The sequence below is a fragment of the Schistocerca americana genome, chromosome 1 (genome assembly GCF_021461395.2).
Source record: "Schistocerca americana isolate TAMUIC-IGC-003095 chromosome 1, iqSchAmer2.1, whole genome shotgun sequence".
In the NCBI taxonomy this organism is placed as follows: domain Eukaryota; kingdom Metazoa; phylum Arthropoda; class Insecta; order Orthoptera; family Acrididae; genus Schistocerca; species Schistocerca americana.
This window is the reverse complement of record NC_060119.1, coordinates 1,026,014,982-1,027,168,414: the sequence shown is the minus strand read 5'-3', so window position 1 is coordinate 1,027,168,414 and position 1,153,433 is coordinate 1,026,014,982. Positions and strand designations below refer to the sequence as shown.

General features: G+C 42.0%; 1 protein-coding gene, 1 non-coding gene and 1 pseudogene across 2 annotated transcripts; all 3 read left to right on the top strand.

Annotated features, from left to right (window-relative positions):
• Nucleotides 1–262,588: 262,588 nt before the first annotated feature.
• On the top strand, nt 262,589–262,705 carry LOC124556661 (annotated as a pseudogene).
• Nucleotides 262,706–334,333: 71,628 nt separating this feature from the next.
• On the top strand, nt 334,334–960,697 carry LOC124596038 (parathyroid hormone/parathyroid hormone-related peptide receptor-like; the record flags this gene model as incomplete). The annotated part of the gene is made up of 14 exons (XM_047135010.1): nt 334,334–334,377; nt 656,174–656,222; nt 759,946–760,030; nt 913,239–913,326; nt 916,007–916,113; nt 922,474–922,605; nt 930,038–930,132; nt 930,525–930,690; nt 936,778–936,940; nt 941,534–941,664; nt 942,096–942,181; nt 942,281–942,425; nt 960,530–960,650; nt 960,681–960,697. Coding segments are annotated over exons 3-14 (1,278 nt in total), but the record flags the coding sequence as incomplete, so codon positions are not given.
• Nucleotides 960,698–1,021,662: 60,965 nt separating this feature from the next.
• On the top strand, nt 1,021,663–1,021,737 carry Trnal-caa. Its single transcript has one exon. It is a non-coding gene; the product is annotated as a tRNA-Leu (tRNA).
• Nucleotides 1,021,738–1,153,433: the final 131,696 nt, after the last annotated feature.

Here is a 1,153,433-nt window from a genome sequence, read left to right as displayed (position 1 = left end):
AGAACGTGGGGTTCAGACACTTCCTTGATATGTAAAAAAGGATAAACGATAGTCTGTGGCAATATCAAAGCAGGTGCAGAGACATGTGTTTCGGAACACACCGAAGAGACTCGATAGCAGACGACCGCTATATTTCCCATATACACTCATTGACATAGAAAATTACGACGGCAGTGGGATCGGATTCATCGAGATTCGTCCTTGCATAGAAGAAACGTGTCGTCTGGTCCGGTGAATCACGTTTCTGGTTGCACCAGACTGAAGCCCCTTGTCCGTAGAATCAAGAAATCGTAGGATTACAATATTACGTGACTTTGTCATTAGAGACGGAATTCTACCGTGTATGGGACGGAGATGACGTGAAAAATTAGCCAAGACCTTTCGAAAGGAACTGCTGAGGAATTCTCTAAAATTGTAAACCTAGGAGTCCAAACATGAATATGATCCCCTTTCAGTCCATTAGCCTAAGAGCCAGATCGCTCGGTGTTGTTTAAAATTTCGTATTTCCCTAGGAAGGCAACAGTAATAATACACGTATCAAAAATAGTTTTGCATCACCTCGGTTACGAGAGTTCCGGAACCTGTACAGAAAATTGGAATAGGGAGCAACATCATTTCCGCCGTTATTGCTCATGAAAACACACATTGCATGTTATACCACCATACAGCGAGACCTTGAGAGGTGGTGGTCCAGATTGCTGTACACACCGGTACCTTTAATACTCAGTAGCACGTCCTCTTGGATTGATGCATGCCTGTATTCATCAAGGCACTGTTGGTCCAGATTGTCCCAATCCTCAACGGCGATTCGGTGTAGATCCCTCAAAGTGGTTGATGAGTCACGTCGTCCGTAAACAGACATTTTCAATCTATACCAGGCATGTTCGATAGGGTTGATGTCTGGAGAACATGCTGGCCACTCTAATCGAGCGATATCGTTATCCTGAAGGAAGTCACTCACAAAATGTGCACTATGGGGGCGCGAATTGTCGTTCATGAAGACGAATGCCTCGCCAATACGCTGCCGGTAGGGTTGCACTATCGGTCGGAGGATGACATTCATGTATCGTACATCTTGCTGCACTCGCTGGACAATGGTTCCAAGGCATTCAGCCTGACTGGGTTGCCTCCAAACACGTCTCCGACGGTTATCTGGTTGAAGGCATGTGCGACACTCATTGGTGAAGAAAACCTGATGCCAATCCTGAGCGGTCCATTCGGCATGTTGTTAGGGCCATCTGTGCCGCGCTGCATGGTGTCGTGCGTGCAAAGATGGACCTCGCCATGGGCGTCGGGAGTGAAGTTGCGCATCATGCAGACTATTGCGCACAATTTTAGTCGTAACACGACGTCCTGTGGCTGCACGAAAAGCATTATTCAACATGGTGGCATTGCTTTCAGGTTTCCTCCGAGCCATAACCTGTAGGTAGCGGTCATCCACTGCAGTAGTAGCCCTTGGGTGGCCTGAGCCAGGCATGTCATCGACAGTTCCTTTCTCTCTGTATCTCCTCCATGTCCGAACTTCATCGCTTTGGTTCACTCCGAGACGCCTGGACTCTTCCCTTGTTGAGAGCCCTTCCTGACACAAAGTAACAGGGCGGACCCAATCGAACTGCGGTATTGACCGTCTAGGCATGGCTGAACTACAGACAACACGAGCCGTGTACCTCCTTCCTGGTGGAATGACTGGGACTGGTCGTCTGTCGGAACCCCTCCGTCTAATAGGCACTGCTCATTCTTGGTTGTTTACATCTTTGGATGCGTTTAGTGACATCTCTGAACAGCCAAAGGGACTGTCTCTGTGATAGAATACCCACAGTCAACGTCTATCTTCAGGAGTTCTCGGAACCGTAGTGATGCAAACCTTTTTTTGATGTGTGTATAAAATTCACGATGAGACATGAAAAATATGTACAGGTAACTTAGTCCAAGCGCTAGTTAAGAGAAGAAAGGGCGTATTCCTAGGTTAGTGTGTGTACGGAAAACCCACGTATACACTCTCCACACCTCGTGACACGAACAAAACCCCTGCTACATGCATAGTCCAGAGAAGTCGGACGCTGTCACACAAGTAGGACCTCGCGAAAGAATTACGTTTACTGAGGATGTTCCGAAAGACTGCGGCTCAGATCGAGAACCTGAGAGGGCGTTGCCGTCAGAATCAAGAAGCTTGAAAAAGTGGATAGAGACACAGAAAATCAAGAATAATTCATCTGTCTTATGCTACCTTGTCTCTGGAAGGAAAAGTACGCTCCTGCAGATACATGGCGTCCATTGCATTTCTGCCCAGTCAAAAAGGCACAAATTACTCTTTTGTGATGTTACGTATGATTTAGGTCTTAGAAAGGCGGGAGTGTGCTGCATTCCATGCAAATGTGCTGTGTCTTACGTGTGGCAGACTACGAGGATAGTGGTAAAATTTAAATTATCACCTCGAAAAAACAATATGACGTGTTTAACTAGTTTAGTCGTTTACAGGTGCGTATCTGCAGTCCTGGTACAAACTAAAATCCACGCGCCACATTTCGATGCGAAGATCGAATGCCCAGCGGGTTGATAAACTGGAGTATCGAGCGATAGTTTTCATCAGTAGTGATAATGTTGCTGTAGGGGAATTACCGTACAGTATTCTACAGTAGAAATGAGTTGTCCGCTTTATCGTGTCTCCCTTAGTGCTTGGCGACACTACAGGCAGCACAGTGGCACTGATATTTATATGTATATCATAGCTGATTAAAGGTGCATAGCTTTCTTTTCTCGATGTGACGACTGCCTTACGACTAATTCTATTGTTAGCACATTCGAAGAAAAGAGCAAGGAACTTCGACACTCCCGTATAAAATAACCAATCATATCAGTTGTCACAGATCTCTACCTCGAGTATAATCATAAAATTAAATACGAGTCTAGTATCGTGTGACGAAAGCATCGAGTTTCAGGGACAGCGTAATTAAGAAGTCTGTCGAAATAAAGATGCCAGGAGCGGATTTCAGTGCAAGCGCGGCATGAGACCCAGCGCTCAGTTTATTAAGATCCCATCATCCAGAGCTGTAAAACCCTGACATAATGTCTCTTTCACAGAATAATAATGCAGGCAGCGGAAAAAAACTGAGGACTGAAATGCGTACTGGGAACTTGGAGTCGAACTCTGTTGTAAATAGCGACGGGAAACAGTACACCGCAGTCTGTTTGGAGTCCAGGTATGATTACGCCTGGAATTTGAGACCGCAGCACCTGATGAAGACGTGCAGGTTCGTCGTCGAAATATCGAACAGAAAACTGGAATCAACAGTTGGGCTGAGACATCTAAAAGCTCTCCATTACTCAATCACACCACGAAACCGTTAGAGTTCACAGGAAATGGCATAATTTAAACTCGCACTTCTAATGCGCTGCCCATTAAATTGTTTTGAACACCGCGTATTCCTTTACGCAGAAGTGGCTCAACGACAATATGTGTTGCATCCATTTGTTTCACGAAATGACCACTGCCAGATGCTGAGACCCACCCCTACCAATTTTGGCAGGACCTGGATTACAACTACCAGCAAATGCTACCGCTGCGCCGTTTTTTGTGTTAATAGTAGTGTATCTGGTCTGCAGTACCTCAGCGCTAAATAGTCTGTATGACGTCCCTTATCTAATTTTCAACAACCTTCCTTTCACGTTTCTCGTTCTATTTCTACAAAACATTTCTCACTGACGTTAGTGAGTTTCCAAGTTCAACTGTAAAACAACTGCTCTTGTAAGCAGTGCCACTACCGCTTTTCCCTTCACAGAGCACTTCGTCATAGCGCGAAGACACGCCGGTAGCGCAATATCTGTGTGAGCAATGAATATTCATTTAGTGCACCATGCTATGTAGCACTTCTCTGGTTTCATTAAAATTTATGATGGCCGGTGCAGTAAAGTCTTTCTGGCAGGCGAAGTGTAGCCTCTAGTGTCTGATTCACCAGCTGCCGCATTTACATCAGATCATAATACAACTTCGAGATGTCTGATGACTATGAAAATGAATTGTGCCATAAATAATCTTTGCCTTGTAATAACGTCTCGTACTCATAAATTTCAGTTAATGTTTATGTAAACACCACGATCAGGGAACGCAGCAGTATCATGGTGCAGCTGTGACAATCACCAAACGTGTACAAGTCTCTCTGCAATACCACTTCCTGTAAGTCGGAGGATGCCGATAGTGAGCAGTAACAAGGCCTCCTTCAGTTCTACATAAGAAAGATGCTACAGTGCAATATTTTATATTTAGCTTTTTTAACCCTGTGGCAATGTGGCGCACATGTAGGTACAGGCTGTCTATCTTCTCAGTTCTCTAACTTTCTACCTTATTACTCTGTCCTCTAATGTTGTGATGAAATAAGATAACCTTGCTTTTCTATGCACGCTTCAGCTTCTTTGGGGCTCTTCTGTTACTTTAACTGCTTTAATAACAGGGTGTCTGAACCCTGATTCTAACCTAAAAAAGGTCCCCCAGTGACAGCAGTAACCACAGTGATCTTGCGTTGTGTGTCGGTAGACAGCCGTACATTTTCTGTAGTACACTTAGCCAACCTACCTTTCCGCTCTTATTCAAGTGTAAGGCGCGACTACTAAATCCCCATCTCCCAAGCGTAGCAACAGGCATTGCACTCATATAAGATTTCGTTTTCATCAGCAGAAGCTTGCTCAACCGTGTTCAAAAGACTCACAGCTGTGTTAATCCCTGGCTGGTCATGGCACTCTAGAACCTCCGCAAAACTCTCACCTGTGTGTTTAGTTTTTTCTCATATATCAACCAGTAAACCCCTGATACTGTAATTTCTGTCTTCAGCATGACTGTCAGCTGCTCCGTCTACTATGATAACCCGATCAGTTTCTTAAAAAAATGTTTACAGCTTGTTTTAAGAAAACAAGAAAGTAAAAACGTTTTCCAGACACAAAAAAATATTAATACGGAGAATTCTGAGAGAAAAAGAATGTATCTTCGTATATAGTGTCCAACTAGAATACAAATCATTGTCGGAAGAATGCTGGTACGCCATCCAAATGGTTAGGGGCAAGCAGGATAAAAGCAGAGCGAACGAAATAAACGTTCGCACAACTGCTGCACATAGTTCACACGTTAGCTCCAGAGGGATTACGAGTGCTTCTGGGAAAAACGGACCAAGCTTTGAGCTCATTTTACGTAGAAACGGCTTCCAACCGTATCACGTTGTAGGGAAGCAGCCTACTCACGCTGTAGTAAATTCACATCAGTTTCTATTGTGTGCCAGCCAGTCTGCTTTAACTAGCTCTGACGTCATAAATGTTGCGCAATACTTTAAAAATCAAGCAAATAACGTCAAACTTTTCTGGCATGTCAGGAATAATACTAAATTAATGTGTGTTAAATATCAGTTCGATAACTTCAGCCATTTTCGAAATTTGGACGTTTTTCTAAAAAAATCATTGGCGCAACAGAAAAGAGCTAGAGACTTCAAAATTTATATTTAGATTCATCTTTCATAATGATTTAATAAAAACAGTACTGTGGATTTCACAAATTAAGACTTTAGTGGAAATTCATGATTTTCTGGTTTTTGTCTCAAAACTGAAGGAAGCAAGACAGATTAAGTAGGCTAATAAATAAGGCTAGGATATTTAGATTTAAATAGGTTGGAGGTCCGCTATGACTATGAAGATGTGAAAAGTTTCTTTTGAATACCTATAAAATTATAGCGATAGCGGATCTCAAAAGGGCCAGTTCAGAGCTCATCTACTGCGTGCAGTGTAATTTAATTCTCTCGCCCAAAATATTTAACTTAGCCACGTCAAAAAATTTATTATCAATACTTACCTGCGTGCTGAATGCACGTTTAAATTAAGAGCTTCATCGGCCATCAGCAAAAGAAGCTATAAATTATTATGTAACTTGAAGTGGTGCGTTACGAGCCCAGTGGCTAGTCGGGAGAGCCGATTTGATCAGGCGTTCCCTTAGCCGTCCGCACCGCGGCTTTATATATAAGAACGTTGCGCGAGGAAGCAAGGCCCCAGTTCTCTCCAGACGCTGAATGACACGCCATCTGTGTCGGGAGTCGCGTCGCATCGGTATCACTGCTACAAACAGCCTCGGGTGCCGTATTAAGTTACTAGAGATACGCGGAACCATGAAAACGTTTCAAGTGAAGTGTTAATTCTGGGATGATTTTTATTAACTAGCTTCAGTTTGCGTATTGTCGTATTTTCACGTGCCGTCGCGGGACAGACATTCTACCAATTATTTAGCGTGGCGTTTGATGAAATATTCTCATCAAATTATGGCGAGCATTCTTTTTAACATTTAATTCGGACATTTATAGTTGCATCAGCGCATTAGACTCTGAACTGCTCTGTTAGTTAGGTTGTAGGGATACTTGTGTTTCTTATCAGTGAATTTCAGAATAATCTCAACTATTTTGGAAAACCGTTTTTGATTAGAAATCCCGGACAATCTCCTAATTCCTCAGAGCTATAAGCTGCAGCTATAATGGTATTCTCAGATGAAGTGGGCACTAGGATCTCTAATTACTGGTTCCACGTTTTGTTAAATCACTTTCTGGGTGCTAAAAAGTAAATAGAGAGCCAGTGTTGAGAACGGCGAAAGACAGCATTTACAACATTCTAAAAGCCAGAAACTGATTCAACATGCAAGCATTTAAACAGCAATTAGATTTTTTACAAATTACTCGCCGCCCCACAACGTACCATCTCACCAGCAGGTTAACCACTACGATCTCTATCACTATGTTCAGGTGCGTAATGAAGTCACCAAATTTTCACTGCAAAGAATTCTTATTACTACAAAGTGATTATGATTCGAAACTGTGGGCTACATTTCAAAGCTGTTCGGACTACGGTCTTGTAAGGGATTATCTTTGCAAATGCATAGCAGTGCTCTGAGACTCCTTGCCGCAAATCTGAATCGTCCACTCGCTTCCCTCTTGTTCTTCAGATTTGATAAGGCCCCTGAAATTTACCCGTAAATGTTTACGCAGCGTGAATGATGTGTCCCAGATGTTCCATTCGTATCTCTTAATTGTTCATTTTCGGGTGTTTCTCTTATCTTGCATCCTCCATATTTAAAAAGATGTGTCATTCAAGTGGGAATTCTGTCCATGACTTTCTGCGCATCCATACAACCGTACAACGACGATACTTCATTGCAGACAACAGAATTGTGAGGGATCGATCTGAGAGTGCCGCTGATCCTCCCTGCTAAATTGTTTGTTTATACTGAGAGGATCTGAGGTCCTATTACTTTCCGTTGTTGATGTTAAATATTCGTCATCTAGCATAACGTACAAAATTATATCAGTAAAACGTTTATCTAGCCATTCGCGCAACTGTCGAGATAATTCGTACGACTGTATCGTGATTATTAGGCAGTGATTTGATACCGTGTCTGCCGGCCGCGGTGGTCTCGCGGTTCTAGGCGCGCAGTCCGGAACCGCGCGACTGCTACGGTCGCAGGTTCGAATCCTGCCTCGGGCATGGATGTGTGTGATGTCCTTAGGTTTGTTAGGTTTAAGTAGTTCTAAGTTCTAGGGGACTGATGACCACAGCTGTTAAGTCCCATAGTGCTCAGAGCCATTTGAACCATTTGATACCGTGTGAATACCTTTCGGAACCCTAGGAAGATGAATGAAACAGTTCACTTGAATTTAATGTTTGCACGGTATTGTGTGTGAATAAAAGCAAGCTATGAATGCTGGCCTCTGGGCGAATATTAATGATGAGTACCTCTCAGAATATCCGCAAAGTAAACTTCGCGACGCTTAATAACACTTCGGCTAGTTCACGTTGCTAATACAGCGAGAAGTTCTAACGGCGTGCACCAGCCGACGACAACAGTAATGACCGTCTTCCTGTTTTAACTTTTATATCTCACGATGGCATAATTCGGACGACACAGATTGTTAGAATTAAACAAAAATGTAAGCCAAACTGTTTTGTACATGAAACTTCCTGGCAGATTAAAACTGTGTGTATGACCGAGACTCGAACTCGGGACCTTAGCCTTTCGCGGGCAAGTGCTCTATCAACTGAGCTACCCAAGCACGACTTACGACCCGTCCTTAGAGCTTTAATTCCAGCTTTAATTCATATCAGCGCACAATCCGCTCAGAGTGAAAATTTCATTCTGGAAGCTTCCCCTAGGCTGTGATTAAGCTATGTCTCCGCAATATCCTTTCTTCCACGAGTGCTAGTTCTGCCAGGTTTGCAGGAGGGTTTCTGCGAAGTTTGGAAGACAGGAGACGAGGTACTGGTGGAATTAAAGCTGTGAGGACGGGTCGTGAGTCGTGCTTGGGTAGCTCTGTTAGTCGACGATATCGTATGCCATCGCTGTCGAGCCGCTGCTCTGCGGGCTCCGGAATCGACTCCAAGGAATGACCATAATGCACAACAAGGTTATATGCAGAACATACGCGGATGACCTCGTGTTTCCAGCACGGTTAGGCGACGAGGCAAGAGCGGCCCTGCATTGGATCAATTTGTATTGTATGGCTACGGTAAGTCGCCTGAACGTGGCAAAGTCGGGAGCGATGAACATCGGGAGAGGACTCCCGACAGGTAGTGTGCACCATTACAGCCGATCAACAAGATGAAATGCCTAGGAATTATCTTACTACAGACATTGGACACACGGCGGCACTGAGCTGCAGACATCTTCTTCTGATGCCCGCATCTCGTGGTCGTGCGGTAGCGTTCTCGTTTCCCACGCCCGGGTTCCCGGGTTCGATTCCCGGCGGGGTCAGGGATTTTCCCTGCCTCGTGATGGCTGGGTGTTGTGTGATGTCCTTAGGTTAGTTAGGTTTAAGTAGTTCCAAGTTCTAGGGGACTGATGACCATAGATGTTAAGTCCCATAGTGCTCAGAGCCATTTGAACCATTTTTAACATCTTCTGCAAACAATTCGTGCGAGTGTCCGAAGTCACAGGTTAAGAGCAGTAGATATGATAAAACGGGTCACCTTTTACAACACTTATCTAGCTTCTCGCATCCTCCACCTGGCACAAGTTCTTCCTATGCCGGTGGTGTTGGTGCGCCGAATCCTGGCGGCATTAGGGCATTTTGTGAGCACAGGTCTGCCTTTTAAGGTCGGATACTAAAACCCTCACCTTTCCTCGTAGTCGTGGAGGTCTTGGACTAGTCCACGTACGCGACCGAGCAGTGGCTATTTATGTAAGCACGATGATAAAGATGTGGACACGACACCGGAGAAGTCTGACGGGCACCTTGATAGACGAACTCGCTCTACCTTCTCGTTCGGCTCCGGTAGCGGGGTCTCACATAGACTCAACGACGGCCGAATGATGATGTAGAGCGCTGCCAACCAACAGTTACGTGGTCAGTGGTATGGCGTACAGTGCACCACCCATACCTTGATACGGGAACGCGCGCACTGTGGTATCAGGTGGTAAATGAGAAATACGTGACTCGTTCCAGGTTGCATACAATTCATATGGAGGGCGAGCTACTGTGTCCTCTGTGCAATGTTATAGACACAGAGGAACATTGCCTGATATGCGGACCTTCGGCGGTGTTTGGTCCAAAAAATGATCGCCTTCCTCCTTCGGGTGGTGCCGCAAGCAGAACCACGGATACTACTTCTCCCAGATATGACATGTTATCCCCGAACAAAGACCAAAGCAGTGACTTGGATTCGAGGTTTGACTGTGCGTTATCTTTTCGGAGACGGCAGTAAGAATGTACTCGACTTTTGAGTCTTACTACAAGAACATCACTCACAACTTATGAGACATCCGAGATATCAAACATATCACGCTAATTTTTTAGGGAGTGCCTTGCTTAATCCCCCACCCAGTTGGGGTGTCCCGGGTAGGAGAATGTAATTATTGCGTATAAGTACAGAACAAGAAAGGACCAGAACAGTGGAGAGGATCCACCACCACACGTGAAGACGTACCCAACACCAACGAGAGGTATAACGGGATTAGCGAGGTACGCGCCCAAGAAGAGGAACGTGGTCCGTTATTATTTCGTACTGACAGAAGCAGGATATTTTTTTCAATATTATGTAAAAAACTCCACTTATTTACGTTTCCCAGAAATATTTTATTTAATACAGATCATCGTCTCATATAAAAAAATGATAGAAGCAGTTTATATTTGTTATTGTTGCACCATTATGTAAAAAAAAGGTCCACTTATTTACGTTTCCCAGAAATATTTTATTTTGTAAAGGTCATCGTCTTATTAAAAAAAAAAAAAAAGGTTGGTAGAGCATTTGACTGCGAAAGGCAAAGGTCCCGAGTTCGAGTCTCGGTCCGGCACACTGTTTTAATCTGCCAGGAAGTTTCATATCAGCGCACACTCCGCCCAGAGTGAAAATTTCATTGCGTTTTGTACATGATTATGAAACGAGAACGTTGTATAGTGATCAGTGAGAGCATTATGACCACTGATCTACTATCGATATAAACCCTTTCAGGCGACAGAAGCGTCACCTAAGGAGAAACGACAGATAGTGAGACACATGCACGGTGCAAGTAGTACCAGTGAGCGCGCTGCCCGTGTACAGAATGGGGAAGGTACGTGATCAATCTGATATTGCCCGAGGAACGATCGTGCTGGCCCGGAGGCGTGCACCACAAGTCGGGTGTTCCGGGACTGCTGTGGCGAAACGAAGATGAAACCACGTCCATGCGTCCAGTCTCATTGCAGATGTCGGAAGTCACGAGCTGGACAGACAGGTAAAACAGGACAGGCGGCGAAGTGTGGCGGAACTAACATCTGATTTTAATGCTGGGCAGAGTGGGGTTGGGCGGCCACCCCTCATTACAGATGTCGGATGTCGTAGGCTGGGCAGACTAAAACGGAACAGGTAGCGAACTGTGGTGGAACTAACATCAGACTTTAATGCTGGGGAGAGTACCCAGTGCATCAAACACTTTGCGTCGAACACTTCTACGGTCGGCCTCCACAGGCATCGACCCGTGCATGTGCCAATGTTAACACCACGATATCGGCAAATACAACTGACTCTACCTGCTCCAACGGCGGGGTAAGGAGGTGTCCTTCTGCTGGGTGCCTGGTCATTTAGGAATCTGGGGCAATGAACAGGCCGATCGGGCTGCCAAGGAGGCCTTCAGAGAGCAGGATGTGGTCCAATGTCCTATTCCCTTGCAGTGTGTCATTTCTGCACTCCACAAGAAGTGCATGGAGTTGTGGGAGGAAGAATGGCTGGCGGTGACGGCCACTAAACTGCGGTTGGTGAAGTCAACAACTCGGCCGTGGCGTTCCTCCTGCCGGTTGCTCAGGCGGGAAGAAGTGACCCTCACACGTCTTCGGCTTGGGCCCTGTCCTCTCACACATAGCTTTCTATTACGGCGAGAGGATCCCCCGTTTTGCGACGCTTGTGGTGTGCACATCTCCGTCCGGCACATTTTAACAGACTGCATTTTACACCGTGATGCAAAGGCAGAAGCACAAGTTGATGGGGATCTGCCTTGTGTTTTAGCTAACGATGAGACGTGTGTGTCTAGGGTTTTAAAGTTTTGTGATGTGTCTGGACTCTGGCCTAAACTTTTAGGCTGGAGGTTTTAGTGTGGTGCAGAGCAGCTGGCTCCTCCCTTTTTCCTTGCGGTCAGCCAGGCACTTCCATCTGCTATCTTGTTTTAGCTCCCTCAACCTCTTTCTTCCTGTGTTGGCCATGTTTTACTGCTGACGACATGCCTCGTCCCACGCTTCGGTGTGGGTAGGCACATACTTTTCAAACCTTGTTACCTGCGTTTTACGTTCTGCTTTACCTTACTGTTCTATTTTCTTGACACCCGTCTCAATCTGCTACTGAGCGGTCGCTGAAGACCTTGCTGTCGTGCGGCCAAAGAACCCTCTACTACTACTACTACGACTCAAATGGGCACGTGGCTATCACCGCTGGACGTTGGCGCAGTGTTAGAGCTTTGCATGATCCGAGGAATACCGATAACTTTTTCACAATGACGAAGGGAGGCCGAGAATCCTCCATCTTCCAGGGGAACACCTCCTTGACACCTGTACTGCGAGACGGAGACAAGCTGGAGGCGGCTGCAAGTAAGCTCTGGAGAACATAGACGTGGGCATCCTTGGGTCCCACGGAGCTCATGCAATGCACCAAAACGCCCAAGGGATGTCGTACACTGGTTGCAGACCACGTACACCCCTTCGTGACGATCATGTCAACAGCATTGGCATTTTTCAACAAGATAATGCGCCATGTTACAAGGCCATGAGTGTGATGGTGTGGTTTGGGGAACACGGTGGCATCGAACCCTCCTCCGAATTTAGGGGAATTAATGGGTCAGATGTTACGCCAGCTCCCCCTAGAGACGTAACAAAGCCTCACTGCTTCCATACCACGACGCGTTGCCGCTGTTACCTGGGCCAAAGCTATTAGGTAGATGGTCATAATGTTCTGGCTGATCCGTGTGTATCTCCCGTGAGTCAATGGCGCTTTTCTGTGTAACTCATCGGTTAAAACAAGCTGCGTTTCATACGAGTAGTTTTTCCTGAATACGTGCTGACGTTTCGAGAAGTCTTCTTACCCACAAAGCGTATTCAAACTAAAAGCTAATGGGAATTACGTCAGGGCATGGTGTTCTGTTCGCTTGCACAAATCTCTCGCTCACTCTTCCTCTCTCTTTTTTCAACACGAGGGATATTTATTCAGTATCTCTCATATGTGAGCGAGCGTGTGGAACGGTTAAACATTAGTATGGTAGTGCCCGAATATTTAGATATGGAAATTAATAATCCGACTTTCTTCCTGCTGTGTACAGTTCCAACATCAGACTCATCCACGAGGGACTGTATGGGAGGTTTGGATCTGTTCATTTAATGTGTACATGAAAAAAGATTCTCTTGCGTTTTCTGATAAATATAATTGACAAAATCTATTAGAGTTATTGTAGGCTTAAAACCTAGAACGAATTTCTGTTCTGTTAAGTCTATCGCTGTCACTAAATTCTCCTTTTTGGTGGGAACGTATTAGTCTCTGAATGCTATCATTAAACAGACGTATATCTTTACCATACTTTATTAGTATCTTTGTTTCGTATTTGTCGACACCACAAATGCTGATGTCTCTGAGTTTCAACCATAATTTCCAGAGATAATTTTCACTTTGCAGCCTAGTGTGCGCTGATTTGAACTTTCTGAGAGATTAAAACATTGTTTCTGTCTTATTTATAAAACATCAAATTAAAAGTTCATATTTTCGTGTATCGATTTTTCGCTGGTGCTCTTCTATCAATTTGTGCAGCAAATTTTCAATACAATATTTCACTGGTCAAAACAGTTGTAAACACCACATAAATTCAACTTAAATTGTAATGTAAAAGGTTATTTCATTCTCAGTTGCAATTTTCTTTAGAATGTGACTAGTTTTGAACTTTTTACAGTCCATGGCAGTATGAAAGAGTGAACAGTGGATACAAAATGAATATATGAATGAGCAAACCCGAATCTTCTATGTTATTTGTTCTCCAATGACACGTTCCGCCTTATACAAGATACCTTCAGATTTCCTGGCGAAATATGTATCAACCATATAGGATTACAAGCATACAAATGTCCCAGCAGAAAACCGCCGTGGTCAGAATTAAAAAAAAAAAAAAAAAGAAAGAAACATTGTGCGGTGTTCAGTATAGGAGATGTTAAGTACATGGGAAACCGTGCCTAAAACACATGAAAGCCTCAGCAAGTATATCCCCTTTCCAATTTTTTTAAGGCCTCGTGCGGGGCTGTCCACATCCACTAAAATGGGACCAGGCCCACACTGATGGTACAGTTGTTCACGATCGCGGCTATGCACATAGTGCTTCTGGCCAAACTACAGGGTGATTCAAAAAGAATACCACAACTTTAAAAATGTGTATTTAATGAAAGAAACATAATATAACCTTCTGATATACATCATTACAAAGAGTATTTAAAAAGTTTTTTTTTCACTCAAAAACAAGTTCAGAGATGTTCAATATGGGCCCCTCCAGACATACGAGCAATATCAACCCGATACTCCAACTCGTTCCACACTCTCTGTAACATATCAGGCGTAACAGTTTGGATAGCTGCTGTTATTTCTCGTTTCAAATCATCAATGGTGGCTGGGAGAGATGGCCGAAACACCATATCCTTAACATACCCCCATAAGAAAAAATCGCAGGGGGTAAGATCAGGGCTTCTTGGAGGCCAGTGATGAAGTGCTCTGTCACGGGCTGCCTGGCGGCCGATCCATCGCCTCGGGTAGTTGACGTTCAGGTAGTTACGGACAGATAAGTGCCAATGTGGTGGCGCTCCATTCTGCTGAAATATGAATTGTTGTGCTTCTTGTTCGAGCTGAGGGAACAGCCAATTCTCTAACATCTCCAGATACTGTAGTCCAGTTACAGTAGCACCTTCGAAGAAAAAGGGACCAAAAACTTTATTGGCTGAAATGGCACAGAAAACGTTCACCTTAGGCGAGTCACGTTCATACTGAGTTGTTTCCCGCGGATTCTCAGTGCCCCATATACAGACATTGTGACGGTTGACTTTCCCGTTAGTGTGGAAAGTTGCTTCATCACTAAACACAATCTTTGAAACGAAAGATTCATCTGTTTCCATTTGAGCAAGGATAAAATCACAGAAATCGGTTCTTTTAATCTTATCAGCTGGAGACAGTGCTTGAACCAATTTCAGACGATAAGGTTTCATAACTAACCTTTTTCGTAGGACTCTCCATACAGTTGATTGTGGAATTTGCAGCTCTCTACTAGCTCTGCTAGTCGATTTTCCTGGGCTGCGAACAAATGCTTGCTGGATGCGTGCTACATTTTCATCACTCGTTCTCGGCCGTGCAGAACTTTTCCCTTTGCACAAACACCCATTCTCTGTAAACTGTTTATACCAACGTTTAATACACCACCTATCAGGAGGTTTAACACCATACTTCGTTCGAAATGCACGCTGAACAACTGTCGTCGATTCACTTCTGCCGTACTCAATAACACAAAAAGCTTTCTGTTGAGCGGTCGCCATCTTAGCATCAACTGACGCTGACGCCTAGTCAACAGCGCCTCAAGCGAACAAATGTACAACTAAATGAAACTTTATAGCTCCCTTAATTCGCCGACAGATAGTGCTTAGCTCTGCCTTTTGTCGTTGCAGAGTTTTAAATTCCTAAAGTTGTGGTATTCTTTTTGAATCACCCTGTACATGATTATAGGACAATGGGAAGTACTCCATAGGTTTTATTGAGAAAGTTTGCGAATATTAAAATGTCTGACATAAATGGCCGTATCTTTCGATTGCACTGATTTGGAAGCTTAAAGCGTTTTACACCGCCAAGGGAAAATACGCTTTAGGAGTAACATAAATTTCAATTTGGTAATTCTACCTGTTTCTGAGAAAAATGGTTTTAACATACGGTTGGACGGACAGTCAAATAGCAAATGAGAAAAAATATTTTTTCGTTTGAGGTAATTACAAATTAACAATTTTCAGAGTTATTCCCTGCACTTATCCTGTAAAATCTTTCTTCTTGCCAAAATTCATGATTCTAGGCCACAGGGAAGTACTGTATAGGTTTTGTTGAGTGAGTGTGCAAGTATCAAAATATGTGACAGATATGGAAACACTTTTTATTGCATTGACTTAGAAGCTAACAACTGTTACATCACCAGAGTGCCACAGATCTCAGTGAGTGGCACAAATTTCAACTGGGTATGTAAACCTGTTACTGAGAAAAAGGGTTTTTAGCAGACAGACCATCAACCAGACGGACAACAAAGTGATCCTGTAGAGGTTCTGTTCTTTCTGTTTGAGGCACGGAACCCTAAAAATGTGCAACTGAGTCGGGAAAATAAACGAATAAACCTGTTTCAACATCAAAACAGTTACTGAATCCTCTCGTAACGAATAAGTCGGCTCTAGTGGAGCAGGTGTGCACTTGTGAGTGAAAAATTAAACATTTCATGCTACAGAAACGTGGAAAGAAGTTGTGTCGTTACAAATTTTCATGAAGTACACTACGCTGTGATGTGATTCTTCGATGGCTGAGGACCAAATTGCGGATATTTGAAATTAATGTAAAATCTGTGCTCCTTTGTGGATGTGAAATATGGAAAGTGAAAAGACAGTTAATCTACAAGCTGCAGACATTCAACAACAAATGCCCGAGGAACATCCTGGGGACACGGTGGCCAAATGTCATCTCTAAGGAAACTCTTTGGGAAAGAACAAACCAGACGCCAATTGACGTGCAAATCAGAAGCAAGAAGTGGAGATGGTTACTCTTAGAAGACCAAATGAACATATTGCGAGAGAAGCACTTGACTGGATCCCGCAAGGACGACGGAGACGAGGCAGGCCCAAAATGACATGGAGGCGGTCATTTGAAGCAGAAGGCCATCAGGAATAGGATGGGAAGAAATGAAGTTACTAGCAGAAGACAGAACAAGATGGCGATCCTTTGTTGCAGCCCTACGTTCCACATAAGGTGTTAATAAATAAAATAGTGGAGTGTAATGATTATGGATGTATATCTGTAAAATTTTGAAAATAGGAACTTGTTTAGAGGTTGTTCCAGCTACAGGAAAGCGCAAGTAAATCATTTTCGAGATAACGCGAGTGATTCTTTTCATTTACTAGACAAAGCCAAGAAGAAAAATGAAAACGTTCATGTACGTATTTATTCAAATGCTCGCTATTTATCGAAACATATAAAATAATGGCTACACGTCCATCACACAATGATTTTCCACTGCACTTCTGGCCTGCTTCTCTCTGAAATATGGGCTCTATCGGGGGCAGTCAGTGGCGTCATACCCAACTACACCAGCTCAGTCCGCCGCTTTCTCCTCTATCGCATAGTGGTCCACCATTGAGACTGCGTGAACAAGCCCATGTATGTACACAGTCAGCGATAAAGTCCTGTTTTCCGTTGTTTACCAACACAGAATTCCTTGGGAGGATTTCCTGTTAAAAACATTTTCAAATGATTCAAATGGCTCTGAGCACTATGGGACTTAACATCTGTGGTCATCAGTCCCCTATACCTTAGAACTACCTAAACCTAACTAACCTAAGGACATAACACACATCCATGCCCGAGGCAGGATTTGAACTTGCGACCGTAGCGGTAGCGTGGTTCCAGACTGAAGGGCCTAGAACCGCTCGGCCACACCGGCAGGCCTAAAAGCATTTTCAAGGGTTTAGAGGTTTACAACTACTGTTGCACATCATGCTCTAAATATTGTACCTAGATTGCTGGCCGGAGTGGCCGTGCGGTTCTGGGCGCTACAGTCTGGAACCGAGCGACCGCTACGGTCGCAGGTTCGAATCCTGCCCCGGGCATGGATGTGTGTGATGTCCATAGGTTAGTTAGGTTTAATTAGTTCTAAGTTCTAGGCGACTGATGACCTCAGAAGTTAAGTCGCATAGTGCTCAGAGCCATTTGAACCATTTGAACCTAGACTGACCATTGCGATTGAAAATACGGATTTCCTCATTTTTTACAGTTTTAAAAAAAGCACATTTAAAACTATACATATGACTAACGATTATTTACGCCACTCACAGTTAATATCAGCTTATATTGTACGTAGCTTCTTCGCAGGTGTGCACTTGTGAGTGAAAAATTGAACATTTCGTGTCACCGAAACTTGGAAAGAAGTTCTGTCCTTACAAATGAAGTACACTATGCTGTAATGTGATTCTTCAATGGCTGCTGCGAGGGTAAACAGCAGTTAGGAGGAATTTGCCAGCCTACACCTCTAAAAAATGGTAGAACTACTTAAACCTAACCAACCTAAGGACATTACACACACCCGTGCACAAGGCAGGATTCGAACCTGCGACCGTAGCAGTCCCGCGGTTCCGGACTGCAGCGCCAGAACCGCACGGCAACTGCGGCCGGCCCTACACCTCTGAGTCCACACAAGACATAGGGTTAGTCGGAAACACACTGGTATTTCGTTGTCATTATTTTAATCGTCTCAACGCCAAACGTTTAAACACCAGACGACCTTTCTCAGTTACCTCTAATCTCTTAATGATCCTCCAGTACAGCTCGTCTGACAAGTCATGTAATTGGAACCCTTGTCCATGAGAAAAACTGCATTACAAAGGGATCATCGTGGTTGGCACAAATGCTGAAATCGCTACGATGCGATGCCGCTCGTACCCACTTGGAACTCTATGAATGCGAAGGAGAGGCTTTTGTACACCGTATACACTGGCGGAAAATAATAGCTACGCCAAAAAATAATTAATGTACGAAATTTCGGGAATGCATATGCCTAGGGAACATATTTAAGTGATTCACGTTGCAAGATCATTGGTTAATGTAAGCGCTTTTTAAGGAATTGGAAATGTGAAATTCTGGTACATTAATAACCAGTGTGACGGCCAGAATGTTGAATGAAAACACGTAAACGTATATGCACGTATTGTACAGGAGCTGAATGTCAATTGGTGGGATGGTGTTCCATGTCTGTTGCACTTGGTCGGTACAGTGACGGTTAGCGATGTTTGTTGATCACGCTGGAGTTGTTGTCCGATGATGCTCCATATATATTCCATTGGAGACCGATCTTGTGGTTGAGCAAGCCAAGGCGACATGTCGATACTTTGTATAGCATGTTGGGTTACCACAATGGCATGTGGGCGAGCGTTATCCTGCTGGAAAACACCCTGTGGAAGTGGTTCATGAATGGCAGCACGAAAGGTCGAGTCACCAGACTGACGTACAAATTTGCAGTCAGGGTGCGTGGAATAACCACGAGAGTGCTCCTGTTGTCATACAAAAATCGCACCCCATACCAGCCGTGCAGGATTAGCCGAGCGGTCTAATGCGCTGCATTCATGGACTGTGCGGCTGATCCCGCCGGAGGTTCGAGTCCTCCCTCGGGCATGGGTGTGTTTGTCCTTAGGATAATTTAGGTTAAGTAGTGTGTAAGCTTATGGACTGATGACCTTAGCAGTTAAGTCCCATAAGATTTCACACACATTTGACCACAGACCACAGCTCCAGGTGTAAGTCAAGTGTGTCTAGAACGCAGACAAGTTGGTTGTAGATCATCTAGAGGCGTCCTTCCAACTAACACACGGCCGTCACTAGCACCGAGGCAGAGCCTTCTTTCATCAGATAATACAACAGACCTCCACGTTGCCCTCCAATGAGCTCTCGCTTGACACAAATGAAGTCGCAAATGGCGGCGGTTTCGAGTAAGTGGAATGCACGCTATAGGGCGTCTGACTTGGAGCTATCCTTGAAGTAAACGGCTGGTAACAGTTCGTTTGTTAGCGTGGTGCCCACTGCTGCTCAGATTGCTGCTGCGGATGCAGTACGATGGGCCAGAGCCATACACCGAACACGATGGTCTTCCTCGTGGCCGTCAGAAGCCGGTTTTATTTCGACCGTACATTTTGGAGACCACCGCTGCCAGCGATCATGTACAGCAGCTACATTCTTGCCAAGTGTTTCTCGTGGGCGCTATTACACGACCTCGTTCAAAATCAGTGAGGTGCTAATAATAGCGTCTACATCTACATCTACATTTATACTCCGCAAGCCACCCAAAGGTGTGTGGCGGAGGGCATTTTACGTGCCACTGTCATTACCTCCCTTTCCTGTTCCAGTCGCGTATGGTTCGCGGGAAGAACGACTGTCTGAAAGCCTCCGTGCGCGCTCTAATCTCTCTAATTTTACATTCGTGATCTCCTCGGGAGGTATAAGTAGGGGGAAGCAATATATTCGATACCTCATCCAGAAACGCACCCTCTCGAAACCTGGCGAGCAATCTACACCGCGATGCAGAGCGCCTCTCTTGCAGAGTCTGCCACTTGAGTTTATTAAACATCTCCGTAACGCTATCACGGTTACCAAATAACCCTGTGATGAAACGCGCCGCTCTTCTTTGGATCTTCTCTATCTCCTCCGTCAAACCGATCTGGTACGGATCCCACACTGATGAGCAATACTCAAGTATAGGTCGAACGAGAGTTTTGTAAGCCACCTCCTTTGTTGATGGACTACATTTTCTAAGGACTCTCCCAATGAATCTCAACCTGGCACCCGCCTTACCAACAATTAATTTTATATGATCATTCCACTTCAAATCGTTCCGCACGCATACTCCCAGATATTTTACAGAAGTAACTGCTACCAGTGTTTGTTCCGCTATCATATAATCATACAATAAAGGATCCTTCTTTCTATGTATTCGCAATACATTACAATTGTCTATGTTAAGGGACAGTTGCCACTCCCTGCACCAAGTTCCTATCCGCTGCAGATCCTCCTGCATTTCGCTACAATTTTCTAATGCTGCAACTTCTCTGTATACTACAGCATCATCCGCGAAAAGCCGCATGGAACTTCCGACACTATCTACTAGGTCATTTATATATATTGTGAAAAGCAATGGTCCCATAACACTCCCCTGTGGCACGCCAGAGGTTACTTTAACGTCTGTAGACGTCTCTCCATTGATAACAACATGCTGTGTTCTGTTTGCTAAAAACTCTTCAATCCAGCCACACAGCTGGTCTGATATTCCGTAGGCTCTTACTTTGTTTATCAGGCGACAGTGCGGAACTGTATCGAACGCCTTCCGGAAGTCAAGAAAAATAGCATCTACCTGGGAGCCTGTATCTAATTTTTTCTGGGTCTCATGAACAAATAAAGCGAGTTGGGTCTCACACGATCGCTGTTTCCGGAATCCATGTTGATTCCTACATAGTAGATTCTGGGTTTCCAGAAACGACATGATACTCGAGCAAAAAACATGTTCTAAAATTCTACAACAGATCGACGTCAGAGATATAGGTCTATAGTTTTGCGCAACTGCTCGACGACCCTTCTTGAAGACTGGGACTACCTGTGCTCTTTTCCAATCATTTGGAACCCTCCGTTCCTCTAGAGACTTGCGGTACACGGCTGTTAGAAGGGGGGCAAGTTCTTTCGCGTACTCTGTGTAGAATCGAATTGGTATCCCGTCAGGTCCAGTGGACTTTCCTCTATTGAGTTATTCCAGTTGCTTTTCTATTCCTTGGACACTTATTTCGATGTCAGCCATTTTTTCGTTTGTGCGAGGATTTAGAGAAGGAATTGCAGTGCGGTCTTCCTCTGTGAAACAGCTTTGGAAAAAGGTCTTTAGTATTTCAGCTTTACGCGTGTCATCCTCTGTTTCAATGCTATCATCATCCCGGAGTGTCTGGATATGCTGTTTTGAGCCACTTACTGATTTAACGTAAGACCAGAACTTCCTAGGATTTTCTGTCAAGTCGGTACATAGAATTTTACTTTCGAATTCACTGAACGCTTCATGCATAGCCCTCCTTACGCTAACTTTGACATCGTTTAGCTTCTGTTTGTCTGAGAGGTTTTGGCTGCGTTTAAACTTGGAGTGAAGCTCTCTTTGCTTTCGCAGTAGTTTCCTAACTTTGTTGTTGTACCACGGTGGGTTTTTCCCGTCCCTCACAGTTTTACTCGGCACGTACCTGTCTAAAACGCATTTTACGATTGCCTTGAACTTTTTCCATAAACACTCAACATTGTCAGTGTCGGAACAGAAATTTTCGTTTTGATCTGTTAGGTAGTCTGAAATCTGCCTTCTATTACTCTTGCTAAACAGATGAACCTTCCTCCCTTTTTTTATATTCCTATTAACTTCCATATTCAGGGATGCTGCAACGGCCTTAAGATCACTGATTCCCTGTTCTGCACTTAAAGAGTCGAAAAGTTCGGGTCTGTTTGTTATCTGTAGGTCCAAGATGTTATCTCCACGAGTCGGTTCTCTGATTAATTACTCGAGGTAATTTTCGGATAGTGCACTCAGTATAATGTCACTCGATGCTCTGTCCCTACCACCCGTCCTAAACATCTGAGTGTCCCAGTCTATATCTGGTAAATTGAAATCTCCACCTAAGACTATAACATGCTGAGAAAATTTATGTGAAATGTATTCCAAATTTTCTCTCTGTTGTTCTGCCACTAATGCTGCTGAGTCTGGAGGTCGGTAAAAGGAGCCAATTATTAACCTAGCTCGGTTGTTGAGTGTAGCCTCCACCCATAATAATTCACAGGAACTATCCACTTCTACTTCACTACAGGATAAACTACTACTAACAGCGACGAACACTCCACCACCGGTTGCATGCAATCTATCCTTTCTAAACACCGTCTGTACCTTTGTAAAAATTTCGGCAGAATTTATCTCTGGCTTAAGCCAGCTTTCTGTACCTATAACGATTTCAGCTTCGGTGCTTTCTATCAGCGCTTGAAGTTCTGGTACTTTACCAACGCAGCTTCGACAGTTGACAATTACAATTCCGATTGCTGCTTGGTCCCCGCATGTCCTGACTTTGCCCCGCACCCGTTGAGGCTGTTGCCCTTTCTGTACCTGCCCAAGGCCATCTAACCTAAAAAAACCGCCCAGCCCACGCCACACAACCCCTGCTACCCGTGTAGCCGCTTGTTGCGTGTAGTGGACTTCTGACCTATCCAGCGGAACCCGAAACCCCACCACCCTATGGCGCAAGTCGAGTAATCTGCAGCCCACACGGTCGCAGAACCGTCTCAGCCTCTGATTCAGACCCTCCACTCGGCTCTGTACCAAAGGTCCGCAGTCAGTCCTGTCGACGATGCTGCAGATGGTGAGCTCTGCTTTCATCCCGCTAGCGAGACTGGCAGTCTTCACCAAATCAGATAGCCGCCGGAAGCCAGAGAGGATTTCCTCCGATCCATAGCGACACACCTGCAGATGGGTGCACCCTGTACCCTTCATGGCATCCGGAAGGACCCTTTCCACATCTGGAATGACTCCCCCCGGTATGCACACGGAGTGCACATTGGTTTTCTTCCCCTCTCTTGCTGCCATTTCCCTAAGGGGCCCCATTACGCGCCTGACGTTGGAGCTCCCAACTACCACAGTAAGCCCACCCTCTGCGACCGCCCGGATCTTGTGTCCTTAAAGGCATTCCTTACTAACATCAATTCAACACGTCCGATCTCGAAGGTAACTAACGGTAACGACCACTCTTATGCGAGTGGTGCGAAATTATGTAGTAACACCTACGAACTTTCGTTTATGTCACCCAACTCCTTCTTGGTGTTGTGATTTTTTTGCGTTAGTGTATTACCAACTAGCGACTTGCTCAGGCTTCGCACGGGTGGTACTAAGTGTCTATGGCCGGAATACTTGTTTGTAATATGTAGCGAGTAGTGAAATATGGCATGATGTTCTCGACGAGAATTACGTCACGCTTCGCTATCAAAGGAGTTTCCAAAGAGAGAGTTAAAGCCTGATGTTCTCGAGCTGCAGCAAGTCTCACCTTACGATTTTCGTTGGATTCCTAAGACAGCATAGTCCTGTCGTTTAGCCTTTCTAGTGTATTGAGGAAGACTCAGCCATTTTCTAAGCATTTTCGTTAGCAAAGAAAAACGAAATCAAAATACAGTAAGTAGACATTGAAATCACAAAGTACACTCAATGAATTCTATTTTCCTTGCGAAAAAGTCAAATGTAAATAAAATCTAACGAAAGAAGCAAAGTTAAGTTTTTAATACACAAAGCGAAATCAGTAAGTTCATATATCAAAATGGTTCAAATGGCTCTGAGCACTATGGGACTTAACATCATTCCTCTAGAACTTAGAACTACTGAAACCTAACTAACCTAAGGACAACACACACATCCATGCCCGAAGCAGGATTCGAACCCGCGAGCGTAGCGGTCGCACGGTTCCAGACTGAAGCTCCTAGAACCGCTCGGCCACAGCGGCCGGCAATTCAAATATCCTAACAAAATAAATTCAATGTTAGTTTGTATTCGTAAAAACAGATTCTGAGGCTCGATTCTGTCACTCACGTAAACTTCCGTAAATGCTTCTGTCATTGAGGTAAAAACAGCGCCGTCTACTGGTTCTTTGGTGTACTATGCCGTAGTGATCATGTTACCGAGATAAACATACGAACAACCAAACCGAGCAGACTTCTAAAACTGATTCAAGAAAGATTATATATTTCCACAAGCTACACTCAAATTACGTGCGAAAACCTCACGAAAATTCGTCTTGTAGTTTTGGAGATTAGCCTTTTGAAATAGATAAACGGACAAACGAAGTTTTTAAAAAATAGTCATGTTGTATTCTTTTTCCCTATATCATATAAATGAGATTACGGCAAATGTTTTCAGTCTACAGACACGACGATTTTACAGTTTTGTTATTAGTACAGACAGAGATGAGCTGCATCTGACAAGCCATTCGATCGGATGGCGTTCTTACATCTCTCCATGACGTCAGAACCCCATAAACGTGAAACGCGTGTGGTGATTCTCGTGCACGCATGTGACGGTGTAATCCAAACGTACATTCTACCCCAGCGGAAGACCGTCAGAGCACAGTGTAACCCCAGCCCGCAACCACCTTTGGCAAAGAAGTGGCGACGTTAACTGAAGAACCCATTCATTATATTGTAGGACAGTTGTCGGGCTCATATAGTGCAAGCTGTGACTGATTTTTTCTAATGGTGGGGCTGGCAAGTGCTAGACTATTACCAGACTCCCAGGACTTAAGCCCTTGTGACTTCGACATGATTGCTGAGCGGAAGTTCCGTTTCAGAACTGTTACAGGATTCGTCGTCGGGCAATAGAACCGCTCTATTCGATCAACCTAGCGTGCTGCTAGAAGTGTCCTACGACTTACACAGTAGTGCTGGTGCCGAGACGGTGAAGCGCCTTAAAAATTTCAAACATGGATGTGTTGTAAATAAATTGTTGACACGCACCAAGTGTGACAAAGTACAATAAGAAACGAAGCTAGTTAACATAACTTACCGACAAAAACAGGTCAAATTACAAGTCTTTATCGTATATAATGTATCAGAGCTGCGACTGCCCTAGTCGAGCTCATTGTAAAGATCTGTAAATCTCGCGATTTTAACTTTTCGATGTGAATACGTTTACCAGTCAGTAAACATCAAAAATAACATTGGTAATTACTACACAAACAGCTCTGTCCATGACCATGCAACAAGAGATAGACTCAACTTACATTTACCAAGAAAAAATAAACATAAAATTCAAAGAGCATTTTCTGTCAAGGAATAAAACTGTTCAATAAATTACCAAACGAGATTACAGAAATTGCAAAAATACACTTACTTAAAAAGGCAGCTAAAAAGTACCTGTTATGGAATACATTTTATACATTGAAGGGTTTCTTAGCTAAAACAGAATAGGGGTTTGATAAAAAATGTTATACAGAGAAATAATGAGAATAAATATCATAAAATATCCAACATTCCGCGTAACACCTTCACTTTATGTTTTTTTCCTTCTTTTTTACATTCTAGAAATACTTACCCCCAAGCTATGAACAGCACAATACTAACACCTCTTTCTCTTTCTGAGCTCGACATCTCACTCACTATGGAGGGATGCTGACTCAGTTTTTCAGGATAGCAAATGGTAAGTTGCGGTACAGAAATTGGCCCAGAGATGACCAGTGTGTGTGTGTGTGTGTGTGTGTGTGTAGTGAGTGAAGTGTTATGAAACAATGTGAGTGTAGAGAGTGCCGTGACTGATAGTGAGATATGAGTGAACAATGTGGCATTACATTATTTAATAAGTTATTTGTAAAAAAAAGTATTGTATAAAAGGAGTAAATCTAATGATTGTCTCTAACTAGAAGTCTATAAATATATGTGTATACGACTTTGCTTATTTTAAATTGATCTAAATTTGTAAATACTTTGGCATGCCCTATATCCTTGTATAAAGAGATGTACGGATGAGTAAAGCTACCACCACTACTACTACTACTACTACTACTACTACTACAAACGAGACGAGTGACGTGTTGCGGTGGCTCTAGTAACCTGTATTTAGTAGAGCGGCTAATAGAACGGACGGCGCAAACTGCTCCATCAGCTGTGCAAACCGAGCGTCGCATTTGTGTTTGGGTCTGATACATATTCCACCGCTTTGAGATTCGTTCATTGGACAGCAAGCCACACAAGTTCTGGTTCATTCTAACGCGCGCGAGCGCTCACACACACAGACATACATACATACACAGCCATACAAACTGAGCATAAGGCAGTGCAGCATATTTCTATACATAGCTTCTCAGAGCTTCAGAAAAACAATTTTACTATCATTACTACAGCACTGTTGCATAACAGTCTCATAAACAATGGCAGTTCCGTACTTGCGAAATGTGCATATTTGTCGTAGGTATCATTTCTTAAACTTGCCATAAATATCCAAAAGAAAAGTTTTCACACGTGTAAATCTGAATATACCGACGCTCCTCACCAATCTCTCGTATTTAGTGGTCCGCTCATGCGTATAGTTGTTTGTAATGACAACTATGTGAAAGAAACGAGCAACGCCTTACGTCTTTCCCAGCAGTCGCCACTACGCTGACACAGTGGGAGGCTAATCAGTTAATGGGCAAGCTTGTTAATTATTGCGTAACCATGTTGACCTAAACTATACGCTCGCAGTCCTATACTAATACACTGAATCTCGCTAATTCTAGCTTCATCTACTGAGAACAGGAATCGTCGAAGAGGATAAATTATGTGCCATTATTGTCAGTTTCAGTTCTCTAGACAAATCTCAAAACGAAGCAAAGAAATATGAAAGTGCAGCACGACTGCACTTTACCCTGCGATATATTTCACTGGTAAGAGGCCGTGTTGCAGCTTCCTGGACAGACAGGCTTGCTTTCCATGTGCAGTGTTCTCACCGAATGAGTTATCGAAGTGTTTACCACAAGCAGCCCGAATCTGGAAGCAGTTCTACTGTAATCTCTCTACAAAGGAATTTTTCTTACAAAACAAATGGTTCAAAAGACTCTGAGCACTATGGGACTAGAACTTAGAACTACTTAAACCTATCTAACCTATGGACATCACACACATCCATGCCCGAGGCAGGATTAGAACCTGCGACCATAGCAGTCGCGCGGTTCCTGACTGAAGCGCGTAGAACCGCTCGGCCACAGCGGCCGGTGCTTACAAAACACTCCTGCGACGTATTCTGTAATATTTCTTAGGTGGGTAGGAATCTCACCAAAGTCAGGAAATATTGAATGTATGCAAAGAAGAACAGACTGTATGGTCACAGAGTCTTTTGACTCGCCACACCACTACGGAGCTAAAGAGAAAGCTGAACAGGCGGACTCTTACAGAATCTTTTTTTTACTCATCAGGCTTCTGACTGGTTTGATGCGGCCCAGCGCGTGTTACTCTCCTGTCGCAACCTTTTTATCTCAGATTAGCAACTGCGATCTACGTCCTCAAACATTTACGGCATGTATTCCAATCTATGTCCTCCCCTACAGTTTTCATTTTAAAGATAGACGCCAAATATACCTCGAAAGTCTACCAGTGTTGAGTAAAGAATCTTGAAAAACACTGCAATTCCCTATATATCGATCCCGCAAGGCAATTTTAGAGTAATTACAACGGGCGGAGACGCATTTAAGATGTCACTGTTCCCAAGCTCTATGGGAGAATGGTGTGAGAAGGCTTAATGAGTCATACATCGGGAAGTAGCTTCTGCCGGACACTGTTTACCTATGACCCTCCCCAGCTACCAACATTATGGTGTTCTTCTGGTATCACTATAATTATCCACCTTTTATGCTTCATTCGCGGATATACGATTATACGAGTTAAATGATAAGTTTTAACAAGCATCAGAAATAATTCTTTTATTTACAGACAACCACATTCATATAGGAACTGTAGTATCCTGCCCACTCGTCAGTGCCAGAACTGTACATGACGTTCAAAGTCGTTGCCATGCAATTCCTGATGCACAGAAATATGGTACAGGTGCAATCGATGTTGATGTAGCGTTCTCAACACCGATGTTTTGAGATTCCAGATTCTCGCGCAATTTGTCTGCTACTGATGTGCGGATTAGCCGTGACAGCAGCTAAAACATCTACTTGGGCATCGTCATTAGTTGGAGGTAGTGGTTGACGTTTCACATGTGGCTGAAGACTTCCTGTAACAATGCGGCGAATGGTCCGGACACTTGGATGATGTCGTCCAGGATACCGCGCAGCATACATAGCACACGCCCGTTGGGCATTTTGATCACAATAGCCATACATCAACACGATATCGACCTTTTTCGCAACTGGTAAACGATCCATTTTAAAACGGGTAATGTATCACGAAGCAAATACCGTCCTCACTGGCGGAATGTTAAGTGATACCATGTACTTATACGTTTGTGACTATTACAGCGCCATTTATCACAAAGCGAAAAAAGTCGTCCAACTAAAACATTTATTTCTCTAAGTAGTACACGAATATGTAATAAAAATGGGGGTTCCTATTTTTAAAAAACGCAGTTGATATCCGTTTGACCTATGGGAGCGCCATCTAGTAGAACAACCATTGCGCCATTTGGTTTCCCCCTTCAAGCTAGACGAGTTTCATTTTTTGTGGTTTTTTCGTTTGATGCTTATTTCGTGAGATTTTTGTCGCGGTCACTATCAATGGACCACCCTGTATAAAATTCAGTATGGTCGTGTTTCATTTCAGCAGCAGCGGTCCTGACAGAGGAGACAGGAGGCATCTTTGTACTATGTAAAATTACATGTACACAATGATAAAATGCCACTACAAAGATTTCAGGCAGATCACCAGCACCCAAGGGAGTAGACGCGCTTCCTGACAACTTCAGTGTCAGCCGACAACACTGCCGGACGTCGAAAAATAAAGGAGGAGTATACAAGGAATAAAATGCATGAAAATTCGATTGTGCTAATATTAGTAAAGGCATAGGATAGTACAATAAGTTAGTATTTAGCGTTGGGAGAAGTCTTCACGTTTGGAGGAGGTATAGAGGGAACGCCAGCGTAAATTTAGTGTGAAAGACAGGAGTAGAACTAGGCAAAAACTAACAAAAACACGCGCACACTCAAACAAAGACGCCTCACACCACATAATTTACGTCCATACAACGTTAACAGGGCCCTGCAGTTATTAAATTTGTTTTTGGATTTGCGCCCTTAATAATAAGATAAATGAATAAACAAATACATTAAGTAAAAAATATTGTACTCACTATTTTTTTCTATGAATTGATTATATCGATGTAATGACATTTGTGAGAGAATATGGCACTTGACCACACTTGAAGATTGTGCAGACTCTGGAACCAAAATGGCAGACTGGACGTCACGGCCCGCGCCAGACAGCGAAAGACGAGTGGAGCTGGCTGCCGTAATGTAATGTAACAGCCCTGGTGCGGAGGACCGCCTGCTGTGATGGAAACAGCATGCCAGCTGACGCAACTACGTCATGGAGCCCCAGTGGAGGTGGCACATCTCAAGCCAGTGCAGGCAGCGGGACGGCACCACGTACCGACAGCAACCCCTTAGCGGTCAGCGACTTGCCACGGACAAGCGAGTCACGTGGCACCACAGTCAACGCACACCAAGCCTAACCGGCTCAGCAGGATGCCAAGAGTGACGTGTCCCAGCTACAAATCCGATGTCCTGTGCTGGCAAGCGCCCGTTCCGATTCAGAGGCAAATGTGGTGAGCAGGGCTGCCCCACGTCCCACTAACGCTGAATGTATCGCTACGCCAGGGGGAGGGTTGCTTGTCAAGTGCAATGCTGTCATGCCAGTACCTGACTGGGGAGCCTGTGGTGAAGTTCTTACAGTACCGACTGTGGGACTTCAAATATCTCGGACTGTTCGTTTGCTGAGGGCATACTTATTCATTCTTGGTTTACCAGTCTTGACATCTGGTATCCTTGTGCGCTCCGTCATATAAGTGAGCCAAATTGGTCCTTGGTACGACCAGCGAACGGGTATGTCATACACTGAAATTTACCATGATTTCAAGGCTCTGGCAGAGAGTAAATTGCGCTCTGTCTGCCTGATCGCTAGACCGTGAGATTTTTGCATTTCGCCGACCCCTGTGGCCGAGCGGTTTTAGGCGCTTCAGTCTGGAACAGCGCGATCGCTACGGTCGCAGGTTCGAATCCTGCCATGGGCATGGATGTGTGTGATGTCCTTAGCTTAGGTTAGTTAGGTTTAAGTAAGTCTACGATCTAGGGGACTGATGACCTCAGATGTTAAGTCTCATAGTGCTCAGAGCCATTTGAACCCTTTTTTTTTTCCGCGATCGATTCACAGGTGCCGCCTCCACGACTCTTCTCCGCCGCTTACATCTCGCCAGCTGCAATTTACATCGCCGCATAAAGCAATCAGGGTAACGTCAGGGAGTACAGATCTCAATCGCCACTTGATCTCAGCTGCACCTATGTGTAGAAATTTCAGCAGATTTGATTAATCAAAGTCTGCTCAGCGTCAGGTCAATTCAGATTGCGTTATCCACATTTTTAGGGCCAGAGTTAAGCCGTCTTTGCCAACCAAGGATCCTTGTCCAGTGTGTTTACGGTATTCAATGAAGAACTTGTTTAGCATAATTTATGCCCTATTTTAGAAAAAAAAAATGTTGTTTGAACATTAAAATTATGCCAATACAATCAATCATCAAAACAGTCACCACCATAGTTAACTTTTGTTGTGGGATGGGTTTTCACTGGTGGCCACGACTTTCGAGTTGCTCAAGAAAAACGCCCTGGAAGGCTGCTTTTGTAGGGTTTCTTTGAATAATTCTAAAACTATGGCCTCCTCTGGAGAAATGTATCCCAGTACAGAATTTAACTACTTTAAATTTACTACTAAGAGGTCTTTTTCATACTTTCTGTAGTACTAACAGCATAGCGAGTGAAAGAATATGAAAATCTTATACATGTGTTGCCTGTTCTTTGAGGCATATCCGAAGGAAAAGGCAACGTTTTGACTCTGCAGCCACTCTGAATCAAGACACAAAGGACAGATTAGCCGACTGTGGGAGCTGATTTATATCAATGGGGCTACTTAAAAATTTGTGCCTGGCCCAGGATTCGAACTTGAGTCTCCTGCTTATTAAGCAGATGCTCTCACCACTATGCGATCTGGACACAGGTATCACCAACCCACGTGGAATATCCAAGCACACCTCTTGCCAGACCCAAATTCTCATCTTATACCACACACTACTGATGTAGTGCCCTGCTCATTAGTCTCATTACTCGCAGCATCTTGTCGATTCCTGCAAGAGCTTGGAGTGCATCTGCACTGAAGGGATCTTTGGTTGCTGTTGCCTTAATTTCATATGTGGTTTCTGTTCTTTCAGTCATGTCCGAAAGAGCAGACGCCAATTTGATATTACAGCCACTATGAATCAACCAACATACGAAGGAGTTAAAAACATTAGCTGCCCATGGAAACTGAATTCGAATCCTGATTCAGCTTGCACCATTGACATGTCGAAAAGAACAGGTACGAAAGAACATACACCACGTATATAAATACGGCGATCATGGCTAATGGTCGCTTCAGTGCAAATGTAGACCAAGCTTGGACTCTTACTGGAATAGGTGAGACGCAGTGAATAATGAGTCTGATTAGGAGGCCCACTACACCAGTAGTGTACGGCATAAGCTGAGAAACTAGGTTGGATGGGAGGTGTCTGTGAGGCTGTGTTGGACAGTGTGTCCAGATAACGTAGTGATACGCGCATCTGCCAAGTAAGCAGGAGACCCAAGTTCGAATCCCAGTTTCGCACAAATTTTCAGCTTTCTCTCAATGCCTAATGGCAGCTAATGTCTTTAATTTCTTTGTGTCTCGATATCAAAGTCTTCCATGTGATATTTAAAGGCGCTGCGTAAAACCCATTTGTAGGGCAGCTAAATCGCCTGTTTTTGGAAAGAAGTGTGATACTGCTCTAAACATTCTGTGTGGTGTCTGTTTGTTCTATATCGTGTCTCCCCACCACTTTCGCGCAACGACGCTCTGAGAGTGTTTTTTAGGGAATTGACTAGTTTGAACGTGGGACCTGTTGCTGGTAAGGAGACGCCAGACCACACATGACATGTAGAATTCAGAAGAGTTCAGTGAGACTAGCGATGACATAACCAAATACTTAATGATTTCAGCGTCAGCTCCACTGCACTCCCTGTAAAAGAATCTTAATACTAACTAAATTTCGTGGAAGGGGTTCAAGGCTTTCCTATTTTTAGTTAGCTGGTAAAATAACGTCGAAAAAGCAGTTAAGTTTACCATTGGAAATTTTATTCTACTGACAAAACATTGTTTATAAATTGCACTATTGATAAAAGGAAATGTTTTAATACAGGATGGTAAAAACCTTCTGCGTTCAACAAAAATGTGAACGAATATTCCCTGAATGGGTTTCCAAGTTCTACAATGGATCGAAGGATGACCTATGCCGTATCACATCTATAATCTAGGTTTAAATTAAGTTTCACAAAAGAGAAAACTATCAAAATGGTCTACAGTGACCCTCAATTATCTTTAATTACTTATCTAACTTGTCGTAAATTACTGTGGCTGATGTGGCTTCTCAATAACTATATAACAGAAAAATCATCGAGTTTCAGATTTTTACTTCAAGTGGCAAATGTGAACACCATGAGCTTTAATTGACGATTGACACTGGTATTACGAAAAGCGGATGTAACAGATGAGACTTCTGCAGTTCTGACTGAAGCCTTATGTGCTCAAAAATGCAGCATCGTGTGCGTTCATTACCTTGGTGGTGTTCGTCAGGGGGCGGCGGCCGGAGCAGCTCCATCCAGCTCGCCCTCTCGGAAGCAACTCTCTCCTAACTTCTCCTTACTACAATTTTCCAAAGTTGGTTTAAAAAAAAAAACTATCTGGCTGTGTTTTCATCTGACGAATCAGGGTCTCAATGTTAACCTTAAGCTCCACCTACAAAAATCCTGTCCATCCAATGAGAAACGTTATACTTTTCATGGTGGGGCAATGTTTTTAAAGTTTGCAACGTAACAGAGACGTGAAAAAGTCTCACGCTAAAACTTGCAGCTGGTGTGGTCCTTTTAGCGTTATCGTAAGATCTATACTGTTCTTCTGGAGGGCTCTATCTTTTAACATGGGCTGGGGGGTGGTCCTGATGTAACAGAGACGCGAAAAAGTCTCACGCTAAAGAACTTGTGGGTGGTGTGGTCGTAGTGGTTAGCTGGCGACGTGGGTGTCCGTCTCTTATCGTAGGGCCTTCTCGCTTAACACGGTTCTGCTCTTGGCTTCTGCTCTCGTTTCTCCCCTCGGAACTGTGTCTGTCTCACGGTGGGAAGGTATGACATGCATTTAGGCATTCTTGTGTTAGTCTGTGATATTCCATTTGCTCACTCGTTACTCGTATTACTTTGGTTAATTTAATGTCACGATATATTCGGAGCTATGTGACATACTACTGGATTTGCTTATCATGTCAGGGTTTTCATGGAAGGTGTTGGATTTGCCTGACGCCTTATATATCACCACCCTTCGAACTTAATTTTTGCACTAAAGTTAGGCAATGATTGAATCGTTGTCTAAGTCAGTCAAAAATTATTGCTTTATCTAAATTTTGTTGCCTACTGTTCAGCCACGTTATTCTGGTTCTATGCTAGTTTGTATTACTAATTTATATTTTTCTATTCTTCCGCATTATTCTTAAAAATGACAAGAGAATATTTTTATGCTATTATTAGTTTTTTATTATTTTCTTTCTTTATTTAAGTGTGAAGTTTGTTTTTTAAGAAGTTTGTTATCGAAAGTGAGGAGTCTTTCACATCGATTTTCTTAGAAATGTTGTTTTTATAAATGTAGTAATTAAGTAAAATCTATTCCGAACACATTTTATAAACATCATGTACAAGTAAAATGTTTTTGTTGCTAGACACTCATTTCAACATTGTTACACTAACAAATAAGAATTATTTCCAAGAATTGCTTTGACAAAGAAATATACATACACAAGTATTGAGATATTATCATAACAAATAGTACAAATGTTAAAAACAGGGAAAACATCCAAAAGATAATTTTTTATTCTTTGTTTTTATAAGGAGAAAATAAGTAAAATATAGTTATTCTTTTATTTTTATGAGGAGAAAATAAGTGGCATATAGTTTTAGTGTTTATTATGCCTTACTTTTGTTCTTTATATACTGTCCATTTCAGAACTAATGACTTATTTTTATCGATAGTCTATTTTTTATTTAAGTCCATAGTCAATGACTGTTATTTTGTAGTTTATTAGCCATCTGGTGTGCTTAACTTATTTAGTTTTTCACACGTTTCTTTTGCACAATTCCTACATCACATAATTTGATTTCACACATTCACACAATCCTATGAATGTTTAAGCATGAGGTTGACAAATGTTTTTGCACGGAGGTGATGGACTTGAGTGAGATGGATGTGGGCAAGTATTTGATATACAGCTTTGTTCGTCGTTCCTTGTTGGCTTTGCAAGTGCGTGTTGCTGTTGTGGAGGTCCCATAATGGAATGGAGCTGTGAGTGCAGAATCTCGTGGTTTACTGGCTTTGTATGCGTAAAAGTCATCGTTATGTGTCGCTGAAAGCGGTCGTTTTTCGTTGTAATACTTTGCAGACGACTAGTTTACAATAGGATAGGGATTTGGGAAGGTATGTCATCTATTCTTCACCCATCTTCTTTCTTGGTCCCTATCTTGCGAATCTTCAACTTCTGTTCTTCCTGCTTTTTCTCTGCTTCTTACTTGCTTCTTGGTTCTTCTCTGGGCAGCATATGGAAATATTTGTTGATAGCTAGTCACCTTGAAGTTATCCTCCTAGTAACAGTTTGATAAATGGTTTGGACACGTCATTTCTACTTTGTATACGTTTTCCTCAGTTTCGTGCATCAGCGTGCTGTTTAATAGCGGTAGTGTGACTTTTACACAGCTTTTTTTTTTTTTTTTTTTGCCAGTGGTGGCTTGCCCAAGCGGTCTTCTCGTCGGGCCGTTTTTTGCTCGCTCCGCTGAGTGGGGGCACTCGGAGACCCGTTCGGCGTTCGGTGTCCCGTCGCGTCTCTGCAGGGCTCTGCTACTGTGCGGGTCCGTGTTCCGTCCCAGCAGGGTTCCGCCTAGCGGGCAAATTTATTGCCCACTCTACAAGGGCCCTCTGTTGGTCTCGCTGTCCTTTCCCTTCTCTCGACGCTTCTGCCTTGTAGGAATTGTGTCTTGCTAATTATGTCCTTTTCTTTCTTAATACTTCTTGTGTTGCAACTTGTGGGTCGTTGCACCTGGTCTTTGCTGGAGTATTTAGAATGGTTCTTACAAAAAGTTTTACTTATAACCATCTAACATATGTCTAGTACCTACATTGATTTACGCCTTCTTAAAAAGCTTTACAAATTTCGGCGCTCTTTCCATGTTACAATTCTAAGATATTTTGAATCTTAACTTCTACAAAAATCCTCAAATTCGTTTTACTTTTATTTTTTGTGTAGTGTCGTGGTGTATAGCATTTTAGTATTTCATGCTGTTAGACTATCTTGTCTTTATCCCTTCACCTTAATCTATGGTAATATTGATGTTATTTTTGTTTTTGTTTTTATTGAAACTACTTTCTTTTTCCCACCTTCCTCTCTCTTCATTCTTCTTTCTCCTGACGATCTTATCTGCAACATAATCTTAAAATATTGTGCTGATTATTTACCAGTAATAAAATTAATCTTCAGACTTTTTGATATGGCTCACATGGTGAAGTCCTAAGGTTTTGCCTGTTTTTGGGTTCATTAGTTCCACAGCATTATCATGAGCAAATCGGCTAATTATATGCAGTGTAAAACTTATGTATTTTGTGTTTCTGTTTGCTGGAGAGATGGTGTGTTTTTACAAATACTTTCTGGCCGACTGAGAATGTTCTTTTAATTGCTGTTCTATCTCCTCTTTCTTTTCTTTTAATGGCTGCCTTTCTGATGTTGGAAAGTGCTGTTGTTATGACTTGTTCGTGCTGTCTATGTGGTACAATAGGAAATCTAACATTTTCTCTGGTTATGTTTGGGGGTTCAATATTTTTAAGTACAGTAACTGGAGGTAGTAGTGTAGTGCTATGTGGCATTACAGTTATTACTTCTTGAAAATCTTTAAGGTATATATCCCAAGTGTTGTGTCTTTTGCCTGCATATAATCGAAATAAAGTGCCTATGTCCTTCATAGATCGTTCTGCTGGATTTACGCTAGGTTTGTACTTAGATATGTAGATGGGTTTTATTTTGTGTTGTTTTAACGTGTTCTGCCATTGAACTGATTTGTATTGTGGGCCATTATCCGAAATTATTCTTTCCACTCTACCTACTTGTCTGAGAAAATCTTGTCTAAATGCTTTACTTATAGTAAGACCTGTTGCCTGTTTTAATGGTGTCAAGGTAACATATTTAGAAGTAAGTTCCAAAACGACAAATATGAAAATATATCCATTTTTGTGCGTGGGAGGGGCCCCATCAAATCTGTTGCAGCTATTTGTTTTAATCTTTTAGGGATTACTGGAAACATAGGTGGCTTGGTTTGGAAAGTGACGTGTTTAGCCCTCATACATTTTTTGCGTTTGACTAATCCTGTTCTAATTCGTCTTTCCATATTAGGAAAATGGCTTGTTTATTTTATTTTTAAAAAGCATTTCTTTGGTCCAAAGTGGCCATTACTTAAATGTGTATACCATATGTACTTATTAATTAGTTCATCTGGGATATAAATTAATCATTCATTCATTGCAACATTTCGTCTAAAAAATAAAACATTGTTTTTTACGAAATAGTGCTGTCGAATGCCTGGAAAATCCTTACTTCTCCACTTGTGTTTGATTCCTAGTATTTAGGGATCCTTGTCCTGTTCTTTGCCTATGTTTTTCAATGCTGTCGTAATGTAGTTTTCGAAAGGTACTTGTTTCATATAGTACATTGTAAACTGGTCTTCTGCTGCTTCCAAACCTATGTTATTGGATGCACCCTGTGGACATCGTGATAAAGCATCTGCTAATACGTTCGCTGGTCCTGGTATGTGTGTAATAGTGAAGTCAAATTCTTGTAGTATTAACATCCATCTGGCTAACCTCCCATGAATTAGTTTGGTGGATAACAGAAATTCTAATGCTTTTTGGTCAGTGTATACTTTCGTTTTTCTTCCGAATAGGAAGTATCGAAAACGTTGGAAGCCCCATACAATGGCCAATGCTTCGAGTTCCGTGACTGAATGGTTTTTTTCGCTTTTTGTGAGTACCCGACTGAAAAATGCAATTGTTCTATATGATCTTAGCCCTGCCTGTTCGTATTCTTGGAATAAAACAACTGCTAAACCTGTTTTCGCGCTATCAGTGGCCATACAAAAATTTTGTGTTAGATCAGGATGTGCTAAAATCGGTGCTGTTGTTAGTGCGTTTTTCACTTTTGAAAATTCTTCATTGGCTTGTTGATCACATACCCATGGCGTGTTTTTTTCAGTCAATGCACATAAGCCTGGTGTTGCGAGAGAGTCGATCCAAATAAATTTTTTATAGAATCCGGTGAGACCTAGAAATCCTCAGAGAGTTTTCTTATTATATGGAGTACAGAATTCTTTGATTGCCGTTAGTTTTTCTGGGTCGGGCATTACCCCTTTCTCTGAAATTATGTGTCCTAGAAATTTGACCCTCGCCTTCCAAATTTAGATTTTGTTATATTTACTGTGACCCCATGCTCTTTCATGATCTGTAAAAACTGATTTAATGTGTCGTTGTGATGTTCCCAAGAGGGTTCTGCTATAATCACATCATCAACATAACAAGTATTTTTTTGTAAAATTTCAGGACTGAGTATAGTATTAAATCCCCTAATAAACGCTGCTGATGATATGTTTAAACCAAATGGCAATCGTTTAAACTGGTAACATCTACCGAATACGATAAATGCTGTAAATTTTCTACATTCTGGGCCCAATTCTATTTTCCAGAAACTACTCCGTAAATCAATTGATGAAAATATCTTAGCACTGTGGAAGTTTTGTATCAATTCCTCTAATTTTTCTGGGCGATCTGTCTCAGTGATTATGATTGTGTTGATCTGTCTGGAATCAAGCACTAACCTGATATTACCATCTCGTTTTTGTACAATATGGAACGGGCTGTTATATGTGGAGGTTGCTGGTTCAATAATATCGTCATATAACATTTTAGGTATCTCCTGGGAATACTTTATTCCTGTAGCTTAATGGGATTGTATAGGGTGGCACTCTAAATGGTTTGTGCTGTTTTACTTCAAACTTGTACTGAAAGTGCTTAACACTGCCAGTCTTAGGTAAAAATACCTCTGCTTTATCTCGTAAAATACCCTCTAATTCTCTTTTACTGTGTTCCGAAATACCTTGAACTTCTTGCAGTTTTTCGTCGATTTCTTTATTAACTTCTAACATGAGTTGAGGCGATTCCCCTTTTGTGCATACCATTCTAATTCTTCGTCCTCTTTATCTCGCATCATTCTTGTTTGTTTATAACTAGTATTTCTTCTAATTTCAACTTTTGCTCAAAGAGAAGTGTGACATTCCCGAATATTACGCTACCTTTCCCCATATCTAATATCGCTCGTCTCTCATTTAAAAAATCTGCGCCTATAATCAAATCTACAGTTAGTTTAGGTATAATCACAAAGTTGGCTTCGATCTTTTGACCTTGGCACGAAAGAGTTAACCTTGTTTGTCTCGTAACATCCGCAGCATTGTTTCTAATAGGACCTCTTACTTTAATCTTACGTGTTTTGAGAACTGGCAATTCCTCATTGGCATTACACTGCATGAATAAATTTTCTGGGATCGCAGTCAGTTCACTTCCGCTATAAATTACAATATTGACTGGGATATGCTTTACCATGGCCTTCACAATTGGTTGAATTTGAAAGTGTTGGTTCTGTTCTTCTTCTTATTGCATCAACGAATCCTCCACTGTATCATACATGAGTCTTTTTAGGAATTTCCCTTGTGAATTCGAACTTTCTGTAGGATAAGCTTCGACTGCTACTTCTCTCTCTTTTATTTCCTCTTCTCTATTTCTTCCTTCATTTACGCTTTCTTCAACATCCTCTACTTTTTCCTCATCCTCGTCTATCTTCTCCTTCTTCGTCGCTACTTCCACATAATCTCATCTAAATGCTCTAATTATCGCTTCATAACTTCCTTCATTATATACGTTGGGTTGTGTGCCCACTCGTAACTTATTTTCAGCTTCTGTCGACTGCGCATTATCCTCATTGAATTCGCTTTCCCTGGTTTCCATCTCAAATAGTTCTGCAATACTCATTACTTCGTCCTTTCCTCCTACATTCGTTGTGCGTGCCTCTGGTAATTCATCTTCCTCGTCAGTATTAATTCGTCCCAACACGATATTGTTATTTTCTTGTCTTCGTTTTCATCTGGTCCCTGCGGATTTGTTTCTTCCTTCTTCTCTTCTCGTATTAAGATTTTTACTTCTCTGTTCAAGGTGCTGCAATTGTCCTGGGTCGGTGCGTCATTCTCTTTGGCATGGGCGCTTAGCTGTCAATTCGAACGTTTATCGGGATTTGGTGGTCTTACCTCCACCTCTTCTATCTTTATTCTCTTTTCTTGTTCAGCTTGTTGATAGTGGTTTCTTTGTTGATAATTTGTCGGTCTATTGGTTCTCCAGTACCCGTTCCGGTTGTCGTTATTCCCTCTGTAGTAGTTGTTGCCGTTCCTGGGTGAATTATAGTTATTGCCATATTCTCTTCTAAATCCATAACCGGTTCTTTGTTGAAATCTATTGTCGTTTCTTGGTGCGAAGTTATCACATGGTTCGTAATTATTGTTTCTTCGTACTGTGTCTTGTGGATTCCACTGCTTTTTGCTTTCGTTTTCACGTGCGCTTCGTCTTTTTCTCGCGTCATCTTCCGAAAAAATGAACTCTTGTTCCCTTAGAATACCTTTAAATGCTTCGACGTCATTGCCTCCGCGACCTACTAATGATTGCTGGTATTCCAATGGTAGCTTCATCGCGCATAATTTAATCAACTCTCCATCACTGTATGGTACATCTAAGCATTGATTTTTCTTTGCCATTAATTCGAAAAATTTCACGGGACTCTTCTCTCCTGAATTTTCAAAATATGGGTTCTGTAATAATTCGTACTTCACTCTGTTCTGTGCTTCGCTGGACCAATATCGTGAGAGAAACTTCTCTCTGAAATCTTCGTACGATCGGCATGTCGCTGCAACATTCTGCATGGTTTCTGCGACTGTTCCTGACATGTGTGCACATATAAAGTCTACTTTGTGTGCTGGCGTCCAGTGTTCTGGTAATCCTACTCGGAATTGATCAATAAACGTTCGTGGATGTAATGAGTTTCCTTCTCGAAAGTGTTGAAATTTTCTGACTGTGAGGAAATGATCGTTGTCGTACTCCGTCATAGTTCCATATAAAATTCGCGATTCTTCGCCACTTTTGTTTCTGATCATTTCTCCCGTCGTTCTTTCCGGTTGTGGTAGATGCATTGGATATTGTCCACTGTAACTTTCGTGTACCCGCGGTGCAGGCTGTCTGATTTCACGTATGTTACTTTCCGCCTGCGATTGGAATCGCAAATGCATGATATCTTCGTTAATTGCTTGTTTTTCCGGTGCTGTTACAGATACGGATGTGGTTGCAGACTCTGTGCTTGTTCGATCCTGTTCACTACGCTCTTCAATGGTTTGCAACAGCTCTGTTCGTAATTTCTGAAATTGTCGCTTCGTTTGCGCCTCTATTCTGACTATGCGGTTATCATATCCTTTCAGCGCTGCTTTTGTGATACGTTTGTGTAACACACTGTTTTCAACTATTTCACGTGCTGTACCTGCTGCTTGTCTAGTAATTTCGTTTATCTGTTTCTCTAGTTTCTTGACTTCTCCCTGGGTGTTGTTATGTAATGTTTTGATCTCGTCCTGAATGTCATTACGCAATGTTTGTACGTCCGCTTGTACCTTGTCAATGTCTGTCCTCAATTGATTGTAACCTGTTATTAAGTTTCCTATCACTTCTCGCTATTCTTTTGCCTCGTCTTCAATATGACTTCGGTGTAACTGAATTTTTTTGTTTTGTTCTTTAATCTCACGCATTTGTCTCGTGGTTTCTGCATTTTGTTTCGTCATTTCTGCATTCTGAATTTTAATTTGGTTCGCAATTTCTTTATTTTGTCTTTTCATGGTTTCCGTTACTAATTGTATTAATTCTGCCAGATTGGTGGGTCCTATTGCGTTTTCTTCCGACGTCCTACGTTCTGTGTTTTCGCCCAAGTGTTGGTTCGCAACCGATTGCATTGAACTGTGCTGTGACACGTTTCTGCTCGCATTCCTTGTACTCTGTGGTGAGGGAGCTCTGATTACTTGTACTATGGGTTCTACGTATTCAAGACGCAAGTTAGAATCCTCATCGACTGTCTCTCTACTTTCCTACTGCTCTGTCGTATGCTGACTTATGTTTTCTATGCCTTGACGTACATTATCCTCGTTATGGTGCGTTATATGTCCTATTTCTCGCGATACTGCATCGTCTGTTGTACTGTCCTCTATTCTCTGTCCATTTTCATGCTGGGTCTCTACCTCAATTCGGTCAAGGTGTCGATCTGCCATTGCTAATCTTTCCGAATCCCTTATTTTCTGTTTTAAAAGCAATTCACGCGCCCTACTTCGAGTCAACATGCGCTCATACGATCTCACGCGTTTCATAAACTTTTTGTTCACACGACTTGACACTACCAAGACTGACAATCCATTCACTTACTTGTTGGGTCAGAACCAACTTGTCAACGATGTATCCGCCACCTGTGCGCTTGCATTGAGGAGAAAAATTAATTCTAACAATATTAAAAATCAGAACTTAATTATGCTATTGTCTGTGCTGTAATGTCTATCTATTGAATACTTTATTACTATCTATCGCTGTAGCTACTGTTTTAGACTATGTATAACTTTAGAAAAAAATTTTTTTACTACGAAAATTTTTCAACAGGATATTTTTCTGACCTAGTTAGGCATGTAGTCGACCTTCAATCATGGCATTTTAGCATCCTGGCAGGGTCGCCATTTTCTAAACATTCTGCGTGGTGTCTGTTTGTTCTATATCGTGTCTCCCTACCACATTCGCGCAACGACGCTCTGAGCGTGTTTTTTAGGGAATTGACTAGTTTGAACCTGGGACCTGTTGCTGGTAAGGAGACGCCAGACCACACATGACATGTAGATTTCAGAAGAGTTCAGCGATGATATAACCAAATACTTAATGATTTCAGCGTCAGCTCTACAGCACTCCCTGTAAAAGAATCTTAATACTAACTAAGTTTAGTGGAAGGGGTTCAAGGCTTTCCTATTTTTAGTTAGCTGGTAAAATAACGTCGAAAAAGCAGTTACGTTTACCATTGGAAATTTTATTCTACTGACAAAACATTGTTTATAAATTGCACTACTGATAAAAGGAAATGTTTTAATACGGGATGGTAAAAACCTTCTGCGTTCAACAAAAATGTGAACGAATTTTCCCTGAAAGGGTTTCCAAGTTCTACAATGGATCGAAGGGTGACCTATGCCATATCACATCTATAATCTAGGTTTAAATTAAGTTTCACAAAAGAGAAAACTATCAAATGGTCTACAGTGATCCTCAATTATCTTTAATTACTTATCTAACTTGTCGTAAATTACTGTGGCTGATGTGGCTTCTCAATAACTATATAACAGAAAAATCATCGAGTTTCAGATTTTTACTTCAAGTGGCAAATGTGAACACCATGAGCTTTAATTGACGATCGACACTAGTATGACGTAAAGGGGATGTAACAGATGAGACTTCTGCAGTTCTGAGTAAAGCCTTATGCGCTCAAAAATGTGGCATCGCGTGCGTTCATTACCTTGTCGGTGTTCGTCAGGGGGCGGCCCTTTTTTGTGTTATCGTAAGATTTATACTGTTCTTCTGGAGGGCTCTAGCTTTTAACATGGGCTGGGGGGTGGTCCTAACGTAACAGAGACGCAGAAAAGTCTCACGCTAAAGAACTTGCGGGTGGTGTGGTCGTAGCGGTTAGATGGCGACGTGGGTGTCCCATCCCTTATCGTAGGGCCTTCTCGCTTAACACGGTTCTGCTCTCGGCTTCTGCTCTCGTTTCTCCCCTCGGAACTGTGTCTGTCTCACGGTGGGAAGGTATGACATGCATTTAGGCATTCTTGTGTTAGTCTGTGGTATTCCATTTGCTCACTCGTTACTCGTATTACTTTGGTTAATTTAATGTCACGATTTATTCGGAGCTATGTGACATACTACTGGATTTGCTTATCATGTCAGGGTTTTCATGGAAGGTGTTGGATTTGCCTGACGCCTTATATATCACCACCCTTCGAACTTAATTTTTGCACTAAAGTTAGGCAATGATTGAATCGTTGTCTAACTCAGTCAAAAATTATTGCTTTATCTAAATTTTGTTGCCTACTGTTCAGCCACGTTATTCTGGTTCTATGCTAGTTTGTATTACTAATTTATATTTTTCTATTCTTCCGCATTATTCTTAAAAATGACAAGAGAATATTTTTATGCTATTATTAGTTTTTTATTATTTTCTTTCTTTATTTAAGTGTGAAGTTTGTTTTTTAAGAAGTTTGTTATCGAAAGTGAGGAGTCTTTCACATCGATTTTCTTAGAAATGTTGTTTTTATAAATGTAGTAATTAAGTAAAATCTATTCCGAACACATTTTATAAACATCATGTACAAGTAAAATGTTTTTGTTGCTAGACACTCATTTCAACATTGTTACACTAACAAATAAGAATTATTTCCAAGAATTGCTTTGACAAAGAAATATACATACACAAGTATTGAGATATTATCATAACAAATAGTACAAATGTTAAAAACAGGGAAAACATCCAAAAGATAATTTTTTATTCTTTGTTTTTATAAGGAGAAAATAAGTAAAATATAGTTATTCTTTTATTTTTATGAGGAGAAAATAAGTGGCATATAGTTTTAGTGTTTATTATGCCTTACTTTTGTTCTTTATATACTGTCCATTTCAGAACTAATGACTTATTTTTATCGATAGTCTATTTTTTATTTAAGTCCATAGTCAATGACTGTTATTTTGTAGTTTATTAGCCATCTGGTGTGCTTAACTTATTTAGTTTTTCACACGTTTCTTTTGCACAATTCCTACATCACATAATTTGATTTCACACATTCACACAATCCTATGAATGTTTAAGCATGAGGTTGACAAATGTTTTTGCACGGAGGTGATGGACTTGAGTGAGATGGATGTGGGCAAGTATTTGATATACAGCTTTGTTCGTCGTTCCTTGTTGGCTTTGCAAGTGCGTGTTGCTGTTGTGGAGGTCCCATAATGGAATGGAGCTGTGAGTGCAGAATCTCGTGGTTTACTGGCTTTGTATGCGTAAAAGTCATCGTTATGTGTCGCTGAAAGCGGTCGTTTTTCGTTGTAATACTTTGCAGACGACTAGTTTACAATAGGATAGGGATTTGGGAAGGTATGTCATCTATTCTTCACCCATCTTCTTTCTTGGTCCCTATCTTGCGAATCTTCAACTTCTGTTCTTCCTGCTTTTTCTCTGCTTCTTACTTGCTTCTTGGTTCTTCTCTGGGCAGCATATGGAAATATTTGTTGATAGCTAGTCACCTTGAAGTTATCCTCCTAGTAACAGTTTGATAAATGGTTTGGACACGTCATTTCTACTTTGTATACGTTTTCCTCAGTTTCGTGCATCAGCGTGCTGTTTAATAGCGGTAGTGTGACTTTTACACAGCTTTTTTTTTTTTTTTTTTTGCCAGTGGTGGCTTGCCCAAGCGGTCTTCTCGTCGGGCCGTTTTTTGCTCGCTCCGCTGAGTGGGGGCACTCGGAGACCCGTTCGGCGTTCGGTGTCCCGTCGCGTCTCTGCAGGGCTCTGCTACTGTGCGGGTCCGTGTTCCGTCCCAGCAGGGTTCCGCCTAGCGGGCAAATTTATTGCCCACTCTACAAGGGCCCTCTGTTGGTCTCGCTGTCCTTTCCCTTCTCTCGACGCTTCTGCCTTGTAGGAATTGTGTCTTGCTAATTATGTCCTTTTCTTTCTTAATACTTCTTGTGTTGCAACTTGTGGGTCGTTGCACCTGGTCTTTGCTGGAGTATTTAGAATGGTTCTTACAAAAAGTTTTACTTATAACCATCTAACATATGTCTAGTACCTACATTGATTTACGCCTTCTTAAAAAGCTTTACAAATTTCGGCGCTCTTTCCATGTTACAATTCTAAGATATTTTGAATCTTAACTTCTACAAAAATCCTCAAATTCGTTTTACTTTTATTTTTTGTGTAGTGTCGTGGTGTATAGCATTTTAGTATTTCATGCTGTTAGACTATCTTGTCTTTATCCCTTCACCTTAATCTATGGTAATATTGATGTTATTTTTGTTTTTGTTTTTATTGAAACTACTTTCTTTTTCCCACCTTCCTCTCTCTTCATTCTTCTTTCTCCTGACGATCTTATCTGCAACATAATCTTAAAATATTGTGCTGATTATTTACCAGTAATAAAATTAATCTTCAGACTTTTTGATATGGCTCACATGGTGAAGTCCTAAGGTTTTGCCTGTTTTTGGGTTCATTAGTTCCACAGCATTATCATGAGCAAATCGGCTAATTATATGCAGTGTAAAACTTATGTATTTTGTGTTTCTGTTTGCTGGAGAGATGGTGTGTTTTTACAAATACTTTCTGGCCGACTGAGAATGTTCTTTTAATTGCTGTTCTATCTCCTCTTTCTTTTCTTTTAATGGCTGCCTTTCTGATGTTGGAAAGTGCTGTTGTTATGACTTGTTCGTGCTGTCTATGTGGTACAATAGGAAATCTAACATTTTCTCTGGTTATGTTTGGGGGTTCAATATTTTTAAGTACAGTAACTGGAGGTAGTAGTGTAGTGCTATGTGGCATTACAGTTATTACTTCTTGAAAATCTTTAAGGTATATATCCCAAGTGTTGTGTCTTTTGCCTGCATATAATCGAAATAAAGTGCCTATGTCCTTCATAGATCGTTCTGCTGGATTTACGCTAGGTTTGTACTTAGATATGTAGATGGGTTTTATTTTGTGTTGTTTTAACGTGTTCTGCCATTGAACTGATTTGTATTGTGGGCCATTATCCGAAATTATTCTTTCCACTCTACCTACTTGTCTGAGAAAATCTTGTCTAAATGCTTTACTTATAGTAAGACCTGTTGCCTGTTTTAATGGTGTCAAGGTAACATATTTAGAAGTAAGTTCCAAAACGACAAATATGAAAATATATCCATTTTTGTGCGTGGGAGGGGCCCCATCAAATCTGTTGCAGCTATTTGTTTTAATCTTTTAGGGATTACTGGAAACATAGGTGGCTTGGTTTGGAAAGTGACGTGTTTAGCCCTCATACATTTTTTGCGTTTGACTAATCCTGTTCTAATTCGTCTTTCCATATTAGGAAAATGGCTTGTTTATTTTATTTTTAAAAAGCATTTCTTTGGTCCAAAGTGGCCATTACTTAAATGTGTATACCATATGTACTTATTAATTAGTTCATCTGGGATATAAATTAATCATTCATTCATTGCAACATTTCGTCTAAAAAATAAAACATTGTTTTTTACGAGATAGTGCTGTCGAATGCCTGGAAAATCCTTACTTCTCCACTTGTGTTTGATTCCTAGTATTTAGGGATCCTTGTCCTGTTCTTTGCCTATGTTTTTCAATGCTGTCGTAATGTAGTTTTCGAAAGGTACTTGTTTCATATAGTACATTGTAAACTGGTCTTCTGCTGCTTCCAAACCTATGTTATTGGATGCACCCTGTGGACATCGTGATAAAGCATCTGCTAATACGTTCGCTGGTCCTGGTATGTGTGTAATAGTGAAGTCAAATTCTTGTAGTATTAACATCCATCTGGCTAACCTCCCATGAATTAGTTTGGTGGATAACAGAAATTCTAATGCTTTTTGGTCAGTGTATACTTTCGTTTTTCTTCCGAATAGGAAGTATCGAAAACGTTGGAAGCCCCATACAATGGCCAATGCTTCGAGTTCCGTGACTGAATGGTTTTTTTCGCTTTTTGTGAGTACCCGACTGAAAAATGCAATTGTTCTATATGATCTTAGCCCTGCCTGTTCGTATTCTTGGAATAAAACAACTGCTAAACCTGTTTTCGCGCTATCAGTGGCCATACAAAAATTTTGTGTTAGATCAGGATGTGCTAAAATCGGTGCTGTTGTTAGTGCGTTTTTCACTTTTGAAAATTCTTCATTGGCTTGTTGATCACATACCCATGGCGTGTTTTTTTCAGTCAATGCACATAAGCCTGGTGTTGCGAGAGAGTCGATCCAAATAAATTTTTTATAGAATCCGGTGAGACCTAGAAATCCTCAGAGAGTTTTCTTATTATATGGAGTACAGAATTCTTTGATTGCCGTTAGTTTTTCTGGGTCGGGCATTACCCCTTTCTCTGAAATTATGTGTCCTAGAAATTTGACCCTCGCCTTCCAAATTTAGATTTTGTTATATTTACTGTGACCCCATGCTCTTTCATGATCTGTAAAAACTGATTTAATGTGTCGTTGTGATGTTCCCAAGAGGGTTCTGCTATAATCACATCATCAACATAACAAGTATTTTTTTGTAAAATTTCAGGACTGAGTATAGTATTAAATCCCCTAATAAACGCTGCTGATGATATGTTTAAACCAAATGGCAATCGTTTAAACTGGTAACATCTACCGAATACGATAAATGCTGTAAATTTTCTACATTCTGGGCCCAATTCTATTTTCCAGAAACTACTCCGTAAATCAATTGATGAAAATATCTTAGCACTGTGGAAGTTTTGTATCAATTCCTCTAATTTTTCTGGGCGATCTGTCTCAGTGATTATGATTGTGTTGATCTGTCTGGAATCAAGCACTAACCTGATATTACCATCTCGTTTTTGTACAATATGGAACGGGCTGTTATATGTGGAGGTTGCTGGTTCAATAATATCGTCATATAACATTTTAGGTATCTCCTGGGAATACTTTATTCCTGTAGCTTAATGGGATTGTATAGGGTGGCACTCTAAATGGTTTGTGCTGTTTTACTTCAAACTTGTACTGAAAGTGCTTAACACTGCCAGTCTTAGGTAAAAATACCTCTGCTTTATCTCGTAAAATACCCTCTAATTCTCTTTTACTGTGTTCCGAAATACCTTGAACTTCTTGCAGTTTTTCGTCGATTTCTTTATTAACTTCTAACATGAGTTGAGGCGATTCCCCTTTTGTGCATACCATTCTAATTCTTCGTCCTCTTTATCTCGCATCATTCTTGTTTGTTTATAACTAGTATTTCTTCTAATTTCAACTTTTGCTCAAAGAGAAGTGTGACATTCCCGAATATTACGCTACCTTTCCCCATATCTAATATCGCTCGTCTCTCATTTAAAAAATCTGCGCCTATAATCAAATCTACAGTTAGTTTAGGTATAATCACAAAGTTGGCTTCGATCTTTTGACCTTGGCACGAAAGAGTTAACCTTGTTTGTCTCGTAACATCCGCAGCATTGTTTCTAATAGGACCTCTTACTTTAATCTTACGTGTTTTGAGAACTGGCAATTCCTCATTGGCATTACACTGCATGAATAAATTTTCTGGGATCGCAGTCAGTTCACTTCCGCTATAAATTACAATATTGACTGGGATATGCTTTACCATGGCCTTCACAATTGGTTGAATTTGAAAGTGTTGGTTCTGTTCTTCTTCTTATTGCATCAACGAATCCTCCACTGTATCATACATGAGTCTTTTTAGGAATTTCCCTTGTGAATTCGAACTTTCTGTAGGATAAGCTTCGACTGCTACTTCTCTCTCTTTTATTTCCTCTTCTCTATTTCTTCCTTCATTTACGCTTTCTTCAACATCCTCTACTTTTTCCTCATCCTCGTCTATCTTCTCCTTCTTCGTCGCTACTTCCACATAATCTCATCTAAATGCTCTAATTATCGCTTCATAACTTCCTTCATTATATACGTTGGGTTGTGTGCCCACTCGTAACTTATTTTCAGCTTCTGTCGACTGCGCATTATCCTCATTGAATTCGCTTTCCCTGGTTTCCATCTCAAATAGTTCTGCAATACTCATTACTTCGTCCTTTCCTCCTACATTCGTTGTGCGTGCCTCTGGTAATTCATCTTCCTCGTCAGTATTAATTCGTCCCAACACGATATTGTTATTTTCTTGTCTTCGTTTTCATCTGGTCCCTGCGGATTTGTTTCTTCCTTCTTCTCTTCTCGTATTAAGATTTTTACTTCTCTGTTCAAGGTGCTGCAATTGTCCTGGGTCGGTGCGTCATTCTCTTTGGCATGGGCGCTTAGCTGTCAATTCGAACGTTTATCGGGATTTGGTGGTCTTACCTCCACCTCTTCTATCTTTATTCTCTTTTCTTGTTCAGCTTGTTGATAGTGGTTTCTTTGTTGATAATTTGTCGGTCTATTGGTTCTCCAGTACCCGTTCCGGTTGTCGTTATTCCCTCTGTAGTAGTTGTTGCCGTTCCTGGGTGAATTATAGTTATTGCCATATTCTCTTCTAAATCCATAACCGGTTCTTTGTTGAAATCTATTGTCGTTTCTTGGTGCGAAGTTATCACATGGTTCGTAATTATTGTTTCTTCGTACTGTGTCTTGTGGATTCCACTGCTTTTTGCTTTCGTTTTCACGTGCGCTTCGTCTTTTTCTCGCGTCATCTTCCGAAAAAATGAACTCTTGTTCCCTTAGAATACCTTTAAATGCTTCGACGTCATTGCCTCCGCGACCTACTAATGATTGCTGGTATTCCAATGGTAGCTTCATCGCGCATAATTTAATCAACTCTCCATCACTGTATGGTACATCTAAGCATTGATTTTTCTTTGCCATTAATTCGAAAAATTTCACGGGACTCTTCTCTCCTGAATTTTCAAAATATGGGTTCTGTAATAATTCGTACTTCACTCTGTTCTGTGCTTCGCTGGACCAATATCGTGAGAGAAACTTCTCTCTGAAATCTTCGTACGATCGGCATGTCGCTGCAACATTCTGCATGGTTTCTGCGACTGTTCCTGACATGTGTGCACATATAAAGTCTACTTTGTGTGCTGGCGTCCAGTGTTCTGGTAATCCTACTCGGAATTGATCAATAAACGTTCGTGGATGTAATGAGTTTCCTTCTCGAAAGTGTTGAAATTTTCTGACTGTGAGGAAATGATCGTTGTCGTACTCCGTCATAGTTCCATATAAAATTCGCGATTCTTCGCCACTTTTGTTTCTGATCATTTCTCCCGTCGTTCTTTCCGGTTGTGGTAGATGCATTGGATATTGTCCACTGTAACTTTCGTGTACCCGCGGTGCAGGCTGTCTGATTTCACGTATGTTACTTTCCGCCTGCGATTGGAATCGCAAATGCATGATATCTTCGTTAATTGCTTGTTTTTCCGGTGCTGTTACAGATACGGATGTGGTTGCAGACTCTGTGCTTGTTCGATCCTGTTCACTACGCTCTTCAATGGTTTGCAACAGCTCTGTTCGTAATTTCTGAAATTGTCGCTTCGTTTGCGCCTCTATTCTGACTATGCGGTTATCATATCCTTTCAGCGCTGCTTTTGTGATACGTTTGTGTAACACACTGTTTTCAACTATTTCACGTGCTGTACCTGCTGCTTGTCTAGTAATTTCGTTTATCTGTTTCTCTAGTTTCTTGACTTCTCCCTGGGTGTTGTTATGTAATGTTTTGATCTCGTCCTGAATGTCATTACGCAATGTTTGTACGTCCGCTTGTACCTTGTCAATGTCTGTCCTCAATTGATTGTAACCTGTTATTAAGTTTCCTATCACTTCTCGCTATTCTTTTGCCTCGTCTTCAATATGACTTCGGTGTAACTGAATTTTTTTGTTTTGTTCTTTAATCTCACGCATTTGTCTCGTGGTTTCTGCATTTTGTTTCGTCATTTCTGCATTCTGAATTTTAATTTGGTTCGCAATTTCTTTATTTTGTCTTTTCATGGTTTCCGTTACTAATTGTATTAATTCTGCCAGATTGGTGGGTCCTATTGCGTTTTCTTCCGACGTCCTACGTTCTGTGTTTTCGCCCAAGTGTTGGTTCGCAACCGATTGCATTGAACTGTGCTGTGACACGTTTCTGCTCGCATTCCTTGTACTCTGTGGTGAGGGAGCTCTGATTACTTGTACTATGGGTTCTACGTATTCAAGACGCAAGTTAGAATCCTCATCGACTGTCTCTCTACTTTCCTACTGCTCTGTCGTATGCTGACTTATGTTTTCTATGCCTTGACGTACATTATCCTCGTTATGGTGCGTTATATGTCCTATTTCTCGCGATACTGCATCGTCTGTTGTACTGTCCTCTATTCTCTGTCCATTTTCATGCTGGGTCTCTACCTCAATTCGGTCAAGGTGTCGATCTGCCATTGCTAATCTTTCCGAATCCCTTATTTTCTGTTTTAAAAGCAATTCACGCGCCCTACTTCGAGTCAACATGCGCTCATACGATCTCACGCGTTTCATAAACTTTTTGTTCACACGACTTGACACTACCAAGACTGACAATCCATTCACTTACTTGTTGGGTCAGAACCAACTTGTCAACGATGTATCCGCCACCTGTGCGCTTGCATTGAGGAGAAAAATTAATTCTAACAATATTAAAAATCAGAACTTAATTATGCTATTGTCTGTGCTGTAATGTCTATCTATTGAATACTTTATTACTATCTATCGCTGTAGCTACTGTTTTAGACTATGTATAACTTTAGAAAAAAATTTTTTTACTACGAAAATTTTTCAACAGGATATTTTTCTGACCTAGTTAGGCATGTAGTCGACCTTCAATCATGGTATTTTAGCATCCTGGCAGGGTCGCCATTTTCTAAACATTCTGCGTGGTGTCTGTTTGTTCTATATCGTGTCTCCCTACCACATTCGCGCAACGACGCTCTGAGCGTGTTTTTTAGGGAATTGACTAGTTTGAACCTGGGACCTGTTGCTGGTAAGGAGACGCCAGACCACACATGACATGTAGATTTCAGAAGAGTTCAGCGATGATATAACCAAATACTTAATGATTTCAGCGTCAGCTCTACAGCACTCCCTGTAAAAGAATCTTAATACTAACTAAGTTTAGTGGAAGGGGTTCAAGGCTTTCCTATTTTTAGTTAGCTGGTAAAATAACGTCGGAAAAGCAGTTACGTTTACCATTGGAAATTTTATTCTACTGACAAAACATTGTTTATAAATTGCACTACTGATAAAAGGAAATGTTTTAATACGGGATGGTAAAAACCTTCTGCGTTCAACAAAAATGTGAACGAATTTTCCCTGAAAGGGTTTCCAAGTTCTACAATGGATCGAAGGGTGACCTATGCCATATCACATCTATAATCTAGGTTTAAATTAAGTTTCACAAAAGAGAAAACTATCAAATGGTCTACAGTGATCCTCAATTATCTTTAATTACTTATCTAACTTGTCGTAAATTACTGTGGCTGATGTGGCTTCTCAATAACTATATAACAGAAAAATCATCGAGTTTCAGATTTTTACTTCAAGTGGCAAATGTGAACACCATGAGCTTTAATTGACGATCGACACTAGTATGACGTAAAGGGGATGTAACAGATGAGACTTCTGCAGTTCTGAGTAAAGCCTTATGCGCTCAAAAATGTGGCATCGCGTGCGTTCATTACCTTGTCGGTGTTCGTCAGGGGGCGGCCCTTTTTTGTGTTATCGTAAGATTTATACTGTTCTTCTGGAGGGCTCTAGCTTTTAACATGGGCTGGGGGGTGGTCCTAACGTAACAGAGACGCAGAAAAGTCTCACGCTAAAGAACTTGCGGGTGGTGTGGTCGTAGCGGTTAGATGGCGACGTGGGTGTCCCATCCCTTATCGTAGGGCCTTCTCGCTTAACACGGTTCTGCTCTCGGCTTCTGCTCTCGTTTCTCCCCTCGGAACTGTGTCTGTCTCACGGTGGGAAGGTATGACATGCATTTAGGCATTCTTGTGTTAGTCTGTGGTATTCCATTTGCTCACTCGTTACTCGTATTACTTTGGTTAATTTAATGTCACGATTTATTCGGAGCTATGTGACATACTACTGGATTTGCTTATCATGTCAGGGTATTCATGGAAGGTTTTGGATTTGCCTGACACCTTACACTGCATGCTACACGTTTTCGGAATTTCAGGAGGAAACCTCTCTGTAATCCACAACGCTTCTCTTGTCACGTCTGCTGAAGCGGTTGAAGGGGCATTCCTCAACTGGTGCGCTTAGTAGGCAAACCCGAGACAATACGTGATACCGGTCTTGGATGTTATATATCTACTCCAGTAATCGTGCAAATCCTTGCTGCGTACTTGTGGAAATCTGACGATTGTGTCTATTTTCTGCGGTTGATGAAACATGACGTAATGTAATAACAGTAGTTGTTCCCACCTGATTATGCACAGTGTGTTGTATGTGTTTGTATAGAGGGCCAACTGACTGTTCTTGTACCAAATGTCGAATCCCTCATGTTCCTGCATTTCGCTGCAATTTTCGAGTGCTTTGACTTTCCAACATGCAACAGGATCATCCCCGAACAGTATCAAAGGGTCTGTCACGATATCAAGTTCTTACTTTGTTCACTGCGAGAAGTATTTTCGTAGGTCCATCTTCCACTTACAAGGAGAGGCCGCCAATTGTGAAATTCAGATTCGATTCATACTGCGCATAATAAAAGCTCATGCCCAAAGGTGTGATGTGGCAAAGCACCAAGATGCACTTCTCAGCCGTTGTCGAGAAAATCGACAGTTAAAAGAAACCGTTGCGGTGAAATACTCTCGACGATTAGTAATTTTCTACAGCGTCGTGGCGCAGCGGTAAGCGCTCGGGTTCGTAATCCGAAGGTCGCCTGATCGAATCTCGCGCCATGCAGTTTTTTTTATTATTTGTTTTTTGTAATTCATATATATATATATATATATATATATATATATATATATAAAGTATTAATGAATTGCTTATGCATGTTGGTGAAGGCGGATCGCTCTCCAATCGTACCGCCTCCATTTTTCCGTTTTTTTTAACAGGGTGTACCAAAGCTCTCCCGTCCGCACTGATTTTCGACAATGTTATAAGTAGCGCTAGGGACCGCATCTACCTTCTTTCGAAGTTAGCAGGCAACTACGCTGTTATGCGGCGGCTCGTTTCGGCCCGTTCAACATGTCATTCAAGTGTAACGAGCGAGTAACGGAGTTTATATTTCATACCTGCCACAGAAAATTTGTGTTCGTGGGGTCTCTATTCTAATTCGAACGTTTGACTTACGCTATACGTATTCGTTTCGGAATATCGTTTCTCAGTGGTTAACATTATGAAGACAATTAATAACATCTGTGAAATACAACTTTGTTTGGGGAAACCTAATGATGTTCGAAGTCGCCAGTTTTTCCACGACAAACGACTTTCAACAACTTATTATATGCATAATTGTTGCAACTGATCGCCGGGATCATATATATATATATATATATATATACATATATATTTGAATTATAAAAAACAAATACTAAAAAAAACGTTGCATAGCGTGAGATTCGATCCGGCGACCTTCGGATTACGAACCAGAGCCCTTACCGCTGCGCCACGACGCTGTAGAGAATTATTAATCGTAGAGAGTTTTGCACTGCAACGGTTTCTTTTAACTGTCGATTTTCTCGACAACGGCTGAGAAGTGCATCTTGGTGCTTTGCCACATTACACCTCTGGCCATGAGCTTTTATTATGCGCAGTATGAATCGAATCTGAATTTCGCAATTGGCGGCCTCCCCTTGTTAGTAGTAACAGTTTCGGTAGTATGTCTAAATCGCTTAATTCAAATGCGAATGTTTTCAGTGATTGGTTGCACGGTCGTAAGGTCAACCTATTGTGAAATATTGATGGACAACTTTGCATATTTACTGTGACAGGGAATAAATACCAAACTTACCATCTGCAGCTCTGCTCATATGTGAAGTGCATTCCTTACACATCAGTCAGTTACTAGTAAGAATTTGGAACCTAATTCCTTTTAGTAGTTTGTTGATGTCTATGGTGGACACTTCAGTTACAAGCAGATTTGCGGATCTTAAGTTCGATGTTTATTTCTTGTCAATGCAGGAAGGCGAGCCGATTTTCAGAACCTCCTCGCCGGTCGACAACATACGGCCGAACTGCAAATTAAACCCCTCGCTGACCCACGCTCAGGAAGCTTCGTTTCGCGACGAGCAGTTAACGCCCCATACCACGGAGCCGCTGCTCGCGTCGCTTACGCTGATGCCGTGGTCTGCGTGCTGTCCCTCTAGCACCGGCAGAGAAGTCGCTTCTTGATGCCCCAACTGCCAACTCTCCACGAGAGCCCATACAGCCACTTCTTAAACCCACGCGAACAGCCCACTTTTTCCCCTTTCCCACTAGAGGGAGACACCGAAGCCTTCAATTGCGACAACGGCACCACCGCCAGAAAAAGGAGGGCGACTGCTTCACTCACGCGCTGCGGCGCGCTTTTCAAAGCAAACTTTACTACAACTCAATCTCTTTCGGTTTTCTGCCAGATTTCGAGACAGAGTTTCGTTGCGGAAACTATTAAAAGTATCTCGCATTGAAGTACGTGCTAAACATCGAGTTTTGTAAAATTTCGTCAATCTTTTGTATTTTGCATTCTTTTAGATTTGGCATGCTTTTTTATTGCTTCTGCAAGAATGTTCTGACCTGTTTAGTGTACCATCTCTTATTAATTTGTGTAGTATATATCTCTCAATTGCCATCGATACAATTTCTTTGAATTCAAACCACATTTGGTCTATGCTTACATAGATCGTAAGCAGTGGAGCATGTCTCTTAAATAGGCGTCTATCAAATTTTTATCACTTTTTAAAAAAGAAACTTCCTGGCAGATATCAGCGCACACTCCGCTGCAGATTGAAAATCTCATTCTGGAATCTTTTTAAATAGATGTACTTTGGATTTGGATGTTACGGTCTTCAGTCTCGCTACCGCTGGTTTGTGGCCACTAATCTCTGTATCTGTCATGATGCTCTCTATTTGTTCAGGATTATTTATTGCTAATAGGTCAAGTATGTTTTCATAATCATTTACGCTTCGAGTGGGCTACTATCAAGTCCCAATGCTGGTCTGCAGCTCGTTGTACCAAAATGATATCCTCTTAGGGAGCGGCTCATGTTTGTGAAACGGATGGAAACCAGAAGATATGTTAAGTAAACGAATATTATTCATCGAAAACGCTGCAGTAACGTCTTCATTGTACCTGCAGAGTGCTGCCAAGAGTTGTTATGAGGAGAGAAACGCATGTCAGTTATGTTATGCGGGCTCCATGAAATCAGGCGAACCCTTCAAAAACCAGTTCACACTTGGCAAAAGTCTCGACACGAAAGTACGCATGACAGACACTGCCGAAAAACTCTGCCCAAATCTTCACCGGCTTCTCGCTGTGGCTTTAATTTAATGATCAATCGAATACTGAAAAACAAAATGGCCATCATATATCCCAAGACTTCTGAAAATCAAAGAAATGATCTCAACTTGGGCACCATTGTCTATTGTTATGTGGAACTCAGCCTCTTCTAATGGAGGCTTAGCTAAAAAAATGGTTCTAGATTGTAATCTTTCTATAAAAATTTTGTTTATATGTGTGAATACTGAATATTTCGTTTTCCAAAATTTTCTTATCATGTAACATGTACTTTACATATCGTGTTCAATTGCTGGGTAATACTGATTGTTTATTGGTCCTGTGTTGCGCATGTGAACAGTGTCGTGAAACATAACCTTAAACTTAATGAAATGTAGAATTTGAAATACCAAAAATGCACACATGGTCTAGGTGTAGCGCCTCTGACTAGTAACTTAAACGTCCTCGGTCCTGGGTTAGGATCCGACCACCGCTTGAATTCTGAATAAAAATCATCGGCAAATGACGGTCGAAGACTTCTGATATAAGAAGTCACCTTCATTCAGCCAACGGTCTTGTCAAAGAGGGCAGAGGAGCGGACAGACGTTCAGGGCACTCCCTTCCCCTTGAGGTGGGAAACTGCCTCTAAAGGCGGAAGAATCAGCATTGATCACTGCGATGGGGATGCAGAAAGCAATTGAAGTCTCTGCGTTAAAGACACAAAATATGCATCCAGAGGGTATGTGGTCTATAATTGAAAAAGTGTCATGATGATCTTTCCATTGGCAAAAGATTATGGAATAGTCATCCATTCGGGTCTCCGGGAGGGGACAGCCATTGGGAGAGATGACCATGAGGAAAAGAGTGAATATTCAACGAAAAGAGAGAGTGTGTTACTGAGAACAGTTCAGTGACTGGGTCATTCTCATCAGAACTGAGTGCAAACCAACACCGACAATGATAGTTCAGGTGTACATACCGACGTCGCAATCCGAAAATGAACTAGTAATTCAGTACATAAGGGGGTTATGGAAATCTAATAGCCATGGACGATTGGGTTGCAGTTGTGGAGGAAGTAACCGAGGAAAGAATTACAGAAGAATATGTACTTGGTACCAGGAATGACAGAGGAGATAATATAATTGAGTTATGTAATAAATTTTAGCTAGTAATGGCGAATAGTCTACTCAAGAGGAGGAGACATACTTGGAAAAGGCTAGGAGTTACAGACAGGCTTTAGTCAGATTACATCATGGTCAGCAGAGATACTGAAATGAGATACTGGATTGTAAGGCGCACCCAGGAGCAGATACGGACTCAGACCACAATTTAATATTGATGAAGAGTAGGCTGAAATTCAAGACATTAGTCAGGAAGAAGTGGGATACGGAAGTACTAAGGGATGAAGAGATGCACTTGAAGTTCTCTGTGCACTGTGATAGTGAATAGCTCACTAGGCAGTTCAGTTCAAGAGGAATGGACATCTCTAAAAAGGCCATCACAGAAGGTGGAAAAGACAACAGGTACAAAGGAGGTAGCTACGAAGAAACCATTGATAAAAGAAGAAATATTTCAGCTGATCAATGAAAGAAGTAAGTAGAAAAATGTTCAGGTAAATTCAGGGATACAGAAATACAAGTCACTTAGGAATGAAGTAAATAGGAAGTGCAGGAAAGCGAAAGCAGAAGGGCGGATGAAAAATGTGAAGACATCGAAAAAGAAATGATTGTCTAGAGGACTGACTCAGTATACAGAAAAGTCAAAACAACCTGCGATGAAATTACAAGTAGATGTAGTAACATCAAGATTACAATGGGAATATCACTGTTAAATGCAGAGGAGTGAGCGGATTTGCGGAAAGAGTACTTTGAAGGCTTTTATGAGGGGGAAGACTTATCTGATGACGAGATAGACGAAGAAATAGAAGTCAACAGAGACAAGACAGGAAATCCAATGTTAGAAGCAGCATTTAAAAGAGCTTTGGAAGACTTAATATCAAATAAGGCAGCAGAGATGGATAACATTACATCATTGTTTCTAAAATCATTAGAGGATATAATAGCAAAATGATTACTCTCGTAGGTGTCTTAAATGTATGAGTCTGATGATATAATATCTTAATTTCGTTAAAACATCATCGACACAATTCCGAAGAATGCAAGAGCAAACAACTGCAAGAAGTATCACACAATCAGCTTAACAGCTCATGAATTCAAGTCGCTGAAAAGAATTATACAGAAGAATGGGAAAGAAAATTAAGGATGCGTTTGATGACGATCAGTTTGGGTTCAGGAAAAGCAAATGCACCAGAGAGGCCATTCTGACGGGGCGGTTGATAATAGAAGCAAGACTGAAGAATACTCAAGACACGTTCATAGGGCTTGTCGGCCTTAAAATGTATTCGATAACGTCGAATGACACAAAGTATTCGAAATTCGGACAAAAACAGGGGTAAGCTGTAGGGAAAGACGAGTAACATACAATACGTAAAAGGACCAAGAGGGAACAACAAGAGTGGAAGACCAAGAACGAACTGATCGGATTAAAAAGTAGAAGAGGGGTTAGACTTTCGCACATCGAAGAACCCCTGACGGAAACGTAAGAAAGGTTCAAGATTGGAATGAAAATTCAAGGTGAAAGGATATCAATGATAAGATTCGCTGATGAAATTGCTGTCCTCAGTGAAAGCGAAGAGGAATTGCAAGATCTACCGAATGGAATGAGCAGTCTAACGAGTAAAGAATTTAGACTGAGAGTAAATAGAAGAAAAACGAAAGTTGTAAGAAGTAGCAGAAATTAGAACAGCGAGAAACTTAACATCAGGATCGGTGATCACGAAGTAGATGCGTTTAAGGAACTGTTCTCCATAGACAGCAAAATAATCCATGATGGACGCAGCAAGGAGGACATTCTAAAAGCAGATTAGCATCGGCAAGGAAGGAATTTCTGGCCAAGAGAAGTGTAATAGTATTAAACATAGGTCTTAATTTGAGGATGTAGTTTCTGAACATGTACGTTTGGAGCATAGCACTTTATGGTAGTGAAACATGGACCGTACGAAAACCTAAAAAGAAGAGAATGGTAGCATTTGAGAAGTGATGCTACAGAAGAATGTTGAAAATTAGGTCTTGCGACAATTTTGCGAGTGAGGAGGTTTCCTGAAGAATCGGCGAGGACAGAAATATATGGAGAAAATTTGAGAAACACAAGGGACAGGATGATAGGACACTTTTAAGGCATCAGGGAATAACTTCCATGGTATTAGAGGGAGCTGTAGATGGTAAAAGGAATAGAGGAAGAGATAAATTGGAACATATCCAACAAATAATTGATGACGTAGTTTGCAAATGCTACAGTTTGGCGAAGATGAGGAATTCGTGGCGGGCCGCATCAAGCCATTAAGAATATTGAAGAACATAAAGAAGGAATCTAATTAACTGACGAAAGAAACTAATTCTGTGCTCAGTGAAAATTATGCAACTGAAACTCAACACTGAAGTACATTTTGAAAGCTGCATGGTGTAAAGTACAATGTTTGACTTGTAATAATCAAGAAAACAAAATAATGCGCTACTAAAAAAGGTATCTCTATGAAATTTGGAACTCTTTTCACTGAAAATTTTTCTGCTTGCATAGTACAACACCTGATAATTCTGACTAGGTACTGTTTTATCATTAATATCTAAGGTGAAATCTGCCATTCATTCTCAGCATGAAATTTTATGTATGATGTACTGACGTTCTCGAAAGCAAATGCAAATCAGCAGATGCAGCACCTAAAGAAAAGGAATCTACTGTATTTTCTTTTGCTTGTGAGAAACAATCTGCTGCTGTGTGTGGCGTAAGGTGCAATACACACACGATAAAATTTTCAAAACATTGCTGAGAACGATTGTTGTGTGTTTTACGTTAAAGAAAGTCGTTCTCGAAAACTTTAACTCTGGTTATTGACAAAAAGGACTGTACAATATAAAGAAGTCTCTACGAATTGCGAAATTATCCCATTACAAAAATTACAGACATCTCAACGAATTTCGTAATTTGTGACATAATGAAAACAAAGTTCAAATTCACACTAATCAAATATTATTATTTATCTGAGGGACAAATGTTTCCTTCAATTATTAATTCTGCCAAACAATCGTATTGTTGTCCTATTAATCAATCGGGTTTCTGTCGGTTATTCGCGTCTTTTCTGCACAATGCCTCGCCGGGAAGGCCTGAAGAAAAACATCTTATTCTTGCGCCTACGTGAGTTATCTTTTAAAATTGCTCCAAAAATCTTCTCTTTTAATACAAAGAAAGAAATAGCTTTGTAAACAAGTTTTCACATCCATACTAAAGTATTCGGGATGGTTTCTCCCACGTTCACAGATAGCCGATCTCATTCTTGGAAGAACTCAACTGCTCGCTACTACGTCTCAAATAAGAACGCTTCAACGCTGCACAACAACCGACTGACTAGCAAGTGAACCACGGATACAACGAAACACAAGATCAAGAGTCTTAATCACTACTTGTGGAGTGTGTTCATTCATACTTGTCCCAGTACGTTAAAGGTGAATTATTTACAATAGCAGAAAACATACGAAAACCTTGTAGTTTCCCATGCCACCCAGAAAACTATTTCATTGATGGTCTTAGCTGTGTTAGAAAAAGTAAAATGAAATTTTTAAAAAATTACAAAGAAGTGAGTCGAATAAGTTACAGTTGTAAATAATATTACAAGTACTAGGACTCAACTTACAAACTGTACAAGAAAATGCTCTGATTTGAGTTTCACATATGAAGATTGCCTTTGTACATGGAGGAAGCATGCACACAATTTGCTGTGTCCTGTACATTGTAGGTAAATATTGCATCACTTGTAAATATCTAAGATTTGCTTTAATGTTGCATATCATTAACCTCGAGTCCCATATGGAGTGCAATTGAGGGTAAAATCTTGCATCACTTAGTACCAATGTCTCTTGTCATTAACCCTGTGGCTAAGAAAGGGAAGGCAACAAGAACAGCCCTGACACATTTCTTACAGTATTGATGAAGTTATATTAGAGGTAGACTCAGTAAAGCAATTGATTGTCCATGACTGACAACACGTGGTAGGAAATGTAGAAACAAATATGAGAAGATTGAGGGATGTAGTATTCAACTGACAACTCAGATTTCCAGTTGATGGCTTGTAGGTACCTTCGCACTCAGTACTACTATGAAGTGTGTGCAAAAATTAGATAAAGTCCTGGCAACTTTATTGAATATGTGGGTTCATTATAATACATTATAAAATCTGTACTGTACATGTAGTATTGTGTCTGTAAGCAATGACCTTATTCCTAACAAATGTATAAAATAGCACAAGAGCATTGCATGAAAAATGAGCAGATATAAAGGACAAACAAACAATTGTATTATGATTCATATAAAGGAAAAGGAAAGCGAATTAAGTGCACTTCATAGTCAAAGTCTCTGTTAGTCTATGTAATATTTTATCCTCATATCATGTACTATTCTAGTGTACTTTTCAGCTTTCTAACCTGTGTACTGTTTGCATCCTGTACTTTCACTGAAACCTCATACTTTTCTCACAATATCTTTTATCTCAATTTCCTTCCCAAAATTATATTAAATGATAGTAAGTTTTATGTCAATTTAGCTGCCAAAAACTTTATGTCAGTTTACCTGTCAAAACATTATGTTCTAATTTCCTTCAAATATTTCTCTACGATATCATCATAACCACATAATTTAATCATTATTCAACCTACTACACTCATTTACATTTTCACATTAAAGTCAACATCTTTCTTCAGCCATACGACAAATGCATTTTAATTCGACTTGCCTACAGGCACATTTTACTGTTTCCATTTCTTAGTACTTATTTGTTCCTCATCTCGAGGTGCACGTACTATGCTGTCAACTTACTATCTTCCTATACACATTTCTCATAATTCTGTTACTTTTAATGACATTTACCTTATTTATAACTACCAATAGTAAATGCGTATCCTAATTGAGCTCTCACAAAACTATAGGTGCTGTGATATACATATATTCACAAAAATATTTCATAAGAAAAACAATGCAGCCAAATTGATTATCATTCACATATGAACATGAGAAATATTTCAACAGAAGGGCAGTACAACAAAGTGTCTCATCTTATGCATATGCAGCACAAAATCATTGTGTACATCAGCAAATGAAATAAAGTGCAAATTCTTAGGCTGAGACAAAACATACTCAAAAATTTCACGATAAAAGTAATGCAGAAACTAAAGCAGAGTATGTCATCATAAAAATGCATAATACCAGTGTCATCACAAAATGCCTATAAGACATCAGGGTCTAAAGTTTGAGTGCACCATTTATTGTGTAATGGATGGGTTCACGTAAGACAACAGCTATGTTAAACAATAGTCATATTATGCAACAAAGTTACACATATTACTCGACACTAACCTAAGCCATTGAAAGAAAATTAATTAATAATTAATGAAATGCAAAAAACGAAAAACATCATTATGAATTAGTAGCACATTGTGTATTAAAATACTCATTTTGCCACAAAATACATGTATATTTCGATGAATAGTCTCCTCATTTGTATTTTCCATTTGTACTCAGTGTCATCATAAAAACTTGTCATTCAGTGATGTATCCTATGCCCAACTACAACTCATAAATCTGAAATATATGCATAATAGCCAAATTCGTTATAATACAGTATATATGTATATCATCATGTCTGTCATAATCTGACCTGAAGTAAAATATGTGTGTAATTAGTTACAAATGAAAACAAGGGCTAGCTTCTACAGGACAATGCTCTCATGTGCCATATGTAGCTAATCAAAAAGTGACCAGAAAACATGCAATTAGTACCTGATGACCCAAATGCTTTGCATATAAAAATATTAATTGTGTTGCTTTTTACCACATAGGTGTTACTTTCAATTCCAGTTTTATATTGTACAACTAAACATATAACTGTCACCACCATGCAAGCTAATGAAATATATCTATGCAAAAAACAAAAAAATCTTCAAGTAAAACAGGATCCTAACATGTGCCCAGACGATTATCTGCTCATTCCTGATACATCATAATTCCTAACTGCTGCATCTTCGTCATCAGTAATCACCAATACCTTTAACATATTTGTCTGTACTGTATCGCCAGCTTAATTATCTCATATCTCACAATAACCTCATATCTCGTTAATAATCAACACCAAAAACTCCCTGATATGTTTCATTAATCAATACTTACACAGAAACACTCCACAGCGACACTTCATAAGTAACACTAGTGAACAAACAAACCATCATTACTGCGCAACTGTTCACGAAATGAAAATCTCCACCAAAATACATATTACCTCGAAGACTAATAATTTCCTGCAGACAAACACGCTCTTGCTATTAACGGCCTATAATTATTCCTTGAACTGGTAGAAAATAATTTATATACTTTTAATTCAACATATCACTACTATTTGCAAAAATAACTTACCATTTTAAAATGTCAGATCAAACACCTTTCAGCCGCCTAAAGTTCCAGATTGTTATTTTATTGGGCTACGAGTTTCGGTGACATACTATGCCATCTTCAGGCCCCCTCGGTTCTGCTCAAAATAGGGGCCACCATCCAAAGACTGGTATCTGTAGACTTTGGAGCCAGAGATCACTTCAGACATCACCAGCCGACTGTTAGTCAAACAACTGTCAAACAGTCGGCAGGTGACCAAGAAACTGTGTGTGACGTCATGCTATTATGGGTTTGCCAGAGAGAGAGAGAGAGAGAGAGAGACGATGATTTCGATGTATTAATACTCGGAAATAGTGCTGAAATAATGCACACAACTGTGATACTGGTGAGGAATCGTCAGTAATTGCCCACAAGACATTAAAGTGACAAAAGTCGAAGAATATCTCATAATGGAGTGTCAGACCTCCTTTTTCACGGCTGTAGTACAGTAACTCGACGTGGCGTGGACTTAACAAGTCGATGGAGGTAACATACTGAAATATTGAGCCATGTAGTCTCTATAGCCGTCCATAATTGCGGAGTGTTGCCACTGCAGGATTCTGTGCACGACCTGTTCTCTCCAGTGTGTCCCATAAATGTTCGATGGGATTCGTGTCAGGTGACCTATGTGGTCCCATCATTAATTCAATTTCTTCAGGATGTTCTTCACACAAGTAGCGAACAATTCTGGCGCGGTGACATGGAATATTGTCATGCACAAACACTCCATAGTTGTATGAAAACATGAAGTCCATGATTAGATGCCAAAGGTCTCCTAGTAGTCGAACATAATCATTTCCAACGGAACCGATCGTTGAAGTTGGACCAGGGCACATGTAGACACAGACCACGCAATTTTGGAACCACCACTAACTTGCACAGTGCCTTGTTGACAACCTGGGTCCATGGCTTCATCGAGTCTGCGCCACACCTACCGCCCACTCTTACCACCTGAAATCGAGACACATCCAGTAGGCTATGGTCCACAGGATGTGATAACAAGCCAACGAGAGGCGCGGCAGACGATGTCGTGTTGTTAGCGAAGGCACTCGCGTCCATTGTCTGCTGTCATAGCCCATTAATGCGAAGTTTCGCAAAACTGTCGTAGAGGATACGTTCGTCGTACGTCCCACACTGATTTCTGTTGTTATTTCACGCAGTGTTGCTTGTCTGTTAGCTCTGACAACTCTACGCAATCGCCGCTGCTCTCGGTCGTTAAGTGAAGCCATCGGGGACTGTGTTGTCCGTGTTTTCATGCCTGAAATGTGCTATTCTCGGCACACTCTTGACACTGTGCATCTCGGAATACTGAATTCCATAACGATTTCCGAAACGGAATGTTCCATGCATCGGCTCCAACTACCAATCCGCGTTCAAAGTCTGTTAAATCGTGTCGTGCGGCCATAATAACGTCGTTAACCGTTTCACATGAACCACCTGAGAGCAAAAGCCAGCTTCACCAATTCACTTTCCTTTTATACCTTGTGTACGCAATACTGCTGCCATGTGCATATCTGCATATTTCTATCTCATGATTTTTATCACCTCAGCGCACAATGTACTCAACGCCACAACTTTAAGAATTGTTCAATATGTTTCCAGTGTACATAAATTACAGTATGTTTCCAATATAAAATACACTACCTGGGGTACCCGTCTTCTCTCAGGGAGCTGATACGAGATTGTCTGGTAGCTGGAAAAAAAAGGATAACTTTAAAATATAAGAGATAAAACTTTTTATTGAAAACATATTGTAACTATTTACAATATTTGTTTATAAACAACATTTATCATTTTGTTATCGGGGTATATATGTACGATTTCTCGAATTGCCTATTCGAGAGCAAGCTACGTGTTGTTGACCATGAGAGAAGCAGGATTCTTTGAGGTTAATGCCGCAATGTTTTAATGTTAGTCTTCGAGCTTTGTTAATTGCAAAACTGCAGGCTAATTCGATTGCAAATTTCAGTCTTTTAAATTAGAATGGTAGTTCAGTAAAGATCAGAGATGTTGTGTAGATAAATAATGTGTGTCCTTAGTACTTGCGAACCGTAAGTTCGGCTTCGATGATGTTATTCGATAGCTGTTTACAATAATCCTTGTTCCACTGCATACCAGTAATTTTTGGGAGTTGAGATTTTTGAGTAGAATGTTCAGAGATCCAGTTGTACTTGCAAAGACTTTAAAATTTCAGTAGAGAAGTTCACACTTTCCTCAACGTTTACCATCGTGTTGATCGATTTCTATAGTCTCTCTTCACCGGGAACTTTCTTTTTAATATTAAAGTTGACATCGTCGCCAAAATTACCGTTCAAATAGCCAGTCCGGATTGATATAATTGTGGACAATGTTGGGATAAATTTGCTCGATGAGTTCGTTTTCAGCAGTGACTATGTTGCAGAAATCATTGCATAATCTTAAGCATGTCTGCAGCAGCAACTGTGCAGATGTAATATATGGAATAAAAATAGCCATCAAATGCAGTAAGTTGTAGTAGCTCTTCAACTTACATAAACGGGCCTCCTTCAGAAGTCTTATTACATTTTGCAGGCAGATCATGATGCCACCAATAGGTTTAGTCATAATTAAAACTGACAGTCGTAGAACAGCCGTCTGGCTTTGTCCTGCATAAAATAAAACACTTATTAGACGCCTTTACTTTTGTCAGTTTTAATTGTGAGTAAGCATACTGGCGGCATATCATGATTAATATGTAAATGTAATAAGACTTTTGAACAAGGCCCAGTTGTATGGGTTGGAAGCTAGGTCAGGAGCTTTTGACTACTGTTGTGTACATAGTTCCGCGTAGTCAGCGCTTACACAACTTTCCCAATAGAGCGCGCCCCACTAAGCACAACAGCGCAGGCGCAGCGCTCTTCCGTCTGCGCACTACGAGGTGGCGCTGTCTTAGAGACGGACCAAATTCTGTTTCCACCGATACGTGTATTAATATGTAACGCAGCCAATGAGATTGCTGCTAATGTAGAACCTTTTCTTCTCGCGGATCACACTCGTGCAGTGATACCTGAATGCTCGAGATATTATAACGAGTCTACAGACCTCCAATTAGTCAGTCTGCATCAGTCTGCATTAGTCTGCATTAGTCAGCATTAGTCTATAGTCAAGTTTCAGTCTGCACCTAATAAGATTATCATATTCCTGTACATAGCCATGAAGAGAAATGTATAGACACTTTGTCAAGTATCAGAGATATGAAAGAATAAGATTCACGTACCAAGACCAAGGGAACTTCAGATTGTCAATTGTAAACAGCATCCAGAATCAAGTTACGTAATATCTATGCTTTTTATTATTTTAATAAATGTGTTTGGAAATTAATCAAGTTCTGTTTAAAGTTGGGCACCGTCAATCTGCTACTCTAAGCGTGCAAGTGGCATTTCTATCGTCTGACCTAATGGCAGAAGATAAACACGCCACGATAAGATCAGGAGACATATTGCTGACACTCGCCTACTTCGTTAGAGTGACAAGTCAAATAATCTGATGGTGTGTGTACCGAAGGTCTTACAATACGCACACCACAACTACTACCTACTGCAACTGGTGGCTGGTATTATTCCACATATTTATCGGTCTTGAGTTTAATGAGACCGGTCGTCTGGCCAGTAGGCTATGGGCATATTTGTAAAAGTTGTTGAGCAAAATGTGCTGTTGTTTCGTCTTTCGATAGTTCAACTCTCATTTTTTTTAGTCGCAGTATTTGTGTGTGTGGCCAGAGTTGTGATTTTTTTTAAGCATTCATTGATCTCATCTGCTGTGCTGACTTGGAGATAACTGGAAGCGTTTGTCGAAAATCTGAGAGTCTGAATGGTGCTCCTCCCATCACTTTACCGTTTCCTTGCAAGTTTTGTAAAGTTCTGTCCATTGCTTCGAGTGATTTTTATATGCCATTGTGCATTCGTCCCAGGGGATAATTTTAGCTTGCTGTAGAAGTTCACTCCGTTCAGATGTTCTTGAGATTTAACATACTGGGAGTTGTTCTTCGGCTATATTCAGTGGTAGTTGTAGGACGGAGAGGGCAGTTCGTCCTCTTTCCATATGTGTGGCTTCAAAGGCAGATGATGCCAGTGCAAGTGTGATGTGTTGTTTAACACGTTATTCCTCCAGAAATAGATTTATTAGAAATGTCTTCCCGGTGCCACCTGGTGCGTCCAAGTAAATAATTCCGACACTGTGATTGTCGATCCCGTCCATGATAACGTTGTAAATTTCCTTTTGATTATCACTGAAGAGTGGTTCGTTGTAAGCAATTACTGAAATAGTTCGATAATGTTGTAGCTTTTTTCCTTGGTAATTTCGAAATTTAGCACACTAATAGCATTTTTTCCGTGGTGCTTGCATCCCAAGTTCTAAGAAGGTCTGGTTGGTTGATTGGTTGGTTTGTGGGGGTTGAAGGAAACAGATACAAAGACCATCGGTCCCTTTTTCCACAACCATGAAACATCCGTAAGGAAGAAAAACAACCAACGGAGATGACAAGGGATGGCACAGAACAAGAAAGACGTAGAAAAAGACCAGAAAAGAGGAATTAAAAACACATAGAGTGTTGCATTAGTTGGCCGACGATGGAAATAAAAAAAGTAAAAGCCACCCACCAAGAGACACACTTAAAACACCATCTAAAACCGTAGGCCAAAGGCCACACTCAACAAAAAAAAAAGGACACAAACCCTCAGATCGCGAAAATAAAAGCCCCCTTCTCAAAGAAAACTCAGAACTAAGCCTGTCATGGCAGCGTCATACGTTAAAAGTGCAGGGAGTGTATCAGGCAGCGCAAACGTCTGTCTGAACGCAGATAAAAGCGGACAATCCAACAAGATGTGGACCACTGTCCACACTGATCCACAGCGACATAGAGGTGGGCTCTCGCAGTACATCAGCCGGGTGTCGTCAATGCGTAGCCAGCAGAGAACAACTGAGTCGTTGCAAGAGGCTCGCATGGAGGAGCGCCCCGCACCTGCAGTCTCCTTGATGACCCGAAGTTTGTTGGGTGAAGGTAGGGCGCGCTATTCATCACCCCAGGTACCAAGGAATTTCTGCCGCAATATTGACTGGAGATCACATTCCGAAAGGTCAATCTCCATGGCCAGTTCACTAATACCCTGTTTGGCCAGCATGTCAACACTTTCAGTACCCGGGATGCTGATATGACACGGGGTCCACACAAAAACCACGGAGCGGCCGCAACGGGCAAGAGTATGGATGGCCTCCTGGATAGCCATCACCAGACGAGAGCGAGGAAAACACTGATCGATAGCTCGTAAACCGTTCAGGGAGTCACTATAGATGATGAAGGACTCCCCTGAGTAGGAGCGGATGTACTCTAGGGCGTGAGAGATGGCTACAAGCTCTGCAGTGAAAACACTGCAGCCATCCAGCAATGAGCGTTGCTCAGATTGATCCGCAAAAGCAAAAGAATAACCTACTCGACCAGCAACCACCGAACCGTCGGTTTAGACTACGGAAAACCGGGAAACGCGGCAAGCATGGAAACAAAGCGTCGCAGAGGGCCTCAGGAGGGACTGAGACTTTTGGACCTCGTGCCAAATCCAGCTGAAGGCATGGGCAGGGCACACACCACGGGGGTATATGTATATGGGCCCAGGCAAGAGGCGGGAGAGGGAAAAACTCAAGCCCAGAGAGAAGAGATTGGACGCGAACCACAATCGGACACCCTGACTGGGGCCACCGTCCTGGAAGAAGGACAACAGAGTTGGGGAACAGGAGACGGTAATTTGGATGCCCAGGCAAGCTACAAACATGTACAGTATAAGCGCCCAGTAGTCGTTGGCGCCGGATCCGCAATGGAGGGACACCAGCCTCCACAAGTATGCTGTTTACAGGGCTTGTGCGGAAAGCTCCAGTTGCGAGTCGGATCCCGCAGTGAAGTATGGGGTCAAGCAACTGCAACGCCGAAGGCGATGCCGAACCATAAGCCAGGCTCCGATAGTTGAGACAGAACTGAATCAACGCCTCATACAGTCGTAGAAGGGTAGAACTATCGGCACCCTAGCTGGTGTGACTCAAGCAATGAAGAGCGTTAAGATGGAGCCAGCACGTTTGTTTAAGCTGTCGAATATGAGAGAGCCTAGTCAACTGGGAATCAAAAGGAAAGCCCAAAAACCGATGCATCGCCACCATGACAAAAGGTTCGCCGTCAAGATAAAGCTGCAGCTCAGGGTGAACAGTGCGGCGCCAGCAGAAATGCATGATGCAAGTCTTGGCGGCTGAGAACTGGAAGCAGTGCTTGATGGCCCAAGACTGCACCCTGTGGATAGCGACCTGTAGTTACGGTTCAGCAACCGCAATACCAGTGGAGCTATAGTTCAGCGTATAAAGAAGCTGACACGGACGTTCCCACAGCTGCAGCTAGCCCGATTCTCCTTGACTCAGGATGATGGGAGGGACCAACTTGTATGTGGAAGAAATGAAGCGACAGAAACTTTTGAATACATATCGGGAACGGGCCCCTAAGACCCCACCCATGAAGCATTGTGAGGATGTACTGTCGCCATGTTGTATTGTATGCCTTCTGCATGTTGAAACAGATGGCAACCAGGTGCTGATGTCAGCCAAAAGCTGTTTGGATGGCAGACTCCAGGCAGACCAGATTATTGGTGGCAGAGCAGCCCTTACACAACCCACCCTGAGACAGACCCAGAAGGCCCCAAGACTCAAATAGACAACTCAGCCGCCAGCTCACCACGCATTTGAGCAACTTCCATAGAACGTTGGAGAGGCTTGTGGGACAGCAGCTGTCCACCCCCCGTGGGTTCTTGCCAGGCTTTAACAGTGGTATGATAATGCTTTCACGCCACTGAGATGGGATCGCAACCCCCACCCAGATAGGACTGAAGAGGTCTAGGAGGTGTCGCTGGCAGTCCACTGAGAGGTTTTTGAGCATCTGATAATGGATGCAATCCAGCCCAGGAGTCGTACCAGGGCAAGCAGCTAGGGCACTGTGGAATTCCCAATCACTGAATGGACCATTGTAGGATTCAGAGTGGTGCATATGGAATGAAAGGCTCTGACATTCCAACCGCTCTTTCAGGGAATAGAAGGCCAACGGGTAATTCGTAGAAGCAGAACTCTGAGCATAATGCTCTGCTAAGAGTTCTGCAATTGTGTCTGATTCAGTGCAGACAGCTCCATTCAGGGACAGCCCAGGTACGCTGACGGGTGTCTGATATCCCTAGAGTCTCCTAATCTTGGCCCAAACCTGCAATGGAGAGGTACAGATGCCAATAATGGAGACATACCTTTCCCAGCACTCCTGCTTCCATTGGCAAATAAGGCACTAGGCTCGAGTATGGAGCCACTTAAAGGTAAGGGGGTGTTCCAGCGATGGGTGCTGCTTATGACGTTGGAGGGTATGCCTGCGATATATAATCGCCTCAGCGATCTCCAGTGACCACCAAGGCACAGTCCTCCACCGAGGGGACCCAGAAGAACATGAAATGGCAGATTCCACTGCAGAGACGATGCCGGTGGTTATTGTGTGAACCACCACATCAAATGCGTCATGAGAAAGAGGCTCAGTAGTGGCAATGGAGGCGAACGAGTTCCAGCCTTATTCAAACCCCATCAGGGGAGGCGCCCAGGAGAGTGACGCTGTCACAGTGACAGAAAGATCAGAAAGTGCTCACTATTGCACAAGTCGTCATGCACACTCCACTGGACAAACAGTAGAAGGACAGGGCTGCAGACCAAAAGGTCGATGGCTGATTATGTGCCATGTGCCACCTTGAAATGTGTGGAGGCACCATTATTTAAAAGGAAAGGTCGAGCTGTGCCAACACTTGCTCTATGACGGTGCCTCAGTTTGTTGCAACCAATCCACCCCACAATGGGCTATGGGAGCTAAAGTCGCCTAGTAACAGAAAAGGTGGCGGCAGTTGGACTATCAGCGCAGCCAATACATGCAGTGGGATCACCACGTGGTGGAAGATAGAGACTGCAGACAGCAACAGCCCGAGACGTTCACACCTGAACGGTGACAGCCTCTAAAGCTGTTTGAAGAGAGACACACTCGCTGTAAAGAGAACTAAGGATGTAGACGCAGACTCCACCAGATACCCTCTCATAAGCAGCCTGATTCTTATAATAACCCTGATAGCCATGGAGGACGGGAATCCACAGCCAAAAACGGGTGGAAGGGACCAAGGAGGCAGATTACACCGCCAGGTCATCTACCACCACAGAAGAAGAGCCTAAATCAAGAACCATTGCGTCTGAGGTAGAGGCAAGATTGAAGTCGTTGGCGGACGCCAAAATCAGCAAATCGTCCTCAGACACAGAGCTGGTAAGGACAGGTGGCAAAGAGGCAACCTGAACCTCTTCCTTCTTACACAGCTCTGTCTTCTTCTTCTTCTTCTTCTTCTTCTTCTTCTTATTCTTATTTCCCCTCCCCCTGCTGCTCCTTGAGAGCAACCTGGGAGGGAGTCGCAGAAGGAGGGTCAGGGACAAACGAAGAGCAGGAAACTCTTCGATCTGCTGCTCGTGGCTCCTTGAGCCACTGACTGACGTCAGCTGTTGCATTGTATGGTGCCTGAGAAGGTAGGCGTCCAAGGGACCTTTCCTGCATGAGAGAAGCTGGAGGAGACTGGTGTACCTCTGGCGGGGGGTGGGGGGTGGGGGTCTGATAGCCCTTTCAGTTTGGGGGGTTGGTCTCACAAGAGAGGTACCGTGGGAGCACCAGAAGGAGCAGTGTACCCCATCACGGACACAGGGGAAGAGTTGGGGTGGCCCTGAGGTCCCACTGGAGATTTAAAAAATGCAAGGACAGCTGTCAACAACGGAGGCAATGAAGTCACAGTTCCAGCATATGATGCAGTCATTGGAACAGGATAAAGGCGTTCATGTTTCCTCTTTCAATCTTGATAGGTGAGCCCATCCAGTGTTTTGATTTCAATTATTCGCCGCTCCTTATGGAGAACAGGGCAGTCAGGCGAGCAAGGGGAGTGGAGCTTGCCACAGTTGACACATGTGGAAGGAGGCATACACGGAGCTCCCAGGTGCAGAGGACAACTACAATCCCTGCAGGTCACGCCAGAGGTACAGTGAGATGACATATGGCCAGACCTCCAGCACTTGAAGCACCACATAGGAGGAGGGACGTAAGGTTTCACGTCGCAATGTTAAACCATCACCTTGACCTTTTCAGGTAATGAGTCACCCTCAAAAGCCAAGATGAAGGCACTGGTAGCAACACTGTTATCTTTGGGTCCTCTATGCACACACCAGACGTAACCCTGTCGCTCCAAGTTGGCGCGTAGCTCCTCATCTGACTGCAAAAGGAGGTCACGATGGAAAATAATGCTCTGGGCCATGTTAAGGCTTCGATGGGGCGTAATCCAGACAGGGATGTCACCCAACTTGTCACAGGAGAGCAATGCCTGCGACTGGGCTATGGAGGCTGCCTGGATCAAAATCAACCTCTACGCATTTGGGACAATGCCGCCACTTCCCCAAACCGATGTTCAAGATGGTCAACAAAAACTGGGGCTTCGTTTTAAAGGTCTCTTCTTCAATCATGCTGTAAACGAGGTACTGAGGCGAATACGACTCTCAAGACCTGGTCGCCGGATGGTCCTCCCAAGCTGTAGTCAGGGAGGGGAACGATCGGGAATCATAGGTCGCAGGATCGAAATCATTCCTGACATGCTTTGAAACTGCTGGGGCCGAGCGACCACCAGTCTTGAGATGTGTGAAATTTGTTGGTGCCTGTATTTCGCCTAGCAACATCCGAGAATAGAAACGTTCAGCGTTGTAATCGGATGTACGGTGTATGCTCGGTCTACTGCGCCAGTTTTCATGGTTCCTGGATGATCTTCTATTGGAATTTCTTGTTTTCAAAAAATGGTTCAAATGGCTCTGAGCACTATGGGACTCAACAGCTGAGGTCATTAGTCCCCTACAACTTAGAACTAGTTAAACCTAACTAACCTAAGGACATCACAAACATCCATGCCCGAGGCAGGATTCGAACCTGCGACCGGAGCGGTCTTGCGGTTCCAGACTGCAGCGCCTTTAACCGCACGGCCACTTCGGCCGGCTTTCTTGTTTTCATTGTTGAACGATTTTTCTTGTTGTGTTCCATGTATAACAGGTAGGGACGTCGACATATAGCAATGCTTTCGCCAATTCATCCGTTTGGCACAGTTTGTAAAAAGCTGTTAATGTTGTGCTCTGAGGTGGTTCGCTTGCAATTTTCCTGGCGGTGTCTTTTATGAAGTAAACTCTGTTCGCACTGCAAATGTACTGCTGGATGTTGCACAGTTGGTTCACGCTCGCGAGTGGGAAAACTGAAAATCCGTCACGCTGTTCCGTTACTGTTGATGTATCTTCCCATTTGGTACTTGATGATCTCGTCTTTTCTGTTTTGTTGTTCGCTGTTTTTGGCTTTTCGAAAAACTGCCATGTCATTGCCTTTATTCATATACTTACAGACATATTTGATGGATTTCACTGAATTTCAGTATTCTACATTTGTGTGTGCTTGGAACATTTTAGAAAGTAGTGTGTTATATGGTACTGCCTCTTGACTGTCTATTCCCAGTTCATCGCTGCCACGTACTCGTGTCTTTTTGCTGTGAAGCCACCTTTTTTGGGTGATCGTCATCTGTATTTGTGATAGCCGTCAACGCCGGTTTGTGTGTCGTCCAAGTATGGTTCTAGGTAATTTTTTGTACACGTTCCATCACTCATACATGGTGAATTTGGGTTTGATGGCCCACACGCTAGGTTAATCATGTTTTTCGGTACTATGTCGTACACTTCCGGATTTTCTTGTGGAACAGGAAATTCAACATAGATGATTTTGTCGATATCCATGGGATGAATTCTGTAGTGTAGTCATATGAAATTGTATGAATCAGGCAGCCCTCGTTTTTGCCATTCGATTGTGTACATCCAGCATCTAACGGTTGCACAGATGCGGTATTTTGCGCTGACCTCAATAAATCTCATTTGTTTTTGTCGGAAAACTCTGCCTATCATGTCTTGTGAGTTCATAGGAACTTACCGTATCATAGTTGTTCTTTGATTTCCGGCCACGACGGGTTGCATGTGAATGTTATGAAGACGTCAGATCGTCCATATTTTCTTATGTAGGTCATGGCATCTTGAGTGTATCCATGCATGTGTGTCGGACTTCCCATCTACAATGAGGGTAAGATTATCATTGCTCCAAATTTGTCAATTTTTCCGTCATTTGTGTCTGTGTCTCGTAGGTGAATATATTCTTGCATACGTGGTTTCTTCTGATTCACTATTATGCAAAGCATCCATTCCACTTCTATTTTTGCATCCATACCTACCAGGAACTGCTGGAATCAACGGCGAGTCTTGAGAATGTGATTGTATGTTTCATTGTTCTGGACATCAAGCGGTAAACATAGAATTTCTTGGAAGTGACATTTTTTGTTTGTTTCTAAGCCTGTTTCAGATTGGACCTATTTCACATTAAAATGGTATCCGTCCTCTCCGTGCAGGAATATTAATGGATACTGGAGGGCCGAGCGGGATTAGCCAAGCGGTCTTGGGCGATGCAGTCATGGACTGTGCGGCTGGTCCCGGCGGAGGTTCGAGTCCTCGCTCGGGCATGGCTGTGTGTGTCTCATAAGATTTCACACACATTTGAACATTTCTTGATAGTGGAGGGCATCATGTGAACGTGTGTCTCTGCAGTGCGCTGTAGTCCTCTTATTCGTTGCACAATTATATCACGGCTTATGTTTTCATTGTCCACAATTACGATGGAGACTTCGCCTATCTCAGCTGCATTAAATCGACGTTGGTGTTCTCCATTTGGTCTTTCGCCGGCTGGATTTGTAACTTAATAGTCATCAGATATTATTCAGTCTAGTGCTGTTTTGAATATGTGAATCATTTAATTGTATTCGTGTGAGATCCTCTGTACATCTTGGACTACTTCTCGTCACAATCCACTGATATTTGTGTATCGTTGTTCAATTTTTGTTTCTTCATTTCCTATGAAACATACGTGCAGCAGTTTACGGTAGGTGGTAGTAATGATCCCATGTTGTGATAAATTTGTCCTTGGATGTGAAAAACATAATCTGTTTCATGTCATTATCCATCGCAGTGACACCGAAAGAAGTCACCTGGAAGCAGGCGTTGAACTTTTTTATATTCTGAAGAAAATGTTTTGATTCTGTAGTTTCCCCGGTCACGTAATGTAAAACTACAATGAAATGAACACCCTTAGATGCTTACAGGCGTTGACATACGTTAACGGGGACAGATGAAAATGTGTGCCCCGACCAGGACTCTAATCCGGGATCTCCTGCTTACATGGCAGACACTCTATCCATCTGAACCACCGAGGACACAGAGAATAGTGCGACTGCAGGGATTTATCTCTGGCACGCCTCCCGCGAAACCCACATTCTCAACGTATTGTCCCGCACTACATTCGTAGTGCCCCCGCCCATTACGCTCATTACTCGCGGCGCGTTGCCGATTCCCGTAAGAGTTCGGGCACTGTTTGTGCATTCGCACAGAAGAAGATGGTCAAGTGGCCGGCCAGCCTTAACTATATATATACTAAGATGGTATCTGTTCTTTCGGCCATGTCCGAAAGAACAGATACCATCATAGTATATATAATGTAAAACTTACTGCGGACCTTGTTGCAGTGATGGTAAGCGAATTTCTCCATTCGTGCAACAGAATCCTGGTGTTTCTCTGCTGAATTTTTCGCGTTGCAGAAATGACAGATGGTATCCATTCTTTCGATTATGAAGTGTCTGCATTTTTTTATAGTCATTCGTCGGGTCGTAGTGGAATGCTTCATTTGTTGGGTTGTAGTGTTTACTCGTCCTCATCGGCGCTTCTTGTAGGGTGATATTTTTGAGGCTGGCTTGAGTTGGCAGTCTTTTCTTACAATACAGTGTCGCATTCGCTGTTCTTCGGTTTGTCTGCTTTCACTGTGCTCATTCTCGTTTGCTGGGAACTTAACGTACTTCGCGCCCTTCATCTGTTTCTTTTTTTCGCTGTACTTCTCGTTTTCGTCGTTTTGCTTCAAAGCTGGCAAGATCTCATCCTCTTTTACGTTTAGGCATTGTCTAGAATGTAAATCAAATCAACGTTTTACTAAAAATACACTAAGTACACTTAACAAACTTTTCACACTTTATTTTCGATTTATATTCAGTCACTGATCAGTTTGTATGTTTGTTTTTATTCACTCAGTGCACTACATTTTCGGTTCCTCCCTTCACCACTGATACCCCTATCAATGGAAAATTCCAGAAGGTACTAAAAAGCTTCGAATGGTCTAGAAAATAGACAAATAAAGAAGTAAACCAATGAATACATACATTAGTTTTAATAGTTTAAAAAAACATCGCTCTTATAAACAGGGAATAAATCTAGGTGTTGTGGAACGTTCCATAATGATCTGGGATATTCCGGGATGTTCCCGAACATTGTGCAATCTTCTAGATTGTTCTAGATTATTCCTGAATATTCCAGAACATCGCTGGTTATTGTGGAACATTTCGGAATATTCTCAAATACTCTCGAATGTTCTCGAATGTTGTAGAAATTTCTAGAGGACGAAACGTTCCCTGCCTTATACCTTCAACTGCACGCCCTTCAGGTAAAAACCGAGATCTTCTTCATGGATGGGGGATAGAGGGCTACCGAACTACATAACTCCCTTGGTCGTTCCGGAATTAGTTCCTGAGTTTTAGCGGCACGCACATTGTAGACTTACTTTTATAATATATCTTTATTAATAATAAAAAAAGAACTATGTGTAACTCAGCCCAGCGGCATTAAGATTTGCGCTGTACCATTTCTTTGCTTTAGAAGCGAAGCGAGTCACCGGGTGGTATGCTCAGTCAGGTCTGAAGCCACCACACACGGACAAACACACAAACATACACACACACACACACACACACACACACTCACACTCACACACACACACACACACACACACACACACACACACACACACACACACACACACACATACATTCGGAGATAGAACACATAATCTATCGGTTGCTAAGAAAGACTGACGGAGTTCTCTATGATGAATGAAAGCTGAGAGCACTGTTTTTCCGTGTTAGAAAAACGCAGAATGGAGTCAACTTATTTTTTAATTTCAGGGAGGCATCATTACTTGCTGTTCTTTCCACACTGCTCTGTGGGTCATGACGTGCTACAAGCAAATAGCGTAAAAGTTTTGCCAGTCGTCGCTTGATAATGTTCAATGGGACGAAACCACATAAATTTTCAGAATTAATATACATTCATCAGTAGTTCCCCAAAGTCGTTTAATGAACAAAGTAAGAGCACATGGACTATCAGACCAATTGTGTGATTGGACTAAAGAGTTCCTAGATAACAGAACGCAGCATGTCATTCTCAATGGAGAGAAGCCTTCCGAAGTAAGAGTGATTTCAGGTGTGCCGCAGGGGAGTGTCGTAGGACCGTTGCTATTAACAATATACGTAAATGACCTTGTGGATAACATCGGAAGTTCACTGAGGCTTTTTGCGGATGATGCTGTGGTATATCGAGAGTTTGTAACAATGGAAGATTGTACTGAAATGCAGGAGGATCTGCAACGAATTGACGCATGGTGCAGGGAATGGCAATTGAATCTCAAAGTAGACAAGTGTAATGTGCTGCGAATACATAGAAAGAAAGATCCTTTATCAATTACCTACAGCATAGCAGGTCAGCAAGTGGAAGCAGTTAATTCCATAAATTATCTGGGAGTACGCATTACGAGTCATTTAAAATGGAATGATCACATAAAGTTGATCGTCGGTAAAGCAGATGCCAGACTGAGATTCATTGGAAGAATCCTAAGGAAATGCAATCCGAAAACAAAGGAAGTAGGTTACAGTACGCTTGTTCCCCACTGCTTGAATATTGCTCACCAGAGTGGGATTCCTACCAGATAGGGTTGATAGAAGGGATAGAGAAGATCCAACGGAGAGCATCGCGCTTCGTTACAGGATCATTTAGTAATCGCGAAAGCGTTACGGAGATGATAGATAAACTCCAGTGGAAGACTTTGCAGGAGAGACGCTCAGTAGCTCGGTACGGGCTTTTGTTGAAGTTTCGAGAACATACCTTCACCGAGGAGTCAAGCAGTATATTGCTCCTTCCAACGTACATCCCGCGAAGTGTGCAGGATAAAATCAGAGAGATTAGAGGCCACACAGAGGCATACCGACAATCGTTTTTTCCACGAACAATACGATACTGGAATAGAAGGGAGGACCGATAGAAGTACTCAAAGTACCCTCCACCACACACCGTCAGGTGGCGTGCGGAGTATGGATGTAGATGCAGATGTAGACGTAGTTGCCGCACGTGCAGGCACGGTTGAAAGTGGTCGCGTCCCACACTGAACATCCGCGTAATCTTACATTTCATCCAGCTCCTTCCAGTTCACAAACTGTTATTCATACAGAGATGAACTTCGTATCAATGTGTCCTGGAAGAGCTTCACCATGGCTTCATTTTAGTATTATTTACGGTAGCAAATTTTTAAGGCAGGTTTACAAAATTCCGCTTCGTGACGGCATTACCGATAATTCGACAAGCAGGAAACTTCTTTCTTATTGAAGTTCAATGTACTTGTTATGCAAACTATATCTCGAAATAATACTTTCACCTGAAACGAACCGAAACTCTGACAGAAATATATATCACAGGATACTTTCACCTAATGTTACGCATAACGCTCTACCACTTCACGCGCTAGAGCTAAGCGCTCTTCCATTGGTCCTCATTACGATAAACAGACCGCTGGTTTTAATGGTTAACCGGCTGTTCCGTTGTAGACCAGTCATGCTGTTGTATTTCCTCTCTTCATCAAGAGCCCCCGTCTAGAGAAACGGCCGTAGTGAGAGCCTAGTTTAGGTAGAACTGTGAATAGCACTGTGCGAGCTATCTGGAGAAAGTCCTGCCTCCTTAAGGGCGAGCACTAATTTACTGTATGTCTTATGCTCTTCATCTTGTGTAATATTACGCATGATGCACTGCATCCTCAGCAAATGAATCTACCTTATCGGTGCAATATTTTCGCCACAGAGTTTTCATCTTCTATGATTTTCCAGCTTCCTTTTCTTTGTCGTAAATTGTCTTTAGAATCTTCACAATAGCCATTTTATTTGTTTTCAGAGCTGGCGAAGTTCTTTCGATTACGTTGTTAACGGACATATGCAGGCTTCTTTTATGTATTTTTTTCTTTCTCGGACTAGAAACGTACACACCAGCTTCTTTACCTCCACTGACCTCCCTAAGACTCCCACTATCAATTGAACGAAGTCGAATTTCTCTACTTATCACATTTGACGAAAATGCTTCTGACATTATTCAGCATAATAAAACACAAAGCAAATAAAATAATTGTTCCAGCAACTATAACAAACGCCACAAACAAAATCACGTGGTTGTGTTATATTCCTAGAGCCATCATTTGCTACCTGTCCTTGAACTATTCTTAACTACGCTCTCTCGTGTAGTTTGCATCTATCTTCAAGTGTCTCCAGATTCGTCGGCATCTCTGTGACACTCTCCCAAGGGTCAAACAAACCTGTTACCATTCATGCTGGGCTTCTGTGCATACGCTGAGCATGCCGTGTTAGTCCTATTTGGTATGGGTCCCACACGCCTGAGTAATGTTTTAGGATGGCTCGCAAGAGGGTTTTATATGTATCTCCTTTGCAAACTCATTGCGCTTCCCTGGTCTTCCAAAGACGAACATAAGTCTGCCGCTTGCTTTACCTACGTCAGAGTCTATGTGATAGTTTCATTTCATGTCCCTACAAAGAGTCACACCGAGGTATTTGTGTTATTGACCCATTTCAATTGTGACCTGTTGACTCTGTAGTCATATGATACTACGTTTTTCATATTGTTAAGTGTACAACTGTACATTTTTTAAAGATTTAAAACTATTTTCCAATCTTCGCACCACTTTGAAATCTTAGCCAGATATAACTGAGTATTTGAGGTACTTCTTTCAGACAATACTTCACTGTAACTAACTGCATGATCTGCGAAAAGTCTGCCGTTACTAATGACATTATCTGCAAGGGCATTAATACACAGCAGGGATTCCCAACACACTCCTTCTGGCACACCCGAGTTACTTCTACACCTGTCAGTGACACTACGTTCAAGGTAACACGCTGTGTCCACCCTATGGAAAAATAAAATTCTCAGTCCAGGCTCAAATTTCGCTTGATAACCCATACGATCGTACATTCGACCATATGAACAGATGTGATACTAAGTCTAATGCTTTTCAGAAATGGAAAAAATACTGTTTGAATGCCTTGACCCATGGCCTTCAGTATGTCTTGTGCGTAAGTTGCTAGTTGGGTTTCACATAATCAATGTTTTCGGTATTTGCGTTGGTTGGCATGCAGGAGGTCATTATGTTTGAGGAACCTCAGCTGAAGATATGTTGTAAGATTCTACAACAAATGGATGTCAAGGATTTTGGACGGCAGTTTTGTGGACCTAGCTGGATGCAACTTGTGTTTTGCCCCACAGTCTGTTTTTGGCTTTGAAGGTTCTACGTTTAGTTAAAATTGAAGGAAGAGGTAATTCAACTGCAAATTTCGTGTATAATCAGACAGATTCCACCGAGTCCTGGAGCTTTGTTTAGTTTTAGCTGTTTCAGTTGTTTTTCAACACCACTGATACTAATATCTATATTTCTTCTCTTTGTAGTGGTGCAATAATTAAATTGAAATAATACCTCTGGATTCTCATTTATAAAGGAATATATGGAAACCGAGTCCAGAATTTATACTTTTGCATTAAAACCCTCAATTTCAGTTCTTGTCTTGTCCATGAGTGTCGGAACACTAACGTTGGTACCACTGTTAGACTTTGCATGCGAACAATATTGCTTTTAGAATGAGATTTTCACTCTGCAGCGGAGTGTGCGCTGATATGAAACTTCCTGGCAGATTAAAACTGTGAGACGAGGTACTGGCAGAGGTAAAGCTGTGAGTGCCGGGCGTGAGTCGTGCTTCGGTAGCTCAGTTGGTAGAGCACTTGCCCGCGAAAGGCAAAGGTCCCGAGTTCGAGTCTCGGTCGGGCACACAGTTTTAATCTGCCAGGAAGTTTAATATTGCTTTTGTTTTTTCTGAGAAATCCTTCGATAATATTCTGCTACGGCAGTTGTTCGATGCTTCACGCATTGCCCTCTCGACAGCCAAATGCGTTTCATTCAGCACCTCCCTATCTGTAGCATTACGGATTGTTACACATATATTAGGAAATTCTGTTTCCTTAGAAGTTTCTGGACAGTGATTGACTAAACGCGTTTATCATTCCCGCATGGGTTTTACCGCCATTGCTTTCTATTCGTCTGTCAATCGTGAAGTAATTTTCAACAGAGTGTAGAAATGTTTACACAGGTGTCGAGTGGTACAACGTTGTTGCAGTAATCGATCAAAGGAAGTTGCCTGTGATTATGATCGGATCAATCGCCACTGCATCGTATCCCATACATGCTCAAGGAGGAAGAGATCTGGCCATCGTGCAAACCAATTGAATCGAGTGATAACTTTGAGTTCGGCATTGATGGGTGTATGTTCACTAGAACATATCTCCCTATCGTTAAGAGAATGGCAACGGAATAGTTCGGACAATAATCTGGACATATCCTGCGCGGTCCAGTGCTCCCAGACCTCCAAACAACAGTGCCCAGTGTTGGACCTGCATGTCGGCATCAGATCCAGTTCAGTATTGTCTGCTCTTCTGGTCAATACGTCGCTTGTAGACCAGTCCCTCACAGACCTCTGTGAAATATACGTAAATGTACGCAAGGTGCGCGTTGACTCGAATTTAATAAACTAGAATAGTGCGCAAAAACCTTGACCTGCCAGGGTAGCCGAGAGTGGTAATGCGCTGCTTCCCGGATTCGGGTAGGCGCGCCGGCCCCGGATCGAATACGCCCGGCGGATTAACGACGAGGGCCAGTATGCCGGCCAGCCTGGATGTGGTTTTTAGGCGGTTTTCCACATCCTGCTAGGTGAATACTGGGCTGATCCCCAAGCTCCGCCTCAGTTACACGACTCACAGACATTTGAAAACGTTCGCACTATATCATGACTTACACTAGACGCAGACAGCTGGGGTACACTGCTTCCGTCCCAGGGGATTCAGGGTGGCGGCAGGAAGGGCATCCGGCCACCCTCTGCAATTAACACTGCCAAATCCGTCATAACCAAGCCGACCCCACGTTGGAACGGGACTAAGGCCCGAGAAAGAAAGAAAGAAAGAAAATATGCAAAAAGCTTAAGTTTCTTTCTCGCAGATCAAATAGGTTTGGTGTTGGCTCAGCGTTTTCAGGCTCATTATGTAGTTCCAAGCATTTTTTCAGATACCATATTCCAACCAGCCACGTGAGAGTAAAAATTGATAAAAGCGTGCACAGTGCTGTCTCCCTGTTTGATTATCTGATCATTTTGGATGATTATCAATGATACATTTCGGCACATACGCGCAGACAACTCTTTCGTCACTTCTGCTTAGAGTAGCCATAACAAGTGTACACGTTATTACGTGGAGGTAGCAAGGCCGAATCACTTCGTGGTATTTCACGAAGGTGTGTTGCATGTTTACTGGGAATCAGAAAACAACTCAAGTGGGTGTAGCAAATTATTATTCTCCGAATATCCCCTCATACAGAAGTAGCAGTGTAGCAAACGAATGGTTGTCTGCCTAATAGAAACTTATATCTGGGAGTAGAATGGATTGTGTGTTTGACCCTGTCCAAGGCTGTGTAAGTGTATTACGGAAGAGCTATCGTGCGTTGTGGTAAATAGTCAGCTGTAACCGATCTGTCACTGCGATATCTACTTCTTTTTTTAATCCTATCAGTCGTATCAATCAATAACAACAAGCAGAGCCAACAACAGTAATGAGAAGAATAGGATGTTGTCATTTGTGATAAGGAGAGAATATTGTGGTAGTCATTCCTGTGTATTCGAATGCCTATGCCACTATGCGAGCGTTATATTGAAGCAGCATGAGAGACACACTTTTTGTCAAGAAATGTTATTTTTTGTGGCGAGACAATGTTGTAACAACCGATTATAACAATGGTCTTATGCAATGTGGTTAGAAAGAGCACTGAAAACTGCCCGTGGCTGGAAAATAAAAGTGCACGTTCCCTGAGTGTAAGCACTAGGCTGGAGGGCACCTTGCGAGCAGAAACACCGCAGCTGCAGCTGATAAACTGTGCCAACGGGAATGGGCAGGGGTGGTTCCACGACCTTGGCCAGGTTACACCGACTTCCCTGGGACATTATCGCTGTACCGCGTATACACACTTAGCGCCACGCGCAGGCTACAGGATAACGCAGAGCCCGGTACTCCAAATCTGGTGAAGACACAGCACGCCGCCTCCCCGCATGTTCATCTGTCTGAAAGATACTATGATCTCTCAAACCCGCGAAAAGAACTTCAAATGTTGTGTAAAGTAGTTGGTATCTGTGAGGATTCTTGTTCTGGTATAGTCACGCTGCCTCTCGACCGTTTCCATCTGCTTGGCTCTACACAGACACCATCTCGGCTTGTTCGTGACACGAATACAGGACCATTCTGCTACTTACATTACGCTGCGTCCATCGCACAGCGTGTAACACACAAGGAACTCTTAGCACTTGGTCAGAGGAACTTTCATTCGTCATCACCATCTAATTTCAAATCGGAACTGAAGAATTTCCTCATGTATCACTTCTTCTATTCTGTTTAGGATTCCTTGAAAAATTAAGCTGATTCCTATGTTATATGGTTGATTGCATTTACTTAAGCTCATGGCTTGACTTTTTTTGGATTCATAAACATTTTATTTTATCTGTTATTACTTTTATGTTGTAATTTAATGTACTAACACGTTCCATGACCTTGGAGATTTGCTCCTCAATTTGGTCCTCCGGAACTAGACGTGTAAATAAAAATAAATAAATAAACGCATTTCTGGACACTTGTTCACACTATCTTTTATCCTCCATTTCCATTCAGCAATCCGTCCCTAAGGTTTGTTGGTTTTATTAATGTTCACCCCACATAGCCACAACATCAACGCTACAGAGATCTCTAACCAGATCAGTATAACGTATCTTATCTTCAATTTTTTTATTTACCCTTTGCATACAGAAAGAAACAAACGTCATTTAATGAATAGATTTATTGCTAAACAGTTATATATGTTGTACCTTGTATCCGGTTAAACTTCGCTACTGCCAGTGTCAACTGTGCACTGACTAGCAGGTTTTTACAACTTCCAGGTGTCAGGCGTCAGGCGTCGGGCATCATGCATCATTCGCCAAGTGTCACGCGTCATGTGACATGCATCATGCTTTACTTGTTAAATGTGTTTAAAACCTCACTGAGCTTGCAAAATGTGCAGTAACATATAATTTGAAGCCTCATTGTTCTACTGGAGCATTTCAACAAGCCATTCACAGAAAGTAAGACGTCCGGCAATGGCACAAATGATGTCTCTTTTTAATGAGGATGTGATGTTCACTATTAGGCCAGGCGCTTTGACAACCTAATAAAAATTTCCGGCCCTTCGGAGGACAGGCAGCTGCGAAGGCCTCTGGAAAAGTAATCACTTGGGTTAGTTTAATAACGGTAGAATATTCGACTGATGGGTAGTTTACAATATAGTAGGATGTAATTAATTATTTCCGTCGTGTTTCGATTCCAAATAAATCACAGGAAAAACAGCAAATTCCGTTTTACGTTGGCTTATAAAACAACATAACGAGTAAACCATTCACCTGGGCGCAGGCGGTACCCGGCCTGGCTGCCGAACGTCACCGCTGCTCAGATGTTCGTCCGACATAAATACTCTTATGGAGTCCCGCGAGTTTTCGTTCATTAAATGCTCCAGTTACTCTTACTTTATTGCTTCATCCGTGTGTAGCGACCTTTAACAAATCACTCATCCAAAATACTGCACTATCCATGAAGACAATGACTTACTTCATTTTCTTGCATTTTCTTGTGCATGCAGAAAACAAACATACCGTAGTTTAAACAATAGAGTTACTACTACATGATATACATATTGTACCATGTGTAATCGTCGACTTTGTTACTGCTAGTGTAAATTGTTCATTGATTGCAGAAGGGTGTTACATGAGTCATTCCTTCGAACAACGGAAATCCTAAATATGTCCCACCTCTTTCTTTTACAAATACTGTAAAAGTTTTGCAAATAGACGACTGTGGCATCCGTATCATGTTGTGATGATCTGACTGTATTGTTCATTGCATAAATTCGTTTCTAGTCTTCATTTTTGTGCACATAACTAAAGAACTCATACCAGTAACTCTACTAGTTTCTCAAGGTTGTTTTTTTTTCTTTTTTTTTTTCTAAAGACAGCAATCCCTAACAATGAAACTCAACTAGAAAATTTGTGCTGTTAGTGGGAATTACTATATTACCGTGTAAGAGACATCATTGCACACTCGCGTTTCCATGTATCCCCAGACATCTTTGCACACTCGTGTTTTCATTTATCTCCTTGGTACAAGTAATAACTGCCCATTGTGAAATCTGGTTGGAATTCAGATAGTACAGCGTAAAAAAAATCTGTTAGTACTAGATAAAACGAGTGAGTAGAACATTTGTCTCTATTGTGTTACTCATTAATCTTAACATACACACATCAACAAAAGTTTTGCATCAACTCGGTTCCGGAACCTGTACAGAAAACTGGAATAGAGATCAACATAAATATCATTTCTACCCTTTTTATTGCTCATGAAAACCACACATTGCATGTTGTACCCATATATAGCGAGACCTTCAGAGGTGGTCGTCGAGATTGCTTTACACACCGGTAGCTCTAATACCCAGTAGCACGTTCTCTTTCTATGAAGCATGCCTGTATTCGTCGTGGCATACTATCCACAAGTTCATCAAGGCACTGTTGGTCCAGATTGTCCCACTCGTAAACGGCGATTCGGCGTAGATCCCTCAGAGAGGTTGGTGATTCACATCATCCATAAACAACCCTTTCATACATCCCAGGCATATTCGGAAGGGTTCATGTATGAAGAACGTGCTGCCCGCTCTAGTCGAGCAATGTCGTTATCCTGAAGGAAGGCATTCACAAGATGTTCACGACAGGGGCGCGAATTGTCGTCCATGAAGACGAATGCCTCGCCAATCGGTCTGAAGATGGCGTTCACGTATTGTACAGCCTTTATGGCGCCTTCCATGACCACCAACGGCTTACGTCGGCCCCACGTAATGCCCCTCCCCCCCCCCCCCCCCAAACAGCAGGGAACCTCCACCTTGCTGCACTTGCTGGTGTTCGGCCTGACAGGATTGTCTCCAAACATATCTCCGACGATTGTCTAGTTGAAAGAATATGCGACACTCACTGATGAAGAGAACGTGATGCTAATCCTGAGCGGTCCATTCGGCATGTTGTTGGCCCCATCTGTACCGCACTGCATGGTGTCGTTGTTTCAAAGATGGACGTTGCCGTGGACGTCGGGAGTGAAGTTGCGCATCGTTCAGCCTATTGCGCAAAATTAGAGTCATGACACGACGTCTTGTGGCTTCACGTAAACCTTTATTCAACATGATGACGTTGCTGTCAGGGTTCCTCCGAGCCATAAGCCGTAGGTAGCGATCACCCAGTGCAGTAGTAGCCCTTGAGTGGCCTGAGCGAGGCATCTCATCGACAGTTCCTGTCTCTCTGTATCTCCTCCAATGTCCGAACAACATCGCTTTGGTTCACTCAGAGACGCCTGGACACTTCCCTTGTTGAGAGTCATTCCTCTCAAAAAGTAACAATACGAACGCAATCGAACGGCGGTATTGACCGTCTAGGCATGGTTGAGCTACAGACAACACGAGCCGTGTACTTCCTTCCTGTCGGACCCCCTCCGTCTAATAGATGCTGCTCATGCATGGTTGTTTACACCTTTGGGAGGGTTTGCTTGCCGGAGTGGCCGTGCGGTTCTAGGCGCTACAGTCTGGAGCTGAGCGACTGCTACGGTCGCAGGTTCGAATCCTGCCTCCGACATGGATGTGTGTGATGTCCTTAGGTTAGTTAGGTTTAATTAGTTCTAAGCTCAGAGCGTTTTGAACCATTTAGGAGGGTTTAGTTGCGTCCCTAAACAGTGAAAAGGACTGTGTCTGTGATACAATATCCAAAGTCAGGAGTTCTGGGAACTGGGGTGATCCAAAACTTTTTTTATGCGTGTAGTTGAACTTCCATGGTATCAGCAGCACATCCACATCTTCTGTAACCCACTCACTAATACCTTTCATCCAGTACCTGCAAATGATACAGTGCTATGGATCCAGTTAGTCTGGAAACATTGGGTTTAAAAACAGTAAAAACCGTAAAATCAAGAGATGAGTCACTGCGCTTGACTCTATGTCAAGCCTTGTAGGTACAACATAACTCAGAATACGATATAAATGCTACTCATTGAAACTGCTTGTCCTACAAGACTAGCACTCTAGCATTGTTCTCATCATAAAGCTACTACTCATTTATGATGCAGCAGTACAAAGAACTCAGTAACCATGGAAAACTCATCCACAGTACTGCGCCAGTGGCGATTCAGCATTAACCGTTTTAGAGAAACTACATCCAGACCTTGGTAGAGCACTGTCAGCTCCAACATAAAATCAGTGGGTGCAACCACGCTACTGCAAAGGCAATCCAACATCTGAAACGCTATTTCCTTTGCAGCAAACTGATTGACTAGTGCAATATCCTGGCAGTCAAAGGACACATTGTGCATGGTTTTACTTTCAAACTAGCACGTGTGCAGCTGTTGCTATCAGACTGAGACTGATGTGCTTTTATCACTTGAAAACTTATCTGCAGGAGCGCGCCAAGCACAACTTACTGTTGTCTTATAAAACTGGTGTGAGTGTGTGTGTGTGTGTGTGTGTGTGTGTGTGGGAGGGGCAGTATGTCCCATACACCACTTACTTTCACCTTGTATGCGTTTAATGCTTATGTATGTGGTGCAAGTAAGGTCGTCTAATTCGATCATGACAATGTCGACAAAAACAATATTAACAGTTTGCTCGCTATACTCTGAATCAATTACTTGTATGTGGTTTTCTAAATTATAAATCAGATATTAGCAGTGCCTGTTCAAACTGCAAGTCCATCTCCTGCTACAAACAACTCAGAAGTTAATTTGCTAACTGCTGACAGAAAAGTTCATTGGGAAGTAGCAAATCTGACTGGGAGAAAATAACATCAGTGGTTTAATCATTGCATTGTAGTACAATATTTCACAAACAACCATGTTCTATAAGCCTTAATTTCAGCCGGTATTACATCGAATCCAAGAGGTGTAAACACATACACTGGAATGCCGTTCATAAACTCAGCCTCCATGGACGTGATGGGCTCAACACTTACTCATTGATAGTGTGATGACACCTAATGATGCGTTGTTCAACTTGCTCCATGGTCACACTGTTGTTGCGCAAATACTCAGAACACTCGAATGTTGTAGGTAAATGTTTGTATTCTCTGAAGTTAATTCAAGCATTGCCTCATCTTACAGATCAACTACTGAAATATTAAGTCTAATCATAGTAGCTTTAGTAGGAACATGAGATGGATCATAAGCACCTATCATTTTCTTATCTGTGTACTCCTCATGCCCCATAGATAGTCCCACTCATCCCACAAATACTGCAGTTTACACCTGAGATATTGGGCATTTTCTATCTCTATACGTACTTCAAAGCCGTTGTTGGGTGCTAGGCCTACATTTACATATTGAGACCGGCTCATAGGTAAATTATTCATACTGGTGAACAGCAGCACTCTGCGAGACTTGCGTTCAGGCTGTGCTATGACACAGTCAGACGAAATCAGGAGTGGGAGGATGGATGGCATCCTATGGGATGTAACTGTGGGAAAATCTAAGTATCCTCGTTTAGCAATGTTCTTGCGCTTGTTGCAGCTGCTGCGCTGTTGCTGTGGAGTGGCCTATCAATAACAGACATCCTGTGAACTGTGATCAGTAGAGGTAGTAGTACCAAAGTCCTAAGTATAGCAACATGCACACATAACAACAATAATAATGATAATATTATTAATAAGAGATATGTCATCAGAAAACTTACCAGTAGCACCATTCTTCCACCCAGCTGATCACTGCTGCTGACAGCATTACGCTTGGACAGCAAATGATGATGCACACACAATCAACTTATTACAAAGCTGGAAGCTGAGTTTGCATGTCATTGGCTCAAGATTGGGAGCGTTCAGGGTTAGTGGTGCTTTGTAAACATTTCAAAATGGCAGGGGGGGGGGGGGGGTTCTGTCCTCCTCACCTTTGGCACTGTTGCTACTGTCAGAGAAATACGACATGTGTAAATGTCCCAGCTGTAATACTGACACCAACATTGTTTGGCCAGAACCTGCAGTGCCCTACTACTGAATTCCGATGTCGCATGTCTCCAGTAAGGTACCAGAATCCATGCCATGTTGAACCTATGCTATATCTTGTTTCAAAAGTGTACCTACAGATTATTAAGCAGGTGCTCATTAGGCTACTGTTTTATTAGTTGTTATACAACATTTTGTTCGCCTGCTGTCAGTAATAAGTGGCGGTTCGAAGACGCTCAGAATTTTTCAATAGAGGTTGTAACCTGTTAGATCTCTTTCAGGACTGCTGTGAAACATTAACAGTAAACGTCTTAATTAGAAACATTGATGATACGTACATGGCAGCGATACATGCAAGACCAGCGAAGGATGAAGATTCTCCCTGGACGCCTTAATGTCACGATTAATGCCCTTTTGACTGAACAATACGACGACGCCTCAACGAATGAATTTCGGATTAGCCTCTATTAATTTCTTCGAACGCAATCAGAGGCATTCCAAATACTCTGCAGAAAACCAGTAAGCCCAACAGAACGTTTGAACCTAAGTTGCACATCACTACACAAGCAGCGTTAATAGAGAAAAAGTTTCTCACTCTTTCGATACATGGCACATTTGCGATAACTTACGACTGTATTCAAGATCGAGGCTTTATGTAATAGGCATTTCGGACTCGATTATGTTCAACATACAATTTTATTCTGACGCTAACGTTTAGGTGGCATTAGTTAGGGTTAGCTCCAAATACGTTGTACTTTTGTAAACACACCTGAAAATTAGTTTATACTTTTTATTTTTCCTAAAGTTTACCTGTTATCGAGGTGACGCTGTACCAGGATTCTGAAGGAAAGATGGAGAGAAAGACTAATAGTTTTGCCTTCAGTCGGTGAGACCTAAGGTGTATAGGAACTGGATGAGGAATAGATGGAAAATTTCTGTTTTGAGAAATCATTCTGTGATTTGCTTCAACCGGTTTAAAGAAAACACAAAAGATCCAAGCCTGGCTAACAGCAGGTGGATTTTGTTCCCGGTCCAAAAGCAAGTCCAGTGAGGTAAACATTCCGCCAACTCCCTCGTTGATTCAGAATTAGTCGTGTTGAGATCGCTGTCTGACAACCATTTCTAACGTTTTCTAAGATTTTCATAAATCACTTCGTGAGATACCGTGACTATTTGTTTTGCAGTTCGAGCTTTTAATCCGTCTACAACGACTACGACGTCGCATAGACGTTAACGTTCGAAACTGGCTCAGTTCTTACAAGATGTTAACTGGATCTCCAGCCTGTGCCAGTGTTTTTTTTTCTATTCTGGTAAAATTATTTTGTAAGTGGGATTAGAAAGTAATGCTAATCACAGAGAGTACCGCCCGCGAGGCATAATGGGGTAATTTGTCTCCTTTGATCGCACATGCGCAGAATAGCGGCCGATACCCGATACCGCGAGCGGGACAGGTCGCTGTGATTGATGCATCCAGTGTCCCATCAATCTTCCACGAATTCTGGACGAGGATGCCGCTTTCTCATCTGCACTTTAATAGTAGGCTATGTAGCCAATCTCCGAAAGCTGACGTACTATCGTTGGAATTTGATCAAACATTTTTTGTGAATAGGATATTTTAGTGAATAGGATATTTCAGTGACATTTTCGTCGATTTTTTTCAGATTAGAAGACGATTTTTAGTGAATCATCAAGAGCTAAGTAACGGCAAGTTTGAATGAGACAATTATTGGCGTCAGTAACTTTTTAATTTATGCCAGTACGTCTTTCAATGGTTCGTACCGCCATCTTCAGATGAAAAATTAAGAGTTAAATTCTTAGTAGGGTCTATAGTATTACTTTTCCTCAAAGATGTGTAACAACTCTTGTACAGTTAAGAGCACGTACAACGAAAAGCAGTATGCAACATCAGTTTGGTTCTACTTCACCTCGAACTGCGAAACACTTGCTCTGCTGCTGTGAAGAGGCATCTGTGGGCCTCACTTATACCAAGAATGTTGCTAAGTAATTCTACACTTGAAGATGATGGCATAAACCACCATCCGTTTTGGCGTAAACCATCAAAGCGGTTAGTGGTTTAAAAAATAAGAGACAGTCGCAGAACACTGTTATGTTTCCGAATAACTATCTTTTATTGGATAATGGGACACAGCTTATATTTATGTGTACTGATGATGTTCTGCAACCAGACATAACATAGACGGTAAGGTATGTGGAGTTCTGTGGACGCCGATGGTTTGTGGTCCTATTATTACAAAATCGTGATGGGTCCCGTTGAAAACGTGGTCACTCTCTGTCGTAGAGGAGCTTGAAGATGGAGGATTGTATCATCGAAACCGTCTGCAGTTAAGTGAAATAAATACCCACAGATGATGGTGGCATTGTTGCTACATACTTTTTACTTGCGTTTAATTAACAGAAGTAGTCCTCATGATACCGTCCTTTATGAACGAAATAATTCTAATGTCAAGAAATGTTTCAACAGTAGCAATCTGTACAAGCATTACATATTTCTTTGTAACATCCCATCGACAAAGAAGTCACTTCAAACAAAGGACACTTTTCGAGGATATCGTACGAGCCTTTGCAAACACAACATCCTGAAATTCGCCTTAAACGTTTTAGGAACATCAGGGAAGATGTAAATCTGCGTGGCGGAACGACGATTTCAACTGCTGTCTTTCCAAATACGAGTCACCTTACCACTGCGTCACCTCAGTTTAGAATTACCTTAAAACCAGAGCAGTGACTGTGTTTAGAAAATATTGCGTAAATTGAAGATGGAAGGGGTTGAAAGGAAAAGCAAAGAAGAACACTCATAGATATTTCGTCCTCATATATAGACCTATATTTGATACTAGTAGACCTTTTGGCAGGGAATACTCTTTTCAAATCTGACAGCATTTTATATCATCCTTTCATCTTACAGTCCGCAGCTCGTGGTCTTGCGGTAGCGTTCTCGCTTCCCACGCCCGGGTTCCCGGGTTCGATTCCCGGCGGGGTCAGGGATTTTCTCTGCCTCGTGATGACTGGGTGTTGTGTGATGTCCTTAGGTTAGTTAGGTTTAAGTAGTTCTGAGTTCTAGGGGACTAATGACCATAGCTGATAAGTCCCATAGTGGTCAGAGCCATTTGAACCATTTGTTTTTTTCATCTTGCACCATGCTTTCAAGATAACGGAATTTCTTCTCTTCGTGTATTAATTCATCCACAAGTCTGATTTTAAGTTTGTCGCCAGCCTAATTTGTAGTAGCCCTTATCGTCTCCGTCAGTCAGTGTATTGTATCAATCAACTAGACACCACCCTATTAAAAAGAAATATGTATAATTCTTCCACAGTATCGCCTATGATATCCATGTCATCAGCGAATGTTGTTATTAATGTCCGTTATCTTTGACAGTCTCCAACATGGCTGTTAGCGGCCTCTGTGAGTAGGTATCCAATTAATAAAGTGCACAGCCAATTAGTGGTGGAGTGACTGATTGGCTGCATACTTTATTAAATGGAAACATACTCACAGATGCTGCCAACAGACGTGTTCAATATTGCGAAATATCTGCCCAAGCATCCAAGGCTGTAACAAAATAAGAATATAAGGACGTCACAAGAAGTAACAGATTTATATTCAAAATTGAGAGCCCGATATCATTTGTTGTTGACAAATTTTTTTTAAAGTAAATCATTGTTCTTCTGAGGAAGATAGTTTTAGAGATATCTAAACTTGGATTAAGTCTAAAAATAAATTCCGACAACTGGTTCGATGTGTAGTTTATTAGCTGGAGGCATTCAATTTGTATTTTAATCTCACTCTTGAACACTTCATTCATTTCCACCATTCCTTATTCGATGTAAGGATTGAACAGTGAGGATCAGCACTTCTCTATAGTCCTTCCTTTTTTGTTTTTCCCTTTTCGCTGCTGAAAGAACTACACTTTACCCGTCTTTCCCTATAGCTTACTCCAATATCACTGCATCATATTACGTTGCCTAACGCTTCTTTTAGGGCGATAAATGCTACGGAATTGCTTTAATTGTCTTTAAGGCAGAGTTCGTCATGAAGGATCACATCGGTAACGTCTTCTTGCATCCTTATACGTGATTGTCATGTAACCGATCCTCAACTTCCTTTTCCATTCTTTTGTGCATGGTATCACCGCAAACAATTTCTGCTCGTTAATATCCTAAATTCATACGATTGTTTCTAAAGGAGGTGTAGATCTGATCATGTAGTAACTACTCAGCGCAGTCAGAACTGAGCTTCTATTTGTAACCAGTTAGAATAAAATCAAAACTTTCGTGAAATCTTATTCATTAGCAGCAGGCAATTGACTGTCGTAAGTACTCCACAATGTTACTTTTACACGTAGTAGTCAACCTACCATTATTTCGTTTACGCCAAACTGACGTGGCTTCTCGGCACGTTCTTTTCGTACTGTCTTTCACACATCATTTTCTGCATAGCCATCACCTCTGTCTTTCGATCGTTTTGAAGCCGTACTCCGCCTTTTTCTAACTCCTGCTCATCATTTGATACGTACCTGACTAATACACCGAATACCCCGTAGAACTTGTTTTGTATATTCTAATGCCGTACAATTTTTTCTCCGTTGCTCTTTTCACCATGATGTGCAAGTCTTCTTGCATGCCTCAGCAGATACCACACTAACCTGTCTCTTCTTGTACGACAGCTTTTCAGATATTCCCTTGCTTGTTGTTTTTAGCGACTCTTCATTCCGTACCATTTTTTAAGATTAAAGTTTTGACGTTATTCGACAGCATCACATTTCCAATGCATCCAGTTTCTTCCTCTCTGAATAAATCACCGTCCATATTCCACTTTCAATCGGTGTAGCGTTCGAGATGTACGTATTCTAGAAGATTTTCCTTAATTCCATATCAACCGGCCCTTTTTATTGAAGAAAGCTATCTCTGTGTGCAACAGGACCCTCCTTTGCACCTACCAAATATGTGATTATATTGCCTGGACAGGATAATTAATTTACTTCTTCTTTTGTTATTTCATTTACGAGTTTAATATCAACTCTGTTCTCAGTTCTGCTGATGAACATCAGCTCCCTTTTCGTGTGACTCTGCGGACTTTCCTGGCGTGTTAACAGATCAAATTCTTGTCAGGTCTTCAGCCGGATCAAACTGTCATCTGCACACAATACTTCTGCGGTCCACCTGCCTGGCATCATGAGGAGGGAAAAGCTAAGCCGCTCTCGCCGATAACTGATTCAAACCATGAACGACTGAACCTTTACACGCAGTGAAAAAAAACAAAAAAAAAAAAAACGCACGCACTGAGATAATGCACAAGAGCTCAGACTTCTCTACTCCTCCTGGCGCAAGAAGAGTTGCAGCGCCTCCAGTGGAGAATACTGCCTAAAAATGATATATCGTTAAAAATTAACACTCACAGACCGCCCACGATTTCTTCATACCTGATAACACAGGATTCTAAGTTTTAATTATCTGATATTCATTATCACGGTTAATAATATTTTCAGTTAGTCTGATTTCGACGAATTCTTTTAAAACACAATCCCAGGAGAGAAGTTTGCAACCACTTGTGTCTCATTGTATGCCCCTCTGCAAGATAGTGCTCGGCCACCGCAGATTTGTCAGGTTGTAATAGTCGCATATGGCAGTGATATTCAACTCATCTGTCACTGACGGTACGATTAGTTTGGCCAATATATATTTTATGCACTCACATGTATTTTTTTGTAAATGCAGGGATTCCTTGAACTTGAATAGTCCTTAACAGAGCCAAGAAGTGCTCTAATGTTAGTTGCCGAACGACATACACATCTGATTTCACATTTCTTCAAAACCCTACCTATCTTGGCAGACACGTTCCCAGAATATGGAAGGAAAAACACAGATCTAAAAGTGTCTTCAGCTGGTTTAGGTAATGGTCCAAATTCAAATTCACGTGGAATATGTCTGTCCGTATAGCCGTCATTATTAAAAACGTCCTTAAGATGATGCAGCTCTTGTGCTAAATTCGCATAATGCGGGATAGCATGATCTTTTTTGACCAAGGTCCGTAGGACTTCTGCACGTTGAGACAATGGATGACATCTGGTAGCATGTAATTTACTATCAGTATTTGTCGGTTTTCTGTTAACTCTCTGTCCAGAAGTACCGTCATCTCTTTTATAAACCAATACATTCAAAAAGGGGTAACTTCCCTTCCTTTTCAATCTCCATCGTGAATTTGATGTTAGGATGAAGAAGGTTAAAATGGTCCTTGTGGCCAAACAAGAAACTCAACATACCTCAAAAAACAAGTAGGCTTCAAAAAAGATGTCTTCAGAGCCATTTCCTCAATGTCCTGCATAAAAAGATAAGCGACTATGGGGGATAAACAACTCCCCATAGCCACAACGTCAGTCTGTTCAAAATATTTGTTATTGAATAAAACGTAGCTGGGTGTCAGAACATGACGGCAGAGTTTCGTCATTTCCATATCTAGTTTTTCATTAATTGAAGTCAATGACTTCAAGAGGAACCCGAGTAAAAAGAGACACCGCATTGAAACTGACAAGTTAAGTCAGAGGGACCAAGACGAAGTGACTTTAAACGCAAAATAAAATCCATGGAATTGGAAATATGAAGTGCACATTTATCCATATGAGAGCTGAAGATCGACGCTAAATATGTTGCCCAGTTGTAAGTCGACGCACCCAAATTACTAACAATCGGGCGTAACGGGACCCCTTCTTTATGTGCCTTCGGCAATCTGTATAATCTAGGAGTAACAGCCGCACCAGGACGAAGGTTTTAGTTATGTCCTCAAGAAATGCTCTCTTCTTTAGAAGTGAAGTCGTTGTCCATTTTATGCGATCCGTGGGCTCCTTCTGAAGTATAAAACACGACGGGTCCTTAAGTAAATCATACACCTTATTCACATAATCGGCCTTGGAGATTAAAACTATGGCGCTGCCTTTGTCTGCTGGTAAAATTAATAATCCAGGCTCCCCTTTAATAGACCGAATAGCTGCCGCTGAAATATTGTGTGCAGATGAGAGTTTGATTCCGCTGAACATCCGACAATAATTTTAACTCCCTCTTATGTTTGTTGGTAGTTCAATCTTCGACAAAGTACGCAGTTTTTTGCGTTTCACAGATCTGGGTTTCCTACATTCGGTGAGAAGAGTTATGTCGTCTGCAAACTTTAGTATTTCAGGATTTCCTAATGCGATCTCTTTTATTTCTCCCCTTTTTGGTTCTTGTAAGCGGTGTCTCTGTGCTTCAGACTGTCTCATCGTAGGATTGTTAACGATTTATTCCAATTAACACTGTTGCACGTTGTATAAAGCATTCTCGGACTTCTTTCCCGGTCTTTCCAGGGTAGAACATCAAGCTTTCGATGATTACCTCCGTCATCTTCGTCAGGACTAACAGTCTGTCAAAACTGCCAGCGCAATATGCCCAATCTGTAACAGCGAAGTTCAAGCCTTGCGGTCACGCCTCCACTATGAATAACGCTTGTTGAAATATATCGCCTCGGCTTTGATGGCTCTCTTGGAGGTTAGTGCAGTGTTTTACTGTCAAAACTGCTGCTGTGGGGCCCTTATATAGACCGTAGACGGCTTTTGAGTGGTCGGTAAATACGTAACTCTGTCACATGTGATATCTACGTCTGCGCTCTCATAGGAGCGTAAACATTGCGATGAATCACTCTGCCTCTGCTCTGCGTCAAGAGCTCGCTTCCATGCACCGCTAAAATTATATCCGCTGTCATGGTCGAAGTTTCTACAGTCTTTAATTACAAAATCCCAGTATATAAGAGCCTGGGACAAAACTTTTGTTTCGTCAGACGGTATTTTGTGTTTTTGTGTGAGTCTGTGTTGAATAACCGCAGATTTCTCAAGTTCCCGAGTTTTAACGTGCCGTTGATGTTTTGCACAGCGGTTGGAAACAGTGCGTATCTGACCGATGTAACGGCTACTGCAATCGCAAGGAGTACTATAAATCCCATGGATTTAGAGGCCGAGGCGTAGCATCTCCTTTATCTACACTCATGCTCATAAATTAAGGATATCTGCAGAATGTGGTGCCACACAACGTGGCACTACACAAAACTGGTGTTAATAGCATAGGCTCATAGGGAAAAATACACGACACAGATCTGTAAGTCAACGGTATTGATGATAAGTTGAGAATACCGTCCCGAAACACATGTGCTACAAAACACCACTGTTTCCTGCGCATGTACTCCGACATTAGTATGGGATATGATCACCATGCACACGTACACAGGCTGCACAACGGGTTGGCATACTCTGGATCAGGTGGTCGAGCAGCTGCTGGGGTATAGCCTACCATTCTTGCACCAGCGCCTGTCGGAGCTCCTGAAGTGTCGTAGGGGTTTGAAGACGTGCAGGGATACTTCGACCGAGAGCATCCAAGACGTGCTCGATGGGGTTTAGGCCTGGAAAACGTGCAGGCCACTCCATTCGTGTGATATCTTCTGTTTCAAGGTACTCCTCCACGGTGGCAGCTCCGTGGGGCCGTGCGTTATCATCCATTAGGAGGAAGGTGGGACCCACTGCACCCCTGAAAAGGCGGTCATACTGGTGCAAAATGACGTCCCGATACACCTGACCTGTTACAGTTCCTCTGTAAAAGACATGCAGGCGTGAACTTGCCCCAATCATAATTCCACCCCACACCATCAAACCACGACCTCCAAACAGGTCCCTTTCAATGACATTAAGGGGTTGGTATCTGGTTCCTGGTTCACGCCAGATAAAAACCCGGAAAGAATCACTGTTCAGACTATACTTGGACTCATTCGTCAACATAACCTGGGACCACTGTTCCAATGACCATGTACTGTGTTCTTGACACCAGACTTTACGTGCTCTTCTGTGACCAGGGGCCAGTGGAATGCACCTTGCAGGTCTCCGGGTGAATAAACCATTTCTGTTCAGTCGTCTGTAAACTGTGTGTCTGCAGACAACTGTTCCAGTGGCTGCGGTAAGGTCCCGAACAAGGCTACCTGCAGTAGGCAGAGGCCGTCTGCGGGAACTACTGGTGAGATATCGGTCTTCTTGTGGTGTTTTACGCTGTGGACGTCCCGTACTGTAGCGCCTGGACACGTTTCCTGTCTGCTGGAATTGTTGCCATAATCTTGAGATCACACTTTGTAGCACGCGGGGGACCCGTGCTACGACCTGCTGTGTTTGACCAGCCTCCAGCCGCCCTAGTATTCTACCCCTCATAACGTCATCAATACGTGTTCTTTGAGCCATTTTCAACACATAGGCACCATTAACACGTCTGAAAACGTCTGCACACTTACTCGCTGCACCGTACTCTGACATTCACAAACACACATCTGCGTATGTGGACTGCTGCCAGCGCCACCGTGCGACGACCGCAGGTCAAATGCACCGCATGCATGGTCATACCCCGAGGTGATTTAAACCCGCAAACGGCCCACCAGAGCGTTATTTCACCATGTATCAGCATTATCTTTAATTTATGAGCATGAGTGTACTTGGAAGACGGGAAATAGGTCTTATAACTCATCTTCGAAGGACTCTACCTATTTTGTTGGGTATAATGCCCTCTAAAGGAAGGCATACAGTCGGTATCTCATTACGTGAACGTTTCAGAGTTTCCACTTTTCCTTTCCTTGGATAACGCTGACTTCATATCACGTGAACCGTAGCCCTTCTTTCGGAACACGTACTTCAGATGATTAATTTCGTCATAAACTGTTTTTGCTTTGGGTACCAATGAATTTAAAACTGCTCTCTTCTGAACTAGATGACGAAACCTCGGCACTAAAATATAAATCAGTGTGAATAGGCTTGCGTTACACTGAGTGGCCGAGACGTTCTGCCGACTTTCGTTGTACCAACCCATCTAAAAACGGCAGTCTTCCTTTTTTCTCTGTCTCGACAGTTACCGGATGTTAGGGTGCATACTGTTGGTATGTTTAAGAAAGTGCTCAAGGGCTTCTACGCCGTGTGAACAGACCATAAACGTGTCGTCAAAATAACGATAAAATGATGATGGGCGAATGGGAACCAAATTTAATGCACGTTTGTCAAAGTGTTACATAAACGTTGTCACTATCTGCGACGGCATTACGTAACTACTGATCAATCGGAAGCCGTCTGTTTACTGTATCGGGCCATCACAAAAACAGTGTGAACAGTTAGTTGCTCCTGACGAAAACGATGGAGGTACTAGTTGAAAACTTGAGGTATTACCGCGAATTGACGCAGCAAGAAGTCCGAGAATGTTTTATATGGCAGTGCCGTCGCGAAAGACTTTGTTTTCACTGTCGAACGTTCTCAGTGGGTCCACTGTATTACGTTTAAAATTAATTGCGATGTTTGACAGATCAGTACGGAGCGATGGAGGGAAACGTAGTTGCCAGCGTTTGCTAAGCACACCAATAGGTGACGATGATGTCAGGCCTACTCCGCGTGGAACGTCAAACTCGCTTGACTACGTGAACGGCAATCCGCGGAAGCCGGCCGACCTGGAATCTTTCTCAAACGATTTAAAAGAAACTATTCGTTAATAAACTCGGAGTATAGCACATCTTGTAGCTTAATTCCTCGGCTGCATGCTGAAAATGCCTCTCATATCTTTAATAGTCATAGTTGTTGTGATATTTCAATATTAGGTAAACTACTGCAAGTATGTCTTATGGTTTGAAATGAAAAATAGTGGCCACTAGGAATTTGCCCTTGGTGAGGGTTGTTGCAGCGTATGAATTCTATGTAACTTATTGAATTACTCTTTAAACTGGGCAGGACGTCACTATCTGTCTTCAACGCCGAGAAATCGGAATGAATGTCAAGCACTCCATCACGAACGCAAGTTCCAATGAAAAATTCAGAATGAAATATTCATAGATCCCTCGTATTTCATATATCTCAGATATCGAGACCAGATTTCGGCCAATAGTAACGCGCAGAGAGAAGAATATCTTGACATATGATTACCATGTAAAACTTTCATATCTATCACGATTTTCAAACGAATACAATTTTTAAAATGAAATAATGTAACTTTTAAGGACCATCAATAGCTGGTGAAACGAGAATTGCTGTACGTTTGGCAACAGTATAACTGAAGAAGTCACACGTATGTTTTTATACTAAGAATAGGCTTCTTCATAACTATTGATTCATCTTGCCCTCAGTTGCTAGTTTAATAATACTCTGTTCCAGGATTCTGTGACAATAGCAACTGAATTAGAGTTTATCTTTTTTTTCGGCATCAGTCTTCTGACTGGTTTGATGCCACGAATTCTTCTCCTGTGCCAACCTCTTCATCTCAGAGTAGCACTTGCATCTTACGTCCTCAATTATTTGCTGGACATATTCCAATCTCTGTCTTCCTCTACAGTTTTTTGCCCTTTACAGCTCCCTCTAGTATGGTGGAAGTCATTCCCTCTTGCCTTAACAGATGTCCTATCATCCTGACCCTTCTCCTCATCATTGTTTTCCACATATTCCTTTCCTCTCCGATTCTGCGCAGAAACTCCTCATTCCCTACCTTATCAGTCCACTTAATTTTCGAGATTCGTTTGTAGCGCCACATCTCAAATGCATCAACTCTCTTCTTTTCCGTTTTTCCCACATTCCATGTTTCTCTACAATACGATGCTGTGTTCCAAACGTACATTCTCAGAACTTTCTTCCTCAAATTAAGGCCTTTGCTTCATACTAGTAGACCTCCCTTGGCTAGGGATGCCTTTTTTGCTAGTGCTAGTCTGCTTTTGAAGTCCTCCTTGCTCTTTCTGTCATTGGTTGTTTTACTGCCTAGGCAGCTGAATTCCTTAACTTCATCTACTTCCTGACCATCAATCCTGATGTTCAGTTTCTCGCTGTTCTCATTTTTGCTACTTCTCATTGCTTTCGACTTTCTTCGATTTACTCCCAATCCATATTCTGCACTCATTAGATTGTTCAATCCAGTCAGCAGATCATGTAACTCTTCTTCAGTTTCACTCAGGATAGCAATGCCATCAGCGAATCGCATCATTGATAACCTTTCATCTTGAATTTTAATTCCACTTCTGAACCTTTCTTTTATTTCCATCGTCGCTTCTTCGATGTACAAATTGAACAGTAGGGGCAAAAGACTACATCCTTATCTTACACCCTTCTTAATGCGTGCACTTCGTTCTTGTTCGTCCACTATTATTATTCCTTCTTGGCTCTTGTACATATTGTATATTAACCGTCTCTCCCTACAGCTTCTCCTTATTTTTCTCAGAATTTCGAATATCTTGTTCCATTTTACATTGCCGAACGCTTAATCCAGGTCGACAAATCCTATGAAAGTGTCTTGATTTTCCTTTAGCCTTGCTTCCATTATCAACCGCAACGTCAGAATTTCCTCTAAGCAGAAGCCAAACTGATTGTCATCTAGCACATCCACAATTTTCTTTTGAATTCATCTATATATTATACTTGTCAGCAATTTCGATGCATGAGCTGTTAAGCTGATTGTGCGATAATTCTTGTACTTGTGAGCTCTTGGAGTCTTCGGAATTGTGTGGATGATATTTTTCCGGAAGTGAGATGGTATGTTGCCATACTCATACATTCTACACACAAACGTGAATGGTCGTTTTGTTGTCACTTCACACAATGATTTTAGAAATTCTGATGGAATGTTATCTATCCCTTCTGCTTTATTTGATCTTAAGTCCTCCAAAGCTCTTTTAAAATCTGATTCTAATATTAGATCCCATATCTCTTCTAAATCGACTGTTGTTTCTTCATCTGTCACATCAGACAAATCTTTCCCCTCAAAGATGGGAGGGTTTAGCAGTAGAACTTCCATTGGACTCTTAATGCTTCCGCCCTTGGTCTTAATGTCACCGAATGTTGCTTTGACTTTCCTATATGCTGAATCTGTCGTTCCGACAGTCATTTCTTTTTCTATTTCTTCGCATTTTTCATGCAGCATTTTCGTCTTAGCTTCCCTGCACTTCCTATTTATTTCACTCCTCAGCGACTTGTGTCTCTGTATTCATGATTTTCCAGAAGACTTTTGTTCTTCCTCCTTTCATCGATCAAGTGATTTCTTCTGTTACTCATGGTTTCTTTGCAGTTACCTTTGTACCGTTTTTCTCAACTTCTATGGTTCCCCTTTTTAGAGATGTCCATTTCCCTTCAAATGTACTGCCTACTGAGCTATTCCTTATTGCTGTATCTGTAACCTTAGAGAACTTGAAGCGTATCTCGTCATTACTTAGTACTTCTTTGCGTACTGATTCTTCCTGACTAATGTCTTAGACTTCAGCCTGCTCTTCATCACTACTATATTGTGTTCTGAGTCTATATCTGTTCCTGGACATGCCTTACAATCCAGTATCTGATATCGGACTGTCTGACCTTGATGTAATCTAACTGAAATCTTCCAGTATCACCCGGCCTTTACCAAGTATACCTCCTCCTCTTGTGATCCTTGAACAGAGTATTTGCTATTACTAGCTGAAATTTGTTACAGAACTCAATTAGTCTTTCTGCTCTCTCACTGCTTGTCCCAAGCCCATATTCTCCTGTAACCACTTACTCTACTCTACTCTACAACTGCATTCTAGTCCCCCAAGACTATTAGATTTTCACTATTAGATTTTCATCTACCTTTACGTGCTGTATCGCCCTTTCAATATCCTCAAATACTTTCTTTATCTCTTCATCTTCAGCATGTGTACCCGAACTTGAATTAGAATGGTAGTGAGATGAATATTCGTCAAGTTTCCTGTGTTTTGGCAAAAGACGCAGGTTTTAACATCGCAACAGGAGAAGCTACGTACTGACCACATCTCGTCACAGTCCTTCGTGAATCCATGTCTCCCTAACGACCTTCTTGGTATTGCTGACAACTGGGGACTATTCTTGTGGTGCAACATTTGCAAAGACTACTTTTGTCGTCATTTCATCATCAATGAGCTTAAATTTCTTGTTGATTTTTTGCCACATTATTTTTCTCCTATGCTCATGTATTCTCAGTCGGATTTAAATAAGCATGATACACAGGAAGCCAGATTACACTATGCCCTCTAGCGTTAGCCAGTTCGTCAACCTGGTAGTTTTGTTTCTGGGTTGTAAAGCACTACAAGCTCCATTAACTCCGCGTTATAAATGCTAGGTTCAACTTCATCCAATGGAACATTTCTTTGTACCCTCAGCAAAATATCCGCCTTCCTCCAATGCGTTGTTGGAGCTTTATCTGCCACAACAGAGTTGTACGGCGCGTTGTCCATGACTCTTATGGACTTAAAAGGAATATTTTGCAGCTGAACATTATCTTCAGAGCCAGTGAACTTGTTCTTGGACAACCACTTTTATTGCGACTCTTACGTTCAGACGCGCTGAACATATTGCAACGCCAACTGAAAACACTAGTTCACAATACCTGACAACTGCAGCAAACTTGAACGCCAGAAAATACTTTATAGTGCCAGCCAATGAACGTAGATACATTTAATGCGTGCAACCACGTTGTATTCTTTATCCACGACGTGGCAGCAGGAGCACTTTACTAACCGAACTCCTGGCAGCGTGTTAGGGAAAGCCGGCTGGCCATTGGTGTTATCTGGGCAACGGTGTCACGTGCCCTCCAGTGAGCCAAACGATAAGAGTCGCCACTACTAACGCACTATAGTGCCAGAAAGGTATCCTGGCTTATCTTTATTTTTTCGTGACTAAACATAAGTTTCAGTAACATCATTTCACTAATGAAAACCCGGCTCAGACTGATAGAAAATTCATACATTTCCTATGGCTGTAGCGTAAGTGAGTCACCATTACAATCGGCCTACTCATTAAAATACCTGGATGTAGCGCTTTGTAGGAATATGTAGGAATATGATCATACGTGTTCAGTCCTGGTTAAAACAAGTGGTAGACATTGGTTTATTAGTAGAATACTGGGGAAGTGCAATCAGTCTACAAATGAGATTGCTTGCAAATCACTCGTGGGACTAGCTCTAGAACATTGCTCAAGTTTATGGTACTTGTACCAGATAGGGCTAACAACGGATCTTGAACGTATACGAAGAAGGGCAGCATGAATAGTCACAGGTTTGCTCAATCCGTGGCAGAGTGTCATAGTGATACTGAAGGATTGTAACTGAAAGGCTCTATCCCCTGACAGTAAATTAACAAAGTTTCATGAACCGGCTTTAAATGATTACTCTAGGAATATACTACAACTCCATTCGTATCGCTCACACAGGGATCGTGAGGATAAGGCTAGTATAATTACTGCACACACAGAGGCATTCAAACAATCATTTTTCCCGCGCTCCATACGTGAATGGAACAGGAATAAAACTTATTAATTGGTACAATGGGATGTACCCTCTGCCATGCATCAAATGGTGGCTCGCAGAGTATAGATGTAGATGACGACCTGTTTAATGGAGAAAGCAGCGAACATCATAGTTTAACTTATGTTTTATGTTTTCCATCTTGACAAGGTTAAGTTTCGGCACAAGTACTGGACCACAGGATAAATAAACAATTTTCTGGGGCGGTGATTAATCAATATATTAATTACTGTTCATTTTTTGGGCTGAAGATTGAAAAATGAAAGAAAAGTTTTCAGATTTTCGCTCATGCCTTAATTATTTCCTCGTTTATTAATTCATTTCGTCTGTTATAAAACTACTTCGATAGCCATTAGCCGGGAACTGGTCACTGTTTCGAAGAATCCAGAATTATTTTTCAGGTTTTAAATTTAATATGAGTGTAGCACAGGAAGTTATTCTCAAAAAACCGTGTTCTAATCCCCGCTAATCCTGTCTGGTTTCAGTTTCCGACCCCTTCTGGGGTTGTATTAACATATTCCACATCCTCTTTTAAAAATGTTGTTCATGTGGTCGGCTTCAGCAGAGTCCTAGAATTTAACGTAGATTAAGAAAGGGTAACGGAAGCACGGACACTTATTTAAAGATCTGGCTGCACAGTACGGGGAAAACTCTCCGTAACTGAGGAGTTAAAATTCATCCTGGATGTCAATCGAAGTGTAAATGATATGCAATGCCACAACTTCCTCACGCAGCTAGTTTTATGATTGTCGCTATATAGAAGTCAGCTTGGAGCGGTTTCGGCCGTGCTGCTGCTGTGACTCGTGTAAGCCGACTAAAGAATATGGGTCGCACGATCCACAGTGGCGTTGGCTGAACGTGCTGGTCGCTTTGCTGCCAAGGGGCCGTTAGCTGCTGGCTTCAAAGTAAGATCAGCAAAGGCGTTTGCTGCTTGTTTTGCCTTAAACGAGGGCACCACTGCTGCTGCAGCTTTCTTCCAGGTAAAATGGAGGAGAGAGGTTTATTTTCAATCTGCTATGAACCTCAAAAGAAACATGGGACTAACAATATTTTGTTTAACATGTTTGTAAGAACGTAAGAAATATATCATGAACAGGTTTTGTTCATGCATTCTGGAATAGCAAGCCTGATGAAAATAACCGGTTTTAGAACTATATGTAATTATGTTTCACCTTTATGCTGTTTACAGCGTAACCTGAATAAATCTCACGAGGGAAATATAGTAGATGCGGTTCTTTACAAAATAAAAGAGATAGAGAGAGAGAGAGAGAGAGAGGGAGAGAGAGAGAGAGAGAGATCTCTTTTATAAGAGTTACGTTCTACACCTGCTTTAGGCATTCTCTCTCTCTCTCTCTCTCTCTCTCTCTCTCTCTCTCTCTCCCCCTCTCCCCCTCCCCCTCTGCACAGACACACTCACACATACACACACACACGCAAACAGTTGACTCATGAAGACTGTGCCGTTGTGCCGTGTGATTAATCACCATGGACGAATGTTGGGTGTATTAGTACAACACCGACATAAAGGAGCTGTTGTATTCTCTAAATATACTAGGTGGCAGATATACATGTGTAACAGAGCGAGAACCTATACTATCGAAAGCGTTTCCTGTTATGGTTCAAATGGCTCTGAGCACTATGCGACTTAACTTCTGAGGTGATAAGTCGCCTAGAACTTAGAACTACCTAAACCTAACTAACCTAAGGACATCACACACATCCATGCCCGAGGCAGGATTCGAACCTGCGGCCGCAGTGGTCGCTCGGCTCCAGACTGTAGCGCCTAGAACCTCACGGCCACTCCGGCCGGCTTTCCTGTTATGACCTGGCTCGAATGCACGACGCAACTATAAAGTGTCATTCCAGGGACAAATACGGTTTAGGCAACCTCTGCGATAAAGAGAATAGTAAGACAGATTAGCACCAATTTACAATAATTTATTAATTTCCGTCCGGATGGTCACGAAATTAGAACCTCAGTGAAAATCCGATGAAGCTTTGCACGGATGTGATGGGCAGAATCTCTAGTATGCCCGTCGATCGGATCAAGTGGCACACAGTTGTCTTCTATGATGAAGTCATTGCAAAAGTTGGTACGATGCTACGACAAATATTAAATCGGAGCAGCGAGTCTGTAGAGAAGTAGCTAGAAGGTGTATTATATGTTGCAAATAAAATATTATCAATTTTCAGCGTGGTTTCTATTTCGCGACCGATAGGACCTCGGAAAAAATAGCCTTCAAGGAAAATTTACACTACGGAACTGTAGAAGGAAGATGGCGTTTGGCAATGGTTCAATGTTTACTTACACTGATCTGTCTTTAACTTTGGTCTAGTCTGAATTCGGATAACAACTATCACTTGCAGGACGTCCAGTCTGGCTCTTCTTGGTAGCGAATGTAGGTACTAACCTGATGCTATTGATACTGCTTTCAGTGACGCCGTGTGTCTGATTATATTGTCAGGTAGAAGAAGGTGTAATTAGATGAATGACGAACACTAACTTCACTTTACGAAGGTTTATTCAGCACTTGCACATACAATAGTGCGGAGTGAACTGCCTCCGGCCAGAACATATACACTATATATACAGCTACAGAACATTCCAGTACTTCTAGAATGTAGTCGAACCGAATGTAGAAATTAGAATTGTACAGACCAGGGGAGTTTGGAACTCACGACCCTTCGTACAACAGTTCAGTATCATAAGCACTACACCACCGTACTATTCTACTTCTTCTGCGACAATGTAAGCATTTGACGAATGGATTTTCACGTACGTACTATTTGCGTGATGTAAAGTAGATACATAAAATGGGTCTTGCCCTGTTTGATTTCTGTTGTAGACTAACACAATCTTAGTTGGACTTGAATACGAGGCAAATCGGTGCTCTCCTAGGTATGGATGTGTTTTGTATTTTGTGGAGGACACAGCAGGAGCGCAGCAGACAGTGGAAACATGTGTATACACCACTGCCGAAAAATTCGAAGACGTAACTGTCGTCAGTTGAGGTGATGATGCATGTTTCTTGGGGTCCCATGGTGTGGTGGTAATATATTGTGATCGAAAGAGGCAAACCGTCACAGAAGCTTACTACTGAAATGTGGCAATCTTAAGCCGTCATCACAAAGGCCGTGGTATTCAACGTACTATGTTCTGACTCGATCTACACCGTGCCGTTGAAAGCACGGTGGGTAGGAGAAGTGGGTCTTTCCTAGGACAAATCCCGATAACAGATTCCCAGCCTAAGGGCATCTCCATCAGTTTAAAAAATTCTGAAACAATCGCTTGCAAGATTAATTCTAACAAACCGAATGATACACATAGTACATGCCATAAAGAAAATAAAAACTTTGGCAAAAGTAACGTGGGACATTTCACAGACTTAATAATCCTTCATCAAATCATTCAATCAATAAAAAATAAAATTAACAGTCTGAATTTCAGCTCCAATCTTTGATCTACTTTGTACCCATTAGTTTGTATCATCAAGCACTTGTGTAGGGACACCAAGATCCAATGTGTGGTATTGTCGTTGTATGAAACGTCAGACTCTTACTATAAGGCTACTTCAGAGGGTGGAGGATAATGGATTTACATCATACAAGGCAAGCGGTTCGAATCAAGACATGGCGTTAGTATTGTAAGATGAGACAAGAAATTAATCATTTTGTGTTTGTATCGACACCCAGTGGTAGCGTGAACATTTTTTTCACCAAATTAACAGAAGTTCTGGATAAATTCTCAGTCAACATAATTTTGTGTGGAGACATAAACTTAAACAGGAATATCGTGGATAAAAGTAGTAGCACCCTCAAAAATATCATTCAAAGTTTTAGCGTATCCCTTATGGCCAACAGTACTACAAGGGATACAATAATAACTAAATCTTTAAGCGGTCATGTGGTCCAAAATACGCTAGTGAAAAAGTGTGATGTAGCTGTAAAAGTTCTTGGACGGTCTGTTCGTTTCTGCCGAATAACAACAGTAAAATCAGGTGTGGACGAATTCTATTAATGCTGGCCTACAAAGACATTAATCAGAAATGAAAATGCAGAATTTTTCAAAGAAACTAGCAAACCAAAGCTGGGATGAAATCTACAAAGAAACAAATGTACTTGTAAAATTTTCTAAATTCTCAATATTATTTAATCTGAACGTTGAAAACCATCTCCAAAAGTATCCACTTTAGTACCAACAAGTCACAAAAACAAATATACAACAGCAGTTATTAAGAAATCCTGCCACACCCTTACGCACCTCAATTCCATGAAAAAGAATCATAATGAGTCAGAGTTCTTAAATTTCTATCACAGACATGAAAAAGTTTCTAGGAAGGTGCTGCTTGCTGCTAAAAAGTAATTTAATGACAAGTAATAATCAATGCAGAGAACAAAAGTAAAATAGTCATAAAATAGGAAACAAGGAGAGACTAAGAAAGGCATAATACTAAACTGGTAAAGAGGGGCCAGAGTAACAAATGATCCACACCATCTAGAGAAGAAGTTTTGAGGAAAATTCCCAGAAACAAACCTAGCATCTGTAAGCAGTTCTGCATTGCGTACAATGCAGTCACACAGCATGAAGTCAGAAAGATGTACAGAAACTAAAAAATAAAATGTCAGTAGGAATAGGTGAAGTACCAACGCGTGTGCTGGAACAATGCATAGAAAATATGTAGGCGCCCTTAACAAACATATTAAATGAAGCCATCCTGCCAGGGAAATTTCCAGAATATTTAAAACGCGCAAGAGTTGTAGCTCTGCTGAGGAATGGTAATGTAGGAAGCATGGAAAATTATCGGTCCACTTCCATGCTGTGACCATTCTAGAAAATAATGGAACCATTTATGAAAGAAAGATTAATGAATTACTTCGATAAACACAACCTTGTAAGTGAGTAACAGTTTAAATTCCGAAGTGTCAGAAGTACGGAATCAGCCATAGCAGAATTCGCAGGGATGGTACTTGGTACTCTTGACAACTTTGAGTGCGTCGCAGGTATATTTTTAGATCTTTCTAAGGCTTCTGGTACTGCTTACCATAAGATCCTAATAAAAGTCTAGGAGCAATAGATGCAAGAGGGGCTGCTAATGACTTGTTCTGAACATACCTAAGAGAAGTGTACAAAGAGGAGAGATAAGTCATACCTCATATACGTCTAAACTTTCAATAAAACACTTATCACAACCAAAATACATTAATGTATATTTCCCGGAACGTAGGACCAATACTGTTCACGGTATACATCAGTGACTTTCCCAGTAGTGTTAGCCATGGAGAAAAAATCGTCTTAGCTGATGACAGCAGTATTATAGTTACTGAGAAGACAAGATAATTTCTTGTAGAAAGAGCAAATGAAACCATCAAGGATATTTACAGTTTATCAGTAGGCAATACAGTGACACTGATCATAAAAAACTAAAGACATGAGTTTCAGTTTCAAGAGGGAAAATGAGAACGTTAAATTAAATGGAGATGGCATCATTATAGACTCTAATAAATGCAAAATTCCTAGGACTAAATATTGATTTTAAGTTGAAGTGGTGTGAACACACAAAGATACATGCAAACAGAATGTTATCAGCACGCCATGCTATCAGAATCCTGACATCAGTGCATAACAAGCAGTACCTATAGATTACACACTTTTCATACATGTATTCGGTTGCTAGCTATGACATCCTTTTCTAAGAAAAACAATGGTGAACACAATTTTCAAAGTGCAGAAAAGGATCGTAAGAATAATAACCGAAAATAGTAGTGGAGATTATTTAAAAGATCTGTTCAAAACGCTGGGGATTTTGTCTGAATCTTGTGAGTACATTTACTAGTCAGTTGTACACATCAAAAATAACATTGGTAATTATCGGATAATCAGCTCTCCCCATGACCATGCCGAAGATCTTCAATCCCGTCTCCGGCCATCCTGAGTTAGGTTTTCCGTGATTTCCCTAAATCGTTTCAGGCGAATGCCGAGATGGTTCCTTTGAAAGGGCACGGCCGATTTCCTTCCCAATCCTTCCCTAACCCGAGCTTGCGCTCCGTCTCTAATGACACTAACCACCACCACCGAAGATCTACACTCCTGGAAATGGAAAAAGATCACATTGACACCGGTGTGTCAGACCCACCATACTTGCTCCGGACACTGCGAGAGGGCTGTACAAGCAATGATCACACGCACGGCACAGCGGACTCACCAGGAACCGCGGTGTTGGCAGTCGAATGGCGCTAGCTGCTCAGCATTTGTGCACCGCCGCCGTCAGTGTCAGCCAGTTTGCCGTGGCATACGGAGCTCCATCGCAGTCTTTAACACTGGTAGCATGCCGCGACAGCGTGGACGTGAACCGTATGTGCAGTTGACGGACTTTGAGCGAGGGCGTATAGTGGGCATGCGGGAGGCCGGGTGGACGTACCGCCGAATTGCTCAACACGTGGGGCGTGAGGTCTCCACAGTACATCGATGTTGTCGCCAGTGGTCAGCGGAAGGTGCACGTGCCCGTCGACCTGGGACCGGACCGCTGCGACGCACGGATGCACGCCAAGACCGTAGGATCCTACGCAGTGCCGTAGGGGACCGCACCGCCACTTCCCAGCAAATTAGGGACACTGTTGCTCCTGGGGTATCGGCGAGGACCATTCGCAACCGTCTCCATGAAGCTGGGCTACGGTCCCGCACACCGTTAGGCCGTCTTCCGCTCACGCCACAACATCGTGCAGCCCGCCTCCAGTGGTGTCGCGACAGGCGTGAATGGAGGGACGAATGGAGACGTGTCGTCTTCAGCGATGAGAGTCGCTTCTGCCTTGGTGCCAATGATGGTCGTATGCGTGTTTGGCGCCGTGCAGGTGAGCGCCACAATCAGGACTGCATAACCGAGGCACACAGGGCCAACACCCGGCATCATGGTGTGGGGAGCGATCTCCTACACTGGCCGTACACCACTGGTGATCGTCGAGGGGACACTGAATAGTGCACGGTACATCCAAACCGTCATCGAACCCATCTTTCTACCATTCCTAGACCGGCAAGGGAACTTGCTGTTCCAACAGGACAATGCACGCCCGCATGTATCCCGTGCCACCCAACGTGCTCTAGAAGGTGGAAGTCAACTACCCTGGCCAGCAAGATCTCCGGATCTGTCCCCCATTGAGCATGTTTGGGACTGGATGAAGCGTCGTCTCACGCGGTCTGCACGTCCAGCACGAACGCTGGTCCAACTGAGGCGCCAGGTGGAAATGGCATGGCAAGCCGTTCCACAGGACTGCATCCAGCATCTCTACGATCGTCTCCATGGGAGAATAGCAGCCTGCATTGCTGCGAAAGATGGATATACACTGTGCTAGTGCCGACATTGTGCATGCTCTGTTGCCTGTGTCTATGTGCCTGTGGTTCTGTCAGTGTGATCATGTGATGTATCTGACCCCAGGAATGTGTCAATAAGGTTACCCCTTCCTGGGACAATGAATTCACGGTGTTCTTATTTCAATTTCCAGGAGTGTATATTGAACTTACATTTGCCAAGAAACAATAAACATTAATGTCACAACAGTGTTTCCTGCCAAGGGATAAACTGTACAACAAATTGCAAAAGGAGATTGAAGTAATACCTAAAACAAACTTATTTAAAAATGCAGTTAAAAATACCTATTAAGTAGTAAATTCTATACACTGGAGGACTACTTAGGTAATGGAGAGTAGGAGTATGGTAAAAAATGTAACTCAAATAAGCAACAATAACGGTAATATCTATCATTTCACATAACACAACCCTGTAATTTTTTCCTTCACTATTTCTTTTCTGGAAAAATTTACTCACAAAATTATACAATGTGTGTTGTTAACACGTTATCCTCTTTCTGAGTACACATCACACTCGTTGTAGAGGAATTCTAACTCCGTTTTTTCGGGCCAGAAAATGGGAATTTACGGTAGACAAATAGTCCTCACATCAGCTGATAGTGCATGTAGTGTTATGAAAACAAATAATGTATGTATAGGATATGGCACGCAAAACTGGTCTAACGTGGTGGAGTAGCAACAAAGAAAGCATTTGTAATTTAAAAGAAGAAAAAAATCCCCAAGATGGATGAAGTTTTACAGAAGCTCGGAATTTAGCACGAACTTCAAAGCAATATGCTTTTAATAGTTTCCACAACGAAACTCTGTCTCGAATTTTGATAGCAAACCCAACGATATTCTAGTCGTATGTAAAATAAACCAGCGGCTAGACGCAATCAGTACGTTTACTGCGCTGTAACAGTGGTAATGTCATTGACGACAGTACCATTAAAGCAGAGTTATTGAACTCCGTTTTCCGAAACTCCTTCACCAAAGATGACGATGTAAATATTTCAGAATTCGAACCTAGAACAGGCACCAACATGAGTAACTTAGAATATGATATCGTAGGTGTAGCGAGCAGCTTAAATCACATAATAAAGGCAAGGCACTTGGTTCGGACTGTACATCCGTCAGTTGCTTTCAAAGTATGCTGATATAATAACTTCATTCTTATCAATGATATACAACCGCTCACACTTCTAAAGATACGTACCTAAAGACTCGAAAGTTGAACTAGTCACTCCAATAATCAAAAAAGGAAATAGGGGTAGTCCCCTAAATTACAGACTCTCATCATTCATTTTGATTTGCAGTAGGATTTTGGAACATATACTGTTTTCTAACATTATGAATTACCTAGGAAAAAAAACAATTTATTCACAAATAGTCAACACGGATCCAGAAAATATCGTTGTTGTGAAACACAAGTAGCTCTTTATTCCCACGAATTAATGAGTGCTTTCGACAGGGAATGTCAAATTGATTCCGCGTATTTAGATTTTCAGAAGGCTTTCGACACCGTTACTCACAAGCGTCTTCTAATCAAATCGCCTGTTTACGGAGAATCGTCTCAATTGTGTGACTGGATTTTTGATTTCCTGTCAGAAAGATCACAGTTCGTAGTAACCGTCCGAAAGTCAATGAGTAAAACGAAAGTAATATTTGACGTTCCCCAAGGCAGGGTATATAGGCCTCTGCTGTTCCTGATCTACACAAATGATATAGGAGGCAATCCTAGTAGTCGTCTTAGATTGTTTGCAGATAATGCAGTCATTTACCGTATTGTAAAGTTCTAAGATGATCAATACCAATTTCAATATGCTTTTGGCAAGATATCTGTAAGGTGCAAAAAGTGGCAATTGAGTGTAAATAATGAAAATGTGAAGTCATCCACATGAGTACGAAAGGAAATACACTAAGTTTCGGTTAGATGGTAAATCACATAAATCTAAGGGTTGTACAGTCAACTCAGTACTTAGGGAGTACAATTACGAGTAACCGAAAATGTAAAACTGACATACATAATATTAAAGCATAAACCAAACCAAGGTTTGCTGTTTATTGGGAGTATACATAGAAAGCATAATACGTATTCTAAGAGACTGCTTATACAAAGGTCGTTCGCCATCTTCTGTAGTACTGCTGTGCGGTGGTATCTCAATCAGATGGGACTGACGGAGGACACCGACAAAGTTCAAAGAAGAGCAGCTCGTTCTGTGTTACTGCGAAATAGGGGAAACAGTACCACGGACATGATCCGTGACTTGCCGTGGCAATCGTCAAAACAAAGCGTTTTTGTTGCAGGAGGATCTTCTTGTGAAATTTCAATAACTAACTTTGTCTTCCGATTGCAACAATATTCTGTCGGCGCGCACTTACATAGGGATCGTCACCACCATAAAATAAGAGAAATCAGAGATCGCACAGATAGATTTAAGTCTTGGGTTTTCCCGCATGTCGTTCGATACTGGAACGGAAGAGAAATAGCTTACCACTTTAAGTGTCTCATTTCCTAATCTAATTCCCTCAGCGTCACCCGACTTTATTCGACTACATTCCATTGTCTTCGTTTTGTTCTTGTTGATGTTCATCTTATATCCTCCTCTCAAGACACTATTCATTCCGTTCAACTGCTCTTCCAAGTCCTTTGCTGTCTCTGACAGAATTACAATGTCGGCGGCGGCGAACCTCAAGGTTTTTATTTCTTCTCCATGGATTTTAATACCTACTCAGAATTTTTCTTTCGTTTCCTTTACTGCTTGCTCAATGTACAGATTGAATAGCATCGGGGAGAGGCTACAACCCTGTCTCACTCCCTTCCCAACCACTGATTCCCATTCATGCCCCTCGACTCTTATAACTGCCATCTGGTTTCTGTACAAATTGTAAATAGCCTTTCGCTCCCGGTATTTTACCCCTGCCACCTTTAGAATTTGAAAGAGAGTATTCCAGTCAACATTGTCAAAAGCTTTCTCTTAAGTCTACAAATGCTAGAAACGTAGGCGTAAGGTCAGTACTGCCTCACGTGTTCCAACATTTCAACGGAATCGAAACTGATCTTCCCCGAGGTCGACTTCCACCAGTTTTTCCATTCGTCTGTAAAGAATTCGTGTTAGTATTTTGCATCTGTGACTTATTAAACTGATAGTTCGGTAATTTTCACATCTGTCAACACCTGCTTACATCATTACATAACGTATTTGAAAAACAATGTTGCAAACTAGAGAGAAGCCGAATGAGATAGCACTATTTCAAACAGAGCAGCCTTGTATTCGGCAGGGTGGAGGCTCCAGTCTCCATTCAGCCTAGTGATTTAGGTTTTCTGTGGTTTCCCTAATTCACTTCAGGGAAATGGTAGGATGATTCCTACTGTATGGACACAGCCGACTACCTGTCCCATCCTTGTCATACTAAACGTCGTAATGTAGCGAATTATTACGAGTCGTCACGTTGCATTGAAAGTTTAGCTTGCCGTGGAGCTGGGAGAAGAGCAAATTTTGGTTCTCAACGCTGGCACAGCTGACGCTCAGTACTGAGACGGGCGAGCGGTGCACTTACCTTACGTAACGCTGCGTGGAATATACACACATCAAAAAAAGTTTTGCATCACCCCGGTTCCTAGAACTCCTGAAAACTGACGTTGAATGTGGATATTGTATCACAGACACAGTCCCTTTGACTGTTCAGAGATGTCACTAAACCCGCACAAAGATTTAAACAACCATGCATGGGCAGCGTCTATTAGACGGAGGGAGTCCGACAGCCGATCAGTTCCAGTGATTTCACCAGGAAGGAGGTACACGGCTCGTGTTGTCTGTAGTTCAACCATGCCCAGACGGTCAGTACCGCGGTTTCATCGCGACCTCATTGTTACTTTCTGCCAGGAAGGGCTCTCAACAACAAACGTATCCAGGCGTCTCGGAGTGAACCGAAGCGATTTTGTACGGACATGGAGGAGATGCAGAGAGAACAGGAACTGTCGATGACATGCCTCCCTCAGGCCGCTCAAGGGCTACTACTGCGGTGAATGACGGCTACCTAAGGATTATGGCTCAGAGGAGCCCTGACAGCAACGCCACCATGTTGAGTAATGCTTTTCGTGCAGACGCAGGACGTCGTGTTACGACTCAAACTGAGCACAGTAGGCTGCCTGATGCACAACTTCACTCCCGACGTCCATGGCGAGGTAAATCTTTGCAACCACGACACCATGAAGCACGGTACAGATGGGCCCAACAACATGCCGAATGGACCGCTCAGGCTTGGCATTACGTTCTATTCAACGATGAGCGTCGTATATACCTGCAATAAATCGTCGGAGACGTCTTTGGAGGCAACCCGGCCACACTGAACGCCTTACACACACTGTCCAGCGATTGCAGCAAGGTGGAGGTTCCCTGATGTTTTGGGGTGGCATTATGTGCAGCCGACGTACGCCACTGGTGGTCATGGAAGGCGCCATAACGGCTGTACGACATGTGAATGCCATCCTCCGACCGACAGTGCAACCATATTGGCAGCATAATGGCGAGGCATTCGTCTTCATCGACGACAGTTCGCGCCCCCGTCGTGCACATCTTGTGGATGACTTCCTTCAGAATAGTGACATATCTTGACTAGAATGGCCAGCATGTTCCCCAGACAAGAACCCTATCGGCATGCCTCGGATAGATTGAAAAGGGCTGATCCACCAACCACTCTGAGAGATCAAGCCGAATCGCCTCAATGAACTTGTGGATAGTATGTCACGACGAATACAGTCATGCATCAATGGAAGAGGACATGCTGCTGGGTATTAGAGGTACCAGTGTGTACAGCAATCTACACCAACACCACTGAAGGTCTTGCTGTATGGTGATACAACATGTGTGTTTTTCATGAGCAATGAAAAGGACGGAAATGATGTTTATGTTGATCTCTAGTCCAATTTTCTGTATAGGTTCCGGAACTCTCGTAACCGAGGGGATACAAAACTTTTTTGATATGCATATTACACATAATCTCTGGGAATCTGAAGAAGTACTATTAAACTTTAATCGATCTTTTTCATACGTAATACACCAAATTCAATGGACAACACAACCATACTGTCATAATTTCAGGTCAATAACTTCAGTTCTTTCGGAGATATAAATTTTTACCCCAAACACATAAGAACCGTTCTGACATTATGAAAATCAGTTAGGGACTATAATGTATTCATCTATGGTATCATCGGAAACTAGAATCAAGAGGATAGTTTCACATAATCTAATTTTCTGGAATTTTCTTTATTTTCATTTCTGGTGTAGTTAAAAATGCTTTGGAAAATATTTATTTCGTCGTGTTTTGGTTGTGTGAGTGTTTTGGAGAGACTGAGAGACTGAATGGAGGACATTTTTTTTTTTTTTTTTTTGGTCATCAGTCTACTGACTGGTTTGATGTTTGATGCGGCCAGCCACGAATTCCTTTCCTGTGCTAACCTCTTCATCTCAGAGTAGCACTTGCAACCTACGTCCTCAATTATTTGCTTGACGTATTCCAATCTCTGTCTTCCTCTACAGTTTTGCCCTCTACAGCTCCCTCTAGTACCATGGAAGTCATTCCCTCATGTCTTAGCAGATGTCCTATCATCCTGTCCCTTCTCCTTATCAGTGTTTTCCACATATTCCTTTCCTCTCCGATTCTGCGTAGAACCTCTTCATTCCTTACCTTATCAGTCCACCTAATTTTCAACATTCGTCTATAGCACCACATCTCAAATGCTTCGATTCTCTTCTGTTCCGGTTTTCCCACAGTCCATGTTTCACTACCATACAATGCTGTACCCCAGACGTACATCCTCAGAAATTTCTTCCTCAAATTAAGGGCGGTATTTGATATTAGTAGACTTCACTTGGCGAGAAATGCCTTTTTTGCCATAGCGAGTCTGCTTTTGATGTCCTCCTTGCTCCGTCCGTCATTGGTTATTTTACTGCCTAGGTAACAGAATTCCTTAACTTCATTGACTTCGTGACCATCAATCCTGATGTTAAGTTTCTCGCTGTTCTCATTTCTACTACTTCTCGTTACCTTCGTCTTTCTCCGATTTACTCTCAAACCATACTGTGTACTCATTAGACTGTTCATTCCGTTCAGCAGATCATTTAATTCTTCTTCACTTTCACTCAGGATAGCAATGTCATCAGCGAATCGTATCATTGATATCCTTTCACCTTGTATTTTAATTCCACTCCTGAACCTTTCTTTTATTTCCATCATTGCTTCCTCGATGTACAGATTGAAGAGTAGGGGCGAAAGGCTACAGCCTTGTCTTACACCCTTCTTAATACGAGCACTTCGTTCTTGATCGTCCACTCTTATTATTCCCTCTTGGTTGTTGTACATATTGTATATGACCCGTCTCTCCGTATAGCTTACCCCTACGTTTTTCAGAATCTCGAACAGCTTGCACCATTTTATATTGTCGAACGCTTTTTCCAGGTCGACAAATCCTATGAAAGTGTCTTGATTTTTCTTTAGCCTTGCTTCCATTACTAGCCGTAACGTCAGAATTGCCTCTCTCGTCCCTTTACTTTTCCTAAAGCCAAACTGAACGTCACCTAGCGCATTCTCAATTTTCTTTGCCATTCTTCTATATATTATTCTTGTAAGCATCTTCGATGCATGAGCTGTTACGCTGAACGTGCGATAATTCTCGCACTTGTCAGCTCTTGCCGTCTTCGGAATTGTGTGGATGATGCTTTTCCGAAAGTCAGATGGTACATCGCCAGACTCATATATTCTGCACACCAACGTGAATAGTCGTTTTGTTGCCACTTCCCCCAATGATTTTAGAAATTCTGATGGAATGTTATCTATCCCTTCTGCCTTATTTGACCGTAAGTCCTCCAAAGCTCTTTTAAATTCCGATTCTAATACTGGATCCCCTATCTCTTCTAAATCGACTCCTGTTTCTTCTTCTATCACATCAGACAAATCTTCACCCTCATAGAGGCTCTCAATGTATTCTTTCCACCTATCTGCTCTCTCCTCTGCATTTAACAGTGGAATTCCCGTTGCACTCTTAATATTACCACCGTTGCTTTTAATGTCACCAATGGTTGTTTTGACTTTCCTGTATGCTGAGTCTGTCCTTCCGACAATCATATCTTTTTCGATGTCTTCACATTTTTCCTGCAGCCATTTCGTCTTAGCTTCCCTGCACTTCCTATTTATTTCATTCCTCAGCGACTTGTATTTCTGTATTCCTGATTTTCCCGGGACATGTTTGTACTTCCTCCTTTCATCAATCAACTGAAGTATTTCTTCTGTTACCCATGGTTTCTTCGCAGCTACCTTATTTGTACCTATGTTTTCCTTCCCAACTTCTGTGATGGCCCTTTTTAGAGATGTCCATTCCTCTTCAACTATACTGCCTACTGCGCTATTCCTTATTGCTGTACCTGTAGCGTTAGAGAACTTCAAACGCATCTCGTCATTCCTTAGTACTTCCGTATCCCACTTCTTTGCGTATTGATTCTTCCTGACTAATGTCTTGAACTTCAGCCTACTCTTCATCACTACTATATTGTGATCTGAGTCTATATCTGCTCCTGGGTACGCTTTACAATCCAGTATCTGATTTCGGAATCTCTGTCTGACCATGATGTAATGTAATTGAAATCTTCCCGTATCTCCCGGCCTTTTCCAAGTATACCTCCTCCTCTTGTGATTCTTGAACAGGGTATTCGCTATTACTAGCTGAAACTTGTTACAGAAGTCAATTAGTCTTTCTCCTCTTTCATTCCTTGTCCCAAGCCCATATTCTCCTGTAACCTTTTCTTCTACTCCTTCCCCTACAACTGCATTCCAGTCGCCCATGACGATTAGATTTTCGTCCCCCTTTACATAATGCATTACCCTTTCAATATCCTCATCTACTTTCTCTATCTATTCATCTTCAGCTTGCGACGTCGGCATGTATACCTGAACTATCGTTGTCGGTGTTGGTCTGCTGTCGATTCTGATTAGAACAACCTGGTCACTGAACTGCTCACAGTAACACACCCTCTGCCCTACCTGCCTATTCAAGACGAATCCTACACCTGTTGTACCATTTTCTGCTGCTGTTGATATTACCCCATACTCATCTGACCAGAAATCCTTGTCTTCCTTCCACTTCACTTCACTGACCCCTACTATATCTAGATTGAGCCTTTGCATTTCCCTTCTCAGATTTTCTAGTTTCCCTACCACGTTCAAGCTTCTGACATTCCACGCCCCGACTCGTAGAACGTTATCCTTTCGTAGATTATTCAATCTTTTTCTCATGGTAACCTCCCCCTTGGCAGTCCCCTCCCGGAGATCCGAATGGGGGACTATTCCGGAATCTTTTTCCAATGGAGAGATCATCATGGCACTTCTTCAATTACAGGCCACATGTCCTGTGGATACACGTTACGTGTCTTTAATGCAGTGGTTTCCATTGCCTTCTGCATCCTCATGTCGTTGATCATTGCTGATTCTTCCGCTTGTAGAGGCGGTTTCCCACCCCTAGGACAAGAGAGTGCCCTGAACCTCTATCCGCTCCTCCACCATCTTTGACAAGGCCGTTGGCAGAATGAGGCTGACTTCTTATGCCGTAAGTCTTCGGCCGCCAATGCTGATTATTTATCAAAATTTAGGCGGTGGCGGGGATCGAACCCGGGACCGAAGACGTTTCGATTATGAATCAAAGATGCTATCCCTAAACCACAGGTAGGACATATGTAAAGTGAAAATTTGAGATTTTATTAAAATTATGTGAATGTATGCACTAGAAACTGTTGCGTAATAGAGGAACTTTTGACATATGTCAGAGTGCGCTTGAGTTTGTAAATGAAAGCCAGAGGGGGCGTTGGGTATTAAATTTATTAGTAATTTATTTTGTGGAAAGGAATCGTAGTTCGTATGAATTAAATTTTATTTAGCTTCGGAATCACGAGATTTCTAGTCTAGATTACATGTGGTAATTTGATTGGCCAACACTAGAAATACAGCGAGTATAAACGTGCTCGAGATGATCTGATTGGCTGGTTAACATACAAACAAATACGAATTCATAATTTCCCGCACATCTGAGTAGAGCTTTGTGCCTCGCATCTATGAGACGATATAGTCGTTCGGGAATCGTCTTCTGGTAAAAAACCTGTGTCAAATCGCGCTAATCAAATTTGTACCAAAACGAAAAAAAAAAATCGAGTGTGTGATTGGTTCTCGTGCTGTTGCCGGTAAACAATTACAATACTGAGTGCTTTGTGACTGTTTATGCTTTGTGTGTGGTTTATTTTAGAACTTATTCACGAGTGAACATTTCATTTCTTGCATAAACTCCGCGCGGCTAGTTTCTTGAAGATTATGAGACGTTAGGCGAGCACTTCTTTGCAAAAGCCTACTGAACGACTAAATGTGTTAACTTGCAAGTAGTCGAGGGTCACTGACTGTTCAGGACGTTCAAAATGGCGGGTCCGACTAAATACCTTCTGCCTGCTTTCAGGTATGAACTCGTAACAAAGACAGTCAGTAAGAGTGCATAATTGATGTCGAGATATTAAATACCGACTTAGTAGCCTTTTTACGTATCTTAAAAACAATAAACCAACTTAAGGGAAATTTTAGACATTTTTTCAAACGAGTCTTTTAAGAATCCCTAACGCTCGGTGTTATAACTAACTTACAACTACTGCCCTTGGACTGCAGTTATGTGGCCTTTGCGTGGCAGGTACTTAGTCGAATTTTCGTCAATTCTGCTTTTGCCGGCTAAAGCAGTATCTACTAAAGCAGAATGACGGGGCACGCAACCTGAAACCTATCCACGTTGGTGGACTGATTGTTTGAAGGGTAGTGAGAGACCAACGCTCCCCGACGCAACCTGTAAGTATATCAATGTCTGTATATGTGAACTACTTTATTTGTTATATTAATTTGTAATTTCGTGACATGTCAAATTTCCTGTAATAGATATCTACGGATGAATGAAACCACTACTACCACCACTACTACTTTTAGTGCATACGGTACGTGTGCTTCAGCAGCGCGCTCCAACGGCAATCCATGGCTACAGCTGATACATGCGAACTACACTGTATTCACAAATTCTCTAAATATACAAGATTAAACTGTCTGTGATAGCTTTAAGCCGTCCGACATGTGTTACCACATCTGTGTCGCTTTCAGCATAAGCACTAAAAAGTTAGTGAAGCAGCAACTAACTTTCATATTATTTCCTTTAACTTTGTACTCCTTCTTGGCAATGGTCTATATGGAGCGTCTTTGACCAATATCTAAAACGTCCTGGGTCCCAGGTTAGCCCAGATACTGCTTCAAATATGAATAAAAATCAGCAGCAATGTCGACTTACGACATCACTACAAGGAGTCACCCACGTTCCGCCAACGCTCTTGTCAGTAGAGGGCACAGGGTTAAAAGAAATTAGGGCGAGAAACTGTCCTCAAAAGACTGAAGAGTCAGCAATGATCAACGGCATGAGGATGCAGTAGGCAACGGAGACTACTGCACAGAATACACATAAAATGTTTCTACAATAAATGTCGCCTGTAACTGAAAAAATGTCTTGATGATCACTCCATTGCCAAAAGATTCCGGATTGATGCCCCTCTCATATCTCTAGAAATAAGGTAAATATTTCTAGTCATAAGAACGTAGGGCATTATAAGCAGCAGCTGGAATACTGTAATGGAAGCAGGATTCGTAATGCATACGAATGTAGGGCAGAGAGTTAATTACTGTTAGCAGTTCAGTGGCAGGGTTATTCTCATCAGAATCGACAGCAAACGAACGCCAATAACAATTGTTCCGTTATACGTATCGACGTCACAAGCAGAAGAAGAAGAAGAAATTGAGAAAATGCATGACATTAAACAGAAAATTCAATATCTAATTTGAAATGGAAGTGTCATATTCATGTGAGGTTGGAACGCTGTAATAAGCGAGAGAATAAATGGCAGAGTTAAGGGACATTGTGGACTTGGTGGTAGAAACGAGATGACAGTAAATTACTTCTGCAATTGGTTTTAGCCAGCAATAACGAATATACGGTTCAAAAATTGGAAGAGGTGGAGGTATGCTTGTAAAAGAGCGAGAGACACGGGAAGATTTCCAGCTAAATTGCATCATCCTCAGGCAAAGTTTACAAAATTAGATGCTAGATTGTAAGGCTTACCCAGGAGCAGATACGAACACTGGTAAGTCCAGCAATATGGAGAACAGACTAAAGTTTAAGAGAATCGTCAGGAAGAATCAATGTGGAATCAAATGAAATACTGATATACAGTGAAATAACATACGTCTGAAATTCTCTAAAGGCTATAGGTACTGCGATAATAAATACCGCAGTAAGCAGTTCAGTCCAAGAAAAAAGGTACCTTGAGTAATGCAAGATCTAATTCAATTTATCGATCAAAGAAGGAAGTTCAAAAATACTCAAGTAAAGACAGGAACAAAGCCGTATAAGCCACTCAGATATAAAATAAATAAAAAGTGCACAGAAGCCAAGACAAAATACAAGAAGAACGCGAAGAAACAGGAAAATAAATGGTTGTGTCAATGACTGTTAAAAAATTGTGAACTTTAATGCTAGAGAGTCAAAATTAAAAGTTCAGTGGGAATTACGCTGTTAAACACAGTGTAGACGGTGGTCGGACTTCTCTGATGAAGTCATAGAAGAAGAAATGGGAATAGATATGGAAGGCATGCGAGATTCTTTATAGAGTCAGCGTTCAACAGAGCTTTGGAACACTTGCGACCAAATAAGACCGCGGGCACAGACAATATTTCTTTGAAAATTTCTAAAACCATTGTGGGAGTGACAACTAAACAACTATACAAACTATTAGACTGGAAACACAATCCTGAAGATAGCAAAGGCGTATAAGCACGAGAACCATCGCACAGTCGATAACAGGTCATGCATCCAAGCTACTGACAAGAATACTGTAGAGAAGAATGGAAAAGAAAATATGTGCTCTGTTAGACGACGATCAGTTTTGCTATAGGAAAGGTAAGGGCACCACAGAAGCAATTTTAATTTTGCACTTGACAATGAAAGCAAGACTTGATGAAAGTCAAGAAATGTTCGTAATGCTTGTGTACATGTGGACGAAGCAAAAACAGACAGTGAAAAATGACGCAAGTTGTTCAGAATTCTGAGAATAGAAGCAAGCTATAGAGAAAGGCGGATAATACACAATCTGCGCAAGAACCAATAGGGAACAATATGATTGGATGACTAAAAACGAAGTGCTTATTTGAAAAAGGGTGCAGTCTTTCGCCCCTAGTGTCTGTGTGTACACCGACGAACAGTGACGTTAATATACACAAGGTTGAAGAGTGGAATAAAAACTCAGGGTGAAAGGATATGAATAATAAGAAGGCTGATGACAGTGCTATTCTCACTGAAAGTGACGAAGAATTACAGGACCTGCTGAATGGAATTGACTATCTAATGAGTGCCAGATATAGACTGAGAACAAGCCGAATAAAGGCGAAAGTAAATAGAAGTAGCAGAAATGAGATTAGCGGTAAACTAGTATTAAAATTTGTGACCTCGAAGAGACGAATTTAAGGAATTTTGCTATCTTGGAAGTGAGTTAACACGTTACGGACGAGGCAAGTTGAACATAAAAAACGGGCCAGCAAAGGCAAAGAGATTATTCCCGACCTAAAGAAGTCTACCAGCAACAAACATCGACCCAAATGTAAAGAAAAAATTTCTGAGAATGTACTTGCGATGTACAACATTGTATGGCAGTGAATTTTCGCAGTACAGGAGAAGAAAGAAACATATGGAGAACAATGACAAGAACATGGGACGGATGATAGGACAAGTAGTAAGACATTAGGAAATAACTTTCATGGTACTAGAAGGAGCTGTAACGTGTAACAACTGTAGGGGCAGACAGACATTAAAATAAATAATGACGTGGGGTGAAAGTGCAACTCATAGATGAAGAGTTTGTCACAAGAGAGTAATCTGTGGCGGGGTTAAGTAACGTCGACGAACAGTTGAAAGCTGCTTTGATGACTGCCCATTGTCTGCAAATGTCCATTGTGGTTTCCTACGGTAGCGGACTGTTATAGGAGACTCCACCTGAAACTTGACAGTTTCTTTTGTTGTCGTCGAGGTTTGCAGAGTTCGAGGGAGTCACTTGATAGTGCCTGGCTGATGGTACCAAGGACTTGGTTTCACGACGAAATATGGCTGTAGTGATTTCCCTGTAATTAATCCTCTGATAATGTGACTGATCCCGTAAGTATTGCCTCTCCCGCTCGATCAGTGGTCTCTTCACTTTTTCGAAGGCTCAGCCGCCACAGAGGGAAAATAAATTGTTTACAGTTGTAAGTAGCGCTAGCGTTAGACAAGTGATATCTACTCAAGAGAGCGACGTCACGGAAGGGAACGAGTCACATCTGCACACAGCTTTTACCCAGGTAAGAATTTCCAAATGAAAGATGTGCTCACGCAGGTTCCTACCCCTTGCGCCAGGAAGCAGTGATAATCATCGCTTCTTTCTGAAGACTGGGGGAAGAAAACCACTAGCCTCATTCCGGGTGCCTCTATAGGTCAACTGCTTAGAGTCATTCAGCATGGAAGTACCACGAACGTACAATTGTTGTAGGGACTGACTATAAACAGCAGGTGTTGGCAAGGAAAATTACGCACACGCTACCGGCAGTGAGGACAAGTAATACCGAAAGCATTATCAGACAGTTGCCTCGAACAACTAGTGCAGTATCCCTACGCGAAACAAAATAGTTTAGTTGCCCCGATGTCAACAGCACATGATCTTATTGGTTCAAATGGCTATGAGCACTATGGGACTTCACTCCTGAGGTCATCAGTCCCCTAGAACTTAGAACTACTTAAACCTAACTAACCTAAAGACATCACACACATCCATGCCAGAGGCAGGATTCGTACCTGCGACCGTAGCGGTCGTGCTGTTCCAGACTGTAGCGCCTAGAACCGCTCGGCCACCCCGGCCGGCACATGATCTTATTCAGCATGTTTCCAAACTGGGAGGAATTTGATACATAACAAGAATGATGGTCACAAAACACAAGAAAGTAAGTGAAAAAAATGTTTTGTTTTAACAGTGCAGCACAGCTTCAATTTATTTATGGAACGGCATCACCAAAAGCTGCACCATATTCAAGTTGCCTACATATTAAAAAAATGAATGTCCGCCCCCGGTAGCTGAGTGGTCAAGGCCACATAATGTCATTTCTAAGGGCCTGGATCGATTCCCGGCTGAGTCGGAGATTTTCTCTGCTTAGGGACTGGGTGTTGTGTTGTCCTAATAATCATTATTTCATCTCTATCGACGCGCAAGTCGCCGAAGTGGTGTAAAATCCAAAGACTTGCACCCGGCGAACGGTCTAACCGACGGGAGGCCCCAGATACACGAAATTTATTTATTTAACAAAATACATAAGATGTAGTAAATGCAAAAACACTTAAGGGAGCTAAAGTATGTAGTAAATACTCACCAGCATATCTAGTTAAATAAATGTTCCGTGACGTCAATTATGTATTACCAAATATAGCAGCTAGGGCAGTGAAAATCATAATTTGTGAAAAGATATTTTAAAAAAATATCATACATATGTACATTAGCCGGAGTGCCTGTCACTTATACATGCATCCATTGTCTTATACATGTACGTCATACTCGGTCAGCCACCTTACATTTGTGACAGGGGGTACATTCTACACCGCTGTTACTCCCTACCTTTCCTGTTCTAATCGCGAATTGTTCGAGGGAGGAACTCTTGTTCGATGCCTCCATGTGAACTCGAATCTCTCTTACATACATAGGGAGAAGTAGTATTTTGGTTGTTTCTTCTATGAACCTCTGGAGCGTCTGCAACTGAAGTCAGCTGAACATCTAGGTGACGCGCTTGCTAAATGAAGTTGCTGTTCTTTGGATCTATTCCATTTCTTCCAGCAGTCCTATCTGACCCGGCTACAGACTGACGAGCAATATTCAAGTTATGATCTTTTAAACAACCTCCTCTGTGAGTGGCCTACACATCCTGAGGATTTTTAAAATGAATATATATGTAATCTGCTTTACCTGCGATTAATTTCCGTTAGTCACTAACAACACTGTCTCACCCAAGACTAACCAGAAACTGACGATCCAGTCAGTGATATTTGTTTCAGTGAGAGTGAACCTTTACCAGAGATGCATGACGTACAACAGATGTCTTTGGTTGTGGACAATGAATAAAGTAATGAAATAATGAAACAGAAGAAGCCATGTGATGGTTTCGTGTTGTGTATCAAAGCAAATTGAGAAAGTTAGGAAGATATTAGAGTTCTGTCAAACTGTTACTGATTACTAAAATATTCAAAAGATGATGTAAAATGTTTACTTCATATCTGATCAACTCAGAGAAGTTGTGGTTAAAGCTCATACACACCTTAAAACGCTCTTTAAGTTAAGTCTTACCAAATGAAATAACGAAAGACGGCAGAGACCTACAGTTAGGATAATGTTATGACAACAAGAACTGATACACTCTCCCTACAGAAAGAACGAATTAAATTTAAATGGAAACTCGTGCAGCCACAAAAAAAGGATGCGCATGAAGCTTATTTTAATTTAAAGCTACAGGCGCATCCTTTTTTATGAGGGTACGAGTTCCCCTACAACCGTATGACGAGTTGCATTTGTTGGAAGTTAGCGTGTACACATCCGATCCGAGCGCAAAGCTGACGTTAATGAAAACCGCAAAAGAGCTCCGATGTCGAGTTTACAAACAGTGGTGGCGTAGTGGAGAACGATGCGTTGGTAACTGATTGCGACAGCAAAGTTACACTGGCAGAAAAAAGAAATAGTTGCCTGGAACTGCTGATGACCATCCTCCAGCCGATGTGTACGCTAATTTCGAAACCACTTCACAGTCTCATACGGAGGTAATACTTCGAAGGAGGATGTAGACTGAAGACTGTAAATTCACAGACGTGGTAATGCCAGTTGATCTAGTTATCACATTGAAAAGATACTGTAGGAAAATTGGTTTGATTTTGAAGAAGTTATGAGAGGACGTTCCTACATTTTACTTGGTAGTTGATAGAAGAATAACTTTTTAGCATTTGTCCATCTAAGGAAAGCATTCAATAGCGAATGGTAGAACCAGACATTCATAACCCTTAGTGAGGCTTAAGTATATAAACGTGAATAATCTATAACGTCAGGCAAAAACGAAGTAGGAGGAATATGAATGAAAGATTATGAGAAAGAGCTTCATGTTAATAATGGTATCAACTTGGATTTGTTGGGTATCCGCAATGGAGGTGCACTTGTACGGCGAAGAAACACGAGCGGAACTTATCTTAAATTCCATAAAATAAAATAAAGTGCAACGCGAGATCAGAATCCAAGATTCGTAGGAGATCAAGATGGTGGGTCACCTGTCGAGCAGTGCCCCATGGTGGTGCCTCACCCACCTTCCACCCAGTGACTGTGGCCACAGTGGTTGCGCTGACTGTTTCACACCAGCTGGACATATCTGACAGACACACTGCGCCAACAGTAGGAGCACGACCACAACACTGCTGCAATGTGACGATGAATCTGGCCACCATTCGGACTCCACATAATCTGGCAATGTTCCGAGAGACGATTTATGCTGCTGTTGTCGACATTGCTCTCCTACAAGAAGTGATTGTCACTGATTTCTACACACCTACTGGCTATATGGCACACATCTCCCATGCCTCTGACAATGGTAGTGGAGTCGCCATCCGCCTCCACACTGGACTCCCTGCTGAAGATGTGGTGTACCTTCCTAATAATAGAGGCATGGCTCTCACGCTGTTTGGCGTCTGCAACCTCAATGTATATGCGCCATCCATGAACGACATATCTTCTTTGCTGATGAGGTAACGCCACTTTTTGAGGGTCCCCTGGGTGAAATGGTCTTCAGTCGTGATTTCAACTCCACACAAGAGCCTACTGACCAACTTCCACGACATTCTCTGAGTGTGACCCACTCTGTCCTCATCGACCGACTTCAGCCTGTTGATACATGGACAAAGGTTCATGCACCCAATCAGGTTTCAAGCACTATACAGTGTCCAGAATGAGATTTTCACTCTGCAGCGGAGTGTGCGCTGATGTGAAACTTCCTGGCAGATTAAAACTGTGTGCCCGACCGAGACTCGAACTCGGGACCTTTGCCTTTCGCGGGCAAGTGCTCTACTTACCCGCGAAAGGCAAAGGTCCCGAGTTCGAGTCTCGGTCGGGCACACAGTTTTAATCTGCCAGGAAGTTTCACTATACAGTGTACTCGTCCAGTCCCTCACACGTTCTCCTGCTGGCGTCACTCGGCATGCTGAAGTTTGTCCTCTGATTTTCTCTGGCCATGAAGCCTACATATGCGATGTCGTCCTTACCCACCAGCAGCTGTGGCACAGTCAACGACTGTGGAAATTAACTGTTTCCAAACTGACTGTCCCTGATTGCCGACAGATCGTTGAGGATACGTGGGCCCTTTGTCGTCGACGTCGCCCAGCCTAAACATCCACTTTATCCTGGTGGCTATCCTGCGCGAAACCAGTTCTACGCAGGTTACTAATGGGATATGGAAAGACTTCAAAGCTTGGTAAGAGGTCACTATGGACTTTAATTATGCGATGATACATGACTGCACTTCTATGGCATTCTCTCCTGTCTGTCAGACTATAGTGCTTTGTGTTAAAGCACAGATCACTTCACTCATGCATCCATGACCATATGCCATCGATGTACCACTTCCTCACGGAACGCCGACAAGCTCTGATACACGACCTCACTGAGCGGAAGGTTGACGATACACCATGCAGTTCACCATTATTCACACCTTTCATTCTCATTTCAGTCAGCTGAACTCTGCAAATACTGGCGAGTAACGGTCAAAAATGTATACGCAAGTGAATTTAGCAAGGTCCATGTAGCACCTAGTTAATGTGGTGCAATGGCGAGGGTAGGAGTGGAGTAAAGGTGAGCTGAGCTTGTGGCAGCTGTGCTTTATTCAAAGATTAACAACGTGAATTCACTACTACCTCTTACCATTAGGACTGAGCTATTTACGGTTAAAATACGTAGCAGTAAGCGCAAAGGCGTGACAGCTAAAAGTCCGTATTGGCTTTATACGTACGGAATTAGGAAACGGGTAATTCCGTCAGTGGAGGGGGTTAAAACAACCGAGTCAGTTGAGAACATACCCCATTTACTGATGGAAAGATTCGGTGGTTCGGTCGCAGGTTGTTAGGACACAAGTCCCCCTCCCAAAAAAAAAAAAAAAAAAAAAAAGTGGTTAGTTTTTGCGCTCTAACAGAGGATCATGGACGAAGCGACGATTCGAATCCCGCTGACTTTTAGTTTTTAATCTAGACATTTTTTCATCACTAATCACACTACTTAAGTTATATGACATTCGAGAGGTAATATAATGAAAAAAAAGAAAAAAACACGATCATGAAGTTGTAGTGAATTTCGTATGTCCCTGACTATTTACTTTTTGTAATTAAATTTTCAAGGACTACGGACAGGCTTGGAACGCCTGAGTCAAACCTCGACATATAATGATGCGCTATTTACAATTAGTAATATGCTAAGTCGCGCGCCCGGTTGGCCGTGCGGTCTAACGCACGGCTTTCCGGACGGGAAGGAACGCCTGGTCCCCAGCACGAATCCGCCCGGCGGATTTGTGTCGAGGTCCGGTGAACCGGCCAGTCTGTGGATGGTTTTTAGGCGGTTTTCCATCTGCCTCGGTCAATGCGGGCTGGTTCCCCTTGTTCCGCCTCAGTTACACTATGTCGACGATTGTTGCGCAAACAAGTTCTCCACGTACGCGTGCACCACCATTACTCTAGCACACAAACATAGGGGTTACACTCGTCTGGTGTGAGACGTTCCCTGGGGGGGGGGGGGGGGGGGGGGTCCACCGGGGGCCGAACCGCACGCGCACAATAAGCCTGGGTTCGGTGTGGGGCGGCGGAGGGGTGAAGTGGACTGCGGTAGTCGTCGTGGGGTTGTGGACCACTGCGGCCGCGGCGGGGACGGAGCCTCTCCGTCGTTTCTAGGTCCCCGGTAAACATACAATACAATATACTAAATCGCAGTGTGCCAGTCCACAAGAGTAATGTACAATTACTAGTCGGATGTGAACTTGACAACGAACGTTGCAGTATGGTATTTGCCTTACAGACATGGAAAACATAAATTGAAACTTCATACATGTTTTTTGTTACATTACCTTTCAAATGCCGTAAAAATTAAGCAATATGACCAATGATGAATAAAGTAGATTAATAATGAAGTCTGAGCCGGTGTCGAATCGTCGCCTCATACGCGTTCTTACGAAGCTCGAACGCTAATCACTTGATCACCATCAACTCTAAAGTCCGGCATCTATGCTCAGATATGTAAGCCACATAATGGACGTGTCAAATTAGTCTTTCGATTTTCTCGTAATTACTTGATTAGTGCACCTCAGTACTTGCACATTATGTTGTTTTAACTCCCTGCTAAAGGTGTACAAAGTTTGAAGTAAATATGTGATCCCAAACTCATGGCGTCCCCTTGTCAGTCTTACAGCATAGTTATCATGAGCATCTGGACCAAAATAGAGTTGAATACCAGTCCACCTTCGCAGCGTGCAAGATGTTATGTTTGCGCTACCAAATACACAGCAAATAGTCAGAGATGAGAGAACTTCCCGCAGCAATTGTTGCGTCGTCTCCTGGGCCTCGTTTGTACCTTGGTCTTTTCTGTACTGCTACAACTACAGAAATTTATTCATGTGGGTAAATTCCCACATGATGTGGTTCACATGTAGCAAGTCTCTGACACTTTAATCTCCGCAAAACATGCAGTGGATTTGGCAGTGTTACGCGGAGCACACCTCTGACTTAGGCGATAGCTACCTTAGAACATAGGACGGCAGTGGTGTTATATTTCTGGGCTGTTTGCTGAACGATACCTACTGAGTACAACACTTGAGGCAGTGCTTCCTGTGAAAGGTCCATTTCAGAACTTTCTTCTCAGATCTTGAACTTAAACGAATGGTGGAATTCTCACTAGGCGTAGATCTACCGTCGTTCATTCAAATGCAGGTTGTAAATTACTACACGCATGAGAATCAAAGTATTGTGACGTCGCACGTCCAGCGCGCATATTAACGGTGTAGTTCCCCGTGAATTATACGTGCGTGTGAGTGTGAGTTCACAGGCTATCAAGGATTCTCACAACTTGAAATTTCGTTTTCCCCTTCCGTCTTAGTTACACCATTCTTAAAAGCGAACTTGAATTTTATAAGTACTGTATCTTATGTGTTTGTTCCTATTATGAATTCACGTTCTACAGAGTTTGTTTCAACATCACATATTTAGTAATTCTCCATGAATATTAACGTTTATTTGTTAATACCCGTTTCTAAGCAAAGTCATATTTCTTTGTGAAATAATTTTGCTATTTTCCAGATTTGACTGCTTGCGGCGCTCTTCCTTTGATGGAGAATATATTTGAGAATAATATTCTTTACTCTCTGGTAAGGCTCGAGGCCAATATTTATGCTAGTTTAAACAGATTTATTCCACGCGAGTGTATACCTGCATCTACTATGTCGTGGTATATGTTTCTTAGGTAGGAGGTTTTATCAGTCAGTTACTCCAAATTTCAAGGCATCATTAAAAGCTTATTTAAAAACTGTTCCGGAACTAAATATATAAAAATCAAAGGAAACTGATCATTCAGATAAGAGAGTTCTCAGTATAGACCAACAATATCTGCATCGTGTATGACTTGCTTCGCCGGCCGATGTGACCGAGAGGTTCCGCCGGCACGGTAGCTCACCGTGTTCGGTCAGAGGTTTTGCCTACCCTCTCCAATAAAAAAAAACTGAGTGAACGGATCAACAAACAACCTGAACAGGTGTCATTGAACGTCCGCCACGAACAAATGCAACGAACAATATAGAACAAAATGAGATTATATATAAAAAAGAGGTTCTAGGCGCTTCAGTCTGGAACCGCGCGACCGCTACGGTCGCAAGTTCGAATCCTGCCTCGGGCATGGATGTATGTGATATCGTTAGGTTAGTTAGGTTTACGTAGTTCTAAGTTCTAGGGGACTGATGACCTCAGATGTTAAGTCCCATAGTGCACAGAGTCATTTGAACCATTTTGACTTGCTTCAATTAAAAATCGTGCTGAAGTAATTATACTGAGTGCTTTCACTGTACACCAAATTTTAATCCAGCCAAATTTCTGGCGAGTGTTGTTTGAAAGTCTTTGCCATAGGTGTCTAGGTGTGATAGATTTGTCATGAGGAGCAACTTTTGTTAGCCAATATTTCCGGGCGATTCTAGATGTCTTTAACAACTGTTTATTCCCATGAGAGGCATCATGGCATAGACACTCTGCGGTTTTCGTTTTCATTGTGTGTTTCCTATAAGACATTCTATATGTAAATCGGTAGGATGAACTTCTAAAATACACTCTAAGACAAAAGAAATGACGTATCACAATGGAATTATCCGAATGGGACGGAGATCAGTAGATGGATTGCATTAGAACAGACCAACCAATGACTACCATTTCAGAAAAATGGACTTGTTTATTCAACAGAAAGAGCTTCAAAGACTGAGCAAGTTAATAACGCATTAGTGCTCCCTTGGCCCTTATGCAAGCAGTTTTTTGGATTGGCATTGGTTGATAGAGTTCTTGGATGTCCTCCTGAAGGATGTCATGCAGAATTATGTCTAATTAGCACGTTAGTCAAAATCCCGAGCTGGTTGGAGAGCCCGGCCCATAATGCTCGAAACGTTCTCAATTGGGTAGAGATTCGGCGACATTGCCGGCCAAGGTAGGGTTTGGGAAGCACGAGGACAAGCGGTAGAAGCCCTCGCCGTGTGAGGGCAGGCACTGTCTTGCTGAAATGTAAGCCCAGGATGGCTTGCGAAGAAGGGTATGAAAACTGGGCGTAGAATATTGTCGACGTACCGCTGTGCTGTACGGGTGTCGCGGATTACAACCAAAGCGATCCGGCTTTGAAATAAAATAACATCGCACGGCATCACTTCTGACTGTGAATCAGGTTGGTATTCCACCGCTGTCTGGAATCTCGTTGACTGGAGTATAATCGTCTTCAGTGACGAGTCCCGCTTGGAACTGAGCCCCTAGAACCAACAAAGACATGTCTGACGACGCCTTGGACAAGGGTGAATGATATTAAAATACTTAAACCCCGGTATTTACAGGAACGTGATCACCTGAAATGTCTGGTGTACTTCTGAACGAAGTTGTGCTACGAATCGCTTTGAATAGCAAAATTGAAGCAACAAAGCTCGTACTTTGCTATGGTTTCTTTGTCTTGATTAGCAAAGGATTTAATTCTATCTTTTAGTGGACATAATAACAAGCGATAGGATATTCATTGCTGAGAGATCGATCCACCGAATGCGATTCTCTCGATAAACGGAACAGAAGAACGGCTGTGTTAGCCAAAGTGTACACAGCCACTCGCACTACTTAAGCTCGACTCAAGGCGCCGCTAGGCCACTTCATGTGCAGCAAGACAGTAGTGCAGTTGTGCCAGTCTACAGTTCGTATCCACGCTCGGTGGTCAGCCAGCGCCGATGTTAGTCAATCATCGTCTGCAGCTCAGTCATTGCTGCCATCAAGTCTTTGTGGCTCCGTTCCCAGTTAGTCTTCAAATTCACCGGATTCTACATTCAGGATTACGAGAGAATAATTCGCCACTGCAAGATTTGTGACTTGTAAATTATGTCATTCCACAGACGCTTAGTCTAGTCGCGTCTTCTATGATTGTCAACTAACTGATCATGTACTACAACGAAGTAATAAATCCTTTCTTATTTTGTACTCCTGCTAATTAATTGTGTTTTCCTGTTGTAGCTACTAAGCAGTCTTGGCATAGTAGAACCTACGTTTCCACCTCCTTGGCTACCTCATACACTACTGGCCATTAAAATTGCTAGCCCACGAAGATGACGTGCTACAGACGCGAAATTTAACCGACAGGAAGAAGATGCTGTGATATGGAAATGATTAGCTTTTCAGAGCATTCAAACAAGGTCGGCGCCGGTGGCGACACCTACAACGTGCTGACATGAGGAAAGTTTCCAACCGATTTGTCACATAAACAGCAGTTGACCGGCGTTGCCTGGTGAAACGTTGTTGTGATGCCTCGTGTAAGGGGCAGAAATGCGTACCATCACATTTCCGACTTTGATAAAGGTCGGACTATAGCCAATCGCGATTGCGATTTATCGTATTGCGACATTGCTGCTCGCGTTGGTCGAGATCCAATGACTGTTAGCAGAATATGGAATCGGTGGGTTCAGGAGGGTAATACTGAACGCCGTGCTGGATCCCAACGGCCTCTAATCACTAGCAGTCGAGATGACAGGTATCTTATCCGCATGGCTGTAACGGATCGTGCAGCCACGGCTCGATCCTTGAGTCAACAGATGGGGAAGTTTGCAAGACAACAACCATCTGCACGAACAGCTCGACCACGTTTGCCGCAGCATGGACTATCAGCTCGGAGACCATGGCTGCGGTTACCCTTGACGCTGCATCACAGACAGGAGCACCTGCGAAGGTGTACTCAACGACGAACCTGGGTGCACGAATGGCAAAACGTTATTTTTTCGGATGAATCCAGGCTCGCATCCGTGTTTGGCGAAATCGCGGTGAACGCACAATGGAAGGGTGTATTCGTCATCGCCATACCGGCCTAATGTTATGGGGTGCCATTGGTTACACGTCTCGGTCACCTCTTGTTCGCATTGACGGGACTTTTAACAGTGGACGTTACATTTCAGATGTGTTACGACCCGAAGCCCTAACCTTCATTCTATCCCTGCGATACCCTACATTTCAGCAGGATAATGCACGGCCGCATGTTGCAGGTCGTGTACGGGCCTTTCTGGATACGGGAAATCTTCGACCGCTGTCCTAGCCAGCACATTCTCCAGATCTCTCACCAATTGAAAACCTCTGCTCAATGGTGGCCGAGCAACTGGCTCGTCACAATACGCCAGTCACTGCTCTTGATGAACTGTGGTATCGTGTTGAAGCTGCATGGGCAGCTGTACCTGTACACGCCATCCAATCGCTGTTTGACTCAATGCCCAGGCGTATCAAGGCCGTTATTACTGCCAGAGGTGGTTGTTCTGGGCACTGATTTCTCAGGATCTATGCACCCAAATTGCGTGAAAATGTAATCACATGTCAGTTATAGTATAATATATTTGTCCAATGAATACCCATTTATCATCTGCATTTCTTCTTGTTGATTTTAATGGCCAGTAGTGTATTTGCCACCTCATGTTGATGGACTCGATTATAATGGAAGATCGATAGCCATCAGTTATCTTTAAAATGCCGTAATTAGAAATGCACTTCGAATGCTGTTGTGGAAATTGTGGCATCCGTTTCAAAAAAGTGACCCATCATTTTGAAGCCACCAAAACACATAATGACTAGTTTTGAAATTCGCCCTTGCTTTTGTATGAATTCATGTCTCGAGAAGGTTTTGAGGATTCCAGGTGCGTCAAGTGGTTAAAATTTTAAGATATTAAGATCGCCACGGATACTTTTCAATGATATGAATATACAGGGTGGTTCACCTGACCTAGCGCTGCCGTTATGCAACCCGCAATGTTAAGTTTGGCATTCAAAAACAACGCGCGAGATTTTCATATACTCTCGCTCGCTACGCGCAAAGTATCAGTCCTACAGGACCTTCTTGATGTGTTTCAATTTTTTGATGCTATACGTTTTGATTGAGGTCCGTGATTTTCCACTTATTCAAAAAAAGAAAAGAAATAAAGAAAAGAAAGAAAGAAAACGCAGAAAATTTACCTTCAAACGCACCGCCACCACCGCACTCATCCCTCACAAGTCAGGATTTCTAGTATGTTGCCCTTGGCACTCCCTCGTACCACTGTACAGAAGTTTCCGATTAGACGAACCACTCCTGATATTCGATCTTGTTTGGTCTCTAGTGACTGGGTATTACGCCGTCAGTGTAGTGGGCTATTTCTTTAATATTATTGATTTAAATGGGCCGTGAGGGTTACGAAAGAAAAGCGTTACGCTAAAACTAATTTCGTTGATAGTTTGATACAAACGTAGCCCTTACAAGCTCTCGAATTTCATAGAGAGAAGACCTAATAAATAAAACGATGCAGTTGTTCATTATACGCTGTTATATTTAAGAAAACTGTTGGATACAAAGTACACACAATCGTCAAACTTACGGTTTATAAGTGGTCGACTAAGTCAGTGGCGCAATGAGTGCAGTCAGTGAAGACCAAAAGAATGTTCCAGTGTAGCCGTCTCGTGACTAGTCTGTGATCTTCTGCAGTTTATAGAGGAGATGGTAGGAAATGGGTGGTGACAGTATGATGCGGCCGTTGTTTTACAATCTAGTGGTTGCATATGAGAGTCTTCTGAAAGCAGTAGGATTACTACAGGTCATTGTCTTGTGATACGGGAGTAGTGACAATATTAACCCTCTATCGCTGGTCGAAGCGAGACTAGCGATCCTTACTTAGACGTTATATTTGTAGTAGTGCGGAGAAATAAGCTAAGTCCATTAATAAACATTTCCGATTATGTATACGGCACAATAAGTCGAGAAATTTGTCCCACGAGCCTCAATGCCCATAGTAAGTGGACAGTGGCTGCAGCCACGTGGCTAAAGCCGTCGGCGCACGGAACTAGTTGGTTAACGTTGACGTGGCACTGTACGACTTTTGTGACGTTGTTTTTCACGTTGAGGAGCCATTCTATCACGTGAAACACAAAATAAGTTCTGCGATATTTCTGCGATGTCTCAGTAAACTACAAACAATAAGAAGCAAGAAAGCTCCCTACGTCACAAGCAGAAGGCTTGGGGCCTGTAGAGAGCAAGACACCATGTTGTAGTTCTGGTTTTCAGTGGAATGGATTTTATGTTATACCTTACACTCCACGAATGTATGTTGTTTCCAAGCACCAGCGTATTGAAAGTCGAAAGAACGAATGGTTACTGGTACGATTTGTTGTAAAAAAAAAAAAAAAAAAAAAAAAAAAGAGGGTAAATGGCATATCGATGGTTAATGAATTTTCGTCTTTATTAGGTTGGTGCATAGTTTCGTAGCATTTTTTTCATGTTGATTTCCGGTTTCTATGGGCTTATTTATCGATTGTAATTTTTTATTTGTACTTCACTGTTGCTGTTTGAGTTTACAGGTTATCATCTAGTCATTTGGAGGTAATGAGTGGAGCTGTGATGCTAGAAAATGAAGTGGCAAGCGGAGAAATCGGAACATATTGGTCATATTCTTCAGTTCTAGTTCGGTAGAGGGGTGGCAGCATGGGAGACAGCCAGAAACATTTACGCTGAGTATGACGATGACGCGACTGGACAGAGCACAGGAAGAAAATGGCTTTCTCGTTTGAAAGAGGCCCGTTTTGGCATTAGTGACTCTCGAAGCCCAGGAAGACTTTCTGGGTTCGATGAAGATAATTTAAACGCATTATCCACAATGATCTCATCAGTGTACTCGAAAACAGCGAAATGCGGTGAACTGCGATCATTTCACCATTGTGTGACATTTGCATGCAATGGGGAAGACTCAATAATCGGATGCTCTGTGACAAAATCACAAAAAACAACGCGTGGCCACCCCCTCGTGCAACTAAAGGGTTGTGCAATTTTCTTACGAAATTACTCGAAATAATTCCTGCAATACTTCATGCTATGGGAATAAAGGTGTGTTTCTTGTCACGAGTGAGTTTGCTCGGTTTGGTGAACTTCAATACTGTTACTGTCTCGACATGTATCTTTCCTTTCTGTCTTATTTCATGTTCACAGATACGGATGTTTTTGTAAATAAGTTATACAAAACTGAAACCAGTCGCTTTTTTGAATAATTATGATTTATTCCATGAACCAGTTTTCGAACCTTTTCAGGCTGATCTTCAGATGGTTTCAGGAAGTTACATCACTACTGCCAGCATAATGTTGGGTGCTGGCTCTATGACAAAAAGATGGAACACACTTTAATGTATCGCCATGACTATAGCTTATCTGTCGATATGGATGTAAATTTAGTATTTTACTTACTGCGACAGTATAGGCGGCTATTTCGATTAGTGTCCATCTGTCTGCCTCTATTTTGATGTCTAGTTGTTATATCACTACAAACACTTGCACACAGACTATATTAATTTACACTCTGACAGCGAGCCTTTTCCAGCATCCAGCATGCGCTTTACAACTGTTGCTTGTAACAAAGATCTTGACAGAAACATATGGCATAGGCCTACTTTGCACATAGACGTAATTTTTTCTTCTTTACATGTATGTAAGTCGATATAATGGCAAATATTTTAGTCAGACTGGCGATGAGATGAGAGCACAAACTAAAATAAATAAATAAATTACTACAAGAACAAACTGCAGGTGGTCTGATACCTTATTTGTATTTGTATATTACGTATAATACAGGCAGTTTGTAGCAATATTTTGCTGTATGGATCAGCTTATCAATGAACTTCTGAACAACCACCCATAAACTAGAAGACCACATTTATAAGCCTGCCTTTCCTAGGGAAGGTTTCTCACCAAATTTCCAACCTCTTCAAGACATACAACATAAAAATAAGTCACTTCTCCAACAACAAAATACAAAATAAAATCATACACAGCACCAAAACCACTATACAGCAGTATCAAAAGTCAGGTGTGTACAAGCTCATTTGAAACTCATGTCCAAGCTTCTACATTGGATAAACTGGTAGAAGCTTCACAACAAGATTTAAAGAACACATAGATGCACTCCGTCGTAACAACCTGAATAAGTTCAGCTTTGCCTCACAACTTGCCCATCACAATCATTCTGCAAACAACATAGAACAGGATCTCCAAATACTTCATTTTGCCAACAAAGGCACAATACTTGACCTTCTTGAAGAAATTGAAATATTTATCTACACAAATACAGCACCTGACTACCTACTCAGTGGTCAAAACAAAGTTTTCCTTCAGAATTTTGAAGATCTACTAGTTCAAAACAAGTAACCACTCAACGAACCCTATACCGCCTCTCCATCCCCCCCCCCCCCCAACCCAGCCCCAAGACCTCCCTCTCCCCTCCCTCTCCATACATCCTAGCTACACTGGTGTCAATCTAATATCCTACCACAGAATAAAACCTGTACTATATTTCTAAATGTTATAGCCCTCGACTGCTAACATAAATAAGTACTTTTATACATATTACTTCTAGCTGGAACGAACAGAAGCTGCCTTTACCAATATTCCATATCACTGTAATGTAAGAATAAAAATAAGTCAACAGTTAAAGAACTTTTGTTCATTGTTTTTGAAATATAATGTGTACAGCCATACAAACAGCTTTAGTCTATTGCAATCACTAAAACACTTATACATATAGCGTTAGCTAAAATAAACATAAACTACTCTTGCTAGTACCCCAGATCATGTTCAAATAACAACAGAAATAAGCTAATAGTTCATCTGAAGGTTTGATATTAATTTAAATATAAAGGTCCTAGTCATACAGAGAGCTGCATCTCACTGCAGATACATTAACACTGTATCTCTGGATTCCAGCGGCTATCTGATTTGGTGAAGGCTGCCGGTCTTGCTTACGAGATGAAGGCAGAGCTCACCATCTGCAGCATCGTTGACAGAACCGACTGCGGACCTTTGGTGCAGAGCCGGGTGGAGGGTCTGAATCAGAGGCTCAGACGGTTTTGCGACCGTGTTGGCTGCAGATTCCTTGACTTGCGCCATAGGGTGGTGGGGTTTCGGGTTCCGCTGAATAGGTCAGGAGTTCACTACACTCAGCTGGCGGCTACACGGGTAGCGCAGGCTGTGTGGCGTGGACTGGGCGGTTTTTTAGGTTAGAAAGCCTCGGGAAAGTACGGGGTGGGCTGTAATCTCAAAGGGTGCATGGCAAATACAGGACGTGCTTGGATCAAGGAACAGTCGGAATTGTAGTTGTAAATTGTTGTAGTTGTACTGAGAAAGTCCCTGAGCTTCAAGCGCTAATAGAAAGCAGAGAAGCTGAAATCGTTATAGGTACAGAAAGCTGGCTGAAGCCTGAAATAAGTTCTGCAGAAATTTTTACGAAGTCTCAGACGGTGTTCAGGAAAGATAGATTAGGCAGAATTGGTGGTGGAGTGTTTGTGTCTGTCAGTAGTGGTTTATCTTGTAGTGAAGTCGAAGTAGATACTCCGTGCGAATTGGTATGGGTGGAGGTTATACTTAACAGCCGAACTAAGTTAATAATTGGCTCCTTCTAGCGACCCCCAGACTCCGATGATATAGTTGCTGAACAGTTCAGAGAAAATTTGAGTCTCGTAGCAAATAAATACCCCACTCATACGATATAGTTGGTGGGGACTTCAACCTTCCCTCGATATGTTGGCAAAAATACTTGTTCAAAACCGGTGGTAGGCAGAAAACATCTTCCGAGATTGTCCTAAATGCTTTCTCCGAAAATTATTTCGAGCGGTTAGTCCACTAACCCACGCGAATTGTAAATGGTTGCGAAAACACACCTCACCTCTTAGCCACAATACCGTTTCTTCCAAATCCTCCAGAAACAAACGCAAAATAATTTTATTTAAAAAAGCGGACAAAGTGTCACTAGAAGCCTTCCTAAGAGACGATCTCCATTCCTTCCGAACTGACTATGCAAATGTAGACGAGAAGTGGTTCAAATTCAAAGCTATAGTAGCAACAGCAATTGAGAGTTTCATACCTCATAAATTGGTAAGAGATGGAACTGATCCCCCATGGTACACAAAACAGGTCCGAACGCTGTTGCAGAGGTAACGGAAAAAGCATGAGAAGTTCAGTAGAACGCGAATTCCCGAAGATTTGCTAAAATTTACAGATGCGCGAAATTTGGCACGGAGTTCAATGCGAGATGCCTTTAATAGGTTCCACAACGAAACATTGTCTCGAAATTTGGGAGAAAAACCGAAGAAATTCTGGTCGTATGTAAAGTACACAAGCAGCAAGACGCAGTCAATACCTTCGCTACGCAGTGCCGATGGTACTGTTACCGACGACTGTGCCGCTAAAGCGGAGTTATTGTGTGTGTATGTGTGTGAGGTTTACGGGCGCTAAACAGCGTGGTCATCAGCGCTCAAACGCATAAAAACAGGAACACATGCAGTGAAGGGACTAAGACGGACAGCGAACAAGGAGAACGGATAAAAGACACAGACTTGACGCAGTTCCAAATCCTCACATACAGAGGCAAAACAAGAGGAGAAGAAACGCACTAAAAAAGGAAGGGAAACACAAGGAAAGGAGGACAGAAACCGAAGGGAAATAAGGAGGTATTCGTGACTGGCGGACCTCTTACCTAAAACCTGGGTGAGCCATTCACCCAGCAGCACATTGAAACCCTCTCCCTAAAATCCGAGGCAACAAATTGGGCAGGACACAAAACCGTAAGACCTTAACCCCAGTCGTTGCGTCGTCTTGCAAAAGAGAAGGCAAATCCGGTGGCAAAGAAACCACCGCCCTCTGGTCAGAGAATAAAAGACAGTCAAGTAAAATGTGGCGGACAGTAATCTGGACGCCACAAGCACTGCAGATTGGGGAGTCCTCCCGCTGGGGTAAAAAACCATGTGTTAAAGGACTGTGCCCGATGCGGAGGCGAGTGAGGAGAACCTCATCCCGCCTGCATGACTGGTAGGACGTACGCCATGGCCGCGTGGTGACCTTGACCAGACGCAGCTTATTGTCACCGACTGCCAGCCACTCCTCTTCCCATTGACGCATAACACGAAAACGCAGGAGGGAGGTAACAGCATGGAGGGGGACGGCACATTCAACAACCTGAGGGAGGGAACATGCATCTTTGGCAGCCACATCCGCCAGTTCGTTTCCCCTAATACCCACGTGCCTCGGCACCCAGCAGAAACAAACCTCCTTCCCCTGCCGTTGCATGTGGAGTAGGGCACCATGGATGTTCTGGACGACCGTATCCGCTGGTTACAAGTGTTGCATGGCCTGAAGGGCACTCAGGGAGTCAGAACAGATGAGGAACTTAAGACTGGGAACGCATCTCATCTGCTCCAATGCCCGCAAGATCGCAAACAATTCGGCATCAAAGATGGTAAACGCCGCAGGAAGCCGTAACTTGACGATTCGATCAGGGAAAACAACAGCACAACCAACAGAGTCCCCCTGTTTAGAGCCATCCGTAAATACTGGTACATGGTCGGGATGCTGGTGTAAAATATCGGAAAATAAGGAGGTAAAAACAAACGCAGGAGTGCAGCTCCTCCGGCACTCCGACTAGTCTAAAAGGACGCTGGGCCTCTGGAGCAACCATGGAGGCAGGCGGGTAAAACCTTGTCGTTGGGGGGCCATACGCTCCACACCAAGGGACTTGACCTGCCTCGCAATCCAGGCGATCAAGCCAAGATTACCACTCCCCGCAGCACACAACATTCCACCGCCGCGCCACACGGTGGTCGCTGAAGCATGTCCGGGGGTTACGGTGACAGGAGACTGGTGGCGCTGACCAGTCCCCAGCTCAGGACCCCGGGGTCGCCAAGCCCGTACTCAGCAAATGAATGCTGAGCCCCTGGGGGCGCGAAGTTATTGAACGCAGTTTTCCGAATTTCCTTCACCAGGGAAGATGAATGGAATATTCCATAATTTGAAACACGAACAGCTGCTAGCATGAGTTTCTTAGAAGTTGATACCTTAGGGGTTGCGAAGCAACTCAAATCGCTTGATACGGGTAAGTCTTCAGATCCAGATTGTATACCGATTAGGTTCCTTTCAGTTTACACTGATACTGTAGCTCCCTACTTAGCATATACAACCGCTCGCTCACCGATAGATCTGTACCTACAGATTGGAAAATTGCGCAGGTCGCACCAGTGTTTAAGAAGGGTAGTAGGAGTAATCCACCGAACTACAGACCTGTATCATTGACGTCGGTTTGCAGTAGGGTTGTGGAGCATATACTGTATTCAAACATTATGAATCACCTCGAAGGGAACGATCTATTGATATGTAATCAGCATGGTTTCAGAAAACATCGTTCTTGTGCAACGCAGGTAGTTCTTTATTCGCACGAAGTAATGGCCGCTATCGACAGGGGATCTCAAGATGATTCCGTATTTCTAGATTTCCGGAAAGCTTTTGACACCGTTCCTCACAAGCGACTTCTAATCAAGCTGCGGGCCTATGGGGTATCGTCTCAGTTGTGCGACTGGATTCGTGATTTCCTGTCAGGAAGGCGCAGTTCGTAGTAATAGACGGCATATCATCGAGTAAAACTGAAGTGATATCAGGTGTTCCCCAGGGAAGCGTCCTGGGACCTCTGCTGTTCCTGATCTTTATAAATGACCTGGGAGACAATCTGAGCAGTTCTCTTAGGTTGTTCGCAGATGATGCTGTAATTTCCCGTCTAGTAAGGTCATCCGAAGACCAGTATCAGTTGCAAAGCGATTTAGAAATGATTGCTGTATGGTGTGGCAGTTGGCAGTTGACGCTAAATAAAGAAAAGTGTGAGGTGATCCACATGAGTTCCAAAAGAAATCCGTTGGAATTTGATTACTTGATAAATAGTACAATTCTCAAGGCTGTCAATTGAACTAAGTACCTGGGTGTAAAAATTACAAACAACTTCAGTTGGAAAGACCACATAGATAATATTGCGGGGAAGGCGAGCCAAAGGTTGCGTTTCATTGGAAGGACACTTAGAAGATGCAACAAGTTCACTAAAGAGAGAGCTTACACTACACTCGTTCGTCCTCTGTTAGAATATTGTTGCGCGATGTGGGATCCTTGCCAGGTGGGTTTGACGGAGGACATCGAAAGGGTGCAAAAAAGGGCAGCTCGTTTTGTATTATCACGTAATAGGGGAGAGAGTGTGGCAGATATGATACGCGAGTTGGGATGAAAGTCATTAAAGCAAAGACTTTTTCGTCGCGGCGAGATCTATTTACGAAATTTCAGTCACCAACTTTCTCTTCCGAATGCGAAAATATTTTGTTGAGCCCAACCTACATAGGTAGGAATGATCATCAAAATAAAATAAGATAAATCAGAGCTCCAACAGAAAGGTTTAGGTGTTCGTTTTTCCCGTGCGCTGTTCGGGAGTGGAATGGTAGGGAGATAGTACGATTGTGGTTCGATGAACCCTCTGCCAAGCACTTAAATGTGAATTGCAGAATAATCATGTAGATGTAGATGTAGATGTATCATTGATTCCTGAGTATTCAAGTTAATGGCAATCGTGATTTTAAAAAAATTGCTATGAACTGCCTATATTATACCAAATATACAAATAAAAATAAGATATCAGACCACCTGAAGTTTGCTCTTGTAGTAATATATTTATTTATTTTATTTTGTGCTCTCATCTTATCGCCAGTCTGATTAAAATGTTTGCCATTATATCGACTTTCATACATGTGAAGAAGAACAAATTACATCTCTGTGCAAAGTAGGCCTATGCCATATGTTTCTGTCAAGATCTTTGTTACAAGCAACAGTTGTAAAGCGCATGCTGGTTGCTGGAAAAGTCTTGCTGTCAGGGTGTTAATTAACATAGTTTGTGTGCAAGAGTGTGTGTAGTGATATAACAACTAGACATCAAAATGGAGGCAGACAGATGGACACTAACCGAAAAAAAGCCGCCTATACTGTCGCAGTAAGTAAAAAACTAATTTTACATCCATATCGACAGATGAGCTATAGTCTTCGCGATACATTAAAGTGTGTTCCATTTTTATGTCATAGAGCCAGCACCCAGCATTATGCTAGCAATAATGATGTAACTTCCCGAAACCATCTGAAGAGGAACCTGAAAAGGTTCGAAAACCGGTTCATGGAATAAAACATAATTGTTAAAAAAAGTGACTGGTTGCAGTTTTGTATAACTTAGTTACATTCAATATATAGTCATGGTTCTCACATATCCGTAATGGATAAGCATAACGGATGTTTTTATTTATATGTAGCTAAGGCAAAATAACATGACTAGCTTATGGACAAGGAAGGAAATGTACGTTTTAATAGAGCCAAGACAGGAATTTTGTGCGCATACATTTTCGTGACCGAACTACATTGTTTGCCAGCCAAATTAAGTCGACAACTGTCACTGGAGAGAACAGAGGGCGCAAAGTCTGGTTAACCAGGTTGTCCCACGTGCCAACGGCTCTGTCTCTCATGACGCTGCAGATCCCCTCCACGTGCACGTCAACGTTAGCTGCCTTGTCCCTTGTGTCGTTGGCTTAACTTTGTTTGACGCCTTGGCAGCGCTGAGGCGAGAAAACCAGAAGGACACTTCTTTGGTTATCTGGAGCCCAATCTCACTGTTTTGTAAGTTGCAGTCGTTCTATTCGTGCATAAACAATATGTGATGGAGAAACTGAACGCTACATTGCGAAGTGCGTCCCTGCAAGACAGCGCAATCTTTAACATACAGAACATGTTTCCAAGACATCTGGAGTTCAAATTCCTCTCCGGGTACTCTGATACAAGTTTTCCACAGGCTCTACAAATTTCAACTAATTCCAAGATGGCGCCTCAAAGAAAGACAGGATGTCAAAAATTAAACTTCCTTCGTAGTCTTAAACGACCCATGCAATACGGGTGACTTGAAGTTGGTACTGGAATCCTTTCACAAAAAAGTTTAACTCTTCATTACAGCATTTCCGTTCTGTATTCATCTCAAGTCTTTAACCTTATATTGTGAGTAATAGCTTTGTATTAATTTATTTCAACATGCGCTCTCCTCACAGTATATTTCCTCCATACATTGTCGTCCCACTCGTATTTATTTTCTGTTCATTGTCAATTTATTTACAATACATTTTGATCTCTATTTAACGAACATGTCCACCACACAGACCATAATGAATTTACAAATTCTCCATCGTAAGCGGTAATTTGTGTGATCAAGAAAAATTCTGAAAAACAAATAGTTTTTCGTAATTATCTACAAAATGAAATACTAAAATATTGATCTTTTGAATGATTCGGCTCAATGTAAATTTGTGATAAGCCGAGATTATTGATTTGTCGCTTTTTGAGATAACTAAGTAAATTCTTCAGCTTGAGCTATTTAAATTGCTTTTAGCCTACCAGTATTACCGTTCTGGTTTGGATAATTCTTACAAAAAGTTCTTCATCCCATAGACATACTCTTGGTCAGGTATGATGTTGACAATTAAGGTAGTTTGGGAAGTGTTATGAAGTAATGATAGTGATGTAATGTATCTGTTTCCTATGATGCTTGACTGGATCTTAATAACATTTCCTTACTTTGAGAATACAAACTAGAACTTACAGAAATACCTAACGCGTGAAAACTTCCGATTTTTCGGTGTTCTTATTGGGAGGGAACTCGAATTTGTGAAACCTTAAAAAATGTAATTTTTGCATAGAAAATGCTGCCTGCACGTACATTAAATATTTTTGTGGAACATTGTCTACATTCTGACGAATGTGAGTTGTCACCCAATAGACAAAACGTAGCCGAAATCGTAAGTCCGACGACATTTACGGGGGCCCACTGAAGTGTTTTTATTGTGTAATGTGCGGGTAAATCTTTTCGTGCAATAGCACGGGAGGTCTCCGAGGTGACATAGAACTTGTGAACCGTGTAGAACTTTGATTTTCGGCGAGATGAAGAGAGAGAGAGTGTATTTTATTTCGTTGTCCACACCACATGGACGTTCCAATACAACCTGTACGGTCACATTGGTCTGGTTGTAACGCCGGAAATGCATATCCTCCTATTTCCATCTATTGTACTATTATTTTTTTCCTTGTTTTGTTACCTCAAGATATGACATTTCTGTCTTTATATATTGTAATTGTTTTACTGTTTGTATATATATATTATGCATTTATGTCGATGTATAATTGGTTTGTTGTGTAAATATTATTTGTATTTTTGCGCTGGGTCTTGCCTAGGGAAAACTGCTATCGAACGATTACATCGATAGGTCGTGTGAAGAATCAAAGTATGTAGGATCTTTGGTAGTGTTAACTCTGCCGCGTGGAGTGCGGGCAGAACAGTTAGAGTCTGGCGGGAGTAGCGAGTGGAGCAGGTGTTGTGTGACGCTCCCGCGAGTTGCCGCGCTTTCGGGGTTTGGCAGCATGTAATTGCGCTCGACTCGCGATGATAGTTTCTGACATGGTGTCGCGGACGGGAAGCATTAGCTGGCGCACATCAAGAGCCCGTTTCGCCTGGTGACCGTGTCGAGAAGAAGGCGCGCCAACATCCAGCTTCTGCAACAGCGACGGCCGACAATGAGTGACTGTCGCCACCTCCTCGATCGACGGCTTCAAACCTTCAATCAACCAACAAGGAAGACTAAAAGCACGTAAAGTTTCAGAACTGTATGGCAGACCTCAGCTTTTCAAATTGTTCCATTTGCCTCGCAAAATTATAGCAACTTAGCATGAACCTTTGTTGCTCATTGTCCCAATTGCATTGCCAAGCAGGGTTCCTTCCTTTTCCGAAATGAACCCGAGTGTCATTGAAATTCAAACGCCAGCATTAAAATAATATAATTAGATTTCACTGCTTTAATTTCAAAGTTCAGTAGCTGGCTACAATATTTAGGTTACACGAGCACAAATTTAGAGTGCGAGTTTTGTTAGCATATTTTAGCTTACCTGTGACTGCAGCTCAGCTTGGTACGTACTAAATTTTACTATTGTTAATAGTTCAGAATCATTTAATTCAAGTTCAAAGTTAAATCTCTTGTTTCTAAATTGCGTAGAGTCAAGTTGCTTTTGAAATGATTGTTGAGGTAGTCCAAGACTAACCGTATTTTACTGGATTTCGATGTGCTTCAGAAAGAAAGCTCACTATTAACTTCAGTCACTAAATTAACTTTCGATTTTCCGGTTTTATTAATTCTTTTGCTAAATTAAGTCAGAGTGTAGCGAAAATTTATTACTTCTGACAAACTTTCAGTTTTCACACTACACGTGTCAACCTTCAGTTGTCACGCTTCTAGTGTTAATTATATGTGTAATAACCTTTCTTTTTCAGTTACTATAGTAATTGTCCTTAGGACTGGCGACCGTGATTTCCCCCAAATCTCAAATATCTAATTACCGCTAGTTAATTGTTAACGTAACGGCCGCACATTTACTTTCTTTATTAACTTTACCCCTTTTCAAAAATTAATTTCCACCAGTTTCATTTGCATTTTTCCTTTCAATTAGATGTAACCCTTTCCTCCCTCTTTACCGATAGATTAACTTCGGTGACGATTGCTTTTCCCAAATTTCCATTAGGTACACGCGGTTTAATTTTTCACTGTCATTAAGGTCGATAAGTGAGGGGGGAGGTTACATGGTCATTAGAAATCCTCCTCATTATTCTCTGCTGACTTATACAGGACCATACTGATTCTGTTATCTATTCGCTGTGAGCGTGATTTATTTTGACTAATCTTGTCTATGGCATTTTACAGAATATTACCTTGTTATTTTAACCTGTGATCTATTTTTATGCCATATTTCACAGAAAAGTGTATTGGGAAATTTGTGCAGGTAGTCCGGTAGTTGGTTAATAGTAGCGTTGCTTTAGTGACTAGTTGGTGATGGGAGAGGTAGTAGATCTATATTTAGTTGAATGCTAATGTAACTAGCCTTCATTTAATCAAAGAGTTATATTCTAGTCTGTTGCCCTGCGTTTAATTGCAGGAATTGATATTAGTGTCATTTTCCCGCAAGTGGTCAGAGACCAGATGTTGTAAACTATTATTGCTAATTATTATTGGAGCGTAGGAAATCAGAATTTTGTTTTCATTGTGTTAAATGTATTTTATGGTGCCATTCTCCTCTTGAGCCTTACCTTCAATAACTGTACTGGGTTGTGAATTAGATTCTATTATGTTATCATTTCTCTGTTGTCAAGAAGAATATTTGATGTTTAATAAATTCCATGTAAACCTTAACCCACGCCTACACAACTCACTCAGCCCGTATACCACTTCACCTAAATTCTGTTCTACACAATTTTTGGCCTAGTTTCTTGTGCTCTGAGTCTCGATGAGGAATTTATCCCTGACAAACTTCACGTGATTAATAGTGAATTTCACTTTTTTGGTGGGTAGCTCGGTGCCAACGCTTTCGCGTGTGTATGGCTGCTTCTGAAGAAGAGAAATTTGTTAACATCGAGTATAGATTTAAGTGTCAGGAAGTCGTTTCTGAAAGTATTTGTATGGAGTGTAGCCATGTGTGGAAGTGAAACATGGACGATAACTAGCTTGGACAAGAAGAATGCTGAAGATAAGATGGGTAGATCATGTAACTAATGAGGAGGTATTGAATAGGATTGGGGAGAAGAGAAGTTTGTGGCACAACTTGACTAGAAGAAGGGATCGGTTGGTAGGACACGTTTTGAGGCATCAAGGGATCACAAATTTAGCATTGGAGGGCAGCGTGCAGGGTAAAAATCGTAGAGGGAGACCAAGAGATGAATACACTAAGCAGATTCAGAAGGATGTAGGTTGCAGTAGGTACTGGGAGATGAAGAAGCTTGCACAGGATAGAGTTGCATGGAGAGCTGCATCAAACCAGTCTCAGGACTGAAGACGACAACAACAACAACATGGCTGTAAGGCAGAACGACTCCTATCAAGATGCCAGTGCGAAGCCGATCAAGCGTTTTGGATCATCTACCTTACGTTTCTTTGAACATCAGTTTTAGTGCGGCGTATCGCTAGCCTACAGCTCTCCCGGTCATGTACCAATGGCCGTGTCTTCATAGGATCGGGTGTGAAAACCCTATCGTTTGTGCGACAGCCAACTATTGTGGCAGCCCATGTATAGAGGGTCACTGTAAGTGCATCAGCAACTACGGCGCTTTTTTGTTTTCAGCGGAATGATAAAAGTTTGCTGCTGTGTTGATGCACACATCGTAACAGAACTGTTGCGATCGTCAGTCCGAAGACTGCTTTGATGCATCTCTCTACGCTAGCCTATTCTGTCCGAGCCCTTTCACCTGTGTTTCGCGACCTACGTTCGCATGAGCATTTTTACTGTAATTAAGCCTTGGTCTTCCCCCTACAATGTCCAACCCCCTCCCATTTAGACCTCTGTCTCTCCTACCAACGTAATCTTCGCAATTTATCTGTTTCACCACACATCGAAAGCTTCTATTCTCTTTTGGTCTTAACTGCTTATCGTTCACGATTCCTTTCATTCAAGGCTATATCCCATTAAATACTTCAGAAGAAACTTCCTTGCAAGTTTATATTCGTCGTTAACAGATTTGTCTGTTTCAGAGCCACATTTGTTTGCTATTGCCATGCTGCATTTAATATCTTTTCTACTACGTCAGTTGTTTATTATTTTGCAGCCGAAGTAGAAAAACTCATCTACTACTTTTAATTACTCATTTCTTAATCTGGCTCAGCATTACCTTGACTTACCGAGCGAGGTGGCGCAGTGGTTAGACACTGGACTCGCATTCGGGAGGACGACGGTTCAATCCCGCGTCCGGCCATACTGATTTAGGTTTTCCGTGATTTCCCTAAATCGCTCCAGGGAAATACCGGGATGGTTCCTTTGAAAGGGCACGGCCAACTTCCTTCCCCGTCCTTCCCAAATCCAATGAGACCGATGACCGCGCTGTCTGGTCTCCTTCACCAAATCAACCCAACCCATTACCTGACTTAATTCTACCATATGCCATTACCTTCATTTTATTTTTTGTTGACATTCATATTAAGACCTCTTTTCAACACAGTATACATGGCGTTCAACTGATCTTCGCTGTCTTCGGCAGAATTAATGTCATTACTAAAACTCAAAGTTTTTAATGCTTTCTACTGAAATTTGCTACCATTTCCCAAATATTCCTCAGTTTCTTTTGTTACTTCCCCAATGTACAGACTGAATAAGCTATAGCCCTATTTCAGTTCCTTTCTAAGCTACAGCCTCATTGTTACGTGTTTCAACTCTTGTGACTGGACCCTGGTAACTGTATAAGTTGCGAATTACCTTTCGCTGTCCTGTATTTAATCTCCACTTTTGTCATGTAATTAGTATATTCAATTTACATGAAAACGTTGTAGATTCTCGTCTAAAAATTCTGGTTTGCGTCCAAGTCGATAATAAAAAACAAGAAGCCATAAGATCGACGAACATCGTGTGGCGTAATTTCATTGGGGGGAAAATACTAGTATAACAAAGAATCTCACAGTCCCTGCCACGCATTATGACCACCCTCGGTAGCATTGTACTCTCTCAAGGATTTAAATGTGACGTAAACACAGCAACATTTTCTGAGTCTACTCAAGAGGTTGGACAATAGAAAATAACGCCTTTGGTTGTTGAAGTATGTCTCCTAATGTGTCTTACTCTCGGTAGTCACCCCTGAAAAGTCATAAAGACATTCTGAACCAACACGGCTCAGACTGTAACTGTACTAACGTTTGAGGAAGGGATTGGGCCGGAAGTGATATTTTAATTGAATATGAAGAGCAGATGTCCCAGGAGCTTAATTTAGTTTGTAAATAGAAAGCGGGAGGCTCAGCTTTCGGAACTGTTCTATAGTCAATGAAAAGCAATTTAGTTTTGCCGGAAGCCTAACTTTCGAACAGCACCTGATAATGCAGGCATAATGTGAGGGTTCGGTGGGGGCGCAAGAAGCTGACCCGAGTATAAGAGCCCGTAAACCACCTGTGTAATGCGCTTATTGTAATTAGGGAGAGTGGATCGCAGTAGCAAAACCACTTCTGTTGCAGACGTTAAATTTATGTCCGTTAATCAAGTTGCGGAGTGCTTCGGTAATAACAACATGCTTACGCTGTGCACTAATGGTCGCTTGGTGGAATTTCCAGTAGCCTGATGTGCAGTCTTGCCCATAACCGCATGGCACTGTGTATACGACACAAGGCACACATCACACGGGTAAAGATAAAATAAAGTGTAAATAATTTTCGGTATCTACAGCATCATAATTTGACAAAATTGGGTATTTACCTTCTCATCACATTAGCACCGCACTTCCCTTCGACTACGAGAGAATTAGTTGGCGACGCGGTAGAATAAAATATTACACTACTGGCTATTAAAATTGCTCCACCACGAAGATGACGTGCTACAGACGCGAAATTTAATCGACAGGAAGAAGATGCTGTGGTATGCAAATGATTAGCTTTTCAGAGCACACACACAAGGTTTGCACCGGTGGCGACACCTACAACGTGCTAACATGAGGAAAGTTTCCAACCGCTTTCTCATACACAAACAGCAGTTGACCGGCGTTACCTGGTGAAACGTTGTTGTGATGACTCGTGTAAGGAGTAGAAATGCGTACCATCACGTTTCCGACTTTGATAAAGGTTGGATTGTAGCTTATCTCAATTACGGTTTATCGTATTGCGACATTGCTGCTCGTGTTGGTCGAGATCCAATGACTGTTAGCAGAATATGGAATCGGTGGGTTCAGGAGGGTAATACGGAACGCCGCGCTGGATCCCAACGGCCTCGTATCACTAGCACGTCTCGATCCCTGAGTCAACAGATGGGGACGTTTGCAATACAACAACCACCTGCACGAACAGTTCGACGACGTTTGCAGCAGCATGGACTATCAGCTCGGAGACCATGGCTGCGGTTACCCTTGACGCTGCATCACAGTCAGGAGCGCCTGCGATGGTGTACTCAACGACGAACCTGGGTGCACGAATGGCAAAACGTCACTTTTTCGGATGAATCCAGGTTCTGTTTACAGCATCATGATGGTCAAAATGGTTCAAATGGCTCTGAGCACTATGGGACTTAACAGCTGTGGTCATCAGTCGCCTAGAACCTAGAACTACTTACACCTAACTAACCTAAGGACATCACACACATCCATGCCCGAGACAGGATTCGAACCTGCGACCGTAGCAGTCGCGCGGTTCCGGACCGCCTAGAACCGCGAGACCACCGCGGTCGGCTCATGATGGTCGCATCCGTCTTTGGTGACATCGCGGTGAACGCACATTGGAAGCGTGTATTCGTCATCGCCATACTGGCGCATCACCCGGCATGATGGTATGGGGTGCCATTGGTTACACGTCTCGGTCACCTCTTGTTCGCATTGACGGAACTTTGAACAGTGGGCGTTACTTTTCAGATGTGTTACGACCCGTGGCTCTACCCTTCATTCGATCCCTGCGAAACCTTACATTTCAGCAGGATAATGCACGGCCGCATGTTGCAGGTCCTGCAGGGGCCTTTCTGGATACAGAAAATGTTCGACTGCTGCCCTGGCTAGCACATTCTCCAGATCTCTCGCCAATTGAAAACGTCTGGTCAATGGTGGCCGAGCAAGTGGCTCGTCACAATACATCAATGACTACTTCCTTTTTTTTTTTTTTTTTTTTTTTTTTTTTTTTTTTTTTTTTTTTTTTTTAATGTGTGGAACGGCAGGTGTTGATGATATACCTTCTGAACTAATTAAGAAATCAGGAGACAAAATGAAAGCTACATTACTGCAACTCATACAGAAAATATACAAAACAGGTGAAGTTCCTGAAGACTATCAGAAATGCATCATATTCCCCATACCTAAGAAAGCATCCACTATGGACTGTGAAAACCATCGAACACTCAGTCTTCTTTCACACGCATCAAAAATTCTAATAAGAATAATTTTGAAAAGAGTTGAAAACCAATTGAATAGCACTCTAAGTGAAGACCAATTCGGTTTTAGAAGCGGTGTAGGGACGAGGGAAGCAATCTTATCTTTAAGACTAATAATTGAGAAACAAATTTCCAAAAACAAACAAGTATTTATAGCCTTCGTAGACCTCGAAAAGGCATTTGACAATGTTGTATGGCCAGAAATGTTTAGAATTCTGAAGAAGGCTGGTCTGAAATATAATGATAGAAGGATAATCTTTAAAATATACCAAAATGAAACAGCCTTAGTTAAGAAGGAAAACAAAGAAGAAACAGCAAGAATAAGGAAAGGAGTGAGACAGGGATGCCCACTATCTCCAGTAATTTTCAACGCATATATCCAAGAAGCAATAGACAAAATAAGAGAGAATATTGAAGTAGGAATAAAACTTAACGGAATGAAAATAGATATGTTGCGATATGCAGATGATATCGCCATAATTACAGAAAGGAAAGAAGATTTAGAAGCCGCACTCAATGAAATGGAAAACACCTTAAAAGAACAGTATGGAATGAAAATAAATAAGAAAAAGACTAAAGTGATGGTGAGTGGCGCCCTGAACTACAATGAACCCATACGAATAACAATAAAGGGAGAGAAACTAGGGCAGGTTACAGAATTTAACTACTTAGGTAGCAAAATAACAGCAGATGGAAGGAGCAAAAGTGACATTAAAAACAGAATACAACTTGCCAAAATAGCATTCAATGGAAAAAGAAACTTACTGACGAGTAGAAATGTTAGTTTAGACGTAAGAAAGAGAGTCATGAAAACCTATGTGTGGAGTACAGCCCTTTACGGATGTGAAACTTGGACTAGTGGAAAAGAAGAAAAGAGAAGATTAGAGGCATTCGAAATGTGGTGCTACCGGAGAATGGAAAAAATCAGCTGGCGAGACAAGGCTACAAACGAAGATGTCCTCAGAAGAGTGAAAGAAAACAGATCTCTTTGGCGAAATATACAGAAAAGAAGAATAACCTTCATAGGTCACATTTTACGGCATAACAATTTCATTAAGAGAATATTAGAAGGAATCATTGAAGGAAGAACTCGCCGAGGACGACCTAGATTAAGCTACATTCAACAAGTAATAAATGACATCGGGTGCCAGACCTATGCAGATATGAAGAAGAAAGTTGACAAAAGAACGGAATGGCGTGCTGCTGCCAACCAACCTGTGGGTTGATAACCGAAGAAAGAAGAGAAAGAAAAGAATGTGTGGAATCTTATGGGCCTTAACCGCTATGGTCATCAGTCCCTAAGCTTACACACTACTTAATTTAAATTATCCTAAGGAGAAACACACACATCTATGCCCGAGGGAGGACTCGAACCTCCGCCGGGACCAGCCGCACAGTCCATGACTGCAGCGCCGAAGACCGCTCGGCTAATCCCGCGCGCCGCCAGTCACTACTATTGATGAACTGTGGCATCATGTTGAAGCTCCATTGGGGTCTGTACATGTACACGCCATCCAAGCTCTGTCTGACTCAATGCCCAGGCGTATCAAGGCCGTTATTACGGCCAGAGGTCATTGTTCTGGGTACTGATTTCTCAGGATCTATGCACCCAGATTGCCTGAAAATGTAATCACATGTCAGTTCTACTATAATATATTTGTCCAATGAATACCCGTTTATCAATTGCATTTCTTCTTGGTGTAGCTATTTTAATGGCCAGTAGTGTAATTAATATGCTTAAACACAGACCGCAATAAGAACAGTTAAATACTACAGAAGAAAAAATTATGGTCTCTTGAAACTCGTTATCTCGTCAAACTCGGTTACCAGCGCATTCCAAAGAAGTAAATTGATCTCTCCACACGTCCTTCTTAAAAAGGAATTGAGCCTGATAGACTCCAGGAGGAGCCAAGCATCGAAATTCAAGGCACCGCTAAGTTGTGGCGCTAAATGGAAACTGCGTCTATGATCTGTATAGAATGAACCATCCCGATATGCAGATCGGCCCCCTTCGACTCAGATGTGATAAACTGCGCCAATTGGGAACGATTGAGAAATTAATGGCCCTGGCAAATGAGTCATGGGTGTGATCTGTGCCAAAATCTATAATAATAAATGGAGATGTAGGGTTCGTCTAACTATTGTAAACGAAGATACGTCCAGTTCCGCCAACATTTATTGTTATAAAATTCGAAGGGAAATCCAAGACATGATTTAAAAACGAAGTAGCAACTCCTTCAGTCCTACTGATATAACGGGGAATGAAAATGCATCTGGCAATAAACTCGCATTACACTGGACTAAGTGAAACACGCAACTTCGAATCGGACATGATGATAGCATCGATCATTGTGGGGAACCCCACGTTCCTGAGTCATGAGCGAGCCATTGAGCACAACGTAATTCGTAAGAAGAGCGTCTCAACAATCGACACGCCTAACACTAACTCCACTACTTTGCCTGAAGAAGCGGTCATAGCTGGGGAAAAAATGTCAATGTCTGTAGGAGAAGACCCAGCCAAAGAGATCGACGTAGAATGTCGACGAGGAATTCACCAAGACTGAAGCCCCTCAGAGCTATATGCCAGTCTGAAAGTTTGGAAGATTAGGAGTGGGATGCTGAGTAACAAACCTTTCCGTCTCTCCTTCCAATACGTTATTTATTCGCTAGCCAGTCTCTAAATTTTGCAAGCTAAACAAAATATGAACAATTTGGTATCAGATTTACAGTTAAGAAGAAAGACTAAGGCCCAGGCTAATATGGGCATATCCAAGCTCCATTGTCTTGGAAAAAAGGCGTCCTAATCTCGCACACTTTTTTAGGCGCCGACCAGTCATAGTGTCTCCTACTCCGTGGCAAAGGAGACGGTTCAATATCTGCGACCTGTCAGAGGTCGGGCAAAACACTATCCGACGATATGTAAGAATTAGTGGAACCACATGAGCAAGTAGTAAAAGATGGAATAACGGTAATTAACGCAAAGTTATTCCAAAATTAGATCAGTAGGCTTGTTACCAGGGGAACATAATTTGAGTTTTCTTCATGGGTTGTTAGTAATAGATGTCCTTTATGCCTGTTACACTGGCGTCATTTTGTTGTGGATAGTTGTTTATATCTTAGTTTGTTTCTGTTTTGTTTTGAGAAGATTGTTCCAGGACGGGATCTTATGAAAAGCACTTGTTCCGTGGTGTCTAAAGAATGCAGCGAGGAAGGGGAAAAGGAGAACTTTAGTAGGGTGTCTGTTCACAACTAAGACTGACTAGCGGCATGAAGAGGTCGAAGCATGATGAATGTAGATATCAGTACTTTAGATATTAAATATGATTCTTCTGCATGAATTAAAGGAAGGTGCGTGAACGTGACAGAGATATTTGGTTCTGGTTGAGGCTACAGCCCAGAGTAAGCAGCGCAAAGTAACCTTCTCTAAACCTAAGTGATGTAAAGTACCAGTGTAAAGTGAAGAACGTGGGTTATTGTGAAAATGCTATGGATTTTTGTGGTTGTTAATATAGAGATAAGTCAGTAAATTGGGGGCACAAGGTTTGTGCGGATACGACACGTAAAGATGGCTGATCGTACAGCCTCTGACGTGGGAAGGACGGATGAATGGAGCAAGCCAACTTTCACCGTGAGGAGGTTCCGAACCTGGCATAGCAACTGGGCCAGGCGAAAGCAACGAGGGACGCAGCGAGAAGGCAGTCACCGTACGTAAGGGAGCCTCCGCCTTTTCCGCCTTCTAAGAAGGGGTGACACAGGCAGGTCACAGTGCGGTCTGCGACCGTCGCTCCTTGAGTCTGAATAGGGTGACACGTGTTGCTGCGGGTGCTGGGCCACAGCAAGTCCCGCTGCGGCAGGCACGTAACTGAGTGCTGAAAGGTCACTGCCGCTGCCCTAAGGACGTCTGTCAATAATCCATTGCGAAAACAGAAAAGAGACTTTATAAATTTCTCTGCACGCTTTGATAGGACAATTGCAGAGTTTCGGCTTTCCCTTAGACATTGTAAGTAGGCTGTTTAGGTTTTTTTATTGGTAACGCCAACTCTGTATGAAAATCACTGGCTGTGCTGTGTGCAGTCTGTGGCTGCTTTGCATTGTTGTAATACTCGCCATTGTAGTGTTGGGCAGCGGCAGCTGGCTGTGAACAGCGCGTAGCGTTGCGCTAACAAAATATTGTGTGTCAGTTTAAGCACAGTCCTGTATAATTGTTCAAAGGGGAGCTTTCATATGTCGACCCTTAGCCGAGGATACCTCACTGGAATCTTCTGATTTTTTTCTTGTAGTTTGTGTAATTAGTGTAGCTATTGTTTATTTCTAACGCGTAATTGTAGAGAGAATCTCTTTTGTAGTTGTAGTTTTTCATTGTTGTACACAGTTGTGGCATGCATGTAGATTTGCACCTAGTAATTCGCAGCTGCAATTAACTAGATATTATTTTCAGTGCTATGTTAATGTGTTCTCTTATTTTTTCTCTTCAAATTGTGTTTTTCTGTGTTGTCGTGTGAAATACTGTGACAATAATGGCGTGTGAAAAACGTAATACTAGGCTCCAAAGTAAACTGAGAAATGACAGTGAAAATGAAAGCAGTGTGTTAGCGCCACCGAGTAATGAATTAACTGATGTTCAAAGTAGTAATTTGGTAACTGTGCATAGGGAAATGGAGCGGGCTGCAAACAATGGCGTAGACAGTGAAACAGGTAGTGAACAGGGAAGCATTATCGAGCGATCGCTCGGCAACAGCTCGCCTCAGGAATCCGAAATGACAGGACACAATTTCGCAAATACTGTAGATTCAGGTTTTGGGTCATCACCGTTTTCTCAAATAAGTCAAGACACATTTTCTGCTTGTCAAAATGTGAACGTTGCCGGTGCAAATGCACTGCCGAAAAGCGTAGAGAAACAGATTCCAGACACTAATACATTATTATTGCAATTAATGCAACAAATGGAACAAAATCAGAGACAAATGGGACAAAATCTTAAAAAGTTAGACACAATGGAACAAAATCAGAGACAAACACAGCAAAAGCTTCAAAAGTTAGACACAATGGAACAACACCAGAGACAAACACAGCAACAGTTAGACGCAATGGAACAAAATCTTCACACCACGCTTGAACAAACACGTGAAGATTTAACTACTGAGTTACATAACATCGAATCGAAATGTCAAAAAGTCTGTAATGACGTAAAAACACAAATTTGTGAGCATTTCCAACCTATTTTTTCGCGTCATGAAAATGCATTACAGAATCATGAAGCAGCCATAAAAGAACTGCAAACTATTGTTCATGAAAATCACAACACCTTGCAAGCTAAAATTGACTCAGTTGCATCTACCGATTCGGTTACGCAACTTGCAAAAACTCAAGAAAACTTAAAGGACACAGTAGATACGATTTCAACACAAATGGACACTCTGAAACTTGGTTCAGAAAAACACACTGAGGAAATAAGTACACTATCGGAGAAAGTAGCCGAACTTTCGGATCAGGTCACTAATCTATCTACGACGGTAGATGATAATCTGAATGACACAGAAGAGTGCAAACAAATTAGGAAATTCAAACAAAATCAGAATCAGATTAATACGCAACACCAAACAGAAATCCGGGAAGTACAAGATCAGCTGACACAGTTAATACAAGAATTACGTATTTCAGAGGATACTCGCGCCCCAATACGGGAAGAGGGACACAGAAATACGGAACAGCCACAAAATAATAACACAGGGCATTTCGGAAGTTATGAAAGAAATTGGCAATGTGCACCTGCACAGTCACAACAGATGGCTGCTGGCTATCTCTACAAGGACTACAGTGGGTCTGCATCTTTGATGACCCACCAGTACCATTATCTCTACAAGGACTACAGTGGGTCTACATCTTTGATGATCCATCAATACCATTATTTCTACAAGGACTGCAGTGGGTCTGCACCTCTGGTGGCCCACCAATACCGTAATCTCCACCAGGACTACAGTGGGTCTGCTCTGTGATGACCTACCAACCAATCCTCTTCAAAATTTCGGCTGACTCTGCTGTGGGTTTGCTCTGTTGTGGCCCATTACCTGTATGCATGTCAAGAGTCAGCACTGTCTTTCCGTTGGAAGGACAACACTACTTCTTCAAGACTGCATGGAAATCCACTACTTCCGTGTGCATTTTCTTCTACTGCTCATACTTTGAGAAAAACACTACTATTTTACCGTAATGAACGATCAGGACTGTCTTTATGGACTGTGAGAAAATTTGAGCTTTTGACCAACATTGTATCAATAAGTGTGTGCATTTGATTTCTTTGTTATTGTAATTACGAAAAATTTTTTCAAATCTGTATTGGCCACTGCCCAAACCAATTTGTAAAATTTTTTGTGGGGAGCATGGGGGCTATGTAAGTAGGCTGTTTAGGTTTTTTTATTGGTAACGCCAACTCTGTATGAAAATCACTGGCTGTGCTGTGTGCAGTCTGTGGCTGCTTTGCATTGTTGTAATACTCGCCATTGTAGTGTTGGGCAGCGGCAGCTGGCTGTGAACAGCGCGTAGCGTTGCGCTAACAAAATATTGTGTGTCAGTTTAAGCACAGTCCTGTATAATTGTTCAAAGGGGAGGTTTCAACATATGGCCTTCTGAGAGTTATGTGTGAGCAGTCTTCAGCATGCACCTGGGCTGTGCAAAGTCAGTAAAAATGCTTTCTTCCCTCTATGAGAAGTACCACCTGTCTCCATCGGAATGAATCGGATACATTCCTATGGAATGAATATTGCATCTGGTGATCTTGTTCCAGCTATATTACTTAAATCCTTCTCTGTCTGTGAGTTTTGATCGCATATTACTGTGATTTTGTAGATTGAGAAGCAATCCTGTACCGATCTCTATGAACACGTGTTCATCTACCTATCAGTGGCGTAATTCGGCGTAGCCTTTCTCTTTGTGGGACAGGCAACTAAGGCAGCTATAACTTGAGAGGCACAAGACTGAGTATTACATCTTGCGCCATGCTCTGCTACAATCCCCTTGAGCAGTGACGAGTCGTTGGGAGTCACAAACCGGGACCAAGGTAACATCTGAGTAGAAAACGATGGACTTTTCAACAGAGGCTGCCAACATAGGCAGCCGTCTACGATCGACGGGCACCATCACTTCCGATGTATGAACAGTACATCGTTGCATGCAGATCGAGTGTCAGTGTCTGTGAGTGTCGTGCTTGTGGAATTATGAGTTAAGTTTTAGTACTTTACGACAGGTCGGGTGTCACAAGTCCGTAACTTCACGACTGGAGTCAGATATGTCTATTTCTTAGCGTTTGTTCTGTACCAGTGATCCTTCTTCCTGAAACAAAAAAAACTCATAGGTTTAAAAATATGAAATGCTTTCTCTCCATCTTGTAACCTGTACGTGATTTTGTTTGCTTGTTTTGTTTATATTGTGTTGTAATTTCATTTGTTTTGTATGTGATGTGAAAATGTTCAGTATGGTCTGTAAGATATATGAGTCTTACTGTATCCAGTACTTAACCAACACGCAATTTTGACTGTTTCTGACCGCTTTTTGTATAGTAATTTTATTTCTTGTCTATTTGTTGTGAGATCTTTTGTTTGTTGACCACTGCTGTTAGTGAAGGACTTCATCGTGGACGATGTATTTACGTCAAGAGTTTTTATTTTCCTTGATTAGAGTTACTCAGATATTGACCGAATAATCCATTTGTCTGATATTTGTTAAACTTGTTTAAAAAAGTAGCTTTCATTTGCATAATTGTTGTTATGAACCATATGCCATTCTAATAAAAGTCTGCATCACGTTGAAGTTAAGCCCCCTTGTTGGCATTATCACACATATGTTTTGTATCTTTGTCTGTGTGCTGATTAAGAGTTAATAATACTTTGGCTCTCGTTAATAATTATGAACTTATGTGGATAATTAGTGTTAATGTACTGTCAGGTTTGATTGGGCTTGTTTGTGTTAGGTAACTAACGTATGTTTGAGTTTCTAATGATCCGTCACAAGTATGAGTGGATGGATGACTGTGATAAAATAGTGTCAGCAGTTGCAGATTCACCGGAATGACAGAGGTGTAAATTAAAGACTGTTGTCGACTAGTTTTGTTTATGAGTGAGACTGATGGCCTTTTCTGTGCGAATGCGTATGTTATTTTGTAAATAAAAAAGAAAATAAACTGTATCATACAGCGCTGCATTGCATATTTCGTTTTATACCTTTGCGCTAAAAAGTAACAGTAAAAGACTTGTTTTTTTTTTATTTGCTCGGTGATTGCCGCACTATGAGCAGATTAAGTGGAATACCATTGGCATGGAACATCATTGGGACAAATATTTCATGGATTGGAAGGTTATGAAATGCGCCAGGCTGGAGCCGTACCGTTGTTTAATTTTTATTACTATCATTATTCACCCTGTGATTATGCAGAATTAAATTCGTTTTTCTTTTCCTTGATTAAATGACACAAGATTTTATATGCAAACGGGAACACAGATGAATGCAAAATTGCTTCCTCCTAATAATATTATTTTGATTAATTTGGTATTGGGTTTGCATGGTGTATTAAGCTGATAAATTAGCTGTCTTGACAAGCATACACAGAGAAGCTTGGCTCATTGACTGAAAGGTGCAGTTCCCTTGGGAACGTTTATGCATTACTAATGTCAATGAAAGTCATTAGTTTCGCATTTATCGTAAGCCTGCAGCCACTGATGCCATTATTTCTCATAACTCAACCACCCAGAGTAGGAAAAAAAGAAGAAGATGCTGTTTTCCATGTGATTTAAAAACGTTACTTAGATTACACCTTAATAACACAGAAAATAAATCCTTATTCTTCTTGTGTTCATACTTATTTCTCAGCATAGTCACACTGTTGACAAACAAATTTCCACGTATGTCGGTTCAAAAAAGTGGTTCAAATGGCTCTGAGCACTATGGGACTTAACAGCTGTGGTCATCAGTCCCCTAGGACTTAGAACTACTTAAACCTAACTAACCTAAGGACATCACATACATCCATGCCCGAGGCAGGATTCGAACCTGCGACCGTAGCAGTCGCGCGGTCCCGGACTGCGCGCCTAGAACCGCGAGACCACCGCGGCCGGCCGTATGTCGGTGTCAAAGTGCCTGTAGAGGTATGGGACCATTATTATTAATATGAGTGACTGGATTTTAGAAAAGCTGATTAGTCGCAAACAAATAGGTACTAGTTAGTTATGCACCAAAAAAACAACTATAGTGCGCGTCATTTAGGACGGCGGCCGAGATTAGGTTCATTCTGTGCATCTCACGTCACAAAACACAGTAAGCCAATGAACAGAGATCGACGTTGCCAGACCTCGACTGGGTGCAGAGCACGGACGAGTGTCTTCAGTTTTAGAAACGTTCAGTCATAAATAAAGTAATTGAACAAAAGCAATGTCTTTTAGCAGACTTTCTTTTATAGAAAGTTTGGACAAAGCCTTCTTTATACCAATTGCTTCATATTCTATTAATTAATTAAACCAAACAAGCAATAAGCCTCCTAATTCAGGCCATAGCGAGGAAAGGTGTTTGTATCATTCTCATGAACCGCTTTTTGACAATAAAGAACAGCAGTAATTGTTTATTTCCTATTGTACTTCGACGAAACGTGAGTAATTCACAGTCATAGCAACAGTGTTTTTCGGTATTTTACATGATATGTTAGAGTCCTCCAGGAACTCTGGTTAACAACCAGCTGTGTTAGCGTAATGGTTAAAGGCCGGCACGGTAGCTCAGCGTGTTTGGTCAGAGGGTTAGCAGCCCTCTGTAATAAAAAAACTGAGCTAATCGATCAACAACGAACTTAAACGGATGTCTTACGACGTACGCGCCGAGCAGATGCAACGAACAAAAGCTAACAAAATGAGGTTAAAAAAAAAAAGTGATTGGCTGCTATGCAAAAGGTTCTGAGATCAAACCTTGTTCGGTGCTTAACATTTTCTTTATTTAAAAACAATATCGAAGTGTCTTACTTCAAGAATTTTATTCGTTTTAATGTAATTTTTGAAATTTCTAGTGATTTGTCTGTTACTTATAATCATAATAAGTTCTCGGTTTTTCTAATTTTGTCCTCCAATATTTCTTTTCACCGCATTTAAAAATAATGAAAAGGCACACATACAATATTCATGTTATCTGTTTTGCTTGTATATCTTCTCTTCCGTAGTCGCTGTTTTACTATTCATATTGACATATATTCTTTTGCGACAGTATTAAAAGTATTATTTAGAGCTGAATTTCAGCTCGTACGTTGCCGAGCTACTTGATTGTCTGATGAAATTCTTTGCTTCGCTACTTTGGCAACATCTTATTCAATGTTTTCGTCGACTGATCTATGTTTTGGCAAGTATTTGCTGTCCGTTGTGACAAACACGAATTGTTTGCGCACTGCGCCTCACTGAAAATATATTTTTGTTTCTATGTTTTATTACGTCCAAAATTCAGTTTTGTGTAGTTCGCCAACTTCGTTTTAATCAGAACGTTTTGGAAAAAAGCGAAATCACTCTGGTATAGCCGGCCGGAGTGGCCGAGCGGTTAAAGGCGCTACAGTCTGGAACCGCACGACCGCTACGGTCGCAGGTTCGAATCCTGCCTCGGGCATGGATGTGTGTGATGTCCTTAGGTTAGTTAGGTTTAAGTAGTTCTAAGTTCTAGGGGACTTATGATCACAGCAATAGAGTCCCATAGTGCTCAGAGCCATTTGAACCATTTGAACTCTGGTATAAATAAAAGTTTCCCAATTTATAAGCACTGTTTATGTTATAAAGGGTGTTTATTTTAACTGGGGACATGCTTTTGTAAGTCCACAGTTTTGTTTAATGTATTTTGTCTACTTCCTTTTGATTGACTGAAGTGCCTTAAAATAAAGCCAAATGCGCCCGGTGTAAATAAAACTTTTATTATAGTTGCGAAAGACGGAATATTTTTCAATATTACATACGACACCTATCTGGTACTTAAATTAAGTGAGATATTGTTATACAGTAAATTTTATATGAAATTTAGGTATCATGTCCACATTTCATTCTCAACATTGTGGCAACTAAAATCGACCATACGGAAAGTATACGCTATGGACATGTACCTCTGCAAACTCTTCAAAATTTCGTGCAATGGTTTACTACATTTAAAGTTGCACAATAACTGCATTGAACATCGAAACAAAATTAAGTCATTTATGGAGGGAAGGTATCAGTCAAGAAGATGTGTAAATATCAAATTTTTGGGCCAAATAGTTTTTGTGAAATCGAATGATAAGTGTGTCAAAGCAGTCGGAACACCATGTATCTGCACAGGCGAGCAGTGCAGTGATGACAAAATCGCGCACAGAGCGGAATGCGGGGAGCACGTCTCTGCAGCAGCGAAAGGGTTAATGCGGCCGTGGCTGCTTTACTTCATAAACTGCGCGCTCCCCGTAAACGTAAGCTTTCGAACTATACTATACTACGGCGCTGATTCTCTTGGCGTGTGCATCGTTTGCAACTGGCAACGCAGCAATCTCCCGCGTCTGGAGCCGCGCGAGCCGCCAAAACAAAAGAATTGAACTATAGTACCTGTTTGTTTTTGCGACTACCCAGCTTTTCTAAAAATGGTTCAATTGGCTCTGATCACTATGGGACTTAACATCTGTGGTCATCAGTCCCCTAGAACTTAGAACTACTTAAACCTAACTAACCTAAGGACATCACACACATCCATGCCTGAGGCAGGATTCGAACCTGCGACCGTAGCAGTCGCGCGGTTCCGGACTGAGCGCCTAGAGCCGCTAGACCACCGCGGCCGGCAGCTTTTCTAAAATCCAATCAATTGTATGAACATATTTCCCCCAACGTGTGGCCAGTTTGTTGACACCGTCACTGTAGAATGTTTGATTTCTTTCACCGAGCCACACACAACCTCGCGTCTACTTCCACTGCCCATCCGGGGCTAAGTCCGGACTGTATGTAGGATGATCGATGACAGTGAACTGAAGGTGTCGGATTGTTGCAGATGTCTCAGAGCACTGGTGTGACATTGTCATGCTGAAGGAGAGGTTTCTCCATGCGTAGACGAACGTCTCGAATTCGAAACTCGACTACAGTGTCGACACAGTTACGTTACACACTCCCATGTTACACGCTACAAGTCAGGACCCTCTATCGGCAGAGAGCTGCAAATGTGACAACATGAAAAATAAAGATTTAGAATATTAACAACTTTTGTTTTAAATAAAAAGGCTTCAGAGCTTGGACATGAAAAATTCGGGGGCATTACATTTCAGCACGTCCTCGTACTAAACGCGAACGTCATGCTGGGCGGTTTGAGGCCGTAATAAAGTAAGTAAAGTTGACCACTATGTTTGTACCAGTCACTGAATGGTTACGTGCAGCTGGAGGAAGAGAGTCAGGAGAAGTCTTCTGCACGATAAAAATATTTCCCACGGACACTTTAACTAGGAGTGAGCAACAGGTTTGGCTTTATTTCTCTTCGCCGTGACCTAGGCCAGTGGCTGGGAACATTTGGCGAAATGCCCACCACGAACTGCCACACCGCCCCTAAATATAGGCACTCGCCGAGCAGCTGCGAGTGAGTGGTGGGAATTTATGTGAACCGTAAACGCGGCTGACAGGTCACTTCCGACTCCTGTCCTACATGAAGGGCGTAAAATATTTTAAGTGCAATCGTGAAGATTAAATCGCCTAAGTAATGTTTTATTTTCAGTTCATCTGTCGAAAATGCCCAGCATTCTAGTAGAATTTGTGAGGAGCAATGTAAACTATGGCTTGAATCAACGGCGTGCTAGGACGAAATTGTTTGCTTCTGTTTTACTACTACATTTCTACTGAGGGTCTCTGATCTATGTTACGTGGACCTAAAGCACTGCTCTCGTATTGATGACTGTTGGGAAGTAAATACTGCTTAGGCTGCACCAATGCAGATATTATTTGTATATAATACATCGTTTTAATGAGAACGCTGGTACAGCTCTTGATCAAAATCGGAGTTGATGTATCTGTAGTAAAATGTTGGTGAACTTCAGATTTTGATGAAGGTAAGGACACTTCTAAGGTCGTAAAATAATCGTAAAACCTAATAAGCATTTAACAAATACTTTAGTTCCGTAACGTCGGGAGAAATCTTTTTTGCGTCGAGTAGTTCATTGTAATTATATTTAACATTTATTTTTCACATTAAATTTCAAATTTTTTTGGTCAAGCAAATCTATTGTTCTAACGCATGTTTTCAGAGAAACTGAAGATAATAGCAAGGTCACAAAATATGGATTGTGTATTGACATAAAGACATGTTCTATGTCACGATTCTGTCTGCGTCAGTCTGTTTATAAATGCTCTCAACAAAAATAAAGCGTAATGAGTCGTGCCACAACCTATAGATAATCCGTACCACATAGCACCTAGCAGTAAACTCGTCCGGTCGGCCGGTGTGGCCTAGCTGTTCGAGGCGCTTCAGTATGGAACCGCGTGACCGATACGGTCGCAGGTTCGAATCCTGCCTCGGGCATGGATGTGTGTGATGTCCTTAGGTTAGGTTAGGTTTAAGTAGTTCTAAGTCTAGGGGACTCATGACCTCGGAAGTTAAGTCCCATAGTGCTCAGAGCCATTTGAACCAGTAAACTCGTCCCTATCCAAGCTTTGGGATGTAAACGATCTGTTTGCCTGAGCATGGCACCCTAAAGGCCATCAAGGAGAATTGTAAGAGTACAAAAAAGAACATCGAACATTGTGGTTGGAGCCTTGAATGAGGATTTAATTCGTATGTATATTTCTAAGAGAATATTTTGTGCTTTATAGACACATTCTGCTTTCACGTGAAAGTATACTTCCGTCTGGACGGCTAAGGCAGTCTATACTAACTGTAATGTTACTGAACTCATGATACCGCTGCTATTCTGTAACGTGTCATATAAGGCTCTCACAGGGTGCCAAAATGTCCCGCATACGAAATCGTGGATAGTCAGGGAATTTTGTCGTTATTTACTGATACAAAACATTCCATCGACGGCACGTAGAAAAACTCTCATTTAAAGCCATAAATGCTTACTATATTTTCTTTAATACACATAACTCATTGCCCTTTCTGTTGTTTAATAAAAATAGACTAATGAATCAAAGAAACGCTTCTGATTTGTACACTTTCTGAAAAAGTGCATCTGATGGCGCCCATTTACATGTTCGATGTTATTATTTTCTGCGGGCAAGCAATTTATGACAATGTGTGTGTGTGTGTGTGTGTGTGTGTGTGTGTGTGTGTGTGTGTGGGTGGGGGAGGGTGGCTGTGGAAGGGGAGGGGGTAGGTGGATGGCTGGGTGGCTGCAGTGGTGGGTTGTGGACATCGGAAACAGAGGACCTCTTACGTGCGTCGTAGAAATTAAGTACCCAAATGAATGCGATCTCATTTGCATACGTAGTTAATTTACGCCAAGCCTTTTATCTTGCTGCTTTATTAAAGAGCTGCTGCAGTGTTTCTAAATGTCGTGAGCAGCCGTAGCCTTGACAGTAACTAGCTACCACTGAGCGCCGCTTTGTGGTAAACTTTCATTATAGAGATTTGTAATCGTGCTGTCGGCGTTAGTTAAACTCAAATACCAAAGGGCCACTAACTTCTTCCATTTCTGTTAAGAGGTTCATTAGTTTCTCCACTTACGGTAATCAAGGTTTTCCTTTTGCTTGGACGTGAAACGCTGGAGCTCCCCTTTAATTTAGCTTAGTAGTATTCCTTGGCGATTTCCGTCATTATAAACAGAAGATGCTAACGCTACAGTAGGGCTCACAGATTGTCTTTGACTCCCCTCAACGTCTTCGGATAACATAAAAACGAAGCCATTTCTAATGAAAAACCGAAACAGAAAAAAGAAGAAATATGTTAAATGTATTTTTTCTCTATTGTAACACTGCTGTTTCACACGGTCTCTGCAGGAAGAAAAATGTTGGCGAACTACCAATGTCACTGAAAGGATATTTCTTTCGTCACCAAATAACTTTTTTCAGTCTCGTAGAATGTAATTCACTCGAATCACATATTGCTGCTACCTTGGTATTAGAATGCCGTAAGAAACGATGTGTTAAAAGAAGCCACTATTTGCTCGAATGTAACTTCAGGAATAGAAATTACTGTAGAAATAACTTAAAAATTAATTGAATGCGTAACTGTGAAAACTCACATGAATAAGGTCATGTAGGAGATAAAAATATTTGATTATTACTTACGAGCTCCTGTCCACTACATTTGCATCGTGAGGAATATTTCCTTGAAATTATTGTAAATAGTGAACCAAAATAAAAAATGTTTTGACAAAATTAATTCGTAGGGGATCCCGGGTTCGAGTCCCAGTCGGGGCACACATTTTCACCTGTCCGCGTTGATATATTTCAACGCCTGTCAGCAGCTGAGGGTGTTAAATTAATTCTCAATTAATTCTATATAATCCCGTCCAGGCGATAGCAGTGTTACCTGCTGAAGGATGACTCCTAGTCAGACACACGAACGGTGCGCGTAGTATCAGTGAGCGTGCTGTCCGTGTATAGAATGGGGAAGGCGCGTTTCGTCCCAGGGTTATTTGGTAAGCGTGATAGCGTTACGGAGATGTTTATCAAACTCAAGTGGCAGACTCTGCAAGAGAGGCGCTCTGCATCGCGGTGTAGCTTGCTCGCCAGGTTTCGAGAGGGTGCGTTTCTGGATGAGGTATCGAATATATTGCTTCCCACTACTTATACCTCCCGAGGAGATCACGAATGTAAAATTAGAGAGATTCGAGCGCGCACGGAGCCTTTCCGGCAGTCGTTCTTCCCGCGAACCATACGCGACTGGAACAGGAAAGGGAGGTAATGACAGTGGCACGTAAAGTGCCCTCCGCCACACACGGCGGAGTATAAATGTATATGTAGATGTGAGTTTGAGCGCGGGCAGAGCGTGATGACCCGAAGGCTCGACACGAGCTTTCGGGGAACTGCACGACTTCTCGGGTGTTCAGGGGGTGCTGTGATGAGTGTCTTCAACACGTGGCGAAATCTAGGTGAAACCACGTCCACACATCGTGGAGTTGGGCGGCCAAGCCTCACTACAGATGTCAGACGTTGTATGCTGGGCAGGCGGAGAATTGTGGTAGAACTAACATCAGACTTTAATGCTGGGCAAAGTACAAGTGTGTTTGAACACACAGCGCACCAAACACTCTTAACGTTGGTCCCCGCAGCCGACGACGTACGCAAGTGCCGATGTTAACACCACGACATCGCACCTACGACTGAAATGGGCACATGACCATTGGTACTGGACGTTGGCGCAGTGGCAGAGCGTTGAATGATCTGACGAATCCCGATATCTTCTTCATCATGTCGATGGCAGGGCACGAATGCGTCGTCTTCCAGGGCAACAGCTCCTTGACGCCTGTAAAAACTGGCGGCGGCTCCATTACGCTCTGGGGAACATTCACATGGGCATCCTTAAGTCCAGTGGAGATCGTGCAAGGCGCCATGACAACCAAGGAGTATCGTACACTGGTTGCTGACCACGCACACCCCTTGAGGTCGAACACATGATTCCCAACGACAGTGGCATTTTTCAACAAGATAATGCGCATTGTCACAAGGCCAGGAGTGTGATGGAGTGGTTCGAGGAACACAGTGGCGAGTTCCAGTTGATGTGCTGGCCCTCCAACGCGTCAGATCTGAATCCAGTCGAACAGATGTGCGATGTGATTGAATGTGGCATCAGAGCCCATCGCCTCCCTCCCCGGAATTTACGGGAATTAGATGACTTCTGTGTGCAGATCTGGTGCCAACTCCCTTCAGCGACATACCAAGGCATCATTCCTTCCATGTTACTACGCGTCGCCTCTGTTGTCCATTCCATAGGTAGACATACTGGCTTTTAGGTAGGTGGTCATGATGCTCTAGCTGATCAGTGTATAATAATAATAATCGTAATAGTGTTGTGAAGGTAGGAGATGAGGTACTGACGGAAGTAAAGCTGTAAGGTGGAGTCCTGAGTCGTGCTTGGCTACTCTGTTGGTAAAGCACTTGCCCGCGAAGGACAGAGTTCCAAGATTCTAGTCGCGGTCCGGCACATAGTTCTGATGTGCCAGGAAGTTTCAGTAATAATAATAATAGTAATAAGGAAAACTGTTTTAGAAATTCTCTTACGAGTAATTGTTAGCATAAAATAAATCCTATCAACCGATTAAAAGCGTAATGCCCATTTAAATAGAGAGATACGACATAAATTAGTGGACATAGGAGCAGAAACGAGAGAATCCGGAGAAAGTAATGAGTCTGGTAAGTGTTATGAATAATAGAGAAAAGTTAGCTTAAGAATGGAAGAAAAATTAGTTGAATGGAAGAAAGTAAGAGTTGGGCACGAGGAAGTCTGGGAGAGTGTCTACTGCGGAACAAACATACTGGTTTGTTGTTGTACAACAGAGGGATGGATGGATGGGTGGATGAATGGATGGGTGGATGGATATGTTGGTATGGCCGCGATACAGCAAGGCTGCAGCACCAGCGCGAAAACAGTTTGAGACGATTGTTGGTAAAATACGCTAAACAGGTGTATAAAACAGCATGTAAAATAAAGGTAATAAAAGTTCGAAAACCATGTCCGTACCAGCACAGAAACACGGAACGAAGTATTACGTCAATATTGGCTCTGATCACTATGGGACTTAACTTCTGAGGTCATCAGTCCCCTAGAACTTAGAACTACTTACACCTAACTAACCTAAGGACATCACACACACCCATGCCCGAGGCAGGATTCGAACCTGCGACCGTAGCGGTCGCGCGGTTCCAGACTGTAGCGCCTAGAATAGCTCGGCCACCCCGGCCAGCCGTCAATATTAAAACATTAACTAAACAGGAAAAAAGTGCTATAAGGAGCTAAAACAATAAAGCTGATGGATGTAACTGGCTGACCGCAAGAATAAAAAAGGAGGATCCAGCCACTCTGAAACCCCCAAAAACGTCGAGCGTAAAAGTGTAGGCTAGAGTCCAGATACATCAAAAAACTTTAAACCCTTAGTCATATTCGTATCATCATCGGTTAAAACCGAGGGCAGATCCTCACCAATATTTGCTTATGCCTTTACATCACGTTATAAAAAGCACTCTGTTAAAATATGGCGATAGAAATGTGCACGCCACAAACATCACAAAATGGGGGGTTCTCTCACCGTAATAAAAATTTATGCGAGACATGGCAGTGCCCGATTCGAAGCCGTGTGAGGATCACTCATCCCGCCTGGCCAACTGGTGGGAGGAACGCCACCGCCGGGTAGTTGACTTCACCAACCGCAGCTAACTGACCGACACCACCAGCCATTCCTCATCTCACAACTGTTCACGCTTGCTGTGTAGCGCAGAAACGACAACCTGCAAGGGAATAGGACACTATGCCACATCCTGTCCTCTGCAGGCCTCCTTCGGAGCCCGATCGGCCTGTTCATTGCCCCATATTCCTACATGCCCTGGCACCCAGCAGAGTGACGCCTGCTTTCCCTCCTGTTGGTACAATTATAGTTGGTAACATATCAACTGGGCCAACTTCTCAGCTAGGTAAAGATTCTGTGACGATTGTAAGACACTAGGGGAATCGGAGCAGATGAGAAACCGTTTGTACTGAAAACGACACACCTCCTCCAGTGCCTTCAGGATCGCGCTGGGCTCCGCTGCGAAAACTGTATACTCATCAGGAAGGCGCGTCCTGGTGATATGGTCAGGGAGCTCCACAGAGTAGCCAAGGGAATTCCCTTGTTTGGAGACATCAGTGTAAACTACTGTAAAACCGTGATGCATATCTAAAATGTTAAAAAACACAGATTGCCAAAATGGAAGTTACGCCAGTGATAAGAGAAAAAGCTTAATCTTATCTTAAATTCAGCGCAATTTGGAGCCGCATCAAGCACTGGCTAGGCGCTTAGTTATCGATTATAGGAACACCATATCCGAAATGCGAATGGGCAAACCAGTTCTGAGAATTTTACGATGGAATGCCGTGAATGATGTAATGTGTATCGTTCCGGATATGGTCTAGAGAAGAGTTAATATTACTTCCAGCTGCAAGTAGTATTTCAACACAAATGGACACAAAACTGGAGGAAATAGACTAGGTTGCCGTCTGTCAGACAGTATTCCGGGGAAAAACAACGGAGTGATTAATGGGGCCGCCTGTGCAGTTCGTAAGAGGAACGATTGCACTGCGCCAAGTATCGCACCTGTCAGAAGGCTATTATTATCTACATGAATTGTCCCGACGGGACGGCAATATCGCTAATGAGCTGAGGGGCAGACGTACAAGGCACCATTACATATATTATGGCTGGGACCACACCCTGCGTAAAATGCGAAAGGTCCTGTTACGAGAATGGCGGAGCGTCGCAGAACAGAACCGAGCACTTCCCTACGTCCCCTATTCTGCCACGTATAACATCTCCGACTGTGGCCCGGTTGAAATAATCGTAAACTGAACTTAAATAAAACCACAAATAGCTGTTAACTGATGATTTATTCAAGGCCGGTGCCTTCAGTCGTATGGCGATCCTTGCCAGTTTAGTATACATCTGACCGCCTCCAATGGGCTACCGCCGCGAAAACCAACATCAGGGTTTGCTTTTATAAAAGGGGTCTCCTATTATCTGACGTTCACTCTCGGTTCTGTCTGGTTTGTTATCGTGGCTCATCTCCTGCAATGATCTCCCCATTGCTCTGTCGGTTATCACTCGATGAGCACTTTCCCTCTTCATGGGGTTGGATTTTGTGACTACGAACGTTAGGGGCGTCTCCATGTCCTAATGCAAGTGATACTACGAACCACCTGAAGATGCTGCATTAACGCAGCGAACCTAGTTGTGAATAAAACAACAATAATAGTTATCTGCGGTTTTATTCAAGTTCAGTTTATCATGAAGTGCAACGGCTGTAGCTGCCCATATTATAAAACGGAAAGCATTTTAAATTAGTTTGTATTTGAGAATGAGCAGACTGGACTGCTTGCTCCCAACAATATCAATGGGAATCTGGCATTTTCGATTCCCCCTGTGTTGCCACTTCCGCTGCGTAAACCATTCAGCCCGCCAGTTCACCAACAGGACCATATTCCTGCTGCAATATTTTCGCCTGTTTCAAGAAAGGAATATAGCTCTGACCACGAAGTTAAGAGCAGTAGAGACCTCTGATATAATCTGTACCTGAATCTCAGAATTTGAACATGATATTTCGTTCAGTAAGATTATACTTTTTACGAACTGAATGTTGCATTAAATAATATTTTCCGTGAGTCAATACTGACCCTACGATTTATTTTAGAAACTAGATTAAGAAAAGGCAAACCTACGTTTCTAGCATTTGTAGAGTTAGAGAAAGTTTTTGACAATGTTAACTGGAATACTCTCTTTCAAATTCTGAAGGTGGCAGGGGTAAAATACCGGGAACGAAAGGCTATTTACAATTTGTACAGAAACCAGATGGCAGTTATAAGAGTCGAGGGACATGAAAGAGAAACAGTGGTTGGGAAGGGAATGAGACAGGGTTGTAGCCTCTCCCCGATGTTATTCAATCTGTATATTGAGCAAGCAGTCAAGGAAACAAAAGAAAAATTCGGAGTAGGTATTAAAATCCATGGAGAAGAAATAAAAACTCTGAGGTTCGCCGATGACATTGTAATTCTGCCAGAGACAGCAAATGACTTGGAAGAGCAGTTGAACGGAATGGACAGTGTCTTGAAAGGAGGATATAAGATGAACATCAACAAAAGTGAAACGAGGATAATGGAATGTAGTCGAATTAAATCGGATGATGCTGAGGGCATTAGATTAGGAAATGAGACACTTAAAGTAGTAAAGGAGTTTTGCTATTTGGAGAGCAAAATGACTGATCATGGTCGAAGTAGAGAGGATATAAAATGTAGACTGGCAATGGCAAGGAAAGCGTTTCCGAAGAAGAGAAATTTGTTAACATCGAGTATAGATTTAAGTGTCAGGAGATCGTTTCTGAAAGTATTTATATGGAGTGTAGCCATGTGTGGAATTTGACTAGAAGAAGGGATCGGTTGGTAGGACATGTTCTGAGGCATCAAGAGATCACCAATTTAGGATTGGAGGGCAGCGTGGAGGGTAAAAATCGGTGAGGGAGACCAAGAGCTGAATACACTAAGCAGATTCAGAAGGATGTAGGCTGCAGTAGGTACTGGGAGATGAAGCAGCTTGCACAGGATAGAGTAGCATGGAGAGCTGCATCAAACCAGTCTGAGGACTGAAGACCACAACAACAACAACAACACAGTTAAGCCAAACGCACTCTACTGAAAAAGCTTGTATAAGTTAGTGCAATAGTTTTTTTTCCAGACAGAGGCTTCAAAACGATTCCATATCGCCCTGGAGAGAGGAGCGCTGTGGTGGCTGCCTGCGTTAGTACTATTGACTGTGCTGCATATTTTGCTGCAATTGCCCCTTCCCATGCTCCATTGTTCTTGAAAAATATATATAAAATCGCCAGTCCTGCTTAATGTGTTAATACAATATAAAGGAAAAACGGCCATGGTAGAATACTGAGAAGGCGTGCTTCCCAGCATGCCATTGCAATGATTTATGGCCCAAAGCAAACAGTTTTAGAAGCATTTCCATTTCCTATAGCGAAAAAAAAAACAGTTTTATCCTAAATAATATTATTGGAACCCCAAAAGTGCTAAATACGACGAAACTGGGTAAACAGTTGGTGCAGTGCAGTGCAGTTTAGTTGTTTCAGCTTCCAAATAAAGTTTTATGGGTCGTTTCCAAATTATTTGAATATCATTATCACAGATAATCGCTTCGACACAGAGAAAAGAAAGGGACCGAGGGAAAACTAAAAAGAAGCTAAAGAAAAATCAGAAAAAAATAGTTTAGAGGAGCGCGATGAGAAGAGGAGCAATATGAATGGTATTAATGGCAGATCAAAAGGAGAGATACTGATGTGGGAAGGATGCCATACATCCCTTTATCATTAAACGGCCCTTAATGAAATTGTCTGTACTCAAAAGGCTATGCCATGTGCCAGGCAGTGAATATTTTACTTGTTCTTTATTTATTTATGACAAAGTGTTTCAGCGATTCTGCTATAGGTATATAAGGAACTGTTATGCCTTCGTATGCTAACATTTATCTTTATATCGTCACTAGCGAACCCGACAATGCTTGGAAATTGCTAAATGTGTATGGTAATTGGATGTAGGTCCTAATCTCTTCCTCCTCACTGTCTCTGACAGTCACCTCCCAGCTCCTTCTGTCTATTTCTTCCTCCTCCGTTCTCTCTCCCAAACTCCTTTTTCTAGCTCTCTATGTACATCCCATTCTGCCTTCCTCTCTCTATTCATTCCCTCCTCCCCCCCCTTTCCACTGGCCATCTCTTTCTCCCTTCTCTCTCTTTCCATCTCCTCTTCCCAGCTCACTCTGGTCTCAATCCGCGGATGGGTAGGATTACGAAGTTTCGAATTATTTAGATTTTTTTGGTCGTTTTCAGAACATAATTTTTATGTTATTTGTTAAAAACGAGTGCGATGGAGAAAAAAAACAGTACATAGTTCTGCATGCAGTTTTTGCTTAAAATTATATGTAAAGAGAAACAATATAAAGAGAAGAAACAATTTGCTTAATGGTCTAAATGCCCTTCGATCGTTGTTAAAACTGACTCCCACAAAGATATGGAAATCGCACATTTTCACACAGTCAGTTTTAACACAGAACCGGTACATGATAGCCTGAAATGAATACAGCACACGTCCATATGTATGTTAATAAAAATATAGCGAAACTATTTTAACTAAATCGGTAAAGAACTTATTCGAAATTATTGCTGCCAACCTTATCCATTGAGAGTTTACAAAGTTTTTCGCTTCTGTAGGAACGTTTAAGCTGATTGGCATAGGTATATTTCGAGTGTTCTGTAGGCACGTGTTACAAAACCAAGTTGGCAACACTGACTCTAGCAACCTTTGCTACTTTGAAAGACGCAACTAAGATGAGCAACTGTAGCGCTTCCTTTGTCATCTGTTTCACTACACCGTAGACAGTTTCCAATAAAACATTAGATTTTATAGTTGATTTGTATTTCCTGCTTATGCTGAGATTTCTTCGTTTATACAAAACTTTCATTCACTTGTTTAATTTATCATTTGGCTGATCAAAATTACACGTCTTCTGGTCGATGGCACGGTTTGCCATGTACCCTCTCCAATAGGCCCTGTCGATAAGCCTCATTATTGGCTCTAATTTCTCGAATTTTCTCGTCATGGTCAGTTCGTGAGATGTAGGAGGGAGAATCTCAGAAACAAAACAGTCTTGGTTACAAAAAATGATTATTTAATAAAGCATTTCACCCTTCTGGACCAACATCAGATTACGTAGTATCCTGAAGATAAGCATTCGTCAAAACGTGCGAGATACGCGTGGATCTTAAACATACAAGCATTTACAGGCGTAGAAGTGCAGAAACAGGACTACACTTACAAATCTGTACAAATGTGGCATCATTTGTACACAGCAATAACACACTGAAAACAGACATGCAAGTGTTGCTGGGATTTTTGACAATCACTTTGTAGCTATAGCAGTCAAAATAGGAGCGAAAAATTCAGTTCAAAAAAGCAAAAGGATGTATTAAAAATTTTATTCCACAACACTTTAAGCATTTTTTATTAAAGTTAATGAAATTGCAATATTCTTAAAAAAGATAATATTTCATGTGTTGATGATGGACTGAAATAGAATTCTGAAATGTTGTATGTAATAAATCACTGGCACAGAGAGTTATTCCAGAAAAATTAAAATATATAATTGATAAATATCTTTGCAAGAAATGTGATAAGAGAGGTTTGCATGATTATCGTTCAGTTTACTTATTGACGTCTTTTCATAAAATATTCGAAAAGTAGCGTACTCAGGAGCAGTCTCACATTTAAGTGGAAACCATTTACTTGGCGCATCATAGTTTGGATTCCAGATGGGTTGCTCGACTGATAACCTTTTTATACTTTCACAGACTAAATATGTCTTCGGTTCGTATTTCTTGATACGTTACCAAGGCGTTGGACTGCATACTTCATATTACCCTGTTAGAAAAAAATTACGTTTTATGGAACTGATGGTTTTACATACAACTGATTTAAATCATACTTAATAAACAGAATGCAAAATGATTTTTAATTATTCAAATGGTGTTGGAAGGAGAGAAAATTTTATGGACTGGGAAAAAATCGCAATGGGAGCCCCACAAGCCTCAATTTTGGGCCACTTATATTTCCTATGGCCAACGTTACCGCAAGATCACCGAGGTTAAGCGCTGTCTGGCTTAGATAGCAATTGGATGGATGACCGTCGGTGTCAGCCAAGAGTTGTTAGCAAGCGGGCTGCACTTAGTCCTTGCAACGCCAATTGAGGATCTACTTGATTGAGAAGTCTACAACGGCTGGGAGAGCGATGTACTGGCCACATGTCCCTCCATGTCCACATCCCGAGACCTCAATCGTCTGAGGATGACACGGCGGTCTGTAGGTACCGTTGTGCTTTCCGAGATCTGTTGAGACGGAGTCACTTTAGTAACTACACCTAACATTCATTATGCAGAATTGGTTCTTTACGAAGACACTTTTAGTGTCATAATAACCTCATTAGCGAGAAATCAAATTAAGTCATTGATCCTATTTTTTAAAGAATTATTAAGAGATTCTCTGAAAATAAACTCTCCCTAAATTCTGAGAAAAAGTGCTATATGCAGTTGTGTACAACAAATAAAACCGAGCAAGATGGCGCAGTGGTTACCACATTGGACTCGCATTCGGGAGGACGACGGTTCAGACCCGCGTCCTGCCATCCTTTTCCGTGCTTTCCCTAAATCGCTTCAGTCCAATGCCGGGAGGGATCCCTTGAAAGGGCACGGTCGAGCTCCATCCCTAATCCGATGGGACCGATGACCTCGCTATTTGGTCCCCCCCCCCCCCCCCAAACCATCAACCAACCAACAAACGAAGTAGTGCTGACAGCTGACGTGTCATATCAACAACACTCGGTAAACAGGGTAGAGTATTCCAAATCCTTGGGTTTGCGAAATGATTAACACTTGAAGTGGAAAACCGTGTTCGTGAGCTTCTCAAACAATTAAGTTCTGCTAAGTTTCCTCTTAGTATAATCGTTATTAAGGAAGCGAACGAATCTGCCTCTTGACGTATTTGTACATTTCCACTCAGTAATGTCTTGCGGAATATTTTTTTTGGGTAACTCATGACTTAGAAAGAAGGATAAATCACACATTATTAAAGTAGTCCCATCCGCATAGCACGTGCGTCAGCCAAAGGCCTCGGGGATTCGGGAAGGCGCGCCCCATGTCGAATCGCCCCCAGGAAGATTAAGGACGAATCCTGTTGTGCTGGACAGCATTGACGTGACTTTTAGGTGGTTTCCCATATCTGACTGGGCTGCTGCACACGTTCCGCTTCAGCTACGCGATAAGCATAACTCTTGAAAAAATGTTCTCACAGTTTTACATGGGTAACACTAGATGCAAACAGATGAAGTACACAATTTCCGTGCGGAGGGAAGAGTTTGGGGAGGGGAGGGGTGGAGGGGAGGGAGACTAAGTAAGACCATCAAACCACCACTCACCACTAATGATGCCAAATCCTGATTAACGAGCTGATGCTCTGAAGATACGGGACAAAGGCCAGGGAAAAGAGGAGGAGATTATCCTTCGTTAGCGCTGTCAGTGGTTCTATATTGAAGTAAGTATGCTAATATGCAGCAACAACAATATTTGATCACACGCCCTATTACAGCCGGCTGGGCTGGCTGAGCGGTTCTAGGCGCTACAGTCTGGAACCGCGCGACTGCTACGGTCGCAGGTTCGGATCCTGGGCATGGATATGTGTGATGTCCTTAGGTTAGTTAGGTTTAAGTAGTTCTAAGTTCTAGGGGACTGATGACCTCAGAAGTTAAGTCCTATAGTGCTCAGAGCCATTTGAGACCTATTACATGAAATATCTGACTAGCAAGTTTTAAATCGAATCTGAAATAATTTCTTCTGGGGTAGTCCCTTTTTGCCGTATCAGTATTATGTCAGCAGTGCAATTGTTTGAAAGAATGGTGGTATTCTACAGACTTAGCCATATTACCACGTCCTCATCCAGTAGTTGTTCTTTACTCACACTGACACCTAGTGAAACCCATTTCGATATCCAACATTTTTGTGAGTGCTTCCCAAATAATGAGACTTACATTACGCTAAAGAAGAATGCATCTGTCGCAGGACGCACCACGTTAGCTGTACTACTCGCAGTGACCTTATAACTAAAGTTGTGCAGTGCAACGGTACTCGCAACTGTGCGAACTATCTCGAATACTGACATACGAAAGAAAATATTTCCTAGAAGAATGTCGACGGCTGGAGGGAGAGGGATGGTGTGCAAATGTTCGTTAAATTCAAATTCATGCGTTAACATCATACAAGGAAAATACAAGTTACCTCTGGAGATGAGTCGTTGCTGCTGTAGGAGTAAGATGTTAGACATCACACGGCGCAGAGGCAGCGTGACCATATCACGTAAAGGGGCAGCTGAAGAAACCGCAAAGGCAGTGTGTGTGTCAATCAGCCACTACTTTCTGCGCACTGTGATGGTTTCCGCGATTACAAAATGGCCATGAGACAACATTTGGATGGCTTCATATGGGGAAAACTCATCAACATCATCGTTTTGGTTCAAATGGCTCTGAGCACTATGGGACTTAACAATCTGAGGTCATCAGTCCCCTAGAGGTAGAACTGCTTAAACCTAACTAACCTAAGGACAGCACACACATCCATGCCCGAGGCAGAATTCGAACCTGCGACCGTAGCAGCAGCGCGGTTCCGGACTGATGCACCTAGAACTGCTCGGCCACAACGGCCGGCGATCGTTTTGGTAGTCCGGATGTTAAGGGAGGGGGAGGCACAATGTTGCATGGGTGTTGGAACGCGGTCACTCTACAGTCAGATTGTACTCCTTCCTCATGTGCATCTTCCCAGGTGTGCATTCGACCCTGACTCCATTTTTAGATGCCAATGCGCGACAGAATGTAAAAGCACTGAGAGAGGAGCCCTTGGAAGGAGATGATATTCGACGAATGGACTTCCCGACCTAAGCCCCACTGAACACATGTGTGATGCCATGGGGAGACATATTGCAGCAAGTCCACACACACCAACAACCATCAGCTGTCAAATGCTCTATTGGAGGAATGGAGCGTCCTACCATAAGGACTCCTTACCACATTGGTGGTGCACGGTAACTGAGCAGCACACTAACAACATTTGATGCGTGTGCAATTTACTTCACGTAAGCAATGCAGCCCACTTCTGTAAATAAACTCTGGTAGGAACAGATGTACATATTCGGTAACTGAGCAGCACAGTAACAACATTTGCTGCGCATGCAATTTAAAATTAATATCGGTACCTGCAGCCATAAGTAGTAATAATTGAATATTCTGGCTGCGAGATTAATATTTTTGAGTGTTATCTGTGTATATGTGATAGTTATAAGATTATTTTGTGTCAGTTGGTGCTTGTCAGTGATTTATATATTTGTTGTGCTATATTGGTGATAGAAAAATAAACCGAATGAGCATACTGATGCAGAAATGACATCAGAGTCTCAGGTAGAACAATCTACCCATATTTCTGTCGAATTATTAGAAAATTTAATTATGAATGATAATTTAGAAACTGATGTCCCGAGTGATGGTAAAACCGAGGAGTTGCCAAAACAAACTGACACTCCTGCATTCAACCAGTTAGGAATTAATGACAATATTTCTTCTGGGCAAGGGGCAGAAGTTAGCAATGCTCAAGCTATGTTCATACAGGATATGCTAACAGCATTATTTGAAAAGTTTACTATTAAAGAGCAGGAGCGTGAAAAAAAACGCGAGCTTAAAGAGCAGGAGCGTGAAAGACAACGTCAGCAGGCAAAGGAAAAATGTAGAGAGGAAAAGCTTATAGAAAAACAGCAACAGGAGCTCAGGGACCAAGAAAAGGAAAAGAAATTTATGGAAAATGTAAACAATATTTTTCTGGAAAGAGATAAAGAAATTGTCCGTAGGATATATCAAGTCTTGGTCGATCGTGATAATGCTATTATTACCCATTTTAAGCAGGAGATCGTTGCAGTAAAAACCACTATTGAACCGTTAACAAACATTCCAGTTCAGGTCAATAGTCTTCAAACTGAAGTAGATAGACTAGAGAACCAATTCAAAGCCTTGGCTACCGCTGTGGAAACAATGCAGGAAATCCGAAAGCAAGTCCGAACAAAAGTAGCCAGGGTACTGAGCTCTGAAAATCAAAACTTTGAAAATCTGACAGTATGCAAATTTTGGTAATCAACCGATGTTACCAGAGCAATATGTGACACCAAGGAACAATAATAGTGGAATAGAATGTACTTGTAATAAAGTAACCACACCACCCGCGAATGATAGCAATTCCATGCACTTAACTACTTTGATGCATGAAGAATGCCTAATTAAGCATAGACAGTTTCAAATATTTAACGAAGAAAGCAAGAAAAACATACATCCAGTAGTTTTCATTCGAAACTTCAAAAGTGTTCTTCCAAAATCATGGTCGGAAGAACAAAAAATACAGTTTGTGGTTTCACATATTTCTGGTGATGCGTCGCTCTGGGCATTAAATGCAGCAGAAACTTGCAAGACTTTCCACGACTTTGAGAAGGCGTTCCTTGATCAATTCTGGTCAGCGTCTACTCAAGAGCGACTCCGTAAAATTGTTTACAATGCAGAAATGTACAATCCGAAGTCAGGTTCCTTAAGAAAGTACTTTGGAAAATATATTAACATGACCCGGTACTGGGATGAGCCAGTAACCACCAGAGACTTATTGCGAGTGTTAAAAGCTAGATTACCCATACATATTAGAGAAAAATTATTTCATGTTACAGACACCGATCTGAAAGAATTTCTGTATGTAACTGATTCTCTGGATCTAGTGCAAGAAGAAGCCAGAAAAATTTCTGACGTGATCAGCAATAATAATAGTCCTAATAGAAAAAAATTCATGGAATGGAAATAATGGAAATAGGGGCGAAGGTAGTCCAAATAAAAATAAAAGTAAAGCTTATAGTAACGGAAAATACAATAATAATAATAGTAGTAGGAATCCATACAACCAAAATTTTGGTTATCCTAATAATAATAACAGTAATTATCAAAAGGCCGAAGAACACCAATAACCGAACGGTAATCAGAGGCCATACCACAATGAAAACCCAAACAATAACAATAGCAACCGAAAGAGACGAAATGACAACAGGTCAGACAGTCAGTATAAAGACAAGCCTAAAAATATGCGGGGTGACAGTGAATATTGGCGACAGCCAGGGCCAAGTCATTGGCAGCCGCAGCAAAATTCTATCAATTCAGGTCAGCCAATAAATTATGTACAGGCTATGCCTATACCAAGCAATCAATATCCACTGTGGTGGGATCCAAGCAGGCCTCCTCCGACTGAAAACTCACAAAATGTTAGAGTAGTGGAGGTACCTTCGGAAACAAAACAAAACACTAAGAAGCCAACAAACTAATTTCGGTCCCTGTAGGCCTTCGACAGGTGACCGAGGCCAACAATGAAGGCAATAGGTCGACGGAACAAAACATAAACATGATACGGTATCAGGATGGCAACAGGATCGAAGATGAGCTATATCAGGAACCTGCTGTCTCTGATAAGCCACAAAGGGAAAATATCCAAGCAAGCGTCACCGGAGATGTAAATGGTGTAACAACTACTATTCTGCTTGACACAGGTGCGAATGTATCAGTTATGAACACGCAGTTTTTCAAGAAGGTATCGGAGATAAGGAGATTGCCGATTTTTCCGGTTGCAAAATGTAAGGTTATAGGGGCATTGGGAAAAAAGGCACAGAGTATAAAATACCAGACACAGGTGGAAATGACCGCTTATTATGCACGTTCCTACTAATGGATAACTTGTCCATACCGGTGCTTCTGGGTCTTGACTTCCTTCGGGAAAGAGAAGCTGTAATTGATCTCGCCCGTGGGACATGTGCGTTTAAGTACCAACAACGACCCATAACATTAATGCTGAATCGGGAGCAAACAGAAGTTGTTAGTGTTGGATCATAAGCACCCACAGATGTGTCACAAAAATCGAAATAAAGATGCACCCAGAAACGTGAGTGACATCGTCACGACAATAGAAGAGAAAGTACAGGAGGCAACTTGCATTAATGCTTCAGAGGCTAGACAATTAACAGAATTATTATCCGGATACCTCGAAGTATTCACTGAACGCCCTGGAATCATAAAAGATTACCAGCATAATATGAAAGTGTATCAGCACAAGACCTATTGCAGAACATCTTACTCGGTCCCCTGGACTAAGAAAAAAAAAATGAATATACAAAGGATCAATCAGAAGTGCAAGTGCACTACGCCATAACTGTAAATATAATGTTTATGGTAAAATAATTAGCAGTAATAATGTGATAATATTATGTATGTATTAGTTTATAAGCTTTTATGTCAAGTATTACACTGTAATGTTCTTGAATTATTTGAACAAGGAGTAGGGAATCTCCATAGTAAATGTATTTTTACTCTAAAAGGGATAAATAACTTGATAAACACTTGAGTGTTATTGCATTAAGTGTGAGGAATTTTACCTTTCAATACGTAGGATAGAAATAATGAAAATGCTTAAATAATATATTTGTTTGTGTGTAAGAATGGATATAACAAAAATATTTTCATAAGATTGAGTCATGTAGTCCCACACACGTAGCGAGTGTTGGTGGTGTGTGAGCTGTGTGACTGAGAAAAAAAAAGTAAAGAATAAAATAAACTGCTTTCACCACTAGCGAAGCGAAATCTGAATGTGTACTGATTTACGCACACGGTTTCATTATGAAGTCATTTACAATGCTCTTATGAGCAACATTCCTGTCAGATAAACCGAACATGGACATCTGTCCCAAAAACTTGGTAAATAACAATCCCAATAAAAAAATAAAAAATATAAATATATGTATCTGTAATAAAAATGGAAATGTACTATTATCTGGACAGTTCAGTAATAATCTCATGGTCAAGATAATGTAGCAGATTCTGAAAGATTTATATTGTCTCATGTTCATGTGACAGTGTAAAATTTTAAATATTGTTATTTAGTCATGGTAATATGAACTTACGTGCAAGTGTACCAGACCTCATTACTTGAAAAGTGTCATTTGCATATAGATTGTCTGTTAAGTACTCTGGAAAACTACTGACAGCAATCAGAACAGTGAAACGTGTTTCGCAGGAACTAGTGGAAGCGTGAAGAACTGTGACATACATTGTGAATAACGATGAACAGTGATAAAAACTGTGATCACGTAACCTTATGAACGCTCTTGGAGTGTCAAAGTTGGCAGCAACGCTATGAACGTTGACTAATGTTGACTGTATTAATAATTAATTTGAACTGATGACTTTTAGTAGTTTTGATATGAAGCGTCTCCGCGTGCCAAATTTAATGTGACAATACGAAAGTAGAGTTTCTGTAAAGTTCAATAAGCATTTAAAATACTTAATTGCTCTAACAATAGAAAGTCTCTATCAATTTTCTGCCGCCATCTTAACAATTGTCTCAGCGGCAAATTCAAATCACGCAACTCTGCAGACATAAATGCCGAACGTAATACAAATGTGTAAAAATAAATGTGCACCGGTGGTCCCGAACTCATTTGAATGAAAATAATTCGAATCAGATTGGTTCTTTAAAAATAGTGCTCATAGCACGATCGTTATAACAAACTTTTCTAGCTGATGTATGGAGCCGAAATTAATTACGCATGAGTTGCGAAGAATATTGTTTCAGGTAACATACGTCAGTGTTGTGCGCGGCTGATATTCGGTGGTTTCAATGATCATTTTGCTGAAGATAACTGCTTCCATTTTAATCAATACTTGTATAGAATCTGTTGTATGAACTGTGATTTAGTGACACTTACACAATTTACAGACAACACTTTAACACGACGTTAACTTGGAGTTCTTTAGCAGCTTGATCAAATTTTTAGCAGGGAGAAAAATTATTTAGTAATTACTCAATGTAATAAAATAAGATTATCATTTCCATTTACAAATTAGTTAAATACCAAACCACGGAATAACCCAGCGAACGATAATGTCTCGAAAACTGTACTTCTATTTATTATTATCATTTATTATTTATTCAACATGGCCGATTTTTCGGCGAGAAAGCCGGTTTCCTTACATCCATAACAAAAATCTATCACAAGCTCAAATCCCAACACTATAATTTATCAAACGTACGAACTTTCTCCGTCACTTTATCTTTTTTCACTGGTAGCCTATCATAATCGTGGTAAATAATAAACTGCTCTTATAGTAAAGTAAGCCACATCCTTTGATTTTGCAGGGGGTAAGGGACTGAAGACTTCATTTCAAGCAGTACAGTCATCACTTGTTCTCCAACACAGTCAGCACACATCTTCGATATCGCAGTGCAGTCGCCACGATGTCCGCGCTCCAACTGAATTAGTTCAAATCCTCGCCACCCCCTGGCCAGCGCGCGGAGACACTGCCAACTCCTGTCACGTGAGGCGGCAGCCCGCACTGGACTGCCGGTACGCTGGGGGGGCGAGCCCAGCGATCACTCCCACGTCGTAAGCACGTTTTCGCTGGACACGCTAGAACTTACCGAATTTGACGTCACAGCGGCCACTTGTCCGCTCACCACATGTATTCGTCGCCTCCGCACGTTTCCCGCCAAAATTGTTTGCCTCAGAGTTGAATCACACAATGGTCGGCTGTTCCCAGCCACAGGTTTGGCGCCAAAGTTGTTTTCCTGGGCACGTTCAAACCTGTCGATGCTGACCGCTCACCGTCCACCACGTGTCCCTGTGCGAGCGAGAGCACAGTGCTACACTTTTGGCGGCAAAGTTTGCTCGACAGTGGAATCCGCCATGACTACATAACAGCACGTTTGGACCGTACTAGAACGCTCGCTAATTGACTCACTCTCTCGCACGCCCATAATAACTGTACAATCGCTGCGCCGCCGCCCTGCTTACGTCACACACCCTCCATACACGTGACGTACCTAGTCGTCTGTAAATACCTAATTACTTATTTCCATTTTGTTTTTAATCATATTAAATAATTCAGTTTACAATTTAATATACGTATGCAAAGGTGTTCAACTACCTAATTTCAACTACTTTTCGAGGACCAGACAGCCACCTGTTCCTAGGAACCAGCGCCGAGTTTGATTTCTGGCAGTAAAGAAAGGTCACTTCTGCTTTCTCTACCAACCTAACAAAATTGTTGTAAATAAAAAGCACTTGTACTAACCTCAGCAACACGACCGCCATGTCCCTCCTAGGAACCAGCGCCAAGTTTGAAATCTGCCATTAAACAAAGCTCACTGGAGCTTGCACCACCAAACCTAAGAAAATTGTTGCAAATCAAGCTCATCACCGCTAAACTAAGCCACCAACACTCAACATATTCGTACACGTTTCAGGTAAAAGGACACACCCTGCACTAGGGCCATGGATGGAGGAACCAATTTACTTTATTTAGGAATGGAGTATATTTATCACACTGAATGTTCCACACTATACAGACCTGCAAAACACTCCTACATAAATCATTTATAATGTTCTAGAAACACGCTTACTAATTGTAAACAATTAAAAATAACTCATTGCTCAGCCTACAGACATGCGAACCGCTCGTAAATAATGCAAAACATTTACCTCCAAACAGCCAAACAACTGCTAATTTTCGGAAATAATTTCAGTACATAGGCTGATGGAAGGAGGAACGAGTGTACTTTATTTGTTTGCGACATATCTTTTTCAAACTTTTACTTCTCATAGGTTTCGACATGTAAGGCTGACATAAGGCAGTTTCTGAACTCCAGTAGTGCACTACACTTGGCAACAAAACCACACCAATCAAGATATTCATTCCAATCCAGACCTGTAACTCCTCTGCAGATAAATTTGTCCAGTTATTTGTCTACTCACTCACATTCTGACCAGATTGCCGTTATTGCGCAAAACCAGTTCAGACTACGCTGTGCTGCTCGGGGAAGTAAGGAAGGGCTGCACTCTATTTATTTGGAGCCCTTTTTTGTAGTCGTGGAGTGTAATTGCCACAAAACACCCGCACTGATCCGACTGTGGCCATCTGACACAAGCCACAAACATGTAAACAACTCCTAATTTCACCACACAATAGCAAACAGCTCTTAAATAATGCAGTACACAATATCAGCAGACGAGCTCTGTACTCTTAATCTCTCCAAATGAAGCACCGCACAGTGCAGAGACATGCTCGCAAAATAGTGCAACAGACGCGCCTAAACACCCGCAGCTGCCAAACCGACCAAAAGTCTCTGCTCGGCCTCCCCCAAACATGACCTCAACACAGTCGCATTCGTACCTACCACCGGAGAAATTGATATCGCCTATGCGTCTTACATTACGCTCTAAGGCAGGCCACACGCACTTGCGGTCGGCAGGGAAGGGGGTTCCAGAGTCTCCAGCCAAGTTCAGCTTCCGAGCGCTGCTGACAGCCGACACATGTGAAAGCTGCATTGTTCTTCTCATGTATACCGCCGGCGTCTCAGGTCTGGACCTGCCTTCACGTCTATTGTCAGAATAACTCATAGCTCGTTGACGCACTCGATTAACGCGGCCGGGAAAACATTTACTACTCGCATGCAACCGAGATGGTGACGGAAAACCAATCACTCTGATCTGCGCTGCAGGCGCGTGTAATCATTGAGAATATTCTATTTGTGTTTTCGAACAACTTATTTAACGATATAGTATGTCTATCACGCTATCACAAAACACCAATCCCAGATGTGCCCTGGGCCATGTTGCGCAGCCCACAGACACACACCCAATCATAATTTCAGTACACACTATAGAAACTGCTACTAAATAATACGTCACACAGATGTGTAGATATGGTCAGTACTCGTAAACTATCCTAATAATGCATAGCAGAGCCTGCAGATCCGCTCGCAAAATAACTCAGCAGACGTGCGCAGGTACCCCCACTCCACACCCTGCCCACAGTATCATGAAGTCACCCATCCATCTGATTTCAGACCTCGCACAGCCCCTGCTCGGCTTCCGCAAGCGTGAGTAGGCACGGTCAACGCGCTCGTCAGTGGTCAAAGCACACACATACGTCCGTCCAGGACCGCGATCCCGAGCTGCCACCACCGGACGCGGGTGAAAGTCAACTTTATATCAACGTAGCATATTTCCAAAGCGCAGCCTCCATACGCTAGACACATCATAGCAAAACACGTCTTTACCTCCTATGACACTGTAGCACACCACGCATTGCTCCTCACATGACATTACACGGCCCTTTAACTAAACATAACTACACATCCCTGCTCTCGCGTCGTCGCGTGACCAGCCATCTAAAACCTTCTCAATATTATTCTTACTTTACAAAACTTTTTTTAAAAATAAGGTCTAATCTAGACCTCCCACCGCACCTAATCTCACACCTGTCCCACCATCAACATACGTAAACGTCCTCAACCCTATCTATCGAAATACGTTGTGTATAAATATCGCTCAATTTTTGTTCTTCTTAACCGTATGCTATTAAATTAAGGCACTTTGAGATCTGTTACTATAGATCGATATGGTTTGCTAAGCTCCAAGACTTGGTTACATTTGAAGAAATGTGGTGCACTTGGCTGAGTTGGGACTAGGAAAGCTCTATTCAGTCAAGAGAGGTGGAGTGTAGTCGTATTCGTCTGCTCGGTTGAGTAATAATTGGGTAGCGATGTTGCGGGGTAGGTAGGTCAATGCCGAGGTGAGGATGGTCCTTTAAGGTAAGAGGACTAGATAGCTCTGTGACTGCCACACGCAGAGAGATTGATCGAGTAGTATGCGCGAGATCTTAGAAATGTGTATAGCGTTGTCTGGTATAATTTGATCGTCTTTATGTGTTCGAGAATTAAGTGTGAATGGACGTGCTGAGCAGTCACCTATGAATGGTCGCAATGATACTTGCAAAGTAAAGGTTGTAGTGTTTAGTTATGATACTGAAATTAAGAAAACAATTTGTCACATGATTGGCCAGTGTTGGACTCACTGTAAAATTTTTCGCGATATCAGCTGTGATGGATAATATTACAGTAGATCGGTGGTGTCTTATCCATCGCATCTGTGCATTGGGTACGACATAATGATTGACTGACAATGCTTGCTTCAGTTGGGGGACAAATTTTGGTTGATGGGCCGCAACTCCCGGGGTTGCTACCACCAAAAACGGTGATCCCGTACTTATGTGCAAAAATGACCAATCACTAGAAATGGAATGCAGAGTTATAAACTATTCGGTCACTGCAACATATGAGTTTAAATGTAGAGGTGATCAATCACTTTCGAGGGAAGTCGCTACAACGCCAGCAGGCTCTTCAATTTTCCTTGTGTTGTGGCTGTCCTTTATTTAAAATCATTCAATGTTATGCTATCGACTGTAAGAATATGATTTACAAGGTGCAAGGTATAGTTTCCTGTGAGAGGCCGTGCATCAGTCCGTTTTAATGTCTGTTTAACACCAGACAATGACTTCGAAGTCGCGGCAGAAAGACGAAATGCTCAGCAGCGTGCAAAAGCGTGTTAGAAAACACTGTTTGAACAAGGGCCAGAGGCAGCTTCTCATTCGCTTAGAGTATGAGTGATCAAACTTTAAAGGGGTCTCTGCAGCATGTGTGTATATTTAATATGATCTTATTCACATAGGCATCTGTAGTTTGAGATGTTGGATTTGGCGAGCTGTTAGGAATTCTTGGATGGTTGCACTCTGAGTTATTCGGGGGGAGTATTGTGAATTCCATTTGTCCGCACTGGAGGTGGATCGCATTGGTGCCTTCGTGACTTTTTCACTGTTTGATGGTAGAGGATAAAGATGATAGGGTGTTGAGAATTTGTTGCACTTGTACCTAGTTTGAGGCATACAACATTGCGCGCATTTCCGGCGAATGGTCAAAACAAAGTCCTGTTGTAGTAACTGAGATCGTTCTGTTTATAGACAGGTTGCAGAAGGTAATAGATACGTCTTTCTCCAACTTAAATTGCAGAGATCAGATGGGTGAAGATAAATGCATACTCATCTATGCTTAGAAAGGGAGAATGCTTTTTTATTATTAAGTGAGGTTTGGCAGGAGTGAATATGGTTTTATATATGCGAGTGGAAATTGTCAGCGAAGGGTGAATGACGTCAGGTTCGCTGGCTGCGGGAGACACTGTTTACATGTCCTGTTGGAGGTGCAAGGGGGAGATAGAGATCTGCGCTATTCAGAAATCCATTTGTGTACTGTATGTCGTTAGACAATAGCTAGAGAGCAGGTATAGGGAGAGCCCACTTCAGCAGTCTGGTCCTGGGGCTGAGTGGACAGCTGTTTAGATGGACAGCTATGTGGCTTTGACATGCCGCCAGCAGCGCTCAGACACTCGCTTTGTAAGGCGCTATGGGATTAGTTTGAGCATTTACTATTTGTTTCGGAGGTTATTGGATTAAGAACTGTAATATTGAAGGTCATGTCCTCAACGGGACCGGTGTGTAATTGTGTAAGTGTGTTTATGTATTTGAAGATATGTTTAGCGAATGGTGATGTTTAGTTGATGGCGCAATTTAGCTACCACTGTAAAAAAAAAAAAAAAATAGCTGTCCGCTGCTGGAAGAAAGCAATAAAGAAAGAAAGAAAGGGATGACCTTGCCCCCCGACATGATGGATGAGTTATTAGATAAGAGCAAGTAATAGTTGAATGATACCGTGTGTTTATTTATTTATTCATTGTTCCGTGGGACCAAATTAAGGAAAAGTCTCCATGGTCATGGAACGAGTCAATACATGAAATTATAACACGATATTAGAAACAGATAAAATGAAATATAAAAAACATATTCAGGTGACAAGTCGTAAGTTTGAATGAAAAAAATCAACAATGTAACACTGGAATTTGCTTAATTTTTTAGCTCTTCCAGGACCTCCTCGGCAGAATAGAAGGAGTGAGCCATGAGGAAACTCTTCAGTTTAGACTTAAAAGAGTTTGGGCTACTGCTAAGATTTTTGAGTTCTTGTGGTAGCTTATTGAAAATGGATGCAGCAGAATACTGCACTCCTTTCTGCACAAGAGTCAAGGAAGTGCATTCTACATGCAGATTTGATTTCTGCCTAGTATTAACTGAGTGAAAGCTGCTAACTCTTGGGAATAGGCTTATTTTGCTAACAACAAACGACATTAAAGAAAATATATACTGTGAGGGCAATGTCAGAATTTCCAGAGTTTTGAACAGGGGTCGACAAGAGGTTCTCGAACTTACACCACATATAGCTCGAACAGCCCGTTTTTGAGCCAAAAATACCCTTTTTGAATCAGAAGAATTACCCCAAAAAATAATACCATACGACATAAGCATATGAAAATATGCGAAGTAGACTACTTTTCGTGTTGAAGTGTCACTTCTTTCAGATACTGTTCTAATGGTAAATAAAGCAGCATTTAGTTTCTGAACAAGATCCTGGACATGGGCTTTCCACAACAGCTTACCATCTATCCGAACGCCTAGGAACTTGAACTGTTCCGTCTCGCTTATAATATGCCTATTCTGTCTGATCAAAATAGCGGTTCTTGTTGAATTGTGAGATAGAAACTGCAAAAACTGAGTCTTACTGTGATTTAGCATCAAATTATTTTCCACAAGCCACAAACTTATTTCATGAACTACATTATTTGTTACTGTTTCAGTATTACACACAAGATCCTTCACTATCAAGCTGGTGTCATCAGCAAACAGAAATGTTTTTGAATCACCTGTAATACTAGAAGGCATATCATTTATATAAATAAGAAACAGCAGTGGCCCCAGCACCGACCCTTGGGGAATGCCCCACTTAACAGTGCCCCATTGGGACTGAACATCACTACCACTCTCAATATTGCGGAGTATTACCCTCTGCTTTCTGTTCTTAAAGTAAGAGGCGAACCAATTGTAAGCTACTCCCATTACTCCATAATGGTCCAAGTTCTGCAGTAATATTTTGTGGTCAACACAGTCAAAAGCCTTCGTTAAATCAAAGAAAACACCTAGCGTTCGCAACCTTTTATTTAATCCGTCCAAAACCTCACAGAGAAAAGAGAATATAGCATTTTCAGTTGTTAAACCATTTCTAAAACCAAACTCAACATTTGACAGCAAATTGTGTGAATTTAAATGCTCCAGTAACCTTGTATATACAACCTTCTCGATAACTTTAGCAAACACCAGTGGCACAGAAATAGGTCTAAAATTGTCAACATTATCAATGTCTCCCTTTTTATAAAGTGGCTTCACTACCGAGTACTTTAATCGGTCAGGAAACCGACCACTCCTAAAGGAAAAGTTACAGATATGGCTGAGAACTGGGCTAACATACATAGAACAATACTTCAGTATTCTGCTAGATACCCCGTCATATCCATGAGAGTTCTTGGTCTTTAGTGATTTAATTATTAGCTCAATCTCCCTCTTGTGAGTATCATGGAGGAGCATTTCAGGTAACAGTCTCGGAACACTTTTTTCTAAAAGCGCTATATGATTCCCTGTTGGGACTAGGTTTCTATTTAGTTCACCTGCTATATTCAGGAAGTGATTATTAAATACTGTACATATATGCGACTTATCAGTAACACGGACATTCCCACTACGCACTGATTCTATATCCTCGACCTGTCTCTGCAGACCAGCAACTTCCTTTACGACTGACCATATGGTTTTAATTTTATCCTGAGACTTAGCTATTCTATCTGCATACCACATAATTTTTGCCTTCCTAATAACATTTTTAAGCACCTTACAATACTGTTTGTAATGGGCTGCTGCATTTAGATTTTGACTGTTTCTAACGTTTTGATATAATTGCCACATTGTTCTACAAGATATTCTTATCCCTCTAGTTAGCCACCCAGGCTGCCTGTTTGTGCTAGTTCCCTGTTTTAAACTTTCTAACGGAAAGCAACTTTCAAAGAGCATGAGAAAAGTCTTGAGAAAAGCGTTATATTTATCGACCACTGTATCAGCGCTATAAACAACTTGCCACTCTTGTTCCTTTATAAGGTTTACAAAGGTCTCTACAGCAGCTGGATAAGCTTTGCTGAACAGCTGATGGCTATATTTAACACGTGTTGCAGCACAAAAATCTTTTAAAGTTAAAATTTGTGCATCATGATCTGAAAGGCCATTCACCTTTTTGCTAACAGAATGCCCTTCTAGTAATGATGAATGAACAAAAATGTTGTCTATGGTTGTTCTACTGGTCCCTTGCACTCTCGTTGGAAAGAACACGGTTTGCATAAGATTATATGAATTAAAGAGGTCTACCAGTATCCTCTTCCTTGCACAATCACTTATACAATTAATATTGAAGTCACCACATATAACTAACTTTTTGTATTTCCTATAAAGTGAACCAAGAACCTCCTCTAGCTTTAGCAAAAATGTTGTGAAATCGGAGTCTGGGGATCTATAAATAACAACAGTTAGAAGTTTAGCTCCGTTAAATTTAACCACACCTGCACAACATTCAAACACCTTTTCAATGCAGTACTTTGAAACATCAATTGACTCAAATGGGATGCCGTTTTTCACATACATGGCTACTCCCTCACACCGCAATGAGCTCCTCGAAAAGCTGCCAGCCGACCTGTATCCTGGTAAAGGAAGCCTCTGAATTATCTCCTTATTTAAGAAGTGTTGAGATATACCAATAATTTCAGAGTCAACATCTATAAGCAGTTAACAGATGTAGGAGTCTCTAAACGGCGGGGCGAGATTTTTTTAATGTGGAAATTTATGCAATCTATAGATAGTGATATTCGACCGCTAGCGACAACAGTTAAGAGCGGAAAAATAAGTACAAATAGAGCGCTGGCAGAATGTTGCAGCAATGGTCATAATATTTAATTCAAGGTGGAGGTGGTAAATATGGACCAGGCTTTGAATATTGGTGTGAGTGTCATATGTGCTTCATGCTCTGTACAAAAAATTGACTCTTTAATTGCGTTTGGTATTTCTGGGTGAGTGTGAAATTAATTTAACTGTTGAAAGTGCGAGAAAGATGAGTTGATTGGTGTTTAGATAGAGGCTACGTTTGTAATTCGAAAAGAGGGGATGAGAATGGTAAATTGATTGATGGCCATGGTTTGTGGGGTGATATATGAGTGTCAAGACAGGGTTGAGGACGTTTGCGTATGTCGAGAGTGTGACGGGTGAGAGGTTAGGTGCGATGGGAGGTCTAAATTAGATCTTATTTTCTTTTTTAAAAATGTTGTAAAGTAAGAATAATATTGGGAAGGTTTTAGATGGCTGGTCACGCGACGACGCGAGAGCAGGAATGTGTAGTTATGTTTAGTTAAAGGGCCGTGTAATGTCGTATGAGGAGCAATGCGCAGTATGCTACAGTGTCATAGGAGGTAAAGACATGTGCTGCTATGATGTGACTAGCGTATTGAGGCTGCGCTTTAGAATTATGCTACGTTGATATAGAGTTGACTTTCACCCGCTTTCGGTGGTGGCGGCTCGGGATCGCGGTCCTGGACGGACGTATGTGTGTGCTTTGACCGCTGACGAGCGCGTTGACCGCGCCTACTCACGCTTGCGGAAGGCGACCAGGGGCTGTGCGAAATCTGAAATCAGACGGATGGGTGACTTCACGATCCTGTGGGCAGGGTGGGGAGTGGGGTTACCTTCGCATGTCTGCTGAGTTATTTTGCGAGCGGATCTGCTATGCGTTATTAGGGTAGTTTACGAGTACTGAGCATATCTACAAACCTGTGTGATGCATTATTTAGTAGCAGTTTGCTATAGTGTGTACTGAAATTATGGTTGGGTGCGTGTCTGTGGGCTGTGCAACATGGCCCAGGCCACATCTGGGATTGGTGTTTTGACATAGCGTGATAGATATACTATATCGTTAAATAAGTTGTTCGAAAACACAAATAGAATATTCTCAATGATTACACGCGCCTGCAGTGCAGATCAGAGTGATTGGTTTTCCGTCACCATCTCGGTTGCATGCGAGTAGTAAATGTTTTCCCGGCCGCATTAATCGTGTGCGCCCGCATCTCGTAGTCGTGCGGTAGCGTTCTCTCTTCCCATGCCCGGGTTCCCGGGTTAGATTCCCGGCGGGGTCAGGGATTTTCTCTGCCTCGTGATGGCTGGGTGTTGTGTTCTGTCCTTAGTTAGGTTTAAGTAGTTCTAAGTTCTAAGGGACTGATGACCATAGATGTTAAGTCCCATAGTGATCAGAGCCATTTGAACCATTTTCAATGGTGTGCGTCAACGAGCTATGAGTTATTCTGACAATAGACGTGAAGGCAGGTCTAGACCTGAGACGCCGGCGGTATACATGAGAAGAACAATGCAGCTTTCACATCTGTCGGCTGTCAGCAGCGCTCGGAAGCTGAATTTGGATGGAGACTCTGGAACTCCCTTCCCCGCCGACCACAAGTGCGTGCGGCCTGCCTTAGAGCGTAATGTAAGACGCATAGGCGATATCAATTTCTCCGGTGATAGGTGCGAATGCGACTGTGTTGAGGTCATGTTTGGGGGAGGCCGAGCAGAGATTTTTGGTCGGTTTGGCAGCTGCGGGTGTTTAGGCGCGTCTGTTGCACTATTTTGCGAGCATGTCTGTGCACTGTGCGGTGCTTCATTTGGTGAGATTAAGAGTACAGAGCTCGTCTGCTGATATTGTGTACTGGTGAAATTAGGAGTTGTTTACGTGTTTGTGGCTTGTGTCAGATGGCCACAGTCGGACCAGTGCGGGTGTTTTGTGGCAATTAAACTCCACAACTAAATAAAAGGGCTCCAAATAAATCGAGTGCAGCCCTTCCTTACTTCCCCGAGCAGCACAGCGTAGTCTGAACTGGTTTTGCGCAATAACGGCAATCTGGTCAGAATGTGAGTGAGTAGACAAATAACTGGGCAAATTTATCTGCAGAGGAGTTACAGGTCTGGATTGGAATGAATATCTTGATTGGTGTGGTTTTGTTGCCAAGTGTAGTGCACTACTGGAGTTCAGAAACTGCCTTATGTCAGCCTTACATTTCGAAACCTATGAGAAGTAAAAGTTTGAAAAAGATATGTCGCAGATAAATAAAGTACACTCGTTCCTCCTTCCATCAGCCTATGCACTGAAATTATTTCCGAAAATTAGCAGTTGTTTGGCTATTTGGAGGTAAATGTTTTGCATTATTTACGAGCGGTTCGCATGTCTGTAGGCTTAGCTATGAGTTATTTTTAATTGTTTACAATTAGCAAGCGTGTGTCTAGAACATTATAAATGATTTATGTAGGAGTGTTTTGCAGGTCTGTATGGTGTGGAACATTCAGTGTAATAAATATACTCCATTTCTAAGTAAAGTAAATTGGTTCCTCCATCCTTGGGCCTAGTGCAGGGTGAGTCCTTTTACCTGAAACGTGTACGAATATGTTGAGTGTTGGTGGCTTAGTTTAGCGGAGATGAGCTTGATTTGCAACAATTTTCTTGGGTTGGTGGTGGAAGCTCCAGTGAGCTTTGTTTAATGGCAGATTTCAAACTTGGCGCTGGTTCCTAGGAGGGACATGGCGGTCGTGTTGCTGAGGTTAGTATAAGTGCTTTTTATTTACAACAATTTTGTTAGGTTGGTAGAGAAAGCAGAAGTGACCTTTCTTTACTGCCAGAAATCAAACTCGGCGCTGGTTCCTAGGAACAGGTGGCTGTCTGGTCCTCGAAAAGTAGTTGAAATTAGGTAGTTGAACACCTTTGCATACGTATATGAAATTGTAAATTGAATTATTTAATATGATTAAAAACGAAATGGAATTAAGTAATTAGGTATTTACAGACGAGTAGGTACGTCACGTGTATGGAGGGTGTGTGACGTAAGCAGGGCGGCGGCACAGCGATTGTACAGTTATTATGCGCGTGCGAGAGAGAATCAATTAGCGGGCGTTCTAGTATGGTCCAAACGTGCTGTTATGTAGTCATGGCGGATTCCACTGTCGAGCAAACTTTGTCACCAAAAGTGTAGCACTGTGCTCTCGCTCGCACAGGGACACGTGGTGGACGGTGAGCGGTCAGCATCGACAGGTTTGAACGTGCCCAGGAAAACAACTTTGGCGCCAAATGTGTGGCTGGGAACAGCCGACCATTGTGTGATTCAGCTCCGAGGCAAACAATTTCGGCGGGAAACGTGCGGAGGCGACGAATACACATGGTGAGCGGACAAGGGGCCGCTGTGATGTCAAACTCGGCAAGTTCCAGCGTGTCCAGCGAAAACATGTTTACGACGTGGGAGCGATCGCTGGGCTCACCCCCCAGCGTACCGGCAGTCCAGCGTGGGCTGCCGCTTCATGTGACAGGCGTCGGCAGTGTCTCCGCGCGCTGGCCAGGGGGTGGCGACGATTGGAAGTAATTCAGTTTGGAGCGCGGACGTCGTGGCGACTGCTCTGTGATATCAAAGATGTGTGTGCTGACTGTGTTGGAGAACAAGTGATCACCGTACTGCTTGAATATAAAGTCTTCAGTCCCTTCCCCCCTGCAAAATCAAAGGACGTGACTTACGTTACTATAAGAGGAGTTTATTATTTGATGCGATTATGATAGGCTACCAGTGAAAAAAGATGAAGTGACAGAGAAAGTTCGTATGTGTGATCAATTATGGTGTTGGGATTTGAGTTTGTGATAGATTTTTGTTATGGATGTAAGGAAAACGGCTTTCTCGCCGAAAAATCGGCCATCTTGAATAATAAATAAATGATAATAATAAATAGGGGACAGTTTTCGCGAAATTATCGTGTTGGAATTTGAATTTGCCGCAATTTTCTAGTGGAGGTAAGCCTATAATAATAAATAATAATAATAATAATAAATGATAATGAATGTTAATAAATGATAATGAATAGAAAGAATATAATAAACAAAAATGAAGTTTTGCAGCCATCATCGTGTTGGAATTTGAATTTGGATGGAATTTTCTAGTGGAGACAGGTCAATAATAATAAATGATAGTGAATGTTAATAAATGAAAATCAATAATAATAAAGACAAGTACGGATTTTGCATGCTTTATCCTGTTGGAATTCAAACTTCCCACCATTTTTTATTCTGGAGGCTTAGGTTAGTGGATGTAGCACAATTGGCCTATTCTCCCGCCAAAATCCGCCATCTTGGATGACGTCATGCGATGTGTGCCAAGTCTACATGCCGCCATCTTGGATGACGTCATCGACGCCATCCTGAATAAATTTGGCAACAATGCAGAGTGGGCTGGCACGAAGCTTGTCCCTCTACTCACTATGGAGGTGGAAAAGAATGTATGCCTTCCCGCCGGCCTCGGTGGTCGTGCGGTTCTAGGCCCTCCAGTCCGGAGCTGCGCTGCTGCTACGGTCTCAGGTTCGAATCCTGCCTCGGGTATGGATGTGTGTGATGTCCTTACGTTAGTTAGGTTTAAGTAGTTCTAAGTTCCAGGGGACTGATGACCACAGCAGTTGAGTCCCATAGTGCTCAGAGCCATTTGAACCATTTTTTATGCCTTTCCTTCCTTGATGTGTTGGTGAAAAGGAGGACTGATGGTATGTTGGGACATTCTGTTTATAGGAAGCCCACCCACACAGACTTGTATCTGCGAGCTGATGGTTGGCACCATCCAGCTCAGCGTGAAGGAGTACTTCGCTCCTTGGTTCACAGGGCCCACGTTATCTCAGACTCTGAAAGTTTGGCAGCTGAGCTATAACATCTCGAAGTCAGCTTTTGTCAGAATAGTTATAGTGAGAGGCAGATCAAACGTGTGTTGCTCCATCAGCCTTCTGTGCAACGGGTGAGTGACGATAGCAACGAAGTGGCACTTAAGTCTACGGCCTTTTTGTCTTACGCAGATAGCATTTCCAACAGGATTGGCCGTATTTTGTGGAAATATGATGTGAAATGTGTTTTTCGACCAATTTCTAAGATTAGAGCCCTGTTGGCGTCCGTAAAAGATGATCTTGGTTTGCGTAAGACTGGGGTCTATCGTATTCCTTGCAGTTGTGGCATGTCATATATTGGCCAGACAATCAGGATTGTGGATAACCGGTGTATTGATCGTAAGCATCACAAACGTTTACAACAGCCGAACAAATCCGCTATTGCAGAACATTGCCTTGACACCTGTCATCCTATGGAATACAACAACACGGAGATTCTGGCTTGCACGTCGAACTACTGAGATACTGTCATTAAGGAAGCTGTTGAAATCAAACTATCTAGCAACCTTATTAACAGAGATGGTGGATTCTGCTTAAATGCTGCTTGGAATCCGGCTCTGTCTCTCATCAAAAAACAGGGGGACAGAATTAGTGCTACCTCACCTGTTGATTAATAGTAACTATCGATATTTCTGATGTTGGTTATCTTTGCTTGTGTTGACACTTTGGCCGTCTGGTGTGGCCGTGCGGTCTAGGCGCTTCAGTCTGGAACCGCGTGACCGCTCCGGTCGCAGGTTCGAATCCTGCCTCGGGCATGGATGTGTGCGATGTCCTTAGGTTAGTTAGGTTTAAGTAGTTCTAAGTTCTAGGGGACTAATGACCACAGATGTTAAGTCTCATAGTGCTCAGAGCCATTTTTTTGTTGACACTTGTTCTGTGTTTGGTGTCTTCCTTGTTTCTCCTCTGTGAACCGAGGTATTAAATTTCCTTGTACATTTCGTCTTCCTTGCATTTGTGCTTTGAGAACGGCAGGGTGTGCTCCTGTCGAAATATCGGCGGTGTTCGACGACGTCACCCGGCAGCAAACCCGTAAGTTAAAAAAAATGGTTCAAATGGCTCTGAGCACTATGGGACTTAACATCTGAGGTCATCAGTCCCCTAGAACTTAGAACTACTTAAACCTAACTAACCTAAGGACATCACACACATCCATGCCCGAGGCAGGATTCGAACCTGCGACTGTAGTGGTCGCGTGGTTCCAGACTGTAGAGCCTAGAACCGCTCGGCCATCCCGGCCGGCCCCGTAAGTTATTTGAACGATCTTATTATTATTTATTTTATTTAGTAATGTCATTTAAATACGCCAAGTAAGGCTAAAACGTTTGTAAAGAGCGACTTCACATCGTCATAAATCCGTAAATTGTTGCATCAGGCACTACCAAGTAGTGTGCACGTAAAAGCCAAACCACTTTCAGAATGTTTCGACGTAGTGATTAGCACAATCACAATTTTACGTTTGCGACAGTCACAAGGCATCTGCACTCTTTCAAGTCTCGCTACGTTGTACCTCCGCAGTATTGTTGCGCATGTCACCACGGAGCGATTCAAGCCAAACGCCCACTCGAAATGCTTTATTTTCGCAGCAATATTTTTGCTCTCAGTTGTCATTTAAACCCTGGGAATAGTACCGTGATTTACAATTTTAAAAATAACTGTTACGCCTTTTTATCTTTTCAAAGTGATGTACATATAAAAGTAAGTCAGTTTATAAATGTAAGTTTGTCACTTACAAACATACGAGGGTAATCCCAAAACTAAGGTCTCCTATTTTTGTATATCTACATAGACCTGTTTATTTCTACAATGGTTTACAGCAGTTTACAGCTTGAACATTTAGCTATTTTTTGACATAGTCAACATTTCTGTCGATGCATTTTTGTAGACGCTGTGGCAGTTTTGGTATGCCCATGTCATACCAGTTTGCCGCCATGCTGTTCAGAAAGTTATGAACCTCTTATTTCATCTCGTCGTCGGAGTTGAATCGCTTTCAGGCCAAATGTTCTTTTAACCAAGGGAACAGGTGATAGTCACTGGGCGCCAAGTCAGGATAGGGTGGGTGGGTGATTGTGTTCCACTGAAACTGTTGAAGGAGAGCAAAGGTTTGCTGAGCGATGTGTGGGCGGCCATTGTCATGTAGTATGTGTACTCCCTTGCTCAACATTCCTCTTCTCCGGTTCTGAATTGCCCGTTTGAGTTTGTTCAGAGTCTCACAGTACCTGTCAGCGTTAATTGTGGTCAAAACTATTCAGCTCCAGTGACGAGGTGAAATAAGAGGATCATAACTTTTTGAACAGCATTGCGGCGATCTGGTATGACATTGGCATACAAAAACTGTCACAGCGTCTACAAAAATGCTTCGACAGAAGTGGTGATTATGTCGAAAAATAGCTAAATGTTAAAGCTGTAAACTGATGTAAACCATTGTAGAAATAAACTGGTCTATGTACCTATAAAAACTAGGAGACCTTGCTTTTGGGTTTACCCTCGTACCTCAATTGCCAGCGTGCACTTATCGTTTCAATATTATTCGATCCACAAATGCATCAGAAATACTTCTGAAATATTCATTATCTGATGTGTCAGGTATAGTTGTTCATTTGAGCGGCGATCGCGTAAGCGTATTGCAGGGCCTGCATTGCTTTCTGTGGTGATCATATGTCCTGTTATGAATCATGTTCCGTCATTTGTAATGTCCAAGAAGCAATCATAAAGCGTGTTAACTTTAGTTTAAACATTGTCTTTGAATAAAAGTATCATTTCTTTCCGTCTCAGTGCGCATTTATTTCCATTGGCTTCTGTACTGTACTGTACTGTAGTCGTTCTTCCATGTATAGTCCACGTTTCATCAAGCTATGCTACTTGCCGGTGACGCAAGATGCAGATTTTACTTTCAATCCTAAATTTAGCACATCAGTGTGCAAAATCAACAGAAAGAAAAATCCAGTATTCCACTGCTTTTACTTAATGTCTCTTGAGCGGCAAAAAGAGAACGTAAAAGATACTGTGATGTACAGATACTGTGGCCAATGATGGGGCGCACGTAAGGTACATTATAAGACCCTGTTTTGTGTGGCACCTCACACCAGCCGTCCAAAAAATTTTGGGAGAATACCAAGTGGACTGAGACCTGAATGGGAACTTGGATCGAGGAGGGAGACGTGCTAGGGTAGTCTGTGCAATTGCACGAACCCATTGTGCCAGGATTGCGTAGTTGCTAGCGCTTCTAGCAAGCGAGCAGGACACATGGATGCGGATCCCGGCCTTGGTACAAATTTTCATTCGTCGCTACAGTCTGCTTACATGCATCACAGATGGTTGAAACTTGAAAAGGCCTCTGCAATAATATACTTTCTTCTTCTTCTTCTTCTTCGTTTCACCCAACTTTGGGGTACGTTGAATCAATCACTTCTGTGTGTTCTGTGCCTTTCTTTTCGCCCAGTACTGCTTCATTCTTTCTGATCTTGCTTTTCTTTCCTCATCAGAGATGACAATCGTTCTTTTCTTTCTATTTTGGAGCTGGAATCCCTCTTTTCTGTCTTTGCTTATCATTTTTGCGGTCCTGTCTGTGAGCATTTTTTCTGTGATGTGTAGTTCTCTTAAGTCTTTCTCTGTTTGGATAAACCAATTTGGCTTGGATTTTTTATTCCTGAAGTAGTCAAACATTCTTTTTGTAAGTCTATTTGGGTTCATTCTGAGAATGTGCCCATAAAACTCAATTCTTCTTTTCCTCATTGTATCCGAAAGTTTTTCTGTGGTTTTGTAGAGTGTTTCATTTTTGGTATGAATTAGTTTGTCGTTATGAAATTTGGGGCCTAAAATTTTTCTCAATATTTTTCTTTCTTTGATCTCTAGCCTTTCAATTGGGCCATGGTTAGTGATAGATAATGTCTCAGCTGCATATAGTGCTTCTGGTTTAATGACAGTGTTGTAATATTTTATTTTTGAATTCCATGAGAGGGACTTTTTATTATAAGAATTTTTAGTAAGCTGAAAGGCTAGTTCAACTTTGTTTCTTCTTAATTCTATTGCTTTTTTCTCAAGGGCGTTCCAGCTAATCCATTCACCAAGATATTTGAATTCTTTAACAATTTCGATCTTTTGGTCTCTTACTTTAAGATATTTCATTGGCTTTTTTATATTTGTGGTTATTTTGGTTTTTTCAAAAGAAATTTTAAGGCCTATTTTCTCTGCTTGTTTCTGTAATTCGAGGATCTGTTCTTTGGCTTCTTCCCATGTTTCAGCTAGTAGGGCCATATCATCTGCAAATGCTAGGCAATTAACCTTGATGCCTTTGTTTTTTGTTCCTAGTCGGATTCCACTATTGATTTTCTTGTTCCATTCTCTTACTATTTTTTCTAGGGCACAGTTAAATAACAATGGAGAGAGTCCATCACCTTGTCGTACTCCAGTTTTTATCTCAAATAGGTCTGAGAGTTCTCCCATAAATTTAATTTTGGAGTATGTGTTGGTGATGGTTTCTCTAATTAGGTTTGTAGTTTTATTGTCTAGGTTCAGTTCTTTTAATATGGAGATTAGAGATTCCCTGTCTATGGAGTCGTACGCCTTTTGAAAGTCAATGAATGTGATGACATACGCTTTTGCTCTCGATTTTTGGTAGGCCATAAGATTTTTGAGGTTTAGAATTTATTCTGGGCAGGATCTTCCCTTTCTGAAGCCTGCCTGGTATTCTCCAAGTTGACAATCTAGCTGGGGTTCTGCTCTGTTCAAAAGGACTTTAGACAGTATTTTGTATGTTACGTCAAGGAGCGAAATCCCTCTGTAATTGTTGGGGTCTGTTCTGGATCCCCTCTTATGAATTGGGTGAATGAGGGCCATCTTCCATTCATCCGGAATTCTTTCTGTTTTCCATATTTCTTCAAATATGTTTTGGAGAGATTCTATGGCATTTCTATTGACATTTTTCCACAGTTCAGCTGTAATTTGGTTCTCTCCCAAAGCCTTATAGTTTTTGAGATTCAAAATGATTGATTGTAGTTCCTCGACGGTGGGTGGTTCTGAGTTAGGACTTGTTGAAGTTGAGTTGCTGAAATCCATTTTTTCAATTGGTTCTTTACAGTTGAGAAGGTTTCTGAAATATTCCCTCAAAATTTTGCAATTATCCCTGTTGTTGTGTGCAATATTGCCATTTTTATCTTGTAATTGGAGTGTCAGTGGGCTGTACTTGGTTATTTTTTGTTTAAAAGTTCTGTAAAAGCTCCTAGTCTTGTTTTTGTTGAAGTCTTCGTTGATCTGCAAAAGGAGTTGATCTTCTTGTGCTTTTGTAATTCTTTTGAGGTTTTTACTCACTAGTTTTCTTACACTCAGGAAATTTTGCCTATTATATTCATTTTTCTGAGATTGCATCTGTTGCCATGCTTTCTTTCTTTGCTCAATAAGTTTGTCACATTCCTCTGTCCACCATGCGTGTTTTTTGATTTTGGTTATAGGTGCTATTTGTTCAGCTTTGGTTAGTAGGCTTTCCTTCATTTGATCCCAATTTTGGTTCCTTATATCTTGAGTCGCGAGGGGAAACTCCTTCGAATTCGTTATCTTTTCTGGATCGTATCTTCTGCTTTTGGGTTTACTGTTTCTATCTTTCCTTTTGGGGATAATTTTGAGTTTTATTTTAGAAAGATAGTGATCAGAATCCAAGTTTGCTCCTCTGAGTACTTTGACATTTTGTATTTCTGTATGGTGTTTCCATTTTATCGCCACATGATCAAGTTGAAATTCACCCAAGTGTGGGTTTGGTGAGGTCCATGTCTTCTGTTTTCTGGGTAGTCTCTTAAAGGCTGTGGATTTCAGGATCAAGCCATGCGCTTGGCAGAGTTCTACTAATCTGACTCCATTTTGGTTAGTTCTATTGTGCGCTGGGTAGTTTCCAACAATATTTTTGTATTTCTTCTCTTTTCCTACTTGAGCATTGAAGTCCCCCGTAAGTATGATGTTGTGTTTGTCTGGGATCTTTTGCACCACGTCATCTAGTTGTTCCCAAAAACGTTCCACCTTTTCCTTATCTTTCCTATTGTCTTCATTTATGGGGGCATGTGCATTCACAATTGTGTATACTCTATTAGCAGATTTAAAAGTGAGTGTGGAGAGTCTTTCCGATTGTGATTGAAAGCTGATAATGGAGTCTAAAATACTTTTATCTATTATAAAGCCCGTTCCGAGGTGGAGTGTGTTTTTCATTATTCTTTTGCCTACCTTTCCTTTGTATATTCTGAAACCTCCGGAATCAAAATTGTTTTCATCTATGTATCGAGTTTCTTGTAGTGATGTTATGAGTATTCTATGATGTTTGAGGGTATCTGTAAGATGTTTTAATTTTCCTGTTTTTAAAAGAGAGTTTACATTGAAAGTAGCTATGTAACTTGTTTTTTTACATTTCAATTTGCTTGATGTCTTATCATGTCCCGATTCATCTCTGTGCAATGCTGCAGACTCCCCAGAATCCGATAGTCTGCTTGCGCACCTTGGTGCGGTGGATTGTCCACCTGGGGTAATTTGTTTCACATTACACTCTTCCATGATTGATAGTATTATGTAAGGGGTGACTCTTCGAGCCACAAATTTACAACCACGGTTGTTAGCCCTGGAGGTTTTTCCCAGCCGCCCCTAACCTGGGGAACAGACGCTGACCAAAGACCGCCCAATGTGAGACAGTCGCCTTTGGATTTCTGGTCCTGTGTTGGTCCCACCTACCCTACATATCTGTAGAGCTTTCCCCTATCCGCCACCTGGGGACGCGCCCGGTAGGGGAACAGGTTCCCCTCGGGAATATACTTTCATTTTGGTAAAATATATCTTATTAACACAATTGTTGGCTGTTACGGTCCTTTTGTAAGTAATTGACAGATTCTGTCACCCACTTACGCTTCTTTTCTGTTAGTGTCAACATTTTTAATGGCACAAATTATATTTTCTGTGCGTGAGTCACTGACAGAAACTGATAATCAGTGGTAATACGCTGGATGTGGATTCTGGAGTTCCGAGATTCAAGTCCCCGCCCCTCCATCCAGATTAGCTTTCCCGTGGTTTTCGTGAATCACTTAAGTCGAACACCGTGATGGCTCCTTTCTGACCTACGTGGAGAACTCTTTCCCCAATCCGAGTATATGCTCCAATATTGTCAGTTTACCACTAATATGCATGTAGTCTTATGAATTATGACGAAAGTGTAAATTGCAAAGTTCCGTGCACAGTCTTGTATCATACGGGATGGTTGTAATCAAAACGCAGCTACTCATAGAGATTCATTGTGCTCTGTAATTATCGTATGGCAGCGAAACTTGGTAGATATGCCAAGGCGTTAACGCGAAACTGATTTACGATGGAAAAAAGTTATTTACAACGAGCACCACGTACAAATCTGGCGCAATGTATACACGAAAATCTTGCAGAAATGTGTCCATGTGTTATGGATTAGGAGGGGACGTGGACAGAAAAGCTCACACAAGAGAGAAAGGAGAACCGTCTATTTTATTATTAACTGCTGTTTACACAATTTGTTCAGTATGAACACTGGGGACGTCGACGAAATGCTGCATCCAAAAAACGACGTGATGAACAACAATTGCTCGCAGCAGTTCCGGCGGAATCTGAGTGTTCTCATATAATGTCCTTCATATCAGGTAGAGACCGAATGTGCCCCTGGTAAACGTGGTCTTCTAGATATCCCCAGGCCGTGCGGTTCTAGGCGCTGCAGTCCGGAACCGCGGGACTGCTACGGTCGCAGGTTCGAATCCTGCCTCAGGCATGGATTTGTGTGATGTCCTTAGGTTAGTTAGGTTTAAGTAGTTCTAAGTTCTAGGGGACTGATGACCTAAGATGTTAAGTCCCATAGTGCTCAGAGCCATTATAGATATCCCCAGAGCCTAAAGTCAAATAGATTCAGATGTGGTCTTGCATGCTGTTCATCTAGGAAACGTCGGGCGATTACAAGTACTTGGAAGTACATCAATCAGCTCTTTCACTGGGTGAGTGGACCTTCATCCGGAATACCGACTAGAGACTCTCACGGAGGTAATTGACAAACACACCACAAGACTATACAGAAACTCCAGACATTCGCAGAACCCGTTTATTCTGAATCTGGGGAACTACGACCACAACCATAGATGGAAACATAAAAGACCAAAAAACATACTTGTAAGGACCTAACATCTATGGCCACGTACACGCAAACACAACGGTACAGGTGAGCCCCTGTTAATTAGACACCGTTACTGGATATCCAGCTGGAACACACTTGCCGAATAACTGGCACCACGCAGGGAAGCCGTACCGTACACTGCATGCAAACAAGTTCCACCCCCCCCCCCCCCCTCCCCCCAGTGAGACGATCTATGGCCGATCTCCCACTGCTATATAACGATCTTGATTGTTCCAGGAATGCAGTGGCTGCAGCAACCTCGGATACATCGCCATCGCTTGCCACGGTAGTGATGCATGATACCCATACTAACAAACAGTACCTTGCATGAACTATCGGAGCTAGTAAGCCACTACTGATATTACTACCCATCCCATTGTCGCAGAGGTTTTTCTTCACACGGCACGAGCCTTGGCACTTTTTTCCCGCTGCTCTTCAAATTACTACCCTCATTCGCGTTTCGTCCACTATCTATCACCTGATGGACCGTGTTACCCAGACGCACGGATAACATCACAGCCCAGCACCCTGTGATCCATCTATTAAATAACTAACATGCTGACGGAGGTGACAGTAGAACTTTTGGTCTCATCACCACGTTGGTGCGGGCGTGGAGGGGCCCCATCTCATTTAAAAAAAAAAAAACAAAAAAAAAAAAAAAGAAGAGGGCGAGTTACATTAGTTGATGCCCCATCTTCTTCGAAGAAGAAAAAATCGAGAGTAAAGGTGCTTGTGAATCCACACCATATAGTCCCATGTGGCTCTTCGTGCATAACCCGTGGTTTAACAGTACCCTAAATTCGGCCGTTCTGTGTATTCTCTGCAGCCGGAGTGTAAAATATGCCTCGTCACTCCATAGAATGTTGTCCGCACCCGTGTGATGAACTCTGATCCGTGCCAGAAACCGAAGAGGCCGAACGAGGTGGCTCAGTGGTTAGCTCACTGGACTCGCATTTGGGAGGTCGACGGCTCAAATCTGTGTCCGGGGTCCGGGCAGTCTAAGTCGCTTCAGGGTAATGCCGGCATGGCTCCTCTGAAAGGCTACTGCCTTCCCAAATCCGAGCTTATGTTCCACCGCTATTGATCTCTTTGTCGGCGAGGCGTTAAACATTAATCCCTTCCCCCTACAGAAACCGAAGAGCAAATCAGAACGTTGCTGCGGACCATGAGGTTTTAGTTACTGCACCGTCTTGATCTTGTACACATATCAGTGCAAAATAGACCTGGAAACTTTCCATGCTCTTGACGGTGGGATGGATAATTATCGCGACGCTGCACAAGCACCAGAACCACACGTGGCACGTGCTACATGGTCAGTTACAGTAACTGCAAGCTCGTTAGTACCTTCCACCGGGATAGGACGCCTTTGTCTTCCTGGTATCACATCAAGCTCAACCGTGTATTTTAATTTTATTATCATTTCCTTTCAAACATACAATGAGATCGTGCCTCTCCTCAGACTCTTCAGTCGACGACATTCTCTGAATGCAGCACTGTAATTACTGCCGGTCACATAAAATAGTTTGCCGGCCGGAGTGGCCGAGCGGCTCTAGGCGCTACATCTGGAACCGCACGACCGCTACGGTCGCAGGTTCGAATCCTGCCTCGGGCACGGATGTGTGTGATGTCCTTAGGTTAGTTAGATTTAAGTAGTTCTAAGTTCTAGGGGACTGATGACCTCAGCAGTTAAGTCCCATAGTGCTCAGATCCATTTCGAGTTGCACTAAGAGAGCGCCGTGTCTCTTTTCGATAGCCATATCGTTCACTTACTTTTTAGGTTCTCAAATGACAGCACGGATGTCATACCGTCGCACATAGAGTGTAGACCGTTAGATTTCCACCTGGTGGCAACAACTGAAAGTAATTTGTTTTCCAGAGTAAACCGTTTCCTCATTAACACATTAGCATATCCACCAAGTTTCGCTGCCTTGCGATATTTATAGCCTACGCGTCCCACCGTTGGTAGCTACACTTTAATTTTAACCACCCGGTAGTTATATATGTGTTGGGAACGTAAGGATCGTACCTCTGCCCGTGACTTCACTGATTCCGTTGTGTCATGTAAACGCACGCATCGACTACTGTTTTTGAAGTCATCGGTTACACTGCTTGGTAGGACATTATCAAATGAGTGCCGTTCTTTGTCCGGCAGACATGAAAATATTTGCGCTCAAGCTGCGTACACCCCCCCCCCCCCCCCCCCCCGTCCCGCAATCTCCGCAGAGTACATCCCATTACGATCGGTGAGCTTCCTTGTGGGACACGAAGAGCGTCTTCGTCGTATCCACCATCAGAAGACGTGCTCGCGAGAACTTACGTGCTGAATGAGCTGAATTCTGTACTCGGCGCTCAGCGGTACACACTCACAAGCCAGCATACGGATGTGTTTCATTCTTTCACGATTCCTCAGCAGTGTTCTACAGCCGTACTTCGTACTTTGTTTTGAGTCCTCTGCCTTCTGATTCGTTTGATGTGACTCGAGGCGCATTCCTCTCCTACACTAACCTCTTCATCATAGGGTAACACTTGAACCCTACCACCTTAGTTATTTCTTGGATCTTTTTCAATCTCTGCTTCTCCTACAGTTTTTACCCTCTACATCTCCATTTATTACCATGGAAGTTATTCCTTGATGTCCCTTCTTCTTGTCACTGTTTCCGTATGTTCCTTTCTTCGCATTTCTGTGGAGAACCTCTTCATTTCTTACATGATCAGTCTATCCAATTTTCAACATTCTTCTTTAGTATCGGTTCTCTTGTTTCCGGTTTTCCCATTATCCATGTTTCACTATCATACAATGCTTTGCTCCAAACTTGGCTTTTCAGAAAATTCTTCCTGAAATTGAACCCTACATTTGATACCAGTAAACTTCTCTTAGAGAGGAAGGCCCTCTTTTTCCTGCGCTGGTCTGCTTTTAAAGTCTTCCTTGCTTCGTCCGAAGTGGGTTATTTTGCTTTCAAGGAAGCACAATTCCTTAGCTTCGCCTAGTTCGTGATCACTTATTTTATGTTAAGCTTCACGCTGTTCACACTGCTGCCACTTCTCAACATCTTTGTCTTTTTCTTGTTTACTCTCTGTTGATATACTGTACTCGTTAGACTGTTCATGCCATTCTAAGTCCTGTAATTATTCTCCTCTTACTCAATGGACAACAATGTCATAAGCGAATCCTTTGATTGGTATCCTTTCACTGTTAATTTTAATTCCACTCTTCATGTTTTCTTCTATTTCCGCCATACTTTTCTCGATCGCTAGATTGAACTGTACGGGCGAAAGAATGCACCCCAGGCTTACACTCTCTTTAATCCGGACATTTCATTCTTGGTCTCTAGTCTTCTTGTTCCCTCTTGGTTCTTCTACATATTGCATGTTACCTATCTCTCCGCAAACCTTACTCCTATTTTTCTCAAATTTCGAACATGTTGCACCATTTCACTTTGCCGATCGCTTTTTCTAGAGCGATAAATTCTATGAGTCTATCTTTATTTCTCTGCAATCCTGCTTCCATTATTAAGGACGCTGTTAGAACTGCCTCTCTGTGATGTTTACCTTCCCTAAAGCCAAAGCAATCATCATCTAAGACATGTCAATTTTCTTTTCCACTCTTCTGTGTATTATTCTTGCCAGCAGATTGGATGAATTAAATGTTAAGCTGACACTGTGCGATAGTTTTCTCGCTTATATGCCCTTGGCATATTCGCAATTGTGTGGATGATATTTTTCCTTTATTATGGTACGTTACCACACACCACCTTTAATAGCTGTTTGGGTGCAACTTCCCCCTGTAGATTTTCAAGTGGAATGTTATCTATCCCTTCTGTCTTACTTGAGCCTAAGTCTCCCAGAGCTCTTCTCGGATTCTAATATTTTATCCCCTCCGTCATCCATAGCGATTCCAGTTTCTTCCACCATCATATCATCAGACGAGTCCTCCCCCTTATAGAACCTTCGATGTACTCTTTCCACCTGTCCACACTCTCCTCTGCATTTAACAATGGTAGTCTCATTACACTCGTAATGTTATAACACTTGCTTTCAATTTCACCGAATATTATTTTTACATTTCTATTTGCTGAGTCAGTGATGCCGCCGATTTCTTCACATTTTCCCGCACCCATTTCACGCTTGCTGCCCTACGCATCCTATATATTTCATTCCTAAGGGATTTAAACTGCTACATTCCTATCATTTCCTGATCATTGTGTACTACCTCCCATCACCGATCAACTTAATTTTTTTTTCATCTCTTATCCGTTGTTTCCCCTTACTTTTACCTGTTTTTTTTGTTTGATCAACATCTGTCATTGCCGTTTCGAGAGATGTACACTCCTCTTCACCTGGGCCGCCTATTGTGATTCCCCTTATCGCAGTATTCACATCGGCTGGCCGTTGTGGCCGTGCGGTTCTAGGCGCTTCCGTCTGGAACCGCGTGACCGCTACGGTCGCAGGTTCGAATCCTGCCTCGGGCATGGATGTATGTGATGTCCTTAGGTTAGTTAGGTTTAAGTAGTTCTAAGTTCTAGGGGACTGATGACCACAGATGTTAAGTCCCATAGTGCTCAGAGCCATTTGAGCCAGTATTCACATCCTTAGCGAACTTGAAACGCGTCTCATCATTCCTCGCTTCTTCGGTATCACACTTCCACGTACACTCATTCTCCTATGCGGTTACCTTAAGTGTCAGTCTATTCATCATCATTACTAAGCTATGGTTAAGTCTATATCTGCTTCCAGGTACGCCTTATAACACCGTATCTAATTTTGGAGTCTCTGTCTGACCATGATGTAATCCAGCTGGAATCTTTCCGTGTCTCTGGATCTTTTCTGAGCACACATGTTCCTCTTGCTATTATTATTCACTATTAACATCTGAAATTTATTTCAGAACTCAATTAGCCTTTCCTCTCTCTGATTCATATTGCTTAGCCCATATTTTCACGTAAATCTTCCCCTACAACCACATTACAGTCTACCATTACCATTAGATTTTTATGTCCCTGTACATACTGAATTACCCGCGCAGTATCCTCATATACTTTCTCTAAACCATCTGCTTGCGACGTCAGCATATATACCTCACTACGTTGTTGGCGGGGAACCGTAATTTTAAACTATTCAAAATCTTTTCATAAAGATTTTACTTTATTTACTAGTGATTCATCAAGAACATTAACACATTTAATCACTCTAGGTAAGCGTGGAAGTAGTTGCCACGAAGTAACTGATGGAAAATGAAATTACTTTTAACAAATGGGAGTTTTATTCCTAAAAGCTTTTCCAAAACAGATTTAAAATTAAAGGCAGAAAAGCACCCTCGAAATATCAAGCTACAGTTTTATTTAGAGGCAGGAGGAACAACATTAACAGTATGAGCCTTCGGGCTGAGAAGCTTGCCTGCTCCCTTTCAACACGGCCGTTGTCATGACCGCTCACAACAGTCTCTGAAAATCTGCAACACTCCAGATTACTTTAAACAAAAAATTTTTTAACAACTCACACAAACACGTAAACTATGCACCCTCTAAAAGGGTTGGAAATAGTACAACACTCAAATTATTTGCCACCGAAAGTGCAACTTCTTTTTAAATTTTTTTTAAAGTACTCTGACGGTGGAAGGGTGGCAACCTTGTAACCTAAAATGACTATTTAAATAAAACCCATAAAATGCAGACTTACATAAAATGTACAACATGCCCTACATTACACATATACCACCTCGCAAGATGATAGGCAAGATAAAAAACATATTTCAAGAATTCGGCCTTTAAGTAATAAATTCGTTAACACCGAATCCCACAAACATGACATAGGCAGCTATTAACGTACGCCAGACAGACAGACAGAATGACAGACACTAGCTGCCTAACAAATGCGGACAAGAGACCGACAAGCAAGCTGGAGACGAGAGACCGACCGAGAAAACAAGTAGAATTTAACAAGTATACGAAACAACATATCTCCAGTCACATAACTTCTAATAAACTGCGGTTTCTGGCGAAGACCTGGCGCAGCTCTCACAAAACGCTCTCCCGAAGCGTCCGCTGGCACCCGCTTCAACGGACGCAGGAAGGCGCGCCGATCTCCCGTCTCACGGCGTCGCAGGTCGCACCGGCCACTCCAATGTCGTGGGTTGACTCCTGCTGCTCTCGTGCCGGCCGCGAAGCCACTACCCCTTGCTATACGGCACGGCTCACTGGCCTGACCTGGCGACCTCACATGCATCGACGCTCAAGACGGACCAGTCATCTCGTGTCCCAGCGCGCGACGCCGACCAACCGATCGATCCGACCGCCAATGCCCATTGCCTGAACAAACTCGAGCAGACTGGCGGCCTAACACATATTAGCACTCGGGACGACAGGCAGACACTGACTGCCCCACACTGAGCCGGCTGACCAACCGACCAGACTCGCCGAGACTGACCGACTGACCTGGTTGACCAACTGCCTCCGACTGACTAACTGACTCTGGCGATCTTATAGCGCCCTTAACTACACGTGAACAGGCAGGTAACCTTTCCCCTTTCACACCAAAGCTGCGATTGCCACAGCGGCGCCACCGCCAGCAACGGAAGGCGACTGCTTTACACTACGCGCTGCGGCGCGCTTTTCAAAACAGCAATTTTTACTACGGCTGAGGAGGCATTTTGCTGACGGATCTGATGAGAGCAACACCATCACTGTACTATTCACAGTGGCTCACTCTCTGACCCACTTCTTCATAACGAGTCCTGTTCCCGTTATACCATTTTCTGTTACTCTTGATATAACCCTTACGATCCTTCAGTCTGAGATCCCTATCTTCTTCTCATTTCACTTCACTATACCTAGACTGAGCCTTTGATTCTCATTTTTGAGATCTGCTAGCATTTTTACTACGTTCAGACGTCTGACATCCTACGCTCCGACTCACAAAATGTTATCACTCCGTTTGTTATTGCATCTCTTTTCTAATGGTTATCCCCCCGTGGCAGTCCCTTCCCCGTGATCCGGATGGTGGACTAATGCGGAATCTTTAGCCCGTGGAGAGACCGTTATGAAACTTTACCAATTACAGGCCACATGTCCTGTGCATACACATTGTATGTCTTTAACGCAATGGTTCCCATTGCCTTCTGCATCTCATGCTCTTGGTCACTGCTGCTTCTTCTATCTTTCAGGGATAGTTTCCCACACCGAGGGAAGAGAGTGCCATTAACCCCTTTCCAATCCTCCTCCTTGGCAAGTCCGTTGGCTGAACAGGGGTAGCTTCTTATACTGCAAGTCTTCAGCCGCCATTGCTGATAACTTTTATTCAAAATTTAAGTAGTGGCCGAAAACAAGCCTGTGACCTAGAATGCGCTGATTAGTAGTCAAAGATGCTGCCCCTATACCGAGGGGCACCTATTGAAGCCAACCTTATGTATACTTTCAAGAACAGTTGCTATTCCTTAGGCTCGCCAGGGATGATGTTCTACTCCTGCAACCGTGTAACACGATTTTATTGTTGAATATGACCGATATATCAATACTTCCTACGAAAGATGGAGCTGCCGAAGCTGTATCCTGAGGGATGTTTTCGCATGCTACAAAGATTCCTGTTCTCAGAAAATGGAAAAGAAAAGAGAAATCTTGTCCTGCTACGACTATTCGGTGATATTTTTCTCGTGTGACACTGTGTACTATCGCCTTTAAATTTGACATGATAATAAATCTAGCTCTCTGGGTGGCGATACTGAGTAGCTTACTTAAGCTAAACCTATAGAAAGTTTGACACATATTTCTGCTTAACAATTACAATATGGAAATGATTAAGGAGTACCTTAGTATTTAGCAGCAAACGTTTAGTTCGGCGGAGGAGACTACAAAGATTTTTGGCACAAATTAAATTTGTAAGTAACGGCGATTCATCGTAGGTTATTTCTTGGCGCACTTTTGTAATATTTAAAGTAAAATGAGTAAGATCAGAATATGTGTATATTCAAAGTATGCCTTCTATTTTAATCATTTTTGGGACTGTAAATACACCATAGACGCTGTATAAATCTGTCCCTTAACTGTGTGGGTTTGCAGCGGTAATATGAAGTAGAAAAAAGGAATAATAAATACACAAATTTTCGATACATCAAATACACCAACCGTTGTTTAAACTTTAATCAGCGAATCAGCATGGAAATTGGGTAATCTAATGCAATGGCCAAAAACAGAAAAATTAGAAATAAAATAAATAAGTTTATAAACCCGTCACAGTTTACCCTACGAAAGAAGTAGAATACAGTCACCATTAGAAAGATTCGTCTTCTGACGGAAGGTACTCACCGGATGTTAATAACAGAGTGTGCAGGGCTGGTTGTGCATTTGTTAGTAACTATTAAGCAAACATGATGCTCCTAATATTGGACAGGGAGTGATTAAATTCGTTCTAAGATGTTAATGCAGCTTTCCTTACATTATTATTGTTGTTATCTTTTGTATGACAACGAAATCAATCACTATAGTGAGTCTCGTTACTTATAGTAAAAACTCGGAAGAATTAGATTTCCGCCGGCCGGAGTGGCCGTGCGGTTCTAGGCGCTTCAGTCTGGAACGGCATGACCGGTACGGTCGCAGGTTCGAGTCCTGCCTCGGGCATGGATGTTTGTGATGTCCTTAGGTTAGTTAGGTTTAATTAGTTCTAAGTTCTAGGCGACTGATGACTTCAGAAGTTAAGTCGCATAGTGCTCAGAGCCATTTGAACCAATTAGATTTCCAAAAACATTCGAAAATTTTCTCTATTCGTGGCGTATACATCACGAAATTAGTGAACCTATCATGATATTTTAATTTTAATCAAAACTAATAATCTTCGCCTAAGTAGTTACGCAAACGCCCCGTAATATCCGTACGGAGCTACGCATCATAATACTGTAGGCGTGGGTATAGTTGGGTAAAACCGATCGTGCAGGTTAAAGCGGGTGCCTCCAGATATCCGTGATTAGCGCAGTCATTGATCTGACAACATTCAGAACTACTAGCAGCCGACGTGTCGGGAAGTTGCAGCTAATCATCTTTAGTGGATGCCTGTTCCTTCTGTTTCTAGGCATTAAAACCTTTCCATGTCTGTTTTGATGAGTTCAAAAGAACTAAACCTCTAGTAAATTTTATCAAACTGTGAACTTTGTTTAGCATAGAGCATCAAATCAATAACGAAAACAAAACGAAGGCCCACCAAGAATGCAAGGAAACTTCTAACGACCATCTGGAGGTGGATTTCTAAGAAATTCGAAACCAATTATGGTTATATTCAGATAAAGGTGTTAATACCATAATTTTGGTTGGTCCCTGTTTCAGTTGGAAAATGACCGTCGGAAAGACTAGACCGGCACAAAAAAAAGTTGAAAAAGAAGGTTCCTCGACTTCGTCAGGCGAAGAAGGAGGCTCATACGAAGCATGCAGATTTTGTAATAGGTTATATACAGACTAATTGTTGAAGGATTGATGGATCCTTTCTCTGTATGGTAGTGGCTGACCTCATGGCCAATGCTCTAAGCTGAGGAAGAAGACGACTACTTCGTCTGCGATTTCTGTTCTTAATAACGGGTTCCTTTTGTTTGGGCCAATTAATCAGAATTTTATTCTTTACGGCGTTTTGAAAATGTGAAGTTTTTTTATCAGGAACAAGTTTTGGTATTTGGAAGCGTTTTTAAGAGCTGAACTACTTTTTCAGGGTTTTTTTGGAGTAGGATAAAATATTTTTCTAGTTTTGAAGTTTCGGTTACCAAACATTTAAATTTGTACAGCATTTTGCCTCACGGTTGGAACAAAACTGGGTGTTTTGTGGACATGTGTCCGGACACGCTTAATTTCCATGTTAGAGCTCATTTTAGTTTCGTCAGTATGTACTGTACTTCCTCGATTCACCACCAGTTGGCCCAATTGAAGGAAGGTAATGTTGACTTCGGTGCTTGTGTTGACATGCGACTCATTGCTCTACAGTACTAGCATCAACAGGTTAGTGTTCATCACGAACGTGGTTTTGCAGTCAGTTTAATGTTTACAAATGCGGAGTTGGCAGATGCCCATTTGATGTATGGATTAGCACGGGCCAATAGCCGTGGCGCGGTACGTTTGTATCGAGACAGATTTCCAGAACGAAGGTGTCCCGACAGGAAGACGTTCGAAGCAATCGATCGACGTCTTAGGGAGCACGGAACATTCCAGCCTATGACTGGCGACTGGGGAAGACCTAGAACGACGAGGACACCTGGAATGGACGAGGCAGTTCTTCGTGCAGCTGACGATAACCCTGATGTCAGCGTCAGAGAAGTTGCTGCTGTACAAGGTAACGTTGACCACGTCACTGTATGGAGAGTGCTACGGGAGAACCAGTTGCTTCCGTACCTTGTTCAGCGTGTGCAGGCACTATCAGCAGCTGATTGGCCTCCACGGGTACACTTCTGCGAATGGTTCATCCAAAAATGTGTCAATCCTCATTTCAGTGCAAATGTTGTCTTTACGGATGAGGCTTCATTCCAACGTGATCAAACTGTAAATTTTCACAATCAACATGTGTGGGCTGACGAGAATTCGCACGAAATTGTGCAATCACGTCATCAACACAGATTTTCTGTGAACGTTTTGGCAGGCATTGTTGTTGATGTCTTGATTGGGCCCCATGTTATTCCACCTACGCTCAATGGAGCACGTTATCATGATTTCATACGGGATACTCTACCTGTGCTGCTACAAGTACGACACAACATGTGGTTCATGCACGATGGAGCTCCTGCACATTTCAGTCGAAGTGTTCGTAAGCTTCTCAGCAACAGATTCGGTGATCGATGAATTGGTAGAGGCGGACCAATTTCATGGCCTCCACGCTCTCCTGACTTCAACCCTCTTGACTTTTATTCATGGGGGCATTTGAAAGCTCTTGTCTACGCAACCCCGGTACCAAATGTAGAGACTCTTCGTGCTCGTATTGTGGACGACTGTGATACAATACGCCATTCTCCAGGGCTGCATCAGCGCATCAGGTATTCCATGCGACGGAGGTGGATGCATGTATCCTCGCTAACGGAGGACATTTTGAACATTTCCTGTAACAAAGTGTTTGAAGTCACGCTGGTACGTTCTGTTGCTGCGTGTTTCCATTCCATGATTTGAAGAGAAGTAATAAAATGAGCTCTAACATGGAAAGTAAGCGTTTCCGGACACATGCCTACATAACATATTTTCTTTCTTTGTGTGTGAAGAATGTTTCCTGAAAGTTTGGCCGTAACTTTTTGTAACACCCTGTATATTACTAAAGCTATTTTATTGAACTGAAACATAAGGTCCCCGGTTTTCCCCTTCTTTCCATATTAGACGGTATACTGTATGCTCACTTGTAGTTCCATACGGATACGAGGAATGCGCATATGTGTGTGTGTGTGTGTGTGTGTGTGTGTGTGTGTCTTGTCATGATTCCGAAGACTCTAACTTACATGGACTGAAGGAATCTTGATTTTATGATGTGTGTGAACTCCTCACTTCCGGTAATGGCGACATAAACATTGTCTGATGCTTAGTATATTTCGTAAAACGTACTTCTTGTACAGAAAGCCGCAAATAACGTATGCTGTCAACGATTCACTTTATTGCCAGCGCAGTTTAGACGTAGTACGAAATATTGTCTCAGGTATAGCAATTGATTTCCTTACGATATCTTTCACCTTGTTTTCAGGTTTTTTCGTAATTATGCAATTTCTACTCACTAGAGCGTACATAAAGTTGGAGAATGGGAAACGAACTATTGATTATAATTTGAGGAATCGTCGTAATCTCAGCTACCGATACTGATAGACACTGTCAGTGAAGCTCTAATGCCTTATTTAAGACCTTCACTAAAAATAATATTTGGTCTTCAAATGCGTTTCACTATATCTCTTATATGTACTTTTCACCAATTTACAAACTGAGATAATAGCTTTTCTTACTTATGTTAGGGCTGGAAAACCCATGACTATGGCGCCTAATGCCGGATGTTGCGTTTCTTGAACGTCGTAATGGGCTTCTCCTGACACATTACAGCAACGTACACTCTTTGACATAAAACTCGACCGGCGGCCGGCCGCTTCAGAGGCTAAGTCCGCGCCGATCGCGACATGGGACAAAAAAACTGGCCAACTCGCTAATTCTCTAAGTCCGGTTATCTGCACAATCTGGCAACACTGTAGACTGCGGCACTTCCTGGTGGAAAACTTGTCCCATGATAGAGAAACACTTGGCTGATTACGCCTGTGGTCTAGCGGTAGCGTGCGTGTTTCTGTTAGTAATGTCAGTGGATCGAGAGCAGCTGGCATAAAATATTTTTATAGCGTCTTCTGTCTGGATGCTGAAGACGTGAATGTAATGGTAAAGCAGATTCGATCTATTTCGCTTTCTGACACACCGATATCGAAATTTTATCCAGTAACGATTTTGCGGCAGATTTCCTGCGGACTGTCCTCCTCTGGACGCCGTATGCGGCAAAGCTCCGGGATCTATTTGCAGGCTACTGGCAACGGCCGTGGCGACAGCAGCGACGCTGCACTCCTCCGTTCTTCATCAAAAGCGCCTGCTACCGCTCATCGCTTTTGATGATTTAAAGCGCTTTATTATTAAATGTTGCTCCACAGAAAACTTCTACGATATCCATTCACGCTCAAAAGCAATGGAGACAGACGCCCTGATTAGTAGGCGGGTATTATATTACATTAATCGCCAAGAGCTGAGTATGGCCCGAAATTAATTTTATAGACTGTGATGAAATTAAACCACCTCGCTACATCCGATGAATTTATAAATGCTTCATACCTAGTTTCTTTTCCTTTCAAACTCAATTATTTGTGCAACTTTTGGTCAATGTTAGGATGTTTTCGTCAAGCCAGAGTGAGCGTCTGTGGTGTAAAGTGTATTACAGTTCTTGTTTCATTTCTTATGGTAACTCTATGCGATAAACTGTGTGAATACCTTGCAATGATTGCTCTGTAGCAGTTCAGGAACACTGCACATTTGGAGTTCCATGTATGGGTTCATGAAGTATTTAATGTTGATCGGAAGTGATAGTTAAGGTCATCAGATTTAGACCAGAAAAATTTGTCGTTTTGGAGGTTTCAGAGAACGGCAAGGAATTGCTAACGCCGGTGTTAGAAAACGTCTACAGTTAAATGCTATTGCAAAAATTTAGAAGAGGGGAACTATATTAGTCAACATGTGCACGTCATAAACAACCCTCTGACATGTTAGACCTATATGACGAACAAAGCTCAAATTTATATCGTTGACAGTCGCTTTGAATCTTTTCAGGATCTATTTTACAGTGAAGCACCTTGGCATTTGCAAAGCAGACATCCATGATATTAACTTAATTTACTAAGTCGAAATCGGACGAAGATTGATGTTTAAAGGCATTCTTCAGATTTCGTATAAAGAATTTTTACTAGCAGTTTGCAACTCCATTAATTAAAATGGGAAATAAAAGGTTGTAGTCAGCGGCTTCCACCGAGATTGGAACTCCTATGTCATTCAGTACGAGCACCGCAACGCACAAGGGAACCTCTTTTTTTCAATTTTGCTTTTTTTCTTTTACTTTTTTTTGACGATTACCCCTTTTTTTCTCTCTTATTTTAAAGCCCCTTAGGAAAATGGCACTAAAAAAAGAAACTAAGTTCCACCGCCACTTTTCATCCTATAACAAAAACAAATCTGGTCCACTTCAGGCGTTGGCTCCTGACTAAACCTACCCCGAGAGCTGCCTATATACCAGGGGAAATATGGGAATTCAAGGTTAGGGCTATCCTTACAAACAAAACAAGATCTTCCTTTTTCGGAATTTTATTTTTATTTTGATTTTTTTTTGTTATTTTTGTTGTGTAGCTGATGAGACGCCTTCTGTGCCCCGCTGGTAATATGTTGAGTCACGTCTTCTCGAAATTGGTTTTTTCCGGTCAATAGTTCAGAAATGTTCATTGATTCAAACAGGAAACCTTCTTCACTCTTGGCTTAACACATTCCAGCTGCGAGGCGGGTCGTGGAAAGCACTCCCAAGGAAGTTCGAGAAAAATTGTCTGTATTTTGGGTGGCGGACAACGACTTAATGACGGTCGTTTAGGTATGTCCAAAAATCGAGTACAGAGTCTACAGTTTGTCCAAATAGGTAGTGAATGACATGTTCGCAAATCCAATTCACAGCATTGGTCTTTGTCCGAGGAAAATAGTCACGTCCCGGAACTAATAATGAAAGGGGAGTATTCCGATTAAGAATGTCCCGCGTTAGAAAAGCCACAATACGACGAATAACCTCTGAGCTAACGACACACTGGCGACAACAGACGGACTACAGCCACTGCGATGTTGCCTGAGCCTCAAAACGCAACCTTAAAACACACAAACAGGTGTTACTTATGTGAAGAACGCCGTTCTTGGAGTCCAGAAATTAATTATACTTTCTAAGTGTCTTATCTTACGGTGGATTATATCGTACGAGTCTTCGATGTGGAAAACGAATGTCAAGTGAATTTAGCGAGGTAACGCCGGCCTACACCCGGAAGTAAATGCACTATCAGAGTGTTGACAAATACTTGCTACGACGCTGCCATTTCTCGGCTCTTCAGTGAAATGCTTGCCGTGATTCTCCGATACGGTTCTTCAGAGTGGAAACGCGCGCGCACGTTTGGTTTTTATACGGCGTCCTCCCCTGTTGGTTTCTGACGTCGCCTTGTGGGCTATGTATACATTTCAGACATTCACTTATCATTAATCCAGAATGATACAAGTTTCAGCTTCCGGCGTGGAAGAAGGCTGTTGACGCCGACATTATATCATTTCAACGTAGGGAAAGCAAAACGGGTCATTCAATGTTTCTCATTCAACATAAAGCATGTGAGATAATTTTCCGTAACGTTCATAATCATCTAAAAATACAAACGAAGTAAAAATACATCTGAAGCTTATTCGAATTGAATATAATGTAAGATACCAAACGCTTTGCACCTCGATGTCGAATTTGTCCACGTGCAATCTTTTGCAGCATACACATAGAATGTCATGATTACCACGAGAATGAAGAAATATGTTGGTACGGATGGAAGCAATAAGAGACGCAGTCAACAAATATTCGATTCCTCATGGCATTCATTTCATTTGCGACGTAAGAAGAGTTAAAGCGGGATATTACTTTCGTTAACACGAAAGATATGCCGCAAGTATAAATAACGAGGAAGTCTGCGTCTTCATACGTTTCCTCCTTGAAATCTGTATGCTCTATTATATACTAAGTAGCCTGATCATTGTTTCAGTAATGTTACCCTCTTGTTTGACCCCGTAACGATGAACAGATTCCAAATGCATGTCTCTGCATGAAAATAGCTGTTTGAACCCTTCCTAGGTTGATTTTTGTGTTTTATTGCTTGGAATTCCTGAAGCAGACCACTGTGCCTTCCCCCCTCGTGGGTTAGGTCTCAAAACTAAACCGCTTTTTATCAAATGGCATAATTTATTCAGACAGCATCAGCATATGACTATCAAACAAAGCCTTCCATTTACAGTTGCAACACTCTAACCAGCACTGACCGAAGTGTAATCCACGGTCATGGTCCGAAATTAGCATCTGTCTGCTACTGTGGCAAAGTCCGTACTACACTTTCGATTCTGCAGCACCATTTTATCTGGTAACACGGTGTAGTTGCAGAGTTGTGCCAGCATGTCTGTCCTCACACTGTCAACTTTATGCATCTCACTTCTCCTGTAGCGTTGATCACGTTGCAGGTTAGTTCCTAGGATAGTAACATTAAATTTGCGTTGTAGACGGCACATGAACGTGACGACTATCCATATTACTCATCAATATAAAAAGACAATATTATGGGAATTTAGCAGGCTTACTCAACATGAATTCTGAAATTGGGTGACTGACCGCACAGGTGCTAAACGTCGTCAAAATTATACGATGTCCTAATCGCATTATGAATATGAAGATCGTCTTCGACACCTCGCAACTTTCACATTGCTATCTCCATCCTACTCCAGACAGCCCTCGGTGGAGTTGCACTACGTTGCCGATGTAATGGAAGGCGTTCAAACCGACAACAAAAAAAAAAAAAAAGAAAAGCTGTAACTGTTTGTCTCTCACAAGTCAAGACCTGGCCATATGCATAATCTCACAGTGCTGTGGAATCCAAAAGTTCTGGAGGAATAGTTGTCGAGTTCTGGAGCTGTTGTAGCTACGTGTCAGCTAGTAGCGTAGATAAGATGTCGCGAGTTCGAATACATTCAGTGCTACATTTTGTAAAACGCATTTCTGCTGTCTGCTGAAGTTATCAATCTAATGGAACTTTGAACATAATTCCCTTCACTTCTCAACCCAAAGTAGTCGCATGTGGAAAAAGGGCTAACTACTGAAACATTTTGTACTATTGAGGTTTAATAGACAGCAGACAGCAGATGCATCTCGAAGATGTGCAGGGACAGCGCATCGTGCCATAATATGTCAGAAAAGTATTTTCTACATTAGCTGTCATGTTGTGGTGAGATTTTATTCTTCTTCAAACTTTGTTTGACAGCTTTAACTCGGAACAAGTTTTCTACATGCATGTAATCAATAAACTTCACGTGCATTGTCATACTGTCATAGGTAACATCAGAGAATTCGCATATATCGTTGATGATTAATTTCTCTCTCATGTTTACTATTGTTTTAACAACACTAAAGGAAACGTTACGAAAATTGTGAACTGTCTTATAAGAAATGAAATAAAACTAACCACGATAACCTTACGACGAAAGTATGTTTTAATAAAACCGAGTATCTGTACACAAACGTGGCTCTATCGACACGAATTAGTAAAATACTACTCACTTAGATTTTGATTGGGTCTGTGTTTAATTGGTATGCTGTGTCATACTCAAGAGGTATGCAAATGTGGCATTTCATAAATATAGAACTTCACATCATGCATTTCATCTTTAAATGCATGCACACTTTGTTACTTCAGAATGGAGGTATATCAGACACCTTTCGTGGTTAGATAACAGGGACGAAAGGGTTTGATAGGAGTCACGGTTTATTACAAAAACTGTCGTCTTTTATTTTCAAGTTTAGATTTGGTAACTGGTATTGGCCAAAATTTCGATAATTCATGACTCTTCATGGCTAGTCATCAATATGATGTGATTAGATTAGATTACATTAGATTAATTCTTGTTCCATAGATCATGAATACGACATTTCGTAATGATGTGGAACGTGTTATTATAATGAAAGATTTCTTTAAATACCATGATTCAATTTCTTTACAACAATTGTTTACACTCTCTCTCATACTTTTTTATCTCTCTCTCTGTCTCTCTCTCTCTCTCTCTCTCTCTCTCTCTCTCTCTCACACACACACACACACACACACACACACACACACACACACATACATATACACATTCTTTTTTACTTATATTTGTTGATGTTTTCGATTATCGGCGAGGCACGAAAACGCCTGTGAATGAGTTTCTTAGTTTTGAGTACACTTAGGAAAGAAATGTAAAAACAACAATGAGAGTTACTGATTTGTGATGCTTAGTTTGCAGTCAATTCTGAGTATTATTAGTAACTACGCTCCAGTCCCTAAACCTAGTTACAGTAAGCGAATCAGACGCATTACGTATTCCAGACCATAGCAGCCGCGACTTAGAGACACCAGCTATGGTCACTTCCCAGCTCGCTGTAGGATCACATCGGTTCGTCTTCTTCCTGCTGGTACTGTAACTGAGATTTGGCAACAAGGCAACGTATGTTTGGCACCTCTGTGATCGACGAGTTACTTCCTGGCGTGCACGGAATTAAGCCTCAAAGTTCACTTGATTTTACCTGTCATTTCCATTGAATAATCTGAGTTATTATCGCCTGAAGGGTAACAAAAGATTGTAAATTTACGGTTTTCAGCCCCAGAAAGTCGTTGCAGGTGGAAATCGCAACTAATCTCGACCTTTAAATAGCGGTTTACGAGTACTAGGCACTATTGCCCCCGTAAGAGAAAGCTCGGATCCATGCCTCTTCATAGCTATGTGGTAACGTGCTGACCTGTGGAAAAGCGTCTGTTATGGTTCGCAGTTCCAGTCTCACTGACCGCAACGTTTTTATCCCTTCTGTGAAAGAGCTACAAGCAGTCGGATCAAACATCAATAAGGAAATCGCAAGAAAATGCTTTCGGCTCATAGTGCAATGCTGAAAAACTTACAATGCTGCACAACAGGTAACGCCTCTTTCCACTGCTGACAAGCGAATTTTGGGTTTCTAGGAATACGTAACTATATTTATGAAATGCCACATTTGCATACCTCTTGAGTATGACACAGCATACCAATTAAACACAGACCCAATCAAAATCTAAGTGAGTAGTATTTTACTAATTCGTGTCGATAGAGCCACGTTTGTGTACAGATACTCGGTTTTATTAAAACATACTTTCGTCGTAAGGTTATCGTGGTTAGTTTTATTTCATTTCTTATAAGACAGTTCACAATTTTCGTAACGTTTCCTTTAGTGTTGTTAAAACAATAGTAAACATGAGAGAGAAATTAATCATCAACGATATATGTGAATTCTCTGATGTTACCTATGACAGTATGACAATGCACGTGCAGTTTATTGATTACATGCATGTAGAAAACTTGTTCCGAGTTAAAGCTGTCAAACAAAGTTTGAAGAAGAATGAAATCTCGCTACAACATTACAGCTAATGTAGAAAATACATTTCTGACATATTATGGCACGATGCGCTCTCCCTACACATCTTCGAGATGCATCTGCTGCCTGCTGTTTATTAAACCTGAATAGTACAAAATGTTTCAGTAGTTAGCCCTTTTTCCACATGCAACTACTTTTGGTTGAGAAGTGAAGGGAATTATGTTCAAAGTTCCATTAGATTGATAACTTCAGCAGACAGCAGAAATGCGTTTTACAAAATGTAGCACTGAATGTATTCGAACTCGCGACATCTTATCTACGCTACTAGCTGACACGTAGCTACAACAGCTCCAGAACTCGACAACTATTCCTCCAGAACTTTTGGATTCCACAGCATTGTGAGATTATGCCTATGGCCAGATCTTGACTTCTGAAAGACAAACAGTTACAGCTTTTCTTTTTTTGTTGTTGTCGGTTTGAAGGCCTTCCATTACATCGGCAACGTAGTGCAACTCCACCGAGGGCTGTCTGGAGTAGGGTGGAGACAGCAATGTGAAAGTTGCGAGGTGTCGAAGACGATCTTCATATTCCTAATGCGATTAGGACATCGTATACTCTTGACGACGTTTAGCACCTGTGCGGTCAGTCACCCAATTTCAGAATTCATGTTGAGTAAGCCTGCTAAATACCCATAACATTGTCTTTTTATATTGATGAGTAATATGGATATTCGTCACTTTCATGTGCCGTCTGCAACGCAAATTTAATGTTACTATCCTATGAACTGACCTGCAATACGTTTTGTATTTCATAATCGGAACTATCTGCATTAACCGTCATCAGAGGAATGTCAGGGAACAGAATGCAGCAGTGCCTTAGTACCTACTTGGGGACCTGCTTGAGTCGTGTTCTAAGAAAAGGGTAGTTGCTGGTTCACATTATATTACACTAGCGAAAAGTACCGACTTTTCCTTTTCTCTGCAAACATCCCGAACTAAATTCAGTAACTATATGCTAAGAACATATTTGCACTGTGCCAACTCAAAGATCAATAGATATGGATATGGATATAGATTTTTATATTTAAAGTCATTCTCGTTCTGCGTTGGAATAAACATTCATTATTTGATTGTTCTTGTTACGATTGTTATTGTCATTCTCTCACTCGCAAGAGTTTTCACATTTCTATTTGGTATCGATGCACATGAAGAGTGTCTATGAAAGAAGGGAATACTGAATGTTACGTCATGCAGAATACACTCATTTACTTCGGGTGCTCGTGATCGACGCTACACAAGAAGTGAGATACATAAAGTTGACAATGTGAGGACAGACATGCTGGCACAACTCTGCAAGTACACAGTGTTACCAGATAAAATGGTGCTGCAGAATCGAAAGTGTAGTACGGACTTTGCCACAGTAGCAGACAGATGCTAATTTCGGACCATGACCGTGGATTACACTTCGGTCAGTGCTGGTTAGAGTGTTGCAACTGTAAATGGAAGGCTTTGTTTGATAGTCATATGCTGATGCTGTCTGAATAAATTATGCCATTTGATAAAAAGCGGTTTAGTTTTGAGACCTAACCCACGAGGGGGGAAGGCACAGTGGTCTGCTTCAGGAATTCCAAGCAATAAAACACAAAAATCAACCCAGGAAGGGTTCAAACAGCTACTTTCATGCAGAGACATGCATTTGGAATCTGTTCATCGTTACGGGGTCAAACAAGAGGGTAACATTACTGAAACAATGATCAGGCTACTTAGTATATAATAGAGCATACAGATTTCAAGGAGGAAACGTATGAAGACGCAGACTTCCTCGTTATCAATACATGCGGCATATCATTCGTGTTAACGAAAGTAATATCCAGCTTTAACTCTTCTTACGTCGCAAATGAAATGAATGCCATGAGGAATCGAATATTTGTTGACTGCGTCTCTTCTTGCTTCCATCCGTACCAACATATTTCTTCATTCTCGTGGTAATCATGACATTCTCTGTGTATGCTGCAAAAGATTGCACGTGGACAAATTCGACATCGAGGTGCAAAGCGTTTGGTATCTTACATTATATTCAATTCGAATAAGCTTCAGATGTATTTTTACTTCGTTTGTATTTTTGGATGATTATGAACGTTACGGAAAATTATCTCACATGCTTTATGTTGAATGAGAAACATTGAATGACCCGTTTTGCTTTCCCTACGTTGAAATGATATAATGTCGGCGTCAACAGCCTTCTTCCACGCCGGAAGCTGAAACTTGTATCATTCTGGATTAATGATAAGTGAATGTCTGAAATGTATACATAGCCCACAAGGCGACGTCAGAAACCAACAGGGGAGGACGCCGCATAAAAACCAAACGTGCGCGCGCGTCTCCACTCTGAAGAACCGTATCGGAGAATCACGGCAAGCATTTCGCTGAAGAGCCGAGAAATGGCAGCGTCGTAGCAAGTATTTGTCAACACTCTGATAGTGCATTTACTTCCGGGTGTAGGCCGGTGTTACCTCGCTAAATTCACTTGACATTCGTTTTCCACATCGAAGACTCGTGCGATATAATCCACCGTAAGATAAGACACTTAGAAAGTATAATTAATTTCTGGACTCCAAGAACGGCGTTCTTCACATAAGTAACACCTGTTTGTATGTTTTAAGGTTGCGTTTTGAGGCTCAGGCAACATCGCAGACACTGTAGTCCGTCTGTTGTCGCCAGTGTGTCGTTAGCTCAGAGATTATTCGTCGTATTGTGGCAATTCTAACGCGGGACATTCTTAATCGGAATACTCCCCTTTCATTATTAGTTCTGGGACGTGACTATTTTCCTCGGACAAAGACCAATGCTATGAATTGGATTCGCGAACATGACATTCACTACCTATTTGGACAAACTGTAGACTCTGTACTCGATTTTTGGACATACCTCAACGACCGTCATTAAGTCGTTGTCCGCCACCCAAAATACAGACAATTTTTCTCGAACTTCCTTGGGAGTGCTTTCCACGACCCGCCTCGCAGCTGGAATGTGTTAAGCCAAGAGTGAAGAAGGTTTCCTGTTTGAACCAATGAACACTTCGGAACTATTGAACGGAAAACACCAATTTCAAGAAGACGTGACTCAACATATTACCAGCGGGGCGCAGAAGGCGTCTCATCAGTTACACAACAAAAATAACAAAAAGAAATCAAAATAAAAATAAAATTCCGGAAAAGGAAGATCTTGTTTTGTTTGTAAGGATAGCCCTAACCTTGAATTCCCATATTTCCCCTGGTATATAGGCAGCTCTCGGGGTAGGTTTAGTCAGGAGCCAACGCCTGAAGTGGACCAGATTTGTTTTTGTTATAGGATGAAAAGTGGCGGTGGAACTTAGTTTCTTTTTTTAGTGCCATTTTCCTAAGGGGCTTTAAAATAAGAGAGAAAAAAAGGGGTAATCGTCAAAAAAAAGTAAAAGAAAAAAAGCAAAATTGAAAAAAAGAGGTTCCCTTGTGCGTTGCGGTGCTCGTACTGAATGACATAGGAGTTCCAATCTCGGTGGAAGCCGCTGACTACAACCTTTTATTTCCCATTTTAATTAATGGAGTTGCAAACTGCTAGTAAAAATTCTTTATGCGAAATCTGAAGAATGCCTTTAAACATCAATCTTCGTCCGATTTCGACTTAGTAAATTAAGTTAATACCATGGATGTCTGCTTTGCAAATGCCAAGGTGCTTCACTGTAAAATAGATCCTGAAAAGATTCAAAGCGACTGTCAACGATATAAATTTGAGCTTTGTTCGTCATGTCAGAAGGTTGTTTATGACGTGCACATGTTGATTAATATAGTTCCCCTCTTCTAAATTTTTGCAATAGCACTTAACTGTAGACGTTTTCTAGCACTGGCGTTAGCAATTCCTTGCCGTTCTCTGAAACCTCCAAAACGACAAATTTTTCTGGTCTAAATCTGATGACCTTAACTATCACTTCTGATCAAATTCTGATTAAATACTTCATGAACCCATACATGGAACTCCAAATGTGCAGTGTTCCTGAACTGCTAGAGAGCAATCATTGCAAGGTTTTCACACAGTTTATCGCATAGAGTTACCATAAGAAATGAAACAAGAACTGTAATACACTTTACACCACAGACGCTCACTCTGGCTTGACGAAAACATCCTAACATTGACCAAAAGTTGCACAAATAATTGAGTTTGAAAGGAAAAGAAACTAGGTATGAAGCATTTATAAATTCATCGGATGTAGCGAGGTGGTTTAATTTCATCACAGTCTATAAAATTAATTTCGGGCCATACTCAGCTCTTGCCGATTAATGTAATATAATACCCGCCTACTAATCAGGGCGTCTGCCTCCGTTGCTTTTGAGCGTGAATGGAAATCGTAGAAATTTACTGTGGAGCAACATTTAATAATAAAGCGCTTTAAATCATCAAAAGCGATGAGCGGTAGCAGGCGCTTTCGATAAAGAACGGGGGAGTGCAGCGCCGCTGCTGTCGCCACGGCCGTTGCCAGTAACCTGCAAATAGATCCCGGAGCTTTGCCGCATACGGCGTCCAGAGGAGGACAGTCTGCAGGAAATCTGCCGCAAAATGGTTACTGGATAAAATTTCGATATCGGTGTGTCAGAAAGCGAAATAGATCGAATCTGCTTTACCATTACAATCACGTCTTCAGCATTCAGACAGAAGACGCTATAAAAATATTTTATGCCAGCTGCTCTCGATCCACTGACATTACGAACAGAAACAACGCACACTACCGCTAGACCACAGGCGTAATCAGCCAGGGGTTTCTCTATCATGGGACAAGTTTTCCTCCAGGAAGTGCCGCAGTCTACAGTGTTGCCAGATTGTGCAGATAACCGGACTTAGAGAATTAGCGAGTTGGCCAGTTTTTTTGTCCCATGTCGCGATCGGCGCGGACTTGGCCTCTGAAGCGGCCGGCCGCCGGTCGAGTTTTATGTCAAAGAGTGTACATATATGACGATCTCTTTTATAAGACGATGAAAATTGTTATTGTGTGAGACACTAAGTTTCAACAGCGTAACGCCTTTGTTTTACGATTATTATTCAATTACACAGGCCACAAACGATGAAAAACTGTTTTGAAAAATATCATGTATAGATGTTGTCACTTTAAGAAAGGTTTTGATGTGTGAAGCCGTAATGGCTACAAGACTAACAAAGAATGTTTTATGATCTGAAGATCGCTAGACTGTTAACCAAAACCAGTAATTCGTAGAAATAAAGATTTCCTATGCCATCTTGACTTAATGCGTTTCCAATCATTAACATAAATAAAAAATTTTATAAAAGGTGTCGTATCTCCAGGTTGACAATATCAACATACTTCATTATATCTTTTCCTCTGGCAAGTAAACTTTAGGCTTTAGTTAATTTATGTCATCATAGTACTACTTACGTGTACGTGGCCTCATAATAAAATGCAGCGAACTGTGAGCTATTAAATTTCCAAGAATAGAATTCACAGAATAAGTATCTCCACAATATAAGGCTCAAAACTAGATTGAATACAATTTTACAATAATACATGACGTTCTACAGTAATTTAGGTTTCATATTGGCACACCACGATGGCCTCAGGAGATTTATTGCATCTTCGTCTTCTTCTAAGGTGCGCGTCATATATCTTGGCGGCTGAGTTTAGGTTCGTTCTGCGCATTTGACGTCACAAATCACAGTCAGCCCATGAACAGAGAACGATGTTGCCAGATCTCGACTGCAGTGCAGAGCACGGACGAGTGTCTTCAATTTTAGAAACGTTCAGTCATAAATGAAGTAATTGAACAAAAGCAATGTCTTGATAGCAGACTTTCTTTTATAGAAAGTTTGGAAAAAGCACTCTTTACACCAATTGCTTCATATTCTATTAATTAATTAAACCAAACAAACAATAAGCCTCCTAATTCAGGCGATAGCAAGGAAAGGTGTTTGTATCAGTCTCACGAACCGCTTTTTCGCAATAAAGAACAGCGGTAATTGTTTATTTCCTATTGTACTTCGACGCAACGTGAGTAATTCATAGTCATCCCAACAGTGTTTGTCGGTATTTTGCAGATGTTTAGAGTGCTCCAGGAGATGCGAAAAATGAGTAGCTGCGTTGGCGTAATGGTTAAGGTGTTGGGCTGCTAATCGGAAGTTTCTGAGTTCGAGGCTTGTTGCATACTAAATATTTTATTTATTTAAAAACAATAGCGAAGTGTCTTACTTAATGAATTTTATTCGTTTGAATGTAATGTTTTGAAATTTCCTGTGCTTCATTACAATCATAATAAGTTTTCAGTTTTTGTAATTTTCTCCTCCAATATTACTTTTCACAGCAATTGAAAACAACGAAAAGGCACACATACAATATTCATGTTATCCGTTTTGTTTGTATATCGCTTCTTCCGCAGTCACTGTTTTACTATTCATATTGAGATATATTCTTTTGCGGCAGTATTAAAAGTATTATTTAGAGCAGAATTTCGACTTGTACATTGCCGAGCTATTTGATTGTCTGACGGAATTCTTTGCTTCGCTGCTTTGGCAACATCATATTCAATGGTTTCGTCGACTGATCTATGTTTTGGCAAGTATTTGCTGTCCGTTGTGACAAAAACAAAATGTTTGCGCACTGTGCCTCACTGGCAATATATTTTAGTTTTATGTTTTATTACGTCCAAAATTCAGTTTTGTGTACTTCGCCAACTTCGTTTTAATCAGAACGTTTTAGAAAAAAGCGAAATGACTCTGGTATAAAGAAAGTTTTGTTACAGTTGCTAAAGACAGAATATTTCCCAATTTATAAACACTGTTTATGTTGTAAAGGGTGTTCATTTTATGGGGACATTGAAATCTCTTGAAAACGACACACAGAGCCAAAAGAAATCCTAATGAAAATTAGTTCCTCCCGGAAGGGGACATCCAATTATAACAAATTTGACTACAAATTCGTCGAATTTGGTATCATTGGATGTCCCCCTCTGAGACAAAAAAAATTTAGTTATAAATTTGTTTGATCCGATGTGTAGATTTGCGGATATTTCAATGTCTCCAATTAAAATGAACACTCTGTATAGTTGGAACCATGAACGACTGCGGTCGATTTAAGGCTCGGTCTACGCACCTGACGTCACGCATCCGCTGACAGCCAATGAGTGTTCAGTAGTTTTCTGAACGGTCTGCTGGGAATGTCTTGGCGAGTGCGAGTGTTAAATGTGATTGTAGTTATTCTTTGGTGAATTTTTATCGCATTTGTTGCAAGTTGTCATGGCTGATAATGGTGGTAAGCGACAAAGTCTCCATAAACAGGCGAGGGACATAATTTACCGGATTCACGCTTTTTTCAAGCGCGAAGCAGAAAACGGTGGACCTATCACGGATGTCGCCAGATCTCAGGAACGCACTGCAGAAGCGACAGGCGTTAGCTTGAGAACCGTTCAGCGGATTGCCAATGAAGGAAAGTTATCTACGGAGACCTGTGGAAGCCCACTTTTCAGATCGCCAGGGAAATATCGCACTCGTGAGAGGACTGTAACTAATTTAGATAATTTCGACAAAGATGTTCTAAGACGAGAAGTGCTCAACATGTACAACACAGGCGAATTTCCTACTGTAAAAAAAATCACTGTGAAAATGCGTGAAACCATAAATTTTAAAGGTAGCATGACTTCAATGAATAGAATACTTAAGAACATTGGATTCAAATATGTACATACAAATGACGGAAGAAAGTTTTTAATGGAACGTAGTGATATCGCTGCTTCAAGGGCACAGTTTTTAAGACGTATTATTGAAGTAAGAAAATCCGGGAATAAGAACATTTTTTTCTTTTGGACGAAACATGGGTGAACCAAAATCACACAAGGAAAGCGTGTTGGAAAATGAGTGATGGTTCGGGTGGGTTTAAAGTACCAGTTGGTAAAGGTGGACGAATAATTGTGCTTCACGCTGGTTCTGCTTCTGGATTCATTCCAGAAAGCAAATTAGTGTTCTGGGCAAAAAAGAGAAATTCAGGGGATTATCATTCCGAAATGAACTCTGAGACATTTAAATTGTGGTTTAGGAATCAGTTTCTCCCTTACTTGCCTGCAAACTCGGTGATTGTAATGGACAATGCGAGTTATCACTCTGTTGTTGTTGACAAGACACCCACAACAAGTACAAAAAAAGCCGATATCATGTTATGGCTTGCAAGTAAAAATATTCCACATACTGCCAACCAAACTCGTGCTGAAATGTTGAATCTTGTAGTGCTTCATAAGCCTCGCACAAAAGTTTATGAAATCGATTGTATTGCACAGGAACATGGACACACAGTTTTGCGTTTGCCACCGTACCATTGCCAATACATTCCGATAGAGTTAATTTGGGCACAAGTGAAAGGGTATGTCGCAGAACGAAACGTGACATTTAAAATTGCCGATACAGAAAGGCTTCTGCACGAAGCACTTGACAGAATTACTCCTTCAGCATGGGCTGAATGTGTTCGGCATGCACAAAAGCTACAGGAGGAGGACATGGACAGGGAAATTGTAATTGACAATCTGCTTGAACCCATCGTCATAACTCTAAGACCTGATGATTCGGACTGCGACACTGACTACAGCGATGCAGAAGACTATCGCAGCGATTGACAACAATGAAGGGTAAGGCACATACACAATAATAGTCATGTTCTCTTCCTTGTTTTTGTTCCACAGTTGCAATTTTACCAATGGCATTGAAATATATTCCTCTTCTGCAACTGTAATAAGCATCTTATTTAGACCAGACGCGTTTTTCTCTTTTGAAGCATCTTCATTGGACAGCATTTTGTCTCCTCCATTGCCAAGTTACCTTTCGCAGTTTTGTGCTGAGGTAACACAATATTCAACGTTTGTGTCGGCCGATCAGTGTTTTAGCAAATAAATGCTTTTTGTGTGTGCCACACACAAAAATTATATTTGACATAGCTCAGAGCACTGATACACAGTATATTCAAGTCCTACTGTTTTTGTAAGTCCACCGTTTTGTTTAACGTATTTTGTGTACTTCCTTTTGATTGATTGAAGTGCTTTAAAATAAAGTCAAACGCGCCCGGTGTAAATAAAACTTTTATTACAGTCGCAAAAGACGGAATATTTCTCAATATTACATACGACACCAACCTGGTACTTAAATTAAATGAGATGTTGTTATACAGTAAATTTTATATGAAATTTAGGTATCTTGTCCACATTTCATTCTCAACATTGTGGTAACTACAATCGAACATACGGAAAGTATACGCTATGAACTTTACCTCTGCAAACTCTTCAAAATTTCGTGCAATGGTTTACTACATTTAATGCTGCAATATAACTGCGTTGAAAATCGAAACAAAATTAAGTCATTTATGGGGGGAAGGTATCAGTCAAGAAGATGTGTCAAAATCAAATTTTTGGGCCAAATAGTTTTTGTGAAATCGAATGATAAGTGTGTCAAAGCAGTCAGAACACTATGTGTCTGCACAGGCGAGCAGTGCAGTGGTTACAAAATCGCGCACGGCGTGGAATGCGGGGAGGACGTCTCTGTAGCAGCGAAAAGTTTAATGCGGCCGTGGTGGCTTTACTTCATAAACTGCGCGCTCCCCCCTAAACGTAAGTTTGAGAACTACACTGCTACGGCGCTGCTTCTCTTGGCGCGTAAAACTGGCAACGCTGGAATCTCCCGCGTCTGGGCGGGCATGCGCGAGCCGCCAAGATAAATGAATTGAACTGTAGTAGTCGATATCGACCATCTGTGATTTGTATCCTGTGAAATTTAAACCTCCAGCCGCGCGAAGTTTAGCCATCCTCTCTCCACAGATCTTCGCCGCTGCACAGACGCTCACTCTGGCTTGACGAAAACATCCTAACATTGACCAAAAGTTGCACAAATAATTGAGTTTGAAAGAAAAGAAACTAGGTATGAAGCATTTATAAATTCATCGGATGTAGAGAGCTGGTTTAATTTCATCCCAGTCTATAAAATTAATTTCGGGCCATACTCAGCTCTTGCCGATTAATGTAATATAATACCCGCCTACTAATCAGGGCGTCTGTCTCCGTTGGTTTTGAGCGTGAATGGAAATTGTAGAAATTTTCTGTGGAGCAACATTTAATAATAAAGCGCTTTAAATCATCAAAAGCGATGAGCGGTAGCAGGCGCTTTCGATAAAGAACGGGGGAGTGCAGCGCCGCTGCTGTCGCCACGGCCGCTGCCAGTTGCCTGCAAATAGATCCCGGAGCTTTGCCGCATACGGCGTCCAGAGGAGGACAGTCTGCAGGAAATCTGCCGCAAAATCGTTACTGGATAAAATTTCGATATCGGTGTGTCAGAAAGCGAAATAGATCGAATCTGCTTTACCATTACATTCACGTCTTCAGCATTCAGACAGAAGACGCTATAAAAATATTTTATGCCAGCTGCTCTCGATCCACTGACATTACGAACAGAAACAACGCACACTACCGCTAGACCACAGGCGTAATCAGCCAGGGGTTTCTCTATCATGGGACAAGTTTTCCTCCAGGAAGTGCCGCAGTCTACAGTGTTGCCAGATTGTGCAGATAACCGGACTTAGAGAATTAGCGAGTTGGCCAGTTTTTTTGTCCCATGTCGCGATCGGCGCGGACTTAGCCGCTGAAGCGGCCGGCCGCCGGTCGAGTTTTATGTCAAAGAGTGTACATATATGACGATCTCATTTATGAGACGATGAAAATTGTTATTGTGTGAGACACTAAGTTTCAACAGCGTAACGCCTTTGTTTTACGAACATTATTCAATTACACAGGCCACGAACGATGAAAAACTCTTTTGAATTATATCATGTATGGATGTTGTCACTTTAAGAAAGGTTTTGATGTGTGAAGCCGTAATGGCTACAAGACTAACAAAGAATGTTTTATGATCTGAAGATCGCTAGACTGTTACCCAAAACCAGTAATTCGTAGAAATAAAGATTTCCTAAGCCATCTTGACTTAATGCGTTTCCAATCATTAACATAAATAAAAAATTTTATAAAAGGTGTCGTATCTCCTGGTTGACAATGTCAACAAACTTCATTATATCTTTTCCTCTGGCAAATAAACTTTAGGCTTTAGTTAATTTATGTCGTCATAGTACTACTTACGTGTACGTGGCCTCATAATAAAATGCAGCGAACTGTGAGCTATTAAATTTCCAAGAATAGAATTCACAGAATAAGTATCTCCACAATATAAGGCTCAAAACTGGATTGAATACAATTTTACAATAATACATGACGTTCTACAGTAATTTAGGTTTCATATTGGCACACCACGATGGCCTCAGGAGATTTATTGCATCTTCGTCTTCTTCTAGTAGTCGATATCGACCATCTGTGATTTGTATCCTGTGAAATTTAAGCCTCCAGCCGCGCGAAGTTTAGCCATCCTCTCTCCACAGATCTTCGCCGCTGCACATGAAACAAACAACACAAAGACTTTGCAACACATTTTAAACAAATAGCAGTACTACAATGATCAACCAGTCGTATTAATAACATACCGTAACATGCAGAATGAGATTTTAACTCTGCAGCGGAGTGTGCGCTGATATGAAACTTCCTGGCAGATTAAAACTGTGTGCCGGACCGAGACTCGAACTCGGGACCTTTGCCTTTTGCGGGCAAGTGGGCTAGTGCTCTACCACTTTTTTTTCTGTAACGTTCGTTGCGTTTGGTCTGGGCGGATGTCACAAAACACCCGTTTCTTTTGCTCGTTTTTTTTTTTTTTTTTTTTTTTTTTTTTACAGAGGCCGAGCAGCCTTCTGACCGAACACGCTGAGCTACCGTGCCGGCAACACATAACCACTCAGCTAACCAGGCTACCACTGAGCTACCCAAGCACGACTCATGCCCCTTCCTCACAGCTTTACTTCTGCCCGCAAAAGGCAAATGTTCCGATTCCCGATTTCGAGTCTCGGTCTGGCACACAAAACTGCCAGGAAGTTTCATACTGTAACACGAATCGTAAAAGCAGACAAATTCTTGTCGGCACAATTTAGGGCCTGTACCTCTCTCTCACTCTCTCCCTCATTCTGTGTGTGTGTGTGAGTGTGTGTGTGTGTGTGTGTGTGTGTGTGAATGTTTAGAAGTAAAGGAATTGCCAAATTTCGTCATGAAATTATTTTGCGGCAGTGGAATTGTAGATTGAAATATAGCGCATGAGTTACGACTTCTATAGCATCGGGTGTAAATAAACGAGTGTTGTAACTGTAGGGGTGTTCACCTGAAGACTACAGCATTAGCGAGACGGAAACGCCCACGGCGCTGCCTGCGCTCCACAGCACCTAGCCCGCCGGCCTTTTGTCCTAGCTCACGGCTCCTGGCTCCTATTCATGGAAACAACAACGGCCCGAGCTGCGCCCGTGAAAGGCGTCGCTTTCTCTTTGACACCGGGCCGCTTTCCGCGACGCTAAATGGGGACTCAGTTCAAGTCTGCGTTCTCGTTAGCAACTGCACGCCATTCTCTTTAGAGTTACCTTCATAATGGTCAGAGGTTAGGTGGTGGAGGTTAAATGCGAGTTGTGTAAAGTAAACTATCCATCAATGAACTACCTGCTGTGCCATGTTATATGGGTACCTTAGCGAACTGAGGGTTCTAAAGTATTTACATCGAACATTAAAGGGTGATATATCACCTTACAGGGAACAACTTTTCCTAGAGATAAGATATTCACTGACGCTTTTTTGTTTTTGTTTTGTTTATGCACCCGAAAGGTGACTGGGAGTAGGAACTCTGCAGTGTCGATACGCCTTGTGTGTTGTCAATAGGCCAGTTATTTGCTCAATATGAAAGGAACCCCCCTCAAAATTATAGTTTATGATTCCCTTCTAAAATAACTTTCTCTGCTTGTAGATACCCAGTCTTAAGGTTTTCTTCCTAGAAATTACTCCATCAGTTTATTGGGGCTGGCATTACGCAGTACACTTTATTAGTAGACGTCACTGGTTCGGTGAAACCCCGTCATCCCAAGGCCGGCGAATACTAAACGATGCCTACAGTTACTGGGAAACGTTAGCAAAAATTTTGTCTGCAAGTAAAGTTATTCCATATTATCCCTAGAGATTTGATGCAAAGATTTTGGAACGCCCTCATACATCGAAATATTCAGTATAGTGAAACACTTAAGCTTATTTTAATTTACTGAATACTTAAAGTGCCACCTACGTTTACGTAACAAAGGAGGCAGAACTACGTTATTTCATCATATCTATCACTTTTTTTGTGAAAAATTGCATATGTTTGATTACAGAACTCCCTGATAGCATTAAAAAACTACAGTATGACTTTTTTAAAAAATATCATAGTCACAGAAGTATAGCAATAGCTAAGAAGTTATACATAATTCCTTTTGTTTGTTCAAATTTCATTTTGAAAAAAAAAATAAAAGAGTGCAGCTACGAAGCTTTCGTTTCCAAAACTTTTGTTTCCACATTAACATTATCGGTAAAGGACTCACAAATAATATTCTCTTTGTTAAAACAGTCAAGTAGATGATGTTAGTCGTCAACATAATTCAATGTAACGTATTACTAGTAAATCACAGGTTCACGAACTATTGCTTGACTCCATGATTGTCAAATAGATAACTTACTGGCAGTACGCGTATAGAATGATTTAAAGTGGAAGTAATCCATAAAATTAATGTTTGGAAAAATAGATAATAGTCTGACAGCCTTTGGAAGAACCCTGAGTGTAGTCCACCCACGAAGAAGATGGCTCACAAAACGCACGTCAGGCTTTTGCTTTAGTATTGTTGCTCAGTCTGCAGCACATGTAGGATTGACTCAGACAATAGAGGAGATACAAAGAAGAACAGTCGTTTCTTCAAGAATTCGTTTAATAAGAACGGAAGCGTCATGGAGTTCTCACATAAAACCAGTGACAGTAGCTGTAAAAGAGGCATTACCCATCACGATATGGTTTACTGCGATAATTCCAAGAGAGTACATTCATAGAACAATCGAGTAGCATTTTCTTCATACTAGATATTTCTCATCAAATATTATCAAAGTAAACTTAGAGAGTTCATACAGAGACTTAGGAAGATGTGTTTGGTCTGTGCACCGTTTGCGACTGGTACAGAAAACTAAGGAACTAGCAATGTTATATGGAACACCCTCCACCGTACACTGTAAGGTGGTTTGTAGAATACAGACTTAGATATTAGCTATATGGCTGAACTCTTGCCTTTGCGAGATTTAAAATTTGTATCGTTACATTAGCCCGTTTGTTAAATGTTGCCTATATCTACGATCAGTGCAACACACTACTTGATAGATAGCTATAATTAAGTGATTTAGGAAGTCTTTTCACCTACAAGTATCACTACTTTGATCATCATTTTCTTTCTTAAGCTATAGTTGTTACAATTTTTACAAGTACTATCACTCATAAAAGTTGTAACTGTAATACTGCAGAAAAATACTCAAGTTACGTAAATTATGTTTACGAAAAAATATATGAATGATACGATCTACTACATACAATGTTATTTAGATAGAAAGTATCTGAACATTGTCATTGGTGTGGCTACCCACAGAAAACCGAAATTGTATTAACTACACTTCAAGGCGTAACCCTTAACCATCATTTCAGTTCCCATGAGGTTTTCTGCAACAAAAAGATCACCAGATACCTCTTTTGGGTTTCGGTTTATATTACTAATATTATGCTGCCGGGCACTGTTAGTGAGTCATCTATTTCTCATAAATGCGTTACAGAGCTCGGATACTTCTCTTGTTCACACACTGGTGGAGGGTTCACAGTTAAAGTGAACAACTCCATTTTTGTATATTTATCAACAGAATTTACCAAAGATCTTGAAAGTCATATTACGTTTCAGTACTGTATTAAAACTAGGCTATGCTTAAATATTCATCCACGAAATGATATCAGATACCTTTCACTCAGATCTACAGTCAATTTTTTTCGGAGCTATAATAAACTAAGAAGAGAATACAAGCTTTTGACATGTAGTGCTATAGAATAATGCTGAGGATTAGATGGGTAAATCACGTAACTAATAAGGACGTAATGAATCGGATTGGGGAGACAAGAAATTTGTGGCACAACTTGACTAAAGGACACATTCTGAGACATCAAGGAATCACCAGTTTATTGTTGGTGCGCAGTTGGAGAGGTAAAAGTCGTAGATGGAGACAAAGAGTTGATGTTGTGTGCAGTACTTACTCGGAGTTGAAGACACTTCCTCAGTATAGCGTAACGTGGAGAGCTGCATCAAACCAATCTTCGGACTGAAGACCACAACAACACTGAACAAAGTCACAACAGCATTGTTTTATGACTCGTAGAGTTTCATGGTATATCTTTCTGGTTTTACTGATCTGTAAATTAATAGCAAAACTCACGTTTAATATTGAAAAGCTGATGTGGTAGAAAACAAGAAAAAAGTCAGCAGAATCTTATAACAAGAAGCATTTAAGAGAGAATTCACGAAGCTTGAAGTACACTATGAAGTACATTTGCAGACCCTTGCACTGGACATAATCGAAACATCGAAATAATCCTAACTTTATTAAAGCAAGTTAAAGCTCTTGACCCGAAAACAGAACCTATATATTTCAATTTGCTACAGTCGTGGAAATTCATTCTTGCCTAACGACGCTGCTTTCAGTATAATAGAAAAACGTAGTAGAAGTAACAACAAATCGACGTACCAGGCGTTTGGATCCAAATTTTAAAATAAGCAAAGACAAGTAAGCGTAAAACTGGTTTGAGTGCTCAGAATGAGGATGATGGTACGATGTCATGAGTTACGTTAATATGCTACACTGATAGGTGTGACAATATTTAAGATTTCCTAAGCAACAGTTCAATGAAAACTGAGGATCTGAAAGGTCAGTACGTTAAAATAGTAAGTGCAAATCGTTCACTTTGAGATATGACAGGGATATTAATAGTAAATCGTATCAAATACTTTTCTAAAACATTCAGAAGGGAAACCTGTTATATCATGACAATTTATCCTTCAAACCAAAAACTGTAATGAGTTAGTGCTTATATCATAGTCATTTAAACACTTACAAAATATTGATGTTGTTGAGACAACAACCAGCCACAAATTTATTTTAAATTCCTTTATTTAAAAAAACCTTTGACATGGAACATCTTTATAATTAGTGTAGCAGTATTCACTCTAATATTCACAAAATCAGTATCTCTCTGTACTGGTGTAAAAGGATTTTCAGTTGCATAAGTAAATACATGATCTTTTTCCAAACGTGTAGCATCTTTGTAGTATTAGGATATATCATTGCATCTTTGACACTCATATGTTTGTAAACACTATGTATCTATCAAAGCATGCGGTTCTGTCACTAAGCTGCTCAGTGATACAAATTTACGTGTTTAACGATAGAAATATGGTAGAAATGCAATCAGTGACAAATCTGAAGCGCTCAATTATGGATGTTTATGTGTGCAATGATGTGAATGTGGCGAAAACTAGAGACGTTGTCTGCAGGACGAAAACTACGAAAAAGAGTACTACAAACCGACATTTCACGTGAGTTACATCCCAATGTAAATCTGCAACTCAACCATCTTTGTGACGTGCTTATAATTATGTGTTATCTATATTTTAGGATAACTAATCAGTAAAAAACGCAGCGCATGTTGTAATGAAAGCATGAAAGCCATCTGACGATGAATCGTAATGATTCGAAACCGGTAACGAAACCTTTTGAATAAATGAACTTAAAACAAATTTCTGGCTGGTTGCTGTCTCGACAATGTCAACATTTGTCTTCAAGTAACAGCCACGGTCTCAAACCATGTCATCATATGACAAAATCACACTTACAAAATATAGACAAACCTTGAGAATGGTGTAAGTCACATGGGTAATTAATACAAGTACTTTCCTTAAAATTTGACTTTAATGTAAATGCTCCACTTTCATTACGCCTCTCCATTCACTGGTAAGTCTGTCGAATAAGGAGAATCTTCTACGTGCTCCTAAAGCGCAATTCTTTTCTTATTTTATGCATTTCCGCCCTGTTCTCATATCTGTGTACTGTTTTCGTTCATTGCCGTAGGCAAAGAAATAGACTTATACAATGCCTATTTTGTATCACTCTCTGATATACTTTCCAAAGTTCGCTGTATGGCTCCATAAACAACCAAGAGTTGTCATATTTAGATAGCCACGTTATCAAAATTCTTGATACAACAAATGATGGAACCTGGATATTTGCTGAAGTACGAGACACTTGTGTTCGCCTCTGTAGCTATGTGTTCCACTGTTATATGGAAGATTTGAATTCGATTGCCGGCACTGTCAGATATTTTTCCTTAGTACTGATACGGGGAGACCTTAACCCTCATATGCTAATTGAGGAGCTATTTGAACTAGAAGTAGCGACTCGTATGTGAACACCGACAACGGGACTGAGAGCGGAAAATCGACTGCATGCTCCTCTATATCAGTTCCGAATGACGCCATTGACAGAGGATGACATTGTGGCGGTCGGTAGTGAATCTCCCACCAGGACCAGTAGGCGGAGTTCAAGAGTTAATAACGACATCACTGCAAAACATCTCACATCTTACGGGAAACTTCCGATATAAAACCATATACGAGTATTTCAAAGAGTATCGCCGCGGTATGATGAATTTTGTGCTACATTGTTAGAGCCCGCCCTACGGTAGTTGCAAACAAAATCAGAGAGGTACCTGCGGAGATGCCAAACTAACATGTGGTTTTTGAAAAATGACAGCGTTATAATGAGTAGCAAAAGCAACAATCTGGATGAGTTCACTGGTACAATATGTGATCAAAAGTATCCGCACACACGCAAAAACATTTTTATCGTACTAGGTGCATTGTAATGTCACATACTGCCAGGTACTCCGTATCAGCGACCTCCGTACTCATTAGACATCATGAGAGAGCAGACTGGGGCGCTCCGCGGATCTCACGGACTTCGAACGTGCTCAAGTGATTGGGTGTTGCTTGTGTCATACGCTTGTACGCAAGATTTCCACAGTCCTAAACATCCCTAGGTCCACTGTTTCCGATGTGATAGTGAAGTGGAAACATGACAGAACACGTACAGCACAAAAGCGTATAGACCGACCTCGTCTGTTGACTGACAGAGACCGCCGACAGTTGAAGAGGATCGTAATGTGTAATAGGCAGACATCTATCCAGATCGTCACACAGGAATCCCAAAGTGCATCAGGATCCACTGAAAGTACTATGACAGTTAGGCGGATGGTGAGAAAACTTAAATTTCATGCTCGAGAGGCTGCTCAAAAGCCGCACATCACGCTGGTAAATGCCAAACGACACCTCGCTTTGTGTAAGGAGCGTAAATATTGGACGATTGATCAGTGCAGAAACGTTGTGTGATGAATCACGGTACACAATGTGGCGATCCGATGGCACTTTGTGGGTATGGCGAATGTCCAGTGAACGTCATCTGCCAGCGTGTGTAGTGCCAACAGTAAAATTCGGAGGTGGTGGTGCTATGGTGTGGTCGTGATTTTCATGGAGGTGGCTTGGACCCCTTGTCGTTTTGCGTGGCACTGTCACAGCACTGGCCTACATTGATGTTTTACGCACCGTCGTGTTCCCACTGTTGAAGAGCAATTCAGGGATGCGACCGCTTCTTTCAACATGATCGAACACATGTTCATAATACACGGCCTGTGGCGGAGTGTATACAAGACAATGACATCCCTGTAATGCACTGGCCGGCACAGAGTCCTGACCCGAATCCTTGGGATGTTTTGGAATGCCGACTTCGTTGCAGGCCTCACCGACCGACATGATACCTCTCCACAGCGCAGCACTCCGAGAAGAATGGGCTGCCATTCCCCAAGAAACCTTCCAGCACCTGACTGAACTTAAGCCTGCGACAGTGGAAGCTGTCATCAAGGACAAGTATCGACCAACACCATACTGAATTCCAGCATTAGCAATGGAGGGCGCCACGAACTTGTAAGTCATTGTCAGCCAGGTGTCCGGGTACTTTTGATCACAGAGTGTATGCTCTGCACTTCAGTCTACATCTACATCTACATACATTTTCCGCAAGCCACCTGACGGTGTGTGGCGGAGGGTACCTTCAGTACCTCTATCGGCTCTCCCTTCTTTTCCAGTCTCGTATTGTTCGTGGAAAGAAGGATTGTCCGTATGCTTCTGTGTGGGCTCTAATCTCTCTGATTTTATCCTCATGGTCTCTTCGCGAGATATACGCAGGAGGGAGCAATATACTGCTTGACTCCTCGGTGAAGGTATGTTCTCGAAACTTTAACAAAAGCCCGTACCGAGCTACTGAGCGTCTCTCCTGCAGAGTGTTCCACTGGAGTTTGTTTATCATCTCCGTAACGCTTTCGCGATTACTAAATGATCCTGTAACGAAGCGCGCTGCTCTCCGTTGGATCTTCTCTATCCCTTCTATCAACCCTATCTGGTACGCATCCCACACTGCTGAGCAGCATTCAAGCAGTGGGCGAACAAGCGTACTGTAACCTACATCCTTTGTTTTCGGATTGCATTTCCTTAGGATTCTTCCAATGAATCTCAGTCTGGCATCTGCTTTACCGACGATCAACTTTATATGATCATTCCATTTTAAATCACTCCTAATGCGTACTCCCAGATAATTTATGGAATTAACTGCTTCCAGATGCTGACCTGCTATTTCGTAGCTAAATGATAAGGGATCTATCTTTCTATGTATTCGCAGCACATTACACTTGTCTACATTGAGATTGAATTGCCATTCCCTGCACCATGCGTCAATTCGCGGCAGATCCTCCTGCATTTCAGTACAATTTTCCATTGTTACAACCTCTCGATAGACCACAGCATCATCTGCAAAAAGCCTCAGTGAACTTCCGACGTCATTCACAAGGTCATTTATGTATATTTTGAATAGCATCGGTCCTATGACACTCCCCTGAGGTACACCTGAAATCACTCTCCATTGAGAATGACATGCTGCGTTCTGTTATCTAGGAACTCTTCAATCCAATCACACAATTGGTCTGATAGTCCATATGCTCTTACTTTGTTCATTAAACAACTATGGAGAACTGTATCGAACGCCTTGCGGAAGTCAAGAAACACGGCATCTACCTGTGAACCCGTGTCTATGGCCCTCTGAGTCTCGTGGACGAATAGCGCGAGCTGGGTTTCACACGACCGTCTTTTTCGAAACCCATGATGATTCCTACAGAGTAGATTTCTAGTCTCCAGAAAAGTCATTATACTCGAACATAATACGTGTTCCAAAACTCTACAACTGATCGACGTTAGAGATATAGGTCTATAGTTCTGCACATCTGTTCGACGTCCCTTCTTGAAAACGGGGATGACCTGTTCCCTTTTCCAATCCTTTGGAACGCTACGCTCTTCTAGAGACCTACGGTACACCGCTGCAAGAAGGGGGGCAAGTTCCTTCGCGTACTCTGTGTAAAATCGAACTGGTATCCCATCAGGTCCAGCGGCCTTTCCTCTTTTGAGCGATTTAAATTGTTTCTCTATCCCTCTGTCGTCTAGTTCGATATCTACCATTTTGTCATCTGTGCGACAGTCTAGAGAAGGAACTACAGTACAGTCTTCCTCAGTGAAACAGCTTTGGAAAAAGACATTTAGTATTTCGGCCATTAGTCTGTCATCCTCTGTTTCAGTACCATTTTGGTCACAGAGTGTCTGGACATTTTGTTTTGATCCACCTACCTCTTTGACATAAGACCAAAATTTCTTACGATTTTCTGCCAAGTCAGTACATAGAACTATACTTTCGAATTCATTGAACGCCTTTCGCATAGCCCTCCTCACACTACATTTCGCTTCGCGTAATTTTTGTTTGTCTGCAAGGCTTTGGCTATGTTTATGTTTGCTGTGAAGTTCCCTTTGCTCCCGCAGCAGTTTTCTAACTCGGTTGTTGTACCACGGTGGCTCTTTTCCATCTCTTACGATCTTGCTTGGCACATACTCATCTAACGCATATTGTACGATGGTTTTGAACTTTGTCCACTGATCCTCAACACTATCTGTACTTGAGACAAAACTTTTGTGTTGAGCCGTCAGGTACCCTGTAATCTGCTTTTTGTCACTGTTTTTAAACAGAAAAATCTTCCTACCTTTTTTAATATTACTATTTACGGCTGAAATCATCGATGGACTAACCGTTGATTCCCTGTTCTGCGTTAACTGTTTCAACATAGTTCGGGTCTGTTTGTCACCAGAAGGTCTAATATGTTATTGCCACGAGTCGGTTCTCTGCTTAACTAGTCAAGGTAGTTTTCAGATAAAGCACTTAAAAAAATTTCACTGGATTCTTTGTCCCTGCCACCCGTTATGAACGTTTGAGTCTCCCAGTCTATATCCGGCAAATTAAAATCTCCACCAAGAACTGTAACATGGTGGGGAAATCTACTCGAAATATTTTCCAAATTATTCTTCAGGTGCTCAGCCACAACAGCTGCTGAGCTAGGGGCCCTATAGAGCCATCCAATTACCATGTCTGAGCCTGCTTTAACCGTGACCTTCACCCAAATTATTTCATATTTCGGATCTCCGTCAATTTCCTTCGATACTATTGTACTTCTTTTCGCTATAAACACGCCTCCCCCTTCACTGTCCAGCCTGTCTCTGCGGTATACATTCCAATCTGAGTTTAGGATTTCATTACTGTTTACGTCTGGTTTCATCCAACTTTCTGTCCCTAGTACTATATGGGCATTGTGACCGTTTATTAATGAGAGCAGTTCTGGGACCTTTCTATAGACGCTCCTGCACTTTACTACTAGCACATTAATATCGTTATTTCCTGTTGCATTTTGGCTGCTCCTACCTTACCGCGTCTCAGGAGGCGTCTTGTCGGGCCTAGGGAGGGAATTCTCTAACCTAAAAAACCCACATGTGGACTCCACACGTACTCCGCTACCCTTGTAGCCACTTCCGGAGTGTAGTGCACGCCTGACCTATTCAGGGGGACCCTACATTTCTCCACCCGATAGCGGAGGTCGACAAATTTGCACCCCAGATTTCCGTAGAATCGTCTGAGCCTCTGGTTTAAGCCTTGTACTCGGCTCCAAACCAGAGGACCGCGATCGGTTCTGGGAACGATACTACAAATAGTTAGCTCAGATTCCACTCCGCGAACAAGGCTTTCCGCCTTCACCAATTCTGCCAACCGCCTGTACGAACTGAGGATGACCTCTGAACCCAGACGGCAGGAGTCATTGGTGCTGACATGGGCAACAATTTGCAGTCGGGTGCACCCAGTGTCCTCTATCCGTCGGCAGGGCCTCCTCCACATCTCGGATGAGACCCCCGGCAAGCAGACAGAGTGAACACTGGCCTTCTTCCCCGACCTTTCCGCTATTTCCGTAAGGGCTTCATCACCCGCCTAACGTATCGTTGCTGTTTTGTTAATACAACTCTGCTGAGAACAAGGAAAAACTATAGCCATTATATTTTCCTTGGATATGCCCTTCGGTTTTGTTGTTGTGGTCTTCAGTCCTGAGACGGGTTTGATGTAGCTCTCCATGCTACTCTATCCTGTGCAAGCTGCTTCATCTCCCAGTACCTACTGCAGCCTACATCCTCTTGAATCTGCTTAGTGTATTCATCTCTTGGTCTCCCTCTACGATATTAACCCTCCACGCTGCCCTCCAATACTAAATTGGTGATCCATTGATGCCTCAGAACATGTCCTACCAACCGATCCCTTCTTCAAGTCAAGTTGTGCCTCATTAGTTATGTGATCTACCCATCTAACCTTCAGCATTCTTCTGTAGCTCCACATTTAGAAAGCTTCTATTCTCTTCTTGTCCGAACTATTTATCGTCCATGTTTCACTTCCATATATGGCTACACTTCGTACAAATACTCTCAGAAACGACTTCCTGACATTTGGATCTATACTCGATGTTAACAAATTTCTCTACTTCAGAAACGCTTTCCTTGCCATTGCCAGTCTACATTTTATATCCTCTCTACTTTGACCATCATCAGTTATTTTGCTCCCCAAATAGCAAAACTCCTTTACTACTTTAAGTGTCTCATTCCCTAATCTTATTCACTTAGCATCAACCGAGTTAACACAACTATATTCCATTACCCTCGTTTTCCTTTTGTTGATGTTCATCTTATATCCTCCTTTCAGGACACTGTCCGTTCCGTTCAACTGCTCTTCCAAGTACTTTGCTGTCTCTGACAGAATTACAATGTCATCGGCGACCCTTAAAGTTTTTATATCTTCTCCATGGGTTTTAATACCTACTTCGAATTTTTCTTTTGTTCCCTTTACTACTTGCTCAATATACAGACTGAATAACATCGGGGAGAGGCTACAACCCTGTCTCACTCCCTTCCCAACCACTGCTTCCCTTTCATGTCCCTCGACTCTTATAACTGCCATCTGGTTTCTGTACAAATTGTAAATAGCCTTCCGCTACCTGTATTTTACCCCTGACACCTTCAGAATTTGAAAGAGAGTATTCCAGTCAACATTGTCAAAAGCTTTCTCTAAGTCTACAAATGCTAGAAACTTAGGTTTGCCTTTCCTTAATCTATTATTTGAGATAAGTCGTAGGGTCAGTATTGTCTCACGTGTTCCAGTAGTTCTACGGAATCCAAACTGATCCTCCCCGAGATCGGCTTCTACCAGTATTCCATTCGTCTGTAAAGAATTCGCGTTAGTATTTTGCAGCTGAGACTTATTAAACTGATAGTTCTGTAATTTTCACATCTGTCAACACCTGCTTTCTTTGGGATTGGAATTGTTATATTCTTCTTGAAGTCTGAGGGTATTTCGCCTGTCTCATACATTTTACTCACCTGATGGTAGAGTTCTGTCAGAACTGGCTCTCCCAAGGCTGTCAGTAGTTCTAGTTGTTTCGACTTAGATCTTTCAGTGCTTTGTCAAACTCTTCACACAGTATCATATCTCCCATTTCATCTTTATCTACATCCTCTTCCATTTCCATAATATTGTCCTCAAGTACCTCGCCCTTGTATAGACCCTCTATATACTCCTTCCAGCTTTCTGCTTTCCCTTCTTTGCTTAGAACTGGATTTCCATCTGAGCTCTTGATATTCATACAAGTGGTTTTCTTTTCTCCAAAGGTCTCTTTAACTTTCCTGTACGCAGTATCTATCTTACCCCTAGTGAGATAAGCCTCTACATCCTTACATTTGTCCTCTAGCCGTGCCTGCTTCTGTATATTTTGAGGATAATGCCTTCCTCTTTAGCACTCTTCTCCCATTCGAATCTTCAAGGTGGAGATGGGGGCGGGGACAATATTTAGGACGACATTATCAGAGGAAGAACATATCTGGCATTCCGTGGGTCAGATCGTGAAACACCGTAAGTGGTGGCATGCCTTTACTCGATTACGTCCGTGATATAAATTTTTGAAACATAGAACTTTAAACCGATAGAGAACGTTAATGTTCGCCCTCGGGTCCAAAATAAAAATAAAACTTAGTCCAGTACAGCTAATAATTTATCTCCGACACAGTAACAGAAGCGCAGTAAACACTTCAAGGCTGGGAAATTCTCGCCCGCACAGCGCCCTATGTTACAGAACTGGGTACGTGTCGACATGGCACGGTGCAGTATTATTTTGGGATTAGTTCTGTGCGGTAGGGCCTTGCTGCGAATTAATCTGCAGTCAGGATCCGGTGGCAGCACGGGGCGAGGCTGCTGTGACAGCTAACAGTTGCCGATGTATAAATAGCGGTGTATTTCGGAAGCACCACTCAAGAGATAGTTGCAAAATGATGGGACCAGGGCCCGTATCATGAGTTGCGGGTTGCGGTCCTCTGGGTGGTTTTGCACGTGTGCCGGCTAGGCCCGTAAACAGCCAGAGGTCCGAGTTGGCTCTGTGCTGACGTGCTGGCAAAATGGGTGAGGTCCGCAGCGTATAACCTCTACAGTTGCTCTAAGAGTGGCAACAAAATGAAAGAAAATGAGCCTAGGAATAAGAGTTCAAAGACCTTCGAAGTAAAATTTTGTCAACCGATCTGAGTAAAAACCCTAATATGATGTGGTATTATTTAAAAACAATAAGCGCTTAGAAATAATCTAATAATTCACTCAAAGTCTGTATTCGCACCGAAACGGAAGATAACAGAAGGAAGGCCGAAATACTGAGATATCTGATCGCCGAATAGAAACGAAGCAACTACAGTCAAAAAAAATGGTTCAAATAGCTCTGAGCACTATGGGACTTAACATCTGTGGTCATCGGTCCCCTAGAACTTAGAACTACCTAAACCTAACTAACCTAAGGACATCACACACATCCATGCCCGAGGCAGGATTCGAACCTGCGACCGTAGCGGTCACGCGGTTACAGACTGAAGAGCCTAGAACCGCACGTCCACCGCGGCCTGCCAACTAAAATCGCTTAGCAGCGGAGAGGCATTAGGATCAGATGAAATACCTGTAAGATTGTGCGAAAGAGCTTGCTCCCATTGCAGCAGCAGTTTATCGTAGACCGATGGAGCAACGAAGGGTACCTTGCGACTGGAAAGAAGCTCAGGCTATTCCCGATTGCAAGAGAGTCCGCAGAACAGATTCACACAATTACAGAACACGTTTTATGCTAAAGAATTAGGACATTTTTGGAGAACGAATGTATCATTTGCAACAGTCGATATGGATTGCGTAAAGAGAGGTCTTGCGGTACTCAGCTCACTCTGTTTCTTCATCAGATCCATAGTGCTTTAGACAACAACGTTCAGGTTTATATCATGTTTCTTGACTCTTATCGAGTATCGGACACAATATGCGACTTGATTCCAAACTTCCTTGCTGACAGGACTCAATAAGTCGCTCTTAATGGAACGGAATCGACAGATGCAAAGATAATTTCAGGTGCCCCCCAAGGAAGTGTCATAGGACCGCTACTGTTTATAATGTATATAAGTAATCTAGGACAAAGTGTCAAATGCTCTTTCAGAATGTTCGTAGATGATGCGGTTCTCTACAACAAAGTGGCAACGCCAGAAGACGCTATCGATTTGCAGACTGACCAGAAGATCTTCCGGCAGTTTAACCTGGACGTAAATAAATGTCACATACTGTGCGCAAGTAGGAAAAGGAAGTCACTACTGTGCACCTACACTACTGGTGGGAATCTGCTGGAAACAGTCTCTGCCTTAAATTATGTAAGAGTAACTACTGAGAGCGCCATTGAGTGGTATGACCACACAAAAAAAAATGTAGGAAAAGTAGATGCCAGACCGTGATTCTTAGGAAGAATCTTAAGGAAATGTAGCTCATCCATGAAGGAATATGGGATCTTTACCAGATAGGACTGATAGAGAAGTTCCAAGAAAGAGCGACGCGTTTGGTCACGGGATAGTTTAGTTGACACGAGAATGTTACCGAGATTATCAATGAACTCCATTCACTGATGTGACAACAGAAGCGTTGCGCATCGCTGAGAGGTTTACTACTGAAATTTCAAGAGAGAACTTTCCGTGAAGAATCGGACAACCTATTGTCGCGTAGAAGAAGTTGTAATTAGATGAATGACGAACACTATCTTCACTTAACGAAGGTTTATTCAACACTTGCGCATACAAGAACGCGGAGTGAACTGACTCCGGCCAAAACGCATACAATATATATGCAGCTGCAGAACATTCCAGTACAATGATTCTTGACATTTGTGGACATTTGTAGAATGTACTCGAACCAAATATAGAAATTAAAATTGTACAGTAGAGAGGAATTTTGAACTCACGATTCCTCACGTGACACTTTAGTGTCTTTGACTTTCACTGTCTCTGAAGCAAGGTGCAAATTGATATTCACCTACCTCAGATCGGCGTCTGCTCAGTGTCCCTTCACTCTGCAACGTACTTACAAGGTGATGAAAAAGCAGCGTTGATGAAACCAGCACCTAGTATCTAGAATTACTGAGGCCGCCTAAACCTCGTTATGATTGTTCCTGTAAATACTCATAATAAATTTTCAGCTGGAAAACGGAGTTCTGATTTTCATTGAAAGTTCGGAAATCTGGTAAAAGTAGGTTTTATTTTCTTTGCATAAACATGTGTCATCAGCCCACATTTAGTATGCAAAAGTGCTATTATAACTTCCCAGTTTATGTCACACATAAAGCAGCCAGAATTCTCCTAAGTCCATTACGAGAATAATCACGCGAATATACAGCCACTTTCTACACATAACGTTAATGTCTTACGTAAGTCATTCAGTGGACTTCTTTCACAAAGATTGCTCGCCGAATATATTCTGTAGTAGAACACAGAACATCGCCACGCCGAATTTTGTAAGTCCAACAAGTCACAAGCGTATATCTCCCGATCCAAATATCCCACGACTCTCAAACTCTTACAAAATGTTCGTAGCAACAAAAGCTACCATTAAAAATCCATCTGAACGCTAATTACCGAACATTTCTCCACCTTACACGTTTTACGGACGGACACATTTAAAATGACCTTCGTGTCTCAAAAGCTAGTCCACGACTCTCTCAATGCAGTTGCTCACAGCGCATATACTACTTGATAGAGCGCGGGAAAGTCTTGACTCTGATTGGTTGATCAAATAAACAGCCAATCAGATCAGTTTTTCAAGATCATAGTCGTGCCTAAACTTTTCTGAGCCAATCACTACATCAGATTCATTTGCGTCACTTCGACAAGCAAATTATTACTATAGGGTTTATTAACTGAAACTAAATGAAAATTAATCTTGAGATAACTTTAGGAAAACATTACTCTACAAATAACTATTCTGGCAGCCTTCTTACAAAAACAAGTATGCTTGGACATACGTCATCAGCAATGTGGATACAAACATCATTCCCATGTTATGATTGCGTAATGCATTACATAATATTAATCTTAAAACTAACGTATGTCCCACATAGACACTCTCACTCACTCTCATTTACTCCCACAACGACATAAGACACATTTTGTCTGAATTTTATATTACGAAAATGAAAATTAAAGTTTTAACGTATGTCCCACATAGACACTCTCACACACTCTCATTTACTCACACAATGACATAAGACACAAATAATAATTTTGTCTGAATTTTATATTACGAAAATGAAAATTAAAGTTTTAATATGAAAATCTCAATTAATTAATTCTGCACACCGAGAGTTCTGTTTGTTGTTGTTGAGGTCTTCAGTCCAGAGACTGGTCTGATGCAGCTCTCAATGCTACTCTATCCTGTGCAAGCCTCTTTATCTCCCAGTACCTACTGCAACCTACATCCTTATGAATCTGTTTAGTGTATTCATCTCTTGGTCTCCCTCTACGATTTTTACCCTCCACGCTGTCCTCCAATACTAAATTTGTCATCCCTTGATGCCTCAGAATACGTCCTACCAACCGATCCCTTCTTCTAGTCATGTTGTGCGACAAATTTCTCTTCTCCCCAATTCTAGTCAACACCTCCTAATTAGTTATAAGATCTACCCATCTCATCTTTTGCATTCTTCTGTGGCACCACATTTCGAAAGCGTCTATTCTCTTCTTGTCTAAACTACACTCCTGGAAATTGAAATAAGAACACCGTGAATTCATTGTCCCAGGAAGGGGAAACTTTATTGACACATTCCTGGGGTCAGATACATCACACGATCACACTGACAGAACCACAGGCACATAGACACAGGCAACAGAGCATGCACAATGTCGGCACTAGTACAGTGTATATCCACCTTTCGCAGCAATGCAGGCTGCTATTCTCCCATGGAGACGATCGTAGAGATGCTGGATGTAGTCCTGTGGAATGGCTTGCCATGCCATTTCCACCTGGCGCCTCAGTTGGACCAGGGTTCGTGCTGGACGTGCAGACCGCGTGAGACGACGCTTCATCCAGTCCCAAACATGCTCAATGGGGGACAGATCCGGAGATCTTGCTGGCCAGGGTAGTTGACTTACACCTTCTAGAGCACGTTGGGTGGCCCGGGATACATGCGGACGTGCATTGTCCTGTTGGAACAGCAAGTTCCCTTGCCGGTCTAGGAATGGTAGAACGATGGGTTCGATGACGGTTTGGATGTACCGTGCACTATTCAGTGTCCCCTCGACGATCACCAGTGGTGTACGTCCAGTGTAGGAGATCGCTCCCCACACCATGATGCCGGGTGTTGGCCCTGTGTGTCTCGGTCGTATGCAGTCCTGATTGTGGCGATCACCTGCACGGCACCAAACACGCATACGACCATAATTGACACCAAGGCAGAAGCGACTCTATCGCTGAAGACGACACGTCTCCATTCGTCCCTCCATTCACGCCCGTCGCGACACCACTGGAGGTGGGCTGCACGATGTTGGGGCGTGAGCGGAAGACGGCCTAACGGTGTGCGGGACCGTAGCCCAGCTTCATGGAGACGGTTGCGAATGGTCCTCGCCGATACCCCAGGAACAACAGTGTCCCTAATTTGCTGGGAAGTGGCGGTGCGGTCCCCTACGGCACTGCGTAGGATCCTACGGTCTTGGCGTGCATCCGTGCGTCGCTGCGGTCCGGTCCCAGGTCGACGGGCACGTGCACCTTCCGCCGACCACTGGCGACAACATCGATGTACTGCGGAGACCTCACGCCCCACGTGTTGAGCAATTCGGCGGTACGTCCACCCGGCCTCCCGCATGCCCACTATACGCCCTCGCTCAAAGTCCGTCAACTGCACATACGGTTCACTTCCACGCTGTCGCGGCATGCTACCAGTGTTAAAGACTGCGATGGAGCTCCGTATGCCACGGCAAACTTGCTGACACTGACGGCGGCGGTGCACAAATGCTGCGCAGCTAGTGCCATTCGACGGCCAACACCGCGGTTCCTGGTGTGTCCGCTGTGCCGTGCGTGTGATCATTGCTTGTACAGCCCTCTCGCACTGTCCGGAGCAAGTATGGTGGGTCTGACACACCGGTGTCAATGTGTTCTTTTTTCCATTTCTAGGAGTGTATTTATCGTCCACGTTTCACTTCCATACATGGCTACACTCCATACAAATATTTTCAGAAAAGACTTCCTGACACTGAAATCTATACTCGATGTTAACAAATTTCTCTACTTCAGAAACGCTTTCCTTGCCATTGCCAGTCTGCATTTTATATCCTCTCTACTTAGACCATCATCAGCTATTTTGCTCCCCAAATAGCAAAACACCTTTACTATATTTAAGTGTCTGATTCCCTAATCTTATTCACTTAGCATCACCCGAGTTAACTCGACTATATTCCATTATCCTCGTCTTGCTTTTGTTGATGTTCATCTTATATCCTCCTTTCAAGAAACTGTCCATTCCGTTCAACTGCTCTTCCAAGTACTTTGCTGTCTCTGACAGAATTACAATGTCATCGGCGAACCTTAAAGTTTTTATTTCTTCTCCATGGATTTTAATACCTACTTCGAATTTTTCTTTTGTTTCCTTTATTGCTAGCTCAATATACAGATTGAATAACATCGGGGAGAGGCTACAACCCTGTCTCACTCCCTTCCCAACCACTGCTTCCCGTTTATGTCCCTCGACTCTTTTAACTGTCATCTGGTCTCTGTACAAATTGTAAATAGCCTTTCGCTCCCGGTTTATTACCCCTGCCACCTTCATAATTTGGAAGAGAGTATTCCAGTCAACATTGTCAAAAGATTTCTCTAAGTCTACAAATTCTAGAAACATAGGTTTGCCTTTCCTTAATCTATTTTTTTAAGATAAGTCGTAGGGACAGTATTGGTTCACGTGTTCCAGTATTTCTACGAAATCCAAACTGATCTTCCCCGAGGTCGGCTTCTACCAGTTTTTCCATTCGTATGTAAAGAATTCGTGTTAGTATTTTGCAGCCGTGGCTTATTAAACTTATAGTTCTGTAATTTTCACATCTGTCTACACCTGCTTTCTTTGGGATTGGGATTATTATATTCTTCTTGAAATCTGAGGATATTTCGCCCTTCTCATACATCTTGCTCACCAGATGGTAGAGTTTTGTCAGAACTGGCTCTCCCAAGGCTATCAGTAGTTCTAATGGAATGTTGTCTATTCCCGGGGCCTTGTTTCGACTCAGGTCTTCCAGTGCTCTGTCAAACTCTTCAAGCAGTATCATATCTCCCATTTCATCTTCATCTACATCCTGTTCCATTTCCATAATATTGGCCTTAAGTACATCGATCTTGTCTATATACTCCTTCCACCTTTCTGATTTCCCTCTTTGATTAGAACGGGGATCCATCCGAGCTCTTGATATTCATACAAGTGGTTCTCTTTTCTCCAAAAGTCTCCTTAATTTTCCTGTAGGCAGTATCTATCTTACCCCTAGTGATATACGCCTCTACATCTCTGCTTAGCCAATTTGCACTTCCTGTCGATCTCATTTTTGAGACGTTTGTATTCCTTTTTGCCTGCTTCATTTACTGCATTTTTATATTTTCTCCTTTCATTAGTTAAATTCAGTATCAATTATGATATCTGAAAGAAGCCGGACCAAAACTTATGGCTCCCATTCAATTACGTAGGAATTACAACAAATAGAGAAAGCGCAGTAACACAGAGCGGGATTTCACCTACGTACATTGTTTTTTATACATAAATACTATCTCTCGTTAAGCAACTTCACCAACATTCAACAAAGCCTGTTTGACTCGCACTTAAAAACTTCAAACAGGCCATTGTCTCACAGCTTTGCCGACGGAATCGGAGTTTGGAAATCCATCGTTCCATGTAGTAATTTAAATGTGACAAATGAGGGCTGTACAGCGGAGAGTGGTAGGAGATTTCAGACAAATTTGGCTGTGAATTCCAAGGTTGCAAAACTTTTACAGGTCCTGGCGTTATCACATTGCAAGCTGAAATTTCTCTTCTTCTCTGGTCTAATTCTGAAAATTCGGGGTTCAACTAGTTGGCATCATCTTGTAGTGCTCTGAATTGACAGCTGTGTTATGCTATAAGATACCCAAAAGTATAACCCGGGTAACACACTACATTTTGCGGTAGCCGGGTGTGTCTGGAATTTTTCTGTTGGACAATTTGCGTATCACGATTCCATTGATTGTCTTTTGCATTCCTGGACGTAGTGGTACCAGGACATTTCAACTCCGCTGATTGTAGTGTTTAAAAAACTGTCGCACTCAGCTTTATATTAGCCCAGCACGGCGTAAAAAATATCATTATATGATTTTTAGGGTTCCGTATCTCAGTTTGCATAAACGGACCCTTAATACGATCGTTTTGTTGTTCATTTGTCCGTGTGTCTGTGTGTACGACCGTTAATAACGCGTTTAGTCAGGCATACTTATCAAGTTCATGTCACATATTATGGTGTATGGGCCTTTGAGCATTTACCAGTGATTAACTCAATCACGCCACGCAAGGGTAAATTACATTGACTTACGTAATATCGTTAACTCAAGTGTCATAGTATTTTTCCTGTTACTTAATATCATAAGACTGAGTGACTCGTACTTGGCGCCAACTTCATTTCGACCAGGACTTCTTGCGCACAATCGTTAGTCGGCCGTGGCCTGCTGTTTCTCGTTTAGACGGACCAATCCGCAGTTAACGAGGGTAGGTCTGTCGTGCATGTTCTGGTAGCTTTTTTGTTCTCGGGAGCTAGCGTGTCCGTAAGAGCCGCGCTAGCCGTGTTTTGCTTCATTGACGCTTGATATTTACTCTGGATCATAAAACAGCTCATGTGATAACCTTTTATCTGTGTAGTTTGGTACGATATCCTGTCAAACATTTGTCGTTCATGTACAAACTTAGTGAGTTCCAGACATACCTCTGCATCTGTCCATCCAATCGTTGAAGTCAGCGTCTTGTTGTGCTTTCGAAGTGTTTGGCCCGCTGGTGGTGACAGAAGTCATCAGTCAGAGCTCATCGATTATCGCGATATCATATCCCTGGCAGCGATCTGCCACATTCGCAGTGCCTTAGTGACGGAGGACTTCGACCACGCCTTTGATAAAGTGAGTCATGACTTCCTAGAGACAGTGCTGCGACGGATGTACTTTCCCTTGCCTTTTGACTCCTCCGAGGTGCCACCTTGCGAGTGCTAGTCAATGGTCGTGCGGCGCACCCTGTAACTAGCATGCGGTCGGTCCGCAAGGGTTGTCCGCTGTCGGTGCTTCATTAGGCCATCGACTTGAGCCATTGTTTCACGGTTAGCGGAGCCAGCTGACTGGGACCACAGAGAGAAGTATGCTCTCAGCTGTCGTGAATATGTGAATGACTCAGTGTTCTTGGTTCGATCAGTGGATGAAATGCGAGAAGCGATGGAAAGGATCACCCGATATGGGACTGCTGCGGGCAGCCGTGTGAACCTGACGAAGTTGCAGGAGTCACCCAGCGGTAAATATGGCCCCATTGCTATTACTGGGAAAGCTCAGATGCCTACAAACCACATTCAGGCACGACATATAACGAACAGCCTCACGTAACTATAAAAGCCTCCTTCACGTGTTCCGCACGAACGTTCGTGGCAACCTCTTGCGAGAATTAGATATGTTTCAGTGTGTTGATTTTGTAGACACTCACCTTTCGTTGGGGATACCCCATCTGGCTCAGATTTTATCCACGCGGTAGGCGATAGCCCACAGACTGCAAGCTGCTTGTCATCAAAGTCCGCTACGACACATTAATTCTTGCTCCTCGAGTTGGCGGCCTTGGCCCATGCAAGACCGGCTTCCCTTTATATGAATACGATGATTAAATTGTGGACCAGCAACCGAGCAACCGAAACTGATGAACGGGAACCCTGATTGATGATCTGGCCCCTCTATCAAGAGTGCCACGAATTGCAGCAGTATATATTTTTACCTCCCTCTCAAATCGAATACAGTTACGCGTGATTTTTGTCGTCTAATGGGATGTCATGCCCGGAATGCGGGTGAGAACCGATATCCTACGGTTACATGACCTGTGGTATGACGTTCTGAGCACCATGTCCTCCTTAACACGAATGATCGTGCGGCAATGGGACATACATGACATATCTTCGTCTATATACCATTAAAATAACTGATCCACCGCTTTGCCCCTAGTGTCACACCCCTTTACCATCTGAAAGCACAAGTCTGGGAAGGATGACAGCATGTAATAGCAAAAATGTTCGGGAGTTTTTCCAAAAGCTAGGAGTTGTTTATTCTCGGCCCCCTCTTCCCCCTTCGGGCAACGGCCTTGCCGCAGTGGATACACCGGTTCCCGTGAGATCACGGAAGTTAAGCGCTGTCGGGCGTGGCCAGCACTTGGATGGGTGACCATCCAGTCGCCATGCGCTGTTGCCATTTATCGGGGTGCACTCAGCCTCGTGATGACAATTGAGGAGCTACTCGACCGAATAGTAGCGGCTCCGGTCAAAGAAAACCATCATAACGACTGGGAGAGCGCTGTGCTGACCACACGCCCCTCCTATCCGCATCCTCAACTGAAGATGACACGGCGGTCGGATGGTCCCGATGGGCCACCTGTGGCCTGAAGACGGAGTGCTCCTCCGCCTCCTCCTCCTCTTCCCCCTTCCAGAATTTGGAACATGTGTGGAACGGGTGTAACTACAGTGTTGAAGCGAAACAGGATAGTTGCGCACAAAGGTGTGAAACAAGTTGAAATTGTCAGATCAGCTGAACGGCGAGCACAAATTGGTTACAGTAGCAGCTGCTATTGTGCGCAAGGGTCATGCATTTCACCCTTGATTATTTTTCCAAGAAAATATTTTAAAGATCATTTTATCCTTGGCGGGCTCATTGGGTGCATCGGTGCTGCCACAGGTTCTGGATGGATCTTGGAGTAATATTTTGTAACATTTCTCGACCGTTTTATTAGGCAAACCATACCAACAAGAAAGATCCCGTGCGACTACTGCTGGACAACCATTCGTCCCATTTCAGTACAGAAGCTCTTAATAAATGTAAGAACAGTGGTGTAGTGCTTCTATCATTTGCTTCCCCCTGATCTTAGCGTTTATGGTCATTTCAAGAAGACTTCTCGCCATTTTTACACCAGCAAACATCACTTCAGGATTCTCAGCAGGAGGCATATTCCCATTTGACTCAGACAAATTCCAAGAAAGCGATTTCTCTGCATCTTTTGTGACCAATAGGCTAGCTCCAGTAGAAAAACTTTCAGCTCCTCTGGATAACTCCGAGAATGTGGCGAATGCAGTTAATTCTGTTCCAGGTACTTCAGCAGAGGAACGTATTTCCACTGAACACAATCGCGGTTTCTCTAAAGCTGGACCAAGGAAAGAAAGGAACCGTTGACGAAAGAAGAGAATGTGTGCTATCTTAACAGACACACTCGAAAAACGGGCTGTAGAGAAGGAAAGGGAGGAGAGAAATCACAAGATGGCACCGAAGAATGGAAATAGAATAAAAAGGAGAGAAGGAAACAACAAAAGAAAATTGCAGTTTCATCCATCTTCCGAAGAAAAAGAAGAAGAAGAAGAAGATTACTGGTTGATCTGTGGTGATGTCTATAGAAAGGGAGAGGAATGGATACAGCGTACTAAACGTAGATTGTGGTCTCATTGGTCAGTCTCATTGGTCATGTGGGAATAATGATCCTTTCTTCGTGTGTGCAGACTGTGAACACAATTACGAAACTTCTGTCATGTCAGATATTTCGAACTGAGTAGACTCTTTTCAGTAAAATTTTGGAATGTTACAACGTGCCCCATTGGTGGGGTAAATTGAAACATGTGTCAGTGTTTTTCTCTATACTTTATCGTAGCCATTCTAATGGTCTCATCGGACGTTTCATTGGTGATTTCTATGTGTAAAAGTACATAGAATCCCACTTTTCAAATTCAAACAGTTTATAATAAAAGAAGGATAAAAATTAATAACTGTTCTTATTGTAACGTGTCCTTGTCTCCCTACTTTATATGTCATGATGAGTGAGTTTGCAAGTATCGAAGTATGTGACATAAATGACCGTATCTTTTGACTGCTTTGACTCAGAAGCTTACATTTATTACACTGTCAACAGAGCGTTTATCTCAGTGTATGACAGATTTAAGCAAGACACGTCTACCCGTTCCTGAGATAAAGATGTCTTAACAGACTGATATATAGACCGACTATCGGATAACAAATGACAAATTTTTTTTCATGTAATATTATTACAAACTAACAATTTTCGGATTTTTTTCCTTTACTTTTACTATGAAAGCATGCTCCTTGCCGAATTTCATGGTTCCAGGCCTGCAGGGAACACCCAGCAGGTTTTGGCGAACGAGTTTGCGATTATCAAAATATGGCCGAAGTATGATAGTATCTTTTGTTTTCACTGACTCTGAAGTGTACACACCCTTCAGTTCCAAGAGAGTATAGGACTCAGTGTGTGACATAGACGTCAACTTGATAAGTCTAGCAGTTCATGAGAAAGTCCGTTTTTAGTAGTCTGACAGACACACAGACGGACAACAAAGTGATTCTACAACGGCCCCGTTTCTACCTATTGATGTAGGGAACCGTAAAAATGGGGCTTTGTGGAACCAAGAGCAATGAAGCCATTTTACCTCTAGGTACATTTATCATCAGTTTAAATTCGTGTACTTACAGTACGGAAGAACTACCAACTTGGAAAGCATACTACGTACATCAAGCAGCTCAGAGGCAAATTACACGAATGTTCTATATCTGTGGCAATAGCAGCTTCTAATGGAAACTGTTTTATTTAATGGAATTACTAATGTTGCTAATAGTCAAAGAGACTATAAAATCAGTCCCAGAAATAGTACCTTTACGAAGTCACGCGAAAAGCGCAAACTAGCAGAGCGACGGTCCTTTTTCGCTCTCATTATTAGTTCTGTTTGTCGCTAGAGTAACGTACCGGATTAGTAAAGTTCTTAGTGTAATTAGTACAAATCCTATATTTTCAGTTAGTGAATTAATCTCTCATCTCACAAGAGATTACTTTGAACGTAGTGCTTTACTGTGCGCGGTCCTATTCCTGTTCTTGACCTCGGAACTTAACTGTTACACGGGGCCGCCTGTTTAGCGTGGATTCGGAACGATGATGAATCTCGGTATTTCACAGCTTACTCCGTCAACAAATCGTATGTAAGTGTATTTTTACGGTTAAGTGTCGCTCTTCGCAATAGAAAAACTATGAAATACTTTTCTTTGACAATCACTATTCTCAACGTCAAAATCAAAATTTCATACTTCAAAAGACACTCCTTCCTCACATATCAACTACGTTTCGAAGCAATGAGAGCCACGAGCTCCGTGTATCAAACCGCCTAACATATACGCTTTAGATATACTAACAACTATCCGAGCGAAAGGAATTCGGCAGGAGGCCTCTTTTTCTTCTCTTGAAACTTGTCAGTCGATTGGAGATTCCTTACTGGGGAAAAGAAGTTTATAGCTGTGCATGCAGCCGACATGAAGACGAGCAGACGTTGCTACTCGCTTGTTATCTCGAGTTTTTTTAATGTATTCGTAGTAAGTTTATTATTTATTTGCTGCCTGACAGTCAATTCTACGCACGATAGTTACTTAATTAGTAAGCTAGCTAGTTACGTGTTCCACTGATCAATCTCGCGGTAACCGTTACGATGTGGAACATGTCAAGTGTATAAGAAATGCTCACAAGAGTCAAGGTTTTTTTTTTAGCATAAAATTTTTATTACTTAAGCCATTTCCTTAAATAGTACAACATTTATGTACTGTACCTATAAATTTATTTATTTCTCCTCAAGAATTCATCTGTGGTGTACATATACATCTATGTGATTATTCTGCTATTCACAATAAAGTGCCTGGTAGACGGTTAAACGAACCACCTTGAAGCTGTCTTTCTACCGTTCCACTCTCGAAAGGGCGCGCGGGAAAAACGAGCCCTTGAAATAGTCTGTGCGACCCCTGATTCCTCTTATTTCATCGTGATGATCATTTCTCCCTACGCAGGTGGGTGAAAACAGAATGCTTTCGCAATCGGAGGAAACAACTGCTGGTTGAAATTTCATCAGAAGATCCAGTCGCAGCGAAAAACGCCTTTATTTTACTGATTGTCACTCCAATTCATGTATCATGTCTGTGGCACTTTCTCCCCTATATTGCGATAATGCAAAAGGAGCTGTCCTTCTTTGAACTTTTTCGACACCATCCGTCAGTCCCACCTGATGCGGATCGCACACCGCACAGCAATACTCCAGAATAGGGCAGACAAGCGTGGTGTAATCAGTCTCTTTAGTAGACCTATTGCACCTTCTAGAGTGTTCTGCAATTAATTGCAGTCTTTGGTTTGCTCTACCCACAACATTATCTATGTGATCATTCCAATTTAGATTATTTGTAATTGTAATCCCAAAGTATTTATTTGAATTTACAGCCTTAAGATTTGTGTGACTTATCGCGAATCAAAATTTAGCCGATTTTCTTTAGTACTAATGTCAATAACTTCACACTTTTCTTTATTCAGGGTCAATTGCCACTTCTTGATCTATACAGATATCTTATCTAAAGAATTTTGCAATTCGTTTTGGTCATCTGATGACTTTACAAGACGGTAAGTGACAGCATCATGTGCAAACAATCTAAGACGACTACTCAGATCGTCTCCTACGTCGTTAATATAAATCCGGAACAACACAGGGACTATAACACTTCCTTGGGGAACGCCGAATATTATTTCTGTTTTACTCGATGACTTTCCGTCTATTACTACGAACTGTGACCTTTCTGACAGGAAATCACGAATCCAGTCTCACAAATGAGACGATACTCCGTAGGCACGCAGTTTGGTTAGCAGACGCTTGTGAGGAACGGTGTCGAAAGCCTTCTGGAAATCCAAAAATATGGAATCCGTTTGATATCCCCTGTAGATAGCACTCATTACTTCATGTGTATAAACAGCTAGTTGCGTTTCACAAGAACGATAGTTTCAGAATCCGTGCTGACAACGTGTCAATAAGTCGTTTCCTTCGCGGTACTTCATAGTGTTCCAACACAGTATGTGTTCCAAAACCTTACTGCAAATCGAAGTTAGTGATATGGGCCTGTAATTCAGCGGACTACTCCTACTTCCCTTTTTGGGTAATGATTTGAATTGAACAATTTTACAATCTTTACGTATAGATCTTTCTGTGACGGAGCGGTTGTATATAATTGCTAAATATGGAGCTATTGTATCAGCATACTCTGAGAGGAACCTGACTGGTATACAAACTGGACCGGAAGTCTTGCTTTTATTAAGTGATTTAAGCTGCTTTGGGACACCGGGGATATCTACTTCTATGTTTATCATCTCAGCAGTTGTTCTTGATTGGAATTCAGGAATATTTACTTCGTCTTCTTTGGTGAAGGAGTTTCGGAAAACTGTGTTTAATAACTCTTGTTTAGTGGCACTGTCATCAGTGACTTCACCGTTGTTATCGCGCAGTGAAGGTATTGAGCGCGCCTTGCCACTGGTGTGCTTTATGTATGACCAGAATCTCTTTCGTTTTTCTGCCAGTTTTCGAGACAGAATTTCGTTGTGGGAATTATTAAAAGCATCTCGCATTGAAGAACGCGCTGTATTTCGAACTTCTGAAAAACTTTGCCAGTCTCGGGGATTTTGCGTTCTTTTTAATTTGGCATGCTTTTTTCGTTGGTTCTGCAACAGCGATCTGACCCGTTTTGTGTACCATGGGAGATCAGAACCATAACTTATTAATTTATATGCTATACTTCTCTCAACTGCCGTCAATACTCTCTCTTTGAAATCATACTACATCTTTTCCCCGCTTACAAGATCAGATCGGAAGGAGTTAAGAGCATCTTTATCAGCTTTTTAAAACAGATATACTTTGCGTTTCTTTTTGATGGTTGTAGGTGTTACGGTATTCAGTGTAGAAGGAGTTGTCAAGGAGATATGATTTCAAATCATTTTTGAAACTATTACTGCTGTCTGTCAGACATTTATTTCGTCTGGTAATTTATCGAAAAGTTTTGAAGCGGCATATTTTACCTCTTATGTGCCAAACATAGGTTAAGTAGAGGATAGTGTAAGTCTTTCTTTCTTCTGGTATTGTAACCGAGAATGTTACTCTGGTTTTTAAACTGGTCCACGCTGTTTAGAATAAATTTCATTACTGATTAAATGTACTGAGAAGCTATTGTAAGAGTTCCAAACCATTTAAACAGATGCGTATAAGATGTGCGACTATGAGCCCCACACATTATCCTAACCACTTACTTTTGAGCAATGAATATTTTTGCCTAAGTGTTGAGTTACCCCAAAATATTATTCTGTATGACATGAGAGAGTGAAAGTACGCAAAGTGCGTTAGATTACTAATTTCTATATCCTCAGAATTGCCAATTATGCTGATTGCAAAAGTTGCTGAAGCTAGCTGCTTTAGGAGATCCAAAATATGAATTTTCCAGTTAAGATTCTTATCTATATGTACACTCAAAAACTTAGTATGCTCTACCCTGGCTACTGACTTCTGTTGATGTGTTATATTTATTGAAGGAACTGTATTTCTTGCCGGAGAAAATTGGATGTAGAGTGTTTTTTCCAAGTTCAGAGCAAGCTAATTCACAGAAAACCAATTAATAACATTTCCAAAGACATCATTTGTATCACTTTCTATTGAAGTTCCTTTTACTGGATTAACTATGTTGCTTGTATCATCAGCAGTCAGTCAGTTAAGCTTCTTGTTTCAGATAAGAAAGGAGGTCATTCACATATATCAAGAACAGAAGGAAACTCATGACCGAACCCTGTGGAACACCTAATCTAATTTCGCCCCAGTTAGATGAAGTGGCAAACTTCCTGAAATCACGTAATCCATATAAAGAAACTTTTTGCTTCCTGTTCTGTACACATGACTTAAAACACTCATATGCTGTTCCATTTATGACATAGAATTGTAATTTCTGTAACATAATGTCATGGTTCACACAATTAAATGCTTTGGATAAGTCGTGGAAAATTCCTACTGGTGACAGCTTGCTATTCAACGGCTCTATTATGTGGGGAGTGAAATTCTATGTTCCTGTCTCAGTGGAACAGCATTTTTGAAAACTTAACTGTGATTTATAAGTATCCCATTACCGTTGAGATGGCTAACCACTCTTGAGTACATTACTTTCATGACGACTTTTGAAAATGCTGTATGCAAGGGTACTGGCCGGTAATTGTTGATATCTGTGGTGTCCTCCTTTTTGTAGAGAGGCTTGATATTGGTATATTTTAATCTATCTAGGAAAATACCTTGAGTTAGTGCTGTATTACACATGTGACTCAGAACATCAGCTGTAACTGCTCCACATTGTTTTAATATCTTGTTAGAGATGTCATCTACTCCAACAGGGCATTTATTTTTCAAAGATTTAATGATTTTCTTTATTTCACAAGAGATTCAAGAGGTTTTTAAGTGAAAATTAATGTGGCTAAGATTTCTCAAGACTAAATCTGCCATGAGATCAATCGCAACTCCAATATTATTGTTTCATATACAGAAACGTGCTATTTTATTTTCAGCAGTTAAATGGGGGCTGCTGAATCCGAAGTAGCTAACAAATATTTGGATTACATGAAACAAAATAGTACATTCTGAATCAATAATTAACTACAAATCAGTCGTGTGAAACAATTGTACCGTAGGCCTACTCCTTGGCTGCTAATAAAATCGGATTTTCAATAACGTTGTTGTCGTATTAAATAGATTTAATTTTGCGGGATTGTCACAGACAGAGTTTTGTAGGATGTAAAAGGCATTCCCTCTCTACTGATTACCTCGAAAGTGCAGCATAACTCGGAATACTACCTGGGTGAAAAAATAAGTGTGAAGAACAGACTGAAATAAAGAAGACCATCTTTTGCCAGATTAATGAATCAATAATAATTATGGCTACAAAGGCAACACGTAAAGCACTTTGACTATGCATTATAGTAATGTCCACCAAAATAGCGCTCTGAATCTCCCCCATTTTTAAAGATAGATAGGTGGCTGAAGAAAGAATGTGTCCAATAAAGAAATTATGGCATCCGTAAGTGGCTATTTTACAGTTCGTTCACAACTGTACTTTAGGGAAGGGATCTGCTAAATGGAAGACATTGAGCAGACTGCGTTAATGCAAAAAGGAATTTTGTAAAAGAAACTCAATTTTGACATACGAAATAGACTGTCTGCTGAGCCAGGATGAAAATATTACATATTTCTCTCGTAAATACCAACTCCGCAAGTGTTCATCGAATTCCCACGTAATGTACCGTTACTAGTCATTCGATAAAATTTGGTTACATTGCACCAAGAAAGAGGCACAATGTTGAGACTTCGTAAGATTACCTGACGTTCTAATTCCTGGTGGTCTCCACGGGTTTGCTGTCGGAGCCCGAATTCAACACGATATTTCGGCGATTCGTCTGTCTTGAGAGCAAACGCTGCAGCTGCTGAGTCCCACTGGAGACTGATGCCAAGTCTGGAAACCGTACACGATGCATGAGCCGCCCACGACAGACACTTTCCCAAGACCGAGCTTATGCCATCGCTCGTATTAGACACCGGTGCCAATAATGTGTCGGAATTAAATACTGTACTACAGCAACATCGCTGGCCGCAACCAAGAACGGTGTGCTATGACGAGAGATGATAAAGGGTTCCACGTCCTCCTAAGAGGACAAATGTAGTCTCCATTATTCACATTTTCTGCAGACCTTATTTCAATTGACTCATACACACTGTACCAAAAATCGAACGTACCGGTAACTGTTAGTGTTGCGTCTACTTGTTTAAGGAGCTCCGGAAAAGTCCAAATTGATGAAATGTTCTTATTTACTTTTTTTCATTTTAAAAATCTACCAACTTCCCCATTTAAATTGAAATATAATTTATTCCGTTCAAAAGATTGCAACTATTTTTAAAGTATTTTTGAAATTTTGAAATACGTTCGGCATGGATGTGACCCACTGTGGCGCCGTTAAACTGCTGTTAAATGTTGTACTCCAGAATCTATATGCTCATTATGCACATCTTAGTAATGTCAGAGAAAATCAGTGTTACGAAATAAGTGTTTGGCTAACCCGTAACAGTTCGATACATATCGCTTGCTCGAGTGTCTTGTGTTTCATGTTTATTAACTCTTTCGTAATTTAAAAATATTCGTAGAGAATTCTGTTCACTTAAGTCTGTTTTATTGAAAGATAATGATGGGCAAATGTAAAGTGACTAGATATCGTCTAAAGGCTTTTAAGAAAAGCAGAAATGCTGGAAAGCGAAAGGTAAGTATTATTACCATAAAGAATAATGACGATAACCAAGTGTGTGAACCTAACCTTGTTGGTACACCTGCCCATTGCAATGAAAGTGAGAAAGAAAGTACTTCGCAAAGGAAGCTTGGTTGAGTTAGTGAAAAGTATGAAAGATTTATGAGCGAATCGGATGCGAATGAAATGTCTATTACGTCAGTCCTCAACAAAATGTTTGCAAACTGTGTAAGATGTATTCAGTGTAGTGAAGTCGGTCTGGAACTCTCTGTAAAAGTCACGAAGTACTTGCCACTGAAAGGGAACTGAAGTTTGGTAGGTGTTTATACATGACCACATTTGGAACAGTCTTGCAGTAATTCCAAATTAAGAAAATGGTAGCAAAATCTATGAATACAACATTAGAAGTGGCTGGTGTTGCTAGTATATTCTAACTGTCTATTGGGTGTGATAAAGTGCGATATGTGAATTACCTTGGAGACGGTGGTTCTAAAGGATTCAAACATATTCAAGAAATGAAGCCCTATGGTGATGATGTTGTAGTGCAGAAATTTGAGTGCACTGGACACCTACAAACACGAATGTGATCAACACTTCGGTGACTGAAAGCTTCGTCCAAAAAACAAAACTCAGTGATGGTGAAGGACTGGATGAGAAGGAAAGGTTAACTAACAGTGTAATTGACAAAATACAGAACTATTATGGAATGGCTAATAGGTAAAGCACATACAGTGTTGACGAAATGAAGAACCTGTTTGAGCTCTTTTTTTTTCTCAACTTTTTCAACTGATGAGAGTCCCCATCATTACTTTTGTACCAAAGGAGAAAACAGTTGGTGTTAGTACAACAAGGATTTACTGGCAGGTGAAGTGTACACTCATAAACATAGTCTACGTGATGCCGTGATGGAGGTGATAAAAGCTATTGTCAGAGACTTAGCAGCACCCCAATTGCTGAAAAAGGGTATTCATGGAGAAACTCCAAACCCCAATGAAAGTGTAAATAGTGCCATATGGCCAAGAATCCCAAAGACTGTGTTCACTGGAATAGAAACGCTTCACCTTGGTGTGTATTACGCTGTGGCTATTTTCAATGATGGCATTGTTGTAAGGTGCAGAATATTTCGAAATATGGGAATGAAGATAGATTTCAACATAGTACGAACGATGCTTGCTTTAGACAAGGAATGTCTTCGAGCTACTGACAGGGCTGTAAATAGGCTAGAAATGCAAACCAGTGTAAACAGGAGGAGGTCACAGAGGAAGCTAGAGGAGGAGTTTGCAGAAGATGAAGATAATTCATCCTATGGACCCGGAATGCACTAAAACGGTAATCCAAACTTTGTCGCTCGATTCCCTAAAGTTTTATTTTTTTCCACAAAGTACATGTTTTCTCAGGATCTACTAAACCAATCTGCTTCAAAGTTTCAGGAAATTTTACACAATCCCTTCGGCGAATCTTAACCAAGACCTTTTCCCAAAAACCTGTATATAGTTGCATTTATCAACAAAAAATGGTACAGAAAAGCAGTGAATTTTCTTTACAACAGAAAAAATTATTCTCTAACAGCTGAATTCAAATTTTTAAAAATTCCTGAGTTAAGTTGTAGCCAGTACTCCAATAAATAACCTGTAAAATTTCAACTTCCTAGCTCAAATACTTTCTGAAAAATGTCGGAAATTTCTGGTAAAGTCTTATGGGACCAAACTGCTGAGGTCATCGGTCCCTAAGCCTACACACTACTTAATCTAACTTAAACTAACTTACCCTACGGACAGCACATACACCCATGCCCGAGGAAGGACTCGAACCCCCGACGGGGGCAACCACAAGGACCGTGACAAGGCACCCGAGACCGCGCGGTTACCCTGCGTGGCATATACCTTCTGAGAAAACATTTGCCAATCGACGGTCTCATGAAAGCCTTCCTACATTAACACGGGCTTGTGTATGCCAGGCTTTCTAAGTCCCAGACTGTTCTTGATGCAGCCGAATAGTGCTCTAATCGTGGCAGGCGGACGCAACACACAACGTCAAATCTGCTTGAAATTCTTCCAGTCTTAAAGTGTATGCCTCTGAGGCGTGCACCTCCAGCTAGGGTCCAAACTCCATACCCCAACCATTCTGTTCGTCGGAATATCAATTTCCCTTGAACACAGGCGTCAAGTAAGGAAGTTCCTGTGTTAGACTACCTGCGTCGAAAATGGAATATGTTCTGCGTACTGAAGTCCTAAAGACGCCATTCTCTTGTATGTTGTGTGGCAACTCCTTGCTTGCGCTTATCGATCGATATGTGTCGGTTTTCGATCACAACTATCTCCCAAACTCCAGACATGTTTCCTGTAAACAATCAGGCTATATGCAAAACTGGAAGCTCGCCATCACCTTTTTAACCTACAGGGTAAATTTATTTGTAGGATTTCAGTAAGTCGTGGTTTTGCGGTTTTCATTTATTCGTATAACTAGGGCCGCCTGTCGGGCAGACCGTTCACCGGGTGCCGGTCTTTCAAGTTGACGCCACTTCGGTGACCTGCAGTCGATGAGTATGATAGGCTGATTATGAGGACAGCACAACACCCAGTCCCTGGGAGGAGAAAATTCACCGACCCAGACTGGAATCGAACCCGGGCCCAGAGGATTGATAATCCGTCACGCTGACCATTCAGCTACCGGGGGCGGACGTAGTTTTGCGGTTAGCATTACTGACTTGATTATGGGGCTCTGGCTTCGATTCCCAGACGGATCGGGCATTTTTCGCCGCTCAGAAACGGGGAAGTGTCTTATTCTCATCATCATCATCATCATCATCGAAGTGCAAATCACAAAGTGCCGTCATATGTGTAGACTTTCACCAGGCGGTCCAGCTCCCTCTAAGAGGCTGGCCACAAATGGTATACGCACATTCTTTAATGTTGTGAGGACTGTTGCCAAAAAATTGGCTTAAGAGCATTGACACAGTCTCAGGAAAACACAAATAAACACATTCTAGAGGAAAGGCTGGGGAAATCTAGTGAACATTATTTGTTATCAAGCATTCTTCGAAACAACTTATTAACTAACAGTTCAATGCTCGACTAAAACAACACATTAAAGATTAAGCTTCAGCTATCACCCTTAAGAAAAGGCATTAAATATGAAACATCAGAAGCGAAACAATTAAGATATTCTTTAAACCTTTTTCAAAAATATTATGATTCATCAAATCATTAAATATTAATAATTTACATTGCTAGCCATGCGGAGGCACATTATAAACTGTAATTATAAAAAAGGAATAGTGCGGCCCCACTTGAGATAATGCCACTAACACGCAAACGACGCAACAGACTCCGGACGTAAATATTGGAACCCACGCACCGGAGACTGCAAGCCGATACATGATAGGTGCACTACAACATATACAGCACAACTCACGTACACACTGAGCAAGTTAAATAAAACCAAAGCATTTGCCCCTACTCCGAATGAAATCCGACAGCTAATAGTACGTTATGATTTAAGCTCCACTGAATGTGACGTCGCCTCCTGATGTTAGTTACAGTTAAAAGATAAGGATCGATATTACTAGTAGCTTAAATGTAGAACTAATATCACCCCAATCTTAATAAATGCAGAGGCTGAATAAAACTAACATTCACAACCCAAGAGATAGAAATTGCCTATTACTAACCTTATGATCAATGAGGTTCTTAAGAACTTCAGTTGTCCTCATGGAGCCTGCCGTTGTGCCCGAGCTGTTCTAGACGCTTAAGTCTGAAACCGCGCGACTGCTACGGTTGCAGGTTCGAATCCTGCCTCGGGCATGGATGTCTGTGATGTCCTTAGGTTGGTTAGGTTCAAGTAGTTCTAAGTTCTAGGGGACTGATGACCTCAGATGTTAAGTCCCATAGTGCACAGAGCCATTTCAACCATTTTTTTTTTGTCCTCATGGAATTGTTTGTAGAACAGGTTATATACAGGGAGACTCAAGAGGATATGAAAATATTTTAATGTGTTATTCTACAAGTAAAACTAAAGAAAAAAGTTCATATAAACATAGCTCCGCACATGTTTAGATACTGAGTTACGACTAATAAAAGATTTTGCCTGAAATTTAGCAACTTTGCTAATATGAAGACATCGCAAAACTGTATGAGGTTAAAGTAAATCTCGATTTCCATTTATTTTGTTGTTATTGGTCTGGTGAATCTAATGAAACATGTCCCAGACATGCATCTGCGGTATTTTTCTAGAACATCCAGAGATGCTAAGGCGTAATTATGTAAAGTTTTAAATTATTAACTACTTGGCCAGTACTGTTTTTTAAATTCCAGACAATTGCGCAAAGTTTTCAATAGAAGTTGTGGAGAATTTAATTTTGGAAAAATGATGGTAATAACGTTTATGAATGTGTCAGATAACCTCCTTTCATTAATACCGTAGCACATGTGAATTCACGTTAAATCGAAAAAAAACAAAGCTCAGTGTTAAGGAAGTTGTATAGTGTACATGCAGATTCACAATCAATGTTGAAAAATGTCTCCATCGTGTTCAACGCATTTAGCTGCATGTGTATAAACAGATTTTGTTGCTCGTTTCAGTTTCACAGTATGAGCGATAAGGAGCGTCTGAAGGCTGAACTTTTTTTTTTTTTGGTCATCAGTCTACTGACTGGTTTGATGCAGCCCGCCACGAATTCCTTTCCTGTGCTAACCTCAGAGTAGCACTTGCAACCTACGTCCTCAATTATTTGTTTGACATATTCCAATCTCTGTCTTCCTCTACAGTTTTTGCTCTCTACAGCTCCCTCTAGTACCATGGAAGTCATTCCCTCATGTCTTAGCAGATGTCCTATCATCCTGTCCCTTCTCCTTATCAGTGTTTTCCACATATTCCTTTCATCTCCGATTCTGCGTAGAACCTCCCCATTCCTTACCTTATCAGTCCACCTAATTTTCAACATTCGTCTATAGCACCACATCTCATATGCTTCGATTCTCTTCTGTTCCGGTTTTCCCACAGTCCATGTTTCACTACCATACAATGCTGTACTCCAGACTTACATCCTCAGAAATTTCTTCCTCAAATTAAGGCCGGTATTTGATATTAGTAGACTGCTCTTGGCCAGAAATGCCTTTTTTGTCATAGCGAGTCTGCTTTTGATGTCCTCCTTGCTCCGTCCGTCATTGGTTATTTTACTGCCTAGGTAGCAGAATTCCTTAACTTCATGGACTTCGTGACCATCAATCCTGATGTTAAGTTTCTCGCTGTTCTCATTTCTACTACTTCTCATTACCTTCGTCTTTCTCCGATTTAATCTCAAACCATACTGTGTACTCATTAGACTGTTCATTCCATTCAGCAGATCATTTAATTTTTCTTCACTTTCACTCAGGATAGCAATATCATCAGCGAATCGTATCATTGATATCCTTTCACCTTGTAATTTAATTCCACTCCCGAACCTTTCTTTTATTTCCATCATTGCTTCCTCAATGTACAGATTGAAGAGTAGGGGCGAAAGGCTACAGCCTTGTCTTACACCCTTCTTAATACGAGCACTTTGTTCTTGATCGTCCACTCTTATTATTCCCTCTTGGTTGTTGTACATATTGTATATGACACGTCTCTCCCTATAGCTTACCCCTACTTTTTTCAGAATCTCGAACAGCTCGTACCATTTTATATTGTCGAACGCTTTTTCCAGGTCGACAAATCCTATGAGTGTCCTGATTTTTCTTTAGCCTTGCTTCCATTATTAGCCGTAACGTCAGAATTGCCTCCCTCGTCTCGAGGGTTCCAAATGATTGGAAAAGAGCACAGATAGTCCCAGTCTTCAAGAAGGGTCGTCGAGCAGATGCGCAAAACTATAGACCTATATCTCTTACGTCGATCTCTTGTAGAATTTTAGAACATGTTTTTTGCTCGCGTATCATGTCATTTCTGGAAACCCAGAATCTACTATGTAGGAATCAACATGGATTCCGGAAACAGCGATCGTGTGAGACCCAACTCGCCTTATTTGTTCATGAGACCCAGAAAATATTAGATACAGGCTCCCAGGTAGATGCTATTTTTCTTGACTTCCGGAAGGCGTTCGATACAGTTCCGCACTGTCGCCTGATAAACAAAGTAAGAGCCTACGGAATATCAGACCAGCTGTGTGGCTGGATTGAAGAGTTTTTAGCAAACAGAACACAGCACGTTGTTATCAATGGAGAGACGTCTACAGACGTTAAAGTAACCTCTGGCGTGCCACAGGGGAGTGTTATGGGACCATTGCTTTTCACAATATATATAAATGACTTAGTAGACAGTGTCGGAAGTTCCATGCGGCTTTTCGCGGATGATGCTGTAGTGTACAGAGAAGTTGCTGCATTAGAAAATTGTAGCGAAATACAGGAAGATCTGCAGCGGATAGGCACTTGGTGCAGGGAGTGGCAACTGACCCTTAACATAGACAAATGTAATGTATTGCGAATACATAGAAAGAATGATCCTTTATTGTATGATTATATGATAGCGGAACAAACACTGGTAGCAGTTACTTCTGTAAAATATCTGGGAGTATGCGTACGGAACGATTTGAAGTGGAATGATCATATAAAACTAATTGTTGGTAAGGCGGGTACCAGGTTGAGATTCATTGGGAGAGTGCTTAGAAAATGTAGTCCATCAACAAAGGAGGTGGCTTACAAAACACTCGTTCGACCTATACTTGAGTATTGCTCATCAGTGTGGGATCCGTACCAGGTCGGGTTGACGGAGGAGATAGAGAAGATCCAAAGAAGAGCGGCGCGTTTCGTCACTGGGTTATTTGGTAACCGTGATAGCGTTACGGAGATGTTTAATAAACTCAAGTGGCAGACTCTGCAAGAGAGGCGCTCTGCATCGCGGTGTAGCTTGCTCGCCAGGTTTCGAGAGGGTGCGTTTCTGGATGAGGTATCGAATATATTGCTTTTCCCTACTTATACTTCCCGAGGAGATCACGAATGTAAAATTAGAGAGATTAGAGCGCGCACGGAGGCTTTCAGACAGTCGTTCTTCCCGCGAACCATACGCGACTGGAACAGGAAAGGGAGGTAATGACAGTGGCACGTAAAGTGCCCTCCGCCACACACCGTTGGGTGGCTTGCGGAGTATCAATGTAGATGTAGATGTAGATGTTTACTTTTCCTAAAGCCAAACTGATCGTCACCTAGCGCATTCTCAATTTTCTTTTCCATTCTTCTGTATATTATTCTTGTAAGCAGCTTCGATGCATGAGCTGTTAAGCTGATTGTGCGATAATTCTCGCACTTGTCAGCTCTTGCCGTCTTCGGAATTGTGTGGATGATGCTTTTCCGAAAGTCAGATGGTATGTCGCCAGACTCATATATTCTACACACCAACGTGAATAGTCGTTCTGTTGCCACTTCCCCCAATTATTTTAGAAATTCTGATGGAATGTTATGTATCCCTTCTGCCTTATTTGACCGTAAGTCCTCCAAAGCTCTTTTAAATTCCGATTCTAATACTGGATCCCCTATCTCTTCTAAATCGACTCCTGTTTCTTCTTCTGTCACATCAGACAAATCTTCACCCTCATAGAGGCTTTCAATGTATTCTTTCCACCTATCTGCTCTCTCCTCTGCATTTAACAGTGGAATTCCCGTTGCACTCTTAATGTTACCACCGTTGCTTTTAATGTCACCAAAGGTTGTTTTGACTTTCCTGTATGCTGAGTCTGTCCTTCCGACAATCATATCTTTTTCGATGTCTTCACATTTTTCCTGCAGCCATTTCGTCTTAGCTTCCCTGCACTTCCTATTTATTTCATTCCTCAGCGACTTGTATTTCTGTATTCCTGATTTTCCCGGAACATGTTTGTACTTCCTCCTTTCATCAATCAACTGAAGTATTTCTTCTGTTACCCATGGTTTCTTCGCAGCTACCTTCTTTGTACCTATGTTTTCCTTCCCAACTTCTGTGATGGCCCTTTTTAGAGATGTCCATTCCTCTTCAACTATACTGCCTACTGCGCTATTCCTTATTGCTGTATCTATAGCGTTAGAGAACTTCAAACGTATCTCGTCATTCCTTAGTCCTTCCGTATCCCACTTCTTTGCGTATTGATTCTTCCTGACTAATGTCTTGAACTTCAGCCTACTCTTCATCACTACTATATTGTGATCTGAGTCTATACCTGCTCCTGGGTACGCCTTACAATCCGGTATCTGATTTCAGAATCTCTGTCTGACCATGATGTAATCTAATTGAAATCTTCCCGTATCTCCCGGCCTTTTCCAAGTATACCTCCTCCTCTTGTGATTCTTGAACAGGGTATTCGCTATTACTAGCTGAAACTTGTTACAGAACTCAATTAGTCTTTCTCCTCTTTCATCCCTTGTCCCAAGCCCATATTCTCCTGTAACTTTTTCTTCTACTCCTTCCCCTACAACTGCATTCCAGTCGCCCATGACTATTAGATTTTCGTCCCCCTTTACATATTGCATTACCCTTTCAATATCCTCATACACTTTCTCTATCTGTTCATCTTCAGCTTGCGACGTCGGCATGTATACCTGAACCATCGTTGTCGGTGTTGGTCTGCTGTCGATTCTGATTAGAACAACCCAGTCACTGAACTGTTCACAGTAACACACCCTCTGCTCTACCTTCCTATTCATAACGAATCCTACACCTGTTATACCATTTTCTGCTGCTGTTGATATTACCCGATACTCATCTGACCATCCATGTCTTCCTTCCACTTCACTTCACTGACCCCTACTATATCTAGATTCAGACTTTGCATTTCTCTTTTAAGATATTTTTGTTTCCCTACCACGTTCAAGCTTCTGACATTCCACGCCCCGACTCGTAGAACGTTATCCTTTCGTTGATTATTCAGTTTTTGTCTCATGGTAACCTCTCCCTTGGCAGTCCCCTCCCGGAGATCCAATGGGGGACTATTCCGGAATCTTTTGCCAATGGAGAGATCATCATGACACTTCTTCAATTACAGGCCACATGTCCTGTGGATACACGTTACGTGTCTTTAATGCAGTGGTTTCCAGTGCCTTCTGCATCCTCATGTCGTTGATCATTACTGATGCTTCCGCCTTTAGGGGCAATTTCCCACCCCTAGGACAAGAGAGTGCCCTGAACCTCTATCCGCTCCTCCGCCCTCTTTGACAAGGCCGTTGGCAGAATGAGGCTGACTTCTTATGCCGGAAGTCTTCGGCCGCCAATGCTGATTATTTATCGAAATTTAGGCAGTGGCAGGGATCGAACCCGGGACCGAAGACGTTTTGATTATGAATCAAAGACGCTATCCCTAGACCACGGGTCATGAATCAAGGGTGAACTAAAAAACCTCAAATTCATTTTTTGTGCCAATGGTTTTGGAGTTAAAGTAATAGATAAAACCATGGCGACAACGAAAACAGGCAATAGAGATGAGCAAACGAAAGCACAAAATATCGCTCTGTTACCATATATTCAAGGTGCCACTGAACGGGTGGACAAAATTCTCCGCCGAGCAGGTATCAAGCCGATTTTCCGAAGCAGCAACAGAATAAAAGACGTTCTTCGCGCAACGAAATATGCAGCTGACAAACTACATGCTGCTGGAGCTAACGAAATCACGTACGAATGTGGATTAGTGTACGTAAGCACGACGGGGCGACCCATCAGCACACGGATTTCTGAACACAAAAGCAGTGGCTGAAAATCAGGATGAGTGCAGTAAACAGACTGGTTCTGGTGAATCACGCGTACTGACGAAACAGCCGCCTGCTTCCAGGAGGAAGATTAGAGAGACAATAGAAATAGCCAAGCGACCGGTCAACATGAACAGAAAAGACGGGTACCGACTTCCGACGTCTTGGCTGCCAGCAATAACAGAGCTACGGGACGATAGCTCACATGAAGCAACACATAAAGACGCGCGCGAGACCGCAACGGCCGTAGGTACATAGAGTAATGGCTCGCCTCGGTAGGTGCTAGAAAGCAGGAAAACAACGCCACGTCACAGCTGCCACCTAGTTTTCCATTCGCCGCTTTCCACCAGTCACAAGCAGTAATGCAAACACCAATCAAAACGTCAGGTTTCCACCAATGTAAAGAAATAATAAAAACACCAATAAAGACTTCTAACAGCCCTCCCCTTCATCTTAAACAGCCCATCAGATTTAGATAACAGCCATGTCTGCAGGTATATAAAGACAAAGTTTTCTCATTCAGCAGTTGCTGATGACACCGCATTCCTGGCCCTTTATCCTACCCTTCAACTGTCCCAACGTACCCTCCAAAACCACTAGACCAGTTCACCACTTGGTGCAACCAGTGGTTCCTTCGTATCAACCCCTCCAAGACCCAGACAATCGTCCTAGGCCGCACTACCCACTCCTTCCATTTCCTTGATTTTTACCTGACAATTTATGGTCGTCCTATCCACCTCACTCCTATCCTAACATACCTTGGCCTCACCCTTCACCACCACATACCCTGGACTCCCCATCTCCTTACAACCCAACACAAAGCCCACAACAGTCTCCGCCTCCTGAAACTCCTGTCCACCATTCTTCACACTTACAAATTCTTGATCTGCCCCAACTTTTGTTACGCCAGCGTCGCGTGGATTTCCACCCCTCCCAGAGTCAATAAAGCCCACCAAATCCTAGAACGCCATGCTCTCCACCTGGCCTTCCATATCCGCCTTCCGTACCCCATACACACTATCTATGACCTCATCCCCTTCCCCAGCTTTCTCTTTTCCTTGAACACACCTGCACTCTGTATATCGTCCACCAATTCGATGCCCCCCCCCCTACACCACCTCCTGGTTTCCCCCTTCCTCTTCGCCTCCAGCTCACTGCCATGCCTTTACTGCTGTGTCCCACCCTCTTTCCATCTCCACACCATCCACCTCCTTTCCCAAAGCAACTTGCACCGTCTACTCCTCCCAGATGATAAGCTTCACCCTAACATCTACCCCTCCTACCAACTCTAACCCCACCTTCCTCCTCAGGGCTTCCTCTCCCCTTTCCCTATTATGAGTGGATTTCCATGTCCTACACCCCATCCCTCACACATGCCAGTCATGCCTGTCTCTGCACTCCCTCCTGCCTTCCCTTTCCTGTTCACCTCCTGCGCCTCCCATCTCCTGCCTCTTGGTGTGCCTCCTGTCCCGCTTTTTCCTCTTCCTCTCAGTTCCTCAGTCCCCCCCCCCCCCCTTCCTCCTGCACCTTCCTACACTCTTTTTCCCTTTCCAGCCTCCAGTCCCTTGGCAGGTCCCTACCAGCGGTTTTTATTTCTTCATGAGTGCTTTATCGTTTCCAGTGGTTTTGGTTTTCAAGTGTCTCGCTCTGTGCGATTTTCATACTATGATGGACCTTTAACTTGTATTTGACTCCAGTTTATTTTAAGTTTTCATCGAATTTCCAGCTGTGTTCTTTTAACTTTATGACGACTTTTTAACTGTCCCACAGTGCATATCTCCATTTACAGTTTTTTTATGTCCCCTGTTTATGCCCATATTTATGTAAGAGTTCCCCTTTTCATGTATTTTTGTAAGACCATTTGGCTGAAGAGCGATGGATTGTGCCACTAACAGCCCTCCCCTGCCCATATGCGGCATGGACATGAAATTATAATAAAGAAAAAAAACTCATTCAGCAGTAAACAGAAAAACCCTGAAGAAGGTCGCTTACAACAGCGATAGAAACGTCGGTAGTCCTATATAGGGTGGTCCATTGATCGTGACCGGGCCAAATATCTCACGAAATAAGCGTCAAACGAAAAAACTACAAAGAACGAAACTTGTCTAGCTTGAAGGGGGAAACCAGATAGCGCTGTGGTTGGCCCACTAGATGGCGTTGCCAAAGGCCAAACGGATATCTACTGCATCTTTTTGAATAGGCACCCGCATTTTTATTACATATTTGACTAGTATGTAATGAAATATGAATGTTTTCGTTGGACCACTTTTTTCGCTTTGTGATAGATGGCGCTTTAATAGTCACAAACATATGGCTCACAATTTTAGACGAACAGTTGGTAACAGGTAGGTTTTTTAAATTAAAATACCGAACGTAGGTACGTTTGAACATTTTATTTCTGTTGTTCCAATGTGACACATGTACCTTTGTGAACTTATCGTATCTTAGAACACATGCTGTTACAGCGTGACTACCTGTCAATACCACATTAATGCAATAAATGCTCAAAATGTGGATCACGATAGCAAATATCCTTCAACTTTCCCCACAGAAAGAAATCCGGGGACGTCAGATCTCGTGAACGTGCGGGCCATGGTATGGCGCTCGGCGACCAATCCACCCGTCATGAAATATGCTATTCAATATCGCTTCAACCGCACGCGAGCTATGTGCTGGAGTCCATCATGTTGGAAGTACATCGCCATTCTGTCATGCAGTGAAACATCTTGTAGTAACATCGGTAGAACGTTATGTAGGAAATCAGAATGCATTGCACCAGTTAGATTGCCATCGGTAAAATGGGGGCCAATTATCCTTCCTCCCATAATGCTGCATCATACATTAACCCGCCAAGGTCGCTGATGTTCCACTTGTCGCAGCCATCGTGGATTTTCCGTTGCTCAAAAGTGCATATTATGCCGGTTTACGTTACCGCTGTTGGTGAATGACGCTTCGTCGCTAAACAGAACTCGTGCAAAAAATCTGTCATCGTCCCGTAATTTCTCTTATGCCCAGTGGCAGAACTGTACACGGCGTTCTAAGTCGTCGTCATGCAATTCCTGGTGCATAGAAACATGGTACGGGTGCAATCGATGTTAATGTAGCATTCTCAACACCGCCGTTTTTGGGATTCCCGATTGTCTGCTACTGATGTGCGGATTAGTCGCGACAGCAGCTAAAACATCTACTTGGGAATCATCATTTGTTGCAGGTCGTGGTTGCCGTTTCATATGTGGCTGAACATTTCCTGTTTCCTCAAATAACGTAACTATCCGGCGAACGGTCCGGACACCTGGATGATGTCCAGGATACCGAGCAGCATACATAGCACACGCCCGTTGGGCATTTTGATCACAACAGCCATACATAAACACCATATCGACCTTTTTCGTAATTGGTAAACGGTCCATTTTAACACGGGTAACGTATCGCGAAGCAAATACCGTCCGCACTGGCGGAATATTACGTGGTACCAGGTACTTACACGTTTGTGACTATTACAGTGCCATCTATCACAAAGCGAAAAAAGTGGTCCAACTAAAACATTCATATTTCTATGCGTACTACACGAATATGTAATAGAAAATTGGGGTTCCTATTTTTCAAAAAAACGCAGTTGATATCCGTTTGACCTATGGCAGCGCCATCTAGCGGGTCAACCATAGCGCCATCTGGTTTCCCCCTTCAAGCTAGACGAGTTTCGTTCTTTGTAGTTTTTTCGTTTGATGCTTATTTCGTGAGATATTTGGCCCGGTCACTATCAATGGGCCACCCAGTATACGTTGACAGTGCGGTCACAAACCCAGAAAAATTTTATTGAATGTGGCAAAGCCAATGGAAGCCTATGTTTACATTTATACTAGATGTGTCCCTGTATAAAGACCCCATGAGTAACACCACTGCGCCTGTTCGTTGACATTGGAAGAATGGGATATTTCTTCCAGACGCTGACATACTCGCCATAGATGGCCAAGTGGTGTAGGGAGAACCGCGATTCGTCCATCATTAAACGCACTGGGATGCTATTCATCAACAGCCTCTGCTTTATGGTGATGGCTCCGCAACAAATAACATATGTTTGTGTTGGAATGTTTATGTTAGCCTATGTATGAGACGGTAATTCTCCTGTCCAACTGCTACTACTCTCCGATCAATGGTGAGATATGACACAGAATGTTGCAGAGAGCCCATTACGCGTTCTAGGGCGGCTGTAGTAGATGTGACGTGGTTATGATGTTCTTGGTGTACAATACGTCGACTGTCCCTTGCGTTGATCAGACGTGTTATACGGAAATTTCACGTCTGGCCTCGTATTCACACATGGTCGGATGTCGGTTTGCTGCAAGATTGGAATGCCCCACATATGTGGATACTCTATCAGCCGGTCTCAAAACGGCCTCTTTCGAACTCTGCCAATTGCTGATAAAGCTTTCTCTCATCAGTATGTGGCACATTTGTGTTTTGCGCAATGATCACTCTACGTCCGATACCGTTCACGCCACTTGCATGCCCCACGGTGTCTGTTAACAACACTGAACACGAGCAATACTAATGCACTTTGAAGACTGTTCTGTCATAGAACGTTGCAACTCTAATAATTTACCCTCCCCGTGATGTGTGTGTACATATGTGAAGTTAAACTGACATCAGAAAATGTCTTCAGCATGCTTCCCTTCTTTTGCCAAGCAGTGTACATTCTGTAGGCAACGTTTTATCGCTATTTAGCAATATAACCTCACACGGATGAAGTCGTAAGACGGTTTAAAATCATCACGAGCTGTTTAATACAGGGTGTTTCAAAAATGACCGGTATATTTGAAACGGCAATTAAAACTAAACGAGCAGCGATAGAAATACACCGTTTGTTGCAATATGCTTGGGACAACAGTACATTTTCAGGCAGACAAACTTTCGAAATTACAGTAGTTACAATTTTCAACAACAGATGGCGCTGCGGTCTGGGAAACTCTATAGTACGATATTTTCCACATATCCACCATGCGTAGCAATAATATGGCGTAGTCTCTGAATGAAATTACCCGAAACCTTTGACAACGTGTCTGGCGGAATGGCTTCACATGCAGATGAGATGTACTGCTTCAGCTGTTCAATTGTTTCTGGATTCTGGCGGTACACCTGGTCTTTCAAGTGTCCCCACAGAAAGAAGTCACAGGGGTTCATGTCTGGCGCATAGGGAGGCCAATCCACGCCGCCTCCTGTATGTTTCGGATAGCCCAAAGCAATCACACGATCATCGAAATATTCATTCAGGAAATTAAAGACGTCGGCCGTGCGATGTGGCCGGGCACCATCTTGCATAAACCACGAGGTGTTCGCAGTGTCGTCTAAGGGAGTTTGTACCGCCACAAATCCACGAAGAATGTCCAGATAGCGTGATGCAGTAATCGTTTCGGATCTGAAAAATGGGCCAATGATTCCTTTGGAAGAAATGGTGGCCCAGACCAGTACTTTTTGAGGATACAGGGACGATGGGACTGCAACATGGGGCTTTTCGGTTCCCCATATGCGCCAGTTCTGTTTATTGACGAAGCCGTCCAGGTAAAAATAAGCTTCGTCAGTAAACCAAATGCTGCCCACATGCATATCGCCGTCATCAATCCTGTGCACTATATCGTTAGCGAATGTCTCTCGTGCAGCAATGGTAGCGGCGCTGAGGGGTTGCCGCATTTGAATTTTGTATGGATAGAGGTGTAAACTCTGGCGCATGAGACGATACGTGGACGTTGGCGTCATTTGGACCGCAGCTGCAACACGGCGAACGGAAACCCGAGGCCGCTGTTGGATCACCTGCTGCACTAGCTGTGCGTTGCCCTCTGTGGTTGCCATACGTGGTCGCCCTACCTTTCCAGCACGTTCATCCGTCACGTTCCCAGTCCGTTGAAATTTTTCAAACAGATCCTTTATTGTATCGCTTTTCGGTCCTTTGGTTACATTAAACCTCCGTTGAAAACTTCGTCTTGTTGAAACAACACTGTGTTCTAGGCGGTGGACTTACAACACCAGAAAAATCCTCTGTTCTAAGGAATAAACCATGTTGTCTACAGCACACTTGCACGTTGTGAACAGCACACGCTTACAGCAGAAAGACGACGTACAGAATGGCGCACCCACAGACTGCGTTGTCTTCTATATCTTTCACATCACTTGCAGCGCCATCTGTTGTTTAAAATTGTAACTACTGTGATTTCGAAAGTTTGTCTGCCTGAAAATGTACCGTTGTCCCAAGCATATTGCAACAAACGGTGTATTTCTATCGCTGCTCGTTTAGTTTTTATTGCCGTTTCAAATATACCGGTCATTTTTGAAACACCCTGTATGTGACGTGCTGAGCTGAAAAGTTTCTCCTACTAAATGCATCCATCAGCACTGTGGTAACGTTTGCCGTTAAGAGGAAAAGGTTTGATACACTTTTTCTCTATTACTTCACATATGTTACTGTGAACAATGTAATACTAAACACGGAGTCTGACGTTCCCTCACATAGCAGTGGTTCGCTGTTGAGAATGTAAATTAAAATCTTTTGGCCACTGTGGGCATGCTTGGTGGGCTCAGCATGTCATGGATATCTCCATATTTCTGTATGTAAGCAGGTCTGTTACGTTTGGTAAAAGTACGGAAAACTTAGCTTTTACAGGGCATATTTTAAATAAAGAGGAATACAGTACTGTCAGCCAAGAAATTATTATAAAAATGCTTACCTTATGTACCGGTTTCAGTTACTTACAGTAGAGTTCTGTATTGTAGTTACAGAAACTGGTTCTGCACCAAAGGCTTACAGAGAGGCTCTTTAAGGAGACAATGATGGGAAAGCCAAAGAAGCCTGGAAGAAAACTTATGATAATCATTTTAATTACGCAACCCTGCAAGAATTAAGCTTTGTTAGTAGTCCCGTTTGCCCCTACCTACTATTTGTTGCTCACTGCTACACTATGTGATCAAAAGTATCCGGACACCTGGCTGAGAATACTTACTAGTTCGTGGCGCACTCCATCTGTAATGGTGGAATTCAGTATGGTGTTGGCACACCCTTGGTCTTGATGACAGCTTCCACTCTCTCAGGCATACGTTCCATCAGGTCCCGGAATGTTTCTTTGGGAATGGCAGCCCATTCTTCAAGGAGTACTGCACTGAGGAGAGGTATCGATGTCGGTCGGTGAGGCCTACCGCGAGGTCGGCGTTCCAAAACGTCCCAAAGGTGTTATGTAGGATTCAGGTCAGGACTATGTGCAGGACAGTCCATTACAGGGATGTTATTGTTGGTGTAACCACTCCGCCACAGGCCGTGCATTATGAACGCTCAATCGTGTTGAAAGATGCAATCGGTATCGCCGAATTGTTCTTCAACAGTGGGAAGCAAGAAGGAGTTTAAGACATCAATGTAGGCCTGTGCTGTGATAGTGCCACGCAAAACAGCGAGGAGTGCAAGCCCCCTCCATGAAAAACACGACCACACCGTAACACCACCACCTCCGAATTTTACTGTTGGCACTACACACACTGGCAGATGATGTTCACCGCGAATTCGCCATACCCACATCCAGACATCTGATGGCCACATTGTGTACCGTGATTCGTGTTTCCACTATTCACTTGTACGATGTTTGCGCTCCTTACACCAAGCGAGGCGTCGTTTGGCTTTACCGACTTGATGAGTGGCTTATGAGCAGCCGCTCCACCATGAAATCCGAGTTTTCCCAAAAATGTTCAAATGTGTGTGAAATCTTATGGGACTTAACTGCTAAGGTCATCAATCCCTAATCTTACACACTACTTAACCTAAATTATCCTAATGACAATCACACACACCTCCCTCCTAACTGTCATAGTATCTTCAGTGGATCCTGAAGCAGTTTGGAATTCCTGTGTGATGGTCTGGATAGATGTCTGCCTATTACACATTACGACCCTCTTCAACTCATGACGGTCTCTGTCAGTCAACAGACAAGGTCGGCCTGTACGCATTTCTGCTGTACGTATCCCTTCACGTTCCCACATCATTATCACATCGGAAATAGTGGAATAGGGATGTTTAGGAGTGTTGAAATCTCGCGTACTGACGTATGACACAAGTGACAGCCAACCACCTGACCACGTTTGAAGTCGGTGAGGTCCGCGGAGCGCCCCATTCTGCTCTCCCACAATGTCTAGTGACTACTGCGGTCGCTAATGTGGAGTGTCTGGCAGTAGGTGGCAGCACAATGCACCTAATATGAAAAACGTATGTTCTTGGGGGTGGCCGTATACTTTTGTTTAAATAGTGTATAATTATTGAATTGACAGCAACCTTTACTGTTGGTAACTGAAGAAAAATACGTAATTTCTAATTCTCCTGGGAATTAAGAGAGGCTTAGGTTGCGTAGCAGAAACGTCTTTGCTATGCAACGTATCCTAAAACAGCAATAAAACAAAATGGTTCACTGAATCGACGTTCCCGTTTGGGTTCTGAAATTGTTGTATGCCTCATAAGCAAAAGGAGGAACAAAGACCATCGGTGTGTCATTAATTTTAGCTTTTGGGAAATTACCTTCCATTGTACAACTGTCTAACTACCGAGGAAAAGAGACAGCCTGGATTGTACGAAAATAAGATGACTTCAGATTTTCGTGAGTTTCATTACTTTTTCTCTGAGTGGAAATAAATTAACTGGTACCTCATTAACTTCCGGTAGTAAATAACTCTGCAGAGTCGATGGCACGTCGAGCTGATTCAGAGCGGTACATCTTTCATTTAATTAAATTCGGAGAAGAATGCTAAATGCTGCGAATTTTTTCTCTTTATCTTGAGGTCTGTACTGTCAGCTAAGGATCGTGGTTATCACTGAAACAACCGGTTCTCGATTATATCGGCTTTTAATCACCGCCATTTTAACCTGAGTACTAAAATCACTCAATCAACCCGTTTCCTAAATAAACCATTTTCGATTTTTTATTCCCTTTTTTCCTTTAATGGTACTAGAAGGAAGGTTGAAAAAATTTGACTACCTCAGTTTCAATATACAGGGAATGACAATACTTTTCAAAGAGGCAAACAGAAGAAAACGTAGTCCGTCAACCGTTTGCTGCTTTCCACAAAACGCGATAAGTGATTGAACACTACGGAAAATCACCAGTACTCCCCTATGGATTCTGATTTGTTGAAACGCAGCTCAGACATGTTACAATCGAGGATCGTGCCACTATTTGGGCGTTGGGAATAATCCCTGGTCAAGGGGCTTGAAGAACTCTGTTTGTGCATTTTCAAGGAGTACAAGCAGATAAATGCATATTATGCAGACACAGGCAACACATCAGCTACTTTTAATTTTTGAAACCTCAATGGTTCAAAAATGGTTCAAATGGCTCTGAGCACTATGGGACTTAACTGCTGTGGTCATCAGTCCCCTAGAACTTAGAACTACTTAAACCTAACTAACCTAAGGACATCACACACATCCATGCCCGAGGCAGGATTCGAACCTGCGACCGTAGATGTCACGCGGTTCTAGACTGGAGCGCCTAGAACCGCACGGCCACTCCGGCCGGCAAACCTCAATGAACTGTTTCGTTATAAGGGTCCGTCGTAAGGTGTCGCAAGTTTGTTGTGGCTTCTCACGTTCTTAATGTTTTAAGGGGAATAGAGGGTACCGCACCTAGTGAAATACTTCCAGACTAGGAACGATGTCACTCTGTAAAACAACTAATGTCCGATGAAGGCAATGTGCAACTACGTTATATTGCAGATGGGATTAGTCTCGCATACGGCATGTACACGACTACCATCCAATAGGTCATGCTGCACGGTAACAGGGTTCATTATTCTATCAGCAATGCAGTATCAGTTCCACTGCAATGTGTTTGTTTGCCCGTTTTTATCGGCATTGTTTTTTAAAACAGTACTGACGCTTCTTCCCATTTTCTGTAACAACGTACTGCTATGAAAATTTTACGAATAGAAATTACATGTATTTTGAGAAAGGTTTATTTGAAATCAAAAATCGTAGCGCTGCCTCTATGACTAATTGATATTTCGGCCTCTTATCCGGTTGTTAGTAAAAAATTAATAAAAATCACCTGTTATTATCTAGAACAAACAAATACCGGTTATTCAGAACTAAAGCACCGGTATCGGTTTTAACCTTTTAACCTGTTGGTTTTTCCCCATACCTACTGGCAGTTTCCTAATCGTGAAGTTAAGAAATTATTCACCAAAGAGTTAAGAATTAAAGCATGACACACTGATCTTAATATGTTTACTTGACATTTCACAAAACCCTAATGAATATTTGCTTGTTTCCTGCAGCTGCGCGTGACTAGAGCCACGTCTGATCCACTCACAGTCAAGGAAAATAACTGCATAACACAGGTCTTGTTTCATATGTGTACGGTTGGCAAAGTTGTCACCTTTTCTTCTTTGTTTCAGACTGACTGACGTGCTATCAGTTATTTATAGTTCAAATTTTTGCTTGTACATGCACCTCTGTCCTGTTTTAAGTCGAACAAACCTCACACAAAAATTTACTGTGAGTGGTGGATTGCGAAAGATGGAAGGTCCTCTCTACCCACCTTTCTTTCACTTCATTTACTCAATCAAATGGTGCAAATGGCTCTGAGCACTATGGGACTCAACATCTTAGGTCATAAGTCCCCTAGAACTTAGAACTATTTAAACCTAACTAACCTAAGCACATCACACACACCCATGCCCGAGGCAGGATTCGAACCTGCGACCGTAGCAGTCCCGCGGCTCCAGACTGCAGCGCCAGAACCGCACGGCCACCGCGGCCTGCATTTACTCAATCGAACTGATAATCACGTGTTATATCGTCAATGAGATGCTTGACAGCTGAATTCAGTCGTAACGAGGCGCATGCAGTTACTTGAAATGAAGGAGAGGAGCGCTTGTGTTAGGTTGGGAGCGCTGCTGCGGCAGGTGAGGCTTAATCGTGTTCCTTCCGAGAACAGCCGGGCTGGCGCTTTTGCACGACAGAAGCAGCTGCAGAGGATGTGGTCCGAGCCACGGGTGTTAGTGGCCACAGGGAGCAAAGAGCCACGAGCAGGGGGCCTCGGTGTATAGTCCCTGAAGCCACAGAAAAAAAAAATACTTCCCACAATTTCGTTCACGGAGTTACTTAGGAATGTGAGAGTCGTGATTTTTTCTGGACAAGGCGAAGCGCACTTGCGTGATCCTGCTTCCACTGAGATCGGTTTCAGCTTGTTGGCGAAAACATTTTTCATGGACGCACTACTGGTCGCCGGGCACTGGGTGGCCGAGATTGCTGTGGCCTGCCTTTTCCAGGTTACCTCTGTGTTGTTTCCTGCTCGTGAAAAATAATAGTGTGTTGACTGGACAGTGGTGTATGGCGATAGTAATCGTCACAGCGGACACCTGTCACGGTGCTGGGATTGGAGAAATAGCTTTATTTCTCGATGCTATTGAGGGAAGCTCTACCGCACACAAGATGATGTGTAATTGTCTCAGGAGTTTTTTCCGAGTTTTTCGTTGGTGGTTTTAGTTTTGTTGGCGAAATCAACACGTGGAGCTTTCAGCAGTCTTGAAGATGGTGGAAGGCGATCAGGTTGTGAACCGCGGAGGATGGCGAACGTGACTTGATCATGTCCCATGGAGGAGATTTGGTTTTTTTTACTTGGACGCCAATGTGCTTCCGAAGGAGAGCAGGTGACACAGGCCAACATCCGACTCGATACAGGTACAGTGGGCACTCCATTTCAAGATTTCTTCTCGTGTATGGTGAGCATTTCGCAGCACCGGCTTCAGTTCACACTCACTGCCATTTTTATGAGTCACAGTCAGATCACGTTACCTATTGAAGTCACAATTAAACCCACTGTGCAACTTTGCATCTGTCAAACAGACCAAAGGAGTATTACAAAGTATAATCAAAAAATTATGTTGACACACATTCCATTTAACTCATGTTTTTATGAACAAATCTGTCGTGGTACTTAATTCTATCTATCACTCGAACTTCACAATATCCTGTCATCACCTCTGATTATTTTAGTTACTTGCATGGGAGATAATAGAAATAGTCTCGTAGTAAGAAATACAATGTGGTGCCTTCATTTTCCCTACACAAGGGCATATTGTGACATAGACATTTGCGTTGAAATCCGATCTGTTTAATTTTGCTAATAGTAATGGCTCTGTGTCTTAGAGTTATTGAGAGACGTAAGTTAATCAGAGGTACTTGCTCGTTGCTCGCCACAGAGACATATCTTAAAGAACGGTAAACTGAAGTTTAATAGAATCATATGAAAGAATCACTGTGGAAGGAAGTTAGATATGAAAGTACTGCGAATAATGAGACACTTTTGAATTTCGCTAAAGATGTTGATACTGTGCTAAGGAATCTCACAGTAGACAGTATAGCTGAAGAGAAATGGCCATCTTTTAAAATGACATTCACAGAAGTTGGCCAGTCAGACACTGGTACAAGGAAGGTAACTGCGAAGAAGCCTTGGCTAACAGGAGAAATACTTCAACAGATCGATGAAAGAACAAAGTAGAAAATTTTCAGAGAGAGGCAGGAATACAAAAATACAAATCACTTAGGAATGGAGTAAATAGAAACCACAGGGCAGCCAAGCGAAGTGACTGAAGGAAATATTTGAACAAATAGAAAAAGAAATGACTATCGGGAAGTTTCCCTCAGCATAATGGGAATTCCACTTTGTAAGGGGAAGGAACTGTCGGATGACATGATGCAAGAATAAATTGCAATCAGTATGAAAGACGTAGAGCATCCAGTATTAGAATCGGAAATTAAAATAGTTTTGGAAGACTTGGCATTAAATAAGGCAGAATATGTAGATGACGTTCCATCGGAATTTCTAGAATCATCGAGGGAAGTCACAATCAAAGGACTACTCGTTTACAAGTTGGTGTGTAGCATCTACATCTTCATCTACATCTCTACTCCGCAAGCCACCTCACGGTGTGTGGCGGAGGGTACCTTGAGTACCCTTATCAGTTGTCCCTTCTATTCCACTCCCGTATTGTTCGTGGTAAGAAAGACTGTCGGTATGCCTCTGTGTGGGATCTAATCTCTCTGATTTTATCCTCATGCTCTCTTCGCGAGACGTACGTAGGAGGGAGCAATATACTGCTTGACTCCTCGGTGAAGGTATGATCTCGAAACTTCAACAACAACAAAAAAATGGTTCAAATGGCTCTGAGCATTATGGGACTCAACTGCTGTGGTCATAAGTTCCCTAGAACTTAGAACTACTTCAACCTAACTAACCTAAGGATTTCACACACATCCATGCCCGAGGCAGGATTCGAACCTGCGGCCGTAGCGGTCGTGCGGTTCCAGACTGTAGCGCCTTTAACCGCTCGGCCACTCCGGCCGGCCCTTCAACAGAAGCCCGTACCGAGCTACTGAGCGTCTTTCCTGCAAAGTCTTTATCTATCATCTCCGTAACGCTTTCGCGATTACTAAATGATCCTGTAACGAAGCGCGCTGCTCTCCGTTGGATCTTCTCTATCTCTTCTATCAACCCTATGTGGTGAGCAATATTCAAGCAGTGGGCGAACAATTGTACTGTAACCTACTTCCTTTGTTTTCGGATTTCATTTCCTTAGGATTCTTCCAATGAAGACGATCAACTTTATATGATCATGCCATTTCAGATCACTCCCAATGCCTGCTCCCAGATAATTTATGGAATGAACTGCTTCCAGTTGCTGACCTGCTACATTGTAGCTAAACGATAAAGGGTCTTTCTTTCTATGTATCCGCAGCACGTTACACTTGTCTACATTGAGATTCAACTTGTCTACATTGAGATTCAATTGCCATTCCATGCACCATGCGTCAATTCGTTGCAGATCCTCCTGCATTTCAGTACAATTTTCCATTGTTACAACCTCTCGATGTACCACAGCATCGTCCGCAAAAAGCCTCAGTGAACTTCCGATGTTATCCACAAGGTCATTTATGTATATTGTGAATAGCAACGGTCCTATGACACTCCCCTGCGGCACGTCTGAAATCACTCTTACTTCGGAAGACTTCTCTCCATTGAGAATGACATGCTGCGTTCTGTTATCTAGGAACTCTTCAATCCAATCACACAATTGGTCTGATAGTCCATATGCTCGTACTTTGTTCATTAAACGACTGTGGGGTACTGTATCGAACGCCTTGCGGAAGTCAAGAAACACGGCATCTACGTGGGAACCCATGTCTATGGCCCTCTGAGTCTCATGGACGAATAGCGCGAAACCCATGCTGGTTCCTACCGAGTAGATATATAGTCTCCAGAAAAGTCATTATACTCGAACATAATACGTGTTCCAAAATTCGACAACTGATTGACGTTAGATAGTTCTGCACATCTGTTCGACATCCCTTCTTGAAAACGGTGATGACCTGTGTCCTTTTCCAATCCTTTGGAACGCTACCCTCTTCTAGAGACCTGCGGTACACCGCTACCGCTGCAAGAATGGGGGCAAGTTCCTTCGCGTGCTCTGTGTAAAATCGATCTGGTATCCCATCAGGTCCAGCGGCCTTTCCACTTTTTAGCGATTTTAATTGTTTGTAAATCCTTTTGTCGTCTATTTCGACATCTACCATTTTCTCATCTGTGCGACAATCTGGAATTGTCGCCGATGATATCCCATACCTGCTCCACTGGAAACAGATCTGGTGACCGCGCAGACCAAGGCAACATGTCGACATTCTGTCGAGCATGTTGAGTTACGACAGCTGTATATGGTCGAGCGTTATCCTGTTGGAAAACACACCGGGAATTTTGTTCATGAATGGTGGCACAACAGGCCGATTCACCCGGTTGACGTACAAATCTGCCGTCAGCGGGCATCGGATAGCCACGAGAGTGCGCCTGCTGTAATACGAAATCACAAACCGGACCATAGCTCCATGTGCAGGTCGAATGTGTCCAGCACACAGAGTGGTTGGTTGCAGGCCTTCACCTGGTCTCCTTCTAACCTATACATGGCTATAAATGACACCGAGACAAAGTCAGTTTTTATCAGAAAACACGACAGGCCTCCACCCTGCTCAGGAATGAACTCTCACTTGACACCACTAAAGCCGCAAGGTCGGTGGTTTTGGTCCAGTTTAATGCACGCTACAGGCCGTCTCGCTAAGAGCTGTCCTTGAAGAAACCGATCTCTAACAGTTCGTTGTATTACTATAGTGCCATCTACTGTTCAGAGTGTTGCCACTCATGCAGTATGACGTGCCGTAGCCAGACGATTAACACGATAGTCTTCCCACTCGGCAGAGCCAAGTAGCCGCCAGGAGTCCGGTCTTCTTGCAACCAAAGGTTATCATGACCACCGCTGTCAGCAGTCATGTACAGTAGCTACATTCCTGCAACGTATATCTGCAATATCGCGGAAGGAACATCCAGCTTATTGTAGCCCTATTACACGATCTCATTAAAATTCTGAGACCTGTTGCTAATGGCGTCTGTGTCGCCTTAAAATCATTCTTGACTAACATCAAATTCACCACGTCCAATTTCAAAGGGAGCTAAAGCTCACGACCGTTACAGTGTTTATTTAAAGCAAACATGATTTCCATCATCATAGGGGCGCTACTAGCGCCACTTTTATGCGACTGGAGTGAAATTTGAATAGAAATCATATTCCAGATGCAGAAACACGCCTACCAACTATGGTTTACGTCCACAGCTCCTTGTTGGTATCGCGATCTGCTTTTCCGTCAGTGTACATCTCACAAGCAATTGGGGACGCAAAAGAAAAGAAAAAGAAATACCGAGCGTTGTAGTTGCGTTTGCCTTTGTCGAGTGACTGAAGGCGCAGTCATGACTTAGTCAGTAACGTCATTTGCATGTCGTTTTTCATTTTCCGGCCGATTCAGGCAATCACTGTGTGACCACCGCATATTTTTCTTCCATTTCTTGAGGTGTATTACATCATGTGAAAATTTATTATTCATCCATATGTTAGCATGGAAATTTACAATAAAAAGAAAATTAAATGGACTATTGTTTCATTTCTCAGTTAGTTCCTCACACTCATCCGATACGAAAAACTTGTATATGAATGTTGTTTATTTCTGCTTAAATAACAAAAGATTGGGAGAACGTGGATCACCTATTACACCTCACTTCGGCATCGTACTTATTAAGAATTAAGAAAACATTTATAACTAGACTAGACATCTATAATTAATAGTGATTAAGGATGAAGACTAAGTACGTGCCCTTAGCAACTGACTTACGTGTCGGAAAAAGAATCTACATGCGGAAAGAATAAGGTAGTTACCTTTGCCTAATGGCAGAGTGAATTATTAGGGAATAGGAAACTGATAACCGACACTTATATTACCCCATCGCGATTCAGACTTGTTTCCCAAAGCCTGGCTTGCTGTCTCTGTAGTAGCGTCCAGCGGATCACTAGCATGGTGAATCGAGAAACTTTCTGAATTAACGACTACGCTAGAGACTCTTACCTTTCAGGAAAACGTAAGGCTTTGGTCCAGTACACTGTTAACATGCAATCACGCCTGGAGACAGAACGTGATCGAAGAGATATTCCTGATGAATCTGAAATAAATGAGGGTGAATCACATCATAATGCCCTGTTAGTACCTCGGTCCTGGAGGAAGGGTCCTTACTTTATCAACGAACTTAATTTTCGACGTTCTTCTGCATCGTCATATCTTAAACGCTTCCATTCTCTTCTTTCTTATTCCGATTTTCCCACAATCCGTGAGTCAGTATCACACAATGCTGTGCTCCAAAAGTACATTCTCAGACTTTCTTCCTCAAATTAAGACCTATGTTTGATACTAGGTTCCTTTCTATTACATCCTCCTTGCTTTATCTGTCCTGAGTAATTTTGTTTTCAAGTTGGCAGAACTGCTTATTATCTTCTAGTCGGTGATCCCCAATTTTGTTATTAAGTTTCTAGCAAATTTTAATTTCTCTTACTTCTCATTACTTTCGATTTCCATAGGTTTATTCGCAATCCATAATCTGCACTCTTTAAACTGTTTATTCCATTCAAGAGATCCCGTAATTCTCCTTCAATTCACTTAGGATATCAATGTCATCAGCGCTTTTAGGTACCATATTTTGCATTACGCATTTGTAAATAAAATTATTGGACTCTCACCATGCAGCGAAAGACCGTCGTCCTCGCGTTGCAACCCTTTTTTTTCTTTGAGGTCATCAGTCTTCTGACTGGTTTGATACGGCCAGCCACGAATTCCTCTCTTGTGATATCCTCTTCATCTCAAAGTAACACATGCAGCCTATGTCCTCAATTATTTGCTGGATGTATTCCAATCTCTATCTTTCACTAAACTTTTTGCTCTGTACAGTTCCCTCTAGTACCACGGAAGTCATTCCATGATGTCTTCACAGATGTCCTATCATCTTGTCCCTTCTTCTCCTCAGTGTTTCCACATATGCCTTTCCGATTCTGCGCAGAAATGCCTCATTCTTTACCTTATCAGTCCACAAACTTTCAACTTTTGCCTGTAGCACCACATTTCAAATGCTTCGATTCTGTTCTGTTCCGGTTTTCCCAAAGTCCATGTTTGACCAACATACAATGCTGTGCTTCAGTCGTACATTCTCAGAAATTACTTCCTCAGGTTAAGTCCTACGTTTATTACTAGTAGACTTCTCTTCGGCAGGAATACCCTTTTCTCCAATGCTAGTCGGTTTCTGATGCCCTCCTCACTCCGTCCGTAATCGGTTATTTTGCTGCCTGGGTAACATAATTCCTTAACTCCATCTACTTTGCGACCATCAATCGCGATTTTAAGTTTCTCGCTGTTCTGATTTCTGCTGCTTCTTATTACTTTCGTCTTTCTTTAATTTACTCTCAGTCCATATTCTGTACTCATTTAGATTGCTCATTTCATTCAGTATATCATGTAATTCTTCTTCATTTTCTCTCAGAATAGCAATGTTATCAGCGAATCGTATCACTGATATCCTTTCAACTTGAATTTAAATTCCACTCCTAAACATTTTTTTAATCCATTATTTCTTCCTCGATGTAGCGATTGAACATCAGGCGGGAAAGAATACATCCTTGTCTTATACCCTTTTGAATCCAAGCACTTCGTTCTTGGTCGTCCATTCTTATTATTCCCTTTTGGCTCCTGTACATATTGTATATTACCCGTCTCTCCCTACCCCTATTTTTCTCAGAATTCCGAAGACCTTGTACCTATCAGCGCTTTTTCCAGGTGGACAAATCCTATGAACGTGTTTTGATTTTTCTTTAATCTTGCTTCCATTGCCAAAAGCAACGTCAGAATTGCCTCTCTGGTGCCGTTACCTTTTCAAAACCCAAACTGATTTTCATTTAGCACATCTTCAATTTTCTTTTCCATTCTTCTGTATATTATCTTTGTTAACAACTTGAATGCAAGACCTCTTAAGCTGATTGTGCGATAATTCTCGCACTTGTCAGCTCTTGCACGCTTCGGAATCCTGAGGATGATATTTATTCGAAAGTCAGAAGGTGTATCGCCAGACTCACACATTCTACATACCAACGTGAAGAGTCGTTTTGCTTCAACTTCCCCAATGATTTTAGAAATTCTGATGGATTGTTATCTACCACTTCTGCCTTATTTGATCTCCAGTCCTCCAAAGCGCTCTTAAATTATGATTCTAATGGATTCCCTATCTTTTCTGAATATGCTCCTGTATCGTCTTTTATCACATCAGACAAATCTTCCCCGTTATAGCCGCCGCACTGCACTCTTTCCACCAATCTGCCATCTTCTCTGCATTTAACAGTGGAATTCTCGTTGCACTCTTTATGCTACCACCCTTACTTTTAATGTCACGTCAGGTTGTTTTGACTTTCCTGTATGTTGAGTCAGTCCTTCTGACAATTATTTCTTTTTCGATTTCTAAACATTTTTCATGCAACCATTTCGTCTTAGCTTCCCTATATTTCATATTTATTTCATTTCTCAACGACTTGTATTTCTGAATTTTCCTGAACATATTTGTACTTCTTTCTTTCATCGATCAGCCGAAGTATTTCTTCTGTTACCCATGGTTTCTTGGTACATATATTTTTCTTTCCAACTTCTGTGTTTGCCCTTTTTAGAGACGCCCATTCCTATTCAACTGTACTGCCTACTGAGCTATTCCTTGTTGCTATATCTATAGCCTTAGAGAACTTCATCCGTTAGTACTTCCGTATCCCACTTCTTTGCGTATTGATTCTTCTTTACTAATTTGTTGAAGTTCAACCTACTCTTCATCACAACTGTACTATGACCTGAGTGTATATCTGCTCCTGGGTGCGCCTTGCAATCCAGCATCTGATTTCGGAATCTCTGTCTGACATGATGTAATCTAACTGAAATCTTCTCGTATCACCTGGTGTTTTCCAAGTATATCGCCTTTGTCTTGTGATTCTTGAACAGAGTATTCTCTGTTATTAGCTGAAATTTATTACAGAACACGATTAGTCTATCTCTTCTTCATACCTTGTCCCCAGACCATATTCTCCTGTAGCCTTTTCTTCTACTCCTTCCTCTACAACTGCATTCAGTGCCCCACGACTTCTAGTTTTTCATCTCCCTCTATGCACTGTATTGACCTTTCATTAATCTCATATACTTTTTCTGTCTCTTCGGCTTCAGCCTGCGATGTCGGCGTGTAGACCTGAACTGTCTTCGTCGATGTTGGTATGCTGTCGATTCTGATAAGAATTTACTTTGTAAACTGTATTTTTGTGAGTAAAACTAACGAACGTCCTGTCACGTGGCACCAAGTATACAAGTATAACACTAACAAAAACTAGTGTTACCCTGTGGAAGGATATATATATATATATATATATATATATATATATATATATATATATATATATATATATATATATCAATTAATAGAAAGACTAAAGCAGGTTTCACATTGGGAATAATGAAAATAGGAAAGATCATACAAGTGAAAAAATAAACGGTAGCAAGCCTAATTAGGCTTATTAATTTGAAACATTATGGTTACGAAAATCTAATATCAGTTGTTGAAATGACTCTCATTAAGATTCCCCTTGAATAGCACTTTTGGTACACAAGAATACAGAGCGATCTAAGTTGTGGATAGTAGTAGCTACCATTAATGCACCAACCAGTAATCATAGAAAGCAAGATAGTGCCCCACTCTTATAATAACAGTTACAATCACTATCATTACATGCTTCAGTACTGAGATGTTACTGAAGGGAACACTGAACTTAAGTTGGGCATGAAAAGATTTCTGACTTAACTGACATATAAATACCACAAATAAAATTATATATTACTACATATAAACTTTTTATACTCTCATTTACAGAAATGTATCAGATTTCTTTAGTAGCGACCATATTTCATTTATCATTCTAATACGAGAAGAAAAATAGTGAGAACCCTTAATTTGATACTGTCTCAATAGGAAATTCTATGATTATTTCTGAAGCAAAGTTCGAATCAACCTAAATTAATTCTTAGCCCCACTTGGAATAATTTATATTTTCATCCTTTAAAGCAAATTAATCAACACTAAACTAGACTAACCTAAAAAAAAAAAATCATTCATGAAAGCAATCAAGGCTAAATTAAATTACAAATAAGTTTAATTTATGTGCCTTTTTCATCACCTGTGAAGCAGATATTTTAGGCAGTACCATTTACACTCTCCGGCACTGAATTTTGGCATATTTAATACACCGAAATAAATCACTCGTTTCTTAGAAACAGGATACTCGGTTTTCTGCACACTTAGGATGGGATACTGCATCGGTTCATGATTAGGTTAACTTTAGGGTTCAAACACAGGTTTACAGCACTTGGATTATTGTTGAAAACAATTACAAAAATTATCTGGTCCATGCTCTAATACATTTCTGTGTGCCTGAAGTTGGTGGAGCACGGGCGAAGTAGTGGCAGCAAGCGACGTGGCAGCTAACTGTACTCACGGCTCTTGATGTTGAATGCTCTTTAGAATTTCTTCTTGGGGACGAAATTTTATCGTATTAGAACCATTGCTTAATGCCAAAAGTACCATGAAATAGCCAAACCCACATGCAAATCAATCTTCCATACAAAACGGCTTCCAAGTGCCTCCCTTGGCACCCTCGATGTTTACTGTGCAATGGCTAGCCACTGACTGCGTACTGTTCCTACCAAGGAACCGCCCAGATCGACCGCAAAAACCGCCATTTACCTCTGGCAATGCCACTTCTGTTGCGGAGGGACTTCCCTACAGCTTTTATATTTCACAAAACAAGTTACCTAAGCATGAGCCAGCTTCCAATATACAAATTTTTCTTTATGAACATACATATATTAGAAAATGTCATTATTTTATACATCATTTCGCTTTTACCATACGTACATTACAAATTTAAATTTCCTGTCGCAAATGAATGACCTCAACTAACAAATAACAAACACTTCATAATTATAGATACACATTTACACCGTATCAATCTACTTCCAATCGATAGAGGTGTTACAGATGCCCCATGTTTCATTGAGGTTTCCTGGCAGGGATACGTCAATGAAACATCAAAACATTTATGTGGTGTCGAGCAGTCAAAAATAAATAAATAAATAAATAAAAATAAAAAAATCTATCCATCCGGAGCTGGGCACAAAAAAATGCCATAAAATACACTAAAACACAATATGTTTCGCGCACATTATTACCAAAACAAGGCATAAGCATCAATATTCAGTTCTGTAGACCTATGATAATTGACTCTTATTTTATGAAACTATTTGTTAAACCGAAATCAAGATATTCTGCATCACCAAGAATATTGCATAGCATGCTGTAAACATTCAAAAAATATAGGTATTCATACACAAGTACTCACATAACAATATCACAAGATATTTTAACACCATACATGCTATACATCTTATAGCATAGGTTTGAAATTATTAAGCAATAAATTTTCAATGCTGCTTCAAATAATAGCAGTCTAATTTTTGATATTTATATAATAAAATATACATATTTAAGTTGAACCTAGTATTATTTTCTCACTGCCTTTACTTGAACCAGGCAGTCCATTTTTGAGAACAATGGCAAAATGCACACAACATTAATCAAGACAATAACCAAATAATTCTGCTGCCTGCAGTAGCATTTGGCAGTCCATGTTTCCAATTACTTCAACACTGCATTTATAATATACATTAGACGCTTGATTGCCAACTTTGGATTGTTTGGCCGGTTATTTCTGACACAAATTTAGACACATAGATGAATCAAAAGGATTTCAATTTCGAACACTGCCTATCACCGAGTTATGGCAGTCCCACTGTGTAGTGGCGGGTGGAATTATTTGTTGTTTAAAATGTAGCATGTTTTGTAATGTAGAAATTATGCATTTCCCGGCCAATGAACCATATGTGGGGCGGCGGGTGAAATTAATTGTTTATATAACTGTTCCTACTATTTCATAATGTTTATGCTGTCTTTTGCCGTTCTCAACACTGGCTCTCTAACTACAATTTTGGCAACCAGAAAATGATTCGCAAAACGTGAAGCCTGTAATTAGAATTCCTAGTGCCCACTTCATCTGAGAAATACACTTATAGCTACAGCTTATAGCTCTGAGGAATTAGGAGATTGTCTGGGATTCATAATCAAAAACGATCGTGTAAAAACGTTCTCTGTATTCTGAAAGTCACAGATGAAAAAAAAAAAAAGAGAATCCACACAATCTGACTAACAGAGCAGTTCAGAGTCTAATGCGCTGATGCAACTATAACTGTCCAAATTAAAGGTTTAAATGAATGCTCGCCATAATAAATAATGGTAGAATGTCTGTCCCGCGACGGCACGTGAAAATACGACATACGCAAACTGAAGATTGAGAAGTTTCAATTGAATAACCATAAAACTATAGCGATAGCGTATCTCCCCAGGGCAAGTTCAGAGCTCGTCTACTGCGTGTAGTGTAATTAAATTAATTCTCTCACCCAAAATGATTAACTTAGCCACGTCAGACTTTTATTATGATTACTTACCTGTGTGCTGAATGATTATTTAAATTGAGAGCTTCATCTGCCATCAGCAGAAGAAGCTATGATTTATTCGGTAACTTAAAGTGGTGCTTTACTACCCCAGCGGCTAGTTGGGAGAGCCGATTTGATCAGGCGTTTCCTTAGCAGTCCGCACCGCGGCTTTATATATAAGAACGCTGCGCGAGGAAGGAAGGCCCCAGTTCTCTCCAGATGCTGAATAGCACACCATTTGTGTCGGGAGTCGCGTCGCATCGCGTCGGTATCATTGCTATAAACAGCCTCGGATGCCGTATTAAGTTACTCGGGATACGTGTAACCATGAAATCATTTTCGAGTTAAGTGTTAATTCTGGGATGACTTTAACTATCTATCTTCAGTTTGGGTATGTCGTATTTTCAAGTGCCGTCGCGGGACAGACATTCTACCATTATTTAGCGTGGCGTTTGATGAACATTATCATCAAATTATGGCGAGCATTCATTTAAACATTTAATTTGGACAGTTATAGTTGCATCAGCGCATTAGACTCTGAACTGCTCTGTTAGTCAGATTGTGTGGATTCTTTTTTTTTTTTTTTCATCTGTGACTTTCAGAATACAGAGAACGTTTTTACACGATCGTTTTTGATTATGAATCCCAGACAATCCCCTAAATCCTCAGAGCTATAAGCTGTGGCTATAAGTGTATTTCTCAGATGAAGTGGGCACTAGGAATTCTAATTACAGGCTTCACGTTTTGCTAATCACTTTCTGGTTGCCAAAATTGTAGAGCCAGTGTTGAGAACGGCAAAACAACAGCATAAATAATAGGAACATTTTAAACAACAATTATTCCACCCGCCGCCCCACATATGGTGCATCGGCTGGGAAATGCATAATTTCTACATTACAATACATGCTACATTTTAAACAACAATTATTCCACCCGCTGCCCCACATATGGTGCATCGGCTGGGAGAAAACAAACAGAGTAAGGTGAAAGTGATTTTTAAATATTCAGATTCGCGAGTGAAATGCGACACGCAACTGAGTAATCGAACTGTGATAGTGTTACGTGTGCACGTGGACGACGTAATTGGATTAACAACGCATCTGGATTGACGGAGCTGGCACTGAGTCTAGCGGCACTGCCGGCATCGCGAGAAGCCAGTTTCGCCTCACCGCAGTCGTCCGCCGGAGCAACCAGAGTCGCGCCTGCAGTTGCGGGCCACGCAAACACACAACAGAAGTCGGAGTGCCGTCTGCAGTTCAACACGCTGCGTCGCATCAGTAATCCTGGTACGCCGCGCAGGCAACGCCATATGTCGTGCAGAAGGAACTAAGTTAAGTGAAAAGCTGTTAAAAATTTTACTAACCTGCACTAAAAGACTGTCGGAAATGGAACTGCCAGAAGAAACCGAGGCTAAACTTAAATCAGAAACTATGTCTGTTGAAGGAACCGTAAATCCAGACAACGGTTCAAGTGTAAACATGCATGAAAATAGTAATGTTAAAGAGAAATATGAAGTATTGTCTCCTGACAGTAGTATGAAAAGGGGCAATGATTCAATAATAGAGACCCCTGTAGTAAAGCAGAAAGCAGAAATTTTTAATTTATTGGATGATAGTTTATCTGATGAATTAAAAACGAAACAGCCATCAGAGGTGGTAGAGTATAAACAGGAGAAGTTATATATGACTGATGAATCAGAAGTTTCATTTAGTTTTGATGATTCTGGTGTTGGAGCTAGTTTTTCGCCACCTGAGTGTGATAAAAAGCCAGCTAGTGAACAACCCTAAGATACTGGGGCTATTGATTTAAATGTTATATTACAAGCAATAGCTACCAGTATGTTGTTGTTGTGGTCTTCAGTCCTGAGACTGGTTTGATGCAGCTCTCCATGCTACTCTATCCTGTGCAAGCTTCTTCATCTCCCAGTACCTACTGCAACCTACATCCTTCTGAATCTGCTTAGTGTATTGATCTCTTGGTCTCCCTCTACGATTTTTACCCTCCACGCTGCCCTCCAATGCTAAATTTGTGATCCCATGATGCCTCAAAACATGTCCTACCAACCGATCCCTTCTTCTAGTCAAGTTGTGCCACAAACTTCTCTTCTCCCCAATCCTATTCAATACCTCCTCATTAGTTACGTGATCTACCCACCTTATCTTCAGCATTCTTCTGTAGCACCACATTTCGAAAGCTTCTATTCTCTTCTTGTCCAAACTGGTTATCGCCCATGTTTCACTTCCATACATGGCTACACTCCATACAAATACTTTCAGAAACGACTTCCTGACACTTAAATATATACTCGATGTTAACAAATTTCTCTTCTTCAGAAACGATTTCCTTGCCATTGCCAGTCTACATTTTATATCCTCTCTACTTCGACCATCATCAGTTATTTTACTCCCTAAATAGCAAAACTCCTTTACTACTTTAAGTGTATCATTTCCTAATCTAATCCCCTCAGCATCACCCGATTTAATTTGACTACATTCCATTATCCTCGTTTTGCTTTTGTTGATGTTCATTGTATATCCTCCTTTCAAGACACTGTCCATTCCGTTCAACTGCTCTTCCAAGTCCTTTGCTGTCTCTGACAGAATTACAATGTCATCGGCGAACCTCAAAGTTTTTACTTCTTCTCCATGAATTTTAATACCTACTCCGAATTTTTCTTTTGTTTCCTTTACTGCTTGCTCAATATACAGATTGAATAACATCGGGGAGAGGCTACAACCCTGTCTCACTCCTTTCCCAACCACTGCTTCCCTTTCATGCCCCTCGACTCTTATAACTGCCATCTGGTTTCTGTGAAAATTGTAAATAGCCTTTCGCTCCCTGTATTTCACCCCTGCCACCTTCAGAATTTGAAAGAGAGTATTCCAGTTAACGTTGTCAAAAGCTTTCTCTAAGTCTACAAATGCTAGAAACGTAGGTTGGCCTTTTCTTAATCTTTCTTCTAAGATAAGTCGTAAGGTTAGTATTGCCTCACGTGTTCCAACATTTCTACGGAATCCAAACTGATCTTCCCCGAGGTCCGCTTCTACCAGTTTTTCCATTCGTCTGTAAAGAATTCGCGTTAGTAATTTACAGCTGTGACTTATTAAACTGATAGTTCGGTAATTTTCACATCTGTCAACACCTGCTTTCTTTGGGATTGGAATTATTACATTCTTCTTGAAGTCTGTGGGTATTTCGCCTGTCTCATACATCTTGCTCACCAGATGGTAGAGTTTTGTCATGACTGGCTCTCCCAAGGCCATCAGTAGTTCTAATGGAATGTTGTCTACTCCCGGGGCCTTGTTTCGACTCAGGTCTTTCAGTGCTCTGTCAAACTCTTCACACAGTATCTTATCTCCCATTTCATCTTCATCTAAATCCTCTTCCATTTCCATAATATTGTCCTCAAGAATATCGCTCTTGTATAAACCCTCTATGTACTCCTTCCACCTTTCTGCCTTCCCTTCTTTGCTTAGAACTGGGTTGCCATCTGAGCTCTTGATATTCATACAAGTGGTTCTCTTCTCTCCAAAGGTCTCTTTAATTTTCCTGTAGACAGTATCTTACCCCTAGTGAGACAAGTCTCTACATCCTTACATTTGTCCTCTAGCCATCCCTGCTTAGCCATTTTGCACTTCCTGTCGATCTCATTTTTGAGACGTTTGTATTCCTTTTCGCCTGCTTCATTTACTGCATTTTTATATTTTCTCCTTTCATGAATTAAATTCAATATTTCTTCTGTTACCCAAGGATTTCTATTAGCCCTCGTCTTTTTACCTACTTGATCCTCTGCTGCCTTCACTACTTCATCCCTCAGAGCTACCCATTCTTCTTCTACTGTATTTCTTTCCCCCATTCCTGTCAATTGTTCCCTTATGGTCTCCCTGAAACTCTCTACAACCTCTGGTTCTTTCAGTTTATCCAGATCCAATCTCCTTAAATTCCCACCTTTTTGCAGTTTCTTCAGTTTCAATCTGCAGTTCATAACCAATAGATTGTGGTCAGAATCCACATCTGCCCCTGGAAATGTCTTACAATTTAAAACCTGGTTCCTAAATCTCTGTCTTACCATTATATAATCTATCTGATACCTTTTAGTATCTCCAGGATTCTTCCAGGTATACAACCTTCTTCATGATTCTTGAACCAAGTGTTAGCTATGATTAAGTTATGCTCTGTGCAAAGTTCTACAAGGCGGCTTCCTCTTTCATTTCTTCCCCCCCAATCCATATTCACCTACTATGTTTCCTTCTCTCCCTTTTCCTACTGACGAATTCCAGTCACCCATGACTATTAAATTTTCGTCTCCCTTCACTACCTGAATAATTTCTTTTATCTCGTCATACATTTCATCAGTTTCTTCTTCATCTGCAGAGCTGGTTGGCATATAATCTTGTACTACTGTAGTAGGCATGGGCTTTGTGTCTATCTTGGCCACTATAATGCGTTCACTATGCTGTTTGTAGTAGCTAACCCACACTCCTATTTTTTTATTCATTATTAAACCTACTCCTGCATTACCCCTATTTGATTTTGTATTTATAACCCTGTAATCACCTGACCAAAAGTCTTGTTCCTCCTGCCACCGAACTTCACTAATTCCCACTATATCTAACTTTAACCTATCCATATCCCTTTTTAAATTTTCTAACCTACCTCCCCGATTAAGGGATCTGACATTCCACGCTCCGATCCGTAGAATGCCAGTTTTCTTTCTCCTGATAACAACGTCCTCTTGAGTAGTCCCCGCCCGGAGATCAGAATGGGGGACTATTTTACCTCCGGAATATTTTACCCAAGAGGACGCCATCATCATTTAATCATACAGTAAAGCTGCATGTCCTCGGAAAAAATTACGGCTGTAGTTTCCCCTTGCTTTCAGCCACTCGCAGTACCAGCACAGCAAGGCCGTTTAGGTTAATGTTACAAGGCCAGATCAGTCAATCATCCAGACTGTTGCCCCTGCAACTACTGAAAAGGCTGCTGCCCCTCTTCAGGAACCACATGTTTGTCTGGCCTCTCAACAGATACCCCTCCGTTGTGGTTGCACCTACGGTACGGCCATCTGTATCGCTGAGGCACGCAAGCCTCCCCACCAACGGCAAGGTCCATGGTTCACGGGGGGGAGCTACTAGTAATGCTGAATTAAAATCTAATATAATAGAGGTAAATAACAGGATTGTGGCCAGCCAAACTAATTTGAATAAACGATTGGAGGTAATGGACGATACCTTCAAGGCTGGTTGCAATAAGTTGAAAGAGGATCTGGACAGTTTGAATTATAAAATTGATTACAACCATGAGGATATTAAGAAAGAGGTTGCTCAACAATTTTCTGAAATGTATAAAACAGTAAAATCCGAAGTTTCTGAGGTTCGCAGAGACTTCCAAATGGAAGATGCGAAGCTGGAGCACAAGTTAACAGAAAAGATCGAGGCGGAATCTGAACTGTGCTCAGATAGTTTTAAAGATGTTAATATAAAAGTAAACATATGTCAAGCAGAAGTAGACGCAATCAAAACTGATACTACTCATATTGTGCAAAGAGTAGATAATGTTGAAATGAAAGTAGAAAATATTAGTACTAACATTGCTAACATTGAGAGTAAAGTAGCATCAGTAACTTCTGGTAATGGTAGTATACAACAAATTGTAGCTGCAAACGCCGCTTTCATGGGGTGTCGGCAGTTCTTGCGGTTCGATCCAGATAAAAATATCCACCCGCTAGATTTCTGGAATGATTTTGAAGATGTGATTCCACCAACTTGGTCTGAACGAGAGAAAATCTCATTTATTAGAAGCCATTTAGCAGGTGACGCCATGCGTTGGTCCGCTGATGTTATGTTGAAGTGTAAAACATTTTCGGAATTTAAAACAGCTTTCATTAATGAGTATTGGTCTAGTAATAAGCAAAATGAAGTGTTGAGATAATTTTGGAGTGGAAAACGGTTCAATGCAGGCAAGGAACCTATTAAAGAGTTTGCCAGGTCATGGATCTCACGTTTGTCACATTTGGCAGGAAAGCTAAAACCTGAAATGATAATTCTAGGTCTTGAAGCCAAACTGCCATGGTATTGGTAAACCAGAATTATATCTGCCCCTAGAGACAATCTGGATCGTTTCATTGAATATTTGTAACGTGTAGAACGTGTTGCTGCCAATGAGGAGCAAGCACGTAATAACAGAAATGCTAATAACACTAGTAGTAATTTGAAGAACGAGCAGAATGCCAATGTAAACATCAGAACAGTAGGTGTTCGCCATTCTAAGAGAGGTAGGAATTGGAGAAATAATTGTCAGAAACAACAATGGCATCCAAATGATAGTAATTTTGTTCCAAACAAAATTATGCAGGTAAACAACAGTACAGAAAGCAATGCTGTGCCAGTTAACTATAATGGAAATAAAGGAAACAGTAGTAGGCCGAGGCAGGAAAACTAGTTCCCGTCTATGAGGACACTGGCGCTCACTAGGCGGTTACTTTTCCTAAGCCAGTAGTTACGTTAACTGGTAAGACAGATCAAAATACTCAGACTGAAAATGTGGATGAAGGGTCGGTAGCATCTAAGAATGCAGCAGAAATATTGGATCACTCACAGTATTTGATAGATACCGTGTTTAGAGACGCTTTCTAAGTGGGAAGAGAAAGAGAAGGCGCAGCAGTGTAATGTTAGGGAAGAGCTACAAGATACTGAATTGTCAGGTGAAGAAGCAGAAGAAATTCATACTTATATTTACGATGAGGATGATGTGCTCTTACCTAAAGCGCCTGTGCAGGATGTTGATACTGCACTAATAGATTTAGGACAGGAGGTAAGTGAGAATGTAGAGGGTAGCCTGTTGGGGGTCGATGAACCCAGTAGCTGTGACCAGTTGTCACTTGAGAAGGAACTCGACGATAATAGTGAAAGTGGTTTAGCTGTAACTAATGTCATGCCCGGTCTGGAGGCGCAGAATCGCTCAGACTACAGTAAATTGCGTCATGTTCAGCAAACTAAATGTAATGAAGTCGTGCGGTGTTTCGATTTGAAATTAATAGACCGACTGGAAAAGGCAGCTGAAAATGTAATTCAGGAAACCCCTACACACATTGACCTAAATGTAATGAAGACAGATGTCCATCACTTTAGTTGGAGACAAATCCAAAAGGAACTACTAGATGAATTTGAGGAACCACCTGTACAACCTAGAATAAGCCACCCTATAATAATAGTGAATATGTTGGGTATCAATGTACGTTGTCTCTTAGACAGTGGAAGTGAGGTGAGTGCGATATCTCAGTCTTTCTTTGATGCATTACCTGGTAAAGACAAGCTTACAGTAATGAGGGTATCAGGACTAAGAATAATTGGTGCTACTGGCAAGGTGTCAAAAACGGGTAAAGCAAGAAGCTTTGCTGCCTTTTAACATTAATGGTAATTTAATTAATCATCCATGTTTAATTGTAATTAATCTCAGTATTGAGGTTTTAATTGGCATAGATTTCTTGTCGAAATATCAGAGTGTTGTTGACTTTGAAAGAAGCCAGTTAAAAATGGTCTTGCCGATAACCGGAGTAATTATGGTACCTTTTATTGATAAACATGTAGTCACTAATGATGAAACTTGGGAGCTGCCTATCCGAGTTCTGAAAAATAGGAGATATTGGGACGAAGGTGTTAATCTTAGTAAATACCAAGGACCTTTCAGGATCATAGGAAAACCACATGCCAATGCATATAGGCTAGAGTACCCTAAGAGTAAAAAGCTATTAGGTCTCAGGAACGTGATCGACCTAAAAAAGTTCATAGGTAGTGAATGAATTCTGTAGGGAGGAGGTTGTTCTGTAACCTCTACACAGTATGACAGCTGTGCAGTCCCAGCTGTGTGAAATCTTCTTTCCCGTTTCAGATTTCACTCATTCTTCATCTTTTCTATCCACCTAAAATTTCGACTTCTTCTTTCCAACAAATAAAATTTTCCGTTATGGTTATCAAGCCAATAATAAGCTAATGAATTCTGTTTAGGAGTTAGTTCTGTAACCTCTACATAGTGTGGCAGCTGTGCAGTCCCAGCTGTGTGAGATCTTCTTTCCTTTTCAGGCGTCCGCAGCCCGTGGTCGTGCGGTAGCGTTCTCGCTTCCCACGCCCGGGTTCCCGGGTTCGATTCCCGGCGGGGTCAGGGATTTTCTCTGCCTCGTGATGACTGGGTGTTGTGTGCTGTCTTTAGGTTAGTTAGGTTTAAGTAGTTCTAAGATCTAGGGGACTGATGACCATAGACGTTAAGTCCCATAGTGCTCAGAGCCATTTGAACCTTTTCAGGTCTCATTCATTCTTCATCTTTCCTATCCACAAAAATTTCGACCCCTTCTTTCCAATATGAAAATTTTCTGAAACCAATGAATTCTATAGCGAGGAAGTTGTTCTGTAACCTCTACACAGTGTGTCAGCTGTGCAGTCCCAGCTGTGTGAGATCTTCTTTCCTTTTCAGACCTCACTCATTCTTCATCTTTCCTATCTACAAAAATGTTGACCTCTTCTTTCCAATACGAAAATTTTCCGTCATGGCTATCAAGCAATGAGTTCTGTAACCATTCTATCCACCGATTAGTGAAGAAAATACCTAATGTGACAAACCTAACAGTGACATAAAAAACAGAGAAGTATGATGTAAGTAAGATACAAAGGTATTTGAGTAACCATTATGTATAGAACCCTGGTAATATTGTAAGTACAAAGTGTTGTTTTATTTGAAATGGTCGACCAACAGTAATTTAAAAAGATGTACAAATTCGTGTACAAGCAGGATCTGAAGTGGCAATGAAACCTATTGTATGCTGCAGAGGTAACTAATTAATAGTAAAAGAGATTGCTTAGTGTTATGAAAAATGTGCAGATAAGTTGTAAAAATGAACTCACATTGTGTAGCAAGGAATGGCAGTGTAACAGAATTGAACAGTGTTTGTGGTTGAGACGTTAAGGACACGTCTTTGAAATATTTATAAGGTTGGAGCTGGCCGTTATTTGGTGTAGTGTGTGACAGGACACACCTACACATATTGAGGTTATGAGTTGGAGGCGTGAATGCGACCATAGGTACCCTTATGTTAGATGAGACAGAGCAGCTCATGGTGTCCTATAGGTTTAAGGAATTTAGCATTACGCTCGTCCATAATTACTTAATGCACTTTAGTGGTAGGTCAAGAGAGACTACCTGTGGTTTCAGCGTCCGATCGAGTGGAAATGGATTGCCACGTGAGCAAACTGATCAGAATATAGATATGAAATAAATGTGCCATCCTGTGCTTTAAATGTTAATGGAGTGAGTATTACTTAAGTTCATACACTAGCAAAGTAAATAAGTAACATAATGACAGACGTGAAACATTATTTATAGCTCAGCATAAATACACTTCGATGAAGTAAGTACATAATTGCAGATGTGGAACTGACACAACAGCAGAGGACCAATAAGTGGAGTTAGTAGTCAACCAAACGTAGTGTGTTTTGAACACTCAGAACTGTGCTATTACCACAAGTTACTCACAATTACAAAGAAGCTGATAATACAACTACTAATCAAATATACTCATACTATATCTTAGAATAAGGTAATCAAAGATGAGTCAGCTAAATGAATAAAATACAAATGTATCAGGAATGTACCGAGCATTGGTTCAGTGTTCCGGCCCAGAAATAATAAATTGAAATTAAATAGGATTTATGATTGTATGCCTTGAGCATAAATTTTCTCTAGTACGTGACTAACGGGGTTTTGAGCCATTTGTTTACCGATTTTATGACAATTAAGTAACCGCGAGAGTAAAATTGAAAAAGTTCTGTTAACTTTGTTCCAGTAATATATTGAAAGATAAAATGTATATATACCCATTTCATTGTGACCCATCCTTAGATATTAAGTGAACAGAGTCTGAGGCACTCTTTTTGTTTGTTCTACAGGACAAACCAGATAATGGCAGCCTGGTAGCTGCGTGAAAGCGTGGAGTGACTTGGACACAACTCACAGTGACCCCTCCCCTTTCCCCATGTAAATTAAAGTGAACGTGAAGGACGCACACCATAGCAACTTCCCCTCCTCTACCCTTGTGAATGGAAGTGTAGAACACCAGCCAAAGCGGCTACAACCACGTGTGTAAAAATGATTTGTGAAATTTTCTTTCAGGTGTAGAAAAGACTGCTAAGATATAATCATCTGTTCGTGTATCATGAATAACTGTGTTATTTTCTTTGAATTTGTGTATGTAAAAATGTATTTAATGGATTTAAGATTTTCATAATTTTACATATTTTTATGTGTTTGTTTGTCTAAGGCAATATGAATGCCAATGTGTGTCATTGATTTTGCTCAAATTTTGAGGGATAATATTGCTTAAGAGGCAGTGAACATGCCAGTAATTTAAATAATTGAAGTAGGTAATCAGTTTTCTTTTAATATTTCTATATGCTTACATTTCAATTTTAATTTTTCGTAGGGAGTTAAGCTGTACTCTTGCTTCCCTTTTTGTAATTTAATTTTTTTCATTCATTAACATTAAAAAAAATTTAAGTAGAGGGTGATGTAGGGAAGCAGCTTACTCACGCCGTATAAATTCTCATGAGTCTTTCCATTGTGTGCCAGCCTAGTCCGCTGTAACTAGCTCTGACGTCATGAATGTTGCGCAATACTTTAAAAATCAAGTGAATAACCTGAAACGGTTCTAGCATATCAGGAGTAATACTAAATCAGTATGTGTTGAATATCAGTTCAATAACTTTAACCATTTTTGAAATTTGGACGTTTTTCTGTAAAAATCATTGGCACAACAGAAAAGAGCTAGAGACTTAAAAATTTATATTTAGATTCCTTTTTCATAATAATTTAATAGATACAGTATTCTGGATCCCATCAATTAAAATTTTTGTTGTTATTCATGGTTTTCTAGTTTTTGTCTTAAAAATTAAGGAGGCAAGATAGATTAAGTAGGCTAATAAATAAGGCTAGGATGTTTAAATTTAAGTAGAAGGGAGATCCGCTATAATCATAAAGATGTGAGAAGTTTCAATTGAATGACCATAAAACTATAGCGATAGCGTATCTCCCAAGTTCAGAGCTCGTCTACTGCGTGTAGTGTAATTAAATTAATTCTCTCGCCCAAAATGATTGACTTAGCCACGTCAGACTTTTATTATGATTACTTACCTGTGTGCTGAATGCTATTTAAATTGAGAGCTTCATCTGCCATCAGCAGAAGAAGCTATGATTTATTCGGTAACTTATAGTAGTGCTTTACTAGCCCAGCGGCTAGTTGGGAGAGCCGATTTGATCAGGCGTTTCCTTAGCCGTCCGCACCGTGGCTTTATACACTCCTGGAAATTGAAATAAGAACACCGTGAATTCATTGTCCCAGGAAGGGGAAACTTTATTGACACATTCCTGGGGTCAGATACATCACATGATCACACTGACAGAACCACAGGCACATAGACACAGGCAACAGAGCATGCACAATGTCGGCACTAGTACAGTGTATATCCACCTTTCGCAGCAATGCAGGCTGCTATTCTCCCATGGAGACGATCGTAGAGATGCTGGATGTAGTCCTGTGGAACGGCTTGCCATGCCATTTCCACCTGGCGCCTCAGTTGGACCAGCGTTCGTGCTGGACGTGCAGACTGCGTGAGACGACGCTTCATCCAGTCCCAAACATGCTCAATGGGGGACAGATCCGGAGATCTTGCTGGCCAGGGTAGTTGACTTACACCTTCTAGAGCACGTTGGGTGGCACGGGATACATGCGGACGTGCATTGTCCTGTTGGAACAGCAAGTTCCCTTGCCGGTCTAGGAATGGTAGAACGATGGGTTCGATGACGGTTTGGATGTACCGTGCACTATTCAGTGTCCCCTCGACGATCACCAGTGGTGTACGGCCAGTGTAGGAGATCGCTCCCCACACCATGATGCCGGGTGTTGGCCCTGTGTGCCTCGGTCGTATGCAGTCCTGATTGTGGCGCTCACCTGCACGGCGCCAAACACGCATACGACCATCATTGGCACCAAGGCAGAAGCGACTCTCATCGCTGAAGACGACACGTCTCCATTCGTCCCTCCATTCACGCCTGTCGCGACACCACTGGAGGCGGGCTGCACGATGTTGGGGCGTGAGCGGAAGACGGCCTAACGGTGTGTGGGACCGTAGCCCAGCTTCATGGAGACGGTCCTCGCCGATACACCAGGAGCAACAGTGTCCCTAACTTGCTGGGAAGTGGCGGTGCGGTCCCCTACGGCACTGCGTAGGATCCTACGGTCTTGGCGTGCATCCGTGCGTCGCTGCGGTCCGGTCCCAGGTCGACGGGCACGTGCACCTTCCGCCGACCACTGGCGACAACATCGATGTACTGTGGAGACCTCACGCCCCACGTGTTGCGCAATTCGGCGGTACGTCCACCCGGCCTCCCGCATGCCCACTATACGCCCTCGCTCAAAGTCCGTGAACTGCACATACGGTTCACGTCCACGCTGTCGCGGCATGCTACCAGTGTTAAAGACTGCGATGGAGCTCCGTATGCCACGGCAAACTGGCTGACACTGACGGCGGCGGTGCACAAATGCTGCGCAGCTAGCGCCATTCGACGGCCAACACCGCGGTTCCTGGTGTGTCCGCTGTGCCGTGCGTGTGATCATTGCTTGTACAGCCCTCTCGCAGTGTCCGGAGCAAGTATGGTGGGTCTGACACACCGGTGTCAATGTGTTCTTTTTTCCATTTCCAGGAGTGTATATAAGAACGCTGCGCGAGGAAGGAAGGCCCCAGTTCTCTCCAGACGCTGAATAGCACGCCATCTGTGTCGGGAGTCGCGTCGCGTCGCGTCGGTATCATTGCTATAAACAGCCTCGGATGCCGTATTAAGTTACTCGGGATACGCGTAACCATGAAATCATTTTCGAGTGAAGTGTTAATTCTGGGATGACTTTAATTATCTATCTTCAGTTTGCGTATGTCGTATTTTCACGTGCCGATGCGGGACAGACATTCTACTATTATTTAGCGTGGCGTTTGATGAACATTATCATCAAATTATGGCGAGCATTCATTTAAACATTTAATTTGGACAGTTATAGTTGCATCAGCGCATTAGACTCTGAACTGCTCTGTTAGTCAGATTGTGTGGATTCTTTTTTTTTTTTTTTTTTCATCTGTGACTTTCAGAATACAGAGAACGTTTTTACACGATCGTTTTTGATTATGAATCCTAGACAATCCCCTAAATCCTCAGAGCTATAAGCTGTGGCTATAAGTGTATTTCTCAGATGAAGTGGGCACTAGGAATTCTAATTACAGGCTTCACGTTTTGCTAATCACTTTCTGGTTGCCAAGATTGTAGTTAGAGAGCCAGTGTTGAGAACGGCAAAACAACAGCATAAATAATAGGAACATTGTAAACAACAATTATTCCCCCTGCCGCCCCACACCACGATTAACAACATATGACAATATTCAGAAATACGTTCTTGCCTCAGTTTGGCAAGTCTGTTATTATGCCCACTCTGTATTCAAGGCAGTCCTTTGTTATTTTCATCATCAACGCTTTTCTGCCCAATGACATATTTGGCAGTCCATCTGATCATACTGCAATATTCCATTATTGCAGTTCTCATACAGATCATAGCCTGGAGCTTAGATAACTGTATATTCCATTATTTTATATAGAATCTGAAACTTATAGACATGCATCAGTAGTCTGATTACAGAAAAGTTTTCTCCAGCATAACAATACTTGGTAATACAACATCAATAACAAGAAGTATATAGGCGCATTTTCACTTTTGCCCATTATTATTCATTTCTGTTGACATAAAGTTTTACATCTACAGTATTACGAACACCCAAAGGTTTCTTAGACTAAGGATAAACAAGAGAATAGGCATTAGTGTGCGGAGTTACTTGCACTTCAGAGGGACCATTATAAATGCATTTGAATCTAGAAATTTCCTGAGTTATTTCACTGGATTTTTCGCGAGTTTTTACAAGAACAAAATCACCAATTTTGAATTTAGTCACTTTAAGGCCCTAGTCCAGCCATTCAGATATGGCTTCCACTTTTTCTTTCATTCGTTTTCTTACTCTTTTTTTTCTCTTTCGGATCTAGTTCTACATAGGGTGGAAAATGTAAGGTTTGTTCAATTATACTTCTGCTCTTGTGATTAAGTAGACTTTCGTCGGGTGTAAATCCTGTAGTTTCATGGTAGAGGGTATTCATTACACTTTCAAGGTCTGTAATAAACCTGCCCCACGCCTTACGATTGTGGTGGTGGTAGTTGTTATTTACTGGCCAATCGCCATGTCTGGTGGCTTCTTCGGTTTCCTGATTTCTACGTCTTTCACGATTCTATTCGACTTTTGCTATCGTAATGTATCGTCTGACTTTAATCTTATTGTGCCCCGGTATCGTATGGTCATGTGGCTCTTTCTTTTTCGGTTCGGTATCCTTGTCGGATTTTGTTTAGAAAAGATACAAGATATCATTTTGTTTTTCAGATATATTTTCTGTTATGCTTTGTTCTCTTTCCTATTTATACTGACCACTTTTCCATTTTCTTCACCAATTTCCCTAACATCGGCAGCTCGCGTGCTTTGCCTGGTGCCTCCCTTCCTCATACCACCTCTCCCTCTAAAACTGCTGCTCGCGTACCTTGCGCGGCGCTACCTACTTCCACCTCATTCTGATTTTCGGCCAACGTCCTCTTTCTAACGTTTCCACTTTCGTTTCTCCCCTTTATTAAATTTATGGCCGTATAACCGTCTTCAAAATACACCCGCTTTATACTGCGAATCAAATCATGATGCCCTTCTGCGATTCCTGAGGACTTCCCTTCGCACGAATTGTCTATCTTTTCACTTTTGCTTCAATAACTTATTCGATTCTCTTTTCATTTCTGTGATATTCCCCACCTCGCGCCGCCACTTCCGATGCGGAGGGACTTCCCAACAGCTTTTATATTTCACAATACAAGTTTCCTAAGCATGAATCACCTTCCATCATACAAATTTTTCTTTATGGAGATGCATTTATTATAAAATTTCATAATGTTAAACTTCATTTAATTTTTACCATACATACATTACAAACTTTAAATTTCCTATCACAAATCAATGATCTTAATTAACAAAAAACAAACACTTCATAACTATAGATACACATTTACATAGGATAAATCTACTTCCAATCGATATAGTTGTTACAAACCCTATCACTGAACTGTTCACTATAACACAATCTTCGCCCTATCTTTCTATTCATAACGAATCCTACTCCCGTTATAGCGTTTTTTGCTGCTGTTGATATTACTCTATACACATCTAACAAGGAATCCTTGTCTTCTTTGCATTTCACTTCACCGATCCCTACTATATCTAGACTGAGCCTTTGAATTTCCATTTTCAGATTTTCTAGCTTTCCTACCACATTCAAGCTTGTAACATTCCAAGTTCCGATTCGTAGAACGTGTTAGCCTTTCGTTTATTATTAAGTCTTTTTCTCATGGGCACCTCACCCTTGGCAGTCCCTTCACCGGCCGGTGTGGCCGAGCGGTTCTAGGCCCTTCAGCCTGGAACCACGAGACCGCTACGGTCGTAGGTTCGAATCCTGCCTCGGGTATGGATGTGTGTGATGTCCATAGGTTAGTTAGGTTTAAGTAGTTCTAAGTTCTAGGGGACTGATGACCTCAGATGTTAAGTCCCATAGTGCTCAGAGCCATTTGAACCATTTGAGCAGTCTCTTCCCGGAGATCCGAAGGGAGTGGTGGGGGCAAAGTGGGTAGAGGTTGCAACCCGAGGCCTGGCCACTATGTCCCGTTCCCACCTTCCAGGAACCAAGGAAAGCGTAGGGAACGTGGAGTAGAGGTAGAATGAATATCGTTTGTTTATTTATTTTTATTTTCGCTCTTTTTTATTTTTATTTACTTATTTATTTATTTTTGTCATTATTAGCACCGAGAATATTAGAAAACTGGCGCTACACGAGGAGGAGGGTGCAACAAGGCGTCAGACTAATTGAGACCATCAACATTTAGCAAGTATGCCGGTCACGCTTACACAGAATTCACCTTACAGACACCCAATTGTCTGTCGACTATGATGTTAGGGACACAGACGAGAACCGATTACCAGGGAATCTACTGATTCTAAGTATAGAAGAGGTGGGGAACACCCCAGCTCTGGAGTGGGTTAAGGATGACACTGCAGAGGATATTGGTGAAAAATTCCCTGTATTTTGGATTGCAGGCAACTGCACAATGGCGTTCATTAAGCAACTGACAAAAGCCAAGGATGCTTTTTTCGCCATCAGCAAACAAGTAGTGTGCTGTGTTTCCACAAATCCACATCACAGAGTTCGTCTTCACTTGCAGGAAGTACGCCGCGTCCGGAAGGAAGAGCAGTAGAATAGGTATCTGATGAGGAGTCGTGTGGGTAATTAGAAACAACGTCTGTCGCACCAACAACGAGACACCTCTCCCCGATCTGCACCCCACTCGGTTCTCGTCTGTGTCCCTAACATCATAGTCGACAGACAATTGGGTGTCTGTAAGGTGAATTCTGTGTAAGTGTGACCGGCATACTTGCTTCCCGTTGAGATGCAGAGTGGACACCAATGTCAAGATAAAGAGCGCACATCGATCACTAAACGGCAAGCCAAACGACATGGATAAGCATCCCTCCCCCCCCCCCCCCCCCCCCTGCCCCCAACCACATTTGGTGACCTGTGTTGCTGAAGGAAACAATAGAGCGCCCTTGTGGATGTCAACTGCGCTGGAAGTATCACAGTACGGACGTAACTCAGTTCAAAGAAAAAGTGACTGAATTATAACAACGGCGGCGGGATTTCTGAAAGTTGTATAGATGCTGAGAGAGAGTGTGGTGTAAGGGCCTCCAGCAATACGCTGCTAATGCACGTAGGACTACTGCGCCACAACGACATGTGGGCGCCAGTGAAAAGGGCTATCAGGCACATGATATCGCCCCTGACCCGCGGGAGGGTGAGGGTTTCGTACCTTATCTTGAACAGCAAGCCGTAGCAAGCAAACGAACCCAATGGCGTTAGCATGCGGCGGGCCGTGGATGGTGGAATTGGAAGTGTCTGTGCCACGTGGGGGATACGTGACGCCAAATATACATTTACGTATTGTGTGCGTTGCAGAAGATCGAGTGCTCGTAAACGGTGATCTAAGAGCCCAGCTCGTAGTTGAGAAAGTAGACGTCGGCAATTGAGGGCAATTGTCTGCCGCAGACCACTTGCGAAAACGAGTCCTAAGCATCGGACAGTATCAGCTACACGCAAAGGAGCAGCACTGTCCGCAGCAAATCCCGCACCTATAGCCATGGCGCTCGATTTGCGGATGTTAAGGCAGCTACCAGAAGCTTCGCCGTCATTGGTAACCCCTCCCAGTCACTCCCAGCACCGGTACATCTGCATATGCAGTGCAACTGAATACATGGTCACTGAGAGACATCCCAGAGGGGCGTTGACGGAGGCCGCACAGCAACGGTTCCATGGCGAATGGATACAGCAGTGCAGAGAGTGGGCAGCCTTGACGCACTGATAGACGGATCGAGATGGGAGGAGTAAGGTGGCCATTTTAGAGTACATGAGACGCAGCTCCACGAAGGAGACGCATTACGACATCGACGGTAGTATTAGGGTAGACCATATTGCGGAACGCCCCTTCCAGGAAGTCGTGATCGACTCGATCGAACGCCTGGTTGAAGTCAAGAGATGCCGAAAGTACAGGAGCACGACAGGCGTGAGCTAGAGCGATTATGTCCCGACAGTGGCAGAGTGCAGTGCGGGTGTTATTGGTATCTCCCACAGAAGTTTGATCGGGGAAAACGACGTACCGAGCTGTCCGTTTAAGCGTCGCAGACAACAGACAGGTAAAGATCTTTGAATCGTTGTTGAGTAACGTCAAGGGGCGCATTCCCGACCGGGTTGGTGATTTTCTCTGCCCGGGGACTGGGGATTTGTGTTGTCCTTATCATTTCATCCTCATCATCGTCTTTCTTGACAGTGGCTAGATTGGACTCTGTAAAAAGTGGACTGCATAAAAATTGGGACTTTGTATGGGCGATAATGACTGTGCAGTTGAGCGCCCCACAAACCAATCATCATCATCATCGTCGTCGTCGTCGTCGTCGTCGTCAAAGCGCGGTAATCGCGAGGCACCCCGTGGCGTGTAGATGGGAATGAGGAAGCCATCGAGGAAACCGAATCGTCACGAAAGGTGACTTAAGGTCCTGACAAATATTCGTCCACACTGGGGCCAGAAGAGGACAGTTGGTGACCGTTAGGGCCATGTGAGCTGTTCGTAGAACTCGCCTGGATAGACGTTAGCAATCAGGTCCATCGCCGCATCCACGGGAACCGAGCCAAGTGAGAGTCTGGAGACCACCGTAATGTTGGCAGTGCGGTAACATTGTCCAGAATACCCGAGTAACGTAATGTGTCTTGATGGCAAATCCCATATCCCATTCGCTATAAAAACTCTGCCTATCGTCAGTCTTAAGAACATGAATCAAATTCCTCGGACGCTGCCGTCGTTCCCTCATGACATGATACATAGATAGACGCTCTTGCACTAGCCCACCGTGTGCGCGCTCCCTGACCGTAGCTCCTTCAAGGTGGCGGCGAGAGAGGGACGTGAGCTGTGCCTTGCCATGATTCTCCATTGCCTGGCGCTCTCGTGAATACGGTATCACAGTGCTTTCCCGGAGAATGATGAAATAGAATTCCTGAGTCCGTCACTGCCACGCCAAAACCTCCCTTCCGTAACCATTCAAGGCCTTGCAGAGAACAGGCTCTGCACAGAGCACCCACCATGACACAGATAAATGCTTGATGGTCACAGAACGTAGTGGGCCAGACTTCAGCAGCCTGCACTCCAATGACTATATCGCGGGAGTCGGCTGGAAGAACATGCTCCCAAGAATCCACTAGGCAGAGGTGCCGCAGAACTGTCACTAGCGCTACGCACGCAGAGTGGCATGGTAGTTGGCCTATGGGTGCCATTGTGCAGTTGAAATCGCCCCCCATGATCAATGTATTCTGCCTACCCAAGAAGAGAGGTGTGTGTATTTCTGAGAAGAAGGTGGAACGTTCACAGTGGCGACATGAACCAGATGGTGCATAGACATTGACGATCCTGACGCCACTAAACGTGAGAGTCATGCCTCTCGGATCAGGGAGATAAGCAACTGCACCAGCGTGGATACCGTCACGTAAGAGAATCGCCACGCCACTACCTGCAGGGAAAGCGTGACAGACATGTGTTATAAACAATTGGGAGGGCTACGTCAACGTCCGTGGCATACAGCACGTCATGGAGTAAAGCCAGTTTGTGGCGTACGCGAATGGTGCTGATATTGACCGTGGCTGTGCGATAAGTCTGGAAAGCTGCTAGCGCCAGGATAATGGGCGATTCAAACACGGAGGAAGCACAAAGGACTTCCTGTTAGGCAGCCTTGGAAGGACATATCACTGTTACGGGGAGGGAGCCGATCCTACCCAGGGGGGTACATTGTTCTGTAGACCTCCAGAATGTCCATCCTCAGCGTTGACGTCGTCCACCCAGGAGATATACGTGTCACCGGGCCGATTCAGTGTAACATTGTAACATTATCAGATTTGCTGCCACAAGTAGCTTCAGACACAGCAAGGGGGGAACCGCATCACACACAGGCGGGAAAAGATCGGTGTCCGGAGGTGGACGCTGACTGGAGATGGAGACGGTGAAGGACGTCCCGTCGTCTAGTGTCAGAGCGTCAGAGGACAGCACACCATCAGTAGCAGGGTCGTCACTCTGTGCAGACTTAAGATGGACGCAGTCGTTAGGAAAGGTACGGCGTTGTCTCTTCCGTTTCCTCGGCGACCGTTGCTTCCTGACATGGCGTTCCGTGTCGGATGGCGGGCGGCTCTAGTGCGAAATGTGGCCAGATGGCACAAAGAGGTAGGTACAGCTCCATGATCAACAACTATGGGGTCGGGACAGACCGCTTGTACCTGCTGACGATCGTCGTTCGTTTGTATTGCTTCCGGCAGCTGTGTCGTAGAGACAGGCGAAACGTCCATCGCGTCGTCGAGAGGAATCGACACCGGTATCGACTGATTCAGAGGGGGCGTAGCTGGAAGCACTGCAGCGACCGCGTAAGACAGAGGTAAGACAATGGGCGACGCATGAAGAGCAACGTCCCCGATCGGAGTCTGAACCAGTCTACCTTGAAGACATTCAGAACGGACATGACCTTCCTGGCCACAACTTGAGGAGGTGCGCGGCTGGCCATCGTACATGACAACAACCCTGCAGCGGCAATAAGCAAGTAGGACGGCACGTGTTTCTGTAGTTCAGCTTTTATCTGAAGGACACCATTGAGGACACGGTATGTTACAAACGTTTTCCAAGTGTTAGCCACGTGATTGACTTGTTTCCGTAAGGTTTAAAAGCTTCCCGCACCATGTCCGACGGTGCTTCAAACGGGAGTTCGAAAACCCGCAACGTTCGGAGGCCAAAACCAGCGTGATCAACAACGACAGTCCCTATATGTCCGTCTGAGTATCGGAACTTGATATCGTTAGCGTGAAGAGCACAATATAGGCATACAGCTCATCATTTGCCAGCTTTATGTACACAGTAGTACTGAGGATCGAAAAATGAATTCCGAGAACGTCTTGTGGCAGGAGACGCATTTCATCCTGTATAAAATGTTGAGCTTCATACGTTTTCAATCGTTCGTAATCTAACGGAAAAGTTAATTTAATTCTCGCTTGGTAGTAAGAAAACGCCCTGATTGTGAATGAAGTCTGACTCTGCGACAAACCGCTACCCAAAACAGAACAATCACGCGCTCGCTCGCAGCAGCACAACTGGCGGAGTGGCCGCGCTATTTGAGGCGCCATGTCACGGATTGCGCGGCCCCTCCCGCCGGAGGTTCGTGTCCTCCCCCGGGCATAGGTGTGTGTGCTGTTCTTAGTATAAGTTAGTTTAAGTAGTGTGTAAATCTAGGGACCAACGACCTCAGCAGTTTGGTCCCTTAGGAATTCCCACACTTTCACACACACACAACAGGCAGGACGCAAGCAAGCCGTGCGTGCCTTACTGCAGCCACAAGGCCAACTGCCCCAAGACAAGGGGTGCGGTCCTTGCATGCTTTATCGGATGCTTTTTCCAAGCATATTGAATCGATATATCGTGGGTGTACTCGTGTTTGTTACCGAAGCAGAGTTTAAAAAGAGCTGTAATGGATCAATTACGTTTGTACTAACATTTTGAAAGAACTGAAGGTAAAATTTAGTAGAGTGAGGGACCGTGTGATGCTTGTCTTCGTTTATTCCTGCACAAACGACTTTTCAATGCCCCTCCGCGGATCTTCTTCATGATCTTGCGGTGACCACGACTAGATTAACACCATCGTAGATCAGTGTCGCGTCCACACATAGAATAGAATATTCCCGCACTTGATCAGATGTGGGGTTACTGTGTGATATTTTTCCGGTTAATATTAGTGGACCATCATCATTGGGTAGGTGCAAAGAAAGCGAGAAGAGGATTTTTACCAAAATGTTACAGTCGTACCGCAGACTTGGCTTCTTGGTAGTTATTTATATTCACCGCTCACCGCGGTTGCGTATTTAACTTCCTTAAAGGCGGGAAGCCACGAACCTGGAAGTCTATAGCTGTCATTTCGACTACAATTACATTCATTCTCCGAAATCACAACCGCTCGTCGGACTTAGCTTCTATAAACATTGTATTCCTTGGCCAGCACTCGAACATTTTTGAAATCTGTGTGTTATCCGCAGTTCTCGTCATGTTCCGCTAACGCAGCTTTCACACTATGTTTTATCCACTTGTGGCTTTCACGCTATTTCGTACATTCTTTTACTGTCGTACATGTTCACCTAATACACATTCCCACAGCCACGTGTTACTTCATAGACTCCCTCTGTGTTTAGGTGGTGGAAAATGTTGAGGACATCCGACGCCGAAACGGACGCATCTTATCACAGACCTTGTAACACTTACGTCTTTTAGTGGCAGATTTATATTAGGTAACTGTGTAACTGTAACTATGAAGTGTGTGTTATTTGTTACTTAAGGTCGTTGATTTATGACAGGAAATTTAGAGTTCTGTAATGTATACGTAGAAAAAGCTAAATGATGTTTAAAATAATGAAATTTTATAATATGTGTATGTTTAGAAGATAAAATGGGAAGCTGGTTCATGGTTAGGGCGTTTGTGTTTGTAATATGTAAAAGACGTAGGGAACTCCCTCCGCAACGGAAGTGGCTTGGCGCAATACAAAAGGTGGTTTTGGCGGTCGAACTGGGCGGCTACTTGGTGGGAACGATACACAGTCAGTGGCTAGCCGTTGCACGGAACACATCGACGGTGCCAAGGGAGGCAATTGGAATCCGCTTTGCAAGGAATTTTGCCTCAGATGTGGATTGGATGTTGCATGGTACTCTCGGCAATAAGGAATGCCTCTAACACAGTAAAAATCCGTAGCCAAGAAATAATTGTACAGAGCATTCAAACATCAAGAGCCGTGAGTACAGTTAGCCGCCACGTCGCTTGCCACCACTACTTCGCTACTGCTCCATCAACTTTATGCATACAGATTTCTGTCAGAGCACATACCAGTTAATTTGTGTGAGTGATTTTAATAATAATCCAACTGCTGTAAACTTGTGTTTAGAACTACGAACTTTTTCCTTATCATGAACCTATGCAGGATCCCCTCCCAAGTATTCAGAAAACCGAATACCCTGTTTCAAATGGACTAGTGATTTATTTTTGTTTGTCAAATGTGCAATGATTAGCAAGAGTTGAAGTTAGAATGTTACTAAAGTAATATCAGTTTATTCCAAAGTATCGTTTTGCAAAAATTCAGTGCCAGACTCTGTAAATGTTATTGCCTAAAAACACCCGCCTCTCAGGTGATAAGAAAGGGGCAAATAAATTATACTCATTTGATACTTAATTTAGCTTTGATTACTATCATGAACGAAAATTTGAAGTTAATTGAGCTCCATGTTGAGTAATTTGCCTTGAAAAGTAAAAAGCACAAACTATTTCAAGTGATGCTAAGAATTAACTTTAGTTGAATTGAATTTTGATACTGAAATAATCATAGATTTTTACTAGTGATGGATTATCAATTTATGGGTCCCGACCATATTCTTCTCATATTATAAAGATAATTCGAATATTATTGCTACTAAGGAAATCTGATACATTTCTTTAAATGGGAATATAAACAGTTTAATTGTGGTATTATTTAGCCGGCCGTTGTGTCCGAGTGGTGGTGGTGGTGGTTAGTGTTTAACGTCCCGTCGACAACGAGGTCATTAGAGACGGAGCGCAAGCTCGGGTTAGGGAAGGATTGGGAAGGAAATCGGCCGTGCCCTTTCAAAGGAACCATCCCGGCATTTGCCTGAAACGATTTAGGGAAATCACGGAAAACCTAAATCAGGATGGCCGGAGACGGGATTGAACCGTCGTCCTCCCGAATGCGATGTGTCCGAGTGGTTCTTGGCGCTTCAGTCTGGAACCGCGCTGCTGCTACGGTCGCAGGTTCGAATCCTGCCTAGGGCATGGATGTGTGTGCTGTCCTTAGGTTAGTTTGGTTTAAATAGCTCTATGTATAGGGGACTGATGACCTCAGATGTTAAGTCCCATAGTGCTCAGAGCCATTTGAACCATTTTTGGTATCATTTCTCTTTGTTTGTCGTATTTATATATCAGTTAAGTTAGGAGCTCCTCCATGTCCAACTTTAGTTCGGTGCTTCCTGCAGTAACATCTCAATACTGAGTCACGTGAAGGGATTATTTCAATAGTGGTACAAGTCCATTTTTGTTCATATTGAGATACAGAGTACTAAAGTGAAATGAGCGCTGAAAAATCTGCAGCTCGGATACCAGACATATTCAAGCATATGGCTTCTTGCTAGAGATGAACCTTTCTTTCTGTTTGTTTGGCTCATTAATTTCAGAAGCATTGCAGACAGAAAGGTGGAGGTACTGGACTTGTACCGCTATTGAAATAAGCTCTTCACGTAATGATGGTGATTGTAGCTGTTATTATTATGAATTGGGTACAATTTTGCTTTCTATGATTACTAGTATGTGCATTATTGTAACTACTGCTACCCACAGCTCAGATTGCCCTGTGTTCATTTGTATCCTGTGTACTATTCAAAGGGAAATATTAGTGAAAGTAACTTTAGTAACTAGTATTTAATTTTCTTGAACATATATTTCCAAATTGATGTGACTAATTGGGTTGGCGAGAATTCGATTTTTCATTCGTATATGAATTTTACTGCTTTCATTAACCCCAAAGTTAAAGCCTCTTTAGTTGTTCTATTAATTACACTATAGGCCTATTCAGAATTATTGTCTGATACATTTATCCGTTAGACATATACGAACGGTCAAAATTGTGAATCCTCTCAGAGCCTGTGTCACGATAGTCTAGTGTTATACGTGGCCTTTCCTGTGACAGGATTAAATGTTCGTTGGTTAGGGAAGAATGACGGATAACAGGCTGGTGACGTATGGCAAGTTAGAGTTTGCAACCTGATTACCTCGACAGTGCGGTAGTCTATTAAGACGTGTGGCTGTGACAAAATACCAGAAGATTCTGCAGAAGATAGTGAGCACGTCTCTGTCACGCCCCTGGCGAATACGCTGCGGCGCAGGAAATCTGTGGCCGAGGCTAAAGTCGAGAAAAGGTGGCTGGTGTGCTACCTAAGAACAAGCGGCCGAGCTGTGGACTGAAGGTGTGGCCGCGACCTCTGAGTACGGAAGGTGTCCTGACCTGCGTGCACCGAGTGCAGCGTTTGTTTATCGTGCACGGAGGAGGGAGCTGCATTGATATTGTGGAGCCACAGGCATCCGGAATTGTCTGCCGGCCCTTTGTTTCTTCAGTGACGTGTCCCGAATACCTCGTTCCCATAGACGCTGTGGATTCACCAGCAACGGGTGTAACCTGTCAGCTTACAGCTTTATCGCTGCTATGTGCCTGGTGCACTGCACGCCGGGCACATTAAAATGGTGCACCGCTGAGATTGTTGCGGGTCGTTCATGTGCGTGAGCGACGTTGCACTGCCGGTCACTGTGCTTCCTGCGCCTTTGTCTTGTCGTGCTCGTGTTGTTAATGGAGTTACGGTGATATTGCTTAACGTACATGAATTCCTGTCTTGCTGAACTATGTACGGTGTGTAAACTTTTAGGTGGCAGACCTCTCCCTAGTCCTGAATCGGTAGAAGTCGGTAAACGTCGCAAGGCTTCGGTAGGCACGCAGTTTCGACTGCTGCCAACATTGCGTAGCTGACTGTGTTGTACAAGGTAGCCATTGTCGTCTGCTTCGTTATTGTTTTGCGCTGTACTGCTCTGCGTGTTTTTATTGTGCAGTTGTGCTAAACATCATGAAAATGAGTGAAGAGGCAGTTGCTGGCCCATCTCGGGAGTCTCCAACAACCCCTACCGGTAGGCCTACGGTTAGAAGGAAACCAGTATTACGTAGCGATGCTCGCAAAATTATATTGCGTGTGACTGAATGCTGCGAAAGGGAAAGGGAGCAGAAAAAATTGCTTCACCCCATTTACAAATCTTCAGTGAGAGCTGCTACATACACAGGACAAAGAATGCGTAGCATTGGAAGATTCAAACAGTTTTCCAAGAATCATCCTGGCGTATCACCACAAACGCCTGGCAAGAAAAGGTGAGTTTCCATTTCAGATATTTTGTTCGCGATCACTTTGAAGGAGCCCCTTATCTCGTCCGAATTACCTTATATTTCATTTTTCCTTGCTACGGTATTGCTTTGTATGGAAACACCATTGGTTACTGTATTATTTCGAAAGATATTCATATTACAGTACATTTCCAAATTAAAAAAAAAATACATGCAGTGCAGAGGGCATTTTCTTATAAATCTTTCTCGCTTTTAACTTAGGAAAAGAAGTGGGGAAATCGAAGTAATGATCGATGGTTTCAACCAGCGTGTCAGTCGCGACACGATAGCGGAAGTTTATTCTGTGCGGAAGATTGTGCCGAGCCTGCGAACACTGCGTTCAGTTCGGAGAACAACTCACCAAAGTTTCATTGCAATCGGATGAATGGTTTGTGAGCGCATACTACACAAACATACATACATTCATTTTCATATATACAGATTTTAATGTACATGACGATTTCAGTTTCGTTTACGAACAACATTTAAAGCGAGTCTTACTTCCAAGCCTTTTGTCTGATTTCGTGTAAGCATGACACGCAATTTGTAGTGCAAGCACTGCAATTGGTAGGCGTGCCTGCCCCCCCCCCCCCCCCCAACGGCTCCTCTCCCCCCGCCAGCCAATGCTTGCTTCCTCCTCTCCCCGCACTCCCCTCACAACTCTGCCGTCTTACAGTTAACACACTGTACGGCAGTTCGTTGGACTATTATAACAACTCAAGTTTGGCTTTCGTGCGCTATTGTTTATTGACATTAGTGTTAAGTGTGGATTATTGTGCATTTGTGTCTGTAAACAAATATGTGTTTAAGTGCTGCAATGAACTATCATGATTTGTTGAGACGTAAAGATTCCCTTGTGTCCGAGTTAACTGCTTTACATGACATGTGCACTGATAATCCAAAAAATTGTGACCACTGCCCACCGTGAATTTCTATGCCGTCTGGTGGCGTTGTGGGCAAGTGATGCGATTACAAAAGTATGTAGGTGAGCAGACACGGGCGAGGGATCACCCTAGCAAAGATACTGGTTGCATATGAGGAAATCCATTAAAATAAGCGACTTTGACAAAGGGCAGATTATTGTTCAAAAATGGTTCAAATGGCTCTAAGCACTATGGGACTTAACATCGAGGTCATCAGTACCCTAAAGTTAGAACTACTTAAACCTAACTGAGCTAAGGACATCACATACATCCATGCCCGGGGCAGAATTCGTACCTGCGACCGTGACAGCAGCGCGGTTCCGGACTGAAGCGCCTAGAACCGCTCGGTCACAGCGGCCGGCAGATCATTGTTAAGGAGAGCCTGTGAACTATTGTAATATCTCGTAAATGTTGAAGCTGGTCGACTGTTCACGTGGTACTGTCTTGAGCATCTACGGAAAGAAGGACAGTGAAACTACGACTAGGCGCTAAATCGTTGGTTGTCCAGGGCTCTTCACAGAACGTCGAGTTCGGAGGCTTGTCTGCTGGGTAAAGTGGGACAGATAGTGATCTTTGGCATCTTTGCCATAAGAGGACAATGCTGGTGCACGCACAAGTGTTAGCACACCGTTCAACTTACATTGTTGAACATGAAATTTTGCAGCAGACCACCCCTACGTGTTCACATGTTGACCCAACGACATCGCCAGCTATGACTGAAGTGGACACGGGACTACGGATCTACCAGTCGATCAATGGAAACGTGTTTGCTGTTCGGGTGAATCACATTTTTGTTACACTAGGTCGATGGTCATCTCCACAAACGCCATCATGGAGGTGAACGATGTCTCAGAACGTCCATCGCTACACGTACGCAGGCTGGTGGGAGCAGTATTATGTTGTGGGATACATTTTGCTATTTTTGCGAGGGACCTGTGGTAGTAATCGAAGACACGCTGACAGTTTCGAACCACCTGCACCCCTTCAGGCTTGATGTATTCCCCAACGGCGATGTCATCTTCGGAGTACAGTTGTCCGTATCTTGGAGCCATAACCGTTCTATAACGGTTTCTGGAGCATTTTACTATACTCGCTTTGATGTCTCGGCTACCAAATTCGCCTGTTCCAAGTCCTATGGTACTATCTGGGTCGCCATCACCACGTACGCATGTCAGCGGCCATTTATTTACGCGGTTTACATGACCTGTGCGTAGACATCTAATGCCATATATATCCACAAACTTTCCAACGAACTCTCGGATCCCTGATACGCAGGATCAGTGATGTATTTCGTTCCAAAGACGATCATCAGGTTATCAAGCAAGTGCTCATATTGTTTTGACTTATCGGCGTATGTTCTTCTGTAGAGTTTTCCGTGAATACGTAAGGTTTAGTGCACCACTTGCACCAAAGCATGAAATCATTTCGATGTGTCTCACGTGAACCGATCTACACACCACTTATGTTCGTGTGTAGATTTCCAGAAGGTTTTCGACATTGTTCCTTACAAGCGTCTTCTAACCAAACAGCTTGCCTACGGAGTAACACCTTAGTTCTGCGACTGGATTCGTGTTTTCCTGTCAGAAAGGTCACAGTTCGTAGCAATAGACGGAAAGTCATCGAGTAAAACAGAAGTAATATCCAGCGTTCCACAAGGAAGTGTTACAGGCCCTCTATTGTTCCTGATCTATATTAACGACATAGCAGACAATCTGAGCAGCCGTCTTAGATTGTTTGCAGATGATGCTGTCATTTACCGTCTTGTAAAGTCATCAGATGATCAAAACGACTTGCAAAATGGCTTCAAATGGCTCTGAGCACTATGGGACTCAACTGCTGTGGTCATAAGTCCCCTAGAACTTAGAACTACTTAAACCTAACTAACCTAAGGACATCACACACATCCATGCCCGAGGCAGGATTCGAACCTGCGACCGTAGCGGTCGTGCGGTTCCAGACTGTAGCGCCTTTAACCGCTCGGCCACTCCTGCCGGCGACTTGCAAAATGATTTAGATAATATGTCTGTTGGTGCGATAAGTGGCAATTGACCCTGAATAAAGAAAAGTGTGAAGTTATTCACATGAGTACTAAAAGAAATCAGCTAAATTTCGATTACGTGATAAGTCTCACAAATCTGTGGTCTGCAAATTCGACTAAATACTTAGGGATTACAATTACAAATAAGCTAAATTGGAAAGAACACAAAGATGATATTGTAGGTAGAGCAAGCCAAAGACTGCGACTCATTGGCAGAACACTTAGAAGGTGTAACAGGTCTGGTAAAGAGACTTATTCTGGAGTATTGCTGTGCGGTGTGGGATCCGCATCAGGTGGGACTGACGGATGACATCGAGAAAGTACAAAGAAGTGCAGCTCATTTTGTATTATCACGAAATAGGGGAGATAGTGTCACAGACATGATAAGTGAATTGGAGTGGCAATCGTTAAAACAAAAGCGTTTTTGTTGCGACTGGATCTTCTCATGAAATTTCAATCACCAGTTTTCTCCTCCGATTGCGAAAACTTACTGTTGGCCCCCAACTATATAGGGAGAAACGATCATCACGATAAAATAATAGATATCAGGGCGTGCACAGAAAAATGTAAGTGGTCGTGATTCCCGCGTGCCGTTCGAGAGTGGAACGGCTGAGAGGCAGCATGAAGGTGGTTCCTTGAACCCTCTGCCAGGCACTTTATTGTGAATAGCAGAGTAATCACGTAGATCTAGAGGTAGATGAAAGTTCACGTGAATATTGTCACAGCCAAATACAATAATTATATTTCGAAATCTAAATGTGATGAAGCAGTGTGAATTCGCTCTTTCGATTATGTGTATGTTCAGGTTTGATTTCTGTTGAAGTGAAATGTGTCTAGTAAAATCACAATCACCCTCCACTTTCTCCATTCCCATGCTTTCTGACCTCTCAGATAACAGCAGAGAGGTCGAAACGTTTGTCGTATAGGGATAAAGTAAAAACTATCGTTACGCAGCCTAACAACATGGAAGATGATTTTTACCTTCAATGACAACAGCCACGAAAGCCATCAGACTTCAACAGTTTGAAATAATCCTTATGATATGCCTAGGAGCTATAGACCATTTGGTTCCAGGACAGTTGGCGCAGTTGCTGTTCACAGTGCTCAGTGTCCACAGACGCAGAGCTGGAAGGCGAGCCTCCGTCCGGCCGGCCTGCCGCGCGCTTGCGCGCTGAGAGCTGACGGAACACAGCGGCTGCGGTGGCGGCGGCGGCGGCGGCGGCAGCGGACGCCAGGCGTCGCGGCGACTCGCTCGCATTCGGGTCGGCTCTCCTTCGTACGGGCGCAGCGTCGAACGCGGCAGCGGCGGTGGACACCACAGCGGCGGAGTCCTGCGCCGGTGAGTACAGCCCCTGTTGCTCTGCTTCCTGCGACGCAGCCATTGCGACTGCTACACGCTTACGCTGAGGCCGTGTGCGTGTATGTGTGTGGATGTGTTTGTGTATGTGTGTATGCTTACTGGGAGTCGTCGATTCATCGGAAGCTACGCCCCACTGGTCCTAACAACAACTTTCAAAATAAAATTTGGTAACTACAGTTTAGATTACTAATGGGATATCTAAATTTCACATTAAATCCTCATACTGACCAATTCGCATCACGTAACAACTTCGATTTCGCTTCTTTATTTGTTGTCACCTATTTTTCAGTATGCCTACGTATTCTCCCGACGTTGTTTTCTTTGATTTCTTCTGTTCATGTTCTTCCTGATTTGTCATGTTCCTGTCTTGGAAGTCTTCTAAATTTAGTATTTCATTCCGAATTAAGCTTCTGTGGCTTATATTCGTTTCACTGTAGTTCTTCTTTTATTTCTGAAATCCACAGTATTGTTGAAAGCTTTGCTCCATAAACTCAGAAATATTTGTTAATTTAACCTGTTCCCATTCACTCGTGAGATATGTTCAAAGAGGATTAACCTTCGCTACACCATTACTTGTACTGTTTTGGTAGATCTCATTAATTCTCAGTTTCAACAATCCGTAATTTGTATGCTACCCATTATTTTTTAATAATTCGTCTTTCAAATAGCCGGCCGGAGTGGCGCTACAGTCTGGAACCGCACGACCGCTACGGTCGCAGGTTCGAATCCTGCCTCGGGCATGGCTGTGTGTGATGTCCTTAGGTTAGTTAGGTTTAAGTACTTCTAAGTTCTAGGGGACTTATGACTACAGCAGTTGAGTCCCATAGTGCTCAGAGCAATTTGAACCATTTTTTTTTCTTTCAAATATCTGAAATCTGTTCAGATTGTAGCTTCTCGTTAAGCATTCATATTAATGCAAACTGGTCTTCCCACGTGCTGTAGTTCTTTAGTTTGTACTTTTAGAGCGGTATTTCCCACTACAGATATTTTTTAGACACCATGTACTCCTGTCTTGTTACTAGTTGTTGCAGCCACTGCAAATTTCTCTATTCTCCTCTGCTTTGATGTGTCACCGAGGTATTTAAATTTAATTACTCATTCTATTTTACCTATCTAAATTTCTATGCATTTTGATGCAGTCTTTATATTTTTTGAGAACTTCGTCTTTTCAGCAGAAATTCTGTGACCAGTCCTATTTGTTATTATTTCCAGAAGATTTATTTCAGTTATTGCTTTTGAGAAATTATTGTATTTACTGCTTTATTCATGGCTGTAACTTTCAATAACTGTAGTATTATTTTCTCAAGATAAAATTCAGTCATCAGTTGCAAACAAATTCTATTATGCATTGCTGGTTACCGGTTTAAAGTAACCACATACAATATGTACACATGACAGCAAAAAAAGTGGGTCACTGCCCAATGTAACCAACATAACGTAGCTGTGTTGCAGGTCCTCTAAACACCAAAACCCCATGGGGTACAGTCGTTTAATTACACGCAATGGGTACCGCAAGAGACTACTAAGAGACCAAAGGTCTTTATGGCAGTCAGTCTAAGCATCAACTATTATCGTCATACAAAACATATTAGAAAACACGTTCTTATCGATGAGACACCCCATAACACTCATAAACTAACCTTAATAACAACAAGTGACATTCCAAAAGTTCTGAGAAAAGGGATTATTTTACATACGTCATACAGTAATCCTTAGTCAAAATTAAATACGCGAGACAATATACTGAGTTACAAAGCTGTACTGCAATTGGAAAAATGTTTTTCGCCTTCTAAAAGGTTTTCCATCCATGTGCTGAAGGTCGCCCAACGGCGAGTGGCTCTGGAAACTGGATATTGGACTAACCAGCAGAAAAACGCGATTAACGGCAACAAGCACTCTACGGAAATCTCAACATTAACAGCGAATCACCAGTAATATCATTGTCCTCGTAACATATCAACAGCTACGTGTACACAAATTTGAACTTAAAATGACATGAGCAACGTCGTCGTTCTGGACCTGGATTCAAACCCAGCACCTATAGCCATTGCTAACTAAGCAAAACTTTGTTTGTGCCTTATTGAGACCGGATCACTAGGCATAATGAGACGTGAAGTATAGACGTTTGCACCAGTATCAGTTATCAGTTCAGATCCTGAAAATAAATGACGAAAATATTTGTACTGAACTGGGAATCCTGTCATAACAGTTACCGTCCTGGGAACTACCCCCAACGACGTTTAATATGGTGTCATTCACAAGGAACAAGGTATGCTCACGTTTAAAATTGAAATGCCATCATGTAAAGCTTGTGACAGGGATGTGAACCCAGCACTTAATCGGATTGTTAAATAAGTACAGTCATGCTCAAAAGTATCCGAACGACCTGAATTGCATTTCGCCCGATTTCCAAACAACCCACATAACGCAGCTGTCTAGCAGGTCTTCTAATCGCTCCTTGATACAGCCGTTTGACTATTGAAAATGGTTCCAACAAGTCACCACTAGAAAACACTGCTCTGTATCGCCATAACTCATGATGTAAAGTAATACCACGATACTAAAAATATCAGGGAACAACTCATCACAGATACGACTGTCCTTGAGGCTTGTAAGCTCGCAATTATTGCAATAACTGACACACCTGAAATGTTAGCACTCTCGCTATTACGTCAGATAGGTAATGCACGTAGTAAGTTCGTCGTATTCGCGATTTCCTCTTCAAAGTAACATACCATACTTGTTATTTAACACAAAATCCCATTAAAAATTTACGTTATTCACGAACAGCTAGTTGAGAATATATATGAACTTCAAATGCAACGACGAACCGACTCGTTCTGCAAATGCATTCAAACCCAGGTCATACAAACTAAGATTTCGTGACTGACGGAAATTAACAGTCATTACTGACTAGGCATAAAGAGAGTGATATACTTCGATTTTATACAGTATCAGTTAACAAATATCAACTTTAAATTACATAACGTAAACATTTTTAACGGTCGCGAATTCCTACCCAGCATCTATTGTCCCTGTTAACGAACTACGAGAGATGTTAAATACTGCATCTTCACAAGTAACTTACTTGAAATGCAGTGAGATAAAGCTTTGTGTTGGACAGGGATTCGAACCCAGAACCTAATCGGATTGTTATCCAAGCACAATCAACTTTGACATATCGAATTTTCTCGGCAGTAGCTAGATGTATTAAATGAAATGACGAGACGAAACATTAATTTTTCCTTCCCGGGACTCCAACCCGGCACGTATCGCTGTTATATTCTAGAGAAAAGCAACGTTAAGTATGGGTTTGTTACACCAGCAGCGACATGTCAGCATGTTTGAACTAGAAATAGTATGACGAAGTGTTCAGTGCTGACTGAGAATCGAACCGCAAACATATCGTTGTTGACTACACACAAAGAGACGTCAGCTAACGAATTTTTCTCCACCAGCAGCTCAGAATAACATCCTTGAACTTACACTGATCTCGCAAGTAGTTCTGTGTCTCACTGGGAGTCAAAAACGTCAGATATCGTTGGTGTTGACAACGAAGGAAAATGCATTAAAAATAAAAATTATTATCCACCAGCAGATAGGTGATCTCATGATAGAGCTTGATAAAACATAGCGAAAAGTTTAGTACTGGGCCAGGATTCCAACCCATTCATGCGCAATATGTGGAGATTTTGAGGAATCTGCAATTTTGAACAAACAACAAGTTGTAGTCGAGCCGTATTGTCACGAAGGGATCAAATTACGCGTTAAGGGCGGTCTGAGTTGCATTCCCTGTTCAGAACAAATTTTATAGACATACAGAATCTCAAATAAAAGACGGAATAAGGTGGTTTGTTTCGTCACTAGAAATAAATAACTAGTATAAGAAAGGTTACTGGTGATAGAGTTTCTACATGTCGCCACTCCTTCCTTTATTGTGGTTCCACCTAACGTCTACTTGGTAGAGAAGGAATATCATGTTTAATGTGATTTTCAGACCACAATGCCATTATACCTACTTCACTTGACGTAGCCAGAAGAGAATAGAATCTGCCCCTCCCTATCAAAAAACTTCGGCAGAAGTTTGAACCGAACCGAGACCATCATCATATGAAACTGTCATCAGTCCAACAGACCACCAAACCCTCTTCTCCACGATTCATTTCTCTCTCATAACACCGTTGCGGCACACAAGATGAGAATTCTGACACACAGGCTCCCTGTGGTGGTTTGCAGGATGTTCAGTACATTCATTTACTTGGTTGACCAAATCGCCATGAACTAGCTGCCTTGGCTACCCAGTGCATACATTCGACTCTATTTTGTAATCACCCAAATGAAATAACGCAACTGCCACCTACACAGAACTGCCAACAGTGTAGGATGCAGAAATTTAGATAGGAAGTGTTCCTTTCCATTTGAGCTACTCTATTGCGCTATCTGTTTGTTGAAACCATCGTGCAGTGCAAAAGAAATGCTGTAACTGTCTGTCTCACAGAAGTCTAGATCCAACCATATGCATTATCTCACAGCACTGTGGAATGCCTAAGTTCTGGACGAACTGGTGCGGAAGCTACGTCACAGCCAATAGCGTAACGGTAAGCGTCGCGCACTGTTAGTAAGATGTCACGTGTTACATTCGCTACTACATTTTTTTAAAACGAAATTCTGCTGTCTGCTGAAGTTCACAATTTAATGGAACTTTCAACATAATTCTTTTCACTTCTCAACCCAAAATAGTCGCATGTGGTAAAAAGGCTAACTTCTGTGTCATTTTGTTCTTTTCAGGTTTAATACACGGCCAGGCAGCAGATGCGCTTGAAGCTTTTGTATTATGTATGGGGAGAGCGCATCGTGCCAAAATAGTCAGAAAAGTATTTTCTACATTAGCTGTCGTCTGGTAGAGGCATTTTATTCTTCTTCAAACCTTGTTTGACAGCTGTAACTCAGAACAAGTTTTCTACACGCATGTAATCAATAAACTGCATGTGCAATGTCAGACTGTTACAGATAACATCAGAGAATTCGCTGATATCGTTCATGATTAATTTCTCTCTCATGTTTAGTATTGTTTTAACAATACTAAAAGAAACCTTACGAAAACTGTGCACTGTATTGTAAGAAATGAAATAAAACTACCCACGATAACCTTACGACGAAAGTAAGTCTGTTTTAGCAAAACTGAGTATCTGTACACAAGCGTGCGTCTATCTGCACGAAATAGTAAAACATTATTCACTTAGATTTGGAGTGGGTCTGTGTTTAAATGGTATGCTGTGTCATACTCAACCGGTATGCAAACGTGGCACTTCATAAATAAAGTTACGTATTTCTAGAAACCCAAAATTTGCTTGTTAGCAGCGGAAAGAGGCGTTACCTGTTGTGCAGCATTGTAAGTTTTTCACCATTGCACTGTGAGCTGAAAGTATTTTCTTACGATTTGCTTATCGATGTTTGATCTGACTGCTTGCAGCTCTTACACAGAAGGGACAAAAACGTTACATTAAGCGAGGCTGGAACCGTGAACCGTAACTGTCGCGTTTCCACAGGTCATCACGTCAACACAGAGCTAGCGGATAGATATTGTTTGTGACTTCCTTTTAGGAGGACAATAGTGGCTAGAACTCGTAAACCGCTATTTACAGGACGAGATTAGTTGCGATTGCCACGTTCAATGACTTTGCTCGGCTGAAAACCGTAAATTTACAATCTTTTGTTACACCTCAAGCGATAACAACTCAGGTTATTCAATGGAAATGACACGAGAAATCAAGTGAACTTTGAGGCTTAATTCCGTGCAACAAGGAAGTAACTCGTCGATCACAGAGTTGCCAAACTTACCTTGCGTTGTTGCCAAATCTCAGTTACATTACCAGCAGGAAGAAGACGAACCGATGTGATCCTACAGCGGGCTGGGAAGTGACCATAGCTGGCGCCTCAAAGACGCGGCTGCTACGGCCTGGAATACGTAATGCGCCTGATTCGCATTTCTGTAACTAGGTTTAGGGACTGGAGCTTAGTTGCTAATAATACTCAGAACTGACTGCTACTAAGCATCAGAAATCAGTAACTCTCATAGTTATTTTTATATTTCTTTCGTAACTGGGCTCAAAACTAAGAAACTCATTCACGGATGTTTTCGTACCTCGCCGATAATCGAGCACAACAAACAAATAAAAATAAAAAGAGAATGTGGGTGTGCGTGTGTGTGTGTGTGTGTGTGTGTGTGTGTGTGTGTGTGTGTGTGTGTGTGTGTGTGTGTGTGAGATAGAGAGAGAGAGAGAGAGAGAGAGGGAGGGAAGGAGGGAGGGAGAGAGAGAGAGAGAGGGTGAGAGAGAGAGAGGGGGGGGGGGGGGGGGAAATGTTGTAAGGAAATTGAGTACTGGTATGTAAAGAAATCTTTCATTAAAATGACTCGTTCCACATCATTACAAAATGTCGTATTCATGATCAATGGAACAAGTATTAATCTAATTTAATCGAATCATATCATTTTGCTGACTATCCATGAAGACTCATGAAGTACCGAAATTTTCTCCAATATCAGTAAATAAAAGACGACAGTTTTTGTAATAAACCGTGACTCCTATCAAGACCCTTTCATCCCTGTTAACTTACCATGAAAGATGTCTGATATACCTCAATTCAGAAGTAACGAAGTGTGTATGAATTTAAAGATGAAGCGCATGATGTGAAGTTCTGCGACGGAGATACGAACCCAAGACGTAATCGGATTGTTAACTAAGTAAAATCAAGTGTTACGTATCGGTTTTTCTTGCCAGTGCTAGGTGTTTAATCTAAAATAAGGACACAAATTTTTGTGCCTGAGCCACAATCGAACCGCACTCCTATCGTTCTTCTTTATTGTCCACGAATATTGCTTAAGTATCAATTGCTTACTCACCAACAGTAAGATGAGTGCGTGTTTGTCCAGAAATTGTTGGCAACATGAACAGACACGTTAATTATCACTAGCAGGCCGGTGTGCACGTGATAGGGCTTGAAATGAAATTATGAATATTTTTGTACTCGATCAGGATTCGGACCCACACATTTACCTTTGGAGAAGACCTAGAGAAGACTGCAGTCTTGGGAAAAGGAATGAAATGATTGAACTATACCGTTCCGAGAGATTCAGATCCTCGAAAGAGGAGATACGAATTCGAATCACAGTCCAGCAAATTTTTCATCGTCTCTAGTTCAATCAAGTACAAGTAAAATAAGAGCCCTGTTCCTTTAGGCGGCTATCAGTTCATCAAATAAAATAAAATTTTCTAATGTGAGTAAGTTTACTGGTGACAGTATTTCTGTTTATCATGATCTCCACCTATGTCATTTTCCAACGTAAACCGGCTCTGCCCAGTTTGGAATGAAGGAACGTGATGTTTAATGCGGATTCTGGATTATAACAGCTTTCTCTTGAGGTTACCAGACGTAAAGCAAATCTGTTTGTGCCTCTTAAAAGTAAATGCCTGAACCCACGCATTGCACTTGTGATAGTTCGTTCCACCAGACCATTGTGGCCACATTTCCCAGCCCTAAGAGTGTGCTGTAATGGATGATGTGCTTAGCTTACTAAACTAGTCACGGTGAAAAAAAAACGCGAGTCTATTAAATGGTTAAGTAGAAGCAAGCTTCTGACATGGAGATTATGCTATTCTCATGTCAGCAGGATATAAAGACTCTTCTAGGCGTCATAGCCTCGATTTGAAGACATTTTGAAATTTTCACTAATTCTGGAAATTTCTTAGTTCCAGAAAATCCACTGTGAAGTGTGAAGTTACCGAATAATTCGATCATCACTGTCATTATTACTATCATTTTCTTCATACCGCTGCTGGAACACATGTGGTTGAAGATCGTTTAATTTCTTTTGATCATTATAGAAGTAGTTGCCCAACAACAAGTTCTTTCCCTGTCTACGGAATCCTTTTCATGTTAATATCAAACATCAGCAATTACTCGTAGATCACATTAAAACTAAAGTAATTTATGAAGACGTTATTTGATAACGAAAACGCGCTGCCTTTCTTCATTTACTTGCGCCTAGAAATGGCTGTCGAACACTGCCAAACCAAAAGCCAAGGGATCTTACTGCCTTCCAATATACGTCGCTGTCGGTTCTTCCATATGATTTGGTCGACGTGACCTGTTTCTAATTGTGTATGACAGAGAATGTTTTAGAAAATCAATTGTTTTCCTTTGCAATAAACAGAAAGATTTTCATTCTAAACTATCCAACTCGAAAATTTTCGCAATATTTGTTCAAATTTAATATTCGCTTCCGCAATGTAAGGAAAGTATTTCCCAGTTGCAAAACCCGCATCCGACTCACTGTCCTTACACGTAGTCGCTGGGCATAAATTCTAGCTCAAAGTGACATCAGTTTAAGTAACCTAAACGAAGACTGTTTGCCAGTGCTCTTTCTCACCGGGAAATATGCAATTCACTCATTGGGCTCCATAAGTACACTGTAACAGTAATTTCTGTGTGTATGCAATGCATACGGTTTGTAGAATTTAGTGGTGCTCTCTCTTCCACGTCTGTGTACAATATGCCTGACCTAAAATGGCTCTGAGCACTATGGGACTCAACTGCTGAGGTCATAAGTCCCCTAGAACCTAGAACTACTTCAACCTAACTAACCTAAGGACATCACACACATCCATGCCCGAGGCAGGATTCGAACCTGCGACCGTAGCGGTCGCGCGGTTCCGGACTGTAGCGCCTAGAACCGCTTGGCCACTCAGGCCGGCATGCCTGACCTAAACGGGCCCTTTATCATTACAGGCCCTGGGCGGTGCAACATCATATTGACAACAGTAATGTGCTTATACTGACAACCTCATTGTTCCTTTTACCCGATTTTGTAATCATTTAAGTAAAACAACATGATCTTCGAGTGGGAGACATTTCGTCCCCCTTTTCCTTCTGTGAAATTTGTCAGTAAGCTTTTTGCCTTCGAACCAGCGAAATGCGGCAGAGTACGGCTGGTAAACGATTTACAAACCACGATTTAGTGCCGTTAACACGATTTCTTTAAACATTGGCGTAGCTGAAAGAATTTAGTTCCTTCTTAAATCGTCTTATGCAACAACGTTCACAGATATCTCAAATAGGAAAAGCTCTTTATCCAGGTACGAAGGTTGTAAGACAAACTTCCCACAGTTTGTGTCATGTTGATCTTTTCGTCTGATAGCACTGCGTAAGTATTTTGTGTAAGAGGTATTAAAGTAGTGTTCCTGTAGCTGTGGGAAACATTGGTAGAAAACGAGTTTAACACCAATGGGTACAGTACTGATAAATATTCAAAATGATTATCAACCTAAGTCTGCGTTCATCCAAAAACAGAGGCGTATTTGTAATATTGAAGCTAGACTAGATATCCTTGTCTTCCTTGGGTGGGCATTGGAAGGCGTTTACACACACTTATACGACGGTAATCCCAAAGGTAAAGTCTACTAAGGGACACGCAAGTGCCAACGCAGGCATAAACGAGAGGTCCTTAATTTTAATGGCAAGCAGAAACCACAGTGCTGGCTGCATGGTGGCAAGGTGATAAAGAGCAAGACTTTGAATCCGAAGGACTCAGGTTCGATTCCTAACCAGTCCCTCGATTTTTATGTGCCGTTTTACACATATTTCCCCTGGGGCAGTGTTTATTGATGTGAAAAATACCGAGTTGCACTGTGGTCCGAAAGCCACGTAAAATTGTAGGTTCCCTTATTAACTGGCTAGGTAAGTCAACGCAAAGGTCGGATGAAAGCAACAGCATACCACCTCCAACAAGTCCGTGCCTATTAAAGCACTGTGGTGTTCAAACCACTCTTGCGACTGATGACTGCTTCACTTTCTATGGGTTCCAAAACTAATGACCTTCGGGTTATTAACATTTTTGTGTTTTCATGCTGTAGCTTTGATACTAGTAAACGTAAGTAGCCGGCCGAGCACTGTCACCGTTCGAGTTGTCAAGGTGGTAGACGACGATGCTGTCGACCCCAGTTACAATTTTGGTCATGGCTATGTTTCAGTCGAATACCTCTATGGGCCTTTCTGCGTATTTCAAGATATACTTTTATACACTTGGTACCCTTCCAAATTGATATCTGATAGAGCTGTATTTAGCAACATGAATTAGATATGTTTTCCGTGTAATATGTCGGACTACACGTCAGTGCAGCGAGATTTCGTTTATGTGTTGCGCATGGTGCAAGAAATATTTGTGTTTTGCTTGCTTCTGTGATACGTTTCACCCCACTGAATGCGAGCAAGCTCACGAATAGACTGTCAATAACTGAAATTACGCAATAACACACTTAAAAGTTGTATTTTTGCATTATATATCCCGATGAAAATAACTGTAAACAGGTTATATGCCTACTTGCTTATTATCGCGCTTCTCGACGCTTTCCTCAAAGAATTAAAATAAAAATAAAGAGAGAGAGAGAGAGACAGAGAAAGAAAACAGAAATGTATTTCAAATATCAGCTCAGTGACGCCATGTTCGTCTCGTGATGTAAAGCAAGGATAGTTGATAGGTAATATCTCGTTGCACTAGCGATATGTATGGCTACAGGGTTCTTTGTTTTCTCTCTGCAAACAACTAGAACACAATTCAGTAACAAAGTGGTAAGAACATCTACTCAGTGCGCCAATTAAACACTCAGCCATTCTTGGTTATTTTGTTAATCGTCTGTAATGCAGTAAACATCCTTGATTATTCATTTGTAATTACTACCATTGCTAATGTTATTCTTCACCGCACAACAGCTTTCCTCTCACTCATTGCCACCGATGCATGCAACGAATGGATCAGGATGAATGGAATATGGGATGTTTCGTCACGGAGAATAGACACATTTATCTCGGTGTCTTGTGTTCAGGGTAATATGAAAATCTCAATAGGAGAAGACGACAACGGGATGCCGGTGATGCAGGCAATAACACCCAAGTATTTCTGTCGACTTAACACCATGACGACAGACAAACTGGTGTCTCACTATATTTTGATTATAATTCGTTACCCTTTTTGCGACCTCATTTTAATACCTCGTGGGAGCAGGCATAATATTTTGCTTTTTGAACACCGAACAATAACACACAAAGATAGAAGATGGAAGGATACAAAGAAAAAAATCAGACTCATGGGTGTGGATCCAGTTCATCATAAGAAGACTAAACAAGAGGGCAACATTACAAAAGCAATGAATACGTTGGTTAATATACATTATTTATATAGATCTTAAGATGAAAAAGCGCAGATCTGCACAGTGCCCGCATCTGCACTTTAGTTTCTGTCTTAATGGGAATAATTTTTAGATTATTCTCTTCTGAATTATCAAATGAATTGATTATTACGTGGTGCAGAATAATTAGGTAATTGTGTTTCTTACAGCTTCCATTCGCACCAACATTTTTCTACATTCTCGTGCAATTCATGAAATTCTACTTGTATGATCACAAGACTGCACATAGATGTAATCGATTTCGTGGTGCGAAGTGTTTGGTATCTCACTTTTCCTGACAGTTTGGCAAAGTTGATTTCAAAAGACTTTTTATTGTACTGAAATAATCTTTTGTAACAAAGTAACAAGGTAAGTGTTTTATTCGTATATATTTTGTGGGAAACTGTAATCGTGATGGAAGATTACACACCTGAATCTTTGACACAGATGGTAGGAGAAAATGCTGCATATTAAGCAAACCCCGAGCCTCCTCTCCGTATCCTCCTATGACACGAGCACAGGACTCTCCTCCTATAACGCTACAGAGCTGTTCCTAGCGCAGCCCCCGGCCGCGGTGGCCGTGCGGTTCTAGGCGCTGCAGTCCGGAACCGCGGGACTGCTACGGTTGCAGGTTCGAATCCTACCTCGGGCATGGATGTGTGTGCTGTCCTTAGGTTAGTTAGGTTTAAGTAGATCTAAGTTCTAGGGGACTGATGACCTAAGATGTTAAGTCCCATAGTGCTCAGAGCCATTTTTGAACAGCTGAGAATTGGCAACATCGTCACAAACATTTGGCAACGCCGTGACAGTGCAATCACTTCCGCGTATGGTACTGAACTGATTCGCTAAATTCACTTGATATTCTCTTTCCATTTGAATGACTTGTGCTGTATAATCTTCATGTAAACTAAGACACTGAGACAGAAAATTCAATTTTTTGAATAATGGAATGCTATTCTTCACATAAGTGACAACTTTTAATATCTTTCACGATGCGTTATGAGGCTGAGCGACTAATACCATGAAGAGAATAGGCTGCTGACAGCAGTGTGTTCGTAGCCCCGTGGTACTGCCCGTGTCTCATGTTCCAACGGTTAAGAAAATCGTCAGTTCTAACCGTGGTAGGGGCAGCGCGTGCAAGCTTTTTTTTGTGTATTATTTCATGGAGCTGCGAAATCCCAGAAAAAATTCTGCAACAAAATCAGAAGAAAACCTTTACACATCAAATCCTCTTGGCAGCTCGACTCAGTAAGTTGTGTTAATGGTCGTAGATCTCGCCTTTCTGACTGCCAAGCTGCTATTCAATACATGCGTCTCTGAAGAAATTCGAATCGACCATCAACGAGACGAAATTCAATAATGTTCTTCACTTAAGACTCCCATGCCAGGGTGATACGTATGAAGGAAATAAATTGATTACCAAACCGAAAGAAAATACTTTCAGCTCAAAGTGCAATGGTGAAAAACTTACAATGCTGCACAACAGGTAACGCCTCTTTCCGCTGCTGACAAGCAAATTTTGGGTTTCTAGGAATACGTAACTTTATTTATGAAATGCCACGTTTGCATACCTGTTGAGTATGACACAGCATACCATTTAAACACAGACCCACTCCAAATCTAAGTGAATAGTGTTTTACTAATTCGTGCAGATAGATGCACGCTTGTGTACAGATACTCAGTTTTGTTAAAACAGAGTTATTTTCGACGTAAGGTTATCGTGGGTAGTTTTATTTCATTTCCTACAATGCAGTGCACAGTTTTCGTAAGGCTTCTTTTAGTGTTGTTAAAACAATACTAAACATGAGAGAGAAATTAATCATCAACGATATATGCGAATTCTCTGATGTTATCTGTAACAGTTTGACATTGCACATGCAGTTTATTGATTACGTGCGTGTAGAAAACATGTTCTGAGTTAAAGCTTTCAAACAAGGTTTGAAGTAGAATAAAATGCCGCTACCAGACGACAGCTAATGTAGAAAATACTTTTCTGACTATTTTGGCACGATGCACTCTCCCCATGCATAATAGAAAAACTTCGAGACGCATCTGCTGCCTGGCCGTGTATTAAACCTGAAAAGAACAATATGACACAGAAGTTAGCCTTTTTTCTACATGCGACTATTTTGGGTTGAGAAGTGAAGAGAATTATGTTCAAAGTTCCATTAAATTGTTAACTTCAGCAGACAACAGAATTGCGTTTTAAAAAAATGTAGTAGCGAATGTGATAGAACACGCGACATCTTATCAAGGAGTGCGCGACACTTACCGTCACGCTGTTGACCGTGACGTAGCTACAGCACCTCTGGAAGTGAACAACAGTTAGTCCAGAACTTCAGCATTCCACAGTGCTGTAAGATATTGCATATGCCCGGATCTAGACTTCTAAGAGACAGACAGTTACAGCATTTCTTTTGCACTGCACGATAGTTTCAACTAACAGAAAGCGCAATAGAGTAGCTCAAATGGAAAGGAACACTTCCTATCTAAATTTCTGCATCCTACACTGTTGGCAGTTCTGTGTAGGTGGCAGTTACGTTATTTTATTTCGGTGATTACAAAATAGAGTCGAATGTATGCACTGGGTAGCCAAGACAGCTAGTTCATGGCGATTCGGTCAACCAAGTAAATGAATGTACTGAACATCCTGCAAACCACCACAGGGAGCCTGTGTGTCAGAATTCTCATCTTGTGTGCCGCAACGGTGTTATTAGAGAGAAATGAATCGTGGAGAAGAGGGTTTGGTGGTCTGTTGGATTGATGATAGTTTTATAAGATGATGGTCTCGGTTCGATTCCAACTTCTGCCGAAGTTTTTTGATAGGGACGGGCAGATTCTGTTCTCTTCTGGCTACGCCAAGTGAAGACGTTATAATGACATTGTGGTCTAAAATCACATTAAACATGATATTCCTTCTCTACCAAGTAGACGTTAGGTGGAACGACAATAAAGTAAGGAGTGGCGACATGTAGAAACTCTATCACCACTAACCTTTCCTATAGTAGTTATTTATTTCTAATGACGAAACAAACCCTTTGAATGGTCACAGGACACTTATTCCATCTTTTATTTGAGATTATGTATGTCGATAAATTGGTTCTGAACTGGGAATGCAACTCAGACCGCCCTTAACGCGGAATTTGATCCCTTCGTGACAATACAGCTCGACTACAACTTGTTGTTTGTTCAAAACTGCAGATTCCTCAAAATCTCCACATATTGCGCATGAATGGGTTGGAATCCTGGCCCAGAACTGAACTTTTCACTATGTATTATCAACTTCTAGCATTAGAACACCTATCTGCTGGTGGATAATAATTTTTATTTTTAATGCATTTTCATTCGTTGTCAACACCAACGATATTTGACGTTTTTGACTCCCAGTGAGACACAGAACTATTTGCAAGATCACTGTAAGTTCAAGGATATTATTCCGAGCTGCTGGTGGAGAAAAATTCGTTAGCTGACGTCTCTTTGTGTGTAGTCAACAACGATATGTTTGGGGTTTGATTCTCAGTCAGCACTGAATACTTCGTCATATTATTTTTAGTTCAAACATGCTCACATGTCGCTGCTGGTGTAACCAACTCATACTTAACGTTCCTTTTCTCTAGACTATAACAGCGATGCGTGCCGGGTTGGAGTCCTGAGAAGGAAAAATTAATGTTTCGTCTCGTCATTTCATTTAATACATCTAGCTACTGCCGAGAAAATCCGATATGTCAAATATGATTGTGCTTGGATAACAATCCGATTAGGTTCTGGGTTCGAATCCCTTTCCAACACAGAGCTTTAACTCACTGCTTTTCAAGTAAGTTACTTGTGAAGAATCAGTATTTAACATTTCTCGTAGTTCGTTAACAGGGACAATAGATGCTGGGTAGGAATTCGCGTCCGTTGAAAATGTTACATTATGCAATTTAAAGTAGATATTTGCTAACTGATACTGTTCAAAACTGAGGTATATCACTCTCTTTATGCCTTGTCAGGAATGATTGTTAATTTCCGTCAGCCACGAAATCTTAGCCTGCATTATTGGTTCAAATGTATCTGAGCACTATGGGACTCAACATCTGAGGTCATCAGTCCCCTAGAACCTAGAACTAATTAAACCTAACTAACCTAAGGAGATCACACACATCCATGCCTGAGGCAGGATTCGAACCTGCGACCGTAGCAGTCACGCGGTTCCGGACTTAAGCGCCTAGAACCGCACGGCCACCACGGCCTAGCTTGCATGACCTGGGTTTGAATCCATATGCAGAACGAGGCGGTTCGTCGTGTCATTCGAAGTTCATACATATTCTCAACTAGCTGCTCGTGAATAACATAAATTTTTAATGACATTTTGTGTTAAATAACATGTATGGTATGTTACTTTGAAGAGGAAATCATGAATACGACGAAATTACTACGTGCATTACCTATCTGACGTAATAATGAGAGTGCTAACATTTCAGGTATGTCATTTATTGCAATAAATGTGAGCTTACAAGCCTTAAGGACAGTCTTATCTGTGATGTGTTCCCTGATATTTGTAGTATCGTGGTATTACTTTAGATCTTGAGTTATTGCGATACAGAGCAGTGTTTTCTAGTGGTGATTTGTTGGAACCATTTTCAATAGTCAAACGACTGAACCAAGGAGCGATTAGAGGACCTGCTCGACAGCTGCGTTATGTGGGTTGCATGGGAATCAGGTGAAATGCAATTCAGGTCGTTCGGATACTTTTGAGCACGACTGTACATAAAATCAGAAGTTAAATATCAAATGTTTTCACCAATAGCGAAATGCTGGAACCTTAATTGGCGATAGAGTTGTTTTTGCCTGACTGGGATTCGAACCCAGCGTCTAGCACCGTCGTTTTCTAGCCGGGAACAGACGATAAATAGCTATTGTTGGTTCACCAGTGGCGAGATGGGCGCATGTTTAGCTAGACATCAGGCGACGAAATGTTCTGTGCTGAATGGAATTCAAACCACACACACGTGGTCATGAAGAAACTTTAACTATCAAATTCTTTTCCAATAATAGCTAGGAATGGCATGTTTGTACTTTCAGTGATGTAATGGAAAATACTCTGCTGGCTAGAAGTTGAATCCACAACATGTCGTCGTTGGTGATCACAACAAACACAACGTCAAACCCAAATCCGTTTTCACCAGTAGGATGGAGAGGAATGTTTGAACTTCAAAAGATGTACGGAAACGTTTGATCTTGTAATGTTGTGATAAAACGCTCATCATGTGGCTGTGAGTTGAAACGAACACGTTACAGCTGACAACGCAACTATTTTTCACCCGTAGTTCGGAGTGCACATGCTAGGGCTTGAAATGAAGTAATGAATATTTTGTGCTGATCAGGATTCGAAACCATATAGGTGCCTTTCGAGGACGCCTGGAAGAGTTTGCAATCTTCGGGAACACAGTGGAATCGAAATCTTATCCCAGTACAGCATCACAATTTTCAACATCTCAGTTTCAAATAAAGTAAGACCCTTGTGAACTTACATAGCCATTGGTTCATTAAATGAAATACGTTTTCTAGTTTACGACGGCTTGCTGGTGACAGAGTCTCTGCTTTACGGGGTTCCTCCATCTGTCGCAGCTCAAACGAATGCCCAGTCGGCAGCGAAGGGATGTTATCTTTACTGCGGATATTGAACTACGGAGCTTACTGGCGTTCTGCAATTGGCGTTACTAGGGGTGAAGGCGAGCTACTTGTGTGTGTTAAAAATCTACGCCTGACGTGAAATGTAAACCTACACGTTTTACACATGAATACAAGATTAATCCACCAGAGCACAGAACCCACTGCCAAGCACATAATTATGAGTTGCAGAGTACTCATTTAGATGTAGATGCAGATGTCAAGGGACGCGTAACAGGAATGAGGGCGGTATCTGGGAATGGAAGTGCAAAATATAAGCGTGAAATGCTTGCAAAGTATTGCTTACTTATATGTGCGCCACAGTTCGTTTTATCTTAGGACCGAGAGACAAGGAAGGACTGTTCTCAGAACGATGAATGGGTTATAGGGAAGGGGAGATCAAAGAATACGGTTTCATAGGTGGTGAGAGGAATGATAGAGAATAAAGACAGCAGCAATTAAAAGAGAAAATGTAGCGTCATTGGAAACCGCTAGATTTGTTTGCAAAGTTTTGGTGGAGTGTAATAGAAGGGCACTTGCGGCGATAGTGTCAGAGAGAGACAGTGTGAGAGAGAATAGAAGAGATATTAACAACGAGTAAACATAAATATTAATATGTGTGTGAAATCTTATGGGACTTAACTGCTAAGGTCATCAGTCTCTAATCTTACACACTACTTAACCTAAATTATCCTAAAGACAAACTGTTGTGACTTGGCAAGACAGCCAAGCCACTATGAGATAGCCGAAAGGCACGCGTTTAAGCTCACGCAGGCTCGCGTGAGGTCTGGAACAGTTAAAGGAGTTGAGTCTAGTAAAAAAAGTATGTAGCTTCTGGGATACTTAACTTTAATCCATAATTGGTAAACGTCGGTCTGACGGTACATGCATCACAAGATAAATAGCAAATGATAATGGCGCCTTGCTAGGTCGTAGCAAATGACATAGCTGAAGGCTATGCTGACTATCGTCTCGGCAAATGAGAGCGTAATTTGTCAGTGAAGCGTCGATGGCAAAGTCGGCTGTACAACTGGGGCGAGTGCTAGGAAGTCTCTCTAGACCTGCCGTGTGGTGGCGCTCGGTCTGCAATCACTGATAGTGGCGACACGCGGGTCCGACGTATACTAACGGACCGCGGCCGATTTAAAGGCTACCACCTAGCAAGTGTGGTGTCTGTCGGTGACACCACATTCCTCCCCCGCAAACCGGCGTACGGTTGTGTTATAAGGCTTCCGCCCGCCGTGGGAGGACCCCATGTTGGCGTATGCGACGAGGTGGGGAGCATAACAACAGGCGAGGCTGTGCCACCCGCACCCTGCCATTCGGTCCGAGGGGAGCTAGGAAACGTCTGAAAACCTAGTCCGGGGTGCACGCCAACAAGCGGTGTATGCGCCCGCAGAGAGACAGGAGGGGCCGAAGTGTCGACCACCATCGTGCCGGGGCACCCGACGGGCGAAGATGACATATGGTCCGGAGCGGGAAAGAATTCCATGGCGGAGGACAACTGGTCACGGGAGGCGCCCGGTGGTTGCAGCGACGCGCCCACTGCGGGCGTCGCCGGCGGGAGAACAGGCGGCGGCGGCGGCGCGACGCCATGGGGCAAAATGGAAGGCATCGTCGGTAACACCTGGGGCTGAGGCGAGCCAGTAGATGGGTCCCCAGGGCGCTGACCGGACGGCACCGTCGCTGAAAGCAGACGGGGAGCGGCAGAACCCGTGCGACGACAGAGGCGCAGCTGATTGAGATGCCGACGCACCTCACCAGAGGCCTCCAAAACCAGATACATAGCGCGGCCGAGGCAGCGAAGAACGCGCCCTTCGAGCCAACGCCGTGAACCTCGATAGTTGCGGTAGTAGACAAGATCGCCTGGGGCGAAAGCAGGTGTCTGCCGCTGCACAGGAACCTGATGCGGCGGATGTAGCAAAGACATCAAGGTTCGATGAGGGCGACCGTGAAGCAACTCAGCCGGCGAGCGACCATCTCGGGGCTGAGAGCGATACGAGGACAAAAAAAAGCAATAACGCGTCCTCCCGAGAATGCGACTCTTTCAGCTTCAACATTTGTGACTTGAAAGTCCTGACCAAACGTTCAGCGGCACCGTTAGACTGTGGCGAAAACGGCGCGGACGTCAGATGTTGAATACCATTGGCCTTGCAGAATGACTGAAATTCTGCGGACGTGAATTGTGGGCCATTGTCGGAAACAGTAGTCTGTGGAAGACCTTCAATGCAAAAGATAGCGGATAACGCTTGGATGGTGGCAGATGACGTCGTGGAAGACATCCGGACAACAAAAGGGAAACTACTGAATGAATCTACCACAACCAACCATCGAGCATTCCAAAATGGACCAGCAAAATCGATGTGTAAGCGTTGCCAAGGGGTAGTGGCTTTCGGCCATGCAAAGAATTTCCGCGGTGGTGCGGATTGTTGTTCGGCACACGCCATGCAAGAAGAGCACATATTCGTAATCGCAGCATCGATTCCGAACCAAGTACAATGCTGACGAGCAAGTCGTTTTGTTCGCACTATACCACAATGCCCTTGGTGGAGAAGCCGTAAGACAGAGGACTGTAACGAACGTGGGACCACGACCCTGGACTGATCATTATCAGAACGCAACAGCAAAACACCACGTCGAACAAAAAGTCTCTCCTTGTGAGCAAAAAATCGGCGAACCAACGGATCCTTGATCCATGACTTTGACAAGGGCCATTGCGTAGCAACAAAACTCAAAACGGTAGCAAAGACAGGGTCAGCAGCTGTGGCTGTAGCTACACGACGAAAATCAATCGGAAACGATTCGACCACGTCATCGGTTTCCGCATCAATGAAGATGCAAGCAAGTTCGGAAGAATCGAATGCTCTATCCTCAGCAACAGGCAAACGGTACAACGCATCGGCGTTTCCGTGCTTAGCAGTGGACCGGTACAAGATATCATAGCGGTACTGCGAGAGGAAAATAGACCAGCGAAGGAATTTCTGCGCTGTACATGGAGGTACAGGCTTGTTCGGATGAAAAAGCGAAGTCAAAGGTTTGTGGTCTGTGATGATGGTAAAGTGACGACTATACAAGAAATCATGAAACTTATTAACACCAAATACGAGAGCCAATGCTTCTTTCTCGATCTGTGAATAATTTCTTTGCTCAGACGAGAGCAATTTGGACGCAAAGGCAATAGGGCGATCATGTGATCCATCTTTGTGCGCAAGCACAGCACCGATCCCGAAATCCGATGCATCTACCATCAACAAAAGGGGGTTCTGTGGATCGAATGGCGTAAGGCAAGTATTGGAAAGCAACGCCGATTTCAGCTGGCGAAAGGCGCGTTCGCATTCCGTCGTCCAGACGATCGGAACACCTAAACGGCGTAAGCGATGAAGCGGAGCTGAAATGGAAGAGGCGTGGCGCACATAGCGATGATAATAATTGATTTTTCCCAGCACACTCTGTAGCTGCTTCAAATTCTGCGGCGAAGGCAAGTTTTGTATGGCACGGAGGTGCTCTGGACTGGGATGTATACACTGGGCATTGAGGACATGTCCCAGGTAGGGTAAGTCACGAGCAAAAAACACACATTTATGCTTCCGCAAGCGAAGACCATTCTGTCGCAAGACCTGAAATAACGTTCTGAGATTGGCTAAATGTTCTTCTTCCGTCTTTCCGGAGATCACAATATCGTCCAGATAGTTTGCTGCAGTAGGGACCGACGCACAGTTTGCAAATATTGCTGAAACAATGCAGGGGCGGTTGCACACCCGAATGGCAGTCGTTTGAATCGATACAAACCAAGATGCGTGTTAACCACCAAAACGCGCTGGGATTCTTCGTCCACCGGTATTTGCAAGTACGCATCTGCTAGGTCGAACTTCGAAAAGTATTTACCCGGGCACAGTTTGTCAAAAAGATCTTCCGGACGGGGTAAAGGAAAAGTTGCAATCACTAGTTGGGGATTCTCTGTTGCCTTGAAGTCCACACAAAGTCTCAGTTTTCCGGAAGGTTTTGGCAAAATTACTAAGGGTGATGCCCAGAGAGAATCCTGCACACGTTCAATTACACCTTGTGATTCCAAATCGTTTAATGTTCTTGCGACCTCATCACGCAAGGCTTGGGGATCATTGCGCGCTATGAAAAATTTCGGTTGCGCGTTTACTTTCAGTTCCAAATGTGCTTTATAGTTCTTAGCGCAACCAAGGCCCGGTGCAAAAATGTCTGCAAATTCTTCACGTAGACGAGAAACACTGGCTGAAGGCACAGTCTGGTTCACTGATAGGACCTGATTGACTATAGACAAGTTAAACAACTGAAATAAATCTAAACCAAACAAGTTCACTGCAGCAGAAGAACGAAGTACGTAAAAAGACACAAGTTTTGTTCGTCCCTTGTATGTTGCAAGAAGGCTGCGCTGTCCTAACACAGGGAGCCCGTGACCTGAATATGTAGTTAGCTTAACATTTGCGGCACGCAACGGAGGTGTGCCCAGCTGTTTGTACGTGTCGTGATTGATCAATGAAACTGCAGCTCCGGTATCGAGCTAGAATGGTATCACGTTGCCATTAATGGCCAAGTCCACAAAAAGTTTATTGTCCTGCTGACGACAAGAGCGACTGTCTCGTGCAACGTGAACTGACACTGGAACAGAATCACTTGCGACTTGACGGGATTTCCGGCGATGTCGACGCACACTATTTGTGGGACGAACACAGTCACTGTTAGAGAGAGTGGCACTGGGCGGAGTGGAATGAACTACATGAATTTCCATGGGCGAAGTGTTGCGAGCCTATTCATGGTTCGATTCCGATTCCGGCGCGAAACAAAGGGCCTGGAATGGGTGTGAGTGCTAGGAAGTCTCTCTAGACCTGCCGTGTGGTGGCGCTCGATCTGCAATCACTGATAGTGGCGACACACGGGTCCGACGTATACTAACGGACCGCGGCCGATTTAAAGGCTACCACCTAGCAAGTGTGGTGTCTGGCGGTGACACCACACAAACATACACACCCATGCCCGAGGGAGGTATCGAACCTCCGCCCGGACCAGCCTCACAGTCCATGACTGCAGCGCCTGAGACCTCTCGGCTAATTCCACGCGGCGAGTGAACATAATATGAAATCGTTGGCGTATTGTGTGGAGGACGCAGGGTGTATTCATGGATGGAGGGGAAGAGAGAGACGTATTTGAAATAACAAAAACTACTGTGACAGAGTCCATCTACGCTGATTAGTTTGTAAGTATGTAGACAGGGTATAAATGAAATCAAAATAGAATACTTAACAAACTGTATTTTCAAAAGAAACCCAGTTGAATTAAAAGGGCAACTCAAAGGAAATCTAACACATATTGTATCTTTTCTGTTGCCACGCGATCTTCCACTAGCTCCCAATGAGGAAAAATGACGAAAAAGAAGACATAACAAAACATTTTAAGAACTCTAATATTTTATCCAGACTCCTTCATTATTTTGTACTTCTATCACGTCGGACGTAACAGCCTGAAGAAGCAACTTCCTCCCAAGCTTCCAGGACGCAGTCCCAAAGAGCGTCCGCAGTAGTTGGTTGGTTTCGTGGCCAGTTCTCTGTTAATGTTCTGACGACCTCAGCCCACATGATTTCCATGGAGTTCATATCAGCCGCCCGTGCCGGCCAGTCAATGACGTTGACGCCAATCGTGGAGAGCCGCTGCTGAACAAATGCAGACTTGGGAATGGGAGAATGGTCCTCTTCCAATGTGACGTCCTCTTCTGCGTACAGCATTCCCACTGACGGAAGCATCACATTTTCCAATATGTGGGCATATGCGCGCTGTCCAGAGTTCCTTGTATCCTGTGAAGAATTTCTGCCCCTCTCGCAGAATGCCAACCCCAGAAGGTAACAGATAACCGGCCACTTCTCGTCGTGGTTACATATTCACGTCGATGGCGAGTCTCTTGCGGCCTGTAAACGATTCGTGGACCGTTGGTATTGGTGGAAAACTCCTTCTCATCAGTGAAAATGACGTTGTCCCACGACGCCCTCAGATGGAACTCCGCAACTGCTAGCCGGTATAAAACGTTGTCTTCGCTGAGCTCTTGTTTCACGGCGGATCGTCGTGCATGCAGTCCAGCGTGCCTCAGCCTTCGGCGTATCGTGTCACTGGAGCCGGGGAAGTTGGTCTCCCGCCGCAACTGCTTCGCGTTCAGAAAGGGGTTTTCTCTGCTCCTAGACACTAGGTCCCTGTCTTCCTGCTGTGAAATCACTCTCTTCCTGCCTGAGCCAGGAGCCCCGTTGGTGTTGCCTCTTTAGAGGCAGATCCTCCACTATCTCGTTGCAGTGGTATGTGGTACGCCATACCGTCTGCCAGCTTCTCTGATGGAACATCCTCCTTCCTCAATGAGAGCGACGACTCTACCTCGTCCGGCTGGAGAGGCCGAACGGTTCTAGGCGCTTCAGTCTGGAACCGCGCGACCGCTATGGTCGCAGGTTCGAATCCTGCCTGGGGCATTGATATGTGTGATGTCCTTAGGTTAGTTAGGTTTTAAGTAGTTCTAAGTTCTAGGGGACTGATGTCCTCAGATGTTACGTCCCATAGTGCTCAGAGCCATTTGAACCAATTTTTGACTCTACCTCGCATAGACCTCTCCCAGTGAGCCATTACGGCAGACAGCCTGATGTGTATTTCTGCTTGCCGCTCTTATACTGATTCCAGGAGAGGAGGTAAACATATTTACGTCAAACGGAGCGGCAGAGGCAGAGGCTTGCGGCGCACCCGTGCTGGCTCGTCCCGGGCTGTTGGGCCACCAACGCCACCGCCAGCTCGCTCACTTGCGTCTCGCCTCGGCCAGCCTGGCTGGCCCGTAGCTCGCGAGCCGCGGCTAGTACAGACCCGGGCCGCATGGCCACGATCACTCCTTGAAGGATCAAAAGTTACACCTAACCTACCCAAGTCTGTAGTACAAAGTAACGCAGCTCCAGCTATTATGCTATAACATGTGCAGGCACACCTACAGTTTACGATTTATTCAAATATTTCACGGCCGGCCGTGGTGGTCACGCGGTCCTAGGCGCGCAGTCCGGAACCGTGCGACTGCTACGGTCGCAGGATCGAATCCTGCCTCGGGCATGGATGTGTGTGATGTCCTTAGGTTAGTTAGGTTTAAATAGTTCTAAGTTCTAGGGGACTGATGACCACAGCAGTTGAGTCCCATAGTGCTCAGAGCCAATATTTGACGAACAATACTTTCAAAAATACATTCATTTCAAACATAGCTACCACAAAATATTTCACCTAGCTAGCAATAGCATGACGCAGGAAACTATACTTTCTTGTAAGCGTTGTGCATTAGATGTAGCCTTAAGAAAACCTGTATTCAACCACGACAACTAAGCGGAGCGTAAACGTAAACAGGTTTGGCGGCAGCTTCTCCAAATAATAGTATATACTTAGTATATAATACAAGTTTTGTGCACTTATAAGATGTACTCAGTGTCTCTGAAACAATACGTGCTGTACGACGGAAATTACTTTCTGCTGAGGCACTTCATTTACATCTCAATGATACACGACTACTAGAGAACATTGCTCTTTACGGCAGTCAATCCACTTGTAAATTAACATCATGATATCGCAGATATTAGGCAACACGTTACTAGGGATGAGAAAGGCCTTAAGGTTTGCAACTAAACGTGCTACTCCTAGCTACTACTGAATATGAAGTTAATTATTAACGTGTCTTCATTACCATGTGTGTGGCGTTCGACTCTCAGTCAGCATAGACGTTTTCGTCAACTTATTTCTAGTTAAACGTGTGCACATCTCGCTGTTGGACCAACATTGGACATTTCTCGTCTGTTCCTGGTTAGACAACGATAGCGGTAGGCGCCGGGTTCGAATCTCGGTCAGGCAATACAACTTCAGTCATTTAAGGTTCCAACCCCACAAACCGTGATATCTACATTCTGATTTTACGTACATATTCAACAATCCGATTAGGTGCTGGGTTCGCATCCTTGTCCCCAGCACTACATGATGGCATTTAAATTTTAAACATGTGCATCCTTTAATCCTTGACAATGCAACACTATACAACGTCTTTCGAGGTTAATTACCAAGAAGGTAATTGTCATGTTAGGGTTCCTGCTTTCGTACATACATTATCGTCATTTACGTTTAAATTGAGAATTGATCACTGATACTGGTGCAAACGTCAAAATTTGACTTCTCTTTCTGCCTAGTGATCGAGCCTCGATAAGGCACAAAGCTTTGCTTGGTTAACAATGGCTTTACGTTCTGGGTTTGCATCCAGATCCAGAACGAAGACGTTGGTCATGTCATTTAAAGTACAACTTCGTGTACAAGTAACTGTTGATGAGTAATGTGAACAATGATATTACTTGTGATTCGGTGTTAATGTTGGGATATCCGTAGTGTGGTTGCCGCCGTTAATCACGTTTTCTTTTAACTGCTTAGTATTACATAAAGTTGATGCGAAACCACTCCCCGTTGAACGTTGAACGACGTTCAGCATGTGTTGGGTAAACCTTTTGGACAGCAAAGAACTTGTTTCCAATTTCCATACAACTTTATAAATCCATATACTGTCTCAAATATTTAATTGTGCCTAAGGATTACTGAACGATTTATGTGACAAAACTAGTTGTCCCATAACATTTGAAATGTCACTTATTGTAATTAAGTTTAGTTTACAAACGTTAAAGACTGTCTGATCTCTTCTGTACTATCGTGGTTTTACTTTACATCTGGACGGACTGTCATAAAGACTGGTGTTCTCTAGTAGTCTCTAGCGGTACCCATTGTGTATCTTACAATGACTGTACTGTGGAGGGTTGCGACTATGTGCAACACAGATATGCTATGTTGGTTGCATACATTCAGGTGCAGCCTACACATTGGAATTCAGGCGTGACCCACTTTTTTTGCTGTCGAGTGTACATTTCTGGACATGCCATGGTATTGTGCTTTTATGGAGAATATGTAGACATATCTACACCAGTACTAAGTAAACTTCTCTAATATACTTTTTATACTTCACATAAATGTGTAGCAAAGGTCTGAAGATTTATAATACCCCTAATTCTGTAGGCTTTTGAAGACGACGAATACTATTGAAATTTCGGGACAGCACATTTCAGGAGGAGTCGGATAACATATTACTTCTCCCCACATACATCTCGCGTATTGACCACGAGGAGAAAATTCGAGAAAATAGAGCCACTACAGAGGCTTACCGACAATCATTCTTCCCATGCACTATCCGCGAATAGAACAGGGTTGGAGGGATCAGATAGTGGAACCGAAAGTACCCTCCACTACACACCATTAGGTGGCTTGCGGAGTATGATGTAGATGTAGATTTTGTCGAAACCGGTAAAGCATAATAACATTTATTTGCAAATAATACTGAATTTCATCTTGAAAAAATAGTTTTTTGTCTAAAAATGACGCTATTAAGGGACATAGCTGTTATTTGGTACAAAATGTTGGTGTACAGGAGTAACCAGACACAATTTTATTTCCTTTTGCATAACTGAAATTATTACATTTATCGTCAGACAGCTTACATGCAGTTTTCAAAACACATAGACGTTGGTTTACAGATGAGTTGCCCTATCATTGACAAAATTTCGTATTCGAAGTCATAATTACACTGCAGTTGCGTGATGCGACCGCCTGCAACATTAGGTTTTATAAATAACACTACTGTTGTTCTTCATGTTGTCAAATATGCTTTGAGTGGTCTTTATTACTATTTCTGTTCAGTGGGCAACGACACAAATCAGGTAAACGCATCATGTGTTTTGTTTCGTCGGAAATCAGAGACGTACTTTTCTAAACGATGCTTGGCTCAAAGTACTCGAGACTAGACACATTGCTGAGGAACTGGTTTGCAAGGCTGTTTTTCAACCTTGAACTGTGATCTTTCGTTGTTATGTGTTTCATTATTAATCCATGCATTCAGAGGCAGTGGAGGATCTGTTTATTAAAGGCATGCCTTCGTGTCCCTCAGGAACGCGAAAGCGACATGCTGAAATGTGTTAATGAAAAAAGGGGATTAATTTCAGCATGTGCAGACCAAAGTAGTTATGGTTCCCTTAGAAGTAACACTGCCTTTAGTACGTATGAATTGTTGAACAAATACATTATGACTATTTCCTACCAAGACAATGAGAGTCAACCGACGGCGCCGCGGTCACGTGACGCTTTAAGGAAAGCATATATAAAAGAAGCAGAGACGAGTAGAGGAACATTCTAGCTACGACACGGGACGCAGATGAGGAAATCTGCTGACACAAGTGGATTTGTTAAAGGACACATTTTTGTGGCCCAGCGGCTGGGACCATGCATCTCACAAGGGAACCTCCCCATCGCACCCCCCTCAGATTTAGTTATAAGTTGGCACAGTGGATAGGCCTTGAAAAACTGAATACAGATCAATTGAGAAAACAGGAAGAAGTTGTGTGGAACTGTGAAAAAATAAGCAAAATATATAAACTGAGTAGTTCATGGGAACATAGGCAACATCAATGACACTGAGAACGCAAGAGCGCCGTGGTCTCGTGGTAACGTGAGCAGCTGCGGAATGAAAGGTACTTGGTTCAAATCTTCCATCGAGTGAATAGTTTAATTTTTTATTTTCAGTTTATGTGACAAACTCTTATGTTTTCATCACATTTTTGGGAGTGATTATCACATCCACAAGAAAATCTAAATCGGGCAAGGTAGAAGAATCTTTTTACCCATTCGCCAAGTGTAGAAGTTAGGTGGGTCGACAACATATTCCTGTCATGTGACGCACATGCCGTCACCAGTGTCGTTTAGAATATATCAGATGTGTTTTCCTGTGGAGGAATCGGTTGACCTATGACCTTGCGATCAAATGTTTTCGGTTCCCATTGGAGAGGCACGTCGTTTCGTCTACTAATCGCACGGTTTTGCGATGCGGTCGCAAAACACAGACACTAAGCTTATTACAGTGAACAGAGACGTCAATGAACGAACAGACAGATAATAACTATGCAAAAATAAAGAAAGTAAAATTTTCAGGCGAGGGAAGACTTGAACCAAGGGCCTCTCGTTCGGCAGCTGCTCACGCTACCACGGGACCACGGCGCTCCTGGGCTCACGTTCTCATTGATGTTGCTTATGTCGACCATGGACTACTCAGTTTGTATATTTTGCTTATTTTTTCACAGTTCCACATTACTTTTTCCTGTTTCCTCAATTGATCTGTGTTCGGTTTATCAAGGCCTATCCACTGTGCCAACTTATAACTAAATCGGAGGGGGGTTCGATGGGGAGGTTGCTTTGTCAGAAACAGTAAAGCTAGTCGGTTGTTTGCTTGTTACTGACGTCAACACTAATCCAAAGGGGTTTGACAACGGTGACACCACCAGTAGGCTACAAGGCGTTAGACATTCAGGACCAATCAAGGGGTCGAGGAAGGCTAACCCGCTCTGTAAAGCAGGACAGGCAGCGATCTGTGGTATATCTGACGACACGGTTCAGCGCACATTGTCGAACATGGGTTTCCGCAGCAGTCGACCCCTTCGTGCTCCAGAGATAATCCAACGACATGGCCAGTTACGCTTAAAGTGGGCACAGGACAGTGGAAGAATGGAAACATGTTATTTGGTCGTATGAATCATTTTTCTTATTGATCCACGTCGATAGTGGTGTCCAGATACATCGTCTTCCAGGCGAACGGCTACCCGAAACATGCACCACGACATGGCCGGCCGCGGTGACCGTGCGGTTCTGGCGCTGCAGTCCGGAACCGCAGGACTGCTACGGTCGCAGGTTCGAATCCTGCCTCGGGCATGGATGTGTGTGATGTCCTTAGGTTAGTTAGGTTTAAGTAGTTCTAAGTTCTAGGGGACTTATGACCTAAGATGTTGAGTCCCATAGTGCTCAGAGCCATTTGCACCACGACATGGAAATAGACCGGTGTGTGTAATGATATGCTATGGGGGCCATAAACTGAAATCCGTGGAATCTGTGGGAGTAATCGAAGGAACTTTCTTGACGGTTCTGGACTACTGTGCTGGAAATAATTATAAAAACAGTGTTCATATGAAAATGATAGTGTAATATCTGAGCCTATATGTATCAAATTTATTATGAAATTAGCAGATAAATATAAGATACAAGCAATCATAATGGAATATGTAGTTATTGTGGTAGCACGACTAACAAAATAAGGCTTTTGCATTTTCTGGATGGAAATTGGTATAAAGGCCAAACTGTTCTGTTTGTTTATTGCATTGTTAGTACTTTTTCCAACCTGAGTTCTCCCTAGTTACCTCAGAAATTCTGTTAGTTTTTGTAGAGCTTCCACCGAAATTGTCACCCAATCTTCTCGTATCGCCCTGTTCAACTCACGTAGGTCTCAAATTCTCTTCCACTGCGATAAACACGCCTCGTAAGTTTTGTGGAAACGTTTCCCACAGAGTTCAGCTCAAGGTTACCTGCAAGCCAGGGCACGAGTTCGATATCTTTATCTTCGAACCACCTTCGGGTTTGGCAGAAACTTGCACAGATGGATCATCTTGCTGAAACATTAGACTTTCGTCCCTTAGGTCCACATACGTTCTCAGATTATACCAATGATGTTGAAACTCATCCAGCTCGTCCAAATTAAATTTCTTCTCATTACTGGGGATCACTGTATCCCACTCTGAAGTCTATAGCATATGTTTTTCAGCAAAATTTAATCGAATGTTTCACCGCACCGAGCCGACTCCCTTTATATCGAGTTCCACCCCCTGCCGCTGGAATCGACATCAGATGAGACACCATTTGACTGCATTTGTCAGTGTACTGGTTTTCATTCTACTGCATACAAACTAAGGACAACTGTTTCAACCGAAAATGCTAATTTTCTTACAAATATATATGCTTCATCTGATTTCCGCTACTGTACATGAACTTTATCCTCAACGGTGGTCGCATCTTCCAGCAAGATAACTGTCCGTGTCACAAGGCCAGAATTATACTCCATTTATATCGGTAGCATCACAGAAAACTCGCTTTGAGATCTTGGCTACCAAATTCGCCTGATCGAAACCCGATGAAATCCAACTGGGACGGTATCGATCGCCAACTCAGCGCCCAAAAACTACCGACTCGTAAATTACAGAAATTTCGTGACAGGTGGGTGTACATCTGGTGCCACACATCTCCAAAAACCTAACAAGAACCTGTCAAACACAAGGAATGCAGAATTGTTGCTGTATTATGTTCCAAGGACGCAATAACACACTATTAAGCAGGTGGCTACATTTTTGACTCACAATGTACATCTACATTACTTGCAGTCAGTGTTCAAAATATGTTTTAATATCATTTTCAGTGAGGTCACACAAGAGCTAAGCTGTGCGTGCCTTCTGGAGAATTACAAGAACACGTTTTTAGTAATCTTTCGATCCTCTGCCACTGAGTCTGTCGAACAAGTTGAAACCTAGACAACGTAGTTCATGGACGAGAGACAGTCGCTGACTTTTCTCTCTGTGCATTCACTTCGCAAAGTAACACGTTTTCTTGTAATGTCTGTCATTCTTAGAGAACTGTGTTCACTTTTCTTCTGGAAGGATGACTTTCAGCAACTACTGAATTCTGATAAGAACCTCCTTAGTACAGAAAACACTGGTGTCTGTTTTGTGACGAAGTAGTACTCTGTGATCTATAAAACATATCAACGCACACTCGGCTGCAGAGTGAAAATCTCATTCTGGAAATATCCCCCAGGCTGTGGCTAAGCCATGTCTCCGCAGGAGTGCTAGTTCTGCAAAGTTCGCAGGAGAGCTTCTGTGCAGTTTGGAAGGTAGGAGACGGGGTACTCGCAGATGTAAAGCTGTGAGGACGGGGCCTGAGTCGTGCTTGGGTAGCTCAGATGGTAGAGCATTTGCCCGCGAAAGGCGAAGGTCTCGAGTTCGAGTCTCCGTCCGGCACACAGTTTTAATCTGCATGGTAGTTTCATATCAGCGCACACTCCGCTGCAGAGTGAAAGCCTCATTCTATGAAACAGTTGTTCTGAAGCAGTTATGGATCCTTTAACTGGTTATGTCCTACCTATTCATGGATTGTGTGGCCAGACCATATAATTTTATTTATTGACTGTTAATACGTTGTATAAACGTCTGCTGTGGGAGAGATATCACAATGTATGAAAAGCCCTCTACTGGTTAAGTTCTTACGCTCGCTGCGCACCTACATATCATCCTGGCGGCCTAGCCCACAGAGAGCGCTGATCACTGATCTGTCTTTTCTTCAGTTATTTTGCCATATACACATTCTACTTTCATAGGCAATTTATAGGTTGCTATAGACAGCGTTTTACGTATATTTTATTTTTGACATTAGATTCACCATAGAAGTGTCAGACCTATTACTTTCGCTTGTGCCTTTGTCCCGCAGGTACGCAGGGTCAGCATGGTTAATCGCATTTGGAAATGTTAGTTAAGGGGTAGCCGAATGCCCTTCCTGCCGCCACCTCGTACCCCCCCCCCCCCCCCCAGGATGGAAGTAGTGTACCCCAACTGTCAGCGACTAGTGTAATCCATGAAAGAATGCGAAAGTGTTCAGATGTCTGCGAGCCATGTAACTGAGGACGTGGGGACCAGCCCGGTATTCACCTAGGGGTATGTGGAAAATCGCCTAAAAACCGCATCCAGGCTGGCCGGCACATCGACCATCGTCGTTAATCAGCCAGGCAGATTCGATCCGGGGCCGGCGCGCATACCCGAGTCCACGAAGCAGCTCATTGGCGCTCTCGGCTAACGCGGCGGGTTAAGTGTCAGACCTATTATCTTTACATATTTCCTTTTAATAATTTTATGTGGTTAACTGTATTCATCTTTTATATTATCACAATTGGTTTCTAAAATAGTTATCAAAATTTAAAAGTCTTAGATGTGATTTACATAATGTATTTTTATCCGATTATAGTTCTTATATAAATGAAGAATACATCTAAGCCCACAGTACCGACATCTATGAAGCACACGATTTCTAGTAACTACTGCACTCCAGTAGTTTTGTACACTAACGTCAGTCGTGAAATGACTGTGTGGACGATGTAGCCGTTTTACACCATATTTTAGTTCCACGTGACGATGCTTTGCAGAGTGTATAAATGTTTTGACGATGCAATTACGGCTTTATCACACTAGGACATGGTGTAGAACAGGTACGCTTTCCTTATTTTTCTGTACATTTCCCAGTTTGTATGAGAGTATATTGTTATATGAAATGCTACATTGTTTCTAAAGATAGACTGCCCACTAGGTATAAAGTTTTTGTATTGTAGATCTGAAGATGGTCATTACTGGCTGAAACATGTCACCGCCAAAGGAATTTATATTGTAATCGAAGACAGGAATATAAAAATATTTGACAGTATTGGATCACTGTTCACATACGCAACTACGTCGCAGCTGGTGAAGCTGGGGATTAGTCAACTGTTATCTGGCGACACAATCTATAGTATGCGACTTTCTGTCTAGGATCCAGAAGTCTTTCCTCTGTGTGCATTCATTTCGTGACGTAGCACGTTTTCTTGCAGTGTCCATCATTCTTAGAAAAATGTTCACATATTTCGAAAGGATGACTTTTCAGCAACTACTGAGTTCTGATAATGCATTTTTCTTAGAAAGAGTCACGAGAACTGGAAGATGTGCTCGTTAATACAAGTGTTTACGAATAAATACCAGTACATCAAATACAACATGAACGCAAGGATAAAATATGTGAGGCGAATGTCTGTGTCCTGTATTCAACGTATTTACATGGAAATGTGTTTCATGTATGGCACATCTGTCCATAGCGTAGTGCTTCGCTATGCATTTTTAGTTCGTTTCTTTTTTTTTAATGCTGTCTTCACTCGCTTGTAGTTGTATTCTGTCGCAGAATTACGATAGTTCAAGGCTGTCTTTAAGGGCTTTGGTTCTCGGTTTCTGTGAATGATGTTGTTGCGCTCTCGAGAAAGCTAACAGAAAAGATGTTACGCAACTGTTCTCCGGCAAGACGATATCCAATGTTGTAAAAGACGTCAGTAGTTGCAATTTATGGAGGCTCTTACGTTCTCTCCGCGGCGTGCTTATAACAGATATCTGCAGGGTAGTTTTAGCTTGACGCTGGAACTCGTGACAGAGGCAAATATTGACTTGAGTAGACCATAACACATCCTCCGCAGTCTAACTTCTAGTTGTAGCGAGTGATTAATCATACTTGACAAGCATATGAGGTCCTCGCTATAAGCTCCACACGTACATCCTTGTGTTTCTGCATAGCTTTTAAGGAATTTTGCTGTGTGTTAAGTTAGCAATTTCAGTGTCGCATTTCATACATAATGCTGCGAAATTAGTTCTGGCGAATACACCAGAAACATCTAACTGCTTGTCACAATTAAACAGAAAAGGGAAAATGTGCGTGGAAGAATCGGAGAGGAGATTCTTCAGGATAAAGTTATTTTCTCTCGGCATATCTTTCGCACTGTTATCGGCCACGTCTATTGAAACATCTTTCAAGTGTTCGGTTTTATTTATCAAGTTATGTGAAGAATATAAGCTACGTAGTAAACGAAGAAGAAGAATTAATAAGAGAGGATTAAGGCCTCAGAAATGTATGTTTGGCCATCAAATTCTCTTCTTACCTTCGTTAAGGGACAGCAAAGGGCTCATGGGGCACTGTCAACAATGAGATACTGTCTGTTGGCTCGTGTTACCGGTCAAACAAACGACATTTGTTTGATAATTTTCGGATGTTTTGCAGAATGAGACAAGGCCGACTGGAATCAATCTCGTGGCCGCAAATTGTTTGTGCTTGTAGCGCCACTGTGTGAGGATCCTTTCCTGCTCATTACCACTGTGGTTCTCTTCTTGTTACCTGCCACGGTCGTTCGCTGCAGCACGGAATCCAGGATTCGTTCACCTTGAGGCTTTGTTTCTCGTTGAAACTGTTGTCCTATTTGTTGATTTCTACGGTTTTCCTCAACAAGTGGACGTGGTAACTCTTTGTCCGTAGCAAGAACTTCCGTGCCGGCGAATTTTAATAATGTGGTCGGTCTCGCAAGGTGCATGCTCCGACACGTCTAATTTCTCCACCTGTCCTAATCTGGAAAACCGTTTATCTTCGGTGATCCTGATGTTGACTCTAGCCCCGTCATTGCAACATAGACTTTTACCTACATGTATAGGGTATGCGGTACGTTCCCGAATTTGCAAATGGGTTCCTTTTGTCCTTAGCCGATCTGAGATATTCTTTGATCGTCTTGTTTGGTTTGTAAATAGTCTTTACGCCACATTTCCGCTTGTACGGTCAACTTTGACGGTTGTCCTTGGAACGTATGTCACAAAGACCGTACCCGACGTGTCTTCTTCAGACGTGTCTCTTCGCCAAGTGTTAGATTTCGTGACGCTTCTTATGCAACTGGTGGAGTACCCATTGCTCGTCAGAACGCTCTCCTGGTATTGCATCTCGCGTCCAGTATGCTGCAGTACACTCTTGGCTCTGAGCACTATGGGACTTAACATCTGAGGTAATCAGTCCCATAGAACTTAGAACTACTTAAACCTAACTAACCTAAGGACATCACATACATCCATGCCCGAGGCAGGATTCGAACCTGCGACCGTGGCAGTTGCGCAGTACACTCTTTCTGGCTAAGGTTGGTGTGAGGCTTAGTGCGGGTGCCGGTACGTCCATGTCAGTTTTCGATAAACCCTGTGTCCCAGGCTCTCACCATTCCTCGTAACCAGCACATCTATAAATGGTAGCTGTTGGTTCTTTTCTACCTCCATTCTAAATTTTGTAATGAAGACTATTCAAATGTCTAAGGAAGTCACGTAGTTGTTCCTCACTATGCCTCCACATGATGCCGGTGTCGTCAACCTACCTGTACCCCATTTTAGGTTCACAAGATGCCGAGTCCAGATCCTGTATATCGAAAGGTTGCAGGAACGAATTGGCCAAAACTGGGCTGAGTGGACTAACCATGGTAACGCCTTCCAGCTGTTCAAATCTCATGGTAAGATATGCATGAAAGAGCTTGGTGATGGCACACAGGTGAAGGGAACAAATATGCTCCAGTGAATCAATGAATGGCTCTTTGGTGAACAAAGATTAACTTCAGAGGTGATCAGGATGTCGTTTAGTCCAAGTTTTAGTTTCTTCGGATTCTCAGTGAAATGTCCCGAGTCTTTTATGTATGTGTCATGCTGAAGCAGGGAGGCCAAGAGTTTTGTCGGTTTACACGTCAGTGAGTCGGAGGCTCTTACTATCGGTCTTAGTGGAACATTTTGGTAATTATTAGTAATCTATGTAGCTTCTGTGATTCGTAGGTTCCTCTGTAGGTTTGCTGAGAAAAAGAAGCCTTGATTAACCGATTCGTATTCTGTGCGATCCGCTGTGTAAGATCTGCACTTTACTTTCATGACTTCGATGGATCTAACGGGACATAAATCTTTTGCTTATAGTTTTTAGTCTTCATTACAACGGTCGCATTTCCCTTGTCAGCAGGCTCTAGCAATGCAATCTTGTGTGTGGGTTGTAACTTTCCTTTGTTCAGGTTACAAGTTGGTTTTTCTCAGTACAGTATCCTAGTTCTACTTATTTCCTCAACGTATTCATAAGGCGTGGTCCGGCTGGCGCTCGGGTGTTGGCAATGATAGCCTTCATAGTTAAAGTTCTGGGGATGATAGCGAATTTCCCCCCTTTCTGAAGGACGGACCGAACCTTTCATGTCAGTGGTCGTTCACTGTGCGTGACACGTCGGGAATCGACTTTTCCATCTGCTTTCCGCATCTTGAAAAATTTTACTTTTGTCATTCGGTGCAACGATCTAATTTGTTCTACAAAGTCCTGTGAGTTATTGATGATTGTGTGGAGCATAACAGTTCCATTTTCCCACATGACATGACGAAGCTCTTTCATGTATATTTATTTAAACCAATTCTGACATAAACTGTTAAATTGCTGTACTGGATTCGACTGACTGGTCGTTATCAATAACCTAACAGGTATTTCCTCGGCAGATGGCTTCGCCAGAGAATGCGAGGCATTTATGTTTCAATAAGGCTTCTACTCGATCCTTCATGGAAATGTTTTCTGGCATAGCGAGGACTTCGTCCATTTATAGACCACGTCTTGCTAATAAGAATTCGTTCATTCACTTCATAGTGAACTGTTACTTTGGAATGTCTAATGTTAACAAATACATCTAATAGTCGAGCTGAAAACATTTCAATTTGATAAAATACTGCTGCTCTGGTAACGCAAGCAAACTACTTTTTGTTACTGTTCTACGTATTGTTATTTTACAGTGGAGACGTGTGTCTCGAAATCTAATTCATGTTTATGTTGTGTACGCAAAGTTCAAAAATGGTTCAAATGGCTCTGAGCACTATGGGACTTAACAGCTATGGTCATCAGTCCCCTAGAACTTAGAACTACTTAAACCTAACTAACCTAAGGACATCACACAACACCCAGCCATCACGAAGCAGAGAAAATCCCTGACCCCGCCGGGAATCGAACCCGGGAACCCGGGCGTGGGAAGCGAGAATGCTACCGCACGACCACGAGATGCGGGCGTACGCAAAGTTATTTTTGATGAGACTTTATACCTCAGTTACCAGTTTTAGAAGTCATCTTCAATCTGTCACAATCGTCAAGTATTTAAGACTGGAAAGATCACAAAAATACACCATGGGACACGAAGGACTTAAGTTTTATTAATACTGTTATAGTTTTTATTTCAAGTTTCTGCTACCAGTCACTTTTTATTTTATGCTTAATCTAACATAATGCAACGCGTTTCGAACATGTTTTGTTCATCTTCAAGCGTTTGTACATACATACATACATCGAGAAATGTTACTTAAAAATAAACAGTCTTAAACTAGATTAATCTAGAACACTTTGTTTTTTACTGTAGCTGCTGGTGTGGCATTTGGTGGGAAGGAGGGGGGCAGTATATATCTAGAAATCGAAGTCAGTGATGTCTTCTGCTGGTTTTATTCTTTGTTGTTGACTGTGTATATCACAGCCTGTATCGGATGCAGATAGATTTACATCAGTTATGTGTTACGAAAATAGTGTGAAAGGCTTTTATATGACAGTTGATCACTTACATTACATCATCTTGCTGCTTCACTTGCATCACTGGTGTAGTGGCGGAGCTGTTACAGTTAAATGAAGACTTCATTCTCTGAGACGAATATCATTTAAGACTGCTAGTTCGGCCAGTTTTCGAGTATTGTTCGTCACACTGGGAGCGGGACAAGGTGAATTATTGGAAGAGAAGAAGGAAAGCTGCATCCTTCATCACTGATGTTCTGTGCGAGAAAGCCATAGTCATGCTCGACAACTTACAATAAGAGGCCCTCTAAGAAACAGCATCGCTGACCGCTGTACTCTCCGAGTCCATGGTTCGGTATAAGTAAGAACAAATAGCGTGTTACTCGCTCCCACCTACATCTCGACTAGACGTCTACATCTTCATCTATACCCCTTGTATTTTCTTCCTCGTGTTGGTTTCACGAGAAGGATTAATTTGTTGACCAGCTCATCCCGGAACGCACTCTCTCAGAATTTCAATAGCAATTTTTTGTGTGGAGCACAGCGCCTCTCTTGTAACTTCTGAAGCTGAAGTTTGTTGACTACCGTCTAAACTATAGCGAAATGAAACGCGGCAGGCAGGCCTCTCTTTGTTGAATATCTTTTATTAATCTAACCAGGAAAGGCCCAGACCGATGAGCAAGAATCAGTGGAAGAAGAGTTTTGTAAGTCGTTCATTTCGTGAGTAAATTACATTTCCTTGTGATTTTTCCAACTACCCGCACCCTGACACCTGCTTTCTTGCAGCTTGTTTTTTTCACTCTAAGATAAAAAAAGACACACCACAAAGAAGTTATGCAAAGTGGTCACAGACTGATATTCATACAGGTATATAAATAAAATACAAAACTGTAAACTTTCGCGCCTGGTGGATCAATGCGTGACGTTGCAGCATAATTTCACCGCGCAGCTGGCAACGACAGTGAAAAGGGGACACGTCGATACCGAGGCATAAAGTCTTTGGTAATTTCATTCCGTGTACTCAGGTATATAGTAACTAGGCCTTGCAGATAGGCTCGTGAAGAATATAAGCAGATATCAGAATTTAAGAATGGTTCAAATGGCTCTGAGCACTATGCGACTTAACTTCTGAGGTCATCAGTCGCCTAGAACTTAGAACTAATTAAACCTAACTAACCTAAGGACATCACACACATCCATGCCCGAGGCAGGATTCGAACCTGCGACCGTAGCGGTCACGCGGTTCCAGACTGAAGCGCCTTTAACCGCACGGCCACACCGGCCTGCTCAGAATTTAAGAGAGGATGTATATTTGGGCTCAAAGAAGCTGGTTGAAGTGATCGGCGAATCACTCGATGTATGAGTAGGAGCGATGCGACTATTTGACGATGTTGGCAGGGATGGGGAATCATGACAGAAAACAGTGGTGGACCTAAAAAGAACACAGGACTTGAAGACTCAGCAATGATCAGAGAGGCACTCAGAGCCCCAGATTCATCACTAGCATCGATCCTACGTGCAACTGCTGCTTCAGTGAACACTAGGACAATTAATGGGCAGAGAAAGATGGCTGAGCCCACGGCGCTCCTTGCGCCGGTTTCGTTTATCTCTGTATACCAGCAGGCCCCTTTGTAGTGGTGTCGGGCACTTTCAGCATGGAATCTCATTGACTGCAATGGAACTGTTTGCAGCGATGAGTCCCGATTTTAGAAAAGTTCTCCCGATTTGAGATAAGTCCTGATGACCACCGAAGACGTGTCTGGAGGCGCCCGTGACAACAGTGGTAAACCAACCTGACTGCCGCCCGCCGTACGCTCCGACAACCAGGAGTGATCTTCTGGTGTGCAGTTTCATTTCATAGCTGGACCACTGTAGTTGTCATCCGCCGCATCCTTACAGCGCAGCTGTACGTCGATGATATTCTACGGCCCATTTTGTTGCCATACATGGGAAACCATCTTGGGCTTACAATTCAGCAACATAATGTACGCTCACATACAGCAAGAGTTTCTACTGTTTGTCTTCGTGCTTCACAAACCCTACCTTCTCCAGAAAGGTCGCCTGATCTCTCCCCAATTAAGAGCGTTTGGGGCATTGTGTAGAGGACCCTCCAACCAGCTCGGAATTTTGACGATCTAGCGTCACAAGTGGACGGAAACGCTCACGATATCACTCAGGAAGACATCCAACAGCTCTATCAATCAATAACTGCTTCCATAAGTGCTGAAGGTGGAACTACGCCATACTGAATTGCTCAATTTGTGAGGCTCTTTCTCTTGAATAAATCATCCAATTTTTCTGAAGTTGTAATCATTTGTTTGTTTGTACACGTACATCACTTTTACTGACTTTCGTTCCATATATATATATATATATATACATATATATATATATATATATATATATATATACACTCCTGGAAATGGAAAAAAGAACACATTGACACCGGTGTGTCAGACCCACCATACTTGCTCCGGACACTGCGAGAGGGCTGTACAAGCAATGATCACACGCACGGCACAGCGGACACACCAGGAACCACGGTGTTGGCCGTCGAATGGCGCTAGCTGTGCAGCATTTGTGCACCGCCGCCGTCAGTGTCAGCCAGTTTGCCGTGGCATACGGAGCTCCATCGCAGTCTTTAACACTGGTAGCATGCCGCGACAGCGTGGACGTGAACCGTATGTGCAGTTGACGGACTTTGAGCGGGGGCGTATAGTGGGCATGTGGGAGGCCGGGTGGACGTACTGCCGAATTGCTCAACACGTGGGGCGTGAGGTCTCCACAGTACATCGATGTTGTCGCCAGTGGTCGGCGGAAGGTGCACGTGCCCGTCGACCTGGGACCGGACCGCAGCGACGCACGGATGCACGCCAAGACCATAGGATCCTACGCAGTGCCGTAGGGGACCGCACCGCCACTTCCCACCAAATTAGGGACACTGTTGCTCCTGGGGTATCGGCGAGGACCATTCGCAACCGTCTCCATGAAGCTGGGCTACGGTCCCGCACAAAGTTAGGCCGTCTTCCGCTCACGCCCCAACATCGTGCAGCCCACCTCCAGTGGTGTCGCGACAGGCGTGAATGGAGGGACGAATGGAGACGTGTCGTCTTCAGCGATGAGAGTCGCTTCTGCCTTGGTGCCAATGATGGTCGTATGCGTGTTTGGCGCCGTGCAGGTGAGCGCCACAATCAGGACTGCATACGACCGAGGCACACAGGGCCAACACCCGGCATCATGGTGTGGGGAGCGATCTCCTACACTGGCCGTACACCACTGGTGATCGTCGAGGGGACACTGAATAGTGCACGGTACATCCAAACTGTCATCGAACCCATCGTTCTACCATTCCTAGACCGGCAAGAGAACTTGCTGTTCCAACAGGACAATGCACGTCCGCATGTATCCCGTGCCACCCAACGAAGGTGTAAGTCAACTACCCTGGCCAGCAAGATCTCCGGATCTGTCCCCCATTGAGCATGTTTGGGACTGGATGAAGCGTCGTCTCACGCGTTCTGCACGTCCAGCACGAACGCTGGTCCAACTGAGGCGCCAGGTGGAAATGGCATGGCAAGCCGTTCCACAGGACTACATCCAGCATCTCTACGATCATCTCCATGGGAGAATAGCAGCCTGCATTGCTGCGAAAGGTGGATATACACTGTACTAGTGCCGACATTGTGCATGCTCTGTTGCCTGTGTCTATGTGCCTGTGGTTCTGTCAGTGTGATCATGCGATGTATCTGACACCAGGAATGTGTCAATAAAGTTTCCCCTTCCTGGGACAATGAATTCACGGTGTTCTTATTTCAATTTCCAGGAGTGTATATATATATATATTCCCATGAACAAACAGATCGAGTGAGTTTTGGAAATCTTGCGGAATTGGTGTTAATTTGTATAGAGGAGATATTTGTTCCCCACAAGCGTTATAATACTTCAACATAAAACACTTTCCATAATTTTACAACAGATTGAAGTCAGCGATATGCGCCTATAATTATGTGCATCTGCCTTACATCTCTTTTTGAAAGCGAGGATCTGCGCCTCTTACCAGTCACTGAGTGACCTTCGGTACACCAGCGCCAGTGCAAAATTAGAGAAGTAGCGTGTTATACAGAGGAATACCGATAACCTTCCTCCTTACTTTCCAGTTGCGAATGAAACGGAATGAGAGAAATAGCTGTGTTGAAACATGTGCCAATAACGACACCACAAAGAGCAACTGAAAAAAGAAGAAAAATTTATAGGTTTGGAAAATTGCAGCCAACCAGTTGGAGTTCCGCAACTCTTTTCCAATCCTGTCAAGTTTCCACGTGCTTCACAGCTCAAGCGCTGCCATGTTTAAAACAAAGTGGAAAAAATTATATGTTCAACACACTTTGTAAAGGAACAGTAGTGCTATATCGCAATAAGTAACTTGTAATCTTCAGCACAGAACAGGAGCATGTACGAGAACTACGGTTCTAGTTTAAAAGAATATTTGACAATGCACTGGATATACATTACTCGTTAGAACTGTTCATAATGGGAGGGACTCTCCATGGAGTACAAACACTGTAAATAAACTAAAGAAACAGAGACTACTGCAGTACAGGTAGGAAATAAAGCACAGGGCTATAGGTGAGAAAGGCTGAATGAAATGCGTCGAGTTTGAAAGACGCAATGGGTGAAGCCTTCGGTGACTAGGTAGCAGAATATTTCCCAAAGATCTTTCACTAAACCCAAGTTCTGGCCATATGTACACGCTGTTGTTGGCACCAAAGCTAGTGCCCAGTCACTCACTGACGAAAGAGAAACTGCAGTTGAGAGTACCAAACTAAAAGGTGCAATTCTGAACTCTGTTTTCAAATGTTCCTATACAAAGGGAAACACAGGAGAACAAATGCGGTTTAAATCTCCGCCCCCAATGATAATGTGAATGAAATGTGTATTACTGTCAGGGGCGTCGAAAAACAGCTGATATCCTTAAACTGACCAACGCTCCAGGGCGCTATGGAGTCCCTATCAGATTCTGTTTTGAATTTGCAGCTAAGGTTACCCTTCTTTTACCTATAATCCACCGCTGATTTCAAATGGTTCAAATGGCTCTGAGCACTATGGGACTCAACTGCTGTGGTCATAAGTCCCCTAGAACTTAGCACTACTTAAACCTAACTAACCTAAGGACAGCACACAACACCCAGCCATCACGAGGCAGAGAAAATCCCTGACCCCGCCGGCAATCGAACCCGGGAACCTGGGCGTGGGAAGCGAGAACGCTACCGCACGACCACGAGATGCGGGCCCACCGCTGATTTCTCACAAGAAAATCCATGCCCAGTAATTGTAAAAAGCGCTGGTCACACTCTTCTACTTGGGTAGCAGAAGTGACCAACGAAACTACCGTCCAGTGTCCTTGATATCAGTTTGTTGTAGAAGTTTAGAACACGTACTGAACTGAAATGTAGCACAAGGACGTCCTCAATCCCAACCAGTCACTCCAGGCAAATGCCGGGATGGTTCCTCTGAAAGGGCACGGCCGACTTCCTTCCCCATCCTTCCCTAATCCGATGAGACCGATGACCACGCTGTCTGGTCTCCTTCCCCAAACCAACCAACCAACCCAACCGGCACGAGTGCCAGGAACATCGATATTGTGGAACCGGCTTGTATCTTTTCTCAGGTGACATTCTGAAAGCCATCAGGTAGATGCAGTATTTCTCGATTTCCGAAAAGCATTTGACTCAGTACTACATCTACGCCTTTTATCAAAACTCCGATTGTGTGGGACATATAGCGAAAATTGAGAATGGATTGGAACTTTCTCGTAGACACGTTACAGTACGTTATCTTGGAAGGACAGGCTTCGACAGATGCAGAAGTAGCTGCGGGTGCGCTCGAAGAAATGTTTAGAGACACTTGATGTTCACGTGGTATACTATGACCCAATATTGAGAGCACAATATTGATGGCAACGTCAGACTTCTCCCAACTGATACAGTTATCCATGGTGAAGTACTGTCTGAAAAAAAAAACTGCAGGAATATTCAGTCAGATCTTGATAAGAGTTCGAATTGGTGCTTCAAATATTCAGAAGAGTAAAAATCTGCAGTTAACAATATTGAAAACGTTGTATCGTATGGCTATAATACCAATGAGTCAAAGCCTCAGTAGGTCAAGTATTGAAAATACCTGTGAGTAACAATTTGTACGGATATGAAATACAACAATTCATAGACTCAGTCATGGGTAAAGCTGGTGGCGGGCTCCCATTTACTGGTAGAATACTATGGAAATGCAGTCGGCCTACAAAGGAGACTGCATGCAAAATATTTGTACGACCAATCCTAGAATATTGCTCAACTGTGTGGGACCGGTAAAAAAGGAGTAACAGGACATACTGAACCGGTACAAAGAAGAGTAGCACGAATTTTCCAAGATTTATATGACCGATGTGAGAGTTTCACAAAAGTATCGAAACAACTGAACTGGAAGACACCTGAATACAGATACTTAGTATCCCGTGATAACCTACTTAGAAATTATCTAGAATCAACTTTAATGAATCTAGGAATGTATTACTACCCTCTGTGTAGCGCTTGCATAGAAATCACGAAGACAAGATTACAGTAATTACAGCACGCCCGCCGCCCGCTGTGACCGAGCGGTTCTAGATACTACAGTCCGGAACCGCGCTGCTGCTACGGTCGCTGGTTCAAATCCTGCTTCGGGCATGGATGTGTGTGAAGTCCTTAGGTTAGTTAGGTTTAAATAGTTCTAAGTCTAGGGGCTGATGACCTCAGATGTTAAGTCCCATAGTGCTCAAAGCGATTTGATCCTTCTGAACAGCACGCCAATAGGCAGTTAAGAAAGCATTCTTCCAGCGCTCCATAAGCGAAGGGAACGGGAAAAAGACCTGATAACTAGTACAAAGAGGTATACCCTCTGTCATGAAAGTTACAATTGTTTACGTGAACGTAGACGTAAATGTAGACAAGAAACAGTGTCTTGCGAAGAAGAGATGCAGTTGCAAACGTACGAGTATATCATAACGTCTGACTACGCACAAAATTGTTCCGATGGTTCTGTGATTGTCATTATATTTTACAAAGCGTTCCAGCGGAAGTATCTTATGTCTTTTACACATAAAAAAAGGAAGAAATATACAAAGTTTTAGTAATCTGTCCGTGTTCTTGTTATTACGTCGAGTTTCGAAGTTTAGACGGCTAAGCAGGTGTCGGTGTAAACACTGACTCACTCGCTGACACATCTTTCTGTTACTCTGAAACAGATTCACCATAGTAGTAAGCCTTGTTGTTGTTAGTGTGTAGCGAACGAGTTTCGAAAATAATGAGATGAACTGCTTGATTGACGTCGTGAAAACCATAGAAGTTCATCTTTTATCATGCATGTGTTCTGAATTTACATGTTGAATATTAATGCTCCTCCCTACCATCGCTCCCGTCACCTTCCCCATCCTCCTCTCTCTCCTTCCCCTGTCAGTGCGTGTGTGTATGTGTGTGTGTGTGTGTGTGTGTGTGTGTGTGTGTGAGAGAGAGAGAGAGAGAGAGAGAGAGAGAGAGAGACGAGGAATAACGCAGCCTTGGTTCACCGACAGCCGACGATAAGTCAGCAGGCCAGGCCCCGCGTGCTGGCAGAGTGGATAAGCAGCAGCTGCTGCCAGTATTTTACTCTGAGGCCGTAGCTTCAAAGGCCTTAGTGCCTAAATCATGGGCTCGGGTTGACCTTGCATTGAATCTCGACCGTGTGGAATCTCCATGAGGACAGCTTACGTCAGCACTTGGTCAGCAGAGTAGAGACACATAATGTAAAAGAATAAAAAAAATGCAAAAGTAAATGACAAAATCTCTTGCGTCGAGTTTGATTAAACTTAATCAAAGCTAGAAATATTGGGCGACCTGAAACTAATGTTTTCATACGTAAAATTCAAAGAGATAAATATTTAACAAGTTTCGTATTTTTAACTAATAGCTATCAACAACTCTTTGCCATCTAGTTTGCAAATTTGGTTGGTTTTCGAGAAAAGATGGAGTTTTGCACGTCTTCTACATTTTCACATTTTTGGCACTTCGAAACACTGCAGCGATCGAAATACACTGATATTCGAAGGCGCAGTGCCTTCCACCTCAAAACAAATTTTTTCCAGGGTTCGTCTTGAGCAGTGCGATCTTACATTATCGTCTTGCAGAATAACGCCTTTTCGGGTGACAATCACTGCGCACTTTACAATTAAACATTGATTTATTCGGTCCATATGTCCCCTGCAAAGATCACCATTCACACCTCGTTCAGGTTTCAGCACTTCAAAATGAACGACCTCCCGAATAATCCACCAGACACACAAATCAGCCTATTTGGAGTGTAAACCCGGCTTAGCTGTACTTCGTGGCGATTCTTTCGGATAAAGCGATTCTCTTTGCGTTTTTTACTGTGGTAGGGGACCCATTTTTCATCGCCAGTGATAAAACGATCAAAAAACGCTTCTGTTCTGTGACGCTGAAGCAATACGTTGTTTGCGTTTGATCGGTTAGCTGTGTTTCTCTTCATCAATCTGCTCCAAACGATCTTGGATGGTTAACTAGTATTAGTTAATATTGTCTGACAGTCCCTCGGGTGTCTGACGTGGATTTGCTTACAATTCCGTCGTTGACATGTCATTATCCGAAGTTTTTGGGGTTTCTGATAGACACGAGGCGGAAAAATCAAAGCTATGGGATATGAACTAGTAAACTATCTTTGACATTTACGAACGTCTGCATCATTTGGATAAACATCGAAAACGTTACGTTTGTACTAACTGTTGCTTTACTGCCCTTGCGAAAATCAAAAAGCATTCGATGTTGCATATGTATTTGGGTGGCGGGTTAGCCATAAATTGCGCAAAAAATTTAATATCTAATTGTTTTCGAATAAACAAGTCATTCTAATCTTAAATGTGTTTGACATGGTTTTGAACTACACAATGGGCCGATAAATGACAAACGAATATCGACATACTCAGAAACGACACCACTTTCCATTTAAATTTAAATTTAGATCACGTTAGGAACATAAAATATGAAAGGCCTGTTCCCACAGCAGAAATTTTCCGAAAACACCAATCGTGCAAACCCTAAACCGCAGTTCATACTCATGATATTCTAAAATGCACAGACAGTGGCAACAAGGACCGAACGATGTTTCCGGGTTTGCTACAAGATCTGGATTATGTGTGACTCGTATAACTACTAAGCAGATTATGTGTTGTACCTAGGAGACAGCGTGCCAAGGAAAGCGTATTTTTTGATTGGTACTTCAGTCTGTTGACTGATATTAGGACCACATGGAGAAATCCGTGCTAGAAAGTGCCATAAACAGTTTCTGCCAATTTTTGTAGTTTCTGTTGTTGTTAGATATGATGATGTGCTTTGCGCAGCATTTGTAAGAATTTCACATTCTACACATCTAAGTGTTGTGTAGTACATTAAAGCTGTTTGTAACATACGAGGGTGAGTCAAATGAAAACCTTAAATTTGTAATAACAAATCGAAATTTCGCGCCGTTATCCTGTACGTTGGTAAGCGTGCTACAAACACCGTGCAGAATGGCCTGTAGGTGGCAGCATAGTACAGCACACATACCGTCGCAGTATCAGTATAAAGATGGCCGTCCCACTTGCGACTTGCACCAGGGAAGAACGGCGTTCTGTTATTCGGTTTTTGTGTAGGGAAGGTGTGAAACCTATTGAAATTCATCGACGAATGAAGGTTCAGTACGGTGATGCATGTTTGTCACATCACCAAGTCTACGACTGGAGAAGGAAGTTCGCTAATGGTGTGACTTCAGTGGAAGATGCTCCTCCTCAGGTCACGCACAACGAGTTGTGACTCCACAGAACATTGCAGCAGTTGAAGCCATAGTGAAGGAAAACCGCCGAGTGACACTGAATGACACTGCACCATGTTTCAGATTAGTCATGGGTCAGCACACCACATTGTGCATGATGTGCTCCAGTATCTCAAAGCGTCTGCAAGATGGGTGCCACGGCAGCTGACTCCTGAAATGAGAGAACGTCGTGTTGATGCTTGTGAAGAACTTCTTCGGCGCTTTGAACGAGAAGGTGATGGCTTCCTTGCAAGAATCGTTACTGGGGACGAAACCTGGGCTCACTTCCACCAACCGGAAACGAAGAGAGCGAGCATCACCAAATCCAAAGAAGTTTCGAACGAACCATCAGCAGGGGAGGTTATGCTGATTCTCTTGTGGGACGAAAAAGGCGTCATTTTGGAGCATTACATGCATAGAGGGACCACTGCCACCAGTGCATCATACACAGATCTCCTAAAAATCATCTGCGGCCTGCAATCAAATCAAAGCGACGTGGATTGCTGTCAGCAGGTGTCCTTTTATAACATGAGAATGCAAGGCCCCACACTGCCCGTACAACAGTTGCAACAATCACAGACCTGCATCTTGAGCGTCTTCCTCATCCATCACACTCACCAGACCTAGCCCCAAGTGATTTCCATATGTTTGGACCATTCAAAGACGCAATCGGAGGAAAGAAGTTCCGTTCTGATGAAGAGGTACGCCACACGGTGCATGAGTGGCTGCTCGGAGTACCAAAATAATTTTTTTCTGAAGGAATTTATGCACTTTGTTAGCGCTGGAGGACTTGCATTGAGCGTGTGGTAGATTATGTTGAAAAGTGATACAGCTTTGTACCACTTCTCCACAATAACTAATATTTAAAAAATATTTAAGGTTTTAATTTGACTCACCTTCGTATTATTAATTCTTCAGTTACAGAATTTTGTGTTAAAGCTGTTTGGAACATATTAATTCTTCAGTTACAAAATTTTGTTATGAGTAAAATGCTATATATTTTTAGAACTGTTTACGTAACATGTGGACGGTTGAGCCATACTTGTCGGCCGTGCATCATCATGTACCTTGAAACAGTAGAGTGTCTTGCACAATAGAACACTTGATAGGCGAATGGAATGAGTTTCTTTAATGTCTTAACAATTTTATCTCCCTTGGAAATAAAAACTCGTGTTGGTTTCCAATCGCTTCTACTTCCAAATCGATTTAACTTGTAACTGGTTCGTCATCATGCACTCTCAGACAAAATAAGAAAAAAAAAAAGACACATTACGCAGGAATTGCCCGAATGGGACGAAAATCGATAAATGTTACGTACATGTATAACCAAACAAATGATAACAATTTCAGAAAAGGTGCATAATTTATTCAAAAGAAAGAGCTTCACAAACTGAGCCAGTCGATAACGCGTTGGTCCACCTCTTGCGCTTACGCAAGCAGTTATTATTGATTGACAGAGTTCTTGATATCCGTCTGGTGGATATAGTGCCATATTCTATCTAACTGACGCGTTAGATAGTCAAAATCCAGAGATTGTTGGAGGGCTCTGTCCATAATCCTTCAAACGTTCTCAATTGGGGAGAGATCCGGCTACCTTGCTTGCTAAGTTAGGGTTTGGCAAGCACGAAGACAAGCGGAAGAGACTATCGATGTGTGCAGATGGGCATTATCTTGCTGAAATGTAAGCCCAGGATGAATTTCCATGAGGGACAACTAACGGGGCATAGAATATCGTCGACGTACCGCCGTGTTATAAGTTTGCCATCGATGACAACCGAAAGAGTCCTGCTATGAAAAGAAATGGTACTCACTCCTGGTTGTCTGGTCATTTTTGTAATGGATGCTCTGCTGACACTACATACGTTCATTTTTGTTTAATTTTTTTAACCCACAATTTACGCGAGACCAGCCCACAAACTACTATTCGATAAACATTTGTTTGTGTGTGCGGTGCCTGCTCTTCCCGACATGTCCGAAGGAATAGACCCAGTCATATAAATATGTGAGACCGGATGGCAATTAAAGAACATTCAGTGCAGATACATTCTTTGCCTGGTCCCTTACGGAAATCAGCATGAGAATACGAGCAGTGAGGATAATAGACAGGGTAAGGAATATATATAGTGTGCGGCAAGTTCGGAGCTCATGAAGTATAAGTGGTATCGACAGGGTATGTCAAAATGATTCGATATTTTTAGATTTCCAGAAGGCTTTCGACACCGTTCCTCACAAGCGTCTCCTAAGAAAACTGCGTCCCTACGGAGTATCGCCTCAGTTGTGTGACTGCATTCGTGAGTTCCTGTCACAAAGGTCACAGTTCGTAGTAATAGACGGAAAGTCATCGAGTAAAACAGAAGTAATATCCGGCGTTCCCCAAGGAAGTGTTATAGGCCCTCTGTTGTTCCTGGTCTATTATGACATGGGAGACAATCTGAGTAGCCGTCTTAGATTGTTGTAGATGATGCTGTCATTTACCGTCTTGTAAAGTCATCAGATGATCAAAACGAGTTGCAAAATGATTAGATAAGATATGTTTATGGTGCGAAAACTGGCAATTGACCCTGAATAATGAAAAGTGTGAAGTTATTCACATGAGTACTAAAACAAATCCGCGAAATTTCGATTACGCCGTAAGTCACGCAAATCTGAGGGCTGTAAATTCAACTAAATGCTTAGGGATTACAATTACAAATACGCTAAACTGGAACGATCACGCAGATAATACTATGGTTAGAGCAAACCAAAGACGCCGATTCATTGGCAGAACACTTAGAAGGTGCAACAGGTCTACGAAAGAGACTGCTTACACTACGCTTGTCCGCCCTGTTCTGGAGTATTGCTCTGCGGTGTGGGATCCGCATCAGGTGGGACTGACGGATGACATCGAAAAAGTACAAAGAAGGGCAGCTCGTTTTATATTATCGGGAAATACGGGAGATAGTGTCACAGACATTATACGTGAATTGGAGTGGCAATCTTTAAAGCAATGGCTTTTTTCGTTGCGACGAGATCTTCTCATGAAATTTCAACTAGCAGTTATGTCCTCCGATTGCGAAAACGTTCTGTTGGCACCCACCTACATAGGGAGAAGTGATCATCACGATAAAATAAGAGAAATAAAGACTCGCACAGATAAATTTTAGTGCTCGTTTTTCCCGCCTGCCGTTCGAAAGTGGAATGGTAAATAGCTTGAAGGTGGTTCATTGAACTCTCTGCCAGGCACTATATTGTGAATAGCAGAGTAATCACGTAGATCTAGATGTAGATGTAAATGTAGATGTAGAACTATGTTGGACGTGAGCCAAGTACAGCTTAAGGTGACCACTTGTGCAAAGCGAGATATTAGGGTTCGAGTCCTTGTCCGCCACAAATTTTCACTTGTCGCCACAGAATTTATGTCAATGTCCGAATACAGCTACTGTAGGAAATTCAATTTTGTAATATATTTGTTAGGTTTAAAATACAACCGGCTGGTAATTTCAACAGCATTAATCCTACAGGACTGATTTAATCATTTCATTTATTTCCATATATTCTTCGTTGACTTGTAAGGATGAATTCTGTACCTAATAAATTTCGGAGTCTGAACCCGTTGGTACACGACCTAACACCATGATTTCAGAATGAGTCAACCCAGCAAATTAAGTCGAGCATTACCCACGCCGGTAGTGGACGATAACACTGTCGGTGAACTTGTAAGATTATAGTGCTGTGCTGGCACAAATGTTTCGGAGTACACCGTCCAGCGCACATTGTTAAACATGGAGCCCTATATCACATGACCCCTACTTGTTCATACGTAGACTCAGTATCGTGAGTTATGATTGCATTGGGTATGGGGCCGTGGATCAATGGAAATGAGTAGCCTAGTCAGAGGAATCGATGGTGATATCCAATTACGCTGTCATCCAGCGAACGGCTGCTCAAAACATGCACTGTGCCACAGATGCATGCCGCTGGAGGCTGGGTTTACATGGGACCTGTACTAACAATCAAACCCACCATGTCAATTGTACACTGCGTGAACATTATTGTCGACCGCCTGCACCCCAGTACATCCTATTACCGGACACCCAAACAGTAACAGAAATTTAAGTTTCCTTTAATTTACGTCTATGGTCACAAACGTTTTGTTAACAGATTACCGGTTTCGGTCTATAATGACCATCATCAGATCTGCAGCAAAAATGGGAAAAATTGAAACACACTCGCACATTGTCTACAGCTTAAAAACAATAAATAGACCATAATGAAAAGTACTACTGACAAATATATGCATTTGTGCGCTTTAAGTATGAAGAGGCATACCTGTTTTATAAAAGCAAAGTCCTAATGTACTGCAGCCATAGTGGCATCGTCAAATGTTAAATGCAAAATCAGCACCAGCATCGTCATATATATATATATATATATATATATATATATATATATATACACTCCTGGAAATTGAAATAAGAACACCGTGAATTCATTGTCCCAGGAAGGGGAATCTTTATTGACACATTCCTGGGGTCAGATACATCACATGATCACACTGACAGAACCACAGGCACATAGACACAGGCAACAGAGCATGCACAATGTCGGCACTAGTACAGTGTATATCCACCTTTCGCAGCAATGCAGGCTGCTATTCTCCCATGGAGACGATCGTAGAGATGCTGGATGTAGTCCTGTGGAACGGCTTGCCATGCCATTTCCACCTGGCGCCTCAGTTGGACCAGCGTTCGTGCTGGACGTGCAGACCGCGTGAGACGACGCTTCATCCAGTCCCAAACATGCTCAATGGGGGACAGATCCGGAGATCTTGCTGGCCAGGGTAGTTGACTTACACCTTCTAGAGCACGGTGGGTGGCACGGGATACATGCGGACGTGCATTGTCCTGTTGGAACAGCAAGTTCCCTTGCCGGTCTAGGAATGGTAGAACGATGGGTTCGATGACGGTTTGGATGTACCGTGCACTATTCAGTGTCCCCTCGACGATCACCAGTGGTGTACGGCCAGTGTAGGAGATCGCTCCCGACACCATGATGCCGGGTGTTGGCCCTGTGTGCCTCGGTCGTATGCAGTCCTGATTGTGGCGCTCACCTGCACGGCGCCAAACACGCATACGACCATCATTGGCACCAAGGCAGAAGCGACTCTCATCGCTGAAGACGACACGTCTCCATTCGTCCCTTCATTCACGCCTGTCGCGACACCACTGGAGGCGGGCTGCACGATGTTGGGGCGTGAGCGGAAGACGGCCTAACGGTGTGCGGGACCTTAGCCCAGCTTCATGGAGACGGTTGCGAATGGTCCTCGCTGATACCCCAGGAGCAACAGTGTCCCTAATTTGCTGGGAAGTGGCGGTGCGGTCCCCTACGGCACTGCGTAGGATCCTACGGTCTTGGCGTGCATCCGTGCGTCGCTGCGGTCCGGTCCCAGGTCGACGGGCACGTGCACCTTCCGCCGACCACTGGCGACAACATCGATGTACTGTGGAGACCTCACGCCCCACGTGTTGAGCAATTCGGCGGTACGTCCACCCGGCCTCCCGCATGCCCACTATACGCCCTCGCTCAAAGTCTGTCAACTGCACATACGGTTCACGTCCACGCTGTCGCGGCATGCTACCAGTGTTAAAGACTGCGATGGAGCTCCGTATGCCACGGCAAACTGGCTGACACTGACGGCGGCGGTGCACAAATGCTGCGCAGCTAGCGCCATTCGACGGCCAACACCGCGGTTCCTGGTGTGTCCGCTGTGCCGTGCGTGTGATCATTGCTTGTACAGCCCTCTCGCAGTGTCCGGAGCAAGTATGGTGGGTCTGACACACCGGTGTCAATGTGTTCTTTTTTCCATTTCCAGGAGTGTATATATATGACACGAGTCATGTTGTCAGTAGCACTACTGTTCAAAACAAGCTGCCGTACAGTAGCCACAAGATGTTTCTGTTGTAAATTCACCAGATGAAGGAAACTTAATATATATATACGGGTCACTGTTTTATTGGCGCCAGTGTCGCAGCTTGTGAAAGCAGTAGAAATTTTTTAACGTATTATCCAAAGAAATGAGAAGTCTGTTCGTTTTCTTTCGAGGAAGCATGCTGTTACTGAATATATCATAAGGGAAATTCCCGCCTCACTCTACCAGTCATAAGATTCGTGCTTTAAATAACAGTAGTCTGAAGTGCCAGATGCTATGATAAACTGTCTCTTTTCCATAGTATTCCCTTTTGGCACGTACAGAAAGAACAAATACAGAAGTAAAGTGTTAAAACAAATCACAAAGCCTCGTGTTTGCACAGTAATGTGATGTATAGGAATCTTAATGCTGACTAAACAGTTGGGTTACCTTCTTAATGAATATATGGCCCAGGTTTTAAACTACCAAATTACAGTTGATGGATTCTAACTCAATTTAATCTCTGTCTGTGTCCCTCTCTCTCTCTGTCTCTCTCTCTCTCTCTCTCTCTCTCTCACACACACACACACACACACACACACACACACAGATTTCTCCTATTAGAAAAATCCTCAGAACATAAGATTATTTTATCAGTCTTGTTTGTCGCTTATGATAATCTTTAAATCACTAGTGAAATGGTCGAATGGACTTGTCGTCTCAAGGAATTCTCAATATTGTTTCAGAGATTCGTTAATTCGTGAGCACTGCAGGTTGTTTGTTACGTCTAGCCTTATGTTTAAGACTGTAACTGTTGATTTTCAGTTACGAATACTTGTTAATAACAAACCTATGAACGAATAAACGTATTGTTAACATGTTCCCGTTATATCTATTTGCTTAAATATGTGACATAAGCAAATGGAACAATGTAAGCTAAACTGAATTTTCTACATTTTGATCGTCAGAGTCAAAAGTTACTCTCGGAAAAATGTCGTTGAATTTACGTATGTAAGAAGATCTTCCAGTTGTTGGTCTTACACACTGAAGCGACAAAGAAACTAGTTAGGCATGCGTATTCTAATACAGAGATATGTAAACAGGCAGAATACGGCGCTGCGGTCGGTAATGCGTGTATAAGACGACCAGTGTCTGGCGCAGTTGTTAGATCGGTTACTGCTCCTAAATGCCAGGTTATCAAGATTTAAGTGGGTCTGAACGTGGTGTTGTAGGCGACGTACGAGCGATGGGACACGGCAACTCTGAGGTAGCGATGAAGTGGGGATTTTCTTGCACGACTATTTGACGAATGTATCGTGAATACGAGGAATCCGGTAAAATATCAAAACTCCGACATCGCTGAGCAGGAAAAAGATTCTGCAAGAACCAACGACAACTAAAGAGAATCGTTCAACGTGACAGAAGTGCAACCCTTTGGCAAATTGCTACTTTTTGTTGTTCACTTACGAAGTAGGAGAGATTTTTATTTGGATCTCCACAGAGCGTGTCTCCGTTCCGTTAGGACTGTAGTTATGAGAAATAAAAGTCAATCATTATGCTAGAAAATTCATGTAGTTATTAAAATTAGTCTTCCCTTGAATCAATACACTGCTGAAATCGTTTTAGAAACATTTTGTAACAGTCACTATAGTAATTTTTTCAACTGTGTTAATACTGCAGTACAATTTCCTTGTAGGTCTTTAATTGAATTGCAAAGGTGTTGTTTCATTGCCACCTTCAATTTGGGGACCAAAAGAAATCGCCTGGGGCCAAATCCAGCGAATACAGTGCATTGGTTCGTTTGCTGGGCATGGCAAACGTCACGATCGACGAAGCTTTCAAGTCCTGGGACATTGGGTACACCTGTACCACCTCGTACAATTGCAACAGTTAGCCACCCATTACCATGGGAAAATGTATCATTCAGATCAATGCTAAAGTTCAGCCTACATCCACAAAACACAGCGGGTCCATCTAGTAGTGAATGTGCAGCGACAGATTTTATAGTATTCTTCTTCTTGTCAGCAGCAGATGTTGTCATTTCCACGTCTTCAATGGTTTTGCAGATTGTACCACCTCGTACAATTGCAACAGTTAGCCACCCATTACCATGAGAAAATGTATCATTCAGATCAATGCTAAAGTTCAGCCTACATCCACAAAACACAGCGGGTCCATCTAGTAGCGAATGTGCAGCGACAGATTTTATAGTATTCTTCTTCTTGTCAGCAGCAGATGTTGTCATTTCCACGTCTTCAATGGTTTTGTAGATTGTCTGCCTTGCACGACGACTGGGGGCAAATCCAGCGAATACAGTGCATTGGTTCGTATGCTGGGCATTGCTTTGTCATTGACGAGCGATCAGGAACTTACCTCTCGATATCTGTGTCGAATTAGATGAATTCTAGTCGGAAAACACAAAATTTAACAGGAAACATATTGTTACCCCGCTGCTCCACCACCATTTTCCGACCACTTTCAGACACATAGTAGTACTACATTCGCGGCGAGGACGGCTGCGGCAGTGATGCTAGCGCACTGACCTTCTACCGGCTATTGTTGAAACTTCGAGGATCGTAACGCAGCAACTTGCCACGAGATAGCATAGCAGTTTGGAGTTTCACAAAACCACTCTTAACGGAGCTGGGCCATAGCGCATACTTCTCAAATCACTACTGTTCACCTCCAGTTTTAGTGGCCACGTTGTGATTTACACCAGCCTCTACAAATTACAGGTGGTGTCCTTTTGAAAGCAGCAAACTTTATTTGGTTTGATGTACTTCTATATTTTTAATTAACTGGTGTCTCAATTACCTGTGGAAACACAGTTCACTATTACAGAATAAAGAACGTCATTACCAGTTTTAGTGACCGTGCTAGCGTCACTGTTAAGAAACATGCAAAATAAAGTGAGCAAGGCCCATAATTCTGAGCAATAAAACTAAATGCGGGAAATTCCTTAACTCTTTTAACAGCAATAACTAAAATAATTGTTCTGAACGATGTTCTAGCAAACTTGCTTATAGCGAATTCATACATTAAAAACTATTTTGGGATTTTTTGTCATGATATTGAACGACATGACAGTAGTTAGAGAGTTTAAATCAGTTACTGTTTACTGAACAACACTGCTGTGGAAGTACATACAAACTAGGATTGGTTGAAGGACAGTTATATGCCTTAGGCTATTTCATACAAGGGCCATTCATTTACTAGTGGGGAATCCAAAATTTACCAATGCAAGAAGAAAACGTTTGAGCTAATCATAAGGCCCTTCTAGTCATCCAGTAAAGAGTCTGGCTGCAGTAGTTGGCCGAGACACAAGCAACAACTGGGATGTAACTGATACTATGACTTTTACGAGTTCCTAACCGGGAGAAAATTTTCTAATATCATCTGTCTGCGTTAATAGTTTAGTTTCTTCAGTTTCTGCGTGTTAATTTAATATCTAATAGTCACAGTTCTCACGTTTTCATTTGCGTTGGAAAGTAAAAAGATTTTGTGACATATTTCAAGTTCATAATAAGGGGCGAATTATTTAGCTTCACCTGTCAGCACCTGTGTTTTTATCAGTGTCTAAAGTAGAGTTGCACAGTACGTACCGTTAGTCTGTTTATCTGCATGGTTGGGTTTTCCACCGTCTTTAGTATGGACAGGGACTGCGATTGTTATTGTGTGAATGCGAGCTGAGTTGGTGACCCTTTGCTCCCAGCTCCAGGCTGTGATGGTTTCGGTTACACAGCTTGAGGCTGCAGTGGATGGACACCACTGTTGTGGGACGGCTGTGTGGATCCCATGGACGTCCAGCGCATCTGAGTCCTCTGACACGTCCTCACCAGTGGCTATCCCAGTTCCTGCTCGCACTGAGGTTGACCTTCACCTGTGGTCGAGTGGGAGGTTGCACTGGGGCGTAGCAGGCGGTGAAAGACTTCCCAGGTGGCCGCATGTAAGGCCTCCCCATTTTGTCGGACAAGCAGGTTGCAGGTGCTGCCTGGCTGCCACTGTCGCTGAGCCAGATGCTGTTGCCTGTCCTGTATCAGAGGAAACCTCTCAGCCTGCAAGATCCGGACAATCACAGAAGATTGGATTATTGATAATGGGGAGCCCCAACGTTAGGGCCCTTTACGGAAATGAATGCCAAGAAGGGAAAGAAAACCAATGTGCACTCCGTATGCATACTGGGTGGAGTCATTCAAGATGTGGAATAGGTCCTCCCAGATGCCATAAAGAGCACATGGTGCAGCCAACTGCAGGTGGTGGCTCACGTTAGTACCAATGAAGTGTGCCACTTTGGATCAGGAGAGATTCTCTCTGGTTTCGAGTGGCTAACAGAAGTGGTAAAGGCTGATAGTTTTTGACTCTTAGCATCTATTCCACAATGCCAGGTCTTGTAAGCCATGACATCACGGTCGGCAAATGATTCCAATCCAGGTAGAGAGGCATTCTCACATCGAACGATAGCGAAAGTAAACCATCCACTTCCAGTACTCCCTGTAGCAACGTCAAGACTGAAATTAACTCGACATCCACGGAAAAAAATCGGTCCATTCAATACGACACATTGTGCAGTTCCATTTTTTTTTATTTATTTATTTATTTATTTATTTATTTATTTTTTTTTTTTGCAAGATGAAAGCAGAGCTGACAATTTGCAGTATAGTCGACAGGACCGACTGCGGACCTCTGGTACAGAGCCCAATGGAGGGCCTGAATCAGAGGCTCAAACGGTTCTGCGACCATGTGGGCTGCAGATTCATCGACTTGCGCCAAAGGGTGGTTGGGCTTCGGGTTCTGCTGAATGGGTCAGGTGTCCACTATACTCAGGAGGCGACTACACCGGTAGCAGGGGCTATGTGGCATGGACTGGGCGGTGTTTTTAGTTTAGAAGGTCTCGGGAAAACACAAGAAGGACTCCAGTCACAAAAGGTGCAGGCCGAACAAAAGAAGAACGTAGGTACAGGAACCATCGGTTTAGAGTTGTAAATTGTCGCCGGCCGGTGTGGCCGTGCGGTTCTAGGCGCTTGTCTGGAACCGCGTGACCGCTACGGTCGCAGGTTCGAATGTTGCCTCGGGCATGGATGTGTGTGATGTCCTTAGGTTACTTAGGTTTAAGTAGTTCTAAGTTCTAGGGGACTGATGACCACAGATGTTAAGTCCCATAGTGCTCAGAGCCATTTGAACCATTTTTTTGTAAATTGTCTTAGCTGTGTTGGAAAAGTACCAGAGCTTCAAGCGCTAATAGAAACTACTAATGCTAAAATCGTTATAGGCACTGAAAGCTGGCTAAAGCCAGAGATAGGCTCAGCTGAATTTTTGTGAAGAACCTAACGGTTTTCCTAAAGGATAGGCTAAACACGATTGGCGGTGGGGTGTTTGTTGCTGTTAGAAGTAGTTAGCTTTTAGAAGTTTTAAATTGAAGTAGATAGCTGTTGTGAGTTAGTATGTGCAGAGATCATTGTTGGCAACTAGAATAGAATAATAATTGGATCCTTTTACCGACCTCGCAATTCAGATGATACAGTTGCTGAAAGGTTCCAAGAAAATTTGAGTTTGATATCAAACACGTACCCGACTCATAGGATTGTTGTTGGTGGTGACTTTAATTTACCCACGATATGTTGGCGAAGATACATGTTTAATTCCAGAGGTACGCATAAAACATCATCCGAAACTGTGCTAAACGCATTCTCTGAAAATTATTTCGAACAGTTAGTTCGAGAGCCCACGCGAGTAGTAAACGGTTGCGAAAACACACTTGACCTCTTAGCAACAAATAAGCCTGAGTTTATGGCGAGCATCAAAACGGATACACGGATTAGTGATACACAGGGTTGTCGTAGCGAGATTGAAATTGTAACCCCCAAATCCTCAAAAAATATACCTATTCAAAAAAGCAGATAAAAATTCACTTAACGCCTTCCTGAGAGACGATCTCCCCTCCTTCCAAATTAATAATATAAGAATAGGCCAGATGTGGCTAGAATTCACAGAAATACTATTGGCAGCTATCGAGAGATTTATTACAAATAAATTAACAGATGACGGAGCTGATCCTCCTTGGTACACAAAACGTGTCAGAACACTGTTGCAGAAACAACGAAACAAAGATGCCAAATTTAAACAGACGCAAAACCCCCGAGGTTGGCGATCTTTTACAGAAGCTCGAAATTTAACGTGGACGTCAATGCGAGATGCTTATAATAGTTTCCACAACGAAACTTTGTCTCGATACCTGCCAGAAAATCCAAAGAGATTCTGGTCGTATGTGAATAATGTTAGCGGCAAGAAACAATCAATCTTTCTCTGCGCGGTAGCAATGGAGATACTATCGAAGACAGTGTTGCCAAAGCAGAGTTACTAAACACAGCCTTCCGAAATGCCTTCACAAAAGAAGACGAAGTAAATATTCCAGAATTCTACTCAAGAACACCTGCCAACGTGAGTACCGTCGAAGTAAATATCCTCGGAGTAGTGAAGCAACTTAAATCACTAAATAAAAGAAAGTCCTATGTTCCTTTCAGAGAATGCTGATGCATTAGCTCATACTTAACAATCATATACAACCGTTCGCTCGACGAACCATCCGTACCCAAAGACTGGAAAGTTCCACAGGTCACACCAATATTCAAGAAGGATAGTGGGAGTAATCCACTAATTTACAGGCCCATATCACTAACGTCGATATGCAGCAGGATTTTGGAACATATATTTTGTTCGAACATTATGAACTACCTCGAAGGAAACGGTCTATTGACATACAGTCAACTTGGCTTTAGGAAACATCGTTCTTGTGAAACACAACTAGCTCTTTATACTCATGAAGTAGTGAGTGCTATCGACAGGGGATGTTAAATTGATTCCATATTTTTAGATTTCCATAAGGCATTCGACTTCGTTCCTCACAAGCGTCTTCTAACCAAACTGCGTGCCTATGGATTATCGCCTCAGTTGTGCGACTGGATTCGTGATTTCCTGTCAGAAAGGTCACAGTTCGTAGTAATAGACGGAAAGTAATCGAGTAAAATAGAAGTGATTTCTGGCGTTACCCAAGGCCCTCTGCTGTTCCTTATCTGTATAAATGATTTGGAAGACAATCTGAGCAGCCTTCTTAGGTTGTTTGCAGATGAAGCTATCGTTTATCAACTAATAGAGTCATAGAAGATCAATGCAGAACTATTTAGGAAAGATATCTGCATGCTGCGAAAATTGACAGTTGACCCTAAATAACGAAAAGTGTGAGGTCATCCACATAAGTGCTAAAAAAAATTTGTTAAACTTCGGTTACACGATAAATCAGTCAAATACAAAGGCCGTAAATTCAACTAAATGTCTAGGAATTACAATTACGAACAATTTATTTGGAAGGGGGAGGCTAACTAAAGATTGCGTTTTATTGGCAGGACAGTCAGAAAATGTAACAGATCTGCTAAGGAGACTGCCTACACTACGCTTGTCCGCCCTCTTTTAGAATACTGCTGCACGGTGTGGAATCCTTACCTGATGGGACTGACGGAGTATATCGAAAAAGTTCAAAGAAGGGCAGCACGTTTTGTATTATCGCGAAATATGGGAGCGAGTGTCTCTGAAACGATACAGGAAATGGGCCGGACATCATTAAAAGAAAGGCGTTTTTCGTTACGACGGAATCTTCTCACGAAATTCCAATCACCAACTTTCTCCTGCGAATCGGAAAATATTTTGTTGACACCGACCTACAGAGGGAGAAACGATCACCACGATAAAATAAGGGAAATCAGAGCTCGTACGGAAAGATACAGGTGTTCGTTCTTTCCGCGGGCTAAACGACATTGGAATAATAGAGAAATGTGAAGGTGGTTCGATGAATCCTCTGCCAGGCACTTAAATGTGATTTGCAGAGTATCCATGTAGACGTAGATGTCGAGTACTGCAGTAATAAGTCACGGTAGCTTATCCAAGAACTTTGATGCTAAAATACTTTCTCCCATTCATAAATACAAGTGTGTGTAATTGTGAATCCCATATGGTACTATATTACTTATTCCCTTTTGTCTTCGTAATTATACTGCTATTCCAAAAAGTTTAGAGATGGACTAATAAAAAACGCAGAAAATTTAAGTTGTCTTAATACTTTATTTGTTCTACAGTGTCTCCCCCCACTTGACTACAATACACAGATCGTTCACGTAACCAAGGAAAACTGCAATTGGAATATAGTTCAAAGCCTGCGTAATATTGGCTAGATTGTCGGTTATGTCATAAAAGCGTTAACCTTTCATGTGAATTTGTGCACTTTGTGAGTATATGGTAGTTTCGTATCGATAACAATAAATATCCTCTCCCATGACGACCTTTTCTAGAAAATGTCCGCGTTTTGTACTTCGCCAAGTTACATCAGACGTTCACGCACTGTTGATTTTGTTCGAGGGTTAAGGTGTGGTGAAGAAACTTTGCTCGCAATTTTCTCTTCTTCGAAATATTCTGGAGCACGTCTTTAACACTGGACTTAGTGATTTTCAGTTCGTTGTTCCATTGGAATTTGTGATACAATAACACTGACTCATCGCGGTCGTACGTCCACTACTTAACACTGCGTGTTCACAACTGACTGCTCGAATGCACATGTGTTGTTTGCAATTGAGACATCGAGCTATCGCAGTAGTTACTGCCCTGACGACACCTATACTCCAGGCACAAAATCACTCTCGGAACTTTTTGGACGCACGGCGTACAAATCTTTCCGTGAAGTCGCGACCATTATCAGCAGCATCGTTGATGGCTACGTTATAATGTAACTTGCCAAGGGATCTGCTCGTACGCGTTTATGTATATATCATGTGCACACGTACCTTCCAAGTCGACTACCGCTAGCTATTACTATTTCTTCATTCTCGTTTTGTTCAGTAATAATTGTTGCCTGTTCAATATCCGATTAGGCGACATCATATTGAGGGTAGGAATTGATTATCGAACCAAGAAACGTCTACTTTTCAGTCAGGATTATTCGTAGACAGCATTCATCGCTTAGCAGATTCCTGTTTCGTGCGAGCTCTGGAAAAGTTAACAGCCACCACGGCTTGCTGCCCATTAAAAATTGGCACCGGCGCTGCGCGAGTTTACGCAGCACGTGCGAGAACTGGGACGGAACAGGCCGCTTGTTATTTAAATCCCACTTGTTGTGCAACCTGCCCGCGGTCGGACCTCCAGCAGGAAGCGCATCAGTGACGATAGGTCGAGGTCTGCCGTGGCTTGAGCGGCCTGAGGGATACGGGTGTGCGGTGGGTAATTAGCGCAGTAAGCTTCGTGTTTAAACACTGTCCAGGTGCGAGTGGGACTCACCCACTCAGGGTTCTGTACATATACGTATATACACAGTTCACTCACCGGGAATCGAGAAGCTCGTCCATTTTTGCCTGTTATCAACAGATATCGGTCCTAGTCATTCCAAGACTTGCGAGACTGTTTTAATTTATTTAATGTAAATGTGATACAAAGTCATGATGAAGGCAGGTGACCGTTATTATAAAAACCAGCAGTTCTCTGTTCAGGCTAACTGGGTCGCAATGCTAAAGGTCAAACATCAATCAAGGAATGACTTTATTGCTCATATGACACGTTTTGGAATTTACCAAATGGTTCAAATGGCTCTAAGTACTATGGGGCTTAACGTCTGAGGTCATTAGTCCCCTAGACTTAGAACTACTTAAACCTAACTAACATAAGGACATCACATACATCCATGCCCGAGGCAGGATTCGAACCTGCGACCGTAGCAGCAGCGCGGTTCCGCACTGAAGCGCCAGAACCGCTCGGCCACAGCGGCCGGCTTTGGAATTTATCCATCGCCAGACTAGTCTACAACGCTTGTTTTACACACAACTTGAATTGTCATACGTACGTGCGTGCACGACTCACTCTTGGATATCTGATGATGGATAAATTCCGAAACGCGTCGTATGAGCAATAAAGTCATTCCTTGACTGATGTTTCACTTTTACCATTGCGACCCACCCAGACTGAATGCAGAACTACTGGCAGTTTTAATTTCAAGTCTGGCGTCGGGTGGCAAATGAAAAATGGAACATCTGTTTCGAGTGATAAAACTACGAATTAACAATTTTCGAATTTTTTCCTTTGATTGTACTATGAAACCTTACTTCGCGCCAAATTTCATCATCGTAGATGAAGCAAAAGTACTCTATAGATTCTGATGAGTGAGTTTGCGAGTATTAAAATATAAGTATGTGACATGAATAGCCATATTTTTATATTTCCTTGAGTTAGAAGCTTCAATTTTTTACACCGCAAAGGGACCATAAATTCCAGAATGTGGCATAAATTGCAACTTGATGCGTCCACCCGTTCCTGAGAGAAAGGGTTTTAATGATTCGAACAGACAGACAGACGGTCAACAAAACGATCGTATAAGGGTTCCGTTTCTGAAGACTGAGGCACGGAACTCTAAAAAGAACATGCAAATTGACAATGGGTAAATGGAAATGCCGTGTGGCTATGGCCTACCGTCGGGTAGACCGTTCGCCTGGTGCAAGTCTTTCGAGTTAACGCCACTTCGGCGACTTGCGTGTCGATGGGGATGAAATGATGATGATAAGGGCAACACAACGCCAGTCCCTGAGCGGAGAAAATCTCCGACCCAGCCGGGAATCGAACCCGGGCTGTTTAGGTATGACATTCCCTCACGCTGACTATTTTTTTTTTTTTTAATCTCAGTTTTCTTCGTTTTCGTTCGTTGCATCTGCTCGGGGCGGACGTCATAAGACATCCGTTTAAGTTCTTCGTTGATCCATTAACTCAGTTTTTTTATTATTATTACAGAGGGCGAGCAGCCCTCTGACCGAACACGCTGAGCTAACGTGCCGGCACCACTCAGCTACCAGGGGTGGACAACGGGTAAAAGTTAGCAGAAATTCAAGTATCCGTAAAAAGATCGATGCACCAAGCAAACGTCATTTGTTACCGTACTGCCTTAACAAAAGATTTTCCCGAGAACACGGAAAAATTCTGATTCTAAGAAAAAATGGCTGAACGTGTCGGAGTCTTCTATCCGTCACTCGTTGACAAGTCTCGTATTACAATAAAAGATAGCAAAAGAAATGTGAAGCCTTAAATTTAGCGCGAAAGAAGTAAATCACGCGAGATGATCGCACAAATATTCCAACGTTTAACCGTTGCACGGACTCGCGTATTGGTGACAGTAATAGGCATCCCTCGCACAGAGAAGAAACTGAAAGAATTGAAAACAATAACTCGCCAGGTCCGGATGGAATCCCAATTCGATTTTAAGAGAGTACACAACGGAGTTTGGCCCTTTATTCATTTAACGCGAATCCCTCTCCCAGCGACGACAATAAAGCGCAGGTGACTCCTGCATGTAAAAAGCATAAGGGAACTGACCAGCAAAATAACTGATCTACATCCACAACATTGATTTTTTGCAGAATTCTTGAACAAACTCAGCGTTGGGATACAATAAATTATCCTGAGACGGGGAAGCTTCTGTCCAAAAATCAGCACGGATTTTGAAATCTCTCTCGTTCGATACCAGCTTGCCATTTACCGCACGATATCCTGCGAACCTTGGGTGAAGAGCAACAGGTTGATTTCCTATGTCTAGATTTCCGGAAAGCGTTTGACTCGGTGCTCCGCTACAAATGTTTAACGAATGTCCGAGCGCACGGAAGAGGTTTCCAGGTATGTGAATAGCCTGAAGTACTAGAACCTAGAACGTTATTCTCAACGGCCAGTGCTCCTCAGCGACACAGATAGCGGTACCGCAGGTGCAACCGCGACGGAGAGATATCTGTTGAGAGGTCAGACAAACGTGTGATTTCTGAAGAGGGGTAGCAGCCTTTTTAGTAGTTGCAGGGGCAACGGTCTGGGTGATTGGCTGATCTGTCTTTGTAAGATCAATCAAAACGGACTTGCTGTGGTGGGACTGCGAACCGCTGAAAGGCAAGGTGTAACTACAGCCGTAATTCTTACCGAGGGCATTCTGCTCTACTGTATGGTTAAATAATGACGGAATCGCCTTGGGTACAATATTCCTGACGTAAAATAGTCCCCCATTTGGATCTCCGAGGGGGGACTACTCAGTAGGATGTTGTCATCAGGAGAAACAAAACTGACACTCTACGGATCAGAATGTGGAATGTTAGATTCCTTAATCGGCCATGTAGGTCAGGAGACAGGGTTCTAGCCTATCGCTTACGTTATTTAATCTCTACACTGAAAAGCTGTAAAGGAAACCAAAGAAAAATTTGAAATAAGAATTAAAGTCATGGGAGAAAAAATAAAAACATTGAGGTTTGCCGATGACGTTGTTTTCTATCTGAGATAGCAAAGGACTTGGAAGAGCAGTTAAATGGTATGGACACTGTCATCAAAGGAGGATATGAGATGAACATCAACAATAGCAAAAGAAGCGTAACGGAATGAAGTCGAATTAAATCAGGATTTGCTGAGGGATTTAGATTATGAAATGAAGCAATTTGAAAAGGATGTTGAGTGTTACTTAAGTAAATAAATTAGTGAAATCAAAGTGAACTACAAATTAGAATATAAATGGAAAACTTGGTTTAGTTTAGAGAGTTACATACTGGCATTCAGCGGGCAGAACAGAAGAAACAATGACCGTGGAGTCAGCGAGTTCCACATAAGCGGGCGCTGTCGATTCAGCCGTCAGGGCATCGCCCGACCGGCTCACGTGTTTCTCAGTTGTCGCATGTGAGCAAAGGCCCTCGCCTACATTCCAAGAGCCAATGACCGACGTTAAGAAGATTCTTCGAGAAGCTTTTCAACGTGACGGAAGAGGCAATGACCGGCTCACGTGTTTCTCAGTCGTCACATGCGATCAGAGGCCCTCGCCTACATTCCAAGAGCCAATGACCGAGGTCAAGAAGATTCTTCGAGAAGCTTTTCAACGTGACAGAAGAGGCAATGGCCGTGAAGTCGTTCACCCCCAGTGAACTGAAGTGAATAAATACGCGAGACGCGGTGGGCCCGACAGATGAAGACAGATGAAGACAGACAGAGACGAAGACGAGAGACGAAGGAAGAAAAGAAGAGTAGCAGTAGTTTTCAGTCAGTTTCGGTGCTGAAGACCGTCATGCAAGAAGAGACTGCATCATGCACAGACGCACCAAGTCCGCCGCTGTAATGGAATAGCAAGCAGCAGCCGCGGCGCCAGAAGACAGAAGTTAAAAGGTATTGGAAGTCTGGTTTTTACATACCCGGGTGACTCGTGAGGACGGGAAGGAGACGGCCTCACATCAGTAGTTACCTGTGAGCTGGGATGAAGTCCTGACAGCCGAAGACTGGCAAGCGGGAGTCCGTGGTTCGAGTTCGGGACACTGGCCTTCCACCGCCGCGCCGCTCCGCTGGTCGACGCACAACACACGCGGCCGCTTAGAGAAGAGAAACACTGGGACGCCACATTCAAGGTATCACCATCCGATGCACGACGTCGCTCGCAATAATTAACGGGCCACCTCGCGCTGCGCGTCTCCGGTCAGCTGGGCGAGACGGCGACACGAGATACACACCGCTACGCGTAATCAGACGCCGCCGCCGCCGCCGCCGCTGTCGCAGCAGAAGGCTACGCAAACGACACGGCTGCCGCTCTCCGAACCAGAACGTCCCAGTAAGATACAGTTGTACGAAACTTTCAATAAAAGTTAACTTATGTAAGAATGATGTTTCATTCGACCTCATACCCGAGCCAAGGAAGAACCCACCCTGCCCACATGTTGATTTATTTAATATTTTCACCCTGACAGAATGCTTTAGAATGCTCATCCTGACAATTGACAGCATCAAAAGAGAAAACACAGTTACATTGAGTGACAGAAGTGTCACATTTAGTAACACAATTGTTACATTTAGTGTCATAACCCGTTCCAGTTGTTACAAGGAAAAACAATGAAAACAACCTCTAGAATGGCACTGAAAGTAATAAATATGTAATTAGTTGCGAAAGTGGCTGCGAGATACTAGTGAAAACCCACATGCATACCAAAATTGCTTTGCTCATGACAATACAATGCAACAATAAGAAACTATAACTACAAAGGAAATTCAATACATACAATTACGCGTTGGCAGTAAACAATAACGAATTTTTAATCATGCGCTAATTATTCAAACTACCAGGAAATCAGAAGATTCCAGAGAAGTATTCTCGGCTAAGGGTCGACATGTGAAACTAAGTCTTTACTTATTTTTGTCATTTAAACAGTGACCTACAGAATTTTCCCTGACAAAGACAACTCAAACTTAACCTACTGATTTATTACCAAAAATATACAAGCCCAACGCAATCTGACTGCTATACACTGACTACACGACTTCCAATAATTAACACAAAAGAATGGCCTTGAATTTCACTAAATCCTAACAATAATAAAAGTCCAAAAAATATGAAATTAAAGAAATATGGAAGTACCTCCAACTCTGTTAGTTGCCCAAACTCATTTCAATCACGAATTCCATTTTTTTAATAAGTCACTTACAGCACAGAAAATCTTCATAACACGAACTACAGCAGTTACAAGGAGCAGAAATCACAGCCAGCTAAATATGTAGATTCTAACTACTATAGCCTCTGACTACTTGGAGGCATATGGTTAGCAAAAGAAAGATTTTATTCAAGCGCAAAAATGTATTTAGAAAATTTTAACCTTATTCATGTGATATCCTGTTCCAAAAATTATATAGTTGTCAATAAATCCACAAACCCAAACATTACCAACAACATCCATCCTCATTTAACATTTCCTTGCGCCTCACGTTACGATGCATGTCCTACCAACACAGAGTCTCCACTAAGAAATAACGTGTCCATACACTTCTCCATCCACTCGCTAACTGCTAGTCCGTCCAACCACAGGATCTCTTGCCGGGGGCCCAGAGCGCTGTCAGCGGTATTAACAGAGTCTATAGCGCTGCCAACTTACAAATAGGCTACTTACAACAGTTTAGACAAGAGGACGATAAAAGCATTGGAAATGTGGTGCTACAGAAGAATGTTGAAGATTATATGGGTAGATCACGTAACGAATGATAAGGTATGGAATAGAACTGGTGAGAAAAGAAATTTGTGGCAAAACATGATCAGAAGAACGGATCGGTTGATTGGACGCATTCTGAGACATCAAGGGATCATCAATTTAGCATTGGAGGGAACTGGGGGAGGGGGGGAGCGATGGGAGGGTGGTACGAACCATTGAGTAAGAGATGAATACAGTAAGAAAGTTTGGAAGGATGTAGGATGCACCAGCTACTAGGAGATGACGGAGCTTCCACAGGACAGAGAGTAGCATGGAGAGCTGCATATAACCAGACTCCGGACTGGAAACCACAACAGCAACAACGAATACGAATAACAATCCCTCAATGTTCGAATACAGCAGTAGTAATGTGCGGCTTGACACAGTTAAGACGATTAAATATCGAACTGGAACGAGAATGTAAGGACAATAGAAGGGAACACGAATGGTGGACATCGGTTTATTGCAAGAATTTTTAGGAAAACGTGGTTCATCTGTGCGCTAGTGCGACCCATTATTGTGTACAGCCAAAATGCGTGGGATCCATACCAGATAGGGTTAAAGAAAGACATAGGAGCAATTCAGAGGCGTAGTGCTGGATTTGTGACCAGTAGTTACGTAATGTTCAAATGTGTGTGGAAACTTATGGGACTTAACTGCTAAGGTCATCAGTCCCCAAGCTTACACACTACTTTATATAAATTATCCTAAAGACAAACACACACACCCATGTCCGAGGGAGGGCTCGAACCTCCGCCGGGATCAGCTGCACAGTCCATGACTGCAGCGCCTCGGACCGTTCGGCTAATCCCGCGCGGCCCCTGTAGTTACGAACAACAGTGAATATCACGGGGATGCTTCGTGAACCCAGTTGAGAATCCTTGGATTCGAAAAACTATTGAGAAAATTTAGAGAACCAACACCTGAAGCTGACTGCAAAACCATTCTACTGCTGCAAACGTATATTTCGTGTAAGGACCACATGGACATTAGAGCTCATACGGACTTGTATAGAAGATCGTTTTTAGCCTTGCTCTATGACTAGAAGTGGTACACGGTACCCTCCGCCTTCACAGCAGACGGTAGCTTGCGGCGTACGTAAGTATATGTAGACTTAGATATCCTCAGTTCCTTCATCAGGAACATGCGCACCTACAGTTTAGTTAAAGTGATCGGCACTTCAGCGGGTCGAATGGTAAGAGCCAGCCGCTAGCCAGTAACAGATCTCACCGGAGCACCACCTGCTCTCTGTGTTGCCTGTTTTGAAGGTACATGCAGAGTGCTGTGCTTGAGCACGACTCGAACTGCTCGAGAAGATTACGTGAGAGCTCGAAAAATTTCGGGCGTGGATGTGTGTGATGTCCTCAGGTTAGTTAGGTTTACGTAGTTCTAAGTCTAGGGGACTGATGACCTCAGATATTAAGTCCCATAGTGCTCAAAGCCATTTGAACGAAATTTTCGTCATCTTCCGGATCTGGGTCCCCTTAAATAGATTCGTCTTCAGAATGGAATATATTCCTGTGAAGCGAGCATCGATTTGACGCACTGAAAATGGGGAAAGCAATTGAAAACTGCTAGTCCATATTCAGTAAATTGCGTTTAGTGGAAACCTTTTGTAGTCACTTCCTGTGTCACTGCATGTTGCCTCACTATAACATGTTATATCAAAATATTGACATATATCTGAAAGATATGCCACTTAGTTCTTTTGTTCAGAATTTCTAGTTCACAAACTGAGTTTGTATTTTACGATTACTGTGCTGTTGTCTATGTTTTGTGACATGTTAACTAACAATCAATAAGATATTCCACTGTGCAAAAAAATACCCGCACACGTCTCTACAGCCCATGTAACAGCTGAACTGAGCAGCTGATAAGCAAGTGGCAAGCGCCAAAAAAATGAAAATTTTGCCTAAGAGACAGCTGGCATGCAATCGAATCACACAAGTTCTTTGTTCTAATTGTCTCCTCTCGGAGATGTTATCTACTTAAAAAGTATTACTGGCAACATCATTGATTGAAAACATTAACGTATCTGCAGATTAAATTTTAGTTTCAGCCATAATTCAGTAAAGTTAGAGTGTCGTTAATTTTACTTGCATTTAATTACATGTAGTTCAATACACTGCGCTGTCTGCAGTAGCACAGTCCCTGTGATAAGCGATGTAATCATAGTGATGTACCGCAACATATGCAGATTATCACAATTCAGGAAGCAGCTTAATGAAGTAATATCCGGCAGTGCACATTATGTCCCTATGAATAATGTGGAGTCTGCCAATAAACGTCACAACAGCTTGCATGTGAATGTGAAACAGCGACACGAAGTGTAAATTGGTTTCACTGAACGATATCCATACATGTAATTACCTTTGAAATGTTCTGTGACAATCTCATACAACTACAGACACAAATGTGATAAGGTTAGATTACTTTTTCTGATGTTTCGCCAGCACTAGTGGCAATCATCATAAAAGAATCATCGTACATAGCTGGTGGCAGTTGGTGTCGAACCCGTGAACGCAAGTTATACACTGAGGTGACAAAAGTCATGTGATAGCGATTTGCACATACACAGATGGCGGTAGTATCGCGTACACAGGGAATAAAAGGACAGTGTATTGCCACAGCTGTCATTAGTATTTAGGTGATTCATGTGAAAAGTTTTCCGACGTAGTTATGGCTGCAGGCTGGGAATTAACTCACTTTGAACGGAGAAAGCTGGAGTTGGACGCATGGGACATTCCATTTCCGAAATCGGTAGTAAATTCAATATTCCGGGATCCTCAGTACCAAAAGTATGCCGAGATGTCAAATTTCAGGCATTACGTCTCACGATGGACAACGCAGTGGCCGACGGCCTTCATTAACGACCGAGAGCAGCGGCGTTAGCTTTTGTGTAGAGCTGTCGGTGCTAATAGACAAGCAACATTGAAGTAACCTCAGAAATCAATGTGGGGGGGGGCGAGGGGTGCGGGGGGTGGGGGGTACGCCGAACGTATCCGTTAGGAAAGTGCGGCGAAGTCTGGCGTTAGTGGGCTTTGGCAGCACATGATCGAAGCGAGTGCCTTTGCTAACAAAACGACATCGCCTGCAGTTGGACCCTAGACGTTTGAAAAACCGTGGTCTGGTTAGATATGTCGCAATTGCAGTTTGTAAGAGCTGATGGTTGGGTTCGAGTGCGTAGCAGACCCCACGAAGCCATGGACCCAAGTGGTCAACAAGGCACTGAGCAAGCTGGTGGTGGCTCTATAACGATGTAGCCTGATCCAAATGAACCGACCATTGACTGAAAACGCTTATGTCCGATTATTTGGAGACTATTTTCAGTCATTCACGGACCTTATCTTCGCAAACAACGATGGAAATTTTATGGATCTCAATGCCCCATGTCACCGGGCCACAACTGTTCGCGATTGGTTTGAAAAACATTCTGAACAATTTGAGCGAATGATCTGACCATACAGATCATTCGACATGAACCCCATCTAAGATTTATAGAAATTATCGTGGGGTCACTTCGTGCAAAAAATACCTTCGCCGGCAATACTGTCGCATTTATTTGCGGTTATACAGGCAGGATGGATCAATATTTCTGCAGTCGATTTCCAGCGACTTGTTGAGTCCATACGACGTCCACCAGCTGCACTACGGCGGGCAGAAGACGGTCCGACACGATATTAGGAGCTATCACATGATTTTTGTCATCTCAGTGCATCACCAATATCTGAGAGCCTTTCCCGGCGCGGTTAATATGCTCATTGATGTTCGTTTTACGCTGCGACTGCAGCAAACCCAGTGACTAACAACAATGGTCCACAAATTTTCACTTTCGATTTTTACAGCTACGATAATAGCCGCGCTTTATAGATTTAGATGCGCTGAATACAAATATCGAGGGTAACACTGTCTCCTAGCTCAAGGTTATGAGTAAAAAGGTTTTTACGTTTCACAGTCACACTTTTGAGACACTATAAGAGCTACGCGCAGTGGCGTTGTGAAAAGGGTTCTTCTGCCGTGAGTGAGTGATGTGGATGCAACAATGAGTTAGCTCTTGACTGATGTACGCAGTCACGTGAACATTGTCGAACGTAGACCAGACGAGATTTTGTAGTTTGTAACAACTGGTGCACTTGATGTGTTACTTCACTTGTTACTAGAAAGAGCGATGTGGTGGATGGTAGTGAATGTATGTAAGGTGAGGTGTTGAAAATGGAGAATTGTGTTATTGGGCGCATGTAAGCATTCACAGAAATGGCCCACACTTACAGTATCATGCCTGAAACTTGTGTGATTTGTGTATGCAGATTGAAGTGACGAATGAAAATTTGTACCAAGGCTGCGATTAGAACCTCTGTCTTGTGCTAACTAGGCAGATGTGCTAACTACTACACCACTGTAGCACTGTGGCGCTGCACAACTGCACAGACTAATCTAGCATGCCTCTCTCCTCCTCCTCCTCCTCCTCCTGTGAGCAGGAGACCCAGTTACGAAACCTGGCCTTGACACAAATTTTCATTTGTCGCTTCAGTCGGCGTATATACATCGTCGAAGTATACATATCTCTGGAGCCAAATAGTTTCATTTGCTGATAGCATCTGTTACATTTGTGAAGATATTGTTTGTGCTTCCAGAAGGCAACCATTGATTAAAGCAATGAAAATGGCACAGGCCTTGTATTTTGTGTGCCGAGATGGAGACCAAAATAAATCGCAGGCTCCACGTGTGTCTCATACTTCGTTGTCGTCTACACTGAATGCTTGGATGAAGTCTGCCTGCTATTTTGCGTGAATCCACGTATCATAAATCCGGTTGCTACTTTTGTATGGTCCTTCCCTTGAGGAAAGTATTCAGTGCGAAGAGGAAGAGGAATTTTCATTGCCTGTAATTTGCCCTGTGTCTCATGGCGAAGAATTGTCAGTTCCCGTGCCCCCACATGATCACCATCAAGCAGTGATAGCGATGATGGCGAACCGACACATGCAGACGAAGAATTGCAATCGTCCGCCAATGTCAGTGAACCTATATTTTCACCAACATCTTCGTCTGGAGAACCACACAGTATGAAGTCTGTGACTTATTAGGGATCTAGATCTACCAAAGCGTAAAATCGAACTCTTGGCCTCACGACTGCAGCAGTGGTTTCTCGTCACTGACTCAGTGCATGTGTCTGTGTTTTGGGAGCATCAGAGAAGACTTGAGTCTCATTTCAGCACTGAAGATGAGATTACCCTCTTCAGTGACATTGACGGTTTCTTGGAAGACCTTAACATTACATGCGAACTATAAATCGCTTAAAAAATCCTGAGCATTGCATACAAACTATAAATCGCTGAAAAGCAAGCCTGAGGCGGAACTTTTACACAGTCGTAATGAAAGACCATTATTCCCCGTCATACATGCTGTCTTAGCTAAAGAATGTTATCCCATGTTAAAATCCATTGTAAACTGTGTTACTTACGTTGAGTGTGAATGGCAGGTATGTGGAACTCTCAAATTTATGCGATGCTGTTGGGTTTGCAAGCGTGTTACACTAAGTACTGCTACTACCAGTGTCAGTCGGGCAGCCGGGCAAGAGAAAATCACTGAACAGGGAGAAAATAGCATTCACGAACAGTTCTGATGGCTCGGTCAAAAACACTGCCGAAGGCTCTCTAGTGAGTCAGAACAAAAGTGGTCTCCGACCATTCCACATCAAGTTGGGACTTATGACAGTACGGTATTTGTTAAGACTGTGCACAGGAATGAAGGAGCATTTTCGTTGTTTGTGTAAGACATTTGCACGACTCCGCACATAGAAGATCACAAAAGGGGGTATTCAATGGTCCACAGATACAATAGCCGTTGGGGTATACACGTACACTTCAATCTAACCCCTTCAAATGTTCAAATGTGTGTGAATTACTAAGGGACCAAACTGCTGATGTCATCGTTCCATAGACTAACACAGTACTTAAACTAACTTATGCTAAGAACTACACAGACACCCATGCCCGAGGGAGGACTCGAACCTCCGGCGGGAATCTAACCCCTAATCACCTGCTTACGTGACAGTGTTTTGATAACGTAATGACATTGTTAGTGGGGAAGAGGAGTGCCGAAAAATATATGGGCCTTGTAGACAAACCATTTATGCTTATTAAACCATTGACTGCAATTTGGCCTGAAGATTCACTTCCTTTACTCCCACCTCGATGTGTTCCCAGAGAACTGTGGTGCATTCAGTCATGAGCACAGCGAGCGGTCCCAACAAGAATAGTGGTACACAGGATGGGTGACTTTTGCTATGTTGACTGATTTCTGCTGGATGCTACAGATAGAAATGCTCCTGACACCAGCCATAAGAGCAAGTCAAATAAACGGTGCGAATAAACTAGGCAATTTCTATTAAAGTGTATATCCTACTGATTGCGGCAGCCACATAACCGAAACATTGAAAAGTCCTAACTTACTTATAACACTGAGCTAGGAAAAAAAAAACTGTGAACCAGTGCCATTCTCAATGTAGAATACGATATGAAACTTCCTGGCAGATTAAAACTGTGTGCCCGACCGAGACTTGAACTCGGGACCTTTGCCTTTCGCGGGCAAGTGCTCTACCAACTTTTTTTTTTATTTTATTTTATTTTTTTTTTTATTTTTTTTTTTTTTTTTTTTTATAAAATTTCCTCTTCCACTTCAGGCGTTGGCCCCTATCACCCATACTACCCACAAAAACCTATCTAGTCTAAAAACAAAAACAAAGCTAGTGCCACCGCCACTTTCATCCTGAAGCTAACTAGGACGGCCGTTCGCCGCCACTTCAGGTTCCGCCAACGAACAAAAATTAAATATGCCTCTGAACTTTGTATAAAAAAATAAAATAAAAGAAGAAAGGAAAGGGTATAATACTTTATTAAATTTTATTTGTTGTTCATTTTGTTCTTTTTTTTTGTTCTTGTGTATTTATGTGGATTTGAAAGCAGGTCTCCTGCCCACTTTTTTTTTTTTTTTTTTTTTTCTTTTTTTTTTTTTTTTTTTTTTTTTTCAATGTGCGAACAGTCACAGTTAACCAAGCCTGGAAAACTAAAACAGAATGAAGACGCCATCGAAGATATGAGACATAAATGGCATGAAAAGAAAGCTACCACGTCGTAGTGAGGCTTCCCAGCGACTGCGCCCACTGATAAGATTGTTCAATATATGGTCGTTTGCAGTTCGTTCTGACCTCATCTGCCACTGCCTGGAACATTCCAGCTACACGGCGGGCTGTGAAAGGCACTCCATAGGTAGTTTGCGAAGCACTGTCGATATCTGGTATGCCCGGAAATAGCATGATGTCTTTCTTGCAAATAGAGCCAGAAGTCAAGGAAATCCTTGTGTCCGTCACGACAGAGGTAATGGACGGCATGTCCACGTATCCAGGTGACAGAGTTGGTTCGAGTCTTGGGGTAAAATGTCTCATCCGGAAACAATAACGTGCGTGCAGATATATGCTCCGGCCTAACTCGCAAGAGATAAGCCAGCATCTGCCGCACTAGGTGCCAAACCGGTTCCGCCTCTCCACAGCTGAGGCGGTGCTCGTCAGAATCTACTGTATTACAACCCACACAATTGGGAGATTCTGTCATGTGGATATTGTAGAGACGTTCTTGCGTCACGAGCTTCCCATTCACGACGACGTACCATTGAGAAACAACATCGGAATCAAGCATGGCATCGTGTACAGTCTTCCACACCACGCGCCACCGTACGTCAGGATATTTTAGTTCGACCACATTTAGGGGGCGGCGTTGCAGCATGTCATGATATAGGCGTCGAGTTGTGGCCATTTGAGGTGTCGTGAGCGCTACACTGCAATAATTTTGTTCTAAATAGAAACGTCCTATATAAAAGAGGGGCGCTGGGATGTCCTGTAGTGGCACCGGCGCTCTTAGTGAAGCAGGACGTAGCGCCGTCAGAAGCAGACTCGTGAGGCTCGTAGGACAACGGCGCAGCAGACTTAAATGTGAGCTAACATAGAGGGCAATGGCCCTATCATGGACGTTAACTAGGCCGAGACCACCTTTTTCCTTGGGGAGGGTAAGAGATACGTATCTGATCTTCAGTAACATACCAGTGGTGACGAAGTATCCCAGCGCTGCCATAATGCTACGAGCCAAGGGCTTCGGAATGGGCAGCGTTTGGGCGACATGCGGTATGCGGGACGCAAGGTATACATTGGCATAATACGCCCGCTGAACGATGTTGAGGGATCGCAAGCGCTGATTTGCAATTCCGGCCCTAATTTGGTTAAGAAGGCGTCGATAATTGAGCGTCGTCGCGCGTCGCATGTCTTTCATGAAATCTAAGCCCAAGCAGCGTACAGTATCACTGAAGCGTAAGGGGGCAATGTGTTCCTGCGGTAGCCCAATCCCGATGCTCAAGGCGACGGACTTGTCAACGTTGATTTGGCTACCAGAAGCTGTACCGTAGGTTGCAATCCAGTCCAAAGCCGCGGCCATATCGTCAGCTCCTCGTATGACGATCATCAAATCATCCGCATATGCGGTGCAGCGATAGATGGAGCCGCCGAACTGTATCCCAGTGAGCCTGTCTCGGAGACCACACAACAAGGGTTCTAAGGCCAATGCAAATAACAATGTTGATAATGGACATCCCTGTCGTACTGATCGGCGGATCGGCATGGGTGCCGTCAGTCTTCCATTGACAAGAACTCGAGAAGTTGCACCATGTAGTAGGCGTGTCAACACTGTGATAAAGGGGTCGGGGTATTCCATGCGCCGTAGAACGGCCGTGAGGAAAGTGTGGCCCACACGGTCAAAAGCCTGGCTAAAGTCGATAGACGCGAGGGCTGCCGGCAAACGTCTCACCCGTCCAAGGGAGATGAGATCTCGGTAACGACATAACGCAGTTCTGATGTTGTTGGGTCCCCCCAAGGACGTCTGATCGCCGGACAAGACGTGCAATAGTGTGCCGCGAATACGTCCTGATAGCAGCCTCGAAAAGATCTTGAAGTCGCTGTTCAATAACGTTAAGGGACGATAGTCGCGGACATGATTCCGTCCCTTCGGTTTATGGATGGGGACAATCAGACCTTCCAAGAATGGTGCAGGCAATGGTATATCCGGGGACATCAATTCCTGGCAAATTTCAATCAAACACGGTAGCAACAGTTGTGTAAAGGCTCGATAGAACTCTAATGGTAACCCATCGATTCCTGGTGATTTATGGGGAGCACCTTTACCAATGGCGTCGAGCACTTCCTCTTCTGTCACTTCTCCCAGTAAATTCGGTACCATGTCTGGTGGAACTGTACCGTGGACATGTGCTGAAACGGTGTCTACCGTTGCCATATCAGGGAGCACTGCTGAATAAAGTTGAGCGTAATGCCCATAGAAGGCTTCTGCTATATCTGCTTGTTCTACCACATGTCGACCGTCGTCGGTTATCATGTCGGTTACCAGTGCCCTGCGGCGCCTCCTGCGTTCTATGAGCACGTGGTGCATAGATGGCCTTTCTGATTGTATCATGTCTGGAGCACGCGACCGTATAACAGCGCCTTGTAAATGATGGCGTGCTAAGGAGACGAGCTGCGCTTTCGCGCGATTGACTATGATCTGCCTGTCAGGTGAGGGCTCCATAGCAAGACATTCCCGTAGGACGGTGTAATAAAAGTTTTCCGTGCTCCTCCTCCATGCCGCTGCTTCCCGGCCGTAAGCCATGAAGGTGCGTCTAAGAGCAGGCTTCGCACATTCAATCCACCAACTGAGGGTCGATCGGTACCGACCACGACGCCGTAAGGACGCGGTCCACGACTCTTCGACAGCACCTTTACATGCCGGCTCGTCCAGATGGGCGACGTTCAGTTTCCAGGGGGGCCTACTGCGCCACACACGTGCAGGTTGGAGGGCAATGGTGCAAATATAGGCTGTGTGGTCGGTGAATGCAGTGGGCCAGAGCTCTGCTCCTCTCGTCGCCGTCGAAAGGGTGCTTGTGACGTAAATCCTGTCCAACCGACTTGATGAATGGCTTGTATAATGGGTGTAACCAGGAGCTGGGCCATGGATGTGTCGCCACGTGTCAATCAGGTGGAGGTCACGCACTAGCATTTCCAATTCCGCACACGGGACGTGATGTGGCTGCTGATCAGATGGAGATAATGTACAGTTAAAATCACCTCCGATCACCATATCGTCTATGTGGCCCATAAATAGACGCGTAATATCTTCCGAAAAAAAGCGGGCCCGATCTCTCCGTCTCCCTGATCCTGAAGGGGCATATACATTGATGAGTCGTACACCGTTGACAGTTACTGCCATGGCTCTTGCACTCGGTAAGTACAGTACGTCCGTAGCCGCCAAACCGTCCCTTAACAGAACAGCCACACCACAATCGGTAGAAGAGGCGTGGGAGATGTGGGCGGTATATCCGTAGAAGTCAGGGAAACTAGCGACACATACTTCCTGTAAGAGGGCCACGTCGATGTCCGCCGCATCAAGCATGCGTTGTAGCATTGTCAGTTTGTGTGGTGCCCTTATCGCGTTGATATTGATTGTGGCAAGGCGAAAGGAGTGCTGCCTAGCCTCTTCACCTAGGGTAGACGCCAGGGCAATAAAAGCTAACCGCAAGAGATGCCGGACCCACCAAACCCGTTACAAATTATGAGTCGTTCACGCTAGTAGTGGCATCCCCAATGCCGCCCCCTCCCCTGTCACCCGTGCCCTCTTCAGGAAGTTCCTCAACATCGTCCGACCACAGTGGGTGCAACACGATGCTGTGTGGCTGATCGGCACCTAAATCTCTCTCACGTACGTCGTCTTTGGTAGAGGTAGACGGATCGCCATCCATCGACGCGACCTGCCGCGTTTGTGGTGCAAGAAGTAACTGGGCACTCGTAGTATGGGCAAGTGAACCGTCTACACCACTTAGATCCTCAGCAGGCGCAGCATCCATGCCGTCTGATGAGATGTCACCTTCTTGACCGGCCGTGTGTAGGAGGCAATCGTCAGAAGGGGTCCGCCGACGTCGCTTGCGTCGTCGGGGCGAACGTTGCTTACGAACGTGGACATCCGTATCCGAATGTGGGAGGCAATCCAGCGTCGTATCACCTTCCGCTAGGAAAGCCGCGGTCGGTACAATGTTCGCGTCCACGTCCATCGCGTTCTGAATGTTATGTTGCGTCTGGAGTCCGTGGGACTGTTGCTGCTGTTGTTGCTGTGGAGGGGGCGACGTATGGGTTGGCACCGAGGGTCCTTCCTCTTCCTCCCGTGGTACTTCTGGCGTCGATGGATGTGTCTGATCGCCCGTTTCGTTCTCAACTATGGTGCGCATCGTCGTCTGAGCGTACGTGAGGGGCAGGATTGTCGTCCGCGTCGGGGAAACGGAGTCTCCCACTGGTATCTGCGTAATTCTACGTTGTAAGCAGCTCGATCGAACATGGCCTTCCTGCCCACATCCGGAACAGGTACGCGGTTGACCGTCGTACATGATGATTGCACGACAGCCACCGATGTTCAAATAGGACGGCACATGTTTCTTGAGCTCAAGTTTAATTTGGCGCACACCATTATAGACCTTATACGTCGAGAAAGTTTGCCACTTTTCTGCAACGTGGCTGATAACATTGCCATATGGTAGGAAGGCGTCCTTGACAACTTCCTCTGGGACCTCGAAGGGGAGCTCAAAAACTCTTACAGTCCTTAGGCCCATGCCAGCATGATCCACCGTCACTGCACCGAGATGCCCGTCAGAATGTTTGAATCGGAGAGAGGTCGAGTAGTTAGAAACCACTGTCGTGCAGACCTCTGCACTGGTCATTTTAACATAAACCACGCTCGCCGTTATAGAAAAATGTATTCCGACGACAGTCGCCGGATCTAAATGTAGATCGTCGCGTATGAACTGTTCTATTTCATAGGCTCGAGGACGCGCGTGATCTGGTTGGAAAGTAATTCTGATCGTATCGTGGCGCCATGTGTGTGCCATAATCGGACTGAACTTGGAACAAATACAACTCGCGCCGCGAGAAGGTAAACACAAGCAAGCGCTCACGGTCGCGCACGGCGAGGCGCAGCGGACGTCCTCGCCTCACCGCAGCCGAAAGCAGACTGAATACGATATGAAACTTCCTGGCAGATTAAAACTGTGTGCCCGACCGAGACTCGAACTCGGGACCTTTGCCTTTCGCGGGCAAGTGCTCTACCAACTGAGCTACCGAAGCACGATTCACGCCCGGTACTCACAGCTTTACTTCTACCAGTACCTCGTCTCCTACCTTCCAAATTTTACAGAAGCTCGCAGGTTTGCAGGAGAGCTTCTACCCAAGGTAGGTGCTGGTATCGAAAGGCACCTTTAGTAATACAGAGTTCGAGTGTATTCACTTATTGGAAGGGTTTCAACTTTACATCCCTTTCCACATAGCTCTCTGTCTACACACTTCTATAACTTCTGCAACTACAGAAGGGCAGATAAATGCACATATAACTGACACAGATTTAAGCAGAATAAAACAGTACCTTAGTATGGCGCAAATGGATTCATTTGCTTTACACGTGGGATATCTTCACCATTCAGTAATTCCGAAATATATTCAACAACGCATGAGAGCAAGACGTCGCCGTGGTATCAGCTATTTACTTCACATAATTTCTTGCACAGGCACAAGGCAGACGAAGCGTTTTCACATGCAACAGCGGCGAGCATCACACATTTCCTCCGTCACGCCATAGACACATCTCAATTTCTATGGCCAGTAACAAGAACCTATACATGCCCTCGCAGCAGAAAAGCCCCAAAACACAACAGTGCACCACCGCGATACCAAATCCGAGGTCCCATCAAGTCACTGCCGGGATCTCTCGCTGACGCTGCCCGTAGCGTATAGGCGTCGTACCACAGGCCTCACGGTAAGCGTCAACAAGCCACCTCCGACCCTACGAATCTCCACTCTGCTCTCTCTCCTCTCCCCGTTAACCACCCGACCACCGGCCTGAATCGCGGAAGGCTAAGATGGTGACCCTATAATCGATGGCAGCGATGCCATTCTAAGTGCGAGAACACTGGTGCCAGCCGCGCCACGGCTCAGAACTGTTCCACCCCGAGCTCAATACTACCTACTTTCAACGTGGTGGGAAGTTCTACCAGCAGTTAGATGTAATCGCTATGGGATGCCACCTTGACCCAGGCATCGTAAACCTATACATGGAGTACTTCAAAGAAACGGCTCTCAAAACCATGCGTCTGAAACCAAAGGCGTTCTACCGATACGTGGACGACACGTTCGTGGTATGGCTGCGTGGCGAAGAAACCGACAGGAGTTTCTTGGCCACCTTTAACAGCATACACGACAATTTGAAGTTCACCTTGGAGATATAAGAAAACGAATACTTGCCTTTCCTTGATACGTTGAAAAAAATGATAACTGATGATTCCTGTTATTTTCTGTATCAAACATAGAAATGGAACAAAGATTTAAAAAATTTGACGTTCTCAGTTTCAAGATAAATAGAATCAAAGTAATAAATTAAACAGATAAATAAAAGAAAGATTACTCCTTACATCGTTCAGTGTATTTCTCGAAAAGTGATAAGTGGTTGAATACTGCAAAAAGTCATCAGTTTTCTCTCTTGATTTTAAGATTTTTGAAACTCAGCTCAAAAATCTTGTTTTAAACGGGGATCACACCACTATTTGGACATTACGAGTAGTCAGTGCTAATGAGCGGAAACTGAGATTCAAGAACACTATTTTCGTGTTAATTTGTCAGGTTTCAAGCCAACGGCCTTGTGGCAGTGGGAACACCGGTCACCGTCAAATCACCAAAGTTAAGCGCTTTCAGGCTTGGCTAGCACTTGGAAGGATCGTCGTGTGGGTCTGCAGAGTGCTGTTGACAAGCGGTGAGCACTCAGCCCTTGTGAGGCCAACTGAGAAGCTGCTTCACTGAGAAGTAGTGGCCCCGGTCACAAAAACTGACAACGACCGGGAGAGCGGTGTGCTGACCAGAGCGATGTGATGGTCGCATGCTCCTCCGTATCTGCATCCGGTGATCCCTAAGGCAGTGTATGATACGGTGGCCGGTCGGTACCGTTGGGCCTTCAAGGCCTGTTCGGACGATTTTGGTATGTTTTGTCAATTTCCAATCGCTACCAGCAGATGAAGGAGAAAATATAAAAATGCAGTAAATGAAGCAGGCAAAAAGGAATACAAACGTCTCAAAAATGAGATCGACAGGAAGTGCAAAATGGCTAAGCAGGGATGGCTAGAGGACAAATGTAAGGATCTAGAGGCTTATCTTACTAGGGGTAAGATAGATACTGCGTACAGGAAAATTAAAGAGACCTTTGGAGATAAGAGAACCACTTGTATGAACATCAAGAGCTCAGATGGAAACCCAGTTCTAAGCAAAGAAGGGACGGCAGAAAGGTGGAAGGAGTATATAGATGGTCTATACAAGGGCGATGTACTTGAGGACAATATTTTGGAAATGGGAGAGGATGTAGATGAAGATGAAATGGGAGATATGATACTGCGTGAAGAGTTTGACAGAGCACTGAAAGACCTAAGTCGAAATAAGGCCCCCGGAGTAGACAACATTCCATTAGAACTACTGGCGGCCTTGGGAGAGCCAGTCCTGACAAAACTCTACCATCTGGTGAGAAAGATGTATGAAACAGGCGAAATACCCTCAGACTTCAAGAAGAATGTAATAATTCCAATCCCAAAGAAAGCAGGTGTTGACAAATGTGAAAATTACCGAACTATTAGTTTAATAAGCCACGGCTGCAAAATACTAACGCGAATTCTTCACAGACGAATGGAAAAACTAGTAGAAGCCGACCTCGGGGGAAGATCAGTTTGGATTCTGTAGAAATACTGGAACACGTGAGGCAATACTGACCTTACGACTTATCTTAGAAGAAAGATTAAGGAAAGGCAAGCCTACATTTCTAGCATTTGTAGACTTAGAGAAAGCTTTTGACAATGCTAACTGGAATACTCTCTTTCAAATTCTAAAGGTGGCAGGGGTAAAATACAGGGAGCGAAAGGCTATTTACAATTTGTACAGAAACCAGATGGCAGTTATAAGAGTCGAGGGACATGAAAGGGAAGCAGTGGTTGGGAAGGGAGTAAGACAGGGTTGTAGCCTCTCCCCGATGTTATTCAATCTGTATATTGAGCAAGCAGTAAAGGAAACAAAAGAAAAATTCGGAGTAGGTATTAAAATCCATGGAGAAGAAATAAAAACATTCTGTCAGAGACAGCAAAGGACTTGGAAGAGCAGTTGAACGGAATGGATGGTGTCTTGAAGGGAGGATATAAGATGAACATCAACAAAAGCAAAACGAGGATAATGGAATGTAGTCAAATTAAATCGGGTGATGTTGAGGGTAAGAGATTAGGAAATAAGACGCTTAAAGTAGTAAAGGAGTTTTGCTATTTGGGGAGCAAAATAACTGATGATGGTCGAAGTAGAGAGGATGTAAAATGTAGACTGGCAATGGCAAGGAAAGCGTTTCTGAAGAAGAGGAATTTGTTAACATCGAGTATAGATTTAAGTGTCAGGAAGTCATTTCTGAAAGTATTTGTATGGGGTTTAGCCATGTATGGAAGTGAAACATGGGCGGTAAATAGTTTGGACAAGAAGAGAATAGAAGCTTTCGAAATGTGGTGCTGCAGAAGAATGCTGAAGATTAGATGGGTAGATCACATAACTAATGAGGAGGTACTGAATAGGATTGGGGAGAAGAGGAGTTTGTGGCACAACTTGACCAGAAGAAGGGATCGGTTGGTAGGACAGGTTCTGAGGCATCAAGGGATCACCAATTTAGTACTGGAGGGCAGCGTGGAGGGTAAAAATCGTAGGGGGAGACCAAGAGATGAATACACTAAGCAGATTCAGAAGGATGTAGGTTGCAGTAGGTACTGGGAGATGAAGAAGCTTGCACAGGATAGAGTAGCATGGAGAGCTGCATCAAACCAGTCTCAGGACTGAAGACCACAACAACAACAACAACCAGCAGATGAAGACATCACATGATGTAGTCACAGACATCAGATCAGCTGTTTTGCACTTTTATTGCAAACTACGAATGAACTCTAAGTTTTAAGTTTTCCCTTTATATTAAGTCAAATTTTCCTGTTACTCCTCCCGTTTTAAAGCAAATGGAGCGTGGTACTTCATTGACACCGCACGTCGCAAAAACTTCCAGACTAGGGATAGTGCCATTCTTTAGTGCAACTGATGTCCGACAACGAGAGTGATGAACTACCACATTGGCCAGATGCGGCAATTCTTGCACGTTGTGTGTACATGCGTACTACCTAATAGGGCACACCACATTGTAACACGTTCATTATTGTCATAACAGTGCTGTACTGATTCCTGTGCATATGTTTGTTGCTCGTTTCTGTTGGCATTGTTGATAAAATAGCGCTGATAGCTCTGCCTATTCTCTGCAATAATGCAGAGCTGAAAAGCAATGGAAATTTTATGAATAAAAATTACTCATTGCTTAGGAAGGCTTTTTTAAAAACAGAAAATTTTAGCACTGTGTCTGTGACTAACTGCTATTTCGGTTTTTTACCTTGTTATTAGTACAAAATAAAAGCACTCCGTCTTCTGGCCGCAAGTGGCCCGCGAGACCATCCGACCGCCGTGTCATCCTCAGCTGAGGATGCGGATGGGAGGGGCGTTTGGTCAGATCATCGCTCTCCTGGTCGTTACAACGGTTTCTCTGACCGGAGCCGCTACTATTCGGTCGAGTAGCTCCTCAATTGGCATCACGAGGCTGAGTGCACCCCGAAAAACGGCAACAGCGCATGGCGGTGGTGGCCCGGATGGTGACACATCCAAGTGCCTTCCAAGTGCCGGCCAAACCCGGTAGCGCTTAACTTCGATGATCTGACGGGAACCGGTGTATGGTGTTTCCGCTGCGGCACGGACGTTGCCAACAAATACCAAAAAATATCGAATATTCTGAGCGAGAATACCATAGTTGTCTTCAGCCGGTCAGTTTTTCCCATCTCTAGTACTGCTGAACTGGGAACGAATCTGCTACAAAATGAATGGTTATTTGTACCAGACAGTAGCTCACTTTTGCTAATGCGCAGCTCCTGGTTAGGTTGGCGGAAAAAAACATCAAAATCCCGATAACGGAGACATCGGCTTGCCTGTGTCGTGTATTACCGCTGTACTGGAAAGTTATCGTTAACGTTGAGTGAGGCTAGACCATCTGTAAAAAATTTCATATGCTTCTCGTCTTAACCGAAATGTCGACACGCCACGCTGATTGGCCATCGGCGGCTAAAGCAGTGCTCCACAGCACATTCTTATAGGTTTTACTCTTACGCTGGTACCGGCACTACTTCCGACATACGCCTGAATTTGATAAGGTAATTTCTGAGGTCATACATCTGGGTACAGTATTGTACAAAAGTGGATCATAACCTTTGAAAAAAAAGGGGGGGGGGAAGAGAATAGAATAAACGCAAATGTGTTGTTCCGGAAAGTGCTGAAAATGAAGTGGGCTACTAAGAAATGAAGAGGCTCTCTACAGAATCGTCACAAGAAGGAATTGATGGAAAGCATTAATTATAAGAAGGACAGAGTGATAGAATACATGTTATGGGATTAGGGGGTAGCTTCCATAATACCAGATGGAGAGAATGAATGAAAAAATTTTAATGGAAAAAAGAGACTGAAAATGCACAATGGCATTCGGTATAGGAGTACAGGGTGGCTCAGAGGTCGTATATGGGTTTCGCTAATTTATAACTCTCTTTTCTTGGAAATGCATTTAATTATTTCTGACAACAATACGAAGTACAAGGTTGGAAAATCTGAAAACACAACCTGTAGCTATGAAAAATTATGTATCTCATATCGCCTTTTGCAGCCTAACTAAAGCGACTCTTCGCAGTACATCGTTCATAACTTCGAGAAGAACTGATGGGTGTAACTCACGAATCTCGGCCCGTACATTCTTTTTGAGCTGTTCAACAGATTCCGCTTGGCGAACGTGTACGTTCTTTTCAACAGTCACCAAGTTTTGGAAGCGAACTGCATATCCGAGACGGGCTTGTACATCAGCGGGATTCGTTCCCTGCATCAGCAGCACTTTGTACAGGACAGTTTCATTTCCGACGTTAAAATTCGCTGCAGTTACCTCCGGCTCACCCCAAGCTGAGCGCACAGTGGTTAGCACATTGGAATCGCTTCAGGGAAGACGACTGTTCGAATCCGCATCCGGTCATCCTGATTTAGCTTACCCGTTATTTCCCTAAACCACTTAAGGCGGAATGGTACCTTAGAAAGGAACGGCCGATTTCCTTCTTCATCCTTCCTTAATCCGAGCTTATGGGCCTGACCAATGACCTCGCTGCCGATAGGACATTAAACACTGATCTACCCTCTCTCTTTTAAAGCTGAGAGGACCATTTTTGGGTTGATCTTTCGGATTTGTCGTTAATGCTGTCCCTGCCTCGTTGAATGTTTTCAGTAGTTCGAGCCGAACGTCGTCTACCACTTCTTGGCAGATAGCAGACAGCTGTTAACGTAGGAGTTGTAAGTGGGCTGCTTCTGTGTTGGCAGCGCTGTGTAGCGCTTTGCATTGGAACTCTGACAGCTCTTTCTTTGTAAGAGACTCTGGCGCTGGTTGGACTCGTTGTTGGAAGTTAGTCGTCAGTAGTGTTGGGCAGTTGGAAGCTAGTCACCAGCTGAGATGGAAGTACTGCTGAACAGTTGGAGGTGAACAGCCAACAGTGATGAATGTTAGATCTGAGAAGTTAGCATTGATGGAGGGTAGAGATCTGAAATGTTAGCGAAGGCTAACGATCTGGAAGTATCCGACTTGGAGATTGAAAACTATTCATGATTATATATCTTTGTACTGGATGTCAATGACGCTTTATATTCGTGTTTGAATTGGATGTCACATTATTGAGGTAAAAAATTCATTATTTGGTTTGCAACAAACTCTTTTCTTTGCTAACCACATGCCTATTAGTAGCTAGAATCTTTTATTTAGCTGGCAGTATTGACGCTCGCTGTATTGCAGTAGGTCGCATAATGAGGATTTTTGTGAGGAAAATGCTTAATGAAATGTATAGGTTATTGTTAGTATTTCTTTTTAGTCAGGGCCATTCTTTTGAATTAATTATTTGTAGTCAGGTTGTAATTTTTTGAGCAGTCAGATTGCGTTGCGCTTGAATATTGTGGGTCAGTGTTGACACGATAAGAAAAAGTAAAGAGAAAGTAGGTCCAGTACGTTCAGTTTCACTCAGCTGTTGCAGCATCAAACAACGTAGAAGTTTCATCTCCTCAGTCATTCTGCAATTTAAGTACAGACACACTCATTTAAATAAAGAATGGTTCAAATGGCTCGAGCACTATGGGACTTAACTTCTGAGGTCATCAGTCCCCTAGAACTTAGAACTACTTAAACCTAACTAACCTAAGGACATCACACATCCATGCCCGAGGCAGGATTCGAACCTGCAACCGTAGCGGTCGCGCGGTTCCAGACTGTAGCGCCTAGAACCGCTCGGCCACCCCGGCCGGCTAAATAAAGAAGCTTCAGCGTGCTATGAGGTGGAGAATGGTAGTCTGATGACAGCTGCGCACACTGAGGTGCCTACGCTATGCTGTGTGCGTGAGGGTGATCGGCCTCATTTCAAAATAAAGGTCTATCAGTTCGTACGCTACTCATGTTTCACTCTACCTCCCAAATGTACTTCACAGTTCTGAAAACAAAAATGTTAAATCAATAACGTACAAAAAATTATCAAGCAATGTACCCCATGCAAGGTTGCTGAAAATCCAAGGTTTCGATGATATTCACCGTAGAAATTTGCAGTCAGGATGCATGGGATAGCCGGACAAGATTTTGGCGCAGGAGAGGAAAACGTGATGGACCGCATCATCCCGCCACGCCTTTCCCACCTGCAATAATTTCCTACGCACAATTCTTTGCAATGTGACGAGCACGAGAAAGATGCCATTACAGTAAATAGGTTCGTGTTAAACGTGATTCGTAGACTGTGCGTCTGTGCGCTGCGGGTGTGCCGCCGGATTTCCCGTTCGGATCTGCTCTGAACCGGCTGTCGAAACGAACGAGCCACTAGCGAGGCCGACTAATGGTCCGATGAAAAGCGGCGGCACATCAAGAGCACACAATTGTCCCCTGTGACGTCGTTCGTTAGCGGTCAGGCACGTAGACCGGACAGCTCCGAAAGCCCGCCGTACGGTCAGTGCGATGCCTTTCATGCTGCAGAGCCTCGTAAATGAGTCGTGCTGTGCTGCGCACCGCCTGGCTACCATTACAATGACACATTCTATGTCCTCGATAAACTGGTCTCAGTTTCGCCTGAATTACTTCATTTAAATTTAATTCTACTTTTTTGTCTGCTGCGAGAATGCGAGATTATCCTTTCTTATGATGAGTGTAGGTTCTTCCCAAACAGAGGATACGGCATATAATATCATCATACTCTGAGTAAATTCACATTCTAAAATTCCACCATTATATCTGGAGTACTATGGGGTATTCCAGAATGTTGTAAACTTTTAAAATGGTTGTGTGCATTTATTTCGTCAAGAGAAAAACACATGTAACATTATAGAATGTTTCACTAGTGGACCAGTAGGTATCGGACGCTAGGAATCTAGCACATCAAAGTACGAGATACTCACCTGCTGTAGTTACAACAAGATAAGAAATCCCTGTAGAAAAAAAAGCACACTTAATAAGTGTATCTATACCTCAGACAAACGCAAAAAGAAATGTTTCCGGCTGTCACAGAAGCTGCCACTTAAACACAAATTCCTCTCCTGTGTGAATCTCTTCATCAGAGATTAGCCGGCACCCAACATCCTGACTTATTTTTTGAATATCTTATCACCTCTGCCTTTCCATACAGTTTTTAGACTCTAACGCTCCATTTAACTCCATGGAAGTTATTCATTGATGTCTTAACACATGTCCTACATCCTGTCACTTCATTCTGTCAGTCTTCTCCATTACTCGTCGGCCATTGTGCGGAGAACCTCATTTCTAACCTTATGTATGCATCTTATTTTCAACATCCTTCCATAGCAAAGCATTTCAAACACTTCGGTTCCACAATTTTCTGCTTTTCTCACGATTCACTTCCACACAATGCTGTGCTCAGAATGCGAATATCAGAACCTTTTCGTCATTTTAAAGCCAATGTTTGATACTAGATTTCTCTCTGCCAGAAATGTTCTTCTACTTGCGTTAGTCTGCCTTTTATGCCATTCTTGCTTGTCCCATCACTTATTTTGCGCAAAATTCCTCCAATTCGTCTTCTTCTGAAGCTAAGTTTATCACTAATGTGATTTCTGCTACTCCTCTATGCTTTCGTCTCTATTTGGTGTACACTCAATCCATAGCGTGCACTCTAAGATTTATCCGTGCTATTTACTACTGCTAGAACAAGAGAAGAAGGAGAGGGAGGAGGAAGATGATCACAATTCAGCGTCGACCTTTGACAAGGAGGTTATTGTTGACAGGACTCAAACTTGGCTTACGGAAGAAAAATAAGTTGTGCCCATTCCAAGGGAACTATTTCGGCGTTTACCTTAAGGGACTGAGTGAAACAACCACCCCATATGCGTCCATTGTCTTCTTACCAGTGTTCCACCTCTCTCTGTTCTATAGTGAAGACTGAAGCAATATGTGTACACGAGACTGTGCCAACCAGGAGAAAAGTTGCTCAATTGATGTTTATATACAGGGTACATAAAGATGCAAATAAGTGAATTTGTACAGAAATCAGAGTGTGGTAATATTCATATTAATTTATATTATTAGCAACACACACACACACACACACACACACACACACATACAGGTCGGTTGTCTCCACTAAGAAATTCATCAGTTGAGTAAAAGGAGTTGGCCACTAATATACCCTTTATGATCCTCTTAAACTGAGATTTACTGGAGCTTAAAATTTTTATGGCTGCTGCTAAGTTGTTGAAAACGTGTATTCCTGAATAATCGACATCTTTTTGGACCAAAGTAAGTGGCTATAAATCTTTGTGTATGAAACGTCCCCTTTGAACAATTAAACATGACTGTGCTTAAACTGACACACAATATTTTTAGCGCAACGCAATCTGACTTTCAAAAATCCCTACAAAAGAATGGCCCTGACTAACATTAACCTATATCTTTCACAAATCACTTACCTCACAAAAACCTTCGTTACTCGAACTACTGCAATACAGCGAGCGCCACTACTGCCAGCTAAATAAAAGATTCAAACTACTGAAGACACTAACTACTGATAGGCACGGTTAGCAAAAGAAAGATTTTGATAGAGAACAAACAATGTATTTACCTTAATATTGTTCAAAAGTCATATTATATATATCAGTTGATGACATCCAGTCTCACAAATGAACTGTCTCTGCTGGACACACGTCCAGATCATCAACTCTCAAAAATCCGCCATCTCACTTCCCCACATCCACCACTGCTGGTGGCTCACCTCCAACTGCGTAACGCTACGCGCTGTTAACATCCAGCTGCCCAACACTACAATGGCAAACAACAATGCAAACCAGCCACAGACTGCACACAGCACAGCCACCACTGCTGGTGGCTCACCTCTAACTGCGCAACGCTACGCGCTGTTAACATCCAGCTGCCCAACACTACAATGGCAAACAACAATGCAAACCAGCCACAGACTGCACACAGCACAGCCAGTGATTTTCCTAGAGAGCGCTACGTGGCGTTACCAATAAAAAACCTATAAAGCCTACTTACAGTGAAAACTATTTTTATTTCTAGCATTGATTCCATGAACTGAGTTGTTGGTTTGAAAAAGAGATATATTTTCAATGATGAATTTCAAAAAAATGGTTCAAATGGCTCTGAGCACTATGGGACTCAATTGCTGAGGTCATTAGTCCCCTAGAACTTAGAACTAGTTAAACCTAACTAACCTAAGGACATCACAAACATCCATGCCCGAGGCAGGATTCGAACCTGCGACCGTAGCGGTCTTGCGGTTCCAGACTGCAGCGCCTTTAACCGCACGGCCACTTCGGCCGGCCGATGAATTTCACTAAGGAATACATTGTTGGGAAGCAGTAGATAATATCCCTAGTTCCCTAAACCTCTGCGGATTGTTTATGAGTTCACACGACAAATAATTCTTATTACACGTTCTTGCACCACAAATATTTTATCTTGGCTTCATGAGGTACCCCAAAAAATAATCCCGTCCGTCGTTATGGAATGATAGTAAGCGTAGTATGTCGGCGTTTTCGTTTTTGTATCCCCTATGTCTGATTACATGCGCATTGGAAACAGAGAGTCGTTTAGGCGCTGCTTCAGCAGTTCTGTGGTTTGCTATTCCCACTTGAATTTACAATCAAGCAATATTCCCAAGAATTTAATATTGTCCACTCTTCCACCCGTTTGTCATATTATTTTAGTCATATGTTTGTGGGAAACCTATAACAATTTCTGATTTCCATGTTGCGTGTTCGTTCGAAGTTTAGGGACAAAGAATTGACTGGGAACCTTTTATTAATGCCCATGTAAATTTTATTAACGGATCTTTCCAAGACTACACATGATTTTCTATTTATTGCAGTGTTTGCATCATCTGCAAACGAAACAAAGTTGGCATCTGGTAACATTATTGATGAAAGGTCATTCACATACGCAAGAAAAAGCAAGGGCCCTAGTTGGAGCCTTGTCACGCCAGTTGGGTGATGCCTGATAGCTTCATTCACGTCCTTTCCTATTAGCATCCTTTCTTTCCTGTCTGGGATATAGGAATTGAATCATTTTGCAGCATTTCCTCTTACACCACAATAATGTGATTTAATTAAAAGCATATTGTGATTTACACAGTCAAATGCCTTACAGGTCACAAAACAAACCAATAACCTACAATTTACTGTCTAATGAATTAAGTAAATTTTCATAGCATGTGTAGGCAGCCTTCTCAGTATCAGAGCTCCTCAGAAATGTGAAATGAGACTTGGGAAATATGTTATTTGTTGTCAGTTGGTTAAGAAGCTGACTGTATATTACTCTTCTACAATTATTGAGAAAGCTAGCAAAAGTGAAATTGGATGGAAATTAGACCGTATTTCTGTATCTACTTCCTTAAACAAAGGCTTAACTTCAGCATACTTCCACCATTCGGGAGAAGTTACAGTGGTAAATCACTAATTACACAGATAGCTTAATATGTTACTAAACTCAGAAGAATCCTGTTTAATTAACTTGATGATATTTTACCATAACCACTAGAATATTTTCATTTTAAAGAATTTATGATGGACATTACTTCCGCATAAAAAATCCACGGTTCGGTTGCTGAAAATCCAAGGTTTCGATGATATTCACCGTAGAAATTTGCAGTCAGGATGCATGGGATAGCCGGACGGTGTGGCCGTGCGGTTATAGGCGCTACAGTCTGGAACCTTGCGACCGCTACGGTCGCAGGTTCGAATCCTACCTCAGGCATGGATGTGTGTGATGTCATTAGGTTAGTTAGGTTTAAGTAGTTCTAAGTTCCAGGACACTGATGACCTCAAAAGTCAAGTCCCATAGTGTTCAGAGCCATTTTTTTTTTTGCATGGGATAAACACGAAAGTCTCTCGCTCTCAGACAAAATCGCACCACAGACCATGCTTCCAGGAGTAGGACCACTGCAGGTAGCACACAGACCAGTTGGATGTAGGCCCTCAACTTGCCTCCTTCTAATCAATAGAAGGCCGTCACTGGCACTGAGGTAGAATCAGACTCCATCAGACAACATAACAGACCTACAACCTTCCCTCCAATGACCTCTCGCTTGTCACCACTGAAGTCGCAAATGACTGTGGTTTGGTGTCAGTGGAATGCACTTTACAGGGCGTCGGTAAGGTTAGGTTAGATTAAGTTGCTGTCCTTGAAATAATCGGTTTGTAACAGTTCGTTTTGACACTAACCTGCCAAATGCTGCTACAGTTGCAGTATGATGCGCCACAGCCATATCCAGAACATGATGGTCTTTCCTCTCAGTCGTATCACATGGCTGTGCAGAACCCGGTCCTCTTGCGATCGCACCTTCTGGTGGCCACCGCTGTCAGCAATCATGTACAGTGATTACATTTCTGCCAAGCGTTTCTGCAGTTTCGCAGAAGGAACATCCAACGTCTCGTAGCCCTATTACATAATCTCGTTCAAACTCAGCCAGTTGTAGACAATGTCGTGTTTGGCGCCTTAAAGGTGTTCTCGATTAACGTCAACTCACCACGCCCAATCTGAAAGGTAACTAACGCTTATGGTAGTCACAGTGTTTATTTAAAGCAAACCTGATTTGCATCCTCTTAGTGGCGCTACTACCCACTTATGCAACTGGCGCGAAATTTAAATAGACGTCATCTATGAGCTGTATAAACACGCCTAGCAAGTTTCGCTTATGTCGCACAACTCCTTCCTGGTGTTGCCTTTTTTTGTCGTCAGTGTATATAAAAAACAGCACAAGTACACAATAAATTGACACAGTGTATTTGTTTAATTTGTAATTAGTTGTTGTTGTGGTTTACGAATCTTTGCTGCAGCGGATGAACCCCAGATTTGTTTAAATCCTTACTCGAAGCTATTCTGACTTATTTCGTCCGTTCTGCAAAATTTATGCGTGTTTTTCGCAAGGCAAAAAGCTCAACCGGAATATATACCGGTTCCACATCACTGAGCGTCGACAATTTCGTTACGAAGAAAGATTTTTAGGTGATGCTCCCCGAGCATGAATAATGCGTAATAAAACATGGTGTCTCACTCAAACCTCACTGATTTCAATGACCCAGGAAAAAAACCACAATAGATACGACAATGAAAACTGCACCACATAGTAGAGCATCTCAAAGAATTTATTTATTTATCATCAATACACTTCTACATGTGAACCATTTGTAGCATGAAGAATATCGAGTATATATCCAATTTATTGACAAGTTCTTTGTAATATTTGCTCTTTTATTGCTACAATCGCGTAAGTGATATGATGTAGCAACGTAGGAATGTCTTCCACTTTGGTTGCATAAACGCGGTCCTTCAAGAATACCCACATGCAGAAATCAAGTGGCGTAATATCGGGTGAACGTGGTGGCTAGGCAATGAGTCCTCCGCGTCCGATCCAACGATTGGGAAATTTCCTATCCAGGAACTTGCGAACAGCCGATGACCAATGCGGCGGAGCTTCATGTTGTTGAAAAATGATGTTGGGTTGCAATTCTTGTATCTGAAGGTACACAAACTGCTCCAACATGTCCAGATACGCTGATTCATTCACTGTTTGTTCCGCAAAGAAGAATGGTCCAACAATCCTGTCGTGCGTTGGGCTGCACCAGACCTTTAGTTTAAGGCTGTCACGGACATGTTCAATGACAATGTGCGGATTTTGCGAACCCCAAATCCGAACATTATGCCTATTAACCCTTCCTGATAGATGAAAGGTTGAGTCATCTGAGAATAAACATCTTTCCAGGAATCTGGCATCCATATAAATACGCTGCAGCATATCCGCAGCAAATTGTTGTCGGCGTGGTTTGTCGTTCGGCGTCAGATGTTGCAGAATTTGCACTTTGTGAGCACACATACGAAGACGCTGGTGAACTGCACGATGCAATGTTGATCGAGGTACATCATGTTTCCTACATGCTTGACGAATTGACTTACGTGGGCTTCTGAGAAACGTTTGTCTGATATCCTCCAGAGTCTCTTCTGAAACTCCGTAACATGGACCGCCAGAATGTTTCAGAACACTTCGTGTTGCCAGAAACTTCCTATACCATTCCTTAATTGTTTTCACATCATGTGGATTACATTCGCACACACGACGATAATTTCTTTGCACAGTAATCGACGATTTTGATTCTGCAAACCACACTACTGCTTGAGTGCACTACTGTGGAGTCGCCATTTTCACTTCATGCAACCATGCTGCACTCTGGCGACGATACGTGGCTCTTCTGACGAGGAAATATAAATTCTTTGAGATGCTTTACAATGTGGTGCATCTTTCACTGTCGTATCTACTGTGATTTATCTCTCCTGGGTCCTTGAAATCAGGGAGGTTTGAGTGGGACTGTATTGTGCCCTTCTTGGCCTCGCACATGCCCGTAATGTATTGGCACTAAATCATAGCGAAATATATAGGGAGTGTGGTAGGCCTCTTTCGCCTCGGTTCCAGACAATTGCAAAAAGGAGCAATTCTTTAGAAACGTGACTGCTGGGTTGGTTCTCAAGATGGCAAGGAGGACATGAAGACGCATGGTTTCTGTGCAAGGCATGGAAGTATCTGCTGGATACACATATATAGTTTACAGTGTTGACCTAGGGGTACAAGGAATTCTCAAGCACACCTGTGGAAGAAGCCAATAATGGCTTCATTTATCGAACAGAAGTAATTCTGGCGAGGTTCAGAGTCCAAGGTGGAGCGAGCTTCTGGGCCGGGGCGTACCAGTTCTTCGCATTGATATTCCTGTGACACCCCTATTAACGTATTTGCTCTGCGTCGGAAATTGAAAGGGCATGGACCAGTAATTCTGACAAAAAACTCTCGTTAGTGCGGCTGTTGAGTGTAATCCTTGTAAATGAGCCTCCTTCTCCAAGTGTCTAGACTTGGAATTTCAAAGGCGTGCGAGAGAGCTTCCTTTTTGTGAATAGAGAAGCAATACAGTACAAAAACTAATTAAAAAGTGAGCACTCCTCCCAGCGGGCGTTTGAATTGCTTTCCGAGAACAGAAATTCCGTTACAAACGGCTGGTATTTCCCTGCAGTTTCCGACTTCTTCCTGGCGGCGAGAGCATTGGCACGGCAGAAGTTGGACTTCTTTGGATAATTACTGGAGAGACGCAAATAGCGTGGCGTAAAAGCTGACCGAAGAGCATTTACCTGAAAATCAGATGTATCCACTATTTCAAAGTGAATATCAACAACATTATTTAATTTTTCATGAAATTAGCAACTGCTACTTTGGACTCTGTGTTGTCTTCACTTAGTCAGCTATGTTAAACAGTATATTATCAGGACGGTGTACCTCACAGCTCTTATATATGCGAAAAATATCATATTACCGACTTGAGGAGCTGGTAAAATATTTCATCTGTACAATCATTTTCAGTTGTCTGATCATCATCAGGTTCATTAAAGTATTCGCATCATCATGTCATGCGAAATATAAAATCGATATCGTCAGACGATAAAACCATGAATAATACAGCGATTTCATATGGTATTATACACACGTCGTCAGCCTATAAAAACTGTTTTAGAGAGTGTACTTATTCAAAAGTATAATCAACATTAACGCTGTGAACAAATTCATGGTATGAATCTGTTAACAGGTTTAACTACAGTTTTAACATGACTGAGTACACTCCCTAGCACAGTTCTTATAGAACGAGAGTGAATACTGAATAGTGTAAATTCGCGTAGTCGTTTGTCTACTGTTTTGTTTTGAACGGCCAGTGTCGGTTGGTCGCAGTCAGTGTGCTCCCTGCCGCCGTTGGATAAGCAGCTGAGCAGCAAGTCGTATACTCCTAGCTCACTCATTTGTTACATAGTTTAATTCTTAATTTCTTTGCGTGTTTTTGGTACTTGCATTGTTTAATTCATAAATTTCGAGCGTATTATAGTATTTGAGAGTTGTAGCATCGCGTTTTAGTAGCTGAATAGTGTAAATTCGCGTAGTCGTTTGTCTACTGTTTTGTTTTGAACGGCCAGTGTCGGTTGGTCACAGTCAGTGTGCTCCCTGCCGCCGTTGGATAAGCAGCTGAGCAGCAAGTCGTATACTCCTAGCTCACTCATTTGTTACATAGTTTAATTCTTAATTTCTTTGCGTGTTTTTGGTACTTGCATTGTTTAATTCATAAATTTCGGGCGTATTATAGTATTTGAGAGTGTAGCATCGTGTTTTAGGACCTGAATAGTGTAATTTCGCTTAGTCTCCTTCCGCCGCCGAGCAGTGTCAGCAGTGCGCAAGTAGCAGCATTACTGCATTTACTGGGCAATCTTGTATTTTAATAACCGTTTAAATTTTGTCGATTTGTTTACGCTCTCTGTAGATTAGTTCAGACGTTCTTAGCAAAACAGTTTTTAGCATGGATAGGGACTGCAACTGCTGTGTTCGGATGCAGGCTGAGTTGGCATCCCTTCGCTCCCAGCTTCAGGCAGTGTTGGCTTCGGTCACACAGCTTGAGGCTGTTGCCAATGGGCATCACTGTGGGGGTCGGGATGGGGGTTTGTCGGGGACGGCCAGCTCGTCCCACGCATCCCCTGATCGGACTACGACTGTGGTTGCCCGGGATACTGCCCGCATTGAGGCTGATCCTTCACCTGTGGTAGAGTGGGAGGTCGTTTCAAGGTGTGGCAGGGGGCGAAAGACATTCCGGAGGGCTGAACGGAAAGCCTCTCCAGTTTGTCTGACGAACCGGTTTCAGGCTCTGTCTCAGGCTGATACTGATCTTCGGCCTGACATGGCTGCTTGTCCTGTTCCAGAGGTTGCCCCTCAGTCTGCAAGATCCGGGCAGTCGCAGAGGGTGGGCTTACTGGTAGTTGGGAGCTCCAACGTCAGGCGCGTAATGGGGCCCCTTAGGGAAATGGCAGCAAGAGAGGGGAAGAAAACCAATGTGCACTCCGTGTGCATACCGGGGGGAGTCATTCCAGATGTGGAAAGGGTCCTTCCGGATGCCATGAAGGGTACAGGGTGCACCCATCTGCAGGTGGTCGCTCATGTCGGCACCAATGATGTGTGTCGCTATGGATCGGAGGAAATCCTCTCTGGCTTCCGGCGGCTATCTGATTTGGTGAAGACTGCCAGTCTCGCTAGCGGGATGAAAGCAGAGCTCACCATCTGCAGCATCGTCGACAGGACTGACTGCGGACCTTTGGTACAGAGCCGAGTGGAGGGTCTGAATCAGAGGCTGAGACGGTTCTGCGACCGTGTGGGCTGCAGATTCCTCGACTTGCGCCATAGGGTGGTGGGGTTTCGGGTTCCGCTGGATAGGTCAGGAGTCCACTACACGCAACAAGCGGCTACACGGGTAGCAGGGGTTGTGTGGCGTGGGCTGGGCGGTTTTTTAGGTTAGATGGCATTGGGCAAGTACAGAAAGGGCAACAGCCTCAACGGGTGCGGCGCAAAGTCAGGACATGCGGGGACCAAGCAGCAATCGGTATTGTAATTGTCAACTGTCGAAGCTGCGTTGGTAAAGTACCGGAACTTCAAGCGCTGATAGAAAGCACCGAAGCTGAAATTGTTATAGGTACAGAAAGCTGGCTTAAGCCAGAGATAAATTCTGCCGAAATTTTTACAAAGGTACACACGGTGTTTAGAAAGGATAGATTGCATGCAACCGGTGGTGGAGTGTTCATCGCTGTTAGTAGTAGTTTATCCTGTAGTGAAGTAGAAGTGGATAGTTCCTGTGAATTATTATGGGTGGAGGTTACACTAAACAACCGAACTAGGTTAATAATTGGCTCCTTTTACCGACCTCCCGACTCAGCAGCATTAGTGGCAGAACAACTGAGAGAAAATTTGGAATACATTTCACATAAATTTTCTCAGCATGTTATAGTCTTAGGTGGAGATTTCAATTTACCAGATATAGACTGGGACATTCAGATGTTTAGGACGGGTGGTAGGGACAGAGCATCGAGTGACATTATACTGAGTGCACTATCCGAAAATTACCTCGAGCAATTAAACAGAGAACCGACTTGTGGAGATAACATCTTGGACCTACTGATAACAAACAGACCCGAACTTTTCGAATCTGTATGTACAGAACAGGGAATCAGTGATCATAAGGCCGTTGCAGCATCCCTGAATATGGAAGTTAATAGGAATATAAAAAAAGGGAGGAAGGTTTATCTGTTTAGCAAGAGTAATAGAAGGCAGATTTCAGACTACCTAACAGATCAAAACGAAAATTTCTGTTCCGACACTGACAATGTTGAGTGTTTATGGAAAAAGTTCAAGGCAATCGTAAAATGCGTTTTAGACAGGTACGTGCCGAGTAAAACTGTGAGGGACGGGAAAAACCCACCGTGGTACAACAACAATGTTAGGAAACTACTGCGAAAGCAAAGAGAGCTCCACTCCAAGTTTAAACGCAGCCAAAACCTCTCAGACAAACAGAAGCTAAACGATGTCAAAGTTAGCGTAAGGAGGGCTATGCGTGAAGCGTTCATTGAATTCGAAAGTAAAATTCTATGTACCGACTTGACAGAAAATCCTAGGAAGTTCTGGTCGTACGTTAAATCAGTAAGTGGCTCGAAACAGCATATCCAGACACTACGGGATGATGATGGCATTGAAACAGAGGATGACACGCGTAAAGCTGAAATACTAAACACCTTTTTCCAAAGCTGTTTCACAGAGGAAGACCGCACTGCAGTTCCTTCTCTAAATCCTCGCACAAACGAAAAAATGGCTGACATCGAAATAAGTGTCCAAGGAATAGAAAAACAACTGGAATCACTCAATAGAGGAAAGTCCACTGGACCTGACGGGATACCAATTCGATTCTACACAGAGTACGCGAAAGAACTTGCCCCCCCTTCTAACAGCCGTGTACCGCAAGTCTCTAGAGGAACGGAGGGTTCCAAATGATTGGAAAAGAGCACAGATAGTCCCAGTCTTCAAGAAGGGTCGTCGAGCAGATGCGCAAAACTATAGACCTATATCTCTTACGTCGATCTCTTGTAGAATTTTAGAACATGTTTTTTGCTCGCGTATCATGTCATTTCTGGAAACCCAGAATCTACTATGTAGGAATCAACATGGATTCCGGAAACAGCGATCGTGTGAGACCCAACTCGCCTTATTTGTTCATGAGACCCAGAAAATATTAGATACAGGCTCCCAGGTAGATGCTATTTTTCTTGACTTCCGGAAGGCGTTCGATACAGTTCCGCACTGTCGCCTGATAAACAAAGTAAGAGCCTACGGAATATCAGACCAGCTGTGTGGCTGGATTGAAGAGTTTTTAGCAAACGGAACACAGCATGTTGTTATCAATGGAGAGACGTCTACAGACGTTAAAGTAACCTCTGGCGTGCCACAGGGGAGTGTTATGGGACCATTGCTTTTCACAATATATATAAATGACTTAGTAGATAGTGTCGGAAGTTCCATGCGGCTTTTCGCGGATGATGCTGTAGTATACAGAGAAGTTGCTGCATTAGAAAATTGTAGCGAAATGCAGGAAGATCTGCAGCGGATAGGCACTTGGTGCAGGGAGTGGCAACTGACCCTTAACATAGACAAATGTAATGTATTGCGAATACATAGAAAGAAGGATCCTTTATTGTATGATTATATGATAGCGGAACAAACACTGGTAGCAGTTACTTCTGTAAAATATCTGGGAGTATGCGTACGGAACGATTTGAAGTGGAATGATCATATAAAACTAATTGTTGGTAAGGCGGGTACCAGGTTGAGATTCATTGGGAGAGTGCTTAGAAAATGTAGTCCATCAACAAAGGAGGTGGCTTACAAAACACTCGTTCGACCTGTACTTGAGTATTGCTCATCAGTGTGGGATCCGTACCAGGTCGGGTTGACGGAGGAGATAGAGAAGATCCAAAGAAGAGCGGCGCGTTTCGTCACTGGGTTATTTGGTAACCGTGATAGCGTTACGGAGATGTTTAATAAACTCAAGTGGCAGACTCTGCAAGAGAGGCGCTCTGCATCGCGGTGTAGCTTGCTCGCCAGGTTTCGAGAGGGTGCGTTTCTGGATGAGGTATCGAATATATTGCTTCCCCCTACTTATACTTCCCGAGGAGATCACGAATGTAAAATTAGAGAGATTAGAGCGCGCACGGAGGCTTTCAGACAGTCGTTCTTCCCGCGAACCATACGCGACTGGAACAGGAAAGGGAGGTAATGACAGTGGCACGTAAAGTGCCCTCCGCCACACACCGTTGGGTGGCTTGCGGAGTATCAATGTAGATGTAGATGTAGATGTATGATTCACATTACGATTTGATAACAGCTCGTTATTCACGGTTTGGTCATCTGACGAAAATGATTTTATATTTTACCTAACATGATGCTACCAATACTTTATGAACCTGATAATACTCAGATGACAGAAACGGATTGTATAGTTAAAGCATTTTACCAGGGGTTCAAGGCAGTACTATGACAATTTTCATATATTAAACAGTATCTAGTGTGGTGTACGTTGTAATCTCTCACACATTTCCCTGACCTTCAGCATTTTAGGAGTGCGTCTATTGTGTAGGAGGGTTTGTGGCACATTGACGTATGGTTTCTACCATCTACGGCGAAAGGTTATTTGCTCAGGGAAGCTTCTCTGAGACAGTTTAACTGGTCACATTAGGTTCATTGAAAAGGTCCCCCACTAGTGTACATATCTGAATGAGAAAATTGTCTGCAAAACGAGATGCTCCTTAAACTGTACGTTAACACAGCATAAATAATCACGTGAGAGGAGCAGAAGTTACTCTTAAATTGAAAATACATTGCATTGAACATCATACAATGTATCGATTGATACGATAAGTGGTTTGATGAACACAAACGAATACGACTTTGACTGCACAAGATGGCTTTCAGAAAAAGATGGTTCTGAGCACTATGGGACTTAACTTCTGAGGTCATCAGCCCCCTAGAACTTAGAACTACTTAAACCTAACTAACCTAAGGACATCACACACATCCATGCCCGAGGCAGGATTCGAACCTGCGACCGTAGCGGTCGCGCGGTTCCAGACTGTAGCGCCTAGAACCGCTCGGCCACTCCGGCCGGCGGCTTTCAGAACCTATCCCCCTGAGGTTCAGAAGTTTTCTTCTAATTTTATCTCAAATACTCTCTTTATGTAACCAAATGTACCTGAAGTGCATATTTGAAATTGAAAACAGTTTTTTGCAATGTTTCTTTTTCCAGAATAAGTGATACAGTATACCGGACTTCCGGTCTCAAGCCTTATTTTTCTAACAGTAAAATATTAAATTACATTTAAATTTTTTCATTTACTAAATTTGTTGTATATGATCGGAAATGCTGACAGCTACATTTCTATACCTATACAGCTAGATATTAAAATTTCTTAATATATTCTACATTAGAATGTAAGTTAACCAAAACTCCGCAAACATTACATGAACAAATCTTTTTTTAGAAAAAAATGATTACAGTTTAAATTATTGGAACTGCAATTGTACTTTCCCAACATCGTCAACTCCAAGTACACCAAACATTGGAATCAGTTCAGAATATTCCGTAAAATAAAATTATCAAACATAACTTTCAACATTGAAGAATAAAAAAGAAGGTGATGATGAAGATTATTATTATTATTATTATTATTATTATTATTATGTCATACTTTTATATGACGCTGGAATTAATAGTGGTTTTGGAATTGAATTTACATTACAAAACACAATAATTGCAACTTCAACTAACTTTTATTTTACTCACAACTTGCTTTTTTGTGACGCCATTTCTCTAGAATAATCGCAACAATCCAGAGTACGACTTCAGAGTTGCAAAAGTTTCGCTGCCACAATAGGCAACGCACAGTAGAGTTGTGACATCTAGCGGGAAAAATATTAAAATACCAGATCTAGTATACTGCACTGTGAACCTCAGGAGGCTATGCTTCACGCACAAGAGCACATGAACACCCTAACCACGCGGGGTAGCCGTGCGGTCTTGGGCGTCTTGTCACGGTTCGCGCGGCTCCCGCCGTCGGAAGTTCGAGTCCTCCCTCGGGCATAGGTGTGTGTGTGTTGTCCTTAGAGTAAGTTAGGTTAAGTTAGATTAATTAGTGTGTAAGTCTAGGAACCGATGACCTCAGAAGTTTGGTCCCATGGTCCTTACTACAAATTTCCAATTTCCAACACCCTAACTTTTGATACCTCGCAGATTTGTTGGTTATTTTTCTTCGAAAGCTTTTAAACGCAACATAGACGCGTTAATCTGAAATACAGTACAAGGCACTAAATGTACCGCACTAGGTATTGCTACTCCTCTAGACTTCGTGAAACTCGGCGTCAGGGGAGTGAGCACATCTTCAGCTGTGCACGTTTGAAGTAGCTTTTGCGCATGTGCAACTGGCGTGACGTCATTGCCTAATGAGTCAAACACATACTGATTTGATAAACAACGTGGACGGTTCTGCCATGCACAGCTAACCTTTACCACTCAGTTACAAGTTTACGTCAATGCGACTAAACAGTAGCACACTGCAGCAGAGTTTTATTCCCTTTGCTCGGCATAAATCGTGCTAAATGGTAGCACACCCCTCAGATATACCAGTCCACTCACTTTATAGTAAAATTATACTGAACGTCAGTATATGTTATACTGATAGAAAAACCTACTTTGTGATTTTTGAGTGAGTTACAGTGTATCAAATTTTGCAGCTTATCATACAGTAATGCCTTTGAGGTGATGAGAACCATAAGGGCCCAAAGCACATCGCCGTCGATTGTGAGATGCTTCTGACATCTGCATGTCTTATGGCGAGTCAGATTTCTCGCTGCTGTAGGCCCACATTGTGTATATGAACATTCAGGAAAAGCTGTATCCCTGGTTTCTCTTATATTCACTTGAATATGGGATCGTCGACGGTGTACTTTAGGGAATTATTGTTCTCAGCGCCTCATTTATATTCTAGTCAGGTGAGCATGTTCGCAGACATTACATAATTCAATCATTTCCAGAAACGGCTGTTCATTTTCGGAGTTAGTTGTTTACTGTGCATGAATCGGCTCTCGTGTGAAGTGTCAACAGAAATCTGATGAATCTGTTTTTAAATGCTAACAGAAAAGAAAATTACCAGTAAAGGTTAGCCACAAAGGAACTAGGGCCTCCCAGACCAAATCTATTGATGGAGAAAGTGACCAAATCAAAAAAGCGTCGGTAGAAGCGAACATTTAACAAAAAAGTGTACAATAGCATAAGTTTTGTGTTGGTGTATGGTAAGAACGTCTGAATTTCAGTACGGAAGTTACTTCGTAGACTAATACATGTGTTACGGATGTTGTAAATTTTCCAGAAAAAATAAAAAAATGCGCGAAAACTCACACTGACACAAAAATTCGAAACAGAGGGTTGTTGTTGTTGTGGTTTTCAGTCCTGAGACTGGTTTGATGCAGCTCTCCATGCTACTCTATCCTGTGCAAGCTTCTTCATCTCCCAGTATCTACTGCAACCTACATCCTTCTGAATCTGCTTAGTGTATTGATCTCTTGGTCTCCCTCTACGATTTTTACCCTCCACGCTGCCCTCCAATGCTAAATTTGTGATACCTTGATGCCTCAAAACATGTCCTACCAAACGATCCCTTCTTCTAGTCAAGTCGTGCCACAAACTTCTCTTCTCCCCAATCCTATTCAATACCTCCTCATTAGTTACGTGATCTACCCACCTTATCTTCAGCATTCTTCTGTAGCACCACATTTCGAAAGCTTCTATTTTCTTCCTGTCCAAACTGGTTATCGTCCATGTTTCACTTCCATACATGGCTACACTCCATACAAATACTTTCAGAAACGACTTCCTGACACTTAAATCTATACTCGATGTTAACAAATTTCTCTTCTTCAGAAACGATTTCCTTGCCATTGCCAGTCTACATTTTATATCCTCTCTACTTCGACCATCATCAGTTATTTTACTCCCTAAATAGCAAAAATCCTTTACTACTTTAAGTGTCTCTTTTCCTAATCTAATCCCCTAAGCATCACCCGATTTAATTTGACTACATTCCATTATCCTTGTTTTGCTTTTGTTGATGTTCATCTTATATCCCCCTTTCAAGACACTGTCCATTCCGTTCAACTGCTCTTCCAAGTCCTTTGCTGTCTCTGACAGAATTACAATGTCATCGGCGAACCTCAAAGTTTTTATTTCTTCTCCATGGATTTTAACACCTACTCCGAATTTTTCTTTTGTTTCCTTTACTGCTTGCTCAATATACAGATTGAATAACATCGGGGAGAGGCTACAACCCTGTCTCACTCCTTTCCCAACCACTGGTTCCCTTTCATGCCCCTCGACTCTTATAACTGCCATCTGGTTTCTGTACAAATTGTAAATAGCCTTTCGCTCTCTGTATTTTCCCCTGCCACCTTCAGAATTTGAAAGAGAGTATTCCAATCAACATTGTCAAAAGCTTTCTCTAAGTCTTGAAATGCTAGAAACGTAGGTTTGCCTTTTCTTGATCTTTCTTCTAAGATAAGTCGTAAGGTTAGTATTGCCTCACGTGTTCCAACATTTCTACGGAATCCAAACTGATCTTCCCCGAGGTCCGCTTCTACCAGTTTTTCCATTCGTCTGTAAAGAAGTCGCGTTAGTATTTTGCAGCTGTGACTTATTAAACTGATAGTTCGGTAATTTTCATACAGTAAAGCTGCATGTCCTCGGGAATAATTACGGCTGTAGTTTCCCCTTGTTTTCAGCCGTTCGCAGTACCAGCACAGCAAGGCCGTTTTGGTTAATGTTACAAGGCCAGATCAGTCAATCATCCAGACTGTTGCCCCTGCAACTACTGAAAAGGCTGCTGCCCCTCTTCAGGAACCACATGTTTGTCTGGCCTCTCAACAGATACCCCTCTGTTGCGGTTGCACCTACGGTACGGCCATCTGTATCGCTGAGGCACGCAAGCCTCCCCACCAACGGCAAGGTCCATGGTTCATGGGGGGAGGAACAGAGAGTATTGAAAGCTTAAACATTATTTCGTTCTTGCCCTAAACTGTACTTAATTGTGTACCAAACAACAAAATTTGTCAAGAACAATTTTTTGTTTTGTTAGACAAGTTGTGCATATTATTATTATTATTACTGTTATTGTTACTATAGGCAGTCGCTGTAGTTGCATAAACTTGTTGATAAAGATAACTGTTATACAGCAGATGCTATTGATTTAACGCTCTTACATTTATCTGGATCTAAAAATTCGTGAACACCCAGAATCTATACTCACGAGCCGCCTCTGCTATGGAGGATGTTCTTCCCCATCCACAAAAGGGAACCAAGAGTTCGTTCCTGCTCTCGTAACGGTCCTCCTCCGTCTCCAAAGACAGCGGTATAAACTAGCTTCCTGCTCCCTCACACCTATCAATGTGTGTACTGTGTCTTTCTCAGTAATTGCTGTTTTATTTATTTACAGTTTGTCTTCTTCTGCATTTTACAGATGAGGGCTATCGACCTCTTCTGACTTATTCTATCTTCGTTCTGGTCGTACAATGTCTTTCTGCCTATCGCGGATGAGGCCTATCGACCTCTCCTGACCTATTTTACCTTAAATCTGGTCGTACTATGTCTTTCTTTCCTTTGGCTTTGTTCTGTGAGGCAATTTTTGGTATCCTCGTTGCTTTCATTCGTTCAGAATGCTCCTACATGTTTTATGTTCTTCTTTTCTTTTACTTAGCAGAAAAATACTCGGCCCTTGTCTAATGCGTTCATTAGGAACTCTGTCCAACTTGGTGCAACATTTCATTGCTCGTTAACATTTAATTTCAAGCGCCCGAACATCCTATGTATATACTTGGAATATATCCGATCGAGCAACAGATTAGGAACTGGGGTTGGGGGGAGGCGTCAAATATCGGTGCAGAAAAGGCAGTTTTGATAAAGTGGTGGAAATAACTAGTTAGTTGATAACTGAAAAGAAAGAGCTACATGGATGAATGATATGACTGGCAACAAATCTAGGACGCTATCAGTACCTATACCCGAGCCGCTGAAACATTGCACTTGACGTTTGCGTATGAAGTTGGCAGCGTAACAGAGTAACAAGTGAAGAACGATAGGCGTTCAGCGTGGGGCGCCAGCCAATCACAGCGCAGTGAGCACGGCTGTTACGTGCTGTGACGTCAAAGTTCCCGCGTTGCCGGCTTTGTTTAGTGAATGTGTATACAACGGGAATTGTATGTTGTTTACTGCGTGTTTTCGTTGTACTGTGTGCTATATCGTTGTGACTTTTGTTACGTTGTGAGTTTACATACTTGGAAAATGCCACCGAAAAGACTTCGTTCACCTAGTGACAATCCTTTGCGTCGAGGGGTGCCGCTAAAGAGCCAGGCACTGGAGTTACTACGCAGAACTCGTGAGTTTTACGAGCAGGAGAAAAACTACGTAAGCATTCATGGACAGCCATCAATTCCTGCCGACAAAGTGGTGGAACGTACGCCGAAAACTCTTGGTATTAGTGCAAGAACCGTAGTAAGTAAGTATTACTACAAAACTTGAAAGATACTGAAGTGAGCCGTAATGATTCCGAGCTGTCTGGATCAAATAATACATTTTTATCAACCCCGGGTAAGAAGAAAAAGCGGCCTAGTCCTATCACAGATTTAGATTCTTTCCAAACTGATGCAGTTCGTAGGCATGTTTATGCTTACTACAGTAGAAAAGAGTATCCGACTGTAGCTAAGTTATTAATCTCTTTAAAAGAAAGTGAGCTCTTCACGGGTGGTAAAACATCACTAAAATTGTGCTAAAAATATGGGTTTCCGTTACAAAACGCTAGACGGACGCAAAGTACTGTTAGAGAGGGCACATATTGTTACCGCTCGTAGCATTTTCTTGCACATAATTGTCGGCAGAGACATTCATTCCATAATTTGGCTAGACGAAACGTGGGTTAATGCCGGGGAAGCTGTCAGTAAATGTTGGGCGGATAACACACCCAGCAGTAGCGGCCATCAGCCGACGGGAAGAGGAGCTAGATTAATTGTGGTCCATGCAGGCTCCTCCAGTGGTTTTGTCCCTGACGCACTTTTAGTTTTTAGATCAAAAAAGACTGGTGATTACCATAAAGATATGGATCACACACGATTTGTTGAGTGGTTCAGGAACCTTTTAAAACAATTTCCTGTCCCTACAACAGTTGTAATGGACAATGCTCCATATCATTCGGTGATACAGAACAAAGCCCCAACCAAAAATGATCGGAAACAAGTTATGGTGCAGTGGTTACAGGCTGGAAATATTGCAGCGGATATGAGTATGACAAAGGTTCTGTTATATTGTCTTGTTAAAGAAAATAAGCCAATGACACCTACATATGTAGTAGACGAAATTGCCAAGGAGCAGTATCATACTGTAATAAGGCTGCCACCATATCACTGCCATTTCAACCCTATTGAGTTAATATGGGGTGATGTAAAAATGTATGTAAGGAACCACAAGTCCTTTACAATGACAGAGGTGGAAAAGCTGTTGCGTCAAGCTCTTGTGACTGTGGATGCAGCCTCATGGAGAAAAGAAGTAGAGCACATCGAGAAGCTTATACGAACAGCACAGACAATAGAAGGCATTATCAGTTGCCATGAACAATTAATGGTTTGTCTTGCTGATGACGACGATGAAGACGGTTTTAGCGATGAATCGGACAACAGTGACGATGGCGAGCTGGATGGAATTGCGCCATTATCGCTGTAAATTGGTGAGTGAAAAATTACTAATATTGGTTGTTTATTGCAATCTCGGTTATTATTTATTTTGTAAACTACGTACATTATTGATTTTAAAGTACCAGTCGTCAGATGCTTGTTTTTTGTATTTCTTTGCTCCGTTATCGAAAGGGTGCGCATTGTTATGCTTTCACATGCATTATTATACGGTTGTTTACTTCCTGTCATTGTAGTACAACTAAAAACGAGTTTTTATGTACACTGTAACTGCTTAATCGCTTGCATTTACGAGACGGGACGGAAAACTGTGTCGTCTGCTGTGTGTATAGAGGCTGCTGTTGCAACATCGCTATTACAGTATAGCCAACCTAACTAGACAAAAAGCGAACTGTCCAGTGCAATGTTTCGCCGGCGGGGGTATACAGGAAGAAGATTATATTGGATTGCGTCAGATATTAGTGGAGTGCGGAAATGAGTCGCCTAATTCCAGTGGGGTGATCCACTTGCGGATGGGACACGGACTTTATCCGAATTATCTTCACAGATTCAAAATAGTACGCAATGACAGATGCGGTTGTAGAGAGCACTTAATGGTAGAACTCGTCAATTAAAAGTACTCATTTGATATTGAGAGAGACAATTTATGAAGTCGTGTTATTGTGTGTTCTGAGTAGTTTTTCTTTTGAGTCATCTGTCTTCTGACTGGTTTGATGCAGTGTGCCACGAATTGTTCGCTTGTGCCAGCCTCTTGGTTCCAGAGTAGCACATTCACCTTTTGTCCTCGGGTATTTTTGTATGTACTATTTTGCTATAGTTTTACCCTCGACAGCTGCCTCTAGTGCCGTGAAAGTTGTTCCTTGATGTCTCATGTCCTATAATCCTCTCCGTTCTTCTCAGAGTTTTCCATGTGCTCCTTTCTTCACCTCTTCATTCTTTATTTTATCAGTTCACCTAAGTTCCAACATTCCTCTACGGCAGAACATCACGAACCCTTCGATTCTCTTCATTTCCGATTTTTCTCACAGTCCGTGATTCGCTGCCATACAATATTGATGTCCAAACGTACATTCTTAGTTCCTCCTCAAATTTAGCCCTATGTTTGATACTGACGACACTGTCACACACTTACTCCAGAAGAGGGCCAGTAATCTTAACCTCTAGAGAGGGAGAGATCACGAAACTCGCTATCACGCAGCGTCACGTGAACGTCGACGCAGCATCGGATGAGACAGTGCGAAGAAGCAATGATTGACATGAATACTAGGTACAGAACGGCTGATGTTCACTGTTCACTCCATATTCTCGAGTTCCCGGTGAGTACTAGCGGGTCCGGCCTAATGCGAACTCCGCTAGAGAACTGCAAGACAGTGTCCGTCAAAGGCAAGAATCTCAGACAAACTCGATGTATCATATCCCATAGGCGAAAAACGTGTAGACCAGTGTAGAAAGCTGCCATAGTAAAGGAGACACGTATTTCGAATTCGGGGATGCTGTCGGGGATGCTGAAGCGCTCTGGATATGAAGTATGGATAATTGGTGAAGTGTCCTTCATCAAATGCAAATAAAACAGTAAGCGAATTACGAAAAATAACTACCTGTGAATAACATTATCCTACAGACTTTCTTCCTTTATATCATTTCATTGTTTATTTTCTTTGTGGATCAATAGTAACTTTATTTTCTTAATTTCAGTCTCTCCTTCCTCTATCTTTCCTAATGCTCTACATCGCTTTCTTTTGATTTGTTATTTTCTTCTTGTTAAGTAGAAGAGTAGTGTTGTAATGCACTTTTCGGTTTTGGAGCTACACGGGTAAATTTTTATATAAAAACCTTTATTAATATACTTCGTATTGTAACAGTAATAATAAAAACTCTGAAATACAGCCGTATTTGCTTTTAGGGTGTAGGTCACATGTAAAAACAGCTACCAAAAAGCGTTACTGAGACGCTTGTGGTGACTTTCAACACGTAAGAACCGCACTGCATTCTTCTTCCATCGTTTTGCTCTATTTATTTCTCGCTATATTACGTTTTTGTCACAGTTTCACACACATAGACAGCCTGTAGACCCCAGTTAGCGATGCTTTTCTTTTGGCGCTAAAAAGGTGGCGGTTGGTGCTTCAAGTAGATGAAGTTTGAATTCACTGTTAGAATCGGGAAACATATTCGCACTAGCTAACATGAACCATCATCGTCATATTGGAATGACCGCAATTGAAATTTATGCCTGGTCGGGATTCGAACCTGGACTTTTTTATTAACACGAGCGGTCGCCTTATCCGCTTCAGCTACCCGTGCACGAATCACGGCCACACCCAAACTTGTATACGTCGTCGTCCATATGTCACAACATGCACTCGTACCTTACGTATATTCCCGTCTAGGAAAGACATATTTATTGACAGTCGAGAGCACGGTATTTGTGAATATGGTTCAAATGATTCTGAGCACTATGGGACTTAACATCTGAGGTCATCAGTCCCCTATACTTAGAACTACTTAAACCTAACTAACCTGTGGACATCACACACATCCATGCCCGAGGCAGGATACGAACCTGCGACCGGACTGAAGCGTCTAGAACCGCTCGACCACAGCGACCGACTATTGGTGAATAAATACGAAATAACGGTGCCTGTATTACTAAGAAACACGATGCAGTGTTCCTTCGGACATGCATGCATGTATAAAATTACTTCCTACTCTAATTTTTATCACAACTTTTCAAAAATCGAAGCTGGGTGGTTTTTATTCCTGGGGGAGGGGGGAAGAGGGGGGTTGGTTGTGTGGTTAAAATTGGGCACTCCGGCACCAAACATTTTATAAATTAAGCACTATCTGGTCGTTTTTTGACAAGAAGAGATCATATGCACCATAAAAATTAGATTCAAGCTGACGGACCGTGTGTCCCATGCATTTAGAGAAAGTTTGTGCTGCCTTCTTGAACGCTTCGGCCACTAACATGGCTCAGTGAAAATTTTGGGAAGCTTACATGTTGTACGTAACGTAGTGATACGACATATTTTACGGGGGGAGCTAATAAAGTTATAATTATAAACACGAAAAAATGAAATTGCGACCATTTTGGTTGTTAACGAAACTTCTCATTTCGGAAACAATCTCGACGTCGTTCTGTAAATGGCTGCCACGCAATGATTTCTTCAACGAAGTTTACAAGAAGAGGACAGTGGAGCTCATGTCAGGTTTATACGTGAGATGAGACAATATTTGGTAGCGCAAAGAAGCAGCATGCCTAATGTATCAGTTGTAGCTGTACTCTCGTACATATTGAACCGGGAGCAATTAACGGGCATAGCCTGTACAAACAATTACAAAATCAAAAAGATTTTTGGGTAAATATACAAAAATGTGACGTAAGAGCCACACAGTACTGCGATTCTAAAGGTAGGTCCAAAAAATGAGAGTTTTGTGATAGCTTTACATATTTAAGAATTTATGCAAATCAGATTGGAAAAGAACAGAACCGTTGATCCTGGGAATCGTAGCGGAACATAAGCAAAAAATATTTATTATCCGCTAAATCAATGGTTAACTTCTCTTCCAATTCGATTTGTGTAAATTGACCAGGGTGCCTCTGACAACTATGTACTTAACATGCACTTTCAGTTCACATGAACAATGTGATGTATTAGGTATGTGTTCATTTTATTGTGACAAATGTTTGAGCGTCTTCATATGGCTTGTTACTTCTGTTAATTTTTTATTTCAAGTCGCTGTATTCTCTATTTTCAGCAAGTAGGATGAGGCATAAACTCAAAACGCGTTACATTAAAGTCATTTGTTCAGGAGCTGACGACATTTCACTGTGATCTATCCAGAAATTTGCAGAATTTTTAACTCGTTAACGATTTTCAGGCGGCTGAAGAAGTCATCTGGATTGCCCCGACATAGTTACAACTTTTCCGCTGGTTCCTCGATTCTCCGCTCTTTTTGTTTGAGTGTGAACTGTCGAAGAACCCACAATGTGACGGCCTTTGATATGTTCAAAAGCCTGAAAACACATCTGCGACTCATTCTCATATTTTACACTACCGCGTACACCTTTATACGCTGGTCTTTCGAAACCAGTGCCTACACGTCTCCAGCGATTCGTGGTTCTTCACAGGGAGGTGGGAGGTCATTTCCCACTTCGTCAGTCACACCCATCTGACCACACCGGAAACGTCTCCCCCACCTTACTAACCACTATGTCATGTGATGGTACATTTTGATGTACAGTTCCACCCATTCAGCACTGTTGCAGAGTTGTTGCGCGTTAAATGTCCAAAACGAATTATCGCAAGATACTCCGCGTTGTCAGTAAGATGTGTCATTTTCCTTCTTCTCGGCTCTCTAATGACCTACTGTGCTACGGCGGCTCTGTGATATCAACAAGTAACGAGACTTAAACCCAGCTTCAACCAAAAACATGATTACGAAAAATGTTTTCATGTGGTAAGTAAACTTCTTGATAATGTGTGATAATCCACGCATTTACATTGATACCACTTGTTAGACACCACTGAAGAATGACATAGATGAGGCTGACAGAAGTAATTTAATAAAAGGCACATGGGACCGCAAATGTTGGAAAATACCCCAAAATTGGATGATGTTGAACATATGTCACCATATGGCGTACCTCGCCGCTCGTGCAGTGGTCAAGCCTATCAGTCCATCCCAACTGATCATCGTAACCAAAGTCAAGTATATACGTGTGTGGTTCTACGCCTAAGTGTGCGAATTTAGTGTGTGGAGATCAGGGTTCGAGTCTTACGTCTGGTAAATAGTATCATTTTATTGCGTGAGACTTTTCTGTGTCTACATTGAGATGTTAACTCATTAATTTATTTACCGATTTCAATGTCTACGCTGGTTTATTGGTAAGCACAGTAGAACGATAACCCACCGTAATATGTCTCAAGTAAGTAAGAAGCTTCTGTCCGCCTGCTTAGCTGGGTGGCAACGTGCTGGCCTCCCATGTTTGATTATCGGCCGGGTTGGAGATTTTCTCCGCTCGGTGACTGGGTGTTGTGTTGTCCTCATTATCGTTTCATTCTCATCATCGGCGTGCAAGTCGCCCAATGTGGGGCGTCGACTGAAATAAGACTTGCACTTGGCGGCCGGACGATGCCATACGTTCATTTTCATTTCCAGTAGAAACTCCTGAATTGCGTAATTACCAATAAATGACATAGGTTTTCTTTCCTACATAATGTCTGTATACAAAAGAAGAAGGGAGAAAAGGAAATAAACACAATATAAATACAGCTGCTACCTGGTTACAGCGAGGGCAATCATTTAGTAACTTCTGCATTTACAAATGACGTATTTACTAAAGTTGTTAGAAATTTGCAGCGTTTGTTTGAATGCAGGTATTGCGTCTTTCAGTTATTCATTCATGCATGGGCTTCAAAATAACCACCGTATTTTGGGTGTGGTGTCACTTTTTCTGCATTTCTCATCTAGTTTTGGGATAAGTCCCGACGTTTGCGGCCGTATGCAACTTACATTAAATTACTTGTCTCAGCGTCATCTAGGGCGCTACGTTTTTTAAAAACAACTAAAGCAATTATGATTAAAGAATAGTTTCACTGATAAGAAATAAATTTAAAACCCAACTTTAAACAAAAGATACACGAGGACAGCTAATGGTGCCACTAAAATAGTGCAGCAGTTAATTTCCTTGCAAGAAATGAAACTCTAGCAGCAACAGACCAATCCGGGAAACAATTTGCGTACGGTTACTGTGGTAAGCTAATGTGTCAATGATTGCAATTAAACTAATTAAGTAAGAATATGTTTAAATAAGCTCGATACCACTTAACTCCATAAATCTAAATTACACAACAGCTTTAAGAGAACTTTAGCAGAACATATAATAACAAAGAAAATCGTGGATGTGTTAGATGACTATCAGTTTAGCTTTAGGAACAGTAAAGGCACAGGAGATGCAATGCTGACTTTGCGGTTGATAATAGAAGGAAGACTAAAGGAAAATAAAGACACGTTCATAGGATTTGCCGAAGCTGGAACGAGCGTTTGACATTGCCAAACGGAGCAAAATGTTCGAAATTGTGAGAAAAATAGGGATAAGCTATATGGGAAGGCGGTTAACGTACAATATGTACAAGATCCAAGAGGGAACAGTAAGAGTGGGAGACGAAGAACGAAGTGTTCGAATTAAAACGGTTGTAGTAAAGGGACGTAGTCAGTTTCTCGACCCTACTGTTCAGTCTATACTTCGAAGAATCAATCACGAAAATAAAAGAAAGATTCAAATCGGAATTACAATTGAAGGCGAAAGGATATCAATGATTAGATTCGCTAATGACATTGTTACCCTCAATGAACGTGAAGAATTACATAATGTGTTGAATGAAGAGTATAATGAGTATGTGATTGAGAATAAATCGAAGAAAGGCGAAGGTAATGAGGAGTAGCAGAAATAACAACAGCGCGAAATTTAACATCAGGATTGGTGATCATGAAGCAGATGAGGTTAAGGAATTCTGCTACCTAGGCAGCACATAACCCGTGACGGTCTGAGCGAGGACGTCAAAAGCAGACTAGTATTGGCAAAAAGGTCATTCCTGGCTAAGAAAAGTCTACCACTATGAAACACAGGTCTTAATTTGAAGAAGAAAGTTCTGAGAGTGTACGTTTGGAGCACAGCATTGTGTGGTGGTGAGATATGGAGTGTGGGAAAATAGCAACAGATTTGAATCGAAGAGTTTGAGATGTGGTGTTACAAATGTTGAAAATTAGGTGGACTGATGAGGTAAGGAAGGAGGAGATTCTTCGGAGGATCGACGAGGAAGGAAATATATGGAAAACGATCACAAGAAGAAGGGACAGGATCGTAGGACGTCTGTTAAGACATCACCGAATAGCTACCATGATACTAGAGTGAGCTGTAGAGAGAAAAACAGAGATCATATCTGAAGTACTTTGTGCAAAGTTGTGTAGTCCTTTTCATGGGTATCAGTTATAATTATTATTGAACTGAAATCTTTTATGTGGCTTTCGTAACGAGCATTCGTGTATTGTGAGCGCGTGTGTAATATTTTTGACTAAATAACATTAAAACTTTATCGAATTAGGAACAAAATCAGGACCTTGCCAGTTCATTCACAACTTCGCACGGTACGCGAACACGCACACAGAAAAGTGTGCACACTCGCTCACATAAGATACGTAAAATAGACATACCAAAAAATTCTAAGCAGTACGAATATGTGACTTCAAATGGTTCACATGGCTCTGAGCTCTGTGGGACTTAACATCTGAGGTCATCAGTCCCCTAGACTTAGAACTTCTTAAACCTAACTAACCCAAGGACATCACACAATTCCATGCCCGAGGCAGGATTCGAGCCTGCGACCGTACCAGCAGCGCGGTTCCGGACTGAAGAGCCTAGAACCGCTCGGCCACAACGGTTGGCAATATGTGACTCATCGAGAGATTCTACTGTTTGTCTTCGTCGACGTGGAGTTGGAGAGACGCTGGAGAGATTGGCGAAACTAAGCACAGTGAATTTCAACGGACTTAAGAGCACGCATCAATGCTGCATTTGAAAACCAAGAATACATGTTTATCATCTCTATAAAACCATAAAATCCAAAAAAATAAAAAAAATACCCGATTCTCAGCCGCATTTTACGATAATATGCGTTTAGGAGCTAACAGCGGTCTCAAAAAAGTCAGCTAGTGTTAAGAGTTTCAAGAGTATCTCTGATCAGTATGAAACTTAAATACTTTAAGTAGTATGTTAAGATGTGCTTAATTTTAATTGCTATTACCGAATTTGGCCTTGGCTAAGTAAAGTTGGTCGTTTACATCAGAGGAGTTGCGGGATATGAGAGATGACGATGTTTTGTTGTCTCCCAGTATTGACAACTTAGTGACGTACGTGACGCCGCGCGGGATTAGCCGAGCGGTCAGTCTGCTTTCCGCAGCGCTGCGGCTAGGACGTCTTGTTTACGTCCCGTCCGCGCGGTCGCGAGTGCCCGTGGTTGTTTACTACTTCGTAGTTTAGAGTTCATCACTACCGACGCAACATGGCACATTCAAACAGACAAACCACCATCAAGATGAGTTTTCAACCCGATCATGCACGACGGCGAGCTTTTGAAATGAAACGTTTTCTACGTGATGACGTTAAAATTGAATCGCGGGACGTAATTGGTATCCATCTCTCTATCACGAGCAGTGTTGTCTACGTCAAGTTAGTAAGCGACGAGGTGTGCAACAGAATTGTGCTCGCACATGCGAACAATCTTACATTCAAACATTCTGATGGCCATATTGGGGCGGTCTCTATCGATCACGCGGGGCTGGGCCTCCGTATGATACGCGTCTTCGTACTCCCTTTCGAAGTACCACCGGACGTAGTCACCACGGCTTTCCAGCCTTATGGGAGAGTGGTCAGCCATACGGCCGATAAATGGACAACCTTTATAACGTATACCGTTCTTAACGGGGTACGAAAGATCAAAACTGAACTGACCAAACATGTAACATCATATCTAATCATCGGCGGATGTAGGGCGATTATTATGTAAGACGGCCAGCCACGCGCTTGCTCCGGGTGTGGCCAAGAAGAGCACGTCCGGTCGGATTGTCTCCGACGACGGCTTATTCAAATCCCGACATGTGAATCTATGACTCCTTCTACGGTGACAATCCTTCCTCTCAACTGAGCCGAGGTTGCACGGGTAGCAACCCTTTCCGATGCCGACCACATTAGTCCTATAGCCGTCCCAGATAGCGAGACCATGATGAATTCTTCAGTACCGGATCCGGCCACTACAACCGCGCCCCCATCTGAAGATAATCACCGACCGACCTTGCAAGAAGGCATGGATGCCAGGATGGACATTGACCCACGGGTTGTGCCGACAGCGGCTTTTCTTCCAGACACCGGAGCAGCTGAAGAAATCCACCCACATTCGGATACTGAAACACACGTCCGTAAACAGCGTTCCCCGCGGAAACACAAGAGACGGCGGCGTGCTCCATTGGACGAGTGTTTGCTGCGATCGTCTGACATGGACTGTGGACACTCCGACGACGGTACCGGCGGTACAGACGCCACAGTAACATCCCACCCAACAGATCGCCATGGTGACGGCTTCAGTCCCTCCGACCCCATAGAACAGCAGAATCACAAGCAGACAGCCGCTGCCGATTCCCAGCCAGTAGACCCGATGGAGTCTGCGCCGAGTGCCGCAGCAGCCACCAACAGCCACCAACAGCCGATGGTATTTCATGGCGACTGAGCGGACGACAGTGAGGAAAACTCCTTGCCCATCGTGTCGGACGACACGCGGGGGAATTTACCCCACCGGTGTTGATCCTTTCCCGCCATCAGATACAGTGACGAGACAGCCTTACAAGGGTATTGATGGCCAACACGGGTGCTATGGATAGACCTCAAACTTACTGCGTTGCGACTATAAACATCAACACTATACGGACGCGCGCTAAGTTATCCTTGCTTCAGGATATGTTTGTCTGCTTCCATCGATATAGTCCTTCTCTAGGAAGTGTACATCGACGACTTCCCAGGCATGTACAGTTACGATGCTTGCGTCTCTCCAGCTTCCCCCACAGGCAGCGGTGTCGCTGTACTTCTTCGGGAAGGGATAGTGGCGGACGATATCCTTCTTTCTGCCTGGGGCAAGAGGAATGGCACTCACAGTACTAGGTGTCCGCCACGACCATCTGGTGTTTTGAGGTGACTACAATTGTGTACTGGCGCCCAGAGACCAACTCCCACGACATAATCCGTGCCTAGAACTCGAGACGCTAATTCGAGACCTACAGATGGTGGACACTTGGGAACATCTTCAAGGCCACCGAGCGGGATTCACACACATCACGAGTCACTCTTCCAGTCGCATCGACCGGATTTATGTCTCACGCTCTCTCGCCGCTGAAACACAGGATGCGGAACTGTGGCCTGCAGCTTTCTCGGACCACCCAGCTTACATTTGTGTCGTCACCCTGCGGCGGCAACAAGTGTGGAGAAGCCGCAGCCCGTGGAAATTAAACATCGCTCCCCTGTCGTACCCGGATTGCTGCCAAGCCGTTGACGATACGTGGCATTCGTGTGAAAATCGCCTCCGTGCATATCCCACAACGAGCCGCTGGTGGTTGGACTGCGCCAAACCAGCACTGAGGCGAACGTTGATAACCTACGGTCGAGACCACGCTGATTGGTGTAGACATACACTCGACTTTTCGACTTTTACTTCAGGGTACTGCGCGATTGCGGTGCTATGCCGCCGTCTCTGGAACAACAAACGGCGGTCCACCGTGCTAAGGCTCAGATCATCGCTAATATGCGACGCCATCTAAAGGGGGTGGTCATCCGCTCGAGGACGCAAGATCGGATCCGAGAGAACGCCCGTAGATGTTTCACGTACTTCATGAACGTAAACGACGCCACGTGGGTGAGTCTACCATATGGATCGCATATAGCCTTGATCTGGTCACATGTTTGCCGTTGACAATGATACATCGCCGTGACGTCAGTGTCCAGTGTTACGTGGTGAATTGTCCACACTACTCGCCAGTTGACGTTCGGGTGCTTCTTCTCCACGAGATTATCGGGTCGTCCACGTTGCAGGACCCGATATACCGTCTTTGCCGTCGCCAGTTGAGTCGCTGGTAAGGCAAATCGAACGTAACTGAGTTCGAGGTAAAAGACACCGATGTGGAAGAGCGAGGAAGGACGTGGTGTATCGGCACAGGTGGCAACAGGGAGGCCGGTGCTAAATGTTCTATTATCAAACTCGTCAGCCTGTCCGGACGGCGAAGCCATAGTTTGACTAATGTGCTCACAAATAGGGCGACTGCTCTGTCATGAAAGTGATAAAGGCCAAGCCCTCCTCGGGGGAAGGGTAAGAGTCTCATATTTGATCTTTAAAAGCATTCCTGAACTCACGAAGGACCCAAAAGCCGCAAGCATACGGCGAGCTAACATCACCGGTATAGGTAATGGCTGGTTCAAATGGCTCTGAGCACTATGGGACTTAACTTCTAAGGTCATCAATCATCTAGAACTTAGAACTACTTAAACCTAACTAACCTAAGGACATCACACACATCCATGCCCGAGACAGGATTCGAACCTGCAACCGTAGCCACGGCGCAGTTCCAGACTGCAGCGCCTAGAACCGCTCGGCCACGCCGGCCGGCGGTATAGGTAATACCTGGGCGATGTGCGGAATGCGTGACGCTAAATGTGTGTTGACATACTGGGTCCGTTGGACGATGTCAAGGGCTCGTAGGCGGTTGTTGGCAATCCCAGTCCGCACATTTCGTAAAAGCCGTCGAAAGTTGTGAGCAGCGGTTCGTCGAATAGCTGTAAGAGGGTGACACTGTCCTCAGACAATCCGACCCCGATGTTCATTGCCACCGATTTTGCGACGTTGATACGACTACCAGTGACCATGCTATATGTCGCTATCCAATTCAGTGTGCTAGTGCGCTAGCGGTGTCGTCACCGTTGCGGATGACAATCACCAGGTTGTCAGCGTACGCTTTACATCGGAAAGTGTGGCCTCGTAACGTCATACCCGTTAGTCGTTGGACGCAGGCCGCATAGGAGTGGTTCCACTGCCACAGCGTGAAGTAAAGTGGACAGAGGGCAGCCTTGGCGCATCGATGGAGAAATGTTGAGGCCATTGACGATCACCTTGGATGTCGAGCCACGGAGTAGTCGCATGACGACAGTGACGAATGGCTGTGGAAACCGCATATGTTGGAGGACCGCTTCCAAATAGTCGTGGTCTACTCGGTCGAAAGCTCGACTGGAATCGATTGTCACCAGTGTACCCTTCAGACGACATGCCCCCGCCAGTGAGATCAAGTCACGATAGTCACGTTCGATTGGGTGAGATAACGTTTCGTTAGATCTGGTGTATCCACACCGCCAACAGTCGAGAAAAGATCTTGAAGTCGCACTTCAATAGCGTCAACGGGGGGTCGTCCAGCAGCCGTGAGCCACCGGACGGTTTGTGAATAGGAATAATAATCCCTTCCACAAGCGCCGCAGGGAGCGGCACTTCCGGGGATAGTAGTTCGCGACAGATGTCCGTCCATCGGGTGGCTAATAAATATTGAAAAGTCCGGGAAAATTCCAAGGGGAGGCCATCATGACCCGGAGACTTGTTGACAGCTCCTTTTCTAATGGCGTCGACGACTTCTTCTTCCGTAATTTCTTCCATCAACGCCGCTTCCATTGCCGGTTTGACGGTGCCGTAAATCGTCTGAGAGACGTCCTCCAGTGCTGTCGGATCATGCGTCTGAGCGGGATAGAGCTGGGAATAATGATTGTAGAACGCAGTGTTTATGTCTTGTCGCGTGGTGAGGTGACGACCGTCCTCCGTGCCGATGAAGCGTATCAGCGCACGAGCGTATCACGTGCACGAACTGTGACGTTCAAGACAACGATGAACACCGTCTTAGCTGTGGCGAGTCTACGGCAGTGTGCCACTTAGTCAGGCAAATGTCTGCGTACTTCCTTCGAGTAACGCCGAATCATATCGACCCAACGACTGTCTTACTCCTGGATGAGACGTATTACCCACACACGAAAACTAATGCCATGAAGCGGCTTCGTGGACATACAGTGCATTATTTGTTTCAAGACGGCACCAAGAACACTTTAGACTTTTGTAAATATTTGCAGGAACGACATTGCAAGATCCTCCGTAACCCAAATTATCGACAATATTTTTCCAATTATTTGTGGAGTGCGTTCCACGACCATCCACGTAACTGGAACATCACGGGTAAGAGAAGCTAAAATTACAAGACGATGATAGAACACTACACGGTGCAACGTGGGATCTATCTTGGTCATTAAGAGAAGTCATACCTGGATGATACAGCAGATGGAGAGTTTCGTCGTGAACCCTCGCACTCTATAGCAGTATTTGCCCCATTTCCTCTTTTTGTCGCCGGTGCGAAAAGGTCTTCGCAGTTTTTGTTTCCCATCCGGTGCAGGATGTAGCACCGGTTAATGGTGGTATGGATTCCACCCTTAGGTTTTGTTTCATGGGTTCCTTAGCCCCGCACTTTGCTCTCTTTCTTTATGCATTTTGCTACAACTATAAGCATGTTTTTAGTTATGTGCGTTCCCAAATCGACGCACCGAGTGTACTTACTAGTTTTCAGTTACTTAATGTTAAATCAAATAAAAAATTAAAAAATTAAACATAAATAAATAAATAAAATAACAAAAAACATTCACTACAATACACCAACAGCACCCTTTGCACCAAATCCCCAGGATGGGAGGGAAGAGACATGGTGGCCAGGCCTCGGGTTGTAACTCCTGCCCACCTTGCCTCCAACACCCCACTATCTGATCCATCTCCCACAAAAAGGAAAAAACAAATAAAAATAAAAAAAACGAAAAAGAATTCTAACTAAAAAAAGCTGTCAAAGGCGCTGCAGTCATGGACTGTGCGGCTGGTCCCGGCGGAGGTTCGAGTCCTCCCTCGGGCATGGGTGTGTGTGTTTGTTCTTAGGATAATTTAGGTTAAGTAGTGCGTAAGCTTAGGGACTGATGACCTAAGTAGTTAAGTCCCATAAGATTTCACACACATTTTTAGACGTACGTGACACCTACGGATCAGCTGCTAATGTATAATTTTGAAGCGGAAGTACGTAACATGGATTCGTGATTGCCCACTGTAGAGACGGTCATCTTTAATTGCGGTGCTCACTTGCTGTTACACAATACAGTAAGTAGAAGAAAAAATGACAATCAGAACATTTAGTAAACATTTGTGATCGTGTCATATTCCCTAATGCATTAAAACGTAAGTACTGTTATTGCAATTAAACAATTATACACAATGAATCACTCATACACAATGAATTAATAATGAGTAAATATGGGGGCCGATGTGGCACCCCATAATGTCGGTATTGGCTCTTGAGAAAGAAAGTTTGATGAGCACATTTCTAGATACCACGCCGAGATAATGAGAGTAATGTATCGCGCACAGTGAAACATATTTCTCTGCTGTAGGATAATCCGGAAGTGAGACTGAACCATTAATAATTTCTTTACTAAATGATTTTTACAGGAGTCACCAGTCTCTGGTTTGATGTGACCTGCAAATATTTTTCCTCTGAGAATAGCTCTTCTACCAAGCATGTCAAATACATTCCAACATCTGTCTTCATCGATAAATTTTGCCAACAAAAATTTCCACGATTACCGTAGAAGTTACGCCATGAACCCTTAACAATTGGACTGTCCTGTAACACCTCTACGCCTTTTCAGGCTATGCGGCGTATGTTTTTCCAATCGTGAGGCGCCTTCTCCTTGTCAGTGATTTCAAATAATTTCTGAACAAAAACAGTCTTGGTTGCGCAGTTATTTAGTATCAGTGACGCATTTTACCCGTATGGAGCATCATCAGATTGTGTAAATTAGGTGGATGTGTAACCTCTCCGTCGCAAAGCCTTATAAAATGGAAAACGTATGCAACAGTAACTGGATACATCCTGGCAGGTTAGTGCTACAGCCATTACTGAAAACGATGAGTTTGTCTCTAATTCAATTTGAATGGGAGATTCCGATAACAGAACTGATACTAAGCGATGGATCATGAAGTGGAAAACTGCGTGTCTGCAACTTTTTGGCCGCAGGGAGCTTTCACGGATTACAGTACCAGAAGCTGGTGTTTTTCTGTAAATGCTAAGTAAATGTTCCTTTGCGCCAATTTTCTCGGCATTAAGAAATATTTTTGTGTTATGTCTACCAAAGGTGCACCATAGTTAACGGGGTTATTACATTCAGTGATATTACTTGAAAAAAGATTCCAACTAACAAAAAAAAAAAAAAATAGAAATTACTCAGTAATAAACACAGGAGATGCTTTTTATCTTCCTCTTCAGTAACGTCGCGCAACGGCTAGTGTTTTGCCCTCTCCGAACATACCGTCTGTTTTCGACAACGAATGATAATTGCTTCTGCCATGGAGACACACAAACACGTCTCAGGTTCTAATTTACAGCGACACATCCAGGTCAAAGCGTCATATTTCTGTTTAGAGCTATTATGGGATATTTCATACACCATGAATAAACACAGTAATTTATGCTGTCAGATTCCTGATTTAAACTGCATTCATGGCTCATGGATGCAAGGGTTGTTTGGTCTAACATTTTAATCAATTTATGTTACGTTGCCGATCAGTTTTTAGAGAAAACACTATATAGCTTATTTCATTCTTGAATTTAAATTATTCACTTTGCCCAACGAGAGCGTTTTTCCGTTAATAAAGAAGTCATTTGAATTTATTAGTTATAGGTGTGCATTAAACGAGCGTAACGTGGTTGGTTAACTTAAATAATCGTGGTCCACTATTATAATAACACTTCAGCAATTGAGTTGTGCGTTTTTGTTGTTGTCACCTTCAGCCCGAAGATAGTCTGAGACATCTCCTCCCCCCCCCCCCCCCCTAGTCAGTCTTGTGCAAACGTCTTAATACGAGTATATGCAGAATTACTCCAACTTACATACATATGAACCTCCTTAATATAATCACTCTTGGTCTCCCTTTAACATTTTTAAACCACATACTTTCCTCCATTACCAAACTACTGATTTCTTAATGCCTCAGCATGTGTCCTATAAAACTTCTTGTAGTCAAGTTGTGCCACAAATTTCTTTCTTCTCAAACTCTTCAGTAGTTATTCGATTTACCCATCTAAGGTCAACATTCTCTTACAGCATCCCATTTCAAAAGCTTCTACACAGTTGAAATTGAAATGATTAAAATTATTATCCATTATAATGGATAATTATTGAGGAGGATCACTGCGACTGTGATGAGTTAAGGTTTCCTGAAATTTTTGCAACCAGTCGTGAAACTGTGGTCGCAGCTACATGACTCCCACAATACTGTAGACTCCCAGACAAAATGTACCATCTGATGATGAATCGCTAGGCAGCTTGAAACAGGTAATGGGATGATAAAATTGAAAAACAAAACAAAAGGCTACTGATCGCAGTAATTTAAAGAAAACCAAACTGATTGACATGCATGTACATTCGCCCTAAGTGGATGCCAAAAACGTAGTGAACTGATTCGAAGTGACTGGAGGCTTGATTTGCGAAGGGCTGGATGCTGGGTGCCAAAGCAGCAAAGAAGGAATTAATTGTAATTGATACGTAAATAAGGTGAGAAATATGTAACGAATTAAATTCAGACGTTGTAAACTCATGAAAGTATTTACGTTCATTATTACCATTCTCAGAACAATACTATAAAGACGCTATTCAAAAGAATTAAGGGAACACGTGTATCAACAACAGGTACGTTAAATCTATTTTGACACAGGCGGTACTTCCGGATTTAATGCATGGCTTGAGATCTCTTTCGGTGTAGACAACAATTAAATGGCATTACAGTATCAGATGACTCGTCAGAAGGAAGTGAGTACCGCGTTACAGTGTATTCTAGTGAGGTACACACGTGTAGGTATCATTTGTGGTTGTCGTAATCAACCAAGCACATGCAATGTGACATTTGTTTGCAGTGTAAGTTGCAAGGGTGGTCTGTTTGATCCATAACGGATGGCCTTACCGTCGTGTTGCTGCAGATGCCAATTGCTCTTCACATATCGTCCACAGATTGTGGATACGAGACAGTTCAGTGCACAAGGCGATTTGGAAAAGGTCGCTGACGCACTACAACTCAACGTAAAGAAAGATCTCAGGCCACCTCTGGGTCTCAGAAGGGCCACTGCAGCCGTTGTGTCCGATCAGACTGTAATGAACAGGTTACGAGAAAGGGCCTTACGACCGTGACGTCCTCTTAGAGTACCCCGACTTGATACGGCAACACTTTGCAAGTCGGCCTCCGTTCTGCCGTCCCCACGTCAACTGACAACTTCGTCACTGTCCGAAAAGTGTGATTCACAGTCGAGGGCAGATATCCTTTGATACAAGATGACGGTCGTGTTTGTGTGCGAAGACTCAAGCAGAGCGGCAGTTGACAAATGTTATGCAGGAAGACGACACATGTTCAAGGTTCTGAGGGATTTTTAGGAGGCTTCATTATGTTGACAGACATTAGGATCTTCTTGTTGTCCATGGTGTGTTAGCGCCAGGCAGTACATCGAACAGATCCTGTTGAACCATGTGAATGTTACTGCATACTGTGGTGGTCCTAAATTCCTTGTCACGCAAGACCGATCTGGCAGGTGTCAGCAGGAATGTCTTGGAAGCCTGAACTTTGAAGTAATGAAACTGTCGGTGGTGAGTCTAAACCCCATCGTGCATATGCGAGAGATGCTTGACAGAAGTGTTCATAGGTCGTCCTGTTCCACCACAGACTCTCCAAGATCTCTTAGGTCTCTCACTGCAGAATGGAAATGGATACCATGCTGTGATGTCAGTAGTTTTATACATAGCATGCTGCGTAGGTGTCAGGTTGTGATACACCCTCACGGAAGATGTCAAGTCATTGAAGCTCTCAAAGTCCAATGAAAAACACACAGGAGTATTGGGGCAACCTGCACTCTACCCCACTCTCCATTGTTGCCAGATGTATCCAAGATGGCGGCGATGACGTCATCCATAATGGCGGACTTTGGCAGGAAGTTTGAATTTTGTAGGGAGGATAGGTCAATTGGGCTACCTCCACTAACCTAACCCCCTCTCCCCTCCCCTCCCTCAGAAAAATGACGGGAAGTTCAAATTCGAACAGGATGCTGCATCACACCTCAGTTACCTTTACTAACCTAAGAAAATGGCGGGAAAATAGTTCAACTGATCAACTGCCACTAACCCAAGTCATCCGACTGCCACCTTGTCCTAGAGATGTGCAGGAAAAGGAGTCAACCAGTGCTGGACATGTCTTCATTGTTTTGCATGCACTATTTTATTTTAACAATTAGAGACACTACCAAAATTCAGTGTGGTCGCCATGGGTCCGGACTCCAACTGACCTAGTACACAGTACCACTGCCAGAGGACACTCTCCTCCATGATGTAATCCAAGATGGCCACTATGAGACAAGTACCGTTATCCAAGATGGTGGGAAACAGTGTGTTCATTACAAGGTCCGGCTCTAGTACACAGTGACACCACCAGAGAGCGTTGTCATCCATTCCATGAAGTAACCCAAGATGATAGTCCAGGGTGGTGAAAAGGGCGGGAAAAGGACTCTGTGTGTGCTGGACATAAGTTTTTATTTGGCAGACAGTGTTTCCAACATGAGATCTAGAGTCCAACTGACCTAGTACATTGTACTGCCACCTGTAAGGAAGGAGTACACTTTACTTATTTTGGAACAATTTATTTAGCGATGGAGTATATTTATCACACTGTTACAAAACATACGCTCTGACATGCCTGGGGTATGCCACATGGCTTACAGATCTGTAAACTACTCCTAAATAATGCTCTGCAGACACTCCTAAATTAGCCGGCCGAAGTGGCCGTGCGGTTAAAGGCGCTGCAGTCTGGAACCGCAAGACCGCTACGGTCGCAGGTTCGAATCCTGCCTCGGGCATGGATGTTTGTGATGTCCTTAGGTTAGTTAGGTTTAACTAGTTCTAAGTTCTAGGGGACTAATGACCTCAGCAGTTGAGTCCCATAGTGCTCAGAGCCATTTTGAACACTCCTAAATTACTGAAATAAATTCAGTACAGACATGAAAACTTCCCCTAAATAATGCAGTACACAGATGTGCAGACAAGAAATCAACTCGTAAACTGTCCAAGTAACGCATAGTACAGGCCACAGACCCGCTCGCAAAATAATGCAACAGACACACAAACAACATACACAGACACCGCACTCCACAGTCCACTAGACAGCAGAGGGGGCTACTGACAGCCCTGTGAAGTGATGCAGCTGTCAGCTGTCAGCTGTCAAAACCCATTTGGGTCCTGCATGCATGAGGTGGCGACATCCCTTTCATACTGACAAATTCCTGTTGAAATGCGTGATCACCTAGGCACCATTGATGAAGCGACCGAACGGGAGTGAAGACTTTTTTACAGATCGCAGATGCTCCAAGGTCACATACGTGTGTGTTTGCCGCTAGCCTCCCTCTACCTGTGGTCTGGCAAAGCTGCAGAAATTCGTTCCAGAATAGCACAAGCTGCTTTCTCTCTAGCGATTCTTACGGACCATGCATGTTGTGTATCTGACACATCGCCGTGTGTTGCTACATACCATCGCAAGTGCATCTAACAACTTTCTCGATGTTATACTGAAGCCACATGGCTATCTAAAATAATAACAAAGTCGAATTCTAGTAAATTGCATAGTGTCCTAGAAATACTTCATGTGCACTTTTGTAGTAGTTTTCGTGATGTCTCAGCTTGTATGCATGGAAATTCTTGCCCTAACAGAACCTGCATACGAAAATAGCTCTGAATAACATCGAATGCGCTCTTGCCAACGGTCCTAATGTGATACCCCGTCCATCACATGTTACCCTTCCTGCTTTCAACACACACAAACGTTTCCACCACCATCTAGAGACTCCTATATCCCAGCACAAGGGATGTCTTGTGAATGAATCGAGCATTATGATTCGCTCTTATCGAATGTACCTGCAGAATGACTGATGCCACCAGTATCAAAGCACCATCCATCTTTTCTATCTTTCTGCAGACAAGACTTTCAGCAGTAACATTATTTTGTACAGATTGCTACATTGCACTGACAGTTAAACCTGCTAAGTTGTATACAGATCATCAAATACATACGAGACTCACAAGAATATTGGAAGCCAGGAACATATTTACCAGTGTAACTACAATTAAATATTACAATTGCTGCTACAGTTTGACACCAATGTACAGGTAATGTCTCCTCTTGACATCTGTTCTTCTTTAATGAATATCAATATCTATTGTGTAGATAATTTTCCACGTAAGGAATCTCTATCATACCCTCGCAGTTATCAATGTGCTGAATCTATATATCCCTCACGATAGGACACACTGTCATCTTATCTAGTCATACCACCACATAAGCTACAGTAACTTTACAATGCAATATATAAACATTTTACACAACATAAGACACAGCAACTTTAAAATGCAATAGGTACACATTTTACAGAAACAGTGCAGTTATCTTTTATATCTGTACACCACCCAAAAAGAGTCTGGTATGCCTTCACTCACACTGGCTATATGTCACAGTTCTCCTCAGTCCTAGGGAAGCAACGTCTGCCTTTTCTTTCTTTCTACAGATGTGACTTTCAGTGGCAAAAAACTATTTTACACTGATCGCCATATTTCACTGACAACTAGACCTCGCAAAATGTCATACATATCGTCAAATATGGAAAGACTCTTACTCAGTTACCCTGCTCTCCCCATGAGGACAGGAGACTGAATATTAGAGCATGAAACCAATCTGCAACCCAGCAATATATGACCACATATCATGTCGATGTACTCGTAGTAAACATACAATTTATATCCTCCATCATACAAAATTAACCCTTTTAAATCATAAAGCTGTCAATGGATCGAAGTCACTCTCAGAACTGTTGTACAAAGACTGTCTCGTTTCCCCCCTCGATACAAACATGTTACTGTTTCTGGTCTGGACCTGCCTGCTTGATTGCGCTTCTACACCCATTTCCAAACTCTGAGATTACAAGAACACATATATTTTCTCATGGGTTGCCATAATATTATACCATTTTCGTCGTACTTCTCGATATCAAGTACATAGCAATATAGCCTGCATAACAGTATCACTCACGCAACATAATTCCAAAGATGTAGACTGGAAATTGTTTCTATACAAACCTGACATTTTAGCTCTTATCCTGCCTGCGAAGACCTTTCCTTGAGAACTCGAAACAAACAGACGAAAAATAATATTTCCACTTGCGAATACCGATCTCGGTGATGTAACACAGCCCTATAATTTACAAGGTCAACTAAGGTGTTTCTTATGTCTAGAGAACCGGCAAACGTACTTTCCACATGCTATATGCACACACCACAATCGATATTCTCTCAACAAAATAAAGTCGGTAAATGTGAAGAAACAGTCAACTAAACAATTTACATTTATGCGCAATGGAGCTCGAGATGGATGGAATTCTAGGCATTTTTACTTAAATCAACCAAGCTATCATTTTTAAAGTATTTTTCTAGAGTCTACGACCAGTATCTGGAAGGTACTGGTAAGAGAGAACATAAACACAACACTAAGGATACAACATTCTGCACTTAAAACAGGCTGCAACATTATATTGCTTGAGTTTTCGACCTATCAGTCATATGGAATGTAGCGATGCTAATATTCCAATGTAGGAAATATACATTCCAAGCGCATGACATGCATCCTTCTTCTCGGTTTCTCTATGATAAACTACGCTATCGATCCGTAAACATTGAAAACTACTACCTTAAAACACAGACTATGTATGATACATGCACAATATCACTTTCCAGAGATATATACCGTCCACTATCCCCACATCAGCCCTATATAAAATGATCGTTAGTAACAGAGAATACCTATTACAAGGAAACAGATAAACGCATAGCAGCGCCATCCGACATGTGAAATTACAAGTCATGCCACCACTAATTCTGTAAACAGCACATATGTGGAACAGATGTACACAATGGGATTGCAGTGTCTCACAAACAACTTTCGCTAATTAGTTATGAAACTGAAGTTTCAATTTTACACTTAAGATGCAAGTAGCGAATGGAGTACAAGGGATAAATGGTTGTAGAGGACCACATCGAAACAGGATGGTCACGATTCATCACATGTGAGATAGAAGTCCTCTGATTATGGAGAGGTTTGCTGTTAATGATCGCAAATACACAGTGCTCTGATGCATATACAGAACACGTGCTTGTATACGAGTCAAACGCATGCTATGTCATATGACTGATTCATCCTGATAGAGCAGCGGAACAAATGGTCATCTGATACATGCCAACATTTCCCTCACTCCCTAGAATGCATCATCAGTCTGCCATTAAATCGTACGTCGTTACAGCTCCATCTCAATCGATCACTCAGTCATTTTCACGCCATTTTTCCACTCCAGACCACCATCTTGGATTACGTCACAGGAGGTATGACAGCACCATCTGGTGGCAGTACTGCATACTAGGCCAGTTAGACTCTAGATCTTGTGTTGGAGACACTGTTTGTAAAATAGACTTAGGTCCAACACAGGCAAAGTCCTTTTACCGCCATTTCCCCCCACCCTGGACCGTCTTCTTGAATTACATCACAGAACAGACAACAGTGCTCCCTAGTGGTGGCACTGTGTACTAGAGCCAGACCTCGTGGCGAACACACTGTTTCCTGCCGGCTTGGATGGTGTTACTCACGTCTTGGTTGCCATCTTGGATTATGTCATGTCTGATGCTGGTACTGTGTAGTAACACACTGGATGGTGGTAGTGCCTCTAATTGTTCAAATAAAATAGTGCATGCAAAATAATAATGACCTATGTCCAGCACAAGTCGAGTCCTTTTCCCATGGATCCCCGCCATTTTCTTGGGTTGGTAGAGAGACCCCAATTGACCTATTTCACAGCCAAAATTCAAACTTGGCGCGAGTTCATAGGATGGGGTGGCGGTCAGATGACTTAGGTTTGTGAGGTTTGCCCAGTTGAACTATTTTCCCGCCATTTTCTTAGGTCAGTAGAGGTAACCATGGTGTGATGCATTATCATGTTGGAATTTGAACTTCCCTCCATTTTTCTGGTCGAGGGGAGGGGGATTAGGTTAGTGGAGATATCCCAATTGACCTATCTTTCTCCTAAAATTCAAATTTCCTCCCTAAATCCGCCATCTTGGATGATGTCTTGGCCGCCATCTTGGCTAATGTTATGGCCGCCATCTTGGATGATGTTATGCACTATTGCCAAGTCAACATGCCGCGATCATTGATCACGTTATCGCCGCCATCTTTGAGACATCTGGTAACAATGGTGAGTGGGGCAGAATGCAGGTTGCCCAATACTCAGAGGATTACAGGTAAATGGTGTACCCCACTTGCTTTCGACACATATCGGTCATTTCAGTTCTTTTTATGTAAACGATCAAGGAACTAACAATGTTTTGTTCTATACATAAGATATAGGTACAAACTGGTAATGTACCTAGTCCCAGATATTTATCAGTGGTGTATGGAAGACGACTGAAGTCATGTAACTGTAATTCTTCTGAGGGTTGAATAATCTCAGGGCCTGTTTGACTGAGAATAGCTTTGATAGCAATTGAACAAGAAGGCATGGGCAACTGGTGTGATGTTGGTGTGCTGTGATGACCTTATCTCATGTTGCGTGGCCGCTTGTTGAGAGCCAGCCAACGTGATCTTCTGTGTACTGCAGCTATGGGGCGATCCCTGAGCCGCTTAACAAAACACTTCCTCCTTTATCCTTCTATGGTGGAGCATGGCCTGCCGGTCAGCACAGTGTTGTCGGATTGGCGGGGCTTCCGACCGTCGACTTTGTAATCCGTAACGTCAACTGGCGTTTCCAACTAGAGATATTTTAGCTGTTTTCTTTCCCGACTGTCAAAGGAAGCTGCAGCAGTGGAAGAGGCTCCACCGACTGTTCTGTAATAAAACCATTCCTTTACATCTTATCCAGACTTCGGTCTGTTTTCACTCATACTACATAGCCATATTTAAAAGTTCCTTTTGCTATCTTGACCTTTTTATTTTTTTGTCTAGAGAGTTAAACTTCCTCATTATTTTATGAATTTCTTAATCACTTTTTGTTAAAGCAAAAGATCTTAAAAGTTTTCTTTAATCATCAGAGCTGTTATGTATTCTTATAATGTTTTTCAATCTTTTACCAAAATATGTATATCGCATTTCCTTAATTTTAGTAGAGGCAGGCCAATGTAATCTTTTTTAAATTTCAATTATAGCACTTATTGATTCCTCCTTCAGATTAGGTATCAGAAAGTATTCGTCTCAGTGTTTTAGTTTCCTACGCCAACCTTCGACACAATTCATGGCCCTGTGCAGCGGTTAAAATCATTCCTCATTTCAATAAGTGTTCTAGGATTTTCCATTCATAACTGACCTAATAGTCAGCGAATTTTTTGACCCTTCCTTCAGTGGAGAACACTGCTTGGTGCAAAAGTACAACTGCAGAAGACATGCAGAAAAATAATGTGATTTTTTATTTATGTATTCCTCCTCCAATAGAAGTCCTAGCATTTTCTTACACAGACGTTGGTTGAAGTGAAAACTGCAACCGGAAATGTGTGTTTCGGGGTATATCGTTTAAGTAGCTTTATTTGCAGCCATTTCAAAGTCTAGCATGCAGTTTTCGGTGACCACACAGGCATCTTATTTTTCAATCCAGAGAAATGTCGTTCATATGTATTCCATCTTTTGTCTGGGACCAAAGCATATGAAACAGGTAATACCTTCACCTCGTCTTCTGTGCTTCCGATGCCAACGTGTATATTGTACTTTTGTCTGAATTGTATCGAACAGCTGTCAAATGGCCCCTCCATAACAACTCATCCATTGTCTCACCGAAGTTTTCTGCTTCTTAACAGCCGAACTCACGGATTCTCTTGTCAGGAACACAACCAATGTCAGTTTTCAAAAACTTTTAACTTCAGTTAATTTAGAAATATAATCACTTAGCTGAATCTCCAAACTTGTACCAAAGTTATGAGTCGCACCACTATATTCCCCCCTTGCTTTTGAGATCTGAATATTTGAACTGTCATAATTTAGCATATCAGCAATAAAATCTTTCAGGTCTTGAAATTTCTCCTTGAAACAGGCACTGCCTTTTCGTAGTAGACTCGTTTCTTGCAGTTATGCATTCGATCTTAATTTGTACACCTGTATCGACAGATGGGCGAGAATATTGGCGTTTGGTCCCAATTCTTCCATATTGTAGTGAACTCGTGAAATTTTTTTGTGACATCAGATACCGGTCGCCCAATGTTGGGCGCCAAAACGGTAAGGGAATGCGAGAAATTAAATGAAATGAAACACAAAAGGGTACAAAGTTAAGGAGTTCGTGTATGAATATAAAAGTTTGCTTATGTGCTCAAAACATGAAAGAAATCTATTTATTTTCGTGCTGTTTACACAAAACAAAACAAAATTATAAATCTCAGGGCTGATTTCACTGAGCGTAGACACGACTCAGTTATTAAGGGGAAGGAGGAGGGAACGAATCGTCTCACCATTCTTCGTTATCATTCGTCGTATACAGCTGTCGCCGGCAGGCGCTGAGTCGGTGCGGCACGTCGTGTCGGAAATGTGCTGCACGGGTTGGCTGCCCTCATCAGCAATAGTGGCTTTTAGGCGGGGCCCAGATACGATCTCTGCATTGTCTGCCTGTTTTCGGCTGCATGGCCGAAGCTCTGCTCTCATAGAGTCGGAAGGTGGATGTTGGCGGTGGTTGGTGGAGCGCCCATGTTCTCTCGCTTCCGCGGTGTCTCCACGACTCCCCATTCTTCCTTCTGATCCATCTCTCAGCTCATCTCCTCTTCGAAATATTCTTCTTTTTCGACGTTGTCATTGGCGGACGAAATTCTCAATGTAGCCCAACGACAGATCGCCGTTTCATTGCCACGCCTCTCTTTGCAGGGTGGAAATTTTCTATCTAGCGTGAGTTGACGTGTGCCTCGAGAAATGGCATCTTTCTCACGATTTCACATTCTTAAGATATTTTACTGCATTCTGAGGCTGTTGGGAGAGCAGCTACGCAACACTTCTTTATAACCGCTCTCTATGCTTGAGCCCTGGGCAGACTCATGTTTGGGCTCCGTCTTAAAATCTGTCGGCGTCCGTCATTTACAGGGAATGTCCTCGCTGTCGAGGAAAACATCTTCATAAGGATACCGGCTTCTTTCACAGGCCTCCCAGCGCCGATTCCTCGTCCTTTCTTGCACGCTCCTCCCTATGCTCGTGGGATGCTTGAACTGTCGGCACATCCCTGTATTCTAAGGCATGTACATTCTTGGTGTTCCGTCCTAATGGCTGAAGGTGTCCATCAGTTCTCGGCATGCTTCTCATTGTCAGACGGGCCCTTCACATTGTGTCCCCTCTTGAGCTAGGCAACGACGTCGCTCGGCTTCCTGCTGTGTGCTTGCAGAATGACTGCACCCTAGGGATCGCCCCAGAAAGTTCGGCCCCTTCCTCGTCCACAGCCATTCGCGGCAACTTGGCGAAAGTGGCTATGGTATTACAATATGAAGCTTTTAAATGGCCTCAGGCCTCACTCCGTTTGGAGTTTATGCATAAGGAGTTCGTATAAGCACCACATTTTCTGTGCATCTGGTAGCAATCACCATCCTTGAGAAGACACACATTCCCTTTCGTCGTTGTAATTATCGAACTCAAGTGGCTGAAACGAAGCTGTCTGTGGCAGCACTGCCTCACTGACAGTGACAACACATCTGTTGCTGGTGAACGACATGGCGCAGATTAGCAATGGGATAGGTTATGTTTGGTCGAAAGTCCCACGGTATCTGCGACACCTATTATTCGGTCGAGGACACCAAGATCGGAAAGCCCACATGGCCATGTTATTAACCTCACACTTTCTCTTGATGCCGTCCAATAGACTTACAAAATTATAGTGATGCATGTGTCTCGTCATACCCTAGAATTACTCTTCTAAACTGTAGCGTACCACTACCACAACAGCATAATGGGACATTGGAGAATATTCTCTAACATTAGAAAACATTCTAGAATATTTTAAAAAATTCTCAAAAATTTTGGAGCATTCTCTGTGGAAGATCTACAACATTCTGAAACATTTCGCGACGTTACTTAGCATTCTGGCCAGTCGCGACCACATTGGCACCTGTTTCCAAGCTACTTCACCGCCTTAGCATAAATTTTCCATTGCTGCGATGCTCTTTTTTGATATCAGTATCCTCGAAACCAACCACTGCAGATAGAAACCGAAATCATCTTTATGGTTGGGAGACGAAGGTCTACCATGCCATGTAACCCCAATATTGCTGAGGGGGATGGCTTGCGGAGCTATAGCGGCATGCAGAGACACACCATACATACATCTGTTACATATATCATTAATGATTTGCCACGGAAAAGAAAATAAATAAGCACACCGTACGTAATTCGTCAATGCACCACGAGAAAAACAATGAAAATACCAATAAAAGGTAAAAATTTTACGTATCGAGGCGTTAAGTTTCAGAAGTCTGAATGTGGTACTGAAAGTAGAAATTATAATGAGCAATAAAAAAGTTTCCGTTTGAGGACGTTGCTGCAGCATATATACAACATAACATAGGCAAGTGATTAATATGGAATTCATGTCTTTCCGATGTGCGTGCGGTAAATGCAGAAGCCTGAACTACGGCGGCGTTACTACTAAACGCGTGTAAAAACGACCACCGTGCTGTTTCTTGCCTACCAAAGGACAAAAACCGGTAGACATCCATCGGAGAATGGAGAATGTGTATGGAGCAGCATGTTTGTCGATAACCACCGTTTGGAACGGTGCGCAAAGGGTCCTGCGGCTTCATGATAACCCACGTCCCCATACCGCAAGTGTTGTAACGCAGAAGTTACTCCACCTCAAGTTCGAGACTCACCAGCATCCACCCTAGAGCCCTCATCCCTCCCAGTGCCATTATCACGCCTTCGGTTGTCCACGATTTCTGTCGGATAAGGATGTGCAGTAGGCTGTTAACGACTTCTTCACGTAGCAGGAGGGAGTGTTCTACCAAACAGGTGTCTTCAACCTGTGGGGTGACTGCCGCAGTGCCACGGTGATTTTGCCTGATTTGCATACCGATTCTGGATTGTATGTCTTTCGAACGGAAACTTTTTTATGACCCCTACATGAAAAGGGAAATTCAAAAGCTGAATCTAGATGTAGTGGGACCCAGTGAAGCGAAATGAGAAGAATGTTACAATTACTGGTCGGATGAAAATAGGGATAAAACGGAAAGCTGCAGAAAACAGTAGGATTTGTTAAGAATATATGGAAACCGCAACATCAATCTGTGCTTGAAAAGTGCTATATTCTTGGGCCACTACACTGAATACTGACCAAAACCTCCTGCCACCAGATTCCAGCCAGGGCTTAATTTTTGAACAAAAATTCATATACAATGACAGCCGAAGGTTTCCGGTATAACGAATTGCTGTCGTTATGTGAACGTTCTTTCGAAACAAGGTGAAGGAGCGGACAAAATTTCCCAACACCCTCTTTTTCTATGGCTGGGAAACTGCCCCTAAAATGCGGAAGAATCTGCAATGATCAACGGCATGAGCATACAGAAAGCGTCAGAAACTACTCCGTTAGAAACGCTTAATGAGTATCCACAGTACATATGACTGATTGTAATAGTGTCATAATAATTTTTCTATAGGGAAATGATCTCGGATTAACCTTCCACTCTCTGGGAGGCGACTGCTAACAGGAAGGTAATGGAGAGAAGAATGTGGAATGCCCAACTGCAGGGTAACTGTCTACGAGCATGTGCGGTGAAATCTCAGAAGTGTTAGTGTAGCAGGGAAGCTATAAAATCTGAAAATGGAAAGGCTCAGGATGGATTTTATGGAAGACGTATAGTGAAATAAGTAGTATTGCCTATAGGGTTTGGACCACATTGTTTACCTTGGGCATTCTCGTGTCACATCTGTTTTATGTCGTAATCATGATCTCCAGACAAGCTCTGCGTCCTTTCCAACTCCCCCTCTCCCTTTCACAGTGTACTGTTAAAATGAGACGCTCTGTCATAGCTTACAAGGGAACCTCCCCATCGCACCCCCCTCAGATTTAGTTACAAGTTGGCACAGTGGATAGGCCTTGAAAAACTGAACACAGATCAATTGAGAAAACAGGAAGAAGTTGTGTGGAACTGTGAAAAAATAAGCAAAATATACAAACTGAGTAGTTCGTGGGAACATAGGCAACATCAAGGACACTGGAAACGCAGGAACGCCGTGGTCTCGTGGTAACGTGAGCAGTTGCGGAACGAAAGGTCCTTGGTTCAAACCTTCCATCGAGTGAAAAGTTTGATTTTTTATTTTCAGTTTATGTGACAAACTCTTATGTTATCATCACTTTTTGGGAGTGATTATCACATTCACAAGAAAACCTAAATCGGGCAAGGTAGAAGAATCTTTTTACCCATTCGCCAAGTGTAGAAGTTAGGTGGGTCGACAACATATTCCTGTCATGTGACGCACATGCCGTCACCAGTGTCGTATAGAATATATCAGATGTTTTCTCCTGTGGAGGAATCGGTTGACCTATGACCTTGCGATCAAATCTTGTCGGTTCCCATTGGAGAGGCACGTCCTTTCGTCTACTAATCGCACGGTTTTGCGATGCGGTCGCAAAACACACACTAAACTTATTACAGTGAACAGAGACGTCAATGAACGAATGGACAGATAGTAACTATGCAAAAATAAAGAAAGTAAAATTTTCACTCGAGGGAAGACTTGAACCAAGGACCTCCCCATCTGCAGCTGCTCACGCTACCACGAGACCACGGCGCTCCTGAGTTTACAGTCTCCATGATGTTGCTTATGTCGCCCATGAACTACTCAGTTTGTATATTTTGCTTATTTTTTCACAGTTCCACACAACTTCTTCCTGTTTTCTCAATTGATCCGTGTTCAGTTTATCAAGGCCTATCCACTGTTCCAACTTATAACTAAATCTGAGGGGGGGTGCGATGGGGAGGTTCCCTTGTTAGTATTTTACACACTATTACAGCAAAACAGCCAATCAAAACGCAGCCATCTTGGTTGCGCTCAGAAGTATCAAAAAACTGTGTTTTACTATTTTCCTTTCTTTCCCGTGTCGTGTCTAGCTCAGATGTCAAACAGTCTTCGCATAAACACTCACAAACTTTACAACCTGATATTTTTTGCTTGGCCTTAACTGCACAACTAAGTGACTACACTTGGCAGTATAGACTCACCGCTTTGTGTGTCTACATGCACACTTCATCACCTGACCTGGTGCTCAGGGGAAAGTACTCATTAATGGCTTGTCTTGCCACATATGCTTCGAGGTACCATCAAACCTAAAAACATATGACTTGTAATAGCTATAATTATTAGTTTGCAAATGACGTAACTACTCATATAGCAATGTCATCAGCGATACATGACTTGAATGTCGCCAAGCGTCAAACCATTACCAAACACTTCTCATTTTTAGAAACAGATCCAATCAATTGAAATCATGTTTAGACCAAAGAAATTATTTTTCATTCAAGAGTTAAATAATACTGATTATAAAGACAAACCATCTTTTAATTTTGTTCTCTATTTTTATTGGTGTCCTGTGAATGTAATGACAGATTTTTCGCCTGTATGAGCGAAGATTTGGGAAAACCAAGAGTTAGACAGACCAGGGTGTTGGGGGAAGGAGGGGAGCCGAGATCCCCCACTGTGTTACTCTTTAGAGACTGGGGATTCGTGAAGAACTCGCCAACTGGTGAGGGCCGCCATAGCACGTATGCTGTCAGAACATATTGTTTTGGCTCTGCTGAAGGCACTGTACCTTTCTCTGTGAGTTATAAGAAGGCATATGGACTGAGCATGCGTTTGAACAGAGTGCTATCTGGCTGCCTTTCCTGAAAGGAATGAAAATACTCAGACTTTGTGCTCTTCTACACCACTTGGTGAAAGCACATTGCAACAAACGGATAACAGGACCCGGTGGGATGAGAGATTTTTGATGTTGTACTAATGAAATAACGTTAAGAAGTTGGTTGCTACTGAACACAATTCCTTGTTAGATAACTTTACCAAACTGATCAATGTTTTATTAAGATTTATTTTTATGTTTCAGTTAGTGTTCTTTCTGACGTACTGAAGTAAGTTCTCTTTGATATTCTTTTTAATCAGTGAACACTTGACATATTGTAATAAAAATTGGGTCCACTTGAGCCAAGTTTTTGATGTCATAAATCAGGGAATACTTTGTCAATGTGGTTTATTATGTGAGATTCCATACCAAAAATTCACCTCTTTTTTTTTTCCAACTGCGTTAGTTTAAATCCACTGCGTAACATTTTTATAGATACCTGAGTTCTTCATGGAGGGATCTGCCTCTCAGATGTCCCCTAGATGCGGATCATGATACCATTCCCTAAGGATGGTTCAATTTGGCTACGCTTCACATTATATTCAAAAAATAATTGAGGACCTTAGGTACTACTACTACTCTGAGATGAACAAGCTGGCACAGAAGACGAAACCATAGCTACTAAAATCAGTGTGACAAAACAAAAAAAAAACTCATAAGCAAACCAATACCAGCATTGGTGTGGTATTCATGCCATGTCTAAACTAGAAGATGAGGCAGAGGAAGTAAAGAATTCGGTAAAATATGGGCTCGACAAGAGGAGTGAGAAAAGAGAAATACCTTGTGTTCTACAACAAAATTCGGCTGGTAATAACAAATGCCCTCATCACAAATCACAAGAGACGCACACAGAGTATAACCAGTGTAAGTGCCGATATCATTATATGTGGTACCTTAATATGTACACAGATCTGTGTGCTGGTTGTTTTTCCTCTGTTTTGAACAGTCTTTGCACAAATACAGAATCAATTTTAATACCTGAGGTTTTCTGTTTCGTCGTAAGTGCACCGCTAAGTGGACTACGCCTTGCAGTATAGGCTACCTATTTGGCATCCATGCATGACACTTCATCGCCTGGCCTGCTGCCCAGGAGAACATTCACATTAATGGCTTGCGATTGCCACATATATTTGGGTGTACTACCTGACATAAGATCATACAACTTGCTAGCTGTAATTGTTAGTCTCCAAATGACATAAGTACTAGAATGAGATTTTCACTCTGCAGCGAAGTGTGTGCTGATATAAAACTTCCTGGCAGATTAAAACTGTACGCCCGACCGAGACCCGAATTCGGGACCTTTGCCTTAGCCGGGCAAGTACTTCTGCCAGTATCTCGTCTCCTACCTTCCAAACTTTACAGAAGCTCTCCTGCAAACCTGCAGAACTAGCACTCCTGAAAGAAAGGATACTGCGGAGACATGGCTTAGCCACAGCCTGGGGGATGTTTCCAGAATGAGATTTTCACTCTGCAGCAGAGCTTCTGTAAAGTTTGGAAGGTAGGAGACGAGATACTGGCAGAAGTAAAGCTGTGAGGACCGGTCGTGAGTCGTGCTTCGGTAGCTCAGATGGTAGAGCACTTGCCCGCGTAAGGCAAAGCTCCCGAGTTCGAGTGTTGGTCGGGCACACAGTTTTAATCTGCCAGGAAGTGACATAAATACTGATGTAATGCTGTTGAGTGCACCATCCTAAGTCACCAATAGAAAAATCTGTACTTACTCCCATTACACACATTGCACACACTTGGAAGCTTAGTAGATACTTGCTGGACTATGTCATGGTGAGGTAGATTTTCAGGATACGAAAATCTTTAGTAGTTTTCAAAAATCTCTTATTGAGAAAAATAGTTGCTCCATGAAAGCATCTATTAATTTAAAACAACTTTTTTCTCACAATGTATACTCAAAAGCAGTTACGAAAATAATTTCTCGCTAATTTCCAATCCAATGAATGTTTCATGTACTTCCTCATCACAGAGTAGACATTTGTTTTAACAGATGATTAGCAATTTCACTTCAGGACACTGAAAAATTGTGCTTTTGGATCCTACGATCAGCATAGTGGACCTGAAACAGTAATCATTTATAAAATAAAATTTGTGTACACTCAAGAACCTGAAGAGAACAAAACTTCGAAGATAATTCCTTTCGCTCTATATATAGACAAAACGCCGTCATCGAGACAAAATTCTCAGTGCAGCCCTGTGGACAGTAGACTTTTGTTCATTTTGCATGCTCGTTGAATTTAATTTCTTGACTTGCCAAGAAGCGACGCTAGAGGGCGCCTTCCTCGCCAGCTGCCGGCAGGAGAGGTAACAGCGTGGGACGCCGGGCGGGCGCGTCCTCCGGGACCTGGCGAGGCGGAAAAAACCAGCCTGTCGCTTTACGACGAACCCTCCTCGTGTGACGTGCGCTGCAGCACGAGAGAAGTCTTCCTCCGTTAACGACTGTGGAAACGTGAGAATCAATCCACATCAGCTCCAGACCCAATACCGCAGTAAAGATTTTCTTTCGGCTCGAGAGATTTATATTCAGATACTACAGAACTGGGATGTAATAAAATTAACAGCCTGACATAAAAATTTGTATATCCGAAGAGTGCTTTCTCACATATCTGTGTCTTGTTGTATTATATTCTACCGAACGAAAATCTCCTCTCTATATCTTCTTCTTTTCCTTCTCTCTCTCTCCCTCTGTCATCCTTTCTTCCTCTCCCTCTCTCTATAGATGCATATATGTAGGAAAAAGGAAAAGGAGAAGACGAGATTATCGTTCTGTTGAAGTTCCCCCGTCTTTTCTGTCTGCATGATGGGCTAATCTCAGGAAATACTGTAAGAATCCAGTTTTGACTAATCGATTGATCCATTAGTTCATCAGGAATGCCTTGTATATAATTTTCAAATATTTGTGGAGATTCGCTGAACTCTAATAAATTAAAGTCGCTGCCACTGTGAAAACGATGGCATTGCCATCCATTAGGGTAATCCAATTACTATCTGCAAAGTAATTATAAAATTTTGTTGAAATCAAATAGGAACCTTACAAGAGCATCATTTTTCGACATAGACTCCTTGTGTTCAACGTACTTACTCCATCGTTGTACAAGATTCCTGACGCCCTCATAAGAGAAGGTTGTAGGTTGACTACGAGCCAGGAATGCATCGCTTCTTTCACTGCATCGTCAGAGGCAAATCAAAGGCCCCTTAATGCCTGTTTGAGTGGACCTAACAAGGGTAGTCAGAAGGGGCAAGATCGGAACTTTATGGAGGATGATCCAGTACTTCAGATTGGAGTTTGTGGAGCGTTTCAGCAGTGTGGGCAGCAGTATGCGGACGGGCATTGTCGTGCAACAACGCAACACCTTTTGGCAGCAATCTGTTGCGAATTGAAGGTTTTAGCTTGGCAGTAAGCATCTCATTGTAACGTACACTGTTTTGTTGTGCCACTTTCCCCATAATGTTACTGTAGTGGACCTTGTGGGTCCCAAAAAACCGTAAGCATCAGTTTTCCTGCGGATGACTGGGTCTTCAACTTTTTCTTGCAAGGGGAATTTGGATGTTTCCGTTCCCTACTCAGCTGTTTACTCTCCGGCTAGTAATGATGGATCCATGTTTCGTCACCAGTAATGATCCTGTTTCTACCATAGCGATCCAATTTTTTTTTCAGATATCCAAGCGCGTTTGTTTATGCAACTGTGTGAGTTGTTTTGGGACACATCTTGCACAAACTTTATGAAACCGAAGTCTGTTGTGGATGATTTCGTAGGCAGTGACGTGACTAGTTTGCAGAGGTTGTGCAACTTCGTCAATAGTTAATCACCTGTCTAAGGGAATCATTTCACGTGAACGCTCAATGGTTTCTTCATTTGTGACGGTAAACGGTCGTCCGGCTCCCTAAATCGTGCGTAACACTTGTGTCACCATTTAAGAATTTTTCAAACCATTCGTAGACACTATGTTGTGGCAAAACACTGTTCCCGTAGTTTACCGAAAGTCATCGACGAATTTCGGCCCCTGAAACGCCTTCCGACCACAAAAAACAGTTCACTGAAGGTTGCTCTTCTTTGGTGCAAAGAGACAGCGGAGCTGCCGTGATTAACAGTGTTACAGTCTCCCACTACTGTTTTCTCTTTCTATGTGAAGGTTACTTTCGGGAGCCACTGCACTGATTTTGATGTGCTTGGGTGCACTAGTGCGACCACCCTGTAGACAAATGAATTGTCAAGTCTTGCTTTGCTAGGATGTTGCGGTCAGTCAGCCCACACACACAAATAGACGCTGCATGTCACCGGCAAGTGACACAATGTGCTCCCCCTGATAGTAGGCTACCCTGCAACGCATATCGATAAGACAAGATTATACTTTCTCATGGAACATTCCTGTCATTCAGGGAAGCTTATATGACTAGGGCTGAAAGAAGCTGATGCTCGTGAAGTTTGCTCTTTGTGTGCCAAATTTGGTTGAAGTTGATCAGTGGTATGGGAGGAGATCCTGGCCATAATATGTACTTGCTGCTGCATATACATACTTGCCTTTGCCCTACAGCTTTTCGTAATTGCATGTATGGCACATAATAATCTTCTGGTCGATCCCCTCTTATATCTCTTCCTATCTACCCCCTCCTGACCTTCTTTCTCTATCTCCTACTCTATCCATTTCTGCCTTCCCCAGGCATGTCCATCTGCGCGTGTAGCCACTGCAAAATAGATCGACATAACAGGCTAATACTAGTCCCTAATACTATTCCCACAACATGTCTTTCATGCACACACTACATGTTAAGGGCATGGCAACTCTTTTTGTCCCATGAGGTGTAGACTGCCATGCAAAGCAGGTTGCCACCTGTGTTAGGCAGCATACTTGTTGGGGGCAGGAAATCCATATCTTGTGCCTGACATAAAGGCTTCTATGGAAAGCAAGTCGATAATGCAGCTCAATATTTTCCCCAGAGTAAACACATGTCATACACTGCAGCCTTTATGTGAGGGGCTAAAAGAACATGCATGTCCATCTCCATAAATATTAGAGCTTGTATTGGGCCTCATGGGGCAAGGTGTTTCTGAGTCAAATTTGAACACCTTCAGTTTAGGGGCCTTGGAGGAGTTCTTACGTATACTTACATACATTCAGTTTTATAAATATATGCACTAGTCTCTTTTACACAGCTTCACATGTGTATGGATTCGATGTGTATATTACACAAAACTCCTCTGCCCCCATTTGTGCATCCAGTTTTCCTTCCCTCCGTCCCTTTGTCCACCACATTCTCCCATCTCCATCTGTCTCCTCCTTTCCACTTTCCCTTCATTTCCTCTTTCCCATCTTTCCCATTCCCTCTGTGGCAGAAAGGAATTGTAGTAGAGACCATGATGTTGACAAATTTATTGGGTGTGTCAATAAGGTGTTTTTGAAAACTCGTTCACATGTTGAACCACTTAAGTTGTTCACTCCACACATTTCCTTACCGCCAACTTCCCTTTTGACAGGGTGTGGTTCTGGATAGATACCTGCAATTATTACTGCCAGAACTTCAACTCTGCAAAAAGCTTAATTGATTCATTCTAAGGCAATGAAGCCGCATCAACTAGACTAGCCCAGAAGTGCACATCTAATGCTGAAATTTCAGTAAAACATTCCTATATAAAATAAAACTTTGAAATATTGCTGCTGCCACAACAACTCTTGAGAAATCAGAAAAGGTACTAACGAAGCAGACAGAAAATTGAGAAAACTGCGAATAAATTGAGAATTATTTGTGGTAAAGTGGGAAGAGAAGTACTTACTTCATATGCAGACTAATGATTATAGAATTAGGAGTAGAACCTTTTTTTAAGTTGTCTAGTACTTCCAAGTATATGTGTCAAGAGCAAGACATTAATGGTTATTTTCCTTTGGGTAGCAAGTCAGGTAATGAAGTCTGGACACATGGCCGCGAAATGGTTAGTCTGCAATGAGAAACGGAGTCCATACAGTGTGCAGTTACGACCATGCAGGAAACATCAGGGGGTAAATTGTGAGACGCGTTTGCAAGAAGACAGTTAGATGCAGAGAAAGAAAACAACTAATACAGTGATGTGGCTTCATAATACGGTACCAAGAATTATAATATCCCCCGCGTATCAGCTTACCTTTACGAAGTCTGTAAAACAGTTCAGCAACACAAAGCAACACGAATTCCAATGTTTGATACTGTGCCTCTATTATAATTCGTTCAAGTACACGTTCAGACGTACACTTCGTATAAAATTTAGTTATTTTGGATCTTTCTCTAAATTCACAAACTATTCGAGTTATGGGATGACGATACAACATTTGAAACTCATGAAATTATGAGGGAGTTTCATTGGCAAACTTGGAGAACATTACGTCAGTAATGCTTCGCCGCAGTATCCAAGACCTATTTCTAAACTACGAACATTTGCAGTAAATATTTGGCAAGGTAGGGAAAGAGGGGATAAACAGTGGCTGCTGAAATGTCACGTGCCCATTGTAGCTGAAGAATTCCGTATGGACAATTCCAATTCACTGCGAAGTACACTGGTACAGGCAGAAGCAGAGAGAGTAGATCGTGAAACATGCGTCAATAGCTCTGCTGGTTAGAGCATTCCCCGTGACTGGCAGCTTTCCAAGTTGGAGTTCAAGGTCGGCTCACAATTTTAATCAGCCTGGAAGTGTCAAAACGGTGCACACTCCGCTGCAACGTGAGAGGTTAATTCTGGAACCTACCACCAAGTGGTGACTACGACATATCTTCGCGAACTTCCCTTTTATAGGATGGAGCTTGTTGAGATAGGCGTGGATGAAAGTTTCTGTCTAATTTGCCATTTATTTCAGCTTAGTTTCCAAGCGGCGAGTGGCTTAGCGGAAAGGGAAGAGAATGGTAATCCGAGATTCTTTGAGTCGGTCCTTATGCAGAAACATTTTATTTTCCGTTTGTACGTTACTTACTCTGCAAATGTCTGTAAATAATGCTCAATAAATTGTGTTTGTTAATGTTGTCACAAGAAGCATGAAAAGGAAAGGCAATGGAATATCTGGGATTGCAATTGAATTTCCAAGACGGGATTCTACTTGGAGCGTTCTCAAAGACTTTGTGAATAACATACCCAAAGTGGATTGTGGTTAGACCGTAGAGGACTTCGTATTCCGTTAGTTTAATTTTGACCTTAGAACAGCCCTCGGCAGCTGCATAAGAACGATTGTTTCCCGGTGCTGTTTTCAACTGAAGACTAAGAATAACGCGGAGAAATGCAGGAATGTTGTAATTATTTTATGAAAATCTGGAAAACTTACAGCACCCTGATACAAAACTTTTCCAACCAATGTGACGAAGCGCTATGTGCAGGAGAACAAACTTCATCTTTTAAATGACTCGTGCAGACAAACAAATACACAATAATTATACGAGGAGATTTTTCAATGGAAAGGAGGATTGCAGGCGCGCGGTATTATATTCTCCCCAAATGCAGTTATCACAAATCTGCGATGACTGTTTTTATCGTCTGGTAAATAATTTGATCAAAAGCTTTCAAAACTGCTCCTACCTCATTGAGTGACTAAAGGAAACAATAGACAGTATCAAAATACATTCCATTCTAGATCAGTAGCTATCCTCACCAATATTTTACAAAAGACGGGTTACGTGATGTTTGCTATCAAACTGGGCGATGAGAGAGAACCATTTATGAATGTAAGCCAAGTCTGTTTTTCTATAGAAACTTTAAAACAATCATGTAACTGTAAAAATGTGACATTTATAACATGTGCCAGATCCCGACTAAATTAATGCTTCCCTGTTTTCTACGAAACATGTCACAACAGTACATGCAAATCATGAACTGTAAAATAATAAAAGTATCTAACTTTATATCCGAAGTTGTCGTGTACATCTGTAAATTCCACGCTGGAAATTTTTTTTCTAGCCCGAAATTTCTTTTGCCATTCACTTTCATGCCTTGTGTAAAAATAATGGAAGTACAATCCCCTGAGTATTATTTCAGTTTACTTGCGGTGTAAGTAAAGTAAACAGTGAAAATAAAATTAAAGGCTTTGCGCCTGAGGATTGGTCCCACGTCCCTCGGTTCTCTGGCTCGTGATGACTGGGTGTTGTGTGCTGTCCTTAGGTTAGTTAGGTTTAGGTAGTTCTAAGTTCTAGGGGACTCATGACAATAGATGTTAAGTCCCATAGTGCTCAGAGCCATTTGAACCATTTTTTGAACCACGTCCCTCGGATTAACGTGCCGTGCAGTTTGCACTGCTCCAACCATCTCCCGGAAAATTCGTTAACATAAATGCCTCATGTGTGCTCCCACTTCTGTCACTTTCGTTTCTGGCCAAATCCTGCAGATACCTTACAAGTGAACTAAATCGATGATGACGAGTAGTCGGTAGAAGCATGGCGCGCGCGAGCGCCTTGATGTCCCGGTCTGGCAAAACAGATTTGTTGAGCTAGGAATCTGAAGAACTGACTTTGGTATTGTAATGTTAGTCTGTCTTAGCACCTGCAAATGCGTCTACATTATTGCTCTGCAATTCACACTTTAATGCCTCGCAATTTCTTGAGAGTTGCAATCTCGAATATCACATGGAAAAAATTAACGTCCACATCTTCCCGTGCGGGTTCTGATTTCTCTTATTTTATTACGACGATCATTTCGCTCTTTGTAGACGGAAATCAATAAAGAATTTTAACATTGCGAGAAGTAAGTTGATGATAGAAATTTTGTGTAAAAACGTCGCCGCAGCGAAAAACACCTTTGGTGGTGGTAATTTTCTATGGGACCAAATTGCTGAGGTCATCGGTCCCTAAGCTCAAATACTACTTAATATAACTTAAATTAGGCTAAGGACAACACACACACCCATGCTGAGGGAGGACTCGAACCTCCGACGGGTGGGAGCCGCGCGAACCGTGGCAAGGAGCCCTTGACCACTCGCGGCTGCCCCACGCCGCTGACACACCTTTGTTTTAACGATTGCCACCCGCACTCGCAGATCATATCCGTGACACACTCTCCCTTAATTAGTGGTAATTCTGCTAGTATATTATTACTCCAGCAGGCCCGACAAGCGTAGTAAAGGCAGTCTATTTTAGAGATTTTTTTGCATCTTCTGAGTGTTCTGCCAATAAAACGCACTGTTTGGATCTTCCTTCTCATAACATTTTCTGTGTGAATCTTGCAGTTTAAATTTTTCGCAATTGTAGTCACTTGATATTTATTGAATTGACAACCCTTACTTAAATTTCTCTCATTTATCCTGAAACAAAATTTAACATATTCTTTATAGAGCTCGCTTAGAGGATTCTCTTCCGATTGCGAAAACATTCTATTGGCAACCCACCTACGTAGGGAGAAATGATCACCACGATAAAATAAGAGAAATCAGGGCTCGCACGGAAAAATTTAAGTGCTCGTTTCTCCCGCGTGCCGTTCGAGAGTGGAACGGTAGAGAGACAGGCACTTTATTGTGAATAGCAGAGTAATCACGTAGATGATGTAGATGTAGATCTAAAATGTTTTATACGATACTGCAGTGCCTGTGTTGTTCTGATTGCGATACAAAGTTCCTTTAGAGATGTATGCACGTTGACAGGGACAGGCACTACTGCAACTATAGCCGTTATGATATAGTCACTAATAGACGGCAAACGGCAGTTATATCGGCAAAAAATCTAAGAAGAGGAAAAATGAAAGCTGAATGAACGAAGTTGAAGAAACTATGTTTTTTGGTTTGTGGAAGAGTTATAATGAAAGCAGACTTACGCAAAGTAAAATTATTTAGCTATTCGCTAAAAATTGGTTTACTGGACTTTGAAAACATTAGAGTATACCAATTTTGCTGTAGCTTAAGGTGTAGTGTTTTCCTGAAAAAATAAACGGCTACAACTTTGAAAGTAGTGTTCTTACAACTGTGGTGAATAAAAGACTATTGCTAATACAAAATGATTGCCAGAAGAGACGCAATGAAGCCCATGTTGAATATCTTACAGTCTTTAACACTCGCGTGACGATCACAAAGGTAATTGAAACAAGTTGGGAACTAGGGAGGAGGGAGAGGATTCGTACCACAGTTTAAGCCATACCGGCTGTTACTCGACCGTAAGATAAGGAGAAAACCTGTACAATGACTTAGCGATCAACTCAAACACTTTGAGTATCACAGCCGCAGCACATAAGAAATACAAGCGACACCCGACCTCCGAGAATCATCTCGTCTACAAGAGACTACGCAACCGACATAGGCAGTCAGTGAGCAATGCAAAACTGAGGTACACCCACTCGTTCACTGAGAACTTTCACAGGCCTTCTGTCTTGTAGAAAAGCCAACGAGGGCTCGAAATGGGCAAACTTCAATCTGCAGATGAGCTTCACGTTCCTATGAGGTTCTGAATGAGTATTTCGCCGCACCTATATCTCTACTTGATCAACATACAAGGACGCAAGCCATCGAATTCCTTCACGTATCTGTGGTCGGTACAAACGAAGCCGGTGGGCCTTAATACGGCTAGAAACTCAACTGCGCGAATTCGTTCTGCAGCTGCAGGGCACGACAGTATTACAATGTAAATGATCAGTTGCCTCAATGATCCATTACTGCCGATAATAACGTATATTTTTGACCTTTCCCTGACCTTCAGCATCTTTTCAATGGCCTGGAAAAAGGAAATATCAAAACATTGCACAAAAACAAAGCTATTTAGAAACCTTCTGACTAAAGGAGCATTTGCATTGTCGTAAAATTACCTAAGGTATTGGAATATATAATTCACCATCTCGTTACCAATTGCTTAACCTCAACTAACCTTCTGGATAAACATGAATCTGGCTTCCGGAAAAATTTCAGGGCGACGACTGCCCTAATAAAAGTGACTAAAAGACAAACAAGAGGCGACTATTATGTGCTTTTCGAATTTCAGCAATCTTTCGAAACTACTGACTTTGATATTCTACTTGCTAAAATCAAAAGTCAAAACTTTTCATCAGGTGCTGTACATTGCTTCCATCATTCCTTACATACCGCCAACAGAGGGTAATGATCGGAGCAGACAAGTCACAATGGAAGAATGTAGTATCAAAGGTCCCACAAGGATCAGTTTTGGGCCCATTATTTTTCTCATTATCTGTTAATGATGTGATGATTATTCCTTCCCATTGCACATATTATTTATAAGCTGAGACCTTCAGTTATGCCTAAGAGCAAGATTAACAATTCTGTGTACCGCTATGCAGAAAGTAAATTTCAAGTTACCTGCTTCATCAAAATGGGCACAGAACATAGATTTGATATTTAAGCCGTCCAAAACGGAGGCAATCTTAGTCACTCACAACAGACTTATTACTCCTTAGTTCAGAGAATCTCTTCCAATCTTAATCCTAAACAGCACAAAAATGACATTTTCTTCTTCTGAAAAGAATTAGGGGTAATTCTGGACCATTACCTAGACTGGACTGAACACCAAACTGCAGTCTGTGAGAAGGTGTCAGTGTAATATCATTCATTAGAGAAATATAAAAACGTATTTCATCTCAAGCACCCCCCCCCCCCCCAACCTGCACTATGATGATTCAATTCTCCAAGGGCTTTCGTGTGAGAGCTTACGTCGGCTGGAATCGTTAGTGATTATTCGTGTGCAATACATTTGTGATATACGTTGTTGCCTATGAACAATTATCATAGCTACATGCCACTAAGAGTTAGGATTATCATACCTTATGTTTACTGAATCATCTTCTCAGTCATTGCACTCCTTCCTATTCACCTTCAAACCTTACACTACTAACTGAATGACACAGCTCGTTTCCAACAAAGTACAATCCACTCTGCACCACTACACAACACTACCATGTTTTCTTAACCATATTCCGTGTCAGAAATCCGACTTTGTAACAATCTTCGCCAAATGTTAGAGAAATTAAAATCCTTGGGACGTGATGTGACTCTATTCATCTAAAATTGCTGTCATCTGTTTTATTTATGTTAAATGTCTCTTCACTGCCTTTATAGCCTTCTTATTTGCTGTGATGCCGAACTTTCTTTTGTTACGTTTCCACTATGACCGGATACCAGCCTTATGCTACCTTGAAGCCTCCTGACCTGCCTTTTCTCTGTCGGGATTTCCTCCCTTAGCCGAAGGTCGCAGTTTAAAGGCGCCAGAAACTCGCTTTTCACCCTTTCTCATCTACTAAATGACGGAGCTCATTGCCCATGGACTACGAGGTTTTCAGCTTCGTGGATACGGGAGCAGGATTTGGTGGCAGACCTGCTTGTCATCGCAGAGGCGTTACCTGAGGTTTTAGTCAACACAAGAAAAGGCAAAATAGGACAAACAGCAACTGACAGAGGAATACGAGAGTTAACCCAAGAATAAAATAAATTCCTTGAAACACACATTTTAAATAGAAAACATTAGGAACCAAACCCCAAGTGCCTAGGAGAAGATGTCGGCTCTAACCACAATTTAGTTATGATGAAGAGTAGTTTAAAGTTAAAGGGAATCGTCAAGATGAATTGTTGCAAGTCAGATATTGAAGTACTGACGAATAATTGTGTTTGAAGTTCTCTGAGGCTGCATATCTTTCGATGATGAATAACACATTAGGCAGTGTATCTGAAAAGGAAACGACATCCATAAAAGGGACGACTGTAGGTGATGAACAGATGATCAACATGAAGGCTCAAGAAAGGCAGCTACGAAGAAATCTTGGGCAGCAGAAAAAGTGCTGCAATTGATCACCGAAAGAAAGAAATACAAAAATGTTCAAGGAAAGAAAAGTATGCAGTAATGTAAGTCACTAAGCAATGAATCAATATGCACTACAGGGAACCTTAAGTGAAGTGTGTGAAGGAGATAATGTGACTAAAAGGAAAATGAAATTTTGATTAGAAAAAGTATTTCGTAATACGGAATGGTTTAAGTAACTGCCGATGAAACTGGAGGCTAAGGCGTAAACATTAAAGAGTTTCACGGTAGTTTCCTTACCATATCATAATGAACATGATGAATTACTGGAGGGGGAATTGTACAAATATTCGAAGCTACTTGTAGCTCACGTCTGATGAATAGAGCTAGCACAGAATGCATAGTAGAGAACTATTGTAATATCATTCTTGGAGAATATCCGTGATAACTTCAGGGCCAAATGGAGGAGGCACCCTTGTCACGAATTCTTCTAACAACACGCGTCCACTATCGCATAACCCACTGCGATAGGATATATTAGAGTTCGAACTGTCTTACAACTCTTCGAATTGTTTGACATTGTGTTCTCCTATTAGTATTCTGTATTCAGGAATCCCTCCTGCTTCTGTTGCTTACGGTATATGGCTGGTAACAGCTATCGTTCAGCCAGCACTGAAATGTTTCGACGAGTAAAACACGGTTTTCAGCTACGGCATGGAGTTTCTCCCCAATTAGCTATTGCAAACATAGTTTCTTTGGCATCCGTGCAGAAGTACACTATGTGATCAAAAGTATCCGAACACCCCCAAAAATATACGTTTTTCATATTAGGTACATTGTGCTCCGACCTATTGCCAGGTACTCCATATCACCTGAGTTGTCACTAGACATCGTGAGAGAGCAGAATGGGGCGCTCCACAGAACTCACGAACGTGGTCAAGTGACTCAGTGTCACTTGAGTCATACGTCTCTACGCAAGATTTCAACACTGCTGAACATCCCTAGGTCCACTGTTTCCGATGCGATAGTGAAGTGGAAACGTGAAGGGACACGTACAGCACAAAATCGTACAGGCTCACCTCGTCTGTTGACTGACACAGACCGCCGACATTTGAAGAGGGTCGTAATGGGTAATAGGCAGACATCTGCCCAGATGATCACACAGGAATTCCAAACTGCATCAGGATCCACTGAAAGTACTATGACAGTTATGCGGGAGGTTAGAAAACTTGGATTTCATGGTCGAGCGGCTGCTCATAAGCCACGCATCACTCCGGTAAATGCCAAACGACGCCTCGCTTGGTGTAAGGGGCGTACACATTGGACGATTGAACAGTGGGAAAACGTTGTGTGGAGTGACGAATCACGGTCTACAATGTGGCGATCTGATGGCAGGGTTTGGTTACGGCGAATGCCCGGTGAACGTCATCTGCCAGCGTGTGTATTGCCAACAGCAAAATTCGGAGGCGGTGGTGTATGGCGTGGTCGTGTTTTTCATGGAGGGGGCTTGCACCCCTTGTTGTTTTGCGTGGCACTATCACAGCACATGCACACATTGGTGTTTTAAGCACCTTGTTGCTTCCCACTGTTGAAAACCCATTCGGGGATGGCGATTGCATCTTTCAACACGATCTAGCATCTGTTCGTAATGTACGGCCTGTGGCGGCGTGGTTACACAACAATTACATCCCAGTAATGGACTGGTCTGCACAGAGTCCTGACCTGAATAATATAGAACTCATCTGAGATGTTTTGGAACGCCGACTTCGTGCCAGGGCTCACAAATCGACATCGAGTCCTCTCCTCAGTACAGCACTCCGTGAAGAATGGGCTGCCATTCCCCAAAAAACTTTCCAGCCCGTGATTGAATGTATGCCTGCGACAGTGGAAGCTGTCATCAAGGCTAATATTGAATTCCAGTATTATCAATGGAGGGGCCCACAAACTAGTAAGTTATTTTAAGCCAGGTATCCGGATACTTTTGATCACATAGTGTATGTTGCCAAAGAGAGGTGTGAAACAACGTTTTCAACCTGAACATGCTGCGTCGTTACGAAAAAAGGTAAAGCATGGAATGCGCACCTTCCTGTGGGCATAAATCAAATCCTGTACCTTCTTCTTCACCGTATACCGGTGTTGTGGAGAGCAGTATGTGATGTGCAAATTCTCTTCTAGTTCTCCTGTCATGCCTTACACGTATTATTTAACGCAGGCGTATGCGTTTCTTATCTCACATATTAGTGGGATAAGCTCCCCATATGGCTTGCTGCGTCACGACAGTGTTTTTACGATTCCCAAGCTGATGTTGTGTGTTTGCAAGAAGTGTTATTTGAGTTGTTTTGTCTCCTTGAGTATTCTATGTTTTTTTGATATTGCGCCATTAAGTTCTTCTGTCATGGTTGTATTTTATACGGACGTTATTCTGTTGACGTACTTTGAAATTCCGGACGATGTTCGGGGTTCAGGGTGTCGTTTTTATGTAAATCATGTCCCGCGGAGAATACATCTTTCTTGTGCTATTGGGAAGCTAAATATTTTACAACTGGCATGTCCCTCTTTGGATGATATCATCGCTGTCGTATGGGAGCGAGCAAGCCGTTTTCAAGTGCGTTATCCCTCAATTATGGAATGCTGGATTGCCATCGCCGAACCTCGGCTCTGCACTGCACTCGTCTCTTTTAGCGCTGGTAAAGCGGCTGAGCCACTCGGGATTAGCCGAGCTGTCTGGGGCGCTGCAGTTATGGTCTGTGTGGCTGATCACGGCGGAGGTTTGAGTCCTCCCTCGGGCATGTGTGTGTGTGTGTGTGTGTTTGTCCTTAGAATAATTTAGGTTAATTAGTGTGTAAGCTTAGGGACTGATGACCTTAGCAGTTAAGTCCCGTAAGATTTCACACACATTTGAACATTTTTTTGAAAGCGGCTGAAATCAGAAGGAATCATGAGGAAATCAGGGAAATTTTGTTATGCTGTCCTTTGTGATCTTTCTGCTCGAGACATCCCTTTCAGAGTTATGGGTGTTCACTGAATGAAGACGAAACTCTTGCAACTCAGAAGGTTTCAATTAGACGGTTTTCGTTAGCGTTCCCAGCCACGTTCGATTCTCCAAGATGAGTTGGTTTCAACGAGATCTCAGTGGAACTGTCTCACTATATTTCGTCCTATAGGTAGATGTGAGTGGTTGTCTAACCTATTATAATGCGTTCCCTGTTTTTCACTGGAGTGGAATCAGACGGTATACTGTAGGCTGATTTTACTTCCCTCCTTGATACTGTTGTTATGCTAGCTTTCCACGAGGAGTTTTTGGCAGCTTTTTATCGTGATAAGGTATCACCATCCTTCACATCTTCGGGTGTGGATTGCCTTCTCAAAGAATTTTATGTTCCGTTTTGGCCTTTGATAGGAGATACGATAGCATCAATGGGGAATGAGGTGGTGCAAGGCCGCCGCACCCTCCTTCAAGGTCGGAAAAATTATTTTAATCCCTGAAAAGACGGGACGTCTGTCGGTGGATCAGTTTCCACCGATAACTCTATTCAATTTTCATAATAAAATCGTAGCTTGGGGTATAAGTAGCTTTTGGTCGGTTTTGGCTGCTGACGCTGTTGCGCGTTATCAGAGTTGTCTCCCGGGTCGTACTTTCTTGACTCTCGTTGTTGACTGTCGTGATCTCATCTCGATTGCTTCCGATGTTCCTGTGTCGTGTGTTATATTTTTATTAATGTTAATCAAGCGTTTGACAGCGGTTTTAATGATGCAGCACGACGGTGGTCTACCTCTCTAATTACTGGTATTCAGACGCTGCTCACGTCAATGGTCGTCTTACTCCTCCCATAGACGTATGTCGTGATGTCCTGAAGGGGAATGCCTAGCTCTGTCGCTATTTGTGCTTTTACTCGAACGTTAATTGCAATACATATCTGCTCGAGTGAGTGGCTGGCCGTTACTGGGAGAAATGTTCATCGTTCGCGCGTAAGCCGATGGCGTACTCATGGCGAAATACTGGTGCCCAAGGACGTTATGGATGCATTTTGACGTCTTCTAAGAGCACATGTTAAAGACCGAAAATGTCTGTTACTCATTTTGCGGGGCTCTGAAGTGGCAGAAATTCCATGAGCGATCGTTAGATATTACTGATCGTTGTTCGACGAAGATGTCTACGTTAAATAGGAAGTTCCTCACGGATAGTATTCAAGGATCACGAACACGAACTTTGCTCCCTCTCGATACTTCATAAGGTTCGGATATTGGAAACTTATGTGTTGAGTAAAACTAATTTTTCCCGTTCCTGCGTTAATGTTCCGAAGTTACAACTATCAGGCAAGTTTATCTGGCGAAACTCTATGTTTTGGATTCGGTGTGAGGTTATGGCTACATCCCAGCTGATGGTAGGTTTGGGCCTCCCTCATGTTCGCGCCAAGGTTTCTGTTTTATTTCTTCGACGCACTATTTTCATGTGTCTTCGTCAGCCCCATCCAGTTACAGCTCGCCTTTTAACTCCTTCAGTAGATGTTGGTTGGATAAGTAAAAAATTCAGGCATGTTATGGGGGATAAGTAAAAAATTCAGGCATGTTATGGATTTTTTTATTGATATGAGTTATTTCAGGGTTGATATTCTTTCCCAATCGCATCTCTCTGTAAAAATGCTGTTATGTCGGTGGACGTTTCCAAATTGCGTTTCGTCTGTGGAATCCTGTCTGTAGAGATGGACTGAAAGGTTGTTTGGTCCATTGTCAGCCTAATTATTTTCCGATAGAACTGGCGTCTTCATGGTACCAAGTCGTATATAACGTACCAACGTTTTACTTTTTTTGCATTGGTCTTTGTGAGGTAGACCGATGCAGTCGTTGCCATGAAACAGTTACAATATGTCTTTTTATGGTCACCTGTGGACACACACATACACTCCTGGAAATTGAAATAAGAACACCGTGAATTCATTGTCCCAGGAAGGGGAAACTTTATTGACACATTCCTGGAGTCAGATACATCACATGATCGCACTGACAGAACCACAGGCACATAGACACAGGCAACAGAGCATGCACAATGTCGGCACTAGTACAGTGTATATCCACCTTTCGCAGCAATGCAGGCTGCTATTCTCCCATGGAGACGATCGTAGAGATGCTGGATGTAGTCCTGTGGAACGGCTTGCCATGCCATTTCCACCTGGCGCCTCAGTTGGACCAGCGTTCGTGCTGGACGTGCAGACCGCGTGAGACGACGCTTCATCCAGTCCCAAACATGCTCAATGGGGGACAGATCCGGAGATCTTGCTGGCCAGGGTAGTTGACTTACACCTTCTAGAGCACGTTGGGTGGCACGGGATACATGCGGACGTGCATTGTCCTGTTGGAACAGCAAGTTCCCTTGCCGGTCTAGGAATGGTAGAACGATGGGTTCGATGACGGTTTGGATGTACCGTGCACTATTCAGTGTCCTCTCGACGATCACCAGTGGTGTACGGCCAGTGTAGGAGATCGCTCCCCACACCATGATGCCGGGTGTTGGCCCTGTGTGCCTCGGTCGTATGCAGTCCTGATTGTGGCGCTCACCTGCACGGCGCCAAACACGCATACGACCATCATTGGCACCAAGGCAGAAGCGACTCTCATCGCTGAAGACGACACGTCTCCATTCGTCCCTCCATTCACGCCTGTCGCAACACCACTGGAGGCGGGCTGCACGATGTTGGGGCGTGAGCGGAAGACGGCCTAACGGTGTGCGGGACCGTAGCCCAGCTTCATGGAGACGGTTGCGAATGGTCCTCGCCGATACCCCAGGAGCAACAGTGTCCCTAATTTGCTGGGAAGTGGCGGTGCGTTCCCCTACGGCACTGCGTAGGATCCTACGGTCTTGGCGTGCATCCGTGCTTCGCTGCGGTCCGGTCCCAGGTCGACGAGCACGTGCACCTTCCGCCGACCACTGGCGATGTACTGTGGAGACCTCACGCCCCTCGTGTTGAGCAATTCGGCGGTACGTCCACCCGGCCTCCCGCATGCCCACTATACGCCCTCGCTCAAAGTCGGTCAAACATACGGTTCACGTCCACGCTGTCGCGGCATGCTACCAGTGTTAAAGACTGCGATGGAGCTCCGTATGCCACGGCAAACTGGCTGACACTGACGGCGGCGGTGCACAAATGCTGCGCAGCTAGCGCCATTCGACGGCCAACACCGCGGTTCCTGGTGTGTCCGCTGTGCCGTGCGTGTGATCATTGCTTGTACAGCCCTCTCGCAGTGTCCGGAGCAAGTATGGTGGGTCTGACACACCGGTGTCAATGTGTTCTTTTTTCCATTTCCAGGAGTGTATGAGTTGGCTCCGCTGACAATTGGTCTTTGTAGCCACGACGACGGCACCGGACATCTCCGGTGAGATTCTCCTGCATCCGAATTCAACTTTATTTCCCAGAACGAAGACTAATATAATTATTTGGCTTGTGACACTTCAGGTTCATTACGTGGTGGTGAGCGGGTACGACCTAGACCCTTGTGCCTTTTACCAGAATACAGTTAACAGCCGGCCGCGGTGGTCTAGCGGTTCTAGGCGCTCAGTCCGGAGCCGCGCGACTGCTACGGTCGCAGGTTCGAATCCTGCCTCGGGGATGGATGTGTGTGATGTCCTTAGGTTAGTTAGGTTTAAGTAGTTGTAAGTTCTAGGGGACTGATGACCATAGATGTTAAGTCCCATAGTGCTCAGAGCCATTTGAACCATTTTTGAACAGTTAACAGCCCATTGGACATGGCACAAAGGTTGCCACATTATCGTGTGCTACTTGAAAATATGTTGTATCCTGTATTTAATCGTTAAGGAGATGGATTACGTGTACAATCTCTTTTCTGCTCGAATTTTTGATTCATGCTACCTTGCTTTTAGTAAAACTGACTAAAAATGGTGAGTTAACCCGTCCTTGTGGTATTTTCGTCAAGGTTACAAAGTTCTTTTCATTTTTGTGGCCCTGTTTGATCAAATGGTGCAAATGGCTCTGAGCACTATGGGACTTAACATCTTAGGTCATCAGTCCCCTAGAACGTAGAACTACTTAAACCGAAATAACCCATGGACATCACACACATCCATGCCCGAGGCAGGATTCGAACCTGCGACCGTAGCGGTCGCGCGGTTCTAGACTGAACCGCCTAGAAACGCTCGGCCACCCCGGCCGGCCCGGTTTGATCAAAACAAAAATAAAATTTTTAATTATTTAAGGTTTCCATGAAATAATTAACTTCAAGGCAATATCAAAACCACTCAAGTACTGAAGAATACTAATGCGAACATTCCCTCAGGTAAACGCTGCAACATAGCGTCAACGTTACTTCATTGTGACTAATGGGATAAGAAGTAACGTCATGTGGTTGGCCTGTACGTTGACTTGGGTTCGTGGTAGCGTGTGAGGACTATGGGCAGGGACGGAACGCATGTCCCCACTCTGCGAACTATTCTTGGACTCCAGTAATCGAGCCACGAACGTGTCAGCGGACTGGCGCTGGAGTGGGCGCTTCTGGAATCTAACTCGTGGCCAGTGGCGATACAACACTCCGCTCACGTTGCTCCTTGAGTAGATCTGGAGATGCCACAGAAATGACAATAGTTTCTCTGTGCTGCTTTTACACTAAAAGAAATAAAGTGAATGAACAAAAGTTTGACAAATATACAAATAACATTAAAAATTAACTGATGCACATTCTTTGATATGACAACATAGTGGATTATTGAAGCAGATTAGACCGCTACTTACAGTATTAAACTCTTTGACCCTAAAGAAAATTTATATAGAGTGATTTACAATTATTTTCTTGTACATCAGGCATGTTTCTGGCAACAACACAACATTGTTGATTGGTTGCTGATTCCACACCCGATCCCATATCATCCTTCTGAAACTGCTGTTTTAGGATTCATTTAAGAAATCCATATTCCAAATGTCGCGAACAGTTTAATTCATCACTCCATCTTTTGCCACAATGAACCAAGGATCTATAAAAATTGAAGGCTTATAGGTTTGATGCAGGACTATACCAAAATTGCATCAAATGTTGATAAAGGAAGATTTTGTGCAATATTAAAATCAGTTGCAAGACTATCTAGCAAAGAAATATTTATTCATCATATGCTGGAGGAGAAAAGATCGTGTTCTATGCATACAACAGACACCCAAACGCATAAGCTGAATTAACATTGCTGAAATATAAATTATAATATTAAATTCTTCTGGACTTCGGAAATATTACAGGCTCGTAATATCTGAGACCAGCTCTAGAAGCGGTACGAAAATTCGCTTAGATAAGACACATTACACAAAATTTTTAATTTCAAATTTCTTAAACCTTTGATTTATTTTGTTTTGCTAAGACAGCACACAAGTTTGTAGAAATAATACTGTATTCAAGTGTGGTTGCTACCATGCTACCTCACAGACATATGACATTTATTAGGAATAGCAGAATGGTTCTGAAATTAGCTGCATTAGGTATGGGGGTATTACCTATTGCCGAGAGATTAAAATTTGTGCCAGACCGGAACTCGAACCCAGATTTCTCACTTGTCACGAGCGAATGCCTTAATCACTTCTGCTACCCCAACACTAGTCCAGGACCCATCGACAGTTCCATATGTCACTCTCTACGACCACATCGATCGCAAAGATTCCATAATTTCGAATAAACTTCATAAATTTTATACAGTTGCTAAGATCGCCGCCAATGTCTGTTGTATCAGACATAGTTAAAAATAAGTATTACAAGCCCCGACGGAAAAATGACGATCACAGTACTAAAGACGAATACGTTTACCTACATGAAACCCTGTACAATTTAAGTTGCGAGCTATAGGTTTGTAGATAGTGACATGTTGAAGCTTGCGTCCGTCATGGAAGTGTGCTCGGATACCTGAAGTGGTAAGGCTACCAGTCACGATACGTGGGATATCCGGGTTCGAATGCTGGTACGGTAAAAATTTTATACGTAACAAATAGGTAATACCATAATACCTAAGGTAATCAATTACGAAGAATTTCCGCAACCGTGAATAAATTTCACGGATTTAATATAACTGTAAAATCGTCGTCAACGTCTGTTTTTTCAGACACCGTTATAAATAAGTACCACATTAAAAGGCATTCAAACACATTTAAGATGTAACAAAAAACTTCTTTGAGTCTATGTCAATTAAAATAGCGCTAGTCTTCAGGCAGTCTAATTCTATTATAAAAATGTGATTATACTTCATTTAGTGGTACCACGTCCTTTAAACCGAAAGGGGGGGGGGCGGAGAAGGATATATTGAAATATATTTTTACTAGACACCATGCGCCACTTATGATTGAAGTGATATTGTGGTGGGACTTGTATACCTGCAACAATTATCTGCGAAATTGTCAACAGGTGTTGGTTGGTAATAGCGCAAAAACATGTCCAATACCAGTTATGACTGCAACCTTATTTTGTGGGCTTACCAAATAAATACTGTGCTATGACGATATGCTTTGATTTTACAATATTTACATTGCACGTAGTTACAAAAACTTGATACCACAAATAATCTTTTGGACCAGAGCCCTGAAATCGATTCAGCCATTAATTTAGTAACAGGGTTCTCATGAAATGCACAGTCTAGGCTTTTGGCATAAATGATTGGCGCCTGAGACTTGATTTTTATCAATCACAATCAAAGGTAACATCACAAGACCAATACAACACGTTGTAAGTGTAGAGCTTGTTGTAGTTTGTATATATTAGGAGAAAATTCTGTTGAATAATTTTCTCTGTCGTCAAAACCTTCATTATCACTAAAATTGATTCTGATGTCACGTAACATACACTTCTGGCTACAATATAACATTGCCTGAAATCATCACTCTCTTTCCATATTATTCATTTTGTTTGAATTGTTCCACCAGCTAACAACGGGTGAATCAAGTTTTAGCATTTGTTTCAGTTTTTAGAAGTTAGGTCCAATATTACTAACATTTGCTGTAATTTAGAATGATACAGTATTCGCAGTGACATAATAGATTTGTAAGGACATCTACAATAAACTAATCTTACCTAATCATATACGACATCATTGCTCATCTTAATTTTTCACACTTTCCTTAAAAATGCTGTGGAAACAATTGAGGTATGTCATCCAAAAACACGAAGTCGAAACACCTCGATCATCTAAAAGATGATGCTGTCGTTATTATTTATTAAACAGAACAATGCATCGATAACTTTCAATAGACATTTCCTGGGCCAAATTCGATTTGATATTTGTACTACTCTAATCAGATGAAATCATCTGATGTATATCGGAACAATATTGTAATTCACTTTTTTGTTTTTTATGGGAATTTTTGCTTTGGTATGTTTTCAGCACTTTTATTGTCATCTCAGTTGAATCAACAAACCATCAAAGTGACTTGCATGCGAACAGTGTCAGCAATCAGCGAACGACGCTCAATTTTATTTTTATGCATTGAACCTTTTGTACAATTAACTAACAGCGTGCAGAAGATAACCTGATTTAAAGCCAAGTTTGTACTTATTACGAATGGCTTGGATGATGCCACAACAACGACATCACGATTACGAGAGAAGATGCCTAGGCTGAAGAGGGGCTGTTACTAACGGAGTATTTTATAGTATCTACAGAGTGGTTGGTGTGAAAGCTACAGCTGTTAAATACTTCAAATGGCACTCATTTTTCGTTTTTCAGTAATGATGTGGTGGACACATTGATAGCAGCTATACTGGGATACGTTAGATATGCTTTTGTGTTTGTGCTGGGTGCTGCTGTCACGGAAACTTTATATACAATTTTTGTTTGTAACACAAACCTCAAAATTACTCCAGACATCAAATGAAGACATGAACATTGTAACGGACGGCGGAACTGCATCAAATAACGTAAACATACCAGAGTAAGTTGTAGATTCTGGTATCCACCAAAAGGGGCCCGAGTAAATAGATATAGGAAGTCGTCAGTGTTATATTTATGGTTCAAATGGCTTTGAGCACTATGGGACTTAACTTCTAAGGTCATCAGTCCCCTACAACTTAGAACTAATTAAACCTAACTAACCTAAGGACATCACACACATTCATGCCCGAGGCAGGATTCGAACCTGCGACCGTAGCGGTCGCGCGGTTCTAGACTGTAGCGCCTAGAACCGTTCGGCCACTCCAGCCGGCTTATATTTATGTGATGAGTAATTAAATTAAATTTCCTTCTCTTTCCTTGGCTTGAGATTCATCATGTTGGAAGCCCCTCTTTGGCATAGTAACATCCTGTTTCCATTTACTGTGGTACCGTAATTTCTAAGCTGTTGGATGAATAAAATCGTTGAATAAGAGCCTATGGTAAGTCTTTCCATGTCAGGTACAGCCACATACACCGGAAAATAACATAATGTGTTATGCAGAACTTAACAGAAAGCGAGTATTGGGATTCCTTACATACTACAATACTTCAGTATAAAATTATAGTGATCACACCACACGATAATAGATAGCAGATGCTGTTAGAAAAACAGGTCTGTGATCACGTATTGCATCTGTATCGCAAATTTCATTTAATAGATGAGATAAAATGGTACAGCAGAAATTGTGATGGGCTGAAGTTCTTTAGTATTATGAAGCTACACGTTTCAGGAGGGCATGTGGACCCATACCTTATTCCGTATCGCTTGAGAAGTAAATTACATATGCGTTTCGCCAGGTACGCCTCTGGGGTGAAACATTACGTCACAGCAAGTAATTCTCAAATGGTTTTTCAACAACTCCCTAAAATAACTTCATAAAAATTATCTGCAATAATAATCTAATTGCAAGGTTGCCTACACTTATGACCATTCTACGTATAACTGACCACGGGAAGTGGCTTTTGCCTTACACAACTTACGAGGACGACGTACCTACATCTTTTATGTACTTGACAAGGAGCAAAGCTCTAAATTAGTTAGCAATGCTGCATAAAGCACTGTTTTAAAATAATAGACTGGTGATAATGATTCATTCTTCAAAATGAGTTATTGTTCGTTAGTATAAAAAGTAATAAAATAGGTCTTTCAGTGGGTATTAGCTTAATGATCAGAGGAAGGAAAGAAGATAATAGAACATCGAATAAAGTCGAGAAATTTGCTCGAAAAGCCTGATGGAAAAATACCATCAAAGACTGTTAGTGGGGCACTGTTGTGTAAACAAAATACGGGTGTGACTGATCCCAGTATTACCACCCTACGTAGAGATGTTGAACAGGTGACTTAATGATGGAATTGAGAACTGCAAGACGTAGAGGTTTGCTGGTCTTCACTCACGATCAAAGAGAAACTACTGTCGGAGTATACAACATCCGAAATGGTCGACCTCCGTGGCAATTGTCGATATCATAACATCAAGAACAAACAAATTATAAAAATATATTGCTAGGCAAGGTACGATACGAAAATGTGTCTCTCTTCCTCATTTATTACAGTTCCTGTTCCAACAGCATTTTTGTTACTGTTCGCTGAGTCTATTGCGCAGTTTTTCATGGCTGTGCTCATATAGGGTCACTGTTACTGACAATATACGCCAATAAAGTTTTCCCCATTTCTAGTATTAGTAGTAGGTTTCTTTCTAATAGAAAATTTAACTTTCCATTGGAATGATCAATCGTCCGTTTACTTCCTTTTTTTTTCAATCTACTCATCGCTTTCATTTTAAAATAAGATGTTTGCGGAGCTATTCGTTAGCATTACAGTCAATGGTCTCTATTGTTCGTTGATGAAAGACAATTTATATCCTCCTATAAATAAGTTCCCTGAGAGATTGCACAACTATTATGATAACGAACATGTGCTAGGAAAGATATGCGTCCAAATCATTTCTGGTAACGCATTGATAGTTCTCGTATTTTCCAAACCTCTTTGGGCAACCTTAGCTACTGCTTCGACTCTGACGACCTTCATATCGACCTGACCTAAATTTTTAAGCCCGTTTTTACTTAGTCAGGCTATCAGTTAAAACATTTACATGTAATAGAATAACAGAGAAACTTATGAGATAGTAAACAAGAAATTATTTGAGCATGTAATGTTTCGCAGGTGCTGAAGCTGTTTGAGACTCTGACAAAGAGTTCCCCATAGCTAACTGGTTCATGTGTGACACAACACTACGGTATGTATGCAATGCGCACGCTCGTTTCATAATCCTCTTTATTTATTGTCTCTGTTCTTTCTATCTTCCTTTCTTTCGCTTACGCCAAAGTCTCGCAGCGATCTCAGGGTCGGTATGGTTACAACGTATTCGGCAATGTCAGTGTTAGGGATGGCCAGATGCCCTTCCTGCCGCTACCCCGTACCCCCCAGGATGGAATCAGTGTACCCCCAACTGTCTGCGTCTAGTGTAAGTCGTGAAATAGTGCGGACAAGTGCGAAATGTCTGCGACGCGTGTAAATGAGGGGGAACGTGGGGACCAGCCCGGTATTCACCTAGCGGGATGTGGAAATCCGCCTAAAAACCACATCCAGGCTGGCCGGCACACCGGCCCTCGTCGTTAATCCGCCGGGCGGATTGGATCCGGGGCCGGCACTCCTACCCAAGTCCAGGAAGCAGCGCGTTAGCGCGCTCGGCTACTCTGGCGGGTATTTATTGACTCTGTCACATCTTTCAATTAGTAGTGGTGTATTGTTTACTTTTCATCCCGTTACGTGTAGCCTACAATTCAACGACTCTTATTCTCTTGGATAGGTACAAAAATCTTATGCACTTCATTGCTTTGTACTTGTTCTCAGAAAAAACCCTAATTTTTGAAACGCTTAGTCTTGGTAGATAAGAGACATTGCTGTATATTCCTTAATGGTAACTATCATTGCTGCTAAATTTATCCATGATTGTCTGATGTAACATCTCGAATGGGCTTATTAAGTGACAGTGGAATGTGCAGGTAGTCGAACTCAGCAAAATTATACACCATACTCGCATAAAAGTCCACCCCAGTCAGTCATGAGAGATAGAAGGGACACTTTTAAAATATGGGTAAAATAACTTCAGAGTACACTTCTCGGGAAAGTCTCGGGACTTGAGAAAATAGTAATGTAGAGTAGAATACGATCGACAGTCTGAATAGGCGGTGAGTGGTTCGTAAACCAGTAACAACACAAAACTAGTATTTAGCTTATGCGTGGTGGTTGCCATGTTCCATATACCCAATATAATGTAGAACAAATGCTTTGAAGCTGCGTACTAATTGTAATATGCTCTAAAAACTCTGAAAGACTCTGACGAGGTGCATTCAGTTATAATTGATGCAATTAAGGTCGCTATCAGACATGAAAATGAGCTGATAGTCGCTGCGTATGGTACATCCCCAATAATTTGCATCTCATGGCAGTGCTTGACTCGATCAAGTTTTCTCGTCTTTCCTAAGAACAATGACGGAAAAAATTGCAACACCAAGAAATAATTAATGCAGAACAGCGGTTCCCAAGGTTTTTCGTCTCGTGAATCCCTTTTACGATCTGTGTTGGATGAACCACTGACTTTTAAATGTAGACACAGTAAATGAACAAGCAAAAGATTTAATAACCAAAAACCCTTATCCATTAAAACCTATAGTTACTCTAGTTACGACTTAAAAGTTACACTACGCGTTTGCCTAGAAATATAGGTTTTCATTGCAATTACGCACCTCTACCTTGGGATTCAGTGAGAGGGTTGCGCCTGCTTTCGTTGGAACAAAAAATTACTTTCACCACGTAGTCTGTTTTTGTTTAGACTTATGAAGGAAACGACTTTTCGCAGGAACATGTGAATGAAAGAGTAATAAAGCCGTTATGGCTTTATTCGCTAGCACTGCAGTCTCCTTTAAACTTAACAGTAAATCAGTTAACTAGGAAGGTTTATAACATTTATCCAACTGAAAATCAACAGAAATTTCAAGTAGCCGCTCTTTTTCATTTACGCTTATTGTGGATTTTAAAATTGCTGACTCTTCGAAAGAATTGCGAATCCAATAGTAATTATTGGGCATAACATGGATGTATTCTCCGAATGTTTCTTCCAAGGCCCTTGAAAAGTTCTTTAACCTATTCTTGATTTTTCGTCCAAAGAAAATTAATTTTCCACCAGGAAGCCATGAAAGATATCGAAACTCTCGCTTTGATTCCTATTGAAACATATTTCCCAAAAATTAAGTTTTTAATGTATGATTCGATATGGTCTTGCGGAATATAAATGTTCATATTTGACTCCTGGACAGATAAGTTTAAACAGTTAATTTTTGAGAACATGCCTGCGAAATGAGCTAAAGTCTGAAGCTAGATTTCATCTGCCACACTTTGCTTTGTGGAAGGCAAGGCTGGCGAGAAAAACGAAAACTTCGTGTTGAAGCTCATACAGTCTGGAAATATGTCTCAAAATTTTTAATAACATTTTTGGGGAACAGCGACCTTGTAAGCTACATAAAATCAATGGAAAAACAGTCTAGATCACGATGGTTGTTTTATTAAAATGACCAGTTTTGGCCTAGTCTTACGCCATCCCCAGAAGCACCATCAGCTGAAGTTGATGATGTATAGAACAGTCAGTTGGCCTCAGTCGCTGAAACTGCAATTTCAGCGACTGAGGTCAACTGACTACACATACGTCAACTTCAGATGATGGTGCTCTCGGAAGTCGGTGTAAGACTAGGCCGAAACCGCTCATTTTAATAAAGTAATCATCGTGATCTAGACTGTTTTTTCACTGATCCCGTAGTATAGTTCTACCTGTTCTACCTCGAGAGAGCCACCTAATTTCAGTGTAAGAAAATAAACACTCATAAATGCTTCCCATTTACTCAAAAAGCTCTGCAAAGATGCGGGAATTTGTAGGGCGAGCCTTAATGAAAAAAATTATTTTGATTCCGCCGTTCAGCACAGATTTCAATCCATAAGGCTTCCATTTAGAAACAGGAGCCTGCACAAGAAAGTAAGAATGTGTCCAAGAAGCTTCCGGCGCTACCGATTTCACTTTGACAGCAAACCCAGAATAAAATCCTGTCATAGACTTCGCACCATCTGAACAAATGCCTACACAGAGAGGCCAGTCTATTGAACTTTAGTGGAAGTTCTCTTTTTTAAAAGTCTGCAGACGAGTAGCTCCTCTACTTCAGATTTCCCATTAATATAACGGACGAAAAATAACGAAATGGCTAAATTGGCAATGTCAGTCGATTCGTCATGTTGAATCGCAAAAGGAGGACTGGAACGAACTCTTTTCACAAACTGATTTTCGACATAATTTGACATGTCTTTAATACAGCGGTTGACCATACTGTCGGACAATGGTACGATATTTCCTTTTTCTCTTTTTTTTTTTTTTTTTTTTTTTTGTGAAAGACTCTCCAAACATGTGCTGTACTACATCATTTATACAAGGCCGCACAAAATCTTCAGCTATTGAATGATGTTTTGTAGTTTTACCAGTTTTGTAGCTAATGCGATAATACGCTTCAAGAGCATTCTCATTGTAACTGTTTGCAGCGGATACAAAAGCAGCTAAATAATTTTTCCACTCGTCAGCTTTTCGTGTAAAAAGATAAGAGATTTTTTTACGTGGGTAGGGTGTTCAGTTTCGGAATGGCGTTTAAGTAGAGACGTTTTCAGACTACTGTTACAAAAATTGCCACAAACAACACAATTTGGTCTTGGACAGTTCTTGTCACCTATATACGAAAAATCCAGGGTTGAAATTATCATCGTACGTTCTTTTCTTTAGGCACGGTGCACTTTTTCGGCTTGAAACACATGACTAGAAGTTGAATGACATGTTGACACAATACTAATTTGCGATTTTGTTACAGTTCTTGTCACCTATATACGAAAAATCCAGGGTTAATGAAATTATCATCGTACGTTCTTTTCTTTAGGCACGGTGCACTTTTTCGGCTTGAAACACATGACTAGAAGTTGAATGACATGTTGACACAATACTAATTTGCGATTTTGTTAAACCCTGTTTCCCTTTCAGACTTCCAGTTAACTATTTTGATGTGAGTAGAAACGATTCTGATACGGAACTGACTACTTTCTGCATTTGTCACACCAAAAGGAGAACTAGGCTGTTGTCAAAAATTAAATGGCCTGTAACCGTTCTTTATTGGGGTCGCGGTATTGTTGTTAGTCTTTCTAGAACACAAAGAAGTTGGCAGACCAAATTTTCATTGCAGCAAAATCAAATATATTCCTAACGTTCTTTGTCGCTGTAAATCATACATTCGTAGTAAACATTAATTTATTTTGGAAACATATTGATAAATTCCCGATGTTACACTTCCGTAACAAGCGGAATTATAGGGTTAATTTAAGTTTAAAATAATAATAATGGTTTTTATTATTAATATGACAATGCCGCATAAACTAAGGAAACACTAATAGATCGAACCGAAACCCGCGATTATAGAAAAGAGTTCTGGCGAACCCCTTGAAATATTTTGCGAACGCCGTGAGAGTGTGCGAACCACAGATTAGGAAACGATGATGGTTCGAATGGTTCAAATGGCTCTGAGCACTATGGGACTTAACATCTGTGGTCATTAGACCTGTAGAACTTAGAACTACTTAAACCTAACTAACCTAAGGACATCACACACATCCATGCCAAAGGCAGGATTCGAACCTGCGACCGTAGCAGTCGCGCGGCTCCGGACTGAGCGCTTAGAACCGCTAGACCACCGCAGCCGGCAAACGATGATGTAGAGCAATGAAATTTCCTGAATACATCGTGTAACTAACCTATATAAGTGATAACATTCCAAGATTATAGGTTAATGTAAGCGCGAGATAAGCCATTGCAAATGCCATATGCTGGTACATTAAAATCCGTATAACCGCCAGAATGTCGCATGCAAGCATGTACTGTGTTGTACAGCTGCCGTATGTCAGTTTTAGGATGGAGTTCCGTGCCTTACACACTTGGTCGTTCAATTGTTTGTGGATGACGCTGGAGTTGTCGTCCGGTCATGCCTCACGTGTGCTCGGCTGAAGACAAATCTGGTAATAAAGCAGTCGAAGGCAACATGTCGAGACAATGTAGAGCATGTTGGTTTAATCAGCGGTATGTGTCGAGCGTTATCCTGTTGGAAAACACCCTCAGGAATGCTGTTTATGAATGGTAGCAGGACAGGTCGAATCACCAGACTGAAGTAGAAATTTGCTGGCAGTATGCGTGGAATAACCACAAGAGTGCTCCTGCTGTCGTACTGAATCGCAACTTAGTCGATAACTCCAGTCGATAGGCTGGTCGCAAGCCCACACCTGGCCTCCTACTAATTAACACACAGCCATAATTAGCACCTAGGGAGAAATAGTTTTCATCAGAAAACACAACAGACCTCCACCCCGTTCTCCAACCTCCAATGAGCTCTCGCTTGACACGAGTGAGGTAGCAAATGGTGGTTGTTCGGGATCAGTGGAATGCTATGGGGCGTCTGGTTCGGAGCTGTTCTAAGGAAATGACTTGCAACGGTTTGGTTTGTCAGTGTGATGCCAGCTGCTGGTCAAACTGCTGCTGCAGATGCAATAACATGTGGCACAGCCATACGACAAACACGGCGGTCTTGTGTCTCGGTAGTGCCACGGGGCTATCCGGAGCTCGGTCTTCTTGCTACCGTACATTCCCGTGACGACCGCAGCCAGCAGCCACTAGCGCAGTTGTGAGCATACTGGACTCGTATTCGGGAGGACAGCGGTTCATACTTATTCCCGAGCAGACACATTTAAGGTTTTCCATGATTTCCCTAAATCGCTCTAGGCGGTTGCCGAGATGGTTCCTTTGAAAGGCGATGGCCGATTTCCTTCCCCATCCTTGACACAGTCCGTGCTTGTGCTCCCTCTATAATGACCTCGATGTCAAAGGGGTGTTAAACTCAATCTTTCTTCCTCCTTTCTTTTCAGCAATCAAGTACAGTTTCACATTGCTGCAAGTCTCTCTGTAGAATCGCAGGATGAACAACCAGCTTCTCTTAGACCTGTCACACGACCTCATTCAAACTCAGTGAGACGTTGATAACGGGACCGTTGTCGCTTTAAACAATTCACCACGTCCAGTCTCAAAAGAAACTAATGCTTACGACCGTTGCAGCGTGTGTTTCAGGAAAACCTGATTTGTATCCTCATAGAGGCGCTACTAACGCCATACTTATGCGACTGGCGTGAAATTTGAATAGACATCTTTCCGATTCACACAAAAGGCTTCCAATTTTCGTTAATGTCTTACAACTCCTTCTTGGGGCTGCGATTTTTTCGTCAGTGTATTTGAAACTACTTCGTGCACTGCACAGGCCAGAAACGTGAAATACAGCCTTCTAGAGACATATCTTTCTGTCTACAATAAAGTAATTGTCATAATTTCAATTAGCTTGAAAGGTATTTAACTGATGTGTATTACACAACATCTTTCACTCGAACACTTACGTACTGTTTGAATGAATTTTTGCAGTCTTTGTGACAAATGAAAATAATACAAGGACTTTATGAATGCAACCATATACATTGTAATCTTTTCTGTGTTAGTGAAAACAAGTAGTATTCTCCATTTAATACTGAACCGTCAACTCTTTGATGCAACACAATTTAGCTGTTCTTTTTACGAAATTTTTGTTACAACACTAATTTCAATGTTTGTGAAAGTCCCCCACTGGTTTTATTGTGATGTTTGTTCTTGCATAGCAAAATTATTTAGTTTGGTATCGTGATTGTTTGGAATCAGTCTCTTCGATCGTTGCAATCAAAGGTATATTTATTACGGTAATAAAGTTACTAAGCGTGTGCCCAATCAAACCCGTATTGTTACTACTCTACATAAGTAATTCAAATGGTTCAGATGGCTCTAAGCGCTATGAGACCTAACATCTGAGGTCATCAGTCCCCTAGAACTTAGAACTACTTAAACCTAAGAACATCACACACATCCATGCCCGAGGCAGGATTCGAACGTGCGAGCGTAGCAGCAGCGAGATTCCGGACTGAAGCGTCCAGAACCGCTCGTCCACAGCGGCCGGAATAAGTAAGTCAATAACAAGCAAAAAATTATGATGAACGTCCCTTGAAATCAGAAAAGTTTGTACTAGACATAGTATTTATTTTACTGCAAGTTCGTAATACACATTCTTGCGATACCTGAAACACATTCGCACAATTCCATAACTTAACCCGAGTTAACCATCGCTCTTCTAATACTGTCTGGTCGCCATGATATACAATACATTATCTCATGTGCGTCAAATCGACAAGCGCCGACCATCTCATCTGTCCTTAAGAAGGTTCTTTCCTGCTACACCTGTGGACGCCAGCCCACCATATATGAGTAATCGCGCAGCTCCCCCCGTCTAAGGTTCCAGTTCACCCTCGGGCATGGGTGTGTGTGTGTGTGTGTGTGTGTTGTCCTTAGCGTATGTTAGTTTAAGTTAGATTATATGCTGTGTAAGCCTAGGGACCCATGACCTCAGCCGTTTGGTCCCATGGGACCTTACCACAGATTTACAAAAATATGACTAAGGGCACGATTCCATATGTAGCAACTGTTTCGATAACTGTACCCTTACAAACTGGGACTTTTGGTCTTCAAAATATACTAGCAACAGACTGGAATCGAAAATCACTAACCTCCATCACTGAAAAATGTTTGGACACAACAGCTTTTAAATTATAGCAAATATCGATGAAATGTCACAAAACATTAATTTCTTTTGGGAACAATCAATCTACTTCTGCCAAAATAAGTTCGATTCAGACGAGGCGTCGCAGCAGTAGACTGTGGCGTGCCAAAGACTGTTCATAACGTGTCATAGGCGTGCGGGACTCTTTCTTCCAAAATCTTCGAATGAAGACCAAGTGTCCAAAACGTGGTGTAAGAAGATCATCTGAGTTGTCTCAGGAGGAACTTTGCCGTCAACTTCGACTACCCATTTTACACTACTGGCCATTAAAATTGCTACACCACGAAGATGACATGCTACAGACGCGAAATTTAACCGACAGGAAGAAGATGCTGTGATATGCAAATGATTATCTTTTCAGAGCATTCACACAAAGTTGGAGCCGGTGGCGACACCTACAACGTGCTGACATGAGGTAAGTTTCCAACCGATTTCTCATATAGAAACAGTAGTTGACCGGCTTTGCCTGGTGGAACGTTGTTGTGATGCCTCGTGTAAGGAGGAGAAATGCGTACCATCAGGTTTCCGACTTTGATAAAGGTCGGATTGTAGCCTATCATGATTGCGGTTTATCATATCGCGACGTTGCTGCTCGCGTTGGTCGAGATCCAATGACTGTTAGCAGCATATGGAATCGGTGGGTTCAGGGGGGTTATACGGAACGCCGTGCTGGATCCCAACGGCCTCGTGTCACTAGCAGTCGAGATGACAGGCATCTTATCCGCATGACTGAAAGGGATCGTGCAACCACGTCTCGATCCCTGAGTCAACAGATGGGGACGTTTGCAAGACAACAGTTCGACTACGTTTGCAGCAGCATGGACTATCAGCTGGGAGTCCATGGCTGCGGTTACCCTTGACGTTGCATCACGGACAGGAGCGCCTGCGATGGTGTACTCAATGACGAACCTGGGTGCACGAATAGCAAAACGTCATTTTTGCGGATGAATCCAGATTCTGTTTACAGCATCACGATGGTCGCATCCGTGTTTGCTGACATCGGGGTGAACGCACATTGGAAGCGTGTATTCGTAATCGCCATACTGGCGTATCACACGACGTGATGGTATGGGGTGCCATTGGTTACACGTCTCGGTCAGCTCTTGTTCGCATTGAGGGCGCTTTGAACAGTGGAAGTTACATTTCAGATGTGTTACGACCCGTGGCTCTACGCTTCATTCGACCCCTGCGAAACGCTACATTTCAGGAGGATAATGCACGACCGCATGTTGCAGGTCCTGTACGGGCCTTTCGGGATACAGAAAATGTTCGACTGCTGTCCTGACCAGCACGTTCTCCAGATGTATCACCAACTAAAAACGTCTGGTCAATGGTGGCAGAGCAACTGGCTCGTCACAATACGCCAGTCACTGCTCTTGATGAACTGTGGTATCGTGTTGAAGCTGAATGGGCAACTGTACCTGTATACACCATCCAAGCTTTGTTTGACTCAATGCCCAGGCGTATCAAGGCCGTTATTACCGCCAGAGCTGGTTGTACTGGGTACTGATTTTTCAGGATCTATGCACCCAAATTGCGTGGAAATGTAATCACATGTCAGTTCTAGTATATTTGTCCAATGAATACCTGTTTATCATCTGCATTTTTTCGTTGGTGTAGCAATTTTAATGACCAGTAGTGTACGTTTGCTTCATATCTTTTTCAGAGCCTCTTACAAACGCGATTACAAAAGTTCATTTCATTCGTGTCACTACAACGCTAAAATAATTATCACTAGAAAAATCAATTTATTGAAAGAGAAGAAATTATTTTGAAAAGTGATCATTTTCAGTAATGCAAGTGTTTTCATCACATGTATACTGTGAGTGATTGCCAGTAAATAAGGTTCAGATAACAGCTAAAAATTTTTTACGAACTTCCAGCATGGTGTAATAATTGCAGGACAGCAACTTTTGTTAATCAGTACGATAAACCAATTTCACCTTTTTAATGTACTCGATGACTAGTTTCGAGCAGTGTACCGTTTTCAAATCATCGTGCCGAGCGGAGTGGCCGCGTGGTTCGAGGCGCCATGTCACAAATTGCGCGGCCCCTCCCGCCGGAGGGCATGGGTGTGTGTGTTGTTTTTAGCATTAATTAGTTTAAGTAGTGCGTAAGTCTAGGGACCGATGACCTTAGCAGGTTGGTCCCTTAGGAATTCACACATATCTGTACTTTTTTCTTTTTCAAATCATTGTAACATAGTCAAAATGGTACTTCGGAAAACAAAAAAACCATGTTAAAAATATATAGACAGTTATTTGCATTCATTGCACCTATACATTTGCACTTCATAATACGCATAATAATAACCATTTTACGCTGCAACAAGCTAAGTTATCAGTATACTAAAGTTCTGTTTTGCGGGTGACTTCGTCGCTGTAAAGGCTGAGAGTACCAAAGTACCATTAATTTTGCTCACTTGTGCGCAGCTGTGTTGTCTCACAGTATATAGCTCTCGATAGTATTTATAAATGGGTCATCACCACGAACTAATGCCTCCTGCTGCCTACTGCAATGATCTTGCACTCGCTTCCCTAGCACATTGGTTATGTGAGAAATGGAGTGTCTTGAAATCAGATTCTCCCGTCTCTTAGTACATATCTGCGTAACGTGATGCTAGGTATTAACAAACTAGTACCCAGTATAGTGCTGCGAAAGTACGCAGGATATAAGAGACCTACGTATATAAATTTAAAATTTTAAAATTTCTTTGAGGAGGTAAAAGAACAGTATACAAAAAATGGAATAGGATGTAAGTGCCACAAACTAACACTTTCAATATTCAAATAAATGTTTCTTAAATATTGGATGATTATATTAATGTTATGAAAAAAACCGTGTACATCAAAATACCTTTACGAAACATGAAAACAGTTTTCTTTATGAATATGTATAAAGGCAACAAAAATTATATATCGAAAAAGAAGTAAGTGCCATCCTTTCGTTTTCTGGAAAACGATGTAAGTGCCTTAATAAGTTTGTGAAGAGGATGTAAGTTAAGGGTTCATGTTAAATAGAGATGGTAAGTCCACTGTAATTATTTATTTCAAGTTTCTGCTACCAGACCTTTTTTTATTTCATGCTTAATCTAACATAATGCAGCGCGTTTCGAACATGTTCCGTACATACATATAGAGAAATGTTACTTAAAAATAAACAGTCTTAAACTAGATTAATCTAGAACTCTTTGTCCATTGTTTTTTACTGTAGCTGCTGGTGTGGTATTTGGGGGGAAGGAGGGGGGGGGCAGTGTATGGCTAGAAATCGAGATCAGTGATGTCTTCTGCTGGTTTTCTTCCTTGTGGTTGAATATGTATATCACAGCAATCTCATCATCTTGATGCTTCACTTGCATCACTTGTGTAATGGCGGAGCTGTTGATTGACATTGCACTATTGCACATTATATTTTGTCACTGATTGCCAACGTAATTCACTGCACAAATTGCTTCGATCTTATACACACAACAGAAGATGGCGGACAGTTGTGTTGGATAATGTCCAGCTAGCACTGAGGCAACGATTACGATTCGGACATGACTAGACCCATCACTCTTTGCCATTGACATTAGACAAAATTTGAACAATGTTCACTCCCAATTGTTGGATTGGGAAGGGTATGCCAGTACCGTGCCCACCTTGTTCTCCCTACCTCACTCCTATTGATCTGTTTTTATAGGGGGAAATGAAGCGTTTAGAGCAAATGACAGGAATGGGGGAAACTTCCGAGTTAAAATCGGTACCAATATTTTAGTTCTGAATAACGGGTATTTTTCGGTATTTGTTTGGTCTTGGTTATAACAGGTGCTTGTTTTTATTGTTTACTAATAACAGGTTTACTAATAACAGGGTAAAAAACTGAAATATCAATTATTCGTAGTAGCAGTGCCAAACTTTTTAGTTTTTGAATAAAACTTTTCTAAAAAAAAGAATGCAAGTTTTATTCGTATAATTCCCGTTGTTTTAAAATATTGCATTGTTATAGAAAACGGTAAAAGCTATTTTAACAACAATGCCTACAAAAACGAGCAAGAAACACATGGGGCAAGAATTTGTACAGCATTGCTGAGAGAATTATGTACTTGTTACAATGTGGCGTGGCCTACTGGATGGTACGCATGTATATGCAGTGTTCGAAACTTGCCCTCTCTGGTCTGCATGGTAGCTCTGTTGTCTGTGTCTACATAAAATACCTTTTCCTGCTTGGAGCCTATGAAAACGGACAAGTTAAGATGAAAAATATTCTCCAACCTCATATTTCATCATTTAGCACTGAATATTCGTAATGCCCAAATAGTCCTACGGTCCTCGATTACAGCATGATTTTTGGGGGAGTTTAAAAAAATTAGCCTCAGTGGGAGAATACTGGTGATTTTTTTGTAATATTCAGCCACTTGTCACTTTTCGAGAAAAGCAGCGAACGGTGGATGGATTAAGTTTCCCTTTATTTAGTTTAATATTTTGATGTTATGTATCCCGAAACTGACGGAGTCAAATACTCTCAATGTTTGTTCGTCTTCTAAGTTATTTACAGGAAATAATAAGAATAAAAGATGTTGTTTTGAGCGGTTCTATCCCTCAGGTTAAACGTGAGTTGAAAAAAAAAAAAGAGATATAACCGAGAACCAGATGTTTCCGCTATAATCGCCATCACAAGCGGTAGACACCGATAGGCAATGGAGAAGAAAAAGGTTGCTCCTTGAACTGATGCTGGAGCCTGGTTTCTTTTTGGGTGTTAGACAATCACTGGCATGCAGATGTCAGTTCTGCATTTATGTAAATGTACGACATTTTCAGCAACAGCTGTAAAAGGGTATTCACCGCACGGCGGTTTGAACACCGTCTCTGAACATCGTTAGCGTCAAAATCTTCATGGGTCCACACCGAGCCAACGGAACGCAAAAAATGTTACTCCTTATCTCCTCTACATACTAAAATTTTGTTGACGTTGCTTTGTTTACACCCGGCGTATACAACTTCTATATGTCACAATTGAAGTTGTGTCTGAAATTCTCTGAAACTAATTTATCGAGATAGACAAATATTTCAAAATAGAATGGGCGCAGGTCTCTTGTATTCGGTTTAGTCACTACCGTTGTCTGTACTAGAATGCAGGGTACTGAAGTTCTTTGGTTCATTACTGAACATCCACTTTCATCGTTTATTTTCAGTTTAGAGTTGGGATGAAGTGCAGTTCTTTTTAGACGATTATAGTCCACCAGAAACTTAGTAGCAACAATTCCTTGTAACATAAAGAAACGTTCTGCTTCTTACAGAATCATCCGTTATGGATTACGAACTACAACTGGTTTTTAAACTTGTGATTAATTTTGGAATAAATAGGTAACCAGTCACTTTTATGGATTTTTTGTACTATTTATCGTACAATTAACATGTTTTCGAGCAATAGCAGTACACTTAAGTGCCCTAAACGTAGCAAACTTCCGTTTCATTAACGTTTCGTTACCGGTAGCTAAATTTTCATGACTTGCGCCAGAATTACCACCTCGGTGTCTATCTGCAATTGGTTCACCATAAAATGTTCCTTTATCATCTCTTTGTGATTATGGTCCAGCAGTGGCACGAAAACATCTTAATTGTACAATAAATAGGAAAAAAATCCAAAAAAGTAACTTTTTGCATATTTATTCCAAATAAATGACCAAAGCAGGAGCAACCAATGCAGATTAACGTGCGACATGTTGTAGATACGCAGAGATTCGTTAGTTACATTTAAACTTTGCTAGGAGGTATACAACAACTATTCACTTTTTTACGAAGCCACAGTGAAACCAAGTGTTTGTGCTGCCCACGTAAAGGCGGGAAAAGAAACTTCTAGTTACAGAGCAAAACGCACCTGCAGATATTAAAACACAGTCGACATTGACATTGCAGTGACGAAGATATAAATATTTTTCTCCAACTGGATATGGGTTAAAGCCCGAAACGCTACTTAGAGCCTGCTAGCGGTACTGGTTGCTGCATTTCTTCAAGTAATTCAGTCCTCAGCCGCGGAGCTCCGCAACCACTAACTAAGATAAGCTAACGTTACCATAAAATCTTGAAATACACCTTCGGTAGGGCGTTATGAGTGGCCCGATGAAAGTGAGCTTAGACGTGCTACACGTCACGTGTCGTGAACATAAAACTTATCCCATATGAAACTATACACATATCGTTTATAATGGCAGAATTACTAATACAAAATAGCGGAATGACTATAATATTACTTGTCTTTATGTATCAGTATTTAATGCTTCAACAAGTCACGTTAAAACTTCTACAAAATTGTTGGTTTGAGATGGTGTCTCTGAAGTTTTCCTGAAGTCATTTTCTGTAATTTTGTTTCGTTTATACTTGCATTAATCCGCTACAAGTGAAAACGAATGACTCAAATATCTGTCGTACAAACTTAATATATTTAGACCCGACATCTCACATAAGAGGCTTAGTGTTTCAACTACATGTACTGCTTGCCGGAAGGAAAAAATGTATTAAATTTGAAATAGATGCTTATGAAAAGGAACACACGAGATCACTTAGCGCTCAGATTCATGGAAGACATCTGGAATAATGAATAATGAAATCGTAATGTATTTCTTTCGAAACGTTCGCCAACCAGACACTGAAATTAACTTATGGTGATTATTTACGAATATTACCTTTGAGCATCGCACGAGGTTTTCAGCTTGTCGAGAAGGATGTGAGTACATTCTTGTCTTTCTGATTACAGATTACAAATGTTTTCTTATATTAATACGTAGACTGATTTGCAGATTCATTGTCGCCACTTGAGCCTTCATCCTCACTGAGGCCACTCTTATAAATAGCACGGTTGTTGTGGTAAATTCACGATGCCTTCTACGCTGCACATATTAGTAAAACATTCGACATCTGTGCACCCAAACAAAAAGCTGCCCTTTCATTGGTGATGGCGAAACTGCTAAAAGTTCTCTTTGTGGAGCAGACGTAGAGCACTTTCCGGTACGTGAATCACTGTGCGGGAGAACTTTTCCTGTAAACAAGGAACTTTCGTGGACTCGAGCTCCAGTTCCGATAACAGCCGTCTCGTCCTCCCCTGCACGCCTGAAAGACAGAAAAAAAAAACGGAAATGAATCTCGACTGGAAAAACGAGAAAGTTAATTCGAAAAAAAGGAATGCTGTTGTGCGACACTTTAAGAGAGTGCAAAAACAGAGTCATGTAAACGTCATTGAGATTATAGGTGTACTCAGTCGAAAGATATTGTGGTGTGGGCCGCGTCGTGCCGCGTGGAATGTCTATCTGTATGAATCGTGTTATTGTATTGTAAAGACATGCACAAGCTGTGAAATGTACCGTACGAATCTGTTAAAGCTTGATTGTGTACAGTAAATCTTTGTATGTGGGCCTACTTTAACATCTTTTGGATAATATATTACGTAAAACCATCCAAACATACACTGAAAACAATCTGCTAGGATCTCGAATGTATTAAAATGCAGGTGACTACCTTTACCTCTGAAATTTCCTTTAAACTCAAGCAGCCTGCCCATACGTAATGGAAGTTTTCTTTGATCGTAAGATTCTGTTAATTGTTCATCTCCTTTACCAGAAAGCACGTCTCACATGCAGGCACAAACTACATCAACGCGGTATTGAACTGTCTTTGGTCAGTAGGCTATATATTACGGCTAGCAAAGTCTCAGGGTTATCTTTTTATTAAATGCCAATTATAATTCTTTAATAAAATATACATCAATCATGGGATTGATGAAACATCGTCTTGGCCACAGATTCTGTCGCCATACACAAGCACGATGTTTTTACGTAAAATTCCTTTTTTGGAAAATTGTGATAAGGTTCTATGGGGCCAAAGTACTGAGGTCACCGGTCCCTAGGCTTACACACTAATTACACTAACTTACGCTAAGGACAACACACACACCCATGCCCGAGGGAGGACTCGAACCTCCGAGGGGGGAAGTCGCGCGAACGGTGACGCCCTACACCACGCGGCTACTCCGCGTGGCTAAAATTTCTTGAAATGGAGCAAAATACCTATCCACTCTGAAGGCGTATTATTAGTATTATTTTTTAAGAAAAGCCTGAGTTAAATATTATTAATCAGTTCACAAATATTGTGACATAACTTTATCGGTCTTACGATGGCCGATAATAATATGAATAGCGTATGCGTCACTCTCGCGTTATTTAAAATATTCACGGGCACTTCTTAAAGCGTAGGCTGGTGGGATTAGCAAATACTAGAATAAGAGGATACAAAATTAGGCAAAATTTCTTTTGTTGCTTGAAATTACGAAATTACACTTACAGCTCAAGATACAACGTCGGAAAACGAAGAAGAAGAAGTGAGAACAAAAAAATCGCCAGAGCATTTGTTCTAAGAATGACAATGATCATAGATACTAGTTTCCCACATTTCAGTTCTTTGTAGGTCGTGACACATTTAATTAATATTTTTCGTAATATTTTTGTAAAGTTGAAGCGTTTGGTGTTTCAGGAGGCACCGTATCGAAGATATATGCCAAATACAAGGAAAGCGAAGAAACATCATCCGCTAAGCCACAACGCAGATGAATGTGTAAATTAAGGGGAGTTGGAACGCCCCATCCTGACAATGTTAAATTTAATGACTTGGCTTCCCTGTATTTTTTTAGGAGCCGGTGTAGCCATTGACAAGAAATTTTTGCAGGACATTAAACTGTATCTTCTGAGTCTACTGAAGTACAACAATTGCATTTCAGCCACTGCTTTGGGAAATACATTTTTTTAATGACACGGTAAAAATTATGCATACTTTTTTTGTACGTTATCCTAAATAATTTTAATTATACATAACATTAAGTTCTTCTTTGAGTTCAATAGACTCAGGATATGTATATTATGACTCCCTGAAAATTTGAATACTCTGCTCAAAGTGGTTTCTGAGATTTAGGGAAAACTGCAACAAAAAATGTACATTTTCAGGAATGGCTTCTAGAGTTTCAAAAGACTGTAACTCGCGTAATTTATGCTTAATTTTTTATTTTTAGTCACCCAAAAGCACCCTGCACCTTACTGTATATAATCCTATTTATCTTTTTCCAAGTTTTTTTCTTTTTTTCTTCTTTCTGGACTCCTTAATGGCCAACTGTGCTGCATACTCCGCTTTATCAATGCGAATCTTGTCCATCCGTTCAAGTTATCTGATGCAATTTGCTCCAGGATTAATTCCGATATGCTGTAGCATATGTTGCCATCATTAAAAGCAATAACAGCATCACTGACCCAGCACTATAGTGTCTTCATTCCAACAAAAACGTTTTTTGGTAAGCGAGTCCATTTAAAATTATTGAACGACTCATTGGGATTTTGGGTCTGACTATCCAGACACCTCTTGAGTAATTCAGGATTTGCCAGGTCTCTGTAAATAGGTTTTATGATATACATTACTGCTGCTGGGATGGAAGGTTTATAGCTGTATAAACTGTCTGGGAACTGGGCATTGCAGTAATTTCACTATGAATAAAATCCAGGAGGACAAAGGTGATGTACTGGTTTTTCATCAGTTGACAGTCTGTGTAAGAAGGTAGCCCATACTGCCTGGCCGGCCGCTGTGGCCGAGCGGTTCTAGGTGCTTCAATCCGGAACCGCGCTGCTGCTACGGTCGCAGGTTCGAATCATGCCTCAGGCATGGATGTGTGTGATGCCCGTAGGTTAGTTAGGTTTAAGTAGTTCTAAGTCTTGGGGACTGATGACCTCGGATGTTAAGCACCATAGTGCTTAGAGCCATTTGAACTATACTGCCTGCTTCATTTTCAACAAATCCTCAGTATTATTTCTAATGGCCTTCCCATAATACTCCTGTAGTTCATCAATCAGTGTCAGCTTGCCTCTTACAGTTCTACCATCAGAAAGTTTCTTGCCTCTCAAACTTTGTTTCAACTTCCTCAACCTGGTGCCCATCCTCTTCTGGGCATGACCAGCACATTCAAGTTTTGTGAAAATCTTCTCACCATAAGGCTGAGCGGCTACTGCACTGTTATATGCTTTTGAGTCTCCATCACCTAAGATCTTAGTGTAGCACACTCCCCTTTCGTTCACAGATCGACTAAAAATTTCAATAGCTGCAGAGGCCTCCATGCTACCACTTGCTCCTTCATAATTTCTCTCACAGATATGCCCTTCTTCATTCCGTGATGTACACGTATAACAATGTTTGGTTAAAATATGGAAATCTATTACCTTCCCAGTATCCACACTGCTCACCGCAGCAACAGAATTCTTAGAACTGTAGCTGCATTTCTGCCAAGTGCCATCAAAAGCTACTGGTATGTCAGTCATACCATCATTTATTTCAACAGCTTCGTTTGCAGCACCCTTCATTGACTCACATGCAACAGACTCCACAGCAACTCTAATAAATCCTGCATACGTGTCGATTTTACAAGGTGGGCGTGGAATATTCATGACGGCACACATTGTTTCTGATGCCGTGTGTCCTTTGCCAATAGCTTAGCCAATCCAGAAAACCAACAAACATTTACTTCAAAATAATTATTTTTACATTTATCAGAATTCCAAAATGATTGAGTATGTTTACAACTGTCACAATTAATGACACGTTTCCTGGTTAGTCCAATTGATACCTCACGGTCTTCATGTAAACTAACTGGCCCTCCACATATTTTACAACACACATATTCACCTAACACCGTTGTTAGGATGCATAAATCTATCAGAATATAACCCAACCTACCATTTACATCACTTTCGATTCGAGAAAACTGTGTATCACAAAGTTTTATTTGATTTTCAAAGCACTAATGGGTGTTCTTCTAGGTACTGACGAGTTTGCCTGTATTTCGCTGTCTGTAACTTCACACACCACGTGTTGAACACAGTGTTCTCGTTTATTCGAAAATCTATTACCATGAAACCATGTTTCTTAAAAACACTTCGTTTTTGCGTCTTATTTTACTTTTTGATAGATTTACCAATCTATTCGTCACTTTCACTTGGAAAAACGTTAGCATTTCGACATACAACGAGTGTTTATGCTGTGAAACGTTACCATACCGTTTTTGACAGTGCTACCAATACAAAAATGTAATTTAACCTTTATTACACACCAATCCACAGCCTTCTATGTAAAAAATTAGTAATTTTATTAGATCTTGAAGTAATGCATGTAAAAAATTTAACATTTTCAACCAGTGCAGATTATATATTAAAAAATTAAATACTTCCCATGTGAAGTTTCGTTCTTTGTAGTTTTTTCGTTTGACGTTTCTTTAGTGAGATATTTGGCCCGGTCACGATCAATGGACCACCCTGCATATATATAATCATTTTATTCGGAAAATTGCAATTTTTATAATGAGAAAAAATCCGAAAATATGAAAAAAAATAATTCCGTTCTAACACTCCGTAAGTGATCGCGAAAGACGTTAATTGAAGAGGATTTTGACGAAAATAAGAACATGACAGTTTCAAAAGTCAGTGAAGAAGTGAATGTCGCACTCGCCACCCTTGTCAGCAACAACACCAGAGGAGCTCAAAAAGAAGGGAATTGGAGGGCGAGCTGGAATCCCAGAACCATTCATCAGTGTTTCAAAAGCCAGTAACTGGAAAACATGGTACCGAAGCAATAAAACCTAGCCCATAGAGCAATGGAAAAACGTTGTTTGGTCGGATGAGCTCTTGTTTATAGTGGTTTCCAACTTCTGGTCTAGTGTAAATCCCAAAAGTGAAAGATGTCGGGCGTTCGGTGATGATTTGGGCAGCCGTATTGTGGTATTCCATGGGCTCCATTATTACTCTGCTAGGTGGCATTGCTGTCATGGATTATGTGATATTTTTGGCTGATCGGGTCCCAACATTACCCAATGGTGATACCGTGTTCCAAGATGACAAGGCCTTTGTTTTTACAGTTCGCATCGTCCAAGACCAGCTTTGTGAGCACAAGCATTAACTGCTACATCTCCCTTGGCCACCTAAGTCGCCAGATTTAAATATTATAAAGACTTTATTGACTACTTTAGAGAGAAGGGTGGATAATTACTATCCACCTACATTATCGTTTCCAACACCTGCCACTATTTTGAGTAATAATGACAGATTGCCTTGAAAACCGTATATGACCTGTATTTACCCACTCTCAGACGACTGAAGACTGTTTTGGGATACCAAAGGTTTTCGAATAACCGTAGTTGACAAGGTAATATGTCATGTAAAACTTTAAATGTATGTATGTCAACGAAGTAGGCCAATAGTTTTGTGTATCTGTTAGAGGACCTTTACTTGAAGGCAGAAATCACTTGTGGATTTGTCCAGTTACTTGGAAAGCAACCTACGGGAATTCCATTTCTAACATTTACTCTACGCAGAACCGTATAGGTATCTTATTAGTCTGTCAACCCGACTATGTTAAGTGTCTTAATAAAAGGTAACTTGTTTCTGCGTCTGTTTAGTCGATCGCGAGGTGATTTAAAGGATGAATATCATGACCATCTTTCCCTGTGAAACAGTTTTGGAAAAAAGGAATTAGTATTTAGGCCTTCTGTCATCACCTTGTGTCATTTGGTCAGTTAGAGTTTAGTTTACTAATTTAACATTTTCTAAGGATCTTCTTTCATGTTGGTAAACAGACTTCTACTTTCGAAGTCAGTGAATATTTACACTAATTTTGGATTCGTTTAGTTTTTGTTTGCTGACGAGGCTTTGAAGTTTAGATTTGTAGAAAAGAAGGTCTCTTTGCTTTTGGAACATTTTCTAAAACGGTTTCAGATGCATCTGGTTATCTACCGTCTCTCACAAATCTGCTTGGCACATAACTTTCTTATAAGTGCTATCCAATACTCCAGACGGTTTTACTCAATATTTTCAGCCTCGGAGATGAGTGGTTGGCGACAGCTCAGGTAAATTGGAAATTTTTGCTTCACGCACTTTTTATGTTTACATAACTTACCAGAGGACAGTATTTACTTTATGTGTACGTAGCTATATTAAATATTGTGACTATTCCCTCGAATCGAGTGACACACTATTTTATCTTGTGCTTTGTTTTTGCACGTAAGGTGGTTTGCTAGTTTTTTCAACGAGTACCTGTCAACATTATTTCTGTGTCGCTTGTTGGCCATTCTGTTTCCAGCACTGCAAGCACTCCGACTCTTTTTACACCGTTGTTTTTTATGTGGTAGCAACGGTAAACTACCTTCCTTTGACATGCAGTATATAAATTATGTAAATACGACAACACGAGAAATAGCATTCATATCCGAGCAACTATACAAGATCGACGAAGCGAACGTAGTCGCTTGAATTACGTAGTGGTTTTAGTCTTCAGACTTAAAGAAGACAAGGAAATCATAAAACAGGATGGCTAAATGTCGACTTTACTCACTATATGATATCTTTAACTATGTATGTGAGGTGGAGATACGAAAAAATATTTTGCAATAATCCTGCCTGGAAACCAGCTGAACAGAGCTGTCATCGCAGCCTGAGTAACAAGCCACCGGTAGTTCATTCATCATACAAATTCTCGACGTGGCTCATTTCTGCGTCTCGTAAAGCAACATTCCGCGGCAAACCACTAAATTCGACGAGAGCAACGCGCCGGACAATACCTTATGATGTATCGATCAGAGTAGAGCAGGTTCGGCAGCTCCTAGCGATCACGTGGGCCAGTGTTCAGACAGCTTCTCGTACCATATGAAAACTGAAACAGACACTGAAAACCGTTCTAAAGTGCATGGACTTTTTATGATAGGTGAAGCTCCATAGTTGAAAAGATCTTCACAGAACATGTTAATTTGAAGTTCACGAACGATGCTGACTACAGTTCTCCCTAATTTTAATAATGAACAGTTGTCTCTGTAGCGAGTGAGATGCGAAATATCATCCATAAACCTGTCTCCTCAGACTGGATATATCGTCACCTTTGTAACAAAGTTCGGGGTATAATGATAGTTGAATTATAACTACCTGGTGGCCCGATTTTAATGGGGGGGGGGGGGGGGGGAGAGGGTTCTCGTCTTCTCCCTGCTCCGGACCACATGGAATTGTGTTGTGTCGTCGTCAATGGACACAATTGGAGCTGGCGCGCTGACACAGTTTCCCATTGGCGCCACGGGCGGCGCTTTGAAGTTCGCCGCCAACCAATAGCGCAGCCCAATGAGCAATCTCCGCGCCACCGCCTGTGAGGTGGACTTTCGCTTTGTGGTAAGTGGCGGCCACAGGCAGCGACGAGGGTTTCGTGTTCGGCATTTGCGTACAACAGTTCTAATACGGAGTTCCATGGACGCAGTTCGTGGCTGCTGTTCGTGGTGGAGATCGGACAGCATGACTTAGTCTACATGTGGAGGCGCTTGTAGCGTTTGCATTGGGACAAGTGTTTACTACAGTGATTGGCAGTGCGGCGTCTAGGAGGGACATAGACTTTTTTGACATTGTATTCAGTAACACAGACCTTGACAGGCCACTGCTTAACGGTATCTTTCTTCAAGCACATCCAACAAGTTGCCGTAAGACTCTAGTTAAGTAAGGCGCCATAATATATTTGTGTGTCACTGATTTGTATGCACCGTCACAGTTTCTCTATCCACGTCAGAGCACGTAACCTAATACGACATGTGCGAGCCGTTGTACCCAGATGACCTGTACACGACAACTTGTTTTCACGCTGTGCAGTTTCCTGTAACTGTTTCGTTTTTCTTCTCCTCTGTAGAAGGTTTTGTAAGTACGACGAATATTGTTGCCTGTTAAGGTCTTGTTCGTACCAGCTGCTTTGGCCATTGTGAGGCGAGGCAAATATACAGTGAACCCTTGGTAAGACTGTGACAGAATAGGGTTAGCTTTGTAATTTGTCGCATTGTGCATTCGAGTGAGAAGTGTGTTATGTCCGTACATTCGTCAAGCACTTACAATATGGTCTGCACATTACCTGAAAGCATCGTTTTAAAAAAGTTACTGTCTGCCTGCGTGCAATGCGGTAACGCCCACTGCTCCGTGTCTATACATTATTTGAAGTCATTGCTGTTCATTAGTACACTATTGGCCATTAAAATTGCTACACCAAGAAGAAATGCAGATGATAAACGGGTATTCATTGGACATATATACTAGAACTGACATGTGATTACATTTTCACGCAATATGGGTGCATAGATCCTGAGAAATCAGTACCCATAACAACCACCTCTGGCCGTAATAACGGCCTTGATACGCCATGGCATTGAGTCAGAGCTTGGATGGCGTGTACAGATACAGCTGCCCATGCAGCTTCAACACAATACCACAGTTCATCAAGAGTAGTGACTGGTGTATTGTGACGAGCCAGTTGCTCGGCCACCATTGACCAGACGTTTTCAGCTGGTGAGAGATCTGGAGAATGTGCTGGCCAGGGCAGCAGTCGAATATTTTCTGTATCCAGAAAGGCCCGTACAGGACCTGCAACATGCAGTTGTGCATTACCTGCTGAAATGTAGGGTTTCGCAAGGATCGAATGAAGGATAGAGCCACTGGTCATAACACATCTGAAATGTAACTTCCACTGCTCAAAGTGCGGTCAATGCGATCAAGAGTGACTGAGACGTGTAACCAATGGCACTCCATACCATCACGCCGGGTGATACGCCAGTATGGCGATGACGAATACACGCTTCCAATGTGCGTTCGCCGCGATGTCACCAAACACGGAAGAGACCGTTGTGATGCTGTAAACATAACTTGGATTCATCCGAAAAAATGACGTTTTGCCATTGGTGCACCTAGGTTCGTCGTTGAGTACACCATCGCAGGCGCTCCTACCTGTGATGCAGCGTCAAGGGTAACCGCAGCCATGGCGTCCGGGCTGACAGCCCATGCTGCTGCAGACGTCGTCGAACTGTTCGTGCAGATGGTTGTTGTCTTCCAAACGTCCACATCTATTGACTCAGGGATCGAGACGTGGCTGCACGATCCGTTACAGCCATGTGGATAAGATGCGTGTCATCTCGACTGCTAGTGATACTAAGCCGTTGGGATCCAGAACGGCGTTCCGTATTACCCTCCTGAACCCACCGATTCAATATTCTACTAACAGTCATTGGATCTCGACCAACGGGAGCAGCAATGTCGCGATACGATAAATCGCAATCGCTATAGGCTACAATCCGACCTTTATCAAAGTCGGAAACGTGATGGTACGCATTTCTCCTCCTTACACGAGGCATCACAACAACGTTTCACCAGACAACGCCGATCAACTGCTGTATGTGTATGAGAAATCGATTGGAAACTTTCCTCATATCAGCACGTTGTAGGTATCGCCATCGGCGCCAACCTTGTGTGAATGCTCTGAAAAGCTAATAAATTGCATATCACAGCATCTTCCTCCTGTCGGTTAAATTTCGCGTTTGTAGCACGTCATCTTCGTGGTGTAGCAATTTTAATGGCCAGTAGTGTATCATTCCCATCTTAAACAATTTAGTGGTTCTTCAGATTTTTGATCATTTCTACTTCTTAATTTTTCTAATTTTATTTTGTATTGGCTTGCTACATTGTCTACAGTGGTCTTAGTTCAGTCTTAGACTCCGAGTGCTTGGATTAGTAACTTAGTATGTAGGAGCTACATTAAAAGGTAGATTTAAGCAATTACTTCTGCCAGTTTCAAATAATAAATGAAGCTGCGGGTTTCTTAGTGGATTACTGAGAACTTCTTTTTGGATGCAACCATTTTTTGAATATGTGCCATCGATATAGAAACCACATATCTGTATACAAACACATCTGTGTAAATTTGTATCAGAATGTCACAGAAAAGCAAGGAAAGGATGGTCCCCAGAACGTGTAGTGGAAGAGAATAAAAGTGGCAGACTGTGACTAACATTAAAATTTGCTTGCTTGCCTGATATGATCATTCGGTGCAGGAGGCGATCTAAAAATCTGTACTGCAGTTTTCTTGTAAAAACCAGTTCATTTACCAAGTTCGCTAAGTTAATGCAATTACTGGGTTAATAGTTTCAGCAAAATGTATAGCCATCTCGATTTTTATGAAAGGAAACCATGCGGAGGCTACATGCTTTCACTCATACAAAAAAATGTTGAGGGACATACACTACTCAGTGACAAAAATTACACATTCAGACAACCAGGCAGTAGTGGTCACATCTTGTGGCAGCTAGTCTGTAAGAGCACAAGATCAATTGAACACCATAACTTATGAAACATTAGGGATTTGTTAGTTATTTTTCTTTGAATGCTGTTAAACGTAATGTAAATGCGGTAACCTGAAACACACGACATTAAATCTACCTTGGTATGCTACATTGCTACTTACCTAGACTCCGTCAAATTTGGCATCAGTGTCATGTTTTAAGGAGCTCTTGCGGATGCGCGTCTGGCCTGTGGTAATTGCCAAACAGGCCAAATTCATAAGGATTTCATAACCAAAGTGCACGCTTCACGGCGTGCACAACTTGCCCTTACCACTCAACTACAAGTTTACATCAGTGCCACCATGTGGTAGCACACTGCAACGGACTTATCCCTGTTCACTTGGCATAAATCCCGCCAGGCGGTAGCACGCTCATCATATATGGCAATTCACTCACTATATAGCAAAATTAAATCGGACGTCAGTATATGTTATAGTTATACTGATGAAAAAACCAGTTCCGAGGGATTCTGACTGAGATGTAGTATATTAAGTTTTGATTTAGTCATATATTAATCCATTTGGGGCGCTGAAAATCATAAAGCACGTCATCGTTGATTATGAGACAGTAGCTATTCATGCTTCTGCCATTTGTTGGTCTTAAGGTTGATTAGCTTTATCTGTGCTGTGGGTCCAAATTGTACATATGAGCATTCATAAAAAGCTGTCTCACTGGTTCCTCTAATATTCAATTAATTGTGGTATCGATAACGGTGTTGTTTTGGCGCTTATAGTTCTCAGTGCCTCATTTGTATTCAAGTGACCATTTTGGTAGACAGAACAACCTGAATTTAATCATTTCCACAACCGGCAATTCGTATTTGGGGTTGGTTGCTTACCATGCAGGAATCGGCTTTCATGTGCAATGTCAACATGAATTCTGTTGAGTCTGTTTTAAGCGCTAACAGAAAAGAAAATTACTATGAAAAGTCAACAGCAAAGAAACTATTACCTCCCAGACCAGATCCATGTCATATAAGTGTGACTACAAGTGAACATTTAACAAAGAAGTATATAATAAACATAAGTTGTGTAGGTGCAACTTAAGAACGTCTGATTTCTAGTTTGGAAGTTACTTCGTTAACTAATGCATGTGTTAGGGGTCTTTTACATTAGTAAAAAAAAAATACAAGTGCGCTAAAGCTGCCACTTATTCAGCAATGAGAAATGGTGAGGAGGGAAAACATAAATATTATTTCGTTCTTGCCCTAAACTGTTCTTAATTATGTACTAAATAACAAAATTCCAGAAAAACAATTATCTCATTTATCATGTAAGTTGTGCACATTATTATTATTACTGAAGTTATTATTGACAGCGGTTGTAATTGTAAACGTATGTTGATAAGCATAGCTGTTATACAGCAGATGCTGTTAATTTCACACTCTTATATGTATATGAATCTAAAAATTTGTGAACATACAAATTGTGTACTCACGAGCTGCCACTGGATACAATGCTTAAACTACTTTGTCACATTAAGATTATACAATATGCTATAAAATAATAGCTCTCATAAAGTTCTACTCATATGGACAGATACAATCCAAAGTCAAAACATAATAATGAATGCTTTTAATAAATAAAACGTAAATACAATTAAATGCATAAGAAAGTCGAGGAATTACAATGACATGCCCGCTTCAGTATTATAATTTACGTACAACTTGGAGTATGAATGGCATGAAGAAGACAGATACGTGCTACATCTTGCGTCTTCGTCATATAATGCCAAGCTGGCAGCAGCAGAGAAACTGGAAAGCTAGTGCTGAGAGGCACAACCAGATGGCGGCGTGCATTGCGTAGTGTCAGTCACAACTGAAGTAACAGGGTCACATTTTTGTTTAACAATGCAATGAACAGAAGGAAAGTAACATAAAAGTAGTATACACCAAGTAATTGTAAAGACAAAGTGTACATAAATTGTACATAAACGAACACAGCATGTGTTAAGTGTAACAGAGGACTTCCTCTGCCATCCGATATAAATTGGAAACATTTTGTGACGTAACGTGGCATAATACATTACATACTTTAACAGATTTATGCCATACCGTATATGTAATACAATTAGCTTTAGGGAAGAGCTCACAGGCTACACTTACAGGAGTCTGAAATAGGATTTGATCTTATTAGTCGGTTTTGCCGCAAGCGAAGGATGAAAGTTAACAATTATATAATAGGAAATTGTAAAACAAGTCCCTACACAATGTTGGATAGCAATATAAAATGCAGTTCGTGTAAAAATGACTTTTATAGAAGTATATACCAGTATAAAATTACACAAGAAATAAAGTTTTTTTAAGTATCATCTTTACATCAATATGCCATCACTGAATGAGTAAAACTGTAGTTGGTTTATAACAATTACGCTCAATTTCTGAGAATATGAAGTAAGGCTGTTTATGAGAGAAGTTACATCAGTTATACTTACTGCCAACTACACTAATAACTCTAGTGATACCTTATTTTCACATTCTGAATTAGTCAGCATCAACAGAAAAATGCTTCCTTTAATTTAATATTTGTATTGTTCTGTGATGTTCTCTTGGGTTTATGAATTATGTATATATCAGTACGATGCACTGTAAATATTATGTTATTCTGACTGTCATAAGGTCTAAGATATTATGCAACGTAAGAATCCCTTATTAATACTTAGACGTAAAATACTTGCACATCCCAAGGTTACCTTTCTGTGGCATGTTGAAGATTTTGACGGAATCGGAGTGACACTCCTTAGCTCTACACCCTAGGTCGTATATTAAATCCCAAGAGACTACTAATGGTAAAAAGGTGATCGTCTGTAACAAATGGAGAACTTTGGTTTCATACTTGAAATAAGCGAAGGTTGCTGTCACGTGTAAAATAATGGACATTTTCTAAGTAACTATGAAATAAATACTAAAGTGTGCAAAACTGTATTTTCAGCTTATGGTAAAGTTAACTCGGTTACTAATATTTTGCTTATTGACAATCTATCGTATTTGTTGTAGTAAGATTGGTACTGGAACTACGATTATAAGAAACCTTGGCCCCATGCACTCTTACGACGTAGCTCAAGGTCTGTGTCAGGAAACGCGAGCTACGAGCTCGGTTAAACACGTAGCAAAAAAAAAGTATTAAAAATGTTTCCGAAAACATTTTGTATTTGTCTTGAAACGTAAAGAAGCAGTTTCCAAATCTCAGTCCAATAAGGGCATATTAGTTGCTCTTCTTTCGTATAATTACGTAATTAGTGGCAGAGGAACAGGGTCTGACCACTGTCTGGAAGACCAGAAGGGCCTTTTGCCTTGTTTGTTAGGCTTTAAAATGCTACACTGGGCTGCAGCGGCTGGCGTCGACGTACCTATGGCCAATAGCTGCATCTGATGCGGCAGAGAGCGCTGATGCCAGAAAATACTTCCTTCATCCGCCAGACAGCTCGCAGATGAAGATTCTTTCACAGTCTGCTGATCTAAGCAGACGCACAATTTCACTCGGTCACATGGCACAGTTTCATTAGCAGTTATTAATGAGTCACCAGCAACTATAAAAAAATATTGCCACACTGCCTAGTGTCAAAGTTTATCTAATAACTGTGGTCTATTGAGCTAGTGCTGGTTTTGTGTAATCTTCATCACCACTTATTGCGCAAGGAACGCTCTGAAAAGGGAAATTAAATTTTAAGCTGGCGAACCCAGGCCCTGCCAGATGTGGATATCCCAGCCACTCTGGCTGTTAGACATCAGAAAAATAGCTGTCGTCTGTGTACCCAAAATATGTCAGTGAATAAAGGGGGAAAATCTACTTTAGGACGAACAGCAGTCTGTTCCCTGTATAGAACAATTTATTATATGAATTACCTGCCAGGATGGTTCCTTTGAAGGGCATGGCGCCTTCATTCCCCATCCTTTCCTAATCAAATGGGACTGATGACCTCGCAGTTTGGTGCCCTGCCCCAAATGAACCAACCAACCAAACAACTTTAACTACCATAGACATTTGGGTTCAGGATGTGGAAGTGGTAACCAGGGAAATTCTATAAAAACTAAGAAGATGCTATGGAAAAATACACACAAGGAACATATTGCTTAACGTCACTAGCAAATTAACACCGAACATGTACTAAAAGTATTTAAACTGACATGGCTAACAAACCAGTAACTATATTGTGAAAATTTAAATTAAATTACTATAACTGGGCAATAATTCCTGTCTGCTGGATCACTTCCTCAAATTTAAACGTCAAGATCACATGTGGATTACGTGGCTGACATGGAAGCGAAGTAATGCGAATAATTACTCCAATATAATGCAGATCTGAAGTGAGAGCACGCTGATGACTTCAACATTGAACGTCAGAGCAATGCATCATTTACAATTAATAAAATATTCCGCGCTATTATGCTGTGGTCGAAGGGATTTCACTTTAAAACCCGACGTTTCGCTCCATCTGCGGAGAACATTTCAAGGGGGATAGTAGCTTTGTTGAATGTCCGATTCACACCCTGGCTCGCTACGGACACTGCAGTCAGTCATCTATACCTCATCAACTCCTGCTGCCGCTGACACCACATCGAGCGCATCATCTCACCCATCGCCCTGTGCCTTTCCTCCAGTACCTACACTACTGGCCATTAAAATTGCTACACGAAGAAGAAATGCGGATGATAAACGGGTATTCATTGGACAAATATATTATACTAGAACTGACTTGTGATTACATTTTCACGCAATTTGGGTGCATCGATCCTGAGAAATTAGTACCCAGAACAACCATCTCTGGCCGTAATAACGGCCTTGATACGCCTGGGCATTGAGTCAAACAGAGCTTGGATGGCGTGTACAGGTACAGCTGCCATGCAGCTTCAACACGGTATCACAGTTCATCAAGAGCAGTGACTGGCGTATTGTGACGAGCCACTTGCTCGGCCACCATTGACCAGACGTTTTCAATTGGTAAGAGATCTGGAGAATGTGCTGGCCAGGGCAGCAGTCGAACATTTTCTGTATCCAAAAGGCCCGTACAGGATCTGGAACATTCGGTCGTGCATTATCCTGCTGAAATGTAGGATTTCCCAAGCATCGAATAAAGGGTGGTGGTCACGGGTCGTAACACATCTTGGCCGGCCGCGGTGGTCTAGCGATTCTAGGCGCGCAGTCCGGAACCGCGGGACTGCTACGGTCGCAGGTTCGAATCCTGCCTCGGGCATGGATGTGTGTGATGTCCTTAGGTTAGTTAGGTTTAAGTAGTTCTAAGTTCTAGGGGGCTGATGACCTCAGAAGTTAAGTCCCATAGTGCTCAGAGCCATTTGAACCATTTGTAACAAATCTGAAATGTAACGTCCACTGTTCAAAGTGCCGTCAATGCGAACAAGAGGTGACCGAGACGTGTAACCAATGGCACTCCATACCATCACGCGGGTGATATGCCAGTATGGCGATGACGAATACACGCTTCCAATGTGCGTTCACCGCGATGTCGCCAAACATTGAGGCGACCATCATGATGCTGTAAACAGAACCTGGATTCATCCGAAAAATGACGTTTTGCCATTCGTGCACCTAGGTTCGTCATTGAGAACACCATTACAGGCGCTCCTGTCTGTGATGCAGCGTCAAGGGTAACCGCAGCTATGGTCTCCGTGCTGATAGTCCATGCTACTGCAAACGTCGTCGAACTGTTCGTGCATATGGTTGTTGTCTTGAAAACCTCCCCATCTGTTGACCCAGGGACCGAGACGTGGCTGCACGATCCGTTACAGCCATGCGGATATGATGCCTGTAATCTCGACTGCTAGTGATACGAGGCCGTTGGGATCCAGCACGGCGTTCCGTATTACCCTCCTGAATCCACCGATTCCATATTCTGCTAACAGTCATTGGATCTCGACCAATGCGACTAGCAATGTCGCGATACGATAAACCGCAATCGCGATAGGCTGCAATCCGACCGTTATCAAAGTCGTAAACGTGATGGAACGCATTTCTCCTCCTTACACGAGGCATCACAACAACGTTTGACCAGACAATGCTGGTCAACTGTTGTTTGTGTATGAGAAACCGGCTAGAAACCCTTCTCATGTCAGCACGTTGTAGGTGTCGCCACCGGCGCCAACCTTGTGTGAATGCTCTGAAAAGTTAATCATTTGCATTTCACAGCATCTTCTTCCTGTCAGTTAAATTTCGCGTATGAGGGTGGGCTAATTTTGCTATACAGCTGACAGCTACAAGACTCTGATGCTGCAAATTTAGCTGCTAGCGTTTTATAAACATCAAGTGTGTGCTGTTATTGGTTGATAGTATTGAAAATAAAAAAGGGGCGTCGTCATTTAAAATCGGAAATTATAGCAATAGCCAATCTTTGTCATTCTGTATTGATTCTGATTGCTTGACAGTACAAATTTAGAAGGCTGTTGCTGCGGTTCAGGCAATAGCAGTCCTGCCAGCGTTGTCATAACAACAACAAACCCCAAAGTATTAGTCGATCACAATATAATTGCACCTGGAAGCGTTGGCGATGGTGAACCTCTTGACAGCATATACTCAACTGTCTTGAAATCATTCATGATGTGACATGTTTTCTTTAGTCATCATTGTACTTGTTTACTGCACCCTCATCGGCCACGAGAGACGAAGTCCAATAATACCGTGTCAAGTAGTATAATAAAATACGCGCGTAATAATAATAATAATAATAGTAACAGTAGTAGTAGTAAACAATAATAATATTTAGAGATAGATGAAAACTTAGTGACATCATTTCCACTACAGTTCACAACCACTTCCTTCGTGGTGGGAGACTGGACAGACATTTTAGAAAGAGTGTACAGATCTAGCAAATGTGACACGTAGTGATGGCGGAACCAATCAGATAACACATCTTCTTGCCAATCTGTTGCATTGTCATTATTTATTGAAAAATATTCCTCTTTTCTGGAGTCATACGATACTTCGTCCTCATGCCTTTCCGTTCTTGATGCAGAAAACTACGGTAACACGTCTCCGATAGATTTTCACAGCAACGCAAGCGTCTCGTCAATTGAACACATGAGACCTAGACGTACGTACAGACAGCGAAGAAGTTACAGCACCCATGCTATCGAATTATAAAAATTAAAATTGCTCAGAGATTTTTGTAATGCTGTTCCCATCTTATGTAAGTTCCAATTTTGTGCACCAGTTTCACTTTTGCCCACCAGGTCGTAATATGGCGTTGTGCAGCATGTAATCGACGTCTCACGCTCATATCGAACAAACTGCGTAGGCAGTGGTCAATAAAAGAATCAACAGTATGACTTTGTTACTTTTTTCACCTTTTCTGCCTATCCCGTTCCTAATGCATTACATATGACAAAATTACTGTATGTCTTTTTTGCATTCAAAGCGCCAGATTTGCACCTGGTGGCCAAAATTGGAATTATTTTGTTCCTGGCATAAATCGGTTCCGCATTAACGCGTTAGAATATCTACCAAGTTTCGCTGCCATACGATGTTACAGCTCACATTGGACCTCTGCGAGTAGTTGCCTTTAATTGTAACCACCCGGTACATTATCAGAAATTTATTTCTCAAATTAAAGTTTATGTCTGATTCACAGGGTTCATATCCCCGCCGTGTCTGCCAGATTTAGGGAAGCGGTTAGCGCCGCGGTCTCTGTGTTTCACGCAGTGGCATAGTCCCGGTCGGCACAATGCGGGCGCCTGCGTTAGACTGTTCTTGCCCAAAGCGGGCAGCGGGCATCTGGCGGGTTGTGATTTTCTGGAGACACCGCTGTGGGCAAGTGTGACAAATGTCGGAAGGAGCCGAAAAATTAATTGATTTGGTGCTTGGAGACGTAGTTTTTTACGATTCATGTTACACCGAAATCAGAAGTATGACGAAAGACGGCAACGTAGAGGAAAATAATCGAACTGCTATTAAATTAGCAGGCCGTTGTGCCCGAGCGGTTCTAGGCGCTACAGTCCGGAACCGAGCGACTGCTACGGTCGCAGGTTCGAATCCTGCCTTGGGCATGGATGTGTGTGAGGTCCTTAGGTTAGTTAGGTTTAAGTAGTTCTAAGTTCTAGGGGACCGATGGACTATCAGACCAATTGTGTGATTGGATTGAAGAGTTCCTAGATAACAGAACCCAGCATGTCATTCTCAATGGAGAGAAGGTGTGCCGCAGGGGAGTGTCATAGGACCGTTGCTATTCACAGTATACATAAATGACTTTGTGGATGACATCGGAAGTTCACTGAGGCTTTTTGCAGATGATGCAGTGGTGTATCGAGAGGTTGTAACAATGGAAAATTGTACTGAAATGCAGGAGGATCTGCAGCGAATTGACGCATGGTGCAGGGAATGGCAATTGAATCTCAATGTAGACAAGTGTAATGTGCTGCGAATACATAGAAAGATAGATCCCTTATCATTTAGCTACAAAATAGCAGGTCAGAAACTGGAAGCAGTTAATTCCATAAATTATCTGGGAGTACGCATTAGGAGTGATTTAAAATGGAATGATCATATAAAGTTGATCGTCGGTAAAGCAGATGCCAGACTGAGATTCATTGGAAGAATCCTAAGGAAATGCAATCCGAAAACAAAGGAAGTAGGTTACAGTACGCTTGTTTGCCTACTGCTTGAATACTGCTCAGTAGTGTGGGATCCGTACCAGATAGGGTTGATAGAAAAGTTAGAGAAGATCCAACGGAGAGCAGCGCGCTTCGTTACAGGATCATTTAGTAATCGCGAAAGCGTTACGGAGATGATAGATAAACTCCTATGGAAGACTCTGCAGGAGAGACGCTCAGTAGCTCGGTACGGGCTTTTGTTAAAGTTTCGAGAACATACCTTCACCGAAGAGTCAAGCAGTATATTGCTCCCTCCTACGTATATCTCGCGAAGAGACCATGAGGATAAAATCAGAGAGATTAGAACCCACACAGAAGCATACCGACAACCCTTCTTTCCACGAACAATACGAGACTGGAATAGAAGGGAGAACCAATAGAGGTACTCAAGGTACCCTCCGCCACACACCGTCAGGTGGCTTGCGGAGTATGGATGTAGATGTAGATGTAGCACGTCATCTTCGTGGTGTAGCAATTTTGATGGCCAGTAGTGTATAATGTTCTTTCACAACACATTGATCCCCTCCCTCTCCCACAACCCACTACCGTTTTTTTTTTCTTTTTTCTTTTTTCTCAGCCTTGAGTCACTTGTCACAGCATCTACGACTTCTGCATGAATATCAGCTCACAGAACAACAACAGCAATAGAGAGCATTACAATCAACTCTTCCGCACGCCTCACTGCACCGACCGACATAAACAACGCTGAAAGACCTGCAAACCTGCAGACACAGTGTAGAAGCGGGCATTCGCGTGTGGAGAAGGTTACGGCTGAAGAAGCTGTAAGAATATTTTTTCGTTTAAAGCCTGCTAAAAGAAATTTAACTGTGGGTGAGAGAAATAAATTAAAACGCCCGAACGAGGACGATAGTGTTATCATTCTGCCCGCTGACAAGGGAAGTGCAACGGTTGTTTTGAATGTGACCGATTAAAGACTAATTAAATCCACAAACAAATAGGAAACCAAGTGAAGGCCCCACTGACAAAGTTCTTAGAAGTGTTACGCGGTTGATAAAGAAGCCCCCCTATCAAACAGAGCGTTCAGCCAAGTCTGTTCAATTCAGTTGCGCTAGCTCCAAGACTTTATGGATTGTCGGAGGGGCACAAAGAACATTATCCTCTAAGGCCTACAGTGAGTGCTATTAGTTCGTCCACCGATTCGATTGCCAAGTTCTTGACAACATTATTATGACCGTATGTGGGCTGATCGGATTCGTACATCAAGAATTCGGCACATTTTATCAATAAATTTAATGGAATAGTGGTACAGCCAGAGGACATAATTATTAGGTGGTTTTGCTGCGATGTCGCTATCTACCATGGTTCCACTCAGTGAAGTGTTGCAACAGTTGAGGCTGATGTTTCCTTCCGATGTGGCAGAACTGTTTCAATATTGCCTCACAACCACGTATTTTAAATGGAACGAATAGTTCTATGAACAGACGGATGGTGTCGCTATGGGGAGCTCCTTAAGCCCGGTTATAGCGAACTTCTTTACGGAAAAATTCTAGGAGCAAGCAACAGCTTCCAATTTTCGTATATAGTTCCCTAATCTTTTATCCCCTTCTACCTTCGTCTGTGATGACTCTCACGCCACCATTTCTGCGAAATGGGAAGCCAAGACACAACCTAAGAGAATGTACTGTTCCCATCTGGATCAATGATAACCCCATTCACCTTGACAGTTCCCTGCGGAATATATCAATAAATTCATAAAAATCAGCTTCCAAAACATCCATCTATTTCAGCATCTGCGCACACTCCAGCAAACCTTCCATGCTGCTCACTCCATCTTCCATCTCAACACCAAAGCTACCTACACAGTCTTCACCTTCCTCGACACCGTAAAGTCCCTCTAATCCTCACCCACATGTATCGCTCTTATACCTTATAATTGTGCAACAGCACTACAGCATCCTGTACCATGACATCCACTCCCTAACCACCAACAAAAATCTTTTCATGCATACCCCCTCCCAACACAACATTCGTACCTCTATCCTTAATGAAACATTCCTCCAACCTAGTAACACCATCCACCACTTTGACCAGGCTGGAGACAGAGATGTAAATGCTTACCACAAGAAAATTCCTGTTCGGTCACACACCTTCTAAAACACTCCCACAGACCACATTATCTTCTTTTCAAAATCCAAACTGTTACACATGCCATCATCTACATCCAATTTAATGTCACTCCCCTGTTGACTTCCTCACTTACATCGACCATTCCTTTTGCACACGTATTATTACCATGGACCTCAACATTCATAGCAGATCCCACGCAAAGCTCGAGTTATGGCGTCAGTGTGTGGACTCCCTGTAACATGACATTGTCCTTATCACTCATCAAACATGTTTTGAAAGCCACATAATCCCAGGTATTAGCCTAGCACCTCCCAACATCGTTGGACTTCTCGCTGCAGAAGTTTTCAATCTGATTGGAAGTGACAGCACCTGCACTATTCTCCATCTGTAAGACACTATCTCATCCTCTGGCATACCATCCAGCCAAAAATTAGCCAAAACTACAACTGTGAGAACTGGTATGCCTACTGGGAATCCACAGAAACCCAGATTAGAAGTTACAATCTATTCTTCCAACAACCTAATGATATCTCTCATGCTATGTCCTTCCTTCAGCAGACCTTGCCAGAAGCCACATCCGCCCATGTTCTTACCAAAACAATATATCTTTATCAGCCCAAACTTAACTCATTAGCTCTACTTCTCCTCCAAGAATCCCACTGCTTGCATCATTCCTTTTCGCAGACTCTTGACCATTGTACACTCACACAATGCTGGAAAGTACAAATCAGGAACTTATTAAACACAAATAAATAAAGTAAAATAGAAATAAAAGGCTGAGAATGGTGCCAGACACGCACCAGACTCAAAGCTGCACTCAGCATTAACTCTTCCAAGTATTCAAAAGCCTCATTGGCTATAAACCCATCCCTTACTATCTGCTCCTTGACAATAGGAGCAAAGCTGACTACTTTGTATCCAATCCCTCCCGTACTGACGACCCTCATTTTAGATACTTGCTATCCTTTATCATCCATGGAGGCACAAACACTGCTGCCACACCTGTAGCTCCAAGCATCCATTACTTCGAAAACATACACAAACAGAGTTAAACACATCAATCGCAGTACACAACATAACACAAGTACTCCAAGAGACGAAACCCTTGTGCTGGTCACAACTGAATTACCTAATGAAACTTCAAATAATGTAACGCCTCCTCTCTGCTCACCCTTGAAACCTTCTTTACGCCACTATCCTCTCCACAGTTTACTATCTTCAGCTATGGCAAACCTCCAAAATCTTACATTTCCTCAAATTGCACAACCCTCTACCAGTACCACTGCAAGAGTGCACTCTGTAACCAGAATTTAGTCAAAGAAGGGATCCAGTTTTTCAGAGACATCCTAAAAAGACCCATGTTTTTCATTTATTCTTAAAATTTCCATAAAGAAAGGAAAACCATATCAATAGACAATGATCTCAAAGTTTTCAGCAAATTTGGATATGATCTCATTACTCATGAGTGCTGTATTTTGGCGAACCACTAACAAGCAGTTATACTCCAATCTCCATTCACCGCCTAAGATCATTTTACGCTCTTCTTCTTTCAGTCTGGACTTGAGCTGAGTAAGTGATCAGGAACGGACGAGCACCAATATTTTGGGACAATGTGATTATTACTGACAGAGCTTTAGGAATAAAGAGATCTCTGCTCGATAGAGAATCTAGAATACTTCTTGGTCGTAAAAATGCAAAGCATCCAAGCTGTGAGGCATCGCATTAGATTCTCGAGCCCTAGAGAGTTTTTATCGATAATGGGCTGCTGGCCCATTGACCTAACCCCCCACCCCCCCCACCCCCCCACCCCCCCACCCCACCCTCCCCACCTTGAGGACCAGGATTTGACATCATAGTTTACTCCCCTGAGCAAGACTCTGGGAAGCTTTGAAAGATTTAGATATGGATGATCATCTTTTACAGATTATTACTGAAATGTATTGTTCAGTTTATATGTAGAAGTAGCTTTTCGAAGGTGGAAGAACAGCTGTGGAGGAACGGGAATTATTATTAACGAAGTACAGCGGTTTTCGCTCAGTTTTGCTGCTAATCAAGCTGTTCTAGCACAAGATGCATTTGATCTTGATTTAATGATACAGCGTTTATATCAGGAAGATGGTAATGTGGACTACAAATGAGTCTGACAAAAACTGGATATCTGGTAGTGAATAGTGACACTAAATTTAAAGTTCACATAAGTGACACAGCAGTCATGAAACAGGTAGAAAAATTTAAATATCTGGGGGCATGTATTGACAAAAATGGACTTGGTACTACAGAAATAAAATTCAGAATACAACAAAGTAGAGAAGTAATAGAATGTATAAATTCCTTTTGGTGGGACAAAAATATCTCTAATAACAATAAGGAAAGAATGGGTAGGCTAATGCTCGAATCTGTTATATGCTATGGGTCAGAAATACGGATTTTAAATGGAGACTTAAAAAGAAGAATAATAGCTCTTTAAAACTGATTATTTACGAAGGAGTGACAGAACATCAAGAATCGAAAATAAAGCTAATGACGAAGTGAGAGCTCGAATGACGGCAGACGAAACACTGATAGCCAGAATTTGAAGAAAATCTCTAAAGGGATATGGACATATGTTTAGAATGCCATATCGTTGACGGACAAAGAAAATTTTTGATTGGAAACCGCCTGGCAGACGTAAACGCGGAGACCACTACATTCTTGTAATGACCACATCAACGGAATAATGGAGGATTGCGGGATAGGCAAGAAAGAGACACTGAATAGAGAGGCTTGGCAGAAGATAACGGCAACAAACAATATGTTATTATTAATTGAGCTCTGTATTAATTAATAATAAATGCAAAGCATCCAGGATCATTACACTTTCCCAGATACCCTCGCTTAAGTATGAATCTCTCATTTCTGCATTAAAGAATGCCCGGGCAGATAAATGCATCAGCCTCCATGACGAAAATTAGGATTATTATTTATTTATCACATGACTTTCAGTACTGGGAATCTCCAAAATGATGCTCGGGTCGCCTTCGTCGCAGCTCATTTCATTTAAGCACAGGGGCTGCATGTTCAAGAAAACTGCAGTCTGTCATGAAAGAAACATTTTCATATCATCTCACCTCCCGAATCCGAGGATTGCTAACTCAGAGGTCCAGCACGCAACGCTACCCCAAATCTCTGGAGAATTTGGGAAAACTGGTGTCATAAATTGTTTAAAATAAAGTAAAATACGTCACAACAAAAGATGGAATTCTGACGTTGCATGTTTTCCCTTTAACTGTCCATATTTAGTGACGTGACAGTGCATGAACGCATGCAAGTTTTAAGATTTAATTTTGCATAGAATTCCTGTTTTCATTTATTACGGTATTAAAAGAACGTCAATAGATTGTGGCGAAAAGGGCAGGGTTGGATTGAGAGCGCAGTCGGCTCGGACGAGTTTACGCGGCCCGCTGAAAAAATCTTTTAGAAGCGAACGAACTATAGAAAGTGATGTCATCACATATTCCTTTCGCTCTCCACAAACCCTCCCCTATCGTTCAGTACCGGAACTAATTTTCATAACTCAGTACCGCCTAGGTGACCAGATTGGGCGATATTTTACTGTTAAAGCCAGTAATGAAAGAATACTGAGCAAATTTTTTGAAATAAATACAACCATCGCAGTTTTGTCGATATTTTTGTTGATCAACAAGTATTTGAGGCGACACGGACAAATCAGTGTGTGTTCTTATGTATTACCTTTAATTTATTTATTGCTATTTAATGATATTTAATCATATTTAATGATATTTACCGCTCCGTTGCCTTGTGACATCATCGACATCGAACCCCAAAGTTCTACCACCCTCTAAATAACGGATCCAGTGCTCACACTAAACTGTTATAGATAGGTAATTATGCTATTGTTGTAGTGCTTATATATTTTTAACTCAACATAACGCTAGCGAATGAATCAGAATCGACTTTCCTCTCCTTTCTTGTTATAGACTTGTCCGTATTTAGAAACTATCTCAACAACGCACAGCATAAAAAGGAAATGGTAGCACTTACATTAGATTGAGCTGCAATTAAAAACTGAACTGATTAACAAAACATCTGAGCTCAAACAAGACCAATTGCTCTTAGTTAAAATAGAGAAGGGCTACAGCCGATAGTACTGTGAATGTACAGACAGTTTAAATCTATCTTTTACCTTGCTAACTATCGATAGTATGTCTCCCTCTCTCGTCATATGATTCAAAATCAAAGTATCTTCCAATTTCACTACACGGCAGCTAGGTAGTGTGTAATTTCAGTTGGGTAATATGGGGATCTGGACCCCCTGGACCTCTAATGTCAAGGATTCTTCCAAATCCGACTAAATGCGTTTACCTCCTGACGTGAAAAAATGGCTTCTCAAGATCAGCCCCTCCAAAATCCAGGATAAAATTATAGGACGAACCATCACCTTCTGTCTCCATGACTTTTACCTTACCATAAACGGCCCTCCTAAACAGTTAACTAATACACTAATGTATCCTGTTATTCCCTCTTGTGTAAATGGAATAATGGAGTTGCAGTTGATCAATGACTTACAGAGTGCAGATATCAAACAGTCATAAATTTATGGAATAAGTTGGTGCCTCAGTGGCACACTATTCAGTTTCCTATACACGAAACGATATGGCGATTCGTTTCTGCTCACTAAAGGGATAACTAAATGAAATTGGTTCCTGTAGAGATCTTCATACTAGATGTGGACACTTCACTCATCTAACGACAAGTCGTATTCCTTTAGTAAGCACAAACTACTGGAGGCTTATCCCGTTTCGTTTATAGGGGCCTGAGGATGTGCCAACGAGGGACCGAAACTAGTAGTGTAATAAAATTATTCCATAAATTTACGTCTGTTGGATGTTAGATTTCTGCAAGGTATCTTGTACTAATCCTCGACTGCCAACTAACTTGGAAACCTCACCTACTCACCATCCAATAGGAAGCCAAGAATATACTAAAACTACTAACTGACCGAACTCGGGAACTACAACCTTTCAGTATTCCCCATCCCTACAAAATCTTGATCCGACTATCCTCTCCTATGCAAAGGTTGCATGGATATCTGCTGCACCAATGTTGTATAAGTCCCTCCGCGCGCGCCATACTATCCGTCTCGCTTTCTGTATCAGTTTACCCTCCATCACGTGGGTCCTCTACCACCTCATCAAATTCCCACCCCTCCTCACCAACATCGAACATCTCCACATCTGCTATAACATCAACTAGATTACCAAAAGCGCTATTGTTTTCCGTCTGATCACAAATTCCGGTATGGTGCCGCGTCTTTACAAACACACCCCATTGTCCCTACACCTACGAACACTCCATATATGGTATTCCCAAGCAATTTCAACAGACTCCCCCACCCAGACAGTGAACTCCACTCCATATTTACCCATCATACCAGCTTTAGCTTTCCCCACCTATTTTCCACGCCACATCTGTGCTCCCCATCCCTCGTCCCTCTCCACCCCATCCCACCCCACCTCTCCTGAGACCACAACCCTGTCCACCCACCAAACTCATTCTTCATTTCCGTCTACCCAATATCCACTCTAATATCTATCCCTTTTCCAGACACCTCTCAATGGCTTAAAAATTTACGTTTACAACCATTCTCTCGACCGCACACCCCAAGTTTATACATCCCAATACGTTTTAGTCGTAGTGTAGTGCACCTTTTTTTTAATGAACTTCGCCGTTCTTTTTAATGATTTTATGTTTGTATTTTGCTTTTTAATTTCTGCCTATCAGACTTTTACTTCCTTTTTAAATTTTTATACGAAAGAAGTAACTTTGTGCATTATAAATAGCCTCATATAGTTATTTCTATATTAGAGTTTAAAAATGTTTTACATTTTACGTTCATAAATATGGTTTGTCTTAATTTATCTTCCGTAAAATATCTTTCCTGGAGAGCGGTATATTGTACTGATGGCAACCGACACTTCGCCCACATTGGGCGATTGGGATGAAGCAAAAACTAAGAAAGGAGAAAAGAAAGCAAACTATATGCTATTGGCAGCAGCAGCCCAGACTTGAACTACTATTAATTAGTCGACGTTCACTGAGTTACGTTAGGCCACTGCTCGTGACTTTCACATCACTGCCACGCCCTAAGTTGCGTATTTGCTTCTGTATACTCTTTTAATACTTATTTAATTCTTTTCATGTGTTGCGAACCTTAGTCTAGCACTGCCTGTGATCAGATAGCTGCAGCGTGTAAGTGCATCACCTCAATATAGCAACTATTTTTTTGTGGTAACAGGTTCGCTACCTGCTATCTTCATGTTCGGTGAAAAACTTGTTCGATGACCTATACTGTAACATTTTGTTGTCATAGAGGTTCAGAGTTGTAGCGCTAATATCTGTCATTTATCTAATTCTGTTGGTTTCCCGCAGTGATGATTTCACCTACTTTATTTCGAAACCTTTCAGTTTTGCTTAAACTAACATTTTTTGGGAAAATGAATGAGGGGACAGTGTTTAAACCAATTCTGTAAACGCTTGTGCCTACTTCCCAGTGCTCAGAGAGGTACATAGACGCTGCTATGCGAAGTTGTGACCGAAGTGCAAAATTAAAACCGTATGTCGGTTTCCGACTTGACCCGCCCGCTGCGTTGGTGGCTACACTGCCGCTACAATGGCAGGCCGCCCTCTGTGTGAGGTTTTAGACCTGAGCCAATTACCTCCACGATGCTGCGCCAGCGCGGCTGCTGGTTCTACGACGTAACTGGCGACGTCGCAGTATTACGAAGGAATTACCTCTGTGCCGTTATATCTACATAGAGATGAAGGCGATGGCGTGATATGCGTGTTCGCGACCCTTTTCATTAGCTGCAACGCGCTGATCCAGCCGAGGAACCTGTAGTGCGAAGATAGGCAGTCACGCAGTACAGTGCAATGGAGCTTGTGAAATATTTTTATCGAATTTCACTGTTCATTACGTGGGGAACCACGTTTGTGGTTGACACTGTTTCTTTCTCACTTAGCACAAACGCTTATTTTAAAAGCCATAAATGTAGATAGTAGTCGAACGAATCAAAAGGCTTCCCAGTTGTTTTTGTTGAGACTTTTACCATACATCCATGGACTAGGGGTAGCGTCCATGGTTCCGGGTTCGAACGCCGCCATTGCTGAAATTTTGGATAAAAATCACCAGCAGTGGTAGCTGAAGACTTTCGGCATAAGAACTCACCATCAATCAGCCAACAGCTTTATCAAAGAGTGTGGAGACGTAGAAAGAGATTCGGAGTACTCTCTTATCCTAACGTTGGAAAAATACCCCTAAATGCTGACGAATCAATAATGATCAACGGTATGAGGGTCGAAAAGGCAATGGAAAGCGATCATAGAAAAACACTGAATAACCAACGAAAGGGTAACGTTCTACGAGACGGGGCGCGGAATGTCAAAAGATTGAACGTGGTAGATAAGCTAGAATATCAGAAAGTGGAACTGCTAAGGCTCAATATAGATGTACTCGGGGTCAGTGAAATGAAATGAAAAGAAGAAAAAGTGTTTCTGGTCAGATGACTATAAGGTGATATCAACAGCAGCAGAAAATGGTATAACGGGACTAGAAGTCTTTATGAATAGTGAGGTAGGGCATAGAATGTGCTACTGTGATCAATTCAATGATAGTGCTGTTCTTATCAGAATCGACAGCAAACCAACATCGACAAAGAAAGGTCAGGTGTAGATGCCGACGTCGCAAGCTGAAGATGAACAGGTAGAGACAGAATATGAGGATATTGAAAGGGTAATTTCGTACGTAAAGGGAGATGAAAAATCTGTTTGTCATGGGGCTGGAATTTGGTTGTGGGGGAAGGAGTAGAAGAAAGGGGCGGGAGAGTATGGGTTTGGAGCAGAAATGAGAGAATAGAAGGACTAATTGAGTTCTGCAATAAATTTCAGCTAGTAACAGTGAATACCCCGTTCAAGAATCGTAGGAGGAGGAGATATACTTCGGAAAGGCCGGAAGATACCGGAAGATGTCAGTTACATCACATCATGGTCAGAAAGAGATTCTGAAAGCAGGTACTGGATCGTAAGGCGTGCTAGAGAGCATATATCGAGTCAGATCACAATTTAGTAGTGATGGAGAGGAAACAAAAGTTTAAGAGACTAGTCAGGAAGCATCAGTGTACCAAGAGGTGGGGTACAGAAGTACTAAGGAACGAAGTGATGGACTTGAAGTTCTGTAAGGTTGTATTTACTGAGGTAAGGAATAGCTCAGTAGGCAGTAAAGTTGAAGAGCAATTTACATTTCAAAAAGGGTAATCACAGAAGTTGGAAAGAAAAGCGTAGGTACAATGAAGATAACTGCAAAGAAACCATGGGTAATGTAGTGTTGGCAGAAGAGCCAACACTGTTTTCCTAGAGGCCGAAATGCACGCGTTTAATTACACGCTGACTGGCGTGAGGTCTAGAACAGATAAAGGAATTAATAGTAGCAAATAAAGTAAGTAGTTGATATAATACTTAACTTTAATCCACAATTGTAGAACATCGCTCTTGATGATACATGCTTCACATAATAAATATCAATTGAATACGGCGCCTTGCTAGGTCGTAGCAAATGTGGCTGAAGGCTATGCTAACTATCGTCTCGGCAAATGAGAGCGTATTTGTCAGTGAACCATTGCTATGAACGTCGGCTGTACAACTGGGGCGAGTGCCAGGACGTCTCTCTAGACCTGCCGTGTGGTGGCGCTCGCTCTGCTATCACTGACAGTGGCGACACGCGGGTCCGCCGTGTACTATCGGACCGCGGCCGATTTAAAGGCTACCACCTAGCAAGTGTGGTGTCTGGCGGTGACACCACAGGTAACAGAAGAACATTTCAATTGACTGATAAAAGAAGAAAGTACAAATATGTTCAGGGAAATACAGGAATACAGAAATACAAGTCTCCTACGAACAAAATAATAGGAAGTGCAGGGAAACTAAGGAGAAATGGCTGCGTGAAAACTGTGAAGAAATCCAAAAGGGAATGATTGTGGAAAGGCTGACTCGACATATAGAAAATTCAACACAACCTCCGGTGAAAGTGAAAGAAAGGGTCGGTACATTAAGAGTACAATGGGAATTTCACTGTTAGCTACAGAGGACAGAATGGACATGTGGGAAAAGTATACTGGAGGCCCCTATGAGAGGGAAGACTTGTCTGATAACGTAGTAGAAGATGAAACAGGAGACGATATAGAGAAGAGGTAGAGGATCTAGTATAAGAATCATAAATTGAAAGAGGTTTGGAAGACTGAAGAGTGAATAAGGCGTAAGGGACGGATCACATTTCATCGGAATTTCTAAAATCATTGGGGGACGTGGCAATAAAATGGCTACTTAAGTTGGTGTGTAGGATGTTTGGCGATATACCACACGACTTTCAGAAAAAGAAAACAATATACGCAGTTTCGAAAATTGCAAGAGCTGACAAGTGCGAGAATCATCGCACAATGAGCTTAACAGCTCATGCATCCAAGTTACTGGCAAGAATATTACACAGAAAAATGGAAAAGAAAGGTGTGGATGTGTTAGATGACCATCAGTTTGGCCTTAGGAAAGATAAAGACACCAGAGAGGTAATTTTCACATTGCAGTTGATAATGGAAACAAGAGTAAAGAAAAATAAAGACACTTTCATAGGATTTGCCGACCTGGAGAAAGTAATCGACAATGTCAAAGGGGCAAGACGTTCAAAATTCTAAGAAAAATAGAGGTAAGCTGTAGGGAATGACGGCCAATATACAACATGTAGAAGAACCAAGAGGGTATACTAAGAGCGGAAGACAAAGAGCGAAATTTTCCGATTAAAATGAGTGTAAGATGGCGATGTAGTCTTTCGCCTCTATTGTATAATCTAGTCATTGAAGAATTAATGACACAAGTGGAAGAAATGTTGCAGACCTGAACTAAAATTCACGGTGAAAGAATATCAATGATAAGATTCGCTCATGCATTACTATCCTCAGTGAAAATGATGAAGAATTACAGAATCTGCTGAATGGAATGAACAGCCAAATGAGTACAGAAATTGGATTGTAAATAGAAGAAAGTCGAAATTAATGAGAAGTAGCAGAAATGAGAAGAGCGAGAAAACATCAGGAATTCTTCTACCCACGCGGCAAATGAAACCATGACGGATGGTGTAAGAATGACATAAAAAGTAGAGAAGAATTGGCAAAATGAGTATTCCTAACCAAGAGAAGTGTACTAGTAACAAACACAGGCCTCAATATGAGGAAGAAATTTCAGAGAATGTACATTTGGAGAGTAGTATTTTATGGTAGTGAAACACTGACTGTAGGAGAACCGAAACAGAAGACAATCGAGACGTTTGAGATGTGTTACTACAGCCGAATGTTGAAAATTTGGTGGACTGATGAGGTAAAGAATGAGGAGGTTCGAATCGGCGAGAAAAGGAATATATGTAAAACACTGATAAGAAGAAGGGATAAAATGGTAGGTCATCTGTTGAGACATCACGAAATAACTTCTTTGGTACTACAGGAACCTGTGAAAACTGTAAAGGAAAACAGATATTTCAATACATCCATCAAGTAATTGAGAAATTAGGTTGCAGTTACTACTCTGCGATGAAGAGGTTGACACAGGATAGGAATTCGTACTCGGCCGAATCATACCAGTCAGAAGACTAATGATTCAAGAAAGAAAGAAAGAAGTGATAAATCTTAATAAATAGTATGAGGAGCATGTATATATCTTTTTTATAACAGGAGAAGATATACTGTGCTTGTATTTGTAGAGCTCTGCTGCAGAAATAATTTACAACTTACGTCAAGCAACGTCAAGTGATAGAAACAGTATATTTCAAGTGAATTTTAAAATGTTTCCCGCCCAATCACGTTTTCGGAAAAATTGACGTGTCGTAATAATAAAAACTGTACAATCAGATACCTTAAGAGTTAACATGCTTTAGCTATAAAGGGGTTACCAGATGTATTTCAAATGATCATCACATTTTACAGATAAATTGCTAAAAGTGAACGGTAAAACAGTAAAGTCAAACTAACGTTCCGAAAAACTATTAACATCCTGTAGCTTACGTTATATTCTGAACGTGTTTCGGGATTACACTTGTATGTTTTTATAAAATCAAAGCTTAAATTATCTGGAACTAATAAAAATGTAAAATACTTGCAATGGACGAGGTGTCCAATTCGAATGTAAAGGTACGACCACTAACGAGTAAAATTAGAACCACCAGGAACTGTTGAAGGCTCTCGCACAGCTTGGACGCATCGTGGATTGCTTACATAAGTATGTTTACAAACAACTACCTATTAGGCGATCACAATATTATTGCTCTTGGGTGTGAGGCGCTTCTGTCGGCTTATCGCGAGTTTTTGTCGTGATGTTTCACGAAGGAACACTGAACCACTTGATAATATAACTACAATTGTTTTGAAATCAATCACTGTGCGATGCACTTCCCTTAGTCACACTGTAGTTGTTTACTGTAAAGTTACCGTTCGTTTCCGATGACGCCCACGAAGGCATACTGCAGTAAAAACGTGGTCGCGTAGAACAGCTGTGACATTAAGTAGAAACGTTAAAGGAAGTTGTCAATAATTAGGAGGCATTTGACATAGCTTCTCACGACATAACGTAAGTTGTATATTATTTCTGCACTTGTACTTTACTTATATAAGTTAGTCTCCCATCTTTTATTACAAAACAAAAATATCTGAATGGCCGTCGTATTACCTGTTAATAATTACCAATTTCAGATACACTTCATAATGGCCTAACATAAAGGGCGAAACCGATCTTGTGAACTTAATAAATCTGCGTTAATCAAACAACAATTGCGTTGTCAACAGAATCATCCAGGCATGAAGAAATCAAATTGTTTCTCTAGGAAAACCGTGCCAGCTGCCTTGTACACCCTTTTGCCAGTACTCTTTTAAGTGTATTGGGTGCAGTAAATTGCCAGGCAAGGATACCGAACAAGGAGTTTGATTTGAGCGACGGACTGTTTTCATAATGTAAAGATATCAAAATTTGCACTTTCAGCTGTGTAACTCTTTTTAGCGACAAATCGGGCCGCCACAAATATCTCTCTTGAGCTGACCTCTTGATCTCAGAGCAGCTCTTGCAAGCTATGTCCTCAATTATTTGTCGAAATAAAAGAAAAAAAATAATTTTAGTCTAAAAAAATGCGACTATAAACGGAAACATGCATTTTCTTTGATTTTGTTGGTCGCTGTTCCAACTGACTGTGCGCCCATAACACCATATCCATCCATCCATCCAACTGACAGTACGTCGGGATTTTGTTATTTGCTGGATGTATTCCACCCTGTTCCCATTTGGTTTTAATCCTTTGTAGCACTCTCTAGTACCGTGGAAGTCAGTCCCCGGTGTCTTAACACATGCCCTACTATTCTCTCGGGTCTTCTTGTCAGTGTTCTTGTAAAGGGCTAACAAAAAGTTTCCATTCGAAGACCGTACATTCCGAAATCGGTATTCTAATCAGGCTGCGATCATTGAGGCAGCCATTCCACCGACACCCACACTAAAGATACGCATACGGTGAAACACTGTGTCCTGCTGCCTGAAGAAGTCCGTGGTTTTTGACAGGCATGCTGCCCCATAAATATTCTTCATACTCCGATGGACTTCTACGGGTGTTTATCCTTCGGCAGCCAAACAAAGAATAACAGCACATTGGTCCTATTGGGACGCGTCGCCGTGGTTCCAGTTTCCGAATTTACCACACGCACGTCGGAAAGACACGAGTAACACACAACTCACTTACATACAGGGTATTTTATTAAGAGGGTGAAAAAATTTAGCGGGCCATAGAGGGATACTCAACTGAACAATTTGAGGTAGGAAATCTGTTGTCGGAGAAACCAGCTTAAGGAGATAGTAGGAATAAAATCACATTACTGTGTAATTTTTTATTTACATTTGTTGACTGCAAATACCATCATTAACATAATAAACGTAATGCATGTACTGTATCTTACAAAATGTGCTGAAACTAATGGCTATCAACCTCAGTGCAATCATTACATTGGCGAACAAGGTCGTGACGCACCCTAACTGATATCGCTGATGTGTGTCGAATCACATTACAGGCAGCTACAATTGTGACAACTAATTCCATCTCCATGTCCACTAGGGTCTCATAGACAAGTGACTTGAGATTTTCCCAAAGAAAATAATCAAGGGGATTGAGGTCGGGTGACCTCGCAGGCCATGGAAGAGGACATCCCTTCCAGTCTGGCGACCAGGAAATACTGTACCTGTACTGCTCCATCGTATTGTAATTCACGTTTCTGTATAGCACTGAGTAATAAAAGGGCCTGTCATTGATTCACAGCACAATCTGTCATGGGAATACGACACAGCAGAGCGACCTTATGGACAAATAAAGTAAACAAAAACTGCATCATGACTTTCTGGTAATCAGGCTCGTCCCCATCGTTTTCTTTCAGGAAATGAATAGTGTCCATGTAAACAAACGGCACGGTACGTGTAAACTTGTACGCATGTTAGTTGTACATAAGCAGGAAAACAATAATGCCAGACAAGTTGGTGGACAAGTTTACTTCCGTATCTACTTAAGCAGGCTTCTCCAACCCTAGGTTCCCCATCTCAAATTGTTCAATGGGGCATTCTCTATGTCCTGTTACATTTTTGCACACTCTTACGGAAACACCTTGTATGTGTTGGTGCTCATATAACCGCATCAGAGTCGCGCTACGTGGCAGATACGCTGCAACAACGCACGCAACAACTGAAATAAAGAACCTAATCTGAAAATGATAAATTTATCCGCAACATTTGCTCCGTGGGAAACATTTTGATCGCCGCTTGTATTATATTTCTTTCTTCGCCGATTCTGTGGAGAACCTCCTCTTCCTTATCCTCTCAGTCCAATTAATTTTCAACATCCTTCTACACCACTGCATCTGAAACGCTTCTTTTCTTTTCCGATTTCGCAGAGTCGACGATTCACTTCCATGCGAAGCTTTTCACCAAAGGTACATTCTCAGAAATTTCTTCCTCAAATGGTTCTGAGCACCATGGGACTTAACTTCTGAGGTCATCAGTCCCCTAGAACTTAGAACTACTTAAACCTAACTAACCTAAGGACATCACACACATCCATGTCCGAGGCAGGATTCGAACCTGCGACCGTAGCGGTCGCGCGGTTCCAGACTGTAGCGCCTAGAACCGCTCGGCCACACCGGCCGGCAATTTCTTCCTCAGATTAAAGCCTGCTTCTAAAATAGTAATTTCTTTCGGCCCTGAATGACCTCTTGGCCTTTGCTAGTGTCCTCTTTATATATTCATGCGTTACTTTGCTTCCAAGACAGAACCATTCCTTAACCCAGAAATCCATATTCTATACTTGTTACACTGTCCAATCCATCCGGTAATTCTTCTTCAGTCTTACTTAGGGAAGAACAGTCGTCCAAGGATCTTGTCATTGATACTGTTTTACCCCGAATTTTAATCCCAGTCTTGAATCTTCATGTAATTTCCGTGATTGATTTTCGGTACATTGGTTGAATAGCAGGGAGAAATACTGAAGCTAAGTATAACGCCATTTGTAATCTGTGCACTCCGGTCCTGGTCTTCCGTTCTTATTGTTTCCTCTTGATTCTTGTACATACTGCGTGTTACCCGACGCTTTCCAAAGCGTATTCCTATTTTTCTCGGAATCCGCAGCACTTTATGTTGCCGAGCGCTTTTTCTAGGGTGACTAATCCTATGCAAATGTCCTAATTTGTGTTAATTCTTGCTTCCATTATCAAGCACGGCATCAAAACTGTCCATCTGGTGCTTTGACCTTTGCGAAAGCCCAACTGATCGTCGTGTAAAGGACTTTCAGTTTCTTTTTCTTTTCTTATGCATATTATTGTTGTCAGCAAATTGGATATATAGACGGGTAGTTCCAGTTCTTGTCTGCCATTGCTGCCTTAAGGATTTTGAGGGTGATATTTTTCCGAAAGTAGAATTTCTCCAGTCTCAAAGATTCTACAGCACCCACAGACTTGAACAGACATTTGGTTGCCACTTATTTTAAAAATTTCGAAGGTAAGTTACCTATTCCTTCCGTTTTAGTTGATGAAATGTCTTTCCAAAACTGTGTTAAAGTCTGGCTCCAATACTGGGTATCCTATGTTTTCCATAAAACGTTAATTTTAAACTTTCATGTCATACAAGTTTGAAAATTAAAAGTCACTTGAGATTTCCGTATCTCACATTTAGTGAGGCTGACAACCGATGAATATACCGGGCAAACGCCTGAGGGCATGGAATATTTTAAAATGTGTCAGCCACAGGCACGAGATTCATATAAGAATCTGCGAATATGGCTAACCTTTGGCTGCACTATGCACTGGTGACAATGAAAATTTCTCCAGAGCCTGGACGCGATCTCGGATCTTCCGCTTGATGCGAGCGTTCGCTTTGACCGCCTCGTCCACCCAAGCATGCTCCTTGCACTGACACAAATTTCCAAACAGCACCGCTTTTGTCTACATCGTATACTCGCACAAATGCTTTGAATCGTGTACAAGAAGAGACGAATAATGAAAGTCGAAGTTTAGTTATTAGGCATAAACTACTAACTCACAGTTCCAGTGTTGTTCTAATGTACCTTTAATGTCCTGTCACTGCAGCGATCGACAGTCGTATGAAATACGAGAATCATATTCGCATTTACGTATGGTGACTAGTGAGCTAAACCCGCAGGACATGTAGTTTCAGTTGTGGAATGGGGTCAAAATAAGCGGCTGTCAGTTACACTCGAACATACAACCTTTTATTTGATCAAAATTACAACAGCCAAGACAAAAATTTAAAAAAAACACAGGTTTAGTTTTGGAAATTAATTAGCAGCAGAATGCGCCGTACAATCTCATGCCTTAAGGGCAAGGCCATTTTAAATTAAAAACGGCTAAAAGCCAATAACTTAAAGCTCAACCAAAATCAAAAATTTAAAAGGGAAACCTTATCTTAAAACAGTTCCTTAATTAGGCTGAAGGTCCAAAGAATCTGACACTTTAAGAGCAAACAACTTAAATTCAAAATCGGCTGAAGGCCCAACACTTAAGACTCGATAACATTAATTTTAAAAATGCCAAAGCTTTGCGTAAAATAGTTCTTAAATTAAGCTGAAAGTTCAAACCAACGGACGCCTTAAGGGCAAAATAACCTTAATCTAAAAATCGGCTACAAGCCATAAAAGTAAAAACAACAAGGACAAACAAGAAAAGGGAGTACACCCAAGGGCGCTCAGAAGTTCTGAGGGTCGGCCTGGAATTCAAACACTAACGCTCGCTTAGGTGGGACAGGCATTCGGCCCAACCATTGTCGATCCGACGACAACCCAACCGACAGACAGTTAACGGACACACCAACAAGCTAACCTCCGCTTCACCTGACCAGCACACAACAGGGACTTCATTGGAACAACGTAGAAGGTATTGGTGCTCACAACCAATTATACGTTGAGCTGTCAAACTACACACCGTGCTGGACAGCAACAACACAATGAGGAAAATACACTTCGTGAATTTACGCCAGCGGCCAAGCAGGTAACCGGAACGTTAACGGCCACAAGGCAGAAGATTACGCTGGTGCACTTCAGTTCAAATAATCAAGTACAGCTAAACTCCACCGGACGGTGGCTAAAATTTGCCAACTTGAAAACACACGTTGTTGTTCGTGGGAACATCCCAATAGCCGACAACGAACTCCAAACGACAGAATGTGAACAGTCGTGACTTGCTGGTATATTAAGTAAAAACTCAACTGTTATGTCCAGGATCGGTGAGCCACGAACCTCGTATCAATGGGAACAGGACCACACACTCCGACACCACATAGAGGCCGCCAGCAGGCCCAGCCAAACTACATGCTGCGGAGATTTTCTCACTGCTCCACACCAACTGACCAACTGCCAAGGCCCGGAAACGGTGAAAGGACCAAGTATATGTCGCCGATGAGACGGCCAACCGAACGATCAACCAAAGGTCGTCCAACTCCAATCTCTCTCCGTCGGACAGTTCATGTGTGTCGCCATCGGTCGGCGAGCACTGGCTGTTGGCGCCTCACCAGGACTCTGTCCCCGACTTCACTGCTGCTGCGAACTGACTGCACTGCTGGTCCCTCCCGAACTGACTGCCAGACACACAACGACCCAGAAATACTATCGGTCGCTCCAGAGATGGTACGAAAGTGCACTTATTGATACGCACTGCTGCTGCTACTCACGGGCAAGTAAGGCAGGAAGTTAGTGACGCTAGTAAATGGAGTAAGAAAACGAGGCAGCAGTAACATAATAGAAGATGACAAACAATAAATGGGATAAACGCGAGCCGGGCACGGTTCAGCTAACCTACGGCTCCACTATGCATAGGTAATAATGATAATTTGTGCTAGGCCGGAACCCCAACCAAGATGTACCGTTTGAGGTCTAAAGCTGGGCTTCATCTTTAATCTTACAAGTACGTCTCTTCCTGTTCGGGACTCACAGTATCTATCCAAATATAGGATGCAGACGGAAGCCGCGACATACGGAACTTAGTGCTGATCCAAGGAGTGTGCTAGTGTGGCCGAGACTGCCACACCGACTGCTCGCATCAAGCGGTAGCTCTGGATTCAGGTCCTGCAATGCATAGTGCAGCAACATTCGCATACGTATATATGATTCTCATATATTATACGGCTGTCGATCACTGCAAGACCTGTATCCTTTAGCCATTCATGCATGGTAAAAGGACATTGCAAAGTACATTGGAGCAACACAGGTCACAGGTGACGGGTAGCAAATGGTACACATCTGCTCCAGTTTCACAAGGCGTTTGCGCGATCCCGCCTTGACTATGGATGCACAGTTTACAGCTCAGCTAGGCCTCTTATCTTAAGATTACAGGTTGGCAAGGGGACCACATAGAACCAGTATGATTCCCAGCCAATGTGTTGAGTCTGATGAGTCACCGCTCGTAGTCCGGCGGCAGATACTCATGTTGCGAACTGTCTACAGCATGCTCTCAACCCCACAGTAACCGACATTGCATAGTGTTTTTACCACGCCAAAGAAGCGACTATTAACTAACAGACAGTGAGGACCTGGGTTATTGGGGGTTCGCGTGCAGCGAGACCTATTGGCTTTTAATGCGGACCATTGGACAGTAAGAATTGTACCCTACGCTGTGACACTCATGCAGCTGGGCAGGCAACTTCTGCAGCTGCGCCGTGTTATTTCCATGATTTGTTGTCAAGGTTCGCGTGCCTAATACATTCACAATGTATGACGAATGAATTACGTACTATGTTGAGGGTGATGGAACAGATGTGGTGTAATCGAATTACCAGATTTCTCATCTGCACCGGGTTCCTAAATGCCTCATATCTCTGACGCGAGCCCACCTAGCAACAAAGCTCAACATCATATTATGGCTCCCGTTGTCCCATGCAATATTTGTCCCACGAACTTTTCATCTCCGATCATGCTTTCGGAGCTATTCTAGGTGGCAGTAGTTAGTGACTCACCCTGTATGTGGTCGTGGCCCAGTGACATAAGGCATTTCAGATATACTCTGTTCATCAGTCGTCTGTTTCTTCTTTGTTCCACAAGGCTTCGCATTCTGTCTTGCAGAGGCTGCTGGTATCCGTGGCTGTGCATCGACAGCTCCCTTAAAAGGCTTACGTGTATAATGGAAGTCTTGAATGAAATTTTCACTCTACAGTGGAGTGTGCGCTGATATGAAACTTCCAGGCAGATTAAAACTGTGTGCCGGACCAAGACTCGAACTCGGCACCTTTGCTTTACGCGAGCAATTGCTCTACCAACTGAGCTACCCAAGCACAACTCACGCCCGGCCCTCACAGCTTTACTTTTGCCAGTACCTCGTCTCCTACCTTCCAAACTTTACAGAAGCTCTCCTGCAAACCTTGCAGAACTAGCACTCCTGAAAGAAAGGATATTGCGGAGACATGGCTTAGCCACAGCCTGGGGATGTTGGTAGAGCACTTGCCCGCGAATGGCAAAGGTCCCGAGTTCGAGTCTCGGTCCGGCACACAGTTTTAATCCGCCAGGAAGTTTCAATGGAAGTCCTCATTGGCAGCCGTAATTTTAACTTTGAGAGATGACGTCATTTCCACTGCTTAGTATAGTCCTTGGTACGTCATTACTTTGCCCTTTTGTGTGTATGGGTTCGTTGCTAATATGGCTCGGAGCACTATGGGACTTAACTTCTGAGGTCATCAGTCCCCTAGAACTTAGAACTACTTAAAAAACCTAACTAACCTAAGGACATCACACACATCCATGCCCGAGGCAGGATTCAAACCTGCGACCGTAGCGGTCGCGCGGTTCCAGACTGTAGCGCCTAGAACCGCTCGGCCAATCCAGCCGGCTGTTGCTAATAACCACTTGCCAATCCTGTGTTGCGGTAACCTCCTTACGAGTTTAGAATGAAATTAATACCTTCACCTGTTGACGGGCGTTGATATATATCAACGGGAACAGGTGAAAATATGTGCTCCGACCGGGACTCAAACCTGGAATCTCCTTACATGGCAGACGCTCTATCCATCTGAACCACAGAAGGCATACACCAGAGCGCGGCTGCAGGGACTATCCCACGCACGCCACCCACGAGACCCACATTTTCATCTTGTATGTCCACACACTACATTCCTAGTGTCCCTACCCAACATACTTATTACTCGTGGAAGACATTCTTACCAAGCCCCGTAAGAGTTCGGGTATTATGTGTGCATCCGCACAGAAGGAGGTCATGGCCGGTATTGCCAGAACTATATACTTATATAGATATGGTGTCTGTTCTTTCGAACATGTCCGAAAGAACAGACACCATATCCACATAAGTATCGTTACCAGTTGTCCTATCTGCTCTTGCGTTTCTACAGCTTCCGTTTTTGAGCACTTCTGTGTATTAATTCGTTCTGGATATGTTTGAGGAGATCGATCTTAGCTGCCTTACTCTCTGGAAGAATAGATAGAAGAAAATAGAACGAAAAGAACAAAAGATGGAAAATAAATAGAAGATAGGAGGAAGATGTGTTCTGAGATGTGTGTACGATTTACCTTCTTCTGACAACTCCAAGCAGTTTAGACATGTTTGGTTCTATGAACTTCGGCCTGTTTACGGAGGATAAAGTGATTTCAATTTCGTATGCGACAATTTTAGGGTAGTTGAAATCCTAATTTTATATTTTAAGAATAATAATAGTTTAGTAAATGATTTCGTGATGACTTCAGCTGACATTCGCTTTAGTTCACGAATTATTGTACATTTTCGGCCTTAGGCCATATTCAAGTATAGAAAGCGGAAGCATTATAAAAAAATGGTTCAAATGGCTCTGAGCACTATGGGACTTAACATTTGAGGTCATCAGTCCCCTAGACTTAGAACTACTTAAACCTAACTAACCTAAGGACATCACACACATCCACGCTCGAGGCAGGATTCGAACCTGCGACCGTAGCAGCAGCGCGGTTCCGGGCTGAAACCCTTAGAACCGCTCGGTTACAGCGGCCGGCCGAAGAATTATACACTGGGTGCATATTTATCACAAATGTTCGTAAAAAAATACTATTAACGTTCAGCAAAGAAACTGTTAGATCAAGCGCGAAATACCTCTAAACGAACAACATTATTTTTTCTCAAATAGCAGCACTATTTTCAATCGAAATTACAATAAGTAACATTTTTTACAATTTTCTGAAGCATGTAACAGATGAATGTACGCGTTATGTGAACTGTTAAAAAGAAATTTTTATTTCTTAGTGTCGGGATTGATTACATGACGAAGTCTCTGTGTTTTGCACTTGATTAATTATTTGGAAGATTTCATGTAGAAAGTGAAGATAATATTTCTTCTTGCATCAATTCACCAACAAACAGCACTTATGTCCGTAAAGTTTTTCTTTCACTGGCTTCAAAGCTAAATTGCAGCTGCGTCGTTCATCTGCTCCGATAAGCCGACCACGGCACTTACTGTATCATGTTACAAAAGTGCTATAGAAATTTCTAAAATTAATTTTTGGTTTAATTTAAATATGGGGTTATTACATTACTCCGAAGCACTAGGTTTATTTTTATAGTTTAGTAAGCAGACCAGAAAACATCGAAAATTTATGATTCATTTGTCTATTCACGAGCTACGATTATGAGACGCAGGTGCAAGGGCTACGCGTCATCACATCATCAGACTCCATCATCATGAACAACAACAACAACAGTAATAATAATAATACTCTTTTCCCAAAAGGCGTAAGAAAATTCTGTTTTTCTTAAAATTGAGAAGAGAAATAATTTGAACAGATATGAGAGTGCGATAGTAGAAGGATGCTTTCGAAACTACACAACATTGAATTTATAAGCAGTGATTTCTTCGTTTGGAATGTCTGAGCACTGAAATATTCTTAATGTACTGAAAAGCACAGAATTATTGTCGAACATTGACAGTTTTGAATAGTAGTGCTGGGACATCTGATAGCTAGTCCCTCAATTGTCAAAAATGACACCACAGCAAAGGACTCAGTTATACCGCAGTGGCTAGTGTGCTTGCTGATTCTGTGGCAGACGAGAGAAGCCCACATTCGTCGGAATATTGATGAGAGTCTTTGCAAGACAAAAGGAATATCGCGCTCGCTGAGCTGACGTAGGGCACTTTCCGCTAGGTGAACCAGTTCGAGAGCGAAGTTTTCCTGTAAACAAAAAAACGTATTGAACTGCTGCTCCAGTTCAGCTAGCAGTCACGAACCGCCAGCCTGAAAGAGAAGAAAAGGCTAAAACGAATTGTAGCGTCAGTAGTGAAAAATTTCTTTCTGAAAAACTAAATATTGTTATTCGTGAAAAAGTAATTTATCAAGGTTTGCTAAATTGCAGCAGTGTGCGATTAAATGTGAAATGATTAGCAGCTGCGATTCTAATATTTGTCCCCTAATTCTTCAGCCAAGAGAACTCTGTCAACCTTGCGCAAAGAAAAGGAACGAATGTTAAAGATGCGTTTCCTTATTTGTCCCTGACTCTTGTTACTTAACTATGATATTTAGTGTAGAGCGAAGTAGCGAAATGATGCAGTTCTTCGCCATAACTTACGTTACAGTTGACTAAAAATTGTTACCTCCTAGAAATTTGAAACAATACATGTCGATATAACACTAATCTTAAGTGTTTGTTGGTGTTCGCCCCCGGTAGCTGAGTGGTCAGTCGGTACGGTAGCTCAGCGTGTTCGGTCAGAGGGTTACGTGCCCTCTGTAATAAAAAAAACTGAGTTAATCGATCAACAATGAACTTAAACGGTTGTCTTACGACGTCCGCCCCAAATAGATGCAACGAACAAAAGCGAAAAAAAATGAGATTAAAAAAAAAGTGCTCAGCGCGACAGAATGTCAATCCTAAGGGCGCGGGTTCGATTCCCGGCTGGGTCGGAGATTTTCTCCGCTCAGGGACTGGGTGTTGTATTGTCCTAATCATTATCATTTCATCCCCATCGACGCGCAAGTCGCCGAAGTGGCGTCAAATCGAAAGACTTGCACCAGGCGAACAGTCTACCCGACGGGAGGCCGTAGTCACACGACATTATTATTACTGTTTGTTGGTAAATGTTAATTCATTATGGAATTGAAAAGCGGACTCGATAACAAACAGCCAACATGAGATATCATAGATTAAAACTTCATTGATTAAAACTAAGTGGCAGTCCCTTAATCAACCTAATGTAGTTCATACAGCACAAACAACTTTTGGGAAGTCGTCTAATGAAGACCGACCGTACTCTGTTCGCTACGACACCTTCGTTTTTTGACTTCACGTCCTCAATGAAACACTATGATCTCGTATAAGGCATTAGCTAGTCCCCTGTAAACAAATGGTAAGCTGGCGGACACTTTCATTTTGAATGAGACGCATGTTAAGGAGATATAGTTGGCAAGAGCGCTGCCCAAGACAACCAAGAATCAGAAATTGAGTTTTAGTCCCGCGTAAAGTATTACAATACTGGCCATTAAAATTGCTACACCACGAAGATGACGTGCTACAGACGTGAAATTTAACCGACAGGAAGAAGATGCTGTGGTATGCAAATGATTAGCTTTTCAGAGCATTCACACAAGGCTGGCGCCGATGGCGACACCTACAACGTGTTGACATGAGGAAAGTTTCCAACCCATTTCTCATACACAAACAGCAGGGACCGGCGTAGCCTGGTGTGACGTTATTGTGACGCCTCGTGTAAGGAGGAGAAATGCGTACCATCACATTTACGACTTGGATAAAGGTCGGATTGCACCCTATCGCGATTGCGGTTTATCGTATCGCGACATTGCTGCTCGCGTTGGTCGAGATCCAATGACTGTTAGCAGCATATGGAATCGGTGGATTCAGGAGGGTAATACGGAACACCGTGGTGGACCCCAATGGCCTCGTATCACTAGGAGTCGAGATGACAGGCATCTTATCCGCATGGCTGTAACGGATCGTGCAGCCACGTCTCGATACCATAAATTTTCGAGTCCAGTTTGCGAAATGGTGTAGTTTACTCGGAGGTGACATAGGACTTCGATGAGTTGGTAAAGGAACTCTATGGGGGAAGGTAAGTAGACGCGGTAAAGGAGGCGGAAAGCATGGAGTTCGAGGATCCGGAGGGACTTACAGAACTTGGATGGGGCGGATCAAGCATTTGTTTGTGTGATGGACAGTGGAAGATGTAATCTCCATGATCGGTCAGTTAGTAAACTTAGCAGTTTTAGTCTACTGTGGGCTTTCAGTTGACGGTTTGTAGGTGAGGTCTCCACGTTAGTTACCGGTCGAAGCTTAGTCCAAGGTATTATAGTGTTAGCTGGGCAAGAGGCTGTAAATGGTGAGGCAGAAGTCGTGGAGACGGAATGTGCTGGTAGTGCGTCCTATAATTGTTGCCTGGTTTTGGAGACTTAATCTTAAGGCACCACAAGGTAAACTGTTTGAAGTGGATTTGGAGGGATTATTGGGGTATCTGGAGCGTAAGACAGAGGGGTAGGAGAGCGGCATCAGCATACTGAAGGAGGTGGACGGGAGGAGGTGGTTTGGGCATAACAGCAGTGTATAAGAGGTAAAGCAGAGGAGAGAAAGAGGAACCTTGGGGCACTCCTGAAGTGGGGTGGAAGGTACGGGAATTGGTATTTTTAACAATGACATAGGATGGACGACTGAAAAGTAAGGCGGACAGAGTTGATTTTAAGTGCATAAATCTGGAGGTCGACAAGAAGTCTGGAATGCCATACGCAGTCGTATGATTACTCTGGTAGCCACTGACAGAGCATTCATCTGTGCGATTGTTAACACTTAGGCAAGTTACGTGTTCCCTTACTACACTCTGATAAGTTTAAAATAAGTTAGTTTGTACGTTGTGCTTCCTTGAAATCGTAAAACTGATTTATACTTGACAACAGCGTAAGTTACTTTTGGTAATGTAATCCAGGTTGGAATAGATAATGAAGCACTAAGTTTATGATATGTATCCGAAATGTTTAACTTGTCTTTTACTATTACTAATGATCTAGGTTTTATATGAAAACAAATGTTATTGATTTTAAATTTGCGCCACGTATTTGTGGATTCTTTTTTAACATAATTATTGAATGTGTTTTAGTATCTAGGGATGTCGTTTTTATTTTGTGTAAAGCTATTGTAGTTTATTGTTTTTAACATATTTTAAACATAGTAGCTCAGTTTAACTGTTATCTCCAATGACAATGTGAGGCCATTTGTTATTTTATCTACGATGAGTCATCATAACTTGGATATAATTGGTATGTAAATTTATGTTTTAAAAGCTGAGGTATTTGTGCTGGGGTTTTAATTTGTATTTTGATGCCTGATTCACATTATGTTCATTTATTCGTGTAGCATTGAAGATCTGCGGTAAGCAGGTTAAAAACTTACCACTAATGCTGCCCTTCCTCGAATCTCGTATAGGGTTAGCTAAGGCCTGTCAAATAAAAATTGTGAATTACAATGATGTTAATCCGAAAATTCCTTGACCTGCTCACCTGAAGAAATTTGTGCATGAAATAGCAAACACATAGTAAAGGTCTTTGAAGCCAGCTGTCATCGACGAAACGACATTTTCATGTCAAAGAAAGAAAACGAAAACTCAGTTGCGTGAAATTTATCGAATACTGGGCAAAATATTAGTTACAGTCAAATGAAAACCGAACATCCGCCGCAGCGATGCAATAAAATGGTTCTATTCAAAAGTGACTACCACACAATTAAAGACATTAATCCCACTGGAAGACGAGACGATCAATTCTTGCTTCGTAAAAGGCGATCCGCTGCTGATGGATCCACAGTCGCACGCACTTTTGCACCTCCTCGTCCAGGTGAAACCGACGTCCACGCATATTTTTCTTCAGGTCGCCAAAGACGTGAAATTCACTTGCCGTCCGACAGCATTTCCACAGCCCAAGAGCAAACGACAAATCCAACAGTGAAAACATCCAAGGCTGCTCACGGAAGTTCTGGTAAGTAGTGATAACCTCCTTCCTTGATCGCAAGGGTCGTTTGCTCGCCATGTTCCTTGAGCGTGGAACCGAAACCAATGGGTAGCGTTATGAAGTGCTTTTACAGAAATTGCGAGGCCCCTTAAAGTCGAAACGCCCAGGAATACTGTCGGACGGAGTCATCCTTCACCCCGTAGCTCGGTAACGCCCGCCCCCACACTGCCAATCGGACGAATGGTACGTTTCACCAGTTTAGTTGGGACACACATTCCAGCTGTACAGCTCGGATCTTTCATCGTGTGATTTTCATATCGATGGTGATCTGAAGAAAGACATAGGTGGACGACGCTACCAGTATGGGAGGAACTGCAAGAATGGGTGCCGCTGTGGCTCCGTAAGAAGCCGACCGCGTTCTACGAAACAAGAATTGCTCGTCTCGTCTCCCAGTGACATAAGTGTCATAACTCGTGTGGTGACCACTTTTGAATGAAATCACTCAATGATCCTGTTGTGTCGTGTATTCAAATGGTTCAAATGGCTCTGAGCACTATGGGACTTAACATCTGAGGTCATCAGTCCCCTAGAACTTAGAACTACTTAAACCTAACTAACCTAAGGACACACATCCATGCCCGAGGCAGGATTCGAACCTGCGACCGTAGCGGTCGCGCGGTTCCAGACTGAAGCGCTTAGAACCGCTCGGCCACGCCAGCCAGCTGTCGTGTACTCAATTTTCATTTTACTGTCCCTTTTATTTTCACTCAATCGGATCAATAGTTTATTACAGGACTCAAAACGGATTGGATGAGTCAAGGACATTTGCAAATCGATTACTTTTCGCTGAAAAGTTACAATTTCCTAAGGTAAAATCTCGGTTATCCGTTACCTTCAGTGCAAACATTAAATTCTTAGAAACCCGCAGTTCCATTTGTCAACCATGTACTTTTGAAGGATGTGTCGGATTAGCTAATTCAAGTGCATTCTACAAATAAGGCAGTTTCAAAATTTCTTGAGTCTACACTTATTGTTTGAAGTTCCTTTAAACTTGAGATGAACACAAAATAAAGAAGAGAAATATACAGATCTTGTTCACTCGTTAAAACTCTTCTCACAGCAAGTTTCGATTCGACAGATGCTTGAATCCTTTTTTAATCAGCAGTGTGTGCTGAAAAGTTATACAACGTAGCAGTAAGACAATAGCAATAAGGAATAGCAATTTACGTTTTATTTCTCGGGTGGAAACTAAAATACACGTATAAATGCGCTGCCCGCATCTCTTTTTTTTTTTTTTTTTTTTTTCTGGGTTGATGCTGAACGCCACGAATTCCTCTCCAGTGCCAACCTCTCTACCCTAGAGAATCACTCGCAACCTACGTTCTCAATTATTTGCTGTAAATAAACCGGAAGCAGTCTTGATCGTTTAACTGTTTTAATGGTGACCGGTTTCGATCTTTTTATCAGATCATCTTCGGACCACGAATGTCTGCCGGAGTCGGTGGCGCGTGTGCAATCCTCTTGTTTGTGGCTGTACACCACCAGCCACAAACAAGAGGATTGCACACGCGCCACCGACTCCGGCAGACATTCGTGGTCCGAAGATGATCTGATAAAAAGATCGAAACCGGTCACCATTAAAACAGTTAAACGATTAAGACTGCTTCCAGTTTATTTATAATAATTACAGATCGCTGTTTTCCTATATAAGAATTATGTTCTTTAAAATGTTAAATTATTTGCTGAATGTATTCCACTAATAGTCTCCTGTACAGTTTTAGCCCTCTACAGCTCCCTGTAGTATCATGGAAGTCATTGCCTGATGTCGCAACAGATGTCCTACATCCTGACCATTCTCCTTGTCAGTGTTTTCCACATATCCCTTTCACCTCCGATTCTGGGCAGAACCTTCTCATTCCTTACCTTATCAGTCCACCTAATTTTCTCTAGCACCACATCTCAAATCTTTCGATTCTCTTCTGTTCCGGTTTTCCCACAGTCCATGTTTCACTACCATACAATACTGAGCTCCAATCGTACATTCTTAGAAGTTTCTTAATCAAATTAAAGCCTATGATACTAGCAGACTTCTCTTGGCCAGAAATGCCATCTGTTCAAATGTGTGTGAATTCCTAAAGGACGAAACTGCTGAGGTCATCGGTCCCTAGACTTACACACTACTTTAACTTAACTTATGCTAAGGACAACACACACACACCCATGCCCGAGGGAGGGCTCGAACCTCCGACAGGGAGACCCGCGCAATCTGTGACATGGCGCCTCAAACCACGTGGCCGCTCCGCGCGGCCCGGGAATGGCCTATTTGCCAGTGCTAGTCTCCTTCTGGTGTCTGATGACCGACGTAGGAGATAATCTGAGCAGCTGTCTTCGGTTGTTTGCAAATGACGCTGTCGTTTATCGACTAATAAAATCATCAGAAGATCAAAACAAACTGCAAAACGATTTAGAAAAGGTATCTGAATGGTGAGAAAATTGGCAGTTGACCCTAAATAACGAAAAGTGTGAGGTCATCCACATGAGTGCTAACAAAAATCCATTAAACGTCGGTTACACGTAAATTCAATTAAATACAAGGAATTACAATTACGAACAACTTAAATTGGAAGGAACACATAGAAAATGTTGTGGGGAAGGCGAATCAAAGACTGCGTTTTATTGGTAGGACACTTAGAAAATATAACAGATCTACTAAGGAGACTGCCTACACTACTCTTGTCTGTCCTCTTTTAGAATTGTGCTGCGCGTTGGACGACAATCCAATCATCGACTTCTTTCTCCGAATGTGAGAATATTTTGTTGACACCGAACTACAAAGGCAGAAACGATCACAACGATAAAATAGGGAAATCAGAGCTAGTACAATAAGATATGGGTGTTCGTTCTTTCCGCGCGCTATACGAGATTGGAATAATAGAGAACTGCGAAGGTAGTTCGATGAACCCTCTGCCAGGCACTTAAATGTGATTTGCAGAGTATCCACGTAGATGCCTGCACCTCAACAGGTATGGGAAGGGGAGGTTGGCAAAGCTTATAGGTGACAGCATAGGTGCGGTTGGTGGGATCACTCATGGGAAAATTCCCAGCAGTAGTTGGTGTTAGAGCTGCACCTTTTTTAGATTGAAATCAGCTGATAGGTATTCCTGCTTAAGGGAAGTCTCTCTAACAAGGGAATCACTTTTGACAAAGCTTAGGTATCCGAGTAATGAGGGAATTAGTATATTTCATCAAAATATACAAGGTATTAGAGATAAAGTTAGTGAACTGCTTATGGATGTTGACTCTGAAATTATTGGTATATCTGAACACTTCTTAAATAAGGAGATAATTCAAGGGATTCCTTTACCAGGATACAGGTTGGCTGGCAGCTTTTCGAGGAGCTCTTTGCGGTGAGGGGGAGTAGCCATGTATGTGAAAAACGGCATCTCATTTGAGTCAATTGATGTTTCAAAGTACTGCACTGAAAAGGTGTTTGAATGTTGTGCAGGTGTGGTTAAATTTAACGGAGCTAAACTTCTAACTGTTGTTATTTATAGATCCCCAGACTCCGATTTTACAACATTTTTGCTAAAGCTAGAGGAGGTTCTTGGTTCACTTTATAGGGAATACAAAAAGTTAGTTATATGTGGTGACTTCAATATTAATTGTATAAGTGATTGTGCAAGGAAGAGGATGCTGGTAGACCTCTTTAATTCATATAATCTTATGCAAACGGTATTCTTTCCAACGAGAGTGCAAGGGAACAGTAGAACAACCATAGACAACATTTTTGTTCATTCCTCATTACTAGAAGGGCATTCTGTTAGCAAAAAGGTGAATGGCCTTTCAGATCATGATGCACAAATTTTAACTTTAAAAGATTTTTGTGCTGCAACACGCGTTAAATATTCAAAATATCCACGGGTATGCTGCCGGTCTATAGTGTCCAACGGGCACAATATTTCGGCGATCATACATGTCGCCATGTATGATCGCCGAAATATTGTGCCCATTGGACACTATAGACCGGCAGCATACCCGTGGATATTTTGATTGTCAAATACGCCGGGAGAAACTCAAGAATCACACGTGTTAAATATAGTCATCAGCTGTTCAGGAAAGCTGATCCAGTTGCTGTAGAGACCTTTGTAAACCTTGTAAAGGAACAAGAGTGGCAAGATGTTTATAGCGCTGATACAGTAGACGATAAATATAATGCTTTTCTCAAGACTTTTCTCATGCTCTTTGAAAGTTGCTTTCCGTTAGAACGTTTAAAACAGGGTACTAGCACAAACAGGCAGCCTGGGTGGCTGACTAGAGGGATAAGAATATCTTGTAGAACAAAGTGGCATTTATATCAAAACGTTAGAAACAGTCAAAATCTAAATGCAGCAGCCCATTACAAACAGTATTGTAAGGTGCTTAAAAATGTTATTAGGAAGGCAAAAAGTATGTGGTATGCAGATAGAATAGCTAAGTCTCAGGATAAAATTAAAACCATATGGTCAGTCGTAAAGGAAGTTGATGGTCTGCAGAGACAGGTCGAGGATATAGAATCAGTGCGTAGTGGGAATGTCCGTGTTACTGATAAGTCGCATATATGTACTGTATTTAATAATCACTTTCTGAATATAGCAGGTGAACTAAATAGAAACCTAGTCCCAACAGGGAATCATATAGCGCTCTTAGAAAAAAGTGTTCCAAGACTGTTACCTGAAATGCTCCTCCATGATACTGACAACAGGGAGATTGAGTTAATAATTAAATCACTAAAGACCAAGAACTCTCATGGATATGACGGGGTATCTAGCAGAATACTGAAGTATTGTTCTATGTGTGTTAGCCCAGTTCTCAGCCATATCTGTAACTTTTCCTTTAGGAGTGGTCGGTTTCCTGACCGATTAAAGTACTCGGTAGTGAAGCCACTTTATAAAAAGGGAGACAGGGATAATGTTGACAATTTTAGGCCTATTTCTGTGCTATCGGTGTTTGCTAAAGTTATCGAGAAGGTTGTATATACAAGGTTACTGGAGCATTTAAATTCACATAATGTGCTGTCAAAAGTTCAGTTTGGTCTTAGAAATGGTTTAACAACTGAAAATGCTATATTCTCTTTCCTCTGTGAGGTTTTGGACGGATTAAATAAAAGGTTGCGAACGCTAGGTGTTTTCTTTGATTTAACGAAGGCTTTTGACTATATTGACCACAAAATATTACTGCAGAAGTTGGACCATTATGGAGTAAGGGGAGTAGCTTACAATTGGTTCGCCTCTTACTTTAAGAACGGAAAGCAGAGGGTAATTCTCCGCAATATGAAGAGTGGTAGTGATATTCAGTCCCAATGGGGCACTGTTAAGTGGGGCGTTCCCCAAGGGTCGTTGCTGAGGCCACTGCTGTTTCTTATTTATCTAAATGATATGCCTTCTAGTATTACAGGTGATTCAAAAATATTTCTGTTTGCTGATGACACCAGCTTGATAGTGAAGGATCTTGTGTATAATATTGAAACAGTAACAAATAATGCAGTTCATGAAATAAGTTCGTGGCTTGTGGAAAATAATTTGATGCTAACTCACAGTAAGACTCAGTTTTTACAGTTTCTAACTCACAATTCAACAAGAACCGATATTTTGATCAGACAGAATAGGCATATTATAAGCGAGACGGAACAGTTCAAGTTCCTTGGCGTTCGGATAGATAGTAAGCTGGATTTAACAGTGAAACACCTATTGCACTATTAATTTTATCACCATTGCTTTTAATTTCACCGAAGGCTGTTTTGACTTTCCTATGCCTTGAGTCAATCCTTCCGACAATCATTCCTTTTTCGATATCTTCACATTTTACAGGCGGCCATTTCGCCTTAGCTTTCCTGCACGTCCTATTTATTTCATTCCTAACGACCTCTATATGTCTGTACCAGAAACATCCCGCACGTTTTTGTATTTCCTTCTTTCACTGACCAACTGAAGCATTTCTTCTGTTACCCAAGGGTTCTCTCGCAGTTACCTTCTTTCACCTACGTTTTTCTTTGCAACTTCTGTGATATCTCTTTTTAGAGTTGTTGATTCTCTTCAACCGAACTACCCACTGCGCTATTCCTTATCGCAGTATCTGTAGTCTCAGAGAACTTCAAGCGTACCTCTTCATTCCTTAGTTCTTCAGTATCATACTTCTTTGAGCATTGATTCTTCCCGACTAGTCTCTTCACCTTCAATCTACTCTTCATCATTACTGAATTGTGACCTGAGTCTATATCTGCTGCTGGGTACGCCTTACAGTCGAGTATCTGATTCATCATTACTGAATTGTGATCTGAGTCTATATCTGCTGCTGGGTTCGCCTTACAGTCGAGTATCTGATTTCGGAATCTCTGCCTGACCATGGTGTAATCTAACTGAAATCTTCCTATACTTCCAGGCTTTTTCCTTACAGTCGAGTATCTGATTTCGGAATCTCTGCCTGACCATGGTGTAATCTAACTGAAATCTTCCTATACTTCCAGGCTTTTTCCAAGTATACCTACTTCTCTTGTGAGTCTTGTACAGAATATTCGCTATTACTAGCTAAAATTTATTGCAGGAATCAATTAGCCTTTCTCCTCTCTCTTTCCTAGTCTCAAGCCATATTCACCATTTACCCATTTTCTTCCTGTCCTATGACCGTATATTGCCGGCCGGTGTGGCCGAGCGGATCTAGGCGCTACAGTCTGGAACCGCGCGACCGCTACGGTCGCAGGTTCGAATCCTGCCTCGGGCATGGATGTGTGTGGTGTCCTTAGGTTAGTTAGGTTTAAGTAGTTCTAAGTTCTAGGGGACTGATGACCTTAGCAGTTAAGCCCCATAGTGCTCAGAGCCTATGACTGTATTCCAGTTCCCCATGACTATTAGATTTTCATCTCCCTTTACGTACTGAATTACCTTTTCAATATCCTTACGTACTTTCTCTAGTTCCTCATCTTCGAATTACGACGTCGGCATGTATACCTCAACTATCATAGTTGGTGTTCTGTCGTTTCTGATGAGAACAACCCAGCACTGAACTGTTTACAATAACACGAACCCTGTTCTACCAGCGAATTCATAACGAATCGTGCTCCCATTATACCATTTTTTACTGTCGTTAATATTAAAATATAATCCTGTGACCAGAAATCTTTGTCTTGTTCCATTTCACTTCACTGACCCCCACACTGTATCTTTGCATTTCCTTTCTCAGATTTTCTGGTTTCTCTATGACATTCAAGCTTCTGACATTCCGCGCACCAGCTCGTAGAATGTTACCTTGTCGCTGGTTATTCAGTCTTTTTCTCATAGTCCCCTCCTTCTTGTTTTCAATTACAGGTCACAGATCCTGTAGATACACGTTATGTGTCTTTAATACAGAGGCTTCTGTTGGCTGCTGCATCCTCGCTGCTGATTTTTCCACCTTTACGTTCAGTTTCCCACCCCGAGTGCCGGGGGATTCCCTGAACCTTTGTCCGTTCCTCTCCCCTCTTTGACAAGGCCGTTGGCAGAATGAGGTTGGCTTCTTATGCTGGAAGTTTTCGGTGGCCAATGATGATGATCTTTATTCAAAATTTAAGCGGTGGAAGGTCTCAAACCCGGGACCGAGCAGGATTTGATTACCAATCAAAGACGCTACCCGTAGACCACGGGTACTTCCGGTGGTCAATTACACATTTCATTCGGGTGTCTGGATGCTTCTGATCGGATGTTGCACATGTGTTAGAAATAAAATTTTTCGCCTGCGTCCGTCGACAACGTGTGTTACTGCACAAGCCATATTGCTCTTTAGGGGCAGAAGCAGGTGCAGGAGTAAGATTTATATCACAGATTGAGAGATGGTGCGCCATCACACAGAAGACTGTGTCCCGTAAGCTACGGAAGTTCGTGGTTTGCTAAACCTTTTACATGAAAGCGGTTGATTGCTTTGTAACCGCACAGCTGCTATCGAAACCAGCCAGCGCAATCCTTTCACAACGTGCCATCCATCAACTGGAGTGGCACGTCAGCCGGCAACTGTGCACAACCGCTTCAGGCTGCAGTGCAGCGACTACTTTGCCTTTAATCAAGGAGCGCTTCCACTCACGCATTAATGTTAGCTCTTTGAACACGATGCAAGAATAATCTCGTAAATAACCCAGTGTGTACATTAGTCGTGGCTTTTTATTTGACAATATTTCTGTAGTCAAACACTGACAGGTAAGAGACACAACGCTAGCAATATGAGTTCTATTGCATTTAAACTGGCAATGTTGCTTCCAGTCATCTCCCAGCGAAAAGCAGTTGGCACCAGCTGTCTTTATTGTGCAATAAACATGAAATGACACGTGTACAGCGGGTTGCAGAAGTGTGAAGCGTTGAGAGTACATCCCTATTTAGTATTCCGTACCTCAATTGGTGGAAAAGGAACCCGAACAGAATATCTTTGTTTTCCGCCCGTCTGCCTGCCCGATAGTTAGGACTCTGTTTTGTCGGAAGTGGGCGGACGTATCAAGTGTAATTTTACATCAAGTACTAAGGTATGTGGTTCCTTGGTGAAGCGAAAAATTTAAGCCTGTAGGCCAATGTGGAATTTAAGGAGATGGGACTTGGATAAACTGACAGAACCAGAGGTTGTAGAGAGCTTCAGGGAGAGCATTAGGGAACGATTGACAAGAATGGAGGAAAGAAATACAATAGAAGAAGAATGGGCAGCTTTGAGAGATGAAATAGCGAAAGCAGCAGAGGATCAAGTCGGTAAAAAGACGAGGGCTAATGGAAATCCTTGGGTAACAGAAGAGATACTGAATTTAATAGATGAAAGGAGAAAATACAAAAATGCAGTAAATGAAGCTGACAAAAAGGAATACAAACGTCTCAAAAATGAGATCGACAGGAAGTGCAAAATGGCTAAGCAGGGACGGCTAGAGGACAAATGAAAGAATATACAGGTGTATATCACTAGGGGTAAGGTGGATACTGCCTACAGGAAAATTAAAGAGACCTTTGGATTAATAAGAACCACTTGCATCATTATGAAGAGCTCAGATGGTAATCCAATTCTAAGCAAAGAAGGGAAAGCAGAAAGGTGGAAGGAGTATATAGAGGGTCTATACAGGGGCGATGTTCTTGAGGACAGTATTATGGAAACTGAAGAGGAGATAGTTGAAGATGAAATGGGAGATATGATACTGCGTGAAGAGTTTGACAGATCACTGAGAGACCTAAGTCGAAACAAGGCCCGGGAGTAATTCCATTACAACTACTGATAGCCTTGGGAGAGCCAGCCCTGACAAAACTCTACCATCTGGTGAGCAAGACGTATGAGACAGGCTAAATACCCTCAGACTTCAAGGAGAATATAATAATTCCAATCCCAAAGAAAGCAGGTGTTGACAGATGTGAAAATTAGCGAACTATCAGTTTAATTAGCCACGTCTGCAAAATACTAACACGAATTCTTTACAGACGAGTGGAAAAACTGGTAGAAGCCGACCTCGGGGAGGATCAGTTTGGATTCTGTAGAATGTTGGAACACGTGAGGCAATACTGACCCTACGACTTATCTTAGAAGATAGATTAAGGAAAGGCAAACCTACGCGTCTAGCATTTGTAGACTTAGAGAAAGCTTTTGATAATGTCGACTAGAATAAACTCTTTCAAATTCTGAAGGTGGCTGGGGTAAAATACAGGGAGCGAAAGGCTATTTACAATTTGTACAGAAACCAGATGGCAGTTATAAGAGTTGAGGGGCATGAAAGGGAAACAGTGGCTTGAAAGGGAGTGAGACAGGGTTGTAGCCTACCCCCAATGTTATTCAATCTGTATATTGAGCAAGCAGTAAAGGAAACAAAAGAAAAATTCGGAGTAGGAATTGAAATCCATGGAGAAGAAATAAAAACTTTGAGGTTCGCCGATGACATTGTAATTCCGTCAGAGACAGCATAGGTCCCGGAAAAGCAGCTGAACGGAATGGACAGTATCTTGAAAGGAGGATATCAGATGAACATCAACAAAAGCAAAACGAGGGTAATGGAATGTAGTCGAGATAAATCGGGTTATGCTGAGGGAATTATATTACGAAATAGGACGCTTAAAGTAGTAAATGAGTTTTGCTACTAGGGGAGCAAAATAACTCGTGCTGGTCGAAGTAGAGAGGATATAACATGTGGATTGGCAATGGCAAGGAAAGCGTTTCTGAAGAAGAGAAATTTGTGGCACAACTTGACCAGAAGTAGGAATAATTTGGTAGGACATATTCTGGGGCATCAAGGGATCACCAATTTAGTGTTTTAGGGCAGCGTGGAGGGTAAAATTCGTAGAGGGAGATCAAGAGATGAATACACGAAACAGATTCAGAAGGATGTAGGTTGCAGTAGGTACTAGGAGATGAAGAAGCTTCCACAGGATATAGTAGCATGGAGAGCTGCATCAAACCAGGCTCTGGACTGAAGACGACAACAACAACAAAACCAACAACAAGTCAATGTCATCAAAAGATACAGCCATTTATGTCACATATTTCGATACTCGCAAACTGTCAAGATCTGTAGAGTATTTTGTGTTGACATAGATTCATGAAATTGGAGGAGAAGCTAGGTTTCGCAGTACAAATAAAGAATAAACCTTATAATTGTTAATTTGTAGTTTATCACAAAATATATATTTTTTCCATTAGTTGTCCGTTTGTATTTCTGTCCATGTGTTAAGACTCTTTTTTGTCAGGAATACGTTGAGGTGTGAAGTCGAAATTTGTATCAGATACTAAGGTATACGGTCCCTTGGTGGTGTACCACATTTAACATTCTAGGTCAAAGCAATTAAAAGCCTTTTATGTCACTTATTGTGGTACTCGCAAAACGCTCATCAAAACCAATAGGGTACTTTCCATTAACATAGACTCACACAATTTGGCAAGATGAAAAGTTTTACAGCATAAGTAACTAAATGTAAAAAACCTAAAACTGTTAATTTGCAACTTTATCACAGAAAAATACATATTGGCCACTTATTGTCCATCTCACTGTCTGTCGGTTCATATGTTAAGACCCATTACCTGAGAAACTGTTGAAATTTATGTCAGGTACTACGGTCAAATAGCGGTGTAAATAATTTAGCTTTGAAATCATGAAATTAAAAGTTAAGGTATATTTGTCACATATTTTGATACTCAGAAACCCACTTCAGTTTAGAGCCTCATAGGAAAGATATAATGGGCATCAATCTAAAAGGATGCATGACAAACAGCAGCAATGGGTACTGTAATTGTAAACTGCGTAGATGTGCTGCAAAAGGACCAGAGCTTCAAGCGCTACTTGGAAGCACCGTTGCTCAAATCGTTATAGGTACGGAAAGCTGGCTAAAACTGGAAATAAATTCAGCCAAAATTTTACGATGGACCCCTCGTTCTTCAGAAGGGACAGATTAAATACAGTTGGTGGTGAAGTGTTTATTGCTGTCATAAGCAGTTTATCTTATACTGAAACTGAAGAAGATATTTCCTGTGAATTATTAAGGGCAGAGGTTTTTACTTGAAAACCGGACACACACTGGACTCGCGTTCGAGAGGACGACGGTTCAAATCCGGGTACGGCCAACCCGATTTAGGTTTTTGGTTAATTTCCTAAATCACTTTATGCAAATGCTGGGATGATTCCTTTTAAAGGGCACGGCCGACGTCCTTCCCCATCCTTCCCTAATCTGACGGGACCGATGACCTCGTGTTTGGTCCCCTACCACCGAAACAACCAACCAACCGGAACGAATTAATAATTGATTCCTTTTACCGACCTGTCCTCGCACCGATTTAGAAAAGGCACCTGAACAGTTTAAAGAAAATTTAAATCTCATTTGAAATAGGTACCCCACTCATAAAATTGTAGTTGGTGAAGACATTAATCTACCTTCGGAATGTTGGCGAAAATACATGGTTGAAATCTGTGGTAACATAAAACGTCGTCTGAAATCGTTCTGAATGCTTTCTCTGAAAATAATTTTGAACAGTTAGTTCAGGAGCTCACTCGAGGTGTAAATGAATGCGAAAACGTACTTAACTTCGTTGTAACAAATAATCCTGAGAAAATAGGGAGCATCATGACGGGTAGAAGGATTGGTGACTACCAGGTTGCCGCAGCGACACTGAATATCCTAACATGCAAACGCACCAACTATAAATGCAAAATACATTTATTTAAAAACCCAGATAAAAATTCGTCTTTCTGAGAAACAGTCTCAACTCCTTCCAATCGAACAATGTAAACGTAGACGTGATGTGCTTTATATTGAAAGAAATTAGTTTCGACGGAAATTGAGAGGCATGTACCAAATAAAAGAATAAGAGATGATGCGCAAAACAGGTCAGACCACTGTTACAGAAGCAACGAAAAATGGATGCCAAATTTAAAAGTATGCATAACCCCCGAGATTGACGAAGTTTTACACAAGCTCGAAATTTAGCGCTAACTTCAATGCGAGGGGCTTTTAATGGTTCCTACAACGGAACTCTGTCTCGAAATCTGGCAGAAAACTTAAAGAGATTCTAGTTTTTTGTAAAGTACATGAGCGGAAAGACACAATCAGTACCTTCTTAGTGCAATAACGATGGTGATGTTGCTGGTGACGGTATATTAAAATTTTCTGATGATGCCCCAGAAGTACTGAACACGCCAATGAAATTATTTTTTCTCCTGCTACCAAAACTGTTTTTCATTCGGAACTACCGACGTTATTCTTTCAGGTTACACTGTCATTTTAATGTGGTTAGTAAGATTCTGCTGAAACCGAAACCTTGATGCATGACAGCATTCCCTTGGCTAATATCCAGCGAGCCATCTCATATACGGTGAACGAAAAGCAGATAATAAACCTTTATGCTCTTTCTAAAAATAGAGACCAAGCCTCATCGGCAACAAAAGTGCCCCTCTACTATTTGCTGGAGACTTTATCTGCCTCTCCATACTAATGATCAGACCCCCGTCTTTAGTAAATCTCACGAACTAGAAACTCTGGTCACCGATCGTCACCTCACTGACACCTGGGAACAATTACACTGTCCGCGCGTCGCATTTACCTTTCTGTCCGAATGTGCAGCTAGCAGGCTGGATATGTCACTCCTGCTCTGCAACCGCATGTCACGACCGATGACATAACACCAGATAGTTTTTCTGACCGCAGTGCCTGCTCCCATTTTATGGCCCTTCAGAGTCGACAGATTGTGGTTTCGGCTATTGGAAGCTGAATGGTAGCCTCTTGCAAAATCCCGAGCTTAAAAATGAAAAAAGACTCAAATGGAAATAAATCCTTTTACACTGACACCACCATCCCAACGCTCCGACGTGATGGAATCGCTACGCGATGATATGATAGTGAGATTAAGCAGTTAAGTGAAGCAACTGTGACCATACAAAGTAAATTTTTATCGGGACAAGAGAAAGTATAGTTACTGAAATAAACGAAAAAATAGAGCATTTGAATACGAGGAGTAATCTACAACACGGTGTGGATGGGATTCTCTCTTACTCGTCACGTCCAACTACAGATACTACTCATAATCTCATCCAGGCCGTGTTGTAAATTACCTCTACTGCTCACGTGATCCATTTATTCCTTCATTTCAGTTACCAAAATTTCTTTTGTCCTTCGATTATACAATCAGAGCTGCTTCACCAAACTACTTAATCTTACTTGTATATCTTATCTGTTTGTAATTTAGAATCTGTTAAAGACAAGATTATTTTGTTCGACCATACCCTTCAACCATATCACCAACGTTTCTTGTTCAGTTTATTTTGTTCTAAGAACAATTGTTGTAATTTGTTATGTAATTCATTAGTTGACGTGTCATATATTTTATCTTTGTTAAATAATCTTACATCACATTCTATTTGAAATAATCCCTCTCGTTTTATTCCTAAATCTAACATGAGCAATATTCGTCTTTGGTAACCGAGAGACTCCGTAGATCTCGTGCCACTTTAAAATTGAAATGGGGGTCTATTCCGGAATCTTCTACCAATGGACAGATCATCATGACCGATTCTTCAATTACAAAAGGTTTGCTGCACGATATATTTAACTTCCTACTTGATGATGGCGTAGCAGCCGAAAACCGGACTGTCAAATAAATATTGTAGAATATTACTCCAGTGTTGTGTTTGTTTTAATTCATAACACATAAAACATTCTACCAAAAATCGATGTAATATAACGCAACATAACAAAATATATCATTTGCGTTTATGTTTCTGAGTGAAGTCAGTTTCATGTGTAATATTCTTGTATAATGACTGTGCCGATTTCTGAATATGGAATTATTCTGTGCAACGCTCTGAATGTAGTACTGAATTTTCTAAGAACAATCTTCCATATACAATAGGAAATCTGACATCTCATCTGTGCGTTATCATCTAGGGAGCTATAGCTTGTTCGCATGAAACCTTATCAATGATTTTTATTCATTTACTGTAATATTCGAACATCATTCACTTAAGCTGGTAGGGCATAGCTTAGTATCTGTTTGACTATTTTGTGAAAGGTTATTCCTTTGAACTATGGAAATTTGTGGTAAGTTTCTGTGGGACCAAACTGCTGAGGTCATCGGTCCCCAGGCTTACATACTACATAATCTAACTTACACTGACTTACGCTGAGAACAACACACACACCCATGCCTGAGGAAGGACTCGAATCTCCAACGGGGCGAGTCGCGCGAACCGTAACAAGGCGCCTAGACCGCACGGCTACCCCGCACGGCTCATTCCCTTGAACTGAAAGCGATAATTTGCGGTCTGTTCCTTGACTCTTCTAATTAGTGATTTTAACTTGACAAGTCATTATCTGTGAAACACCCTACCCAACAGCTTGCCATCTGACAATCATGACTGTACGACATTAACCGACGTATAAGTCAGCCATGTGCGGTTACGGATACTTATCTGAAGCTATATAAATAGGTAAACGTTCACTTCCCCAAACACACGAAATAGTATCTTGCCATTGCGACCGTAACCTGAGCAACGAAAATCTGTTTTCCTCTGCAACAGTGCCTGCTACGAGTCACTTAGCTGCAGGTGGATCTGAAAATTAATCACGCTGCTCGTACAGTGCGCTGCTTTGCCAATGCTTCTTAAAACAAATCACGCAAAGTGGGGTGCTTGTGAGTATGCTTCAGATCACGTGACTCTGCAGTGCGTGGTAGAATGACCACGATAAGTAACTTTTTGATCATCGAAGGAAAATATAAGGGCCGGCCGGAGTGGCCGAGCGGTTAAAGGCGCTACGGCCTGGAACCACACGACGGCTACGGTCGCAGGTTCGAATCCTGCCTCGGGCATGGATGTGTGTGATGTCCTTAGGTTAGTTGGGTTTAAGTCGTTCTAAGTTCTAGGGGACTTATGATCACAGCAGTTGACTCCCATAGTGCTCAGAGCCATTTTGAAAATATAAGGATAAAGTGAATCAAGTCATGTCTCGTTTTAAAATTATATTACAGTTTAGACACCTTACAGTTACAGAATTTCAGTTTCATTTGAATCGAAGCTGCGTGCCTCTTTTTAAACATTGTCGGTAATAATCACGTATTGTGAAAGAGAAAACTTTATTGATGCGTTAAACAAATTTGACCACTAAAAATCTCTGTACTACGTGCATTTATTAGGATGAAGAGTGATTTAACGATTTCCTGAATACATGCATGATAATTTTGAAATAGCTACTCCGAGAAAATTTTGCTAAACATTAATTGAGTCTGTGCATCATAACTCGCGAAATGTATAATCTTCACTAAGCCTGTCAAGCAAATACGGAATTCTATATCTACATTTATACTCCGAAAGCCACCCAACGGTGTGTGGCGGAGGGCACTTTACGTGCCACTGTCATTACCTCCCTTTTCTGTTCCAGTCGCGTATAGTTCGCGGGAAGGACGACTGTCTGAAAGCCTCCGTGCGCGCTCGAATCTCTCTAATTTTACATTCGTGATCTCCTCGGGAGGTATAAGTAGGGGTAAGCAATATATTCGATACCTCATCCAGAAACATACCCTCTCGAAACCTGGCGAGCAAGCTACACCGCGATGCAGAGCGCCTCTCTTGCAGAGTCTGCCACTTGAGTTTGCTAAACATCTCCGTAATGCTATCACGGTTACCAAATAACCCTGTGACGAAACGCGCCGCTCTTCTTTCTTCTCTATACCCTCCGTCAACCCTATCTGGTACGGATCCCACACTGATGGCGTGTATTATATATACAGCATGCCTCGACAGAGAGAAACAGCATCTCGAACATCGGGCTCCACTGCCCTCAGGACAACTAGAAAAACGTGAGCCCGGCAAGAAACAAGTAATGTCGCCTACCCGTAACCAAATTAGCCTTGCGTCATGGAGCTTACTATTTTTTACACAGTGCTGGGGTAGGTGAAATATTTTTAACACTTTTAGCGGATGCACCGAATACCGTGGGCGTTTCTCCGTCATAATTCCTACGAGCTTCTTTCCGAATGTTAATGATGAAAGTCTCTTCACATTAGACCAATCACTTCAGCACGACTTCCAGTTGCTACGTCATCAGATGTTAAGTCAGAAACGTCGCTGCTGAAATTTATTTAAATCAGATGCTCTGTTATTCAATACTCTGTAACTTTCGAATATGACGGTACAAGGACTATCTGGTAAAGACGACAGAGATGACTAACATCAACCTAATCTGGAAGAACTCGAAATCTATTTTCTAGCCAATAGTTTTGCTGGATATCTTTGATGAGAAACGCACTGCACATGAAGAGGGCAAAGTCACTAACACGAAACTTTCTCATAACCCTATCGTGAGCATTCCTGCCTTTTAATCCCAAAATCGATAGTTATAGTCGCGAGAAACACGAAAACAGGGCATGCTGAGTGGGAGATGGCAGACATCTATGCTCCTATATGGATAATATCCAACTATGACAAAAAGCTGCGGAGGGAGTTGCAAAATTCATCTAATACAAGGGCTATCACCAAAACGACGATTTTAGTTGCACTGGAGTTGCTCATCTCTATTTATACTGGACGGGAACAGCTGTTGAATGTAAATTAGTTCAACGCTCGAGCTAACTTCTAAACGGGTGGCAATATCAGAACCACTTGTTGTCAGTTAATTAGAACTGATCCAATACTTTAACCATAACGGTATCTGCAAGTTGTAGAAGCTGTCGAAAACTTGGTGTTCATCCCCCCCCCCCCCCCCACAATCGCCACCCCTCTTCTCTCCACGCCTTCCCATACTTGATGCTGTTAATTACAGTCGCCTGCGTGCATTCCACCTCGTGCCGGTTTAGCATGACCGCCCAGTAGCTATTGGTCTGCGGTACGTGCGCTTACACATCTACAGGAATAGGTTTAGGCTGGCAGAACGTACTACTGTGCTAGTCACACCTTGTATACAGCTAAATAAGAAAACTGCATTTATATTATGCACCTCAGGTACGTTCAGTCATAATCGGTTATTCTCCGTGAGTGATTTGCTTTCCACTCTCCTGGCTTTATTGAATGGCAGAGAGCCATTTGGTTTGATCGCTGAACACGACCCACTGTAGCGATCCGTTATACAACATTACACTTCTAGATTTGTAATTCCACACTTAGCTTTAACGGGTGTAATAAAGCAATTTCTTCACTGTAATTCAGTGAATATAAATGGTTTAGAAGAAAGCTAGAGGACGAAGACGGACATAAAATTAAACTACTAATGACCGAGCAGTACTGTCGGAGATTTACGCTTGTAATACTCAAAAAGAATGGGAGATTCTGAGTTCGTCAGTCCTGACACAGTCGCTGAGTAAAATAACCGTCCGTCTTCACCGATGCAGCACATGAACTTTGCGCAACATCAGCCTAATTGGATAACAGAGTCTGACAAAAATGAAGTTAAGAAATTCAAGGTTCTGGAAGCTTAATTTGCTGTTACGTTTTTCGGAAGTAAAATACTTGTTCTATTACGAAGTAATATGACTAAGATGGAAATCTCTTAACTATTTGGCAACAGTCTTAAACACTGTACGAATACAGATCGAATTTCTGTGGCACTTTAAGCTAAGCCTTTACGTCGCTAATTTAACGTTATAGTTCTACATCTGCTACTTGAGTAGCTGTATACACTAGCGTATCCTTTTAGACGCCACTGTCCCAAGCATCAGATAAATATGCCTTAATATTATATCACAGTAACATTAGGTCTCTACACACAATACAGGTACTCAGTTGTCCAGCGACTAATTGTATGCTCTGTGAACTAAGTCTCGCATTGCGAGGCTCTCCGCAGTACACCTGCTACAAAGATAAGGTATCGTTGTCGTAACGTTTGAAATTACGCGCAGATCCCCGCCTTTTTGTTCCGAGCTTACGTTCTCTCGTAAACAAAATTTCAGCTGTCGACTAGTCAGCGACAGTAACCCTCTCAGTAATTCTTTCAGTGCAAACCTACAAAACACTTTTCGTGTGTCTCTTGTTGCTGTGATATTTGTGATGCAAATCATGTTTGCTTCAAAGAAAAGAGCGTTAGTTACCTTTGATATTGGACTTGGTGAATGGATGTTAGTCAATAATATCTTTAAGGTGACAAAGACGCCATTACCAACATCTCGCTGAATCTGAACGACGTCGTGCAATGGGGCTACGAGAAGCTAGACATTTCTTCTGAGAGAATGCAGAAAGACTTGTCAGAAATTTAGGCACGGCACATGATTTCTGTCAGCGGAGCTCACCAAAATGTACGGTAACATGAAGGCCGGGCTCTGGACGGCCACGTGGCACTACCGAGCGGGAAGAGCATCGTGTTCGGCGTATGGCCCTGTCGCATTGAAAAAGCATCTGCAGCACTGTAGTGACTAAACGACCTGTTACAAGTCGGTTACTCCAAGGGCAGCTCCGAGCGACACGTTCTGTAGCGCGCATTCTACTGAGCCTGAATCACCGCTATTTGCGAATTCATTGGTGTCAAGTGTAATGAAACTGATTTAGCTACATCATGTTTTATATAAAAAGTGAAATTTCCGATACAGGATGTTGTATTATGCATTTTGCGATACATTTTTGTTAACTGTCGTAAATTTTGTAAATATTTCTTATAAAAATTGACTTGCTTATTTTGATGAATGTAAAGGTCAGAGAGGCATGTAAGCATGGAGAAATTTAATGATCTTTGACCAGTGTGTTGTTGTCTTCGTATTTAACGATCTATGGACGATCAGTGGGCAAAATAAGTTAGTTGCAGTGGAGTAGTTAGCCGGGACAAGTCATGTACGCCTGCATGTCATCATGTCGTCAAGATTGGGTGTGTTGCCGATTATGTCTGAATAACAATACTCAAAAGTATATTTTTATAACTGTGGACCTCAAAGAAAAATTTGTGAAATGATTTCAAGAACCTATCAACAAAGTAAAAACTGAAATGTGTTCATTGTTTCGATTTGAAATGATGCAACAAGATCAACTTCTGCAAATCCAAATACTTTGTCAATATTATACAGGAAAACGAGAAAGAAGACTCCTCGACATGCATGACGATAACGACGAAGAAGAATTTTACCACCTAAGTACCAATTATTTTGATCAGTGCAACAGTCTTGGTACGCCATCTCACAAATTCACATCCGGCACCTATACAACACAATGCGTGCATGTTTATATGCTTGCATTCAATATCTTATTATTGTACCAACATTCCACATTTGCAATGGCTTCTCTAGCGCTGAAGTTAATCTGTGATTCAATGCTAATCATTACATATGTTACCTAGACAAATTTGTTTCCGAGATTTCATTAACCTACCTCAATTATTTTTTGGTATTGCAATTTTTTTCTATCAATTTACGTAGAATTTTACTCACCATAAAATAGGCATATGTTCCAAAAAGCTTTGATGCGTTACATAGCACATTAATGCGTAGAGTTTAAAATATTTGCTACGGTTGTGTTTTCCACCTATACGTGTTTTACGAATGAAAATACTATTCGTTGTAGGCTATTGTTAATATTCTCTATTTCATTGTGCGATGTGCTAATTTTGACTTTGTCTCATTTTCAAGCACCTCAAATTAAAATATACCAGCGTGGAGGAGAATAACATAGTCTACATATATCACTTCGCAGATATAAAACATTACCCAGATTGCATTAACATGAACACATTATAGTGTAATAGCTCTACTTACATGCGTGACACCAAGTTATATACTTCACGTTCTACACTGCGTAAGTGTCGGATTCATCTTATAAACATGTAGCCACACACCACGTCCATAATACATGTGGACAGAGTGAAAATCGTAATACTGCACATCACATATCATGTAATAGTAACTCTGATTACTGCAGCCCAACAACTGGAAACATGTGTTACGATATTGTCAAAGATATCCTTACGGAAAACATCGCAGAGCTATCGATGGCAACATGGAATAAGTATACTACAACGTCTGCTTTCAAACCAGAAGTAACTTATGTTTTATGCACTAAATATTCAGTGACGGAAAAACACACAACAAATGCATTAAAACTACTAAAACTTTCTATAAAGCACACTGGGAGTAATTCATAAAATAACTACAAATTTCGTAAGACACTAAAAAGGTACATTCCATAAATTGTTGGCTTAATCAGTAACGAAAACCTATGCATGAATAATAAAACCTATTGAAATTTTATACAATACAGTAACTCATAACAAATATAATAGTACTTCAATGTTGAAAAGCCCATAGATCATAATTCATGTCCGCATGATCCAATGTGTTCGTCATTTATTATTTATAGCTAAGGTGCACTCAAAAAATCTTATTTGAGAAACAAGTCTGTACAGATCAAAACATGTGTCAGTTTCTCGCATTTAGTTCAGGGTTGAAAGTATAATAAATTTAAAATCATATTATCATGAAGAATAAGCAGAATCTTTTTACACAGGTAATTCTGTAACAGAGATATACCTGTGTCTATATGTCTGCCCTCTACTTCACCAAAAAAGGGTAAACAGCGATCGTAGGAAGTAAATTAGATGATAAAAAAAGGAAAGAAAGATATAAAATGCCTGCAAGCATGCATGATCAACATTCATTGCAGAATACACGGTTGAACACACCAAGATTCCAAAATGTTTCTCTCAAGATCAAGGACATTCATCACCCATTAAACACATTTACATGTTAATACAACTACTTATGTAAAGGAGCAATCGACGGGTACCGAGGAGCATAGTTAAGAAACCAGTAGTAAAAATTATCCCATGAAACGCATCAAGTGAAAGTATGAGCTAACACAAATTACTTGTTGAGGAAACAAGTCGTTGGTCAAGGTTCTGTACAAATACTTGTAGAAACAAAAGTTAGCAGAAGACAGAATTATTGCTTGACAGTATATATGGCATGAGGTGCATGGTGTAAACCCTTCACTTCTTCAGTTAACCACTGGAACACCCCCTTTGAAAAATTAATAAATTACTGTGCTGATAAACCTATACGTTATTTGATTTTCAAACAGCTGAGCACAACTGAACGTCCTCAGACATTACTCACTTTACTTATTCTGATCAACACTAAACTAACACACAATATTTTTAGCGCAACGCAATCTGTCTTTCAAAAATCCCTACAAAAGAATGGTCTTGACTAACAATAACCTATACCTTTCATGAATCACTTACCTCACAAAAATCTTCGTTACTCGAACTACTGCAACACAGCGAGCGCCAATATTGCCAGCTAAATAAAAGATTCTAACTACTGAAGGCACTAACTACTTATAGGCACAGTCAGCAAATGAAAGATTTTGATAGAGAGCAAACAATGCATTTACCTTAATAATGTTCAAAATTATATATATAGTTCATGATATCTAGTATTACAAATTGACTCTTTCTGGCGGACACACGTCCAGATCGTCCGCTCTTAAAATTCTGTCATCTCTCTCCCCACATCCACTACTGCTGGCGGCTCACCTCCAACTGCGCAACGCTACGCGCTGTTCACATCTAAGTGTCCAACATCCAACACTACAATAGCAAATATTCCAACAATGCCAACCAGCCACAGACTTCACACAGCACAGTCAGTGATTTTCATATAGAGCGCTATGTGGTGTTATCAACAAAAAAACCTAAACAGCCTACTTACACCACATCTTACCACAGGTGCCGTTTGTTTGCTGCTCTGCCTTATTTTTTATATCGTCCAACAGATGGAAAATATTTTACGTAACTTTTACGTGTACTCTAAAGAAATAATTTTATCTTTTGGTACGTTCTAATTTTAATAAAAAGAAACGAAAAAGTGGTTAGCGTTGCCGTCTGTGGGTACTGGCGTCTACCACCAGAGTCAGAGATTATCTCCTCCCTGGGACTGGCTGTTGTGTCGTTATCGTCATCATTTCAAAATAACTGACGCGCAGTTCCAGAAGTGTCGTCAAATAGTCTTGCGCTAGGTAGCAGAGCCACTGCAACTGGATCTGCCGGCCAATAGATTATTCTGCAAACATTTTCTGCCTAGCACTTCTTCAGACCTAACTAAAAGCGTCCTCAGTACTCTAAGCACCGATAACGTCGATATCTCGCAGCCTGCGTATATAGGTCGGTGTTCTTGGGTTTCTAAAAGACAACACGATACTAAGATTGAAATTACTTCGTAAGTGCTTGTAGATTCTGATCGAAGAAAGGCAGAAAGTATTGCTAGGGTTTAACATTCCACTGGCGAAGTCAGTACGGACGGAGAACAAGATCGGATTGGGAAATTGTAGGGAAGGAAACTGGATCATTGCCTGGCAGGAGACATTTATGAAAACTAGGAAAATTTAAACTTAGGCGGGCTGGTGAAGACTTGTATACCAGTCTACCCTGCTCCATTGAAAACAAAAGACGAGTAGTTGAATCTATGCCAATATGTTCCTTTCTTTTTCCTAGCCTTTTTCACAGGGCCCGTATGACAATCTCGATTTGGAAGTGTTAGGGGGTGGACAGATGCTCGTGCTGTCACATCTCGGCCCACCCAGAGACGAAATTAGTATACACCTCTGTCTGCGTGTAGTGATAGCCAGTGTGGAAGCATGCGACTGTTCTCGAAATGTTTAGGTATCGTGTAACTGAGGCTGGACGTCACACCAGTCCATTATTGCCTCGCTCGACGTGGAAAACCACATAATAACTACAAACAGGCTGGTCGGCACGCCAGATCTCGCGGTTAATCAACCGCTCGGATTCGATAGGGGGGGGGGGGGGGCAGCGACGCCTGCCCGAGACCTGAAACAGGCGTGCAAACGCGCGTGGTTTTCCTGGCGAGCGTCCGTGAGAATATGTTAGTGTCACTGAATAGATCCTTTCATCTCTCCTGACCTTTCAAGGAATATAAATTCGTAATGGATCGTACAGAGCCCCTTCCCCTACAGCGTCTTGTACGTTGACCAGTAACTATACAGGCACACCATGCCTCAAAGAACAAGCGTCCATAGCGAAGGTGAGAAACGTACCCCTTCGTGGTGGCGCTCGCTTTGGACGCAGCCAGTCACAGTCCTGGCGATGGAAGTTACCTTAATGGCGCCTGCATACCAAAGTGACCGAAATAACGTCCTGTATAAGACCAGCGGTTTTAAGCCATACGGATCGTAAATAAGTGCCCGCGAAAGTGTTCAGATCGTTACAAACGATGGTAATCTGTCAATGGTTTCATTTTATTGAGGGACTCATACCTGTATTATGTCTCCGTCGTCAGTGAAAGCGTTATTAAAAGTCTAATTACAGTTCAAAAAATCTCACAACTTGTTATTTCAGCTCTTGGTTATCATTAAAGAAAAACATGTTGCCTGTTGGCTTCTTCATAGGAAAACATCGACACACATGGCCTGATACCTGCACAAAACTGTCAGAACATCACCTTAGCCAAGAAAGGGAAATGATTAATAAGCTCGTTACGGTCGTTACGAATGTCTAGTTGAAGATATGAACGATACTTATCGTTAAAGAGAACGTGATACCAATCCTGAGCGGTCCATTCGGCATGTTGTTGGGCCCACGTATATCGCGCTTCATGGTGCCGTTGTTGCAAAGATGGACCTCGCCATGGACGTCGGGAGTGAAGTTGCGCATCATGCAGTCTATTGCACACAGTTTGAGTCGTAACACTGTAAGTAGGCTGTTTAGGTTCTTATATTGGTAACGCCACGTAGCGCTCTGTATGAAAATCACTGGCTGTGCTGTGTGCAGTCTGTCGCTGCGTGGCATTGTTGGAATAGTCGCTATTGTAGTGTTGGGCAGTTGGCTGTTAACAGCGCGTAGCGTTGCGCAGTTGGAGGTGAGCCGCCAGCAGTGGTGGATGTGGGGAGAGAGATGGCGGAGTCTTGAGACTTTTGAACACTAGTAAGGTAAATACATTGTTTGTTCTCTATCAAATTCTTTCATTTGCTAACTATGACTATCAGTAGTTAGTGACTTAGGTAGTTAGAATCTTTTATTTAGCTGGCAGTATTGGCGCTCGCTGTATTGCAGTAGTTCAAGTAATGAAGATTTTTGTGAGGTAAGTGATTCATGACAGGTAGAGGTTATTGTTAGTCAGGGCCATTCTTTTGTAGGGATTATTAAAAGTCAGACTGCGTTGCGCTAAAAATGTTGTGTGTCAGTTTAGTGATGATCAGAATAAGTAAAGAGAGAAATGTCTGAGTACGTTCAGTTTTGCTCAGCTGTTTGAAAATCAAATAACGTAAGGGGTTTACCAGCACAGTAATTCACAAATTTTTCTAAGGAGGCGATTCAACACGACGTCCTGTGGCTGCACGAAAAGCATTATTGAACAAGGTGGCGTTGCTGTCAGGGTTCCTCCGAGCCATAATCCATAGGTAGCGGTTATCCACTGCAGTAGTGGCCCTTGGGCGGTCTGAGCGAGGCATGTTATCGACAGTTCCTCTATGTATCTCCTCCATGTCCGAACAACATCGCTTTGGTTCACTCCGAGACGACTAGACACTTCTCTTGTTGAGAGCCCTTCCTGGCACATAGTAACAATGCGGACGTGATGAAATTGCGGTATTGACCGTCTAGGTATGGTTATACTACCGACAGCCCGCAGCTCGTGGTCGTGCGGTAGCGTTCTCGTTTCCCACGCCCGGGTTCCCGGGTTCGATTCCCAGCGGGGTCAGGGATTTTCTCTGCCTCGTGATGGCTGGGTGTTGTGTGATATCCTTAGGTTAGTTAGGTTTAAGTAGTTCTAAGTTCTAGGGGACTGATGACCATAGACGTTAAGTCCCATAGTGCTCAGAGCCATTTTTATACTACCGACAACACGAGCCGTGTACATCCTTCGTGGTAGAATGAGTGGAGCTCAGACCCTCTCTGTCTAATAGGCGCTGCTCATGTATGGTTGTTTACATCTTTGGGCGGGTCTAGTGACGTCTCTGAACAGTCAAAGGGACTGTGTCTGTGGTACAATATCCACGGTCAATGTCTATCTTCAGGAGTTCTGGGAACGGTTTGATGCAAAACTTATTTTGATGTGTGTATATGAGTTTCACAAAGTAACGGTTTAAGATTTCTTACAATGAGTATTATATATTTAATGTTTCAGTTTTAAACACATTGATTGGTTTCAATAGATGTATTTAACAACATCAATACGAGTACTGAGACACGTGCTATGTCAATTTTGGTGATGTGTATTTGGCAGTTTCTTCGTAGCACTTGAAACCGATCACTAACGCTCAAAATGGTAAAACTTGATAATACAGCAGTAAAATGTAATTTCAGCTTGTACCTACAGCGACTGAGTAATGCTTTTTATCGTTAGCTAATTCATAACGACAGCGAAACATAACGCACATACGTTGATTTCAAGGTGCATAACAAAGACTCACATATAAGCTACCCGTCTCTCGACGTGATGTACCCTCACAGCAGTCAGCGAGTCATGGGCTATTTGATCAGAAGAGGAGGTTGGCGAGTTATAAGGAATGTGCCAACAAGGTGAAACAGGCTAGCACAGCGGATGCTGTCTGGAGCCGCATGTGTTTACTTCTCGCTTCGCTGCTTGATGTGTGTTGACACCATCTGCACCTCGTTTCTCTCCTCATGTTGTCTCCCTCCCGTATAGAAAGGGAAGGGGAAACGCGCATGGCCTGAGATTCGACAACGGCAGAGAGCGTAACGCTGTAACTGATACATTACCACGTCCGACCATTACGATATTTAACCAGAAGAAAATCAGTACATTTCCAATTAGCAACGTTCCGTAACTGAAATATCTTTCACTGGAACGTTTTGTATTCCTTATTTGGTTACCTATTTTCTGTCTTTATCTCTATGGGTCTTTGACGAGAATGTTACCTAACAGGATATCCGCTGGGTAAAAGGACTTATCTCTCAAGAAATATAGCTTTGAGAAATGGCACTGCGTCATCTCACGTTTGCGACACACAAATTTTATTCCAACAGCGTAGTACATATTAGAAACAACAACCATGACTGACTTCTTGGCGCAGACAGTTGTATCATGATGCAATAAAATATTTATTTTTTACAGTCTCCGTATAGTAGTCGACTATGTAGAACAAACGTACTTCACACAGAAAACACTGTTTTGCCCTAAGTGCACTTCGAGGAGTACAGTATTCTATACGGTTTCGTAATACTTTCCGTGACATAAGTCTTAGGCTTGGAATTACTTTAATAACGTATATGCTTTTAGTTCACCGACCGCGCTGTACACAAATGTTTTCATCACCAACAAGGCTGATGGAATGATGAAAGGTCGCCCTTGGTTCTCAGTAGCGACCACTCCAGCGCACACACTGTTCCACACAAGTTCAAAGTCTTTGCATTTAACAACTGCGACTGTTTAAAATACTGGCGGAGAGTAGCCTATAGCTGTGCACGTTAAAGTGGCGCTTCCGGGACGGGGACGTGCGCAGGCCCCGGATCTAGTCTGTCAGGAGATTAAACGACGAGGTTCTGTGTGCCAGCCAGCCCGGATGTGGTTTTTAGGCGGTTTCCCAAATCTCGTTAGGTGGTTACCTGTCTGGCACTCAATTCACGCCTCAATCACACGCTTCAGAAACTTTTCAAAAACTTTCGCTCATTTGCCCATGAAAACCCTACACGTGTACAGTTGGGGTACATATATTCTGTCTCACAGGGTAATGAGATGGCAAAAAGGCAGGGCATCCGGCCACCCCTTAAATAACTATGACAAATTCATTAATGAAAATTTAAAAATGAAACAGAATTGGAGACCAGAAACAGAGGAAAAAATATTGAAGATATAGAAATATTGGTAAATCAATAATAAGGAATTTTGGAATAGATTAGGACGTGAATATAAGGCGACGACCATGCTAAGCCAGAGATGGCTTATCAATAACTAAATCCAGTGAAGACAGAGAAAATACCAATATAAATGTAAATGATGAATAATCACTAATCTAAAAATTATGGTATAAAGAAGTCCATAGGCATAGTTGAACTTACTACGGTATTCAGATCCTTTAAAATATGAAAAACCCAGCAATGGATAGAATGAATTTGGAGCTGTTCAGATAACCTGGAATGATTCTTAAATTCAGCTACTTTTATTTAATTAACCTCAAGCTTATGTAACTTGGCTCTTCAACAAAGAGAAGATCTTGTAATAACTACCGTGGAATAAGTCTGCCAATTGTTGTGTATTTAACATATACAAAAATAGTGAGCAGTAGGTTTGTGTTTACAGGATACCCTTTTTTATTGGAAGAACAATGTGGATTGAGAAAATGGAGATTTTGCATAGTAATGTATTAAGCTTGAAACAGCCGTTGGAGAAGAGAGAGAGAGAGAAAAAAAAAACAACTTAAAACCTACATCGCCTTGGTGGATTACGTCAAAGATATTAATGTAGAAGATAGGGAGCAGTTATAAAGCATGAAAAAAGCGAATGGCTACCCCAAGCACTTAAATCAAGTTATCCAACATGTGTATAAAAAGATAAAAATTAGCTGGCATCTAGATCATAAGTTAACGGAAAATAATCTAATTAATCGTGGAGTACACCAATGTGGCAGAATTTTCCCAAGACTGTTCTATATATGTCAATTACGAAGGAACATGTGAGCCATGGAAATAAACTGAATAAATATACGAACGTAAATATTGCGCTTTTTGCAATTAATCACTTCATCTTACAAGACGATGAATATAGGCTTCAGAAATCATTACGTATGATAAATATCATTTCAAAAAATTTTAATTTGCAGATATATAGGACAAATACAGAACTTACCACACTGCATGAAAATAATTTATCACACCCAAGATAATAACTGAAGGTCAACAAATAGGACAAGTTTCAACCTCATTTTTGTTGAGTGTGGTTTGATCAAAAATGGTTCAAATGGCTCTGAGCACTATGGGACTTAACTTCTGAGGTCATCAGTCCCCTAGAACTTAGAACTAGTTAAACCTAACTAACCTAAGGACATCACAAACGTCCATGCCCGAGGCAGGATTCGAACCTGCGACCGTAGCGGTCTTGCGGTTCCAGACTGCAGCGCCTTTAACCGCACGGCCACTTCGGCCGGCCGTGGTTTAATCTTTAAAGTTGTCGACGAAGTGAAAAAAGAAGCTTCACCGAGCTAAATATGTATGTGGAACAATTCGATGAATACTGAGTATACGGTGAAAGAAGAAACCCAAATTTTATAAGACTCTGTCTGAGTCAATTTTGATTTATGAAAGCAAAACGTGGGTGAATAAAACTAATTATCGACTCACGTCAGTGAAAGTGTACTTAGTAACTGACAAGAAATTCGGTGAAAATATAGGGCTGCAATTGAATATATTTCCGTTTAATACCAGAATTTTCTCAAAACAGTAATTTGAAGAAGCACATATTCAGAACAGAGTAGGCCTACAGTAGAATTCCGAAGCTTGTCTTTAGATATTATCCTACTGAAAGAAGGGATGCTGACCAAGCCATGAAGAGATAGGAGGAAAACTGAGGACGGAACAGGTTAATAGCCTAATACTGGAAGAGTGCGTATATACAGGGTGGTCCCGAATTCATGGTACAAACGTTAATGGTAGGTGCAGGACATTGTAACAAGGATATATTGTATAGGAATGTATAGTCCCAGGTGACGCGGTGAGGCGTAAACAGGGGAAATAACGGCCGAAAGGAAAACGAAAGATTTTATTGAAATCGTTGTTGACAAGTGTCATGTTTACAGTAAGTGTTCAAAATTGCGTCCACCATGAGCGATACATGCTTGACAGCGTCGGTGCAGCGATTGGCGTACACGTTCAAAGATGCCTGGTATTTCACGCACACCTGCAGCAGCTACAGATATGCGAGCAACGAGATCCTCATCTGAGTCAACTGGAGTCTCATAAACAAGACTCTTAAGATGTCCCGATAAAAAGTAATCGAGGCAAGAGAAATCAGGAGATCGGGGTGGCCAAGGGACTGGTCCACCACGCCCAATCCATCTAGCACCAAACGTGGCATTCAGGTAATTCCGTACAGCAGTGCTGAAGTGTGCTGGCGCTCCATCGTGCTGAAACCACATGCGGTTACGAATGGCGAGCGGAACATCTTGCAGCAGTTCTGGTAACACTTCTTGCAGAAAAATAAGATAGCTTTCGCCACAGAGTCGCGTGGGTAGTAAGTATGGCCCAATCAAAAAGTCGTTCACAATACCAGCCCACACATTAATACCGAAACGTTGTTGATACGCATGTGGACGCGTTGCATGTGGAGTATCTGTTGCCCACACATGGGAATTGTGCGCATTAAAGACACCCTCGCGTGAAAATGTCGCTTCATCTGTAAATAGCACATGACCTACGAAATCCGGCTGCAACGCACATTGCTGCAACAACCACTGGCAGAAGTTCACGCGAAGAGGATAATCTGCCGGATTCAATGCTTGTACTTTTTGAAAATGGAAGGGGTGTAAGCGATTTTCATTTAACACTCTGCATACAGTCTGATGACTCACATGTACATCACGCGCAACAGTTCTTGTGCTTGACTCGGGTCTATCAGCCACTATGTTCAAGATGCGTTCTTCCAGTCTTGGAGTGCGTACAGCTCTTAATCGACCAGCGTCATGTCTGTTGACGTCGAACGTACCTGTTTCACAAAGTTGACGATGTAACCGTTGAAAAATTCTATGATCCGGCATTCGTCGATTAGGATACTCCGCGCGATACATTCGTAACGCAGCTCTGGCGTTACCATTTGCACGGCCGTACATGTAATGCATGTCTGCTTTTTCTGCATACGTAAAGTCACCCATCGTCTACGGCAGCACAATTGTGAATGGCGCTTGTCCCTACTGCGATACATCATGTTCATCTACTGCCCTCTACCGGCAGTGACACCAACCGATCACTCCATTTCTCTTTCCCCTGTTTACGCCTCACCGCGTCACCTGCGACTATACATTCCTATACAATAAATCCTTGTTACAATGTCCTGTACCTACCATTAAAGTTTGTACCGTGAATTCGGGACCACCCTGTATGTGAGTAAAAAATAACATTAAAATGAAACACAAGGCCTTTCATATCGAAAGGACTTTTTCTACAGTTTGTATCGATCACAAATATTTGCCAACAATTTAAAGAAATCTTATTGAATATTCTAATTGCTTCTAAGACTTAAAATCCTATTAATTCTGTGAAATAAGCTTAGCTCAGTTTTTTGAAAGCTACATAGCCGTAATGGCACCCGCGAGCACTCAAAAGTGCTGCACCGCGACGTTCCATTGACTCGACTAATTTCTGAAGTAGTGCTGCAGGGAATGGACACCATGAAACCTGAAGGGCTGTATATAAGTTCGTAAGAGTACGAGGGGGTGGAGATTTCTTCTGAAGCATGTTGCAAGGCATCCCATATTTGCTCAATAATGTTCATGTCTGGGGAGTTTGGTGGCCAGCGGAAGTGTTTAAACAGAGAAGAGTGTTCCTGGAGCCACTCTGTAGCAATTATGGACGTGTGCGGTGTCGCACTCTCCTCCTGGAGTTTCCCAAGTCCGTCGGAATGCACAATGGACATGAATGGATGTTGGTCATCAGACAGGATGCTTAGGTACGTGTCCGCTGTCAGAGTCGTATTTAGACGTATCAGGGGTCCCATATCACTCCAACTGCACACACCCCACGTCATTACAGAACCCATATCGGAAAGTCCATATCGACGATGTTTCGTTGAACGGTTGGCACGCTGACACTTGTTGGTGGTCCACCATTGAAATTTGCAGCAATTTGCGGAAGGGCTGTCATGTTCCAACGATTCTCTTCAGTTGTCGCTTCTCCCGTTCTTGCAGGATCTTTTTTCGGCCACAGTGATGATGCAGATTTGATGTTTTACCTGATTCCTGATATTCATGGTACACTCGTGAAATTGTCGTAGGGGAAACTCCCTTTTCATCACTACCTTGGAGATTCTGTGTCCCATAGCTCGTGTGCCGAGTATAACAACACGCTCAAACTCACTTAAGTCTTGATAACCTGGCACTGAAGCAGCAGTAACCGATCTAACAACTGTGTCAGACACCTGTTTTCTTATAAAGGCGTTGCCAACCGCAGTGCCATATTCTGCCTGTTTATGTATCTCTGTTTTTGAATATGCGTGCCGATACAACTTCCTTTGGAGCTTCAGTGCAGTATTAGTCTGCAGTGTATTCTATGATTAACTGTTCTGATTTTTTGCTAATTTTCTGTAAATGCAATTACTTGATTATAATTAAAATTATACCAAATAAACGGTTTGATTACGTTTATTGATCAAAGTTTTCATGTATTGTTCGCTGCAACGAGGAGTAAGCTAACTAGTGTAACATTTGTGAACTTTTTGCATCAGAATAAATAGTAAATTGTGCTCTGCACTTTTTCGCTAAACGATCATTAGTTTTCTAACGAAAAGCCCTCTTGTTCTAAACAGTTTGTATATTTGTTCAGACTTCGAGTTCATTTTATTGAATACTGCCAATAACGGTAAAGTTGCAACGTCTTTATGTTGATAGGGCCTTGAGATGGGAGAATTATCTGGCACGACCCAGCGGTAGCCAGCATTTACGGTTTATGATGGCCGACTCTGGGAGTTCACCGAACTCACTGACCCGGCGAACGCTTTGTCAGTAGCTGCTCCCACGCCCAGAGTCCTTGGAGAGCGGCATTGACGTCATCTGTGACTTCGCTGTGCTAGCCTGCCACGCCCACCTTTGTTAAGGCTGGTCTACCGCTATTTTGGGCCGCGCAAATATTATGTTGTATCTAACTCACGTACTAGCCAACAACGAAGTCTGTGTACCTCAGCACACACACAGTTAATGAGTCACATTGCCTCCTACCATAGAATCCTAAGCTCTCTCTCGTCCTTTCTCGCGTCCGCAGCTCGTGATCTAGCGGTTAGCGTTGCTGCCTCTGGGTCCCGTGGTCCCGATTTCGATTCCGGGCTGACTTGGGGTTTTTCTCTGCTCAGGCAGTGGGTGCTTGTGTTATCCTTTCATCATCATCATCATCATCATCATCATCATCATCATCATTCGTGACAGTTACTAGATTGGACTGTGTAAAAAAACTGGACTGTGTAAAAATTGAGAGTTTGTACCGGCGCTGATGGCCGCACAGTTGAGCGCCCCACGAACCATCATCATCTTCCTCTCTCTCTGTCTCGCTGAATATTAGCACATTTTCAACATTTAAAACGTTTTCATACATCGAAGCGGGATCATCGTCTTAGGTACACCATACAAGTCGAGTACGTTATCAACTTTATAGTCTATACACATTAACATATACGTTCAAAAGGCGTTGCTAGTTTTGTCTGGATGACATCGTCGCAAGAGTTAGGTTAAAAATAGTTTACATTCCGCGGCTCTGGCTAAGATTTTAAACAGGCAACCTTTGGTACTAAGGCCTATACTGGAGCTGCAAGTCCTATCTGCTTCACTAGCAACTCATCTGATAAATGAATGGAAATTCCCTGACTTTACCACTGCTCATTGTTCAAACAGCTTGCTCTATCTAGCGAATGAAAATGTATAGAATTTAGACAGATATACACATTATTCCAAGAAGACTAAATTCATATTCGATGAAATCAGTGACAAAATCATTATAAATTTATGAAATAATTTTTTTCTGAATCTGTCAATTTTTTCTTAAAATTTAACTAGTACGGTGCGTTTAGCAGCTTGTCGCCATCATCAGGTGCTTGTACATCATACTAATACAAAGTGTGGCTAGGTTCACTTGCCGTGTATGCCAGTGAGGTGATGGATCTAAACAGAACCTTTTACAGGAAGATATATTTACACCGAAGGGTAAAAAATCACAACACCGAGAAGGAGTTGTGTGGCAATAACGAAAGTTGGGAGGCATGTTTCTACAACTGGAAGAAGATGTCCATTCAAATTTCGCGCAAGTCGCTACAGGTGGTGCTAATACTGCCACTATGAAGACTCAAATCAAGCTTGCAAGTTGTAACGGTAGTGAGGGTTAATTACCTTTGACAGTGGATGTGATGAGCTGATGTTAGTCAAGAACTCCTCTAAGGCGACAAAGACGCCATTATCATCACCTCACTGACTTTGAACGAGGTCGTGTAATTGGACTTCGAGAGGCTGGATGTTATTCCTGCGATAATGCAGAGAGACTTGGCATGAGCCGGCCGCTGTGGCCACGCGGTACTAGGCTCTTCAGCCTGGAACCGCGCTCCTGCTACGGTCGCAGGTTCGAATCCTGCCTCGGACACGGATGTGTGTGATGTCCGTAGGTTACTTAGGTTTAAGTAGTTCTAAGACTAGGGGACTGATGACCTCTGATGTTAAGTCCCGTAGTGCTTGGAACGATTTGAACTTGGCATGAATGTAAACTACTGCACATGATTTCTGGCAGCGGTAGCAAGAAGACAGATGGCCATGTGGCACTTCCGAGAGAGAAGGCCGTCGTGTTCGGCGTATGGCTCTGGCGTATCCTACTGCATCTGCAGCAGCAGTTGGCGCCACAGCGACACGGCGAACTGTTACAAATTGGTTACTTCAAGTTCAGCTCAGAGCCAGACGCCCTGCAACATGATTTCCACGGTCGCCAAATCACCACCAATTGCGACTTCATTGTGTCAAGCGAGAGCTCATGTGAGGGCAGGGAGGAGGTCTATTGTGTTTTTTCATGAAGGCTGGTTCTGCCTGGGGTGAGTGAAGACCGTGTGTTGGTTACCTGGAGGCCGTCTGAGGGCCGGCAAGGAATCTGTCTACGTTCTGTCACTGGACCTAACCCTACGGTTATGATCTAGGGTGCGATTTCGTGTGGCAGCAGGAGCACTCTCGCGGTCGTGCCACGTATCCTGACTGGAAACTTGTACATCAGTCTGGTGATTCGATCTGTTGTGCTGCCATTCATGAACAGCATTCCAGGGAGGGTTTTCCAAGAGGATAACGCTCGCCCACATTCATCTGTTGTAACTTAACATGCACTGCAGAGTGTCGACACGTTGCCTTTGCCTGTTAGATCAGCAGATCTGTCCCTAGCACTTATGGGACGTCATCGGGCGACAACACTGGAATTATCCACAAACAGCAGTAACCTTCCTTGTATTGACCGATCAGGTGCCACAGGCATGGGACTCCATCCCACAAAATAAAATCCGGGACCTGTACGACACAGTCTGCATGCTTGGCTTGCGTTCAACATTCTAGGGTGTACTCCAGTTATTAATGTACCAGCATTTCACATCTGCAATGGCTTATCCCCCGCTTCCTTTAACTAGTAATATTTCGATGTTAACCATTTAAATAAGTTACCTGGACAAACGTATTGCCCAAAATCAATTACTCTACATTAATAATATTTTAGGTGTTGCGATTTTTTCCATCAGTGTATTTTAGTGTATATATTAAAACATTACCATGTTCAAATGTGTGTGAAATCTTATGGGACTTAACTGCTAAGGTCATCAGTCCCCAAGCTTACACACTACTTACTAAATTATCCTAAGGATAAACACACACACCCATGCCCGAGGGAGGACTCGAACCTCCGCCGGGACCAGCAGCACAGTCCATGACAACATTTTCCCCCTTTCTTTTTTGTTTACGAAAACCACACATTGCATGTTGTACCACCATACAGCGAGGCTTTCAGAGGTGGTGGTCCAGACTGCTGTACACACCTGTGCCTCTAATACCCAGTAGCACGTCCTTTTGCATTTATGCCTGCCTGTATTCGCCGTGGCATACTATCCACTAGTTCATCAAGGCACTGTTGGTCCAGATTGTACCACTCCTCAACGGCGATTCGGCGTAGATCCCTCAGAGTGGTTGGTGGGTCACGTCATCCATAGTCAGTCAATTTTCATGTATACCAGACGTGTTCTATAGGGTTCATGTCTGGAACACATGGTGGCCACTCTTGTCGAGCGACGTCGTTATCCTGAAGGAAGTCATTCACAAGATGTGCACGATGGGGGCGCGAATTGTTGTCCATGAAGACGAACGCCTCACCAATATGCTGCCGATATGGTTGCACTATCGGTCATTTATCGTACAGCCGTAACGGCCCCTTCCATGACCACCAGCGGCGTACATCGGCCCCACATAATGTCACCCCAAAACAGCAGGGAATCTCCACCTTGCTGCACTCGCTGGACAGTGTGTCTAACGCCTTCAGCCTGACCGGGTTGCCTCCAAACACATCTCCAACGATTGTCTGGTTGAAGGCATAAGCGACACTCATCGGTGAAGAGAATGTGATGCCAATCCTGAGTGATCCATTCGGCGTGTTGTTGGGCCCATCTGTACGGCGCTGCATGGTGTCGTGGTTGCAAAGATGGACCTCGCCATGGACGTCGGGAGTGAAGTTGTTCATCATGCAGCCAATTGCACACAGTTTCAGTCGTAACACGACGTCCTGTGGCTGCACGAAAAGCATTAGACAACATGGTGGCGTTGCTGTCAGGGTTCCTTCGAACCATAATCCATAAGTAGCGGTCATACACTGCAGAAGTAGCCCTTGGGCGACCTGAGCGATGCATGTCATCCACAGTTCCTGTCTCTCTGTATCTCCTCCACGTCCGAACAACATCGCTTTGGTTCACTCCGAGACGCTTGGACACTTCCCTCGTTGAGAGCCTTTCCTGGCACAAAGTAACAATGCGGACGCGATCAAATTGCGGTACTGACCGTCTAGGCATGGTTGTGCTACAGACAACAGGAGCCGTGTGCATCCTTCCTGGTGGAATGACTGGAACTGATCGGCTGTCGGACCCCCTCCGTCTAAAAGCCGCTGCTCATGCATGGTTGTTTACATCTTTGGGCGGATTTAATGACATCTCTGAGCTGTCAAAGGGACTATGTCTGTGATACAGTATCCGCAGTCAACGTATCTCTTCAGGAGTTCTGGGAACCGAGTTGATACAAAACTTATTTTGATGTGTGCATGCATAGGCAAACTCTCATACAAAACGGCAAATCATTTTAGACTACCTAATATTGACATTGCCTTCACAACACATAAACTGTACCACACACACACAGATGCTACATAAACGCACAGACAGATAAATACGTACAATCAGGTCTTTATAAAGTAGTATACAGTACATGAAAAGCCCTCTACATAAGCCATACTAGGAGAGACTTCCACAAAAGGTCCAGTGAACATATAAACGCCTACCACACAAGCCATTTAATAAGTCAGCCATAGACAACCACGTGAAGGACATTGGCCATCCATTCCATGATGTCGTGAATGATCTTGGCATCTTATAAACATTTAACAAGGGAAACGAGATGCATTTGTATGTAGAATTAAAAATTTTCAAACGTAGCACAGCGTGGTAACACTTTATTAAATAGTTATCAACAAAGTACAATGTCAGTTTCATCAGAAAGGTCTCCAATTTAGAATGCTTATGTTACTAAAAATTTGTCTGTGATAATAGAAAACTGTCTTTACCAAGCTCTCATATTACGTAAATTGTGATATGACGTAAGTTCATCTCAACAGATAAGGTTTCATCTTCACTGCATGTTACTGTCAAGATTCGAAACTAGTTTGTCTAAGCAGTTAAGACTCTTTCGAATAATGTAAACATCTGTATGTGAAATTATTAATCTGTGATGTGTTTATTACTGTGGTCTGTGTTATTCAGGCCTTTTTACAGGTCTGCTCGTATGAGGTGGTTCGCTCTCAAACCACAGCTGTGACCGACCGACTGGTTCTCGGCGATATACATTGTGGTGATGCCGATCTGCACGTATACAGATGGCAGTAGTATCGCGTACACAAGGTATAAAATGGAAATACACTGGCGGAGTTGTCATTTGTACTCAGGTGATCCATGTGGGAAATTTTCCGACGCGATTATGCCGCACGACGAGAATTACCAGTCGTTCAACGCGGAATGGTAGTTACACTAGCTTCGCAAGTCGTTAGGGACGTCAGTACTTCGAAATCTACAATGTCAAGAGTGTGTCGAAAATACCAAATTTCAGGCATTTCTTCTCGTCATGGACAACACAGCGGCTGACGGCCTTCACTTCACGGCCGAGAGCAGTGGCGGCCGCGTAGATATGTCAGTGCCAACAGACAGGTAACTGTGCGTAAAATAACTGCAGAAATCAATGTGGGACGTGTAACGCACGTATCCGTTTGGACAGTGCGACGAAATTTGGCGTTAGTGGCCCATGTGAGCAGAAGACCGACGCGAGTGTCTTTGCTAGCAGCGCGACATCGCCTGCAGTGGCTTTTCTGGGCTCGTGACCATATCGGTTGAAGCCTAGACGACTGGGAAACCGTGATCTGATCAAATGGTTCAAATGGCTCTGAACACTATGGGACTTAGCTTCTAAGGTCATCAGCCCCTAGAACTTAGAACGAACTAAACTTAACTAACCTAAGGACATCACACACATCCATGCACGAGGCAGGATTCGAACCTGCGACCGTAGCGGTCGCGCGGTTCCAGACTGTAGCGCCTAGAACCGCTCGGCCACCCCGGCCGGCGTGACTTGGTCAGATGAGTCACAGTTTCATTTGGTAAAAGGTGACGGTAGGGTTAGGTTATGGCACAGATCCCACGAAGTCATGGACCTACATTGTCAACAAGGTACTGTGCAAGCTGGTGGTGACTTCATAATGGTGTAGGCTGTGTTTACATGTAATGGACTGGGTACCTTGCTCAAACTGAACCGATCATCGATTGGCAATGGATTATTGAGCTATTTGAACACCACTTGTTATATGTGCCCAAAGAACAATGGGATTTTCATGGACGACATAGTGCCGTGTCGACAGGCGACAATAGTTCGCAATTGATTTAAAGAAGGTTCTAGACAAAATGATTTGACCACCCAGATCGCCCAACATGAACCCCATGGACCATTAGTCGGTCATAATGAAGAGGTCAGTTCGTGCACAAAGTCCTTCACCTGCAACACTTTCACCTTTACGGACAGCTATAGAGGCACCGCGGCTCACTGTTTCTGTAGGGGATTTTCAACGACTTGTTTAGTCCATGCCACGTCCAGCTGCTGCATTACGCCGTATATAAGGAGGTCCGACACGATATTAGGAGGTGTCGCATGACTTTTAACAACTCAGTTCATGATGGGGAAATCCGTGGTGTCGGTAACGGAAAGAGCGGAATTGAAATAAGATACCTTTAGTATGTTCCACGACCGATTGTAGTGTTATATGGAGATGTATCGCTTCACGATTGTTCATTAGTCATTAATGCGATTCGTGGAAAATTAATTGCTAGGATTGTTGTAATAAGGAGGAAATACAATAACATGTAAATAGCATCATAATAATTCGTTGAAGCAACTAATTACGAAACAACTAGGCTTGATGCAGCACTATGATAATGTAGTTTTTAGGACGAAATTTAAATTGACATAAATCTGCGTTTCGTAAGCATTTTGTTTGAACATTAAAAATAAAAACGCAGGATGTCAGCAAATATTCTTCCCCTGATGGCTGTTGTTTGTCTTTTCGCTGCATTACATAATGACGTCTGGTCGGCCAATTTTACAGCACGTGCTGTGTGCCCAGGCGGCGACCAACCGGGAGCGCTCATACTCACCTAGCCGCATCCACCTAGTTTAGTTTTACTTTTTTAGATGTACGTCTTACTACTTCTGTTCAAGCCACGATCAGTTCCGTTCAACTGTTCTTCCAAGTCATTAACCACCTGAGAGAAAATGAAAGTGTCATCCGCCAACCCCAAGTTTCTATGTCTGCTCCCTGAGGTTTAATTCCTTTTCCAAATTTCTCTTACTTTTCCTCTACTACTGCTAAGTATTCAGATCGGGGATGGGCTACAACGCTATCTCGCTCCCTTCTCAATTGCTGCCTCACTTTCTCGGCCTTTAGCTCTGATTTCTGTACGTGTTCTTCATAACCTCCCTGTATTATGTTATTGCTACGTTCTGAAGTTCATAAACTGGGACTTTCAGTGAACGTACGACAATGTCAACCAGTGTGCGATGGAAAACTGCGAGGCCAACAGCGTGCAATGGATATTTTGAGTCGAATGCCTTCCTAGAGGTCATTGTTAAAACTCCCACACAAACTGCACGTCTTCAATGGGCGAAACAGCACAGTAGCCGGATAGTAGCACCTTGGAGACGTGTATATGAAACAACTGATCATGATTAAATGCTGAAGAGGATCGACCGTACAATGAGTCTTAAAGCTCAGAGTATGCGAGTGATACTATTCATCCCTGAGGTGATTATGCCATATGTTTGGGCGTATTTCGTACCATGACTTCGGCCCGTTAAACTAAGTTACCACAAACAATGATGTCTATTTCAAAAGTCTCGGTGACCAAATGTTGAACTCTGTTCTGTACTTTCACTACGAGTATGTTGTGGACATTCTAAAAATGACAGCAACCATATCCACAGAACTGCACACATACGCCCCAGGACTGAGGAAGGCACAAGCACGCTATCACGCCTTCGATGGCCGTCTAATTCACCGACGTTGAATAAAAAGCACTCTCTGGAACAGATTTTAGGTCTGACCAGCACATAGAAATCAGACACCGTGCTGCAAGGTGTGGTTGGTCAGTCGTGGTAAGGATGATAGTTTTGTATCATTCTTACCACTACTGACAAACTCCAACTTGCTGCATTAGATCCGAAGATAATCTGCTAGTCAGATCAAAACCAGTCACCGTTATCAAAAGAAATAATATTCCAGATGGTGTTTCTTCAATCACTATAACAACTCAGATCACGATTTCCTTTGTCATGGCGCCAGTTGTGTTACCGATGTTAATCCCGTGGAAATTCTCTTGTACTGTTTGGAACAGGGAGTGGAGCGTACCAGTCAACAACCCCACAATCTTTAATTCTACAGGACCTAATCGTTACGTCACCTTTTGTTTCGATCGATTCCTGTAACAGAAAAAAAAAAAATTCATTGTGAAATGATGGCATTAACTAAATGTATGTTGCAGTCTTTCTCTGAAATTACCAAAATTACTTCGCAAAAGTAAGCTTTTTTTTCCTTTCAAATGCGGAAAACTGTACCAAGACGTACCTAGCAACCAATATTCTGTTCAAATATCAAATTGTACCAGTCGAGAAAATGTTGTAAATATTATGTATAATAGTGTATGTGTTACATTATTTCTCTGCTAAATACTAATAATCAACAAGTAAAAGCAAATTAAGAAGTAGTATAAGAAACGTCCACCTCCAGCCGAGCGGTCAGCCTGACTGACTGCCAAGAGGAGGACACAGGACACAGGGATTTTTCCTTGGTGAGAGGACTGCCACGCGATGCACTCAGCCTCGTGTTGCTAACTGAGGTGCTACTTCACGGAACAGTAGCGGCTCCACGGTGTAGAAAGTCTGCAAAACGGCCTGGAGAGTGCTGTGTTGACTACATGGCCCTCCGTACTGTAACCACATGATGCTGCGAGGTGAAGGATGTCACGGCGGCCGGTAGATGTGCCTTCGGCCTTCATAGTCTGGCAAGGATTGCTATTTTTATTATTATAAAAAACCAGTTAAATCATGGCTAACTGATGCATATTTCCATTTCCCAAACCAGGAAAATTGTTAAAACATTAAAAAACTCATTTCAGTTGAAAATATCACATGTTCGGTGGAAAATAGGCATTCTGTCTCATGGACAAGATGGTGACTGATGAAGTATGGCTTAACTACCCGCGTTATGTAGCAAGTACTAAAGCAGCGAGGTTAGCCGAGACAGCTAATGCACTGCTTCCTGGAATCGAGTAGGCCCGCCGGCCCCGGATCAAATCTGCCTGGTGGCATAACGACGGAGGCCGATGTGCCGGCCGGCCTAGATGAGGTTTTTAGGCGGTTTTGCACATCCCACTAGGTGAATACTGGGCTGGTCACCACCTCCCGCCTGAGTTACATGGCTCGCAGACATCTAAACACATTCGCACTGTTCCATAGATTACACTAGCCACAGACAGTTGGGGTACACTACTTCCATCCCGGGGGGTACGGGGTGGCGGCAGCAAGGGCATCTGGCCACCCCTTCAATTAACTTTGCCAAATCTGATTAACCATGCCGACCCTGCGTCATTGCGGGAAAAAGGCCTCGTGTAAGGTGGAGAAATGCGTACCATCACGTTTCCGACTTTGATAAAGGTCGGATTGTAGCATATCGCCATTGCGGTTTATCGTATGGCGACATTGCTGCTCGCGTTGGTTGAGATCCAATGACTGTTAGCAGAATATGGAATCGGTGGGTTCAGGAACGTAATACGGAACACCGTGCTGGATCCCAACGGCCTCGTATCACTAGCAGTCGAGATGACAGGCATCTTATCTGCATGGCTGTAACGGATCGTGCAGCCACGTCTCGATCCCTGAGTCAACAGATGGGGATGTTTCCAAGACAACAACTATCTGCACGAACAGTTCGACGACGTTTGCAGCAGCATGGACAATCAGCTTGAAGACCATGGCTGCGGTTACCCTTTACGCTCCATCACAGACAGGAGCGCCTGCGATGGTGTACTCAACGACGAACCTGGGTGCACGAATGGCAAAACGTAATTTTTTCGGATGAATCCAGGTTCTGTTTACAGCATCATGATGGTCGCATCCGCGTTTGGCGACATCGCGGAGAACGCACATTGAAAGCGTGTATTAGTCATCGCCATACTGGAGTATCACCCTGCGTGATGGTATGGGGTGCCATTGGTTACACATCTTGGTCACCTCTTGTTCGCATTGACGGTACTTTGAACAGTGGACGTTACATTTAAGATGTTTTACGACCCGTGGGTCTACCCTTCATTCGATCCCTGCGAAACCATACATTTCAGCAGGATAATGCACTACCGCATGTTGCAGGTCCTTTACGTTCCTTTCTGGATACAGAAAATGTTCGACTGCTGCCCTGGCCAGCACATTCTCCAGATCTCTCACCAACTGAAAACGTCTGGTCAATGGTGGCCGAGCAACTGGCAAGTCACAATACGCCAGTCACTACTCTTGATGAACTGTGGTATCGTGTTGAAGCTGCATGGGCAGTTGTACCTGTACACGCCATCCCAAGTCCGTTATTACGGCCAGAGGTGGTTGTTCTAGGTACTGGTTTCTCAGTATGTATGCACCCAAATTGCGTGAAAATGTTCACATGTCAGTTCTAGTATAATATATTTGTCCAATGAATACCCGTTTAACATCTGCATTTCTTCTTGGTGTAGCAATTTTAATGGCCAGTAGTGTACTTTAGCCACAACACCACGCAAACAGTTTACAGACTTAGCCGTTTCAGAAATGCTTCCACATATGGCCCAAAAGCCAACGACCATGCCATTTTGAACGGTAGATAAATCGCTCCGTTTCCGCATGACGACGACGACGACGACTGCACTTCCATTCCGCGTCCCCCACACGAATTATGTACCCTACACTGCTAGTGCTGCCACCTTCCGTTAACGTTGAACGTAGGCAGTATTCATATTAAATTGCATGGACAACACTTAAATCTGTAGAACCGGTAAGATTTATAGACGCTTCACAAAGCGTATCCCACAACAGCAAAAACAGTAGGAAATGCCAGAAACTGCTTGTGGCAGTTTCCGGAGTGCATTCTTTCATGTGAGCGCAAAATAAGTCATTAGATTGAAAAACCGACGAGGAAGCATCATGTGTTCCAAGATACAATATCCTCCAGGTACAACACTCTCCCCTGCTGAAAATTTTGAAACATTGATCTGTGTGCTGGAATCATCCGTTACAGTCATCAGACAAGTGCTTGAACAGATTCTCATATTATTTCTGTTCTGTTAATACAGCAAACCTTAACAAAACATAAATAAAAGTGTCTGCGTAGCTGAGTGATTAAGGTTCCTGTAAACTACTTTATCTTCTTCTACATGCTTCGAGCTTTCTGTGGAAGACTATTCATTCAGTGTCTGCTCGGTAACGAGGTGTATGTTTCCCACAAAATAGTCTCCATCCCAGTACTTCATCATTTCACATATAATGGATTACTGAAAAGTTCCATTCTCTCACAATATTCGCCGACGTTCCAGTAAGTGTTTCTGCTATTTGAAAGCGTTAATAAACATGCTGCTTCGACGCTGGATATAACTTCCTCTGCAGCCTCATTTCCATGTGAACAGCAGCGCCAACGCTACACGGAACGATTGTCGTGCTAGCGGAGCCCGGCGTGCCGAGAATTTCCTCCATCGCGTGCTTCAGTGTGGTTACCGTCAGAGCAGTAATACGGTTCTGCTTAGCTCCACAATTAGGTGTAGCCTGAAACGAGGAATCAGAATGCTAATTCCAGCCCTTACGGCCGCCAGAATATCACGACGGTAATAAAGACCTGGTCTTCGTAGGTTCTCCTCCGGTTAATACCACCGTACACAATGGAGGACCAATATTTCTGCTGTCGTTGTTTCGAATACTATGCGCGCAGCAACCATGTAGAGGTTTTACGTGACACTTCGGTGCTCAAGTACCCGTTGAATCCAGCCGAGATAAAATCCAGCGGTTGAGAACTTCGTAAACGATTTGTGGCGAAAACTTGCTTCGAAATACAGCTGTATACATTAAAACGTTGGGGCACTCTACCTTCGAAGGGGATTTTGGCACGACTGCACGTTGAGCGCAGCCTTTCGTTCGCCGTTGCACAAGCAGGAATAAGAGTAGCGAGTCCATCGGCCCGGCCGTGTTTTAGCCCTTGAAAATTTCCACTGTAATCTATTTAACAGCAGGATGAGTCGACTTGGGGTAGTTCTGGAGGGACTGGAACGAGGAAAAATTCTTGGACCTACCCCGAACAGAAGTCGCGATCTTCGTGACCGCAGTGTAGCACTTTACACTTTAGACCACCACGACCGATATGAAGGGTATTTCCGTAAATTCATGCAAACATGTAACAGGATATAGACAATGCTCCACTGAACAATCAGAGATAGGGAATCCGGGACCGGAGAAGACAGCTTAAGGATATATGGAAGTAAACTTGTCTACCGCTTTGTCTAGCATTACTGTTTTCCAGCATATTTACTACCAACATGGATAGAAGTTTATAGGTACTGTGATGTTTTCTTACATATACGTTCTTTATTTACTGCCTGGAAACAAGGAGGACGAGCCTGATCTCTAGGTAGTCATGATGCAAGTTTTGTTTACTTTACTTGTCCATGATGTGACACTGTTGTATCGTGTTTACATTGTCCCAGTACATAACGTGCTATGAATCGACAACATGACGCCTCACTTCAGCGTGGATGTCCGCAATCATCTCAATTTTGTATTTCGTGGCCACTGGATCGATAGGCGAGGTCCTATTCCAGGGCCTGCGAGGTCACTTCACCTGAATCCAGTTGATTATTTCCTTTAGGGATTTCTCAAGTCACTTGTGTATGAGACCCCAGTGGATACGGAAATTGAGTAAGTTTCCAGAATTGTAGCTGCCTGTGATGTGATTCGAAACACACCAGGGATATTTGTCAGGGTGCGTCAGAATATTGTTCGCTGATGTCATGCTTGCATTGAGGCTGATGGCCGTCAGTTTCAACATATTTTGTAAGATACAATACAAATGGTACGTTCATTGTACCAATGATGGTATTTGCAGTTTACTGTAACTAACGTAAAGAAAAAACTACATAGTAATAATATTTTATTCCTATAATCACCTTAATCTGGCTTCTCCGACTTCAGGATCCTAACTCAAATTGTTCAGTGGATCATTCTCTATGACCTGTTAAATTTTTGCACGTTCTTGTGGAAACACCTTGCATCTATATACATCATCATCATCATATCCAGATTGGTTTGGGCATCCTTGCCTGTTCCAGTTTCAAGTATAGTGTAACTGGTCTTTTCATCTCTTCTTAGGGTGCCCAACATTCCTTTTCCCTTGAGGTGTTTATTTATTTACTAATTAAGGTATCCGATCTTTAACATCGTTTGTAAGTGATCATTTCATTTCCTTCTGTACTCATCTATTTTATGAAGTACGCTTTTGACACCCAATTCATTCCTTATTTCACTGCTATTTATCCGTTCCTTGACCTTGCAACCAGCTAGATGTCTCAGAAGTCTCATCTCAGCTTCTGTCTCAGTCCTCCTCCTTCTTTGACTGGCGGTTGAAGTCCAAGTATCTTCCTATACATTAGGACTGGTATTGCCATCACATTATAAAATTTTCGTGCGGCCTCTTTCATAACTTTTTGAGAGTAGTGCGATTTATAGTAGCTATCAACTGCTGGAATTTTAACATTTTGTATTATTGATCGTCGTGTGTGTTATATGAAGTCTCACATCCCAGGTATTTAAAAGTATCTATTGTTTCAAACAGTTTATCATCAATTACTATGTTTGCTCTTAAATGCCCCTTTCCATGGAATGCCATTATATTAGTTTTACGTTGAGATATTGTCATATTGTAATCATTTGCTATTTAGTGCAAGGACCAACTTGGCCTCTCAAATTTATCATCTGAGACCGATAAGCTTATAACGGTGCATTATTTTATTCTGTTATGTCTTTAAGACGTCGTCTATGTATGCAGTGAATAATGTGGGTGATAAAGAACACCCTTGCCTCACTCCTTGACAGACATTTCACACAAACGGAATTCCTTTTTGTAGTTTGATTTTGTTGAGTATAGTATACATACATTGAACTACACTTATTAGATATACCATTCTTTTCTATAATTTCCCTTAATTTAACTCTATTAAAAGCTCTCTCATTGTCAATAAAGGTTATGTATTGGGGGTAATTGCTTTCTCTGTGCTTTTCAATAATTTGGCAGACTGGAAAAACACTGTGTAAGCAAGATCTTCCCATTTGAAACCCATTCTGTTCATCAGTAAGAAACATTTTCGAAAGTTTCTTTAGTCTATTTGTTATTAATGCCTTAACAAAAGGCGGTTGGTAATCTGGAACCAAGAACCAGCAGACACCATAAAATGTAAGAAAAAGGCCTACCTGAAAAATCAACAATTACAGAAACAATGAGATTATATCAAGTATACGCGACACACAGCAGTGGTTAAAAAAGTGACAAGAAAAATAAAACAACGAAGCTGGGAACATTTTCTGAGGAGAAGGGAGCGTGATGTAGTTGGGAAACAAACGAAAGCCTACAGGATGCTGAAAGAACTTGATAAAAATCGAAGATATGTGGTAAAATTAACCCGATTTCAGAAAATGAGTGGTTCTATTATTTCCAAAGTCTGTGGACATATGATGAGGAATCTGCGGTCAGTTATTGGCGAGCATGATGAATTTATATAAATGGGAGGACTAAAGGTTGTGTTAAAAAATCTAAAAACAGAAAATCCCCAGTGGAAGCCAATCTCACTTAGAATAATTAAATTCGCTTCGAAATCGTTACTCATAAGGCTAGTGAATTTTTTAAGTACTTGCTGCAAATAGAGCAATGTACCAAAGGAATGAATAACAATGTTTGTTATCCAGTTATTTAAAAATAGGGGATCGCAGAAAATTATTGAGGTTTTAGTCTTCTCAACTTCGGACGCAAGATATATCTGAACACACGGTGTATCATAAGAGATAGCAAAACCCATAAACTTCGAAACAGGAGCAAACACGTTTCAAGAAACATGGGGCCTTGTCCCAAACATCATTGGTTTAGGAAGCAAAACCATACTAGCCATTTTATCACACTTAACTAGTCTACCATGGATGAAAGCCAACAGGTAGCTTTGATATTCCTAAATTTCCGAAAAGTGTTTGACACGGTGGCCCAATACAGAGTGTTCGAATAGTTCAAATGGCTCTGAGCACTTTGGGACATAACATCTGAGATCATCAGTCCCCTAGACATAGAACTAATTAAACCTAACTAGCCTAAGGGCATGACACACATCCATGCCCGAGGCAGGTTTCGATCCTGCGACCGTAACGTTCGCGCGGTTCCTGACAGAAGCGCCTAGAACCGCTCGGTCACAGCGGCCGGCGCAGTGTGTTGTTAACCCAGGCGCAGCGCAGGAAAGCGAAATGAGATGGAACAATCATGTAAGAATTGTAATAACGATAGGTTCTTTGTGGCGCCAAGTTTGCTTGAACATCCTTCTTCAACTATCCTGTAGTTTTACTTTGCTTTTTCTTGTTGTTCTTTCAATCGTCGAGTGAGAGAAAATGTCAGAAACTGTGTGCCTCCGTGTTGTTGTTGTAGCAGCCATCAGTCAGAAAACTGGCCAGATGCAGATCTCCATTGCTAGTCTGTCCTGCGTGAGGGTTTTCATATCTGCAAAATTGCACCCTATATTCATTTTGACAGTTCACGGTCTGGTCTTCCTCTACTGTTTTAACATTAACATCTCTCTGTTATCAATCAAACTGTTAATTTTATATTCAGGATGTTTCCTATGGACGTATTTCTTCTTTTAGTCGAGATTTTCCGTAAATCACTCCCTGCCACTCCTCGCTCTGGTAGTTTACCATTTCAATAGCAGTTCGGTGTACCATAAAATTGTTAGCATTGGTGTGCAGCAAAACTTATTCTATAAATTTGTGAACCATTTGCCGAGCACCTTTGTTTCCTTTAGACGGATACACGTCAAGCAGTAACCCTTAGAAAATACTTCTTCACACCTAAATTTGCTGCATCATGTGCCAGTTTTTCTGGAACGATTTTTTTATGTGACCAGTCCACATTTCTTTTACTCTTTAGTTGTGACGAAGTTAGTTATTTTGACTGCTCAGTAGCAAACTCGTCTACTACTTTCAGCGAATCATTTCTTAATCTAATTCTCTTAGCATCACCTGATTAATTCGACTGCACTAACCTTTTTCTACTTTTACTCGTTTTTCTTTTCCAAACACTATCCATTCCGTTCAAATCCTTTGCAGTCTCGCACAGAATTACAATGCAATCATCAAACGTTATTTCTTCTCCAAAAACTTTAATTCCGATTCCAAATTTCTCCATAGTTTGCTTTAGTGCTTGGTTAATGTAAAAACTGGATGACATTGTGCTAGAGTCTATAACTGTTCCACTCCGTTCTCAACTACTGCCTCATTTCCATATTCTTTTACTCCTGATATTGTAGAATAATGAGCTGGGTAGCACTGTAGCTAATATACTAACCCTGTAATCGGGACTACGGTGGCTATCCGGATTAAGATTTACCAGGATTTCCCTAAACCGCTTAAGGCGAATACTGAATTGCTCCTTCGGAAAGAGACAGCTATTCGATCGTCCCCACACTTTTCAACTGAGCCTAAGGTCCGATTCTAATGACTTAGTCGTCTACGCGACGTTAAATCCAAATCTTTCTTTAACTGCAGTTGGGTTGTGCACGTCAAATGAAATTACGCTCCTTGTATGTCATACCATGATCACATCGGAATTCCAGTGACTGTCAACATTCACCAGCACTTTCTAAATCTACTAATCGAATAACTACCGCCCAGATAACCGTGTGTGTTAAACTGACGCTTCTGGGACGGGGATGTACGCCTGTCCCTCATTGAATCCGCTCAGATGATGTGGCTGTTAGGCGGTTTCCCACATTCTACTAAGGGAATACCGTGATGGTAACCAAGTTCTTCCTCAGTTACACGATTCGCAAACATTTAGGAACTTTCGCACATTTGCACATGAATCACACTATACGCACACAGTTTGGGGTACATACCTTCCGTTCTGGGGAGGTAAAGGGGCGGTGGCAGGGAGGTGATCGAGCCAACCCTTCAGTCAGCCATGCCCATTCTGTTAATGAGCATGTAGTTGTGGAACAGAGGCACTAGATAAAGAAAAAGACCAAATGAAGTAACCTGTCTTTCAAGATATGACGTCGCGTAAATACTATTTGGCGCTTCCCATACTTCTCAAGATTCCACGTTCATTGAGAAACTCTTTTTCATTTTAATGGGAGCTATACCGACCAGTTTCGATCCTGACAGTGTGTCTCTGAAATACACGCAGTGTTTACTCTTACACCTTCTTGACAGAGAATTCAGCCACTGAGTAGTAATCTAGTAGAGGTCGCGCTAGAGTCCTGTGTACGGTTTTCCCTTTCACAGAGACCTCTCAAGAAGTCTGTGTTATTCATTCACTTCACGTAATATTGAGTTAACTGGTTTGTTGCCGTGACGTTTTGCAGCAGCAGCAATGAACGCAATAGTTCCACATAAGCTCGAAAAAGTGTGGTAAGGCTGTGCATGCTTGTATGGTGAGCATATACACCGCTGTAAAATGAAATCGTTCCTTTGCAAACAAATATTTTATAATCCCATGCGTGAGATGAAAATTAAATAGTCTCTGCCTTCATTTTGCAGAAGGCATGCTGTAAAAGACGGAATCACCCAACCATCGAACGCTGTTGTAATGTGTATTTCTTCACAGTCAATCAGTTTAGTTCAAATAAACATCTACAAGTCAAGTACGAAAACTGTATCAGGTTAAAGGAAAAGTACAGAGTAATGGAACCTGCTGTGTGCTCTGTGATGCACACTGTAGGTTTAATGACACAGTACACGATGTACGACATGTGATGTGTTACATCCTGTAACTATATTTTAAAGTATGTTCTCTGTCATATTTTTTTTCTTTTTATGTTGAATATATTGTAAGAAGACAGAACTTTTTACGAGCAATATTTTTGTTCCATTCTAGATGTGAAGACGATTGCTAGCACAGTCGGAACCTATAATACTGTTTTATAAACTCACGATCCAGATAAATAATTTTGTACTGAAAATGAAGATCGCTTTTCCACATTCTTGACCACAAATCTTACGTCAGCTATTAGAAAATGGACTGGTGTCACAAAAGTCGTCACCAAAAACATCTTTACTGGCCTTAGCAAAACATTTACGGCACAGATCCCTTTAAGATTTGCATATCTGTTATTTTTTGATGCGTCGAGCTTTTGACATCAGGAATACTCAATAGATCTGGATTTAGCAGAAGGTGTACTGGGTTTGCGTATTAGGGAAAGGAAATACCTAACTGCAACTTGTAAAATTGTTTCATGATTAGAGCTACCTACGCTCACTTTAAACTGACTGTTTTATACTTCTTAATTCAGGAAGAAAACATGCGAATATGATGTTTTGTTGGCGCATCAAAACCTGGAGCCAAAATTAGTCGTTTGTAATTAGGGAGAAATTAATCGAAGCGCAGTCAATAATTTGCAGGTTACTAGTGAAAGTCCTTAGTTCAGTGTTAATGGGCTGAGGATCTTTGCTATATCTGACGTCCCACATTTCTTCCAAAGCGTGCGGATCGGTCTGCTTATTGGCGATTTCATTGTCACTAATCTTTTTAAAAATTGACATATTGCCACGAACCACAGCTACAGTAGGTCAAGCCAGACCAGGCTACACATCAGCATCACTTAATGCAAAATCAACACGCCCACCACGAAGAACTCCTGGACTGTATGTAACGCCAATAACCTTATCAGTATCAGCATTCATATTACAGTCTGTCTCCACATCTAATGCTGTCCTATAATTAGTGGAAAGCCAACGAGACTCCTTGCGTACGTAAAACTTATTCACATTACCGGTTTCGGCAAATAGTTTCTATCTTCATATGTGCTTAATCCTCAAAGTGCTTCGTACTGGTAAACTAATATAGATAGGCACTTCTAACGTCACAAAGTCATAAAATATTTGAATCATGTATTTCATATCGCCACTCGATAAAAGATAGGAAGTCTTCTATACATCTAAGTTATCGTTAATGTGATAAATTATTATTCAATAACCCTGTTGCTTCTTTTGGAGACGTCAGGAAGACATACGAAGGAAGAACGAGAAACTCAGTGTTGTTAGAGCTGAATGACAATCGTTTGCAACCAGATTAATTCCAAAATTGAATCTCAAAATGACAGTTGAGGTCCTTAGCTACTCTACTGCTGCTACTGCCAGAACTTCCATAACAAATAAAGCAAAATTGCGGAATGGTACAGTAGAGAATATAATTATTATGTGTCATAATGATTGTATAATCTTAACCTTGTAACATTAACGTAGTATATCCTGTCTTGACTGGCGAACGTCGGAGCTATGGTAATAATTCGTAAGCAGTTAATAGCCGTAAAATAGAAAAGTGGCATAAAATTACTGATAAGGCAGCTGTATTTTCAAATTCTCTGGACTGCCAACTCCAAAGCAAATCGTTTGCTATGGTTAACTATTGTTTGCTAATAGTTACGTTGATGGAATATGTGTTTAATAAGAGTCAGTAAACGAATTCATTGACCTGAGAGAAGAGGTAGAAAACTGTCTTCTATTATATCCGCAACGGCACCGACTCTGAAAATAGGGTACTGTATGTTAATGAAGATTTTCTTACCCTCATGATTCGGGCCACAGAACTGAGAGCTAAGACACAGGATAGAAGGCGACGAGTGTGTAAACCGTGCCGTTAAAAATTCTAACATTTATCGGAAAGGTTCTTTCTGGAATACTAATTCGCCAGAAATGTTTATAATCATTACTTTTCATTAACTTCATTTATTTATTGTCCTTATAATTGTAAGCAGTATCCCAGTAGTAGAAGTAAACTACATTTGTAGAATTATGGGAACTAATGTAAGTTCATCGACTGAAAATTCAAGAAAAATATCTCCGTAGAAACCAGACCGACCTTCAGCAACATTCGGCTGTCGGACGAATGCACTCGCGGTGCAGTGTTCCGGTTGACTAAACAAATCGCCAATAAAGCTCGCTCGCAACACTTCACCAACCAAAAGAACAGCGTTTGATACCCCCCGGTATGTGTTGGTCAATGAGCGTTATTACATCGCCTCCGACAACTGTTCCCCAATAGGAAGACTATTTATGGATTGCCTGTTCCGCTGTAAGAACGGAAAATAAAATTATTACGTTATCTGGTGAAAACAGTAATAAGCTACTTCACCAATACTTCTAGACAGACAAAATCAGTCAGAAAATAAAAGTTACTTATTTTCCAAAAATAAAATAATATTATATAGTGAGAACAATAAAGTTAAAGTAATTTCAATATAATCTAAATGAGAAATCAAACACACAGAATAGAAACAAACTGAAAGAGGCCAATTAAATTACCAAAATCACACACAAAGGAGAGCATATATAGCTGCACAATTAAAGCACCGTAAAACAGTTACGCATCCAGATGTAACATATGCAGCTGAAACTAACACGAAAACCACTAATACAGCAGAAATTCACAAGATGCTCAAAACCAAAAAAATAATAATTGTTACACTAATAAATAAACAATATGAGGTAAATCGGCTGCGGAGAATAGTTTCAAATGACATCGCGAAAAACTAGAACCAGTAGTGAGCGCTATCAGGAAGAAACGTCATTCTTTGGACATCTCATGAGAACACTAGAAAACAGAATTAGTAAAACAAGAATATCTGAAATCGAGTACGCCTTGGTGCAAAACACCTTGTTATTTGTTAACTTATTTATTTTCCCAAACTAGTTTCGGTGACAAATATCACCATCATCAGTGTTTTTTTTTTAAATCTAAAACATGCAGAAAATACTATAGTTACACAAACACAGTAATATATTATTACATTTTTACTGTTCGTTTTTTGAAATATAATTTTCTGTGGATACTTTCTACTATCTTATTTATTGTATACTATGGCATGTTTTTAAGTGTTATTCTCGCTGTTTGCGGCGTATTTTCTGTGACCTTTTTCTGTTATCGTTTTTTCACAGCCTACATCATGTCATCTACAACTGTGTGAGCGGCTGTTAGTAAACAAATAGGTGAACTTAGTATGTTAGCAATTTACATTTGGGGTTGCAGCAGTTTGTGGAATGCAGTTTAGGTGCGTACTGGGCTGTTAATTAGTTATTCGTGCACTCACGTTCGTTGGAATGCGTATAGCTGATTCTGTACACAGAAAACATTACGCCATCTTGCTATTCGCGTGTGTTGCGAGAAGTGTATCGCACATCGCGAGAAGGTTATGAAAACTGCAGTGGGAATTACGACGACTTCTGTTCCTTATTTATGTCTGCATGTGATGAAGAAGTGGTTCTTTTGCGTGTATGTGCTTTCTGTTCTGTATCCTTGGTCAGTTTTCTCAGAGTGGTAAAGAGTGTGTTGCTGCAAAGTGTTGTGTTTCCGATTATTACATTTTTCCCTTCCACTGTCGCCTTTTGCATGTAGTAATTTTCTTCTATTGTTAGTTGTCGGTATAGACTGTTGCTGTTTTTCAGAATGTGTAGATCGTTTTCGGTATTGGTGGGTTTACGGTTTTTGTTCATTAGATGTTTTAGCGAAAAAATGAAAGTGTACTGCCACTCTTTGGAGCTCTCATGTGCTCTGTGTACCTCGTTCGGAAATTTCTGCTTGTTTGTCCTACGTATTGGGCCTGACAGGACTTGCATGTGAGTTGATATATTTCAGCGTTGTTGAATCTGTCTGAGGTTATTCTGACATTTATTCTGACATTTTTGCCTTGTTGTTGAATTTGTTTATGATGTCTGTTTTGTAGGCCTCTTCAACATCAATTTGTTTGATAGTATTTAGTTCCTGTGTGTATTTTTGTGGTTTAAGAGGTGTTCTGTTTACCCTGGGGAGGATGCGTGTGAAACTGGCATATTTATGCACTGTTGGGTGGTTGGATGAACTGTGGACAACAGTGCTTGTGGATGTAGGTTTTCTGTAGATGGAGAATTCATGTTGGCGGTTGTTTCTTGTGATTGTGAGATCCAAGAAATTTAGTTTCTCGCTATTTTCTATTTCCATTGTGAAGTGGATTTGTGAGTGTACTGTGTTGATGATACTGTGTAGCTCTTCTATTCTGTTATGCGTCTCATCTACAGGGCAGCTATGCCATCGACATATCGGTACCAGTGGATTATTTTGTACACTTCTTTTTTTACAGTGTTGTTGAATACTGTGTTCTCTATATGGTCCAAGAAAATGCTGACTAAGGTTCCACTGATGGGAGACCCCATGGATAGCCCCTCTTGTTGCAAATAGAAGCTATTCTTGAAAGTGAAGTAGTTTTGTTCTGTGATTAGCTTAAGAATGGATGAGATTTCATTTATTTGTGTGACTGGAAATTTCTTGTATTTTAGCTATTGTTTAATAATGTTTATAGTTTCTTCTGTGGGTATGTCCGTGTACATGGATGTACTGTCAAGAGATACGAGTTTTGCTGTCGGGCGGGGGGGGGGGGGAGGGGGGGGAGCGGGATGTTGCCGTTCTTCTGTTGTTTGTGTATGTGTACGTTTTCTGTAGGAATGTGTGCATGTGTCTCCCTAGTAAATAAGATGGGGCTTTCCTGAAGTCCACAATTTCGGATATTGTTGTTTTTCTATGCAAACACGGACCAAATGGAAGAGTTCCAAGGTCAAGTTACAGAATTAGTAAGTTAACAATAGAAAAATTGTGGAATGGTAAGCGGAAGATGTAAGAGAATTCCGAATTACTGTAGGTGACGTAAACAACAAAACAGAGAAAGCCAAAATACTGCAAGAAACACAATCTAGACTGCAAACGAATATCAATAAATGGACTATGGAATGAGTGATCTAAGAGGAAAAACGGAAAGAGACTGTTTGAAAGAATGAAGAAATATTGGTCAGAGAGAAGATAAAATCACCATTTACATAATAATAAATTTTGATAATCCTTCGATAGTCACTATATTACTGGACTGTTTTGTTGAACTGTCTTGTATTATTAACAATCACTCCGTGTAGAGACCTTCATATACTAGAGTAGAGTGAACCACTGAAGGTTATCAAATAAATAATAAGAAATAATAATAATAATTGTATAGTGACCTAATCGAAAGTGAATAGATTATAGCTCTGGAGGCTCCAGAAACTCGTTTGCTGTGTCAATCACCAAAGTTAGAATCTCAAATACTGACAGGAAGGGTCAAAGAGTGGAAAAAGGTGATATTATTGCATTCATTACGTAAATATATGCACTACAAATAAGATGAAATAATGTTCGAGACGAAACGGGAACTAACGTCCAATACTGATGAATAAGACATAACTAATATAATATTTCATGATATAACACGCAATGCAGATAGCCCGAAAGTAATAGTATGGTAGACTGGGAACGTATTCTGTGTGTTCCTCACACACTTCATCTGAAAGTTTGTGCTTGTCACAGAGTAAACAGGGAAAAGAAAAAAAACGGATTCAAAAAGAAACATAAAATCTATCTCAGATCATTGTCACATGGAAACTAGGAAACAGTAACAGTTGAAAGGCTTATAAAGAATCTGGTAAGTGAAATTAAACGGGGATTCCCTCTGCAATTGCCAGCTGGAAAATATAGAAATAGTAGAAAATATGTATTTGGTTTGATGAAATATTCTAGAATTAACAGCCAAATCGCGTCGTTGCGCCGTCGCAACGGCTCGTTCCCTAATCATAATCTTCAGGCGGATAAGGGACAACACGGTATCATGATTCGGATGCTAACCCGACAATTCAATAATGAAATTCACTGATAAAGTTCGAATTCTAAAATGGAATTTATTACACAATTCAGTGTTACATGTTTATAAGAACAAGAATGGAAATTTCTCATAGGTGCAATGAAAATATTGGAACAATGTCAACGATTGATATTTTATTTAGTGCTTAGGAAATGTTGCAAGTACATGGCTAATAAATTTCATAAAGATTGTAGCTGCTGTAGTGCACGACTGCAGACCCTGCCACAGCGATCACCTACTGTGTCAGGCTGTCCCTGCTCGTGCGCACTGCAGTGGCTAACGGTTCGGTCGCTCGCAGGCAATGGGGGACGGGCGTTGGCAAATAGATCACGTCCGGGCAGGCACGCGACTCAGCCGCAGCCTGCTGCAGCTCTGCCCCGCGGGGTACCTGCCCACTGTGGACCAAATTGCTTCAAAACCGGGACAGCATAGAAATGGAAAACGTGCACCTTCCGACTTCAGTCCGGTGAAATTTTTGGTAAATTGCACTGTTGCACACGTGTCCAACTCTGCGGTGGCATTCCAGTAATAAGTCGATATGATACATGCCCTGACGTTGCCAGTAAGCAGTCAGAAAAGACACATTTTTCAAATATTCCTCGTGTGGCCTGATAATACACTACTGGCCATTACAATTGCTATACTAAGAAGAAATGCAGATATGATAAACGGGTATTCATTGGACAAATATATTAGACTAGAACTGACATGTAATTACATTTTCACGCAGTTTGGGTGCATAGATCCTGAGAAATCAGTACCCAGAAAAACCACCTCTGGCCGTAATGACGGCCTTGATACGCCTGGGCATTGAGTCAAACAGAGCTTGGATAGCGTGTACAGGTACAGCTGCCCATGCAGCTTCAACACGATACCACAGTTTATCAAGAGTAGTGACTGGTGTACTGGAATAAGCCAGTTGCTCGGCCACCATTGACCAGACGTTTTAAATCGGTGAGAGATCTGGATAATATGCTGGCCAGTACAGTTATCGAACATTTTCTGTATCCAAAATGAAATGAAATGATCGTACGGCGTTGTTGGCCGTGAGGCCCCATGCGGGGTGTTCGGCCGCCGAAATTGCAAGTCCTATTTAGCTGACGCCTCCTCGGCGACTTGCGAGTCAATGATGATGAAAAGATGATGAAAGACACGCAACACCAACTCATCTCGAGGCAGAGAAAATCCCTGACCCCCCCGGGAATCTAACCCGGGACCCCGCGCCAGAAAGCCTCACACAGGACCTGCAACATGCGGTCGTGCATTATCCTGCTGAAAGGTAGGGTTTCGTAGGTATCAAATGGAATGTAACGTCCACTGTTCAAAGTGCCGTCAATGCGAACAAGAGGTGACCGATACGTGTAACCAATGGCACCCCATACCATCGCGCTGGGTAATACGCCAGTATGGCGTTGACGAATCCACGCTTCCAATGTGCTTTCACTGCGCTGTCGCCAAACACGTATGCGACCATCATGATGCTGTAAACGGAATCTGGATTCATCCGAAAAAATGACGTTTTGCCATTCGTGTGCCCAGGTTCGTCGTTGAGTATACCATTGCAGGCGCTCCTGTCTGTGATGCAGTGTCAAGGGCAACCACAGCCATGGTCTCCGACCTGATAGTCCAAGCTGCTGGAAACGTCGTCGAACTGTTCGTGCTGATGGTTGTTGTCTTGCAAACGTCCCCATCTGTTGACTCAGGGATCGAGACGTGGCTGCACTATCCGTTCCAGCAATGCGAATAAGATGCCTGTCATCTCAACTGCTAGTGATACGGGGCCCATGCGATCCAGCACGGCGTTCGGTATTACCCTCCTCAACCCACCGATTCCATATTCTGCTAACAGTCATTGGATCTCGACCAACGCGAGCAGCAATGTCGCGGTACGATAAACCGCAATCGCGATAGGCTACATTCTGACGTTTATCAAAGTCGGAAACGTGATGGTACGCATTTCTCCTCCTTACACGAGGCATCACAACAGCGTTTCACCAGGCAACGTCGGTCAACTGCTGTTTGTGTATGAGAAATCGGTTGGAAACTTTCCCCATGTCAGCACGTTGTAGGTGTCGCCACCGGCGCCAACCTTGTGTGAATGCTCTGAAAAGCTAGTCATTTGCATATCACAGCATATTCTTCCTGTCGATTAAATTTCGCGTCTTTAGCACGTCATCTTCGTTGTGTAGCAATGTTAACGGCCAGTAGTGTATATAACAAAGGTCCCGCCCAGTTGTTACGAGATGCTATAATCAGGGTGGCACGGCAGAAGACATATTACGGCGTTTTTAACTACTGTAACGACGTATATCGACTTAACCCTAAACTACCACCGATTTTATCCAAAATCTATGCGTAGCTCCACTTTTGTAAATGGTTCTCCTACTACCTCAAACCTTTAGGTAACGAGTTCAGATATATTTGCACCTCATACTTGTGCGTTTTTAATGGATGGCTATTTTTCAACTGTGCGACAGTGCCATACGGCAGACAATTATTGTGCAATATTGCACAATATTCTGCATTAGTGTTCGATCCAGCCCACATAGTTTTGATGCCCAAATACGCCACAATCGAAGTTGCTCCGTTGCCGATTACTCTGCTCTCTAAAGATGCACATGAAGCTCTGACTAACGATATCCGGCATTACCGATAATATTTTGCGCTCAAATATACCCTTGAGAAAACGACACATGACGTACTCCATAGGCTTCGGCAACTTCGGATCCAGTCATCTCGAGATTCCAAGTATAGACAACTGAAGAATATATACAGATGCCATCTGAGAGATACAAGACCTGCCTTTAGAACCATCTCTCGGTGGACGACCCAACAGCGAGTTTCTGATAGTAATAATGACGCAAGCGACAAATGTGATTACTATTTCGAATGAAATATGTAAAATATCGAATGAAGCATTACAGTACGGCAGTTTCAACGTCTCATTCGTTATTACCCACCTCAAAATAATTTATACCCAAAATTTTACTCGAATTTGCTAAATTTACGATTTTCGATCAGCCTAATTGGATCCGACATTTTCAGTTCAGTAATTCTGAATTATCTAATTTCAACAACGTAATGGCGGTCAGCTACCCCAAATATCCAAAAAGAACACAATTTTTGTAGGATTTTACATCCATTTTGCAGTTATGTCCAAGTTGTGAAGCGAGTTGGCGGTTGGGTCGGCGCAGGGTGTGAGCACCGTGTCATGCAGTACTGTTTCACGGCATGTTTTATCATGTGCAGCGGCACTTCTCGTTTGCACAAGCTAAGTCGCGTAAGGCAGAAAAAGAGCTCTTTTTCTCGAAATGAAGTTTTCGGCAAATGATGATAGTACTTAGAGCGGGGCGGAATTTGTTTCATATAAACTTCCGACATCGTCCGCGTGGGGGCGATCTGCAGTATTATGAACAATGAATATATTTTTAAGTGGCAAGGTCGCTAAAATCATTTGTTCATAGAGATTATCGGTTTCTACAATTCTGTGTGGCCATCTTCTGATCTATGTTTACATCACCATACAATTTCCTTCTTGCTGAACTGAACGAGAAGATTGTTGAAAGATGTAAACATAGTTCTGAAGATGGCAACAGAGAATTGTAGCAACCGGTAATCTACGTGAAAAAAATTATTTTAGTGATCTTGAGAGTTGAAAACCTATTTAGTGTTTGTAATTTTATTGCACACTTAAGGCTCTAATATTAACCGAGATATTGAAACAGGCATGTTTTTTTCAATGGAATCATATACATCTTTAATGGAATTGTAAATCTGTTTGTTACGTGTCAGTTTTCCGAAACTGCTCTCTAATCTTTTCAATATATCATTATTCAGATGAGGATGCCAAATGTATTTGATTTTTTAATGCTACATGAAACTGAGCACGTAATTAAACCTAATACTAGTGACTGCAGATATAAATAGAAATCTTTTCTTTACCCATGTACGATGACGGGTCAGTGTAATGTTTTTCTGCAACTTGAGAAGGTTAGTTGGATTCAGTAATGGATAGTAAGGGGAGCGCCAGGAATGAGGCAGGTATGGGTGCGAAACAGAGCGCAGTATTTACGACGGATTTAAAAACACTCGGCGGTGGCCGAGGGTGCGAACGGCCAGGAGAGAGAGAGAGAGAGAGCAAGCACGATGTGAACTTTCAGAAAATTAGAGCTTAAAGAATGCACTTTAGAAAAGATAATATCTGCAACGGCAGGTAAAAAATACGTCACACTCAGCGTGAGAGACGGATGTTGGGAGTCAAAAGTTGTCACTGGTGTAAATGTTTAAATTTTGTATGCAATCCCGTGATTGGTTCATCGTAATTATTTTGGTAGCAGGGATGCACACGTGCAGCCGTTTTGTTTGGAGGATATGTGAAAACACACCTAGAACGGGAGAGAATTTCTGTCTGCTGCCCTTCTCTGGGAGTGAACTGTGTAGGATCGTTTAACGACGACAGTTTCGTTAGGAGAAGGGAAATGGTTGCAACCGTTACAAAATTTTCATTGACTGGAACTCTGAATATATAGTGTGACTGGTTATCGAGATTCTGGTGCTGGTAGAACCAGCTAGATTTTGTGGAGGAGGAGAGAAAACTCATCGCCCTAGAGCATGTAAAAGGACACTTTTTCGTTGCAGGATATTTGGCAGATAATAATATTCATTTTAAGGCTGATCACAGCCCCTAGGGCTAAACATAGAAATCTCAGCCACTACTATGACCATCCTCTGCACCTCAGTGTTAACAGAGTCTTAAGCAAGAGGCACATTTCCATACGTCTTGACAAGATGACAGTAAAGCTATTTTATGTCAACGTTTTGTTCCTTTGAACTAATTCAAAGCCAACTGCCTGCACGCAGCATCCACTTAGGCGAGAGAACTGGTGCATGTTCTTACTTTTCTCGGTGTTTTCGTTTGGTTATCGTCTTATTTAGCAACGATTGGGGATTTCCATGGACACAATTTTCGTAACAGTCACCCTCTAACCTATTCACCTGTTTCAAGGTGTTTCGTCTATTGTTTGCATTCTTGTGTCTTTTTGTGTCAATGTATATTGGTCATTCAATGGTTAGAAGTACAGAAATGCCTCGGGCAATAAATCGGACTCTTATGGTGAATTTCAGCCTCATTTAGTCACCCTTTGCGCGACTTTTCTTTTTCATGTCGCTTTCACATGATTTTATTGGGAGCCATCGTTTCACCGTGTAGGTCACAGTATTCCGATCTCGACGCATCTCAGGTGTATGCTAAGTGCTCAACCGACGCATAATATTTTGAAATCTGGAGCCCAGCTATATAACGCTAGTCAACGAAGGCGCTGTAACTTGCACCACAAATGTAGGCGAAACATGTTAAAATTTAAAAGTAAAGCGGTTGGTATCACCTTTGGTCATGGTAACATCGCCTATAGGGCTCTTGTACCAGGTTCACCAGTATATTGATCCTTCAGAATGTACGCTAGTCTCCATAAAATCACTTCTCTTAAATATGTGGCTATTTGTAACAGTGTGGCATGGGAGCCACACTTGGAAGAGCTTACATTCCAACTGCATATTTCGGCTGCTTTGCCCTCCAGTTTAAGAACTTTTCTTGGAAACTAAAGCAATTAACGTTAACAAGCGTTCTGTTACGGTACACGGGTTTTGAGGATCTTTCGAATGTCATTAAAATAGTATATCATTCCATCAAATTAAAATTAAAATTCCTTAATACGTAATTTGATAAAAATATTTAGGGCATTGATACAAAAAAAAAAAAAAGATACATGTCCTTCTGCATATTATCACCGCCCTGAAACCTGATTTTGATATCCTGACGTATTCAGGAAATAAAAGGGGTGATACGTGTTTGACGATTCATCCTGTGTTACGAAGGTTCTCAATAACTTATATATCAGATTTCAAACGAAGTAGTATTAACGTATGCTATAAAAGTAATGCATTCGTATACAAACTGCACGTGTTTAAAAAGAGCTTCATGTAGTATATATAACTTTATCGAATTTCTGTCGGGTTTACAGTAACCTCCAAACACCTATTTCGTGGTTTAACAACAAAATATTTCCCAACTTCGTGTAAATTTTGAGACAAGATTTCAATACCTGTCTAACCAAAAAATAAACGAAAGTACTTACCAATCTCTTTTCATTTGCACCAGATGCTACTGCACATTTCAAAATACAACAAGAAGCGGCCGATGTACAAAATTGCTGTCCGCTCAAGGACAGGTACGTATTACACCAACTAGAACTTGTTGCGATAGTGCAGTGACGTGATTATACAATTCGGTTGATTTTTAAAATTTAAAGTCGATTGCTACTCTTCACTTATCTCTTCAGTTCACAAGTTTCGAAACTACAAAACTGGCCATTAACATTGCTACACCAAGAAGAAATGCAGATGATAAACGGGTATTCATTGCACAAATATATTATACTCGAACTGACATGTGATTACATTTTCACGCAATTTGGGTGCATAGATCCTGTGAAATCATTACCCAGAACAACCAACTCTGGCCCTAATAACGGCCTTGATACGGCTAGGCATTGAGTCAAACAGAGCTTGGATGGCGCGTACAGGTACAGCTGCCCATGCAGCTTCAAAACGATACCACAGTTCATCAAGAGTAGTGACTGGCGTATTGTGACGAGCCAGTTGCTCGGCCACCATTGACCAGAAATTTTCAATTGGTGAGAGATCTGGAGAATGTGCTGGCCAGGGCAGCAGTCGAACATCGTCTGTATCCAGAAAGGCCCGTACAGGACCTGCAATATGCGGTCGTGCATTATCCTGCTGAAATGTAGGATTTCGCAGGGTAGAGCCACGGGTCGTAACACATCTGAAATGTAACGTGTGCTCCCTGCCGCTGTTGGATAAGCAGCTGAGCAGCAAGTCGTATACTCCTAGCTCACTCATTTGTTACATAGTTTAATTCCTAATTTCTTTGCGCGTTTTTGGTACTTGCATTGCTTAATTCATAAATTTCGGGCGTATTATAGTATTTGAGAGTGTAGCATCGCGTTTTAGTACCTGAATAGTGTAAATTCGCGTAGTCGTTTGTCTTCTGTTTTTGTTTTGAACGGCCGGTGTCGGTTGGTCACAGTCAGTGTGCTCCCTGCCGCCGTTGGATAAGCAGCTGCAGCAGCAAGTCGTATACTCCTAGCTCACTCATTTGTTACATAGTATAATTCTTAATTTCTTTGCGTGTTTTTGGTACTTGCATTGTTTAATTCATAAATTTTGGGCGTATTATAGTATTTGAGAGTTGTAGCATCGCGTTTTAGTACCTGAATAGTGTAAATTCGCGTAGTCTCCTTCCGCCTCCGAGCAGTGTCAGCAGTGCACAAGTAGCAGCATTACTGCATTTACTAGGCAATCTTGTAATTTAATAACCGTTTAAATTTTGTTGATTTGTTTGCGCTCTCTGTAGATTAGTTCAGACGTTCTTTGCAAAACAGTTTTTAGCATGGATAGGGACTGCAACTGCTGTGTTCGGATGCAGGCTGAGTTGGCATCCCTTCGCTCCCAGCTTCAGGCAGTGTTGGCTTCGGTCACACAGCTTGAGGCTGTTGCCAATGGGCATCACTGTGGGGGTCCGGATGGGGGTTTGTCGGGGATGGCCAGCTCGTCCCACGCATCCCCTGATCGGACTACAACTGTGGTTGCCCGGGATACTGCCTGCATTGAGGCTGATCCCTCACCTGTGGTAGAGTGGGAGGTCGTCTCAAGGTGTGGCAGGGGGCGAAAGACATTCCGGAGGGCTGAACGGAAAGCCTCTCCAGTTTGTCTGACGAACCGGTTTCAGGCTCTGTCTCAGGCTGATACTGATCTTCGGCCTGACATGGCTGCTTGTCCTGTTCCAGAGGTTGCCCCTCAGTCTGCAAGATCCGGGCAGTCGCAGAGGGTGGGCTTACTGGTAGTTGGGAGCTCCAACGTCAGGCGCGTAATGGGGCCCCTTAGGGAAATGGCAGCAAGAGAGGGGAAGAAAACCAATGTGCACTCCGTGTGCATACCGGGGGGAGTCATTCCAGATGTGGAAAGGGTCCTTCCGGATGCCATGAAGGGTACAGGGTGCACCCATCTGCAGGTGGTCGCTCATGTCGGCACCAATGGTTCAAATGGCTCTGAGCACTATGGGACTTAACATCTATGGTCATCAGTCCCCTAGAACTTAGAACTACTTAAATCTAACTAGCCTAAGGACGGCACACAACACCCAGCCATCACGAGGCAGAGAAAATCCCTGACCCCGCCGGGAATCGAACCCGGGAACCCGGGCGTGGGAAGCGAGAACGCTACCGCACGACCACGAGATGTGGCACCAATGATGTGTGTCGCTATGGATCGGAGGAAATCCTCTCTGGCTTCCGGCGGCTATCTGATTTGGTGAAGACTGCCAGTCTCGCTAGCGGGATGAAAGCAGAGCTCACTATCTGCAGCATCGTCGGCAGGACTGACTGCAGACCTTTGGTACAGAGCCGAGTGGAGGATCTGAATCAGAGGCTGAGACGGTTCTGCGACCGTGTGGGCTGCAGATTCCTCGACTTGCGCCATAGGGCTACACGGGCAGCAGGGGTTGTGTGGCATGGGATGGGCGGTTTTTTAGGTTAGATGGCCTTGGGCAAGTACAGAAAGGGCAACAGCCTCAACGGGTGCGGGGCAAAGTCAGGACATGCGGGGAATAAGCAGCAATCGGTATTGTAATTGTCAACTGTCGAAGCTGCGTTGGTAAAGTACCAGAACTTCAAGCGCTGATAGAAAGCACCGAAGCTGAAATCGTAATAGGTACAGAAAGCTGGCTTAAGCCAGAGATAAATTCTGCCGAAATTTTTACAAAGGTACAGACGGTGTTTAGAAAGGATAGATTGCATGCAACCGGTGGTGGAGTGTTTGTCGCTGTTAGTAGTAGTTTATCCTGTAGTGAAGTGGAAGTGGATAGTTCCTATGAATTATAATGGGTGGAAGTTACACTCAACAACCGAAATAGGTTAATAATTGGCTCCTTTTACCGACCTCCCGACTCAGCAGCATTAGTGGCAGAACAACTGAGAGAAAATTTGGAATACATTTCACATAAATTTTCTCAGCATGTTATAGTCTTAGGTGGAGATTTCAAGTTACCAGATATAGACTGGGACACTCAGATGTTTAGGATGGGTGGTAGGGACAGAGCATCGAGTGACATTATACTGAGTGCACTATCCGAAAATTACCTCGAGCAATTAAACAGAGAACCGACTCGTGGAGATAACATTTTGGACCTACTGATAACAAACAGACCCGAACTTTTCGACTCTATGTACAGAACAGGGAATCAGTGATCATAAGGCCGTTGCAGCATCCCTGAATATGGAAGTTAATAGGAATATAAAAAAAGGGAGGAAGGTTTATCTGTTTAGCAAGAGTAATAGAAGGCAGATTTCAGACTACCTAACAGATCAAAACGAAAATTTCTGTTCCGACACTGACAATGTTGAGTGTTTATGGAAAAAGTTCAAGGCAATCGTAAAATGCGTTTTAGACAGGTACGTGCCGAGTAAAACTGTGAGGGACGGGAAAAACCCACCGTGGTACAACGACAAAGTTAGGAAACTACTGCGAAAGCAAAGAGAGCTCCACTCCAAGTTTAAACGCAGCCAAAACCTCTCAGACAAACAGAAGCTAAACGATGTCAAAGTTAGCGTAAGGAGGGCTATGCGTGAAGCGTTCAGTGAATTCGAAAATAAAATTCTATGTACCGACTTGACAGAAAATCCTAGGAAGTTCTGGTCTTACGTTAAATCAGTAAGTGGCTCGAAACAGCATATCCAGACACTACGGGATGATGATGGCATTGAAACAGAGGATGACACGCGTAAAGCTGAAATACTAAACACCTTTTTCCAAAGCTGTTTCACAGAGGAAGACCGCACTGCAGTTCCTTCTCTAAATCCTCGCACAAATGAAAAAATGGCTGACATCGAAATAAGTGTCCAAAGAATAGAAAAGCAACTGGAATCACTCAATAGAGGAAAGTCCACTGGACCTGACGGGATACCAATTTGATTCTACACAGAGTACGCGAAAGAACTTGCCCCCCTTCTAACACCAGTGTACCGCAAGTCTCTAGAGGAACGGAGGGTTCCAAATGATTGGAAAAGAGCACGGATAGGCCCAGTCTTCAAGAAGGGTCGTCGAGCAGATGCACAAAACTATAAACCTATATCTCTGACGTCGATCTGTTGTAGAATTTTTGAACATGTTTTTTGCTCGAGTATCATGTCGTTTTTGGAAACCCAGAATCTACTATGTAGGAATCAACATGGATTCCGGAAACAGCGATCGTGTGAGACCCAACTCGCTTTATTTGTTCATGAGACCCAGAAAATATTAGATACAGGCTCCCAGGTAGATGCTATTTTTCTTGACTTCCGGAAGGCGTTCGATACAGTTCCGCACTGTCGCCTGATAAACAAAGTAAGAGCCTACGGAATATCAGACCAGCTGTGTGGCTGGATTGAAGAGTTTTTAGCAAACAGAACACAGCATGTTGTTATCAATGGAGAGACGTCTACAGACGTTAAAGTAACCTCTGGCGTGCCACAGGGGAGTGTTATGGGACCATTGCTTTTCACAATATATATAAATGACCTAGTAGATAGTGTCGGAAGTTCCATCCGGCTTTTCGCGGATGATGCTGTAGTATACAGAGAAGTTGCAGCATTAGAAAATTGTAGCGAAATGCAGGAAGATCTGCAGCGGATAGGCACTTGGTGCAGGGAGTAGCAACTGACCCTTAACATAGACAAATGTAATGTATTGCGAATACATAGAAAGAAGGATCCTTTATTGTATGATTATATGATAGCGGAAGAAACACTGGCAGCAGTTACTTCCGTAAAATATCTGGGAGTATGCGTGCGGAACGATTTAAAGTAGAATGATCATATAAAATTAATTGTTGGTAAGGCGGGTACCAGGTTGAGATTCATTGGGAGAGTGCTTAGAAAATGTAGTCCATCAACAAAGGAGGTGGCTTACAAAACACTCGTTCGACCTATACTTGAGTATTGCTCATAAGTGTGGGATCCGTACCAGATCGGTCTGACGGAGGAGATAGAGAAGATCCAAAGAAGAGCGGCGCGTTTCGTCACAGGGTTATTTGGTAACCGTGATAGCGTTACGGAGATGTTTAATAAACTCAAGTGGCAGACTCTGCAAGAGAGGCGCTCTGCATCGCGGTGTAGCTTGCTCGCCAGGTTTCGAGAGGGTGCGTTTCTGGATGAGGTATCGAATATATTGCTTCCCCCTACTTATGCCTCCCGAGGAGATCACGAATGTAAAATTAGAGAGATTAGAGCGCGCACGGAGGCTTTCAGACAGTCGTTCTTCCCGCGAACCATACGCGACTGGAACAGGAAAGGGAGGTAATGACCGTGGCACGTGAAGTGCCCTCCGCCACACACTGTTGGGTGGCTTGCGGAGCATAAATGTAGATGTAGATGTAGATGCAACGTCCACTGTTCGAAGTGCCGTCAATGCGAACAAGAGGTTACCGAGACGTGTAACCAATGGCACCCCATACCATCACGCCGGGTGATACGCCAGTATGACGATGACGAATACACGCTTCCAATGTGCGTTTCACCAGGCAACGCCGGTCAACTGTTGTTTGTGTATGAGAAATCGTTTGGAAACTTTCATAATGTCAGCACGGTGTCGCCACCTGAACCAACCTTGTGTGGATGCTCTGAGAAGCTAATCATTTTCATATCACAGCATCTTCTTCCTGTCGGTTGAATTTCGCGTTTGTAGCATATCTTCGTGGTGTACCAATTTTAATGGCCAGTAGTGTAGATTAATAAAATGAAGAGAAACGTTAAGACTGTGGTTTTAATGCTTCCGGTGCTCTGTATAGTCTCCCCCTGCCTGATTCACAATATACATAAATGACCTTGTGGATGACGTCGGAAGTTCACTGAGGATTTTTGCAGATGATGCTGTGGTGTATCGAGAGGTTGTAACAATGGAAAATTGTACTGAAATGCAGGAGAATCTGCAGCGAATTGACGCATGGTGCAGGGAATGGCAATTGAATCTCAATGTAGACAAGTGTAATGTGCTGCGAATACATAGAAAGATAGATCCCTTATCATTTAGCTACAAAATAGCAGGTTAGCAACTGGAAGCAGTTAATTCCATAAATTATCTGGGAGTACACATTAGGAGTGATTTAAAATGGAATGATCATATAAAGTTCATCGTCGGTAAAGCAGATGCCAGACTGAGATTCAGTGGAAGAATCTTAAGGAAATGCAATCCGAAAACAAAGGAAGTAGGTTACAGTACGCTTGTTCGCCCACTGCTTGACAGCTTGAATTCTGCTCACCAGTGTGGGATCCGTACCAGATAGGGTTGATAGAAGAGATAGAGAAGATCCAACGGAGAGCAGCGCGCTTCGTTACAGAATCATTTAGTAATCGCGAAAGCGTTACGGAGATGATAGGTAAACTCCAGTGGAAGACTCTGCAGGAGAGACGCTCAGTAGCTCGGTACGGGATTTTGTTAAAGTTTCGAGAACATACCTTCACCGAAGAGTCAATCAGTATATTGCTCCCTCCTACGTATATCTGGCGAAGAGACCACGAGGATAAAATCAGAGAGATTAGAGCCCACACAGAAGCATACCGACAATCCTTCTTTCCACGAACAATACGAGACTGGAATAGAAGGGAGAACAGATAGAGGTACTCAGGGTACCCTCCGCCAACACCGTCAGGTGGCTTGCGGAGTATGGATGTAGATGTAGATGTAGATGTAGATTACAACACTCGGAACGTTCATACAACCTTATGGAACAGTCACTAAAGCCGTTATTTGGGATGTTGGTCATCTGGCTCGTCACGCTCACTTGAACGTCTGTTACGCCGTCAAAGGAATTGCCCTTAATGTGAATTTCAGCACTTTGTCGTTTTGTGGCAGTTGCGTATTGATAACACCAAGAGTCGTCATCTGTGATGATTTCTTTCCCCGTTCTGCGTATCAGTCAAGTTGCAGCAGGTGTCCAGGTTTTGTTGTTTTCATTCCGGAGTCAACGTCTGCAGGACGTACTGTGCACTCTTCTTCTCCAAAATGTTTTGGAAAAGGTCTTGATCACCCGATTTAGATATGTTCAGTTCATTGCTCCGTTGCAATCAGTGACACAACAACATCGATACACTGCGGTCGCACGTCCATTGTTTAAAACTGCCGTTCACCGCTCAGTGGTACAACTGTTTACAGTTGTTAGTTTGAGTTGTCACCATAGTTACTGCGCTGACGTCGCCCCCATGTCAAGAACAAAATCAGTCTCGGAAGTTTCTGGGTTGATTGTATGTATCTAATTGACAAATTCAGATGACTCTCCGTTCATCACAATAAAACTTTGCACTTAATAAAACTTAGTAGATACTTTCGACTAAAACGTGTAGCTACTTGAAGTTATCCGTCCATTTTCACATCGGTGTTTGACTTGTGTTTCCTTTATCGGCATTCATAGTGTGTTTGAAGTGTTCACATTTGGCTTTCTGTTTTGAAAATATCCCTACCATTACTATCGTACACTCAAAATAAGAATCACTTGCTATTTGCAGTGACACAATAAGATTTTTGGAGAATATCTGCCATAAACTAATCCCACGAAGCCCGAATCGGGCTTTTTGACACTCTCCTTAGAACGAATACTGAAGCAGCTGTGGTATCGCGATCGAAGTATGGTGTCAAAAGTTTCTCCATAACTTGTTTAATATTAAGAATGATGTTATAATTAATACTAATTGATCAAAGCATCGATAAAATACAAGAGCTCTATTTCAAACTCGTTCAAACAGAACACCGTTAAATTAATTTGCGAGCGAACTTGCTTTTTAGGCTGGCTGCCAGTACGAATACGATCATTTTCCCAGTGTGCGACAGTACCATAAGGCAGACAATTATTGTGCTATGACGGACAATATTCTGCAATAACGTCTGGTGCCGACATTTTCCCACATAGTTCTGATGTGCAGAAATGCCATTATCGAAGGTGCTCTGTTCCCGATTGGCTGGCTATCTGAAGATGCTCAGGAAGCTCGGGATAAAGATATCCGGCATTATCGACAGTTTGTACCCGCAAATATTCCCTTCAGGGAAGGATATGTGACGTATTTCATCGGCCTTAGCATCTTCGGAGGCAATCACCTCGAGATTCCAAGAAATGACAGCTGTAGAAGAGACATAAAGATGGCGTCTAACGATCTCCCAGTGCACAACCCGTCAGCGAGTTTCTGATAGTAAAAATGACAAATGTGATTACGATTTCGATTGAAAAATGTAAAATATCGAATGAAACATTTCAGTGCATCAATTCGCTATCAACGACCTCAAAATAATTTGTATCCGAAATTTTGCTTGTATCTGCTAAATTTATAATTTTTGATACGCCTAATTGGATCCGACAGTGTTAATTCAGTAATTTAGAATTTTATAATTCCAACACCGGAATCTTAAACAGTGACCCCAAATATTAAGGAAGAACATTTTTGTAGTGCTTTATATGCAATTTGCTATTATGTTCAGGTTGTGGAGCGAGTTGACTGCTGGTCCAGTGCAGAGTGTGGGACAACATGGGTAATCCCGTATCACGGCATGTTTTATAACGTGCAACAGGTTTTCTCATTTGCTTCGTGTGAGTCGCGTAAGACATAAAAAGAGCACTTTCTCTCTAAATAAAGTTTTCGGGAAATGACAGTACAAAGAGCGGCCCGGAACTTTGTTGTGTATGGACTTTTGACACCTTCAGCGTGGAGGTTATCCGTAGTATTATGAACACTAATTAAATTTTCAACTCGCAAGATCGCTAAAATCATTTATTCGTGTAGATAATCGATTTCGGCAATTCTCTTTTGCCATCTTCAGATCTACTTTACATCAATACACAATCTTCTCCTTGCTGTACTCAAGGAGAGTATTGTTTAAACGTCGATAAAATGCATCAACAACGCTATGTCATTCTAAGTGAATCAGCATATCGTAAAATTAATTTGCATACGCAATTGCTGTTGCAGTTTGACTACAAGTACGAATACTATTGCATCATTGTTTGTAGTATACTAAAGTGAAAGTTCTGTTGAAGAAACTGAATTCACTCTTCAAGTGGCAAGCACGACTATCGCCAAACCAAAAGCAAGTCTGAAAGACACATCTCCGTAAATCAAAAATGTGTTGAGAAAATATTTCTATCAGAAAATAAATGAATTGGTTAATAAAGATTCAATCTTGTTGTACCCAAAAAATAAACGATTTCAGTGACATTGAATAACTGTACAATTTTGTTAAGAGAGGGCTTTTCCCAACTTGGTGATAACCGGGTAAAATGAAATAGAGAACGATTTTTTTCATGCCATTCGTTAATACTGGAACATCTCTATGTGAGCCATTTAATTGGCTCTATTGAGCTGCCTTTAGCCTTTACATACTTGCTGGTTGAGTACCGGGAATTGCCTGCAGAACAATGATAAATACATAGGTATAGTAAGTGTATAACACATGTAGTCCTTGGTGCTTTCATCTACTCTGGTTCTTGAGCGGTTGTGGCAGTTCAGTTAACCTCTGTGTAGAGACTACATAGTGTCTGCTGGGCCAAAGAGACGTTAGGGGAGACTGGTCCGCAGCTATTGTATAAGTTGGTGTAGGTGGCTGGAAAATATTTTCTCTGCCGATTTCCGCTTCTACCTGGCGACCTCTGTCTGGTAGCATGGAACAACACTGTTTGCTGGGTCGTCGGAAGGTAAGGTTGCCTGCTCTGGTCACCTCTTATATGCAATTAGGAATTTGGTAAGTGTAAGGATTTTGTTTAGACTGAGATGTTAATATGTTAGTTATCAGTATAATCGTGGTAATTCATACCGGAGTATCTATTTCAGTTAGGGAGGACGACGATACCTAATAATATTTCAGTTAACTAACGAGATTCTTTGTCTTGCCACTGCTTAACGATGGGAGAGCGCTTTGTTCAACTCATGTCTTGTTTCATTTAGCATAAATGTGTGTGTGTGTGTGTGTGTGTGTTTTATCTGTTTGTCGTATTAGAATTCCTTTTCGGTGTTTTAGTTTAAATTCAATTCGTAGATTTTGTGTTTTATCGTGTTGGCCAGCTGAAATAGACGATGCGCCCTTCCACCACGTAGAGATCCTTCAGCTCAACGTTCCTGTTCATTCAAGCGTGCTCTTTAAATTTAATTTCGAATCGAATGAGGATTTGCTTTCATTCTATATATTTATGTATGTTTTGTGCCTGTGAGTCGGAAAATTCCTACGGAAGCTACCGACCAGTTGGTTGGTCAGTAAAGCTAACATTTCTCTGGTCCGTAATGTTTCTATCTGATGTACAAATTTATGTTCTTCCTTTGTGGAACGGATATGAGTGTGTATGTAGACGATAAGAATCTGTCATTATACCAAACCGAAGCTTTCCCCACGTGTTCAGAAATAGTATTGAAATAGTCGCTGTGTCACACATACCGTATAAAATATACCTATAATGATCTTTATTGTGCGTAATTGATACTCTTATACGAACTGGTTTCTGGAATTAATGTTAACTGGCTGTTAAACTGTGTTCACAACGCTAGTTGTGCAACCCGTCCAGCTTTCAATGCGGCTCCCTCACAGTCATCTAATTTAATTAATTGGTTCCTTTTGATATTTAATTTGATCTTCATGAAAAAGTTTTATCTTGTATCTAATCTAATAATAGTTAGTTAGGTAACATCTCAGTGATTCTGTGCCAGCATGGTTGTTTTACCTGTTAATCATTTCATAAATTATTTGATTGAAACTTACTCCGTACAAACGGGCACTAAGCTCACTTTTAACGTAACCATTTGAAAGGGTTGTGTATTTGAAACACGAGTAGATATCATTCAGTATGAAATGTCAAAACTAAATCATCGTTCTAATGAAGTGTTGGAGATTTTTATATACGCAGCCTTCATGTGGACCTCAATCACTGCTTTCTGCTGGATCTTATACTGACAGGCTAAACACAACAAGACCTGACAAATTCAACTGGAAAGAAAACTTCCCAGAAGACGTGCGACATAATGGCCGCTAATTCCTTATTCTCTGCTTTCTTGCGTTTATACTATCGCAGAAGGTTTAGCGTGATTTAAGAAATTTATTTTCTTTATGTTTGTGGTCAGGTCACCTTCTATTGCCTCAGTCATCAGATGACCTGAGGGCAGGAAATCGTCGCATCTGTGTCAGTAATCGCATAATTTTTTTCTACTCGTTATCATATATGAAGTGTTCGTGCATCGTACTTTCTGAGGCGGAGATTAGAGTCAGTCATGCCTGTAAGAGGGGGACTAACTGTCTAAATATCACGTTGAGACGAACCGATGTACTAGATTAACGCTCGTTTATCCACCATGCAGTTCGACCCGGGCCTAATTTCAGTGAAAGATTAATGAAGAGATTTCGCCTAACAATAATAGCATTGGAGAGTAAATATGACTTCAGTAACTGTACGTGCTGATCTCTTAGTAACTTCTTGTCACAATTCGAGTTTTCACATGTAATCTAGTATGGGTCTGTTCTTTGTTTTTCTGAGAGAGTGTGACAGCCACACACACGATGCGGGCCCAGCAGAAAATACGGAGCCCGTTGGGATCGCCGGTGGGCCGGTCCACAAGTAATGAGCCGTATGTTGTCAGAGTTGCGTGGGCAGCAGCCCCCAGCGTACGGAAGTTTACTGTCTACTGTATGGCAGGTCTCCACTTTTGCCCAGGGAAGCAGAGCTGTGAGGTGAGAGAAAGAACTTGTATTTGTAATAGGAGTCCGGCATTCTACCATGTTTAGAATCGTCTCTGTGGGAGATAATCTCCAACTCTCGGAAAAACATGAAGAGGGGTAAAATGAGCGGGTAGACTCGGGGAGAGCTTTTCAACTTCCCCTTGCCCTGGGGAACTAGGCTAGCTATTGGTGCGAAAAACGCCGATAGGTAAAACTACATATATGTGACGTTGTGAGTCAAAGCCTATAGAGGGAAGTTTTTGAAAGAAGAGAAGAGTTTTTAAATGATTTGCATTCATGGAGAGATTTCTGCTGGAGAAGGCATTGTGCCGTTGGGGACAGAGAAGCCTTGCACAATGATTGGTGTTTGTGTTGTCTTGGCGGGGAGGAAAGAGAAAGCTGCTTGCTTTTGATAGAAAAGAAGAGGAGATGTTAACGTGCGTCGTGGCGCTGAACGCATCTCTACGAGCTGCGGTCTCCACTGCAACAGACAAATAGAGAGTCAGCGTGTTAGTCTACAGAAACACTGTCGTAACTTCGCACTTTACAAAGCCAGAGGCTGAGGCAACGCTCTTCTCATATTCCACTGATAAATTGTGGCGAACAGAATAGCACCACCACCTGGTTAGGACAATCTGCGATTAGAATACACTTTGAGAATTGCAAGTAACTTTTCTTGGTCGATCAGTGCGTTGGTAGGTGCATGCGTCTTTTTCAGTTTAACATTCAGCCAAGCAATCGCTGTAAACAAAAAATGTTCAAATGTGTGTGAAATCTTATGGGACTTAACTGCTAAGGTCATCAGTCTCTAAGCTTACACACTACTTACTCTAATTATCCTAAGGACAAACACACACACCCATTCGCGAGGGAGGACTCGAACCTCCGCCGCGACCAGCCGCACAGTCCATGACTGCAGCGCCTAGACCGCTCGGCTAATCACGTGCGGCTCGCTGTAAACAATTCGTGAGCTATTTTCAGAACGTCAGTTGCTGTTATAGCCGCCTTAGTCAATTCTCAAAGTAACTTTGCCAACAGTAAGTTGCACTTTCTTTGGAGTTCTGGGTACATAATGTATTTTTAATTTTTTTACTGTCAGACAGTCAGACGCATTTCCATATTTGTGTTTTGTTTGAATAAATTAATATATTCATTCAAATTGTGTTTTTCCTAAAACCTTAAACATTTTAATTTTTGTATTACGCAATTCTCCCCTTCCAGATTCACACCCAGGACCTTACAATTCCATTGTATTTATTCACCTGCTTGTATACCGTAATTTAGCTTGGGTCTTAAGGGAGAATGTGAGTCTGATAATTAATTTTATGATTCACATTTTTACATCTAACACAGGCGGAGATCCGAACATGTAATTTTTTTCTGACATGTGTCTCCACGCAAATCCACGCGCTACAGGAACATAGCTGGTAGCCCATAGATAAAACGGAATAGCATAAGGTAATTCGTATCAAGAGCAAGAAAGCTGCAGTCACTGACAGACTGTATAACGAATATGTGAAAGTGGTAACCCAAATACTAAAGCCAGTGTAGGAAAACCCTACAATTAGTGCGTAGAAACAGCTTCCATTCCAGAACAGTGGATACTTTCAATAATAAAAGTACTATTTAAAGAGAAAGGAGACTGAAAGCATATTAGCGAAAAGAGACACATAGCATAGCAAGGACCCTAGCGATTACACAGCCATAGAACACCTCCACCGATGGTCTGGGAGCCGCCGGCATGGTAGCTCATCGTGTTCGGCCAGAGAGCTGGCTGGCCTCCGTAATAAAAAAAAAAAAGCTGAGTGAAAGGATCAATAACGAACTTCAGTGGATGTTATGTGACGTCCGCTATGACCAAATACAACGCAAAAAACTGGGTTGCATTCTTTGATAAGTAATCAAACCTTTATCGACCCCTTCGTCGAAACACATTACAGCTTAAATTTTGATTAATAAACAGTACTGGCGGCCGAAGACATCCGGCATAAGAAGTGACCCTCACTCAGCCAACGGCCTTGTCAAAAAGGGTGGAGGGAGACGGAGGGGGGGGGGGGCAGAAGTTCCGGGCACATACTTATCCTTGGGATGGAAAACTGCCCCAGAAGAGGGAAGAATAAGCAAAGATCAAAGGCATGAGGATGCAGAAGACATTAAAGACACATAACGTGAGTCCATAGGTCATGTTAACTGTAATTGAAAAAGTGTCATGACGGTCTCTCCATTGGCTAAAGATTCCGGAATAGCCCCCATTCAGACTCCCGGAGCGGACTGCCAAAGACGAGGTGACCATGAGTAGCATTCCTTATGAACAGGAAGGTAGGGCAGTGAACAGTTCGGTGATAGGGTTCTTCGTAACAAAATCGACAGCAAACCAACATCGAAATCGATAGTCCAGATATATATGTCGACGTAGCAAGCTGAAGATGAAGAGAAAGCAGAAAGTGTATGAGGATGCAGAGAGGGTCACACAGTACGTAAAGGGAGACGAAAATCTTATAGGGGACTGCACTGCAGTTGTAGGGGAAGGAGTAGAGGAAAGAATATGGGGATGGGATAAGGAATGAGAGAGGAGAAAGACTAATTGAGTTCTGTAATAAATTTCAGCAAGTAATAGCTAATAATGTTTTCAAGAATCACAAGAGAAGGAGGTACACTTGCAAAAGGACGGGGGATACGGAAGATTTCAGTTACATTACATCTACATCTTGGTCAGACAGAGATTCCGAAATCAGACACTGTATTAGAAGGCGTGCCCAGATGCAGATATAGACTCAGATCACAACATAGTGGTGGTGAAGAGTAGGATGAAGTTTAAGACATTAGTCAGTAAGGATCAATAGGCAAACAAGTGGGATACGGAAGTACTAATGAATGACGAGATATGCTAGAAGTTCTCTAAGGCTACAGACACAGAAGTAAGGAATAGCACCGTAGGTAGTACAGTTGAAGAGGAAGGGACATCTCTAAAAAGGGAAAGAAAAACATAGGTACAAAGAATGTAACTGCGAAGAAACCATGTTGGTTTTTTTTTCTTTTGGGTCGTCAGTCTTCCGACATGTTTGATACGGCCCGGTACGAATTCCTCTCCTATGCCAACCTCTTCATCTTAGAGTAGCGCTTGCAACTTACATCCTCAATTATTTGCTAGGTGTATTCCAATCTCTGTCTTCCTCTACAGTTTTCGCCCTCTACACCTTCCTCTAGTACCATGGAAGTCATTCAGTCATGTCTTAATAGATTTCCTGTAATCCTGTCCCTTCTCCTTATGAGTGTTTTCCACATATTCCTTTCCTCTCCGATTCTGCACAGAACCACCTCATTCCTTACCTTATCAGTCCACCTAATTTTCAACATTTGCGTGTCGCAGTACATCTCAAATGCTTCGATTCTCTTTTGTTCCTATTTTCCCACAGCCCACGTTTCACTACTATACAATACTGTGCTCCAGACGTACACTCTCAGAAATTTCACTTCAAATTAAGGCCGATATTTGATATTAGTAGTAGTGGCCGGCCGAAGTGGCCGAGCGGTTAAAGGCGCTACAGTCTGGAACCGCACGACCGCTACGGTCGCAGGTTCGAATCCTGCCTCGGGCATGGATGTGTGTGATGTCCTTAGGTTAGTTAGGTTTAGGTAGTTCTAAGTTCTAGGGGACTTATGACCACAGCAGTTGAGTCCCATAGTACTCAGAGCCATTTTGATATTAGTAGACTTCTCTTGGCCAGGAATGCTCTTTCTGCCATTACTAATCTGCTTTTGATGATCTCCTTGCTCCGTCCGTCACTCGTTATTTTACTGCCTAGGTAGCAGAATTCCTTAACTTCATCTGCTTAGTGACCATCGATCCTGGCATTAAGTTCCTCGCTGTTCTCATTTCTACTGCTTCTCATTACCTTCGTTCTTCTTAGATTTTCTCTCAATCTATTCTCTGTACTCATTAGACAGTTCATTCCATTCAGCATATCATGTAACTCTTCTTCACTTTCACTCAGGATAGCAATGTCATCAGCGAATCGTATCATTGATATCTTTTCACCTTAAATTTCAATTCCACTCCTGGACCTTCCTTTATTTCCATCATTGCTTCCTCGAGGTACAGTTTGAACAGCAGGGGCGAAAGACTACATCCTTGTCTTACACCCTTTTTAATCCGAGCACTTCGTTCTTCCCTATTGGCTATTATACATATTCTACATGAGCCGTCTCTCCCTATAGCTCACTCCTATTTTTCTCAGAATTTCGGACATCTTGCACCATTTTACAGTGTTGAATGTTTTTTCCAGGTCGACAAATCCTATGAACGTGTTTTGATTTTTGTTCTGTCTTGCTTCCATTATTAACCGCAACGTCAGAATTGTCTCTCTCGTGCCTTTACCTTTCCTAAAGCCAAACTGATCGTCATCTAGGGCATTCTCAGTTTTCTTTTCCATTTTTCTGTGCATTAATCTTGTCAGCAACTTGGATGTATGAGCTGTTAAGCCGATTGTGCGGTAATTCTCGCACTTATCAGCTCTTGCAGTCTTCTGAATTGTGTGGATGATGCTTTTCCGAAAGTCAAATGGTATATCGCCAGACTCATACATTCTACACACCAATGGGAATAGTCGCTTTGTTGCCACTTCCCCCAACGATTTAAGAAATTATGGTGAAATGTTATCTATCCCTTCTGCCTTATTTGATCTTAAGTTCTCCAAAGCTCTTTTAAATTTTGATTCTAATACCAGGTCCCCTATTTCTTCTAAATTGATTCCTGATTCTTCTTCTATCACATGAGGCAAATCTTTCCCCCCATAGAGGGTTTCAATGTATTCTCTTCACCTATCCGCTCTCTCGTCTGCATGTAACAGTGGAATTCCCGTGGCACTCTTAATCTTATCTACCTTGCTTTTAATGTCGCAGTAGGTCGTCTGGAATTTTCTGAATGCTGAGTCAGTTCATTTTTTTTTTCGATTTCTTCACATTTTCTTGCAGCCATTTCGTCCTAGCTGCCCTGCACTTCCTATTTATTTCATTCGTCAGCGACTTGTATTTCTGTGTTCCCGAGTCTCCCGAAACATTTTTGTACCTCCTCCGATCATCGATCAATTGAAGCATTTCTTCTGTTACCCATTGTTTCTTCACAGTTAACTTCTTTGTACCTACATTTTCCTTCCCAACTTCTGTTTTCACCCATTTTAGGGATGTTCATTCCTCATCAACTGTACTGCCTACTGAACTGTTCCTCACTGATGTATCTGTAGCCTCGTCATTCCTTAGTACTTCCGTATCCCACTTGTTTGCCTATTGATACTTCCTGATAAATGTCTTAAACTTCAGACTACTCTTCATCAGTACTACGTTGTGATCTGAGTCTGTATCTGCTCCTGGTCACACCTTACAATCCAGTATCTGATTTCGGAATCTCTGTCTGACCATGATGTAATCTAACTGAAATCTGCCCATATCACCCGGCCTTTTCCAAGTATAGCTCCTCCTCTTCTGATTCCTGAACAGAGTATTCTCTATTACTAGCTGAAGTTTATTACAGAACTAAATTAATATTTCTCCTCTCTCATTCCTTGTCCCAAGCCCATATTCTCCTGCAAACTTCCCTTCTACTCCTTCTCCTACAACTGCGTTCCATTCCCCCATGACTATTAGATTTTCATCTCCCTTGTCGTATTGTATTACCCTTTCAATATCTACGTATACTTACTCTATCTCTTCATCTTTAGCTAGCGCCGTCGGGATGTATACCTCATCTATCGTTGTCGCTGTTTGTTTGCTGTAAATTCTGATAAGAATAATACTTTCACTGAACTGTTCATAGTAAAACACTCTCTGCCCTACCTTCCTACTCATAGCGAATCCTACCCCTGTTATACCATTTTCAGCTGCTGTTTATATTACCATATGCTCATCTGACCAAAAGTCCTTGTCTTCTTTCCACTTCACTTCACTGACCCCTATTATATCTAGACTGAGCTTTTGCATTTCTCTTTTCAGATTTTCTAGTTTTCCTAGCACGTTCAAGCTTCTGTCATTCCACGCTCCGACTTGTAGAATGTTATTATTTTGTTGATTATTCAATCTTTTTCTCACGGTAACCTCCCCCTTTGCAGTCCCCACCCGGAGATCCGAATGGGGAACTATTCCGGAATCTTTTGATAAAGGAGATATTATCATGACACTTCTTCAGTTACAGGCCACATGTCCTGTGGATACACGTTACGTGTCTTTAAGGCAGTGGTTTCACTGTCTTCTGAATTCTCTTGCCGTTGATCTTCTTTGTTGATTCTTTCGCCTTCAGGAGCAGTTTCCCACCCCTAGGACAGGAGAGTGCCCTGAACCTCTGTCCGCTCCTCCGCCCTCTTTGACAAGGCCGTTGGCAGAATGAGGGTGACCTTATGCCGGAAGTCTTCGGCCGCGAAAGGGTAACAGAAGAAATACGTTAGTTGATCGATGAGTGAAGGAAGTACAGAAATGTTCTGGGAAATTCAGGAATGCAGAAATACAAGTCACATAGGGATGAAAGAAAAAGGAAGCGCAGTGAAGCTAAGGGGAGATAGGTGCATAAAAAAGTCATTGTCGGAAGGACATACACGAAATTCAAAATAACTTTCGGTGAAATTAAAAGCAAGGGTGGTAACATTAAGAGTGCAGAGTGAATCCCACTGTTAAATTCAGAGGAGAGATACAGAGGATAGGTGGAGAAAATACATTGAAGGCCGCTATGCGATCGAAGACTTGCCTAATAGACGAAAAAACAGGAGTTGATTTAAAAGGAATAAGGGATTCAGTATTAGGATCATAATTTAAGAGAGCTTTGGAGGACTTAAGATCAAATAAGATAAAGGGGATATATAACATTCCATCAGAATTTCTAAAATCATTTGGATAAGTGGCAATAAAACGACTATTTACGTTAGCGTGTAGGTTGTATGAATCTGGCGACATACCTTCTGTCGTAAAAATATCATCCACACAGTTCCGAGGACGACAAGAGACGAAAAGAGCGAGAATTATCGCACAGTCAGCTGAACATCCCATGCACACAAGTTTCTACAAAAATAATTTGCAGAAGAATGGAAAAAAATTGAGGGTGCGTTAGAAAACATTCAGTTTGGATTTAGAAAAGGTAAAGGCCCCAGGGACGCAATTCTGAGTTTGCGGTTGATAATGGAAGCAAGACTAAAGAAAAATCAAGACACGTTCGTACGATTTGTCGACCTATAAAAAGCGTTCGACGATATGAAATCGTGCGAGATGTTTTAATTTATGAGAAAAATATAGGTAAGCTGTAGGGACAGACGTGTAACATACAGTATGTACAAGAGCCAAGAGGGAATAATAAGAGCGGACGACCAAGAAGTACTCGAATTAAAAAGAGCGTAATGCAGGGACGTAGTCTTTCTCCTCTACCGTTCAATCTGTACGTAGAAGAAGCAGTGATGGAAATAAAAAGAAGGTGGAGCTGTGGAATTAAAATTTAATGTAAAAGGATATCAGTGTTTGGATTCGTTGATGATACTGCTGTCTTCAGTGAAAGTGAAGAAGAATTAAGTGATCTGCTGAATGGAGTGAACAGTCTAATGAGTGCAGGATATGGACTGAAAGTAAATCGAAGACAAAATAGTGAGCAGTAGCAGAAATGAGAACAGGACATCAAACGCGGACTAGCACTGGCAGAAAGGGCATTCCTGGCCAAGAGAAGTCTGCTAGTATCAAACATAGACCTTAATTTGAGGAAGAAATTTCTGAGAATGTACGTCTGGACTACAGTACTGTATGGTAGTGAAACATGGACTGTGTGAAAGCGGAACAGAAGGGAATCTAAAAATTTGAGATGTGGTGCTACAGACGAAAGTCGAAAATTGGGTGGACTGATAAGGTAAGGAATGAGGAGCTTCTGCGCAGAATCGGAGAGGAAAGGAATATGTGGAAAACACTGACAAGGAGAAGTGATAGAATAGCAGGACATCTGTTGAGACATCAGGGAATGACTTCCATGGTACTAGAGGGAGCTGTAGAGGGCAAAAACTGTAGAGGAAGACAGAGACTGGAACACATACAGCACATAATTTAGGACGTGGTTGGTTGCAAGTGCTACTCTGAGATGAAGAGGTAGGCACAGGGGAGGAATCGGTGGCGGGCAGCATCAAACCAGTCAGAAGACTTATGACTATCAAGAAAGAGAAAGCATCAACATATTCACAAAAATTTAATTTACTGGTTTAGAATTCACAAAATCCTTTGCATTCATAAACAGAAAGCTAGTAACAAAAGCCTAGAGGAAACCGTAAGGGAAACGATACAGTGACAGGAAGCACTACTAGCGATCGAAATAAGGATCTCATCCAATTTCTCTCTATCACAGCTGATACTCCACCGAAACGGAGTAATTCAGGGAGACTCACTGATTCCTCTGGGAGCGGAAGAAACTATGAGAATACCCTACAGGAAGGATATAATCTCATATGCATATGCAGACGATACTGTAATAGGTTTCAAGGACATTGCAAAGCTACAAGAATCAATAAACGATACGGAGGACTGGTGTGCCCACCAGGCCAGCGAAATAAATGAGGATAAAACAGAAATGGTAGTCCTAAGAAATTGAAGAAGAGCACCTGTATCGGCTGAGACATGCATACAGGGGAGCAGATTGAAAATCGTACCAGACTTCAAGACCTCGGGATATAAACAAGTGCAAAACACGTAACGGAGAAAGAAATGTAAGTAGTAACGACTATCTGTGAAACTGAACGCAGGAGATCTCTCTCAGTGAAAACTTAACGACAGCAGAAAGAGTAAAGGCCACCGTTATAAACAAAGCGATCGCGTGTACAAACCAACAGGATCGAGACTTGCGTACCTGCTGGAGAGGTAATATTCCTCATTGAAGACCTAGAAGACTTACCGATAAACGTGATGCTACCCAACACCAGAGTCTCGGAAGCCCTATTAAAAAAATTGAAGGGAAAAAGGAGAACACATACCCCAAGAATTTTACAGGACAGGTGCCGAGATTGACGGAACTTGGATAAAGGAAATCTTCGAGATGAAACATGCTCACCAGAAGGCAGTCCATGGTTTCCACTATCTTATTCGTAACAAAACGCCATATCGTGAAACAAGTGCAATGTGTTAATGTAATCTGTGTCACTGAATATGAAAACGTTACAATTTCGAACATTTTAATTTTTATATTACGCAATTCTTCCCTTTAGGATCCACAGCTATGGCCTTACAGTTGCATTGCGTTTATTCACCTGTTGGCGTACCGCAGTTTAGCGTGGACCTTATGGGAGTGTGCCAGTATTATAATTAATTCTCTGATTCAGGCTTTTACATATAACACAGACAGAGTTTGTACATGTAATAACTCTCTGGTAAACGTCTCCACGTAAATATCAATAGATGTGGAGACATCGAAGCTCGTAGACCGGCGTATCACAGCCGAAGTGCTTAAAACATGAAAATCATACGTTTTTAACACCTTGCACGATATTTTGACTATGATAAAGGTCACCTACCACTGGGTTCTACATCTACATCTACATCTACGTGATTACTCTGCTATTGAAAATAAAGTGCCTGGCAGAAAGTTCAATGAATCACCTTCAAGCTGTCTCTCTAGATTTTCTCCGGGTTTTCATCTGCCGTGAACCAGGAACCAGATACTAGCCCCTTAATGTACTTGAAAGGGACATGTATGGAGGTCGTGGTTTGATGGTGTGGGGTGGGATTATGATTGGTGCACCTACACCCCTGCATGTCTTTGACAGAGAAACTGTAACAGGTCAGGTGTATCGGGACGTCACTTTGCACCAGTACGTCCGCCTTTTCAGGGGTGCAGTGGGTCCCACCTTCCTCCTGATGGATGATAATGCACAGCCCCACCGAGCTGCCATCGTGGACGAATACCTTGAAACAGAAGATCTCAGGCGAATGTAGTGGCCTGCCTGTTCTCCAGACCTAAACCCCAACGAACACGTCTGGGGTGCTCTCGGTCGACGTATCGCTGCACGTCTTCAAACGCCTACGACACTTCAGGAGCTCCGACAGACACTGGTGCAAGAATGGGAAGCTGTACCCCAACAGCTGCTCGACCACTTGATCCAGAGTATGCCAACCCGTTGTGCGACCTGTGCACGCGTGCATGGTGATCATATACCATATCGATGTCGGGGTACATGTGCAGGAAACAGGCGTTTTGTAGCACATGTGTTTCGGGACAGTTTTCTCGACTTATTACCAATACTGTGGACTTACAGATCTGTGTCGTGTGTGTTCCCTATGTGTCTATGCTATTAGCGCGAGTTTTGTGTAGTGGCACGTTGTGTGGCACCACATTCTCCAATTATACTTAATTTATGAGCATGGTGTACACAACCTACGACCAGCTTAGAGACAGAAGTGACGACACTTTCTGCAGGACTTGACCATCATTATGCAGGATTATGCTCAAGCACGTACAGTGCAAGCTGTTACTGATTTGTTTGACTCATGGGGCTGCTAAGTGCTATACCACCTACTGCACTCCCCTGACTTAAGCCCTCGTCAGTTCAACTCGATTTCTAAACTGAAGGAAATACTTCACGGCATTCGCTTCAGAACTCCTACAAATTCGTTGGGCAATAGATCGCGCCGCTCGAACTGTCAACACAAGTGGCACTGGTAAGAGTATCCTACGACTTCGATATCGCTGGCAGCGGGTTATACACAATGCTGGTGACCACTTTGAAGGTCAGTAAAACACGTATCTGTTTTGTACGCACTATAAATAAGTAGTTGCTACTATTATAATTCCAACCCTCATATGACTCTACGAGTAGTACATGTTTCATTTACCTTCTGATATCAATGAAATCTCTCCTTTCTCTCGCCTACTCAATGTCTTTACCTCACGTCGAGCTGTGTATTACATTCTGAATCCATTTTAATTTTTTATGAATTATTAAAGTTCTGACTGGTTTGCAGTCCATCACGAATTTCTCTCCTGAACCAACCTTCCCATCTCAGATGAACACTTGCAACTTACGACCTCAATTATTTGCTGCACATATTCTATTCTCTATCTTCCTCCACAGTTTTTACCCCCAACTTCTCCCTCTAGTACCATGAAAGTTATTCCCTGGCGTCTTAACTTATATCCTATCGTATTGTCCCTTTTTCTTGCGCTGTTTCAATGTATTTCCTTTCTCGCCGATTCTTCAGAGAATCTCCTCACTCCCTATCTTATCAGTCCATCTAATTTTCAACATTCTTCTGCAGCACCACAACTCAATTCTATTGCGGCTTTCCCGCAGTCCATATTTTCACTAGCATACAATGCTGTGATCCTAACATATATCCTTAGAAATTTATTCCTCAAATTAGGGCCTATATTTGATACTAGAAGACTTCTCTTAGCCAGGAATGCCTTTCTTGCCTGTGCTAGTCTCCTTTCTACGTCCTCCTTGCTCTGACCGGCACGGGCTATTTTGCTGCCTAAGTAGCAGAATTCCATCACCTCATCCCGCTTGGTGACCGTCAGTCCTGAAGTTAAGTATCTCGATTGTCTCATTTCTGCTACTTCTCACTAAATTACTCTTTCTTCGATTTCATCGCAATCCATAATCTGTGCTCATTAGACTGCTGATTCCATTCAGTAGATCACATGCTTCTTCTTAATTTCCACTGAGGATAGTAGTGTCATCATTGAATCTATATCAATGATATCCTGTTACCTTGAATTTTAATTCCACATTTAAACTCATCTTTTATTTCGGTAATTGCTTCTTCGATGTACAGCTTGAACAGCAGGGGAAAAGGGCTATGTCCCCCTTCTGAATGCGAGCACTTCGTTCGTCGACTACCAATCTTATTGTTCACTCTTGGTTCTTATATATATAGTATATTACCCGTATTACCCTACAGCTAACCCCTAATCTCCGTAAAATTTAGAAGAGGTACTTTTTACCCTGTCGATCGCTTTTTTCAGGTCGACATCTCCAATGAACGTGTCTCGATTTTTCTTTAGTCTTGCTTCCATTATCAACAGCAACGTCATAATTGCCTCTCTGGCGCATTTACCGTTCCTAAAGCGAAACTGATAGTCACCTAACACATCCTCAATTTTGTTTAAAGTTCTTCTGTACATTACTGTTGTCAGCAACTTTGATGCAAGAGCTGTTAAACGATTGTGCGATAATTCTCGCACTAGTCGCCTCTTAGAGTCATTAGAATTGTGTGTTTTTCCGCAAGTCAGATAGTATATTGTCTGACTCATACATTCTACACACACTGTGAATAATGGTTCTGTTGCCGCATATACGGTGATTTTAAAAATTCTGATGGAATGTGTCCCTTCGGCCTTATTTGATCTTGAGTCCTCCAATGCTCTCTTAAATTCTGGTTCTAATATTGAATCCGTTATCTCTTTTCAATCGACTCCTGTTTCTTCTTCTGTCCGACATATCTTCGCCGGCATTTAACAGTTGGATTACCGTTGCACTCTTAATGTTACCACCCTAGCGTTAAATTTTACCGAAGGCTATTTAGGCTTTCCTGTAAGCTGAGTCAGTCCTTATGAAAATGACATTTTTAATGCACCTATTTCGCCTTAGCTTACATGGGCTTCCTTTTCCTTTCATCCGTATGTGACTTGTTTTTCTGCATTCCTGAATTTCCCAGAGCATTTTTGTACTTCCTTCATGCATCGATCAACTGAAGTATTTGTTATGTCATCCATGGTTTCTTCGCATTTACAGTTTTTGTACCTGTAGTTTTCTTTCCAACTTCTGTGCGTGCTCCTTTTAGAGACCTCCATTCCTCTTCATCTGAATGGACAACTGAACTATTTCCTATCTCACAATTTATAGCTTCAGATAATTTCAAACGTATCTCATCCTTCCTTAGTATTTCCATACCCCACTTCTTTGCATATAGAGCTTCAGCCTACTCTTCATCACTACTAAATTGTGATTTGAGTCTATATCTGCTCCTCGTTACACTTTACAATCCAGTATCTAATTTTGGAGTCTCTGCCTGTCTACGATGTAATCTATTTGGTATGTTCCCGTACCTCACTGTTTTTCTAAGTGTACCTCTTCCTCTTGTGATTCTTGAACAGAGTATTCATTACTACCATCTGAAATTTGTCACAGAACTGAAGCAGTCTTTCGCCTCTCTCATTCCCAGTACTAAGCCATATATACTCTCTTATACTTTGCTTGAACTCCTTCCCCTAAAGACAGCATTTCAATCTCCACTGCTTATTAGAGTTTCATCTCCCTTTACGTGCTGAATGAGCCTTTCAATAACTTCATATACTTTCTGTATCATTTCTTCTTCGGCTTGTGACGTCGGCGTATACACCCGAACTGTCGTTGTCGGTGTTGGTTTGCTATCGATTCTGATGAGACAATCTTATCACTAAAACTCTTCACAGTAACTCACTCTCGTCTTGCCTACGTATTCATTATGATTCCTACCCTAGTTATGCCATTAACTGATCCCCGCTGTACGTAGATATACCACGTTACTTCTATAAAGTGAGTATACAGTGATATAACATGTAGAATAAGCAGTCTCGGGGCAGTGAATATCACGTAACGTCTGAAATGGTTTGCTAAGAGTATTGAATCGACCGATTAACTGATCTCCAAGACTGAATAGATTACGGAGGAGGCTCGAGTTAATTACCATAATGTGTTAGCTGAAGTAGCGGTTGCTAGTAGGCGTGTTCATAACTCTACCTTCCCCCCAGCAATCGGAGCCTGAGAACCAATTTGGATATGCGTTGTCCCTTTGATGTAGCACGCTTAATTGAGTAAACGTCAGCTGCAGTCGGCGAGCAGGATCCGTGACAGATCAGATACAGCCACATCGGACTGAACTGACAGCTACAGAACAGACCTGACAGCGAAAGTCCCGCAAATACGCTGGCGGAAATGGGAATTTTAACGTCATTGAACCTTGATAGAAAGCTACGAATCTCGAAGTACAGTATTTTCTTGAATGGGAAATAAGTTGATTAAAATTTCATCCGTACACTGTCTCAATTTCAATTCAAGAAAACGCCATTCCTACAGATAATAATGGTGAAGGTAACTGGAAGTATTCAGTATTAGATCGCAACCCAGCATGAGCAGAGGACGTGCACATGCACATTATCGGCATCTTTCAGACTTTGAGGAAGGCTCAGTCATTAGCAAGATGTACACGGGAGTATGGTACTGACAGATCACACAGTTAATTGACTATATTGCAATGAGTGGAGAACGAATCTTGACGACGTGAACTGAGAGCAATAGCGTGACCAGAAGAGAGATACTGGTTCTTCCTGAAGGATAACAACACGAGAAGATCTTATGCTTGTTCGACTGCCTCTGACCAATAGATAGGTGACATCACCTGAAATGGCGGCGGAGAATAAATGCACAGTGTCACCACAAAGTGTTGGGGACTGGCAACTGCATGCTGGGCTGAGATCTCGAGTTCCCATGCGTCGTTTACCCCTGAAATCACACCAAGGAGGACAGAGACTTGCATGTCGCAGAGTCAGTGTCAACTGGCAATTGGCTGGCATTCTGTGGTGTTCAGTGATGAGCTTCGCTTCAGTTCTTGGCGATCAGACCGACACCAGTGTGTCCGTGGACGATATGGTTAAAGGTCACTGAAAGGAGAGATTGTGAAGACCCATACCAAACCAACACCTGAGACCTCAATGTGGGAAACTGTTGGATAGAACAACAAGGATTATGTGGCAGGTGTTGAAACGAGGTTGCCTAAAGCCCGCCAGTACGTGGCATGGTTGGTAAACTCTACTGACTTATCTTTCATGAACTGTTCGTGATAATGATACCTAATAGCACACTACAGCTGGGAATGGCGCGCCACATACTGCTGTTCACACCACAAACGCTCTGAGGAATGTACAGATCCTAACTGATCTTTCTTCTTCATTACTTACGTAATGGGAAGACAGTAATACCACTTCCAACTGGACTAGTCGTGTTACAGTTTAGAATTTAGAAAGGATAGGTAATCCAATCCACTACTACAATCTGAATTCAAAAGAGCTTTGGAGGACTTAAGACTGAATAAGGCAGAAGGGACAGATAACATTCTATCAGAATTTCTGTAGTCATTGGGGGATGTAAAAAACAAAAGACTTTTCACGTTGCCGTGTAGAATGTATGAGTCTGGGGACATATCATCTGATCGTCGGCGAAAATATCATCCACACAGTTCTGATGATCGCAAGAGCTGACAAGTGCGAGAAGTATCGCACATTCAACTTAACAGCTCATGCATCCAAGTTGCTTTTATTAATAATATACAGATGAATGGAAAAGAAAACTGAGTATATGTTAGATGACGATAAGTTTGGTTTTAGGAAAGGTAACGGCACCAGAGAGGCAATCCTGACATTGTGGTTGATAATGGAAGCAAGATAAGTTCATAGGATTTGTCGACCTGGAAAAAGATTCGAGAATGTAAAACGGTGCAAGATGTTCGAAATTCTGAGAAAACGGGGTTAGCTACATGGAGAAACGAGTAATGTAGAATATGTTTAAGAGCCAAGAGGGAATAATAAGAACGAAGTGCTCGGATTAAAAAAGGTGTAAGACGGGGTTGTAGTCTTTGACCCCTACTGTTCAATCCATACATCAAAGAAGCAATGATGGAAATAAAAGAATACCAGAGGTTGAAAATTCCGCTCCAGTTGTAAATTTCTTTTATTATCACACGACCGGTTTGGTGTGACAATAAAAGAAATTTACAGCTGAAGCGGTATTTTCAACCTCCGGTATAAAGCTCAGTTGCGGATGTTCGTCCAACAGGATTGTTTGTAATAAACGAAAGGTTTAGGTGTGGAAATAAAATTCAAGGTAAAAGGTATCAGTGATGTGATTCGCTGATGACGTTGCTGTCTTGAGTGAAAGTGGAGTAGAATTACATGATCTGCTGAATGAAATGAACGGTCTAGTTGGTATAGGATATGGACTGAGAGCAAACTGAAGAAAAACGAAAGCAGTGAAAAGTAGCAGAAATGAGAAATGCAAGAAACAGGATTGTTGGTCTTGGAGAAGATGAAGCAATTTTGCGTCCTGGGCAGCAAAATAACCAATGACAGACGGGACAAGGAGGACATCAAAAGCGGGCTAGCACTGGTGAAGAGGACATTTCTTGTCAATAGAAGTTAATAGTATCAAACATAGGCCTCAATCTGAGGAAGAAATTTCTGAGAATGTACGTTTGGAGCACAACATTGTATGGTAGTAAAACAGGGACTGTGGGAAAATCAGAAGAGAATCGAAGCATTTGATATGCGGTACTACAGACGAATGTTGAAAATTAGGCAAACCGATATGGTAAGTAATGAGGAGTTCTGCGCAGAATCGGAATGGAGAGGAATATGTAGAAAACACTGACAAGGAGAATGGGCAGGATAGTAATACGTCAGTTAAGACATCAGAGAATGACGTCCATGTTACTAGAAGTAGCTGTAGAGGATAAAAATCTAGACGAAGACAGAAATTGGAATACAGCCAGCAAATAATCAAGGACGTAGGTTACAAGTGCTACTCTGAGGTGCAGAGGTTGCACAGAAGAAGAATTTGTGGCGGGCCGCATCAAACCATTCAGAACACTGATGACTCAAAGAAAATGAAGCAATTTGTTTATGTTGCACCCTCACCTACTTACGAAACCAATCAAAGTATCTTTCAGACCTTTCATAGCAACAGTTCCATAGTTTGCAAATAGAAAAATTCAATAATGTATCTCGCTCAGTGGAAGATCATTGATGCACATCATGGAAATTAGTGGACCACAAACGGTGAACTGAGGCATTATCAAGATTACCCGACCACATGTGTTTCGGTTGCAAGCAACTAACAACTCCGTGTTCTCCGTTTTTTTCTTCTTATACTCTAACGGAGTCATTTTTGTACTTTAGTCTCATATTCATAATCTTATAATTTTTTCCTCAGTCCACCTCCCACCCCCCCTCCCCCCGAATGCAATCGATAAATCAAATACCATACCTAATGTCTTCAATTTTTCAGTTCGTTATGTGATAAGAATAAGTGCACTCCATCAGCAGACGGCGCTTTGCGGAATTTATGTAGCATAAGATCCTTTCCCCCCACCTCCTCCAATCCACTCTCTACCCAAATTGCGCCACAAGAAAAGAAGGGACTAATATTAGGCTTTAACGTCCCGACGATTACGACGTCATTAGTGACGTAGCAGGAACAATGAGCAGGAACTCGGACGTTTCCTATTTCAAAGAAATCATTCCATCGTTTCATAAAGATATTTAAGGAAACTGCGAACACTTAAATGAGGGTGCCGATATGCGGATGGGAATGTTGAAGGATAGCTCTCGTAAAGTAGCTCTCCTAATGTACATCTTCTTCCTTAAAGCGTCTCCCATTATCATCGGTTGAATAATTCTGTGGCGCTCTCTCGTGTTAGATGTTGAATCCAACACTAAAAGCGCCCCTGAAGTTCTCTCCGCTATTCCATTGGTAGGGGCCTCAGGTTGACAGAAGCTCGAAAGTTTTTCGGCTTTGACCTTCGCAAACGACCTTCTTAGTGGTAGAGAGACTCTTCTTAAGTACTCTTCGAAAGAATCACTAACTGACATGTGCGAATGACATTACGTTTGTTTCTATCTGTGTACAGATACTTCGACCATCATCGTTGTTTCAATAATCCACAAGTGGACCTCGATGTTTGAGAAACGCATCTCGACATCTTTCGCGTAAGTTGAAGGGGAAAGTATTACTGATGCGATACGATATGGAACTAACTTACTTAAATTCGTATCACTTCTCCTGAAGTAACCCCAGGGAAAATATATCTGCCTCTCCTGAGTGTATAATCCTTTTCATTACAATGGGTGGTTGTAATTAAAACGAGAGTGTTCCGAGTACTTCATTGCGGGCTATGTACATCGCAGGACCTTGAAACATCGTAGGTATGTTCATTAATCACAGCGCTCGCAGAGTATGCTGAAAGAATATTTATTCCATTTTCTCTCACGGAGTGAAATTATGACGCTGTCAACTGACGGTGTGTGTCATGGGCGCAGGAAAAGAGGAGCAACGAAGATGCACATTATAAAGGTAGTGCGGACACGTTTCTTAATGTATGGTCACAAATTAAAAGTGTTCTGTATGGTCTCCTAATTGAGCAATATGGTGCGTTCGTAACACGGCATAGTCGACAATTGTTCGCCCAAATTTCGCAGTAATCAGAGCGTCGTGTCATCGTGTAAGGGATCCAGTAATAGACTCAGAATTTAAAAGAGATTTGGAAGACTTAAGATCGGATAAGGCAGAAGGGACAGATAACATTCCATCAGAATTTCTAAAATTATTGCAGGAAGTGATAACAAAACTTCTATTCACGTTGGTGTGTGGGGTATATGGGTCTGGCGATATACTATCCGACTTTCAGAAGAACATCATCCACACAATTCCGAAGATGGCAGGAGCCAACAAGTGCGAGATTTATCGTTCTATTAGCTTAACAGCTCATGAATCCAAGCTGCTGATGATAACAACATACAGAAAAATGCAAAAGAAAATTGAGGATGTGTTAGGCGACTTGTTTGGCCTTAGGAAAGGTAAAGGCACCAGAGAGGCAGTTCTAACGTTTGCGGTTGATAACGGAAGCAAGCCTAAAAAAAAAAAAATGAAGAGACGTTAATAGGATTTGTCGACCTGGAAAAAGCGTTCCACAATGTAAAACTGTGCAAGATGTTAGAAATTCTGAGAAATACGAGGGTAAGCAGTAGGGAGGGACGGGTAGTGTGCAATACGTACAAGAACCAAGAGGGAATAACAAGAGTGGGTGACCAAGAACTAAGTGCTCGAAATAAGAAGCGTGTAACACAGGGACGTAGTCTTTCGCCCTTACTATTCAATCTATTCGTCGAAGAAGCCATGATGTAAATAAAAGGAAGATTTAGCAGTGGAATTAAAATTCAAGGTGAAAGGATATTAATGATACGATTCGCTGATGACATTCGCTGAGTGAAAGTGAAGAATAATACGTGATTTGCTGAATGGAACGAGCATTCTAATGACTGGAGAATATGGACTGAAAGTAAATCGAAGAAACACCAAAGTAACACCTGATAACATATTCCTATAACTAATTTAGTAACATTTTTATGTAAACCTTGTTTCTTCATACACACACACGCACACACACACAAACAAACAAAAACAAATTGGTTAGATTGTGGCACATGCATAGTGCATAAAATTTTAGGTGATTTGCATCTACATATTCTACTTTCCTTTTGTTTTTATTCACTCCAGAGAATTGTATTTCATCAATATTAATTTACTTTAAAGTGTATTTTCGTCAAAAATTACTTGACTGATTGTTTTTCATGGACTGCACTGTAGCTTGTATTTTACATGTTCATATTTTACTTAGTTATCGTTAATAAAGTTTAATATTTCCTGTTTAGAAATTAGAATGCTCATAGTCAGAGCAAATCATTGTGGAAAATAATAATATCGAGGTAACTGTGATAAATAGTATTTCATAAGATAAAAATAATATTTACAATATTAAGAAATAGACCTCACTAGAGCTAAAATGTCTGACAAGATAGAATCTGATAGTTCGAGAGGCTAACAGAAAAGTGCTAGAACAACAGAGAGCGCAAAATTGGTTACGAATCGTAATTTATAGTAGTAACAGAGATGTTAATGCCGTGTAGATCACAGTAAGCTTGGCATTAACACTCAGACAACTAGCGTTACGTGATCGTTGCAGTTCATGCAAAATATATCTTTCCTTTGACATAAATAATTAATTATTTCTACCGAGTCATGGGAGGCGTTATTTCACAATTGGCAGTTATGATTTTCAGTAGTAAAATATGTCAAAGCATGTATGACATGTTATACATCTGCGACAATTTCTGTATTTCCATTGATTCAACGGTTTTTCTGTTTTGATCTTATTTAGTTTCACATTGTCATATTGTCCACTTTTATATGTTGTAAAGCTGCCACTGAAGATGGTTAAAGACCGAAACCAGTAGCAGAAGAAATATCGTTATCAGAGACTGCACAGTGTTATGCATTTTGTAAAATATTATTATTCCTCATTAGTCTCCATATACTAATAGTTCCTTCACATGTCATCATTAGTAAACTGTACACAAGAAGTTGAAAATCCATTATCCATTTTTCATTAGCACTAAAACCATCACTACCCCAGATGACCTCAAAGCATCATTAATCACTTCATTTCTACAACCGCATCTGGTAACCACTTCCAGTTACATTAACCCTTCTTTCCACCAAAGATTCCTTTTCCAACTTACCTAATCAGCAGGAGTTGCGGTCATATCAAATAGCATTGACTGCAGACAGAAAAGAGCAAAACAAAAATTGAAGAGCACAGTAGGAATAGAACTGTATAGGAAAGAGTCAGGTTAGAGTGTACCAGAAAATAAGAATGGACATACCCAGGTGATAAAGGCATCACTCGTTAAGTGGTGTGGCTATCAAAGTCAGCGGATCCCCAACCTCGTTTTACTCTTACTGTCACTGTAAATATCTCTTCAGGTCAACAATGTTCCTTAATCCCAAATGTTTTCCAGATTTCCATTATTCAAGTCCGTAAGCATTTGGCTGTGGCTTTTCTACTACACTAAAAGGACTCTATCATGCATAAACTTCTTTGTTTGTGAAATTCCACCAATTCACACAATAAATTGTTGGTTCTTCACATCAACTCACAAGAGAAAAAACTTACTGCTTCATTCTTCAAATGCTTGATTACCTCCTCAAAATACTCTAGATATTGCGCCCATGCAATATGCTTTCTATGGAAGTATGTTCTACACGACATATTAAGCTCTTTCATAATACGCTCACACACATTACCTTGAGGAAAGTCTGCTGAAATTTTAATATGTTCAATATTTTTACTTTCTAAACACTCATTGAACCTTTCCACAAAAAATTGTGGACCATTATCTGGTAATATGGCTTTAGGTTCTCTGACTGTAATAAAGTAGTCCTTTTACAGTTTACTTTCTAATACTTTTGCATTTGCTTTTCTACTGGATTATAATTTTACAAATTTGATAACCCTATTAAGTAGCGCAAAAGCATTTTCACACCCTCCTCTTGTTACAAGAAAAGGACCGAACAAGTTCACAGCCATTAGACCAAGTTTGCTTTGCTGTTCCACACTATACATTGCAGCAAAAATATGCACACCCTCTTTGTATAACAATGAATTCTCATTCTAACCCCCTTCTTTTACACTTCTAGATAATGTATCAGTAATTCCATTTTCAGATTGTGTAATGTACTTAGTCCCAATATCATACTGCTCAACACGTAAGGCCCACCTAGTTAATCAATGCCGTATGATCACTCTACACAATCACTTTGCACCCCAGCAAATACTGATGAAATTTTTGCAGACAAAATATAATAGCCAAAGCCTTCTTTTCTGATAGGCAATACTTCCTCTCTGATTGCTGAAAAGATCTACTAGCGAAAACTACAGTTTTGTGAACCTCTTCCTCTCCTTCCTTATTCACTTGAAACAATTCTACACCAATTCCATACCCACGTGCGTTCGTCATCAAACAAAAAGGCTTAGTGAAGTCCAGATGGTGAAGTGTTTCACTGTTACATAAAGCTTCACACATAATAAGAGTGCAGCAGATGTTCTTAACCAACCACACATGTGCTTCGCTAGTACAAAGAATATTCCACTCCTATGTGTCATTCATTTCCATGTAAGCAAAAAAACGAGGAGCACAGTCACGGCGTTGTGGCCTATCTTGGGGCTTCATTTGCTGCGCATTCTGAATGTTGTGTGGATACCAGTGTAAAATGCGACGAAAATTTTTTTGAACAGGTGACCAGGGCAAAGACTGTTCCTGCGACATAGCTCGAGTACTGGCTGCAGAATTGGAATCATGTGATGTAGCTACAGAAACGACAACAACCTGTGCCATGGAGTCGCCTTCCTCTCCTTGCTGCACCACCTCGTTCACCTGACACTTATTATTTCTTGATCCTTTGCTGCAGCCCATTTATTGTCATGGGGCCTCTTCACACGTGTTCTGTCGGCGACATTTCCGCAATACAGTGCTTTCATATCTGTCTTTCTGACTAAACAACTTTACCTGTAGTGCATGGTCTTTCCTCTCAATAGCTATTGCGTTTCTTAACTCTTTACACCAACAGTCACTTCGCAAAAGAAATCGACATGCTTTCTAAGTGACAAACACAGCATACTAATGTCAAAACAGGAAACCTTTCAAATTATTATTTCTTACAGCCTGGTGGCAGAAAGAAAAACTATTTTTTTCAGCATACTCCTTGAGTGAACCGATCAATGAACTTACCTACGATGTATAAATCCCGCACTGCAACACTGGGAACACTTTTAATTTAATTGTAAGCATCCTGTACTATTCGTTTCGTCGCCCTGTATTGGCGTGTTAATTGTCATAACATTTCGTGGTTGTATGCGCTTTACAAAACACTTATAATAGTTATTTCTGTTTTTATTGTAGGCTGGGTCGTGCACCTTAAGGCAGACGTCTCCAGTTCTTATTTGACGAGGTAAGTGTTAAACACAATAATCACTGTTGAATGTATGTTCGATAGTTACATATGACAATTTCCACTCTCAAAGCCGTTCACTTTATGGAACGAACCGCAATCTCTTCCTCACGGTCTCAAGGCGACTACAGCTTGTAGTATTTGTAAAGGACTGTCGCATCACCGTTGCGATTCTTAACTGATATATTACACAAAATTACAGCGTGATGTCATCACAAGAGGACTTACAGTAAATCACCTCTTGACGGGTTATTCAGTGACATATTTTCGTATTCATGTGAAGTTGTTTAAGATGAGCTTTTGAGATCAGATAGGGGTGACGGCGGCTTAAATTTTCTACTTTACAATTATCCGCTAACGTACCTGCTCGCTCTGTATGTCTGATGTCAATCTCTAAGACATAAAAATTACAAAGGAAATGTTATTACGACTGCTAAAACGGTACATTCAGTAATTTGACAATGATAGGTGCACTTTGATTCACCATTCTCAAAACACGGCTGTAGGGCACTTGTGTATGGTGCACGCAAGGTCAGGATGTAATCTGATACCCTGACCCTGCAGATTGGGCAACTGCATGTCAGGAAAATGAAGGTTACTCATTCGCTGTGCTATCTCCACTACACATAATGACCCCATCACCTTTTTCTTCGCGCCTTCACCACCCTCCCCACCCTTCTGTCTGGACCAGTGGAAATAGAGTCTTGCAGTGAGCCATATCATTTGTGCTCAGTTCATTGACGCCATAGGCTCTGGTCTGCCTGAGATCAAAGGGTCGGTAGTTTTTTGCAAGTAATAACTGATATACAACGTATTTCCTATATATTAACAATATAATTCAAAGTTTTTGCAATCTATTTTTTGTTTTCTTCAGTAGATGTTTTATTAATGACATTTTTCTTCCTTACAACAATTACTTTAGTTCCAGTTTTATTATCAACACTTTTCAAAATATTTTTGAACCCATAATTTTTTATTTCAATAGAGAATTTATATACGTATACATGTCTATTTACTAATACTAGTAGGTACAGAGATACTGATATACAGAGAATTACTAATATTTTAAACTACAACGGTGTGCTGAAACAAAACGCCTCCGAATATTTTATGTGAAAACTCATAAATATTTTTCAAATGTACCAAAGGTTATTAATCTTCAACATCTTCATCATTCTACATTCTTATTTCTCAAAATAGTTGCCCTGACGACGAACACATTCCTTCCAACAAGAGACAGTTTATTGATACCTTCACTGCAGTATTTTTAACTCTGTTGACAAAGTCACAATCTCCATCAAAACGTCACCTCTGCTTGCACTGCCTCTTCACTATTTAAGCAAAGTCCTCGAAGGTTTGTTTTAAGTCTTGGGAACGTATGAAAATCGGATGGAGCCAAGTCGGGACTAAATGGAGGATAATCGATGACAGTGAACCCAAGGTGTCGGATCGTTGCATACGTCACAGCTCTTATGTGTGATCCATCACTGTCATGCTGAAGGATAGTGTGCTCCATGTGTGGATGAACACTTTGAACTTGAAATTCGATTACAGCTCATTCTTTCTCACCCACTGACATAATGATGTTACACACAGTCATGTTACACGCTGCAGTTTGGAGACCTCTAGAGGCAGAGGGCTACAAACGTGTAGACATAAGGAATAACGTTCTAGAATTGTAATAACGTTTGTTTTATTTAAAAGCTTTGGGACTTTCACATACAAAATTCGAAGGCATTAGTTTTCAGCATGTCCTCATTACATTAGCAAAGAAGAATCTATAAACTACATTTCCCATGGCAAACAAAATTTAATTAATAATTTTTGATTGGTTCTTCAAATTCTTAATAAAATTAATATTTTTCTTTTTACAACAGTGTTTCCTGTTTTCTATACACTTGTCATTCTTTTATCCAACATACAGAGTCTTTTACTAGGTGAATCGAACTTTAATCTTACCAACTGGCACAACTAACAGCGTGGGAAGAAAATACAACACACTCACGGACACACAATAACTCTCACAATTATTCATAGTACAATTGTATATAGGGTGAATCAGCTGTCCGTATTGATGGATTTTGTGAAACCTGCAATGTCTTCAATCCCATGCTGGAGATATTCATATTCTCTCCCTCACTATGTACAAAGTAGGGTCGGATGAAATGCAAACAGTGCAGAACACTCTGCATTTCCATTTCGTACCCAAATTTTTAGAAAATAAATCCAAACAAAATCTTGCATTAGATCCGCAATCGTAAGGCGATAAACATCTACACGAAGCTGGTGCAATAGCCCATACACTTGATACATTAGAACATGCATTTTAACACTAGCCTACGCCATGGTCATAGGTCTTCTACATTTTCTCGGAGTGGTTTTCAGTGCATTCCAACTAAAACTGTTCTAATATGCCTAATAATGTTGCAGTATGTAGGGGTCTATGGCAGTTGTATCTTGACAGCTTGTCTCTAGAAAGTTCCGTCTTTACACTATTAAAGCATGTATGTGTAGTATCATCCCTCTCCTACACCTGCTGGTTACATTAAAGTCATACAGTTTCGGTTACGCCACCTTTAAAATGTTTTCCTTCTTAAGTGTATGTGCAGTGTCGTCCATCTCCTATGTGTCGAGTGTTTACATTAAATTCCTACAGATTATATCGCAAATTTCGATTACTCACTCTATATATTACTGATACCCCACATTCCCATTTCAAATCTGCAATTTTTCCATATTTCCTTCCATTTTAAGATATTGTCCATATTTTCCTAATTTTTTTTATATTTCCCATATTTTAAATATTTATTCCACATCAGATGTGTAAATGGACAAGAATATTTGTGCTTATGTTGCTTACACACCTTTCAACAGCAATAATGATTAGATCCCTCCCACCAACCCATAGATAATCTACAAAGCGTCTACAGGATCATTATTCCTCTTCTTTCCTCAAATGTCAACATAGAAAGAAAAACTTACATCAACACACAATGCTAAATCCAGCTTTTATACACTCGTGAACCGAAACATTATGACCAACTAAGTAATAACTTCTTGGGCTATACCTGGGACGCAATGCGTCACCGATTCTACCTCATGGTTATACAGGAAAGTGGCATCAGATTTCTATTCAAAGGTCATGTAATGTCCGTAAACAATGGGCTGTTCATTTGTGAGTGCGTCGTTGGTGCCTTATAGCCACCCAGATGAGTTGCATTCGATTCACATCAGGCGAATTTGGTGGACAGGGTATCAACGTAAGTTCACCATCATGCTCCTCAAAACACTGTAGCGCTGTTCTGGCTTTGAGGCCAGATGACATCACTGTCGGGGAAGACATTAAGCACGGAGGGTGCAGGTGGTCTGCAGCTGTCAGCGTATCTTCGATTACTACCGCTGTCCCATACGAGCGCAGCGGAATGTCACCCATAGCATAATACTGTTCCCACGGCCTGCGTCCTTGCAGCAATGAACTTTTCGAACTGCCGTTCGCGTGGATGACGGCATTTGTAGAGACGAACATCGACCTGATATAGCAAAAACGTGATTTATCGGACGAGGTGACACGTTTTCATTGATCCCCGGTTCTTTCTCAACGATCCCGTGACCACTGCAATCTTAATTATCGATGTCGTTCGGCCAACATGTGAACACGTAGGGTCATCTGCTGCGGAGCCCCAGATTCAACAATGTACTATGAAGGATGTGCTCTGAAACACTTATGCGTGCACCATCATTGTGCTCTTTCGGTAGAGACGTCACAGATCACCACCTGTCCTAATTTACACAGCAGGCAGGCAAGCCTCCGAATCCCACTTTATGTGAAGGACAGATTGTGGACAGTTGGGAATGTAGGTCTCACGGGAGGCGTGCAAGGGATAAGTCCTTGCAGTCGCGCTATTCACCTGTGTCCTCGGTGGCTCAGATGGACACAGCGTCTCCCATGTAAGCGGGAGATACCGGGTTCTGGCCCCGGTCGGGGCACACATATTCAGCTGTCCCCATCGAGTTATATCAACAACACCAGTCGGCAGCTGAGGGCTTCGATTAATTCTCATTTACTCTAGAGAAGCTGCACGGTCATCAATGGTATCTGTTCTTTCGAGAACAATTACTATCTTCATACATAGTTAGAGGCTACCCAGCCATTGACCTTCGTCGGTGCGAATGCGCACAGGTTGCCCGAACTCTTACGGGAATCGTCACCTTAGTTGGGCTGAGTGATGAGTGGATGAGCAAATATCGATTAGGAACATTACGTACGTAGATTGTGAACAGTTGGGAATGTGGGTCTCACGGGGAAGCGTGCAAGTCATAATTCCTTGCAGTCGTGCTATTCATCTCTGTCCTCGGTGGCTCAGATGGCTAGAGAGTCTGCCATGTAAGCAGGAGATCCCGGCTTCGGGTCCCGGTCGGAGCACACATATTCAGCTGTCCCCATCGAGGTATATCAACAACACCTGTCGGCAGCTGAGGGTTTCAATTAATTATCATGTTTTCTGTGAAGGGTCGTGGACGTCCAGCCACTTACCACCCAGTGGTAGTTTCACTGTCATTCTACCACTTCCCTAGATGTTCACTACAGAAACACGTGAACATTCGACCAGCTACGCCGTTTTCGAGATACTCGTTCACAGGTCCTGGGTAATAATAATATCACCTTTGTCAAAGTGGCTTATGTTAGTATATTTCCCCATTTGCGGCCCGTGTCGTCCCTAGAATTATTCCCCATCCGTTTACCTATACACTTTGCGTACCGTGTTACGTTCCGGCAACGCCACCAGGCGACATTCGACCTCGCGGTGGGCAGTGTTCAAAATGTCAAAATGTTTTGGCTTATCATTGTTTATCCACTAAAACACACACAAAGATTACGCTGGAATGCTAGCTTTAGATATCTTAAATTTTGTTTCGTGTTTACTGACTTTTTTTTTACGAGATCTGCCTTCTTGATCTAACAACGACGGCATCCACATTTGTACTCACTCATATGTTGATAGAGCAGAACACAGTCCAACCATGGCTGTCAAAGAGTAATGTATACGCTAAAGACATACTATGAACGATGTTCTTCGAAACACTTATGCGTGCACTGAACACAGTCCAAAACTATGGCTGTCGAAGCTTAATATATACTGTAAAAATACAATATATATGTGACGGATGGGTAGGAGAGGGATGACACCACATGTATCTAGAGACCTGGTGTCAAGACGAAACTGCCGTACGCCCCTACACGTGAGACATAGTTCATCATCAATCTACATCTACATGTAAATTTATACTCCGCAAGCCACCCAACGGTGTGTGGCGGAGGGCACTTTACGTGCCACTGTCATTACCTCCCTTTCCTGTTCCAGTCGCGTATGGTTCGCGGGAAGAACGACTGTCTGAAAGCCTCCGTGCGCGCTCTAATCTCTCTAATTTTACATTCGTGATCTCCTCGGGAGGTATAAGTAGGGGGAAGCAATATATTCGATACCTCATCCAGAAACGCACCCTCTCGAAACCTGGCGAGCAAGCTACACTGCGATGCAGAGCGCCTCTCTTGCAGAGTCTGCCACTTGAGTTTGCTAAACATCTCTGTAACGCTATCACGGTTACCAAATAACCCTGTGACGAAACGCACCGCTCTTCTTTGGATCTTCTCTATCTCCTCCGTCAACCCGATCTGGTACGGATCCCACACTGATGAGCAATACTCAAGCATAGGTCGAACGAGTGTTTTGTAAGCCACCTCCTTTGTTGATGGACTACATTTTCTAAGGACTCTCCCAATGAATCTCAACCTGGTACCCGCTTTACCAACAATTAATTTTATATGATCATTCCACTTCAAATCGTTCCGCACGCATACTCCCAGATATTTTACAGAAGTAACTGCTACCAGTGTTTGTTCCGCTATCATATAATCATACAATAAAGGATCCTTCTTTCTATGTATTCGCAATACATAACATTTGTCTATGTTAAGGGTCAGTTGCCACTCCCTGCACCAAGTGCCTATCCGCTGCAGATCTTCCTGCATTTCGCTACAATTTTCTAATGCTGCAACTTCTCTGTATACTACAGCATCATCCGCGAAAAGCCGCATGGGACTTCCGACACTATCTACTAGGTCATTTATATATATTGTGAAAAGCAATGGTCCCATAACACTCCCCTGTGGCACGCCAGAGGTTACTTTAACGTCTGTAGACGTCTCTCCATTGATAACAACATGCTGTGTTCTGTTTGCTAAAAACTCTTCAATCCAGCCACACAGCTGGTCTGATATTCCGTAGGCTCTTACTTTGTTTATCAGGCGACAGTGCGGAACTGTATCGAACGCCTTCCGGAAGTCAAGAAAAATAGCATCTACCTTGGAGCCTGTATCTAATATTTTCTGGGTCTCATGAACAAATAAAGCGAGTTGGGTCTCACACGATCGTTGTTTCCGGGATCCATGTTGATTCCTACATAGTAGATTCTGGGTTTCCAAAAACGACATGATACTCGAGCAAAGAACATGTTCTAAAATTCTACAACAGATCGACGTCAGAGATATAGGTCTATAGTTTTGCGCATCTGCTCGACGACCCTTCTTGAAGACTGGGACTACCTGTGCTCTTTTCCAATCATTTGGAACCTTCTGTTCCTCTAGAGACTTGCGGTACACGGCTGTTAGAAGGGGGGCAAGTTCTTTCGCGTACTCTGTGTAGAATCGAATTGGTATCCCGTCAGGTCCAGTGGACTTTCCTCTGTTGAGTGATTCCAGTTGCTTTTCTATTCCTTGGACACTTATTTAGATGTCAGCCATTTTTTCGTTTGTGCGAGGATTTAGAGAAGGGACTGCAGTGCGGTCTTCCTCTGTGAAATAGCTTTGGAAAAAGGTGTTTAGTATTTCAGCTTTACGCGTGTCATCCTCTGTTTCAATGCCATCATCATCCCGGAGCGTCTGGATATGCTGTTTCGAGCCACTTACTGATTTAACGTAGGACCAGAACTTCCTAGGATTTTCTGTCAAGTCGGTACATAGAATTTTACTTTCGAATTCACTGAACGCTTTACGCATAGCCCTCCTTACGCTAACTTTGACATCGTTTAGCTTCTGTTTGTCTGAGAGGTTTTGGCTGCGTTTAAAACTTAGAGTGTAGCTCTCTTTGCTTTCGCAGTAGTTTCCTAACTTTGCTGTTGTGTAAGATCTACACGAATGCAGGTATCCGCAGGCATATCTGCAGGTAACTGCGGTATTTGTCACCATGCATATAAAAGCGGTCGACACTGCAGACATCCGCGTGTTTTCTGCTGATATCCGTAATAATTGGTCTATAGTTAAAGGACAGTATCAGTGTTATTACACGCTTTTCGTAAAATTTTGTTAACCTCAGTCGACAAACAGACCTCTACTGTAATTTCACCTGAATTCTTTGCGGGATTCTTCGAATGACTGGAAGATTCAGTACATCTAAAGTCTCTTTTCAGCGCTGTCATCTGGCAACGACCGCCTTGGCTGCACTCAAAGAGTGACTATACATTGTCGTTACCTTACGTTTCGTGCAGTTTGTGAAGCATGTTCTGGCTGACGTTAGAACCGTGAGGGTGGCGATCAGGGTCAATACGTCACGAGCCGGCTGTTAAAATTCCGCGTTAGCCGCTGCTTGGCCGATCGGCAAGGCCACATAGTGGCGTTGCGTAAATGCCGCTGTTGGAAGCAATGTTCTGGAAGCGGTGGCGGTAGTCCGCCACTTAGAAGGCACCCTCAGATTTAGTCGTAAGATGGCCCACTAGATAAACCGTCAAAACACTGAACTAGATCAAGCATGTAAACAGGAAGAAGATGTACTGAGCTGTATGTGTGTGTGTCAATTCCTAAGGGACCTGCTGAGGTCATAGGTCTCTAGACTTTCGCACTACGTAAACTAACTTATGTTAACAACAACACATACACACCCATGCCCGAGGGAGGACTCGAACCTCCGGCGGGAGAGGGCGTGCAATCCGTGACATGGAGCCTCAAACAGAACGGCCACCCCCACGACACTGAGCTGTGAAAAAGAGGAAGCAAAATAGAAACAGTGAACTGTCGAAGCTCAAGAAGAGCAGCATCCAGCACACTTGGCTGGCCACGGCGTTGTGGTTATGTGGTTACAGTGTTGGACTGTGAAGGGGGAGGAGGAGACCCGTGTTAAAATCTCGCTTTTTGCCCCACTTTTTTCGCAAAATTATGAACTTTTCGTCCGGTCGTTGACGTGTCTTTTCTCCTTCTGTAGTCTTGGTAATTGTTATATTATACAGTGGTTATAGAAAATTTCTTGTGGTAGGAACATATTATCGTGGCAAGTAAATGTGACGAATAGTGAGAGTAGGTGAGATGCCGCATCGACCTTTCACAGAAATGAAAATAACAAATAAGCGAATGTGAACCATGTTACAACAAGGGAATTCAAGAATCAAAACTTCCAAAAGGGAACGCAAGAGTCATAACATGTGGTACTTGTGTAGAACCAATAGGAGGTAAGAAAGTCCGGAGGTCCCTTTCACACACCTCGCTGTTGCAGACGGTCATTACACCATGACACAGACACAAATCTGAATACAGCGCGACCGAACGGACAGTACATAATTTTGTAAAAAAAAGGAAAAAGAAAAAAGAAAAAAAATTGGGGCATGAGCGTGATCTGAACACGCCTTCCTCTGTCTAACGCCGCAACCACATAAGCAGGACGTCGTGACTATTGAAGTACGCTTGCACATCTTGATCTTGGACCATTCACGGTTTCTATCTTGCTTCTTTTTTATGCAATTCAGTTCACCTGCTTCCTGTTTTCACACTTTATCTGTGTTCAGATTTTGACGGTCTACCCACAGGCCCCACTTACAACTAAATCTGAGGGGATACGATGCGGAGTGTCCACTGTTAGTGCCACAGAAGCGCGGTGATGGTGCATGTCTGAAGGCGCCCATTTGAGGCAATGCTTTGTCAGCGCAGGCGCCGCTGAGGACTTCTCAGTGTCTCCGTGAGAGTGCAGCCTTAGGTGCGGTGCGGCAGACAGATGACAAGGCTCTGCTGTGCTGCACATCTGAATGTTCAAAGCAGGCAACACTGCTCTGCGCTACGCCTGCCCACTTTGATTGTTCTCCACCAGACGTCTACTTGTCTAACGTATCAGTGGATTTCACAACTGCAGTTTCTTTCTTTTCATTTTAGAGCAGGAAGTACCGTTATCCTGTATTGAGTACAGTGTTCTGAAGAAGTATACATGCGCTGTTAACATCTGATGTGGCTAAAGATTTCCATGTTATAAGCAGACGTCTCACATCTAAGTCTTGTCTCTTTTCCAGTGACAGAGCTCAATTATTCAATTAAGAAAAGCAACAACAAACAACGTAATAACTAGATTTCACTGGGACAAGCTATTCTTTGGACATATCGTTTCATAACCACACTTCTGTTTATTAATCATATAGCCATAATTAACATTCGGTAAATAAAATGGAAATGCCGTGTTGTTAGGGCCTCCCGTCAGAGAAGACCGTTCGCCTGGTGCCAGTCTTTCGAGTTGACGCCATTTCGGCGACTTGCGTGTCGATGGGGATGAAATTATGATGGTAATAACAACACAACACCCAGTTCCTGAGCGGAGAAAATCTCCGACCCAGCCGGGAATCGAATCCATACTGTTAGGTATGACATATCGTCGCGCTGAGCACTCAACTACCATGGGCCGACAACGTTCGGTATAAATCTACGAATCTATCAGCATTTGTATTAAGGATATTTAAAAGCACATGACGGAATGCTCCTTATAGTGAGAAGAGTAATACGTTGACGTAATTTAGCACCACTTCAATATTTGTCGACAGTATCGAGAATATGGCACACCATGTTCTATTAAAATACAGTTCTGCAGAACCAGAAGAAGCGCCTGCGCGTTACTCACCATGAGATAGAATACATTGACCAGTGCCGTCAAAAAGTGGTGATGATGATGATGATGTAGTTTTGAGGACGCACGACCGCAAGAGCAAAATGAGAGATCTGATTACAGCAGTTGTCATCGCTTAATTATGACTTCATGACTAAGTCACGCGCCAGGGGAACCCATACAAGAGTTCGTAGGAGGTGTCGCCAAAACGGGGGTATGAAATATTTTTAACATTCTGAAAGACGAATAACGACTTGTAAGCAGCCATAAAAAGTTCCAGTTCCGCCCCTGTCAAAAACTTGTATAATACCGATTACTAACTCATTTTCTTGAGAGAGAAACACTTGACTACAATAAATTCTTTCTTTTTCGTGATGGCTAGTGGAGGGGGTTTGTGGCACCCTCTTTCCACCGGTTATTGGTGCCCTTGCTGTGCGTTGATTATAATTCTGCAGGAATGAACCTACCCCCCTCCCTCCCCCCCCCCCCCCCTACACGAACTACTTCCTATTAATTTGATCCCACACAGATCTGGTCCCATACGGCTATTGGCCTATAAAAAAGAGGCCTTTCACTAGTCAGAACTGTGATAAAACCAGCAGTTCTGGTGTCATAGCGCTAATGAAAAGCCAGTCTCTCAATGAGTGTGATGCTGCAGGAGCTAATAAGTACCTTCGATTGGATTCTAGTGATACTACTCTTACGTATTTAGCACAGATTTTTTCTATGTATGCATCTGCTTTCTTGTTCGCTGTACATAGCTGAAATCTGAGGAATTTCGTTTAGTTCGTGGATAGGAGTGTACTGTCACCGTTTATGCTCGACGCTACATTTTGTGTTATCGCGAAGTAGTGGAGAGAATGTCGCAGACATGATACAGGATTTGTGGTGGACACCACTAAAACAAATCAATCACAAACTTTCTCTTTTTTGACGCCGAACTACATAGGGAGAGACGATCATCGTAATAAAATAATGGAAATCAGAGCTCGCACGGAAAGATACTGGTGTATTGGAATAATGAAGAATTACACTCCTGGAAATTGAAATAAGAACACCGTGAATTCATTGTCCCAGGAAGGGGAAACTTTATTGACACATTCCTGGGGTCAGATACATCACATGATCACACTGACAGAACCACAGGCACATAGACACAGGCAACAGAGCATGCACAATGTCGGCACTAGTACAGTGTATATCCACCTTTCGCAGCAATGCAGGCTGCTATTCTCCCATGGAGACGATCGTAGAGATGCTGGATGTAGTCCTGTGGAACGGCTTGCCATGCCATTTCCACCTGGCGCCTCAGTTGGACCAGCGTTCGTGCTGGATGTGCAGACCGCGTGAGACGACGCTTCAGCCAGTCCCAAACATGCTCAATGGGGGACAGATCCGGAGATCTTGCTGGCCAGGGTAGTTGACTTACACCTTCTAGAGCACGTTGGGTGGCACAGGATACATGCGGACGTGCATTGTCCTGTTGGAACAGCAAGTTCCCTTGCCGGTCTAGGAATGGTAGAACGATGGGTTCGATGACGGTTTGGATGTACCGTGCACTATTCAGTGTCCCCTCGACGATCACCAGTGGTGTACGGCCAGTGTAGGAGATCGCTCCCCACACCATGATGCCGGGTGTTGGCCCTGTGTGCCTCGGTCGTATGCAGTCCTGATTGTGGCGCTCACCTGCACGGCGCCAAACACGCATACGACCATCATTGGCACCAAGGCAGAAGCGACTCTCATCGCTGAAGACGACACGTCTCCATTCGTCCCTCCATTCACGCCAGTCGCGACACCACTGGAGGCGGGCTGCACGATGTTGGGGCGTGAGCGGAAGACGGCCTAACGGTGTGCGGGACCGTAGCCCAGCTTCATGGAGACGGTTGCGAATGGTCCTCGCCGATACCCCAGGAGCAACAGTGTCCCTAATTTTCTGGGAAGTGGCGGTGCGGTCCCCTACGGCACTGCGTAGGATCCTACGGTCTTGGTGTGCATCCGTGCGTCGCTGCGGTCCGGTCCCAGGTCGACGGGCACGTGCACCTTCCGCCGACCACTGGCGACAACATCGATGCACTGTGGAGACCTCACGCCCCACGTGTTGAGCAATTCGGCGGTACGTCCACCCGGCCTCCCGCATGCACACTATACGCCCTCGCTCAAAGTCCGTCAACTGCACATAAGGTTCACGTCCACGCTGTCGCGGCATGCTACCAGTGTTAAAGACTGCGATGGAGCTCCGTATGCCACGGCAAACTGGCTGACACTGACGGCGGCGGTGCACAAATGCTGCGCAGCTAGCGCCATTCGACGGCCAACACCGCGGTTCCTGGTGTGTCCGCTGTGCCGTGCGTGTGATCATTGCTTGTACAGCCCTCTCGCAGTGTCCGGAGCAAGTATGGTGGGTCTGACACACCGGTGTCAATGTGTTCTTTTTTCCATTTCCAGGAGTGTATTTTGAAGGTGGTTCGATGAACACTCTGCCAGGTACTTAAGTGCGATTTTCAGGGTATCTATATATATGTAGATGAAATGCTGGAATGTATGCACGGACACATATACACAGGACGCTGCCTTCTATTAAACCACCCCAGGGCTTTTGTGGAATGCCATGTTAAAAAGGTCATGTGTAAACATCAAACTGTTGGCAGATTTGGTCATACTGCTCTTTTTCGGACGTGGGATTCACGGAGGAGTTTACCAGTGTATGCAAACGGTGCAGCAACGCAAATAACCCACAATGAGTGGAAAGAAGTACATCTGACGATCTGAATTACATCATGTACTTGGATGTAAACTACTTATACGGGCGCGCCATGCAACAGTCGCTATCGATTGGAGGGTTCCTATGGCTTCGCAATGAGAAAATCGTCACGTTTTTCCAGATCCAAATTGTGGAATTTTTGCCATGGGAATGAAGTATACAGATATTTCTTTAGCAGTTTCAGCTTGAAAATTGTATCTCTCGGTATATAAGTATCTTGGTACAAGCTAATATTACTGTAGCAATTGTATATATATGTATACAAGTACAGAAGCGTATTGTAAAAAACATGTAAGAATGATAAGAAATTGAAATATATACTGTAAAAAAATTGGAAATAATCATTGTTAACAATGCATATATTGAAAAGAAAGCAAAAAAATCCGTGAAAACCTTTAAGAAGTACTGTTTACAAACTATAAATTAATTTGTTACGTAACTGTAATTATCTACACTGTGACCCCAGCCAAACTTGATCCCTCATTATGGTGAACCGTGCACAAATGATGAGTCTCATGGAGCTACTGTAGTAATATAAAGTGGGCCGGGAAGGAGGACTGGACTCTTATTGGTCTAGAAACGGAGAGTGACCTCATCATAGACCATTATCTGGTTTAGAGCTCACACAGTGGATGGGTGACCTTCATTTGTATGTCACGCAATTGCCGAAGATGGATGGGCGGCGTATCTGGTTGCATCCTGACGTTGAAAGTACACACACAAATGCCTACAGTCATGGACAGGACACATGACATACACCAGGCTACATCCTAACACTGAAAGTAGTTGAGGCAATTGCCCAACATGCGTTGTCGGGGTATCAGGTTATATCGTCATATTATATATATTTAGCTCTCATACTGGACCTGCTATCTTACTGACGAACTTTCGAAAACACGTGTAAAATATGTTTATTCTGGCACCAAGTATTTTCTTGTATCATGTCCTACATTTAATGAAAACTCGAATTCGTTTTTAACTCTACTGCCAAATCGGGAACTAAAATAAAAATACATGATGCAGGATATATTGGCAAAAGTTTATTAGTAGGAAAAACTGTTGTAGTGAGTCAGATAATTGAACATTTTTTTTTCTAAAATCTTTCGCAATTCGTTTCCGTTTCTATTGGTAGAGTACCACTAATCCCTGGTTTCTGCACTTACTCGCTATTAAAAGTCTCAAAATTTTGCTACTGACGTATTCAATGACATTAAAATCTGAAACACAGTGTTAATTTTCCACAAAAAGAATATTTTATATTTTGTTGTAGAACGGCTTATAGCTTTCTTGGCCGAGACCTTTATATACTTCACAGACAGCCCACAAGGCATCAGAGAGACATTCTATCTGTGTAATGATAGTCATTTTGAAAGTTATCCACTACGGTATATATCTATATGAAAAACAAATTGCTACGGTTCAGTTTTATATAGGTACAAAAAGATAAATACACTGTAATGGTGCTCTGATTGTTTTAGACTGAAGTTATGAGTGTAAACCTATAAACCCACTGAGTGACAAACATGAACATTATTGCAAAAAAAGTTAGAGATATCGGTTAAAATCTCTCAACTATGGAGAAACTGATATACTTTCATTAAGTATACAGATAGACACGAAATAGGTCTTAAACATGAAGATTCGTATTACATTCAGTGATTAAGAGTGTGAGAAGATGAAGATCCAAATAGTACACCAAGTTAATGGCGGCAAATACTACTAAGCTATATTTCCAGTGAAAGTGATGAATGGGAAAAAGGGAATGGGGAGAGTGGAAGAAGCAGTCAATGCAGTGTGGGAAATGGGGAACAGTTGAACTGATTACAAGCATATTAACTTTTAGTGAGAAAAATGGTAACTGGTTGCTGCTACTTTACGACTGAAACACTGTGCTGTCATATCAATAAACTTACTGATAAAATCAATCTTTATATTTCGTGTCCCATACAGATGATAGGTCTTGTTTCTATGAAACAGTGCATTTACGTTCACCCCTAAGCTGCTAAATGTGACAGAAAATTAAAAAAAATCTATGGCACATTATCTGCTTGTAGCTTCCAATCGCCATAAGGAATTCGGAACCAAAATATTCTAGCAAAAGAATTTCGTATTTACTTTTTGCTTTAACTTTTTTCTTCTTTCAATGGCAAGGATTGAAACGTTCCTTCATGACTGATCACTGTAAATACCGTTACCAGCTCGTAAAGCGAGTACAGTGTTCGTGTCCTGGACAGAAAAAAGGGTAGACCGTGTATTCAATGAGAAATTTCTGAGGGCTATACACAGAAAAATGCTCTTTATCAATAAATTCGTAATACTGATGAAAAATAGTTTTAAAATGAAGATTCCTGTCGGATACTCGGTAATGACATCACACTTTACGTTCAGTTTATAGCTAACTCGATGACTTTACCTCGAAAAATATATTATTAAAATTTTGGTATTTCTAAAACAAGTTAGCGTATGGCACGGTCGGCCGCGCATTTAGACAGCGTGGGTATGGCCGGGACGCAGTGCTCATTGATTGACATAAGAGGGCTCTAAACGGCCGTCCAGGTCAGTACGACAATGGGTAGAACCACGAGAGCGTCACCAGAACGCGCATTATGCCCAGGCGACACGCTCGACAACATAGTGCCTAATGAGGTGTGTACGAATGGGGTCACACCGTGGGGGTGAATGAGAGGTCCTATCGTCGCATTGCGCACACGACACCGATTACTAGCATTCCCCTTGTTGGCGGCAGCGGATAGATAAACGCTAAAGAGCCAACAAAACTGGAACGCCTGACTAATATCGCGTACGGCTCCAGCGAGCTCGCAGAAGTGCCGCAACCCGACGTGGCATGTACAAGCCTAATGTCCGATGTAGTGCTGGAGGGAACTGACACCACGAATCCAGCAGGGCTATCCATAAATGCATATGAGTACGAGGTGGCTGAGATCTCTTCTGAACAGCACGTTGCAAAGCATACCAGATATGTTTAATAATGTTCATGACTGGGGAGCTTGGTGGCCAGCGGAAGTGTTTAAACTCAGAAGAATGTTCCTGGAGCCACTCTGTAGTAATTCTGGATGCGTGGGGTGTCGGATTGTCCTGCTGTAATTGTCCAAGTTCCTCGGAATGTGCAATGGACATGAATTGATGCAGGTGATCAGACAGGATGCTTACGTACGTGTCACCCGTCAGAGTTGTATCTAGAAGAATCAAGGGTCCCATATGACTCCCACTGCACGCCCCCCACACCATTAGAGAGCCTCCACCAACTTGAACAGTCCCCTACTCACATGCAGGGTCCATGGATTCATGAGATTATCTCCATACTCGTACAGGTCCATCCGCTTGATATAATTTGAAACGAAACTCGTCTGACCAGGTAACATGTTTCCAGTCATCAACAGACCAATGGCGATGTTGATGGGCCCAGGCGAGGCGTAAAGTTTTGTGTCGTGCAGTCATCAAGGGCACACAAGTGGACCTTCGATGATGTTTCGTTGAATGGTTCACACGCTGACACTTGTTCATGGCCCAGCATTGAATTCTGCAGCAATTTCTGTCATGCTGAACGATTCTCTCCAGTCGTCGTTGGTCCCTTTCTTGCAAGATCTTTTTCCAGCCGCAGCGATGTCTGAGATATAATGTGCTACTGGATTCTTGACATTCACGGCACACTGGTGAAATTGTTGTACAGGAAAATCCCCACTTCATCGCTACCTCGGAGATGCTGTGTACCATTGCTCGTGCACCGACAATAACACCACGTTCAGATTTGATTAAATCTTCATAACCTGCCATTGTAGCAGTAGTAATCGATGTAACAACTGCGCCAGACGCTTGTATAGACGTTGCCAACCGTAGCGCCGTATTCTATACCTGTATTAGAATACGCATGCCTATGCCAGTTTGCTTGGCGCTTCATTGTAAAGTACACAATGGACTAACACTGAATGATGTGCAGTTCTAATAATTAAGCAAACAAAACACCAAAGATAAATCATCGGCTCCCAGTTTCCCTCTTACACATTTTCCTTCCCTACCAATGCTGGCAGTATTACGGGTACTCCTACAATTTACTACGCCATTTATGTTGTGTGCCAACTCTACCCAACCGTAGTTTTGGTAGAGCTCACCTCTACTGAAATGCCATGGAACGTGTCGTCAGGACTCAACCACCACCCACCAATGAGCGGGACCTGCGCGCTCAGGTCCAAAGTGGCGTGGGATGCAGTATCACAGGAGGACATCAGAGACATGTATACTTCCATGCCGCGACATGTGGATGCTTTTTATCGCAACCATGAGGGACTGACGCCCTCCTAACACCTACATTTTATGGCCGTGGCCATGATTTGGCTATAAAACATGTCTTTAAAATACATTCAGGGGGCTCCTTCTCATTTCTCAGTTTTATGGTCACGTTTTGTAGGCAAGAATGCATTCAAAACTATAATTATTGACCGGTTCCGACAGTTATGACTATGTAGAACGCACAAGATACTCTCTAATTAATTTTTAATATGTCATGAGTAGTGAACGCACAGTGGAGCATGACGTATAACGAGGAAAGTTTTCGAAAGCATGAAGGTAACAGTCTCACCTGTCGAAACCGGTCAGTAAAAATACTGTTTTGAATGTGACCTGGGGCAGAAAAGTATTTTTAAAATCAATATTATTCCTTATTTTTATAATAGTACAAGAGGAAAGAATATCTATAGATCCGTGATTGCCTAAACTGTCCTAAGCCTGTTGGCTTTGACTTCTCAGAAAACAAAGTTTTCGCCTTGTCTAGCATAACTTATGGACGATACTTCACTGTATTCCATGTCTGAGGATCTCTTTTATGCCTAGGGAAACGTGTATTATTCAGTAAAAGCCAATGTATTATCATGCTGGTGAACGGTGGTTCGAGTATAAACCACGTAGCACATCAACACTACTTTCTTCTTTGGAAGTAAATGTTCAGTATCGTGCAAATTTTGCTTAGTATTATGCGCATCTATGTTTTGTCAGGCGCCATATGAAAGGACACGATCTAGTTTGAAAATTAAGGTCGAAAACTTGGAGATAGCATCGACATATCGCCACGCTCCACGTCCGGTCTTTATGGATCACACGCCACCGATCTGAAAGCGGATTCCATCATAAAGCTGCCAGATATGCTGCTGTTATTGGGTTCCTGAGCCGCAATAAACCTCAAATTGCAAGGAGCAGGAAGATTTAGCTGCGTGCTTCCGCGGGCTGCTATTCATTTCTCCCAGTTATTTGGTGCGGAGCTGTGTCACTGCAAAAAGCAGAATAGTACCGAATTCTCAAGAAAGGGTCGTTTGGTGAGAACAACCAGTGCTTCAAAGGTACCGGTATCAACTATCATACGACAGTATGCGGAGATCAAATACTGGTCCTATGCTTTGAAGTCAGTACAGGGAATACTGCACACCAGTTGTGTACTTCACTAAACGAGGTGTGACACCATGAAATTACGTAATAATTTGTATTAACTCTTCCTATACCTTTGTTCTGTTACAAGCTCATTAAAATATCTTTTTCAAGCGAACATTGACCTAAATTTCTGCTAAAACTGATTTACAGTGGCTACCTGACCTTTGCTGTTATTAAGTAATACTGATTGTCAACTGACGCCTGCATGCAAAAGGTTTCAAAGTTTCCAAGCCTATTTCCATCTTAACGATGCTTGTGCGTATCGGTCGCTGAAATGATTTCTCGGAAACAACGAAAGTTCTTTTTACAGCCACCATAATGATATTCTCATTCACTTGATTGCGTTGGAAATTTAAACCTTATTCTTAAATATTTCCGGAAAAACTTAGTTTTATGAATCAGGTATTAAAGTGGTTCAATGTAGACGGTCGTAATTGATTGCGTGTGAAGTTCGTTAAAACAACTCTGTAACTTAACGCGAACTGCATAACCATTTTATCTGGAAATGTGTGAGTACGTGTGCTTGCGTGTGTGTGTGTGTGTGTGTGTGTGTGTGTGTGTGTCTGTGTCTGTGTCTGTGTGTGTGTGTGTGTGTGTGTGTGTGTGTGTAAAGCACTTGTGAGTGATTATAAAATAAATAAAATAAATAAATAAAAATATACTGTTATTTAGATATTGATTATTCTATCTGTATGATGGTGATTGTGATTGCAATTGTATTTGCTTATCTGGAACGTGGACGTTTAATTATTCGGTATCAGACGCTTGACAATGGCTTTTTCGTAAAGGCAATGTTACTCGTAGTTGACCGTGAAATAAAACTGAATAATCGGACTTCGTAATTAAATCGTTTCCAAAGACTGCTGCGGTAGGTGCGGACTCATAATCTAAATCTCAATATTACAATAATTTGCCAGCCATGCCAATACGTCGTACAGAGGTGATTGTCTACTAAACATAAAAAAGTTACACAGTTAGTTAAATCAGATATATTCAATGAATAAGCCAACAGCTCATAATCCTACTTACTTTTATAAATATAATTCTTTACAGAATCGAGTGCCTAGTGTGGTTGCAACTCGCAGTATTCTTCTATAACATGAAATATGGCGGTGTGCCAGACAATAAAATAAAATACGTGCTTCTCGCACCACTTCAACCAGAGCTCTCACTTTCTTAATCAAACATAAGAGTAACGTAATTGTGCTTTTGTTTTATCAGCGACACAGCGCTGCAGTTGTGTGCCATAGGCTTTATTTATTTGTCACTGATTATTTATTTAATTAATATTTCGCGTTTCCGAGGAAACTCACGCTCAGCATGCAAATGTGCCTTTATATTGCCCCCTGAATTGTGAGGCGAAAGGACACACCTGCAGGCGAGCAATTCACCTAAAGGCACAAGAAAATCTAAGTTATCTACAACTATTTACATGACTTACACATTATACACATTATATACAAAATTTGATTGACGCGGGTGCGCCGTAAAAGTTCTAATGTTGGCAGATAGAGTGCGCGCATGCGCAGAAGCGTCTGTGTAACTGTGGCACTGCCATTATATCGTACAGTTAGATCACGCGGCACAGTATTGCAGTTCATATTGTTCGTGTGCGCGCGTTTTTCAGTCGTTGCACAAAGAAAATATTCAACCAAGATTACATATGAAGACTACATTCTATGACAGGTAACTTAGTTTTAAATTTACAATATTTGTTATAACACAATACAACTTAGATTGTTGAATGTTCTTAGTTACATAGTATTGTTTTGAAATACTTCAAAGAAAAATGTCCGTATTTTTCAGGTGCGTTGACCTATACACATCGTGTCGTTATTACAGTTCATATTCATCCGCTGCACAATAATTTTTTTACAGGTTAGTATCGTCGTGGTAAAGTTTTTTGATCACCGTAACATCGTTGTATAACAACGTGATTAATACATAAGCGTGTCCATTTCCCATTTCCATTATAGTCGTAGTGATGCAGTTCGTTGTGACTAAAAGTATTGCTTATTACAGATCAGACGTGACCCGTCGAGTAATTGGTCCACGTGCAGTTCGTTTTTTACATTCCGTGGAAGCTTGGTTGCAGAACCTCGGACGGCACATAGCTGGCGTCGATCCTTGGACAGTCCAGGTAAGAGTGTCCGTCACATTTCGAGAACATTTCATTCCCTGAAGTTCCAACCAAAATTCTTCCACCCGTCGTGTTGTTTTCTGGACAGGCACTTTGTGTCCATTTAATCCAGTTAACATCTTGAAGTTGGGTACTGTAGTAATGTCACTAGACGATGCACGAATTATGCACTTCACATTTTCAGTTTTTTGCTGAATATAGCTCACCTAAATGTTCGTAGTTATTAATCAAGGAAATCGTTCATCGCGTTCACATAGATACGCTGCATAATGAATGGCATTAACAGTTTCTTTCACATAGGTTTCCACGTAGTTGCAGAGTTAGTAATGTTCGTTAATGTCCGTGAACAGTGGTTCACTATGCAATGTCTTTTTGGCACTCGTTTTGTTCAAGTTTTTACATAGTAACAGTTACACTATACATCAGTTAAAAAAATAAGTAATTATACATACACACGTCACATATTTTCTTAGCATAAACATAATATAGTTGCACATAAACATGTTTACATCATCATTACATCGCTATAGGTTATTACATTGTGTCACATTTGATTTCATGAATTGCAGATATTTACATCCTCTTTAGCGGTTTTGCTGGGATATTATCGATGTTTTTTGTGATGTCATCTGAAATTAAGATAGGTTAGACACAACATTCATTACATCAGTAGGCAAGACCAGGCGTTTTCACTACTCAATAAATATTCAAAATAGTAAGAGAGAGAAAATGTTCGATTCCTCGCGTTTTGTGCGTGTGTGTAGAGTGTCTGTGTGGCCTTGACTACTGATAGATGCTTTTCGTGTTGAGAGATGTGCGTCTAATCTATTTCTCAAAGTAAAAGATCGCTTCACAGATGACGTCTGTCAGTTCGTCAGGTGTCACACCAAGTCAGTGGTACCTTCAGTAACAAATGTTCCGTGAAAAATTAATATGTCATTCACTGCTACGTAATCATAAATTTTACTTTAATATTCCGTCTTTCAGGTGGAGGCGCGCGCTGAAAGAAGAGTTCTTCTGTCTTCAACTGCGTCACTGGAACCGCTGAAATGAAAATTTCTATACTACTTATTATCTGTGTTGTAACAACAGAGTTTTTCGAGTTGCTTAGCAATATTTTGATGGGTATGACCTTGACATTATTCAGCATGAAATGCTCTAAGATCTCGGTGTGCGTATAGCCCAATAATTTTGTTAGTTTTAGGATGTTGTAACAGATACGCACCAGGATGCGGTATGTTAACAATTATATAAGGTCCTTCATATAGCAGACGCCACTTAGCATTCTGTCGTTTGAGTGCTACAGATTTATGATGAGTACGAAGTAGTACAAGCATTCCTACCTCGAATTTTTGTTTTCTTTTTATTATGTTTCTGTGATGTTTGTTTCGTATTTGTGCGTGATGTGTCAATGTAGTCAATACTTCTTTGATTTTCTGTTCAGGTGTGATTTCCTTGTCTGACAACTTAGGTAATGGTTCTATCCACTGATCGTTCTGTTTGCAATTGAACATGATCTCGTTAGGTGTGTAATTCGTATCGTAAATATTTAAGTTACTGTGTACGTCTTCGAAAAGACTTAGGTAGGACACTCAATTAGTATGTTTTGATGAAATATAGGTCCTCATGAAACGGTTTAATTCTCGGAAAAGTCTCTCAGTCGCGTTACATTGTGGACTAAACCTCGAAATAAATATACTTTTGATGTTATTGTCCTTCAAGAAATTTCTCCATTTGTACCCAGAGTAGTATGCTGCATTATCTAATAGAATTGCTTTAGGTTTTCCCACGTGCGTCAGGTAATCACTTGAGAATCTTCGTATTATAGCATTTGCAGTGGCGGATTTTAAAGCATAAAGTTTTACATGTTTAGAAAATATATCGTAAAAAGCTAAGATATATTTGACGCCTCCAGAGCTTGCTGGATGCGGTCCACTGATGTCAGTACACAGAATTTCCAGGGGTTTACTGGGTAAAATAGAATGTAAATCTGTTTTTGTGGATAAATTCTGAGGTTTTGATTTTTGACATATGACACATGTTTTTAGTTCCCTGTAAATTTTTCTTCTCATATTGCTAAAATAACAGTATGTGCTGAGCTTTGCCAAACACTTTTTCGTCCCATAATGACCCCAAACTAAGTGTGTGTGCCAAATTAGATTACGTTCAGACTCTTTGGGAATGCATACACACCAGTTAGTAGCATTTGGATGTCGGCGGTAAAATAACACATCATTGTGTAACTTGTAATACTTAGTCAAAGGATGATTGTGTTTTTCTACCAGTAATGTTATTATCTTATACCAGTGAGGATCAGATTTTTGTAATTCAGCCATGTTACCGCACATATCAATATAACATTGGTGATACTGCTTGTCTTGCATTAAGAGAATCCTGTAGTCATTTATATTTTCTAAGTCACTGTTGGTATCATTCATACCTTGTGGAAGTCTAGACAAAGTGTCTGCAATGGTGTTGTCCTTACCTCTTATGTACTTAATTTCAAAAGAGTAGTTCTGAAGTGTAACTGCCCATCGTGATAGTCTAGGATGTACAAGTTTACAAGTTAACAAAAATGTCAGGGCCTGGTGATCAGTGTAAATTACCGTATGTTTTCCAAATAAATAATAATTGAATTTCTTGAATGCCCATACTATGGAAAGTGTTTCTAACTCAGTAGTGGAGTATGTACGCTCACATTCAGTTAGAGTGCGACTCGCAAACCCAATAATTCTTATCTGTTCCTCCTCTTTATTCTTTACAACTTGAAATAAGCAACAGCCCAAGCCAGTACGTGAAGCGTCACAAGTCATACAAAAATCTAAATTGAAATCTGGATGGCTCAATATGTTAGCATTCACTAAAGCATGTTTAATTGTATTAAAGTCATTCTGGCACTGTTCCGACCAGATCCAAACTTGATTCCTTCTGAGTAGATTTAGCAGATGTTTACTGTTCAAAAGTGGTTGTGGCAAAAAACGTCTGAAAAATGAACATAGCCCAAGGAATGATTTTAACTGCTTTTTAGTTCGAGGGCTAGGAAAGTTTCTGATAGCATCTAATTTACTGGGATCCGGACGTATGCCCTGTGAATTAATGATATGTCCTAAATACTTTATCTCACTGCAACCAAATTTTGATTTTCTTAGGTTGGCTGTGACTCCAGCTTGTGCAAATTTTTCTAAAATTCTTTGAAGAGTGTCAACGTGTTCATTCCAAGATTGTGTAGCTATCAGTATATCATCTACATAGTGTGTGACTGTCTCAACTAAATCGTCGCCAAGCACGGTATCCAGGGCTGTAATGAATACCCCAGAGCTGACATTCAGTCCGAAGGGTAGAACACAAAACTGATAGGTTCGCCCCCCGAACATAAATGCAGTATATTTCCGAGAATCAGGAGTGATACCCACCTGCCAAAACGAATTAGCGAGATCTATTGTGGAAAAATATTTTGCATCTAGAAATTTCTGTAATTGCTCTTCTAAATTTTCAGGTTTTGTGTGAACCGGTAAAATTATTTCATTAATAGCTCGTGCGTCTAACACTAACCTAATGCTTCCATTTGATTTTTTGACAACAAGTAGAGGACTACAATAAGGTGAGGTGGATGGTTCAATGACCTTCCAGACTAACATTTGTTTTAATTCTTGCCACACAGCAGGTCGTTGAGATAACGGTACGTTATATGTCTTATGGTAGAAGATCTTGTGAGGCTTAACTTCAATCTTGTACACATACGTGTTGATAACACCTAATCGTTTGGTAAAAACTTGTAAATATTTGGATAACACTTCCTGTAGTTTTATACGTTCATGTACACTGAGAGCTGTAGCTTCACTTATCTTATGATCAAGCAATGTTTTCAAGTCCATTATCTCTGTGTCAGATGAGTGTGTTTGCATGTCTTGAATGTCTTTGTCAAGTACTAACTGAACCTTGTACCCTGTACAGTGTTTGTCATGCTTTAGAGTTCTCCTGTCCAAATCAATAATAATTACACTGCCTTTATCATTTAAAATACATTTACCTTTGGAGAAGTCTATAATGCAGTCCTTCTCGCTCATAATATCTATTCCTAATATGCAATTTGTCACAAGGTTTTGTACAACCAGGAATGGCCATTGTACGGTTCCATTACCTATTTTAACGTTTACAAAAACTTGCTTCGTAACCCTACATGACTTATTACCTAGTGCAGTAGTTATTTTACAGTTTTGGGCAGGAAACTCAGGCACAGGTTCCAATTCACACATCTTTTTATAGAAATTAAAAGACAAAACGCTCACAGCTGCACCTGTATCTAGGATAATAGTAGTTGGAATCCCACCTACTACACCAGTAGTAGATGCTAAAACAATTTCATTTGTGTTTAAACGACATTGTGTACTGTCTTGTAAAAGTTCATCTGATATATTGTTATTGTGGTTGTATCTTATAAATAAAACAGGTAGTTTTTGTTTAGAATTACTCGGCATATCATTATTCTGTTGTTCAAGTGTGGTGTCAAATAACTGATTAACATTGAAGTCGCCCCCCAAGAATTCTTCAGCCACGACCTGGGGCAAAGTAGTGACTGTTTCTAGTTTGTTGGATTAGCATTTGTACTAGGTACTGACACAGATTGAGGTTGTGTATCAGGTGTCATTTCTATTATATTCACATTCGGATATTCCCTATTATGATCTCCAAACTTTTGCGGTTGTTGTTGCTGTTGCGCATTATAACTTACCTGTCGGTCGTAAGGTATGCTCCAATTTTGACCTGGTGGCTGCTGTGGTAAAGCAGAGTTTGAATAAAAGTACTGATCGTTACGAGTCCAACCTTGATGCTGTCTTGGCTCGTAGTTATTATTATTTCTATTTCTGTTTGTGTTTTTGTTATTACCTTTGTATCCGTTGTTACCGTTGTAGTTATTACCGCGGTGCCTTTTGTATGGATTGCCGCATGAAATGTTATTACTGTTGTAACTATTGTTTGTATTGGAATACGCGTGTTGATTTTGATTTCCGTACTGAGACGGCATGTGAGTTTGCTGTTTTTGTTGTACCGCGTATCCAACTGTGGGCGCGCCAGAATTGTGTTGGCAAGCCTGCATGTTTTGCATACCACTAGTGTAAACATTGTGGCTGCTGTTTTGCCGCGCGAAGCGCTGATCTTCAAGTAACATGTCAACCGAATCTAAAGCTGTTAAAAAATAATCTGAATCGTCATCCGGGATATGTAGGAGTTTTTCTTTAATGTTGAAAGGCAATTTGGCCTTCAACGCACGGAGTATATCACGCGTTGCGACTGGTTCGTCTAAAAAATGTCCCATGTTCATGTATTTTTCAAAATATCTGCGTAAGTTACCATTTTTACTGTTAAAAGTTTCAGGTTCTAAAATTTGTCTTCTGAGTCGCTCCTGGACGGATTGCGACCAGAATTTGTTCAGAAAAGCACGCTCAAACTCACTGTACGTGGTACATACGTCAGGTTGACTGTATGCCCAGACAGCTGCATCGCCTTGGATGTAACCGACAATATATGAAATCTTTTTCCGGTCACTCCAAGTGCGTGGAAATGCGTTACTAAAAGATTTAAGAAAAATCACCGGATGAATGGTTCGTTTTTCTGGGATAAAAATCTGAAATTGCCTGTGTTTCATTAAGCTTTCATCTTCCTTCGCATTGTGATATGGATTTATTCCACTGTAATTACTGGTATGTTCAGCTGGCGAGTAATTACGATAATGTTGCTGTGGTTTACCATGATAATAGCTTGTGTTTGTGTTTCCACATCGTGGTATGTGTTGTAGTCGTGGTGTGTTTTGTTCTTGTGTATTTGTCGTGTGCGGAATGTGTGTATCATACTCGAATGTATATTGGTTTCTGAACTGTACATTTTGACTGATATTTTCGTTACATTCAGACTGTAGTTGATCGGTGAATTGTCTCATGGGTGCAGTGACGGATTGTACTGCGTCACTGATCAGCTGTTTGTTATTAGTAATGTATTGCGCTACGGAGTCGTGCACAATTGTTGGTAAATTTTCACGTAAGCATCTATCAAAATGTTTGTCTTTGTTCTCAACCCAATCATGAAATTCTTTATTAATATTTTGAAAATGAGCTGTGGCATCTGATTGTAAGATGTCAGTCAGGTGTTGTTCAACATTGTCAAATTTATTCTGTACGTCAGTAATTCGTTTTTCAAGGTTGTCATGTACTGAAGGATATGTTTGAATTTGTTCAGTAAGAACTTCACACGTGACATTAAGGTTTTTTACTTGTGCCTGTAAAAGTGCTACGTCAGTTGTAGTCTTTTCTTGTCTCGTATTGAGCTGGGAAAATTTAGTACTGAGTTCGGTCATCTGTTTGGTCAGTGTGGCGTCTATAAGTTCCACACGTTTACACAAAGTGTCATTACCTATCTTGATTGCTATGAGATCAGATTTGATTTCGTCATTTTGTGTTTTTAACTGTTCATTTTGTGTCTCTAATTGTGCCTTTAAGGTTGCCATGTTTTCGGCGTTCTGTTTCCTTATGGTTGCCATATTTTCCGCGTTTTGTTTCACTAGCATTTGTAACATGTCGGCAATGTTTACCGTTTGCAAGGTCTCTGCCCCCGCCGCGTCATTAGACGTGACGTCATGCATTAACATGGGCTCTGATTGAGATTTTGAAATTTTTGTAGTGGACGGCCTATTGTCAAAATTTTCGTCAACACTTGCGTCAATGTTTGATGAATCGTCACTACCGGTTGCTGTCGTAAAGTCATTTTCTAACACTTGTCTCACGTCCGAGTCGGATTGCGTCTGAATAGTACGTCCTTGCTGTTCCATTTTTGCGTATTGTTTTCTAGTTATTACCATGCCACACGTGATATATGTTTCAAGAAAATTTTTGACACTGATTTTAAAATAAAATGTAGTTGAGCATGAATCGCTCGTAGCAACAATGGCTGTCTGTTAATTTAAAAATATAAACTGAATTTGAGATTATTGGTAATGGCTGCTGGCCATGTTACATGATATCGTACAGAAGTCGGCCATATTGTACACTCGTGTATTGGTATTGTTGCATACGTTATTGTTTAGGGAAAAGTACTGAGAATGAAATTTATCACTGAAACTATTATGCGGAAAAGAAACACTACAGAATTTACTAAAAAGCTAATACACTGAATTATACGTCTGGTCAAGCCTGCTAATGCAAAGATGCTGCGTCTTACCTTATTTTGCTGGAAGTTTCATTGCGTCTTCCCGCAAAATTTCAGAATTGGAAAATATCTTCAGATTTTGTTATCTCTCATACATTGACGTCCAGGTCCAGAAAGTTGATTTTTTACATGAAACAAAGAGAACAATGTAACAAATGACAAAATAACAAGTCCTGTCACGGTCGCCAATATAAAATAAATAAAATAAATAAATAATGTTATTTTAAATATGTTAATTATTCTATCTGTATGATGGTGATTGTGATTGCAATTGTATTTGCTTATCTGGAACGTGGACGTTTAATTATTCGGTATCAGACGCTTGACAATGGCTTTTTCGTAAAGGCAATGTTACTCGTAGTTGACCGTGAAATAAAACTGAATAATCGGACTTCGTAATTAAATCGTTTCCAAAGACTGCTGTGGTAGGTGCGGACTCATAATCTAAATCTCATACATTGACGTCCAGGTCCAGAAAGTTGATTTTTTACGTGAAACAAAGAGAACAATGTAACAAATGACAAAATAACAAGTCCGACACGCAGTTGCCAATATAAAATAAATAAAATAAATAAATAAAAATATACTGTTATTTAGATATTGATTATTCTATCTGTATGATGGTGATTGTGATTGCAATTGTATTTGCTTATCTGGAACGTGGACGTTTAATTATTCGGTATCAGACGCTTGACAATGGCTTTTTCGTAAAGGCAATGTTACTCGTAGTTGACCGTGAAATAAAACTGAATAATCGGACTTCGTAATTAAATCGTTTCCAAAGACTGCTGCGGTAGGTGCGGACTCATAATCTAAATCTCAATATTACAATAATTTGCCAACCATGCCAATACGTCGTACAGAGGTGATTGTCCACTAAACATAAAAAAGTTACACAGTTAGTTAAATCAGATATATTCAATGAATAAGCCAACAGTTCATAATCCTACTTACTTTTATAAATATAATTCTTTACAGAATCGAGTGCCTAGTGTGGTTGCAACTCGCAGTATTCTTCTATAACATGAAATATGGCGGTGTGCCAGACAATAAAATAAAATACCTGCTTCTCGCACCACTTCAACCAGAGCTCTCACTTTCTTAATCAAACATAAGAGTAATGTAATTGTGCTTTTGTTTTATCAGCGACACAGCGCTGCAGTTGTGTGCCATAGGCTTTATTTATTTGTCACTGATTATTTATTTAATTAATATTTCGCGTTTCCGAGGAAACTCACGCTCGGCATGCAAATGTGCCTTTATATGATGACCTCCATAACTAGTAGATTATGAACCCAGTCTGTGGTGAAGACTTTTCGTAATGAAGAATTATTACTAAGGACTTCCCCAATGAGCGTATAATTCGATCTCTTTCAGAACTGACTTAGATGCATACAGACTAAAGTCTTGTATGTTTCGTGTTCTGCTGCTTCTATGTATTTGATGGAGGACATGTTATTATACACCATGAGCTGCACCTCAGATATATTTATTTGCCAGCCCGGTATTCGTGCATCGTTAGTGGCATCTCACATTCTTGATGCGCCCGCATACCGGACAGGGAAATAAAAAGCTATTTTGTGGTGCAGCTCTTAGTGCATAACAGGACATCCTTTACAGGAACACAGACTGGGCACACAATCTGAGGGAAATATTATAAACATCTTTTAATTTTTTATTATGTTCTCAGGTCTTAGGTTCAAAATGGCTCTCCGCACTATGGGACTTAACTTCTGAGGTCATCAGTTCCCTAGAACTTAGAACTACTTAAACCTAACTAACCTAAGGACATCACACACATCCACGCCCGAGGCAGGATTCGAACCTGCGACCGTAGCGGTCGTGCGGTTCTAGACTGTAGCGCCTAGAACCGCTCGGCCACCCTGGCCGGCATGTCTTAGGTATTTTATAAAAATAAACACTTAAACACATTTTGTGAAGCCGTATGTTAATGTCATATATATCCTTGAGTTAATACTGGCGGAGTTGCTGATGCAGATTTGATTTTTAAGTAGTAGATGACGAAATTCGCCGAGGTAGAATGTCAGAGCGAACAGCTACTTTTTCACTTGTTTCCAAATTGCTGCATATCCAAGAAGATATCATTTAAAAAAGCATTTGTGCATGGTTCTGGAGGATCGTTATAAGCGATCTACAATGAACAAGCTTCAAATTGCAGCACAAAACATGACAGCAATAGTTAAGACATCTACCAAATTTAGCCCCTCTGCAGACAGAATGCAATTTTCCCAAGTAGGTCTGCTATTTTCTGAAAGAAGCAAGTTGCATGAGTCTGATTATCACATCTGTTAATGTTGCTTACGTTACTTATATACATGCTGTTTCAGGACTTGGACTGCAGTCAGATCTTGAGGAGTGGTAGGTCACACACAGATGTGGCCACTTTCGTTTGAAGGAAGATATCAGCTTCAACACGTTTATCACTTTGAAAGTGAATAACATTTGTTCGTAATTTACATTTTACTACTACACTGTCCGCGGCTGAAGCTTACGTAAAATATCAGTCACAACCCGGTGCGACTGACACTCTTAAGTGCGTACGTTCAGATGTTGAACAAATTGTAGTATACGGTCAAGTTTGTCTGTATCCGCATGTGTTTATACATGAAAGGTACAAAACCCGAGGAAATACTTTCCTCCCTTCGAATTTGTCCTTTTTTAAAAATTATAAAATTCCTACTAAATAATTAGCACTGTAACCTGATAGTGTGAAATAATATAAGGAAGAGCTATCAGTTGCTGTGTCAGAAGAGAGAGAACGTGATTCGTAACATTGGAGAGTCTGAGAATGGGAAAATATGGGTAACAAAAGTCATGAACTCGGTCTTGATTAAGAAGAACTTCTAGTAGCAATAAAACGTAAGAAAACTAGACTATACGTGGTAGATAATATCATTTGTTTGGAAGGAAAAGTACCTTGGTCAATTCATTTTACTGGCGACAGGAGTTTTTTTTTTTGTAACAAATTGTGCAGGGAAGAGTGTGTAGCATGGAAACTATCGGACTTTCACCCCTATATAGCCTTGTATTTGAAGTTTAATATATTTTCTTACTCCATTTTGAAATGATAGCATTCACTATATGCCCGCTACAGTTCACTTGTAAGACTACAAAAATTGCTACTGAAATGTAAGGCTTTTCCAAATATGAAAACGTTTTCCAAGTGCAACTCTGTAATTCACCTAGGATCAAATATTCTATCGCAGTTTAAAAGTGCTGCAGTCAAGAAAATCTTTCCAATATTACATTAGTTGTCTATGTGCTATACTAATACTCTACTCCACACCAAAAATCAGTAAGTGAAATCACACTAAGAATAGGTGTTTTCAAAACTACTTACAAGTTAGAAACATTCTGAAATTATGTATAACCATTTGGACCCATAGGTTAGGAAAGGGTGTAAACTATTGATTGAGTGACAGCTACTTTAGATAAAATAGTTTCTTTAAAAGAAACTTTCATGCCTCAGCAAATTAAATTGTGTGTTCCACACAACTGCCCTTCTTCATCCAACATTTCACAAGAACAAATTACTATGCCGAAACATGATGGCTATTGAAACCATCAGTAGTTCAATATTATTAAACTGCTCTTAAAACAGTTATTGATCCAACAGCAAAGATCGTGACCAAATAAACTGTTATTAACATGAGCATCTAGCAAGTTATCTGAATTGAAATTGCACTACAAGCACCATTATTCTGAAAAGTCTCAGACTTTGGGTAACGTAATTGCACCGCTAATAATTTTACTAACATTGCAATTTTAAAAGAAACTATACTATAAACGTAAGTAGTGGATTCAACAAATAGATTTTAACACGTCAGTATATTACTCCAGCTGCACTCGGAACACCAACCAGTATGGAGCATTATCGTACATTGTGCAAATTCTGCCTATTTCATCAGATAACCACATCAACACTAAAATTATTGTAATCAACCAAAATTATCAGAAATAATTCTTTCACTTCTCCAGTACTCGTTCAATTTTCCGGTGCCACTGGTTCATGGTGTGGGTTCCTGTAGTCATGTCCTAGTTCATGAACCACGGGCAACGTATGAGTGGCCAAGTAAGTGGTCCCGACAGTTGGGATACCAGTTACTTTGGAATAAGGCTGGGCATCTCGGACATATTCTGAGTCGTGGTCACCTTTGTGCTCATACGGCAAAGACTACTAAATCCACCGGTTAGTCCCTCAACTGTTAGGGGTAAAACTCTATGGGACTTGGGGCAAGTAAGGCTACCAACCTGCTTCCTTGGTACTTTAAATATGATGCTGGTAACAATCAGAGCAAAATGCCTCAGACCTTTGGAGGTGAAGGAGTCCCACCTCTAACTGACAAACCAGGGACTCCTAAGATACGACTTGGCAAACAAATGGTAATGAGATGGGGAGCTATTAATATCAATGGGGGCTACTCTGGGAAGAAGGTAGAGCTGGCAGAGGCTGCAAGTAAGATGGCGTAGGACGTTTTAGCTGTTAGTGACATTCGGGTAAGGGATGAGAAAGAAGAGGAAGTGGGAGAATATAAGGTCTACCTGTCAGAAGTCAAAGCAGGAATAGCACTTCATCAGAAGTAAAAAATCATAAACAGGAAGACACTTTCATTAGAAAAGCCTTAGCATCGAAAGTGAGAAACACAAAAGCTTTAACAGTGAAATTACCAGAGTAATACAGGCACAAAATCTTTTAGTTACTTACTAAAATTACATCATGCAATGGAGATTAATAAATCGATTGTGCCAAAGGCGTCGTCAATAATTAAGACATCTTCGCCATTTGTACAACATGACTATGGGCACAGGGTCAATGCTCAATGGAGAAGATGTCTTAATTATTGACGACGCCTTTGGCACAATTGATTTATTAATCTCCATTGCATGATGTAATTTTAGTAAGTAACTAAAAGATTTTGTGCCTGTATTACTCTGGTAATTTCACTGTTACTTAAGCTTTTGTGTTTATCACTTCCGATGCTAAGGCTTTTCTAATGAAAGTGTCTTCCTGTTCAGGATTTTTTACTTCTGATGAAGATATATTTATATGTACCGAAACCTTGGTCAAGACTTTTAATAAAAATTTTTTTATCCTGCAACTGTTTTGGCTGTCATCCTTTATCGTGAAGAATTTCAACAGTTGCTATTGTAGCCATGTTTAAAATCTTGAACTCAGAATTACAACAGTAATACTGCAAAAATTTCTTATGTTAGACAACGTTTCATTGATCTATAATGGCAAATATAGACTAAAGGAAATGTCCAAACATCAACAACCAGAGGCTAGGATTCCTAATATTTTGTTAGCAAGATATTAAAGAATACAATTAATTATGTTACGCTGTCTTTTGCTTGAAACATTTTACCCTGTTTACATGACATCCTTTTTGTAGTTAACAACTTACCTACTACAAAATATTTTTTTTCATACACAGGTATATACATATGGTTTCCATTGCATAAGTCGTTTCTTAATTAATCATTTCGTTGCAATGCAAATGAATTGTATACTCACACAACTAAAGGCAACGTCTATTTCTGAATTCTGCCACTTCTCGTTAACTAATGTATTACATATTTCAATTACTATTATTCAATTACCATTACTCAAAATAGTTTGTCAGAATCATCACGCAGCACTAATATTGTCTGTGCCCGCATGATTTCTTTTATAGCCACTACTAGACTTCTCAAATTACAAAGTTCACGTAAACATTACATGTATATTTCTATCCAGAAAATAAAGAAAAAAAAAAACAATATTAGTGCTGCACTGCATGGTGCATTTTCATGAATTTTGACTCTTTTGTCTCCATGTCATCCATTTGCTTATGCACAATTTCTTTTACACCATTTTCTCATTGTTCATTTGACCGGATACACACGAATTCCTCGCATTAATGTGTCCATTTAAATTAGGTTTCCATCTGCAACTTAAACAACAACTCTAAGCTCATCAGAAAGACAAATTAGATTCATCTCTTTAAAACCAGTTACTATTTACAGATATTTATATAACATAAGCGTTATTAATAATGTTTTCAAATGAAAAAGTCACAATATTTCTTATGTTAATTATTCATGATTAGTTACAGTCAGTCCGCAGCACGTGTTCGTGCGGTAGCGTTCTCGCTTCCCGCGCCCGGGTTCCCGGGTTCGATTCCCGGCGGGGTCAGGGATTTTCTCTGTCTCTTGATGGCTGGGTGTTGTGTGATGTCCTTAGGTTAGTTAGGTTTAAGTAGTTCTAAGTTCTAGGGGACTGATGACAATAGATGTTAAGTCCCATAGTGCTCAGAGCCTTTTTTTTAGTTACAGTCAGCATAAATATTAACTACTTCTAATCTGATACATTTTCAGATCACAACGTTTCGCACAACTAACTTTATGGATAATTGATGGTGTATCAAACAGTAAGCATGGTGGGAGAAATGTTCTCAATTGTGAATGATTCTTTGTAAATAAACCTGAACTTGGAGATTTTACTGCTCATCTCACTAGATTTTTCATATGCTTTCAGGTGGACACATCAGCTCTTTTATTTTACCCTTCGATTTTGCATCCAACACAATTTCATCAGGCTTAAAACCTGTAGTTTCGTGAAACACAGAGTTCACAATTTTCTCAGTGTCAGCCACATATTTGCTCTTTGCTCTGTGGTTATTATGGCAATATTTCATGAAATATCTGCCTAATTCAAAATATAGTTTTCCGAAGGGATTTATAGACGATGAAGGGACCAGGAACACTAATTAAAAGATATTGCAAAGAGAAACACGTTGTATACAAGCGAGAAGCAATTGATGTAGAAAATCAAATCATGAGGAAGCGATGTGAAGTATATGGAATTAGAGCAGCATAAGTTAGTAGAAATTCATCAGTGACAGTATTTGTTTAAATTGCTGTAGCATTTGATGTTAAAATAGAAATCATTTTTTCGTAGTTGCAAATACGTTGCTTGTTTCTAGTTCTTCTTGTAAATACTTAACATGTTTTTCGCACTTTTGAAAGCATTACATTTATTCACTACAAATATCGACAGGAGTTAAAGCAAAGATATTGTCGAAATTACTTGGCATAATGCAGGTGACAGTAACAAATTTAGACACACTGTAGTTTTCAACGCGATTCCAACACGAACGAATCTAATAGTAATTTTAATCCCTGACACAATCTCGTGCTCGACAGCTACATCAAATATCAGCATCAGGCAGCTTAGAAGTTTTACATAAATATAGCTTCATCTCATAGATCATGAACACTGACACACATTAGCCACATTGTCTGCTAGTTCTCTCTGTTGCTAGTAGTGAAACTATAGATAACTTTCGTATTATGTCAACCTGCATAGTTTTTTTCATGATATGTAAATTTTAGACAATTTTGCGGGGCCCGTCGAATGAATATCCTTTTTCAAATACACAAAACCATCGATGCTTTGAGAAGGCTGTAAAAAAATGAAAAATTAAAAAAAATCTGAATATATCGTGAACCGTGTGAGGTCAAGCTAGATTTGCCACTCGCTCAACCATGAGGATCTCACTGCCTTCTCTAAAGTCACTTGCCTCCGAGGAATGCACTTATTCTCCTACTATGATATTCCGAGGGGCTGCGATACATCCCTTGTGCCAGACAGCCACCACTGACGCAACAGGCCCTGCATACGGAGCAGCTACCAAGCTTCTTATACTTGCAGAACCACAGCCGCCCACAGAGTTGCACCCTGACTGCCATAAGCTTCTAGAAAGTCGACGAAATCTTCAAGAGGTGAGAACTGGAATGGGGATTATTCATCAACTTATCGTTAAGCGCCGGCCGAAGTGGCCGTGCGGTTAAAGGCGCTGCAGTCTGGAACCGCAAGACCGCTACGGTCGCAGGTTCGAATCCTGCCTCGGGCATGGATGTTTGTGATGTCCTTAGGTTAGTTAGGTTTAACTAGTTCTAAGTTCTAGGGGACTAATGACCTCAGCAGTTGAGTCCCATAGTGCTCAGAGCCATTTTTTTTATCGTTAAGCGGTAACAGATTGTTAGCTGTGTACAGTGTAAATGAAGTGAACTATTGCCGCGGGCTGTTGAATAGAATAGCCATGAACTTTTCAAGTATGCATTAAGGGCGAACTTTCAGGCCGCAGAAAGAATTAGGAAACGCATTTTGACCGGTAATGATCAACAGGATAGCCGCACGTACACATACACACACACCCACACACCCACCCACACACCCACACACACAGACTTAATTGAAGTGCTAGTGTAACTGCCTTTTGCGTAACTACCACTTGGATATGGAGCGATAAGTATAGAGGCGTCAAGAATCAGATCGAGAACTAAATAGTAAGTGTTTTTTGCTTATAGCTTCCACCAGTCCTCAAGGGGATGTTTCCTCAAGCATATAGGTGTTGATTTTCAGCGTGAAACGTAACCTGAACCATGAAAAACCGACACACAACTTATACTTAACGTAACACGGTAACTGCATCTGAAACTATCTTTCGTGCTAAGAGAGAATATTTATTCGTAATGTTCCATAGTTACAACTTCCATTCAGTGAGTGGCCTCGGATATATAAAAAAAATTCATAGGTCGTGTTTAGGATCAAGTGAAAGCAATACGTCGGGGTAGCAGAATGCCAGTGCATCAAGGACGAGACAAATAACAATTTAGTGGTTTAAGCGGAAATAATCCAGTAAGAAGTTCATTAATAAATAAATATATTATTACCGAAAGAATGTAGTTGATTTACGAGCTGACTTGGTACCCCAAAGTAATAAAAACATGATTGAATTTTAGAATAAGTAATCGGAACACTAAATTCACAATATACATCGTTTAAAATGATAGCAACTCGTTTGTGATTCGGAAGAGGATGATGACTCTGAATCTACAGCACAAACAAATCGATCTCCCAATGATGCAAAGATGTCTCAGTGGATACAGAAAGATGTTTCTCAAAGGGCTTACTTCCATGAATAGAAGCTGGGTGTAGTAGAGATACGTTAAGTATTTGCACGAGATACAGTGAGCCTCTTGTCGCTATCCGCGCTCAGTTTCAGTATACGTCGTTGAGTCAGCCGGATGCTAAGTATCTGTACAGTCTGACACTAACATATGGATGACAACTATCATATTTTTATGGAATGACATACAAAAGAAGCGGAACAATCTGAGATTGTTATACGCGAGGGATATTAAAAGATCGAGAGAACTAACGAGTGGTTCTGCAGCAACTGAAAAAACTAAATATATTTATTCTGAATTCCTGCCATTTCCATCACCTGCCATTCAATACAAAATGTAAGTAAACAAAATATACGGTATTCGCTTATTACTTAGTCTGTATGACTGAACACATTCGAATTACATTACTTTTTAATGCAGTCACATACATGATTCTTTCCAGAACGTACTATAGCTTATGTGAAGAAGGCAACACAATTAAAACAAGCTGAGGGGGACAGCAATGAATTGCGAGATGTTATTAGTAAGGGAACGGATCCCTTGAAAAATGGGAAGAATTACAAAGCCAGATCCAAAATGAGACCTAGACAAATTGTGTAATGTTTTACACCGAAGAATTGCCTGCTGAAGATACCCTTTTTTTTATTGTCTTTGGTAAAAGACTTGGCTGCTATTCCAGAACACAGCAAGCTTCAGGCAGAATGAGAAATAATGTAAGTGGTTGCTAAATACAAACAACAGATTTCAATGGCTGGGCATCAGCCACATTATGCAAACTTTGCAGCTCGCATGGCACAACAACGTGATGTTCGCCCAGTTGCTTTTTACCCAGCCTAGCAGTTTTCCACAAACGCGTTTCAAAAGAATCACCCGACTCCCCTCCCCCCCCCCCCCCTCCTCCATTCCCAGTTATAGTAAGTAGCAACTCTCTCAGACCACTAGTCAATTCTGAGCCTTTAAAGAAACTTCTGGCTTCTTTAATGCATACAGTACTTCAATCGTCGTATATGACTTCCATGACATTAGATTCTTGATGTGGATTCTTTTTTTTATTTTACGTGTCTAGTTCCGTAGGACCAAATTGAGGAGCAAATCTCCATGATCATGGAACGTGTCAGTAAATAAACTACAACAGAAAGGTAATAACAGACAAAATATAATGTTTGTGAATTCTAAAAAGATAAGTTTATGTAATCGCAATCAACAATATAACACAGGAATTAGCTTAATTTCTCGAGGAATTCCTCGTCAGAATAAAAGGAGTGACACATAAGGAAGCCCTTCAGTTTGGTTTTGAAAACGCATGGGTTACTGCTAAGATTTTTGAATTCTTTAGTAGCTTGTTGAAAATGGATGCAGCAGAATACTGCAAGCATTTCTGTACACCAATCAAGGAATTGCGATCCAAATGCATATTGGATACCTACCCTGTATTTACTGAGTGAAAGTTGCTAATTCTTCGGAATAAGCTGATGTGGTTGATAAGAAACGACAAGAAAGAATATGTATATTGAGAGACTAATGTCAGAATACCCGTACGAATGTACAGGCGGTGGCAGTTCGTGAACGTACATGACTTACTGCCCAAACCGCCCATTTCTGCACCAAAAAACCCTTTGAGGATGGGAAGACTTACCACAAAGCATAATCCCATACGCCGAAAGCGAATGAAATGAGCAAAGTAGACTACTCTTCGTGTCGAACTACCACTTAATTCAGATACTGTTGTAACAGTAAAAATGGAAGCATTAAGTCTTTGAAAAACATCCTGAACATTGGCTTTCCACAACAGTTTATTATCTACCTGAACACCTAGAAATCTGAGCCGTTCAGTCTCACTAATCATATGCCCATTCTGCGTAATTAAGACGTCAGGTCTTTGTTGAATTGTATGTTAGATCTGTAAAAACTGTGTGTTACTGTGGTTTAGCGTTAGTTTATCCCCACAAGCCGTGAACTGCTCTATTTGAAACAGTGCCACAACATTCTTTACTACCAAGCTAGGACGTCAGCAAACAGATATATTTTAGACTCATCTGTAATAATAGATGGTGTAGCATTTATACAAATAAGGAATTGGGCTAGCCCCAGTACTGATCTTTGGAGCAACCTCCATTTAACAACGCCTCACTCGGACCTTACATCATAGCCACATCTATGGCAAATAACTTGTTAAAATTCTAATAATATGCTTCATGTTTCTGCAACAATGATTATTCTTTTGTAACCTCTCCAGAATAATGGACACCCTCTTCTCCACTGTTATAAACTTCTTCGGAAAGTATGGTTTCAGTGCTGTACACATTTGATCATATCAAATTAATGGTATATACAATACAAATTTCTCAGGATCTGCTCACAGTGTCCCGTGACGTGTATGAAAAGCTCCTAAGCCGCTCCGGGTTGCCGCTTGGTCTATAACGCCTTGCAACGGTTCGCGTGGCTCCCCTATCGGAGGTTCGAGTCCTCTCTCGGGCATGGGTGTGTATGTTGTCCTTAGCATAAGTTAGTTTAAGTTAGATGCAGTAGTATGTAATACCAGGGACCGATGACCTCAGCAGTTTGGTCCCATAGCAACTTACCACAAACTTCCAAAAAGTTTCGAGGTTAATCAAGAACTAATTATTGGACAGCACCAATGCCTTCTTTTCTGTACTTTGCGTTTCTTCATAACAACTGCAGCAGCAATAACAACTACTTATTCTACACGAAATATTTTGTTACCGACTGGTTCTAGAAACAGCAACCCAACAGGCAGCGGTTCTTGTTAGGTACCATGTGAGAATTACACTGGAGGGGAGTTAGGCTCGGAGAGCTGAAGACAGGATGCAGTGAGCGGGACAACAGTAATTATAGTGCTTCACTGACAGAGTATCACTGACTGAAGTCATTAAATAGTTTAAAGAATTTGATAACAAAATTCGAAAACGTGAGCTTGGTTTCACGCCTGCAAGATGAAGACATCCTATCCCAGAGCAAGTTATTGACGAGGTTGGTGTTTGCTGTAACTGATCAAGTAGCACGTGCCCCGAGTAGTGATGCTACTTGTGCAATGTCACGAGAATTGTCAATCGCACGGTCAACAGTACTGAAGTTTTGCTGTTTTACACTTATACCCGTACAAGATCCAGATGGAGTGGCAACTGCAAAATTAGCAACGCTCTGAATTTGCTCTTCAGTTTCTGGCACCGATCGAAGTTGATGACATGTGACCAAGTAATATTCTGTGGAGTGACGAGGCACATTTTACACTACAGGGTGCAGTGAATACACAGAACTGCCAAATTAGGGGGACTGTTAAACCACATGTTGTGCACAAAGAGCCACTGCATTCATCTTAAGTGTCTGTGTGACTTTGTTCACTGTCCGTTCGTCTTCGAAGAGAATACACCAGAAAGGCCTGTCAGGCTTAACGCGACATCTTGAAACGTCCCCTTAGAAAACTTAATGAATTACTATGCAGATAAACCTCTTACGTTATTTGATTTTCAAACAGCTGAGCAAAACTGAACGTACTCAGACATTTCGCTCTTTACCTTTTCTGATCAACACTAAAGTGACACACAATATTTTTAGCGCAACGCAATCTGACTTTCAATAATCCCTACAAATAATGGCCCTGACTAACATTAACCTATACTTTTCACAAATCACTTACCTCACAAAAATCTTCGTTACTCGAACTACTACAATACAGCGAGCGCCACTACTGCCAACTGAATAAAAGATTCAAACTACTGAAGGCACTAACTACTGATAGGCGTAGTTAGCAAATGAAAGATTTTGATAGAGAAAAAATAATGTATTTACCGTAATAGTGTTCAAAAGTCATAATATATATAGCAGTTCATGACATCCAGTCTTACAAATGATGGACACACGTCCAGATCATCCGCTCTCAAAACTTCGACATTTCTCTCCCCACATCTACCACTGCTGGCGGCTCACCTCCAACAGTGCAACGCTACGCGCTGTTAACAGCCAACTGCCCAACACTACAATGGCGAATATTACTCCAACAATGCCAACCAACCACAGCCTTCACACAGCACAGTCAGTGATTTTCATATAGAGCGCTACATGGCGTTACCAACATAAAAACCTAAAGAGCCTACTTACAATCTGCACGTTATCGAGGCATCCTTGTACAGCATGCGATTCCAGCTTTGAAGAGTACAACTGTGTGAATGCCATTTTCATGCAAGATGGTGCAACATATCATATCACTCGTCCAGTGACAGATGTGCTTAATGCAAATTTTCATGACTGTTTTATTGCTAGAGGTTTTCCAGATGCATGCCCTGCAATTGCCCTACAATATCAGCTGATCTGAATCCGTGTGAATTTTCGCCCTGGAGATATTTAAATGCGTTTACCAGGGGCATGTTGGGTCTCTAACTGATCTAAAGGAACACGATGCTTAGTTTCCAAAGAAAACAGCTGCAAGCAAAATAAATGCTGCTCAAGCCATTTTACGGATGAAGCGACCCGTCGACGTCTCAGGTGCTTGTATTGAACAAATGGTGTAAGCGGCTGTTAATATCAAAATCAACATTATCTCCTCCAACTTGTTTGACTTTTTCTGCTCGCGTTCCATTCATAATCCATAACAAATGGAAATATTTCTGTACGTCTTTCTTGTATTCGTAGTGACAGATAACGCCAGGTGGCCAAAGTGGCAGTATTTTTTCTTCCAAGGGTACATCAGTTCAGGTTTAACGCATTAGGATGTCTACCAAGTTTAACTGCCATATGATAACTACAGCCCATGCTGTACCTCTGTGGGTAGCTGCACTTTGATTACAACCACCCGGTATTACATATCGCTATCGCCGTCTGGCTACTTGAGCCAGCCACGCCAGGCTTTATAAGAGCGGGCAGCACGCCTCCCATTTCCCGGCGCTGCTCGCCAAGTCTTTTCTGCCGCTATCCACGATCATGACACTGGCTGTAGGCTGATACCACCGGTTCAGTCCATTACACTAGGGGTAGGCAAGAAATCGCGTGCCTGTTACAGATCACAGTAACTAAGTCACAACTGTAATTTGCAAATAGCGTTTAACATTCAACGTCATGTGCCATCCGTTGGCCAAATTTAGTACTTCTTTCTGGAATCCTTGTGTCTTACTATCTTTTATTTTTTCCCCTTGTTGTCATTTCATGGATTGGAAGCGGCACAATTCGTTGCTCTTCAGTCAAGAGATTACATAATATACCCCAGGGGAACATTACATATATGAAAGACTGGGATAAAAGATTAAATGTACCCATGAGAAGGGGGAAGCATTTGGAATTGAAATATAGAAAAAAGAAGTAGTTTGAAGAGGAACGTTCAAATAAAATCCACATACAATTAAAGGGGCACATGATGAAGATGTAGCACATAAACACTCGTGGCACGAATAGTACAATTAAAAACGGCGTTCACAGTATGGCACGACGATACTGAATACACACTGCACTGATGTTACAAACACGGAGAGCACCAAAACATTACAAAGTAAGTGCATTAAAATTTGAAGGGCCTGCCAATGGAGGGGATGTCGGATAGGAGGGGGAGAGGAAAGAAAGATGCGGGTTTCACAGGGGAGAGGAGGCAAGAAGGGGAGGAGCAGGTAGCACACCAAGGGGCGGGAGATGGGGAGGGAGCCCAAGGCCTGGGAAAGGAGAAGTGAGTAGGACGGGGAGGGGAGGAGGGAGAAGAGGGCGAGGAGAAGGAGCCAGAAGGAGGAGGGGAGGGGAAGAGGAGGGTCAGAGTTGAAAGGAATGATAAATATCGGCGCGAAGCACATCGTCGAGGACGGGGAGACGTTGGATGTTCCTTTGGGAGAGGAGATGGAGATTGTGGAGATGGTGTGAAGGGGAGGGGCGGGGGGGGGGGTGCATCGTTAAAGGCACAACAGCAGTCGGATAGAGGGCAGAAATGGAGACACCAGGGGCTGGAAGGTGTAGAGGATACGGATGTGTTCAAGGAAAAGTAGGAGATGTGTCTTACTATCGAGCCTGGCTACGATCTCAACGGCAAGTTGAAACTAAAAATCGCAAGTATCAACTAAAAGAGCACTTAACATTTAACACCATGTTTCATCTGTTGCCTGAATTTCGTACTTCCTTCTGTGAAGCTTCTGTTTTGCTGTCGAGCCTGGCTGAGATTTCTGTGAAAGGTCACAACAGGAAGTCGCAAGTAACAACTAAAGGAGCACTTGACATTTAACACCACGTGCCATCTGTTGCACAAAGTTCATACTCCTTTCTAAGAATCTTATATCACGCCATCGAGTCTGACTGCGATTAAGTGACAAGTCGCGACTAAAAGTCGCAATTAGCAGTTGAGATCAGCATTTAACATTCAACGCCATGTGCCTATGGCTGACCGACGTTCCGAAGTTCGTACATTTTGCGAAGAACCTTGTCTCATGCTACGGATGTACGAGTATAACCTATTTATGTACGAAAAAATGAACCAAGACACTAGTTCAAAAATGGTTCAAATGGCTCTGAGCGCTATGGGACTTAACTTCTGAGGTCATCAGTCCCCTAGAACTTAGAACTACTTAAACCTAACTAGCCTAAGGACATCACACACATCCATGCCCGAGACAGGATTCGAACCTGCAACCATAGCGGTCGCGTGGTTCTAGACTGTTGCGCCTAGAACCGCTCGGCCACCCCGGCCGGCCAAGGCGCTAGTTACCCAGCACATTATTTGTAGGGTAACCACAGCGGAAATATTCCATGATTTGAATACTCAAGACCGCTGCGATTGTTAGAAACTTTTAATGGAGAACATGACCGGTTTCTCAAATTAAATTTGCAGCTTTAGGTGCTTCACTGTGAACAAAGGGATAAAAGAACTTATCAGAAATTTAATCATAACAAGATATGTGTCTGCTTACAGTCAAAACATTAAAAGGTCTATTTAAACCGGATAAAGCCATTCCCAGCATGAATATCCAGGTATTTAAAACTTCTGACTCATGAATGTGCGAGCGTCTATACATTTCATCACAGTCGCTCGCACATTCGTGAGTCAGAAGCCATGCCACAGTTCATGTTTCGCTACCATACAATGCTGAGCTCCAAAAATACATTCTCAGATATGTCATCTTCAAATTAAGGCCCATATTCGATATCAGAAGACTTCTCCTGGCCAGGAATACCCTTTTAGCAAATGCTAGTCTGCTTTTGATGTCCTCCTTGCTCCGTCCGTCATTGGTTACTTTGCTGCCTAAATAGCAGTATTACTTAACATCTACATCGAGACCATCAGTTCTGGCGTTAAGCTTCTCGCTGTTCCCATTTCTGCTACTTCTCGTCACTATCGTCTTTCTTCAGGTATCTTAAGGAGGAACATAAAATTACAAATTCTATCTTCCTCGAATAATTTTGCATTTTACTGAGCAAATTTTTTACGCATTTGTATGAGGAAAATTCAGAATTGTTCATACGTGGAAAGACTCCAGATGTCTCCCAGCTTGATCGCAACTGAAAATTTCTGAGACCAGTGCGCTAGCCATCAGCTTCGGTATACAAGCAAAGTCTCTATTAGTTAGTGTGAGAATAGCGTTTTAATGCTCCTGCTATTACGCTATTACGTTGATGTATAGGCCAGTTCGCGCAACAGTGCAGATTTTCGGTTTTGTTGTTTATTTGTATTTTTTAACAGTCCTGATGTTCGCAATACAGTTGATTCATTCTAGAATCTACTATGGAAATGTGGAACGTATCGCACGTGATATACTATAATTAGACAAAAAAGAAACAAAAATGAATTTGTAAGGAGCTTGCTACTGTCGGGTATGGTGACCAACTATTTTTCCATCTTCTGGACTACTTCCTTACGTTCTGAGAACTTACCAAAAAGCTCGGTCAGCACAGTGACGGTGGAAGAGAAATTTACAGTAGAAGGTTTTCTGTGCTCCACTCCAAATTCGAGTGTACGATGACTAACGGCGTAAACACAGACACAGACACAGACACATAAGCTTTAATGGTGTGTGTATGTGTATGTGTGTGTGTGTGTGTGTGTGTGTGTGTGTGTGTGTTTGTGGTGTGTATGGTGTGTATTGAACCGGTGACCTAGAAACGACGGAGAGGCTTCGTCCCGCCGTAGCCCTCAGTGCTTCACAACCCCCCAACAGGCTACAGCAGTCCACCCACCTCACCGCTGCCCCACACCGAACCCAGGGTGATTTTATGGTTCAGCCCAGTGGACCCCCCCCCCTCCCCTCCCCCGGGAACATCTCACACCAGATGAGTGTAACCACTAATGTTTGCATGGAAGAGTAATCATGGTTTACGCGTACGTGGAGACAGTGTTTGTGCAGCAATCGCCGACATAGTGTAACTGCGGAGCAATAAGGGGAACCAGCCCGCATTCGCCGTGGCAGATGGAAAAGCGCCTTAAAAGCCATCCAGAGGCTGGCCGGCACACCGGACCTTGTCACTAATCCGCCGGGCGGATTCGCGCCGGGGACCGGCTCAACTTCCCGCTCTGGAAGCAGCGCGTTAGACGGCACGGCTAGTCGATTAGTGGTGCTCGTTTTAAAAGTATAACGAATTTGAGTCGTAAGGGTCATGCATTCGTTTCTTCCACTGGGGAAACTATTACTGCTTATCATTTTCCGAGATGAGAGTGCATCAAACTCATCGCTCAGTGGTACTGAATTGGACGAGTCTGATGAAACCTTTCATAGTGTAGGAATACGTTTCATGTCGTAAAACAGATATGCACTAAAACGCTATGCCAGGTAGTTGCCTGATAGAGCCAAGGAGTCGCGCATCTATGTGTTGTAGCATTTCACGTGCTTCTGCATGAAATTCTTGGGACTGGCTGTATTCAAAGTTTTTGATTTGCTATCGTAGATGTGTGTAAGTAGGTACGGTCGAATGCACTATCCCTCTGTGTACCTCCTTGCTGTGATGGTGGAGATGGTCAGGTGTAACAAAAGTCCTGTGATGTTGTCACCAAAAAGACAACCTTAGAGTTTTTCCATTTTATTGGAATCTCCTTGTAGATCGAAACCTTTGCTTCAAGATTAGTGTGAACAGTCTGAAGTATAACTGTTCATTGCGAATAACGACATTAAATTCATACAGCTTTCAAAGTAGAAATTCATCATCTTCGTAGCGATGCGAAGGAGTCAATCGCGGAACCGGCATGGAGTTTGGTTTTCACGGAGAGCAAAAAGGATTTGTCTGATTGGATCAGAATCAATAGCGTCTAGTATCTCCTGTACATACGTCCTTGTAGAAGATTTGGCAGTTGGCATACGCAGTTGATGTAGAATGTGGTCATCAAGAGCTGTGCGTCACTTATTCCCTCTAACTCCAGATACTGGCTATTAAACTCTCGTGTATCATGCCGGTTTCAGTTGATGTATCTCCAGTCCGATTATCACGTGCTCGCGTGCAATAGCGATCTCTGCTGCCAAATGATGTTAGTGGAGTGTCATTAATTTCCACGAATAGATGCCGACCACATTACAGCAGTGTCACCAGCCTTCAGATTGTCAGCTTTGCAGTGGCCGTGTTCTGATGCGAGTGACGCCAATGAATGAACGCAACAGGTGGTGCGTTTCACAGCTGTTGCTTCAAGCAGCTATAAAGCCACGCTCCCCAGACACTTGCTGGCGACCGTCGCGTAGTTTGGAAAGCGGCGCTGGCGGTACTCGGCACCAGTCATTTACCAACCAAACGGTATTTATGAGGAAAGATAGTCACTGCTTCAAACAAGGGTGTGCTGTGGGATGTTACAGTATTCTAGATATCCATAGGGTGTTTTCTGTTACTTGTGTGGTCTTGTATTGCTTTAGCTCTTTTTTTGTCAACTTGTCTTCGACATACGCAGCCTAATAAAAAAAAGTGAAGTACCTGGAAGACATGGTCGGGAGTAATGGTAGCTTCGTACGGGTAACAACATCGCCGGGTGTGTAAATGATTAACGTTGCAATTCTATATGACATATAGAACGGTCAACCAGCGTGCGTTAAAGAAACTTCCTGGAAGATTAAAAGTGTGTGCCGGACAGAAACTAGAACTCGGGACCTTTGCCTTTTGCTGGCAAGTGCTCTACCAACTGAGCTACCGAAGGAAGTCCTCACAACTTCAATTCTGCCAGTACCTCGCGTTCTACCTTCCAAACCGCACAAACGCTCTTCTGCGAATCTGGAAGAACTAGTAATCCCGGAAGAAAGGATATTGCAGCGGAGTGTGCGCTGATATGAAACTTCCGGGCAGATTAAAATTTGCCCGCGAACCTTAAAGTTTTTATTTCTTCTCCATGGATTTTAGTACCTACTTCAAATTTTTCTTTTGTTTCCTTTCAAAAAATGGCTCTGAGCACTATGGGACTTAACATCTACGGTCATCAGTCCCCTAGGACTTAGAACTACTTAAACCTAACTAACCTAAGGACAGCACACAACACCCAGCCATCACGAGGCAGAGAAAATCCCTGACCCCGCCGGGAATCGAACCCGGGAACTCGGGCGTGGGAAGCGAGAACGCTACCGCACGACCACGAGATGCTTTTGTTTCCTTTACTGCTTGCTCAATATACAGATTGAATAACATCGGGGAGAGGCTACAACCCTGTCTCACTCTCTTCCCAACCACTACTTCCCTTTCATGTCCCTCGACTCTTATAACTGCCATCTTGTTTCTGTACAAATTGTGAATAGCCTTTCACTCCCTGTATTTTACCCCTGCCACCTTCAGAATTTGAAAGAGAGTATTCCAGTAAATGCATCCTGTTATAAGGCAGCATTTGTGAGGTAATAGTTCGTGCCCAGTGACATTGCTGAAATTGAGTGCCCTGACCAGGGTGCGACCAGGACCCAAAGGAACATATCTGGGAAGAGTTAGAAAGTCGACTTCGCTTTGGAACACAGCATTCAGCTTCACTACCTTCTTTGATTTCGCTCTTGAGGAGGAATGGGCTGTCATTCCTCCACGTTCTGACGCCTCAGAAGTGTTGAAGTCATCATAATGGCAAAGCGTGGGCACAATAGTACTCTATATTAATGTCTGCTAATAGGTGTCTACATAAATTTGATCAAATAGCGTAGGATGCTCCAATCCGAACACGTTTCGTAAGGATTAGTAATAATTTGCATCATTCCAGGAAATGCTAAGAACAGTACAGAATCCATGACAACTGAAATCAATGAGTACAAATAACGAAATAAATCTTTTCGTTTCTGTCAAAAGATGAAGTGCAAAATTCGTACAATAAATCAAAAGCGGAACAAAAATCGAGATTTTACAAGTCAAAGGAATACGAGACAGACACGATACAGAATTCAAGGGGTTACCAGTAGTTACAGTTTTCATAGATATTTTATTCGTTACTGCCATTTTAATACTGTGATTTCTTTCGGTACTTTCTCCGTACGATTTGTCGCATATGAATTAAACAGCTTTGTACTAAGTAGCATCTGACTTGGGCCTATAAATACTACAACAAGAAGCTATTTTGTCGCCAGTCTGTGCGTACTGCTCTGGCAACATAAAATTCTTGTGCGTTAATAATACATAAAAGATACAGGAATGATTCTTAAAATTAACTTAATGCTTTTATTTTCCCTGGCGCACAAAATTGTTCCGAGTATATACGAGTGCTTCCAATAGTAAATATTGTATGTCTTCTTTCGTCCTAATGTTAAGCACGCCACATCATAGTACAACTAATAACACCGAAGTGTAATGGCGGCTACCTGACAATGGCGGACCAGTCAACAAAAATCGTTTTCCAGCATTCAATGACGAAACAGAATTAACTTCTCTCGTATCGACTGAATCTTCGAAAGAAGCAGACGAAAGAATTTGTAGACATTAATACAAATCTTTGCCCTACATTATTCCAGATCGTAAAATGTCTTTAATATGTATATATCGATACGACTTGTGGCTAAGCTGGAGGTGGAAATAAAGATAGTACACAGTCATAAAGTTCCGGGTAACATCTCGATAAGATAGTTATGTTATTTAAGTTTTGTATGTTTACTGGCACATGCCTGAAGACATGGTACACACTGAAGTCACCACACCGTGCAGTCGAAGCCACAACCAAATGGAGCAACCCAGTGAAAGAAGCGGAGATAGGCCGCTCCATTTTGTTTTGGCTTGCCGCGCGAAAGGCGTTGTAAGCATGTAACAGAGGCTGAAAAGAGCTCTCGTTGGGGTCTCCTTTGGGTCAGCTGACCGAATAGTGTAATATCTAGATATTTGAATCTTCAGAATATGGCAGTGACAAGATGCTGGAACGTGGGGCAGGCGTACTCATCGTCAAGATGCCAACTGATCTCGTCCGTGTCATCCGCAGTCTGCCGTCAAATCCACAATTCAAATGGCTCTGTTTCAAGTCGTGTTTTAAGCAGGAATCGTGGATTACTGCGTCGCATTCTGTTCAGCGAAGAGTCGCACTACCTCGGATGACAATCGTCGGCAACTAAGGTCGAAACCTGTGGAGAGTTCACATTCTCCCAGTTATTTTAGAGAGGCACTACGGTGTTACTTGTGGTGTCAGGGCGTGCGGTGCCAATGGTTATGACGTCAGGTCACGGAAGGTAGTGAGTGAGAGAACTCTAACGGCGAAATGGCGTTTCATGGATTTCCTGCGCCCTCTTGTATCACTTCTTACGCGATAGTATCGAGATACGACTGATCAACAGGAGAAGCTAGTCCATAGTCCACAGATGCCACGTGCATCTATGAACTGTCCTCCTGATGTTGAGGTACCCCCGTGGCCACCAAAATCTACAGATCTGGCCCCGGGTGGACCAAATGTGGGACTAGCGCGGATGTCAACTTCATCCCAAATGCCAGTGTCGAGCATATCAAGGACCAGTTACAGCTGTTGTGGGCCACCAGCCCCAGAATAGATTATAACCGCCTTGCCAGACCCTTTCCAATTGAATCAGCGCATGCATTTGGCCAGAGAGGGGTGAAGGTCCATACTCGTAAGTAGACTCAACCTCTCAGCCTGTGAAGTTCATTTCGTTATCTCTTCTCATTCAGGGAGCCTCACTTTTTTGTACGTTAGTGTAGTTTTATGCCTACAGGTTCAAATTGACTTAATTTTCTTCTTTCCTAGCTTTTACGTTTCATTTTTGTGGAGAGGAATCCACCAGGTGTGCAGGTTAAGAAATTAGATTTTCAGCTGTCGGTCGTAGTTTCATATAGGTGTATTTCTTTTGGGAAAGTCTGTGCTCTATGATGTGCTGAGCGCAGTAAGAAATTTTAGTCTTTGCCTATCAACGAGAGAACGTTTTTCAGTGTATTGAGATTTTGCCCTTAAATTAGAGTTGGGTGTAAATTAAACATTGGAAGCAGTTCATACTATTCTCGAAAGAACCAACTAATTATGCGCATTTACCATATTTACAGTATCTGCTATTAGGTTGCTATAACCTGCAGAGAACTGGTACTCTTAAATACAGCGGTGGCGCTTAGTTATATAGTGAGGAGATTTTGCAAGTGCGAACGAAGTGAGAAACGTAATTACGTACTACTCCGAAATATTTTCAGCGCATGTGAGGCGTAAAATCAATCAAACGCAGACTACTTTGAGCCAGGTGCTCTGTGCGTCTAATGAGATTGATGCGAGAAAATATTTTTTGATAGTGAAGCTCATTGAATGCAAATACCAGACAAATTGGAAATGTAATAGCAAATGCCAAAACGTGGGCGAGTTCGACTGGTGAAGAATGCCCAGTCCGTAAGAAATGTATACGTCACACAGTAGCATTTCGTCCCAAGAACAGGACCCTGCTGAGACGGTGGTGTCTATGGGACCGATGGACAGTGGAAAGGGCTTGGCATCAACGATAGTGCTGTGACTCACGGAATGGGTGTACTGCAAACGTGCTTGTCCGTATTGCGGTAGCATGCCGTAAAGCTTCGTTGAGATTGTTTACTAGATGATGGGTAAGTACATTTCTGGCTCTGTTTTCTAACGGTAGAGGCCTCGTACTAACCACTATCGCCCAAGGCTTAGTTAGACACAGACGTTTAGACCGAAAAAATGTAGTTGTTTCCCAGAGGAACCCAGGTCAAATGTTCCCACAGTGCTATTTTTATATATTGAGTTATTTATCACATTATAACCTGTTACCTATAATTTAAAAACAGGCTGTAATCACTCCTACACAAATTATCACAATCAACAACAGTTTTTCTTCTATATCTCATGACTGTACAATATACATTTTTACAACCAAGCCGGCCGGGGTGGCCGAGCGGTTTTAGGCGCTTCAGTCTGGAACCGCGCGACCGCTACGGTCGCAGGTTCGAATCCTGCCTCGGTAATGGATGTGTTTGATGTCCTTCGGCTAGTTAGGTTAAAGTAGTTCTAAGTTCTAAGGGACTGATGACGTCAGAAATTAAGTCCCATAGTGCTCAGAGCCATTTGAACCATTTTTTTTTCAGCCAAAGCATTAAAGCAATACTACTTTCCATCGTGAAAACTAATTCTACCATTAATAACAACTACAACTGCTACGAAATGTAAACACGTCTCCTCCCATTATAAGAACATCATTTCTTGTCCGCCACACTCCACAATGTTCTCCACCGCTTTCCCGTCTGTTGCCACATCCTGCCGTTTCCTTGGGCGCTGCGTATGGCGTTGTGGCGCATCTGCTTCTTCCGCTGTCTGCCGGCTCTCAGGTCTCAGGTTACAGTTCTTCCTTTCCAGGCAGCTTAGTTTCACCGGTGAGGAGTGTTGCCAAATGCCGACCGACGTCTCCCAGTTCTATATATGCTCAACTCATCGAAACGAGAGGCGGCCTTATACACAGCAACGAGCGTGACCACACCGTTGCCATCGAGGGACTGACAAGATCAAGACAGGGACTGTTCGCTCAGTGTGGCTGCTTCCGTGGAGAGCATAAGTCCTTAGTGTGTGACCTTAGAATCTGTTTGTAAATGTCATTACGATTAAAAGACCAGATTTGAATAACAACGTAAATATCAGTGTTCGTAATCGCATTCAGCATTCATTGTTTCTGTGCCCATCCAATAACTATCATTTTTTTCCATTATTATCACATACCAGTAAACTAATTTTATCATTCTCTCTCGATACAGAGAGCGAGGTCGACATGTCAGTATTGAGTCCACCCAAGAAGAGATCAAAGAAGAAGTCATTAATTTCTACAGAAAAACATATCGTTCTTAATGTGTGTAAAGCAATATTGATTTCGAAACAGCCTCATCTACCGATTTATTAAATAAAAATTTCTTTGTAAAGTAAATAATAACTTTTAATGCCGAGACCGCAATTTTCCTATTACGATTAAAATACTGTAACTACATTGAAGAGAGAAAGAAACTGGTGCACCAGTCTAATATCGTGCAGAATCCCTGCGAGGAAGCAGAAGTGCCTCAACACTACGCGGCATGGACTCAACTAATGTTGAAGTAGTGCTGGAGGAAATTGACACCATCAATCCTGGAGGGTTATCCACAAATCAGTTAGAGTACGAAGGGTTGGAGGTCTCTTCTGAACAGTACGTTGCAAGACATCCCAGTTATGCTCAATAATGTTCATTTCTGGGGAGTTTGGTGGTCAGCGGAAGTGTTTAAACTAAGAACAATGTTTTTGGGCAACTCTGAAGCAGTTCTGGACGTGTGAGTTGTCGCATTGCCGTGATGGAACTGCCGAAGTCCGTTAGAATGTACAATGGACATGAATGGGTGCAGGTAATAGCATAGGTTAGTTACGTCGTTTCTAGACGTATCAGGGATCGCATATCACAGCAACTGCACACGCCCCACACCTTAACAGAGCCTCCAGCAGCTTGAATACTCTCCTGCTGATATGCAGGGTCCATGCATTCATGAGGCTGTCTCCGTACCCGCACACATCCATCCGCTCGAAACAATTTGACACGAGACTCGTCTGGCCAGCCAACAGTTTCCAGTCATCAACAGTCCAATGTCGGTGCTGACGGGCCCAGTCGAGCAGTAAAGCTTTGTGTCGTGCAGTCATCAAGGTTACGCGAGCGGGCCTTCGGCTCCGAAAGCACATATCGATGATAATTCGTTGAATGGCTCGCACGATGGTACTTGTTGATGGCCCAGCATTGAAATCTGCAGCAATTTGTAGAAGGGTTGCACTTCTGTCACGCTGAACGCTTCTCTTCAGTCGTCGTAGGTCCCGTTCTTTTTTCAGCTGCTGCGATGCCGGAGATTTGATGTTTTATCGGGTTCCTGATATTCACGGTTCACTTGTGAAATGGTCGTACGGGAAAATCCCGTCTTCATCGCTACCAGTTCCTTTCGCGGTTCAGAGTAGCTTCGGTTGCTACCAGCAACCATATTCTGACTCTTCAAAATGTGAAAAAATGGTGAATGTGCATTAGAAAATATCATTAGCTATAGTCACTCAATAACATGCATTCTTCAATACGAAAACAATAACAGTACGCAGTTTAAAAATATCACCGTGAACAAACCATGTTGTAGACCGTAATCTCGCAGGTTGACAGTAACACGGGAAAATGTCCAGCCGCATGAGTGAAAGTTGCAATAAAAGCTTATGATTTGCATAGTACGACAATTATATGCAACAGTCCCGATTTCCCGTTCGGCAAACGGATTCCAAGTCGTAGGTAGAAATATCAAAGAATGGTACACACTTAGGTTACGACACTCTCCTCTCCTGTAATCTACGGGTAATGCCGATACGGAATGGAGCTCCTTGTACAATCGTGGGCACCATGCCACAAATGGGAGTTGTCCATATATCTAACATTAAGCCAAACGATCTCCACAGGCGCGGTAGAATAGATTGGACAATGTATGTATGTTTATCTCCGAACTAGTAGCTGTCACAAATGACACTCAGTCGTCCAGGAAGAGAGAGTCCAGCTACCACAAAATCTGTCATACGTGTCGACACCTTTGCAGATAAACACTGCTAACAGTTTAAGCAACAAGCATCTCCCCCTCCACCCTGCTCCTATTAGACAGCTATACGTTCGCTAGAGGAAATCTGTGGACACCTTTGCGGATAAACATTCCTAACGATTTAGGAACCAAGGATATCCCTCCCCACCAACCGAATCCCTCACCATTAACGCTTTCTTCCTCCTCCAGCTGGAAACACACTTCCCTCTTCCTCTCTTCACCCGCCATGCTTTTTAAGCTAGCGTGGGTGATTCCATCTTCAGCTAGGCGGCCTCCCAGGTGGAATGGAGACTCGATACCAAGTAACTCCCAGAAGTGTATGCGACATTACTATAAACCTGCCGCGTGGAATTAGCCGAGCGGTCTAGGGCGCTGCAGTCGTGGACTGTGCGGCTGGTCCCGGCGGAGGTTCGAGTCCTCCCTCGGGTATGGGTGTGTGTGTTTATCCTTAGGATAATTTAGGTTAAGTAGCGTGTAAGCTTATGGGCTGATGACCTTAGCAGTTAAGTACCATAAGATTTCACAAACATTTGAGCATTTTATAAACCTCTTATAGTCCCTAATTTCGACTGATTCATAGAATTCCGAGGACAGACACTGGACAGCTAACACACTGCTGTGTTTGCTGCTGAAAACTTATTTGTACGTTAATAATGAATATACCTCAGACGTGAACAAGTCTGGCGCAACAGCAAACCCCCCACTCCCACGCTACACGTGAACCAAACTGAACCAAATCGGGTACATCGTAAGAAAATTGCTACAAAAATACAATTGTAGGTCCATGTCGACAGTGAGATAGATCTACCAGGCATGTGATAGGGCTTAATAAGGAAGAAGCGTTCTGACAACTTACGTAATGTTACATTACGATCAATGTGTCACAAGGCAGACTCGCACGAAGAAGAAAACAGAGCTATGTTCAGCCAAAGTGTTTTATAAGGATGCTGTCGAACTTCGTAGCAGTGACTCTTTTGTCTCCGTAACACAATATTTTAAACATTATAAGTTGTGATTGTCTTTTATTACTAGATTACCAAGGTATCACATCCCACCATTACCGAATAATTCATTAAAACTACAGTCTTGCACAACTTGGGCACATCCAGCTAAAAATATGAGATGTATTCGAATTTTAGGACTCATAATCAGTTCCACTGGAGCTGGTATTACTCACTGCAACAAACTGCGGAACAATCTTGGCGATTTTAGTACATCTCCTCAACAAACAATGTCTCCTATACGTATGAGGAAGGCATAATTTATTCCATGTCGCAACCAACCAGACCCTCTAGAGAAGATGCTTTGTTGTTCTTTGCATTCTCAGATGACTCTCAATAGAATTTTCCATACTGATTTGCTTACGACAAATCGACGGTCGTGTGGATGTGCACCATGGGATACAAAGAATATACCACATTGTTCTATAAACCAATATAGGTCCTATTTGTCTTTTTTTGAGTGTCAAGGTATTTCGTCCCACCAATACAAAATAATTCATTAAAACTACAGTATCCCACAACATATACATATCCAGCTATAAAAACAAGATGTATGCGAATTGTAGGATCCATAAGCAGAAAAGTCGTCGTCATCAATTCCATTGGAACTAGGATTAGTCACTCCGAGTAGATAACTTGCGAAACGCTCTCGGTAATTTTGTTAGTAGGTCTGCCCGACAAACAATGTCTCCTAACAAAGCATAGTTTATTCTATATCACAATCAACCAGACCCTCTAGAACGGATTCATACTTATTCCTGGCATTCTCGACTTAACTGTCACTAGAATTGTTCCTACTGATTTGCTTATGGTGAACAAACAGTAATCTGGATGGACAACATAGAATATCGCCAAAGTATGGACCAATATGCTTCTGTCGTTACCCCTTTTGGAATTTTATGTAACTCTTCCACCCAGTTTAATCTGCATTAAGTCTCCGTATGTCAGTGGGTTGATCCCACGTCAGCCTATCTATCTTAGTAACTTCGTATAACTGTCACGTCGATATTATTGTGTAGGTCAACCCTTGGAATGCACATTTCCTCGTTAAATAATTAAAACTGTAGGAATACAGTTCTTTAACCGATTACTCGAACTGATTGTCAAGTATACTTGTGGCTCTTTACACAATACCCAAATCTATGTTAACTCCCCATAGTGTTGTATTGTAGATGTATGTGTCCTGTCACCTCTCTCTCTCTCTCTCTCTCATGTGTCACCTTTTGTACATGCAGGATGATGATTATTCATACCGATGACACAAAACGACATCTGAATAAAAATGAAAGAACTTTCCGTCACACAGTGCCATTACGTTGTCAACTACCTAATATATTCCTGCTCCACACATCTAATCCCTTCTGACATCTGTACAACCACCAGTTAGGCCTCTCGTTTGCATTATCCGAATTAGACTCACTAGATTCCCCCCCCCCCCCCCCCCCCATTCTTGGCACACTAGCAAAAATATCTGGGAACGTGACACGTTTGATGGTTTTAGAAACCATAAATAAGAAGCATGTTTCCTAGTCTTGACTCAATAGCGTGAACCCAATCCCCAGCTGTAACAAGTCTGACGAACAGAAGATCATCCCATCCCTTTCGCATTGAGACAGGGTAAAATATATTTCTTCAGCACACTAATTTATTTACGAGGAATATCCAGCAATGCTTAGAATAGGAACAATAATTCCTCTTTTGTTGTTACAACCAGTGCACTAAAATTTGCCGGTGGGGGAAGGGGGGAGGGTGGAAGGGAAAGCTCGCAGGATGGCGGATAGAGCTACCATCGACCCTGGACGATTCAGCCACGATGGACATGACCTACCACACCGGCAGCGATGAGATACGGTCTGGTGGGTGGAGCAGAATTATGGCGACCCTGATAATTCAGCTACGACAGCAGCTGTGACCTACTACACAGATCTGTTGTCAGTATTGTTTGTGGGTATCACTCCTAATTCGGTGATATACGTATCTGACGGTATTGTGGAGAACAGTGTGCTGGATTGAGAGAAATGTGTTTCTCATGCTTTAATGTAGGACATATGAGCAATATTTACTTCATATTTGTTGGAGTCAGTGCTAAGATACTTCATGTAGCAGATAATTAAAACTGTATGCAGACAGAACATACGTAATGAACTTTACTCAGTCTTGAGCTCAAAGACCGTTTAACGCAGTTTTTCGAGTATTCTTGTTACCTTCAGTAGAGGAACTGCTGCTGTTCTGCAAGTTATCTTTTTGCTGACACCATATGGATGTAACTGGCACAGTGTACGGTGGAGCACATTGTAGATGCCGTTTGTTATCCATTCTATAGTTTTGTATTGCAGCCACGAGCCTGGTAACACAATGGTCTTTAGCCAAGGATTACATAAAACTCCTCATAGTTACATATCCGGACACTTTTTAAAATCTATAAGGTGCTTACCGGTAACTTTGTTCACGCCTGGATTTGTTCAAATGTGTGTGAATTCTTATGGGGCTTAACTGCACACACTACTTAACCTAAATTATCCTAAGGACAAACACACACACCAATGCCTGAGGGAGGACTCGAACCTCCACCGGGACTAGCGGCACAGTCCATGACTGTAGCACCCGAGACCGCTCGGCTAATCCCGCACGGCGCCTGGATTTGTGATTCGACATATAGGAAAATATGTAGGTGGTCATTCACTTTAAACAGGCTATTCCAACTACCTTATGGTTGTCCACTATCAGACTGCTGTTTTCCTAGCAGAAGTCATGTATCGAGATTATGTAATCGCCTACAGGTATCGGCAACCCCTTGGACACTGAAGCGTCACGGGGTTGCATAACTACAAAGCGTTACCTCCACGCACTCCGCCGATCACAACAATGACGACAGACAGCAGGACAAGCACCACCACAGATCAGCTTTGGAAGGAACCAATTTCCTCCACCGTATCACATGTGCGGAACTAGATCTGAATGAATTCCTCCCCGCCCCTGCTACATAGGGCGGCGCAAACCAGAACGTCGGTAGTTCGCTTCACCGGAGCTCTGGGCCAATTCATGCGCCGGCTCTTAGCAGCGCATGAGTCAGAGTCCGTTCGGAAGCCACCGCAGCAGGGCACATAAAAATAAGATGTTTATGAACCTGAAAAAAGTCAAGCCATAAGTTGAAGTAAATGCAATCAACAATGCAACAAGAATCAGCTTAATTTTTCAAGGAACTCCTCGACAGAATAGAAGGAGTGACCCATGCGGAAACAGTTCAGTTTTGATTTGAAAGCGCGTGGATTACTGCTAAGATTTTTGAATTCGAGTTGTAGCTTATTGAGGACGGATGCAGCAGTATACTGCATACCTTTCTGCACAAGAGTTAAGTAAGTCCGATCCAAATGCAGGTTTGGTATCAGCCGAGTATTAACCGACTGAAAGCTGCTTATTCTTGGGAATAAGCTAATATTGTTAACAAGAAATCACAGTAAGGAATATATAATTTGAGAGGCCAATGTCAAAATACGCAGACTCGCGAACAGGGGTCGACAAGAGGTTTGTGAACTTGCACCAATTATTGCCCGAACCGCCGGTTCCTGAGCCAAAAATATCCTTTTAGAACGGGAAGAGTTACCCCAAAATATAGTACCACACGACATAAGCGAATGAAAATAAGCAAAGTAGACTAATTTTCGTGTCGAACGATCACTCACTTCAAAAAATGGTTCAAATGGCTCTGAGCACTATGGGACTTAACTGATGAGGTCATCAGTCTCCTAGAACTTAGACCTACTTAAACCTAACTAACCTAAGGACATCACACACATCCATGCCCGACGCAGGATTCGAACCAGCGACCGTAGCGGTCGCGCGATTCCAGACTGAAGCGCCTAGAACCGCTCGGCCACTTCGGCCGGCTACTCACTTCAGATACCGTTCGAATAGTAAAAAATGGCAGTGCTAAGTCTTTGAACAAGATCCTGAACGTGCGCTTTCCACGACAGCTTACTATCTATCTGAATGACTAGAAATTAGAACTGTTCAGTTTCACTAATCATATGCCCGTTCTGTGAAATTAAAACATCAGGTTTTGTTGAATTTTGTGTTAGAAACTGTAAAATCTGAGTCTTTCTGTGATTTAGCGATAGCTTATTCTCTACAAGCCAAGAACTTAGGTCATGTACTGCACTATTTGAAACCGAGCCAATGTTGCTCACAACATCCTTTACTACCAAGTTAGTGTCATCACCAAACAGAAATATTTAAAGTCACCCGTAATACTAGAGGGCATATCATTTATACAAATAAGGAATAGGAGTGGCCCCAACACTGATCCCTGGGGCATAACCCACTTTACTGTACCCCACTCAGACCCGACATCACAGCCATTATCAACATTGTGAATAACGACCTTTTGCTGTATTGATAAAATAAGAAGTGAACCAATTGTGAGCTACTCCCCGTATCCTGTACTGATCCACCTTCTGGAGCAATATTTTGTTATCAACACAATCAAATGCCTTATTTAAATAAAAAAAGTCAAGCGTTTGAAACTTTTTGTTTAACCCATTCAGTATCGCACAGAGAAACGAGAAAATACAATTTCAGTTGTTAAATGACTTCTAAAACCGAACTGTACATTTGGTAGCAAATCGTGTGATGTAAAATGATCAATTATCCTTACATACACAGCCTTTTCAATAACTTTTTCAAACATTGATGGCATAGAACTAGGTCTAAAGTAGCCACTCAGACCTGACATCCCAGCCGTTATCAACATTGTGAATAATGACCTTTTTCTGTATTGATAAAATAAGAAGTGAACCAATTGTGAGCTACTCCCCGTATTCTGTAATGATCCACCTTCTGGAGCAATATTTTGTGAGCAACACAATCAAATGCCTTAGTTAAATAAAAAAAAATATGCCAAGCGTTCGAAACTTTTTGTTTAACCCATTCAGTATGTCACAGAGAAACGAGAAAATACAATTTCAGTTGTTAAATGACTTCTAAAGCCGAACTGTACAGTTGATAGAAAATCGTGAGATGTAAAATGATCAATTATCCTTACATACACGGCCTTTACAATAATTTTTGCAAACATTGATGGCATAGAACTAGGTCTAAAGTTATCTAAATTATCCCTTTCTCCCTTTTTATAAAGCGGTCTTACTACTGAGTACTTTAACCGTTCAGGAAACACCATTCCTAAAGGAACAATTACAAATATGGCTGAATACAGGGCTAACATGTGCAGCACAGTACTTTGATGGTCTGCTAGACACTCCATCATAACCATGAGAGTCCTTAGTCTTCAGTGATTTAATTATTGACTAAATCTCCCCCTTGTCTGTATCACAGAGGAGTATTTCAGACTTCAATATCGGAAAGGCTTTTTACAAGAAAGTTATATGATTCTCTGTAGAAACTAAATTTTTATTTAATTCACCAGCAATGCTCAGAAAATGATTGTTTAATACTGTGTATACATCTGATTTATCAGTAACAGAAATATTTTTACTGCGAACTGACAAGATATCGTCGACCTTGTACTGCTGACCAGACACTTCCTTCACAACTGATTATATGGTTTTAATTTTATCCAGAGAGTTAGCTATTCTATTTGCATACCACACACTCTTTACCTTCCTAATAACCTTTATAAGCACCTTGCAGTACTGTTTGTAATGGGCTGCTGTAGCCTGATTGTCACTACTTCTGACATTTTGATATAATTCCCGCTTTGTTCTACAAGATATCCTTATCCCACTAGTCAGCCACATGGGCTGCCTATCACTGCTAGTAACCCTTGAGAACGTTCTAATGAAAGCAACTTTCAAAGACAATGTCCGTCTCCGTAGCGTAGCTGTGGTGTTTCCACATACCACGCAGAGGGCCCGGGTTCGATTCTCGGCAAGGGACTGGGTATTGTTGTGTCCTTCATCATTATTTTCATCATCATTGACCCGCAAGTTGGCGAAGTGGCTTTAACTAAAAAGGACTTTGAATACGGCGGCGGAATTCTTCGCATGGGGCCTCCCGGCCAACACTGCCACGCGAACATTTCGATTTTCTCAAAGGCCATGAGAAATGTGTTAAGGAAAGCATTATATTTATCATCTATGTTATAGGCACTATAAACATCCTGCCACTCTTGTTCCTTGACAAGATTTAAAATTCTCTATTGCTGTTGGATTAACTTCCCTACGTAGTTTGTAATTAAATACGACATTTGTTTGAGTACTAAAGTCTTTTAGTGTTAAAATTTGTGCATCTTACTCTGAAAAGCCATTCACCCTTTTACTGACAGAATGCCCATCTAGTAATGAAGACTGGTTAAAGATACTGTCTATGGCTGTGCTGCTGTTACGCTGCAATATAGTTGAAAAAAAAAAACAGTCTGCATCAGATCATATGAATTTACGATATCTATCAACATCCATTTTCTTGCACCATCATATACGAAATTAATATTTAAGTCACCACATGTAACATATTTCTGGTACTTCCTACAAAGTGAATCAAGAATCCTCTCTAGCTTGACCAGAAATGCTCTGAAGTCGGAGACCTATTAACAAAAACAATTAGAACTTTAGTTTCAATAAATTCAACTGCTCCTGCACAACATTCAAATATCTGTTCTGTGCAATGTCGTGATACGTCTATGGACGCAAATGGAATACTGTTTTATTCGTACATAGCCACTCCGCCATCCCACAAGGAACTCCTTGAAAAACAGCCAGCTAATCTGTATCCTCGTAGAGGAAGCAGCTGAACTGTCAAATTATTTAAGTGGTGTTCTGATATACCAGTAATTTCAGGGTCAACATCTATAAGCAGTTCACTAACTTTATCTCTAATGCCTCTTATATTTGGATGAAATATGCTAATTCCTTCTCTACTTGGAAACATTACATCCTCAGAAGGTGAGCCCTTAGTTAGAGGGACTTCCTTTAATCAGGTATACCTATCAGCTGACTTCAATCTAAAAAAAGGTGCAACTCTAACACCAACTACTAAAGGAATTTTTCAATGAGCAATCCCACCACCACCCACTGCACTGTCGCCTATAAGCTTTGCCAGCCTCCCCTTCCCATACCTATTGAGGTGCAGGCAATTTCTACTGAATCCCGACCTACTGATAGACGCAACTGGCACCACTGAGATATGACCCATGCCCTCTGCCATCAGCGCCCTCCCCAGCCCCACGTTAAGGCGCCTAAGAGCTGCACTAAAGTGAGGCTGATCATGACCTCATCTCCGTCTCCCAAAAAGTGTTATTTGTTGGCAACTAGTACTGCAGTCGCGAAATTGCTTCCTTGTCTACACTAAAAGAATACACACTTGTTAAGAATTGCTCTTTCCAAAAGCATCTGGTACTGCTTAATTTCTGACTTTTCAAAAACAGTTTCGTTTTGAGATGTCAGTTTCTCAGGTCTCTTCCGTAAAACTTTATTGCTTACCTTCCAGACGAAAACAATAGCTGGGTGCTCGTCGCACTTTACATAACAACTATTGGCAAGAGCAAGCGAGGGTCGCCCTTTCTCGTGACTCTTCGTCTCTCTGCCTGTAGCTGCATGTGGCATCATGGTTTCCTCTGGCGAACAGGTAAAGACAAGCAAACTTTTAAGTCTTCCACGGTTAATGTTTATTTTACGTATATCCAAAAAATAAACTGAAACTGTCTTCCGCTATGATAAATAACACATTTTCACAATGAAAAACATATTAAGTTGATCGATTTAGGAAATCTGTGAGGTAGGACACATGAATTATGTCCCACAAACTTAAAAAGCACCAAGTTTTCATGTGAACGTAGGATTTTTGAAGTACATTTTTTTGTAGTGTGTTTTTATGAAGATGGTAAATGTGGAGAAACATACCAAATCAGTACCAAAACACAGTTGTTCTCGTGATGATTGAAAATTTCAAATATCATACACAGATTATCAACACACAGTTATAGGATGACTTTGACGTATAAGATACCGAAGATTTTTACATTGCATTAGGTTTTCTGGGGCATATACGTCCCACCAAATTCAAATGGTTTACAGATCATCAGAACTACTAAGGAGTATAGAAATGTCTCAAAAAACATGATATGTAAGAAACGTCTTAGTTTTGTAAACACGTCTATTTAGGATAGATGATAATATTTTGCTTTATCATACACTATGTGATCAAAAGTATCCGGTCACGCCCAACTTCTTTGTGATGCCACCTAGTGCCAGGTACCCCACATCAGAGACCTCAGCAGTCATTAGACATCGTGAGAGAGCAGAATAGGGCGCTCCGCAGAAATCACGGGCTTCGAACGTGGTCAGGTGATTGGGTGTCATTTGCGTCATACGTCTGTACGCCATATTTGAAAACTCCTAAATATCCCTAGGTCACTGTTTGGGATGTGATAGGGAAGTGGAAACGTGAAGGTACACTTGCAGCACAAAAGTGTACAGGCCGACCTCATCTTGTTGACTGACAGAGACCTCCGACAGTTGAAGAGGGTCGTAATGTGTAATAGGCAGACATCTTTCCAGTCCATCACATAGGAATTCGAAACTGCATGATAATCCAAGTTCTACGACATTTAGGCGGGAGGTGAGAGAACTTGGATTTCATGGTCGAGCGGCTGCTCATAAGCCCCACATCACGTCGGTAAATGCCAAATGACGCCTCGCTAGGTGTAAGGACGATTGAACAGTGGAAAAACTTTGTGAGGAGTGACGAATCACGGTACACAACACGGCGATCTGATGGCAGGGTTTGGGTATGGCGAATGCCCGGTGAACACCATCTGCCAGCGTGTGTAGTGCCAACAGTCAAATTCGGAGGCAGTGGTGTTATGGTGTGATCGTGATTTTCATGGAGGGGGCTTGCATCCCTCATTGTTTTGCGTGGCACTATCGCAGCACAGGTCTACACTGATGTTTTAAGCACCTTCTTGCTTCCCATTGTGGAAGAGCTACTCTGGGATGGCAACTCAATCTTTCAACACGATCGAGCACCTGTTCATGACGCACGGCCTGTGGTGGAGTGGTTACACTACAATAACATCCCTGTAATGGACTGGCCTGCACAGAGTCCTGACCTGAATCCTGTAGAACACCTTTGGGATGTTTTGGAACGCCGTCTTCGTGGCAGGACTCACCGACCAACATCGATACCTCTCCCTAGTGCAACACTCGGTGAAGAATGGGCTGCCATTCCCAAAGAAACCTCCCAGCAGCTATCGGAACGTATGTCAGCGAGAGTGGAAGCTGTCATCAAGGCTAAGGGTGGACCAACACCATACTGAATTCCAGCATTACCGGTGGGAGGCGCCACGAACTTGTAAGTCATTTTCAACCAGGTCTCCGGATACTTTTGATCACATAGTCTATTTAATAATGATTTCATCTGTTGACTTCTGTCTGTAACAAATCTTATATCTGCTGCGTTCTGTTAACTTGACAGTGTATCACTATGAAGATTTTCGCTAGTCATAAGCTATATGGTTCATACACATAGGTCATTTCGTTTTTACCACTCACTGATTCCAGTCTATAACGAATAAGAAGGTTGAATTGGGTACTTGCGGGTATATTATGTTTCCGTTTCTGAAATAATACCTCATATGTTTATGAATTACTAATAGTGAGCCTAGTTTTCCATCTTGTGTTGGAGTTTACTCACATTATTATCGCTTTAAATTTCTCATGATATAATTAGGACAAACACTTAAACAACGGTTTAACCACTTTCGGAGGCTTCTGATTACTTACACCTATATAACAGATATGGCTTGTGGATCCTTCGTACCTGGTGGATTCGTAGTGCAAACGCAATCATATCCTTTTCATTAATGACAAATATGGTTTCATGTGTCAACAGATGAAATCCTTATTGCATGTAATTCTTATTGTTAATACTTCTCTAGGCCTTTTTTTCATCAGTCTTCTGACTGGTTTGAAGCGGCCCGCCACGAATTCCTCTCCGGTGCTGACCTCTTCATCTCAGAGCAGCACTTGCAACCTACGTCCTTAATTATTTGCTGGATGTGTTCCAATCTCTGTCCTCCTCTACAATTTTTGTCCCCTGCAGCTCCCTCTAGTGCCATGGAAGTCATTTCCTGATGTCGAAACAGATGTCCTATCATCCTGTCCCTTCTCCTTATCAATTTGTTTCCACATATTCCTTTCCTCTCCGATCCTACGCAGAACCTGCTAATTCTTTACCTTATCAGTCCAGCTAATTTTCCACATTCGTCTGTAGCACCACATCTCAAATGCTTCGATTTTCATCTGTTCCGGTTTTCTCACATTCCATGTTCCACTACCATAGAATGCTATACTCCAGACGTACATTCTCAGAAATTTCTTTCTCACATTAAAGCCGGTATTTGATATTTGTAGACTTCTCTTGACCATGAATGCCCTTTCTGCCATTGCTAGTCTGCTTTTGACGTCCTCCTTGCTCCGTCCGTCATTGGTTATTTTAGTGTCTAGGTAGCAGAATTCCTTAACTTCATCTACTTCGTGACCATCAATCCTTATGTAAAGTTTCTCGCTGTTCTCATTTCTACCACTTCCCATTACCCTCGTCTTTCTTCAATTTACCCTCAATCTATACTCTTTATTCATTAGACTGTTCAATCTGTTCAGCAGATGATGTAATTCATCCTCAGTTTCACTCAGGATAGCAATGTCAACAGCGAACCGTATCATCAATATCCTTTCACCTTGAATTAAAATTCCACTCCTGAACCTTTATTTTATTGCTTTCTCGATGTACAGATTGAACAGTAGAGGCGAAAGGCTACATCCTTGTCCTACACCCTTTTTAATACGAGAAGTTCGTTCTTGGTCGTCCACTCTTATTACTCCCTCTTGGCTGCTGTACATATTGTATATAACCCGTCCCTCCCTATAGCTTACCCCTATTTTTCTCAGAATTTGGAGCATCTTGCACCATTTTACATTGTCGAACGCTTTTTCCAGGTCGGCAAATCCTATGAACGTGTCTTGATTTTTCTTTAGTCTAGCTTCCATTATTAACCGCAACGTCAGAATTGCCTCCCTCGTGCCTTTACCATTCCTAAAGCTTAACTGATCGTCATCTAGCACATCCTCATTTTCTTTTCCATTGTTTTGTATATTATTGTTGTATATTATTTTTGTAAGTATTTTGGATGCATGAGCTATTAAGCAGATTGTGCGGTAATTCTCGCCCTTCTCAGCTCTGCCGTTTTCGGAATTGTGTGGATGATGCTTATCCGAAAGCCAGATGGTATGTCGCCAGACTCATACATTCTACACACCAACGTGAATAGTCGTTTTGTTACCACTTCCCCCAATGATTTTAGAAATTATGATATATTGTTATCTATCCCTTCTGCCTTATTTGATCTTAAGTCTTCCAAAGCTCTTTTAAATGATGACGTATGCTGTCGCAGAAACAGGTTGCGTGTCAAATAAATTAGAGATGAAGTTACAGCTGAAGGCTTTTTTTTATACTTATTACATAAACATCGATTTCTGTCCTGCGACTGCAAGAACGGATGCATCTAAGTTTTCTGAGGGTAATTTAGCTCCTACAATTGGTTCTGCATTTTTTGCTTTGTGACTACTGAACCTGTATAGTGAAATATCTTCAATATCTCAACATTTACAGCAGTTAGCCGATAATTAGCTCTTACAAGACGCATACACGAGAGGGACGAGTTTGTGTAATTCAATCTTCTCAATTATAGTACTGAGTAAGAGACAGACTTCTATCATTTATATTGGTTAAGTAGTGAAATGAAGTTTTTAGCACAATTTTTTAAAAGGAACTACACATTACATAGTCACAATTGTTTAATGAAGCTAATCCAGCTTTCACCAGATGAAGAGGGTTGTTTCAGAAATAATACAGGAAAACAGACTTGTATATCATTCAGCGATAACTTTCGTAATCAAAGTTCTGTAGAACTAGTAACACCAGTCGTGATGCTTTTACTGTCATGTGGATAGTACTGCGTAATACACTGAGGTGACAAAAGTCAAGGGCCAGCGATATGCACATACACGGATGGCGGTGGTATGGAACATGAAATGTTAGGTGGAGCTAGACGAATGGTACATTATACTTTGTAAGTCGTTAGCGAATTCAATATTCCCGAGTCCAAAGTGTCGAGAGTGTGCTGAGAATACCAAATTTCAGGAATATCCTCTCTCGACGGACCACGCAGTGGCCGATGGCGTTGACTTAACGACCGAGATCGGGGACATTTACATATACTGCTAACAGACAAGCAACTCTTCGAGAAATAACTGCGAAATCATTGTGAGATGTATCACGAGTGTATGCGTTAGGGCAATACTGCGAAATTTGACGTTCATATGGTATACCAACAGATGAACGACGCGAGTGCCTTTGTTAGCAACACGCTGTCACCTGCAACACCTCTCCTGGGCTCGTGGTCATGCCGGTTGGACGATAGAGGAATGGAAAACCGTGATATGGTCAGATTACTTTCGATTTCAGTTGGTAAGAAGTGATGATAGGGTTCTAGTGGGGCTCGAACTCCACAAAGTCATGGACACAAGTTGGAGACAAGGCACTGGTGGTGGATTCATAATGGAATGGGCTGTGTTTACATCGAGTGGACTGGGTCCTCTGGTCCAACTGAAACAATCATTGACCGGAAATGGTTATGTTCGACTAGCTGGAGACCATTTCAGTAATTTGGGGACTTCATGTTCTCAAACAACGACGGAAGAGTTGTGGAGGACAATGAACAATGTCACAGAGCCAAATCTTTCACGACTGGTTTGAAGAACTTTCTGGAAATTTCGAGTGAATGATTTGGCCAACCATCGAACCTACGAGGTTCTTTGCAAGATGTGGCAACCCTGCAGGCTTGCGTAGGCAGAATACCTTTGACCTTGGTCTATAAGCTGCTTCTAGTTCAAACGGCACATTGATGCAACTGCTCAGTCGTGATATGTGGTGCAATAAGTTAATACGTGTTTTTGTCTCTCGTCACGGAAATGGAACCGCATAATATTGCGCAAGGGTATGGCATTTCTTTTTGCTTTAAATTGGGTGAAAACGTGACGACAACTTACGGTAAGCTTCAGAAGGCTTTTGGACAGGAGGTTGTGAAAAGAGCTCAAGTTTTTTGTTGGCATAAAATATTTAGTGATAGCAGAACGAACGTTGAAGACCGTAGTGGTCGACCATCAACCTCACGGACGGATGTCAACTTGGCCAGGGTGCATGAACTCGTACGATCAGATCGAAGATTATCCATGAAAATGATTGCAGAAGAACTGAACGTCAATCGAGAAACGGTTCGTTTAGTAAAAACTGAAGATCGTAGTAAGAGAAAGATTTATACAAAAATGGTCCCGAAAAATGCTCTGTCAGTATAGCAATTTTCAACCTCAAAACAAATTTCAGCACTACCGCCACCACCTTATTCACCAGATATAACTCAGTGCGACTTTTTTCTATTTGCAAGAGTCGAAACGGCGGCCAAGGGACACTATTTTCAAACAACACAAGATGTCCAAAAAGCTGTGACGAGGGTCTTGGAGGATACTACAGAAGATGAGTTCCAGAAATGTTACCATCAATGGCAGAAGCGCTGGAAAAAGTGTGAGCAGCAGAAGGGAACTACATTGAAGGAGACAACATTAAACTTGACTAAAACTATAAGCAATATTTTTTTCACATCAGTTTCATTACTTTCCTGTCGCACCTCGTATATTGGACGTAATAGAGATGTCAGTGCGTGCTCAAATTTCTGCACCAACAACACTTTCTTAATCATGGACGGTACAATAGCAGCGAGGCTCATTATTTCTGCAGGGGACATCCAACAACTTGTTAGGTCCATGCCATGTCCAGATACTGCACAACGCCAGGTAGGAGCAGGTCTGGAATGCTACTAGAAGGTATCCAGCGAGGTTTGTTACCTCAGTGTATTTAGCTTAACTTACAGCAGAGATATTTTAAAGGGCTGTTCCGATTACAGCTGATAGAATCTTTTCCTTTAATTATGTGAAACCAATTCGTCGACGATCCTAGTTAGTAATTTTAAGTCCATGGATATTGCTACACTGGATTAAATTTTTTTTTTTTTTTTTTTTGGTCGTCAGTCTACTGACTGGTTTGATGCGGCCCGCCACGAATTCCTCTCCTGTGCCAACCTCTTCATCTCAGAGTAGCACTTGCAACCTACGTCCTCAATTACTTGCTTGACGTATTCCAATCTCTGTCTTCCTCTACAGTTGTTGCCCTCTACAGCTCCCTCTAGTACCATGGAAGTCATTCCCTCATGTCTTAGCAGGTGTTCTATCATCCTGTCCCTTCTCCTTGTCAGTGCTTACCACATACTACTTTGCTCTCCGATTCTGCGTAGAACCTCCTCATTCCTTACCTTATCAGTCCACCTAATTTTCAACATTCGTCTATAGCCCCACGTCTCAAATGCTTCGATTCTCTTCTGTTCCGGTATTCCCACAGTCCATGTTTCACTACCATACAATGCTGTACTCCAGACGTACATCCTCAGAAATTTCTTCCTCAAATTAAGGCCGGTATTTGATATTAGAAGACTTCTCTTGGCCAGAAATGCCTTTTTTGCCATAGCGAGTCTGCTTTTGATGTCCTCCTTGCTCCGTCCGTCATTGGTTATTTTACTGCCTTGGTAGCAGAATTTCACTAACCTCATTGATTTCGTGCCCATCAATCCTGATGTTAAGTTTCTCTCTGTTCTCATTTCTACTACTTCTCATTACCTTCGTCTTTCTCCGATTTACTCTCAAACCATACTGTGTACTCATTAGACTGTTCATTCCGTTCAGCAGATCATTTAATTCTTCTTCACTTTCACTCAGGATGGCAATGTCATCAGCGAATCGTATCATTGATATCCTTTCACCTTGTATTTTAATTCCACTCCTGAACCTTTCTTTTATTTCCATCATTGCTTCCTCGATGTACAGAGTGAAGAGTGGGGGTAAACGGATACAGCCTTGTCTTACACCCTTCTTAATACGAGCACTTCGTTCTTGATCGTCCACTCTTATTATTCCCTCTTGGTTGTTGTACATATTGCATGTGACCCGTCTCTCCCTATAGCTTACCCCTACTTTTTTCAGAATCTCGAACAGCTTGCACCATTTTAAATTGTCGAACGCTTTTTCCAGGTCGACAAATCCTATGAAAGTGTCTTGATTTTTCTTTAGCCTTGCTTCCATTATTAGCCGTAACGTCAGAATTGCCTCTCTCGTCCCTTTACTTTTCCTAAAGCCAAACTGATCGTCACCTAGCGCATTCTCAATTTTCTTTTCTATTCTTCTGTATATTATTCTTGTAAGCAGCTTCGATGCATGAGCTGTTAAGCTGATTGTGCGATAATTCTCGCACTTGTCAGCTCTTTCCGTCTTCGGAATTGTGTGGATGATGCTTTTCCGAAAGTCAGATGGTATGTCGCCAGACTCATATATTCTACACACCAACGTGAATAGTTGTTTTGTTGCCACTTCCCCCAATGATTTTAGAAATTCTGATGGAATGTTATGTATCCCTTCTGCCTTATTTGACCGTAAGTCCTCCAAAGCTCTTTTAAATTCCGATTCTAATACTGTATTCCCTATCTCTTCTAAATCGACTCCTGTTTCTTATTCTATCACATCAGACAAATCTTCACCCTCATAGAGGCTTTCAATGTATTCTTTCCACCTATCTGCTCTCTCCTCTGCATTTAACAGTGGAATTCCCTTTACACTCTTAATGTTACCACCGTTGCTTTAATGTCACCAAGGGTTGTTTTGACTTTCCTGTATGCTGAGTCTGTCCTTCCGACAATCATATCTTTTTCGATGTCTTCACATTTTTCCTGCAGCCATTTTGTCTTAGCTTCCCCGCACTTCCTATTTATTTCATTCCTCAGCGACTTGCGTTTCTGTATTCCTGATTTTCCCGGAACATGTTTGTACTTCCTCCTTTCATCAATCAACTGAAGTATTTCTTCTGTTTGGAGTAAAATACCACGCGTATCTACATCTGGCTGGTAACTAATTCACGTACATCAAACCAGAATTCATGTTATATATCAGGGGTCGCATCACTAATTTCTGTTGCGTACCTAAATAATTTATAGATTGGTAAGTGGAGCATTGTGTAATCGAAGTCACTCATGTGGCTCTGAGCACTATGGGACTCAACTGCTGTGGTCATCAGTCCCCTAGAACTTAGAACTAATTAAACCTAACTAACCTAAGGACATCACACACATCCATGCCTGAGGCAGGATTCGAACCTGCGACCGTAGCAGCAGCGGGGCTCCGGACTGGAGCGCCTAGAACCGCACGACCACCGCGGCCGGCGAAGTCACTCAGGAGTGACTATTAGAACGCTTTCTATTTCGTATATTTCGGATAAAACTGCAATACTGACATATATTCGTTTTATTGAGGCTTTCGTCATCGTTTTCTGATGTCATGTTGGTCGAATCTCTTCCCTGGCAATATTGAAGGTGGCAGCCCCTCTCACAGGTGAAACAGCAGGAAACCAATAAATGACTTCGACCGACAAAGCGAAGAAGGGCAGCCACACTTAGAGAGTCGTGAGCGTCTACTGGTTGGAAATTTAATCTTCTTCTCTTTTCAAGAAATGGAAACGAAAACGTCACCGATTTAATTTGACACTGCCTTAACTTACATGATCGGAATTTTAGACATGATGACGCTTGCACAGAGCAGTCGACATCGTGTCGTTCTTAATGGTTCAAATGGTTCTGAGCACTATGGGACTCAACTGCTGAGGTCATTAGTCCCCTAGAACTTAGAACTAGTTAAACCTAACTAACCTAATGACATCACAAACATCCATGCCCGAGGCAGGATTCGAACCTGCGACCGGAGCGGTCTCGCGGTTCCAGGCTGCAGCGCCTTTAACCGCACGGCCACTTCGGCCGGCGTGTCGTTCTTATCTTTGAAGTTTCTCATAATGAAAAATGAGAAATAGCGATGCGTATGAACTACAAAGAAGCTTTTTGTAGCCGTGATCGCGATCAAAACTACTTTTCATTGACCGGTTTCGACCGATACAACTGTCATCTCCAGACCTTCTGAAACTTGTTTGTTTGTACGTCATGTTCCATCGTGTGCTCATTATTCTTGTCACATTCAAATTTATCATATTCCACATAGTTTTGTCAAAATAAAATTACAAGCAGGTTTGTGACAAGTAGAAATATAGACAAGTGAAATGCGCCTTGCCGAACTTGACAGTCCTTTGATGCTTGACAGCTGTTAAAATCTAAAATATATGATAAAAGCGTGCGCATTTAATATACATTTTGGGTTTTAACGACTGACAAGCATGAAAGGATTGTTACATGTGTAGACAGGCCGAGTTTCACAAGGTGTATTTTACTTATGTATATTTTTACTTGTGATAAACATGTTTGTAATTTTATTTTTGATAAACCTGTGTGGAATATGAAATATATTCTCCGCTAAAAATGTCAACATGAAGCGAGTAATGAACGCAAAGTGGAACATGATACATGAAGATCTGAGGATACCAGTTGTACCTGTCGAAATCGGTCAACAACAGCTTTGAACGTGATCTCGACTATAATAAATTTCTTAAAAGTAATCTTATGAGTTAAGATATTAACGAAACAAACACGAAGACATCGGCTGTAAACGTAGGTGAGCGACATGTTGGTTGTTTTGAGAAACTGCGCACAAAAGCACAAATAAAAGCTCATAGGAAAGATATTTCGAGTACAACCATTGAGATTCTTTCATTCAAATGATTTACTGTCTCTAAATAGTTCTGAAGAGTAACGTATATTTTGGACATTGTTTTCTTGTAAACGAAGTGTATTAACGTGGGTTCTCATTGAGTTACCACTGTTTACTCGCTGGACCAACTAACGGAACCTTACTGTGAAAACTCCCAAAACTATAAATTTTAAAGATCCGAATTGTTTCAGTTTACGATGTTAAGATTTGGATTTTCAATTTTTGCAATAATACATTGTAACAACTTTAAAATTTCATCTATGATTCAGCAGAATATAAAACTTTTATTGTCACCTTATTACTGCGCCTAAAGAATGTTAAGAAAAGCGCTTAACATTTGTGCCATCACACTATCTCTAAATTCACGTAAACTATGGTAAGGGACACAGATTATCAGTGTGAAACAATTATTTACATTTAACTGATAAGTAACAAGCTCGGAAGCGCATTTGCGTCGAGGGACATATCTAGGATATTTATCTGGATCGTAGTTAGCGACCTCATTCTCGGATTTGTACAAATCATCTCTGAAAAACACTGTCCTGGCATGAGTACTCATAAGCTACTACTACTGCCAGCCACGTATTTCGCAATCACAAACGTTTACGTGCACACAGCTTGCCAAACGTGACGCTAGTGGGAATCTGAAATCAGAAATAGAGCTGCCATTTCTCGGTTTGTCGTGTAATAATTAGCGTATCACGTACCAGGTTTTATGTGGAATAACTCTTCTTCATCAGCTGTCACTTACAGCTGCATACAACCGAGTCTTTCATATAATATTGCTTTGCATTATCTTTTGGAGTCAGTTGTTTCTTGTAGCTACTTTGGTGTTAACTTGAGCTTTAGCATCGCTATTCGTATCCACGTGCTGAGTGAGATCTTGATTGGAATCTTTTGTTACGTTAAGACCGCCGTAAGATGTGGATTTTGGCACAGGTGGCTTCGGGCACTGTTGGGCACTTGCTGTTGCCAAGATGCTATCGGTCGGAAGCTTTGTGGCGCCGTTTCATCTCGTAGTTTCAGCCCCGGTGCTTGGCCGCAGTCCAGACAGGAAATTGGGAGCGGTGTTGCTGCAAGTTGCATGGTTTGCGATAACTGCAAGCCGATTATTGGCATCCTCCGACGACTTCGGATCTCTTCTCGTAACATGCAACACCGACTTACATGTTTACTCCGTTAATAACATTGCGAATACAGCGGCAACGGAAGGTACCTGCAGCCAGTCTATTGGTAAGGCGCAGTAATTGAACTAACTGCACTTCGCTTTGTATTGCAGATAGTAACCTTCCGCTCAGCCACGACTAATGATCACCAAAACAACATGGAAGCGATGCAAAATGAAAACATACAGTGACACATCGTCTCATGGACAAGCCTATTTGAACGGATGCTAAACAACAAGGTTCTCTAACTGGGCATCACTGATGGTGGGCAACGAGCAGGTTTTCTTCGGCTTGCTAATTAGGAACAGTTTTGTATTAATTTGTGCTGGTGGGACATCCACAACTCTATCTACATTTGCACAACTACTTTACAATTCACACTTAATCAGCTGACAGGGGGTTCATCTAACTAATGTCACTGTATTTCTATACCATTCCACTCTCGAATTTGTAACGTTCCTGATTAAAATATCCGCTGTAGTTGTACAACCATTTATTGACTGAAGTCTTTATATTAGCAGATTTTAGGGACTAGGCCCCATATTCAGGTGTATCTGTAAGTTAAAATAAAACAACACCTCTAAACTGCAAAACCATAAACAAGCTAGCAGTAAAAGAGGGGGAAAAAATACTCGTGGTCACACAAATCCACTTCATCCAACATATCTATAAACAGTAGACCGAAGCGTCATGTCAGAGCTAACTTGCAACACATCTGCTGTACACAGCTCATCAGACTGAATATCGAAATGTACCCGCACGGCAAGCATCTTTCATCTGTAACTGACAAAGTCAGCCTTCTCCTAAAAACACCGGCGAAATGGGACGGAGCTACCAACAGAGCTAGATTAAGCGGTTTGCGGGATTCAGGAAGCTGACCAAAAGCTATGTAACGAGTAGCTGCACTTACGAAAAGACCCTACGATCATTGTTTATGTAGTGCTGTCATTGGGAGGAAGCACGTTGATAACGTGTAACTGGAACAATATTATGTACGCGGATATGGATTCCTACTTCATGTCGTATAAAATGTTTTCCATTAGTTTTAAGAGTAAAGAATGCAGGTATAATACTTAGAACCCTCAGACAGTTACCCACTTTATTCGAAATATTCGCATAATGGGAAACCGTAACTAACTACTTCGTCTCCCCTACACCTTGCGCAACGGGAGTGTTTCTTGTAGCCTATTGTTCTTACCCTTTTTTGCCATTTATTACTCTATATCTTTCACAACCTTAACTGGGTAACCACTCACGTCTGTTAAAAATTTTATTGTGTCCCTTTCCTAATTATCGTAATCATTATTTAGCGGGACCACCTGTAGCCTGTGAATCATGGACCTAAAGGTCGCCACTTTGTAAGCTCTATCGTGCATTGTGGAGTTAAATGTCAACATATCAGTCGTAATTGGCTTACAGTAAATATTGAGGGCAATACCATCGTCATGCAATGTAGGCAACAAGCCTAGATAGTGTTAAGCACCAAAATGTGGGAACTCAAATGCTCGCTTATTCAGCACTTTGTGCATATCCAGACTTCGTCCTTGTCCCCATCACAAATGAAAATTGCGTCGTCATTATATCTCAAATACACCACAGTTATATCTCTGAATATTGGGGTTGTTGACAAAAGAAGTTGTTGACAAAAGAAGTCTGACATACCGATAATGTAGTGGCTAAAAGGGAGGACATAGCTGAACCTATATTCTGGTGCCATATATCTTCCCCAAACTTGAAATAATTGTTTTCAGCAAAACTACATGCGATTTCATAACCTGCTCGATACACACATTGTAAAAATTACTAAATGCTCGTAAGTTACTGTCAGTCAAACACATGACCGTACTTATGCAAATATGCACACATACTTTCGACATTGGAAGAAGCTTACGAGGCGTCTTTAGGAATTCTAGCTGCAAAGGCTGTTTATAGCCTCCTTCAGATTAATAACCATGTCATGTTGAGGTTAGCAGTAATGCTGGTTATGTACACTATGTCTAACAAGCTCATGGCCCGGACTTCTTATCAAATTAATACTGGACCTAATAGGAGGGCATTGCTTGGTTTCATTGACAGCAGTCTATTTTCTTCCTTGTTCCCAGTTCAACGACAATTTGACGCCCTTAAACACAGTTTGAATTTCAGCCAAAAATTCACTGACAGGATCAACTCTGATCACTCAATGTCATTACTAACAATGATATTTTCAACTTCTTGTTTGCATTCGGCTTGTTTTCGGAGAACAGTCGTTTTACTTTAATCAGTACATGTTGTAATGGCTTCATTACCGATGAATTTTTTATTAATGCTCTTAATGAAATTATTATTCACTACTTTTTTTACCCACCCTATTACCTTTATCATGTGAAACTACGCTCTTGTTGAGTTTTACAGCAACGTTGTTTTCCTCAGTCGGTAAAGCTTTAGAGAGATCTAACGCCACTGTAGTGCGAGCAGTAAGACACTCAGATTCTTTTCCTTGTTGAACTGCTTATTAGTACTAAAAACCACCACCTGTTTTATGTGATACATTCCAGATCATGATTTTGTAATTGGGAAAAGACTAATTTCAGATTTAAGGGCAGCCGCACATTATTTTAGTAACCAACCTCGCCACTAATTCCTGGAACTTGCGTTCATAACTATTGCAAATATTTTCTTTTAACTGTGTTATCACACAAATGATATGTGACATAACTTCATCAAAAGTATTATCCTCAAGTAATGCCTCTAATTGTAAGTGTACTAAATAGAGTATCCCATAAACAAAAATTTTTTTCCTATAAAGTTTGTTAATTTTTCTATGTAAGTAGCATAACTTAATGTTAACAGGGTACACTGGTTGTTGTTTCTTGGATGGTGTAAACATGGTATTCACAATACTTTGGAGTACTCTGATATTCCAAACATTTCTTATTAAGTTTTATGTTAGCATGACACTTAACCAATTTACGTCGTATAAGTAAGATTGGTTCTGACACCCTCGTTAGGTACCAACTGACATAAATTTTTGCTAGTTGGTCTTTCACAACTGTTACATGTAAGTTCGTGATAAAAGCATCCGCTACTGTTGTGTTGTTATTTATTGACTGAAATATTTGCACTGCCAGTTTTCAGGGACACAGCACCATATTTAGGTGTATCTGTAGGTTAAAATATAACAATGTCTATAAGCTACCTCACAAATTGAGAAAGACAAACTTACTGTCACATAAATCCTCTCCATTCAGATGTACAGTCGTGGACCAAACAAGCGAGGCCCCTCGCCTTTTCCTTATGCTGATCCGCGCAGCTTTAAAGCCTGCTACACAACATAACAGGCAAGACGACGATGTGCTACCAACATACTACACATGGGCGTGAAACTGAAAAACTTTCCGAACTTTGTCAGACAGTTTTTAATCATGTGTAAGACTATATTAATGCTGATTAGTGTGTTAAACAAAATTCGTAAATATAACACATAAATGAAAGAAGAAAAGCAAATTAGTATGAACTGTATTAATAAAAATTAATTTCAGCTTATCGAGATAACATAACTGTTTTAGAAAGACAAAGTACTCCAGATCGTTACGAATTTGCAAAATATTATGCGCATTCGCCCGCGAAACGGTCTGTGTCAACGTTCAGACCAGTCATACTGGATTATTGTCGCTGAACTACCATGAAAGTGTGGAAATTCAGCAATGCGTGAAGATTCCTAACGAAATTCAGCTAAAAATCATTCAGTGCCACACTTAAGTCAATTCAATTATTGACTGAAGCGGAAAAAGTATGCAGTAACAAATATGAAATTCTGCGAGAGCTTCATATTGACTTCCACAGGGCACCAGTACAGAATAAAGGTAGCTATAAAACGTATTGGGGGTGCGAGCATTTCTTAAAATTGCTTTGCTGATAGTCTATCTGCCTCCATCGAGATTAAAACCGAAACCAGACCTCCCTTGCAATAGCAAACACCATTCACTACGCTAGCAGACAATCCAGGCAAACAGCCCTCTATTATTACCACAGACATGAATAAGCCGGCAATTTCGCAATGAAAATGGCAAAATGATTTGCAGTTTCTGTTGCATAGAGCTTCCTGGACTGAAAAACATGAATTTTCCGCCGTTATGTCACCGCTTATGTGACAATCATTCGGAATGTTAATCGAAATAACAAAATACTGTTATTAGCCAGTGAATTTAGTAGGATAATTCTGCACAACCCTAAGAAATAAATGGCGACATAGCTGACAAACGTATTCTACAATGTTTCGAATTCTGCATTAGACTCGCCACAGCCAGAAAACGTTCATTAGCCAAAGTGTTTCTTAAGCTAGCTAGCAATGGGAATGATCCCACTTCTAAAACACGGTGGCATTAATAGTGGGATCTAAATTACCACGTGTATAGACAAATGGATTTTATTTGCATTGAAACTTCCTGGCATTCCTGTAAACGTGATTTGGATCAAAAGCGTAGCTACGATTAATATGCTGATGTATCGACTGTAGCTAGAACATTTGAACAAAGAGTAGGGGGAATTATTTATGCGGCCCTCATCTTCAGTAACTGTCATAGCTATTTTCGTTATTAGGATTTCGTCACCTAAATCGGTAAAAATGGAACACTACTAGTCTCAATTTCTTGACCGCCTATCTGTCTACCCAACCCTTAAAATCCGTTTACCTCGAGTACGGGTAGACATAATAAGCAGAAATGTTTCGCACTTCCTGCGGTATACGGTCCCTGGGTGGTGTAAAAAAGTGAGCTTATGTGTCAACGCAATCTAAAGATACGGCCGTTTATGTAAAGAAAATTTATGCGAAAGGTCAAAATATGGCTCTAAGAACTATGCGACCAAACTGCTTAGGTCATCAGTCCCCTAGACCTAGAATTACTTAAACCTACCTAACCTAAAGACATCACACACATCCATGCCCGAGGCAGGATTCCAACCTGCGACAGAAGCAGCCGCGAGGTTCGTGACTGAAGCGCCTAGAACCGCTCGGCCACCCCACCCGGCGAAACCCTTTTCACCTCATGTATAATGATAATATATAGTGTCTAGTGAGGAGAAACTGTATTCGCCAGCAACTCAGATCGTTTGATTACAGAACATTTACGAAGCTACATTCAAATTTTGTTCGAAGTCGTCTGCAATATCCACTTATAAACACCCTAGGAACGTCGTATGCGATATCCACTCCTAAAGACACTGGCAGATATTGCAGTGCCACAACAAGTAGTAATTAATTTATTGTTATTGGTCCATGCATGACACTTTATTTCAGTATCAATTTAACGCACCTAAGTGTTGTCTATGGCTGAAAATTGTCAACAAAAAATAAATAGACAGCAAACAACTTCGATGTTCAAATCAAATGTAACTCACATGTAGTATATTACAACATAATTTCATTGTTACATGTACATGACTACATCCACAGGATTTCTTTGCAATCCAGATTTACGTGCCTAGCAGATGGTTCATCGAACCACCTTCGGACTATTTCTCTACCGTCCCACTCTTTAACAGCGTGCGGTAAAAAGGACCACTTAAATCTATTCTTACGAGCCCTGAATTACGTTATTGTGGTCATTTCTTCCTATGTAAGTTCGCGAGGAAATAATGTTTTGGCATGCAGAAACATGTTGGTGATTGAAATTTCGTGCAAAGATCTCGCGGCAACGAAAAACGCTTTTGTTTTCATGAATGTCATCCCAACTCGCTTATCAAATCTGGGACTCTCTCTCCCCTATTTAGTGACATTACAAATCGTGCTACCATTCCTAGGACGTTTTTGTCGTGCATTGTCAATAACATCTGTCAAGGATACCATACCGCGCGGGAATAACATAGCAGGTGACGGAAAAACGTAGTGTAGGCAGCGTTTTCACTAGACCTGTGGCGTATTCCTAGCGTGCGGCGAATAAAACGCAGTCTTTCGTTTGCTTACCCCACAAAAGTATGCTGGAGATCGTTCCAGTTTAAGTTTTACGGAGTACTGAGATGAATAGACAGTATTTCGACTTGCGTTTTGTCCTGTAACCGAAAGTTAATTATTGTTACTGGACGCAGATTTTGTGTTTAATGTATTCCTCATTCAACAGAGTACACCCCTCGTACACCACACGTAACTGTTTCAAAGTAATAAATTGTTGCTGATGTCACCAAGTAGCAGTGGTCATCTAAACTTGCCGTTTCGAAACAAAGGAAAATATTATAACGAAATATAGCAACAAAGAAGCGGACTATCCAAATAAACAACATTCATGGTTCAAGTCGTTGCAGTAGGTTTACTAGACAATTGCGTAAATTAGGAGCAAAATCCATTAGTAGATCGTTTTCAGAAAAACCAGCTCTCATAATGCAAACTGCCACTACTAGAACGAAAGTTTCCAAACGTGTCAATGAGTAGTCGAGGAAAGTGGACGTATTCTGTCTACTGAATCGCAACGCACGCACTTACGAGGGGCCCGCCAAGTGTCACACCGCAATGTTGCTGAAGCTTCGCTCAGTGAAAAAGGGGACAAAACTAAGCGAACACGTGTCTCGGCTAATCTGCAAACACTCGACCGCTTCTGAGAAAACGACGGTCAAAGTTTTCAATGAGCAGTTGCTATAGTGTAGATACCTTTTAGTGGCTGAGCCACCGCTTCAATTGAATCCTTACACGCTAAAAGATCTGGTTTTTTTTCGGTTATAATCTCGATGGAGGCAGATAGACTATCAGTAAAGCAATTTTAAGAAATTCCCGCGCCTCCAATACGTTTTATTGCTACCTTTATTGTCTACCAGCTCCCTGTGGATGTCAATATGAAACTCTTGTAGAATCTCATACTTGTTACTGCCTACTTTTTCCGCTTCAGTCAATAATTGAATTGACTTAAGTGTGGCACTGAATAATTTTTAGCTGAATTTCGTTACGGATCTACACGCATTGCTAAATTTCCACACTTTAATGGTAGGTCAGCAACGGTTGTCACAACAACAACAACAACAACAGCAACGGTAATCCAGTATGACTGGTCTGAACGTTGACACAGACCGTTTCGCTGCCGAATGCGCATAATAATTTGCTAATTCGTAACGATCTGGGGTACTATGTCTTACTAAAACAGTTATGTTATCTTGGTAAGCTGAAATTAATTTTTATTTGTACAGTTCATACTAATTAGCGTTTCTTCTTTTATTTATATCTATTATTTATGTGTTGTGTATAACACACTCATCAGAATTAATATAGTCTTACACATGATTGAAAACAATCTGATAAAGTTCGGATAGTTTTCCTATTTCACACCTGTGCGTAGTATGTCGCCTTGCCTGTTATGCTGTGTAGCAGTGTAGCAGACTTTAAAGCTGTGCGGATCAGCATAACGAAAAGGCGAGGGGTCTAGCTCGTTTTGTCCACCTACAAACAGTAGGCCGAAGCGTCCATGCCAAAGGTAACTTACAAGGTAGCGCATTTCTCTTACATGGCTCACCAGATTGAATAGCCAAATTTTCCCGCTCAACAAGCACCCTTGAACTGTAACTTATCCTGAACGGGCCGGCGGAAGGGCACAGTGAGTAAATAAAACGTACTGAGCCTGATTAGACATCACACGGGAGGCAGAATTCTGTAAAAAGTAGGCTAAAAACTATGTAACGATTGCCTGCACTTAAGAAAAAAAAAGCCAGTCAAATGTTCGTGTAGCGCTGTCATTGAAAGGCAGCACGCCGATGACATATAACTGGAATAATATTACTTAGTTAGGAATTCCTACATTCGTGCCGTATCAAACTTTGTAGGAACGAGGACTGCAGGTGAACAGATTTTCCACTTATTGAGAGCTTTTGCCTTAACCGCTTCGGATATCCGTGCTCTCTCGCTGGACCTACATTGGTCGCACTGTCTACAAGGCTAGTGCAGGTGGTACAGAGACTGTTCCTGATCAGCAGCAAATCCGGGTTCGAGTCCCATCCGGCAATAATTTTCATTTTTCGCTGGTAGATAATATATTTATTTCTAATACAATTCATGTCAAAGAATTTGCAGTTAGTTAACTAATTTTGAATTAATTCGTACAAATGTTGGTCGTCACTAATGTCTGTTCTTTCAGATATGACGGAAGTAAAATACTGGCAACTGTTGACAAATCAGTTGTCAAGAGCCATCTAAGTAAATTATTCTTATAACTTCTATGTCTTTTTCAGCGCTTGTGTATATGATTTAAAGGAGCGCATGGGAACGAGGAGGGGGAGAATTGGGGTGATAGAGTCTTTCACGCACCGTTCTATGTTAGAATGCTCTTCAACGGTAGCAGAGCAAGAAAGTCAGTCAACTTCATTGTTCTCTTCATTATGGTTCTAGATAAAATATGTGAATTTAAAAAGAAAATAAACTTGTCGGACGTCGTAAAAGTCACATTACACTGAATATTGGTTGCCACCTTTTAAGAAGCATTGGCCATTGAGCATTGCGCCACGGGGAATTTTGGCATTTAGACAGGTTCGGTGAACGATTAAGCATCATCCTGAATAACTCATATATTTCCTGAAACGTAAGTTTGCTGACGTACTGCTTTATGGCAACAGTAGTTCCTGTACATCACGTGGTTTTGACTTAGACAGGTCATTTCAGATAATGTGTGGCGGATTATGATAGGGTGGCTCCTGCCATTAGATTTTACCATCTGCTTGTTAAATACATCGTGGAGAAAGGATGTACAAGATCATTCAAAAGTCTACAATGGTTACTCAATAATACTGTCCCATAGATCAAAGTCGTTTTAAGGCATACGACAGGAACGATCATTTGGAGCAAAAAAAGTGTAGTAAACATGGGCTGTAAAACGCATATTTTAACAGCTATGAGCACTTCCTCACTTCGATACTGTGTAACTAATCTCTTCTAATGCAACTCTTTGCTTTCTGTAGTTTGACAAATGGTAATATGGACCAAAATAAGAAAAATTATCCAGTGAACATGGACTCCAAGGTGCGTACCTTGGTTCATATTCGCTACTGTGGATCATAGGTCTCTTACTGAACAAGTGTCGTAGCTTTTAAGTTATGCCGGCCGCGGTGGCCGAGCGATTCTAGGCGCTTCAGTCCGGAACCGCGTGACTGCTACGGTAGCAGGTTCGAATCATGCCTCGGGCATGGTTGTGTGTGTTGTCCTTAGGTTAGTTAGGTTTAAGTACTGTAGTTCTAAGTTCTAGGGGACTGATAACCTCAGATGTTGAGTCCCATAGTGCTCAGAGCCATTTGAACCATTTTTTTTAAGTTATACAGTTTAGAACCCATGTTTTCTGAACTTTTCGGCTTCGAATGATTGTTTCTGTAATATTCCTGAATGTGACTTTATCCTATGGGATAGTGCTGTTTAATCACTAATGTAGACATCGTCCTATTAGACATGACTTTCCTATCACCCTGTATATCGTCGACATGTGCGGCTTGTATCTTCTATACTATTTGTGGTGTCTGTGTGACGAAGGAGTGGAGCATGTTGTTTGCGTGCTGATGAGCATTCCTTATTTAATCGAAACATACAGGGCCAATGGGACTATGAGTTATTGTCACTTACTACCAAAACCGTCATTGTTGCAGCTATTAACTTTCGTAAATAACAACAGTTATTTACACGAAGCAAGCAGGAATATGAAAGACTATTCAGCCAGAAGTCGCTAATAACGTGCCGCCATCGAGCCCCGTGTCTCTCAGCAGCTGTCGTGACGTCAGGGATCAGCTGGGATTATCTGCAGTGTAGCGTGGAGCAGCGACCAGAGCGGCGGCGGCAACTGACACCGCAGTAAACAGCTGCGCGTTCCACAGTGATTACTGGCCAGCTCCGCGCTGCGCGTCATAATAAACCAGTGACGGCCAGTGAACACTGCAGTTGACATTTGGGTGTGGGTGCGTTCTGTGCTACAACAGTGCCAAGTATTTCCCACTTGTTAAGTGAGGTAGGTATCTTGTCACGTTGCTCACATTTTCATGATCTATGACCTGATGCGCTGGATTCAGGTAAGGTTCTCTGATATCCAGAGGAGAGAGTTCGTCGAAGTAACGCGGCGTTTCGATGAAAGTCACTGGCGCAATGTCACTGGCACAATTTCGACAAACTCACTCGGGTGGAAACCCGTTACCTTCACAAAAGGCAGCGAGATCGTAAGACAGGCTCCGTATTTCCAGTATGCCCTGCCAGTCCTTTTAGATAATGGTCTGATTTGTTCGAATGTTCTTCGACTCCAGGAATCCTATGAGGACTCCTGATATTCGTACACGGAAAAAAATCGATTCTCTTTCTTGTATGTTCCTTCGTGCCTACCCAACAGACTGTATATCACACCGCAGTGATTAATAGGAGTTGATGTCAACCTGAAAAGTTTAAAATGTAAATTCAAGTCCTCTGCTTACTTTTCTAAAACGACATCTTTTGTTGTTAGTCAACATAATGTTCCAACACAAACTGCGTCCATTACCTTGGGTAGAGGAAGGCAATGATGGAAAACACTATGAAGGGGTGCACGAATTACTACAATTCTGACCAACTGAAGAACTTCGATACTGTTGCTGGCGGAAACCAAGCCCTTACATTGAAATCACATACAACTCTTTAGCGTAGTATTCGCAATTCGTGTAGTGGACGTTATTCATTAAGGGAAAATAATGTTTTTTTTTTGCGAAGATGTTACAGCTAACTGTATAACTGGGACTTTGTGCTAATCTACAATACTACCGATCACTTGACACTTGGCGTTTCATGTGAAAATGCGATAGTATTGTTTTTTTTCTTTGGCTTTTCAGGAACTGTACAAGACACCTTCTAAGTCATTTCTACATAAAGTGTTTGCGATACGAGTAATCTGTGTACTGTCTGGAGACAGAAGAGAATACTGGTTTTTGGGAAAGATTGCACAACTGATTGTATAACTGGATTTCAGTGCAAATCTACACTACTGTCGATCACTTTAAACTTCCAGATATACTTACAACATTCTTTATTCTTTTTCTTTGGATCTGTGGTAACTACAATTAACTTCAAGTCACCACAACATATCGCCACAACGTAATCTCTGAGAAACACTGTAAGAATACGAGAATCCGTTTAAGTCGCCTCAGCGCCGTTTCTATACAACCTTTTGCCGATTCAGGTAATCTCTGTGAAAACGAAATATTTTTCTTTTGAGAGTACAATAATTTCATTTAAAACTCCACAACTTTTAACCGTCTCCGTCATCATCGTCTAGAGGATAAATGCTGGGTAAATACCTGCTTTCACCTTCTTCAACGTTTCATGTCCATGTTTGTCCTACGCATGTTCTCGTGTCACTTCTTCGTCTTCAATTCTAAGCCTTCAGGTTTCTTCGAATTTATCAACTTGCTTGGTCCATTCCACAGTATTCATGCCCTGGCCACCTCCATTACATATTGACCGCAGTCGTAATCACACCCCTGGTTCGAGTCTGTTCTGGATCATTTTCTTTGTTTTCGTGTCCATGTTAGTAAACCAAAATATGCAACTCTCCACTGATCATAATTTTTGGTATGGTTTCCACCTTAAGAGCACATGTCTCACTGCTATAATCAAAAAGGATAATACACATCTTCATCTACATGTACATGTAAATTATTATTCTGCAGTTCACATTTAAGTGCTTAGCAGTTCCTTGAGCCACAAACAGACTATTTCTCTACTGTTGCACTCTCGAATACCATGATGGTCCTTTCTCCCCATGTGGGTGGAAGCTAAATAATATGTTTGTATTTGGAGGAGAATGTTGGTGATTGAACTTTCGTGAAAAGTTCTCACCGCAACGAAAAACTCCTTTCTTTTCGTGATTGTCATCCCAACTCGCTTATCATATCTGATAATACTCAACAAGAGGACGGACTAGTGTAATGTAAAAGTCTCTTTAGCAGATGTATTGCACCTTCTAACGATTATGGCAATAAAATACAGTTTTTGCTTCGTATGCCTCACAACATTTCATACTTGAGGGTTACAATTTACGTTGTTCTTAATTCTAATCCCTCCATATTTAATTCAATCGAAAACTTTTAAGTTTGTGTGATTTATTGTGTACACGAAGCTAAACGGCCTTTTTTTAGTTCTCACTTTGTGAATAACACACTTTTTATTGTTAAAGATCAATAGCTACTTTTCGCAACCTAGAGATATGTTTTGTAAATCATTTTGTAATTCTTATTGACCATCCGACGAATTTACTACACGATAAACGACAACCTCATTTCGAAATAAACTAAGAGGTTCGCTCAGATAGGTTCCTAAATCGAGGGTTCCGTTTTAGATATATCGGTAGCATAATTTTGAGAACCGTAAGTAGTAGATTATACCAAAAGAACCAGCTTCTTTTTGCTCTTTTTGTGATTTCTATTCCTGTCCACCCAGTCATTGTCTTCAGATGCCCTAAATACTGAGACTTGTCAATTAGTTTTATGGTCTAACTCATTACTCGAACTACTTTTTTTTTGGTAGGCAGATTGCTTAATATTTTTGTTTTGTTTTAACTTATTGAATATTATTCAATTAAGTTATTCTATTCTACGTGCTTACAACTTTGTAAATATCACAGTACTTGTTCTTGTCGCGGTCTTCAGTCCGAAGATTGATCTGATGCAGCTCTGATGCTACTCTATCCTATGGAAGCCTCTTCATCTTCGAATAACTACTGCAACTTTCAAGACTCCGAATATGCCTACTGCATTCATCTCTTGGTCTCCTCTAGAGTTTAACCAAAGCCTTCCCCCCACCCCCCACCCCCCACCACGCCAACCAACCCTTCCCTCCAGTACTACGTTGGTTATCCCTTAGTTACTTATGAAGAAACAGTCACGATCGCAAAATATTATTTATTTAAAGTAAGGTGTTTCGGCACTTACAGCACGGCATCTTCAGACTGATTGCAGCATTTTCTGTAGCTGGCGCCGTGCTGGGCAGCTGTGTGTTGTCAAGACGACAACTACTAACAACAAGCAGCTGCACAACACGTTAGTAGCTCCAGCAAAAAGTCCAATCAGTCTGAAAATGGCCTACTATGTGTGCCAAAACCGGTCACTTTAAATAGATTGTACTTTGCTATCGTGACTGTTTCTTCGTAAGTAACTATCACAACTAAGATCGCTGACACTCAACCATATTGATTAAAATCATTTCGCTTTGTGTCTCAGAATACGTATTTTCAATCGACCCCTTCTTCTAGTCAGGTTGTGTCAGAAATTTCTTTTCTCGGCGATTCTCTTCAGTATCTCTTCATTAGTTACTTGATTGACTCACCTAGTTTTCAACTTTCCTTTGTTGAACCACATTTCAAAACTTTCTGTGGTATTCTCTTCTTGTCTAAACTGTTTGTCGTTCATGTTCCACTTCGATACATGGCTACACTCCATACAAATACTTTCAGAAAATACTTGCTTACACTTAAATCTATGTCCGATGTTAATAAATTTCTCTTCTTCAAAACGCTTTTCTTGTAATTGCCAGTCTGTATTTTATGTACTCTCTACGTGGGCCATCATCAGTTATTTTTCTGCAAAAAGGACAAAACTCATCTAGTACATTAAATGCCTCGTTTCCTAATCTAATTCCTTCAGCATCATCTGATTTAATTCGACTACATTCCAATATTCGTGTCTTTCTTTTGTTGATGTTCATCTTATATCTCCTTTCAAGGTTCTGTCCATTCCGTTCAACAGCTCTTCCAAGTCCCTTGGTGTCTCCGACAGAGTTACAATGTCATCGGCAAACCTCAAAGCTTTTTATTTGTTCTATACTTTAAATTCTGATTCAAATGTTTCCTTTGCTACTTGCTCAATGTAGAGTATGTATTATGCATTAATATCGCTGTGCAGCAGGTCAGTAAGGTTACTAGCACCATTTATACTACACAATCACAAAACGTCTGTTGCAAGAGTTTCGAAGGCGGCATCTTCCCTATGCTGAAATTCACACAGATATAAAGAGATCCACAACCACAATTGGATTATCAGCCTTACGAATTGTTTTAAAATTAACTTATGATATTAACAAAAACAGATGTTTACAAATAACAAACGGAAAGGTCGCATGCACTCGAACTCATTATTCCACAAGTGTTTACATTATTAGTATTAAGCTAATCTCTTTTAATATCAGCGTGTTAGTTTGGATGTTCCGCTCTGATATGAGAGCAGATAAGGATTTAGATACAGAAATTATTAGCAACCAGTTGTAAGAAATAAATTTAATTTCTTATCCTGTTTAGGGCACTCAGCGCCTTTCTTCAGAGGATTATACATATCGCGTTATTTGCGGATGTCAACACTGAGTTATTCTGCAAAATGCCGTGGTCCTAAAAACTATTGTAGTGGTAATTAATAAAATACTGAATGATTTAAATTTAGATACTAAAATTGTTAGCAACCAGTTGTAAGAAAGAAATTTAATTTCTTAACCTCTTTCTGGCACTTAGCGCCTTTCTTCCGAGGATTATACATATCGCGTTATTTGCGAATGTCACCACTGAGTTATTCTGCAAAATGCCGTAGTCCTAAAAAATATTGTTTTGGCAATTAATAAAATACTGAATGATTTAATACATGCCCAGGTAGATAGGTGCCCAAGTAATCACTTTTTTTAGAACAGTTTCGATCATCCTTGAAAAAGCTATAAAAGAATATATGTACTGTATTGTAAAATATAAATCTGAAGTAAATCTGCTGCAATATTTTTGACTATTACATAAATAGATCAATGGCGACGACTAACTGATTACCTGATAGCGCCTTGCGCTATGTGCATCTTTGCAGATTTTTGGAAGTTTTTCTTGTGATCAGAGTAATAAACTTCGAAGTCACTTTCTTTTGTCATCCAAAATGTTAAGGCTACCTCCAACATAACAGTAGACAATGAGAAAATGTCAAAGATTCGAAATCAACATTTATTTAAATAATTTTCTTCGTGTGAGGTATCATAGCCGTATATTTGTTACAGGACGTATTAAAGTTTTCCATCTAGTCTGTTTTTCACAACGATTCATTTTATTATATTTATCACGATTGCTAAATTTTAGACTCGCAGGCCATTTTCAAGCGCAGTCTGTCTCTATGAGTTGTACAATTATCCTGTTGATAAACGGTGGATACAGCCGACATGAAAGCGATAAAGCAATTCGAGGGGATTTTCGCAATAAAGCTTGTGAAAACTACAAAGCACAGAAAACAGCACAAGTGCCTACCATGATGGGCGATATGAAAGCGGAATGTGTGAAATAAAACGAATAGAGTTTGCTCTGTGTGAGGCGATCATGTGGTAGGGAATTATAAAAGACTTTTCAATTACTGTTTACCAAATTGAAAAATATACTCAGGTGCTGTGACTGAACATTAGTGCATCCATTTAGATGATTACATTTCATCTAGCAGTCGTTTCTATATTTAAACTGTCTCATTGAGAGAGTAAATTCATTGTGCAGGGGATGTCTATTGAAAAATTTACAGCTCATATCGAAGTATAACAGAATAAATACATTGCGCTTGATAATCAGGGTGGTATGATGCTACAATACATAAACGGCGAAGTACTGCGTATATTTCCTTGTGTTTTAAGGTTTTGAGCTAAACTGAATAGTTTCTTAGAACTAATAACGTTTTTATGTATTTGTTAGAGCGGCAGTATTGGAAAATAAAATCTTTTGCAGCAACTTGTTTCTCTATTTACACTTTGCCCCAGAAGTCTCTTGATGTACTTGGCTCTAAAAATTCGTTACTATGCTCTGCACTTAACACTTTTTAGTAATTAAATTTAGCAACAAAACGGAACTGACTGAAATACAAATAACCTAGTTGCTCCTAGTCAGTGCAAATTCTCGTTATTGACGTTGTTGGTTGAACTGAACTGCTAATACAATATTGTCTGATTCTTCAGAAATGCATAAATTTTCGGCCTCAAACTGTATGTAAATTTGTGCTTTATGTGAATGGAAAAATTTTTGTAGTTTCTGTTTCAGCTCACTTTTCACGGCTACATATGATGGTGGCCACTTATGATAAGTGGTGCATTGCACAGGTATATTCTGTAAAATTCATGAAGTTTGCAAGGCGCCCAGCTGATTTGTCCTACTGGTTTCAAATGAATGTTGAACAGTTTATAATTAAAGATCTCCACTTTGATGAAATGGATAAGGAATGTTGAATCAGGGGAAATATAGTCAGTGTGTGTCAAATTTTTTTGTTTGGCATACCCGTTACGGAACTTTATAACAAATAACTACTGAAGCATGATGAAACATTTTTTCCCGTATACATCGCAGCGAAGGGCCCAGCACAATCTGTCACAATGTGGGAAACACAAAATTAAAAAAAGGTATTAGCAGTTGGCTGATTTTTATTTTGTTGTCATAGAGCCAGTAGCCAGCTGCAATGATAAATACGTGGTTTCTGCGTACTCCATCTCTAGATAAATCTGAAAAATATCGGAATATAGGCTATCAAACCAAACTAATAATTTTTGAGTGATTGGTCCCAGTTATACGTTTTTGTATTCTCTATAAACACTGAGAGAGTAATTCTGTGGCCGATTGTAATGAATGCAGGCTGCAACATACTCTCGGGGTCGTTACTATGGACTTGAATGAGGGTTTATGATGTCACATTGGCAGAAAATTCTACCACAATTCTGCCCAACGCCACTGTGGACGAGTTACACGATGAGTAGATCGTCACAGCCGATCTTGCCCACATTTCACCCTCTTCTTTCGATGTCTGTGCGATGGACATCAGAAACGCGACACCCAGCTTTGAAAGCACATGATTTTGTCATCGATGGCCGAGGGAAACATTTCAGACACACCGCCGCACAGTATCCGCACTAAGACGCCTGACTGAGTGGCATTAAGTGCGTCAACCAAACCATCCCTTTCCCTGGGGACTTGATTTCCACACATTTCGCGGTCGAAAACCGTAGTGATGAGCAATTGGAAGATGTTTCTGAGAGCCTTGAATACTGCGGACGTTACAACCCTTCTCTAAGAACATTATTGTCCGGCATCCCCGTTGTACGTAGACACTGGACTCGCATTCGGGAGGACGACGGTTCAATCCCGCGTCCGGCCATCCTGATTTAGGCTTTCCGTGATTTCCCAAAATCGCTCCAGGCAAATGCCGGGATGGTTCCCTTCAAAGGGCACGGCCGACTTCCTTCCCCGTCCTTCCCTAATCCGATGAGACCGATGACCCCGCTGTCTGGTCTCCTTCCCCCAAAAACCAACCGTTGTACGTGATCGCACCCCTTGGAGTGCAGAGCGACAGCAATTTTTTGCTCTCGCGTACGGATTTTTCAGAACCATTCGACTGCACCTGAACGTGATGCAAAGCAGCAAAGGGAACTTATGATTTTTGAGCCCTCCGGGTTTTGCGCCCTCCTGCGGCGTTATCACGATGGAGTGCAACATTAACACGTGCGTGAATGAAACGGCGAGGGGTCCCTCGAAGGAATTCCCCCTCACCAGTTCGCCAACGTATGCGTTGCCAACGACGACGCAACTTTGGTGAGCATGTTACAGATGTACCTGTCAGAAACACTGACAGCAGTTCAGCCTAGTGGTTGCTCCGGCAACAAAAGATAGGCTAACTGCACCCAATAGCTGTCGAAGCGGTTGGGTAACTGTCGTTTTCGACCGCTAAATGTGTGGTATTAAACGCTCTGGGAATGCGGTGGTTTCACTGACGCATTTAATACCATCCCTTGAGGGTATTTTGCGTCGGTTATTGGTGGCGGAGTGTTTGGAACGATTTTCTTGGCCACGCATGACATAAAAGCCAGGTTTCTGATCTTCATTGCGGAGACGTCAAAAGAAGGGGTTGAAATGTGAGTAACAGGGGCTGTGACGACCTTATCTTCCTGTGACACGTCCACGGTGGCGTTGGGCAAAATTGTGGCGAAATTTGGTGGCTATGTTACATTATTAACCCTTCTCACGTCTCAAATGAACTTTCGAGCTGTGGCCTTCTTTCCGCGTGTATTGAATCTTTGTGTTTGAAACGTCACCGAACCCGAGAGTCACGTCACTGAGCACCACACTTTAGCAAATTAAGAGAAGAAGGATGTACGCACTTTTGAGCTAAATTTCAGCGTTATGTTTAGCAACGGGTAGCAGTTACGGTTTTTCGAAAAAAATGATCTTTTAATTCTGTTGCGTAGTGTATTTCAGCGACGTATGGCGGAAGCACAACATAGGGATTATCTTGTTGCAGTCCGCCCCTGGTAGCTGAGTGGTCACCGCGACAGACTGTCAATAGTAAGGACCCGGGTTCGATTCGCGGCTGGGTCGGACTGGGTGTTGTGTTGTCCTAATCATCATCATTTCATCCCCATCGACGCGCCACTCGCCGAAGTGGCGTCAAATCGAAAGACTTGCACCAAGCGAGCGGTTTACCCGATGGGAGGCCCTCGTCACACGCCATTCTTCATCTTGTTGCACCGTCTGTAGGGTATAGCCTTAACTCAGTTGCACCTGAGTACCAAGCAGCACGGTGCTCTTCTGTGTATGACTGTGATTCGTGGCTTCTGAAGGACATAGGCACGGATAACTTCTACGCATGCCTCATGAATATGAGCTTGAAAAACTCGAAAAGTAGTTGATGGAAATAAATATTTCGTAAGTAGCTGGTCCTAGCTATCTAGCCAAATTTGGTTAACACACAGTCACATATTCTACAATAAACATGATGGAAAAAGTTAATCTGCAACACATATTGCCGACTTCTGATCCTATTGCTAGACGTAACGGTTTGTGCGGTCAGTGTCCCTTACGAGATTCAAACTACTTATAACACCTAGTAGGCTGTTGAGTGTTTAATCACTTTAGACGCACTCCTGGTCTGCGGCAGCATTAGGAAGCAGGATTCCAATGCCACGGCCTGTGGGATCGGTCTACATTCCTGAGTACGTGGGGCTTGTCACGGCGCCGTGACAAGCGGCGGTGGCGGCGGGCGTGGCAGCGGAATGCGTCCCGGAGAGCCGGGCCTTATTGGCTGCTGCAGCTGTTTCTCCAGTGGCACTGCCAACGCGCCGTATAGTGTCCCTTATGGCTAGATATGTTCCCATACCACCAAAGTATCGATACATTCTCACGTGAGTGGTACTCAAGTCGTCTTGCGATACTACTCATCTGTGTACTCCAACAGTATCGATACCTATTCATATCACATACTTTTTAATTTTTCACGCAAACGAAGTAATCCTTAGTGGATATGAATATTGAAAAGGAAAAACGCTTCCTAATATTCTGCAAAATTGTATTTATTTTGTTGCGAATCTGCTGTCGGCCATCTTCAGGTGGCAACTGAAGATGACCCGAGAAGCCGAAAACCGGTTCGTGACCAAATCAACCTAATTTTAGCAGAATGTTAGGAGGTGTTTTTCCTTTTTGATATTGTTGTCATGTTATGCTACACACCGGCGGAAAATTCGGGTAATGCTATAAACTGAAGGTATGTGAAACACAACAATATCAGATACTGAGTCCGTCTTGATCTAAAACACCTTATTATTCGTTTATTTCTTTATTTTCCCAAACTAGTTTCGGTGACAAATATCACCATCATCAATGTTTTTTTAAATCTAAAACATGCAGAAAACAGCATGATTATTCAAACACAATGGCACATTATTACATTTTTACCATTCTTTTCTTGAGATGTAGTTTTCTATGGATACTTACATACTACCTTATTTATTGTGTGTTACAGCATGGTTTTGAGAATTATTGTCACTGTTTGTTACATATTTTCTCAGCCCTTTTTTTTTTGTTGCCGAACATCACGTCATCTGTAACTTTGGGAGCAAAATACTAAAAGGTGAACTTCGTATGTCAACGTGTTTTAGATTTAAAAAAAAAAAAACACTGATGATGGTCATGTTTGTTGCCGAAACTAGGTTGAGAAAATAAACAAATAACAAGATGTTTTGCATCAAGGCGGATTCAGTTTCCGATATTGTTGTTTTTCTATGCAAATACGCACCAAATGGAAGAGTTCCAAGACAAAACTATTGAAGGTATGTGATATTTTACATGATTGCATATTTTATTTAGTATAATAAAAGATATTAAAAACTTTTATTTCTTTAATGAATGATGTAGAGGCTCCTATTTTTGGTGGAACTATTGTTGTCGGTGTGTTATTGAAGTTAGTCCTTAAACAAAAATGTCATCTTTTGGAAGGTTTCCCAAAATCAGAAGTTGTTGTAAATATTTAGGAAACAATTTATTTCTATACTGAGTCGCAGTTGTATCAGCTTTTTCTTTCTCTTTTTAATAAGCACACTAGACACACGTTCGAGTTGTTTTATGACTTACCCGCATGCTGCCGAATCTTGGAACGCAGCAATAATCTATGCAAAGCTTCAATCTTGCAAAGATAGCAATGGCTTCATGGCCATTTAATTCATGTAGCCCATATTTTTCTTCAGCTCTCTCGTTACAGCTCCCCCTCCATTCTGTTACAGTTTTTTGCGACTGGTGTGATATTAACTTCTATTGACAGTCACTTAATCATTGGTGTGATTTTGAATATTCTAAAATACTTTTGTCTAGTCACTTTCTCACACTGTGGTAAGATGACAAACATTTCTCTTCTGATTATTTGTATTTTAGTATGAAGTGTAATCTCTGTGGTATTTGTTCTATGATACACTATGATACGTTTTGACTTTCTTACTTATTCTCTTTGGTTATCTTAAGAATTGAATAAAATTTTTTAAATAATTTTATGTTGAACTGTCAATATGAGCAAATGATATGTTTTCTTTAAAATGTTTGTTTGCTACTCCGTAACTGCTGATTCTCGCTCAGGGTTCTTAGTTCTTTGTGCATGGAAAGGTTATGTGTTTCCCCTCTGGAAAGGAAATTAAGTAGCGCGCACAAAATGTTGGCGCTGGTGAGAAGGTGGACAAGGTAGTCAGTCGGAGACTAGCTACCGAACTGTTGGCAGCTAATGATTGAGAAGTGCATTGTGCTGCTGCAAAAGGAGGCTTTTAGTGCTTGTCTTCACAATGCTAAAACCTCTAGTGGATTAATTGATTAATTATTATGCTCTGTTACTGGAAATTATCTTAAAAGTCTGAGGAACGTCGCTATGAAGAATATATTTCCAACAGCAAGTCCACATACCATGATATATTCGCCACCATATTGCGCAGTCACTGTTACGGAATGGAAGAATTATAGATCTGTAAAGTGTGGGATCAGCACATTTAATGTGTTAGAAAATACAAGGTAACTCACAACAAAATTTATGAACTTAACTTAATTTGTTCCCAATCATAAAACCACTTAGGGTCCTCTCCGTGTGTATTATGATTTCCGAGTGTCCATGTTGTGAAAAATGAAAGTCATAAACTAAAACAGTTATTAAATTAATTTTATTTGAAATTTAGTAAAAAGGAGCATTTAAATTTGCTGTGGAATTTGGTAAAATTGAGGTAGGTAGTTAGTGTAGCTTTGTGAAAGCCTCCCAGTATTTGAGACATACCGATTGAAAGTTTTGTGGACTTTTAAAATCATTTGCTTAGTTACTGATTTTAAAGTGAAATCAAGTATAAGGCTGGCTTCAAATGTTTTTCTTGGTCAATAAATTTGGTACAGCCTAATGAAATAGCACAAAAGGTCAGTCAATGTCTGAGAAAGTGTGTCTGTTTGGTTTATAATTGTGGTAAAGATTAAAGACCCCCACTGTTGAAAGTTGTTCAAAATACGTAAAGTTAATACGTAAGAGAAAATGATAACTAGTTTTGAAACATATGTTGAATTTTATGCTCATGGTGTGTGTTAAGAGGTGTTATATCAGTTTTTGAGCACCAATTTATTGTTTTGTTTCTTCTGAAGGTAAAGATAATAGAAGTATCATTATCTATGAAATCAGTTACTTATTGCTTTAAAGAATAGTGTGTTTATCTATACAAGTCAACTTTATTCAAATTTGTGCTGTGTAAAAGGTATTTGCTAACTAGAGACTAAGTCCTTGCACAATTTCCAATTCAGTATTGACTTGCATTGGTAGTATTAGTAAAGTTACTTGGATTGACATTTAATATAGAAGAGTGTATCAGTGTCTGTTGTGTTTGCGAAGATAGGCTTGTTCTACCATGACTGTTAGCACCCACTTTACTATTTTCATACGCTTGTGACTGGGTTCGTTGCACTTTCGTATGAGAGAAGTATAGGCTGTGTCTTTCCACTAAAGTTGCTTTTTTTTTCTTTGAAAATAAATGTTACACATTTCTTTGCCTAATTAGGCTGGCGACCGTATTTTTTATCATTTGAGCAATTTGATTAATGAAAACAGTTTGTAAATAGGATCTGTTTCTTCTTGTGTATTCACGTAAATTTCATTAAATGTCTAATAGGCTGCACCCTTTAGGCATTTCACAGTCAAAACTACAAAATCCTTACAGAGGGTAACATTGTATTGCTTCTCTATACCATAACTGGTTAACAAAATAGTTTCATAACTTAAACGAGAGGCAGTACGATACTTATAACTTCTCTTGTGATAGGCTCTCAGACACCAGTGTGGCCTGAAGCCCCCAGTTGGTGCACATCGACAGCGCAGAAAGATACGTATATAGCTTCTTTTCTGTGTTTACTTCGTAGATTCTTACTTAAATTGCGTGTGAGTTTCGTATAGGATCTGTAATTTCGAGTTTTAGTTACTGTAATCGTAAATTCAGGCAGATTGTAGCGCAGTCGTTAGGCATTTGTACAGGTTAGTTCATACATGCTTTGCATGTTTCCCTTGCGTTATCTAGGCACGGACTCGTGTTTCAGTTACTGTTGTTCAACATCGATTAGAGTGGACAGGGACTGTGATTGCTGTGTTCGGATGAGGGCTGAGTTGGCATCCCTTCCCTCACAGCTGCAGGCGGCTCTGACTTTGGTCACACAGTTTGAGGCTGTTGCCAATGGGCACCACTGTGGGGAGCCGGACTTGGGTTATCACGGGGATGTCAACCTCGTCCTGTCCGTCCCCAGATCGGTCTGCCACAGTGATTGCCCCGGTTGCTGCCCGCAGTGGGGCTGAGCCCTCGCCTGTGGTTGATTGAGAGGTCGTTCCAAGGCGTGGCAGGCAGCGAAAGACGTCCCCGGAGGCTGATCAGAAAGCCTCCCCAGTGCGTCTGACAAACAGGTTTCAGGTACTGTCTCTGGCTGAGCCACATGCAGCTGCCTGCCCTGTTTCAGAGGATGATTCTCAGCCTTCAAGGTCCGGGCAATTGCAGAGGGTGGGCTTATTGATAGTTGGGAGCTCCAATGTTAGGTGCGTAATGGGGCCCCTTAGGGATATGGGGGCTAAGGAGGGGAAGAAATCCAGTGTGCACTCCGTGTGCATTTGGCGTGGAGTCATTCCTGATGGGGAAAGGGTCCTTCCGGATGCCATGAAGAGCACAGGGTGCAGCCAGCTGCAGGTGGTGGCACATGTCGGCACTAACGACGTGTGTCGCTTTGGATTTGAGGAAATTCTCTCTGGATTCCAGCGGCTATCTGATTTGGTGAAGGCTGCCGGTCTTGCTTACTAGATGAAGGCAGAGCTCACCATCTGCAGCATCGTTGACAGAACTGACTGCGGACCTCTGGTGCAGAGCCCGGTGGAGGGTCTGAATCAGAGGCTCAGACGGTTTTGCGACCGTGTTGGCTGAAGATTCCTTGACTTGGGCCATAGGGTGGTGGGGTTTCGGGTTCCGCTGAATAGGTCAGGAGTTCACTACACTCAGCTGGCGGCTACACGGGTAGCGGAGGCTGTGTGACGTGGACTGGGCCGTTTTTTAGGTTAGAAGGCCTCGGAAAGTACGGGGTGGGCTGCAATCTCAAAGGGTGCATGGCAAATACAGGACGTGCTTGGATCAAGAAACAGTCGGAATTGTAGTTGTAAATTGTTGTAGTTGTGCTGGGCAAGGCCCTGAGCTTTAAGTTCTAATAGAAAGCACAGAAGCTGAAATCGTTATAGGCACAGAAAGCTGGCTAAAGCCTGAAATAAGTTCTGCAGAAATTTTTACGAAGACTCAGACGGTGTTCGGGAAAGAGAGATTAGGCAGAATTGGTGGTGGAGTGTTTGTGTCTGTCAGTAGTGGTTTATCTAATAGTGAAGTCGAAGTAGATACTCCGTGCGAATTGGTATGGGTGGAGGTTATACTTAACAGCCGAACTAAGTTAATAATTGGCTACTTCTATCGACCCCCAGACTCTGATGATATAGTTGCTGAACAGTTCAGAGAAAATTTGAGTCTCGTAACAAATAAATACCCCACTCATACAGTTATAGTTGGTTGGGACTTCAACCTTCCCTCGATATGTTGGCAAAAATACTTGTTAAAACCGGTGGTAGGCAGAAAACATCTTCCGAGATTGTCCTTAATGCTTTCTCCGAAAATTGTTTCAGGCAGTCAGTCCACGAACGCACGCGAATTGTAAATGGTTGCGAAAACACACTTGACATCTTACCGACAAACAATCCAGAGCTAATAGAGAGCATCATGACTGATACAGGGATTAGTGATCACAAGGTCGTTGTAGCTAGGCTCAATACCGTTTCTTCCAAATCCACTAGAAACAAACGCAAAATAATTTTATTTAAAAAAGCGGATAAAGTGTCACTAGAAGCCTTCCTAAGAGACAATCTCCATTCCTTTTTAACTGACTATGAAAATGTAGACGAGATGTGGTTCAAATTAAAAGATATAGTAGCAACAGCAATTGAGAGATTCATACCTCATAAATTGGTAAGAGATGGAACTGAACGCCCATGTTACACAAAACAGGTCCGAACGCTGTTGCAGAGGCAACGGAAAATGCATGCGAATTTCAGAAGAACGCGAAATCCCGAAGATTGGCTATAATTTACAGACGCACGAAATTTGGCACGGACTTCAATGCGAGATGCCTTTAATAGGTTCCACAACGAAACATTGTCTCGAAATTTGGTAGAAAATCCGAAGAAATTCTGGTTGTATGTACAGTACATAAGCGGCAAGACGCAGTCTATACCTTCGCTGCGCAGTGCCGCTGGTACTGTTACCAGCCGGCCGCGGTGGTCGTGCGGTTCTAGGCGCTCCAGTCCGGAGCCGCGCTGCTGCTACGGTCGCAGGTTCGAATCCTGCTTGGGCATGGATGTGTATGATGTCCTTAGGTTAGTTAGGTTTAATTAGTTCTATGTTCTAGGGGACTGATGACCACAGCAGTTGAGTCCCATAGTGCTCAGATGCATTTGAAACATTTTTTTTTTTTTGGTACTGTTACCGACGACAGTGCCGCTAAAGCGGAGTTACTGAACGCAGTTTTCCGAAATTCCTTCACCAGGGAAGACAAATGGAGTATTCCAGAATTTAAAACACGAACAGCTGCTAGCACGAGTTCCTTAGAAGTAGATACCTTAGGGGTTGCGAAACAACTCAGATCGCTTGATACGGGCAAGTCTTCAGGTCCAGATTGTATACCGATTAGGTTCCTTCCAGATTACGCTGATACAATAGCTCTCTACTTAGCAATCATATACAACCGCTCGCTCACCGATACATCTGTACCTACAGATTGGAAAACTGCGCAGGTCGCACCAGTGTTTAAGAAGGGTAGTAGGAGTAATCCATCGAACTACAGACCTATATCATTGACGTCGGTTTGAAGTAGGGCTTTGGGGCATATATTGTATTCAAACATTATGAATCACCTCGAAGGGAACGATCTATTGATACGTAATGAGCATGGTTTCAGAAAACATCGTTCTTGTGCAACGCAGCTAGCTCTTTATTCGCACGAAGTAATGGCCGCTATCCACAGGGGATCTCAAGTTGATTCCGTATTTCTAGATTTCCGGAAAGCTTTTGACATCGTTACTCACTAGCGACTTCTAATCAAGCTGCGGGCCTATGGGGTATCGTCTCAGTTGTGCCACTGGATTCGTGATTTCCTGTCAGGAAGGTCGCAGTTCGTAGTAATAGACGGTAAATCATCGAATAAAATTGAAGTGATGTCAGGTGTTCACCAGGGAAGCGTCCTGAGACCTCTGCTGTTCCTGATCTATATAAATGACCTGGGTGACAATCTGAGCAGTTCTCTTAGGTTGTTCGCAGATGATGCTGTAATTTACCGTCTAGTAACGTCACCCGAAGACCAGTATCAGTTGCAAAGCGATTTAGAAAAGATTGCTGTATGGTGTGGCAGATGGCAGTTGACGCTAAATAACGAAAAGTGTGACGTGATCCACATGAGTTCCAAAAGAAATCCGTTGGAATTGGATTACTCGATAAATAGTACAATTCTCAAGGCTGTCAATTCAACTAAGTACCTGGGTGTTACAAGCACGAACAACTTCAGTTGGAAAGACCACATAGATATTATTGTGGGCAAGGCGAGCCAAAGGTTGCGTTTCATTGGCAGGACACTTAGAAGATCCACTAAAGAGACAGCTTACACTACACTCGTTCGTCCTCTGCTAGAATATTGCTGCGCGGTGTGGGATCCTTACCAGGTGCGATTGACGGAGGACATCGAAAGGGTGCAAAAAAGGGCAGCTCGTTTTTTATTATCAAGTAATAGGGGAGAGAGTGTGGCAGATATGATACGCGAGTTGGGATGTAAGCCATTAAAGCAAAGACGTTTTACGTCGCGGCGAGATCTATTTACGAAATTTCTGTCACCAACTTTCTCTTCCGAATGCGAAAATATTTTGTTGAGCCCAACCTACATAGGTAGGAATGATCATCAAAATAAAATAAGAGAAATCAGAGCTCGAAGAGAAAGGTTTAGGTGTTCGTTTTTCTCGCGCGCTGTTCGGGAGTGGAATGGTAGAGAGATAGTATGATTGTGGTTCGATGAACCCTCTGCCAAGCACTTAAATGTAAATTGCAGAGTAATGATGTAGATGTAGATGTAGATGTGTAGATGTAGATATATTCAAATGCTTTGAATAAAACTATATCGTTATTGTGTGTTTCCATGTGTACATAGAAAATATCATTAGGAAGAAACCTACAGAAAGTCAGCAGTGCCTCGGAGCCTGACAAAACAAGAGTGAACCTAATAAATAAAACGGTACAATGTCAAACTACACGACAAGTAAGTTCGTAGAACTGAGGTAAACAGCACACATCTTGCGGGTTTTATGCCGGGCTGCGAATTTGTGGTTCATATTCGGAAAAAAATGGACTCGAATTTTCACTGAATTTTTCGGAAGACAATTCCCACTACTACACGTTATATTTTTATTTTCGACATGTTTTTCCCAAACCGTCCTGTGATTTCGAAATTCAAAACGATAGGTACTCTTAGCTACATAGCGAATGAAATTACTGACACACGTTAAAATAGTGATTCAGAGCCAAAATAGTAAGTCTGCGCAGATATAAAAAATATTGTATCACATGATATCAAGATACGATACTTATTATGTTCACTCTTAGTTTGTCAGGCTCCGAGACACTGCTGAATTTATGTTGTTTTCTTTGTACAACAGTTCCGTGAGTAATAGCGTGTTCAAATATATTGGACGTACAAGCACAAATCTTCACAGTTTCAAAATTTTTAATGCAGTTTGTCATGTTGTCATTAAGTTTAGTAAAACAAACTCTGAAAAACAAAGCCGCGCGGGATTAGCCGAGCGGTCTTGGGCGCTGCAGTCATGGACTTTGCGGCTGGTCCCGGCGGAGGTTCGAGTCCTCCCTCGGGCATGGGTGTGTGTGTTTGTCTTTAGGATAATTTAGATTGAGTTGTGTGTAAGCTTAGGGACTGATGACTTTAGCAGTTAAGTCTCGTAAGATTTCACACACATTTGAAGATTTTTTTATAAAAACGAACCTATACACCACGGAGGAGTTACCGAATGGGACGGAAATCGATAGATGTGATGTACATGTGTTCCCAAACAAATGATTACAATTTCATAAATTGTTAAACTTCAAAAGTTTTACAACATACTGTCCATCTGTGTTGCAAGTCCTTTCATAATGCATTTGCGCTTCCTGCTACCGTGAATATCACATCGGCATAGTAATGGGAAAAGCATACGCAGTGTGAAGTGGCTTTCAAAACTGATGGGCAAATTGTAAACCGTAAATTCCGTAGATGACAGCATAGCTCTTTCGAAACCGGACGTCCAATAAGATGCATTTTTGCCTTGAGAAGTTTTCTTCTGCACATCGAGCCCCAAGACTGACAGTGTTAAAAATATATAATTTCAGAAAAGTTGGATGATTATTCAAGAGAAGGAGTTTCGCAAACTGAGCAAGTCAATAACGCGTTGATTCAGCCCTGGTCCAAATGCAAGCAGTTATGAGGCTTGGCATTTATCGACAGAGTTGTTGGATGCCCTCTTGAGACATAACGTGCCAAATTCTGTCCAACTGGCGCGTAAGATCGTCAAAATCTCCAGCTGGTTGCTGGACCCTGCCCACAATGCTTCAAACATTCTCAACTGGGGAGAGATCCGGCGACCTTTCTGGCTAAGGTAGGGTTTGGCAAGCAGAAGACAAGCACTAGAATCTCGCTCAGGCGTAGAGTATCGTCACGTACCATTGTGCTGTAAGGGTGTCGCGTACGACAACGAAATATGTCCTGCTATGAAAAGAAATGGCAGCCGAGACCATTAGTCCTATCTGTCGGGCCTTATGGTGTGTCACCGCTATCTGGAGCGTCTCTAGACTGTGTCAGTAATAAATGTTTCCATCACTGTTAATTTTCCTCGTCTAATGTGTGTAGCATATCTTGCAAATTTACATCCGTTTTACTCTATTTTTCTGGCCTGGATGGTGTGCGTACTGCTCGACGTGCTTCCTGTTCTGCCCTCTGCGTTGACCATGTTTGCTGCACCTCTGTCAACACACAGCAACAACACAGCCCCTACAGAAACCGACCTGTTTTCCAGACATTCCACGACACTGAGATAGTCACTAAGAATCCTACACTTTGTGAAATAATACCACTTAAAGGAAATCGATTCGCATGTTGGAATTACTCCCGCAACTATTTCTTACACCTAGTTTTTAATTTCATCTTATGTTTTACCAGACAGTGGTAGGAATAAATATCACTACAGATTCTTCACATGGTAAAAAACAGTCACATCACTTCCATTACTTTTCGAAAGGAAAACATCGGCAAACTTAGACATTGTATTGTATGTTAATCGGGGGCCTAGAAACGACGGAGAGGCTCCGTCCCCGCCGTAGCCGCAGTAATCCACAACCCCACGACGACTACCGCAGTCCACTTCACCCTCCACCGCCACATACCGAACCACTCTTTCAGGGTTATTGTGCGGTTCGGTCCCCGGTGAACCGTCCAGGGACCGTCTCACACCAGACGAGTGTAACCACTATGTTTGTGTGATGGAGTAATGGTGGTGTACGCGTACGTGGAGAACTTGTTTGCGCAGCAATCGCCGACATAGCGTAGCTGAGTCGGAATAAGGGGAACCAGCCCGCATTCGCCGAGGCAGATGGAAAACCACCTAAAAACCACCCACAGACTGGCTGGCTCACCGGACCTCTACACAAGTCCGTCGGGCGGATTCGTACCGGGGACCAGGCGCTCCTTCCCAGTCCGGAAAGCGGTGCGTTAGACCGCACGGCTAACCGGGCGGGCAACTTAGACATTAGTAACGCATTTCTTTTTATTCATACTACTGTATATGAGTTTGCCTCGGTCCTTATCGTTGCAATTCAAGAAATACAGTTCGAGGTCTGATTTTTGACCTAGCTGCCTCTAGATATCAAAGTTACAGGTTTCATTTTCGGTCTTGTCTTCTTCGGTCGAGTACTGGATGTTTATGTTGTTCTAATCATTGGATCTGATACTAACGACAAAGACGTACGAGCCACCGAACTGATTTCGATAAGAAAGACTTGTACTAGGCGTCCAAACAAACCCAGACGGAAACTCCCAGCCAGTAATGCCATACGATCATTTCATTTCAGTTTACAAGAAGCAGAGATAACTTCATGACTTTCATTATGTCGAAAGGGAAATTGTTAACGGCGTTCTTCAAATGTTTACAAAGTCTGTCACCAAATAAGTCCGAGATGTAAGTTACAATTCATTAGACTTTTTGTGTGATATTAAACGCCAAGAGATGAATGACAATTTAATTCGACAAACCACTTGATTATTAGCCATTGTTTTTTAAGAAAAGGAGTTAAGCAGTTTTTAACTTAATGTGTGGCATAGAACTATGTTGTGTTAATTTCCACTTGATGACTGATGAATGTTACTTTACTGTAAGATACCCTACGTTAAGCCAAAAAGAGTAGTCTCCGCTTTTGCAAAGGTCAGCTTTTATTGAAACGATTATATAGTGCTGAAACTAAATGTTTAATATTAGAGTACATTGTAGAATTCTGTTGGGTGAAGTTTACTCAAATATGTATCTGAGCATTATTGGTTGGAATGCTCGAAGAACTGTCGTCAATTTATATTTTTAATTTGCTTGCAGATGCAGCAGCCAGATGGCATGAGTTTCGTGCGTCTTCGAACACTTAACGTCAAATCACATGGGCTCTGAATTCAGCCAAATTTCGGTAAGTAGCGCAATGACTGTAAGCCAGTAATTTGCGATACCATCTTACCACGACTACAGAGCATCTACATTCATCGCTAATGAGAATATTCATAAGTCGACAGAGATTGGTGGTGCTATGAAGACATATCAGGTACCGTGACATGAACTGCAACTCTTCCACAACCCAATGTCGTACAATCTTGACATATTAGGTTATTTTCGACAAATATATGTGGCGAGTACACACTGTTTAAAAGTACGAAAATGAAACTGTCCATACTAAGACGACAGCAACTTAACCTGTTTTATCCAGCACTTGTCGATGAAAATAACTGGAATCGTAGCGTACTTCCGAACAAGTTTCTGGAGGGTGACAATGTGCCTTTAGATTTCCCTGTTGCACCTATGGCTGCGGAGCAAGCACAGGAAATTTTTCAAAATTAATAGATAGACCACAGTCCTGGTGCATTTCTGCAGTAGTTGATTTGTTGTGTTGCCCCAGCCGTTCCGACACGTCATTGCTAATCGCCTTCCTGGTTTCGCCATCACAGACTTCACCGCATTCTCATACTCTTGCAAAATGGAGAAGCTGGGCGGCCCCCTTGGTGCTCTTCTAGACGAGTAGGCTAAGTTCCGACACCTTGTTTCACCCTCTCCCTTGTCTCATCATCACCAACACGAACATGACACTACACGACACGCACACCCGCCACAGTCATTTACACTTACGAGGTACATTTACGAACACAGTTCACGTACTTTTCAGAGGAAAGCTGCCTGGATAGGGATAAAATCTTTCCAATTTGGCGGCTGAACCTGCCATTCGTTGTCTCCCAGCCATTCATGCCATTCGACTTTGCTTTACGAGTACATGGTCAGTAACACGTCTCACAGAGGCGAGTGTGCCACAGGAAGAGGTTCTTCTGTTTGTATGTTTTATCTTCACATTCAAACGATATGCGGTGCTCGTCCAGCCCATGCTGAAGGCTGTGAGTTCGCTTGCGGCAGGTCGGGGTTTAATTTCTCGTCTCTTTACGTCGTTGTCACTGTGCAGGCTGCAATTTAAAATTCACCTACCTTATAGCGGCGTCTGCTCAATGTCCCTTTACTTGGCGACGTAGATACCTACAATATGATGTAACAGCAGCGTTGATAAAAAAAAAACACCTGAAATCTACAATTACTGAGGACGCGCAACTCTAGTTATGAAAGAAAGTTCTGTAGAAATACTGCCATCCAATTTTATCGGGCAGTAAGAAAATGGACTGGCTCCTGGAAAATAATGTCCAAAATTTCCACACAATAATGTTTATTTTGTCCTTTATAACCAAAGAAAAGATAATATTCAGACCACATTTAAAATATTGGCTATTTCCTTCCAGTTCACGATTCATACACACATTTCACACGCACAGCAGCCAGAAATCTGTCAAAACCCGATCCGAATTAAACAACGTTTCCACAGTCATTAATTCCACCACTAATATGAGTTATTACATTCGGTCCTTCTTGTGGATTTCTAAAAAAGAAACTGCTCGCCAAATATGCTGAAACATGCCACACGGATTCTATGAAGGCCAATATTTCACACGTGCATATCTGTCCAACAGATTTAGTCATAATCACCGAAATTACGCCAAGCAGTCCTCAACAACAACTGCTATCGACTTAGCTCACCAATAAATCAAACATTAAGTGATTATTCATCTTACACATTACTTTTATTGGCACTAGTAACATGACCATCCGCATTCAATGCTAGCGAGCCACTTCCTTCTTCCAGCCTCACTCCCAGCATAACTACCAGGTAACGAGCAGGAACCATCTCAATTCTAATTTGCTGACCATACTGACTGCCAATCAGAATACTCGCTCGTCATCATACTCGGCCGGCCGCGGTGGTCGTGCGGTTCTAGGCGCTCCAGTCCGGAGCCGCGCTGCTGCTACGGTCGCAGGTTCGAATCCTGCCTCGGGTATGGATGTGTGTGATATCCTTAGGTTAGTTAGGTTTCATTAGTTCTAAGTTCTAGGGGACTGATGACCACAGCAGTTGAGTCCCATAGTGCACAGAGCCATTTGAACCATTTTTGATCATACTCGCGCCAAAACTGGTCTGCACCAATGCTTGTACATAGACGCATTTGCGTCAATCTGACATGCATATATTAAAGTAATGTTTAATAAATTAAAATGAAAAGACAATAATTCTGGAAATATTATTAGGTACAGATTTTACTCCAGCTGACTTTGTGGCTGATCTGTTACAATAGCAATCACACCTAGACATACGTCATCAGCAAAGTGGGTAAATCCCTTAGGATCATTTTCCCATGACAGGCTCATGTAACTCTTGCAGGTTACTTAAGACGGTATATAATACAATATTGAAATTTGATAAATGTCCCACATACACACTCTCATCTACTCACAGGCTCACATAACACATAGTAAAATAAATACTGATTATATTAGTTCTTTCTGAAATTATTCTAGAATTCATACTACGAAATTTGTAAGGTATTTGAAATTTTTAAATTAAATTTCAATAAAATAATTCTGTACCCTGATACTTCAGGTGAATATAAATAACTGGCAACCAAAAACAAGTCATAAATGTTCCCAGGTGAATTTCCTTTCTTAAGTGTAGTTTTTCTAACTTTAAAGTAATTTTTTTCTCTCTTGGAAAATGTGCCTGCTAGAAAGCTCACATTTTCACACCACCTTTCTATTAATAACAAAGTGCAGTACACAAATTTTGAAAGCGATTAAACGATTTGTTTAGATTCTTATAGGTGGTGAATGTACGCGTTCAGTAAGAGACATTGAATAACTTTCCCGCGGCAGGCAGTGACACATGCACGTGTGTCTCCCGGGTAGGCCGCTAGATGTCAGCCTCCGAAGTTACTTACAGTAAGCTATCCTAAAACAGACGTTCGCTCGGAACAACTTTCGACGCTACACGCTAATCCTCAACGTCAAGCTGTAAAATTTAATTTTGCAGCACGTTTGTCTTCCCTCCTGCTCAGCGAGCCACAACATAGCGTTGGGAAAAACCAACCGCTTAAAACCGATACCGGTATTTTAGTTCGGAATAACCGACAGCCGGCCGGGGTGGCCGAGCGGTTCTAGGCACTACAGTCTGGAGCCCCGCGACCGCTACGGTCGCAGGTTCGAATCCTACCTCGGGCATGGATGTGTGTGATGTCCTTAGGTTAGTTAGGTTTAAGTAGTTCTAAGTTCTAGGGGACTGATGACCTCAGATGTTAAGTCCCATAGTGCTCAGAGCCAATAACCGATATTTTTCGGTATTTGTTTGGTCTTGCTTATAACAGGTGACATTTTTATTTTTTACTAATAACCGAGTAAAGAAACCGAAATATCAATTAGCCACAGCAGGAGCGATAGAATTTTTCGTTATTAAATAAGAGCTTGTTCCACAAAATTTGGGCGAACTGCTGGATGTTTGTAACTTCTGCCGCAATATTTCGGTGCAGAGTCTTCTGGCCATCTTCAGGTGATAATGGCGAAAATGCAATGAGCTCTGGTATTTAGGGCCCCGCCGGCACATGCGTGGTGGATTAACTTGGCGTTGCGCGTGTACTACTTGAGCGCGTTCGATTCTGCTGCGCCGCGCCCTCCGTGGTGAAAACTCGCAGCATCGATATCAATTCGATGGTCTTTCCGCGAATCCATCACAGAACTACGCCGGCTACGGAGGACACGAAGTTTTCGAAAGATTATATTCCATGTTGAATTCAACTGAAAAACGCCGTCTCGATTAATATGAGAGTCACTGTTAGACAGACATATTTCCACGGATTCATTACTGTTCAAAAGTGTGTGAAATCTTATGGGACGTAACTGCTAAGGTGATCAGTCCCTAAGCTTACACACTACTTAACCTAAATTATCCTAAGGACAAACACACACACCCATGCCCGAGGGAGGACTCGAACCTCCGCCGGGACCAGCCTCACAGTCCATGACTGCAGCGCCCGAGACCGCTCGGCTAATCCCGCCCGGCAGGAGTCATTAATAACAGAACTCCAAAAGTTAGACGTATGGGCCACAATTTTTGTCTCACTGTAATTCATTACATGCGTATTCGAAATACAGTGTTCAGCGATGGCAGACTTACAAAGCTGAAGGAGACGAGTATGCCGCTGATGTTCTACAATGCGATGCTGCACAGCACGCGTCGTTTGCCCTTTATAAGATCTGTCGCATTCGCATGGAAGCCTATTAACACCTGGCTTGCGCAACTCTAGGTCGTCTTTGACAGATCCCAACAGCGACGAAATTTTTGCAGGAGGCGTAAGATTGCTTTCACTTTATATTTTCTTAGTATTCTGCCTATTTGCGCTGAGATATTACCAATATATGGTAAATAGGCAGTCGTTTTAAAATCCTCCTCGTCTTCTTTGCTCTGTCGCTTTCATGTCTGCAGCGCTCTCTCCACTTGCTTTGACGAATACCCATTCTTCAGAAACACAGTCTGCAGGTGCTCCAGGTCCGTTTGCAAACTGTCGGTATCAGAGAGGACGTGGGCTCTGTGAATCAAGGTCTTCAAAACGCCCATCGTTTTTGCCGGATAGTGGTAACTAGCGGCTTGCAAGTAAAGGATTGTGTGAGTGGGCTTTCTATATACTGAATGACCAAGTGTGCCATCGCTCTTTCGTGGCACCAAGGCGCCTATAAACGGCAGGCTGCCCTCGTTCTGCAACTCCATAGAAAATTTTATGTTTTCATGTATGGAGTTCAATGTTGTAAGAACTCTCGCAGACGATCCAAACCATGAAGCCAAACTATAAAAGTGTCGTCAACATATCGCCAAAATACAGTGGGTTAAAAGTGGCCGAGGCGAGTGCTCGCTCCTCAAAATCTTCCATAAAAAGATTGGCTACCAGGGGACATAAGGGACTCCCAATGGCGACACTGTCTGATTTCTCATAAAAGTCGTTGTCAAATAAAACATATCTAGAAGAGAGTGTGTGCTCAAACAGCGCTGTAATGTCAGCTCCAAACCTATTGTCAATGAAATGTAGTGAGTCCACAAGAGATACATTTGTAACAAGTGAAACCAGATCAAAACTGATCAACAAGTCACAACTTTGCAGCTGTAATAACTTAAGTCTGCTGATGAAATCACTAGAATTCCTTATGTGATGTGGACACTTTCCTACTATTGGTTTGAGCAAAGACGCCAAGTACTTTGCTAAGTCGTAGATTGGTGCTACAATATTACTCACAACTACACGTAACTGAACGTTATCCGTGTGGATCTTCGGCGATCCATAAAGCCTAGGTGGAGTTGGACTATTTGGTTTCAGTTTCTTAATTACCTCCTTTGGTGAGGAACTGTTAGTCAGAAGTTCTGCTGTTTTCCGCATCACTTGAATAGTAGGAGCCTTATCGATTTTGCATATATTGAGTCGCTTGATAAAATATTGATCTTATTAATATAGTCCGCCAGTAGCATTAAAACAGTAGCATTACCTTTGTCCGATTTAAGCACCACAGTATCCGGGTCTGCTCGCAAGTTCCGGAGGGCTGCCCTCTCTGAGCCGTGGCGGGATCGGCGCCAGTAGTACCTCTGACATAAGTACGATCGATTTCCTAGTGCAGAGGTTCGTCTTTGGGCTTGCGCCGGCTCGAGATATAAGGGAATGCCGACCGCGGTTAGAGAGAGAGGACAACGCTTTGAGAACGGAACGCAGCGATGCGCGAGTCAGCGATTGGCTGGCGGACAGAAACGAAGACGGCGTGCCTGAGGCCGGGCGGCGGTTGTCACGTGGTTGCACTGGCGTCGGCGGCAGTTGGCCGGCGCTGTGCATTCTCCGGCAACCTCGTGAGCTGTCGATGTGCCTGCTTCCTTGGAGGGACCCGCTATTATGGTCTTGCGAAGTGATGGTCTGACATCTTCGCAAAATCGCGCCAGCATCAAAACACTCAGTTAAGTACGCTAACTACTAAGAGCGCTCAGTTAACTGTGATTGTGGTCGCTCTTAGTACAGTAAGACGTTGCAAGACGTGTGATGTTATCTTTTTTCGATTTCATTTGGGGCCTCTTACTAAGCGTGTGCTCTGCTTCCGTATAATATTGATGTATTTGCAGATGTGTGTCATCAAGTTCTAGTTAGTGTCGGTTCTCGTGAGCCACTTCAATTCTCACTATTAGTGTTTGTTTATCAAGTACTGCTTCACTTAAAGGAAGCACTTCCGAGTGAAATTAGTTGTTGTTTAGCCTTGATTTTATAGAGTTATTTTACTGTTAAATCGTAAATATTAACAAAAGTTTTTCTGCCTCCTGTTGTCGGGTGCAGGTTGTGTTTCAGTGAGCTGAGGCAGTGGGCAACCGAAGCACACGGCTTCCCTTTAGATTACAAGCTTGCTTCACGAGCGGTGGACTTCGCCTGAGCTCGTGAGTTCCTCTTCGTTAGCGTTTGATTGGTTCACATTTTGGTGGTTTACTCGACGAGGGGTTGCAAACGGAGCCACGCCTTGGTTCAAATGCCTCTGAGCACTATGGGACTTAAGTTCTGAGGTCATCAGTCCCCTAGAACTTAGAACTACTTAAACCTAAGTGACCTAAGGACAGCACACACATCCATGCCCGAGGCAGGATCCGAACCTGCAACCGTAGCGATCGCGTGGTTCCAGACTGTAGCGCCTAGGACCGCTCGGCCACACCGTCCGGCCGTCTTGGTTCGAAGTTAAATATTACTTCCCTCAGTCGGTTCCACCGTTCGTGGTTAAGCTTCGGCCTTACAACCTTGGGCCTTGCTTCTGTTGTTACATATTTACGATTATACGAAGTTATAACTTTCTATGCCCCAAAGGTCCACCTTACAAGTCAATGGACATTTGAATAATTTCGTGGTTCGCTCTGCAACTTTTCCCAAGTTATGTTTAGTAAATATGTTTTAAGTATTCGTGTTTAAGTTGAGGCTGTGTTTCAACTGTTATTTTACATGTAATGTTAAATTTTGGGATTGAAAGGGTCTTAAATAATGCGTCTTAACTTGAGGTTTTTTTGTTAAGGTTATGGTTAAATTCAGTCTTAGCGGCTTTTGTCAGTTTTGGTGGGAGATTGTGGGCTAATGATTTATTAACTTGCTTATGATTTTATGTAATGAGAGTTTCTGAAATATTTTGCGTGAGTGGCGGTTCTCAATGTTTATGGGAGATGTTTTATTAACCTGCTTACGATTTTACGTAATGAGAGTTTCTTAAATATTTTACCTGAGTGGCGGTTCTCGATGTTGGCTTATGATTTATTAACTTGCTTATGATTTCATGTAATGAATGTCTCTTAAATAATCTTGCCCGAGTGGCGCCTGTCAAATTTTATGTGGGATTGTTTTGGGCAGTTAATAAACCCATTGGAATTGAAATGTTCACTTTATTGGGTCAGCCCTTCCACCCCCTTTAAAGGTTAAACAAAACAAGTGTTAAGTAAAATCGTTCCACTCTCCATAGGCGAGATGTTGCTCTTCGGCAATGTAGCTCTTGTCAACACACGACAAGACTCATGGCGCACTTCCTCAGCTTCATCTGTAGCAAGACGGCGCACAGCTTTTTCAGTGGAACTGACGAAGTCAAGTTGTGGCGGTGGAACAGGTGTATGAGCAAAATTGAGATCTCTTGCTAACACAGACGTAGGCACGTCATCTATAGGTTACCCCGTCAAGTTAATAACGGATCGTCGAGTAGGAGCTTCCACCAGCATCTGTGTCGAAAGTCGGTCGAACTTGGCCATTTGCCTCGTCGTAGCCTTGTCATTGCTCCAGTTTGCTCTGGCCCAAGTCACACCATCCACTCAGTCCCTAGACAACGTAGACAGTCTTCCTGCCAATTCTAAATGAAGATATTGGTAATACATGTCCTTCGATATGGAATCCAGTTCACACCTACTGAAACGAATCCTTTCTCTCACTAATGCCATACTTGCTTTATGTTTGATGTTATTTGCAGCGGCGCTATCAATCAAATGCACTATTTTTGCAAACTTTGGTATAATACCCTTGTCTCTGCAACTTAATAAAAATATCAGAGCTCAGTAGCCTCGCTCTTTTTTCACGTAACTTCTCGAATCTTCGAATACACTGCATCAGTTCCTCCCCGTAGAGATCCTTGATGTGAGATTTTAAACTTTCCCGGCGTACATATTGTTCCACAAAATTTCGGGCGAACTGCCGAATGTTTGTAACTTCCTGCAACAATATTTCGGCGCAGAGTCTTCTGGCCATCTTCAGGCGATACCCGAAGATGGTCAGAAGACTCTGCGTCGAAATATTGTGGCAGGAAGTTACAAACATTCGGCAGTTCGCCCGAAATTTTGTGGGACAATATGTACGCCGGGTAAGTTTTAAATTTCACAAATAAGAGCTTTTTTAGGAATTGAATAATTTTCATTCGTAGAATGTGCATTGGTTTGAAATATTGGGTTATTAAAAAGACTTGGAAAACCAATCAGTGAGGTATTAATAACAATGTCGACAGAAACGAGCAACAGGCGCATGCTATAAGAACTGGTACGGCATTGCTGAGACAACAGTGTCCTTCTTGGCGAGTGTGTCTGTTGCCGAGTGTCATGCCGTAATTTACGCGCCTATGTACTGTGTCAAGACTTGCCCCCTCCAGGTCTATACATAAGTTGCTCGCTGTAGTCGGCGGACATCCGTTGTATTGCAGAAGAGCGCCAAGCGTAGTCTGCAACTATTTTTATGAAGTGACGTAGCAGTGAAGCGCAGTGTTTCATTTGCTTTAAAAGATTAGTGATTTGTCTACCATTTCTGTGAAATAATAAAAGAGAAAGGATATTATGGTAAAAGTCATTGATAATTAACAATAAAAATAAAAACTAGTTTATCTACTGACTGTGTCTACATAATACGCCTTTATCTGGAGCCGTTGCAGACGGACAAATTAACACGAAAAACAGAGTTCTTCAGCCTCAGCTTTCACTCTTTAGCGCTGACTATTTGTAATGCCAAAATAGTGGTGTGATACCAGACTAAAATACAATTTCTGAGCAGAGTTTCAAAAAATTAGAATCAATAGGAGAATATTGGAGATTTTTTTAACTATTCAAACACTTAGCACTTTTAGAGAAAAGAGCGAAATGTGGGTGGAGTGCATTTCGATTTATTTGCCTGTTTAAATCTACGTATCTTGAAAGAGAGTGAGTCAAATTGTTCGATTTTTATTTTATTACAGGGAGTAATAGTAATGAAAAACAGAAAATTCGTCACTTAAGAAACCGGTTATTTCGAGCAGTTTTAACAAGCAGTTTAACATCGACGTGGAAAAAAAGGGATGTAACCGAAAACCGGTTGTTTCAGCGATAGCCGTCATCCCCATGCAGTGCAGCGCAGTCTGGCGCTCGGTCTCCAGTGTGTTCGTCGGACGGTGTACAAGCAGCAAAAGCAGCAGCGCCGCTGTGAGCTTTCCCTGGGCAGCTCGACACCAGACAAAAGTCAAAATTGGAACAACCAAGTGACATCGACATAAGCCAGCACCACTGGCCGTTGGGGCAGTGGCTGACAACTCGTGCACAGCTCCGACGATTTGATGGTGCTAACGGGATGTCGAAAAATTTATTTGAAGTGATTCAGTACACAGGCTTTCAAGTGGTGCCATGATCTACTACTAAGTGTAGATGTACGCATTTTGAAACATCGATCCTCACCACAATTTTCAATATCGTACATTTTCCGATGAATTATTTTCATGTGGTTTGTTCTTTGCGTGGAAAATACCTTTCATTCTCATAAAAGAGAAGTCGGTCAATAGATCTGTTTCGGCATGGACAGCTATGCAGTGGGAGCTGCACAAGCGCCTCCACGGGAGAACTAGGTCAGAGCAGCATCAATAAAGCACACACAGACACAAACCCACACACACACACACACATACACACACACAGCGAGTCGCATCTAATGGGTATCTTGCAGCTGTTAATGGCCGTATTGGATCTCACCGACGCTGAAATAACAAAAGCAAACAGCGAACGCTGATGCATTCACGAAACATATTTTGCGGGTGGTTAGCACTCCTTACGAATGGCATCATATAGCAAAAGGGGCGTAGGAAAGATTAGAAGATTTTGGTTTAGCGTCCTGTTGACGTCTATGTCATTAGAGACGGGCAGTGAGGAACAGTGGGGACACAAATTGGCTCTGTCTGTTGTTTGTTTTCAGCGATTTAATGAAACAACGGAACATGTTAATTTTGATGACAGGAGGAGGCTTTGATTCCCCTCCTTAAGCATGTGAGTAGTGTCTTAACTTAAACAGGAAATGTCATGCTGTAGGCTGGAGTTCTGCGTATAACAAGAGACCTCCGTTAAAATAGATGAGTTTATCTCTGTTACAACTGCTCTAATGAAATATATACGCTACAGAAATTAACCATAAATAATCAATCAAAATTAGTATCGAGTAGTAAAGTCCACAATTACACCACTACTAAGAGAAACTGCCTACACTGACTGCCACTAAAGCAGCCACTGGCTGAGAAAAGTAGCTCCAACAATCTTTAGTCGATTTACCAATAAGCCTAAATTCAAAGGAACTTTTAAACGAGAAGCTATAACTTTATGAAGAACTACATTTTTACTTACTTAAGAAGAGCGTTATTACTATGGCTGCTGTAATGATTTACTCCCAACACAATCACGATTAAGTCTTCAGATAACCTTCTGAGCTACCATCCGCAGATATGAGAGCTGCACGAAGCATAGTGAGTGCGTGACGAAGCCGTTGTTCTTCTGCAAATAACGTGAGTGTAAGGGTGGGAGTCTGATGCTGCCGAAAATATATCACTGACTGTACCAGGAAGGTTTTCCTTTTTTGTTTCGTTTTAGGGCGCAAAAACAACTGAAGTTACAAGCGCCCATGTCTTAACCTTAGATTATCGAGAAATAAACGAACTTGAAAGTGACTGTAGGTTAAGCCCAATCGACGGAAGGAAACCGAGCTAAGAACAAGGAGCTCCTCTTGGAGAAACGCCCACAAACTACGTTGTCGAGACAACGGAGATCTCGAACCAAAGATTAACAGTCCTTTGGCACATTAGCACGACGGATAAAAAGTAAAACCCGGTCGACAGCCCGCGCGTCGTTCACTAAAATGTCTGGTACTTCAGATGGAAAACATGCATTACAACGTAAGTGGTTAAAGAGAAGGGCGATCGGTAAGGTAATGGAGAACCGTCAGAAGTTGACGACAATGAGTACAAAGTGGTAGGGATCACAACTTAACGAATGGCAATGACGAAAACGACATTGCCCATTGCGTGGCTTAGCTAAAATGATCTCGCGGCGAGAGGGCCGAAAGCAGGTCGGCCAAGCCGCTGGGAGAAGTTTAATTCCCCGGAACTTGTCCCTATGGAGAGAAGACCAGTGGGGGTGCCAAAGTGACAGCGACTGCTGACACACGGTGACACGGAGATCATCCGAAGGGATGAGGAAATGGAAGAACTAGCCGACCGAGGTAGGAGGACTGCGGCATTGGAAACAGACATATTTCCCGTCAGACCAACGTAACCAGGAACCCACGTGAACCTCACAGCGGTTTCCTCAAGAGCGAGCAAATGGAATCTTTCTTGGACCCCTTGCACTAAGGAATGGACTATGCACATCACACACAGGCTCTGAAGAGCACTGAGAGAATCGGAGCTTATGACTCAATCAAAAAGCCTGTGTCGACGGATGTAGTGGGTTGCCTAATGGAGAAGAGCTGTGCTGTAAATATTGAGCGGTGTTACAAAAACCAATACCGAAAATGGTCGGTGCCAATGATGGAGGAACACCCGATGCGCCGGCCACGGTGACCGAGCGGTTCTAGGCACTTCAGTCCGGAATCGCACGACTGCTACGGTCGCAAGTTCGAATCCTGCCTCTGACATGGATGTGTGTGATATCCTTAGGTTTACGTAGTTCTACGTCTAGAAGACTGATGACTTCAGATGTTAAATCCCATAGTGCTTAGAGCCATTTGAACCATCTGAACACCCGACACCACAGTTAGTCTTAGGTGCTATCGCTGTTGCGAAGTAGAGAAACTTAATGCGATAAATCGAATCCGGATTAGTTGCTTTAGGAAGCGATGAAGGGTTCACACCCATCTGGAGCGTGGCAGTTAGCATGAAGTTAAGCTGCCGGAGAAGGAGCCGAAAGCAAGCCCCGGGAGGTAACAATAGTAGCGGTTAAGGGAGGAATCGATAAAGGAGGCATGTCAGACAAACGGCATGTGTGTCTGCTGAGGAGATCACCACGCCAGTATGACTGTAAAAGGCGCCTCTGGTCGAACGTATTCCACGATGGTTGATTGTATTAAGACGTCGAAAGCTGGACGGACGAGCATATTAATAACCGCAACACTCATAGCCTAGTTTCAACTGACGAGGTATCGGTACAAACGGAGGAGGGTAGCCCGATCCGCTCCCCAAGGAGTACTGCTTAGGATACGTAGGACTTTGAGAGACTAAGTACAGCGTGTGGCCAGGTAAGACTTATGGGAGAACCAAGAAAGTTTTCTGTCAAGCATGAGCCGCTGGAATTTCATCGTTTCAGCGAACGGAAGAGCAACAGGCCCAAGACATAACGACAGTGCAAGAAATCCATCGCGTTGCCGTAAGGTCGTAAGAACGTTTTTGTCATTGAAAAAGTGAAATCCATTGTCGACGCTCCCCGAGTAAAGACAACTGAGACATCGCTGAAGACGCCGCTGAAATAGATCGCAAAGTCATCGACGAAAAGGCAGCCGGATATGGCTGTTGCGAGAAAAGTCATAGTAACGTTACTGGTTGTGATAAAGAGGACGACGCAGAGGACGGAGCCTTGAGGCACACCGTTTTCTGGATAAGGGTGTCCGACAAAGCCAAACCCACACGTGCCTTGAAAACACGGTCTTTTAAATATTCCTGAAGGAAATGGGGCAGGCAGTCTCGGAAGCCCTCCGTGTATAGGGTATGGAGGATACCAGTCCTCCAGCTGTTGTCGTAAACTTCCTCTAAATCAAAAAACACGGGCACAGTCTGGTATTTCCGCAGAAAACCATATGGTTTGATAAAGTGACAAAATGGTCAACTGCCGAACGGTGCGGTCGAAATCCACATTCCGAGATTCGAACTGCCGTACCAATTGGCCATGACTCACACGTTTCGTAACCGTGCAAGCACAGCTGGTGAGAGAAATGGGGAGGTAGCTAGAAAGAAGGTGTTTATGATTACTGGGGTTAGGTATTGGGTATGACACCGGCTTCTAACAGCGTCTTGGAAACGCGCCATATGCCCAAATGCGATTGTACGTAAGGAGAAAGTGATTGCCCGCAAGAGAAAGGTGCTGCAACATGTGAATGTGAACATCGTCCACGTGTCCAGTCAGTAGACCGATTCGGATGAAAACACCGCCACCACTGTCAGTTGTCATGGCAACCAACTTGTTGATGACACAGGCTCCTGTCTAGTAAAGCAGACTCTGACTGTGGATAGACAAGCCACACTGGAATAGAGCGTTTCCTAAATTGTACTGGACGATAAAACCAATGGGACGCCCTACCGTACAGAACGTCCTCCTTGCCGAGGCATACAGCAACCAGCGCGGCCACTCACGTACCTCTGATAACTGCATGTAATGTACACAGAAATAGTCATCCATCGGAAAATATTAATACTAGGCAGAGTCCCAGGTTACCTGAACCATCTGAGTAGCTGTACACACTATCATTTACTTTTTTATTAATGTGCGTCATGCTACATACACTCCTGGAAATGGAAAAAAGAACACATTGACACCGGTGTGTCAGACCCACCATACTTGCTCCAGACACTGCGAGAGGGCTGTACAAGCAATGATCACACGCACGGCACAGCGGACACACCAGGAACCGCGGTGTTGGCCGTCGAATGGCGCTAGCTGCGCAGCATTTGTGCACCGCCGCCGTCAGTGTCAGCCAGTTTGCCGTGGCATACGGAGCTCCATCGCAGTCTTTAACACTGGTAGCATGCCGTATGTGCAGTTGACGGACTTTGAGCGAGGGTGTATAGTGGGCATGCGGGAGGCCGGGTGGACGTACCGCCGAATTGCTCAACACGTGGGGCGTGAGGTCTCCACAGTACATCGATGTTGTCGCCAGTGGTCGGCGGAAGGTGCACGTGCCCGTCGACCTGGGACCGGACCGCAGCGACGCACGGATGAACGCCAAGACCATAGGATCCTACGCAGTGCCGTAGGGGACCGCACCACCACTTCCCAGCAAATTAGGGATACTGTTGCTCCTGGGGTATCGGCGAGGACCATTCGCAACCGTCTCCATGAAGCTGGGCTACGGTCCCGCACACCGTTAGGCCGTCATCCGCTCACGCCCCAACATCGCGCAGCCCGCCTCCAGTGGTGTCGCGACAGGCGTGAATGGAGGGACGAATGGAGACGTGTCGTCTTCAGCGATGAGAGTCGCTTCTGCCTTGGTGCCAATGATGGTCGTATGCGTGTTTGGCGCCGTGCAGGTGAGCGCCACAATCAGGACTGCATACGACCGAGGCACACAGGGCCAACACCCGGCATCATGGTGTGGGGAGCGATCTCCTACACTGGCCGTACACCACTGGTGATCGTCGAGGGGACACTGAATAGTGCACGGTACATCCAAACCGTCATCGAACCCATCGTTCTACCATTCCTAGACCGGCAAGGGAACTTGCTGTTCCAACAGGACAATGCACGTCCGCATGTATCCCGTGCCACCCAACGTGCTCTAGAAGGTGTAAGTCAACTACCCTGGCCAGCAAGATCTCCGGATCTGTCCCCCATTGAGCATGTTTGGGACTGGATGAAGCGTCGTCTCACGCGGTCTGCACGTCCAGCACGAACGCTGGTCCAACTGAGGCGCCAGGTGGAAATGGCATGGCAAGCCGTTCCACAGGACTACATCCAGCATCTCTACGATCGTCTCCATGGAAGAATAGCAGCCTGCATTGCTGCGAAAGGTGGATATACACTGTACTAGTGCCGACATTGCGCATGCTCTGTTGCCTGTGTCTATGTGCCTGTGGTTCTGTCAGTGTAATCATGTGATGTATCTGACCCCAGGAATGTGTCAATAAAGTTTCCCCTTCCTGGGACAATGAATTCACGGTGTTCTTATTTCAATTTCCAGGAGTGTATAAAGAGCGTCTCAGAGATGTTGAGACAACTTCTAGGGGCTGTAGAGGGTGTCTTGAAGAACAAATCATAGATAGGAACCCGCGTCCAGAAACGTCATCCAACGACGTTGAAGAGCGTTGAAGGAACAGGCGCCGGCTTCTGCCACTAGGTCACCCATTGGGCAGCAAACGTGACTGTGTTCGCAGAAGAACTACGTGCGGAACGTGTAACAATGTCGTTTGTTATTCCGTGATCACGACTGATTTAGACAAGTGGGGAAGTTGGAGTTACCTGCTGCTTAGAGAGGTCTCGCCTCCTACGAATTCGATGTTCTGTCGCCTTGGTGGATGACGATTTTGGACACGGGTTTCCGTCTGCAGTTTATTTTGCTTCTGCATATAGGAAAACACTGGAGATTATAGAGGTTTCCAGGAGAAAAATAAACTGTGGATGAAAACCTGCGTCTGGAAGTGTTATCCACCGACGCGAGCATCGAATTCGTGTGAGAAAATATCTTTCTACATAGCAGTTAGCTCCATATTTTCCACTGGCGATCGTGGCAATCAGTCTCGACCAAAGAACAACAAACAACATTGCGAGACGTTCCACTTATAGGCCATCACAGTACAAAGTCAAGTTCGCTGCCGAAGGAGTGAAATAGTGGTAGGCGCCAGCACCCTTAACTTCAGCTACGTATAATGTCGATGGATGACGTTTCCACACTGGGGTTCCTACCCTTGGTTTGTTCTTCAAGAAACCGTCCTCAACGGCTGTAAGCTTATCAACTCATTTCTGGGACACCATGCATAAAACAATATCATTAATCAGAGACTGATTTATTGTACATAAGCATCTTGTTTCCTCGAATCATCTTTGCTAGGTCTATTCCAAACAGGGAGCCTTCCTTTGTTCTTGTATTTCTTCGTCTTCCCAACACGACAACTAATTACTCTACGAGTACTGAAGCTGGCAGCATTAATCTCAAGGACATGGGGAAGAGAAATAATGTAGAATCAGTTCAACTGAAACGCTTTTAATGTGGTGCTACGGTACATCATAACATTACTTATCGGTAACATTACTGCTACAACATGGGGTCGACATTGTTGCCATAAGAGTCCAGAAGAACCTGAAAGCGCAGGCTTCATTCTGCACACCAGAACGAAGCATGTCCATAGATATGCTAGCTACTTCTCTTGATATTCTGCGCTTCAGATCAGCACACATATGAATGTTCCCCGGGTAAACTCCGTCCTTCAGCTACCTCCGCAGTCCGAAATCACAGGGCGTGAGATCGGGTGATTGTGCCGCCCAGACATTTGGAAACGATCAGCTCATAATTCTAACGCTTCCATATGTGTTTCGGGGAAGCAGGTGAACTTCACGACCGATGTACGGTGGGGCCCCATCTGCATGAAAACTGATGAGTTCAATGCGTGGCTCTACTGTAGGACGGGTATGACACGCTGGCGAAGCATATCGCAGCAACGCTGGTCAGTGACACTGCACGTCTTTGGTCCTTGGGCGCCAAACTGTCCAAAAAAGAATGGGCAAATGATGAACGTCGCCGTGAAGTGAAACCATACGGTGACAAGTTCACCATACAGAGGAACTTCACGCACAGTGACTGGAGGTGAACATCTCCACACTCGGCAACCCTGTGTGTTCACTTCACCCGTCAGAGAAAAATGAGCTTCGTTTGCCCGTATGATAGTCCAGGATCAGCCCCCGTCAAATGCAGTCCTTGCGAGAAAGTGGAGAGCGAAGTCAACACGTCGTTGTGCGTCCTGTGGTGCTAGCTGCTGTACGATATGGATCTTGTACGGATATCATTTGAGAATGGTTCGGAGCATCTTCTGTACAAAGGACCACGGGATGTTCATCTGACGTGACACAGCATGCACACTACCTGATGATCGGGAATTACGCACTGCTTTGACTACTATAGCAACAGCGATTTCATCAACCACCTGTGATGCAACCAATCATCGGCCTCTTCCCGGAGCGCCGCCCATTTCTCCAGTTGATTTGAACTTCTTCATCACGCTCCGCACAGTAGATGGAGAAAGAAGACCCTTCCGCTATCCTTTCAGCCGGCGATATTCTCGAACTGCAGTTGCAGCATTACTGTTCGTTTCATAACAGAGCTTCAGCAATAATGTCCTGCTACTTTTGACCAAGCTCATATTGACACGTCAGCAAGTGAACTGCGACTGGTCAGATTTGTGAGACTATGAATCACGGTGACAGACCATAGCACAAGGCGACCATAGTTGTAACTGGACGGTGGCGCTGTGATGCATGGAAATCAAGCATCCCTACTCTGGACATTAATGCTACCAGGTTTGGTGCTCGTACGGTAGTTAGTTTCTGTGTTACAACGTGTTAAATAGGGAATGTTTAATTATAATCACCCGGTATTTGGAAGACTATCACCTGGTGTGTAAGTTTTATAGTCAAAACTATACTGTGGAATTTTTAATTTAGATACCAAATACAAGTTGTCCAACCGTGTATTGCATTTTCCTTGTACTCTTATAACATGTACTGAAGCTGTGGCTCTATAATTTATGAGGATGTAACAATTTTTGATGTGCTTCCTCTTGCTCACAAAATGAATTTGTGGATAGTTTTATGTCGGTAAAAGCCAGTTATTATCTCCAGATTATTACGTGTAGCGGAATTCATCATTCCAATTCTTGTAATGTTCACTGTTAATCCCTACTATCCCTCCTTAAGATGTACTTCCTATCATTCCGTTAAAATTCCTAGCGATTATTATATGTTTACAATTAGGTAGCTTATCCACCACAGACTATAGGGAATGATAAAACTGACGTGTGCCTTCTCTCCTGTCCTCGTCGGCTTATGATGCTAAGCTTGGAAGATTATGTACAGACTGCGTTTTCTGTAAAAATCAAATAATATAAGGCGCGATCAAATAGTTTCCATTCGAGGGCGTTGCTGCAGTGTATAGCGCAACGTTACGCGACTCCTATGCGGGTATATAAGCACCGACATGCAGGCAAGAGAATAGTGTGGCTTTCGTTTCTTTCTGGGGCGCCTAAAGTAAATATGAAAACGTGAACTATGGCGACGTTATTACCAAAAGCGTCCAAACAGAACCAACGTAGTGTTATTCTTTCCTTGGCTGTCGAAGGGCAAACATCGATAGACATTCATCAGAGAATGAATAATGTTCATAGGGCAGCATGTTTATCGAACACTATCGCTGTGCAATGGTGCGCCAAGTTTTGTGCTCGTCGCAGTTCCAAAAGTTATTGGTCGCTCTGGGAGGGCAGCCTGATCCTCTACTTACAAGTAAGAGACAGTCTAGCATACACCCCATGCGCCTTATCCTTCCCTATGCAATTATCTCGACTTTGATCCATCACAAAGGCCATTAAGGTTCAACGATACCTGTGAGATGAAAATTTATTCACGCAGCAGGAGACGGTGTTCTACATTACAGGTGTCTTAAACCTAGTGCGTCGGTTGTATGATTTCCTGAATGCTCACGGCAATTTTGCCTGATTGGCATACCGATTCTGGACTGTACGATCTTCGAACGGAAACGTTTTGATCGCCTTTCATAGAAAAACTGAGAATTTAATATCCTGACATATACAGCTTTTTGTGGATTATAAAAGGCCATCTGGTTGCTGGTGGGTTCTCTGTTACAGCAAATTTTAAGAGTACGGCCCACTTCAGCATTTTAATAACGTCAATTTAGAGATTTTATGCTCATAACAGTCTCAAGATGCATGTCGGCTCAACCACTGTTACAGAAGCGAGAAGAATCACACAAGGAGTCAGACAAGGGTGTCCTTTATTACGCACACTATTAACGCATATATATATATATATATATATATATATATATATATATATATATATATATTACAAAGACAACGTTTTAACTAAAATCATAATAGAGAATATCGTATTTGAACAAGTACATATTTTCGACATATTTTCATCTACTTGTACTCTGATGTCTCTTATGCTTATGATAATGATCCTGAAACGGAACTTAGAAGGTACTTACACATTTTGTGTACCGCAAAAGACACAATAGTTAAATTTTGTGAAACTGTGACTGATAATATGTGAAACTAAAGTACAGTCTATAATGAAGAAATAATTATAGAGAGATGATGCCCAATAAATAAAACTTCTAATACCTTTGGTAGGATGCAAATTGAAAGATCACTAAAAGGACACAAGTCACACAGCAACAAGACACAAGCAGCCACAGAAAAGTAACCGATTCTTGACGTTTTACGTGGTCCTAGGTTCATCTGTGTGGTTTGGTTGTTTAGCTTTTTAATTTCTGCGTCTTAATTTAATATTTACTAGATGCGGTAATCGTTTTTTCGTTTGTGTCAGAAAGTTTGTGTGTGTATGTGGGCCGAGTTTGTGAGATTTGCCCTCAGCTCCAGGCTGTGCTGGCTTCGGTTACATAGCCTGAGGCTGCAGGGGATGGGAGTCATTGTTGTGGGCAGTCTGTGGGGATTCAAAGGAAGACCAGCATGACCCAAGTGTCCGCCTTTTGGTCCACACCAGTGGCCAGTCCAGTTACTGTTCGCATGGAGGTTGAACCCTCACCCGTGGTTGAGTGGGTGGTTACCTGAGAACGTGGCAGGATGGGAAAGACTTCCTAGGGGCCAAACGTATTTGGTCTGACAGTCAGGTTCCAGAAGCTGTCTGTGGCCAACACGGTCCCTCAGTCAGATGCAGTTTCTTGTCTTGTTGCAGAGGAAACCTCTCAGCCTGTAACATCCAGGTGATCTTAGAGGTTGGGATTATTGGTAATTGTGTTCAAAAATTGGTTCAAATGGCTCTGAGCACTATGGGACTTAACATCTGAGGTCATAAGTCCCCTAGAACTTAGAAATACTTAAACCAAACTAACCTAAGGACATCACACACATTCATGCCCGAGGCACGATTCGAACCTACGACCATAGCAGTCGCGCGGTTCCGGACTGAAGCGCCTAGAACCGCACGGCCACCACGGCCAGCTGGTAATTGGGAGCTTCAGTGTTAGATGCGATATGGGGCTCCTTAGAGACGTGGCTCAAAAGGAGGGGAAGAAAGCCAATGTGCATTCCGTGTGCATACCAGATACAATCATTCCAGATGTGCAACCGGTCCTTCTGTATGTCATGAAGAGCGCAGGGTTTGGCCAACTGCAGACAGTGGCTCACATCAGTACCAATGATGTGTGTAATTTTAGATCAGAAGAGATTGTCTCTAGGTTTGAGCGGCTGTCAGAAGTTGTGAAGGTTGCCAGTCTCGCTTGCTAGATCAAAGTAGAGCTCACCATTTGCACCATAGTCGACAGGAACGATTGCAGACCTCTGGTACGGAGCCAAGTGGGGGATCTGAATCTTGGGCTCAGACGTTTCTGCGGCCATATACGCTGCAGACTCCTCGACTTGCGCCGTAGGGTGGTTGGGTTTGAGGTTCCGCTAAATACTTCAGGAGTCCAATACACACAGAAGGCGTCTACACAGATAGCGAGAGCTGGGTGGCGTCGAATGGGTGGTTTTTTAGGATAGAGGATCTCAGGGAACCATAAAAGTGATTCAGTCTTAAAGGGTGCAAATCGAACAAAGGAAGAAAGTAGATCTGGGTAGCATTGGTGCAACAGTTGTAAACTGACCTATTTGTGTCAGGAAAGCTCCAATCATTAACCGAAAGCTCAGGTACACAACTGCTGTAGGCAGTGAAAGTTAGCTAGAGCCAGAGATCAGTTCAGCCAAAATTTTGTGAAGCGCCTAACGGTGTTCAGAAAGAATAGAATAAATATGGTTGGCGGTGGCGTATTTGTTGCTGTTGGTTTATATTGTAGCGAAATTGAAGTAAATAATTCATGTGAGTTAGTATGGGTAGAGGTTATTCTGGCAACCAGAATAAAATAATAATTATATCCTTTTATCGACCTCCCAACTCAGACGATACAGGGTGACACAGAATAACGGGAATGTTTGAAACGAGTAGTGGCAGCCATGGGCAGGTGGCAGCACTGCAGGTTCGTGACATTTAGCAAGTAATCAGTCCACATTTCAGTATTTATGGATCGGTGGAACGGACCCCTGCGTGCGTTAGCCATAAATTTTTTTAATAAAAAGCAATGATAGTTTGGCAGCGCCGTAGAGAGAATTTCAAAGTTTTTATAATTTAGGACATCACGATGTCGTTCTATCGAAACACGTGATAAAATGTTGGATTAATAACTTTGAGGAGACTGGATCTGCCCTCAAGAAGAAACGAAAAGGACGACCAAGAAGTGTGCGTTCTCCAGCGAACATTGATGTAGTACGCGATTCTGTCTTACGGAGTTCATGGCATTCAATTCGTAAACAAGCAACAGTAGTTGGAATGTCCCGGAAGAGTGTTCACAGAATTCTTCATCTTCATTTAAAATTTCATTCGTACTAACGACAGATGGTGCAACAACTGAAGGACAACGATTACCGGTTAAGATTAGGATCCTGTTAACAAATAATAACAAAAATAAACAATGACAATGAATTGATAAAAAAGTTGTGGGTGTCAGATGAGGCACATTTTCATGTCACGGGTTATGTGAATAAACAGAACTACTGTTAATGGGCAAACACACATCCCGATGACATTCCTGAGAGCCCTTTACACACTAATAAAGTGACAGTATGGCGTGGTGTTTCATCACATGGGATTGCCGGACCGCATTTTTTCGCAAATGAACAGGGAAACACAATAACTGCCAATGCCGATCGTTACGAGGAGATATTACGAACTTCAGTTACACCTGCACTGAACAACTTTCTAAACGTTCAAGAAGCCTGGATACAACAAGACGGAGCGACTACACACACCGCACGGTATTCAGTGGCACATGTGCGAGAATTGTTTGGCAACCGTGTTATCTCACGATTTGGTAGCGTTCCCTGGCCCCCTAAATCACCGGATTTATCAGTTTGTGATTTTTTGTGGGGCTACCTCAAGAGCGAAGTCTGCACGAGTCGACCAAGAACCCTGGCTGAGTTAAAACAGAGAATTCTGGATGCAATGCACAGTATCACAGCTGAGATGTTGCAGCGGTAGTGAGGAATTTCAAAAGCAGATTTCGCGAAAGTATTCGTACAGGAGGACGCCACGTAAGGACGTAATTTTAAAAAAATGATAAATGCCATCAATGTTTCGCAACTGGCAAACTTGTAAGATTTCAATTACTGCGAATGCAACTTCTTTCCTTCATCACTCCTAGTTTTATTGGATTGAGTAAATGTCGCTGTTTTTCTGTCACCCTGTACAATAGCTGAAAGTTAAAAAAAAAAAAGTTGAGTCTTATTTCAAACACGTGCCCCATTCGTACAATTATAATTGAGGGTGACTTCAGTTTATCCACAATATGTTGGCGAAAATAGATGTTAAAATCCGTAGGTACTGATAAAACATCATCCGAAATTAATCTAAACGGTTTCTCTGAAAATTATTTCGAGCAATTGGTTCATGAGCGCACTCGGACAATAAACGGTTGTGAAAACTTACTTGACCTCCAACAAATTATCCTGAGTTAATAACGACAACCGAAACGGATACCCGCTACGGTCGCAGGTTCGAATCCTGCCTCGGGCATGGATTTGTGTGGTGTCCTTAGGTTAGTTGGGTTTAAGTAGTTCTAAGTTCTAGGGGACTGATGACCTCAGATGTTAAGTCCCATAGTGCTTAGAGCCATTTGAACCATTTGAAACGGATACAGGTATTAGGGAACACAGGGTTGTCGCAGCGAGGCTGAATATCATTGCTCCAAAATCCTCCAAGAACAAAAAAAATAATGGCTAGTTAAAAACGTTAGTAAATATTCGCTTATCGCCTTCTTGAGAAACAATCTCCACTCCTTCCAAATCAACAATTTAACTGCAAACCAGATGTGGCTTGAAGTCAAAGACAGAAATTGAGAGATTTATACGCCCATGGGACGTGAAACAAGTCAGAACACTGTTCTAGAAACAACGAAAAGAGCGCACCAAATTTAAATTAAAGCCAAAATTCCAAATTGGCCATCTTTTACAAAACCTCAGAATTTAGCACTGTCATCATTGCGAGATTCTTATAATAGTTTTCACAACGAAACTTTGTCTCGAAACCCGGCAGAAAATCCAAAGTGTTTCTGGTCATACGTCACGTATGCTAGCGGCAAGACAATCAATGCCTTCTTTGAGCGACAGCAATGTAAATACTGTATTACTACCGATGATAGTGCTGTTAAAGCAGAGTTGTTAAACAAGCCTTCCGAAATTCCTTCACTAAAGAAGACGAAGTAAATATTCTAGAATTCGAATCAAGAAGAGCTGCGAACATTAGTAACGTAGAGGCAGTAACTTAAATCAATAAAAGCAAGTCTCCCGGTCCTGGTTGTATAATAATTAGGTTATTTATTTATTTATTTATTGTTCCGTGGGACCAAATTAAGGAGAAGTCTCCATGGTCATGGAACGAGTCAATATATGCAATTATAACACAATATTAGAAACAGATAAAATGAAATATATATATATACAAAAACATATCAGGTGACAAGTCGTAAGTTTAAATAAAGAAACTCAACAATGTAACACTAGAATTTGCTTAATTTTTTAGCTCTTCCACGAGCTCCTCGACAGAATAGAAGGAGTGAGCCATGAGGAAACTCTTCAGTTTAGACTTAAGAGTTTGGGCTACTGCTAAGATTTTTGAGTTCTTGTGGTAGCTTACTGAAAATGGATGCAGCAGAATACTGCACTCCTTTCTGCACAAGAGTCAAGGAAGTGCATTCCACATGCGGATTTGATTTCTGCCTAGTATTAACTGAGTGAAAGCAGCTAACTCTTGGGAATAATCTAATGTTGCTAACAACAAACGACATTAAAGAAAATACATACTGTGAGGGCAATGTCAGAATTCCCAGAGTATTGAATAGGGGTCGACAAGAGGTTCTCGAACTTACACCACATATAGCTCGAACAGCCCGTTTTTGAGCCAAAAATACCCTTTTTGAATCAGAAGAATTACCCCAAAAAATAATACCATACGACATAAGCGTATGAAAATATGCGAAGTACACTACTTTTCGTGTTGAAGTGTCACTTATTTCAGATACTGTTCATATGGTAAATAAAGCAGCATTTAGTTTCTGAACAAGATCCTGTACATGGGCTTTCCACAACAGCTTACTATCTGTCCGAACGCCTAGGAACTTGAACTGTTCCGTCTCGCTTATAATATGCCCATTCTGTCTGATCAAAATATCGGTTCTTGTTTCAGAGTATACTGAAGCAATAGCTTCATATTTAACAATTATATACAACAGCTCCTTCGACGGAAGATCCGACTCCAAGGAATGGAAAGTAGTATAGTTCACACCAATATTCAAGAAAGATAGTGGGAGTAATCTAATAAATTACAGGCCCATATCACTAACGCCGATAGGCAGCACGATTTTAGAACATACATTGTGTTCGAACATCATGAATTATCTCGAAGAGAACGGTCTATTGACACGCAGTGAACACGGATTTAGGAAAAATCGTTGTTGTGAAACAGAACTAGCCCTTTACCCACAGGAAGTGTTGCGTGCTATCGACAAGCAATTTCAGATTGGTTACATATTTATAGATTTCTTGAAGCCTTTTGACACCGTACCTCACAAGCGGCTTGTAATGTAATGAAATTTCATGCTTATGGAATATCATCTCAGTTAAGTAACTGGGTTCTTGATTTCCTTTCAGAGACGTCACGGTTCGTAGTAAACGATGGAAAATCATCGAGTAAAAATGAAGTGACACCTGGCTTTCCCCAGTGTAGTGTTATAGGCGCTCCGCTCTTCCTTACCTATAAAATAGTTGAAGTGGCTCTAAGCACTATTGGGCTTAACATCTGAGGTCATCAGACCCCTGGACTTAGAACTAATTAAACCTATCTAACCTAAGGACATCACACACATCCATGACCGAGGCAGGATTCGAACCTGCGACCTTAGCAGCAGGACGGTTTCGGTCTGAAGCGCCGAGAACCGCTCGGCCACTTGCAGATGATGCTGTCATTTTTCGCCTAGTAAAGTCATCAGAAGATCAAAAGAAAAGGTAAAACGATTTAGAAAAGATAAATGTGTGGTGTGAAAATTGGCAGTTGTTCCTAGATAATGAAAAGTGTGAGGCCATCCACATGAGTGCTAAAAGGGAATAGTTAATCTTCATTTACATGATGAATTAATCAAATCTAAAGGCGGTAAAGTTAACTACATACCTAGATAATATAGTTACGAACAACTTAATTTGGAAAGAACACATAGAAAGTGTTGTGGGGAAGGCGAACGAAAGACGGAGTTTTGTTGGCAGAACACTTAAAAGATGCAACAGTTCTCACTAAAGAGACTGCCTACACTACGCTTGTCCATTCTCTTCTGGAGTACTGCAGTGTGGTGTGCGATCCTTACCAGTTACGATTAACGGAGTGCGTCGAGAAAGTTCAAAGAATAGCAGCACGTTTTATATTATCAGGAAACAGGGGAAAGAGTGTCATGGACAAGATAAAAGCTTTGGGGTGGACATTATTAAAACACAGTGGCTTCTCGTTTCTCACGAAATTTCAACCAGCAGCTTTCTCCTCCGAATGTGTAAATATTTTGTTAATGCTGACCTATATAGGGAGAAATTATCATCAAAATGAAATAAACAGGAACCCCGACGGCGGGGGAAGGGGGCAGGCTCACAAAGGATAGTTCTTTGACGCCTTACTCGCAGAGTCCCTACCCCTAAAATTTCTCAGTGGACTAAATCTCCGACTTCAATGTTCCCCGGTCATCGGCCATGGTTGTACCACGCCGCTTACTTTTTTCGGTGCTCTGAGAATTTGGCATAGCTCTACGCCAATTATCCTTGATTAATTCAGGACTAATATCATCGGACAACATATCATTTGTGGATCAGATATTTGATAAAGGGGAATTAAATAGATAGGTAAACATGAGAGAAGTAGGGGTGGCGTTGTGCACCCCATATTTTCCGGTGTGATACGTTAGGATCAGCCATTGATTGGAAATAAAAGTTCGGAAACTCCCTCGAAGAGAAACGCCATTATCGCTGACTATAACCATCGCAGGACCGAATCATATTCAAATGCCTAATACTTTATCTGGCAGTAGTACTAAAACTGGGGAGCATCCAGGTGAACCGAGTAAAACCGTCAACGACCACAAACATATACCACTGCCGATTTTAGCTCCGTGGAACAGGACCCACGTTATCAATAAAAAGACGCCTCAGGGGAACGTCTGCCCGACTGGATTGATGCAACCCCCTAAGTTCATCGGAATTCATCGTAGCCATCTAGCATTCCCGATAGTAATTAACCATTTTTCTAACATAGCGATACAGGGAGGGTCAGTTCCGACACTTACGGATCTTGTGAGTGGTTTTATATACGTCTGATGACCCCCCTCGCCCCTTGCTCAACAGAACTATGATAATATTTGAAAACAGCCTAAGCAATCGCAATAGGAAGACAAATTTAAAGCTCTATAACGCGGCGCCCGCAGCAAAAGAGAAAGTCCTTAATGGAGCCCAACTTGGGGTGCTGCTCTTGTTGTTGTGCAAGGTCAGAGATAATGCCGGAACCTCGATAAGCACTGAAAATGGTTCAAATGGCTCTAAGCACTACGGGTCTTAACATCTAAGGTCATAAGTCTACTAGACTTAGAACTACTTAATCTAACTAGCCCAAGGACATCACATACATCCATGCCCGAGGCAGGACTCGAACCTGCGACTGGAGCAGCAGCGGGGTTCCGGACAGAAGTGCCTAGAACCGCTTGGCCACAGCGGCCGGTGATAAGCACTGAATTAACAAGATCTTCTACTACGTAGGTATAGTGGGAGACGAACCCTCCTCATCCTCTTTGGTCATTCTATTCAATGTATCCGTCTACATCGTTATCGCGCCACCTAATGTTGAAGAGGAAGGCTGAAATTCAGACAGCCTATCTTGCAATACGACCAGTTTTATGTCAACCAGCCAGTACTCAACCAAGGGGCTGGTTGTCCGTCTCCAGTGTGAATTACCGGTGTTCGACGTGGTATATAAATTTCTCTACCGCGAAGAGGACAGCCAGCGCGTCCAACTCGTAAGTAGAGTATTTCTTCTCAGCTGGAGACAGGCATCTATAGACATAGGCTAAGGGCCTCCGCTCGTCACCGTGCTCCTGAAGCAGCAAGGGGCCAACACCTGAGTTAGAGGCGTCGGTCTGGACGACGAAGGAAGGTTTATTGGCGTCAGGAAGGGCAAGATCAAGGGTGTTACTCAAAGTGATCTTAAGCGAATCAAACGCAGCCTGTTGGCTGTCGGTCCAGACAAATGGTTCGCGCATCTTTCACAACAAACAAACTGAGCGGTTAGCTCAACAGACTTCGGAGCGAATTTTCGGAAGAAAAAGTGTAGAAACTGCAAATAATACGGGTCCTACACCAATCAATCCTGAAGACCTCGGCCGAGATATAATGCCTCAGAAAAGAGGTCTCACGACGACCTAAAGTAGTTTTAGAGTGTTTCACGGTTACGCTCGCTTGCCTCAGACGGTCCAGAATGTCACAAATGCTCTAAATTCTCGGAGAAGGTGGCATTCTAAATGACAACTCTCCGAGCACGGAATCAAGTAACTTAGAAAGAACTGCCACCCCATTAGAAAGGCCGAAAGGCATCCGATTTAATTCATACAAGGTTCAATCAGTGCGAAAGTCAGTGGCCGCCTTGGACTCTTCGGTAAGGAATATCTGGTAAAACGCCTGGTTAAGATCGAAATCGGAAAAATTGTGGGCGCCGGGAAACCATGAAAAGACCCAAGTGAATGAGAAAGAGGGACAGACTCCAAGATTACATTCTGATTAAGGACATGATAGTCCATAACGGGTCTGAAACACCCTGACACAACCACAAATGTCAGCGATGAGTGCGCTGATGTGGAAGGCCTTATAACTCTCTCAGCGACCATTCTATCTACCAACTCACGCAATACCTTCATGTCAGGCGGAGGTAGGTGGTAAGGTTATTGCCTGACTGGAAGATAGTCAGAAATTAAAATCTGGTATTCAGTACGATTAGTCGCAGCTAATCTATGCGTCAACACCTCGGGGAAACGCCGCGATATCTGAAGGGGAGCCCCAGCCTGATGAGGAGGCGATTGCAGCGTCGAACTCAGCCGCACGAACGCCAGCATTACAGAGACGTGACACCCTAAAATGGCAGCACAAGAGCAATTTCACATCAGGCCGAAACCCAGAACTGAATTTCCCAAGGTCATTGTAGTGGTACCAGACGCCGAATGTGGCGTAATGACACCAAATGTTGTGGATGGGTGCCAGGAGGTGCTGTATTAAAACTCGTCCGAGCTTTTCAAATGATTTATTTTTTCCATTGCAGAGCTTCGTTGACCTCAGTCCGCATCACAGGCCCCGCATTGCTGAGTTAGCACCCCAGCGGCCTGTGCCATGCAGTGTGTCAAGCCGGCCTTGTACGCCAGCTGCAGAGTTCCAATTAAGTCAGAATAGCTGCGCTAGCAGCCGACTCAGCGGCCACCGTCCCAGTTGACTCCGCACTTCTCTGCCGGAAGCCATAGGCCGGCCGTGCTGCTGCTTCTTCCTCGGCTGGTGTAGCTGGGAACGTGGTGGTAATGACCGCTCCCGTTCCGGCGTCCGAACCTGCGGCCGTCGCCTTGTTTTTAAGTCTCCGGGGTGTGTTGGGAGCCGAGACGACTGTCCACGGTAGCGACCCGAAGACTGGCCCGCCTTGGCTGGCTGCAAACATAGCATTGGCCTCAGAGGGTCGAACCAATGACCCACCGTAGACTGTCACGCTGTCGCCCCATCTGTTGCCGTGTGTCGCCGGCAGTGTGATACGTCCCACCGTCCAGGAGAGCTGCCACACTCGAATGACTCTCGTTAGAAAACAACACCTATTTATATTCAGCTTCATGGCTCTGTTTCACTAACGCATCGCTCCGAGTCACGTAAGCCCCACTCCATGTTTCCGCCAGTGGGCACCTTCTTCCTATAGCTTGCGACATGTGAACCACTGCGTTTACACTTTCCAGCGGTTCGATGGCCCCTATGGCCTCCATTCCACTCGCAACCGCTGGTCAGCGTAACTTACTGCAACCCAGCCCGCACCTGGCTGTAACTTGTGCTCAGAATATAGCACAAAAGTAACTTTCCATATCCTAAACGGTGATGCCGCTGCAGCATAATCCAAAACTAATCCCGTTTTACTTACAAAATCACACTCCTAGTGGCGTGGGGAGAGGGCGCGTGGTTTACAGCGCCATGTCACGGATTGAGCGGTCCCTCCCGCCAGAGGTTCAAGGTCTCCCTCGGGCATGGATGTGTGTGTGTGTGTTGTTCTTAGCATAAGTTAGTTTAAGTAGTGTACAAGTCTAGGGACCGATGACCTCATCAGTTTGGTCCCATAGGAATTCACACACTCACACACACACACACACACACACACACACACACACCCCTAGAATCATCTCCAATACCTCCATGGGCCAAGAAAATTGCACAAGGGTTCCTATCAAATGAAGATGCTTCAAAACGCTCTGAGTACTATGGGACTTAACTGCTGAGGTCATCAGTCCCCTAGAACTTAGATCTACTTAAACGTAACTAACCTAAGGACATCACACACATCCATGTCTGAGGCAGGATTCGAACCTGCTACCGTAGCGCTCGCGCGGTTCCAAACTGTATCGCCTAGGACCGCTCGGCCATTCTGGCCGGCTTCAAAGGAAGAGCTCGACCATTAACCATTTTACAACCTAGTATCGCACAGAGTAGATCATGACTGACATATGCACACAAAAAGGGAAGAGGATTACGGGTCACCCCTTTTATTTTATTACTTGGAAAAGACGGAAAAGGCGCCACACCATCCCTGCCTATCGAAACGCGTTTTTCTGTTGACCTCGCACGGGCGAGCAAAATGCCCTTACCTGATGCAGCAGGCTGGGGTTTATTGGCACTAGATATTAGGCGTCAGTGAGAGCGGAGAGCAAAAGTCATTATTTTATGAGGGATCGCAGGGAAAGTGACATTTATGGGCGGTGGAATGTGTTATTTCCTTGGCTCAGTGGGTGAGGTGTGAGTGAAACAATGGCGGTTCCACTATCAGTCATTTGTTGACAAACAAGACCCTTTAAACGACCAGAGTACTTCTTTGTGTTTTAACTCGCTCAATTCCCAGCGGCAGCGTTGCGGCTCGAAGTCTGCACATTCCAGTGGCCGCTGATGCGGCGACGGCTCGTGTTGCAGCGGAGCGCCAGGCGGCGTATTCGTCCGACCCACTGCTGCGCGGTCTTTTCCTTGTGAATTCGCTCGTTGCGTTATTAACAAGCGGCTACGGCGTCGCGAAGAGTGCTCCGTCCTGGAATCGAACAACGACTCTCATGATCGGCGTCTTCTGGCGGAGCTCATCAACCTCCAGGTTTACAGGTGACCCATTTGGTGAGGGGCTGATGAGTCCCTTCGTTCTCACCAGCCCCCTGGGTAAGTACAACACGATCTTCTTTCTGGTAACATCTGTGATGGGATATCTGCGTTAACCCATTGGCGTGGTACCGACATCTTCTTCTATCGAGCAGCGTAATGGCTAAGTCGTTGCAGCGAAGTGTGACGTCCGGTGGCTGACCATTGGTCCGTCCATCCATGCGACTTTTCTTTCTCCCTTCTCTCGTCCCTATAAAGGCCACCTCATGCCAGTTTGTAGGAGGAATTTCTTCTGTGTTTTCGCCAATGTCGCGAAGTTTCTAGCGCGGCGACTGATCCTTCAGTCGTTTATCTATGCTTGTCACGCTGGGCAGAAACATGACCAATGTCGACCCACGTTCCGGGTTCCCTTGTTTTACGGCTATGCTGGAATGGTCGATCATTTCCCTGTCGTCCTCCACCGCATCGCTAGATACGTCATGCACCTGAGTTCAGTTTGATGACAGTTCCTGGAGCATTGACCACTGATGTGTCAAGTGCGCTGGTCGTTGTTCTGCTTGAAAGCATTGCCCATCTGCTCGGTCGTTGATCTATCGAAGTGCTGACAGCTGCTGCACAAACTCCGTTGGTCACCGTCTCCTTGTTCGACTGTAGCCTTTTCCGAATATTGTGGCTTAACGTGTCATAGGCTCTAAATTGTTCACTTAACCTGTAATAAGTCAGTATGTATTTTTCTGCCGGATCTCTGTTTTGAATATCCATAAATAACACATGATTATTATTCAATACGATGAATAACACGTAATTGTCATACATAATTACAATATGGGAGAACTTCGTCTCACTAGCGGAAAAGGTTGCCAAGGAAGGTTTGGTGTGAGATTTAGGTAACGCCTTTTCACAGGTTATGCAAGTCACCATAGGTAGTCGGCTTCTCGACAAACAACACCCTGATGATGAGTATGTTTGGTTTCTGGGGCGCTCAACTGCGCGATTATCAGCGCCCTTAGAAAGTCCCAATATTTTCGCAATCCAATGTTTTACGCAGTCCAGTCTAACCACTATCACGAATGATGATGATGATATGATGAGGACAACACAAACACCCAGTCTCTGGGCAGAGAGAAAACAATGCCCTGAACAATCCTTTGGTTTAATCCATTGCAAGATGGTGTCAAAAACTTCACGCAGCCAACTCTAGGTCAAAAGCCATGGCTGTCGTGCGTACTTCACGAGTATACTCAACTAGGTTCCCGTAAGCGTGTTAGACACGGGAAAAATGTTAACGAGCTCCCTCCTAACTCACGCAGACAGGTGCTCCCTTAGCACGTGGTCGCACAGTTCTCTTAAACAGCCCTTTCTCACTTAAATCTCAATAACCATTTTGGCCACGGACCCTTGACACAAAGGATACATCAATTGAAAACCGGTCTCCCATGACATTTTAAAAACGTTAACCTCTTCTTCTAAGATAATAGGAAACAATAAAAATTTAACCAACCTCTTTCGAGTACCGATAGCAGGGCATTCTACTCTGCACAGCTCATTCAATAAGGCATTAGGTAATTTAGCAAAACTGGTCTGCAGCTTCTCTATATCGCCCCTTCTGGGCGCCAGAGAAACGGTTCCACTTTCGGTAACCACCAGAATTTGCAATTCATTACGCTCCTAATCTCTCTCCTACTCTAAGGCACTCTAACTGATTTGCAAATTTACCACTGTGTTATGTAATTGATCAGCCTTAGATTTGAACTGTGAAGCCGTGACTACTGAAACCAGGTCTTTAACTCTACACAACCAGTGCATAATTTGCGCCTGCATCTGATACAGCTCAGCACGTGATGGAGAACTAAACTGAAAAACCTTTAAGGTCTGCTCTATCTGTGACAGGGTATTGACGCAGTGCCCGAAGACCATACTCATGTGACCCATTTGCTCCGCTGTCACCTGCACCAGAGGCCCCATAGCTGTGCGAAGAAGTGCCAGTAGTTCTACGATGTCCCCAAAAACTGCCGATCCCCGGATTTTATTCTTGTATCTTACCTGGAAGGCAGCCCTCTCCCACCACAACTCGAAGCTCCATAACAGACCAAAGAACCTGTAACCCAACGCCGAAAGACAATATATTGTGCCTAGCAAGATGGAATAAAAGTATTAAGGTATATGCCCAATGTAATTCAAGAACAACCACGTTCTGCTACCAGAATGGTGCGCACTATTGGCATAAAATTGCCTGAGAGTGGGAGGACGAGGCCAAATAAGGGTTGAACCTCATACGTATGAAGATTTTTATTCAGACTTGCCAGCAATATACTTTTACTGATCAGAGCAGTAGGACCTTCACATACTAATACAAAACTGTAAATTTAAACAAAGTTACTTAAACACGGTTACTGATAATCGATCACTGATTCATCATACACTTTAGTGAGACCAAATTGCGAAAGATTATAGTGTTAATTCAAGTATTTGATCTCAGCTATCCAAGTCATTCATGGGAACATGAAGCCTGAAAATTACATTTACAACAAACGTTATTCCCCCTCAAAAAAATATACAAATCTTGTATGGCATTGGTTACTATTGTTGAAATAATTACTGCAAATTTTAATAAGAGGGGCAAGATAGTATTTCAGCAACTGAAGTTACAAAACAATATCTTCGAAGGTTTTGAGAAAAAGTCCTCAAATAGGTAGTCCACAAAGATTTCTTGAATTTGTTTGACTAACATACAACAAATAATTGAGGCTTACAAAAAAGGGTTCATTAAAAGGGAACAAAAACAACTAAACTTCCTTGATACGAAACCACCACACATCGGGCAATGTGGTCCAGACAGATGCCCCTCAAATTACTTAGGGCAGGCCTGGTACATTGCTCACCACACTCCATCTCTAAGAAACTATTGGGAATAACCTCAAGGCACAAACATAGCCTCATAAACAGAAAAGTAATTTTTAAGTAAAATAAGTAAAAATATGAGTCATCCCATTACATGCTGGAATTGCAGACAAAACTGTTGTCAAAGGTTCCTAAGAGATAATAACCTAACTGGCCAAGGCAACCACCCCGCACTTACTTCTGATACCGAGGAAGCTCAGCAGCCAACCGACATTCAGCTTCAAATCATGCCATGACACAGAAACGATAATAACTTAACATGGGACAGAAAATATAGATGGAAAGAAGATGTGAATGGCTGACTGAAGAACCTCACCTATGTAAAACAATCTTGGCTTGGAAGTAAAACCGACAAAATACATGTAAGAAGATTTTCCCCACTAGGGTGCATAAGTTTGCAGGCTCCAAATGACTAATGAATGTGCACAAAGTACCAGACAAAAAATACTCTGAACGTTCTAAACAATAATGCACCCAACACTAAAGCAATTTAAAAAATAAAAAAAATAACAAGTCCATGACAATTACGAAATGAAAGCTACAATCTTTTGATACGGGCGAGACGCTCCTCAGATTGCCTGGCCAGGTGCATGAAAAGATAACAACAACAGAAGGTTGAACCCCATTCGATATTCAAGCAGCAAGGCACAAGCATGCGCAGGAAGCGAATCAGTCACAATTATCAAGCTTACATCGGAGAGCGAGGTCAATCTTCAGAATACCGCGTTGTCTTGGGACCGAGGTAACGAACTAAAAGTAGCTCACCGACTATACAAAGCTGCTGTGCGACGACAAACAGTGCAAAACTTGGAGCCGCCAGAAAGTGTGTGGATGACAACGACCCACCACTCGCCTCCAGACCTGGTCGGTCAAAGGAATAATGTGCCCACTCCCGTTTCTGTTGTAGATCCCTCACGTCCAGAAGATGCTCAGCCAGACCAACTTGTAAGTTGCACAAGCGGTAGAACAAACAGCCGGCCCGTTGCACCACAAACCTGCATTGTCCATGGTGCTTCGCAAACTGCTTCTAGCGAGAAAAACGGTCTCAACAGCACTCGTGGCAAACGAGTCCCATTCATGCCAAAGATTGTGTTGCAGTAACGTGGCTCGAGGTATCTCTTGCATAACAGTTCACGTCGACCTATATAGGAAGAAACGATCATCATAATAAAATAAGGCAAACCAGAACTTACACAGAGAGATAGGTGTTCATTCTTTCCGTGTGGTTTTCGAGAATGGAACAAAAAGAGAATTATTGTGAAAATATCCTAGTGCTTGGGAAGTGTGAAACGACGGAATCGCGTTCCCGCTTGTATTGCTTGGAAACAAGCACCTAATACAATACTTCTTACCCTCACCAGGCCTAAAGCATCGAACACCTGACCAGGTCAAAAGATATTTGAAAGATGTTTCCTTTCATAGTGAAGGGGAAAATATCTGTATTATTGTTAGATTCTTGGAGTTTTCAATGTGAAAGAGCCGTATAGAGCATCGTATATGAGGACAAGGAACATAGTCATCTGGTGATCCCAAAGGGCTCCATGGGGCTACTACAGTCGCGAGATGGAATACGGCTTTCGATGTTGGAAGAATTTTGGGAGAAGATTTTCAGGTCTAGTTCTATTGAATGATTATGTCAGTCTCCTCTTGAGAAACAGTACAATCAAGCTACAGTCACCAGCACATAATCAATCCTCTTCGCCAAGGCTTAGCAATGCACTGAAATATACCCGATACAAATCAGGATATTTAAAGGATCGCCCGCGACAGTTTGAATTCCTGCTGGATTTCGTTTTACATTTTGTTTTCTGTCGTGTATATTACGTGAAAAAATTTCCTTAATTTTATGTACGTGAGGTAAGAGAACGTTACGTTTTATGCACTTCTTTACAGGTTATAATTATTGTAATGATTTTTTATCATAATAATGAGTCACTTACTATTTTCACTTACTAAAATATACGTAAGTGAAACAGAAAACTAAAACTAGAAAAAAGTAATGTAAAAATTAACATAACTACGTAAATCACAAAGCAAATGTATAAGTAAAATTACTATCTAGTCTGACAGAAAATGTTTAATATTCTAATTACTTATGTTGAAAACACTCTGGCAGCACATTGTAAATTGCTTATTCTCCAAAAACGGTATGTCAGAAGCCAGCTGTATTACACATGGATGTATGTAGCTTCAAACCTTCTGTATGTCGTAAAGAAGGTCTTTATTTTTCAAAATTAATTAATGGTGGTGGGATATTTTACAAAGTTTCATATTATTATGAAATTCGAGTATGCGGTTTTCAAGAACGTTACTTAGATACCAACTTTTATACGAAAAACATTTTTTATGTGTAATCATATCAAAGTTTTTCCCTCCAAACCTAATACGCCGTATTACCTTCCGGGCTGTGTTTTGTCCCTCGAAAGTAAAACTATGCAAAAAAAGAAAATAATATTTCATCATTTTCCCCCTCAAACATCCGCCAAGTTTCAACAAGATAGTTTATTGAAACTTAGGGATTTTCCACTGTCCGTGAACTGTCTCCACGTGGCAGCCCAGCGGTAGGACCCTGTACCTTGGGATGACTGTAACACGCACAGAAACATGTCTAGACTGGAGAAGAATCCGGGTCCGAATGAGACAGAGCGCTTGCTTTTGAGGTTATTCAACTACTCGGATTTCACCGAAAACGTCCGATTGCACAATAGCTCTACTTTTCATAGCGAGCTTGTGTTCACTTTAACAGTTTGGGGCAAGCTACGAAGTTAGTTTTGGTAGCAATGCCTTGCTCTCAAAATATGCTCACTTCTCTACGCCATTGGCGTAGGCATTCAAGCGCGAAAGGCCATTCAAACTAGGCACAATGGGGTCTCTTGCAACGTAAAGCGCGAACTTGGCGAAAATTATCAACTCTTCACTTTATAGCAATCACGAGCCGCAAAATATAAGAGCAATAACCTTACACCGTGGTACCACGCCTGTCTGATACATGTCGTCTGCTCCCGGAACACACATAAATTCAAAAATTAACTATATTTAATGCTTTCTATTGAAATATGATAGCCTCAAGGGCAGGTTAGGCTGTAATCGCTATAACGCTGTCCGCCCCGGTAGTTGAGTGGTCAGCGTGACGGATTGTCATGCCAAGTGGCCCCGTTTCGACTCCCTGCGGGATCGGAGATTTTCTCCGCTCAGGGACTGGGTGTTGTGTTGTCCTCATCATCATCATCTCATCTCCATCGACACGCAAGTCGCCGAAGCGGCGTCAACTCAAAATACTTCCACCAGGCGAACGATCTATCGGACGGGAGGCCCTAGCCACACATTTCCATTTTACTATAACGCAGATGTGGCGATAATAGTTGGTCATCCCTTGATAGTGTCGCGTCGCAGTTGCTCACGTGGGATGTCAAGGAATCCTCCATATGTCGATCATCGTCTGTCACTAACGACTATTTTCAGGAACCCACTATTTGTTCAACTGTATCCAGTTACTCACTATTGCTACTCAACTAGGTGAACTGTACTTTTGTCGAAAGCATAATCTGCAACACCCTCGTCATAAATAACATGAGAATGGTTCGCGCACCGTGGACATGAAGGTGTTTGAGCGCTGTCCCACTTCAACATGCAAAAAATCCTGGTCTCAATTAATAATACCTAAGGAAAGTATACGCGATGCCATGTAGTGAATTGTGGAAGCTGTGGAATCACCTGCAACCATTTGCTTTAGGCTGACGTTGAGCAGTTACGCCTCATGATGCGTTTCAGTACAGTGTTTGGAGACGAACAAGTTTCCACAACCCGAAAGATTTTAGCTTCAAATACGACTGCCACGTGACCTGCAGACATAGGTAGAAACAAAAATCGCTGTTATGCAGGAAAGACGACGTGCTTGTAGCTCCAGCCAATGCTTGTAGCTCCAGCCAATAGCCGGTGCCAGATGATACTTACCTTAATAATTTATATTCATGGCTTCATATTTGCATGTCATTTGCACTACGTTTCATGTAAATAAACAATTTTAGACTCAATCAAATTCATTGGCAGCTTTATATCGTTACTGTATGCGCTTCTTTGCTTCTTGTTGTTTTCGCCTCACAATAAGTCACCTCTGTGTTTAGACTGAAAATTTGTGATGCTTATGAGCATAGACGTTCTAGAAGTTTCAGAAGTAGTTTTCAGTTCATTACACGAGTAGCATTCACTATGACAATGACTGCTACCTTAATATTGACAATATTTTTGTAATGGTGCCGTACAGCACCTACAAAATGATCAGCATGTACACTACTGGCCATTAAAATTGCTACACCAAGGAGAAATGCAGATGATAAACGGGTATTCATTGGACAAATATATTATACTAGAACTGACATGATTGTGGTTCATGGTGTGGGTGTGGGTTCCTGTAGTCATGTCGTAGTTCATGAACCACGGGCAACGTATGAGTGGCCAAGTAAGTGGTCCCGACAGTCGGGATACCAGTTACTTTGGAATAAGGCTGGGCATCTCGGACATATTCTGAGTCGTGGTCACCTTTGTGCTCATACGGCAAAGACTACCAAATCCAACGGTTAGTCCCTCAGCCGTTAGGGGTAAAACCCAATGGGACTCGGGGCAAGTAAGGCTAGCAACCTGCTTCCCTGGTACTTTAAATATGATGCTGGCAACAATCAGAGCAAAATGCCTCGGACCTTTGGAGGTGACGGAGTCCCACCTCTAACTGACAAACCAGGGACTCCAAAGATACGACTTGGCAAACAAATGGTAATGAGATGGGGAGCTATTAATATCAATGGGGGCTACTCTGGGAAGAAGGTAGAGCTGGCACAGGCTGCAAGTAAGATGGGGCTGGACGTTTTAGCTGTTAGTGACATTCGGGTAAGGGGTGAGAAAGAAGAGGAAGTTGGAGAATACAAGGTCTACCTGTCAGGAGTCAAAGCAGGAATAGCACAATGGGGTGTAGGGCTTTACATCAGGAAAGAAATGGAACCCAGCGTAGTTGCAATAAGGTATGTAAACGAACGACTGATGTGGATAGATTTGACAGTGTCTAGCAAGAAAATTAGGATTGTGTCAGTATATTCGCATTGTGAAGGGACAGATCAAGATAATATGGATAGTTTTTATGAGGCACTCAGTGATGTAGTTGTTAGAGTAAAGGACAAGGACAGTGTTCTGCTCATGGGTGATTTTAACGCTAGGATTGGAAATCGAACAGAAGGGTATGAAAAGGTTATCGGTAAATTTGGAGAGAATATGGAGGCCAACAGGAACGGGAAACAACTCTTGGATTTCTGTGCCAGTATGGGCTTAGTAATCACAAACTCATTTTTTAAACATAAGAACATTCACTGGTATACTTGGGAAGGCAGGGGAACCAGATCTGTCATTGACTATATAATAACAGATCAGGAATTCAGGAAGGCTGTGAGGGACACACGTGTATTCAGGGGATTCTTTGATGACACTGATCATTATTTAATCTGCAGTGAAATTGGGATTGTGAGGCCGAAAGTGCAGGAGGTCAGGTCCATTTGTAGGAGGATAAGAGTGAAGAAACTTCAGGATAAGGAAATCAGGCACAAGTACATAACAGCGATCTCAGAAAGCTACCAGTTAGTTGAATGTAGTCAATTACAGTCATTGGAAAAGGAATGGACAAGGTACAGGGACACAGTACTAGAAGTGGCTGAAGAATGTCTTGGAACAGTAGTGTGTAAAAGTAGGATGAAGCAAACAGCTTGGTGGAATGATACAGTCAAGGCAGCCTGTAAAAGGAAAAGAAGGCGTATCAAAAATGGCTACAAACCAGAACCCAGGTAGACAGAGAAAGTTATGTTGAAGAAAGAAACAAAGCCAAACAGATAATTGCAGCATCCAAGAAGAAATCGTGGGAAGACTTTGGGAACAGGTTGGAGACTATGGGTCAAGCTGCTGGAAAACCATTCTGGAGTGTAATTGGCAGTCTTCGAAAGGGAGGTAAGAAGGAAATGACAAGTATTTTGGACAGGTCAGGAAAACTGCTAGTGAATCCTGTGGATGCCTTGGGCAGATGGAGGGAATATTTTGAAGAGTTGCTCTATGTAGTTGAAAATGCGATCAGTAATGTTTCAGATTTCGAGGTAGAATGGGATAGGAATTATGATGGAAATAGGATCACATTTGAGGAAGTGGAAAAAGTGGTCAATAGATTGCAGTGCAATGAAGCGGCTGGGGTGGATGAAATTAAGTCGGAACTCATCAAATACAGTGGAATGTCAGGTCTTAAATGGCTACACAGGATAATTGAAATGGCCTGGGAGTCGGGACAGGTTCCATCAGACTGGACAAAAGCAGTAATCACACCAATCTTTAAACATGGAAACAGAAAAGATTGTAACAACTATAGAGGTATCTCTTTAATCAGCGTTGTGGGTAAAATCTTCTCAGGTATTGTTGAAAGGAAAGTGCGAGTATTAGTTGAGGAACAATTGGATGAAAATCAGTGTGGGTTTAGGCCTCTTAGAGGTCGTCAGGACCAGATCTTTAGCTTACGGCAAATAATGGAGAAGTGTTATGAGTGGAACAGGGAATTGTATCTATGCTTCATAGATCTAGAAAAGGCATATGACCGGGTTCCTAGGAGGAAGTTATTGTCGGTTGTACAAGATTATGGAATAGGAGGCAAACTTTTGCAAGCAGTTATAGGTCTTTACATGGATAGTCAGGAAGCAGTTAGAGTTGACGGTAAATTGAGTTCATGGTTCAGAGTAGTTTCAGGGGTAAGACAAGGCTGCAACCTGTCTCCACTGTTGTTCATATTATTTATGGATCATATGTTGAAAACAATAGACTGGCTGGGTGAGATTAAGATATGTGAACACAAAATAAGCAGTCTTGCATATGCGGATGACTTAGTTGTGATGGCAGATTCGATTGAAAGTTTTCAAAGTAATATTTCAGAGCTAGAGCAGAAATGTAAGGACTATGGTATGAAGATTAGCATCTCCAAAACGAAAGTAATGTCAGTGGGAAAGAAATATAAACGGATTGAGTGCCAAATAGGAGGAACAAAGTTAGAACAGGTGGACAGTTTCAAGTACTTAGGATGCATATTCTCACAGGATGGCAACATAGTGAAAGAACTGGAAGCGAGGTGTAGCAAAGCTAATGCAGTGAGTGCTCAGCTACGATCTACTCTCTTCTGCAAGAACGAAGTCAGTACCAGGACTAAGTTATCTGTGCACCGTTTAATCTTTCGACCAACTTTGTTGTATGGGAACGAAAGCTGGGTGGATTCAGGTTACCTTATCAACAAGGTTGAGGTTACGGATATGAAAGTAGCTAGGATGATTGCAGGTACTAGTAGATGGGAACAATGGCAGGAGGGTGTCCACAATGAGGAAATCAAAGAAAAACTGGGAATGAACTGTATAGATGTAGCAGTCAGGGCGAACAGGCTTAGATGGTGGGGTCATGTTACACGCATGGGAGAAGCAAGGTTACCCAAGAGACTCATGGATTCAGCAGTAGAGGGTAGGAGGAGTCGGGGCAGACCGAGGAGAAGGTACCTGGATTCGGTTAAGAATGATTTTGAAGTAATAGGTTTAACATCAGAAGAGGCACCAAAGTTAGCACTGAATAGGGGATCATGGAGGAACTGTATAAGGGGGGCTATGCTCTAGACTGAACGCTGAAAGGCATAATCAGTCTTAAATGATGATGATGATGATTATGATGACATGTGATTACATTTTCACGCAATTTGGGTGCATAGATCCTGAGAAACCAGTACCCAGAACAACCAACTCTGGCTGCAAAAACGGCCTTGATACGCCTGGGCATTGAGTCAAACAGACCTTGGATGGCGTGTACAGGTACAGCTGCCCATACAACTTCAACTCGATACCACAGTTCATCGAGAGTAGTGACTGGCATACTGTGACGAGCCAGTTGCTCGGCCACCATTGACAAGACGTTTTCAGTTGGTGAGAGGTCTGGAGAATGTGCTGACCAGGGCAGCAGTCGAACATTTTCTGTAGCCAGAAAGGCCCGTACAGGACCTGCAACATGCTGTCGTGCATTATCCTGCTGAAATGTAGGGTTTCGCAGGGATCGAATGAAAGTTAAATTCACAGGTCGTAACACAACTGAAATGTAACGTCCACTGTTCAAAGTGCCGTCAATGTGAACAAGAGGTGACCGAGACGTGTAACCAGTTGCACCCCATACCATCACGCCGGGTGATACGCCAGTATGGCGATGACGAATACACGCTTCCAATGTTCGTTCACCGCGATGTCGCCAAACACGGATGCAACCATCGTGATGCTGTAAACAGAACGTGGATTCATCCGAACAAATGATGTTTTGTCATTCGTGCACCCAGGTTCGTCGTTGAGTACACCATCGCAGGCGCTCCTGTCTGTGATGTTGCGTCAAGAGTAACCGCAGCTGTGGTCTCCAGGCTGATAGCCCATGCTGCTGCAAACGTCGTCGAAATGTTCGTCCAGATGGTTGTTGTCTTGCAAACGTCCCCACCTGTTGACTCAGGGATCGAGACGTGGCTGCACGATCCGTTACAGCCATGTGGATAAGATGCCTGTCATCTCGACTGCTAGTGATACGAGGCCGTTGGGATCCAGCACGGCGTTCCGTATTACCCTCCTGAATCCATCGATTCCATATTCTGCTAACAGTCATTGGATCTCGACCAACGCGAGCAGCAATGTTGCGATACAATAACCCACAATCGCGATGGGTTACAATCCGACCTTTATCAAAGTCGGAAACGTGATGGCACGCATTTCTCCTCCTCACACGAGGCATCACAACAACGTTTCACCACGCAACGCCGGTCAACTGCTATTTGTGAATGAGAAATTGGTTGGAATCTTTCCTCATGTCAGCACGTTGTACGTGTCGCCACAGGCGCCAACCTTGTGTGAATGATCTGAAAAGCTAATTATTTGCATATCACAGCATCGTCTTCCTGTCGGTTAAATTTCGCGTCTGTAGCCCGTCATGTTCGTGGTGTAGCAGTTGTAATGTCCAGTAGTGTAGTTATATTGATCAAAAAAACACAAAAAAGTCGTTTAACTTATCTAGCCTGTAAGCTGACTTACTCGACTGCATTACTATAGTCATCGCACATATGCTCTTCGAAGCATAACGTAGCGAAATAGGTTAGCAGTTAATGAGAAAGAGATTGTACGGGTGGAAGCGAACTGTGTGGCAGCCGATCAGCAGTAACGAAGTTTTGCCATTACTCTTCTCTTGAAACATATAAAAAGTTTAAAAATTCACTGGGTCTTTTCAGCGAAGTAAGCCACCAAAGGACGCAGTATCTGCTTTATGCTAGTGACGTTACTAACTGCTGATGAAATGAATATCTGTTGCATAAAAGAGAATATAGCGCCTGTACATTCAGAAACTTATGATGATATCGGGTGACTAGATGACCGTCAAGATCTCAGTGAGTATGTAGCAGAAAATATAATGGTAGAGAGACAAGCAACGCAGGAATATGATGGTAGCTTATTGAAATACCCATGGCGTGTCAAAATGCGTTAAATGCTTCGCCATATACAGTACTTGCGGACAACGCACACTGATATGCGGTTCTCCTTTCCTCGGTACATTGCTGGAGAACACATGGCGACTCGCAGAAGGGAAGACCACGCATCGATCAGGAGTTGGTACACAATTCAAAATCAAATTATTAACGACTCACGTACACAGGTGGGGACGAAGTTAGCTGGTATGGGATCAGCTTGCAATCATAGCGTTAGGAACAGGTGAAACATAAAGCCTTAACTGCAACATCCCCAGTTGCCGACTCATCGTCATTCATAGAGTGGGAGCCGTAATGCAATCAAACACGTGGCGTGAACCATTCACTTCGCTTACCGTGACTCCTCGACCTCGAGCGTTTGCTGTGAACTCGCTGAAATAAACCAACGTCGCCTCTCAAAAGAAAATTCTTCCACTTCTTAAATAATTGTACTATAAAATACCACTAAAAACAAATGATTAAACAGTCTCTTTGTAGAATCCACGCCATTTATGTGCAGTTAACCATCATTTAGCGTTCTTGGAGCAAACCGCAGTTAAATGAGTGTTTCCGGCATATGAAGTGTACACATATACATTCGTAAATGAGCCCGCACTGCATACAGCAGTCATTGTACGACAAGCTACCCACATAACGATACAGAAGTTTCACAACTAAGGAAAGTTGATAGGAGAGGTTGTTGTACCTTGGAACACTCTCGAATTTTCACCTCTAGCTAGCCCTGCAAGAAGAGTTTAATATATCCTGTTATCCCATTTTCAAATGATAGCATTCACCATATGTGTACTGCAGTCTTTTTCTGAAAATAAAAAAAATTAATTCGGAAAAATAAGGTTTTTCCAAACGTGAAAGAAAAATGTTCCAAACTACAACATTGTTATGTACCTAGGAAGAAATATTCAATTGAAATTTAAAAGTATTACAGGCGAGAAAATCTTGTTACTACTCTATTTGTTAGATTATTGTTGCATTATTACTCTAGTACACAGCAAAAATCAGTGAAACCAAATTAAGAAAAAGTATTGTCAATAACCAGCTACAAGTTAAAAATCATTTTGAAACAGTTGGCCACCAACACAAATTTCCATTTTCAAGACAGGAAAACTTGTTAAGACATGAAAGAAAATCAGTTCATCGGCAAATATCACGGGTTCGATGGCAGAAAACCTCGAGTTTCATGACAGAAGCTGGTGCACTACTGATGATGTGTGACTTACTCTTCCACGCTTTATATAAGCAGTTTTAATAATATACACAATTATACTCACCACAAAACTCTGTAGCAAATAAATTAACAATGTACTCCAAATAGCATTACAGTATTATACAGCACTTAAATTTGTGGAAATTGTAATAATGACAAACGCATCACAAAACATATCGTCATGCCTCGCAAACACAAAAACAATAGAATATGTTGGAAACATCATTTTGGCAGTCTATAGCGCGGTTTCCTTCATGTGATTCTAAAATCTCTTACTAGACTGAAACACCGACCAAGAAAAATATGTGATCCTAGGTACTCGATCCTTCAGGTACAACACACCCCCCTAAGTGTTATAACGAGTAAGAGTTTGTCTTTATGGTAAACAAGTGCATGCTATGGTCGTTAATTCAGGAAGTTTTCAGTCATTTTGAAATGTATTATCATCAGACACCTGACATACACTATTGGTGAGATGCCACTTGCAAAATTCGCCATGCATTAACATGTTCAGGTAGATTCACCCATGTTTTCAGTATTGTCTAATCTCTTCGAATACAGCGCAGATATTCCTTCGTCAATCTACTATTCATTCGCTTCGTTATATCTTGTGCCTACCTTAAAATAAATAAATAAATCTAAATATCCGATTTAAGCAAATTTCTGGCTGTTAATACTATGGATGATAATAGGAAAAAGTGCATTCATTAACGCTGTAAAGCTGCCACCGAATTTCTGAAAGGTAGTGAAAATGACATATAGATATGAAGCAAAGGAATTACTTAAAGTAAGTATTGTTTGGCACCGGTGAACAGGAAGGTTGAAGTCGGCTGATTATGTGTCGTTAAGGTTGTCACCAGCGTTGGCTGGAGCAATAGGACCGTCGTCTTTCCAACATAGCAACAACGTTTGTTTCTACCTGTGTCTGCAGATCACGTGGCAATCGTATTTGAAGGTAAAATCTTAAGAGTTATTAGTTGGAAACACGTTCGTCTCCAAACATTTTCCTCAGTATTCGACGTTCCAATTCCTCACCTGGTATCTTCTTTGAGAATCTTTACGCTGATGAGCCAAAACATTGTGACTTCCTGCTTAACAGCTTGTTTGTCCGTGTTTGGAACGAAATACATCACCAATTTTTCGTATCAGTGATCTGACAGTTCGTTGGTAGGTTTGTGGAGGTATGTGGCATTAGATGTCTACGCGTATGCCAAGTAATTCGCGTAAATAACTAGCCGCTGAGTGCCGTACGCGGTGATGGCGCCCGATAGCGACCCAGATGTGTTCCAAATGATTTACGTCATGCGAATTTGGTTGCCCAGACATCATTGAGAGTTCACTATAACGCTCCTCATACCACAGTAGCACCGTTCTGGCTCCGAGACACTGAAAGATGACATCGCCGTCGGGAAAGACATCAATCGTGAAGGGATGCAGGTGGTTCGCTGCTGCCAGCGTGTCTTCGATTACTAGCGAAGGTCCTATGCAAACACGGAAGAATGTTCCCCACTGCACAACACTGCTGCCACCAGCCTGCGTCCGTGGTGCGCTGCACGTTTCGAGCCGCCGTTCACCTCGATGACGATGTTTGTGGAGACGACCATCGACCCAGTGTAGCAAAAATGTGATTCATCCGAAGAGATACGCTTCCATTGATCGACAGTCAAATCCTGATGGTCCGTTCCGACAGCAATCATAATTAAGGATGTCATTGGGTCAACATGAGAACACTTAAGGATAGTCTGTTGCAGAGCTTCTTGTTCAACAATGTAGGATGAACAGTGTGCTCCGAAACACTTGTGCGTGCTCCAGCGTAGCGCTTTTTTGGCAGAGATGCCACAGATCACCATCTACCCTACTTTACAGAGCAGGCAAGCATCAGGACCCTAAGTCTATGAAGAATTGTGGACGTCCAACCATTTAGCGCTTAGTGGTAGTTTCACAGTCCTTTCACCTTTTCCGTAGATGCTCACGACAGTAGCAAGTGAACATTTGACCGTTTTCGAGATACTCGTTCACAGACTATGCATAATAATAATCTGCCCTTTGTCAGGACCGTTTATCAGAATGGATTTCCCCATTTGCAGCCCATATCTTCGCCACGGTGATGCCCCGTCCATGTCTGCTCCGCTTACTTACTTTTGTTACCGCGTCACGCCACCACGTGGCATCCGACGTCGCGGTGGGTAGTGGTCATAATTTTCTGGGTTATCAGTATATGTATCCTCGGCTGGCTGAACATAATTTATTTTATTTCCTGCAAGAACGTAACAACATGACGGTCCTTCATCTAGACCGTATGGCAAACAATTCATTTTATTAATGGACTGAAAACGCAGAGGTTAAGTGAAATTCAAGAGTAATGAACGTCACGACTCAGTCAGGTATGTGCCGAGCAAAGTTGTGAGGAATGGGAAGATTTGCCGTGGTTCGACAGCCATGTTAGAAAACTGTTGCGAAAACAAATAGAGTTCTTCCATAGATTTGCAAGTAGCCAAAATCTCACAGACAAACAAAATCTAAGCGAAACTAAAATTTTCGTGAGGATCTGGAAGATAAAATTATATCTTCTGATATGACAGAAAGTCGTAAGACGTTATGGTCTTCTGTTAAATGAGTCAACGGATCATGGCCACCCATGACTAAAATAGCATCGAAACACAGTGTGACAGAAAGAAGGTCGAATTACCAAACTTCTTTTTCTAAAATTGCTTAATTGAGGAAGATCGTAATGCAGTTTCCTCCTTTAAATAGGACCAAGGTCAAAATCACAGATACCTACATAAGCGATCATGGGCTACAAAAGCAGCTGAAATCGCTCAGCAGAGGTAATGCCACTGGACCTGATGGGATACTTACGCGATTATATATAGAGTATTCCACACAAGTCTTCTAGCAACAGTGTACAAAAGATCGCTGGAAAATCGAAGGGTTCCTAGTTATTGGAAAAAAGCACGGGACATTCCCGTTTTGCGGAAAAGGTCGTCGAAAAGATGCACTAACCTATAGAGCTATATCGGTAACATCAGCGTGTTTCAGAGCTTTTGGAGTGCGTTTTGTCCTCTCTTATTGTGACACTTATGGGGACCGAAAGGGAGCGAAAGGCTATTTACAATTTGTACAGAAACCAGATGGCAGTTATAAGAGTCGAGGGGCACGAAAGGGAAGCAGTGGTTGGGAAGGGAGTGAGACAGGGTTGTAGCCTCTCCCCGATGCTATTCAATCTGTATATTGAGCAAGCAGTAAAGGAAACAAAAGCAAAAATCGGAGTAGGCATTAAAATCCATGGAGAAGAAATAAAAACTTTGAGGTTCGCCGATGACATTGTAATTCTGTCAGATACAGCAAAGGACTTGGAAGAGCAGTTGAATGGAATGGACAGTGTCTTGAAAGGAGGATATAAGATGAACATCAACAACAACAAAACGAGGGTAATGGAATGTAGTCGAATTAAGTCGGGTGATGCTGAGGGAATTAGATTAGGAAATGAGACGCTTAAAGTAGTAAAGGAGTTTTGATATTTGGGGAGCAAAATAACTTATGATGGTCGAAGTAGAGAGGATATAAAATGTAGACTGGCAATGGCAAGGAAAGTGTTTCTGAAGAAGAGAAATTTGTTAACATCGAGTATTGATTTAAGTGTTAGGAAGTCGTTTCTGAAAGTATTTGTATGGAGTGTAGCCATGTTTGGAAGTGAAACATGGACGATAAATAGTTTAGACAAGAAGAGAATAGAAGCTTTTGAAATGTGGTGCTACAGAAGAATGCTGAAGATTAGATGGGTAGATCACATAACTAATAAGGAGGTATTGAATAGGATTGGGGAGAAGAGAAGTTTGTGGCACAACTTGACCAGAAGAAGGGACCGGTTGGTAGGACATGTTCTGAGGCATCAGGGGATCACAAATTTAGCATTGGAGGGCAGTGTGGAGGGTAAAAATCGTAGAGGGAGACCAAGAGATATATACACTAAGCAGATTCAGAAGGATGTAGGTTGCAGTAAGTACTGGGAGATGAACCAGCTTCCACAGGATAGAGTAGCATGGAGAGCTGCATCAAACCAGTCTCAGGGCTGAAGACCACAACAGCAACACATGGGGAACGAAACTCTCCTGTGTAGGAATCACCGTGGGGTGAGCAAAAAACGATCGTGTGAAACCCATCTCGCCCTTCTCGTCCAAGAGATCAGAAGGTGGTAGATACTGCGTTCGTTACCTCCCGAAGACGCCAGATAGAAATCCACTCTGCCACCTAATGAACAAAATACGTTCATAACGAATATCAAACCAGCTATTTGACTGGATCGAAGAATGTGCAGCAAACAGAACACGGCATGTCATTCTCAACGGAGAGAATTCTTCCGACGCAAAAGTAGCGTTGGAAGTTCCGTGGGAGTTTTTGTGGACGATACTGTTAATATACGAAGAAGACCCACTGGTAAAACTTTGCAGCGAAATGTAGAAACTCTTTCGATGCAGGGGTTACCTGTTAATATTCAATATAAACAAATGTACTGCGTATACATAGATGGAAAGACCCATTATTGTGTAGTTTCACGACTGCAGAACAATCAGAAGCAGTCACATCCATTAAATTTCTGAGAATATGCATACGAACCTATTTAAAGTGTAAGTGGCACTAAAACTAACCGCAGGAAAGGGAGATGTCAGTCTGAGATTCATTGGGGGGACGCCTTAGGATATGCAGATGAGTCACAAAGGAGTTAACGTACATAACCGTCGTCACAGCAACATCTGAAGATTGCTTGATAGTCTGAGATCTGTGTAGGAGAAGGTGTATAGAGGAAACAGAGAAGTTACAAAGAAGAGCAACATGTTTTTTTACAGGTTCAATCAGTAAGCGCGCTAGTGCCAAAGGCGTTGTGCCCCATGTTGAGGTTTACTATTAAAATTTCTAGAGCGTAAATTCTCAGAAGAGAGAAGCGACATGTTGCAATATTCTACATATATCTGCCATGAAGTTATAAAGGGACAGATTCGAGTTTACATGAGGCTTAATAGCAAGTTCGTCCCTAGATCATTTGTGACTGGAACTGTGCTACACAAAGTACTCTCCTCACACATCATAAGGTTACTTGCACAGTAAACTTGTATACGTTGAATGACAGAAATAATATTTAAAATATTTCCAAATTTCTCAACTAAATTTTGGGGAGCAAAGTGAACTGAAATCGTACAATCTCATTAATAAGAAGAAATCATAGAATACTACAAGCAGGAAAATACTAAATTTGTTGTCCGCTTGGGTGAGCTTTCGTCCTGACTGCTAGTGGAGAAAGTTTCAACCAGGTGATGCCGCTTGTTAGCAAGCTGACCAAGCAGGCCGACTGCACCTGCCATCTACAACATACGCCACACTGCTCAACAGTCCACATGTAGCACCACTACACCAAAGGAAGCTGAGCAAAGCATTACACCGACAGTCTTTCGTAATAGCCTGGGCTAAGGCCCTTACTGATGCAGAATGGGGATGCGTCGGATGTGGTAGTGAAGACAAGTTGGGCCGGCCGGAGTGGCCTTGGGGTTCTAGGCGCTACAGTCTGGAACCGCGCGACGGCTACGGTCGCAGGTTCGAATCCTGTCTCGGGCGTGGATGTGTGTGATGTCCTCAGGTTAGGAAGGTTTAATTAGTTCTAAGTTTTAGGCGACTCATGACCTCAGAAGTTAAGTTGCATAGTGCTCAGAGCCATTTGAACCATTTTTTTTAAATTTTTTTTAAGACAAGTTGGCGCTGTATGCACTAGTCAAATAGCAGTAGCAAGACAAACACGTATGTGATTTAAATGTTAGGACTGAATCATCTTGTACGGGGTAATGGTGAAAACAGTGGACTCATCACACAGACTTGGAACATACATTCTCATCCACCTAAACATATTCTCTAGGCTTTATTCCCTGTTGCAGCTGATAACGTAATACTTTGATGTCATTCAGGAAAACAGGCAACAGATCAACTGCTTGGTACTAGGGCACACTTGTCGACATTTGAAACTTCGCCTTTCTATGTAATGAATGACAGTGCTGGAAAAACTCTTTCGTTATTTGATTTTCAAACAGCTGGGCAAAACTGATGGTACTCAGACAGTTCTCTCTTTTCTTATTCTAATCATCACTAAACTGACACACTACATTTTAACTGTGCCCCAATCTGACTTTCAAAAATCACTACAAAAGAATGGCCCTGTCTAACAATAACCTACACCTTCCACGAATCACTTACCTCACAACAATCTTCCTTACTCGAACTACTGCAATACAGCGAGCGCCAATACTGCCAGCTAAATAAAATATTCTACCTACTGAAGACACTAACTACTGATAGGCATAGTTAGCAAATGAAAGATTTTGATAGAGAACAAACAATGTATTTACCCTAATAGTTCAAAAGATCTGAGGTCATCAGTCCCCTAGACTTAGAACTTCTTAAACCTAACTAACCTAAGGGCATCATACACATCCGTGTAATATTCGAACCTGCGATTGTAGCGGCCGCGTGGTTCCTGACTGAAGCGCATAGAACCGCTCGGCCACAGCGGCCGGATTTACCTTAATGGTGTTCAAAAATCATTATACTCCTGGAAATTGAAATAAGAACACCGTGAATTCATTGTCCCAGGAAGGGGAAATTTTATTGACACATTCCTGGGGTCAGATACATCACATGATCACACTTGCAGAACCACAGGCACATAGACACAGGCAACAGAGCATGCACAATGTCGGCACTAGTACAGTGTATATCACCTTTCGCAGCAATGCAGGCTGCTATTCTCCCATGGAGACGATCGTAGAGATGCTGGATGTGGTCCTGTGGAATGGCTTGCCATGCCATTTCCACCTGGCGCCTCAGTTGGACCAGCGTTCGTGCTGGACATGCAGACCCCGTGAGACGACGCTTCATCCAGTCCCAAACATGCTCAATGGGGGATAGATCCGGAGATCTTGCTGGCCAGGGTAGTTGACTTACACCTTCTAGAGCACGTTGGGTGGCACGGGATACATGCGGACGTGCATTGTCCTGTTGGAACAGCAAGTTCCCTTGCCGGTCTAGGAATGGTAGAACGATGGGTTCGATGACGGTTTGGATGTACCGTGCACTATTCAGTGTCCCCTCGACGATCACCAGTGGTGTACGGCCAGTGTAGGAGATCGCTCCCCACACCATGATGCCGGGTGTTGGCCCTGTGTGCCTCGGTCGTATGCAGTCATGATTGTGGCGCTCACCTGCACGGCGCCAAACACGCATACGACCATCATTGGCACCAAGGCAGAAGCGACTCTCATCGCTGAAGACGACACGTCTCCATTCGTCCCTCCATTCACGCCTGTCGCGACACCATTGGAGGCGGGCTGCACGATGTTGGGGCGTGAGCGGAAGACGGCCTAACGGTGTGCGGGACCGTAGCCCAGCTTCATGGAGACGGTTGCGAATGGTCCTCGCCGATACCCCAGGAGCAACAGTGTCCCTAATTTGGTGGGAAGTGGCGGTGCGGTCCCCTACGGCACTGCGCAGGATCCTACGGTCTTGGTGTGCATCCGTGCGTCGCTGCGGTCTGGTCCCAGGTCGGCGGGCACGTGCACCTTCCGCCGACCACTGGCGACAACATCGATGTACTGTAGAGACCTCACGCCCCACGTGTTGAGCAATTCGACGGTACGTCCACCCGGCCTCCCGCATGCCCACTATACGCCCTCGCTCAAAGTCCGTGTATATATACACACTCCTGGAAATGGAAAAAAGAACACATTGACACCGGTGTGTCAGACCCACCATACTTGCTCCAGACACTGCGAGAGGGCTGTACAAGCAATGATCACACGCACGGCACAGCGGACACACCAGGAACCGCGGTGTTGGCCGTCGAATGGCGCTAGCTGCGCAGCATTTGTGCACCGCCGCCGTCAGTGTCAGCCAGTTTGCCGTGGCATACGGAGCTCCATCGCAGTCTTTAACACTGGTAGCATGCCGCGACAGCGTGGACGTGAACCGTATGTGCAGTTGACGGACTTTGAGCGAGGGCGTATAGTGGGCATGCGGGAGGCCGGGTGGACGTACCGCCCAATTGCTCAACACGTGGGGCGTGAGGTCTCTACAGTACATCGATGTTGTCGCCAGTGGTTGGCGGAAGGTGCACGTGCCCGTCGACCTGGGACCGAACCGCAGCGAACCACGGATGCACGCCAAGACCGTAGGATTCTACGCAGTGCTGTAGGGGACCGCACCGCCACTTCCCAGCAAATTAGGGACATCGTTGCTTCTGGGGTATCGGCGAGGACCATTCGCAACCGTCTCCATGAAGCTGGGCTACGGTCCCGCACACCGTTAGGCCGTCTTCCGCTCACGCCCCAACATCGTGCAGCCCGCCTCCAGTGGTGTCGCGACATGCGTGAATGGAGGGACGAATGGAGACCTGTCGTCTTCAGCGATGAGAGTCGCTTCTGCCTTGGTGCCAATGATGGTCGTATGCGTGTTTGGCGCCGTGCAGGTGAGCGCCACAATCAGGACTGCATACGACCGAGGCTCACAGGGCCAACTCCCGGCATCATGGTGTGGGGAGCGATCTCCTACACTGGCCGTACACCACTGGTGATCGTCGAGGGGACACTGAATAGTGCACGGTACATCCAAACCGTCATCGAACCCATCGTTCTACCATTCCTAGACCGGCAAGGGAACTTGCTGTTCCAACAGGACAATGCACGTCCGCGTGTATCCCGTGCCACCCAACGTGCTCTAGAAGGTGTAAGTCAACTACCCTGGCCAGCAAGATCTCCGGATCTGTCCCCCATTGAGCATGTTTGAGACTGGATGAAGCGTCGTCTCACGCGGTCTGCACGTCCAGCACGAACGCTGGTCCAACTGAGGCGCCAGGTGGAAATGGCATGGCAAGCCGTTCCACAGGACTACATCCAGCATCTCTACGATCGTCTCCATGGGAGAATAGCAGCCTGCATTGCTGCGAAAGGTGGATATACACTGTACTAGTGCCGACATTGTGCATGCTCTGTTGCCTGTGTCTATGTGCCTGTGGTTCTGTCAGTGTGATCATGTGATGTATCTGACCCAAGGAATGTGTCAATAAAGTTTCCCCTTCCTGGGACAATGAATTCACGGTGTTCTTATTTCAATTTCCAGGAGTATATATATATATATATATATATATATATATATATATATATATATATATATGGATGACATGAACTTATATATATATATATATATATATATATATATATATATATATATATATATATCAGTTCATGTCATCCAGTCTTACAAAATTCATTTTTTCTGACGGACACATTTCCAGGTCGTCCGTTCATAGTAACTTCTCAAAACTCTGGCATCTCTCTACCCACATCCACCACTGCTGGCGGCTCACCTCCAACTGACCAACGCTACACTAGCGAATATTCCAACAATGAGTCCCACAAGCTACAGACTGCACACAGCGCAGACGGCGATTTTCATACAAAGCGCTACGTGGCATCGCCAGCATAAAAACCTAAACAGCCTACTTACACATTGAAGGGTTAAAGATGTACACCTGACTTCTCCACTAGAGGTAGGCCATAAATGCTGCTGCCTACTCACACGTGGCAGTCTGGGACGGCAGTCTTTACTGGATCTGCCACATTCAGTGACAGATTGAGGGCTCTCCAAACACCATCAGCTTGGTTCTCAGCAAGCCAGAGGTAGAAGTCCCTAGATTTCACATAAGCAGATGAGATGATGGCAGCTCACAGCGACCAATTTTGGCAGTCTAGGCAGGTAACAATCTCTAAGGTAGAAGATGTCTGTCAAATGGTAGGCAGCGCATCTGAGGGGCTGCAGCACGGCTGACTCACTCTAATTGCATTGCATATGGGCTTGAAAGCCTTTACTGCTGTCCATCTGGGGCAGTGATGTTATGTCTTGCCAATAACGACCATGTGTCCTCAAAAGTCTTGCAGAACATCTACTCTTTCTTGTAGCATTGTGCTGTGCTGTCAGAATGATATTATGATCCCCTGTCAGTTAGGTCATGTTGCTAAATTAATGATTCAGAGTTGGCACTCGAGTGATGTGAAGCAATATCTTTCGGGGTGTTCCATATTATTTGCTGTATCAGCTCTCTGCCTATTTGTCATTCTGATTGCTACTCAGCAGCTCGGCCTGGTTTGACTTCGATCAGTGCTGACTAGGGAAAACTTCCAGATAATTTGGCATTTGCCAATGATTTATTTCTGCAGTGCAACACTAAGAAGAAATAATAGGGAGACTGATTTCCTTGAATGTAGGAGAAAATGACTGAATGGTACATCTAGAGGTGAGAAATTTGGTGGAGGGAAGCAATCAAGATGTATAGGTGGTTCTGTCGTTTAAGTGCGATTTCTGTCTTAGTTTACAGTCAAACATTTGTCCAAGGTACGTGAATGAACAACTTTTCGCAGATGGCTGTCTGCACATGTTAGATATTTTGAAAAAAAAAGCATATTTGTGCCACCTACTGTACAGTTTGTAGCGTGGTAGTTACTACGCGACTGCAGATTTTTGCAGTAAGTTTTGTTAAGCTATGGCACGCTGTTTTGGAAGCTTGCAGAATAGTAGCATTCGGCGGCGACAGACTTGTGGCCTGTCGTATGCTTCATAGCCATACCTGTCGCTAAAGTGGACAGTGAGAATGTTCACTGTGGCCCCTACTAGAATCACTTATTCACCTCACCTAGGAAACTAAATAGCTATGTTAAATACTACCTGTTTTTTTTTTTCAAATTTGGTACATGACCTTTTGTTATTCAGACAAACCTTGTGTCAAAATTTGATAGCGCTACCTATAATTGTTTCGGAGATATAAAAAAAATCCATTAAAAAGTACTTAACCGATACTTAAAGTAAATTCAGATAGGAACAATAACAGTTTATATTTCTTTTGCTATTTGAAAACAGTAATAGCACTCTAATCGTGCTGATTTATTTTACAAAGATTTTCAATTGTAAGCTTTTCATAATTTTTCTTTCACAAAGAAAATAACAGTTTGAATGTTAATATTTATATTTTGTGTTAGGGTGAGAGTAAATGAGAGTGAATGTGAGTATGTATGTGGAACATACGTCAAATTTCAATTCTGTATTGTATTACACCTTATGTAACTAGCAAGTGTTACGCCACCAGGGTGTCATGAAAACTGTAAATCCCCCTAACTGGAAGATGACGTATATCTACGAGTGTTTGCTTTTGTAATAAGGCAGCCAAAAAGGTAATAAGAGGATAATCAGTTCTAAAGTATATTTCAAGCATAGTTTTTCTTAGTTTTCCTTTGGTTTGGTTTGGTGGAACATTTTGTTAATATTTGCAGCATGAAATGACTTAAATGCATCTGCGAATGTTGATTGGAGTAAAACAGTTTAAGTGCGATTATGATCTTTAAAGATTGATCTGATTGGCTTTTCGTTTTGATCAACCAATCAGAGTAAAGTCTTTTCCGCTCATTGGAATGAGTTATACGCCCTGAAAGCAACGGCATTGAGATAGTCGTGGACTAGCTGCCGGACGAGAAGGTCATGTTAGACGTGTCCGAAAAAGTATTTGTAAAATGAAAGAGTGACTGTTATTTCGCGTTCGCATTATATCGTCGTGCAGGCAGATGCATTTACGCACCGTTCTGTGAAGTTTAGGAGCTTTTGTTTTGTTGTAGAGAAAACTGCTTGTGAAACTATCGGCCTTTGTGAAGCATTCTGCGTGGCGTGTTCAGTATGCATTTACAGAACGTTTTTTGGCGAGCATCTTCCTTTGATGAATGCACCGAAAAGGACTGAGTGTGAAACTCATTTTGTAGCGGAGTATTGACTGTATTAATCTCTTAATATTTCGGGTTGGACTTAGAACATTTCTGGCTGTCTTGCGTGTGATATAAGCTGCATGAACTAGTAGATGTGCTATCGACGTAATGTGGGCCTCTTGACACCGTAATTAAAAGACAATAAAAACATTAGCATCGGGAAGTGGACATTTTCAATGAAGAAAGGAAGCGCCCACTTTTGCTCATTATTACTAGACATATACAGGTTTATTTTGTTACCTGAGTTACGCGGACTATGCAATCGTAAGTACGGACGATGGTTTTCTTCAACGCTGTTTTTAACATCGTCCGCGTAGTACCTACGAATGCAGAGCAACGGATGGTGAACGAACGCTGTACTGAGGTAGGTGTACATTAATTTGCAGCTTGCTTCACTCAGTGCTGGCGAACATTTTTTTAACACCGCCCCGCCCTAGTTGAATTTTTATTTTCAACATAAACTCACAGTTGTACAGATGATGAAATAAATATGTTTTTTTTTCAATGTATTTCAGTAAATCTGAGAGGAGGGTTGTAAATGGTGTGGTAGAAGTCATGTAGTTGGAGGCTGCTGGTAATGCTTCCTGTATTATTCTCTGCCTATTCTTAGGGTTGATTTTGAAGAGCCACTGGTAGCACCAGGAAGTAAACTAGCTGAGAAAGAGTTCATGCAGTAGCTGGAATTTCTGGAGGGTGGAGTCTAGGGAGAGTGGAGTGGAGTCTAGGGAGAGGTATCCAATATCATTGGAGCATTGAGTCGTATCAGAAGGTTGAACGATATGAGTGAATGGAGAATGGACAGATCGTCCAGGCAGATCAGTGGAATGGAAGGTAAGGGAATTTCATGTCACATAGGATGGGCAGCTGGATATGTAGATAGAACTGAGGTAGACATAGTTTTTTGAAGTACAAGAAAATGAGTGTCGAGTTTGTTTATAAAATGAAATTTTCTGGTGCTTGTTCCAAAGAAGTGGATCTATTGAGTGACATTCTGCAGGCTACTATTGACTTGCCATCACCACTGAAAAGTCATGACGAATGGTAGTGAAAAACAGGGCATCTTCATCAGTATTGTCTCACTATGATGGAGTTCACGTTGTGTTTCCATTCCTCAGGCTCCTAGAAGTCACTTCCTTGACAGTCATGAAGCCAGTGCCTATATCCATCATCTCTATTGAAATCATTTTCATTCTTCTCAATTGCTTCTCAGACTTCCCTTTTTAAATGTTCCTTTAAATGTTTGGCACATGCACGTAATTAACGTACAGAATATTTAAAAACAAAGTCACATATTCCTGCAGGAGGAAGTCAAAACCACAAGAAAAATCCGTTTAATTGTGAGTCGAAAAATCAATGCCTGTTTAGAAATGGGCTGTTTTACGTGCTTCGAGTAACGTATAGCATGTGGTGGCGAAGGTCCTCACAAGAGATGGCACACTAAATTGTCACAAGACGTACGTGCTTAGAGATGCAAATTCTCGGTCAGTCATGGACAAGTGGAATCAGCATTGCTTCTTTATCAGTTTATGGACAGGAATTGTTGGTGACAGAATCATAGGGCCGTTGAATTAACGAAATACAATAACAGGGACTGTATATCACTTACTTCTGTGCCATGAATTACCAACGCTTTCGAAGAACATTACCATTGCAAAAAGATTATTGAGGGCTATGTGCGATGGGCTGTTTTATACTGGTCGTGCGACAGAACATCACCAAAACGTTTCATGGGCCGTGGATTGGTCGAGCAGGTCGGTAGCGTCGCCTCCCCGTTCACCGGACCTGAAGTCGTCAGATTCCTGGCTATGGAGGCAGTGGAAGGTGTTGATGTACACCCAGTCCATCGACAATGTGCAGCATGTGGTCAGTGCAGATAATAGACTGGAGCGAGGTGTTGTAGATAGGGTGCGTAATCTAATGCAGGACCGAGCTAGGTGGCGCAGTGGGTAGCATACTGGACTCGCATTCTGGAGGACGACGGTTCAATCCAGCGTCCGTCCATCCTGATTTAGGTTTTCCATGATTTCCCTAAATCGCTCCAGGCAAATGCCGGGATGGTTCCTTTGAAAGGGCACGGCCGACTTCCCTCCCCATCCTTCCCTAATCCGATGAGACCGATGACGTCCCTGTTTGGTTTCTTCCCCCAAACAGCCCTGCCCTCTAATGCGGAGAAGAGCTGAAGAATTTGTCAAAATGCAGCACCGCATATACTGCCTACAGCATCGTAAAAAAATGGGAATAGGAGGACGGACTCGCCTATTCTCAACAGGTATTGATTTCCGGACATATGTATCTGACGAATTCTGGTCTTGTCTACAGGCTGCTAGTGGTACCAAAGACTCAGACCTGACAAACATAGAAGTACAAGGAGTGAAATAGAACAGCATCGCGGAAGCAGGACGCTTAATTCGGTTTTCAAATATTCCACTAGCGGCAGTCTTCGGGTATTGCCCAGATTTAAATCTCGAACCAACGCAAAGATGAATAATGTAAATATTAATCTCAGTGATGTTGATAAACACTTGAAACTACTAAAATTTGACAATGCTCCAGGTCTCGATGGAATCACTGACAGATTCTGTACAGAATTTGCTGCTTAGTTGGCCCCTCTTTTAACTATAATCTACCACAAATCAGTCCAACAAAAAACCGTACCCAGTAGTTGGAGAAAAGCTCAAGTGCACACCCATCTAGAAGATGAGTAGCAGAAGTGGTCCACAAAACTACCGTCCAATGTCTTGAATGAGCTCAAACGTATGAGCCTTCATGACAGAAAGCAAGGGTTCCAAGAAGTACGATCACTTATGATATGTCTCACATTTTTCTCGAATGATATCTGTAAATCGATGGATAAAGGCAATCATGAGCGTGCTGTATTTCTCGATTCCCGAAAATCATTTAGCTATGTATAACATCGACGCTCGTTATAAGAAGTACGATCGTATGGCGTATCAAGCGAAATTTGTGACTGTTTTGAGGATTTGTCAGTTGCGAGGGTGCAACTGTTATCTTCAAAGCAGAGTTATAGACAGGGGTGGAGGTAATTTCGTGTGTGCCCAAGGAAAGTGTGTGCTCACATTGCTGCTCACATTGGGTACTAATGATGTTGCAGAGGATATAAACAGTAGCCTCAGACTTTCGGCAGATGGTGCAGTACTGTCTGAAAAAAGCTGCTCAGTCATATCTTGATAAGATGGTGGTGGTGGTTGTTGGGATGTTTAAGGGGGACTAAACAGCGAAGGTCATCAGTCCCCCATCTTGATAAGATTTCGACGATTGGCATCTTACTTAAAATGTTCAAAAAGGTAAAGTGGTACACTTGAATAATAGATAAGACGTAGTAACTTACGACAACAGCCACAACGAAGCATAGCTGGAAACGGGCAACTCGTACCAAACACCTGAGTGTAACACCTTGTACGGATATGAAATATAACGATCACGTAGGATTATTCGTAGGTAAAGTATGTGGCAGACTTTGTTTTATGTGGTACAATACTTGGTAAATGCATCCAGCCTACAAAGGAAATTGCTCACAATCGTGCGAACAATACTAGAATATTACTCTTGTGTGTCGGACCCGTATCAAATAGGACTAACGGAGGCTATAAAACGTATACGGGGGAGCACGAATGGTCACAGGTTTGTTTGATCCATAGCAGTGTACCACAGAGATGGTGATGGAACTGAACTGGCAGACTCTAGAAGGTAGACGGAACTTGTCCCGTGGAAGCCTACTTACAATGTCTCCTGGACCTGCTTCAAAGATAATTCTTGGAATATACGCTACTGGCCACTAAATTTGCTACACCAAGAAGAAATGCAGAAGATAAACGGGTATTCATTGGACAAATATATTATACTAGAACTGACATGTGATTACATTTTCACGCAATTTGGGTGCACAGATCCTGAGAAATCAGATCAACCACCTCTGGCCGTAATAACGGACATGATACGCCTGGGCATTGAGTCAAACAGAGCTTGGATGGCGTGTACAGGTACAGCTGCCCATGCAGCTTCAACATGATACCACAGTTCATCAAGAGTTGTGACTGGCGTATTGTGACGAGCCGGTTGCTCGGCCACCATTGACCAGGCGTTTTCAATTGGTGAGGGATCTGGAGAATGTGCTGGCCAGGGCAGCAGTCGAACATTTTCTGTAGCCAGAAAGGCCCGTACACGACCTGCAACATGCGGTCCTGCATTATCCTGCTGAAATGTAGGGTTTCGCAGGGATTGAGTGAAGCGTAGAACCAGGGGTCGTAACACATCTGAAATGTAATGTCCACTGTTTAAAGTGCCGTCAATGCGAACAAGAGGTGACGGAGACGTGTAACCAATTGTACCCCATACCATCACGCCGGGTGACATGCCAGTATGGCGATGACGAATACACGCTTCCAATGTGCGTTCACCTCGATGTCGCCAAACAGTCCATGCTGCTGCAAACGTCATCGAACTGATCGTGCAGATGGTTGTTGTCCTGCAAACGCCCCCATCTGCTGACAGGGATCGAGACGTGGCTGCACGATCCGTTACAGCCATGTGGATAAGATGCCTGTCATGTCGACTACTAGTGATACGAGGCCGTTGGGATCCAGCACGGCGTTCCGTATTACCCTCCTGAACCTACCGACTCCGTATTCTGCTAACAGTCATTGGATCTCGACCAACGCGAGCAGCAATGTTGCGATACGATAAACCGCAATCGCGATAGGCTACAATCCGATCTTTATCAAAGTCGGAAACGTGATGGTACGCATTTTTCCTCCTTACAGAAGATCTCACAGCAACGTTTCACCAGGCAACGCCGGTCAACTTGAAACGTCCCCTTATAAATAATGTAAATGACTGTGCTTAAACTGACACACAAATTTTTAGCGCAACGCAGTCCGCATTTCAAAAATCACTACAAAAGAGTGACCCTGACTAACAATGACGTATACCTTTCATGAATCACTTACCTCACAAAAATCTTCGTTACTCAAACTACTGCAATACAGTGTGCGCCAATACTGCCAGCTGAATAAAAGATTCTAACTACTGAGGGCACTAACTACTGATAGGCATATATAGCAAATGAAAGATTTTGATAGAGAACAAACAATGTATTTACCTTAATAGTGTTCAAAAGTCGTAATATATATATATATATATATATATATATCAGTTCATGACATCCAGTCTTACAAATTTACTGTCTCTGATGGACACATGTCTAGATCACCCGCTCTCAAAACTCCCAAAACTCCGCCACCTCTCTCCCCACATCCACCACTGCTGGCGGCTCACCTCCAACTGCGCAACGCTACACGCTGTTAACAGCCAACTGCCCAACACTAAAATAGCAAATTCCAACAATGCAAACCAGCCATAGACTGCACACAGCGCAGTCAGTGATTTTCATATAAAGCACTTCATGGCGTTACCAACATAAAAACCTAAACAGCCTACTTACAAACTGCTGTGTGTGTATGAGAAATCAGTTGGAAACTTTCCTCATGTCAGCACGTTGTAGGTGTCACCACCGGCGCCAACCTTGTGTGAATTTTCTCAAAAGCTAATCATTTGCATATCACAGCATCTTCTTTCTGTCGGGTTAATTTTGCGTCTGTAGCACGTCATCTTCGTGGTGTAGCAATTTTAATGGCCAGTAGTGTATTACCACCTCCTACGTATCACTTCCGTAGAGACCGTAAGTGCACGATTAAATTACAGAGAGCTGAGAAGTCTTTAAACAGTCATTATTCCCTATCTCGATGTATAAAATAATCTTAATAATTGGTACAATTTGATGGACGGTCTGCCACGCAATTCACTGTGGTTTGCAGAGTATGGATGTAGATGTACTGCAGGTATCAGTTTCGGAACGTTTCTCATACTTTTGACTAGTACTACCTCTGACAGGCTCTTAAGCATGAACTGCATAGTAGTGCTCTAGGCGTAGATGTAACTCCTGTAGGTTATGTGACAATTTTTCTTTATACTAGCTGCGGACCCCGTGGTGTTCCGCTACCGCAGAATGAACGATCTGCTTTAAACGTGTGGCGTTCGTACTCTTCTCGTCGTTCATTTATTGTCCTTCCTGCTTCGACATTATATACTTTCCCACAGCCTCTCGTCACTTCGGAAAATCCCTCAGTAAGGAGGTGAGCGAACGTGTCCGTCGGGGGAGGGTAAAAAGTTTTTATTATTTTGTACTCATTGAAACATGAATTTTTCAGAATAACTATACTCATGAGGACAGTAACTCTGTTCATCACAGAGGTGTTGATCCTAGGTTCATCTTGCTCAGTAGGATTTGCGGTCCTGCATTATCCTGCTGAAATGTAGGGTTTCGCAGGGATTGAGTGAAGCGTAGAACCAGGGGTCGTAACACATCTGAAATGTAATGTCCACTGTTTAAAGTGCCGTCAATGCGAACAAGAGGTGACGGAGACGTGTAACCAATTGTACCCCATACCATCACGCCGGGTGACATGCCAGTATGGCGATGACGAATACACGCTTCCAATGTGCGTTCACCTCGATGTCGCCAAACAGTCCATGCTGCTGCAAACGTCATCGAACTGATCGTGCAGATGGTTGTTGTCCTGCAAACGCCCCCATCTGCTGACAGGGATCGAGACGTGGCTGCACGATCCGTTACAGCCATGTGGATAAGATGCCTGTCATGTCGACTACTAGTGATACGAGGCCGTTGGGATCCAGCACGGCGTTCCGTATTACCCTCCTGAACCTACCGACTCCGTATTCTGCTAACAGTCATTGGATCTCGACCAACGCGAGCAGCAATGTTGCGATACGATAAACCGCAATCGCGATAGGCTACAATCCGATCTTTATCAAAGTCGGAAACGTGATGGTACGCATTTTTCCTCCTTACAGAAGACATCACAGCAACGTTTCACCAGGCAACGCCGGTCAACTTGAAACGTCCCCTTATAAATAATGTAAATGACTGTGCTTAAACTGACACACAAATTTTTAGCGCAACGCAGTCCGCATTTCAAAAATCACTACAAAAGAGTGACCCTGACTAACAATGACGTATACCTTTCATGAATCACTTACCTCACAAAAATCTTCGTTACTCAAACTACTGCAATACAGTGTGCGCCAATACTGCCAGCTGAATAAAAGATTCTAACTACTGAGGGCACTAACTACTGATAGGCATATATAGCAAATGAAAGATTTTGATAGAGAACAAACAATGTATTTACCTTAATAGTGTTCAAAAGTCGTAATATATATATATATATATATATATCAGTTCATGACATCCAGTCTTACAAATTTACTGTCTCTGATGGACACATGTCTAGATCACCCGCTCTCAAAACTCCCAAAACTCCGCCACCTCTCTCCCCACATCCACCACTGCTGGCGGCTCACCTCCAACTGCGCAACGCTACACGCTGTTAACAGCCAACTGCCCAACACTAAAATAGCAAATTCCAACAATGCAAACCAGCCATAGACTGCACACAGCGCAGTCAGTGATTTTCATATAAAGCACTTCATGGCGTTACCAACATAAAAACCTAAACAGCCTACTTACAAACTGCTGTGTGTGTATGAGAAATCAGTTGGAAACTTTCCTCATGTCAGCACGTTGTAGGTGTCACCACCGGCGCCAACCTTGTGTGAATTTTCTCAAAAGCTAATCATTTGCATATCACAGCATCTTCTTTCTGTCGGGTTAATTTTGCGTCTGTAGCACGTCATCTTCGTGGTGTAGCAATTTTAATGGCCAGTAGTGTATTACCACCTCCTACGTATCACTTCCGTAGAGACCGTAAGTGCACGATTAAATTACAGAGAGCTGAGAAGTCTTTAAACAGTCATTATTCCCTATCTCGATGTATAAAATAATCTTAATAATTGGTACAATTTGATGGACGGTCTGCCACGCAATTCACTGTGGTTTGCAGAGTATGGATGTAGATGTACTGCAGGTATCAGTTTCGGAACGTTTCTCATACTTTTGACTAGTACTACCTCTGACAGGCTCTTAAGCATGAACTGCATAGTAGTGCTCTAGGCGTAGATGTAACTCCTGTAGGTTATGTGACAATTTTTCTTTATACTAGCTGCGGACCCCGTGGTGTTCCGCTACCGCAGAATGAACGATCTGCTTTAAACGTGTGGCGTTCGTACTCTTCTCGTCGTTCATTTATTGTCCTTCCTGCTTCGACATTATATACTTTCCCACAGCCTCTCGTCACTTCGGAAAATCCCTCAGTAAGGAGGTGAGCGAACGTGTCCGTCGGGGGAGGGTAAAAAGTTTTTTTTATTTTGTACTCATTGAAACATGAATTTTTCAGAATAACTATACTCATGAGGACAGTAACTCTGTTCATCACAGAGGTGTTGATCCTAGGTTCATCTTGCTCAGTAGGATTTCTCATAGCTAGTAGACTTAACAGGCAGCTTTTGAATGGATTTCAGTACGTCACTTTGAACTGATAGCTGGAAAACCTCTGTCTGTAAATTATATTTTCTGTATTATTGAGCACCTAAAAGAATACTAGACTTTTATAAATATTATTAGTAAAGTAAGTCAAAATTTGTGTTTTGTTTTAGCGCAATGCAGTTCCAAACAAGTCTTTGTTGACTAAGAAGTACGAGCCTCCGATCATTGTTTCTACACTTAACGTGCATACCCTTCCAGTGATTCATTTCCACAGGCGCAAAGTTAAAATTACTTATCACTAGCCATGTTCCCGCGGCTTCGCCTGCGCATGCGCTGGACACACATACTGCAAACAACTCTTCCCTCCCACTTTCTCTGTCCACCTGTTCCTTCCCTCGTCTCTCTGTGGAGGAGATATGGAGTGTTTATTTATCTCAATCTGGACTCACAATTTAACTGAAAATGGACGACTGATTCAGTTTGTTGTTACAGCATAACCCTTTGTCACTTCAAACCTCACAGCATTTTGTTGGTACATCGGTAAATATGTTTGAGACAAAACGACGAAACCTAATTCAGTCCATGAAACGATTGCGATGAACTTAACAACACAAGCCAGTTCAGTCGAAAATAAAGAAAAAACGTGAATAAATTATTCTTTACTGTGTGACCGACCGGCTTGATTCACAACTTCCCTATCAGCTGTAAAAACAAATTAGCGCATGTAGTAGTCAAATAACATGGAATAGGAACAGAAATAAAAGCGCATACTCCGCTGTAGGGTGACAATTTCATTCTAGAAATAAAATAACTATATTTTTGGGCAAATCTCGAAACGACACAAAAGAAAAAAAAAAACGTATTTCCATTTTAATTTAGGCTGGAATGCGTTTTTCCAGATATTTCTCCACATCTTGCAGATCTTTTTTCAATTAAACACATCCAACTGAGTTATTTCCATCCCTGCACCATAATGGACAAATGAAATAAAAAATCTAACAAATATGTCGTGCCTATTGTCACTAAGGTTCGAGAGTACATACAGAAATTATTTTTGCAGTTTGTTCATGTTTTCCTACTTTCGTTTACAATTGTTCCGAACTTTTTTCTCTAAGCAATTTTTCAGAACCAAAAAGAACAAAAGAATTTATTACGCATGTCTATCGTTGAACTCGTGAGTTATGGTTTGAGTTCATACAAAATACTACAGAAAAAGCTAAAAGCTCTTATAGGTTTTCCGGAATTTTCCGGTTTTCCAGGCAACATTTTCTGTTTTAATATATATATATATATATATATATATATATATATATATAAAATTCTGTAGAGGAAAAAATTTGCGAATAAAGGAAAGGAACTACCAAGAAGCAAATACTACTTAAAATGAGATATATATCCCTACGTTATTAACTGATTTGAAGAATTTTTCTACTGTAGCAATTCGCCGAGAGTGTTAAACATATGGAAAATGAAGTTCGGACTCGATGTCCATGACTTCACTCAATTACTGACAGCTGTAAGTTACTTTATTCTTAACTCACTGTACGACAGCTATACTGATTGGCGTATATTGAAGAGTGTCTCTGATACAAAATTCTGCTTTGAAAAGAGAAACACACAGTAGCTGCGTGGTCGTATGTTAAGAGTCTAATAAGAAAAAACCACAGAGACGAGCAATGTTTGCCCGACAGAGAACGCTTCCAGAGGGAGAAATAGGAACTACTGGCGGTGGCTGTTGGTTGAGCCGTGTTTGTACACTGCCTATAGGGAGTTTTGCAGAGCAGGAGAAACCATAGTACGCTACGCAAACAAAGCAGAGAAATTAACTAGCAGGTCTTTTATGGTAGATGACAGTGAACCTTGCTGTTATCAGTCTAAAGCGTGAGGGTCAATATCATGTGTACCGGCTGCATGTAAACAGCAGAACTCGCTGCAAGCCAAGTGATTTCACGAAAAATTTTTCCCATTATTCGCGGAATCGTAAAATCATCAGCTGTGGAACATTTAGAGCGCTGTGATCCTGCGAGCAACGTTTCGTGTAAGAAATTGAATTACGCGAAACTCCATCGCCGTTAAAAACTAAATTTTAACTACTGCTTAAATGGAACGCTGGCAAGTGGCTCTTCTACTGATAGCTTTGATGCGCAGTTTCGCTCGGAATTTACATAAATTTTAAACTTGACTATGTAATGACACGGACGTAGTTGAGCTCTTTACAAGCGCTGTTTTAGGAAGTTCTGTAGAATATCAGGAGGTTACGCTGCGCAACTTCAGAGTATAAAATTAGTAACGTAGCGAAATGCAGGTAATCTAATCTACTGAACAATGCTCAGAACGAGAAAATGAGTGCATTACGTATTTATGGAAAGAATCCAAACGTCACAGAACGTTTTTCAGCATTTGTATCTTCGTAGCAATACTAATGCGGTTTTCCTTTCAGGTTTACAAACGGTCGAAATACTTCATGCGCGTGGACGATACTGTCTCCATCGGTGAGTCTGCTGATGCAGTGGTATTACACGTTTCTTTGTATCCTTCTTTGTCCTCGCAACTTGGGAACTGTGAATTGGCAGTTTTACGCCTATCGTAGGTATTACGGCACCTAGGAACAGATACGGGAATTGACGTTAAAGGGCTAACGAAAGAATCTACCTTAGAAAGACTTCTGAAGATAAACACCTACATCGTTATTATAAATAATAAATACAAATCATGTGTGTGGGGTGTAGCACATAACGTACGCCACACGACGGCAAAGGGCGGAGTTGGTACACCAGAGCGGATACAAAGAACGATATTTTTTTTACTGTATTTTGTAACAAGCCACTTACATAAGTTGTTCTTCCAATATTAATTTATTATGTACTGGATGTTCCACAATTCTTGTTATAGGCTTCTAGGGCTTGTGGATATGGCTTAGTACTGAAAATATTGATAACGAACCCATGTCCGGAAGTACCTTTCAAAATCGAATCTCTGTCAAACATATTGTGTCACACTACTGTAACTAAGAAGAGGGCACTGTCGTCAATCTATCTTGTATTTGTGACATCACATAAAGTTTCACTTGGCTGCAACAACGGCTGCAAGTAACTGGTACGTTCACAAACTAACGCACGTTTTACGCGTATAATGGTTCAAATGGCTCTGAGCACTATGGGACTTAACATCTGATAACTTTGAACTATTTAAACATAACTAACCTAAGGACATCACACACGTCCATGCCCGAGGCATAATTAGAACCTGCGACCGTAGCAGCATCGAGGTTCCGAATTGAAGCGCCTAGAACCGCTCGGCCACCCCGGCCGGCACACGTATAATATTATAGCTCAAAGGAAGAAATTAATGTTTTTAAGCTGGTAATATTAAACTCGTGTGTAGTTTCTGGGTTTGTATGTCTGTGAAGGACAATATCAATTTCCAGGGCGGCGTCGACTACTCCCACAGCGTACGTAATTTCGTGCGCGTAGACATGTTACTCTCGTGGTGTAGAAGCGGCTGCCGACTCCGGCGGTCGACTGCAAAATTCTTGAAATATAAGAGAAAGGAAACTTCTATAGGAACTTCTCGAATTGGGATACTTCCATTCGCATTTGGTCTTTCGATGATTGTCTGCGAGTGAAATAAGTTCGTTTCAGCAGAGAAAACATTCTCTATGGCTGTTGACTGTGTTATTGAAACAGGTTCTGCAGAACACACCGACCACCAAATGTTGGAAGTCCTATACAAACTTGTCGTACATTATCGTTCATCACAGAACCTTTTAATCAAAAATAAATACGCGAAGTTACCTTTGAAATGCACCAGACTATATTATGGCTGTTACTAAAATCCACATTATCGTTACATACCGACTGTAAATCTCAAAAAAACACAAATTATACAATATGGCGGCTAAAAATGACTGTTTCGTTGTACACACTTCATACACGTCCTCTCGTTATACTGTCTCGCAACAAAAGTCAGGTCACATACCGATTTTCTTACATTTATTCGCTCGCCATGGAGCAACGCTAAGTCAAGAAATAAATATTTCGCTGGCGCTGGCGAAACGCACCGCGTCGCCGTATATATTAACTTTGAATCATGAGCTACAGGAAAATTCATTGAATCGATCCGCTGATCGACACACGGCTCATAACTGCCAGTACGGGTCTAAGGATATCATGCACGAGAGGCGTCCTGGTCTAAATCGACTGCTTCGAAGTCCGTGCACCCTTCGTACCTGCACGCCAATGAGTACCTATTGAGGTCGGGGGTGTGCCCTTGACGCCAGTGATCCATAGATCGTGCCGAGTGTGGAGTTCCAAATTTCCGAGTATGCCGTACACTGCACATGCGTAGAGACAAGGGACTATGGCGGCGCCTGCTGACATCGACGGCTCCTGACCGCTAATACAGAGACCAGCGTGAACTCTTCGTGCCTGAATGCATATGAGTACCAAACCACGCCGGGGGTGTGTCTGTGACGCCAGTAATCTATAGATCGTGCCGAGTGTGGAGTTCCAAATTTCCAAGTATGCCGCACATGCGCAGAGACATGAGACTGTGACGGCGTCTGCTAACATCGGAAGTTATAACCTGTTCTGGTCAAGAGCTAACTCCTATTAGAGAAATTGATTTTGTGCTTTCATGTTTTCTTAAATTTTGTTATGTTGTTTGTTTCGTTTTCGTGGCACTTTGATAAGTTACCCAAGGTCCTGGTATTTTTTTCCTACTAGTGTTCATCTCGTCCACACGGGAGGAGTAACATCTGAAAGCAAAAAGTATTTACGTTTTACAGAGGAAAAAGAAAACGTACACTACACACAAATAAGAACGTGAATAGGGTAACGTGTTTAATTAAAATTATTTCAACAGTGAAAAAGTCAAAATTATTCGAACAGAAAAATAATTTTCGTTGTTATTTGGCAATTAGTAAGAAAACAAAATACAAAGGATACTGTAAAAAAGCGCTGTTTACTGCATCCTGCGTATTTTCTGATGTCTTTGGAAGTATATACTTTCTCGGGCAAATAAATGTACATGTTTTGCAATCTTGGATGATACTTTTCCAATTCTTTCAGTCATCAGAAGTGTAAACAATTTATGAGACGATATTTCACACGAACTTCCTTTATGAATTCTGCTTCGGTGAATAATAAACTCTATTGTCACTGCTCGTCCCCATGTTTTGTTGCTACATTTACGGACATGCATTTCTTATTAGAACCTTATCTACTAACTTCCTTCTGTAACCTCTAGAAACATGTAATTAAAATAATGAATTTAAAACGGTCGCTGAGTGTACAGATAAGAGCAACTTCGCGTTCTGGTGAGTGGCGTATACTCGTATGTGACTGCGGTGGAGGTACGGAACAACGGTCGGAAACAATAGGTAGAAGACGCAGAATCAGTCGTCGTTTACTCAATATTTCAGCGCGGAAGCACTGTAAAAAATATGTCTGTTAAGGACACGCGCAGAATCGCGGTATTGAGGGGGGGGGGGGGGGGTCTTGGTATTCGGTTTCTACGAGGGGCGTTCAGAAAGTAAGCTCCGATCGGTCGCGAAATGGAAACGACTATGAAAATCCGATAAAGCTTTGCACAGATGTGTTGGGTAGTGTCTCTAGTATAACCCCAGTTAGCATCACGTCGCTCTTCTCATTTCTGAGCTCGCAGTGAGTGCGTAAAGATGTCTAGAAAATAGTGTCTGCCGCCAAGTACGAGGGCCTGGTGAGAAATTTCGCCTGAAGCTATGCAGCTAACATTACATAACTGTCGTGCTGTTTCTTCTTCAAGACAATTCTCAGCCGCATTCTGCAGGGGCAATGAAGATGCTCCTGCATCGTTTTCAAATGGAAATGTGAGATTACCCACAATACAGTCCGCAATTGTCTCCCCCTGAGTTTCATCTCTGATCACATGAACCGCTGTCTTTGAAGACAACATTTTGACACAGACAACGAGGTGTAGGCCAGCGTGGAGAATTGGCGGAAAGCACTGGCGGCTGCCTTCTATGATGAGGCTATTGAAAAGTTGGTACAACGCTATGACAAAAGTCTAAGTCAGAACGGCGACTACGTAGAGAAGTAGCTGAAAGGTGTAGCTAATTGTTACAAGTAAAACATTTCTGATGTTCACTGTGGTTTCAATTTGGCAATCAATCGGAGCTTACTTTCTGAACAGGCCTCGTATTTAAGCTCCGAAAATAGGTAAAACGATTTTATTTTGCAAGGGCCAGCGGCCACTTGTACAGCCACTCGACCGTCGCTCTGTTTCAGTGTGTGAAGCAAGATTTGAACGACGAACCGCTGTTGGCGCTCAGGAAGATTGTGTGGATCGGTTAATTCCTTCTGCAATAGATCTTAACTGGGCTGTGTTAATGATCAGATAATGGCACCATTTCTATGTACACTGTTCGGATTTTATGTGCTAGTACAGTCACTCTCGTTTGGACAGTACGTGCAAAACAGTCACCCTAAAACAATTCCGGTCTGGATCGAGACTGATGGTTGAAATTTGGTCCAAAAGGTGTGTCGGACCTAGATGTAAGATAACTTTTAACACTTTGCAAAAAATCTTACTTCGTGTTTATTTTACGTGCAAAATATACGTTTTTCTGGGAGATTTTTGAGGCGCGAAGCTTCTATACTTTAAATTACTATGGATCACTTCTAACATTACACGAAAGTAAGTAAATGAATGCAGTCAAAATAATTTTTTTTTCTCCAATAATCTTTATCCGTTGAGACACGACAGTTTAAAATCTAGTTAAAAGTGGATTTTGTCTTCATTCTGATTTTAACTACAAAAACCACATTTTTGTTAATTTTTCTTTTTACGAGCGCCACTTCTATGCTGCAAACTCTCGCATATCGATTCAAATTTTGTAAGAAGATAGTCCTACTGTTTCGCGATTTCTGTTAATTTTTCTTTTTACGAGCGCCACTTCTATGCTTCAAACTCTCACGTATCGATTCAAATTTTGTAGGAAGATAGTCCTGCTGTTTCGTGAAAGATTTATGCGTCACCACGATATGAACAACATAGTTCGAATGACAAGCCCTCTGCTGGATCAGTCATCGCACGAGTTACAAAAATGTGCATCGGTTGGTAAGCTATGGCAGCCTAACGTCTAAATTACGGTAGAGTGAAAGTTGGGAACCGGAATCAAAAATGCTCCCATCATAGAACAATAGAAAAGTTAATATGCCTTGGGCAAAGTTGGAGATGCAGAAAAAGGGAACTATCTTTTTCACTTACTTGGTGGTTACAAATACATTTAAATCAAAACATTTTGACATGATGCACGTTAGTTTTTGATACTAAAGGAGGTACTTTAATTCTATGTTATGTAATTTGTTTAATGAAGGTAAACTTATATTTACTTAATTTACAATTTTTCTTGAATTGACTCTACTACCAAAGCGTTGTGAGCTCTCTTAGCTGCAAGGTGGTGGCACACCTGCCTCTTGCAATCTATACGCTAAAGTTACCGATCGTGCACCAAAAATCCAGGAGATAGCCAGCCATAGCAAACAAAATATAATCTAAGATAAAAGGGGGGACCACGGAGGACATTCGTAGATATGATGTGCCTGGACAGATAAACAAATGATTGCAGTTTCAGGAATATTGGATGTTTTTTTTCCCAAGAGGAATGGTTTCACAAACTGAATTGTTCAGTAACGCGTTGGTCCTCACCTGGTCCTTTCATAAGCGGTTTCCCCGTCTGACACTTCTAGGACGTCCGCCTGAGGGATGTAGTGCCAAATTCTGTCTGTAGATTGCCAAAATTCCTAGCTCGTTGGAGGAAACTGTCCATGATAATCCAGGCGTTCTCACTTAGGGAGAGGTTCAAATGGCTCTGAGCACTATGGGACTCAACGGCTGAGGTCATTAGTCCCCTAGAACTTAGAACTAGTTAAGCCTAACTAACCTAAGGACATCACAAACATCCATGCCCGAGGCAGGATTCGAACCTGCGACCGTAGCGGTCTTGCGGTTCCAGCCTGCAGCGCCTTTAACCGCACGGCCACGTCGGCCGGCTACTTAGGGAGAGATTCGGTGGCTTTGCTAACCAATGTCAGGCTTGGAAAGCACGAAGACAAGTGGCAGTAAGCCTCGCCGTCTGCAGGCGGTCATTGTCTTGCTGAGATGTATGCTCAGACTGGCTTGCCATGAAGGGCAACAAGAATGTCGTCGTAACGGTGCCGCAGTAAAGGTCGCGACTTCCATTCCAGTCAATGAGACTCCAGGCCAAAGACGTGTCTCGAGACGCCAGGCCCAGGCCAAAGACCTGTTTCGAGGCGCCCCGGAGAGTAGTGGGTTACCGACCTGACTGTCGCGCGCCAGATGGCCCGACAACCAGGAATGATGGTCTGGGGTTCCATTTCATTTCATAGCAGGAGCCCATTGTTGTCGTCCGCGGCACCCTTATAGCGCAGCATTAAGTCGACGATGTTCTACGCCCCGTTTTGTTGCCCTTATTTGCAAGTCACCCTGGGCTTACCTTTCAGCCCGCTCGCACACGCCGAGAGTTTCCACCGCTTTCCTTCGTGTTTGCCTTGGCCAGCAAGGACGCAGAATTTCTCCCAAACTGAGAACGTCTGGAGCATGTTTGGAGAATGTTTGGACCATTATGGGCAGAACCCTCCAACTGTCTTAGGATTTTCAAGATCTAACGCACCAGTTGGACAGAATTTGGCACGTTATGTCTCAGGAGGGCATCCTACAACTCTGTCGATAAATGCCAAGCCGAATAACTGCTTGCAAAAGGACCAGAGGTGACTCAACGCGTTATTGACTAGCTCAGTTTGTGAAACTCTTTATCTTGAATAAATCATCCAATTTTTCTGAAACTGTAGTCAGTTGATTGTATATTTACATCACATCTTCCGATTTCCGTCTCATTCCGATAATCCTTCGTGGAGTGTCCTTTTTTCTGAGAGCGTAAGTATAGATTCAAGAAGTTGTAAGAGGCGCAGTGCCAGTAAAATTATTGGAGAAATTTATTTGGTCCTAGTAGTCAGTCGTCTGCTTTTCAAAAGAATCTGACACGAAAGTATACGCAGTTTATTTCCAAATAGTTCTGGTTAGTGTGCACTTTTTAAATCCTGCTCTGGGCTGCAATTATTTACTCCGTCGATAAATGTTTTCTCTTCAATTGTTTTGTGAGAGGTCCCCGCAGCGGCGGAACATTTTTGTCCGTCAAATGACGATTCACGGCCGCAGTTATAGCTTTATATTTTCGTGATGGATCTTTCATCTAGGCACCCAGTAACGCGTAGGTTCACCTGTGCCAGATCATAAGAACACACGATAGATTTTTGCTCAACTTTTAGCGCCCAGGTTTGGAGACATCAAATATTTTTTTTTTATTAAACGCCACTCCTTTTAGGATAATTAGCTATCGCCCGTGTACTTTATAGAATGGACAATACATGATTAAGTTTTTAGATGATTTACGGGCATGAAGGATTAAAATTCTAGTTCTCAGAGCTGCGGCCTCTGAAAGCAACAACGGCTCTGGCAAGACTGGTCATCTCGTGAAACTAACGAGTAAACCTACCCGAGGGATGCACTTCGATTCTAAACGGCTTAGAAAATGTCATAGTATAGAGCAAAATAAGAGGCACGAATCTTTCTATACGTGGACATACATCTGTTGAGGGGTTGAAACACTTACGGATATTCATGTACGTTGGAATGGAGTATCCAGATTGGTCAAACAAGTCGTTCTTTTCCAAATCTATATTCCCCTACTATTTTGTTTTTCATCTCGACGTTTGACTGATAGAGAAACTTACAGCATCACTAATACGAAATTCAGTCGTATATGACGAAGTGTTATTCTAGATATTCATTTGTCGGAAGTAAGCGAGAAGCATCTCTACATCTAACTGAACTCAGCATATTATTGAGCCGAACAATTCTGCGCCTTTCTAATTATTGTACAGATTTAGAATTATGTTAGAACAATAATATACGAATGATTTCAAATACAACATAATTAAATCTGAAAAGATTGCAACTTGAATAAAAAATGCAATAAATGTAAAAAGAAAACAGAAACACAAGATATTTTTTATTTCATAAAATTAAAAGAAATTACGTATGTACAGAATAAAACATGTAGAACATAAATCTAGAATATGTTTATGTGGGAAAGACTTATTAAACAACCCACCATGATAACTGGCATTGAAGCGGACAAATATTGGGCGCGCGTGCAGCGATATGGAGATATTTCTAGCTTGCTTCTTGCAAATGCGTCTCTGGAATACCACTTCATCTTATACGATTGCGCGTGGTATTAACGATGCTATACATTTGATTAGTAGGCAAAGTCAAAATGAAAAACAAAATTGTAGGGGATGGTGATGTTGAAAGAAAAGACTTTTTCGACAAATCTGGATGCACTGTTGTAGCGTAAGTTTTTGTTATTTATGGTGCCGTTTCGTGGGTATTCATTCAGAAATATTTAACTCGGGTTTTTTCAAGGACATATTTCACACACTTAAGGGCCGTCTGGACATGTCTCTTATTTAGCTCTACATACAAGATATTCAAATCCGAAAGAAAATCGAAGTATATCTCTTCGGTAGGTTAATTTTTGAGATCCGCTGACGGATGCAGGTTCGCCATTCCGTGCTGGCTCAACTGTGCGACAAAGTTCACCAACTGTGGTGTTTGACAGGTCTCTCGGCAACGCACGACCAGATGTTTTCAATGGGTAAGAGACCTGGAGAACGTGCTGGTCGTCGCGCTGTCACAGTCGTGTCGAGTCTCCCACTTCCCAACACGAGTTATTACTTAGGTGTCGTTAGTCATGTAGATTGTAGATCTTCTGCCGCAAGAAAAGGCCAACAATCCCCCGACCTCGATTCTTCATAAATACGGTCCTCCTACGATTCCCTCATAAAGTCCTGTAAGCATCTGAACATACATTTTCCTCTCACAAGGAGACCACCCACAATTCAGATATTTGTGAATTTTTGTGTATATGTTACGTCAAGTTCACAACTCTAGTATGAATCTCCCAAAGGCGTTCGATGAAATTCTCAAATATTTTCGTGAAAATCGACTTGCAGAATTTCCGAAGCACTATCATCCACTAAGGGTTAGGCGATTTTCACGACGGGCTGCGTGGCGGTTGCAGGGTGGTATGTTTGGAGAGGGCATAGTTATCGAAGTATCGTTTCAAACTGCCACGTTACCGCCACGGAATGGAGGACTGGCAGTTAAAGATATCCAATTACAGCGTACGGCGATGTTTCTCAAACGCGCCTGCATATTATTACACAGTAATCAGGTTTTCATATCACCGCTATAGACCCTAATGACCGAGTTGCTCCAGCAAATGTTAAACGAATAAATACGGAACTAGGCTACGTTCGAAAATATTGCTTTGCACTATATCATAAATATGAAAATGTTCAGAAACTTAATACACGTTAATTAGACTATGCGTTTACGAAACGTCATCCCAGAAATAAAACTGAGATGAAATATGAAGCTAAAACTGGACAAATATTTGGTAAAATAATAATCACCCTTTTTTTCGATCAAAATAACCTCTCTTTGGTAAGATGTGCTGCATGGGAAAGTCCCCATAGGAGACAAGTTACATAAAATAAACCTATAATTCACTCCATATTGTCACTCCAGCACATGTCCTATAATTCAAAGAAAAAAATTTGGATCTAAAAGTGGACGAAAAAAGTGGCTATTATCTATTGAACCACCGAGAATTTTATTGTAATGAAAGACGTACTCCAGCTAGATTATAATATATATCGTAGTCCGGAACATAGCGGTTATAATTGCCTCATTGGACTATAACTATTTTATGCGGTTCTGAGAAATTCAAATATAGAAGACTACACACAACATGTGAACTAAGAGAATTTTTATTTAAAGAAGCGTTATAAATGCCAACAGCATTTCCTGATATATTTAATTATTGCTTTACCTCAAGAATGTTATTTCAGTTATGAATATAAAATTTTATCTTTCATTTCTTTTTCACGACCAAATTAAATTTTCCCTTATAAGGAGAGGATTCATCGGATTCCCCTTGGTTTCTCGAACTAGAGCATTTTCTGTTTTTCATAAGGACAGGAAAAGGAAAGCAAAAGTCATGTGGCTAAAGGAACGACGAACAGGGACGTATTCACCAAAGAAGGTGCTATGAAGAAATCTAGCATTGACGGCTTCTGGAAAAACAAGAAGAAACTGTGGTAACTGAAAGAATCCTTCAGATTATTCAATTATGAAGCGGTAAACTGTTTCTGTGCTTTGTCTTAAACAGGGATTGAGCTGATGATTATTTATAAGACTTTAACGTCGTATAATTCACTGTGTAGGTTATCGGTTGTAATGTAGAAGCTGCACAACTGTAAAGCAATAAACTTGGTTGCTAAGAAAAAGAACTTGGTAGCGCCGGAGATTGGTAACTGCCGGCCGCCACGAATTCCTCTCCCGTGCCATCCTCTTCATCTCAGAGTAGCACCTGCAACCTACGTCCTCAGTTATTTGCTGGACGTATTCCACTCACTGTCTTCCTCTACAGTTTTTGCATTCTACAGCTCCCTCTACTATCATGGAAGTCATTCCCTCATGTCTTAACAGATGTCCTATCACCCTGTCCCTTTTCCTTGTCAGTGTGTTCTACATTGTACTCTCCTCTCCAGTTCCGCGCAGAACACCCTCATTCCTTAGTTTATCAATCCGTCTAATTTTCAACATTCGTGTGTAGCACCACATCTCAAATGCTTCGATTATAAGCTGTTACGGTTTTTCCACAGTCCATGTTTCACTACCATACAATGGTGTGCTCGAAACGTACATTCTCAGACATTTCTTCCTCCAATTAATGTCTATGTTTGATGCTAGTAGACTTGTCTTGACCAGGAACACGCTTTTCGCCAGAATCAGTGCTAGCGGTGGGCTCTGCACCAAAGGAAGTACGAGGGGCGTTCAGTATTTAGTGAACAAATTTTTTCCAGGCCAATTCCGTTGGTTAAAGTGTGTTGTGGGACGGCGTGAAATATTCCCACGTCAGCTCGTATAGTTCCATGAATTTCGGACAGCTGGCAGCGCTATAAGTAGCCTTCAAAATAGCGTATGTATCGGATGTGCGTTTCAAGTAGAGAGATGAACTTAAGTTTCTTTCAGCCGAAAACCAGAGCACCGCACATATTCATGGGCGCTTGTAGAATGTCTACGAAAACCTGGCAGTGAATAAAAACTCGATGAGTGATTGAGCGAAACATCTGCCGTCAGAGCAACAACGTCGCGCAAATCCCTCCGATCTCTCTCGTGCCCCAGGCCCTCAGGAAATCAAGGAAACGACTTCAGCGAGTTCGTAGCCACAAAAAAGGAAAAAGAAATTCTCTGTCTCCATGACAACACAAGATCTCCCGCAAGTCTGCGCTATCTTCCAAAACTTCATTTGACTGCTCCTCCTCATCCACCCTACAGCCTGGTACTCGCTCGTTCCGACTTCCATCTGTCTGGTCTAGTGAAAGACGTACTCAACGATAAGCAATGATTAGATGGTGGAGAGGTTATTGATGCAGCAAGACGCTGGATCCGGCATCAACGAGTGGACTAATACCGTGCAGGCATGCAGGCCTTCACAGTAAGGTGTCGTAAAACAGTCACATTGAATGCAAATAATGTTGACAAATAGGGTTTTTTAACCGAAAGAGTGGGGAATGATGTGATGTATTGAAGTTCTGAATAAAACGAACCTGATCTCAGAAAAGAAAAGTCTATTGCATTACTAACTGAACACCCCTCGTAGCAATGTGAAGCAAGACTCAGAAATTAGCAACTTTCATATTTTGATATTGTTCCTCTCAATGGTTTTTCCGACTTTCTAGATCAAGAACCACTCGAAGCTTAAATGGTTGCAAAAAGAAGTATACTTGGGCTCTTAGCAACAAATATTCGTGAACAAAACAGGAAGCATCATGATGGACACAGTAACTGGTGTCCACAAGGAGAACCTCGATCTACTATTAAACTGTAACTCTACTCTCAGATCGACGTACCGCTTCCACCTTGAATGTACACTTGCGATTTCAGCATATTTTACTATAGCAGGAGCTGTTTGTTGAGGCAAATTTTTTATTTTTATTTACTTATTTATTTTTTACTTTGGGGATCCAGTAGTTCACTGAGGAGCCAGAAGTCATCGGATACCTCCTAATCTCCTTTTGCCGTGCATAGTGCAGCAACTCGACGTGAAATGGACTCAAGTTGCTGGAAGTCCCGTGCAGAATTATTGAGCCAAGGTGCGTAAATGCGAAAGTACTGCCGATGTGGGATTTTGAATACGAACTGGCCCCTACATTATACACAATAAATGTTACGTGGAATTGATGCCGGGTGATCTGATTGACCAAATCATTCGTTTTAACTATCCAGAATGCTCTTCAAACAAATTGAGAACGACTGTGGCACAGTGATACGGCGCATAGATCTTTGAGAAAATGTAATATCCACGCTTATATGTTATTCAAAATGATATTCGCGACAGCATTGTATGTGGAATGTGGCTGAACTTTGATCGTATTCTCGTGTTAGTGATAAAAGTGACTTCATCGTTAGTAGAATAAAAAAAACTGTTGTCAACGACATAGTTTAATATGTTGCAAAAAATTATGTCTCAAACAATACAATGTAAAAAGATAATGAAAATCTCAATCTTTTGTTCAATGGTTTTTGTAGAAAAATCTTTCTTCTTGTTCGAACTGTTTTACTGATACGATGTGACTTATATCTAATAACACGGAGGTCTGTAAAAAACTGTACTAAAGTATTGTTATGTCGCTAATTGATATTTGTAAATAGACTTTGTGTTACTGAAATGAATTTTCTTTGTTTGGGGTTTTACTTCTTTGTAAATCTCATCCTAAATAAATGTTAAGTTTTCTGCTCAGCTGCCAAAGAGCGCAGCCACTAGCTCTATTGATCTACAGCGCAGATTATTGGTAAATAGTGAATATCAATGTGTCAGGAAGCCGGCCGCGGTGGTCTCGCGGTTAAGGCGCTCAGTCCGGAACCGCGCGACTGCTACGGTCGCAGGTTCGAATCCTGCCCCGGGCATGGATGTGTGTGATGTCCTTAGGTTGGTTAGGTTTAAGTAGTTCTAAGTTCTAGGGAGCTGATGACCACAGATGTTGAGTCCCATAGTGCTCAGAGCCATTTTTTGTGTCAGGAAACATTGAGAAATAATTTAGAATGTTAATGCACATAGTGAAGGTGAGAAAAGATTTAATATATATATTATTTATTACGAGTAAAATACAGTCTGAAGCAGAATCGATAAGTGATTGTCTTATGTTAGCCGCCACTTTAGTGAAATATTGCAGCGACAGTTTTAAAGTGATATTCTATACAGACTTAAATGTGTATGGTTATAATTGCAATATAATTGTGTACTAGTAGCTGAGGACCCACTCTGAGCTAATTCCAGTTAGACTGTGAACATATCGAACTTCGATGGATGCAAACAGCATCTTACGTCGTAGAAATTTTTGTTAGCTGATATATAAAGCCTGGTAATTTCGTAACAACATTTATGAAATATTTCGACCGGAAAGAACATTAGTGTTGTGTACGTGTGGTACTGTATGACAAAAACTGTTCATTTTGTTTAAAGAAAAGTGTTGCCACCTCTAGATAACAGTAGTATTAATTTTGACAAACGATCTGCTACTAGGAAAGAATCTTTTAAACAACAGCACTGAAATTATCAAAAATCATTGCTCTTGCTTAGTTCAGATTACTTATCATACATTTAGCTTGTTTTTTGGTTACAAATGATTTCTTTTGTGAATGAACATAGTGACATTTACACTCCTTGACAAACAACATTGCTACACGTTCCCAGGTGGGGATATCTTTAACAATGTAACGTTCATTCGCCGGGAAAAGCAGTGGTTAAATAAAACCTCATGTTACATTAATAACAAGTAACTAGTTTTCTTGTAATCCTGCTGAAATTGTACAACTCAACACACAAAATTACACCACACGCCACAGTCTATAGGCGTCCATAATTGCGAAAGTATTGCCGATGTAGGATTTTGAATTTGAACTGGTCCCTCCTAAACAATTAATGTTATGTGGAATTGAGACCGGGTGATCTGATTGGCCAAACCATTCGTTTTAACTATCCAGAATGTGCTTCAAATCAATCGAGAACAACTGTGGCACGGCGACACCGCGCTTAGTCTTTGGGGACATGAAGTCCATGAAGGGCTGCAAATGGTCTCCAAGTAGGCGAACACAAGCACCCAGGCAACGATGGTTTATTTGGACGAGAAGACCCAATCCAATCCATGTCACACCATAATGGAGCCACCACCATTTTGAAAAGTGCCTTGTTTGCAGCTTGGATCCATGACTTCGTAGGGTCTGCGGCACACTCGAAACTTCCCATCAGTTCTTACCAACAGTAATCGGTTCTCTTCTGTCCAGGCCACCGTTTCCCAATCGTCTACGGTCCTACCGATATGGTTACCCACTCAGAAGAAGCGCCGCAGGCGATGTCGTGTTGTTAGCAAAGGCACTCGCGTCGGTCGTCTGCTGGCGTAGCCCAGTAACCCTACATTTCGCCGCACTGTCGAAATGGATACGTTCATCATACGTCCTACATTTATCTCTGCTGCTATGTACCGCAGTGGTGCTTGTCTGTTAGCAATGACAACTCTACGCAAACGCTGCTGCTCCCAGTCGTTATGTGAAGACCGTTGGCCACTGTGTTGTCCATGGTGAGAGACAGTGGCTGATATTCGGTATTCTCGGCGATCTGTTGATACTGTGGATCTCCAATAATGAATTCCCTAACAATTTCCGAAACTGAATGTCCATGTGTCTAGCTCCAACTACCATTACGAGGTCAAAGTCTGTTAATTCCCGTTGTGTGGTTGTAATCATATCGGAAACCATGTCACATGACTCACCTGAGTACAAATGACAGCTGGTCCGACATCCCTAATTAAGCGTCTTCCTTCATCTTATGAGGAGAGAGTTGGTCAAGTATCAACGACGTGTTATAAGACTGAGAATGAAACCTGCTTACATTTTACGGCAAATCCTAAGCACTAACTAGATCTGATTACTTCGATCGACATGCTATCCAGTACAATAGCTCAAGAGAATAGCACTGGTTCGCACTACGGACAATGAGAAACCGCGGATCACCGTGATGTTTCGTGTGCTTGCAGATGCGTCCCTTCGTCATACTCAGTCGTAAGACAACGCCAAAGGGAAAAGGTGATGCCTGGTGTCATATTTCGTTACAAAGGAAAAGGGCGGATGACCAGTGACTTGGTTTAACATTGGCACCATACAGTCTAGAGCTGGAGACCGGTTACTCTTTTAAAGAATCGTGGGATGTTGATCCTTCAAGCTTTCAAGGGGAACATAACACCATCAGTGTAAGACGAAATCCTTAAATTAAACATAGATATTGTCGTCATTCCAGGAGGCATGACTTCCCGATTACAAGTGTTAAATGTGGTGGCGAATAAGCCAGTAAAGACTTGTACAACATTTGGTTACTTCAAAGTGTTCGAGACCCGATTCCTACCGGGAAGTTGATAGAGCCTTAATTGCGGAATGGATCCATACACCATCGGGGAAGACACAATACCTTCAGTGCGCGATAGCGAAAGTAATGTTACCGATGAAAGCGCCATTACAGCAGAGTTACTAAGTACAGTTTCCGGAAAATCCTTCACCCAAGAAGACGAAGTAAATATTCCAGAATTTGAATCAAGAACAGCACTCAACAAGTAGATATCTTCGGTGAAGTAAAACAAATCAATAAAGGCAAGTCTTCAGATCCTGATTGTATACCAATTCGGTACGCAATAGCTCCATACTACATATACAACCGCTCGATCGACAACATCCGTACATAAAGACTGGAAAGTTGCGCTTCAGATCAGTACCTAAGGAAGGAAACAGGCGAATTACAAAAACACATCACTGATGTCAATTTGTAACAGGATTTTATAACATATACTGTGTCAGAAGGTAATGAGTTATAACGAAGAAAACGATCTATTGACACAGTGCACGGACTCAGAAGATATCACTCGTATGCAACACAACAAGCTTTATACTCTCATAAAATAATGAGTGCTACAGGTCGAAAATCTCAATTTGTTTCCATATTTCTAGATTTCCAGAAGGCTTTGGCACCATCCCTCGTATGCGACTTCTAAACAAATTCAAAAAAATGTTCAAATGTGTGTGAATTCCTAAGGGACGAAACTTCTGAGCCCATCGATCCCTAGACTTGCACAGCTACGTAAACTAACTTAAACTAATTTGGCTAAGAACAACACACACACACACCCATGCCCGAGGGAGGACTCGAACCTCTGGTGGGAGGGGCCACACACTCCGTGACAGTGTACCCTAGACCACGTGGACACTCCGCGCGGCTCTAATCAAATTGTGTGTCTGTGGAGTACCGTCTCAGATATACGACTTTTCTGTCAGAAACGTCCCAGTTTCTAGCTACTGACAGGAAGTCACCAAGTAAAACTGAAGTGATGTGTCGTGTTCCCCGAGGAAGTGATTTAGGAGACATTCTGAAGCAGCCAACTTATATTGTATGCAGACGATTCTGTCATTTCCCGTCAAGTAAAGTGCTCAGAAGATGAAAACCAATTTTAAAATGATTTATACGAGATATCTGTATTGTATGAAAAGTGTGAAGTCACCCACATGAGTACTAAAAAGTTTCAATTCCGATTTCTCGATAAATCACCCAGATCTAAAAGACGTCAGGTCAACTAAATGTCCAGGGATTGCCACTACAGATAATTTAGATTGAAACCATCACATAGATAATATTGTGGGGAAGGCGAACCAAAGACTGGGTTTTACTAGCGGTACACTTGGAAGGAACAACCAATCCACTAAAGAGACTGCCCACGTTACGTTTGCCCGACATCTACTTGAGTACTGCAGTGTAGTATGGGATACTTTCGAGGTAGGATTGACGGTGGACAACGACAAATTTCAAAGAAAGGCAGATCGTTTTTTACTATCTCCAAGTGGGAGAGAGAGGCTCACGAATATGATAAACGAGTTGGGATGGGAACCACTTTAAAAAAAAGGCAGTTTACGTAATGAAGTGATCTTTTCACTAAATTTTGCTCCTTAACTTTTTCTTTCGAATTCGAAAATATTCTGTCGACACGCATCTAAATGGGGGAAATGATCATTGACATAAAATAAATCAGTGTTCGCACAGAAAGATTTAAGTGCTGCTAAAAGGGTAAGAGTCAGAAGCCAATACGAACGAATTGTTGAAGAATACACACAAGAAGCCTGAGGATGGGAGTTGACTTAGGCGTGGCCGGAAATGTTATGTAGACTCAGGTGGGCGTAAATGTAACTCCTTCCTGGATTCAGAGCCTAGGACAGCGGCTGGTCGATGAAATGAAATAATAGTAAACCAACAGCCACTGTTATGATATTTTTTTATTGGGTAACTATTTTAGACGTTCCAGTCACATTATCTTCAGGCCTATGCAATACAGTTAGAAGACAGCATATAAAAACTTAAGACGATGTCACACCTAGTGCAACATATACAAATAAATTATACATATTAAGGTATGTAAGTAAAAGAAACTAGAAGTGAAGTAAAATATTCAAGTTATAATGAACGTACTACACGATAAGCATCCTTAAAACAAGCACATCAGTCATCTAACAAAAATAAAACAGTAGTATCACTGTAATGCAAACGCTAGTTCTTTACATCCATTGTCTAAAGTATGTGAAAGTATAAGCGACAAGGATCTATTTTTATACGTAAAATGAACATGAAGAATAGTGCCAGATATCTAACGTAAAATTGTAAGAAACGATAATCTTGCTAGGTAGAACACGAAAAATTAATAACCTTTTGGAAAAATAACCCGGACAGCTAACAATCGACGAAGGTCGTATAGCAAAATCTGTCACCACTACGTAAAATGAATAAATCAGTCCAGTACACATTAGTGCCATAAATTATCAGACGAGAATCAGACAACTACAATCAAAAGAGAAGCTGTCTTGTAACTTGTAGATGAAACGACAGATAAAAAGTAACTTATGAATTCAATACTAGCTCAGAAGTAATAGAGGCAATTTGAAATAATGTTACCAAGATATCTTAACTCGTTGACGGACGAACGTCAATGAAAAGGTCAATCAACAGATGAATATAAGGAATACAGACGTATAGGAGACATTTGAGTAGCACCTGCATAAATAAAGTGTCCCACACAACTGAATCTTCAAAGGCTACAAAACAAATACTGTAGACTACCAAATCATCAACTGAAAAAAGATGGGGGCAAAATAAATTAAGTATTTAAGTGAAGCAGTATCAGCAAATTGCAAATAGCCAATAGTGTCGCCATAAGTAACGATAATCGGCATTAAGAAGTATTGTTAGAAGATCGCTTAAGGTAAAAATCAGTTTACTGTTACTGTAATGAATAGTAACCGTTTTCATTAGTCATCAGAAAAATGCCTGTAAAGAGAAACCACCATGAAAACGCTAAAATAAGACAGTATAAAAAAGTGAAACAAATTCACTTAAAAGAAACAGTGATGGATCTGTGGACATCCTGTGACGATTAAGTGAAATGTTGATCTCAGTTCACGTAAGATACTGCATTTATTTTTCCCTCATCTTATTTCACTTATGGACTTGGTAGCCTACAGGTATAGTTTTGTTATTATAATAACAGTAAATCAGGTGGGAGAACTGTACTGAAATAACCCTAAAAAAGTAACCTTCTAAGAATTTCCCTACGACTGCAGTAAAAATGAGAGTGTGAAATACGACCTAATGGAGAACGTCCAGTAACAGACGGTATGTACGTAAAGTATTCAATCAGTTGTGTCACCACGAAAGCGCAACGAATTATCAGGCAGTCAAGTAAAAGATAATATGGGAATTTATTATAATGCGACGTGTGTCCTACCGAGAGGGAACGAAGCCATAAATATCTGTATCTGGACATGTACATAAGAATGTTGGAAACCAAAACCAAAAACGCGTAAGTGGAGTAGGATAAATTAATATATATGTGTTTCAACTCCTATCATCAGCCTAACAACGAAGATTGTGCTATCATCTTGGTGTATCATCAGCATGTAGAGGATTGGAAACCAGCATCCGACTTTGGACATGACATTCCTACTAATGAGACACTGGGAAGTAACGTATGCAGAAAACCATGCACTAGTCCCTTTACAGAAGATCATAAAAACGTACCAACACAAGTGCCATTCAACTAAAAAAAGGATAAAACCACAAACGAACAATCAAAAATTATGTGTGTCCCACAGAGTGCAATAACAAACTGAAATACATGTAGGGTCCAGATACTGTCATGGGCAAACGGCAACGTAAAGTTTATGACCTAAATTAAGTATGCACATCTCTCTCATAAACTAACCGTGGTAAAATTGACGGATTAACTCCAACGTCCAGACAATCGTTTCGTTACACCAGCTGATGGTGTACTGTATAAATATAACTGTTCATACCCAGCCATCTGTCCGTAAACTAATGAGTACGGGTATTATTCGTTATAATAATAGTACATTCACTTTTACCTTATGTCACCTCTTAGGAATGCCTGTTAACACAGATTACCGTTACTTATGGTTCGCAATATGTTGATCTCAGTTCACGTAAGATACTGCATATATTTTTCCTTCATCTTATTTCACTTGAGGACTTGGTAGCCTACAGGTATAATTTCTTAGCCATACTGTCAATTCAGTTGTGTAGTAAATTTTTCTACATACTGTACAATTGCTAGTCAAATTTTTTGCTACGCAAATGTTTCCTACATGCATATATTCATATTTTCATCTGTTGGTTGACCCTTTTACTGACGTTCGCCCGTTACCGAATAAATATGAAATACCTTGGCGGCGCTGTTTCAGGTTGCCACTGTTACTTTTAGGCTAGTGTGTCGAATTGATTTCATGAGTTACTTCTTATCTGTGGAGTCACCTACAGTTTGCAAGACATCTACACATATGCTTCTCTTTCACTTGCAGTTGGTTCATATTTTTACACTTCCTTGCTCTGATTCTCTTCTGACGGTTTATGCACTAATACTTATTGGAATTTATTATTCATATTATCTACTAATGACAGCTTTGCTATAGTACCTTTGCCAGTTATTAGACATCATGCCTACTTTTCCAACACTGTTATTGGTTCAAACGGCTCTGAGCACCATTGGTCTTAACATCTGAGATCATCAGTCTCCTAGAACTTAGAACTACTTAAACCTAACTAACCTAAAGGCATCACCCACATCCATGCCCGAGGCAGGATTCGAACTTGCGACCGTAGCTGTTGCGCGGTTCCAGACTGAAGCGCCTAGAACCGCTCGCCCACAACGGCTAGCAACAGCGTTATTAACTTGTCTTGTTATTGCTAGCACATTTATGGTTTCTTAAAGTTTTAAGGTTGGTATCTAGAGCTATTGTTCTGTCTATTTTACATATAAAAAATAGATCCTTGAGTCTTATACCCTCACATATTTTTAGACAATGAACATACAGGACTAACGTTTGCATTGCATTGTAACTACTGTTTTATTGATATATGTGTTGCGTGACTGATGTGGTTGTTTTAAGGATGCATATCATGTTTTGCATTCATAATACACACATCAAAGAAAGTTCTTCATCAGCCCGGTTCCCAGAAGTCCTGAAGATAGACGTTGATATTGTATCACAGACATTGTCCCTTTGACTGTTCGGAGATGTCACTAGACCCTCCCAAAGATGTAAACAACCATGAATGAGCAGCGCCTATTAGACGGAGGGGGTCCGACAGCCCATCACTTCCAGTCATTCCACCAAGAAGTGGTACACGGCTGATGCTGTCTGTAGTTCTGTCTGTAGTTCAGGCATTCCTAGACGGTCAATACCGCGATTCGATCGCGCCGGAATTGTTACTTTGTGCCAGGAAGGGCTCTCATCAAGGGAAGTGCCCAGGCGTCTCGAAGTGAACCAAAGCGACGTTGTTCGGACATGGAGGAGATACAGAGGAACTGTCGATGACATTTCTCGCTTAGGCCGCCCAAGGACTGCTACTGCAGTGGATGACCGCTACCTACGGATTATGGCTCGGAGGAACCCTGACAGCAACGCCACCATGGTGAATAGTGCTATGCTTTTCTTGCAGCCACACGACGTAGTGTTCCGACTTCGCAGTAGGCTGCATGATACCCAACTTCACTCCTGACGTCCATGGCGAGGTCCATCTTAGCAACCACGACACCATGTAGCGCGATACAAATGGGCCCAACAACATGCCGAATGGACCGCTCAGGATTGGCACCAGGTTCTCTTCGCCAATGAGTGTCGCATATGCCTTAACCAGATAATCGTGGAGACGTGTTTGGAGGCAACCTGGTCAGGCTGAACGCCTTAGACACATTGTCCAGCGAGTACAGTAAGGTGAAGGTTCCCTGCTGTTTTGTGGTATCATTATGTAGGGCCGACGTTGGTGGTCACGGAAGGCGCCGTAATGGCTGTACGATACGTGAATGCCATCCTCCGACCGATAAGGCAACCATATCGGCAGCATATTGGCGAGGCATTCGTCTTCATGGACGACACTTCGCGCAGCCATCTTGCACTTCTTGTGAATGACTTCCTTGAGGATAACGGCATCGCTAGACTAGAGTGGCCAGCATGTTCTCCAGACAAGAGCCTTATCGAACTTGCCTGGTATAGACTGAAAAGGGCTGTTTGTGGACGACGTGACCCACCAACCACGCTGAAGAATCTACGCCGAATCGCAGTTAAGGGGTCGGACAATCCGGACCAACAGTGCCTTGATGAACTTGTGGATAATATGCCACAACGAATACAGGCATGCATCAATTCAAGAGGACGTGCTACTGAGTATTATAGGTGTCGGTGTGTACAGCAATGTGGACCACCACATCTGAAGACCTCGCTGTATGGTGATACGAAATGCAATGTGTGATTTTCATGAGCAATAGAAAGGACGGAAATAATGTTTATGTTGACCTCTATTCCATTTTTCTTTTCAGGTTCCGGAACGGTCGGAACCGAGGTGATGCAAAACTTTTTTTGATGTGCATATATCCTCCATTATAATCTGAATATTTTACTTCACTACTAGTTGGTTTCACTTATACACATGAATATGTATGATGTATTTTGTTTATGTTATACTATGTGTGACATCCTATTGCATGTTTATCTGCTGTCTTGTAACTTTATTGTGTAGATCTGAAGATGCGATCGGAACGTCGAAACTCCTTGTGTAATAAAACAACTTATAAATGGCGGTTGTTAGTGCAGTATTGCTACATTTCACGTGGGCGTACGTGTGCAGCTGCTAGGAGTGCTTGCCACTGGGGGTCTGAAGGCCCCAACAAATGGTCACAGGCGAGATGTTGCCAGTGTGCATTGGGTGATCATATACGTATTACGGTGCCGCGGAACCTGGCCGGAAGGGCGGGACTGCCGAGAGGATGTAGGGCAACGGCGAGCAGCCCATGGGTCAGTGAAGAGTTCGTAGCTGTCACAAGATGAACCCGTGTAGGGCTGGCCTGAGACATGGACTTAAGACATTCTTTCTGGCCCTCCTCGCGAACCTCCAGGGGAACTTTACAGGGAAGATGAGTCAGCTTCAGTAATTCATTAATTCATTTTTGTTTCTTCAGAACAGTCGGTTAGTCATCACCACCACAACTAGTTGAACGGACCTTCCTCCGTAATTTGTCATTCATCGTCTACACCGCTTGCAGAACACAATATATCGCTATTGTCCTGGTGCCAGGTACGGGGTAGGTCATGGATTACCGTGCGGTTGATGCCACGCTGCGAAATATTGGAGAAGATCACCACTCCGAGGAATATCCAACTTACTTAGTCCAGCCTCAAGCAAAAAGGCGCAACGTCTTTTAGAACCCCTTGCTTTACCTGAACACGGGTACGCTGGCCAGGAGGGAAGCGGCTCTGTTACGGAGAGATAGCAGGAGAGTCGCACGACGCCTGGAGAAGAGAGACAATGAGGCCAGAACCAGTAACTAGTGATGGACCGTGGCTGTGGTCATTGCAGTCATCCTGTAGAGCAGCCATGGGCGGTGCAGAGGCGCCGGCACCGGCAGAAGGCGGCGGCGGCGTAGGAGGCGGCCACAAATGGAGGTGCGAGAACGCGGACAATGCCCAGTAATGGATGGCACATGGCAGACACAGGCGGCAGCAGTGTGAATCCCAAGACGAATAGTCTCGCAAAGCATGTCACCCGACTGTAATTGTGTTTCGTGGCGTGGAACTGACGTGCAAGGGTCACGATATAAGCAAATTATAGTTCGGTAGAAACACTCAAATTACGATGGCGTTCAATAAGTGTGACAACAGAGTTTTTCCGGCTAGTTCCAGTTGAAAAAATGCACAGTTTATTGTAGGACTTGGCGAAACATACATACCACACTCGCAGAAAATTACGCTAGACAAAAGGACACGCGATTGCTTTGCGCTTCAGATGTTTGCAAGTCAGCAAAAACGTGAGGAAAGCATAGCACAGTGGTGCTCGCAGCTGGATGCAATGCAGAATAACTTTAGATGAGCCATCAGAGGTATTATGCGAAAGACAGAAGGCAGCCTTGCACTCGTCTTGAAGTTAAGCAAAGCAGTGTTTATTCAAGGGATTTGCGATGATAGAATAAAGATCGTTACGTGTGTGCGTGGGAGAGCAACTTTACAGGGGCTATAGACTTCGCTCTGACGGAAGAAATCGCAATACCTCCTGCCAGAGAGGTGAGCATCCGAGGTGATGGTGCAAAGCCGCAAAACGAAAAGAAAGTGATGAGATGTTTCAGGCGCTGGAAGCCGTATCACATTGCGCGACATTGTCTAACAGGTAAGGGAATAAGAGAGATAGGGCAGTGCGCTTTCATCAGGAAACGGCAGTGATGCAGATGGCTCACGAGTAGACAGGTAGTCTCCATGTATTGGTGTGCAGTCGATGTCCGTGACGTGTTTTAAATGTAAACGAACTCATCATTATGCAAGATACTGCACGGAGAGTTTCTGTCACGCACAGAATACCCCGGAAGAAAGAACAGGGCTGATACATGAAATAAAGGTGTAAGAAAGCAGTCGCCTTAGGCCTTGTCCGACGTGATATTAACAGTAGACTGTATAAACAGGAATGAATTTATAGACCTGGAGTGCCAGAAAGGCACGGAGAATCACCTGAACTTTCTCTAGATATTTGGGATGCAAATAAGCCAAGTTCAAAGAAGCAACTTGAGAGACGGTGGCAGGTGTAATTTGGTGAATGGTATTAGGATTCGGGGAATCGGTAATACGGTTGCAAGGACAGAGGGAACTATAACCCTTGGATTATGAACGGGAGCAGAATGCAACAGAGGCATCGCTTCCCCGTAATCGGAGAAGATGGCGATCTCCCTTCTGTTGGACTGATTGGCCGGGATAGCTTAAAGAAAATGGAACCGTACTCAAATATGCCACCGAAAGCCTGTGGATCTACGAGGAATGGGTTGAAATGAAGATTCAGGAAGAGTGTGGGCTCCACACAGTGCAGTTAGGTATTAGAATTCGGGGAACTGCTAATATGGTTGAGCAGGGAGGCTTTCAAAATAGGCTCATTGTCAGAGGCAGAGCCAAAGAAAAATGAAGACGGAGTCATAGGGTGAGCTACACACAGTGCATTTACAGGAAAGAGAAGGCTATTTAGGATCAGAGCGGTGAGAAACAAGTAGATAGTTGTGGGAAATTAGCCTCACAACAGAGGTAGACAACAAAGATTCCCGAAAAAAGCTAAGGAAACAAGCAAGCACGGCGAAACACGGTTAACAATAGGGCCTCGAAAGAACGACTGTGCTGAATGAGAATAGAGGCAAACATGATGAGTCTATCCTTCTGAATAAGATCACGAAGGGCATGCATCTGTCTGAGGCATTAGAAATGTAGAATAGGGAGGATGCATAACAAGTGTGCTGAACACTACACATGAGAGAGTGTCATGGACTTGCCACAGCTGCTAGCCGAAGCAGTATTAGAGTAGAAATCATTCGGTGCGAGTCAATTAAGTAAAGACAAGCCGCTTTTGAAAGCGAGAATATATTAAAAGAAAATATCTACATTGGTCATCTAAATGCAGAAGAGAAAGCAGTGTTTATATAACTGTGCACCATTTGACAGGAGACAAATTATCATACACAGACGGTATTACGCATGAAATGAAACAGATGTCAAAAGTGAAAAGTGGGTTAACATGCTTGCGATTCTGCAGAATACAGCAAAGCAAAAAGAGGCGCTATAGCAATAGATTGAAAAGATGATAGAGGATGACATCATAACACCAACGAAAAGTGGACAGAATTTTCAATTGATAATGATTCTGAAAAATACGGATGCACTGAAAAGTAAAAATGGCGTATAGCCACAAATTATAGAGGGCTATAGAGAACTAAATTCAGTATATCACTTGCCAAGAGTAATTAAAATTCTTGATGATTTAGCAAAGGAAAGACTTCTTGATCCTTGATTTAGCAGGAGGCTGTTACCAGATCTTATTAGTCGAATAACGTTAGAGAAGATGCGACTTGCAGAATGACGAGGGTGTATTTTGAATACAAACGAATGTACACGGTTGAAAGCGCATATCATAAATTGATGAATTCGATTTTCACTGGACCACTAGATGACAAGTTGGTCATCTACTTGGATGACTTGGTGCTACTTGACTCCTCCAAATAGGAACCGAATATGCGGCTAACTTAATTATTTGAAAGACTCCACAGTTGAAACCTGCTAGTGGACAAGTGAGAATTTTCTCCACATCCTGACGACTGAGGGCTTGAGGCCAGTCACGCAGATGGCCAAATTGTTTCATAAACGATTTCAGCAATTATTCAAAGCTGTTAAAATAATTATTAAACGGAAAGTGCAATACACCGTGGGTGTCCACCAGAAAACGCGTTTCATCATCTCAAAAACAAGCTGATAAGTTCACTAATACTGCTGTAGCTGGATTTTGGAAAGGTATTTACAACCACCACGGATGCTAATCAGAGATCTATTTGAACAGTTTCAAGTCAAGGAAAAATCGGAAGTGACCTACCTGTTGCGTACTCCTTGCGGGGGCTCGTTATGGCGGAAACAGGGTACGGTCCTATCGAGTGGAAGATGCCAGCCATTTGTAGGACAGGCTAATCTTTTGGCAGAAAGCTCCTGATATGTACCTAGTATAACAGAACTGTCATCCTAATGTTGGTTCTATTAAAGCTGAAGAAATATGTTTATCAGATTGTTTCACAGACTAATACTCTTTTCATCGGTTTTCTGCAGAAATCTTGAACATGTTCTCATCGCGAACATAATAAATATTCTCAAGACAGAAAAGCTCCTATCCACAGATCAGCACGGTATTAGAATGTGTAGCTCATGAGCAACTAAGATTGCCTTTTTCTAACATATCCTTCAAACCAAGGAGGCTGCATAACCATAGATTTCCGAAGAGCGTTTGACACAGTGTCTCACTGTGGAATAGGTTCCCAAATATGTCGGTGGCTCAAAGGCTTCATAAGTAATAGAACACAGTACTTTTTTCAGTAGTATTCATTTTGTTGACAGAAAACCAACAATTTTACTAAACTTCCTAAACTGTTTATTAACGATTCTGTCAACTATTGCAGTATTTATTTTAGGCGACTAGTTTCAAACGTTGCAAGCTCATTTTCAAGCCTGACCTACTGAGGCTGCAACGACAATGCCCGTGCAGTGACAGTGCCCGACCTTACTAACAGACATCAAAGTGGCAACACATGCTTTATGAATATTTGCAGAATGAGTGCCACAATCAAACTTTTGATTCTGAATTCGTAAGACATAGGTGTGGATTGTGGCATACATTCCACAAACGTGCATAAAGCATGTGTTGCCACTCTGATATTTACTATTTTTAACATCTGGCACACAGCTTCAGTGAGCCAGGCTTGAATATGAACCTGAAAGGTTCGAAACTAGTTACCTGATATAAATACTGTCACTGCTGACAAAATCGTTCGTAACACCGAAAATGCAGATAAAATACCTTCTGCAACATACAAAAGTTTTGCGTTTAATAATCGTTAGTAACTTGCACTGTACTTTTGATTCTGAAGCTGTAAGCTGTATTACAGAAACTATATTTAATACGTAATCGAAGTACTAGTCTATTTAATTTTGTCTGTATATATTTGGTTGCAATTATAATGAAAATATTGTATATTGTAACTTTATTGGAATGTATCGATAGCAACGACGAAATGGTCATAGCAGTGCTGTTATTTATCTTCGTGTGTGGAGAGTCTGTCGTGTTGCGAGCAGAGAGGGAGCAGAGCAGCTTGAGTCATGAAATAGTACAGAAGGGTTTGTTGGGCGCTCCCGCCGCCGTGACGTGCAGCTACGCTCGCACCAATGTACACGCGACTGATTCGTTTGTTAATCCGCGAGTATTGAGAGCACGGTAGGAGTGGACAGACGGAGGAAGCTGCAATTACAACTGTTGCCTGTCACATAACTACCCGTGGCTCGTAGACGACTCGGGGTTCTTCTAATCGAACAGCAGCAACAGCAACAGCAGCAGCTCAGCATTGTCGTCGGCTACATTCTTCGTCCGCTGCTCAGTTACAACACCGTAAGACTGTTAACTGGCAAATATAGTAATGTAGAGGCTTTCCTCAGCAACATTTCTTTCACAAAGTACGGATACCGTGAATAATAATTTGCAATAGTTAGAACTTGTAGGGCACCTGTGTTGTCATTGTCCTCAGACATTATTACCAAGCAAGGTCCTTTTCCTTTCCATCCAATCACCGAGTGTCGTAAGAACATGAAAAGTAATTAACTACTTACTGCCAGTTTCAATCTACATTTTCTGCCACAGTAACTGTCATTCTTCTTTTGCGTAATATAGGCTACTTAAAGTAAAGTAAAATTTCACTGGCAAAACTAATAACTAAAGATCTAGCACAAACTAAGTGTGTGCAATTTCATTAATTCTGTATTTAGCTCAACGAATGACTCTTGCTGGTTTGGTATGTAGATTATTGTTGCTCTTTTAAAAGTAAAACCAATTGCTCATTTGCTTAAAGTAAATTCATTTCAGTCTTTCAATAATCAAAAGTAAATTGCTTGCCTTTTTCTAAATTTTGCCTTACGTTACACTGATGTTACTGAAAGTAATTTTTTTTACGTAACAAGGTTAAGCCAGTCATTTATTTAACCAGTAATTTCATTTAACGTTACTTTCAAAATTTATTGTAGTATTTCAGAATGAGTAACTGCAAACTCAGTGCTATCTGATTCATTTATTTTCTCGTGAACTGTTGTATTGTGGAAAATCGTGACAACCTTCTGTAGCCACGCCCGTAATTATTTACCTAAAATTCTTTGCCATTACCTTTCTCAAGATTCTGGAGATTCAATGCCCTAGTGGGCTGGGGACCGTTTAATTATTCCTTTTTAGCTAATCAGTGTTTTCTTTGCGCTATCAGTGATTTTTGTAGTAAATTTTACGTGGTACCCTTTCCCCGCCGCCCCCCCCCCCCCTCCTCCCCTCACCCGTGCCGTTCGTGAGCGATTGCACTATATTCCGCCCATTTCAATATTATCATCTAAATTGGGCTTAAATATGGAATAGATCCTTCCTTCAGAAGAGTCTGTTGTACACTTTCCTCCAACTAACCAGTGCTATTTTCCTTCGGTAACGATAGCCTTATTCACTGTAAAATTTCACTAGGCACATGCGATCAAGGCCAGCTATATCGCAATCCAGTAGGCCGATTACAAAGGGAGAGGTTACAGGTTAATAAACGCAGCGGTTTCCTGGTGATGGTGTGGCGTATGAGAAGGTGTCATTCTTGAATAACTGTAGGAGGACGCAACATTAATTAGACAAAATTTCTGGTTGGCACTAAACAGCAGCTATCTCTAAATATAGAAAAATACAAGTTAACTCAGATGAGTAGGAGAAAACAATACCGTAATATTCGGACACGGCATTAATAGTGAGCTGCTCAGCATGCTTACGTCGATTAAATATATAGATTTAAAAGCAATAACAAATAGAATGAATATGTAAGGATTGTTGTAGGCAAGTCGAATGCTCGACTTTGGTCTATTGGGAGAACATTAAGAAAGTGTGTGGTTTCCTGGTGGACGTTGTTCCTTTCTTAGGGACACTGTTGAGAAAATGTAAATCAGCATTTGAAGCTGACTGCACAACGACTTGACTGCTGCCAAGGACCACTGACATCAAGGAAATTAGGGCTCATACAAAGACATATAGATAGTCTTTTTTTTCTATATCTACGTGTGGAACAGAAAAGAAAATGACTAATAGTGATCCTCCGCCACGCAACGCAGATGTACAGAATGGTTCACAATTCGTGTTACACGCTTAAAGAGGTTGTCGAGAGTACTTAGTGGATCAAGTTTTACACAGGAACCCATGTCCAGAAACGTCACCCAGCGTCGCTATTCAGCGTCATAGTTATCCAGCCTGCGTGGCCGAGCGGTTCTAGGCGCTTCACTCTGGAACCGCGTGACCGCTACGGTCGCAGCTTCGAATCCTGCCTCGGGAATCGATGTGTGTGATGTCCTTAGGTTACTTACGTTTAAATACTTCTAAGTTCTAGGGGACTGATAACCTCAGATGTTAAGTCCCATAGTGCTCAGAGCCATTTGAACCATTTTTGAAGCGTCATCGTTATAGACGGCGGCAGAAGCGTCATAGTTGTAGAACCCGGCACCTGTAAATTTTTATGAGTACCAGGTGGTTCGGTGATGATGTTACAAACTGTCAAGGTGAATGAAGATGGATGCATTATCAATTTGTGGTAAGGGGTCCCTAGTTCGAAAACGAACGAGTCGAAAGTTACAAGCACATATCATTCTGAGAGAAGTGACAGCGGAATACATTTACCAGTGATGTTGTCGCTTAGAATGTAGGCTACGTAACTTAAAGAGGTGGTAGTATGGAACAAGACAAGAAAATCTTGCAAACATGTGCTCTAAAGAGCATATCTGAGGAGCTATGAGCTCTTGTTCATCTTTGCTAGTGTGAGATACATCTCCGTTACTGAACAAGTGTTCATAGTTCTTATAGAATGCATTTTAGAGTCTGTGCTTATCAGACTTTTTCTTCTTCTGGTCCATTGTACCACCTGTGAAAGTCACTGATGCACTCTCGTGAGTGAGAGCGTCCAGGATGCGAGATCAGGAGGCGCCTGCTGCCTTGATCAGCAGTCTTAGCAAGAGACAGCAGTTGCCTAGTCGGGAACCCCCACAGGCAGGCGATGAGAACGGGGCTGTCAAAAAAAAAAAAAAAAAAAAAAAACCAGAGCAGCGGGCTACTGAGACAACATGAGACATCTTAACGAAGAATGGCAGAAGAAATATCTGAAAATAAAACAGCCACGAGGTGAAACTGTATTACGACTCTCCAGTGGGAGGACGTAAAAGCATAGGGAGTACCAAAGAACGAATAAAGAAGTAAGAAGTACTGGGCGATATGATGAAGGATATAGAAGAATATATCCTGAAATGTGAGGACTGTCAAAACAATAAACTCACGAGAAGGCACATTAACACGCCATCAGAGATTACAAAGATGCCCGAACATGTTTTCAAGAGATGTGATATTCATATAGTAGGACCATTAAACAACAAAGAGCGAGGAATTAATTATATCATTATGTTTCAAGATGCTCTGGCCACGTTTATGGTAACTACCAAATGAATGGCAGTGTGCTGACTGACACGATAGCAGGGGTGTTGGCGTCAAAATTATACGTAGGGGTGGAATACTGCAAGTGTTGTTGAGTGGAAGAGAGAAAGTAACTTCATGAGCGAAAATTGTGTGAACAGTTGGGCTCTGAGAAGATACGGACTATCAGCTACCAACTTGAAACAAACGGACCATTAGAGAGAGCGCAGACGTTAGCAAAAAGTGTTGTGATACTACATAGATAAAATCCAGACCCACTGGGACATTTGCGTTTCACATACATATGTCACATAAAGTTTTCTTTGGAAGAGCGTTTAACATTCCAGGGATGATACAGAAGGATCCGGATCGACTTAGGTATAATTTTGACGATCATGTGGAAGAGCCGAAAGAGTGCAAGCAAAAAATGCACCTAATTAAGAGACCAGAGTGTGCTGTCAAAACAAGGAACAAAGAATATGAAGATAAGTCACACAACCCAAAACAATTAAGTTTTGACGATAAGGTTCTGATGTTTGATGAGACTGTACGACGAGGCAGGTCGTGTAACTTAAATACATAATGGCGAGGTCAACGCAGAGTAGTACAGTTGAATGGACCTACTGTCTTGTAATATGCCCGGAAAGAAATAAGTATCGTACGGTTCATGCCAACGGGCTGAAGGATATTTTCTAGTTGAAGTTATCCAGTATGTACTGCAACGATTTCGTTAGGAATCTGGGCTTAACGAAAGAGAAAGCTGAATTGCTTGGCCCTAGATTAAAAGAAAAAAAAAACTTATTGGCAGTTGGAACCAGCATATACATGTATATAAAGAGAGAGCAGCAATTTTCCAAGTTTCTTCAACAAGAAGGTGATTTAGTGTACTGCTCAGACATTACTGGTCTGGTGAATGAGTTTGGTATTGAATACAAAAAGGAAGATTGGAGGCTGTTTATTGATTCATCCAAAACTAGTTTAAGGGCTGTTTTATTACACAATGGTAACATGTATGCATCGATACCTGATGGACATATGAATGACACCTATGTAAACCTAGGAATAGTCCTAAATAAAATAGGCTAGTTTGCTCATGGTAGGATGATATGTTGGGATCTAAAAGTAAAAGGCATGCTCCTTGGTCAGCAAGGTGGCTTTCCAGATTTCCATGTTTCTTGTGTGAATGGGACAGTAGCGCTAAGGATCAACACTGTTTCAGAAAGAACTGGCATGTGAGGGAGTCTTTAAAACCTGGTGAGAAGAACATTGTACGCAAAAACCTTGTAGATCCAAAAAAGGTACTGCTACCACATCTACATATAAAGTTAGGCCTAATGAAACGGTTTGTAAAGGCTTTGCCTAAAGATGGACCATGTTTTAAGTATCTCTGCCAAAAGTTTCCACACCTTTCAGAAGCTAAACTAAAAGAAGGCGTCTTTGTCGGACCTGACATCAGAAAATTGATGTTTGATGTTAACTTTGGATCTACAATGACATTAAATGAGAAAGAAGCAAGGGTATCTGTCAAGCAGGTCGTTACAAAGTTCTTACGTCATGAAAAAGACCCAGAATATAGTTCTGTTATAGCTACAATGTTAAGGAAGTTTAAAACTTTAGGATGTTTAATGGGCTTGAAAGTTCACTTTTTGAACAGTCACCTTGATTACTTACCGGACAATATGGGAGATGTTAGTGAGGAGCAAGGAGAGCGTTTTCACTAGAACATTAAAGTGATGGAAAAATGCCACCAAGGCCGCTGGAACACCAACATGATGGGGGACTACATAAGTCACTTCACCGAGCAGTTCAGCAAGCAACTAATCGTAGAAAAAACTACACGAGAAGCTTCAGAGAAAAATAGAGAAAGAAAGTACAAACCAATTCCAGCTCACAAGTGAAAACTCTATTAATACATATCATTGTTTCAACTATCTTGCTGTAAATTCAAACCATGCCTATGTCGTAACAAAGCATTTCATTGATTTTCCTATTTACCGTATAGCATAGGATTTTTATACTATATGATAAAAAGCATATTGCTCGAAAACTGCTGGTGATACAAAAAGCTAAGGCTAGATTTGGATTCAGCTCGTAAATGTCTATAAAGATCAGCTATCAAAGCCATAAAAAGTTTTTTTTTTAAATTTTCGTTGGTCTGTGTTATTATGGTACACTTTCCCATATAAACAACGGAACAGTTAATCAGAAATGAGAAGTGTGATGTGCAGCTTCTCGTGTGTGATGTGTGTGGTGTTAATGACTTTGATATTGTAATGCTCGAATATATACTTGATGAGTACTGAGCCAGCTTACCTTACATCACTACTAGTCGCTCCCTTTTTATATTCCCTTGTATATGGAGCAATGAGAGAAGGAATATATGCGTCTGACTGGTAACTTCAAGCGTTCTGTTGTGGTAAATATGTGGGACTTGTCCTCTGTAATGTTGGTCGCTATGAAGAGTCTGTCTATGGTGAATATACCTTAACTGCTCTTCGATTAGTTGTCATATGAATTGCAATTGCAGATTTTCCTGTACAGTGTCATTACTCCAGAACTTGGACTCCGACGTCATAGAACCTATGTCAGTGTCTCCCGTGTGGACCAGTAAGCCAGAATTCTAACTGTGCTTAGCCTATCCATTCTGAACATCGGTTGAACTTATCTCCGGCTGTAGCCAGGTTTCAGTGCCTATAACGATTTGAGCAACACTACTTTCTATTAGCATATTAGCACTTGTAGCTCTGGTATTTTTCCAACACAGCTACGACAATTTACAACTGTTATGCCGATGGTTCGTGTATCTATGTTCCTTCTATGTTCGACCTGCAGCCATTGAGACTGAAGCCCTTTTTGTATTTTCCCAAGATCCTCTAACCTAAAAAACCGCCCAGTCCACGCCACACAGCCTCCACCTCCTGCATTAGTGCACTTCTGACCTATTCAGCGGAACCCGAACACCCCCCCCCCCCCCCCCGCCGCTTGTTATTTTGTTTTATATTTTTAATTTTTTTTGATTTTTTGACTTTTTGTACTTACACACATTTTAGTCGTAGACGCATGAGACATATGAAAAATAGCCGTAAATACTTAATAACAGTACACAAAATAATACCAAACGTAAATACTGGATGAAATATTACATAAAGTATAAAGTTTATGAAAAAATATGTTTTAGTAGTTTATATTATAGGGTTATATTACATGCATGAACTTACGATGGAGAGCAAAAATGTGGAAAGCTTGAACAAAAAGAGGACGTGGTCACATGGATCATGTGAAGTAGCAGGTTTGAAACTTAAGAAATTGTGTGAATCTCTTGGTGTCCACATAGTGATGTTACTGAGGTTACCTGTCAAATGTCTACTGGACTGCAAAAGTCTTTCACCTAATTTGATAGCAGCATGAGATTGTACAATATTGTGCTTCCTAAAAGCAGTTGTAAAACAATCCACAAGAACATTGTCACCAACCACGTGATGAAACAGTACGAAATAATGCACAACCTAAGTTACGATGGTCCGTTATAAAATTTGAAAGTATCTTAATCACGAAGTGCCTATAACAGTGCGCTAGAATAAGATGGCTCTTCTACATCCAATGATGAAACGTCCAGCAGAAAAAAGCGCTCTACGATCTAAGAAGATTCAATTGACAGTTTAATTAAGTTGACTAATTGACAATTTATTTGACCATTTAACTAGCTGAAGATTTAACCAATTGACCAGTTAACTGATAGAGCAAAATATGGTCAACTTATTGGGACTGTGGGTAAATCTAACTTATCTATCAGATGACGGGACGTATCGTTACGAAATACTTGAAAATTTTGCGAATGATGTAAGTAAAATGTTGTGTATGAAACAAAATAAGGAAAAGGTGGCTGTGTAGTGAACGCTGAACGAATTGCAAAACAAATGATAAATTATTGAGAAGCATACATCTTTTTACTATCTATTATCTTATAATTCTGTCCTTGTTTACTTAAAGTATGCAGTAATGGAAACAGAGAATTAAGAAACCGCCGATAGAACAAATCACTTGAATACTTTTGCCACGAAATATTGCAACAAGTAATCCGAGTTATGTATGAGTATGATTGGTTGAAATAAGCAGAACTCCGTTACAATTTATGCACAAAAAATTCCATCAGTTCTTTTATCTTGTACGCATATTGACGAAATGAGCCTTGTTTTGTCCGAAAATAAATTTTGTACAAGACAGCATAGTCGTTTTTGAAGAAAAGGCTGTAAAAATTTTTCAATGAGCTTCAAAGGAGCTGATCATTTCTCTATTGCACTTTTCGGCTTAGTTTAATTTTCTGCGTGCTCATCGACAAAATTTTAAATGCTCCATCAAGCAATATATCATTTTGTAGAGGTCGGGCCTAATAACGTTTTGGTATTTGCATTGTATTACACGTCGAAAGATTTTTTGGATGTTTTTAAGCCAAAGGTGAATAAAATCTCAAAGGTACAAACAACAGGACGATAATCAACTGCCGCGCGAGATTAGCCGTGCGGTCTCAGGCGCTGCAGTCATGGACTGCGCGGCTGATCCCGGCGGAGGTTCGAGTCCTCCCTTGGGCATGGGTGTGTGTGTTTGTCCTTAAGATAATTTAGGTTAACTAATGTGTAAGCTTAGGGACTGATGACCTTAACAGTTAAGTCCCATAAGATTTCACACACATTTTTTTGATAATCAACTCTAATAAGCAGTTTTCTTAATTAAATCCAGATTGTTGTTGTTGTTGTTGTTGTTGTTGTTGTGGTCTTCAGTCCAGAGACTGGTTTGATGCAGCTCTCCATGCTACTCTATCCTGTGCAAGCTTCATCATCTCCCAGTATCTACTGCAGCCTACATCCTTCTGAATCTGCTTAGTGCATTCAACTCTTGGTCTCCCTCTACGATTTTTACCCTCCACGTGGCCCTCCAATACTAAATTGGTACCGAGTGAAGTGGCGCAGTGGTTAGCACACTGGACTCGCATTCGGGAGGATGACGGTTCAATCCCGTCTCCAGCCATCCTGATTTAGGTTTTCCGTGATATCCCTAAATCGTTTCAGGCAAATGCCGGGATGGTTCCTTTGAAAGGGCACGGCCGATTTCCTTCCCAATCCTTCCCTAACCCGAGCTTGCGCTCCGTCTCTAATGACCTTGTTGTCGACGGGACGTTAAACACTAACCACCTAACCCTAACCTACTAAATTGGTGATCCCTCGATGTCTCAGAACATGTCCTACCAACTGATCCCTCCTTCTAGTCAAGTTGTGCCACAAGCTCCTCGCCAATTCTATTCAATACCTCCTCATTAGTTATGTGATCTACCCATCTAATCTTCAGCATTATTCTGTAACACCACATTTAGAAAGCTTCTATTCTCTTCTTGTCTAAACTATTTATCGTCCACGTTTCACTTCCATACATGGCTACACTCCATACAAATACTTTCAGAAACGACTTCCTGACATTTAAATCTATACTCGATGTTAACAAATTTTTATTCTTCACAAACGCTTTCCTTGCCATTGCCAGTCTACATTTTACATCCTCTCTACTTCGACCATCATCAGTTATTTTGCTCCCCAAATAGCAAAACTCCTTTACTCATTTCCTAATCTAATTCCCTCAGCAACCCCAGACTTAATTCGACTACATTCCATTACCCTCGTTTTGCTTTTGTTTATGTTTATCTTATACCCTCCTTTCAAGATACTGTCCATTCCGTTCAATTGCTGTTCCAAGTCCTTTGCTGTCTCTGACAGAATTACAATGTCATCGGCGAACGTCAAAGTTCTTAAAATGCAACATGTTGTGACGAAACCGAGTTTCACGTGTAATCGCGTAATTTGTCAGAATTACAACGCGAACGATGAAATATTTTTGCGAAAGTTTTCCATAATGCCGTAAGAATACATTTTTATTATCAAATGTATCACCTGGAACATACGTATCACGTTATACCCTCTCAGCACGTACCATTCGTGTGAAACCTGATTCTCACAAAATTTTAACTGATTCGCACGAAGTCCGAACCATGTAAGTAACAAGCATTAAGAAACCCACAAAAAACTCGTTTTCTGCACGTAAAATGTTAATGAAGCTTGATTTTTGAAAGTGAGCTTCAAATTTTAGGTTAAGAATGCGTTTTTTTTATTTATTTGATTCGCTTTAAACTTTACTCGCATTCACTTCACGTAAGAAAGAATTTTACGTGCTGCATTTAGCTCAACTTTAAGCCATAGTATCTCGACGACGGATAAAGACAATTCGATAAATGAAATCGTTTTCACTGCATCCATTTACCTATCGTCGGGCAAAGTGTGAACCGATTCGTTGAAGTTTAAAATACAGAAGTGGGGCGCTTCAAAAATTTCATCCAAATCGTAGTTTTGTACGTAAAATCTGAATGGAGGTGGATTTTTCAAACGCTTAGAAATTATCTTATACACCGGTGAACCAGATTTGAACCATCAGTCTCGCTCCATGCCGGAGTTATTTAAAGAGGGCCGTTTTTGTACATAAAATCCGAATGAGGGTTATTCTTGCATGGAAAATTCTAACGATGTGAATAAAAATGTTGCCATTAAATGAACATTAATTTCGGCCCAATTAAAATCTTCTGGAAAATGAATTAATCGATTTGGACAACTTGTTTGGGAGTCAGCTCCGGTTCGTCGTTTAATTCTTGCTTAGTATACTATAACATATCTACAGTAATAGAGATGCTCGAATGGCTATTCAAGTGGCCGCTAGTCCGAGCTAAAATTTTTCACCCGAATTTCCCAGCTCAAATAGGAAGTGAGCACAAACCCTCCCCCAGACCGCGACTCTCCTCTCGGATTTTTCATACATATTCATTGCAGTGCTTCCGCACTGTAATGATATGCCGTCATGTGTGAGAGAGAGAGATGTCAGAAGGTACTAAGAAAGGAAAACAAAATTACACATAACCGAAGGCGAGAAGGTGAGCTATGTTACATACTGGCATAGGGTACCGCAAAGTAACGTAATTTGGTTTCAACATACAGCAACGTAAAAAAATCGCAACAGAAAAAAAGTTATTAATGTAGAGTAATGGAATATCGGGAATACATTTGTCTAGATAACATATTTTAGCGATTAACGTTGCAAACTATTAGGTTACTGTAAGCGCGACCTAAGCCATTGCAAATGTGAAATGCTAGTACAGCAATAACTGGTGTAACAGCCGCAATCTTGAATGCAACCGTGAAAACGTTTATTGTTTTTTGCTGTACTGCTGCCCCACGGCAGTTTGTGCGATGCAGTTGCATGCCTGTTGCACTCGGTCGGTCAATACAGGGACGCTTAATGCTGTTTGTGGATGACGCTAGAGTTGTCATCAGATGATGCCCCAAATGTGATCGATGGGAGACGGATCTAGTAATCGAGCAGTCCAAGGCAACATGTGGACGCACTGTAGAGCATGTGTTGGAAAACACCCCGTGGACTGCTGTTCTTGGATGACAGCAAGACATGTTGAATCACAGTATTGACGTAAAATTTTGCAGTCAGGTTGCGTGGAATAACCACGAGAGCTCCTGCTTCATACTAAACCGCACCATAGACGTTTACTCTACGTGAGGTTCAGTGTGTCTAGCACACAGGCAAGTTGAGTGCAGGTCCTCAACCTGTCTCCTTCTAACCAACAGTGACCATCACTGGCACCAAAGCAGAAACAGTTCGCGTCATAAAACAAATCAGTTCTCAACCCTGCTCTTCAGTGAGCTATCGCTTGACGACACTCAAGTCTCAATTAGTGGTGGTTTGGAGTCAGTGTAATGCACGCTGCAGAGCTTCTGGCTCTTAGCTGGCCTTGCAATAACATTTTTGTAACAGTTCGTTTCGTCGCTGTGGTGCCAAACGCTGCTCAGATTGCTGCTGTAGATGCATTACGATGAGCCGGAGCGATACGGGGAACATCCAACTTCTCGTAGCACTATCACAAGACCTCGTTCAAACCCAGTGAGGCGTTGATAATGACTTCTTTGTCGCCTCAAAGACTAACATCAACTCACCCCGTCAAATGTCAAAGGAAAGTAACGCTCACGACCGTTATTGTGTGTATTTAAAGCAAACGTGATTTGCTTACTCATAAGTGGCGCTATTAGTGCCACTCTTATGTGACTGGCGCGAAAGATGAAGAGACATCATCTTTGACATGTAGGATGACGCCTACCGACTTTCCTTGAGGTCGCACAACCCCTTCTAGGTGCTGCGATTCTTTTTCCATCACGTTATTCCATTATAGTTAAAAATGCTGAGGGATGTGGCCGTAAGCCCAGGCGTTTATCAACATGCAGCAGCAGGTGGCCTTGGGCGACGTTTAGTCCTCCGTTGAATGTTGCCAGCAACGCCCGTGATAGACAGTCCGGCAGCAGGTGCATACCACAACACAGCCCCCCACCAGGCGGCCATTTCTGCTCCCGCTACCGCGGTTTCCGCATCTGCTCGGCCTGCGGTCGACCGACACGCTGTTAGCCTCACCTGCTAAATCAACTACAAGGACGTTGCGTACTAGGCCAGTAATTATACAGTGCAGGAATGTATGTGTTGACAAGTTCGCCCATATTATCTGGCAAAGCCTACCAAAGATGTGCCCAGAGTGGCTGCAACATCGTGATGAAACAAAAAGAGGGGGTTACAATAGCGAATAATCCTATGTTGTTATAAGTGGAGCGCTGGGGGTGATAAGTAAGACTTCCACATACCAATGCCTTATGTATCGCAACAATGAAGAATTGGTCGTCATTTATATTTGATAATAATGTTATGCGGGTTTTTGAGGTAGTGTTGTTGTTTGAAGCTAAAAGCGTCATATTTCTTCAAACAATTGATGTTTCGACTCCTCCGCTGGGAGCTTCTTCAGGATCTGCTAGTTTTCACTGCAGATTGAGCACTGTCAGAGACCAGTGTCGCTTTTTCTTATAAAGAGGAGTTTTCCCGCAGATGTTCTGGGTAAGTTGGGATTATTGGATAAAACTCCTTGTGCTGCTAATGGTGGGCCATCATCATTAGACAGTAAGAAAAGTTTTCCCGTGTTAATGCCGAAGAAGAGGGTTATTGGCTAAAACTCATATGACTACCATTGGTGGTCAACGACAATTGTCAGAAAGAGGTTTTATCTCCACTCAATGCTGGAGAGTAACTGTTGGTTAAAATTCCTCCCGCTGGTATTATCGGGCTCACATTATTGGCTAGAAGCAAAACGGGCAGATCACGAGAGGGACAAATGTTTACCCAAAACATTATTGTTCGCAGATGTGGCTTCCAGGGTTTTGTTTGTACTGCTCGCACACCGTGGCTGCGTATTCGCTTCCTTGATGGCGGGATCAACGATGTCGGAAGCGTTCAGCCATCCTCTCTCCTGAAGTTACGTTCGTTCTTAGAAAATTCAGTCGTTTTTCGGACTTTTCTTCTCTAAATGTTGATTTCCTTAGCCATCACAAGTACGTTATTAAAATCGATATCAAGGCCAAAGTTCTCGTAATACAGCGCTACCGCTGATTTCGTACTTTGTTTCAGCCGCGGGAGGCGTACGTGTTCCTTAAAACGCTCTTTAACAGATGTTCCCGTTTCGCCCATGAACGCTTTGCCACAGCCAGAAGTCATTTCATAGACCCTCGCAGTGGAGCCAGTCAGTCATCCGATTTGTCCGCAGCTCGTGGTCACGTGGCTAACGTTGCTGCTTCTGGATCACGAGGTCCCGGGTTCGATTCCCGGCCGGGTTGGGGTTTTTCTCTGCCCGCGGACTGGGTGTTTGTGTTGTTCCCATCATTTCATCATCATTAGTGAACGTGACTAAAATTGGACTGTGTAAAGATTGGGACATTGTACGGGCGCTAAAGACCTCGCAGTTGAGCGCCCCACAAACCAAACATCATAATCACAATCCGTTTTCCATCGGAAGAAGTCTTTTACTTTCTGTTGACTGAAGAAAGGCTTCTGAATACTATTTTCCCAAGAATTATCCTTACGAGAGCGGTGGTTCCAGAAAAAAACTGTAGCTTAACAGAGTGAGAGGGCATTTCGTTGTCCTTCCTATTTGCATAATTAATATTTCGCTTGAAATCCCTATCTGTGGACAAACTGTTCATTTCCCTTCATTGTCTTCTTTAAATAATCCAACTCTGATTCCATCCTGTTGCCATTCTGATACGGCGTGTTGAGCACCGCTTGCTTCTGGGCTGGGTGATGGTGCGAAGTTGTATTTAAGTACCTATGCGTGTTAGTAAGCTGTCTATACATTCAGTGTCCTAGAGTGTCAGATCGATAAACTGAATTATTGTAACATCAGAAATTTCCGCCTTTTTGGACTGCGTACAACCGAAGTCAGTTCACCTAAAGTAAAAATATCTAACGACAGCGGGAACCATATCAGGAAGGACCTCTTTCTTCTTCCACACTTTAGAAACAAATATAATTAAGAGTTTGGCAATCCTTTTGAAGATGATTCTTGCGCAGAGGTCGTTTAAAAACTATCCAGGGATATAAACACTGAGGAATTTCGCAATATAGCAAGTAACGATCGACGATTAAGTGTGTATTCAGTATTTCATGTCAGAACGTAGCTGAGGAATAAGAATACAGATTTCATGAAACGTTAAATTCAGTTAATTGGTGCCCCACAGCTCGTGAGTATTTGTTGTAAGACATATTTAAGATCCAAAAAGAGCTATTTAAGGAATAATCATTTACTCACTACATGTTTCTGATCAACCGATCCTCACCAAGTCATAAAATAGTCTTCATCAGCCTGTATGTTATGAATCTCACCGTGGCTTCAAAAAATAAAATAAAATAAAACTATAATCTGCATCACAAGAACTGTCGCCGATACTACTCGTAAAATGCAACGGTGAAGTGCATTAATTTAGTTAAATAATCTTAATGTTATGTCTGCATTCAGGTTCTATTTTCCTCGTACAATTTGCATACTAACTGTATTACTGCTGTACATATTAATATATTTACTATAGAAGGCAGTTTCAGTGGAGCAGAATTGTTTTCTATTTTAATTTTCGACGCCGCAGGCCGATACCACGCAAACTGACGCATATAATTTTATGGTATCTGGTGGTGATCGTTTGACCGAAATGGGCAGCGAATAAGTGTTTATTTCAACCTTAACTCTTGTTGGTTCTGAAATATGGCTTTCTTTAAACATTAAATAAGCGTTTGTCGTGAGAAAGGTAGAGGTCATGATTATTCAAAGGCGAGCAACAGGAAATGCAAAAAGGGTAGGAATGCAAAGGGTACTCAAGAGGCGAATTGACCTTAGGCCTGTGGCTTGCCTAAAGGCAGAGGATGGGGCAAATATATAACGTCATCATGCCACCTTCCCATGCCACCACTGTCATCAATACCTTTCCCTCCCAAACCATGCCTGTTTATTGGACTTAGGGCACGCAAAGAGCTTCTAAGGCAACACACCTGTTACCCTCTCCTCATCACAACCTATTATTTTGCTGCAATAAAAAATGAAACAACCAATCACTTTGTACCTCACAGCTAACATTTTATTCTTGTAGTTTGGTCTCTGAAGGCCATGTTTCGCTAGAAATGGAATACTTAAAAGTAATGCACCAAGATAATGCACCAAAGTAAAGTAGTACTTTAAGGAAACCAAAACGGTCAGAATAACATTTATATTGTAACAGTAGACAATATCTGTGACTCACTTATTGGCAGCTACACTTGGCTCGAAAACGCTACTGTATATCCGTCTTAGAGCCAAGGTAATACAGTGCTTTAAAGAAACCAAATATTTTCTGCATTACTTGTTAAAATATGTAAAGATCTCTTCCACAACAGTACACAGCACACGTGACTCACGTATTGTAACGAGTGGTGCAACCTGCCGACTACAGTACTAATATTGATCACATTAAGCATCACAGCTGATGACCAGGGGACCTATGTGAAAGTTATGCGTATTTGTTGCTTTAGATAATGATAAGATTGGGAATAAGTTTACCTTTTGGGATAAGGGAATAAAGAGAAAGCATTTTTAAAAATGAACTGTACGACGTAAAATAATAATCATGATTTTATGATACATCTCTGTATATATGTTTCACTATGTCCAAAAATATGTTTTGCATTCGGAATGTTTGTCCTGGCTTGTATGACAGGCAGAGATCAGGGACTGTTATTAGTGTTAAATAGCGTACAGCTCGACAATAACTTTCAGTTACAGTTACCCTGTAGCAACAGTAGGTAAATCATAATTCAAGGAGACAATAGAAAATATATCTGACGTTTTTGGAAAGCATATTTGTTTAGAAAAGCCAGCTTATGAGGACAGGCAGAGATTATGGATTACAACAATGGTCACACTTGTTATCTATGACAATGCTGTGTACAAATTATCCAATGAATAAGTAATTTAAAACAAATCCAATGGTATTTGTAACAAGATAATATGATAAGGAAGTTTCTCATTCGTGATTAATAACCTAGCTTCGTAAAATATAGGTAAGAAGCTTCGCATACATGATGCCCTTCTTTCTATGAGATTTAAAAGCCTCTTTTATGATAAAATTTTCCACAAATAGGAAGTATTAGCACAAAATCGGGATACAGTGACAGAAACCGGTTGAAAAACCTTTCTAACGATACCTCATTTATTGCTGTTCGATCAATATGTGTTGAGAAAAACAAATATTGACTTGAGAAATAATAGATATGGTATGATAATTAAAAACCATCCCATCATTTAAACACATTTGTTGTGTCATAACTTATTTCGTTCTTAGATCATCATTATACTGTCAAGTTGTTCCAAAACCATGACGTAAATGGTCTGGTTGCCATATTTGACGTTAGAAACAATGATCACAGACAGTCTGCCGATCGCCTAGAGGAAAATGGCGAGCAGACATGGTGTGTTCTGTACACCAGACTCTAGAAGTATTTGCTTTTGGCTCTATTGTCATAAGTTATTTGAAGATTTTATGCGCTAAGAGAGATTCAAAACAAAATTTCTTTACTAGTTTCTCCAGGAATATTTACCATAGCCGGCCGGTGTGGCCGAGCGCTTCTAGGCGCTTCAGTCTGGAACCGCGCGACCGCTACGGTTGCAGGTTCGAATCCTGCCTCGGGCGTGGATGTGTGTTATAACCTCCCCACCGAAATTTAAAAAGTCAGAAATAATAAATGGGAGCCACGTGTAACCTTTCCGGAGAATTTTTAAAAAGAATATTATTTATAGAAATGAAGCCAAGCGTAACCTCCCTACAAGGAAATGTACTGACAAAGGCAATAAAAATGTGAAATTCGCAATCTGACTCTGGTGTAAGCTCCCACAAAAAATATAATAAAAGATAATTCAGTGCTAATGAAACTTCAGTGACAATGAAAATTCAATTAAACCGAAATATCGGTCTTTGGCCCTGTGCAAAAAAATCAGAATTATTTTCTTACCTCATTGAAACTGCATGTCAAATTTCTGCTCTTATTGTTGGCCACGGCTTGGAGGAAGTGCATTGCAAATAATTTTTTTTTTAAATTTAACTGAAACTTTACTTTAAGGGAAATGGAAGGAAATCATTGGTTCAATTAAATGTTTTTTTTTTGTAAAAAATTGCTTTGAAATCAAAATTATTATTGGGGCGATTATTGCACAAATTAGTTACAGTTAATTTACATTATTAGCTGAGCGCATTTAAAAATAATATACCTCGTCCTGTATCTTGACCAGAATGCCATGCCGACGCCCGCCGACTCCTCACACACAACTGCACTCGACTGCTACTACCGACATACTGCACTGCTCACAGACTGCCCACTGACAGACTGCTCGCAACTGTACTGCACGACTACTACCGACCGACTACTGGACGCAACTGAACTGAGCTACTGCTACCGACAGAGTGCACTGCACGACGACTACTAGAGTACTGCTCGCAACTCTCGCGTGGTCAAGCGCAGACTAACCACGATAAAAGGCTCTCTGGTCAAAGATTTTATCATGCCTCACCATCGCTGGTACGTTACATACGTGTTTCATAACCCTCCACTGGGGGGGCAAAAATTTGGCAGCGATGGTGAGTCATTTGGACTTGCCATCGCAAGAAATTTTTACAATTTACAGAATATTCAAATGTAGTACATAAATTAACTGTGGTGCTCACGCACCGTTAGCATTTTCAGAACAAATAAACAGAATGGCAGAAAATCATGTTGACAAGTGACATGAGTGTACTTAATGAACATATCAGGAAATCATAAAAGGTATACAGAGTGAGTACAAATCATATTGAAAAATGAGAAAAGTGCACAGGCACTGAAGTTCAGTAGAAAGCATATTAACACATAACATAAGTGCAGATCCACTGTAGTTCAGAACATATCATCAAAATAAAAATGTATATACAATATAAAAGACAAGAGTGCACATATACTGTATTTCAGAACAAATCGAAAAAGTGTCTTTATCATTTTCACAAAAAATAAACATAATAGCAAAAAAAATCATGTCGACAAGTGACATAAGTGCACTCGCACTGGAGTTCAGCAAATCGAAAAAAAATGTACAACCCATGAACATAAATGATGTTAGCAAAAAATGATTTTCACTATTAGGATAGGAAAGGGAAGGATTGCATCATGGTTGTAGCACTTTAGATTGCACACAGCTGTTCTGAAAGTCCATATCTTCCCACAGAAGTACAACACCAAGTGACACAATTTGAAGTTCTTTTCCCATCAGAATTTATCAGCGTAGCCAAGACACTGAACTGTCGTAGTAATGTTCCATGTTTTCATTTTGGCAGTACACTAGGTACACCAAACAGTGGGACCATAATAACGTCTTCATCGCTCACGGTGGTGGACAGCATGTCGTGTCAACACCACGCTCTTACAAGGCACACCAACGTAGAATTAGTGCAAAAACCAAATATAGTGCTCAATGATCAGGAGGATGGACAGGACAAATGGATATTGCAGTAATTCAGGGTAGTTAGCTCATAAGGTAAAGGACATTAAGTCACATAATATTGAGAATTACAGTAGTAGTTTGCGGCATTCATAGCCCAGTTATTGAACATTTCTGTACCAAGTATGTAGTATTACAGAATAATGTTCATAAAATTAAATTATTAGCATCATGGGTAATCGTATTACAATAAACAGTGGCAGTCCTTGGCCAGTTACAAAGCATATTTAGTATGACAGAATAATGTTCATCAGACGTCTTAATTGAAAAGGAGAGTCAATTATTGGCCTAGCATTAACATAATACATTGAGTGATACAAATTATTGGCACTCATTGGCCATTTACCAAAACATAAAGAGTCAACATTGAAAACAAGAGCTAATTAATGGCACAACGAATAACATAATTCATTTAGTGCCATTAATTATTGGCACTCAGTGGCCAGTAATAGAACATGAAAAATCATCATTGAAAACAGGAGCTAATTAATGGCATAATTAATAACGTAATTCATTAAGTGACACTAATTATTGGCACTCAGTGGCCAGTTATAGAGCATGAAAAATCATCATTGAAAACAGGAGCTAATTAATGGCATAATTAATAACGTAATTCATTTAGTGACATTAATTATTGGCACTCAGTGGCCAGCAAGTATTGAATAGAATAAAACATTGTTCATCATTTAGTATTATTCAGATAATTAAGAAGTCATTATTAAAAATCAGTTAATTACAGTCATAGCATTAATAATCATGGGCATTATAGGTAGTCTCCTTACAATAAACAGTGGCAGTTATTAGCCAGTTACAAAGCATTATTTTATATATATATATATTTTTGTATCATTAAGAAGTCATTACTGAAGTGACATACTATTCAGAGCTAATCAGTATTATTCAGAATGATCATAAACTAGTGACATTATGTGGGACTGGTAATGCATTTTTTTTTTTGTTAGCAATGCATTGCGTTGGGATCGATAATTAATTGCTGAGGCATAACACTATTTGCTTTTGACCTATTGCTGCAAATGAGGATAGGTAACGTCATTCGTCATGAGTCAGCTGTAGCAAGGTTATGTAACAAGGCAGTATATGTGATCACATTTATAAATGATAGACACAAATGGGTAAAAAAAAAATAAAAATGCAAGTACTAGAACAGGTATAATAAGTAACAGGTTTAGTAAGTATCATGAAAAGCTTCTCCTGAAAAAAAATACAAAATGGATTATTGAGCTGAAAGAAGAAACGCATACTATGCTGAAAAGTAGTGAACTTCGAACTAACAGGTAGTGAAATGTGTATAAAAAATGTGTTCCATAGCTGTCCTTTCCAAAACTTTCCGTCATCCTACAATGCAATATAACACCTGCTGTCAAAGCAAACTGCAACAAATACTTAAATAACTACATAGCATAAATACATAACTTCAACATTATCCTCATCTGTAAAGAAAAAAAAAACTTTATTATCCATCACTTCATTATCCATATTATCATAACTTCATTATTATCATCACCTATAAAGAAAAACTTCATTATTCATAACAGCATATCCTTCATCATTATTCATCAGCATTCATTATCATCTGCAAAAAAAAAAAATCACTTCATTACTCATTACACAACTATTCCTTATCTCTAGCATATTTCATCACTAAAACTAAGATGTGTAGTTCTGTCTGACAGCCTGCATCAATCACCTTGTATTCTGAAAGAAAAAATTAGTTAAGACTGCTATTCTACGATGAGTATAGTATATTCTTGTTAATGCTTGTTAATCCTGATCCATTTACTCTTCCTCATAAAGTTATTGCATCTTCTTTCGTTTATTCCGTAGGTGAAATTCCCATTTCTGTTGACTTTATTTCTTACATGCATTATTTCTTTCTGAAATTGATGAACAAAGATTAATGTCTTGCATTTAAATCATATACCCACTAAATAATGACTGGTTTATGGTGACATAATTAACCATACAGCATAACATGACAGAAAACGTAATATGTCAAAGACATTGACAGTGTTCAGAGGCAAAATGTACAGAGAATATCGCAATGCAGCAGCAAAAAGAAAAATGTAAAACAGTCACGATGTTGAGATATCATAGGGCAACAAAAATGTCAAAGTCAACTGGTGTGAGTTATATCTTAGCTATTTCACAATGCATATAAACAAAACTGGAATACAATCATACACACAAAAAAAAATGGAAAATGTGCACGGTCTAATGTGTAACGACAAGAAAAGCGACCTGCTAACCTTACCTTGCCGGGCACTTACCAAGAAAAAAATACGATAATCATCAGTAATTAGTCATGCGAATATAATTGCATAAATGGTCATAAAAAATTAGTAAATGGCATCATAGTGTGTTGAATCATAAAGTGTCTTCATTCAATAAAGGGTTTAATATTTGACCAATGGTGGTTGCCTTTCGATTTTCTGGTTCTCAAAGTTTCGACGTGTACAACATTGGGGTGAGGGATGCTGTGAATCCGATATGGACCTGCGTATAGAAGTTCAAATTTACTGCACTTACCTTTTAATTTGCTGGATAAATAGTGTGTACGTACTAATATCTTCTGTCCAACGTGAAAGTCGCGGCGTGTACAAACCTGTTTTTGCTGTCTTCTCCGGCGCTCTGCGGCACGTTTGATGTTGTTCAGCGCAATGTCAATTATTTCGTGGTGTCTTAGTCGACGACAGGTAGGGAAGTTTACTAATTCTTTAATTTTGTTTGGTGGTTCAACGTTTTTCAGTATAACAGACGGAGATAGCAGAGTGGATTCATTTGGAATGGAATTAATTACATCTTGGAATGAGAATATGTGTGTATCCCAATCAATATGTCTTTTGTAGCAGTATATTCGGCACAGCTTACCAATTTCTTTCATTAATCTTTCACAGGGGTTCGAGGAAGCATGGTACTTGGATATATAAATCGGAGAAATGTTTCTAGCTCGTAACATGCATGTCCATATGGCACAACGAAATTGTGATCCATTGTCAGAAATTACTTTCATCACATGCCCTACATGAAATAGAAAATGTTTTACAAATGCTTTCGAAAAGTTTTAGCAGTAGCTCTGCGTAACGGAGTGAAAGTAACAAATTTTGAAGTGAGTTCAACAGCGACAAAGATGTAGCAAAAACCTCTGTTAGTTCTCGGAATCGGACCAAAAATGTCTACAGCGGCCATATGTTTTAATTTAACAGGTACAATGGGATATAAAGGAGGAATATGTGAAGTGGTGTATGATTTAGCTTTCTGGCAAATTTTACAAGACGCTAAAACTCGTCGTATACGTTTCTCCATGTTGGTAAAATAACAGTTCTGTCTCAGTATAAGAAAACATTTTCGTGCTCCGTAATGTGCGTAACTTAAATGAGTGTACCAGATTAATTTGTTAACCAGTTCGTCAGGAATGCATAATAACCAATTGTTGCTGTCAGGATGAGAGCGGCGAAACAGAATGTCATTGCGTACAGTGTAATGGTTTCTAATCGTAACATTATTCTTATCTTGCCAAAGGTGTTTAATTTCTTTCCACACGTTGTCTTTATTTTGTTCTTGTGCTATGTCCTGTAATGACGATGAAATAAAGTTTTCAAATGCAACTTGCTGAATGTACATGACACTGAAATTTGCTTTGCAGAAGTTGGTTGCTACGTCTTGTTGATTGTTGCTCAGAGAACGCGATAGTGCGTCTGCTATAACATTTTGTGTGCCGGGAATGTGAACTATTGTAAAATTAAATTCTTGTAAATAAAGTTTCCATCTGCTTAATCTATCGTGAGTGAATTTAGCCGAAAGTAAAAATTGCATCGCTCTGTGGTCTGTGTAAACGGTGGTATGTCTGCCATAAAGAAAGTGCCGAAATCTCGTAAAAGCCCATACAACACATAATGTTTCAAGTTCTGTAACAGAATAATTTCGTTCAGCAGGTGACAGAATGCGGCTTGCAAATGCGATGTTTTTAATTACTGTAGAGCCATCTTCTTCTATTTCCTGGAAAATGTGTACGCCTAAAGCGGTATTGGAACTGTCGGTGGCAATGGAAAAATTTCTAGTAAGATCTGGGTGCGATAAAAGTGGTGCATTCAGCAAAGCATGTTTCAAATAACATTCTCGTGAACAAGATTCTGCGTGTGAAAATTATTGCTTACGTTACTGGAATATGCAATCTGTACTGTGTCTGGTCAAATTGTATCGTACGTGCTGTTATTTATTTCACGGGAGGATGCTGTGGCATATCCACTATTTGAACTGTTCTGTTAACTCTCATGACGTATTACGCTATGGATGACTCCTATTGTCTGGATCATTCATGATAATGTGTTGTTGCTGATGTTCTTGCTGTTGAAAAGATCGACTGTTATTAAATGTACGCTGAAAATCGTGCTCATTATTTTTACGTTGGTCATGATAGTCACTTCTATACGGTGCATTGCGATAGGAATTCAAATACTGTGTTTTCTATACGTAGTTATTTCCTTGTTTCTGTGCGTTACTATTTGTTGGATCTGGGACTATACATGCACGCGGCGAAACATTAAAGTTTGGTTGACCTTGTAGACTGCATTGTTGGTTAGGTATGCTAAGCGGCTGTTGTGGTGGAAAACGTCTATTGTTACTAAAATGTGGTTGCGACTGCCGAAAATTTTGTACATACTGATGATTACGATTTTATCTGTTATTAAAGTTTTCGTAGTTGTCATTTCTCGAGTGCCTAATGAAAATTGTTACATTCCGTAAAAATTTGTCTTATCGGGTTTCATTACAACGTTTCTTAATTCTACAAAGAGCAATAGTTAAAGGGCTGTTTTGATAGATATAAAGGATAGTAGAAGAGAAGGCAGCAGTGCAGAAAACTAAAGATGAAACAGCACTACTACAGCTCGGGGCCCTATGCTCGCTACGGCACATATTCATTAAAGCGTAATGAATCCCCTGAGGTCGTTTACGCACTGCAAATAAATTTTAGCTTTTGCGTTACAGGCAATATCGGTATAAATTCAAAAGCAAATAGTTGTATCCATGTTAATTCAAGTTTCCTCATTACAGGCAATGCTGATGAAAATGCAATAGCAAATTGTCGCATCAGGTTCAAAGCTAGCTTCCGCATTACAGGCAATAGCGGTGAAAGTACAAAAATAAATTGTCGTATACAGTGCAAAGCGTGTACCTGTACGCTGTCATTATTAAATTCCTTAGATTTTATTACAAATGCAAATTGCTCGAAATCTACGTTCTCGTCACTCAGTTTGAGAACACGTTTAGGTTTGTGTGAGGATCTGTTCGTCTGTGTCATTTCGGATTGCAAGTTGCGTAGCTTTTCAGATTTTAAGTCGCGTGGCTTTTCGGATTTTAAGTCGCGTAGTTGCTGTAAATTGCTCACATTATACACGCTGCGTGACTCTGACAAATGCTCGCAACGTGGCGGGTTCTGTGACGTATTGGTGACTGAAATAATTGTTAATTCTGTTACTTTAATACTTTCGTCAATTTGGTTGTTGTGTCATTCACTTTTATTAACAACTTCCGTATTCACAGTGTGTGAAACTTTCAGTGACTTTAAATTAAACTCGTCGCGTATCTGTACTGCGTTTTTAGGGCATTGTTCAGTGACTGCATTAATTTCGTGTTTCTGTGTTTCGTGTGCTGAACATTGTTCAGTGACTGCATTAACTTTGTCTTTATGTGATTCTGTTGTGCCTACACGTGTGCTACTTAATTCTTGTGCAACAGTGCCAACTTCTTCATTACTGTTATTAGCACAAGTCTTAGTATCCACACGTAATTGTCCTCTATTATCATAATAATGCGCGGCAATGGCTTCAATCTGTTCATTAACCTGTTTATTCCGTTCACTAAGTTGTTTGATTTTTTTATTAATGTTGTCTTGTTCTTCATTCGATTGTTTATTTCTTTCATCAATTAGTTTACTTTGTTTGAGATTGTTTTCCAGTTTTTCATTCATTAGTCGTAAAATTGCTATAATGTGATCCCGGCCAAAATTATCTACTCTGTTATCTGTGCTGTTTGATTGCGTACCTGCAATTGTCGCGTTTTCTGTAACCATTGGGTTATTCTGAGATTTACAAAACGGTTTATCGGTCGGATGTACACTGTCAGACACTATTTCGGAATTAAATAAGTCCGTCGTACTTTCAGTACACGGTCCATTTTCATTAGAAAAATTTGTCTGTACTTTACTTGAATTTTTCAAACCGGGTGTGTTAAGCTGGGCAGCGCTCATTACAATAGGGCGCCCCGCGTCATCAATTGTCGTCAAATTAACAGAGGAGACAATTGAGTTCGTTTGTTCATCAGTAAGATAAAAATCATCATTATTGGTTGTAACGCACTGATTGTCATCATTACACTGCGTGTCACAATTACTATCGGTCACGCTGTTTAAGTCGGTAATTTCATTCAAAATACCTCGCGATACACTATTCACAGTCTTTCGCGGCATTTTTACAATAGTCACAATTATTCACAAAACAAATAAGCACAATGCAGAAACAACACACAAATACAACAGAGCAAAGAATTGCCGTTGACCTGTAGAAAGAAAGTCACAATATTAGTAAAAGCGTTGCGCCAAAACCTAATTATATCTAAGCAAATAAGAGCAGATATCTGACTGTTTTCAAAAGATTCTCAACGAAATTCGATCCTGGACTGGGTGTCGCCAAGTGTAACCTCCCCACAAAAATGTAAAAAAGACAATATTTAATAGAAATGGAAGCCAAACGTAACCTCCCTAGCAATTAAATTTAATGACAATAAAAATGAGGATCGCAATCTGACTCAAGGTGTAAGCTGTCACAAAAAAATGAAAGTCAATTCAGTGATAATGATAACTCAATTGGACCGAAATATCGGTCTTTGGCCCTGTGCAAAAAAATCAGAATTATTTTCTTACCTCATTGAAACTGCATGTCAAATTTCTGCTCTTATTGTTGGCCACGGCTTGGAGGAAATGCATTGCAAATAATATATATATATATATATATATTTTTAATTTAACTGAAACTTTACTTTAAGGGAAATGGAAGGAAATCATTGGTTCAATTAAATGGTTTTTTTTTTTTTGTAAAAAATTGCTTTGAAATCGAAATTATTATTGGGGCGATTATTGCACAAATTAGTTACAGTTAATTTACATTATTAGCTGAGCGCATTTAAAAATAATATACCTCGTCCTGTATCTTGACCAGAATGCCATGTCGACACCCGCCGACTCCTCACACACAACTGCACTGGGCTGCTACTACCGACATACTGCACTGCTCACAGACTGCCCACTGACAGACTGCTCGCAACTGTACTGCACGACTACTACCGACCGACTACTGGACGCAACTGAACTGAGCTACTGCTACCGACAGAGTGCACTGCACGACGACTACTAGAGTACTGCTCGCAACTCTCCCGCGGTCAAGCGCAGACTAACCACGATAAAAGGCTCTCTGGTCAAAGATTTTATCATGCCTCACCATCGCTGCTACGTTACATACGTGTTTCAGTGTGGTGTCCTTAGGTTAGTTAGGTTTAAGTAGTTCTAGGTTCTAGGGGACTGATGACCACAGATGTTGAGTCCCATTGTGCTCAGAGCCATTTGAACCATTTTTTTTATTTACCATAAAATGTACGGTACCATAAAATCTACATGAAATAAAAAGACTTGATGCATACTAAATAGGTATCGATCAAATCTTCTTTCACAGGCCTCAGAAATTATCCGTAACGTTACCTGCTTTCTGGACGCAGCATGCCATAGGAGCTACTACGTACACTTTTGATCATCCGCTGGTGGCAAAGATGCACAAACGCTAGTTGACTTCCTTTGGTATTGGTCGAAAACTGGGACGAAGGTGAGTGCGGAAAAACAGGTAGCAGAGACGCAATGCACGATTTCCAAGAGCCACACGTATTTTCGAAGGCTTTCTGCTTCTTATGAGCGAGAGGCCTCATTGCTCCTACTTCAATCTCTTTCCTTAAACTTTCTTTTCTTTTTCTTCTTAACACTTATTTTCTGCTCTTTACGCATTCTTCCCATGTAAGAAGACTCAATGGACAAGCTAATCAAACTTTCTGATCTCTTCTCTTATTGCAATCCCACAGCAAGAGAGCTTTCAACAATCTTTTACAGTTCAGTTTAGTTATTACAAATGGTACCGACTATGCATCTACTTGATTCGGTTAGATCTTCTTCTTCATTACCTTCCTTAGTACAGGAATCTCGTTTCTATCTTATCACTTGTCTCAACTTGACGCATAAGCTAGTCAGCTTAAGACATCTCTCTGAAATAATTCTACACTGAAGAGCCGAAGAATGCGTATTCAAATGCAGACATACGTAAACAAGCAGAATATGGTGCTGCGGTAGGCAACACCTATATAAGAAAACAATTGTCTGGCGCAGTTGTTAGATCGGTTACTGCCGTTACAATTGCAGGTTATCAAGATTTACGTGAGTTTGAACATGGTGTTGTACTTGGCGCGAGATCGATGGGACACAGAATCCCCGAGGTAGCGATGAAGTGGGGATTTTCCCGTACGACCTTTTCACGAGTGTATCTGTAAAACATCAAATCTTCGACGTCGCTGCGACCGGAAGAACGTCCTGCAAAAACGGGACCAACGACGATTGAAGAGAATCGTTCAATGTGACAGAAGTGCAACCCTCTCTCAAATTGCTACAGATTTCAATGCTGATCCATCAACGAGTATCAGCGTGTGTACCATTCAAAGAAACATCATCGATATGGGCTTTCGTAGCCGAAGGCTCACTTGTGTACCCTTGATAACTGCACGACACAAAGCTTTACGCCTCGCGTGGACCTGTCAACTCCGAAACTGGTCTATTGATGACTGGAAACATGTTGTCTGGTTATAATCCTCCTACCTCTCCGGCTAATTAGGCTTTTCTATATGACCGTGTACCTAAAGTCATTAATCTGTGGGTAAAAGGCATCTACTCCTAAGAATAAAGCAAATTCGAGAGAAGTAGATGAAGTTATAACCGAATCGCCACTGCTCAGTACTTTATGAATAACGATTAGAAACGAAGTTCGGTCAACTTTTATATTTTTATTACGTAATTTAATTTTTAATTAACAGTAGCTATTGGAAAATTTGGAGAAAAGTTTTACAAAGTATTTCGTTAGTGAAAATAACCAACGATCGCCAGTTGCTCACTGGAACAAGAATAACTAAATTGAAACTGAAGTTTATACTCGTAACCAGTCTTACGTAAGAATAGTTATTGGCGTCATGACATAGGAACAGTACCTAACGCACACTTTCAAGTAATTCAAACTACATATATAATAGTAGTCAAATTATAATCAAACAGCTAACACATACAATATTTTGTATTAAATTTCAAAGATCAGTTAAATTAAGATTGTTTATTGGCTGTGGACAGAAACTTTTTGTTACGTTACTCACCGTCATGCTGACTATCGTAATTGTAGCAAGCAGAAAGATTGTTTGTATTTACTAACTGGTAAGGACTGTCATTTACCTAGCAGTTTCTCTGATATTTCTTTGCAATAAAAGTTATAAATTTTGCCGTAAGCTGTAAATTAGAAACTGTGCTTTGACAGTGAAATTCAGTGTCCAAGCTGCGTAAAGTTTTTCTACCAACTTTTCATCATGGAAGTTACTCTATTTTTAGCAAATGAATTAATACTGGCGTTTGCCTCATTCTATTTCTGAAATTATTCATACTACAGCCAAAGATTTCATTATTACGTAATTGTCCACAAACTGGAAAAATTATGTTTCGATAATCTAATAAAGTAATGTTCACTTCATTTTCAGTTCATTTTCTGATTATCTCGGTTCGCACAAAGAGATCGGATGGATACTACTTGGATCACAATTAGGAAAATTATTTACGTGCCATTATGCACGAAAACAGTGTTATTTAAGCAATAAATTTCCAACAACGCTGGTCAGCCTATTGTACTTATAAAACGTCTAGATCTTACTTCACTATATGAAGCCGTTGGTTTGTCGAGCGGCTTCATTTAGCGGTAAAATAGGGCGCAGGTTGCTCTTCTTGCCATTCCATGGCCAATAACAAGGGGTCACAGTACTCTTGATGTTATGTGAATTACTGTTGCTGCATTTGTACTATGCCCAATGAATGCCATACACATAGCCTGCCCATATTAACCATCCGCCGAAACAACCATTCCAGTTTTCACTGCTCCGCACTTTGGAAACAGACTTTTTATCTCCGCACTTTTGCATAGCCACACCGGCGAATACATACAATCAACAGCTACAACAGTCTCCTCGCGACTCGGAGCTGCTACATTTTTAGCGCGTTCGCACACCCAGCGATAATGCATTTACAATTTGTTATGCTCTTTGACAATCGCTTTTCCCTGAGTAGGCCAGTGTTTCTACTCATAAAATGTTAACATGGTATGCTTATTCTCTTTCCCAAATAACAAATAGCATTTCTAACTTGACAACATATTTAGAAATATAATATTCAGCACAACTAATAAAACAAACTCTGTAAAACGCGTAGAAAATTTATGATCAGCCGCAGAGTTGTAGTGTTATATGGTCGGATGAGTCTCGTTTCAAACTGTTCCGAGCGGATGGACGTATACGGGCATGGAGACAACCGGATGGATCCATGGATCCTGCATGTCAGCAGAAGACTGTTAAAGCTGGTGGAGGCTCTGCAGTGGTGTTGGCGTTTGCAGTTGGAGTGATATGGGATCCCTGATACGTCTAGATACGACTCTGACGGGTGACGCGTACGTAAGCATCCTGTCTAATCACCTGCATCCATTCATGTCCATTGTGCATTCAGACAGACTTGGGCAATTCCAGCAGGACAATACGACACCCAACAGATCCAGAATTGTTACAGAGTGGCTCCAGGGCCTCTCTTCTGAGTTGAAACGCTTCCGCTGGCTACCAAACTCTCCAAACATGAACATTATTGTGCATATCTGGGATGCCTTGCAATGAGATCTACACCCCATCGTACGAATTTTTGGACATCCCTACTGAATTCATGGTGTCAGTTCCCTCTAGCACTACTTCAGACATTTGTCGAGTCCCTGTCACGTCGTGTTGCTGCACTTCTGCGTGCTAGCGGAGGCCCTACAGCACATTGAGCGGGCTTACCAGTTTCTCTGGCTCTTCAGTGTGTTATAGGTCTATTATCATACTGTTTTCTTTCCCTTTCCTTCCTAAACAGTACTTTCCCCAATACAACATGCTGTTTCATATCTTTTTGTGTCCTGTATGTTATATCTTCTTTCTTTCTCAATATATGTCTTCTACAAAGCTAGAGAGGAATGTTGTATTGCTTTAACTTCATCGGGTACGCCACAAAGATAGAAAAATTTCCACATGTGCTTAACGCTTAAAGGCAGCTGCCAAAAACGAAATGTCAAGTCCATTGTACATAAGTACTTTCAATTATGAAATTTAACTGCTTCCTTCTATCTTGACTATTTTATTAAGGTTGTGCGCATTTAACACCATTCAATTTTCGCAATTGGAGTTTTTTGTCGGGAATGATAAGATACAATGTGGACTATCTGATTTTTCAATAATATTCCAGTTGACCATACCACTTATCTACATTTACACAGCCTCCCTGACAGGCATTGCTACAGGATAAGGTGGTTTAAAAATGTTGCGAGATCTTCAATTTTTAATTTACATTCGTAAACCTCGGTGGCCCAATGTCTCACTCTAAATATCTGGGCATGATTCGTTAAAAATTGTATTAAGTATTCCTTTTTCTTCTCTTTTAATACTAACGATCCATTACATATAGATTTAATTTTACCTTCCCATTGATTTGCCACTTCTTCCTCAACACTTTGACATGATTTTGTCCCTATTTCAGATTTTAACTTCCACCTGTTGACTTATTCTGTCTCTCACTGAACTGTCCTTCGCTTAATTTAATAAAAGTTTATTTATGACTTACATTTAGTCGTATCATTTCCCTTGGTAAATACAGCGACACATCATGACACTTCATTCAGTCCACTCCCAGTAACACGCATAACCTGCTACCACTAATCTGCATTGTAGGCTCCTTAGTTCTTATATGTTGAATATCACGAAGCTCTATCTCGAACTTTCTACCGTTTTATCCAGCTAAGTCCAATGATTCATCTAAGTACAATGCTTGGTTTGGATGGCATTCCAAAAAATTTGTGTATCCACCCAAGTTATGATCAGATTTCTTAAGGTCAATGTAAGCTTCCGTGTTCTCTGTGCGTTCTCCGCCCAATACTTGGCCTTCAAGGCTTGGGTAAGGATTTCAATAATGGCAAACCGATATATGGCAAACATAGCCCACTGGGAAGCGTTACTTTTTAGATGACTAATCATGAACCTAACGTTTCTCGTGACGTAAGGAATATAAGAAAATGATTGGAAAGACTCTGCTGTTTGATTTGAACTGGGGAAAGTAATGTAAATAATTATTATTTCTGACCTCTAGTCTTCCACCGAGTTCAGTTTATTTTTGCTAGTCATTTATCATTATTTCTATTACATGGAGTTTGTGACCTGTTGTCTCCGACTGAATTAGCACCATTACAATAGTGATTATTACTTTTTTCTTACTACTTGAAATTGGAATGATAAAGTACTTCACCATTCTGGTTGGTTTCTAGGCCAAATTTCCCACTTTTAGTGAAAAAAATAATTTCCTTCAGCGGAATACTGATTTGCTTTAGCTTATCAACGACCCATTCTCCTGTCGTCCCTAACCTTCAATTAACAATATTTCCTAAAATTTTAATCTGTTTCGGTACTTATTTGCTACCCTTAACGATTTACAGAATCTTTCCCTTGTGTCCTTCTTGTATATCTTAGTATACTCGTTTAATTTATTGCATTTTTCGCCTTTCTCTGTTATGTCACATTTTTTAGCAATAGCCCAAAGGTACGTCGTGAGAGTCTTTAAACTAAACAACTTCTCCAGAACGTGAACATAATTATTGTACTTGTTCTATTGAAACTATCTTTTAAGCTATTTCTTAATGTCTTCCGTCCCTCTTTTTTCTCCTCATGCCCCTTTTTCATGTCGCTTAAGTCTTGTTGCTCAGCAATTATCCGCTGAAGGATGTGTTTTATACTTTAATGTATTTTACATACTAAAACACCTCCTTATTTGTTAATTCACGAATCCTAAATAATTGTTCTATATGCAACACAATTCATCCCAACTTCTGCCACGTCAGATTCATAAACCAAAATCTGCTGTTAGTCACAATCTGGTACCAATCTCTAATTTACACCACTACAAAGAATTCACTACAATTACGAGAAATTCCGCCTTATGCAAGACACCTTCTCCCGTTTTGTTATACCCAGACATGCTTCAGCACTTTTTGTGCTACCTTCAGTGGGTTATTTTTTATGCTATTGGAAATTTATGTTGGTAGCTATTCTGCTACACAATTTACAAATTCTTATGGTTTTAATGTTGTAGTGCTTTCTCAAGTTAATACACTGATTTCGTGACCTATGGTGGCTTGACACTACATTTTATTCGACTTTTCAAAACATAGGCATATGTTTTGAAAAATCGGTGAAAGTGTATTGTCAAGTGACCATAGGTTACGAAATCAGCGTATTCACTTCACGAACAACATATGAGAAAGCACTGCAATATCAAAACCATGAGAAGTTGTAGATTATGTAACAGAATAGCTACTAACATAAATGTCCAATAGCATCGTATAAGTAAGATAATAGAAAATAACCCACTGAAGATAGCACAAAAAGTGCTGAAAAATTTCTAGATAAAACACAACAGTAAAAGGCGTCTGGCACAAGGCAGAATTCCTCATCCTATTTTCAAAGCAAGCACGGACATAAGAAGAAGAACTACAACAACAGAATATGATCAATGCACTACTGTTTCAATATTTCAACATCCACCATTCAACTGCAACTAAGTGAGTAAAACTGTCTTCCTTTTTCACTTTTGGCTCTCGAAGAGTCAGCTGCACCGCTGTTGCATCATTTCATATTCTCGTAATTGGTATCGACTGAGTGTCTTAACAACTCGTGATGGTTTCACAAAAAAATAGTTCAAATGGCCCTGAGCACTATGGAACTTAACATCTGAGGTCATCAGTCCCCTAGACTTAGAACTACTTAAACCTAACGACATCATACACATCCATGCCCAAGGCAGCATTCGAACCTGCGACCGTAGCGGTCACGCGGTTCCAGACTGAAGCGCCTAGAACCGCTCGGCCACACTGATGGTTTCACGGTGATTCGGCCGCCTCAACAACTTCTTTCAGCTTTCAACGTCCCACCTCATTCCGTTTTTTCCTTAATATATCTGTAGAGTCAGTAATAACCACTCTTAATTGCTATTTAAATAGTGCTGCCCATAATAATAATGAACTTCTATTTTTGTAGAAAAAGGAAATTAACTGCGGCAGAAAAGGGAACCATTCATGTGTTACTAATTGCTTTTCACCCGCAGCTTCGCCTGCTAGATTACATTAGATTAATACTAGTTCCATGGATCATAATACGATATTTCGTAATGATATGGAACGAGTCAAATTTTCCAATACATGACATAATTAAGTTAATTTAACAACGTAATTAAGTTAATATAACAACTTTTTTGTAATTTTTTTATAATTTTTTTGTTTGGTTTTTTCTTTTTTTCTTAATTTATATCTAAAAATTCCTCTGTGGAGTAGAAGGAGTTGTCATTCAGAAATTCTTTTAATTTCTTCTTAAATACCTGTTGGTTATCTGTCAGACTTTTGATACTATTTGGTAAGTGACCAAATACTTTAGTGGCAGTATAATTAACCCCTTTCTGTGTCAAAGTTAGATTTAATCTTGAAAAGTGAAGGTCATCCTTTCTCCTAGTATTGTAGTTATGCACACTTCTATTACTTTTGAATTGGATTTGGTTGTTAATAACAAATTTAATAAGAGAGTATATATACTGAGAAGCTACTGTGAATATCCCTAGATCCATAAATAAATGTCTGCAGGATGATCTTTGGTGGACTCCAGCTATTATTCTGATTACACGCTTTTGTGCAATAAATACTTTATTCCTCAGTTATTAATTACCCCAAAATATGATGCCATATGCAAGCAATGAGTGAAAATAGGCGTAGTAAGCTAATTTACTAAGATGTTTATCACCAAAATTTGCAATGACCCTTATTGCATAAGTAGCTGAACTCAAACGTTTCAGCAGATCATCAATGTGTTTCTTCCCATTTAATCTCTCATCAATGGACACATCTAAAAATTTTGAATGTTCTACCTTAGCTATAAGCTTCTGATTAAGGTCTATATTTATTAATGGCGTCATACCATTTACTGTACGGAACTGTATGTACTGCGTCTTATCAAAATTCAGTGAGAGTTTGTTTACAAGGAACCACTTAGTAATTTTCTGAAAGACATTATTGACAATTTCATCAGTTAATTCTTGTTTGTCAGGTGTGATTACTATACTTGTATCATCAGAAAAGAGAACTAACTTTCCCTCTTCATGAATATAGAATGGCAAGTCATTAATATATATTAAGAACAACAAAGGACCCAAGACTGATCCTTGTGCAACCCCATTCTTGACAGTTCCCCAGTTTGAGGAATGTGCTGATCTTTTCATATTATGAGAACTGCTTATTTCAACTTTCTGCACTCTTCCAGTTAGGTACGAATTAAACCATTTGTGCACTGTCCCACTCATGCCACAATACTTGAGCTTGTCTAGCAGAATTTCATGATTTACATGCATATGCCTGTGTAACATTTCTGCTGTTTTACAACATACCATATCCACATTACTTTTGTACAAAAAATTACTAATGCAAATATCAGATTTTGTTTTAGTTGCTACAGAACTCCCTGAGTCATGCTTTTACATCACCACTTTCCACCCCCACTGTGGTGGTCTTACTGAGACAGTAATTTTTTTTCCAGTTAGCAAGTGACACATGTGAAAAGTTCAGTAAAAATTTCTTGGACCGTTACAGAGATGGGCTGATATGACACTGTCTTTTCACTCCCTCAATCTCCCACAACCCCACCCCACACCCCAAACCAGCTCCCCCCACCCCCCCCCCCCCCACACACACACGTGGGGACGAACATTATTAGGATTTTACTAGGAGCCTTGCGACCGAAATATCTATGCATTCGATACTGATATTGGTCTGTGTGGTTTATTTTAGGCTCCCAGAACTCGTTGGTCAAATTGTTGTCTCGTTGCAGAGCTCATTCTCGCGCTGAGGTTTTTAAAGTTTTGCAAGCCCATATGTTGCTAAGTTTGTCTCGACTACGTCGCAGAAGTTTTGCTGGAAAGCCGTTGCATGTTCTCCATACAATTCTGATCCCTCCCCATGCAACTTCCATATTTTTAGAGCGCTGAAGAAAGATATTCGTGGCCGTGGATTTGCTTCGGACGCAGAGGTGCACGCTTGGGTAAAATCATGGTTCCGTAGGCAACTGCAAACATTTTTTCTTGAGGGCATTGACTGTCTTGTGTCAGAATGGGGTAAATGTGTAACAATCATGGTTATTACTTATGAAATAATAACCATTTTAGTTTTCTTCCATCTGTCTCATTTTCATTTGACTGCCCTTTATAATTTAGCTCACGATCAACTCCTGATTACCTTTGTACCCCCAAAATGGAAACCAGTACTCGTATTGAATATTAATGTTGTGAGTATCGGTTCCGCCTCCTTTCTCCTAAACATGGAGATACCGAAAAACTGAAAGCAACGTTAATAGGAATACATCTACTGAAAACAGTAAGATGTACCAAATATATCCCATAGATAATAGCTTTTCCATTATCATTAACTCGTAGATTATAATACTTTGTCGATACTGAGTCGATTCCGAACCCAAAACTCATCTTTCTGAAAAATCCCTCCTGATTCTGAATATCAACAACAAGATGAACAGAATTATTGGCCCTTTTAGCAGTGCTCGACTCTATGTTACGGCCGTTCCTTGGCTGCACAGCCCCAACTTCGATACGTTAGGCGTTCGTTAGCATCCATGTCTCGTACTCCAGCATATGGCAGTTCAGAGAAGCTGCTGCGACTTGCTACCTCCCACCCACAGGCTTTTACAATATTAGAATACAGTTTTGGTATTAATTCACAATATACGGAATCTCTGTTTTAACTTAGGCAACTAATATCTTGAAAACGACGCATCGCACAATAAAAATTTACAAAGTTAATTTTAGTAAAGGGGCATCTTCATTTTCTACAACTGGCCACCTGCTATGCAGCAGAGTAAACCGTATTTTCAAATAGTAGCACTTCCATATTATTGCATAACTGGATTCTCCCCAAAAATTACGTACGATTTACTCAAACCATTGTCTTTCAATAGTAGTACATAGTGCTGCAATCTACAAATATCAAGTGTGTCTGCTTTTGCAATTAAGAACCGAAGCATTTCATTTTACATTTCTTTGGCGATATAAATGTAAAACCTTGTGTTCGAAATTTACGTTAGTATTGCAAATTTGATTTTACAGTACAATACTGTTAGCAGTTTCAGTTTCTGGTTGGAAACTACGTATAGCGTGATCCGGGAACGACGACGTTGATTTAATAGGTTACTGTTCCAACTGGGATGCTTGATATCGGTAGGTCTTCTTGTCTCTCATCCTTGGGGTGCTTGATTTCAGTGAGTTTTCGTGCCTCTCGCCACTGGAATGCTTGATTTCGGTGAGCATCAATTACAGGTGCGCTTGCTACTATCACCTCATGGACATTTCACATTATTAAAATGGTTGTTGTTTGCATCCCACCGGTAGCCGCTTAGCGGCCAGGAAGAGGGTCACGGTGGTTGGATGGAAACACACACCGAAATCAGTCGCCCTGAGGCCGAGTTTCGAGGGTGTCCACCAAAATAAAGCATTTCAACTGTTCGGTGTTTCACCGCAACCTACCCAGTAGGGAGCAGAAAAATAAGTTATCTTGTAAATAAGCTAATTATCAATGTCTAGCCATATTATTTGTACTGTATAATCACATTTGCAGCACTCAAGTAACGTTTCAACATAAATCTCAACTGTTACAGCGCAGAAGTTTGCAGTTACATCATATATGGAGTGTAGAATCAGATGCATTGGTTCTTAGTTGCAAAAACAGGCACATTTGATATTTGTCCAATCTGCCGTGAACGGGAAATAATGGTTTGAGGAAACCGTATGTATTTTATGGCGTAGAATCCGAATATTCAATACAAATGAGGAGTTCACATTTGCAAATACAGAATTGAACCCAAGATCGTTAATTGTCTCAAGTTAAAACAAACACCCAATGAAAAAAAAAATCATAATCCTCATAACTTGTAAAACTATTGAAATAAGTAACGTTGTCGCTTCCTTACGTGACACATTGCTTTAATTTTGGTCACTCACACAGTGGATTTCGTAAATACTTGTGCACGTTCATTGTTAAACCATACCCAAATTAGAAACCAATAAAGCCCTGTTTTGTGTCAATTCCTGTGTTTCCAAACAATGTTCAGCATTTTGCAGTTGATCAAATTTTATCAGTTTTGTTATATAAACCAAAAACAATTACTTACAATCTGTGGGCACAAAATATGAAGTCGACCTCTGACGTACAAGTCAGCTTAGATTTTCTTCAAGAGGTGACCACTGCTACACATATGAACGCCTAACGGCGGTAGCAGTGATACAGTCTGTTCAAACCTCATACAACAAGTATGAAAACACTGAAATATCCGTGTAATTTCAAATCTATGTAGTCATAACCCTCGAAAAAAAATAATGCCATGTCGTGACTGATGTTTGGGGAGAAACCTCTTTCGCTGACTTGTGAATGAATATTAGCAATGAATATTTTCCGTACAAGATGCTCGTGCGAAAGTTTTGGTTCTTCATTAAGTTACGTTAGAGACGAGAGAACCCAAGGTGCCAAGTAGTAGCTATCTCATAACACGTAATGAGTGCTCCAAGGAGCATTACCGCTCGTAATGAGAAGTTACGCAAGAGAGCAGCCATGAATATTAAACAGATACACGGCGGAACCTCAGCTGAAGACCGCAGGCAGTTGCAGTCGCGCGGAGTACGGCGACGTAACGGCTTCTTGTTGAGTTCTAAGATCAGCACGATGGCAAAGTGAAGCCTCGTGTCTTGGGCGTATAACACAAACTGTCATTCCTAAATGGTTTCATAACGGGGTAGATTTATGGCTTCGGAACCTTCTCCCCCCTAACCTATCTTCCAGTCACTTAGATCGTAATCGGAGGCTCGGTTGGTAAATAATGAGAAATTTTAAAATAATAAATCTGCACCAAATCCCTACACAGGAATACTTAATACAATAAATTTCTGGCATTGTTCTTGTGTTGAAATTCGTTACAGATTTTTATCAATAGACTGCATTTCGAAATTTCCTGACAGATTAAAACTGTTTGCTGGACCGAGACTCGAACTCCGCACCTTTGCCTTTCGCGGATAAGTGGTCTATGGTCCCGAGTTCGAGTCTCGGTCCGGCACACAGTTTTAATCTGGCGGGAAGTTTCATATCAGCACACACTCCGCTGCGGAGTGAAAATCCCATTCTGGAGACTGCATTTCGTCAATCGCAGCAACCCCTCCCGATTGCCTCACTGCTTTCACCTGTTAGCAGTTCTATTCAGAAAGTATAACTCCTCATAAACTTTCCAGCATACCGTTCTGAATTTTTGAAAGAAAACGTACAGAATAAGACAGATTATATCAAAAATAAGCTGAGAAGCATGAGATGCGTGTGGTCAGCAGCACGGTTTGATACATGGTTCTGTATTTCAGCAAATTTCATAGCATCATGCATTCCGAGGCAGAATGGGATATTCGTACTATGCGCATACTGCTTTGAAATACTAATCGGCAAACATCGCTTCTGCAGACGCTAAATTGTGCATTGAACTAGTTACTTCTATTGTGTACCCGTTCCTAGGGATGAACGAGGCATGTCCTTCGTAGAACGCCACTACATAACTTGCTGTCAAGGATGGCGGTAGCTGACTCATGAAGCCAACAACAAAAATTATTGTTGTAGGTAAATACGATAGCCTGTACGAACTTCAGTATATTCAGCATAATGCGATAGGTACACGAATGTCACAAAATTATTGTCAGGATGTATAACAGAAACGCCACCCAATGAAACTGCTAAAATCAACTAAAATGGCTTTCCGGATAAAGCTGCTTCTTGATTATAGTTAGTTAAAAAGTAAAAAATCAGAAAATTTTCGGTTACTAGATGACTGAACATTTTGCTTGAATTCTGTGTCCCTGCAACAGAAATGCTTTTTGAGGTAGAAAAGTTTGCGCTTGATATTAAAATCTGATTTTAAAAGAGCATTCGAGACTTTCTATCAAATGAGGCAAAAGGGATAGACAACATTCCATCAGAATTTCTAAAATCATTGGGGAAAGTGGCAAAAAAACGACTATTCACGTTAGTGTCTAGAATGTATGATTCAGGTGACATATCATATGACTTTCGAAAAAAAATATCATCCACACCATTCCGAAAACTGCAAGAGCGGACAAGTGCCAGAATTATCGCACAATCAGCTTAACAGCTCAAGCATGCAAATTGCTGAAAAGAATAATATACAGAAGAAGGAAAAAGAAAATTGAGGACGTGCTAGGCGACGATCAGTTTGGCTTTAGGAAAGATAAAGGCAGCAGAGAGGCAATTCTGAAGTTGCGGTGATAATTGAAGCAAATTAAACAAAGATCAAGAAACGTTCATAGGATTTGTCGATCTGGAACAAGCATTCGAGCCGGCCGAAGTGGCCGTGCGGTTAAAGGCGCTGCAGTCTGGAACCGCAAGGCCGCTACGGTCGCAGGTTCGAATCCTGCCTCGGGCATGGATGTTTGTGATGTCATTAGGTTAGTTAGGTTTAACTAGTTCTAAGTTCTAGGGGACTAATGACCTCAGCAGTTGAGTCCCATAGTGCTCAGAGCCATTTGAACCATTTTTGAACAAGCATTCGATGATGTAAAATGGCGCAACATGTTCGAATTTAAAATAAAAATAGGTGTAAGCTGTAAGGAGAGACGGGTAATACACTATACGTACAAGAGCCAGGTGGGAATAATATGAGTGGACGACCACGAACGAAGTGCTCGGATTAAAAAGAGAGTGAGACAGGGATGCAGTGTTTCGCGCCTACTGTTCAATCTGTACATCGAAGAAGCAATGATGGAAATAGAAGAAATGTTCAGGAGAGCTATTAACATACAAGGGGAAAGGACATCAACGATACGATTCACTGATGAAATTACTGTCTTGAGTGCAAGCGAAGAAGAATTACATGATTTGCTGAATGGAATGAACAGTCTAATGAGTACAGAGTATGGATTGAGAGTAAATCGAAGAAAGACGAAAGTAATGAATAGTAGCAGGAATGAGAACAGCGAGAAACTTAACATCAGGATTGATGGTCACGAAGTAGGTGAAGTTAAGGAATTCTACTACCTAGGCAGCAAAATAAACAATGATATACGGAGCAAGGAGGACTTCAAAACCAGACCAACACTGGCAAAAAGGGCGTTCTTGGCCAAGAGAAGTCTACTAGTATCAAACTTAGACCTTAACTTGAGGAAGAGTCTTCCTCTTCTGTGGGAAAAACAGAACAGAAGATAATCGAGGCATTTGAGATGTAGTGCTACAGACAAATGTTGAAAATTAGATGGACTGATAAGGCTATGAATGAGGTGGTTCTGCGTAGAATCGGAGAGGAAAGGAATGTGTGGAAAGGGACAGGATGATTGGACACCCGTAAAGACATCAGGGAATGACCTCCATGGTACTAGAGGGAGCTGTAGGGGGCAAAATCGGTAGAGGAAGACAGAGATCGAAATACATCCAGCAAATAATTGTGGACGTAGGCTGCAAGTGCTACTATGAGATTAAGAGGTTGGCACAGGAGAGGAATTCGTGGCGGGCGGCATCAAATCGTTTAGAAAACCGATGACTCAAAAAAAAAGAAAAAAAATGACGCCTCTAAAGCTGCTGGCAAGGCAACTGCAAGCGTTATATGCTGATGTTGTCCCTACTTTACGGGTCATGGTGGCTGTCACAGTGTTATCACATCCATTTTTTTAAAATTATTTTCTTTGCTGGTTGAAGGAGATAGGTACGTTACTTCTTAGCTGCTTCTGAGCTCATGAACGATAATACTACTGCTAATACTATTGTAATCTGTCATAATGCTCTAACTGATAAGTTTTTATACTATTTTTATCCTGGCAAATGTGATCATGAGTTAACTGATTGAAGGCAGTCAATAGATATAGAACAAACTGGCGATGAAAGAGGGCTTTCGATTCCACAAGTTCTGAAACATTAGGCTGTTGTCTTCTTCAGTGTATCACGCTTCACCATGATCCCACGTATTTCTATACGTATTGCTTACTATTCAGTCCACCATCGTAGTTCGTTGGAAGTGAAGGCATCCCCGGAAGTATCCCTTTAGTTGTTTGTCAGCAAACAACTTGCTGTTGTTTCTGTACTCTCCCCTGTCCGCTTGGACACAGGAAACGTCCATTCCCGGAGGGAGACAGCGGCAGGGCTGGCGAGCCTTACTTCAGACGCAAGTCGATGGGGATCCTGCTGTGTTAGAAAGCGCTCAGAATCATATGGAAACCAAAGATGGAAATAGCGGTCGCAATGTTTCCGTGTGACTTTGTTAGAGAGATGGAAACAGTGGCGCGCAGTAAATGGGTGCAAGCTACGAGATTATAATGCTACAATCCATTGGCAGCACTATATGAAATGGACCAACAATGAAACCAAGCCAAGGAACATAAGGACAAAAACAGTAGAATGTTGCGATAGAGCAGTTCAAATGGAGCCTCGTAGAAGAAAACTTGGAACACATAGAGGAACACGTGGAAAACTCTCTCTCTCTCCATCCAAACAGGCCTTGGAAGGCCCAACGGTACCGACCGGCCGCCGTGTCGTCGTTAGACTACAGGCGTCACGGGATACGGATACGGAGGGGCTTGTGGTCAGCACGCCGCTCTCCCGGCCGTATGTCAGTTTACGAGACCGGGGCCGCTACTTCTCAATTAAGCAGCTCTTCGGTTTGCCTTATAAGGTGTGAGTGCACCCCGCTTGCCAACAGCGCTCAGCAGACCGGATGGTCACCCATCCAAGTGCTAGCCCAGCCCGACAGAGCTTTACTTCGGTGATCTGACGGGAGCCGATATTACCACTGCGGCGAGGCCGTTGGCATCATTGCAACACACAGATTTCTTTCTATTTAGAGCCTACGAAGAGAGTGATATTGATTAGGGTCTTGGAGAAGAACAGAAACAGTTCTATTCTGTTGGAATCTTGAACAAGTATGTCTTACTAACAACTGCGTTATTGAAATGGTAACTTTGCGAATGTCTTCCACAGACGTCTGATCTACATTCTGTTATTGAAACTGTTGTGGGTCTTCCCAACTCGATTATCCAAAACGCCGAAACGAAAACACCCACGGGCCTCCCGATCACCGCCTGCAGCCATGCTTCACCTCTGACTAATCTGCTTAGCGCCCTAACATCTGATTCAGGAGGCGGTACGCCTTAGCTTTTTTTTATGGGACCAAACTGCTTAGGTCACCGGTCTCTAAGCTTACACAGTACTTAATCTAACTTAAACTAACTTACGCTACGCACAACACACACACATAAATGCCCGAGGGAGGACTCGAACCTCCGACGAGGGGAGCCGCACGGACCGTGACAAGAGGCATTAGACCGTGCGGCTACCTCGCGTGGCCTAGCATTTCTTAAGCATCGTCTTACGGTCTGTAAAAAGATCGATGTTCGAAGAATACAAGAGCTACCATCGTCGTATCTTACCTTAGCAAAAGATCTTGCCGAGAGCCAAAGGAAGTTCTGGTCATACGTAAAATAGCAAAGCGGCTCCAAGGCTACTGTCCAGTCACTCGTTGGCCAGCCTGGCGTGGCGATAGAAGACAGCTAAACAAAAGCTGAAGTTTTAAACATCGCACTAAGATATCGTTCACGCAGGAGGATGATACGAACATATTGTTGTGCGACTGTCGTACAGACTCTCATGTGGCAGAAATAGTAATACGTTGCTTTGGTGCACAGATGCAACTGAAAGGGTTGAGAACAAATAAGTCACCAGATCCGGATGGAATCATAATTAGGTTTACAGAATACTCTACTGCGATGGCCCACATCGCGAATCTCTCGCCCAGCACGAAATCCCGAGAGACGGGAAAAAAGCTGAGCTGACTTCTGTATATAAGGAGGGAAAAAAAGGGACCCTCAAAATGCGGACCAGTAACCGTAACATAGGTATGCTGTAGGATTGTTGAACACACTTTCAGTTCGTATATGATTAATTTCCTTGAGACTTCTGTCCACAAATCAGCACTGGTTTAAAAAGCACTGCTTGTGTAAAATTCAACTGGCACTTTTCATACAGCAAATCTTGCGAACCATGAATGAAGGGCAACAGGTAGATTCCATATTCCCCGGTTTCCGAAAAGCATTTGACACTGCGGACTGTTAATGAAAGTCTAGTTTCTCAGATGTGTGAGTACCTTCAAGACTTCTTAAGTAATGGAACCCAGTACGTTCTCCTCGACGGCGAGTGTTCATCCAAGACAAGGGTATTACCAGGAGCCCCAGAGAAATGTGATGGGACCGCTCTTATTCACTATATACATAAATGAATTATAGGACGGGGGAAGGTGCAATCGGCGGATCTTCCCTGATGATGATGCTGTGTCATCGTTGACTGATTGTAGTAGGATACAAGACGACTTTGTTAAAATCTGCAGTTAGTGTTATGAATGGCAACTTGCTTTAAATGTAGAAAAATGACAGTTAAAGCCGTTGAGTAGGAAAAATAATCCCTTAGTGTTCGAATACAGCATTAGTAGTGTATTGCTTGACACACTCACGTCATTGAGTATGTGGGCGTAACGTTACAGAGCGACATGAAATGGAAGGAGTAGGTGAGGATTGTGGTGGGGAAGACAAATTCTCGACTTTGGCTTATTTGAGAGTATTAGGAGCATGTGGTTCATCTGTAACGGAGGCTGTGTATAGAACACTGGAGTGTTTGGGATCCCCACCATGTCGAATTAAAGGAATACGTCGAACCAATTCAGGGGCGGGTCGCCAAATTTGTTACCGGTAGGTTCGATCAACAAGAGAGTATTACGGAAATGCTTCCTGGGCTCAAATGGGAATATTTGGAGGAAAGACGACATTCTTTCCGCGGAACACAACTGAGAAAAATTAGAGAACTGCCATTTTATGCTCACTGTAAAAGGATTCTAAGATTGACAACGTACATTTTGAGTAACGACCACGAAGATAAGAGAAATTAGGGCACCTGCGAAGTTGTATATTCGCTTGTTTTTCCTTCACTCTTTTACGAGCGGAACAGGAAAGGAGGCTGCTATCTGTGGTGAGTGGTCCTTCAATCACGCACCACACGGTGGTGGCGATCTGCTAGTGTATCACCAGATGAGAGATTAGTAGTGGTACATGGAACCCACACCATGCATCAGACGACCGCTTGTGGCATATGTACGTAGACGGAGATGTAGATGTAGAGAGGAAATTGAAATCCTATTTAACATGCCTCTAGTGAAATATAGTGAGGAACAGTCGCCGTGGTCTTGGCGTAGCGTCTTCGATTGCTACTTAAAATATCAAGTGTAAAAGGCTCGATTTCAGCCACTTCTTAAATTGTGAAAAAGCTTCATCCACAGTGGTGGCCGAATATTCCCGTTATAAGGTAGGACCGTCTCTTTGCCAACGGCGCTGTCAAAGGGGATCGAGCAACGGGTTGTTCAGAAAGCAACGGGCAGTTCACAACACCCACTTGCCCTTGGGGTGCGAAGGAGTCCCCTAATAGACAGAAACATCAGAAATGATCAACAGCATGAGGATGTAGAAGACAAGGCAATTGGGAACACTTCATTGAAGAGACATGATTTATATCCGTAGACACATGAGCTGTAATTGAAAAAATGTCATGATGGTCATTTCATGGGCAAAGTGTTCTCAACTCCGATCTCTGGAAGGGCAATGATTAGACGAGGTTACCCTGCGAAAAAAGATTGAATATCGAGCGAAAGGAGAACATTCAAAATGTCAGAGCGTGGAATATCACGACTATGAATGCGGTACTGAATCTACAAAAAGCGAAAAAGAAAATACATTATCTTAATCTTAAGCGAAGTGAAATTGAAAGACGATAATATTTTCTGGTAAGAAGAATAAATGGTAATATGTGCAACAGTAGAGTATGGCATAATGGGAATAGGATTTGTTATGAACAGGGAACCAAGGCAGGGAGTGAGTTAGTTTAAACAGTTCAGTGACAGGGTGTTTCTCATCAGAACCAAGAGCAAACCAACACCAACAGTAGGAATTCACATTTATATGCCGACGTCACAAGCACAAAATCAAGAGATGAGTGTGTGTGTGAAGTTCTCTGAGGTTGTAGATACTGCGTATAATGACTACTACTATCTTCAGCTCGACTGCCTATTGTAGTAGTCTATAAAAAGAGCAGTCATAGAAGTTGGACAGACTTATAAGTACAACAATGGTAACTGCGAAGAAGTTTCCATAAAAGAAGGAATGCTTCAACTGACTGACGAAAGAAGAAAGTATAAAAGTGCTCAGGGATACAACAACATTAGTCACTTAAAAAATTAACAAAGTGAAAGTTCAGCGCAGCTAAAGCGACATGGTTTCATGATAAATATGACTAAATACGAAAATAAAGTGTCGTCAAAGGCATCGATTCACTATATACAAAAGTCAAAACAATCTTTAGTGAAACTATAAGTAAATGTGTCAACATAAAGACTGCAGGACGAATTCAGATATTAAAAGTAGAAGAGAGAGAGAGAGAGTTAAAAAGTAGAAGGAATACATCGAAGCCCTCTACTGACGTGAAAGAGGGAGAAACAGAAGTCGGTTTGAAGGCGATATGTGCTTTGCAATAGTGATCAAATGAGACCGCAGACGTACATAATAACCCTTCGAAATTTGAAAAATTATTGACAGAAGTGGCAACAAGCTCGTGTGTAGAATCAGTGTTACTGGAGACATAGTATCAAACTTTCGGAAAGATATCATCCACAGAATTCCGACAACAGCAAAGGCAGATAAGTGCCACAACTGTCACATAATTAGCGTAAAAGCTCATGCACCAATGTTACTGTCAAGTATAATACACAGAAAAATGAGAAATAGAAACTGAGGATCTCTTTTTAAGTGACGATCTATTTGCTAGAAAATGTAAAGGCATCATAGAGGCTGTTTAGAGGTTTCAATTAACGTTGAAAGCAAGGTTCTAAAACAATTAAGACACGTTCAAAGGATATGTTGATCTAGTAAAAGCGTTCGACCATGTAAAATGGTACAAGTTCTTAGAAATTCTAGAAAAATGTAAGTGTAAGGCCAACGGAAAAGCTGGAGATGTACAATATGTATAAAAAATCAAGAAGAAACAATGAAAATGGACGATCAAGAACGAGTGCTCGGATTAAAAAAGGTGTAAACTAGACATGATGCAGTCGTTGGCGCCAACTGTTCAACTGTTCATCGAAGAATCTACGACAGAAGCAAAAAGTGAATTCAGGATGGGATTTAATTTAGAATGTAAGAATATCAATGCTAAGATTTGCTGATGATACTGCTACTCTCAGTGAAAGAGAGGAAGATACACAGGACACAAGGACTGGAATAAACAGTCTACTGAGCACATAAATGCAGTAGGAGGAAACTGTAGAAAGGCGGAATTAACGAGGAACAGTAGAAATAAAATTAATGAGGAACTTACCATATATTTTCCCTTTGGCGGTGCACAGTCCTGGGTAGTATCATTAGTAACTAATATCCATGTATCGTTAATGCAGTTTCCGATAGATAAACAATCACGGCGTCTCTGCGCACTGCGTCACCATCGATACATAAAGTGTTCTTCGGAATGGTCGGTAAAACTGTGTGAAACTGTCTTTATATGCTTTTTGTGGCGCAGTTTGGGACTCACCTGCTCTCTCACCGCTTTCCAGACCCACAAAGAAGGGAAGAACTTGATTACATTCTGGCGACCTGCTCTCCCTAAAGCTGCTACCATCCACTGCTCCTTCACCCAGTCACACATTCAGAACACAGTTTATTTCTTAATACGGCTGTACAGCGCTTGGAAGTCGTTAACATATTTTTGCACACTGTAACGACAAAATTATGGGATACTTCCCAGTATAGTATCGGACCTTCTTTTGCCCAGTTAGTGCAGCAACTCGACGTGACATGGACTCAAAAAGTCGTTGGAAGTCGTCTGCAGAAATACTGAGCCATGCGGCCTCTTTAACCACCCGTAATTGCGAAAGTATTGCCATTGCAGGCTTTTGTTTTCACCAACTGACCTCTCGAATAGGTCCCACAAATGTTAGCTGGAATTCATGTCGGGAGATATGAACGGCCTAATCATACGCTTATTGTCCAGAATGTTCTTCAGACCAGTCGGGAACTTATTTTTGCCGGTTACCATGGCGCATTATCGTGAAGTCCATCAATGGCAACAAATAGTCTCCACTTAGCCGAACATAACCATTTGTAGTCAACGATCTACATCTACATCTACATTGATACTCCGCAAGCCACCAAACGGCGTGTGGCGGAGGGCACTTTACGTGCCACTGTCATTACCTCCCTTTCCTGTTCCAGTCGCCTATGGTTCGCGGGAAGAACGACTGTCTGAAAGCCTCCGTGCGCGCTCTAATCTCTCTAATTTTACATTCGTGATCTCCTCGGGAGGTATAAGTAGGGGGAAGCAATATATTCGATACCTCATCCAGAAACGCACCCTCTCGAAACCTGGCGAGCAAGCTACACCGCGATGCAGAGCGCCTCTCTTGCAGAGTCTGCCACTTGAGTTTATTAAACATTTCCGTAACGCTATCACGGTTACCAAATAACCCTGTGACGAAACGCGCCGCTCTTCTTTGGATCTTCTCTATCTCCACCGTCAGACCGATCTGGTACGGATCCCACACTGATGAGCAATACTGAAGTATAGGTCGAACGAGTGTTTTGTAAGCCACCTCCTTTGTTGATGGACTACATTTTCTAAGCACTCTCCCAATGAATCTCAACCTGGTACCCGCCTTACCAACAATTAATTTTATATGATCATTCCACTTCAAATCGTTCCGCACGCGTACTCCCAGATATTTTACAGAAGTAACTGCTACCAGTGTTTGTTCCGCTATCATATAATCATACAATAAAGGATCCTTCTTTCTATGTATTCGCAATACATTACATTTGTCTATGTTAAGGGTCAGTTGCCACTCCCTGCACCAAGTGCCTATCCGCTACAGATCTTCCTGCATTTCGCTACAATTTTCTAATGCTGCAACTTCTCTGTATACTACAGCATCGTCCGCGAAAAGCCGCATGGAACTTCCGACACTATCTACTAGGTCATTTATATATATTGTGAAAAGCAATGGTCCCATAACACTCCCCTGTGGCACGCCAGAGGTTACTTTAATGTCTGTAGATGTCTCTCCATTGATAACAACATGCTGTGTTCAGTTTGCTAAAAACTCTTCAATCCAGCCACACAGCTGGTCTGATATTCCGTAGGCTCTTACTTTGTTTACCAGGCGACAGTGCGGAACTGTATCGAACGCCTTCCGGAAGTCAAGAAAAATAGCATCTACCTGGGAGCCTGTATCTAATATTTTCTGGGTCTCATGAACAAATAAAGCGAGTTGGGTCTCACACGATCGCTGTTTCCGGAATCCATGTTGATTCCTACATAGTAGATTCTGGGTTTCCAGAAATGACATGATACGCGAGCAAAAAACATGTTCTAAAATTCTACAACAGATCGACGTCAGAGATATAGGTCTATAGCTTTGCGCATCTACTCGACGACCCTTCTTGAAGACTGTGCTCTTTTCCAATCATTTGGAACCCTCCGTTCCTCTAGAGACTTGCGGTACACGGCTGTTAGAAGGGGGGCAAGTTCTTTCGCGTACTCTGTGTAGAATCGAATTGGTATCCCATCAGGTCCAGTGGACTTTCCTCTATTGAGTGATTCCAGTTGCTTTTCTATTCCTTGGACACTTATTTCGATGTCAGCCATTTTTCCGTTTGTGCGAGGATTTAGAGAAGGAACTGCAGTGCGGTCTTCCTCTGTGAAACAGCTTTGGAAAAAGGTGTTTAGTATTTCAGCTTTATGCGTGTCATCCTCTGTTTCAATGCCATCATCATCCCGTAGTGTCTGGATATGCTGTTTCGAGCCACTTACTGATTTAACGTAAGACCAGAACTTCCTAGGATTTTCTGTCAAGTCGGTACATAGAATTTTACTTTCGAATTCAATGAACGCTTCACGCATAGCCCTCCTTACGCTAACTTTGACATCGTTTAGCTTCTGTTTGTCTGCGTTTAAACTTGGAGTGGAGCTCTCTTTGCTTTCGCAGTAGTTCAGCAGCGCCAGATGACCCACTCCATTCCAAGTAAACATAGCTCTCAGAATTATAGAGCCACCACCAGCATGCACACTGCCTTTTTGACAACTTGGGTCCATGACTTCGTGGAGTCTGCGTCACATTAGAAACCTACCATCAGATCTGATCAACTGAAATCGGGACTCATTTGACCAGGCCACGGTTTTCCTGTTGTTTAATGTCCAATCGATATGTTCTCGAGCCCAGGAGAGGCGTTGCAGGCGATGTACTCTTAGCAAAAGCCATCACGTCGGTCGTCTGCTGCCATAGCCCGTTAATGCCAAATATCACAGCACAGATGTTTGTCGTACGTTCCACATTAGGTTCTACGGTTATTTCACCCAGTGCTGCTTTTCTGTTAGCGCTGACAACTCTACGCAAGAACTGCTGCCCTCGGTCGTTAAGTGAAGACCGTCGGCCACCGCGTTTTCCGTGGAGAGAAGTAATGCCTGAAATTTGATATTCTCGGCACACTCTTTACATTGTGGATCTCGGAATACTGAATTCGCTAACGATTTCCGAAATGGAATGTCCAACGCTCCAGCTACCATCCCGCGTTCAAAATCTACAATCCTGGCCATTAAAATTGCTACACCAGGAAGATGACGTGCTACAGACGCGAAATTTAACCGACAGGAAGAAGATGCTGTGATATGCAAATGGTTAGCTTTTCAGAGCATTCACACAAGGTTGGCGCCGGTGGCGACATCTACAACGTGCTGACATGAGGCATGTTTCCAACCGATTTCTCATACACAAACAGCAGTTGACTGGCGTTGCCTGGTGAAACGTTGTTGTGATGCCCCGTGTAAGGAGGAGAAATGCGTACCATCACGTTTCCGACTTTGATAGAGGTCGGATTGTAGCCTATCGCGATTGCGGTTTATCGTATCGCGACATTGCTGCTCGCATTGGTCGAGATCCAATGACTGTTAGCAGAATATGGAATCGGTGGGTTCAGGAGGGTAATACGGAACGCCGTGCTCGATCCCAACGGCCTCGTATCACCAGCAGTCGAGATGACAGGCATCTTATCCGCATGGCTGTAACGGATCGTGCATCCACGCCTCGATTCCTGAGTCAATAGATGGGGACATTTGCAAGACAACAACTATCTGCACGAACAGTTCGACGACGTTGCAGCAGAACGGACTACCAGCTCGGAGACCATGGCTGCGGTTACCCTTGACGCTGCATCACAGACAGGAGCGCCTGCGATGGTGGAATCGAAGTCGAACCTGGGTGCACGAATGGCAAAACGTCATTTTTTTCGGATGTATCCAGGTTCTGTTTACAGCATCATGATGGTCGCATCGGTGTTTGGAGACATCGCGGTGAACGCATATTGGAAGCGTGTATTCGTCATCGCCGAACAGGCGTATCACCCTGCGTGATGGTATGGGGTGCCATTGGATACACGTCTCGGCCACTTCTTGTTCGCATTGATGGTACTTTGAACAGTGGACGTTACATTTGAGACATGTTACGACCCGTGGCTCTACCCTTCATTGGATCCCTGCGAAACCCTACGTTTCAGCAGGATAATACAAGATCGCATGCTGCAGGTCCTGTACGGGCCTTTCTGGATACAGAAAATGTTCGACTGCTGCCCTGCTCAGCACATTCTCCAGATCTCTCACTAGCTGGAAACGCTTGGTTAATGGTGGCCGAGCAACTGGCTCGTCACAATACGCCAGTCGCTACTCTTGATGAACTGTGGTGTCGTGTTGAAGTTGCATGGGCAGCTGTACCTGTACGCGCCACCCAACCTCTGTTTGACTCAATGCCCAGGCGTATGAAGGCCGTTTTTACGGCCAGAGGTGGTTGTTCTGGGTACTGATTTCGCAGGATGTATGCACCCAAATTGCATGAAAATGTAATCACAAGTCAGTTCTAGTACAATATGTTTGTTAAATGAATACCCGTTTATCATCAGCATTTCTTCTTGGTGTAGCAATTTTAATGGCCAGTTGTATATTATTTCTTATCGTGTAGTCACAATCACGTACCTTTTCACATGAATCACCTTGAGTACAAATGACAGGTCCACCAACGCACTGCCACTTTATATTTCGTGTACGCGATACTACCGTCATGTGTTTACGTGCATAACGCTATCGCATGACTTTTATAACCTCAGTTTACTTAACCCACTCCTTTAACAGTAATTATTTTTATGCAACTAAGCCATTGTTTTTATTAATTTTGAATAATTAATCCCGGAATGAGATGAATAAGACTTTTTTGTAGCAAACTTAATGCTCTCAAATTTATAAAGTAACACATTTTCACTAAATGCCGCCCTTTTCGAGTTATTCAAGAAAAGCCTAAAAACAGTGACGCTGAAACGACCGCCACGCTTGTCCCTCACCGCTCAGGATTTTCAGTATGTTAATCATAGCAGTTCCTCCTACCGACGTACAAAAAATTGGGGTATACGGTTATTTATTTCCTTTTCTTCCTTTGTTAACGGGTCTATAGGGTAGGAGGGATGAGTTGTATTTCGTCGCAACAGAAAACAGTAGAATTACACCAGCAGCAAGGGCAGCGCAAATTGGATGTTGCTTGCTAGCACGTGCCGTGCAGTTTTGTCGTTGTTGTGGCTAGATGCTTCAGAAGAAGAAGGCTGACAATGATGCCGATATTTGCGGATTTATTTTGTGAATAATGTAATCAGAGTTTCTAAAGGATGGTATACAGCACGAAATTAGTGCTAATACAGCTATTTTTAGCTTGATTTGTGTTTCTGCTGTATTATTTGAGCAAAGAATGTTACTCCAAGTTCCGACAAATACGAGGATTTTCTATGAAAGTCAAATTCTGCTTTTCGTTTTTTCGCACCGACCCGAAACTGAACATAGTTGTATACGTATGCTTCAAGTGGTATTTAAAGACAGCAGAATTAACGGAAAGATAAAGATATAATCAAAGGGTGAATTTGCAATAATCCTTTCTACGGCTTCCCAGTGCTGCTCTGAAGCGAACAGTTCCATTCTTAAAACATGAATTTATCCAATATTTCAGTTGTTGATAATGTTAGGAACATTAACTACACAGAAAAATTTATTATACAAGTGTAGAAAACCTTTTTATGTCATCAAAAAATGTGAAAAATACACTGCCCCACTAAAAGTGAAAGAAGGCAGTGACAGACTTCGATGTAACATCGTCTATGTAAACGCCTTCGACGGGTATGTAAATGATTACAACTGTAACTCTCTGTCACAAGTAGAACAGCCTCCAGAGTCCATATTGTTGTTCGTATTTAGTGCTGTTGCCAGTCCTGGTAGGGTTCGAAATGGTTCAAATGGCTCTGACACTATGGGACTTAACATCTGAGGTCATCAGTCCCCTAGACTTAGAACTACTTAAACCTAACTAACGTAAGGACATCACACACATGTATGCCCGAGGCAGGATTCGAACCTGCGACCGTAGCAGCCGCGTGGTTCCGGACTGAAGCACCTATAACCGCTCGGCCACAGCGACCGGCTCCTGGTATGGTATATAAGGGGTGTGAACGGCATTAGATGTCGACTGATGACCGTGTAGGACACGGATATTCCGCGTATTCATACGAGACAGCGTTATCAGTAGACTACGTTGTTGAGTTTGAAAGGGGCCTTATTTTGTGTCCAATTTGGCGGCTGCTCGAATCGTGAAATAACCAGATTTGTGGAGCATTCGGATGTTACCGAGGCCCCATGCTGGACTGCATGAGAACATGTGGGCAGACTCACTCATCCTTAAAGTTCCGGTCAACCCGCGTCTGACCACTTATGGGGCGGCGAGTTAAAAATAAGAAATATGAAATATTGCTCGCCGTCTTTAACGAGAGCCTGGAAACTATTTCTGCGGGCAGCCAGAAAGCGAACATACTGACCATAGTTTCCAGTCTGCACGTCAACATTCTTCTTTTGTTTCCTGAAAGAAATATTTCGACCCTCAGTTTGCTCAGCGGGTTCAGGAACTATGATTATAATTGAAAATTTTGAGTTCTAATTGATATATTTGATAAACATTCACACGCACAACATAGTAATATTCCTGATAATAATAATAATAATGGTGTTTCTGTCATAAACAGCACCATGAGCAGTTCAGCGGCGACCGCTACGGTAGGTTTCCATAAAACGGTCGTTCGACCTGAGTTCTGATAATCAAAGTTAATTGCTCGCTACAGAAGTCACCGCTTGCCACGCAGTTTGGTAATATTACGGGTGCCACACAAACGGTTACTTCCGCGAAATCTAAGCGCTACACGATGGTGTACAGTCCTTGCGAGTTCACATTCTAGTATTACTAAAAACATGCGTTTAGTAGCAGCAAGGTTGTGACGTCACCCGAGGCAGCGCGTGAGCCGGCGTTTACTAACGCGGGTGCGAGCGAAGTGAAGTCACGGCCTCCCAGGACGTATTTATATAAGGGCGCAGCGGACGGCCGAAGGGAAAAACCTGCCGTCACCTGCTCTACCCCAAGTCGCGGCATCTAAGTGGCCGCTTTCTCGGGCACATAGTATTCTATAACACTGTCATTAATCAGTTTCAAATATTCGTAATTTTTGTATGAATGGAGTTAATTAGGCTTTAATTACAGAAAAAGTTTAAGCTCGCCTGCATTTAAATTTTTCCGTCTAGAATTTTTAGACCGGAACTGGCAGTAGAACATGACCTCTGAACTATCACTTTAAGAGATCTTGTATTGATTGTTATTTACATCAAAGTCTTGAAACTTGTTATAGCTCTATTATTTAAAGGGTTTCATCACATACTGTAATCAAAACTTCATATCATTAATATAACTGATACTTGATCTATTACAAATGAGGACGTATTTGTTCAAAATTTAGTTTTCAGTAAATTACTCGAAAACTATTTGGGGTAGCTTAATGTGTTCACATATTTACTGTTTTATACCGAACTGAATCTTCATACAAGTTTCATATTTCTAAGTCTAATCTTTAGAGCCTTTAATTCTTTTGTAAAAACATTGCTTTTGAGCAAAATATTGCTCTGATCATGTTGAAATTTATAACAGTTAATTTCGTCATACATTTGCGCATTCTGACCGACTTTTAGCTTCATAGTTTTATAATCTAGCACCTCTTCTTTTTTTCTTAAAGCGGTGCATTTAGTGAAAGATATTCATCTGTTTCACTCTGAAATTCAACAGTTCAGACATTAATATACTGAAGCATATGTTGACAAAGTTTGGGAAAGCAACTTCAATCATCGTAACGTGCCACAATCACATCGTAACCCCTTCACATACGCGTCTGTTATCCGAGGGCTGGGTTTGGTTGTTTGGGGAAGAGACCAAACAGCGAGGTCATCGGTCTGATTCCATTAGCGAAGGATAGAGAGGGAAGTCGACCGTGACTTTTCAAAGGTTCCCTCCCGGCATTTGTCTGAAGCGATTTAGGGAAATCACGGAAACCCTAAATCAGTATGGCATATGGCAGGACGCGGGATTGAACCGTCGTCCTCCGGAATGCGAGTCCAGTGTGCTAACCATTGCGCCACCTCGCTCGCTCTCTGTTATCCTAGAGCAAGTGAAGGACACCGTGCAACGTACTGTATCATCCTGCACTATTGGGCGGTAGCAGCAGCCTAACTGAGGTATTGTCGCCCCATGTGTAGGCTGCCGTTAACTCCACAACACAAACGGCAGCGATGGAGATATGCCAAAGACGGCAAGCATGGGCTGCTACTGAACGGCATCGCATTGGTTACAGGTGTTCTCCACTACCCTGGATAGCCATCGTTGTAGGGTATGGTGGCGCCTTGGGCAGATCACCTTATTACAGTGTTTTACAGAGGCACAACGGTGTTAATGCTAGTGTCAATGGTGAGACGAATCAAAGAGTATTATTTGAAACCACAGCTGGTTGTGACTAAGAAAACCCTTACGGCACAACTGTATGTCATAGACATCCTACGTCTGCGCAGTGCCGTGGTGGCATTTTTCAAACCGGACAGTGCTCTCCACTTACGGCACGTGTCTCTATGATCAATCTGATGCTGAGGTGCTCCCGAGACCAGCAAGAGCTGGTGTATCATGTGTGGGACTAGCTCGATCGTCAACTCTTTCCCATTACCAGTGCGCAGGAAATCGCCGATCAGTTACAACAGTTCGTAAGCCCTCCCCTAACAGACCCTGCCCCCTCCTCACCTACAATTTTAAGAGATCTGACTGCGTGTTCATGATGGCTGCCAATGATCACATAAAATACTAAACTGCAAGCTAACTGAACTTGGTTTAACTGTAAATATTTATTGCCAGATTATTTATGGGAAAGAGAAAGGTTACTCTGAAATAATAAAATGCGATTTCACTTAATTTATCTGCCGTCAGACAGTGGAAAATAGGGCTAATCATTCACTCTGATGAGACTGGCCATTATAGAGGGTCATTCACTGCAAACACATGACAGACTTTTCAACGCCGGCCGCGGTGGGCGAGCGGTTCTAGGCGCTTCAGTCCGGAACCGCGCGACACCTACGTTCGCAAGTTCGAATCCTGCCTCAGGCATGGATGTTTGTGATTTCCTTAGGTTAGTTAGGTTTAAGTAGTTCTAAGTGCTAGGGGACTGATGACCTCAGATGTTAAGTGCCATAGCGCTCAGAGCCATTTGAAGACTTTTCATCATCTGTATTTGCAACGAAATATTTCTATCAAAGTGCTATTATACTATGTATTTATAATCCAGCTTCGCATATTTCTTATTCACAGCTCTTTCACTATATTTTCACTCGACAGACTTTAACACACTACAGTTCTCACGTGCCCACTACTAACTCCAACTGTCGTCGCAGCACCACAATGCCCCGTCCACCGGAAGACGCGAGAGACTGCAGGAAGTTCTAAAAGCTCAGGCTCTCCAGCTAGCGCCTGCTGTTAGATAGTTCACCCCAACCGAGCCAACGACTGCATCTAGGCTAGAAGGGGTGCAACGTCGTACTTCTAAGCTCTTTGTAAATTTGTTGCAATGGATTAAACATTGAAGCAACATCACATTTCATTTCGTTTGTCCTCCCTTGCGGGTGCTTCACATTCTTGGTGAGGCAGTCTGTTTGCAATTACAAATGTAAGTAACTCACGAAAGTGGATGACGTAATCAGCTATGATAATTAAAACAAAACGGCCAGTAGCAAATTCAAATTTTATGGTACTTCAACGTTACTGATGTTTATGGAAATATTTTGAATGTCTAATATCTGTTGCACTGGTCGTCTTTACTTGAACTAAAATATATTTTTTGAACCGCCACATACAGTCATCTAGGTATGCAAAGGTTGTATACACATGGAACATTTTATACACTACGGTTATAGTCACTGCAAAAGGAATGCATGCATTTCATGTTCAGTAACTCAGCTTTATTGACACACGTTTCGAATTTTTTTTTCCTTTATTGTGATTTCATTCCGCTGCCCATATGCGCAGGGGAGGGCTGCCAGCGGCACAATTCGCCGCTCTTCAGCTGAGTGATACATTTAATAAAAAGATGAAAACTATACATATAAAAGGCGATACAAAGGGGGGACATAAGAACATAATAAGGGGAGACAGTGAGGGTTAATAAATTTATCTTCAGAATACGTACAGAAATGTTACAAAAATCTTGGGGAACACTGCTTAAATAATTACCAAACAATAAAATTGATGAAAGTTTTGAAGAACATAAACTAAAATGTACGTACGGAAGGATGTAGGGAGTTTCATACACAAACATCAAATAACCAGCATTAGAGTAAAAATTCATAAGAACATTTACGTTGCGTGCAAGGTAACAGACATGGCCAGCAGCCGGCGTGAATAGCAGCACAATGTATCGCTGTAGGCGTTAGAAAAACTAAAAAATGGGGAAAAAAAGTCAACGTACCTCGAAGGATGAGACGGATATCGGTAGATGTGACGTACATGTACAGACAGACAAATTGTTACAATTTCAGAAATGTTGACGATTTTTTGTTCTAAGAGAAAGAGCTTCACAAATTGAGCAAGTCAGTAACGCACTGGTCTACTTCTGGCTCTTATTCAAGCAGTTATTCTGCTTCTCATTGATTGATAGAATTGTCCTCCTGAGGGACTCCGTGCAAAACTCTGTTCAGTTGGCGTTTTAGAACTGCAAAATCCCGAACTATTGGGAGGGTCCTGCTCGTAATGCTCCTTAACGGCGACCTTGCTGGCCAAGACAGGGTTTGGCAAGAATGAAGATAAGCAGTAGAAACTGTCTCCATGTGTGGGTGGGCGTTATCTCTTTGAAATGTAAACCCAGGATAAATCGGCCTCGTAGGATATGGTAGACGTACTGCTAGGCTGTAAGGGTGCCTCAGATAACAACTGAAGGAGCTCTGCTATATCCCACACTGTCGCCCATTGTTGTCAGATCTTGTGTCGGCGACAGTCAGGTTGATGTCCCACATCTGTCCAGGGCGACTCGGGACACTTTTCCGGTCTGAAATCTCATTAACTGGAGTAGAACGGACTTCGGTGATGAGTTCCGCTCCGAACTGTGCCCCAATGGCCAGCCAAGCCGAGTAATGTCTTGCGTAAGGGCCAGAGGTGAAACAACATGTTGTTGACTTCCTTAGTTTGTGAAGCTCTTTCTCTTGAATAAATCATCCAATTTTTCTGAAACTGTATTCATTTATTTTCCTGTACATGTATATTGAATCTACCGAATTCCGTTCCATTCAGATAATTCCTTCGTGGTGGGTGACTGTTTCAACCCTTTCGGTTGACACCTCTCGAAAAATGATGAAAGAAAAAAGTTTTTCACACGTTAAATTTTTGTTTTTTCACACAGTCCAACTCCAGCATCATGTATATAGTTTTGATTTATTACCTCTTTCTACTACCTCAATTCGAAACACACTTTCGATAGAGTGTGTAAATATACCCCTTAATGCGTCTGCAAAATTATATCATTGTACGACCTGTAATTCTTGAGATACGAGTTCATAAACATTGAGATGCGTGAAAAGCTAGCATTTTCTTGAAATGACACACCAGTTACCGAGTTTATATTCAGCCAGTGTTTCATAATGAGAGCACTTAGTGACTTACAATGAACTTTAAGCATAATTACAAATGTTCCAAAACTTTCCTTCGCTTATAAGCTTAAAGGAAAATATTTAATACATTTACTCATGTACAGAGAAATCATAAGTTTTAAGCTGTTTGAAAAATGGGATTTTAATACCTTAAAGGATCGTTAGCTTACTGGTTACATCCAAGTATCATTATAAAAAAACGTAATGTGGAATCCATGGGTTACTGCACTTGCAAAAATCTTTTCTTCATTTTAGATCAGATATACGTATATTTAAATTACGATAAATGGTGCCACAATGAACATTAATATTTATGTGTCTTGAAACTCACAAAACGTAAAAGCGAATACCTCTTCACAGAAAAAGGTAGTTTGTAGATATTTCAGTTCTGCTTGTTGAAGGAATATTATTTACGGTTTTTCTTGTAGGTATCAAAGTGCCTTGTATTCTATGACTTCTGTCGAAAGAGCGAGATGGCGCAGTGGTTTGCACACTGGAATCGCATTCGGCAGGACCACGGTTCAAACCAGCGTTGGCCATGCTCATTTAGGTTTCCGTGATATTCCTAAATCGCATCAGGCAAACACCGGGATGGTTCCTTTGAGTGTGCACGGCCAACTTCCTTCCACATCCTCACCCAATCCACTGGGACCGAAGACCTCGCTGTTTGGTGGCGTCTCCCAAATCAGCTAACCAACTTCTATCGAATCTTTAAAGTTAAATACGATTCCGCATTCTGAACACGGCCTGCAGGTGCCAACCTGTTTCCTCTTTACGTGTTATTCTTTTTTCTTCTATGTAATATTCTTGTTTGATAAGTACTCTGAGTGCAGAATATTGTGTGTTTTAAATAGCGCTGTATCCCTCTGCTTCTTTTCCTTTTCATGCAGTGCTTATTTCGAACAACATTAAGACTATTTAACTAAAAGAAATAAATACATTCTGCTATTTATTGACAGGATATCTAAATGAAAAGATAAAAAAAATTTACAATGCTTGAAATTGGAATCAACGTTCTTCGTATTGCAACCGACTATCTTAGAAAGTTGTGACGTTTTATAATTTGACATTGCCGTGTAAAGATAAAGATAGCTGTATTATCGAACTACTGGACGGTAAAGTAACTTATGCGAAATTTAAACTACTTGTTAAATAGACACAACTGTGTGTTAATTAAACCTGGCTTATCTACAATAAAAAAGTGTCCATTGTTACAGAATGTTATGGACGAGCAGAAGAGAATCTTGAAGCAGAAAGAAAGCGAATGCAGAAACTTATCAACTGCATCTCCATCAAATGATTCAGGTGAGTCTACCCTGACATATTTTTTCGTCTATACACCTATGAACCCACATTCTTGTGATAATGTTGTCGTTTTCTTTGTATGACTTGTCGACCAACAGAGATACGAATTTATTTCTCGTTGTGCACTTAATTAAGGTGTGTACAACCTTCCTCCGTAAATGCGCTAAAGCGCGGTGCGCTGTGACGGCACCCACGAAGTTACGCTTCAAGCAGCAAGGTGTCGACACAGGCGAAAAAAAAAACCACTGTTCAGAAGTTTATCTGAGTTTTAAGGAGGATTAATGCTGTTACAGTTGCACCAAATTTCATAACAATTCTGTCCAGCTCCACCGTGGACGTGTCGCAAGGCTGAAGGGTCATCACATCACTTCTTACGTACATCTTACCTTCTTTCGATGCCTCTGCGATGACGCTGAGAACTGTGACGCTCACCGTTGAAATCACGTGATTTTTTATGAGAGGCCCAGGAAAACATTTCAGACATTCCTCTGTATCGACACAAAGTGGCTTCAGGGGGTGGCATAAAGGGTGTGACGACAAATTGTAGAGTAAAATTATTACCAAATATCTCGAAAAGTTATTCGCTCTAATAACGTTCCGACTGACCTGAGCTATACATTTTTAATACGTATGATGTATAAGCTTGCATTCGAAGCGTTCTTGACCTGTTTTCTTCAAATTTTTAACAATACTCTAATAAACGTTCAGATGAACGTAAACTACATTTTTTAAATTTATATTGTATAGAAATACCTACATAGTATATAAAGGGGAAAGGCATAGGCTGAAATCTCCAAAAGTCTTTAACTGTTTACTTCAGATTTTTACACAATACTCTAACAAACATTTGGACCCAAATACGCTATATCCTTGTTAATATATGTTGTATATAAATATGTATATCATATAATGTGGAAAAGTTGTTAACATAAATTTCTAAAAGTTATCAACTGATTTACTTCAAAGTTTTACACTATACTATAATAATCGTTTAGACGGACGCAGGCTGTATATCTGGGTGTTTCAGCAAAAGTGTCTGCCTCTGTAACTTGCATAGTAATAGCTGACGCGAAAATTTATTGCGACAGGTCAACATAAGAAACGTTACACTTTCTGCGGTGCTATGAACATAGCTTATTGTGTTATTTCCCAAAGACTTGCAGCAAAGAGATACAATTTTTTAAATGGAGCAATAGTTTCTTCTATGATGCACTCGAATCAGCTGTGTATAAATCAATTTAAATTACATTTTTATCACGCTTAGTTCTGGAACTACAACCCTTCACACTTTCAAGGGCGGATACCACACGCTGTACATAATAAGTGAATTTGTGGTGATTGATGTTCTGGCGGCCGAATGTTGATTTAAATGAGGTTTTCAAATATGTGTCCACAACGCTACGCGCCTTTTAAGGGATATGCGGGCGAGACGTAACGTTGCCGTTGTCACGGAGAGACACTCTTCCTCGATGCACCGTTTTAGATCATCTGGGGCTATGGCCTCAGTCACATAAACACGATTCTTTGGATATTCTTACAAGAAGAAATTTACTGGTGCTAAATAGGCCATTCATGAGGACCACGGCTCCCCAACCATCTTCCAGGGAACCTGTTGTTGAGTTCTTCCACAACAACATGAACAGATTGTGCTGGTGACCATCGTGCTGCATCGACATATGGTCTCTGATGTCTAGATACACATGTTCAAGGAGAGCATTCAAACTGTCGACTACAAACGCCCGATACATGTCACCTGACAGTGTGGCCCCATGATTTCATCCCTAAGGATTCAATGGGTCGCAACCACCGAGGATTGTCTGTGGCCTAGTAGTGCATGTTACGACGGTTCACTGCACCATAATTTTGCGAACGTGGGCTCACCATAAAACGAAACGCTTTCTGAGGAGTCCAGAGTGAAAATACGCATGGCCCATCCACAGAAAGTAACTCTGCGATTGAAACTGTTCCCATGTAGCTCTTGGGTCAGTGACAGGCGATACGGGTGAAATCTCTGACCCTGTACTGTACGCCACACAAATGTGAGGGTGATACCAACGACTGCAGCAACGTCTCTTAAGTTGGCATGTGGATCGTGGTGTATTGTAGCTGAAACAAACACCTGCGTCTCCTCACTTCTTTCAGGACTTCGTTTGTTACTGATGCGCCTTCCCAAGCCGCCTGTTTCCCGAAGTCGCTGGTCAGCGCATAACAACGTAACATGTGAATATGTGAAGATGGTATCTGTTCTTTCGAACATGTCCGAACCGTGACCCTGCAGCTCCCTAGAATTAAACGATAACTAAATCAAGACCTTAAGCTGCCGACAGGCGTTGAAATACATCAACGGGGACAGTTGAAAATGTGTGCCCCGACCGGGACTAGGAACCGGGATCCCCTGCTTACATGGCAGACGCTCTATCCATCTGAGCCACCGAGGGCACAGAGGATAGTGCGACTGCAGGGACTTATCCCTTACACTCTACCCATGAGACCCTCATTCCCAGCGTAATGACCACTCACTGCATTCGTAGTGTCCCAGCCCATTACACTAATTACTGTCGGCAGCTTAAGATCTAACTCTGAATTATTTATGTTTTTTGTCTCATAACGTTGAGAAGTATTTAAAATGTAACAATATGATCTATTTGTTCACGATGATATTTATTTTCTTTTGTTTCAGGAACTTGCAAACCAACATGGGACCAAATTTTGTGCTGGCCAGAGACAGAGCCTGGGGAAAATCAAATTCTGCCATGCCCAGGATATTTCTTCGGGTTTGATCCTAAGGTACTGACTCTGTTTTTGTTTCCTGTGTTGACGTCTTAAACTTGATTCTGCAGTTTTCTTTCTTCTGATTGCTAAAAGATATTTTTCAGAATACCATTTAGATTCAGGAATTAAGGCAACAATTAATTTTTGGGACCGTAACATCTCTCACATTCTGCGTGGTGTCTGTTGTTCTAAGTCGTGTCTCCCAACCACTTTCGCGCAACGACGCTCTGAGCGTGTTTCTTAGGGAATTGACTAGCTTGAACCTGGGACCTGTTGCTGGTAAGGAGACGCCAGACCACACGTGACATGTAGAGTTCAGAAGAGTTCAGTGAGACTAGCGATGATATAACCAAATACTTTATGATTTCAGCGTCAGCTCCACTGCACTCCTTGTAAAAGAATCTTAATACTAACTAAATTTAGTGGAAGGGGTTCAAGGCTTTCCTATTTTTAGTTAGCTGGTAAAATAACGTCGAAAAAGCAGTTAAGTTTACCATTGGAAATTTTATTTTACTCACAAAACATTGTTTATAAATTGCACTATTGATAAAAGGAAATGTTTTAATACAGGACGATAAAAACCAACTGCGTTCAACAAAAATGTGAACGAATATTCCCTGAATGGGTTTACAAGTTCTACAAAGGATCGAAGGATGACCTATGCCATATCACATCTATAATCTAGGTTTAAATTAAATTTCACAAAAGAGAAAACTATCAAAATGTTCTACAGTGACCCTCAATTATCTTTAATTACTAATCTAACTTGTCGTAAATTACAGTGACTGATGTGGCTTCTCAATAATTATATAACAGAAAAATCATCGCGTTTCAGATTTTAACTTACGTAGCAAATGTGAATACCATGAGCTTTAATTGACGATCGACACTAGTATTACGCAAAACGGGGGTGTTGCAGATGAGACTTCTGCAGTTCTGAGTAAGGCTTTATGCGCTATTATGCGGCATCGCGTGCGTTCATTACCTTGTCGTTGGTTAGGCAGTGTCAGGGGGCGTCGGGCTATGCAGCTCCATCCAGCTCGCCGTCTCGGAAGCGACTCTCTTTCTAACTTCTCCTTACTACAATTTACCGAAGTTGGTTTAAAAAAAAAACTAACTGTCTGTGTTTTCATCTGACCAATCAGGGTCTCAATGTTAACCTTAAGCTCCGCCTACAAAAATTCTGTCTATCCAATGAGAAAGGTTATACTTTTCGTGGTGGGGCAATGTTTTTAAAGTTTGCAACGTAACAGAGACGCGAAAAAGTCTTACGCTAAAACTTGCGGCTGGTGTGGCCCTTTTAGTGTTATCGTAAGATCTATACTGTTCTTCTGGACGGCTCTATCTTTTAACATGGGCTGGGGGGGGGGGGGGGGGTCCTGTCGGTTACTTTTCGTGGTGGGGCAATGTTTTTAACGTTTGCAACGTAACAGAGACGCGAAAAAGTCTCACGCTAAAACTTGCGGCTGGTGTCGCCCTTTTAGTGTTATCGTAAGATCTATGCTGTTCTTCTGGAGGGCTCTAGCTTTTAACATGGGCTGGGGGGGGAGTCCTGTCGGTTAGCTGGCGACGTGGGTGTCCATCCCTTATCGTAGGGCCTTCTAGCTTAACACGTTTCTGCTCTCGGCTTCTGTTCTCGTTTCTCCCTTCGGAACTGCGTCTGTCTCACTGCGGGAAGGTATGACATGCATTTAGGCAATCTTGTGCTAGTCTGTGGTATTCCATTTGCTCACTCGTTACTCGTATTACTTTGGTTAATTTAATGTCACAATTTATTGGGAGCTATGTGACATACTACTGGATTTGCTTATCATGTCAGGGTTTTCATGGAAGGTGCTGGATTTGCCTGACACCTTACACATCAATTAAATTTATAAGTGTCATGAATATAACGTCATTTCTTCGGAAAATAAGGCTACATTGTGGTTCTTGAATATTGTTACATTTTGTTTAAGCTTTTTCATAATTATCTACAAAATCATATAGCAACAAGATCTAATTTGGTACCTGAAATTCCTTGGACTTGTTACCTAGATACAAAATTCATCTGAGAGCTTATTCTGTATTTGGTCGAGAAATAATAATGTAAAAATGGTAAAAGATGTGTGCGAATTCTTTATATTATCTACGAGGGTAACCCCAGAAGTAAGGTATTTTTTATAATTACATAGACCTGTATATTTCTACAATGGTTTACATTAGTGTACAGATTGAACATTTAGCTATTTTTTAAAACATAATCACCATTTCTGTCGATGCATATTTGTAGACGCTGTGGCAGTTTTTGTACATCCATGTCATACCAGCTCGCTGCCATGCCCTTCAGAAAGTTATGAACCTAACAACACGAAGAAGAAAGACACGAAGGTTGTTAGGGTTGTTTCTACATCATAAAGATGATGTATACTCAAATTTCGTGCTCGTCGCACAAGAGTAGTGACACTATGAGGATCCAAATCAGGTTTGCTTTAAATGCGCACTGTAATGGACTTGAGCGTTAGTTTCCTTTGAGATTGTACATTGTGAGTTGATATTGGTCAAGAATGCCTTTAATGGGTGAAAGACGCCGTTATCAACAACTCAGAGTTTGACCGAGGTCGAGTAATAGGGCTGCAAGAAGCTGGTTTTCCCTTCTGCGATGTTGTGGAAAAACTTGGCAGGAATGTAGCGACTGTAGATGATCGTTGGCAGCGGTGGTCACCAGAATGTCTGATCGGAGGAAGACCGGGCTCTGGACGGCGACGTGGCACTACTGAGAGGGAACATCATTGGGTTCAGTGTATAGCTCTGGCACATATACTGCATCTGCATCAGCAATTTGAGACGACGTTAGCACCGCAGTGACACAACGAACATTTACAAATCGGTCACTACCAGTGCATTCCAATGATCTCAAACTATCTCCATTTGCGACTTCAGTTGTATGAAGAGAGGGCTCATTGAAGGGCAGGTTGGAGGTCTTTATGAAACCTTGTTCTGCCTCGGTGCCAGTGATGACTATGTGTTGGTTAGAAAGAGGCCAGCTGAGGGCTGTAACCAACACGTCTTTGTGCTAGAAAAACTGGACCTACAACTGCAGTTGTCGTCTGGGGTGCGATTTCGTATGACACCAAGAACACTCTTGTGGTTATCGGAGGCACTCTGACTGCCAAATTGTATGTCAATCTGGCAATTCGACCTATTGTGCTACCATTTATGAACATCATAAAATGGTTCAAATGGCTCTGAGCACTATGGGACTTAACACTGAGGTCATCAGTCCCCTAGAACTTAGAACTACTTAAACCTAACTAACCTAAGGACATCTCACACATCCATGCCCGAGGCAGGATTCGAACCTGCGACCGTAGTGGTCGCGCGGTTCCAGACTGAAGCGCCTATAACCGCTCGGCCACAGTGACCGGCCATGAATATCATTCCACGGGATATTTTCCAGCAGGATAACGCTCGCCCACATACCGCTGCTGTAATCCAACATGCTGGACGGAGTGTCGGCATGTTGCCTTGGCCTGCTCGATCACCATATCTGTTTCCAATCGAGCACTTTTGGCACATCATCGGAATACAGCTACAGCATCATCCACAAACTGCATTAATCGTCTCTGTATTGACTGACCAATTGCAACAGGCGTGCAACTCCATCCAACAAACTGACATCCGGCACCTGTCCACCACAATGTATGCACGTTTACACGTTTTTATTCAACATTTTGGCGTTACACTGGTTATTAGTACATCAGCATTTCACAGTTGCAATGGCATATGTCGCCCTTACATTAACCTGTGAGCTTGCAATGTGAATCACTTATATATGCTATCTAGACAAATATATTTCCGAAATTCACTTAGTTTATATTAATTACGTTTTGGCGTTGCGACGTTTTTCCGTTAGTGTATTTTTTGTGTCCACCTACATAGGGAGAAACGATCATCATAATAAAATATGAGAAATCAGAGTTCTCACGGCAAGATTTAAGTATTAGCTTTTTCCCGCGCACTGTTCGAAAGTGGAATGGTATAAAAACAGCTTGAAAGCGGTTCTTCGAATCCTCTGCGAGACACTAACTTGTGAACTGCAGAGTAATCATGTAGAATTGATGAAGCGGTCTTCCATTACAACTCCTGACCCAGATGGCCTGTACAAATATTCGATTACGATTGTTAACCGACCTTGGACGCTGAACTTCACACAGATTAATTCACATTCGGGAACCGTGATAAAGTCGCTAAATTTTATGTCACTGGTATTTAATGCCGTCACCGTGTAATTATTTGAGAGCATCCTCCTCTATGTTGATTACTAGTTGTTTCACGATCATTAGGTCCCCTTGGACTAATAATTGTAGGAATTTCAAGTGGACGTCCAATTGCTCATTTATTAGTTTCTTGACTAACAACTCTCCTACCCACCGAAAACATTTATTACCGAATAGTTTTATATATTTTTTCCAACATGCAACATGTGCATTATAAGATACAGACATGTTCCTTTCCCTGGGAGAAGATTGGTACCAATGTTCTGTATGATATTTCACTTGAGCTAACCAAACTGCATGACAAAAAAAGTGTTCACCCAGAACGGGAATAGGAAACGAAATGAACCATCACGAGATGAGAGGATATGTGATGTTATTTCAGTGGTTGCAAAATCGAGTCTAATTTTCAAATATCTTGGCAGTATGTGCCTATTTATTAGCATAGTGCTGCACAGCCTCTGGCCATGGTCTAAGCACTGATTAGGTTGAATAAAGTGTTATAAAGCCGTTGTATAATCTCCTGTGGCAAACTGGCGCACACCTACTGCGCCCATGATATCCTTGATACAGGCTCCTGGACGGAGTTCATGTCCAGCATGATGCCACACATGTTCTTTCAAGGAGACACCTGTGGATCCTGCTGGCCACTGGACTACCGTCACATCACGCTAACAGTTCGAGTAATGTGTGTGCGAGCAATGCCCTACTGAAAAATGGCACCACAATACTGTCGAGTGGCAGGTAAGACATGAAGACTCAAGATTTTCGTGATGTACCGTTGTGACATGACATGTCCCTCATGCCTTACCAGCCGTGACTTCAAGCCATATCTGATGGCTTCCCACACCATGATGCCAGCAGCGTATACAAATCATTGGAAGAATGGGATCTTTCCCCATGTGGCCGCCATTCTCGCCAACGATAGCATTGGGTAACGCAGAATAGCGATTCATCACTGCAGGGAATTGGAAGCAATTCTCCAGTAGTCAATGCTTCCTGGTCACTGCATATCCGTTTGTGTCATGGCGTTGACAGCAGGCTATGCATGGACCGGCAAGTGTCCAGATCGGTGGCTGCTAGTCTCCGACAAATGGTGCTGGATGACGCAGAACGTTGTAGGCAGCGCATTACTTCTCCTCGGACAGCAGACGGAGGTATGAAGGGGTTACGATGTGCTTGCTGCACAATATGGCGATCCTCCATTGTGGTAATAAGACGTTGTCGAGCAGACCCTTGACGACTAGTATGTCTGCTCTCACGTTCCCATGCAGTACAGCATGAGGCCACTGCCACATTCGAGTATACCACCAATCAGGATATTACATATTTCGATTATCCGGCCAAAGAGAGATCCATAATTAGGCATCTTAAAATTGTATCAATTGCTGTTAACGCTGTCTCACAGGAGTACTCGGCAACACCAAGTCCTTAACATCTGACGCTATTCACGCCCCGTGTATACCGTATCAGGCGAGGTAACAACACTAAACACGAACAACACCAATGATTACTGGTAGGCGCTTTGCGTGACTCAGAAAAATACAGCTGTAATCATCTACTTACCCGCCGAAGCTGTTTACAAGTACGAAGTTACATTGACATCCGACTATGTCTTATGGATGCTTAACTTTTTTTCTCATAGAGTGTATTTCAGTATCATTCCGTAGGATATGGTGGCAGAATTAGGACACACTTTATGAAGATTCAAAACGAGATCTTAATCAGGAAGTCACGAAAAGTCAAGGCTTACATCCTAGTTTGGTTGTTTCATTCTACAGCAATTAGTTAACGCTCACATGAAACGTTTCTAGAATGATTTTTGTAGTGCAGAGAAATGCTTCTCTAGTGGATTCCAGTTTAGCTATGTTCCTTTGTCTTACTTTAGCAGATGGTGGCTCTCAGCTCATATACATTTCAAGAGAGTCTTATCTATAAATTCTACCCTTGACGACAGTCACACCGGATGATCATTTATAAGCTTATATTATTCTATTGAAGCTACAGCATCAGTTACGCTTCACAAACTGCTTTTGTTCCCTGATGATTAACGTGTCATTCAAAATTGACTACAAACATTTCCTTTATTAGCTGGTCCTAAAGATAATTTTCATGTTTTCAGCAAAATGCAACAAGATTCTGTCACGACAATGGTACCTGGATGCAATGGAGTAACTATTCTGAATGCTACGATTCTTTATATGCAACTGTGACTGAGCCTTTTACCGGAGCTCTTAATGATTCTACTCTAGCGGTACGTAATTCTTTTTTATTCTTTAAAGTGTAAAATATATTCAACGGATTAAAAAATAAAATAGCAAATGTATTTCTATCATAACACTCGCTGTGTTCTTCTGTACTAGATTACATACAGTGTTAATAAAATTTTATGTTGAAAATTTAGTAGTAATGGAGGAATATCAGGTATACCAGCAACCACATTCTCTATGAACTGGGTAGTACATAGCAACACACAATTTTACAAGATATGGAATTATGTACGTTTCTGATAGCTCTAAAGAGAGAACTGGCATCCATGTGCACAGAGATCCGTATGCAGTAAGTTTAAAAAATAACGTAAGGGAACTATTTGAAACTAATAAAGAAAAATATGTTGGGAGCCGACATGGACGGACGAAAATGGGAAACTGTTACCGATCTGATGCTGTTTCTCTATTATTCCGCAAATCTTTAAATGCTGATCTCATGATGTATGCTGTTTTCCGAATAACGACTGAGAAGTTATCAGAGCTCATGACCTCTGATCATTGATCACTAAGTGTAGGCAAACTACCTAATTATAATAACATTATGAATTTACAGTAGCATTATTACCATTCGCTTCACTTCCCAGGAAAATATTCAATTCCACCTGCCTTCATTGTATTAATGATGTTGCTGTCAGTATTGAAGGAGAATTTTTTACATTCGTCAGACGTATCTAAGACAGACTCGTGTCTTATAAGATTTTAAGCCGTTAAATGCGTTGTACTGATCACAGTACTGACGTTTTATTAAGTCCTAGAAGAAATATTCTGTAATTTACTCTGCAAGTCCCAGAAGTTTTGTCATCCTGCTAATAAAACTAATATTGGATTCAAGCTGTCAATATATATGCCTATGAAAGAGTGAAGGCGAACTAAGAACCTCTTTTTATTTTGAAGTACTCCATTCCACAACTTTTAATATTCAGATAAATATTCATTAATGACTTTAGTTGTAATTTTACCAAGGGGTATAAGAAAAAGCATGAAGCTTAAACTTACGATAGACTTTTAAATCTTTAGTTAGATGTACATTTTGTTTACCTGCTACGACGGTTTTACAGTGCAAGAAGTATCGTGCTTAACATCTGTGCTGACCTTCATCTAATGCCTGCAAAACAGAATATGCACACAAACACACACACACACACACACACACACACACACACACACACACACACACACACACGGGCACGCACGCACGCATGCACGCGCATGCTCACACATCGTCAACACCTCCACCATCATCAACAACAAACAACGAAACAATTGCAGCAACAATATCAAATAAGCATACAGATGCTGTAAACTCCATTATGTCTCAAGTATTTTTCGATGACAATTTATCTTAGTCAAAGTAGTATCAATATCTTCCAGTGCCACAGGACTATTCAGTACAACTACAAAAATAGAGATTTTAGAACGAGATATACATGTAATTGCAACTGCAGTGTATTGTGTTCCGTAGCACAGAAACACCTGCGTTGCACGGATTACTAATTAAAAAAGTGACAGCAAATATACAGATCTTGGTGGCGTTGTAGTTGGGTAAACGTGGGCAGATCAGTGACATAAATCTATGTATGAACATATACGTTTGGAGAGAATGAGAACTTTACCATCTGAAAACCTACTGAATGTGACTGCACTGAAACTGAAACGCTGTGTTGTAAGAGAAGTGTAAACCATTGGGAAAACTACATTTAATGGACATTCGTAGTCTAAATGATTTGGCCTTAAAGTTCTACACGCAAGTTCCGCTAGAGCATGAAAGAGAGAGTTAGTAGAAACATGGACTATCTTGTTACTGACTGATTGAGTGATTTCTTCAGATTCCGTCCTAATATTTTCGGACACCGTTTTCTAGATCTGTATTAAGCCATCACCTTCCTGGCATAGGTCGGTCGCAATGATTTTTAATACAGTCCTTTACTAAATTTAATTATTCTTCTAGTGTAGCTCATGAGGTTTCCCCATGAACCACATACACTGATGTAATACTAGATACAGTCTCTCTGTACACCTCTAGTAGATTTGCAGCAATTGTCTTCTATTTATTGATGATTAATACTCTTTCATTGTTAGGTCCGATATTATTGCTTATTAACATTATCATAATAGTAAATATGTATCGACAGACAAAGTCACAGAATCAAGTCTGCGTCTAATATGTAATAAGAAATTATGACCCAGATAAGCATTACATTTGTGTACTGAACGAGTGAAAATTTACTGTGCCATAACGTTTCTCATGACTCTGGTATCATAATAGTTTACCGACATGAAGTTCTGACATTAGAGTGGATGTTCATGGGTGTGTACGCGTGCTTGCTAATGTTGTTATGATAGAGGATGGTTCCTAGATGTTTTAGTAGCTTAAATAGCGTTGCTATTGTTTTTAGATTGTTTACTCCCCGTGATTGCCTTCTGGATCTTTGTACGCATGTAAACTTTTTTTTTTGTTTAGGAGGCCTATTTTAATTTTTGACTGAACTACCATCAGTGCATCTATTTCATGTGTAAATCAAATGGATATTAATAAATTGAGAATTGTAAACGATTCCATCGTTTGGGTGTCTTTGCGGCTATAACAGGCTGGTGTGTGGTCGTAACAGGTTTTCCGCTTTCACCTGATGCCTTGCACGCGCGTCTACAGACGTTCTGGCAACAGATAATTTTCAAATACGCCTTTATTCATGTATGTATTATCACACTGCTGTGAATTCCTTGCGAGGCTGTAGGCATTCTTGGAAGGCAGGTAGATATATATTCTGCGCAGACTAGGCAATAATGCTAAGTGACGAATGTATTGTTACATCTGCATCTAGGCCGCGTGAATTCCAACAGATGCTATGCCAGTCTTCCACAGGTAATTAATTACAATTGTTTTGCTGCGGAGAGATTTTGTGGAAACGGAATCACATACTTTTCGTGCTATACCTCAAATTAAGTTCCCTCGAGTAGTTTTATTGCTATTGCTAGGTTAGTGAAGTATGATTTGTGTACAAGCTGGTTGCTCCCTGTATATGTTAGCCAGATTCCGAATTCTGTAGTGTTCTGTCTCATTACTACAACCCGTGTCTCGTGGGTGTGTGGAATATTCATTCGTTTCATATAACTATACTCTCACACCGCAAACACTCGCTTACATATGATATAGAACTATGTACTACCGGCCTAAGTGTCATAGCTGTAATACTCGACAGGGAATGAGATTCAGATGGATGGTGTGCCTTTAAACTCTATGGAAGACTGTCTAGGTGTACTGAAAGCCGATTAAATCAGGCACCACATGTCTATATACAGAGCTATTGTTTGGGTTACCTCTGCTGTCACGTTTTGATAGTTTTAAGCAGGTGCTGATCAGTTTTTTTTTCGAAGGGAATGTCTGAAAGATTACGATCGTGATGTAAAACCACTAAAAGTTGAACTATATAGGGATTATCCCTATTCTCTCTGTTTAGATACAGAATGTTGCTGTGAGTTTGAAGCAGTTGTGACTCACTTTAAAGTCTGTTCAACTAAAAATATGTGCACTACAAATTCCGCAGCTACATGCGTTTAGTATACATATTTCCAAACAATATAAATTACCGAAACTTCCTGGCAGATTAAAACTGTGTGCCGGACCGAGACTCGAGTCTCGGTCCGGCACACAGTTTTAATCTGCCAGGAAGTTTCATATCAGCGCACACTCCGCTGCAGAGTGAGAATCTCAAATGGTTCAAATGGCTCTGAGCACTATGGGACTGAACAGCTGTGGTCATCAGTCCCCTAGAACTTAGAACTACGTAAACCTAACTAACCTAAGGACATCACACACATCCATGCCCGAGGCAGGGTTCGAACCTGCGACCGTAGCAGTCGCGCGGTTCCGGACTTGAGAATCTCATTCTGAATATAAATTACCGTACTTTTATAACTTTGCCGTAGAGCTTGTTACTGTCGCCAGTTTTAAAATGTTTGCAATATTAACAAATCTGTGTCTCCTACAGAATGCGTAAGGCGTATACTCACAGGGTAAATTTAATCTATAAACATCGTCATTGTGTAAATTTTTATGGTCTAAATATATAATCTGAAAGTCTTTTGTAGACAACAAGGATGTTGTTCTGCTAAAAACTATACGCAAGGATGTTTCCAGAATGTGATTTTCACTCTGCAGTGGAGTGCGTGCTGGTATGAAACTTCCTGGCAGACTGAAACTGTGTGTCGGACCGAGACTCTAACTCGGAACCTTTGCCATTCACGGCAATACAGTTATAATCTGCCAGGAAGTTTCATATCAGCACACACTCCGTTGCAGAGTCAAGATCTCATTCTGAAAACGTCTCCCAGGCTGTGGCTAAGCTATGTCTCCGCTGTATATTTTCTTCCAGGAGAGATAGTTCTGCAAGGTACGCAGGAGAGTTTCTGTGAAGTTTGGGAGGTAGGAGACGAGGTAGTGGCAGAAGTAAAGCTATGAGGAGGGGGCGTGAGTCTTGCTTGAGTAGCTCCGATGGTAGAGCACTTGCCCGCGAAAGGCAAAGGCCCTGAGTTCGAGTCTCGGTCTGGCACACTGTTTTAATCTGCCAGGAGGTTTTATACGCAAGAACTTCCCAATTATTTGTCAACGGCATATCAATTATACGAGGCGTTGATCAGTTCCCTGCCGGTGCGAATGTTATTAATATGTAAAAGTGTAAGTTGCTATCTCTGTGAAAGGAAATCGCACTTGGTGGTGTGTTTTGCATGGAATTTAATGTGTTGCTCAGTGTCAGGCAGAAGTCTAGACTTCTTTCTATCCAATGGAATGATACTATCGCATTGTGCTAGAAACCGATCAGTGAGTCGCGTGCTTCACATCTGCGTTAAATTTTGTACTGGCATGCGCTAGAGACCATGGCTTTCGAGTAATTAAAGAAAAACCAATTTTCAGGTCAGTTTTGTTTCCCTTAAATAATAAAGAAACTACAGTCTCTAACGAACACACATCCCAGTATAAAAATTAACTACATTAAATTTGCTATAAAAAGGTCCTGCGCTTTTTTTGTTGAAGGCAGGTAGTTTGCTCGTAGTGATCGAGAGAGTATTAAAATCTCGCACGTGGATTTTGCTTTGTAGTGCGCATAAAACCCATTGCTAGGAGCAGCTAAATCCCCATGTATGATATAGTCGTTATCGAGTATAATCTTTACTGTTAGTCTGCGTGAGTTTTGTCTATGCTGTAGCCATCATTTAACAACTATCGCACAGCGAAGAATATGGGATTAGTATTATTGTAGTCGTAATGTATAAATGACCCATTTAGCCAACCACAATCGAGTGCGAGTCAACTTGTATAATACACAACGGATATAACTATTACAAACATGGGGTCGGATCAAACTGGGTGGTTATAATTAAAGTGCAGCTACTCACAGAGGTCGCTTGTGGAGTGTAATTATCGTATGGCACCAAAACTTGTTACATATACTAATGCGCTAATGTGAAAACGATTTACGCTGGATAGTAAATTAGTTTCAGTTGTGGCCATAAGACTCTAATCTAACTCTGTAGACTGCGTGACGGTATTTCATCCACTTTGTCATTTGACATGTGAATGAACAGTATGGCTGCCGAGAGGAGAGACTGTGCGCTGTCAGTGAAACTGTTTTATGTGAAAGGTAGCAATTACACTACCGCATTGAGGGAGTATTGCCGACTGAAAGGTCTGAGAAGAAGCCCGATTTCATCAGATTGTTTAAAGGGTATTATAATGAAATTCGGAAACAAGGGTGAGCTTGGTGTGGCACCTGGAAGAGGAAGGCATCCTATCCTGATGGAAGTTATCGACGGGGTTGCTGTTGCTGTTACTGATCACGCAGCACGTGCCCCGGGTTGTTCTAGCGTTAGTGCAGTGTCACGAGAATTATCCATCCCATGGTCAACAACAGAACTAAAATTTTTGCGGTCTGTTTTACACAGGTACCAACGCAAGATCCAGACGGTACAACAACTGAAGCCTCATTATCCGCAGCAACATTCTGAATTTGCTCTTCGGTTTCTGGTGCGGGTCGAAGTTGATGATATTTGTGTGGGAAATACTGCATGGAGTGACGAAGCTCATTTGGCGAATTTGGGGTACTATTTAACTGCGTGCTGTGTGCGAAGAGTAGTGGGACTTACGTGATTGTGCAGTGTGAATTCACAAGCACCTTTATTCCCAGTCCGTTCTTCTTTGAAGAGAATATACCCAGATGGCCTCTCAAGTGCATCTAATGTCTGCCCGTTATCGAGACCTTCTTGTAGCCGGCCGGAGGGACCGAGCGGTTCTAGGCACTACAGTCTGGAATCGCGCGACCGCTACGGTCGCAGGTTCGAATCCTGCCTCGGGCATGGATGTGTGTGATGTCCTTAGGTTAGTTAGGTTTAAGTAGTTCTAGGTTCTAGGGGACTGATGACCTCAGAAGTTAAGTCCCATAGTGCTCAGAGCCATTTGAACCATTTGAACCTCCTTGTACAGCGTATGATTCCTGCTTTTAAAGAAGACAATGTGTGCAAACAACTACTTTCATTCAAGATGAGGCAATGCCTCATGTCGCTCAGCCAGTGAGAGATCTGTGTAATGCAACCTTCCACGAACGTGGTATATTCAGAGGATTTCCAGGTGCATGGCTAGCAAGATCTGACCATAATCGGTGTGACTTTTGCTTCTGCTGTTATATAAAAAAATGCGTTTACTAGGGACACTTTCGATCTCTACCTGATCTGAGAGCCAGTGTACAGGAACGCCTAAGTCAGATTCCGCCAGAGCTGCAGCGAGCAACTGTTCACCACGTCATTTGACGGATGCAGCATTTCGTTAACGTCTCCGGTGCTCATATGAACAAATTATGCAAACGACAGATAACGACAAAATCAACATTATGCCTTTCTCACCTGTTGACCATTTCTGTCCACTTCCCATTCCTCATCCATTACATATGGACATATTTCTATACGTTTTTCCTGGGGTGAAAGTGCCAGATTTGCAACTGGTGGCCAAAATTGGAGCTTTTTCCCTCCGTAAATCGGTTGTGTACTACGTCTCGCTGTCATACAACAATTAAAGTCTACACTGGACTTCTATGGGCAGCCGAACTTTAGTTATAACCACCCGGTACTTTTACTCCGAAAACATCTGCTAATGTGTGACACTTAGTGTTGTCTATTCACTAAGGTAGGATAACCGATGTGACAGCAAGTCGGGTAATTAGTTGGGATGACTGGCTGGACGTGGAAGAAGATGTGACACAAAGCAATACGATACCGAATATTTTGTCTTTTGTGAAGGGTATATCTTTTTCATATTCGGAGTTGTGATGTTGGGAATTCGAAACTTTTGCGAAGAGTAATTTGCTTCACATCAGGACAGTAATATGCATGAAATTCTATATATTTAATTATATGTCTTTTTTCCAGGCATACCTGCCAGTTGTAACTGATATTTCGAGAGCTGGGTATAGCATTTCTCTTCTGTCACTACTTCTTGCTTTCTCCATTTTGGCTTCTGTGAGGTATGTCACTATGTTTACCATAAATCATGTAAATCCCTTGCATTTACACATTTAAATAGTTATCATTCAGTACACCAAAATTTTGAATATAATTTAATATAAAGTTAATTAGAATATAAATTGAGGTTTTTCTTATTGTACCGTATCACACTGCAGTTGTTGATTCGGAGGTTGTTTGTAACTGCTGAATTTATCGAATATCTGTAGTATCATACAAATTGTGTTCTTGAAAGACTCAATTTTCCGACACTGTTCAATGAAATTTTTTGAACTACAAAAGTAAAAGAAATATGTCTTAGAAGATTAGAAAAGTGACGTACATTTCACTACAATACATTTTACTGAAACCAGTAGATCCAGATATATTGATTTTTGTGTTTTCTGTTTTCCAGAACATTACGATGTCCACGAAATATATTGCACATGCACCTATTTGCTTCATTTATTATGAGAGCATTTGTAATACTGTTAAAAGATGTGCTTTTCGTCCTTGGAGTTGGTCTTCCAAGTAACCTCGTAGAACGAAGTGGCAGATATTACTTTAGAGTACCTGCAGAGGTATGTCGTACTTGTTTTAATGTATACAGTACTGTATTAACCATCTGACATCAGATCATCGCTCCTGGTTGTCGTTTCCTATGGCGTGTGACAGTCAGATTGGTATCCAGACATGTCTTCTTTGGTCATCGAAGAGGAAATCATTACCGAAGATAATTTTACTCCATTAAATAAGATTCCAGGCCGAAGAAGTGTCTGGAGATGCCCCAGACAGTGGTGGACGCCAGCCTGAGTGTCATCCGTCATACGGCCCGACAGCCAGTTTCATGTTTCCATATCACCACTCTAAGCACTTCTTAATGATATTTTCCATTACCTTCGCCGAACACAGTAGTAAAGTGGCAGGCTGATACGACTCTACCTTACCCCATCTTTTTCTGATCCGTGGATGGGGACGACGCATGCCGATTTTGATCTTTTGTGTCCAGAAGTTATTGTAAATTCTCAGCAACAGCATTTTCCTTCAGTGTGGAGTGTGGGATATGTCGTAGCATTGGGTAGTCAGTGTAATCCAGGCCTGGTGCAGTACCCTTTCCTTGGAAGAGTGCAATCGTGAGTTCTTCCAGCGAAAAAGGTTGTGTAATGACACTGTTGTCCTCTTCATATTCCACACCGTCTTTCTTGTCCAATACGTCAGGTGGAGCTATTATACACAAGAAAGTTTCCAAAAGTACGTAGGATGGTGGAGGTGTGTGCGTATCCATTGTCAGACTGATTTTAATGTTCCGTATTACATTCCAGATCATGGTTAATAGAGTTTCGTTGCAGACTGCAGTGCAGTGCTTATTTTCTTGGTTGCCGCTTATGCTTCCTTAAGAGCAAGAAAGTTTGTACCATTAGATAAATTATTTGAGTAGCACCCTTATGTTCTTCCGCTACTTCACTGAAAAGCGATACCAAGATCCCAAGTCCTTTTCGGGGTTCTCATTTCCGATGATCGAATTATCTTTGCCTTCCAGTAGTGTTTGGTATAGGTTTCATTGATTGGACAACTGATCCGAACTTAAAATATCGATGATCACTTCCCACGTCGTTTCTAGAGACAGCGCAGCGGGTACTATGCTCAGGTCCACTGACATCGGGGCTTCATTTGGACGGACTATTCGTGTGGATGAGCCATCAATTAGTACTATAAGGTTTTCCAAATCTAGTACATTCCATTGGCATTTCTACAGCCTAACAGTGCATGTTGGCAGTAAGTCGCCTAGGAGGGAAGGGACTTTCCGAGGGAGACAACGATTGTTTTTATATGTTGTTTGTAAAGCCTATCGTTTGGAACGAACTTCCAGCATGCTGGAACAACTGCAGGTCACCAACTTCTGTTGATCAGTACAAGGAAAAACCGGACGAAGTCGCATATTCCACTTGTTTTATTTACTCAATCACTAGCTTCGGTTTGGAACCCATTTTGAAATCATCATAACAGAGTGCAATAACTGTTCATTTGCACTTCATAACAAGCATATATTTTTGACAGAGTTTTTACATTTGCAGAAATACCATTTTGACTATCTGTTGTGATGATTTGAAAACGGGTTCCGGTCCCAAATTATTCGTCGAGTAAATAAAAGAAATGAATTTTCCGACTGTGGCTGGCTTTTTGTTGTCGTGTCATCAGGTGTTTTGTAGACTGCGATCGAAGTCTGATGGAGATCCTTGATCCGCACACGGATACCCGCCATTTGCAATGGTACAACGGAAAAGTGGACATATTGTTTTACTAACAACACTGTAGCCACCATCTCTATCTTCCTGAACGACAGAGAAGCTCAGGAAATTATGACGCTTCTTAGTACTTCAAAACAGAAAGCCAGAAACCTTGATAGTCGGTTTTATGTTTATCGTAGATGTGTCCACTCGGCGATAGGAGATAGGAGATTCCTGAGTCACTTGAGAGCCCAGTGGTCACAGGTGTTTCGGGTATCTGTATCTAGAGAATTTAAAGGGGAAGCAGGCTATCGGAGTTTGGCGGGGGAAGGAAATTCGTAACTCCAGAAAAAAGAGTAAATGCTAGGCAATCGCAGAGACACTGATAGTTTTAAAGGGGCTGTTGTTACGAGAATTGTCTACAACTTTTATTTGACAGAAAAACGAGTGTCTACTGTGGAAGCAATTAAACAGAGGTTGAAAGAAGCTATAGAATTTCGAAGTAGCAACGCTAAGGCAGTTATTAAGGAAATTAGGTTTCCGCTAAAAACAAAAAAGTATGAAGCAGGCTCATGCAATTAGAGACAAGCTATATTTGAGAAAATAATAATTTCTGTATGAGCTGTGCCTATGTTGTTGTTGTTGTTGTTGTTGTTGTGCTCTTCAGTCCGACGAATCGTTTGATTCAGCTCTCTATGCTATTTTGTCCTGTGCCATACTCTTCATCTCCGAATAACTACTGCAACCTACATCTCTCTGAATCTGCTTCCTGTATTCATCTCTGGGTATCCCTCTACGACTTTTACCCCCCCCCCCCCCCTTTCCCGGCCCACACTTCCCTCCAACACTAAATTTGTGACCCCTTGATGTCTCAGAATGTCTCATCTCAACCGATCCCTTTTCTTGGTCAAGATGTGGCAAAACTTTTTGTCTCCCCATTTCTATTCAGTACTTCCTTATTAGTCACGTGATCCACCCATCTAATATCCAGCATTCTTCCGTAGCACCACATTTCTAAAGCTTCTATTCTCTTTTTATCTAATACATGGCTACACTTCGGACAAATGCCTTCAGAACAGACTTCCTCACACTTAATATGGAGTCGATGTTAACAAATATCTCTTTTTCAGAAATGCTTTTCTGGCCATTGCCCGTGCACGTTCTATACCGTCATCAGTTATTATGCTGCCCAAATAGAAACCCATCTCCTTTCCTAATCTAATTCCCTTAACATCACCTGATTTAATTCGACTTAATTCCATTATCCTTCTTTTGCTTCATGTTCATCTTATACTCACCTTTCAAGACACTGTCCATTGTGTTCAGGTGCTCTTCCAAGTCCTTCGCTGTATCTGACAGAATTACGATATCATCATCAAACTTCAAAGTTTTTATTTTTTTCTCTGAACTTTAATTCCTATTCCAAATTTTTCTTTGGTTCCCCTTACTGCTTGTTCAGTGTGTATATTGAATAATGCCGGGGAAAGGCTTCAACTCTTTCTCACTCCGTTTTCAACCATTGCTTTCCTCTCATGCCGCTCGACTCCTACAACTGACTTCTGCTTTCTGTACAAGTTGTAAATAGCCTTTCGCTCGCTGCATTGTACCCCTGCTATCTTCCGAATTTCAGAGAGAGTATTTTGGTCAACATTGTCAAAAACTTTCTCGAAGTCTACAAATTCTATAAAAGTATGCTTACCTGTCCTTAACCTATCTTCTAAGATAAGTCGTAGGGTCAGTATTGCTTCGCGTGTTCCTACATTTCTCCGAAATCCAAACTGGTCTTCCCCGAGAGTGTTTTCTACTAGTTTTTCCATTCTTCCTTAAGTAATTCGTGCTAGTATTTTGCAACCAAAACATAATATACTGAGAGTTCGGTAATTTTCACATCTGACAGCATTTGCTTTCCTTGGGATTGGAATTACTAGATTCTTCTTGCAGTATGAGGGTATTTTAATGGCTCATGCACCTTGCTCACCAGACCGAAGACTTTTGTCTCGCTGGCGTTCCAAAGGCTATCAGCAGTTCTGACGGAATATCGTCAGCTCCCTGGGCATTGTTGCGACCTAGATCTTCCAGAGCTTTGTCACATCCTTCTCGCAGTTTCGTATCTCCCACCTACCTTCATCTACGTCCACTTCCCTTTCTATAACATTGCTTTCAAGTTCGTCTCCCCTGTGTAGACACTATATACGCCTTCCATCTTTCAACTTTCTCTTCTTTTACGAACCGAACTCTTGATATTCGTACAGCTTGCCTCTTTAATTTGCCTTTTCCCTAATGAAATATGCTTCTATATCCTTTTATTTGTCCTGTAGCCATTCCTGCTTAGCAGTTTTGCCCTTCCTGCTAATTTCATTTTTTAAACGTTTGTATTCCATTTCGTCGGCTTCATCTGCTACATTTAAATTTTATCCTTTCATCATTTAAATTCAGTATCTCGTTTCAGCCAGGGATTTCTACTAGGCCTTGTATTTTTACCTATTTGACCCTCTGACGCCTCCAATACTTCATCTGTTAAAGCTACCTATTGGTTTTCTACTGTATTCCTTTCACCTATACACCGTGGAGGCTAATATATTAATTGTGCAGAATACTCTTCGTCCGACCTAGTGAGAGCCTCCGGGTGATGCAACGAGCAAAAAGAGTAAAATAGGCTAAGGGGCGCTACGTTGGTAGCATGCACAAAATAGGAGTTTGGGTGAGGGCGAGGCGTATACTTGGGAAGTCTGTAGTAATGTGTAATCACTCTGCGAAGATCACGCAAATAGTTTAACTTCTTTGTCCAATAAACAGAAGACCCCGGTTCGAGCCATGGGCTTGGTACAAATTTTTATTCGTCGTTAATGAGTTCTTTCACTGCCCGAATGCGCCAGATATCGGAATTTCTCCTTTCTGACCATAAAAGATAATTGCACATTTGAAGCAATTAAAAAATTAGGGAGGATGAAATATATACTGTTTTGATTACGAAACTACGATTTTATCATCAAACGTGATTGCACTCCTCAGACCGGTATTAAAGGGACAACGCCTAATAATAACTCATTGAGCCGATTGAAATGGCTGTATTCAGAAGACCGTTGTCATGTGGAAGTCATATCAAGCAACGGGAGATTATCACAACCAAACGAACCAACAAAATTATGAAAAGTGTTTGACACGAAAGGTGATTCTGAATGTAAAACCTAACTGTGTGCTAGTTCTCGACTCTGCTCCAGATCGCAGCGTTGAAATAAAGCTCCAACGTCTAATTCCAATAAAGACAATATCAGGAAGCGACGTATCCCATTCTCAGATGACATGCTGAAACCTATTCTGTACGAGGTGGTTGAAGAACCAAGCTAGGATCCTTCGAGTATTTTGTAAAATAAGATTCTACAAAAGTGCGTCTCACGTTGTTTTACCCCTTCCTACGTACCACCAGGAATTACATCCAATAGTGAATATTTGGTCTATTGTGAAAGGTAGGGTAGTTTCTAATAACAAAACATTTGTGTGAGGAGAAATTTAATTCAATGACTAAAGAAGATTGGAGTCCGTTGTGTGAACCCGTTAACAATTGAGCGAGAATACATGCTGCAAGAAACCTCTTTCGACGATGAAGTCTATAACAGATAAATACGTTTATGTGGCGTAGATAGTGACTGCGAAAGTGATTATTGTGTTTCTCATTCTGAAGATGATGGAGAACTGGAAGGATAACTGAGCTGCCTTATAGTGATTGAAGGTGAGTACATGCAGTCAGTTATCTCTTGTATCGAGTTTCGCTGCGGTTCTCTCCGTGACATCACCCATGCTTTCAGATGTCTGGCGCGGAGTACACTAGCCATTTGAGCTCTGTGGCAGGAGTATGTGTTACGATGAGGTGATACTCTTCGCATATGAAAGCTTCAGTTTAGTAACAGGAGACACCCATACTATTATCGACTGCTTCGACTAATCGCCTCGATGGAAGTAGCCAGCCACCAGTCACCTCTGTGGAACAGTGAACATGTCGAGTACCACTTGTCGCGCAGCTGCAGCATTGTCTGATTTAACGCTCACAGTTCATCTTCTTCTGTAGTAGCTCATAGATAATAGAGTACATTAGTCCAGTTGCCACCAGTACTGATATCTTTATTCCAATCAGTTATTAGTTTAATGAAGTGAAATGGAGCTCGGCCACTGCTGACACAGTTGTTCAATCATTACTGTGAAGGTATCAGAATGTCTGTTGTAAATTAATTTGGATATGTGTCTAGTAAGATAAAATGTGTGTACAGTTGTTTTGTCAGAGTTAGAAAATATGGCTCATAAATTGCCGTGTTCATAAAACTGTAATATATGGTAACCGTCATGAAAATTAATATTTGTAGTCACTATCTGGAATTGTAATCAGCCCCTTTGTTGTCTCTTACAAAAATAATTTCTTTGACATACTGCCTTTTTCTTTCACAGGGAACCATCTGGGACTGTAAACTAGTTTCAAGCATATGGCAGTATTTCATGCTGGCGAATTACAGTTGGATATTGATGGAAGCGCTATATTTACACAACCTTATTTTCAGCGCACTCTTTTCAGATAGGAGCAGCATTAAGGTTTACATCATTCTAGGCTGGGGTATGTACAGTGACAGCTTAAATTGCTAACAGTAGTAAATATGTGAAGAATGTTCAGAAAGTAACATTACTAGGATAAAGGATAAGTAAAATCAATTATGACGTCAGATTTTCCGTAACAGTCGTATGTATTCTGACAGTAATAACATCATAAAATCTCAGCTGGAATAATTACAATTTCACTCTAAGCCTCATTGTTCCAACTTATGCATAACAGTGAAGAATATGAACAGGCAATTAGTTAGAAAATGAAAGAGGTGTTGAATTATTGCTGTAATTGAACAAACGCGAGCTCACAAAAATTATGTCTATTTTTCTCATGCTGATAAGTAAATGAAAACTGTGATTTTCTTGAAATACAGTTTGCAGAAATTCATTTCACATTTCTCAATGTGTAATGCAAGACGTTACATACTGGAATGTGAAGACAGACTGTTATACAAACCTTATAACATAGAATTTAAGAAGGGTTTGTAGTCGCCAAATGATTTACTCGTGTATTGGCTGTTGAAACGAACTGTTAATCACACCCTTCTATGAGAATGTATGAGGCAAGTTTGCTATATTCTGTACCTTACTTTCTAAACTTTCTTCCGTATTTTTAAACACGTAATGTCTAAGATGCACGTTTGTAAGTCCATAATTCTAATTAAGAACATAGTTAGGATTTTGTTCAGTAGTTATCACAATCTGTACCAATCCTTGGTTGGCGAAACAAACAAAGAATAAACAGTCTAATGAGCATAGGATATGTATTTGAAGTAAAATGAAGAAAGACGAAATCTGAATTGGGGATCACAAAGTAGATGAAGCTAAGGGCTTCTGCTGCCTAGACAGCAAAATAAACCATGACTGACAGAGGAAGGAGGACATAAAAAAACTGACTAGCACTGGAAAAATCGACGAAGTATGCTAATATCGAAGATAGGTGCCAATATGAAGCTTCGTATGATAGTGGGACATGGAGTGTGGAAAAACCGGAGTAGACGAGAATCGAAGCATTTGAGATGTGATGCTACAGAAGACTGTTGAGAATTGGCTGGACTAATAAGGTAGGAAATTAATAGGTTCCCCCAGTGTCAACGAGGGAAGGAATACATGGAAAACACTGACAAGAAGAAGAGGCTGAATGATAAGGTACGTGTTAAGACATCATGGAATTACTTCCAAGGTACTAGAGGGAGTTGTAGAGGGTGAAAACTGTAGAAGAAGACAGCGCTTTTAATACATCCAACAAACAATTGAGGCCGCAGGTAGCAATTGCTACTCTGAGATGAAAAGATTCGCATAGGAGAGGAATGCGTGGCGGACCGAATGAAACCAGTCAGAAGGCCGATGACAAAAAGAAAGTGGAGGAGCAGAGACAGTCGTTTTTTCCTCGCTCCATTTGTGGGGATTTGTATGTGGTACTCTCCGCCCTACCCCATATATGATCTTGTGGAGTATGTATCTTGATGTAGAACTGCAGTCATGAAATAACATTTATGTAAAATTTAAGCTTCCATTGAATAACGCATCTTCATGAATTTCAGGAGGAAGTAATATAGTTCAGGGGGAATGTAGAGTGAGCGAGTCTTAAAATAAGTTCCCGTGATATGGACATGCGCTCAAGGAAAATCACTTCCTGCGTTGGATCCATCCAGTATTTTCGAAAATGCGAATCATGGGAGAGTCATTTTATCTGGTCGATGCAGTCCTGTCGTCCTAGAAAACAACTTACACTGTTATACACAATGAGCAGCACAGACTTCAGAATCACAACTGAAAGAAAGTCAAACTTATGTGTCTGCTACAGTGATGTTAGTCCGAGGTAGACGAGCCTTTGACATTGCACTGCACACTTCCTCTTTGACTCCTCAGCTGCTTTCCAAGATAATTTTAAAAACCGCTTGAGTCACTGTTCTGATTAAGTCAACCATGGGAAATCGTGTGGTAGTTGGGGTGATATTTATATCCTCCTCGAAGCTAGATAATTATTGTAATTAATAATAATACAACCATATTATGGTCATGGAAGCAAGATAATTGCTCCATTAATGGTGATGCTCCATCTTGAAGTGATAAATTTGATCAAGTTTACATTGTAAATTTCTAATAAAAGGTCAAACCTTTATTTGTAGAGCTTAGATCTACTGCGCTAATATGCTATATTAGAATCTAGAAATTAGTGGTAATTCTGAGTATGTTCTGCAGATGGATTACTTTGTAACCATTCTCTTGATCGTGTGTTCTCTGATGATCAGTCGGTGAGTTTAAGCACAGATTGTCTTGGCTTTACCTGTTGGTTTCGGCTGCCAGGGAGTTATTCAGATTTTGCTGATCGCAGAGCCATATACTAACTATGTTCTCAGTTAGAATTATGAACTTACAAAGCCAAATGTGTATGTTCCCTTTCACTGATGACAGTAATATCATCAACGAATCTTATCACTGCTTGAATCTGAATCCTGTTCTTGAACCTATCTTAAACTGTAGGAACGAAATCCCTGCCTTACACGGTTTTTAATATGAGCACTTCGTTCTTAGCCTTCCACTCTTATTCATCCCTCCTCTCTCCTGTACTTACTGCATGGCACACGTCTTTGCCTATAGCGTACCCCTAGTTTTCTCAGAATTTCGAACACCTTGCAGCATTTGACTTCGTCGAACGCGTTTTCCGCGTAAAAGAATTCTATGGACGTGTCTTAATTTTTTTTCTTTAGTTTTGCTTCCATTATCAACCGAAACGTCAGAACTGCCTCTCTGGTGCCTACACCTTCCCTAATGCCATACTGATCGTCATCTAACACACACACAATTTTATCTTCCATTCTTCTGTATATTATTCTCTCAGTAACTTGGATGAACTTATCGGCTCTTGTAATCTTCGGAATATTGTCGATGATGCTTCTCCGAAGGTCTGATGGAATATCGCATCTCATACATTCTGCACAACAACGTGAATTGTCGTTGTATTGCCACTTCCACTAATAACTTTAGAAATTCCTGTGTAATGTTACCTATTCCTTCTGCTTTATTTGATAACAAGTCGTCTAGAGTTCTTTTAAATTCCGATTCTAATACTGGATCCCCTAGCTCTGTTCCTTCTTCTGCCACATAAGAGAAGTCCTCCTCCTTAACTGTGCTCTCTCGACCTATCCCTCTCTCCTCAGCGCTAAAAAGTGGAATTCCCATTGCACTCTTAATATTACAGCCTTTACTTTTAAATGCGCGGCTGTGGGGATTCATGACACCGTACTATCTCGGCTCGTAACAGTTTATTTTATGTGCCACACAGTTATTGTCTTACCAGCGCGTCTAAGAGTATGCAGATGTTAGGGACGTGGTCTGCTTGGTTTTACTAATACAGTGCCTTTCTCTCGTATTAAAACTGATGCAATGTGTAGGCAGATGTACGTAAAAGTAGGCATAAGAGAAATAAATCTGAATTACTTAAGGAAATTATTTCGTACAAAAAGGGCTGAGTGTTAAGTTGCTGGCACAGCTAACCTAAATTGAATTCATGCTAAGAAGGGCCTTTTGTGGTTTCCGTGTGAATTTATACTCAAATTCTGACTTCACACCACACCGAACTGGTCTTACTTAAGTTTTGGATTCATGTACATTTCTGGAGCTGACTAATACGAAATTGTAAATTTATCAGACATGGAAAAGCGTGGTAGTCAATAATTAGAGCCTAAATATATTCAGTAGACGCATAATATTAGGCAGAAGGTTAAGGTCCCATAAATACAAAGAGAACAATGTTACATACAGAGTCTTTAAAACAAAGGGGTTTTCTTTGTGGCAGGACATTCTCCTGAAATTTCAATCATCAATTTTCTCCTCCGATTGCAAAAATATTCCTTTGGTGCCCATCGACATAAGGAGAAATGATCCTCATTATTAACATTAAAAAAATCAGAGGTCAATTCAAGTGCTCGTTTCTCCCGCATGCTCTTCGAGATTGGAACTGTAGAGATATAGCTTGAAGGTGGTTCGATGAACCCTTTCCCAGGCACTTAAATGTGAATATCAGAGTAATCATTTAGATGGAGATGTACTTTCAAAATCAATAAACAAAAGACCATCTAAGTGAATTACAAGGTTGTAAGGTTCGTACCAGTCACCATCAGATGCAAATACATGCTAGAGAAAAATTAGATGTAAACAGTACGTATCAGGAAAGATCTCCATGTATCTGACAAGCCACATCATTGTTTCAGAGCCGGCCGGCGTGGCCGTGCGGTTATAGGCGCTTCAGTCTGGAAGCGCGTGACCGCTACGGTCGCAGGTTCGAATCCTGCCTCGGGCATGGATGTGTGTGATGTCCTTAGGTTAGTTAGGTTTAAGTAGTTCTAAGTTCTTGGGGACTGATGACCACAGATGTTAAGTACCATAGTTCTCAGAGCCATTTGAACCAATGTTTCAGAGATCTGAGAAATACTCCAAAATGAAAGAAAAGCTGAAGAACATATCATATTTTCTCCCACTCTGTGCTTTTGTAACACATATTTCTCTTCTACTACAGTAATTATTATTACTTTATATGTACAACGAACATACCAGCGAGAAAAGTAAATGGAAAGACTTAATTTTTACTCTTTGTCCCCAGGTTTGCCACTCCTCTGTGTCATCCCCTGGATTGTATGCAGGATTTACATAGAAGATGATCTATGTTGGACTGTAAACAGAAATAAAATTGTGTTTGGGATAATATTTGTTCCTATAGCAGTCTCGAATATCGTAAGTAGGAAACAAATATACTTTAATTATATACATTCGTGTCTGCATGGGTATGCGTCAATACTTCCGTGTTAATAAATGTTCAGATGATATTACATACATGATTACTTAATTACGAGAAACTCTCTCTCCGCATAAAGTTCACATTGTAAATTAAATGTTCGTTTGCAGTTAGAGGAGACACTTTATTCTTGTTTCTTACATTACTGCACTTAAAAATTTCAGTTTTTCAGATAAGTTAACAAGAAAACTTTTAAAACATATATTTCCAGATACTTTATATTTTCTACATACTTCATAAGTTTGCCTCTGCTTCTGCAGTAGTAGTTACACATGTTTTAAAGAGCTCAACTGTGTATAACATCCTCATCGTAATTTGTTGTAACTACAGAAACTTATCCAGTGATAATATATCTTAACATCTTTTTCAGATATGTTTCATATTATTTGTAATCCTTGTGTGGGTTATATTAAGGAAACTACGATCATCCGTGTGTGAGGAGACAAAAATCTACAGGTAAACCTTTTGTTTCTTATATATTGGCGCTACAGCTACAAATTAATTCGGTATTAATAAAATGACAAGCTAATTAACATTATTTTGTTTATCTTCTAGACGTCTGGCGAAATCTACACTCGTACTTATACCGTTATTTGGAGTGCACTACGTAGTATTCCTGGGCTTTCACTTATATTCAGAACCTGAAAGTACAACAGAAATGGTTGCACTTTTTATAAACCAGTTGTTTACCTCATTCCAGGTACGCCTATGTTAGAATTATTTATTCCATTACCTGTAGTGCTTTCCTTTTCTCTAACTGGAAAAGTTATGACTCTCGTATTACTTCTTTGTACCGTTATTTTTTCTAAAATAAAAACGTATTTTACTGCAAAAGTGTCATATGATGTAAAAGGCAAAATATTTTTAAATGTAGACTCTTTTTTGAATGTATATCATGTCGTCCTCCATAAGTTACAACATGGGGTTACCGCTAAGTGACGTTTCTTTCTTTGTGACCCACTGTCCTTTTGCTGTACCTTATTCCTTGTGCCTCCCTGGAAGGAAATAATGATTTCATAAATGAGATCATATAACCTCAGGACGTGTATTATGTATAACTTCTGTTAAAATCTATCAGTTGTATAGTATCTTCGCCATTGATGTCATCTTATAAACGACTTTATGTACAAGTGCCCACAATAATGTAACTTTCCTGTCCAATAGCCGACAAATAACACTGCAGTGAGAGATCCACCTAAGTTCAGTTTACGGTACAGAATCGAGCCACGATCAGAATAACTGAAATTCACAACTTTCGCAGATATGTTTGTCTCCGTTGACTTTTCGTCTAAGTTGGCCTGTCCACAACTTTGTATGAGATCTGAGATGATGATTAGATGCCCATAACTAATCAAACTATTGCGTACTGTTTTGTGTGATTAGCTTCCATCGGAAATAAAAATATGTTCTGGATCCCCCCCATCGACCTTGCCTGGTTGGGAGGTTTGCGTGCCTCAGCGATACAGATGCCGTACCGTACGTGCAGCATCCTTTTCACTAGTTGCAGGGGCAACAGTCTGGATGAGTGACTGATCTGGCCCTGTAGCACTAACCAAAACGGCCTTGCTGTGCTGGTACTGCGAACGGCTGAAAGCAATGGGAAACTACAGCCGTGATTTTTCCCGAGGGAATGCAGCTTTACTGTAGGGTTAAGTGATGATGGCGTCTTCTTGGGTAAATTATTCCGGAGGTAAAATAGTCCCCAATTCAGATCTCCAGGTGGGGACGACTCAGGAGGACGTCGTTATCAGGAGAAAGAAATCTGGCGTTCTACGGATTGGAGCATGGAATATCAGAGCCCTTAATCGGGCACGTAGGTTAGAAAATTTAGAAAGGGACCGGTTACACTTAGATATAGTGGGAATTAGTGAAGTTTAGTGGCAGGAGGAACAAGACTTCTGGTCAGTTGAATACGGGGTTATAAATACAAAATCAAATAGGGGTAATGCAGGAGTAGGTTTAATAATGAATACAAAAATAGGAGTGCGGGTAAGCTATTAAAGGCAAGAGAGTGAACGCATTATTGTGGCCAAGACAGACACGAAGCCCACGCCTGCCACAGTAGTACAAGTTTATATGCCAACTAGCTCTGCAGATGACGAAGAGATTGATTAAATGTATGATGAGATAAAAGAAATTATTCAGATAGTGAAGGGAGACGAAAATTCAAAAGTCACGGTTAAAATGGCTCTAAGCACTATGGTACTTAACATCTGAGGTCATCAGTCCCCTAGAGTTAGAATTACTTAAACCTAACTATCCTAAGGACATCTCACACACCCATGCCCGAGATAGGATTCGAACCTGCGACAGTAGCAGCAGTACGGTTCCGGACAGAAGGAACTAGAACCGCTCGGTCACAGCGGCCGGTTCAATAGTCATGGGTGACTGGAGTTCGATAGTAGGAAAAGGAAGAGAAGGAACCTTAGTAGGTGAATATGGAATGGGGCTAAGAAATGAAGGAGGCAGACGCGTGGTAGAATTCTGCATAGAGCATAGCTTAATCGTAGCTAACACTTGGTTCAAGAATCATGAAAGAAGGTTGCATACATGGAAGAGGCCTGGAGATACTGGAAGGTTTAAGATAGTTTATATAATAGTAAGACAGAGATTTAGGAACCATGTTTTAAATTGTAAGACATTTACAGGGGCAGATGTGGACTCTGACCACAATCTCTTCTGTTATGAACTGAGGAAACTGCAAAAAGGTGGGAATTTAAGGAGATGGGACCTGAATAAACTGACAGAATCAGAGGTTGTAAGAGGAGCATTAGGGAAAGATTGACAGGAATGGGGAAAGAAACAGAATAGAAGCTGGGTTGTTTTGAGGAATGAAATAGTGAAGACAGCAGAGGATCAAATAGGTAAAAATAAGAGGGCTAGTAGAAATTCTTGGGTAATAGAAGATATATTGAATTTAATTGATGAAATGAGAAAATATAAAAATGCAGTAAATGAAGCAGGTAGAAATGAATACAAACGTCTTAAAAATAAGATCGACAGGAAGTGCAAAATGGCAAAGCAGGGATGGATAGAGGACAAATGTAACGATGTAGAGGCACATCTCACTATGGGTAAGATAGATACTACCTGCAGGAAATTAAAGAGACCTTTGGAGAAAAGGGAACCACTTGTATGAATATCAAGAGCTCTGATGGAAACCCAGTTCTAATCAAAAAAGGGAAAGCAGGAAGGTGGAAGGAGTATATAGAGGGTCTACACAAGGGCGATGTACTTGAGGACAATATTATGGAAATGGAAGAGAATGTAGATGAAGATGAAGTGGGAGATACGATACTGCGTGAAGAGTTTGACAGAGCACTGAAAGACCTGAGTCGAAACAAAGCCCCGGGAGTGGGCAACATTCCATTAGAACTACTGACGACCTTGGGAGAGCTAGTCCTGACAAAACTCTACCATCTGGTGAGCAAGATGTACGAGACAGGCGAAATACCCTCAGACTTCAAGAACAATATAATAACTCCAATCCCAAAGAAAGCAGGTGTTGACAGTTGTGAAAATTACCGAACTATCAGTTTAATAAGTCACGTCAGCAAAATACTAACGCGAATTCTTTACAGACGAATGGAAAAACTGATAGAAGCCGACCTCGGGAAGATCAGTTTGGGATTCCGTAAAAATGTTGGAACACGTAGGAAATACTGACCCTACGACTTATCTTAAAAGATAGATTAAGGAAAGGCAAACCTACGTTTCTAGCATTTGTAGACTTAGAGAAATCATATGACAATGTTGTCTGGAATACTATCTTTCAAATTCTGAAGGTGGCAGGGGTAAAATACAGGAAGCGAAAGGCAATTTGTACAGATACCAGATGGCAGTTATAAGAGTCGAGGGGTATGAAAGGGAAGAATGGCTTGGAAGGAAGTGAGGCAGGGCTGTAGCCTACCCCCGATGTTATTCAATCTGTATACTGAGCAAGCAGTAAAGGAAACGAAAGAGAAAGGAGAAAATTGATAGGACTGGACATTGTCTTGAAAGGAGGATATAAGATGAACATCAACAATAACAAAACGCGGATAACGGAATGTAGTCGAATTAATTCGGGTGATGCTGAGGGAATTAGCTTAGGAAATGAGACACTTAAAGTAGTAAAGGAGTTTTGCTATTTGCGGAGAAAAATAACAGATGATGGTCGAAGTAGAGAGGATATAAAATGTAGACTGGCAATGGCATGAAAAGCGTTTCTGAAAACGAGAAATTTGTTAAATTCGAGTGTGGATTTAAGTGTCTGGAAGTCGTTTCTGAAAGTTTTTGTATGGAGTGTAGCCATGTATTGAGGTGAAACGTGGACAATAAGTAGTTTGGACAAAAAGAGAATAGAAGCTTTCGAAATGTGGTGCTACAGAAGAATGCTGAAAATTAGATGGGTAGATGACATAACTAATGCAGAGGTATTGAATAGAATTAGGGAGAAGAGAGGTCTGTGGTACAACTTGACTAGAAGAGGGGATCGGTTGGTAGGACATGTTTTGAGGCATCAAGGGATCACCAATTTAGTATTCGAGGGCAGCGTGGAGGGTGAAAATCGTAGAGGGAGACCAAGAGATGAATACACTAAGTAGATTCAGAAGGATGTACGTTGCATTATGTAGTGGGAGATGAAGAAGTTTGCACAGGATAGAGTAGCATGGAGGGGTGCATCAAACCAGTCTCTGGACTGAAGACCACAATAACAACAACAACAACAACAATACTTCGATACGACCGCAGTCAGTGGTGCCATCCTACTAACGAAATGAAATTAAAATACAGTCCCATCTGCAATGATACCGGTACACGGCTGCAGCTAACCACCAAGGGACGCTCCAGTCTCACAGCGACTAACTGCCCCATTGCAGCTGATTCCCTCTAAAAGGATGGCTTGTAATGTCATTCTCCCGGTGTCAGAATTACATGTCTTTTGAATCCAATTATCATTTATACAGTTCTAAGTTACACCAATGCCAGGAAGATACATTATATATAAAAAAAAATCTTAGATCCATGTAATCTGCCAGTACTGTTCACATGTAAATTATGTTTACAATATGTTGACTGAACCAGCTTAAAATGGCAAGTGAAGGACCAAAAACATGACCAAAAAATCGCCTTAAGACTCGACATAAAAACAGCAGAACGTGTTTGGTGCGTATATGAAACGACTGTACTTAACTAGTGGAATACAAATCTAGGATCTTTCTCAAGGAAAATTACCCCCTGGCTTATTGACGCTTTTTTATGGCTGATATAATTAACTAAAAGTAATCAAAACATCGTTTTTAAGTGAAACGGATTAGTTAATCAAGCTATTTTGACTTTAGACTTAAACTGAGATACGATAGTTACTTCAAAATAACTATTAAGGGGTGTGAAAAAATAAATTTATCAGTGCTTGACATTTTAAGCATTTCGATTGGCTGTGATCCAGCAACCGAACGCTATTTAATTACAGGATGTATATACCGCCAATTCGGTTGCACAAAATTTTTGTCGGTTGACCATGGTTTCGATTGCACTAGGGTAATCTTCTTCAGAATAAAAAGTTACGTGGTCAATTGACAAAAACTTTTGTGCAATCGATGTAGCTGCATATATATCCTGTAATTTATCAGTGCTCTCTTATTAGGTTTTCTGAAATTAATTCTTGGTAGACGCCTCTACATATGATGTCGCTGGGGTATAGGAGATGGTTCTGACTGTCAATAAATTTTAGTAATGGTAGGCATTATTTCCAAAAAAAAAAAAAAAGCCCATCGGCGAAAGTTTGAAATAACACGACAGAGTTTATAGAGTAAACGTACTTAACAGATAAAAATGAAAACAGCAACAAATATTTAAGATATATTATGTTCTATCCGAAGGCATCTCTTACTATATATCAGAACAAAACTTAATCCGATTGTGATGAAAAAAATGTCTTTGCTCCGAAGCACTTGACTGTATGTCGATCGAGTCATTACAAGCTATCTTCAATTCACGGAAAGATAGAACTTGCGAGCGTCCCACTCGATACCTGTTAACATGGACCTCCGCTAATACGAAAGCAACTTGCCTCATTTTTTTGCAGACAGTGCAGATCAACAGGCCGCCTAGATTCTAATTCCTTACGTTTTTATTTTGGGGCCATTAGGCTTCTGGCTTGTTCGATACGAAAAGCCACGAATTCCTTTTCTGCGCCAACCTCTTCGTTTCTGACTAGCACCTGCACCCTCCGTCTCCATTTATTGCTGGTTGTAGTCCAATCTCTGTCTTTCCCTATAGTTTTCACCGTCTATAGCTCCCTCTATTACCACAGAGCTTAATAATCCCTCTTCTTTATGTGAGAGTATTCCGTAATTATGTTCCTTTTTTTTCACCAATTTTGAGGACAGCCCTCTTATTACTTATCTTATAAGTTCAAGTGATTCTCATCGTTCTTCTGTAGCACCACATCCAAACACTTTGATTCTCTTTTATTCCGGTTTTCCCTAAGTCCGTGTTACAACGGCCCTGGCCAGGAATGCCGTCTTTTGCCTGTTTCAGTCGGCTTTTTATGTTCTTAATTCGTACGTCATGGGTTACGTTTCTGCCTAAGTAGCAGAATTCCTTACATTCGTCTACTTCGTGATCACCAAGTCTGATATTAAGCTCATCGATTTTCTCATTTCTGCTATTTCTCTGTACTTTCGCCTTCGTCCAGTTTACTCTCAATCAGTATTCGACACTAATTAGATTGGCCATTCCTTTCAACAGCTCTTCACCTTCAATGATTATAGTAATGTTATCACTGGGGCTTATCACTGATTTCCTTTCCCCAGCATTTTAATCTTACTCTTTAACTTTTGTTTTACTTCCGTCGTTGCTTCTTCGATGTATGTATAGGATGATAGGTACGGCCGAAAGAATGCGTTCGTGTCTTATAACATATTTAATCCAACCACTTCGTTCTTCGTCTTCCAATCTCGTTTTTTCCTCTTGGTTCTTTTACATGTTCTATACTGCTGTCTTTCCCAGGTTACTACTATTTTCCTCACAATTCCGAGCATCTTGTACCATTTTACCATGTCGATCGCTTTTCTAGAACAGCACGTCCAATGGATTTTTCTTGTCTTGCTTCCATTAACAAGGGCAAATTTACAAATGCCTCTCTGGCGTATTTACCTTTCTGAAGCCAAACTAATTGTTGTGTAACAAATGTTCAGTTTTGTTTCTCACTCTTCTGTATATTATCCTTGTCAGCAGCTTCGATACATGAACTGCCAAGCTGACTGTGCGATGGTTTTCCCCCTTGCTATCTTCGGAATTGTGTGAATGATGTTTTTCTGAAGTTTCATTGATTCTGCACATCAACTTGAATACTCTTTCGACTGCCACTTCCCCAATTGAAAGTGGAATGATATCTGTCGCTGCAGCTCTATTTGATCTCAAGTCATGAACATCTCCTTTGTATTGGGACTCTAATAGTGGATCCCCTACGCCGAGGTTTCTAAGCAGTCTTCCTTGTTCCTGTGTTCGTCTCTTCTCCATCTGTGGTTCCTCTTCTTGGAGATGACCACTGCTCTTCGACTGGACTGCTACTCAGGTATTCCTAATCGCAGTATTCACATATTTGGCTAACTTTAAACACGTCTCACCATTTCTCAGTTCTTCTGTATCCCACTTCCCTTCTCGCCGATTCTTCTGAACAATTCTCTTAACTTCAGTCTACTCTTCAAAATTACTGAAGTGTGATCTGCGTCTACATCAGCACTTGCAAACGCGTTTCATTCCAATATATAATTACGGAATCTCTGTCTGATAACAATGTCATCCAGCTGGAACCTTCTCGTGTCTAGGCTTCTTTTCTAAGAATATCTCATCCTCTTGCGATTCATGAATAGGGTATTCACTACTATCGCCAGAAATTTGTTACATAACTCGATTAATATTTATCCCCTCTCGTTCCTACTGTCAAGCCCATATTCTCCCGTAATCTTTCTTTCTTCCTGTTCCTTCCCATACCGCTCCAGTCCTCCGTGATTATTAAATTTTCATCTCAATTTGCGTACTGAATTACGAGTTTAATATCTTCGTGTACTTTATCTCTTTACCTTCTGCCTGTGATGTTGGAATTTATACATGACCTATCGTTGTCAGCTTTGGTTTGCAGTCGAATCTGATGAGAACAAAACTGTAACTGAACTGTTCACAGTGGTTCTTTCTCTGTCCTACTTCTCTATTCATAACGAATCTTCACAAGTTATACCATTTTCTGCTGCTGTTGATATTACTCTGTTTTCGTCTGCCCAGAAAATCTTTGCCTGCATCCATTTCACTCCACTCACCCCACTATATCTAGATGTAGCCTTTGCATTTCTCATTTCAGATTTTCAAGCTTTCATATTACGTTCAAAATTCTCGCATTCGAATCTAGGAATTGCAGAAAGTTATCTCTTCGTTAGTTCTTCCATCCTTTCCTCGTGCTCACTTGCTCCTTGGCAGTTCCCTGCAGATGCACCTATCTGTCTTTAATGCAGTGGTTTCCATTCTCTTTTGTATCTTCACAGTGCTTTTTCATTTCCGATATTTTCGCTTTTTATGGAAAGTTTCCCTTCTCGAGGGTAAGAGAGTGCCCCGAACTACTACCAGCTCCTTAGCTCTCTTTGACACTACCGTTGGCAGATCAAAGGTGACTTTTTATGCATGGAGTATTCGGAAGCCATTAATGACAGTTTGTATTCAAAGTATAAGCAGAGGTTGGATTCAGACCCCGGACTCAGATCACTAGTCAAAGACGCCACCTCTAAACCACTGATACAATAAATATTGTCTATTCCACATGCGATCATTTAAGACGCCGGAAAGGTTGTTGCGTCACGAGGACCTTCATTAGTATTAGGACTGAGGAAACAGAAGAGGGAACAGAAGTGAGAGAAGTGAGGGAATAAAGCAGATTGACAGAAGAAATGGATGAATTCAGAGATTATAAGTTCTCAATATTCAGCAGAAGGCAGCCTTCACTAATGTTGATTATTGCTAAATAAGACTAAATGAATAGAAAAGTGAGCTGAAGTCCACAGAACTACAAAACTCGACGAAAATTTACATAAACTATACAAAAAGCGATTTTGTGCTAGATAGAGACAATTGGAGAGGATTCGCTGAAGCGAGAGAGAGATTATTGAACCATGACCGATTCAGATGATGTGGAGGTCGTCGCGATGGAATCTTACAGCTTGGCTGGCACTGTCAGTCTGCTGCCGTATCGCGGCGAGACAGTGCCACAAACCATGGAGTTCTGTTCAAGTTAAACTGTTAGTATAGTCAAGGCAGCCAGTGCCTATAGCATGACGTGTCTACGAGGGAGACAAAGCTGAAACTGTTGCTGTGCATCGAAGCTGTATAGTACTGGTACGATGGCGGTCCGACCTTTTATGAATCTGTGATCATTACGTGTAGTGAGCTAAGGACCCCAGCCGTTGCCAAGTTACGTGGAGAGTTAAGGGCGAGAGTGTACTTCCTGTGAAATAGGGAACTGACCAGTTATGTTTGCCGACTACAGAGTATCTGATCAAAGTACTTTAAACATAGCTGCGCTACAGCAACGGTTGCGCGTAAATCACACTAAGAGCAGCCGACCAGTTGCAAAGGATAAAGTAATCTTTACCTAGGTTTCAGGGCTATATTTTATATGATTAATGTAACTATGCAGATGTTTGCCTAAACGATAAGGACATATCACTTCATGTTGTTATAATACTGCCGTCTTCTGAAGAAGATAGATTTATATCTATTGAAACCTAGGTAAAGATTACTTTATCCTTTGCAACTGGTCGGCTGCTCTTAGTCTGATTTATCTGATCAAAAGTATCTGGACACTTGTTATTGAAGTACGTCCACCCTTCATATTTATGAAGGCTTCAAACTAGCTGGGTACACTGTCAATGGTGCCCTGAATGCCTCTGGAGAAATGACAGCCCATTAATCCACATGGGCTGAAACCAGAGGAGGTACTGGTGGCTGTTGTGGTACAGGCCGATGTTGATGTTCTGACTTAACCCAAAGGTATTACAATGGCTTCATGTCGGGTGTCTGAGCAGAGCAGTCCATTTCAGGAATAGTATTGTCCACAAACCATTGTGGAAAGTGTGCTGCTTTATGGCAAGGTACATTGTCCCGCTGTTACAGTCTATGAACAGAATGCTGTGAAATGTGTTCATGTCTTACCTCATTTAGCGTTTTAGGAATCGCAGTAAGGGGACCACACATCGAGTACGGAAACCACATTCATACTGTAACACCACCTCCTTTGGACTTCACAATAAACAATACACATGATGACAGGTAATGTTCTGCAGGCATTCGCCAAACCCAAACACTTCCACCGGCTTTCCACAGGGTATAGCGTGATCCATCAATATAAATCACACGTCTCTAGTCATCCACTGTCCAGTGGCATCACTCTTGACATCCCTCAAGTGTCGCTTAAAACTGACTACAGAAATAAGTGACTCATGAGGTGCTGGTCGACCATCACAGTGATTTTGCTAGTTGAGCTGCTGGTAGCCCTTAGGAACTCAGGTGCGACTCCTCCCGCAGGTTTTATGTGCTTTTTTGCAACCACCCTCAGTAATTCTCGATCATCCGTCGGCGCAGGCCTTGGCTTAGGTTTGGTCGTTACTTCACATTTCCATTTCACAATCACATCAGCGACAGTCGACTTGGGCATCTTCAGAATGGTTGAAATGTCCCTGATGGATATGTTACACAGAAAACATCCAATGTGTAGTCCTAGTTCGAGATCACTTACCTCCCCAGAGCAACCAAATCTGCAGTTACTGCGTCTCTGCTGGCAACACACTGATCAGATAGTGTATTCCACATTCTGGCTCAGTGCTAGTCGTCGGAAGACTGTTCTTTACTACCTTCTCACGCCTGCGTGTGGACGAAGAAGGAACAGCTTAGGTCTTAAGTAGTTTTTAAAGGCTACCACCACTGTGAGAAAACTAACAAGTTCTCTCAAAATATCCGCAGTTGAAATCCATTTCCAGCTTTCGGTTCTTCAATTTTCCAATAATTAAAAAAGAATGATACGCATTGCAGTGCCTGTGTTCTTCAGATGTACTACGCAATGCTCCTTCGGACGCGCATCCTAAGGAACAGTGCACCGTATTTCTGAACTACACGGATACTGCAATGTCATATTTATCCGCCAACAACAGATAACCGACATTCAGTTAAAATGTCCCACTTGTGCGGGAGAATATACAAGGTGGTCCATTGATCGTGACCGGGCCAAATGTCTCACGAAATAAGCGTTCAACGAAAAAACTACCAAGAACGAAACTTGTGTAGCTTGAAGGGGGAAACCAGATGGCGCTATGGTTGGCCCGCTAGATGGCGCAGCCATAGGTCAACGGATGTAAACTGCGTTTGTTTTTTTTAAATAGGAACCCCCATTTTTATTACATATTCTTGTAGTACGTAAAGATATATAAATGTTTTTGTTGGACCCTTTTTTCGCTTTGTGATAGATGGCGCTGTAATAGTCACAAACATATGGCTCACAATTTTAGACCAACAGTTGGTAACAAGTAGGTTTTTTAAATTAAAATACAGAACATAGGTACGTATGAACATTTTATTTCGGTTGTTCCAATGTGATACATGTACCTTTGTGAACTTATCATTTCTGAGAACCCATCCTGTTACACATGATTACCTAGAAATACCACGTTAATGCAATAAATGCTCAAAATGATGTCCGTCAACCTCAATGCATTTGGCAATCCGTGTAACGACATTCCTCTCAACAGTGAGTAGTTCACCTTTCGCAATGTTCGCACATGCGTTGACAATGCCCTGACGCATATTGTCAGGCGTTGTCGGTAAATCACGATAGCAAATGTCCTTGAATATTCCCCACAGAAAGAAATCCGGGGACGTCAGATCCGGTGAACGTGCGGGCCATGGTATGGTGCTTCGACGACCAATCGACCTGTCAGAAATGTTATTCAATAGCGCTTCAACCGCATGCGGGCTATGTGCCGGACATCCATAATGTAGGAAGTACATCGCCATTCTGTCATGCAGTGAAACGTCTTGTAGTAACATCGGTAGAACATTAAGTAGGAAATCAGCATACATTGCACCATATATATTGCCATCGATAAAGTGGGGACCAATTACACTTCCTCCCATAATGCCGCACCATACATTAACGCGCAAAGGTCGCTGATGTTCCACTTGTCGCAGCCATCGTGGATTTTCAGTTGCCCAATAGTGCACACTATGCCGGTTTACGTTGCCGCTGTTGGTGAATGACGCTTCGTCGCTAAAAAGAACGCGTGCAAAAAATCTGCCACCGTCCCGTAATTTCTCTTGTGCCAAGTGGCAGAACTGTACACGACGTTCAAAGTCGTCGCCACGCAATTCCTGGTCCATAGAAATATGGTACGGGTGCAATCGATGTTGATGTAGCATTCTCAACACCGACGTTTTTGAGGTTCCCAATTCTCGCGCAATTTGTCTGCTACTGATGTGCGGATTAGCTGTGACAGCAGCTAAAACACCTACTTGGGCATCATCATTTGTTGCAGGTCGTGATTGACATTTCACATTTGGCTGAACACGTCCTGTTTCCTTAAATAACGTAACTATCCGGCGAACGGTCCGGACACTTGGATGATGTCGTCCAGGATACCGAGCAGCATACAGAGCACGCGCCCGTGGGGCATTTTGACCACAATAGCCATACATTAACACGATATCGACCTTTTCAGCAATTGGTAAACGGTCCATTTTAACACGGGTATTGAATCACGAAGCAAATACCGTCCACATTGGCGGAATGTTACATGATACCACGTACTTATACGTTTGTGACTATTACAGCGCCACCTATCACAAAGCGAAAAAAGTGGTCCAACTAAAGCAGTCATATTTCTTTACGTACTACACAAATATGTAATAAAAATGGGGGTTCCTATTTTAAAAAATGCAGTTGATATCCGTTTGACCTATGTAAGTGCCATCTAGCGGGCCACCCATAGCGCCATCTGGTTTACCCCTTCAAGCTAGACGAGTTCCGTTCTTTGTGGTTCTTTCGTTTGATGCTTATTTCGTGATATATTTGGCCTGGTCACTATCAATGGACCACCCTGTATAATGGATGTACCAGTACAAGTAGGAGACACATCGGTGACGACAGCAGGAAGTTTAGTTCTCGTCGTGCAGCGTGCTCGGATAGCGTAATGGGAAGTCGAGGGCTTGCGATAGCCGTGAAATACAGTCCGCCATATACTTTCACTGTCGTCATCGATTATACCTACAGCTGATGATTTCCCATATTCGCAACTCCGAATAAATTTCATGTAATTATAGTAGTGTACTCTTCTCTCATAATTGGTATTAACAGGTTTAACCACAATTTTACATTAAAAGAAATTAAAAGTGATACGTAAACAGAAATACAATGGTGCATTATTCACCACCATAGGGTCCTGAATCTGTAATGAGATTGTATAATTTTTTATTATTACTATTTTATTTGTTTGTCTGGAGGCTAGCACAGGCGGACACGAGAGCGTCCTGACACGTAGTGTTACAAACTCAACAGAACGGTCTGGCAATAGCACATGAGGGCTAACACTCCCACTTCCAAGATATTTTGGTTGTACTGAGTACCACTGTGGTCATAAACACCCCAGGTTGATTACAGGGGATATATTGGCAGTATTTTACCGATGTAACATAAAAAGAGGCATTACAGATGTTCGACGTCATAATCATAATTCTATTTTCATGAATACAGTATTACATTAAATAAACAAAATGAAATTTAGACTGGGATGTTAGCGCATCCAGTGACACTCAGTACAGTAACCGTTAACAAATTTTAGTGTATTGTAAATATAAAACTGAGCAACGTATCCCCAGATACAAGTGATTCAAAGGGAGAAGAAAAAGGGAAAAAGGGAACATCTATTATTTCAGTTAACTTGTGAGGTTATTTGGCCCCAGAGGTATTAGGAAGAGTACAACAGCTGATGCAAGAAACCCTAACAATGGGTACAACATGAATTAGGAAACAAGATTTTCATTGTTGCAGGTGTTTCCTACATCTACATCCATACTCCGCAAGCCACCTGACTGTGTGTGGCGGAGGGTACCTTGAGTACCTCTATCGGTTCTCCCATCTATTCCACTCTCGTATTGTTCGTGGAAAGAAAGATTGTTAGTATGCCTCTATGTGGGCTCTGATCTCTTTGATTTTATCCTCATGGTCTCTTCGCGAGATATACATAGGAGGGAGCAATATACTGCTTCACTCCTCGGTGAAGGTATGTTCTCGAAACTTCAACAAAAGCCCGTACCGAGCTACTGTGCGTCTCTCTTGCAGAGTCTTCCACTGGAGTTCATCTATCATCTCCGTAACGCTTTCGCGATTACTAAATTATCCTTTAACGAAGCGCGCTGCTCTCCGTTGGATCTTCTCTATCTCTTCTATCATCTCTATCTGGTACGGATCGCACACTGGTGAGCATTATTCAACCAGTGGGCGAACAAGTGTTCTGTAACCTACTTCGTTTGTTTTCGGACTGCATTTCCTATAACAGCTTCTCAACGGAACATTCATCATTCTATTTTTATAAATGTTGCAATCAAGAAACAAACCTTTAAATTAAGTGCAAAAACGGTGATTAAATTTTAATGTCGACATAAAGGTTTTCCGGCTATGGTACCGCGCGATAATGTAGAAAACTACTGCTGCTGGAGAATGTTTTAATGTGTTGTAGTTGGATTATTTATTCAAGAGAAAGAGCTTCACAAATGGCATATGTCAGTAACTAGTTAGTCCATTTCGTCCCTTATGCGAGCAGTTATTCTGTATGGCATTGATTGACGGAGTTGTTGGGTACTCCTTGAGCGATATTGTGTCACATTCTGCCCAATTTGTGCGTTAGATCGTCAAAATCCCGACCTAGTTGCAGGGCGCTGCCATAGCGCCTCTAGCATTCTCAACTGGGGAGAGATCCAGCAACCTTGCCGGCCTAGGTAGGGTTCGGCAAGCACGAAGACAAGGAGCAGAAACTCTCGACGTGTGCGGGCCAGTATTAGGCTATCTTGCCGAAAATCTAAGCCCAGGATTGTTTGCCAAGTAGGGCCACAAAACGTGGCCTAGAATATCGCCGACGTAACGGTTTGCTATGAGGGTACTGCGGATGAAAGTCAAAGGGGTGCTGCTGTGAAATGAAATGGCACCCCGCACTATCACTCCAAGTTGTACAGTCGTACGCCGGGTGACAGGTTAGTAACCTACCCATCCCTGGGTTGTCTCCAGACAAGACCTAGAATGCCATTAACTGGAGTAGAATCATCTCCAGTGACGAGTGCCACTTTGGACTGAGCACCGATGACCATCGAAGACGTGTCTGAAGACGCCCCACCAGCGGTTGACTTTCACCCACGGCCCGTCAACCAGAGTAATGGTCTGGGGTGCTATTTCACCTGCATGCGAAAATTTTAGCGGCTCGCCAGAAACAGTTACTGTGAGTTTTCCTCATAATGTAGGTGACAGCATATGGAACATCTCAGCGTTTGGCTCTAGTTTGATCCTTACTACCGTCCCACGTAAAATTTTTGTGTCAGTGTTCGTTATGAGAAAAACAAATGAAGATCATGTCAGAACTGTATGGCCGCTTGAATTTGCATGATCAGCGGCCTGACAGTTTAACATCAATGCTAATTAATTTTGAAGCAGTGCGATGTACGAAATGCTTTTTTTAAACAATTATTTCTTAGCACAAACTCCCCTACGACTCCCAAGCGTTCCATACTGTTTCTGATTATATATGAAGGTCGTATCTGTTCCCGAAAGAACAGACACGATTGATGAGCGTGCAGCTTCTCTAGAATGAAATGATAATTAAATCGACACCAAAGCTGCAAGCAGGCGTTGGTATACATGACTGGGGACATGTTGAGAATGTGTGCCCCAACCAGGACTCGAACTCCAGATGTCCTGCTTACATGGCAGACGCTCTATCCATCTGAGCCACCGAGGGCACAGAGGATAAGGCGCCTGCAGTGACTTATCCTTTGCATGCTCCCCACATTTCCAGCATGCCTACACCACTACATCCGTAGTGCACCTAATAGATGTTAGCCCATCACACTCATTACTCGTAGTAGATTAATCTACCAAGTTCCATACGAGTTGGGGCATAGCGTGTGCATTCGCACAAGAAGGTCAATTGCCGGGTAGCCATATTTTAACTATATATGAAGGTAGTATCTGTTCGCGAAAGCCGGCCATTGTCGCCGAGCTGTTCTAGGCACTTCAGTCTGGAACTGCACGATCTACAGATCATAAAATACATACTAGACTCACAAGAATATTGGGAGCCAGGAACATATTTACCAGTGTAACTACAATTAAATATTACTATTCATGCTACAGTCTGACACCGATCAATGTACAGTTAATGTCTCCTCTTGATGACTATGCTTCAGTACCTATAGCACATATAATTTTCCATGTAAAAAATCTGTCGCTGTTATCGATGCGCTGAATCTATACGTCCCTCACAACAGGATGCACAGTCATTCTCTCTAGTCATGTCATAACATAAATGATAGTAACTTTACAATACAATATATACACGTTTTGCACAAACAGTGCAATTATCTTTTATATCTATACAGCACCCGAAAAAATTATCATATGCCTACACTCACACAGGTTATATGTCACGATGCTACCCACTCCTGGAAAGCACTGTCCACCTTTTCTTTCTTTCTACAGACGTGACATTCAACTGCAATAAACTATTTAATACTGTTCGCCATATTGCACCGACAACTAAACCTCGCAAAGTGCCGTACATACTGGCAAATACTAAAGACACCAACTCATTTACACTGTCCTCCCACTCGTCCCAGGAGCTTGAATATTAGTGCGTGAAACCAATCTCCAACTCAGCAATATATCAACGCATATCGTGTCGATGTAGTAAACATACAATTCCTATCCTCTAAACTAAAAAAACTAAAAAACTCCTCCCGCACAGGCCATGAAGGCCCAAAGGTACTGACTGGCCACCGTTTGATCCTCATCCCACAGGTGTCACTGGATGCGGATATGGAGGGGCATGTGGTCAGCACACCCCTCTCCTGGCCGTATGTCAGTTTCTGAGACTGGAGCCACTACTTCTCAATCAAGTAGCTCCTCAGTTTCCCTCATAAGGGCTGAGTGCACCCCGAATTCCTATCCTCTGCCTTAAGATATCACCTCTTTTACATCATAAAGTCCTTACTCAATCGAAGTCACTCTCAGAACTTTAGTGCAATGACAGGCTCATTTCCCCTCGGTAGAAATGCGCTACTGTTTCTGGTTCGGACCTGGCTGCTTGCTTGCTTTTCTACACCCATTTCCAGACTCTGGGATTACAAGAACACACCTATTTTCGCCGTAATATTATATCATTTTCGCCATACTCCTCGATATCAAGCGCAGGTTCGAATCCTCCCTCGGGCATGGATGTGTGTGATGCCTTTAGGTTAGTTAGGTTTAAGTAGCTCTACGTTATATGGGGCTAATGACCTCAGATGTTAAGTCCCTTAGTGCTCAGAGTGATTTGAACCATTTTTTGTTCCTGAAAGAACAGATACCATGGGGAACGTGCAAAGGAGAAGTCCCTGCAGGCGCACTATCTTCTATGGCTTCAGTGACTCAGATGGATAGAGCATCTGCTATGTAGGTAGGAGATCCCGGGTTCGAGTCCCGGTCGGGGCACACATTGTCAACATGTTCCCAATGTTGTACCGGGTGATCAAAAAGTCAGTATAAATTTGAAAACTTAATAAACCACGGAATAATGTAGACAGAGATGTAAAAACTGAGACACATGCTTGGAATGACATGGGGTTTTATTAGAACAAAAATAAAAAAAAAATTGCTAGACGTGTGAAAGATTTCTTGCGCGCGTCGTTTGGTGATGATCATGTGCTCAGCCGCCACTTTCGTCATGCTTGGCCTCCCAGGTCCTCAGACATCAGTCCGTGCGATTATTGCGTTTGGGGTTACCTGAAGTCGCAAGTGAATCGTGATCGACCGACACCTCTAGGGATGCTGAAAGACAACATCCAACGCCAATGCCTCACCATAACTCCGGACATGCTTTACAGTGCTGTTCACAACATTATTCCTCGACTACAGCTGTTGTTGAGGAATGATGGTGGGCATATTGAGCATTTCCTGTAAAGAACATCATCTTTGCTTTGTCTTACTTTGTCATGCTAATTATTGCTATTCTGATCAGATAAAGCGCCATCTGTCGGACATTTTTTGAACTTTTGTATTTTTCTTTTTTTTTGTTCTTATAGAACCCCATGTCATTCCAAGCATGTGCGTCAATTTGTACCTCTCTATCTACATTATTCCGTGATTTATTCGGTTTTCAAATTCATACTGACTTTTTGACAACTGGCTCTGAGCACTATGGGACTTAACAGCTGTGGTCATCAGTCCCCTAGAACTTAGAACTACTTAAACATAACTAACCTAAGGACATCACACACATCCATGCCTGAGGCAGGATTCGAACCTGCGACCGTAGCAGGCGCACGGTTTCGGACTGCGCGCCTAGAACCGCGAGACCACCGCGTCCGGCAGACTTTTTGAGCACCCGGTATATCAATGCCTGCTTGCAGCTAGGGTGTCGATTTAATTATCATTGTTTCTGATTACCCTGCACATTGCCGATGCGCTTATTGGGTGATACTGACCTTGGTGCTGATAGGAGGGTTAAGTGATGACTACAGCTATGCTCCATTTTTCAGGGTTTCTTCGTAGCACTGCTCTACTGCTTCCTGAACGCGGAGGTGGGGACGGAGCTGAGCAAGTCGTGCTCGTGGTGGTCGAGGCGGCGCGGCAGGGCCGGCGGCGGCAGAGGCGGCGGCGCGATGAACGGCGTGCTGGGCGGCGGCCGGCTGTCGGCGGCGCACCACCGCACCTCGTGCTACTCGCGCACCTCCTGCACGTCGCTCAGCCTCGCCGCCAACAACAACAACGGTGCGGCGGGCCGCGGCAAGGAGCGCGACGCCGGGCGGGCGCGCGCCGCCGGCTCCCTGCACGGCCTCCTGGGAGACGCCCCCAGTCCCTGCCTCCCACACGCGGCCGGCGGCTACCAGCGTGGTGTACGTTCTCCTCAACTCGTGCCTTAACTATACAGTCCATTTCAACTTTCCCTAATTCTCTTCCTAAACTTTGCATACTATTTGTCTTCATTTCGACGGCTAAATCACGTTCACCACGCTGACACGAAATGCGTACGAATACATAACACTAGACACATCGAAAAATCCACAAAAATAATAGGCTAAAACAAGGACAGATGACCACGATTCTTTTCACCTGCTAATATCATACCCTATTACGCAAAAAAAAAAAAAAAAAACACTGGGAAAATTACCTGAATTGCTTTACACTATATGAAACATCACCTTAGGAAAAATTATTAATTACTGTGCTGGTAAACCCCTTACGTTATTTGTTTTTGAAACAGTTTAACAAAACTGAACGTAGTCAGACATTTCTCTCTTTACTTAGTCTGATCAACACTAACCTGACAGTTTTTTAAAATTTTTTTTTTTACCGCAACGCAGTCTGACTTTCAATAATCTCTACTTAAGAATGGCCCTGACTAACAATAACCTATACCTTTCATGAATCACTTACCTCACAAAAATCTTCGTTACTCGAACTACTGCAATACAGCGAGCGCCAATACTGCCAGCTAAATAAAAGATTCTAACTACTGAAGGCACTAACTACTGATAGGCACAGTTAGCAAATGAAAGATTTTGGTGGAGAACAAACAATGTAGTTACCTTAATAGTGTTCAGAAGTTTCAGTCTTACAAATTTCGTTTTTTTGACGGACACCAGTCCAGATCGTCCCCTCTCAAAACTCTGCCATCTCTCTTCCCACATCCACCACTGCTGGCGGCTCACCGCCACCTGCACAACGCTACCTCCTGTTCACATCCAGTTGCCCAACGCTACAATAGTAAATATTCCAGCAATGCACACCAGCCACAGACTGCACACAGCACAGTCAGTGATTTTCATACAGAGAGCTACGTGGCGTTACCAACACAAAAACCTAAACAGATACTTCCGAGTATGGTGTCGGACCTGCTGTTACCCGGCGTAGTGCGGGAACTCTGCGCGACGTGGTAAGGACTCAACAAGTCTTTGGAGGTCCCCCCCCCCCCTCCCACCCCCACCCCTCTCTTACCACCCAAGAAATATTGAGCCATGCTGCTTCCATAGCCGTCCACCGTAGCGAAAGTTGCAGGTGTAGCACTTCTTACACGAACTGGCCTCTCGACTGTCACATAAATTTTCAATGGGATTCATATCGGGCGATCTGGGCGGCCAACCATCCGCTCGAATTGTAAAGAATGTTATTCAGACCAATCGTGAACAACTGTGGCCGTTGACATGGCACACTCCCACTCGTAAAAGTTCCATCGTTTGGGAACATGAAGTACGTGAATGGGGCAAATGATCTTCTAATAGCCGAACATAACCATTTCCAGCCAATGATCACTACCGTTGGACCAGAAAAGACAGTCCATTACTTGTAAACACAGTCCACACGTTTATGGAGCCACAGTCAGCTTGCACAGTGCCTTGTTGACAACTTGGGTCCACTCGAATCCGACCGTCAGTTCTTACAACTCAATCTGAGACTCTTCTGACCAGATTACATTTTCTAGTCGTGTAGGATCCAACCGACATGGCCACAAGCCGAAGAGAGGCAGTGCAGATTATGTCGCACTGTTAGCAAAGGAACTCTCGTGGGTCGTCTGTTGCCATAGCACATTAACGACAAATTCCGGCGTATTGTCCAAACGGATGCGTTTATCTTATGTCCCACATTGATTTCTGCTGTTATTTCGCGCATTGTTGCTTGTCTGTTAGCAGTGACAACTATACACAAAGGCCGCTGCTCGCGGTCATTAACTGAATGTCGTCGGCCACTGCGTTTCCCTGACGACAGACAACGCCGGAAGTTTTGTACTCTCGGCACACTCTTGACACAGTGGGTCTCGCAATACTGAATTGCTTAATGATTTTCAAAATGGATTGTCGCATGGTTCTATGTCCAACTATCATTCCACGTTCAAAGTCTGTTAATACCCGTCGTGCAGCTATAATACACATCAGAAACCTTTTCACATGGATCACCTGAGTGTACATGACAGCTCCGCACACGCACTGCCCTTTTACACCTCGTCGATGCGGTATTACTGCCAACTGTAAAAGTAAAGTGCATTCCGGTATCCCACTACCTCTATCTCATCAGTGCAAATATTAATAAAAGTCAAAATAAGGCTTCGTTTCGGAAGTTAGATCAAATATCAAATTAAGCACGATTTCTCTTTTTCTTATTTTTTTTGTAGAATTATGTAATACTTGGCCTTCTCACCTGCCTGTCAGGGTTAGACTGTCATAGACGCAAGGGATAGGTGTCCAGCTCGCAAAACACTTTCAAAACAAAGAGGAAATCGTATTAAAAGAGCACCTAATAATGTTAACATGCTGTTATTGAACTGCTTGTTACAGGTAAGTTTTGTTGAGAAAATCGTAGGAAATCACGCGAGTCGTTCCTGTTTGGCTAAACACAAATGAGAACCTGTACCCATTGCAGTTTTTAAATCGCAAGTGGTTTCTACTTTTCGCTCTTTTCCTTGGAGTGCTAAACTCTCTAGGATCTTTTCTGTCAGAATAAGTGTCACTTTTTACTTATAGCAATTAGAAACCACTTTTCTTTCCGTCTGCTTTAAGTACTTACTTGGAAACGTGCTTACTTGGCGTGCCCCCCCCCCCCCCCCCCCAAAAAAATTCACATCAAAACTAAAAATTGATTAATGATTTACGGCTTCAATAACTAATCCAAATATGGTATGACCTCATCTCCCAATCGGTAGAGAGAGAAACGGTCACAGCGTGTCAACAGACATAGTGGACGTGAACACAAAGAGAAACAACGTGCTGGATGCAGCGAGACCTACAGAGCCCTGAAATGTAAGTTTTCATATCTACCCAACAGTCTAATGTACCAAAATATCGAAAAGTATGGATATGTTTTAAGGTGTATTAAACCATTAAAAATACTCGTCTTTTTTTTAATAAAGAATCAAAGGAGGCATCAATACGTCACTCGCGACAAAAACTCACTATCAAGCGACCGGCAGCGCTCTAAAGCGGGGAGTTGGAGAACTACTGTCTTTGGCCGTCTTCCATGTATGACTGTCTTTTCCTGTTTTATCCTAGTTTCTACAAACTAAAATTGAAATATTGCATGCCGATAGGCACAATGCCTGCAAAAATAAGTGAAGCACCGGACAGGGGAGAGGCTATGTAATGTTATTTCAGTAATTACAAATTCGAGTCAAATTTCGAAAGAACTCGGCAGTGTAACTTCGGTGATCAGCATGGCTCTCCGCCTCTTCCGGCCTGCTCTGATTCGGTTCAGACTGGTGCCATAAAGCTGTTGTAACCTCTCCTGAGGCATACTGTCCAACAACTCTGTAACTTGTCATGGACATACCGCACACTGGCACATGGGCGGAATTCAGTCCAAGCTGGACCCACACCTTCTATCGGGGACTGATCTGCTGATTTTCTGCCCTCGTGAGTACTTCAGAATCGCGCAGACACCTCATAGACACACGTGACAGTGTCCTGTTTAAAAATGTGATCACAATACTGTTGCATGAGAAATAACACAAGAGGACGCACTATGTCCATGATGTACCGTTCTGCCATCATAGTTACCGCAGTCAGTACCTGGAGTCATAGTCGATAGCTCCGCACACCATTACCCCAGGAGTAACACCGTTGTAAACATCCAAAACATTGGGAGAATGGGACCTCTTAGGTCACTGCCATGTACGCTGTTGACACAGAAACACGAATCGTCATTGAACAGTGCGACGCCAGTCATCCGAAGCGCATCTTTCACAGTCACGGCATCATTCCAAACTCAGAAGTTCGTAATGTGGGTTAATGACAGACTTCACGTGGGGCTGTTGCTAGTTTCCGACCAACCGCAATGGATGACACAGAATGTTGCAAAGAGTCCGTTACTTGTTCTCGGATGGCAGGCGGAGGTGCGAATAAGTTACGATGTGTTTTCTCCACAATACAGCCACCCTTGTGATGGTCAGACGTGGTCGAACGGAACCTTGAAGAGGAGTACACCTGCCTTGACGTTCCCATGCAGTGCAGCATCCCTGATGTCTTAACAGATGTCCTGTCATCCTGTCTCTTCTTCTTATCAGTGTTTTACACGTATCCCTTTCCTCTTCTATTATGCGCAGGACCTCCTCATTCCTTACCTTAAGAGTCCACCTAATTTTCAACATTCGCCTGTACCACCACATCTCAATGCTTAGATTCTCTTCTGCTGGGATTTTCCCACATTCCATGTTTCCGAACCTTACAATGCTGTGCTCCAAACTCCTATTCTCAGAAATTTCATCTTCAAATTAAGGCCTACGTTTGATGCTAGTAGACTTCTGTTGGCCAGGAATGCGCTTTCTGTCAGTGTCAGTCTGCTTCTGATGTCCTCCTTGCTCCGTCCGTCGTTAGTTATTTTTCTGCCTAGCTAGCACAATTCTTTAACTTCATCTACTTCGTGACCATAAATCCTGATGTTAAGTTTTTCGCTATTCTCATTTCTACTACTTCTCATTACTTTTGTCTTTCTTCGATTTACTCTCAGTCCATATTTTGTACTCATTAGACTGTCCATTACATTCAGTAGATCCTGTAATTCTTCTTCACTTTCACACAGGACAGTAATGTCATCAGCGAATGGTATCATCGATATCCTTTTACCTTGAATTTTAATTCCACTCCTGAACCTTCCTTTTATTTGCTTCATTGCTTTTTCGATGTACAGATTAAACACTAGGGGCGAAAGACGACATCCCTATCTTACAACGTTTTAATCCGAGCGTTTCGTTATTGGTTGTCCACTGTTATTACTCCCTCTTCGTTCTTGCACATATAGTATAATTCCCGTCTCCCCCTATAGCTTACCCCTATTTTTCTCAGAATTTCGAACATCTTGCCCCATTTTACAGTGTCGAATGCTTTTTCTTAGTCGGCAAATGGTATGACCGCGTCTTGATTTGTCTTTAGTCTTGCTTCCATTATCAACCGCAATGTCACAATTGCCTCTCTAGTGCCTTCACCTTTTCTAAGCCAAGCTGATCGTCATGTAACACATCCTCAATTCTCTTTTCCATTATTCTGCATATTACTCTTCTGAACATCATGGAGGCATGAGGTGTGAAGCTGATTGTACCATAATTCTCGCACTTGTCAGCTCTTGCAGTCTTTGGTATTGTGTGGAAGATATTTGACCGAAAATCAGACGGTATATTGCTAGATTCATACATTCTACACGTCATCATGAATACCCGCTTTGTTTCCACGTCCCCTAATGATTTTAGAAATTCTGATGGAATATTATCCACCCCTTAATTCCTACAAAGCTCTCTTAAATTATGATTATAATACTGGATCCCCTAACCTCTTCTAAATCTACTCCTGTTTCTTCTTCTATTAGATCAGACAATATTCCTCCTCACAGAGGCCTTCTATGTACTCTTTCCACCTATCCGCTCTCTCGCCTGCATTTAAAAGTGGAATTCCGGTTGCACTCTTAATGTTACGACCCTTGCTTTCAATTTCATCGAAGATTGTTTTGACTTTCCTATATGCTGAGTCATATCGTCTTAGCTTCCCAGCACTTCGTATTTATTTCATTCCTCAGCAACTTGAATTTCCATATTCCTGAATTTCCCTGAATATTTTGATAATTCCTTCTTTCATCAATCAGCTGAAGTATTTCTTTTGTTACCCATGGTTTCCTTGCAGTTACTTCTTTGTCCAAATATATATGCAATGAATTGTCTCCTAGCTGAGGGCGTATGCACATGGTGGCTGATGCTGAAGTCTCTGCTTCGCTAATTTTGCCAAAATAGCGTGGCACCTCTCTCGATTATTGGAGTACACACTAAAATAGTTATGAATAGCTTTAGGCAACAAACTATATTGAATCACATAGGTTTTGGTGGGCAATCATATATCAAAGAGAAAAGATAGTCAAGACAATTACGACCTCAAAGTAATCAAAGAGGAATGATGGTTAAAATAATTATGATCTCAAATTATCGCAATGCCTGCTGTATAGTTGTAGGTGGGCAATCATATATCAAAGAGAAAAGATAGTCAAGACAATTACGACCTCAAAGTAATCAAAGAGGAAAGATGGTTAAAATAATTATGATCTCAAAATATCGTATACTGATTAAACACTCCTTAACATTGATCAGTAAGAAACAAGATAATTAAAACAATCATGTTTTCAAAGTGACCAATTAAAACAATTATGACCTCAAAGTGGCCAAAATGAAAAGACGGTTAAAACAAAAAATAAATAAATAAATAAAATAAGCGTGTGGCATTGTTGGTCTTGAGGCCCCATCCGGGGAAGTTCGACAACTATGACCTGAAAGCATTGTTTACCACGTTCATCCGTGTTTTGTAGCTCACATACCACATAAATCGTTTGCAGATTCTCAGTAACTTTCATTATTTCCGATCATACGGTCTTTATCCCAGATTTATCCATCACAAATCCTTTGTCGCGCCTTTTCACTCTTAGTCCTTAAATCGGCCACAGCTTCATTCTCAGACATTCGATGTCTGGAAAATGTCACACCAACCCACTTTTCCAACTCTCCTTCGACTTTCATTCTAATGACCGTTCCCTTGATTCTGCTCGGCCATTAATCGCTCTAGACATAGCTCCCATACAGTATCAAAGAAAGGCAAACGATTTCCGCAGTCAGTCACGAATGCGATCTGTATTCTATTGCAGATCTAGATTTCACCTACTGACTAGCTATCTCAATGCTAAAAGTAGGAGAAAATATACAGGAATCAGTAACTGAAATAATTAGTGGTATACAGGGTGTTCCTCTGCTCATATAATACGAGCTCTGCCTGCTGCTCTGTAAACAGCAGCCTCAGTTAGGATCTGGTTATGTAAGTGTTGAAGTCATATAGCAGCATCTGTTGTCACAAGGTTTAGGAGTTTTTATGACTCGGGTTGTACGGTACTTTACCTTCGTAGCTACTATGTAAAATGTGGTTTTATTTTACGTCTTTCAATTACTGATTCCTGTATATTTTCTTGTATTTTTAGCAGTGAAGACAGTTATTCAGTAAATGATATCTAAATCATCATTACTAATAATAAAACTGTAAAAAAATCGTGTCTGTCTCTTTGAACACGGTAATCTCCAAAACAACCAGACGAATTTTCACGAGATTTTCGTAGGTAGCTGGAGCGTAGTTGGGTCAACGCATAGGCTTCACTTAATAAAAATCGGAAAAAGAAAACAACAGATACCGCTATTAAAATTTTTATCGAAGATCTTCATGTCTGTCTGATTGTCTGTTTTAAAATGCCAATGACCAAAACCACTATACGAATTTTCGCCGGGTTTTCACAAGGAACTTGAATGTGTGTTGGTGTGACATACATGCTTAACTCCGTCACAGAAAAAAGCGATACCTTAATTGAAAGTTTTATCCATAACATTATAAATGCGAGAGTAACACTGCCTGTTACATTTTCACGATTAAACTGCTTGAAATGCCACCTTTTAGAGAGCAGCTTAACCAAAATAAAAACTTGAAAGGACAGAGCCATGGCTTTAAGTATACATTATTCACCATCTGACAAACTTTATCGCCATTAAAAACACTATATATTTACCACGAGAAACGATTTCAGAGAACAGCAACATTCATTGTAAACAGTAATTACCAATGGAACAACAGTTTGGATACCAACAGCAATTTTAAAATGAAACAGAGCTTTTTGCCAAATCTTAACCTTTTCTATATAAGTTCAAGAACGGTAAATCCTTAATGTCAAATTACCACGAATTTTACGGTCTCTGAAACCATAGACTGTATATATTTTAACAAAGAGCGCAGCTTGGGAAAACAGTAATGGGTGGAAATAACTTAAATGCGATTTTTCGTTACTTTTGATGCAACAAACTTGCCTCTCTAGGCTGACTCACCATTTGAACAACCATGAAACTAAGGCGCAATGTCCTGAATTTTAGGATTAAGAAAAAAAAGAAAAATAACGAACATGAAATATTAGGACTAGGCGCTGCCTCTGTATCTCCAGCGAGAAAAAACTTCGGCGCCGTTGCTAATCTTAGAATTTAATGAGTGAAGAACTAATTTTTTTTTTGGCATTGTGGCCTTTTCATTTCCCCTGACGCTTTTTTTCTTGCAGGCAACACTAGTCACATCAAATATGCCACATTAAATAAAATACTACACCAAAAGAATGGGCAGCTAATAACAGAAGTAGCTTCCAGTAATAATAAAAATCTTGGGCAAGTTTAAAAACTTATTGCACTGCTAAAACAAAGGCAGAAAATTGCCAGGCTGGCGTATAGGGTGATATCTGTGAAGGCACTACTGTCCAAGAGTCCCATAAGGTGGCATACCACACTGTCCATTCTGCTGGCAGAGACTAAAAGCCCATCTAAGTCTGGGCCACCACTACATGCTCACCACTGCCGCAGTTACAGCATTTAGCGCTGCAAGTATCGCAAAACGTGGTAGAATTTTAAAAAAATAATTCGAGAAAAAGACAAGAAATTTGCAAACCAACTTGATTCGTCGCACCGAGAACGAGACAGGCGTGGCGGCGAGACTTTTACATGGCAGGAACAATCACGCTCACCTGTGCAAGTTCGATCTAGCCTCTCAGAGAAGAACTAGGCGAACGAGCAAAAAATCAAATGGCTCTGAGCACTATGGGACTTAACATCTGAGGTCTAACCTAAGGACATCACATACATCCATGCCCGAGGCAAGATTCTAACCTGTGACAGTAGCGGTCGCGCGGTTCCAGATTGAAGGGCCTAGAACCGCTCGGTCACAACGGCCGGTGAACGAGCAACAATGGGGCTTAATTCTGCAGCTACGAATCAGCTACCTTGTGCAACTAGACCACCACACGGAAAATCACTCACTTAAGACTTGAGTGAGCTCTATAATAAGAAAGTCGTTGTACACACCCAAACACCCCAAAGCCCAAAGTTAGTACACCGCGCCACAAATTCGAGGCACGTGACCTCCTTAACACCGAGAGAGGAGGACGTTGCCGCCCAAGCAACACCGGTTCCAGCCCACTATTACCTGTGGCAACGCTTCGCTTCCCAGATCGCGACACCTCCACCAAGCCCCGTAATAGAAACAGCGCGCTCTATACTGCGCCCACGAACTCATACGGACGATGCGGGCAATTCGTAAAAGGAAAGGGAGCCGACACGGCTCATTGCTGAACCGATTTCCTGAAATTTGCTATAGAGATAGCTTGAAGCCTGGGGAAGGACATAAGGGTATAGGCAAATTTAAAGAAAGAATTCGATCCCTAAGAGCATGAAATAGGGAATGGATCATCTCTTATTTACACCAGTGAACACGAACAGTGTTAAAACAGTTATTAAATTTGTTACATAATGTACATATAGCACAATGCATAGCTACTTCAGTAGCACAATGCATAGATGCATGCTCCTGACCATGCCCCTCTGTATGCACTGCGTGACTGCGATGGTGCACATGCTGCTTCACCGTGCGTTGTGACAGATTTCGAGGGGGCATCGGGCCACGCATGTCATGAGCCTTGCTTACATAAATAGGCAGAAGCATGAGGGCACCCAACATTACCGCATGTACAATAACATACTTCTTCACTGTGACTTTTTATAACAAAACTCCTGATATGCGTTTGCAGCCACAGGTAACAACCAGTTCATATGTACAGAAACAGTGTCCATTTGTCTGTTTGTGAGTTTGTTTTTTATTCATACAAATCTACAGTTTTATTCCGATGTTGATGAAATTTTGCATGTTTTCCCTTGAAGACAAGACGAAGATCACTGTCTACATAAGACTCCACAATTTGACTGAAACACATGTGTATGTAATACATAGAACGGATGTCTTGTTATGAAAAACCTTCTTGACTCTTGGCCGATTTACTTGAAATTTCTGCATGATGCCCTAATGAACATTTGGTCGACATAGGCTATATATATATATATATATATATATATATATATATATATATAAAATATCCTTAAAGGAGAAATGTTGTTACCAAACGTATATAAAAGTGCTTGACTGATTTATTTGAAAGTTCTTGGCCGATTTACTTCAAATTTCTACATTCAGATGAAACAATGAAGAAAATTAATGAAAAATAAAATGCCGATATCGTGGTAATCTGACTCTAATTCGTATTGCGAGAAAAAATACAGTGGCAATACCCGTCTTGAAGAAAATACTATCAGCCGTCACTAGACCGCAGCGAAAGCTCGATAGTTTAACAGAAACATAATTGGAAACTCTTATTTATTGCTTAGTTGGCGTTGTTAGATTTGACATATACCCTGGGAGATATTTTAGTCCGTGTTTCATTGTTATTTATATTGTTATAATCCACAGTGTCATAAAACCGAAAAGGCAGGTCGTGGATGTAGTATTAGGAAAAGTCATCGACGAATGTTGGTTTTGCCCAAAAGGGCCAAACGTGTCATTTTCTGTGAATGAAAAAGATTTTGCAACGAGACCGTCATATTTCTATAAATTCATAACAACTTTCTGTACCAGCCACCCGGTATGGAATGGCACCAATTTCATTTTTGTAGGATAAAAAAAAACCTACAAACGCCCTTGTGTTGTAATTTATTGTGTGCCATCTTCAGGCCTTAGGTGATGCTGAAGAGGTTATCACGATCCATATGAACGATGCATAAGTGACCAAAAACTGGTTGACGCAGAGTAGCCGTAACCGTGATCTAGGCTTTCGAACATAAAATGTCAAATGCAGTTCTGCGTTCCGTTTTTCCCACAATCCATGTTTCACTAACATACAAATGCACGTTCTCAGAAATTTCTTCCTCAAACTAAGACCTATGTTTAATAGAAGTAGTCTTCTCTTGGCCAGAAATCCTCTTTTGCTTGTGTTAGTCTGCCTTTTATGTCCTCTTTGCTTCGGCCGTCGTGCGTTACTTTACTGCCTAGGTACTATAATTCCTTTACTTCATCTGATTCGCTATGGCCAATTCCGATGTTAAATTTCTAGCTGTTCTCATTTTCGCTGGTTCTCATTATTTTCATCGTTCTTCAATTTACTCCCAGTTCATAATTTATGCTCCTTAGAGTGTCCATTTCGTTCAACAGATCCTGTAATTCTTCTTACCTTCCATACAGGACAATAACGTCATCAGCGAGTATTATCGTTGATATTCTTTCACCTTCAATTTTAATCCCTCTCTTGCAATTTTATTTGATGTTCATCTTTGCTTCTTCTTGAACAGTAGGGCGAAAGGCTACATCGCTGTCTTACATAATTTGTAATTCAAGGAATACCTTCTTGGTCTTCCACTAACGTTATTCCTCCTCGGTACTTGTACATATCCCATATTACCCGCTACCCTATAGCTGACCTTTATTTTTCTACGCATTTCGAACATCTTGCACCATTTTACACTGCCGAACACTTTTTCGTTTTCGATGAATCCAATGAACGCATCTTGATTTTCCTTTTGTCTTGCTTTCATTATCAACTGCAAAGTCAGAATTGCCTCTCTGCTGCGTTTAGCTTTTCTAGAGCCAAACTGATCGTCATCTAACAGATCCCAAACCACCTTTGCATTCTCCTGAATATTATTCTTGTCAGCAGCTAGATGTGTAAGCTCTTATCTACTTTGGCGATAACGCTCTCACTTGTCCTCTGTTGCTATCTTCTGAATTGTGTGGGTAGTGTTTTTCCGAAATTCTGTTGATACGTCACCAGTCTCATACATTTTACGCGCCAACGTGAATAGTCGTTTTGTTGCTACATCCCTCGCAGATTTTATAAATTTGAGTGGAATGTTATCTATGCTTCCAGCCTTATTAGATCTTAAGTCTTCCATAGTTCTTCTAATTTCTAATTCTAATACTGGATCCAGTACAACTTTCCTATCGACTTCTGTTTCTTCTTCTAGCACGCCAACAGATACGACCTCCCCCATACAGAGTCCTTCAATCTACTCTTTCCTCCCATTCACTCTCTCTTTCGCATCCAACACTGGAATTCCCATCGCAGTCTTAGTGTAGCCCCTTGCTTGTAATTTCACCGAAGGTGCATTGACTTTCCAATATGCTGAGTTACCGATGCTTTTCCCGCCATTACCTTCCTTGTACCTACATTTTTCTTTCCAACATGTATGATTACCCCTTTTAGAGATGTCCACTCCTCTTCAATTGAACTCCCTGCTGAGATATTCATTGTCACAGAATCTGTAGCCTCAGACAACTTCAACCGTATCTCTTCATTATTTGGTACTCACGCGTCTCATTTCTTTGAATATATGTTTTTCCTGACTACTTTGTTAACCTTCAGGCTACTCTTCATTATTACTAAATTCTGATCTGAGTCTGTACCTTCTTCCACGTACGTATTACAATCTAATATCTGATTTCGGAATATCTGCCTGACCATGGTGTAATCAGCTGAAGTTTTCCTCTACTTCCCAACCTTTTCCAAGTATACCTCCTCGTCACATGATATTTGAAGAGAGTATTCACTGTTACAAAATTAGATTTATTACACAACTCAGTTATTCTACTTTCTCACTCCCAGCGCCAAGCCCATTGTCTCATATCCTATTCTTGTGGTTCTTCCTCTACAATCGCATTCCAGCCCTCCACAACTATTAGAATTTTGTCTCCCTTTATGTACTGAATTATCCGCTCAGTATCCCGATATACTTTCTGTGTCTCTTCATCTTCTACTTACGGCGTCGGTGTGTATATGTGAACTATTGTTTTATAATTTATAGAGCGGAGCGATCAGTCGCCCTTTTTGTAGGTTTTATTACGCAAATTCATATTTTGGATAGTGCCCAGCCATTATCAATGCAACATTTTCTAATCTCGATGCGTGTTAGTTCCCAGTTGTTCGGGCGTCAGTCATAGTTCTAGTAGTATTCAAAGAACTGTGACTGACTCCCGAACAACCGGAGACTAACATGCATCGAGATTAGAAAATGCATTGATAATGGCTAGGCACTAGCCGAAATCTGGATTTGCGTAATATGACCTACAAAAAAGGACGACTGATTGCTGCGCTCTATAATTTATAAATCATATAACAGTCGCTGAGTACACCCACTTTCCCAATGGAAGATAACCTGATGAACTGTTGTTGTTGATGTTGGTTTGCTGTTGATTCCGATTTGGACGAACCTATGACTGAACTGTTAACAGTAACTCACTGAGAGTTGCCTTCCTATTAATAACGGATTATATTTCCACTAAGCTATTACTTGCTGTTGTTGACTTTGCCCTTTACTCTTCTGACCTGAAATTTTTGTACTCTTTCCATTTCACTTCACTAACACGACAATATCTAGAATGAGCCTTATCATATGTTAAGTCCCATAGTGCTCAGAGCCATTTGGACCTTATCATCTCTGATTTTAGATTTTCTAGCTTCCCTACCAGGTTTACATTTCGGTCATTCCACACCCCGATAGCTTTACGTTGGTTGTTCTATTTTCTTCTGATGGTCACCTTCCCTAGATCATTCCATCTCGGTTACCCGAATGGAAGGCTAATCCGCAGTCTTTTGCGAATGGTGAAGTCATCATGAGACATTTCAATTACAAGCCACATGTCATGTGGATGCACATTTTAATGCAGTGGTTTCCATTACTTTCTGCATTCTCAAGCTGTTTATCATAGCTGTCTCTTCTACGTTTTAGGGGCTGTTTCCCACCACTCTGTCTGTTCCTGCGCTCTCTTTGACAAGGCCGTTGGCGGAACGAGGGTGACCTCTGTAAGTCGTAAGTCTTCTGTGTCCACCAGCCACAAACACACGCAAATACAGGCACAAACAAACACACAGACACAGATTCACACACACCTCACACACGCAAGCACACACACACACACACACATATATATATATTTGTTGATATCTATTGCCCGAGTCCATAGTCAGTTAATTATATTATTCCATAATAAAACAATAAGCAATGGTGTCACTCACTAATAAAGAAATATAAAATAGTGAAGTTTTATTGGTATAGTTGAGCTGCTACGTTACTCATCAAAGTCTGCTTGACAAGTTGAATATTAAATGAAGTAATATACCTGTTCAGTGATCTAGACAGCATGGTTATTCGAGTTTGGAGGATTTTTCGGTGAGGTTCAGAGATGAATGATGTTGAAGTAGCCTTTGTACGTGTTTCCTCCTCATCGTCTTCATGCGAAATCTTTACCTGAGGATGATAAATAGGAAGCTCTTAGTCAACCATGCATCTTTACTGGTAAGTCAAAATTCCGTCAACGATGAAACTGGTTACGTGGTTTTTTTTTATCAGCGATAAGATGCCATTGATCTGCTTAGAAGTGTCCACAGAACAGAATGTCCGACGAACAATGACAATGGTGAATGATGGGCTTAACGTAACAATGTTCACTATTTCTCTCAAAAATATTTAGAAAGTTTCAAAATCTCTATGTTGTTATTTTTGGTCAAGTGTTTCCTGATTATGTCAACTACGATCTGTTGAAAAGTTACTTTGGTAAACTATATTTCCTGACTGGTCTGTTCTTGAGTCTTTCTTTAAGATTTTGCGGCTTCTTGGTCAGGGATTGTTGTTGTTAATTCAAATGAGCTATTTTCATATATTAAGCTTTGCACCGTTAATCTCTGACTGGTGTAGAAGCCTTGAACTCCCATGAAAGTTCACAGCATCCCATTCAAATGAAAAACCCCCACATTAATAAGATCGATAGGAAAAAAATATCTTTGAACAACTTTTTTAATTTTCTCGTTCCAGTTCAGCTTCTCGCAGTATAAACAAGCGCACTGAACTAAACACTGCCCACCCCTTGCTATGTGACACAGACACCTCTTCTGACTTGGTAATGATCCAAAACCAACGGAGGATGAGAGACCAGTCTCAAATCACAATAAAAGATGAATTGTGTGGCTTTGCGCTCCCTTGAACAAAAATAATTCTGACATTGGAATATTTAATTCCCTTCATTATTTACATTTATAGACTTCCTATTTCCTCATTAGTCTTCAAATCTACCTGAGGAATGTCTGGAACAAACACTTTCTTCCGTTCTACGTCTCTAATGCCTATAGGAGAATTGTCTTCTTCCCCCTTAGACCTGAATAAAGTTGTACGACAATTTGGATTCCCAAGGAAACCCTGCATTCACTTGACGTCCTAACAGGAAGTATTAATGTCATTGCCATATTTTCTTCTATTCGTTGCCAGTTTGTGAATTAAAAACGTCTTCCTTCGTAGTACACTGCAAGTCGGTACAGCGCTCATAAATTATTTATTTGTTCCGTGCAGGTAGCTTTTGGCTTCGTTTCGCAGTAAATGATTACTGACGTTCAGCTGTGTCTGCAGTTGACTTAGAGGGTTTGGTAAACACTCTTCATAAGAAAGTTATTCTTTTCAATGAAGCGTATACCAGTTGAGACAGGATGTTGAATATTTACATAAATCTACACCAGTTGTTAGTAATTAAAACTCCAAAAGTGATACGAAAAATGTATACTCTAGTGATTGTATTTAAAGAATTACGCCAAAGATCCTGTGCAGATCGACGCCTACTAATCCTGTCTAATGTTTCTGTTTTCGCAGGTAGCAAGTGCAAAATCTCAGCTGTCGCAAGATCACCGCCAGTCTAAGACCGACTTGGATGCAGCAGATACTGCAATTGAGATGAAGCCCATGACACACTGACACGTTACATGGGCGAAATGCTCTTCCAAAGAAGTTCATTAAAAACATTGAATCCATGTACAGAATGTGGGTTTTAGTTAAAATTAGTGAGAGACTGTTTTGAGACTCTTGATGTTAGTTCAAGTGAACAATGCCTTCTTTAAAAAAAAAAAAAAATAAAGTGCAGTGTATGTGGATCGTGCACCAAAACTTTTATATCAGTGTTTCCGGAATAAAACATGACTCAGCGAATCTGTGATAATCATAGCACATTTTACAGAGTCGTTCATTAGACAAAGAAAAGGAAGGTTTAGAAGTGTGCAAGAGAAAGTTTAACAGTCGGCAGAGAAAAAGAGTTTCTTCCATGTGTTATGAAACCTTTGTTTGCCAGCCAGTATTAGTAATTTGAACATCTTAGTGTTATTTTGAGATGTTTTACTATGTATGACAGTTGAACGTGTTTGCTGCTGTCCCAGAAACTTGACAGTATTCTACGGAAACAGGTAACGAAGAATGCTTAAATTACGTTTGTAACCACTATAATATGTCAGTTCTTTTGTTAAAGGTCTGTAAGTGATATGTGTTCTTGTAGAAAAAAAATTTAATTTATCGCAGCTGTTTTAATTTTTGGGATTTTTTTTATTCAAGTGAAACTTCCTTTCAGATTTTTCTTCTGATACCGACCGAATAAGTTATCGAAGCACGACTCAAAGCCAGCAACCACAGCCTTACTTCCCCCAGTACATCATCTCCTGCCTTCCCAACTTCACAGAAGTTCATGCGCATATTATTGTAATAATCTTGTTATTTCAGGAGCCGGCCGCTGTGGCCGAGCTGTTCTAGGCGCTTCAGTCTGGAACCGCGTGACCGCTACGGTCGCAGGTTCGAATCCTGCCTCGGGCATGGATGTGTGTGATGTCATTAGGTTAGTTAGGTTTAAGTAGTTCTAAGTCTAGGGGACTGATGACCTCAGATGTTAAGTCCCATAGTGCTTAGAGCTATTTGAACCATTTATTTCAGGATCTGCTGCATATCTGCTCCTCGTTAAGAGTATTAATTGCCATCTTCTGTCAGTTATTCAACTGACATTCTGAATCGTCGTAAACATTGTGACGATTCTGTTTACGACGGGACAAAAAATAACACTTCACATCTTTTCTATCTGCTGAAAACAAAAAGAAAAACACTGCAAAGAACGAAAACCAAGGGAATTTAAAACCCGAATATGAGTCACAGTCGGTGGCAGACATAAAAAGATTAATTACGGATGCTCTACGAATAGCGTTTTTACCTAGAAAAGGAAGTGTCATCGGTTCCGGGTTCGGAACCTGCCACCGCTTCAATTTAGAATAAAGATCATCATGAGAAGAGGTCACTCTCACTCAGCCAGTAACGTTGTCAAAGAGGACACTTCTTGCCCTTGGGGTGGGAAACTGCATCTAAAGGCGGACGAATCAGCAACGCTCAATGGCATGAGAATGCAGAAGGCAATGTAAACCACTGCTTTAAAGACACATAATGTGTATCCACAGGACATGTGGCCTGTAACTAAAAAAGTGTCATGGTTATCTCTCCATTGGCGAAACATTCCGGACTAGTTCCGCATTCGGATTTCCGGGTGGCTACTGCCCAGGAGGGGGTGACCGTGAGGAAACTATTGAATATCCAAGTTCTACGAGTTGGAGCGTGGAATGTCAGATGTTTGAACGTGGTAAGGATGCTATAAAATCTGAAATGGGAAATTCAAAGGCTCAATCTAGATATAGTAGGTATCAGAGGAGTTGGAAAGATGACAGGGATTTCTGGACAGATGAGTAAAGGATAACATCAACATCAGCAGAAAATGGCATAACGGGAGTAGGATTCGTTATGAATAGGAAGGTAGAGCAGAGATTACGTTACTTTTAACTCTTCAACGGGTTGTTCTTATTAGACTCGACAGCAAACAAGCACCACAACGATAGTTTAGGTATACAAGTCGATGTCGCAAGCTGAAAATGAAGAGATAGAAATAGTATATGTGGCTATTGAAACGGTAATACAGTACCCTGAAGGGAGACGAAAATCTAATAGTGATGGAGGACTGGAACGCAGTTGTAGGGGAAAAAGTAGCAGAAAACGTCACAGGAGAATATGGTCTTTGAATAAGGAATGAGAGAGGAGAAAGATTAACTGAGTTCTGCAATAAATTTCACCAAGTAATAGTGGATACAGCGCGCAAGAATCACAAGGGAATAGAACAAAAATGGCGGGAGATACGAGAAGATTTCAATTGTATTACATCTAATACCCAGAACCAGATATAAACACAAATCACAACTTAGTAGTGATGAAGAGCAGATTGAAGTTTAAGAAGAATCTATACGCAAAGAAGTCGGTTACGGAAGTAGATAAGGAATGAAGAAATACGCTTGAAGTTCTCTGAGGCTATAGCTCAGTTGCCGGCCGTGGTGGTCTCGCGGTTAAGGCGCTCAGTCCGGAACCGCGCGACTGCTACGGTCGCAGATTCGAATCCTGCCTCGGGCATGGATGTGTGTGATGTCCTTAGGTTAGTTAGGTTTAAGTAGTTCTAAGTTCTAGGGGACCACAGATGTTAAGTCCCATTGTACTCAGAGCCGTTTTATAGCTCAGTTGGCAGTTCAGTTGAAGAGTGAAATATGCTAACTATTTTTATGTACTTGAATTTAGCATATTTCGTGACAGTACTCACTTTTCCGTGGATGTTTATAAGAAGATATTTGACTTTTTTGTGTAGGCTTCAGTCGTCTAGTGAAAGTATGATTCCACAATGCTGTTTCGTCAGCTGCGGAAATGTCCTGGTTCAATGCGTTTGCCTCCTTTTTGGAGACTGAAATACCATTTTTCCGAATGTGCTTCCTTCTTGATGTTTATATAAAAAGGCAGTAGAATAACTCATTTTTGCTGGTCACTTGCAAATTATTATAACGGGGACCTGTACATTGTTCCACCGTCACACACCGAGTTTTCACTGCCGACTGACCAAGGTCAAAGACGACTCCAGCGTCAAAGACATTTCACACAACACACAAGCTTCCACTTGTAACCAGTCTCTTTGATATTATTCGTCACATCTACTAATATTAATCAATATGCTGTCACTCTCGAACATATAAGCAAATTAGCATAAAATAAGGCAAATTACAATTCACAAAAAATATTCTGACAAAAATATAAGAAAACATTAACAACCTCCCTCATTATATTTGGTATCGAAAAATCCGGTAGTAAATAACACATCTCCCAGATCCAATACAAAAGGAATAGCATCACTAAAACAGGCAATCACAAAAACTGGAAAGAAAACTACGAATAAGATAACTGCGAAGAAACCATGAGTGATAAAAGAAATACTTCAGTTATCTATGAAAGAAGGAAGTACAAAAATGTTAAGAGAAATTCAGGAGTATAGAAATATAAGTCACTTAACGGAATGAGATAAATAGGAACTGCAGGGAAGCTAAGGCGAAATAGCGGTATGAAAACTGCACAGGAATCAATAAAAAAATGATTGTCTGAACGACTGACTCAGCTTATAGAAAAGCCAAAACAACATTCCATGAAATTAAGAGAAATAGTGAAAACATTAAGAGTGCAATGGTAATTCCACTGCTAAAAGCAGAGGAAAGAGAGTATAGGTGGAAAGAGTAGATTGAAAGTCTCTATGAGGATGGGAAGACCTGTCTGATGATGTTATAAAAGAAACAGAATTCAATATACGAGAGACAGGGGATTCACAATTAGAATCAGAATTTAAAAGAGATTTGGAAGACTTAAGATCGAATAAGGCAAAACGGATAGATAACATCTCTTCAGAAATTTTTGAAATGACTGAGGGAAGTGTCAATAAATCACGTTGGAATGTAGAATATATACGTCCAGCGATATACCACCGGAATACATCACTTACATAATTCAGGAGACGAAATAGCTGACAAGTGCGAGATACGCCCCAAATCAGTTTAACAACTCATGCATCCTACTTGCTGAGAAGAATAATATACAGAAAAATGGAAAAGAAAATTGAGAATCTGTTATATGAGGATCAGATTGACTTTAGGGAAGGTAAATTTACCCGAGAGGCAGTTTTGACGTAGCAGTTGATAGTGGAAGCAAGACTGATGAAACACCCAAAAACTTTCGTAGAATGTGTCGACCTGGAAAAAGCGTTCGAAAATGTCAGATGCTGCAAAACGTTCGAAATTCTGAGAAAAACAGGGGTAACCTATAGGGAAAATGCTGAATTAAATGAGCACTCAAATGAGTACACAATACGGACTGAGAGTAAATATAAGAAACACGAATGTATGAGAAATAGCCTATAAATACAAGCAAGAGCAAACAGGAGGAAGAGTTTGCAAAAAATGAAGAAACTCCATACAATGGACCTGGGATGCACTAAAAGGTTAATCCAAACTTTGTCGCTCCATTCCCAAAAGTTTTATTTTTTTGTATAGATTACGTGTTTTCTCAGGTTCTGCCAAACCAATTTGCATCAGATTTTCAGCAAATGTTGCACAGTCTCTCCTGCGTAGCATAACACAGCCTTTGTTCCAAAAACCTGTATGTTGTAGAACTTATAAGAAAAAATTAGCACAAAAAGTAGTAAATTTTCATTAGAATGGAAAAAATTAATCTCTTACAACTGAATTCAAATTTTTAAAAATCCGGTGTTAAGTTGGAGCCAATTCTCCAATAAATAACCTGTATAAATTTCAACTCTCTAGCTCAAATGCTTTCTGAGAAAACATGTTATTTATAAGCGCTATTTTAACATTGGAGAGATAGGGCTTCTGGAGTCCCTTAAGACATCACGGAATAACATCCATTGCACTAGAGGAAGGTGTAGAGGGTAAAAACTCTAGAGGAAGACAGAGACTGGAATACTGCCAACAAATACGAGTACTATAGGATTTAGGTTGGAAGTACTACTCTGAAATGGAGAGGTTGGCACAGGAGAATAAAACCATGCCCAAACAGGATTATACGAAGACGTCCGACCGTCATACAGCCTTTACCATATGGCTCGTTTCTACGTCTACATCTACATAGAAACTCGTGAAGCCACCGTACGATGCAGGTCGGAGGATACCCTGTATCACTACTATTCATTTCCTTTCCTGTTCCACTTTAACATAGAGCGAGGTTGAAACGACTATCTATATGCCTCCGTATGAGCTCTAACTTGTATCTTATTTTCGTGGTCTTAAAGAGCAATGTATGTTGGTGGCACTAGAATCGTTGGGCAGTCAGTTCGTATGGCCGTTCTCTAAATTTTATCAATAGTGTTTCTCGAAAATAACGTCGCCTTCCCTCCAGGGATTCCCATTTGAGGTCCCGATACACCTCTGTAACACTTACGTGTTATTCAAACCTACCGGGACCGAGCGAGGTGGCGCAGTGGTTTGCCCACTGGACTCGCATTCGGGAGGACGACGGTTCAATCCCGTCTCCGGCCATCCTGATTTAGGTTTCCCGTGATTTCCCTAAATCGTTTCAGGCAAATGCCGGGATGGTTCCTTTGAAAGGGCGCGGCCGCTTTCCTTCCCAATCCTTCCATAACCCGAGCTTGCGCTCCGTCTCTAATGACCTCGTTGTCGACGGGACGTTAAACACTAGCCACCACCACCACCACCACCATCAAAGTTACCGGAGACAAAACTAGCAGCTCCTTCTGAATTGATTCAATGTCTCCCTTTAATCTGACCAGGTAAGGATGCCAAACACAGTTTTGGGGCAACAATATTTCGAATCTCCAAGGGTTTTCTAGTCTTTGGGTGCCCAAGAAAATAAGCATTAACATGTGACGTTCCTTGCACTTCAAACGCACCATTATAAACATATTTAAATTTGAAATTTCATTGTTGATTTCGCTAGATTTTTTATGCGTTTTCACTAAAATATAATCTCCAATTTTGAATTTAGTTGTTCTAAAGCCCTTACTATGTATGCCTTTTAGACCTGGCAGCCGCTTTCTCTTTCAACCTTTTTCTAACTCTTTTTTCTCATTCAAGTCGATCCCTGCGATGGGTGGAAATTGCAAAGCCTCTTCAATAACACTTTTACTTTTATGATTCAGCAGAATTTCTTCTGGTGTAAAACCTGTGATTTCATGATAGAGGGTATTCATAATGTTCTCAAAATATGAAACAAACCTGCCCCAAGCCTTGTGATTATGGTGACAGTAAGTTGTTACTCACTGATCAAATACCTGTATCTGGTGGAGTCTTTGGTCTCTTACTTTCTACATCGTTTACAATCCTTTCCAACTCTTGCCATCGTATCGTATCGTCACGTGGCTTTTTCAGTTTATTTTTATTTCTACTTCTTTAGCGATCCTCAGTAACTTCTGTCCTGCTATCGATTCGTCAGGAGGTTCTTTTGGTTTCGGAATTTCAAATTCCTTCATGGCAGTAAGTAGAGCGTGCCCCAGTATAGTATCATCTGGAGGCTCTCTTAATCCGTGCCCCAGCCCCCGTATCATTCGGTGGCTCTTCGGTTCTGTTTCAATATCCGGATTTCGTTTCGAAAAGACTTCACTTACTTTTTCATATCCTGTTTCGGTAATGTATGCTCGTTTTTATCCGCTCCCAAGAATTCATCCTCATCATCCGAATTACTGCTAATCTCTTCTTCACTCTCTGACTCAAGTAAGAAAGCAACTTTTAAACAACGAGGCAAATCATCATTTGATGTTTCATTAACTTCGGTTTTCTGACTGTATTTTACATAATGCAGTGTATTTTGGGTTACAGGTCAATTATCGGTGTTACTTTGAAGGACTTCAGCTTTAATTTCATGTTTAGTATAATTTTTAAGCACTTCAGTAATTCGCATGCTGTGTTCCGACATATTTTCTTCCACACTGTCATTACTGGTAAATTGTGCAAGATTATTGTCAATTTCTACTTCGTTTATACTATAGAGGATCTCATCCTCCGACCTAGTTTTATTTACACTAGCCATTTCATTACTTTTCCCTTCATTTTCACTAATAATGAGAACTCCCATATCTTCTGCAGTGCCTTCGTTTCCAAAATTTATCTCTTCAGTATTTGCTGCAAGCGTACTTTGCACGGCGCTTCCTATTTTTACCTTTTCTCTGCCTACAGATTCCACCTCTACATCTTCTACTACCCCCTTTGTAATATCATTGGCCATATAAATATTTTCAATTTCACTTATTTTACTCTGCTCATCTTCGCCCTTCGACAACTCTTTCTTGCACAATATCTCTTTCATATTATTACTATTAACTGATATAATCGAATTTTGTTTGGTTTCGGGTTCATAAACCGTCGAAACTTGCCTCCTGAAGTGTCTGATTCCATGCTCGCTTTCCACTGCAGTTAAGTCGGCTGCAGAATGGCCAGCTGCCTGCCTATCGGAGTTCATTGTGCTCTGCCGCTCAGAGCACGAGCGCCTGCTTGTTAACTTTTCGCATGGGTGTGACTCATACGCATTACCATCTGTTACTCTACTCGTGTCGCCCATCGACGCATTCGCATAGTTGCCTCTACGTTCGCTTTCATTATCTGCGCAGATCTGGCCCATAATACACACGGGCACTAGTTTACTGTGTCGTCTCTGTTTTTGAAATTTCGAGGTGCAAACCCTCTGCCTCGGAACGCAACACTCCCACGTCCTCTACCTCTTACTTGTAATATATTTACGCGATATCTCTCATTTTCATTTCATTCACTCTGATCAGGGCTTTCTCTCATTCTGTTATTATTACTAGGATGGGGGTGACGATTTCCCTTCCAATGGTCTTTGTCTTCGACCCTCTGTAAGAAGGACGAGAAGCTTTTATGATTGCTTCCCACGTACCTCATAGGCTAGGCGCAAACTGAGATGCGTACAGCGCGTGTGGCGCGACGCAGCGCAGCGCGCGTTTTTGTAACTTCACAGGTTCAAATGGGACCGCGCAAGTTGCAACTTGGACGCGACACGCGCCTGCCCCAGGTCGCGCGGCGTTGTGGTTGTGGTGTCGCGCGTGCCTCGCTGGCAACATGGGAAATTTGAGGCGGGGAGCGGAGAAGTAGCCCGGCCATATGCTCACATCGGAACGGCGCATATGAGCAGTTATAGTAGTGCCCATACGATAAATTTTGCCTTACTGTGTACTAAATTTTATTGCCTTTGGGTAGTGTTTCGTTTTCCGCCATTTAACGCTCCAGCTTTCTTCGTTAGTACATTATACTTTTCAGTTATTTATATCTGTATTGTATTGTTTTGTTTTGCTTTTCTTCTGTCAAGATGCATACTTCAGTAACTGATGATCCATTGGCCGCTGGAATTGTTTCATATGCCTCCGCGATGTTTTCAGATCGCAAGAAGGGACAGAGGGTAGTGAATAAGGAAGCAAGGAATATTATAAAATCATGTGATTAAGAAGCGAGGCAGGCAAGTAAAAGAAGGTTTTCTTCTCGCTGCCTAGTATGCTGGCGTATCTGTACGATCTGTTACAAAAATTTAGAAAGGGATAATCTCCACAGGTGTGATCCCTTTGTGCTCCTGGTAAAAAGCGTCCAAGATCTGAAGTATAGAAGTCTCACTGTGATTACTAGGATATGGATGCAATAATGTAGTACGACACACTGTACTACATCCACGTGAACATCACATTTCCACTGCAAGCTAGAAACAGTCGAAAAGTAATCACAAATAACAATGTTTTAATTGGTTCGCCGTGATGAGAAAAAGCATTTCAACTTTTGCATGCCCATTATCAGTATTAATAAACTATTTGTCCAACAGGCTACACAAATGAAGAAAATGGTCGTATTATTACGAAAGTAGGATTATCCTAGAAGAGTGTTATGATTAGGTATATTTAATTTTTTGAAATGTACTGCTGACAAAGGCAGATCTGGTTTCACGACAATGTTTTTCGAACTCCAACTCATAGGGCACACGTGGCTAGCTTGTGCTTTCCTGTCGCGTGCATTATGCTCCGCTGCTGACAATACACTGACCACTGTGTTGTGCGACACATCAATTGTTTATTTTCCTCAATAACAACTATTTTACTCGCTATCACACATTGTCGGTTTGGCAGGCTGTAGGTGAGTAACCAGTATCTGGAATGTGCCTATCATTCTGCCTGAAGGAACGCTCGTCATTATTTTAATACTGATCAGATCAAGAGAAGGAATAAAATCCTTTGATAAGTTTCCATTCCAGTCACTCAATGTTAAAAATAGGATGGGTTACGGGGACTCCACCAAAATTAGCAATCTATTTTTGTGTGAGTTGTTAACCTCTTCTCATTCGAAGAAGCATCACCGTTTGTGAGTAACGGCCACATTTCTCTTGGTGACTGCTTTAACTGTGCTTCCTTTGTAACAGTGTAATTTGCCAAACTCATTTCACAGCAGTTATTGAGACAGAATTCCGAAACGGAGTGCCTCTTTAAACTAGTAATTGCCAATCACAGACCTCAATAGATTACGAAAAACCTCATAGTGTCGGTTTGCAGTAACCTAAAAGAAAAAAATTCATGTTTATTTTCATACTAGGAAGCTCGTGTTTCGCAAGCTGTCGATCACTCTTAAGAAATTACAGTCACTGGAGTGAAATAAATAAAAAGCGAAGTATTAAGTACTGATATATCGCCATAGATAAGAAAGTTACTTGTATTTAAACAATTGGCAAAACACTCTCCTCCTTGTGTGCTATCATTCGCCAAACTTTCGTTTCGATGTTTCGAGCGGTTTAGGAGATATGAGAGATGTTGCGAGTATTTCATTCTCGCGGGCGTGAGATCGGAAGTGAGCGAGCTACATGGGATCCATTTTCTCGAGATCAGAGGCAGCTAGAGACCTCCTCCCAACTCTAAACAAAAATTCAACATGTTAGCTAAATTTCATACGCAGCAACATATGGTGTAATACGCACCAAACGCAAAATCATAGCGACCCCTAATTTTCGTTGCAAACTTTTTGAGTTTTGCGTAGTGTCTTACTAAAATGTGTACAACACAATAATAATGGTCATTAGCGAGGTGATGACATATAACGCTACAAGTAAGGCAAAAATCAAATATTTTCAGGGATAGTTTCTGTAAAATCGTTTGAGAAAGATAACAGGTTACGCGCGCTTCGGTTCTGTCAGCGCAGAGCGTCACCAGTCGGTGCATGCGAAGTATGGTGTACGCGTCGCAATATGCGATGGACCCACGCGACTCGTGCGGCACGTGGCGCTGTAGTGTCGTGTGACGTCACACGTGCTACACGCGTCTCAATTTGCGCCTAGCCTATTTCTGATTCTGTCTGGCTAGATCAGCTTTAGATACCAGGTCTCACAGAATTATTTCATAGACTACCTGCCTCTAATATCGTACATCCTGGCCGTTAGAAATTCGCGCCACAGATAGTCGTTCCTCTGTTCAGAGTAATATTCTTCGACAAATTTCTACTTAAATTCTTCAAAAGACATCCTATCTGTTTACAAATTTAGCCCCGATCTTTTAGCATCGTCTGCTAAGGCGCTAATAATTTAATTAATCTTGTTCTGTTCTGTCAGGTATTTAGGAACATTCCTTTCTCAGTCCTTTACGAAATCAAGAGGATGCCATCCATTGTGTCTTTTCGCAGGGTCGAACCTTTCTTCGCCCTCTAATAGTTTTCTACTAATCACTCTTTCGGTAAAATTGGTCGGCTTTTCCTTTATTTTTCTTTCCAAGTCGCATACTTTGCATTGGATTTGAAAAGTGTGATGCTCACACTTTTTTCGCATGTAGTTATCTGTTAATATAATTCTTTTTCAGTTTCTATCACCGATTGTCTCACTTGAGCAAACTCGGTGCTGTTTTTGGTTAATATTTCGGGATTAAGACCGAATACTTTATCGTCAACTTTTGTTATTATTAAAGGCTCTAGTTGGTCGTGAATCTTCATTATCTCAGTGTCAAAGCCGGCCGTTGTGGCCGAGTGGTTCTAGGCGCTTCAGTCTGGAACTGCGCGACCGCTACGGTCGCAGGTTCGAATCCTGTCTCGGGCATGGATGTGTGTGATGTCCTTAGGTTAGTTAGGTTTAAGTAGTTCTAAGCTCTAGGAGACTGAAGACCTCAGTGCTCAGAGCCAATTGAACCATCAGTGTCAAATCTTTCATTAATGTCGTTTATTTGTCATTGTACATTGGTAATATTATCATTGATAACATTAATTTCACTTTTTAACTCCTTGATAGCGTTACTCACAACACCTACTCTCGAATTTATTGCATAAATTTGTTTACTAATTTTGGTCCCTTGCATTTCAATTTGCTGACCCTTTTCTACAATTTGCTTGTTAATTTGTTGGCCTTGTGCTGCAATCTGCGTGGCTATCATTTTTAACAGTTCTGTCATATCTGGTGATTTATCGCTTTCCTGTCCTTATAAGTCTTCTTCTTCAAATTTTACTTCTCATGATTCACGCACTTCTCTTTTGACCTTTGGCGAATCAAACATATCCATTGACTCGTCAATACATTCACTATCTTTACTCACGTCCTCTTCCCTACTTTGTTTGTCTGTGATACGTTCATTATATTGATTTGCTCATTTACATGTGTGTGGTATTCTGTTTAGGCTTGCTGGCGTCTTGTGAGGCCATCTATTAGATCTAGTGAACAACTGCCGCCTAACGCATTCTGTGCTGCCTCGTCCAGTTTCTCTTGATCTGTTTTCGCCCTATTGTCCATCTTTTATATTCTACAGCAAATTGGTGTCTTTATCTCTCTATTCTAGGAAAATTTCTGTCTACACTTTCTTCGAATATTTTGCAGACTCGTGCCACTGGATGTTTCTTACTCGTTCTACCTTTGTTTTACTCCTAATATTTCTATTTTTTTGCTGTCTTTGATAGTAAAACGAACGTCCTGTCACACGGCGCCGCGTATAACACTACTGCTTCGCTCGTTATACTGGCATGCAGTTTACCTAGACACGACAAGGTTTATTTCCGTCACAAGTCTGCCACGTGTAACACTATTGCGGTAGAAAATTTGCCAATTATGGCCTAAACTTGCAGTAAATGTTACCCTCTGAGAGAAGTTTAGAAAATTGATCGAGTTTACCTAAAGGAAAGATTGGTATCGAACCTTAATTTCGTAATAATAGCTTTAGGTAGACAGCAGAAAGATATAATTTTGCAAGAAGTAACAGCAACTGATTACTGTTAAATGAAATAGTTATACGGCCGCCAGCCTGATTAGGCATAATAATGTCAAAACAGTATTTATAAATAACGTATTTTTACTAATGCAAAACGAACTTTCATTAAATACTGTTCTGTGAAGTGCAACGAACACACTCAAATGGACAAATTACACAGTGAATAACAGCAGTTGTCACTTTACCAGTAAATCAGGCACAAGATTTGCACATGAGCCCTTTCTCTTGTTTACTTTAATCATTACTTTCGTCTTTAACTAATATATTCTAAACTTGCTCTTCACAACCAACACAAGACCAGATAGCCATAATAATAGTCAAGTACAATTAATACACACATTTACTATACAAAAGCAATAAGGAGACACAGCATACAAACCTTCTACCTTTGCTTCTCAGTAATCACTTCAAGAATCATTAGCTAGAAACCTATTAATCTAATTTATCCTTTTTTGTTATGATGCTATAGAAATATGGTCCCACAAACTATGCCTTCCACTGTAGCAAAACACTATACACAATTCGAGAATTATGTAGCATTAAGGTAGAATTGGGTTACTCTTTCATCTGAGATCATTAAGTTTGTACTAATTTAACAATCTTTACCCTGACAATAACCTCTGCAAATCAGAGATAATCTCCAGCAAAATTTTAATTCAAACAACCTCAAGATAAAGTGTTATGATACTTCTTGTGAAGCAAGTAGTTTCGCAAACATCTTTAAAGCACCAAAAATTAGAGAACTTTTGTTTTTCAAGTTATACTCTTTCCTAAACTAATATTCAAGTTCATTTTCTAGTTAAGTTTCAAAATACTCAAACATATATAGTCTCTTTTATATGTGTTAAAAACAAGTAAATTTTACCCTGTACACTAAGAGTACTGGAACAGCTTTGCCACACATCAGTAAAATGCACTGCAAAACTCTTAATGCTTTTTATGCAAAGGACACCCTCGGATTTCATCGTTTAAAGGAGAGGATCCTACTTGGACAAGTGCTTAGGATGGACACATTGTTCAAACACATTTTGAGCATTAGGATTATATTTTCACAGAACCAAACACAACATTACTTGTTCATACAGTAATACAGTTCTGACGTTTCGTATGTGTGACGAAGTGGATGCGCAGTCGTGGTGGCGAGCATGTGGTGGCTAGGTGGTCTTTCCAGTGGCAATAATTAGCTCTATTTACCTCTTCTTGGCGTTGTTAATATCATTTTAGAGCTTTTCCAAAATCGAGAGCATCCTTTTACAGCCGCGTATTAAATCCGAAGACATTTCATTTCAATTGCAATACTGTAAGTCTCACTCGGCACCTGCGCTGTTTCCTCGTAAGTTACTTGCTACCTACTGACTACTGTACTCTCTCACTTGCCGCCCAGACTGAGCTCCACATCCACCCTTTCCACTTCCGTTGCAGAAGCTAACTACTATCCCTTTCTCTTTATACAATACAAAGTCCCTATGTATGAACCAATTATTACATAGTTGCCAGTAAGACAAGTATAGTAACTAAATACCACTTCCTTCCAAATAATACAAAGAACTTAATTTGCAAAGAGTAAGCATGTCACACTACCTTTCCACTTCTTTACAGTAGATCAAAGGCATCACGTAGTAAAGAATATACACTTGACATTTTGCAGAGTTAATCAGTACAAGTTACTAACAATATTGATTGTACATTTACATGGCGTTTGAGGCTGACTGGAAAACGATTCTATTGCCTCCAACGTACATTTCGCTTAAGGACCTTGGAGAAAAATAAGAGATATTAGCGCTTGTACGGAGTCATATCGAAAGTCGTTCCCCCGCTCTATTTTCGAGTACAACAGGAAAGGATATGACTAGTAGTGGTACAAAAAACCCTCCGCCACGTACAGTCGTGGACAAAACGAGCGAGACCCATCGCCTTTTCGTTATACTGATCCGCACAGCTTTAGAGTCTGCTACACAGCATACAAAGCAAGGCGATGAAGTGCTACCAACGTACTATGCACAGGCTTGAAATTTAAAAACTATACGAACTTTGTCAGACTGTACGATACATTTCCGCTTTTGAGGTCTAACTGTACTGGAGGTAAACGTGTTTTAAGGGGTGGGTAGACGGATAGACGGTCAAGAATGTGAGACTAGTAGGGTTCCATTTTTACCGATTTAGGTGACGAAATCCTAACAACGAAAATTGCTACAGCACTTGCTGAAGATGAGGTACGCATAAATAATTCCCCCTACTTTTTATTCGAAATGTTCTACTTGCAGTCGATACGTCAGTATATTAATCGTAGCGATACTTTCGATCCAAATGACGTTTGCAGGAATAAAAATCAAATACATTTGCCTATACACGTGGTAATTCAGATCGCAGTATTAATGCCACCGCGTTTTAGAAGTAAGAGCATTCCCATTGCTAGCTAGCTTAAGAAACATTTCGGCTAATGAACGTTTTCTGGCTGTGGCGAATCTAATGGAGGATTCGAAACATTGTAGAATACGTTTGGCAGCTATGTAGTCGTTTATTTCTTGGGGTGGTGCATAATTATCCTACTAAATTTACTCGTTAATAACAGTATTTTGTTATTTCGATAAACATCCCGAATGATTGTCACATAAGCTGTGACATAAAGGTAGAAAATTCATGTTTCTGAATCCAGAAAGCTCTATGCAACAGAAACTGTAGATCATTTTGCTATTTTCATTGCGAAATTGCCAGCTTCTTCATGTGTGGGGTAATAATAGAGGGCTGTTTGCCTGGGTTGTCTGCTAGCGTAGTGAAAGCTGTTTGCTACTGCAAGGGAGGTCTGGTTTGTTTTCATTTCTAATCTCGATGTAGGCAGGTAGACTATCAGTAAAGCTATTGTAAGAAGTTCTCGCGCCCCCAATACGTTTTACTGCTACCTTTATTGTGTACCGGCGCCTATGGATGTAAATATGAAAATATTTTAGGAGTTCATACTTGTTACTGCCTAGTTTTTCCACTTCTGCCAATAAATGAATTGACTTAAGTATGGCACTGAACGATTTTTAACTGAATTTCGTTATGAATCTTCACGCATTGCTAAATTTGCACACTTTCATGGTAGGTCAGCAACGGTAATCCAGTATGACTGGTCTGAACGTTGACACAGACCGTTTTGCGGCAGAATGCGCATAATATTTTGCTAATTCGTAACCATTTGGGGTACTTTGTCTTACTAAACATTTATGTTATCTCGATAAGCTGAAATTAATTTTTATTTGTACAGTTCATATTAATTAGCGTTTCTTCTTTCATTTATATCTTACATTTAGGTGTTGTGTTTAACAAACCAATTAGCATTAATATAGTCTTACACATGATTGCTAACAGTCTGACAAAGTTCGGATAGTTTTTCAATTTCACGCCTGAGCATAGTATGTTGGTAGCACTTCGTCGCCTTGCCTGTTATGCTGTGTAGCAGACTTTAAAGCTGTGCGGATCAGCATAACGAAAAGGCGAGGGGTCTCGCTCGTTTTGTCCACGACTGTACCATACGGTGGCTAGCGGCGTATGTGTGTAGATGAAGAAGCTAGTTCCACTGCAACAGTTTTAAGAGCACCAGTAGAAAACTGACGGCTACCTAACGGTTACTATCACGAATATTGTAACCTCCCCACAAAATAAAATGAATATAAACAATATTCACATTAAGTGTAACCTCTCAATAGTAAAAGTTCCGAAACCTCCCAACGGTAAAAAATATAACCATAACATTGACATTTAGCGTAACCTACCAACAGATAAATTCCGTAACCTACCAATAATACAATGTGACTAACCTCTCAATAAAATTGTCGCTCACCTTTCAATAATGACTGTGAATTTAAACTGGTAATGTAGGACGTCAGCAGTGCTGCGTCATGGCCCTGAAAATTCATTCTGAATAAATTGAAAAATCTTACCTCAATTAGGTCGCCGGATAACGCGTATATATCTGCCCCTATAAGAAATTTTTCTGGCGCAGCTCTGTGCAATGCTGGCCGATAGATTTGTCATGTATAAAAAGAAACAACTGATTTTTCTTTTCAATAATTGGGATGACCAAGGATTGGAGAAATTAGTAAATTATTTAAATTGAAATGAATGATTGTCAAAAGCTATTTTTTATCAGAAAGATTATTATTAAGAAATTTCTTTAGACACATTTACATGGGACTTGATATAACAATACTACATACGCGCGTGGCTTCTTTTACCTTATACTACAACGCTCAGGCTCCGCCATCGCTGCACCACGACCGGCCCAGCCAACACAATACACCATACTTCTCGCTAGTAACTACTTACTCCTACTAACACACAGTTCCTACTGCAGTCAACACTGCTCTTTGGTCTGAGATTCTCTTATAGCTTACATATCGCAGGCAGCGCGTGAGCAATCCAACGAAATTACATGTGCTCGAGTGCGCTAACAACAAATTCCTTAATCATGGACCTCTTACAATATCGATGTGTTCTGAAACAACACAGTGCAACGCCGCCATGGTGTTGTAAATATGTAATGTTTACTTCCATCTAAAAGAGTGCTGCGCATTTTGCTATAAAGGACCAATGTTTACTTCCATATAAAGATGTTTTGTGCATTTCCATGTAAGTGTGTAATGAAATTAAACATTACTTTCATGTAAATGCATGTTGCGCAGAGAAATACATCAAAGCTAGTGTCAGTGCTGTTGTGTGATGTTACAAAATAGGGTTGCTACATCTACATCTACATTGATACTCTGCAAGCCACCCAACGGTGTGTACCAGAAGGAAATACAGTGCGCCTGAAGCAAAGGAAAGCCGAAATTCCTGTGTGTTCTAGCTCAGTAGACATCGAGATGCATCTTGCTACCACCCTCCCTCTCAGAATAGAGCCACTCCCCACACCACCAATCAACTTCTTCCGCCCACCACCTTTCGTTCGCATCATCCCACTTCTTCTCCATCAGCAGAACAGTGCTCGAAAGTGTAACTATACTATTCATGTGGTGCTTTAGGTTAATTTAGAAAGGTTATCATTAAATAATCAGTATGCCTGTATGTTTATACGTCTGGTTGGTTGGTTGGGTGGTTTGGGGAAGGAGACCAGACAGCGTGGTCATCGGTCTCATCGGAATAGGGAAGGATGGGGAAGGAAGTCGGCCGTGGCCTTTCAGAGGAACCATCCCGGCATTTGCCTGGGGTGATTTAGGGAAATCACGGAAAACCTAAATCAGGATGGCCGGACGCGGGATTGAACCGTCGTCCTTCCGAATGCGAGTCCAGTGTCTAACCACTGCGCCACCTCGCTCGGTTTATACGTCTGGAGATGCACAAAACATATAGTGTTGTATTAAGCTAAACAGAAAATAAATTAAATGTGTGCGTAGCAATGTAACCCAAATAATTATTCCGCATAGTGTATGGGCACAGTTAATTATGATTTATTGTCAGTCAATCAAGATTTAACATTTATTCATGAACGCACACATACAGTTCAGATACTAATCCATAACCCATAAAAGATTACATTACAATACAGCTTCGCTATCCTACACTTCGCCAGCAAGGGGTGGGAAGATGGTGGCGTGATCACCAGACTTTGCGCCAATGTCCTACATTAAATTCCAAACACCTCAAGAGTGTCTCATGAAATTAAGGTATAGGACACTGTTCAGGGGATCCGTCAGTCAGATGTGGGTGTTAAGACCGACGGTCCCCTTGGTGCTGCTCGAGAGAAGAAGGCTTTTTTTATGACATCACACTACGCACACATCGACATTAATAACGTATATTCAACAAAAAATCTCCAAATCGGTACTATTGTGGAAACAAGGGATGGAGACAGAAATATAGGAAGAGCTGGAAGTGAATATTTACAAATGCTCTTCAATGCACTGAGATAAAGTGGGAGGAGTCCGAAAACCTGACGGCTTATCGAGATCGATGGAGGAAATATGTTGCCCGATTTGCTGCTTAGTATTGCAGGAATTATAAGTAGGTCTCGGAGACAATTTATTTAGGTGTAGAGTGTCACTCCATTTTGTTCTAGTAACGCATAAATACGTTGGACGAATCGAAACATGACTGCACAGATGCCAGTAATTAAAAAAAAACATCGTAAGCTACACATATTAAAAAACGTTTTGCATCACTCGGGTTCTCAGAACTACTGAAGACAGACGTTGACTGTGGATGTTGCATCACAGACACAGCCACTTGACTGTTCAGAGATGTCACTAAACCCGCCCAAAAATGTAAACAACCATGCATGAGCAGCACCTATTACACGAAGGGAGTCCGACAGCCGATTAGTTCCAGTCACTCCACCAGGAAGGAGGTAAACGGTTCGTGATGTCTGTAGTTCAACGACGCCTAGACGGTCAATACCGCGGTTGGATCGCGTCCGCATTTTTACTTTTGCCAGGAACGGCTCTCAACAAGGGAACTGTCCAGGCGTCTAGGAGTGAAACAAAGCGATGTTGTTCGGGCATGAGGGAGATACAAAGAGACAGGAACTGTTGATGACATGCCTCGTTCAGGCCACCCGAGGACTACTACTACAGTGGATGACCACTACCTACGGATTATGGCTCGGAGGAACTCTGACAGCAACGCTACCATGTCGAATAATGCTTTTCGTGCAGCCACAGGACATCGTGTTACGACTCAAACTATGCGCAATAGGCTGTATGATGCGCAACTTCACTCCCGACGTCCATGGCAAGGTCCATCTTTGCAACCACGACACCACGCAGCGCGCTACAGATTAGCCCAACAACATGCCGAATGGACCACTCAGGATTGGGATCACGTTCTCCTCACCGATGAGTGTCGCATATGCCTTCAACCAGACAATCGTCAGAGACGTGTTTGGAGGCAACCCGGGCAGGTTGAACCCCTTAGACACACTGTCCAGTGAGTGCAGCAAGGTGGAGGTTCCCTGTTGTTTTGGGGTGACGTTTTGAGGGGCTGACGTACGCCGCTGATGGTCATGGAAGGCGCCGTAACGGCTGTACGATACGTGAATGCTATCCTCCGACCAGCAGTGCAAACATATCTGCAGCATATTGGCGAGGTACTCGTCTTCACGGGCGACAATTCGCGCCCCCAACGTGCACATCTTGTGAATGACTTCCTTCAGGATAACGACATCGTTCGACTAGATAGGTCAACATGTTCTCCAGACATGAACTCTATCGAACATCCCTGGTATATATTGAAAAGGGCTGTTTATGAACGACGTGACCTACCAACCACTCTGAGGGTAGCAAGCCGAATCGGCGTTGAGAAATGGAACAATCTGGTCCAACCGTACCTTGAACTTGTAGATAGTATTCCACGACGAATACAGGCATGCATCAATGCTCGAGTTCGTGCAACTGGGTATTACAGGTACAGGTGTGTACAACAATCTGGACCACCATCTCTGAAGGTCTGGTGATATAACATGCAGTGTGTGGTTTTCATGAGCAATAAGGGCGGAAATAATGTTTATGTTGATTTCTATTCCAATTTTCTGTACAGATTCCGGAACTCTCGGAATCAAGGTGATGCGAAACTTTTTTTGATGTGAGTATATTGTTAGCAACAACAGTTTTTCTTGTGTCTCTGTTTATGCAGCAACTGCATTCTATAAGAACACAATGTCCTTCAGACATGTATGTCTGTATTGTATTGTAATAAAATGTATTGCAATAAAATGGAATTGCTATATAGACACGGACATTGTCGCCATTAATGATTATAATCACGCCTGGCTTGGCTAAAAGGACGGGACAAAAGTAACATATTTTGTCTCCCTATGGTTAGTTTTACGAATGAGCGAGCATTTGGATTGTGACTGGTGCCATAGAGAGCTTTGTACCGGCGTAGGGCAGTGGGGGCGTGCTCTAATAGCCGAAGTTCTGAAGGGACAGCCTATGACAAGCGGTAGGTACGGTTTCGAATCCCCGTGTGGCACAAGTTTTCATTTGTCACGAGTATCTGGCGATAAAACCTGTTCACCAAATGTGAAATCATTTCATGATTCGCGATATATTCTCATTAACATTTGACTCATTTCAATGCCATATTTTAAAAAACAGCTTATCATACTGCAGTTTCTATTGACGTGCTACTAGCAGCCAAGAGTTTTACCTCTGATGATGGTGCATAAGGCGCTGGGATTGGCATAAGTTAATACAAGTAATTTCTGGTCGAATAAGAAAATTACAAACGGATTAGCGATCGCCGTATCCAACTGACGATGCCGCCATTTCAGATAAACTTCTTGGTTATGACGCCTCCGTTGATATAAGAATATCCACATATACTGACTACAAATACGAATAATTTCTGACAAGAATCAGCAACAAAATATAGTTTTTCAGCAGTCTTAAAAAATTATTTCGCGGCTTTTAGTGCGTTAACTGTAATACGTTATATTACACCTTACAATCAAAAGCACAGCACATGCGAGTATACAACCGGTGTTTATTCTACTCTAAATCGTTTTTCTGCTCAGTAACTGTTCTCCAGAAAACCAGTGAAGGACAGTCATGAAACACAAGCCACTGCTGTGCAAGTGAGCTAGGCTATGAATAGTAAGTATATTCGTTTACAAGTTTTAATCATATCTTTGGGCGAGTTAAGTCATTCGGAGATCTCTTCAGAAACGTTAAATAGTATTTACTGTTGTCATAAAGCAGTTAAAGGCATGTTAGATTCTACATGGAAAGATTGGCAGAATTGTTGGTCGAAGTATTAGCGTTCATTCTATTCCATTAAATTTAAATTAACTGAGATATCTACGGTACATAACTGCCTGACACACACACATGTGATTAACTGTAAAGCAGATAAACTAATTCCTCCATATTTCTTGTAAAGCGCACAAATTATGTTACCTAAAGGCAGCAGAAGTTTACTTGACGTGCCAGATTTGTGTGTTTGTTAGTCCAGGAGAAAACTTCAGACAGTAATCTCCAATCGTAGATTCTCTTGATATTCACTCCGGAAGGGAGATGTAGCTCCTCATCGTAAACTCTGTCGCGCTAGTATTTTCGGTAGGAAGTGGAGGGACATAACTTCTTTCGATTTTCTGGGACACAGAGTCTATTTTAGCCACGCTGCAGTATCCTTCACTACACCCGTATTTTCCAACGCCTTCCTGTCGTACGTCCCGCTAGAGAAACAGAACATAAACAGTGTGATTTGAAAGTGAATGCCGCGCGGAGTGGCCGCGCGGTTTGATGCACCATGTCACGGACTGCGCGGCCGCTCCCACCGGAGCTACGAGTCCTCCCTCGGGTATTGGTGCGTGTGTTGTTCTTAGCATAACTTATTTTAAGTTAGTTTAAGTAGTGTGTAAGTCTAGGGACCGATGACCTCAGCAATTTGGTCCCTTAGCAATTCACACACATTTGAACATTTGAATGTGAATGTTTGTTCTGATCCTTTTATTAATTCCTTAATTAACCTACTACGTACATATCATTTCCACTAAGTTACTGTTTGTGCAACTGCCATATGCTATTTGTATACAACAGACTCCATTAAAACTCATCCACTGGGCTGTACTTGTGGGCAGTTTTCCTGTCCATTGCAAAGCACGCATGGCTACAGAGGAAATTCAGACCTGTAGGATCGAGCATTACTATGCAATTTACAGAGGCCGCCTATATGAAAATTGAAAGAGACCTTGGAGGTAAGTAAAAGCTGTGCTATGATCGAGAAGTCATCTAGCAAGCTGCTACTACGCAAAGATACGAACGCTCGAAGGTGGAAGGCACGTTAGAGTGGTCGTATAAAGAACAAAAGCCGGCCGAAGTGGCCGCGCGGTTCTGGCGCTGCAGTCTGGAACCGCGAGACCGCTACGGTCGCAGGTTCGAATCCTGCCTCGGGCATGGATGTGTGTGATGTCCTTAGGTTAGTTAGGTTTAACTAGTTCTAAGTTCTAGGGGACTAATGACCTCAGCAGTTGAGTCCCATAGTGCTCAGAGCCATTTGAACCATTTGAACAAAACCATGAGAAGGGTGGAATGGAAAAGCGATAAGTAGCAGATGCAGATGAGGCGGTGAGATATATCATGCGAGATAATTTAGACGCAACACTAAAAGACATGCTCTGACAAGGCACTAGCGGTAGACATTTCCTTAGATTTATTAAGACATTTGGGAGAAGCAACCATGACAAAACTATTACACCTAGTACGTGAGATACTGGAACAGGCTAAGTACTCCCAGATTTGAAGACGAATATATGGAACCTAATGCCGTGGTAGCAATGTGTGATAGGTGACAATGCTACAGGATTATCAATTTCATATGCTGTGGTTATAAAATATTGACATGAATTACTTACTGATGGATAGAAAAGCTGGTAGCAGTCGACTATGGGAAGGTAAATTTGGGTCCCCGGGTAAATGATGGAGCTCACGAGTCAACTCACCCTATTACCTATATTTGGAAACAGGATAAATAAATGTAGACTTAGTATTGTAGCAGCTGTAGATACAGAGAACGGAGCGTTGACTGGAACTCTCAAATCCTGATGTCAGGAAAAGTGCAGGGAGCGAATGGATATCTACAGCCTACAAACGGAACAAACTCCAGTTATATGCGTCTGAAACCATGAAAGTAAAGCAGTTGTCGAGAAGGGAGCGAGACAGATTTCGTCGCATATCCAGTATGTTATTCACCTTGGGCAGTGAGCAAATTGAGTCGAGGAGAAATTTGGAAAAGGAATTAGTTCAGCTAGAAGGAATACAGACTATGAGCCTTTCTGATGAGATTTTGTTTCTGACAGAGACGGCAAATTACTTCCAAGACAAGTTTTGGTTTATGTACAGTAGCTTAAAAATGAGTTAACATTATGAAATGTCAATATAAGTAAAACAAAGGTATTGAAACGTAGCCGAAATAAATCAGGCGACACTGAGGAGAAGAGACTAGGAAATGAGACACTAAATGTAGTAGATGAGTTTTGCTACGTCGCATAGCAAGACTTAGGGACAAATACATAAAGTAACATGACATATTAACTACTGGGCAATGATGAATGTAAATGCGTCAGCCTGTAGCCAGAGAACACAGAAGGTTAGACGCCATATGGCATTGAGGTCAGCGCGACTATAGCGACATTTAGGGGTGTAGGAACGGAACGGACAAAGACAGTGTGTGTCAATCAGCGAGTAGCAATGATGCACTGTGCTGGTGACTTTATTACAACGTGGCCCGGCGACAACTTTCGGATGACTACTACCGGAAAAAATCATTCGGAACCTGTATGAAGGGAAAAGTGTCAGGAATTTAACATAAGAGCTTGGTATAGATCTTAGCATTGTTTCACACGCATAGGGAGCGGATCGAAACACAAGCACTGCTGAAGAATGGGTCAGTCACGGTCAACTACAGCTGCAGATGGCTACTTCGCTGTGCCACAGACAAGAGCCCTCGTCTAATACCGTGTGTAATTGTAACAACGTTTCACAGGACTTCAAGGCTCGCAATGTCAGGCTCCACAGTGGCATGGCGACTGCACTGAGGCGGTCTCTTTGCTCGATGGTCGTAAGTTCCGTTACCGCCTGCCCATCGGCGGCACGGCTTACGATGGTGCCAAAAGAACTCCACACCAACCTTGTCGTGGAACGCTACGAGATGTATTGCTGTCCGTCGTGATCGCACACTCTATTAATAATTTCCGCCTTCCAGTGGACCATTCTATAACGCACTGAATTCATCGTAATTATTGTCTTTGAATAAAAGTGTCATTTCTATTCGTGTCATTGCTTTCAATTACTTTCTCCCGTACCTTCCTTGTATGGTCCAGCTTCGAGTTATATCACTTTGCAGTAATGAATCATGCAAAATTTACTTCCGTTTGTATGTTTTCTATTCCAGTTTATTTGGGCAGAAAGATAACTGATAATGGACGAGGTCGAGAGGTTGTAAAACATAGACTAGCACTATCAAGAAAAGCATAACTGATTAGAAATTTGGTAACTGAAGAAGACTTCACAAACCAAGGTCGCTAAGAAAACCATTTAATTGGATGACTGCTTTTGACAACGCTATGTTACCTTCATCGGATCTTAGGCTTTAGAACTCATACAACACATCCACCAGTGTTACAAGTCGCTTTACAGTGCATATTTACAGCCCCCCTAGCGCGGAGACCACTGTATATCGGCGTAAATTAAATGTAAAAATGAGAAACAGAAACGTAACTGGTGAAAAATATTGCAACAGCAAAAAATAAGTAATGTACAGTAATTAAATTTCGGGAACACATTTATCTTGGTAACACATGTAATGGATTAACACTTGCTAGATCACAGGATAGTGTACGCGCAAGGTAAGCCATTGCATATGTGAAACGCCGGTACATAAATAGCCCTCGTAACTGCCAGAATGTTGAACGCAAACATCGAAACGGGCATGGATGCAAGTGCCAGATGTCAGTGTCTGGAATGGAGTTCCATCCCTTTTGGACCTGGTTGGTCAATAAAGGGACGATTAATGTTGTTTGTGGACGTCGCTGGAGTAGCTGTTCAATGTTGTCCTGTTTGCGTTCCTTTAGACAAAGATCTGGTGATCGAGCAGGCCAAGGCAACGTCGCCAATCCGTAGAGCATGTTGGGTTACAACAGTGAAAGTTATCTTGTTGAATAAACCTCCTGGAATACAGTTCATGAATGGCAGCACAACAGGTCGAATCACTAGACTGCAGTCGGAATGCGTGGGCTAACGAGACTGCTCCTGCTGCGATACGAAATCACACCACAGACCATAACTCCAGGTGTAGGTCGAGTGTCTCCAGACACACACACCGGTTGGTTGCAGGCTCTCAACTTACCTCCTTGCGGCCGGCCGGAGTGGCCGAGCGGTTCTAGGCGCTACAGTCTGGAACCGCGCAACCGCTACGGTCGCAGGTTCGAATCCTGCCTCGGACATGGATGTGTGTGATGTCCTTAGGTTAGTTGCGTTTAAGTAAGGTTCGAATCCTGCCTCGGGTATGTATGTGTATGATGTCCTTAGGTTTAAGTAGTTCTAAGTTCTACGGGACTGATGACCTTAGAAATTAAGTCCCATAGTGCTCAGAGCCATTTGAGCCTGACCTCCTTGCAACCAACACACGGCTGTCACCGGTACAGAGGCAGAACCAGCTTTCATCAAGAAAGACAGCAGATCTCCCCCCGCCCAACAATGAGCTCTTGCTTGATACCAGTGAAGTCGCGAATGGCGGTGGTTTGGGATCAGTGGAATGCACGCTATACGGCGACAGTCTCTTAGCAGTCGACATAACAGATCTGTAACAGTTCGTTGTGTCACTGTGGTGCCAACTACTGCCCAAATTGCTGCTGCAGATGCAGTGTGATCCACCAGAGCCATACGCCGAACCCAATGGTCTTCTTCTCACTAGTGCGACGTGGCCGTCCGGAGCTCGGTAATCCTGCGAGTGCACATTCTCGTGACCACCGCTGCCAACAGTCATACACAGTGGCTACATTCCTGTCATGTCTTTCTGCAGTATCGGAGAATGAGCATGTGGCTTCTCGTAGCCCTGTTACACTACCTTTTTCAAACTCAGTGGGGTGTTGATAATGGCGTATTTGTCGCTTTAAAGGTATTCTTGACTAACATCAACTCACGACGTCCAATCTCAAAGGTGACTAACACTCACGATCGTTACAGTGTGTCTTTAAATCAAACCTGATTTGCATTCTCATAGTGCCACTCTCATACGACTGGTGCGAAATCCTAACAGACATCGTCCTTCAGATGTAGAAACACGCCTAGCAAGTTTCGTGTATGTCGCACAATTCCTTCTTGGTGTTGCGATGTTTTTCCGTTTTTTCCGTCTGCAAGTGTTCCGAATGCAAGTGTTCATGTTCACTGTCAGCTTGTAGCAAAATGGTGTAATAGAGCTATTTTTACTTTACCACGTATTTTTAAATTTGACATGCCAGTGGGTAGTGATCTTCATGGTAGTGGGGTGTGCACTTGCAGTGTGAAGTATCTTGTAAAAGTGATGGATAATGTGTTGTAAAAATTCAAAAGCATAATTATCGATGATGAAAACACAGCTCTGTCGAAACCGGTCACCCATTTTTTTAATTTTTTTGCGATCTTGGCGTCTGAAGTATATATAAGGAGAAATCTGTTTACATTATGTCTAATATTGTAAGTTAGAAAGTCGTTTACAAATTTGTTTGCCTGGAGTATAAACGTTAACGCTACAGACAAGAAGAAAGCGGAAATTTTTAAACGAGGTACAACAGGAAAATTGTGAAAATTAGACTGATAGATCGGATAAACTAACGAGGATCCAATGAAAGGAACGACTGAGAACAAAAATTATGTCATAACTTGACTAAAATACAGGATTCTACTGAGACATCAGATATATGGTTATTAGGTAATGGCCGGAAGCTTTTTTTGTCGGGGTGGGGGAGGGCGGAGAGCGCTACAATTTATAGAAGGCTGACCAAGGTTTGGCTACAGCGAGCAGGTCTGTTCGCAACAGAAGCCTCTCTACATACCCATACCTGCGAAATATTTTGTTCCTTTCAAGTAGTCTATGGTGTCATCGATGCGCGACAGTGGATATACGTCCTTCTTTGTGATTTTGTGCAGTCATCGGTAGTCGAGACAGAAAAGCTATATGCCGCCTACGTTCTTCACAAGAACCACAAGAGAGGACCAGTGACTGTCCGAATGTTCAGTAATGTCAGCTTACTGCATCGTTTCCACTTCGTCCCAGGTTGTTCCATCGTTCAGCCGGTGACATACTGCAAAAGTGCAAGTGTTGATACGGTGTTATATAATGGGCTGTAGGGTCTGTCTTTTGTCCACTCCGGATCTGAAAGGCTCCGAAAATTGTCGCGTAACAGTTATCACTTACCGACGTGCCGCGCGTGATTAGCCGAGCGGTCTCAGGCGCTGCAGTCACGGACTGTGCTGCTTGTCCCGGCGGAGGGTCGAGTCCTCCCTCGGGCATGGGTGTGTGTGTTTGTCCTTAGGATAATTTAGGTTAAGTAGTGTGTAAGCGTAGGGACTGATGACCTTAGCAGTTAAGTCCCATAAGATTTCACACACATTTGAACATTTGAACTTACCGACGTAGTTCCTGACAGACCAGATCGTATATTCAGTTCGACATCAGCTTCCTCCCATGCGTTGTTCGCAGTCTCAGTGGAGTACGATTATTTGTCGAGGGCAATAAGCTGCTCTTCCTTGAAGTTTTTTCGACTGTCCGTAAGCACACACCTGAAGAAAAGATTGTGGTTGCTCGTGACAATAAGTGATCCAAAATTATCCTTGATGACCTACAAGCTTGTTTTCGCCACTGGCATGTACATTTCTTTTGTAAGACTGAGTAGCTTTTTACAGTCGACAAAAGCTTCACAGTTTAAATGAGCATCTCAACTGACGACTAGAACTTTTCTCGTTGTTGATAGCGGTATAAAAGCTTCTTTAGCCCCCCCAACAATCGCTCAGAGGAATCTTCGTTATGGGTGTTTCTTCGAATGGCTTCGTCAGTCTGGAATACTCGTCTTCCACCGTCTATGACGGCTTGTAATGCCCCATCTAAAAACAACATTATGACTGCATTCTGCTACAAGGACGAACTCGAGGTACTGCATCTCTCATTGACAATTATTCCTGCAGTATATGTTCCTGTCGGCTGAGCGTATTTCGCATTTGCAACTTTCAGCAAATTGTCTTCATTTCAAGGAACATAATCTTCTTCATCTGACAACGACAGACGTCCGACGTTACAGAAAAGGGGCCCTAAGTCGATACCGCCCAGGCAGATTAGCCGTCGACCATGACGTCAATAAGATTTTCTGTCATCTTGGAACCTGTCGTCCTTGGAGGATTTTCATCCGTGGTGTCACCTCCGTAGATGTTTACCTCGCTCACTTTTTTGAAATGGGCGGCTAGGTGAACCTGCTACCTCTGTGCGGCGAATAAGAATGACTACAGCATTTTGGGAAGCGATCTCGTCCAGTTTACGACGATGAGCTTCGGCCAACAGTTCTACAGTAATTACATGCAGTTGACTGGTGTGAATAAGACTGTTGCTGCGGTTGAAGTCTTGCGGTATAATAGTCGTGGTCCAATCGTCATCTCTCTCTGCAGTACTTCATAACATGCCCGTGCCATCGTCAGTGAAAAGAGAAAGCCGTGTTGTCCTCTGCCCTCATGCTGTAATACAGAGAGTTTTACTTTGTGGAGAAGTTTTTGTACCTCTGTTGGCCTGATGCTTGATTGTCGTTTAACGGAGGTAGCGGAAGTCCGAATTGGCCGAGTCCAATCTTCTGGCGCATTCGACTGGTGACGGAGATCGGTGTTAAAGACCGACACACCTCTCTTTCGACATTGTCTGTTACCTCCTGACGTATCGGATCAACATTCAAGGCTGTTACCTGTTGTGTACTTAGGCATTTCTTGTTGCCATACACTTCTCTATCTTTTCTCTTCTTCTGTGGAGTATGAAAAAGAGGCGTGTCATGGTGGTCTTCCACAATTGCCAAAGGAACAACTTCCGGTAGTAGGTGATACCTTTTTCGTCCAACTCTTTTCCACTGCATTTCCTCGATTCTTCGTCACTTGACAAATTCCTCTATCACGGTGACATCCTTCATCAGAAGGGCTTGTATATTTCTGCCACTCATTTCAACTAAAAGATTTAGTAGGCTTCTGTCCTGTTAGGATTCGCGATGTGGCATATAGCCCAAATATCCCGTTTGAACGCCTGTGTCTTTTCTCCGTGACGCTGGGTCCTGTTCAACTTTTCTTCCGTTGAGCGGACTTCTGGGCTTGGAATTTGTTACAGATATTAAACTTTCCTTCGTTGTTGAGCTGTGCCGTCGAAGTAAAAGCACATATTTTCCAGACGCATTATTTCATTCAATCTGCTGTATTTGGTGACTCAGTAGAATCATTTCAGCGTTTCATCGGATACTGACCAGCTGACTTTCAGCTGCTACAGAATCCATCCGTCTCCTGAATATACGAATCTTAGGAACGATGGACTGCTTGAACTCCGGTTCCTGACCGTGTAGGCGATTACGTCAATGCTGCCTAATTGGAGTCACGGTGTTGTAGATGTTTTGAAGTACCTGGCGTCTCCAGCAAATAGCGTCACGTCGAAACCACTAGCAATTCCGAATCCAAAGGCAGGATCGTCAGTGGAATACATTGTATAGAGCTGAAAGCGCTTTTATGACTAACACCGACATACAGCTAGAACAGAGTAGACGTCCTGGGTGGATAAAGCTGTTATTTATACAAACATCTAATATTCTAGAAAACTAGTATTTATAGGACCACCGATATTCTAGAATATACCAACGTTACAGGCAATAGACATTTCAAGAACGTTCTAGAAACGTTAAATATAAAGCGACATGTAACTGCCGGTGGCCGGGCTTGAACCAGCGATGCTAGCCACAAGAGCATACTGCGAGCGCTGTAGATCGCAGCATAATAGTACATCGTAAGCCTATCCGGTAAATAATATTTGCATTAACCAAATGCCAGAACTAAACTCGTTCCTAGAAAGAACTGGACACACATAGGTGACGAAATTAAACGCATTTATTTTCATTTCTTCTTGCTGTGCCGACAAGTTTGCATTAGGCGCGCAAAACAGTGAATGAAACAATTCTCAACAACATTTCCTCGGGTAATGATCTTTTGTTGAAACTTTTTTTTTGAGTAGCTGTGTATATTCTTGACCATGCTGATCACAGCTGACAGTGATGTTAACGATTAACAGAAAGCACCTCAACTGGTTTCATTCATCGAACATTTTCAGGTTGCCGAGTTTTGCTAAAGTCGTGACACAAAAATGATTTAGTTGTCGCAGCTAATATTAAAGACAACCAGACCTTTTATGTCACCACTTACGCACAGCTCGGAAACATGAAGATGTTCAACAAACCAAACCGGTCGTAACGCAATAAAAGTGTAATAAGATGCTGAGGTAGTTTTTATTAATCATTAACATGTCTTTAGTCTCTTACAATGGAGTGTTTTGTAACATAGAAAAAGAACCATGTGAAATAAAATACCGAGCAAGTATGTCTAGCATTCTTCATTGTGTTTCCTTGATGAGTTCTGTATCAGAATTTTTTGTTTGTTTGGTTGTTTGTAAGTGGAAATAACGTGAAACTCCATGAAGGTGCATCCCAAGCAATAGCCCTGCTAACAGTGGACAATACCTGTTTCCTGTTTCCAAAGCCAAATTCAACTACTTGCAATTAACATTAAATGCAGACAAGCCATGTGTTACAGAACTTACCGAAAGCCGACTTTATTCAGCGTAAATGGCAGAGAATTTCGTTTTAACAACAGCATTGACGCATTCCCCTTTGAGTGGGGCTATAGCTAGAATGTAGCGTAATATGTATGAACGTTTCCACTAACCTGCAGTTGATCCGTAATAGTATAAATACAATGAGGTGAAGAAATTCTCGGTCAGTGATATGCAAAGAAACAGTTAGCGATACTGCCGCGTACACAAGGTATAAATGGGCAGTGCATTGCCGGGGCTGTTATTTGTAAGCTACGTGAGTCACGTGGAAAGGCTTCCGACGTGATTATGACCGCACGACGTGAATTAACTGACTCTGAAGTCGGAATGGTAGTTGGAACTATAAACATGCTACATTCCATTTCTAAAATCATTGAGGAATTCAATATTCCGAGATCCACAGTGTACAGAATGTGCTGAGAATACCAAATTTCAGGCATTACCTTTCACCACGGACAACGGAGTGGCCGATGGCCTTCAGTTAACAACCGAACCAGCGGCGTTTGGGTACAGTTGTCAGTGCTAAGAGACAAGCAACACTACGTGATATACACTACTGGCCATTAAAATTGCTACACAACGAAGATGACGTGCTACAGACGTGAAATTTAACCGACAGAAAGAAGATGCCGTGATATGCAAATGATCAGCTTTTCAGAGCATTCACACAAGGTTGGCGCCGGTGGCGACACCTAGAACGTGCTGACACGACGAAAGTTTCCAACCGATTTCTCATTCACAAACAGCAGTTGACCGGCGTTGCCTGGTGAAACGTTGTTGTGATGCCTCGTGTAAGGAGGAGAAATGCGTACCATCGAGTTTCCGACTTTGATAAAGGTCGGATTGTAGCCTATCGCGATTGGGGTTTACCGTATCACGAAATTGTTGCTCGCGTTGGTAGAGATCCAATGACTGTTAGCAGAATATGGAATCGGTGGGTTCAGGAGGGTAATACGGAACGCCGTTCTGGATCCCAGCAGCCTCGTATCACTAACAGTCGAGATGACAGGCATCTTATCCGCATGACTGTAACGAATCGTGCAGCCACGTCTTGATGCCTGAATCAACAGATGGGGACGTTTGCAAGACAAGAACCATCTGCACGAACAGTTCGACGAAATTTGCGGCAGCATGGACTATCAGCTTGGAGCCCATGGCTGCGGTTACCCTTGACGCTGCATCACAGACAGGAGCGCCTGCGATGGTGTACTCAACGATGAACCTGGCTGCACGAATGGCAAAACGTCATTTTTCGGATGGCTCCAGGTTCTTTTTACAGCATCATGATGGTCGCATCCGTGTTTGGCGAAGCGTGTATTCGTCATCACCATACTGGCGTATCACCCGGCGTGTTGGTATGGGGTGCCAATGGTTACTTGTCTCGGTCACCTCTTGTTCGCATTGACGGCACTTTGAACAGTGGACGTTACATTTCAGATGTGTTACGACCCGTGGCTCTACCCGTCATTCGGTCCCTGCGAAACACTACATTTCAGCAGGATAATGCACGACCCCATGTTTCAGGTCCCGTACGGGCCTTTCTCGATACAGAAAATGTTCGACTGCTGCCCTGGCCAGCACATTCTCCAGATCTCTCACCAACTGTAAACGTCTGGTCAATGGTGGCCGAGGAACTGGCTCGTCAGAATACGCCAGTCACTACTCTTGATGATCTGTGGCATCGGTTTGAAGCTATATGAGCAGTTGTACCTGTACACGCCATGCAAGCTCTGTTTGACTCAATGCCCAGGCGTATCAGCGTCGTTATTACGGCCAGAGGTGGTTGTTCTGGGTACTGGTTTCTCAGGATGAATGCACCCAAATTGCGTGAAAATGTAATCACATGTAAGTTCTAGTATAATATATTTGTCCAATGAATACCCATTTATCATCTGCATTTCTTCTTGGTGTAGCAATTTTAATGGCCAGTAGTGTAACCGCAGAATCAATGTGGGACACACGAGGAATATATCCGTTAGGACAGCCTGATGAAATTTGGCGTTAATGCACTTTGGCAGCAGACGACCGACGCGTGTACCTAACTGCACGACATACCCTGGTAAGACGAGTCCCGTTTTCACTTGGTAAGAGCTGATGGTAGGGTTCGAAGGAGGTGCAGACTCCATGGACCAACGTTATCAACAAGGCAGAGTGCAAGCTGGTGGTGGCTCTACAATGGTGCGAGATGTCTTTGCATGGAATGGAATGGGCGCTCTGGTACAACTGAACCGGTCAGTGACTGGAAATGCTTATGTTCGGCTATATGGAGACCATTTGCTGCCATTCTAGGATTTCATGTTCCCAAATAAGGATGGAATTTTTATGGGCGACAATGTGCCATGCCACCCGGCAACAGCTTTTCGCAGTTGGTGTGAACAAGTATAACGCATGATTTGGCCATCCACACCGCCTGACATGAGTGCCATCGAACGTTTATGGGACAAAAGCGAGAGGTCAGTTTGCCGATAAAGTCTTGCACCGGCATCACTTCCGCAATTGTGGACGGTTGTAGAGGCAACATGGATGAGTATTTCTGCAAGGGACTTCCGAAGACTTGTTGAGTCCATGCCACTTCGAATTGCCTCGGGCAAAAGGAGGTCCAACACGATATTAGGAGGCATCCCATGACTTTTTCACCTCAGTATATTTACTGAATTGTGCGACGAATCTGGAGCCACGTGTGCTTTCGACGATAAGTAGGAATAATTTCCTAACACATTTCCCAAAAAGCATTTTATCAGTGAGGGATGTAATGAGAATAAGGCTAGTATTATTCTACATTTGTAAAAGCAACTATGAATACATGAACCACATGACCAACTCAACGTACATCCTTACCACCTTACTTTCATTATTGAGAATATTCCACCCAGTAATGACTGTTTCCAATATCGCTACCTTCATTTAGGTTATTACGGTACTTTCAAGCCGGCCACTGAGGCTGAGCGGTTCTAGGCGCTTCAGTCCGGAACTGCGCTGCTGCTACGGTCGCAGGTTCGAATTCTGCCTCCGGCATGGATGTGTGTGATGTCCTTAGGTTAGCTAGACTCTGAGCACTATGCGACTTAACTTCTGAGGTCATCAGTCACCTAGAACTTATAACTAATTAAACCTAACTAACCTAAGGACATTACACACATCCATGCCCGAGGTAGGATTCGAACCTGCGACCGTAGCGGTGGCTCAGTTCCAGACTGTAGCGCCTAGAACAGCACGGCCACTCCGGCTGGCCGGTTAGTTAGGTTTAAGTAGTTCTAAGTCTAGGGGACTGATCGTCAGATGTTAAGTCCCATAGTGCTTAGTGCCAATTGAACCATTTTTTGTACTTTCAGTACGAAAATAATATCGTTGGCGATATAATTTCAGTTATCGCCCCGAAAAATATCGAGTTCACGTATTTAATATTGTCTCCGTTTCCTCATTTGTACCTTGATTTTTGGTACATAAGTCGGCATTGTGGTGGTACAGGAGCTAAAACATCTGACGCATAGTATCACCATTTTTTCAGTGGGCTGCGCCATTTAGGGCAACAAGGCACTGGCCGCGAGCCGCGGCAGTTGGCTGGTAAGAGGCTCCCAATTTCACGCCGCTTAACCTCGTGGGCTCACGCCCAACGCTGTCGCTCGCAGTAAACTTGACGACTGCGCGGTGATGTGGTTGTCGACATCCACAAACTTCCACGGGAGACCCTATACGTGGCCTCATTTGCTCTTGACTTTTGCCTCAATCATTATGGATATCGACATGGTAAAGCTTAATTTTGACGTGAAAAATCGTCTAACCATCTGGAATATGAAGCCTTAAAGCTGAAAATGTGGGAGAAGATGGTAGGGGTACTTGGAAGAAAAACACGTGTGTGTGTGTGTGTGTGTGTGTCTGTGAGTTTACAAATGTGGCAGTATACTTGTGATGTGTTACGACAGCAAAAGGAACCTGTGATCACTGAAGGCAGTGCCACAAGTTCCTCCAAACGTCGTAACACAACACACACACAAATGTAATACTTACTAATGTAAATCCACCCGATGATGGAGGTTTAAACCTTCGAAACGCGTCGTGGAAATAAATAAAACAGTGACTGGTAACAGTGAACTTTTTGTTTCATTTAAAGTCCAGATACGTACTCACATCACGTGCTACACGAACTAATAAACAAATACTACTACTTTCCTGTGGAGGTTGCTAAGTAAAATAAATCTAGCTGTGGGATTTCTGAAACGCCCAATCTAGAAATTAAACTAATTACGCAACTCAGTCATGCATACTTTAAATGCTATTGGTTTAGCTAATTATGATACTAAAGGTATTATGTGATCAACATGCAGAAGTTATTATTCTGCAATTAAGTAAGAAGACTACTTCTGAAATTCTATGTCATACAAGTCACATCCAAAAACATACGACTCTGCAGATCTTGAAGTGAAGCAAGCATTGTTGGAACATGAAGTATTATGTTGATAATTTTCATGTCCGTCTAAGTTCAATGGAGTAATACTAATTTCATCATGTTACACACGTTTCAGCTTAACTTTCTGAATCACCAGCGACCTGAAATAGAAACATATGTGTGTGCATATTATCTCACTTTACATGCTTGGCATCTTACTTTTAGCTTAGCAACAGTGCTACCATTTCTTCATTTTGTGTAACGGAATAATTTTTGATCTACGTGCCTGCATTGCTGAGTTTAAAGCTGTTTTATGCCTGCACCCTTCGAAATTTCACTATCACAGCGTCGAGGACAGGAACACACATGTTCTTTATATTATACTTTGAACACAGCTGCCAAAAATTTAATGTTGTTACCAACTGTTGAACTTGTGTTCGTGATATCTGTGGACTGCATTTGTATGTGTGTGTGTGTGTGTGTGTGTGTGTGTGTGTGTGTGTGTGTGTCGGTTCATGAATTGTTATATATTATTTGAACCCCTTCATTTATTTTATGAGACTTTGCAGAGAATGTTTATATTAGTCTAGTCGGTTATTAAGCTGTTCGTTTTCTGCGATACCTATCTGGATGTGGAACTTTTCCTGCATAGGGATAAGGCGTGCTATGATTTGCTGTGCGTATTTATCCTGATGATAAAATAATGTATTTTTCTATATTTCTCGTGTGATGATTGTGATGTTACAAATGAATTCGAATGGGGTATGGGTTTTTTCATACTTCCAAGGTCTGATGTCTTCTAAGATTTCTAAATGTCATTCCTATATGTACACAAATTTGGCTTTCAAGGCTGCATATTCCTGCTCCTTGGAATGTGGAATGCACCATTGTGTTAGTGGCTCATGATTTTCTATATATATATTGACGGGTGACCCTTTTCTTTCACATGTACACGTAAAAACTGGATGGTATAGTTTAGAAATCTCTAGATGATGGACCAGTGCAAATATGTAATGAAGGTTTAAGTGTTTAAAGGCATACTTGTTTAGCCTTTTACTATATATATATATAAATAGAAAAGATAAGTATAAATATACCGGAAAATTAAATTACCTTAGGTACAGCATACATATCAGATTTGTATGTGCCCAATAGTTGCTTTATTAATTCATAATTTAAGTAAAATTTACAAAGATTCGAAGGTATGAAAGAGGAACAGGGATTGAGAGAAAAATGAGATGTTTCTGAATGTATACATTCAGGTAAATTAAAATAATGAGAAACTAGGAACGGAATTTGAAGATCAAGGAGAATAAATGAAAACCAAGCTTTTTGCCGGTAATGCTGTAATTCTCTCGTGGTCTTGGAAGAGTATTGGACGGGAACTGATAGTGTCTCGGAAAGAGGCTATACGATAAACAACAAATAATTTTCAACAGGATTAATAGAACACAGTTGAATTAAAACAGGCGTTGCTGACGGTATTAGATTAGAAAACGATGAAAAAAGTAGCAGATGAGTTTTGTTATTTGGAAACAAAAATTAACGGAAGGAGACCAAAGTAGAGAGTATTATAAAGCAGATTGAGAATAACATGAGAAGCATTTATGAAAAGGAGTAATGTGTTGACATTGAATTCAAATTTAAGTATTTCGCAAAGATATTTGTCTTGAGTGTAGTAGCCTTGCATGCGCGGAAAATGCAGACAATAAACAGTTCTTGTAAGAACAGAATAGAATATGTTAGATGCGGTGCTAAAGGAGAATGCCGAAGTTTAGATCGTTAGTTGAGAGTTACTGTGATGAACTGGAGAGGAAGGAAATTTGTGGTAAGACGTGACTAAGAGTAGGAAGACAGATGCAAAGGCTTCAAGGAATCGTCATTTCTGGAATTGAGGAAAGTCAGTGGAGGGAGGGTAGAGGGTGAGGGGGATACAAAATGCAGAGGAACACGAAGATTTGAATACAGTAAAGTGATGAAAAATTTGCGGTAGTTGCGCAGAAAAGAACAGGAGACCAACAGCCTAGACTGACGTGGAGAGCTGCTCGAGGTATGTCTAGAGATTGAATACCACAACAGCAACTGATGGAAAGGAAATAATGAATGGGAGGATGAAATACTGCTGGTATATTGTTGTCTGACCTCTGTGAAGCACGCAGCTATTCTGAAATGAGTAATACTGGACACACACGTATACGAGAAAATAATCTGTCACAGCCTCGTTGATGGAAAACGAATAGCTGCGGTATTATTAAAGCGAAGCGAGGAGCAGGCCGTGTCTGCTGTCGTCAGCACGATCTCTTGGGAGTCGTGCCGGCATCTGTCCTAAAAATAGCGCCGCGCTGTGCCGCGCCGCAGTTTTACAGCGGAGGGAATAAGCTGAGGGCGGCATGAGGATGGCTAGCCTCTGGCGTTTACGAGCCGCCGCGGGATGCCATAAAGTGTAGACACACGGAAATTAAAAGCGACGCCGCGTAAATGTGGGCGGGCGGAATGCCGAATCACGCTTGGGACCACCCTCAATCCCAGCCACTGTGAAAAAGGCGGGCAGTTCCATTACTGTACGTTGGGAAACCAAATAGGCACATCAGCGAGAAAGAGCCTGACACTGGCGAGACGTTTCTCTCGCCTGTTCCTTTGCAATTGAAATTCCTCCTTCAGTTGCAATTGCTACTGAACATACTTGTACATAATTATTTGTAGCCTATTGTCACGGTAGATAATAGAGAGGACTAGAAATAAAAAAAGGTATATTAAAACTCACATTGCCACAGGTTAATTGCAGTCATGATAGAGACAGAGGCAGCAGTAGGTCGACGTCACAGTCTACCGAGTAAGGAGGACATTTAGCAGCAAGTAGATTGCGGCAGAAAACCAAAGTAAGCGACATAAACGTATTCGTTAGCATGTGAGACATGCTGCAAGAGACTCTTTCTCTTTCACACCGAAGTATGACGCAGAAGTCAGCAGCCTGTTAAGTGAATACAGCAGAATTAAAAGGACACAATCCATCGTTAGAAACCAAGCCTTGCATGACAGCCTCATTCTAGCCCCTTTAAATACTCCAGTTCTCCAACTACTGTCATCATCTGATCATTGGGATCAATGGCATTCACAGTAATAACACTCGATTCCATATTATGATACTGTAGTGAAACTACGAGGGGCGTTTGAAAATTCCGTTCAAAGTCCGAGAGATGGCACAACTGGCGCTTATCGAGATCATGTTTAGTTAGTAGCATCTTTGGAAATAACGCACACCAAGCTTCAGCCATGTTGGTCTAGTTCTTTGTGTTTGACATTCGTGTGAATCAAGGAAGCCGAGTGATTGTCAAAAAGTGGACGAAAAAGAATATCGTGTGGTGATTAAACATTACTTGATGAAAGGCAAAACGCCTAAGGATACTAAATTGAAGCTTGATAAACATTACGGTGACTCTGCACTTTCGATTAGAACAGTTTATAAGTGGTTTCAAAGTTTTCGGTGTGGCCATACGGGCACAAGTGTTGTTGAACGTTCTGGATGCCCTGTGGAGGTTACGGCTCTAGAGATCATCGATAAAGTCCATGATATGGTTATGGATGACAGAAGAGTTATGGTGCGTGAGATTGCTAGGTCTGTTAGCGTATCGAATGAACGGGTACATAATATTTTGCATAAACATTTGGACATGAGAAAGCTATCCGCAAAATGGGTTCCGCGATTGCTCACGCTTGACCAAAAACGGAATCGTGTGAAGTGTTGCAAGGATGGTTTGCAGCTGTTCAGAAGAATCTGCAGGACTTTAAGCGTCGTTTCGTCACCATGGATGAAACATTGATACATTACTATACTCCTGAGACCAAACAACAATCTAAACAATGAGTCACCAAGGCAGAATCTGCACCAAAAAAGGTGAAGACAATTCCTTTGGCCGGAAAGGTAGTCGTCACTGTCTTTGGGGATTCACAAGGGATAATCCTCATCGACTATCTGGAAAAGGGTAAAACTATTACAGGTGCATATTATTTATCGTTATTGAACCCTCTGAAAACCGAGCTGCATGAAAAACGCCGGCAATTGGACCGCAAAAAGTCCTTTCCCATCACGACGATGCACCACCACACACCTCAGCGGTTGTGGTCGCAAAATTAATGAAAATAGGATTCCACCTCGTTTCAAATCCTCTCTATTCTCCAGACGTGTCTCCCTCTGACTACTATTTGTTCCCCAATTTGAAGAAATGGCTGCCGGGACAAATATTTTATTCAAACGAGGAGGTGATTGCAGCAACTAATAGCTATTTTGCAGACGTGGAAAATTCCTATTGTTGGGAAGGGATCAACAAATTAGAACAGCGTAGGACGAAGTGTATAAGTCTAAAAGGAGACTATGTCGAAAAATAAAAAAGGTTTACCCCAAACAAGTAAGTAGTTTTTATTTTTGCACGGACTTTTGAAACGCCCCTCGTATGTCCCACATGCTCCAATACAGTCTATGAACTAATCGATAATGTACTCAGAATGGTGTCCAGCTGATGAACTTCATGCTGCTAGTCGCCTACGATCTACTGATGTAAAAACTGACTGTCTTCCGAGACCACCACATCAAAGAGTGCTGCAAGTACCGAACTTCAACACGGAAGCCAGCAACACGTCCTCTTGGCGTCCACATTCCTATTCAGTACTGGGGCATATTCTTGTGCTGAGTGCTATCAGGGGGAGGGAGGAGTTCAATCAACTACAGACAAAATGTACGTAGCGGAAGGGTCATCAAGGTCAGTAGTTTCATACAGAATGGGACCAGCAGCCAGCGCGATAACCACCTCGTGTTGGTCAACGCATTTCTTGCTTGTCAGCAGTCCGCCGCGGTGCCATGATCGATGATATCTCCTGGGCCGTAACGGCTGAACTGACTCGAGGACGTCAGCTAGAACCCACCCCTCAGCTGAATAACCAACAGCCGTAGTTGGTTTGGGAGAACGATGACTTGTAAACGATGTGAATAAATAACTGAACTCTAATAATTCCTTACTAGCGACGAAGACGCAGTCTCTGACATGTCCTGGTGCGGAATACTTAACAACTGTTTTGTTTAACCTTTAAATCTAAAGGGGGTGGAAGGGCTGACCCAATAAAGTGAACATTTCAATCCAAAGGGGTTTATTAATTAACCAAAACAATCTCACTTAAAACATGACAAGCGTCACTCGGGCAAAATTATTTAAGAGACATCCATTACATAAATCATGAGCAAGTTAATAAATAACTTTAACAAACAACTCTAGTTAAGACACATTATTTAAGACCTTTTCAATTAACATTACATGTAGCCCACGATTTCCCAAAAAACTGACAGAAGCCACTGACGCTCAATTTAACCATAACTTCAACAAACAACTCTAGTTAAGACACATTATTTAAGACTCTTTCAATTAAAACCTTACATAACATGTAAAATAACATTTGACACACAGCTTCAACTTTTAGACGAATACTTAAAACATATTTATAACTTGATCAATCTTACAGAGCGATCCCGAAATTATTCAGATGCCCATTGACTTGTAAGATGGACTTTTAGGACTTAGATAGTTACAACTTTGTACAATGATAAATGTGTAACAACCGAAGCAAGGCCCAAGCTTGTAACGCCGAAGTTTAACCACGAACGGTGGAACCGACTGAGAGAGGTAACACTTAACTTCGAACCAAGAGGTGGCTCCGTTTCCAAAGTCGAGTAGGCCACCAAAATATGAACCCAGCAAACGCTACCGAAGAGGAAATCACGAGCTCAAGCGAAGTCCACCACTCGTAAAGCAAACTTGTAATCTAAAGTGTAGCCCTGCGCTTCGGTTGCCCGCTGCCTCAGCTCACTGAAACACAGACCACACATAACAAGAGAAGACAGAAAAACCTTTCTTAACCTTAGCATTTAAGATTGACAAGTAAATGAACTCCATTAAATCAAGGCTAAACAACAACTTATTTGACTAGGAAGTGCTTCCATTAACTGAAAGAGTACTTGATAAACAAACTCTAAGAGTGGGAAATGAACTGGCTCACGAGACCTGGTATTCACTAGAACTTAATGACACACATCTGCAAATACAACAATATTATGCAGAAGCAGAGCACACGCTTATTAGGAGGCCACAAATGAAATGAAACAAGCATAACATCACACGTCGTGCAACGTCTTAGTGTACCAAGAGCGTCCACAATCACAGTTAACTAAGCGCTCTTAGTAATTAGCGTACTTAAGTGGGTGTCTTGATGCTGGGGCGATTTTGAGAAGATGCCAGACCATCAGTTCGCAAGACCATAATATAACAGCGTGTCCCTCAATGGAATCGGTCACATCCACAGCTCACGAGGTTGCCGGAGAATGCACAGCGCCGGCCAACTCCCGCCACCTCCAGTGCAACCATGTGACAACCGCCGCCCGGCCTCAGGCACGCCGTCTTCGCTTCTGTCCGCCCGCCAATCGCCAACTCGCGCACCGCCGCATTCCTTTCTCATAGCGTTGTGTCCTCTCCTCCTTACTCGTGGTCGGCAAAGCTAGCAGCAGTAAATCTAAATTAGCAAAGCAAATGCAACATTACAACTAACATGAGCCAATGTGCAGCAACAAGAAAAATAAATCAGTAGTAAAATAGGCTTAACAGAGGAATACAAAGTGAAATTTAGTAGCACTATGCCTGGCAAACAGCAGCAGCAAATGCAATAACTTATACCTAAATATAACAAAGCTCAAGCAGAAAAAATATTACAGTAAAAATGGCCATGTTTAATATCTATGTCACATCTTAACACTAGCATGATGCATCACCTTGACTTACTCTATCAGACAAGTTACCAAATTGTAAAAAAAATTATATAAGCAATTCCTGTGAAGGGAAATGTCTTTTTGTGCTCCCTCGTTTCTTTCTTTTTTTTTTTTTTTTTTTTTTTTTTGGAAGTACACCATAAAATTGTTATTTACTGGATCTGTAGGCATAAAATATCTATATTAGTACATCTATTAAATTTTATTTTAACCAATGCTGCAGTGCAGCTAGAAACTAGATATTAAACGAAATGAGCAAATATATACAAAACAATGTGTGAAACGTCATTCACTAGGCAAATGGCGTCTCCAAAGGCAGTAAAAAATCTCTCAACTAGAAAGACAACATATGTAAAAATGTTTCTCATCATTTCATTAGCCAATTTAGTAAATATCATAAATTAAGAGCTCCACAGTGTAATCATATGTTTTCATGTTTGAACGTGTCGTATTTGCGATGCTTTCTACAAAGAAATGTCAATTGCTAGGATAGTGGCCTCTTTTTTTCTCCACCTGTGCCCCTGAAAGGCACACACTAGTGGCTTTTTTTCCAGGTGACTGTTGTGCAGCTGGGTGCTTACAGTGACCTACCTTCCTTATCGAAATATTTACGACATCAGTTTCCACTACAGTGACAGTTTGATACAAATAAAATTTCGCAGGTCGAAATATTTGTGTTAGAAATCTGTAGAAACAAAATCCTATAAATATAACAGTGTCCAAAAAGTTTACGCCGGCATTGTGATACATTCACGCATTTACACACATTTCATAACTCTTAAAGTACGATTCTTGGTTCCCAACATCCTTCTACACAAGTCAGAGACCCTAACCACTACTCATTATTCCTTAACTTATTACACATATACATATTCGTCGACACGTCAATCTTGCGTCGACACTTCAATATTTCATCATAATAAATATGTAGCATAATCAGATACCTCATATAGCATCAGCTTATTGATCATAAACATACCTCAACAGCGTAATACACATTGTCGTCGTAATAACAACATCATAACACCTCAGCCAAATCTCAAAAACGTCGTAGCTTTCTGCAATAATTTTAAAACCGAAAAAAAATTCTCTGCTCATTTCAATAGTGTCATCTAACTCAAACGTACTTTAAAAATCATTATCCCATACCAAATACATCATTCAAATCTCTCATAGTATCACAATGGTTCCGAAAAATATGAACTGTTCACGAAGTACAGACAAAATACAATTTCATAAGTGTGAAGTTATCCAACTGTGTAAGTACATAAACATCTGTCACTGATGTAGTAAAAATATGTTTGCTTCTCTGTTAAAATAATCAAATAGCTGTGTAATTCTGTGTTAGAGATACATTGTACCGATGTGTAAAGTTGTATAAGGAAATACCATATTAGCTAGGGCTCCTTGTGTTTGCCACACACTTGGTACACAAAGTAAACGTGTACCCTCCTGAGGATTAATGTAATTATATCCTCAGGTGTTACAGACTACAGCAATGGAATGAAACGTATCACAGAAAACTTTCTTTGTAATTCAAAAATCTTTAAAAATAAATGTTTTAAGTACAAAATTATTCACTCAAATGCGTGTCCTGTAGCGCTAAATGTGCGCCTTGCTGTAAGATAATTCTGTGGAAGTGTCGTAGTTATCGTCCTCTGTAAGCAAAGTTCTGCTGAAGTCAATGTACTCACCTCATCATAAACAAAAGTGAAATGCTTTGCATATAGATATCGTAGTTATTATGCTTATTGCTGTGATGAAGAAAGTACTGTACTGTAACGTATTGTTGTGCTACGGAAAATGCTGTCTCATTGTAGCTATACCACAAAAGTTACTACTAAAACATGTTTTACTTTCCAGAATAATACATAAAAACTGTGGAGATATAAAACAGATACACGGCAAAGCAACAATGTAAATTGTGTCACACATCAGTAGCGTCGTGATATAGTCGTGTAGCTGTCAAAGAAACCAAATACTAAGTCATCTTTAATCTCACAGAAAGTACTTTAAATCCAGAATGTATTCTCAAGTAAACCAAAATGTTGCATTAAAATCTCATTAGCAGTAAATGTTCTAAGTATGTAAGCCGTATATTCGTTACGTAATCGTGCAACTAACAAGTAAGAATGTACAAATAACAACACTGTATCGTCTGTTCACTATAACAATGCATTTTTAATTTCTGTTTAAATAAGTTCTCTTGGATCTTGACTGGATATTTAACTTCAAACATTGTTGCATGTTAACAGATTCTAAGTATGATAAAGCATACTAGTAACATGAAGTGAAAAATTTTATAGCAAAGACTAAGTTAAAAAAACAGATTACCTCTCAATAAACGGTTTTACATGTGAAATGTGGTGCAATCCTTTCCTCTTCCTAGTACGCAGAGATTAAACTTGAACGCAATTATCATGCGGTATACGTCAGTAAAGAATACTGGAATTTTTCTCATGGTTAGCGTCTATGTTATTTTGCTCTGAGCCAGCCGGCGCACGTGGCTGCCTGCGGTGCAAGACATTGTCTGTTGTCTCTTTGTTGGCGCGCGTCGTTATTGGGATTTGGAGATCTAACTTCTACAAATTCACCTTGTCGAGAGGGCCCTGCCCTGTTTGAATCCCGCCAGTTCTGATGAAATTCAGGTCTCTTGTTTTGTCGGTAGTTTACATAGTTTCTTTCTTGTTGGTCACGTGGTGGAGAATTTCTCCCTGAATCATAACTGCGCGCTGAACTGTTGCGTCTGAAGTTACTGTGTCTCCCTTGATAATAATTGTTTTGGTTCCCATATTGTCTGTTTCTGTAATTATCTCGGTCATATTCATTACTACGGAAGTGCGATCTTTCTCTGTAACTATTATTCTGCCAACGGTTGTCATATGGGTGGTGTCTGTTTTGGTCACGATTTACGTTGTAAGAATAGCCTTGTCATGTCCAGTTATTATTTCTGTCATCGCGGAATTGTGACTGATGTGACCTGTAATTGTTGTGCTCCTGTTTTCGCGTTCCGCGATTGTCAGCGTCAATTTCCAATTCTTGTAACAGTCCCTAAATAGCTTCAATGTCGTCTTTGCAAAGTCCTGCCACAATAATATGTCGTAAATGTTCAGGCAATTTGATTAAGCAAATGCGGATGAGCTCTGAGGCGCTGTAAGGGTTTGACAGGTACTGATTCTTGTGCAACATGTCTTCGAAATATTTCACAAGACTGGAAAATTCAGATTGTTCGAAATGTTTCATCATTATGATGCTATGTTTCCAGAATGAGATTTTCACTCTGCAGCAGAGTGTGCGCTGATATAAAGGTAGGAAGTTTGGAAGGTAGGAGACGAGGTACTGGCAGAAGTAAAAGCTGTGAGTACCAGGCGTGCATCGTGCTTCGGTAGCTCAGTTGGTAGAGCACTTGCCCGCAAAAGGCAAAGGTCCCGAGTTCGAGTCTCGGTCGGGCACACAGTTTTAATCTGCCAGGAAGTTTCATGATGCTATGTTTTACTCGGTCTTGTGTAGCTTCAGACCAATATGCTGAGAGGAAGGGATGATAAAATTTTCCTTCACTGTGACAATCGTGAATGACCGATCGCATTCTTTTAGCTGGTTCATTCTCTAAGTAGCCACACATAAATTCTAACCTGTGCTCCAATGACCAGTTGGGAGGAAAACAGAGAGAATTGATGGAGCCATGCTTGTGGATGAATGTCGTTGCCAGAATTCTTAAATGCTTTAAATTTACGTGTAGTAATGAAGAACTTACAGTCAAAATCATCATGTCGGCGATCCGCATATCGGTCATTGTTACCTCGTTTCGGCGGTTCCATCTCAAAATTCAGTGCACCTTGCCAATTTCTTTCATAAATTCCGAAGTGCTCTGTGTTATTATTTTGTGGCTGTTCCGTATTTCTATGTCCCTCTTCCCGTGTTGGAGCGCGAGTGTCCTCTGAAATATGTAATTTTTGTATTACTTGTGCCAACTCATCTCGTACTTCCCGGATTTCTCTTTTGTGTTGCGTATTAATTTGATTCTGATTTTGTTGAATTTATTAATTTGTTCATACTCTTCTGTGTCAGTGATGGCTACAGGTCTTGTGTCATTCAGATCATCATCTACCTTTGTAGATCAGGTAGTGAACTGATCCGAAAGTTCGGCTACTTTCTCCGATAATGTACTTATTTCCTCAGTGTGATTTTCTTAACCAAGTTTCAGAGTGTCCATTTGTGTTGAAATCGTATCTACTGTGTCCTTTAAGTTTTCCTGAGTTTTTGCAAGTTGTGTAACTGAATCGGTAGATGCAACTGCGCCTGCGCCTGCGTCGACGAAGGCAACAGTGACCATCATGGGGCGGTGGAGCCGCCGTTCGGCGAGGGTTTGAGTCCGGGAGCAGTTCGGCCGGGTCGGTGTCTGCCGGGACGACTGGGGACCGCTCAGAATTGTGCACAGCCGTCCCGGACAAACGACGAACTGCGGCGAGGGAAAGGAGAAAGGAAGTTAAGTGTGAATGTTTCAAGTTGATCGTTCTTTGGGATTGAGTTCATCCAGTCGTTTTTCCCGCCTTGTGGCCACCGCTGTGGCAATCCTCTGTTCTGTTCACCGGTGCAATTCTGACAGTGCAGATTCCTCCACGCATCGTTGCTAACCGGTTTAGTGGTGTATTTTGGTAGTTATTTGTGTACGTTTGCACTTCTATGTTTTGGTAGATCATCCTCCCGCCCTGTGGTTGCAGGGGTGGGAAGTTAGTTCCTTGTCTCCCAAGATCTAGTGCTTTATTATTAAGGTTAATTCTAGTTCAGTCTAGTGTTCTGTTAATCCCCAGGTATATGTGTCCGCCATACTATTTGCGCTGTATTTATTCTAAGTGAGTTGCACTGATAGTAGTTGGGGGTTCGAGTCCTGTCACGGAGCTGATAAGGGTTCACATTGGATTCGGCTTGTCAGTTGGAGGGTGTTACCTTAGAGGTTTGTTAACATTGGCATGTCCTGCGTTGTCTAGCGCTACCGGGACCGAACGAAGAACATTGTGCTGATTAGGGAATGTTGTTACACGTTCTTGTTTTCATTTCGATATCTGTATTTGTGAAGGCAACCGCATGAAGTAAGATCTGTTCTGAACCTATGCTGGATCTTGCGCCCTTGGTATTTTTGGTTTTGTTTTGATCCCGACTATTCGGGGGTCAGGAATATGGAACTGTGTTATTAATGTTTGGCTTGAACAGCGGACACGCGGCTAGTTTAGTACGTGTGTAGTGGCATGGCGTCCTCGTGAAGGCGTGCCAGCTAGATTGCTATTGCGTCAGCTCAAAGTGTAATTTCCACCTTACTAAAACCCCCTTGTTAAAAGGGAGGAAAAAAAACTTCAGAAATACCTTCCATTTGCATTAACTATCTTACCTGTCGCTTAAGTAAATATCTGCTCAGTGATTAACCTAATGGGAGCACCTATCCTAAAAGTAACTAGCGCAATTCTGTTATGGTGGGCCTCGTGCTTATTTTGGTCCGAAAGATTGTATAAACAGGCTTACATGCTCCGTATCGAACTTCTAATGTTTTTTTTGAGTGATTGTGGATTATTAAAACTCATTATAGTGTAAACTTTTGTATTTTAGCAACCACGTCTATAAGTTCAGAATGAGATTTTCACTCTGCAGCGGAGTGTGCGCTGATATGAAACTTCCTGGCAGATTAAAACTGTGTGCCCGACCGACACTCGAACTCGGGACCTTTGCCTTTCGCGGGCAAGTGCTCTACCATCTGAGCTACCGAAGCACGACTCACGTCGGGTACTCACAGCTTTACTTCTGCCGGTATCTCGTCTCCTACCTTCCAAACTTTACAGAAGCTCTCCTGCGAACCTTGCAGAACTAGCACTCCTGAAAGAAAGGATATAGCGGAGACATGGCTTAGCCACAGCCTGGGGGCTGTTTCCAGAATGAGAGTCTCGGTCGGGCACACAGTTTTAATCTGCCAGGAAGTTTCAAATCAGCGCACACTCCGCTGCAGAGTGAAAATCTCATTCTGGAAACAGCCCCCAGGCTGTGGCTAAGCCATGTCTCCGCTATATCCTTTCTTTCAGGAGTGCCAGTTCTGCAAGGTTCGCGGGAGAGCTTCTGTAAAGTTTGGAAGGTAGGAGACGAGATACTGGCAGAAGTAAAGCTGTGAGTAGCGGGCGTGAGTTGTGCTTCGGTAGCTCAGATGGTAGAGCACTTGCCCGCGAAAGGCAAAGGTCCCGAGTTCGAGTCTCGGTCGGGCACACAGTTTTAATCTGCCAGGAAGTTTTACGTCTATAAGTTATTAATGTGATTGGCTGGAATGTAATACGAAAGTTTCAGGACCATAGGTTGTCCAGGTAGAAACTTTGAAGCCATGCTGTGTTTTGAATTCATGTATTTATGTTTTATATTGCAATGAGAATTTAAATGGTGTAAACCCACGCTTTGTGATTAATAATTAAAGATTTAAGACTGCGTTTACTTAGCGCTTACTTATGTGTTGTGTTATTATTATTTTAAAAAATTATAATAGACGTTTTAGTTTCTTTAATTAAAACCTTTTCAATTCAAAAGTGGTGGCCCTCCCATTTTGGACAATTGTAAGCATCGAAGCAGGATTTACGTAGTTGGTGTTATGTATTGTATGTTATGAATAAATTATTTATTTGTTAAATCGCGTCTCATATGTCAATTCCTTGGCCCCGTCCACACCTTGGTCCTAGTCTTTTAATATTAAATGATCAGACCACCGTTCCACTAAGGTACACTATATTTCCAATCTTTATTATAATTATTATTCTATGATTTCACTGAATTAGAATTTTAAGAGAATTTTAATTTCGATGCAAATATTTACCACAAAAATTTATCAATATACTACCTATAGTGTTCACTATTCCAAACGTCCTTTCATTTTCTTTACGTTATTAGCTACACAGGACTTCATATGTTACTCTACACGTATATACACATGTGTACAAAACTTAAATGCGTGAGTAGTTTTGGCCTGATGTGTCACTGTCAAGTAACATAGCTCGACGACAACATAGCAAAAGCAGCTAGGATATAGTTCAGAAGGTAATTGAAAAAATGCGTAATGACATTGTTATTTAAAGACAATAATTTCACTACCGTCACTGCGATTTATGATAGAAGCATGGACATTACATAAGTCGAGACGTGGTTCTTTATTGGGTGTGTAATCACCGAAGACATGCTCCAGCGCTGTCCACAAGATTGGTAAGAAATTGTGATACGACGCTCCATTTCTACAACAAGTGGTGAACGCTTGTTGGGCCTTATGGACCTGCTGGAACATGTCGCCTAACGCTTACCACAAATGTGCGACGCGATTTAAGTCGCTGCAACCTGCGGGCCACTACATTCGCCAAAAATTCTCTCGTTCCAAGAACTCTCTACCACTCGGGCAGTTCGATACCATCGCACGTGGTGTAATATCTCTGGCTTTACAGCCATCACATTTAACTAGAAGCAGCTCTTGTTTGAGCAGCTGAGAAAGCAGCAGCGGGGAGATGGCGTAATGTGGTGTGAGGTACAGGTCGCAGATGATTTATTCGGTAGGTTTATTGTCAGAAAGACCGCATAAATTTTGGTCCTCTACAATTGGCTACTGTGTTCGGAAATAGTGCTACAAAATGGGAAACGTCAGTTATTAATACTACAAAAACTAAACAGTGGATTTACTTCCATTTGCCGTAAAAGTATATAAAAACAGGAGGCCATCATTCCATTATTTCAAAAGTGTTAATTACCGGCAGAATAATAAACAGCTGCTAAACTAAAATACGGACGAAGCACTTCGGATATATTCGGGTTGCACCAAACTTGGATGGTGGGCTAGGTGATTCCGCTGTAAGATCAGAGCTCTATCGCTAGTGTCGGAGGACAGACATGCTGTCTGCCGGCGTTGGCGTTGGTTAAGAAGTTAATTAGGATTCTCTGTTTTTTTGGATATGTAAATGTGAACTAGTTTTACAGTAATTACACAAAGATGCAGTTCATTATTTTGTTTATTCTCTGTGAACGAGTGAAGAATGGAAATTATTTAAGATTCATAGACAGGACTATAATCATACAGCTTCTCGTGTTCTGCTAATGAAAAGAGAGTGGTATCCCGTTTAAACAAACTCAGTTCAAAATTTAATTCAAATAATGGCTGTAAACAGAACAGGACTTAACATCTGAGGTCATCAGTTCCCTAGACTTAGAACTACTTAAACCTATCTAACCTAAGGACATCACACACATCCATGCCCGAGGCAGGATTCGAACCTGCGACCTTAGCTGCCTCGTGGTTCCGGACTGAAGCGCCTAGAACCGCTCGGCCACAGCGGCTGGCCAAAATTTAATTGTTTATAAAATACCAGTTCCTTGCTAAAAGTTTATTACAGCCTCAAGATAACAGATTCACGAACTATGTGCTGTTTCCTGCGCAGGGGATAACAACTATAGAAGACTGCGAGTTGTTGAACAATATTCAGAACTTTAGCATTCCACTCACGGCGGTGAAAGCAACTAGGCACCTCGCGTGTACTGCAGTCAGTATAAATTATCTGTGGTAACAAAGAGGAGGTATGAAGGAAGGAAATCTTCAAAGGAAGGTATAAATCACACACAAGTAAATCTCTCTCGTTATTTTTCTCTCTGTTTCACTTACTGTAGTTGCCGTCCAAAATAAAGAAATTAGGGCAAAGAGAACTGCTGAAATGACGCAATTAGGGAAACAGTACAGTATGACAACAATGTTGACCAGTGAGTGTAGGTTGTTCAAAGATTTGCTGGTCAGTACACCAGTGCATCATTATGCCTCTCCACACCAAAACAGCTGGATCACCAAAACTATGATGTTAGACAATGCTGGACGTATCCGTATGTGCCGAGAGGTGGTAAAATGTAATGCACGCAGCAATATTGTCGAACATGATCGTTTTGGTGGTATAGGTCATGGTGTAGAGAGGCATAATGTTGCATGGGCTTGTTGACATCTAAGTCTCGCAACACTGTAAACAAACATGTGCTTCTTCCTGTGACGTCGGTGCCAATTGTTATCTTATATATAAAAAAATTACATATATATTTCATATATTTTTATTTTTAATTTATCAGCATGAATTTTTCTTTTGTTTGAGCACGATTCTTTCTCTCAGGGATATTATCTTTTCTTATCACTTTTACTTACGTGCATAAGTAAATATAAGACGGTTTCTTGAAGGGCCGCTGTTATTCATGTACCAGCTTTAGTTTTTGAACGGGATGACTGCAATATAGTTATCGTTAACTGAATTGAATTGTAATTTTGTTAATTTCTGCTTATTGACTGCAAAGCAAGGCTCGAGAGAATTTCGATCGTTGCCGTGGAGCGGCCAAGATAAAACTTACTGAACTCATGGAATCTGAATAATTTAAAAAAAATGAGTTTTAACGTAAATTAATTGTCTGTTGCAATTTAGAAAGGTTCTTACAACGAAACCTCTCGTATTTACAGTTACTGTTAACACTTTGAAAAATAAAGTAATACTTCGGCGCGTAATGGCCGACCAGAGGCTGCATCGGAAGGTGAGTTTCTCGCAGCGCAAATTACTGAAAAATTGCTTATTAAAAATACTTAGCCACTGCGAGCCTTTGAGGTGACAACTATTACAAAGAAATTCATTTTGTGATAATAATAACAATTTTATTTTAGCAGAAATACGAACAACTTACATAAAATATGTGTAGCCGCTCAATGGCTGCCTTCCGTACAGCGAAACAAAACAGTGTGTGTCCCATAAAATACGTCCTTCCTCTTCGACCGTACAATCGCGTCTCTTTCAATCTTTGTTTATTTTCATAGACATTAAATGAAGATGCGACTCTTAAACTATCGCTGCATATCAGTTGTTTCAAGAACATTAACTATATAATTTACACTAATTATATTCATAAAATATTTTAACTGTGGTTTACAACCGATAAAAAAGTCAATATTTATGTGACGTGCCGTCACATTCCCCACGGGCGTTATTTCAGGGCTGCATTCGGCCCTGCCTTCATTTTTATGGATAGCAATGCAGGACTGCAACGAGAAGTGCACACGTAACAGCTCGTGGAAAGAGAGGATACGTGGCGTATGGACTGATCTGAGCGTTCCCCCGACGTAAATCCCATCGAGTACATGTGAAATGCGGCGAGGATACCTACTGCTGCACGTCCGTGGGCACTGACGCAGTCGTCAACTGCGCTGGTGGAATGTAATGGCGTACAAGGACGCCTTACCAACTTTTTAGGCAGTACTGAAGCACACTGCAGAGCATGAGCTGCTGTCCGTGCTGACCACACAACTTATTAAGAACCCATTCCCGCCATTTGTAATGGCGAATGCCCATCATAAGTAGCAGACTTCAGTAATTGTTGACTCTGCGTAAAACTGTTATTTCTGGTCGTCTTATTTCGATTTCTCTCACTTATCTTCTGTACTATATTGTAACAATTATTTATAGGTATGGACAAAATCTCATCGACCCATATTATCTGGCAGTGACACACCATGCGAAAGTTTATTCGTTTTTAAGTTTTGCGTACAAGTGTATTTGGTACGCGGCGTCCAACACTAGCATAGTGTTTCTGTGTTACAGAAGATCTTGGCCGGACTAAATAGGCCAAATTTCGTGATTTCAGCATTTCATTGAGGGTTTTCACTGACCTGGAACAGATTACGCCTGCTTTACATTATAACAGTCCACTTGCTGGTAATATCAGCGTCGTAACCTCTCTGCCATAGAGCTGTCGAAACGGATACGCGCTGCAACGCGGCGGTATCCAGACCGGTTCACAAATTCACTCACTGTTATTGAATGTGCTGCTGACTGCAAATAAATTCTTATCCTGTGGCCACGATTAAGTGTATCCGCCGAACAAAATCCAGTCAACATGCAAAGGTATTCTTGTAAATTTTTGACTTCTTCAAACAGAGATTTCTCTTTTTGCCTATACAAGTTGTATAAAAGCGAACTGTTTTATTGGGTACTAGTCCACAAACTTTGCGTGTCACAAACAGTAGCGACGACATCCTTCTTCACCTTTTTATTACTGAGAGGAAAATTTCTTTTAACTGTTTCAAAGAGTTTCAGTTCTGCTTGATAAACTCCCACAATTAAAGCTTTCTAATGATAATAATAAAAATATGGCTTGACACGCTCGAATATATAAAACATGCATGGTAACAAGAAGATATCAATGCTGTCTAAGCTCTCAAATGTAAAATCCATCTAGATAATCGAAAAATATAATTTTTAATGGAAAAGGGAAATCAAAATCTAAGTTCCGGCACTGTGAGCTCTATAAGAAATTCCTGTGTTATGTATAAATTGCGGAGGCAAAATGGAAGCTTTCCGAATTTGACTCTGGCGAAAATTCGTTTAATGCGCAACGGGAAATTTAATCTCATGACATTACCAATGGAGCTGTTTCTCTTTTAGGTATTCCATCCCAATTTTTCATTGACAATGTATGGATGATCCCATTACATCATATGCAAAGATAATACTCACTGCAACACAATCTAAATGCGTTGTCCCCACTATTCTGCGCATAAACAACTTAAATTTGGCAATAGCTGTACGTAATACATAACTTCTGAAGGCGAACGAATTAACTGAAGACTATTTCACAATCTGCTTCCTACCGCTGGTCATGTGGAGTCGTGGCTTAACAAGGCCATCAACCTTCAACTTCCCACAAAACATGAAAAATAAGAAATTAAACCCTCCTTCTTGCACAGTTGCACTTCATGAATTTAGTTTACACTTTGAAAACAGTTCTACTTTACTAGCTGTACACGGGAAGAAAGCTTCCTTGTTCTGTGATTCATGTGGTTCGAAAATGATTTCAATTGAAATATTAATAAAAAAAGTTTGTACGGCTTGTTCACATATAAAATTTAATAGACTCTAATGAATGCCATCATTTATAAAAATATAAGAATCAGCAATAAAAATTTAGTGTTCTAAATTGCATTAGTTTTTATTTGAAATTTCAAATCGTGGCACCGGGTGGATCTTCACCTCTCTCGGGTGTTCTGTCTCAAAATAAATTAAATACAGCCAGGACTCGTGCACTAACGGTCCCGTACGTACTGAATTACGTATACAGACGCTTCATCTATTATGGGAACCGAGAATCTCCAGAATCTGTTATCGACGCTGACACTGGCAAGATATTGGTCTCACGTATTCCAAGACTTTCGAGAATATTGCAGTGTCAGTAATATAACTGTGCTGTGAATTACGGCATGAAACAGGTGACCATTATTATAACGATGAGTAGGTCTTTATTCAGGCTGACCGGGTCGCAATGGTAAAAGTCAAACATCAGCCAAGGAATGACTATATTGCTTATATGGCGTTCCAAGTTGTATGTGAAACGTTGCAGCGAACGTTTGCTTCACTTGCAACATGAAACGCCATATCAGCGTGCGGTAATAGCTCCTTCCTATCTGATGACGGTTAAACTCCGAAACTCGTCATATAGGCAGTGCCTGATGATTTACTTTTAGCATTGCGACCCACTGAGCCTGAATGCAGAACTGCTGATGCCTTCAAGATCGAGATCGGATAAAAAATGTTTTTCGTGTGATGTAATTACAAATTAACAATTTTCGTAAGTTTTTCTTTACTTGTACTGTGAAACCTTACTTCTTGCCAAGTTTCATCAGTGTAGATCAGCAGATGTACCTATACATTTTTAACGAATGAGATTACGAGTATCAAAATATGTGACATAAATTACTGTATGTTTACATTGCATTGACTTAGAAGCTAACGTTTAATATACGGCCAAAGAACCGTAGACATTAGAATGTGACATAAATTTCAGCTTGATACTTCCACTCGTTCCCGACAGAAAGTGTTCTTAATATATAAACGGACAGTCAGGCTGATACAAAAGACAAATTTTTTTCATCTGATATAATTACAAACTATTTTCCTTGGGTTGAACTATGAATCCGTCGTTTTTGGCAAATTTCATGATTCCAGACCAACACGAAGTATGAGTTTTGATGAGTGGGTCTGCCACTGTTAAAATATGTGACATAAATGGCGATATCTTTTAACCGCATTGACTTCGAAGCCTCAATTCTCTACACAGCCAAGAGACATAGTTTCAACTTGTCACGTCTACCAGTTCCTGAGGAAAAGGATTTTCAACAGTTGGACAGACAGACAGGCAGACAGACAGACGGACAACAAAGCGATTGCACAATGGTTCCGTTTTTATCGGTGGAGGCACAGAACCCTAAGAAACTAATAATAAGATCTTCTACAACTTCTTAACACATAAACTGTAATGGACGTCTTTGTTTATTACAATCCCAGGGAAACGTCAATAAACATTTAGTAAATGGCTCTGAGCACTATGGGATTTAACATCCATGGTCATCAGTCCCCTAGAACTTAGAACTACTTAAACCTAACTAACCTAAGGACAGCACACAACACCCGCTCATCACGAGGCAGAGAAAATCCCTGACCCTGCCGGGAATCGAACCGGGGAACACGGGCGTGGGAAGCGAGAACGCTACTATACGACCACGAGCTGCGGACAAAAAACATTTAGTATTTCAAATCTGATCAGTATTAATGTGAGGTTTCAAATGATGACGTTGCGTAGATATTCAAACCACTCATATGGTTCTGTCAAAAAATAATTCAGTAAAGCACAGTTGAGTTCAGGTACTCATAGAATAGACATAAAAAGTAATTCAATTCACAAATGTTCCAGGATAATACATGAAATGTCAATAAATACCTCGTTAACGCATCAGTTAACAGCGGTCAGCATACCACATCACACCGGACTAAGAGCAACTATAAAAAAAGTGTGTAATATAACTTAAACGTAAATCAGTTGATTTTGTGTTGAACTCTCATAAATAGGTTGCTGTTATCTCATTTAAGAGCCCGAGATTAAGAAGAATAGGTGAACATTTAATTACATAGAAAGATATTCTCGATCAAGTCAAATGTAGCAAGATTCGCAGCTTGACTTTAAGTTGTGATAACTCAGGCTACTTTTATGAAAGTGTTGTATCCTGCCAAGTTGTCGAAGATGGGAGGTCTAGAAAACATGCTTCTCGGATCGCTAGACAAACAATTCAAGCAAATCGTATTAATGAGTTTTTATTCCAGAAATTAAATGACAGCACCTAACTTTGAGAAATACAGATGTGTTAGCAAGCGAAGGGCGACAATGCAACATTATCAGTGTCTTTCTGTATAACGATTCAAATACAAGTGAAGTAATACGGTGGATACTTCTATCCAGGTCTTTGGTCTTGACGCTTCTGTAAAACTCGTAGAAATGGGCAGTGGCCATGCTGCTCGGCGCTCATGTCCTCTTCGTATAGAGTGCGTTGCCATCGCCTTATCGTCCTGGAGACTGGTCGGTCAGCGTGCAGCGTCGCCTCGCAGCCATTTCTGCTCTAATGTTCCCGCCTGGCGTGCCCGCGCTTGACTTTACGGCGGAACACAAAGAATATATAAATTAAATCTTAACAACAACGCCCACATGAGTCAAACTACACTACTGGCCATTAAAATTGCTACACCACAAAGATGACGTGCTACAGCCGCGAAATTTAACTGACAGGAAGAAGATGCTGTGATATGCAAGTGATTAGCTTTTCAGAGCATTCACCCAAGCTTGGCGCAGGTGGCGACACCTACAACGTGCTGACATGAGGAAAGTTTCCAACCAATTTCTCATACACAAACAGCAGGTGACCGGCGTTGCCTGGTGAAACGTATGCCTCGTGTAAGGAGGAGAAATGCGTATCATTGAAACGGTACAGTAGTTTTCGCTCTATAAGCAGCAGGTTTCGCTGCTCGCTCGCACCGGGAAATAGAAACAGGGGCGGCTCCGCAGCCAATTTTATTACACGACGCGGCCGGCCGCGGGTGCAACAGAACCCATGTGGACGGGTGGAAAGAAATGTGTCAGGCTTCATAATACGTATTTATATGTGTCGTGTATTATGCATTTCTTGTATGTGAATGTGAATCTGCACATGAACTTTCCTAATCCCCTCACACCTTTCCGTAAAGCGTGGCCAAATCTTTGTTGGGAAGTAGTTCTGTAGTATAGTAGTGCCAACCTTACTCCTGGGTAGGGGACCAGAGAGACAGCACAGGCAGGTACAAGTGAAAGACTTTCCAGTGTCACAAGATTTGGGCTGGAGAGGTTGGTCACGGCCAAGTGGATCGACCACCCCCTCCACCGGGGCCTAGGAGGACCTCCGGGTGCCCGCCAGATTCTAGGAGTGTTACAGAAGACGGGTAAGTGAGCAGACGTGCCCTCAGTGCGTCTGTCTCAATGTTCAAGCGTGGAAGAGAGATATTTGAATATTTGTAGTAATTATTTTATTTCCAGCTTCGGATTGTGTAAGGAAATGAATGTTCTCGTTTAATTTCGGAAATTTGACCTCCTGTGTTAATGTATCTGGTCCCCAGTTTGCCTGTTATCCTCCTCACGTAGTGCATGTCCTGCGTAAAATATTTGGAGGCTTTGGTGGTATACATTTGGCCAACGCAATTCCGTCTTGCCCGTAGAAATGTGCGTGCAGATTAGTATATGATATACCCGAGCTATAAGTTGTAAAATTGTAATATCTGTAAGCGGGAACAATCGCTGCAATCGCTGTAAAATCGAGTGATAATATTAAAAATAAATACGTAATCAGTTGCCATCAATCTTTAACATACCTAAAAATCACAAAGAAGTCAAGTAAAAGGAATTTATTTGAAATAAAAACTATTGAATGCAGGGACCCACACAACAGCGTGTGATCCCTCCAGCCCCTTGCCTAGTGTCGTACTGAAAGGGCACGCTCTCTAGGTAGCGCTCTCCAGCTCCACTCTCCAGTTATCCGTTGCGCAATTTTCATTCAGGGCTTGACGACATCAACTTTCATCTGGCGTCCCTAGGCAAGGAGGTAAGATGGTAAACTTTCACCATCACGTTTCCGACTTTGATAAAGGTCGGATTGTAGCCTATCGCGATTGCGGTTTATCGCATCGCAACATTGCTGATCGCTTTGCTCGAGATTCAATGACTGTTAGCAGAATATGGAATCGGTGGGTTCAGGAGGGTAATACAAAACGCCGTGCTGGATCCCAACGGCCTCGTATCACTGGCAGTCGAGATGACAGACATCTTATCCGCACGGCTGTAACAGGTCGTGCAGCCACGTCTAGATTCCTGAGTCAACAGATGGGGACGTTTGCAAGACAACAACCATCTGCACGAAAAGTTCGACGACGTTTGCAGCAGCATGGACCATCAGCTAGGAGACCATGGCTGCAGTTACCCTTGACGCTGCATCCCAGGCAGGAGCGCCTGCGATGGTGTACTCAACGACGAACCTGGCTGCACGAATGGCAAAACGTAATTTTTTCGGATGAATCCAGGTTCTGTTTACAGCATCATGATGGTCGCATCCGTGTTTGGCGACATCGCGGTGAACACACATTGGAAGCGTGTATTCGTCATCGCCATACTGGCGAATCACCCGGCGTGATGGTATGGGGAGCCATTGGTTACACGTCACCTCTTGTTCGCATTGACGGCACTTTGAACAGTGGACGTTACATATAAGATGTGTCACGACCCATGGCTCTACCCTTCATTAGATCCCTGCGACACCCTACATTTCAGCAGGATAATTCACGACCGCATGTTGCAGGTCCTGTACGGGCCTTTCTGGATACAGAATATGTTCGACTGCTGCCCTGGCCAGCACATTCTCCAGATCTCTCGCCAATTGAAAACGTCTGGTCAATGGTGGCCGAGCAACTGGCTCGTCACAATACGCGAGTCATTACTCTTGATGAACTTTGGTATCGTGTTGTAACTGCATGGGCAGCTGTACCTGTACACGCCATCCAAGCTCTGTTTGACTCAATGCCCAGGCGTATCAACGCCGTTATTACGGCCTGAGGTGGTTGATCTGAATACTGATTTCTCAGGATCTATGCACCCAAATTGCGTGAAGCATAATATATTTGTCCAATGAATACCCGTTTATCATCTGCATTTCTTCTTGCTGTAGCAATTTTAATGGCCAGTAGTGTACAGGTCAAAACCGAACTAGTGACGATATTGGCAACACTAGAAACCACAATACAGACAAGTGTAAAAATAAACGGTAAACAGCGGTGTACGAAAAAGCGTTCTGCGTAAAACATAAAAAATCGTAGTTCTGTAAAGCAGCGAAAAATTAGACTACAAGAATCAGCGTCTAATGAAGAAATTCACCAAAGATGTGCTTGCAAATGGCATTTCCTAATGTAGGCGAGAAGCCATGCAGAAATTATTGTATTTCAAAACAAAGACATAGTCAGTGAAATGTTTTTCGATTTAAAAACAAATCTTATTGTAAATATATATAACTACAGACCACTGGTGACGCTTTACCTCTGTAAAGGGGAATGCGTCTGGTGAGAGAACTACACATTTTGTCGTAGCTATAACGACGGGACGAAAACACCCTCAGCGATTAGAACAGGATTTTGAGTTCATATCAAAGCATCGCTCAGGGACATGGTTTCAAAGAAACTCACATACACAGCGCTTCCTACGAAGAACACTCCAATAACCTATAGGCAATAGGTGCAGCATGGAGAGGTTAGTGATGTAACAAGACGTTGGTTCCTGCGTCGACCAGTCGATTGGTTGCATGAGGGCATTCAGGCCCTACCAGGAAGGTGGCGTAAGGCTGCCGCTCTCGACGGAGATTATGTGAAAAAAGTAGGGTTTTGTAACAAAAAGAGTGACTAATAATACGGTGTATTGGAATCGTGAATAAAATAACCTGCTTTCAGTAAAAAATGCGTTATATTACTTATTGAGCGCCCCATGTTGTTTCGGTAAACTATGTCCTTCACAGAGAAACACGTTGTGCCAGATATACAGTACAAATCATGGTTCGCATAACCTAGTTAACCCTAAAATCCATTAGACAAGACGTGAGTAGTGCATCAGATACCTGCGGCGCCGCCGCCGACACACGGTTAGGTAGTGGAGCGGGCGGTAAAGCTGAATGCAGCACGCGGTGAGAGAGCTGGCCGACCCCTGGCCGCCGCTCCTCGCGCTGGCCGGGGCCCTGCTTTATATTCATGCCGCCCCACTCGGGATGCACCTCATAAAGCGGGTTAATGGTCCTGAAATCACTCCTCCCATTGTGGCCGGCTGCAGCCCCAAGCTTTTCACATTACGCGGGCCCCGCAATAACTTTATGAAAGCATGAATAGTCGCAGGAAAATCGAGTTTTCTAAACGGAAGGAAATGTGCGTAACCAGTGCGTTATGTCGCAAGCGGTAGAAATTTTTCTCTTGCGTATCCTTCTCACCTGCTCACATGCAAACGGCAGCTGTAATTCCTTCAATGGGCAGAATTACCACTCAAGGAGAAAGTGTTGGTAGTTCACACCTTACAGCAACTTGATTTTGGCCTCAGGATATTGTGTTATTTCGTTAGACAGACTTGAATATCAATTTGATCTGCGTAAAAAAAGTTTCCAAAATATCCCAGATCGCAGGTGACGCATATCCTGATTACTAGTTTCAGCAAAGTTATATTACCACCTTCAGGTCATCGGAAAAGTGAATTATGAAGCCACTATGTGCTGCAAGGAAGTAAACTCATAAAAAGGACTCTCTCACGCAACACTAAGTACACTATTATAAAAGCCATAATTGTATCAGCAAGGCACAGACTACGGAGCCGGTTATCAACATACACACATCTGACACCTGTTGATGTGCCTCATCTGATGTATTTGACACATCTAAGTAGTGCTGATACAGTTATGGTTTTTATTTTAGTGTACTTATTGTTGCATGGGAGTGTTCTTTCTGTAAGTTTAGCTCCAACCATTCAATGGCCACATGGCAATGTGACACACATAGGGGCTTTATAATTCACGTACCCGATGATCTAAAGATGGTCCTGTAACTTTTCTGGCACTAGTAATCGGGATATGTATCAACTGCGATCTGGAAATAAAATTTCTACTTTGGAAGCTTTTTTAGACTGATATAGAGATCGCTCTCATTCTGATAACGCTAGGTAATTTAAATTTAATCTATTTATTTTTCTTGTACATACTGTTTTGGGCAATCAGAGTGGCTGATAACCGTGCTGTTTACTGCGTAGCCACGGAGAGTCGTAATTGTGGGAGGTGTGGTGTAAAATAAAGCGGCGTGGAAGTATCTAGGGTAAAACTGTGAAGCGTTTTAAGTCCTCATCATGTCGTATAAATACGGACTTATAGTAGTGCCGTATTTATTACGTATTACTTTGCTATATGCATAAAACGGCAACGTATGTGCGAATTGTGCATAGCAGAATTTTCTTATTATTCCAGCAGTAGTAGTATATATTATACATAATTAGTTCAGTCAATACAAAAATTCTGTTTCAGTAATGTGAAAAATCACACCTAATCTAAACGACAGGAACGTATTAGTTGCTTCTCGGAATATTCTTATACTGACGAAACTTAACATATGGGCAACTTATACGAAAGTAAATTGTTTCATATACGTAATAATCAGTTATACCTAGTGGATAATTGTAGAACCAAGCACTTGAATTTCTTTCCTGTTTTCAGCACCCATTTATTCTTGAGTACCTTGTTGTGTATATTTTGGAACGTGACATTTTGCTATGTGCGTGAGTCTGTTGCAAGCGTCTAAGCTACAGTGAATTATTAAGGATACAGTGAATTTATTAACGATTTCAACTGAATTTAATTTCACATTTCTTTAAATAATGGCTTTAGCTATTTAGAAAAGAAGGCTGTCAGGAGATCTGCGACCATCTTCAGCACTGGATGACAATACTCTTGTCTTGATCACGAATGTAATTTTTCGTTGATCATCACATTAACAATTTCGGCATAACCGCATCTTCAGATATGTGGTACGAAGCACACAACACAAGATATTAAAAGGTATGCATTGGAATAACGTAGGTAAGGTGAGAAACGTACCAATCAAAATCGATACATAATACTTTGTAGACTGCTACTACATTCCAAAACTCCATAATTGTCCAAACTGAAACAGTCACTTCGAAATGGCGCAAAGCAAACGGTTTAGACAGTATGTAACGATAGTCACAATATGCTTATGAGAACAAGCAAATGGTTATGCGAGAACGCTAATTTTGTTAATAAAGGAACCGTATGTAACAAGATCACAGTTGTTATATTCCAAGCCGTTAAATTTTAAAGAAAAGACGAGAAAGTAATCGAAGTAGCTCACTGCATAAATTTCAAGCAAAACGTTAAAAGCAGTGTTATATAGCATAACAAAATTACAAATAAATCAATAAATATAATCGTTAAGATGTGGAGAGAAAGAATCGGGGACAGTTATTTGGAGTGTAAGGAACCATTGCCTATTATAGCATAGCAGCAGGTAATGCTTGTAACAATGTCTTCGGTCATTAGAACTGCGCTGAAACAATTGTCAGTGATTGCTAGCAACAAAGCCATAGCTGCAGCACTGAGGCTGTTGTAATTGAATCTAGAAATTCAGCTCATATATGACTCTTTAGTATGGCACTTTCAACCAACTACTTAAAGAATAAGAAATGACAATAAAATTATTTAAAACAATTGTAAATAACAGTCAACATTTCAATTAGCCTTTTGAAAACAGTTATTCATGGCAATGAAAACAATAGAACGGCAGGGTACTTCGCAAAGATTTTGACAGGTGCATTTTTCACTCTTCATTAGGTCGTTACAATATATTCCTTTTAATACCTAGTCTTATCCTATACAACTGAGCTGCTGACGGTTATCCCGAACCTCATAATTATATGATAAGTAAAAAATTGTGTTCTTGACCAAGACGTGCCTTACCATTTAGAATAATGCCTTTACTGCCATACTGGTCTCTATGCAATATTCAGATGTAAACTGGTTTATAATGTAAAAAGAGACCCTTAAAAGGATAGAATGTTAGGATATAATCGCGTATACAGCCTCGCATATTAATCGAATCGCGCATTCTCTTGGCAGATTCTTGCATACCTGAATTATAAAGTTACATCTGCAGTGGATTTCTACGAGTAAGTGGTGTAGCCGTATAAGTTTCAGCGGGCGTGGACAATTTTAATACGGGGTGTCAAGGCTGGGATTGGGAAAAATATGTTAGACTGTAAAGGATGGGATGATATGGATGCTATTTCATAAGACTGCGATTGACGACGACAAGAGAGAACAGAGTGGTTTTGCTGACCATTTGATGCAACGTTGTATCAAGATAGATAATAATGATCAGATGACTGAGATGTGGCTTGCAGCAATGATAGGACTGTGTGTAAAAGGTTGAGATAGATTATGATTGCTGCAAACGACAACCGTGGTGTCTACCCGGAAACTGTAACAGATACAAACATAGAGCCTAAGACAAATTATGTCCGGGTCGACATGACCCATGATGACATCCATTAGGAAACGGGACAGCGGCAGATAGCGAAGTCTTTATGGATACAACGACTAGGTGTAGACAATTAAGATGACTGTGACAGACTACGGATGTGGTGGTCTGACACGAGGGCCTTTCAAATCCTAGAGTCATGGCATCTCTGGTGGCTTGGTCTGTAAATAATTTACAAAGCGAAATGTTGGTACTTTATCATGGTTATAGAAAGGTATAATGACCATCACAAAGGTTTATTCTCACATTTAAGTTATCTAAAAATTTAGTACATACCAGGGATTGTTCAAATGGCTCTGAGCACTATGGGACTTAACTTCTGAGGTCGTCAGTCCCCTAGAACTTAGAACTACTTAAATCTAACTAATCTAAGGACATCACACACACCCATGCCCGAGGCAGGATTCGAACCTGCGACCGTAGCGGTCGCGCGGTTCCCGACTGTAGCACCTAGAACCACTCGGCCACATCGGCCGGCTTCTTCTTAATGCTAGTGAGATTTCTTTGATGGGGTGAACAAAAACGGGTGCACTCATCCTCGTCATGTCAGCTGAGGAGCTGCACGAAGGAAAATTTGCAGATAGGTCTGGAAAGCTGAAAACCGTCGAGAGAGCAGTGTGCTGATGAAGCCTCCCAGTTCCCCTGTTGGCATCGACCACATAATCTGCCATAGCTCATGTGTCGCCGAGGCTTTCATCATGTGTCGTAATCCCTTGTGTCGGCGGGACTCTCATAACTCCAGCATTAGCGTCTTCCAAATCTCCTCGTAGGGACCACGATTGTCATCTGCCTCATACACTATGTCATCGACGGTATAACAGTCGATCACAACACTCCTGTCATAGTTCTCGTCAACGCTCGTCAGAATTATTCGCGTCATCATGGTGGTGTGATCCAAATCACATAGAATTAGACAGCCTGACATCCAAGGGATTAACCTGTTACCTGTTACCAAAACTACTTCAACGTCCGACTGAGCCACATTCACCATTATCATTATCTGCCATACATCGTAAGCTATCCACTAGCACCCCCATCTTCAGTGGAGATGACCGTAGGTCATAGTGCTGCAAGTGGATTAAGATCACCAGTTCTGATTACAAAATACGTAAAGACCATGCAGTAAAACTTCAACGTCCGAGTGAGCTACATTCACCATTATCATTATCTGCCATACATCGTAAGCTATCCACTAGCATACCCATCTTCAGTGGAGATGACCGTAGGTCATAGTGCTGCAAGTGGATTAAGATCACCAGTTCTGATTACAAAATACGTAAAGACCATGCAGTAAAAACATCTTTGTATCTCAGCATCTACCACCGCCAATGATATTTATCTCGAGCGAAAAGCCCTGAAACATCATCGCCATCAAAAACTTCATCCTGTACATAGTAGTACTTGTGCTTAGTTACGTTAATGTCACAATTCTGTTTAACGTAGGCGTTTCTTTCCGACTGCTTCTATTTCGATTACTATGAGCTTGAGAACACTCCGTCTACAATGTGTGAAATACGAAATAACTATTGTTGTAAAGAAGGCTGTGACTATTAACAGCGCATGTTTGCCTGTGTAACAATGTTTCTTATGTCGTAACAGTGATCTGAAGTTGGTTATAGATCATAGCTGAAATCAGCAACTGTAAAACTAAAATCAGTTCTGTTAGTCAAAACTAGATGAAATAAACATCCATATTTGTTTGCCGTAAAGTGATCCTTCAAGAGCTAATACCAGCTGGGAGTGATGATTTCGATTATATACTGCGATCTACTCGGGACGGTTCTCTTAATATTCCGTATGATGCACTCCCCCCAAAAGCTTGTACTCAGTCGGTTGTGACAGGTATTTCAGTAGAATGTATTTTCTGTTAAAGCGTATGCTCTGTTTTACCTGGAAATGAAAGCAAGTTTTAAAATATTCTTGCTGCAATTGAAGTCTAAAATCTGCAATTAACATTATGAAAATGTCATTCGACAGAAATGATGTATGTTATAAAGCAAGTAACATTATATTTGGATTCATAATTGCGAAAGTTGATTACGGAAAGCTTCTAAGTTCCTTCAACAGTAAAATATTACAAGTACATTAAACTCAAACACAGACAGATATGGAAAGTTAGCGGCTTGTCATCCGACGCTCTTTCAACAAGGCTCTATCTTTTGGATTTCCATGACAAACGTGTGACACACTAACATGTCTGTGCCAATTTGTTTCGTAAACTCCTCTGCACTTAAACTACAGCCATTTAATGTTGTAATTCAAACACATTCACTGCTAAGCAATGACGTTTAGTCGGAATTTCGCCCTTCTGATTAGTAATTAGACTATGCCTGTACACCTTACCGCAGTTCCTGATAAAATTCTTAGAAATTTTGGAATATTCTGAGATGCATATGTCTTATAAATTTTCTCGTACACATGATTGTGTAACGTTGTATTTCAGGAAATACCCCTAAGCTTGTTACCTAAAGAGAAGTGGGAGAATGAAAAAATAAATAAATAAATAAAAATTATAGTCCTTTCGGTTTCTGATATCTCTTTAATTAGTTCTGAAATCGATCGTTGCTCATTATGATACCAATCACAAAACTGAAGTCACAAATGAAGTCTAGAGTATGTATGTACAGTTGTTGGTACCATGACTGCAAACCATTAAACACTCACTGTTGTGTAGCCGCGTTAGAAAGATGGCCAAGAATATGTTTCCAAGTCAAAAGTGTTAAAGGCGTCAAGTATCATAGGTAATCAGCGATTTTTGCTTCAATGAAAGAAGATAAAAGCAAGGAAAATATCTAACATATTTCTTGAATCAATACATTTGCGTAGAAGGCTCTCATTGTACGGATAAATGAGGACATTCAGTGAACAGAAATTCCGTAAGGAACAAATCATCTGATGTATTAGCTGTTTAAGTTACGGATCGTAGTGAAATAATGTCATAAGGCGTTACTCGTGAAACAGTTCGAAGTTTTGCGTGTGTTGGTGAAAAAATTAATGATGTAGGTATAAGAAATAATCTGTACTTGCTCGTACGCGAAGGAAATAAAATTTCTGATCACACCGACGTAATCGGCAGAATTAATTACATTCCTGAATACGTTTCAAGTCGTGAGCCGCCAGTCATTTCGAGCCATGGGTCGTGGAGGTTGAGTAATAGACGCCACTTTGGAATTCGTTAAATATTCTCCATGCTGGAATTAATTATACAGGCAGATGCTGTACACGCAAACGCAATGACAGGAATTAGACCAATACCTGCGTAGATTGAAATCCAAGCAGCTAACTATAGAGTATGTATTCTGTCTCTCGTGGGAAAGGCAAGGGAAATAGGTGTGTTAGTTAAGCAATCTGCAGTCTGAATCACTGAAAAATTAGATTTTTACGGATTTGAAAATACTCACTGTTGTACTCTCTCAGTGGGTTTCCTTTGCAATTGTTAAGAACTTTTTGGCGCTGGGATTTATTTTCGATTCATCACATTAAAAAAAATTGAATGTTCATGATTCGTTATTCAGGAAAAGGCTTTTGGTTCCCAGAGTCAAACGACAATGACCATATTCTCGAAGGACATCATCGACTGGAAGCTATTTGTGACGTTACGAGAAAATCACGACTATGAAATTTGAAGAATTGCATGTTTGCCATGATCTGTAAAAATGTGTTGTTTTTCTACCAGTTTCGGTCGCAGTGGCCATTAAGGTGACAACACAAGGACTGATCACTGTTGATACAAGTACGTCAAAGAATTTACACAGGTACAGGGTGTTACAAAACGATACCGACGAACTTCGATCCGTTATAGATGGTGTGTTGAGGAACAAATTATGCCTCTGTTGAAGAGTCTCCTTAAGTATCTGACTGCAAATAATATATTGTCCAAGTCACAGTTTGGGTTCCTTTAGTATTCTGATATAGAGAAAGATATTTACAATTACAGTGAGAATGTACTTAATTCATTAGATAATAAATTAGAACTAAATTAGAAGATTATCATGTCACTGGCAATGCTGCGAAATGGTTTGAGTGTTATCCAACAGGAAATACCTGTGCAGTAAGCAGTCAGTCTTCTTCTGACTGGGAATTAATTACATGTGGTGTTCCTCAAGGTTCCATCTTGGGTCCATTGCTTTTTCTTGTGTACATTAATGACCTCTCCTCTGCTGCATTGGCAGATGCTAAGTGTGTTTTTTTTGCGGATGATACAAACACTGCAATAAGTAGCAAGTCAAGTTTAGATTTAGAAAAAGCAGCTAATCAAATTTTCATTGACATTAATAAATGGTTTAAAGCTGATTCACTGCCATTAAACTTTGAAAAGACTCATTATATGCAGTTCAGAATGTGTAAAAGATTTCTTTCCAGCATATGTATAACATATGAAGACAAACAGATCGACGAGGCTGGCACTGTTAGAATTCTCGGATTACAACTCGATATTAAATTCAATTGGGAAGGGCATAACACACAATTGCTGAAGCGCCTGAGCAAGTCTGTATTTCCAATGTGAATTATGTAAGATGAAGGAGATATAAATATGAAAAAAACTTGCATACTATGCTTACTTATATACTATTGTCTCACAAGGGATCATATTCTGGAGTAACTCATCAAACCGAGCGAAAGCTTTTAGCAAGCAAAAGCGTGTAATAACAATCATTGTGGTGTAAATTCAAGAATATCATGTAGAAACCTGTTCAAAGAACTTTGTATTCTAACCACTGTTTCACAGTATATTTATTCCATAATTAATACCGAACGAGGTGGTGCAGTGGTTAGCACAATGGACTCGCATTCGGGAGGACGACGGTTCAATCCCGCGTCCGGCCATCCTGATTTAGGTTTTCCGTGATTTCCCTAAATCGCTCCTGGCAAAGGCCAGGATGGCTCCTTTGAAAGGGCACGGCCAACTTCCATCCCCGTCCTTCCCTAATCTGATGAGACCTACGACCTCGCTGTTTGGTCTCTTTCCCCAAACAACCCCCTTAATGAATTATGTCGCATGTAATATATCTGTATTTCTAACGAATAGCGCAATACATAGTATCAATACAAGGAATAAGAACAATCTAAGTAAAGACCTAAAATCACTTATCCTGGTCCATAAAAGGTTCCAATATTCAGGAACGCCAGCAGCCATTAAAATCTTGGGTTCAGATGAAGCGCGATTTAAACAGAGTTCGAAAGACATTTTGATAGGCATCTCCTTGTACTCCATACATGAAAATCTTAACAGGGACTGTTAGACCGGCTTAAGTATAAATGTCTATTAAATTTCAGTTTTGACAGCACTTTGTCACAACAGTCAAGTTTAGGTATTTTAGATATGATAAATTTGTTAAATGTGCATAACAGTGTTTCATTTTGACAGTGTATTAATTCTGGTAATATTAGCAGGTCCAGTTTACTCTAATGCATTCACTTACTCTGACAATCTCCTGACAAATGATCAGGGTAGTAAGCAGTGTATTCTAATGTTTTATATTCTTTATGTTATTCTTTCTGACATGTTCCACACCCACGAGAATCTTCTCATTTTAGGGTCCATGGAACGAAAACTGAATGTAATCTAAAATTGAGGGTAGGAGCCTGTGTCAGGAAGCGTCATCGAACGACGCTAAAGAGCGTCTAAATCAAAGCGCCGGTGTCTGCCGCTAGGCTATTCCTTCTGCAGCAAACGTGATGTCGTATGCTGCTTGGCCCTAGGTGGAAAGTTTCGCAATGTTGTTGATTATTCAGCGACCGCGACTGATTGCCACGATCACCAGTGGATAAGATGGAGCTACCTGCTGTGCAGACAGGCCTCACCTCCAGTGAATGCGATGGTCTGTCTCCTTGGTGGATGGCGGTGTTGGACATATGTTTCCACCCACAGTTTATTTTGCTACCTGTAACTCTCTAATACTTACAGTTCTTTCCTCTTTATAGAAGAAAAGTAAACTGCGGTTGGAAACCAGGGTCGAACCACCCTCCACCAAGGCAACAGTGCACTGCGTTCATAAGAGCAAAGGCCTTTCTTTGCAGAAGTAGCTTCATTTGCTCCACTAGGGTCCATGGCAATCAGTTGCGATCACTGAACAACAAACAACACTGCGAGACGTTCCGCCTAGGGTCTATCAGGGTACGAAGTCACTTTTTCTGCCGAAGGGGTTGTCCTTCAGCAGGCGCCGGTGTCTGTAACTTCGACGCTGTGTAGCGTCGTATGATGAGTTTCCGGACACGGGTTTCTGTCCCCAGTTTGTTCTTCAAGACACCCTCTACAGCCCCATCAAATGTGTCGGCATCGTTTCATAACACTCTGCATATTAGAATTGTTATTTACGCTGAAGTGCCGGCCGGTGTGGCCGTGCGGTTCTAGGCGCTTCAGTTCGGAACCGCGTGACCGCTACGGTCGCAGGTTCGCATCCTGCCTCGGGCATGGATGTGTGTGATGTCCTTAGGTTAGTTAGGTTTAAGTAGTTCTAAGTTCTAGGGGACTGATGACCACAGATGTTAAGTCACATAGTGCTCAGAGCCATTTGAACCATTTTTTTATGCTGAAGTTCTTTGGTGTGCTCGCATCAACAGAGGTCAGTCCTCGTCTTAATGATCGATCTCCGTAATCCTAGTGAAGTCGGTTTTGTGCTGATATTGAAATTGTAGCCCTTTATATGTGATTCTGTGAAAATTTGAAGACTCTGACAATTTTAAATTTATACAAGAGCTTGTTTAGTCGCATGATCATGTTCAGATTTTTTCCTTCTTATGAAGATGTTCGCTACAATCGATACTGGTAGAAAATAAATAATAAATTTGGACAGTTCATGCCAAACAAGTAGTTCTTCAAATTCCTAAAAGCTTCACCTAATCACCCCTCTAAACTGTTTCTTACACGAAATACAACTGCCATATTCACACATTGTGTCTGGCACATAGTAGAGGCTGGTGAGCAGGTGGATTCATTGTTCCTAGATTTCCGAAAGAGATTTCGACGCTGTACTACACTGCCAACTAATAAGCAATTCAGTCCTCACAGAATGCTGTAGGGAACGGCGAGTGTTCAACACAGGCGGAAGTAGCATCTGATCCGCCACAAAGAAGCATAGTATGGCATCTGACATTCTCGGTGTACAGAAGGGTTTTAGTGAAGGGGGCCATCAGCGCCATCCCATCAGTCGTTGACGATCTTGTTGTCTACAATAAAGTACTGTCACTGAACGGGGAAATGAAATGTGATATGACATAGACCAAACCCCACTTAGTATGGTGAATGACAGTTGTCTTAAAGTCTAAATCGATCCAAGATAATCCCCACAGCTAAGAGAAGAACCCAATGTCGTACAATTGAAAAAGTTGTGATGAGCAGTGGAGCATGTCAAATGGCTTACGAATGAGATGCAATACTAAGAAGTTGTACCAAATGGAAATCACTTTCGTTTCGCTGCATTATACAGTCGTTAAAGGCTTGCTGAAGCGTAGAACCATGATCACCTTCCCATGGCAAAGCATTCCCGTTTAGCCCCCCATTTTGACCTCCTCGAGGGAAAAACCAAAGGGGAGGCGACCATAAGTGAAAGATTGTGGTAGCGAAGCTAGAAAATCTGAAAAGGGAGATACAAAGAAATAGTCTAGACGTGTTAGGGGTCATTGGAGAGCTCTGGTCACAAGATAAGGATTTCTAGTCAGAGGAATATAGGGTATTTTGATTTTATTCATAATGGATATGAGGCAGTGGTTATAAAAGTCAGTGTCAAAATATCGCTTCAACCGGCTGCTCACAATGTAAAAAACAGTACAATTCACCAGTTTCTAAGGTCAAGCCTTCATCATCAGAATTACTGTACAAGAACTTCTAAAAGCGAGCAGAGAGAAAAATGAAAGGAAGACAGGGCAGAGTGTGAGTTACATTTAGCAGTTCAATGATAGGATTATTCACTTCAGAGTGGGCAGCTAACAAACGCAAACAACGATAGCTCAAGTAAACGACCGGACATCATATGCACATTCTGAAGAGATCATGTGTGAGGACATTGAACGTTTAATTCACTAGGGAAAGGGTGATGGAATTCTAATAATCATGGATGATTGAAGTACTGTAGCTGCGGAAGGGATAGAGGAGTTAGAGAAGACTATGGGCTATTTTGTGAATAACATCGTCTAGATCATTAAATATATATCTTTGTTTACAGCGTCGATTTGGCTGCTGCCATTATCATATCAAAATTTCAGTCTCACAAAACAACGTTAAGTGTCAATATCTTTAATTCCCATACCTAAGAATGGCATCAACTGACATCTGGTACCGGACTGGCTGCTTGGTTGGAAGGGGTGGACTGAAGTTTTGGACTAGACAGCGAAATCATCAGTGCCTTGTTCAAAGGTTGCCAACAGCATTGCCGCAGTGGTAACACCGATTTCCGTCAGGTAACCGAAGTTCAGCGCTGTCGGGCTGTTCTCCCGGTATGCCGAGTGCTGTTGGCAAGCGAGGTGCACTCAACCCTTGTGAGGCAAACTGAGGAGCTACTTGATTGAAAATTAGCGGCTCCGGGCTCGTAAACTGATACACAGCTGGGAAAGCGGTGTGCTGACCACATTACCCCTCCCCATATATGCATACAGTGACGCCTTTGGGCTGAGGATGACACGGCGGCCGCTCGGTACAGTTTGGCCTTCCAAGGCCTGTTCGGACGGAGTTTAGTTTTAGTTTATTCAAAGGGTAGTCCATAATGACGTCAACCAGAAATCTGATCGAATTGTATTATTATGTAGCAGTAGTACAGTCGAGGAATTGATAGCAGCATTGACGAGGAATAATTTAAAGATTTAAAATTACTTGTGAGAGAGCATACGGGGGCTTTCCCAGGCTTCATCTGCAGCGCGAGGCACCTCGTTCATTACCTAGTTCAGGTGAACGGTAAATTTGTTCTGCGGGGTGGTTTATCTAAGAATTTCTGTCAGTTTGGAATTGTAATACGTCGGACGTATAGTTGAAGAACGTTGTACGGATGGACTACGAGAGGTCCGTATTATACGTTTGTATTGTCGTTCTGTGTTTTGGTGTTCATGAAGCATTTGAAATACGTTTGACGATTGATTTGATTAATCGTGGTTATAGTTTTAAGCTGGATAAAAAGTGGAATGGGCACTGGCAATAGTTATCTCTCGTAGACAACTGTACTGTTCGCCTGTCAACCAGCCGTTACACAGGGTGTAAATGCAGCATACATGTCTGCCATCCACGTAGTATTCCTTTCACTGTGATCTTCCGTGTACGTATGCCCTAGTAGCTCGCCCCTGTTATAATTCAAGGTGGACTTCAGCGTTAATTTTTGCAGCTCGCTGAAAATGACTGTATTGTTTACAGCTGAAATACAAGACGAAGACAAAGTATGGTTATGGCTGAATTTCCGAAATTTTATTGATAAATGCGGACAAGCTTTGAATATGCCGAACGTGATGGTATGCAAAGCACGAAATGTGAAAAATAGAACATTTTCATCAGGTCATCAGTTGATCGAGTAGAGTGGTTAATGATGCGAAACAAACGGTATCGAATAACAGTGATTCGGTGCTGATACGAGGTTTCGATTTGTTAGTAGGTTACGTTGATATAAAACTGTAGTGTGGTTAGTAAAATGATTACAAAACAGTGGCAAAGACAATGGTTTCTGGGGTCCAGAAAGTGCATACAACGAATATCAAGGCAGACACCCAAAGGTATTTTTCAGTGGCCAATCAGTATAGTAAAATACTATAAAGTCCTACCAGGAAATCTCGACAGCTAACGTCTCGCAAATTCGATGCAGGAGTCTGTTAACATTCACGTACTCTGTACCTGCAGCTTGCGTAGCAACGCATAGATGCAAGCCTGCAGTTATTTTCGTCATGTTCCGACCGCGAATGTAATGAAAAGAGTACAATACAGTAGAAAGTTCCGGCTGCAGCCCACCTCACATTGCCCGTTTGAGTACAGACTTAGATGTGGATTTAGATACCCATATAGAAGCCTACAACTACAACAAAGCCAGATTAGTACATCGACGGCAGCTTTGATATTACACTCAAGGGATGTGACTTCGAAAACAGCACTTACAAATCACCGCCCGGAGCTCTACAATGTCCACAATGTCCACATGCTAAAATTCTACGTTTGCACTTAGTTACTTCATTCATTTAAGCAGATGTGAGCTGGTGCCAATCCTTCGCCAAAGCTGTGTAACAGCACTTAAGGATAAGTAGTTCGTCAGTGAAAATGCTTTGTAGAATTGTGAACCGTCCACAATCAAAATAAAATGGACGCGAGTCGAGAAAGCAGTCTGAAACGCGGAATTCCTTTGTCGTAATGGTACTCAACTTTTATCTGACTATTTCTTTAGATTTGAGAAACTGAGAGACCGACAGACAGACAGAGAGAGAGAGAGAGAGAGAGAGAGAGAGAGAGAAGCGCTAACTGGGCGAGTGTCTAACTTAAGGGCTTATTAACAAGCACAAAGCAGCACCAGAACATCGCCGCTGCTGGTACGAGAACAAGGATGGAAGCCCCTCCCACCGCCCATTATGAATTTATGTTCTACTCTCTGCCGCAGTTCCGTAAACCAAAAGAATAGCCGCCATTACGTTACATTAGATTTCAGTCTGCGGTGTCAGAAGATGGATAGCATCTGCAGAGGACCACAGCGGTGAGGAGGAGGTGGACAGCGAGGATGGTGTAAGCAGCGTGATTAGTCAACGTCAGTTACCGGCAAGAAAGAAGTTTTATTTAAGACTACCGATAAAAATCGAAATATATTTACCGCTAGAAAAATCTGTTTTCCATATAATGTTCTATAGACAAGCAGTACCGTGGTAATTATTCACATGCATCTTTATCTGTCAGCTTGGTAATGAGTCTTCTATTCTAATATTACAGTTTATTCCAAAGCTAGTGATCGTTAAGTACATAAATAACATAATGTGTAAACTCGTACAACCTCTGAAGACATTTGAAATTTATTTAGTAGACGAGGTTTACTACTGGCCAACAAATGGTAGAAACCGACTTTGCCGTTTGCATTGTTCGCAAAACATTAAAAACCAAATAAATCATGATTAAGGATAAACCCATGGTGTTCTTTAAAACTGAATAAGTTCCCATGTTGAAAGTGGCTTGTTAGTTTTTGTTGTATGATATAATTATATATATACTGGTATTTTATCTGTGTGGTAATGTGAAGTTCAACTCGTGATTAGAAAAACACTTATGTTTGTGTTTAAGTTTGTAAATAATCTCGTAATTCTTGAAAAGTGACCAGAAATGCAAAAGTTAATTAGATGTGCAAAGTCAAACTGTGTATTACAGGGTTTCCGGAGAGAGTACACTCTGTTGTGTTAAATTATAGAAAACTGTCCTGTTAGCAAAAATAGAAGCAATCTGACAGCGAGAAAAGTATGAAATATAAATGACTACCAAAAATGCCCTGTCTGAAAAGTACACCACTGTTGAAATGTTAATTCATCACACGTAAATTACAAATAGCTTACCTGTTTTCGCAATGAATAAATGCTTTGCTGCTGCTATCTCCAAACTACTGTGGCTGGTGCTGCTATGCTAGTTAAAAAATAAAGAAAAATCAGACTACAAACAACACGATGTGCAATGCTTCCTTTAAACTGTAGAGACATCCACAAAACTTCTGTGCTAATAAATCTCACTACTGTAATGTCTTTGTCAACTAAAGTTTTTTTACCGAGAAACTCTGGAAAGCAAAGTGATATATGTGAAACTTGAAATAAAGGGACGAATGCTGATTGGGGAAAAACAATAAAGTAACTGTATTAACAGAACCTTACATCGCTAAGACAAAATATTTTAACCCTTCACATATTAAAAAATTCACTTTACATTAATAGTGGAAAAATCTGAAGAAATTCTCTCTACTTTCATACAAACGAGTATGCTATCCATCTTTGAAGAAAACTCAGTAAATCACACATTGTTACGGTATCATAAAAATTTCCACTTCTAAATCCCTGACCAAACTAATTACTACGCTTCGATGTCTCGGCAACTGCGCTATTACAGTGTCTTTTGAAGTTTTGTGAATGAATTACAAAATATCTCTCCATAAATGAAAAATAATGTAAGAAAGTTATTGCAGGCACTCAGCATGACCTAAACACATCTTTCTCGATCTCCAAGACTGTACTCCACTCACATGTAAAGGCTCTACAAACAGCCTTTCGCAGCGTAGACTCTTTGGCAGAGATGTTGCCCACTATCACTCAAATGCAATTGAAGCTCTACTTTTCCGCGTAACATCCAAAGTATTACCAAAATTACAATTTTCTCTTTAAAACAAAACCTTTACAATGTTTGGAGGTCACAGTTCTGCAGAATTTTTTAAAGGACATCATTTTCATCAATGATTGTAGAAATCATTTTCTTCACAAATGCAGTTTCGTTCTTAAGGCCATTATTAGGTGATAATGTAAAATATTTTGCTTCAGTATGTGTAAAACTGTAAAATAGCCCGATGTGTATACATGTCATAATCAAAGCTAATGCTTTATGCCGTAATAATATATCCACATTAAACGAGAACGAAGCTCTGTAAGTCGTCAATATTGCTGTATTTTTACAGTGAAAAGACACGATTCTGATGCTGACACGTAGACATGTCGGAGTAATTTAAAGATTGACATGTGTTGGACCAAAAACTTTTGCAGTACATGATAGTGGCCTTAAGGCCGAAATTGCGATTGCACAATAATTTCTTCCTACAGTCAACGGTGAAAATGATGTCATAATTTTTTTTAGAACTATGATTATTTTTGCTGATAGGTACTTACAGATATGGCGAAGTAGATGGTTCCCGTCGATCGGATTGCAAAGAAGAGTTGTGGATTATCATAAGTAAGCACAGAGTGCTCTAGTTATCCAAGTTACTCGTACTAACGTTACCTAGGGGTTTCATCTGTCGCATACCTATGGGGCCTTGGCTCATAACGATCGCTTCCTTTACGCTTGCGATCAGTTACTAGATTCACCTAAAAACTGTAAGCGGTCAGCCTTCTAGAAACTGAGTGAGGATCTATGAAAGGCAGGGTAACCTCCACGTTATTTTTCTTCCACATTGTTTTCCTCTTGTCTGTTACTTAAAAATAAACAATATTTGTAGCAAAATTGTAATCATCGATGTTCAAGTGTCGTTTTATTCGAAAACTGTTGATTTGTATCGTGAAACAGAAGGATGATTTAATAAAACTGAAGAGGACAGTACAAGTTTCTCATACAGCACTAGAAAACTTAATTTCCAAGAAAGAAAAGTAAGGTATAAAAAAATCACAAAACAAACACGAAAAAAAAATCAAATATCGATTCAATATTTCCTCGAACTCATTTAAAGCGCGTTTCTGTAGTTCATAAACAACTTTCGCATTTATCAATAACAAGAGGAAATTCTTGCCTTTGATCGTGATAAAGAATTCTATTGAGTACAAAATAACAACAATAATTAAATATTTTTTTACGTTTGTGCATGTAGGCTGTACTTACATCAAACGTGACTGTTTTGGTTACATAAAGTCGCAGAAGTTACTCTATCAGCTAATTTTTATTACTAACAAAGTACATTTTATGTTCTGCAAAGCTATAAAATATACAATGGACTAACAGTGAATGCTGTGCGGTTCTGTGTGCAAAACAAACAACTAAACAAAGAAACAAACGAAAACGGAAAGAGGTCGTTCGCTCCCAGTTTCTCTCTCGTTCATTTATGTTCCTTCCCCTAGCAGTGCTACCGATAATATTATCGATAATCCAATCATTTACTACGTCACTTATGTAGTGTACCGAGCTGTAGTTTTGGTAGAGCGCAAATCTCATTGCATCTGTTGGTTGGCTACCAAGTAGATCACCAAGTTTCTTACAGGGTTCTTCTACGACGCACTGATACTTCACTGTCTTGTGATTCATCCAGGTAACTAAGATGCTAGGGTATCATAATAATTTAGAGTGTGCAACAGACCATGTGTGTGGCTGGCCATTCTGAGTTATGATTTCCGAGGTTTCCATAAACCGATCAAGGGGGATGCTGCGATGGTTTATTCAGAAATGGCAATCGTTGTCCTTAAATGTCCTTGCCAAATCTCCATTGCCCTTGTCGCCGACAAGAAATTAATCCACAATATTCCCTGATTCTTGCATCTATTTATTGGGACTTATGTCCAGGATAAGACATATTAACACGGCCCCTGGATACTGAATGTAAGAGTTAAAATTCTGTAGGATCGAATTCAATGGGCTACGAAGAGATCTTGATTTCTACAGTAGAAGTTTGGCACAAATACATCTTCTCCTATCAGCTACGCTATCGTCGACCGACTCGAAGAGCGCCGGAAGACTCACTAGCAAGCGTCTGCCAGAAATTTTCACCAACCGCTAGAATAAACAAAATGAGGAGCTAACAAAGACAAACTGACAAAGCCTACGTTGGATGCAACTCGAACATCGACAAATCTCTCATTCTATCAGTAACGCAGCCACAAAAGCATTGGCACAGGAATTAAATTTCGCTCTCACGCGTGAATGGATCCCTACTGAAGGAATCATCGAGTCTGTGCAAATACCACACCGTCACACATCTGTGATTGAAACTGAGAAATCAGCTAGGCAACTGTTCAAATTTTATTAAATGCCAAGCCACTGAAGTATATGATCGTAGCCAAGACAAAATGACTACTGGCAGAAAACCAAAGAAGAAGAACAAAATTGCGGCATTACATGCGTTTAAGGACAAAATTACTGTCATTCTCAACAGCGTGCTGTACGTAGATAAGATGAATGACTTAATAAATGCACCTGTCTACAAAGAACAAGGGGTGGACCCAGAGTTAGCTGCAAAGATGCAGACCGTTACAAAAGATTCAAGAACTGTGCTGACCCAGTCAAGGGTCTCATGCATAGCAAGGCCCGGGACTCCAGTCCAACCTGGAGCTTTTGGATTGTGATAAATACATAAACAGGATGAATGTTCAAGGCTGAATGTGAATGGAATCAAAGTACATACAATTTAGCAAAATACATAGCCAACAAATTAAAACCTCTGGTTGGCAAAGCCATAGGAAATGAAGAACTCGATGCACTTTACAAAATACATAAATGAAGAGATAATTCTAACCACAGGCATTACGATCAGATTTGACGTAAAGGCTCTATTTAGAAACGTGTCATTGCTGTTAGCATCCGACCTAAGGACCTAAGCATGTCTCGTCCCCCAGACGTATGTGATTTGTTTTCGTTAACACACTTCAAACGGCAGAGAAAATACTGCTAACAGATAGACAGGGTAGCAAAGAGTTTACCTTTTCTCGTCTGTAGCTAACATATTCACGGAAACTCTTGAAGCAACGCTGCTTTTTTCAGCTACTTTACGCCCATACAGCTCGCTCAGATACAGCGTGACGTTATTGAACTGCATGAAATAAAATCGTTGTAAATTCAGAACGATTTGTGTTAGGACGTTCAAACTGCACGGGTGGCCCCGGGTCATGATGGAAAATAGTATGGTTTGGTTTAGCGACGAAACTTACTTTCATTTCGGTGGGTTCGTCATTAAGCAAAATTTCCGCAATTGGGGGACTGAGAATCCGCATTTTGATATCGAGAAGTCTCTTCATCCTCAACGACTGACTGTATGGTGTGCAATGTCAAGTCACGGAATAGTCTGTGCCATATTCCTTGATACGACGGTGACTACCGAACGGTACTTGATGGTTTAGGATCTGATTTCATCCCCTTTATCCCAAGTGACACTGTTTGCGACATGATGTGGTTCACGCACGACGGACCTCGACGCTGTCCAACCAGGAAAGTGTATGATGTCCTAGAGGAGCACTCTGGGGAAGGAATAGTGGCTCTGACGTACCCAGAGGCCACTGGCATGGGCCTCGATTGGCCGCCATACTCTCCGGGTCTGAACACATATGACTCCTTTTTGTGGGGCTATATAAGGGACAAGGTGTACAGCAATGACTCCAAAATCATTGATGAGATGTAAACAGCCATTCAGGAGGTCATCGATGTTTCTTCAATTCAGCGGATAGTGAAGAATTTCGCTACTCGTCTACGTCACATCTTCGCCAATAAAGGCAGGCATATCGAACATGTTATAACATAAATCCGATTATCTGTAGTGGTTCACAGCTGAGATCATCAGTCCCCTAGAACTTAGAACCACTTAAAGCTAACTAACCTAAGGGCATCACACACATCCATGCCCGAGGCAGGATTCGAACCTGCGACAGTAGCAGTCGCGCGGTTCCAGACTGAAGCGCCTAGAACCGCTCGGCCACTGCGGCCGGCTATCTGTAGTGACGTTTACATGAATAAAATGTGTGCACGCTGTACCTTATAACTAATTTACGTTTTCTTCGCGTAGTTCAGTTACTGTGACCCCGTACGAGGATATTAGGAACCCTTATGTTCAACGAAATAAAGAGAGGTTGCTCTGATGCTCAGGCCGTTAACTTTCTAGAGCCTCGCTCATGGTGCATCAGGTATCTCTCTCTCAGTACAGTACGCATTCTGAGAAGAATTACATTCCTTGGCGTTGAAGAACCGTGCTCTCCAAACTTAAGGTCGAAATGTATGAAGTAACGAGTCATATTGACTACTCGGTGGCACTGATGGAAAGTGTGCAGCATTTCGCACAGAAATTTGGACGTCGCATGGTGCGAGATCTTCTTGACTTTAGCATCAAATGGGGCTGACCCCGAAACAAGAGACAGTTGAAGGAACAGGAAAAGACAGTGTGTATAATTATAGTAGCAGTTACAGAACCCTGTAGCGGTGTTCTTCATTACAACATAGCCCGGCGACATTTTGAAGACTTCACACGTTGAAGGACCGTAGGAAAACAGGAAGAATGATGATGCGCTGGTATGAAGAGCATTGGAACTGGACCAGTGAGGCGTGGGGTCGCATCATCTTGTAGAATGAGAACGGTTTCTGGACGTACTCCCATATAGGGCGAGGTGGGAACTCATAATGCCCCCAAAAACATCGTCGAATATGATCGTTTTGTGGTCCAGATTGTATTGTGTGGAGAGACACTGTTACATGTGTGTAATAGCCTCCAAATCTTTGAACACGGCACACTCACGTCGATCAGTGCTATTGTGTCACTGTACTCCTTCCCTATGTGCATCTGTTCAGCTGCTCGGTAGGCTCTGATTTTATCTTTATGGATGACTATGCGCGACCGCATCGATTAGCACTGGTAAAGGAGCTCTTGGAACGAGGGGATATTCAGCGAATTGACTGGCGTGCCCATTCCACCAACTTAAATCCCATCGAGCACAAGTGGGATGCGGCGGGGACACGTATTGAAGCAGGTCCAAGTGCACCATCAACCATCCCGGAGGTGTCAATCACGGTGGTTGAAGAAGGGAAAGCATACAACAAGAACTCTTACCAGCCTTGTGGTCAGCTCGCATTGCTGTCCTTGGTGATCACACACCCTATTAAGAACCGTGCTCCGTCTTTTTAATCTCTACGGAGCCACCACTTCATTGCAATTATTGCCTGTGAATAAAAGTGTAATTTCCTGATTCTCTGTTACCTTCTATTCTATAATGTAGCAGTTCTTTCTGTTTATGGACCAAGTTTCGTAAAGACATGTTACTTGACACATCATGCGGAAGTTACGCTACTGGCCATTAAAACTGCTAGACCATGAAGAAATGCAGATGATAAACGGGTATTCATCGGACAAATATATTATACTAGAACTGACATGTGATTACATTTTCACGCAATTTGGGTGCATAGATCCTGAGAAATCAATACCCAGAACAACCACATCTTGCCGTAATAACGGCCTTGATACGACTGGGCATTGAGTCAAACAGAGCTTGGATGGCGTGTACAGGTACAGGTGCCCATGCAGCTTCAACACGATACCTCAGTTCTTCAAGAGTAGTGACTGGCGTATTGTGACGAGCCAGTTGCTTGGCCACCATTGACCAGACGTTTTCAATTGGCCAGGGCAGCAGTCGAACATTTCCTGTTTCCAGAAAGGCCCGTGCATTATCGTGCTGAAATGTAGGGTTTCGCAGGGATCGAATGAAGGGTAGAGCTATGCATCTAACACATCTAAAATGAAACGTCCACCGTTCAAAGTGCTGTCAATGAACAAGACGTGACCGAGACGTGTAACCAGTGGCACCCCATACCATCACTCCGGGGGATACGCCAGTATGGCGATGACGAATACACGCTTCCAATGTGTGTTCACCGTGATGTCGCCAAACACGAATGCGACCATCATGATGCTGTAAACATCATTCATCCGAAAAAATTACGTTTTGCCATTCGTGCACCCACGTTCGTCGTTGAGTACACCATCTGTGATGTAGTGTCTACATCCATACTCCGCAAGCCACCTGACGGTGGCCACAGCCATGGTCTCCGAGCTGATAGTCCATGCTGCTGCAAACGTCGTTGAACTGTTCGTGCAGGTGGATGTTGTCTTGCAAACGTCCCCATCTGTTGGCTCGGGGATCGAGACGTGGCTGCACGATCCTTTACAGCCATGCGGGTAAGATGCCTGTCATCTCGACTGCTAGTGGTACGAGGCCGTTGGGATCAAGCACGGCGTTCCCTATTATCCTCCTGAACCCACCGATTCCATATTCTGCTAACAGTCATTGGATCTCGACCAACGCGAGCAGCAATGCAGCAATGTCACGATACGATAATCCGCAATCGCGATAGGCTACAATCCGACCTTTATCAAAGTCGGAAACGTAATGATACGCATTTTCCCTCCATACACGAGGCATCAAAACAACGATTCACCAGGCAACGCCGGTCAACTGCTGTTTGTGTATGAGAAATCGGTTGGAAACTATCCTCATGTCAGCAAGTTGTAGGTGTCGCCATCGGGCCAACCTTGTTCGAATGCTCTGAAAAGCTAATCATTTGCATATCACAGCATCGACTTCCTGTAGGTTAAATTTCGTGTCTGTAGCACGTCATCTTCGTGGTGTAGCAAATTTAATGGCCAGTAGTGTAAGAACCATGTTCCGCCTTTTTAATCTCTAGGGAACCACCACTTGATTGTAATTAGTGCCTTTGAATAAAAGTGTAATTTCCTGTTCGTCTCATTGCGTATTTCACTGTCACCTTCTGTTCTATAATATAACAGTTCTTTCTGTTTATGGCCCATGTTTTGTAAAGACATGTTACTTGACACATCATGCGGAAGTTACTTTTATCCTCAAGCTTCGCACCCAGTTTATACGGGACACCGGATGACACAATAGTGCACAGAGTATATCGGAAGACAATAGAGACAATCAATTATTTATTAGCTTAATCCCAGCACCAACCAGAGCTGGTGAACTCAGATATCTGTAGCCGACCATTCGGGTGCAGCGCCTAAGTAATACCCCCAAAAAAACGCTTGAGCTTAAAAGGCTTACAACGACATTCACGGCCAATGCTTATAATCACATACTGATCTGCACAGCCGTGTCAGTGAATAAAAGAACACAAAATAGGCAGGATATCGAGAAACAAGAGCCAGAAGCGCTCTTATCTTGTGTGAAGAGTTTCGCTGATCAAATTTTCGAGCTTCTCACATGCTAGATCTAGAACGTGCTACGTGTCAGCAAAGGCAAGTAAAGACATTCTGTACACTGTAGGCGTGTAGTGATGGACTATACGTCGGGAAAAGTCCAGATCGGCGAAACCGGCAGGCCAGTAGCAATACGTATATTGGCGCAAGAGCGCTACATTCGACTTCTGCTGCACGACAATTCAGCAGTGGCAGGAAATGAGAAGGACTGTGACAAGGAACTGACGTTCAGAGAAACTTATATACTTGACAAGGGATAGTCAATATAAATAATGCCACCCCGGCTACCAGTCGTCAGAGCTCGACAGGCCACAAAAAGAGCTTGAGACGCGTGCGTTCCCTGAGAGAAAGCGAGGATCACGAGAATCTCGGGCCCAGCTACAGCCTGTGACGTCAAACTACTCGTCTTGCCCGGCAGACTTCGCGAACGGTCGGCTCCGTGCAGGGTTCGTACGAGAACAATATGTAACTTAAACTTGTGTGCTATCGAAAGCTTGCTTGCATTTAAACACCCATTCAAACATTATGCAACTCGTCTAAAATAATTACTCGCTCCCCGCTAGAGACTCGTTAAGACTCGTTAAGACTTGTAGTAACACGTACTGTGAAGTAGGGGCCACGGCCTGTCTTTCTAGCGGGCTTCGTGAGAAAGTGTCGCTGCGACCTTCCACTCCAACACTCCGAGACGTACACTTGTATTGAAGTGATGTCCAGTTCAATTTCTGTGTGGTGCCACTTCGTCGCTTGTGCTCGTGCTCCTATGAGCAATGAGGCTACCCTGCCCCTTTGCTAAGCATGAATAGCATTATATTCTGATATCGTGGAGGCTACCGACGTCATATGTGACTACACCAGCCAAAACATCATCCAGCAGTGGTGCTTTGAGTGCAGTACACAGAAGCATATCTTGGAGCTTGAAGAACACCAGCACGAAAACTGGGCAGCACTCGCACTGAAGCAGTACGACAGCCAACGAAGAGAACTAGCATGCCTATCGCTACTTTGCGAAGATAAGGTTTTACAATTGGATCGCCCTGCAGCAGTAGACCCTAGATCTCGTACGTATCGAGTGCTTATAGTGTTGCAGAACGTCGTAATACAGTATTAGTGGTCTCTAAGGTCCGTGAGCTTCTGCACTGACTAGGAATAACCGAAACGGAACAATTAAATTGGACCTTTCGTTATCTATTTGGAAGGACGTGAAGGAAAGGTCAGTAGGCTGCATGCAACAGCAGTAGGAAGGCTTGTGTTCACTACAATTCACGATGCAGGAAGACTTTACAAATAAATTACCCGTAAGACGAAATAAGACTAGATTTGAACTTAACTCCTCCAAAGCAGGTAATTTACTGTTAGAGTCTCCGGTATTTTCAGCTCACCACTTAGAGCACCAGATACCATGTCACGCAGCTATAACCAATGGAGTATTTCGAAAACTTGACGCCTACTTAAGTAAAAAACTGTTGCACGAGATCATTTCACACTATACCTTCCTGCATGTAAGAGCTGTCAAAAAAGGTAAGGACGCAGTTAACACCAGAGCAACTTTTGGAACGTGCATTATTCATTTCAAATCGCAGGTGGTGCCAATTGTTACAATTTATGCGGCGCATTGACAAGTGGATGTACATGTCACCTCTGTGTGAAAATGGTTTACCTCTCTCAGTTTTTATTACTTAAGCAGCCAGTGCTCCTCAAAGAAGCACTGTGGTGAAAACCACGCCACGACGTCTAGATCTACATATACATCAATACTACGGAAGACACCAGACGGCGTGTGGCAGAGGATACATCCGGTAGCACTAACTGTTCCCTCATTCCCTGTTCCATTTGCCAACGGCGCGTGGGGAGATTGATTGTCAGTAAAACTCTGTAATGGATCTAATTTTTCGAACTCTCTTGGCGTGGACATTTCGCAAGGCGTATGTGGGAGGAAGTAATACATTGTCGGACCATTCCTTGAAAGTACCCTCTCGAAATTTCAATAGTAAACTTCTCTGTGATGCGAACGCTTCAGTTGTAGCGTCTACCACTGCAGCCTATTGAGCGTCTCTGTAACGCCCTCTTGCTGACTAAACGATCCCGTGGTGAAATGCGGCGGTCTTCGTTGGATCTTCTTTATCACTTCTATCTCTCCTACCTGGTGAGGATCACAGACTGATGAACAGTACTCGGAATCGCGCAAACAAGCACCTTGCAGGCCACTTCTTCGGTGGATGGGATTATGTTTCCTTAAGATTCTTCCTATGAATCTCAGTCTGGAATCTGCTTTTCCTAGTACTTATCTTATGTGGTCATTCCACTTAAGGTCGGTCTCGATAGATACTCCTAAGTATTTTAGAGTAGTTATTGTTGGTTGCAATCTGTCATCAAGAATGTATTTGTGTAGTAACGGATTTCTTTCCCTATGTATGCGTAACATCTTACATTTATTTACGTTCAGGGTCGACTGCCAGTTCCTGCAACGTTCATTAGTTCTCTGTAAGTTCTTTTGCAAATCATTACTGTCTTCTAGCGTTGCTACGTTCTTATAGACAAACGTGTCATCAGCGAACAGTCTGAAAGAGCTCCCAAAGCATTCGACTAGATCATTCATATGCACTGTCAACATTTACGGTTCAATCGTAATTCCTGGGGGTTCCTTCCAAATTATCATTACCTCTGCCGTTTTTGTTCCGCTAAGGGCGAAGTGTTGAGATTTATCTGCAAGGATGTCTTGACTATAGTAGCATATCTGGTCAGATACCTGGTAAGTTCACTTTTTCTCCCAGTACACTGGAGTGTGGCCAGTGTCAAACGCCTTCCTGAAGAAGAGGAACACGGCCCCAACCTGAGAGCAAATGTGTACAGCGCCATGAATCTCATGCAGGAACAAAGCGAACTAAATTTCACAAGTTAGCCGTTTGCATAACCCTTATTGATTTTCGTAATAGAGATTTTCGTTTTCCAAAACCGTCATTATTCTTCAGCATGAAACATGTTCCATAATGCTACAGCAGATTGAATCCTATAATCAAGATTATCTGTTCTGCGACACTTCTTGAAAATGGGAATAATCTGCACCTTTTTTTTACGTTACCAGACATCCTTCGTTGCTCCGGTCATCTATGATAAACTGCTAACAGAAGGGGTAAAGTTATTCCGCATAATATCTGTAAAATCTTACAGGTACCTTATCTGGTCCTCATGCCTTTACACTAAAAAGCGATTTTAGTTGGTCTTCTATTCCGCGATCATATAGCTCAATATCTGACATCTGAAGGCTCGTACGATTATTGAATGTGTGCTTTCGAACAAGGCACACGAAACGTTAAACTAGTCGTGTCCCGAGCACGTGCGCCAGAATTACATTAAAGAATATGGTACTAGCTAGCCGTAAATTTCAAGGAAGCAGAGTGGCTGTGTCCCACAGACTGTATGCTGACGGAGCACGCTCTCCATCATCCCAACATGATGAACGCCCCTCCTCAGCACTACCGGCCCTGCCGCACAGAATTATTCACAGAACAACAACTTTAGGTTGCCCGCCGGGCAGCCGTACTCCGCTGGAAGCCACTGCCACATCTGCACCCCAAAATCCTGCCACTTGGACCATTTTGCAGCAATGAGTGTCTACCACCACACGACGCCTCCATTCCACAGAGCAACTATAGCAACGCAATCTCGGTTCCAGAACTGGAAACAGCAAGACCATCTCTCTTGAGGTTACATTCTACCACAAACTTTTCTGTCTGATAGTGCAGGTTAATCATGACATCCAAACGGCGCCTCAAGGAGCAATCAATCTCACAGCAATTCGCCAGATTTTACTATAAATTTCGAAACATCTAAATGACGATTAAAAGCCTACGGTTGAACGCCAAGTCGGTTTTTGAAACAGAAAATCCCTGCAAAAGGAATTCACTTCGCAAGACATACACACTGCAGCTATCTCGATAACTTGGTTTGAACTATATTCATTGTTCTCGCGACCAGACTAACGCATTTTTCGACAAGTCAGACACGACGGAAAAGACGCTCTAACACCGTTCGTGTGTCATTACCTCCAGCCTCTGCTAGGAACGTAGACGCCACATATACAGGGCGTACTGGAAATAAGTGTAGATACTTTTATATGTTATACTTTAATATGCTGTACCTTAATATGTAGACACGTCAGTGTGTTGGTTGTTTTCCTCCTGCGTCCAACAGTCCTGCCACAAACACCTCACAAACTTTATCACCTGAGATGCTGATGAGTCTTCCGGGATCTATAGCCGTGGTCTATCCTGACGCTTCGTCCAGACCAGTGCTGTTTATGTTCAGAGGTACTCCTGGTGACGCTAAGTCTTGCCAACTGCAGAGTCTGACGTCGCAGAGCGACATAAATACTGTGTAAAGTGGGCGTGCTTGAGTTTAAATGTGATCAGCAGAGATGATCGTTTTTAGAGATAAAACTTAACTGTCGATTTTCACCTGTTAAGGATAAAAACTTATCTATTGATTCTGTAGAGGCACTATCCACTTACATTGAGTTTCATGGCTTCTCTCCGTTAAAATCATCACTATGCTTAGATATTTCGATGGCTTCTCTACATAGTCGTGAATAATAGTTTGTCGTAGTGGATAAAATTCTGTTTTCGGAAAACTTCATGATTTCCCGACTAAAGAGAATGCTCTGCTACAGCTGATTTTTCTGTTTTGTCTAGTCGGCAGCGATTTTTATGTTCTTTCAGTTTTGTGTTAACCCCCCTCTTGATTGTTCCGATGTGTACAGTTCCACAAGTATACGGAATCTTATACACTCCAGTTGCTGACAGAGAAAGGCGCTTGTCCTTTACAGATCGAAGAGGTTGACATAGTATCTTAATTCGTCAGTTTTTGCAGAATCTTGTCGACGTTCATACGGGAGAGAAACCATGTTCTTCCAACGCTGTGCTTCACCGTTTCTTTTTCCTGCTTGCATTCGGTTGCAGAACCATATATGCTTCTTCATCTGAATAGTCCTCCTTCTCGAAGGCATCCTTCAGATGTTTTAATTCGGCGGCCAGGTGTTCCAGCGCGCAGTTCTTTTGAACCGATCAAAAAGACTTTTAATTTAACCTCTCTATTGTTGGAGTTCTTGTGCAACTATCTATACATATGTGTTACTTTCCAAAAAATTGTAGGTTTCAATTTTCTGTCTCATAACTAAAACATCCAAGAAAAGTATTGCATTGTCTCTTTCGGTCTCCATGGTAAACTCGATTTCTGGATTTATACAATCCAAATAATTCTTCTAAAGTTTTTTTACAATATGACCAAACCAAGAATTTATCATCGAAAAACCGATATCATCGACATGGTTTTGCATTTTCTGGAGCTCGCTGTTCGAAATTTTCCAAAATTAGTGATCGCAGAACCTAATGGATTAACCATTGCGACACCATCAACTTTCTCATAAATCATAGTCACACTGGAAGTAACTAGAAGTGAGACAGTGTCTAAAAGGAGGAGTCAGGTCCCCCGGATAAACGCACATTGTATAAATTTTAACTTCGTTTATGGGAATAAAGACATTACGTCGGAACTTACAAGAATATCATCAGACGCCGAAGTTAGTCCTTCAAGTTTCTTCATAAAATGACGCTAGTCTTTTACATAAGAGTAAATTTGACCAACATATGCTTGCAATTAATTGCCAGGTGTCTTGTTACTTGATAATATGTTCGGGAAGTGATAACACTAACAATTGATCTCAGAGAAAGACCAATTTCATATATTTTGAGCACACCATAAAGTCTGCAATACATTGCTTCAATCTTTGAACTGAAGAAAATGATTTTCTCAGAGTATTTGTTTTCCTCAGTACACCAGCTGTGGGGTCTTTCTTAAGTTTTCTGTACTGTCCTGAAAATAAAAGATTCAAAATTTTGTTTTGATAATCTTCTTTGTTCATAACAATAGAAGCACGGCCTTTGTTAGCAGAAGAACATCTCCTCATTTGCATTTAAATCTTTGAGAACCTCTCTCTCACAGTTCTTTAAACTGATTTTACAACATGACCTCTCCTGCACTGCCGTAGGTGCACCATTAAGTGTACTACGCATGTCAGTATCAACTAACGATCATGTGTCCACGTGCCTACACTTCGACATTTGACCTGCTCCCCAGCGGAAAATAAGTAATAAGCACGTGCTCTCTCGACACACGCTTGGAAGTATACCGAACCTAAAATAATAATAGCTACTGTTATCATTCTGCATATGATGTAAATAGCGATGTAATGGTGTTTAGTACTCCGTCCTCAGTCACCAACAGAAATATCTGCACTTATACCCGTTACGCCCTGTATAATAGGTTTCCATGCAGTAACGGTATGAGCTCGGTTGAAGACTTTAGACCTTCCCCTGGTGGTGCTGTGGAAATTCGGAAATGATGAATGGTATGCGGTGGCTACTCAGCTCTACCCTTGTTCTATGGAGATTTCAATGTGCACCGTACGACCTTGGGATGTGAGATGGCCGACAGATACAGACCAGCTGTTTTGGGATACAGATCAGCTGTTTTGGATATTATAGGCGAACTTACTTACGTGGTCGCCAAAATGTAATCCTAGCACCTGGAAGACGCTCATCTGCGATAGACATTTGTTGTCCTCGCAACATATCACAGTGGACGGTTTGCTAATATCCTCTGCTATTATAATGACTATGCAGAATGAGAGCACGCTGGGCTGACACACACCCTCATACGTAAAGCTGACTCTGAGGTATATGAAGCATATGTCACTGAGTACCTCCACTCAGGTTTACAGCAAGGGTCCACAAATGAAAGGTACTGTCAGTTCATTTCTCTAATAACTGCGGTTACTAGCTCTTCTAAATGCCACGCCAAACCAAGACCTTTCAATTCCCAGATGGAAACAGGACTGCTCAAGAGAAACCACTAAACTTAATGTAAATCACAGAGTCTATAAAAGAGATTATACCTGGCTAAGTCTTCTCAAATGAAGGCAGGTGGACGGAGTCGCTAAACTATTTCTGAAGGTGCGGAAAAAATAATCCTGCAAACAGTACTGCGAGTCGCTAATTCGAGAAATACAATTTTCTTAAGTATGACCCACCATGCGCTAATTCCAAACGGAGTTCCTATTGGGTAAAGTTATGCGAGGCTGGCTGGATGACTTCGCACATACCCTCGTACCTTCTTCGTTTATCTCAGAGTGAACGCATATCTTGGATGCGTTTTCTCTTTTGTTACTAAATTCGATACATTACTAAAAACATTTCAGTTCTCATAACTGAGAAAAGTCTTAAAGGGTAACTGCAATGCTGGTCCTGGGTATGATGACACATGCAACAGAATGCTGGCCAATTTGCCAAACGAAAGGTTGTGTCCTTTATCGACATGCCGAATGGACCACTCAGCATTGGCATCACATTCTCTTCACCGATGAGTGTCGAATATGCCTTCAACCAGAGAAGCGTCGCAGACATGTTTGGAGCCAATCCGGTCAGGTTGAACGTCTTAGACATACTGTCCAGCGAGTGTAGCAAGGTGGAGGTTATCTGCCTTTTTGGAGTGGCATTATGTGGGGCCGTCGCACGCCGCTGGTGATCATGGAAGTCACCTTAATGGCTGAACGATACGTGAATGCCATCCCCCGTCCGATAGTGCAGTATCATTGTGGTTGGTTGGTTGGTTTGTGGAAGGAGACCAGACATCGTGGTCATCGGTCTCATCGGATTAGGGAAGGATGGGGAAGGTAGTCGGCCGTGCCCTTTCAGAGGAACCATCCCGGCATTTGCCTGGAGTGATTTAGGGAAATCACGGAAAACCTAAATCAGGATGGCCGGACGCGGGAGTAACATTGTGAGGACGGGGCGTGAGTCGTGCTTGGGTAGCTCGGATGGTAGAATCTTGCCTGCGAAAGGCAAAGGTCCCGTGTTCGAGTCTCGGTCCGGCACACAGTTTTAATCTGCCAGGAAGTTTCATCATAATCTGACGTTTGACAACCCACAACTTTCGACTGCTTAATAGTTATGGTTTAGCACAAATCTGATCATGATGTACATTAAACTATTAACTAGTTAATACTTATGATTTGCCACACATATGATTGTGAAGTCAAATTATTCCTTAGTATGGTCCGTTCATGACTGAAACCGGCTGTTTGGTAGAGTGATAATGCAGCTACGTGCAAATCACGATCTTCCAAAAGTAACCGCCGTGTCCTTTAAGTACTAAATTGATCTAATTTTGTGAATGACAACTTAATCTTATCCAAATATTATCTGTCAAGGGTCACTTTCGTCTCATATAACAAGTTGGCAGAACAACTGCCGAAACTCAGCATGATTGATGGTCAGGTTTACTACACTTCTCTACCGCACACAGATTTCTTTGCTAGTGCACAGAATCACATCTTTCAAGAATGGTCATGGATGTGTCGGATTTGACAATAGTCAAAAGGGAGTCATTGTGCAACAACATTAAAAAAACTAGTTTTAAAAGTTAAACTAATCTAGACGACATACCACGACTATAACGCATGTCCGACTGCGTCACGGCATCACACGTCTACATGATGGAAGTTCAACCATCTCCGTATTGCAAAGAACATCCAAATGTGCTCATAAAACTGAACCAAGTGATACTATTGAGTACGCTTTGCGAAAGACAAGAGCTCAAGCTTCTCATGGACTTGATCGGCGCAGGAATTCACGAACATACGTCAGTGACAGAACAATTTCGGCTGCTGTCCACAGCGGATTATGTTAACATTGCCCTGTTTCTGCTAAAAGATGATATACTACTACACTAATTCATTAAAAGTATCCGGACACCGCCTAAAACATACATTTTTCATATTATGTGCATTGTGCTGCCACCTACTGTCAGGTACTCCATATCAGCGATCTCAGTATTCATTAGAAATCACGAAAGAGCAGAATGGGGCGCTCCGGGGAACCGACGGACTTATGAACGTGGTCAGGTGATTGGGAGTCACTTGTGTCACACGTCTGTACACGATTTTTTAACACTCCTAAACATGTTTAGATTCACTGTTTCCCATGTGATAGTGAAGTGGAAACGTGAAGGGACAAGTACAGCACAAAAGCGAACAGGCCGACCTCGTCTGTTGACTGACAGAGACTGCCGACAGTTGAAGAGGGTCGTAATGTATAATAGGCATACATCTATGCAGACCATCACATAGGAATTCCAAACTGCATCAGGATCCACTGCAAGTACTATGACAGGCGGGAGGTGAGAAAACTTGGATTTCATGGTCCAGCGGCTGCTCATGAGCCACACATCACGCCGGTAAATGGCAAACGACGTCTCTCTTGGTGTATGGAGTGTAAACATTGGACGATTGAACAGTGGAAAAACATTGTGTGGAGTGACGAATAACGGTACACAGTGTGGTGATCCAGTGGCAGGGTGTGCACATGGCGAATGCCCGGTGAACGTCTTCTGCCAGTGTGTGTAATGCCAACAGTAAACGTCGGAGGTGGTGGTGCTATACTGTGGTCGTGTTTTCCATGGAGTAAGCTTGCACCCCTTGTTGTTTTGCTTGGCACTATCACAGCACAGGTGTACATTGATGATTTAAGCACCTTCTTGATTCTCACTGTTGAAGAGCAATTGGGGGATGGCGACTGCATCTTTCAAGAAGATCGACCATCTCTTCATGATGCACGGACTGTGACGGAGTGGCTACACGAAAACAACATCACTGTAATGGACTGGCCTGCACAGAGTCTTGCCTTGAATGCTATAAAGCACATCTTGGATGTTTTGGAACGCCGAGCTCGTGCCAGGCCTCACCGACCGATGTCGATACCTCTCCTCAGTGCAGCACTCCGTGAAGAAAGGGCTGCCAATCCCCAATAAATCGTCCACCACCTGATTCAACGTATGCCTGTGAGAGTGGAAGCTGTCATCAGGGCTAAGGCTAGGTCAATACCATACTGAATTCCAGCATTACCGATGGAAAGCGCCCCGAACTTTTAAGCTAGCCGCTGTGGCCGAGGAGTTCTAGGCGCTTCAGTCCAGAACCGCGCTGCTGCTACGGTCGCAGGTTAGAATCCTGCGTCGGGCATGGATGTGTGTGATGTCCTTAGGTTAGTTAGGTGTAAGTAGTTCTAAGTCTAGGGGACTGATGGCCTTAGATGTTAAGTCCCATAGTGCTTAGAGCTATTTGAACCATTTTCAACTTTTAAGTCATTTTCAGCCAGGTGTTCAGATACTTTTGATCACATAGTGTATATATTAGATGCAAAGGTAGAGAAAATTTCACTGTAGAGAGATCCCTACACTCAAAAAGCACCTGATGAATTCCTTCCCCGTCAATTCGAATGCAGCGTGAATAGATGTGACTATGGACTGTGCTGAAGTACGTGTGATCAATAAGAGGGATACGATTCTGTTTTAATTGTAAAAAGTGCATCATGAAGTTTAAATTTTGTTAGTATAATGTAAAATGCCTGTGTCGTATAAATGATGTGTTGTCGTAGTCTTCTGTCCCAAGGTTTGTGTGATGCAGCTCTGTATGCTTCTCTAACCAAGGCGATACTTTTCGTCTCCGAATTACTATTTCTATCCACATCCGTTTGAAAGTGCTTAACGTGCTCCTCTCTTTGCCTCGCTCTACAAATTTTACCCCTCTTATTTCCCTCCAATACTAAACTGGCAATTCGTTGATGTGCCAAGATGTGTCGTATCAACCCATCTTTTCTTTCAGTGAAATTATTCCACAAATTTCTTTTCTCGACAATTATGTTCTGTATCTACTCATTAGTAATGCAATCCACCCACCTTATTTTCAGCATTCTTCTGTAGCACCATATTTCATGTCTGGACTGCTAAACGTCCGCGTTTCACTCTCGTACAAGGCTACACTCCAGACGCATAACGTCATAAAAAACTTCCTAACTCCTCAAACGTATATTCCATGGAAACAAATTCCTCTTCCTCAGAAATGATTTTTTCTTATCGTTGCTAGGCTACATTAATAACCTTTCTCCTTCACAGATCATTAGTTATTTTAAGCCCAAAAATCAAAATTCGTCATTTGTTTCTCGTGTGTCATTTCCTAATCTATCGCCTGATTTAGTTCGCTTATATTTCACTATCCTGGATTTGCTTTTGTTAGTGTTCATCTTATATCTTCCTTCCAAGACACTGTCCATTCCGTTCAACTGCATTTCCGAGTCCTTTGCTGTCTCTGACAGAATTACAATGTCATCGGCAAACCTCGCTGTTCTTATTTCTTCTGTCGAACTTTTATTCCTTTTCCAGATTTTTCGTTGCTTCCTTTACTGTTAGCCCAGTCTACAGATTTGAATAATACATGGGTTACACTAGCCCTCTCTCTCTCTCTCTCCCACTCTCTCTCTCTCTCTCTCTCTCTCTCTCCCTTCTCAGTCACTGCTTCAACTCTTCTAACTGCCGTCTGGTTTCTGTACAAGTTGTATACAACCTTTCGTCCAGTGTATGTTGCCTGATACCTTCAGAATTGCAAAGAGTGTATTCCAGTCAACACTGTCGAAACATTTCTCTGTCAATTAAAGCTATAAACGTAAGTTTGCCTTTTCTTAATCTGTTTTCCAAGATTTGTTGTAGGGTCAGGGTGACTCGCGTGTTCCAACATTTGTCCGGAACCCAAACTGATTTTCTTCGAGGTCGGCCTCCGCTTATTTTTTCATTCTTCTGTAAACAAATTCATGTCAGTATTTTACGAGTATGAATGATATTATATAACCATTCTATTAGCGATCACTTCTCTAGGTAAATGGCTACCACTGAAGGCCAGTTACTAACAAAAAAACTACCGCAAGGGGAAAACAAGAGTCAGCACTCTGTTTGCTGATGATTACCAATCATGGGAAATGCACTAAGGGAGAATGGACAATAGCACGTTCATATTCGTTGCAGAGGAGGAAACCACTCGTTCCAAGATAAGAGTGACGTAATGCCATGTATAGATAAATCGGTATGAAATGTAACAGACAATGAACAACAAAAATACGAGTACACCAGTAGACCCAGAGGACGGCCATTCGATCTGTGGCCAAGGCTTCCGTTATATCGAGCGACAGTTGTCTTACACTATAGTCTGTCCAAAAAACTTTTAATTTTGTTGACGCTTCATTGTTTCCAAAAGATCCGTTATGACTAGTCTTGACCTCTCATATACAGGGTGTTTCAAAAATGACCGGTATATTTGAAACGGCAATAAAAACTAAACGAGCAGCGATAGAAATACACCGTTTGTTGCAATATGCTTGGGACAACAGTACATTTTCAGGCAGACAAAATTTCGAAATTACAGTAGTTACAATTGTCAACAACAGATGGCGCTGCGGTCTGGGAAACTCTATAGTACGATATTTTCCACATATCCACCATGCGTAGCAATAATATGGCGTAGTCTCTGAATGAAATTACCCGAAACCTTTGACAACGTGTCTGGCGGAATGGCTTCACATGCAGATGAGATGTACTGCTTCAGCTGTTCAATTGTTTCTGGATTCTGGCGGTACACCTGGTCTTTCAAGTGTCCCCACAGAAAGAAGTCACAGGGGTTCATGTCTGGGGAATAGGGAGGCCAATCCACGCCACCTCCTGTATGTTTCGGATAGCCCAAAGCAATCACACGATCATCGAAACATTCATTCAGCAAATTAACGACGTCGGCCTTGCGATGTGGCCGGGCACCATCTTGCATAAACCACGAGGTGTTCGCAGTGTCGTCTAAGGCAGTTTGTACCGCCACAAATTCACGAAGAATGTCCAGATAGCGTGATGCAGTAATCGTTTCGGATCTGAAAAATGGGCCAATGATTCCATTGGAAGAAATGGCGGCCCAGACCAGTACTTTTTGAGGATGCAGGGACGATGGGACTGCAACATGGGGCTTTTCGGTTCCCCATATGCGCCAGTTCTGTTTATTGACGAAGCCGTCCAGGTAAAAATAAGCTTCATCAGTAAACCAAATGCTGCCCACATGCATATCGCCGTCATCAATCCTGTGCACTATATCGTTAGCGAATGTCTCTCGTGCAGCAATGGTAGCGGCGCTGAGGGGTTGCCGCGTTTGAATTTTGTATAGATAGAGGTGTAAACTGTGGCGCATGAGACGATACGTGGACGTTGGCGTCATTTGGACCGCAGCTGCAACACGGCGAACGGAAACCCGAGGCCGCTTGTAAAGGGGTCCGTAGGCCCTTACTATAAGTTTTGCGACAGCACAGGTCGACAGGACAAACAATCGATAGTGTGTGTCGGGTTGCGTGAGCGAGAGCGAGTGTTGAGACAGTGTGTGTGTGGTACGCACTGCGGGCCGAGCCGGGTGGAGTTCTGTTGCTGGAATGCAAGACCGTACCGACAAAGGGAGTGGCCATCGCCGTGGTTTAACCCCTTTGTGTTAAAAATATACGGGAAAGTGAAAAAGTATAATTACTAGTGTGATTCAGTGACATTTTTGTGCCGATATTGTAATTACGCGTCTACCGCGCCGGCATCATTTGGATTGCAGTGTTGGATTGCAGTGTTGGATTGTAGTGGTGAATTACAATGATTGAAATTGCGTGTGACGATAATGAATAACGAAAGGGCCTGTACTGAGATTAGCCGTTATTAATTCTGTACGACGAAGGCAGTGACTGTCTCCTTACTTTGTGTTTTTGTGATGAATATAGGTTGTTGATTAATGAAGCTGTGTTGTCGTTCTTCTTGCCACCAGACATTTTATTATTACAGCATTTGAGAAGGACAAAATGGAATGTAACATCTCCGTAGCAGTCCAACCCGATTGCCAGCCCTATTAGGTACACGGTCACATTAATTATTATCTATTTGGGCTGCTATCAGATCCCGGTCGAGCGGGATAAGTCAGTAGATTAAACCGGAGTGTTACACCCTTGGCTTACCGTGAAAGGACAAGTGCAATTTTCGGACGAATCATAAAGAACAATAGGTAATATTAACTTATTTAACGTGAGAAAAAATTTTCCAATGTTGGATCGAGACAGAGCATAAACTTTCAAATCACGACAAGAAACAGTGCATTTTGAACAATACGAAGTAATAGCACCTTACGATTGTGACTAAACTTATTCTTGCCATTTTAGATGAGAATAATAGTGTCAATAAACTGTGTTATAATGTGCAAATGCGTAAATCCGCGCGAAAAACTGTGAAAAGTGAACACCAAAGAAAGACACGTGTGAACATTATCACGACAAACGGGCCAAGAATTCGTCACGAAAGCTTTACAGAAGTGTTTAATAGTAATATTGTGACTGAAATTGTTTTTTGAATAGTGAAAATCGGACAGCTTCTTGTGGACCCATAAACTGTTATGTGGACGACAATTCGTGTAGCGACGCAATTATTGAGTGATGTCACACAGACACGTGTAGCAGTTGCGCCAAAGAGCTTCAATCAGCGAGGTGATTTCACACGTCATACCAACTACCTGTGCAAAGAGTAGTTCAAGCACAGACGCACTACACTAAGCGCCGTCCCGACATCTAGCAGCCGAACTACAAGCTACGCCCGCCTGCAGCGCCACGGAGCGGCCGACGGAGAACTACGACATCCAACCACAGCGAGCAGCGCGACTTCACGCGGTTCCGGCGGAAGTACAGCGCCATGCCCACTTCAAACGTCAAAACATCGCGACTAGTGGTAACGTCGGTTGGTGAGTGGAGACGACTGGTTGACATAACATTAAATTGCAATGTGCAGTTTTCGCGGTAAATAAACGTTTGTAAACTGAATTGCGTGTTAGGAAAATTGCCCAATTGCAGTAATTTCCGAAAAGTTTGCGAAAAATACTCTGAATTGAGCATACTTATTTATGCTTACTGCGCTGTCTAAATGATAATTATACAGATATGCTTATTGTTTTTGGGGGATTTTATATGCATAGATTTTGTGAATGGTATGATTTATCTTATTTAAAACATTTTACATAAGCTGTGTATGTGAAAATTGATATTTGAAGTGATTAGGTTTTGAGAGTTGTTATGTTCGATGCTCCTGCATATTGTATCAATTTAGAGATTAACTGAAAAATACTTCAGATACTGTTTGATTAGTTTCATGGTAATTAGGAGTGTTTTGGGTTACTAGAGGTTATTCTATATTACTTACCTGTGCATTAAAAATAAACAAACATGTCTACTGAAGATAAGCAGGTTTGTGAGGCAGTAGTTGAAAGGAAAGGGATAGGACACGAAGACAGAGATGATTCAGGAATCAGTGATCATGGAGTGTCATTAGATAGCCCATTAGCACATTCAACCAGTTATCCCGAGACACCGGAACAAACAATGAGAAATAAGCCAGTTTCAGAGGGTGCAGATACACGGTCGATGTTGGCAGCCTTGCTAAAAGAAAACAACGCATCACTAAAGGAAGATTTACGAGAAAGGGAAGAAAAATTCCAGGAATCAGTAGAGAAAAGTTTACGAGAAAACAATGCATGACTAAAGGAAGATTTACGAAAATCATTAAGGGAAGATTTACAAGAAACTATAGCACAAGAGATCAAAACATCGCAGATGAAGATGGAATGTAGTCTGAAGAAGGAAATGCAGGCATTACAAGAGCGACTGAAGATAGACGTCGACGAGAGAGAGAGGAAGCTACAGAAGAGCATAGACCAAGTCCAGGGAGACGTGGAGAAGATGGAAGGAAAGTTAACAAAAAAGATGGAAGACGATATTGAAGATACGAAAGCCGAATTGGGAGAAAGAATCAACAAAGTGGAAACAAATTGTAATCATCGAATCGCCGAGGTGACACAAATGCAGAAACAATGCAATGATGCGGTTAAGGGGATAGGAGATAGGCAAAACCAACTGGCTGTCAATCTGAGAAATGCTATAGCCGTGCGACGAGAAGAGGATAACAAGAGGGTTGCAATGGAGGTCAGGCAATTACAACAGGGAGTGCAGCAATTGGAGAGCAAGACAGAAGAAATGGATAAACGAATTAGCAAAGCCACTTTAACCGTTGGGGAAGGTAGAGTAGTTACCTTGATGAGCAGTGATAATCGGTATGTCCAAAATAATACAGGGCAGAAATTTAGACCGAAAGGAGGGTTGCACCCAATGATATTTATGAAATGGTTAAAAGGAGTTTTCCCAGCACATCTTAAAGACTCAGACAAGATTCAATTTGTAATAGATAGAATGGAAGGTGAGGCCTTCACTTGGGGAGTCAGAAAAAAGGAGTGGACAGAGATGCTAAATAAGCATGGAATAGAGCAAATTGCCATTTCTAGGTATAGGCCAGCTTCTAACCCAGCAGAACGAACAATGAAGGAATTGAACCGTTTATGCCGAACATACTGTCATAGGAAGCATGGTTCGTGGAAAGAATATCTGGAAGAATTTGAGCGGGTCAGGAATCACCCCCCACATGATTCTACAGGGTTTGCACCATGTGAAGTATTGCTCAATCACGAACCCGACAGTATTTTTCGTGAGTTGCTGGTCTACCCACCAGGAAGTTCATTGACTTGGGAAAGGAAACTGGAGCTAGTGGAATTAAGCATGAAGGAGAAGGCTAGGAAGAGACAGGAAAGTCACGACAAGCTAGTGAAACCGATAACTTATCGAGTGGGAGATTTGGTACTAGTAAAGGTTCATGCAAAATCAAAGAAAATAAACTCGGAAATAAATAAATTCAACCACGTTTATAAGGGACAATACAGAATTATAAAAATTGGTCATCCTAACACTGTGGAGTTGGAGTATGCACGGACAAAGAGAGTGCATGGTAAGGAACATGTGGGAAACATAAAAAGGTACTACTCACACGAGAACAGGGATAACCCAGATGAGGAAGAGGTACGAATTGAAGAAAGTTAGGTGTAGGGAGCTAGCAACTCTTTTGCTGGTATACCAAGTGGCGACTGGTACACTCCCAGCTGGGTGAGACTTTATTGCTAATTTCAAGTGTCACTCCTCTACCATCTTTCTCTATCCTTAGGTTAAGAAAGTTAGTGAGTAGTAGTTAGGATTGGTAGTGGTCATCCAAGTAATTCAGTCAGGAACCATGTAGTAAATTTATAGTTGACTTAAAATAAGGATAAGTAGTTACTGTTGATGTAGTGTGTGAGGTGTCAAAGAATCAATAAGTTGAAAGCTCAGTTTAGTGTGAGTACATTACAAAATGAATAGTGCCAGAAGTAATAAGATGAGAACCAGATAAGAAAGCTAATGTGTACAAAATGTCGTGGGAAGCTAATTGGTCAAGCAAGATTTTGTGTAATCTTATAGAGTTGTTTTATGAGACATGAAAAGGTCAACTGTGGTAAGAAAATTTAAGTAGTGTATCAGCTTGTAAGTAAATGAACATATAAAGAAACAAATACATGAGGAGATAGTTGTTCGAATAAATGATGTGAAATAATGATGAACAGAGAGGCTAAGGAGCCTGAAGTAGTATTTTTATATGGTTATTGCAGCAAATATGGAGGGTTGATGTAGGTTGAAGAGATATATATCAGTAGAAGTTGCTATTAAGTTGAGGGAGTTATGTGTAATGAGTATATTGAGTATGAGATGTTTGAAGTATTGAAGTATATGGAGGATTGATATAGGTTGAAGATATATATTTATTTGCAGTTGAAGTTGGTGTTAAGTTATGTGTAATGAAGAATATGGAGTATGAGATGTTTGAAGTATTGAAGTATGTCATTTAGCACATGAGCGACATCTGTTTGCAAGTTATTTGTAGGTATACATGTTTATCTAAAGTATGCTGATAAAACAAAGTGTAACTAATGAATAATTAGTAATTCATGTATCCAATTACCTATCAGAGTCAATTATGGTTATACGTACGTCAAGCTTTAGAAGCAGGATTCTGGCACTGAGTAATGAATGACAAATATCCATATAGTGGATTTGAATTAATGTGAATATAACAGGAAATATTGTACCTCTCATCTAAGCTTTCTTGATAACAATTCACATATGGCAGTAATGTTTGGCAAAATGAAATGATCAGTAGTTTAAAATTTTTCATTGGGTCACCACATTAGTTTTAGTGTTGCAAATAATTATGTAAGACATGCTTAGCGGTACAAGGTAGCATTTAAATTTATGGAATCTGTAATGAATAAGTTGTGAATTTCTTCCTTAACTTTTATGTGTGTTGGCCAAGTGAGTTATAAGTTAGTGTGGTAGTAGTATGGACGGCACAAACCCTGCTGAAAGGATGGTATACCAAAGGGGTAGCTGGCATTCAACTAGTTTCTTTTCTTGTCTTTGTATAGCAAGTTATAACAGATTTGTAGTTAATGACTCGTACAAACCTTTGGAAGTGAAGAGTTGTTGGAAATTTTTGGTAAGATAAGTTTATAAAAAATATTTACCATGCTATGTTAAGTAAGTAGGATTGATGTTGTGTGTTATTTGGACAATGCCATATTTTTGAGATGTAATAACTTTTTGTAGAATATTATTGTAGAGGCAGCCCACTACCGGAGTCAAGGATTTTCTTGGTGATTGTAATTTCATTATGTATTTGCACTGTGTGTTTTGTTCATATGTAGTAATGTCTATTTCCCTAGCCGATTCTTTTACGCCTGTGGCTTCAAAGAAGTTTTCGAGGGCGGGGATGTAAGGGGTCCGTAGGCCCTTACTATAAGTTTTGCGACAGCACAGGTCGACAGGACAAACAATCGATAGTGTGTGTCGGATTGCGTGAGCGAGAGCGAGTGTTGAGACAGTGCGTGTGTGGTACGCGCTGCGGGCCGAGCCGGGTGGAGTTCTGTTGCTGGAATGCAAGACCGTACCCACAAAGGGAGTGGCCATCGCTGTGGTTTAACCCCTTTGTGTTAAAAATATACGGGAAAGTGAAAAAGTATAATTACTAGTGTGATTCAGTGACATTTTTGTGCCGATATTGTAATTACGCGTCTACCGCGCCGGCATCATTTGCATTGCAGTGTTGGATTGCAGTGTTGGATTGTAGTGGTGAATTACAATGATTGAAATTGCGTGTGACGATAATGAATAACGAAAGGGCCTGTGCTGAGATTAGCCGTTATTAATTCTGTACGACGAAAGCAGTGGCTATCTCCTTACTTTGTGTTTTTGTGATGAATATAGGTTGTTGAATAATGATGCTGTGTTGTCGTTCTTCTTGCCACCAGACATTTTATTATTACAGCATTTGAGAAGGATAAAATGGAATGTAACATCTGCGTAGCAGTCCAACCCGATTGCCAGCCCCATTAGGTACACGGTCACATTAATTATTATCTATTTGGGCTGCTATCAGATCCCGATCGAGCGGGATAAGTCAGTAGATTAAACCGGAGTGTTACACGCTGTTGGATCACCTGCTGCACTAGCTGCGCGTTGCCCTCTGTGGTTGCCGTACGTGGTCGCCCTACCTTTCCAGCATGTTCATCCGTCACGTTCCCAGTCCGTTCAAATTTTTCAAACAGATCCTTTATTGTATCGCTTTTCGGTCCTTTGGATACATTAAACCTCCGTTGAAAACTTCGTCTTGTTGCAACAACACTGTGTTCTAGGCGGTGGAATTCCGACACCAGAAAAATCCTCTGTTCTAAGGAATAAACCATGTTGTCCACAGCACACTTGCACGTTGTAAACAGCACACGCTTACAGCAGAAAGACGACGTACAGAATGGCGCACCCACAGACTGCGTTGTCTTCTATATCTTTCACATCACTTGCAGCGCCATCTGTTGTTGAAAATTGTAACTACTGTAATTTCGAAAGTTTGTCCGCCTGAAAATGTACTGTTGTCCCAAGCATATTGCAACAAACGGTGTATTTCTATCGCTGCTCGTTTAGTTTTTATTGCCGTTTCAAATATACCGGTCATTTTTGAAACACCCTGTATTTCTTTGACAAAATATTTCTTTCCATTGTTTTTGTCCATGTCTTATTCTGTCTAAATAAATTTTTCGATGTTCGGTTTTCTCCATTTATGGATAGTTATTACGAGCTTTCTCTGCTCAACGATACTTTTCTCATTATCGTCATTGGATGTTTATTATTTCCATCAGGCCCACATTAGGCTTTGCCAAAGTCACATTCTCATCTTTTCTATGGGTTTTTTTGTGCGTCGTTAACAGTATTCACATCCTTAAAACACCGCATTCCAGTCGAACGGCTGGAGATATTGCTTTTTCTTTCCTGTATAAAAAGTTTAGAACGTTAATCGTTCTTTCATTCGAAAAATATTTTGCTGTTGCCATTCTTTCTCATTTCAGTGCTGTATCTCTTGTCTTTTATAAACAGAGTTTGTAAATTTTTCTGTTGTACACTCCTGGAAATTGATATAAGAACACCGTGAATTCATTGTCCCAGGAAGGGGAAACTTTATTGACACATTCCTGGGGTCAGATACATCACATGATCACACTGACAGAACCACAGGCACATAGACACAGGCAACAGAGCATGCACAGTGTCGGCACTAGTACAGTGTATATCCACCTTTCGCAGCAATGCAGGCTGCTATTCTCCCATGGAGACGATCGTAGAGAGGCTGGATGTAGTCCTGTGGAACGGCTTGCCATGCCATTTCCACCTGGCGCCTCAGTTGGACCAGCGTTCGTGCTGGACGTGCAGACCGCGTGAGACGACGCTTCATCCAGTCCCAAACATGCTCAATGGGGGACAGATCTGGAGATCTTTCTGGCCAGGGTAGTTGACTTACACCTTCTAGAGCACGTTGGGTGGCACGGGATACATGCAGACGTGCATTGTCCTGTTGGAACAGCAAGTTCCCTTGCCGGTCTAGGAATGGTAGAACGATGGGTTCGATGACGGTTTTGATGTACCGTGCACTATTCAGTGTCCCCTCGTCGATCACCAATGGTGTACGGCCAGTGTAGGAGATCGATCCCCACACCATGATGCCGGGTGTTGGCCCTGTGTGCCTCGGCGTATGCAGTCCTGATTGTGGCGCTCACCTGCACGGTGCCAAACACGCATACGACCATCAGTGGCACCAAGGCAGAAGCGACTCTCATCGCTGAAGACGACACGTCTCCATTCGTCCCTCCATTCACGCCTGTCGCGACACCACTGGAGGCGGGCTGCACGATGTTGGGACGTGAGCGGAAGACGGCCTAACGGTGTGCGGGACCGTAGCCCAGCTTCATGGAGACGGTTGTGAATGGTCCTGGCCGATACCCCAGGAGCAACAGTGTCCCTAATTTGCTGGGAAGTGGCGGTGCAGTCCCCTAGGGCACTGCGTAGGATCCTACGGTCTTGGCGTGCATCTGTGCTGCGGTCCGGTCCCAGGTCGACGGGCACGTGCACCTTCCGCCGACCACTGGCGACAACATCGATGTACTGTGGAGACCTCACGCCCCACGTGTTGAACAATTCGGCGGTACGTCCACCCGGCCTCCCGCATGCCCACTATACGCCCTCGCTCAAAGTCCGTCAACTGCACATACGGTTCACGTCCACGCTGTCGCGGCATGCTACCAGTGTTAAAGACTGCGATGGAGCTCCGTATGCCACGGCAAACTGGCTGACACTGACGGCGGCGGTGCACAAATGCTGCGCAGCTAGCGCCATTCGACGGCCAACACCGCGGTTCCTGGTGTGTCCGCTGTGCCGTGCGTGTAATCATTGCTTGTACAGCCCTCTCGCAGTGTCCGGAGCAAGTATGGTGGGTCTCACACACCGTTGTCAATGTGTTCTTTTTTACATTTCCAGGAGTGTATATCTTTTGATATTAGATGTCAATATAAAGTTTTGTTACCGATCATAATCTTGTTTATTCTCCTATGTGTCTTGATTTAGCCGCACACGGTAGAATCCACGTCCTAACTACTTAACAGGTGTCGCCAATATTGCAGCATTTTTACTTTATTGCCGGGAAGTCACTGGCTTCAAGGATGGGATCTGCATCAGTGTCACACGGTACCAACAAGCTAGTGGCCGCGTGGAATGGATTTTCGTTTGTTGGCGAGCAGCGGAAGCACCTGGTCTTGGATCGCGTCCCTGTGGAGTCCAGTGACAGTTGCCGACGATACGTAAGTATGGAAGACGAGGCAGTAGCTCGTGTCATGGTGTCTGGTTGTTGAGGTGTGGAACAGCACTGCTTGAGGAGCCTTTCAGTGGTTGTGGGCTGACAACACGAGTGAGCGGTCCCGAAGGCTAGATGCACGGGCGGGAAGGGGTCGTTCCGGTGTCCGAGGAGTCTGTGCCCAGTTGTTCCTGGACAGCTCCGGTTATGAAGGGATGTAGTGCTGCGGTGTCGGGAACAAAGTGCTACGAATCATTAGCAACGCTCCACGCTACACACGCACCGTGGATCTTCACAAAGAATACTGCCTTGAAACCCTCAAGGCAGTATTCAAAAAACACGCAACACGACTAAACAGGAATTCAAGACACTCGAACAATCCTTTCATCCTTACTCTGGGAAACTACGATCGCGGGTTCGAATCCTGCCTCGGGCATGGATGTGTGTGATGTCCTTAGGTTAGTTAGGTTTAAGTAGTTCTAAGTTCTAGGGAACTGATGACCTCAGATGTAAAATCCCATAGAGCTCAGAGCCATTTGAACAGTTTTTGAAACTACGATCACAACCATAGGTGGAAGCATAAGCGGCCAAAGACACTACTATCTAGGGCATAACCACCCATCGCGAGCTAACATACACCAACAAGCGACAAACGTCGGCAAGCCCCTGCATATCTGAAACGTTGACTGGAAATTACCAGCTGCTATTAGGGCCGACCAAGAGACCACAACAGGGAAACCGACGAGCTCGCTCACTGACGCACAAACAAATCGCCAACATCACCCTACACTGTGCAACCGATATATGACCTATCGGACACAAAAAAGATGATAAACCTATCTGTTGCCGGTTGCTGACGCTGATCGTGATTTCAACACCGGCACCCAGCGGCAGCCGCTGAGCAACAGCACTGCACAACGTCAAAGGTATCGACATGCATGATACCCACTACTAACAAAGCCTACCCTTGCATGACCTATCACAGGCAGCAAGGCATCCGCTACTGCTTTTACCACCCGACCTAACTACCGCAGAGGGTTTTTTCCCTTAGCTCTTGCCTTGGCACTTTTTTCCTCTGCCCCTCAAATCGCTACCCTTCGTTCGACTTCGACCCAATCTATCTCCAGATGAGCGCGTATTAATGGTTAACGTTAACCAGGCGTACGCAAACATTGCAGTACCCACATCCTGCGACGCCTCACTCTAGTGAAAACTATCCCTTATGCAGAGAAGGCAGCAGACTTTCTGAGTTGGGAAAAAAAAGCGGTGTCGGGAGGTGTACCAAGGACAAGGGCGAGTTTGTATGCCAACTCTACGGCTGAGTATGTGCTAACGAGAAAGAGAACGGTCCCGAGTGCAGCAGAGCTTACATGGACAGCATTTCTGTACAAGATGGCTTTATATTAATACTGCTTTTCACTGACTTACGACTACTAGGCTCTTCCAACAACAATTAGCGCATGTTATTATCCATCTCTGAGACATTCTGAGCACTTCAGCATACCGCTCGATTTGTGGTGTCTGTGGGCTAGGAACTAGGAAGATAAATTAAGATATTCTGGTACCCTCAGCAAGGATCCTTCATTATAAAATTTTGTTATGTTCGTAGTAAATTTTAATTCTTGGGATTAGCCTAATTTAAATTACCTCTGTTGGTAGTAAAATATTGGGATTGTGTTTTCTTTTGTTGAGATTTTCCGTTATTTGTCAGTTTCAGTTACTCAAGAACTGCTTCTAGTTATTCTGTATTTAACGCTGTTCCTGATTATCAGACTAAGTTCCATTCTGACTTGAATTTTATTATATTTTTCAGTGTTACTTAAGAATTTGTATTAAGGTACTTTCGTTGTTGTCTTCTACTGTTTTTCTACATAACCTTAACGCAAATTGTATAGTGTAATAACAACGTGTATGTGCCCCCACAACTCTCAGTCACCTCCAATCCCCAACTTACCCTGCTGTTAATGTTGACGTACCCCCTATTAACTTTAAGTTCTTTTACAGTTGTTGCGCCTGCCAGTGTGGCCGAGCGGATCTAGGCGCTTCAATCTGGTACCGCGCGACCACTACGGTCGCAGGTTCGAATCCTGCCTCGGGTATGTATGTGGTGATGTCCATAGGTTAGTTAGGCTTAAGTGTTTCTAAGTTCTAGGGGGCTGATGATCTCAGACGTTAAGTTCCATAGTGCTCAGAACCATTTCAACCATTTGAACCATAATTGTTTCATATTTAGGAAGAATATTCCCAATATTTTTCTATCAGCTATTGAGACACTATTAGACAATTCAGCTGCAGATGGTTTTTCTTTGAAGGTAACACCTTTTCGGTGAAAAGGCTGAAGAAGTATGACGATAGTATCTTTGCCATGCCATTTTTCTATTTTTCTAATCTTAGCTTTACATTACTTTCTACTACTGTCAATCCTAAGACTCTGATTTATGTAAATACATCTTTTCTAATACAGATGCGTTAGCAGTATCTATTATAGCTGTTAATCTTGTTGCATGTCTTTTGCAACCGAATTTTATTTTTGCCTTTAATTTTACATTCTTCATCTGTCTGGAGACACCTACTGTGGTCTACAGAGGAAATAACGGTAATAATTTTATTTTTAAGTGCACGCAATTTACTTTACTAGACTTAGGTCTTCTAAGTATCACTGTAACGTTAACTCAAGAAGTGTATTCGAAAAACCAACAACAACAATTGGGAACTGGCAGGACGTTTCACTGCAAACAGGATATCAGTCAAAGGTGTAACATTTCCTGCATATAATAAGCAAATGATGTTACAATTTTAACAGAGCGTGAGAACGACCTGCAGAACGGAATTTACTTTGTAAGTAAAATAGCCACAGTTGACATTACGACTGCATCCCCTAAGAAAAGTAAATCGTTCGGTTTTGTAGGGAGGTACGCTGTCAGAACAAGAACAATGGGAACAATACTGTAGTAGAGCAGGTTATTCATTTTAATTTCTTATAATGTAATATCACATACGGATATAATTAAGACATTGCAGTATTTCGCACTGAGGAGCAGAGGGGTGCTTAAGATACAGCCATACATCCCAAAAGCCAGACGGGGACAGCTTAACTGAGGTGGTTGTCCTGCTCAGAAAGGGCCACCGCGTTTCAAGTATGATAGACAGCAACAGGGACGCAGCCAACCCATAAGCACCTGAGGAGACTTGAGCTAAGCACAAATGCGAGAGTTTGTTGCTGGTTGGCTCCTTTCTTGAGAATACAGGAATGCAGACAAGCGCTTGAACCAATACCTAGCGATGCGCAGTTCGCTAGGCTGAGGAGTAAACATGTGAGGATCTGCCACGCCGAGGAAGAGCATGTGAACGAGACGTTCATTACACTGGGACTGCAGATTGACCCCACCAGTGACATGGTCAACATGATGAAAAAGTGAACGTCCTGGAGAGCTAGCGAGTCAGACCAGTAAACTATTTTCCAGGGAAGAGCAACCAGAGATGACAGTGATCAGACAGTCAGTGGACAGAAAGAGGAAGTGAACAGTCAGATGCATATAGGAGACAGTGATTAGTGAGTCGGCAGTCAGTCAGATGGATCGAGGAGACAGTGTGCAGGCATTCGTCACACAGTCAATGGACAGTAGAATACAGCTGCTAATTGGGAATGAGCAATTGTTAGTGGGCAGTCATCAAGCAGTGAGTTAGAAATGCAGCGATGGAGGACTCGGACAGGAGGAGGGAGACAATCAGTTCTGGGGGCCTGCCAACCTATTCTTGCTCAATCTTCGGACTTTGAGTCACTTCCCTACTTTCATGCCTATACCTACGGAGTCTTTTCGACGTACCCACATTTTGCTCGATGTTGGACGTACTTCCCTTGTGGTCCGGTGCTGAATCTGTAATTCCTTATCTGGCCTCGACCTCCAATATTATGCTGTCACCACCTCTATGAGATAATTAATGCAGAAAATAACTGCTAGGAACACAATAACACGATACCGTGTTTCCACCGGAAAGCATAATAGATGAGGGCTCACGCCAGCCAGAAGGGACATGTTAAGTCGCCCAGGGCGTCACCGAAAAGCCACAGAACACGAGAGATGGCCCAGATAGATTTGTCGTGCTGACCACACATGTATCCACCCAAACCCGACTCCATCGAGTGGTGGGATGAGGCACATCATCTCTTCGCCCCTCCCCGCTTGTCCAGTTACTATGCCCAGTCACATTGGCCTCAATATATTTGTATTTTTGATATAATAATAAAGATTTCCCACTGTTCTAATACTTTAATAATATTGATAAAATTTATTTCCATGATTTAATAAATTTTGGTTTATTATAATATAGACAAGAGAGCAGCGAAATTAGGAAATGCATACTGCATGATAAACATACACACAAAACAAAACACAGAAAGTAACCAGATTGAAGTTTTATAAAGTTCTGGCAGTCCCCATACTATCCTACTGATGTGAGTCGTGGGTCATTTAGAAATGCAAGTGAGATCCAGGCAGTTAAACTGAGATTTCAAAATGGCTCTCAGCACTATGGGACTTAACATCTGTGGTCATCAGTCCCCTAGAACTTAGAACTACTTAAACGTAACTAACCTAAGGACATCACACACATCCATGACCGAGGCAGGATTCGAACCTGCGACTGCAGCTAAACTGAGATACCTTATGGCTATAAAAGGATGCTAAGAAACAGTGACCTTAGGAGGAAATTACATATAACCATCCTATCAAACGTACTTGAATACTAAAGAAGACAATGGAGTGAAGGTCTCGACAGAATGAGCTGTGGTAGACTAATTTAAAAGGTCCCAAATTATAGTACAGTAGACCGTAGGAGTTTGGGAAGGACGAGGAAGAAATGGGTTATCGTAACAGGCTAAGTCATAATACTCGAAGTGCAGAAGAAGGAGTAAATCTCTTTTCTTAGCTTTCATTCTAAACTGGGCTTGCTCTATGCTAAACCTTCCATGCATACAACATCCCCCTGTGCTTCCTCCCACTCTCCGCCCCGTCCTATTGTAATGTGGAATGATTAGCTGTAGATATGGAAAAACACAGGAATTTTTTTACCTCTTACTAAATACTAAGTGCGTTGATTGCTTACAAATAGCTTAAGGTCTCTGTCCGTCCTGCTGGATTACCAGGTGAGACTCTGTGGTATCCGTTATGGAATGAAACTGTGACAAATTGACACCTCTTATCCAGCTGCATGATGCTCCCGTGTGGCACAAATTTCAGAACACGAGCAACGAAAGGAATGTGATCATATTGTTGTTAATATGCAGATTGCAAGAAACTGTTTTCATGGCAGAAGTTATGTCCATGACGCATCACGATCTGTTAAGGGAACCAATGATACTCGAGCACCATTGACATTATTTCTGATTAATTACACTTCACAAAAGCTTTTGTTATGATCAATCAGTTGCTAGAGCGACCTCTTCTGAATCATTGCAACAGTAAACGTGACAGATAATGTGATTTTCTGGACTCATTCGTTTCGAGAAATAAAAGTGTTTTGCAGACTGCTATAAAATTAGAAGGTCCGTAAATCAGCCAGACAGACTTTGCTGGTGTAAACAAACATTAATGGGTGCACTGAACTGCTTGGAGTCGAAATTGATTCCTCACTTAGTTGATTACTGCCGATTCGGCTGCGGGGCTACGGGCGCACACTGCCGCGGTCTGCGTAAATAAACGTCGTTTCTGCGTGATCGTGAGAGCTTTTGCATCAAGAAATGAGCGGAAAATTGTAGACATTCGACACTTCGGAGAGTAAAGAGTAGTCTCTACATATGATCGTAACAGTGGATCAACTGACTACGTCCGTTGATATACAACTAACTACGTCCGTTGATACAGATCGCTCTTACAGGTTTCCGAGATATTCATGGTGAGCTACCGTGTGTAGAAGCTAACATTCGAGTTCATCCATGCAAACATTTCTTTCTTTTCCCCTCAGCCAATATGCGAATGCAATACGACAGAAAATCGATGATACTGGCACTAGCTACAAGAACACTGTTATGAAGAGATCAGCTCTCCAATTGGACAGTCACACGTGTTCCTTCAGTAGCACGTAAGCAAGTGTAAAAGAAATGCCTTAACTACCAGCGTTTAGTGATGGATCACAAAAACTATTGTTATTTGTTTTATTTTTAAGTCTAGAAAAACGAATTCTAGTTACACGTTACTTTGAATAATACCGTATGCCATAACAAATAACGTATTTTATCACATTAAAACTTCAGGTATACTGCGAATGCGTTGTGAATGTTTATTTGATATATACAAAACATAGTTAGCTTCTAAAGATTAATTTAACTGCTGCACCAACGCAATCGGTTTTTGCTGCAGGACTATCAACACTTACTATGCAACCAAACTGAAAAAAATAACGTTAAAAGTCCCAAAAAGTGTGAAAATATGACGTGTGTAGGTATAGGATCCTCATAACCCTCCGCCTGTAACGTAACAACACTTCACACGTATATGCACGTACATGATACGTGGTATAATCCTGTTAACAAAGTTATGTAAGTTTATGTGTATGTGGCAGTTTACACTACACTACGCGTGTTATTACTTGTAATAAATATGTGTGAATTTATTTATTTTTTGAAATATAATATAAATAATGTGAAATATGTTACGAAAATATATTTTAATCAATTACTTCAGTTTTGTATAAGCTGTTCTTTCCGCGACGGACAAATACCATTAAATTAAGTTCGTCATCGAGTTAACGAAGGTACTTTACGCAGTTTGGCGAGTAGTACATTGTTGTGCGGAGGCGAGCGTAGTCAGCTTCATTTCTTCGATGTTCGGCATCTTTGAAGAGTTGCAGTAGTAATGCCTCCGACTTTCTTTTATGTGAAACCCTCTACAGCTTTTTTAAAAATAAAACAAATGTTATTAACATTCTACCTTTTATTCTCGTGTGTGCGTGTGTGAATCCCTAAACGACCAAACTGCTGAGGTCATCGGTCCCTAGACTTACAAACTAACTTATGCTAGGAACAACACACACACCCATGCCCAAGGCTTGGGTTGACTGACATCGTTTCTATTCCATACAGTCACGACATGGCCCGATCCGATTTTCACGTGTTTAGAAAACTTGCAGAAAACCTTGGAGGACTTCAGTTTGGTATTGATGAAGCGGTACAAGTGGAGATGAGGTTGTGGCTCCGTCCAAGAAGTCGAACATGCTACTATGACGGTATCAACAAACTCATAACCAACTTTGATTTTATCAGCAAACGTTGTGCACGGTGGCCATAGACAATAAGGAAGGAGAGGCACACAGCAGGCAGTCGCAGTCCCATTACTTTTTTTTATTCTTAAAAATCTAGATTTCCGCTGTAAATACCCATATTCAGTGCATTTTCGTTACATTTCAACAGACCTCGAGCAGTTCATGTCACCGTTTATGTTCTCACAGGTGTATAGGCAGAAGGACACTGAGGCCTCAGTGCCCTTCTACCTATACACCTGTGAGAACGTATGTCGTGAATTTGTTAGATTGTAAAGAATATGCACTGAAGATGGCTTCCTTAAAGTTTGGAAGGTAGGAGACGAGGTACTGGCAGAAGTAAAGTTGTGAGGACGGGGCGTGAGTCGTGCTTGGGTAGCTCAGTTGGTAGAGCATTTGCCCGCGAAAGGTAGAAGTCCGGAGTTCGAGTCTCGGTCCGGCACACAGTTTTAATCTGCCAGGAAGTTTCACTAGGTTTTGTGACTTCAGTGGTGTCAAGCGAGAGTGAGGACGGGTGAGGTTTGTTGTGCTTTCTGAAGAAAGTTGTTTCTGCCTCGCTGTCAATGATGCCCGTGTGTTGGTTACAAGTCAGCCACTTCAGAGCCTGCAACCAACCTGTCTGCGTGCTAGACACGCTGGAACTACACTTGGACTTGTAGTCTGGGGTTCGATTTCAAATGACAGCAGGAGCACTCTAGTCGTTATCCCAAATAACCTGAGCCGGCCGCGATGGTCTCGCGGTTCTAGGCGCGCAGTCCTGAACCGTGGGACTGCTACGGTCGCAGGTTCGAATCCTGCCTCGGGCATGGATGTGTGTGATGTCCTTAGGTTAGTTAGGTTTAAGTAGTTCTAAGTTCTAGGGGACTGATAACCACAGCAGTTGAGTCCCATAGTGTTCAGAGCCATTTGAACCAAATAACCTGAATGCAGATTTGTACGTCACTCTGGTGATTAGACTTTTTGTGCTGCCATACAGGAGCAGCATTCGATGGTGTGTTTTCCAAAAGGGAAACACTCACCCACATACTGCTTTTGTAACCCAGGACAGTCTACAAAGTGTCGAAATGTTGCCTTGGCCTGCGCAATTACCAGAGCAGTCTCCAGTCGAGGACATATAGAACATCTGATGGCAATTACAGCTTCGTACACAAACATCGTTAGCCATCCCTGTATTGAACGACCAAGTGAAACAGGCATGGAACTCCATCGCACAGAATGACAATAGGCACCTGTACAACACAATGCATGCACGTTTGCGTGCTTTCATTCGACATTCATTAAACATGCTTGGTTATGGTTGAAATAGCTCTAAGCACTATGGGACTCAACATCTGAGGTCATAAGTCCCCTAGACTTAGAACTACTTAAACTTAACTAAACTAAGGACATCACACACATCTATGCCCGAGGGAGGATTCGAACCTACGACCGTAGCAGCAGCGCGGTTCCGGAGTGAAGCGCCTAGAACCGTTCGGCCACCTCGGCCGGCTCTGGTGGTTGCACCAGATATTAAAGTAACAGCATTTCAATTTTGCAATTAATTATTTCACGCGTAGATTAACCTGTGATCTTGCATGTTAATCACTTAAATAATTTAGGTAGAGAAATGTATCCCCTAAATTTCATTACTCTACATTAATTATGTTTTTGTTTTTTCCATCAGTTTAGTTTCAGTCTGTTTCTTGTCACATCAGCTTTGTTTCCTAAAAGTTTTTTTAAAAATATTGTATGACATTAATTAATAATGTTCTGAATCGGCATTCGGCACTTTAATAACCGAAACCTTGCTCCACTGCCACCTGAGGTACTGTGTTTCAGAAAAATTTTAAATATCAACTTAACTGCTGACTTGTCACCTTCCGAGGACAAAGTTTAGATTTTTCAACACTCTCCTGTTGGAAACTGTATGCATTGCATTTTGTTACAATTAAGCACTAATTTTTTCTCTCAAAGTGACTCGTTGATGTTACTGGTTACCCTGTTAGCTGCATCATTTATATTTCTTTTCATGTCCTCCGAAACAACACTTTTACCATCGATGAAGAGAAGAGTTTTTGTGTCGTGTAACATATTTAGTGGCAGATCATTGACATATACCAAGTAAAGTAATGGACGCAAATCAGACTCCTCTGGCTTGCCTCACTTTACATGAACCAAAGCAAATTGAAAGCTCTCCCCTGGTTGTTTACACTGGAGGACAATCTTCTGCTTCCGAGGTGTGAAGTGAATCATTGTTGAGATCCTTAATTCGGTATTTTAAAACTTCTGCAAAAAAGTGGTATGACCGACACAATCAAACGCTTTTTCAAATCAAAGGAAATACACTGTCCTCAACATGTCTTTCAAATGTACTAGTGATTCCTTCACAACAGCATCTCCTGTGCGTACTGGAGCCGAATACTGCGAGTATAGAGATCTGGCACTACTCTACTAAACATAAATTCCTCAAAAATTTTGAAAACACTGGTAGCAAAGAGATTTAAGGAGGACACACTGAATGAGTTACCGAGTACAGAACCAATACATGGTGGATTGATGTACATAATCTTGTCTGAAGTTCTACCATATCCATAGGACTCTTTACTCTTCATGTAATCTGCTTCCGTGCCTGTTACCCTTCCTCTACGCGATCGGCAGTGTTATACAGGTTTTGACAACGTTACTGGCAGATGGTAGCATTCCTACCGAGTCTGAAAGTCTGTATCCCACCTGCCTAGGTCTAGCGTAAATCCCACGTTCAAGGGCGAGAGCGTTTTCTAAATGTTTGCTATCGTGTATACCAGCGTGGTATTTACATATGGGTAACCGCCAAGAACCACATACAGGCTGACCACCTCACATGCCCTTGTTAATTCTCGAGGTGGACTTGATCCGGGGAAGTTCCGCCTCCCGAAAGAGGTGCTTTGACGCGCTCGGCTGCCCGACCAGATTCTATAATAATGTAATTGATGATTGATGACTGATTGATTCCTGTAGCTGCATGTGCTGTAGTTGACTCAGAATACCAGCTTTCAAGAGTTTTACATTCATAAAATAATAAAATTTCGATTTAATTTGGCGACTGCTGACACAAAGCGATTATTGAAACTTTTTGAAAGCTCAGTTGTGAAAAGTGCCGAACCAATAGTTTAATAAATAATAGTTGCAAAATACTGACAGACATTATTTACAGAAAAATGGAAAAGTTGGTAGAGACCAACCTCTTTGAACATCAGTGTGCGGTCCGGAGAACCATGGGAGCTCTAGATACCGACACTACGACTTACACTAGGGTGATGGAAGTCATGGGATAGCGATATCCCAGAAAGCGGTAGTACCGAGTACAAAAGGTATAAAGACCAGTTCATTGGCGGAGTTGTCTCTTTTTACTCAGGTAATTTATGTCAAAATGTTTCCACCCTAATTATGGCCGCAGACTTTGAATTCAGAATGTTAGTTGAAGGTACACGCAAGGGAGATTTCACTTCGGAAATCGTTATAGGGACATTCCATTTCGGAATTCAATATTACGAGATTCACAGTGTCAAGAGTATGCTGAGGGTACCACATTGGAGACATTACCTCTCATCACAAACAACGCAGTGCCCGGCGGCCTTCACTTAACGACCTAGAGCAGTGGCGTTTTCGTAGAGAGTTGTCAGTGCTACCAGACAATCACCAATGTGTCAGATAACCGCAGAAATCTACGTAGGTCGTACGACCAACCTATTCGTCAGGATAGTGTTGCGAAATTTGTCGTTACTAGACTGTGGCTGACATCGAAATAAGTGTTCAAGGAATAGAAAAGCAACTGGAATCACTCAACAGAGGAAAGCCCACTGGACCTCACGGGATACCAATTCGATTCTACACAGAGTACGCGGAAGAACTTGCTCCCCTTCTAACAGCCGTGAACAGCAAGTCTCTAGAGGAACGGAAGGTTCCAAATGATTGGAAAAGAGCACAGGCAGTCCCAGTATTCAAGAAGGGTCCTCGAACTATTGTACAATTTTAGAACATGTTTTTTGCTCGCGTATCATGTCGTTTCGGGAAACCCAGAATCTACTCTGCAGGAAACAACACGGATTCCGGAAAGAGCGATTGTGTGAGACCCAACTCGCTTTATTTGTTCATGAGACCCAGAAAATATTAGATACAGGCTCCCAGGTAGATGCTATTTTCCTTGACTTCCGGAAGGCGTTCGATACAGTTCCGCATTATCGCCTGATAAACAAAGTAAGAGCCTACGGAATATCAGACCAGCTGTGTGGCTTGATTGAAGAGTTTTTGGCAAACAGAACACATCATGTTGTTCTCAATGGAGAGACGTCTACAGACGTTAAAGTAAACTCTGGCGTGCCACAGGGGAGTGTTATGGGACCATTACTTTTCACAATATATATAGGTGACATAGTAGATAGTGTCGGAAGTTCACTGCGGCTTTTCGCGGAAGATGCTGTAGTCTACAGAGAAGTTGCAGCATTAGAAAATTGTAGCAAAATGCAGGAAGATCTGTAGCGGATAGGTACTTGGTACAGGGAGTGGCAACTAACCCTTACATAGACAAATGTAATGTATTGCGAATACATAGAAAGAAGGATCCTTTATTGAATGATTATATGATAGCGGAACAAACACTGGTAGCAGCTACTTCTGTAAAATATCTGGGAGTATGCGAACAGAACGATTTGAAGTGGAATGATCATATAAAATTAATTGTTGGTAAGGCGTGTACCGGGTTGAGATTCATTGGGAGAGTCCTTAGAAAATGTAGTCCATCAACAAAGGAAGTGGCTTACAAAACACTCGTTCGACCTATATTTGAGTATTGCTCATCAGTGTGGTATCCGTACTAGATCGGGTTGACAGATGAGATAGAGAAGATCCAAAGAAGAGCGTCGCGTTTCGTCACAGGGTTATTTGGTAAGCGCGATAGCGTTACGGAGATGTTTAGCAAACTCAGGTGGCAGACTCTGGAAGAGAGGCGCTCTGCATCGCGGTGTAGCTTGCGTCCAGGTTTCGAGAGGGTGCGTTTCTGGATGAGGTATCGAATATATTGCTTCCACCTACTTATACCTCCCGAGGAGATCACGAATGTAAAATTAGAGAGATTCGAGCGCGCACGGAGGCTTTCCGGCAGTCGTACTTCCCGCGAACCATACGCGACTGGAATAGAAAATGGAGGTAATGACAGTGGCACGTAAAGTGCCCTCCACCACATACCGTTGGGTGGCTTGCGGAGTATAAATGTAGATGTAGATGTAGGTTGCAGCAGACGACCGACGCGAGTGCCTTTTCTAACAGCACGAAATCGCCTTCAGTGCCTCTCCTGGGTTTATGAGTATATCGATTGGACCCTAGACGACCTGAAAACCGTGGCCTGGTCAGATGAGCCCCGATTGTAGTTGGTTGGAGCTGATGGTAGGTTTAGGGTGTGGTGCAGATCCCACGGAGTCTTGGACCAAAGTTGTCAACAAGTCACTGTGTACGTTTTTTGTGGCTCCATAATAGAATGGGCTGTGTCTAGATGGAATTGACTCGGTCCTCCGATCCACCTGAAGCGATCATTCACTGGAAATAGTTATATTCGGCTGCTTGGAGACCATTTGCAGCCATTCATAGAGTAAATGTTTCCAAACAACCATGAATTTTTATGAATGAGAATGCGCCATGTCAGCGGGCCACAATTACTCGCCATTGCTTTGAGAAAAATTGTTGACAATTGTAGCAAATGATTTAGCCATCCATCGAACATTTAATAGACGTAATCAAGACGTCGTGGACAAAATCCTGCACCGGTAACACTTTCGCAATTTTTGATGTCTATCGTGGCAGCATGGCTCAATATTTCTGCAGGGGACTTCCAACGACTTTTTGAGTGTACGCCATGTCGAGTTACTGCGCTACGCAGGGCAAACGGAGGTCTGACACTTAGGAGGTATCCGATGACTTTTGTCATCTCAGTGCGTCTTAAAAGAAAGAGAAACCTGCTTTTATAGCAACTGTACACTTAGAGAATGCATTTGACAATGTTGACATACTATTTGAAATTTTAGAGGTAACTGGGATAAAATACAGCGAGAAAAAAGTTGTCTACAAGTTACTAGAAGTTATAACAGTCTGAGGACATGAAAGCAGTGCAAACGTTGAGAAGGGCATGTGAGAGCGTTGTAGTCTCTCACCGATGTTATTTAATATGTACGATGCGTAAGCAATAAAGGAAATCAAGGAGAAAGTGGGAAAGGTATAGATACTTCAGGGAGAAGAATTAAAATGAAATTTGCGTTTTGCCAAAAACATTGTCGTTCTATTAGAAACGGAAAAAGACTTGGAAGATCAGTCATTGGTGCATAAGTTCGTAGTGTTTTTCCATAAGTTTCATAAACACAATACACACACTTAACAGACTTTAGTCGTCAATAATATATTCTCACTCACAGTCTGCTAACGCTGGGGTAAGTTTTTGATTCCGCGACTGTGGAAATCACGTGGTTTTGAAGAGAACTCGTTGAGCTATGTTCGGAGCCCATTTTCATCCAGAAAGGAAGTTCCTTGAAGGTTGTTCGATAAAGAGCGGGAAAGGTGAAAATCTGAGAGCGGAAGTTCAAGTGAATAAGGTGCGCTACGGTCGCAGGTTCGAATCCTGCCTCGGGCATGGATGTTTGTGATGTCCTTAGGTTAGTTAGGTTTAACTAGTTCTAAGTTCTAGGGGACTAATGACCTCAGCAGTTGAGTCCCATAGTGCTCAGAGCCATTTGAACCATTTTGAATAAGGTGGTGCGGAATGACTTCGCAACTCATCTCCTGTACAGTGATTTTTTTAGCTTAACAGAACGAGGGTGGATGTTATTGTGTAGGTGCATCACTTCACGAAGTTTTCCAGGTCGTTGTTCTTGGTGTACGTCAGAAAGACGTGTCAGTTGTTGACAATACATGTCAGCGGTGATGGTTATATCGCGGGGTAGAGATTCGTAGTGCATCACGCCGTCGTTGTTCCAACAGACGCATAACATTGTCGTAGGTCTTTGTACAGGCTAGTTGTTGCTTTTCCCTACGTTAGCATAAAGACACCGTTTCTCTTCATCAGTAACGATACAGATAGGAATGTTCGATGTTATTATGAGCCAATTAATGATGAGCAATCACAGATGTACATAAGGCCACCTGCCCGATTTTTGTGATTTTGGCTTAGAGCATTTGGCATCCATACACCAGTTTTTTAACTTTCCCCATTACATGCAAATGTCACACGATGGTGGAATGATCACATTTCATCACAGTTTCCAGTTATCGAGTACAATGACGTGGGTCATCGTGGATTTACGCTTTTAAACGATCTGCATCAAATCTTGAATGTCTTCCTGAACTTGGAGAATCACTAATATCCTAACGATTCTCCTTAATACAAGATAACCATATTCTTGCAGGTCTCTGCCCAATGGTATTATTTCCATACAATATGCATATCTTTATGGCTGCCTCTATTGCTGTCACCCCTTTATTGAACTAAAACAGAAGAATATGTCGGAAATGTTCCGATTACTCCACTTGGCACTCCATTTTCTAGCGTCCACAGCTCCACTCATGAAAAAATGTCAATATGTAGGCTCGAATAGCAACAGTGAACCACAAATAAATAATGACAGTCGATAATTAAACCCACAGTAATCGGAATAGCTCCATGGAAAACGAAAACGCGACGCACTTACGCACCAACAGGAATAAATTGTGTCTTGAAAAGTGATTACAGGTTGAACATTAACAGAAACTGAGCTAGGTGTTGCGGCCACATCTAGTAAGCGCTGCATCACGCAGTGGAGAATGGCAAAACAGAGGCACGCCGGCGACCGAGGCGTTGCGAAGTAAGCACGCACAATTGGCTCTGAGCACTATGGGACTTAACATCTATGGTCATCAGTCCCCTAGAACTTAGAACTACTTAAACCTAACTAACCTAAGGACATCACACAACACCCAGCCATCACGAGGCAGAGAAAATCCCTGACCCCGCCGGGAATCGAACCCGGGAACCCGGGCGTGGGAAGCGAGAACGCTACCGCACGACCACGAGATGCGGGCTAAGCACGCACAGATAGCCTTGTTGACAATAGCAATCTACCAACAGGCTGACGCAAGGACGCACACAGACCGAGCTCCGAGCGAAGCCTGGAGAGTGCTGTGCAAGGAGAAGTGAGGCCAGCACGCTAAGTTACGCTGCAATATACTGTGGGAGAAATAACAAAAAGCTACCACTGAGCGTAAAAAACGTTCTCCTGCCGGATATAAATAGTGGCGCGCAGGCAGCAACAGACAGAAGCCATTAGGAAGCAGTTCGGATCTGAGGACGGACGTGGTCCGTGTCCGAATGATCAATCTTCGTACGTGACGATTCTGGAAGTCTGTTGCAGCTCGCAAGAGTCATCCGTTCGCTGTCAGACGTCAACTTCAGCTCTGGAAGTCGGCTTGAGCTCGGTCGGCACCACAGCTGACTAACTACAGCGAGAACTTACAGCAGAACCAGCTGCAGCGCGGTCTTGGTCACAGGCGCCGCCGGGGACTGACGCCCGGACTCCACGGCAACCCGGCCCCACTGCGCGTGGTCTGTCCATGACGGGACCTCGCGGACATCGCGACTGACGGCTTCCCAGCCGCCGGTGCAGCAGGCGTCGGCAGCTGACCTCACGGCGACGCGGCTCCGTGGGCGTGCCGTACTGGAACGCTGAGCGGCGACGAGTTCATCTCAACCACAGGGCATCCTGGCTTCAGCGGAGCACTGGTGGCCTGAGGCTCCCGAGTGCGATCAGCGGCACGTGTTGCGCGCATTGTCGCACAATCTACACAGCAGCAGCCAGGCGAAGGGATCCGCAGGGCTGGGCAGCGACGACGAGAGAGAAATTGTAAAGAAAGTTCAATAAATAATTGTAAAACTCCACGCCGTCTCAGTCTTTGACGCAGCCACTGTGTCTGCTGCTAACGAGTACTGCAGAAATCGTAACATAGGGTAATGGAATGTAGTCGAATTAAATCAGTCATTGCTGAGGAAGTGACATTAGTAAATGAGACACAAAAGCAATGTATGAGTTTCGAAACTTGGGCAAGAAAATGACTGACGATGGCCGAAGTAGAGAGGAAATAAAATGCAAACTGGCAACAGCAAGAAAATCATTTCCGAAAAATATAAATTTCTTGACGCTGAGTATAATCTTCAGTGGTAGGAAGTCTTTTCTTAAGTATTTGAATGTAGTGTAGCCTTATACGGAAGTGAAATGAGGATAAAATGAAGTTGAAAGAAGACAAGAATAGACGTTTTAGAAATGTAGTCTTGTAGAATACCGAAAATTGGATGAAACGATCAAATAAATAATGAGAACTTAGTCGAACTGGGGAAAAAAGAAAGTTGTGGCACAACTTGTTTAAAAGAAGTGTGATACGACAAATCGGCTTATAAGAAAAATTCGAAGGTATCAAGGAGTCGCCATATTGGTAATGAAGGAAAACGTGGGGGGCTGACGGAACAAATTCGAAGGCATCAAGAATCGTCAATTCGTTAACGAAAGAAAGAATGGCTGGTCCAGGTTGTAGAGGGAGACTGTGATTTGAATAATACAGGGGAGAGTGTTGCACATAGAGGATAGTATACCCAGGAGCACTGTCCGTTATTCAGACTGATTTCTGAATCACATGAATGAAAATGCACTACAGATCGCCATAAGCAACTTCCGACATTTCCTACAATTTTCGTTGTTATTAGATATGAAGTCATGGCCGGTTCCAGAACATTTTTCTATACAGGCGACTAATCATTTGGCGCCCCGCCCCCTCCGCCATCCCTTCACTCACTTCTTTCTCCTCGTACCCAAGTGTCATTTGTCGCTACTTTGTGTGATATGCATACAGTATCACTTGACCGGGGCGCCCTCTAAGCTTGGAACTCCAAGCAGCCGGGTCAGCTGTCAAACGTTCTATACAGAACTAGCTCAGAGTACGGTCGTGGGGCCTGTGGAACACTTCTCGGCTTGGCGAGCCAAGCGGAGGCTTGTGTGCCGCTTGCGCTTTAAACCGTCTTTGGATGAGGTTGTGTTTTGTACAGCATTTGTAAATATTTCGCGAACTGTACATCTAAGTTCTGAACAACATACTAAAGCTATTCGTAAAATATGGTTACCTAATTCTTCAAATGTTTTTTGCTGAGAAAAATGCTACATGCATGGTGTTCGGAAATTCACGTTACAACACTTATAGGACTTGTAGAGGGGAGTAAGTAGATAATATTCAGAACTCAAAATCACGTCTGGGAATGTACCGTTTCGGCGAAAGAGCCATTTGAAAGCATGTTGGTAATGTGACCACATTTACAAGCAATTGTTTAGGCGTGACCCTGAACATCACTTGTTTACAATTCTACTCACTAATGGCCAAATAAATTGCTCATGTACCCCCTGACGGGTCTCTTCAACATCTTGCAGTATAGGCTCTTCCAGTTCCAGTGTGCGGCGTCTCGTTGGCGTACCATAGTCACGCCTGCTGAACGTGAAGGTACCCATTCTCGAAGCTGTTGCATAACTGTTTGGAAAAGGGTATCCGATGGAGTCGGACGTTATGGAGAAATATCTTGACAAAGGTGACTAGCATCTCTTCCACTACCGTGAGCTTCGCCTATGAGAAGGATCATGTCGGTGTGTTCTACAAATTTGTACACAGTCACGTTGCTCTAACACTAGAGACACGTGCATGAGGGTCGAACCAAGTCAGAGAGGTTGGACAGACGTCAAGTGACATCAGTCGATCCAACGTATGCACCCCCAACCAGGACTATCCTGTTGCACACCTACCTAGCAAACATATTTTCAAACGGCTGTAGCACGCAAACTGCATGTTTCCAGACAAGGGTTCCTACTAAAATATTATCTATTCACTCCCCTCTACGAGTCCTAGAAGTTTGTAACGAGAATTTCCGGAATTTCCGAACATTCTGCGTTTTAGAGATACTTATATAATATGTCGACAGTTACGCCAGACTACGTCGGTCGTGCACCATCTTGCACCTTGAAACAAAAGGTCTTTTTTCCATGCAAATGAACTGAGTTTTTTGGTGTTAACAATTTTTCCATTCTTGAAAACGGAAATTTGGTTTAGTTTCAAAATGGTTCAAATGGCATTGAGCATTATGGGACTTAACATCTGAGGTCATCAGTCTCCTAGAACTTAGAACTACTTAAACGTAAGGACATCACACACATCCATGCCCGAGGCCGGATTCGAACCTGCGACCGTAGCTGTCGTGCGGTTCCAGACTGAAGCGCCTAGAACCGCTCGGCCACACCTTCTATTACTAAATATATTTCACTTGTGCCTTGTGTTTGACAATACTTCTGCTTATGTTAAATTCACTTACGATGACTGGTGTGTAGTAGGGGAATAATATAACAAGTACACTATTGAATACTGTATTCGCAAGATTTTCTCTACTGCAACGCTCGTAAATTTCAAACGAATATTTATTTCTAGGTACTTGACCGAAATGTACCTTGTAACATACTTTCAAATTTCGAAAAACCTTCATTTTCCGGAATAATTTGTGTCATTTTGGAACAAGTATGCAATAAATGGATTTTGTGAATTCAGTCACCTAAAACTGGAATAAGAAAACGTACTAAACTTCTATCACAGGGCTCACTAGTATCGAAAGTCCACAAAGTATACTAACCTGCAGATCTCTCCCCTGAGCATGTTCTAATGGATTTACGTTGCGAAAGTTATGGAGAGATGAAGAAACCTGCACAGAACAGACTAGAGAGCTATGTTAAATCAGTCCTCGCATTCAAGACTACAACAACAAAACGTACAGTGTTTTAAAGTTTGGTACGTGGCCGGGGCAGCAACCGTGGGATGAAATTCTCTTTCAGAAATAATACTTAAATAATAGTATTTAAACAATAATTTTTAAAAATTTTGCTCGAAGAGATGGATCCGTTTTAAATGAACAGGTGCAGCTCAAAAATAGAAATTTTCCAAATAGCTTCAGACCCCTACTTTCGTTAACGCAACAGAGAAGTGGCTCGATCGTCCGTATGAATGTTGGATATGTCACTTTCCTCGCCCAGTACCGCTCGATCTTCTATATGACTATCTGATATGTCATTTTCCTCGTCTGTTAATACAAGTGGTAAAGTGTTCCTTCTTTGTTATGATGTATTTTCATATCTAGAGGGTTTGATGTTCACAATTTTCAGATATGTTACATTTGTGAGTCATACATGTTTTACGAGTTTCCCCTCCCTACACTATTTCTTTCCAGTACACCTTTCCTCCCCTCTCTCTACCCTTATCGCTCCCCCATTTCCCCTTTTCCTCCCGTTCTCACTTTCTGCCCCGTGGTCTTTTTTATCGTTTTCTATTTGCACTATCTCACAATTCACATGACTTTTTTATCACAATGACCTTTTTCATATGGTAACTTGTTATTTTAAATACGTACACTGCTATACATGATCTGGTTTTTAATGATATATTTCAGTTTTAACGTTTTAATCAAGTTTAGTATAATTCACTATCGAGCACCCTCCATTACCGCGTACTTCTAGCGCCCTTTCTTGCCGGAAGCTTTTCTTAGCCCAAGCATGGCGTACGCGACGCTAGTGCACAAGCTGTACATTGGTGAGGAAATACACAGTGACAATACCCACGTTTTGTGTCTTATAATTGTTATGGGGGTGAAATTTTATATTTGACCTACTCTTCTCCGCTGTATTTTAACGTTTCTATGCCACAGCATGTAAACCAGTCAGCCTGAATAATCTCTTGCAATCATATCCATTCTTTTGTTGTATTTGTACGCCGTTTTAACTTGTGTAGGTTGTCACTATTTCCTTCTAAAGGCGACATTTTTATAAACGTTGAAAACATGGTAAAGGAATTTTAAAAAAGCTTTCCATTTTTCACATGATTGGCTGTTTATTATTTCCACAAGAAATAAGTACAATAGTTACATGACATACATAATTTCCTAATTATTATGTAGCCTTTTCTTTTCTTGATGTTGAATTTGGTTTTGGAAGGCCAATGGTGGCAGACTGGAAGAATAACAGGAAAGAAATGAAAGACCTTCTAAAAAAGATGTTCTCAAAAGGCAGTTTAGAAGAACTGCGATATAACGAAGGAAGTAAAGACTGAATTGCTGACGTTACTTCCACGTGGTGTATCACCAAGAGGGAGAGTCGCATTCCGATTTCAGACTCTTGAATTGGTGGAAAAGTCATTAAGTTTAAACAAGAAACCTTCTAATAACATCGCAGCCAGTCAGGATTGGCTATATACGGAGAAATATCAACTTGCTATACCTAAGTTGTCAATGATTGATGAAAGCCTTTATGTGATACAGCAGCAGCTGACAATTTCGAAAAGAATTTGAAAAATCTTATTTCCTTTGATCAAGCCTTCAGAATTTCCTGGGCTATATGGATTTTCGATAATAATGATGATCCACGGTCCCACCTAATCCGGATAAATAAGTTTTCACTATACTTAAATTCTGTATGTACAGCCATATGTGTCCTGTTTGACTCAAAGTTAGCTTTGCTGACTGACGAGGTCGAGCAGTCGCAGAAGCTCAACAAGTAAGATTTCTCTTACGGGTATTGGTACTTCCTGCCCTGGCGAAACTATTGAGTTATCCCGATTTATAATGAACTCCAGACGTGAGAGCGAATGACGAAAGAGTTCAGTGGAATAGTCTTGTTTCGACGAATTTCCAGACACCTAAAAACTCTTACTTGTCGCTTACCGTTCTATTGTATTTGCTTCTTCACACTTGTTAATGGGTTACTGTTAGTGGAGAAAAGCAAAAGGCCTGTGACGTACATACATGAAGCTTAAATTTATTTATTGTAATTGCTATTTGATTTACTCATATTATGATGGAAAACCAATGCATTCATCGAATTTGCGTAAGCAGGAGAAGAGACCTGAAGTTTTATTATAGCTAAAATGTCTTTCCCCTTGATATTGACATTTAAAGCGTATTAAAGTGAATAACAACACGAAAGTGTAGGCGTACTCTTTCATGAGGGTACAGTACCGAATTTTTTTGTGAAATTCTCTTCCAATAATTATGATCCAGACGCTGCTATTAAGGAACAAAAATACCGTCAGTTTTGGCTATGATATGAGTATTTGTTACATTACTGAAAGCTTCCATGTAATATTTCACTAGTGTCCACGACCATTTTGACAATACTGAACAGTGAATTTCGCTAGTTTTATGCCTGAACAGCTCTGCAATATTCTTCGTTTGCAGCACTGGGTGATTGTCAAATTGACTAACACATCTCACAAACTGTGGGCCATGGTGTTGTCATGTCCTAGTTCATGAACCACGGGCAACGTATGAGTGGCCAAGTAAGTGGTCCTGACAGTCAGGATACCAGTTACACTGGAATAAGGCTGGACATCTCGGACATATTCTGAGTCGTGGTCACCTTTGTGCTCAGACGGCAAAGACTACCAAATCCACCGGTTAGTCCCTCAACCGTTAGGGGTAAAACCCAATGGGACCCGGGGCAGGTAAGGCTAGCAACCTGCTTCCCTGGTACTTTAAATATGATGCTGGCAACAATCAGAGCAAAATGCCTCGGACCTTTGGGGGTGACGGAGCCCCACCTCCAATTGACAAACCAGGGACTCCTAAGATAAGACTCGGCAAACGAATGGTAACGAGATGGGGAGCTATTAATATCAATGAGGGCTACTCTGGGAAGAAGCTAGAGTTGGCAGAGGCTGCAAGTAAGATGGGGTTCGACGTTTTAGCTGTTAGTGACATTCGGGTAAGGGGTGAGAAAGAAGAGGAAGTGGGAGAATACAAGGTTTACCTGTCAGGAGTCAAAGCAGGAATAGCACAATGGGGTGTAGGGCTTTACATCAGGAAAGAAATGGAATCCAGCGTAGTTGCAGTAAGATACGTAAATGAACGACTAATGTGGATAGATTTGACAGTGTCTATCAAGAAAATTAGGATTGTGTCAGTATATTCGCATTGTGAAGGGACAATTCAAGATAAGATGGACAGTTTTTATGACGCACTCAGTGACATAGTTGTTAGAGTAAAGGACAAGGACAGTGTTCTGCTCATGGGTGATTTTAATGCCAGGATTGGAAATCGAACAGAAGGGTATGAAACGGTTATGGGTAAATTTGGAGAGGATATGGAGGCCAACAGGAACGGGAAACAACTCTTGGATTTCTGTGCCAGTATGGGCTTAGTAATCACAAACTCATTTTTTAAACATAAGAACATTCACCGGTATACTTGGGAAGGCAGGAGAACCAGATCTGTCATTGACTATATAATAACAGATCAGGAATTCAGGAAGGCTGTGAGGGACACACGTGTATTCAGGGGATTCTTTGATGACACTGATCACTATTTAATCTGCAGTGAAATTGGTATTGTGAGGCCGAAAGTGCAGCAGGTCAGTTCCATATGTAGGACGATAAGAGTGGAGAAGCTTCAGGATAAGGAAATCACGCACATCTCAGAAAGGTACCAGTTAGTTGAATGTAGGCAATAACAGTCATTGGAAAAGGAATTGACAAGGTACAGGGACACAGTACTAGAAGTGGCTAAAGAATGTCTTGGAACAGTAGTGCGTAAAGGTAGGATGAAGCAAACAGCTTGGTGGAATGACACAGTCAAGGCAGCCTGTAAAAGGAAAAAGACGGCGTATCAAAAATGGCTACATACTAGAACTCTGGTAGACAGAGAAAGGTATGTTGAAGAAAGAAACAAAGCGAAACAGATAATTGCAGCATCCAAGAAGAAATCTTGGGAAGACTTTGGAAACAGGTTGGAGACTATGGGTCAAGCCGCTGGAAAACCATTCTGGAGTGTAATTAGCAGTCTTCGAAAGGGAGGTAAGAAGAAAATGAAAAGGATTATGGACAGGTCAGGAAAACTGCTGGTGAATCCTGTTGATGCCTTGGGCAGATGGAGGGAATATTTTGAAGAGTTGCTCAATGTAGGTGAAAATACAATGAGAAATGTTTCAGATTTCGATGTACAATGGGATAGGAATGGTGATGCAAATAGGATCACATTTGAGGAAGTGGAGAAAATGGTCAATATATTGCAGTGCAATAAAGCGGTTGGGGTGGATGAAATTAAGCCGGAACTCATCAAATACAGTGGAATGTCAGGTCTTAAATGGCTACACAGGATAATTGAAATGGCGTGGGAGTCGGGACAGGTTCCATCAGACTGGATGAAAGCAGTAATCACACCAGTCTTCAAACATGGGAACAGAAAAGATTGTAACAACTACAGAGGTATCTCTTTAATCAGCGTTGTGGGTAAAATCTTCTCAGGTATTGTTGAAAGGAAAGTGCGAGTATTAGTTGAGGACAAACTGGACGAAAATCAGTGTGGGTTTAGGCCTCTTAGAAGTTGTCAGGACCAGATCTTTAGCTTACAGCAAATAATGGAAAAGTGTTATGAGTGGAACTGGGAATTGTATCTATGCTTTATAGATCTAGAAAAGGCATATGACCGGGTTCCCAGAAGGAAGTTATTGTCTGTTCTACGAGATTATGGAATAGGAGGCAAACTTTTCCAAGCAATTAAAGGTCTTTACACAGATAGTCAGGCAGCAGTTAGAGTTGACGGTAAACTGAGTTCATGGTTCAGAGTAGTTTCAGGGGTAAGACAAGGCTGCAACCTGTCTCCACTGTTGTTCATATTATTTATGGATCATATGTTGAAAACAATAAACTGGCTGGGTGAGAATAAGATACGTGAACACAAAATAAGCAGTCTCGAATATGCAGATGACTTAGTTGTGATGGCAGATTCGATTGAAAGTTTGAAAAGTAATATTTCAGAGCTAGATCAGAAATGTAAGGACTATGGTATGAAGATTAGCATCTCCAAAACGAAATTAATGTCAGTGGGAAAGAAATATAAACGGATTGAGTGCCAAATAGGAGGAACAAAGTTAGAACAGGTGGACGGTTTCAAGTACTTAGGATGCATATTCTCACAGGATGGCAACATAGTGAAAAAACTGGAAGCGAGGTGTAGCAAGGCTAATGCAGTGAGCGCTCAGCTACGATCTACTCTCTTCTGCAAGAAGGAAGTCAGTACCAAGACTAAGTTATCTGTGCACCGTTCAATCTTTCGACCAACTTTGTTGTATGGGAGCGAAAGCTGGGTGGATTCAGGTTACCTTATCAATAAGGTTGAGGTTACGGATATGAAAGTAGCTAGGATGATTGCAGGTACTAGTAGATGGGAACAATGGCAGGAGGGTGTCCACAATGAGGAAATCAAAGAAAAACTGGGAATGAACTCTATAGATGTAGTAGTCAGGGCTAACAGGCTTAGATGGTGGGGTCATGTTACACGCATGGGAGAAGCAAGGTTACCCAAGAGACTCATGGGTTCAGCAGTAGAGGGTAGGAGGAGTCGGGGTAGACCAAGGAGAAGATACCCGGATTCGGTTAAGAATGATTTTGAAGTGATAGGCTTAACATCAGAAGAGGCATCAATGTTAGCTCTGAACAGGGGATCATGGAGGAATTTTATAAGGGGGACTATGCCCCAGACTGAACGCTGAAAGGCATAATCAGTCTTAAATGATGATGACGATGATGACGATGACGATCTCACAAACTGTGTTGAAAGGATTATACGTACGATATTACTTGAAACTACCGGACTAGTAGGTCTTCGTCTATGTATAAAACCTTTTGCTGACGTTTCTTCTCCGACTGAGGGAGAAATCTTCAAGGTAAAGTGGCAAACTGCATCCAGAACTCGAGGGAGCGCAGAATGGGCAGTGTAGAGGACACCACAGTCCATGACGTGACGTCAGCTAAGGGATCATCTCTGGTAGTGCCAACATTCTCAAGTGAAACTCATTCTTATGTTGCAGTGTTAAAATCCAAATTTGATCTAATTTAACACAGTCCTCTTTTCTGATAAATATATTACATACAGGCATGATATAGTGATGTTTTCGATCTGACACAATTCTCAGTGAAATTTACACTCCCTTGGTAAGATATTCCGCTACGACCGATTTATCCGTATGTCCCAGGCGACAATTCCTCTTGCGTTCTACAAGATGATTGTTGACACTTCTTTTTGTGGTACCTATATAAACCAGAACACAACCACAAAGAATGTTATATTCACCCGGCGTAGCCATAGAGTAAATATCTCTGGAGTGAGCACTCACATGCGCAGAACAGATTTTGTGTTGTCAACATACATTGCCGGCCTGGTCACGTGATCTCGGGACGTGTGTTTGTTCGTATAGCGCCCTGTATATTTAGAATGTTACTACATCCATAGTACAGATGGATTCTTTTCGTACGTGTCGTGGATTATTTATATATGTTGCGCAGACATTTTAACAGTATCCATTTGATACCGGGAATAAACCAGGTACGTAACTTTTAAGGGCAAGTGATATTACATTCAGCTTCTTTGCGATAGGTGTCATAGTTCAGATGCACTCGATTTTTGGTAGTTTTTGGTATGATACCGCACTTTATAGTATTACAGAGCCTGAAGTACATATTTGCAGTGATAGTCCTGCAAAACGACTTGACAGTACGTTAGTACTTTCGCAAGTGTCCGAAAAACACCGAATTTACCACACATTAGCGATTATATCCCTGCTAATTCGTCCTTTTTTCTTGTATTTCTGCGTATTTATTTTCTCGTTTTTGCGACCTAAAGCACAATTTTTCTTACTGGTGGCACTTTGAGGTATTTATTTAACGCATTTTAAGTACTTGCTCCCAGTTCATTAAATAAATAGTACACGGAGTAATCTATATACATAATTGACAAGTCACTGATAAATGCATGGAGGATAGTATTTACTGAAACAACTAACCTTTCCCTTTCCTGTTCCACTTGCAAATTTACGAGAGGAAGCGATTGTTTGTAAGCTTTTGTACGAGCCGTAATATCTATTATATAGTCATAAAATCGTAGAAAAATAGGTCTACAGAATCAAGTCTTAATTATAATGCGTCTCGAAATTTTTAAACGTATACAGTGTCTCTTACTAAAATGAAAACTATAATTAGAGCTATATGGAATTTACCCATGAAAAGTTACTATCCCTCCTTTCGCATATTTTTCTTTGCATCCGTAGCAACAACGTAATTCACCATCGCCATTACACTATCAACAAATGATGAAACACAACAAAAACTCTTGGTATTATAAACTTCAAACGCTGCAGAAAGCACACAGGCACAGCGAAGTCCCGAGATCACGTGACAATCCTGGTTTAATGTTGACAACATGCGCAGAACGCAATGCTCACTCCAGAGATATTTATTCTATGGGAGTAGCCAAAGAATATATCTTTAGCCGATCTTAAATATTCTTTGTCTTCCTGCTGGGTCTGAAGGTAGTTTGTCCACCATATGTACGACGTTTTAATAGATCCAGTTTAAGGCGAGCTATGAGGTCCGTATTATAGAGAATCATGGTAACATCACACACAGCTGTAAATAGAAATGGTATTTTTTGTTTATCGTATTTTTGGTCACTCCTGAATTCCAGCGAGGCAAAAATCAAAAATTATACTACGTGTTGGTCATTTCATGTTCATCATAATAATAGATTTTTTTTAAAAACAGGACAATGTTAAAATGACAAAATATATTAGATAATTCTAGAATTATTCATCAGTTTATTTATTGATGATATACACCACTAACGATGTCGTCTAGGACGCTAACAGGGGCCACAGACAATTTTCTGAAGCTAATAATCTTTCTGGGATATTTCATTTTTACGTTAAGTTAGATAACTTTCAAAACGTGCACAAGTCACGCAGTAAGTCTCCAATTGAAAAAAATACTGTTTTTAGCGATTTGAATTAGCGAAAAAATTTTGTTTTTCATGTTTGCTTTCAACCGTCGTAAAAATTATTTCTCGTCCATTGTCTAATGATAAACATCCAGTTACGAGTTATCAGATCACTTACGCCAGCTGACAAATATTTAATACATACTTAATATTAATTAAGTAAGAATACGGTTGTACCGACGGCTTCCGTGATTATTTATGTTGATTCTCTTGTAAAAGTTATTCCATGTACTTAACTATTTCATCCAGCCAAAAAACAAGTATGATGAGAAAACAATGGTATTTAGAGTATAAACTGTAAGTATTCGGTTATTCAGTCAAATTAGTATTGTACTCATAATTCGAGAAAAAATTGAAAGTTCGCTGAGTGTAGAGTACACTACAAAATAAATTTATCTCGCATTTCGTCAATGCTCACAGTACTACGGAAAACATTAAAAGTCTTACATAAATTCCAATACAGGAACACAGTACTGGAACCTAAAACGACATGTATTTATCTTCCAAATGGTTCCTTTCAATATTCTCAGTAATATGAGTAAATTAATAAGTATGGGAAAGAGAGTGAGCTCTGAGAACACATCGGCTTGTATGTAAACAGTATCCCTTAACGAACATCTTCTCTACTCATTAATTCCCCTACCTAACGTGAAATGTCACCAAGTAGTAGTTCTGGCTAGACCGTACACTCTGAATATCCTGACTTTCGATTAGTTGCCACTAAAGCAAAGATGACACCGAAAAATCACACACAGTCGCTCGAAAATCTGGAAAGTCCAATAACACTCTGTGACCGGAACCCTACGGACCACCCTCAGCCGCTCCACGAGTAGCTGTGAGGAAGGCGTCCACAATTTTAAACATAGTTAATAACTTCTCTCTACTTATCTCGAGGAGACGCTAAACTCTAATCCTCCTTTCTTCTTTCTTTGTAGTTAGAGTTTCCGTCTATAGGAATAATCGTGACCAAATTTTGCAGATCGGATGACCATCGCTTTACAGGAAACGCACTGTATATTAGTATAATGGAAGCTTCCTCATACCTCTAAAGCAACTAATTATCTCAACCTCCGTGCTGATCAGAACGTGGTCCGTAAATTCAACCGAATGCTTCGTGTCATCTCATCAATTACACCAGTATATTTCTTGCCAACGTCCAATACCAGTGAATCTCTTTCGTTAGTTTATTTCGGCAACACCAGTCGTTTACAGACGTGCAACTTCTTTTGGTACACTTACACAATTTTACAACCTAAGTAACTCAATACTTTGGCTGTCTATTAAAGCTGAATTATATCTCTTTATTAAGCTGCCTATCCATGTTGCTAAGTATGTCATTGCTTCAATAAACTCTGTTTTACTTTATTTTCTCAAATGGAAAGGATGGCACAAGGAAATTCAATTTCCATTTACATGTCAAAATGTTGAGACTATGAAATAAATAACATCAGAAGTGAATGCGAATGAAAGAAAAGTTACGTTTTTAAACTAACATATAATTTTCTTTTTTGTGAAATACGACGTTGGCCTATTGGTCGCTTTCAGGAATACCATAGATCAAAACCGAATTTTCTTCCCTTTGGTATTTGACCTGTCGGACATCACTGGCCTTACTCTCACTTTTCAAAATGCGAAAACCAGTCATAAGGAGAAAAGTAGGGAAGGAGAAAAATAGGGAAGAATTTAATGTTCATAGCTGTAGTAGCAATTGCGCAACACAGGCTAGAAACATGAAATTTGATTCTAATTCACACTGTTCGTGTTTCCAGTCCTGTGGTCCTGTGTTAGAGTCGTCTGAGATTTTTAATGTTTTTCATATTAAAGTCGTCGCTGACTATTCACAAGGCATTACTGTTCTACTTAAGTTTATACTCTGTAGACTGATGTACGCTTACCGTACCAATTTGACTGAATAACCAAATGTTTGCGGTTTATATTATAAATACCAAAGCTTTTTTTTTCAACTTGTCGTTTAGCTTGAGCAGATAGACAAATACTGCAATCAGTTTCACAAGAGGGTTAAAAATGTACAATACACAAAAATAAGTTCCCTATACATGCAGCAGTACACTAAAGGCGACGAAACAGAAATCAATAAGCTTCAACAAAGTGATCATTCCAAGTTGTTGTGATCAAATTACATTGCTGAAACAGCTTAACTCACTTCTAGGAAGAATTACTTGAAGTGAATGAATGACGGGATTCACACAATATCACTCATAAATTTATGCCATGAAGTGAAATGTTGGTGCATTGACTTGGGTGCCCATAGGCACAGAGCAAAGCTTTAAATGAAAAATGAAAGAATGGAACACTCAATAGGAGAAAAGGATGGGCAGGGATCAGCTGGCGCTATAGCTCGCACACGATCGCGCGTGAGCGCACGCACACACACACACACACACACACACACACACACACACACACACACGCACAAGCTCGCTCGCGCTCACGTACAATGCACACACAACTGTCCTTCGGCGGATGGACGGCGTTTAATTTATTTCAGACGTCAAATACCTCCCAACAAAACTAATTCAAGCGGAATATAATTTAGTAAATTTACGGCCTTTGATAACGGTTGCTATTAGAATTGCATTTTGTATTTATAATACATGCTTTGAATACTTTACCTGCTCACTCGTATTAATGCGAAACATTCGCATCTGTTGCCACAAAGCTTTAAAGCAGTGAAATTCTATCTACGTTGAGAACTGCTTCAATGGGAACTGAAAAGTATTAAACAGAGATTAAAGATATGGATTTGATTTGATTTGAGCCGTGAGTCAAAGACAACAGAATACCCAGCCCACTATTGCTCTCACTGGAACTGAATATATTGTACGGTTTCACTTGCATTATTCCAGAGAGGCAAATTACCGGTTCTTTAGTAGACACAGTTTCTTCAGGACTTGGTGTCTCGAATATTCTGTGTCTATTGATTTCCAACGTTTCGCATTGGAAGATTTGAGGTGGTTCGGTTTCATTGATTTTCACACACACACACACACACACACACACACACACACACGCACACACACATGCATGCACTCACACACACACCTATACTCATGGGCTTCCTTCACTATAACCATCGTGTATGTCTTTCTTATAGGCCCCATGGGCTGTCATTAATCCTAACACGAGTTTAGTCTGACTCCTACACAAGCACAAAATTACAGAACTTCTCTTAAAATACAGCAGAATTAGCTTTCCATGTTTTCTTTTAGGATCAAGGCACTGCCTTGTGATCCAGCTTCGTGTTTTGATTGTACTATTGCCTTAGTGATGGTTACGACAATTCCGGTACAATAAACGGAGTCGTCGCATATGTCCTGGCCAGACTGTCAGTTTACTCATTACCATTGATTCCTGTATGACTTGGGACCCTAGTCTCACAAGGGCTTTGTGACATTTTGCAATGATCTTTCATCTCGTTGCAGGGGCTGATAGCGATTTCTGACCTCCTTGGCTCTCTGGATAAATGTAGATGCTACGATGTTTATAGCGTCTATGAAAACTCTCCTACGCGCGCTCCCTGGTAGAATGTTGTGACCATCCTCCCTACAGAGACTGCTCTCTCTAGTATAGGCTGTACACCGTATATCCCAGTCCCAGTGTTTTCGACTGTCAGTAATCTACGCTTTGTCGCGATTCCTCCTTCCAATTGTTATAATAGATTGAAAGGTTTATTGACAGCTGGAAGCTATAGTATAGTCAGCCGCGTTTGCTCGGCCATTCATATATTTAGCACATTCTCTGTATTGGTACGGGAATGCGAACACCCCAAAGGTATCCTGCTATTTCAAGTTTTTAGCCTGTATGCCCCTAACGCTACCTCCCTTGTAACCCAAAGGTGTAGTGGGGGCGTGTCGAGAATAGTCTCCAACACAGCAGCAGGTGTTTTGCTACTTCTGCCTGTTGTGACAAAGCCGGCTAGTCTATGCGTCTTGACAAGCTCCTTAGCAGAAACCTTCTTTACTACTTTGTTCCACCCTACTCCAGTCCCATTAAATACCATAGTGCTTATTACAGGTGTCTGTATCCAGTACGTACTCTTGCTGTTTTGATCCCAATTTGTTCCTCGACGCTTCTACTGGTCTTACGAGTATATTTCGCTTAGTGACATATGTTCCTTATGATAGTTTATTAGCTTGGTTATCCCTAGACACTCTAGTATCTCGCCTCTCTAGGTACTACTTCTACTGGATACACTTCCTCGTAACAGTTTTCTTGGCACTGATCCTTACATCCTGCAGAAGTTTCACACAACGTTCACTGCACGTTGTTCCATTGTTCTAATAGTACTAGCAAATTTACCAAGCATTATTAAGACAAAGTTGTCTGCGTATCCTTGCCGAAAGTGATATGTAGTATTTAGCTGTTCAATGAGTCCATTCCCCACTTAGTTCCACTGTATGGCAACAACACTCATCGTCGCAAACACTCTCTAGTGGTGTCGATCACCATTTCTTCATCCATCATGATGATTTTTACTTTTCTTCTGCTCAACATCATCTTAATCCACCTACGTAATGGCAATCTCACTGTCACTGTCACCCTCACTGGTCTCCAATCATTAGGAATGGCTTCTAATGTTAGGCTAGCCCTAAACAGCCTATACAGGGCTCAAATTGACCTCTCTCTCCTGCTAGTTGCAGTAAAACTGCAAAGATTCCTTCTTCGCCTGGTGATTCGAATGGCTGAAAAGTTCCCACCGCCGATTAGAATTTTTTTAAACCAATACATTCTCCGGCAGGCTGCCAGTTCTCCCTTTTAAAACTTGTGAACCAGTGCCTCTCGTTGACTGAATCTTGGTCTATGTTATATGCCAGAAGTCATCTAGAAAGTGAGTCTTCAGAAGCACATCCTGTATCTCATTCGTTGTCCTAGGGTACACACATTTTTTTCCTTAGAGTACCTCCTGAATTAGTTTGTATATCGACGAGCGTTTTATGAAGTATGATGCAGGAAGCAGTGTTTTCCACTTCCTCAAAGATTACGTCCCTGGAAGACAGTTTCGCTTCCTTTTCTTAGATTTCTAGCATAGATAAACTTACCTCTAATTCTTCCGAGGCCTGAAACATCCTCGTTATACAGATAGTGTTCCTGGGTCAGGGCCACGTCCACCTCCTGTCTTCCTAGAAGACGACTCATGGCGCCAGTAGCTCCTTTATTGTGCTGCAGGTTCATCTGCAATATCTGCTGTCGTCATCTTGTCGTCATGGTCACCTCCGATATCTTTGGTTACCCTGACAGTAACATGCTATATCAGATCCTATTCTCGTACTGCACCCAGGTAATTTTCACCGACTTCCCTACGAGGGTTTGGCCGTCCGGCACAACCTTCCGGTTCATTATCGTCCAATACTACTTCATGTCCTGCACCCCTATTTTCTGGAGCACTATCTTTGGAAGAAAATCCTTAAGAAGTTTCGATGCTCAAAACAATATATTTGCTTTCTTGCAGAGCTCAGCCGCTGTCTTCAACAGGAGTTTCGGCTCCTCCCACGGAGATATCTTGGGCATCATCTCCTTAAGCAAGCCCATTGTCCCCGTTTCCCATCCCCTCTCAAATAGAGATAACAGCACGCTTGTCCTAACTGACGTTCCTGTATTTGGAACCTGGACTAGCATCCTCCCTAACATTCTCAGACACAGCCATTTGAACAAGCTCCACGCACTTGCGATGTCATGTTGAGCATCGGACATCATTTTTAGATGATCATTAAAACCGAGACTGCAGTACTATAGGTCCGTTTCCATATTTCTTGCATCGACAGTTGCTCGTTCCGATTATAATAAATGAAAAGCACCAGTTTGCTTTTGTTCTACAACATTACTTTTATTGTTAACCGGTTTTCGGCTTACAAGGCCACCTTCAGACATTTACTGACTATTATCACCAAAGAAGTTCAATGTTAGCAGACAACATTGGAAGAGAAGTAACACATCTGGACTGAAGTAGAAATATACAGTAAGTAAAATCTTTGTAATGAAAAAGTAAAAACTGAACTGTGCATAAATAACAATGGAGTAGACAGGAAAACCTTTAGCACAAAATAGGAATAGCCTGCCTACATAACAGTTTCTATTAATAAACAAAACTAACAAAATAAAATAAAATTACTACTAGACAAGGCTGCATCAGGAGGTATGAAACATGGAGAGTGATACACAACAAATTAAAAGAAGAGACAGGTATAAATTTAAATACAGAAAACATAAGGAACTTAAGCAATATCAATAAGATAAACAGAAATAAATAAATGCAGGAAAATGGAGGTGTCTGAGGGAACCTACAGTTTGAGCGTGTGGTGGTACTGCATTTTAACATTAACATTATAATCAAAGCAGTGACTGTGTAACAGTTTTCATTAAATAAATGAGCAAAGTAAAATATCAATAGTATTTGACGCGACAACTGCAAGGGGTGTTAAACATGGACCGTAATACAAGTACTAGTTAAAAGAAAGCCTTAACTATGTGGAATATAAAGACAACTTCAAAAAACAAAACAACTCAATGAATACAGGAAGATGGGAATATGTAGGAAGAGAGAGTGTAGGAAGTAATGAACAACAAAGATGATTATATGAAGTTTAGGAGAGGGGAAGTGTTGAGCTGTGTCTCGTCATTTAGGATGAGATCTGGACTGTGAGCAAGATGTTTGTTAATTTCCAGGGCTTCCAGCAGGTTGAGTTTATGGCCTTCGTTTGCTAAGTGAAGTAAATGGGACACTGGCTGGTAGTTGTGACCCTCACTCAGTACATGCTCAGCAAATGCACGAGTCTGAATTCTGCAACCTCCAGCTGCGTTCATGTTCAACCAGTCTAGTTGATATGTCTCTGCCTGACAGACCAATGTAAAATTTGTCACAGTCAGAACACGTGATTCTGTATACCCCACTGCTGGCTAATAACTGGATCTTGTCTTTGCTATTACAAACACACTGGTCTGTTGTGTTACTGACATAGTAGGAAAGCCTATACTTGCGGGATTTCAGTGCTTTGGCTACAATCTGTGATACCTGACCTACAAATGGTACTGTGCACCACTTCTTGCAGACAGTGGATGGGGAAGCAGGTGGGGCATAGAGGAGGGGTATAATTTTTCGTTTTTGTTTCCTGTACAAAATGTGGTCAATAAGAACTGGATTGCAGCCATTGGCTGTGGCAATAAATTTTATTGTACCTAACTCTCCTTTAAAATCATCTCTGGACATGGGGACCCATATGAGATGGTGTACCATTGAGTGGAATGCTGCATGTTTGTGAGCTATGGAGTGTTGTGAGCAAGAAGGTATTACTGTGTCTGTAGTTGTTGTTTTTCTGTAAATTTTGAAACAATGTGTGTGTTTACTGATGTCAATGGTGAGATCTAAGAAGTTTATGGATTTGTTGCCAATCTCCATAGTGAATTGGATATTTTTATGTTGACTGTTTAGGTTTTTCAAGAATGTGTTGAGTTGTCTTGTAGTACCAGTCCACATACACAGTACATCATCTACATATCTAAACCAGTATTTCGTGTTTGCACTCAAAGGTTCTGTTTTTAGAAAATTTTGTTCAGAATGGTCCATAAATATTTTTATTATTTCAGCCAACAGTGTACTAAGAGGGGAACCCATATCTAAGCCATCTAATTGTTTATAAAGAGTCCCTTGTAACTGAAAATAGTTCTGTGCAAGGCATGTCAGTGTGGCCAGTCTCAAGTCATTCAATTCCACAGGATTGACGTTAGACTTGTGCATCAGCTCTGTCAGAATATCAATGCATTCTACTAGTGGTATATTTGAAAACAAACTGCTGACTTTACAGATACTAATTTATCACTGTTTGAGACAGATACACCTTTTAACTTGTTTACTTGGTCCACAGAGTTTGAAATACCATGCATTGGTTTGAATTTAGTCTTGCTCTTAATTAGGACATCCAGTTTACTGGCTAGTTTGTAAGATGGAGCAGTGAATGATGATACAACTGGACGAATAGGAACATCTTGTTTATGCAGTTGAGGAAGCCCATACATTCTAGGAGGCACTGGGTTCATGTTGGTTAACAGTTTTGCTTCAGATTCAGAGAATATGCTTTTGTATGAATTGATTGCATATTTAACATACTCTTTGAACAATTTAGTAGGGTCTTTAGGAAGGGCTTAGAAGCCTGTGGTATTCAGGAAATCATTAACTTTATCCTCATAATCACATTTGTTCAAAAGCACAATCCTGTTGCCTTTATCAGATTTTGTGGCAATGATACCGTGCAAGCCGAAAACCGGTTAACAATAAAAGTAATATTGTAGAACAAAAGCAAACTGGTGGTTTTCATTTATTATATCAAGAACCGACGGAAGATTCTGTTAATACATTTCGATTATCCTGATAAGTGGGAGAATGAGACTTCTCCCTTGGTATCTTGTTTCCCGTGCTCGTCTTATAGGTGGAAGGGGTCTGTTTACCCCCTTCACACAAAGACAGTGTTTATTTGGAGGTCTCATTTGAAAGACTTTCTAGTCCCCTCCATTTTTGTTTAGGAAGCTTTTCTTTACCTACTTTTTGTTTTTGTCAGTGGGGAAGCTTTCTCCTTTGAGTCCCAGACAAGGATTTAATCTTGAACAAGTCCAACTTCTCCGTGACCACTTCCACTTGTTGGACTGATCTGTCATCTGATCCAATTGCGGAAACAGATCGGCATCACTAGCGGAATATGTGGAAGAGAGTTGGGCCAGTAGTCTCTGCATAAACATTTGTTACACAATCTGTACTTTAGTTCATCTGGGAGATATTCGGCTGAGTTCGGATCGGGATTTGGCGTGACCATCCATGGAAATCCACTCCATTCTTATCGGACCGTAGAGAACCCGGTATTTCAGGGACTGGACAAAAATTGTATGTTAAGGTCTCAAACATTTTCATAATGAGCTGAATCCATTTCGCCACTATGAATAGCAGCCTAAGAATGTCTATACAAGGCCACCATTTCATCGTAATTTTTTCATATGTTGTCCACAACGTATCCATGAGGTCGATACGTGACTCGATTAAACCAGCTTCACTGTTACATAGAACGTAGATGAGGCTGCACTAAACTCTACAGCATCATCAAGCACACTTTCTTGCGACAAATGACTTGACCAACAGCACTCCAGGGAAACAGAAGTTTCTTCAGTCCTTCAAAGCATTGCCGTGTGACTGCAACAGATTAAAACGGACATTATAAGCAAAACGACAGTTCACAACTTGCCGGTATCAGTTAATTTCTGAGGCCTACAGGAGGGACGTGTTGCGTATCTTCCTTTCCTGACGTTTTCGTTCCACACCCATAACACTTGATCTGAAGACACGTGAGCACATCAGGGGACTAGTGTCCCTTTACAGTTATCTCTTTTCTCTCTGTGTTGAATTATTGAAAAGACGTCTGAGTTGTTGTTGAGTGGGGATGTATAGCTAGCTAAACGTTCGCAACTAAGGACGTTTGAACTCATAGAACTCGAACAATCACTTTAATTGCCTCAGTCATTACAGTCAGCTAATAATATCGTAAACTTACATAAACTGCACATATTTCTTCCAGAACAATAAACACTGAAGGAGAAAAAATCGCAGCATCATGAAATAATGAATGTAGCGTCATGAAATGTCGGGAATACATTTGTATGGGTAATACATTTATATGATTAACACAGCCAAATCTGAAAATCAATGAATGCTCGAGATAATCGGTTGAAAATTTGAAATTTTGGTAAGTTAATAACCGGTGAAACCGCCAGAATATTGTACGCAAGCATGAAAATGTGCATGCATTGTATTGTATGCGTGCTGGATGTCAGTTTGTGGGATGGAGTTGCATGCCTGTTGCACATAGTCGGTCAATACAGGGACGGTTAATGATGGTTATGGATGACGCCGGAGTTTAAATCCGATGATGTCCTATATGTGCTTAATTTGAGACAGATCCGGTAATCGAGCAGACCAAGGAAACATGTCGACACTTTGTAGAGCACATTGGGTGAAGCATGAATGTGACGTCACAGGGCGCCATGCTTTAGCACCGTTACAGAGGAGGGTTGTAGACACCTTTGAGCCGAATATGAAACTTAAATGTCGCAATGTGTGGGAATTACGATTTTTCAAAAAGGCGGAGTGTGTCTTTGATCATAAAAACGGCGTCAAATATCATACAGATATCTCTTTACTAGTATCTTGGGTCGGTTTAAGTTTCCCTTAGTTATTATGAGTATTTGCATACTGTATTGTGTCAAAAATACAGAGAATGAAGAAAGTAAGGGTAATTGTAAAATTACTGAAACAGAATACACTATCAATAGGCCGCACAGACATCCCATCCAGTATCCGTCAAAAGCTATAGACTGACACATATCTTAAAACTAGGGAGGCAGCGATATCATAGCTTTAGGCAGCGAAGACAGACCGCTCTACACGTACCCGCAACGAGTAAACATGTGGAGATGTAGTTTTCGTTAAGTTAAAGGGAAAATTGTGGACAGTTCGAGTTAATTGGTAATTATGTTTTTCAGTTTGATGTATAGAGTAGCCTTCAAGTTTGTTGGTATGTATTAGGGTATGAATGAGGAAATGCTGTCATACTTGCAGCATAATGTGGCCCACATTGTCTTTGTGCTTATATGGAGCATAATACTTTCTTCCGTCACGTATGGAACTTGTCACTACTTGTCTAATCGACTTGTAGAGATGATTACGAATAATAAGAGATATTACATCGAGGAAGTGGCTGGAAACGGTCCAGAGGAGACTATCATGAATTTTGTACTTTTTGCCATCGAAACCAAGCCATAAATCCGATCTGGCTTATTTACTATCTAATAAAATAATTTCAACAGAGACAACAACTATGATAAATGTCTTGAAAAAATAAACTCCCTGCAGTGGCTGGGATTACCGACAATCATTCTTCCCACGAACTAATCGCGAGTGGAACAAAGTTGGAGGACTTTGTTAAAGGTACTAAAAATACCAGCCACCACGTACCACTAGGTGGATTGCAGAGTGTGATGTAGACGTAGATTTCCTTTTTATTTTGTGTACTACGACGTTTCGGCTGTGAAGCAGTTTTCAAAAAACTATGTAAACAGTTAAGCTCTATGTGTGACCTTTATTGTGTGATACGTCAGGATCGATGGTAGGAACGGAACGAAGAAACGGTTACATTCTCTTTGCACCTTTTTTTTGTAACGAAGTCTTCTAACGTGATAACCATTTTATTATATCGCGATTTCAACAATTACCAACTTGCTGTTTTCATCGTTGCTCGTACAGTGTATATTGTGTAACTTACTTTATGAATATCAGCCCAACCACGGAGTGCCCGTTGAATTATAGGCCTGCAACCCAAAACAAACGCATTTAAGGGGTTAATTATTGTAATTATTGATTTTATTATGCTTTTATTTTGATTTTGACGTGGAAATATCAAGTTGTGTGACAAAATACCGTCAGATTTGATTTGTTAATAGCTACGAGTATAATAAACCGGCCGGCCGCTGTGGTCGAGCGGTTCTAGACGCTTCTGTCAGGAAGCGCGCTGCTGCTACGGTCGAATCCTGCCTCGGTCATGGGTGTGTGTGCTGTCCTTAGGTTAGTTAGGTTTAAGTAGTTCTAAGTTCTAGGGGACAGATGACCTCAGATGTTAAGCTCCATAGTGCTCAGAGCCATTTGAACCATTTCATTAATAAACGGTAAAGAACGCTTCAGTTCACTACGGATAGATCGCGTCTTCACGCGTTTGTCGCGCAGTACTTGCTTTGCATGTTATACCATTGTACACGTGTAGGCGCGTGCGCGTGATTGTTACAAATCATCTTTGTGTGAGGTTGTAAATTGGTGTTGCGTTGGAACGTGTTTAGACAGAACGTTGATACGGGTGTCATTGGGAGGAGCTTGCGGAGCGCTGCTAGGAACGGAAGAGAGACTAAATTTGTTTGACGCAACGTAGGTGAAACTCGATATTAAACTGAAAATTACAAAATAATGAAAGGTGAAGTCTCGTGTGACTCGCAAATATGCTCAGAATTATTACAGAATGGACAAGTCAGAAGGTACAGGTATATGTATGCAGTTGCTTGAAATCGGCTACACAATTGAAGGTTCAGCACTATAAATAAGAAAAAAATGGATAAGAAAAACAGCCAGCTCAGGAAATTTACTTCTTTCAAGACGTTCACCAAATTTTATTTGTATTATGCTTAATATAATGAAGTCAGGCACTTTATGAAGCTGAGATTCTGTATAGCTCTCCGGTGGTGCCAAACTCTTGTCACCAATACCAGAACTGTGTTAATTGGATGTTAAAACACCTCTGAGACTGGCAGTGATAGTCCATATGAATTAATTTTGACTAAAATTTGATTCATTATATGATGCATGTTACGAGACCAATGGAATATATCAAATAAACGGTAGGATGTCCTGTTATAGAGGTGTTGTCTATAATTTCTGCTGCTCATAATTGCAATTAATTCAGCAGTATGAATTTTCACCAACTCGTAGCGGAGCCCCTTGTGCTGACTTTGAGCAATCGAGGCTTCAAAGACGCGGTCCTAGGCGCTGGAAGAAACCAGTTCATGGCCATTTAACGGAACGTAGCAGCCTAGCGAAAACTATGCAAATGACAATGGTTGGTTTAGCGATGACAAGTAGAGCCCTTTGCGCACCCAATCGTTTTCTTCTATGCTCATTTGCAAGGTGAGTTGCTCCTACGAGCGTTTTTGCTGCAGTTGTAAGCAGTCTGTTAGCTTCCTCACATAATTTTTCTTTGGGAGGTAGCTTTTACGACAGAGTGTTTTTTTTTTTTCGACATCTGCATTCAGTTCTTCAGTGGTGGCTCTTCGTTTTATCGGCCAGGATGTGAGTAGGCGGATAACCACAGCTACTTCTGTTCTACTTTTTGTCGACAGTCTGTGGTAAGGCGCCAGGAATCTTTCCACATTCACTTGTTTTCTCCTCTCCAGCGTTGTCCCTCGGGTCGCCAAAGTTCCGTACGATCGCTTCCTCGGAGCCGCCCGTGTTTTCGCAGAGTTTTACCTGAAAATAGCAGGAACAGTACTTCAGTAAACCGGAAGCTCCTCAAAAAGCGTCATTTATGTGGTTCAGTTCCTTACATTTGATTTATTAACGCAGTTTTAAGTAGTTTCAGTGATTTAAAACCATAATAACACCAAAGGGAAAAAAGTGCAACAAATTTATCTTAACATACCATCTGCCATTTTCTCTGAGTTCCCACCACAGATTCGTCACCAACGTAATTTCCTTCTCTCCTCTCAGCAGTATCTACGCTCAGCGTCCACAATTATTCGTTCCGTATTTTCTAAACTGTGTCTTCACCTTTAGCTTTGCCTAGTGAATTGTTTTTCCAATTTCTGTGTTATTAGATATGACGTAAATTTGAAATAATTACTGAGTAAAACAAGTTTTCCTCGGTGTCAAGCTTTTGAGTAACCTTCGAAATAAACAACATGTTCCATCAAAGTACCAGGATTCTCAATTTGTTGCGTCAGCGGAAGTAGCGCTATAGAAGTTACTATCTCATATCTCAGCACGTATCGACTTCCTCTTTCTAATTAGTATTTTCCACGTAACTCCTTCCTCGTGAGATCTGCGAAGCTCTTCGTTTTTTATTTTATGTTCAGGTGATGTTCCCATCCTTCCGTAACACCACATCTTTGGCTGTTCTATTGTTCTCTTTTCTGGTTTCCACACAATATACTATTCACTTCAGTTTAATGCTGTGCTCCAAACGAACAGCTGCAGAAATTTCATTTTTATAGTTAAGGTCTATGTTTGATACAAGCCCATATCTTTCAACGAGAATTGCACTCTTTGCCTGTACTAATCCACTTATTACATCCTCCTTGCTTAGTCCGTAATGTGTTTTTATGTTTTTTTATGATAGCAGAATCACTTCGCTGGGTACCAATAAACTGTATGTGATGTGACTCATTCTAAACATGTTTTAATAAATAAATCATCCTTATTTGTTCTTATGCGATGTTTTTCCCATTTAATTATGTGCAAGGGATAGTTATATTTATACTATAATAAGTTTGAAATACACCTCACCAATTATAGAAAAGACTTTTCAGCTTTGGAATTTTGTTCGTCCTTTCATGCTAACAACTAATATTTTCCTTGCCCAAACACGGTTTGGCACAACTGTGTTATCATCGTGGATATTCTATCGAACAGAAAAATGATATAAGCTAGAATTACTGGCACGAAAATTAATCATACAAATATTTTGTGTACATTGAGATTATTACCATATTATTTAAAATAGTACGTTTCTTAGGAGCGTCTTTACATTAGTATAAATCTTCCCATTTGCAACGAAATGCTTTGGCGCAGTTGGGTAACGAATTAACTGTTTAGTGTATCTTTGAAAGTTTTGTTTTTAGTTAAAATGTTTCTCGTTGATATTTTGAGAGTACTGACAACCTATTTTGTTATTCATGTAGTCATATACTCATTTATACTAATTTATAGCTGAATTACGTACCGGAATAATTTATTTGTTTCCAAAGAACAACGTTCACACGTTAAAAACGCGTAACTTCACAAAAGACAATAAATTACGTTCGTGGTGTATGTTTGGTACCTGTTGACATAAATATTAATTTGCGAGGGCTATTCATTGAAACCATGAGCGGTTTTTCTGTGAATAATCCTGCAACAATGAAGTGCGAGTGAGTACAGGACGTAAGTAATCTGAAAAAACAGCTACGGAACAATTTCAAGTAAAATTTTTTTTCAAAGATAAAGCGGGTTGCTACCTCACCAACAAACCGCACAAAAACACGATTTCTTTACAGAATATGATAATAATCGCAATATACACAAAGAGTCTGTAGGCCTTAATTTCGAATCAATGATTACGAAAGCAACCTGCATTAATGACGATTTTAGCGCCGAAATAAAAACCTGCCAAGGCAACCCTCTCGTCACTGGAATAGGCAACTTTGCTTTTTACCCAACATTCCATCAACAATACGTTCACCACGCACAATGGAAAACATGGCATTTAAAACACTACCGTAATGCATTTCTGGCTATATTTGTTAGACAAGTGTCGTCCAAGTATGGGAGAGGTTGTAGGAAGTGGGATACATAAATGGAAGTCGATATCACAATAATCAAGCATTCATTCAAATTCAAAACCAAAATAGAATTTAATTACAAAGTGACCTTTGGAAAAGAGAAACACAGAAAACTAACGTGGAAATAATAATGTGGTCGGACGCAGATAACCACGCAGTTGAGCACCCCACAAACCAAACATCATCATCAGTAATGTGGGACTTCGAAATATATCGGCAGGATGACCGAAGTAGGAACCAATTCAGAGTTCCTAACCCGACCTCACATCCACGATGCACAAACAGTGAGTTAAATTGCAAGCTGCTCTGAGTGCTAACCGGCCGGCCGCGGTGGTCTAGCGGTTCTAGGCGCTCAGTCCGGAACCGCGCGACTGCTACGGTCGCAGGTTCGAATCCTGCCTCGGGCATGGATGTGTGTGATGTCCTTAGGTTAGTTAGGTTTAAGTAGTTCTAAGTTCTAGGGGACTGATGACCATAGATGTTAAGTCCCATAGTGCTCAGAGCCATTTGAGTGCTAACACTGATAATGAACCCCTTGAGCGCGAGGCCACAAGTTCAAGCTTTAGGAAGCTCATTTGAAAGAGTTATTTTAACAATTACGACAGGAAAAATATTAGCTGGTAATGATCCACCACGTGCTTCAGGAGGGCGACAGAGAATGTGTCTGGTAGGTGCAGAGATCAACCTTCTACGGACTGGACTCATATGTATTAAGCTTCACAGAATTGAGATCGTCGACATTCAACAAATGTTCAAAACAAACCATTAAATTGCACCATGAACATCCAACGAAAAATGGCGCGACTTACTGGTCAAAAACGTTATCTAACTTCGAGACAGAAGCGGAACTCCTTGGCAGTTACAAACCGAGCAGGACGTTCGGCTCGGTACCAACTCTTAAAGATTGCTTATACAATCATGTTGGTGTAAAGGGTTGATTATAACTGATGGAATGTTGTGGCATGCAGCCTGTCGTGGAGCTTATTGTTAAACTGGCTATCCTTTAACGCATAGCTGCCGACAGCGCAAAAATGTATTAGATAGGCATGGAGAAAACGAACATCCAGAGGTTGAATTTGTCCAGTGGTTCCGGGTGGTATGAATTACAGTGTCACATGCTTTTCAGGAGGGATAGTTTACTCTAAAAAAGTATGATGTTTATACGCAGACCTTGAATCAAACAAAGGGAAATTATTTTGATCAGGTATTCGTTAAAAGTAGGGCTCATACCATAGATGTAGTTCTCTTACGCTCATTTTCGTACTCTTACTTGCTTCGACGTAGATTTTCCCCTCTTTCCTTGCAAGGTTACACACACGAGAAAGAGTCGTAGGGGGCACAGCACTCCAACTTCTCGCAGCACAATAAATAACTTTCCAGCCGGTTTAAATTCAGATTAACAGTTGTCATTAAGGCACTGATGTTACTTGATACAACTCTCTTGGCACCTCTAATTTGCAGGGTTTCTTTCGTATGCATTTACTCTTCAAATCCCAATTGGTTGGAGTTGAAAACAAATTCCTTAATGAACGAGGGGGTAAATTTTTTTATCTCATCTACTAATTTTCAGGCAGATTCTGCAATTTGCTGTGCATCGTCAAGTTGATGCTTTATTTGAAATTTCGTTATCTTACGTCTTCCGATTCTGTAGCATTGTTTGAAGGTATGCAACCATCCACTGCTTTCCTTGGAATCATTCTAATCCATTTCGCGCCCAATTTAATGTGTATAATGCAGCAGATCCCTATCATACACATCCTGTAAATTGTATGGAGCATCCCTGAAATGCGCAAACACTAGTTTCTGTCCTCCCTTGAATATCCGCTGTTTTTCTTGTGCATAACACAGTCATATTGCTGCGGAATTAATAGAAATCTATTCAGAATTATTTTTTTACTATGCTGCGGATGATCTTCCATGGATGCAGTTAGTTTAGCACCCGCTCGTTGGACAACGATTCACTTTTACTTCACTTCACTGTAGGCGGGATTTGTGGCTCCCTGTCTGACAAGGATGAAGAACTACATGGCTCGACACCTGTTTCAGGCCAGCCGGAATGGCCGAGCGGTTCTAGGCGCTACAGTCTGGAACCGCGCGACCGCTACGGTCGCAGGTTCGAATCCTGCCTCGGGCGTGGATGTGTGTGATGTCCTTAGGTTAGTTAGGTTTAAGTAGTTCTAAGTTCTAGGGGACTGATGACCTCAGCAGTTAAGTCCCATAGTCCTCAGAGCCATTTTGAACCTGTTTCACTTTCACTTTTATTCGTTCGCCACGTATCGTTTTAGTTGTGTTCCGCCCACTCGTGTAATACAGGGTGCCTAGGAAGCTGTTTTCCCGGATCGCTAGACAACAGTAAAGCAAATCGTATTCAAGGCGTTTATTACAGTAAGTTGAATTGACAATACTTGCCTTTGGCTATTCGCAAAGGTCTGAAGCAAGGAAATGGCGAAATGCATGTACTTCGGTGTATACAATTTCAACGCAAGCAAAACAATACAGTTCAAAATGCAATGCTGTAGCGTTTGTATGACGCCTCGTCCTCCGCCCGCGGCTGGGCGGCGCGGCCCCTATATTCTCTTCGTGTAGAGGTTGCTCCTGCCTTGGTGTCGTCCTAGAAACGGGAGGGGGGGGGGGTCGTCAGCGTACTATTCGCTCTGACGTCATCTCACAGCTCTCTCTGCTCTTCCGTTCTTGATCGTCGTGCCGGCGCCGTCGTTAGCTGGAACAGTTGCGCTACTCACGTACATTTTCCGCACGGTCGAGTGTATATGAAGCCACACATTCCACCGACTCATCTTGCAGAAACGCTAATATTTCATCTGCCACTTCTTTTCACTCTTCGAGATTCCTTGGGTTTCTTTCTGACGAAATGTCAACTTCGGCAACAATTGTTGTAGATATAGTGCAGTGATTGCTTTGTTTGTCATTTACATTGCTCTGCTTTGTATCTTCACCATTAGCGCTGTAGCAATGTTGTGAGTTACCCTTCGAGTAAACTCCATAGCCTCATTCCGTGCTCACTAGTGGATACCTCCAGTCCCGCCTCCTGTTGCCATTATTGTGGTTTTGCGGAAAATAATATGTGGGGTGTGGAATGGTGTAAACATCATAGGCCTTTTGTACCATTCGATTCAGGAGGTACCTTGCGAGATATGAAACTAAATCTTCACGCTGTATCAAAAAGCGAGACTTACGTCCTCAGATTGCACAGTCTGCATGGGACGGCGCCCTGGAAGCGAATGATAGTTCTCATGGGAACACACGACTCCCAGGGAACCGAAAGTTCATCATTTTTAACCCAAACTCTGTTGCAGGGGTGACAGCAATACTTGTAGACAATGTTGGCGAACTACGTTAACTCGAAGAATGAAAATAGCGGAGCGAACACTGTGAAAGGTTTCCCTAAACGCCATAGAGGTACACATAAACCGTGTCTAAGTTTAGTACCAGGCCTTAACTGCCTTCTACTGTTGACTGACGAAGTACATACAGTGTCTAGAAGGGGGAGGCTATACACACTGTTGGCTGAAAAAAAAAATACTGTTGAGCAGGCGCTAAATTTCTCACTTTTCATGGAAACGGAAAGGCAGGCTTTCTATTGACATTCTTGATGATTAGTTACTTGTTATATCTCAAGTGGGCACTTAGAGGCTAAAGCTCCCCATTCATAGGCCGTTCGGCAGGTGAAGCCCCCATGCCAACAGGTCTGCTCCGACACCATCACATTTGAATTATGCGATTTTACAGTGGTCTGGTCCAGACCCGGTTTGCAAAAGCTCCACCAATGCACCGCTGCCTGCTAGCCCCAACCTCTACCTGCTACCCCACGCTCCACCCTTTGCCTTTATGTTCTGTCTTTAAGAAATCTGCCACGTGACTAGGCGCAGGTAGAGTCCACCACCCAATCGCATTGTGACCTCACTAAGTCACACGTGTCGGCACCGCTCAGCAGAGGAATGGGGGTAGGGGTGGATTTGACCTACACATTGGCCTGTGAATGGGCCACTATTGTACTGTTGAGGCTGCACGTTAGGGCTTAACTCCCGGAAACCGCCTTCAGGGTAAGGTAAAAAAGCCAAGGGAGCCACCCTAGTATGCCACGCAAACCTTGAGCAAAGCTTCTCTCTCGTGCATCACAGAGGTCAAGGGCAGTCCCGGATGCGCTACACTGTGTGACTACTTTTTAACCACTACCCAACAGTCCACACTGGGCACTTTAGTTGAAGTAATATTTATAATTAGTGCAGGGATCATGAAGCAGTCTGTACCAGTCTCGTTACAATTATTATTCTATCATGTTTGTGTTTCAAAAACACACGTAAAAGTTTCCATTGATAATGATACTAATGTCCCAACACTTGTTTTGGCAATGAAACAACTAGTTATTTGCATAAAAGGCGCACCAGGATTTCCACCACTGAATCTGCAATCACAGCTGATGTTAGTTTTACAGCCGACGATGAAGTCCTTTGCTTCAGATTTTTCTGAGTTTGAGGTTCAGTCATAAACTATCATAGAATGGCCTTGCATTCGCGAGGATCGGGCGTGAGTGAAGGCCACACGCTATAGCCACACTGGAAGAACTCATCCAAGGCCCGACGGGAACGAAAAATCAACTATGCTCCACCACAGCATCTCGAGATACCGACTATCATCCGGGGAATCCTTAGCCTGTGCGCCTGGCTCACAGGCATAGTCGACAGCTTAACCCAATACGGCTGAAATAAAGGGAGAAAGGTTTTAGATGGAACCGGATTTTGGAAATCTAAATTAGGATAACTGGGTTAGAAACAGAACCTTGGCGTTATAAATGTAGTGTCTCGTCGGTAATACAATCGGAAATAAACGGGTGGGAAGCCACGATAACAAGTTACAAGAGCATGTTAACATCGTAGATCAATTCCTTCCCTGTTTTCATTTATTGATCTCAACGCTCAATTTATTCACCTATTATCGAACACGCTTTCTTTCTTTAAAGTACTGAAGAAGAAAGTACTGAGACTGCTACTCCACACTATTGCATTAGAAAGATTCTAATGAACTGTATCTTTTGAAGCTTAGTACTGCAAGAGGTATCGGGTTGCTTTAACCAACTACGTTACTCTGTCGTCCGTCACTTTTTGTGTTAAACATAGCCCGCAAACATGAGAAACAAGAACATTTTCATCAGTTTGCCTGTCAGTAAACATGCAGTGAAACAAGTTTCAGTGCTGGGTTATTATTATGATTATCACGTACTGAATACTCTTAAAAACATTAAGAATGGAGCCAGGATATATTTGTGGCCTGTGCCTGGCAAACACGTCTCAGTCATCTAGCTGGCATCTCCGTGATTTCTCTAAATCGGTCAATCGTTTTTGTTTTGTTTTTTGTTTTGAAAAGAGCACTGCCGATTTCCTTCTGTGTCTTCCAATCAAAACGAAAATATTTAGCCTATCGGGACCTGAAGTGAACAAACTTTTAGTACAAAACCCTTACCTGCTTCTAAATTATGAGTTACAACAGAGCGCATCCCCACTCATAAGCTTCACACCATTCAGTGAAACAGCCACACATATTCTGACCTCATTCCTAATGAACACGTTCATCTTCACAAACTTGTACCATCACATAATCGGTATTACACCTCAGTCAGTTCTTCCATATAACTTTCTTGAAAACTGAAACTTAAATCCGTAATCCGAGATGTTTGGTGTATTTCACGAGTGCTGAACGCTCGAATTGACATTTCCCAAATAACGTCATGACCCTAGAAATTATGTGTATTGGTAGTATCTTATTTCCAAATGTGCGTTTCCTACATACTAGTATCGGTTGAAGACACTTGTCAGTAATATCCTGACGATGCTTCAATAGCCCGACATCCGGTTTCGAACTGCACAAATATCAGTAGAACAATAAACGTTAAACCAAAATATCGATATTTCCGTATTTGGCTCGATTGACCAGAGAGTGTGTTTCACTGTAATGGCAAACACAAATCTCGTAACCAAGCTGTTTATACCATTTAACCAATACGGCAGACTTAACTCCAATTCGAGTACACGAAATACTAATTAAGAGTTAGAGAAAGCAAATACTAGTTCGTTACCAAGTAATGGTCTTGGTGTTTGTGAAACTAACTTCCAAAATCTTTTCCTTATCAAACTTTCGAACATATTTTCCTAAGCCGGTTTCGTGTCTTGTCACACAGTATGTGTTACCGTCTGAAGTCCTAAAACCCCTGCGAGCTTCTCTAGCGTATACGTGGCACAATCAGTTTGCCGTGAAGGTTTAGCATTGTTCTGTTTTTTTTTTCTATTAAAGAACCTTGGATGTGGCAGTCCTCTTACTACCGTTCCTATGTATAGGTAGTAACCACCGAAGTTCGAAATACATTGTGGCTCTTTTTTACCATGAAGGTACTGTTTATTCATTTAACTCTTTGTCCTCGTATAGAACAAGATGGCCAATGCTTGAGACTCAAGTGCTGATAATTACGTAATGCAAACTCCTGTTGTAAAATAAGTAACCTAGTTGTAGCGGTCAAGATCAGTGATTTCTGATTACTTAAGTGCGTGTTCCCATGTAATCTAAACATAGAGTGGGAATTCTTCCATTCACAATCATTTTCTACAAGCGAGCGATTCACATTAGTTAGTCTGGGACTGTTGAAAATGCGGGAGATCTGAGTCTTTGATTTAGCCCGCGCTACAACGGCTTCATCGATGAGGTTCTCCATCGCCCGTCGGAGAATATTTCGACTGCTTCGTTACGTCCTCTGAGGACTGCGATGTAGCAGCCACACGCGCGAATAACGATGCGCAGACGGAACTGGCTTTTCAGAGTCGCTCTTTGTGCGCCGGCGCAACTTTGAATGCTCAAAGGACCATTAGTACCAGGGCACGCGGCAAATCCCTTCTCCATTATTCTTTTATTCACGCAAGCGAATAACGTTCGCACTTCTTTCCACTTCCACCGAATATCAAGTTCTGGTATTGGTACGAGCGCGAAAACCCTGTGGGTGCTAAAAGTGAAAGTATGAAGGTTGGAAGGGCATCGACCTCCCGGTATAGCACGTCGTGATGACACTGAAATGTAGAATTGTTGCTTCATGGTTCTTTAATACGAATACGATAATCAGGTAAATGACAATTCGTTATTTCCTGTGAGGAAGAAAATTTTAGTTTTTCCTCATTCCTTGCAGTTGTGGGTAATGAAGTTAATGAATAATATTTTAAATTGTAATAGCAGTTTGAGTAGTTACGCATTCGTAAGAGGTCCCGGTCTTTTGTTATGCCATATCTGTTGCAAATTGCGTTCACCTTTATTTTCACACATGTATGAAATTAATAGAGCATTCGACGAAGATAAACCCAGGCCGGCCGCTGTGGACGAGCGGTTCTAGGAGCTTCAGTCCAGAACCACTCTGCTGCTACGGTCGCAGGTTCGAATCCTGCCTCGGGCATGGCTTTGTGTGATGCCCTTAGTTAGGTTTAAGTAGTTCTAAGTCTAGGTGACTGATGACCTCAGATGTTAAGTCCCATATTGCTTAGAACCAGCCATAAATCCAGTTTCTGTACCAACAAACCAGTGAGATTGTAGTGGAAGCTAACATGAGTGCAAGTACTTACAAGTCATGAAAAATTATTTTGCTCTGACCGTAAAAATTTTAGCTGTCTGCTTGTATCCATCCTAGTAGTATAAGTACATACAGCAGAGTCCCGCTAATCTGAACCCCGGTAATCCGAACGTTTGGTTAATCCGAACATAAAAAATGTTAATCTAAGTATGGAAAACCGTGCGGTAAACTGCTGTACAAACATCCTATTTGGATTTACACAGTATAGTAAACATGTATTAGAAAAAATGGCAAGAAAACATTAGGTTTAAACAATGCATAACAATGAATGAAAAGCTGTCAGACTTACTAAAATACAGCGGAAATTTTATCCCTAGTTTTTAGATGACAAAAAATCAGTCATTGTTTTTTGGCGTAATGAAAACAGTCTCTTACACGATGTATAGTTGTGCCATCGCCTCATAAACATCAAATCAGCAGGTGTAGCAGTGGGCTGTTGCTCCAAACAACGCACCGCGAGGTCAAGGGCTTCTGCTGCGTCACTGTGAGGCACCAGCTCTCCTTTGTCGCTTTCAGGCTCACTGTCACTTCCGTCACAGCAGTCCACTTCTTCTTGGTCTTGAGTCACAGCAGCAACTAAGTCAGCATCAGTAAGGTTCTCAACACATGCCCCATCCGCTGCCAACCACTCATCTACGTCTCCTTCAAGAGCTATTTCGCATCCAGTGATTGTCTGTATCATTTGTAGTAAATTTTCCTCTTCATTTTTAATTATATTGTCCTGAAATTCAAGAGATGTCCACGGTTTTCTCCACGATTCTCTTAGAGTATTTTCTGAAATATTCTGCCGTGCCTCAGGGGCCCAACAAACAACATTCATCGCATTGGTCTTTTTTATTTTGTCCTCTAAAGGGATGCTATCATCTTGAATCAGGATTTCAGGTTTCTTAAAAATTGTTTTCTGTAAATCAGTTTTAATGTTGGCAGTACGCCCTAGCCCATCGGCTGTAGAAGTGCTGTAACATTCGGCGGCAAAAACTTCGCCACAATTTCTCCATCACATAATTCCTCAGTGCTGGAGTGAGATGAAGGGTTATCAGTCAAAAGGACTTCACGGGGAGACAAATGATTTTCCTTAGAAAACCGTCGAACAGAGAGAACAAACTGGCCTTGAAACCATTCTCTGAACAGCTTACCATCCATCCATGCGATATTATAGGGGCAGGGACTTCATGTTGAAGTTTTTGAAAGCTCTGGGCCTAGCAGATTTGCCGATCAGCATTAAAGGCAGTTTGTGATTACCTGCAGCGTTGCTACACGCTAATAAAGTCACACGATCTTTGCACATTATAAAACCAGGAGCATGGTCTTCTGCTTTTGATGCCAGGCTTCTTGTTGGCAATGCACTAAAATTACTGCCAGTCTCGTCAGCATTATAAATTTGTTGGGGAGAATACTTTCCCTCTCTTATCATTTTTTCAATCACACCTAAGTATTCCTTCGCTGCGTCACGGTCAGAAGAAAGCTTCTCTCCAGTAACTTTTAGCTGACGGATTCCATGACGTTTTTTGAGTCTGTCCAACCAACCCGTACTAATACTAAAAGACTCATCACCATTCATCAACTTGTCCAGATAAACAGCCTTCTCCTGTACCAGTGCTTCAAAGCATTCAATTCTTCTTTGAGATTTAAGACTGTATGTTTCCGTTTACTCATGACGAAAATACGTACACCACTACACTTGAACGAATACAGCACAACTTTTATACGTGCCAGCGATAGATAACTAACATAACCAAGCGCTTTGCGAGCCAACTGGCAGTGCAATGACCTGTCACTACAAAGGTCTCAACAATGCGCTACAACAAGGGCAGGGAGTAAGAGTGAGCCATTGTTCCCACACGTGTTCCTATTTGTTAACATGATGTATCTACTTATCTGCGTGGTATACTTCATTCTAGAAACTCGTCACCGTAACTCCGGCGAATTCGAACAAATAGGTAATCCGAACAAGGTCCGGCCCCAAATTAGTTCTAATTAACGGGACTCTACTGTATACACATACGTACTACAGGTGTATATCCATTTTGTTTATCCGATATTTTTGACAAGTACTGCTACATTAGGAGTTTGTGATTGTGCTCTCCGTTGTAGAGAAGTTAGACACAAATGAAGACCCAGTTGGTATGATTTAGAAATAACCATTGTATGTGCGTGTTGAATGATTGCCGATGGGATTGTGTACCAAATAAAAAGGACGTTACAGTGTTCTGAGCGATGTTTAGGGGTATAGCCGGCGCATAATCTATATTACAGTACTGACCACAGTGGCACGATGCTACGGAAATTCTGTGGTTATGAAAAGCTAGGGAACGTATCCCAGTGTCCATCAAATGAAGCATCAGTATTTACAGCTGTGTGGGTGCAAACATTTAAATACTAGAAGAAGTGGCCATCAGCTAAACCATGAATTCCATGTGTAAGTAGGCTGTTTAGGTTTTTACGTTGGTAACGCCATGTAGTGCTCTATATGAAAATCACTGACTGTGCTGTGTGCAGTCTGTGGCTAGTTTGCATTGTTGGTATTTGCTATTGTAGTGTTGGGCAATTGGCTGTTAACAGCGCCTAGCGTTGCGCAGTTGGAGGTGAGCCTCCAGCAGTGGTGGATGTGGGGAGAGAGATGGCGGAGTTTTGAGAGCGGATGATCTGGACGTGTGCCCATCAGAGACAGTAAATTTGTAAGACTGGATATCATGAACTGGTACATATATTACGACTTTTGAACACTATTAAGGTAAATACATTGTTTGTTCTCTATCAAAATCTTTCATTTGCTAACTATGCCTATCAGTAGTTAGTGCCTTCAGTAGTTAGAATCTTTTATTTAGCTGGCAGTGTTGGCGCTCGCTGTATTGCAGTGGTTCGAGTAACGAAGATTTTTGTGAGGTAAGTGATTCATGAAAGGTATAGGTTATTGTTAGTCAGGGCCATTCTTTTGTAGGGATTTTTGAAAGTCAGATTGCGTTGCGCTAAAAGTATTGTGTTTCAGTTTAGTGATGATCAGAATAAGTAAAGAGAGTAATGTCTGAGTACGTTCAGTTTTGCTCAGCTGTTTGAAATTAAAATAACGTAAGGGGTTTACCAGCACAATCATTCATAAATTTTTCTAAGCAGACGTTTCACATGCTACTGAATGGTATTCTAAGAAACCTACAACGCTACCGCCATTTTTTGATTACAGTTCTTTCCGACTAAATCAGTAAGTCTGCCTTCTGGAAACATCTCTTCACTGTATGACCTGAAAATCAGAAACGGCTTTGGCATATGCATGACATTGGCCACTGGCTGACTCAGCTTGGTGTATCACGGGGTGTCGTTTTACACACACTCTTTTATACTCTTACACAACTTGCGCAGAATAAAACCGGCCCGAAATATATTTCGCACATTTTAATGTATGCAATCAAACTTGCGTCATCTCACGCGGGAGGAGATGATGTATCTTGAATTGACTATCTAAAGGTGTGCGAAATATATTCGAGGACAGCTCTATTTTGCCCACCCTATAGAAAGACAGTTTCTAATGGAACATCTTAATTTGTCCTATGGTGCACCTCATACCGAACTTTTACATGTGTTTTACGTACGTATGAAGAAAAGTTTCCATTTTGTTCGAGTTAGGAATGTATGGAAACTATCGTAAAAATTTCAGTCATTTTCTGTGCATAGCCGTCTTGGAATCAGCGGCTCTGTTTTGGTACCAAAAAAACCATCTTTCTCCATATCTTACCAACTTTTTTTCAAAACGGGAAGATGGTACATCTAGATAAATGCCTACGGAATATAACGTTAAAAATTGAGCAATGTTCTGCGGTTATTTATTATTTAGATTTCGCCTCACGCTGGATTTTACATGCGTACTTTAAGTGCACATATGAGGCAACTTTGAATCTCTGTTTAAGGACACGGATAAAGAAATCAAGAAAATTTTTGAGTTTGTTTGGGAACGAGATCTTAGGAATATAATGTAAAAGTTTCATCCATATACTGTTCTTAGCCTTTCTTGAATCCGCGGGTCAGATTCGGTACGAGAAAATGGTAAAGAAACCGGTCACATCAAATAAAAACGGAACGAACTAATTTTCTCTGTTTCCTTGAGCAGAACGGCGTGTTTACTTTTCATATTTCGATCCTTTAGTGTAGGGTACTAACAGTAAGATTACAATTCTGTTGGATATACAAACCGCCCGTATCCCACTGACTATCTAAAACCACTGGACCCTCCCTTCCTATCACAAACAGAAATCCGACATATGAGCCTCTGGTGAATCACGTTGTTATGCGCGGCGTTTAGAAACATATTATGTGGTGCTTGGTGTCGCAGTCCTATGAAGGACTCCTAATCCGAATTTCTTCGTGAATCGGGGTATCTTAATTTTGGACTTAGCTACCATTGATAATAACGTAACCCTTAGAAGGTGTCGCGGTTTACATAGGGTTTTGTGCTTAACTGTAACGCATTTTCATTAATTGGTCAATTGTGAGCGTTGTTGTCAAGAAAACAGACGGGAACTGTATTTAAGCTAACACACAGGGGAAGATCTCACTCCCTGTAGTTCACCTCGAGAGCAGATACAATTCTTTCTGTGTGCAAGGGTAGAACTGGGTCTTGATATGTTACAATAGAACATTTAAGCGCTACATTTTCTGGCTGACCTGACAGAGAAGAAAAAACGGACACAAAGATCCAGTTTGACTATATACTGACGAATCCATTTATTTATTCATTGTGCACTTGCTTTGAGAGGTTACTGACGTTATACAGGTATTCGTTAAGGAAAATAATCGTGAATGACAATTACCCTGCTTTCAAAAGTCTTTTAATTTATTAGAATGCTTAATACCGGACTGAACATATGCAAAACAGAAACAAACATATAGTTGTTTCCTATCTTACGTACACACAATGGAGAAGTGGGTATATTCAATTTACACAGAAATTTAGCACGGAAAGCTAAACAGCGAATATTGGTTCTCATTAGATTTGAGGGCCTGAGTTCTCTCAAGTTGTTAAGTTAGAGTGGGCTGGGGTCCCACGGCACCCAACGCGGTGTGTCACCCACCTAGCTGCATTGTCTGATCTTGGGGAACGGATTAGTGCCAATCTAACCATGCATGTCACGTAGCGAACACGCGAATGATTACAAACCCACGCAGCAACCTGAACACGTGATCTTAAGTTCCACACAAAATAATGAAACTTCACACGCGGAAGTTGATGCAAACAAATCCAGTTCCCCCTTTCTCTGATAGTGCTGATACCAACAGCTTTAACCATTACATAACTAACAAAAGCTAACTCAGCCTCTAGCTCCACGTTCCATCAGAATGTGTCTCTCACCGATTCCTGGCTTTCGAGTGCCTGTCTCGAAAACAATCGTAAGCTTCCTCCGGACGCTGTATCGAGTGTCAGTTATTTATGGCACGGCGCCAAATGACCAATTCCCTGCGTCTGCTAACAAGCGTGGGCCTATAAGCCGACCAGAGGGGTTGGGGAAGTGCGGGCGGTCGTTTCTCCCGTTTATTTCTGAACAGAGAGAAGTTCCATAATGATCTAGAAAGTTCAGCATGGGATTCTACAAGGTAAATCATAGAAATCGACATTTAAAAGCAGCGGAGACGTTCGCCTGTGCCACTGAAACTCACATCCGCTGGTCATGTTTAAAGGAACTCCACTCTACCTCTCCTGCCATAGGAATAAAGAAAGGAACTGCTTGAAGTTTTAGATTTAACGGCAGCTCGTGCACTCTGCTCGGGAGGTGTGTCGCGACCGGCGGTGAGTGAGAGTCACGTGGGACTGTGGACGCAAACAGGACGGCAAGGGGACGAGTCGAACAACGAAGGTGCGGGGCCAGCGGCTACGGCGTGTTGTGTGTCGTGACGGCAGATCCACCGCCCGTGGTGATTTGGTTTTCCTAGAGGTCGGAAGGATAAGCCCCTTCGAGTCTGTTATAAGGTACGCCGGCCGATTGAATTGGAGTCGCCAGGTTGCTTCGGTGGGTTGTGTGCGGCTTAATTGAATATGCCAGTGTACTAAAAATCATTTGGAATTGTTTTAGTTGTTTATCACGTACCTCGGTGTCGTGACTAACTATCTTGGCGGCAGTTGAGGAAGTGTGGCTACGCCAAACCAACCGCCTTTAAGTGCGGCTAAAGACGTAGCTAGAAGTGCAACGAGTAGTGAGTAAGTCCGGCTCTGGCGTTTCAAGATACGCAGAGATACGTCCTCTATAGTACCTTGTAGTTCATTTGGTAGTTTGGAGTGTAAATGTGCGTCGAAATAATTCTTGTCATCTTAACTTAAGGCATGATTTTTAGCGAACTTATTAATCGAAGTTTTAAGGGCTGGCACTGGCCAAGTAACTCACGGAGGCTAATTTGTTTCTATTCAGTTGTATTGATCACCTGTTCTCTAGATAGGATTGTGTAGTGTCAGAATATTGTCTGCCGTTGATGTGTGTTGTGTTACAGATAATTGGCAGCGGTCGGTGCGATCATACTGGTAGCAGAGCACCACCAGGGGGGGCAGAGAGATATTTAAGGCCCTGTCCTCTCCTTTACATCTTGGGCTGTGTTGTCACTGTTGCATGATTCCATCTTCCCGGTGGAGAATTATAGCATCCGAAGTTCAATTGCAGTGCAAAGTTGAGTACATTTGTATGTCATTTCCTGTCTCGTGGATCTCTCGTATTGATTTGAATCCTTGGTCTGCTCGCGTCTATCTCTAATTCACACGTAATACTGAAGGGACCTCATTTTAGGGGTATTGTCATATGGTCATGTTCTAGTTGTAATCATTCTAAAATATTGTTGATCAGTCAACTAAGTAAATTTGAAGATTGGCTTGGTCGAAATTAAAGCACCTCCTTAATTGTTTTAGTCATTTTAATATAGTTTTATTTAGGAAAGTTGGCTAGTCAAACCTTAAAAGATCTGTGTTCTTACCCTTAATCTGTTCCTCAGCTGACTGGAAGTAGTGAGAGTTCTGATGGGAAATGTAGGGACATTTGTACTATTTAAGTAAAGCTTTACCTGGGTGTATTTACCTAGTCGGTTTAAGAAATTCATTTGTTATTTGTCCAAGTGATCTGGCCTCGTAAGGCAGTCTCTTGTAGTGCTGTGGTTGTGATTTTATAATGCTTTTGATTGTAAAAAATATGTAGCAACTACAACGGATTACTATCGTGATTTTGGTGTGTCATTACCATTACCACATTCCAGTATGTATGTACACTGGTGTCCAAAATTAAAGGAACAAACCGCTATTTCCGGCTCCTGTTAATAATTCACGATTTAATCATACAAACTGTCAACAGATCGTGTCCAGCATGGAAGATGGCATTCAGGTCAACGGATAACCACGCCAAAAATGACGTCAAGGCTTATATTAAACGGAGTAGTGTTTTCCGGTTAATACCACATTCACAGTCGCTATCTATACAGTCAAATACGGTGCAGTATGGCACAGAGAAGACACCTAGAAGTTTCTCTGCGGTGGTGGGCCATGGGAAGAATGGAAGCAGGACAGTCGCAAAGTGATGCGGCCTGATGGCTTAATGTGAATCGTTCTGTTGTCTTTTGGATGTGGCGACAGTTTATAGAGATCGAAACTGTATCCCGAAGACCAGGGTGGGGCCTACCACACGTAACATCAGATTGATAGATCCGTTACTTGGCTGTAAGGGCACGACGTTACCGCCTTAGTACAGCACGGCAACTGGCATCTGATCTCGTAGCATCAACTGGACGTGTTGTAGCGGCGCAAACGGTGTACAGAAGGCTTAGGCAGGGTAGCCTTTATTGTCGGAGACTTGCTGTATGTATACCTCTGACGTGTCTTCACAGAACGGAACGTCTAGAGTGGTGTCGCCTACATGCCGACCCGGACCGTATGAATTCCGATTTGGTCTGGACAGTGATTCTCCCCGGTTTCGCATCTTGAGGGAACGTGGAACACGATTTCGGGACCCAACCATTGCGGAAAGAGGCTGATATCGAAGATGATCCCTAATAGTGTGGGCAGGGATTATGTTGACCACTCGAACACCTCTTTATGAAACTGTACGGTAAAACAGGCAATACTTAACTGCTGTCAGGCATCGTGACGAGATCTCGGGACCTCAGTTGCGGTTGGTGTTGGACGATATGATGTTTTCTTGGAAGCGGAAGATACTGCTCGCACTACGTGGCCTGTTCGCCTTTACGATTGGAATCCCATAGAGTACGTCTGGGATGTATTAGAGACACAGGTTGCACCACGTCAGCATCCACCAACCACTCACCAAGACTTGTGAGCAGTGCTGCAGGAGAATGGGTGTTATTGCCTTAACATGAGATTGATGACCTCATTCACAGCATGCCCCAGCGTTAGTCAGGTCTGTATTGTTGCCAGATGTGGTAGTACACCATACTGAGCGCATTGGTCAACTGTCGGAATGTGTGTGTAAATCGGTTAACTTGGAACAAATCAACATTTTTGTCTACCGTGATCCATGTTGCAGTTGTTTCCGTTGTGTATTCTTTACATTGTTTCCACTTTTATATCACCTATTTATACTCTTTTGTTGCAAAATAGCGCAACCTTGTAAAATTTGGGTTTGTTGCTTTAATTTTGGACCACGGGTGTGTATGCATGTACGTACGTTTCACATCTTCTCCTAACCACTGGACTGATTTCAATCAAACTGGGAACATACATCATTTACTGTCTGAAAAATATCACTGAGTGGGTAAGAACACATCTATGAAAGAGGAGGGAGTAGGGGTGAAAAAGCAGTGTTGCGAGTGACTCGAGAATACCCATAATTTAGTCATCCAGTATTCGAAAGTGATAGCACTTAGGGACTTGCAAAGAACTTTACATGTAATGTCAAACTCTTAAGAAAATGCTTCTGTCTGACGACTCCCATAAAATGATGAATGAAAGAAGCTTTATCGCTTACTACATTTTCGCTGTTTATACAGTAAAACTACCCCACGAAACACGACGTTTTAATTTATTACTTCTTTACCATTAGCTGTATTCGTCAAACATTTTGCTGAGAGTATTGAAATCTATCACTGAATGTACCAGAAAAATTACGTCATTGTATGACAGATGAGTGAGAAAGTACTACATAATAAAAGACGTTTAAATTTATTATTTCGTAGATAATACCTCTATGCACATCAGTTTTCACCGACAGTTTCCACATGTGCCGCTGAATGACCTACAAAGATTATACGAGGGCAGTTCAATAAGTAATGCAACACATTTTTTTTCTGAAACAGGGGTTGTTTTATTCAGCATCGAAATACACCAGGTTACTCCCCAATCTTTTAGCTACACAACACTATTCTTCAACGTAATCTCCATTCAATGCTACGGCCTTACGCCACCTTGAAATGAGGGTCTGTATGCCTGCACGGTACCATTCCACTGGTCGATGTCGGAGCCAACGTCGTACTGCATCAATAACTTCTTCATCATCCGCGTAGTGCCTCCCACGGATTGCGTCCTTCATTGGGCCAAATATATGGAAACCCGACGGTGCGAGATCGGGGCTGTAGGGTGCATGAGGAAGAACAGTCCACTGAAATTTTGTGAGCTCCTCTCGGGTGCGAAGACTTGTGTGAGGTCTTGCGTTGTCATGAAGAAGGAGAAGTTCGTTCAGATTTTTGTGCCTACGAACACGCTGATGTCGTTTCTTCAATTTCTGAAGAGTAGCACAATACACTTCAGAGTTGATCGTTTGACCACGGGGAAGGACATCGAACAGAATAACCCCTTCAGCGTCACAGAAGACTGTAACGATGACTTTACCGGCTGAGAATATGGCTTTAAACTTTTTCTTGGTAGGGGAGTTGGTGTGGCGCCACTCCATTGCTCGCCGTTTTGTTTCAGGTTCGAAGTGATGAACCCATGTTTCATCGCCTGTAACAATCTTTGACAAGAAATTGTCACCCTCAGCCACATGACGAGCAAGCAATTCCGCACAGATGGTTCTCCTTTGCTCTTTATGGTGTTCGGTTAGACAACGAGGGACCCAGCGGGAACAAACCTTTGAATATCCCAACTGGTGAACAATTGTGACAGCACTACCAACAGAGATGTCAAGTTGAGCACTGAGTTGTTTGATGGTGATCCGTCGATCATCTCGAACGAGTGTGTTCGCACGCTCCGCCATTGCAGGAGTCACAGCTGTGCACGGCCGGCCCGCACGCGGGAGATCAGACAGTCTTGCTTGACCTTGCGGCGATGATGACACACGCTTTGCCCAACGACTCACCGTGCTTCTTTCCACTGCCAGATCACCGTAGACATTCTGCAAGCACCTATGAATATCTGAGATGCCCTGGTTTTCCGCCAAAAGAAACTCGATCACTGCCCGTTGTTTGCAACGCACATCCGTTACAGACGCCATTTTAACAGCTCCGTACAGCACTGCCACCTGTCGGAAGTCAATGAAACTCTACGAGACGAAGCGGGAATGTTTGAAAATATTCCACAAGAAATTTCCAGTTTTTTCAACCAAAATTGGCCGAGAAAACAAATGTGTTGCATTACTTATTGAACTGCCCTCGTATATCATTGTACGACACATACGTCAGGAGACTTAACGCCGTAAACACTGAAGTTTGTGAAAAACTGGCACTTCAAGCATTACGTTTAAATTTATTACTTCTCTACTACTAACTATATTCACAATACATTTCGCAGACACATGCCGCTGAATGTATCTAAGAAATTACTGTACGACACAGGGTTCAGGAGATACGACTTCATAAATACTATGTAGCGTGAAAACGAAACTATGCCAGACACATAGGTGAAATACTGGAACTAATTGACTTCAGATATCTTAAATATGTGTTAAATGTGTTTGAAATGTATATATATTGGCAAAACCAAGGGTAGGAGGCTCCGTCTATACTCCTGAAACGATTAGTATCAAATTTGGTACACAAATTAGTTACAATCTGGAAAGAAACATCGTAGGAGTAAGAACAGCCACCTTCTTGTTGGGGTGAGCGACGAGGAGATAGACAACGAGGGGGAGGAGCAGAAAGGCTCAGATAGGAGGAGGTAGAGACACATAGAGGTAGGGTAGAGGTACAGTAAGAAGAATGAGGGGAAGATGGACACAGAAAGGACACAACAGGAGATAGACAGACACAAGGGAAGAGGCACATAGTCAAAAATATTGGGAGGAGTAGACGAATAGACAGAGGGGCAGGAGGAAGTGGACAGAGAAAGGAAAGAGGAGAACATGGAGACAGAGAGAGAGAGAGAGGAAAGCAGAAATAGACCCAAAAAGGAAAGTGGAGAGATGAACAAGGTGAGGGTGAGGGGGGAGACGAACAGAGAAAGTAGAAGGAGAAAATGGACGAAAAGAAGAGACTGACAACCAAAGGTGGAGGAGGAGACGGAATTAGAGGGGAGAGGAGGGGGTGGACAGAGGGGGACGGAGTAGATTGAGAGGGAGAGGTGGAGGAGGAGATGGACAGCTGGTTGGGGGTGGAGGAGGTGGACAGGGAGAGGGGTGGTGGAGATGGACTTAGAGAGATGAGAAGGAGGAAATGAACTAATTGAAGACTGGAAGAAATACATGCTCGAGCAACGTAAGATATTCAGCAAGTATAAATAAAACTGTATTTAAGTCAGAGAAAGACAAAATAATAAAGGGGGGTTCGAAAACAACGTACTCCTTCCAACATGATTGAGATTCGTTGCAAGAATAATTAGGTAGCTAGCCCATAAAATAATCGTTCGACCAATTTATGTTGCTCCTTTTTAAGGATTCCTCACCACAGAGGATTGTTAGACCCGAAGAAGATCGTTTGGTAAGCCTGTAAACGTCACGGAGGGTCTCATGCAAATCTAGTGGCAGGCTTTACGAGAGTGGTGTTGCGCACTGTTGCGTGGTTTACTGTTGAAATAACGAGAGTTAACCTGTACACCACATCCTCCTACATATGTCTCTTCAACAGCTCACGAAGGTAAACTGAGAGTGATGCGATCTCACAAGGTGACTTTTAAGCAATCGTCTTTGCTGCACACTATTCGCAAGTGCTATAAGAAAGATGTCTGTGGGATACAGACGGAAAATTGATTAGCACCATTGTCATGAAATATCTGTAGACGGAACTGTTGTTCCTCCTCTGAGCAACACTATATGCTATATTTCAATGGGGCACGGATCCTTCACGGATTTCTTTGAAAATGTCCTTGAGGTGATACTTCTGCCAGAGCTTTTCTGCAATATTAAAGCAATAATAAGTTGAATCCAAATCGTTATGATGAATGCGATGAATGCCTGCAGTGTGCACTGTTGTGTTTGCACTATTAGTGATGTCTTGGTTACTCCCATAAATCCATAAATAGATTGCAATAAATATTAATGGTCTAATATGTCGGAGTAATGCCATAAAAATGTGACTTAGGATGTTGACTCTAAGAGACAGTGGAGAGGCTCTGGATTCAACGTAAGCCACTGATGTGTCGTGTCGGATGAAAGAGCTCCATCTAGTCAGATGACGTCAGTTTGCTTATAAAACAGTACAGATGAAGTATAAGCATTGAAAAATAGTACTGCATTTTAAGCCAACTGGACAGACCTAAACCAATCAGTTGCTTAACACAGGGTCTCAAGGATCCATTAACATGGGTGACGAATAGGGACAGCATCTATTTACAAAATATCCGTGGCGGTGGCGAGTGTAAATATCAGTACAACAATTGGGAAAAGTATTGTAGAGTAGATGCCAACACCTGAAGAGGCTAATGTTTGATAAATCCCATTTCATTTAGGGTTTCATTGGATTGGCAAATTAGAATTTTTAAATTTATTTTCTTCTTGTTGATTAATAAGCTAATTCAGTGATAGACTTGGAACAACACAGCCACGTGTGCGCAACGACGTTTCATATGTGAGACTAATTAAGAATAACCCACATTTGACATGGAAGTTTGGAAAAGATAATTAGGAGATATGACTTGTTAATTCAGTTTCCCTAAATAAATAAATATTTCAATAAACCCCTTCCAAACTGAAATAAAAGCAAAAAGAAATAAAAAGGGATATAAATAAAAAAGAATAATATTTTGCCATATGCATTACGAATTAACTCGCTCCCACCAATAGTCTTTGAAATAATTAGGAGACCAGAATTCAGAGAGAGTAATAGTTAAAAAGAAATTAAACTCAAATGATATTCGTTATATAATCAGAGATGTGCTATTCGTGTGATCTTAGATTGCCAAGGCAAGGTTCCGTAGATGAATGAGGTAACAACATTGAAAAACAATGACTCATAGTACAGAGCAATGAATTTTAAACTTAAATGAGCTTGTAAAATGCTAAGGTAAAATTTTTGGTACTTGGCTGTTTCGCCAGTTAAACCAGTACAGCTCTAGGGAAAGAGGAAAAAGGCAATTAAAAAGAATATGAAAAACTAATTTGTTGGTTTACGATCAAAGAGGCTTAATACGATATCACTGATGGCTGACTGGTCGACGGTTGAATTTTTGTTCATAAGAGGTGTTAAGCTCAAAACAAAAGATGAAGGACCACCAGTGACTGTCAGACTTTATTGAGAGGAGACGGAAGTAAGAAAACATTCATCTTACTTTCCTTGGTTTTGAATATAAAATCAGTTTTGGAATTTTCACCCACGATAATTAAGAGTTATTATTAACTTTGTAATATTGTATATTTTTTGAGGGTAGTTACAATCAGCAATATCGGAGCCTTCCAGTCTGCAACTATGGACAGCCTCATAATATGATACACGGTTAAAGTTACATAACAAATAGTTTATTCTGCACTCACTGAACATCCGAGAAACTATTTTTGATAGTAGGGCTTTAAAGTGATAGTAACATAAAACTAAAGTAAATTTATCTGTTGTTTGGGGGTGTGTTGTCTAAAGTAAGAAATGGAGATACTAGTGTATGAAGTTACATAAGTATCAGTTGTTATTCCATAGTATCGAACTTATAGTGTAAAATTTTAAAGAGGGGAGACAAGAAAGTCTCTAATATTTAGTCTGAATATTAATAAAACCGACAAACTGCCGGGACAGATTTCTGACTGGAAATAGAGAAAAAAAAGGACGTATGAACATGCGTCTGGAAATGCATTGTTGCCATGCTGGGTAGTGCTGACGAGTAAAAGTCGTTTTGACTCCCTGTCATGTGGTCCATGCATGATGCACGCTGTAGATTGACGCAGCGTACTTTAAAAAGCAGAATGGTCAGATGTTCACGTTGGAAAGTAGCCGAGATGGTGTCAGTACACGGCCAAACAGATGGAAACGGTCAAGAAATAGCACGGCTGTACCAAAACTAGTACCACAAAAACCACAGACCCATCATCATTCGATCTTGGCTGTTGAATTTTATCACTGTTACTCTTAAAATATTCCATTCGTGTGATCTTAGATTGCCAAGGCAAGGTTCCGTAGATGAATGAGGTAACAACATTGAAAAACAATGACTCATAGTACAGAGCAATGAATTTTAAACTTAAATGAGCTTGTAAAATGCTAAGGTAAAATTTTTGGTACTTGGCTGTTTCGCCAGTTAAACCAGTAGTTATTCAGAGTGCTATGGAAAGCTAGGGAGTTTTCACAGTTTCTCATACCATTAGCATCAATTGCTCTTATTTATTCTTACTCTGTCTTTTCTATCCACTAAATCAGCCTGTTATCGTCTTTAAAAATTCTAGAACATTATTCACTCTTTGTTGAAGAAATTCCCCACAATTTTTATATTGTGTTTCTTCAAATTAAATGAGGTTTCTTATAGCTGATGTTTTATTTTCTTTATCTTTTTATTATTCTCTATTACTTGATATTATTTACAACGATGTGAACCAGACCAAATGAAACAAGCCATCAAATTCATAATACAACTATATTTTTATTTAAGGTGGAGTAAAATAATAGAAAATCCAAACAAAACAGATGAAAAGAACGAGTTCGCCACACTTTAGGCATACCTTGCTTAAAAAGTGATGACATTTGGAACTTTCAATTTTTTTATTTCCACTTCTGATGATTCACACTATCACTAAATTGCCTAACTAAAACGCAATGTTCTGAATGTTAACTGTACATACAAATATGATATAGAATCTGTTGTACCTTATTTCATTTGACGACTGCTCTTACTGTTCCACTTAATATTTTAATAATAAAAAGCAGTCCATTTTCCAATAAATAATTTATTTTAATTCATTTGATTATTTAATTATCTCAACTAATTAATAAAGTAAGTGATTTATTGCGATATAAACTGCTTTTCATTCGTAAACATCGTCATAGGCCTCAGCAGTTCTTAATCTGCATAAAATATTTAGGATACGATCTAAGTGATGTCAGTTTGCAGATGTTGCTCCCGCATACCGTATTATAATCTCGCCAGTATCAACGCGAATCGAAAAATTATTTAAAAAAGGTATCTGCATGGTGTGAAAGGCGGCAGTTTACCAGCAACAACAAAAAGTGTGAGGTCCTCCACATGAGTAATGAAAAACTCTGTTAAATTTAGGTCAGGTGAGAAATCATTTAATGATTGTCGATTCAACTAAATACATAATGATAAAAATAACGAACAAAACTGGGAAGCATCACACAAAATACGTCGATGGGAAGGAGAACCATATTGCCTTTTATTGGCAGAACAGATAGAACGTGCCACAACTCAGCTAAAGAGACTGGCTACACTATTCGTGTGCAACCTCGTCCAGAGTACTGCTTATCACGTAGAACACACGTAAGAAATTAAAAATAAGGAAGATCAGCTCGTTTCGTATTATTTTGAAATAGAGCAGAAAGATGCCACAGATGTGACTGACGGAGGACACTTGAAAAGTTCAAGGCGGGCAGCTCATTTAGTGTCACGGGTGTGATAAGTGACTTGGCGTGGCAATCATAAAAGCAAAGGCTGTTTCGATGCAGCGAGATATTTTCACGAAATTTAAATCTTCTACTTTCTCCTTCTTCTCCTTCTTTTCGGTCTAGTTGCAGATTATCTTCTCCGCTCCCAGTCCTCATCTTCTGCCTTAACTTTCCTCAACGTTCATGTGTCTTGTTTCTATCTCCCTGCACGTTCGTCTGTCTGAAAGGACCCCCGGCAGCTTCAGCACACTTCCAGTCTGGTATGGAACGAAAGCTGCACACCTGCTAGCATTTCAGTGGAGATATCTGAGGAGGCTACAGTAATACGTCATTGTGTAGCAGTGTCTTCAGCTTACACCCCAGAAAAAGTCTACAGGCACGGAACGGTCCTCTGCGTCCAATCCAACGATTTGGAAACAGGGATGAAGACATGCTTTAGTCCTTCGTGCACCAAGCACTGGTCCGAGACCATGGTACAATAGATTCCCTCTAGTCTGCAGAAGAACGTTTTCTACCGTTTTCTATTAGGAGACTACTATAATTGTCCGCGTTTAGTTTTCTGTCTATGAAAAATGACGCTATGAGCTAATGGATCACTATCCAACACCACACATTTACACTCGATGGACACTGACGTTGTACCTGACGAAGCCAACGGGGATTGTCAACTGACCAGTAGTGCATGTTTTGGTGGTTCACATGGCCGTGATTGGTAAATTTGACTTTGTCACTAAGCTTTAGTCACTCTGGCTTTTGCTGAACATTGTCGAGATATAGCATCGCTTCTTGAAAAAAGTAATGTAAATTACTTTATCGCTAGGTGACTATAATGGAGCCACTATACGTGCTCAGAGAATTTTAATTAGTATTATCTCTGTATCGTAGTATCTAAGATAAGATTTCATTGTCTTCTTCTTCTTTGTCTTCCGTTCATGGTTGGTTCTGATGTTGCATTTCGACTACGGTCTGTAGATTTAGAATTTCTGCTAAATATATATGTCAGTATTTAATGCAGTATGTGTTTTGGTTAGTAGCAAGAAAGCTCCATCCCTGTTCCATTTATTTAATTAATTACATAACAATTAAACGTTGCCCTGGCCATTTGTAATTGCATTGTTGAAGCGACGCCATTGCTGTTAAAATGGATGAAAATTTCTTTGTAGCTATTTAATTCTGAAAATACTGAAAAGATTTAATCTCAGTAGATGTAAAACGGCGTCTCATAATAATTACCATTTAATTTTAGGTCAGAGGTAGTTTTATTGAAAGGAATTATTGTAATTGTGTACGCTGCCATTGCACGAAGGCAGCTATACTGGAGCATCAAGCCTCACAGACAAAAATAATTGTTTGAATATTATATTAAATTTGCTTATCGCGTAACATTAAAGAAAGATCATTCTTTTTATCCATCGTGAGTAAGACGGATGTCTTCACTTTGGAATACGCATCATATTTCTGGCGATAGCACACTGAGAAATTTAGCCGTGGGTTTTGAAGAACGTAAAAGAGATGTTCTTTAATCAAACATTTTCATTCCTAATTAATGGGACATTTTTTTCTCTCTTTTCCAAAAAGTAAGTTACATGATAAATGGCACCAACGCGGGGCTCGATGTTCGAGAAATTTATGTACATATAAAGAAAATATTTTAAGATAAGAAAATTAATGCTGTAAACTGTTACACGTCTACGAGCACTATTAATTTGGATGTAAAGAGAAAAGTGAAAACCTGGAACACACCACATGAATAAATAGAATAAAGTTGACAATAAGAACGAAGGTAAGGGCTTCTGAAAATATCTTTTGCTTTCGTCTGTCGTGTTGTGCACCAGTATTCATGGTTCGTACCGAGTGATAATGTTTGGCAAACAGCGATTCCAGTAGGCAAGGAAATTTATATTTGCTGTGGATTTTGTGTAGAATTAGAAATTTTGGATTGTATTATTATTATTTTTGTGGTGATTCCCGTGTGAAGACAGTTGTGTTAAAATAATGTCTCGTTCAAAATTCATGAGGTTACGTAGCAAGGCTAGGAGAGAGGTCGATGTGGAAGCATATTCACTAGAGTATAGGGATAACGAATTAGAGGAAATTCCAATGGGATCTACCTCGCAAAGAAATATACAAGACAATATTACGAATCATCTGCACTCCAGTACCCAGAGATAGAGCGTAGCTCTGAGGGCAGTGTGTTGCCAACTGTTGCGGGTGAAACTGCTGCGCCCTCAAGTAAGCCAAAAAGTTATGTGCGCCGTGCAAGGTTACGACGCCGTAACTCCTATTTCGATGAAATTAGATCAGTTCCAAAAGCAACTGGCGGAGAGAGAAAGAGAGATAGAGGAAAGGGAAAAAGAAAGGGAAAACAAAATATGCGAACAACTGAAAAGTTTCGAACTCATGAAGGCAGACACCGCTAGCTTAAAACAAGCATACCAATAATTACCAAATTTGGTGGCCAGTCTAACGACATATGTACAAAATTTGCAGATAGACCAAGATAGTATGAAGGAAGATATCCAAAACATAATAGAAAGAGTAGGAAACATAGAAATATGGAATGAAGAAATGATACAGAATTGTTTAGCGGAACACACTAAAAAGGTCGTAGACAAAGTAGGAAAATGGATCGATGACAAAGAGAAACAAATAGACGAGAAAATACAGACCGAAGCGACACTCGCTTTTCGCGCAGTTCACTCAACTGGTCCGATCAATCAGACGCAACACGAAAGGATAAACCACATGAGAAGGGAGGACAATTATATACCTACTTCTCATGTTTCACATGATACTCCACCGTTCGCTGCCACTTACAACACACTTTGAGGAGTACCGGCAGGAACGTGTAGCCCTAGCAGTGAATTATTGAATGGTGCGGGGGCTGTGCCTACTGTATCTTCAATAATGTTGGAGGAGAGCTTAATCAAACACCGATAAGAAAAACATTCACCCAGTAGTATTCATAAAAAAAAAGTTTCGAAATGTACTGCCCAGAGCATGCACCGAGAAACAAAAGACACAGTTTAATGTTTCGCACATAGTAGGAGATGCTGCTCTATGGGCAACAGATGCAGCTGAAACAAACTACACCTGTGAACAGTTTGGGAAAGCATTTCTAAATAAATACTGGTCACCCTGTATTTAAAAAAGACGTAGAAAGGAAGTATACAGTCCAGAGGCATATAATCCTAAACAAGGAAGTTTAAGGAAATATTTACAAAAATACATTAACAAAATGCGATATTGGGACGAACCGATATCAGATCGTGATGTGATTAGATTATTAAAATGCAGACTTAAAATCCCCGAAAGAACGGATACCATCTTCATATACTTAAGGCTAACCGGCCATTGACCATCTTCTTCTGTGCGGATGCACACGTATTGCCCGAACTCTTACGTGACAAGGTAAGATTGTCCGCCGTGAGTAATGAGTGTAATGGGATTGGGGCACTACGAATATAGTGTATGGACATCAAGCTGGGAAAGTGGGTCTCACAGGGATCGTTCAACGGATAAGTCCCTGCAGTCGCACTATAATATATGCTCTCGGTGGCTCAGATGGATAGAGCGTCTGCCATGCAAGCAGGAGATCCCGGTTTCAAGTCCCTGTCGGGGCACACATTTTCAACTGCCCCATTGATGAATATCAACGCCTGTCAACAGCGTAAGTTCTAGATTTAATTATCATTTCAGGTAAATAGTGAGTTGATACAGGCTGTGGTTCTAGCTAAAGTTATTAGTATAACTGTTAATATCATAATTGATACAGGAGACACAGAAAATGTGATGAGTGATGATTTCTATAGGAAGTTATGATAATTGCATAAAGTGCCAGTGTGCCGGTTCAGAATTGCAAAGTGTCAGGTGCTATTGGTACCCAAGCACAGATAGTTAAGAGCCAGGTACAGGTGGAATTATTCATGGGAAACGGAGCATTTAATTGCGATTGCGCGTTCCTGGTTGTAAGGGGGTTGAGAGTCGCCTGTATTCTGGATTTAGAGTTTTTGAGAGAAAGGAATGCCTATGTGGACCTCTCCTCAAGGGATTTGCAGTTTAGAGAATGGAGAAGTACGAGTGCAACTGGAATTTTTGCGCACTAATGCTGTACATTGCAAATATTGTCACAATGTTAAAGTAAAGTGTAACCTGCCAAAGATACTGCACATGCAGCAGTGTTTGGGTGGGGGGGGGGGGGGAGGGTGGACAGGGGGAGAGATTATAACCATCACAGTGAAAAGTATCTTGGTAACAAAGAGCCTTATCAAGCAGTAAAAGATAAAGGAGAGGAACCCACATATCTGACACCAGAGCAACAGTTGCAATTATGTAAGCTATTGATCGAAAACGTAGAAGTATTTTCTTAGATACCAGGGGTCATCAGAGGTTATACGTACAATGTTCATGTTATACCAAACAAAATATTTTGTAATGTTACTTACTCCGTTCCATGGTCGGAAAAGGAGGCAGTAAAATTAGAAATACGTAAGGTGCTAGAATGGGGAATAATTGAGCCGTCAATGCCACCTTACAATAGCGTGTTACTAGCAGTTACAAAAGATAGTGGGAAAATACGTCGTGTGTTATATGCTCGTGATATTAATAAAATTATTGTGCCGGTAAGGGCTAGGCCAGAGAATTTGGAGGAACAGTTACAAAAGTTCTTTGGAGCAAAATAACTTTCCTCCGATGATTTGCGATTTTGATATGCGAAATCCCCTTGACAGAACAGTCGAGAAAGTACACAGCTTTTATTTTCGCTGATCGGAGATACTTGTTTAAAGTACTCCATTCGGTTTAAATACTAGTGATAGAGTATTTATAGCCGCTCTTGATTCGGTGTTAGGCCCTGAGTTGCTTGATAGAGTAACCGTAAACGTAGATGAGATCTTATTTGCGACTTCCACCGCAACAAATGGAAATAGTAATCAGAATATTGAACAAATTCGAGCAGGCTGCTGTCACTAACAACCTAGGAAAATCAAAGTTCGTGGCAGAGAAAATTAAAGTCCTGGGACATGTCATCTCACCTTTAGGAATTGTCCCAGATGACAAAAAGATACAGGCCATAAAGAGCTTTCCATCGCCCCGAACAAAGAGGCAATTGAAGGCGTTATTGGGCTTAGGGTCTTTCTTTCGGAACTTCACGCTTAGCGAGATGGGCTCTGGCGTTGCAAGAATATCTCTTTCAAATTGTATATATTAACTGAAAGGATAACATTATTGCTGATGACTTATCTAGGTTGCCACAGGGCATGTCAGGAAATGCATAACTTATTGAACAGGCATCAGAGTACAAAGTACTGTTGGTTAAAGTTAAAGATCGGACGTGCAGGCGTAATTTTCTTGACATGTGTAAGCGTATGTAGGAAGTACAAATGACAGACAGTAAGTGGAAGACATTATGCAGTTGGTCACTCAGAATCCGAATTCATAATTAACCAAACAATTCAAAACAGAAAATGGCATTTTTTATCGTAAACCTAAGAAGGAGGAAGGACGTGTATGTATTCCGGAAAGTTGTCTAAAAGACTTTGTCTGATATGCACATAAAACTTGGGTGTATTTCGGCATAAACAAAACTATCGCGGACATCGAACGGTTTCGCTGATACCCGTATTTAGGAAGGAATGTTCACAGAATTTTTAGACCATGTCCCATATGTCAGAAAACCAAACAGGGCAACCGTTCAACAAAAAATGAATTACATGCAACCATACCGATACACCCATTACAATTAGTTTCGTTGTATTTAACTGGACCGTAGCCCAGCTTCATGGAGACGGTTGCGAATGGTCCTCGCCGATACCCCAGGAGCAACAGTGTCCCTAATTTGCTGGGAAGTGGCGGTGCGGTCCCCTACGGCACTGCGTAGGATCCTACGGTCTTGGCGTGCATCCGTGCGTCGCTGCGGTCCGGCCCCAGGTCGACGGGCACGTGCACCTTCCGCTGACCACTGGCGACAACATCAATGTACTGTGGAGACCTCACGCCCCACGTGTTGAGCAATTCGGCGGTACGTCCACCCGGCCTCCCGCATGCCCACTATACGCCCTCGCTCAAAGTCCGTCAACTGCACATACGGTTCACGTCCACGCTGTCGCGGCATGCTACCAGTGTTAAAGACTGCGATGGAGCTCCGTATGCCACGGCAAACTGGCTGACACTGACGGCGGCGGTGCACAAATGCTGCGCAGCTAGCGCCATTCGACGGCCAACACCGCGGTTCCTGGTGTGTCCGCTGTGCCGTGCGTGTGATCATTGCTTGTACAGCCCTCTCGCAGTGTCCG